At 37.4% G+C, this 1,153,433-nt stretch overlaps 2 protein-coding genes and 1 pseudogene across 4 annotated transcripts; 1 reads left to right on the forward strand and 2 right to left on the reverse strand.

Annotated features, from left to right (window-relative positions):
• Positions 1–106,877: 106,877 nt before the first annotated feature.
• On the reverse strand, positions 106,878–687,978 carry KLF12 (Kruppel like factor 12). 3 transcript variants are annotated; one of them, XM_043994967.1, is made up of 7 exons: positions 687,702–687,978; positions 500,313–500,376; positions 421,454–421,543; positions 285,748–286,297; positions 239,556–239,691; positions 131,610–131,767; positions 106,878–109,485 (listed from the first exon to the last, which is right to left on the reverse strand). In XM_043994967.1, exons 2-7 carry the CDS (start codon positions 500,343–500,345, stop codon positions 109,304–109,306), a joined length of 1,149 nt encoding a protein of 382 aa, XP_043850902.1. In that variant the 5' UTR covers positions 500,346–500,376; positions 687,702–687,978; the 3' UTR covers positions 106,878–109,303. The 3 variants fall into 3 exon arrangements, with proteins under 3 accessions (XP_043850902.1, XP_043850901.1, XP_043850903.1); XM_043994966.1 differs by lacking the exon at positions 687,702–687,978 and adding an exon at positions 687,380–687,501; XM_043994968.1 differs by lacking the exon at positions 687,702–687,978 and adding an exon at positions 587,627–587,863.
• Positions 687,979–751,224: 63,246 nt separating this feature from the next.
• Positions 751,225–751,395, reverse strand: LOC122751617 (annotated as a pseudogene).
• Positions 751,396–1,087,346: 335,951 nt separating this feature from the next.
• On the forward strand, positions 1,087,347–1,087,796 carry LOC122745662 (60S ribosomal protein L12-like). Its single transcript, XM_043991068.1, has one exon. The coding sequence runs from the start codon at positions 1,087,347–1,087,349 to the stop codon at positions 1,087,794–1,087,796; it is 450 nt and encodes a 149-aa protein (XP_043847003.1).
• Positions 1,087,797–1,153,433: the final 65,637 nt, after the last annotated feature.

Consider the following 1,153,433-nt stretch of genomic DNA (forward strand, 5'->3'; position numbering starts at 1 on the left):
TCATCTAACTTACATCTCTCCATTTTGTTTACACAAAGCATGAGCAACTATTGTCCACACAATAGTATGAAATTGTCAAATGTTTTTCTAAAATCTAGGTAAATGACATCTGAACATTCCCATATTCTATCAGTATAATAACTCTGTAAGAAAAGGAAATGAGGTTAGTTTAACAAGATATATTCTCAATGAAGTCATTATAAGTCTTTGTAGTCATGTTCACTAACATCTTAAATAATACATTATAAAAATTGACTAAAATGCTCATATCCTTTAACCCAGAGATTTCACTATGTCATGTATCTCAAAGACGTTATAGATAAGAAGAAAGCTCCCTACTCACCAAAATATTTATAGCAGCACTTTTTGTGACAACAAAAAATTGTAAACAAAGTGGAATCCCATTCATTGGAAAATGGCTAAACAAATTGTGGTACACAAATATGATGGGATAAACTGTGAATATAGAGAAACGTGAAAAAACTTATATGAATTGATACAGAATGAGCTTGAGTCAAGAAAACAATACACACAACTATAGCAATGTAAATGTGTGATCCCAAAGAAGAGATATGAGATTTCTCTCTCTCTCTCTCTCTCTCTCTCTCTCTCTCTCTTTCAGATACACACACACACACACACACACACACACACTTGCAGAGGTTGGAGGTCCGTGAATGTGGAAAATTGCATATGTTTTCAGACATTTTATATATATTTATAAGGGCTACTGCTTCTGTTTCTCTTCTTCCTCTTTATTTTTAAAGCATTCTTTGTTATATGGCATTGGGAGGGGTAAAGGATACTGAAAGATACTGAGTGAAATTTAGGCAATATGAAAAAATCTATCCATTTCAAATTTTTAAAAATTTGTTTAAAAATATTTTTTAAAATTCATTTTCGAATTTTCCAGGAGTCAAAGTCAATTCATTGGTCTATAGTTCTTAGACTCTATTTGTATTCCTCTAAAAAAAATGGAGATAAAACCTACCTCCTACAGTCAATCAAGCAAAAAGTATTTACTAGGTTCTAGCTCTAAACAAACATATTCAATCAAGGCAGAGAACATGAAATGTCCAATGGATAGTTGGTGATATGGGACTGGAGTTTAAGTGAGAAACTTGAGTGGCTATATAGATCTCCAAATCAGGTGCATAGAGATTATATTTAAACTGATGGGAGCTGAATTAGAGTGGGATTACATAGTAATCTTGATTTTTTTTCAGGTTCGTAGTGATTTAGGTGTGATAAGAAAGTATGTCGAGAGAAGAGAAGAGGACCCAGGACAGAACCTTGAGGTATACCCACAGTGAGAAAGGTATAAAGGATATGACTTTTGCCAAGAAGTGGGGTGGTTGTATGGTGAGGAGAGACAACATATGGCCCAATCTAAGATTAATGTTGCCAATTTATTTAGCAGATCCTCTACTGAGAATACATGGAAAGACATGCCCAAGAATTATGTGATATGTATAATGAGATAGGGAAGGAGATTCAGAAGGAGTGGTCAGATGGAAAGGAGAAGAACCAGTCCTGCTGCACCTCTCCAGTTCTCCATGATCCTTCAGAAATCATCAACAATGACTTTTTTTTTTGGCGGGGCAATGGGGGTTAAGTGACTTGCCCAGGGTCACACAGCTAGTAAGTGTCAAGTGTCTGAGGCCAGATTTGAACTCAGGTGCTCTTGAATCCAGGGCCAGTGCTTTATCCACTGCACCACCTAGCCACTTCCAACAATGACTCTTTAATCATGCCTGCTAGTTCTTTTAGTACCTTGCTCTGAACCAATTGTACATTTTACTAATTGCATCAAACCTCAAAATACTGTAAATCATCCTTTTTTTTTTTTTTGTAAATCATCCTTAATGAAACACAAATCAATGTGAGGTTGTTCTCAACATCTACATTAAAAAACAAAGTCATTGAAAAATCATGTTTCTCAGACTTTCACATATAACTATACAAGCTTCTGGTCGTTATTTCATATGTATGTATGTATGTATACCCACACCCATGCATGTACACATATACCTACACGTGTGTCATGTATTCATATGCTGTAGACATATACCTATATAAACACATACACTTACAATCTAGATAGGAGATGCAGTAGAAAGAAGACAGGCTAGGTTTCATTTGGGAAACTTCAGTGCTTTCAGTGGTCACAAATTGTTTGCTTCTCTTTTTAGTACTAGCCTCTTGGTTATATATATGACTGTAAATCATGAAATACAAACCTGAAAGAATCAAGATTACATCTGTAACCCTAGTTTAAATTGTCTCTATAGAGACTTTGTGTATTGCTACCGTTCTTTAAGAAAAGGAATAGAATTTATGAGAGAAGCAGCTTACCTGTCATCTGGAGAGATTTAACTATTGTTATTTTGAGATACTATGTAAGACACAGAGAAAAGACTACAAAAACTTTTTTCCTGAGAGATGGAATTAATTAATTGTTGCCTTTGAGAGAGATTGATATTAAATCTTAAAAGAATGGAGTTTCTCTCTTATCCTTTGGAGAAGATATACTGAAGAGAAATCTTGAGGGACTTCAACTGTCATGTTAGAGTTCCTTCATCGGTGGAGGTCAGTAGTTGCAGTTAATTATTAGAGGTGGCTCTTGCTGCGCTGATATATTGTTGAAATATTTAAATATGTCTATATTGTTTCCTACACACTCTGTCAAATAGTGTCCCTAAACTGTGACATAAATAACATGAAGAGAAAGGGAAAGATTGTTAAATAGGCTTCAGTGCTATCAGTGACTTACATTTGATAAGTAACACAAAATATATTATAAAGCACTTGTTGTCAAGAAAAGAAGTGGGTGGCTATTCTCAGAAATACAATGATCCAAGATAACTCTGAAGGACTTAGAATGAAAAATGCTATCCATCCCCAGAGAAAGAACTGATGGTTTCTGAATACAGATTGAAGCATATTTTTTTACTCTATTTTTCTTGAGGTTTTTTTGTCTGTTTACTTTTACAACCTGACTAATATGGAAATGTTTTGCATAACTACATGTGTATGACATATTGAATTGCTTGCCTTCTTAAAGGCGGTGGGGAGAAGGAAGAGAATTTGGAACACAAAATTTTTTAAATGTATGTTTAAAATTGTTTTTACATGTAAGTGGGGAAAATAAAATTCTAAATAGAAAAAAAGAAAGGAAGTGAGATGGTTAAAGAGTGAGGAGAGACAACATATGGACAGCCCAAGATAAATGTTTCCAACCTATTTAGCAGATCCTCTCCTGAGCATCAATAGAAAAACATGCCCAGAAATTAAACTGGGGATGAGGGATGGTACTTGAGAAGTCCACATACTAAGAACTGATTAAGTAAACATACTAAGGCTCTTAAGTGACTCTGGGGATTTATTAAAATATGAAGGAGCAATGGTTGTTCACTAAAGATTGCTGGGTTTGTTGACCTGTTTTAAAAAAAAAACACAACTTTCTTCTGTAATATTGTGAACTATATGCTTACAAGTACTTAATTGGTCCCATGGATCCTTGGTGGGAGTTTTAAGACAAGAGGGTGGGGGAAAATCCTGCAAAACATACCCTGGTCCTTTATGTCATGAAAATGTCTCTCACACAAGTCTTATAATTCTTACATTCCCTTTCTCACATATTTGTTGTGAGGAACATATTATATAAACCATAAATTTTTATTTCAATATCCATCGTGTTATATCAGTTCTTGGTCAAATTATGTTTACTGATTATCCAATGCATCTGAAATGCTATAGAAAAAAAAGAACAATCCCTGATCATAAGAGGTCACAGTGTTATGGGAGAAAAATATTCAATGCAAACAAGAGTCTTTAAAAACTCAAATAATAAGGGTGCAGCTAGGTGGCACAGTGGATAAGCACTGGCCTTGGATTCAGGAGGACCTGAGTTCAAATCCAGCCTCAGACATTTGACACTTACTAGCGTGTGACCCTGGGCAAGTCACTTAACCCTCATTGCCCTGCAAAAAAAAACAAAAAACAAAAACGACAAGTAAAAAATAATTTTAGTTAGCCCCTTTGGAAAAGCCTCTTTTTTGAAGATACAAATATAAACAGCTGCTCACATTCTTTAGTAAGAAAAAGTAGTCACCTGGAGATGGATGAACACTTGTTCAGTCAATTGGGTAAAGGGTGGGAGAGTGTCACCTTCTGAGTAGAAGTGCTCCCCCAGTTCTGAACACCCCAAAAGCACGGGGTCACTGAGCACTATCATTGTCCTAGCCAACTATGGCATTGTCCCTTTCTTAGGCTGTGGGATGTTCCCATCCTGCATCAGCAATCTTAAGAAGGGCAGAGAGAAAGAAGAACAGAAGTTTGAGGAGGTTAAAAAAGGGAAGGATGATGTAGAGAGGAGGAAAAATGACTAGCACAAAATAGTACTATGGCCTCAATGATCCAAATTCATTACATGGAATGTGTTTTCTCCTAGGAATAATGCCCTCAAACCATTATGTAGGACATTATCCATTACCTGGTGCATTATATTATAAACCTTCTGTATGCTAAAGCACTTAATTAGTTACATTTTATATTTGAAAATACTATTTATTTACCGGATCCTTCATTACCTACAAATCAAATGACATTTCTTTGACATTTATTTTTAAAGACTTATTAAAGAAGCTTTTAAAAATGTACTATTTCTCAAATATGAGAACAACAAAAAAGGTAGACATTTAAGTAAGAATTTAATGAAAGCCAAGAAGTATACCTATAGCTTTAAGTATATACATATAATTACATAAATAAAAATTTAAGTAAGTATGTATCTTGGAATTTTTTAAAGTCAGGAATCTCTTTGCTTGATACATAAATAGGATCACAAATATACTTTTTTTGCCTACTCTCATGATCCATCCAATCTGCATCTATTCATTCATCCTGCATCTGTTTTTCAGGGTCTCAGCAAGGAGCAGCAAGCTGAATTGCAGTCATGGAAATCAAAAGTTTCTCATTTACTTTTGATGGGACTGAAAAATTGGCCAGGTATGAAACAGGAGACTTTGCTTCTTGGGCACTGGTTTCCCTTAACTTCAGTAACTTCAGCTCTGATTCTCCTTCCCTACCTTCTCTGACATGCACTTCCAAAGCAGCAGACAGTGCCTAGCTCTTCCATTCAACAGATACCTGCTGAGAGGCAGCATCCTCTTCTTAGTATTACTGACAAGACACAATGAGGCCATTTGGGGTATCTACTTTTTTTAAAAAATTATGTGACTAGAACCACAGAGCCCACTCATGTAATCTTGAAATTCTGCTTCAGGGAAAGGACCACAGGTATATCTCAGCCTCAAAGTTTTGTCTTCTGGCTACAAATATTGAGTCTGATTCTTCTCTATTTTCCTTCAAACCTTCCTTTCCCTCTATATCCCCCTCTCTGACATTTTTCATCTTTCTTTGTCTACTTTCCTTCTTTTACTTATTCTTTTAATTCTCCCTCCCTCTCCTAGGTTTTCCTTTTCCCCATTTCCTAGTTTCCCTAGTATATTCTCCTTGCTATTTGCAACGACCAATCTCTCTACATTTCTCTAAACCCTCATCCCCCCATAAGCCCTTTTATTATACTTTCCTTTACCTAACCATTTATATTCCACATCTATTGGTCACATTCTCTAGAACTTAATCTCTATACTATGAAATAAGAATTCTTTTAGGACAAGTGTTCATTATAAATAACAGGGAAAGTCCAGGGTGCCACCACTTCTAGCACCTTAAATCCTTCCTCCCCATAATGTTGACTACTTTCATTTTTGTGGACTGGCACAGTACAGGGACTTACTCCAGGATGGTATTTATGTGATTTAATTTAATTTAATATTTACTTACATGCTTTCGTTATGGTTTTATAGTTAAATATTGGTTTAACCCCAAATCCAAAAATTCTAATGGGAGCTCTATGTCTAAATAGTTTCATCATCAGCAAAGCCATTAAAAAATAAAATGACCTAGAATTCATGTTTTCAAGAGAAAACCACATTTAGTGCTTTTCATCTTGATTTTTCAAAAAAACACCAAATGATTAGCTATCATTTCAGGTTAAAAAAAATGCCTCATTGACTAGAAGAGATTTGGGTTGCCATTTCAGTGATAAATTTTTCATGTAAAAAGCTTAAAAAACCAAGGTATTTCTGAGCTTTTGAATAACAGCTTCTAATTGTAAACTACCTTGCAACCACCTTTACAATTTGTTATAGCCCCTTATATTATCCACCGAAGTGGGATCCACTCTCAGTGTGTTAACAAGAAATGATTGCAGAGGGACTAAAAATCAGATCTTCTGGTAATTTTTCTTTAGTCCAAAATAATGGACAATGGAATTATTTATCATGGTAGAGACATAGATTAGATATAGACATAGATATAATTCCAAACTACTCATTTTTTTTTAGTGAAGAAAAAAACTGAGGGAAATTAGGAGTAGTGAGAAACAGAGTCCACCGCAGGTTCGACAAAGTCACTCGGTTTCATAATATTGCCCTATAGTTTCCTCTGAATTAATCTGATTCAGGGGTTTAATTTCATTAAAAACATGTATTCCCCATCAATGCTCTATTTTTTAAAAGTTGTGAGAAGATCATTGTGCTATCTGAACATAAACAATTACCAGGTATGTGTGGTAATCAAATTAAATTTACAACAACGTTAAATGCGACACATTCAATGAGGCAGATAAGTGGCACAGTGGATAGAATGTCAGGTCTGAAGTCAGGGAGACTTGTCTTATTGAGTTCAAATCTGGCCTCAGACATTTACTAGCTTTGTGACCCTGGGCAAGTTGCTTATCCCTTTTTCCCCAGTCTCCTCATCTGTAAAATGAACTGAAAGAAGGAAATGGCAAATCACTCCAGTATCTCTGCCAAGAAAACCCCAAATAGTGGTTAAAAGACTGAACAAAAACAACAAACACATTCAATAATATACATAATTATTATATGCTACATCATAATTAGGTCATGGATGGTAAGGGAGGTAATAATGTCCAAATACAAACTTCAATCGCTTCACTATTATGTCTAGACCTAGTTGTGATGACTGACCAGCTACCTGAAACCCACCCCATTCTCCAAGGTGGAAAAACCCTGGTCTAGTAGGACTTAGTGTGGAGCTTAGTTTTTCCTGAGTTTTGTCTGGCTCACACATTGAGCAACAACCTGGGAGAGAAGAAACTTAGGCCCAAAGACACTCAGTAAGTTACAACTCAAGTATAAAAGGAGAAAAACAATTGAGTAGGAGTGGGCTTTCAAAGGTAGCAATCAGATACTTTGGAAGTCATGCAGAGAACTAAAGTGATAACTCAGTACAGTAGGAAGTTGTTTCAAAGCCCCTTAGAGAACCCCTAAGTCAGTAACAGGGGATAATTCATGTGGTCTTGCCTTTTCAACAGGGGACAACAATGATGTTCTGGAAACCATTTGCCTTGAGGGACAGCTACAGCTAGCCCTGAGTCTTAGAAACTGGGACAAAGGAGATGTTGGAATTCTGGAGGTAAAGTTTGTTTATGATGGAGGTAGCCCTTTTTTTGGTTAGATTTGCTCTGATTCAGTGAAGGAAAAGATTAGACTGTAGTGATATAGGTTTCTAGCTTCTAGACTGTAAGGAAAGGGAGAAAGGGGAAAGTGAAGCAGTTGGAGGCTCCTTGCTTTGAAAGAAAAAGGCTAGGGGCAGCTAGGTGGCACAGTGGATAGAGCACTGGCCCTGGAGTCAGGAGGACCTGAGTTCAAAGCCAGTCTCAGACACTTAACACTTACTAGCTGTGTGACCTTGGGCAAGTCACTTAACCACAATTGCAGAAAGAAAGAAAGAAAGAAAGAAAGAAAGAAAGAAAGAAAGAAAGAAAGAAAGAAAGAAAGAAAGAAAGAAAGAAAGGAAGGAAGGAAGGAAGGAAGGAAGGAAGGAAGAAAGAAAGAAAGAAAGAAAGAAAGAAAAAAGCTCCAGGATCTACTAAATTATCACAGCCACCCTTGAGTTAAAGATTCATTTGAATTAACAAGAAAATGGCTATGGGACAATTAAGGAAGATATTTTGATACATCGACAGATATATGATCTCACTGATACAAGTGATCTCAGAAGTAACACATTGGTGTGATCTGTCTTTCAGAAATCCTACACCGAGAATCTATCCAATGACCTAGAAACCTTCCCTTGGTTCTTTTATGCCTAGCACAGAGCCTGCTGTATGTAATTAATAAATATTTGTCAATTATTATTCATATTTTATTGATATAAAATATTATTCTTTGTTTTTCCTAGATGACTTCCCTACCTCCTTTTATATGAACTAGATAATGCCTTTTATGTAAAAAAGTCATCATTGGTAATATGCTGCTGAAGCCTACTTTCATCCACCATAAGTCTTTCCATTGCCCTTTGGGTAACTTGTAGTGTTCATTCTTTTGATATCGTGATGTTGCCTGATTTAAAGCCATATAGCAACACCAGGATAATAATGTCAATTTTTAAAAATTGATCTTTTACAATAGTGATGGTTTGGAGTTCATTGAAGACATTGCATGATATCCCAAATATGATCTAGTCAGGACATTCTTATTCAGTTCTGGGCTCAGCTGATCATCTATCTGTATCACTATGCTAGATGGAACAATTCAATAGGCTACCCATTGAACAGCGTGTCATGGTCTGGACAATGTAAATTCTTTATCTGCTTGTTTTTTTCCAATGGATGTGGTAGGTTGGTCTCTTTTGAGTGACTGAGATATAATTTAGGAGGATATAGTATTTGAGGATTCTACAAAATCAGCACAATATCATGTAAAAACTGACTGAAGAACTTCATCATTTACAGACCATCCTGCTTCTATTTGGACATTACCCAGGATACCCTCTATGACACTGACAAACTTTTAAACACTTAAACTGAGGAAGATTGTAAAAGAATGGAAAATATTACAGACAGTATCATAAGAACAAAAAAAAGTATTTTATGGGTCATTTGACACTGATCCTTGATCAATCATTGAATGGTTATCTCTGAGACTGTAACTGTAATGGAATCTTATATGATCCTTATATACAATACTATATATTACATATGTCTTCTTTATTATATCTCTTACATATCATATATCAGAGAGATTGATTTTATCTGAGGACAAAGTTTAAAGCATTTTGCTCAACAAATGCTTTCTAAAGTTTTAAAAATTTAATATTTTACTTTTCCCAATTACATGTAAAAAATATTGTTATTCATTTAAAAAATTTTGAATTCCAAATTCTCTCCCTTTCTCCCTCCCCTCTCTCAATGAGAAGACAAGCAATTTGATATAGGTTATACATGAGCAGTCATGTAAAGCATAGTTCCATATTAGTCATGTTGCACAAGAAAACATAGATGCCCCCCGCAAAAAAGGAAAATACAGAAAGTTTTTTAAAAGGATGCTTTAATCTGCATTCAGACTCTATAAGTTCTTTCTCTGGACATGGGTAGCATTTTTCATGTTAAGTCCTTCGGTATTAGATCATTGTATTGCTGAGAATAGCCAAGTCAACCACATCTGATCATCATGCAGTATGACTGTTACTGTGTACAACATTCTCCTGGTTCTATTCATTTCACTTTGCATCAGTTTATGTAAGTCTTTCCAGGTTTTTCTGAGGGCACTCTGTCATTTTTTATAGTACAATATTACAGTATAATAGCATTCCATCACAATCATATACCACAACTTGTTCAGCCATTGCCCAATTGATGGACATCCCCTCAGTTTCCAATACTTTGCCACTGCAAAAAGAGTTGGTATAAATATTTTTGTACATAGAGGTACTTTACCTTTTATTTTTATCTCTTTGGGTATTATTGGGTCAAAGGATATGGACAGTTTTATAGCCTTTTGGGCATAGTTCCAAATTGTCTCTAGAATGGTTGAATTTGTTCACAACTCCATCAGCAATGCATTAATGTTTTAATGTTCTCACATCCCCTCCAACATTTCAACAAAAAATTTTTTGGAATCAACAAATAATAAACCTAGAAGGATCTTACATTCTTTATATCTGTTGGTTGTATGACTATGCAGATGTGGCCTTTAGTAGAACATCTTCTGCAAAAGATTTCCTATTCTTTTCCTTTGTTTTCATCAAGGATACCTTCATTATTTGAATAAACAATTCATCATTTTAGAGATAAAAAAATAGTCTTCTGTAGTCTTAATACCTTACTTGCCAGACTAAACTTGATCCTTCATTAGTCATAAAAAAACCTGAGGGGGCAGCTAGGTGGTGCAGTGGATAGAGCACTGGCTCTGGATTCAGGAGGGCCTGAGTTCAAATCCTGCCTTAGACACTTGACACTTAATAGCTATGTGACTCTGGGCAAATCACTTAACCCTCATTGCCCCACAAAAACAAACAAACAAAAAGAAACCTGAGGGAGGCTCCCAAAGTTGAACTGTTGTATAGAGAAACAAATTTTTTTTTTGCAATACACAGTACACACATTCTGTTTCTTCTGTGCAACCAATATTAACATTTTCAATTTGCCTGATGGGAAAGTTATACTCCCCCCACCAAATACATATTCCTTTTCTCTTGATTGTTAAGTGTCTATCTCTGGAATGTCACTCAGCTAACCATCTCATGTTGACCTGATAAGGATATTTCACAACTATGGCATTAATTCTGTTAACAAATGTGTAATATGTAATAAAGTAAATATAAAAATGTTATAAAAGACCCATTGGGTGTTGTTAGGACCTCTGGTAGGATAATTAGAACTTAGTTCCACAATAACTCAGGGAACTCATTCAGCCAGAAGACAATAACCTATGTGATGCTTTGCCCTGAATCCCAAATAACCGTAAGTTAATTGCGTCTTCAGAATAAATGAATTGGAGCCCAGTTTTGTCTATGAAAGAATCCCAACTAAAAGCTAATTTGGCAATCTACCAGTCCAGATACGAGTGCATCTACATTGCAGAACTAAATAAGTGGGTTCCATTCAACATCAGATGGGGTGTGCACATGTACATATATTTCTATTCAATATTTCTGCACGTACTAATATCATTTCATACATAAATTCATATATTGTGCATCTACACAATATGTATACATGGAGGCAAGGTTAGAGGCCATGGCGGGGGGGGGGGGGGGCCGGGTTGTGAGCTACAAGCTCATAATGAATCAATAGTGCAATTTGGCAGCCCCAAAACCTCCTGTGATTTTCAGTGTCATTAAAAGAGTCAGAACCTCTAGAATTAGGAGGTAGTAGATTAATTTCTCTCTACCCTTGCCAGACCACATTTGAAGTATTGTGTTCAGTTCTAGGCACCTCATTGTAAAATGGACACTAATAAAATAGAGAATATAGAGAGGAGGTGAACCAATATGGTGAAGGTCCATGATTCTATAAAATGTGAGGTTCAGTTGAAGGAACTGAAATTTTTTATCCTGGAGAAGATATGACTCAGAGGGAATAGCCCATCTTCAAGTGTTTAAAGAACATCCTATGAAAGAGGCATTAGACTTGTTCCATGTGGCCCGAGAGAGAAAATTAAGAGCAATCAAGAGAAGTTTCAAACAGGGAAGTTAAAGTTTGGTGTCAGGTGAAAGTTTGAAGTAATTAATGCTATTTCCATGCTCCCTTAGGACACAGTGCATTCCCCTTCACTATTGGTATTTAATCAAAAGCTGGCCAAGGAGCAACCCCATAACAACTGGTATGTTATGGGGTTGCTCCTTGGCTATTGGTTGGATTAGATGGCTGCTAAGGTAATTTCTAACTGGAAAATTCCATAAATTCTATGCATATATACATACACAAGTATAAGACACAACCATCCAAATTTGGCAAGTCCCTAATAAGTGCTTTTGCAATTCATTTGTGAGTATACATCTTACTCTTTATATGAAAAATGTAAATAAATGTTTACAAACTGAGATAACTATATGCAACAAACTGAAGCTGATGCATAAGGTTATTTATTGGGGATTATCCTCATTAAGTAATTTCTTCCTAATAAAGAGCAAAACCATTCTGAGATATTTTCATTCTCCCAAACATATAGCAAAGCCACACACACTGTGAAGAAAAGGAACTAGATATAGGGGTGAGAAGAAAAGAGAGTTAATTTTGGTGCAATAAATATTCCAGGGAGTACAAGATGATGGAATCATGATTCAAAAATTGTCTCTACAGACTATCTAATTAGATGAAATTTAATAAGGATAAATTTTAAGTTTTATGTTTGGGCTAAAAGAAATCAACTGGATTATTGAGGTTGGAGAAATATGGCTAGACAATTCTAGTAGGAAACGTTTTGAGATTTTGAGATTTTGAGTAGACACAAATGCAGTAAGTCAATAGTTTGACAAGACAACAACAACAAACCTGGAATCTTAGGGTTTTGTCATTAGAAACTATTTGTATAGAACAAGGGATATACTAGGCTCTCTGGCTACTCTGTCCTAGTCAGACTACATCTAAAACATTATTTTCATTTGTGGGCATCACATTTGAGAAAAGACCAAGATAAGGTAGAGAGAGTTGAAATGAGGACAACAAAGATGATGAATGAATAGTTAATGAATCACATCATATGAGCATGGGTTATCATATGAATAACTAACTGGTTTTGATTTTTCTTTTTCTGGAAAAGAAAAGACTTATGGGGGAAAATGATCTCTCCTCAAATACTTGAAAGGTTGTCAAGTGGAGAAGGGATTAATCTTGTTTGTTTGGACCCTGAGACCTCACCTAAGAACAATGGGTGGAAACTACAAAGAAGTGTATTTCAGTTCGGTACAAGGAAAAACTTCTCAGCAATTAGAGATGTCAAAAAATGGAATGAGCTAAACATAAAGCAGGGAATTCCCATGATTGGAGCTCATTAAGCTGAGGAAGAATGTTCACTATTTGGGGGGTTATTTTATTTTACTTTATTCTTAATAATATTTTTTCTAATTACATGTAAATTTTTAACATTCGTTTTTGTGAAATTTTGAGTTCCTAATTTTTCTCCTTCTTCATTCCCCTCCCCACTTTCTAAAGTGGTAGGCAATTTGATATGGGTTATATATGTGTGATCATGTAAAATATTTGGGGGGGGCATTTTAATGGATATTCCTGATTAGGTATGGGTTGGACTAGATGGTCTTTGAAATCTCTTCCAGTTCTGAAATTTTATTCTAATTTATGGCTGGTAACCATAGAGAGAGTCACGCTTTCCTTTCTAGGGCATACCCATAAATCTTCCATCTCTTGATAAGCACAGCTGGATTCTAAGGAAAGTGGATATTTAGAAATACCCAAGTGGGGCAGCTAGGTGGCACAGTGGATAAAGCACTGGCCTTAGATTCAGGAGGACCTGAGTTCAAATCTGGCCTCAGACACTTGACACTTAACTAGCTGTGTGACCCTGGGCAAGTCACTTAACCCTCATTGCCCTGCAAAGAAAGAAAGGAAGGAAGGAAGAGAGAAAGAAATACCCAAGTGTTCTTAATCGATATAGGAAAACTTACTGTGAGATTCTGGACAAGTCAGTTCCTCTCTCTAGATCTTTTCTATGCAATTCCCACCAACCTCTCCTGCTCTGAGTTCCTATATTCTCTGATTTTAAATGGAGAATTTACCATCAGATTTTCAAGGGAATATCCGTCTTTTTGACAGATTTGTTTTTATTTTAATATGTCCCTTGGGCTTAATTTCACATCACCTTTTCACAATGCAGAGCACATAATTCCATCAGATATTATCCATTTTTTATGATTGCAGAACAATTGTGGCAATTAAAATCTAAACTGTTAACATGCAAGGGTAAGAAAGTGTTTTCCTTTTAGTCCCTAAATTGACTCCTTTTGCAAAGTACCATCAAATTCTAAGGAACAGATTAGTGAGAGCCAAGCTCAAGTAGTGTGGACCAGCCAAAGGTCATATATAAAAATCCTGGGTGGAGCTGGAAAAAACCTTGTTCTCCTGACTTCCAGTTTAATGTTTTGTTCCTTGACCTTCCCTACATCCCAGACAGAGCTATCTCTAGGGAGGGTGAGAGCTCAAGGTCCTCCCTAGGGAAGTGAAGGTTCTAGGTCAAATTGCACTGTGGGTGGCCCACTTCCCTAACATTCTTCTATAGTTGAAATCAGGTTAAAACAAGCAGCAAGGTCTCAAGGAGGGTATTTAGAAGGTGGAGGAGGTAGTTCCTTTCGATTTCCATTAGTGAAACAGGAGGGAGGGCCTGGTTTTATATATATTTATGAGTCTCACAGGTTCAGGGTTTTGTTTATTTTGTTTTAATACCAATTGAAGGAGTTCCTTTCCCCACTGACTACCTCCCTGAGTCATTGCTTGGGATCTATATAATCAGTCTAATTTTCCATACCCTATCCATCCTTAGCAATGTTTCCAGGTTGTCTTTTTTTCCCCCTTCACAGCTAGTTTTCATTATCAATAGAGGAGACACACACTGTGATTTTAATTTTTCTAGGTTTTCTCAACAGCTCTACTCTGCAGAGCTTTAGATGTTGAATTGTGTGCCAAAGCAGAATTAAATATGCATTAGCTAGAGTTCTTTTAGAATCTCAGCTTACCAAATTAGCCTGCCCGAGTTATCCTGATTTCATGTTTTATTTCAGAGACAGGAAGCAAACCAGCTTACCTGGTGAGCATACAGAGCTCCTCCTTTGTGATTTCACAGACCTCTTCCAAACAACTTTGAGCCAAATATAACAGATGAGTAAAGTAGAGGCCTTCTTAACAATGGCATCTCATTCACTTTTGAGTTGGTCAGATCTGGGCATTTGACTTGACAGGTCAAAGGTGTCCTTGTAACAATTCAGAATTAATTATTTTGGACTCTTTAGTCAAGTCAAGTCAGCAAGTGTTTGATACACTATCTGCACCCAGAGAAAGAACTGATAAATAGAAGTATGTATAGAATGACTTTACACATGTGCCCCCCCCCACACACACACATTTGTGTGTCTAATGGTAGCCATCTTTAGGGTGAGGGAAGAGAGAGGAAAAAAAAGAAATGTACATGATAACTTTATTATATATTTAAAAGGAACAGCAAATTGTACATCATATATTTGCAGTTTCATGTGCAATCATCTTTCTTTTATTATACTATGTTGTGAAAATGCCTGTTTTATTCCATAAATGAAAAATAAAATAAACAAAAAATATAAAAGAAGATGAAAAAATGTCTATTGGGATACAAGGAAAGGGAAAAAATTGTTCCTGTTTTCAAGGAGCTCGTAGTCTAATGGGGAGATGGCAGGCTAACAACTATGTGCAAATAACATAAATGCAGAATAAATTGTAGATCATCCTTGAGTGGAAGCATTCAAGATTGAGAAGGGCTGGAAAAGGCTTCTTGTAGAAGGTGGTTCTTTAGTCGAGACCCGAAAGGAGCCAGGAGGCAGAGAGGAGGGAAAGAGTCAATGAAAACTCACGGAGGTAGGAGATGGAGTGTCTTAGGCAACTTTTTTTTTTGGGGGGGGGGGGGCAGTGGGGGTTAAGTGACTTGCCCAGGGTCACACAGCTAGTAAGTGTCAAGTGTCTGAGGCCGGATTTGAACTCAGGTACTCCTGAATCCAGTGCCGGTGCTTTATCCACTGTGCCATCTAACTGCCCCCCTCTTAGGCAACTTTTATTGGCTCCCAGGGTTATGTGGAGCAAAATGAGATATAAGAAGAGGAGAGGTAAGGAGGATCCAGATCATGAAGCTGTTAAGGGTTAAAATTCTAGCTAGTCTGTCTAAAATATCTAATGAGTGGTCGCCAATAAATTATAAGCTTTAGCAAGAGTTAGACTTTTAAGCATTTATTAAGGAGAATAAGAATTTGGTAAAGAGAGAAGAAAAGGGCCTAGATTTCTATCTATTAAAGGGAGAGAGCATTTCTAGCTCCGCTCTCCACCAGAGTCCAAAGGAAAGAGAGTGAGCGCCAGTCTCTTCCTTCCTCCTCCCACTAGTCCGCGTCACTTCCTGATGCCAAAGAAAAGACTCCTGGTCTTGCCCTCAAAGACCTTCGCTTCATAGGCAGAACTCTTCTACAGTAAGTCTCCAGCAGGTGGCGTTATTCCAATCGTTACAAAGCCAAGTAGGGTTTTATATTAGATCCTGAAGGTGAGAATATGGTTTGAAGTGGGGAGACAGACCAACCAGAAGTTTATGACAGTACTCCAGGTGTGAAGAGATGAGGACATGGACTAGGGTGGTGACAAGGTTAGAGGAGAGAAAAAGAAATAAACTTGTTTTAAAATTTGATAAATCAGGCTGTCAAAGTTTTATTTCTTTATGCTTTTTTTTTCCTCATTCCAAAAGTCTATAGGTTAAAGATGTGACCTGAAGTTCACTTTCCAAAGAGGAACAAAATTTGGCTTTCAGTACTGTTATTGTTACTGGTCAGATAGCATGTGATTCTGTTATTGAAGGCCTGTAGAATAGTTTACAGATGTTGCTGCTAAAATAGATACTCCTGGAATTATTTGAATTGAGAGTAATTCTGTTTTCCTGGGTTGAATTGACTGGGGAGTCCCTGTTTATAATTAAAGATAGTGCCTAGAATTAGGGAACAATAACATTACCTTCCATCTGTATGAAGTGATCATGGGGAGAAGTGACATTTCAGAGAGTAACCATTGGCTGACATCACAGGACTCAATGTTGCTTTGTCCTGGATGCACACTGGAGATTCCCCAAGAAGAAGGAGTCACCAGATTATTTTTGTTTAATGATCCAGAAATTCATACTCCTGCTTGGCAAGCTGTGCTGAAGAACAAACATGTTTTTAAGAAGACTACTTATGGTTGAAAAGTATACATATCAATAGAACAGAGCTATATGGATCATTCACCAGTTCTAAATGACTAAACAGAATATAATCCCCCAAAATGACTTTTGATTGGGGTAAGGGGTGAAATTTTTTAAAAGATACCTAATAAGGAGGAACTTGTCTCTTGAAGCAGCTCATTATGCTTTGGGGTACCCCTTATAGTTAGGATATTTTTCTTTCATTGAACCTATACCTGTCTTTCTGCAACTTCTACCCATTGGGACTAGTCCCACTTTCTGGGGCCAAGCAAAATGATCCAATCTCAGATGTACAGGCATACTTTGTGTTCCCAGAGTTTATCACAATACCTTATATATAGTAAGCACTTAATAAAGGCCTGTTGGATTGGATTGGAAGACAAATCAGGGCATACCTATTATCTTTGCTAAAAGGAATCTTCCTAAATATATTTCATAGTAGAATTATTTTTAAACAATGAGCTCCCCTAATGCCTTTAAAATACATTTCTATTTATAAAAATAAATTGACATGGAATTTTTACAAAATATGTCTTTTTGTACCCACCTATAATGACCAGCCTTCCTGGAGCTTTTGATTCCAAGAATGTCACAATAATTTTCCTAGGATTCTCTTCTTGGAGTGAACTAAGAGTCTAATTAAGATGATAGCTTTAAAATAATATGTTCTCTTCATCTTTCCAATGGAGACTTCCTGGTTGGCTCTAATAGCAGTGATCTAATCTATAGTCTCACTCCCTAATCTAAGTTCACTTTCAGGTCATATGTTCCTAGTTTATTCTGGAAATGATGATTTCATTGCCTTCAAGGGAGCCTTCAGACACTTCCTTCAAAGAGCTGCTATTGGGCATTTGTTACTAGAGTTAGTATTTTTCCATTTCTTAAGTATATTATTCCCCTGTTAAGATTATTTCTCTTTCCTAGACTATTAATTGATCTTGGACTTGATTAGGGCTGAAAGATCAAGTAACATTCTCTTTTCTAAATGTATGACATTTCTATGGACATATTCAATTAATCTGCTTTCCAGAGAAGTTGGGGAGAAGGAGGTCAATTAGGGATATGTTTTTTCCAGGTCTTCCCCTACTTTTGGAAGATTGCATAAAAGATGCTTCTGATCTTATGATTTTGATATCCACAAAAAGATTGGTGCCAATGTTTGGATTACATTTTTATTTTTGGACAAAATCAAAGGTATCATGATAGAGAGCCAACCTTGAAGTCAAAAATGACTTGACTTCAAGTCCTGCTTTTGATAACTAATAGTTGTGTGATCAAGTCACTTGACCATCTCAGTGCCCCAAGACAACTCTTTAAGACTATGAGATACAGATGAGTTGCCAATCTGTATTAATTGAGGGTGTTTCCAGCCCAGGAATTCTCTTCATTGACAAAATCACAGGTCTCCACAAAGACAAAACAAAATAAAATGAAACAAAACACTCAACCAAAACAAAATTTTTCCCCCTAAACCAAATACTTACTGTTAGCTATAACCTGGTTGTTGAGTTTTTTTTTCTCATATTCTGGACCTGGAGGTCCATACTGATTCACATGACTCTTATAGCTTATTCCATTTTTCCTGTTAATAAAAAACTATTATCAGTTTGTCATAGATCTCTGCCAAGAACTTTTTTCTCAAGAAACTGCTTTATAGTTATTATCTAATCTTTACAAAACCCTGAAGGAAGTTTCCTCATTTAACAAATAGTAAATAATTAAGGAATAGACAGTTAAGAAACCTGCTCAAGCTAACACAGTCATCTAATGCTGGGCTCACAAGGAAAACTGAATGTTCCTCATTTCTCTTCAGTGTTCTCTTCTCCACATTGTCTCCCACCATCACAACCCCCAACCTCTGCATCTTCTCTCTTTAGGATAATCAAAGTTGGAGTTCACTTAAAACAACTCTGCTTCTCCCAGAAGATGCCATGAGAATCAAATGAAAGAGTGATTTTTTAAAATTAGACCTGTGATTTCATCTGAAAAATCCTAGTGTAGAAACTACTTCTACCAATACAAATCAACACCTGCTCTGCAACTTATAGAGTTGTGTGGAGACATTGAGAGGCTAATTAAATTTTCCAGGGGTATAGGCAATATGTGTCAGAGGTGAAACTCAAACCTAAGTCTTCCTTACTCTAATGCCAGTTGTCTATCCATTATGCATTATGCCTCTTGAGGGGATTCTTATAAAAGGCTGTGTGTGTGTGTGAGTGTGTGTGTCTATTCTATGGAAATGTAAAAGTATGTATGAAGTGATGGTGTTTATTTATTAATATATGTGTATATGTATGTGTGTGTATATATATATATATATATATACATATATATATATATATATATGCCTTTTGTGTACTGATAAGAGCAGTGGTGCTCACCCAATCTGACGTTAATAAGTCAAAACTCAAACCAATAATACTCTAATTAGAAATGAATAAAGTACAAAAATAATTCCAGAGGAATATTTTCATCATTTCCATAAAAGAAAGGCTAAAAATAGTCACCAACACCTCTACATTTTAAAGTAGTATTTTAGGAATAGTTCTGAATTACTCCATTGGATTCAGAATTTAGTTTCCACTGCCAGAAAATCTAGGCTTGAAATACATGTGTGCATTTCAGCTGGGTGTTGCTCATATGGCATCTCAGTGAATAGGCCCCACTGGGCCTATCTCTGTAATGAAAAAGCCCAAAATCAGTCCACAAGGGTTGTGCTTAGGTCAGTGCTTGGCACACAGTAGGTGCCAAATAAATGCTTATTGACTTGATTTTACTTTGCCACAGTAGTTAATGGAAAGCCACCCAAGAAGGCTGCTTTCCTGATTAGTGAATCTCTAGCCCAAGTCACCATTTCATGAGGGATCTCAGAAATGCCTGCTTCACTTCCAGACTTCTCTACCTCCCCATCAACAGTAGGCTTGTTCCTATATGAGTATGATCTTCTATTTCCCAGATTCTAGCTCCCCTTTGGGTGTTGCCTTCTCCCATTAGAATGTGAAGCTCCCTAACAGTAAGGATTGTCTGCTTATATTTGTATTCCCAGTGCTTATTACACTTCCCAGAATATATGTTGTTATTCAGTCATTTCAATCATGTCTACCTTTTCATAACTCCATTTGGTGTTTTCTTGGCAAAGATATTGGAGTGGTTTGCCATTTCCTTTTCCAGCTCATTTTACAGCTGAGGAAACTGATTGGTGCTCTATCCACTGTGCCACCTAGCTGTCCTGCCTGGCACATAGCATGCATTTAATGAATCTCTATCTCTGTCTGTCTCTCTCACCTAGAATTAGAGAAAGTTTATATTAAAGTAGACCATTTTCTATATCATATGGTGAGAGTAATAAGAAATTGGAGACTACCTTCTTGCTGATATCCCGGTTCCAGACCTCCTCTCACAAGTAGTATCAGAATTTTAAACTAGCACCATATCTCAACTAATATTAGTAACATATTCTTTTTACTTTAAAAATGTATTTGCCTAGTGCTTTCATTTATAATATCATATTTATCTGAATTAGAAAGTGTACCAGTTTTCTTTTTTCCCTTGGTTATATTTCATTCATTTATTTGATTACTTGCTTATTTATGTATTCAATCTTCTGTTTATTTATTTGTTTGTTTATTTATTGCTTCCAAATTCATTCATTTTAGCATTCTTTTCTTTTTAAATTTTGAGCTCCAAATTATTTTTCTCCCTCCTACCCCTCCCCCAACCACTGAGAAAGTAAGCAATATGATCTCAAACATACATGTGAAATCATGCAAAACATATTTCCATATTAGCCATTTTTTTTAAAAAGCAAGAAATATAAAGACAGGAAATTATATTTCAATTTTCACTCAAACTTCCTCAGTTCTATATCTCTGGAGGTGGATAGCAATCTTCCATCATGAGTCCTTCAGAATTGTCTTGGATCATTGTATTGATCAGAGTAACCAAGTCTTTCACAGTTGATCATCATAACAACATTGCTGTTACTGCACATGAGAATTTCTTTTTTTTTTTTCCTTTCTTTTCTTTTTTTTTTTTTTTGTGAGGCAATTGGAGTTAAGTGACTTGCCCAAGGTCACACAGCTATTTAAGTGTCAAGTGTCTGAGGCTGAATTTGAACTCAGGTCTTCCTGACTCCAGGGCTGGTGCTCTATCCACTGCGCCACCTAGCTGCCCCCTACACATGAGAATTTCTAATGCTCTTCTCTGCTTTTGGTCCTGTGACCAGAGCCCCTGCTCCCTTGTGACCAACTACCAGTGTGCCTCTCTGCCCTGGAACTGTGACCTAGAACTGCAAACAGGAAATAGAGTTTCCAAGCAGCACCAGCTGTACCCAGTGTCAGCAAAAGGTCCCTTGTAACCTTTTTCTGAGCCATTGTCTAACCCCCTTCCTTTTTCTCTGGAAGAGAGAGAGTGGGGCTGAGAACTTTGTGCAACTCTGCCTCATTTATTTATTTATTTATTTATTTATTTTTGGGTGAGGCAATTGGAGTTAAGTGACTTGCCCAGGGTCACACAGCTAGTAAGTGTTAAGTGTCTGAGGTCGGATTTGAACTCAGGTCCTCCTGAATCCAGGGCTGGTGCTCTATCCACTGTGCCACCTAGCTGCCCCTACTCTGCCTCATTTAAATCCAATTCATGCACAAGTCAAGACATTGCCCATGATGTCAGTGGTCCTCTTCAAAAAGTGAAGGACGAATTATAACAGCAATGTCTCTGGACTGAGAGCTCTGGAAGCTGTTATAGAGGATCCAAACAGACCTCCATCAGGCCTCTACCCTGGTGTTACATACTTCTCCTGACTGTCTCTTGAGTTTTCTTAGGATGGAAAAATATCTTACCCTGACTTTTTGTTGGCTCTGCCACTCCAAAATTTGATTTGAAGTATCATTTTAAAGTTGTATGGAGATGAATGTTGGGAGAGTTCAGCTGGGTTGGCTGTCCTTAATCTGTCACCTTGGCTCTACCCCCATTTTTCTAAGAAGAAAAATCATCAAAAATTGCTAAGAGGAAATTGTGCTGGACTTGAAGATCTGGGTTCAAATCTTCCTCTGATTCTTTTTTTTTTTTTTTGGTGAGGCAATTGGGGTTAAGTGACTTGCCCAGGGTCACACAGCTAGTAAGTGTTAAGTGTCTGAGGCCAGGTTTGAACTCAGGTACTCCTGACTCCAGGGCCAGTGCTCTATCCACTGCACCATCTAGCTGCCCCTCCTCTGATTCTTACTAGATGAGTTACAATGTCTTGGAATAATTTTTTCCTTATCTGGAAAATGGGTATAGAATACTGGTCAGGATTGTTGTAAGGAAATCATGTTGAATATATTAAAAGCAATATACACATATATATGTTAGCTATTCCATAAATATGCTTTTTATATCATCATTGTTGTTATTTATTTCATAGTTCTAGTCTCATTTTTCTGTTTTCTAAGAGGGAATCATTAGGAGGCCATTGTCCCAGGGTGTTCAGAGTGGTGATGGCAGAGGAAGAAATCTAATACAAAAACATGTGCCCCAACAACCACTCTTGTGTCATGAAATCCATGCTGTAGCAGCAATATTCCTTGATTGCCAAGGCAACTTGCCAAGCTGCTCATCAATCTGCCTGGAATAGTGATGAGAATGGCCTGCTAGTTTTCTTTTCAGATTTTAAACTGGCCTTCTCTAAAAACCTTTCATAACAAAATTCTGGTGTGTCTAACAATCTAATGACCATGTTGTTGTTGAGTCGTTTCAGTCACATCTGGCTCTTTGCAATCCCAGTTGGGGTCTTCTCGGCAAATATACTTGAGTGAGGGGCAGCTAGGTGGCGCAGTGGATAGAGCACCAACCCTGGAGTCAGGAGTACCTGAGTTCAAATCCAGTCTCAGACTCTTACTAGCTGTGTGACCCTGGGCAAGTTACTTAACCCCAATTGCCTCACTAAAAAAAATAAAATAAAATTATATATATATATATATATACTTGAGTGGTTTGCCATTTCCTTCTCCAGCTCATTCTACAGATGAAGAAACTGAGGCAAACAGGGTTAAGTGACTTGCCCAGAGTCACACAGCTAATGTCTGAGGCCACACTTAAACTCAGGAAGATGAGTCTTCCTGACTCCAAGCATGGCACTCTATCCACTATGCCACTTAGCTGCCCTTCTAATGACCATAGCCCATTCTATTTTTATCTTTTAAATATCCTCGTTTAAAGGGAAGTTATCCATTTTACAGAAGAGGAAACAGAGGCATTTGTATATTAAGTGCAATCCCCAAAGTCACAGGAATAGAATCTTTAATTACGATTATCCAAATTGAGTCAACATGCATTTGTTAAGTGTTTACTATGTGCTAGGCTCTGTGACAAGTATTGAGGATACAAATTATGCCCCTCCCCCCCCAAAGCTAGTCCTACCCTGAAGAATTTAACATTCTTTGGTTTTTTTGTTTTTGTTTTTTTTTCAACAACAAACATTTATTTTATTTTTTCCAGTTACATGTAAGGGTAGTTTTCAACATTCATTTTCATAAGATTTAGAGTTCCAAATTTTTCTCCCTCCCTCCTTCCCTTTCTTCCCCCCTCCACAAGACATCAACCAGGTTATATATGTACAATTCACAAGTGCTCTTTTTATCAGTTCTTCCTATGGGGGCGAATAGTATGCTTCATCATTAGTCCCTTGGGATTGTCTTGGATCATTGTATTGCTGAAAATAGTTATTTACAATTGTTCATTGAACAATACTGCTGTCACTATGAACAATGTCCTCCCAGTTTTGCTCACTTCACTATACATCAGTTCATATGAATCTTTCCAGGTTTCTCTGGTATCATCCTGTTTGTCATTTCCTATACCACAATACCATTCCACTACAATCATATACCACAGCTTCTTTAGTCATTCCTCAATTGATGGACATTCCCTTGATTCCCAATTCTTAGGCACCACAAAGAGTTGCTATAAATATTTTTTGTACATTTTTTCCACCTTTTCTCTTTTTCATGATTACTATTGTTAACTGTTTCCCTCCATCCTATTCCCTTCCCCATGATATTTACTCCACTATCTATCTTCTTTCACCCTATCACTCTTCAAAAGGGATTTGCTTCTGTCTGTCCCCTCCCCCAATCTGCCCTCCCCTCTTTTGCCCCTCTCTCTTTATCCTATTCCCCATCTATTTTCCTGCAGGGTTAGATAGATTACTCCACCCAATTGAATGTGTATGTTATTCCCTCCTTGAGCCAGTTCTGATGAGTGTTAGGCTCATTTACTGCCCAGATTAAACAGATTACTCTGCCCCATTGGGTGTGTGTGTTAGTCCCTCCTTGAGGCAGCTCTGATGACATTAAGGTCTTTTAGCCTATTCTGATGACTGTAAAATTAATTTATTGCACTGCTCCTCCCCCATCTCTTCCCCCACTCCATAAACCCTTTCCTTTTTCTTTCATGTGGGATTTCACCCCATGCTATAACTTCCCTACCCCCTCTCCCATTGCATTCTGCTCACCCCTCAATTTAATCCTAAAGACGTCATCATGGGGCAGCTAGGTGACACAGTGGACAAAGCATCCACCCTGGACTCAGGGAGATCCCAGCCAAAACCCGGCCTTAGACATAAGACAGTCACCCACTGCACGATCCCAGGTATGTTCCCCAACTCCAATTTTTTATGGTTGTCTTTCTATCTCTCTCTGATCCACAAATTACTCTACTGTTAAAAGTAATCTCTTTGCCGCAGGCTTCAAAAGCAAACTTTGAGCTAAAGTGATGGAACTTTTCCATAGTCTGGACAGAAATATGTAGGAAAATAGAGATGATTGTTTTTGTATGCCTATGTAAAATTCAAGGTGACATAGTGGCTAGAGAGGGACAGCCAAGTGTCATAGAGGATACAGTGCTCAGCCTGGAGTCAGGAAGATTCATCTTCCTCAGTTTATATCTGACCTCAGGCACTTACTAGCTGTGTGACCCTGGGCAAGTCACTTAACCCTGTTGACCTCAGTTCCCTCATCTGTAAAATGAACTGGAGAGGGAAATGGCAAACCACTCCAGTATTTTTGCCAAGAAAACCTTAAATGGGGTTGCAGAGAGTCAGATGTGACTGAAAATGACTGAACAACAGTATCAGTGGATAGAGAACTGGTCTTGGAACTGGGAAACTCTGAATTCAAACCCTGCCTCTGTCCCATAATGGTTGTAGAGCCATGGGCATCCCCTCTCAGTGCCCCTAGGCATCTCTCAGAGTAATAAATCTCCATGTAATAAGAGGCCATTGGGTAATCTGCTAGGAACTATCTACTTTCTGGGACACCTCTTAGCTGAAGCCACAGATACTGTCCCACTGCTTAAATGTTAAATAGGTATGAGATTTGTCTGCCCTCTCAGCATCCCATGTACCCAGGTATTCCTACCACTCTCAAATCACACTCAGCTGTGCTCTCCAAATTATCCATTTTGCTATTTGAAAATGTGGAAGCAATATACCCAAAGTGATTTTCCACATTCATAATTTTCACTTGAGAACTGATTTCCCTGTGTTGCTGAATAGATAACACCACTTTGCTAAGTGCAAGTATTTATATCTTTGCCTTAGGCAGACTAATACACCTTTCTTGGTTAATCTATCCTTTTTTTGTTTGTTTTCTCTTTCTCTTTTTCCTTTTTAGAAATTTTACTTGTCTTTTTGTCTGTGGAAATTTGTAATCCAATCAAAAGTTTCCACATTGTATTGATCTATTTAGCTTTTGTTTTGTTTTCCTTATACCTAGAAACAAAACTAGTTAAAAAAAAATTTCATCTGGGACAAATGCCATCAGCAGAGAGTGTTGGGTAGTAGGTAGTCTTCCCAGGGAATTGTCACCAGGAGGAGGAAACATGTCTCAGAACCTCATGAGGTTTCTATGCTTCAGAAGGAAAAAGAAGCACCCCCAAGATGAGGCTACTCCTGTCACTAGACCAGTGTTCTTTTCACCTTCTAATGTTCCTTCATTTGGGCAAAGCCCCGGTCACCCTGCCCTAGTTACAACTTTGTTTATATCTTTGAACAACACAACCCTTTTAAATTGGCCCTGCTTACATCATGAACAATAACCCTAATTTGTGGGATGTGGTAGATTGCTTCATTTATATTTACTAAGATCCTCAAAAGCAGTAGCACCTAAACATGCTTTTCCTGAGAGCTACAGAAGCTATTACCAACTGTAAGTCTTCTTTATTTAGTAAAATCCATTCTTAGGTTCAGATTAGCTTTTAAATCCTGGAGTTTTTGTCCTGGGGGGGCCTTTTGTTTAGGAGATGCTTTTTCCAGGTGTATGGTCTTTTCAGGGGAGAACACAGAGCTGAGAACACAGTCATATCTATATCAGGGCATCTTTTCACCTCTGTTTTCCTTTATCCTGTATGTATTCACAATATTCTAGTACCACATTGAAGTTTGAGAGAATAAAGTCAATTTCATTTCTGTCTCTCTCCCCAAAGCTTTTGGCTTCTCCATACATAATGGTAGGGGGCAGCTAGGCGGCTCAGTGGATAAAGCACCAGCCTTGGATTCAGGAGGACCTGAGTTCAAATTCAGCTTCAGACACTTGACACTTACTAGCTGTCTGACCCTGGGCTAGTCACTTAATCCTCATTGCCCTGCCAAAAAAAAAAAGGGGGCGTGGTTTCTACCTACTGGCTGTGTGACCCACGTCAAACACATACTGACTGTGTGACTCTCCTTGGCCACAAACTAGCTATGTGACCCTGGCCATATCACTGAACTATTCTGTGTTCTATGTAATAACTCAGGACTCTAAATTGGAGAGAAAATGCTGACCTACATTGGGAGATGGAGTTTCTTCACCTGGGTGATCCCTATGTGACTGAAATCACAAATTTAGTCTCTGTCCCAATCCTCAGATATTACATTATATGAGAATAACTAATTCCTTGAGTCTTTGGTCACTCAAGGTTTTGCTAAGCTTTTTTTGTTTTTGTTTTTTTGGTGAGGCAATTGGGGTTAAGTGACTTGCCCAGGGTCACACAGCTAGTAAGTGTTAAGTGTCTGAGGCCGGATTTGAACTCAGGTACTCCTGAATCCAGGGCCAGTGCTCTATCCACTGTGCCACTTAGCTGCCCCGCTAAGCTTTTTCTGTAGTCTTGTTTGACCCATGGATTGTCACAAACCTAAGAACAAGTTGTTTTTGCCTTCCACAGAACTTAGGACAGTGCACAATACAAAAAAGTATTTATTGAAAGGCTTGTCTAGATTGAAATAGGCTGAACAGAACCTCTCCCATCACTGATTTATAGCTCACATTATGATTCTTTTAATCCTATAGGAAATGGGGGTATTTGATGACTTCCCAGGAGCAGATGATGCCCCTCCCCCCAATCTGATAGGAAACTTCCCTGAGTTCTCCAACAAGTAGGGAATAATGGAGCCCATTATACAAGTAACACCAAGGCTGCTGATGGGTCCTCATGTGTCTTCTCTATTTAGAGGATAAAGCACTGACCCTGGATTCAGGAGGACCTGAGTTCAAATCTGGTCTCAGACACTTGACACTAGCTGTGTGACCCTGGGCAAGTCACTTAACCCTCATTGCCCCACCCCCCAAAAAGAAAAAAAAACAATAAATAAAAGTACTCCTTTTAGTAATGTGGTTTCCTGTTCATTTATGATGTCAGGATTTGGTGCTGAGAGGTATTTTACCAGCAGACTACTTACAAAACCAAGGATTCCATTGGAACATACTGTAAACTTCTTAGGGCAAGGCTTGTACCATTTTTTCTTTTATCCTTGAGTCCCCAAAACCTACTACGATGCTTTGCATTTAGGAAGTGCTTAACACATTTGTTGATTACTGAACGGAATTGTCACATGCCTCTCTCAAAGGACGCTTTCTTCCACCTCCACATGAGAGTCATCAGGTTAGCAAGTGTCAACACTGAATTTACTTTTGGATCATCATCTGTTTTTTAAAACCTGTTATTCTTTCCTTAATTTCATTTGGCAGAAAATAATGCTATCATTATATCAATAATGCTTGGCACTAACATTGCATTTCACCATGGAATCAAAGGGAGATTAGTAATGTCAACATGCGCATTTTTTTTAACATGCGCATTTAAGGAAATGCAGAAGGACCTTTAAAAAAACCTCCTGGTTGGGTCTTCTGTTCTCAGATGCTTCCATTCCCTCAGATTAAGTCTGAGGGCATCATTGTGGAGTAAAGATTGAGCCACAGGGGATGATGTTATTTTGAATCTTACACCAGTAGACGGATCAGGATTCGCAGCCATTCAAGTGTCCCTTGGCAGAGCCCAGCTCCATGTCACTTTCACAGGGCCCTTAGCCTGCTTTGCCAAGGGCTCAGAAGTTTCTTCCAGTTCCTGTACTTGCACAGTCACGCAATGTCTTTTTTCAAAAGGGGGAAAAAAAAAAAGAAAAGAGTGGTAATAAAACAAACAGTTGATATTGATCTAAGCTCACTACAAAGGAGAATAATGAAAGGGCTGATCATTATTTCTCTGATGCAAGTTTTAATCGCCCCCACAATAAATTCCCTACCCTGATTATCCCCACTATATTCAGAAATTTAAACTATTGTTTTCTGGTTCCATTTAGTATCATTCTGCTGCTGGATGACCTCATGAGTATGTTTGAGGCAGGTTTTCAAGGAGTGTGTTTTAGGAAGTTCTGCCTTTGGTCAAGAGTTCCTTAGAAATAAAATCCTATAAGGTTTGGAGCTATTGAATTTATGAAGAAAAAAAAAAGGTTACAGAAAAACAACAGTCAAAAAAGAAGTGGGTTTGAACTAAACGAGAATCTAATTGTATATTTTTTAACCACATTAACTATAAGAGAGAGGGTACTAAGTCTTTCAAACTAGGCCATAGTCTCAAAGATTTCCTAAATCCTCATAGTAAAGTAAAAGTTTGGAACATTTCAAATCCCAATGAAAAGGAGTTTAGCTGTGCTTTAAAACAATGATCCTTCAGGCCATATTCTTAATTATGGAAAAGCTAAAAGGAAAAACAAGGATAGATTCTTGTGATTGCTACATTTATTTAACATTTATTGGATTCTCTACTGAACATTTAGTTAGCACAGTTCAGTACCCTGAAACAATGGCACTTGAGGGAAATTGTAACGAAGCACTTATTTGCATTCAATCTTCAACTCCTTTCTGTGAATAGGCTTGTCTTTTTCCTGGCTATGCTTTATTATTGAGAACTGGAAATTCTATCCACTCTCTACAGTTTTAAGGTATATTTCCATTTTCCTAACTTAGATTTCAAGTTCACTGAGTACATGAGATCAAGTCTTCTAATCTTTATATCTCCAGGACTTAGCATAATCCTCTGAACACAATGAATCGTCAAAGCATTCTTTATATTGACCATGTACTAGGAAAAGAAAAGAATATGGCTCTCTCCACTAAAATGGTATTTGTCATCATGAAAATCCCCCTCTCATACTGGTGAACATAAGTTTGGACTCAACTTGGATTGCTTTCACATCTCATGTTTTTGTCTTTATTGAGATATTTTGTTTCTTCATTTTAATTTTACCATGAACTGAAAGCTACTTATTGCCCCATTATAGTCAGAAACAGGGTTCTGAGTCTTTGCAAAATATGGACTTAAACATTCCAATAAGATGAATCATTTCTTGAATCACTGTACATATGTCAATACCATCTGAATCACTCTCCATATGCCATTATGAGTATGTGTCTATGTGTGCATGTGTGCATGAGAGACACACAGAGAGAGTGAAAGGAAGAGAGAGAGAGGAGAGAGAGAGAGAGAGAGAGAGAGAGAGAGAGAGAGAGAGAGAGAGAGAGAGCATGTGTCATTGTGGGGTTTTTTGGTTTGGGGGTTTTTTTTTGTTGTTTTTGGGGGTTTTTTGCTGGACAATAAGGGTTAAGTGACTTGTCCAGGGTCACACAGCTAGTAAGTGTCAAGTGTCTGAGGCCAGATTTGAACTCAGGTCCTCCTGAATCCAGGGCTGGTGCTTTATCCACTGCGCCACCTAGCTGCCCCTGCATGTGTCATTGTGTAAGCATGAGATAAGATTGAAAATTCTGATCAATTTAGAGATGAAAGGATTAGGGGTGGGACTGAAAGATTTCTATTTGTGTGGGTGAAGGATGAACTGAAAAAAAGTATTCGCTTTAAATCAGAATTATAATATGATGAGTTAAATTTCATGACATATATGACTGAATTGAAGAACATCATCACAGGCACTATTAACCAGTAATGCTAAATATCAGGATATATGTATGTACTAGGATATGGACATACAGTTTAGTGGGTACATATGTAATTCGAAAAGATAACCTAAAATTCATGCTTCTGAATTTAATCATACAAAAGCCATAGTGAAACTGGAGATTATTTTTAAAAATATTTAAATTAATTAAAGAAGTAAAAGAAAATGAATTAAAGTGATTCTATAAGAAAGTATATTGTGAATATGAACTACCTAATACCCTTAATTCCCAAAATTTATTTTCATTTGGAAAGATAGGTTTTTAACCCCATTTTGTAGGTGCAGATGCTATCTTTTCTACTCTAACCTTGACCCCATTCCTGTCTCTTGAAACTTTATTGCATGAATGAGCCCTTTTAACCTTTCTACTAAATCTTTAGTTACTTCCTTAACTAGCTCCTTCTCTCCCCACTTAAAGGAGGGAGGAGGAAGAGGAAAAGAAGGAGAAGGAGAGGGTGAAAGAGAGGGACAAAGAGGAGAAGGACAAAGAGAAAAGACTAGGAGGAAGAAGGATGAGGATGTTCTGTCAGGAAAGACAGCACGTACATATTTGAATGTGCAAAATAATGTATATAATAAACACAAGGTAATAGAGGGAAGGGCAACTCTAGCAACTTGAGAGATCAGGAAAATTCTTGAGTAGAAGGTGGCATCTCAGAGATGTTAAGGGACCCTGAAGGCTAGATCCTTCTCTCCCATTCACCCAATCCCCACCCCTACCATGACCTCAGCACTCATGGGATCTCAAAAAACATCCCACAAAAACAACATGATACACCAAGAAAAAAAGCCACTACCAACACAGTACAAATTAACTAGCAAGAGAAATTTGAAACCAAAAAAATGTCAATAGGCAGGTCTATAAAAGGACATACACTTCACACTTGAAAGTGAGTAAATCATTGCATGAAAAATATGCCCCAAAAAAGAACACTTGGGTTGGATTTCCACTTTCTCATTGCATAGGTAACACAAGGAAAAAAAAAAAAGAATGTTACCTGTAGAAGGGCAGGAATATCCAGTTTTAAAATAGTGAGCATAATTAGTTTCATTGTTTATAGAAATCATTGTGCCATTTCAGATTAACCTACAAATGTGCAAAGCAATGTCCAACAGAGAGAAATGTGTGCTCTGGTAAGGCTTATTATTATTATTTTTTAGACTTTTATTTTCCAAATTACATGCAAAAGCAAATTTTGACATCAATTTTTTAAAAAAACTTTGTGTTCCAACTTCTCTTCCTCCCTCCTCTCCCACCCCCATCCCAAGAACTCAAACAATTGAACATAAATTATACATGAGTAGACATGGCAAACAATTATACATTATCTAGGTTGTGAGAGAAAACAGATAAAAACAAAACTTCAGATTAAGGAATTGCCAAAAGAAAAATATGTTTCAGTCTGTTTTCAGATACCATCAGTTCTTTCTCTATAGATGGACTGCATTTTTCCTAAGTTCTTCAGAGTTTTACTGGATCATTGCCTTGCTGAAAATAACCATGTGCTTCCCCACAGATCACCTTATACTAATGCTGTTATTTTGTATGCAGTACATTTCTCTCTGCTTCAGTTCATGTGGGTCTTTCCAGGTTTTTCTGATAGCATCCTGTTCATCATAATTTTTATATAGTGCCTTGAACTTGACAGAGAATTTTCTTCACAATAGCCCAGCAGAGTAGGTACCATACGTTTTGATATTGCAGTCAATCACCATAGCTATTTCCCTCCATCCCATTCCCTTCCAGTGATATTTATTCTATTGTCTATCTTATTTTTCCCTAATCCTCCTCATAAATGTTTTGCTACTGACTGCCCCCTCCCCCATTCTACCCTCCCTTCATTCACTCTTCCCTCCTTATCCTCTTCCCCTCTTACTTTCTTGTGGGGTTAAATAGATTACTCTTCCCTATTGTGTGTGTGTGTGTGTGTGTGTGTTATTCCCTCCTTGAGCCCACTCTGATGAGGTTAAGGCTTTTGAGCTAATTCTGTTTCCTAAATTTTTCTTCCTCCCTCCCTCCTCAACTCTCCCTATGAAATCAACCAATTCAATATATGTCATACATGTGGTGTTATGCCAAACATCTTCACCTTCCTCACAAGTGTTTTCCTTTCTATAGCTCCCTCCCCCAAACTTCCCTTCCCTCCTTCCCCTCTTCTCCCCACCCCCACCCCCAACTCTTTCCCCTTCCACTTTTCCTCAGGGCAAAAATAATTCACTATACCCACTTGAGTATGTATGTTATTCCCTCTTTGAACCAATTCTGATGATAGTGAAGTTCACTCACTCCTCCTCTTCCCCTCCCCTCCATAGGCTTTTTCTTTTTTCCTTCATGTGAGCCACCTCTCCCCATTCCACCTCTCCCCTCCCCATTCCTCAACCCTATTTTAAAGATGTCATTATGGGCTAGCTAGGTGGCACAGTGGACAAAACACCAGCCCTGGGCCCAGGAGGCCCAGAGCCCAAATCCAGCCCCAGACACCAGACAACCCATCTTGTTTGCTCTACAAAGAACAAGGATACACAAAAAATAAATGCTTTACAAATACCATCCCTTCATTTTCAGTTCAGACCTGTGTCCTCTGTGTATTCCTTGCTGAAAAAGTTCTTATGAGTTGGAAGTATTATTTTCTCATGTATGAATGCAAACAGTTTAACCTTTTAATGTCCCTCATGATTTCTTTTTCCTGTTTACCTTTTTATGATTCTCCAGGGTCTTATATTTGAAAGTCAAATTTTCTAGTCAGTTTAGGTCTTTTCATCACAAATGCCTGGAAGTCCTCTTTTTCATTGAAATCCCATTTTTTCCTCTGAAAGATTATACACAGTTTTGCTGGGTATGTGAGTTTGGGCTGTAGTCCCAGTTCCTTTGCCCTCTGGAATATCATATTCCATGCCCTCTGGTCCTTTAATGTAGAAACTACTAGATCTTGATTTATCCTTACTGGAGCTCCACAGTATTTGAACTCCTTTTTTCTAGCTGCTTGCAATATTTTCTCCTTGACCTGGGAGTTCTGGAATTTGGCTATAATATTCCTGGAGGTTTTCCTTTTGGGATCTCTTTCAGGAGGTGATCGGTGGATTCTTTCAATTTTTAGTTTAGCTTCTGCTTCTAGAATATCAGGGCAACAGGGCAATTTTCCCTCACAATCTCTTGGAGGATGGTGTCTAAGGTCTTATTTCGGTCATGGTTTTCAGGTAGTCCAATGGTTTTCAAATTATCTCTCCTGGATTTATTTTCCAGGTCAGCTGTTTTTCCAAGGAGATATTTCACATTGCCCCCTTTTTTTTCATTCAATTCAATTTGCTTTACCGTGTCTTGGTTTCTCATAAGGTCACTAGATTCTATTTATTCAATCCTAATTCTTCGGCAATTATTTTCATCAGACAGTTTTTTAAACTCCTTTTCCGTTTGGCTTTTCAAACTGTTGACTTTTTTCTCATGATTCTGCTGCATCGCTCTCATTTCTCTTTCCATCTTTTCCTCCCTCTCTCTACATCTTCCTTCCATCTCCCCTACTTTCTCTTCAAAGTCCCTTTTGAGAGCTTCCATGGCCTGAGACCAGTTCATATTTTTCTTGGAAGCTTTGGATGTAGGGGCCCTGTGGTTGATTTCCTCATCTGAGGCTGCACCTTGATCTTCCTTGTCACTGAAGAAGCTTTCTATAATTCTGAACTTTCTTTGCTTGCTCATCTTTTACTTGACTTTAAACTCTCCAATGGGGGGGCCCTGCTTTTCAGTTCCACTCCTATTCCCAGCTTCAGAGGGTCCCAGGCATTTTGGTTTGAGGGAGGGCAGGTTTTACTCTCACCTGGCCTGTTCTCTGGTCCAAGGATAAGCTCAAGCCTACTTACTAAACAACTAACCAGAAAAGCTTTCTGTGGTGTGGTTCTTAGCTTTGACGAACCTGTGCTTCTCCCCCACCTGGGTCTCCCATCACTCAGGATTTCTTCCTGGTTCCCTGCTGGGGTGGGAGAGCTGAAGTCCTCCCTATGTCCCAGCTGGCACCCCTGCACTCCCCCCCCCCCCCAGTCAGCTGTTCAGCCCTCTCACCCGAACACATGCTCAGTTCTAGAAGACACTGGTGCTGTAGCTGATTCAGAGGCTCTGGGTAAATTCCTCTGGCAGCATGTCTGGTGTGTCTGCCGGCATGATTGTGGGGTTAGACTTTACTCATGGCCCAGCACAGCCCCCTGAAATATATCTATAGATGGAGAATAATCTCAGCCCGTATTTTTGTGTGTTTTTCTGCTCCAGGGGTTCTTTTATTGCTGTTTTTGGAGTGATTGTATCAGGAGCTCTGTGCATTTAATGTCTTTCCTCCACCATCTTGGCTCCGCCCCCTCTCTGGTAAGGTTTATATGCTTCAAGAGCTGGGTCTGTGAGTCATGAGGCAGCAAGGTACAGTGTAAACAGGACTAGATTTAGAGCCAGTGGACGGGGGTTTGAATCCTGCATGACCTTGAGAAGTCATTTAACCTCATTGGACCTCAACTGTAAAATGAGTGGGTTGAACTAGATGGCTGTGAAGACCCTTCCCATCTCTAAATCTATGCATGATATTATGTTAGATGCAGGTTCTAATCCCAGCTCTGAAATTTAGGATGTGTTATAATTTCTCTGACCCTCCATTTCCTCCTCTATAAAATGAGGCTTTTGGCTTGGACAATCTTTAGGGCCATCTTGGATGATCTCGCTTGTCATAGCATATGAAGCTAGCCCATAGTACTAGAAAATTGATTGTAGATGTGAGTTCATCAATGGCAATATGGCAAACAGGAAAGAGCACTGAATTTGGAGCCAGGAAACTGGGGATACAAATCCCGTCCTTGTTATTTATTAACTCCATGAGCCTGGGCATGTCATCTAGCTTCTTGGGGGACTCATTTTCTTCATTATTAAAATAGCATATTAGACTACATGATTTCTAAAACTCCTTCCAGCTGTTAATTCTATGATTATTCCTGAAAGTCACAATCACTGAAGAATTTGTGGAGGGTCATATAAGAATTTATGGAGGGTTATATAAGAATTTTTCTTTCTGTTAAAAGTGACCAACTTCAGATTGCCATTGGATGATATCTCAGGTTATTAATACCCCAAACTATTAGCTCAAGTAGCCTGTGTGTTTTAGTAGGATCAGATGTAACTAACTGGTAGTAAACCTCACTTTAGGCTGGTCCTCAGTTCTAACTAGTAGCATAACTTTAGGCATCCCATTTAACAGCTCTTTGCTCAATTCCCTAATCTGTAAAATGGGATAATAATGCCTGTTCCACTTATCTCATAGTACTAATGGGAGAATAAAGTAAGATAATAGATTTCAAAAAAAGTTAAAAGGGTTAGACAAATATAAGGTAGTATTATTAGAAGTGACTCAATATAGGAAAGTTTTAATTATTTCTGCTTTGTGGGAAGATGACTGACATGAATAAATGAAGTCCAGAAATTACTGGAACTCTCGATCTCTGAAACTATGAACTTCTGCCACCCCTGTCATTTAAACTATTTTTAAAAAAATTCTTCTGGAAAGACTTGCATGAACTGATGTATAGTGAAGCGATCAGAACCAGGAGAATATTGTGCACAGAGACGGCAGTGCTGTTTGATAAAGAATTTTGAATGACTTAGCTATTCTCAGCAATACAATGATCCAAGACAATCGTAAAGGACTAATGATGAAGCATACCATACACCTCCAAAGAAAGAACTGATATTGATTGAACACAGACTGAAGCATGCTATTTTTCGATTTTTTTTAATTTTTTCTTTTATTCAAGTTTTCTCATACAAAATGACTAAAATGGTAATGTTTTGCATAATTGAACACATATTACCTATTTTTGATTGCTTGGTGTCTCAGGGAAGGGAGAGAAGAGGGAGGTAAAGAGGAAGAGAATTTGGAACTCAAAACTTTAAATAAACATTTTTTTTAAAGGAAAAGAAAATCTCTTCTGTCACCAAATATTTAATGGGAAAAAGAAGCAGAAATCACTGATTTGGGAGCTTTACTCTTTTTAAAATCCAATAAGCTAACATTTGTTAAACATCTACTGTGTGCCCAATATTTCTGGTAAAAGGGAAAATGAAAGAAGATAAATAAGAGGCCTAGGAAATCCACAAATTGGCTAATCTCTCCAATCTATGTCTAGGTTTCAGTTTCTTTAAAGAGATCATCAGACTAGGTGATTTGGGGGAGGGAGAGGGAAGAGAGGAGTCTTTTTAGCTTTTAACAGACCATGTCTGTAATTACTCTTGGAAATGACCTGAGAATTGACATACTTTTTACACGTAGTTTATAAGAAGGAGCTGCCTTGTTTGTTCACTGTTTTTATGTCCTTTATCATTCGGTCTGTAGTTCATTATTCATGGAAAAACCCCAGTGCCCAGGAAGATGATCTTTAATAAGCCTTAGCAAAGTTTATGGATGTTGGGAAAAGCAAAGGAAGAAAGTTGGTGAATAATTTCTGTGATAGACAAGAAGAGTAAGCCTAAGAGATTTGGTACAGTGAAATCCCAGATCCTTGACTCAGGGAATCAAGTATGAGCATCTAACACTTATATAGAATAATGTCTTTTTAATATTTTTTTTCACCTGGTTTAGAGGATAACTGTATTTGAAAATGCTTCTATTAAAGCTTCCTAGGGGGTGATGATTTAGAGAATAATGTATAGGTATTTAATATATTAAGGATTTAGAAAGGTAAATGGTACAGTGGATAGAGTGCTGGGCCTGGAGTCAGGAAGACCTGAGTTCAGATCCAACCTTCAAAGCCAGAGTAGGACCTTCTCTGCCACTTATGGTTTGGTAGAGTTACCTAGACTAGAGCAGGGCTTTTTAAACTTTTTCCACTTGCAAATATTTTTTGCCCAAGAAATTTTTACACAACCATGGTTTATAGGTATATAAAATAAGTATACATAACCTTTTACTGTTGCCAAATCTTTCGTGACCCCCACATTCAATTATGTGACCCTATATGGAGTTGCAACCCACAGTTTAAGAAGCTAGGGTTGGGGCAGCTAGGTGGCACAGTGGATAAAGCACAGGCCCTGGATTCAGGAGGACCTGAGTTCAAATCCAGCCTCAGACACTTGATACTTACTAGCTGTGTGACCTTGGGCAAGTCACTTAACCCTAATTGCCCCACAAAAAAAAATAAAAAAAGAAAAGAAGAGAAGAGAAAGGAAAAGAAAAGAAAAAGAAGCTAGGATCTAGAGCTCTGTGAGTTTAAGTGATTTGGCCCATTACCCAGATAGCATGTGCTACACTCGAACCCAGGTTTTCCTAACTCTGAAACTAGCATGGAATAGTAGACAGAGAGAATACAGGTAGTAGCAAGCTATACTTTAAAACCAGGCCTTTAGATATCAAATCTAAAGCACTTTCCCCAAACTATGATGCCTCTTTTTCCAAATTGTGCAGAAGCTGTATTGTCAGACTGGCTGAGTGTATTTCATTATGTATCTAATAATATAAATTGTCTTTTGACTATCTTGGTTGTCATAGATGTTTCATCTGAGTATCAGAATGTTTAGGGAAGATTAGCTTTGATTCATTCTTCTGTTGATGAACGTTCATTCTAGTACTGTTTTTCTAAAAACCACAGGCGAAAAGGAAAATGTCTAGACTGATTCCAAGTGAGCCTTTTGTTCTTAACTGGAATAATTGGGAGTGTTTCTGCTTCCATCTCAAGTCTCTTTTTCCTCATATTCTGCTTATATACCTGCTTTATATATCTTGTTTGATCCAGGGGGAAATGACAGGGTTCAGCAGTTCCAACAATGCAACTTTACAATGATGCTTTGAATGTCAGGCTAGGTTCTTCCTGGATTTGTGTACTATATTTGGTATATAACATGATATAGGAGAGGCACTGGACTTTTTCAGGAAAACCTGTGATCAAATCCCACCTCATACACTTACTAACTATGTGGCTGGAAAGTCAGCCGGCCTGTGACATTTGGAACTTATTTAAACAGGTTAGAATCACAAGATGTAATACAATAAACCCAGAAAATGGTTATTTTCTCATGGGCACTATGCCTTCAATTCTGGTAGTGGCCACCAGGTGGCAATGGTCTCAACTGAACTCTTTTGCGTCTAGTTTAAACTTAATTCAAGGGAGGGATATTTCAAAAACCGTATTTTCACATTTGAAATTTTTTTTATAAACTTCTAATTCTATGCTAAAATAACAATATGGATTGCACAACTAATTTCTATTAAAGGGAGACTAACATAACTCTTATAAAAGGGAGAATAACAGTAACTCCTGGAAATTATATTTAAAAGAAAATAAAATGCAGTGTAATATGTTCCTGTTCTTTACATATAGTCAATGATTTTTAATTGCTAATTAAATAAGCTTGGGTTTACCCTATTCTGCCCCAAGGGAAACTCCAATTTACTCTTAACCATGGCATTTTTTAAGAAGCACTGCCTTTCCTGAAGATTAAATAAATACAATTTTAATAGTGCATACAGATAATAAGATTTGTGTTAATGTTTCAGAGCCTTCAGCTGCTGCCTGTTTCTCTCCTTTGCTAGCCACTTTCCATCTGAGAACTTGACTTGTTTCGACTCCTTAGTCATCATTTAATGAGTAGCTTATTCTAATTACTCTTAGTCAGAGCCTTATCTCTCCCAAGTTTCCTGAGCTGTTTTTACTCTGCTTTAAGCTGATGATCTTCCATTTACAATCACAGCAGGAAAACCTCCTTTGAACTTACCTGAGTCAAAAACTGACTAAAACCCAAAGGACGGCATGACATTCAGGTGCCAAAGAGTCAGGTCCATGGCTATGTCTACCCAATTAGAAAAAATGTTCCCAGCAATAGCTTCTGAGAGGGGTTACACAGCTCATCCTTTCTCTACCCTAAAATTGGAGTTACTAAATCTCTCACTCTCCTCTGAACTATCTGTTAAATAACTAATTAACATTAAAGGGTTTTTCAACAACTAAATTCTGCAATTCCCAACCCCTCGTCTAATTCCTACAACACTTTTCAGCCTCTTCTTCTGGGACTTCTCTTAAATCGGCTATACTTTCTGCATACCGAACATTTTCAGCATACTGAACATAATATAATAGGGGGTGTTTTGTTTTGTTTTTAAAGTGTTTCTTCATCATTCCACTAAAGTTCCTTTGGATGGTTTACCATGGAGGGGGAAGGGGAAGCAGACCCTAGGGTCTTGAAGGGTCACACGGCTGGCTGAATGCAAGTTCTAAAAGGTCTTATTGAACTGGGAAGTCTTCACGTCAAGTCACCCAGAGGAGCGGTCTCATTCTAGAATCAGTCTAGCTAAGTCTGGTAAGACTCAATACTAGGAAGTTGGCTGCTGGGTATGAATTTTTTTTTCTTCCTCTACTATCCACAAAGACCCTGAGCTAAAGTAAAGAGAGGGTCTGTACCAGCAGAAGAAATAACACTGTAAACATGAAATCTACTAAAAAGTAGGTTGCCTGGGGGCGGCTAGGTGGTGCAATGGATAAAGCACCGGCCCTGGATTCAGGAGGACCTGAGTTCAAATCCGACCTCAGACACTTGACACTTACTAGCTGTGTGACCCTGGGAAGGTCACTTAACCCCCATTGCCAGCAAAAAAAAAAAAAAAAAGTAGGTTGCCTCACCAGTCCGATGGGGCCTAAGGGTTAGTTAGTCTATTCTTCCCCAACCGAGAAAAAAAAAAGACCACCTGAGTATTTCATTCCAACAAAAAGAAGTTTTGTTGAGTACCAACTTTGTGTAAAATACTGTGCAAAGAAGATTACCAAAAGACTGTCCACAAGGAGCTTACCTGGGAAGAGGGAATGCATGTAATTATACACGGAATGGATTATTCATTTTATTTTATTTTATTTTTGTGGGGCAATGGGGGTTAAGTGACTTGCCCAGGGTCACACAGCTAGTAAGTGTCAAGTGTCTGAGGCCAGATTTGAACTCAGGTCCTCCTGAATCCAGGGCTGGTGCTTTATCCACTGTGCCACCTAGCTGCCCCTGATTATTCATTTTATACAGTCTGTGTATTAATTAGCACACACATGGATTGGGTGATCATAGGTTACTTGCTAGAAAGCACAAAAATGAAAAGTCACACAAAGAGCTCAGATTTAGATTACTTGATGAAAGTTTCAGTGCTGTAAACACAATTCACAATGGAAACTGAAAATAGGCCTGTCTTCACGAAGGAAAACACCTTCCCACAAATAAGACAGAGACATGGCTAAAGATCAACACAATAGTTTACAGACAGGAAGAATAAGTTCCTAAATTGTGATCATGTTTCTATTTCTAGTCTTCAAGCTTGAGTAAAACTTTCAGTTCGAGGCATTTAGGATCTTTGTTGTTTGGCTGATTTCAGTCCTGTCCAACTCCTCCTGACCCCATTTGGAGTTTTCTTGGCAAAGATGTTGGAGCTGTTTGCCATTTCTTTCTCCAGCTCATTTGACAGATGAGGAAACTGAGGCTAACAGGGTTAAGTGACTTGCCCAGGGTCAAACAGCTTAAATGTCTGAGGCCAGACAAAGATGAGTCTTCCTGACTCCAGGCCCAACATCGCTTTATCTAGTGTACCACCTAGATGCCCACAAATGGCTGTAATAATTCAAAGCATTTAGTTTCCTAGTATGAAATTTAAGCCTTGTGAAACATCAAGCTGATTTGTGAAATTCAGACAAAGAAACCCAGCCCATGACCAGATTTATTAAAGCCCTGTGTTCAGATGTTGATTCTACCACTGACTAACTGCATGACCTTGGGCAAAGTCACTCCTCTGAACCTCAAAGTCCCTCATCTGTAAAATGCCCTTCCCCACTCAGGGTGAAAGTAAGGTTCAAAGGAGAAAATTAAATGTGAAAGTATTTTGTAAACTGCAATATGGATGTAAGCTTTTGTTATTATTGTTGGTGTATCTCCCAGGGATAGATTGTTTGGTCTTACTGTAAGTGGAGAATAGTCAGTGAAAGTGAAAAGGGTGAAGACTAATTTCCCCTTTCTTTTTTTAGGGACCTGTGAATTTACTAGTATAGGGAACACCCAAAGGAAATTCCCTTCACTAAAGCTCTGCAATTTATTATCTTAGATGGCTGCACTTAGAGGGGATGTGATTTGCTCAGGGTCAAACACCCAGGATAGATCAGAAATGCATTTAGGATCATAGACTCAAAGCTGAAAGGGGATGCAGAGGCCGTGTAGACCCTCATTCTTCAGATCAGGAAAGGGAATAAGTATTTACCCAGGGCCCACTATATGATAGGCACCATGCCAAGCACTTTTTTTTAAAACAAATATTACCTAATTTGATCTTTACCACAAGCCTGCAAGTTACCTGCTATTATTATCCCTGTTTGATTGTTGAGGATACTGAGTTTTAGCAACTTGACCAGGGTTACAAGATGGTATGTGTCTGAGATAGATTTGAACTCAGGACATCCTGACTGTAGGTCCAACACTCTAATCTTAGCTGCCTCCAAGGTAATAAGGAAACTGAGGCTATAGATGAGTTAAGTGACTTGTCTGTCTCACACAGCTAGAAAGTGTAAGAAGTGGGATTTGAACCTAGGTCTTACCTAACTCTTAAGCCAGATTTGTATCCCTTAGACCACAGTGCCTCTCTGTGGAGTTCACAAGACAACACAAAGGCCTCTTCTAACCTCTGAGTTGTTTTCCTCTTTCTTCTGTCTGAAGCTGAGAACAGGCTCTCTGTCTCTGTCTCTCTCTCCTCCCTCTCTCTCACTGCCCCCTCTCTTTCTTTCCCCCCCTTCCCCTTTCCCCCTTCACTTTTTCTCCCACCTCCTCTCTCTTTCTCTCCCCAACCCCCACCTCCCCACTTCTCTCTCTCTCTCTGCCTCCTTCTCTGTCACTATCTCCATCTCTCTCAGTGTCTCTGTCTGTCTGTTTCATAGATCCATCAACTTCTAGGTTTCAAGGCTCTGGCATCTCAGCTCTGGAGATGTCGGAGACAACAAAACCTATGTCTTCTTGCTGCATTGCGTCTTACTTTTTTGAAAATGAATCTTAGTCACTTATAAGGTCTAATAGATTTATGTGTTCTGTAGGTTGTCAAAATAATGGGTGTTTCCCAGCATTTTCAAACAGAATGCTACGTGACAGGAGAGTAGGTACCTTCTAGAACATTCAGAGCAGGCGGGGTTGGGGGGGAATGGGGGGAGGATTCAGATTTATGAACATCTTTACTTGCTGTGCTCATAGTTTATCTTTGAAAACTCCCCACCCCCTTTCCCCCAAAGGGCCCCATTGACTGTCACAAACAATATCTGTTATTTCAGAACCCTGCAAGGCTTTAGATTAGGACACATAGAAAGAGTTGTCAAATACAGATGAAGGGCCTTTTGGCAAAAATAGTGCTCTTAAAATGTTTACCTTCTCATACCTAATGGTTTTAGATCATATCTCATTAGCCTAGGAGGCCATTATAAAAAGCACAATTAAGATCTCCTTGACATTTTCTATGAGTTCCAATTCAGCTTTGCTAATGGATGGAGCTGAACTGCATTTTTGTACTATACAATGCTGGAAATGCTATTTAAAATAATGCAGGCTACCCAGGGTGAACTTGGAGTAATTACACAGAATGTCAACAGCTTCTTCGGCTGTGTCCTGGGCTGATTGCTCTCTAAAGCCCTCCTGGGCCTTGGGGAAAAGTGCACCTCTGCTTGTAGGCTCCTGCCTTAGAAAGCTTCTCCTTACAAAACACTGGGATCCCAAGGGAGTGCTCCCTACCTTGGGTCAGATTCCTTTTAGAGAGCTTATTTCTCCCTGGGGTGTACCAGTTGGTGGAGTAGGGAAGGGAAGAAGACTGCGTATTCTGTTATAGACTATTTTATGCATTGTTATCGAGAAAGAAATAGCTCATCCTAGACACTGAAAATTTGCCTGGGCAAAACTACAGAGCATAATTTTCTCCATAGTCAGTAGTGCTCTACCTCTGCCTCATTTGTGAGCATCCCCATTAGAATGTAAACTACTTGAGGGCAGGGACTATGTCTCCTCTGCCCTTCTTTTGAATCCCTAACTCTTTTTTTTTTTTTTTTTTTTAGTGAGGCAATTGGGGTTAAGTGACTTGCCCAGGGTCACACACCTTCTAAGTGTTAAGTGTCTGAGGCCGGAGTTGAACTCAGGTACTCCTGACTCAAGGGCTGGTGCTCTATCCACCGTGCCACCTAGCTGCCTCCGAATCCCTAACTCTTACTTCAGGGCCTATTACCTAGTAAAAAACTTAACAAATACTTACTGACTGACTATGACACTTTCCTGTGGGTCATAAGAACCCATGTTAATAGAGCACATATAGTTTAATAATGCTTTCTTCGTACAAGCTTTGGAAGATAAGAAACACAAATGTTTTACGGTTTCCCAGGTGAGGAATCTTGTGATTCAGAAATGTTAACTGATTGACCCGTGGTTAGCCAGCTAGTTAAGTGCTGGAGGGGGTGGAATTTAAGCTCCCCAAGATGTGTGTGTGTGGGGGGGGGTTGCTTTGGGTTTTTTCTCTTATTTAATTTTTTTTCTCAATTACATAAACAATGTTTAACATCCTTTTTTTTTAAAATTTGAGTTTCAAATTCTCTTCCTCCCCTCCCTCCTCCTTGAGGTGAGCAATCTGAAATAGATTATACATGTGCAGTCATGTAAAATATATATTTCCATATTATGCATGTTGCAAAAGAAAATACATACAAAAAACCGCAAGAAAAATAAAGAAAACTTTTTTTTAAATATGCTTTGGGGGGCAGCTAGGTGGCACAGTGGATAAAGCACCAGCCCTGGATTCAGGAGTACCTAAGTTCAAATCTGGCCTCAGACACTTTACACTTACTAGCTGTGTGAACCTGGGCAAGTCACTTAACCCCCATGGCCCCGCGGGGAAGAAAAAAAAAAGAGCTGCTATAAATATTTTTGTACATATAACTACTTTTCCTTTTTCTTTTATTTCTTTGGGATACAGACCTAGTAGTGCAATTACTGGGTCAATGGGTTTCATAGTTTTATAGTCCTTTGGCATACTTGCAAATTGCTCTCCAGAATGGTTGAATCAGTTCACAACTCCACCAAGAGTGCATTAACGTCTCAAATTTCCCTCCAGCATTTGTCAGGGGGTACTTCCTTTTTATCTTTTTTATCCCTAACATAGTACTTGGAACTTAATAGGAACTCAAGTACTTGATTGCTTGATGGGTCTATTCCCAGATTCAAATTACATGTCTGATCAGGAAGGTCAGGGATATCCTTCCACCCCCCTGGGAATTTCTGGGCAAGGGGACCAAAGCCCTTTTCTATAAGCAAGATTGGAGAGTCTCCAAGTTCATTATTCTTTCCTTCTTTCTCTTCTTTTGCTCCCACCACTTATCCCACCTGGATCAATAGCCTTATAATAAAATTGACCTTTCAATCAATCATTAAACATTTATTAAGCACCTGCTATGTGCCAGGCCTTGTGTTATGTAGTAGCACTACCAATACAAAAGTGGGACAGTCCTTACCCTTGTAAGGGCTAAAATTCTAGCTATACTGTCTAAAAAATCTAATGAGTGGTCACCAATAAATTATAAGCTTTAGCAAGAGTTAGGCTTTTAAGCATTTATTAAGGAGAATAAGAATTTGGTAAAGAGAGAGAGAAAGGCCTAGATTAATCTATCTATTAAAGGGAGAGAGCATTCCTAGCTCCCTTCTCCACCAGAGTCCTCAGGAAAGAGAGCGAGCCAGCGCGCCAGCCTCCCCCTTCTTCCTCCCACAAGCCATCACTTCCTGATGCCCAAGAAAAACCACATAGTCCTGCCCTCAGAGGCCCTCTCCTCATGTTGGAGCTTTCCTACAGGAAGTCTCCAGCAGGTGGTGTCATTGCAATCGTTGCACCCTCAAGGAAGTGATATTCTTTGATTTGCATTAGAAGAGTGAGCTGAATGTTAATGATAGATAGGGTACCTCATAATGCTTTCTACTCACTCACCTCAAAGGCATGTGACCAGGATTAATGCAATAATGGGCCTCTTCTTTTGATGGGCAGAGAATAAATTCTTTGTCATTTTTTTCTCAGGGGACAATGCATTTATTTACTTTGCTTCTCATAGTCCCTTGCAGTTGGCAGTACAAGTACTATTATCTCCATTTTACAAATTAGAAAACTGAAGTTTAGATGAAGTCACTCGCCAGATATGAAAGAGTTAATGTACTCTCTAAAGAGGTAAATTGTCTGGATTACTGACTTTGAATGAAGGCAGCTTACAACAGCATTCTGATACTTCAGCAACGTATGATCCCCAGATAGTCAGACAAGGGGAATTTTCCCTGTGTGTACGTTAATTAAGCAATTGGGACAATGAATTAAAAATTTCGAGCTCAAGGGGCCCCTAATTACATGATAGATGTAGTATGTTAAGCAGTATGCTAACAGTCTCTGAGTGAACGTCTTCACAAACTGCCTACCCTGACCTGGAGAATCATATCCATCTGGACACTGACTCAGCATTAACATCTATCATCATTGTAGAACTGGGGAGGAAGGGCAGTGGTGGAGCATAGGAGGAACTGCTCAGGGCCCTAACCTTCAGAAGGTGCTAAATTAGGCCCAGGGAAGTACCAAATCACAGATCAAAGAACTGCCCTTTGCCCAGTGCCCAAGTAACTCAGAGCTGTGGGAATTAATCTGTCAATAATGCTGCTGTTGCTCTTATTTTCAGAAGGGAGGCAGAATACCAGAATTACATGGATCAGATATTCTCTTTACAGTATCTATCATTTTTCTGACTTACTTGACCGGTTAAAGAACAGGTTTGGTCCTGTCACTGGATTTATTCAAGGTTAAACTGTGAAAGGATTTTTAAGCCTCCTTGTTCATCTGAATGTGCTCCACCTACCTGCCTTTCATTGAGACTCAACAAAATTTATCATATGCCCTTTTTTGGTTGTTTTATTTCTGATTACAAATATCTTTGGGTTTGTGTAAAGCAAGCGCCAGATTATTTTTTTTTTTCTGATTCTCTTTGCCACTGAATTATATTTTTCTGACATGCTTCATATAAATGCTTCACTGTGAGTCATTTGTTATAAAAGGTTCATAAATTTTAATAATTGTGTTGGCTTGAGAAACTATTAATAACTCTCCCTTAATATTTCCAGTGGGGTCATCTTTGTATGGGGAGGAAATGGAATTTGTGATTATTTTATTTTACTTTATTTTGCTTCATTCTTTGGTAGTAAAATCTTTTTCCTCCCCTCTTTAATTTTTACTTATTTCCTGCTGCCACTGGTTTGGCTGAACTCTAGGCCTTTGGACTTCAAGAACCAATTTCTCCTCTATGGCTTCTTACAATTTCTCTTAATATGAAGATAATGGTAGAGTCAAAAATCAGAGTAAATTGAAGACCTAGTTCTATGGCAAAGCAGGAAAAAAAGTACACTGCTTCTGATTAACACACTTGCCCATGTAAGATGAATTAATGATTTCAGGCACTAGGGGAGGATGTGGTAAATTACAGCCCTGGTACCTTGAAAGAATCAATTATTTCATAGATGTCAGTTGCCCAAAGAGATGATTTACTCTCTGTCATTTGGACCCTAAAAGAACTGTATGAAAGTTACTAAGGAACAGACAGGTCTGGACTCATGGGAAGATAAGAGCTAAGGCTAGAAAAAAAACAAACAAACAAACAAACAAAAAACAGGACTAATTTTGTTAGACCATAAACAAGTAGAACACAGGAGCTATCACTTTGCTTTGCCACGACTAATTTCCTTACCATTTTCCTTTCTCTGTAGCCCTGTCCTGAATTTAGAACACTGTGTCCTGATTGGTAAGAGTAGATGACATGCAGAAATAGCGACCAATGGTCAAAAGGATTGAACACATACTTGTAGAGGGGGTGGTGGACTGAATGTATGTAAGAGTGATTTCTTTCTCTTTAATGACCTGAAAATTTCTCTTATCTCTGCTATAAGCTCTGGTCCCTGGGGGGACCATAGACTGGTTTATCACTTATGGCTCTGAATCATCATTATTATTATTTTTGGACCAGGTCTGTAATTTCATCCATTCATCAAACTCCTGGTGAGAAAATTTTCTCTACCAGTGAAGAATGGCAACAATTCTACCAACTTGGAGCCTCAGAAAGTTCAGGGCACTGAGAAATTAAGTAACTTGCCCATGGTCACACCACTAGGAGGTGTCAAAGACCAGCATTGAATCTGGGTCTTCCTGACAGAAGCTGACTATCCATTGTGCCTTGGTTGCCTCTGAATATTTATGCATAATCAGCAATATATCATATTTATGTCCACATGGATCGATCAAGGATCACATCCTACTCAAAGGAAAGACAACTCAACAATCTTTGGGGTGGGAAATCTGGATGAAGATTGGGAAAGATTAGATTAGACATAAAGTAGGCATGGCTGACCAACTCTATAACTCTAAGATTTCCGGAAAGGCTACCTCTGGGATTGTTTGTTCTAATATAGATGCACACATCCTTTAAGTAAGTAATCATACTTACAGTACCTGCTTAGGTGGAGCAACTTGTCTGTCTTCATTTAAGTGGGTCCCTTTTCAGAACAAAAGAGATTTACTGTTGCTTTGGCAAATAATGAAAAACAGGATTATGATAAACCAAAGGTACAGTCAAGAGCATGATCCAGGGAAGGCCTGCCCTGCTGAAGCATATTCTAAATACTAGGCATCTTCCTTATACCAAAACAATGTTTGATGCTCACAAACTATGAAAACAAGTACTTTATTTTATTCATTATAGATGTTACCGGTGGTGCATATTTTTCTGTGTTAGAGAAATGTTCTAAGAATGAACTTGTGATGACTTTGGAGAGGGAAAAAGAAATAGACACACACTTGGTTGGAATTTTTACAGCTATTATGAAATATGAAGAGGGTGATATGTAGGTCATTGTTTTGTGTTTCTTGTTTTTATCTATAGTAGACTGAGTCCAATTTTTAAAGTGTATAATGAGATTATTTGTGTTTGAGTTTTTGTCGTTACTGTATTTCTTGGCCATTTTCGTTCAGTATGGGATCATCCAAATGGACCTTTGTTTGCTTTTGATTTTTTTTTCCATCAATCAACTGGAAAATATTTATTCAGCTCCTATTGCAGTGTTTAGCACTGTTGGGGAGTTAAATGAATATGTGATATAGTACCTATCCACCCAAAGTCACAGCACATTCAGGGAGACAAAACTCATAAACATGAAATGATAATTTTATATAACCCTTGAAGGCTTACAAAATGCTTTACTTATAACAAATCTGTGATATTAGTAGTGCAAGTGCAATCATTTCAGCTTTACAGATGAGTAAATTGAGCTTCATCAAGGTAAAGTAACTCACCCAAGGTAGACCAGTATGTACTAAAGACAAGATTTGAACCCAGGGTTCTTTGGACTTCAAGTCTAGAACTGTTTGTACTAGATAACAATGTGATAAATTACTCAATTTGTTCGACATAGACAGTCGACACATCTTATTATTTCTTCACAGTATTATGTACCCTTATCTTTGCTGTTCCATGAAGATCAAGACCAAGTTTAGGTCCTCTTTACTTCTCTCCTGGATTATTGCAACATGGTCTCTCTACTTCTAGTTTCTTTCCAAACTATCTCCCATACAGCTCCCAAAGTGACATATTCCTAAGAAAAATGTGACCATGTTACTCTCTCCAGTCAAGTCAAGTAGCTTTTATCTTTAAGCACCTACTATGTGCTAGGCACTATATTCAGCACTGGGAATACAAAGGAAAACACACACACACACACACACACACACACACCATACCACACACACACAAAGTCCTTGCTCTCAATGAGCTTTACAATCTAAAGGAGAGACACCACGGAAACAATTATGTACAAACAAGATATACACAGGATGAATTAGATATTATCAATAAATGGAAGGAACTAATATAAAAGGCTTCCTGTAAGAAGGTGAAATTTTAACTGAGGCTTAAAGGAAGCCAGGGAAGAGACAGGAGACAGAGATGAGGAAGGAGAATTCCAGGCATCTGGGACAACCAGTGAATATGCCCAGAGGCAGGAGATGGAGCCTCTTGTTTGAGGAACAACAAAGAGACCGATGTCTTTGGATTGTTGAGTGTGCTGGAGGGTGGGGGATGGGGTTCTAACACTGTAAAGTGTTAGAAGACTGGAAAGGTGAGGGTGCTGCTTTAGATGCCAAAGTGGTTTTTGTGTTTGACCCTGAAGGTGATAGGAAGCTATTGGGATTTATCAAAGGGGATGGAAGCTGGGGGAGAAGGGGGACACAGCCAGATCTGTGCTTTAAGATTGATTTGACAGCTGAGTGGATGCTGGACTGGAGTGGGGAGAGATTTGACAAGTCTCCCCTAGTCTATTCTATTCTGCTGTCAAATTAATCTCAATATAATTTCCATCAGTCTTATTTCACATGACTGCCCTTTACTCATTCTTCTTTCTGGTCATACTGGACTGCTAGCTATTCCCTACACATATCCATCTATCTCCCACCTTTGCCGAGTTGAGCTCTCTGTCTGGAATTCACTCCCTCCTCATCTCTGCTCCTTTGTTGTTGTTTTGTTGTTGTTGTTGTTGTTGTTGTGTTGTTTTGGGGATTTTTTGCAGGGCAATGAGGGTTAAGTGACTTACCCAGAGTCACACAGCTAGTAAGTGTCAAGTGTCTGAGGCTGGATTTGAACTCAGGTCCTCCTGAATCCAGGGCCTGTGCTTTATCCAGTGCACCACCTCGCTGCCCCTCTCCTTGTTCTTTTCAAAGCACTATTTGCATGCCACCTCTCATGATAGGTTTTTACTGATCTTACAAAGTTGTCAGTATTCCTCTTTTATTATTTGTGTTCTCTATGTGTATATGTGTGTGTGCGCTTTATTATTTCATACACTAATAGATTTAGAGTCAGAAAAGTGCCTTAGAGGCCAATGAGTACAATCCATTATATTACAAATGAGGAAACTGAGTTACAGAGAGATTAAGTGATCGTGCCTAGGTAAACCAGTTAAAAAGTGGTAATAAGTGCATTTGAACTCCTCTTCTTGACTGTCCAGAACTCCATCCATTATTCCACACTGTCTCCATATCTGAAAAGCCTTCTATTGGAATAGATTTCTCTCTTTGTGTATCTCTTTAGATACCGTCTCATGACTCTGGATGTTTTCACTTGCTATTTTCTATACCTACAACTCTCTCCTTCCTTATCTCTTAACTTTCTTGGCTTCCTTCAAGCCGGAGCTAAATTCCTGTCTTCTTTAAGAAGACTTCCCTGATCCCTCTTATTTCTACTGCCTTCCTTCTCTTGGTTGCCTCTAATTTAGCATATATAATATACATGCATATACACATGCACACACACATACACATATATAATATGTGTATATGCACACATACATACACGTGTGTATATAATGTATGTATGTGTGTATATACATATACATATGCATATACATATACACATACACATACACATATGCATATACATATACATATATATATATGGTTTGTACATAGTAGTTTGTTTTTTTATTTTTTTTTTTGGTGAGGCAATTGGGGTTAAGTGACTTGCCCAGGGTCACACAGCTAGTAAGTGTCAAGGGTCTGAGGCCACATTTGAACTCAGGTCCTTCTGAATCCAGGGCCAGTGCTCTATCCACTACGCCACCTAGCTGCCCCTATACATAGTAGTTTGTATGTTGCCTCCCCATTTATACTAAAAGCTCTTTGAGAACAGTGCCTATCTTTTTTTGCCTGTCTTTGTATCCCTAGGGCTTAGCACAATGCTAGTCACAAAGTAGGTTCTTAATAAATGCTTGTTGCCTGCCAGACTTTATCTTTTAATTTTATTTAAAATACCCCAGTATCTCTTTGATCAAAATTCCTAAGGACAACCCTACATCTACTCAATTCATTATTTGGCCAAAGATAAGCACTTATAGATAAAAAGTTAACCCTTCCATGTTGGACCTGGGAAGATTAGACTGTCCCTACCTAGATAAAGGCCCAAAGACTGCTAAGGTTGGCTTTTGATGCCCTGTACCCCATGAAAGCTGGGGAAACTGAGAGGAACATCATAGCTCATATAAGGAAGCAATATTCTTTCCTATATAAAAGAGAAGACCTAAGCTCCACCTTTAGACTTTTAAGAACTTTGAGATCCTAGATCACATCTCTTAACCCTTACACTGGAAGGAAGAATCATCCTGCCAAAGGGAAGGGAATTAGTATATATTAAGTGTCTATTCTATGCCAAGCACTGTGCTAAGCACTTTACAAATATTATCTCATTTATCAATATTATCTCAAAGCTGAAGCTTTGCCTCATCATGGCACTTGTAGACTTGAAGGAACGTGCTCCAACTGGAAGTGCTCAGGAACACATTCTTTAGCTTTTTGAGACCAACAACCAGTTATCTATATCCCCAAATTTCATCTCCATAAATATAGCCTCAGATATATGTTTAGCATATGGCTTGATCTTTGTTTTGTTTTATTTTGTTTGATGGTGTTGTCAACTTACCACCAAAGACTCTTATTTAGCAAGTTTGCTGTTAAGTTGTGGAGAAGACAAATAAGCACCCTCAGACCCTGATTCATCTGCCTGTGATCAACAATACTAATGGATTGCCAACACTACCTTACATTTATTACATGCAAACATAGTCACACCCAACCAAGTTTAATTATGAATACTTGACCCTTGGTTAGTGGTATGCATTTCTTCACACCTGTGTCCCAGCTTTCTCACTATAATATCTCCATATTAACACAAGGGTCATGCCTAAGTCCAGATTCCCTTTCTCTTTTTACTCCTGATGTTTCTGGTACGCTGTTAAAAATCGTGTTCTTTTTATATACTTTTCACTTAATTTTATTCCTTGTACTTCCAAGGAAGATCTCTGCATATGGTTTTTTGATTTGTACTATACTTACAATAATAAATGTTTGTGGGAGTAATGCTAAAAAGGAAAAGTTTGGGGTTTGTGTGTGTGTGTGTGTTTTTTAAAGCTTACAGTGCTATCTTTAGGCCCCTGAACTGAGCCTACAAGGAAGCTAAGGATTCTTACTGGTGAAGGTGAAGAGTAGTTACTTTTTTTTTAACCTATCCTTTTTATTTTGAATAAAATATAACATCAAGAGCCATTGTCCAATCACAGGTTTCATCCACTAGGCCTTACTGATACCTCTGAGATCAAATTTCTTCCTTTACATTAGGATCTCTAGTTCTTTTTTTTTTTTTTGGTGGGGCAATGAGGGTTAAGTGACTTGCCCAGGGTCACACAGCCAGTAAGTGTCAAGTGTCTGAGGCCGGATTTGAACTCAGGTCCTACTGAATCCAGGGCTAGTGCTTTATCCACTGAGCTGCCCCCAGATCTCTAGTTCTTATTGGTTGCCTATATTTTGGACATTTTTGTATAAACATTTGAGGTCAAACATGTTAACCATGGGTTCCTTTCTTGGGTTTTGTTTTCTGTGAATTTGTTGTCCCCACTGCTACTTTTCTCGGTTCTTTCAGGCTATTGTCTAGAATTCCTAATAGAACAGCTGGATGGCACAGTGAACATAGAGCCAGGAGGAGTACTTACTTTCCAGGCACAGAGACAACACTGGGGAAACAACAAGTAAACCAGTTTGGCTAGAATTCAAAGTGTGTGAAGGAGAGTTACTTGAAATGATAAACTGTTCGGGCAGCTAGGTGGTGCAGTGGATAAAGCACCAGCCCTGGATTCAAGAGGACCTGAGTTCAGGTGTGACCTCAGACACTTACTAGCTGTGTGACCCTGGGCAAATTACTTAACCCCTCATTGCCCCGCAAAAAACAAACAAACAAAAAAGAAATAATCGACTGCTTCTAACTACTGATGCTTCCTTTGAGGATGTTGTAGGTGTTCATGCTTACAAAATGTCAAATGGAAATGACACCCAAGTTGCTTACCACTCAAGAACAACCTCATTGGTAGAATGGAACAATGCAGAAAATGGACAAAGAAGTCATTGTTATTATTGGGGAAATGAAGTTTTACAACTATCTCTCAGGCCACACATTTATAATTGCTACTGATTACAAGTCTCTCTTGGGACTCTTATCTAAGGCTGTCTACATCATTAATTATGACATCATGGATGCAACTCTGGAATTTTTTGCTCAGTTTTCATTACCATGAGCTTGTCAAGAAGCCTAGAAAGCAAAACAAAAGCTGGTGCCTGGAGCAGTCTGCTGACACAGACCCTGCATTGTGTCCTATAAAGTCCAAAGGAAGATTTGATATTAGGAGACCATCAGGCTGATCCAATTGAATGATTAACTGTAAGCAATCTTAAAATGACTCATGTCTGGATGGGCATAAAGGAGAGTCAAAAAGAAACTTCTGACAGAATTCAAGCCATTTACAAACTGTCCACCTGAATCCTTCTTCCGGGAAGAATCTCATTAGTAGGGAAGGTGTGTTTTTCCATAATAGCTCAGAATCCCAGAAATGGGAAGAACCTCAGAAACCCTCTTTTTCAATCTTTACCATAATGGGAATTCCCTCTAAAATATCCCTGACTAGTACTCATAAAGCCTTCATTTGAGGACCTTCTGTGAGAGGGAACCCACCACCCCTGGGGGTTACTACTTTTAGAACTACTTTTAGGTAGCTCTAATTATTAGGAAGGCCTACAATGGCCACTCTTCAATTTCAACTCTTGCTCTTCTACTTTCTGGGGCCAAGGGGAAAAAGACTTATCCCTTTTACAGAGGACAGGCCCTCAGATAGTTGAAGATGACCACAGCTGTGTTTTCTCTCTCCATTCCTCCTCACCCCCCATATTTTTCTCTTTTCATAGTTAACTATTCCCAATTCCTAGTTCTCTTTCCATGCTAGAGAAGAACTCCAGCTTTTCAATAACCATCCTAAAAGAGAAGCCCAGAATTTAATATATTATTCCACCAATAAACTGACCAACAGAGAATTCAGGGGCATTACTAGACTCCATCATTCTGGATTCTCAATCCAGCCTAAGATTCCATGAGTCATTTTGGCTCTCATGTCACACTATGGAGTCATATTGAACTTCAACTCTATTAAAATACCTAAATGTATTTCATAAAACAGCACTCTACCCATTTCTTTCCCATCTTTGGTTATGAAGTTGATTTTTTTTTTACCATATCAAACAACATTTATGCCTATTAAATTTCTTCTCAACAAATTCAGCTTATCATTCTAAGCTATCAGCAACTTTTTGTATCCTAAACCCCATCCACCATAAGTAGCAGTTCTCTATCTTCTTGGATCTTTCTTTTGCCTAAAACTTAGTGCTTTTTTTTGAGGGGGGGGGGCAATTGGGGTTAAGTGACTTGCCCAGGGTCACACAGCTAGTAAGTGTTAAGTGTCTGGGATCGGATTTGAACTCAGGTCCTCCTGAATCCAGGGCTGGTGCTCTATCCACTGTGCCACCTAGCTGCCCCAAACTTAGTTTTTAAAAGTCCTTTTTGTTATCTTTAATATTCCTTTCCAGTATCATTCCATTCTTAAATTTTAAAATGGCAATTTATTATTATTGTTGCAGGAACATGCCATTATTTTTACTTATCCTCATATACTCCCTTTGTTTCTATTTTCCAAAAACATGTCTTTTTAAAATCCAAATTCATTTATGAGTTTCCTAATGAGTTTATCGTTAATATTTCATTCTTGAAAGAATCTAATCCATTTCGGGCCAATTCTTCTACAATTTTAGGTCACTGGATCTTACCTCTAATTTTCTTGAGCTTTTTGAAATTTACTCTCCCTAAATCTAATGAGTGTGGAAGCTCCTGCCCAGTTCTCCTCTCTTCCATCATAAATTCTAAGATGGCAGAGTTCCCATTATTTCTGCTTCATCAAGCAGTTTTTCCCTATTGGTCAGAATCAGATCCAGAGAAGCAATTTCCCTCATTGCTTCCTTCATCTTTTTAAAGAAGGAAATTATCATTAAGGCAAGTCAAATATTTATCGGCTCTCTCTGCTTTTGGCAGGGAGATCCAGCACGTGTCCAAATAGCTGACATCTTCTATCATTCTATTATGCCTCTGTGCCAGATTCATAATCTATTTCCCAAATTTCTTGTTTAGTTTCACCTCTTGTCAAGGCAATCTGAGCGAAGGGTTGCTTCCATGACAATAGTCCTTCTGTTTAATGTCTATTACATGTTTAACTCCTAAAAACTCCTCACCATGCTACCTACTACAGTTTCTGGATTTTTTTTCCATGGATATTTGTTCTTAATATACAAACCTACTCCACAGGTTTTTTTTTTTAAAAAAACTTTGTTTCTTTTGAATGATTTATAGTCATCTATATAATATTCCATATCATATATTATGTCATATTCCTATCATGGGTCCAATTCTACCAAATCTCAGTAGTCTCTAAGGTTGAATTTGCTTCCTTATATTAAGAACTCTCACCTGGTTTTTTACTTATATTTTGTGAACTTATATAGAAACATCTGAGGTCATGAGTTTAATTCTGGATAACTTCTTGACTACTGTCTCTGAATTATTTGTCCTCTCTATTGATATCCTTTATGAGTTATACAAATGACTTTCTGTAGTCCGGGTTTGGAAGATGTATGTGGTCAGTTTACTCCATTTTTCTCTTTTATGTTCAGTTTTCAACTCTTTTGGTCACATTTATAAGCCTCCAGGCAAGCTTATTTTTTATAAGCCCTTATATGTTTTTCCTTCCTGGCCAAGAGCCCATCATTCCAACGTAGCCAGAAGATGGTCATCTCATGATTCTGACAAACTATGTGTTCTATATCAGGGAATTTTTCATCTGAAAGACTTGGTTATAACCTAGATATGATTAATGTATAGCCAAGATGGTATAAGAATAAAGCAAATGTGACACCATTTGGTATAAAGTTCCATGGACATCAACTTTTCTATGTTGAGCATGACTAAGAATCCAGCCAATTGAATTCTTTTCAATGTAGAATTGATTGCAATCTAAATTGACTTTTTTTCTTTTTTTTAGGTAAATTGACTTTTAGAACCATTGAAAAGGGAATAATTTCTTGATTATGAGAGATTTCAGAATATCTAAAGATGCTCTTATGTCTGTCTTGGGTCTATTTTGCAGTCATCAGATCAATGATCCAGTACTGACTATAGCACAGAGGGTGTATTAATCCCAGGTGAGTTTGAGGAATCTGTATACAAGAACCTCATTCAAACCATTAGTTTTTCATTCAAGGAAGTAGCCAGGCTGAAAGGATGATACAAAGGATGCCATGAAACATATCTTTGGAGCTATTGGTCAGAAATGTTGCCAGGTTTTTCATTATTTAAAGAATCATAACAGATTGTTAGAATTAGAAGGGTCCCCACAGAGGGCATCTTGTCCTCTGAGAAGCAGTACATGTCATGGAAAGAGTTCTGAATCTTGATTTGTTTATATGCCTGCTTCCATACTTTTTGGCTATATAATCATAAGGAAGTTATTTAATTTCTCTGAGTTTCAGATTCACAATCTGTAAGATGGGTGTACTAATACTTATCCTATCTACTTTATAGGGCTGTTGTGGGGAAATGTTCTGTAAATCTTAAAGAACTTTATAAATGTGAGCCATTATTATCTGAACCAATTCTTAACCAAATCATACCTCACCTAAAGCATTTCCAACAAGAGATCATTCAGTCTCATTTCAAATGGCAGGAAATTCATTGCCTCTTGACTGAGTCCATTCTGGGCTTTTAACAGTTCAAATTCTTAGGAAGTTTTAAAAAGAATTAATGTGGTGAAGTTGAAATTTGCCTCCCCATAACTTCTACTGACTGTTCTAATGCTTGTCTTATAATGGACAATCTAACTTTTTTTTTTCACATGACAATACTTCTAACATTTAAAGACAATCAACTGTCCCATAGCCTCACAGCCACTGTGACAACCTACCGAAAGCTCCTTTTCCTGGTTCCTACTTCCCATTTTAGTTTTTATCTCCTGGTAAGATGTAAGTTCCTTGAAGGCAGTGACTGATTTTTGTATCTGTAGCCCCAGTTCCTAGCACAAAGTAGTGTTTAATAAATGTTTTTGATTAATTAATTGAACAGGCACATTACTTCCCCTCTATGAACCTCATTGGGAAAATGAGAGGATTGGGGCCAGGAATAGAGGCATATGCCTGTGTAAACCAAGTCCTCAAGACCTATGGTTTGGGATTTTCTCCTCATTAGTGGAGAGCAAATGTCCAGAAATTCTGTGTGTATGTGGAAGGAGGTTGGAGTATATGGAGCTGATAAGAGTGAGACAAAGGAGGGCTCCAGTCTCTTTAAGAGTCTTTCAGGGGGGCAGCTAGGTGTCACAGTGGATAGAGCACCGGCCCTGGAGTCAGGAGGACCTGAGTTCTTGACACTTACTAGCTGTGTGACCCTGGGCAAGTCACTTAACCCCAATTGCCTCACCAAAAAAAAAAAAAAAGAGTTTTTCAGGGTTTACATTAGCTTTGAGTATTTCTGGCTTTCAGTTCTGAGAAAGAAGATGAAAGATGCCAACCCCACTTCAAGTTGTTGAAGGAAAAGACTCTGGGAAGAAGGTGACATGAGGAGAACATAGCAGTCTTCATTGTGTCCTTATTCCCAGTTTGCTACACTGTAGACTTTGAGTAATTTCCTCTTCGGTGAGATCTAGGATTCCCTCTCTTGGTTGAGCTGCGTAACCTCACACCCAATGGAAGAACTTCTTCACTCTGTCTTGTCTCATATACATCCTCTGTAACGATTGGAATAACGCCACCTGCTGGAGACTTACTGTAGAAGAGTTCTGCCCATGAAGCGAAGGTCTTTGAGGGCAAGACCAGGCATCAGGAAGTGACGCGGACGAGTGGGAGGAGGAAGGAAGAGACTGGCGCTCGGTCTTGCGCTTTTTCCTGAGGACGCTGGTGGAGAGCGGAGCTAGAAATGTGCTCTCCCTTTAATAGATAGGAATCTAGGCCTTTCTCTCTCTCTTTACCAAATTATTATTCTCCTTAATAAATGCTTAAAAGTCTAACTCTTGCTGAAGCTTATAATTTATTGGCGACCACTCATTAGATATTTTAGACAGACTAGCTAGAATTTTAGCCCTTAACAGATGGCTGACCACGAAGAGGAAAGCTAAACCTCAGTCTTCTGATCTTCTGGTTGGGTAAGGCATTTTCTCTACCCTCTCCCTTTAACTGCTAAGTACTGGCGTACTGGCTGTGTTTTCCCTTTAAATTTTTTCAAATGGACCTTTTAAACTCCCTAATTACCCTATTTTTGATTTTAGTCTGTTTAACCAGACAAATGGGAGATAAGATCATGTTAATGCTTTGTTTTTCTGGATTTTCTATTTTTCTTTTTATTTTTGTTAAAAGAGCCAGCAACATACTCACACAAGGAAATATCTCCCACTCTCCCAACCATGCTTTTTCAGAGAAACCTGAAGAGATTCCTGCAGCTTTTCCCAGTTCTAACACTAATTGTTGCTCTAATTTTGCATGCCTGGAGGCAATGACCCACCCTCTAGAAGTTTTTAATCCCCTAGCACCTGGAGGCAAAGTAGGGGAAGAGGAATCCAGGCCTGAGTTCAAAATCAAGTCTGATTCAAATTGTGCTGGTCCCTCCCCTCCTCTCCAGACCCCACCCTCTACTCCCCCCATGGCCAAGCCCATTGCTTCCCCTGCCCGGGAAGTCCAAAGATCTAATGCGCATGCTCAACTTTCTCTAACTACATTTGCAGCTTCAGGCTCAGCCCTTCCCCAGCCTGGCTGTGCTTCTGAGACAACCTTAGAAAACCCTTTAAATTCCAGATATGCTCGTTTTGTTCATAATTTTGCTAACCTGCTTTTGTCTTTAATTAGTAATCTTATAAAGCATTTGTATGGTGAAAAGACTGACAGACAATATAGAGGGGTTAAAGAAGAAAAACTTAAGCTGAATAAGAATGACAATCATCACCATAGTTCAAGACTCCACTTCTTTTGCCATGGAAGTATATATATTTTACAGAAATGTAGAAGTAAACAGCAAGGTATTGATATGAGTATTGGGGATTTTAGATATCAGAATCAAAAGTGTTCTGAATTCATTCAGAGTGATAGTATCAGTTCAGAGGTTACATAGGATTTCTATGCTATTACATATACATTTTGAAATTAGTGGTATGGGTTTATTTTCATAGAGATTTTCAGGCTTTTGAGATTGTGTCTTATACTTAGTTTGTAAAACAAGGAGAATATTTGTAAAAGCTTTTTATAGTCATGTGATCAAGTTTATATTTTATAATACTCTTATTGATATTAAATTTATGCTCATTTAGATTTCCTTAGTTTGAATTTCACTGTTTTTTATTGTTCCATGTGTATTTTCTTCTATTCATTTATCTAATTTAAAAAAAAATTGAGAGATGGTATTGATTTCATAATACAATGTTAATTCTAGGAGTATTGTGCTCCCATATTCTGAGTTGTTTGTTTTTGTTATTTTTTCTCAACTGATTATTTGATCAAACTCTTTAAAGCATTTCCTTGGCAAATTGGTTGCCATGGCAAGTGTAAATTGATTCTAGAAGTATTATTTTTGATAAGCATATTCCAAAAAAAAAAAAGAGGGGAACATTTGTAAAAGTTTTCTTTTTTCAAAAAAAAAAGTTTTCTTTGAGATTCTGTTGTGCTTTAACTTGTATTTAAGTATGTTCTGATTTTTCACAAAAGTAATTGTATACTAAGTAAAAAAAAAGGGTATTATTTGAAATTGTTGCATAATTATATATTATATTTTGAGTCAAGATGTATTCACATTTTTTGCAATCATTTATTATCCTCAATTTTAAATCCATATGAGACTTGGATTATGGGAACTTATCATTTAAGACATTAATTGCCTTTATTCTGAGTTATCAGATGCCAGTTGACCAAGATGCCATCCAATCACAAGAGGAATACATGCAAGAGCAGACACTGAACTGTCACATGAGGGGAGACATGCATGAAGTCAAGGTATGGCCGAGGGAACGGCTTTTGACAAATGTTGAGGTTGGATTCTCTTGGTTTAATATTTTATTCTCTTTTTCCCCACAATATTGTACAGATGGCTGGAAGTATTCATCCCACCCATCTCACTTCTACACCTGGCTTCTATGCTCCCTCCTATATGCCTGATGCCATGGACATTTCAATCCCATGCATCTGATTAAGTCTGACTCAGTTTCCTCCAATATGTTCGGTGGCATGGACATATATTCCATCCACCTATTTTAAGCCTGGCATACTGTATGGGCAGTACATATTGCTCAAGTGTGGGAATGCTCATATCCCATCATTTCTCTGTTCTTTTATGGTAACCCCCATAATTATCTCAGGTGTCATGATAAATACAGTGTTGAATTTGGCCTTGACACCTGTTACCAATTATATTAGATTTTTTAATTTCTCATAATGGCATGAGGATAATTAGGCAGATGATGCAAAAAGTGATGAAACAAAGATAAAAAATTATTTTTAATAATTAATATCGCAGCAATTGTCTTCTCAATTACCCTCCATAAGGGGGGGACTATAGTAATAATAATGTAATTTTAAAGAATGGTTCAATTTTTGTTTTATTGTATGTTTCACGTGTTAACAACTAAGATTCTATATTCCCTTAGACATGTTTTTGAGAACTTTCATTGTTTGATTTGATTATTGACAAAGCTATTTTAAAGTTGTGTTAAGCTCAATTTTGTAGGAAATTTTCCTGGCTGATTACCAGCATCCACACATCAACCCCTGAAAAGACTTCCATTCTACAACTACACCTAGAGGACATCTGAGAAAAGACTTTCAGAGACTTTAAATGAACAGTTTTGATTTGTTGTTTTTTTCTCTTTCTGTTATAATATACACCATCTGTAACGTGTATTCTCTGCAGAGGCCCTCCCTTTGCAAGACTAATGTCAAAGCGTCGGTTCATGAGGACAAAAAAAAAAAATCGCTCCTCTGGACAAAACTTTCCTCTCTTCCTTTTCTATATTGTTGTTCACATATTATTAGTTAGCAATAGTTATCATATTGTTTTTACTGTTCCGTCAAGGAAACATTTTGTTTCTTGAGGAACAACAGGGGGGACTGTAACGATTGGAATAACGCCACCTGCTGGAGACTTACTGTAGAAGAGTTCTGCCCATGAAGCGAAGGTCTTTGAGGGCAAGACCAGGCATCAGGAAGTGACGCGGACGAGTGGGAGGAGGAAGGAAGAGACTGGCGCTCGGTCTTGCGCTTTTTCCTGAGGACGCTGGTGGAGAGCGGAGCTAGAAATGTGCTCTCCCTTTAATAGATAGGAATCTAGACCTTTCTCTCTCTCTTTACCAAATTATTATTCTCCTTAATAAATGCTTAAAAGTCTAACTCTTGTTGAAGCTTATAATTTATTGGCGACCACTCATTAGATATTTTAGACAGACTAGCTAGAATTTTAGCCCTTAACACCTCATACATATTATTTCTATGATTTCTGTTTTGCTACTGATTTGGACAAATAGACTTGACAATAAACAAATATTCTTTCTTGACTATCTGCTATGTATTCATTGTGGAGCTGGTCTTTCGTAGGAAAAGGGTCAAGCCTTTGATATAATGTTTGAGGTCCTCTTTTTTCCCAGTAATGAAAAAGTGATCAGAAGTTAGATTGAACCTGAAAATTTCATCCCCTAGACTAAAAATACTTAAGAAAGCAGATAAATATAATTCTAGCCTGGTACCCCATCTCTGAGAAGAACAGAATAGACAAGCTTTTTTGTCCCAACCTCCTACTTCCCCTCTTGACAGGAATTCAAGTCAGTCTTACAGAAGTGTAGGAGAAAAGGGTAGGGATGTCTATTCTGCTTCCCTCTGAGCCACACGACACCCCCATATATATTTATATATGAGAGACAGCCCAACTACACCTGTGATTCCTGCTACTGGGGAAGCTAAAGCTGGTGTATTTCTTGGAGTTCTTAGGCTCAGGAATTCTGTACCCTACTAGGGCTAAAGCTGCTCTTGGGTAGCAATACTGCCTGGCATCCATATGGCAAGCCCCTTGGCAGCAGGGGCCCACCAGGCTACCTAAGGAGGAGAATATGGCAAAGCACCCCAGGTTGGAAATTTTCCTTGCCAATTATCAGTGGGATCAGTGAGTGGCATTTGCATTTCCAGCCAGGGTGATATAAAAGACCCAGACTAAATACAAACAAATAAATGAGAAGGATTTGCCTACATGATCTTTAAGATTTCTTCCAGTTCTAAATTCTCAGGATTCTGAAATTGTATGGTTTTGGGGTTTTGGGTTTTTGGTTTTTTTTTGCTATATGGCTAGGGGAAATCATAAGTCACTTCATCTGGGAGCCTTCAGAAGGATTTAAAGCTGATTATAGAGAATGGAAATGAAAAGGCTCCAACATATAGACCTGAAATTCTCCTCACTTGGATTTTTTTTGGGGGGGGGGTGTTTACATTAATCATTCACCTCAAGGATTTCTCAAAGAGTATTTATTCCCAAAATAGAGATGTGGAAGTCAGCCTTTACCACGGGGGCAAGAATTCCATCCCCTGCAACTTTCCCAAAGGAGAGAATCTAATCAATGTCACTATTGTTAGAATCACACAAGTGAACCAACTATACAGTGGAATTTTTCTCTCTGCTTCCCTTTTCCCCTCCCCCATTCATGTTTTCATGTATTTTGTAACCTGAGGAAAAATTTCCATGAGGAAACAGAGTTTATGTTGAAGTTACTGAGTGATGTATGGAAGATCTCAACCACGAGAGCTGCTTTTAAACCTTAAAACAGAATAAACCTCTGTTATATCCCAGAAAGCTCTGTGTAAGGAGAAGGCTCAATGTTTTTCTTTGCATAGAAACTTTGGGGTTTACTGCCCTGAAAGAACTATCTCACAAGATCCTCAGTGTTCTCTATTCTGACATCACCCATTTTCATAGTGTTGCCAGTCGGGGAATTTTCAGTCCTCTGAAATGATACCCTTTCGTGATTGTGTGGATACTCTGCTTTGCTGTACCTGGTAATGTTTAAGAATATGGAACAAGTTGTTCAGGATAATATAAGGAGCACAAAGGACTTCGAATGAGATCAGGGGTTTTTGTTTTGTTTTGTTTTGTTTTGCTTCTGAACCTTACTAGATATTCTGTTGAGGAATTGCTTTCAATGACTGGATGTACTTATTTATACCTTCCAAGAAATACAAACAACACAACAAAGAATTCTTTTCTTCAAAAACAAACAAACAAGACTCTCCTAGAAAGCACTCCAGTTGGGTCCTTAACCAGTATCTAAATAAATTAAAGCTTCATAATTTTTCTAAAGACTTGCTGATTATTGGTGATAAACATGAGGTATAGACATAAATGGAGTAGACAAGAACCCAGGCTGCTATCCAGATCATTCTAGCAAAGTCAGGTGGTTAAATTAAAGGAGATCATTTAAAACAAGAAATGTAGTTCTGACTCGAACTTTATGAATAATTACTTCAGTTCTCCAATTATGCCTGAGAATAGTTGATTGAGCTATTGGACCTTACTCCTCCTTTGCCCTAATGAACCTTTACAGAAAGTTGGGTTTTTGTGAAAAATATTTACTTTTTCCTTTTCCCTTTATATTTTACTTTGGAAATTACAATCATGTAAATGTTTCCACATCACACTGTTTGATATAACAGAATCAGGAAGAATAATATTTTACCTGGCAGGTTTTGACTTTTGACAGATGATGTTTTCTATTTATTTTCTTCCAGAGTGAACTATTTTAAACCCTACTTGAGAGTAATTGGTGTATAATCACAGGAATCTTGTTTTGCGTATGAATACCTCAATGCATCTGATGCATTAAATTCTGCTTTAGGTTAACGTCTATGGCTGGCCTGGAGCACAACTGAGATGGAGTTTTGTCATCACCTACCCTCAGCCTACTGACCTAGAAAAGGGAGGCAGCTTCTGCTGGTCCCCCCAGTTATATCTTTTACAAAGAAAAGTTTTTTCTTCTTCCCTACTGGTATACAAAATTGCCCAAGATTCTTTGGCCAGCTTTTTGCCATATTGGAGTATACAACCTTCTCTCTAACTTGAATAAATGCAATCTGAGCATCAGAGTTATACATTGCTCTTCATTGTACAAGTTTATTGATTACAACTGTATCAAAAACTTACACTTAGGGGGCAGCTAGGTGGTGCAGTGGATAGAGCACCGGCCCTGGAGTCAGGAGGACCTGAGTTCAAAGCTGGCGTCAGACACTTAACACTTACTAGCTGTGTGACCCTGGGCAAGTCACTTAACCCCAATTGCCTCACTAAAAAAAAAAAAATTAAAAAAAAAACTTACACTTAAAGATTTGGCTATGCAATTGAGCTTGTTGTCCAATTAAGAACTTGATTTTTGTTTGTTTCCCTTTTAGACTGGATCTGTGATTTCTTTGTTATAAAAAAACTCCCAGATAAGAAAACTCTTTCCTAATGCAGATTGTCATTTGTTATGTTATTTATAATTTTAGAGCAGGAGCTTTTAACTTAAGGTCTGTTAACTTTAAAAGAATAACTTTTTTGCATATTAGATTCCTTTTTTCATAGGACCAGGGTTCTCCATTTCTCCTCAATAGGATCATTTTCTTTAAAAGAGAACAAAGCAGTCCCAAGGACTTGATTGATCCCTTTCTCCCTTGACATAGTTTCCTGGTTACCTAAGGACACAAAAAGTATGACTTACATGGAGCTGGGGTCTCTTCATGCGGATTTTTGAAGACCATGCAGTGACCATATCCTGCCTAACTAATGTGTTTTAACTGGAGATGAGGGAGGTTGTATCCAGAGTTGCTAAGTACCATTGTATCCCTGTTGTATGTTCTTGCTGTGTTAAAACAAATTCCAATTCTTAACTGTTGGATGACTTTCCAGTGCCTCATTTCATCCCAAGATTGAACCTGAATTAATGGGATGCTGTCAAGTCCACTCTCAACACCTTTGTCATGATATGTATTTTATTTTGTTCATTTAAAAACATTCTGAGGGGCAGCTGGGTGGCACAGTGGATAAAGCACAGACCCTGGATTCAGGAGTACCTGAGTTCAAATTTGGCCTCAGACACTTAACATTTAACTAGCTGTGTGACCCTGGGCAAGTCACTTAGCCCCCATTGCCCCATCAAAAAACAAAACAAAAAAAAACAAAACAAAAAAAGTAATTACTTAAAAACATTATTCTGAGACTTAGCTACTCTCAGCAGTACAATGATCCAGGACAATCCCAAGGAACTAATGAGGAAGCATACTATGCACTGCTATAGAAAGAACTGATAAAAAGAACACTAGTGGATTGTACATATATAACCCGATTGTGATCTTGCGGAGGGGGGAGGAAAGGGAGGGAGGGAGGGAGAAAAATTTGGAACTCTAAATCTTATGAAAATAAATGTTAAAAACTACCCTTACATGTAAATGGAAAATAAAATAAATGTTTGTTGCTAGAAAAAACAACAACATTATTCTGAGAAGGGATCCATAGGCTTCACCAGACTTCCAGAGGTGGTATACACAAAAAAGATGAAGCACCTCAGTCTTAGAGATTGACCTGGGGCCTTTGAGAGGTTAAGTAACTTGCCTAGGTTCGTACAGTAAAATAAGTGTCAGGGGCTGGATTTGAATCCAGGCTTTCCTGATTCTGAGGCTAGGTCCTCTCCTGCTTGGATGCTAACACATGATGGTTATTTTGATTGTTGCATTGGGTTAATGAATTCATAGCATGAGGAATATTCTGGGCAATGTGTCCCTTTAGACATTGTTATATTCCTTTGAAGAGAACCTTCCTGTAACTGAAGTGTTATAGGGTAATTCATCTTTGTGTTAGAAATTATGTTGGCCTCTGGGACATACACTCGGCACAGAAGCAAATATTTTTTAGTCTCTACTTGTCCAAAGATGTACCAACCATCAACTGTTACCATCACTGTCACTCCATAACTGCACTGGGGTGTATGGGGTATTCAGGGAGGACGAGTACCTCTGGTGTTAGGGCTTGCTAAACCTTTTTCAGGGCCACTCATCCACCTTTGGTGTCCACCTTCATCCAAATCTCACCTGTGGCTCCAAGAAGCTGTAGCATATGCAGCAGTCACACCCTGGTAAAACTGTCTTGGTATATGGGCTAAACCAGGTTGAGGGTAAACAATAGGCTTCAAACCTGGGGGTGAGTTTGGGGGATGTCTACCCCAAGCACATGAAGACTTTCTCTGGAGGAATGTGTGGATAAGAACAATTTGTTCAATAGCCACGTAGGTGGCTGAAGCAGGAACTGTGAAGCACTTAGAATTTTGTTAAGCATTAAAGATGCCAAGTTCATCCACTGCATCCTGAATCATTGCTCTCCTTGACCTTTGTCCTGCAACTGGACTTCAGTGATTCAGGAAGAGAAAGTGAGGCTGACGATTTTGCATACTTAGATACAACATATTTGCAAGTTGAGATATCACCTGTGAGGTCATTGGTCCTCTTTGAAAATGAAGGACAGGGGGCAGCTAGGTGGCGCAGTGGATAAAGCACCGGCCTTGGATTCAGGAATACCTGAGTTCAAATCCGGCCTCTGACGCTTAACACTTACCCTGGGCAAGTCACTTAACCCCCATTGCCCTGCCCCCCCCCCCAAAAAGAAAGAAAATGAAGGACAAACAACAACAATATAAATGCATTGCTCTTCTGGAATGCTATAGACCATGATCTCAGAGGAATCAAAATGGCAGCTCACCCAACAAGGGATGGACATAACAAAGTGGCATTAAAAACGTTAGGGGGTTGGAAGGCTAGAATAATGTAGGTAGATAATGCAGAGCACACAACCCAAGTCCTAATCCTAGAGGAAGGTCTGTAGTGTTTATGACCCTGTGGGGCATTTATGGAAATCCATGGATCAGAATCACAAAGGATGAGAAGGTGTGAAAAGATGATCTGCCCCTGTGAAAAGAGACCCCACACCAGGCATAAAGAATATAATGCTTGGGGGCAGCTAGGTGGTACAGTGGATAGAGCACCAGCCCTGGATTCAGGAGTACTTGAGTTCAAATCCGGCCTCAGACACTTAACACTTACTAGCTGTGTGACCCTGGGCAAGTCACTTAACCCCAATTGCCTCACTTAAAAAAAAAAAAGAATATAATGCTTAGCATAGGTAGGTGTTTAATAAATATTTATGATTGATCGAATAAACATTAGACTCAAGTGAGAATCAGAGGTAGGCCTAAGTTGGTAGGCTCATATTAGGAACAAGAATTGATACCTAAGAAGCCCAATTTTTTAAAAAAATCAATTAATATTCAATAAGGAAGACTGTCATTGGCTTATGAAAATCACTCTTCACCTTACTTAATTTTCCTAATTTGCTATTGTTTCTTCTATCCAATTTAAATGGCTGCCCCTTCATTTGACTTCTGCTAAGTGAAGCTACAAAGAAAAGGAATAGCAACTAGTAATCATTTGGCATGAGACCAAGAATATGCTAACATGCTGCTCAGTGGATTTTCATTGTGTATCTCTATCTATAACAGATTCATCTATCTTGTCTCTTTAGCATGGAAGATCCAGGAAAGCTGAGGACCATAGTTTTGCATATGTTTACAAAGACACCACCCACATAGCAGGGGCAAAAAGAGTGCTCACAAATGTTATACACTCAATGGACAAGAACATGATTTTGAAAAAGATGATTTTGTTTAAAATGAAATTAGATTTCCCTGTTGGGAACTTTTTAATAGGAAGAACTGTTCCAGATTAGGACTACCAGGATTGAAGATGTTTAAATAAATATGTCAGTTTTGGCATGTGCTGAAATAAGCAATAGAAATTGTACAACAATAAAAATCCCAAGCAGAGCTTATTCAAAATAAAGGGAAAGAATCAATCATTTTCAAGGAGAGCAAATACAAAGAAGTATTAGAAGAAAGACTCCATATAAAACATGGTATAGTGTCTTGACCAGGAACTCCAGCTGAAAGGGAGAATGGATTATCACAAACCATGGTGTCAAATTCAAATAGCAATGGGGGCAGCTAGATGGCGCAGTGGTTAAAGCACCGGCCCTGGATTCAGGAGTACCTGAGTTCAAATCCGGCCTCAGACACTTGACACTTACTAGCTGTGTGACTGTGGGCAAGTCACTTAACCCCCATTGCCTAAAAAAAAAAAAAAAAAAAAATTCAAATAGCAATGGAGGCACCAAACCTCAGATAAGGATCCTGTGGTTCACATATTGACTTAGTTTTAAAATATAATTTAATATTTATTTTGTTAAATGTTTCTTAATTACATTTTAATCTGGTTTGGGCCATTCTCTGGAGGATTGCGGGTTGTATGCCATATATTTGACACCCTAGATCTAAAAGGCATGATTCCAAATTCATTTATATGGTTAAAAGTTTCCATCTTGATTCATGTATACTTTTGAGTTAATCCATGTTATACTTGTGGCTCGTTCACTAAAGATATCCATGCCTTGGGTTACTTTCCTCCCCTTTAAAGGGGAGTCATCAGGGTGTCTAATGGCTTTTTTGCTTTTGAACCTAAAAATCATATTAAAAATCAGCAAACAAAAAAAAAATTAATCATTTAACTATACTGATCTTTTTATCCTTTTGAGGACCCATTCAAGTGCTTAATTTAAAAAAAAAAAAGATTCTCATTCAAAGTGATACTTAAAAAGATTCTCACAAAACCCACTTTAGATAATATCAACATTTTACAAGCCACAGTGGACCAACCACAAGGTGAATATGAGTCAGCAAGAAAGTGCTTGTAACTAAAAAGGTAAATAAAACTGTGGGATATAGAAATAAGTGGGCAACATGTCAGAACTGTGAAGTAATCTATCCAAAACACAAGACTGACTGACTGTAATAAGAGCAGTGGTATGCTGGAGTTGGCTTACCGAAGCTCATAAGAATCAATTGTTAAATTTTCATTGTGAGTATTGGAAATTAGCAAATGTCAAAAAATTTGGATCCTATTTATTGTTTTGTGGATTTCTAGACTTACAAAAGTGAAGGAGAAAATGTTAATAATGCAGCTTAAACTTAAAAGTGTACTGTGGATAACTTTTATTTTCCTGGAGAACCAGTTGTTAAACACATATCAGTACAACCCCGAATAGGGAGCTCTGATATATTTGTTTGGGTTTTTTTGTTTGTTTTGTGGGGCAATGAGGGTTAAGTGACTTGCCCAGGGTCACGCAGCTAGTGTCAAGTGTCTGAGGCTGGATTTGAACTCAGGTCCTCCTGAATCCAGGGCCGGTGCTTTATCCACTGCACCACCTAGCTGCCCACGAGCTCTGATATATTAATCAGTAGACATCTGATTTCCTACATCTTTTGAAGAGGAGTATGGGACTGATACCTTCCCTTCCTCCTTTCTGATACAGCCAGAATTAAAGTGCTTAGAGAGAGAGACATAGATAGGACATGGAACTGGGTTGAAGACAAGGTTTACAGTACTGTTTTAATAAATGTTTGTTGATTGATCCCATGAATGATGGAGGAGGCAGTTTTCTACTGCTTATAAGCAGAGATCTTTGGAGTCCTTTAAAATAAGGCAGCATCCTCAGAAGTGAAATCTTTGTACCATCAGGTATGGCATAGAGCCTGAACATCAGGAGATGTGATTTTTATCCTCAGGTCACAGGGAAAATTACAGAGTAGGCCTGGGAGATTTTGAAGAATACAGGCAAGGTGCATAGGGGATCTCCAATCTGAGTCTTTGTGTCTCCTGACCAGAACTGTTGCTTCTATCTGCATCTGTGGTCTTGTGTCTACAGATTTCTCTGCAGTTCTCTGGTTTGATTCCTTGCCAAGACTATAGTAGCACCTATCTTTTGGGATAGATCTTTGACTCTCTGGGTCTGACTCATTGCCAAGCCAAATGTTTCATGTCAATTTCACTGGGAGCTTCTTCTCTCTCTTTGCCAGACTGATGGATTGGCCACATCTTGGTCTCTTTTTTTTCTCTTGCTCCTCCACCTACTTCTCATCTTCTTTGTGTTCATAGGATGGTAACATCAACCTATTTTATCTTTTTGTCAGCAAATCTATCTAATCATACTAGGTAATACCAAATATTGTGGCTATAAAAGGTTGCTTGATTTAGTGGATAGAGGGCTGAACTTGGGAAGGAAGTACTGGGTTTGAATCTTACCTCGGATATTTATTAGTCATTTGACCCAGGGAAGGTCACTTAAGTTCTCTGTGACCCAGCTTATTCATCTGTAAAATGGGGGAAATAGTACAGACCTTCCTTACAAGGTATGAGATAATCTGTATAACATAAATAAAGCCTTTTAAATGCCTTTAAGAATTATGTGAACAATATGTATTGTTGCTATCCAACGACTACTCATTTTGTAGAAATCAGGAGTGTGATATGTTGTTGTTCAGTTGTTCAATCATAGCCAGCTCTTTGTGGTCATCATGCTGTCCATGGGGTTTTCTGGCAAAGATAAGGGAGTGGTTTTCCATTTTCTTCTCCAGTGAATTAAGGCAAATGAAATAGAAGGAAATACCCCTATCACTGACATCACAAATCCATTGCAATTAGACACTACTGCTGGCAAGTGTCTGAAGCCATATTTGAATTAAGGTCTTCCTGACTCTAGATCCAATGTTCTATCCACTGAGTCACCTAACTGCCTCTTAGGCCACATTAATAGAAGTTTAATTTCTGGAGCATGTTAAAATTAATGATTCAGTTTCTCTAGTACATGGATTCTTAATGTTTTTGTGTGTCATGGCCCCATCTGGCAGTCTGGTGAAGTTTAAGAACTTTTGTTCAGAATAATATTTTTAAATACATAAAATAAAACACATGGAATTGCAAAGGAAACCAATTATATTGAAATCTCTGTTTGTCTATCTATCTAATCTATCTATCTATCTATCTATCTATCTATCTATCTATCTATCTATCTATCTATCTATCATCTATCTCCATCCATCCATCCATATATCTAACCAAGTTCACAAACCCCAGGCTAAAAGTCTAATAATTGGTCATTTGACAGGGGTCTCATATTTAGAATATCAATCATCAGCTAAGTTAGTGTTTATAGGAAGGCCTAAAAAGCTATGATTCTTTATTTGTTTTGGGTTTTTTGTTTATTGTTTTTTGTTTTGCTTTGTTGCTGGGCAATGAGGGTTAAGTGACTTGCCCAGGGTCACACAGCTAGTAAGTGTCAAGTGCCTGAGACTAGATCTGAACTCAGGTCCTCCTGAATCCAGGGCTGGTGCTTTATCCACTGCACCACCTAGCTGGCCCAAAGCTATGATTCTCAATACCCCATTGATCATCAATATACACTTTAATTCACTAAGCATTTATTTTCTAGGGAGGTATAAAGCAGGGAGATATATGATCGTCAAAGGTATTTGCTACTGTCATGGAAGAGATACCATCCAGAGTCCAAATGGAAGAGGGAAAGATCCTCCATATGCCTTTGTTTGCACATGGCATTGCTTTGATTGCTTCAGTCCTAAGAACATTGTTGCCTCCTCAAAGACCGACATAATCATTCAAAAGAGTTTGACTTGCCCATTCACACAGGAAAAATCAGTTGGATGACAAATGCCTGCAATTCATCTCATATTATTCAAATGGATGAGCAATGCATAAAACCCATCTCATCATACATTCATGTATCTTAGAGACACACCACAAATCAACAAGGATCTGGTTCCCAGAATGGAAAAGGAGGAGGAAAGTGGGCTAGATTGATTTATATAAATTTCCCTGAAACCACAGGACATCTTTTTAGCATTAATATTCTCCCAGTGATACCACGTAGTTACAAATCATAGACTCCTATAGTCTAAAGAACTGAAGTGGAAGATACCTCAAAGAACAGAAGCAAAGTGCTTGGTGGGAATGAATTGGATACAATGCACTATAAATGATGAAGTCTACAGGTCAAGCAATGTCACTGGGGGATTAACTGTAGCACCAAAAAAAGAAGTGGTCTGGTCATGTAATGAGGAATGGGGATAACCAACAGAAAGACTTTATGTTCTATTGATATTTGTACAATGTAAGAGAACAGGAAAAGAATCCCAATGTGTTAGGAAAATCACTTGTGATAGATTTACTTAAAAACAAGTACAAGAGACTTAAAGGATGGGAAGGTATAGATGGTAAACTGCATCATAGAAGGAAATACCCCTATGACTGACATCACAAATCCATTGCAATTAGACACTACTACCTTATAGTACTGGAATGTCCAGAATGAGGGAAATATTAGTTCTCTTCTCTCAGAATGATTTGAGTGCAGTTGTCCCTTAAGTCAGGGAGTAGATACCTTGAGTAATTTCTAATCCTGTGAGCATATGAATTGGGGATAATAATCAGTAACAAAGCAGTGGGAAAAAACATAAACATATGCAAATGTCCAGATGGTACCGGCTGTATATATGTGTTATTAACTCCATGGTGAAATTATACCTTAATGATGCTGATTTCTTTTAATAGGATCAATAAAGGAAGATAAATGCCTATAGTAGAGCTTATAATGTCCTAATTTGAATGCAGCCTTTAATACATAGTCTGTCGTAATTTCAAAGAGTCAATTTCAATTGATTTAGTGTGGAAGTTATCCTATGGACTACAAATAAGTATGTAAATAAGCAATCTGAAGCAAGGGGATTTTGCAGAGGGATAAGTAGATAGCAGGGCTTGTTTCAATAACAAACAGCCAAAGATAATAAGTTGTCTGTGTGACTACTTTTTTCTCCTAAAGGTTTCCAAGCTCAGGGTTGAGGTGTCATAAGATAGCATAGAATGGCTGATAGTATCTCCTAGAAGATGTAGTTCTACACTCTTAAAAAAAAAAGAGAAGAATTCGTTGTATCCTAATTTCAGCCTGCTGGTCCATTTTATTTAGGAAGTAAAGAAGAGGCAGCACATAATAATAACCATGGGTCCCTCAAATACTATAGAAAATAATGAAGATATATTTGGGAGAACTATGGCTAGTAAACATTTCTGTTAAAAAAGACCAGAAGGCTTTAATGGTCTGGAAGCTCCAAGATAAATAAGATAAACAGTGAGAAATGGCAGCAGAAAGGAAGAAAGGAGATTTATTGGCAGGAAAGAGGGAATAAAGAAAGGAAAGAAGGAACAAAGGGAAAAAGGAAGGAAAGGAAAGAAAATAAAAAGGAAGGAAGGAGGAAGAAAAGGGAAAAGGTGAAGGAATGAGGGAAGAAGAAAAGGATGGAGGGAAGATGGGAAAGAAGGAAGAAGAGAGGGGAGGAAAGAAAGGGAAGAAAGGAGGGAAAGAAGGAAGAAGAGGGAAAGGGAGGAAAGGAAGAAAGGAAGGAGGGAGGGAGAAAAGTAATGAAAAGAGGGAAGGAAGAAGGGGTAAAGGAAGGGAGGAGGAAGGAAAGAAGGAGGGGAAAAGGAGAGAGAAATGAAGGGAGGACGTGAAGAAGGTAAAGAAGGAAAGGAAAAACTAATGCTATTCTAGAGACACACTATAGGAACAATATTCAGAAAACATCATGATATACTATTATGTGGTTGGGTAATGTTTAGAGTACTGTTTTTTGTTTTATATTACACATTTTAGGAAAGACTTAGTATTTTGGAGGAATATGGCAAACAATATGGTGAGAAGATTGGAGAACCTATGATATGAAGACTCAGTAGATACATGATAGCTGCTGCCTTCAAGTGTTTGAAAGACCACCCTGTTGGAAAAAGCATTTCATTTGTTCTGTTTGAACCCAGAGGTCCAAATGAAAAGCAATGTACGTAAGTTGGACGGAGACATGACACAAAGAAAAACTAGCAGCTACCATACAAAAGGCAGTGAGTTACTAGCATTGGAAAGCTTCAAGCAGAGTGCAGCCTCTTATAGGGGCAGCCTCATGTTACAGCATTTGACAATTTCAGAAAGACATAGAAGCAATGTGACTGTGGGCAAGTCACTTAACCTCTGTAGGCTTCAGTTTACTCACACTAAATCAATCAAATTAGACTGGATTGAAATTACTATGGACTACATATTAAAGGCTGTATTTAGATTAAGACAGTATAAGCTCTACCATAGTCATTTATCTTCTTCCTTGATCCTATTAAAAGAAATCAGCATCATTTGTCCATTATACATTAATAATGTATATCATTAATAATACATTCATATATCCAGGACCACCTGTGAAATGGAGATTAAATAATGGCTACACACTTACCTCACAGGATTGTTATGAGAGTCAAATGAAATTGTATTTGTAAAGAGCTTTATAAACATTAAAGAACTTTTAAAATGTCAGCTGTTATAATTACATTATTGAAGAAACTTGGTCAGGTATGCTTTGGGCTAGATACCCTTTGAGGTCACTTCCAGATTCTTGATTAGATTCTGTAATTTCTATTTATATCAATTATATTCAAGGATGAAATCTCAGTTGTTACGATTTTGTTAACATCCAGACAGTGCAATAATAAGCACATGAAGCCGGAAGGAATAGTAGGATGAAATTAAGAGAATGAAAATCTAGCTTCTTTGACAGCAAAGCCTATTTCAACTATGAAGGAGTGTCCCAGAGGAAGCCATGAAAGCTTCTCTTGGGACATTAACTGCAGAAGTTTCTGGCATATTCCTTATACAGGATGTGAGAAGGGAATGTATGGGGGCTGACTTATTCTTCATATCCAAAATTTAATACCAACACAAGTTTTTCATTATTCTGTTTAAATTCAATCAGATAAATTACAGTATGAAACTGTTTCCCATTAACCAGGAAAGAGCTACTTCTAACTGGATTGTTATTTGAAGACAACATGTATACACACAAACAAGTTTTTTTTAAAAAAACTCATTGTTGTAAAAAGTTGAATTCAGTAATACATTTTATCTTTGTGTATATGTGTGTGGCGATGGTTCTGTGGGAGAAGAGGGCTTACATTATTCCAAGTGAAACCTTTTGATTTGAAATTTTCAAATTACATCTGTAGAATCAGAGAATTTTAGAACTGGAAGAAACTTTGAGGATCACCCTTACCTAAATCATAAATCCTATTCATAACATCCATGACAAGTGGTCATGTGGGGGAAGACCTCCAAAGGCAGGAAACTGTCTCTTGGATATTGGACAGTTCTAATTGCTCCAGTTCATCCCACACAAACTGTGGCATCCAGAACTGGACTCAGGACTCCTTGTGTGGCCTGAATAGAGGCCCAGGGCTATAATTTCCTTTGTTTGGGGCACTATAATATAGTCTAAGATCATGTGAGTTCTTTTGGTTGCCATATCATATTACTAATTTCATCCAGCCTAGAGTCCTCTAGGGCCATGAAGTCTTTTCCATATAATCACATGCTAAACATATTTCCACTATCTTATAATTCTGCAGTTGTTTTTTTAAAAACCCAATAAGAGACATTATGTTTATCCTTATAAAATATAATCCTATTACCATCATCCCCATTGTTCCTTTTTAAAGATCTTTTTTAAAAAAAAAATCCTTATTCTGACATCCAGTGTATTAGCTATCCCTTTTAATTTTTGTCATACAGAAATTTGATTAGTATTCCACTTATGGCAATTATGCCTCCTAGGACACTGATAAAAATGTTAAACAGAATAGACATAAGGGGCAGAAACAGCTGATTTTTCCCATATCAACAGTAGAATTTAAATCCTTCATTTTATTTTTCTTGTCTTTCATCAGCTGTTGCCTTATTTACACACATGCATCAAATCTTAAAAGAACATACATATAGAATAAGTGATGAATCTAAGGGTTCTTTCTCCCATGGCACTTTGGGAATAGAATATTATGGATACAGATTCTGTTTAGTTTCATTGACTCTATTAGAACTTGAGACGTCACAGAGCATGCCAAAGGAGGGAGGTGAGAAGAAAATGTATTATGTTTGGAACCAGAGAAAAAGCTTTTGATCAGTCAAGCTGTGATTTTTCTCTTTAAGGACCATGCAAAGATAGGGTATGCCAGATAAACTGCTGACATCCGTGAGGACACTTAATACCAGGACCAGTATCCCAGTACTCAAGGAGTAGGTGGGGAAAGAAGAAATAAAAAGAAAAGAGGACTGAAGCAAGTTTGGCCATGTGGGCAAGCCTCTCTCTCCATGTGTGGTTTTTAGGCCCTTTTCCTAGGAAAACACAGAGTACGTTTGAGAGAAATGAAGTGTAAAGATAAAATGGGGATGATGTTGTGCAGGCTAAGCCCAGTTCTAGCTTATTCAGATGACATCATGGGCAATAACAAAAGAAAGGGCATGGATATTTAAAATACATAAAGAATTTGCCAGAGAACCTGGAGAAAGAGTCAACAAAAGAAAGCCATAAAAAATAGGAGGGGAAGGGAAATATGATAAAATTGTACATGGGGAACAGGCCAGGGATGATTCTTAATGCATGCTTTGGAAAGAAATGAAAAATGAAAATAAAAGCAGAAAACAGGCTTAGGGGATTTAAAAGTTATCATTAGCATACAGAGTAAGTGGCATAGTAGATAAAGTGCTGGGCCTGGAGTCAGGAAGACCTGAGTTCAAATCTGACCTCAGACACTTATTAGCTGTGTGACCCTGGGCAAGTCACTTAACCTGTTTGCCTGAGTTTCCTCATCTATAAAATGAGCTGGAGAAGGAAATGGCAAACCACCCCAAGAAAACCCCAAATGGGGTCACAAAGAGTCAGACATGACTGAACAACAAGAGTAGTTATACAGTTTACAACACCTGCTGAAGAAGACCCATTCTGTTTCTTGATGTTTAATGTTTCATATTAAAATAAAGAATTTGAAAAAATGCAAATAAAGTGATAAAATGTCCATACTCTATAACCCATATATTCTATTGCTAGTCCTATATGCCAAGGAGGTCAACAAAAAAGGTTATCCAAGTGGTTCCAGGGACCCAGTGAAAATAGTCACTAAAACCAGTGTCCTAATTATCAGGGACAAATTCTCCAAAGAGATGCTTCCAATTAAGGGGGGTGAGCACACATACTGTTACTACCTCAACCCACTAGCCAAGAATTCATCACCTTGTTCATCTTGCTTTCGATCTTTTTATTCCATAAAGTGTAATTTCCTTAAGGGCAGCAACTTCTTCATCTTCATCCTTGTATTCTCAGTAGGTAGTAGAGTGTCCTCTACATACTAAGCACTGATTACATTAAATTAGTGAATTGATTTCTTATTCTTTCCAATAGTAATATTTAAAGACACCGAACAAAAGGTACGTTTTGCCAAAAATAATTGTCATAGAATTTCTAAACCTTAGAACTTTCTTTAGGGTTACTCTATCTTATTTTAGTTCACCACCAAAAATTGTAAAGAATAGCTCAGCACTGTCTGTGTGATAAACTAACCCCAGTTATCCTGAATCGATTCACTTTAATAAAATATTAAATTTCTGCAATGAGTAGCCCTGTGAAACAATTTTCTGAATTTAAGTAAAATGATACCCTATTTTTATAGTGCAAATGATTTACCTATTATATTTGAGATTCAAGGGACAGAGTTTGAGAATCTTCATTTGGGACGAGGAATATAGATGTACATAAAACTGATGTCCTGTTTCCTATGTCAATTAAATTTATAATATCACAGATTTAGAGCCGGAAGGAGCCTTAGATTTTTCCTATTCCAACCCTCTCATTTATAGATAAGGCCTAGGGAGATGACTTGGCTAATGTCATGCATCAGTAAGTGACAGAGGCAGGGTTTGAAGCTGACTCTCTGACTCTGACTACATTTATTAAGTACTTAATATATTAAAAAGGACTGTGCTATCTGCTTGAGATAAAGCACAAAAATGAAACAATTTCAGCTTTCAAGGAGCTTACAGTCTAAAGGAGTTTGGAGAAACCAATTTATGGAGTACATAGAAAATTAAGCATCTGGGGAGATTAGGATAGCTTTAATGTCAATGGGGCTTGAGCTGAGCTTTGAAGGAAGCTAGGAAAGGAATGTGACTTTCATATATCATCAGTTGAATTATCACTTCTTTTTTTGCTTGACTGATAGAACTCCTCTTTATGAACTGATTAAATTAAAAATTATGGGAATCCCTGGGGGGCAGCAAGGTGGCACAGTTGATAAAGCACTGGCCCTGGATTCAGGAGGACCTGAGTTCAAATCTGACCTCAGACATTTGACACTTACTAGCTGTGTGACCCTGGGCAAGTCACTTAACCCCCCATTGCCTGGAAAAAAATCATGGGAAGCCCTAAGAGAAAATATGGCCACTCTGTTGCAGGAAATAGGGACTCTGAAATAGACTTCACAAGTAGAGGTCAAAGTAATACCAATTAAGAAGCCAATTCATCTGACAGTCAGTCAGTCACCTAGATTAAATTAAGTCCATTTTCTTGGACATTAGGAGACTGGACTCAGGATAATCAGACTCTTAATTACTTAATGAGTCTCAGTTTCTGAGAGTTACCACCAAAAATTTAGATCTTGAGGCTTTAAGTTCATAAATGCAGTTTCGCATAAAAATGCACATTACTACTAGGGAGGTCTGTTTGTTCTGATGATCAGCGAGTAAAATAATTCCCTCACCCACAATGCTGCAGGTGTAGAGCATTTGAGCAACCTCTATAACCATCCATGCAACTGATAATAGGTCTCTAGTGAAAGAAAATTTTTGAAACTCTCTTTTCTCATGGTTTCTTTCTAGTGAAGAAGCCGCTGCCAAAATGAACTCAATTGCTTTGTTTGGGCTTTCAGAAACTGCTGACACATCCCTGGTGCTTTCACTTAACACATACCATCAATGCACCAGAGGGCTGGCTTGTTCTGCAAGTTCAAACTCTGTGGCAGCTCAAGAGAGGAGGAGCATTACCCAGAGGACGCAGTTCAGTCAGGAGAGCCAAGATTCCAAGGCAACCCCCTTGACTTTCTGTGGATCTGTCTGAAGGCAAGTGATACCTCAGTTTCTCCAACCAACGAGGATTTGTTTAGTGTTTGTTATATGCCAAGCACTGTGCTGGGAACAGGGGGAACGAAGACCAACATGAAACACTGCCTACCCTCATGGGGTTTACGTTTAATTTGGGGAAGCCACATGTACACACATAATATAATAATAATAATACAATGTATATAGAAAATTCAGAAAGGAAGGTGAGGGTTTTTGTTTTAGGAGAAAGAAGAACTAGCATTTGGAGGGATCATGAAGAACCTTGTGTTTGAGCTGAGATTTGAAAGAAACTAGGGAATCTAAGAGACAGATATATGTGTGTATTCATACATACATCCATATATACACATACACACATATGAAATACAAAATTTAGGTAATAATACTTACATACATCAGATTGGTGACATTGACAAGGATTATGACAAATGTTGGAGGGGATGTAGGAAAATAAGTATGAAAGTATGATGAAAATGATTCTGCTGTCTGTGGAGTGTTTTGAATTCTTTATAAATATACTGAAATTCACAAAGGGATTTCTTTGCAAAAGGATTCATCCTTGTGTTATGGCATATAAGCAGAAGTGGGTTTATTTGTCAATAGACCCACCTTATCCATAATTTGGTAAGTGGCATCTTATCTACCCCAAGACAGATAAAAGCTTAAGACAGATTAAAAACTTCAAATTTATTCAATAAACTCTAATTATGTACCTGCTTTATGTGAACCAGACCCTGTGGAAACAAAAACAAAAATAGGAATATTCCCTGCCCTCAATGAGCTAATGGCTTGCTGTTATAATTCTTTTAAATATCAAACTAGTAGACTGACCACTGCGGGTTGTAAATTAATGAAAGGAGTAATAACAATTTTTTTAAAAGCCTGGTCTCCAGTTGGCACTTAATAAATGTTTGTTGATTGATTAAAATTTAGAAACGGTATGACAAGTATATCAATTTAAATGATTTATAAATTTCTTGGGGGCTTGATCTGGGCACATTCTTTTGTAATTTTCACAGTGTCTTTCACAGTCCTAGATATATGGCAGATACTCATTAAATACTTGTTGCGTTGGGATGTATGGAGTGCTAAGAGGACTAGCACCTCTGGTGTGAGGACTTGCCAACCCCTTTTCAGGACTGCTCATCCATCTTTGGTGTCCACTTGATTCACCCAATCCTCACCTGTGGCTCCAAGAAGCTGTAGCATGTGCATTGGTCACACCCTGGTAACCATTCTCAGTAGATGAACTAAAACAGGTTGAGGATAATTGTTGGACCTCAAAACCATCAGTGAGTTAGTGGGATGTCTGCCCTAAGCATGTGAAAACTTTCTTAGTAGAATGGGTGAATGAGGACAATTTGTTCCAATAGCCATGAAGTGCTATGGAACACTTAGCGCTTTGTCAGACATTGAAGACATCAAGGTAATCCACTGAAACCTGGGCCATGACCAATTATCTTGACTTTTGTCCTGACACTAGATCTCAATGACTCAGGAAGAGAAAGTGAGGTTGACAACTTTGTGTACCTCTGCCTTACTTAAATCCAATTTACATACAAGTCAAGACATCACACTGCGATGTCATCGGTCCACTTCAAAAATGAAGGACAAACAACAACTTGTTGGATTAAATTAAATTTATACATTTTTTAATTTAAAAAAGTGTTTTGGGGATTTATTTCATTTTTTTTTCAAATTCTCTGTACCAAACTTTCCTCTCAATTTGGGCAGGCATCATCTTACAATTAGTTGTTCACCCAAAGGGCTATGGGGCTGTGCATACCCTTTGACCCAGTAATACCATTACTAGGTCTATATTGTAAGGGGCTAAAATTCTAGCTATACTATCTAAAATTTAATGAGTGGTCACCAATAAATTATAAGCTTTAGCAAGAGTATTTATAAGAGTATAAGAGTATTGCAAGAGTATAAGTGTTTAAGTATTTATTAAAGAGCATTAGGATCAGAGAGAAAGGTAAAAATCTATTTCTAAGAGACCCCATCATCCAACCTGCCATGGCGAGGTCAGGAACCAAAAGAGGAAGAAGCCCTCTGCCAGTGTCCACTTCCTATTTTGTGTCCTCCTCCCAGAAATGGGAGGCTCCTCAAGTTGATTGGCTCAAGTTGATAGCCTTGATAGACAGTACCCATGAGCAAACGTCACTTCCTGGTGGAAAGGATCTTGACCACATGGTTTGCCCTCAGACACCTTCTCTTTATGGTGGAGCTTTCCTACAGTAGCTCTCCAGCAGGTGGCACTATTCCAATCATTACAGTATCCCAAAGAGATTAAAAAAAAAGGTAAAAGGACCCACATGTACAAAAATATTTATAGCAGCTCTCTTTGTGGTGGCAAAGAAATGGAAATCAATGGGATGCCTATCAATTGGGGAATGGCTGAACAAGTTGTGGTATATGAATGCAATAGAATAATATTGTGCTATAAGAAACGAGAAGCAGGCAGATTTCAGAAAAACCTGGAAAGACTTAAGTGGATTGATGCCAATTGAAGTGAGTAGAACCAGGAGAACAGCAACATTTTGCAATGATCAACTGTGATAGACTTAGCTCTTCTCAGCAATACAATGATCCAAGACACTTCCAAAGGACTCATCTTGGAAAATGCTCTCCACATCCAGAAAAAAGAACTGTGGAATCTGAATGCAGATTGAACCATACTGTTTCTACTTTTTTTGTTTTGTTTTTGTTTTTTGAGGTTTTTCCCTTTTGTTCTGATTCTTCTTTCACAATATGACTAATGCAGAAATATGTTTAATGTGATTGTACATATATAACCTATATCAAATTGTTTTCTGTCTTGGGGAGGGGGGAGGTGAGGGGAGGAGGGAGAAAAATTTGGAACTCAAAATCTTATAAAAACAAATGTTGAAAACTCTTTTTACATGTAACTGGAAAATAAAATACTCTTAAGATTAAAAAAAATTAGTTGTTCACAGATGATCATATGATTATGGATCTGTAAGAGACATTTGCCATCATTTAATCCAACTTTCAGATAAGGAAACTTAGGCCCTTAAAAGATGAAATTATTTGACTTATTCCAAATAACCCAGGCAGCAGGTGGCAGAGGCACTTAGAATCACATGATCTTTACAGGCCTTAATGTTTGAAGGTAAAAAGGAAGCAATGCTAAAAATAAAAGGACTCTCTGGAAAAAATGACTATATAAGATTTTTTCATGACATGTATTTATTGTAGATGAAAGAAAGAGTACCTCAGAAGAGGGATAACTTTGCATAGTGATTCTAGAAAGACTCCTCAATTAACCTGATCTGACTGTGATACCTTCTTTGCTGTCTCTTTTCCATACTCACAGATTGAATTGAGATTACTGTACATTAATCTGGAATTTGTTGACATGTTCGCTTTGCCACTGTTTGCATGAAAGGTATTTTATGAGTATGTGTATTTATTTCCCCAGAGGGAGTGTGCATTTTGTAATCAACTCTTGCTTGTTCATGATTGTGAGGGGATCACAGATACATCTGACTCTCTTTTTAGACATCAATTGGTTTTAAGTAAGAATTAGGACAATCCAAAAAAGATGCAGAAGCAGAACAACAGAAGATCTAATTTCGGAATAATTGGCAAATCAATGATGTAAAATTGATTGCCACTATTGGGTCATTTTCCCCAAAGACTTAGCTACATAATAGCTTCTGATAGACATGCTTCTGTTTGTTGGAGGAGAGAGAGACAGACAGAGAGAGACAGAGACACAGAGAGACAGAGGAGAGACAGAGAAAGAGAGAGAGAAATAGAGACAGAGAGAGAGAAAGGACTAGATAAATAGATGATAAAAAGGCATAGAGAGTGAGAGAGACAGAGACAGAGAGAGAGAGGACTAGATAAATAGATGATAGAAAGACACAGAGAGAGGGTGAGAGACAGAGAGTGAGAGAGAGAGAGAGAGAGAGAGAGAGAGAGAGAGAGAGAGAGAAACAGAGACAGAGCCAAAGAAACAGAGAGAATGACTTTTCAAATAAATGATATACAGAAAGACATAAAAGTGAGCAAGAGTGGGAGGGAGGGAGTACATATTAAGGACTTACTATGTACCAGCCACTGTGGAACTCAAGGCTCTAAAAATATACCTCTCAGTGCTGAATGCTATATTGGGCTGCAACAGAAGCAAAGAATATTTATTTGCAGGCATCTAATAAAGTAAAAAGCCTGTGCTGTGTGAACAGGATAGGGCAAGGCCAAGAACAGCTAATTCCTGTTAAGGTCCTGTTATAGTCATTGCATGTAACTGGGTGACTTCTCTAATTTATGATATTGACACTGTGCTTTTTTGTTACGGTTGCTTGTAGGTTTATATGCATTTCTAATCTAGGAAAGCCCAGGGTTTATTCACTGTTAAACTGAATAACCAGGTATAAAAGGTCATTGGTGAAATTCAGGAAGCAATTTTCCCATAAGGAAGACACTGAAAGGCCTTTGTAGTAAGTAACTGCATTTTTCCCCCTTAAAAACTCAATTTTCCAGAAACAAGAAATTATTTCTTCTATTGCAAATTAAAGACAAAACTTTGCTGGACTAGAAAATTGCCTTGGCTCCTGATGTGTGAAAATATGGTCCCTTTATTAGTGGAATTACTAGCTATGTTTTCTTCAATGAAAAGATTTATTGTGTTCTAGTTAGTACTTGAAGAACTCATTCACTAAATAAATGTTAGCACTCCCTCTGCCTCATATTGCCTTATATATATTTTGCATTTACCCCTCTGTATTGATGTTGCTCACTCCTTGCCCTAGTAGATTGTAAGCTTCTCAAGGCCAGGCTTTTTTTCATTTTTTTCTTGGTTTGCCCAGTTTTTAGTAAAGTAAATGATGCCGAGAATAGATACTTATTTAACTGAATTGTTGAACTCAATACATTTGACTTAAATCCTGTACGTCATTTGCTTCTTTTTATAGAGAAACTGAACCTGAGGGAAGTGTGATAATTATCTCCCAAGCTCCATCACTCTCCTTGTCTTACTGAACCTCATTCAACTGACCTTGTGGTTCCATTGTCTCTTCTCTTGTTGTTTTTCTTACTCATAGTGGGACTTTCTCTTTCATCTGATGAGTTTCATCTTGGGATCACAGGAACATAGATGTAGAGGTAGAATGGACCTCAGTGGCCAATACTTTCATTTTACAGATGAGAAAACTGAGGCTAAGTGGTTTTCCCATAGTTAGACTTTCACATAATTAGGAAAACATCAGAGGCTGGATTTGACTCCAGGTCCTCTGACTCCAGGGGGCAGCAAGATAGCACAGTGGATAGGGTGCCATGCTGAGAGTCAGGAAGACCTAAGTTCAAATCTGGCCTTAGACAGTTACTAGCTGTGAGACCTTGGGTAAGTCACTTAACCTCTTTGCCTTAGTTTCTTAGCTGTAAAATGAGCTAGAGAAGGAAATGGCAAACCACTACAGTATCTTTGCTAAGAAACCCCCAAATGGGGTCATGAAGAGTTGTGCATTACTGAAATGATTGACTCCAGAGCCAGTGTTCTTTCTACTGTAATTTCACTGTTTTGTGTGTGTTTCTGTTTTCCTTCTCAAATTCATAGGCCATTATGGGATATCTCAAAAACATTAAAAGAGTGAATGAATAAAGCCTTTTGTACAAGCAATATGGACTGGGATGAAATTAGCAAAAAGGACATTAAAAGGTCTAGTGTTCATATCATAAGACCACTTGAAGAGTGTGGATGGGTGGCTTGGAGAAAGGATGATTGGAGAATGTGGGGAATGATAGTTTTCTTCAAATGTTTAAAGGGATTACACAGCATAATGGATAGAGTGTTGTCCTTCCTGTCAGAAAAACCTAAATTTGAATTACACCTCAGCACTAATTTTATCATTACTCTTGGGAAAAAAAATCCACTGTTATTTGTGAAGGATTCACAAAACCCATTTCAAAAGAATTGAAAGCATTTTCAAAGGAAAGCACTTTCAGTATTGTATCTCTCTGTGCAACCATAAAGCAAGCCCTTCCAAGAATCAAAGGGAGAGAAACAGTAATTTAGGAAGTTGAGATGGGGAAAAAAATTGTCTTCAACTTAAATATATGAGTTCAATTTCAAGATGCAGCATTCATGATAACATTATTTTCCAGTTTTTAGCTTTTTCTTTTAATTTCATTTCTGCCCAAATACCAATATTCTTCTAGTGATGCTATATGGCCATAAGTCTCTGAAGAATTAAAGTTTCAAGTCACCCAAAGGTGAATCACAGTGAACTTGGGTGGGTTGCATCTGGCTGCAACAACAAATTGTACAGGAGAAGTGGAATATATTTGTATAGTATGAAAGAAATGTATGACTAGAAAGGAGAAAGGCCAGTTACTTGATGAGGACAAGGGATAACAGATAGATGACACCTCTGCTTCATTGTGACCCACTTAATGTGAAGAGGTCCAGAGAAAAACCCCTTCCATGTGGGGCAGACACCCATGAAAGATACAGAGAATGTCATGGAGAAGAGAGAAAGTATGGCAAAGTGGATAAAGGGCCAGTCTTGGACTTTGAAAGTCCTGGGTTCAAATCCTGCATCTAAAACACATTATTTTGTGGGGGGAAAAAAGTCACAGACTTCTCAGTGCCTCAGGCAACTCTCTAAGGCTATATACATTGCAAAGGTGCTGCCAAATAGAGTCATTGGAGGGAGTTTCCATAATAACAGTACACCATGCTGATAAAATCAGAGGACTAGCCCCAGTCTCCAAAATGAATGGGGTAAGAATTGCACAGGATGAGCAAGCAAGAAGACACTGTGATCTGTACCACCAGGGAGAAAATGCCCACATTCGTGAGATCACAGATCCAGAGAAAAATGATCTGCCTCTCTTGATGCTCAACTTAAAACCATGTGAAGGTGCATTTTTTTTTCATCAGTAGAAATCTGAACTTTGGGTACAGCCTTTAGCTCTCCTGTCCCTTACTCTGAAGTTCCTTCCTGACTTGTCCATGTACGAATCTGCCTCTATACTCCCTTCCTAGTTTTAAAAAGGGGTTGACTTTGAGATTCTCTGAGATTTTTGCATGTTAGCATTCCTCCTCCTTTAGAGTGAGGCAGATTTAGGTTTGGGTAGTATAAAGACCTCGTGAGGGTGGTCTAACAATGAAGAATTGGTAGCAATTAGAATAGTTTTCATCTGCTGGGCATGCTCTGCTTCCTTAGTTCACTTGAGTAATAGAGTTTGTGGAGTATAAGATTAAATAAGCATTTTTTTTGCATTTAGTTCCATTTAACAGCCAGCTTATATGATGGAAAGAGATCTAATCTAGATAATGGACCATAGATTTAGAGCTTGAAAAGATGTTAGAGACTAATCTTACCCTTTCCTTCTCAGATGAGGAAACAGGCTTAGAGAGAGGTTAGGTGCCTTGCCCATGATTTGAACCCAGGTCTTCTTGAGTCCAGGTGAGAATTTTCTGTACTAAGTCACACTGCTTCTAGGTATTCTGGGAATTAGAATATCTGTTTGAATGTTGTCTCTACTGATACAAGCTATGGGACCAGGAGTAAATCACTTCTTTCTTAGCCTAATTCACCTAATAATATTTGCACTAGAATCCCAGGGAAGTTCTTCTGAATCTCCTTTTGAGTAAAGATTATTGCATTCTTTATATTTGTAGTCCAGTACCTGGAAAATTGCTTGGCACTGAGTAAATGGTTAATAAATTTTTGTTGATTGATTGATTGCAAGGAAAGTATTTGTAAACCACAGCTGAGTTTTCTTTATTTTAACAGCCTTCACTCTTAGGCAGAGCTGGCTTAAACAGACTTATAAAGCAGGCAAAATTTGTCTTCTGTCAGCCTTCCATCCCTCTTATCCTCTATTCTCTTCACCCATTCACCCATGGTAGTGCCTTTGACACTTCTTTGTCTATAACTTCCAGTTCTCATATTTTCAGTTACGAGATCCTCTCAATTCCACCTCCCTTTGTGTATCTCACACCAGTTGTTACCTCTTCATTCCTACTGCTAGCAGTCTGGTGTTGTATTATCTTTACTAGCTTCCTAAAAGGTCGCTTCACTTCTTATTTATACTATGTCTGTCCTGGTCAGATCACATCTAGAATACTGTTGTCAGTTCTGGTTATCATGGTTTAAGAAAGATATTGATAGGGGCAGCTAGGTGGTGCAATGGATAGAGCACCGGCCCTGGAGTCAGGAGTGTCTGAGTTCAAATCTGGCCTCAGACACTTAACACTTACTAGCTGTGTGACCCTGGGCAGGTCACTTAACCCCAATTGCCTCACTAAAAAAAAAATTTTAAAAAAGAAAGATATTGATAAACTGGAGAGAATTTAGAGAATTACAACCATAGTGGCGCAGGATGCCAAGTCTATACTGGAAAAAGAAATGGGAATATTTGTTCTGAAGAAGATTCAGGATGGGTTGGTATGGGTGGGGTGGATAGAAGGTTTAATAGTTGTTTTAAAATACTGAAAAGTTAGAATATAGAAATTGGATTAGACTTGGTCTATTTCTTTAATCTACTGTTGGTGGAGTTGTGAAAAGATCCAATCATTCTGGAGAGCAATTTGGAACCATGCCCAAAGGCTATAGAACTGGGCATATCCTTTGATCCAGCAATACTACTGATCGGTTTATATCCCAAAGATGTCCCAAAAAAGAGGAAAAGACCTATTTGTGCAGACTTGTATGAAATGATATATAGTGAAGTGAGCAGAACCAAGAGAACATTGTGCACAGTGGCAGCAATATTTTTTTTTTTTTGGTGAGGCAATTGGGGTTAAGTGACTTGCCCAGGGTCACACAGCTAGTAAGTGTTAAGTGTCTGAGGCTGGATTTGAACTCAGGTCCTTCTGAATCCAGGGCCAGTGCTCTATCCCCTGCGCCACCTAGCTGCCCCCAAGGCAGCAATATTTTTTTAATGAAGAACTGTGAATGGCTTAACTATTCTCAGCAATACAATGATCCAAGACAATCCCAAAGGATTCATGATGAAGCATGCTATCCACCTCCAAAGAAAGAACTAATATTAAGCCTTGCTTGTAAACTTATTCATGTCAAGATGTAAATTAATGATCAGGCATTCTGGTTTACCTCTCCAATGCATATGTTCATTTTAATAAAGCAAAATAGTTTTTATTTGGGGAGGGGCAGGGTAGACTTCAGACTTTTTTTTTTTTTTAGTGAGGCAATTGGGGTTAAGTGACTTGCCCAGGGTCACACAGCTAGTAAGTGTTAAGTGTCTGAGGCCGGATTTGAACTCAGGTACTCCTGACTCCAGGGCTGGTGCTCTATCCACTGTGCCACCTAGCTGCCCCTACTTCAGACATTTTTAACTATGACTCTGAACCATGCTGCCTTCACTCTGGGCCATCATCCTCATCTACCCACCACCACAAACTTGGACTCCATTTCTGGATCAAATAGTTGAGCCTTGGTCTTCTCTTCCCTGCAACCAAGCTCCCCAGGAATCTCTACATTATGTCTTAGTCTCTTCAGTCTCTTCCTTCTCTTTTCCCATCTAGCTCTCCTTTATGTGCGTGGGGGGGGGGTGAAGAATAATTCTGTTTATTTGTATTTATATCCCCAGCACTTAGCATTGTCCCCAGCAAACAGAAGGTGCTTAATAAGTTCTGCAAGTATACATGTAACTATGGTCTGTCTGTCTATCTCTCTATCTATCTCTGAATCATCTCTGTATCTCTGTGTCTGTCTGTCTAGAGGAGGCTAGGACCTAGAATCATGTAGTTCTTTGTAACCATAAGACCTTTGATCTAGATCTGCTTTTTCTTTTCACCTCAGTTTCATCCTTAAATCAAAAGAATGAAGCTTGATTGGAGAATTTCAGGAATCACAAGAGAAAAATCTGGACTAGGCAATTTGGTGGGGGAGTACAACTTTCTTGGTGACCCTGAAATCACTCTGCCTATGACTACGTCATTCTTTCTCCTCGCTTTTAGGCCCTTTTATCCCAACATTCCCAAATAAAGGCTCAGAAATGCAAATGTTTTCCTCTGTTTTACAAGGGAATCCAGAATGGGTTATAACCAAGGTTATGATTTAGTAAATGGAAAAATTTGAAGGATAATTAAGGATTTTTAAATCCTAATTCTGCCTTAAATGCTAGGCTTCATCCTTGTTTTCTTTTTTGTTTGTTTGTTTTTGGTGGGGTATTTTTGGTTTGGGGTTTGTTTGCTTTTTTTCAGGGCAATGAGGGTTAAGTCACTTTCCCAGGGTCACACAACTAGTAAGTCAATTGTCTTAGGCTGGATTTGATCTCAGGTCCTCCTGAATCCAGGGCTGGTGCTTTATCCACTGTGCCACCTAGCTGCCCCCCTTATTTTCTTTTTGAGACCCGGTTCAGCTGCTGCATTCTCCATGAAGCTTTCCATTATCCCTCAAATCAAAGAAATTTTAACCTCCTCATATTTTCCCATAGGACTTTGGATCACTCTTTTGATCATACCAATGTGACCATACTTTTTTTTTTTCATGTCCTACTCCATAAAAACTTTAGACTTCTAGAGGTAGGGATGGTGTCATTTTTCATTTCTGTATTCCTAATACCCTCTGTACCTTCTCACAGAGTTTATTGAACTGAATTGTGTAGAAAGTGCCTAAACTTTTAGTATTTAAAAACATATTTTATTATAAGATCTTTCTTCCTCTTCAGTCCTCTGCTATGTGTAACTTTCCTTATATTTCTTTATTATTCATTTTGGTTCAGAAGGCCAAGAACAGATTTCCCTCCCTAGTGGCAAATCTTTTTTCATTATTGGAATGAAAATGCCATAATGCTATACTTTGTCAACAACCAGTGGAGGCTACTTGTCAGTCTTATATACATTTAAATAGAACATGTCATATTTATAAGTTGTTTCTCCAAGAGACAGATGGAGTTGAGATGATTTCTCACATTCAAGGCAGATGAACATCTCATTAATGATACCCTCACAAAGCAAGCTATGGAGAGGTTATATTGAATGTTCTTTGGGGACCTTGTCTTCAACTGATAAGAAACTTTGCCAGTGACAAATTACAAAGCCTATGGAAAGTCTTATAGAGGTAGTTAACCTTGAGAATCACCTTTATGTAAAGATTAAACAGCAATTTATGGTTAACTTAGATTTATAGGGCTTTACAAATACATGGATTTCACTATTTGCATTTGTATCTACTTTGGGACTTTATGATGCATTTTTGTCCAGTGATATTCAGTTCCTACACAGAAAGCCAAGGGAGTAAATACAGGGAAAAGACATCAAAAGAGCTTCTACTGCCACTCAAAAGTTTTTACAAGGGAAAAAGACCCTGTCATAGCTAGTTATAGATCCCTAAGTAGAACCTCAGGAGACATACTTCTTTAGTGAAAGGAACTTAGAAAAACACATTCCCAAGAGAAATGAGACCAAGTCAATATGCAATCAGCTCTCTAGGATCACTATGAAGCACAGCTGGTCAGTGATTCCTCTGATTTATTGCTAATATGTAAATTAGAGGATGGAGAGGAAAGCGGGACACAGGTGGGAAGCACAAGTTTACCCATATCACCTTTCCCTCCTCCAGCCTCTTCCCCATCCCCCACCTCAATAAACTCCCTTGTTTCTCTGTTCCCTTCAGGGTCAAATGTAAACTCTTCTGTTTGGTTTTCAAAGCCTTTCATAATCTGTTCCAGTCTTACACACTACTCCCTTCTACATATTCTATGGTCCAGTGACACTAGCCTCCTTGCTGTTCCTTGCATAAGACACTCCCAACTCTGTTCATTTGCACAGGTTGTCAGCAGTTAGGTAGGCACGATGAATAGAGCGTGGGTTTTGGAATCAGACTCAACTTCATGAGTTCAAATCCAGTATCAGACACTCACTACCTGTGTGACCCTGAGCACTTAAGTCACTTAACCCTGTTTACCTCAGTTTTCTCATCTGCAAAATGAGCTGGAGAAGGAAATGGCAAACCACTTTAATATCTTTGCCAAGAAAACCCTGAAATGGAGTCACAGAGAGTAGGACGTGACTGAACAACAATAGTCATGCTTGGAATGTTCTCCTTTCTTGTCTCTGCTGTCTGACTTCTTTCATGTTTCATCTAAAATTCCATTTTTTTTTCAAGTAGCCTTTCCCAGTCCCTCCGTGATAATGCCTTCCCTCTGAGATCACTTCTAATTTACCCAGTATATATTTTGTTTGTATGTGATTGTTTGCATTTTGTCTTTCACATTAAAATGTGAGTTTCTTGAGGGCAGAAAACGAATTTTACCTTTTTTTTTTTTAATCCCCAGCATTTAGCATGGTGTGTGATGCATAGATGCTTAATAATGCTTGCTGATTCGTTGATTTGATTTTATCATGTTATCAAATTAATTCATTGGTGTGAATTTTTTAAATACTTTCAAAGACATGCATTTGTAGTGGCTTCAGATGAGGGGAAATATTCTTATCAGGATGGAAAAGGAAGCCAGAGAACAAATACAAAAATTCTTGTTTCTTTAAACTGCATTTGTCCTTTGCAATTCTAATATCCCACAATATTTTACATAAAAGACTAGAAATAATAATGTGGGAAAAAATGACAATACTAATGTTAGTGAGGAGGGGAAGTCATTAATTTTTTAAAAATTGTTGATCTGTTCCAACCTATTCAGTTTAAGGGGAAGGACAGCAGAAGGTCTCAAAGTTCTATCCCTTTGGGCAACATTTAGGGGAATATACTGTTGATTTTCTAAGTCACAACCCTGGTTTGGGGAAAAACCCAACATTTCCAAGAGGAATATTAAAAATGTTTCTCTCCTAAGGTTCCACCCAGTCAGCAGGAGGCAAAGATTCACACAACCCATGATATAAACTAAATGAAGAGAATATAACTAAACTCTGATCAGAGAGAATGCTGCATGCAAAGCAATCTTCTTGATCACATAATATGTTCTGCCTCACTAACAAATGAATGGTTTGATGAAAGCAGTTTCTAAAATGGTGAGCTTGTATATGACATCAGTGAACAATCTGAGTCTTTCCAATCTGAAAGAAGAGAAGAATTTATAGTTATAGAAATTCCCATGGATACTGGCTTTTGTAAGATTAAATTTAGAATCACAGAATCAAGGAATTTTAGACTAAGAAGCAACTCCATTGGCCATCTATCTCTCCCAACTTATACTTTTAAAAAATCCCTCTACAACAGCCCTGACATGTAGACCTGAAATCAGGAGGACCTGACTTCAAATTCATCCTCAGACATTTCCTAGCTCTGTGACCCTGGGCAGGATGTTTAATCTCTTTCTATCTCAGTTTCCTCATCTGTAAAATGAGAATAATAGCACCTACCTGACAGATGGTGATGATCAAATGAGATAATATTTATAAGCCCTAAAGCACTATATAAGTACTAGTTTATAATTATTGTTCTTATTACTAACCATTATTATCATTTTCTTCTTTCTTTGCTCGAAAACCTTCTCCTCTCTCTGTACTCATCCTTGGCAACATCAGCACTTCCTTTGGATAATAACTAGGTTCATGATTCCCAGCCTGAAAATTCTAAACTTTGTCTCATTCTCCATTCCAGTCTCACCTTACCAAATGCCTAATGGACATTCAAATTGGGTGCCCTACTGCTATCTCAAACACAACATATGCAAAGCTGGATTCATTATCTTTTCCCCCTAACCTAGTAAACTTTCCCATTTCTGTTCAGGGCACCAATATTTTTTAGCAACAGATTCCAGGTTTGCAACATCAGTGTCATCCTTGATGCCTCCCTATCTTTTAGCCCACATATCCATTCAATTGCCACATCTTGTTGTCTCTAATTCCACAATACATCTCACACTTAACCTCTTTTCCTTTACTCAGCCACCATCTTAGCTTGGGCCCTCATCATACCTCATCTACCTTATTGCATTAGCTTCCTAATGAATCTTCCTGCCTCAAATTTCCTTTCTCCAATTCATTCTTCACACAATGCCGAACTGATTTTTCTAAATTGAAAATCTAACCGTATCACTTTCCTACTTTAAAAAGTCAGCTTTCTAGTACAACTAGGATTAAATATAAATTCTTAGGTTTGGCATTGTAAGTACTTAAAAACCTAGTTTCAACCTCCTATTCCAGCATTAATGCACAGCGCCCTCCTCCATGAACACTGTGGTCCCTCCTCCTCCTCCTCTTCCTCCTCCTCCTCCTTCTTCTTCTTCTTCTTCCTTCTTCTTCTTCTTCTTTTTTGGCGAGGCAACAGGGGTTAAGTGACTTGCCCAGGGTCACACAGCTAGTGAGTGTCAAGTGTCTGAGTCCAGATTTGAACTCAGGTCTTTCTGAATCCAGGGCCGGTGTTCTATCCACTATGCCACCTAGCTGCCCTGTGGTCCCTTCTTGTCTCTCTAAATGTACCTCCAAGTTCTGCCTGTATACCTTTGTACTGGTTGTCCCTTATTTCTGGGAGGTACTCTCCCCTCACCTCTGTCTCTCAGATACCCAAGTTTTTCCAAGGTTCAACTTAGGGACTATCTTTTTATATGAGGTATTTCCTGATCTCTCATGATGCTACTGCATTTCCCTTATATTACAAGATCCTAAGGTAGGGACTATTTTAGCTTTTTTCCTTTGTATCCTCAGTGACTAGAACAATGCTTGGTAAATAGTAGGTGTTTAATAAAAGCTACTTGATTGACTGCTTGGCTTAATAAAGGGGACTCCAGTGTTTCCTGAGGTAGTTATTTACATTCATGTATTCAAAGTATTTGTGTATTTTAGATAGGGCACTACAGTGGCAGAATAGAAAGATTTTGGGGCCTGGAGTCAGGAAGACCTGAGTTCAAATCTGGTCTCAGACACTTACTAGCTGTGTGTCCCTGGGCAAGTCACTTAACCCTGTTTGCCTCAGTTTCTTTATCTGTAAAATGAGCTGCAAAAGGAGGCGGTAAGCTCCTGCAGTAGCTTTGCCAAGAAAACCCCAAATGGGGTCATTGAAACGACTGAATGACAACTTATTATTTTTTTGGGGGGGGGGGTTTAGTGAGGCAATTGGGGTTAAGTGACTTGCCCAGGGTCACACAGCTAGTAAGTATTAAGTATCTGAGGCCGGATTTGAACTCAGGTACTCCTGACTCCAGGGCCGGTGCTCTATCCGCTGCACCACCTAGCTGCCCCACGACAACTTATTATTAAGATTTTTCCTTACATGAAGCCAAAATTTCCTTTTTTCAGCTTCAACCTAATTCCTAGTTTTATTCTTTGAGGCAAAGAACATGTCTAATCTCTCTTCCATAGCATAGTCCTTCAAACTGGAAAACAGCTATCATGTCCTCATTGAGTCTTCTCTTGTTCAGGATAAACAATCCCAGTTCTTTCAACCAAGCCTCATACAACAAGACACACTTCTTAACAGTTTTAGAGATCCCAAGGATGACCAATAAAATTTAGCTCATAAAGTCCACAACTACTGCAAGGGGACTGGTCTGTGAATAAGCTCAGAGTATAATAGAACCATGAGAAAGTGGGAATCCTATGGGTGCTTCAAAGTGAACAATTTTTTTGTTCTGGGTCCTCCATTGAGACCATGGACATGCCAATAGTCCTACAGTTGCTTTAAGGAATTCAGACCAAGTGTGTGTCACATTAGATATCTTTGCATTATTGATTGGGTAATATGAAGAAACAAATATTAGGCAAATTGAGCTACAGCAATAAGCCATTCCTTGAGCATCTCTGGTATACCCTTATATGGAGCAACTCTTAAAGCTCCAGATTTCCTCTTATTTAGTTAATGAAGGTATTGGCTTCTGATTGTTTATGGAAAACTACTCATTATAAATGGATTTTGTTAACTATTCTAAAATTGTGTTAATTGAAATTTAATGTACTGAGCCTTACTAAAGGAAAAAAGAACATTAAAAAGTTGCTGAAGCATAGAAAACTATTTTAAGAAATAGACAACAGGTCAAGTGTATGTGTTGTGTAGGTGTTCATTGGAGAACTTAGGCTAAAAAGGAAGTGATGAAAGCTATGTTTATTGCACCATTGGGAGAGGAAAATATTAAATCCAGATAGAACACTGAGAAAGTAAAAGTGGTTTATTGTGTGGAAGGGAATGGCAGCATCTATGGTGGGAGAACAATACACTATATAGTAAGAAAATCACCAATGGCCATTTGGGATACAAGTCATTTTTTAAGGAGCATGACTTTTTTCTAGCCCTATATTGTACATAGTTTGCCTTCTTGATAAGTCCCCAGTGTATTCAAATCAAAAACACATTGTTGTTTCTGTAGTTTAACCATTGTGGGCTGTCGTTTCACAGATCTTAGATTAATAGGAAAGAATAGATAGCAATGAAGTGGTCAATTTTAAAACTGATAATAGCTTACCCTTGATATAGGGCTTTTACATTTATTTATAAAGCATTTCCTTCATAATAGCCTTGTGAGATATGTAGTATAAATATGGTGATCAACACCTACCCAGTCCTAAACCCCACAGTCCAGGACCACACAGTTTCTTAACTGTAGGTACAAGAACTCTAACTACCATGTTGTGTTGCCTCTTAGTGAAGAGCTGAAACTGTATCTACACTCACAGAGTGAAAAAAGATAATCTAAAGAATTTAGGGAAATAATAATTCCATCTATTGCTGAAATATCCACACAGTTTCAGACTTGGAAGGAACCTCAAAGGTCATCTAGTCCACTCATACCTGGACAGGAAATCTATTAAACAACCACTTCCTCCTATCTCCCCTTTTACAATGATGAGGAATTCATTGCCCTGTGAGTATTGGAAAATTTCCCCATCATATTCAAAGAATCTAGCAGATATGTGACCTCAGTGATGTGGATATTCCCTCCCATGGTGCAGGCTGCATCTATTCATTGGCCCACCAAGTATGATTCTTTTCCATCTCTTCCTATATGTTCATCAGAAGGGGGTCTATTTAACATATTAGGACCCTTTCTTGCTTTTTCCTGATATTGTAAATAAACCAGTGAAACATTAAACTTATTCATTGGTTATCCCTTTTTCGTACCTTGTGACCAACTCAATTTTTTGCTTATACATTTCTCTGATCACATCCTTTATTCAAAGGGAGTTTCCATGCACAGGAGTTCCTCATTCCAGCGAAATCACTGAGTCTGTCTTAATCCCCTATCTTCTTTCCTTATTTGACAGTCAATCAACAAACTGAATATCCCCTATTCTCCCTCATAGTTTCTTATCTGTTATATGCTATAGATTGCTCAATCAATCAACAAGCATTTAAGTGCTATAAGAATTTGTACAGAAAAGGGTAGGCCTTTATTTCCGGAAGGTGTTTAGGGTTATCAAAGAAACTTTGCAATTTCTCAAGGGTATTCTAGCCCACTCCCATCCTCCTGTTTAATTCTGGGCCCAACCCAATGTCCGTTTGCATATCTATCCAAGATTATATGTATATAATAAGTATATATTTGAGTTCAGGTGCCAGCTATACCACGAAGCCTTCTCTGATCTCCCTAGTTATAACTGATGTCTTTCTACTTAAATATCTTGCTTTGGTCCAAAAATGGACTTGGCATGTATATATTCTTTTTTCCTCAATTTTGAGGGGACTAGTTAAATATATTGAACACAGAACTCTGAAGCTGGGACCTCTGAAGGCAGGCAGAATGGTCAAGTAGAAAGAACGGTCACTTCAAATCTCAAACATCAAGTTCCTCACCCAACCTGGATCCCTCATATACTGTTACTGAGTCACATAACTTGAAAGTTGGAAATGGCTTCAGTGGTCATCTGCACCAGCAGGAACAGAAATTTCATCCAAAATATTGCCAAGAGATCCTTGAACCTCTACTTGAAGATCCTCAGTGATAGAGAACCCATTACATATTGAATGAATATGTTCCACCTGACCTGTGACCTGAAAAGGCTGCTTAATCTCTCAAGGCTCTAGTTGTCTTACCTACTGAATACTGACCTCAGGTTTCTGATAAGGAAAGTTCTTTGTAAACTATAGTGTAATAGAGATGTGAGAGATTACTCCTACCTTATTTGCTCTTTAGATTTATTTGCTTAGATGGCCTGTTTGTATGGTTGTCCTCCTAGTGAACTAGTAAAAGCAGGGACTTTGTATTCTCAGTGCCTGCCATATAGCAGGCACTTAATGAATGCTCATTGAGTTAAAGAACTCTTATGGGTAACATTAAGACAACTTCCAGTGGATTGAGCCCATCACTTTTTTCAGCTTATCACCAATATGGAATAGTCAATGCCACAGCAAGAATGAAAGTGCTAAGAGTTGGAGTCCATTCAATTTAAAAAATATTTACTGTTTTCCTGCTAAGCATAATTTCTTGGCCCCTGATTTGATGAGAACTTTTCTAATTGTATCACTTTTTAGGGTAACACAATTAGAAAGAAAAGTTCAAAGGAAGAAGGAACTACTACTTTTTCTTCTTCATTTTTATAGTACTTTACAAAAATAACAGCTGACATTTATACAAACCTTACAAACTTCAAACTAGTAATAACAACAATGATCCCTGGTTGAACATGTCAGTTTCATCATATCTGTTGTCATGTAAGAAAGCTGTTACCCAGTGGGTGATCGACATTTTGAGGCTGACTTACAGAACTCAAATAGGGCTTTGGATTTCTGACAACCCAAGAAGTAGTCCATTGGCCAGTCTTGCCTGATATGTTGACTTTGTTTTGGCAGGAAGAGAGTCTTCCCTCTCTTAAGCATTTTCAATGCATTTGAACCATTTTTATAAGCTTCTGTGCTCAGTGGAAAGTGATTAGAACTGGTCAGCAAAAATCAGAAATTGAGGAGGCCAAGTTCTGGTCTGTACTTACTCTGAATGTATACCTGTGTGTGTCTGGTTTGCTCTGTGTGAAATGGAGTTAATATGCGGCTCTGGGTTTATTGAAAATACATGACAACAATACTAATAGCTAAATGCATATAGAACTTTATGGTTTGCAAAGAGCTTTAAATATGTTATCTCTTTCATTCCTTACAACAATCCTGTGAGGTAGGTGCTATTACTATCTCCAATGAGGTTGAGTGAGATTAAGTGACTTGCCCAGTTTCATACAGCAGTGTCTAAGGCAAGATTGAATTTAGGTCATCCTGACTCCAAGTCCTGCATTCAATGAATTATTAATTAGAGTGTCTTCTTCATGGTGCTAAATGATCACATCATTCTTACATAGGAAGCAGCAATGTGCTCTGATAGAGACAAAAGGTTTCTGACACAAAAAAACATATATAAACTAAGCTAATCCACTGCCACCTTAATCACCACCTCACCTCACCTCATCCCCCATGGAGATAGCCTGGGATATTGAGCTATTGAGATATTGAGCCCTGAAAAGAGCAACGCCCCATTGACCAATGATCCTGTGTCCAGTCTGGCCACCACAGCCATCATTTCAATGGAACAACCACTATGGAGAACAGACCTGCCATCCTCACTAACACCATCTGTCAGAAAACTGACCATCTGTATCACCACCCTCACCAACATCAAATCATTGTGTCATCAACTGCCATTGGCAGTAAGCACAAGATTCTTGGTAGTAGCCATGCACCTCAGACCACTAGTCCTGATTCTAGCTCAGCCTCAACAATCATCATTTAGGGAAATAATCCCTGTGAAGATTCAACTGTGAGATTTAAAATTGGATATTAGATCATAAATCTCCCCTACTTAACCTTTCCCTTAATTTATCTCCCAGACTAGTAAATGGAAGAAGCTTTTGGTTTTCTAGATAGACCTTTTATTGTTATGGTAGTCACAAGGTGATGTGGGGTGCTGTAGCCCCTTCCTTCTCAGCAGCCACAGTTACTGAAGATCCAGAAAAGGAAGTTCCTGCCACCAACATCCTTGTCACCGTAACATAGGTCAACATCAGAAATAGAATAATTGTATTAATGGATATTGATAAAATATTAATAGATGATATCTAAATGTAATAATTTATATATAAATATATGTAAGTTGCTTATATATGTAATAAATAAATAAATAAATAATAAAAATAGAATACCGTTTTATTAAGGAAGATGCATTATTATCTGCTTTGCTGTACACCAGGAACCACTGGGTCTTTTTGTCTGATTTGCATGTGAAATATCCTATAAGTATTGTCTACCCTATGAGCATGTGAGCTCCTCGAGAACAGAAATCATGTTTTCTGTTTGCTTCCTTGGTGCTTATTACAGTGCTTTGTTGCTTCATAGTAAGCACTTAATGCTTTTTCATTCATTATTCTATATATAAATTTAGGTACACACATATGTAATATCAGTAGTAGTTATTACTCTTCTCTGGGCACTGTCTCCTCTCTAATATCACACCCTCAATGTTTATTCTACTCTTAACATATGCACAAAAATGATAACATACTTATCTATTTCCCCTCCTAGATGTAAGCAAGTTTCCTGAGGGCAGGGATTGTGATTGTGTTTCTCCCCAGAGCTTAGCCTGGTTCCTCTGAAACTTTCTCAAGGGCTTTTCATAGCAATTATTACACTCTTTAGACAACTGATTGTTTTTTGATGGGCATATTCAATGTGGCCCTACAGATTCTCATTCCTAGGCATATGCAGAGACCAGGTTTTGTATTTACCAGTCCTATGTAGGATAGGTAGTAACAAATCTGAGAGTACGTTTCATTTGGATTCATTTATAGAACACTGAAAAGATGCACTTTTTTCATCACATTTAGCATTTCAAGACTGATTTTTTCTGTTCCAATTATCATGGAAAAGGTAAAGGGACATTGGGATCTTCTGTGCATTTTTCATTCTGAAATAAAAAAGGGGGTAAATCCCGCTTTGTTTTGTTTTGTTTTTCAATTACTATACACGAATGGTCAAGGGTTTCATAACAAAGGTTTAATTAGAATAGTTATTAACTAAGCTTTCCAGAGTGTCTGAGTCATCCACAGTAATAATTAGGGAGTTTTGTTCCATACAAAATGCTTTATTTAACCTTCATGCCTTCATTCAGATAATTATACAAATGCATACATTTAAAGGGTTAAATTCTATTTCAGTTCACAGCTCAATTCATAGGAAAGTTGAATACAGAAAAGCAATGCACCAACAGAATATGTCTGAGACACCATTAAAAACGATAACACTTGTTCATTTAAATCTCTGAGAATAGACTGGAATAATCATCCTCTGACAGAATTTCATTAGGAGGGTCTCCCTTTACATTATAGGGCAAAAAAATCACCATTTTACAGTAAAAGGAAAAAAAAAGCTCTGAGTATATTTACAATACATACACTATACATAAATACAAGAACAACACTTACATAATATTAATAAACTTATAACAGGTGTTGTCTAAACACTACATAGTATATAAATGCAGAGGAAACTATTGGGAAATTAGATCTTTAGATGAGCTTTGAAGAAATAAATTTCTTTGCAATTAAAAACCCTCTGAACAGAAAACAAAAGAAGATTTGAAGAATTAATACATTTGCTTTCTAGTCTCACAGGGGAGTTTTATCTTTTGAAGTATGGAATCATCTTTCTATATGGGCTTTGAGAAAAAGTCTTCTTTCCCCTACATCCCAGCAAAGTGAATCAGGTGCTGTGCATCTATTAAATTCCTTGTTCAGAGGCTCCAATTCTAGATTGAAAAATTTCAAACTATGGGGTAGTTTGTTGTTGTTGTTTTTTTTAATTTTACACAGAAAGATCTTATGACCCAATCATCATATGTACTAAAGTAATGAGCTAATTGTTAAGGGGTGGGGGAAATGCCTGCTTGGTTTGGCCAATGATCATGTTTTTCTTTATTCTCTTGTTTCTTCAAATACAGCTGAGAGAATTGAAATGATTTTTGAATTGATCCCCCTCCCCCCCACACAAAGAGCAGTGTCTAGACTACTACTAATTATAACTAAGTTGTCTTTAAGTGGCAGGTGGGTATCTTAAAGGTGGTCTTGTCTGATCTCTTCATAACACAGAAAGTTCGAGTAGGCTTTTGGCTATGGACAAACATGAATTTGCTGGTTTCTTTTTTTCTCCCAAATGGACATGTTATAATACATATAATTGCATTATGATCCAATATGATATAATAGATAACACAATGTTTTTCAAGCTGGTTTTGTAAATACTTCTCTCACTTCCTTCAGTGAGTTGCTTTGTGATGTGATGTAATATATTCCACACAGATGTGGAGAAAAGAAATACAAAGGATTTTCTTCACAGTCACCTTCCCATTGGATGGTGATTTGTTTGGTTTTTTCCCTTTAAGTTTTAAACGTGACAAACTGTGAACAAACAAGTCATAGGAAAGAGCCTTGAATATAGGCACCAGTGCCCCAGTTCAACAATACCTATGCAATGCATTACAGTTTAAGAAAGATGTATGAACATCGTTACAAATAGAAGAAGTATACAAATTCTGCTATGGAAACCAAATAATTCAAGGACAGGATGTAAAATTTTCCTCTGTTTTAGGCTCTCTCTTTTGGAGCATGGAATAATGAAAGATTTTGTATTCTCACATCCATAACATTCTTCTTCATAGACTAATGGGCACTCCTTTTACCTAGATTTAAAATGTGCCTCTCCCCACAAACACAATTCTTGAAGAGTTTCAGACTGCTCAATGGTAAAGGCAACTAATCGATTCACATAGGAAATCACTTGTTCTACATCCTCACACTTAGTGCAAAGTCTGTTGTTTCATACACATTTAAACATCTGGTGATGAAAACCAGAATGAGAAAGTCCTGATGTGATTCTTTCTACAACTCATCATTTTTCAACTCATTTAGGTTTGTGGTTTTTGTGTTTTGAAAAATTATTGCTTGTGAAACCTAACTAATGGAGAACAACGACCACCTACAGTAGAGTCTGTATTCAGAATGTTGCCTTTCAACATGGAAGAAAGTTTGTTTATGCAGGTTTCTCTCTCCTTCTCCTCCCCCCACCCCCAAGCACCACCACTCCAATTGTAACAGGGAGAAAGATCATAATTTAGGAAACTTGATTATGGAAAGAGAAAGAGAAATGACTGTCCTGAATGTTTTCAAAATCTACTACAAATCAATGGATCAACATTGTCAGAATTTCATAAATTAGGGGATAGGGAGAAGAAAAAATAGAATTTGTTTGTCTTAATTCCATATACAAAATTCAACTGCATCATGATTTTTAGCATAAACAACAATTCATGTTCAAAACTATTTAACATCTAAAGAGACTCTGCTGTAGAATGCAAATGCTGAAAAAGAATGATCACTTTTGAAACCACATTCATTATACAAATATGGCAGCTTCTATCTCTCCACTCACCATTGGACAAGTCATTCTTGGGAGGCTATGACATTAGCTACAGTGAGGTGAACATTTAAAAGAATAAACTCCATCCTTGAAAAAAGACTGATTTGAATTGATATAAAAAGCTATTTGAAGGAAAAGTAAAGAAGAGAATTCAAACAAATTGCTAGATTGTGCAGGACCAAATGCCAACAGAAAGTCAAGTAAATATCTTATTTTGGCCTGAATGACTCAACTAATGTCACCAATTTTGTGTCTGTAGGGACACAGGCTTATCAAAACAATGCCGAACATTCTGATGAAAGAGGTATACTTTAGTGAGATGCCTGGATTTTAGGGTAGATACCACATATTTAGAGATATATGAATACTTGGCAGTATGTTGGATAGATAGCCAGACAACTGACTGCATTTTTCACTCTTCACTCAATATGGCTTAGCATTATATAGAAATAACCACATCCAAAAGATCTTTCTTTAAAAAGATTAAGAATTTTGTGAAGGAAATGCAAGATCCTTTCCTCATCAGGACTTTCTTCTGGTGTCCATTTCTCTGTTCTGCACCTCCTAAGATTCTGGGAAGGGCTAAATCCATGACCTGGGTTTACTTAAATCTTGATTTGCAGAAAGTAAATGGAAGAGTGCTTAACCCCTGTTCACACTTCAACAACTTCTCTTATCAAGGCTCAGAGCTTCTTCAGCTCTCAAGGATATAATTTTGACTGAAAAGAATAACACTTTGCCAGCACTTACATTGTGGAGCAGAGGTGCTAACAGGGCTCACATTGTCCAAACCACATCATTCTCTAATTTCTACCATGCCTCCATGGTTTAGCAGGGAAATATCTGGGAATGGGGAAATGGGGGAAATGATGCAAGTAAATATGGTGATTTTCAGACTGCTCTGCAAACCTTGGCTGAGTGATGGACTGATATCCTTAAATGTTATAAGTACTCCACTAGTCTTCTTATAGAAATGATTTAGATTTTGTTCACTCAAAAATACTACTGAAATGGGAAAACAACAGGTGAAACTGGAAAAAGAAACAAAAAAGTTTACATTTAATAATGTGTCCTGTCAGCTGAAGTGTCTAGTAATGTTTATTTTTATTGGCTATCATGGGTCTTCCTCTCAGAGAATACTGTGTATGATTCATTGGAAATCCTTTATGAGCTCATGGTCAAAAACACCACAACAAGCTGTACTTTGGAATTTCCACTGCATATTGTGGGCTTTCTTGATTAAATCTGCATTCTCCCTTTGCATGAATAACATTTTACTTAAGGTAAATGACACGTAAGGGTTGGGATGGTTAGAATAAAATAATGTTTTTTGGGGGGAGAGTTAGAGAAGTGAATAGATTTACTGAAATTTATCTTTATCAATTATTTGGGGGGAATAAGTGCTAGTCTAATGAAGCAGCATTATTATTGCTGTGTGAAAAGCATAGAACATTCCATCAGTTATAATGTATGTATGTGGACAGGCACTTTCAGGTTTTAATTCATTTCTGAAAAAGGGGTATTAGCTTCTCTCTGTCACCAGCAAATGGGGATTCTCACTGCTACCACCACCACATAGCTTCTGTTAACATCCAGCTAGCTATACCTAACAGAACAAAAACTCCCTTTGGAATTACCCAAGAGTGACCACCTGTTGGAACTGTGGAATCTTTTGTCCAAGGAAAATTTTGGCAGAGGGAGTAAGATAACTGAGAAAAATCAAACAATTGTCTATTTCTCTCTCGAGCAGATTTTAAACACCAGAATACTCCCATGCAGCTGTTTTCCCCTATTCAGACAAAGGCATTTTGAGTTTGGAATCAGTTTCCAGGGACTTCAAATGACTTCATTGTATCCGAAGCTGTCCTAGACAAACTAAAACAAGTGGCCACTCTGAGCTGTACACGCTCAACATGTTCTGACAAAGTAGAACAATTGAGACCCTAAAGTAATATGGCTAATTGTGTGGAAGATTTACAAGGCATATCTGAACTCTGTGTGTGTGTGTGTGTGTGTGTGTGTGTGTGTGTGTGATGAAAACTAGAAGCTTCCCCTCCAACATACTTCACTAAACTATTTACAAGCTGTGTAAAATTGTGAGTTTGAAAATACTTTTCCACTATCACATATATTACAGAATATTCAGACTGTTATAAGTACAGTAAAATACCTTCATTCTATTTTTAAAAGATGCAGTATCCTTATATTTAATTTTCTTACTAAAAATTGAATTTCTATCAAATTGTTCAATATTTAACATAGTTAAAGTACCAATGGGCATGGGCTGCTAAACATACACATTATTCTATAATGAAACTGTGAAAATATAGCAGTTTTAATTTGTTATGTACATTTTTTAAGCTATAAAATGCAGGCAAAGTCATATACAGCAATAAGAAGCTGATTTCCTAGTAAGGTAAATAATTTATTTTTCCAGACAGCATGGAGTATTACAAAATCTTCCTTTAAAAATCTTTTTTCTTGGTTGGCTATCATGTAAGAATATGTATCCATGAACATATGGATATGCTGCTGGCTACATGTATAGAAAAGTATATTCATGTGCATTTATCAGGGGTACTTAAAGAGAGAGGCAGGCATGGTGATACTGATAACAGAATGAGGAGATGTAGTTCATTAGCCTCTTCATACACAAAAATAAATAAATTATGTTGGAAAGGGATATTTTCAAATTGTATGCACTAACCCCCATGAAATTAAGGGAGATTTGTTTTTTCTTCCCACAAAAGATTTAGTAAGAAAGTACACTTTACATGCTAAATTTACAAGAATTATTATGGGGGTAAATTCTGAGGTTGGACCATGAAAAATGCGTATTAGGTTTTTGATGCCCATCAATATTCATAAATGACCTCATTTTTAGTCCTTTGCCATCAGAATTTAACCCACCCACCAATATGAATGCTGGTATTCTCAACACTGGTTAACTCTGCCACCTTCTTACTTTACATGATAAACTACTTTAAACACCAATACTGCAGCCACATTTCTAAGCAGCTGAAACCATGATTAATAGGAGTACACAATATAAGCGAAGGCCTCTACTTACCAGATTTATTCAATTGCACCTTTGGTAAGCATAATAAGGAGTACTGCATCTTTATCCCTGTTGAAATTGTCATTGTAATGAGTTGACTTCAAAGTGCAGAATAGCTTTGATTTATAAAAGAAATGGCAATTTAAAGGTTTTTTTTAAAATCTTCTATTCAAAAACAGAACACTAAGTTACTGTATGAGTGTGTTTTTCTCCCCAAAAGCTATTGACTCTTAGACTTTTTCAACCAAGTGAAATGATCTTTCTAATCATCTGAAAGTTGGCACTCGTAAACACTGTGGCATTTTATAAGTTCTTTTGCAGACAATCATCTCCTATCTACCTCTTAAACTTTAAAGCGAATAAAAAAGTGCCCTTGTTTTAAAAAAAAATCGTGTGGTTTACCTTACTGTTATTCAACTGCTTTTGAAAATAACTATAGACATGGCTGCCTAAGCTTTAGGGTGTATGCCTTTCAAGATTTTCATCTTAACAGCCTTCAGGGAACTTGTAGCAAGTTACAAGGATTCAAGGTTTATGTTCAACTGAAGAGGAATAAAAGCAAAAGAAGACAAAAAAGGAAACCTTTTTCTCAAATAAAAACAGTATAGGAGAGGTGAGTCTATTAAAATGTAAAAGACTGAACTCCTTAACCATGACTGCTGTAATTCCCACTGAAGTTCTGGAGATCTATAGGCATGCAAAGGAATGGAGGCTAGAATATTCTGCATCGATCTTAGATTGAAAAGCAATTAAAGAAAGAATGAGGAAAGTCATCTGCATCATGCATGTACACACACAGCTTCAACTTTTAAAGTAAAAATGCTTCAGTGAGGAAGACCATGAAATTTGCTAGGGCTCCACCTTTTCCTCTGTTATTCACTATGTACTGTGCTTTTAACAGAAGTAGGGAATGGGTGCTGAGAGAAAATGGAGGCCTTTCTATTCCTGCAAAGCTCCCCGAGTTTGGGGCGGAAAATTCTTCTATTCAAAATCATTCTACTTTCTATTTCTGTGGCAACAAAATATCCATAATGAATCCATAAAGCTCTGTAAAGTTAAATAAGTTGCTATGCACCTACCTTGCCCGAAATAAATTCCAGTTCCTAGGTTTTGATCTAAACATTTTTTTTTTTTATTATTAAAGTGACTCATTTCTTTATTTGTGCTTGATTCCATTTTTTTAAAACTACTGGATGTAATGATATGTTAAAGGGGAAAGGGTGAACAGTGACAGGCCTCATCTTTTAGCTTACTGTTCAGGTGTGGCTTTTGCTTGCTGGGGGTGAAGGAATAGTCTCTCCTCACTCTTGCTTTCCAAGTTTATAAAAGAAGAAAAAGCCATTTAGATCTGTGCTGAATCACAATCTAGTTATATATCTCAAGGGACTCCTAAATACTGAGCTTATTGCTTTTTCATATCTTAAACCCAAGACTACCTATAACCACTGAAGAATGTTTCTTGGGGAAGATGAAGATATGGTCCCTTCCGAGAAAGAATAGCAATCACCAAGTTAAATGACATTTTTTGCGGGGGGGGGGGGGGGGGGGGGGGGGGGAAGGAGACAGTAGCAAGAAGTGAGGTGTGAATATATGTTTCATTACCCTCTGTTCTCTTGGTTAGTAGCTATTCATCCAAATTTCCAATTATTTCCTGTTAAGAATAGACACAACTTGGAGAAGCTGGACAGCGGGAGTGGGAGTGGGGTGGGGTGGGGGTGGGCCTGGAGGGGAGTCACACACAGTAATGGAGAGAAAAACTTTCTAGGAGGTAACACCCAGTGCAAGGCTGCAGCCCTAGTCTGAGGTGGTTTGGAGTTGCTCAATTTTTCTACTGAAAAATTGGCAGACAATGTAGAGCATAGATTTATACTAAGCTTTTAACCTGAAAACTGTTACACTATTATTTGAATGTTATTTCAAATACTTTTAATACTATCAGAGACAAATCTCACTTGTTTCATTCAATGTCCCTAGTTCCTGCTTCAACAGTCACTTTTCAGAACAAGATTATAGAGATTTAAAGATAATCCCAAACAAGGCTACTTCAGTAACCAAAGTTATTTCAGACTGTTCAAACACTTAAAAATGAGCTAGGAGCATTGTGAGGTTAATTTGTGCCTTTCCCGAATCCAAGTTTTCATAATTAAAATATATTGCAAAGGTCCTTCTGGAGACCCTTTATAGCTAAGCTATAAAAAACTTGAACAAATAAAAATAACTCACCAAACTCCTTTTACCATATTGAGATGGGGGAGGAAAACCCCAGCTCTTAGTGAAAGAGAGGAAATTATTCTTTTAAAAAAGATGTTTGTTGGTAACATATTGCTTTATTTATCATAGACTTGATTCATTACAAAGAAACTCATACTTTTGGGGAGGGGGTGGGAGGCAAACGGGGGTGGGGGGGGGAGGGAAAGTAATTATTTTTTTCTTATCCTTGATGCAGGAAGTTTGGATTGAATTTACCTGCAAAAGTCAGTGAGGCATCACTGAATGTAAATATAGTTTAAAAAACAAAAACCTGTAGAGAAGAGCCAATGGGCTATTCTATTCTTCTCTGCTTTCCAAGAGTAGAAACTAGCACCATTTCAGTCTTTCCTCTGGGAGCATCCTCTTTCCACTCATTTATTCCAAGGAGAGATGACCTGTTAAATAGGGGTTCCTTCCCCTCTCTACCTGCCTTGGCTTTCAAGCCACCAAATAAATTCTAAAATGTGAAAAGGGGAGCACAGTCTTTAACTGTGTTACTCAATGGCCAGGACAGCAAACGACAGAAAGATTACTTCGATGTTGTAAAAGTAACCAAGACATCGAAAAAGCTATGTTTGAGTGTGTGTGTGTGTGTGTGTGTGTGTATGTTTAAACAATTCCTTTAGTAAGTATGAAAATTGGTAATGTGAGTCCTCAGTGAAGTTATTGTAGGAAAGTCCTTTTATTCATTATTGCTTTTCTCCTCAAGAGGTGCATTATTTCCTTCTCCGCTTTGTCTGATTTTTCATGTTCGCTGACTTTGCTTGGACAACCACACCTCTTACCTTGGTGCCAGTGTGTCTAAGAAAGTTTCTTTTCCTGATTCCTTGTAATCAAATACTAGGGGCTGGAAGAGATGATGCCTAGGTGACAGAAAACTTCACTTTGAAATGGGGCAGTAGTTTTTTGTTTTTGTTTTTTAAAGAAAGGCTCTTCCTATACAACCCCAAACAATTTCTATACTAGTCCATGTCAGAGCGGACACTTGGACTGGACCTGAAATAAACATGGTTTGTCCCCTTTTTGTTTTAGCAGACAGAACAGAATTTAAAAAAAAAATGAAACAAAGAACGAACAACAACAAACAAATGAGAGATTGGTTTCCTTAAGGGCATGGCATAATGACAAGTTGTGTGTGATCTCTAAATGCCACCATCACTACTGCAAAAGTCTGCCGGAGTGCCCCTTGATTTTCAGGTAATGGAACCCCTCCAATAGATTCTTCTCATCTATTTTCATGCAGTTTGCCGGTAACAGAAATTGGGCATGTTTTCTATGTTACTTTGATGGTAATCCAAAAAAAAGGGGGTGGGGAAGATTGGGGATAATAATCCAAGTTAAAAAGGTCTTGCTCTTTGCCATCAATTTGTGGTAACTGATTTTTAAAATATCAATAAGAAAATGTCTGACAGCTGAGAAAATGTTTAAGCTACAAACATCTTTAAACAGTAGAGGACACAGCATGGAAAAACAATGCCTGTCTCTTCAAGCATCTGAGTCACTCATCTCCTGGGCCAGCATGAGAATGCTGCTTGTGTAGCCATGATGGGGTTACCTTCAGATAGAGAGGAGAAAAGTACCATTTCGTTTTCCTGCTCTGGTTTCAGACATCGTGGGATGATGATGCCCTTTTGTGTTAACACTGTGATGGGGATTCAGCCCTGCTGAATGGGGTGTAGCTAAGAGACCCAGCTCTTCCGCTCCGCTGGACAGGTCTCATGCCTCAAACCAGCATGTGCCTCCGACGGTGCAGTGCCAAGTGATCTGACCGGGAAAAACTTCGATCACAGTCTGCGCACTTGAATGGCTTCACTCCCGTGTGTTTGCGGTAATGCCTTGTCAGTTCGTCCGAACGAGCAAACTTCCAGGTACAGCCTTCCCAGGTACATTTGTATGGTTTCTCTCCTGGGGAAAAACAAAACAAAACCAAACCAAAAGACATATCTTTGCTGCTCGATAACAGTTAAATAGTAATTCAACCGTTTGTTTCCCGCCTAGTAGGATGGAGGATAACATGAACACCTGTATACCACTGGCACACATCCATGCTTTTATAAGTTCTGGAAAAATGAAACACACTTTCTGATTCAAGTGATGGAACTTATTCTGATCAGAAGTGTATTTATACCCCAAATTAGCTTAAAACACTCATTCCTATGGGGAGTGACTGCAAAAACCCCACAAAAACCCTAAACCCACATGCTTAGGCCCTAAATAGACTTTAATGTATAGAAAATGGTATAAAAATAAAATTTCAGAATTATAAAAAAATTAACTAGACTAAAAATACCTACCATCTTAAATAATATTAGTTTCTATTCATTCATTTCTCACCAAACCTTTACAATTTACAAAACACCTTCTTAAAAGCAAACCTAGGAAGGTTGATAAGGTCAGATTTGTTATCCTAACTTTTTTCAGATGATGAAACCCAAGAGCTTAAGTGCTTTGCCTTATAATCTGTACAGCTAAGTGATATACCTTGGATACAAATGCGGGTCTTTTAAAATTATCCCTAGAGAGGGCTTGCTACATGGTACAGTGGATAGAAAGCTGGGCCTGGAGTCAAGAAGACCTGAGTTCAAATCTGGCCTCTGACGCTTATTAGCTATGTGACCTTGGGCAAGTCACTTAACCTGTTTGCCTCAGTTTCCTCATCTGTAAAATGGGAATGATAACAGTACCTACTTCCCAAGGTTGTTGTAAGGAGCAAATAAGGTAATATTTATACAATGCCCGGCAAATATAAATTTTAGTGATTGGTATTACTATTATTATACCACATTGTCATTAAAAATAAAATACTTTTTATTAATATCACCTTTTCCACAAAGTTTCTGTGACATTCCTGAATTGGTAATGACCCTCCCCCAATGCCCTTATACTTTGTTTTGTACCTCTCTGATGCATATCTGTAATCTTGTGTATTATAATTAATCTATCTTTGAGTTTTATCCTCCAAACTAGGCCATAGATTAAATGATAAAAAGATAAGACCAGGTCTTATCTTCCCCTTCCTCTAAATCCTAGTGTGCCTTTGACACAGTAGGCATTTAATAAATGTTGAATAAATGAATGAAAGAATGAACGGCAGCAGAGCTAGAGATGAGAAATACATTTCTAAATCATTACCACCCATTAACACAGACAGCAGGGGGAAAAATGGCTCTGAGAACTACTCAAATGGGCACCCTGACCCACATTGGTAAGGGCTGGTGCCCTGTTCCATTCAGTGGCTTCATTAGCCACCTGGGACAGATCACATCCTTTCTCTCACTGGTGGGGAATATGTGCTAAGCACAGATAGTTGGCATCAAGAATAATCTACATGTTGTAAATGATGAGTTGGACACCCCCCCCATCCCACCCCCACACACCTCTAAATAGAGATAGCCATAGGATTTGAGTCACCACCTGAGAATTCCCTGAAGTGACAACAACACGAATAGGTCACATTTATGTATTACTTTGTAGCTTACAAATTGCTTTCCTTATAACTTTGTGAGGCAGGTGGTGCAAACTAAGTCTGATCTTGGTGCCCTGTTCCCAAGATAAACAATGTTTGGCTAGCTCAAGAACATTTCAGAACATCAAAGGACCAACCTGATCTACAATGTAATTGCAAGTCTGAGAAAAAGTAACCAGATTAAGGAAAAGACGAGTCTCTCTTTTCAGGCATTAGATTAAAAAGAACTTTTGGGGTTTTGTTTTTGGGTTGTTTTTTCCCCCTCCCCTGGAATGCTCATAGTGGAGAAGAAAAAAAAAGCCTTGATATCATACTGATATTACGAGGCAATCCATGAATTAGGGCAAGCCTTAAGAAACTTTCTTAATCAGGGTCAAGCCCCATAAGTCATTGTATGATTTTGAAGAAGTAATTTGACCTCTTATTTCAGTTAACTTGCAAGGACAGTAAAATATGCAAAACCTTTGTCAGGAAACAGATCTGCTTTCCAGAGTCCAAGTGAGCTCCCAAGGGGATGGGACAAAAGCTGACCCAGGTGTGTTGTTTGCCTGCTTGTCATTCAGAGTGGAAGCACTGTCCCCATCCAACCCCAGGCTTGTTTTGTTCCCCTTCTGACTTCTAGCAACAGGATCTTTAAACATTAATAACAAAATGTCTGACAGCTGACATGCCGCCCAGACATTATGCAGCAGGAGTATGGGAATGAAGGGAGTATTCCTTTTCCACATTCCCCTGCCTAAACAGCATCCTACTGAACTGGAAAACTTAAATATCACACATCAGCTATACTTCATGAGACCACTGGACTACACAGCAAACCTCCCTTGTTGATGTCACTTAGGAGTAGCTAGGTGACAAGGTGGATAGAATGTTGGGCTTGAAGTTGGGTAGACTCATCTTTCTCAGTTCAAATTTGGCCTCAGACACTTACTAGCTCGGTGACCCTAAATAAGTCATTTAACTTTGTCTCAGTTTACTCATCTGTAAAATGAGCTGGAGAAGGAAATGGCAAACCACTTCAGGATCTTTGCCAAGAAAACCCCAAATGGTATCAGGCAGACATGACTGAAATGACTGAGCAACAACCACCACCACCACAACCACTACTACCACTGTAAAAAGCCATTTTGCTACCAGTGAAGGGTGCAAACTTGTTGAAACTGGAAATATTAGATAATAAGTTATGGAATGAATGAATGAATGAATGAATAGTACTGATGGGCTGTTGACAACCTCAGTTCATACACAAAGTAAAATTCTGATATAACTGCGTGATGACCCCACACAGAAGGTACAGGTTAACTAGATGAAAAAATCAGGTTCTAGCAGTCACCCTATGTCATCAGTGCTAATGCCAAAAAAGCATGCCACAGGCCAGACGTGGGCAAGCTAATGAACATTCAGCCACATAATAGTATTAGAAATTTCTGTAACAGTTCAAGATTTTCAAAGCACTTCATATATATTATCTTATCTGATCCTTACAGCAACACTATGAAGTAGGGTTCTGTGTCATATCCCAGTTTTATAGATGAGGCAAATGAGTGACTTGCCCAAGATCACACAGTTAATGTCAGAGGTGGCATTCAAACATAGATATTTCTGATTCCCAGTTGAACACTCTATCCACTACCCCACCCTGACCCTCAAAACATGATTATAGGGGCAAGCGAGGTGGTACAGTGGATAAAGCACCTGCTCTGGATTCAGGAGGTCCTGAGTTCAAATCCAGTCTCAGACACCTGACACTTACTATCTGTGTGACCTTGAGCAAGCCACTTAACCCTCATTGCCCCACAAAAAAAACAAAAAAACAAAAAACCATGATTATAGTTGTCAGTACTAAGATCTACAACTCCCTTAGTGAGAGGTGCTATGATTGGGTGACCATTTTAGGGCTATATTGTCCTAGGTCCCATCCCCTCCCAGCTTCCCCATGGGTTATTTATTCCTTAGCTCTTATCTGCTGTCTCCCAACCTTCTGTCTATACACATGCTCAGGTCTCCCCTACATCACCTTCACTAGATTATTCCTATCCCCTCTGCTTTTCAATGCTTAACTCCTAGTCAGAGTCGTTTAGACTTGTTGGCTCAGCTTCCTCACCACCCACTCACTTCTCAACCCCTTCGAATCTGGCTTTTACTCCATCACTCCATGAAAAACTGCTCTTTCCAAGGTTACCAAAGATCTCTTAAGTTATTTAATCCAATATCACACCCCTCAGTGGCTGTTGACAATCAGCCCCCATCTCTTGATGATTCTCTTTCCCCTTGGCTTCCCAAACATTGTTCTTGGTTCTCTTACCCACCTGACTGTTCCTTATCAACTCTGCGGGGTAAACATCTTGCATCCAGTAAGTGTGGATATTCCCTAACGCAGACTTAAGCTCCCTTCTTTCCTCTCTTTTGGTGATCTCAATCGATCAACAAGCCCCTATTTTGCGCCAGGCACTTTGTGAGGCGCTGGAGGTACAAAGATAAAAACGAAAGCTTACATTCTACCCGGAGAAGCAATGTTTCTGTAGAGTCTGTATGTGTATAGTCACGGCACTGGCAAGAAGGGCATTAGTAAGTAGGGGCATATGGAACGGCTCCATGTACAACATGGTAACTGAGCAAAGTCCCAAAGGAAGGGATTATCAGAGGTGGAGGAAGGAAGGGAGTGCATTCCAGGTTGGGGTGAAGGAGATGGCTGATAAGAGACAGAAGATGGAAGTGTTATCTGTGTGGAACAGAGGGATGTCTAGTTTGGAATATAGGAAGGGAAATAATATATAATAAGGCTAAAAACATAGACTAGGGTCATATTAGGAATGGTTTTAAATGAGAAAGAGGAGTTTATAGCATATTTAGAGGCAGTTAGTTTGCATAATAGATTGAGTGCTGTACCTGGAGTTAAAATCCTGCCAACCTAACAGTTGTGTGACCCTGGGCAAGTCATTTAATTTCTTTCAGCCTCAATTACCTCATCTGTGAAATGGGAATAATTATAGCACCTATACTTTCCAGGTTTTGTTGTTGGGATGAAATAGAATATTTTATTTAAAGTGCCCAGCAAATCTTGAAGTGATATATAAATGTTAGGTATATTTTATCCCAGAGACAATTTCTATTAGTTCAGCTGTTGTCTTTTTGCAGATTGACACTTACCACTAGCTATCTAGTCCTAATTATTCTCAACCCTAGTCCTGCATGACAAACTCTTCTGTATTTCTCATTGGTATCTCAAATTATATTTGTCCCAAGCGGAATTCGTTTTCCCTGCTTAAGTTTAGCACTTGTTCCAAAACCTCTCTATTTCTGCTGAGGGCAATAATATCCCCCTAGTTCCTCAAGGGTATAAATTTGGAGTCATTCTTAACTTTTCCCTCTCTTCTTTTAGTTTCCATTTTTCTTCTATCCATCTCTATAGGCCTGTTTTGATCCTCATTGCTATTATCTGTTATCTACTGGCTTCTGGGTCACTCTCCCCGTTTTTTCTTTTTTTTTGGTGTGGCAATTGGGGTTAAGTGATTTGCCCAGGGTCACACAGCTAGTAAGTGTTAAGTGTGTGAGGCCGCATTTGAACTCAGGTCCTCCTGACTCCACAGCCTATGCTCTATCCACTGCGCCACCTAGCTGCCCCCTCCCCACTTTTTTCAAGGAGTTAGCTTGAAAAGTATTTTAAGAGTTTCATCTAATCTAACTTCAATCCACATCATGAATACAATCTCTAACTGCTTGTCAAGTCTTCATCCAGCCTCCACAGAAACACCTTTAAAGATAGGAAACTCAATTCCCCTAAGATGGCTCATGCCATTATTAGCTAGGTTTTAATTGTTACAAACTTTATCCTTATTCTGAACAAAAATATGCTGCCCTGTAACTTTCAACCACAGACCTCATTTCTGCCATATAAGGGGAACAAGTCCGAATTGTCTTCCATGAGACAGCCCTTCCTGTAATTGAAGACAGCTAGTATATTTCTTCCTCAGACAACAAAACCCCATTCCCTTCAACTGATCTTCACATCGCTATGAGTTACCTCTTCATTCTAGTTCTGTTCCTCTGAAAATACTCTAGCTTGTCAATATCCCTTCTAAAATGTGCAGCATGGGATCGTGTAAAGATCTCCAATCTCGGTACTAGAAATGCCTGGGTTCAAATCCTGCCTCTGGGGACAAATCATTTAACTTCTTGGTCCCACACAACTTTTGAATACTATAAGAAATAGCTAGGGTGGCACAGTAGACAGAGCACTAATCCTGGAATGAGAAAGACCAGAGTTCAAATTTGACCTCAGACACTTATTTAGTAGTTGTGTGCCCTGGGCAAGTAACTTAACCTCTATCTGCCTCAGTTTCTTCAACTATAAAAGGGGGATAGTAACAGCATTTACCTTTCAGGATTTGAGGATCGAACTGAGATGTCTTTAAAGGTCTTACTTAGCACAGTGCCTGGCTCAGAGAAGGTAATTAATAAATGTTTGCTTCCTCCCTTCCTATGAGTTGTCTGATCTCTACCAGGAGATAAAGTTTCTTTGATAAAACCACAGATTCACCAAAACAAGATAGAATTCACTTTTTTTTTTTTTGCTGGCTACATAAGAGTAGTCAGTCATTTCTTTGTTTTTTCAGCCCAATAGATTAGCTATGTCTCTTCTTCACCTTTCATCTACACTCCCTCCTACCCCAGCTGATTTTTTTTTTATTTTTTGGTACTGATGTTCTAAGTTTGTTTTGAAGAAACATCCTACAAGTTTCTATAATTGTTCATGCAGAGCTAGTTCTCTGAGGCAGGTAGGAAAGAGAATAGGTTTCTTAATTGGGCTTCCTGTAGGGCAATGTTTCTCAAACTGTGTTGCTAGGAAAACACACATATACATATATTTTTTAAAGTTAATCTCATGTTATTTGATAACAGGTATTAAAAATAATTTAGAAGATTTTACTACAAGTCAAGAAGCATTTATTAAGCACTTATAACTTTTCTGGGCCCTGTGCTAAGTGTTGGGAATACATATATAAGCAGAAAGACAATCCCTGCCTTCAGAGAGCTGGGCCCTGTGCTAAGTGTTGGGAATACATATATAAGCAGAAAGACAATCCCTGCCTTCAGAGAGCTTACATTCCTATAGGGATAGACAATGCATAAAAGGGAGCCAGTGTGTGAAGTCCAGGGGTGGAATGAGCTTCCTGGATAAAGAGGTTCCTGGGGCATTAAAGTAAAAGTCTGGGACAGTTCAGAGCTTAATCTGGAAAGTGACAAGGATTCTGCCAAAATTTTGTTTAAACAGAAGTGGCAAAGTTTGAGAACCACAGCCATGGGGCAGTAAAACCTCAGGTACTAGGACTGTCCGAGTGACACGGTTTTCTCATTTCCCCCTCACCTGCTTGTTCCCCATGAGGTTTGTTTGAGAGGTTCTCCTAGCTCCTTTTTTCTTTACTCCCAGGGGTCCAGAGGCCTTCTGGGGCATTCAGGTAATTCCAGCCCAGCCCAGTGCAACCTCCAGCAGGCCTATCAAGGATTGTGATGACCTTTGTGACAGACCATTTATGTCCATTGTGGAAGGTTTGGCCTTGCTAAGGTCAGATTCTCTTCACCAGTCTGAACGTGGGGTGAACCAGCAGTGATTCCTGGATTACCCTAGACTGTACTAATTCTAATACTTGGAGGATCTCAGAGGTCATTAGTGTGCATACTTGTCCCACAAGGAAGGTCCCAACCCCTGCATGACTTAGTAACTTGTCTATAAGAATCATAGGTAAAAAATACCCCCCAAACAAAACAAAGAAAAACCCCAAAGATCCTTGAAGTTATTAAAATTCACTCTTCACTTCCTTGTTTACAGAGGTGGATGCTATGGGTTTGGGATACTGCATATATAGTCTGACTCAGGAAATAAACTGGTTAGTTGTGCTAAAATCCTTCCTTCCTTCCTTCCTTCCTTCCTTCCTTCCTTCCTTCCTTCCTTCCTTCCTTCCTTCCTTCCTTCCTTCCTTCCTTCCTTCCTTCCTTCCTTCATTCCTTCGTTCTTTCTCTCCTTCCTTCCTTCTCTCCCTCCTTCCTTTTATAAGGAATGACTCACTGGGTAGGGGAAATGAAGGTGATATAAAAACAAAGGATTTTAATGAAGCTCATTAGTAGTAGTACTGATAACAAATAAGGACAGTATGATATCCAGGATTCACTTATGGCTTACCTCTTCAGAGGTAGGAGATACTTCCAGAAGGAGGAATAAAAAAGTGGCTACTTAGAAGGACTGGGGGATTTCTGAAGAAAAAGCAGTAAAGGGCACACTTGTGATATGGCAGCCAAAAAGAAAAGCCATTTGGGACTGTCTTAGGAGGAGCAGAGTTTTCAGGAATTTGGAGGTGACAGTCCCTCTGTACTCTGCCCATATCAGACCTCACTTGGAGTATTGTGGTCACTTCTGGGTACTACATTTTTTTTTTTTTTTTTGGTGAGGCAATTGGGGTTAAGTGACTTGCCCAGGGTCACACAGCTAGTAAGTGTCAAGTGTCTGAGGCCGGATTTGAACTCAGGTACTCCTGACTCCAGGGCCAGTGCTCTAACCACTATACTACCTAGCTGCCCCTGGGTACTACATTTTAAAAAAGGATGTTGATAAACTAGAGGGTGTCCAGCACAGGGCAAATAGGATGGTGAAGAATTTTAAGTCCATGACATATGACAATTGACTGACCCAACAAGGCATGTTTAGCCTGGAGAAAAGAAGACTCAGGGGAATGTGATCATTGTGGTCAATATTTTAAAGACATTCATATGGAGAAGGGATTAGATTTATTCTATTCACACCCAGGAGGCTAAACCAGACACCACCCTCACCCCCAAAAATGGAGGTTGAAAAGAAACTTGATTTCAGGAGAAACTTCTTAATAATTAGAGCAGTACAAAAGTTCTAAAATCTTCTATGAGAGGTGGTGGGGAATAGTGAATAGAATGTTGAACTTGGAGTCAAGGATACCTGGGTTGAAATTCTACTTTAGACACTTGCAAGCTGTGTGACTTTGGGCAAGTTCTTTGACCTCTCTGTGCTTGTTTCCTCATTTGGAAAATTAAAGAGTTGGATGTGATAGCTCCAAAGCTTCCTTTCAGTTCTAAATCTATGATTTTAGGATCCTTGAAGTTCTTCATTCAGGAGTTAGAAGATCACTTGTTGGGCATGTTAGTGTGGGGATTCTTTCTGGAATTGAACTCTATTTCTTTCCATATCTCAAATTCTTTGGAATTATATTATATGGAATCTGTGATTCCACATAGTAAACTACAAATAGATGCCACTTATTGTACACATGATGATATACAACTATATGGCCATTAATTTAATGGGCAAGCATTGCAGATGGATAGTAAGTTAGGCTTGGAATGGATTAGGAGGAAGACATTAAGCTGGATAGCATTAGGGAAATTATATGCCATAGGAACATTATATTCCATATTGAATGAAATTAAGCTTCTTGGAAAGCCCATCTTTTTAATGTCAATATTTTCCTAGTCATGTTATTCAACTGAAAATCTTTTTGTTCAGTCATTTCAGTTGGGTCCAACTCTTCATGACCCCATTTGGGGTCTTCTTAGCAAAGATACTGGAGTGATTTGTCATTTCCTTCTCCAGCTCATTTTACGGATGAGGAAACTGAGGCAAACAAGGTTAAATGACTTGCCCAGGGCCACATAGCTAGTAAATATTTGAGGTTATATTTGAACTCAGGAAGCTAAGTCTTCTTGACATCAGGCACAGCTCTCTATCTACTGTGCCACCTACCTGTCAATAAGGAGACAATATATAGCTTTGTAACCCCATTTAGAGGTTTTCTTGGCAAAGATAGTTGGAGTGGTTTGCCATTTCATTCTCCAGCTCATTTTACAGATGAGGCACTCAGGCAAACAGGGTTGAGTGACTTGGCTCTTAACTAGTAAGTTACTTGTAAATAGTACTTGTACTGGTAAGTTAACTAGTAACTTACTTGGATAGTAAGTGTCTGAGGCCAGATTTGAACTCATGAAATGAGTCTTCCTGATTCCAAGTGCAGTGCTCTATGCACTGCACTACCTGGCCGCCCAATGAAAATTTTAGAATGCCATAATCTCAGGACAATCTAAATCATATGGGACTCAAAGGGAAATGAAGAGACACCTGGTAGGTACACATTACCAGTAATGACTTGTATCATGGACATGTCATACCTTATAAAATCAAGGACATGAAACTGTGATAGGTTTGCCATAGTAACAAAAGAGAGGGATAGACACAATTTCTTACTAACATCCATTAAACATTAAAAGGATCAGAGGAAGGCCTCCACTGTTTGGGGTGAATTGTCCATGGGAGTTTTATGAGTAAATACAACTAAGAATTACAATTGACTATAGGATGTAATCTGATTACAATCTATACTAGTAGAGGTATATATTTTCATCAATGAGAACCATGCATCTACTGAATTAAACTAAAGTAAGGAGAGGTCATGATTCTCAGTTCTATTCTCAGTTCTACCTGGAATGGGAGGGGGGTATATTTTCCTTGATAAAATTTGTACTTTTCTTTGATCCAGTAAAATCCTGGCTACTGCCCTAAATCAATAAATAGTGGGCAATATAGCTTTTTAAAGCAGTCAATTCTTGGGCAAGGTAGTTTTTTGTTTTGTTTTGTTTTTTTAAACTTGTGTTAGCTACTGTAATTTATTTTATGCTTTTTTAATGTCAGGCTAAAATTTGTTCTTGTGACCCTCAGCAATTTCATTACAAGGTGTACAATATAAATAAACAAAATGAAGAGAATAATTTTAATTTAACCTTTGAGGCTAATGTGAATAAAAACTAACAATGATAATAAAGTAGTTTGTATGACATACAGAGCTGTATCTGAAGATGACCAGCAAAGAGATATAATGAAAAGCAGACATTATTTCATCCAAAAAAAAAAAAAAAAGAAGAAGAAGAAAGAAAAGCATATCAGAAAACTGTAACCCAAATTTAATTTAACCAAGTCAGTGGTAGGTGGATTTTCCATGAATTTTTTTCCTATGGAAAGAGCTGGCTGGACAGTAAAAGTCGTCAGATGCCTCATCAGGGACTGTTTCTAATGTCTGCAGCTGTTATGTGTTGGGCTGAACAATGGAGATATTAAACACCATTTCCATTCAGTTTGGAAGGGGGAGTTGTAGACTATCTCCCCAATGTACTTAGAGTAGCTTTTAAAATGCTGCATTAAAAAAAAGTACAGATTCTTTTTTAGGAAAACTGCATACTACAAACAAAAACCAGAATATCTCTCCCTTCTTGCTCCCCCCTCCCTCCCTGCCATAAATCCCCACACCCCTACAGATGCACACATTTGTCAAATCCTAGATTAAATGTAATATTTTTTAAAATAATTGAAAATTATGTTACCATGAGAAGATTATCTATCACTTTCTTTCTTACATTGTTTTAAAAAATACTGTAACGTATGGTAAATGATAAAGTACATTTCCCTGCCAATATCTAGGGACTCCAGCTTTAAAAGCAAGAAATAAATTTAGATAGTAGTGAATCTTTTAAGAATAGCCCCCATGAGGGGGCAGCTCGGTGGCACAGTGGATAGAGCACCGGCCCTGGATTTAGGAGGACCTGAGTTCAAATCAGACCTCAGACACCTAACACTTACCAGCTGTGTGACCCTGGGCAAGTCACTTAACCCCAATTGCCTCACTAGAAAAAAAAAAAAAAGAATAGCCCCCATGGCATTAATTGTGATTTTTTTTTAAAGCAATTTAGGGTCTGAAGATGCGATTGAAATACATATGATATTTCCAATTGCAGCTATATATTGGGTCTTGAGCTTTTTTGTGGGGAGGGGTTCTGAACTGTAATTTCATGGATGTATCAAACTACACTCTCCATCAAAGTAGTTCAATTCAAGACAGTAAGCTTTTTACTAAACATTTCCAGGAAGTGTGCTCAATGTAGAACACAGTGTTGGAGAGTGGCCCAAGGGTTCCCAAATGTTAAATGACTTGCTTGCCAATGGTTGAATGGCTAGTTTGTCTTGAATATGGGTCTTGATTTCAGGGCCAGTCCTCCATCTCCTAGGCTATTCTTATTCTCTATGGTTAAGTTAGCCATTTTTGAAATTAGAACCTTCCTATCCTCTGTTAAATGCAGAAATATACATTTTTAAAAAAAAACGCTGCACAATTAAATACAACCAGCCAAGACTTGATTCTATTTTGTAGCAAACCAGCACTTAAAAAAGGGCAACATCTTAACAGGAAAATGTGCTTTCAAAATGGAACAGCAAGAATCTTAACATATCCGAATTTAAAATTCCTTTAAATACTTATAGGAAAAAATACTAAAAGAACAGAATTATTTTTCAGAAGATCTAGACTTTAAAAAAAATTCTACAGTTAGGGTTCATACTACTTCTGTATCTGAGTGTGTATATATGCATATGTATCATTTAAATGCAATTCCAACAAGCCATGCCCTGGGAAAACGATAACTAAAGTCGGGTTTTTACTTAAAATAGTTAATAAACAAACAGATTTATCACTAGAGTGACTGTCTTTCAATCTTGGTTAAAGAAAAGGATTAAGAGCCAGTAAATGTACTTCTATGACATTTACCGAGCAGAAAGTATAATAAAGTCTAAAGAAAACATCAGGTATTGAATGGATTTCCAAAAACCAGCGAGCAAAAATAACTTTTTTTCAGGTGCCTCCTATTTCTGCCTCTGAAAATGCTGAAAGGCAAATTTGTACAGAGCCTAATGACGGGTGCCCTTTCATATTAAAATAACGTATGGGGCAATACACAGAAGAGAAATGTGAAGTTGGAGAAAAGCTGGTGCTAAACAAAACACCCCCATTCTCACCAGACTTCTTTTTATTGTGCTCCCAAGCAAATGAAAAGCAGCACCTCTGGCAACAGGAAACACCCGCATTTTCTTGGGTTCACAAGGACATTTCTGAAATGCACACTTGTCCCTGTTTAACTTTCATAAAGTTACAGAGCCCCAGACACTGACAAATGAGCTTCATTACATTGGAGGTATAAGGTATTTGCTGTGACAATCTATTTCACCTGAGTAATGGCATCTGCATATGAGGAAAAACCTGTATGGAGATTTTTATCTGGTCTCCTACTTTCTGTTATATTAATAACAAGATTTTTTTTTCCTGTTTGTGCCACAGAAGCATAAAAAGGTAGAAAGTTAATAATGGATTCTCTATTTATAATTTTTAGGTGACCAAAAGCCAATTCTGACTTAAGGCCATGTCAATAAGGTGTTATTTAATTGACCTTTCTAATCCAGTTTAACAGTCTGTTCTGTCAAATGATGAAGTCATTTGGTCAAATAAACAATATGACAGGTGTTTTGCTATTGTTGTTGTTTTTAAAACAGCTAATACAGACATGGCTCAAATGGCCATTAGAATTTTCTTTCATAGGGGCAGCTAGATGGCACAGTGGATAGAGCACTGGCCCTGGAGTCAGGAGTACCTGAGTTCAATACCAACCTTAGACACTTAACACATACTAGCTGTGTGACCCTGGGCAAGTCACTTAACCCCAATTGCCTCACTAAAAAAAAAATCTTAGAGAGAATTTTCTTTCATTCTTTGTCCATGTACTTTAGTACCTGGTATTACTGCCTCAGTAAGCCAAGATGTCTGGTTTTATATTCTTTTTGGTCTGAAAAGAGCTTGACCCCACTATCTGAATCAATATTTCTTTTTCAGACATATCTTCATATCTACAACAATACAATCACTATGAATAGCTCAGAGAATGGTGAGTACTTGTCCCATTGAGATGTGCGCCATTTTGAAGGAAGGCTAAGCAAAGAACCAGAGTTATGGGAATCAGAGAATGCTAGATTAGAAAGAGGCCTTAGAGATCAAGACCAACTCCATCACTTTACAGATAAGTGAATTGAGGCTCAGAGACATTAAGTGACCTGCCTCAAGAAGATAACTGATTTCATATGGATATTAAGTGTTTTTTTTTTAAAAGTGTGATGTTCAAGACACAGTATTTAGACTCAATCTCATTTTTTCCAGTTTTATATTTGAAAGTACTGTGACATTAGCAATGTTTCTGTTGAAAATCAACCAAAAAAGTAACATTTCCATTTTATGAGGTGGAAAAAAGACATGCACTTCTGTTCTAACCTTTCTATAACTCTATAATTGTAATAGATTGTTTTCTTTTAAATGTTACCATGGGAGATTTTATTTAAAGTTGGTGCCATTTAAATTTCTCATCTGAAAACAAATATTTCATTTTGAGTTTATTTTATTTTTTTCCAAGTTAAATATGATTCAGTTTTTTTGTTACTTAAATGAATATGAATTATGTGATGTAAAGAAAACGTGATAATTCTCCTTTAGTTCTCAGTTATAAAGACTTGTGGCTTTTTTAAAAACACTACCTACAATGCTTTAAATTATAAAAACATCTTCAGTTTATCTGTATGAACAAGAAAGATTATAATACCTTTGTTCAAACATAGAAAGACCCTTCACTACCTTTCATGATTCATGGAATACAGCGATAAATTCACATCAATAACTTAGAGTTGGTTTTCTAACAGTCTTAGGTCTAAGTAACACTAATACTCAGAGAATAAAAAGGGCACAGAGGTTAAAGATACAGCTACCTTGTTTCTATCTCCCTTAAACCATGGATTTTTGAGTTTTATAGCAAAAATAAAGCCACAAGCAAATGAAGGTAAAGGGGAAAGACTGTTCATGATATCACATGAAAGCATTTTTAAAAAACCTCTTCAGTGTCATGGAAGATTTATGGGCTGACACAAAAGCTTTCTAAACTAAAATTAGTTATTCATTTATTTGACTCAGGTAATAATTACTCTGCTCTTTTAGAAGATTGTCTTCCATTTGGTAGCTAAATATTAAAAAAAAAACAAAATCAAACAAACATGATATATTAAAAAAAGATTTATCCACACTTAAGCTCTTTGATAAATATTGGTATAAAACTGATTATCCTGTCACCTCTACTAAGATAATTTTATATTAAATGTCTTTCTAAAGGAAGAAAGAGTTAAAAGATGTTAGGAATTTCCATAAAAACTGCTACCAAGGTGATGCTGTGGTTCTCACCATGAGGAAGTCTTGTTCTTTGGACTGTTTCCCTAATATAGTTTCTATTATTTTTCTAATTCTAATAATAAAATTCAAGTAATTTGAAGTACCTGGGGCAAAAGGATAGACTGAATTCTTGTAGTTTGTATGACAGCATCTTTATAGCTATTTATAGTCCTACATGTTACACCACCTGTCATAACCAAAATGATGCTAATCAAGTGTTAAATGGCAGAACTTCTAAGAAAAACTAATAGATCAACAAAATGAGTAATTAACATTTGATTTATTTAAATATAAATGGATCTCTGGTTGCTTAAAAATAGTTTGTTGCCTCAAGCATTTCAATTTTCTCTCTGGGATTTTTCTTATGCTATTGGTTTATAGTTTGGTTTGCTGAAGAAAGGTAGATTTCAGTTCTTGTCTGAATGAGCAGCAATTCCAAATGGATAGATTCTGACTTAGTGGGGTTTTAGAAATCGATGATGATTGAATATAGTCAAGAGAGATTCATTCTAAATCATTCAAATTTTTGCCCAGAGCACCTAGCTCTTAAAGGCTCACAATTGTGAGATTATTGGCCAGAGTTTAAGGGTGTAGTCAGTGACTGTGGGACATACCTTTTTCCCCATGAAATGTAAATAAGCTCTCACAGAAACCCAATGCATGATCTTGGCATCATGTTCTATCTACCAAACTGGCCCAGACATGAGCGCTGATAGACAGATACAAACTGAGTCCAGCTAACTATGGACACATGTGAAATGACACGCCCTCTCTTAAGTGGAAGTTAAGCTTTTAGCAACTCTATGCATCTGGAACATAGCTAAGAATACAGAAATGAACAAAAATGGTTTCTGACTGACTCCACTCTCACAAAGCATATGCACCACATGGGAGGTTTATGGAGGCGCGCTTAAAATCTCACTTGGAGAACTATATAGAATAATTAAGAGTCTAAAAAAAAAAGAATTGAAAAAGGAGAACTTTGAAAAGCAGGCAGAAAAACTCACAGGTAGCTAAATAAGCTTGATATGCTTAAAAAAAAACCCAAACCTTTACAAAACTAATAGTGTACTGGGAGGAAGTTATTATATACCTTGGAATCATTATTATATTAGAACATTTTATAGTCATTATGATCTGATTCATCAAGAACAGTTAAAGTTATGCTCAGTGCCCTCTTTTTAAGAAAGCATAGTATAGAGTATATTTTAATCAATCCATCAATAAGCATCTTATTAAGGTGCCAGGCACTGTGCTAGATTCTGGGGATACAAAGAAAAGGGCAAAGGGGGCAGCTAGGTGGTGCAGTGTATAAAGCACCAGCCCCGGATTCAGGAGGACATGAGTTCAAATCCAGCCTCAGACACTTGATACTTACTAGCTATGTGACCCTGGACAAGTCCCTTAGCCCTCATTGCCCCACCCCCCTCCCACTCACCTCAAAAAAGAAAAGGGCAAATACAGTTCCTAACATCACAGAGCTTACATTGGGAGATGTATTTAATAGGTATATAAAAGAAAAAAAAATGTAGATATAAATATCAATCTATCTGTGTGTGTATGTATGTGTGTGTGTGTATATATATATATATATATATATGAATGAGAGAGAAAGGGAGAAAATTTTGGGGTAAGAAAGTAGTCGCTTTGGGAAGGGGGATTAGGAAAATTCTCATGTAGAAGATGAACTCAGTTTTGAGAGAGAACAGTGATTCTGGGAAATAGAGCGCTTTTTATGAGGAAAAACCAGAAAGTCAGAATGGCTGGATTACAGTGTGCATGAAAGGAAGTATAATGTGTATTAAGATTAGAAAAGTATTTTGAAGCCTGGTTTTGAAAGGCTTTAAAATGCCAAGCTAGGGATTTTATATTTGATTTTGAGAGTAAAAGAAAAAGTAAAAAATTACTTTAAAAAATACAACTGGTTCATGAGTTACCTGATAAATTCATGTATAAGCAGCTCGGCTCACATTAACTATAACACTCTATGGATTGCAAAGCTTTTCCTTATACTAACCATTTTGAAGTATGCAGCACAAGTATTATTACCCCCATGTTATAGATGAAGGAAGTGAAATTCAGAAACAGAATGCCATTTGTGTATGGTTACAAAGCTAGTTTCTGAGCCAGGATTCAAAAGCAGAGCTTCTGAATCCTTGGCCAAATCTACTTTTGTTTCAAGTACATCGAATTGTGCTTTCAGGGTCAGCTTGGTGTTGACAATAGCTGCTAAATGTGGCATTACTATCCTACAGTTTTGAATTGATAATCATTTCAAAAACCTACAGGTGTACGGTTTTCAATTAAAGAAATCTCATGAAAATCAGACTGTACTGGTTAAACTGGCCTGAGGAAGTCCAAGTCTTAATTTATCATAGATTCTTTTTTTTAATGAAAAAAGGTTTATTTTTCAGTGAAAAACTTAGACATAGAATGCCTTCTCCTAGGACCTCAGGGAAGGCAGTGGTTGAACTCTCCAATGGAGTTGGGGGAGAAGTCCTATCATAGATTCTTAATAAGAGTGCAATGACAATCTGTACTATGTGATGACTTAATGTCTTTGAAGATGTGATATTTTCCTATTTCCCAATTGCTATTTTTCTATTTTATTTCTTGCCTTTTATTTACTTATCCTTAAGCTGTGATGATCTAAGATGACTTAAAAATGTTTTTTCATGCCATATTGTATTGACCACTAGAGGTCCCTGCTTCTCTGTTTTTCTAACCTCATCCTCTGCTTTCTTGAATCTCTTGTTCTTGTACACCATCTAGTGGGTTTAGCAGCTACTGACCGTTGAATGTGATTTCTTTGGAAAGGTATTAAAACAAGTAATTATGGTGGCATACCTTCTTACCAATAAAACACATTATTGACCATAGAGCACTCCTAGAAATTTTTCCTTCCACAATTAAAATCTCAAGCAATTATGGAATCTTTAGTTCAATCATTTGGGTTTCCATAGGTGAAGAGCAGCAAAACTGGAAGAATAAGAAATGGTTTTACGTTCTAAATTATTTATTCCTTTTAAAAAGGGAAATATGCACAAATCAGACTAGAAAATATTGCTAATGTACTACTTGAAAAAATATGGTATTTCCCACTATATATAGACATCAGGGTCAATTAAAAGAGTTAAAAACAATATGGCTAAATCATGACATTACTAGCTATATTCTGTGAAACATGATTTACTGTTTTTAAATATAAGAGAACTGCAATCTCTTTCTAACATTTTTGTTAGTTCAAAATTCCTCAGCAAAAAATCTATTTTTAAAAATGCTTCCTTTTCATATTCCTGCCAATGTGTTTATTTCACTATAAATTTGAAAGCCTGCCCAAATAAACAGGAGACTGATGAAGTACTGATAATATCCAATGAGATCAAGTGCTGAAATGGTAAAACATTTGGAAAATGTGATTTTTTTTTTAAAAAAGAAAGGCTCCTATTAAAAGATTCTCACCTCATGTAGCATGCATGACTTTTATATTTCATTTCAACATAATCTGAAACTAGGCCATTAATTATTATTGGTCATTCATAAGTAATTTGTTCAAGCTGCCCAAGGTGAAGGTAAGGCCTATGAAGATATTTAATAAACGTAATATAAACTAGCACTTATACCAATATATAGCTAATGATGTCATTGACATTTAGAAGATTTGAAGTCAGAGACTTTACAAAGCTGATTTTAGTCATATAGAATTGAAATTGAATGACTACTATGCCCTGAAACTTTGCACTTAATCCTAGGAGCCCTCATGGGTCCCCTAAGGGCAAGTCATATCAAACCAATTTCATTTCTCTTCTTTATAAGGTCATTGGATTGAGCATTCATTTAATGAAGGAAAGAAGGAAGAAATGATATAGCATACCCTGATTTCAGCAAGGCATTTTAAAAAGTCTCATATCTTCTTACAAAAGAAAGAGACATATTAATTCATAATAATAGGTAAATTTGTAACTGATTGAAACACTCAAAGTATTTTTTTTTTTAGGACAGTGGACTACATATTAAATCAGAGACCTGGCTTCAAATTCTATTTCTGACAATACTAATTCCGTGAGCTTTCTATTTTTATTTTGGATGGACTGTGATTTCCTTAGTGTAAGGAACTCCTGATGATGAAACTCTCTCCACCAATGTAGATTAGCAATTGTTTTGCAACTTAAAATTTCAAATTGTTGTTGGAGGCCCTAGAGAGGTTAAGTGAATTTCCTAGGGTCATACAGCCAGCATGTGAATTGAGGTTTTCTTCCTCAGGGGGCCAGTACTTGAAGTGCTACCCCTATAATGCCTCCAAATCTTTCTATTAAATTACTTTAATTTTCAGTTTTCTCATTTGGAAATTAACGAGTGTAAATTATATGCTGGGAGTTGAAATTTTATGACTGAAATGGACTCTCTTCCCTTGCAACTGTCAGGTTCAGGACACCAAGATAGAGGAAAGATGTTGAGTATATGATTCCTAAAGTAGGTAAAATAGCATCCAGGGCTTTTTGTCCTAGGTGAAAGTAAGTCAGTGGAGTCACTGTCACTGCTGACAAGGAGAAAGGTGGGTTCTATTATTTCCTACAATGCATAGACACATCACTACGTGGGAGTGGAGGCATGGGTAGTAACTAGAGAGTAGGTCTTGCCCAGTGGGAGGAGAAAGAAAGTGTCTGGATCAGGAGAGTAATGCCCACATTCCGAGGATGGGGCCCGAGGAGGGAATGAGTTACCCATCCCTTTCTTTTTCACATTTAACCTCACAAGCTGCAAAGCCTGACTCTACAAAGGCTAAGTAGAGAGCAAAATGGAGGAAAGAATGTAGTATATAGGCATGTGAGCTTCTTGTAGGGATGCACTGTTTGATTTTTGTTCTTGCGTCCTCTGGGCCTAGCACAGGGTCAGACACATGCTTGTAGATGGATCAGAGATAATATTGATACCATCTTTAAAGAGTAGTTTCTAAAGGTTCCTTTTTTTGCCCTCTAGGTTCTAGACAAATTGGCCTATTTGTTTTTTTCTTAGTAAGACATTTCAGCTCCTAACTTCCTCTACAGACTGTCCCTTTTCCCGAGGATCTTCTCCCTCCTCATTTATTTCTCATAGAATACCTAGCTTTCTTCAAAGTTCAGCTCACCTACTACCTTCTACATGAGGGCTTTTTTTTTTTTTTTGTGGGGCAATGGGGGTTAAGTGACTTGCCCAGGGTCACACAGCTAGTAAGTGTCAAGTGTCTGAGGCCGGATTTGAACTCAGGTACTCCTGAATCCAGGGCTGGTGCTTTATCCACTGCGTCACCTAGCCGCCCCCCATGAGGGTTTTCTCGGTGGTCCCAAAATTACTTTGTAAATATGTTATATTTAATTATATGCATAGATTTTATTTCCCCTCAAGTAGTTAAGCTCACTAGGGACAGGGTACTCTCACTGTTATATCTCCAGAACTTAAGATAATACATGGTATACAGGAACTATTTAATAAATGTTTGGTGAATTGTATTAAATACTTCCTACTGAGGGTGGGAAGGATCAAATCAGATATTGTATATAAAGCACTTTGTATCTCTTACAGCATCAAATAAATTTGAGATACTATTATTATTGACGCCAATCCTAAAGTAGGCGCCTAGCAGCTTGTTGCTGAAGTTGGCCCTTGGCATTTTCCTAAATAACATTTTTATTAACAGTTTGGATGAGGATTTAGAAGGTATGAATGTCAAATCTGCTACTGATATAAACCTGATATAGATAAGCAATATTCTGGATGACAAAAATATAATTCAAAGCAATTTCTCTAAGTCAGATTCATAAGCCCAAAACACCACAGACCTCAACAAAACCTTTTCAAACTGAGAAGTGAATTATTTTCTTTTCTCATGCACTAGCCCATTTGGTATTAAACTCTGTACAAAGTGTACACATGGGGGAAAAAAGTAAAATATGGAAACTTTTCTCTGTAAAAAGTATGAATTGGGGCAGCTAGATGGCACAGTGGATAGAGCACCGGCCCTGGAGTCAGGAGGTCCTGAGTTCAAATCTGACCTCAGACACTTAACACTTACTAGCTGTGTGACCCTAGGCAAGTCACTTAACCACAATTGCCTCACAAAAAAAAAATTAAAAAAAAAAGTATGAATTCACTGAATTGTGAAACTTTTCCTTGCTAGAGTACTCTCTTTGCTATACATTTCTTGGTCTGCCTGCCCAGTGACATTTATGTAAATTGACATTGTCTGTTTTAGATTATAAAACAGATTCTGGGAGATGGGTAAGGAATACAACCTGTTTGTTTTCCTTGAATGTTATATACTTTGTAATATGGGAACTTAATAAATAGAATTTGAGGATACTTTGGATCTATTCTGAGTCCAGGATAATAACCAAAGAGAAAACTGCTATTTCTTGGTTCCCAAACCAATGACAAGGATTTAACTAATCAACAACTTTACAACATGATCTCTTTATTACATATACCTAGATTCACAAAGTATACCTTTAGTGGACAACAGATTTAGAGTTAGAAACTATATTAGGAGTAATTTAGTGTAATCTCTGCTTTTTAAATAGAAAGAAACTAGCACCCCAAAAGGTTAAATGACTTGTTCAAGATGACAGGTTTGTATAGGTAGAGCTAGGATTCAAATCCAGGTCCACTAACTCAAATGTGACACTTTTTATTGCGCCATATAAATGCAAAATGGAAATGCATACAAGGGTAAAGAGGGGTGGGGAGGAAAAAGTAGAGAGACCTCAGTAGTCAGCTTAACAGGGACTAAATAAACACTGATTCCCTGTTACACTGATACTAAGTAAACACAAAGATAAGAACCAAAGCACCTAAAACATAAAAGAGCAAGAAAAAAAGGAGAGGAAAAGGAAAACAATGTCGGTAGAGCAGAGTTCTGGAAAAACATGAAGAAAAATTATAGAAGCCTTTGTGATTGTTGCCAATTCACTGTATTTGCAATGTATCATTTTCTTCGGTTATGAAATGAGGTTACTTATCCCTGTCCATCTGTTTGGCAAAACTGTTGCAAGGGTCTCACATGAATTAAACCAGTAACAATATAAGGTGGTTATTTATTTTTTTTTAAGCTGGGAGGAGAAAAAAGGGTGGTTCAATGAGGAAAATGCTTTAGGATAATTAATTCTCAATAGTATTGATTAATGTTTTTATATTACTGATAAACTTCATAATAATTAATTGGCCAAAAAATAAATTCAGGTCATTTCTTGAGTTAGCTCTAAACACTTTTAGGAAATGCTTCCTTAGTTCTCCAATTCTGCTTAAAAATGGAAGCATTTTCTCAATACAGAGAATGACTAAAACAGAGTTCATGCGTCATTAGCATGAGTATATTTTATGATCATTGCACATTAACTTTCTAGTCTCAGATTCTGCCATGCCTGTCCTTGTTTGTGCTAATTCCAAAAACAAATTCCTGTGTGTGCCTTCCATTAGGTTCTGACCTGTGTGCGTCCTCCGATGGGCCTTCAAGTGAGAACTCTTCGTATACACTTTGTTGCATCCCTCAAAATCACATCTGTGGATACGACGTTTCCTGGAGTCTGGAGACTCAGACCGTCTCTGGCGTCTTGTGCTCTCAATACTGAAGGGTGAAATTGAACTGAAAGATAGAAATGAAGTAGTAGAAATTTGTGAAAAATCTTCACAACATTCTAACACTGTGAAAGCTTAAGCTCATCATCTCTGAGGGTGGTATATAGACTGGAGGTCTGCCTTTCATTCTTGATCTTAAAGACATGTCATAAGAGCTACTTTTAAAATAGGAACTCTCCAAAGGAGAAAGTAATTCACTAAGCACACTGATTACCATCATTAGAGAGGGGGTGTGGTATAGGAAAAAGCACATTGACTCTGGAACCCACCTCTGATTGCTTCCTTACCTTACCTATGTGATCTTGGTTATGTTATCTAATCTCCTCAGGCATCCGTTTCCTTATCTGAAAAAGCTGGATTTGATGGTCTCAGTCTTCCAATTTTACAGCTATGACTCAGTATGTCCCAATATCTACTCAATCCTTTATAATCAGATGTCAAACACACAGCCCACAACAAACCAAATGGAGCTGGAATTAGAATGTAATTTGAAAATACTTGAAATAAATAAAAACACAATGAAACATAGATAATACCACACTTTACAACTAAGTCAGTAGATGTTCTGCAGGGATCTTTATTTACGGATGAGTAGCCCCTGTTTCTATTTGAGTTTGACACTGCTTCTCTATATTATCTTAATAAAGTCTAGAAAGTAGCAGAGTGAACTGGATAAATATTAATTATGATGATTAAAAAAACCTTTGTGGCTGTTTGGCTTACACATTTCTGTTTTTGATCATTTTAACATGTTTGCAGAAACCTTTCTAGCTTCAAACATACTGGAGAAGATAACAACATGGTTACATATAATAGAAAGCATGCTGATGTGAAATACAAGTGATGAGTCAAGTCAAGAAGCTTTTATCAAGAGTTTGCTATGTGTTAAGTGCTAAGGATAAAAAGAGAGGCAAGTACAATCCCTGGCCTTAATGAACTTATGTTTTACCTGCGAAGCAACATGTAAACAATTTTCTACATAAAAGGGCAGGACAAAGTGGAGGTAGTGGAGATGGAGGTAAAGAAAATGTACAAAGAAGTTTAAATATAAATACAAATTTCAAAGCAAGTTAGGTCAATCTGTAGGAAACTCCCTTGGTACATTAATATTATGACTCATGACAAGTTCTGTTATGAAAAAAAGACTACCTGACATTTGACTTTTCAAAGATTAGCTGTACTATCTTCTGTGGGGGAAAACAACTAAAACTATGAAACACAAGCCTAACTTGAAGGCTGTTTAATTTTAATGCATTAGTAGAAAAAACAGGATTAGGTTATAATGCCAGATAATTGATTAACATGTACTCCTCCAAATCCTAGGTTCATCTGATTGAGATGTAAATGTGGAATTCGCCTGCCTGCCTGCCTGCCCCTCCCTCCCTCCCTCCCACCTTCCCTCTCTCTCTCTCTCTCTCTCTCTCTCTCTCTCTCTCTCTCTCTCTCTGATTGTATCTTTAAAGGGTTGAAAAAAAAAGAACTGACATTCAATAAATTCAGCCAACTAGACTGTTGGGAAAACTGACAGAATAGTTGGAGTGAGGAAGAAATATTTGACCTATGATTTAGGAGTAGCTATGTAGTTGTTTTTAAAAGAAGGGTGATGAAAACCCAGCATTTACCTTGAGGATTTGAGAGTGGTATTTTATCCTCTGTTCAAATTGTGGTTAGTCAAACTTTGTTCTTAAGGGCTCGCTCAGTAATATCACATTATAATGGCACACTCAGTATATACACCATAAGCTAAGATTTTAATGCTTCTGTTTTTCTTTAAAAAATGAAAAAAAAAAAGTAGCCAATTTGTGTGTCTGTGTTAGATGGAAGTAAAGGGGAAAAAACTCTCCAATAACATGTATTAACTTGTCTCTGATCAGTTCATGTCAGGGCTTTACCTATAAAATAAAGGGGCCATGGCATGGCCAACCCATTCATTTTAACTTGGGTGTCAAACAACACAGATTGTCACACAACTGATTTAGCTGCTGATAATGGGCATCTATTAGAAGAACTAAACAGATAGTCCGATTTCTCTGATCTATCTAGTATTGCTCCAGGCTTTCTTGATGGCACATTTCAGCTCTGGGATGTAAATTACTCAGTCAATAAACATTTATTAAGTGCCTACCTATATACCAGGCAGTATACTAAGAGCTGGGGATACAAAGGAAGGCAAAAGACAATTCCTGCTCTCAAGAAGCTCACAGTCTAATAATGGGGGAGACAAAATGTAAACAACCGTGCTATCTATCTATCTATCTGAATACATATATGTATATGAGAGAAATGATTATCAATAACAAATGATTTGGAGAGATTCAGATTTCCTTTTCTTTTATTCTCATTTCAAGACCTCAGTCTCTGAAGCTAACCTTCTCCTCCATCCAGAGCCAGCCAAGTGAGGAAGCTATTGTGCTCTACTCAGGTCTGGGTTGGGATAAATCCCTTGAATAGATTGCCCAAGGGTGGTGGAAACTTAGAAGTAACTGACATAATCAAAGTTCATTCGAATAGGTTCAGCCCCTCATTGTAATATTCCTTCTCTCATTAATTGTTCATCAGAGTTTATTACTATCCTCGGAAACACCCCTCTTCCAATGGGCATATAAACCATGAGTCTCTCATCATGACTGTCTTTGGTCTAAGAGAGAGACAGCCAAATTTATTATTTGCTTTTATTGAAATGCTGACATTATTAACAAAATTTTATTTTATTAATCATTTTATCAAAAAGCTGGCATTATTAATAAAATGACTAAATTATGCAGAAGTTATGTCTCTTGAACCTTTTAAAATGTTACACATGTGTTTGTATACACACATACACTCTTTCTACATACAAACACATATTCACACACAGAGGAAGTAATGGAGGGAAGCCACTAGAATTAATGGGTAGCCTATACAGGTAAAACATAAATTGATTCAAACCAAAGAACCAGAGATTTAAAGTTGGAACATACATCTTGTCCAATCTTCTCATTTTACAGATTAAAAAAAAACAAACAAAACTGAATGCCAAAGAAATTACACAAGTTTGTCTAAGGACATACGGGTAACAGTGGAAGGGCCCAATTTTAAACTCAAGTGTTCTGGCTATAAATCCAGCTCTCTTTCCATTGTACCACAGTGTGATATGCAATGGAGACACAAAACCAAAACAGGCCATCTTCAGGGAACTCATCTAGAGTGATGTAACATATACACAAGTTCGTAAATACAAATGACTATAAAGTAATTCCAAGAAGGAGAGAGATCTGGCTGATGAGATAAGAAAGTAGGAAGTGACACCTGAGTTGTGCTTTGGGGGGAGGTGGAAGTGAAGAAGGAATGTATTCCAGACATGTACAAACTGAAATCTTCAAGTCTTCCTTGGCATTTCTATATTACAGTATAATATCATTCACTTATTCATTTAACTATTGCTTATTATGCCATCCAATATAACAGAAATGAATTCATTATTTTTGTGTTCAGCTATAAAAAAGTATGGCCCATATGCTCTGGCAAAATAATAATTTAGTTAATGTTGAGTTCTAAACTGATCTACAAAGTATCTCCAGAGCATTTCTATATATTACCACATTTCAATTTATATATATTTGTCTGTATATCTATGTATAAACATATGTGTATATCTGTATGAATACATATTACTAGAAATCAGGACATTTCTGCCTACAGTCCATTTTTGATAGTTACCTTCCAGTGTATTTGTGCAAAATGAGAAAAATTGGGGGAAAAATGTATGAAATACAAACCAGGTAACAAGAATAAAGTCCCCATGAGACTAACAGAATGGTCTAATAGCCATGCAGTTCATCAACCACTTAACTATGTGGCAGGAATAGAAATAATTCCCTTTAGTAAGAGAATGGCTTGAAGGCTATTTTACTAATAGTTTGGTATCTACATAATGTTAGTGGAAGACAAGAAGAATGGGTGAGCTTCAGTTTACAGATAAGTTATTTAAACAGTTCTTTATTTTTAATATGGAAGAATTTTGAAAATCCATTCAACGGGTCTGTGATCCCACTGGTGTGTATATATATATATATATATATATATATATATATATATATACATATATATATATATATATATATATATACACACACATATTCCCTCCAATGATGAGATCACAATCTTTATGTGCTTATACAACCTGTAGAACTCCCATATAAATGACCCCCTTAACACTGAAATAGATCTTCATTACACTGAGTTATATACTCTACCTTCAGTTGAACAAATTCAACACTTACTTAGTACCTACTATATGTTCCCAAATCACAATTTTAAATGTGGGAAAAATCCTATCAAGAAATACTCAGGGGAAAAAAAAAAGGAGGGGTGGAGCTATGTGGAACAGGGCATAAAGCACCAGCCCTGGATTCAGGAGGACCTGAGCTCAAATTCTGCCTCAGACACTTGACACTTACTAGCTGTGTGACCTTGGGCAAGTCACTTACCCCTCATTGCCCCCCCCCCAAACCAAACCAAAACAAACAAAAAAACCCCAAACATTCCAACAATTCAGATTTGTTTTTTCCCCCTACCTCTCATAGATACATTTCTCATCTTTACTGGAAGAGACAGGAAGCAAAGTCAAGAGGACATTAGACTAGGTTGGAATGGAAAGGATGTAAAGAGGCAATCCCTGTTCCAAATAATGTAGCTATCTGTACTTAGCTCAGTTTCCTCTGCTCAGTTCTATATTCCAGCCCATATCAGGCATATATAGGGGTAACCCCAAGTACCAGAGATTTGGTGTCAGCCAGTCTTGCTAATGATTCTTTGTGCACAGCAGTATACCATTAAAGTGTTTGTGCTTCCTTTCCAAAGCCGCCTAGATTCTGATGCAGGGGAAATGGTGAAACTGGATTCTGAATTCCCGAAGTGATAGGTTTCAGATAAAATGTACTTATCATTTTGCGACCTGCTTCATCAATTGCCTAAGTCTGAAATAAATATGATTGGCTATTACACGTAATGAAGAACATTCATTCATTCATTCATTCGCTTGCTCATACATTCAATATTTTATGATATTCCTAGTATATGCACTGAATACACTGAATATGCTTACTGTGAAGTATACTGTCCTAGGCACTGTGGAGTCAGAAGAAAATAAAAGACTCCTGGTCTCAAGGGACTTGAAATCTTTTGGGGTGGAAACAACACATCCATTGATAAATAGTTAAATTTTGGGCAGGGTGTGAGCCTTGAGGGAAGCTAAGGATTTTATGAAGCAGAGTAAAGAAGTGCATCTAGGAATTGGAGATAGAATTCTGGGAGAAGAGAGATGGAATGCTGCATCTAAGGAGCTACAAGTGAGCTAGATTGATTGGAAGAAAGAATGTATAAATAAGGGCCCTGGAGTCAGGAGGACCTGAGTTCAAATCCAGCCTCAGACACTTGACAATTACTAGTTGTGTGACCCTGGGCAAGTCACTTAACCCCAACTGCTTCACCCCCCAAAAAAATTGTATAAAGGAAACTCATGGCTAATAAGCCTGGAAACATAGGCTAGAGCCAGATTCAAGTGTTTATAGATTCAAAGCTGACAGGGCTGCGAAGGCCGTGTGGTCCAACACTATCATTTTAGAGATGAGGAAACTGATGGCAAAGGGAAGTTAAATGACTTGATAAAGGTCCCACAGGAGAAAGAAGCAGGATTTGAACATACAGCTTTTTTGTGCTACGTGTACTGTATCGATTCTAAACAGAGGAATTTGTATTTTGCCTTTGAAGAAAGAGGGAGATACTGGGGATTTTTTTTTTTTTAGTGAGGCAGTTGGGGTTAAGTGACTTGCCCAGGGTCACACAGCTAGTAAGTATAAGTGTGTGAGGCCGGATTTGAACTCAGGTACTCCTGATTCCAGGGCCGGTGCTCTATCCACTGCACCAATACTGGGGATTTTTGAGCAGAGCAATGGTATGGTCAGAATTGTCCAGGAATATCAAATTTCTTTTTGGCTGTGTAGAAAAGGTAAGAGACTGAAGGCCAGGAGACCAATTAGGAGGTTGTTACTGAAGAGTGATAATAAGGGTCTGACATAAATATGCAAATACTTGCCTAAATCTGCTAATGGGACTACCGTTCTTTCCAGTCACTGAGGTTTACAACCTAGGAGCTACCCTTCTACATGTAATAAGTCACTGAATCCTGTCTAACCCATTTCCTCATTTGTCCCCTATGTCCCCTGTTCTCTGTTCACCCCACAACTACTGTAATTTGGGTATCATCACCCTCTTGACTATATTACTGTGATAGCTTCTGAGAGGAAATATTATTTTTTTTAATGAGAGTAATAACAACTATTAAATTAGGATTAAGGGGGTTTTTCCACTTTATTTCCTCATTCAGGGACCAGTAGCTGTAGGACAGTCAGTCAGTCTCTGAAGGTTACTGTTGATAGCTGAGATTGTCCAAATCCTTGTGGTGCATGCTCCACCCAACCAGAAGACCTTACTTCTGTTAAGAGCATAAATAGAATCTAATCTAGGTGAATTCCAGCCCCAAAGCATTAAGCCCACGGTCCTTATACCCCTCCATTCGAGTCTAGGGTAACCCAGTTCATGAACAAGAAAACCAACCAGAGTGGACTGGGTACAGACGGCTTCCTTTGTCCACATTGCTGGAGGTAGCTGAGTCATGCATGTTCTCAGCAGGAGAAGCTGCCGTCTTTAAGCCCACCTCCTCATCTGAAAATCCACCCCCTCATTAACTGTTCACCAATCAATTTTTCATTTGTCAGGGGCACCCCTTTTCTAAAAGTATATTAAGGCATTCATTATCTCTTTTAGGTGTCTTTGGTTGTCCAGAGAAACCACTTGCTATCACTTTATTATCAGCTACCTAATTAATAAATTGATTATTAATTCTCTAAAACTCTGTCTCTTAGGCTTTTTATTAGTCTCGCTTCCTAATTGGATTCTTTTTTTCCAGCATCTCTCCTTCTAAAGTATTCTCCCCAGAGCTGCTGAATAGATATTCCTAAAGCACACTATCTAATCTTATTGTGAAGCTTCAAATGCTCCTGATTGCTTCTAGAATAATTCAAACTTCTGAGGGATTACAGATCATTGGGTGTCAGTCCAGGCTGAACACACATCACTTCCCTCTCACAGAGTTTACAGTCTAGCTGAATTGTCCTGGTGTCAATTCCTTGAACACAATACCCCATTTCTAATCTCTCTGCCTTTAGGGGCAGCTAGGTGGTGCAGTGGATAAAGCACTGGCCCTGGAGTCAGGAGTACCTGAGTTCAAATCCGACCTCAGACACTTGACACTTACTAGCTGTGTGACCCTGGGCAAGTCACTTAACCCCCATTGCCCCACGAAAAAAAAAAAAACCACAAAAAAAGTTAACATCTAATCTCTCTGCCTTTGTACAGGTTGTAGCCCATGCCTGAAATGCTTTCTGTCTTTACTCCCGTCTTTTGGAAACCTTCAACACTCAGTTCAAGTACCGCTTCAACAAGAGGCCTTTTCTGATTCTCTCAGTTCTTAGTGGCTTCTTCCCAGAATAGTCTGTATGTATTGGGCATATATTTTCAATTTGTTTATGGATATTACTATGGTGAATGTAAAGGACTTGATTACCTTTTCATTTTGACCTTGGTTTTCTCAACATCTAGATCAGTACCTGACACACAGTAGGTAAATGCTTTTTTGAACTGAATTAAAACTGATGAAATATCCCCTTGGAGTTCAGAAGAATCTGATGTTGATCTGAAAGTAGAATTTGTCATCTCAAAGTTTTCTTAAAAACACTTTGTGAAAATGACTAACATGGAAATGTTTTACATGACTGCATATGTATAACCTATATTTCATTGTTTACTATCTCAGGGAGAGGGGGAGGAAGGAAGAGTAAGACAGAATTTGGAACTCAAAACTTAAAAAAAGTTAAATAATTGTTTTAACATGTGGTTGGGGAAAAATATATTAAAATTAAAAAAAAAAACCAACTTGATGAGAGGTCACTGCATTCTGATATGCATTAGAGTGTCCCTTAAGACCAAGGAATGTCTTGCTGTTTCTATATGTATCTCCAATGCTTAGCACAGTGTTTGGCACAAGAGTTAGCATTTAACAAATGCTTTTTCATTCATCCATCCATCTATCCATCCATATTCTTAGAAATAAACTGAACAATGTAAAGGAAGAGCTGTCTTTCTAGAACCACAGGCATATGTAAGTTCTAAAAGTATAATAACTGCAAGTCCACTCCCTTATGAAAGAGGTTGTGCCATTTATGAATGAATGCCTGAGGGAGGCTCATAAGCACTGAGTTGTAATAATCAGATTTAGGGAGAACAAATGAGTGAATCATGACTTCAGTTGCATGAAAGTCCCAATTGGACTGAAGAGTTATATTAGAATTAAACCCAGAGAGGCTGGGAAAGTCACATCCAGGAGCTGAGCTCTTTAAGGAGAAATGTATGATGAAGCTACCAAGAAAGAAATTAGGGTTAACAGTAATCAGCTGCTAACAGAAGATCATTTGTCATGTGGAAGAGAGTGACCTCAATGTGATAGGATGCCCTTCACTGAAATTGGAATTTTTATAGGAGGAGAAAAAGTCAAAGCATTATTTTGAGACTGGAGAGCAGAGAGAGACATCCCCCAAACTAAGAACAGGAGCTGGAGAGCAAGAGAATCGTAGGGTCTGACATTTTCTCCATTATTAGTAAATCACATATGCCTATATCCCAAGGAGCACATGCTTTGATAGTGATAGCAGGGTTGTGCTTCAGGTCAAGACGATTGGGACCGAAGACAAAGCTATTTAACATGAGTATTTTTCATTCCATGAAAAAAAATACAACCGAATAAAAACAACAAGAGCTTCTGTCATAACTCTTCTTATATAAAACAATTAGCTGCACATTGAAATACTTTTAGATGTGACATATAGGAGTAGGACAATTTTTCTCTTTCCTTGAGAAAGATGAAGTAAATTTTTCTGGCACATAATAAGTGCTTACAACTACCTCTTATTTAACTACTTTGTTTTTATTCGCATAAATCTATTTATGCACTTGTATTTCCTATTAAAATAGGAACTCCTTGAGAATAGGGATTGTTTTATGTATTTGTAAAACCTAGCACCTAACAAAGTGCAAAGCCTATAGAGGCATTTAATAAATACTTATTGATCAACTGATTGATTCTCTTAATGTTGACCAGAGAGGCTCTCAGGGCAGTAAGAGCTAAACACTGACCTCTTAAAGCAAGTTCCTTCTGGAGCTGAAGAGATTGTTTGGAGGGCTGAGCTAGGTTCTAGTGTCCTATAATTCAGTATCTCATGGATGCCAAAAAGAAAAACAAAAAGGAAAAGCAAAACAAACTGTCCCAACCCCCCCCCCCAAAAAAAACCCAACCCCCAAAACAGGCTTTATTTGGGCAAAAATAAACATAAATAAATAATGTGCATTTCCTCCTATGATAATTTTTTAAACTCTGTTGCTTAATTCAGTCTGTGAGGAAATGTCTTATAAGCCAAACAGACAATGTGATAGCTATGTTACCCAGAACAAGTCAATTAACTCTTTTTTTTTTTTTTTGGTGAGGCAGTTGGGGTTAAGTGACTTGCCCAGGGTCACACAGCTAGTAAGTGTTAAGTGTCTGATGCTGAATTTGAACTCAGATCCTCCTGACTCCAGGGCCGGTGTTCTATCCACTGCGCCACCTAGCTGCTCCTCAATTAACTCATGTCCAAGAGAACTTTCTACTTCTGATCTACTAACTTACAGAGAGGTCCATGTTTATAAAAATAAAGAGAAAGATAAAGAGTGGAATTTTGAAAGCTTAAGGCACATGTTTCTAATTTAATTTATAAAACATAACTTTCAAAGCTAGAAGACCCACTTCCTTTACTGTATTCAATAAAAACTGTCAATGCCTCAACCTTTTAGTAACATTTTAGGGATTCCATGGGAAGGCATATAATAGAAAGTACACCAATTAGAAAAGGACAGAGTTGTCTTCTAGTCCTGGTGGCAGTTTTGGGTATAATCATGCTTATTTTAAAACAAAAGGGCAGCTAGGTGGTACAGTGGATAGAGCACCTACCCTGGATTCAGGAGGACTTGAGTTCAAATCTGCCCTCAGACACTTAACACTTACTAGCTGTGTGACCCTGGGCAAGTCACTTAACCCCAATTGCCCTGAAAAAAAAAAAGGAAAAAAAAGAAAAGGGAGAGAGCCGGACTAGGCGATCCTAAGGTCATAAAATTATGGATCTAGAACTGAAAGGGTATTCAAAAGCCACTGGGTCAACCCCCTCCCCCGACATTTGCCGAGTGAGATAAGCAAGGCCCTAGGAGACCAAGTAACTCTGCCCATTGGCAGTACATGTCAGAAGTGGGATTTGACACCATATCCTCCAAATATGGAACCTGTTCCAGCTGTGACATTCCATGTATTCTGAAAATAACCTCACGCATACATGTGAATGTAAAGTCAATGACATGTTAATAAATCAAACCTTTAATTTATAATGAAATAAAATGTACATTGGCAAAAAAAAATAATCCTAGTTTAGCTTTAAAGGAATGTTAACTGGTTTTGACACACACACACACACACACACACACACACACACACACACACACACACTTTAACCTGCTAAATCACTTGTATAAAACCTGGTATTTCCATGATTTGGGAATTTCCATGATTGTTCTCAACCACCAGGTGGCTCTCATGTTTTCTTAGATAAAAAGTAATATCTGTATTAGCCTACTGTCAAAAACAGGCCAGACTAACCATGCATCAAATTCTTCCATCAAACATACTTTTTTCTCCTCTGGGGAATTTAGCTAGAAGGATGTGGAGGGAATGCTGTTTAGGCAAACCAATGGTATAACCCCAATGTCTACATCTCTTGAAAAAGAATAGAATAGTAATGATAAAGCTGGCCATTTTTTAGTTTCTTTTTCTGAACCCATAAGGAAAACCGAACAATTAACTGATTAGAATTACAAGAAACAGTTGCCTGCCTTCACAGGAGGAGGGACCAAAACCTTATGTTTAATTTTCACATGTGCATTCAGATTCAATGAAAATTGTTTCTAAAATGGGATATAATAATAATAATAATAATAAGTCTGCGGTTGTCAGTGGGAAGAACTTTCAGTGTCACAATTCTCTCCACTAATGAATAACTACCTATGAATCAGAAGTAGGGAGTTCTCTTGGACATGAGTTAATTGACTTGCTCTGGGTAACATAGATGTAACATTGATTGGTTTATAAGACATTCCTCATAGACTGAATTAAGCAACAGAGTTTAAAGATTATCATGGGAGGAAAAAGTACATTATTCATGCCATTAGTCATGATTAGGTCTATTAGCAAACTTTTATATTGAATTTAGACTAGGAGTTGAGTGAGAGTATTGTTTGCCAACAGATGAAAAGATACCTTCCTCCATGGATCAAATATGACACATCTATTAAAATGTGCATGCCACATGAAATACTGCATTCTTTGTAAAGAATCTTGTCACTACTGATGGTATTCATAAAAGTCAGTGAAACAAAGGAAACAGTGGATTAGTGGTGGCTTTTGATTGACTTTCATATATGATTATTATGTAGAAATGATATACTTGAATTTTCTGATGGATTATGTTTTAAAGTGATTCACTGGCAGAATAATCCTGCACTCCTCTGTTTGAATAGGCACTATGCCAGGCACTGTGGGTATTACAAGTGTGCTTCCAACCTTGAAGGAGGGTAGGTAGGTGACACAGTGTTGGGCCTGGAGTCAGGAAGACTCATCTTCTTAAGTTCAAATGTAGCCTCAGACACTTAGTTAGCTGTGTGACCCTGGGCAAGCCACTTAACCCTGTTTGCCTTGGTTTTCTCATCTGTTAAAAAGTAAGCTAGAGAAGGAAATGGAAAACTACTCCCATACCTTTGCCAAGAAAATCCCACAAGGGGTCATAAAGATTGGGACATGACTGTAAAACAATTGCACAATTGAACCTTGAAGGAACTGGAAATCATGTAGCGAAGAAAAGATATCTCTACGCAAATGTGCATAGTACAAAATAGAAAGGGAGGAACATAGGAGAAAACAAATAAAACGGTGGGTTCAGAAGAGTGATCACTCTGGACTGAAGTCAGGGGGTATCAGGAAAGTCCCTGGAAGAGTTGGCATTTAATACTGGGCCTTGAAAGACAGACGATGTATCCACAGTGGATTTGAGATTTGGAGGCACTGGTGTTCTTAGGTAGGTAGAATGGTATGAAAGAAGATGAGAATGTATAAGGCATTATCAGGGAAAGGCAAGTAGACAATTTCACCTGGAATCTAGGATATAAGACTGGGAGCAAAGTAAGATCCCTCATGAGAAATAAATTTGGAACCAGAATTTGCAGGGGTATTGGGTCCCAGGCTAGTTTCCATAAGGCAATCCAGCTCCTTTCCTTACTCTTGCTCAATCCTGGGCTCAGTTCATGGCCAAGTTCAGGGTCTATCCAACATGTATGAAAGAATGAATAAGTTCTATGGGTTGTCCATCCAACAGCATATTACGCAATAGACATTTGTCATCCATTTGGCTTTTATTCTATGAATAGTTAAATCTAATTTTTTGAATGACTGTGCATTTGATTTAGGAGGCTGTGGAATTCTGGGATTTGGATGTTATTAGTGCAAGATCATCTGCACATAGATCATGGTGAGAATCTTACTCTCAAGGAGGAATATTTCTAGCAATTGAAGTTTGCATGGGATATTGTCCATGACAGTGGCAAAGTGATCTTTGATAAGTAACCATCTCTCTGTGTCATTTGATATTAGTAATTCAAGGATTGTCCAACAAAGTTATCTCAGTTCACAGTGAGAAAGATATCAAATATGTCCCACAATCAAACTTGCTAGAATGACATTTATTCTAAAGCAGCATATTGTAGACAGCTAAAATTCTCCCTTAACGGGTTGCCCCTCCCCTAGTGCAACTGCTCTCCCAAAACTGCCCTGCATAGAGGCCTCAGGAGCCCAAGCCCTGCTCAGTGGGGATACACAGGTAAACCTCATGCAAACTCCAGCTTCCTCCACCCAGCCCCGGCTCTGGGCACACACTGCATGAAGGCTTAGTGCTGTGGCCCGCCTTGGGCCCAGGCCTGGAGGAGCCGTGCGTAGGCGTGGTCAGCCTGAGTTTCAAGAGGACAGAGAAGTGGGGGGGGGGGGAGGGGAAGCCACAGCAATGGTAAGCAAAGGAAAGGGGGTCATTACAGAGAAAGAAGTTAGAAGAGGGTCACACTACAGGAATATTACACAGACAGAGAAAGGCGCGGAGCCGACAGAGGCAAGAAGCACAAGCGGGAAGCTGGGGAGAGGGAGGCAAACGGGTCCAAGTGAGGTGTGGCTGCGGCGCAGCGGGCAGCATACCCTCAGGCGAGAGACAGGCAGGGGGATGGGAAGCAGCAGAGTTTGTTGGCCAAGGTTTCAGGTTGTATATCTTACTTTCCTGTATTCTTATTCCTGACTTGGTTCTCATAATTAAACCCTTTGCTGTTAAATTAAAAGAGACTTCCTAATCTTTTTCTTATCAGTTTGGGAGAAGCAGTGGAAGAATTTTTAAATGGCCCTTGCAGACTGGCTTAGGCAGCTAATAGCCAGCTATACCTTTACCAGCTAAAAGCAGTCAGCCAGCCAGCCAGGAGTACACAGATTAGGGCCCAGTTAATAATATATTTTTTAGGGGCAGCTAGGTGGCGCAGTGGATGGAGCACCGGCCTTGGAGTCAGGAGTACCTAAGTTCAAATCCGACTGCAGACACTTAACACTTACCAGCTGTGTGACCCTAGGCAAGTCACTTAACCCCAATTGCCTCACTAAAAAAAAAAATATATATATTTTAACATTGAATGGCGACCCAGATGGGACTTAAAAGCTAGTTATAATTTTTCAGCCAGCAGATAGATATAATTTTTCATATAGCTTACAGTTATAAGTTTCTCAGATTAGCAGTTATAGTTAATATTATTTTTCAAAATATGGTTTAAGGTGGATACTTCTTGGAAACAGTCCAAAGTATCTCATTTCTGAATTACCAAAATAATCCAAATTACCAAATTCCAAAATATCAAAAGAATAAGGTAAAATAACTATGCAGTAGAGCCTGGCATTATTCACAAAGAGGGGCAACATCATAATGAGCATCCAGCTTATTCATTGTTTAAAATACAAGAAACAAACAAAATGCTCTGAATGCACAAATCTAATGAAATTCTCTCTCTAAACTCAATTACATAATCAACTTAGAAGTGACAGTCAAAAACATGCCTCCATCTATTTTATGCTGATCATTAGCAAGGACAATTTTACACTAGAGGTTTATTTTATTAAAGAGCACTGAATGATATCAGTTAGTTATGTCGTACTTAAGACTTACATAAATTATTGAAATGCTTTTTATGACTGGCAAAGGGAAATATAAATAATAAGACCAAGTAGAACTTATTGGCAAGTCTCTCCTTGATTTTGTTTGGGTTTTTTTGGTAGGAGTGAAATGAAATGTCTGTCTTCAATCACCAATAGACCGGTGTTTTCTTCTCCTGTTAAGAAGTAGATTGTAGGTCACCTTGAGGGACCTTGTATTTAAATTTAGAAAAATTATGCAGCTGAAGATGAAACATCTGCCTGCCTCTCCTCATTTACTCAGGTACCTGTCTTCAAAGTTTGATTACTTTGCCTTTGGGGAACATGGTGGAAAGTGACTATAATAAAAATCATTGACTAGTCTTAAACTGTCATAGATGAGAAAAATGAGACCCAAAGAAGCTAATAATTTGCTTGAAACCCACAGTTCTTTAGGGCAGAAGTTAAGCCTAGAACTCAAAGGCCTTGACTCTTGACCCAATACTCTGTTTAAAAAATATTGTATTGGTACTTTTTATTTTTACAGTACAGCAATTTTCCAATACTTTGCCCCCTCCTTAGGATACTTCCTTATAACAAAGACAAACAACTGAGCAAAAGCATATGATATAGAAATTGTGTTTGACAATGTCTAGAATATTCTGTATGTGCAGTCTATGACTTTTTTTTTCTACTACTAAGGGGAGAGAAGTGGGTTTCATCATTGTAAGACAGTGTAATATGATGAAAAGAAAGTTATACTGAGAGTCAGAAGACCTGGGTTCAAAACCTGGCTCTACCACTTATACCGGTATGATTAATTCCCCTGGGTCTCGGTTTCCTTCTTTGTAAAATAAGATGATTAGATTAGAATGCAGGTTTCCATTTAGCATTTTGTGAACCCCTGTGTGGTTCCCATTAATGATCTGAGGAATTTGCATGAAAAATTCTTTAACGGTGTTCTAAGTAGTAAATCACTGTAAAGAAAATTATGAATACTCTATTAAATTCCCCTGGGAGTTTACAACATAATGTTTTTGGTTGAAGAATTCAAGGAACCAAAAAAAAAAATGTTTAGAAACCCTGTAATGCCAAATGTCTCTTTGAATGAGTTCTAAATCTATGGTTCTTTGACCTGTTTCCTGAAATAAAGTTCAATGTGTACTCTAAAAAAATATGGTGCTTTTCATTAACAAAAAAACCCAACAAAACTCAATTTACCTGTCATCTGAAAGTGGGATGTTAGCTCATATATACCTGAATGCTAGTAGTTCAGTGAGCTTGCACTGAGCTTGGAGTCAGGAAGACCTGAGTTCAAACCCAGCCTTGGACATTTTCTAGTTATGTGACTCTGGGCAAGTCACTTGACTTCCCATTGCCTGATAAAATGAATCCACTAGAGAAGGAAATGGCAAACCATTCTAGTGTTTTTGCAAGAAAACCCCAAATGGGGTTATGAAGGGTCGGACGTGACTGAACAACAAAAATAACACCCAAATTATAATATTGAAACTACCTCATAAGATGATGGTCTATATCATATAATCATCTTGGAGAAGATAGGCAATATATTTGATTCTTTCAACTATCAAATTATAGTAGAATCAGTGTCAGGACACCTGGCTTCATTCCTAGCTCTGACACATTAACTCTATGATCCTGGGCAAACAACTAAAACTCTCTGAGCCTCAGTTTTCTCATTTGGAAAATGGGGATACTTTTATCTGCTCCCACTTACCTCACTGGGTTGTTGTGAGGAAAGTGCTCTGTAATCTTTAAAGAATTATCTGGGGATAGGGGACAGGTCCTATGGTTTCACTACAGCAGGAAGCTCCAGGTAAGAAACTTCTTTTTCTAATGCAAATGAGCACTTTCTTTACAACTTAGCTTGTTGGGGGACAGCTAGGTGGCGCAGTGGATAAAGCACTGGCCTTGGATTCAGGAGGACCTGAGTTCAAATCCAGCCTCAGACACTTGACACTTAACTAGCTGGGTGACCCTGGGCAAGTCACTTAACCCTCATTGCCCTGCAAAACAAAAAAACAAAAACAACTTAGATTGTTAGGGAGTGGACATCAGTGTGAGACATTACTGTTATGATGGCATCTTAAATTGGTTCATTATTGGCAGTAACCCTAAATATAACTCTGGGCCAGCCACTGCTCAATATTAATAAATATCTAATCATAATAGACTGGGCAGCTAGGTGGCACAGTAGAGAAAGCACTGGGTTTGGAATCACGAAGTCTCGTCTTCCCAAGTTCAAATCCAGCCTCAGACACTTACTACTAGCTGTGTGACCCTGGACAAGTCACTTAACCCTGTTGGCCTCCGTTTTCTCATCTATTAAATGAGCTAGAGAAGGAAATGGTGAACCGCTCCAGTATCTTTGCCAAGAAAATCCCAAATAGGGGGAGTTAGGTGGTACAGTAGATAAAGCACCGGCCCTGGATTCAGGAGGACCTGAGTTCAAATCCAGCCTCAGCCACTTGACACTTACTAGCTGTGTGACCTTAGGCAAGTCATTTAACCCCAATTGCCTCACACACACAAAAAAAAAAAGGAAAAAAGAAAGCCCCAAATGGGGTCATGAAGAGTCAGATACAACAGAAACAACTGAACAACAACAATCATAATATCCTGTGACTGTAATTTACTTTGCATCTTGATATATATAGGTAACTACAAATTTACTGAGAACTGACTTTTCCCCACCTACTCCCCCTTCCCAGGCCAATGAATTGCCTGGGGCTAACCAATCTTTGTCAATTCCAGACTCTTGATTGACTTATGGATCTCCCCTAAGAAAACTCCCCCCTCCCAAAGATTCTCCACCTAACTCCTAGGACTTTATGTTATTATGTAAAAGGGTCCACCTACATTAAGTAGTTTCTATTTAGAGTTAAGTAGAATCTATACTTAACTTCAAAGCAGTGCTATAGTTTCTTTTGTTAAAAATTCAGTTACATTAAGTAGTTAGTGACTCTTGTAGCGGTATTTTGGTTCCCTTTGTTAGGTTACCCCATTAAAACCTGGTCCTCCTTTTCCATCTTTGGGTATTCCTAGCTTCTTGCTTTGTGATACCAGGAGTTATGGTTCCTCTGCCCCATTAAAAGCCTTATTTTCTCCTATGTATACACACACACACACACACACACACACACACACACACACACACACACACATATATATGCATGTGTATATGTATGTGTGTATGTATGTTTGTGTGCATATGTGTGTATGTCACACCTCACTTGATCCTCAGAACAATCCTTTGAGATGGGCAGGTAAATGTGAGATGTTCGAGAGAACTTGTAAAGTTGTGATTTTTTCCCATTATGTAGATGAAGAAACAGGCTCTGTGAGGTCAAATCCTAAAAGATGTTCAGTGGTAAAGCTGGGAATTGAGCTGGGGTTTTCCCATTCCTAGATGAGTGCTCTTTCTAATGAGAACTCCAGGGGACAGCATCACTGCCTTTTCTCAGTTCATCAACCAAAAAATTCTCTTTGGCACTATTATGATACCGTGACTTTTTTATTTTTCTGAGAAATTCACCAAGTTTCTAATATTAATAGTACTTATAGAGCCAAGTAGGAAAGAGTTTCTAAGCATAGAGCGGGAGTTCGATAACTGTCCACTGGATTTAAGTGAATTTCTATTATATAAAGAATTTAAGTTCTAAAAGGGCATGGAGGAGTGCCTTTCTTCCTTAGCTAGACGAGTGAAACTGTGAACTGGGAGTAAAAGCAGAAGCATTTTTAGGAGAAAAAACCCCACAAACAACCTATTTTCACAGATAAGGAGTAAGCAGTTTAGAAAAGAAAGCTCATAAAAATCAACAGACTTTAATGGAAATTGAATTTCATTAAATATAGTCCAAGCCATAACTCTAAAAGGCCAGGTACCTTATAGAGAAAATGAAACCCCCAAAACATAACTTTTGCTTATGCAGTCAATTAACATTTATTGAGTTCTTTCAGGTCACTCTCCAAGGCTTACTGAGTTAGCAACTTATACTCCTGATGACCCAGCTTATTACATTCCTGATTAGTTATACATCCAGGACTTTACTTTTCAGGGTATAAAAGAGACCAACTGAATTCTTAATCAGGATAGTATTCTTTAATTGTTTTGAACATCTCACATCCCAAATAACCACAGGTTTGCTTATTTACCAAGGCTTAACTTTTTTTTTTTCCTTAGGTGCAGAATCTTAATTCATTTGTGGTCATTATTTTCCTTAATACCTGGGACAGCCTATAAATTTCCAGTGATGCAAGTGACATAATTTTTTTTAAAATCCTCTTTTACTTCATTGGGTACACTCTATAATAATTCATCCAAAAAAAAAAATGTCTCTTGGAGAGGACTTTGATAGAACAGTCTCTAACCTTAAGGAGCTTATAACCTAATTTGGAGACAGAACATTCATAGAAATAATTAGGAAGCTGAGGGGTGCAGTAGGAGATGGTGAACCTAAAGTTAGGAAGATCTGCATTTAAATCTAGCCTCAGACACTTTTTATGTGACCCTGGACAGGTCACTCTCTAAGCCTTGTCTCCTCATCTGTAAAATGGGGATTATGATAGCATCCACCTTTCAGGGTTGTTGTGAGGATAAAGTGACAATGTTATTTATAAACATTTTGCAAACCATAACACACTATAGAGTCTTGCTATTACTATTACTCAAAAAATAAGTAAACAATAAAAAGGAGCATATTTTAAACACTGACAAATACTGCCGGGCTTTTCATATTTAAATGTTTCCCTTGGTTCCTGGATTCTTTTTTTGTTTTAATAATGTTTGTTTTAATAACAAAACACAAATGTAGAAAAATGTTAGAAATACATTGCTAATCTAAATATGATGCAGTAAGTCTATTAAAACACTAGTTATCCACTCTGTGCCACTGTGACAGAATGATCAAATTGTAGCTGAATATTTTATAAACTCATAAATATTTCATAAATTACAATTCTAGAATATTTTATAAATATATAAGTTCAAAAGAGAGAAATTACTCTGAGAGAAAGGGTATTCTGGGAAAGCTTCTTAGAGGTGGGACTTAAATTGGACCTTGAAGGTCAGGTAAGAATTAGTTCCTTAAGGGGACAGCTAGGTGGTGCAGTGGCTAAAGCACTGGCCCTGGATTCAGGAGTACCTGAGTTCAAATATGGCCTCAGACACTTGACACTTACTAGCTGTGTGACCCTGGGCAAGTCACTTAACCCTCATTGCCCAGGAAAAAAAAAAAAAAAGAATTAGTTCCTTAGTAAGGATGGGGCAGCTAGATGGTGCAGTGGATAGATGCTAGACCTAGGGTCAGGAAGACCTGAGATTGAATCCTGCCTCAGATACTGAGTAGCCATGTGACCCTGGGCAAGTCATTTAACCCTCTTTGCCTCAGTTTCCTCAACTATAAAATGAGCTGGAAAAGGAAACAGCACACCACTCCAGTATATTTACCAAGAAAACATCAAATTGGGTCATAAAGAGTTTACATGATGGACAAAATGAATAAACAACAAAAAGATGGGGCTTTAGTATTCCAAGAATTGTAAATTAAGTGAGGGTGATCCAGGGAACTGTGAATAGAACAAACTTCAGGAAGATCCCTTATGGGGAATAAGAGCAAACAATGCTATGTTATAATCAGAATGGGTAGGGTCTTGAATGTAGCAATAAGAAGTCGGGACTTTATCTTGTATGCACTGAAGTTTGCACTTCACATAGAAAAAGAATGAAGGAAGTGATTGTCCCACTGTACTTAACCTGAGGCAGACCACAATCCAGAGTAACACAATCACTTCTGGACACTATATTTTTTGGAAAATTCTTCTTCTTCTTTTTTTTTGGGGGTGGGGTGGGGCAATAAGGGTTAAGTGACTTGCCCAGGGGCACACAGCTAGTGTCAAGTATCTGAGGCTGGATTTGAACTCAGGTCCTTCTGAATCCAGGGTCAGTGTTATATCCACTGCGCCACCTAGCTGCCCCCTTTTAGGAAAATTCTTGACAAATTATTTTAGGCTCAAAGGAGAATCATCAGTATGGTGTTGGGCTTGAGATCATGCCATGTCAAGTCAAAGGGCATTTATTAAGTTCCTTTCAACTCTAAGGTTCTGTTATGCTAAAACAGACGGTTGTTTAATGTTTCAACAGGACTGCTTTCCTCAGTATACATGTGGTTGTCTTTGAACATGTGGAAAGGTTAGGCTTGCCTAATTCTTCTATTAATGGCCTCTTTTCTTGCCCTCAGAAGATCAGTCATAACTTAAGTTCTTTTTATGGGAAATGATAAAATAATGTGCAAATAGTTTATTTGGCCAGCAACATTAATCAAGAATATTGTCTTTACAAAGCCCAGAGTTTATGTCATCACCTTTTCCCTTCTCAGAGAAGTTATAATCAATACATTAAATATTTGATTGCCCTAGATGATGGTATAAAATAATGGCCATCTGTCCCACTCTTAGAATCATTTATAGGTTTTTATGTTGAGGAGACTCAACATTTTATGGTAGATCAAATGTGAGTGTATATTTTTTTCTGAAATACATATGAGATTACCCATAAGACATCTCAGAGTTATTACAGGTCTACATGTTAAGAAAATATATCTGTGTGTACATGTGTAAAAGAACAAAAACAACTGTAAATCTCAAGTAGGCAATTTATATATTGGGCAGGAGTCACATAACACTCAGCAGTTGGCTTTATCTATTTAATTTGCAAATTCTATATATGTACATATGTGTATTAATCAAAGATGTATTCTTATATAGATGTACATAGATTGATTGATAGGGAGATAGATCAATAGATAGTTTCTACTTTTACTATGCACTATATTTCATGGAAACTGTACTCTAACTTGGATCCTTGTAAAACACACTGAGTATGTAGTGCTATAGATTTCTGAAATGTTAGCCCTGGAAGGGACCTTGGGCAATATCTGGTCTAGACACTTCATTTTATCAAAGAAGAAAGTAACATCCATAGAGAGGTGGCCAAGGCTGCATGGCTAGTTAGTTGTACAGGCAGGTCTGACCACTCCCAGATTTGTCATCCTTCTAAACGATACTGTATTAAAGTACCGATGATACATAAATCAGGGGGTTTCAAGAGGATGGTGTTGGCTGTAACGATTGGAATGACGCCACCTGCTGGAGACTTACTGTAGAAGAGTTCCGCCCATGAAGTGAAGGTCTTTGAGGGCAAGACCAGGAGTCTTTTCTTTGGCATCAGGAAGTGACGCGGGCTAGTGGGAGGAAGAAGGAAGAGACTGGCGGCTCAGTCTCAGGCTCTTTCCTCTGGACTCTGGCAGAGAAGGGAGCTAAAAATGCGCTCTCCCTTTAATAGATAGGAATCTAGGCCTTTCTTTCTCTCTTTATCAAATTCTTATTCTCCTTAATAAACGCTTAAAAGTCTAACTCTTGCTGAAGCTTATAATTTATTGGCGACCACTCATTAGATATTTTAGACAGACTAGCTAGAATTTTAGCCCTTAACATGGCAAAAATGGAAGCACAGGGCATGCAGAACAAGAAGCCCAGAGGAATAAAGTGAATGATGACCTGTATGGGGAAACCTTTATATGTATACAAATATATAAAAAGGTGTAGTGGAAAGAATACTAGATTTGGAAACAGAAGACCTAGGTCTGAATCCTGGCACTGCCATTTAATATCTGTGGGACCCTGATCAAGTCACTTGACTTCTCTGGCCCGCATTTTCCTCATCTGTAACATTTGGAAGTTGGCCTAGATGACAAGATCTATCCCTTACACCACTGAATCTATGATCAAAGGTATCATTATTCTCATCGTACAAGTGAACATATGTAAAGTACTTTGTTAACCTTAAAATGCTATAAAAATGCTATTATTAATATTTATAGTTTCTATATCCCATTTTTTATTCTAGGAGAGAAATGACTTGGTTACTTGTTTGATTTGAGGTTCTTTTTATTCTATGAATGAAAATGAATGAATCATTTCTCTTCAATAAATCACATATCTCATTGGTATGGGTTCTCTCTGCATGTAGAGATCAGAACTCATCCCCACCTCTTCATTCTGTGTGATTTTTATTCATATTTTTCCATAAATCTTCCAGAGAGGATTTACCCAGTACACTAAAGATCTCTGACTGATTCATTTTTTTTAAAATTCTATATTAACTTCTTATAATAAAATGCCTGCACCAACACCCTACTTCATTGACACAATATGGTATACAGGTGACTTTCCAAGACTGTATCAGTGGAGCCCTATCTCTGGTCAGTCTTATTCACATCAGCAAAACTATGGATCTTTCAAAGTATTATGGTAAAAAAAAAACTCATGGCTAGTGAAAAAATGGTATATGAATGATTTTTGAGCTTTTCCTCTCTTTCTGTGTGTGTGTGTTTTTTGGGTTTTTTTTTTTTTTTTTTTTTGATCAATGAAGTTCCATTTGTATTCTTTGTGCTTATTTTCCTTTGAACTGCTAACTTCAAGGTAAATTATAACACCTATGTAGAACACTTTCTAAAGCTGATGTGCTCACAAAAATACTCTCTGTGGAACCCAATACATTTTATTTAGCATGAGCAAAGTAAACATTCTGTTCTTTTTTAGGTTTTATATCTTATTGGTCTTTGAAGTATAATTGTAATCTTTTTTTTTTTTACTTCCTCTCTACTTCTCCGAATTCTGACCCATCCTTTAATTCCTAACTCAAATGCTACTTCCTTCATGAAACCTTCCCTAAGCCTCCAATAGGGAGCTTTCTCCTTAGCTTCACCAACCATTTTGTTTTCTCTCTCTCTCATGTCCTTAAAAAAAGAAAGAAGAGTGCAGTATCAGTGTTTGTCTCTTACCCCCAAATAGCCTGTAAGATCCTTACTTTTTTATTAGGCATCTCTTATCTAATAATAATGATAGCTAGTAAATGTGGATAACAGTGACTACTTAAATACAGTGCTTTAAAGGTAACCACTGCTTTACAAATATGTCATTTTATTCTCAACAGCCTTGGAAGGTAGATGCTATTATGATCCCCATTTTTAGAGATGAGAAGATGGAGGCACAGGGGGCTTAAGTGATTTGCCCAGGGTCACACAGCTAGGAATTATCTGAGAATGGATCTGAATTCAAATCTTCCTGATTTCAGGTCCAGCACTCTATCCACTATGCTACTTAGCTAGCTGCACCTAAATCATGCCTATACAGGCCTAACCCTTAGCACATAATAGGTGTTTAATAAAGTTGGTGAATATATGAATGAAGTCACAAACTAAGGGAGTCTATATGCATCCCAACCACTGTATTAACTTCCTTCTTTTCTGATCATGAGAATATATGCATTAATTTAAGCAAGCTGATTAAGATGATACTTGTTAGGATAGGGTATTCCTTTCATTCTTCTAGGTCCTTCAGAGGATTTGATACTATATCCAATTTACAGTGTGGTATAAACCTGGAGTCGGACGATATAGGCTTTACTTCCACATCTGTGATTATGACTCATTCACAACCTCTTTACCCTTTTGTTTCTTGTTCTATAAAATGAGGGGGTTCAACCAGAAATAATCCCTAAGATCTTTTCCAAACTTAGAAAGCTATGAGAATATTCAAGTATTGTTGTTCAGTCATCTTCAGTCGTATCTGACTCTTCCCGACTCCATTTGGGGTTTTCTTGAAAAAGATAGTGGAGTGTTTTGCTGCCTCCTTCTCAAGCTCATTTTACAGATGAGGAAACTGAGGCAAAGAGGGTTAAGTGACTTGCCCAGGGTCACACAGCTAGTACTTGTCTGAGGCCACATTTGAACTCAGGTCTTCCTATCCACTATGCCACCTGAATAAGTGCTAAAAGCCAGCTACTATGAATTGGTGGTGAGAACCATTCTGACTTAGTTTTCCTTTTCTTTGTCTTTTTTTTCTTTCCTTCCTTCCTTCCTTCCCAATGTAAATTATTCTTGCCTATACACTTTACATGGGTTTTGACTCTTTCTTCCTATGTGCATATGTCTGATAAACATATCGAAACACATGACAAAATGGCATTTTACCTAAAATATTGCTTTCCCACAGCAGATTGATCAGAAGTCACTTGTATACTTCTGATAAGCATTAATTAAGTATCTTTTTTCTTAATGGCTCCTCATAGAGCTTCTCAGAAGATTATTATATCAGTCATGCATACTTTGTGCATGAAGGCACATAACTGACAACCATTTCCTGTGCCTCTCAAGGAGCTGAAAACTATGTCTCAGTTCATCACATATTCATAATACGAAAAAATATCTTAATCACTAGAGCAAAAGCAGTCTAAATTTCATAAAGAAGTTGAATCATTAATCATGCATTAATTAAATGCCTACTGAGTGCCTGACACGGTGTTAAGTAATGTGGAGAGAGAACAAAAGAAGCAGAGGATTTTATTCCTTTCTCTGAGTTTAGAGTCAAGAAACAAGGCATATAAATTTCATGAAAAAAAATGTCTAAAAGCAAGCATGTGATAGTATGGAAGATATTGATAAGGGCTTAAGAGTTACACACACACGTTCATTTGAGCATCACAGCAACTTCATGAGGGAGGGTAGTACAAGTATTATCATACCCATTTTATAAACTAAAGTCAGAGGAGCAAATGGCAGATAAGTGGTAAAAGTTGAAGTAAAGTCTTTTGATTCTCATTTTCTGTCCCATTACCTGGACTATTTTTCATGTACATAAAATCAGTGCTGCTGAAGAAAAGGATAACAAGGTAAAAATCACCTTAGGAAGGCTTCCTGGAGGAGAGGAACATGGAATTGGTTCTTTAAATTACTGGAAGAGCTGATTTGGCAAAAAGGAGAGGAAATCTAATTAGCCAATGGTACTTCCATAACAGGAAGGTACCAGGAAGGGAATAGCAACAACAACAACAACAACAACAACAACAACAACAACAACAATCCCTCAAACAAAACTATTTAATTGTTTTGTTTCATTTTTTGTTTTGCGGGGCAATGAGGGTTAAGTGACTTGCCCAGGGTCACATAGCTAGTAAGTGTCAAGTGTCTGAGGTTGGATTCAAACTCAGGTCCTCCTGAATCAAGGACTGATACTTTATCCACTGCACCACCTAGCTGCCCCCCAAAACTATTTAATTGAAAAATAATGACGAGAGATGATTCTGGGAAGATTGGAGGAGTAAGGCAGGAAATACCAGGCTCTCCAAATTTCTCCCACAAACAAGATAAAATACCATCTCAAAGTGAAGTTAGAGCAGCAGAAATAAGTCAGTTGTCCTCTCAAAACAACTTGGAAGGACCTTAGGAAAGATTCAACCTCCAGGGGTGGAAGTTTGGCCCTACTGAAGTGCAAACACCTCCAGGCCAACTTCACTAAATCAACAAACAACAAGCCCTGATAACATCTGGGTCTATTGGCTACAGGAACTTTAATCTCACAGTGTGGGAGTTGGATAGTTTAGGAGAAGGGGAAGATTGCAGGACCCTAACTGGCCTGGGACACCAGGCAGAATAGTTCAGACCAGATGTGGTCCTGGGCTGGGAGTGAGCACACAACTAGTGGGTGGGGTAGCAGAGGGGCCAGGGCCTTGCTGGTTGGGGGCGCCTACAGGACAGCAGAGTCTCTGGTTTCAGTTCCAGGGCAGAAGAGAAAGATGAAGTTTGCAGCTGCAGGAGGAACCCAGAGAGCAAGAGCATTTTGGGTGACACTGTGCCTTGGGGCCCTATCCATGGCTCAGGGGTTGAGAGAGGTACCTGAGGTCACAGAGCTCAGAAAACAACAGTAGAAAACCCTGAAGCCCTAATGCATCATCCTCCAGACCTTGGAACTAGAACCTGAATATAATAGTCAGCAACTTTGAAAAAAAAAGAGGGAGTAAAGAAGAAAGAACTTGACCATAGATAGTTAACTATGGGGATAGAGAAGATCTGGGTTCATACTCAGAAGAAGATAGTAAAATGAATTCTACTTCAAAGAAAAATGTCAAATAGTAACAAGCCCCAACAGAGTTCTTGGAAGGGCTTAAAAAACCCCAAACCAAACCAAACCAAACCAACCAACCAACCAACAAACAAAAAACCTGTGAAAATCAAATAAGAAAGGCTGAGGAAAAATTAAGAAAAAAATAAGAGCAACCCAAGAAAATCAAGAACATTATGAAAAGGAAGTCAACCCATTGGAAAGAGATCCAAAAACTTAAGGAAGAAGATAACTCCTTAAAAACTAGAATGGGGCAAGAGAAAGCTAGCAACATTAAAAGACACTAAGAAATAATAAAACAAAATCAAATGAATGAAAAAATAGAAGAGAATTTAAAACCTTTCTTAGAAAAATAACTGATGTAGAGAACAGATCAAGGAGAGACAATATAAGAATTGTGGTACTACTTGAAAGTTACAACAGCAACAACAACAAAAGAGTTTAGAAAAGATATTACAAGAAATAATTAAGGAAAAATTTCCTAAAGTTCTAAAACAAGAGAGTAAAATAGAAATAGAAAAAAAATCCATTGATCACCACCTGAAAGAGATCTCAAGATGAAAATTCACAGGAATATCACAGCCAAGTTTTGAACCTCCCAGGTTAAGAAGAAACTGCTATTTGAAGAGCAAAGAGCTGGGTTTGCAACCAAGAATAACTTACCCAGAGGAGTTGAGTAGAATCCTGAATAAAAAAAAAATAGTGGGACATTTAATGAATTGAAATACTTTCAGGTATTTGTGACAAAAAGACCAAAATTCAATTAAAATATTGACATAAAAGAGCCAGGAGAAACATAAGGTAAGCATTAAAGATCAATTGTAAGGGACTCAATAAGGCAAACTGTTTACTTCTTATATGGGAAAATGTTATCTATACTCTGAAGAATGTTATTAGTTGGGTAGTCTGAAAGGGCATATATAAATAGAAGGATTAGGGTTGAGTTGAATATGATGGGATAATTCTAAAAAACAAAATTGGGTAGGGAGAGGTAAAATGGAGCAATTATCTCATATAAATGAGGCACCAATGGAAGAACTGTTACAGTAGAAGCAGGTGGATGTGGAGGGCTGGTAATGTGGGTACTTTATTCTCATTGGAAGTGGGTTAAAGAGGGAATTACATACATCTAGGAGGGTATAAAAGTCTTCTAAATTTATAAAGAAATAGGAGGGTAAGGGGACAAGATAAGGAAAGGACTTTTAGAAGCATGTAATGATCAAGAAGTAGAAGGGTGGGGGCAGCTAGGTAGTACAGTGGATAAAGCACCAGTCCTGGATTCAGAAGGACCTGAGTTCAAATCTGACCTCAGACACTTGACACTAGCTGTGTGATCCTGGCAAGTCACTTAACCCTCTTTGCCCAGCCAAAAACAAACAAAAAACTCGAACCAAACCAAACCAAAACAATCAATCAAACAAAAAATAAGTGGGAGGGTTGAGGAGGGGATAAGAGATAGGAAGGGGATAGGATAAGGGAGTGATTCTTTAAAGGTAAAGATTAGAGAGGTAGTGGTTAGAAGTAGATTAGACATGTGAGGAGGGATCCAGTAAAAAGAGAGGGTAAGAAGGATCATAGAAAGGAAAAACAGGATGGAAGGAATTGCACAGCTAGTGATCATAGTTGTGAATGGGATGAACTCCCCCATAAAATGGAATCAGAGAACAGAATGGATTAAAAATCAGAATGTGACAATATGCTGTTTACAAGAAACACATTTAAAAATGAGATACATATAGAGTTAAAATAAAGGGCTGCAATAAAATTTATTATTTATTATGCTTTAGCTGAGATAAAAAAAGCAGGGGTAGTAATCATGATCTCAGACAAAGTTAAAGCTAAAATATATTTAATTAAAAGAGATAAACAGGGAAACTACATTATGATAAAAGGTATCATAGAAAACTAAGCAATATTAATATTAAACAAATATGTACCAAATGCTATATCATTTAAATTTTTAAAGGAAAAGTTAAATGAATTAGAGGTGGAAATAGATAATAATACTATAATAGAGGGAGACTTGAACCTTCCCCTCTCAAAGTTAGATAAATTTAACCAAAACAAAAATAAGAAAGAAGTTAAGGAGGTGATTAGAATCTGAGATAAACTAGATATAATAAAATATCTGGAGAGAAATGAATAGGAATAGAAAAGAATATACCTTCTCGATGGTACATGCTACCTTTACAAAAAATGGCCATATATTAGGGCATAAAAATTTTATAGTTAAAGGCAGAAAAGCAGAAATATTTAAGGCATCCTTTTCAGATCGTAATGTAATAAAAATTACATTCAATAAGGGACCATGGAAATACAGATTAAAAATTATTGGAGACTAAAAGAACAAATCTTAAAGAATGAGTGGGTTGAAGAATAAATCATAGAAATAATAATTTTATTAAAGAGAATGACAATAATGAGACAACATATCAAAACTTATAGCAAAAGCAGCAGAAGAAAACTGATATCTCTAAATGTGTAACGATTGGAATGACGCCACCTGCTGGAGACTTACTGTAGAAGAGTTCTGCCCATGAAGCGAAGGTCTTTGAGGGCAAGACCAGGAGTCTTTTCTTTGGCGTCAGGAAGTGACGTGGGCTAGTGGGAAGAGGAAGGAAGAGACTGGCGCTCGGTCTCACTGTCTTTCCTGGGGACTCTGGCAGAGAAGGGAGCTAGAAACCTGCTCTCCCTTTAATAGATAGATGAATGTAGGCCTTTCTCTCTCTTTACCAAATTCTTATTCTCCTTAATAAATGCCTAAAAGTCTAACTCTTGCTAAAGCTTATAATTTATTGGCGACCACTCATTAGATATTTTAGACAGACTAGCTAGAATTTTAGCCCTTAACAAATGCTTATATCAATAAATTACAGACCAATGAATTGGGTATGCAATTTTTAAAAAATAGAAAAAGAACAAATTAAAACACCCCCAATTAAACACCAAATTGGAAATCTTAAAAATTAAAGTTGAGATTAATAAAACCAAGTGTAACAAAACCACTGAACTAATAAATAAAACTAGGAGTTGATTTTATGAAAAACCCAACAAAATTGATAAACCATTGGTTAATATGATTTAAAAAGAAAAGAGAAAACCACATCAGTAGTATTAAAAATGAAAACGGTGAATATACCACTAGTGAAGATGAAGTCAAAACAAGTATATGCCGAATTATATGCCAATCTAACAATGAAAATTAAATGGAAGAATATTCACAAAAATATAAACTGCTTAGGTTAACAGAAGAGGATATAGAATATCTAAATAAACTTATTTTAGTAAAATAAATTGAATATGCCATAAATGAATTTCCTAAGAAAAAATCATCAGGACCAGATGGATTTACTAGTGGATTCTATCAAACTTTTAAAGATCAACTAATTTCAATATTAAATATATTATTTGGAATAATAGACAAATAAGGAGTTCTACCAAACTCCAATTATGAAACAAATATGGTATTGATAACTAAACCAGGAAGAGCAAAAACAAAGAAAGAAAATTATAGACCAATTTCATTAATGAAGATGGATGCAAAAATCCTAAATAAAATGCTAGCCTTTCTGTTGAGACACCTGTAACTTCCAAACCTAATTTGGGGATAACTCATGGAATCTTCAGGTATTTCAAAATATACTCTAAAATTCTCAAAATATTTTCCAAACAAAATTAATTCCTATTTACTCAAATGTTTTAAAAGGGTTCTACTGTGCAGAATCAAATGAACAATGCTAGGGATTGTGACACCACAACTGTTGGAGATTGTCAGAGATTGGAAATCATTAGCTACATGAATACCCGACTTGAGCGCCTTTTATGTTCTATAGGCATCTATAAAGCACACTGCTAGAGACTTTGTGGTACTATTCCCTATGATTCTGCCAGTCTGAATATTTCTAGGATTTACATGCGGGTAATATAATGATCAGAGAACTTATTAAATCATCCTTTCAATGTAGCACTAGCAACATTATCTGAAGCTGGCACTTTCTTGGACAAGATAGATTTTTTTTTTTTCACACAACAAGCTATCTAATGCAATTTACAAGTGTGAGGCACGAGCTTTTTAACACAGTCAGATTCTTTCCAACAATCTACCTTCTGGGGTGTTTGAGACATATTTTTGCCTGCAAATCAAAACTAATAGTGATATGTATGGCAAGGTAAGTATTGTTAGCTGCTTATTTGCAGATGGTCTTGTGAGCTAACCGATTTTAATGAACCACGTATATATGATAGACCTATGGACATGTTTGCATGCTCTGAAAAGGTAATACAACTAGGAGGTGTTTATAGGAAGAGATACAGAGAAAGTTTTGAGAAGTTATGTAGATTCATTAACACTGCTAAAAATCTTATTCAAGAATAACCATTATATACTTTCAGTTTCCAACTACATTTTGACTTCTTAAGCATGTTTTATTCTTAAATTATTATTCAAAACAATTATTTATATTTCTTCTGCCAAATGTTCTTTTATTATTAGGAAGTAACAATTTGGCAGGGGGGTTGGGTGGGTGGTGGTAGTAGAGGAGAATTAGGAATCGTAGAAAAAAACAACCAACAACAACCCTCTAAGAATCCCGAGAAAAGCTGTCCTCATCGCTTAACACATTTTTGTTATAACATATGGTGAAAGTGCAAAAGTCCCCGAAGCATATTGGTGTGTGGGTGGTCTTTTAGGAAAGTACACAGAGAAAGCAGAACAGTATGTGACAGACACTGAAACTTATGAAGGAAAAGTATCACCAAGGCAGCTAATAGGATCTAGACATCCATAAAGGATACCTGAAGATTCCATGACTGGGAGCAAAGCATAAAGTGCAAAACTGGACATAATCTCAGTGGTATTTTCACAAATCTCATTTTCTATATTTGTAACAACTTAGAGATTTGTCCCTACGGAGTTACGTAAAGATTTTTATTTTACAAATGTTTGCATTGAAGTTCACCGAGACAAAATTCCCTTGTGACAGCACATATCCTCCTAAAGCATAATATCATCCCAATTTATAGGCAGAACCAGAGTGGTAGAAAGCTTTTGATTGGTTAGGGCCAATCCCCACAGTACCAAAAATATATGGGGAAATTGGCACGGTTAGACTTTCTGAGGCAAGGCTAATAAGGACCTGTTGGTTCTTAAGGATTTAGCTATGGTCTTGTGAACCCTGTCTAAGTGGTCTGTGGACAATTTTATAAAAGGCAAGAATGGAACTCCTTTCACATGTATACATCACAGCTTGTAGGCAAGTCATTTGGCAGAAGGCTATTTGACAAACTGCTACTGTCATCTTAAAACCTACTAACATACTTTCACAGGGAGGTAAAATCACTTTCTTGGTGGTGGACGACTTTAAGATGCTATCTGTCAAGAAGCATCAAAGACCAGGTTAAGGTTATGCAACCATTAGATCCTTTCTATTCCTCCATTCTACCGCCAGAAATTCTTATAGACCCTAGCTGGGTCTTTAAAATAATTAAAAAAAAAATTCAAGTCAATAATCATCAAACATCCCAATTTACTCTTAAGGTTCTAAACTACAGAGGTCTCTCTGTACTGCAAAAAAAAGTCATATGATAACCTATTTAAGATGTTTATATAAACCTTGGAACAATATAACAAAGGAGAGTGCATTTTCCATACATAAGAGTTTCTGAAGGGATCTTTAGGTTGGAAGAGTGGCCAATTAAATTCAATAATCAGTTTGATAAATTCAGAATCCTTGATGACTCTTTCTTCTCTCTCACCCTATCCCATAGGTAATCAATTGCAAACATCTTTCCTGCAAATACATGGATACCCTGAGGCTTAAACCCCAATCATATCTCAAATGACCTACTGGATTAGCAACCCAAGTGGTTTCCTTGTTTACAGACTCTTCACTGTCTGGTTTGTCTCTCAAATAGCTGCCAAAATATTCTCTCAGCTAGGTGGTGCAGTGAATAAAGCACTAGCCCTGGATTTTGGAGGACCCCAGTTCAGATCTGACCTCAGACACTGGACACTTATTAGCTGTGTGACCCTGGGCAAGTCACTTAACCGTCATTGCCCTGCAAATTAAATAAATTAATAAATAGATAAATAAACGAATAGACAGACTGATTAATTAAACAAATATATAAATAAGGGCACAAAATCTCTCTCTGGCAGGTGTCTGACCTTCAACATCTCCAAGACCTTCAGGGGTTCCAGTTCTTTTAGGATCAAATACAAATGTTCTAGCTCATCACTTAATGGTTTCCACAATCTGGCTGCAAACTATTTTTCAAGGTTTTTTCTCTCTATTTCTTTTACTTTATGTTCCAACCAAACTGGACCATTCGAAGTTTTCCAAACATGAAATTCTATCGATTGCCTCTAGGTATTTATTTGCAAGTGCCTGGAATTAACTACCTTCTTCCTCAACAAATCCTTTTAGTTTCCCCATCTTCTCTAATACTAATTCTCTGCCTTCTCAAAGTACCTTCTATATATAAGACTTAGAGCTGGAAGAGAAGGATTTTAGAAGTCACAGAATTCAACCTACTTTCCAGATAAGGAAACTGGGTCCCAGAGAAATTAAGTGACTTGTTATTGTTGAGTCGTTTCAGTTGTGTCGGACACTTCAAGACCCCATTTGGGGTTTTCTTGGCAGAGATATGAAGGTGGTTTAGCATTTCATTCACCAGCTCCTTTTACAGATGAGGAAACTAAGGCAAACAGGGTTAAATGACCTGCCCAGGGTCACCCAGCTTCTAAGTGTCTGAAGCCAGATTTGAACTCATGAAAATGAGTCTTCTTGACTCCAAGTCTGATACTCTATCATCCACCGTGCTACCTAACTGCCCATGACTTCCTGAAGGTCAAATAGCTAAGCTAGTAATTGTTTGAGTCAGGATTTACCAGGTCTTCATGACTCAGGTCCAGAATTCCATTCACTACACCAGTGATATCAAACTCAAATAGAAAAAGGGGCAACTAATCCATAATAAGGATCCCTGAGGGCCACATATGGACTTAGTTTTAAAATGTACTATGTTTCATTGTAATTTTATTTATTTTGTTAAGTATTTTCCAATTACCTTTTAATTAGGCTTGGGCCACACTCAGGAATATTGCAGGCTATATGAGGTCTGCTGGCCACATGTTTAATACTTTTGCACTACACTATACTATACTGCTTATTCATCTGCATCCATGCTGTCAGTCTCTAACAGAATATTACCTCCCTAAAAGCAGGGACTGTTTCATTCTTTGCTTTGCATCAACTGTGCCTAGCATTGTGTCTTCCATATAGCTGATGCTCAATAAACATTTATTTAATTCAATCACTTGTCATGAAGCTTGTCTCTTAAAATGTTTTTTGCTGTTATTATTGGACAGAAGCACTCAGTAAATTATAGTATAATATAAAAATACAAGTAACTATAATCAGTAACTATAAAGAAGATCCATTAACATTAATGATTTTATTATAGTTTTTATTGGAATATTACCAATTTTTCACTTGGGAATGCAAGGTTATACAGGATAGCTTTTAGCTTCTGGAATTATCTTTCTGTCATGGTTTGGTTTAACAAAACTCTAAACCTTCAGGGAGCAATGCAAAACTTTGGTTTTTAATGTGGTATATACTCTTTGACAGAACAAGGTGACCAATTTGTTAAACTATTTAGCTTAAGTTTTCAATAAAGTTGGTGAGGTTTTTTTTTTCCTTTAAAAATTTCATATTTTATTGAGCCTCTCTTACTCTCAGATATAAGAATTTTGGCTAAGTTTTGGAAATAATTTGATGAAATGGAGAAAGTCTTAGAGTTAAAGTTAGCAGAACAGAGTTTTTGGCTCTTTCACTTAGCTAACCCGTTAAAAAGGGATAACAACACTTTGTGACATCTCACAGGGTTTTTTAAGGAAAAGAGCTTTGCAAATCCTAAATGCAATATATAAATTATCATCATCATCAACATCTTTGAAGTTGAAATACCCAGATATTGATAAAGCAGAGTTTGAAACTGGCCGTAATGTTAAGATGGAACAGAATTTTATTGTATTTTCTAAAACCTCTCTCTTTATCAGTCTGTAATTACCACATTTTAGTCATTCGGTAGATGACAAACCATTTGAATCCTTGCTTTCCTTCCTAAAAGACAATTCTTCAGAAATAAGTCGCAAGTCATCTAGCCAATATTATCATGTGCGTGCTTGGAACAAGGATAAAGGAGAACTGTTTTTATGATCCTGAAAAATTCTATAAAAGTTAAATACAGTTTAGCCTCAAGATTCTCTCTCTACGTGGATATCTAGAATACCGAAAGCATTTATGAATGTTAAAGATATGCTCTCTAATTCAAGTTAAATCAAAATTCTTTCAAAAGGTATCAAAATGACCCATAAGCATATATGTGTTCCTACTATCTATGTCTGTTCTAGGTGCACTGCTGTTACTTTAGGGAGGAAAGAACCTTCTATCAGAAGTAGATTGTCATCTGTTTTGACATCTGCATACTTCAGGAGTGCCTATAATCTTTTTGTAAGTACACGACATTCAACGTCCTGTTTTGTAACCGAGATAAAACAGTTACAGATTGGCTTTCAGCAGAGTTAGAATCATATCCTTAGAAGGGAGTTGGAGAGGTCACCTAGTCTGTTCCAAAAGCTCCAGGCAGGATCACACTTCACCTGTTCCAGACAGCAGAAATGTAGTCTAGAATCTGAAATATAATTTTAAAGCCCTTTGAGAAGGACCTACATACTCCTTTAGTAATTAATCTCTCCAGATTTTGACATGGCAAAACTTTTCCTTCTATGCAGTCAGAACTCAAGTTTGACTGTTTCCTTGACATATTTTTGGTGAAGATCCGTGTAACTGAACTGATCTTAGTGAGCATTTATTAAGCATTTATTTACTGAATGCAGAGCACTATATTAGCCACTACATGAACTATTCATAGAAAATCTGGTGGATGTGTCTGTACTGCTGCTATGCGCATGGGGTACCTGAATAAATTGTTAGGAACAAAATGTTATTAATATGCATGCATACAAGTGCACATACACGTGTGAGTCTAGGACAGGCAATATGAAATAATGCACAGAGGACCAGTCTTGGAGTCAGGAAGACCTAGCTTTCCTGATACACAGTATCCATGTGACTACAGACAAGTCATTTAACTTCTCAGGGCTCTAAGCAACAACCTAAGACCCACTGTATTAGTGGAGGGAGTCTTCACATTCAGAGACCCATCCCTTAAAAACATCCTCAACAATAATCCAAAGGGTACTATTGTAGACCTAGTAGAACACGTATTTTGAGTTGTTGTTTTTTTTTTTCTGATAGTATTATTGAGTTGGGCAAGGGGTAACATGGAGAATATGACTATCCATCAGATGTCAAGAGCAATCAAGGAAGGTCTTCTGGGACCTTTGGTGGAACCCCTGATGCAAACTTGGAGGAAGACATGGACAAGAGTCATATAGAATGCACAGGCATGGATGGACTGCATTGGCAACTAGTTCTTGTAGAATTATTCATTTTGGTATGAAGCCAGTTAGTAAACCTCCTAGGGATAAAAGTGTTAATAAGATAATTGTGGTTATTGGGGTGTATTTGTTTCATACATTTGCGGGTAATTTAATTTTGATTACTGAGGCATGGTTAAGAGTTAAGAATATTCTAAGTGTGGTTGCAATGCAAATAGTTAAGGTAAGGAGGGTTATTGTGGGATTAACTAGAATAATAATTGTTATTCATCCTATATGAGCAATGGATGAGTAGGCAAGGATTTTTCATCGATATGTTTGGTTCAGTCCTCCTCATCCTCCTAGAATTGTTGATATAATAGCTAATACAATGAGTCATTTTATATCTATTTATATCATTGGAAGTAATATCCACATTGCGGTGGTCACAAGTTTTTCCAAGTAATGGACTGAATTTAACTCTCCACATTCATCTAGTTAGTTATACATGAGACCAAATCCATGTAGCACTTATGAGAGAGCTGAGAAAGAGTGGGGCTTCAGTTGTCAGTTATGAGATAGACATTCTCTTTTTGTAGGCTAATGGGCTTAAGGAAAGATGAAGTTGGTTTCATTAATGAAACTAACTAGTGAAAGGGTCACCAACAGGTACTTAATGTACCTCACATCATATTCCAATAGCAACCAATAGTGGTATACCAATTGTAAAGAATTAATTGTTATTTGAGGTTTTTATGCCTTGGCACACACTGGCCTGGGGCTTCTCAAACCGCACGGTGCTCCACCCACTGGTTGTAGCCGTTGACATGGCACTGGCACCTCTTGTCATCACCACTCGCCGACACCTACATGGGCCTGGCAAAATTATAATGATTGGAAGCCTAGTGAGGGCAGTCATGTGACTGTCAGAGTGGCCATCCCATTGGCTGGGGCTGTGTGGGGTTTTTCTGGGATTGGAGGAGGAGAATTGGGCATTCTAGCTGGAGGCTGGAAGGTGACAGGAGTTCTGTTGCGTATTCTCACCTGATTCCTGGGCGGTGGTATTTTTTCAGGTTGTATAATTTCCCTTTCCCCATTTTATTTCCTTTCCCTTGATCCTACTGATTCTGTTTGTGTTTTTTTTTTTAAGTTCGTTCTTGTTAAAATAAATCTTGTTCTGTTTTGAGGGAGGCTGCCGGTCTCCTTCCTTGCCCCAATATTGCGGCGAGCCGCTTAGCTAACACTCCCCAATTAAAAATTGGTCCCCACACAATAGTGGCACTATGATCAATTTTTATTTGATACAAAAACTTCATATCAAATCAAATAATCAAAATTATAAAGACAAAATGGCCATTCCACTGCAAAAATGTAAAACTCTCTATGACTATGAACCAAGTAAAAAATAGTAAGAGCAAGGTTTCCACTTTATATTCTGCAAATAAAAGGTAGTGTCATGATTTATATGCCACTCAGTGCTATTATCCAGATAGCTACTGAATTTAAAAGCAAGTACAACATGTCAAAGAAAGATCATATCTCATTTAAATCAAAATGGGTTGGAAAAAAACATTAGTGGTCATACAATAATTGATGTTATCTTTTACATTTCAAGGATAGTAATATCCCATTAAATAGATAGAATATGGTCTCTACACCAGACTGAAGAGTGTTACAGAAGGTCTGACACCTTTAAAATGAGTATTTGATAAAGAATTAAGTATTCTAATGATATTTCACATGGAGAAGAGCTATGTTAATGAAGATTTCCAGACATAACTGCAAATGGGAAAACATTGCACTATCACAATTAAGGACATTCACAGTGTGTAGATGTATACTCAAATAAATAATAATGGTTCAATTATTTTTCAATTTCAATCTAAGCAAATTTGTAGTGGAGAAAATATTGAAGAGATCAAGGCAATAGAGACAGACACTTATTCTAAACCAAGAATTATTGAGGTAAAATGAAAGCTGGAGCTATCTTATATTTGCTATCTTGTATCTGAGGATTGTAATTATATCAATTACTACCAAAACTCAGCCACCAAATCAAGGCATGACACAGAGTGTGTTAAGGTAGGCAGGATGCTCAAATACTCACAGTAGGGACTAAAGAAGTTAATAACACCTTTGCAAAAGCTTAGTTGTCTATTAATATCCAGGAATAATAGTAGGGTATAGTGGATAGAAAGCTGGCCTCATAATCAGGAAGATATGGGTTCCAGTCAAACCTCTGATACATATTTCTTCTGTGACCCAGGCCACTCTCTAAGATCGTAAGTCAGAGAAGAATTGCTTATTTTCATTAAGAAAGGGAGTTTAGCCACTGGGAGTTCCTGAAATCACAGGTTCAGACCGCCTTTCTTCCCCTACCCCCTCCATATAATCCTGTTAAAGAATATTCAAAACAGTTCCAATTAATGTTCAAAAAGTTAATTTAATTGCAGGAAAGAGCTGAAATATTGGGGAGAAAATTCCCCAAACCATGATGGTGTGTGTGTGTGTAAACACTGGTCTTAAAGTCTAGAAACTTGGATTGTTTCTTAGCCTTAATTTCTTCTCTATAAAATGGGTTTAATAACACTTGTAATCTTACCTCAGAGGGTTCTCATGAGAACAAAATGTCATAGTATACTTGAAATAATTTTGAAAATTGTAAAGCATTATAAAAATGTAAGATGTTGTCAAAATTTTATGAAACATTTTTATTAGAATGGCTTTTGACACAGTAGGCTGCCCATTTCTCTGTGAAATCAGATTCTCTTTTCCCTAAAGGGAAGCATTAAAAAAAAAAGTTGTAGGAAATAGTAAAAATAAGGGGCTCATGAATATAGTTCTGGGACATCCTGATCCCACCAGAATATAAATTATTTATCAGCAATACAGAGTTCCCAAGAAAATAATTAATATTTAATCATCAGAACCGAGTTGTCAGAAATATAGGCAATTCTTCGTAATTTGTCTGTAGTTTACTCATGGGATATTTCAAATCCTGGTCCTGACTCTCACTAATTGTGTGATTCTGAGAAAGTCACTTGACTTCTAAGGCTGTTTTCTCACCTGTAAAATGGAGGTGCTTGTAATATTATCTGTCTACCAGTGTTCCTAATAGAAAAGTACTTTTCAAAACTTAAAAGTGTTATAGACATGTAATTTACTAATATCGATAACAATAACCCTTTCTATTAATTAAGATGATTATAACGATTGAGAATAATGGTGGATGAGATCAGACTCGTGATTTCATCAGCATAGGGAACTCTCTCCAACTAATTTTACAGAGATGCCTGAAGCATTGAGACATTAAGTGACCTACCCAGGGTCACAGAGTCAGAACTTGAAATCCCCTAAATCCCACACTAGTCCTCTATATGCTATGCCATGCTGTTTCTAATTTTTCTTATTTAAAACAAGACTACCACCTAATCCTTACTTGGTTCTCTTTGATAACAAGTCACATTCGGGGGGGGGGGGGCAGCTAGGATAAAGCACTGTACCTGGATTCAGGAGGACCTGAGTTCAAATCTGGCCTCAGACACTTGACAATTATTAGCTGTATGACCCGGGGCAAGTCACTTAACTCTCACTGCCCCACAAAAAATGAATCAACTTGCTTTTAACAAAAAAAAAACCAAGTCACATTCCTCAATTATAAACTGGTGTTTGCGCTGGGAATAAGAAGTAAATATTCTACCAAAGAATCCTTGAAAAGCTGAACATAAATGGGTTTTAGACTATTTGTTCTCATGGATCACTTCCCTGCTTACAGTAAAGAGTTGGCTGCTTACTTCAGAGGCTGCCTCACACTGGTTAAACTTATTTACCACTAGACCAGTTTCAAAGACCTTCAAAAGAACAACCAGAGGAGAAAAAAAAAATCTACATTCAGGACTTAAGAGACTGCATCTCCCTCAGTGGCCAATTATGCCTGTAGGTTCTTTTACAGCAAAATATCATTAATTCAGATTCTGGAGAATCCAAATTTTTAATAACCTGAACTAGCCTAGGCTGAAAGTTACCTTTGCCTAGACCTGGAAGAGAATGTTTGGGAAGCAATTAATTGAATAGAGCTGTTTAGCTTCCCAGGTTTTTACAGTGTTTCAAGACTGTGCTTCTAAAAGACATTCCCATTTAAAAAAATAAATCCACCAAACCATGAGAGTGACCATTTTTTAAAAGTATGGTAACAAGTTATTTGTCTTCCTGGGGACTTTTGTATGTATCACTTCATTCATTCATTCATTCATTCATTTATTTTGGTGAGGCAATTGGGGTTAAGTGACTTGCCTAGGGTCACACAGCTAGTAAGTGTTAAGTGTGTGAAGCTGAATTTGAACTCAGGTACTCCTAACTCCAGGACTGGTGCTCTATCCACTGCACCACCTAGCTGCCCCTGTATATATCACTTTAAAACCAACAGTGAGGGGGCAGCTAGGTGGCACAGTGGATAAAGCACTGGCCCTGAATTCAGGAGGACCTGAGTTCAAATCCTGCCTCAGACACCTGACACTTACTAGCTGTGTGACCTTGGGCAAGTCATTTAACCCTCATTGCCCAACCCCCGCCCCGAAAAAATCCTAGCAGTGAAAAACTGTTAAAATCTTCTTAGACCTATCATCATGATGAAAATTGTTATGACAGAAGTAAAAACCTGAATACAGAGCAAACTAAGAGTGCTTTTTAAGCTAGTCTAGGTATTATAATGATTAAAGCATCATGAATGCAAAATTATTATAATCATAATGTTTAGGTGTGAGCATAAATTAAAAGCTAATCAAAAGCATCTTCATTTTACATTCACTTTTTGGTCATGAAATTTAAACATAAGCTACTGAGTACATTTACTTTTTAGACCAAGGGAATTCTCTCTTCTTGAGTCCAGTATCTCAACACCTGGAGTTGAATAGGAAAAATAAGATATTTGTAAAAGGCAGAGGTCAGATGAATTGTTCAAGGTCACTAAAGAAAATCCAAGGTAGAAGATAGGTGTTGGAGACATTATCTTTCTGTAGACAGACTATGTCTAGAGAATCCACTGCCAGCTATTTTCCTTCGGAGACCCGGTTTCTGAATTTTTAATCTATCAAGCATTCAATAAACATTTATTAAGTGCCCAGTATGTGCTAGGCACTGTGCCAAGCACTGAGGAAACAAAAAGGGGCAAAAGACAGTCCCTGTCCTCAAGGAGCTCACAATCTAATGGGGGTGACAGCATGAAACACTCTCTCTCTCTCTCTCTCTCTCTCTCTCTCTCTCTCTCTCTCTCACACACACACACACACACACACACACACACACACACAGAGGCATGCGCAGGATAAACAGGAAATAATCAACAGAAGGAATACACACAGCTAGTAAACGTCAAGTGTCTGAGGCTGGATTTGAACTCAGGTACTCCTGAATCCAGGGCAAGTGCTTTATCCACTGTGCCACCTAGCTGTCCCAGAGACGGATTGTCTCGTCCCTGGAACATCTAAGAGGCCAGTATCACAGGATCAAGGAGTAAACGTCATGCAGTAAGGTATAAGAAGATTGGAAAGGGAGGAAGGGCTTTGATTGTTGTTTTTTTTTGTTGTTGTTGTTTTGTGGGGCAATGAGGGTTAAGTGACTTGCCCAGGGTCACACAGCTAGTAAGTGCCAAGTGTCTGAGCCTGGATTTGAACTCAGGTCCTCCCGAATCCAGGGCCAGTGCTTTATTCACTGCGCCACCTAGCTGCCCCCGAGGAAGGGAACCACTGGAATTTTTTTGAGAGGGTTGACACTGTTGGACTTGCACTTTTGGATCATTTTATTGGCTGAATGGAAGATGGACTGGAGTGGGTAGAGATGAGGCAGACAGACCTACCAACAGGCTATTATTAAAGTCTAGGCATGAGGGGCATTAGAACAGTGGCTGGGTCAGAGGAGAGAAGTGGTGAGTTTCAGGGACTGGGAGGATGGTGCTGACCTCTACAGGACTAGGGAAGGTAGGAGGGAGAAAGGGTTTAGAAGGAAAGATAATGAGTTCTATTTTGGACATATTGAGTTTAAGATGGCAAAAATATATTCCTAACCATTTAACTATTTAATCCCTCTGAACTAAAGAAATGGTCTTGAGATCTTTTTGATCTTGAGTGGCTTTTATTTTGCCAATTCTTGCTGCACCAGAACATTCTTTCTGAATCCATCACTTTAAATGAAGTTCAAAACCTTGGGATTATTTTTTACTTATAAAAAGAAACAATGATAGTTTGCATTTACATAGAGATTTTAGGTTTATAAAGCCCCAGAAAGGTCAAAATAAATCTGCTCATTTTACAAACAAGGAAACTAAGGGTCAGAAAGACTAATTCACTTACTAAGCATCTCACAACTAGGGAGTGTCAGAGCCAGGATTCAAATTCAGGTTTCAAGATAAAAAAAGATAGATTATGGGGCAGCTAGGTGGCACAGTGGATAGAGCACCAGCCCTGGAGTCAGGAAGACCTGAGTTCAAATCCAGCCTCAGACGCTTGACACTTACTAGCTGTGTGACCCTGGGCAAGTCACTTAACCCCAACTACCTCAAAAAAAAAAAAGGCTACAGGTGATCTTGTCACACATCCTGCCTTATCATCTCATTTTTTTATAGATGAGGAAACTAAGACCCAGAAAGATAAATGACATGACTAAGGTAATAAATCAATCAGGAAGACTCATCTTCATGAGTTCAAATCTGGCTTCAGACACTTACTACCTGGGTGACCCTGGGCAAGTCATTTAACACTGTTTGCCTCAGTTCCTCACCTGCAAAAGGAAATGGCAAACTCCAGTATCTCTGCTAAGAAAACCGCAAATGGGGTCATGAAGTCAGACATGACTGAAAATGACTAATAGCCCACAACAGTCTGACCAAATCCCGCACTCTTTCCACTCAGTTTTATAATCTTCTCACTATACCACTACATTCACTCTTCATGTTTCATAGCTACCTACTTATATCAGCTTGTCAATTTTTTTGTTACCATGTTCCTCATCTCCATCTATTCATCTCTTTCTATTTCAACTGACATTGCCACCCTGTCTCCAATCCATCCTGTGGCTAGACTCAATTTCCTTAGATTCCACTTTCAACGTGTCACTTCTCTACTAAAAATGCCCCCAAGGGGTGGGCATTTTAAAGGCAGAGCTAGACTGAACTTTTCAAGCCCCATCTCAAGCCCCACCGAGTGTCTTTTCTTCAAATGCACTATGATCAAAAACTCACTTTTCCATCATGATGATGGCTCTCTGTTTCAAGTTTGCTGTTTTCCTTTCCTCTCCACCTTAATCCTTCCCCCCAAGGCAGCATAAACAGGATCATGTCTATTGGCTCTTTGGATTCCATTGTAATGATTGCAATGATGCCACCTACTGGAGACTTGCTGTGGGAAAGTTCCACCATGAGGAAAATGCCTCGGAGGCATTGTGGCTTTTCCTTGGCGTCAGGAAATGACGTTTGCTCACGGGTGCTGTCTATCAAGGCTACCAGCCAATCAACTTGAGGAGCCTCCTATTTTATGGGAGGAGACAGGAAGGAGGAGAGGGAGCCTGAGTGGAGAGCTTTCCCTCTTTTGGGTTCCTGACTTGATGGTGGTGGCAGCGGCAGAGGACTTCACAGGAAATTTGAGGAAAGACAGGAATGCCAGGCTGTTGGAATTCTGTTCTCAATCTTTTTCTTTCTATTTTCTAATAAACCCTTAAAAACCTAAACTTGTTTTATCAGTGATTTTAGTCAGTTTCCCCCAAAACTGAGGGAACAGATTAGAATCCACATTTAGAATCTTAAATTACACACCATGGAGTACAGTACAGTACAGTACAGGCAGTCATGAGCAACACATTACAGGGAAAGAACACTTGATTGGGAATTGGAAGACCTTGGTTTTATTTCCAGATCTTCAAAAACTGTGCTCCATGACCCTCGACTTATTGCTTACCTTCTTTGCACCTTGCTTTCCCCATCTGTAAAATGAAGGATTTGGATTAGAAGATCTTTAAACTTTCATGCATTTCTAAGGAAATACAACGCTAAGAAAGATCATTTGAGTGATGAAAATAGCTAAATGAATAGTTTGGGAAGATACCCTAATGCTTTTAAGAAATGAACAATTAAGAAATAGCCAGAACATAAAATTCTTTGTTCTATTAAGTTACATCTGAGTTATCTAATGATAACAGAGCCAAGACATTTATTTCCTGTTCAAGTGAAAACTTGTGATATGTCTTAATCTTGTCAAACCAGCACCCAAGTCATTCAGGTTCGAAATCCTATTTTGATCAATCAGTAAGCATTTTATGAAGCACCTACTATGTGCACTGTTTTATTTCCAGAGTAGTGCTAATATCTCAGAAGGTGCCTGTGTCAATGAAAAGTCATAAGTTCACTGTCAAATTCATTGACACATGAGAAGCAAAATAGTGATCAGAGTGGCTTGTCCAAAAGGCAATGATGGGGGGAGGGAGGGGAGAAATTGACCTGCCTAAACTCCCATAGGGAAGGTCAATCCTTTTTATTGGCATAATTAGCGAGAAATAGAAAAGGATTTATTTCTCAAACCCTCTTCACGCAGCTATGGTAAGCTATAGGAGGAAGAAATGGCAAAGGAGAACAGATAAGGCATTCATTTAGGCTCAATAATTAAATTCAGGATCAGGTGGATCAAAGGGAAGAAAGCTCAGGAAAAAAGTCAGGTAGAGGGGAGAATTTGAATCTTAATCCTTTATAAGGCTATCTGGTTCTCAGCAAGAAAAGGAGAAAAACAAAGCTACAGACTATTATTTTCAAGATTGCTAGTGGACTTTACAGTAAGAAGAAAACTGAACAGTGTCAAATAATACTACCTAGGGCCTATATATAGCTTCAGTCCTTTGACAATACCAACATTTTCAAATATACTATGTCATTGATTTTTACACCATCCCTATGAAAATAGGGAAATAGGAACTGGGAACTGAAGGCACAAGGAGTCTGCATTTGTCAATATTAGGGCATTAGTCAGCCAGAGAGTTGTGACTACAACTCATGCATACCCTTTGAATCCTAGGTCATTGTATTTTAATCATTTTTCTACATTTCTATTCCTGTCTTAATTAACATTTGGAAACCTCCAAAGGTGACAAAGATTATAGGAAGACAATGACAATAAAAATGAGCACTGACCAAATATTTCTTTTGTACCATGCCCAGTGCTAAGAGTTGGGGATAAAAAAAAAAGGACAAAACCAAGAAGTTCAAGGAGCTTCCATTTCAATGGGCAAGACAATATGCAAAGAACTAGGTAGATAAAGGATAAATACAGAATAAATGAATAAATGAGAGTAATTTTAGAGGGAAAGGCATTAGTAGATGGGCAGGGGGGATCTCTCAGGGACTCAGATTTAGTTCCTACAAAATTTTCCTTGATACGAAGTCTAAATTCATTTCTTTGTAACATCTACCCATTGCTCCTGGTTCTGTATTCTTGGTTCAAACTGTAAAGAATTAATTGTTATTTGAGGTTTTTATGACCCCATCTTTTGGCTAGAATTTGAAAGAAAACCTCGGTGTGCGCTGGCCTGGTGCTTCACCCACTGGTTGTAGCCGTTGCCATGGGCCTGGCAAAATTATAATGATTGGAAGCCTAGTGAGGGCAGTCATGGGACTGTCAGAGTGGCCAGCCAATTGGCTGGGGGCTGTGTGGGGTGTGCTCGGGAGAAGGGAGTTTTTCTTCCCCCCTAGCATTTGAATGCTAATTCCTTCTTCACATAATAGCCCTTAAAATACTACAACACATCACTTGTGCCTTGCCTGAATCTTAGGCCATATGTGCCTAATTCCTTCAACCCATATTCATATGATATGGACTCAAGGCCCTTTTGCCTCCTGCTTGTCCTCCTCTGGACACTCTGTAGTTTGTGCTTCTTAACTATTTAACCCAGAACTGACCTTTGAGAATTAGACCTTTCAATGTAGCCCAAGACTCCACTGGCTTTTTTGGTTGCCATAATGCACTGTTGACTCATAGCTTGTAATCTACTACCCTCCCTTTTGTCTTTCTTTTAAAGAAGAACTGTCGGGGGTGGCTAGGTGGTGCAGTGGATAAAGCACCGGCCCTGGATTCAGGAGTACCTGAGTTCAAATCCGGCCTCAGACACTTGACACTTACTAGCTGTGTGACCCTGGGCAAGTCACTTAACCCCCATTGCCCTGCAAAAAAAAAAAAAAGAAGAAGAAGAACTGTCTAACCATGTCTCCATCATCCTGTGCTGCCAAATTTATTTTCTCTACTCAAGTGAAAGATGTTGAATTTATCCCTACTGAATTTCATCTTACTAGATTTAACATAATGCCAAAAATTGTTAAGATGGTTGGAGAATTATGATTTTATCTGTCCCTTCTAGCTTTGTGTCATTTGTAAATTTTATGAGGATGCCATCTATACCTTTGTCCGAATCATTGACCAAAAAAATGTTAAATAGCACAGGGCTAAGCACAGATCCCTGAAGGATTCCCTAGGAATTGACATGGAGCAATTAACAACCATACTCTGAGTCCAGTAATCCAATAAGTTCTAAATGCATTTTATTGTATTATTGTCTAGCCTACAAGCTGTCCATGTTCTTCACAAAAATAGTATGAAATACTTTTATCAAATGTTTTACTAAAATCTCCCTTTAGTAATCCTGTAAAAATTAGTATGGTACAATACTGTTCTCAATGAAGGCACGCTGCTTCTTTGTAATCACCAATTTCCCTTCTGAATGTTCACCAACCATTTCTTTATTGATTTGTCCTAGAATTTTCCCAGGAATTAAAGTTCAGTGGCTTGTAGACTTGGTTCTTTTCCCTTTTTGTACAATTGGGACATTTACCCATCTCCAATTTTATGATACCTCTGTTTACCACAAACTCTAAATATCATTGATAGCGGCTCAGCAATCACAGATGACAATTCTTTCCATACCTAAGGATATAGTTCATTTGGGTTGAGTAACTTGGATCCATCAGTGACAACATGCTTTCTTACAATTCCTTTCTCTTATCCTTTTCTTCCTTTCCTTTTAAAAACTCCATTTTTGTGATCCTTACCTTCCTTTACCAGCTTCAGTTCATTCTAAGTTTCAGCACACCCCAAACTATGTTTATAGGATCACACTATATTATTAAATTCAACCTAGTTACCCGCCCTTCATTTTATCCATCCAAAAGTACCATTACTTTTTTAAAAACATAAACTGGTTGTTGAGTTCCCTGTGCATCCATATAGGTCTTCAGACAAATCCCATTTTCCCTTCTCATTGTATTTGGTTCTCATTGTGTCTTCAGAATTTCATTCTCAAGCATCTCCCACTCTTTCTGAACTGACATCCCCTAAACCCTTTTAGTCCATGGGATTCTAGATATTTTCCCCCAAACTCTTTAAAATTTAGGGTGCTCAGATTTCCTCTCCTCTATCATGAACACGAAGAGAGAATGGTCACTTCTTCTGAAGGCTCTCATTATTTCTACCTCCCAACAAGCAGCTTCTTCTTGTTAGAGTGAGAACCAGAACAGAATTTCCTTATGTTGGTTTGTCACCTTTTTAAAGATGAAATTATCACTAAGGTAGATCAAGAAATTAATAGCTACTCTGCATTTGAGAAAGGAAGGAAAGGAAAGGGGTGGGGAGGGACGGAGAGTTTGTTAATTCTCATAGATGTATGGATAATTGAAGTTTGTTGCCATTATTATCTCATGCTTAGGTGCTAAGCTGTTCCCTAAATTCTTTATCTATTTCTTCTCTATGTCTTATTAGTGTATAGTATATGTCAGTGACAAGATAACTTTTATTTTGACCTCCATTTAAATAGTCTGTCATGCTTTCCTTTTTTGGTTTTTGGATCTCTTCATGTAAGTGTACCTCTCTAAGATGAATATTCACCCCCAATATTCTTTCCTCTCTTCAGGTTTTAGGCCTGTGTGAAGGGAAGAATGGTTAGCCAATTGTGGCAATATCAAAGCCTGGGTCATAATCACGATCAAACATGCTACCCACCTCCAGATGGACTCAATAGTGAAGACTGAAGAATATTTTTTTTTTTGGTGAGGCAATTGGGATTAAGTGACTTGCCCAGGGTCACACAGCTAGTAAGTGTCAAATGTCTGAGGCCAGATTTGAATTCAGGTCCTCCTGACTCCAAGGCCGGTGCTCTATCCACTGCGCCACCTAGCTGCCCCAAGAATATTTATTTTGGATATGGCCAATGTGGCGATTTGTTTTACTTAACTATACATGTTTGTAATAGAGTTTGTTTTTCTTGTTTTTTTTTTTAAAGGACAGAATAGGTAGGAAGGAGAGAATGCAAACCTGAAAATAAAATTGAATTAAAAAATAAAAAGTCTGTGACATTAAAAAATAAACAAACTTGAATCACACAAATTTTTGCTGCATCTTGGAAGGTGCCCTTTGGAGAAAAATCATTTTGCTTATGTCCTACTTAAATGAGCAGAGGAGATAATCAACAAAAGAGTTCTAAACATGCACACAAGCATATAGTCAACTCCTTATTGCCACACTGTGTTTTTTAACCATATTATGTTTTCACCATGGGGCCCACATTTCCATCTGACGAGCTGTTTTCATATCAGCCAGCCTGACCCTGGGGTCCCTTCACTTGTCTAAGATACCCCTAAATTATTGCTCTCTAGGGTCCCTAGCCCTGGCTCTTTTGGGGGAGAAGCTGTAGGGAAAGTCACAAAACAGAAGCTTTCTTGGATTTGTAGAGTATGGGAAGAGTAGCCAACTGTGAATGTAGAACTTTAGGGATGCTCTAGAGAGGGAAAATTCATATTATCTGCTTAATCAGCTTTTTGCCTGGATAGGCATCAACAGTTCTAGTAACTATATCACTAAAGGTTCATGCAATAACAAAGCCTATTGTCCACATTGGTAGGAAAAAACCCATACACGTCAACACCATGTTATGGAAAATAGTTATTACTAGAATAGATTGTGAGAAAAGACAGTTATTATAACCTTTATGGGATGGAGTGAGTATGGTCCCACCTAGAGGCAGTGTGCCAAATATCTCAGTTTCCATTCCACTACTTTCAACTTTGCATTCCAAGGATGACTTTGCTGAGTTTTAGACCACACAGTCAAATTTTTGATTTTTACCTCTAGGTGGCAGCAACTTTCTTCCAGTTTCAACATGGTAGCCTTCTGGCTTTCAGCTCTTTGTTCTTTTCCCTCCACATAATTCCCCACTTCCTTCTCTCTCCCCCAAATAAATACTTCACTGCCCTGTGCAGTTTTGGGGGAGATTACTGTAAGGCACATTCACTCTAAGAAATCAGTCCATTCCTGCAGTTAAGCTACAGGGTTCTTCAAGGAGTACAAAATAATTGAGGTCTAAAGTGAAAAATAATAGAAAGGTATTTTCTTTCCTTCTTCACATTTGTCAACTGAAAGGCTAAGAAAAACAGTATTTCTTTTCTTTTCCAGACCTCCAAGGGGGGGAGGGAGGAAGGGAGGGAAAGGGCAAAGAACACAAGAAAACATAGGGATGGGGAAATAAATGGAATTGGAAAGGAGACATCTATTTTCAAGAAGAGCATTCATTGGAGTGATCGAAATCAACCCAGAATGAACTAGGTACATTTATGAAGCCCTTGAAAATACGTTACATGACAAGAAAGATTTGATGAGCTCACAAGCTGAGAACATACAGATCTCATTTATCGTGTGTTTCCTCCGCAGATTAAAGGGGTTTCATTTGAATATTACCTTTTCTACCTGGATTCAGAATGCAGTCAGTCATACTTGTTATAATGGCCCCATAACAAATCCATCTAGTCCAGACCCCTCATTTTATAGATGAGGAAATGGAAGTTGAGAGAGGCTTTGTATCTTATATAAAGTCACAAAGCTAGTAAGTGTCAGAGGCAGGCTTTGAACCCAGGTCCTCTCGAATACAAGTCCAGCATTTTGTCCACTACTCTGTGCTGCGTATTATTTCCTAACGGCATCCTTAGAAGATTTTAAGTAAATTCTGAAATAACATTAATCTATAACATGCCGATGCTTTCAACCTGACCTTGTGCCTCAGGAGTATTTTCTCTCTCAGGTAACAATCTGCTTATAGTCACCATACTACTTACTGTGTGCATATCAGTATCAATCCTGTGAGAATAACTGCTGAAAAGGAAGTGTGACATGATGGATAACTTTCTGGCTTCTGAATCAGCAAAACTTGGGTTCTGGTCTTGTCTCTGACACATGAGCAGTGTGACTGACCATGGACAAGTAACAACCTCTCAATGCCCCTACTCAGTTTGTTGTTGTTGTTGTTTTGAGGCAATTGGGGTTGTGATTTGCCCAGGGTCACACAGCTAGTAAGTTTTAAGTGTCTGAGGCTGGATTTGAACTTAGGTCATCCTGACTCCAGGGCTGGTGCTCTATCTACTGGACCACTTAGCTGCTCCCCTACTCAGTCTTCTAAGGCTTTAAGTGATGGATAAGTTGCTAATATGCTCTGCTAGGGGAAGTTTCAATATCAGGAATTCCCCTATACTGATGAAATTGTAGGTCTGAACTTTGATCCAGGAGTACCACTACTAGGTCTATTTCCAAAGATGATTAGGGTAAAAGGAAAAGAACCTGTATGTTCCAAAAAAATTTATGACATCTCTCTTTGTGCCGACAAAGAACTGGAAATTGCAGGAATGTCTATCAATTGGGAAATCGCTGAACAAGTTGTGGTGTACGATTGTGATGGAATACTACTGTGCTATAAGAAATAATGAGCTCAATAATCTTAAAAAAACACGGAAAGACTTGCATGAAATAATGAAGAGTGAAATGAGTAGAACCAAGAGAACAATGTATCCAGTAACTGCAATATTGGTGGGGTTTTTTTTTTGTGTGTGTGTGTGTGTGGGGCAATTGGGGTTAAGTGACTTACCTAAGTGTCAAGTGTCTGAGGCTGGATTTGAACTCAGGTCCTCCTGTTTTAAGAATGACTTTGAGGGGCAGCTAGGTTAGTGCAGCACATAAAGCACCGGCCCTGGATTCAGGAGGACCTGAGTTGAAATAAGGTCTCAGACACCTGATATTTACTAGCTGTGTGACCCTGGGCAAGTCACTTAACCCCAATTGCCTCACCAAACAAAAAAAACCCCAAAAAATAACAACATAAAAAAAGAATGTCTTTGAGTGAATAGTGAATAATCATTTTGACTATTATAAATATACCCAAATTAACTATAAAGGCCATATGAAGAAAGAAAGATGCATTCAGAGAAAGAACTAATAAACAAGATGAATATAATCTTACATACATACATATACATATCTATCTATCTATACGTGTCTAATGGTAGCTATCTTTGTGGTAGCAGATGGGGGGAGAAGAAAGGAAAACAAAGAAAATTACATGATAACTTTATTACATATTTAAAAGGAATAACAAGTTGTATATAATAGATTTGTAGTTTCATGTGTAATCATCCTTTTATTATATTATGTTATGAAAATGTTTGTTCTATTCCATAAATTAAAAATAAAATACATTTTTTAAAAAGTCATAGCTCTGAACCAAAAAAGGGGGATCTAACTACCCATGAAACACTATTATACCTAACACGATTGCATTTTTAAAATTGGTTCATTATTTGGCTTCCTTTTAGTGATATTTACAACACTGTGGTTATTTTGTCTATTTTTCTTTTAGTTTTGCTCATTTTATTCTGTGTTGCTTTATGCACATCTTTTAATGTTTTTCTGAATTCCTATGATTTATCATAAAATCTTAAGATTTAAAGCTGCATGGGACCCCCAAAACTATCTAGCATAATCTCATTTTATAAATGTTTATATATATAGAGAGAGAGACCTATATATAGATGTTATATATCTATATCTATGTATATAGATATAACTGATATGTAGCTATCTATATCTCTATATATTTATGTATTTATATCTCTATATACAACATATATCAATATCTCTACATCTCTGTATGCATATATACATAGAGATATTTATATCTCTATATACATAGACAGAGATATAAATATAAATATATAACTGAGGCCCAAAGAATTTATGTGACTAGGGCTTGGCCATATGGATACTGTGTCACAAACCAAGGTCTTATGACCCCAAATTCCATATTTTCCCCACTACACCACGTTAGTTCTACAGATATGGTTAACACCAAGATAAGCGTACAGCCTATAGTATGTTGCAAAAATGCTGCTAACAGGGTGAGTGTTTCCTTATTCAGACCGTATCTTTCTTTTTCCCTTTTGTCCCCTTAGCTGAGAATTCTTAGATAACTTCCTGGGCTTCAGGCTGCCTGTGTTCTGAGGTAGAGTCAACTTCAGATAGGTGGGCATCACACAGGCTAAAAGGCTCCACATAGTCACTGAAGATCTGTATTGGTTTGGTTACAGCTCTCCTAGAGGAAATGACAACACCTAACTGGTGTTTTCAAACATTGCCAACATTGCAGTTTACCCACCTGTTGGTATAGGTCAACTTATCCTTGTAGAATATCTTAGAGAAATTCCTGTGAGTCAGCTGCCTGTAGTCCTGGTGGCAGGCCTTGGCCAATAAATTTGAGACAGGAAAGGAAAAATCCTGGGTGGAGTTCTGTCAATGGCCAAATAGAATATTTGAAGGCAACAAGTCCCATAGCAATGGGATACATGTGATAAGTTGAATAAATAATTGAATAAATTAAAAGTTTTTCTTTCACCTTTATCCAATCAATAAAGATCTTATGTATTCTACTGGCGGCTATCCATCTACATCTTAGTAAAATATAAGCCTTTGGAGGGCAAGGACAAATACTTTTATATAAAAGTCTTTGTATCCCTGGCACTTAGTCTGGTGTATAGCTAGTAAGAAATAAATACTTGCTGAATTGAATTATTTGATTATGTTAAGTGGTCATGTATGTGGTGGTCAGGATACATAATAGGCAATTAATCAATGTTTGTTGGTTGAATGGATTAATGAAGTAATCTTTCCAAGAAACACAAAAGCAAAGTTTTGCTTCCAACCAACCTATATCATTTGATTCCGAGTGATAGTTATTTGGTGAACAATGTCCTTGAAACAAAAATCATGATCTTAGGCTGACTTTCATTTAAGTTACTTAGAATTTAAAGTACTATATAAAGAAGAGCTATTATCATTATTACAAGAGTCTTAATTTCCCTTTTAAGCTGGTTAGCAGTAATAGTTGAATTTTTGGAGTTATAAGAACTTTCCTAGGGAACACTTGAAGCATTAGGAAATTCATTAGACATTTTTCATTTTTACGGAAATTAATGAAGATAGCTATAAAAATCTGAAGGACAACAGAAATAAGGTATAGTAAAGAGACTGCCTGCTTAATTTTCTGCTGGTTAGTTTGCTACATGTGAGTGTACATAGTTGTTTTCTACCAGCTAGATGGCTCTGCAGGCAACATACTTTAGATATAAGAACAAATTTCTGGCACACTGATTATTTTGCCAAGAAAAACTTTTCAAGTTATGTGATTCCTGATAGAATTTCCCAGTGTTCTTGAAGCTATATTAAAATCTTATATTCCTAATTTTATTCATCATCTTTTCAAATCTATGGTGGTGAAAACTCTATAGTATACAATTTATATCCCACTAATACTTCTTGGGAACAAACTATTACATCATTTGAAAACTACTGTAAAAGGCCAGGAAATAAGGTAGCATCTATTAAAATACATATAAGAGGATCCTATCCACTTAAAAAAGATGAAAAGTTAATTATGACATATTCTACAGTTATATTTGAAAAATGCATTTTAAAATTAAAACTTTTTTTCCCATCCTATCAAAAAGAACCCACCAGATTTGAGGGCTTTCTAAGTGTCTAACACTCTGGGGGTTGTTTGGAAGAATGGAAGCAAACATATTTAATGAGTGCCCCCAAATTGCCTTATTTTTCTCAAATCCCATTACAATATCATAATTTCCCCCCCGCCAAAGCTCAAAAAATGGTCAAGCTCACTGGGGGAAAAATGAATCATTACTTTGTGATTTAAAGTAATATTCCAGGTTGTAGCATGGGAGGCTTTCCCAGGGTATATTATGAATTCCCACATAAATGATCTTTAACTGCATAAAAAAGGGAAAAGAAGGGGGTGAGAGAAAGGCTTTAAATATAAGAGATGTGTCAAACCACACAATTCCTAAAAAGATGTCATTCTGAATATACAACTAGTCCTTTTCTGTAATTCTAAACTTCTACTGCATAAAATAGACCTTTTTTAATATTTATAGATCACATTTCCATGGTTCTGATGACAACAGTGAAATAGGTCCCAAGGTATAAAATTCTCTGCATTTTAACATAACAAACTTGTAAAAAGGGACTAATTTTGTTTTAAGCAGTAGCTTGGCAGAAAGAAAATACTTACAGACTATTAATAGAGAAACTTTTCACAGAAGTGTTGACCTTTATGCCTCAGCATGATTTTCTCATCCCACATCTGTTATAATTAAGCAATTCATTGCAGAAAATCATCCTATTTGTATCTTTTTTAAAAATCACTGTTATTATGATGATTAAAGTGATATTGCCAAGCAACTGCCTGTCCGCAGCATGAATGGGAACCGCTGCTGACACATTACAATATCTAGCTAGAACAGAGAGGTGAAGAGAAAACAATATATAAAACGAAACCTCAACACCTCTGAAATAATTGATCATTATTACTAATATTTTAACTCCAATGATGATACCCTAGAGGAAGTTGGAGGATAGCACTATATCTGTAAGAATCCCAAAGAAAAAAAGACAAAACTGTTCACTCACAGAAGTTCAGATTCTAGGATGGAACCAATAGAAGATGGTACATTAGAACCTGAGAAGACAGTTGAACTTAAGATTCAAGAGTATGTGGCTCCAAGAGACATTCTTCTCATTGGGATTCACTGTGTATGCACAATACAGTCAGATTGGCTTGTGGTGACACTAACTACAGATTCTCAGAGTCGCCAGTTCTCAAGCACTGGAGAAAACATCTTTACAAACACATCAAATATGATAAATGGTCTCTTGGCATTTCTTGTCATTCAGCCAACTGTACTCTTCAAAGCTAATGTGTGGATCTGAAGGTCCCACCGTTATATTTTGATGCCTCTTCAGAAGAGCAAGTAATATATCAGTGCTTTGCTCATTAAAAAACTAAGGAATTGGGGCAGCTAGGTGGTGCAGTGGATAGAGCACGGGCCCTGGAGTCAGGAGAACCTGAGTTCAAATCCAGCCTCAGACACTTGACACTTACTAGCTTTGTAACCCTGGGTAAGTCACTTAACCCCAATTGCCTCACACACACACACAGACACAGACACAAAACCCCCAAATAAACAAACAAAAAAACCCCTAAGGAATCAGTTCATGCATGGAAACCATAAGTGGTTTACTGGGTAGCATGCAATAAACTATTAGACAAAAAGCAGTATGATCTCGTGAGTGGATTGAGAGCCAGCCTCAGAGTCAATAAGACCTGGGTTCTGATTCTATCATCCATGTAGAGGATCAGGACATTGCAGATCTTGAGCGGGAAGGCACCCCAGGAGACATCTAGTCTAGTTTCTTCCCCTAGCCACACTTGCCATTTTATAGACTATGGATCTGAGGTCTACAAAGATGAAGTCACTTCATAGATGTAGCAAAAGATGGAAACAGGGTCTGAATCCATGACCTTTGACTCCACAGCCAGTGCTCTTCACTGATTGTGTGACTCAGAGCAAGTTATATCACCTCAGGGTTCTAAGCAATTCTCCAAGTATATGTTGATGAATAGTTGTGGATCATCATTGAAGGAGAGTTTTCTTACTCCCAATGAAATCCCAATCCCTCCCCAAATTAACAGGGCTATTTATTATAGGCAGGTATGGGCATGAAAGTCTTAATTAGTCACAAACAATTCTATTCTCTTTTCACTCACTTCTCCTGGGGGAACAGCAAGAACAGCAGCAGCAGCAGTACCACCACCACCATCATCACCACCACCACCAACAGGGCAGCTAGGTGGCACAGTGGATAAAGCACCGGCCCTGGATTCAGGAGTTCCTGAGTTCAAATCCAGCCTCAGACACTTGACACTTACTAGCTGTGTGACCCTGGGAGAGTCACTTAACCCTCACTGCCCTGCAAACAACAACAGCAGCAGCAGTAGCACCATCATCAATGGCAACAGCAACACCATCACTACCATCACCAATGTTTCTGTTGTCCTAAGGAGAATTTTCCAGATAAAAGCTTTTTGATCGACTTTGAATAATAAATCAAACATTAACTTTGCATTATTGCAAACACAAATATTTGGGTTCAAGCCATATACCTAACGTATACTAGTCATATGATCCTTGGTATAAGCTGCAAAGCACGTGCTCATCTGTGCTGGAAGAGGGAGTTTTGTTTCAGTAATTCTCTAAACATAAGAAATTAGAGCTCCAATGACTTTTTTAAATAGGTAGTATGGAGCTTATGATGGTTTTAGTCAAAAATTGGAAATGTTTGCATTCTAAAGATTCAGTCTGGGTTTGTTAGTCTTTACCTTCAGAATAATTTCCCCTAAAGTGATTTTAGTGCTTTTATAAATGCAGAACTGAGGACTAAGAAGAAGGGTACTTGTAGATTTCTAAGACCCATATTGTCTACATGTCTCATTATATTACTTCATGAGATGCCACATGAGGCTAATTTCTGTCATCTACAACCACCTAGTACATGTTTTAAGCTTCTACAACACAGTATTATCTAAGGATATGGAATGAACCCGTGATTTCATTTGTATAGGTAATATAATATGAGTAATCTATTGCTAATACAGGGTAGCATCTTTTTTTTTCCAACTTAATAGTCTTGGAATGTTGTCTAGAGCTGTATTAAGTGATTTGCTCAGTGTCACATCTAGTGTATATCAGAGATGGCACCTAAACCTTGGTCTTTCTGACTTTGAGGCTAGCTCTCTATTATGCTATGCTCTCTCTAATAGTATTATCTCTTTAGAAAAGAACATGAATAAGCCTGTCTTCCCAGAGCATTTGTATCATGGTTTTTGAAAACATGTCATGCTTTGAAAAAAAGTGTTCCTTTAAAACATATATGTGGTCATTACATAAAATCCCAAAATATTTTATCATGAAGTACAGGTATACATTTGGCTGTGAAATGCAGAGAGAGAGAACTTGGCACTACTGGCAAGGGACAATATACTATTTTATTGATAAGTCTTTTCCCTCCCCTCCCTTCCCCTTCCCCTTCCCCTTCCCCTTCCCCTTCCCCTTCCCCTTCCCTTCCCTTCCCTTCCCTTCCCTTCCCTTCCCTTCCCTTCCCTTCCCTTCCCTTCCCTTCCCTTCCCTTCCCTTCCCTTCCCTTCCCTTCCCTTCCCTTCCCTTCCCTTCCCTTCCCTTCCCTTCCCTTCCCTTCCCTTCCCTTCCCTTCCCTTCCCTTCCCTTCCCTTCTCTTCCCTTCCCTTCTCTGCAATGAGGGTTAAGTGATTTGCCCAGTCACACAGCTAGTAAGTGTCAAATGTCTGAGGCAGGATTTGAACTCAGGTCCTCCTGAATCCAGAGCTGCTGTTTTATCCACTGAGCCACCTAGCTACCCTGATAAAAGTCTTTTTTCAAAATGTTTTCTCATGCTAAAGTATAGATGGGGTCAAAGGTCTGTGTCATTCTCTGCTATACTGTCACAAAAGTCTGAACCAGACCCCAGTGGTAGTCCACATGATGGCAAAGAAACATTAGGTAGGAGGAGAGGGCTTGTACAAGTGTCATTTAATAGCTTTGAGACATCCTTGATGCCTTGGTTTAATCCAAAGGATCCCAGGGTTTAGGGTCCCTGGGAGGCCAGCTCATAGTTGTTTTTTATTCATCCTCTTCCCCCAAACATGAACACCTTTGCCTCCAGGTCCCATGTTTCTTCAAGTGTAATAATTATTGCTGGAGGAACTATTGAGCCTTATTTAATAAAAGCATTAGGATTATAGCATAACTATAACGGAACTAGGATTACTCTATAATGCTATGGCATCTCAATCTGCTGTTGAGTCATTTCAGTTGTGACCAAATCTCTGGGTCCCCATTTGGGGTTTTCTTGCAAAGATACTGGAGGTTTGCCATTTCCTTCTTTGGCTCATTTTATATGGACTGAGGCAAACAGCCTTAAGTGACTTGCCCACGGTCCCCGAGCTAGTAAGTGTCTGAGGCCAGATTTGAACTCATGAAGATGAGTCTTCTGATCCAAGCACATTGCTCTATCCAGTGTTCCACCTAGTATCCTAACCCTAATCTACAAAAGAATGAAAGCCTATTTTTTATTTTTCCTCTTTTCTGGAGGCTTTCCCTAAATGTATAACTGAGCAGATTGATCTTTTTTACTGAACATTCCCTTTTGCAACTTTCTGTTGAATATAATTATAATATAATTGAATATAAAAATAATTCATCAATGTGTTTAATGTCTTCTCATACATTTTTTTTTTTTTGTGAGGCAATTGGGGTTAAGTGACTTGCCTAGGATCACAAAGCTAGTAAGTGTTAAGTGACTGAGGCCGGATTTGAACTCAGGTACTCCTGACTCCAGGGCCGGTGCTCTATCCACTGCGCCACCTAGCTGCCCCGCTTCTCATACATTTGTAGAGCAGCCAGGTGGCACAGTAGATAGAATGGCAGCCTGGAGTTAGGAAGACTCTTCTTCCTAAGTTCAAATCCAGCCTCAACCACTTATTAGCTGGGTAACTCTGGGCAATTCACTTAACCCTGTTTGCCTCAGTTCCTCATCTACAAAATAAGCTATAGAAGGAAATGACAAACCACTTCAGTATCTTAGCCAAGAAAACCCCAAATGGGGTCATGAGGAGTCATCCACAATGATAAAATATATTGGTAATGGAGCCCTTTTAAAATTTATTTTGTAAGCCATTTGTACTCATTGTTTAATTAATGCTTTGTGATTTATGAAAAGGGGATCATTAGCCCCTCTATATTACAGAAGGGAAAACTGAGGCAGAGAGAGTCTGAATTACCTATCTATGTTATACACTAAGCCAGGGGGCAGCCCCTGTGTCTTCTGATTTTACACTGCATTATTCCTCATGTTGTTTTCTCACATAGAAGATTCAATTTGCTATGTGTAATGAAGCAAATTTGATACATCGTTTATTTTTGCTTGTTTTAAGCACGAGTACAAATATAGCTCCGCTCAAGAACGGTTCCATATTTTGGTATAGCCATTCTTCTCCCTCTCTCCCCAGTTCCATAATCGCTCTCATCAGAAAACCCACAAAAATTTGTGTTTAACAAGGGCAAGCATAATCTTATGAGTCAGGCAACTGTGACTCTTGTCCCAGCTCTTACACACTGTGTAAGCAAGCTGCTAGCAAATGGTGCTTCCTGTTCCCCTCAGTGGAAAAAAGAATCATAATACTTAACTACATAACAGGCATCTGAAGATTAATTGGATTTAAGTGGGGGGGGAGGAAGAGAACCCCCACCTGAATTGATTAGAATCTATTCAAATTCTGTCTGTTTTTAAAATCCTGACAAAAGAACCAAGTTAATTTGGATTCTTGGAAAATGAATGAAGTGAAAATATGTTATATTTTCTCATGCCTTCGAAAAGAAAAAAACCCACTATCTTCTTATTAGAATAATTTCTTAGGCACAATTTAGTCAACGGGCAAGTACGTTGTCAATTTTTATCATTTTTAAATAATGGAACGTGGGTGATTTCTATTATTCACTAGTATTTTATTATGTTTGAAGGTCGTTTTTTGGGGGAAGGCAGTGAGATGGTTAGTGTTATAAGGTCTTAGGCTAGGTGTAATTTGCTCATATATTTCATATGAAGATTTTATGTCGCTTAGTTTCTCTTTAAGGTTGTACGTATGTGGGGCCATTGGATCAATCAATATTTTTGGCCAAATTCCTTTTTTAAAAATCTGGTTTCAAGTAAACTGGCATAAATTCCTGCAATCAGTACCATAGCTGCATCATACTGAACACTGTGATGACCCTCAAAACATGATAATGACCATTTTTAGAATAAGCATTTATTTTATTTTATTTTATTTTATCTTTATTTATTTATTTATTTTTCTGGGAATGAGGGTTAAGCGACTTGCCCAGGGTCACACAGCTGGTAAGTGTCAAGTGTCTGAGGCTAGATTTGAACTTGGGTCCTCCTGAATCCAGGGCGGGTGCTTTAACCACCGCACCACCAAGCTGCCTGTAAGCATTTATTTTATCACTCAGAAGTCTCCAGGCACACATTGTGTGGTGGAATAAAGAAGCTACAAAGTAAACAACAATTAATGCACATACAGAGAATACATAAAGGCCAGTAGGATACACCTGATAGGCGTAGAATGGGAAAAAAAGACTTCTTACCAAAAAATGTTACCTGAAGGTACTTGAGTATGAAGCTAGGTTTGTAAAAAATAGCATAAAAATATCTTTTCTATGTTCGAGTCATATGTTGGAACTCTCTCAAGGGTTTCTGTAACATCTGATTTTTAATTTTTTAAAAAATTATTTTTAGCATAGAGGAAAGAGGTCTAGAATTAGATTTAGAAGACCTAGTTTTACTTCCTGTGTGACCTTACTTAACCTTTCTGGGCCTCAGTTTTCCCATATGTAAAAGGAGGGCATTAGACTAGATGACCTTTAAGGTCCTTTCCAGCTCCATATCAAAGAAGTTAAGAACTTCAATCTCTTTGCGGGTCAGCTAATTATTAAAATAATAGAACTTCCTTCTTCCTTTTTGCCAGCATTCTGACTTAGCCTATCTTTTCTAGGTTCTGTGAGAACCAAGAGGCTTTTTAGTATGTTTAATTTCTTACCCTTTATTTTCAGAGATGAGACCCTCACTTAAAAGGGGAAAAAAAAGTGAAACCAAATTAAAACCACAGGTGTTTTAAACTGGTCTTTAAATAAGAGAGAATGGATGGGCCATAATTCATTAAAACTCCTATTCCTCCTTAATCATTTATTAAAGGTAAATCATTTTATAATAGATACTATTTTATCACAGCTCCTTAAAAGGACCAAATATAGCCTCTCTTCTAAAACCAGGGTGTACCTGTGCACTTGGGGGCAGTTTAGTTTCTTCCAAAATTCCTTATTAACATTCTTTTCTTCAAAATACTTCTCAATGACTGCTGCAGCTGAGTTGCTCAGCACAGATTTTCTGCACAGTATGGGGGGAGGGGGTGTTAATTATGCAGAAAGATGGAGACAGGCCAGACAGCCCCTCTGGTGAACTGTCTCATACAAGTACAGCCCACTTCCTGCTGTTTTGCAGCTACAAGGATCACCTGTTGGTCTTGGCATCCACCCAGACTGGGGCCTAGCGGAAATGACAGAATCAGCTAGAAATGAAACCTAGCTCACATCCCAGCTCCCCAAGTGGGGGAAGGAGAAAAACAGATGATGGCAATGCAATCTAGCTGTCTCACTCAGAAGGGAGGGACAAAAATGGAATGTAAAAACACAACCAGAAACATTTACAAAAGTTGTACAGAATGTTGGCAGCTTAAATTTGTTTCTCTGCTTTGGGGTCTGTTTCTCCTCAGACTTAACAAAGATGTCCCATAGTTTTTGGCTTAGAGTTTCTACACTAAATGCTGACTACCTTTAGAGAAGTCAGGTTTGTCTTTCCTTCCTGCACTCTTCCTCTAAGATGCTGGACTTATTCTGCCAATGTAAAGCGATTGTAGGAAAAAGCCAAGACTTCAGCAGCAATAATCATTTTTGGATATCCTCTCTGTAAGAATGTTATGTCATGATTCCCAAACAATCAAGTCCAACCTTTAACTCAATCTGCAAATGTTAAATTTCCCTCTTTAATTGCCTCTTCCCTCCCCTATCACCAGTGACACACATAAAACCTACATTCTAATCCATTACATTTACTTTCTGGGTGAAATTTAATGATAAGAACACTCTCTTACTAATAATTATATGATACCAAACACTGCATATGGGATTCTCTATTGGGAGACCTCAGGTTTTGCAAATAAGCTCCTGCATTGGCCTGTGCCAATTGAGGACAACAATATTCATAATGGTACTGGTATATTGTGACACAATTCCATTGACCAACAGTTTAAATATTATAAGCGAATGATTTTGCAAATGAATGGTATTTTACAAATGAATTTGTGAATTAAATGTTATTTTATAAATGAATGGCATAATGCCTTTAAACAGCTGAGGTCTGGCATTTGTAATAGTTTAAAATTTTTAAAAAGTGAAATGGATAATAATAATAGTTAAAGGAAGATTCCCTTTCCTCCCACAAGCAAGGGAATTTAGCCTTGGAGTATATTTCTTCAGAGAAAACACTACATGAATAATTGATGTGTATTTCAATCTCCCAATAAGACCTGGTTCCTCAACTATGGGGGGGGGCGGAGAGAAAAAGAGGGAGGGAGGGGAGAGGGAAAGGGGGGTAAGAGAAAGAAAAAAAGAGAGAAAGAGAGAGAGAGATTGACTTTAAATTGTGACTCTACCATCATCTACTTCATTTTCATATATAGCTAGCTTCCTGTGTTTTTAGCAGTTAGGTAGGTAGCAAAGTATAAAGCCCAGTTGGAACAACCACTACCTAATCTGCATGCCATGCATTATTCATGATCTCCTGATTCCTGCACCTGCATCAAGGCAGGAAGCTTGCAAGGAATGTTCATCATTCTTTTTGCTTCACGCAGGCTCAGTTACTGCTAAGCTACTTTGTTCTCTAACTAAGGTTTTCAGGTCTTACAGTAACCACTGGATGTGGAAAGAAAAAAAAATCTCACAGGACTGAGGAAAAGGGCAATCTCTGTTGTTGTTTAATATTTATTGAGAGCCTACAATGTGCTGCTCTGAGACAAACAAATTATGTCAGATGGTAATGCTCACATCTTGCTAATTTACATTACACGGAAGAAAAAGGAAATAGAAGTTAGACCATAAAGACCATGTATATCATCTGCTCTATTTATATTCTTTTACTCATTGGAACCAGACAGCATGTTTATAATTTTGCCCAACATGAAGCTTAATTTAGCTTTCTTGCTAGGCATGTGGGAACTTCAGAAAACCCTACTATTAAAACACACACACACACACACACACACACACACACACACACACACACACATACACACACCCTTATGCCAGTGGACATAAGAACAATAAAAATCCATCCTCCAAATCTGAATTATTTTCTGGTAAAGGATATGATAATTTTGATTGCTTAGCCCATCTAATGGTTCCCTGGGGATGGGATAACCCAAATGTACACTTTAAATTGGCACGCATCAGGGAAGAGCAGAAAGGAAGGCTATAGGAACATTGCCCTCACTCCTAAGTTCTCCAAACCTTGTTAAGGTGCTTCAGAGACTCCTGTCCTACTCTTGTGTAGTCTTGAATGAAGACAGGATGGTTACCAGCAATGCTGGCTGACTCTAAAAAAGTAAAAGGTAGAATAATAACACCCTATTACTTCCAAGGCACCTAATGGGACCTCTTTAGATCAGCAGCCTGGATCCATTCTAGAACCAAGTCATTCCCTGACGAATTTTCCAAAGAAAACAGAGTTCTTAGCTAACCCCGCCAAACCCTTAAGATCTCCTAGTACTAAAGTTCCCTCAAATTCTCTGCTTCTGAGATGCAGCCTCAAGCCCTTAATGTCTTCATACTCATAAGGAATCCTAGCTAGGGACTCTCATGATATAATGAGGAGGAACATCCCTCTTATTGATTAAGGTTACCAAGGTTAGTGACTCAGTTACCAAAGTTTTGACAGATGTCACTCTGACGCTGATAGTACAACATTTACTTATTACTTCTTGGTTTTTGTTTTTGTTTTTTTTTTTAAGTGAGGCAATTGGGGTTAAGTTACTTGCCCAGGGTAACACAGCTAGTAAGTGTGTGTTAAGTGTCTGAGGCCGGATTTGAACTCAGGTACTTCTGACTCCAGGGCCGGTGCTCTATCCACTGCGCCACCTAGCTGCCCCTACTTATTACTTCTTAAGAGTATGCTTGAGCCAAGGGTATAGATGAAGAACCTTAAATGGTATCTAAAAACAGACTAGTTTAATGCAAGGATGGAAAGATGAAGAGGTCGCTCCTAAAACTGGCACTCGAATAAAATCGAACCACAGAGTTGCTTACAAAAAATACTGTCACAATGATATACATAGCTCTTTAACTCACATTCTTTAAATCTATTCCTTTAACTTGATCTATACTGGTATTCTGATGCAAAAAGGACCACAAATAAAAGTATTTGATGTTTTAAAAAAATGGCTTTTGGCATGTGTATGTACAGACACATAATAACTGACTATATATCTTTGTTCACATCCACTCATTTATTGTATACATATTATATATGCATATGTATATATGTGTGTTTGTATCTGAGTGTGTATTATGTGGGTATATATAAAAGATGAATGGATGCCCAGATATAGCTCTATCTATGTCTACACAGAGATATATATCTCTAGCTATGTGTGTATCAATTCATTTGTTATATATCCATATATTATGTATATACTCAGACAGATACAAATACATACACACACACACACACATATATATATATATATATAATAAATGAATATTTTTCTATCTAGCTTTGTGTTATCCATTCATTTATTCTATGTTTATATGTTTTATAGACATATCTCTATCTGGATCTATCTACAGATAGAGATCTCTCTTTCTATGTGTGTAACCATTCATTTATTTACTTTTAGAGGGAAGGGCTTCAGATTTCACTGGTGTTGGAAACTCTCAATGAGGGAAAACTTCTCAATTATATAAATAAGAAACTTGCCTTAACTTACAGAATCACAGATCTGGTTGAGGGAACACTCAACTCTCTCATTTTATAGTTGAGGAAAACAAGGTCCGGATTAAGTAACTTATCCAACGTTACACAGGGAGGATCAGAAGTGGGGTTTAAATCCAGGTTTTCTGACTCCAGAGTCACTCCCATTTCCACTGTACTTCTCAGAGAGATTTGCATAGAGTTAATTAACTTTAATGTCTTAAAATACTTAAAGATTCCTCAAATGCTTTATCATGTCGTGGAGGTGATAGCTAGTTCTTTATGATTGTGCCAGCCCAGTAGAACCTCTGGCAATTCCTAAGAAGAGAATGAATCCAGCAATGGCCTTAGATATATATCCTCTAAAAACCTGGCTAGCTAAATTTGGTAAGGCTTGTCATGAGGTTGCCATCTTTAGTTTTAACATCAGATAGATAAAGCATTTACTGTGTATTATGGACCCTGCTATAAATGTTGAATGAAAGGGCATTGTTCTCTATGATGACTTGTTAGCATTCAAGTACCCACTAGGTTGGGTAGCTAGGTGGCACAGTAGATGATTAACACTTTGTAATCACCACTTTGCTAAGCTACCTTCCTTTACATTTCTTTTTCATTGCTAACTTTGATATTCTTGACTTTTTCCCCTTCTGGATGAATTTTGTATTTTTTCTAGCTCTATACAATAATTTTTAGTAGCTTGATTGGTATGGCACTGAATAAGTAAATTAATTTAGGAAAGATTATTGTTTTTATTATATTGGCTTGGCCTACCCAGAACAATTAATATTTCTCCAGTTGTTTAGAGCTAACTTTGTGTGAAAAATGTTTTCTAATTGTGTTAATATAATTCCTGGGTTTGTCTTGGAAGGTCTATACTCCCAAGTATTTTATGTTGCCTGAAGTTATTTTAAATGAAATTTCTCTTTCCATATCTTCCTACTGGACTTTCTTGACAATATATGTAAATGCTGATGATTTATGTGAGTTTATTTTATATCCTGTAGTTTTGCTGAAGTTGTTAATTATTTCAACTAGTTTTATAAGTGATTCTCTAAGTATGTCATCATATCATCTGCAAAGAGTGACAGTTTTGTCCTCATTGCCTACTGTAATTCCTTCAATTTCTTTTTCTTCTCTTATTGCTATAGCTAGCAATATATAACTGACTGTGCTAGTAATGGGCAATCTTGCTTCACCCCTGATCTTACTGGGAAGGCTTCTAGCTTATCCCCATTACAGATAATGCTTGGTAGTCTTTTTAAAAAGAAGTACTAATCATTTTAATGAAATTTCCATTTATTTCTATATTTTCCAGTGTTTTGTTTTGTTTTTTTTTTTTAGAAATAAAAGAACAGTTTTATTCAGTACAAGAGAAACTGGCCAGGAGGAAAGTTTAAAACTCTTTCCTCCCAGTGTTTTTAATAAGAATGAATGTTGTATTTTGACCAAAGCTTTTTCTGCATCTATTGAGATAATCACATGCTTTTCTTTGTGTGTGGTGGGTTTTTTTTTTGATATGGTTAATTATGCTGAAAGTTTCCCTAATATTGAACCAGCCCTAGATTACTGCTATGAATACCACTTGGTCATAATGTATGATCTTTGTGATATACTGCTGTAATCTCCTTACTAGTATTTCATTTAAAATCATTGCATCAACTTTTATTAGGGAAATTAGTCTAAGTTTTCTTTCTCTGTTCTTGTTCTTCATGGTTTAGGTATCAGTACCATATTTGTGTCAAAAAAGTAATTTGGTAGGACTCCACCTATTTTTCCAAATAGTTCATATAGTATTGGAATTGTTTTTTAAATATTTTATAGCATTTGCCTATGAATCTATCTGGTCATGAGGATTTTTCCTAGGGAGTTCATTTATGGCTTATTCAATTTCTTATTTTTTTAAATTATTTTTTGAGGGGTAGGGTAGGACAATGAGGGTTAAGTGACTTGCCCAGGGTCACACAGCTAGTAAGTGTCTGAGACAGCATTTGAACTCAGGTCCTCAGGAGGCCAGTGCTTTATCCACTGCGCCACCTAGCTGTCCCCAATTTCTTTTTCTCAAATAGGGTTATTTATTGGTCTATTTTCATATTGCTTTTAGTTTTTATTTTATGGTAATGACCACATGTGGTACTATAAAAAATACCATCGTCACATCCTATATTACTGCTCCCAGAACTACATGTAATACTCCAGATATGGTGAGACCATAGGCAAGATCACATGCCATCAAGCTAGGACATGGATGTCAGCCAAACAAAGGACAGACTTCTAGTGAGCCTTCTGAGTTGGCTTTTCCACACTGGAGAAAGAGATTATAATCTTTTTGGGGGGGGGGCGGTTGGGGCAATGAGGGTTAAGTGACTTGTCCAGGGTCACACAGCTAGTAAGTGTCAAATGTCTAAGGCCGGATTTGAACTCAGGTCCTACTGAATCCAGGGCCAGTGCTTTATCTAATGCACCACCTGGCTGCCCCTGAGATTCTAATTTTTCTTTATATATATTCATGCATATTTTGGGCTGGTTCTTCAGATTTCAAGTATCATCTTCAAAAAGGAGTTTTAGAGATTCCAGTTAGGATTAGCAAAACTGCAGGAAAAAAAGCTAGACATTAATAGTAGGAACTTTATATATTTTTGCAGAGGGGCAGGAGAGAGTGACAAACATCTCTGGAAACCATGGGGACTTTCTATATAGCATCATGGGAAATTTCTTGGTTTATAATAGAAGTTATAACCCAGGTTCAGGCATACAAGTTAAATAAAGCATCTGCACTTTAGACATACTAATGTAGGATGTGTGATCTTTTAGACAGCCTATGTTGAAGTATATTTTTAGTGTATGAAAAAAAAGTTAGATTACAGAAAATTCTGGGTTTAGAATTAGCAGATTTTGGTTAAAATTCCAGTTTTTTTATTTCATAATATCTTAGGCTTCCTATCTGTAAAATGGGGAAAATAGTACTTATGCTACCTACCCCACTAGGATGTTGTCAGGAAAGTACTTTGTAAGCCTGAACGTGCTACATAAATGTGGTAGTAATAGTAGGAGGAAGAGGAGGAATAGTAAAACGAACACTGCTTGCAAAATTGCAACTTGCACTCTCTATGTACAAAAACTCTCTTTTGATACTGCCTCCATCTCATCGATTTTCCTAGATACTTGTCCTTCTTTGGGGTTCTAAAATTCTTGAGAAAATCAGTCAGTCAAAAATAATTTATTAAGGGCCAGACACTGTGCTAAACACTGGGGATACGAAGAGAAGTCCAAGATAGTCCCAGCTGATAAGGAGCTCACAATTTAATGGGGGAGACAATAAACCAGCAACAATGTACAACAATGTACAAACAAAATCAGAAATGATCCACAGAGAGTTTGCATTATAATTAAGCAGATTCGTGGAAGCCTTCCTATAGAAGGTAGGGTTCTAGCTAGGACTTGAAGGAAGGCAAGGAAGCCATGAGGTGGAAAAGAGGAGGGAGAATATTTCAGGCATTGTACTGACCAGAGCTAGGAGATGGTGTATCTTGTTTGGGGAACAGCAAGAAGTCAAACTGTGTTACAGTTGGGGTGGGAGGCTTGGGGATGTAGGGTGTAAGAAGACTGTAAAGGTTTTGAGGGGGAACAGGTTATGAAGGGTTTTTAGAATGGCAAATGGAAGAGACTATATTTGATTCTGAAGAGGACAGGGAGCGACTGGAGTTCATTTATGTATTTATTTATCTATCCATTCATTCATTCATTCATTCATTCATTCATTCATTCATTCATTCATTTTTGGTGAGGCAATTGGGGTTAAGTGACTTGCCCAGGGTCACACAGCTAGTAAGTGTAAAGTGTCTGAGGCTGGATTTGAACTCCGGTAGGTCCTCCTGAATCCAGGGCCCCTGCTCTATCCACTGCACCACCTAGCTGCCCTGACTGGAGTTTATTTAGTGGAGGCAGGGGTGCCATGATCAGCTTGACATGCCCACTGAGTAAAAGGAGAGCTCTGAACATTATGTGCCTCGCTTTCTCTTCTAAGCCCTTTGTGACTTGGCTTCTGACTGAACCTGCCTTCTCAAAAGTTAAGTTCTCAGTGGCCAAACCTCCATCTTCATCCTTCTGAATGTCTCTGCAAGCTTCCGACACCAGCGATCACTTTTTCCTGGGTACGCCGTTCTCTAGGTTTCCTTTTTCATATGTCTGACTGCTCTTCCTTGGTTTCTTTTGCTGGTTCTTTATCTGCATCAAACCCACTAACTGTGGCTATCTCCAAAAGCTCCATTCTTCATTCTCTTCTTTTTGCTAGTTTATACCTAGCAGATCTCATTAGTTCCCACAGGTTCCATTATTATCTCTATGTAGACGATTATTTGATAGAAATATCCAGACTGGTCTTTCTCCTGAATTATAGTCTCATTTTACCAAGTGCCTTTTAGACACTTCAAACTGGATCCTTTAGTATTTGAACTTAGCATGTCTAAAACAGAGCTTATTATCTTTTCCCCAGAAACACACCCTTCTTTGGAATGTCCCCATTACTACTGAGGTCACTCCTAATTTTTCAGGTTCTGGTCTTTGGTGTCTTCCTCACTTTTTCACCTGCACTCACTTCACATGTCCAAACTGTGGCCAAATCTCATTGTTTTCCACCTTCACAACATCTCTTATACCTTTTCTTTACTCACACAGTTGCCACCCTAGTTCAGACCCTCATTACCTACTGCCTAGACAATTGCAATTGCCTCATGACAGAGTCTCCCTCCTTTCAATCTTTCCCTACTCCACCCAGCTTGCAAATTGATTTCTCTAAAGCATAGATCTGATCATGTCAATTCCCTCCCCCTATCATCCAATATAAACTTCTTTGGCATTTAAAGTTCTTCATAACCTAGCCCCTTCTTACCTCTCCAGCCTCCTTTCACTTTACTCTTCTCCACATATGCAATAATCCAGCTATTCTTGTCAATTTGCTTGTTACTCCGACACATCACTCTGTCTCCAAACTCTATGTCTCTGTATTGGCAAGCTCTCCTGTCTGACCCCTCATCCCTGTCTTTTAGTTTACCTGTGTTCCTTTAAAATTCAACTTAAACACCATCTTCTGCTAGGGGCCTTTGCCAATTTCTCCTAGCTACTGGTATCAGTCCCTCTGAGATTACCTTCCATCAACTTTGAAGAAATACTTTATGTAACTAATAATGTATATATTGCCTCCTCCATTAGACTGTAAACTCATTGAGGGTAGGGATTATTTTTGCCTTTGATCACTAGAGCTTAGCATTGTGCTTGGAACACAGAAGGAGTTTGACAAATCTTTATTGACTCACTGATTCTACAAGTGGTCTCTGCTTGAAAATCTTCATATGTGAGGGGGCAGCTAGGTGGCTCAGTGGATAAAGCACTGGCCCTGGATTCAGGAGGACCTGATACTTACTAGCTGTGTGACCCTGAGCAAGTCACTTAACCCTCACTGTCCTGTTTTATAAATAAATAAACATTAAAAAAAATTAAAATTAAATTAAAAAAAATCTTCTTATATGAAGGACTTTTTTTTTTTAAGTGAGGCAATTGGGGTTAAGTGACTTGCCCAGGGTCACACAGCTAGTAAGTGTTAAGTGTCTGAGGCCGGATTTGAACTCAGGTATTCCTGACTCCAAGGCCGGTGCTCTATCTACTGTGCCACCTAGCTGCCCCTTGACTTAATTGTTTTTGAGGTAGCCCATTCTACTTTTGGATAGCAGGGCTGCTAGGTGGCACAGTGGACATAGTGCCAGGCCTGGAGTCAGGAAGACTCATTTTTTTGAGTTCAAATATGGCTTTAGACACTTACTAGCTATGGCCCTGGTCAAAGTCACCTAACTCCATTTGCCTCAGTTTCCTCATCTGTAAAATGAGCTGGAGAAGGAAATGGCAAACCACTCTAGTATCTTTGCCAAAAAAAAAAAAAAAAACGAAACAAAAAATCCTCAAATGGGGTCACAAAGAGTCGAACATAACTGAAAAATGGCTCAGCAACAACACAATTATTAGGAACCTTTCTCTTATACTGAGACAATATCTGCCTCTATGTAAATTGGACGCATTCATCCTTAGTTCTATTCATGCATAGAACCAAAATGAGTATAATTCCTTTTTTCTCATGGATGCATATCAAAGACAGGATTAGTGCCATCAATTCCACTACCACCCCCACCCTCCCCAGTCCTACAGCTCTACCTCCAGTTCAAATCATCTCTTCTCCAAAGTAAATATCTTAAGTTCTTTCAATGAATCCTTACAAGGTATGATTTTAAGTCCCCTCAATCATTCTGGCTTTCTTCATCTGGATCCCCTCCATCTTTTCAATATTGTTTCTATATTATAGTCACCACAACTGAACACAGTACTCCACATGTGGTCAGACTAGAACAAAGGCTTGCAGTATAACCTGCTTTGTCCTGGACAAAATACTTTGAATAGGATAAAATTTAATAATAGGAATCCATTTAAAAGTCTACAATTTGGTCAATAAATTAGCTTTACAATTATAGGATCTGGTAGGCATAGGTATAAAATAATTTCTCTTAAAAAGTCAATTTTTCTAAATTAACATTTGTTGCTATTTGTATTTTGATAGCATATTCTAATGGAGCAAACAGGCACGTGAGTTTAGCATCCAGAATAATAGAGTTAGCTAAACTATTTTCTTAGGTTATTTATTTAGCCTGAGCAAAGCTTCATTATTAGAAGTATTGAACCTATATTAAAGGAGTTAATGGCGCCCCTCGATTCTGCTCTTGTAAGACAACATCTGCAATACTGTGTTCATTCAGGTCTAGTCCTCTCATTTTAAGAAGAAAATAAACAGGCAGAAGGGCATCCAAGAGAGAGTACAGAGGATAATGGAAGAAGTGGAGAACATGAAATGTGAAGATCTGTTGAAGACATTAGGGATGCTTAGCTTAGAGGAGAGCAGACTCAGGTGGGAGATGTCAACTATCTTCAAGTGTTGTTGTTTTTTTAAAACGCTTGTCATGTAGACAACGGCTGTCATTAAGATAGTCTATAGTTTAGACTTTTCATCATTTTCTTCCATTTTTTCCTAAATTAACCAGGTTTTGCTGCTTTTATCTTGATATTTTGTTCTAGAGGAAGAAATGTGTGGGATAAATGTTCAGAAAGAAAAAAAATAAACTAATGTATTTCCTTTGATAATTTCTTCCATCCAAACAAGCTCAACTGGCATTTTCCATCTAATATAAAATGTATGATTAGGCCTCTAATTCCATAATCTCATTTCTACTCAACTAAGAGCTTCATTGGTCTTTTCCTAAGTTCTTTTAACCAGCCATGTAACCATATTTCCCCATAATGTTCTAGCACCATTAATCGCTAGCATTGAAATCAACAGATTTAAAACATTTAGTTGTGACAAAAAGCTGCAGTCACTCATTCACAAAAGCCTTCTCTTCATCGTGTATAGTGAAAAATAGAAGGTACCAAGCAAATTCTTGATGCTATTCTTTCACAATGCAACAGGTTTTTGTTTTTTTCCTCACGAGATCTAGATTATCAAATCAGGGTCACTTGTGAATTAAAATTATTCCCCAATTTGACTGGCAGTGCATAGAGTAATTTTCTCTTCCTAAAATCACATTTCTTTCTATCTCATTTAAAAATTACATTAGCAGAGGAATTTATCTGGCAACTGTTCAAAAAAATTCACAATTAAAAAAAAGAAATTTATTGTCTAGCTGACATCTTAGTATAGTTTACTGAAGATATGGGAGTCAGGCATAATCCATTATTGACTTCATTGTTCTTTGGGAAAAAACAGAGCTTCTTGTCCTTATGGAAAACTACATGGGACATGATCTTAAAATAATTGCTTGGCATTACTTTGATCTTTTACACTATAGCAGGGCCCACAGGCCACAATGGCTAAACTAGTTTATGTCAAAAGAAGTTTATCTAAACCAGCAAAAAAAGTTTGTAATTTAAGTGATACATCTTATTTCCAGTTGCAAATGTAGCCATTGGTTGGATGATCGTTTGGACAAAACATGCATACGGCATTTTATTTCTTCTCTTAGGTAGGAACAAGGTTGGCTAAGTAAAATCCATGGTGCTGATTTAATCCATCCTTGAATAAGGGTAGTAGAAAAGTTACAGTTGAGTTAGCTATACAATGCACCAACACAAGCTAATGAGCAGCTGAGGTCAGGACAAAGTCAAACCAAAACCAGAAATGCATTACAGTAGGGAGAAGGGCCAGTGGGACAAAGATCTGAGTTTCTGACAACAAAGATCAAGTTAGACAAAGAAAGTGGGTTCAATTAATGACACTTAAAGGTCACCTAGGTGTGTGCATGTGAGTTTAAGGGTGGCTATGCTAGGCTGGTCAGATAACTCCACCCTCATCTATTAGCACCCTTGCTGCTAATGCATTCCTTAATTTCCATGGAATCCATGGGGGATAAATAGTATGTGCTCTTCCTTATGTTGAAATGTTTCATTAAAGAAGTTATAAGACTTATTAGTAAAATTTTATCTTTCTATAGTCAGTCTGATGAAGAGAGAATTTAGGGTAGGTTGTATAAAGAGTTGCTACAAAAGAACTAATGGGCACATTAATATTTATATTTTATACCAAATTAACAAAAGGTGAACTTTAGTCATTGGAATAGATCAAGAGTCTAAAAAAGAAAATCAAAGTTATTGTTTATTACAAAAAGTTATTAAAACTGAGGAACGATGGAAAGATAGGCATGCTAATACCATGTTGGTGGAGCTGTGAAAGTATGTATCATTATGACTAAATTTCTGGGGGAGATATATCAGAGAAGTTCCCCTTACTACTAAACTTTTCCTTATTTATTGATTGTTTTACTATGTTTAGGTTTTTTTCCCCCTGGACTTGTGATTTTATTGGTGTAGAGATCTTCATTTGAGGAATTTTCTCTACTAATGCCAGCTGGCATCTTCTTGGAAATTTAAAAGTCTAAGAGAGTGGACCAAGAGCCACTGAGGGGTTCAGTGACTTGCCCAGCCGGGGTCACACAGTACATGTGTCAGAGAGAAGACATAACCCCAAGTCTTCATGATTCAAAGGTTAGTGCTCTATCCACTATTACATGCTTCCTCTTTTACTTTTAAAAGTTGGCAATTGGCAATAATATTTTGTCTTTTTCCATATTTTATTTTTCCTCTTCAGAAATGGAACTCTTTAATATTAGGCACCATACCTTGTATTTTACTGGATGCTCCATAGCGTGGATACAGAATAACTACTGTCATTGTCATAATTATTATTCTCATCCAGAGACTTGGAAGTGAAAATATTCCCCATATATTTGGGTAGATTCTCTCTGGATAAGCACCAGCAGAACAAAGAATCAAACAAGGTGAGGAGGTATAAAGTGTCAGCAGGAAGCCCACCACAATGAAATCATAAATCCCATAAAGTTTTGAGACTGAAATACAGCAAAACTGATATGATCATCATAATAAAAACAAGAGATGGAGTTGATAGAAAGGATAAAACTCTACTAGTCTTGGAGTTGGAGAGACTAGGATTCAGGTCCTGACTCTAACATGTACTTGCCATTTCAACACTTAACCTCTCAATACACCAGATATCTGAGACTAAAAATTATTGATGGATGGATGAACTTTACAGGTAGGGCATGGGGGAGGGGCTGTGCCCACAGTGTGAGTTTTTTATTCTTTTTTTTTTTTTTTAGTGAGGCAATTGGGGTTAAGTGACTTGCCCAGGGTCACACAGCTAGTAAGTGTTAAGCGTCTGAGGCCGAATTTGAACTCAGGTCCTCCTGACTCCAAGGCCGGTGCTCTATCCACTGCGCCATCTAGCTGCCCTGAGTCTTTTATTCTAATGAAGGCACACATCCAGACTACAACTGCTCACACCTGCCCCTTTTGCTGCTTCAAATGAGGAACATGTGAAAGAACAAGGAGGAATGATGATAAATTCTTGATAACATGGAGAATTCTTGAAAATAAACCTATTTAGGTCACTACTACCTCCCAATGCAGAGTAAAGTGGAGAACATAAGTAATTAGGCAGGAAATTTACAGCCCAGCAAACAAAACAAAACAGAAAGCATTTCTGTCTGAGACATCCACATAATTGCCTCAATTCCCCACTTTACTTTGTATGTGTGAAGGGGCCTGAAATATTTTTACAATGCATGTAGGAAACCATGTATCTTCCACTGACAAAAATAATCTGATTTTGTACTGGCTTTGATTAGCCTGAATTGAGGGGAAGGTAAGTCTTGTGAACTGGCAAACACTCCTGATTGGTGGTGCTTCTGTGAGTTCCACTCGCAGTAAGTTTTATTTGCGAAGCTGCACAGAGAGCGAACAGGCGTTTGAGGAATTGCTTTAGATGCTTTTGCTGTCTCTGGCTGCATTAATTTTGCATTGCCTCATTTAGGCTAAAAAATGAGACAAAGCGAAAATATGTAATATGGGCATTTTGTCACCTCAAATTGGATCTATTACAGTTTAGCATCCTCTCAAGGTGTTACTAAGTATCCTTCAGGTCTCCAGCCTGCATCATTTTCCTTTCAGTGGGACACAATTTCACAACCTGGGCATGATGAAAATGACACAAACTAGTCTTGCATGTGGATTAACCATCTTTAATGCAAGAATGAGGTGCATACTTCATTTATAATGAAATTCCAGGTACCGGGTAAACCACAATCTGGTAATCATTATTTCTAATAATTTTGGAAAGTATTTAACCCCAATAAATGAAGATTTAAAAAAATCCTGAAAATTCTTGCACACAATACTGCTTTAAGTAAATTTAAAACAAATCAAAGGGAAATAATGTTCAGAGGGGGGCTAAAGGGAGATAGTTTATCCCTAATGTACCTCTAGGGTTATCATGATAGCTGCCAATCCTTGCAATAGCCAAAAGCTAGGAACTTGGTAAGTCAAGAAGTTAGCAACAAACCTATATGGATATGGAGAGGAGATATATTTCAGAACTTTGCATCTGAATCTGATAGCTCACTAAATTTATCCCATCTGTACAAAGGTATGCACTACCCTGATCAAAAAACAGCACACAGAAAAAGGCTAAGGGATCAAGGGGTGTCATAAACTGGTCAAACCAATGGAACAGAGGCACTGTTCATTAAGTTCATTAATCCATGTGTGCTAGATAAAGGAATATTTATACCAGCCTTGTAAACAATTTTCAAAGATTAGCTAAGTCCATCAAATTCAGTTTGTTCTATAATATGTGCATTGGACACAACCATCTATTTTTTGGGGGGGGCAGGGCAATGAGGGTTAAGTGACTTGCCCAGGGTCACACAGCTAATAAGTGTCAAGTGTCTGAGTCTGGATTTGAACTCAGGTCCTCCTGAATCCAGGGCCAGTGCTTTATCTACTACAACCATCTATTTTTAACAATTTCCCCAATTCTCCCTTAAAGCTACGTGTATTGATTTCTACAGATCATGGACCTATGTGAATGCTTGCTTGGACCTATAGCAAATACCAAAACTGCCCCTAGTAAGCAGTCAACAAGGCTCCATGGTTAAAGAACTTATATTCGATCAGCAGAGACAACATGTACATGAACACAAAATAAAAATGAGGTAATTTTTTTGTGTGTGGGAGTAGTTAGTAGAAACTGGGGCCAAACAGGGACCAATTCATGTAGAAGGTGAGCTGAGTTTTGAAGAAGTCTAGGAATTATAATAGCTGGAGGTAAGGGGGGGGGCAGTGCATTCTGGGGAATGGGGTGGTTATACAAAGGGCGTATGGTCATGAATGGAGTGTCACACGAAGAGCAGCAAGGCCAGTTTGGCTAGATTCTAGAGAGCATGAAGCAGAATATATACCAAGGCTCAAAATGTAGCTTAGAACAAATTTGTGAAGGGCTCTAAAAGACTAACAGAAAAGTTTGGTTTTGAAGTTTGAGGTAGCAGGTTGACACTGGACTTTACTGAGCAGGAGAATGACATGGTTAGACCTGTACTTAAAGAAAACAACTTTGGTAGCTGTGTGGTGCACGGATTTGAGAGGAGAGATGAGGCAAGGAAAAGAATTATGGGCATATTTCAGCTGATCCAGCCACTTAAGAAGAATTTGTTAGGTGCTTGCTATGCTAAATGCTGAGGCTACAAAGAAAAAGTAAAAGGAAAAAAAACCCACAAACCTTCCAACCCAGAAATCAGCACCTAAACTCAAAAATATTACAGTCTAATGGGGGAGACTGTGTGCATGTATAAATAAACACAAATAAATAAATAAATGTGTGTATGTGTGTGTAAAATATAAATTTATATAAATATAAAATTTTATGTATATTTATACACACATATGATAAATACAAAGGGGATGAAGGGTAACCTTAGAAGGGATATCACAAGCACTTCAAGAGATTGGGAAAGGCCTCCTGGATAATTTGGCCCTTAAGTTGAGTCTTAAAGAATGCTAGGGATCCTAAGAAGAGCATTCCAAGTATGGGGAATAGTGAGGGCAAAGTCATAGAGATAGAAGATGCAGTGGAAGGACCAGCAAATAGGCCAACAGCCCTTTAGTATTAAATACAGGAGAATATAGGAAAACTGGAAAGGTAGAATGGGGAAAGGTCAAGAAGAGCTTCAAATGCCAAACAAATTATTTTATATTCAACTCTGGAAGATTACTAGGGTTGGCTGGGTAAATCTTTCTAAAATTTAGCACAGTGCTTGGTAAATATTAGGCAGTTAATAAATGTTTGTTAGTTGACTGAGTAGGCAGGAGACAGACAGATCTGTGCTTCAGGAAAATCACTCAGTGGAGGATGGATTGGAGTGAGGAGAGACTTAAGGTAGAGATCAACCAGAAGGCTATTGAAAAAAAGTAGACATGAAGTGATGAGATACTATATCAGGGTAGTGGCTCTGTGAGGGGAAACATATGAGATATTTGAGAGAGATATGAGAGAGATTACAAACCTGGATGACTGTAAGGATGCCCTTGATAATAATAGGAAATTTTTTAAAAGGGAAGGACTTTGGGAAGGGAAAGATAATGAGTTCTGTTTTGAACATGTTGTGTGTCAGATGCCTTTGGGGCATCCAATTTGGAATGTCCAACATGAAACTCAGGAGAAAGAGAGGATAGAGCTGCATAGATATGAGAATCATCAGTCCTGAGAGGACAACTGAACCCATGGAAACTGATGAGACCTCCAAGTGAGAGAATATAGAAAGTAAAGAAAAGAAGGTCCAGGAGAAAGCTTTGACAAAGTTTAGTCAAGGGGAATTTAAGATCTGAACTAGGATAAGAGTCATATAATTAAAGGGCTGGTGAAAGATATGATATACCATTGTCACGTGGAGGCAGGACAGACAAGACCTGATGACTAAGATTATGAAACTGGGAAACTGGAAACACAGTGGAGTCCTGGACAGCAATAGGGAACTTTATACATAAGAGGGGTAGATATTGGGGGAAAGATAATGAGTTATATGACCCTCTGATCATTGGCTGGTGGCACAAGAAGTGGCAGGAGCTGTGAAAATACAGATTAAAAATGCGTGAGGTCTTGGCAACTGGATGCCATTATTCAATTGACATTTACGTGTGTGGTGTGTTCTCCATGGGGCTACAGTGTATTCCGTAACTTAGGGTTAAATAAACATGATCCTGGAACTTAAGAATTTTAAAACCTAAAGTAGATTTGCATAAAAGTCATACATACAATGGGACAAATGCTGAACTGTAAATAAATCAGATTAAGATTTTATATGAGCAACAGAATGTACAATAATTCAGTATCATGATGTAGCATCAATTTTAATTGACTATTTTTCTAAAATTCTAAAATATTAAAGCCATGGTAATAGACATAAATCAAAGATTGAGAGCTGTAGAGAATCTTAGACATCATCTAGACCAACCTCTTTTTACATATGAAGAAACTATGGCCCAGAAAGGTTAAATACCTTCCCAAGATCACACAGGTAGTAAGTAGGATCAGAAGTGACATCTGGAGCCTGGTCTTCTAGGTCAAAATACAGTAGTCTTTCTACCTTGCTATCTGATAGGAATTTTGTGAGAATTAAAATGAAGTTCATGAAGTAATGTGAACTCTACTTGAATGCCTATATTACATATACATATGTGCATGTGTATACATGTCCATATAACTGTATGTATTTGAAAAAGATTCATTTATTTGAATATGCAAAAAATGTATTTGAGGATGTTGCAATGCAATTTCCTTTAAGTTCTTTCATAGTCTGCCACAATATGGGCATATATTCTAGACTACTGTTATCAATAAGTTACCTCCAGATCTGAAAACCGGCCCATCTTTTTTAACATTCAGTAAATTTCCTGTTGGGTCTATTCTTCCTCAATCATCACTAACTCATACTTGTATTGCAAATGCAAATGGATGGAGGGCTATAAAATAAAATTAACCACATTTTAAACCCACCAATTGAGGAATAACCTTTTAAATAATGGAGACAAACCGGATTTATGAAATGTGATTAGAGCACTTTGCTTAAATTTCCAATCTCTGATTAAATACAGATGTTATGCAAAATAGGCTGAGATCTACCACTGCCCATAGATTATTTAGTTTTATCATTGGGTTTGAAGCAAGCAAGAGGTCTCAGGGAAATCTCATACTTGCCTGAAAAAGGATGGAGCATCATGATAAAATCAAATACATCAACAGATATCTACTGAGCTTCTCTACAGTGCTGGGAACTGCACTGGGCATCATAGAATACAATTTTAAGTAATCAAAGATATACTATGACCTTCAAAACAGAAATGATCAAATTAACATAGACCCAATTTGTGTTTTCCCCAGGATGCCTTTCATCCTCTTACTGGAAATCTAGTATTCACAAGAAGTAGAGATGTGACACTGTTGTGAATGAGATACTAGTAGGCTAAGTTTATTTCTAAATAAAACATTTAAGATCATGTCTAATAATGGGCTTGGAGCAGAAGATCTCCAGGGTCCCTAAGAAATTTTTCCTTTATTCATTCACTCTTTAGAGGTTGAAAGAGGTAAAAGTGCTTTGTAAACTGTAAAGTGAAATCCAAATTATGGCACTGTTGTTATTAGCACTTCTGCTCACAGTTCCAACAGTTTACAGAGCACAGCTCTCTCTATAGGTGAGACTGATAACTACCACCAATCATGTCTCTCAGCATCAGTGATGACAGTCTAACTGTTGAGAGACTACAATCGAGACCTTTTAAAAATAGTGAAAGGAATCATTTGCACATATCTGGAAATGAGCTATGAAAAAATATCTAACAGCACAATCTAAAAAGAGATAAAGCCATAGTGGTAGCCAGTTACATAGTCAGACAGGTTCACATCTTTGCAACTGTAACTGATTGAGTTCTATAAAAATCCTGAAGTCACAAAGGAGATGTACTTATCTCTGGAAGCTTAGCCAATTATCATTGAAATTAAATGTGGAAAAATCAACAAAGATTATCTATCTTCTAGGTAGGAAATGTGAACCAGTGGCTTGAGAAATGAACTAGATGTTATAATGATTCTGACCTTTTGAATATTTTTGAGTCTTTGCATTTCCAAATTTGGTACGAATTTCAGATTAGAGAAATGATATAGACGTAGCAATCAAGTGGGAAGATATTGGCTATAATAGGTAAGGGAACTAATTTTTCTCAGTTGTTGTCTAGTTTAACTTGCAGCTACAGGGCTAGTCAAACTGGGCAAGACAAACATTTAGTTGGTCTGATTTACTGGCTCAATTCAGGGGCCTGGAAATATCAATCTTGCTTGTATGCACATTGTGGCTATAGCCTCTGGGAAATTGGAGGAACCAAACATCTTACAATTCATCTGGACTACACAGATACCTTTAGGAGTAGAATCAAACTATAGCCATAGTGCAGTGTGGTCTTAGTGGAAAGAATTCTAGATACAGAGTCAGAAGAGGCCTACACTCAAATCTCAACTCCAAGGCTAAGCTATGCGATCATAAGCAAGCTACTTACTTTCTGAACCGTAAGTGTTCCCGTCTGCAAAATGGGTATAATAATAGAGAATTAGATTCATTTTTAGGATCAAATGAAATATGATTTTGAGCCTTTAAGATGCTTTATAAATGCCAGCTACAGTACTTTTTTTGATGGTGGTGGTATTTGTTAATAGAAAGGTGAATTGTACTCTTTATATAAACTTCATGAAATTAAGTATGTCCTATGCTATTTCTTTGAATTGATCGTAGAAATGCCAATTAAATATATAGAACATCTATAAATATTATAATACTATATTTTGATCACCCTAATTTACAGATATTAAATTTTTTCATAAATATCTGAACTTTTGTCCAGTCGCAGTCCACGAGCCTGCTTTTTTTCATATTTTTGTTTTGTTTTGTTTTGTTTTTTGTTTTTTGCAGGGCAATGAGGGTTAAGTGACTTGCCCAGGGTCACACAGTTAGTAAGTGTCAAGTGTCTGAGGCCGGATTTGAACTCAGGTACTCCTGAATCCAGTGCCGGTGCTTTACCACTGCGCCATCTAGCTGCCCCATTTTTTTTTCATATTTGAAATCCAATTACCATTTAGTGTTCTTATTATTCTGTCTCTGGTGTCTCTTAAAATTGACAGTGAATTAATGTTCCTTACCCTCAAAGGGTTGTGCTTCTAAAATGATACATAAAAACATTACTTAAGTACAGAGTCCATTCTCTGGTTAAAATTTTGTTTATGTGTATGTGTAAATAGAAAACTCATTGTGAATCCCAAATTATTTCCAGTTTAATTACATGAATGTGATTGAATTCAGAAGGAGATACAAAGGTGAGGTCCATAGGGCATCAAGACCCTATTTTCTGTAGTATCTGCTTATTTCAATCTCTCCTTTTTCAAATTATCTTTCCATTTCACTTCCAACATGCCCTGGTTTGTTGTTGAGTCATTTCAATCATTTCTGACTCTTCATGACTTCCATTTGGGGTTTTCTTGGCAAAGATACTGGAGTGCTCTATCATTGCCTTTTTTAGCTCAGATGAGGAGACTGAAGCAAAATGGGTTAAATGACTTGCCTAAATTCACAGAGATAGGAAGTGTCTGAGGCCAGATTTGAACTCAGAAAGACAAGTCTTCTTGACTCTAGGCCTGGCACTCTACTTTGCCACCTAGCTGCCCCATACCTTGTGATTTACCCTACATCAAAAAGATCTTTTATTTGATTGCTATCTCCTCTGGCTACTGTCTTATTTCTTTCCTTTCTTTTACTGATTAATTTTTTTGTGGGGTAATGAGGGTTAAGTGACTTGCCCAGGGTCACACAGCTAGTAAGTATCAAGTGTCTGAGGCCAGATTTGAACTCAGGTCCTCCTAAATCCATGTGCCACCTAGCTGCGCCCCCAGTCACCTTTTAGGCATTTCTCCTCATTTGTTCTGCTACCACCTCAAACTCTACATGTCTAAAACTGAACCATCATTATCCCCCCTGCCAAACAGCTACCCTTTTAAACTTTGTACTTTAGATAACAGTGCCATTGTTATCCTGTCACTTGTGTTCAAAACTTTGGAATTCTTCTCTCACTCCTTTTTCCTTCATATCTAATTGCTAAGTTCAGTTGATTTATTTTTTGGTCAATTTCTCATATGCTTTTTAAGAGATATCAATTGAAATTGCAATACCTCCTAGCTATTTGGAATGAAAGTTAATACCTCCTTCCCAATTCTGCCCATATCGCCTAGCTCTGGTTATAACAGGGGGTCTTGGCAAAGGGACCAGCAATGGATGATGTGACTGGAATAAAAGGGTATAATAACTGCGTTATTCCCATTTGATTCAAAATTTTATAAGGGCCAGGAGAGTCAGCAAAGGTCTTGGGATGCAGAAGAAACATTTTTGCTTCTAACCCCCAGGGGAAGCTGATGAACAGGCAATCATATAAATAAGGGAGGAATTAATTTTTGCTGCATTCTTATATATGATGTTACTAGCCTAGAAGCAGTGAGGAGGCTATAGATAAGAACCACACAAACTTCCTGCTGTTTCCCTCCTTGTGTCTGAGCCAAGAGTTATAATATTCTTGCTGAAACCAACTCCCCTATGAGACCAGGTAACATTTTGCTCTTTCAAAACCAGGCCAGTGTAGGCCAGAGTATATATTATTGACTCCCTCTCACATCAGGACATCTGTTGGAGCAAACCATGTATTTGTATGAGCTTATTTCTCTTACTTCCAGCACCGTGACCCTACAGGCATCTCAATCTCCTTTTCTCTTTTCATCTTTTGCAGTTGGAAGGCCGAATGACCTGATGTCAAATAAGTTCAACAGGGCCTGAGGAAAGTATTAATTTGTTATATAATACAATTGGGTTTTTTTCCAGGAATGTTTGTCTGTATGTTAGGAAGATCCTTTTCTTTAAGGAATAGTTTAGTCTTTGTTTCTATAAAACATTTATGTGGTAGCCACAGCAGCTGCCTGAGTTCTCTGCACAGACATTTAAGTATGAATCTTAAGTATGGTTGGTGAGTTCATTAGTGAGTTCAAAGGTGATAACATTTAGTGAACGAAGTCTTTTTCCAAAGGTCTGGGGTTACATGACTTTAGGTTTTGAGGACAGAATCGAAGTTAGCATTAGTAGAATTGGCCAAAGTAGTAGTAGTAGCAGTCAACAAATTCAGCCATCATAGGTGCAGGAGCTGAGACAATACAGTACCTCTACGGAGATGGATCAGGTGCATCATAACTGATTCACAATGTACAGTGCAGGGCACTGTTTGACACGTTAGTCTTGTTGCACCAGTAGTCATACCTTGAAGAAATGATGGAAAGCTTGGACAGAATTGGAGCATGACTGATAGGTGTAGCCACTTTATTGGAGGATTTGACATCCAGGCCAACATAGCTGATGTGGTTGTTAACGGCCATAAAAGCTTGAACCTGGTCCATTGACCAGCTAGTCTAGTTTTATTTCTAAACTAGAATGGTTTTCCTAACTTCATTGTTCAGTGAAGGTTCCAGGAAGAAGTCTATGATCTCAGATACCTTCATGGGAAGGGAGAAAAGATAAATCTCTTTCAAGGACTTGACTTTCAAATCTTTCACTAGATGGACCAGCTGGGTCAAAGGAGCCCACTCCATGTCTTCAGTCTTTTCTCCCCGGCACCTCACCTGTAGCCTGGCCTTAACCCATGGTCCCAGCCCCGACCTTGGTTCCCACTACTGAGACCACTTGGCCTCCAACTCTACCTTTTCCCCTCCCTCCTCCGGTGGCACCAGCTCCATGTAAGATTTAGCATTCACTGGGAGTGTGAAAAATTTTAGGAAGATTTAAAAAAACCCTTCAAAGTCAACATGCTTTCTTGGTTCTCATTAAATGCTCCTATTTCCCGATTTCTCTCTTAAGGGAAGGTGCATGCCTTTTACTGAGTGAGTTTCATACTATTCTCTTAGTTAAATACTGAAGTTACCAGTTATTGTTGGCTGTGAAAGGCATTCCTTCCCAAAATAATATTCATAACACTATGCCTTTCTTTCCATTCTTATTGCTACCACCTTACTTTAAATCCTTGACACCTTTGTGTCTAGATGATTGCAATATTCTTCTAACTGTTCTGCCAAGCTCTAGTCCTGCTGCCACATCCAATCCATCCTGCACATAGGTCTGACAGGTTAATCTTCTTAAAATAATGCTTTTAACATATCATGTCCTTGCTCAAAACCTTAAATGGCTTCCTACTGCCTATAAAATAAAGCCTGGCACTCAAGTGTGCATAGGAAGTATGTAGCATCCCTATTACTTCTGATGACTTGTGTGCAAGAAATGGCATGAACAATAATATGCAGGAAACATATGGTAAACAAGGAGATGGGCCAGCCAAACAGACCGAAGGATGACACACAGATTGCCTGGTTTGGTACTGATAATCACAGGATTACAAAGGTTCTTAATCTGGGGTCCACAGACCCTCCACAGATTTCAGAGAGACTGTGAAATTGGATGGGAAGGATATTTGGATCACTGTGTTTCGATCTAATTGATTCTGAGAATGGGTCTATAGACTTACCAAACTGCTGAAGAGGTACACAACACTTTAAAAAAAGGTTAAGAACACTGGATCTAGAGGAAGGCATTAGATAACTGCTCTTTGGAGGATTTATTGGAATATTAATGGAGAAACTAACTGCATAGATGATGTTTAAGATCCAGCAAAACAATGGAAGATGCAAATGGGAAACTGTGAAAGAAGGAAATCTGTTAAAGCTACTAATAGTTAAGCAGCTGCCCATCAAGAGATAAATGAGAAGGGAAGTGGCTAACGAACCTTCACTGGGATAAGTTCTCATTTCTAATGGTAAGGGGATGGATTGGTGAAAGTGCTGCCAGGTTGATGGTCTAGCTTCTAGATTCCCCATTGCTCCATACCCTGATAGCTTAGCTTCCCTCAGAACCTGGGACATGACCTGGACTGTGTCTTTGTGCTATCTATATAATGTCTCTAGAGCTGTCCTATTCAATTAAGGGCAGTTTAATTCATTAACCAGTTTCTCATCTTCCTGATATAACATCTCCCATGTCTCCATTCCTGCCTCCCTCCTCATCTCCACAAGAACTCTGAATTTTTTCCCCCCTTTGGTTAGTTAAAGCACATCTGATAATCATTTTCCCTTTCTATGTCCTGAGGACAAATGAGTTCCAAGCACCCTGACTTTTAGATCTACATTTGTTAATTAGTCTCAAAGCAGGCAAGTTAGAACAAGACAAAATCAAATTTCTGAAAAGGATTTAAGTGAGAGATCTGGAAAATGGAAAGTTGAGGACCTTGGAAAAAGTACCGTCAACAAGAAAACTTAATTTCCCTGGTCCAGTGTCCTTGTGGAATGAGGCCCTCCCTTTCTTACTTGCTATGTTTCAGGGTTGCTAAATTTAATCAGTATGCTCACATCATGGCAAATTCATATGTTGAAGGGTCATTGGCAGGTGAGTAAGCATGGTTCAGTAATGGTGCTACAGCGTACAAGGGAAATGATGAAGATACACTGATTTTAACCCAACGATACAGCAACAAGATCATGTTCACTTTTTCCTATCATCTGCTTCCTATTTTTTAATATCATGCCATTTGTGTTCTATTCCTCTCATCAGCCTTTGCTTCTTGTCATTGAAGAAGATCTCAATTTTCTCTCTTAAATTTCAAATTAAGTAATTCACTATAAATGGGATCTACATGGAAATTCACTACATTTCATTTTCTTAGGAATCATGAAATGTCCACCTCTACTTTTTGTTAGTAAGAACCCAATGAAGTCATAACATAGAGAAATATGATTAGTTCTGATCCTTGTCATAATCTCCTATACATATTTTTCCTAAATGCAAACCACACTGAGTCCAAAGTGTCACACTCATCCTCCCCCATTTTGTCCCTCCTTTTTTCTATTTCTGAAGTTTCCTGAAATTCTAAGTCCGAACCACTAATAATTTTTTTTAGAAAGGATGAATTTTACTTGTAGGATGTTGCGAATTTAAGTGCATCATGGCTGTGCATGATAGCTTCATCATATATTTCATTATGTGAAATATTGCTCTCAATTTATTGAAAGTAAAGTGTGCTTTCATGCTTTTTTCACATAGAATTTACAGTCAATGTGGTTCTTAAAGGAGAGCTACTACTTTGTGTTGGGATGGTTGTTCTGTCTCCATCTGAAGAGACACACACACACCACACATATATTTGCATGGCATATATTTATAATAGACACATCTATTAGACTTGTTCTTTTCAACCTTCTGTTATATTCACAATGTAAGATTTTTTTTGTAGCTTTGAAGCTGATATGCTACGCTGTAGAAGTCATATAATTAAATAGCTATGCTAAGAACCAAAATGAAGACTGGAAATATTATTAACCTTTCCTTGGACTCAATCCATATTTGTCCCAAAATTATAATAAAGCATTCAAAAGGACTATGGTATTCATCTTCCATTTTGTAAATTCAAAGCACTTCATCGTCATTGATTTATTAATCTACATTAACTTACAACTAGGGTTTAAAATGCTATTAATTGGGTTTGTCTTTTACAGGTAATCCCTGGATTAGGTTTGATATCTTGCAGAATCTTTTTGTTACATATTGTCCTTTTCTTTGGAGGTATTCTTATCTCCCTTTTACAGATAGGGGAATTGAGGTAGCATCACTAGTGAGTACACTGGGCCACAGCACAGCTGGAATTTAAATAGAAGTATATATATTTTCTGCCCATTTTAAAAAACCTAAATCATATTTCTCCCTCCCTCAAGTTCATCTTGTCTTCACCAGCCATAAAGATATTATACAAGACAGTCTTTCTCAAAAAAAAAAAAGGTTAACAAAAGAAATAGCTTGATTGTATTGGAAAACAAATTCATTAATGCTTATTAATTATTAATTAATTCATTAAGGCTTATCCCCTTCAATATCTTTTAAAATTATTTCTCTACTTAGACCCTTGCAAGTTATTAAGGCATTTGAATAATGCCACAAATACAATGAGGTGAGCACTGGGCTTTTAGTGTATTTTTATGAACTTCAGGAATCTCTGCGTTTTGTAAAACTAAAAATACCTGGAATTCTGGAGGAAAGTGGCATGAAATTTCTTGTAGGTTTTAAGTTATGTAAATTAATTTTCATGTGCATATAAAAACTGCTATTTGTTTTTCCATTGCTATAATCTAATGAGTATGGTTGAAATGAAAACATTTTCTTTAATTGTCAATAATTAAGCAACCATATTTCAAAATGATTTTATCGAGCTTCATGCTATCATCTTTCCCCCCACTGGTATACTAAGATATTTATCCACTCCAAAATCATCTACCTACATAAAAAGTCATTGTTGCATTCAGGACAGTCCTTTTTACTATCATTATCCTGGGGCAAAATGTTAGAGGAAGGACCTTTGTGTACCTCAAAAATTTATTAAGATTTTTAGAGCTAGAGAATCACAGAGACCTCTTAGACCAGTCCTTCTCAACTGATCTGAAGTATTTATGTTGTCATTCAGTCTTGGCTGACTTTGTGATCCCATTAGGAGTTTTCTTGGCAAAGACTCTGGAGTGGTTTGCCATTTCCTTTTCCAGCTCATTTTATAGGTGATGAAACTGAGGCAAATAGGATTAAGTGACTTGCCCAGGGTTAAGTGTTTGAGGGAAGATTTGAACTCAGGAAGATGAGTCTTCCTGTTCCAAGCCTATCACTCTATCCACTCTGCCATTTAGCTGAATTTTTTGCATTCCTAGAAAACTTTTTGCTAGCATAGGTCTTTCTTTAAACCTTATATATTTGTAAAAAAAAATGGCTCCTCTTTCTTCCTATGTCTCATTCCCCTTCCCCACACAGAGAGACGTCAGGGAAGTTTTTAAACTAGTGCTAAGCAAGGTCTGAGATAGAAAATAGTGTAAATCAACGGTTTCTAACTTCTCAAATAGTTTACAACTTTCTTTATTAGTCATTTCAAACATCTAATAAACTTGGGAGCTTTGAGTGCCTTTTTAGTAGAACATTTTTTTTTCAGCCTAAAGTTCTTTCTGTGTTTTTACAGGGTTTTGTCAATAAAACGTATGCATATTACTAAAATCAAATCTTATGTATTATCCCTCAGCAAAGCAAAAATCTAAAACATTATTCAATTCATCAAATTGCCACATCACTAACCACTCAGAGACAATATAACAATCTGAATAAGGTAAAAACTCAGCTTTGGGTGTATTGCACCACACTGGCAGTAATAACTACTGTAACATATTTATATAATGCTTTAAGGTTTATAAAGAGGTTTTTTTTTTTTCATGAAGAATGTGAAGTAGCTGGTTTTTATACAGTTCGATTTAAAAATCTATTATTGTGCAATTAAATTAGTGATTAGCCCATAGCCACAAAACTAACATCAGATATGGGGCTCAAACTCGAGATAAGCCCATGTGGCTTTTCCCACCCCATTGGGAATGCATGGTAAGGATGTTACTTTGTTTATAACAGATATATGGTAGCTGGGTAGGTGTGAGTTTAAAATTGATCTCATGGCATCTGGGTTTCTTGATTATTTGTTATATAACAACATATAATCACATGCATAATGTATTATATGTGTTTTTATAAATATATATATACACACACACAAGCACACACATATACATGTATGAATGCATGTATAGTCTAATGTTAAAAATTCCCAGTGAAGTAATTCCTTTTACTAAGAAAGATCAGCAACTATCATATAACCAATAGTCTTAGGTCTGTAGGCAATTAGAGGCTGAATGATTAGCCCAGGACTACATAGAACAACTAGAAAATATAAGAGAACACATTGAAACCTAGGTCTTTCTGACACCAGGTATCACATCCTCTCTGTATTTGATAAGTCAGAAAAATATGGATACTTCTTACAAACTAAAATTATATTTTTCCAATTGTTTTTCTCCCCTTCTATTTTTGGAGCCTCTTTCTATCAAAGACCCTTGGTAGCTGTACAGTTAAACCACTTAAAATTCTCTCAGTTGTTTTAGTTGTGTTTGACTCTAAGACCCCATTTGGGGTTTTCTTGACAAAGATACTAGAATGGTTTGTCATTTTCTTTTCTAGTTCATTTTACAGATGAGGAACTGAGGCAAACAGGGTTAAGTGACTTGCCCAAGGTCACAAAGAGGACATCTGAACTTAGGTCTTCCTGACTCCAAGCCCAGCACTCTGTCTACTAGCTTTTCTCAATATAGTTACAAGTTATTTTAAACTCACTCTTTTCCCCTTATTCAGCCTAAATGGATCAAATATGTTTAAATTTTCCTAAGAAGGCTATTTTCAATCATTTAATTTTTTGTTTGAGCCTTTGACTCCTCTTCAGTATTCCAAACGCTTCTAGAAGATTTAGAGTACCAAACTAGAAACTCTATTTTTATAAGAGGTAAGATATTGTGTAAGAAATCACAAGGGCAATTTCCTATTAAGTCTGGATAGATCTGTCACTTTTAGATTAAGTTTCACAATGTAGCTGGTTACCGAATTTGTAACTAGTTCATTAACATATCAAGAAACACATCAAATGAGTAAGCATTAATTGCCTACTTATGGGTGCCTAGCACTACACTAAAAAAGTCCTAATCTATTCTGCAAAGAATGGGTGAATATACTAGAAGGTTACATGCTAATACAGAGCAACCACATCCCTAAATGATAACTCCCCTACTTCTTCTATCAATAAACCCAGGACTTAACTCCTTGCCATTGTATTTTAAAAATAATGTTGTTTTCTTTCACCATCTTGTCTCTACCTGGTTTAGATTATAGGAGAACAGGTGTGTACCACTTCCTTTCCCCCTCATGAATGAAAACACACAGACACACCCCTACCTTAAAGTTTAAGGGTATTTTCCCCTTGGTTTTTTAAGGATTTTCTACACATACACACATCATAATATTAGGATAAAGAGTAAAAGTTAAAAGTAATAATAGCAGTCTTATGATTCAATTTAGATGAGTTCTAGTTGTACATGTAAAGTAGGAACATATGACTAATTTTCGGCCAATCCTTGCCCTAAGGATTCAATAAGCCTATTCTTGTTTGGACTGGATCTTTTCTAGCACCGTAGCTGGCAGATTTGGCTTGGTAAGGCGTACTGTGCTAAATCCTGGTACTTGGTATATAGTGAGTACTTAATAAATCTCATTCATTCATTCATTCATTCATGTCTTAGGTTTTATGTTGCAGAATTTGTTTTTTCCCCAAACAAATGGATGTGGGAATTGGGTAACATTTTTCTAGCCAAGTCCTTCAATCCCAAATTGGTTGTAACTCTCTCATACCAGACTCTCTAACCATGTACCCTGAGAAATACTGTCTTTTCTCATAAGTGTGAAAGACTCCTTCTTATTTGATCTTACAAACTATCACACCTTGGACTACAAACTTTCTATGTGCTTATCTCCCTTTCAGAGAGCTCAGGGCTCTGGCCAAGAAAGCACTTTCTCTTCCTTTCTCTCTCTTCCTTGCTTTTGACAGACCTTAGACTAGCAGTCAGCTGGCTCTACTCTTGTAAGTGAGGCTGCCTCTTGCACTTACTTCTCTGGACTAGTTTCTGGCTCATCCTCCACTTCTGAAAGCCATGGGACCACTGAGACTAGCCTAGACTCTCTAGGCCTAGCCTCATAATACTAATCCCAGCATCATAACTCTTCCTGAAATGAGCTTTGGCTCTAGTTCTGACCTTTGTCCCTTGATGGTAACAAAGCTGAGATAATACCTACCCCGAGGGACCAATAAACACTGGACACCCATCCCTGCTCTAGTTCCTGAACCACCTCAATCTCAAGACTCACTCTTCATTCATTAAACGAATATCTTTTATGAAACCTTATTTTATTTTAATTTTCAATTAAATACTGATTGTTCCCCTTTCTTCACAAAAAGCATTTTACACAATATGGGTTTTCAATGTGAAACAAACACCTCATTAAACAGTCAGTACATAGTAATTTAATATTGTTTCCCTTTAAGGTCAGAGCCTAGAAAAATACAGCTATTTGAGGGTTCCCCCCCTTCTACACTCAGACAGTATGTATGTCAGAAGCAATACTTCAATTCAGGGCATCCTGGCTGCTGCCTCCAAGCCTACCATCCTACCCACCATGCTAAAGAGCCTTTAAGACTCTTCAGCGTATTGACTATTTTTCTTTATCTTTGTATCCCCACCAGTGCTTAGCAAAAACATCAGGCACATAGTTAAGTACTTAATAAATATTTGTTCAATTGGATCATGAGGGAACATACCAGGTACCAAACCAGTCACTGGGGATACACATTAGAAAAAATTGCAAAGTTTCTGCTCTCAAGGTGCTTAAAGTCCAGAAAAGAAAAGATAAGATACACACACAGACATAAGTATGATAGAAAGTAGGGATTGATAAGAGCAAAGGCAAGTCCAGACAAAGTATGGTGAGAAATTTATGCCATACTCTCATTGAAAGTGATTAGACAGGAGATTCTGGATTGCAAAATTGTTGCAATCAGTCCCACTGATTGCCTTAATCAATGGCATGTGATTCCCCCACCTCCCTATCTTACACTAGGAGTAATGTGACTCTTCAATCTCTAACATTATTTACAATTCCTCCCCAATTCCTATAGCTCTTTCCTTTGAAGTGTTTCAAATTCATCTTTCCCCTCTTAATTCACACTATGATCATCACTTTTAGCCCAGCACCTAGAACCTTTATAATGGAAAGGGTTTTCTGTTTCACTCTAGGGCAAACAGGCCACCGGTCCTTTAAAATGAAGATTCTTAAACTGTGGGTTGCAACTCTGTGTGGGGTCACAAAAAAATTTGACAACAGTAAAAGGTTATGTATGCCTATCATATATACTTATATACCCAGGGTTGTGTAAAAATTTCTTCAGTGAAATAGGGTCACGAGTGGAAAAAGTTTAAGAAGCCCTGCTTTTAAAAATTCAGATAGTGGGATTAACAAGCATTCACCCCCATGGATGCCTGACAATCAGAATTTAACTGGATACTCTTGTACATTTACCTTCCCCCATTCCAATCCCTGGTCAGTATCTTTTTTGGTGCCAACCTATCTTCTATTGCCCAGTTTTGTGTAGATGCTACTTTGCTTACCTGAATGGACCTTGGTTTCCTACAGCTTGGGTCTTGCTCACACTTGTTCCCTGTGTGGATTCTGACATTTTGGTTTGTTGCTCCATCTCCTTGCTTTGGTAAGATTCCCCAAAGCACCAGGGTTGATAAGTCATATATCTATTTGCTCTCTCCCATCCCTCACCCTTCAACTAAGAACACCTGGCTCATCACTAGACCTGATTAAGGTTGCTGCTGCCCTCTACTGGCACCAGTGATACCTTTAGGTTCCTAGCTCTCCTTCAGAGCTTTGCCAATCTAAAATTATTTCTCCTCCCTCCAATCCAGCATATATACCAAAATTAAACTACTACTCTTTAGTACCCTGGCCAAAAAGCATTAGAGTTTAAGTGAAAAAATCCAGAATCCTTAGTCTTGTGCTCAACATTCTTTATAAACTGTCCTCTACCTATCGATCACATCTTAAATTCTAGTATTATATAATACCATATCAAATCAATAATTATTTATGGGTCATTTGCTCTGTGCAAGATTCTAGATGCTGAAGAAAATTTTTTAAAAAGTATAAGACATAGTCCCTAATGGAGTTAAAATCTAATTGGGTAACCAAAAATAAACCAAAGATAATATGATAATAAATTATTTATATGTTAGTCCAAGATAGATAAATAGGTAGACAGACAGACAGGCAGGCAGACGAAGCATTAAGTTTTTTTTTTTGTTTTTGTTTGTTTGTTTGTTTGTTTGTTTAGTAAGGCAATGGGGGTTAAGTGACTTGCCCAGGGTCACACAGCTAGTAAGTGTCAAGTGTCTGAGGCCGGATTTGAACTCAGGTACTCCTGAATCCAGGGGGTGCTCTATCCACTGGGCCACCTAACTGCCCATAAGCATTAAGTTTTTATTTACTATGTGGCAGGCAGTGTATCAAGCCCTGGGTATACATATAAAAGCTAACAAGACAGCTGCTGCCTTCAATGTGCTTACATTCTAATGGGAAAGCAACAACATATAAAGAGGATTGAGGAGGAAGGAAAAGGGTATCCAGAATATGGTGGCCTGGTTCTAGGCCAGATAAGGAAAAAGGCTCTTCTCTAAAAGCAGGTTGGGAACATCCAGGAGTATAGTTCCGATTTCCAGTAGGGTGCAGATGGTCAGAGAGTAGGGCCATGCCAGGGAGAATACAGGCAAAGGTCCAGTTCTGTGGTTCCCAGGCAAAAGACACCTATCAGAACTTGGGGCAGTCAGGAATACAGTCTTAGTTTCTGGTGGGGTGGATGTGGTCAGAAAATAACAAGGTAACAACAGGAAGGATGCCACAAGAGACATAATTGTAAGATGAATAACTCAAATGAAAAATGCAGAAACAACTTCACAGGAGGGAGAGGTCATTTCAGGTCATTTCAGGATAGCATGGAAAAGGAAGGCTTTCTAGAGAAGGTACTATTTGAATAGGGATTTGAAGAATAGATTGGATTTAATAGGGAGAGAAGGGGAGGGGAAAGGGAATAAGCATCTATACAGTGCCTACGATATGTCAGGAATTGCATAAATATTATCTCATTTGAGCTTTCATTTCTCATTTTGATTTACAAATATGATCTCATTTGAAGTAGAGAAGAGGGCTGAGTTAGATGACCTCTGAAGTCTCTTTTAACTATGGGCTTCTGTGATGGGCAAGAGGGGAGATTATAGGAAGGGGGAAAGACATGAGGAAATAGAGTGGGGGGAGGAGTAGAGAGCAGTTCGCCAAGAGTGGCAGGAACATAGAGATGGCCCGAAAAAGCTGCATGCTACCAGACAGGGATGATGACAAGCTGATCATACCTCCCCCTCAATATCACAACCTTCTTCCTAACTCTAACACTTTGTTCAGGTTATGCCCTTGCCACCTCTTTCTATACGGATCCAAATCATCCTTCTAGGTCCGGCTCCATTCTTACCTTGAGGCCTCTGCTGACCTCTGAAATCCAGACTGATCTTCTCTGAGCTTTCAGATATTTTTTGTGCATACCTCATTTCAGCACTTAATTACATGCTGTCTTTTTTTTGCTACCTTTTGTGTGTGTGTGTATGTATAACATGCTCAGGCTCACAGTTGTGTATTCCTGTGAGTGAGTTTTGTCTCTCAATTATATTATCAACTACAGGAGAACACCGACAACATCTATTTCTTTTGTATCCAATCCAAATCCTTACAGAAATGCCAATTAAAGGTAAAATGAATATCTACAAAATCTACAAACATAAGAACCATAAAACCTCTTTAATCTCAGGCAGTGATACTACACTGTTCCACTTGGTTTGGTAAAGAGTCAGAACTCTCCATCATATTAGACTTTCAGCAAAGGCAAGTAACCATCTAAAAATAGGCAAAAAAAAAAATCAATCCAAACTAAATTTCATGTCATTTAGTGTTTGATCTATAATAATAAAAAGGAATATCAGATTTATTACAGTTCACAGCAACATTGCAAAAATAAAATTAAGAGTATATTTTTGATGATTAGATGGATTTGAATACTGATACTAATATAAAGGATAAGCTGAACGTAACCTATATTTCCTGTGAGGGTCCATCCAACTCCAATTAACCAGGAGACATGCTACATGTCTCCTGTAACCAAGCAGAATGTATAATTTTAATGGTTTCTTGGAGTTATAAAGGAAGACAGTCCCATAAACAATGTGAGATGAAAATTAAACAAAATTGGAAATAAAAGTAGAGAAAGGATACCTTTAATTTTTTTCTTTAGGTTCAATATGATTTATTTAAATAGATGAATGACTCATTGCTTAAGTTCACATCTGATAATTTTTAAGGCAATTATTTTTAGTACACCTTTGTAAGCTTGACTTTTCAAGATATCAATGGGATAAGACTCAAGTCTTGTCCAATGTCTTTTTTTGGGGGGGGAGGCGGGGTGATGAGGGTTAAGTGGCTTGCCCAGGGTCACACAGCTAGTAAGTACCAAATATCTGAGGCCGAATTTGAACTCAGGTCCTCCTGAATCCAGAGAGGGCCAGTGCTTTATCCATTGCACCACTTAGCTGCCCCTGCCAAGGGTCTTTTAAGTGCTATCAAATTGGAAATTTGAGAGAAAAAAATCTAAGTAGTCTAAATAGAAATATTTTAAATAAATTTCAGGATGAAAAGGGATTATATTTGAATTTAAAAGCCATATTGATGGGGAGGGGGTTGTATCTAAGACTGTAGTTGTTGGTTTCTATGTTCTCACATTTTCAAAAATTGCTCTTGGTTTTCTGACTTAAAGTGTTTGGTTTTGCTTGTTAAATAAACCACACACCAAGTCAGAATGGTAAAGTTTTAAAAGTCCATTGGGACGAAAAATGAATGAGTACTTTAAATCCACAATGTAAGCCCTCGATTCCAAAATGAAAATGGAGATGTCTATTGGTGAAAACCCCTAAACTTCTAGTCATTTCTCTGCCAAATCAATTTTGTTGATTACTCAGGACTTGCCAAGTGCTGAAACTATACTCTTGATATGTGCTTCATGGGACACTTCTCAAAGCTTTCATAAATTCCTTTTGGACCACCAAAGAATAAATTAGATATAAGACATATAAGTAACCCACTAAACATAAAATGTATACAACATAAAGAAAAAAGGGAGTAAAATTGATATATCATTGTGACTCCTTTCTTTTTTCCCCCAAAGAATGTACCAGAGAATTCAATGGATTTCTTGTATCAATCTATCAATACACATTTATTTTTTAATTTTTAAATTTTTTTTGCGGGGCAATGGGGGCTAAGTGACTTGTCCAGGGTCACACAGCTAGTAAGTGTCAAGTGTCTGAGGCCAGATTTGAACTCAGGTACTCCTGAATCCAGGGCCGGCGCTCCACCCACTGTGCTACCCAGCTGCCCCCAATACACATTTATTAAGCACCTACTACATGCCAGATATTTGGTAGACTCTGAAGATACAAGGTCAGTGAATGAAAAAAATCCTTTCACAAAAGAAGCCTAATTCTAATGGCGTCCTCCCTTTTCATTTTACTTATTCTTGTAATAACCAAAATATGGTACATATTCTCTGCTTCACTTTCTTTCCATAATGGAAGTTATATGTATCTACTTTATTTCAGTGATAAAAAATATTTCTTATATCATTGTCTTTCCATACACATGTAAAATTGAAGAATTGAGCAAATTATATACAATTACATATAATTTTGGGGGGTGGGGTGGGGCAATGAGGGTTAAGTGACTTGCCCAGGGTCACTCAGCTAGTAAATGTCAAGTGTCTGAGGCCGAATTTGACCTCAGGTCCTCCTGAATCCAGGGCTGGTGCTTTATCCACTGTGCCACCTAGTTGTCCCCTACAATTATATATAATTATAAAGACAAAAGTGTTACCTGAAATACATATGATATGGTGCTTGAAACATATGGAGGAATTAAGGGACTATTAAAGTTTAAACTGGCTACTGCCTGATAGGAGACAGAGATAACTCCAGAGGTCTGATCTATCATTCCAAAATAAAAATCCCCCAGACTCTCAAGAATCTTTCCACACTCCAGCCTCAAAAGGAACTTTCCATTGTCATGGGGTCATCCCTCCTCTATAAAAGGATTTGAACTGAGGTCCTCCTGAATCCAGAGCCAGTGCTTTATCCACTGCACCACCCAGCTACCCCTAAGAGTTGTGCTTCTTTAAAGAGAAATACCTAAGGACCCCCACCACCTATTGCATCTGTGACACATATCATTTTTTGCCTTAGTTATCTGAATAATATCCTCATGCTTTCATCTACTTTGTGGGTCATGCTAGATTGTAAGCTTCATGAAGGGCATGGATGGTGCCTGAGATCTAAACCTGAAGAAAGAGTGCAGTGCTTTACATTGGTCACTTAAATACTTGTTCAAAGAAATAATGAATAAATGATCGATTCAACAATTGGGAAAATATGAATAAAAATGGAGGGAAAGCAGTTTCACTTGGCCATATTGTTTACTAGAAGGCAATCAATGCTAATTTGAGTTTACAAGCTGAACATAACCATGTTTTGCCATATTTGTGTGTTTCTTTGCTTGTTCAGCTGAAATGAATCTTTTTTCAGCTCCATTTTCCCGTATTCTCGGCAAAGAAAACAAACATTTGTGAGAGTATAGGCCCTGGAGAGGAGTTTACATGGTGAAACTTAGAAATCAAGAGCTCACTAAATGTGAGTACCATACCTCTTACTATTGATTTTTTTTTTCATATAACCATTAAACAGTGTGCTAAATGAATTTAGTGAGTCTAGGGAGAGGAGTTCATAAAACCCACCAGAACCGTCTAGAAAATATATGTCTACATTTATTTCTTAAAATGTAAATACTTAAGAGAATATCATAGGACAAACTTGAAACAATTAGTTCAATTTAACTTTTTTCATAAGCAAGAAAGTTTTTCTTTTAAATACTAACTTCTGTTATTGTTAAAGTTATAATTCTGAAGCAAAGCTTAAATATATCCAGGAAATGGAGAATTTAACTTAAATTAAGAAAGAATAAAATTTTTAAAAGAAAATTTTTTAATTTTAAGTAGAATTATTATTTGGTTGTTTTTCCTTGGGGGGTTAATATTATAAATTAGTTCGGAAAATATGATCATTTTTACTTGGAATATATATGTCAATTATTTATTTACTTTTTGGAAACAAAGAAGTAAAAACTGTCTTTTCTGTTATGTAGGTTGGTCAGTTGTTGTTTTTTTTTTTTTTAATTATTCCTTTTTAGGGAATGAGATGTATCTATAAAGGGTATCTCCAAAGCCTTAGTGAAATTTCAAGCAATTGAAACTTTAAAAGTCTGAAGTTTTAGCCAAAAGGCTTAGTTCAGTTTAAAGCTACGAAAGCTTAAGACTGGACTAAGACTTCTGGGACACCCTGTCTAACTTTTTAAGGTGTACATACATTGCCATTTGATGCACACAGCAATCTATCTAGGTATGTCATAGCCTCACCCATTAAAAGCTAGAAGAAACTTCAGAGGTCACTGACTCTAACCTCTCATTTTATAGATGAAGGAACTGAAGCACAGAAATATTAAATGACTTGTCTTGGCTCACACAACTAATGGAAAGGGTATATCTTAGTGGGGTGAAGCCAATTCAGTGACCTATACACTATACTATGTTACAGGTTATTCCCATTTTATAGATGAAGACATTAAAACTAAGAGAGTTTGAATGATTTACATAGTCAAATGTGGGATAAGCATAATTAAAATCTCAGAGCCCTCCAAATCTAAGTCTTTCCAATATATAACACCGACTCAAATGTCTGCGATTTCAAAGAATATGAACTACAATGTATTTATTTCTAATGTTCTGCATTCAATTCAAACATTTATAAAGTGATCACTATCTGCAAGACATAGTGTCAGAAACTGGAAGTACAAGAGAAAAATTTAAGTCTCAATCCTTAGAGAGTTTATATTATACCGAGGATATACAACATGTATAATATTATATACAAGTAATAGCACCTGGTATTTATCTAGCACTCTGAAGTTTGCAAAAGCAAACAACTGCTGGCAAGTGCAATATGAATTTACTATTCCCACTTTGCAGATGAGAAAGCTGAGGCTCACAGAATTTAGGTCACTTATTCCTAGTCACCCAGCTAGTAGACTTCACAGACAGAATCTGAACCCAGATATTTATTCCAAGCTCAGTGTGCTACCCACTACAAGGTAATTTGCAGAGGTAAATAGCTTTAATTACGGACATCACAAAACCAAGAAGTAAAATAAAAGATCTAAGTTAGAGACAAGGATAGGTGCATTTCTGGCATGGGGAAAAGGCATTTTAAATGCAAATGCATGCAAGAGACAGAACACTGAGTTTTAGCAATAGCTGAGAGTCCAGTCTGATTGTAACTATAAACACATGGAAAAGAATTCTGGGAAATAAGGCTAGAAAGGTAGATGGAGCCAGACTATGGAGACCCTTAAACACTAGGAAAAGGAATCTCTATTTAATCCATGCCAGATAAAACCTTACATTTTTGACTTCCATTTGATGAATGTGGGCACATATATTTAAATGAGATTTAAGTAAGCAGAAAGATAATATAAAGCACAGGTTAAGTAATGGTACAATGGTTATATTTTATGATTAGCAAGAAGAGTGTCTCTGCCATTTGACTGATAACAGAGGAGTCCATGTACTAGTGAATTGGGTTAATTTCAAAGACAGGACAGATCTCTGATCATGGGTAATCTCACTGACGGCATTAATAAATGAAACTGTGATGAATGACTAGGAGAACTTGTAGTAAAACATATTAATAGGTTTACATTATCATACAGTATCTATATCATCCTTTTATCACAAACGTATGAGCTACAGAGATATTCATGATATACTTATTAAGAATAAATGCTGGGGCAGCTAAGTGGCGCAGTGGACAGAGCACTGGCCCGGGAGTCAGGAGTACCTGAGTTCAAATCCGGCCTCAGACACTTAACACTTACTAGCTGTGTGACCCTGGGCAAGTTACTTAACCCCACTTGCCTCACTAAAAACAAAAACAAAAACAAAAACAAAACAAACAAACAAAAAAGAATAAATGCTGATGGGGGCAGCTAGGTGGCACAGTTGATAAAACACTGGCCCTGGATTCAGGAGGACCTGCATTCAAATCCGACCTTAGACACTTGACGCTTACTAGCTGTATGACCCTGGGCAAGTCACTTAACCCTCATTGTACTGCAAAAAACCAAAAAACCAAAACCAAACAAACAAACAAGAATAAATGCTGAGAAATACAAATGAGATAAATAAATATACAAAATAATTAGAGCTAATGCCATATAGTATGAAAAGAGAAAAAATTCATGTGTGGAAAAGGTTTGTTCTTCAATTAGATACTAATAATTTTTGAGAATTGTGGCCAATTGCAGCCTGCATATTTAACTAAATCAGAACACTACAGTATTTAAAAATCTGGAGTCATGTGTTTTAAAATGTATTTGGAATAGTTTCAACTTGTCTTAAATGTCTTTATATGTCATCTAAAAAGCCACAGAGAATTATATGCAGTACTCAACACAAGTATAGTATGTACATTCTCTCCCTGTTATAATTTAGCAATTCTACAATGATGAATAACTTAAAAAAATTAATGTTTATTTACTTTTGCCCATGTGATCAGCAGAAAGTAAGAAATTCAGCTCTGAATTATCAGAGTGGTTCCAAAACATTAATTTTATACCAAAGAACAAGCCAATTCATTCAGATCAGTATGCAAAATAGAGTCAATTATAGGTTATTTAGCATTAGAGGAAGCCAGGTAATAATGCAGTAGGCCAGGAGTTAGGAAGAAATAATGTGTTCATATCTGGCCTCTGGCACCCGCTAGCTCTGTGACCCTAGGCAAGTCAACCTTTATTTAACATTAATTTGCCTCAGTTTCCTCAACTGTAAAATGGGGAATAATAACAGCATCAACCTTTCAGGGTTGTTGTAAGGGGCAAATGAGGTAATATTTGTAAAGTGCTTAGCAAATAATAGGTGCTATATAAATGCTTTTTCCTTTCACCTTTCTTTCCTTCTTCCTTCCCCACCACTGCTCATTATATAGACACCCTACAGGTAGGCATCAGGGACATGAAGGTTGTGAATTGCTATCCAAAAAACCCATAGCATTTGTGGTTTACACATAGTAACTTTTACACAGTAAGTGTTGGCACCAGGCTTCAAAATCAGCTCTCTTTTCACTACTCATATGTGAAAATGCTTGGAAGAAAAGTGAAACAAAAACTTTGAAGATACAGGGTATCCCTGCTGACAAAAATAATCAATCCCACTACTGATTCCAGTAATATTTTTTTTTTCTCCTGGAGCAAACCACTTTAGAAACATTGAAAATATTACTTTGGACCTTTTCCAGATCCAAAAATAGCTTTCTAAAGCCTGGTCAATTAAAATAACTGAAATTAAAATAAAGTTTTAAAATAAGTTGCTCTGTACGTTTACACTAATTTTAGCCAGTGCAATTATTTGCTTGACTGGCTCACAAAACAATATCATTAAAAAAAATTAAACTTGGAATTCCAAGCGATAAATTATCATGTCTTGTATAAAGCTCCTTGATGAGTATAGTTTATATCATTTTACAAAGTATTTTGACATTATGAATTGACTTGATTCTTTGAACTATTACATGAGAGCAGCTTGAAAAGTCTTTCATTAATATTACAGCTGAAAGAAACTGAGCCTCAGAAGGGAGTTGGACAAGGTCATATAGTAAGTGGCAGAGAGACTACATTTCACTGTTTCCTTATGTTTGATTTAGGCAATAAGTTCCCTTAAAAATAATTATTTTGAACATTATAGGATTTGACGGTGAGTTGGGGGAGGTGCAGACCTTTGATTTCATTGGTATGGGGAATTACTGATGAAAGGGCTCCTTCTACCACTGCAGACAAACACCTGTTCTATGGCATGCTACCGAAGGTACAGAAAAGTTAAGCGACTTGCTGACTTGCCCTGGATCACAAAGCCAGGATATGTCAGAGGGAGAATGGGAACCCAGATCTTCCTGATTCTGAGACCAGCTCTCTAGCCACTCTGTTATAGCTGCCTCTCAACAATGAGTAAAGCAATGAATGAGGTAGCCATAAAGGACCCTACATTTTTGGTTCTGCATTCTAGCTTCTGGCATAATTCAAGAGAACACTATCATTTGCCCAATTTGATGATGATATCATGTATATATTTTGGTGCTTTCCACCTAAGGACACAAATTGAGAGACAGACCATTGGTAAGTAGATAAAGCATACTTGCTCTCAGGTTACAGATAAGTTACAGCTGTCAAAGGACAGTATCCTGGCTCTCTTGTTGCTGGCCAGCTCCATCCTTCCTTTTTCCTTAGAGAAGCTTTCACTGAGAGCCCTTGGTGAAACTGTCCTCTCTTTTTTTTTTCCCCCCCGGGGCAATGAGTGTTAAGTGACTTGCCCAAGGTCACAAAGCTAGTAAGTGTCAAGTGTCTGAGGCTGGATTTGAACTCAGGACCTCCTGAATCCAGGGCTGGTGCTTTATCCACTATGCCACCTAGCTGACCTCCTCTCCTTTTTAAGATGTTCCTAGAACTCGGCATATTCTATTAATTGTATTATTCTTAGTTGTATTACTATAATTTGTATTATTCTTGGTTCTCTCCTGCTTTCCCCCCCACCCTCACAACACCTTATATGTTGACACTTAAAAAAGGTTTATAAAATGAAAGGAAATGATACACTTTGGAACTCACTTCATCTAAATCCCTTATACTCTTTTTTGTTTGTTTTTGTGGGGCAATGAGGGTTAAGTGACTTGCTGAGGGTCACACAGCTAGTGTCAAGTGTCTAAGGCTGGATTTGAACTCAGCTCCTCCTGAATCCAGGGCTGTGCTTTATTAACTGCAACACCTAGCTGCCCCCTGAATCCCTTATATTCTTGATGAAATCTTTTATCTGTACAACTCCTCTTTCACATGCATTTACACAAATGAGTACCTTGGATATGGTAGGTGCTTTTGAAATGTTTGTTGAATTGAACTGGACAGAATACAGACACTCCAACAGGGTTTAACTTAGGCTTTCTTACTTTAATATGGGGGCAAGCATTTGCAAGCACGTTACCCACCACCAGCTCCCAAAACCCAAAGAAGAGATCCATCTCTTATGATAGTATAATGTGTGTGGTAGGACTTTACCCCTCACCTTGCTTGTAAATATTACAAGAGGCTGAGATATTGAAAATGTACTGCATTATTCTAGGCCTTGAAACGTTGCTGAGAGGCATTACTGGTGGCTGACAGAGCCAGCTCCAGTTGTTAGGTCTCTATCTCCATCTGTCAGTCACTGAGCCAACGTCATTTATTGAGCTCTGCCAGCATGAACAGAAACATATCAGGTGTTTGTCTCTCCATAGGCAAGATGGTTAATGATATTCATTTAGCAAGAATGCCAATACCCATACCTGCCTATTATTTTTTAACCCTTATGGTAGCTTTAGTCTACTTTCTAAAGATAACATCAAGAAACACTTCATATAGGCTACCTCTCAATAACTAAATGGAAAAATAACCTGTTGTACCTCACAATTTAAGATTTCACTTTCTTGGGTGAAGGAATAAAACAAGTATAAGGGAGGTGAAAGTGATTTCATATGAATCTTGATGAGGTCATTTTGCTGTCATAGAACTGAGATTTCACCACTGTACCTCACTACTTACTATCTCTACCCCTACAGGGCAGAACAAAGCTGGAAAGATTAGAGACAAGAGCACAACATTCCCCAATCCACTGATAAAGGGGTATGTTAACATGATATGGCTGTGTTTCACTCTATTATGCTTCTCATATCATGATCACGGTCACTCTTAGAAAAAGAACACTAAGAAGACTATCCATTTCAATCGAGGGAAAACTCAATTATGGTTTGGATTCAGCAACTGCCTGACTAATTTTTAAAGAAAACCAGAAACACATTTTGCCAAACAGAATTTTTCCTGAAAACTTTACAATCATATAGGGTTAGAAGGCAATTTGGTTTATTTTGTTTTTACTTCCTTCTGCTAAAATCAATAAAGAGTTTTGTTTTCAAAGCTGTTAATTGATTGAGTGTTTTATTCCTTTCAGGCATCTGAAAAAGCAAAGGGAAGGGGGCGGGGGAAAGAGCAGAAATGCAGGATTAATGTACCTATTAACGATTCTGAGAGACACAAGGGAGTGACCATGGGGAAAGATGAATTTTTTTTTTTCAAAAAATGAAATTCTCCAATCCTAAATTTAACTTAATGTAAGTGAGGTAGTTGCCCCGAATCAAAAAATTTATAGGAAACGGCTTCCCTGGCATGGTGCAGCTGTATTTTCCAAGATATCTAAATCTCAATTCTCTTGGTCAAATAATTTTTTTTTCCTTTTAAATTTCAACTAAAACTATCTCAGCACTTCTCAGCCTTTACTGCCATCTTCTCCCCTTCTTGAACAATGGCTAATTAACTCTTTATATTGCCTCTAGCGGTAGGGCTTCCCAGGTGACAGACTGGTCTACACTTTACTAATGGCTTAATGAAAACAGTTCTATGAATAATGAATCAGATATCTCCCAAGGCACAAGCACATGCACACAGCTTGTGTGTGTACGCACAGACACAGACACACAGACACACACACACACACACACACACACACCAATTTTTGTTACAATGAAACGATATTATAGTAATGGATAGATGTCACATGTGAGAACAGAGATACAGACAAAAGCTGACAACTTCTCCATTTCTTTTTTAGGTATTTACTAAAAAAATGAACATGGCGCCTTATTAGTAACGCCTCACATTTGGAGACTAACTAATCCTTTCACTCTTCGATGTATTTTACAGGGAGCAGAAGGCACCTGATTTTCACAAGGAATTGCTCTGTTTGAGAGGAACTCAACACAATGTATTCTAAAAACTGAAAACAAAAGGTGAGGATGAGGGATCGCTTGGTGAATTTTGATTTTGGTAATCACAGCTACAAAATTCCCAGGATCCCCAGTTTTAGAGCTAGAGGAATCTTTGAGTCTTCTAGTGTAGTTCCTAAATTTTACAGGTGAAAAAATGAGATGAAAGAAGAGGTGATGTGATTTGCTTAAAATCATAATGGGAGTTAAATGACTTGCCCAGGGAGTCCTTGTCAGAGGCTAGACTTGAATCTAGGGCTTCCTAACTTGCAGGCCAACTCTTTATCTTCTATGCCACAATGCCCCTTAATAAAGAAAGACTAATAACGAAGGCGTATGATTTGTATTCTAGTAAATCGCTAACAGTATCTAACATAAGTATACTATCATTTAGCATTTAGACCTTACTTTCTGAGACAACCTATTCCATTTCTGGACAACTTTAATTGGTAAGAAGCTTTTCCTCTTGTTGATCTGAAATCTGCCTCCTTGTAATGGCTATTCACTGCTCCTAGTTCTTCTTTGGCTGCCAGAGATGAGCAATTCTAATTCATCTTCCATGTTATAGTTCTTTTTTGGGGGGGAGGGGGGCAATGGGGGTTAAGTGACTTGCCCAGGGTCACACAGCTAGTAAGTGTCAAGTGTCTGAGGCCGGATTTGAACTCAGGTACTCCTGAATCCAGGGGCGGTGCTTTGTCCACTGCACCACCTAGCCGCCCCCATGTTATAGTTCTTTAAGGACTGTATTTTAATTATTGTGTCCAAAGGTTTTTCTAAAAATACCCAGTTCTTTGTTATTTAACAAAAATGGTTGGTAAAACTAGAAAACATTTTTTGGCAGAAACAGCATCTCACATCATATACCGAGATAAGGTCAAAATGGGTACATGACTTAGATATCATAAGCAAATTAGGGAAGCATGGAAAGTTTTACCTGTCACAACTATGGTAAAGGGAAGTATTTATGACCAAACAAGGGATACAGAGGATAATGGGAAGTAAAATGGATAATTCTAATTATACCAAATTAAAAAGGTTTTGTACTAACAAAGCCAATGCAGCCAAGATTAGAAGGAAAGGAGGGAACTGGGGGGAAAATTTTATAGCAAATTTCTTTGATAAATGCAATATTTACCAAATATATAGAGAACTGAGTCAAACTTATAAGAATATGAGTAGTTCTTCAATTGATAAATGGTCAAAGGATATGAATATGCAAGGAAGAAGTCTAAATCACTGTTGATTAAAGAAATGCAAATTAACACACTATTGATTAAAGAAATGCAAATTAAAATAGTTTGGAGGTACCATCTCACACCTATTAGATTGGGTGATATAAAAGAAATAGAAAATTACAAATATTGGAGGGGATATGGGAAAATTGGGACACCAATATACTGTTGGCAGAGTTGTGGACTGACCCAACCATTCTAGAGAACAATTTAGAACTATGCCCAAAGGGTTATAAAATTGCATACTCTTTGACCTAGCAATACCATTACTAGGTATGTATTTCAAAGAGATCAAAGAAAAAGGAAAAGGACCTATGTGTACAGAATTTATAGCAGCTTTTTGTTGTGGCAAAGAATTAGCAATTGAGAGGATGCCCTTCAATTGGGGAATATCTGAACAAGTTGTGGTTTATGATTGTGATGGAATAGTATTTGCTATTAAAAAAATGACAAGCAGCATGCTTTAGAAAAACCTGGATAGGCTTATATGAACTGATAAAAAGTGAAGTGAGCAGAACCAATCTATATAGTAACAGCAACATTGTATGTTGATCAACTGTGAATGCTTAACAATTCTGATCAATATTCTGATCCAAGCCTACACCAAAGGACTGAAGATGAAAAATGCTATTAACCTACAGAGAGAGAACTGATGGAGTCTGAATGCAGGGTGAAGCATTATTTTTTTTCACTTTCTTTTTCTTTTTTTTTGCAATATGACAAATATGGAAATGTTTTGTATGACATCACATGTATAATCAATATCACATTTCTTGCCTTCTTAATGGATGGGGGAGGGGTAATAAGGAGGGAGAGAATTCAGAACTTAAATTTTTTGAAAAATGAATGCTAACAACAAATAAATAAATAAACGGTGAATTTTGGTAGAAATAATCAGCTAGTATTAGTATGGTACATTTTGAACTGATTTAGTATGGTATCTTCTCAGCATCCTGATCACCATCCCCTAGACATGATCTACCTTGCCCATGTCTCTTCTAAAACGTGGCACACAGAGTTGGCATGACACTACACATAATGACTGACCATATAGAAGTATAAACCTGTGATCACCATGCTTTCTTTGGATAGAATTTTTCTTTTAATGAAGCCCCCAAACCGATTAGCTTTTCTGCTTATGTCACATGGCTGCAGAGTAGAACAAAAACCCAATGGCCATGCAGAGGTAACTAGAAGTAGTAATAGTACAAATTTGTATACCTACAAATCAAATGTGCCTGGCTATTTGATTAATCAAGTTCTCTAATTACAAATGCTATCTACTGCCCCAGGGAAGACAATTTTACAAAGCTATTTGATTCAGAACAATACATACACATATGTACACTGTTTGTCAGAGGACTCAGTTCTAGATAAATGTAGTCAATACCAATAGAAGATCATGAGTGAGCATGAATTTTATTCTAAGCCTACTTGGAGCTTGGAAAAAAGAAAATGAAAGAAATTCACTTTCATTTACAACCTGTTTTTTAATTTCCAAAGTACTTTCTCATTTCATTTCATCTTCACAACAAATGTCCAATTTACTATGCCCGAGATGGCTCTTAAAAGAGAATGAAAGGATACTGATAACATTCAGAAAACTTTATAAAAAAAAATCCCTCTGAGTTGAACAAGAGAATTATTTTTTTTTCATCCCGACATATATTTACCATCACTGAAACAAAGAAACTCATCTTTTCTTTTTCTTAATCTTCTGCTGGAATGGAGAAATGTAGGCACATGTGCCACCCCCAAGCTAGGCCAATTTATCTGCATGCCAGCTGATGACTGTGGTTTCCATTATCCATTGAACACCTTGACAATTCTTACTTCATCGTGAGAATGTGATACTTACTCTTGTACTGCTCTGGCTATGGAAAGGGCTGTAGATCCAGTTTCATTAACGCTATCTAAGGTCACATTTGGCAGGTCATCATCATCACTGTCACTTTTAATTTGTCTGGGAGATAGGCCTCGGGGGTCCATTTGTGCTAGGAAAAAAAAAGGGAGGGAGACATAGAAGGGAATGAAGTTAGTATGCGGAAATGAATTTTTCCTCAGGTCAACATCAAGCACAAACTTCTCTTCCACGCAGTTGTAATGAACAATTACCTACAAATCCCAGGAACAAGTGAAATGTAGGAGTGAGTATGACATTCCCAACTTGACAAAGCTTCTATCAATTGTAGGGCATGATTCTAGGCTGAAAACCTTTTAAAACCACTCTAGTCCCAACCTAATTATTTTGTGGTTTATTACTGAGATACTATCCAAGGTTTCTTGCCTCTTTTCTCCCTAGCCAGCTTTCAGGCCATTTCACTGCTTGTTAGCACCTCCATTGGAACATGGACAGGGGAAGGCAGAGCATGTGCAATTCAAACCTGGCCATTTTGCTAATTGTTTTCTGTTCCAATAATAGGTTATACTTTTAGATATTCAATATACATAAATATATTTTATTTCCCCACTGGGTCTGAAAATTAAAGGTTGAATGTAATGATAAAAACACACAAGAATCAAGCATGTAAAACAGCTGTTCAAATAAGTTGGAATAAAGCCCTTACTCTTTTCAATGGGGCTAAAGGATTAGTTTGGGGTTGAGAGTCGCCAACCCACTTTGCTGTGACCCAGTGATGGCTTTTGGAAGCACTCCCCCTTGGCTATGGTCTTGGTTAATGTCTTGAAAATCATGTGATATACTGCAAAGGGCAAGCCATTTTCAGAAAATAAGCACCCTTTGATGGCCTGATTAATCCAATTTTTCTCTCCTGAAAAGGTCTATAAGAGTTTGTGCAAAATAACCTTTATTCTATCAACTCCTAATTATCCCCCCCCCCCACCTCATCCCTATATCAGATCTGTTGCAAAGGCAGGTAGATTTCATCTTTATCTCTCAAGTACTTCACCTGGTCTTGTTCCTGGGGCAGGTCCTCATTTCCTCACCCCTGGACTACTGTAATCATCTATTGGTTGGTGTTCTAGTCACAAATCTCTTATCTATTCCAGTCTGTCCTCTACTCAGCTACCAAAGTGATTTAGTACAGGTCTGATCCTGTCTGTCTGTCTGTCTGTCTCTCACACACTCACACACACACACACACACACACACACACACACACACACAGAGCCACACCTACCCACAGTCAATAAACCTCAGTGGCTCTTATCACCTCCAAGATCAAATATAAAATCCTTTGCCAGTAAAATCCCTTCATGAACTACTCCCACCCCCAATACAACCTTTCTAGTCTTCTACTTTACATACACTTTGAACCTATGATACTGGCTCCCTTGCTGATCCTCGAATAAGACAGTCCATCTCTCAGCTCAAGGCATTTTCTCTGGCTGTCTCCCATGCCTGGCGTGCCCTCCCTCTTCATCTCTACTTCCTGGATTCTCAGGATTCTTTCAAGTTCCAGCTAAAACCCCATAATCTACAAGGAGCCTTTTCCACTTTCCCAATCCCTCTTAATTCTACTGAGTTTTCTCTGTTGATTATTTCCTATTTATCCTGTACATGGTTTCTTTGCACATACTTGATTGTATATTGTCTTGCCTACAAGACTGTCCTCTTTTAGGGGAGGGACTGTCTTCTTTTTTTTTTTTTAGTATTCCCAGCACTTAGCATATGGTACTCAGTAAGTGTTTAATACTTGCTTACTCACTGACTGGTGAAGAAATTGTGCTGAAAATCAGGAAACCTGTATGTTTTTTGGCCCTACTTTGTCAACAAGCTTGATGTCATTGAACTTTTCCTCTCTGAAAATCAGTTTCCTTATCTATAAAACAAAGGGATTCTAAGAGATTCTTTCTAAAGTGTCTTTCCATCATGAAATTCTATGATCATGGGGTGGATGGGAAAGCAAACATCCTGAACCATATGGATATCCTGTCAGTGGGTATTAAAGAATCCACTTGGTGCCCAAAGAAAGCATGTCCTTTTCGATGAAATGCCCTATACTTCCATTTCTAGAATTTAACACTCCTATCTTAAACTTCAGTATAACTATTGCCACTTTATGTATCAGTTCTTTGGGAAAGGCATATATAATTATGCATATACTTTTTCTTTTTTAACTCAGCCACCTTTATAAACCCTTAGGGGAGAATTGTTCTTATCTTAGTATTTTATAGCTATTATAAAACCTCAAAAAATACTTTCCTTTGAGCTGATTAAAAAAAAAGAAGCTCAAATTTAAAAAAAAGCACACTTAGAGAGTTCCATTTTTACATAATTCTAACCTCATGGGAAGAAGTCATTTGTATAAATATTTCTTATGCAAAATTATGTTATTCTCATAGGCAATTAAATCTAGAAGGAAGGGTCAAATTCTCAACGGACATATACAATGCCAGACACTGTACCGGGTATCAGCAATACACAAGTACCAAGAATGGAATACTCACTTTTAGTTTACATTCTTTTCTTTTTTGGGGGGTGGGCAATGAGGGTTAAGTGACTTGCTCAGGGTCACACAGCTAAGTAAGTGTCAGTGTCTGACATTCAGGCCCTTCTGAATACAGGGTCGGTGCTTTATCCTGAGCTTACATTCTAATGAGGGAAACAAGTATATATAAAAATATATGCAGCACAAAGTTAATAAGTACAAAAGAATTGTTTAAATAGCTTCTATTTATATAGTTCTTTTAGGCTTAAAGAATGCTTTGTATATTATCTCCTTTGCTGGTTACAAACGAGTCCATGAGGTAGGTACAATTATTATCCCTGTTTTACAGATGAAGTTACTGAAGTTGAGAGAGGTTCAGTGACTAGCTCAGGATCACACAGCTATAGTTTCTGAGGCAGGATTGAAACTCAGATCTTCTTTACTCCAGCTCTAACATTCTTATACAATGTGGCAAATGGTTGCTTAACATATTTGTAAATATGCAAAATAGTCAACAGAAGATACTTTTGGATGGAGGGCACTAGTAGTTAAGAGAGATCAGGAAAGGTTTCGTGCTAGAGGTGCATCTGGGAGGAAGAGTGAGACAATGTTGCAGAAGTAATTTTGGAGTATATTCAAGAAATTGGGAAGAGTCAGTGTGGAAGGGTACCAGTGCAAAGATAAAAGATGCAACGTCACGTTAGAAACAGAGAAAAAGCCAGTTTGTTATATATCATATATGCCGCCTGAACATAATTTAAATATCCCTTACACAGTGATCCTTAATTTAGCAAATCAATTTTCCTACCTTCCTATTACTCCATCCTCCAAATTTACAGGCTTCACTATGGTAAAATTCACTGCCTAGAATGTCACCTGTGTAAGAAAATAATGAGCTTCGCCAACCCCAAAGTCCCCAGCTAGGATTGATTTGGACTGACTGGATTGACTGAGAACTGAATGACTTTGCTATTGAAACCACACCTACCTGACTCTGAAGAGGGTATGTTCTCAGAGACTGTGGACTTTGACCTTAACAAGGGACCACCCTCAAGTCCAGTGAATCAATGGACTTGAATGGTACCAGCCAATTAGTTTGGAGCAGTGTGTAGGCACCACTTCTCTTCCAGACCCGCAGGTAGCTTCCGCTCAGATAGGCACAAAAACTCTCTTTTTTGGCCTGAGATTCATAGGTGAAAGTGGCTCTTTTTCTCTTCTCTCTCCCATAAATACTAGGTAAGCTTTCCGATCTTTTTTTTTTTTTTTTTTTTTTTTTTTTTGCTGGGCAATTGGGGTTAAGTGACTTGCCCAGGGTCACACAGCTAGTAAGTGTCAAGTGTCTGGGGCCAGATTTGAACTCAGGTCCTCCTGAATCCAGGGCCAGTGCTCTATCCACTGTGCCATATAGCTGCCCCGCTTTCCAATCTTTCTGACCCAGGTGTTCTCTTTTTACTAATACTTGGTATGTTTTAATAAATGCTTAATGCCCCAAACTGGTGCTAAAGTTTCTAATTTATAAATAAACTCTAGCTAATTTTCCCTACACTTGGGACAGGAGTAAGGACATCACACATTTAGTTTTACTCATCACACCTGTCGACCAAGAATACCTTCATGGACTTTCCTTCTGGTCAGGAAAATGTGAGACTGGGTGGGAGGGGATAGAAAATTTGAAACATTATCATGATCACTCTCCCTAACCATTATTCACCCATTCCAAAACACAAGGCATAAATAGTAAGTTTACAATGTAAATATGTTCTTATTAGTCTATCCTCCAACTACAGAACAGTTTTTTAAAAGGTCACACAACCACACCTGTGTCTGCAGTTTAATGTTCAATCTATTCCTTATTTTAAGGTATGTGTTACTGAACTTTAAAACATGAGATTCTGAGAGGGTTATAGGTATATTAAATTGGTTTTACACAGGACAAACTTTCATGTGACAGTTCAAGAAATACTGAACCTGATTCTCTGAATTCTTGAAAAAAGATTATGAGGGGAATTGAGAATAACTTCATGGTGATGATGACATTTATATAGTAGGTGCTAAATAAATGTTTGTTGAATTGAAAACACTGTATTGTTTATATATATGTATGTATGTGTGTATATATTATATATATATATAATATATATATACATATATATATGTATGTATTTACCGTAAAGGAAATGCCCAAATGAGAATTCTCAGCACACATAATGTTTGCATCCAGTCATATCCATATACCATATGTATATATTAAAGAAGCATTCGGAATTCTTTCCTGCTGATCTTCTAAGCCTTCCATGGCCGGAAAATGATCTCACTCTTTCCTTTTGTGGGTTTTGCTGCTCCAGGAATTGTCTTATGACATTTGAAGGAATTTGAAGGATTTCAGGGAGAGCTCCAAGGAGTCACTGCCTGTCCTCCACCATCTTGGCTCCACCCAGCATTCAAAATTCTGTAAGTTCTCCCCAAATTGGTAGATTTATTTCAGTTATATACTGTATGCTTTTATGTGGGCAGCTAGATGGCAAAATGAATAAAGCACTGAGCCTGAAGTCAGGAAGATTCATTTTTTTGAGTTTAAATCCAGCCATAGACACTTAGTAGCAATGTGATCCTGGCCTCAGATACCTACTAGTTGTGTGACCCTGGGTAAGTCACTTAACCCTGTTTGCCTCAGTTTTCTCATCTGCAAAATGAGCTGGAAAAGGAAATGGCAAACTATTCCAGTATCTCTGGCAAGAAAATCCCAAATGAGGTCACAAAGAGACAGACATGACTGAACAATACAATGCTTTTTATATAAATGCAAATGTAAGAATGAAACATTCAAGAGCTGCTTAACAATGATGCTCTATGCCCCTTTCATTAATAAAATACATTAGGTTGGAATCAAGCTTGCCACTGAAGTTCTTCTCAGATAGCTGATTATAATTCTGAAATGTCAATGGCTTGCTTATCTAACTTGAGGCCAGTGGAGCAGATGCTCTATCATGTAGGGATCCCATAATGGTCTGAATGTTTATCATCTGAGGATCAGTCTAGCTAAGTTTAGGAAGGATAGTTATCAGAGGTATATCTACCAAGTGAGATCAGAAAAATGCACAAAAATCATCTACTAAAGCATGGAGTGAGTTGTTTTCTGTATTTGTAAGGGGCAGGGGGCGGGACTCATAGATATGAAATCATATACCCCTGAAGTAATGAAGCAGAATGAAACAAAAGATACCTACACATCATAGGAGCCAAGATCCCAGAAAAGATCTATAAGTAAAAAAAAACAACAACAAAAAAAACCCATGGCCACAAATATATTTACACATGCCAAAGGTATAATAAGCAAATATTACAACAAGTAATAAGCAAACTAATTCAAGGTTACTAATTCTACTTTATGGACATTATTAAGACAAGATAAACTAAGAGAGTTGATGGGTTTATGGCTCTAGAAAGCTCTTCTATGAGAAAGAAAATAGCTAAAGAGAGGATGGAATAAAGGAATATCTTATATTAAGATACACAAATTGCAGAAATTCAAAAACATAAATAGGAGGCATGATGAAGAATAATGGGGGGGGGATAACAGAAAATACCTTGCAATGGAAATTTATTACTACAGACTACCTGGAAAGGAGGAAGAAATAGATGAAAAGTTTGGAGAACATTACAAAACAATCACAGAGGTGTGGTATTATGGCAAGGGGTAGTTTCACAATCTGGACAGCTGCCATTTTTCTTTCCTTCTGTCAAAAAAGGGCAGTTAACAAATCATTTACTTACTCATGACAATTTAATTTTTCAGAAAAGTACAGAAATGAATAAATCAACAAACATTTATTAAGAATCTGTTATGGTCCAGTTGCTATGCTAGGCACTAGAGATACAATGACAAAAACGGTTATCATTGCCCCCAAGGAGATTGCAGTCTATCATAGGGAACAACATTTACATAGTAAATATATAAAAAAATATAAATGTCCACAAAACAAAAATCACGGTCTCCAATCTAATGTTTAGCTATTGGTCAAACCTTCCAATCATCCTATTCTCTAGCCTGCAAAGGATAGAGAGAAGTGAGAAGTCACATCTTGGAAGACTTTTCAGTGTAATGCTTCTACAGGTATAATTTTAGAAAATTATCAGGTAGTCTCGAACCTTCTCATAAGCCTTTTTAGAAGGAGGCATAATAAAAAAAAATGTGTAACCCAGATGCCTTTCTCACACCGATATTCTTCATGTCAGAAGAATTATGGGTGACCAAAAGAGCAATGGAAAGAAGCAAGGTGGCTATAAGCACACAGGAGCATATTACCAGTGATGATTTACCTGAAAGGATAGCTTGTAATGAGAGAAGCTGATTTCTTGGAACTAATTCTGGCCAATAACAAAGAACTGGTTGCAAAAATTAGAAGTGAAGAGAAGCTTGATAGTAAGTGACTAGTCTATTTAAGAATATGTGATAGAGGTGAGAAGAATTTAGGTAGAGTCTGACATCCAGCTTAGATTTTTGGGAGAGCAGATTTCAAAGGCTTCAGAGAAATAAAGTAAGATTCCAAAGTTTAAAATTCAATAGGGAGAGTCAGCCAAAGATGAATAGAAAGACCTAAAGAATGACAAAAAATGAAACAATTCCAGTGAGGAAGGAGAGAGAGACAGAGAGACAGAGTCAGAGACAGAAGGAGAGGAGAGAAGAGGAAAGGGAAAGAAGAGGGAGAGTAGAGGTAGAGGAGAGGAGAGAAGAGGAGAGGAGAGGAACAGAGAGAACAGGGAGAGGAGAGGGAGGGGGAGAGAGAGAAGAGAGGAGAGGAGAGAAACAGAGATGTGACCACAGTATATGAAAACAATAATGTGGTTATAAATGGTCTCAGCAATCAACCTACTTATATTTTAAAAAGACATGGTCGTAAAATGGAAATGAAGACAGGTATGTAGAATAAATATAGGAATGATACGTTCCTATGAGAATAGTGTCAAGAGCCTTAGAGTTCAGAATGAGGTAAGGCTAGTGATGAATGCTAAAGATAATAAAAAAGTATTTGCTTTATAGTTAGATTTGGGAAAAGGAATATCAGAAAGGAGATAGTACCAGTTGTTTGAAATAGATGAGATGATAATAGTGGAGAGAAGGCAAAACCCTTCAACTCTTAATTGACTTCTGTTTTCTTTGCCTTGAAGAATGATCTCTGGACATAAAGGACTGAATAAAAATATTTAATAGGGAGGTGAAACGCAAATAAAAAATGCATAGATGATAAGAGAGGATGAAGTTTACCTGAATGAGTTCAAGTCAGGATGCCCTGATGAACTCCATCTCAGGGTACTAAAAATGGAAAGATATAATTGCTGATTCTATAACCACTTAAACAATTCTCTATATCTCTTACATCTATCCTCTTCTCTCAGCTTATACTGGCACCACCCCAGTTCACACTTCTTGCCTGGACAATTGTGATAACCTCCTAATTGGTCTTTCTGTATTCAGTCCCCCCTCCCCCTCTGATCCATCCTTCACACAATTTCCAAACAGATATTCTGAAAGCACAGGTCTGGCTATGTCACACGACTATACAGGAAGATTCAGGGGCTCTCTAATGCCTCTAGGCTAGAATACAAAAACTCGGTTTGGCATTTAAAGCCCTACACAGACTGACTCCAACCTCTCTTTCCAAACTTATTTTATATCCTTCTCCTTAAGCCCTCTACATTTCAGCCAAACCAGCCGATTAGCTATTCCCATGTGCATGACATTCTATCTTCTCCTTGTACACCTTTCCTTGTAGGCTGTCCTCATACCTGGATTGTTCTCCTTCCTCACTTTCCTTTTCTGGAATCCCTTGTTCTCAGGGCTTGGCTCAATTGTTACTTTCCTGCTTCCCTAATTGCCTCAGTTGTTACTACATAATCAATACTTGTTGAATTGAATTCTCCCCTTAAAAATCTCCCCTCCCCAAAATTTCTTAATTTCTATCAATGGTACCACTATGATCCTAGTCACCAAGCTTACATTTACAGTAATTTATGACTTTCCTTTACCTTCTATATGTTCAGTCAGTTGCTAAATTGTATTTCATATCTATCCTCTTCTCTTTAATGCCATGGCTACCACTTTATTTCATGCCCTAATCACCTCTTACTTTAAGAGCTTTCTAATTGGTCTGCCTGCTTAAGTCTTTCTTTTCTCCAATCCATCCTCCACACAGCTTCCAGACTTCTGCATCCTTATTGCATGTCTGACCATGTCTACCCACTTTTCTATACTCTCCCATAACTCCCTATTACCTCTAGGATCAAGTACAAATTCTTCTGTTTGACATTTTAAGTTGTTCCCAAACCTGGCTACCAGCCAACTTTTTTTTTTTAATCTCTTTTAGGATATTGACCTAGTAGTGGTATTAGTAGGTTGAAGAGTATGCAAAGTTTTATAGCCCTTTAGCTGTAGCTCCAAATTGCTCTACAGAATGTTTGAATCAGTTTACCAAGAGGGTATTAATGTCTCACATTCTCCATATCCCCTACAACATGTCATTTCCTCTGCTGTCCCACTATCCAATCCAGTAGGTATGAAGAAGTACCCTGAATTGTTTTGACCTGAATCCTTGCAATCAATAGAGAGTTAGAGCACTTTTTTTCATATGGCTATAGGTGGCCTTGATTATTTCATTTAAAAACTTCATGTCTTTTGATCATCTATCAAATGGGGAATGGCTACCATTTTAACAAATTTGACTCAGTTCTCTATTGTGTTTGAGAACTGAGGCTTATCAGATAAACTTGCTTCAAATTTTTTTCACAGTTACTATTGCTAACTGTATTTCCCTCCATCCTATTCCCTCCCCTTGATATTTACTCTATTTTCTATCTTCTTTCACCCTATCCCTCCTCAAAAGTGTTTTTACGAGTATGGAATTCTTTATGAATTTTCCTCTATGAATTCCACACTCCATTCGAATTAGCCTTCCTGCTATTCCTGAGGTTGGATGGTTCATTCTCTATCTCTGTACCTTTGTCCATTCTGGCTATGAATCCTGGAATGCAGTCCTTCCTCACTTCTGCCTCTAAGCTCCATCAAAGCCCAGCTTAAGTCCCACTTCCTCCCTGAGGACTGACCTGATCCACCCCTCCCCAACGGCTAGTGCCTTCCCCTCAAAACTACCTTATGTTCACTTTGTATATATTTTATTTATATTTATATTCACATGTGTACATATCATTTTCCTAAAAGAATGTAAGACCCCTGAGGGTAGGAATTGTTTTATTTTTCTTTGTATTCTCAGCACCCAGCAGAGTGCTTAGGACAAAGTAAGTACTTAATAAATTCTTCCTGATTGACTGATTGATTGATGGCAAGAAAGGAATTCCTGTTCAGGAACAGGTAGGAAATGATGTTCTCTGAGATGCTTTACTCTCCTCAGATTGTGTGAATTCCTGCTGTCTATCCAGTAAAGCTCTAAGCAGTTAAATAAAAAGTCATATATCCATTATAGAAGATATTTGGCAGCTAATTAATGGGAGAGTTGTTATTTTGGCAATTTTTAGACTGTGTATTTATGTGTTTCCATTGCAATAAATACTATGTAGCAGATCTGCTACCAGTATACAAGAGATCTCTTTTCACAAGAAAAAATTGGAAAGACTTTTTAAATGGCATGATGTGTACAATCACATGGTACTTGCATGATGAATTCTGCCTATTTTAACTTTAAAAAGGGTTCTGGAGTTTTCAAGTTTTGGCCCAGGAACTTCTATTAGTTAAAATAGTATCAAAAAACTTGTTTTTAAATTCTTTTGGGGGGGGCTAATATGTTTAATGCTTGTGCCTTTCAGTGTTTGATTCCCTTCTTGAGGAGAATATTAGTGATATACTCCTGTCAAACTTCAATGGTCCTTGCAATTCTCACCCCCTACCCCAATTTACTAAAGAATGATTCATCCAGATACAATTCAGGAAAAATTAATTGGAATCTCCCAAAATATCTCCTTTTTTTTTTTTGCCTGGAGGAGACAGATTGGGAGTGGGAGATGATCTGTGCCATTGAGTGAAGGGTGTCAATTCTGGGATTATTTTTTTTTTGGCTTTAAATTTCACCTTTGTAATAGGGAATAATGGCCACTCCATTACTTGAAATTCTCTTCATATAGTTGCAGGTGCATCCAGATGGTCAGCCTCACATGTACAGAGGAATCAATTCCAGTTAAAAATACTAACACCTATAGCTGCATCCAAACATTATTTTTTACCAGATCTTCATTACTCTCTCCCAGCTTTCTGAATCTCTGACTAATAATAAACTGATGGTACTGCTCCCTTTAGCAAGTAGAACGTGACTTGATCAAACATTAGAATTTAAAAGAACATTTTCTTGAGAAACTAAAGGAAAATGAAAATAACAACAGTATGCAAAGGAAAAGCTTGGAGAGCACAGGGCACAAAATTATCTAAACTCTAATCTGAAGTCTGGTACAGATGTCTCACTAGCACAGCCCTGGAGCACCATTGTAAAACACTGCTTCATCTGGAGTTCCTTTTCTTTCCTTGGGAATATGCTGGATTTACAATCAAGAGACCTGGGTTTCAATCCCCAAAGTGACTCTTACTAATATGTGACCTCGAGCAGTTCTTTGACCTCTCCGATTCCCTCATTTCCTCTTCCATAAAATGTAGATAACACTTCTTGAACTATCTTACTTATGGGGATGTTTTTGCTTTCCCATGCTCAGTATCCAAGTATTACTATTTAAGGGAATTAAGCTTTTTCACATAAGTCATACATAGACCAGATGGTAGCCACCATATTATCACCTCCTTCCCCAATGATTTGCTAGAGCTCATCTGTGGTTTTTTGTTTCTTTTCTTTTCTTCTTTCTTTCTTTCTTTTGGTGGGGCAATGAGGGTTAAGTGACTTGCCCAGGGTCACACAGCTATTAAGTGTCAAGTGTCTGAGATCGGATTTGAACTCAGGTCCTCCCGAATCTAGGACCCGTGCTTTAGCCACTGTGCCACCTACCTTCCCCCTTCTTTTCTTTCTGTCTTTCTTCGTCTTCTTTTTTTTGGTGATGCTATTCTCTTTATCACATAAGATAACACTTAATCCCTACTATTATAGTTTTCAAATTTGGGCATCCTTCAAAATGTTCACCAAATTTTATTTTTCTACTACCCACCTACTACATACTGGTTCCTGCCTGTTCTCATTTACAAAGAAAATGACTAACAGGTTTGAGCTTCATCAATCAGCATCATTTCCCCTTTGAGTTAGGTGTTGCCTATACCTTAGATTAAGAGATCCAACCAATTCTCCCTGGCTATTCAAGGTGGGGGGGGGGGAGGAGAGGAGACACTTTTTTTGGCCATCCAATTATATTTTTAACCAGACAAGATTTTCAAGGATTAAAAGGCAAGTCATTCTTAATAGCAAAAGAAGGGAAATATTGTATAACACACTTTCAGCCCAAGCGAGGCAGTGGGGAAACAAAATAAGGATGAGAGGCAATGGGCAGGAGGGAGCAGAATATAGTGCCGACAGGCTCTCCTTGCTCCCTACTTCAGTTAGTGACAAGCTGGCTGCCTCTAGCTGATTCTCTAATTGTCTGCCCTGTCAAGGACAAAGTACTTTCCACTTTGAGAAGCTGCTTTTGGCAGGATGGCTGCCATTTCAAGGCAAGGAAAAAAATAGCAGTGGGGGTGGGATAGGGTGAAGGAAAGTAAGGGAGACTACAAAGGGACAGAAAAGTCAAGATGTAGCAAAGGAAATGTCTGGGTGCAGCTAAAGGTGCTGGTGTTTTTAAACCAAAAAAGATTCCACTATAGGGTGGAATAGTCTGACATATATAGGTGTATACAGGCTGATAATCTCTCAATGTACCTGCAACCATATGGGGAGAGAAAAAGATATGTACGTTAAATATATCTTAAATAATATATTAAAATAATTATTTTGAGGGGGTAAATTTTCCATACGTATACATGTGTGTGCACATCATAGATATGTTTGCGTCTGTCTTTAAAAATAAATTTTATTGATATCTTTTGTCTTAACATCATCTAAATTTCAACCTGTATCTTTTCCCTTCCCCCTCCCAAAGAATAAATTTTTAAAAGTCTAGATACTCATTCTTGAAGGACATATACATATATGTATACATATGGAAATATGTATATACACATATACATAGGAAATTCCCTCTTCCCCCAAATAAGTATGTGGTTAAAAAAAGACAAAATGTAGGGAAAATTGCAGAACCTTAGACCTGGAAGGGAAGTTAAAGGCTTCATAATTCAAATTCCCAGTCAGCAGAGAAATTTCTTCAACAGCGTCCTCTACAAATGAGCATCCAGCTTCCAGTCCCAGGATTGTCACCACTTTGTAAGATAGTCAGTGCCAATGTAGAATCACCCTAAATGCAAGGTAGGTCTTTGTTTCCTCTTAATATTTAGTTGAAATCTACCTTTTCATAATCTACTCAAAGGTCCTTTCAGACTCAGGATCTAACACTGCCCACAACCCAGTTTTTGAGAAGTAAAGTAGGATATGGACAGAATTTTGACCTTTGAATCAGAGGATCACAGACTGGAGCTGTAAGAGATTTTAGAATCAAACAAGAAGCAATTGGTATAGACTTTTTTTTTAAATCTCCAGGAGGGGGAAGGGAAAAGATACAGGGTGAAATGTAGGCAATATTAAAACAAAAGGTATCAAATAAAATGTGTTTTAAAAAACACTCACAGACCTAGAACACCTATTATGTGGCAGGAATTGTACTAAAACCCAGGATGGCAAAAATAAGGACATGACAGTCACTACCCTGAAGGAGCTTTCCAAGCAGTAAGTCAAGTGAGAAAATTGATAGCATGTTGCAACGTTGTAAATGTTACTCCTTGAGGAGAAAACCTTTTGCATGTCATTTAGGATTTGAATTCAGGTATTGTGACTTGGAAAACTTTCAACTATAATGAGCTGACCCCTAGAAACCTGGATTTGATTCTAGGCTCTGCTCCTTATCACCAACGTGACCCTGGGCGTTTCTGAGCCTCATTTACCTCATTTATAAAATTAGGGTGTGAAATGTTTTCTATAGTTGCTTTTTGTTCTAAATCCAAGTTGAAGAGAATAGTGGTATCTTGGTTGATAAGAACTATCAAATGATACAAAGGAAGCTTTCTCCTAACAGGGCATTGGCACAGTAGATAGAGCACTGGCCCTGAAGTCAGGAAAACCTGAGTTCCAGTTTCACCTCACACTAGCTGTGTGTCCCTGGTCAAGTCACTTAACTCTAGTTGCCTTAAACATCCGGGGCCATCTCCAGTCATCCTGATGTATATCTTGCCACTGGGCCTAGATGGCTCTGGAGAAGAGAGTGAGGTTGGTGACCTTGCACAGACTTTCCTCATCTAAAGCCAATTCAGTGGAAGTCATGATATCACCTTGATATCAGGGCCCTCTTCAAGAATGAAGAACAAAGAACAAGAACAACAACAACAACTTAAAGACATAAAACCTGAGTTTAATCCCCCTTTATGCTACTGATTCACTGTGTGTGACCTTGGGCAAATCTCTTAATCTCTCTGGGCCTCAGTTCCTATAAAATGATTGGGTTATATGATTTGAATTCTAAGGCCTCTACTACCTTGGAACAACTGGTAGAAGAGTTTCGAATGCTGGACCTGAGGTCAGGAAGACTGGAGTTCAAATTCAGCCTCACACTTATCAGCTGTGAGATCTTACCCCCCATTCGCATCAACTGGTAAAATGGGAATAATAATAGTACCCAACTCACAGAGTTGTTATGAGAATTAAATGAGATGATAATTGTAAAAAGTGCTTAGAAGCTGTAGAAATGCCTATTCTCCTTTCTTATAAACTATGATCCTATTAGGAAGATGTCTATTTCAGAGCTCTTTACAATGAGGAGGTCTGAATTTCCATACCAGTGACTATAGTTAGCAGAGAGAACATGCTTATAGTTAAATCTATATTGTTCTATATCTTAGACAATGGTAGTTTTAATAGCTAATATGAACAAATTAGAACAATACCTTGACTTTCCTTTGTATGGAGACACAGGTTTCAAGGGGTGTTCCTACCCTCTTTAGTTAAATGACATGCAAAAGGTTTTCTCCTCAAGGAGTAACATTTTGAACATTGCAACATGCTATCAATTCTCTCCTATGGCTTACTGCTTGGAAAGGCAATGAAGTAATTAAGTCTTTAAAGATATAGTTAAAAAATTAATATGTTTGTTGAGATTATAATAATAGCTATTAGCATTTCATTTCTATGAAGAATTATAAATGCAGCCACTTTCCTCATTTGGGGAAAAGAAAGTCTCTCCAAATTTACAATCGTCTGGTATTCACTAAAATAGTGTCTGTAAGTACATAGGGCTTTTGTGTTTAAAACAAGATCAGAAATTTTCTATAATATCACTGCATTTACATGATTCTGGGGTTTTCAGCATCAGCCTCACAGCCCTTGACAAATCTAATCAAACCCTTCATGTTACTCACTAGTGGTAAGCTAAGAAATTTGGTGGCCCTCTTCACCAGATAAGCAACCATTATTTCCCATTCATTTTCTACTTGCTCAATTTTCTATGAATTCTGAACACACTTAAGACAAGGAATAAACCCAACCAGCACAGCTCTGGACTGAGATGCAATTCTCTTTCTGCAATCTTTTCAGCTCCATTGCCACCCTTTTAGACCCGTCACCACTTTAAAGCAAAGATGATTTCCAGTGCTTAACTATAAAGCAGTTTGTATATGGAGAAAGATGAGATTGCTAAATTCATTTTTACTTGTAAAACAGGACAACAGGGAGATTATAGGAATAGGAGCACTGCTTTTTTCCATCTAGCGGACACTGATTAGTTGTACTATGCCCCTCCTCTCCTACCACACCTTCCCAGCAGTATTTTTTCCCTGTAATGAAGCAGGCTGGATGGACATTCTTTTCTTCACTAGATGAGTTTTGAGCTCCTAGAAGAGGTTTTAAATATTTCATATTAAAAATTACACTGGGCTTGGATAAATGTAATGTTCAGAAATGAGGGGAAAAATGACAAGGTTAAACGCAGTAGTTGCAACTCGGTAACATTCCTTCTTTAAATAGGTAAGTGTATGTGGTTAGCTGACAAGTAAATGATCCACTAGGGTCTGGGTTTTGTTGGTTTGAAAATTAAAATGTAAAATAAGATATTTTTATTCTGAAATACTGTGACATAGTCGCATATTTCATCTCAGAATAGGAGAATCTCAGACTGGCAGTCTCATCCAGAAACACTCATACATGGGGAAAAAAAAAATTCCTCTACAACATACCTGACAAGTGGACCGCCAGCCTTCACTTTAAGGCCCCCTATTACTTCCCAAGGTAATTCATTCCAAGCAATGCTGCTTCTCTTGCCGCTTCCCCACTCTCAAAAGAGCCTCATCATTGGAAATGCATACAATAAGTAAAATGAGGTAATATTAAAGTTAGCTGGTAAATAACAAATTGTTTTCATTTTCTTCTTAGAAGAGTTCAAATCACAAAACCTGGGTCTACCTTTTGGAGGAAAAAGTAGGTTGGAGATGTTCACTAAAAACACAAAACTAAACAACCGGCCAGTTGTAGAGCTCATAGTGATGTACCATTCCATAGTATGTATCTGTCTGTATTTTGGATTAGAGGGATCTATAGATATCTCAACTCATCCTAGTCACATATTTCTAGGTGCTGGTCATTTCCCAAGTATGCTTGATCCTGGTTGAAGGTGATAATACTGTTTTCTTCAGTTGTGAATATCCCTTCTCATTCCAGAATTGGCTGCTATGTAGCTCTGTGCTTGTTCATCTATTCCAAGAAAGTTTGAAGTGCTCAGAATTATAGCTGGTAGTGGAAGTTTCACCCTAGCATGCTGATTTTGACCTATACAATTTCCATGTTGGATGAGAGGCAGGGTGTGTAGGGTGGGATTGAAGAATTACTACAATTGCACAGAAAGTTGCCTTGCTGAGGCCCCTTTTGGCTCTATTCTCAGATTCACATTCTTCTTCCATGTATGTATTGTGTAGGGTTCTGGCATCCTTTCTGTGGCAGGGAGTGGAGGAAAGCAGAGGCGTGAAGCAAAAAGCAAGCTAGAGAATATAATCATAAGACCATAGATTTGAACCTAGAAGGAATCTCACACCACTTTCGAAGCACGTAAATATCCATTTATATGCCCCCTGAGAACAGGGTGGAGAGTCTGTTTTCTGCCTAAATACCACGAAGGGATTCATTTCATCAGACTTTCCATCTTAAACTTCAATGATTTCATTGAATTTAAGAGTTTGCTCATCATAAGGATTAAATCTATCAACAACATCATTGTTATTTCCAAAATAAAATGTATGCATCTGAAGCCTCTCACCTCCATCATTATTGTATTCCATCATTTCACTGTACAATTCTTTCATGTCGAATTCGGTATATGTTATATGATTTATGAGAGTGATAATTTTGTACCTTTCACAGAATCTCAGGGGTTGGCAGGGACCTCTGAGCACATCTGGTTTAAGCCACATTTGATCAAGAATCCCTTCTATAACACACCCGATGAGTGATTATAATCATAACGGACAAATATTTATACAGCACATTAAAGTTTGCAATGCACTTTACATACACAATTATGTTTGAACCTCACAATGGCCACATGATCTAAGTACTGTAGCTATTACTACTCTCTTCATTTTACAGATTGAGAAAAGGTTAAGTGACTTGACTGTGGTCCCATGGTAAGTCAATGGAGAAGGCAACACTTGAACATGGTTCTTCCTGACTCGGGAGGTAGACTGCTAGAATTTTGGGTAGCTCAAATTGCTAGGAAATTTTTCTTAATGCCCTAAATCTAAATATCCATTGCTTCTAATGCTCCCCTCCTGGGCCAAAGAGGACAAGTCCTTGATTTATTGTTTTGTTTTTTTGTGAGGCAGTTGGGGTTAAGTGACTTGCCCAGGGTCAACACATACTATTTTCTCCCTGTAGTTATTCTTCTGTTTAATTGAAAATACAAAGAGCTTGTCTGTCCTCTTGCGGCAGTGGGCGAGGTCTCAGCTCTCTAAGCAGTGCCATTCATGGTCTAGTGGGAAGGGTTTTCTTCTGTCTTCAGTGTGAACACTACTCTGTAGGGGTTTGTTTAGTCAGAATCTTCCATCAGCCAACTGACTCAGACGTGTTCATGTGCTTAGAAAAGGAGCTCATGCAGCAGACAGGTGGGGCTGTCTAGAAGTGACTTACAGGAAAGAGGACAGAGAAGCTACTTGGTCAGGAGTTGAACTGAGTCCACAGAACACTGAACATTCATATCCAGGTAGTGCAAATGCTTAATGTCTAATGGTAGGACCCTTGGAATTTGAGCTAAGGAAGGAGAAAGGATAGACAGTACCGCCTTTGGCTGCTCATTCTTGACTGATTCCGAACTAAAGAATGTACATCTTCATTTACAAAGGGCTGTGTTTATTATAATTATTGGGCCATTCCTGAGGAAAATGAGAGTCCCTATTCAGGTAGAGGTCCAGGGTATTTGCCAGACAAATGTCTGATGACTGTGGAGTTGGAAAGGTCATGTGTCTAACTTTGGGGGTGTTAAACATGACAACAATGTTATGGTACGTTCTCTTGAGCAAAATACACTAAAATTTTAAAATGAATTCATTAGACTATTATGGTTGGTTAATTACACCTCACTGTTATATACTATACGAAACACTACGATGATGAAATGAAGAGAATGCCAGGCCTAGAGTCAGAAATATCTGAGTTCAAACCCAGCCTGAGACAGTTATGAGCTGTGTGACCCAGGGAAAGTTACTTAACCTCTGACCGCCTCAATTTCCTCATCTATAAAATGGGGATAATAATAGCTCCCAGAGTTGTTGTAAGGATCATAGGAGATAATAGCTATAAAGTGCATAGCCCAGTGCCTGGTACATAATAAACACTACATAAATGTTACTGATGATGAGGATGATGATGATGCTCACGTTGAGGAAGTGTAGAGCCATGGAAAGGGCACTAAACTTGGAGTCATAGATACAGAGTTCAAATTCTGGATTAACTCCTTACTCCTGTGTGACCTTTCACAGGGCATTTAATGTCTCTGGGTATCAGTTTCCTTATTTATTTATCCATTTATTCATTTATTTTTTTGTTTGTTTGTTTATTTCTTTTTGTGGGGCAATGAGGGTTAAGTGACTTTCCCAGGATCACACAGCTACTAAGTGTCAAATGTCTGAGGCTGGATTTGAACTCAGGTCCTCCTGAATCCAGGGCCTGTGCTTTATCCACTGTGCCACCTAGCTGCCCCAGTTTCCTTATTTTTCAAATAAAGATGTTGGACTAAATGACTTCTTAGGTCTCTTCCAGCTGTCCATCTGTGGTTTGATCATTCTATGTTCTAGGACCCCTTGCTTAATAACTACTGCCTTTTAGCTTTATCTTAGTTTATCTACATCTCTCTGGGACAACCAATAATGTGGGATATATAGTTCAATTCAAATACATTCCGGAATCCTCATTCATAGGATTGGGGAGTTTCCTGTTTGCCCATCATGCCACCAAACTAGGGAATAGGGACAAGTTACAAATAATAGAGCATTATTCACCTCAAAACACCTTTATTTCTGACTCATCTTTTTCTACTCAAACCAATGCATCACCAAGACACGGCAACTGTTTTCTCATTATTCCACTAGCATCATCTTTCCTTCCTTTTTGAAAAATAGGGAATAGAAGTAAGACCTAGTTAACTGAGTTCTAGAACTCACTTTTGACAAATGAGACATTTGAGTTTGGAAAAACCATTTCAGTCTCTCCATGTTTCTATTTATTTACCTATAAAATAGGCTAAGCATGCTGTAGTTAATTTATGGTATTGTTGCAAGGATAAATTAAAAGATGCAAAAACCCTTTCAGAAAGTAAAATGAACTCCACATTTATAGATGATTACAGGTCAAATGAATCTGATCTTAATTGTTAATAGTTGGAGGAAAAGCATATTAAAATGACCTATTGCTGGAAAAAAAATCTTTGTGATTTGGTGTCAAGTAGTGCTCCAGCATATGATATGAAATTTTGTGTTGGAGTTTGTACACGACAGGGTACACTGAAGAAATTAGGGGTATAGAGAAAGATCATTAGTAGCCAATGTATTCAGGTTTCACCTCTGCTGGGCAGAAACAATCTGGTATTCAAAGAAGGGAAAATTAACCTGGAAGGGAACCTGTGCTCTCATATTCCTAAGCTATCAGGGAAAGAAAAGTACTAGCTTATCCTTGGTAGGGTGATAGGTCATCTGCTGTGAAAAGACAAAGAAAAGCTCTGATGATTAAGGAACGGGAAATGAAGTCAGGATCTAGTACTCACCCTGATCAAAAAGCAAGTTTCAGGAGAATAAAAGAAGTAGGAAGTCTGATCACTTAAACCCTCAGACAGAAGCAGCTAGGTGGTATAAAGCACACAGAACTAGACTTAGAGTCAGGAAAAACAGGTCAAATCCTCCCTCTGACACTAACTAGCTGTAGGAGGCCAGGCATATCACTGAACTGTTTTCAGACTTGGTTTCCTCATCAATTAAACAAGGATAACAATAAGAACTACCTATCACAGAGTTGGTGTAAGGATCAAATACGATGATAGTGTGCGAGTACTTTGAAAAGTTTAAAGATTCAGGTCTGGCACTCTCTCCTCTGTGCCACCTAAGTTCAAATTCAGCCTCAGACACTTACTTGCTATGTGACCTTTGGCAAGTCACTTATCCCTACTTACCTCAGTTTCTCCATCTGTAAAATGATCTTCAGAAGAAAATGGCAAACTGCTTCAGTATCTTTCCCAAGAAAACTCCAAACGTCATGAAGAGTTCGACATGAATGAAACTGAACAACACCACTTCCTGACTCTAGACCCAGAGCTCTATTCACTACACTACCTAGTTGTCCATCTCCTATATACTTTTGGTCTAATGAAACTACTTTTTCTTTATTCTTTTTTTTTTTTTTTTTGGTGGGACAATAATGTTTGACTTGCCCAGGGTTACACAGCTAGTGTCAAGTGTCTGAGGCTGGATTTGAACTCAGGCCATCCCGATTCCAGGGCTGGTGCTTTATCCACTGTGCCACCTAGCTGCCCCCCTTTTCTTTATTCTTTATTCTCAATAGTGTCACTTCTATAGTACCTTTTCTATAAGCATATACAGGCCTGTGGTTGTAGATATGATGTCCTTGATGGAAAATAACTGTCATAATGATTGTTGCAAGTTTCTTCCATCTTCCTATTTGTAGTCCTCCTTTCATGCCAATGGGATGATGTTACTTGGTTGACTAATTGTGCCAAGCTTTCTTTAAAATGATTTTACCGGGCAGCTAGGTGGCGTAGGGGCAGCTAGGTGGCACAGTGGATAGAGCACTGGCCCTGGAGTCAGGAGTACCTGAGTTCAAATCCGGCCTCAGTCACTTAACACTTACTAGCTGTGTGACCCTGGGCAAGTCACTTAACCCCAATTGCCTCACTTAAAAAAAAAATTACCTTCTACTGCATCATGAGATGATACTGCTTATAATCAACCAGCATCCTTCTGGAAATTATTTTAAAAACAATTTATAGTTTAACCTGGGGATGAGTTTGGCACACCCATCTCTCCTTTTGAAAACTGAATCTTATGGCTGCTAACTAACATGCTTTCTGGATCTACAGATTTCCTTGTAGCAGTTATTTTATATTGGTTAAGTTTCTGAATGAAATTATTATAGGTAGTGTTTATGTCATTTATGTTCTCCATTTCCCATTTTTGATTGTCAGTTACTTATTTAAATAGTTCAGGGTTCAGTTGTTTCAATTGTATACTATATGTTTTCCTCATTATTGTTTTTTTCTGATTACTAGAAGGCTTTAAAGAATGTAATGTTCCCCAACTCAGCAAAATAATGACAATGGAAGTATATTAGGTTTAGAAGACAGAGCTTTTTTTCAGTGAGTCTAGAGCAATTAAAATAATTTGATAATTTTGCAAAGGCAATACAGAACTCACTCTCCTGCTCAATTGTGGACCCAACTCACTGTTCATTTGTAGTGTCTGGTATATGTGTATGTGTGTGAAATATTCATATCTAAATATTATATATCTAGAGAGAATATATAAAGCACATACATTGACAGATGTGTATAACAGATATATCTATGCATTCTATTACATATTATACCACATGTTATATACACACATACATAGACACATGTTTGTGTAATAGCTATATCTGTTATATATTATAGTACATAAAACATATGCATAGTATATAAAGAATATATATAAAAACATAATATATGGCTGTTACATATTTATGTATACATGTGTATGATACAGATATGTGTATATATACATATGTGTGTATGCGTGTTTAGATTTCATGATTTTGATATTTCTAGGAGGCTAATGAAATGAGGACCTAATGACTCAGTAATACCTGGGTAGCTTATATCTTTGTTTACCATGATGAGGCTCTTTTGTGAGTGTTGGTAAAAGATCATTAAGAGAAGCAACATCGAGTGGACTGGGCTGCTAAAGTACCTTCTAACTCTGAAGATTAAATATGCCATTATGTCACAATCATTTAGAATAAAAACTTCTTATTTTACATTCTACCAAGAATGATCCACCAGTGGATAATCTAAGTGTCAACTAAAGTCATCTACACATGAATTAAGGACATCCACAATGAAGGTATTGATAAGGAATATGCAGGCTTTCCTACTTAATATTCAACAACAGACCAAACTACTACCACTTCATAATTAACTGAAAGCTACAGAGAAGATAAGGATATATTGTGCTTATTGTTTGTCCATTACTAAAAAGCATTGGTTTCAGTAGAACAAAACACTACCATAAAGCTCTTTACAACAGGGTGATTCCTATTCATATGTCAAAATCATTCAAGATTCTTTGGAAGAGCTAACATTAATAACCCTATTCAATGACCCTCTAATACCAAACATGAGTCAAGGAGTATCAATATATTTGCCAAAGTAATAGAAAAAATCCAGTAAAGAGTCCAAGTATATATATATTTTTTAATTTATGTTGAACTAAGTTTTATTTTAGTGGGGCAATGAGGGCTAAGTGACTTGCCCAGGGTCACACAACTAGTAAGTCTCAAGTATTTTAGGCTGGATTTGACCTCAGGTCCTCCTGAATCCAGGGCCAGTGCTTTATCCATTGCTCCACCTAGCTGCCCCCAAGAGTCCAAGTCTTAAAGGGAATCCGATAAGTGTAGTCCTCCACAAGCTCCACTATGGAGATGACATTGTGCTCATTGCAACAAACCCCACAATACTACAGAGCTTCCAGTAAGAGACCTAAAATCATTTTAAGGAGGTTTGGCTTATTTCTCTACAGAGGATGATAAAGAATGTATACTGCCCAGATTTCCACAGGCATTTGAATTGACGTACTATAGAGCTGATCTATATATACACACATATTTGGACATATATACACATATATGAGTGTACATGTATGCATTATATGTGTGTGTACATGCACATCTTCTTTAGTTCTAAAATTATACCAGTGTTACTATATGGCAATAACATTTTATTCTTGATCTTATTTGTAGCCACAAACTCAACAAATTAATAAGCATTTATTAAGTGTGAAAATCTGTTTTCGATGCTGTTGGTAGAAAGACAAAAGTGCAATGCCCCTTACCCTCCAGGAGTTTATTTGAAACAATAACAAATAAATGAGCAACAAATTATGAACCAGTTATTCACCGTTTGATATACTTAATAAAACAAACAAAAAAGTTTCTTGATGTTCACAAACTTAAACAATCATATCAAATTCTAATAATAAATGGGCAGGTAAGTGGTACAGTGGATAGAGCATTGGACCTGGAGTTAGGAAGACCTGTGTTCCAATCTGTCTTTAGACACTGTATAATTTAAGATTCTAAATGTGGATTCTAATCTGTTCCCCCAGTTTTGGGGGAAACTGACTAAAATCACTGATAAAACGAGTTTAGGTTTTTAAGGGTTTATTGGAAAATAGAAAGAAAAAGATTGAGAACAGAATTCCAACAGCCTGGCATTCCTATCTTTTCTCAAATTTCCTGTGAAGTCCTCTGCTGCCACCACCATCAAGTTAGGAACCCAAAAAGCCCCAGAGCTCTCCGCGCAGGCTCCCTTTCCTCCTTCCTGTCTCCTCCCAGACCATAGGAGGCTCCTCAAGTTGATTGGCTGGTAGCCTTGATAGACAGCCCCCATGAGCAAACGTCATTTCCTGACGCCAAGGAAAAGCCACAATGCCTCTGAGGCATTTTCCTCATGGTGGAGCTTTCCCACAGCAAGTCTCCAGTAGGTGGCATCATTCCAATCATTACAACACTTACTAGCTTTGTGACCAGGGTGAGTCACTTTACCTCTGTTTGTCTCAGTTTCCTCATCTATAAAGTGAGGATAAAAATAATACCTCCTGCCAAGATTTATGAGAGGACCAAATGAGATAATAATTGTACATTGCCTGGCACATAGTGTTATATAAATGTTAGCTATTATTATTATTAGCTATTATTCAAAAGAATATTCAATTTGAAGAACAATAAGTGGTTTAAGGAATATAGCCAAGATAAAGAGAGAATACTGTAAATGAAAATAAACTCAGTTTATCTTGGTACCATAGAGCTAGGTATCGATATCAGGAAAATATTTGGGTCGTGATTTGGGGCTGAAGGGTGGAGGAAGAATCTTTTTTCAATTTTGTTGTAGAAATTTTCTCATCTTACCACTGAGTTAGCCAATGTATGTCTTTTTTCTAAGGACTTCACTGAGTGTAAAGTACCAAGTTACTATCAAGAACGATTTTCTCTTTGGAATTTAGTCTATGCTACTGTCATTGTAGGCAAAGCCATTACTGTGAACAATGAACATCTGTCATATAACCAAGAGATTGAAAAACATCTTAATGATCGATAATGATAATGTAATTGTATACTTCTCAATATTTACTGGATTAATCTGGAAAGATGAAAATAGTATTAATAAATGTTATTTTTTAAAGTACTATCTCATGTTTTTAAAAAAAACCAACCAATACTATAATGGGAATGAATATATTGATAGTCCTAGGAAGGCTGTTATGGAAGACTGAGTCAGCTTCATAACCATGATGTCTACTGATCTCTAACTAGCATTATCTGGGAGTTACTGGAAGTTGATCTGTGATTCAAGGTATAAGATTCTTTTGACCTCAGATGACATTTTCTTGCATTTCATAGCTAAGAATGGTATTCTTGATTTGGCAGTTCTCTATTTAGATTTGATTGACACAGGATATAGTTATAGCAACCATGCCCTGAAATTTCCTAGAAGGCCTCAGTCTCCAAAAAAGAAAGTAAGGTTTTAATAAGATTTTGCAAAAGTTTGGGGCACATCTAAGGAAGGTTTGTAAGAATGCATTCTCTGGAAGCAAGTAGCTGGCTAAGTGGGTAGGGAGCTGGGCCTGGAGTCACAAAGACCTGAATTCAAATATAGCCTCAGATACTTACTAGCTGTGACCCTGGGTAAGTCACTTCACCTCTGTTTGCTTTAATCCACTAGAGAACTAGAGAAGGAAATGATAAACCACTCCAGTATCTTTGCCAAGAAAACCCCATGGACAGCATTGGTGTGATATAGTCCATGGGGTCACAAAGAGTTGGACAAAACTGAATAACAGCAAAGAAAACATTTGCCCAGAGTCCTATAAATCTAATCCAAAAGGCTGAAAAGAACAAGAAAGAAAATTGCCTCTGTGTGTATAAATATAAACATGTGTGTGTGTGTGTACACATACACATAAAGATATGTAGATACATCAAGCTAGATACTACTGAGAATAGTCACAATATAGAGGAAATATAGGAAGAATAGCAGGAAACACACCTAGAATTTCCTAAGAGGAAAAAAAAATCAAAGAAAGGAGTCAGTAATAAAAGTTATGGTTTCAAAGTTTGTATGTGAATTCACCAAGTTATGGGTGACAAGAAACATAAACTAAGTTTTCACACAAGAATAAGAAAACAAAATATTTAGCTTTATAGCTATCACTGAGATTTGGTGAGATGAGATCCATGACTGGAATATGGCTCTGGAAGGATATCCATCCTTTTCCAAATGAACATGATAGATAAAAGTGCAGAGAAATGAGAGGCATTGTATATTAGGAAGATAAACTTCTTTGAGGAAATCCAGGAGCCAGGAGGAGGAAGCATGATTAGAACGACTGAGGGAAGAACAAAAACAGCAGAAACAAAAGTGATATTATCATCCGCATTTACTATACGTCACCTGGAGGGGAAGATGAAATAGATAAAGAATGGATTGGGGAAATAGAACACAAGCCCAGTACAGAAATCTTATACAATAGTGATGAGAGATTTCAATTATCTGGAAATGTGCTCTCTCTCTCTGTCTCTGTCTCTCTCCAGAAAAGGCAATAATTTCTTTGCATGTCTTTCTAGTTATTTCATTCTTCAAAAACCTGAGGACCCAGCCACAGGTTATTTTAGTCTGGATGTGATTGTCATCAACAAAGAACAAAGTTGCTAGGGCAGAAAAATGGGAAACCTTGGGGGAAACTGACCACTCAATCATAGAATTTATGATAGAGTGGAAAATAAAATTTGGGCTTAGTCTGATGTGCATCTTAGATTTTAGGAGGAAAGATGCCTATTAGATTGGAAATGACTTGAAGGCAGTGACTGGCTTTTACCTCTTTTTGTATCCCCTAGCGCTTACCACAGTGCCTAGTACTTGGTAAGTATTTAAATAAATGTTTATAGATTGATTGAACTCAGAGAAAAGATAGGTAGGACTCCATAAAATTCCACAAGAAAAGAGGCTCTGGTGAGATGGGGGAACTCTCTAGAATTCTACTGAGGAAGAAAAGAAGTTGTTTAAATAGACCATTGTGCAGGCAAAAGGAACTCACTACCCAACTTTGATATTACAAAGGCACATACAAAAGATGGCAACAAGGTCTGGCAATACGATGGTTATAGAAGCGTGGGACAATTCTAGATGGATAGTGTCATGAATGCTAATGTTGAAAGAAAATTAAGGGTCATAGAACATGAGTACCCTCCCCCACAATCCACCTCAATATAAGGGGAAAAGGCAGAATTAAAGGATGGATATGGCCACTGCTTGAGATAAAAGAAAAGTAATATGTGATAACAGAAAAAAAAAAAGACAGGGACACCCAACTTTTACTTCTGTTTTCTCCACCAAGGAAAATGATCTTTGGACTTAAAAAAAGAATAAAATAGGTTAATAAGAGGTTAATACTTTAAATAGATAAAGAAATAGGAAGAGTACCTAGTTGTCCTGAATGAGTTTAAGCCATTAGGCATGGATGAACTACATTCTCATGGACTGAATGAACTGGCAGTTGTGACTACTGAATCACTTTTGTAAAACATGGAGAAGAGAAATATCATAGAATTGAAGGACTAATATTCTGATTTCCATAAAATATAAGAAAATTAAGTATGCAAATTATAGGCTGGTAGGCTTGACTTCAATGCCTGGCAGTCTTTTAGAACGTAGAAATATGGGGATGGGTGGTAAACACCTAGAAAGGGAAGTAATGTTCCCAAAGTCAGCAAAGTTTCATCAAGAACAGGGCAAGGCAGACTAATATCATTTCCCTTTTTCATAAGGATACTAGACTAGTAGACAAGAAGAATTCTATAGATATAGTTTACCTAGATTTTAGCAGAGCACTTGACAAAAATGTCTAATGCTATTCTTATTTTTTAAATTTTATTTATTTATTTATTTATCTATCTATCTATCTATCTGTCTATCTATCTATCTATCTATCTATCTATCTATCTATCTATCTATCTATCTATTTATTTATCTTATGAAATTCTTATACAAAAAGAGGGGAAAGTATGAGACTGAATACACTACAATTATGAAGATTTGGAATGATTTGAATTTTTGGCCCAAAGATTAGCCATTAATGGCTCAACATCAATTTGGAATTACTTCAGTTTGATACCACAGGGATCTGTGCTTGTCCTTTTACTACTTAATATTTTCATGAATGAGCCAAAAAAAGAGTTGTGAGAGAAATGCTTATTGGATTTGCAGATGACACTAGGCTAAGAGGAACAGCCAACACTTTTGATGAAAGAGTCAGAATCCAAAGAGAACCTGACATACTAGAATATTGGTTTGAAGCTAATAAAATGAAATTTAATAGCGAGGAGGTACAAAGCATTATGTTTAGGTGGAAAAAACCCTTCATAAGCATAAGGTAAGAGATGCACAGCTAGACAAGTTTTACTGAAAAGGATTTGGGAGATTTAACAGATGGTGTCTACACTGTAATATTGCAATGAAGAAAGTTAATTCAATCTTGGGCTGACTTAAGAGAGACATAGGATCTAGACCAAGAATTGCTAGAGTCACATATGGAGTTTAATTCTAGGCACCATATTTTAAGCAAGGATGTTGACAAGATGGAGAGTATGATCTATAAAGACTGGTTGAAGGAATTCAGATGTTTAACTTAGTTATTAAAAAAGAAGCACTGGTAAGGGTTGGTGGGAGAAGAGGAGGGTGATACTTGCTTTTTTTCCCCCTTAACAATAAAAACTATCCCAAAGTTGAAGGGGCCACCTTTGGATGCAATGGTTCCTCCTTCTTTGGAAGTCTTCAAGAAAAGGCTGACCATGTGCTTGGTATGAGGTAGAGGAAGATTCTTGTTCAGGTACAGGTTTGTACTAGATAGTCTGTGGGATTTCTTCCCCCTGGGAAATTTTATTAGTATCTTTAGTCATACTTGATTTTGGTTTGGAAAATGTAGCACCACAGGTGTGATAAAAATAGAGTGCAGAATAAGTAATTAAATTTATGCTCTCAAGGACTACTAGATTATAGATTCCTCGGGGAGAGACAGGAATCTTACTTTATTTGTAATTGCATCTCCGTGGCATCAAGAATATCTATCTGTAATAAATAGTTGTCCTATGTACAGAAGAAAAAATGAACTTTCAAGGAGCTTATCTTTCCTCCTTGGACCTCAAAGAGTACTTTATTCTTCTCTTTCCCCCAGATCAGTAAAATAGCCGGCTTTGTGCTACACTTTATGTTCATTGGCTGTATATGAGAATTGGTTGAAAGAACTGTGGATGTTTAGCTGGGAGAAAATAAGATTCCAGAAGAGATATGTTACCTATCCTTGAGTTTTTAATGAGGAACTGGGACTGGATTTTTTCTTCTTGACCTTCAAAAGAGAAGGAGGAACAAGGAAATTGCAGAGATGTAGATTTAAGCTTGATTTTAGGAAAACACAAACACAAACAAAATTTCCTAACAAATAAGAGTTATCCCGAAGTGGAATGGACTCCTTGGAAGGTTGTGGGAGTCTAGATGACCACTTCTTGGGTATATTATGGAAGGGATTCTTGTTCAGGTATGAGTTGGAACAGATGGCAATGGAAGTCCTTCAGAATTTTGTGATTCTGATTATAAATACAGCCTAGCTTTCCCAGCTTAATGGATTAACTGTTGGGTATTACCATTAGTGAATAAACCAGATGTACAACAGATCTAGGAATGCAGGGAGTACAGCAGAGACAAATTAAAGATAGAAATCCACATTTCCTTCTAAACACAGAGGATCTGGAAATGATTCAAACAAGGCTATTTTGGATATGGTATTGCACTCAGGTTTGCTTAATACACCTTTATGATTGGGGAGCTGTGGTGGGAAACCAAATCTTTGCTTTATGGATATAACAAATGGGTCCACTGTGGTAAATATGTCATTTGTTCTTTCTCACAAAGAGATATTCATTGCACAGTGCAAATAAGGTAAAATTTTCCTTCTACTTAAGGTTTGTTAGCTGAAATTTATGCTTTTAAAATGCACCGCAAACACCAAAAAACTGATCTGTACCTTTATCAGCTTTTAAATCAAAACAGCTTGCTATCTGGTAAGGACAGCAGAACTGGTCGATTTATTTCATAAAACTTTATGTACAAAGCGACAGTATCCATGAACTTAATGGAGAGAATATAGAGTCTGGAGGGGTAATTTTTATTACAATTTATAGTGGGATTACCCATACTCCACAGTTTTCAAATTTTATTGAGATTTTATGAGAGCATGATGCTGACGCAGTTAACGGCAGTAGGTAAAGCAGGTATAATTCTGGCTCATCATAAATAGGAAATGGAATTGACGTAACTATTATATAACAAATCCAACAGTCTATTAATTGCTAGGGCCCAATCAGAGCCATTATTTATCATAGTTTCACAAGTAAAATATTTCACCTAAGAGTCACAGAATAAATAAAAGCTGACTGTAATTTTCTTGTAGCGATATCTTTTCATTAAGACAGTTTGAAAGCCATAAAAATATTCCTCGCCCTCAGGAATTCAACTCCTGAAACTATTAAGACTTAAATCATATCAAGCATCCATAATATACTACCAGACATTAGATTTAAATATTAAACACTATGAAATAAAGCAAACTTGGGGCGACAACTGAGGAAGAATATATTCAAGAACACGAAGAAACAACATATGGCTCAAGAACTATAAAATAGAAATAGGTTTTTTGACGGTGCTGTTGCCACTCAAGGAGTCTGGAAATGGATTTTCTCAGGTTATGGCCTCTGACAGATAGTCCTTTCTTATACTCCACATCCCTCCTCAGTTACAGGTCACTGACAGCAACATTCTTTCAGCCCAGGGATGTTGAGTGCAAATAAAACCTACTTTACTAGGGGTGTGAGAATTTATATGGGGGCACACTATATAAATTTAAGCAGTTACAGATAAATAGAGTAATTACAGACTCCAACTTCATTCAGCTTTGGTGATAGGTCTCCCTTAGAGACTACTTCATTGTAGAAGCCTCTAACTAGTCACTGAAGACCTCTCAGCTTCTTTTCATGGGGTCTACCTGTGTCATATATATTCCCTTCCTAATTTCACTCTGCTTCTATAGAGTTTTTCCTATGTTCCTGGAGATCCAAGGAAGCTGAGATCCAGTTAAGGAACACCTCAGTTAGGTTCCCTTAAACCTCTGAGCAATCCACAAAATTCTCCCTCCCACTTATCTTAATTTAGTAAATATTTATTATGCATCTACCAAGTAAAGCACTTTACTAGGAGGTATGAAGCCAGCAATGAGGACAAAAAGAATTTCTATTCTCTACTCTTTCACATGCAAAGTCCTTGATGAGCTTTCCTTTTTCTTCATTTATGCCTGACTCTTCATGACCCCATTTGGGGTTTTCTTAGCAAAGATACTAGAGTGGTTTGGCATTTCTAGTAAGTGTGTGAGGCCAGATTTGAACTCAGGAAGGTAAGTCTTCCTGATACAGGCCTGACATACTATTCATTGCACCATCTAGCTACCCTCCTTTATAAGCCGCACTCAAGCAATTTTTTTTCAACCTTACTAGAAATTACTATTCTTCGTGATCTCTACCTTGTTTTGTCTTACGTGTAAATTTCCATACATATAATCATTTTACAAATCTAAGCACAAAAACAGATTTGAATACACTATTCCCATTAAAGAGATGTGTATGAAAACACGTAAAATTGGAGGAAGATTGGGTTTGTTGAGAGACATTGTCTTCTTCTATCCCCAAAAGTTCAAGTTTGAAAGAATTTATACTAGAGATGGTAGAGCTGAATAAACAATACAATATAAGGGGCAGCTAGGTGGCAGAGTGGATAGAGGACTGGTCCTGCATTCAAAAGGACCTGAGTTCAAATCTCATCTCAGACACTTACTAGCTGTGTGACCCTGGGCAAAGCACTTAGCCCCAATTGCTTTAAACATCTGGGGCCATCTCCAGTCATCCTGATATGTATCTTGCCCCAAGATGGCTCTGGAGGAAAGAGTGAAACTGGTGACTTTGCACACAGCCTTGCCTCACTTAACTCCAATTCACTGCAATTCATGACATCACTTCCTGATGTCATGGTCCTCTTTGAGAATGAAGGACAAAGAATAACAACATAATATAGTGAGGGAAGACATGCAGAGTAGCATATAAAAGGCTAGTCTTGAAATCAGTAATACCCAACTCAGATATGTGCCCATGTCCATGCCCATGCATGGGCATGGCCACAACATCATATTGCCTAAGGTTACTCTCTAAAACCATTAAAGTGTCCAGCCAGTTGTCAGTATGCATTATTAGAGGAAGTTTCTGTAAAGGCAATTCTCTACGTGGATGAAATTCCAGGTCTAGAATCAAAAAGAACACATTGATTAGGCATTCTACTCCTGTGCCCAGATGCTGATTTTGGAGAAGGAATGTGCCATGCTGTAAAAGACCACTTCATCCTTATATTCTCTAGGCTAAACATTCTTGGTTTCTTTATTCAAACAGCATGGTCTTCATCATCCTAGTTGAGCCTTTTGGGATATGCTTGATTTCATCATAAACACAGTACTCGGAACTGAATACAACACTCCAGATACAATCTGACCAGCACATGCTAGAATAAGACTATCACCTCTCTTTCATATTCATGAGATTGTTGGTAATACACTATGCCCAGGAAGAAAGAGAGACAGAGACAGAGACAGAGAGAGATAGAGAGAAAGGAACTCATAAATAATCTGGTCCAAGGTTCTTGTTTAACAGATGAGGAAGGTTGGGGGGGGGGAGGCTCAAAGCTTGACAAGGTCAAATTGAATATAAGCACTAATGACCAGATCTGAACCCCAAATGATCTTCTGCACCACATATAAGAACCCAACTATTATAATAACTAAGACTAGCAGCTGAGGATAGAACTGAGTAATTATATTTAATGATCCTACTGTTATTTATTAGGAGACAAACTCTAACAACTATTTGTTTGATATTATATCTGTTCTTCAAAGAGCCCAAAGCAGTTTATACTAGTTAATCAAATCAAATTGAATCAAATTACTCATTAACCAAAGAAGACTGATAGAAAGAGTTAAGTGAATGCCTAGGATTAGAAAAATAATTTTATAGGGGGAGGAGGACCTATTTTGAAAAACCCCTTAAAAAAGCCACTCCCAATGAACATTTCAAAATAACAATGAATGTTTCTGAGAGAATAATTCTTAAATCATATATGTTCCTCCCTCTTTCTTTGTCCCTGCCAAGTCCTGGAGTAATAGAGTAAGTTCAGTTGCCAAATGCTTGTAAAATTCCTCGTGCAATAGTCACATAATCTAAATATCATACCAAAGGCATATCAGCAATACACACACTTTATCATAAAAACAAAGCATTTGTCTTTAAGAAATAATAGCACTTGTATAGTTGGAGTGAAATTAGAACACTATATTATTTCAAAGCAACATTTGAATTGAGAAGGAAAAAAAACCCTGCTTTTTTTTTTAAGTATTCAATAATGAGATGGAGCTGCTTTATATTTCAAAAATCCAGGGTTTTAAATTAAATATCTTAAATGTTGCTATAGAAAACATTACATGCGTAGTATAAATAAAAATATGGGGAGATGTGTTAAGAAATAATGTTAGTGAAATATTACCCAGTTTTCACATTTATTTAAACACAAATTAAGACTTCTTACTGAAGGAGTCCTCTGGATCGATAAAATTAAAACAGTATACCAGGCTGTTTTACTCAACAATTCCAGAGCAGAATGAAAACAAAATCACTTTGTTCAAGTCTGGCTTTAGCTATTTCAGCTAATTGATGGGATTGTTATTTATTTATGCTTCCAACATCCACTATCATTTAGGCTCATTTCATTCTATAAGGCTTCTCCTCTTCCCATCCCCTTCTTACTCTCTTGTTTTATCCACAAAATGCCAAGACAACTGGTCAGTTCAGTGGGCAAAAATAATCCGTGGAGCTAGAATTTCAGCTTTTCATATATAAACAATGACCACTTGGCTGGGTTTTTAACTTTTCAGCTGGTTTCTTTGGCACTGTATAGATGCAGCCTCTGTCTCCTCGTGGCTTGTTCCTGCCACAAGTTACCCACTTACTTCCATCTAAAAGCCAATCTAGTTTGTGCCAGAGGAAGCAGAGGGACTGACAGATTGCAGACATTTCAGATAAACAGTAACAAGGACAGAAGAAGCCAATTCTTTGGTGGGGCATGTTCAGTCTTGATTCTTGTGCATTTCCAGATGGAAAAAAATAAGAGACTAAGTTCCTAGTGGGGAAAAGAAACCAAAAACCAAAAAACTCTATGTTAGGAATAAGGTTAGAAAAATAAAGAGACATGGAGATACAAACAAAAATGTTTCATAAACTAAATACAATTCTATTCACCAATAAATCATTTATTGACTTCCTACCATGTTCAAATCTAACTTATTTACTAGAAATTCTCAGATATGGAATATCTGGCCCAGTGAGCTCGAGGCACTATTACTATCCTTGTCAATAAGTTTCAATTCGTTTAGTAAATTTTAGAGATGGTGTCTAGGTTTGTGATTTCATTGGTATAGAGAATTCAAGGATGAGCAACCTTTACCAATGCAGGTTTGCAACTTCTCTGCAACTTAGAATCTCAGCTGACTATAATAATGATGGGTTAAGAGACTATTTCAGAGCCATACAATTGTGACACATGTGTCAGACTAAGGACCTGAACAAAGGTTTTGTGGCTCTGAGGTGGCTCTTTTTCCACTGTGCCATGCGGTCTCTTCACACCATCCATAACTGATGAATTATAATTCAATGAAACATTCTTGTTCTGTCAATCTTCAGACTTAAAGACAATGAATGATTGAAAAATGCATTTATTAAACACTCCGTGTGCCCAGCACTACACTAAACACAGAGATAGAAATATAAAAGTAAAGTCAGTACTTGCCCTAAAAGAGCTCATATTCAACTTAAATGGAGATAAAACATATAAAGAAGTAAGGCCAGGGGGCGGCTAGGTGGCGCAGTGGATAGAGCACCGGCCCTGGAGTCAGGAGTACCTGAGTTCAAATCCGGCCTCAGACACTTAACACTTACTAGCTGTGTGACCCTGGGCAAGTCACTTAACCCCAATTGCCTCACTAAAAAAAAAAAAAAAAAAGAAGTAAGGCTAGGAAAGAGAGATATTTGGGTTTGGAAAGTTACTAGAACAGTGAATGGAACCCTAAGAGAGTAGAGTGACATATTCTTTCCAGGAACAATTAAAGATTTGATTATGGTTCCAAAACGGAAAAGGGAGAGGGAATGACGATAGAGTTTCAAGGGTAGATATGGATAGAGAAGTCTGAGGAGCGAAGTGAAAGTTATTTGGAACTTGGGCCTATATGAATTTGGGAAACTAAGAAAAAGAATCAGAAAAAACAAAACACGCTCCCTCCCCAACCTCCCCCCCCTCCCTGCCCCAAACCTTAAACCTCAAACTTTCAAATGACCACTGGATCAAATAGTAATCATTTCAGTGCTGGTGAAACATAAAACTCCGTAATGAAAAAGAACCCAAATCTGTCTCTTGTTCATAAGAGGACTGTGTTATCACAATACTGTCTTGCTTAGTCCTTGGAAAAATTGTAATCTGTTTTTGTATAACAATGAATTGAAGGTTAAAAATACCCAAAGGAAGGTTTACTAACTGACTCCAAAAGCAAACTAATTGACCTTACACTAGGTCAGCTGCACTGGACTATTCTGGTGATGTGGACAGATGACACCAGCATTCCAAACTTGTTGCTGGATAGCAAACTAAATGAGGTCACTCCTATGTAAGGTGGGGAGAAGAAGCACTTCAAGGACAAACTGAAAATCTGAAGCAGCAACAAAACGTTAACATCAAGAGTGGCCACTGTGGAAAGAACCCATTGGAAAAGGAAGGAGCTAAGATGGAGGGTTCCATGGGAGCAAAAAGTCAGGGTTGACTAGAAAAGCTTGTAGTCAGGGCTTCTGAATTCTGAAGGCTCTGTAGTACTCACTGCACTACTGGGGTTGTATGATGTCCATATTTTCCCTCCACAAACATAAATTATGCAGATGCTAAAAATACACGAGTGTGGTTTGTTCTTGTGGGCTGCCGAAAAAAAGCAATAGTCTGCAGGAGGGAAATGGGGTTTGCTTATTTCAACCATGCCCAAGGCTACATCTCATTCGAAGTAGAGACGGCTGCTATGAAAAATACGGCATATTTCTGGAACATTCTCCACATTCTTCCTGTGTCTAAATATGAGGACAGCACTGTTTCAGAAAGCGGTGACTACAGGTATTTTGGGCATACCCAGTGACACAGAATGGCCATGCCCTGCACTTAATTCAAGCCCAGAAAATGATTTCTTAGCAGTAGAGCAGGATTGGCTTGGTCATACACTTCTATAGTTTTATGTATTCATGAATGTTCTGTGTGGACACTATTAGCATGGATGCTGATCATAAGATCTTCAGGCTTTCCTAGAAATATAGCTTCATGAGTTTCTGTGACTCATCATCTTCCTCCAACAAAACAAAAGCAAAAACTCCCTGAAACAAAAAAAAACAAACAAAAGCAATATGCAAAATGAGAACTGCCTCCCCCCCACCCCAATTTTCACCAGATGATCAACCTTCTGGTGTTGAGCCTCTCTGACCTTAGCTATACTAGCCTAAAATGACAGTCACATACCGGAAAAGTCCTCTTTGGCTTTTAAAGCCTTTGATAATCTGACTCCTAGCTACCTTTCCAGTCTCCTTATACCTTACTTCCTCTCATTCCATTCTTACCCAACACTCCCCCCCTCCCCCATATATTCTGGAATCCAGTGAAACTGACTTCCTAGCTGTTCCTAATATACCATACTCCACCTTCCTACTCCAAGTATTTTCACTGGCTGCCCACTTCCCCCATGCCTTTGATTCTCTCTTTGTGGCTGCTTCCTGGCTCCATGGCTTCCTTCAAGTCTTAGTTTAAGCCTCACCTTCTGTAAGAAGCCTTTCTTGATTATCATTAGCCCCTGTGCCTTCTCTCTGAGATGATTTTTAATTTATCTTTCATATACATGTTTTCACATAGTTGTTTGCATGTTGTCTCATTCATTAGACTGTGAGATCCTTAATAGCAGGGACAGTTTCTTTGCCTTTCTTTGTATCCCAAGCACTTAGTGCAGTGTCTGACACATAGCAATCACTTAATAAATGATGATCAACTTGACTTTTTTGGTTTTTCTTGAGAGGGTCACCATATGGCTTAATTATCTCGTTCTAATATTTTAAATTCTCAAAACTTCCACATATAGCATATTCACATATAAGCACAAAAATTCCTTTCAAAGCCAAATATAAAATGATTTGGGATTTATATATTCTCTTATAGTTTTTTCCTCTAGATTTCATTTCACTGAAGATAACTCCCCAAAACTCAGGAAAAATCTCACCACCTGACAAGTCATAAAGCTGCTAACAATACCCTATACTACGTGCCACATCTCAAAGACACATCTTGTTTAGAAAAAGAAAAAAAATTACCAGTAACTTGCTGGAACCCCACATCCAAGAGTAGCTAGACTGGGTATTTCCCCAGGTAACTTAAGTCTTTACTCCATAAGACTTTGCATATAAGGGTCTTCCATGTGTAACTCTCATGAAAACCTGGTGAACTTCTGGATGTCCTTAAATGACATCTTTTCTAAGCCAGTATCATACTCTCTGGCTGTCCTCTTATTATCATCACCTATCTCTTTTCCCTTGTTACAACACACGATCTCAAAGGAGGGTTCTTCAAATAGCTTATTCTGCATTCATATCGAAATTAACACAAAAGGAAGGTCTTGGTGTCATGTAAACAGAGTGATGCATGTAGCTTCCTTTGAGTTTTCCTCTTTAGAGCTTCTCTCCTCCAGAGCTTTCCCTTTGCCACTGAATTAAAGAGCAATGTATTCCTCACCCTAACCTGGTAATCCATCTAATTCTGTTAGGATGAAGGCTATCTAGCCTTCCTAGTAGTTCCTCATTCTAGTTTCCTAGATACCACTAGGTTGCCACAACCAACACTGAATTTCTATTCTCAGGAGGTACTGCATCAAATTAGGCAAATAAGACGATGTTTTACACAAGTATCGATTATTTAACATTAAAGTGGCATTCCTGTACCACTGACCAAATTTTGATGTTATCTTTATTTGCATATCATATGAATGAATCACAATGATGCAAAGGAGGATGAGATTTTGACAATCAACTGATTTACCATGGGCCTAGTGCTGTACTATACAGTGCAAGATGAACAATGGGGGTAGAGAGTTAGTAAGCCTTTATACTTTATTATGTGTGATCTGTATAGACAAGGCAGCCAGAAAGTACAGTGGATAGAGTGCTGAGCCTAGAGTCAGGAAGACTCATATCTTTGTGAGTTCAAATCCAGACTCAGATACTTAGCAGCTTTGTGATACTGGTCAAGTCACTTAATTCTGTTTACCTCAGTTTCCTCATCTGAAAAATAAGCTGGACAAGGAAATGACCAACCATTTCAGGATCTTAGCCAAGAAAACCCTAAATGGGCTCACAGAGTCAGACATGACTGAAACAACTGAACAACAATAACAAAATGTGTCCATTTCTTCTCTCCTTTCAGGTAGCTAAATTTTCTTCATCACATTTTCACATTAGCCAATTAGGTGATCAATCCACAAAATTGTCATATAATTCTATATGTATAGTATTAGAAGACACGATTAGAAAATATTTTACAAGCTGAAAAATGAATTTAAAAACCATTCTCAGATATAAAAAGTTGCATATTGCCATGAAAAAGGATGTTTCTCCATCTTAACTTGTTGCCAAAACACATGTTCTAATGCTTTCTCAAGATTCAATAAAAATATAATTGCCACTTAGCTAATTAAATTAATTTGAAGTAAACAAAGAAAATATTACTGTAACTATTCTGTGTAGAGAACTGTATTAGTTGAAAGACAAAGTTTAAATAAGAAATGGGTTTTGCCTTTATGTAGTTTAATAGGAGGAGTCTACATTTATGCAGAAAACTACGATGAGAAATAATACATGTGCATGACAGGGAGATGCAAAGCAAAGTGTTATATAAGTTTTGAGGGGAAAAAAGTCATTATTCACTGGCCAGTTCATGGAAGGCTTTATGGAGCCGGTGGCATTTGAGCTAGGCTGTGGACACTGAATAGGAATCCAAAAAGCACAGAAGGAAGGAGAATACTCTAGGCATAAGAAATATTAGTGAGAAAAAGCAAAGAAGCAGGAAAATGAAAAATGGTTTTAAAGAACAAAAAATAGTTCAATTTTGATGGAATATAGAACACTTGATGGAGGTAGGAAGGGGACTATATAGGAGTCAAGGCTGAAAAAAAGTGAGACGGAAAGCCATAGGGAGCCTTGAATGCAAAGACAAGTCTACATAGGAGGTAATATTTAGACACTGAAGATTTCCGACTAGTGTCATTACATGACAAGATCTATGAACATGGAAACTTATATGGTTAGACAGTGGTATAAAGAGAAACAAACTGGAAGAGGAGAAAAAGAGGAGATTTAAGCATCAACACTCACTTTAAAAAATCTGAATAAAGATTTAGATCTGAAACAGGTCACCTAGTCCAATATAAAATACTCAAATGGTCCTTTAAATTCCCTTCAATAAAACAAGTCACAAGCATCCACATCTGTTCGTTCTGTGTGATGTCTGTTTGTTTCCTCCTAGAATTTTGTCACGGGGGTGCAACCAGTATCTATAATCACTCAAAGGAGTTTGCTCTGACTATTCACACAGGAAAGACAAAGCAAATGAAGAACTTCTATTACTCCGATTAAGATGTGGATTTGGGTGGACAACATACATGGATTGTCCAATCAGTATGTGTAACAATGATAGACAATAGAGATTGATAGGAAGATGATCTGGCATTGAAGAAAGAAGATTAGCAGGACAGAATTGCAAAACTTCTTTAATATATAATTATATATTATTAATAATAAAGTTATTAATCTTATATTACTAATATTAGTCAAATCAATGCCGAGTCAAAATTTCCAGATTCACTATTCTTATCATTTTATAGACTGGAATAGCATGGTAAGACTTACTGTCACAAGTTATACTGTATCCTAATTTCCAAAATAGTAGCTGATGAATCTATAATGATTTCAGCTAAATATTCATACAGATTTCTATATTTGATTATATCTACATTAATAGTAACTTTAGTGTTAGAATAGTGTATACATGCAACCACGCGCTCTGTAAGGGCCTCATAGCTCTCACCTAAGCATGTCAAAAACAACTATTATCTGGGTTTTCCTGTTGATTCCAACCTGCTCTCATACTAGCAGGTCAAGGGTACAAAATATAGACTATACTGTTCCATATAGAAAGGACTTTAAAGGATTGTGCATAGCACATAGTAGACACTCAATTAATGCTTACTGATTGACTGAACCTGAAAATTTATAGCTTCTGTATATGCACACATACAATTTATGGGTACTAGAATAACCAAGCCATGAGTTTGGTTCAAGAAAGAAACCCATGAAATATCTGAGTCCAACACAAAAGTGCCAAAAGGGATGAAGATCTGAAGACAAACACTATCGGTATTTATACCATCAGCCTCCCAGTCTATATACCAAGGGGTTTCCTTTTAACTCATGTATTTCATCTTTATTCAAGGTCTACTGACTCTCCCCCAATTCTCTGTTATCCCTATGCTTCCTCCCCCTCCCTTTTGGGTCAGTCTCTGTCTTCTAAACCAGTTACACACTTGTAGCTTTCATCCCCTTGGTACCATTAGATAATCTAAAAGAAACTTCTGTACATTTGGCTGCTCCACATTGCTAATGGTCATACCTGTAATCACTTTTATGTCTTAACCCTGTAGCATTCAAATTTTCTGATATATCTTTAGCTTTTCTTACCTGAATCTTACTGCTAATTTATTAAAGTTATGCTCCACTCTTTAGAAATCTGACCCAGCTTTCACTTTTGGAGACATTTCAGTTTTTTTAGTAGGGTTTTTTCTCTTTTATATACCAATCTTTTTCAGTTTAGGGCAAGGAAAGCCTTAAATCCTGAAAGTCGTTTGATTCTATTCAATAGCTTCATGATTAAAAAACAAATGCTATTACAGAGACCAAAAATAAAATAAAACCTTTAAAAAAATAACGTGTCAAAGTTACTCATATATGTTCATATACATTGAAAAATTAGAGAATTGGTTAAGACCGAGATCATTCAAACAAATGTTTTCCTAGAATTATGAAATTTGATGATTCACCCTAAAAATTTGTAGAAAAAATGTTTTTCTACTTATATAATTGCAGTTAACAGGTGTCAATGTTCTTTTCTCCTTAAAAGTGAATTTTTTAGAAAACAATAAAAATACATAAAAGGCCATAAGGATAAGAATCCTCTTTACAGTCAGTTTCATATTATAAAAGTATCATTTCCATTAAATAGCAACATAAAAATGGCAGTATACTGTATTTATAGGGTTAAATTATTTATGAAATGCTGCAATGGCAATCAATAAACATTGATTAATTTACTCTATGCCATGCACTATGCATGCCATACACATCCAAACAGTGAAACAATCTACTACCAATAAGCTCACATTTTGATGAGGTAATTGAGTACATATATATTTAGTTACATACAGAATAAATACATTATTTAGGGGTTAACTTGCAAGTTATGGCACTAGCATTTGCAGTGGTCAGGAAAGGCTTCATGGAAAAGAAGTTGGTGCTTGAGTTGCATCTTTAAAAAAAAAGAGAGAGATTCTATAGGTAGAAGTTGGGTGCCTCCTAGCTATGGGGAAAAGCCAGTACACAGATAGGACAAATGATAGAATGTTTTGCATGAGGAACAGAGAGAAGACCAGTTTGTCTGGATTGCAATATGCAGGAAGAGGAACAATGTACAGTGAGTTTGAAAGGATAGGTCAGGGCTAAGTGGTAAAATAATTTAAAAGCTAAAAAAGAGGGTTTATATTTTATCCTAGAAGCAATAGGAAACCATTGGGAATTATTGAGTAGAGGAGTGACATGAACAGATCTTCACTTAGAGAAAATCACTTTGGTAACTGTGTGGAGGATGATAGTAATGGAGAGAGATCTGAGCAGCAAAAACATTTAGGAGATCCATAGTAGACAAGAGGTGTTCAGGGCCTGAGGGTACTGACTTTGTCAGTGAAAAGAAGGAGCCAAATGTAAGAGACATTGTGGAGGTGGAAAGAGCAAGATTTACCAGATGCAAGACATGCCGTGGAGGTAGAAGAATGAAGATTTGCCAACTGAGTGGATATGTATGTTGAGGGAGAGTGAGGAACTTTGAATTTGGAGATCTTTATCTTCCTCTTAAACTCTCTCCCACCCCCTATCTTTCCTATTACTGCAGGGAACACCACCACCCAGGCTCTCAGGCTAGCAACGCAGGTGTTATACTAGACTCCTCTTTATCTCTCACCCTCCCCACCATTCCCTTCGAATCTGCTGTCAGGAGCTGTCAATTTCACTTCTGCATCATTTGTCAGATGGATCTCAGAAATTACCAGCCCTCCTTAACCTCACACCTGGACTTTGATTACTACAACAATAGCCTGCTGATGGGTCTGCCTGCCTCAAGTCTCTTCCTATTACAATCCATCCTCCAATCAACCACCGAAGCGATTTCCCCTAAAGCTCAGATCCAAGCATGTTACTGCCCTACTCAATAAATGCTAGTGGTCCCCAATCACCTTCAGGATCAAATAGAAACTCACTCTGCATTCAAAGCCCTTCATAATCTAGTGTCCTCATACCTTTCTAGTCTTCTTAGACCACACTCCCCAGCATGTCCTCTGACTCGGTGACACTGGCCAACTTGGTGTTTATCAAACAGGAATTGCATCTGTAGGCTCCCGGCATTTTGTCTGGCTGTCCTCTATGCCTGAACACTCCTCTTCCTCATCTCTGCTTATTGGTTTCCCTGGCTTCCTTTAAGACCTAACTAAAATCCCATCTTCTAGGACAGGGATGTGGCACAGTGGATAGAGCAATGGCCCTAGAGTCAGGAGGACATGAGTTCAAATCCAGCCTCAGACACTTGACACTATCTGTGTGACCTGATTGCCTTAAACAACTGGAGCCATCTCCAGTCATTCTGATGTATATCTTGCTAATAGACCCGATGACTCTGGAGGAAAGAAAGAGGTTGGTGACTTTGCACAGCCCTTCCTCACTTAAATCTAATTCACTGTAAATCATGACATCACCCTGAGAAGAAAGGACAAACAAAAACAAAATCCCATCTTCTATAGGAAGTCTTTTAAATCCCTTTAATTCTAGTGCTTTCCCTCTTTTAATTATTCCTGTTTATCCTGCTTATAGCTTGTTTTGTACACATTTGTTTGCTTGTTGTCTCCCCATTGGATTGTGAGCTCTGTGAGGACAGAGATTGATTTTTGCCCCTTTTTATATACCCAGTACTTAGCACAATGTCTGGTGCATAGTAGGCACTTAAAAATATTTACTGACTATTGACAATCAACAGAAATAGGGAAATTTAGAAGTGCTTTGGGTGTATGGTTAGATAATAACTTCTATTTTGAACATGGACTATTTGTGATATTTTCTAGAACATGTAGTTTGAAACATTCAATGGCCATTGGAGCTAGAGGACTAAAGTTCAGTGAGAGACTGGGTTGTATATATAGATCTGCGTGCTATCTCCATGGTAATAATAATTACATCCTTGGGAGTTGATGAGATCACCAAGAAAGAGAAAGTGTCAATAATAACAAAGAGGGCTAAGGACAGACAACTGGGGCACAGCCACAATTCTGGAGTCTGATATGAATGAAATGAAACAAAGGAGAGTGAGAAGGAGCAGAACAACTAGTTAGAGAGGTGGAGGAGAAGAAATAAGGATAGCAAAGGCATGAAAAGCTAGAGAGGATCAAGAATCAGAAGGAGAGGTTGTGTCTAATGCAGCATATAAGACAAGAAGAGGAGACTAACATATTTGTTAATGACAGAATGCTAATAACTTTGGAAGGGTAGTTTCATTTGAGTGATGAGTTTGGAGGTCGGGTTACATAGGGCTGAAGAATGAGTGATGGGGAGAGGAAGCAAAGGCAGCAGGTGTAAACACTTTTTTCAAGAAGTTTGGCCAAGAGAGGGAGGAAATATATAAGATGATAAGGAATGACAGTGAAGGTTTTGGTTTTTTGTTTTTTTTTGAAGGATGGGTGAGACTTGAGCTTGTTTGATGGCAGAAGGGAAAGAACCAGTAGAGAAGGAGAGGTTTAATATAAGAAAGAAGGGGGATGACTGAGGCTGGAATCAGCTGGAAAAGATAGGAGGGGATGGGATCAAAGACATAGGTAGAGGGGTTGGCTCTGGCAAGAAGAGTCATCTCTTTTTCAGAGACAGAGGGAAAGAAAGATATTGTCAAGTTTTGGGGTGCAAAGAATGAACTTCATTTTCTCAGCAAATTAAAAGGCAAGACCCCTAAGTGATAGAGAAGGGAGATGGAGGGGTGGGAGGCTTGAGGAGAGAAAAGAAGGTATGGATTGTTTCTTTGGGAAATGAGGTAGGGAAACAATTAAAAAAGAATAAAAGGATGATATGTGTGTGTATATATGTATGTATGTGTGTGTATATATATGTGTGTGTATATATATATATATATACATATATATATATACACACACACACTACTGATTTCAGTGTTTAGGCAATGAAACTTTTTTCTTTTTTTGTTTTGTTTTATTTCTTTTTTGTTGTTTTTTTAAACTTTTCTAAAAAATAAAAATAAACAAATTTATCAGAATTGTTTTTTCAATGAATGGATCACTGTGTCAACAGCTATTACTATTATCAATAATAAAAATGACTTGAACATTGTAATCAGAAGTATATGCTATATCAAAAGAGTTTGGCCATAGTGAAATCAATTAAAAAGTTAATTTAATCCCCTTTCTTTCTCTCTAGCTCTATACTATAGCTACAACAGTGATGGTGGTAGGCCACTGACAACAGCAGCACAAGAACCAAGTTCATCATACTTGCAGTGAAAGTGGCTGCTTCTTGCTTTGGGAGGTTAAAGTCCTCAGAGTATTATCAATCCAGAGATTTTTCTGGGTGAAATTAGTACAGTGGGGAATTTAATTCTATGTGTACACATTGTTTCCCTTCATAGAATGGAAGCTCCTTGAGAAAAGGACAATTTTGGTTTTGTCTTTGCATTCTCAGGTTCCTAGCATAGTATCTGGGACTTAGGAAACAAATAGGTGCTTGTTGAGGGATTGATTAGTTGGTCACAAGATAGGAAGGGACCTTGGGAGCTCAGTATTTGTTATTCAGTTGTTTTCCGTCATGTCCAATTCTTTGTGACCCCATTAGTAATTTTTTTTTGGGGGGCAAAGATACCGGAGTGGTTTGCCATTTTCTTCTCCAGCTTATTTTACAGATGGGGAAACTGAAGAAAACAGGGTCATGCCCAAGGTTGAGGCCGAGTTTGAACCCAGGTCTTCCTGACTCCAGGCCCAGCACTCTATCTACTGTGCTACCTAACTGCCCTTGAAAGGCAGACTAAAAGATCATAAATCACCATATGCTTGGATGGATTTTGACAAAGATGAGTTTATGAAAACAGCCATGGTCTATTTCTGCTGAAAGATGGCTTATGTGATTTCATACACAGATTCCAGTGAAAAGAGGGAAGGGAAGAAGAGAAATCATGAGGCTGCTATCATACAACAGCCTGGCAAAATAATAAGAATAAGAATAAGAATAAGAAATAAAAATGGAAAATCACTTCAGGACTATGAAAGAATAAAGAGCCAAAGAAAAATCTTCAAGAACTGCTGAATAATTACCAAGGTCTTAATTAAGCAACTGGGGCTCATCAGGGTATTACATATGTAGTCAACTGCCTTCCCTTACCTTATCCCTAAAGGATTTTGATGGCATCTTCCATTGCTCCCACCCAACTGAGGCATCACCTCATTTAGAGAAAAGAGGAGGTGGAAGGAGAGAGCCAAAACAATGTGTTATTTTTATAGCCAAGTGTTCAACTGTTGGATGTGTTATTCCACTGACATGTTAACAACCTGCAAGTGACTCAAAGTTGAACAACTGCTATAACCACCAAAGCCCACACATTGGAATCCCATGGCAGTTTACCTGTCATTAAAAAAAAAAAAGTTTCAGGCTGAACTACCAGAAGAAACACTGATTTATAAGGGAAAATCTTCATGATGCCTATTTTTAACAAGAAGGTATTTATGCCTGCATGCTTCGCTAATCACTGAACCAACCATATATTATCCATCTCTTGCTTACAAAGGCAAGCATCACAACTGATATTAATCAACGTCTTGTGTCCTAAAAATTAAATGTCTGAATTCCATGGTAAAAATAAAGTGGTAAATTATTTTCAACTAAACTTGTAATCTATAGCTATATAGACAGATATAGATATATATGTGTATATAGTAAATAATAAAGATAGATCTCTGTGTGTGTTTTACATCATAGGCTCAAGTAAAATGTTTACTGGCTCAGATGCACGCTTTTCTTATTTAAATTAGGATAGCATTATTTTGTAAAAGAACCTTTACCAAACCACTTAGGTTTGGTAAAATTAATTTGCAATTAATTTGAAAACTACCCTTGGACCTAAAAGAAAACTTGACCTCTTTCTTTATCTTACCTTTGACATGGCTTCTCCCATCCTCCAGCAACGGCACTACTATAGTGTTGTTCATATTTCCAGGTGACCGCACAGCTGTATAGACAACAGGCACCGACTGTACCACCACTGGGATGCGGTGAACATGACTCAGTTTGTTAGACTGTAAATTCATGGGGCTTGAAGGTGGTACTGGATGGATAATGTGCAAAAACTGCTGGCCTCCCACACCAGATGCAGAGGCCACAAGAGGCCCTGGAGTTAATACTGTTGGCGCAGATGATGCTGAAGATACTGACGTGATAACAGTTGGGGATGAGGCTGGACGACTAGAAGACGATGATGAAGAAGTTGAAGTAGAGGAAGGAGAGGAGGCAGAGGCTGTCATGGAAACTGGGGAGGATGAAACTGCTGTAGGGGATGTCCTGGCTTTGTTTATTGACAAGTCCACTGGCTCAGTTTGTGTTTGGAAGTGATCTGTGGATAATGAGTCCTCCGGGGGCTCCGTTTTCATGTTATTTAACAAGAGCGGAACAGCTTCCATATCCGGGTAGTTGTGGACGTTTGGAGACTGTGGAGGGAAAATGAAATATTAATTTCTCTTTTTTGACTGTCACTTTTCATAGGCATGTGATCAGAATATGTGAACATTTACCTTTCTTCATATTTCTATGAGAAACATAACATTTTACCCAGCTTTTAAGAAAAGCTCAGGATAATGTGTAATCTCCTCAAAAATAACAAGAGGATGATATATTTCTATCAAACTTCATACATAAATACTTACCTGATTTTAAACAAGATTTTCTTGGTCCTTTCAACTCACATATCACCATATAGACCAAAAAAACAGAAATTGAAGATATAGCAGAGAGAAATCACTAAGATGTTTCTATTTTACATTCTGCAAGATACTGCCAGGATATAAGTTACTACCTGGAAATAAATAAGGCAATTAGGGAAGTGCAATAACTCTTTTAAGCCCCATGAGTACTACTGAATTCCAGGGAAATATAAATTACTAAATACCCTGAAAGGTGTCTAACTTAATTCTAGATTATAGCTTATGCACAAAACAACATGGTGGGGCTAAACTCAGAAATGGGGATCATCACAAAATATTATTGCAGCATTTCTAGAAAAGGATACAACAGGAAAAACATGATTGTTTACATGTGAAAAAGGAGAAGGGCCTTTAATTAAGTCCTAGTCTGATGCCTCATTGTGGTATACATATGACCATGGGTTCTTTTGGGTTATACCAGTGGAGCATAAGCTCTGGCAGGTTTTACCAAAGCAAAAAGGCTTCTAGTTCAAATCCCATGAAAGACTCTTAACTTTCACTTGGGGACCAAGCTAGCAACATTTGCAACTACTCTTTTAACAGGTTGGGTGCAAGGTAATGACTGTTTTGGCCACAGAAACCCTCAAAGATCATGAGCTAAGTCAAAGAGCTATGATCTGCGTTGCTGAAGAGAGAATCAGGGATTCTGGGCATGAAGAGAGAAAGGAGGCCCTTGTTCTTCATGTTTGTGCTCCAATTCTGAAGGAGAGGGAGGAGGTGAGTTATCCTTTAAGGTATCTGGTAATCCATGACAATGTTCCCCATTAGTTTAGCTATAAAGAAAAAGAAAACTATCTTGATTTCCTAGTTTATTTTAATTGCTGTAGCTTTTCAAGAGTAAATGAATTAATTTTCTTTGTAAAATGGCAACAAAGATCAGATTCACTGATTAAATGTTAGCCCCTTAATGTATCTCCTTAATGTATCCAGTACACATAAATTAGATGTGAATCTAAAATTTAGACTGAATGATTTGTCCAAGGCTAAGTAAATGATTCATAAATTGGTTATTTCCAGTACTCTGACACAAAGTGGGGCCACATTATTTGTCCTGATGAATTAGACAAAGGTTATAATAGTAGCCAACCTTTTTGGTCATGATCACATATCCTTGGCTTCTATAGTCTTCCGCTGAATAAAGAACAAACAACTTCAGCCTTCATTATTATAGCAGAGTAACATTGTTCAAAATAAAATGAAATTGGTTCATTTCACAATTTGTTCTGAATAAGAAGTACCATTCCTCTAAAACTGGGATACCTTTGCACTTGATAGAATGTATTTCTGTAAAATACCAGATTCTTTATTTCTGTAAAATGAATAACATCTCCATTCAAAACACAATAGCTATGAGTATGATATAACATAGAATTCAACTTCTCAAAATTGAAAAGAAAAGAAAACAATTATGAAGTTGACAATGGTAACAGATCAACTAAAAATGGAAATGTGTTGGTGGTTTACTGTTTTTATTTTTTTCTTCCAAGCTAACATGATTACTTCTGTTACCTTATATATGCAAGATAAATTCAAATGAATTATCTAAAGAAGAAATATTGAAGAATATTCTAAATAATAAGGCTTCCAGCTTTATTCTTGAAATGCAGAAAACTAATTGCTTTATAATCTTTTCAAAGCACTTAAAAGAGCTGACTAAAAAAACCAAAAATATCACAATCAGACAAGTAAGATTTTTTTTAATATAAATAACATTGTTCAGTGTTTTCTAATCAAACACTACTCTATTTTTTTTGCAACTTATTAGGTCTTTCTTAATCTCTCCTATAATTATTGTCTATTTGTCTCTCTCAAATTTACCATGCATTTTTCAGAAATATTTTAATTAATTAATTAATTTAGAATTTTTCCCAAGTTACATGAATAAAGAAACATAAATATTTTGAATATACTTATCTGTGTATGTTTTTTTTCTCCATATAGAATGTAAGCTTCATGAAAGAAATACTGGGTCTTTTTGGTCTTTGTATTCCCAATGCCTATAGTTCCTGACATGTAATAGGCAGTTAATAAAAATATTCATCTATTTTTGGATGACTCAAAAATCCCTTATTTGAGGGTTATAAATTTCACCACATCTAGAAAAATCTCCTGAGATTCTGTTTAAATGTGCCTACCAATTTGTTCAGATTTCTAAATAATATGATAAAGTTCTTTTGGAACTTTATCACTCAACTGAATATACATTGTTTGACTTTAGAGTTCTGAGTGTGCCTTTTTATGTTTCCTTGGCAATGGACATAACCAAAAGAATGTAATATAGAAGAAAATGGTTGTTTCCACCACAATTTTTCTTTTGCATCCTTATGTTATTGTCATTAACACCTTGAAGCCACATTTTTACATTTGTCTGCAAACAAATGGGCATGGTTTGATTTTTTTAAAATTGTATCAACACTGCGTCATACATGAAGGTGAGAGAACAGGAAATTGCTTAAGAGATATGAAAATGCGAGGTAGAGATGGGCTAGCAAATAAATGTCAAGCTTGAGTCTATTTAGATGGATTCTACATCTGCCTATTAAATTTGATAGAGAGGATTATACTCCCTAAGAAAACCATTCCCTTCCTTACTGAGTAAGAATCTACCCTTTGGAAATTGCATCAAGAATCTACTGATAGACATTTTCTCTTCCTTATGTAGTTTTCAACAAGAGAGTGGGTGTGTCCCTTTCACAAGCATTTTGAAATCTTAGAGAACTGGTTGCTTTTGTATGGGCTCAGGACCAAAGATAGAAAACAATTATATACATGAGACGGGATGAATATAACCTCTGGACTAAAAAAAGTGCCTCATTTGGTATCTTGGGCAGATTATGCATGGATCTCTAACCACAAACATAAAAAAGACACATGCTGGTTCTTTTTTCAAACAGGGTTGAAATACGGCCAGAACGTTCAAGAATAACATTTCTACAGAAAACAGGGACAAAGGTCTTATTATATTAGCCCTCTGTTAGCACAGTGGATATAGTATTATGTCTTGGCAGTCCATACTAATCTTTTCCACTGTGATAATATGGTCAGCAAAGCCTACTAACTCTAACTTTGAGCAAAGTATATTCATTTATACATCCTATATAATGACATAAAAAGTGCTTCAAGGAAACTTGTAGCATATCCTTAGTCCTTCAAATAAAAAGGCCCTGCATGGTTATTTTATTACCCTCCTTTTGCTTCTTTTTAAGTGGAAGGTGTGCCCCTAAATTATTATTGCTAGGGTCCTAAATATGTTAATTCTACACAGGAAGCTATAACAGATGAAGACTGCAAAAAGAGGAAATCAAGGCAGAGAACAACAGATATCTAGAAAGGAAAGTTTAGACCGCAGAATAAAAAGTGGCTAGAGGAATGCCTTGAAGCTGAATGAGTCATACATTAGACAAAGTGTGAGAAAAGTTTGGAGCATCATCAAAAGACCCTGTCTCTAACAAAGGAGCTAAAAAATGTAAAGCAGTGAAGAAAATGGTATGGAGTAAAGAAAACAGAATTGCTTCTTTCTAAAGTTTATGTTCTAGATAAGAAGCATTCCCAAACATCTGCTATCAAATAACTGGAGAAGGAATGAGTAGAAGCCATCTAAAATCAAGGAATAGTTTAGTCTTAGAATCCAAGATGTTTTCATGGGCTCACAGATTTAGTTGGAAGGAATTCTTAGAAGTCATGTGCCATACCCGTTACTTTTTTTTTTCCAAATACATCTGCATTGCCAACCCTTCAAGTGTCTAAACAGTATAGTGATACATTAGGAAAAAAAAAATTAGCTTTAGAGTTAAAAGACTTGAGTCTCGAGTTTAGGCTCTAACACTTAATAACTATCTGATCCTGGTCAAGGACCTTAACTATTCTGAGCTTCTCTTTCCTCATTTATAAAATGTTAATAATGATACTTGTACCACCAACTTTGCTGGGTGTTTGTAAGAAAAGAATTTGTAAACCTTAATGCTGAAATGATCATATGTTATTAAAGGAATGCTAGTTTATTATACATTACCTCCAAATCATAAACCGAAGGCAGTACTATTTTAGTAGTAATGACAGTGCTAAGAATTGGATCTGAGCCAACCGGAATGAGCATAATTAGGCTCACTTTGCAATAGATTATATAATAAAATAACCTTAAAAGAGCCAATAAAGCTTGAAGATTTTATGAGATAACTATACAAAGAAATTCTACACACATTAGAAAGCTAATTCTTGCCTGGGGAGCAGGGGCCTGGGGTGGGAGATGAGGGTTAAATAAAACCTGACAATAAACCTAAACATTATTAGAAGTATAGGTATACTTCTACTAAGTAGACTTTTTCCATACTTCTGAAAGTCGGTTTTGAAAGCATGTTTTAAATCAAACTGTGAGAGCTAGTTGAAAAAATAATTAAATCATTCTAACCAAAAAGTAACCTCCATCCCCAACCTCAACATACATTGACTCTTAATCTGCCTAGTGACTGACTTTTAAAATAATGTTTCTGTATTTTAGGGAAATAAAATTTGGCCCTTTTCTTATGAAGGAATGATTTTTAAAGTAAATTAGAGAATTGAGTATTAGTATTTATTGAAGAATTTTCACCTCCTTATAATACTGTTTTTATTTATTACTTCATACACATTTGCTACTTGTTGAATAACAAATGTTTTAATCCATGCATAATTATTTATTATTTCTCTATTAGTAGAAGGTATTTTGCTGTTTCCTTACCCCCCCCCCAAAAAAAAATCAAACCTCCTGGTGTCAGGTAACCCATGTAGAAAATATATAAACTTTTTGAAGTGAGGTTTTCTTTTGTTTTATCTTCTATACAGAGGAGCTACAAAATGACTTTAAAAAGGAAGGGGGGGCAGCTAGGTGGCGCAATGGATAGAGCACCGGCCCTGGAGTCAGGAGTACCTGAGTTCAGATCCGGCCTCAGACACTTAACACTTACTAGCTGTGTGACCCTGGGCAAGTCACTTAACCCCAATTGCCTCACTAAAAAAAAAAAAAAAAGGAAGGGGGCTTAATAAATGTTTGATGAATTTAAGTTAAATTGAATTCCTAACCTTTTGGGAGCTTTGACATGTTCATTACGTGCTTTTAAATTTGCTCCTAAAAGTTTTATATGACACAAGAAATTTTTATCTAAAATGAACTAAAATTTCTTTTGTTTTTATAATTTTTATAGACTTTGGCAACACCCCGGACATGACTGGAGACACTCATGTAGTATAAAATCAGTGATGGAAATTAAAGTTCTAAAAAATTGCCTTCTAAAATGCAGTGGTCTAGAATTACAAAGACCTGAGTTCTAGCTTTAGCTCTGCCACTTTCTGAACTTGTGGTCTGTAGCTGTTCCAGTCATGATGAGCACATTTCCTTATTTGTGCATAGAAGTACTTAAATGAAACTGTGATCTCATCAATCTGGGCACTATCACCAATAATGCAATCCATTCATGCCTAGCCTTCCCATGAAACTCTTATCCACGTCTTCTAAGTATGCTACAGGGAATCCATCCAACAGTACTGGGGAATCTCTCTTTCTCTTCAAAAGCATGAGACTACTAATCGAACAGCAATTGCTATTCCATTGGTTATTCCTTATTCTTGCCACATAATCAGCTCATTATCTTTTCCACTCAATACATTCCTCTGATGGTATCCTTTATGCTATTCTTTCCTGAATAGTTCCTTATTTGCAATGTGTCATCACACCATCATCTGGGTGGTCCTCACTTTTATCTGGAATTTCAAGTGTTACAAAACTACTAGTCATACAACAAGTATGAAAGAATAGGGATATTAAAAAGAAGGGCTTCTGTTTCAAGAAGAAGCTTGGGATCTTAAGGCCTCCTTTAGGATAAGGAAAATATTGGTTTTGTGTTTGTATTCTTAGTGTCTGGAACATAGTAAGTTCTCAGTAAATTCTTATAGGTAGTGCTATAAACAAGAGTATTGGACTTAGAATAAGCAAAACTTCCTAAATTCAAATCCTGACTCAGACACTTATTAGGTTATCTTAGTTTCCTCATTTGTAAATAAGGGGATGGACTGGATGGCTTCAACTGTACTGTTGCCTTGTAGACTCTTCCAGCTTTAAATATGTCGTCTTATGAGCTTGTGAACCAAACTAAGCAATTTCGCAAAGGTAAACAGTCTGGCTCCCTGTCTTCCTTCTGTTCAGTATGATATTCTCATTCTCATTCTCTCTCATGGTATTTTACACAATTTTCAGAAATACATGGGAGACCCATTGCTGGAGAAAACATCTTAAGTTGACTTCCTACGCTAATGAATCAAATGGTTGTTTCATAGTCAACAAAAATGAATAAAGTGGGATCTCGTATTCTATACATCTTTCTTTCTTTTCTTTTTTTTTTTTTTGGTGAGGCAATTGGGGTTAAGTGACTTGCCCAGGGTCACACAGCCAGTAAGTGTTAAGTGTCTGAGGCCGGATTTGAACTCAGGTACTCCTGACTCCAGGGCCGGTGCTCTATCCACTGTGCCATCTAGCTGCCCCTCTATACATCTTTCAATCAATTGTGAGATGGTAAAGATACAGTCTACTTTGTAATTTCCCCTATAAAAGCCTGACTTTCTAATGCCCTTATCAAGGTGACCATAGAGTACACGTATATTATTTTGACAAAAATATATAAGGAAGTATATGGGACAAAAGTTAAGGATTCTCTCTCAGCTACTCTTCTTTGGTAATAAGCCATTAGTTTTCTCCATGCTTTGCTATCTTTTCCCTTCTTGAGACGACTTGAGAATTGATATCTCAACACCCTCAAAATGTTGTCACCTTCACCATCTACCTCTTCTGTGCACATTTGTTAAAGTCCTATGGCTTAGCCAAGTTTTCTTTTCTTTTGTGCCATTTCCATGTTCCCTAGAAGGGGTGCTCTTCACCCCTCTTCTGTGCTACAGACTCCTCTGGCTGTCTGGTGAAGCCTATGAATCCATTCTCTGAATGATATTTGTAAATACAGAGAGTAATATGCATAGGATTATAAAGGAAGCAAATAGAGAGTTATCTGAACATTAAAAAAAAATTCATGGATCACAGTTAAAAACTTGTGCTCTGCAAAGAGACCTGGGGCAGATGTAAGAGTCCAAATATGGTGGCTCTATTGTTTACATTGTTTGTGTTGTCATTTTTTTAAACAAAGATCTAGGTAGATGTTTTTCATATTTTGCTTTCTCATCATAAAGTGCCCTCAGGATTACTTTCGTTAGTTGCATTTGTTTAAGATTTCTTTAAGTTGCTTTTTGTTCCCACTGCTCCTATTTGTTTTATGAATCATTATAGATTATCCTATTTCCAAAGCCTTCACCATAGGGTTTACATATGACTATGTATCCTAACCTGGTGATTTCCTCTCTCCCATATTTCTGTGGTTGGCAATTAAGGCAAGAGGTTCCTTACTAAGATGCTTTTGATCTCCTTGTCCTGTTCCCTTTTGTGTATTCTCTGGTCACGTTATTGCAAAATGACAAAGTGCTATTGGGAACTGTGGGCCATTTGATGTTTTTCTTTGTTTCATGAATTGCTATGGCTAAAAATCTAACCATCCTTAGGTAAGCTGGTCCTCAGAAAGCAAACACCATCTTTTGCTCAGATACTAGTTATATAACCCTGGGCAAGTCACTTAACCCTGTTCGCCTCAGTTCCTCATCTGTAAAATGAGCTGGAGAAGGAAATGGCAAACCAATCTCCAGTATCTTTGCCAAGAAAACCCCAGATGGGGCCACAGAGAGTCGGACACAACTGAAATAACTGAACACCTACACCAATAACAAAGTAGTACTTGAAGCCATTTAACAGGGCAGAACATTCAAAGTTAACTATCTCCTCTTGTATAGAATTGGAGGAAAAGGTCACTTTCATGGCATGATGAGGCATTGTAGAGGTATTCTGAAAAAAGCAAAAGGCCTATAATTTTTTTTTCTTATTCAAACAACAAATTATATAGTTTAAATGCCACAGATATAAAATTATTTATGTTGTTACACTTGTAACAATTTGAATATCGCCACCTGCTGGAGACTTACTGTAGAAGAGCTCCACCCGTGAGGTGAAGGTCTTTGAGGGCAAGACCATGTGTCTTTTCTTTAGCGTCAGGAAGTGACGTTTGCTTGTGGGAGGAAGAAGGAGGAGCCTGGCACTCTGACTGGGACTCTTTTTCCTGTGGACTCTGGAGGAGAGCGGAGCTAGAAATGCGCTCTCCCTTTAATAGAATGTAGGCCCTTCCTTCTCTCTCTCTCTCTCTTTTTTTTTTTTTTGGTGTGGCAATGGGGGTTAAGTGACTTGCCCAGGGTCATACAGCCAGTAAGTACCAAGTGTCTGAGGCCAGATTTGAACTCAGGTACTCCTGAATCCAGGGCCAATGCTCCATCCACTGTGCCACCTAGCTGCCCCCCTTCCTTCTCTCTTTACTAAATTCTTATTCTCCTTAACAAATGCTTAAAAGTCTAACCCTGTAAAGCTTGTAATTTATTGGCAACCACTCATTAGATATTTTAGACAGACTAGCTAGAATTTTAGCTTTAACACACTAAAAGTATTCAGCATAACTGTTTACCTCCCAGGGTTGTTAAGATCAATTTATTAAGTATATGAAAATGTTCTCAATGCTCTAAAGCTTTATATGAATAAAGCTCATTAAAAAGGAAGATGTTGATAATGTCACATAGATTGTCATACCATATACATTTTTTGTCATTATAAAGCATGGAATCTAAGTTTATTTATTCAACACTGTTCAATAAGCATTAAACTTCTATTGTATGGAATACTAAGAGAAATCCAAAGATAAAGAAAAAAGAATCCATGTACTCAAAAAGCTTATCTGTAGATTCAGTAAAATTGCATGTAAATTTTGATATATTCCCATATGTCTATCTTTAGAAAGAATAAAAGGTATACATTATTAGCTTAATCAGACCCCTTGAAAGGTTTGCCTCACTTAATTGTCTCAAAGGCTAGTTCTTCCATATTCCTTATTCTTAGTGGAAACATGGCAACTAGCTATGGATTATCATACTCTGTCCATTTTTCAAGGAGTTTTATTCCGTCCCACTACATGTAAAATCAATCACAAAATTACTGCCAAGTAATAAGTAATAAAGGTTTCCAATTAATGTTTAGGAGAGGGAAGGGAGATAAGTAAGAATTAACCCGTGTTTTATTAAAGCTTCTTTATAAAATCTATTAAAAGACTAAAAAAACAATAGTTTGTTTTGGGATGAGAGTCACTGCTATGCACCACTGTTCACTGTTTTGACACTGAACAGCTCCACCGAGATCAGTCATTTCCATATATGGTTTCTATCTTCTTGAAACATAAACTGAATCTATTGAAGGTCACATTTCAGATCCACCTGAAATCAAACTCTTAAAATGGAAGCTACTGCTAACATCACACGGACTAAATTTTACCATCTACATGTTTTGTCATTATAAAGCATGTAGAAGATACAATCTGGAAATGAGTAATGGAAAACAATAGAAGCTACACTCTGGAAATACCATGGAGAACCATAAATCAATTTTAATCCACATCATGCAAAATCATAAAATCAGTTTTTGGTAAGAAAGCAAAATGTACTGTATAAACTTCCATGAATTTTTGTGACTAATTATTGTAATGTTACATTTAAAAAATCCACATCTTCCTTCGTTTCGGAAAATTCTGGGGACGCTGAGGAAAATATCCTTCTTCCCTTTTATCAGTGGCACATAGAGTGGCCTCATAGTTTTGCAAACATTCCTCCTACTCTTCCTGTAATAGTGGAGACAAATTCGAAGGCAATAAAGGCATGACTCATTTTAGTGCTGGGAGTTTGACTAGGACACATCTTTCCATAGTTAAAACATCTTGAAGCTTTAAGATGACCTTGCCAGTTGTTATTCTCATAGACTGTAAACTACAATATTCTGGAGAGAACTCTGCCAATGTGCAAACTTGGTAATAAACTTCTACAAAGTATGTGACATTGTATGAGTCACGAATGTGATGCTGTAGTGGTTTTTTTTCTCGTATTATACATTGAAATATAAATAGTAGGACGGTGGTGAGTGGAATAATCTTCCTCTTGACTCATTATTTAACATCCTTTTAGAGTACTTCAGCTTGGGGTCCTGCAACTAAAACTTGATATGGATAAGTTATTTTGGGGGATTAGAAAATATAAAAATAGAGTTTAGAAAGAGCAAAGAAAAAAGTAGATAGAGCCTTAAGAAATATACCCCTAGGGGAAAGACTAAAATTAATCAACTGTTCCCTGTTCTCTTATAGCACTTATATATCATTTGTTTGATACAAATGCCTCCGTTATTAGTGTATTAGCTCTCTTTTTTATGTCTTGTCACCTTAGCTCAACAGTTAAGCTCCCTAAGAACAGGAGTCCTAGGCCCTGGGCATAGTGTGCTAAGATAGTAAGTACTTGTTGACTTGTTTTACCTTAGTTTATGTATCTTAGAAGGAAATTTAAAATAACTTCTATTTATAAGCTTAGTTCATTTCTTTTTTGAAAAAATAAAAGTATTTTATTATTTTCCAGTTACATGTAGAGATAATTTTCAACATTTGTTTTTTAATATTTCCAATTTCAAATTTTTCTCCCTCCCCTCCTCCCCAAGACAGCAGGTAATCTGATATAGGTTATATATGTATAATAACATTAAACATATTTCTGCATTAGTCATGTTATAAGAGAAGAATCAGAGCAAAAAGGAAAAACCTCAAAAAAGAAAAACAACAGCACCAAACCCAAAAGAAATAGTATGGTTCAATCAGCACCCATATTCCACAGTTCTTTATTTTTCTTCTGGATTTGGAGAGCCTTTTCCATCATGAGTCCTTTGGAACTTTCTTGTACTTTTGGGTGGGTGAGAAGAATCTAGTCTATCACAGTGGATCAACACATAATCTTGATGATAGCTTAGTTCATTTCTACAAACATTTATTAGAATCTTGTGATATGCAAGGCACCATGCTATATTAAGGCTGGATTTTAACAGGGAGAAAATGTAGGCAGGAAAACAATTAGCAGTCTTCTTAGAAAGGGTTCAAATGAGATGGTGGTGTAGTATGGCAGAAAGAATACTGGCTTTGGAATCAGAGGGCCTGGGTTCAAATCCTGTCTCTGATACCTACTACCTGTGTGTCCTTGGGTAGTTGATATAACCTTTTTGGGTCTCAAGTTGCTTTTCAATAAAATGAAGGTATTGTACCATGAGGGAAAATGAAGGAGAGCATGAACATTTATTAGGTATCACTCATTTACTAGACACTGTGCTAAGTGCTTTACAAATATCATCTCATTTGATTCTCAAAACTCTGTGAGATGGTTGCTATTATTATCTCCACTTTACAATTGTAGAACTTGAGATAGACAGAGGTTAACTCACTTGCTCAGGGTCTCAGAGCTAGTAAGTGTCTGAGGTCATATTTGAACTCAGTCCTTACTGACTTCAGGGCTATACCACCTAGCTGCCTAGGTTCCTAGGCTTCTAAGGTCCCTTTTGGTTCAAAATCTATGGTTCTGTTTCTTGAATCAAGGTAGAAACTGTGAGTAGAGACAATAGAAGAGATGATGTAGAGGTAAGAGTGTCAAGTCTTGGAATGAGATGAAATGTGGGGCTTAAGAAGATGGAAGAATTGGGGCAGCTAGGTGGCGCAGTGGATAGAGCACCAGCCCTGGAGTCAGGAGTACCTGAGTTCAAATCCAGCCTCAGACACTTAACACTTACTAGCTGTGTGACCCTGGGCAAGTCACTTAACCCCAAATGCCTCACTAAAAAAAATAAAAAATTAAAAAAAAAAGAGAGATGATGGAAGAATCAAGGATGACACCAGTATTATAAACCCAGGAGAATGGAAGGATGGTGGTAATATAAATATAAATGGGAATGTTTGGAGAAGAAATGGATTTTGAGGGAAAAAAAATATATATATAATAAGACCTTTGGGTATAGATATCCAACAGGCAATCCAGGAGTGAAATTCAAGAGAGAGAGAAGTGAGGTCTAGATAGGTCAAGCTGGGAGTTAGTTAGATCCTGATAGCTCAATTAATCACATGCAGTGGTTGCATGTGTTTGAATTTTCACTAATTGAAGTTGTAATTATCTAAAATATGGTCATTGGTTTCAACCCAATGGAAATAAGCAGTGTGAATTTGAATCATGTGACTATTTCATGGGATTCAATATTCACCCTAATTGGGACCTGGTTGTATCTGCTTAGAGATAATATCTGAATCCATGAGGGTTGAGATCACCAAGGAACAGAATGTATATAGAGAAGAGATCCCTTGATGTTCAGGAACAGGATGATGATTTATCCAGCAAAGGAGATTGAAAAATAACTGAAGAGCAAGAGAACTAAGATAGAGCTTATGTTTTTTCCCCTTTCTTTGTAACCCTGGGACTTAACATAGTGCCTGAAAAAGGTTAAAAAAATGCTTGTTGAAAGATCAACTGATTGAAAGAACAGCAGAATGTAAGCCAAAGGAAGAGAGAGGAGGGAGGGAGGGAAGAAGAGAGGAAGAAAAGGAGCAGGGTGAGGGTGGGGTGGGGGAGACAGAGAGACAATCTGCAAAACTTAAGACAGTTCCACATAGGTGAAAAATGAGAAAATGGATATTGGATTGAGCAGTTAAGAACTCATTAGGAATCTTGGAGAGAACAGTTTTGACCAAGTTTGAAGCAAGAACACAAAAAATGTAGAAGTAGAAAATTAGGAAATGAGTATGAAAAAGCATATCTTGGCATTTAGTTGTGAAAGGGAAGAAGTGATATAGGCTGATAGTGAATTGGCAGCATCAATTGAAAGTCTTTTGTTTGTATTTTAAAAGGATGGGGGATCAATTGGGGAATGGCTGAACAAGTTGTGGTATATGAATGTAATGGAATACTATTGTGCTGTAAGAAACGATGAGCAGGAGGAGTTCAGAGAAACCTGGAAGGACTTGCATGAACTGATGATGAGTGAGCTGAGCAGAACCAGGAGAACATTGTACACAGTATCATCAACATTATGTGTTGATCAACTGTGATAGACTAGATTCTTCTCACCAATCCAACAGTATAAGAAAGTTCCAAAGGACTCATGATGGAAAAGGCTCTCCAAATCCAGAAGAAAAAAAAAAAGGAACTGTGGAATATGGATGCTGATTGGACCATACTATTTCTCTTGTTTAGGAAGCTGTTGTTTTTCTTTTTTGAGGTTTTTCCTTTTTGCTCTGATTCTTCTCGTATAACATGACTAACGCAGAAATATGTTTAATGTTATTATGTATATATAACCTATATCAGATTACCTGCTGTCTAGGGAAGGGGGGGAGGGAGAAAAATTTGAAATTCAAAATCTTATCTAAACAAATATCAAAACCAAAAATAAATAAATACATTTTTGAAAAAAAAGAATGGGGGAAACCTGGATATGTTTTTAGATACCAGCAAGGAATAAGGTAAGACAGCTAAAAAAGCAATGGGGCAATTGGGGGATGGGATAGAGAAAACAAGTGGAGAAGTTAGCCTTGGCAACAAGAGGCCTCCCTTCTTCATCAGGGGCTGGACCGAGGAGTGAGAGAGCTAAACCTTTATGGTGGATGGCCTCTACTTTCATAGTAAAGTAGGAAGCTAGTTCTTCTTTTGAGAAGGAATATGGGAAGACACAGGAGAAGAGGTCTAAGTAGGGAGGATAAATAGTCATTATGGAGAACATTCTAGAGAGTAATCAGAGTAGTTTGCTATGTGGCAATGAAGGGCCAGTAAAAATTGTATAACATCAATTTGTAGTGAACCCAATTAGCACCGCTGTGTAACCTTGAGGAAGAATTAGCAGAGTGTAGATTAAGGATTATTTTCACTACTTTACTGATATGGAAACTGCTGCTAGATCTGGCAAAGCAATTGTCCCTGGTAACAAAGCTAGTAAATTTTGCTTCACGGATTTGAACCCAAGTCTCCTTAATCCAAGGTCATGGATCTTTTTATTATACTTAAGTCCTACAGCCTGATGAGCGATTACAAGGAATAATTTGTCTAAATTACAACAAGAAGTATCTGTACTAGCCAATGGGAGATTATCTTAGATTTAGTCAGTAAGTCAATAATATTAAAGCACTATGAATTTTTTCAAATGGAGCTTTGATTTATGGGATTTTATTTGGTCCTTACAATGAATCTGTATGGTACAGCAGGTGAGGAAATTAAGATTCAGAAGCATTAAATGATTTGTCCAAAATCTCATAGCTAGTAAGGGGAAAAGCTGGAGCTTAAATTCAGTTCTTCTGAGAACTTGCCCATAGCATTTTTGACTAAAGCATACTGATGCTTATCCTAATTGGAATGCTTTTAAGACATTAGAAGAAGGAGATTATGGAGTTTCCAATTTGAAGAAAGGTAGACCAGGCTGCTGAGATTCATGGGACTGGGCAATGCTTTGTGCATAACAAGTATTCAAAAAATGCTGATTGAATTGAATTGTACTCTGTAAGTTCGTTCTGGCTCAAGATTTCCATATAACCCAGTAAATCATTTTATTAGGTCAGGTTGCTGTTGTCTCCCCCCAACCCACCAGAGTATAGTCAAAAGCCTTTGTTTAATATAAGATATTTGATTTTCCAGAAATGAATAATTAATCACCCAACCCTCAGAATTCAGCACTTGCAATGAATGAATGAAGACTCTCAGTCTTTAGAGTAAATTATCCAGGCTCTTTGTTTTCTCTCTTTTTGTTTAAAAATGCTATGAAAAATATATTAATCCTACACAAAACATATCTACTCTGAACTTACTGAAATGGATATGGGAGGAGCTGGTAGTAGTGAGAACATAAGAACATAAGTTCTAATGTGAAAAGCCCTAGTGTTATGAGAGAGGAATTCTAAAGCATCTGAGACATCATAACAATAACTCATTTCTATAGCACTGTAAGCTACCCAAAGCATCATCCTCGTAATAACCCTGAGGGGCAGGCACTGAAGTTTTGTACATGATGAATTTCAGGCTCAGAGAAGGAAAGTGATTTTTTTTTTTTTAACCAAGATCACATAGCTAAAAAATGTCAGAACTGGGACTTGAACCAAAGCTTCCTGACTCCAGATCCAGCACTCTTTCTACTCTATCAGGAAGAGCCTGGTAGGGGCTACTGGTAACACAACATATCCTACAGATCTGTGAGTCATCACTGTAAACAGAAAATAGCATGACAGTGTGACTGATAGGGTAGAATCAAGAAACAGAAATAGGATAAGAATAGAAAGCACTGGATAATTCAAAGGAAAAGAAAGAAGAACATGTCAGTTAACAGTGCAGAAAACACATTCTTTAACAAGTAGTTATTAAACAGTGTCTAGTATGACACTGGTTATATTAAAAAGATAGAGAAATAGAAGACAAGGAGCACAGGGTTATAGCTCTAAAATCGGAAAGGACCTTAGATGCCATGTAGTTCAACCGCCTCATGTTACAGATGAGGAAACTGAGGCAAACAGGCTTAAGTGACTTGCCCAGAGTCACACAGATAGTTAGTATTTGAGGCTGGATTTGAACTCAGGAAGATGACTGGCACTCTATTTACTGCCATCTAGCTGCTCCTTTCCACAGGAACCACTGTTCAATGATTTAATTCAATTTATTAGCTCAATACTAGTGACAGGTATTGGTGACACAAGGATTAATTAAAAAGGATTGTCTCTGTCCTCAAGGATCTTACAATCACTTTATTGTGAAATATGCAAAGAGCACAGAAAGCAAAGACAATGAATTCAACGACTTTATAATCAGCATGGAAAGATGGTACATAAATATGTGAGAAGATAAATAAGTTTACTGTTAAGCAAAGTCTTCCCAATCCTGTAGTTTAAGAAGTAGATTTTTAAAAAACTTAATCAATTAAATAACAGATCCAGAAGTATTCCTTATGTGGCTACTAGGTACTTAGGCACCTGCTAGGGACTGGGAAATACAATGAAAAATGTGAAATAGTCCTGAGCTTAAGGAACTAAGATTCTAATAGGATAATGGCATGATATATAGAAAACCATTCAAAAATACACAGAGCAGATATAAAGTAACATTAGGAATGGTGGGATACAAGATACTAACATGGGTGTTAACCTTTTTGGTGTCATGGATCTATTTGGCAGACTACTGAAAACTAATGGACCCCTCCACAGAATAGTGTTTTTTAAATAATTGAAGTAAATGTTAAATTTTGGTAGAGGTGGGTAAAACAAAGATGTAAGTTATTTTCATCCAAATTTGCAGACCCTCAGAAATCCATCTAAAGACCCCTTGGTGGGTCCATAGATCCCAGTCTAAGACCTTCTACACTAGCACCCCGGGGAATCAGAGGAATACCTTCTGTTGAGTTGAGTCTTAAAGGAATCTAGAGATTCCAAAAAATAGCAAGAAGGAAGAACATCCCAGACATGGGAGATGGCCAATACAAGAACATGGAGGTAGAAATGGAATGTCATCTGTCAGGGATACCAAGAAGGGAACTATGGATGGGAAGGTAGGTTGGTTCTTTAGAGTTCTAAATGCCAAAGAGAGAAACTTACATTTAATACTAAAGGTAATAGGGAGCCACTGAAATTTATTGAATCAGGGAGTGACAGTCAGACCTGTGCTTTTGTATGGAGGATGAATTAGACTGGGGGAGAGACTTGAGGTAAAGAAATTAGTTAGGGGTATATTGTAGTACTCCAGGTGATAGAATGAGTAGAGAAAGGGGGACATATGTGAGATATATGGAAAAAAATGACAAGACTTAGCAAGTGATTGGTTATGTGAGATGAGTGTGATCAATCAAGGATGACATCAAAGTTTTAAACCTAGGTTACTGAAAGGATCGCATTCCTATAGATCAGGACTTCATAAACTTTTTCCACTCCTTTTTGCTCAAGAAATTTTTACACCCAAGAAATTTTTATGCCCAAGAAATTTTCACACAACCCCAGCTATATAGGTAATAAAAAATAGGTATACAAATAAAAAGTTTACTGCCAACTTTTTCATGACCCTCACATTCAGTTATGCATGCACACATGGGATTGCAACCCATAGTTTAAGAAGCTTTGGTCTAGATAGCAAAATGGAAGTTCAGAAATGGATTAGGTCCAGGGGAAAGATTACTTCTCTTTTGGACATATTGAGGTTTTTTTTTGGGGGGGGGAGGTAGAGCAATGAGGGTTAAGTGACTTGCCCAAGGTCACACAGCTAGTAAGTGTGAAGTGTCTGAGGCTGGATTTGAACTCAGGTCCTCCTGAATCCAGGGCCAGTGCTTTATCCACTGCACCACCTAGCTGCCCCCTGGACACATTGAGTTTAAGATGCTGATTAGACATTTGATTTAAAATATCCAAAAAAGCAGTTTATGAAATGGGAATTTGGGAGACTATGGCCAGATATGTAGATCTGGAGTCATCTACATGGAGTTGATAACTGATCTCATAGGGACCGGTGAAGTCAATAATTGAGAGATTCACTAGAGGGTCTAAGAAAGTTTGCTGAGATAGAGCCAAGGCTGGGGCGTGGGGGTGGGATTTGGATGACAAACCAGCAAAGGAGATCGAGAAAGAGTAGTCAGCTGAGAAAAGAAGAACCAAGAGAGAGAACTACTGTCACAAAACCCTAGAGAAGTGACAGTAATCAACTGTCAAAAATTGCAGGGAATAGAGAGATTAATTTTGAGGGAAGAAAAGATGATTAAATTTAACAATTACGATACTGTTAGTAACTTTGGAAGGAGAAGTTTCTGTTGAATAATTAGGAGAGAAGCCAGATTGCCAGAGGTATAGAAGAAAGGGGGTGGAGAAGTGTAAGCATCAAGTAAGGGCAGCTTTTTCCCCAAAGAGTTTGGTTGGGAAAAGAAGGATACAGTAGTGTGTATGGTAGGATACAGTGAGAGATTTGAAAGAATGGTAGAGATGGGTGTGTTTGTAGGCAAAAGAGAACCCAGTATAGAGGAGAGAGTGACAACAAGAGAGGGGAGGGATGATGGGGTGGGGTGGGAGCAATTTTCTGAAGATGGATAGTATGTGTAGAGGGGTTACCCAAGACAAGGAAAAAGGCTCTCTTTTCAGCAGAGTAACAGAGTAAAGGAGGAGATAGTGAGGGATGATGTCAAGGAGAAAAGGGGCCAGGGGCTCAGGAAGAATATATTCAACATTCTTGGAAAAGTTTGAGAAAAAGTTCTCAACTAAGAGGACCAATGATGAAAAGTACTACCTACTACTTGACAGAAAAGCAATAGACTAAAAATGCAGAATCAGACATGCATTTTGGGACATGGTCAATGTGGGAATTTGTTGAAGTCCCCTAGGTTAGGGGACACAACTTGAGTTTGAGAGGGAGATTATGAGAGGCACTAAATCCATTGATTTAGAAATTTGGGTTGGGGAACATTAGATACAGTCACCAAGATATGAATTGGATGAAGAATTTAGATAAAGTGAACCCCTCAAAGGATAGGCTGCTGAGAGACAGTGGCAGATGGAGAATCTTTTTTTTAATGATTATAGAAAATATTACCATATTTGTCACTTTGTACAAGAAAACTTAATTAAAAGAAAAAATGAAACAAAGTGAAAAATAGCATGCTTCAGTCATCAATATCAGTTCTTTCTTTGAAGGTGGATAGCATGTTTCATCAATAGTCCTTTGGAACTGTCTTGGATCATTCTATTGTTGAGAATAATTAAGTCAATCACAGTTCTTCATCAAATAATAATGCTTCTTCTGTGCATAACGTTCTCTTGGTTCTGCTCATTTACTATACATCAGTTCATACAAGTCTTTACAGGCCTCTCCAAAATCATCCTGCTTGTCATTTCTTATAGCACAATAATGTTCCATCACAATAATATACCACAGCTTGTTTAACTATTCTCCAATTGATGGGCATTCCTTTGATTTCCAATTCCTAGCCACCACAAAAGAAGTTACTGAAATATTTTTGTACAAATAAGTCTTTTTTCTCTTTTCGGAAATGGCAGATGGAAAATCTTAAAAGTAATGACAGGGGCAGCTAGGTGTCGCAGTGGATAGAGCACCAGCCCTGGAGTCAGGAGTATCTGAGTTCAAATCCAGCCTCAGACACTTAACACTTACTAGCTGTGTGACCCTGGACAAGTCACTTAATCTCAACTGCCTCACTAAAAAAAAAAAGTAATGACAAGAAGCAAGAATATTTTGACTTTCCTAGTGGGCCCACTGAGGCAGAGGGTCGATGGATATGAGACATGAAACCAGGATTAGAGAGGATGGCCAAAGAGGAATGCATCATCTATTTGATGGGAGCTAAGTCTCTGTGAGTGACAAAACATTGAAGGAGTATGAGAAGAAGAAACTTATACCTAAAATGAAGGAAAGTTTGTTAATTATAGACTGAAAGGTCCAGAGGGTGCAGTAGAAGGGGTGGGAAGATCTGAGAAAGGATACTGGAGGGCTGAAATTGAGGTGAATGGGGATGAAAGAATAATAACTAGAGTTAAGAAAGGGCATGGATTTCTTTTAGACAACTGAAGAATAACTAGAAGGGTAAGAGAGTCCTGGAGTTTTGGGGCAAAGAATCCAAGCAGAGTATTAGTAGATGGGGGCAGCTAGGTGGTGCAGTGGATAAAGCACCAGCCCTGGATTCAGGAGGACCTGAGTTCAAATCTGGCCTCAGACACTTGACACGTACTAGCTGTGTGACCCTGGGCAAGTCACTTAACTCTCATTGCCCCCCTCCCCCCAAAAAAAAGCTTATTAGTAGATGGGAACAGTTTTGCTAGAAGAAGGGAGATAAGTCGAATGTTTGAGCTCATAATTCTATTTCAAGGTCACCACAGTTACAGTTTTAGTTTCACTGTGGTCATTCTCTTAGTGAAGTTGCAGCTTGGTGTGAGAAAATAATGGGATTTGGCAGATACTCAAAGGCTCACCTGGAGATTAATCTAAACTGATTGAATTAAGTGAGAGTGATTGAGTTTGCTGATTAGCCTACTTCAAGTTAATTAGATTGTAACCACACCTGGCTGGCCCTTAAGGAGGTATTGTTCTCAGAAGCTAAGGACTTTGATCTCAACTCTAGACCACCTTCAAGTCCAGTGAACCAATGGATTTGGATAACACCAATCAATCAGCTTGAAGCAGTGTGTAAGGACTGCCTCTGCTCCAGACCTATAAAAAGCTCCCATACTCAGTTGGAGAGGATTTCATGGTTGAAGCAGAGGACTTTAGGAAGAACCAGACCAGGCTTCAACTCTAGGCTAGATAGGCCTTTTCTTAACTCCACGTGTTCTTTTCTTTCTAATACCTAATATGCTTTAATAAATGTTTAATGCCCAAAGACTGGTGCTAAAGCTTCTAATTTAAGGCAACCATATATGGAGTTTAAACCTCACAGTTTGGTCTGCTTCTTGTTGGTCCATCTTACACAGAGTTCTTATGTATCTCTTTCTGTCTCTGTCTCTCTCTACCTCTCAGTCCTGTCTGGATGCAGAAAACCAGTCTGTCTCACAGACATTTATCCCAATTAAATTTCATCTGGTTTGATTTGGCTTATTGTTTAAACTCTTCAAAGTCCTATTGAATCTGGCAATTCAATTTGACAAACGTTTATTAAATACTTACCTTATACAAATGCACTGTAATGAGTGCATAGGGAAATACAAAGTTAATGAGACAGAGTTCATGCTCAGAAGGGCTGGTTATATCATCCAGTGTAATAGTTACCCCTCCAAGCTTTATTTTTCTCTCAAATTAGGTTCAGATGCTGTCTATGTTTCCATTAAGTTGTTAGTAAAAATACTGAAGAGTACTGGCTGAGAGCATTCAGAAATTAATCATGTACTAATACCTTGCAGTAATTTTCCTATTGCTGTCTTTAACTGTTATTTAAATCTTTTCTTATTATTTAACTTTTCACATATTTATATTCTCTCCATATACATTACAAATTCATTAAAGATATGGAATGATGCTTAAAGGCTTCTTTGTTTTATTCATCATGTCTAACACTGTTTCCCACAAAATTAAACTCAATAAATATTTGTTTATTTGATTTGATATAATCACACATCATAATATAATATGATTTAATTTAACTAGCATTTGTTTAGCATCTGCTATGTGCAAGTCACTGTTACTGGGCATAGAAGGACCAAAATGAATGAATCTGTAACCTCTACAAGGAGAGTTGCAATGTGTATAGAGATAAGTGAATACAAAGTGTATAGATTAGCAAATGCTGCATAAAGTAAAGAAACAGGGGCAGCTAGGTGGCGCAGTGGATAGAGCACCAGCCCTGGATTCAGGAGGACCTGAGTTCAAATCTGGCCTCAGACACTTGACACTTACTAGCTGTGTGACCCTGGGCAAGTCACTTAACCCTCCTTGCCCTGCAAAAAACTCCACACCCCCCCCCCAAAAAAAAAAGAAACAATGTCATTTAGGGTTAAAGGAGCTAAGGAAGACTTTGTGGAGGAAGTACCATTTGAGTAAAACCTTGAAGAAGAGGGGAAGTAGGCAGAGGTGGAGAAAAAGGAAGATGAGAGGATCAAGGGACCTTAGAGATCATCTACTCCCCCTACCTCAGTTTATAAAGAATGAAAATGAAGCCCTGAGAGGTTAAATGATTTGTCACATATCTAGCAAGTATCAGAACAGGGAAATGAAGTCAAAGCTCAGCATCATTTTTGCTGTATAATGTTATTTTTAAAAAAGACATGGAATTGGGAATAGGGATATAATAAAAGGACCATTCTAACAGGAACAAAGAATTTGTGTTACATATTAAATGAACTGGATATTAATGGGAGATAAAATATAGTTGTTGAAGTAGATTAAAGAGGGCTTTGAATGCTAGATTAAGAAGTTTGACCTTGACCTTATTGGCAGTAGGAATTCATTATGATTTTTTGAGTAAGGGAATGATCCAAGAAAAACGGCAAGATAACAAGATTTAATTTAGTGTGGTACTGGGTGTGCATGTCTATGTATAAAATAAAGTACGATGTGATGAGGTTCTGCAGTAGGTGGTGGTTATGAACATAACATCTACGATGAAGGATGAATCAACACATTTTTGGCAACTGATTAAATAGAGGAGATAAAGACAAAATGAAGTCAACAATGCCTCTCAGATTTTTAACCTGAGAAGTTGGGGAAAAAATTTCAGGTACCACTGAAAAAATTTCAAGTTTGAGAAGGGAAAATCAATTGGAGGAGAAGATAATGGATTTAGTTTGGGATTCATTATGCTCAAGTGGAGAAGTCTGGTAGATAATTGAAAATACAGGACATGGGGTAGCTAGCCCTGGATTCAGGAGGACCTGAGTTCAAATTTGGCCTCAGACCCTTGACAATTACTAGCTGTGTGACTCTGGGCAAGTCATTGCTCCACAAAAAAAAAAAAAAAAATTTAAAAAAGAAAAAGAAAGAAAATACCAGACTAAATCTCAAATGAGAAGTCAATGATAGAGTAAAGTGTTTAAATTGAACCAGACAAAAATACATTTAAAAAAAGAAAAAAGTAAACAAGAAAACTACGGTTCTTTATTAAACAATAGGGTCAATTAATTTTGCTCAAATCATGTTGAGGAAGATCACAAAACTGTGTTAGCACTCATTGAATCAACGGGTCACATTCTCTTAAAGAACCCTTGGACATTTTCTAGGAAAAGTTAGTTCTTAAAAGCATATCTGCTTGAACCATGCTCACCACCACACAAACCTATAACCTGTACTAACTAATGTGAAAAAGTCTACAGAAGTTTTATAGATGTGCCAGGTGATAAGATTATTTTTCTTCAAATTCCATAATATTTGCATGCTATACTCATTCATCTAAAGCCATTTTCAACTTTTCACATGAATGAAAGGGTGTATAGCTGCTGAAATAATGCAAATATAATTATGGATAAGTAGCCTAGTACTGAAGCACAGCACCATCTTTCTGGACAGTTTCCTTGCTCGGAGGAATGAGGTTACAACACTGACATAGCTCCACATTGCAGCACGGCCAATAGTTTTTGTTTCTTGTTTTTTTGGTGGAGCAATGAGGGTTAAGTGACTTGCCCAGGTTCACACAGCTAGAAAGTGTCACATGTCTGAGGCTAGATTTGAACTAAGGTCCTCCTGAATCCAGAGCTGGTGCTTTATCCATTGTACCACCTAGCTGCCCCCAATAGTTCTTGATACATGTGCTTGAAATTGAATGGGAATAATCTGCATGCAAGTAATTATTAGAAACTGACTATATTTGAAAGTGCCATTGGTAAGTAGTGGGACAGCTTTTTACCTTGATACATGACTCAAGGAGTCTATTAATGTAAGTTATTTAGATATTGGTCAAATTAAGTATAAATAGGACACCTGGCACTATCCTGCCTTTATATCTTTGCTTTCAATATTCTCTTTAAATAAAGTGCGCTCTACTAAAAACCCACCTTCCCTATAACAGTTTCCCTGGTCTTGTGAGCTAAGTCGGAAGTGCCCCCTACCTTCTTTGAACTTTATTCCGTATTACTCCTATTGCACTTATCATATCCAGTCTCATATTTCAGTATGTGAGTACATGTCTTATCTCTCTTACCAGATTATAGATTCCTAGAGCGCAGAGACTGTCGTATAAATCTAAGTGTCCTCCATCACACCTTGCACAGAGTAGGTGATCAATAAATGTTTCTTGAATGAAGGAATGAATCAATCAATAAGTGAATCTGTGCTCAAGCAAGGCAGAAGTCATGCACTCCCCGAAGCCCAGTAAATCTCCTGGGAAATACTCCTTGCCTGCCTTCTTTTTCCAATAGGTGTACATAAACAGATATACTTAGGAAAGAGGGAATGAAAGAGAACTAACATAAATAAACAGGAAAGGACCAGGCCTATACAACCAGAGGGAAGCAAAAGATGCCAGCTCGATCAGATTGTCTTCTTTCTCAGCCACTACTCTCACAACTGGAGCATGTATGAAAAAGATGCAATGAGGAGAGGCCCCTCCCCCATCCCCTTCATGCAGGAGTTCTGGCTCAAATTCTACACATTACTAATTCTGATGGAAGAATTAAATAAACATGGCCACTTCATAGATTCAAATTCCATACTCAATTATGCATTGCTATGCAACAAGTATGACAAACAGTTGGTGTTTTATCTCATATTGTTTATTTATGAATGTATTCAAAAGTAAATTTATTGATTATGATGTTAGTATAGAAATCTTTTTTTTTTTCCACAAGGAAAAATGCAAACATTTAGGCTCAGCCCTATGCTTCACTGGGATCACTCATTCCCATCTGGTTAATTTTAAACAAACTAAATAGCTGAATCTCAATCAATTTATTGCTTAACATGAATCTCCAATGACAATCCAAAGAGTCCTTCCCTAAACCCATATTCACCCCAACAATAACTCTGTGTGTGTGCATATGTATGAGGTGTATACATTTGGTAGATTATATTTATCAACACCATTAACAGGTAGAACAGAACACCTAGAAGGCTGGGAGGAAATATAATGTGAGCCTAGTACCAGCATTTCACATTTCATTTGAAACACAGGGTAGGATTAACTGTTTAATTTACTCTGTTGTCTAAGCAGTCCCCTTTCTCTGTTGCCAACACATTCCAATCTGTCTTCCATTATACTTCACCAGTCTCAATTATCTAGTCTTCAATGCCAGCTGCATGCCCTTATTAGCTCTTTCCAAACCCTCATCCCTGTTTTATCATTTGTCTTCCCCAAACATAGTCTAACCTGGCTCCCATTCCATTCTACTGTGCCCTTTAGAATCCAGGTTCCCTTCTCAATAAATCTACCCATATCGTTGAACTTTTCAAATAACAGTCCTTCTGACTATTTATTTTAAGTAAAACCCCACTGGATACCATATCCCGTATAACACTCTCCACTGTAAGTAATTTTTGCTACCAATTTCCTCTCCTACGGTACCACAAGAAAGGATTGGCATCTCTTCCCCTTGTACACGATTCTTCTTTCACATGCTTTTTAGTTCTTTCTCATTCCAAGTCCATAAAATCCATTTATATCACATCCTACCTGTCCATTCTGCTGTCATCTACCAATATCCAAGTCACTCTTCCAACTTCCTGAATGATTTTTAGCATATGTCTTATGGTCTTCTCTGTTCTATCCCTTGTCATCATCTTTAGATACTACAATATATGCATTCAGACAACCACACTAACATTCTGATCACAAAATTCTTCAACCTTTTCAAACATAAAGCCCAATTTCACCTCTCCACATGACCCAACAGATCAGAATATACCTTAAATTTTGACCTCTCACAAACATCATCTCCATAACAATAATGATAATTATAATAATGACTATCATTTATAGAGTGCCTATTATGTACCAAACAGAACTTTACAAGCATCTCATTTGATCCTCACAGCAAGACTGCAAGGTAGGTGCTGTTATCCCTTTTACAGTTGAGGAAACTGAGGCAAATCAATGTCAAATGACTTGTCCAAGACCACATAATTAATAAGTATCTGAGGCCAGATTTGAATTTGGATCTTCCTACTTCCAGACCTAGTGCTTTGTCCATTCTGACACTCAGCTTCTTCTTCTAAGGCTTATTTAATTCAGTGAGAGCTAATTAATTGCCTATTATGTTCAATGCACTGAACTTTTAATTCTACATCCATAATCTCCTATCCATCCATCTCTTTACTTTTTAACTCATACTAAACCTTGATTCCACTCTTTTTGTGATCACTAGTCTGTCATAAACTTCCTTTTCTCCCAGTTCATCTCCATATTCTGGCTTCACTTGATTTCAGACACAGCCTTGACCCCACTATCTGTCACTTTAATGATTACTATCTGCCACCCTATAATAATAATTTTTACACCTCTCACTATCCAATTTTTCTACTCCTCCTCTTGGCCTTTTGGGTATCTCTGGAAAAGTCATGAAATCGAGCTGATTCTACTGATTATAAATTTATGATGCTCACAAATTTATGTTCCTTAATGGGCTGTTTAGATTCCTTCTACTTTACTATCTGACTCCCCACAGATGTTCTAAAACTTATCTTCTTTCAAACCCCCTATGACACCATTAACCTTATACTTATAGCATATGACAGTTTCCTACTTCCTTGAGAATACTTAGGATATTTTATATAAGAATTAGCTCAATGTCTTCCACTCCTAAACACTTGTTGGCGTCATCACCTATGATTCTTTCTTCTGTCCATAGGAAACAGTATCCCTATTTTTTGCTAAGTATGATCTATGTTTGGTGCCTTGATCCTATCATGACCCTTCTCCCAGGTCCTCTATAACTTTGCATCAGCAAATCCCCTCTTTATCTTCAGACTTTCCTTCTCTACAGATACCTTCTTATTTGCCTACATGCGCAGATCTACCCAATTCGAAACCATTTTGCCCCGTCCAATTATTATCCTGTCTTTTCTCTGCCCCCTCTTGAAATCAGTTACCTAAACTTAATGAATCTACTCTGTCACCTACTCTTGTCAATCCTTTGAAACCTGGTTTCCTTTCCAAGTACTCTGTTGAATCTGATCTCTTGTTGGTTATCCAAACTGATCCCTACATTCAATGAAATTCTCTTCATCCTTCAATTCTCTACAGTCCTAAGCACTATGAAATGCATTGTCTGGAATGCTCAATTCAATTTCATATTTCTGAATGCCCTTTTTCTACCTTAGTTTCTGAGTCAACATATGCATCCAGTTCTCCAAATTCTCTAACTAGTCCTTTCTCTTTGCAGACTCCTCATTCTTTTCTTGTCCCTTTGGGTGTGTATGTATTCTAAGGTTCTATTCTAGGCCTCATCCTCTTCTTTCTTTAAATCCTTACCCTGGGAATTTCCATCGCCTCTCCCTACTTTGACGATCTATTCCTTGCAAATTATTTTCAAATCTGTACCTTCAGTTAGTTCTAACTCTTCTTCCAAGTTTCCAAGCCCACATCTCTAATTTCCTGTAAATCCACCTGAATATACCAAAAGCAATACTTCTAATAACAAACATATGATTACCTCTTACCAGCCCCACCCCCCAAAAGAAAACCCCAACTGTTTTCTTTCTCATTTTACAATTTCTGTCAAGGAGAGCCTCATTCAATAACATTTAATGTCAATTCCATCCCTTAACTGTGCTATAGTGGACAGAGCACCAAGTATGGAGTTTGAAGGTTGGCTTCAAGATCTGCTTCTAAATCATACCATCTGTGTGAACATGAGGAAAACACCCAATGTCTTGGTGACTCCAGGCAACTTCCTAATAAAATTAACTTGCAAGCTGTTAGCTAGGAAAGGAAGTTTCCATATCGGGGATCCCACAGGTATAGGGGGGTGAGAGGGGAAATGGAAGGGACAAGGGGAGGAACAGAGAAGATCCATTCATTCAGTATCTTGTGGTTTATTTTTCTCCTCTTTTCCTCTAACTTCTCATGTTCATTCAGCTACTGAGATCTGACAATTCTCCCATCTTTCACAACTGTCGCCTCTTTGTTTCCTATTGCTACTAGTCTGGCACCTGTAGATTTATTCCAAAAGCTGCTTCCTTCACGCCTACACATGTGCTGTTGAATGAAGGTGGAGAAAATCATGCAACATTCTGACTGGATGCGCTACAAATTTATGTGATGGAACCTCAACTGGGCCCTCACTGCTGCTAGGCAATCCTTTTATACCTGCCTTATCAACTCCCTATCCCACTCTCCACCATGGCTCATCTAGACCTTCTCAACCCTCCTCAAACCTCTTATGATGCTCTCTATGCTCACATTCTCAGCTGAGAATCTTGCCTCATATTTTTACAGAAAAAAATGAGGATATTTGCCATGAACTCCCTCTTTTTCTCTCTTCCTCATCTATCTCTCATATGCGTTCTGCCACTATCACCTCCTTCACCTCTGTCTTGCATAAGGTGGCCTTACTCTTTACCAAGGAAAATCCCTCTATTTGTTCAAGTGATCCCATTCCATCCTCCAACAGATTGTCCCCTCTGTCATCCCCACTGTCTTTTCCCACATATTTTCAATCTCTCTCTGCTGGATCTACTGACTCCCCTATTCTGGAAACAAAACAAAACAAAACAAAATAAAACAAAACAACTCTCACTTGATCCTTCCATCCCCATTAACTATCATTCTATTTCTTTTCTGCCTTTTGTAGCTAAACTCAAAAAGTCTGTCTCTCTTCTTAACGCCTTACAATTTGTCTTCTTAGGGTGCAACCTTAGCTTTTCACTGCTCTCTCCAAAGTTACTAATGACCTCTTCATTGCAAAATTTAATGGCCTCTTCTCAATGCACATTCTCCTCAACTTCTCTGCAGTCTTCGACATTATTGATGAATCTCTCCTCTATGACAACTTCTTCTCTCCTGGTTTCCCTCCTATCTGGCCACTCCTACCTTCCCATTTGCTGGATTCTCCTCCAGATCAGTCTCTCTTACCATAAAGATCCCTTAGGGTTCTGTCCTGGGTTCTCTCCCAGCTTTGCACTACTTCACTTGGTGATCTCATCAGCTCCCATTGATTTAATTATCCCCTCTGTGCTGATGACTTTCAAGTCTACCTATTCCATTACAGTCTCTCTGCTGACCTCCAGTCTCTTATCCCCAACTACCTTTCAGACATCTTGAACTGGATGATATCTTGAACTAGTAGATAATTTAAACTTAATATGTCCAAAACAGAATTCATTATCTTTCTCCCTAAATCCTCCTCCTCTCCTACCTTCACTATTATTGTGGAGGGCAACACCATCCTCTCAATCCCTCAGGCTCTCAATCTAGGAATATCCTGAATGCCTTGCTCTCATCCCCCACAGCCAAGCTGTTGCCAAAGCCTGTTTATTTCACCTTTGTAACATCTATTGATTCAAAATGAGTCCTCCAACTCTTAAATTCATAACTTTTGACAGAACCATTACAGTGTATTGGGATCACAGTATCCCAACACAGCAGTATCATCCAACCCTCTTTCCTTAGCCAGTCAGGCCTTACAACAAAACATTCGCTCACTACTACGAGCATCTGACATAGTTGAATGAATTAATTGAAAGAAAATAATATTGATTTTAAATCAAATATACCAGCATTGAAATATTTCAGTATAACTTGGAATCTCAGGCAAGCAAAGCAAAAGTGAATATCATGGAGGGGAGTCCCATGCTGAGAATAGGCAAATTCCTATGATGATTAACCATTTGAGTTCAGATCACTGTGAAAGAAAGTTGCCTAATATGCCCATTCATGAATGGTAGCTAGATTAGAATTGTTTTATTTCTCTGTAAAGAAATGTCTATTTTGGGGCAGCTAGGTGGCGCAGTGGATAGAGCACCAGCCCTGGATTCAGGAGGACCTGAGTTCAAATCCGACCAACACTTACTAGCTGTGTGACCCTGGGCAAGTCACTTAACCCCAATTGCCTCACCAAAAATAGAAAGAAAGGTCCATTTTTCAATATTGGCCTTGCCAATATAGTGGGGGATATATTTTACTTAGCTTCCAACCTAGTGAAAAGGGTGGTTTTGGGGGCAGCTAGATGGTACAGTGGATAGAGCACTGGCCCTGGATTCAGGAGTACCTGAGTTCAAATCCGGCCTCAGACACTTAAACACTTCCTAGCTGTGTGACTCTGGGCAAGTCACTTAACCCCAATTGCCCTGCAAAAAATAAAAATTTAAAAAAAGAAAATGGTGAGTTTTCTTCTTCACTCTAGATATTTAAGGGTGAACTCTTATGAATAAAAGCTATAAAAGTACAAATTTATACAACTGACAAGAAGCCAAAGAAGATAATAAAGAAACAATAAATAAGTACTCTTTCAAAGCGAATGAATGACAGAATGAAAGAAAACCCTCAGTGATGCCCCAAATTACCCATGCTTGAAGTCTTGGAACTTGATTAAACATTTATTAAGCACACGCTATATGCCAAGCACTGTGCTAAATTCTGGTAATATGAAGAAAAGGCAAAAACTATCCCTCCCTTCAAGAAGTTTACATTCTAATGGGGGAGACAACATATACAAGTATATGGAAGCTATATATAACATGGATACAAAGTAACCTTAGTGGGGCAGCTAGACACACCAGGAAAGGACTGTGGCAGATGGTGGGGCAGGGATTCTAAGAGTTGGAAAAAAAGCTTAGAAGGGATAGCATTCCAAGCGTGAAGCACAGCCAGGGCAAAAGCATAGAGATGGGAGATGGAGGATGGAATGTTCAATGTGAACAACAGCTCAAAGTAGGTGAATGTGGCTAATCTATTCATAGAGAGGATGAAGGGGAATAATGAGTAAAAATACTATTAAGATAAGAAGGGGCCAGCGGGGAAGAGCTATAAATGTCATGCCTTCAACTTCTGTTAACTTAGAAATCACCTTCATGCTTATTAGACTCCCCCATTGAACAAATTTCCAGAACTTTAGTAAGTCATCCTATTAGTCCACATTCATCAGCGACTTTTCTCATTAACCAGAAAAGGTGATCAGAAACGTTTTTTTGTTTTTTTTTTTTGGAGGGAGGTGAAGGAAGGGAGAAAATGGATTGGGGGGGCGGGGAGGTGTCTCTTTTATATGTGGATCTCTTTCATTCAAGAGACTATCTTGAGAATTGAAAAGACTGAAGTGTACTTTTGGGTAGCAGTTTAAAAATGTCATATTTAAATATATAAATATTTAGAGCACAAATAATATTTTGCTTTGCCACATAATATATTCAGTGAGAATTCTTCCTCTTTCCTGAATAAGAATCCTGTCTCCGAGCTGCTTTGGGTAAAGGGACCACTTATTGTCTATTCACAATCCCACAACATATGGATGAGTACAGCCCCCCCCAAATGATGGTAAACAAAGGAAGAATGGGGTAGATAGTTATGTACTTTATCCTCTATAATTATTTTCAGAGAAGGATTAATTCTCCAATTAAATCTCATAAGGCACACCAAAAATGTTTTAATAAAAATAAATTGAGTTCAATATTAATGATGTTGATGAGATCCTGTTATTTTACCTATTGTTCTTTAGAAATTAATGATCTAAGCCTATTATCAAGGCATTTGTAGGTAAGATAAACCAAGTGAACAGCAGTGTGTTCAACTAATTTCACAAACAGGAATAACCTAATGATTAGAATTGGAATTTTTTGTTTTTGTTGTTCTTGTGGCATTAAAATTATATCAATAATGTATTCCTGGATAGTCTTATTTAGTGAATCATTAAAAACACATTCATTAACTAAGACTCTGAAATGATAGGAGAGGCAGGGATTTCTCACAAGCATTTTGAAATTCAAGATTCATTGAGACCTTTTTTCTTAGGCCATAGTCTTGCTTTGCTTCAACGGGCAAACACTCTATCATTTCTTTAATACTCTTCAAAATGCTTCTTCATGGTAAACCAATGTTCCCCTCAGCCCTCTCCCTCTTTCTCTCCTTTTCACTCATCCTCTCATTCCCATTCTCTCTCTCCCAGTACTTGGTATATAGTAGATGCTTAATAAATGCTTGATGACTGCAACATGAATGATCTCTCTTCCCAAAAGTAGTAGTTTTCTCTGTTAAAATACCAGAACTCCTAATGGGGTGGCATCAACTGCTGCATTTCAGCAAAATTAGAGGACGGATAACGAGGATTCTGAATTGTATAATTCTAGGTCATAAAATCATAGCTTATTATAAAGCTAGGAGAGACTTTTGAGATCATCTCATTCTATTCCACAAATTAAAAAAATATATTTCTTCAATGCCTACTATCTATAAGGCAGCATGGAACAGCAGAGCATTGGCCTCAGAGTCAGGAAGCCTTGGGTTCAAATCCCACTCACTCCTGACATATCCAGTCAAGTCACTGAAGTTCCCAATGCTCTATGCTGGTCTCTAAGATAGTAAGATGCAAAAAGGTGGCTCATCTGCATGGGGAGAGGGAATTCTTTCCAGAGCCAACAAAATCATAGGTGCAGTTCTTATCTCTATGTACAGAGCACTGTTCTAAGTGAGGGGTATGCAAAGATTAAAAACAAAGTATTCACTCTTTTCAAGGAGTTTTGGTTCTTTGGAGGAGGGAGGGAAGAAGATACAATCCAGATACACATAAGGAAAGCATAGATTGAATGATGACTTTAATATATTCTATATTTAGAGGAGGTGTTTTCATTGAAAGGTAATCCTTCGTGCCAGATTTTCATTTATTCATTGACTCTCCAATTTGGACTGAAGATGAAGGGGGTGGTTTTGATGGCTGTCTTTATGAGACTATTTCCCTATGGAAGTCTTCCCTTCCCCCCTCCCACACTTAACCACTCTTCCATCTATAAACACATATTGCTAAGAAACCTCTTTGGTAGCACATCGACATCCTGGAGAAATAGGCGCCCTCAGTCCAGGATCACCTGAGCTTGTAATCCAAAAGGATGGCAGAGAGAAGGAAGAAGTGGTAGAAACATCTTTGCTGTTATCACAACTTGACTTCTGTTTCATCTGATAAACTATTATAGATGTTAAAACCTTAATGTTCAGTTAACACTTTAGTAAAAATTAGCTGATAGGTAAGAGACACCCCAAAGGGATAATGGGAGGGGGTGTCTGTCAAGGGATTGGAAAAAGTGCTGTGAAAGAGGGCAGAAAAAGCAAACTTTGCCTGAATATTTCACATATTTTAATAGCCAATTCACTTCCAAAGAATTCAAAAGTCAGGACCAAACAGCACACTTCAGTGACAGGCAGAATTCTTTATCAGGTAAGGCCACAAGCCTAGGTCTTTGAAAAGGCAAGAATGAGAGAGTATATCAACTTCTGCATGTGTGGGTGGGGAGGGGGAGGCTCTGTAGGAGAAGCTTTTTTCCTGTTATTGGCAATGAGTGGAAAAGATGATCAAGTACCCCCTATTTTGATGATGGAAAATCAGGTCATTGATACCATCCCATGATGTAATTGATCACAATCTTTCTACATTAGTGTCAGTGTCTGGGAACTGGGCTTATTTGAAAAATGAGAACTGACTAGTGTGCTTTTTAAAATTACCTTTTAAAATTTCCAATTGCCCAATTTGTACTCATTCATTTGTCCCTTTATTCATTCAACAAATAGTCACTTTTATTACAGTTATTTCCATCATGTCTGACTCTTTACAACCCCATTTGGGGTTTTCTTATCAAAGACACTAGAGTGGTTTGGCATTTCTTTCTTCAGTTCATTTTACATATAAGGAAACTGAGGCAAACAGGCTTAAGTGACTTGCCCAGGGTCACACAGCTAGTAAGTGTTTGAGGCCAGATTTGAACTCAAGAAGATGAATCTTCCTGACCCTAGGCTTGGTACTCTATCTACTGTATCACATAGATGCCCTAAATATATATTCACTGTATATTATATATACAAAGCACCATGCTAGGTATTATGGGAATATGTGTTAGACACAGTATTTATAACCAGACATCGTGAATGGGGTATGTGTGCCAATGTATGTGAGAGACAGGAAGAAGGTATGTACATACATGTATGTGAGAGAACAGGGGAGAGGAAGAGTGATAATAGAAGGGAAAATGTGACCTTTTCCTTTCCTTGGACACTAACCTGATTTGATTAATTTCTCTGTGTGGTGTTGAGACCACTAAATCTCACATATTATTCACATTGGGGTTGATGAATCCTCCAGTGGAAGCCAAAACACGTTTCCTGTTGTCCTTTCTAGTAACATCCCTGGACACTTCCAAGATATCATCCTGCATCTCTCCCAGCTTTCACAGCCAAACTACTTGAAAAAGCTGTCTGACTTCTCAAGCCTTTGCAATCAGACTTCTGACCTCAGTCAACTCAAACTTCTCTCTGTAACATTCCCAATGATCTTCTAATGCCAAATGAACTTTTCTCCATCCTCATACTGCTTGACTTCTCTGAGGACTTTTATACCCATACCTCTTGGATAGTTTTGTCCTCTCTGTGGTTTTAAGTCCCTGGGCTCTGCTGATTCTCCTCTTGCAGGCCTAACTGTTCCTTCTTAGTATTCTTTACTGATCAATCATTCATATAACATCCCTAAGCTGTGGTTATACTTTGGTATGCCAGAACCAGCTCTTGAGAGTTTTCAGAGTTAGCATTTTCACCTTGGGAATCAGCAAATGTTACAATTTGGGGCTTGATTTATTGTTTTGCTGATTGTCTTAACTTATAAAAATGATGGAGAAAATGTTAAACTTTAAAGTATGTAATATACACTGGGCTGTTTGTTCGTTTCCCTCCCTCCCTCCACAACACCACAGAGAGCTAGTTGTTAAATGTATACAATACACTTCTGAGTGGACCATAAGTCACTATCCTGAACCCTCTACTTTTCTTTCCATATCTTCTCTCACTGGGAACTTCATCAGCTCTCATGGATGTAATGATCACTTCTCTGCAGATGAATCCCAGATCTATATATCCAGATTCAGTATCTGCTTGAGCTTGAACTCAAGTTAACCACCATTTGCCTATTAGATAGTTCCAAATGGATGTCCCATAATCATCTCAAACGCAACATAACCCAAAGTGAACAAATTATTTTTTCCCCCAAATCTAGCCCTATCCAGAACTCTGCAATTATTGCCCAGGGTATTAGCACTTTCCAGTCACTCGAGTTCCCAACTTTGGCATCATCCTTAACACTCTCTCTCACCTTACATATACAATCAGTTGCCAAATCCTATTGATTGTACATCCTTACCATTTTTCACATCCTTCTCCATCTCTCTACTGAGATTATCACCAGTCTAACTCAGGCTTTTAGCACTTCTCACCTGAAATTCTGCTATAGCCTCCTAACTGATCTCCCTCTCCCAAGTTTCTGTCCTTTCCAGTGTAGCCTACCCTCATCTGCCTAAATGTTCCTAAAGCAGATTGTTGCCGTGTCACTCCCTTGTTCAATGAATTCTAGTAGCTCTCTATTAATTCTAAGAGCAAATATAAACGCTGTTGGGCATTTAATATACTTTACCCTTAGGCCTCAACTTACTTTGCCAGTCATATTTTATATATTCATGTATATGTGTGTACACGCATGTACATGTATGCATACATGTTTATATATACACACATGTAGACACACACATGCATGCATGGCTAGCCATGTTTGTTCTGACTGTTCCTCACATAGGGCACTTCATTTCTCTTTACCAGTGCCTTTACATGGCTGTACCTCATGCATCGGATGCTCTTTCCTTCCTCAAGTTTCCATAAAAATCCAACTCAAGATACCCCCTTCTACAAGAAGCTTTCCCCGATCCTTTCAGTGCTAGAACCTTCTCCCGACTCCAATGACCCTGTATTCATTTTGCATGTACCCTTACTATAGAGGTACATGTGTCTTACCCAACAGAGAACTTGTAACCTCTCTGAAGGCAAGAACTGTTTCACTTTTTCCTTTCTATGCACAGCCCTCAGTACAAGGTCAGGCAAAGGATAGGTGTTTAATAAATAATTATTAATTAGCTTATTATACAGTACTTTGTTCTGCCACCTTCTTTCCATAAGTGAGATTGTAACTTGTTGAGAAAGTATGCAATTTAAAGAAGTCCTCAATTTCAGTAAAGGACAAGAAGTGTATTCTGGAATCATAGACTGTGAGGTTTGAAGAGTGCTTTTGACGTCTAAACTTTTCATTTTATGGATGAGTGAACTAAGACCCTTAGAAATAAGTGACATCAAAAATTATATCAAAATAAAACTTTCTCAAATGTTTCATTAAACCTACTGTATGCATAACAAGTCAACAAGGTAGTAGGGAGAAGGGATACAACATCTGAAACCATATAGCTCTTACCCTCACAGAGCTTGTAGTCCTATTGGGGGGTGGGGGGGAAAGAGAGTAAAAATGACTGTAACATACACATTACACATTTGGTTCATCAGAGAATTACATGAGAAGTCCATGGGAGAAGGCTATTAGAAAGTGGGGTATATTAGGGGAGCTAGATGGAGGAGCTGGCTCTTGGCCTTTAATCATGAATTGGTGCTTATAAGGTAAAGAGAAAGAGGGAGCACTCTCTAATCATGGAAAACAGTGTGAACAAAGACACAGAACTGAAGGGGACAGGACACATTCAGGGGTCAGGGCACAACCTGATTTCACCAGAGCATAAAAGGCAAGGAGGGTAGTAATATGAGATAAGTATAATTTCTCTGCCAGCTTTGAATTGCTGGCCAAGGAGTATGAACTTTCTTCAAAAGGTAATAGGGACACACTGAGGGTTTTTGAGGAATAGCATGATATGTGCGATACAATGGACAAAGCACTGGTGCTAGAATCAGAGAATCTATGTTCAAATCCTGCATCTGCCATTGCTGCCTCTGTGAACTTGGGCTCATCACTTACCTAATGATGAAACTCTAAATTTCTTTAATTGTAAAGTTAGGGATTTGGATTAGATGACCTCTGAAATCCCTTCTACTTTTAAAACTACAAGAAAAATTAATCTAGTGAAAAGTCTCTCCCAATTTCACATAAAGTAGTATTTTAATCTTTTCAATTTTTAAAATTCTTCTGAATGGTTGCAAGCTCACAGGTGACATATTACATTCCTAACACCGTATAAATATACTCGCACATGACCTACAATTTTGCCTTCAGATTTTTCCCCCCCACATGGTACTAAGGGGTTGCAGCCTGGGCTAGTTTCTGCTCGAGGCTGCTTGAACAGAGAGACAAGGAACATATCTCATTATTCTTTTGTATTCTCCATGGTGCCTAGAACAGAGCCAGGCACATATCAGAACATTTAATAATGCTTGTCATGATAACGCATGAATGAATCACTCAGGTTAGATCCTTTTCCTGGTCATGTAACAGGAAAATTAGATGAATGATAAGGGAGTAGAACAGAATTTATAAGAGCATCACAGCATACAGGGGGAGGTAGTAGAGGAGGGCAGAAAGTGGGCCAGCCGGCAGCAAAGTGGGACAGGAGGTGAAAGAATGCTTCAGGGAAGATGAACGTTTGTGAGAGGAAACATGGCTGACAGCCAAGGTTCTGGACAATCGGGTGGCATTCACAATGGCAGAGGGATGGTCTCAGGTGGTTAACCATCTCAGCTGCCTTCACAAGAATTAATCCTGGCCAGGATTGTGATTTATAGGCAGTAGACAATGTACCCCCCCCCACCCCAAATATAAGGGTCAAAGACTGGACTTACATGATTTTATCTGCAGGAAGTAAAGAATACTAATATAGGGCTATGCAGACCTTTGAACTTTTGTATTAACAATGAGAATAGCTGGCTAGTAGAAGTAAATCAAGACACAAGCATTCTATCAAAAGCACAGTTTGCTTTTAGTAAGGTGACCCTTACTATTATGAACAAAGATGCGGTGTTAAATGCCAACTGAGATATGGTATTTCCACGGCATTAACACGCTCGCTTACAATTTGGAACTAAACAAAGAGACAAGAGCAGGGCATGTCTGATAACCAAAGGTTTCATTGTAAAATTATAATGCAATTACAAGATCCTCATTATTCCAAACAACTGTACTACCCTGGGCATATACTCAGCCACAGGTAAAATTACTAGCTGCCAGAGTACGACTAGCTGGGCCACACCAGTTTTACCATAGGCAGATTGGGACAGTGAAAAGAACACTGATTTTGGATTTGGAGGATGTGAGCGCTAAATAATAGCTCTGTCACTTATTGCCTGTGTTGAACACAGGCGAGTCACTGAACATTGCCAGGTGCTGGTTTCCCTATCTATGAAATGAGGGGGTTGGACTCAATGACCTCCGAGGCCCCTTTCTGACTCCAAATCTATGAAGCTACAGCTAAAGTCAAACATCCTGTAGGAGTCAGACCAATAGAAACAGAATCTTCAGATTTCAGTGACTAGTCAGTAACTGATCAGCGAAAAAACTACTGAGCACCTCCCATATGCTGAGCACCAGTGAGTACTTCATATCTCTCTGATGCATTTACCCCATTTGAGCGCATTCATTTGATAAACATTTATTAAGCACCTAGTACATGCTGGGGATACAAAAAGAAGCTAAATCCAATTCCTGCCCTCAAGGAACTTACAATCTAAAGGAAGAGACAATGTGAAAAAATATATATATACAAAACAATAGGACAAATAAGAACTAATTAAAAGAGAGGACGCACTGGTATTAAGAAGGGTTAGGGAAGGCTTCTTATAGAAGGTGGAATTTTTGTTGGCATTTAAAGGATGCCAGGGAGGTCAGTGGTCAGAGCAGGATGGGGAGAGCATTCTAGGCATGAGTAAGAACCAGAAAAAATGGCTGGAGCTGAGACATAGTGTTATCTCTCTCAATTGCCCGTTAGTTCTCTTTGAGTTTAGAAACTATATTTATGCATCTTCTACAGTATCTAGAACTGGGTGTCTTAGACATAGTGAGCACTTAATAAAAGTTTCCTGAATTAAATAACAATAGATGGTACTACAGCTTCTAAAGCTTTATAAAGTGCATTACAACTATAATCTCATTTGATCCTCTAGGACAATCCTGGGAGGTAGGTGCTATTATTACGTTACAGATGAGGAAATTGAGACAGACAGGGTAAGGTGACTCATGCTCACAGTAACATTAGCTAGCAAGTGTGTGGTAGAGGATTTGAACTCAGGTCTTTCCAGGTCCAGCAGTAAATCCATAGCACCACCTAGACTAGAGTCCCTTTTTTCCCCCCAAGGAATTTGGCTACCCATTGTCTTGCTCCTATCACCTTGTTAGATATTTACAGTATCATGACAATGTTTTAAGTATTCATAGATATTTAACATGGTTCAGTTAAATTTAATAAATGCTTTATAATAGAACCTACTAGTTCACAGCTCTAAATCCTATGTGAAAAAGAATCTGGATACAAAGAAAAGTAGGATACAGTTCTCAAGAAGTTTATAATCTACTGATGGGGAAATTAAAAACGAGATAAGGATCAGGACAGGCAGGTACAAAGAGTGTTTGGGGTCCTGAGAGTGATGGGAAAATCCTGGGAGCTTTCATGGACAAGGTGGCCCACATGTAGTTCCTACTTGTTTACCTGTGTGCCCTCATGCAAGTTAATTCACTTCTCTATGCCTCAGTTTCCTCAAATGTAAAAAGAAAGGGCTTGAATTAAACGATCTCTAAGTTCTCTTTCCACTTTGATTCTATAATCATATAATGATTCTATGTCTGAAATAAACGTGATTCTGTCTTGATAGAGGCTGAAGAGGAAGAAGGGGGGAGAAACCATTACTTTTGCTAGTAGATTTTTTGATAGGTGTGGATTATTTGGTTCTATTCTCAGCTCTGTAATATACATTCAGGGAAGATCTTTATATAGCTTTAGGTAGTTTAGAGAACTTCCAGAGTAGCTTTAATTAACACAAAGCCAGTCACAAAGCTCTGTCCATCTCCCTAGTCCTTTTTCTCAGATATTCAAGAGATGTAAAAACAGTAAGGAATAGGTTTCAGCTGAAGCTTCCATAAGAGGAAAAAAAAGGAAAAATAAATCAAACAACAACATTACTAAAATAAAGAAAAATCTTAAATAAAGATAGTTGAGCTCATTTAGTGATTCTGAATATTTATTTGTTTGATTATTTTTTATGTATGGTACATCCCAAAATTAAAATGAACATTCCTGAAATTTGGGATACTTGTTCTAGCGTAAAAGTTGGACTACTGAAAAGAGAAGTCTTAGGTCTTTATTGGAACTGAGGAGCTAAAGTTTTATAATCTCATGCTTGCAAGCATGAAATCCCTCCTATAGATCTCATGAGATTAACATTTGGAAACATAAGAAGCCCTTTGAAGAGTGATGGAGGTGAGTGCAGGATTTATCCTTGGCCTCCTCCTCCTTTCACATTCTAAATCTTATATAATACCATTTGCAACATGAACAAGATACTACTGATTCATATCCTAGACTGTATTTCATATCTGATTTTTATTTCCCTTTGGGTTTTATGAATATCAATTAGTAAAGAAGAACATTCTTTAGTTGAAACACTGGAAAGATTTACAGACACAAAGACATTTAATATATTAGCCATATTATATGAGAAATTACAGATGAGTGAGGCCGTGTAGGTCAGTGGATAGAGAGCTAGCCTTGGAGTCAGGAAGACATTAAATCCAAATCCTATCTCTGATATATCCTGGCGTGGTGACCCTGGGAAAGCCAGTTAATTTCTCAATGTTAAAGGCAATTCTCTGAAGCTTTAAGCTGCAGAAAAGTTAGCAAACAAAACTAGTGGAGGGAGTTTCTTACTAGAAGTTACACACACTGTTGAAATCACAGGTCCATTCAACTATCACTGTACTTAACCCAAAAATATAGGGTTTCATAAAATTTAGAGATACAAGGGACCTGAGAGATCATTTTATCAACTGGTATCATTTAACAGATGGGGAAAACTGAGGCCTAGGAACATGAAAGGAATTGCCCAAGGTGATATAGATAAAAGCCTCTTAAACTGTGGCTTACAACCCCATAGGAGGTGCTGTAACTTAATGTGAGGGTTGACAACAGTAACAGGTTATGTATATCTATTTTATGTATCTATATACCCAGGGTCATGTAAAAATTTCTCGGGCAAAAAATGAGTCACAAGTAGAAAAAGTTTAAGAAGCCCTGAAATGGATGAAAAGAAGCAGAGCCAGGATTCAAAATGATCCAGAGTCTACTGCTCTTTCAACAAAGCTCTCCTTCTTACCACTGTACACGCTTATTCGAAGGCTAGTATCCAACGAGTTGTAAACATCCTAAAAAAACCCAGCTCCGAGACCTATAACTGCAGCAAAGTGCCAGAGGTCTATCTGATCCACTACTCATTTCTAACGTCAATCAAATTCCCTAAAATTAATTTATGATTCATTATCATTTTTCCCTATCACCCAGAGGGTGATACATGGAAGGCAGATTAAAAGTTCACATTATTGGATATAAAGATAAATGAATTTCTGTGGCTCCCTGCAGAAAAGTTAATTTTCAATCCCATGGTAACCACCCAAAACAAAACAAGTCAAATTGCTAATGGCCCCCGTGGCCCATGGCCACAAACATAACCTTTCTGTTCCTATTCATTACACTCCTCTACCTTATCTCAGTCTTACCTCTTTTGCCTTTTTTCTTCCCCTTCCTTTGCCTTTTCGTCTTCTTCATAACCACTTCTTTCCCCCCCTGCCCCCAATAATCGAGTTTCTTTTTTGCCTTTTTTGCTTTTTCTGCTCACTCACTTTTCCCCTGTCTTTTTCTCAGATCAAATTCCTTGTTCTTTTACTAAGCTATTTGTTCATATTTTCTTTAAACATTCACATTTCCCTCATATTGTATCCATCAATCATATTCCATTAAATTATTTTTTGTATTTAAGCACTTTTTTCTTTCATTGACCATAACCCCTCCAATTTACCTCCCCCAGACACTTTTCCAAAATTATTTTAAGAAAAAAAGGAAAAGAAAAGAAAAGGAAAAAAACTTTTAAGTTCTTATTTTTAATATGCTACTCTTTTGTGGCATTTCTTACTCTCCTTTCCTCTAGCTTATCCAATATCATTTCCCCTCTTTTGTTGATTAGAGAAGCACCATGTAACACAGTGAATAAAGAGATGGCTTCAGAACCAGACCTTCCTGTGAGATATATATATATATATATATATATATATATATATATTTGTTGTGTGACATAGGTTAAGTCATTTAATCTCTCAGTGTTCCAGTTGCACTTACTCTCACTGTTATAGCAAATTTCTTTATCCATAGAGTTTGCTACACCAATGAAATCACAAGTCCTGTTACAATTGCTATTTTTCTGTGCGGGTCTGAGAGTCCTCCTTTTAAAATTTTGCTTCTCATACATATTACTCCAAATTTTTATGCATGCACAGGAAAGACCAGACAGAAGAGACATTTAGATGTTTAACCACAGGTGTGCAGGTGTGGGTGATGTGAATATGTGTAAGAGAGAGGTGGTTAAAGATGGGTAAGTGTGCAGGAAATAAGCTCACTTACTGAACTATCACTATAGGTGGAATAGGATGAAAATCTCTGCGAATATAGAAGAAAGACCTTTAAGACATTAAGTTCAACTTGGAAAAGAGTGTATGGATAAATGTGCATAAATGGATGATGTGTAGATACTCGTAGCATTTTAGAACCAGGATGGATCTGAGAGCTCATCTCCTCCAATCCCAGCCTGAAACATTAATTTATTCTTGATATAATTATGAAGGTCTTTAAAAAACCCAGAGATCCTTATTTAGATGGTCCTAAACAACTTCACACAATGATTTTGTTCATGATGAGCTGCAGTGATGGCTCCTGCTGGCTTCCCAGGTTCTGGGCCTGGATAGGAACTACCCAGGGAAAGGGCTTTCTTTAATATTGAAGTCCACGGTGGAGGGGACCCTAAGGCTTGGACAGTCTTTCTAAAATAATTTCCTCCTCCAAATTACAAAGAAGGGTTTGTCTTCCTTGAGTGGAAATTCTGACTAAGATACCATTACTAGTTAAGCCCCAGAACTACTATGATGGTTAAGGTTGGAGGAAGGATTAGGGAGTGAGTAAAGAATATCTCCTACCTTTACCAGGCTTTGTTGTGAGAGAAGACAATGAATCTAATCCTTAGCTAGCTTCTGACCAGACAGAGAGAGAGAGAGATAGGTATGATACAGCTGAGCTTTCTTTAGGGGACTGACAGATGGATGGAAAACCTTTTAATTTCTATATGAATTTCTAACTTCAAATGGACAAATCTGAAAGTTATAAGCTTCGGTCACAAAGGAATGCAAAAAAGAAGAATGTGAAAGCAATCACTGATTGTTTAAATTACCAAATTTTCATGCCTGAGTGATAATATAAATAAAATTTCTCAGGGAAACTGCAACATACACCAAAGTCAGCCATGTATCCAAGCAAATAACATCTGCATCGTACATGTTAAAGTATGACATTAGAATTTAGCTGTCATAATTAATATCTGAGTTTCCAAATGTGCATGAAGCTAAGGCTGGCCTAAGAGAGTATTGTACATTTCTACTTATTTTTCCATCACCAAATGAAGCTAACTTTTTTCTTATTGTTTAAGCAAGCCAATATTAAAACACAGGAATCATTTATATCAAATATTAAGTATTCTCCTTTATGAAATTGAAGGAAATTAATTTTTTAAAAAGGGGAGCTGGGAATGAATAAGCAGACCAAAGAATAAGGTTATCCCTATCTGTTTATTTGTTCTTTTTTATTTGGTCCAGAGATGTGATTTCATTAGTTTGGGGAACTGTCAGTGTAGAAATTCCTCCTGGTAATTTAGAATCTTAAAAAGTTGTCCGAAGCACTGACTTGGTCCTGCTCACTTGATCAACACATGCCAGAGGTACGTCCTTACCTCACATCTTTCTGACTCCAACGCTAACCCTCTATCCACTATACTGTGCCATCTTTTCTGTCCTTTCTTGTACCACTGGAGTTCTTTTCTCTCTTCATTTTCTTTTTTTTTTCTTTTTTTTTTTTTGGTGTGAGGCAATTGGGGTTAAGTGACTTGCCCAGGGTCACACAGCTACTAAGTGTTAAGTGTCTGAGATCAGATTTGAACTCAGGTCCTCCTGAATCCAGGGCCGGTGCTCTATCCACTACACTACCTAGCTGCCCCCTTCTCTCTTCATTTTCATTAGCATAGTATGCCCTCCCAAGGAAGAGAATTCTCAAAAAACTTTTTCTATTATTACTGGAATAAGGAGAGTGGGGGTGGAGGATTGGGGCAAAGAATAAACCTGGGCCTTGCATATTAAATAACTCTCTGAGCAGACATACAAGTTTGGTTTCCATGAGATAAAACTCTTCTACCTTTTCTATTTGACGTGTGAAATGGAAAAAAAAAGCTGAATTTGCTATAAAATAAATAAGAGAACCCAGCTTTTTAAGAATATTTTTATTTTTATCATCAGTACCTCCATTTTCATTCAACGTATAGTTAAGTTAATTTTCAATTACCTATGCTAATGAGGATCCATAGCACATGCAATATCAATCCATAGATAATATAAAACTTTTTTGCATTTGGTTTTGAAATGCTTTATATGACTTTGGCAGATTTACCATCAAAATTGTATTTTTCTCAGCTAATATCAGAATTCATTTCTGTTCCCTAGACAAAACGTATGTAGGGTGAGGTATCCCAAATATATATTCAGGATGACAGATGAAAACTGATGACACTGCTGCAGATAAACATAAAATATATAATTGACATGAAGATAAGCAAGGAGTTGACTGTAATATTGCATATAATTGTTGTTAAAAACCATATGTGGTTAATTTAAAACTGCAAATCTCTGTGATTTTATGGTGCTAGGGAAGAATTCCTTTTTTAAAATGAATAACAAAACAGTGACTTTTAAAAAAAGGAACTAAATGAATGCATATATTTTTAGATATCACAAAATCAAAGAACTTGAATGTTGAAATGGACCTTAAGGGCCACCTAGTCCAACCTCCACACAAGAGGAATTCAGCTATAATTGCTGTTGTTGAGTCATTTCAGTCGTGTCTGATTCTTCGTGATCCCATTTGGGGTTTTCTTGGCAAGAGGACTGGAGTGGTTTGCAATTTCCTTCTCCAGCTCATTTTACAGAGAAGGAACTGAGGCAAACAAGGCTAAGTGGCTTGCCCAGGATCACACAGCTAGTAAGTGTCTGAGGCTAGATTTGAACTCATGAAGATGATTCCTGATTCTAAGTCCAGTGCTTTCTATGTTGTGCCACCTAGCTGCCCTATAGTATTTCTGGCAAATGGTCATCTAGCTGCTTAAAGAACTCTAAGGAGGGGGAACTCTTTATTTCTCAAGGCATCCCACTACTATTTTTGAGGGCTCTCATTAGTAATTTTTTCCCCTGACCTTAAATAAAGTTTACCTCTTCACAACTTCTCTCTCATGCTCTTGATGCCAATAGCATATAGCTATATATCAAGGGGTAGCTTTATAATCAACACTTTATTAAACTTGAGGAGATTATCCACTTTGAGGATTATCCTCTATGACTCATGGCCTTGTTAGCCCTTACAGCCAGTCTGGTCCTGCATGGTTAGCAAGAGGGCCAAGCCAAGATCATATCTTAGACATATGCCTGGGTCAGAATCAAATATGAACAACAGAGTACCTATGAGTGTTTCAGTATATATAGAGATAGCTGAATTTCTTTTAGCATTCTGATTTCAAATACATAAAGGTTGTGGCTTTTCTGCTGTTTTAACTTAACTGTGCCCCCAAAATTAACTCTGCTCTTAAATCTTAGAATGAGTGGATAAGAGTTGACTGTAATTGATCTGGTGCATGACACACATACAGATCTGGGTTAAGTACCACAAATGATTCTTATTATTATTTCAACTTATATAAAATGACAGAGATAGTATGTTATAAATAAGCATACCATATACTGTACGATCATATATGACAATATGATCATATTCCATTTTCAGCAGGTAGCTTTTGAAAGAGTCTGACATATTGGCAAGTCAGTCATAAATATATCAACCAGAAGATATATTAAATAAAGTAGTGGGTGAGGGTATGTATGGATGGAAGATTTCTGCAATGAAGCTGGACTATACTACTTGAATATCAATGATATTGAACTCAAAATAAATTCAACAACATTTATTAGATACTTATTATGCATCAGGTACTTTGGTAGATATAAAAGTGGTCATTATCCCTAATTTCAAAGAAAAATATTCTAACTCAGATTATCAATATAAAAATCCAGCTGTTTGTTATTGGTAGTGAGAAATCATCTTATAGTAAACTAACTGAAATTTGGCAATTGAGTCCTTCTCTTGGATTACAATAGACGGTTACTGGGAAAAAACTTATATGAACTCAATGTGTAAACAGAAATTTATTAGATAAAAACAACAATTATCTGATTTTTCTATGTAGATTATATTTAATATCTTTAATATTATAAAGGAGGTCTAAGGAGACGAATGCAGTTTTCTTTTTTTTTCTCTATTTAAAATAAATTTCAGCATTTAGGTAAATTTGGAAATTAATCAGCATTAGCACTGTGCCTGGCACCTTAATAAATGTTGACTTATTGAATTTATTCCCTACAGGGAGCAAAATACCCTTTTCATGTCTTTAGGGAGCATATGTTTGGCTATAAATGTGCTGCTAAATCCTATCATAGCTTCATGAATAGTAAGCTGACAAAAGACAAAAAAAATAGATAGTGGTAAATGGGAGAAGACACAAATGATCTATATAGCTCATATTGTGTGGTACCTGTCTGTAGCTTTTCTTTTCTTTCTTTTTTTTTTTTTTGCTTTTGTTTTTGTGGTGGGGCAATGAGGGTTAAGTGACTTGCCCAGGGTCACACAGCTAGTAAGTGTCAAGTGTCTGAGGCCGGATTTGAACTCAGGTCCTCTGAATCCAGGGCCGGTGCTTTACCACTGCACCACCTAGCTGCACCTCGTAGCTTTTCTAATCTTCACAAAACAGAGGATGACATCACCAGACTAAATGAAGAGTGAATCAACCTTTTGCGGGTGCCTGTAGCAAGCACGAGTATTTCCTAATTATGTTTACTCAGTAATATATGTGTGTATATTTGTATGTATCTAAATATTCTAGTGCCAGTTGGGAGCTGAAACATCAATAATCTTCCTTACCAGCAACACAGCACAGTAACATGTGGAATTATTGTCATGTCCTCTGTATAAATGTGGTCCCAGACCATCGACTTGGTGTTCATGAGATCTGCCTCAGCATCACAGAATCAGACACTTAGAGTTGGAACATCTCCTTAAAAGTTATTGGGTCGAATGTCTTTATCTTCCAAGTGAAGGAAATGAGGCTGCGAAAGGTTAAATGATTTTTCTATTTGTTTACCTTTCAATTCAAGGAACAACTTAAATGTCCTTAGCCATCTCATCAAAGGATTAGTTCAGTGGCAAATTCCTAGTAGGCCACAGATAACCCTGTAGATTTTTGGGAGGGGAATGAGAATGGAGGCAATGATGACTGGAAATGAAGTTCTCATTTACATCCCATACCATTCTAGAACCAGACAGATTGAGGGTACCATCAATATATATTATATAAGTATATATATAAAGTGGTTGGTGAGTGGAACTTTGATCAGAAAGTGACTGATGGTGGGCAGCTAGGGGTGCAGTGGATAAAGCACCGGCCCTGGATTCAGGAGTACCTGAGTTCAAATCCGGCCTCAGACACTTGACACTTACTAGCAAGAGGGCCAAGCCAAGATCCATATCTTAGACATATGCCTGGGTTCAGAATCAAATATGAACAACAGAGTACCTATATAAAATAATGGTACATGGCATGGGTTTGGGCCAACAAGGAAGGCTGGAAGGAAGGAAGGAAGGAAGGTATAGGATGGAGGAGGGAGTAAATATAGCCAGTGGCTACTGTACAAGGAAGGGACAGAGGAGAGAAGGGAGGAGAGTGAGGACATACAGAAACTGGAGATATGTACAATAAAGCACATAAAAATTAACCTTTATTCTGTGTACTGAATTCCACTTAAAAATAGTATCTATATTAAACTCATGCTTCATAAATGTGAAAAAAGAATAATCTAAGACAAAAAGATTGATTTAGGACAAATGGATGGAATTAAAATTATTGGAGATGCTACTCAAAAAGTATCTTGATTCTATTATAATGAGTCTATAGAGAAAAAGAAGAAACGGACATATCAAACACAAAATTAAAAAGCATTTATTAAGCACTTATGGGTAATGGAAGGAAGGCATTCTGCTTAAAATTCCAAAAGAAGTCAGAGACATAAAAAACTAGTCTCCCTGAAACCTAAACAAGTTATAGTAGCCCTTCCCCCTCTTATATTAGATTTCTGAGTTTCAGAGAACACATTTTGTTTGACCTGCAGCATGTCCATGTGAATGGGTTATATTATAAAGGAGTTTCATTGAATGCTATTCATACTTTGAGAGCAAATTATGAAGCCTTCTAGCATTAATGCTGCAAAGAAGATGCATTTTAAACCAGACTGACATTACTGAAGGTACAGATAAAAATGTGCTCATTCATTCATGTGCTGTCCTTTCTATGCAAAAATAACACCAATGACCCAATTTAAATCTGCGTTTCTGGCAGGTAATAGTGTCATACTAAGTTATCTACATGTGTAAAAATATTAATATCTTTTCAGAGTCCGAACCATTTCTGAGTCTCTGTTCATGTGATCATACCTAACACCTTTAAATTTCTGGAAATTGGCTAAGAAGGGGATGATGAAATGGAGGTGGATAGAGGATGCTGCTGCTGGAGGAAAACAAGGGTGATGATAATGATGGTATCTGACATTTGTCCTGTTACTTTATATCATTTGTACTGTTGTTCTTTATTTTATATAAAGTCCTTTCAAACTCCTCATTTCATTTCACAAAATAGCAGAATATTTGTGCCATAATACCCCTTAGTAACAATCTAATACAATCCTCTCATTCTATAATAAGGAAAATGAATCTAGGAGAGAAGTAAATTGGCTCAAGTCACACAGAGAATAAGAAATAAATCCTTGATTTGAATGAAGGGCTTTTGATCCCAAGTCCAATGCTCTTTGAACCTTACTGTGAGCTTGTAAAATAGGCAGGACATTTTATAAATGATAAAACTGTGCCAAAAGTTTAAATAACTCCCCCAAGGTCACAAAGATATTAAGTAGCAGATATAGGGCTTGAATCTTGGTCCTGCAACTAAATTCTGGGTCCAAACAGACCTTGTGCCATTTTTATCTATTCTCTTCATTCCCTGACACAGTCACTTTTTTGGGGGGGGGGGCAATGGGGGTTAAATGACTTGCCCAGGGTCACACAGCTAGTAAGTGTCAAGTGTCTGAGGCCGGATTTGAACTCAGGTACTCCTGAATCCAGGGCCGGTGCTTTATCCACTGCACCACCTAGCTGCCCCCACAGTCACTTTCTGACAAAGTTCCACTCACCAACCACTTCTTTCTTGCTGGTCAAAATTAAGTCCAGAATAAGCAGTCTCTATCATTACTCCCTATACCCTCAGTGTGATGAAATTGTCAGCAAGGTAAATCAAGAAATGATCGATTGTTCTACTTTTGTGTTTTAATAATAATAGTTTAATTATATCACCCCTTCGAGTAATTCTAAATGCTTCATGAACCCTAACTCATTGACCTTCACAACAGCCCTGTGGAGTTAGTGGCAAGACCTATTTGGTTCCTTTTTATGTAGTCGTCTCTTCCAATTGTTCTTCTCTCAGTAGGGAGGTGAGTTAATCTGTGATAGAGACAAAGATATTCTGGAAGATGCTTTAATATAACCACTGATAAATGATATCATCTTCCACAAAAACATTCCTTGAGCAAACAATTGTGTGCCTTAGATAACAGGCATTTACAGCCCTCCTTCATAACATGCTTATTGCAAGGAGAATGGTTCCAATCAGAGCTCTGAGAAATTCCCCGAACTTCCAACAAATATTTACCAAGTGCCTACTATGTGAAGGGTTCTTTGTTTAGCATAAACAAGACATAACTCCCGCTCACGAAACTTATGATCTAACAGAGAAGGACATGCATGCCCCCAAAATAGTGATGATGATATAATATCACCTACTGTGTATAGGGACTGTGTTAAATGCTTTACAAACATCATCTCATTTGTTCCTCACAACAGCCCTGGGAGATTGGTGCCAATATGATGCCCTTTTTACAGATGAGGAAACCGAGGCAAACAGACATTAAGTGATTTGCCCAGGGTCACATACCTAGAAGTATCTACGATCATTTTTGAACTAACCTAGTCTGATTCTGATGGGTGGCCACTCCACCCATCTGTCCCCAGGTAACCATAATGCATGATAAATTTATTAGAGATATAACAAACAAAAAAAAAAAGAAAAAAAAAGAAGGAAAAAAAGAAAAGAAAAGAGATAAATAACAAAGTGCTATGTAAACTCCCAGTGAAAAGGCTGTTATTGTCAGAAGAAATCTAGGAAGGCTTAAATAAAGATGTATAACTTGAGTGGAACTTAAAGGATACATAGGAATTCAATGGCTAAAGAGGGAGAAAAGTGATGTGAGAAAATCAGAATTAAGGGATTTGCTTTGGGGGGGGGGGGCAATGAGGGTTAAGTGACTTGCCCAGGGTCACGTAGCTAGTAAGTGTCAGGTGTCTGCAGCCAGATTTGAACTCAGGTCCTCCTGAATCCAGGGCCAATGCTTTATCCACTGTGTCACCTAGCTGCTCCAGAATTAAGGGATTTGGATGAAGAAAGGGAGTAGGAAAGAAAATCAACAATATGGGTCAATTTAAAATTGATTATCATATTAATTCACCTCTGCCCCTAATATTCCTTTTTCATTCAGAATGAAAATTGATTCCCACACCCTTCTCCTTAGTGCCTCTTTTTTTTTCATAAAAGCACAAATCAGAACATGCTGAATCCAGCATTCTATTTAATTCTCTTCCATTTCTTCACCCAGTTGTATTTTACACAGAATAGTTACAAAATGACTGAAATAGAACAGCTTAACAAAGTTCGAGAACAAATACAAAGATGAACAACAACGTGAAAATGTGATTTTTGTCATAAGAAAAAAAATCAATTGTTTTTCGGCAGAGCAATGAGGGTTAAGTGACTTGGGTAGGGTCACACAGCTGGTAAGTGTCAAGTGTCTGAAGCCAGACTTGAACTCATGTCCTCCTGAATTCAGGGCCAGTGCTCTATCCACTGTGCCACCTAGCTGCCCCCTAAAAATCGATTTCAATAAAAAATATTTATAAATTTAAAATTTATAAATTGATTGTTTCATCCCAAGAAAACCAAGACAGTTGAGTAGTAAGATTGTAATTTGTACAATACTTCCTCAAGCTTCATCTCTATATTCAGGGATTTCCATAGTTATTGGAAATCAAGAAGAGAGCTGTCCTAATATACATATTACCTTTAATTACCTTTAATTCCCTTCTAGATGGAAAGGATGTGTATGATATGGTCCTCTTCTAAGTTACTTTCTATTATCTCCAGTGCCTATGGGTTTTTTCCCCTTTTTTATTGTTTTGTCTGAAGGCACTAATTCATAGTTTGGTATCTTTTACATTTGATATGGTAGAACTCTGACACTGAGGTAGGGTAGGATCATGAAAAGAGGATGAGGAAAAATACTGTAAGAAAAGGGATTAAAAAATATTGGAATAGAACCAGAGATAATGTAAAATTTCTGGGAGTAACCACACATAGTTATCCTACCTGTGGACTATTTCCTATAGCATTAAGAAAGTCTATCTTTACCTTTCCTGCCCTCTAATATGAAGATAAGCAATTCTACATGTATTATTCATTGTGAGTGACCTAATTTTCAGTCCTAGTTTTCATCCATGTCTGACCAGACACACTAAGATGTATTTCAAAATTTAATCTACACACATGGGTACCAACACCGCCTACCTTCACCCTGGCTTACTGATTTAGTGAAAAATGTTTCATGCTTCAATTTTAAAATTCCCTTCAACATGAATTGCATGTCTAGATTCTTGAATAGGAATCAAAGAATCGACGTGCCTGTCTCACACAGTACCCAGCACAGTAGTTTGCAGCTGGTGACGTTACTTAGCTTATGACCCATCTAGTACCAGCACTACTGCTTTCATTGGCTACTTGCTGTCATTGGTCATTTCTTTGCTCAGTAGCACTTCCACCAAGGGGTAGTCTGGGGAAATAAAGATGCATCTGAAGTCAGTTTGAGTAACTTCTAGCAGCACACATAAAAAGGTTTTCTAGAATAGGAAAACTGTGAATTTCAATTGGCAAGGCCATCCTGGTCTCTCAAGACCAAAAAGTGCCTGGAGCTGGTTTAATTCAGGCAGTAGAAAGAGGTCAACATGAATGGCATTAAGAAAGGCTCACTCTTTTAAAAAAATTGATGTTAAAATTTGTTTTTACATATATTTTGGAAAATAAAATTCTATTCAAAAAAAAAAAAAGAAAGGCTCACTCTAAATAAGGTGATTCTGTATTTGAGGTAGTGGTGTATAGATCTCAGTTTCTGAGATGATTACCCACTCAGGGAAGGGAAAGGTGGTAAAACTGATACCAGTTAAAAGCATGCTATGTTGGGACATTCATTCTAGCAATCTTTCTTGATCTTACTGATGTGACTCCTTCTAAAACCAGTTTATTCTCAACTCTTCATGCTAGTCCCAAACTTTTTTCATGAATTAACCTGGCCTGTACCTTTGTCCTCAGCTTTTGCTGATCCCTTTTGTCATAATAATTTTTTTTCTCTGACTCTTGGGATCTGAATTCCTGAATCTTTGTTCTGTTGATAACTTTTTTTTCCTGTTGTGATGCCTGCCTACCTCCCTCTTCCCTGCGGCCAGGAGCTGATGCTGACTGCCAGGGCAGCCATTGCCTACCAGCCCTTGTCTTGTCCCTACCAATGACACAACAACTGGTGGCTCTAAACCACAGATCTTTGGTGTTGTCTGTGTGTGTTTCACCTCTTTAATTCTGGTTGCTAATGATTAGAATATGCAATTCAAATAAAAAGATATAGTGAGAATTAAGAAATACAATAGTCTACTCATCATTTTCTGAACACACTATGTCTTTGCTCCTTTGCTCACACTATTACTTTAGCATTTTCTCATATCCTTTCCTCAGTCTGAATCATATTCACCATACTTCAAGAGCCGCCTCAGGTCCCATTTCTTCCTCCTACCACCCTGACTTAGAGTGATCTTCCTCTTCTGTCTTACAGGTGGTGCAGTGGATAGAACATCGCATCCTAGGGTCATGAAGACGTTAAATACTTACTGTGGGTGCCTTAGGCAGGCCACTAGCCTGTGCCTGCCGCAGTTTCCCTCAACTGTAAAATGAAGACAGTAATAGTAGTTAACCTCACAGGGTTGTGCGTATTAAATGAGTTAGTATTTGTAAAGTGCTTAGCACAGTGCCTAGAACATAGTAGGTATTTCATATATGCTTATTCATTTTCTTCCTTTGTCTCTTCTCATTGAGATAATAGACTCCATGAATATATGCCTTATATCTCTCTGCATCCTTCTCAGATGCCTAGATTCTATGTATAGGAAATTAATTATTGTTCAGTCATTTCAGTTATATCTGACTCTCCGTGACCCCCATTTGGGGTTTTCTTGGCAAAGGTCCTGGAGTGGTTTGCCATTTCTTTTTCCAGCTCATTTTACAGATGAGGAAACTGAGGCAAGCAGAGTTAAGTGACTTGCCCAGGATCACACAGCTAGTAAGTGTCTAACTACTGCGCCACCTAGCTGCCATATACAGGTTAGTGCTTCCCCTCTCCCCCACTACTATCTGAATTAACAACACCTGGTTAGATGATCTCTAAGGTCCCATCCAGAAATAAATCTATCATCCCATGACCCTACTAAGTTCTGTTGTACTGTACTGGTACTGGTCTGGATGTCCTTCCTCCTTCCTTTTCCCATTTCTGAATCCTACCTATCTTTTGCCCCCCCCTCCCGCTCCATACTTTATGTTTATAATTTAATAGATAAGGTGAAATGCCTGTTCCAGCAACTTGCTCTGTAATAACCCCCACCCCATCACCTTTGAAACCATCACATCAAGGACTCACTCTCTTCCCTCTCACTTTTCTTCTTCACTTACCCTTCTACCATCTGTCTGTGGGTTTTTTTTTAAATCAAAGGCCAATGTAAACCTGTTTTCAAAATATATTTGAGAAAACTGAGCAAAAATGGTTTTAACAATTTTATGTAACAAAAACTTGAAGTATTACAAAGGTAGGAATAGTAAAACGGTCTTGTGCTACTATGTATGTGATAGGTTAGTCTATAAAAAAATGGGGGCAGCTAGGTGGTGCAGTGGATAGAGCACCGGTCCTGGAGTCAGGAGGACCTGAGTTCAAATCCGGTCTCAGACACTTAACACTTACTAGCTCCTGTTCCCATTCTTGTCCTTTCACCAAGACCAGGCAAAATGGTTTTGTCAGGCACATTCTGTTTTCAGGTATTAGTATTCTCTCATCAGTAATGATCAATGACCTACATTTTACTCCTTTCTTAAATCACCAAACAAGTGGAAGAATACAAAATCATTCTTCACAGACTTTTCTTTCAGGGTTTAATTTGTACGTTTACATGTTTATTAGGAGGAGTTCTAATTAAGAGGTTTAGGAGTAGAACACATAATCAGGAGTATATCCTCAACCACTTTATTACCCAGCATATGGCCTTCCAGACTGAGATGGTATCTTCATGATGCCAAACAAACATTTGTAGGGGATGGAGGAGAGCAAGTGGAATAAACAACACAGCAGTCAAATAAATTTACTGTGGAGCAAATGAAGACAAAGTGATTATGCCTTCTGATTTTAACCTTGATGAAAATAAGCGATTTTATTCTCTCTGACCACTTGATAATGGCTCATTAGGGCAGCCAAATCAATGTGACCAGCTTTTCCCTCACCCTTGCTCTCTCGTTAAGTGATGGCTTTAACAAGGGGTCAGAGCCATCATTTTATGGATTAATCATAAAGGAGAAACAATAGAGAGCATAATCATGTATGTGAAAACCATCACCATCACCTACAACAGAGCCTGGGAAGTGGCCTTCTTAACAAAGCAGCTCTTTGCAAATAGAGGCCCTTGAGTTTCTATCATTTATATTTAAATTGTTTTTCAAAGGACATTAATTTTCTTTTTTGTTGTTGTTTATTTTTGTTGCTTTTTTTAATTTAAGTGCACCAAACATTTATTTTATTTTTTCCAGTTATATGTAAGAGTAGTTTTCAACATTCATTTTCATAAGATTTAGAGTTCCAAATTTTTCTCCCTCCCTCCCTTTCCTCCCTCCTCCATAAGACATCAACCAGTTTATATATGTACAATCTACCAAGTACTCATTTTTGCAGTTTTTTCTATGGGGGTTTATAGTATGATTTTGTCATTAGTCCCTTGGGATTGGTCTTGGATCACTGTTATTGCTGAGAGTAGTTAAGTCATTCCCAATTGCTCATCAACAATACTGCTGTCACTATGCACAATGTCCTGCCAGTTCTACTCACTTTCACCATACTTCACCTGATATGAGTCTTCTCAGGTTGTTTCTGGTATCATCCTGTTTGTCATTCCTATACCACAATACCATTCCACTACAAATCATATACCACAGCTTCTTCAGTCATTCCTCACTGATGACATTCCTTTGATTCCCAATTCTTAGCCACCACAAAGGGTTGCTATAAATATTTTTTGTACAATTATTCCCCCTTTTCTTTTTTTCATGATTACTATTGTTAACTGTTTCCCTCCATCCTATTCCCTTCCCCATGATATTTACTCTATTATCTATCTTATTTCACCCTATCCATCTTCAAAAGAGATTTGCTTCTGTTAGGACATTAATTTTCAAAGTGAAGGGTTCTAATTTTGTTTCTCAATATAATTTTCTGTCTTGAATCTTAAAAGCAGAAATCATCTTATACAACATATGCTTTAAATATATCCTCGGAGGTAGAATGGTGCTGAACTATTGTTGAGTCTTCCATACTTTTGTAATAAAATTACTTGGTATCAAAAGCCCTGGTTGTCAGTTATCTCCAAATACCAATAGTTATTATTTATTATTATTATTTATATATTATTTATTTTACCAATGTAGAACATTGTCTATTAGGAACACAGAACTAATTGGTGTACCTATTTGGTTCAAATAACCAAAAGATGGATTTATTAGTTTTGGAGTCATTGCAATGTTTAATATGTTAAAGGGTATGAGCAGAGAAAAAAGGGGTTTTTTTGTTTGTTTTTTGTGGGGCAATGGGGGGTTAAATGACTTGTTCAGGGTCACACAGCTAGTAAGTGTCCAGTGTCTGAGGCTGCATTTGAACTCAGGTCCTCCTGAATCTAGGGCCAGTGCTTTATCCACTCCACCACCTGGATGCTCCTAGAAAAAAGTATTGGACGTAGAATAAAAGACAGATCTCTCATCGAGAAAAATAGACAAGGTCATAAAACAAGGGTGTGTAATATTAGTAAGAAGTTTAATAAAGTTTCTGATTCAATAAAGGATTCAAAATCTCTGAGACCTGGGGTTTAAATTAGGGATGTACCAGGAAATTGCAATTTGAATAGTAAACATATGGCTCAATTCAACAAAAAGTCACTGAAGCAAATAACTCATTAAATATGCAAATGAATCCAAGAGAACATTGTTAGGCGAAGAAGGGCAGAGAAGCAAAGGCTACTGTGGCAATTGGAAAGGCAAGGTTGAGAACAATTTATTGGGAAGAATTTTGATGAGGTCAAATGTAGTTTTTTTATGCTGTGAACTACTTATTAAAGAAGTAGCAGCATCATATTTTTATTACAGAGCTTTACTATGATGATTTCAGATAAGGTATTTATGGATTGCCTGCATCTCTGACCTTGGTATTACTTTATGGACACTAGATATATTGTCTTTTATGGGGAAAACAGGCAGTTCTATAAAGGTAAATCATTCAGATTATCAAAAAAGAAAGCTAGAAAAATTCCTTCCTGTGCAGAACATTTCAAGCCTGTTCAATAGGCATTTGCAATTATGCCCTGCAATAAATTAGAACAGACCCCAAATCAATTAGCCAATCTCCCTATAAACTTTACATCCATACAAAATAAATGATACCATGCTCTTTCTGCCATGAACTTCTGCATGCTATGCTTAGTTATTTGGAAGAAATTAACTGTTGACACATGAACCTAGTCTGAAATACAACTTGCCCCATCATGCCTCTTTATTTATAAAGCACAGTGGCTTAGACACAAAGGTTGATAAACTCTGAAAGTCACAGGTGGCTAGACTGTGGAAAAGGCTGTATCCTGTAGTTTAAACACAGTGACAAATAAATCATTGTTGGGTATAACTTAACACACATCAGCTCAAAGTACAAAAAAGTAAGAACAATGTGACATTATTCCAACCCCCCTCCCACCCCAACCCCTCATTGTTAAATCATCATGTTCCTAAAGTAGCAAGGTAAAGTGGTACTTCTAGGACTTGGTACCTTTTGGAGATGACAGTGATAATTCTATCAAAATGGACATGACCAATAAAAAGCTTTTTTTATATTATCAATGTCCTAAACTAGAGAGAGGATGACAATTTTTTTGTGTGTCACAGACCCTCTTAGGCAATATGGTAAAACTATGGAACCTTTTTCATAATAATTGCATTTAAATAATTAAAGAAAACACGGGACTTTCAGTTAGAGTTTAGTGAAAATAAAGATGAAAAAAAATTTTTCTTATCCAAGTTCATGGACCTTCTTATATATTTTCATGGACCCCAGCTTAAGAACCCATGTCTTAAATGATAAGTAGAATAGTCACTGCTACACCACTTTATAAGTGAATAGGAAATATCTCGTCCTGGTAGATTTTTTGAGGGGAATTAGAGAATGGAATATTCAGACCTCTGACTTAATATAGAGAAGGTCTGGTATGGGAATTCCTTTAGCTAGATAGGTGTACATCAGCAAGTCCTCTGTAACTCAAAGTCCTTAGCGAGTTGACTTAAATGACTTGCCTATAGGTCACACAACTAGTATGTGGCAATGGCAAGATCTGGACCCAAGTCTTCCTCACTGGCTCACCATCCACTACCCCATGCTATAGGTAAGTCTAATATTCTAATTATATATCCAAAAATAAGACTTCAGAGATCCTCACATGGCGGAGAGGTCAACTTGTGTTTCCCTTTATTCTCTTGTCCACTGGCAATAGTTTCCATCATTCTCAGCAATGAAGAATATCATTATGCCTTCCCGAGTATCACTACAGAGACTTTTAGCAGAGAGGAATGAAACAGATTCTGCCAAATTAAGAAGGAAACTGCCAATTCAATATTGGAAATTGTGAATAGCATGGTGTTTTTAAAGGACAAATCAATCCCCTTTCTGCCAGCAAAAAAGATTGTCTGCCACCATTCCTCAAGAAGGAAGCTGTTTCCAAATGGTGCAAGAACCAACATATTTTCTCTCAACTTTAAGGTGATTTCCAATATACAGAGGATGAATTACATCCTTAACATCATTTCAAAGTCTAACTTACCCTGTGTCTCATCTGCATTGACCTACAGAGATACTTATACCATTAGACTGGAGTTGTCAAACATTAGTTGAACCGTTTTGGTACCATGTCCCAGTTCCCAAAGTCATTATGACATAGTCTAAGTGAAAAAACAAATAGCAGAATTACTGCTTTATACTTAGAAGTATTCTGCTGCATTGCTCTCTGAAAAACAGTCTGTATCATGAGTAAAGATTGAACCAGGAATAATAATAGTAATAATAACCAGCCTCTAAATAGCACTTTAAGGTTTACAAAGCACATTACCCCACTCCAAAACTCTTTCCAACCCTGAACCCAGCATAGTGTCTTGTACATAGTAAGCATTCAAAATATCTGAATGAATTATCTGAGGACAGGAATGCCCAAGTACAGAAACCTCACAACTGAATACAGCAGAATAGGGTTCTCATATAAACCAGGTTGCAAAATGATTTGGCATACCTGGGTATGCCCCAATAAAGGAATGGAGGAGCCTGTGAGTGAGCTTGAAGTGTTTGCTTAAGATAATAAACTGTTGTTTGGTCCATCCTTACCTGGGCTTGGAGTTTACTATAGAAGAGCCAATTATCTGGGGAAGAGATATTATTATATGTAGTACAGTTTTCTACTTTTCATAGTATTTTAGCTGTCATAAATGACATCATAATAAAATACTAATAGCTCCCCTGGCATTTTCTCTTGACCTTCAATCTGAAATGGTGTTAATGGAGTCTCTGATAAACCTGAGACCAGTTATGGGTCGTAACAGTTCTGCTGACTTGTACCAGGTCTGTAGAAAACAAGCACTCTATATAAATTCAATTAAAGCACCTGGTCTTTCCCCTCCTTTCCCAGTGGAAAAGGATGGTGTCTATGGGTTGAACATCCACCAATGTTTTATCAGAGGCCAATATGCGGAAATAAAAAGTTGTTTTCTTCACTGTCATTCTGCTTACTGGATAGGAAATGTATCTAATTTCAAAAATCCATCATCCTTCATACAAGAATATGTAAATTTGGAAAAGTTTTAAGACTATTTATATAGGCAAAGAGAGAACTGAAGTAATTACACAAAACAGGCCAAAATCTCTATGCTTGATTAAAAGACTTTTTTTAAATCAGGAAAGTAATTGTCAGTTTACAGTGTTCAATTTTATTAAAACTCAGCTTTCCCCTTTGGCATATTCTATATAGACAAAAATGAATATTGTAATAATATTAGATCACATGATTTTTGCATCCCTGGCACTTAACACAGTGCTAGGCACATAAGAGGTATTCAATAAATACTTTTTGTTCATTCATATAGTGATTGCCTTAGAATTTAACAAGGTGCTTTCCTCACAGTAACCCTTAGAGGTAGGTTTAAAAAAATCATTATCCCTCTTTAACAGACAACGTGTGAAGTGTCTGAACATGTAAACCCAACTAGTTATTCATGTTCCTAATGCTAAAGCCAGTGTATCTTGATCAAAGCTAAAATTGGTTATTAATAAAAAAAAAATCTTATGACGATGCATTGAAACCATCCTTATTGAAAGAAAGTAACCGACATGAGAAAAACACAAAGGTTTTATTAAAAGAATAAAAACATCAATATATGATGCTTCTATGATGCAGACAACATAAATATATTTGTTTATTTGGATCACAAAAATATACGGCAATCACAAAGATTTTTGGTGGGAATATAGCCAATAAGAATCATGCAACTAATGGCATGATAATAACAAGATGACAAGAGGATCGGAGTGGCAAGTTCTCTTACATAGAAATGAGAGAACCACATATTTGGAGCTGGAAAGAAACCTAGAGTTCCTTCTTTAGCTCAGGATCTGAGAAGCTGAGTCAATTATCCATTATCAAAAAAGCTGCGAGTGGCAGAGGTGGTAGTGGGAGCCAGGTCCTCTGTCTCCAAATCAACCATACTTTCTACTGGACCATACTAAAAACATTTAAGCACACACGTGTGTATGCACGCACCCCACCCCCACTTTTTTATCTTCTCTATGTTTGTGGCTAATTTTCTAAAGCCTAAAGTTAATTTAGGGGAGAGATCCCATTAAATCCTGTGGTTCTCATTCTTTATTCAATACGCTTTGGTTTGGATGTACTGTAAGTTCTTAGTGATTGGCATCCTCCATTATGCTTCTTCGGTATTACCTTACGGTGGTAAGCAGAGATGACCAAACCTTAATAATGTTACTAGAAAATGAAATATAATCTATTATTCATTGATTATTTCTGTGATACAATTTTTTTCTATTTGCATAATACACTCGAATTTCACCCACACTAAGGTTCTACTCTGATGATTAATTCATTAGAGTGTGGAAGTAACTCTTGTTTCTTTTTTCTTTTTTTTTTTTTAGTGAGGCAATTGGGGTTAAGTGACTTGCCCAGGGTCACACAGCTAGTAAGTGTTAAGTGTCTGAGGCCAGAGTTGAACTCAGGTACTCCTGACTCCAGGGCCGGTGCTCTATCCACTGCACCACCTAGCTGTCCCGTAACTCTTGTTTCTTAAAGTCTAGGCCAGGGGAGAATAAGCTACATCAGGGCCTACTGAAATGAAAATGGTTCAAGAACAGGACTAATGCTGCGCTGTATTTCTTTCTTTGGTTAGCGAGGTGGAGCAGTGGATAGAATGCCAGGCCTGGATTCAGGAAGACCTGAATTCAAATCTGGCTACTTACTACATTTACTACCTGTGTAACCCCAGGCAAATCACTTAACCCTGTTTACTTCAGTTTCCTTACTTGTAAAATAAGCTGGAGAAGGAAATGGCAAACCACTCCAGTATCTTTCCTGAGAAAACCCCAAATGGTATCTATCATGAAGAGTTGAAATGACTGAACAACAATTTCTCTGAGGATTAGATTACCTAAGTGTGGAGAAGTCATCAGATTCTGTGAGAAAACAATTCCCAACTTTAGTGGGGCTTTGCTTTCTCATTAACACCAACCACTAAAGTGGGGAGGGATTTTGATCTGCACGCGCAGAGAATACCAACACCCATGTCGGTTCTTTGGATGTGCTGAGGCATTTTAGGTCTTGATGATCCTCTAAGATTATCTGTTCAAGATTCAGAATTTCTGAGTGATTTCACTTACAAACAGGTGCAGATACAAGAATTCATTAAGTAAAGTGGATAGCTCAAAGCTACATCTTGGTTTTTGTCATGCTTGTTTTTAAGGACTTTTTTTTTTTTTGGCCAATGATTATCATTTTGTTTAAAGAATATAATGAAAGCCAAACTCAGAGCATAAGCTACTCAAATGAATGATCCAGTTTTCTGTCTTCAACCCTGATATCTCTCTGATGATCTAGATTCACATACTGTCTACTGGATGTCTTGCAGGTACCTCTAATTCAACATGCCCAAAATCACTCTCTATTTACCACCAAAACCCACCAGTCTCACTTTCCTTTCTATGTCAGTAGCATCACTTTAACTCTGGCAATGTTTTTTACTCTTCCCTCTTCTTCACTTTTGACAAGTTAATAAGCCATAATGATTTGACCTCTGACATATCTAATATCTTCTCTTCTTCCTATTCCCCCAGACATCATCCTGGTATAGACAACCTTTCTCCTGAATTACTAAATTCAGTGGGATAGCAAGGGAGAAAGGAAAAAGCATTTATTTGCACTTACTATGTGCCAGGTACTGTAATAAGTGTTTTTTACAAACATCTCATTTGATCCTCACAATCACCCTGTGAGATATGAGCAATTGTTAACCCCATTTTGCAGTTCAGAAAGTTGAGGCAAATAGAGGTTAAATGACTTGACCACAGTCACAAGGCTGCAAAGTGTCTGAGACACTTTTTTTTTGTTGTTGTTTTGTTTTTTGGGTTTTTTTTGGTTTTTTTTAGTGAGGCAATTGGGGTTAAGTGACTTGCCCAGGGTCACACAGCTAGTAAGTATTAAGTGTCTGAGGCCGGATTTGAACTCAGGTATTTCTGACTCCAGGGCCGGTGCTCTATCCACTGCGCCACCTACCTGCCCTGAGACAGTTTTGAACTCGGGTATTCCTTATTCTGGATTCAGTGCTCTATCCACTATACTGCCTAGCTGGTGGTAGGTCTACCTATAGTCTTTGTGACCTTTATCTCATCTCTTACACTGCAGCCAGATTAACCTTTTTGATTCCAAAAAAATATAATCATGTTGCTTCTCTATTCAAAATTCTTCAGTCTTGAAGAGTCCCTAATGCCTCCTGAATAATGTCATGACATCCCAACCCCTGCACAACCCAGTATCTCCTTGGTTTACACACTGATCTCACACTGCTTTCTTCCATATGTGTTATTACAGTCTAGCCAAATTATAAGAATCACTGTTCTTTGTACATAACAAGTATTATTATGCTCTGTATCTTTGCTCACATTTTTCCTTCTTTTTTAGAATTGTTTTCCTTACCAACTTTTCCTTTTGAAATTCCACATATGCCTAAAAACCATGTCCAAATGGATGCTTTCCTTTACCCTATAGGAAAGGAAACTACTCCATATTTCTGATGTCATTGAATATGTCACCAAATGACATCATTCTCTGAACACTCAAAGAATTTTGTATGTGTCTTATGATTCTTCTCATCTGTATAATAACTAATATTTTGAATATGCATATTTTTGCATGTTGCATCTCTCTTACTAAATTTTACGTTTCACGGGGGGGGGAAATGTTTCAAAATTATCTTTCCAAAGTGCTTTGCTCATACTAGGGGACAATATATGCTTGTTGAAGTAATGAATGTTTCAGTTGCAATCTGTGCTGTCTTCCTCTATGCTAATGATTAGTTCAGGCTAGATTTTCAATGGAGTTTTACCTGTTGCTATGCAGGTGTTCTTTTTTCACCAGAAAAGAGAAAAGTGAAGGATATTGCTATTCTTAGCTCGATTTTTTTAGCCAGAAGTGGAAATCAGAGAGATTCTCCGTAAGATGAAGTCCTGATTCAATAAGTGGCAAAAGACAGCTAAACTTTCAGCAAAAGGAAGGGGAGAAAGATTTTCAGCAACAAGAATGGGAAGAAAGTTTTCCATGACTGCCCACTTCCTGTCAAACCACATTGATGCAGTTGATTCATTTAAAAAATAATAAAAATAGACCCAACTCACTTTGGATTGACATAATTGATGGACTTCATTTTCAAATGCTTTAGGGAAATTATCATTCAGGTATAACCACAGACATGGAAGAGGGAATGAGTGGAAGAGCAAGAATGGACTACATGCTCAAAAGTAACATACTGACATTGTCATTGGGAAGAGTTTTTGAAAAATAGGTCATAAATGGCAAAGAGATTAATGAAAAATAATAGAGCTTGGAACAGTCACTTTGATTTAGAAGGTGCTTGAATAAAATTGCCTTTGGTAGTTGAGGTGACATTGCAATCATTAATTTGTTAATAGATTTTTATGAATATGATTGAAAATTCAGTGTACTGAAGAATTAAAATGAAAAGTATAGATGATCCACACAAAAGTACAAGACAAAAAAGTATGTTGATGAAATAAAAATAACTTTCCAAATATTAATCAGTTGTATCTATTATTTAAATTTTAATAAATTAAAGCCATTAAATATACTTTTCAAATAAATTCTCTAAATGGGCAATAGTCTTTGATTTTTTTAAAGCAGTCATCTTTTCCAAACCTGCAATAGAAAAAACTAGCTGTTCTGGAATAGCTAACTCTACCCACCTTCAATTTATTTTATTTTATTATTTTTTTTTTAGTGAGGCAACTGGGGTTAAATGACTTGCCCAAGGTCACACAGCTAGTAAGTGTTAAGTGTCTGAGGCTGGATTTGAACTCAAGTACTCCTGACTCCAGGGCCGATGCTCTATCCACTGCGCTACCTAGCTGCCCCCTTCAATTTATTTTTAATCTTTTCATATAACGAAACACAATAAAGGTCTTTTGACCAGAAGAGTAAGTGATGGAGTGTATGGCAATAATGAACAAGGATGATAATAATAGAAGGTAAATAAGTAACATCATACAGTTAGTCATCCCAGCTTTTTAAAATATATTTAAAATACTCTGGACAATTATAAGATATAATCCACTTAAACATTACCCCCTAAGTGAAAAACTTGAATTTACAAAAGAGATTCAAGGTCTTTTAAATGCAAAATTTCTTGGGTCCATCTAAGTGTTTACAGAATGTTAACTCCTGGATACACTTAAATGCAAGTGCTAGAACAAGTGCCAAGTGAAGAACAATCAGAAATTCAATTCCATTTAACTCAATTCAATTCAACCCAATTCAATCTAATGAATATTGGGAAACCACCTACCCAGTCATAAGGAGAAATGAAGACAACTCACCTCTGTAAATACATTAACAACTTTTATAAATAATTGTTTACCATTTACAAAGTGTATAAACCAATGAGGAAATGTGACTTTGTATACACAAATTTGATTTATAAAACACGAATATGTGAAGAGATATAACTACCCTAAAACTATTAGGTAGGTATTACATCATAAAAGGCATTGATGGTTTTGAGTATAAAGCACACTAAGATGATCTTTTTAAAAATTAAACATTGTAGGGGGCAGCTAGGTGGCGAAGTGGATAGAGCACCGGCCTTGGATTCAGGAGTGCCTGAGTTCAGGTCCGGCCTCAGACACTTGACACTTGCTAGCTGTGTGACCCTGGGCAAGTCACTTAACCCCCATTGCCCTTAAAAAAAAAAAATTAAACATTGTGATTTATTCAGACAAGACCACACTGTATACATCTGGTTTCTAAATAATGTAGAAATCATACTTTTAAATTATCATGATCCTGTCCTATCCTATTTTAAAAATATATTTAGAAATCAGGCAGTCCCCCCTCTCTTCCCAACATACAGGAATCCTAACCACAATATCAACAACAGAAACAATAATAGTTAACATTTACATAGTGTTTGGAGGTTACTGAAATGCTTTATATACGACATTATTTTATCCCCCCTCACAAAAAAATGAGTCAGAGTATGAAGAAGTAACTTGACTTGAGCAATACAGCTAGTAAGTGTCTGAGGCAATATTTTAATTCAGGCCATTCTTCCCCCCCACCCCCTTGGTGAGGCAATTGGGGTTAAGTGACTTGCCCAGGGTCACACAGCTAGTTAAGTGTTAAGTGTCTGAACGCGGATTTGAACTCAGGTCCTCCTGAATCCAGGGCCAGTGCTCTATCCACTGCGCCACCTAGCTGCCCCAATTCAGGCCATTCTTACTGCAAGTTCACTGCTCTATCTCCTACACAATTTAGCAAACTTATTGGTAACTTTGGAATTTCTGATTGTACAGAGATGTCAATATTAGAACCCACAAACAAGTGAATAATAACGTCAAATAACTATTATTGATATGTGTCACAGGGGAAATAAGTGGTAGGGTTCCTTAGGCATTCCTCTGTAAAGAATTACACTCTCACACAGTCCAATTGGAATTAAAATGGTCCTTTACTGGGTGCTAGAGAAAGTGACCAATAGGGAAATAGAAGATGTAGCCTCAAGGGGAGGAGATGGCTTAGAAACTACTTCCTCTAATAACAGAAGGAAGGCAAAAGCTTTTATAGAGGATAAATGGGGTGACCACCAGAAAATGGAAAGTTCCTTCTGGGGGTGTGGTGGGGAAAGATTCCTGAGAATCAAGGGGATTTCCTTTTTTTTTTTTTTTTTTTGGAATGATAGTCCTGACCTTTGGAATTATCTCTGTCTCCTAGCTCAGGTAGAAGCCACCCCTAACTGGCCTTCCTGCTATAGAATTTCATCTCCCCTTACTTCTTAGGTATGTCTGTCCTGATATCTAGTTGGCCAATTTAAACTTTAATAGTCCCTTGACTCCTTGATATGTCTGTCCCATCCTAAGCCCCATGTCAATGTGCATAACCAAAATAACATCTGAAGTAGAGTTTTTACTGGATTATTTGTTTAACCACTCTGTGTAAAAAGACATGGAGTTTTAAAATTTCTATCCTTTAATGAGTAAGACATATTTTTGAGTTAGCTAGATAATAACTAAGCATGTTCTTCGTTTGGGTTATTTTTATACCTAAACAACAACTAATCATACATGTAAAGAAGGATAAAAAGCAGTGGTCATATTTTTTATGCCTCAGCGTGCACTGGCCTGGGGCTGGCTCTGCAAACCGCATGGTGCTCCACCCACTGGCTGTAGCCGTTGCCAGGGCTCTGGCAACCCACGTCATCACCACTCACAGATGCCTATATGGGCCTGGCAAAATTATAATGATTGGAAGCCTAGGGAGGGCAGTCATGTGACTGTCAGAGCGGCCATCCCATTGGCTGGGACTGTGTGGGGGTGTTTCTAGGTTTGGGGGAGGAGAATTGGGCATTCTAGGTGGAAATAAAAACCTCAAATAACAATTAATTCTTTACACCATATAAACCAATACCTTGTGGAGAATTCCTAAATTCTAATTGATAATCTTAAATTCAGTAGCAGATGTGTTACAGAGTTTGTTTTCTAAAGGAGTAAATTATGCATTCCCAAGTTAAGTGGGGACTATAATATTCTTTAGCATAACTAATACATAAGATCTTTGATTTGAAGATACAGTCTAAATAAGAAATTTTAAGTGCTCTATTTCATTTTGCAAGTAACTGCTTGAATAAAGCTCTATTACTTACTGACAAAAGATCTTAAAAAATCAATATTCCATTTTCTAGCTACATTTTATTATTAGAAGATGAAGCCTTCATTAAAATGAAAATTACCCTATTGTGAAACATTAACAGTCATTCAGAAGCCCCGACATTAATGCTCAGTATATTGTTTGTAGATATATTATTTTAAAACAATTAATAAGGAGCTGAAAATATTTCCTTCAGGTTTACAAATGTGCCAGGAGGGTAGGGGACTATAGGAAGGTTACAGCATCATAGTTCATCACTGGTACTTCACAAAGTGAAAGGCAAATTATCAGTTTGATCTATGGTAAATACTGACTTGGGAAATGACCACTTGCTGAAGTAATTTTTGTGGAAGATTCATTCATTTTTATTGTGCTAAATTTCTTTTGTATTATCATTCTTAATATGTTTAATTAGTCTATGATGAAAACAAAAACAATAATCTCTAGCTTCAAAATTCCTTGAGTCATTTGTTTTTGAATGACTGGCAAATTAATATCCATTCTCTATTCATCTGTATAATAGGATTCAACACTCACCATCACCCATTCCTTAAGTTAGTGAATTATAAATCCATTTTACCTATGCAACTTCAATGACAGTGGAAACAAGATAATTAATAAAAATAATAAATTTGAAAGGAGTATTAAACTAGTTCTGAGGAGGTCCAGATTACTGAATTTAGTAGAAATTACATGGAATGCAACATCTTCAGCTCAGCATAAAGAAATGCTTCCTAACGCTTATAGATGCCCAAAACCAGAAAGGGTTTCCATGGGGAGTTGATTGGTCTTTCTTTACCTACTCTTTGTAACCCTAAGAAGAAACTATGAAAATGTGATATCATATTCTGGGAAATTGGTATTAAAATATTTAAATGACATTAAAAAAACTGAAAAAACAAATTCCCCATCTAAAAAGGATAATATTAAAGAACAAGTTCCAATATATAGTCAGGGATAAAAATCAAAATATGGAGTGGACAAGATCTATGGGCCATAGCTAACCAAAAGGAAAACGTGAGTCAGCGATTTAATTCTACCATGGGAAAAAAAAACAACATGATATTGAATACATATCAAAAGGGATATGATCTGCAAATATCAGAAATAAGCCTTTTGCTACAGTCTTAATTGGCTAGAAATTCCTTTTGAGGTATTATGCCCCAATTCTAATCAACACACTTTAAAAAGGATATACACAACCTGGAGAGTTACAGAAGGGGAAACAAAATTATTGAAAAATGCTCGCTCTCACTCTAAATTGCAAATGACATAAGTTTGGTTGGTTGGTTGTTTGTTTGTTTGGTTGTAGAGGAATGGAATGGAATAGTGTTGTACTGTAAAAGAAAAGAAACACAGAAGGACATATACAAAATGACAGAATAAACTAAGCAACAGTAGCTCAATATACACAATGCCTACAATGATGCAAATGAAAATAACACCAAATGGCAGAACTCGAGGTTCCGGTGTCCAGTTTTGGTCTTAAGAACAGATGACAAAACACTTTGTTCTCAGTAAAGGTGGAGAACTATAGGATCAGAATGCTGCAGACACTGCAAAACAGTTATTTTTGCTTAACCAGGGTTCCATGGGGAAGGATATATTGGTAAATGGTTGTGGCATTAAAAAAAAAAAACATGAATTTTTAAGAGCCCCCAAAAGGAACTATATTACAAGACTGTAAAGACCCCCAGTGGCTGAACCTATGTATACAAGCTTGAGCCTCTACCTGTAGATATTAGCATTAACAATAGAGTCAAAAGATAGCAAATAATGAAATGGTTCAAGGTCTACCCCTACTATCTTAAAACAAGTATGAAATTGTTTTTCATATTCATCAAATTGACAAAATTAATTAAAAGCAATTAAACTCAATGGTGGCAAGGACGCAATGAAATAGCTACAGTTATACACAGTTATTGGAAATGGAAAGTACTAGAATCTTCTTTTTTTTTGTTTGTTTGTTTTTTGTTTTTTGGGCGGGGCAATGGGGGTTAAGTGACTTGCCCAGGGTCACACAGCTAGTAAGTGTCAAGTGTCTGAGGCTGGATTTGAATTCAGGTACTCCTGAATCCAGAGCCAGTGCTTTAACCACTGCGCCATCTAGCTGCCCCTAGAATCTTCTTTTTAAAAGAAATCTAGGGGGCAGCTAGGTGGTACAGTGGATAAAGCACCTGTAACGATTGGAATGACGCCACCTGCTGGAGACTTACTGTAGAAGAGTTCTGCCCATGAAGCGAAGGTCTTTGAGGGCAAGACCAGGAGTCTTTTCTTTGGCGTCAGGAAGTGACGCGGGCTAGTGGGAGGAGGAAGGAAGAGACTGGCGCTCGGTCTCAGACTCTTTCCTTTGGACTCTGGTGGAGAGCGGAGCTGGAAATGTGCTCTCCCTTTAATAGATAGGAATCTAGGCCTTTTTCTCTCTCTTTACCAAATTCTTATTCTCCTTAATAAATGCTTAAAAGTCTAACTCTTGCTAAAGCTTATAATTTATTGGCGACCACTCATTGGATATTTTAGACAGTTTAGCTAGAATTTTAACCCTTAACACACCAGCCCTGGATTCAGGAGGACCAGAGTTCAAAGCTGGCCTCAGACACTTGACACTTACTAGCTGTGTGACCCTGGGCAAGTTACTTAACCCTCATTGCCCTGCCCCCCCCCCAAAAAAAGAAATCTAACTTTATGTGGTTAAATTTACAAGTATAATCATATCCTGCAAGTCACTGTTGAGGTAATATCCCAATTCTCTTCTTTAGATTCAATACCTTCACTTCCTTCAAATGATCCTCTCTTGCTACAACTCAATGCCTTCAGCGGGACATGATTTTTTAAAGATTTGAAAAATTGATAATTCATAGCTAATTCTGATATAAAAGAGGGGAAAATCAAATTATCTTCATCTGAAATGTGTGTATATACATACATACATACATGCACATACATATATAAAACATTTAAAGAAGTAGAAGTCCCTATAGTTAGGTATCCTGCTGACTCTATTTAACAATTACATAGTTACATATATAGACCAAATGAGATAATTACTCTATCAAACCATTTTGAAAATCTTAAAGTTCCATATAAATAAGTTATTAGGTATATATATGAAATACATTTTTTCTAGAGATGGGTTGTTTCAGGAGCTCCTAATGTGTTTTTTTTATAATACTTTATATACAATATTTCAAAAACTTAAGATGATTTGATATATACATTATGTAAACACTGTAGATTATATAAGTGTATAATAGTTTACTAAAATAGTCTTAATGCTAACACATCTTTTGATCATTTGTTTCACAAAGTGTCAACTGAATGTTTATACTCCTATTTTTTATAAAATCTACTTTGTGAGAAAAGACCAAATAAAAAGGCTATCTCTTCCATTGTAGTTACTCATAGTTAAGTAATCTTCACTCCAGGAAAAGGCACCACCATAATCTGGAGGCTCCTAATATCGGCCTGTGCCCTCTGGGGAGTTTAACAGCCTTTTTATGCTGGACATATATGCTGAAAAGATTCCATTCCTTTCAAGGACACAAATGCCCTTTGCTTTCTTCTTCTGTCCACTCCACCTTTGCAAGAACAAACACTCCTTCAAGATTCAGCCCAAGTCTCATTGGTCCTTCTAGATTTCACGTTGGGGGAAGGAAATGGCAAGCCACTCCAGTATGTTTGCCAAGAAAATTCAAATGGCCTCTCAAAGAGTCAGACATGACTAAAAACAACTGAACAACAACATGCTTAATCTTAAATCTTCACGTATAATCTCAAGCAATTTAATTGGACTCTAATGATCCTATGCTGTTGTAGGATCATTCAAACAGTGAAGGACTTCATTATATTCAATCTTTTCAAATTAATTGACTGCATTCTTTTAAGACCCCAAATAAGATATCCTCTGAGATTCCTACCTATCAAACTGCTGATGGGCTGGCCAGAAGCATTTAAGCCTTAAAGAACATAGCATATCAAGCAGAGTGCTTAATTAACAAAACTATTTCCAGATCCTTTATTTATTTTGAAATGTATGAACAACTGCATAGTGCTTTAATCTTACCTACTTGATGAGGATGTCTTTTGACTTCAGGCTAGACTATTTTAAAAAGTGTTCAAATTCACTTTTGATTACTTTATTCAGTAATGGCTCTCTCCTAGGTTAGCTTGAGTTCTTCTTTTTGTTAGGCTAATAATTAAGAAAACTATTAACACTGAAACTTGGCCTCAGCTGTTAATCAAAGCACTACTCTTATCATAGATTATTCTGTAGTTCCTAGTTTCTGAAATAATCCTGATAGAAGACGACTGGATTCTTTTTTTGTTTCCTCCCTTGTATCATTTAAAAAGGGAAGGTCATTTGACTTCTGTTTTTAAAATACTGTGTTGCAAGTTTTTATGAAAAAAAAAAAGAAATTAAGTACACTACTTATAAAAATGCTAAAGATGATCCATCCAGTAAATAAAAAAAAATCACTGAACCTTTGTATATTTCTCTTGCTAGAACATAACATGAAGCTTTAAGAATATGAAAGTTCATTAGGTTTTCAGGGAATATATAGATGGCATATCTTTACTTTCTTTCTCCTGACATACACTCCACACTCTCTTTATCTTCAGCAAACTCAAATGTCTACTTCTTTCTAGGAAAAGTAATTTAGAAAAGTAGGAGTCTGGATGAAACTCTCTGATATTTTGCTTTCTGTCAGTTTAGATTCACAAACTATATGTTTCCTTCATTGCCTGTCTATTTTCTGTCTCTCTGTTCCCTTTTCTATGCTCCCATTCTCCCCTAGGATTTCACCAGTATAGAGCAAAGATTCTTTTTTTTTCCATTTTAGAATTTTCTTTTCCCAAATTACATGTAAATACAAATTTTGACATCAATTTTTTAAAGATTTTGTGGTCCCAATTATCTTCCTCCCCCCAAGAACTCAAACAATTCAATATAAGCTATACATGAGCAGTCATGCAAAACATTTCCATATTAGTCAGGTTGTGAAAGAAAACAGACAAAAACAAAACTTCAGATAAAGGAACTAACAAAAAAAATCATGCATCAATCTATATAATAACACCATCCGTTTTCTCCCTGTAGATTGACTGCATTTTTCATAAGACCTTCAGAATTGTCTTGGATCATTGCATTGCTGAAAATAAGCAAGTCATTCACAGCCAATCATCTTACAGTATTGCTGTTATTTTGCATCCAGTACATTTCATGTTGCATCAGCTTGTGTAGTTCTTTTGGGGGTTTTCTGATAGCATCCTGCTCGTCATTCTGTTCATAGTGAACTACATTTATATAGTACTTTAAAGAAAGATTTCCTCACAATAAACCCATGAGGTTGATTCTTGCAACAACAGTAATAGATAACATTTATAAGAGCAAAGATTTCTTAAACTGTGGGTCATGATCTGATGTGGAATCACATAACTGAATGTAGGGGTCATGAAACATTTGGCAAAAGTAAAAGACTTTGTATACCTATTTTATATAGCTATATACCTGGGGTTGTGTAAAAATTTCTCAGGTGAAAAGTGGTCATGATTGGAAAAAAGAAGACCTAGCTTGATTGGCTAAGCATTCTCTTTTTTTTTTTTTTTTTTTTTTTTTTTTTTTTTTAGTGAGGCAATTGGGGTTAAGTGACTTGCCCAGAGTCACACAGCTAGTAAGTGTTAAGTGTCTGAGGCCGGATCTGAACTCAGGTACTCCTGACTCCAGGGCCGGTGCTCTATCCACTGCGCCACCTAGCTGCCCCGGCTAAGAATTCTCAATGAGTAAAATCCTTCAATCAATGCAGATCAGCAACTGTCTTAGACTTTACAATCTTGGACTTTCCCAAGGAACTGAAATGTTGTGACTTCTCTTATCATACACATAGTATGTACTCAAGATGGAGCTTTGAACCCTGGTCTCCCTGATTCAAGAAGCCATCTCTCTATCCATCATGTTAAATGGCATCTTTCATAGTCTCTTGGGGATTGGAAAATGATAAATACAGTTTATTTTGGATCTACATTGGTTTGTTTGGTATTGACATTTCTTCTGATACATGTCTGCCTTCTGTGCAAAGCAGTTTCTGACGGGATCCTCTTGGATACAGAGACATTGCTCTCTTATTTCCAAAGCCTCAAAAGTGGACAGGAGTCACTGACTTATTGCCACAGACCTGATCTTAACTCTTCTTAAGAAATGCACAAGTAGGGGGCAGCTAGGTGGTGCAGTGGATAAAGCACCGGTCCTGGCTTCAGAAGGACCTGAGTTCAAATCCAGCCTCAGACACTTGACACTAGCCTGTGTGACCCTGGGCAAGTCACTTAACCCTCATTGTCCCACCTGAAAAAAAAAAGTACAAGTGAAGCAAAAGTCATGGTGCCCTAGTCTCGGATGAGGAACCAAGAGCCATGTACCATCTTGGCACCAGAAATTCATGGCACTGCATCTTCCAGACAATATAATGGCCCATTCTCCCCATTTTATATGGAGATATGATCATTTGATTTTCAGTGACTGTGAATTCAAGCAATACTAAATGGAAGATATATCTAAATCACTATACTGTATGTGCTTCTAAAGTCATGTATACAGGTGTCCCACTAAAACTACTTGTAATTGCAAAAAGAAAAATGGTTATATATCCTTCCTTTTCACTTTGACATATCATTATTATCCATTAAAGATAATCTAAACAACTATATAATTATTCTGGCATTAATAGAAAAATTTTCAATTTTCTGTTTTCCTTCTAATTTCTGTAACTATATGGGGTAAATTAACCCTTGGAACCCATTGAGGAAAAATAAGAAAAAGGAAAAGAAAAGCATGATTTAATTACTAGTTGGACCCTAATTTTAACCTATATATTTTTTTCAAGCACATATGCATTTCTTATAATGTAGTATAAAGACAATAAAAAATTCTGAGTACCTTAATGTTCATGAAAACACAGGTTATGTATTAAAGATTAAAGATGAGATTACATATGAACATTATGTGTCAAGATTAAAGATGAGGATATAGAAACAGGGGGACAGCTGGTGGCACAGTGAGGGCCCAGTCTGGAATCAGGAAGACTTGAGTTCAAATCTGACCTCAGACATTTAATAGCTATGTGATCCTAGGCAAGTCATTTAAGCCAGTTTCCCCCAGAATCTTGAAGAATCAGACATAACTGAAAACCACAAAACAGTAATATAGTAATAATTATAATAAAACCCTTAATATTTATAGTAACTTAAACTTTGAAAAGTGCTTTACCTATATTTAATTTGATCTTCACAACAACCCTGTGAGGTAGGTGCAGATAAGGAACCTGAGGATAAGAGAGTTTAAATGACTTGGCCAGGGTCAGAAAGCTAACAACTGTCTGAGGAATGATTTGTAACTCAGGTCTTTCGGACTTCAAATCTAACATTTTGCCTACTATACTACCTGTATGCCAAAAGAAGCTCTGAAAATTGTATGGGGAGCAAATTTAGAAGAAGCTTTGAAAAACTACCCTTGAGTTATAAATCCAAAACTTAATTTCAAAAAAGATCTAATTGAATTATCTGAAATCTCTGAGAACAAGGTCTGCATTCTGGAAAACTATCATCAAAATTTTTAATTTGAGAGGAAATTGGGACTTAGTAATCCAAAAAAAAAGGAGAAATTATGTTCAAGGACAAAATATTTATAAGATATTTGATGGATGATGAGATGCATTTCCCTTCTCTTGGTAGGGACTATGGGAGCAAAAAGTGTCATACATTTCTGAAAGTCATTTTGTTAGTAGGTTTTGCTGAACTGTTTTTGTCACAAGAAAGAAGCTTCAGTGGGCGAGTTCTCAGGAAACGACTATAGCATAAGAAGATAAAACTGAAAAAATAAAAAGTTCAAAACAAACATTATTGTTTTGCTCACTTTGTATAGAATAATCAAAACTAATACAAATTGAACTGTCTTTATGCATTGTCTCACCATTATGTTCCACATGCATCTTTATAGTTAAAAAGATTTTTCATATATACAAATAAGGAAAGTATTTAAAAAAAGGAACAAGTTCCATAACATTGCTTTCAACCCTCAAGGCATTTGCTTTGAGTAGGGATTTGCATTATTGAAATAAGAATATATGGAGATAATTTGATTTAACAGACTCATTTTGATCTTACATGTGTTTGAAGCTTGTTAACACAAAGATGGTGTCTGTACAAAGGTTCTTAGCAGGGTTGCATCTAATTGTATTTTTGCTTTCACATTAGATAGGCAGATAAGACTAACATCCCTTTAGACCATTCCCACATATCAAACTTTATTTCTTATCCTTTTCCTCCTACAGAGGTCATGGGGCTATAGCCTTTACAAGCCTTTCTTTGGACTATACATCAAAAGAACAGTACAAAAATGCCCCCTCCTATCAGGCAAAAGAGAAGTTACCCTTACACAGTTTCCACATTATGATTTAATAGAATATATGACTCCTGTCCAGCACTTGCTTTGACTTTCTGCCCAGAAACACCAAGCAATCTTTCCACAGAAACAGCAGGAGGAGATTAAATTTGATATCAGAATTTCCTCACAAAGGAGAATCCCCATTTTAATCGCTCCCCTTCCTCAGTGAACTGAATTGTTTAGTCTGATCTTAGCAACAATCTTGGGTAGGAAAAGAAGCAATCATTCTCTTGAAGATATTTAAGGAAATTGAAAGGATACCCTTCTGTCTTTACACTAAGAATAGAGTTATAGATATTAAATTTAAATTTTAAAGGCAAGGTTTCTATAATATAAATCCTTAAGCTGTAGGATTGCTTAAATTACTCAAAGATCTTGTAAACTTATCATGCAGGACCAGTTGCCACTTTTAGCTGAAACATCAAACTAAGGAATCTTTTTCATAAGTTACTGTTATACTCTGAGGAGGACAAAGAATGTTTCCCATTGATAGATACCGACAATACAGGAAGCAGGAAGTCATCAAAATCATAGTAAGTCATCAAAATCAACTTTGTAATTTCTATTATACTTCTTTTGGGAGCAGATTTTTAAAAAATTGTAAATAATAATGACCTGTCATTTTATGATCAGGTTTATGTTTAAAGCAGTAAAGAATTTGATACTGTAAGTGATCTGTAAGCCTGGATTCTTCTTTGCCTAGAAGGAAGACAACATGATTCTGCTCATAGGTAACTCTTCACATCAGATGATAAAATTTGTCATATAATTTGTTTTATTGCAAAGTTTTGAGAATTTGATTTTGCCCTCAGGAATGAAACTGGGATGGATAATACAGTAATGTCACTTAAAAAGACTTTCCATGTAATGAAGTGTTCTACATGTTGTTACATTGCTTCAGTTGTGTCCAATTCTTTGTGACCCCATTTGGAGTTTTCTTGGCAAAGATATTGGAGTAGTTTTGCCATTTCCTTCTCTACATCATTTTACAGATGAGGAAACTGAGACAAACAGGGTTAAATAATTTGATAGGGTCACACAGCTGTAAGTATCTGAAGCCAGGTTTGAACTCATGAAGAGGAGTCTCTCATTCTAAGTCCAGTGCTCTATCCATTATGTCACCTGGCTACCCTAATATTCTACATAATTGAATATAAACTATAGAATTTGTCTTGTGTGCCTTGATGTCTCATAATGTACAACCAACACCACTGAGATCTCCCAACATTTTCATCCCTATTTTTTTAAAGTTGCATACAAATCTTTCTCTTTTAAGAGTTATCACCCCAAAAAACCAAAACAAAACAAAACAAAAAAGGGGGGCAGCTAGGTGGCACAGTTGATAGAGCACCAGCCCTGGATTCAGGAGGACCTGAGTTCAAATCTGGCCTCAGATACTTAACACTTACTAGCTGTGTGACCTTGGGCAAGTCACTTGACCCCAATTGCCTCACAAAAAAAATTTTTTTTTAAAAGAATATCACAACTTTTTCATACTTTCTCCTTTCTCTTTTCCTGGAAGAAACAAGGAATCCATGCCATAGGAACCATATCAAAGTTTCCACAATCATGCAAACATGATTATCCTCTTCCATACTGTGGCTTAGATTGACAATGTACTGGAATGAATTTTCTCCCCATCTGGATGACAGGAGTTCAGGATGATACATAGCTGAATCCAGTAATGCCTTGAGAATCTAAGAAAGTAACTAGGACTGACCTTATTCTTTGAATAAATATGTTCATTCCTAACCTCTGCCCTCAGGAACACAAATCTGATTTTTATTCTATGTGGTCAAGACCTGTGATTTTACTATTTCCTAACATAAGTCAACTCCCATCACTGCAGATTGTCATCTATCCTACAACGTAAGTGTTCAAGTTGCCTGGAAGCACTAAGAAGCTTGGCCTTGCCCAAGGGCCACAGAGCTAGTATGGAGTCAAAGACAAGACTTGAACCTTTGGAGTCTTCTCCACTCCAAGATGCTGCCTTTAGTATGGCACAAATTGTCCCTGGGGATGAGTAAGCTCTAAATGGCTCAAACCCTGAGCCTAGGTAAGTCACTTGCCCTCTTTGGTGTCTCAGTTTGCTCATCTGTAAAATGATCTCTAAGGTGATGTCATGAGCCTGTGGATGTTTTGCTCATTTACCACCTCTAACCTCTGCCAAGACAATAGAGTAGTTCCATTTTTAGTTTGTTACTGGTTTTCTTTTCACTGCTCTCAGAACTTCCGCTGCTCAATATTTTTAACACTGCTATCCCTCTCTATGGTTCTTTTCTTTCATATTATCCTTTTCTGTTGTTGTTTCTCTCCTGCTTCCTTTTGTGTGTGTGTGACAAGTATCTTACTGTTCAAATTTTCCCTAAGTAGTAAGAATGTTCTTTTGCTATTATGGTCTGAGAACCAACCAATCACAAAATGTCAGGTGTAAGGTCTTAAGCTCTTCCTGCACACTGTTATTGTTGATGACTAATGAAAGTCTATTGTTTCACTAAGAGATACATTCTTCCTTCCCCGTAACCTGGGGATTTTGTACTGCTCCGGGTGCTGCAGGTTACCAGAGGTCTGACCCTCGTATAACTGAGAGGTTACTCTTTCTAGAATTTGATTCAGGAGATGGTGGACCTCCCCCCATGTTTAAAACATGTTTCTTTAAGTATAAGGAAAAGTTAACAAAGAAAAATAGTGACTTCTATCTGACTATGTCAGTTGTCCCCATATGTATAGTAGGTAGCAAGGAATAGTGGCATTCAGATAATAAGACCTTCAATGTGAACCAAGTGATGGATAAAGTAAAAGTGGATTAAAATATAGGAAAAGGGTAGAGATGTGTCAAAGAGGAATGAAAACAAGGACATATTTAAAAGTTAGCTTGAGTAGAATAGGAGAAATGAAAATGATATAAAATTGTCCAGACAAGTCAATGGAAGACTTTGCATCTCATGCCGGGAATTTGATTCTGAGGTACAAAGCAATGGGAAACCAGAGTCGACAAAGGTATTTCCCTGTTACTTAACAGTACAGTCCAAACTCCTTCAACTAGCAATTTACACAGATTTACAGGCTGGCCTCAGACTACCTTTCCAGTCTTAAATCTGTCCTCTCTACTTCCTTGCCCCAAATGCAATCTCTCACATCAACTTCCTGATCCCTCTGCTATTACCGTGCAACAGATATATATATGTCAACAGTTTACTACAATGACTAGAGAACTGGATTAAGAATAAGGATAATGGTGTTTGAAGCTCAACTCAGCTATTTGCCAGCTAAATGATCACGCACAAAAAAAGGCCTCTTTTTCCTCATCTGAAAAATGGCCATAATAATATTTTACTACCAAGCTCAGAAGGCTGTGAAGAAAGCAATATATAAATGAGAGTTATTTTTCTCTAGGCAAAGTGGCAATCATGCAAAAGAACCATTGATTGAACATATTCCAAATATATCTCAATTTAAAATAGGAGTTCTTATGCCAGGTTTCATAAACGTTAACATTTTTTCCATAACTGTATTTCAGTATAATTGGTTTCCATTGTAATCCTATGCATCTTATTTTGTGCATTTAAACACATCATCCTGAAAAGGGCTCCACAGGGCCAGTCACCAGACTTTTAAAGGGGTGTGTTGTTATTGTTGTTGTTTTTAATAGGACTTGACATTTACTCCTTTTCCAAATGTTATAGTTAAAACCCAGATGGATTCACCAGTTAGAAAAAGACAAAAGTTTAGTTTGGCCACAAAAAATTATTTACAAATGAAGAAAAATGAGACAAAACAATAAGCTGCTTCACATGATACAAATCTTTCTCCCCAGATCCCTTTAGTTTCCCTATAAAGTCAAAAGGAACAAATAGCAGGCACACAACATTGGAGTTTTAAACCGAGCAAGACATTTATATAATCTTCAAAAACCAAAACCTGGCTGGTGGGGTTCAGCTCAAAATCCTCTGCATTAACTCCAGCCCTTATGGGTGGTTGGTGAAGATGTCTAAGCATTCCAGCTTCAGGGACTGAGAAGACTAACAGTAGTGGGGAAGAAAGATAAGGGCTTATCACTGAAAGAGGTAGGAACAAGGACTGGAGCTAGGGCTGGCCAGAGCATCTCATTCCAATAAACTAAGATGGGAAACACAGAGAAAGTGGAATTGATTGCAAAGGGTTTTGGGAGAATGGATAAAATAAAGCCTGAAAACTCCTGGGTTTGGTTTGTGTGTGTGTGGTTTTTTTTTTTTTGGGGGGGGGGGGTTGGGTGAGGCAATTGGGGTTAAGTGACTTGCCCAGGGTCACACAGCTAGGAAGTGTTAAGTGTCTGAGGCTGGATTTGAACTCAGGTCCTCCTGAATCCAGGGCCAGTGCTCTATCCACTGCACCACCTAGCTGCCCTGAAAACTCCTGTTTAAAAAAACAAAACAAAACAAAAAACTACACCAACTATTTTATTGGACACATGATTTTTGTTGTGGATACATTTTCTATCACTATACAGGACATTTTTTTTTTTGGTGAGGCAATTGGGGTTAAGTGACTTGCCCAGGATCACACAGTGTCTGAGGCTGGATTTGAACTCAGGTACTCCTGACTCCAGGGTCAGTGCTTTATCCACTGCACCACCTAGCTGCCACCCTTCCCTCTATATTATCAATAGAAGATTCAGATTGTTGGGGGCTTTCCTCTTGTTGTCTCAGATAAAAGGGATGGTCCTTAGATATCTTTTGTCTCTTCATATAACTAGTTCACCTCTTTTTTTCCAGAAGTACAGTCTTCAACAATGTATCTGATATTTCATGTACATATCATCAGTAATAAAATACTACACCCTATTTATGCTTTTCCTGTGTCTTCCCATTGTCCTTGAGTTATCCATAATCTTAATTCTCCTAAGATTACATTGTCTCATTATCTTCAGCTATTTGTAATTACTTGAAAGTACAGTACAATTCACCCCACCTTGTTCATTTAAATAGTGTTTGTTAAAGATCTACTTATGTCCAAGGTACTAATGATAAAAGGCCAAAACTAAAAATAGTCTCTGCCCTCAAGAAGCTTATATCTAGAGTGACAAGACTTTTACACAGGTGAGTAAGTAGAACTTTAGGAAAGAGCTAGGAGTTTCCTGTAGAGTTGAGCCTTGGAAGAAAAGAATTCTAAGAGGCATAGCTTAGAAAGGAACAGTATAAAGAAGGCAACTAGGTGGCGCAGTGGATAAAGCACAAGCCCTGGATTCAGGAGGACCTGAGTTCAAATCCAACCTGTGACACTTGATACTTAGTAGCTCTGTGACCTTGAGCAAGTCACTTAACCCTCACTGCCCTGACCAAAAAAAAAGAAAGAAAGCAAGGAACAGTATGACCTATGCATTTCATTGCTCTTTTCAACACCTGTCCAAGATACAAGTATGGATAGACTAAGATAATAAGCTGCTAGTCCAATGGCATGCCATAATCTGGGAAATGTACATATTTCATCTATATTGCTGTTTCACTTTGAATAGATCATTTGACATTACTGTGTTTTAAGTGCAATGTCATCTGTGAAAAAGAGCTGTGAAATCATCAGCTCTAGGAAATTTTTATTTTGTTTAGACTTTAAGCAAGACATCTAACATAATGGAATAGATTTACTACTTCAAAATTGGATGTAAAATGAAGTGTTCAAAGTAAATTCTTCCCCCCACCCCTTGACATCCATTATAAAGTTAGGAATGGGTTCCAATAGAAGGAAAAAAAAAAACAAACCTCAATATATTGAGTGAAAAGCATTGGTGAGAAGTCACTTAAGATGATGGTAAATTCTGTATCCCACTGGAATTTGTACATTTTTATCAGTGACAAAATCAAAAGCTGTTGCTAAATTCTGCTAGCAAGGCAGCTCTCTCTGATAATAACTGCTTAGGAAAATATGTAGAAAAATACACCAAGGCCATCAGCATACTGTTTTTCTTTCTTTCCTTCTTTCTTTCTTTTTTTTTTTTCTTTTTTGCGGGGCAATGGGGGTTAAGTGACTTGCCCAGGGTCACACAGCTAGTAAGTGTCAAGTGTCGGAGGCTGGATTTGAACTCAGGTACTCCTAAATCCAGGGCCGGTGCTTTATCCACTGCGCCACCTAGCCTCCCCCTCTTTCTTTCTTTCTTTCTTTCTTTCTTTCTTTCTTTCTTTCTTTCTTTCTTTCTTTCTTTCTTTCTTTCTTTCTTTCTGCGGGGCAATGGGGGTTAAGTGACTCGCCCAGGGTCATACAGCTAGTAACTGTCAAGTGTATGAGGCTGGATTTGAACTCAGGTACTCCTGAATCCAGGGCCATGCTTTATCCACTGTGCTACCTAGCCGTCCCCAGCATACTGTTTTAAGGTGGGAAGATACAATGTCCCTAAAGAGTTGATGCTGGAGCTGTGTGATTATAACAATCACTGTAATAGCCCATAGGTGGTGGTGATGCTGCTGCTGGTTCCAAGATGACAGGCAGCATGGCATAGTGCATATATGACCAGTATTGGTACTTGGGTTCAAGTCCTCCTTCTGATAAATACTAATGCAAGTAGTTTAATCTCTTACTGACTCAGGTCATTCTCTAAGATCATAAATCAGAGATGAGCTGACTATCTACAAATGTGTGGGGAATTTTCAGATTGGAAGTTACCTATACTGATGAAATTATAGGTCAGGATTGATAGTGATAGTAATAATAAATAATTATAGTAGGTACATTTATATCATGACAACAATAATAATTGCTGTTCATAGAAAACTTTAAACTTTGCCAACCTCCATACAGATATAATCTTGTTTGATCATTCATTCATATTTTCATTATATTACTTCTAGTATTGTCTCCACCCTGGAGTTTACTGTCTTCTTTCCGGAAGCTAGCCTCTCCACATTGTTCTCTTTCCTTTCAAATACAGGGAGTTTTCTTTTTCCACCAAAGTCCATAATGTAACTTCTAGGAACCTGGATTTTTCTTTTATCTGAACATTCACACATTTTAACAGAGCTGACCTGTAGCATCATCCCAGATTGCCAGAGTGGATAAAGCACTAGACTTAGAATTAGGAGACCTGGAGTTGAATTTCACCTCAGACATTTGCTGGGTGATCGTAGGCAAATCACTTAAAACTCTCAGAGCCTCAGTTTCTTCACCTATAATGTGAGAAAATGACACTAACACTACCTGGATGTTGAGAGGAAAGTACTTCGCCCTTAATAGGCCACAAAGTGTCAATTATTAACATGAAACAAAAAACAGACTGTAGTCTGAAAAAGTTAAATATTTTAGCTAATTGTGTGCTCTCCAATTTATCAATTACTTTGTTCAAAGTTTACTTAAGAACATAGTATACCTACATTAGAAATAGTTCCAATTTGGCAGTTGGGGGGGAGGGGAGAAATGGGCAAAGATAATAAGGATAAAAAGATAAATTCATAATGAAGCATTTTTCATTCATGTAGCTAAGTCCAACAAAAAGCATTTAATTTCTGGAGACAGGAACACTCAATAACTGGATACAGAAATTCTTAATTTTAGAAGTTCTGCTATATGTATATATATGTATATATATATATATATATATATATATATATATATTTTTTAGTGAGGCAATTGGGGTTAAGTGACTTGCCCAGGGTCACACAGCTAGTAAGTGTTAAGTGTCTGAGGCCACATTTGAACTCAGGTCCTCCTGACTCCAGGGCCAGTGCTCTATCCACTGAGCCACCTAGCTGCCCCTGCTATATGTATAATTTACTAGTTATCTTGAGTTAAGTTATTTCCTTTCTTTCTGTTTTTGTTTGTTTGTTTTGTTTTTTGATGGGGCAATGGGGGTTAAGTGACTTGCCCAGGGTCACACAGCTAGTAAGTGTCAAAGTGTCTGAGGCTGGATTTGAACTCAGGTATTCCTGAATCCAGGGCCAGTGCTTTATCCACTGCACCACCTAGCTGCCCCTAAGTTATTTCCTTTCTTAAAATGCTTTCTCCAAGAAGAGAGAATTGTATTTCTTACCTTACAGTCATGTTGTAAGAAATAATTAATAGTTATAAAACATTTTGGTAAAATGGAAAGTGTTACAATAAAAAGAGGAAACATGGTGGGATCAAAAGTATAAACTTATGAATTTATTACTGTACCATTGATTTGTCTGACAGAAGCCAGTGAAAAGCTTGGTGGCCACAAGTACAGGATCACAACAAACAAATATATTCACCCCAAATCCCTTCCCAATGACACTGTACCCAATACTGACTCTGAAAGCCAGTCACAGTGGATATTTACCTCTTCTCAGTTTCACCACTACCATCACCACGAAGCAAAGAGATTTGTTGCCATTAATATCATTTCACAAAGAAATTCAGGAATACCTGAAATAGTCTCTGCTTCAAACTTTCTCCTGCTAAATTACCCAAATACCATTACACAGTTGGAGCTGACTGTAGGAAATTAAAGAGATTTCCTCATCTTTCCTGGACAAATTTTACATTAAGTTATCATTAACCCAAAAGAAGAATGATGCTTACAATACAAGTTTTAAACACAAACAAAACTATGCAGCCATGTTTAGAGCTAAAAGTTGTTCCTAAATTCTATTTTCTAAAGACTAGTGATAGAGGAATTGATGTGGGGGGAGGGGGAACGGGGGAGGAAGGTGTAGAAAAAATAAATGCAAGGATGTTACCAGTCTTTTTAAAGGCTAGCAGAAAAAGTAAAATAGTTGCATGGTTTCAAACACCCTTACAAACCAGAAGTCTATAGAATTGTCAGTCAATAAGCATTTATTAAGCACCCATTATATACCAGGCACAGTTCTAATCACTGAAGACACAGCGAATAGCAAAAGACAGTCCTTGCTCTCAAGGAGCTCACAGTCTAATGATGGAAGACATAAAAATAACAATGGCTAGAAAATATATATGAAGGATAACTTGGAGATAACCAGTTGAGGGAAGGTATTAGCATTAAGGAGGGCAGGAAAGGTTTCTAATAGAAGAGATTTTTGGCTGCTTCTTGAAAGAAGCCAAGAAAGGCAAAAGACAGAGATAAGGAGGGAGAGTAATCTAGCTAAAGGGGCCAGCCAGTGAAAACTATGAATGCACGGAATCTTCTATATGGCTGGATATGGCTCTGAGGTACAAATATGCCACAGGCATGAGGTGTCGTGGTACAAGAGCCTGGTTTTTCTAGTCTGCCTAGCTTCTAGTCCTTGTTCCAGCACTGACAAGTCGTGTGCCCTTGAACAAGCCTTTAACCCTCCTAGATAAAATGGAGATACTTATGCTTGGCCTCTCTAATTTACAGGGTTACTGTTGGAATTAGATGAAATAATGTAAAAGTGTACCATGCTACACAAATATAAGGTGTCACTCTTCATATCATTACTAACCATAGACACACACAGAGTAATTTGAGGGTCTTCACCCATAATCCTTTAAAAACCCTCGATAGACTAGAGAGCATTATAAATCACTCAAAATTAGTTCCTGTGATTTAGCTAGCATGCTGACACTGAAATGAAGCCCACTAGCATTGTAGGTCATCTGGGCTGAACAGGTGTTAGGAATGGATGGAGAAATGGAGGAAGCTGAGAAAAAATTCAGAACACATGCCAGTGGTATATTCAAACAGTTGCTCTACAGTGAACTAATCGAAGGGTACACACCAACAGGGAGGGCATCACAAACACTTTCAGAACATGAGACAGAACAGCTTCAAACAACATGGCAAAGCTGTGAGCTCCTGAGAGTTAGCTGCAGCAGAAAAACCAGCCTGGTATGCAGAAATCAGAAATGAGGTGGCTCTTTCTGAGCAGATGTTTCAGGCATTTGGGCAAAGGTCAAATGTAAGGTCTCAAGCAGCATCAGTGCCCTCAAAGAGTGCATAAGTACAATCTTTATAGATGTACATTTCGGACAGAGTGTTTGGCTGTGCAGATCTGTTTTTTTCAGGCATAATTACTACACAGACAACTATCATCAGATCACAGAAAAATGGTAACAATTGTGCTTAGGAATTAGACATGTAAAAGTGAAACTGTCTGAAGAGGATATCAGGTAGGAAGGTGAGGAAGAACAGGTATCATAATTAAGCTACAAAAGATTAAAGGGAGAATTAACTTAAGCTACATCAATGAAACTCATACTGCTAAAGTACCTGGGATTCCTTTTATCATTCTGCTACCAGCAATATGTTTTTTTTCCCCAAACAAGTTACATTAAAGAACCAACCAGTGTGCTGGTTCATCATTACTATGGGAACAGGTGTCTACAAAAGCTGAGTAACACATTATAATCTACTCCTTTACTAGGTGTTTGGCAGTAATACTAGGCACCAAGATTTCCGTGCCTGAGCAGAATTTCATTAGGCAGCCTAAATTTTTAAAGGGAACATCACACAAATTTCAAATAAGGTCTTGTATAATTATATTATTACTCAAGTAAAATATTATTAATGAGTACTTTCCAGTAGCTTGCCACATTTTCCCTCAAGTCTTACCAGTTTTCCAAAGTAGACTACCAGCTCGGAAACCACTAAAGTTTCTAACTTAGAAGGAAAATGAACCATTAATGTTAGACATATGTTTTTTACTACACTACAACTTAAAATGCCAGTTATGGGGGTGTGGGGGAGGAAGTAGTGAAAATTCATGAGGGCATAATTCACAATGCTACAAAATTATTGTTGAATTTCTTCTTTTACTTAAGACAAGTATGAGCTCACCAAATATGCTGCTTAGAAGTGTGCACATAACACATATGGACACATACTGTAAATGGTGTGATTTTTGTTTGCACATCTGTTCTGAATCTGCTACCAGAGGCCAGGTTCTGAGTTCCAGTTGTAAATAGAAAAGATGGAATCCAAAGACTGCACAATAAAAGCTTCCTTTACCTCCAAAATTAAAAAAAAAAAAGCTTCTCTAACCAATACACCTGCAGAAATGACCATAACTATGGAAAATGGACAATTTTCCCATCATCTTGTTTTTGTTGTTGTTCCTTCCGGCTGTTGTTGTTTGATCAGATAGTACAATCTTATTCAGCAAACATCCTATAATTAGCTGTGGATTCACCTATGGAGATGAGCAGCACAATGATCTCAGCTTCTTAATATTCCTTTGAAATTGCCTTTCAAAGCTGTGCTAAACAAAATCAGTCAGAAAGCATCAGCCAAGCAGTCCACCCACGTTCACAACCTTTCCCTACCTAATGATAATTACAGATTGTAGAACAGGCAGCCTTTAATAAACAGCATCAACTTTAGAAGAGAGACATCTGTAGGGGCCCTTCTGTTGCCATGGAAATATCTTCAGGCCACCCTGTCCTTAGCTCTAAACATTACCTTCACATTAACCTGCTATTAAGGGGTTGGGGGGGGAGGGTATTAGTACAAATTATAGGATAACTCACCCCAAGCTGATGATTATAAATGATATATGGTCCCTAATTCTAAAACATTCCCTAAAATGGGGAACACAAATCTAATGGGTGACAGCAGCCATTGACTAATGGGTCTTCCCTTCCCTGGTTCAGTTGAAAACTTCCTTTATGCATCAAAGCAATAAAGATTAGCATGGAGTTCTCCATCTGTCTCTTCTTCATTCTCAACTCTGGAGGTAGGAAGCTTCCTGTTGTAAAGGCATCATTTGCCGCTATAAAACAGTAGCCCAAATCTCTACTGTGTCAACTTCAACATTAAAAGCACTTAAGCACAGGGCAGTTAAAACAACAAGAATAATTTTTTAAAAAAATATTTGCCTTTTAGAATGAAATTAATCTGAAATGTGTTTTTTTTTTTTAATCTCAAGTTATAATAAAACTTTTCTCTTGGTACTAATAGCTAAACATACCCTCATTTTCTATTGAAACAGATACCTTTGGAGGGAAATCCATAGCAATACAGTCTTGATCTACTTCATGAAATTAGTGTTATGATAAGTTGTCTATTATGAAATAGCTAAATTATTCAAAATAGTCAAGAATTTACAACTCTAGAAATAAAAGAGTAAAAGAAATGAAATTGAAAATTACACTAAGCATCCTATGCTTTAAGGTTTGCAAAGGGTTTCATATACCTGAGCTCAATCTATCTTCACAACAACCCTGTGAAGAAGCAGGGCTTGTTTTCTTTGTTTGTTTGTTTTTTTGTTTTTGCCACTGTGGAAATGCCTTTCACTACTGAAGATTAGCAGCAACTTGTCTATACTTTAAGTCTTAGAGACTGTGACCTCGGGGTTCAAAAAGGCTAAGTGAGGCAGACTTGGAGTTAGAAAGATTTTAGCTTAGTGATCGAAGGCAAATCATGTCATGTCATGTCTCCCAGCCCTCAGATTCTTCATCTGTAAAATCGGGATTATGATCTCACCTATTTACAGGGTTTTTGTGAGGATCAAACAAGATTACATGTAAAATACTTTGGGGGGGGGCAACAGGGGTTAAGTGACTTACCCAGGGTCACACAGCTAGTAAGTGTCATGTGTCTGAGGCCGGATTTGAACTCAGGTCTTCCTGAATCTGGGGCCAGTGTTTTATCCACTGTGCCAGCTAGCTGCCCCCATGAAATATTTTACAAACCTTAAAGTGCTATAAAGATGTTAGCTCTGATTATCTCAGTAGGGTACAAAACCAATAATTGCCTTGAGGCAGGATCTTCAGTTTCCCTGTCTCTGAGGCCAGCCTTCTCTCCACCCATAACTTACTGCCTCCCAAAGAAGAATAAAATCATGTAAATGTGGTTGTATATAGTCTTTCCCATAGGGGAGGTCTGGAATCAAAATTATGGTAATGTTTCTTTTAGGCCAGTTGCTGAAAGAAAAGAGGTCCAGTTGAAACATGTCAGACTAAATGATATTTAATCCTGATGTCAGCATTCAGTTTTGATGGTGGGCTTACAAGAGGAGAGCCACTAGAGCCATTTTGATTGAGTATGTTCATAAGTCTATTTTATAAAAATGTTGTTTGACATAGGTTGGCAACTTCTCGATATCGAGATGATACGCTTCTTAGAGAGTTTCTTGGAAGCACTGAGAGATTAAGTGCCTTGTCCACAGCAAGCCAGTCAGTGTGGATCAAAGATGGAATTTGAACCCACAGCTTCTGTGAAGCAAAACCATGTTCAGTAAAATGAAAGACCTAAAAAAAAACCAAACCATGGCCATAGATTCCCTCAAAAGCCACTTTTGTGTCTCCTTGATTCTGTTTCGTGTCTACCTTCTTGGGTGTCCTTTCCATGTTATGATTATCCCTTCCACATCATAACTTTTCCCATGATGGGTCAGCCTAAGAAATTAAATGGGAATTTTGGAAGAGTTTTGCAGAAGCCAGAGATGACACAGAGCCTATGAGCAAATACTTAACCCAAATTTTACAATAGGGTACTGTAAACAACCCCTAAAAAGATAAAAAGAAAAAAAAATCCAGAATTCTCTGGTATGAAGGGAGGGCCAAAACATTTTACACAGATTTTCTAGATTGCAGGGGCACTGTCCCCCTAATCCCAATGATGTGGAAGGGATAACTGCATTTGGAATGAAATAAATAGCCAGTGTTGATGAAAACAAGAGTTCAAAAAATATGTGCTATTAAATAAAATAAACCAAGTTCTTTACCCTATTTGTTTTAAGTACCATATGGAAACTACCTGTATAGCCTTCCTCAGTTTATCTTAAAAGGTTGCAATTAAAAAAAAAAGATTTCCACTGGTACTTATTAATAGAGGTTCCTCTGAATTTTAAAATGATAAATAAGTTTTATGATTTGTTATATTGGGGGAAAGCCCCTTTAACTCTCCCCCTTTCCAAATCAAAACAACATTTTAACTTCTATGTAATATGATCTCAGAGAATATCTCTGCTCCATTCACGTACAGATAATTTTACATCAATTTTAAAGGCAGGATCACTCATTTCTTCTAATACTGTCCACGTGTGGCAAATCCAAACCAGGGCAGTCTGAGAAAATGATGGAGTGAACAACAGACTCATGATATGAATAAGCAGCCACAGAAATTTACCAAATGAACTTCTAACCTCTTTTTTTGTTTTTAAACTTCATGGCACTCAGGAGATATATGATCAGCATGAACATAGGGAAAGATGATAAGAAATGGAAACAACGATGTTGAAAGAGCTGAAGCACACTTAATCCACTGATGAAAGAACTGTGTATTGGGCCAATCTTTCTAGAAAACAACTTGGAATTATGCCAGGAAAGTCCCTAAAGTATTCATATCTTTTGATTGCGTACACTGGACAAAATACATGTCCAAAGGAGATACATATCAAAAATAAAGGTCTCATCCATAACATAATATATAGAGTAGTACTCTTTATAATAACATAACATTCACTCTCTACCTTTGTGACCCTGGGCAATTTACTTCCTTCCTTTAAACCTCACTTTCATCCCATGTAAAATGGGAGGACTGAATTAGATGATGCCTAAAGTTCCTTTCAGCTTTGAATTTTTATGGTCCTAGTATTCATTGGCTACCACCAATTGGGGAATGTCTAAGGAAATTGTATGAAAATAAAAGGGAACATTATTAGAATACAACAAAATAGGACTATGAGGAAATCAGAGAAACCTTTATGAGGTAATGCAGAGCAAAAAATTTATGACCAAGAGATATAAAATGACACAATAACATAAATGAAAATAATACTGAAAGTCAGGTGAACATAGATTAAAAGTAAGGAAAAATCTGATGAAATACACATCCCCATTCAGTTATAGGAGTCAGGAGTATGGGTGCAGAATAATACCCAACTATTTGCTTTTTTGGAAGGGCAATGAGGGTTAAGTGACTTGCCCAGGGTCACACAGCTAGTAAGTGTCAAGTGTCTGAGGCTGGATTTGAACTCAGGTCTTCCTGAATCCAGAGCCAGTGCTTTATCCACTGTGCCACCTAGCTGCCCCCTACCCAACTATTTTTTGTTGTTATTACAAGGGTACAAAGGTGGGGAAGGGAATATTGACACTTGGCTATGATAAAAACACAACAAAAGGCAAAATTTTAAAATAAGAAAAGTAAAATAGTGGTGGAGAAATAAAATCATTCACTGAATTTTACATGTTTGAAAATACAGAAGAAGAATTAAAAAAACAAAACAACTTTAGTTTTCACTCAGTCCATTAAGTTCACAGACTATGATTCACAGGGTCTGTATGACTGCCCAACCAAAGCACAGACGTTCTCAATTATAGGCAAATTTGTGACTGTCCTCAGAGACGGCTAATATCTTCAGTACAAGAGAACTGGCCTAAATTTCACCTAATCAATTTGTGGGCAGTCTCTAACTCAGAATTTTTAGGACTTCCATTTTTCTTTAGTTCTGACTATGATAAAGTAACTGACACTTGTCATTCATGTAAAAGAATGCCTATAAACCCAAATATTTATAATTAACAGTAATGCCTTGGTTAACCAGAAACTGGGAACCCACACCCCTTATGTTTAACCATAGTAAATCACTCACTGCCATAGAGTTGGAGCAGCTAGATCTGTAAGAAGTTATGTATTCAATCCTAAGATAGGACCCCCCCAAATTTGCATTTCCAAAGCATTCAGACAAAATAAATCCTCAGTCGAAAATGAAAGCCTTTATGCATATACCTGGAAGTGAAACTTAATAATTTTACCTGTCATTTCCAAGGAATTTCTATAGCTTTCTGTTCACTGCCTGTGTACTTTTCAACAACAGAAACAACAGTTTTCATCTAAAGTAGGGGTTCATAATCTTTCATGTGTGTCACAGACTCTTTTGGGAGTAGGGCAGTCTTTGGACCCCTTCTACAAATAATGTTTGTTGTCTGCATTCAGAATTCAAGAAAATGTTAAATTTCAGTTAGAAGTTAGTGAAAAGAAAGATGTAATTTTTTTTCCCCATCAAAGTTCAAAGATCCTAAATTAAGAGTTCCTGAATTAAGGGGAAATTGATTTAGCTTCTAGTTTAAGTTTATTCAGAATAATTTCACCTTAACTCTTCATCTGTTACTTAACATTTGATTATTTTTTTAACCCCTTCCCCTTTCCCCAGTGCATTTCTCTCACCCCTCAATTTTATCCTAAAGATGTCATCATGGGGCAGCTAGATAATGCAGTGGACAAAGCACCCACCATGGACCCAGAAGAACATGAGCCCAAATCTGGCCTCAGACACAAGAAACTTACTCACTACGTGACCCCAGGCATGTCACCCAATTCTAACCACCCCACAAAAAAAAGATAAACAAAAAATAAATGCTTTACAGATATCATCCCTTCATAATCAATTCCCCCCTGTGCCCTCTGCCTATATTTATCTCTATCATCTGCCCTAATACTGAGAAAGTCCTTATGAGTTAGACGTATCATCTTCCCATGTAGGAATGTAAACAGTTTACTTTTAACATGCCTCATTATTTCTTTTTCCTGTTTACCTTTTTATGCTTCTCTAAGGATCTTGTATTTCAAAGTTAAATTTTCTATTCAGTTCATGTGTTTTCATCACAAATACCTGAAAGTTCTCTTTTTCACTGAAGTCCCATTTTTCCCCGGAAAGATTATACACAGTTTTGCTGGTTAGGTGACTCTTGGTTGTAATCCCAATTGCTTTACCCTCTGGAATATCATATTCCATGCCTTCTGATCCTTTAATGTAGAAGCTGCTAGATCTTGTTCTATCCTGACCTTGGCTCCACAGTACTTGAATTGCTTCATTTTAGCTGCTTACAATATTTTCTCCTTGACCTGAGAGCTCTGGAATTTGGCTATAATATTCCTGGGAGTTTTCATTTGGGGATCTCTTTCTGGAGGTAATCAGTGGATTTTCAGGTAGTCCAATAATTTTCAAATTATCTCTCCTGGATCTATTTTCCAGATTAGCTATTTTTCCAAGGAGATATTTCACACTGCCCTCTATTTTTTTTTATTCATTTGGATTTGCTTTATTGTGTCTTGATTTATCATAAAGTCATTGCTTCTATTTGCTCAATCCTAATTTTTAAGCAATGATTTTCTTCAGAGAGCTTTTGTACCTCCTTTTCCATTTGGCCAATTTGGCTTTTCAAACTGTTGACTTTTTTTCATGACCCTCCTGCATCACTCTCATTTCTCTTTCCATTTTTTCCTCTACCTCTCTTATTTTATTTTCAAAGTCCTTTTTGAGTGCCTCTGTGGCCTGAGACCAATTCGTATTTTTCTTGGAAATTTGGATGTAGAAGCTCTGACATTGACCCTCTTCTAAGGGTGTACCTATATCTTCCTTGTCAACAAAGAAACTTTCTATCGTCCACATCTTTCTCTGTATGCTCATCTTGCCTGCCTTTTACTTGACTTTTAACTCCTTCTTAAAGTGGGGCACTGTTTCCAGGCTGCACTGTCCCAAGCTTCAGGGGGTCCCAGGTGGTACGATTTAAGGAGGGACAGGTTTTTCACTCACCTGGCCTGTTCTCTGGTCCATAGATAACCCCAGGCCAACTTGCTAATTAACCAGGCAGTAAAACTATGTGTATTGTGGCCATCACCACTCAAGTATACTTCCTGGTTTCCAGCAAGGGTGAAACACCCAAGTTCCACCTCAGGACCAGCAGAGACCCCTGTAATCTCCCCCCAATCAACCATGTAGCCCTCTCACAAGACTGTGAGCTTAGTTCCAAAAGATGCTGGCACTGCAGCTGCTTCAGAGGTTCCAGGGATCTCTTTCTCTGGTGAGGCCTGCCTGGGACTGGATCTGTGTCAGCATGACCATGGGTTTGAACTCCACTCCTACCCCAGCCTATTCCCCTCCTGCCAACCTTCTAAGCTGTCTTTGACTGGAAAGTGATCTCAGCCATTCTTTTGTGGGTTATGCTGCTCCAGGAATTGTCCTATGGCATTATCTGGAATTTTTTTTGGAGCAATTGTGTCATGAGAGCTTACTGCCTTTCCTCCATAATCTTGGCTCTGCCCTGGAAATCTCATTTGATTATTTTTAATACTTGTTTCTGAATTCCCATTTTTTTAGTTAGCTTTTTAAAATTAAATTAGTGTTTTTATTTTAAAATTGTGGGTTTTTTAAAAAAAAGATTATCATTTATTAAGAAATTCTAAGACTTTATTATTTCTAACTGCATGTTATTTTCTATAGAGATTTTCCTTTTTTTTTTTTTTTTGCACAGGGCAACGAGGGTTAAGTGACTGGCCCAGTGTCACACAGCTAGTAAGTGTCAAGTATCTGAGCCCAGATTTGAACTCAGGTCCTTCTGAATCCAGCACCAATGCTTTATTCACTGCACCACCTAGCTTCCCTCTTGTATAGAGATTTTAATAATTTCTTCTAAATTTACTCTATTTACAGCTATACTGTACAGAGACAATTTTATCCTGGTATTTTTCTGATCCTTCTTATAAAGAATATTTGGCAGTTTTGCTAACTGTCTGACTACTAGATCAGTAAGTTTTGTTTGGTAAGATGCTGTTTTCCAAACAATTTATAATTCAAAGACAAAGCAATGCAATTGTGACCACTTTAAAGTGAATTTTAGAAGCAAAGCAACCTATTTGTATCAGATTAACTGAATAAATGAGTTAAGCCTCAATTAACCATAAAATTTAATCAAGCAGAATATACCTCATTATCCAACCATATTTAATATCTCAGGTCCCATATTCACTTATCACTGAAATATTAGGGCCACCTCCAGGCCACATGGGAGGTAAGGAAAAAAAGAGTACCCAAGTTCTTTCCTTCACTCATGCAGGATGACCTCAAGCAACTCCCTCCCAATTTTATGGGGCCCTAGCTGAGGAACATTTCCTAAACCAGGTTGTGCTCCCTCTTCCATATCCTCCCCCTTCTTGAGACATTAACCCTCCCCCCGCCCCCCCAAAAAGCAAGGCATTTATGTCTCCTGACCTGACTCCCATACCTCTACTTGCTTTTGTATGTTGTATGGTCCTTCAAAGGTCACATCTCCAACTTCCTAGAGATTAAATTTCATGGAAGATCTCCCTCTAACTCCTGCTACTCCCTCTATCTGGATTCTCTGTTCAGTGGTCAGCATACTCCCATTCCCCTATACTTGTCTGATGCCAGTGATTTTGAACCTCTGGCAGGTCAGACCCTATTTCTCATCCTCAAATTGTGACTCCTTCATCTGAATCCACCTCGATCTTACCCCCTCTATGCCTCATTCCAGATATACCCACCCCTTCACTCTACCTCCTCAAATGCCCACTCCTCAATGACCAAATTCTTTCATCTTAAACCTCTTCCTTGCTGCTTTACCTTCTGATATTCACCGAGATAGGACTTTCTCCTGACTAAATCACTTCACATACCTTTCTAGTACTGGCTACACTGTCATATCTCTCAGCTCACTGGTCATGGTAGGGGGAGCAGAGATACTTCTTGCTCTCCGATGCTACTTCCAGATTCCCCCTTGACCATATTTACTAAACAACCTCCGTTTCTTTGAGGGCAGAAGAGGAATAAGAATTTACTAAGCAACTACTATGTGCCAGTCACTGTGCTTTACAAATATATGATCCCCATCTCCCTGTGAGGTAGGTGGTATGATTATCCTCAGTTTACAATTCAAGAAACTGAGGCAGGCAGAGGTTAAGTGACTTGTCTGGGTCTAACAGCTAGCAGTATCTCAGGTTATATTTGAACTTCAAGTCTCCCTGCCTTGTGCCCAGTGCTTTAGGCTGCCTCACACAACCCAAGTTTATAGATTCAGATCCTAGCCTTCATCCTCTAAGACAACCATAACATTGGGAGGTGATGTCATGACTTTTGCCCAACTGGATTTAAGTGAGGGAGGGCTATGCAAAGTCACCAGTTTTACTCTCTCTTCCAGAGCCATGTGGGTCTAAGGCAAGATACACATCAGGATGACTTGAGATGGCCCTGGATATTAAGGGAATTAGTGTTAAATGATTTGCTCAGGGCCACATAGCTAGTAACTGTCAAGTGTCTGAGGTCAGATTTGAACTCAGGACCTCCTGACTCCAGGGCCAGTAATCTATCCACTATGTAGCTGCCCCAATCTTAGTATCTGTAATCAATCGAACCCCAGAATATTATTTTCCTCCTTATCTCCTGCCCTCCTATGTGGAGACTTCAGCATACAAATTGATATGTCCCTCAAATACCTAACTTCCGACCTTCTCAATCTATCCAGTTCCTCTACGCCACCTGAAATACACAGCAATGGTCACACCTTTGACTTTGACATCATTCTCATACATTCTGCTACCGTGCTTATGAATACAGAAATTTCTTTAATCATATTATTTTATCATTCCATTTTGAGTTACACCTTGCAATCCCTAAACCCGTTCTCTGTCCTCACTTTACCCTCCATTCCCTTCAACGGGCAGTTCTTTCTCAGACCTTCACACTTGAACTGGTCACACTTTTTTCTCTTTTCTATCTTGACCCTTTGGTGGATGAACTCAACTTCATCCTACCCTCAATCCTAGAATCTCTTGCTCCCTTGCACTATTGCCAATCACACCTTGCTAAACTTGAACACTGGATGATTCCACTGTTCCCCTTTTCCCCCTCTATTCCAAAGAAAGCTGCAGAAAATTAAGAGTCCCTGCTGACCAGGCCCAGATCAGTCTATACTCCATTTCTCAAGATGATTTTCTGAAAGTGTACATATGGCCATATCATCCCCCTATTCCAGCGGCTTCCTTTGTCTTCATCATTGAATATAAAATCCTCTATTTGGTTTTTAAAGCTCTTTGTAACCTGGTCCCTCCCTCCTATTCCAATCACTTCACACTATACTCATCAAAAAGATCTATGATCCAGCTTCATTTGTCCACTTGCATTTTCTCAAACACCACACTCTATCTCCTGTCACTGTGCTGTTGTATTGTCTGTTGACCATAGCCAGGAATACTCTATCCCCTCACCATCTCTTAATTTTCATCAAGACTCACTCAAAACTTACCTTCTATAGGAGGATTCTCTAACTGCTAATGCCTCCCCTTTCATATTTCCTTCCATCTACTCTGTATTTATTTTGCAAAAATGCAGTTACATGTTATCTATCATTAGAATATAGGCTCCTTGAAAGCAAAGGTTGGGTTCTTTTTTGCCTTTACTTATATTTAGTATTTAGTACAGTTTTTAAAAGTGCCTTGGATATATGAATTACTTAATAAATTTTTGTTGACTGATAGACCATATGTGTGTATGTGTATATATATGTATATGTTATATGGAGAGAGAGAGGAGAGAGAGAGAGAGAGAGAGAGAGAGAGAGAGAGAGAGAGAGAGAGAGAGAAAGAGGGTGTCAAAATAAATATTACCTTTTTTAAGTTTCTGGATATACAATAAAAAAATGAAAACATTACAGAATGAGGATGTAAATAGAGCCATATTTTCAAAAACAGGCATTGGGTCTGACCTTCTTAACTGATGATTCCAAAGGAGTATCTTGCTATCAATTCACATTCAACATGTCCAAAACCAAATTCATTATTTGCTACAATGGTGGAATTACTAATTAATCCCAACTTCCTCATATTTGTTAAAAAAAAAATGACGTGCCAGACACACATTTGGGACTCCGGAGTCATCTCTGTCTCATTCATCCAAGATCCATTATTTTTTTTTTCCCTCTGAAATATCTACTCTATACATCCCCAATGTCCATTCCATTAAATACTACTCTACTCCAAGCTCTCTCACCATATCTAGCTAGCCTCCCATATTCAAAAAGTTCTCTCCTTGATACCAATCTATTCTGTATACTTTAGCCATATTTACCTTCCATAAATACTGCTTTCATCCTAAATTTACAATGTTTCCTATTTTCTAGTGCATCATATGTTACACACACACACACACACACACACACACACACACACACACACACATAGACTGCCTGTTAAGGCTCCCCATCTTCTGCTACTTTTCAATATATACCATTCATTTTGGTCAGCTTGTTCTCTTCATTCACTGTCTCACAAATACACCACGCTCTTTCTTGACTCTGCCCTTTCACTTATAATGTATTTTCGCTCACAATATGCCCCTTCATCTTTATTCCATCTGTCCAAGTTAGACTTATTTTCTAAGGTCCAACCTTCTTGTCTTCTAAACTTCTTCTTATCACTTGTGCTTCTCTTTCCCAAGAATCTCCATGGTCTTTTTTTATATAATAGGTATTGCATATGTATTACCTTTGACACCCAAACCAGAGTGTACATAACATTAAGAAAAGGACCATGACACTTCTGTACCCTTACCAATGTGCTTAGTAGTTTCTCAAAAATACTTAAGAGGTGGGTGTTGAAAAGTTAAGTATAAGAGATAAGCTAAACAGGAAAACCTTGGGAAAAACATACAGTTATTATCTTGAAGTTTAGATAAAGAAACTGAGGTTCATTCATTCATTCACTGGTTCAACAAACATGTGAAGCCCTGCCAGTTTACTTGCACTCAATGAGTCCTACTTTTCCTGGTACTCACCAATTACTGGTTTAAGAATGGATTATAAGGGGCAGCTGGGTGGCGCATCTCCAGTTTCCTGTTATCTCTTTTGTTTTTCATGATTTCTTTTGTTTATTTTTTGTTTGTTTTATTTTTGCTTTTGGTGAAGCAAATGGGGTTAAGTGAGTTGCCTAGGGTCACACAGCTAGTAAGCGTCAAGTGTCTGAGGCCGGATTTGAACTCAGGTACTCCTGACTCCAGGGCCGGTGCTCTATCCACTGTGCCACCTAGTTGCGCCAAATTAGTTACAATTGATTGATTGTAGGATTGGCACACAGAGTAATAGGCTACAAAAATAGTCGATAAACATATTTCAAAATCAATTGTATATTTCTTTTAAAATATGACATGTAATGGTCTTTTACTACATTGCAAATAGTGGATTTGTCTTCATTATCTAAGGAATTGATAAAATGGCCTTGTAATACTCTGCAAAACAGACACATAACCAGGGTCATGGAAGTTAAGACAGAAGGATTATCTCTTTTTTTTGAAGGAAGAGATATCAAGAAGCATGAAAGAAGTAAAAGAAAAAAATTCCCAACTATCCCAATCCTACAATCAATTTTAACTAATTTTAACCAGATAAAAACTATAGAATATGAATATAAACTTTACTTCAAGCTGTCCAAATAAGGTTTGCAGTCAAATGATAAATTCCATCTATTAGTCTACACTTATGGAAATTTCAAAGGATAATCAGTTGGGGATTAGTATAAGTAATGGGTTTTCCAAGTCTTTGTTTTTACTCATTCATGCCAGACTGACTTTACTACTGAGTATCAGATAATGAGGCAATAAATTTTAACATAGTTGTATTCCCTTTTTCGTCTTTGTACTCCAAATTCTTGAATTGGCCATAGTGATTTTATGGAATATTGGCAAATGATGGTTTCAGTCAAGTGGCCACTTTCTTCTTTTTTACGTTACCCATACATATATATCCTATGCATATTACCATAGGCATGGGCACAGAGTAGTTTATAAAATGTACAACTTAGTACACAGAAGAGAAGTATTCCTGAAAAGCTGACTAAAATGGATTTGTGTAATCTACTTATGAGTAAAGATTATTTAATTTTTGTACCTGTATTCCTAGCATATAGCAGAGTGTCTGGCACATAGTAGACACTTAATAATACTTGTTGATTGAATGAACCATATTTCTATTTTTCCAGTAAATTAAATTACAGAACTGGAAATGTGCCCTATTTTGAATGGGCCTGTAGCTAATAAAACTCATGTGTGAGATGGAACTGAATTTTTTTAAAAAATACATTTTTTCAATAAAAGTAATGATGATAACAAATGCATATTACATAAAGTATTTATAGCTTGTATCACAAAAAATCTATAATCACTCATAAACAGTTTCTTGGCTGAGGAACAAAAATACCAAGAATCCATAGAACAACCTATTATCAATTTGATAATTCTTGAATAAGCTGCATAAAAGCACCATAGCTGTTGTTGTTATTATTGTTTAGTTTTTCAGTTGTATCCAACTCTTTGTGCCCCCCAAGACCATACTACACCAATACTGTCTTTGGGTTTTTTGTGGCAAAGATACTGGGGTGGGTTGTCATATTCTTTTCCAGTGGTTTAAGGTAAACAGTGGTTAAGTGTCTGGCCCAGGGTCACACAGCTAGTAAGTATCTGAGGCCAGATCTGAACTTGGGTCTTGACTACAATCCCAACACTCTATCCAGTGAGCCACCTAGCTGCCCCGCCATAACAATTATCACAAAGCCTTTGACTCGGTTGTGAACTCTTGGTTTGTTTATGCACTAATAATAAACATAACAGACCCAAGTATTGTGAAAAAGATATAATATTTGATATGACATCAACACAATAATGTTAAATGCTATAAAATGTGAATTTTCTCAGGGAGATACTTTAAGCCCTTTACCATTCAGCCTAGCCTTAAATCCACTTTAATATTTCTTAAATAGAACTAAATATGGTTTTTAAGTTAAAGAGAGTTTTGAATAAAAACAATTAATCACTTTACGTGTGGGAGATTGCATGAAAAACCACAAGACTATTTCTTCATCTTGTAAAACCTTTCTCTAACGATAGGAAAATGTCATTTCATTTTGTCTCAATAAATGTAAGATTCTTAATGTACTCCAAGGAAAGATAGAGACTAAAAGCTTCAAGTTTGAATCTGTAGATCCAGTTGAAGTAATAGATAAAGGAGACATTTAAAAATACTTTGGTCTCCATCACACACAAAGCAATCAAAGAGAAAGCCAGGGCTGAATTTGTGGAGAGATTTAATGACACTTGAAAATCCAAGTTCAATGTGAAGAATATCTTTAAAGCAATGGATATCTATGCAAAACCCATCTAAATGTACACCTCAGGGCTATAAAAGCAACCATCACATATTTGGAAAGTAGATTAATTTTCAAAAATAACAACTGTACAATGTTATTGAAACACAGGCAATTCTAAAGAAACCAAGGAAAGATAAATACTTTCCTGTGACAAAGGGGAAATGAATTAATACACATTCTCAAAGTACCTGATCAGCAAGTCAAGGAACTACAGAAATACTTTTAGAAGAAGCAGATATCACTTTAGCAATCAATAGTATAGGCTAACAAGAGGTACATGCCACCGGATTTGTCAAATGTGACCAAAAGCGATTTCTCTCTCTATGAAGCCTGAGGAATAACTAAAATCCAAGACTGGAATCAAAAGGTTTCACATGGGTATGGGCTATGATGGCAATTCAGGACCAAGGTATCACCATCAAAATTTATAAAAGACTAATAATTTGGGGATTGATCCTTTTGAGTCTGGGTTTGATGATCAAAACAGAATATGTAAGGAAATGGTGGAAATCATGCAACACATCACTGTAGGCCACAAGATTTTAGTACATATTGAACCATGACCTGGTGAACAACACTTAAGTACTTAGAAAAGACAAATTCCACCCTACCAATCCAAACCTAAAAACAGCCTTAAGAACTCTTCCAGAATCATGGCATTATTACAAATTGAACTGTTATGGACAAATACATGGCTACAAGCATGCAAACATGATCCATAAAAACATTAGAATCTTCTTAATATTCCTACCTACCTATCTACCTATAATGTATATAATATATACACATAATCCTAATAAGAAAAGGATAATGAAAATATTCATAAAAGGAAAAATAAGACTGGGGGAATAATACAGACACATATATATTTTGCTTAAAAGTATATACATGGGGCAGCTAGGTGGCGCAATGGATAGAGCACTGGCCCTGGATTCAGGAGGACCTGAGTTCAAATCCGGCCTCAGACACATAACACTAGCTGTGTGACCCTGGGCAAGTCACTTAACCCTATTTGCCTGAAAAAAAAAAGTATATACATATAGAAACACACATACATATTATATATATACATATTTATATATATGTTTAAGGGAAAAATATATATAAAAGGAACATTTTTTCAAAGAAGTATATATTATATTTGTATATATATGAAGAAATTTTTCTTTATAAACTTGAGTACTCTTCAGGCATATCCTGCTTAAAGGAAATCCACTGTGTGGAAATCTGTAATTTTTTTTTTTTACCTAACTCATTCTAAGGATCCTCTTAATAGATTCTGGGGGAAATACTAAACTTACTTTCAAAATAAAGATTTTCCAAAAGATGGTGTTGTGCGATATAGTGGAGGGATGTTTTGAATTGGACTCTGGAAAATGCAGATTGGAATCCTAATTCCCATATTCACTTGGTATTGACCCTGGGGAAAGTCACTTCATCTTTACTGAGTTTCAACTATAACAAGAGGATAAAACTATATTTAGGGTACCGATATCACAAGGTTGTTGTCATGGTTAAATGAGATCATGCATATGAAGTATCTGGTAAACTTTATATGTTATTAATTGTTTATTGAACAAGGGATACCTGGACTATTAATATTTAGTGCCTTTTCTAAACTTGTTTTATTTTGAAGGTAAGTCTAATTTCCTCCAGAATCTATCAAGAGGATCCTTAGAAGGACTTAACATCAATAATTAATTTCCACATAGTAGATTTTCTTTAAGCAGGGCATGCCTTAATAGTACTCAAGGTTACAAATAAAAACTGTTTCAATTACTTTCTCATATATCATTTGCATTTCTTTGGGGGGGTGTCTTCCTTGTAGATCTATATTATTCCCCATATTTTTCTTTTTATTGATATTTTCACTTTTTTTTTCTCATTTGCTTCTCCATATCTCTCCCCCCACCCCCACTACACCTTGATCAATATCAAATTTACAACTGCGAGACATGGTGGTCTTCTTTCCTTTAGGCCTTACCTGCTAAAGTATTCACTAGCCATGTTATAGTCTCAGCATCAGTCATCTCTACCTTTTTCTGACTAAAGATAGAGTACCATCTTTAGGGTATTCATTCAAATTTGTTACTTTAGTCAGTGCCTATAACTGTAAATCAGTCTAATTAGCTACAATAGAGGATGGGAGTTCTAATGCCAGGAGAAACTTTTTAAATGTTTAAGCATGGGTGGAAATGAGAATTCATTTCCTTTTCTATAAATGAGAGTCAGGGGGTGGAGGGGAGCTCTGTTTTCACACCTCAAAGGCTCCAGGAGATGTCTTGGTGCTATTAAAAAAAAAAAGTGAGAGAGAACTTGGGCTGTATATGTTAACATGAAAAAAAGAAAATAGTGTAAGCAAGTACTACATAAAATAATTTATATTGGCCAAGTAACCAAAGAAAAAGGATTTGAAGCTAGTCAATATGCTCTTATAGCTTCATAATATAAGACAGAATAAAAAATGACTTAGAAAGTAGCATATCTATATATAAATTAACATAATCTTCCATCTATTTTTAACTCAACTTATTAACTGAAATGGTCTAGGATAGTAGGCTACTGTACAGTGAGCAAGGAATACATTTCTCACTTCTAGACATGGAAATGTAAACTAGTTATGGCTGCATTTGAATCAAGTTATGAGTGTTTTACTTGTTATGGAAGGAAAGAGGGAGATGGCATAGAAAAATATTTCTAAAGTGAACCATTATACAACACACACACACACACAAATAAGGAGGAATTATTTTCCTCTTTTCTGATAACAGCCCTAGTCTTAGAGCTTTAGTTTTCAAAAAGATTTCTGTTCTTTTATAAACTTCACAGGGAGTACAGTCCTACAAACTCTGAGAACAGAGTGAGTGTGTACCTTTTATGTGTCTCTTGGGTCTAAACAACATTACCTTTGGCCCTTATAAAGTCCCTAAGTGATATAATTTGTGGAGATGTGCCTCAGGCAGGACAATGGACCAATCTCAAATGGACCAAACATTTTATGAACTACAAGGTACTGTCCCAAGTGCTGGTAAAACAAAGGCAAAACCTATTCTGATTCACTCAAAATGCTTACATCTGCTGGTGGTGCCAATTCTGCCCTATTATAGTAACATTTTTCTATGCCAATTTTAAAGCACCATAGGAAAACATCTGCTTCAAGATTATAACCTGGAGGGAGTAATTTTCTGTCTAAATTAGACTTGTATCTGAGTTAAGAAGAGGAATTTCAAAAGCTTAAGAAGGGGCAGCTAGGTGGCACAGTGAGTAGAACACTGGCCCTGGATTCAGGAGGACCTGAGTTCAAATTTGGCCTCAGACACTTAACACTTACTAGCTGTGTGACCCTGGGCAAGTCATTAACCCCAATTGCCTCACAAAAAAAAAAAAAAGCTTAAGAATTATTTACCTTGGCTCTGCTGAAAGATAACATGTTACAAGTTCTAGAGACAGGGGTGGCTAGGTGGCACATTGTATAGAACACCAACCCTGGAGTCAGGAGAGCCTGACACCAGCTGTGTGATCCTGGGCAAATCACTGTGATTGCCTCTTCCCCCCCCCCACCCCCACTCCCAAAAAGCAAGTTCTAGACATTAAAGGAAGGAGCCACTGGAATGGATTTTTCTTCCATGAAAGTGAGACTTTCAGCTAAATGATGAAAGTGAGACTTTCAGTAGAGGCACTAATCTAATCCTGAATTCAAATCCAGTCTCAGACACATTAGTTACATGACCCTGCATAATCACTTAACCTTGGTTTGCCTCAGTTTTCTCATCTACCTTACAGAGTTGCTATGAGGATAAAACAAGTTAATATTTGTAAAGTACTTAGCAAAATGCCTGGACCATAGTAGGTACTTACTAAGTATGTGTTTCCTTCCTTCCTTATTTGTCATAATCTTTTATTTGTTAGATGCAAACACTATTTATTTTTTATGCCTTAGCTTCAATATGAATAAACTATTTTAAAAAATTCTTCAAGGGTCTATAATTTCATTGATATTATTTCCTCTACTGATGTAGGTGGTTTGCCACTTGCCATGGTAATAGTAGTATTAGTAGTAGTGGTGATGGTACTACTAGTAGTAACTTATATAGTTCCTTAAAGGATGCAAGGTACTGTACATAAGTACAGTTAAAAAACCAAAACCCTGTGAGGTAGGTGGTGTTGACATTTCTACTCTAGAGATAAGGAAACTGAGACCAGGAGAGGTTAATTGATTTACTATGCAAGTCACAAAGCTAGCAAGGGTCAGTGTAAGATCTGAATTCATATCCTTTGGATTCAAAGCTAAACACTCTTACCCACACTGTACCATTTACTCACTAATTGTGTTATTGGGTGTTGCTGTGGCCAAAACTTAAAACTATCTAGGGGCCCACCTTCTGGTAAACCTGATCAGTGTAGCTAGGTTTCTTCTGATCAGTATAACTAGCCTGCCTCACATCAAATCTATCATTAGGTCTTTCCAGGATGTTAAGACATGACAAATCTTGGACACTGTTGACAGAGCCCCCAAGAATTCAGGGATTATCTTTATACACAGTGAAGCACTAAGGGTAGATTTTAGTAGAGAATATCAATAGAGTAGGAATAATAATATTTAAATAAGATTTGCAAGAGAAGGTATGATGATGAATTAGCTGAAATATCTAAGTTACTTTGTAGATGGAAAGCTTAAGTATTGTCACTTAATTTTTGATGTACAGGGTTGAGATACTGAAGTCTCAGCCAGAGATTCTGATAACATAAATTAAAAATTAATTTTCAACTAAGAAATGGAAAATGGAGTCTCAGAATGTCTGCTTTCTGAAATCATTACTCAATACCAAGGAGCAATAGCTAGCGTATGACATTTTTTAGGCCAAATAATTTTTTAATTGCCATTAACCTGATCTAGACAAGGCAAGTTTAAAACATTTAAGTGGCATGTATCTCTGTATATCCTGTTGCTGCCCTAGCCATTTTTAAGGCTTGTGAGAAAATAATTATTAATAATGGATTTCTAGGGGAGACCCATAGATCAGTTTCAATCCTTTCTCCCCACCCCCATTCCCACCCCACTACACATACACACACACACACACACACACACACACACACACTCCACACTCCACACTCCAGAAAGTTCAGCTCTTGCCAGGGATGAGCACAAAGGACCAAAGAAAATGGAGAGAGACTCTTTTGTCTAGTTCAATGAAGAACCATACCTAGATACTGGACTTTGCCCTTCAGCTACAGTCTTTTACATACTCTTCTCTGATTTTATCCTTAGAGTTCATTTTAATTTAGACCACCCTCAAGTCATGTCAATCAATGGACCTGAATGATGCTATAACCAATTAGCTTAGATCAATGTATAAAGACCCACCTCTATCTCAAGAGGATAAAACCCTTGGCCACACCAGGGTCCCCTTTCTCTTTGCCCTCTCTTGCCCCACACTCTCTGGTCAATGGACAATGTAAGTCTGAAGTCCTGAGACCATAAGAAGTTATGGAAACACATGGTTAATACTTTACCGATATCCAATATTAATTAATAATAAATGCTTTCTACCAAAACTTCTGTAACAGCCATTAATATATAAAGAGCATTTAATTTATAAAGTACAATACTAGTAATAATTTTAGAAAACACAGATTCAATGATCAAGTCTGAGGGCATGCAATAAGTTCCAATCTCAAGATAAGTACTGACTAGCCTGGAGCATGCATGCCTAAAATGATGCTGCTCAAGGGTCAGCTTGAAATCCTTCTGTTTGGCCTAATTTTGGGCAAGTCATTTTGTACTCTCAGTTTACTTGCTACAGAAATGGAAAATTAAAAATGAACTGTTCTTTAAAATAGTGAATATAAATTCTCTTTTTCCAAGAGGTAATCAGGTGAACCATGTTAGAACTTAATAGTTACGAGATGGGGGAAAGAAAATAGAAAATAGAGTAAATATCATGGGGAGCAAATAGGATGGAGGGAAACACAGCAACAGAACTTAATGGTTACTGTAAGTACTTGATACATTAAAATGGAAGACATTCAATGATCATTCAATGATTCATGGTGTGTCTGCTGTGTGCAAGACATGTATTGAAAGAAGCAAAAGACAGTACTATTCCCTCAAGGAACTTACAATCTTATTAAGGATCCATGAAAAGAAATCTAACAGTAAGTAATGCCAAAGAAGTGCTATCTAGACAGGAAATGGCCTCTTCTCCATGTAAACTGAGAAGTACATAAAAATTTAGCCTTCCTTTCTCACTTCCAAGTATACTATTTTATTTTTCATTTCTGCTTTTCCCCTGGTCAATACTTTGTTTCCATGGCAACATTTTCTCACCCTGACATTCTATCATCTTGGTTTTTCCTTTCCGTCTCAGAAGACCACTGCCCCTCCCTTTTTACATGACCATTGGCAAAATTCATTTTTTCCATACCAGAGTACAACTAAATTTTAAATATGCTTAGAAACCAGAAGAACATTATCTTGTGCACTGGTGAGTAAAATGTCTTATGGAAGCCACTTTGAAGTCCACTCATTTAGCTGCAGATAACACAGATCTAACAGTTATATCAAAAAAGAATTCTACAGACTCTCACTTCTCTGCTGTAAGCAACAGATTATTTTTTTGACTCATTTTGACTCAACTCAGAGACTAGTATTTAGAGTTGATTATAATTAAAAGAAAAATTTCCCAGGGCTCCAATATTTGTTAGGAGATTCTAATTCATAGTTTTCCATATCTTGAAGTTTTAATCTGTCACCTTAAATTTTTACTGAAGGTACTATACCTATCCAATATTTCTGAGAAGACCACAGATTTCACTTTGTGGGAAACAAGAGTTAACTACCAGATAAGACCAAGGAAACCTCTGTCAAGGGATATCACAGCTGATCAGGAGGTATCATGGGTCTGTCCTCATAGTAACTACATGAGGGAAAGAACGACATCTTACATCATTATAATATCCCCCAGAATTTATTCCACAATTCATTATATGGGGCAGGTGACTGGGACTTGACTTGGGATTTCACTTGCATAAGCAAATCTCAAGTAAAGAAATTCTCTGTACAAATGCAAATCAGAACTTTCTCTGCAATGGACAATCTTAGCCTAAACCACTGAGAAATTAAATAACTGGCCCAAGGTCACACAGCTTGTAGATGTCAAAGGTGGGAATCCTATTTTCCTGGCTTCGAGGCTAGTTGCCATACCATTTCTCTCATTCCCTTAGAGTGGCAGCTTAATAAGATTATTGAACTTCATCAGAGCTTTGGGAAGAAGATGGCTGCTGGCTATCTCTAGAGGCCCAGGCTTTGAAGGGTCAGTTTGGGAGACCTCTCAGATTGTGCCAAATGAAGAAGAGAGATAGTTAACTAAAGGGCCTCCTTAAAGACCCTAAGGTAAACTAGATACCCCAGCATGGCACAAACTTCTGCATCCCCACTGACTGATCTTCCAAACCTGGGAAACCAATATCTAACCTTTCTTCCAACATCCTCTTCAGAAAACACTGCCTATTCACCTGTCCTGCATTCTCCGATCTCTCAGTTGTAGTAATGTTTTAGTTTCAAGGACAAAAGAAATATGCTGAGCATGAGCAGAAGTTGTTGGCTTTGCCTGATTAAATCTGGATGTCTTCCTCTGTACTCCAGGACAAACGAAAAAGGGATGAGACACTGAAATACAAGTTACCTGAAATATGTTGGGTTGCAAGGCAGACCTTCCTTCAGTTTCAACCAATATTTGTTAAACACCTACTATGAATATAGCCCTGGGGCAATGCAAAGATTAATTATAGTCACTAAACTCATGGGACACACAGTCAAACATTCATTCAAAAAGGCAGCATGTGCAGCCTTCTAGAAGCAAAGCACTGTGTGCTTGGTGCTGAAGAAACAAAGCCAAAACCAAAATTAAATCAAGGGGTGAAAAATATCAACCACACCTTGCTCTCAAGAAAGAGCCAAATATAGAAGTTCACATTCTATAGTCATCCCAATTTAGGATCAAATGGCCCTGTGAGAAGTTTGTGAGTAGCACAGTTAGGGCTGAGCTTGGGCATTCCTACAAAGTAGGATGGGGCGGCTAGGTGGTGCAGGGCCTAGGTCTAGAGTCAGGAAGATTCTTCTTCATGAGTCTGAATCTGGCCTTGGGCACTAACTAACTGTGTGACCCTGGGCAAGTCATTTAACCCTGTTTGCCTCGGTTTCCTCACCTGTAAAATGAGCTGGAGAAGGAAATGGCAAGCCACTCCAGGATCTTTGCCAAGACAATCCCCAAATGGAGTCACAAAGAGTCAGACATCACTGAAACAACTCAACAACAAAAAGCAAAGTAGGTTAAATCTCACTTTGGTGCCCACCAGAGAGACAGACTACAAAGTCAATATAGAGTGCTGGGACTAGAGTAAGGAAGACTGGAGATCAAATCTGGCTTCAGAAACTTCCTGTGCAAGTCACTTAACCTCTGTCTGCCTCAGTTTCCTCAACTGTAAAATGCAAATAACAGTACCCACAGGTCTCTAAGTATTTGTAAAGTGCTCATCCCAGTGCCAGGCACATATGGGGGTACTTAATGAATGCTTGTTTCCTTCCTTCAATTTGTTTATGAATTTGCCACTGCCTGCCTCCTGGTCCTTCTGCCTTCACCCACTCTTCCCCAAGGCTTGTCTCATTTTTTTTTAAACAAAAAAGCATCATGGTTTAGTGGGCTGGATGGGTGGAGAAGGGGACAGGAGAGGAAAGCTCATTAGCAAGTAGCTAACATCTTGTACCCTTGGTGAAGGAGAGCCACAGCTTTCCCCCGCCCCCCAACCTCTGGGAGTGATTAAGTGAAATCTTGGCCTGAGAGCTCACAAAGCCTGCCAATTCCTGTGCGAAATGTTTGACTCCTATAAAACCTGACCTTAGCCACACCACTGTGACACCATTTTCCTTGCCTCTCTTGACCTCTCAAAAATCACCCTGGTCCTCACAAGACTAACTTCCTTTCCTCGTCACAGGATCATGGACATAGCTCTGAAAGGGACCTAATTCTCCTAACTCATTTTTTTTTTCTTTTTTCAAACAGATAAAGAAACTGAGCCCCAGGGACATTAAGTGATTTTCCCAAGGTTCCACAGGTGAACTCTGATCCTCTATCTCCAGAGCCACTGTAAAAAGGAGCTTCTTTTATTCAAATTTCAAACTCTGAATACTTGAATATAAACCTACCTTAAATAACAATCACTGAATGAATGAATGAATGCATCCATACATCTGAAACAAATAAAAATTTCTACAATCTTTCAAACAAATTACACACTGTTATGCTGGTCTGGCTTTCTCACATTTACATTCTGCTACTTTTTCTTCATCCCTCCCCTCCTTACCCAATTCTTAGGATGATAATAGTATGATAAACTTTGTTCTACAGATGAATTTAGAGACATGATTGCTGAAAACCACTGTAAAAAATATCACCCTATGGATTTGCAATGTTTAGAATTACAAGCTTTCTTAAGTGAAGAATGTTCTGGTAGATCTTAAGTTCCCGTTCAGTGCCTTAAGTTCCAATATAAGACTTTATTGTAAGAATCAAACCCACCTGACACATACTCCCCCATTTTGACCCATCAGTTTGAGGACTTTGTTGAAATCACTTTTCTTTTCTACTAAATGCTTGCTCCGTTTTTATCAATGCTTTCTGGAAATGGAAAGTTGTTTCTTAAAAAGTTTAGGCACCTTGTTGTAAGCTACATATACTTGCTGGCAGGGTAGATTTAATCCATCAATTAAGAACTACTTATTAAGAGCCTATTACATGGCAGGCATTGTGGTAAACTTTAGGGATACAAAAAGAGACAAAAGACAGCTCCTGCTTTCAAGAGCAGGAATCCGAAGGGAGAAACATCGTGGAAACAAATATATACAAAACAAGCTACATACAGAATAAGTAGGAAATAATTAATAGAGGAAAGGCACTGGAATTAGTTGAGGTTGGGTTATATTCTTCATGCAATGTGTCAGGATTACCAGAACTTTTTATCATTAATTAATTAATTTATTATTTTCAACTAACATTCATCAAAAATGTGAACTAATCTATTTCAGAGGTAGCTAGCTGGTGGCTCAAAGAACTGGGTCTGGAGTCAGGAAGACCTGACTTAAAATCCAAGCTCACACACTTCCTAGCTATGTAAACCCTGAACAAGTCACTTAACCTCTGCCTGCCTGACAAAATGGATCCACTGGAGAAGGAAATGGCAAACCACTCCAGTATCTTTGCCAAGAAAACTCCAAATAGGGTCATGAAGGATGGGACATGGCTGAAAATGACTAAATTATTGATATTGTTCAAAAATGACTTAAATAATAAGTATATTAACTGATCTCAGTGCCAATGGGTTCTTAAAGGCTTTGAAAATTATTTTCCTTTATTTATTTAAAAATAAATCTTTACCATAACATAAGTGACTGAAAGCTGTAAAACCGCCCCACCCAAAATTCCATTGTGCTTATTGTTTTTGACAATTAAAAATAAATTCAATAGAACAAAATGCTAACTTAAAAAAAGCTCTTCTCCAACAAGACCTAAAATGGACTAGAGAAAATTATTTCCATGGTTTATTTAGCATAATACTTTTGTATCTGAATGGCAGATTAGGATGTTTTGGGTTTGGCTGCAGTATCCTAAATAAACTATCCTGAGAAGAGGTTTAAAATTGAAGAAATGGATTATGAAAGTACTTTAAAGTGTAGTTATGGAAGATAACATTTTGTTTTCCCAATAAACACAGAGAAGACCTAAAGCCTACATATATATATGTATATATATATATATATATATACATATATATATATACATATATATGTGATTGTCAGTCATGAGACTTGGTCTCAAATCTCTGAAAATGTAAGACAGTGGTTAATGCGCACAGTTGATCCATATTGCAAAATGAAGCTGAAATCCTTAATAATATGCCTTCTCATCTTTCCTAAATCTTTCCTTTATCCATTACTCTATTTCTCTCATCATCAATTATATACTTTCTTCTCTTCCTACAAATAGGCTTGTCTCTTCCCTTCCAAAATGATCTCCCTAGTGCCTTTATATTTATTCTCTCCTCCATTACTAAACTATTAAAAACAATAGCCTACATTCATTGTTTCTACTGCCTCACTGCCCACTCCTCTTCACCCTGCCCCCACACCCCTGCAATCTGGCTTCCATCATCATCACTCTCCTGAAGATGTTCTCTCACGTCACCAATAACTTGCTAACTGCCTTGCTTTAATCCTCCTCCTCCTCAACCTTGATGCAGCATTGTATACACTAGACCAGCAGTCTCCCCATGGGTGCACACACCCCAGGTAGCACATGAAATAGTCCACTGGTGTATGAAGAGAAAATAGAAGAACTGAGGACAGCACAGCTGTGCAGTGTGCTTGCAGCCTCCACCTCCCAGGGCTGCTCTCCTTTTCCTGACTGTATATATTGCTCTTCCCCAGGCAGGAAATCAAGCAGACAGCCACTCCCTGCCTGGCTCCAATATGAGCCATTCTGCCAGGTCCTCATGACTCCCACCTCAGCAGAAGTCCGCAAGCAGGAGGGCAGTCATGCCTTGCCTAGTTCCCCTCTCACCCTGTTCTCCCTTCCCTTACCGCCTTTATAACAATAGTACACACCTTGTAAGTTCACTAACCAGAACAAAACTAAACCAAACTAAATAAAATAGAACAGTTGGCTTTAAAAAAAGTTAATAAATAATTTTTTATTTAAATAGTGGTTATTGAATCTTCAACTCATTGTTTTGTTTTACACATGCTTTTAACATATATAAAATATTAGGACAACAGAGACTACCATATTAAGTACAGTGGTACATGCATATAACTTATAACTAAATGGACATATATTGGGAAAATGTTTTTGACACTATTGTGTGATTAAAAAAGTTTGGATGCCACTATTGTAGGCCACTCCATTCATATTCATACTGCCTCTCTTCCCTTGTGTTCCAACATACCTCTTTCTTCTGGTGCTCCCCCTACTTGTGTGGTCATTATTTCACTTGTTTATTGGCTCTTTTATTGGTTTATCTTCTTTCTTCCCCTTCATATGTCCTCTAAGACATTGTCCAATGTCTGTCTGTCTGTTTCCTTCCTTCTCCTTCAATTTCTCCCCCTCACACCCACTCCTTTCTCTCTCTTTCTCCCCCCTTCCTCACCCCCCTGCTTGGTGAATTCATCAATTTTCATGGTTCCAATTATCATTTCTATGTAGATGACTCTAAGATCTATATATACTTAGCCCAGATCTCTCCCTCTGAGCTCCAGTCCTGCATTTCTAATTGTCTCCTAGAAGGAAACAGCTCTAACCTCTGACTCAGTTCTCAAAAGAGAATGCATGATTATCATCATACCGAAAACTGCACATTATTCCCAATCTACCTATTTTTGTTGATGGCACTAGAAGGTATACTCCAAGCTTCAGAACCTTACAGTTAATATTTCTTTTTTCTCTTGCCATTCTTGATATGCAATCACTCTCTTTTTCTGCCTCTAACCTTTCCTATCTGTTCTCTTTTCTCTGTAGTCCAGGCCCTCTTCACCTCTCATCTGAACTATTATCCCTGAAGCCCCCTAAAGGGTCTCCAGGCCTATAATAGTTCCCCTCTCTAATCTACCCTCCACAAAAAGGCAAATGTAGTTTCTCTTGCTTCTACAGTGACGCTAGGAAAAAATAATGTCAATAACCTGGCATTTAAGGCTTTCTATATTCTGGTTCTAACCTATCTATCCTTATTTTTCTCTCTCTTTCTCTGTATATAAAAATATACATATACATACACATACACATAAACATATACACAATAAAATCTGCCAAATTGGACTATTGGATATCTCCCCATTTTTTCTTTAAAAAATGTTTTTGATTATGCATAGCCTTGAATGCTGATCTACATGGCTATAATATACTGACTCTACACCTCTAATTACTGAAATATTTACACCTTTAAAGGGCAGCTCAGATGCCAACTTTTTCATGAAGCTTTCCCTGATCCGCCCCCTCTCCCCTCCTAAAAACTTTTAATAAAACTTTTAGAGGATTTTTCCTTTGCCCTGACCACATTCTATCAGTCAGTATGTTTTCTTCTTACCTTCCTCTTTTTTTTTTTTAAATTATAGCTTCCTCGAGGCCTGGCACTCTTTCTCATCTTTGCATCCTCAGCATGTAGGGTAGGGTCTTGTGTGGAATAGGGGCTTAATAAATATTTTTAAGAAGACTTGAAGAAACCCTTAACATTTTCCTAACTCCTGATTTTCCTTAATAACTACATAATTTTGGCAGGGATTTCCCCCCAAACATTATACATTTTTGTAAAGATTACCCCTGCGTTATTTTCCCAATTCTCATAATATGGTTCTCATAATATGACTGGCTAGGTAATTCAGTCAAAAACACATTTTTCCCCCTTAATTGCCAGGGTAGTTGCTATATTTCTCTGCTTCCCTTTGGCTGAACCACCCTAGATATCTGTGTGCTCTCTATAATAGAAGACATATTAATTTGTATTTGTGAGACAGGCAATTATATTCATCTTACCAATCACTAGTCATCTTGGCCACCAATCCAGAGAATATCAATTGAGTTTTATGCTAACAATCAACTTTTATGTAACAATCTTCAACTCTGATTGTAAGGAAATGATGGCTACAGATAAAAGTGCACTAGCTTATAGGAATTAAAGGTAGTATGCCAGTTTGGGAGAAAACTCATAATGAGCGGCATGGGGGGGGGGGACCCTAAACAATTAGAACATTGATTAAATTATTTCCGCTGGTATTTTGAGCAAGGCAGCCATTTTCTTACCTATTTCATCTGGTACTCCCATTCCTTCCCTATGGAGCAGAAGATTCATCCTCTGAAGGCACACATATGGAGGAGAAAACCCTATCTAAAGCAGAGAGAGAGGGCGAGAAGCTCCCTGATCCAGAATCCTCTAGTTGATGCCTTCAGTCTCCTAGGCATATATATTTCTATCAGATAACGGGGTCAGGTGGGGAGAGGGAATGGAAGGTGAGAGAAACAACACCCTGGTCATGTCACCTCTGGGTCCAAAATCATATGATAGGTAGCAATGCTTTTGCAGAATTTTCTTAAACAGCCTGGAGGACTTTGAATTATCTCATTATGTATAAATGAAATGAAGCCTACAGACATGCTTTAAGTGCTTTCTGTTTTAAGTTACTGCCATTTATCACATCACTAGTTTAAACAGTTCAAGTACTTTTTCATTTTCTAAACAGGTCATTCAACTTCCCTGTAGTAGAAATGGGAAATCAAACTTTAATGGACTGAAATGTGAACTACTTCTCCAACAACACTTAGCTCACAATTTTTAGTAATGAGTTTGAGACTTAAAAGCAAAATACTGTCTATGCTACCAGAAATACATTTGGGCTCTTGGGAATATCTCAGGTGATAGCACTAAGTGTCCTTTATCCTACCAGCATCTCCCTGGGTACTTCTAGTGTCTCCTTTACAATGAAATTGAACATTTTCCCTCATGCACAGTTTTATCACAATTCCCACTGAGTTTGTCAGGAGTTATGGCTACACTCAGTATTTACATGGAACTTAATAGTTCATCTCATGTATCAGCAATTCCTAGCATGTCTTCTAGCACAGGCTCTTGGATTGGTGAGCACCAGTTTCCTCTGGTCCATAACAACTACCCCTTGCCATTAGTCTATGAGCCACCTTTACCCATCCCACCTATCAGTTCTAAGGCAATAATATCACCAGTAACTGTTTTTAGGGAAGTTCTGAGTTTCAAATGACAGCTCTTTTCAAGTGATGGGATCATTTACAGGTCAAAACAACCTCCCCTACATGCTAACAATATCAGCACCCAAAGGCTTGTCTTCTTCTTCCTCAACTCCAACCTGACATCAAAACTTGCCTCCTGACCTCTCTTGGCCCACAGTTAGCATCCCTGGAAGGCCCTGCAGCACTTTCAGCCACTCAGTAGAAATGGTGCCAGTCTCCTCTTTATATCACAATATAGTCTTTCTATTTTGCAATTGTAAATAACTTCTACACATTTGAAAGTTACTGTCTTCATCACCTCTCTGTTTGATATCATTACCTGTTTTTTGAAGATAAGGAACCAGAGGAGGCAGAAGTCTTACTTTGCAAAACTAGTCAGGGTAGTAATCTGAGTCCCGATTCTTAAGCCAAGGACCCAATAGCTGCATTGCAGTCAAAAGCTGTTTCACTGCTTAGACTACTCAGGCAACTCCAAGTGCATGATAACAGCTTTCCAACAGACCACTCCAGTTAGTGCAGTGTCTCCGAGACTGTACCCTAAAAGCAATGAAAACTGACTGATAGGGCAACCACTGGTTAGTAGGCACTGTGTGTAACAGTAATAACATAATAATAAAAAAAACCTGGAAATAAAAACATGACATATTGGGAATAGCTGAATAAATTTTGCTATATAAACATGATGGATTGTAACTATTAATTAAGCAGTATATTTGAGAAAAAACATAAGAAAAACTATGGCTGTAACATAGTAGGTAATTCCTAAATGCCTGTTAATTAATAATGAGTGAATGAATGAAAACACATTTATAAAAGTAAATAAACAAAAATGATAATATGCATAATGACAATAATGTCAACAAAGTCCTTATGAATAGCTAAATAAATGGTGGTCAAATACAACAGTAAATATTAGCAACATAATATCAAATTTAAAGGATACAACCTGTCTTTTAGTTAAAAAACTTTTTCCCCTTTTATGATACGCTCTGTATGTCGGTGTGATGGGAAGTGTCCATTGTGGCAAAACAAAAAGTATAATGTTGGGGGCGGCTAGGTGGCGCAGTGGATAAAGCACCAGCCCTGCATTCAGGAGTTCCCGAGTTCAAATCCGGCCTCAGACACTTGACACTTACTGGCTGTGTGACCCTGGGCAAGTCACTTAACCCACATTGCCCCACCAAAAAAAAAAAAAAAGTATAATGTTTTAATAGCAAGGACAGAAAAGATTCCTTGACTAAATAAAAACAAAGCTTCAGAAATAATCCTCTGGATTGTTCCTATAGAGTAGCATAGGATTAAAATGAAACCATATTAAATAAATAAAATAGCATCGAGCATTTGGAGTTGTATAAAGCATGAAATTCATGTGGCAAACCATCTAATTATAATAAATACTATGTTCATATTTACAGAAATAGGTTCTGGAACAAGTGAACAAGTTTGAACTAGAATAGGCATTTCATTCAATTCGAAAACACTTGTAAAGCATCTGCTATACATGGTGAATAAAGTGTTCAGCCTGGAGTCAGGAAGACTCCTTCCTGAGCTCAAATCTGGCCTCAGACACGTACTAGCTGTGTGACCCTGAGAAAGTCACTTAACCCTGTTCACCTAATTTTCCTCATCTATAAAACGAGCTGGAGAAGGAAATGGCAAACCACTCCCGTATCTTTGCCAAGAAAACCCCAAATGAGGGTGCAAAGAGTCAAACATGACTGAAAAGCAACTAAACAATGTGCATGCAACAATCAACAAGTCTTTATCAATCACTTACTATCAGTCAAGCAATGTGCCACAATTTGGGACTATGAGGACAAAGAATGACGTGATCTCTACTTGAAATGAGGTTACATTCTTAGACATGTTAGGCATTGGTGAAAAACAAAAACAAAAACAAAATGACTCCGTGCCTTCAAAGAGTTTCCATTTTTTAAACAAATGAGGTAGGGATACAATTGAATCATCCAGAGGAAATGGATGCCTGCAAAGTTGGAAAGGGCCTTGTAACATGATTGGTTTTAAGGTATACTGCAAAGTGACTGGGCTTGCCAATCTTTTTTTTTTTTGTTTTTTTGGGGTTTTTTGTGGGGCAATGGGGGTTAAGTGACTTGCCCAGGGTCACACAGCTAGTGTCAAGTGTCCGAGGCCAGATTTGAACTCAGGTATTCCTGAATCCAGGGCTGGTGCTTTATCCACTGTGCTATCTAGCTGCCCCTGGGCTTGCCAATCTTTATGTATTTGTTGACTATGGGCCTGTAATCCAATTAAAACTGATAGTGAACACTAGTTCTATATGCATCCATATATATCTATATGTGTGTGTATATACACATATGCCTGCCCCTCTCTCTCTATATATATAATGTATGTGTATATATACATGCATATATATACACATATGTATACAAACACATACACATATATACATACACACACTATATATGTCTGATGATAGCTGGTCCTTAGCCTTGTGTATTTTGCATATGATGTTCCTGTGGCTAGAATGTATTCTCTCCTGGTATCCTAACACCACCTAGCCTTCAAAGCTCACCGAAAGGTCTACCTACCTAAGAAGCCTTCCCTGACATTGGCCCACAATGATCTTGCCTCACCTTGAAGGCTTATTATAGCACCAATGAGTATTAAATGGAATATTATATATGAAAGTGCTTTGAAAAGTATAGTATGCTATGCAACTGTAAACTGACAGTATTAATCAAAAGTCAGAGACATATTCAGAAATATACTCTCTGTACTTTTATCCACAGAACGATGGCCTAACAGAAATATCACATGTGTTCATAATCAAGGAATGATTTATGTGTTGATTAAGTGTCTTACTATGAAGTATAACTGTAAGATAATAAGACTAATTACATAAGTCATGCAGAAAATCTGTTTCAACATCTTAAAGTAATAGTGGTGAATATGTCTAATGTCAAATACACTATGGATGATATATTAAAAAAAGAATGGAAGGATGGACTGATGAAAGTGACGTGAGTGAGTGAGTGAAAAAAAAGCATTTACTGAGTGTTTGTAACTTGCAAAGCTAACTTTCAGGGATAACATAAAAAAGCAAGACAAATTTCTGTTTTCAAGGAGTTCTCATAGTTTCTGTCTTCAAAGAGGTTAAGAGCTGTCTACATAGAACATTTATGAAACAATGAGAGAGAAGATATACTAAGCAGTGACTGTAACTGCAATAGGAAGGGGGAAGGTCAAACAAATAAGAGAGCAGTGGCCTCAAGTAGTCAGGGAAGGCTTCATGGAGAATCTGGACCTTCAGTAGACCTTGAAGAGTGAATACAATCTATATAAGCAGGGAGAAAGAAGGAAGGCATTCAGCACTGCGTGAGGGAGTAGGGGATAATGGGGAAGCATGATCGAAGTTAGAAATCAGGAAGAAATGAACATGGTCTGTGTTCTAGAATGGTGAGCACCTTTGCCTAACCAAAGTCGAGGTTATGGGCTAGAAAGCAATGGGCAATAATGTCTGAGAAGTAAAATGAGGCTAGATTGCCGTATCACATGATAGTGATTTAATTTAAATCTAGACTCTGAAAGAAGACATCCCTGAAGTTGTCATCCAGTCCAACCTCCTACCAAAATCACAAATCCTACATATGGAGGTCCAGCCGCAAGTCAATAGGTCAAATTATACTTTGTCCAACAGTGACTTGGGGACCATAAATTTTTAGTGTGGATACCCTAATAAGCATCATAACGCATCTTATCTTCTTTTTTAAGATGTAAGAAAAGAATCAGAATGTAAACATATGTCAAAAAATAAGGTATATGTGTCTTTCAGTATATCCATTTTCTTTTCAGCAAATTCGAAATTTTATAACATTAATGTATTATTTTTTAAACCAACTGAAAGGGAGATGAGAAGCCATTTTTACTATTCCACTATAAATAAAAGCAAAAGCTATTCATTTAGGAGACTGGCCACATTATATTTCAAGTACTATTCCTGTCTCTCTCAGCTCTCCTTTACATTTGTAAGGATCATTTCCTATGAGACAATGGTGGTATATTTATATAGCAGTAATATAATTTTATTTTCACAGAAATGGACATTTTAAATAAAATTTTGAACGTTCACTAGAATGCTGCAATATAGCTTCTTAGGATGGGGAAAGGAGAAGTATTCTTTGGTGTGTTTTTTTAAAATCAGTGCTCATTTAGCTGTCACTACTATATATATTTATGAATAACATTTCAAACGCTTTCTCTAGTAGCAACTGCCCGATATGCTTTATATTTCAAGAAAGATGTCTACACATGATTAGCCATAGTATTTCAACATGAGTGTTGGGCAGCAGTCCAAGACCCCAGCACTACAGACACCTATTTTAAAATGTCAATTATTGGTACAAGGCAAGAAAGGAATAATTCACAATACCAACACAATCTTACTCTTCATTTGCACATGTATAAAACTGACAATGTAGGACTTTTTTTTTCTTCTTTTTTCTTCTGGAAATCTGGTCTCTGGAAATGCTAGAAACGGCAGGGTGACATTCATATTAAGCATTTTATCAATACTTATGTTAATGGCGAGACATGGCTTTTAAATAGAGAATACAAAATTTCTTGCAGATTTTTGTAACAGAAAGAAAACACAGGAAGCCATTTAGTTTGTTGGCATGTTCTGTGCTTATGCTTCTTCCAAACCTTTTTTATCCTTCCTTAACCTCCCATAGCTCCCCTCCCCACAGTTTCAGCTGAGAATCTTGCCTCATATATTGTAGAAAAAAATGTGAAGCCCATTCTTCTCTACTTGTTCAAGATCTCCAATTCCATCCCACCTTCTCCAAAGGATAGCCTCCCTCTGACCCTCCCTCTTTCACTTATTTTTAATCCCTTCCCTTTTTTCAGCAGCTTCTCTACTATTAAAATCTCCTTTTCTACAGGAAGACTTTCTCAACACCTCTTAATTCTAGTGTCTTCCCTCTTTTTTTTTTTCCTTCTGGGCAACGAGGGTTAAGTGACTTGCTCAGGATCACACAGCTAGTAAGTGTCAAATATCTGAGGCTGGATTTGAACTCAGGTCTTCTTGAATCCAGGGCCAGTGCTTTATCCACTATGCCACCTAGCTACCCCAGTCTTCCCTCTTTTATTTACTTGTTTTTTGTCCTACATACAGTTTGTTTGTGCTTATGTGTTTGCTTTGCTGTCCCCCTCATTAATTAGACTGTAAGCTCCTTGAGGGCAAGGGATTGTCTTTTCATTCTGTTTACATTCCCATAACCTTAGCACAGTGCCTGGCACATAGTAGGTTCTTAATAAGTGTTTATTGACTGACTAATGTAAAAGTAAAGTAAAATGTTTCGCATAGGGTCACAAGATATAGAGCTAGAAGAGACTTTAGAAATTGTCTAGTTTAAACTCCCTGAATTTCACAGATGATGAAAATAAATCCCAGAGAAAAGAACTGAATTACTCAAGGTCATTCTGCTAGTTAGTGATAGAGCAGAGCCTCAAACCAAAATGCAGTGCTCTGACTACAAATTGTGGGTTCTTTCCGCTATGGAATTAACTATCGTCTTTGTGCAGATGACTCCTAAATTTATATATCCAGTCTTTATCTCTCTCATGAATTCTGGTTTCACTTTTCTTGTTGTATATTTCCACCAGAGATCCCATTTGCAAGATAAATCCATCATGCCATAAACTTAACTCATTATCTTTTCCCAAAAATCTATCCCTTCTCTTAACTTCCTTGTTTTACTCAAGGGCCCCACCAATCTTTCAGTCTCTCAGGATCATAACCTAAGTATCAGCTTCAGTTCTTCACTCTCATTTACCTAATACTTCACCTCCTCCCTCCCCCAGATCAGTTGCTATGTCTTATAGATGCTACCTCCTCAATCTCCCTCCCCTTCTCTGCACACATCCCATAACAACTCTAGTTCATGTTATCATCACCTCTCATTTGAACTACGGCGATAACCTCCTGGGGTAGATCCCTGCATCCTGTCTTTCCCCCTTTTTAATCTGTCTTTTACACAGCTGCAAATTTGATAGTCATAATACACACATAATTCCCCCTTAGTCAAGAAGTTTCAGTGGTTTTTTTCTTGGTTTGAGAATAAAATATAAACTCTTCTGTTTGGTATTTAAAGTCATTTACAATTTGGTTCCAGTCTCTTTCCAGGCTAATTCCACATTACTCCCCTTGATATGTATATATATTTACATTCTAATTGGGGAATATATGTATATATATATGAATGAATGAAATGGTATATTCCCCAATTAGAATGTAAATTCTTTGAGGAAAGGAACAGTTTCATTTTCATATTCGGGTTACCAGAACTTAGCACTGTGTTTGGCACATAGTATCCAATTCACCAACATCTGTTGATTGCCAGGTTGACTAATATGCCACATTGCCTCTGATCCACTGGAGCTACTAATGCCCAATGGATTTGGAGGGGTCTCTGCAACACACAAAAAAATGGCCTTAAAACTCTAAAAGGAAAAAAAGTCAAAGCAGGTTGGGCAAAAAAAAAACAACACTGAAATCTATGTATTTATGGAAATATGTTAATGTAACAGGTATAAGATCCCTTGTTAGTCTCAGAAGGAGAAGCATATCCTATCATACAAGATTACATGTGTAATGAATATAACTGAATGTACAAAAAAAAGAAAAAAGAAAAAGAAGCTCCTTATTTCCTTTATGAAAAAAGTCTAGCTTTTACATAAATTATACACTACAGGCATTTCCCCAACTTACAATGCAGTGACTCTTTAATTCAAACTACCAGAAGCAGTAAGCTCAGAAATTCCCTAACTCTGACCCAACATTCACCCTATCTTGTCATCCTTGCCCTGATACGTTAAACCTGTACTCTAATTTTAGCCTAAGCCTTTCTCCAACTTTGGTAGCAGCCTTTTGCTCTCGATAATGACCATTTGAACTTTGGCTCTTTTGACCCATGGTCCCATGTAATGACACGTCCCTTCACTGGCCTTTTTGGTACTGTTGGGAAACACTCACCTCTTGCCCTCACTGACCAGAAGCATTCACTGTGTTCTATTCTTTCTCTACCACAGAGGTCAATCAGGCCCCTTGCCTTATGGACCTCACCTTCAGGAGAGAAAGGACAATTGGGAAATATCATAGAAAACAGTGGAACAAGAAGGGAAGAAGTTAAGAGACAGAGAAGACTGGGTCAGATTTTTTTTGTTGTTGTTTGCCTGTTTTAATGAATCAAGACTTCTTCAGAGGTTAAATAGTGAAAATACAGGGGGATTGAAGAATATGAGAAAGAGTTCTTGGAATACAAGAGTAGCGAATGCAGAGAAGTGATCATCAAGATTCTTCCTTTTTCATTTCAGGAAATAGGACAGTAATCTCCTGGGCTCAGAACTGACAGGGCTTATTAAACGGGCTTTAAGCATTAGGAATACACTACTGGGGACAATACTGTCAAAATGAGCTAATAAGTCTTTTCCACATTTAATTTCTATGATTCTATTACAATTCCAAGTTATACATTCAAAAAGTAACAAGACACTGAGAGCAAAGAACTTGAGAGCAGAAGACTACATAATAGTTTATTTAAATACTTAGCCTAACAGCAGAAAAGAAAGGAGAGCCAAATCCCCTACATTATTTATATAAGCTCTCCTCCATACAGAAAAGTAGAGAAATAAAGCCAGTAATGGTTTTAAATGTTTCTTTCTTTTTTGAACTCTCTGTGATGCCTAATGGACAAGTCTCTCCTCCTACCAACTGTATGGATGCTGGTTAACCTCTGGCTGTCCTCACACATGTAACTCCCTACTCTGATAGTTCTTGCCTCTCCCATGCATGGCAATCATGCTGCATTCCTAACCAATCTTTCTCCACAGAGGGCATCTGGGTGCCCTGGCTCCATGGTCCTTCTTTGGGTCAAGCTGGAAGTTATAAATTAAAAAGCTATCATGGAACAACATCATGTGAGATTTATTCAAAAGATGACAAAGGTCAAAAGCAAAAGATATAAACTAATACAACTTTATCTAAATAATATAAAATACAACACACAAGCTCCAAAAGAAGTTCAGAACAAAACATTTCGGCTAGTACGCTTGCTTTGTTCAGACGATAGGTTTGGATTTGGGTTTTTGTTTTCTGGATAAACAGATGTATTTTAGAGGCTTATGCTAAGATGCATGTTTATGGTGGCATGATAAATTAGATTAGGGTGGACCAATGCCAAACAAAAAAATAAATTCTGATGTTGCTTCTAGGATGAGTTCAATTAGTGATGAATAAGACCAGAGATTCTACCTTCACAGAACTTCTGTTCCCAATCTCTTCAACTCTAACTTTTTAAAAATTTTCAATGAACATTAAGTGTATTCTCATCTGACCCCTTCTGTTACTTTTAACCCTTCCTTCTGAGCCTCCATGGTCCTACCCATTATCTTGGAATGGTAATAGAATGCAATGTTCTTGTGGAAAAAGGTCAGACTGAAAGCCAGAGTGATTAAAAGTCCTTAGTTAGCATATGGAGCTGGTATATCATGGGGATAGCCAGATGTCACCTTTCTAAGGGACTATCCCAATTCTGAATACTCTGATTTATATTCTAAGAATAGCAAGTTGCCCGTCTCACTCCTTCTTCCCAATTTTTCCCTCCTATTCCTTCATACACATTTGATATAAAGTCATCAGTGCCTTTCCACATCCACTCACTGAAAGAATACCCATAAAAAATGAGGGCAGAATCCTGAGAAGTATGCACAATCTTACATCTGCATCGCCCTATATCCAGAAACCATAATTTCTCCTGTGTTCCTCCTTTGCAATCAGCTTTTACACAGTGCAACCATTCTACTTTGCTATGTTTTATTTTTATTAGGAGAAAAGAAGTCTAAATCAGATGGCAAGGAAAGAAGAGAAAAGAAAACCAAGAGTTTGTAAAGCACGTTGATTTAACACCATGCTGCATCCTCTACGGGCATGCTATCTCCTTTAGATCACCATCTTTTGGGGGTAAAATGGTGTCTCTCTTTATGCTCTGTTAAATACCTGACTCAATATGGGCATTTCATTATTCATCCAATTTTGAAAATTATACACTTTGGGTGAACCACCTCAGGGCAAGAGTGACCTAATATTCTATTTTTGAGCACTCTCCTGTTTTTAGAACATCAGTTGCAATCCTCTGATTTTGGCAATAAGCCATCTATTTCCATTTTGCAAACCTGGTCATGCTGAAAGCCTGAGCAACATGAGAAGAGTAAGGTGTCTCTGCACATTTATCTTTATAAGGGAGGACTTGAGTTACTAGGGGTAGGAGGCAAGAAGCAAGATGATTTAGTATTAAAAGGAGAAAGAACACCATAATGGGTACCAGAAGACCTGGATGCTATCAATTCCCAGATCTTGTTGGGTGTGTCACTGTAGGGAAACCACTTGCCTTCCTGAGCCTCACTTTTTCTCATCTTTAAGATGGGTATGGGGGCAGCTAGGTGGCGCAGTGGATAGAACACCGGTCCTGGATTCAGGAGGACCTGAGTTCCAATCCTGCCTCAGACACTTAACACTTACTAGTTGTGTGACCCTGGGCAAGTCACTTAACCCTAATTGCCTCACCAAAATCAAAACAAACAAACAAAAAAGATGGATATGAGGACCACTTGTACTCACTGCCTTATAAAGTTATTGTATGGGGGCAGCTAGGTGGCACAGTAGATAAAGCACCAGCCCTGGATTCAGGAGGACCTGAGTTTGAATCCAGCCTCAGACACTTGAAACTTACTAGCTATGTGACCCTGGGCAAGTCACTTAACCCTCATTGCCCTGCATAAAAAAAAAAAAGTTATTGTGGACTGGGAACTTTTCTAAGTTGTAAAGCTCCATATAAATGTGGTTTGATTCAGTCATCCGTTAAACTGCTCCTACTGCATTATCTGCAGGTGTGTACATTACACCTGGCTTCCCTCTCAGATTCTAGCAAAGATCTAGCATCCCTGGGTATCCTTTCCTTAACACTCATTTCACTGGTTTCAGGGTATGCACAGTCACCCCAGGGAGGTGACTGACAGGGGAAGAAGAAAATGAAGGAGAATGAGAGGAGGGGAAGAAGGGCAAGAGTATGAGGAAAGGATGTGGAGGTCCAGGAGCCAAATGCTTGCTATTGCTTTCTCTGGATGAGAAAGGTCAGCTCTATTTCAGCTACTAACCTCTGAATTGCAACCTCCTCTTCATGGGTAGGCGTTGTTTCATTCACTTTATATACATCACCAGAGCCTAGCACAATGCCTGCCTCCTGCTTAACATATGTTTGGGGGTTTTTGTTTGTTTGTTTTGGGGGGGTGTTGAATGACTGACTGACCATCTCATTGACTGAACACAGAGACTGAAGTTCGCTTAGTCTTAACTTAAAGATTCCCAGTACTGGGGCAGCTGGGTGACACAGTGGATAAAGCACCAGCCCTGGATAGAGGAGGACCTGAGTTCAAATCAGGCCTCAGACACTTGACACTAGCTATGTGACCTTGGGCAAGTCACTTAACCCTCACTGCCCCACTGAAAAAAGATTCCCAATACATGCTGACTCTCTGCTTCCTGTGACTTCAGGAGTTTCAGCTAAAGAAATTAAAGGAGAACTAGAGATATGTACCTGGGATGCGGACAAATCATTGTCAATAAAATCCAGGTATAAAACATGCATGTTTTCAGTCAATTACAAAGCTAAGGGATTCTCATCACTGGGCCAGGAATATTCCTGAATCCAGCCCAGGCACTTAGCCCTCAAATTAGAGTTAAGGAGAAATCCCTGCTAAGATTTTTGGTCTCTCCAAAATATCTCTCTCACAGACAGGCAAAGGACCTGAAATTCCCCAGTAGGATCCTTTGAGTTAAGCCATCCATATCCAGGTTAAAATGTGTACAGACCTCAGAGTGGTGACACAATAAGTTATTATCAGTCATTAACTCCACAATGAGAATTAGTTTATTAGCTCCTTCCAGACTTAAGCAGTCCCCAGCAGGAATGGAAGCAAATACAGCTAGGTTTTTAGAAGAAAGACAATGAAGTTACAGGTACAAAAACAACAACATACAACAGCAACAAGAACAAATAGCTGAAGAAAAGCCCATTTGTACAGGCAGAGTGTAGTAGTCAGCCTCCCACAGTATCAGGACCCAGCAGGAGGGTAGCAGGAACCTGACTTGGGGAGGGGCAGGAAGAGATGGAGAGGAGGCAAAGGATGAAAGGGGAGGCAGGAAGGTATGGATGAAGTCTACTACACAGCTTAGCCTGAGACTGGCCCCTGGGGGAGCATTTGTCTGCTCCTCTATTTCCCCTGGGGGCTATCTGAAATTCCTACCACAGCTCATTGCTTTTCAATTCTTTCTGTTAATACATTTATTGGCCATCCTGACATTATTAAAATCAGTCCAGTTCGTATTTTACTTTCAGGCAAAGCAATCCCTTTCCCCTCCCCCCACAATATGACTTTTACAAGCAGATATATTGGTCGTGCCACACAATCCCTGCTCTGCCCATACAAGAAGGAACATGGCTTCTCTAAGTGTTTTTCTTTGAAGCCAAGGTACTGACACATGAAGATTTCACTGTAGATCAAAAGATTTCAAGCAGTGGGTCACCAGAGAATATTAAATGATAAGCAAATTCATATTTCTAAGGTAATTCTACCAATTTATTAGCAATGCCAGCCCCTGTTCCACAGCAGGGGAAGTAATAATGAAGCTTTGTTAAAGGGCACCTCAAGAAGCTTTTTCATAATGCCATTTCTTCACTTGTGATAGAGTCATTAAAACTCCACTGTCTTCTTGAAACTCTGCACAAGAATTTACACTAAACCTTTCATGCAAAATTAAATATAATGGTTCACTGGGAAAAAATAGTATCTTTTTGGGTGTTCCTCCTGATGTATTTTAATGCAATGACAATCAAGAAAAGGCTTTTAAAAAAGCCCTCTCCCCAACACATCTCAAGGCCCACCCAGAATATTAGACATTGATCCTCTTCTTTTAAATCTTTGAGTTTTCTTGAATGAATGAATGAATGAATGAATGAATGAATGAATGAGGATCTAATAAACACTAGGCATCAGGTGCTGAGCCAGATGCTAGGGTTATAATACAATAGAGAGATAATACTTCCCCTCAGGGAACTTACAATCTAATAGAAGAAGAAAAACATGACAGGTGATAAAGAATGGTGTTTTGGTCTGAGAAGTCACAGGGCTCATGCGTGGAGTCATATGCCCATCCACTGACCCTCCCTTTATAAAAGCAGTGATAGTGTCTATTTGTTTACTATTCCCAGAGTGAGTAGGAAAGGGGAACATTCCCAGGTACAGGAAAGGAAGATGGCAAAGATGAAATCCTATGCTGATTTGGGGCTAGTTAGATATAGTGGGCTCCCAGCAATCAGGAGAGCAGAGGTCAAAGGGAAAATAATACTAGAGATGATTATTTCTAGGATAGGATGTAAAATACCAACATGCCACTGGCATCCACTGGTTCCATCAATTTCCGCAAAGGACTGGCACAGGAGTGTCACCCACCTGTTACTAGTACTTTACAAAAAAATAACAATATGCCTGAGACCCCAATATCTCCTCCCCCTCAACCTCTAAGATTCAAGATTAATGCTCTATCATTAATTAATTTAAGAATTTTCTAAGAGTATTTTGAGATACCTTTTGAGGTATTTTGTTCATTTTAAAAATATTTATTCATATGTTTATTTATTTATTTTTGAGGTCTTAGAGGCATGTTAGATCAGGGATTCTTTTTCAGATGTGGGTAGTAGTAGATGGCCACTGAGGCTCCATCCAATTCTGAAAATTCTAGAATTCCATTAAATAGTTTCAGATCAAAAACATTTACTATGCATGGTAGTATGTGAAAGGTCCATTAAAAGGGCAGCTAGGTGGTGCAGTGGATAAAGCACCGGCCCTGAATTCAGGAGGACCTGAGTTCAAATCCAGCTTCAGACACTTGATACTTGCTAGCTGTGTGACCCTGGGCAAGTCACTTAACCCTCATTGTCTTGGGGAGTGGGGAGGGAAGTACATTAAAAAAGTAGGCATTTGGGGGCAGCTAGTTGGTGCAGTGGATAAAGCACCAGCCCTGGATTTAGGAGGACCTGAGTTCAAAATCAGCCTCAGACACTTGACACTTACTAGCTCTGTGACTCTGGGCAAGTCACTTAATCCTCATTCCCCCCCACCAAAAAAAAGTAGGTGTCATAAAGTGTTTAATAATCTAGTTGGATTAAAGTTTCTTTGTTTATATATACTTTGTTATATATACTCAAATCAGTTCAATTGAGAAGATATTTATTAGGTATGTACTAACAGTGTGATAGTGAGTTTGGTACTTTATTAGGTACAATGGTTGGTAAAAATAAAACAACCAAAAAACTGTAAGCTTCCTATAGGGAACAGATCAAGCTTCTCTCTTTGTCTTTGCATAGTACTGTAAAGTTGTACGGTGGCTAAGATTCTAGCTATACTGTCCAAAATATCTAATGAGTGGTCACCAATAAATTAGAAGCTTTATAAAGAGTTTAGACTTTTAAGTATTTATTAAGGAGCATAAGAATTGGGTGAAGAGAGAGAGAAAGAGGCCTAGATTCAGCTGTCTATCCCAGGGAGCCAGCATCTCCTGCTCCACTGCCCCCTGAGGTCCTGGCGAAAGAGAGTCTCGCCCCTTCTTCGCTGCACAAGACTCCTGTCTAAACCAGAAACATTAAACGTCACTTCCTGACGCCAAGGAACTGACCTTCCAAGCCACATGGCTTGCCCTCAGATGCCTCCGCCTCATGGTGGAGCTTTCCTACAGTATCTCTCCAGCAGGGGCGTCACTCTAGTTGTCACAGTACCTAAAACAATTATCATCCATAATGATGGCTTTCAGTTTCACATCTCCATCTGAACACCAAGAATTGGATGTCACATGGACACCTCCAACATATTCATCAGCTATCATGACAAAAGCTCCCTTCGTCTTTTGCACTTGTGGGTAATACCATCCTCCCAGTCAAAAAGTCTCTCAACTCTTCGCTCTCTCTCATCCTACATATCCAACTAGTTTCCAAGCCCTGTCCTTTCTACCTTCACAACATCTCTCAAATATGTTCCCTTCTCTATTTTAACACTGCCACCACCCTCATCACCTCAGATATAGACTACTGTATTGGCTATTGGTTGGTCTCCCTCCCATCCGCAGTCCAGTCCAACCTCCACTCAGCTGTCAAACTGATCTCCCTAAAGCACAGGTCTGACCCAGTAACCCCCTATTCAATAAACAACAGTGGTTCTCTTTGGCCTTTAAAGCCCTTCATAATTTGACTTTAAAAGGTGGGCCTCCTTCTACCTTTCTAATCTTTTTACACCTTACTGTCCCCTCCTCTATACCCATGAATCTGCATGTAATCCAACATGGGCCACTTTGCTATTCTTTTGAAAAAAACACTCTTATCTTCCAACTAGGGGCATTTTCACTTACTATCTTACATGCTTAGAACACTCTTTCCTTATATCTACATCCTGGCTTCCCTCAAGTCACAGCTACTATCCCACCTTCTACAAGAAGTCTTTCACAGTCTTCCTTAGTCTTAGTATTTTCCCTTGGAGATTATCTCCAATTTATCTTTTATATATCTTGTTTGTACATTAACTATTTGTTTTATTTATTTTTAATTTATAGAAAAAAACAAGCATTTCCATAACAAAGTGTATTTTTTTAAAGGATGATTGAGCATGAAATTGCAAATCTATTACGTACAACTTGCTACCTTTTAAATATCATATTGTGTGTTGCATGTTGTTTTCTCCATTTGACAGTGGGTTCCTTTAGAGTAAGAACTGTCATTTCCCCTTTTCTGTATCCCCAGAGCTTAGCAAATCTAAGGCTCTTCTCTCAAAACTTATCTTTGACCTCTGTGGAACATGTAATGCTATTGATCATCTGCTCTTGAATACTTTCTCTCCTCTCTAGACCTTCATTTTTCCTCCTATCTCTTCAACTGCTTCTTTTCAATCTCCTTTTTGTATATTTTCACCCATATCAAAGCCCCAAACATGAGTTCTATCCTAGACCCTCTTTTTTCTCTAAACTATCTCAATTGCTTATATCATCAGCTCCCATGGGTTTAATTTCCATCTCTTTGCAGATGGTATACAAATAGATCTATACATGCAGCCCTAGTCTCTCTCCTGAGCTCATTCAAAACAGAACTCATTACCTTTCTCCCCAAACCTCAATGCCTTCTAAGTTTCCTATTACTGTTGAAGGAACCACTATTCTCCCAGTCACCCAGACTTGCCATTTTGGTGTCATCCTTGACCTATCATTCTGACTTACACCACAAAACTAACATATTATTAAATCTTACCATTCCTACCTTCACATCAAGTATATATCTCTCCTCTTCACTCATACAACCATCACCCAATTTCAAGCCCTCTTCTCTGACCTATAGTATTGCAATAGTCTTCTAATTATTATCCCTATTCTCTCAGGTCTTTCCCTACTCTACTTGATCTTCAACTCAGTTGCCAAAGTGATTTTCCTAATCTGACAATCTTATTTCCTACTCAATAAATTCCAGTATTTTAAAAAACTATTGATACTTCCTGAATCAAATACAAAATCCTGCATTTGGTGTTTACAGCCCTTCATAATCTGGCCCCTTCCTATTTTTCCAGTCTTTTTACAGTTTACTTTCTTCCACATACCAAACATCAAGGATTATATCCTCCTTACCATTCCTCATACAAGAAACTCTATGTCCTTGTGTATTTTCACTAGCTGTCCCCCCATGCTTAGACTTTTCTCTTTTACCCTCTACCTTCTGGCTTCCTTCAAAGATCAGTCCCTTCTGGTTCTAAATCTTTAATCCTATGAAAAGGGGAGAATATGAAATCAGGCCCTCTTACTCTAAAGTCAGTAATATTTCCATTGTTTTATTTATAATTTTAAAGAACATCACAGGCACATCATTATGCTCAATTCAATGGAACTAACATATATGACACAACTGCCTTATTTAGAGTACTATGGAGGAAGACAGAGCCTGAGGAAGGTACATAGATTAGATAAGATATGGTCCCTGATCTCATGGCACCTGTAGAGTGATAGTTGAATACAACATGTACACGAACAACCATAAAGTTAAATTTGCCCACGGAAAGAGAACATTTGAGACATAGTCACAGAAGGGAAACCAGAAATCATTTTAGGGGATAGGGAATATTCTGCTTTGGCTGTGCTATAGAATAAATAGAAGGCCAATTATTTGATAAAGATGAACAACTAGAGTGGTACCAAGTTGTAGAAACTTTACTCAGTAATCACCAGGGAACCCAAAAAGATTTCTGAACAAAGGAATAAGATGAACAAATCTATATAATGAAAGAAATGTACAACAAAGTTAACAAGCTAATACACAACTTCAAATAATAAAGTGTTTTATTCAAATCTTTCTCAATAGGAGGATGAACTGGTGTAATTTTTCCGCTCTTTCAGAACTATCGAAAAAGACATTTCAAAAAGAATTGAGGAATAGATAATCAACTAAGTATTTAATTTCTTTCCAGTATCCATAATCAGAATTAGAGTAAATGATATCAATATATAAGCATAGCTCGTTTTTACACGGATAACAAGTAGATAATTTTTTAAGTAAAGAAACATTTGGTCAAACTCTCAGGATGTTATTCCACATCTGCCCGTTAAAATACATTAAAAATAATTATGTTGGGATAAAGATCAGATGGAGTTTCTCTTTAATCAGTGAAACCAATGTAAAGATGGGCTTTTGCAGTGTGCTACAGGGGCAAGTCCCTTGCACTCAGTCAAACCTTGTTTCAAACTCTGCCCTTCTAATTTCTTGTGGAATGAGCTCAGATTAGACATTTAGCTGCTTCCAAGCCTCTGTTTTCTCATCTGTGAAATGGAGTTAACAATATTTGTATGATCTCCCTCCCAGGTTTTTTAGGTTGAACATGATATATAAGTGTGAGTTCTTAGCCTTTTTCTGAACTTCATTCAAATTCAACTTCAAAAATTAGATAAGGATGATCAAGATGATGCTTGAAGATGGCACAATACTTTCTGCTTTTCATCAGTAGTCCAAGTTGTGTTTTCTGGTTTGTTGCTCATGATTTTCCCGTTACCTTCTTCATATACAACACATAAACACACACACACACACATGCATGCTCACATGCATGCAGATAGATTTATTGCTTTTTGAACTGAAGTATTGAGTCATCCTATAGTAACGGTTATGAAATATAAATGGATTTTTCATTTCCTTCTCATCAAGAAAGGAAAAACCAATCATACTTGAAATTAAATCTTAGAATATATTCACTTCTCTGTGGTCAAAACTTATGTGCTATAAAAATTATTTTTATATACTTATATTAAAGGATCCCTGCACCAAAGAATAAACCAGCAAAGGAGGCTTCAGAGAAAAAGAAATCCAACAAAAAGTGATGAGGGAGAGTTGACAGTTATGTGATGAATTTGGATGGGGTAATCACCAATCGAGTCTGGTCACAAAAGTCACTTTATTCAATCAAGTAATGCAGAAGCATCCCTTAAGTACCTATTGTGTTCACAACACTAAACTAGACAATAAGCATGCAAATAAAAAATCAAACAAGATAACCTCTGCTTTGGGAGAGTTTCCATCCTCTAGTATTATTTAATATGGATTTTACATCTAGGTTGACCAGATTTCACTTGATGATCATGATATATTCCTTCGTGCTTCGCTGATATAAGTGGTAAGACACTGTCCTAATTATGACAGCTACTTTATAGAAATAGGAACATTCTGATGTAGATGACAAGGGTAAATAAGAACAAGGAAAACCAGTTGTGCTAGGTGACATAGAACAAGGGGGCTGAACCTGAAGTCAGGAAGATCAAGTTCAAGTCCAGCGTATGACACTTACTGGCATTGTGACCCTAGACAAGTCACTTAACCTCCACTGGCCTCCATTTCCTCATCTCTTAAATGGGGTTTAATGACAGCACTTATCTCCCAGAGTTGTTGTAATGATCAAATAATATTTATAAAGCACTTTGCAAACCTTAAAGTACTATATAAATACTGCTACTTTTTAAAGTTCATTTAAAGTTCAGCTGTTCCAACTCCCTCATATTAAATGAGAAAACTGAAGGCTGAAAAAGTTAAGTAATTTACCTAAGGTTCACATTGATAGTGAGGCAGCTAGGTGGTACAGTGGATAGAGCACTGTGGCTGGAGTCAGGATGACTTCAGTTCAAATCTGGCCTCAGACACTAGCTATGTGACTCTGGACAAATCATTTTACCCTGTTTGCCTCAGTTTCCTTATCTGTAAAATGAATTCTTGAAAGAAATGGCAAACTATTCTAGTACCTCTGCCAAGAAAACCCCAGATGGAGTTACAAACAGTCAGAAACAACTGAAAATGACAGAACAAAATACATTGATGGTAACAGAGCCTAGACATGAACCCCTCTGACTTAATAATCAGTGGTTTTATTGTTTTTCTCCCCCATTGCCCCATGCTGCAACCTCAGTCAAGAGAGCCAATGCCACCATTATTTCTATTCATTGGCCTTTCTTAGTGGCCTTAGTTGGAAAATAAGTGAATTCTAAATATACTTATAACTCCTCATACACAAATCTCAGAAACAAGGCTAAGGTTATAAAGCCTCACCAAAGTGTTGGTAATCAGAAAAACAATTACCTTTACTTACATAGTACTTCAAGGTTTGCAACGTGCTTTAGAAACAGCAAACCTGAGACAAAAGGAATGCAACATCATTATCCTAGCTTTTTAGGAGAGGAAACTATAACCCTGTGAGTTTCAGTTACTTGCCTACTGCCACATGGCCAGTAGACATCTGAACTGGAATGAATCAATCAATGAATCATTGAACATTTAAGTGCCTACTTCATGCCAAGTGCTGAGCACTGGACCTGTCCCCACACCTTTTACTCAAAATGCTATTTTTATCATCTACACCACTTTTGTTCCATGTAGGAGGCCATCCTAATAGTACATTTGATTGCTTTATAACAAAATTATTTTGGGACATCATAATCCATTTAGATGGTGTCTAGAACAGACCCACTTAATTCTGCTTTATAGCAAATGTTGAGATTCCACAGTATCATTGTGAAAATTATTATAATTGTCCAATGGAAGCAATGTATAATATTTTATTCAGATTTTAGAAAAGCAAACCCCTCGCAAGTACCAGATCACATATTTCTTTGTTTTTTTCCTACCTCTAGTTTTCCCCACTAGCTTAAAAACTGTTCCATAATTCAGATAGCCAATATGCAGCCTTTATACAAGGCATTATTTCCTTCCTCTCTCAATGAAGTGATCAGCTTATAAGATGACGCAATCCCACTGCCCTTATCATTATTTTAACTAGCAGAGCTATAAATGTTAACAGTTGTGAAATTATCCATGCCCTTTTAAAAAATCCAGCTGCAATCTCAGACTTTAAATTTTTCAGTAGCCATGAATTAATTCAACAGTTAGGAGATGTGTTTAAAATAGTATTTCTACTTGCTTTTACAGACACTTCAAATATACTGACCTTCAATTTGATCAAGTATCCCCTTCTTCTTATGGTGTGAAACAGGATAAATTGAAATGTCAATAGAAAAATTCATCCTGCAAACACATGAACTACCCTATACCTCCACCTGTATTCTGTTGTTTCCCCATTTTTAAAGACCCAAGCTACAGTGAGAGACTAGTCTTACCTTTCTTGGTACTTATTCTTTCTTTCTTCTTTGTTTTGGATTTTTATTAGGCTTTTCAAAACATTTACCAAGCTACATCTAAGTAGTGACCATATGGTTCCCACGAGGTGAATTAATACACCTTCCTAAAGGCCAGATTGCCTGCACTCACAAATGGGTAGTGTTTGAAGGGGCAGACGGGTGGGTATTATTCAGCATAGTGGAGTGTTACACATGTGTCTGCTAGAGACCTTGGCTTAGGTCTGGAAATGATTATCTCTATCAGGAAAAGCGTTGGGGGAGGGAGGGTTCAGAAACCTCAACTTACCCCTTGTTCAGATTCCAACAGCTCTGTTTTGACTCTGACTGCCGGCATCCCATCAAGCATTAACATTCTGTTCTCAAAGGTGCTGATTTTCTGAAAAGAGAGAAAGAGGAAAGGAAATAAACTATAAAACACAAAAGAATAGTTCTGGCATCTGCCTTCCATGCTATACATCTTGTACGGCTAAACTACTTTTTAAAAGCAATGAGGTATAATTAAATGAGAATATCAGCATAACCAATTATACCTCCCTAATCTGAAATTTCATTTGAAATGATGTCCAGGAAGTTGAATTAATCAGTCTGATTTTCTGACCTCTGGCTTGGAGGTCAGGCTGCAATAAACCAGAGTAGGGAAGCCCTCCCTCAATTTATGTAGGGCTGGAACAATTCATCTCACTCCTGCAAGAGTGGTGGAGGGAGGGATGGGTCAGATTTTTCCATCCCACAGCTCTGAAAGCGGCGTGAACAGGAAAATTGGATGGTCTAAATCACACCTAAAGGATAATCGGTTTATCTGAAATGTATAAATTACTTTAAAACAAGTACACAGAGTACAACATTCCAGGAATAAATCATTTTGATAATGATAACAAATTCTAATCACATTCAAACTTCCTTCAAATGAGTTCTCCAACGTTTTGCTTCTTGACAATTTAGGCATCCTATTAATATATCCCATGGTACATGACTCAGAAGACTAAGTAAATATGAACTACTAAGTAGTATAAAGGCATACTCCTAGAATAAAAACCATTTACTTTCTGAATTAGGTATTTTGTTGTGGTTTTCACTCAACAAAAATCATTTAAGAACAGCTAACTGGGGTGACTGGATATTAACCAAATTTGTTTTCTATTAATACTTACAATCTCTGTATTTTCTTAAGGTATTGAGGGGTCACACATGGCCGTAAGAGATCATGTTTCGTTTTTTAAGAATTGCTAAAATTTGGCTCAAAGGGTATACATTTTCATTGTAGCCTTTATCTAAATGTACTTAAAATGTTTGGAAAATGATTAAACTATAGAGATTCAGAGTGTACTCATATTTTTTCCCCAACCAGACAAGGATCTTTTTTAAAAAATGCAGATATGATTGAGGTGGATCTGCTCAAACTATCAAGGTAGTATTTTTTTTTGTATTGTAGTTATTTGTATATACATCTTATCTCTCCAGCTAGATTGCATGCCCTTCGAGGTCAAGGATTGGGTTTTATTTACCTTTGTATCTTTCCCACAGCCTAGTATAGCCCTTTGAATATTATAGGAGGTTTTTTTTTTTAATCATAGAATTTCAGAGCTATAAGACTCGTGTGATCTAATCTGTATTTGAATAGGAATTCCCTCTAACATCTGTAGCTAGCAGGAATCCAGCCTCAAATACTCTAATAAAAGAACCTACTCTTTTCTGAGGATGCCCATTTCACTTTTGGATACCTCTAATAGTCACTAGATTGATTTTCCCCCTTCTAACAAGCCAAAATCTACCTCTTTCAAGTTTGTACCATAGCTCTTCCTCTTTCCCTCTGAGGCAAAGAACAACCTTAGAACTGCTTCCTTATGTCCACTACCACGCTCCTCTTGTCCCTTCTATAAGCCATTCCCCTTTTTCCTTCCATTCCCTTTCCTTTTTCCTTCTCTCTCCTTCAGGATACTCCTATCATCTCTAGTCATCATTTTATCTCTTCTCTGGGTAGTCTTCATTATCTCTACACCATCCTACCCAGAATTAAACACAGTACTTCTAATGTGGTCTGACTAGGACAGAGTGCCAGGGCATGATCAAAACTCCTCTTTTGGGATACTTATACTTTTCTTAATGCAGGCTTAGTTCATTAGTTTTTCTGGTTATCGCTGTGTTGGTTCATATTGAGCTTGTAGCCTACAACAGTGTTCAGGTATTTTTAATGAAATGTCTAGTCCCGCCTCTCTTATATTATTTTTGCAAGGTTTATTTTATGAACTCATGTATAGGCCTTTATATTTATTCCTTTTAAATTAAGATTTGGCCTTTTAGTCTAGTCTATTGAGAGATCTTTGGGGATTCTGATGTTTATCTAAAATGTTACCTATTCCTCTCAGCTTTGTGTCATCTGCATTTTGAAAAACATGTCATCTATGCCTTGTTGATTATTAAAATTTTGATTAAAGTATATGTTCATATGAAAATAAAACAGCCATGTGTATAAAAGGTTCAATGTGATTTCTGGAAGTATTTCTTTTTCCTCTATGATGGCAAAAAAATAGTTGGTTATCTACTAAGAAAATCTTTATCTCCATCCCCAACTTCCTCCGAATTCCGGAATCTACCTCCCAAATATAAGTTAATTATTGCCTACCACCTCTAGCATGCTTTTTGCTCCTAAATTCCTTATTTGTTTTAAAAAATGGCACCCCTATCTTCCTGCCACCCTTGCTCCAAACATTTGCCAATTATTACTTAATCCTCTCTCCATTACCAACGCATGTTCAATTGGTTACAAATCTTATCATTTATACCACACCTCCTATTTTCCCCATTACTGTAGAGGGAAACACCATCTTCCCAGTCCCTCAGGCTCACAACCTAGGAGTCATCCTGGATTCTTCATTATCTCATATCCAGGCTGTTGCCAAGATCTGCTGACTTCACTTTTGTAGTATCTCTCAAATAGGCCCCCTTCTTTCCTCTGACCCTGCCACCACTATAGTACAGACCCTCATAACCTCAAATCTACTAGTCTCTTCCCACTCCAATCCATTATCCTTACTCCCACCATATATTACTTAATCCAGTGACACTGGCCTCCTGCTTGTTCCACAAACAAGACCCTCTGATTCTCATCTCCATGCATTCTGACTTTCCCCCATTTCTGGAATGTTCTCCCTCCTCTGCTCAGACTACGGACCTCACTGGCTCTCTTTAAGTCCCAACTAACATCCTGCCTGTTTGAAGAAGCCTTCCCTAACCCCTCTTAAATTTAGTGATTTGCCTCTGTTTATCATTTCTTATTTATCCTCTAAATAGCTTGCTTTGTAATGATTTGCTTACATGATGCCTCATCCATTAGATTATAAGATCCTTGAAAGCAGGAACTATGCTTTCCTTCTTTTTGTATCCCCAGCATTTGGCACAATGCCTGGCACATAGTAGGTGCTTATCAAATTTATATTTAATTGAATTATACCTTTGCAAGAGAGCTCCCATTTATTTTCCATTCCCACTAACACCACTTTATGTCAAAGCCCCATTACCTCTGAGCTAGACTATTTCAATAGCTTCCTCACCAGTGTCCCAGTCTCTAAATCTCCCTTTGGCCTAAATCTAGTCTAGACTTAGATGACTAGAATAATCTTCATAAAGCATAGTACTAATCAACTCACTCTGGCACTCTAAATTCTCAATGGCTGTATATTTACCACAAAATAATGTCCACACTTCTCAACCTTGCAGTGTCCTGTCCAAAGTCCTTAGCTGGTGCCTTACACATAGAAAACAATTAATGTTATTATTGTTATTTTTGTTTAAGGGAGGTACCAATACAGGCCTATGATTCTGACTGGCATCCCAGTGTGGAAATGCCCTATGCCAATACAATTGACTCTTCTGCAATTTAAGAATCTTTGAGAGTTGCCTATAACACAGAATAACTTGCACACAGTCACACAGCCAGCACATATAAAAATTAGGACTTATCCTTGGGTCTTCCTGACTCCAAGGACAGCCTTGTACTCACTATGCCATGCTGGCTCTCTATAGGATAATAAAATATTACATTTTAATAAATGTTTGTTACACTGCATTAATTTAGTCTCATACTCAAAATATCCCACAACTTGGCTTCAAACTACCTCCCCAGCTTTACCTCAGGTTCCTTCTCCATTGTGGCAGGGAGGTATAGAGGAATTCCTTGCCCAAGGCAAGGAATTCACTTATCTTTTCACTTATCTTTTTCACTTCTTAGGCCCAGAATGCCTTTCCTACCCTTGTCTCCATCCTTTGAAAACCATTAAGGTTCAAATCAAATGCCACCCTCTCTATGAAGCCTTTCTCCTAGATAGAAGAAATGACTCCCTCCTTTGACCTTTCTTGTGACTTTGTACTTTCCTTTAAAATATCACATTACATATTATAATTATTCACATATAGGTCTTAATATTTCTATTACATTGATAGTATCTTGAGGTTATATACCTGTTTTATTTTGCTTTTATCTGTAAGTCCCTAGGCACAGAAATGATAAACTTAGTAAACACCTAGTAAATATTTATTGAATTTAAACGATTATTTTTTTCTACTTTTTGTCATATAAAGTCCTTGTTTCAAAAAGTTCTATCATCAATTAATAACAGAATGTAACAAAATATCGTTAAGCTAAGCTGCCATTTGTTACCTTTGAACTTTTCTTCGTAAAAATACGTGTATTTGGGGCAGCTAGGTGGCGCAGTGGATAGAGTACCGGCCCTGGAGTCAGGAGTATCTGAGTTCAAATCCGGCCTCAGACACTTAACACTTACTAGCTCTGTGACCCTGGGCAAGTCACTTAACCCCAATTGCTTCACTTAAAAAAAAAAATTTTTTTTAATGTGCATTTTTTTAAGAAATTTTGAGAAATGACATTTACAAAGACCTCTTCACTAATGGTCACTATGGGAAATCAACTTTCTTTGATACTTTGATGATGTCACACTGCACAGTTAAAAAGTAGAAATTATTTCTTCAATGCCTCTCAGTCTGTTGTCATTTAGAAACAAACAAAAATTACTCATGTTTCATTTTGTTTTGTTTTCCTCCTAGGAAATGTACCTGAGACTAGAGTAATTAAAAAGCAAGAAAAGGAGGAAAATTTCAAAAACCTTCACTCTTGACTTTTCCAGTTTATCCAAGTTTTTGAACCTGATGTTTAGCCTAGAGCATGAGAAATTATAGTCATACAGGCCAGCTAGGTTAACATGTTCCAAATTTGAAATTTCTCTTTCCCAACAGGCCAGTTCCTTGTTTACAAATCAAGAATGGATGTCCTAGGGCATCAATGACTTCCATGGTTTGGATGCTGGAGGTGGGTGGAGCTGCAACCTCAGCCAGCTTGGCATTCCACCATCCAAGGCTCTGGAAAGCCTTTATCCAGCCAGCTAGGAAGTCCCTTGCCTTTGTGATTAATAAGAATAATAGTTAGGTTATGCAGCAAAATCAGGAATCTACCATGATAAAGCATCCCGTAGGCTGTTTAGTTTGTAGACAAAGAAGGATGAGCTGATATTGCTTCATATCCCCGAGGAGGTCTTACCCAGATGAAAAAGGGAAGAAGCTTCCTTCCCTATGAGGAAGGCACAGGCAGGAGTGGGGGCGGGGGGGGGGGGAAGAAATAGACAAAGAACGATTCTAGAAAGGCAGGTTTAATGAACTGTTAGAATCTGATTAGAGGCTAATGTCCCTTTTAGTGCTCTGTACCAATTTACAGCTGATATACTTTAACCATTTTCCCACTGGCTGTGATAAACTCATTAGTTTAAAAAATGCAAGCTAACCAGAGTCTTTGAAGTTAAAAACTGATAAATCATGAAAACCTGACTGGTTCATGTACCATTTAGCACATTCAAATCCAACTATATTTTCATGGTGAGATTTTTCTTTTTTTCTTTTGTTGCTTAAATTTGCATATCCTAAAGGCATGATATACCTTTCCAGCTCAAATGTAGAAGTGAACAAAGTAAAACAATCTATGGCATTGTTTTAAAGACACCAAGCCTTTCTTGATACTACTCCCCAAAGTAGGGTTTACCAGAATCTCCTTGCCATACCACAGTCACTTCCATTAATAACAATGGGCACCATTGGAAGTCTAGACCGTGATTGCTGAACCGTTTCCTGAAGTGCCTTTCCCACTCATGTACATTTTAAAAGAGCTGAGCTGTCTTTGGCCTGAACATTTGTAGAGGGGAAAAAATTAATCTTCAGTTTCATCTTTTTAACCCTGTTTTGCATCAGTGTAAGCACTGAGCTGTACAGCATGATGGAAACCATTCACAGAAGCATATATAATTACAGATCTTTGAAGAGGTGGTCATTAGAACAACAACACTGACAGACGTATCCGGGCAAGCCAAGATCATATAGGCACAGTCCCAGAAAATGTGAATTTAAATATATAGTGTAGTCCAATAAATTGGGAGTGTTGTCAAACCCATCTTGTCATGCACTTAATCAAAACATGTTTGGAGTTGGATCAATAATCCAATTGATCCTCAAGAGATAAATAGAAATTACGAAGGGCCATCAATTTTAGTCTCTCAGTACTGATTATCTGGTACTTAGATTGTAAAAATCTTTATAAAACACCAGAGTCAGAATGCATCCTGGGCATTTGCATTCTGCCTCTGTTTCTGTCTCTGTCTATCTCTCTCTCCATGCAGAAGTGTATGCATGTGTTACTCATTTCATAAACTGTGATGTTGATCACCAAGAACTCATTTTCCCAGCAAATCTGGGTCCAACAGGACATGATCTGAGCAGCTAAGTGATGACTAATTCCATGTTCACAACTAGGGTGTGGTACATCTAGATACTACCATTTGCCAAAGAAGCATTTTCCACAGCCTGTGCAACATATCAATGCTGTCTATAGTGTCTCTATGAAATAGAGGCCAAATAGGACATGTTCAGCAAAATGTACTGAGAATATACATAGCAACTAAAAAGAAAAATTACTCCTCAGCTGAAATAACAGAATTATCTCATGTACCTCATACAAACATAGTTAAATCTGCAAGAGGTCCTCCAGGGTCACCTGGTTCAACCTACTATCGACCCACCTCCAATAAAATTATCTCCTCTATCACATTTCTATGAGGTAGTCCATTCAGATTCTTTTGAATGTATCTAGTGATGAAGAGCAATTGCAGTCCCTAAGCTCATCTGCATGTAGCTGTTTTTTAAGGCTTAAGAAGGTAAAATTCATTAAATGAAAAATCAAATAATTCTGTGTAGACAAAGAAGATGATTAAATAAGGAAGGCTGGTTTAATAGGTAGGATTTGGTGAGTTTTTAATTTCATACATGAGAAAGGAATCTCTGAATACCGCATGGCTCTGATGTGGACCACTAAAATCAGCCCATTCCAAAAGAAAAATTCTTTGAAAAATAAGCCCTCAAATCTTTTCCGTTCTTCTATCGTCTATCTATTCCTCTCAGCTTGGTCTACTGCAACATCATCATAATGTTAATCTTTCATTCACACAATGGTCCTTTAAATATCTCAAGATAATTGTCACTCCCCTCTCTCCCAAATTTTCAGGTTTGACTCCACTTCGTGATTTTAAATGTAAGTGATGCCTTTTCATATAGAGCAGTTTAATGCTGAAGGGGTAGAAAAAATTTTTGGCATCAGTCAGTCTAAAAGTATTTCTGGGACAGGCACTGTGCTAAGTGTTAGGAATACAAACACAAGCAGAAACAATTTAAATAAATAAATAAAACCAAAATCTACTGATAAAGGACATAAAGTATTCTTCTTTCATGGATGAAAAGTCTCATGCCTATAAGGAGTAATAATTTAAAAAAAACCTCTGGTTTAATAGAATTGTTAATATATGTATATAAAGAAACCTAGTTTTCAGATGGGTTGTAAGGAAGCATAGTTGCAAAAGAGGGCAGAAAAAGAATTATGGCATAAATATAGGAGCTCAAATTACCTTGAAAGGTTGCAAGGTGATACCTCTTTTGAATGTGAACAGATTGATAGTTTAAAGAGGCAGATAAAGAACGGTTATTTGTTAAAAACAGCTAGAATGTAAGTGTAAAGAAACAGTTGTCAGAGACACAGACTGTTAAATTAGACCTCTTTGAAGTCTGAAATGGTTGAAACTACAGGGAATTGTGGTCCCTCAGCTCATTTGCATGTAACTATTTTTAAGGCTTAAGAAGGTAAAACACAGAAAATTTTAAAATCAAATAACTGTTTGCAAACCAGCAGATGATTAAATAAGAACTACTGATTTTATAGGTGAAATCTGGTGAGTTTTTAATCTCATAAGTGCGAGGTGAGTCTGAATACCAGTTGGCGCTGATGTGGACCACTGAAAACTGTGAAGAGTGGATGAAGAAAACAGTGAGTAAAAACTAAAGACTGAAGAAACAGGTAAGGGTTAGAAAGGTCAGCTCTCTTTAGAGCTGAGTAAGAAGTAGTACCAGGAGCCATCAGTTGACAGAAGGCTTCAGTTATGAAATTATTGATTGTTTGGAAAGAGGTTCCATATTATATTGGACAAGAGTTTTACCATCAACTGTTGCCCTTCAGTGCCACCTAGAACTTAAGGGAGGTGAGACCTCACAGAAGGAAGGCTTATCTGCCTTGCCCAGAGAGTCAACCTTGGCTGCCTTGCTGTGAGCTATGTTCGTTACAAACTGATGAGATGAATCAGCATCCTGGTGAGTGAACAGCTTACTTAAGCTTATCCAAATTACCCAGAAAGAGGCCAAGGTGATGAGTTTTGCAGTCCTCTGGCTTAAAGAGAACTACCATCCCAATTAGGACTGATTCTCAGTGCCATTTTAAGGGTGACGAAGTTGAAAGAGCCAATATATTTAAATGTTCTAGAGTACAAGAGGGTTTGCCAAACTGGAAAGTGGTATCAATCAGAAGAGCAATAGTTAGAAGAGAAGCAATGCCATGAGAGGCAAAATGTTTGTAAATGGATCAATGATACCAAAAGCCTGTGATACAGAACTGCGAATTTCCCCAAGCACATGGGATTTTCTCAATTATATATTTCCCTAACAGACAACTGTAAGTCTTTGTCCACTCTTCACCATGGACTCAGAATAGATTGGTGGGAGAGTATAATCCAAGTTTATGTGTGCATATGATATATTTATTATTTCTTCATTTTCTTTAATACATAGGTACCTGTGGTATCATTATTATTTTATTTTGTCTTATTATTAAGTAAATGGTTATGTTTAAAATCTAATTTGTCATTTTATTGTTGTTAATTCTTTTGTTTGTTCCCTTTTGTTCTGATTCTTCTAACATGACTAATATGAAAATATGTTTAACATGATCATATATAATGTATAACCTATATCGATCACTTGCTAGCTTTGGGAAGGGAGAGGGAAGGGAGGATGGGAGAAAAAGTTGGAACTCAAAAAAATATCTTTATATGTAATTGAGAAAAAATTTAAAAAATTTTATTTGTTACCACTGTGAGTGACTGAGTGGAATCTCAAAAGCTATAGTGATGAGAAAAGGTAGTGTATCTCCTCTAAAACAGGGATACCCCTCATGACCCAGGGAGATTTTGAGTGTAACCACATAGTGGTGGGCCCTCTCTGGGAACCTAGATCTGTCAGGATAGGTTGGGATGAGTGAGTCAGACCAGCAACTCAGAGTAGGTATACATATGCCTTGTGTCATACAGTGTAGATAGTCACCTCATGTTCCTACTTTCTTTTTTTTTTTTTCGCGGGGCAATGGGGGTTAAGTGACTTGCCCAGGGTCACAGAGCTAGTAAGTGTCAAGTGTCTGAGGCTGGATTTGAACTCAGGTACTCCTGAATCCAGGGCCAGTGCTTTATCCACTGCGCCACCTGGCCGCCCCTAAGTTCCTACTTTCAAAGAGCTCACAGTCTAATGGGAAAGTCAATATGAAAACAACTATGTTAAACAATATTTGTACGGGATAAATTGGAGATAATCAACCAAGAGCCTGTTCTTCTTGAGAGGTGTCAGATGTCCTGAAGTCATTGCTTTAGTCAATACCAAGAGCCCTTTGGCAGTTAGCAGGAGACTTTACCCTTTAGACATTGTTGGTGGTGGTGGTCCTTCATTCTTGAAGAGGATCATGACATCGGGGTGATGTCATAATTTGCAGTGAATTGGATTTAATGTGAGGGAGAGCTCTGCATAGTTACTAATCTCATTCTCTCCTTCAGAGCCATCTGAGTCCAGTGACAAGATATATATCAGGAGGACTGGAGATGGCCCCAGATGTTTTAAGGCAATTGGGATTAAGTGACTTGCCCAGGGTCACACAGTTGGTAAGTGTCTGAGATCAGATTTGAACTCAGGTCCTGCCAACTTTGGGGCCAGTGCTCTGTCCAGTGCACCACTTGGCTGCTCCTACCATCCAGATATACAGACAGCTTAAACATGGGATTCTTTTTTATGCAGCAGTAACTATTACAATTAAAAACATTGCTAACTTTTTGGTCATTAATTTGTGTGGATACTTCACAACTTTTATAATAATAAGCCTTAAGTTTCTGAGATGGTTGACTTCTTTAATGGCTAAGTTCTCATGATATTTTTTTTTCTAACTTGATGACATTATACACCTCTCTTCTGGAATATCTTGTAAGTCACTCACCAAGTCATTCTCAAACTGAAAGCCATGGTTATTTTATCTGCTCTATGAGCTTTGAAAATTTTTCATATCCTTGATAGTTCCCTTTTTCCACCTATAATGACTATGTCATTATTGAGCCTGCATAGGAAAGAACATTAGACTTGGAATTAGAAGGTCCAAGTTAAGAATCGTGGCTTTGCCAATTATAACCTAAGTGACCTTGGGAAAGTCATTTCTCCTATTTCCTACTCAACTTCCTTATAACAGAATGATGTGGTTGAACTATATAATCTATAAAGTAATTTCAACTCTAAATTCTATGATGTCCTATGGAGATGACACACTAACTTTAGATTCAAAGTAGTCCTTGAATTTAAGAACAGAGTTATATATCCAGTATGAAGAGCGGAGGTAGCACAGTAGAAAGATGTTTTCCCTGGAGTCATGAGGACATGGGGGTTCCAACTGTACCTTTGACACAAGCTATTATTAGGAAGCTGAAGGAGACAGGCATAGGATTAGTGAGGTTGATTAAGGTCACATTACAAATAAGTGTCTAAGGTTGAATTTGAATTCATGTTTTTCTGCCTCCAGGTTCAGCACTCTATCCATTATGATATTCAGAAATGAAGATGAAATAAACACTCTGTAACTATGGTCAAGTCACTTAGCCTCTAAGCATACCAGGGAGACTTTGTAAGATTTTAATTCCCATACAAATTATTGTTCTATACTGATGATGAAATCACAGGTCTGATTTCTCTCTGATTCACTATGTTTATGTTGCGGGGCAGGGGTGGAGGGTGTGTGTGTGTATATGTGTATATGATGCAGCTAGGGGCTATAATAGACCTGAAGTCCAGAAGATATGAGTTCAAACCCTGCCTAAGTCAAGTGCTAGTTGGGTTATTTCTGTCTTCTTCAATTTACTCATCTGTAAAATGGAAATGATAATAGCACTTGGCTCTTGGGTTGTGAAGACCAAATGAGTTAAAATTTGTGAAGTTCTTTGCAAATCTTAAAGTATTACATAAATGCTAATTATAACAGATAATTAGGTGGCTGAGTAGGTAGGTTGTAGAGTCAGGAAAACTTAAGTTCAAATCTTGCCTCAGTCATTTATTAGCTATATGACCTTGGGCAAGTCATTTAACCCCTCTTAGCCTTAGTTTCTTCGCCTATAAAATGGGATAATAATAGCATATTGCACAGAAGGTTTTTGTGAAGATCAAATTAAGTAATATATGCAAAGTGTTTTGCAAACATTAAAATGCTCTTATTATGATGTATACTTTTTGTCCAAAGTATAATTTCATACCCAGTGCCAATCAGCAATTTTGTGTATGCAATTATGTTATAGGAGGAAGGTGTATATGCATATGTACATATATTTAAAACTTAACAAATATGGGCTTCACTTTATCTATTTTACAGTTGTTTAGACAAAGTACGGAAATGCCTTTATCTATTCCCCTTTTATCTAACTTTTCCTTTTCCTTTTCTTCTGCTAAAACATAAGTACCTATTCCAGTTCCTCCAGCATAGAGGAGACCCTAAATTCTCGAGGAGCATGAACAACGAGACCAAAACTCTTACAGGGTCTACACCAATATGAAAAGGCTTAGAGTAGGGAAGCAGTGATATATTGTATCTCTGTTGTCCAAAGGTTCAGTTTAAAAAAATTCAGAGAGGCTTATAACAAGAGACTTGACCAGCTGCTGGTGTTCATTACATTTCCAGGCACAGTAACTCATCAAAACCATCAAGCGATGGGGAGAGAGGGTTGAGATTTGCATCGTTGGCAGGGTAGTCACGCTAATAAAGTTACTGGTGGCTGGAGCATCCAAATAAGTCCAGTTTCACATTAGTATCCATTACTTGTTGAGGATCGAGAAGAAATTCAGTAATGATTTTTTCAAAATGACATACAGTGATTCAAAAGCATTCAAAAGTATATGTCATATAATAATCATGGTGGTTCCCATGGCGTAGCTGCAAAAAATTACTTCCTTCTTTTATTTGAAGAGTTGGAGGACCAAGGCTATCATATGTAAAAGATATTGTCAGATGTGGTTGGGATTTGATGAATTATTGTTTTTCTGTTTTCTTTTTTAATCCTTGTTATAATGCACGGCTTGTTGGGTATGAAAGTAGGGAGAACATTATGTTAATATATAATAATGGCTAGCAATTATATAGCACTTTAAGTTTTACAAAGTACTTTACAAATTATTTATAAATATTATGTTTTATACTCACAATAATCTTGGGAGACGGTTTAAATACCATCTTCACTTTGTATTTATGTTTAGCTTTTATTAGAAAGCTAAAGTAGACACAGGTTAAGTGAGTTGACTAAGGTCACAATACTAATAAGTGTCTAAGGCTTGGATTTGAATACATATCTTTGACTCCAGGTCCAGTACTCTATCCATCATGATATTCAGAAATGAAGATGATACAAACACAAAAAGTATTAATTTACAAATTGCTTCCAAATGAGAAAAAAAGACAAAATTCCCTTTTCCATTCCATCATTTGATTTTTCATCTTGTTTTTGCAGTGGGAAAGGCAAACATTTACTAAGAAGAATAAGTACCAGAAAAGAGATCTATAAGGCTCTATTCTTATGCCCCTTTTCATGTTAAAATGTTCCATATAATATATTCTGAAACACTTTCCAAAAGTCTCCAACATAGCAGCTTCAAACAGAGACTCTTCTGTCAAAATGTGTGAGATTTATAATGCCAACCGTATGTGCTTAACTAGTAAAACCTCATATTTACATTACAGCAATTTACATGTTCTTGCAATTTACACTTCTACTCCAGGACTCATTAATTTCTTACACTGCTACTCAAAGTTTCACCCAAATTTTTTTCATCCGATTTCACCCAAGTAGAAGCTACATGTTCAGAATTTTGTCATGCACAAATTCTATGTTGGTTTTTGACTCCCAGGGTCACCTGGGCTACTGTGATGGTGACTGGGTACTCCAGGCAATGGTAAAGAGAAGTCAAGGTTAGAGTGTCTTAGCAAACTGAAGGCAAAGAGTGATGGAGATGAGACCAGCCCAGCCAAGTGTGAACAGCTAATCACCAATTCAGTTCCACAAACATGAAGAACCTAGACTTTTTTTTAGGGGAGGGGGGCACAGAAACTCATAAGTCTGTGGAATCTAGTAAGGGCCGGAAAGACTACAATCTATGTTTCCCACAAAAGTATTCATAAGACAGATCTTTAGTCAATTCTTGTTCAAATTATAAATGAATGCTTAGCACAAGGGTAACTAACCCTAATGATAGAAGCTGATTCAATAGTAGCATTAGCAAAAGGTGCTAATAAATCTGAAGTAATAAAGGAAATGTTATCAACAGCACCTCCCACCTTTCTTTCCTTTTTGTTTGTAGGTCAGAATACCCTTGTGTATCTCTATCTTGTCAAAATTCTTTATTCCTAAAAAAAAAATCCTAATGTTGCTTTAAAATAGCAATTTTGATAAAATCCTTGATACATTTTTTGATACAATTTTTTTCCTTTACATTTGTTTCAAAAATTGCATGGGAAAATTCTTGAGACATCACATGCATCCTTAATGCCAAGGGCTGCCCATTCTTAGTAAACCTGTTCATTAGCATTTTCCCCTATATCAATTTCACAGAGAGGGATGTTAGTGAGTTCTTAATACCTTTAAAAGATGTCTCCTAGGCTAAAATCCAAAGCCGGATTAAGGAGACAGCTATGATACTTTTCACTGTGAAAAAACTCTGCTACTAGCCTGGGATCAATCAATCAATCAACAAATATTTCTTAAATGCTATCTATGTGCCAGGCATTGTGCTAGGCTCTGAGAATACAAATGTAATAAATGGAAAAATCCTTTTCAGTCAGTGTTTAAAGTAAATATATTTTAGTGTCATTGTTTTGGGGGGCAGGGTGTGGGGAGAGGTTGCATGAAAAAAATATATAAAATGTATTCAAGCACCCAAAATAATTTTTAAAATATTAGGAGCAATACAGTTCACAAACCAAGTGTTTATATAAATTATAATAAAAAACAATTTTCAAAAGGACTCATATTTAGGTGACCAGGAAACAAATGTACTGAAACAATGGGGAGCAGAAAGCTTATTGGAGAAAAAGAAGAAAGGAACAAGGACAGGCAAGTGACTAACGAACCAAAAGGAAAATATTAATTAAAAAATTTCAAATATACAAAATAAGAATATCAACAAAAATTTATTTTATTAATAATACCTATGGTTTAATAAGATGCATCGTTTTTACCCTGAGACATTTTAAACTCATTGTACTACTCATCAATCAAATCTAGATGAACTTCATTTCATCAAACCATGGTCACAGAGTCTAGAAGGAATTTTCAAGTGTCATCTGAAAGCCTCTGCCTGAAGCCAGGTAACCAAGCTATTGTTGATAAGAAAGTAGAGCAGTCAGGATCGTATTCAATTACATTTTCTTTTCTCTGTGGTTCCTTATTTGTTATATGGTACAGCCTGTTCCCATGAACCTCTCCACTTCCACTTGAATGGTACTTATTTTTAATTCTTAGGAAACTGTGGTATTTTTTATGACTCAAACCATACACTACCAAAATCAGGGGAATGCTGATTTTAAATTTATGGATGTCTGTTTCAGGGAAAAGTTTGGGGTTGATGAAAAGAACTTTTCTATTTCCCAAAGGCAATCTAAGCCAGCTTTCTTCTTCCTTGTTTAAGTTTTGACCAAATTCATCATTCATTTCCAGTATTTGATTAGATTCAGATTAGATGCAGATCCATAAACATTAAGTGCCTACTATGTGCTAAACAGTGGTTATACAAAGAATGGTAAAAGGCAATCCCTGCTTGAAAGAAGATCCCAATCTAATGGTGAAAACAACATGTAAGCAAATATCTAAAAACAAGCTATATGCAGGATAAACTGAAAATAATCAACAAAGGAAGACACCAGAATTACAGAGATCAGGGAATTTTCTTGTAGAAGGTAGGATTTTAGTTGGTACTTGACCTGAGGGAAGTCAGAAGGTACAGATAAGGAGGAAGGGCATTCCAGGTATAGGGTATAGTCAGCGAAAAATATCAGAGATGAAGTTTCTTATTTAAGGAACAGCAATATAATTAAATGTAATTAAACAACAAGTGTCATATATTGTATGTGGAAGAAGGGAGGGCAAGGTGTGAGAAGATTGGAAAGGAAGCGGGAGAGGTAAGGTTATAAAGGGCTCTGAATGATAAACAGGATTTTATATGTGATCCTCAAGGTTATATAGAAGGCACTAGAGTTTATTCAATAGGGAATGGCATAGAGCTATGCTTTAGAAAGATCATTTTGACAACAGAATGCAAGATGGACTGCAATAGGGAGAGAGTAGTGGCAGGCAAACCAACCAGTAGGCTACTGTAATAGTCCGGATGTGAAGTAATGAAGGCATTATCATGTGGTGCCACTATAAAGAGAGAAAGGAACACAAAGAAAATATGGGGGGGGAGGGGTAAGGAAAATTGACAGGCCTTGATAACAGATAGGATTTGAGTGAGGAATCGAGGATGATACCTGGGTTGCAAGCTTGGGTGACTGGAAAGATGGTAGTATTCTCAACATTAATAGGAAAGTTAAAAAGAGGGAAGGGTTTGAGAGGAAAGATAAGAGTTCAGTTTTTGACATAAGTTTAAGAAATCTACAGGACATCTAGCTTAAGATGTCCAATAGGCAGTCTGAGATGACAGACTGGAGGTCATCAGGGAGCTTAGGGCTAGGTAAAGAGATTTAAGAATCATCAGCTAGAGATGATAACAGAATCTGTGGGATATGATGAGATGACCAAGTGAAATAATATTGAGGGAGAAAAGGGCCTAGGACAGAGCCCTGTCAGACACCCATGTTTAATGGATGAAGATGCAAGAAAAGAGAATGAGAAGAAGGAAACAAATAGGTAGCAGAATCAGGAGAAAACAGTGTCACAAAACCAAGTTGGCCATCTCTTCATAGAGAAGAAGCTGATCAACAAGGTCAAAGACTGCAGAGAGGACAAAAAGGATGAAGATCAGGAAAAATCCAATGGATTTGGTAATTAAGGGATGACTAGACAGAGGCTCTGAGCAGAGACAACATTAGGTGGGAAGCAAAGCATGCCAACAAACCAGATACATAGCGGGAAATAATATCAGATCAACAACTGGTGCTGGGTTCAGGCAACCATCTAGATAGCTAGATGGTAAAATGGATAGAGCTTTAGTCCTGGAGTCAGAAAAACCTGAGTTCAAATCCAGCCTGGGACACTTACTAACCATGTGACCTAGGGAAAGTCACTTAACTTCTTCTGCCTCTGCTTACTCAAGTATAAAATGGAGATAATAATAGCAACTCTTCTCCCACGGCTGTTTTGAGGACCAAATGAAATAACATTTGTAAAACTTAGCAATGTCTAGCATTATTTTTGGTACTATAGAGATGCTATTATAATTCTATTAGGAAGAAGAGCAGCAGCAACAAGGGCAATGTGTTTGACAACTCTGAAGTCATTTACTATTATGGCTTCAACTCTCATCTTTACAGAGATTACTTCCAAATTTCTATTACAAACCCCAACTCCCATCCTGCAACTGAGGTCTACCTACCAAACACCTCCATTGCCTTGACCTCATTCCACCACCCTAAAATTAACATGTCCAAAATCAAACCAATTATCTTTTACTAAAGATCTGCCTTTCTGTTCCTTCCATATTTTTGACAGCATCATTAATACTTTAAAACCTGGGATCGTCACTGACTATGACACATCAGTTCTAAATTCCACAATACCTCTGCTGTATCCTTCTACTCCATTCTCATTGCCATCACTCTATTTCAGGACTTCATTATCTTCTGGGTGGGTCATTGCTAAACTTCCTAACTGATCTTTCTATGTCCAGCATCTCACTTTTCAATGCACCCTTCACAAGATTGTCATAATCTTCCTTGTGTTCAGGTCTGATTATATCACTCCTCTGCACAAAACTCTTTAGTGGCTCATTATTGCCTATCTTAGCTTGGCATGCAAGATCTCCCACAATCTGGCTCTAATCTCCTTCTCCAGATTTCTCTTCTCTATGTTTTTAACCTATGTGGATTTTATTGTTGTTGTTTAGTCATTTTTCAGTCATGTCTGACTATCCATGACCCCCATTTGGGGTTTTCTTGGCAAACATATTGGAGTGGTTTGCCATTTCCTTCTCTAGTTCATTTTACAAATGAGGAAACTGAGGCAAACAAGGTTAAGTGACTTGCCCAGGGTCACATAGCTAGTAAGATTCTGAGGATAGATTTGAACTCAGGAAGATGAGTCTTCCTGACTTCAGACCCATTGCTCTATCCCCTGAGCCACATAGCTGCCCTAAACCCACATTGTTAACTTTTCCTAAAATGCCCTAATCTATCCCCATCTTTGTGACACGATCTGTAAAAATCAACTCAAAAAGCTTCCTCCAGAAAACTTCCTTGATAGTCTCATTTGAAGTGATCATTGCTTCCTTAGTACTGTCCTAACACTCTGTATTTCTTTTATACCTTTATCATCTGTTTATGTTTTGTTTTTCTACCACCCTGCACCCCACCTCTTGCTAAACTGCCAGCTTCTTGAAGACCAGGCTGATGGATTGATTGATCGATCATTTATTTATTTGTTTGTTTGGGGTTTTTTTTTTATTTCTCTTAGCAAGCACTAAGCCCAATACTTTATACACAGTAGCCATTAAATACATTCTTCTTGGCCATAATTTATATCATTGTAAACATATAAATTTAGTTATTCTATCATTTTCAAAATGTATTTTACTTCTCAACTTCACTGTGATGGTGACTACCTCTTTTCATCAATTTTGATTTGAACACACTGTAGCAAGGAAGGTCGAGCGATTCTGATCCCTAGCTATCAACACTAAATATGACATCAAATGCCTAACACAGAAAGATGATGACAATAAAAACTGAGATTGCAGTAATAAAGTTGCTGAGTGTAAGTTATCCTAGGATTTAGGGCTGGTAGGATCTCAGAGATCATGGAATCTAACTCCTAATTTAAAATAATTTTTAGATGATATCTTTGTTTTTATATCAACTTCATTCTTTAATATGTCTTTCCACCTTCCTCTACCCAGGAAATTATTCATCGTAACAAAGAATTTTTTTAAAGTGGGGGGAAAACCCATTTAACAGTATTATTCAACATGTCAATCTGGTAGGATAGTATATATAATTCAATTTCTTATTTTATAGATGAAGAAACTGAGTCCCAGAGAGAGGGAGTGACTTAATGTATGTCATCGTATCAGTTGAAGAGCTAAGAATGGTCTTTTAACTCTAAATCTGGTATTTTTTTTCACTGAAGCATGTTGTATAATTTTTTAAACCTTCCTGTATAGTCTTTTAAACAATCTAGCCAATATTCATGTGGGAAATTCTGTTCAACTGAAAATATATGCAAAGCATGAAATATATGCTAAGTGGCATCTGTACAAAGTTGGAAATAAATGTTTGGCTAAAGCTGAGTCAATAGATGATTCAATGAAAGATCACCAACATTGGCTGAATATCACAAAACACTAAGCTCAGTTTTTACTACTTTTTTTCCCTGAGTTTTATCTGTTCCACAGTCAATCATGGTTATCAAAACTTAATAAAAGGAACAAATATTTGGCAAAGTGCAAGTTTGAAAGTACTTTAATATATCCATCTAGTCATCAATCTTCCTGAAAAGTCAGTTGGAGTTTAGTGGAAAACATCCATAACATTTTATGGAATATAAAAATGAAATAAATCACTATAGGCCTTTTGCGGCTTGAAAAGATGAAGATTACTATCAAGTGTTAAGTCATTTTGGGTAAGAAACAAAGGAAATGATGATTGACCTATATTTCTACCTTTCCTTGTCCACAGTTGTTGTCAAGTGGTTCCTTACCAAATCCTGAATGTCATTTATCATCTTGAATTGGTGGCTGTCTAGTTTCTGTCTATTGCAGTGCCTTAAAAAAAGATAGCCATTTGTGAGATGGAAAGTAATTAGAAAAATTTAGAGGCAAAAAAAAATGCTTAACTGTTTTCTTTTTCTTTTGATTGTTCAAATCATATGAATATTATAAGGGTCTTAAAATGAACAAGAAAAATTTAACACTGTTAAATACTATTGCTTAATTATTTCTTTCAAGGAATACATATTTCTGTCACTGCCTTTATATTGTCCGTATCTCCACTGTGAGAAAATAATGGATTTTGGGGGTCCCAGAGGCCCCCCCACTCAAGGACCTAACTGCCTGACCTCTTTTAAGGCCAGCCCAGAGTCAGTCAAGTTGGACCTTGGACTCTGAATAGAGGCAATAGAGTTTAAAACCACACCTACCTGAAAGCCTTTCCCCTCAGAGGGTCTGTCCTCTGGAATCTGACCTCAGCACATACTGCTCATTTCAATATGGACCACCCTAAGTCCAGTAAACTAATAGATTTGAATGATGCTAGCCAATTAGCTTTGAGCAGTGTGTAAGGGCTGCCTCTCCTCTGGACCACAGGGAGCTTCTACTCTCTTGACCTGGAATGCTAAAAAAGGCAGCCATGTGGCCCATTCTATTTCGCCTCTATCCTAGGTATATAGGGCTTCTGAACTTTCAGAGCCATATGTCCTCTCTTTACTAACACTTAATATGCTTTAATAAATGCTTAATTCCCCAAACTGGTGCAGTAGCCTCTAATTTCTAAGTAGCAATATATTAGAAACCCCAGCTTAAGTTTCTTAAAACCTAGAATAGAGACAGACACTACCATATCATTTCAAACAACACCACAACATGAAAGCAAAACGTCTGGATTCAAATCTAGGCTTCACTTGGATGTCTTTAAAAAAAAAAAAAGACAGGCTTACTGTACCAAGTTTGCAGATGGTATAAACTTGAGAGGGTTTATTAACACATGAGGTGACACAAACAAGATTGAAAAAGATTGGGGCAGCTAGGTAGCACACCGGCCCTGGATTAACCCTCATTACTCTGCCAAAAAAAAAGAAGAAGAAGAAGAAGAAGAAGAAGAAGAAGAAGAAGAAGAAGAAGAAGAAGAAGAAGAAGAAGAAGAAGAAGAAGAAGAAGAAGAAGAAGGAGAAGAAGAAGAAGAAGAAGAAGAAGATTGAAAAAGATCTTAACAAGTTCAAACACTGGCCCAAATCTATATAAGATGAAAATTAATAGATACAGCTATACAAATATCTATCAGTAGGTATATATCTATATATCTATATACATATATATTCCTACAATTGTGTGCTTTTTTAATCAACCTCACAAGTATAAAATGGAGAAACAGTGACTAGATAGCTACTTGTCAGAAAAAATATCTGGGAGTTTTAGTTGACTGAAAGCTCAATATGAGTTAAAAGTACAAAACAGTTGCCAAGAATGCTAATGTAATCTTACACTGGTTGAAGAGATGAATATTGTCTCTGCCCTCGTCAGACCACATTAACAGTACTGTGCTCTGTTCTGGGTACGACATTTTAGAAAGGCACTGGTAAGGTGGAAAGTATTCAAAGAGCAATGAGGATGGTGAATGTCATGGAGTTCAAGTTATGTGAGGATCAAATGAAAAATACCAGGGATGCTTAGCCTGCGGAAGAGAAGATTTAAAAGCAACTTGATTACTACCTTCAAGAGAATCTGAAGAACTATCATGTGGGAAAGAAGGAAGGAGACGAGTATTTATCAAGCACCTACTATGTGCCAAGTACTGCCTTGAATGCCTTGCAAATATCTCATTTGATGCTCACAACAACCCTCTTACAGCTGAGGAAGGCAGACAGAGTTTAAGTGAGTTAACAGCTCATTAATGACTAAGGTCAGACATGAACTCAGGTCTTGCTGATTTCATGCCCAAAGCTCTCTATTCACTGTCCCACCTAGCTGCCATTGGAAGAGGCATCACAGATAGAAGAGGGATTAATCTTGTTCTACCTGGACTCCATGGGCAAAACTAGGAGAATTTAGTTGAAGTTGCAAGGAGGTAAATTTAGGCTTGCTATAAAGGTGGGAGGGCAAGGGTTCTTAACACATAGTCCTTGACAAAAATAGAATGACCTGCCTCAGAAGATAGCAGGCAGACTTCATAAGAAATATTTAACTCAAGGGCTGAAGATTAATTTTTGGGTATGATTACAATGGAAATTTCTTTCCAGGAACTAGCTAAACTAAATGGCTTCAAAGGCATCTGACCATGTCTGAGATGCTATGATTTTGTTTTTCTGGACCTTCATTTCCTTGTCTATAAAATGAAGGGGTTGGTCTAAATGACCTCTATCTAAGTTCTTTTCCAACTTTAAATTCTATGATTCTGGCTAAGTTCACACACCAAGCAGGATCTGCTTTTAATTTTATGGTCTTTACATCCCTCACCATCAAACTGCTTCTCAAAAAATCATTTTGAAAGTCAAACGTTGTTGCATATGACCTTTTGTGTTTACTCAGTTCATAAAGTGTTATTAGAACATGTTAAAGGACTCTAAAATGTAGTCCTTGATGTTTTAAAAAATATATATAACCTATGATTACATGAGTAGTATTTCAAAGGTTAAATCAACAACAGTGTGAATAAAATTGCTCTCAGTCGTCTGGGCAGTCAGCCACATACCACAAGAAGAGCCATCACTGTTCTCACTTGCCTTCCTGTGTGGCATTTGGAGGACAGGACACTGAGAAAAGATAGGCTGGCATCAAGTGGCGGGCTAGGCCCATATGTACCATTTCTATTGGCAAAAAGACATTCTAGAAAATTTCACTGATAGAAAAAGTTGGGCCATTTTAGGGACACATATACACATCCACCTTAAATTTTCATTTTCACAAACTCTTCAAATATCATTTGGTAAAATGGTAAGAAAATATCTACCTAAAAGACATCTCGTGCATTCATTTGAAATTGTCCCACTCCAAATACTTTTTTTTAAATTTCACTTTAATTTCTCATTCTGAATTTTCTCCGTCTTACTTCCCCTTCCCCCACCCACTGAGAAAGCAAGAAAAACAAAACCCATTTCAAATATGTATAATCAAGCAAGACAAATTCCCACATTAGTCATGTCCAAAAAAAAAAGCTTCAATCTGCACTCTGAATCAATGTTTCATGAGTTCTCTGGAACTTGTAATTGGTTACACTGTATTAATCACATATCTGAAGGAAGGAAGGGGGGAGGCAAGGAAGGAAGGAAGGAAGGAAGGAAGGAAGGAAGGAAGGAAGGAAGGAAGGAAGGAAGGAAGGAAGGAAGGAAGGAAGGAAGGAAGGACTGATTACTTCTCAAAATAAACCTGGGAGCTAAATGCAATTATTATGATCCACATTTTTCAATTTAGAAAACTGATGCAAACAGTAATGAAGTGGTTTGCCTGAAGTCACATAGCTAGTAGATGTCTGATGCCAGATTTGAAGTCAGGCTATCCTGACTTGGGGCCCAACACTCTCTCCAGTGAACCACCCAGCTCTTTCTGAACTAACATGGTGGCAAGTGGAATATATGGTAAGTAGACAGAAGGTCATGTGGCAGAAAGATTACCTGATTCTCTTTCAATGAAGTCTTCCTAATATATAGGCATTTGGCTTCCAAGTAGTCTTTGGCCTTTTTGATTTCTAAGCTTGAATCCTATTTGCCAATATAATTTTAAGCATCCAGGCCTAGGTGAATATTTACATTAAAGTCACTGAAAATTACTTTGGGCAATCTTATCAATTTCTCCAGATAATTCCTCTAACTGTTCATTTTCTATAGCAGATGTTGCATCACCAATTTAAATTATTATGAGCATTGCAAAATGAAATTACCAAATATTCCATGAAATATTTCTTTATTATCTTTGGGTATATGAAGAAACAAACTCCTTTGTCTACTTCTCTTATGAGCAAGCTGTGAGATGTACTATTTTGCTTCAACATCATTTGTCTTCCATTTTCATTTACTTAGGTAACCTCAACATTTACATTTTTCTATTCTTCAAAGAGTGTTGTCAATTCATTGGTCACTGAATAAAGATCTCATTTTTAGGGCACCAAGGATTAATTTTTTGTTTATAGGTAATCTAAAAATTATATAATTGCAAACCTCTACTTTTGTTGTTTTCTATCACTTCACTGTAGAAATGGAAGGGGGATCCATGAGACTAAAGGACTTTTAAAATGTTTTCTTTGTTTCTTAAATTGCCAAAGAGTTTATCATCTAGTAACCAACCTAATAGGGAGTGATAGGGATCTCCACAATTAGGAAGGGTGGTTTTGAATAGCAGACATTCTTTTATTTGGATTATACTTGAAAGCTTTTCAGCTTGGCAGACCCTACCAGAATTCATACTATACCAGCAGAGATTTCTGTTCAATAGTCCATAAGTCTTCTTTCTCATCTTTATAAAAATTTTATGAGAATACTCTACGAATCTAAGAAGGATATTCTCAATGAAAAGGTGAGAAGGGGTCACACTTGGTGGAACAACAGAAACAATAAAACATCCCAGTGTGGTTATTTTTTGTTAATTTTTCTACCCTTCCAAAATAAAAAAAAGACAAAAACTCAATAGAAAAATGCAGCCTTAAAGATTCTTCCCAAAAGGAGTCTCTAATGCAAATATTAAGACTATATAAGAGGGGCAGCTAGGTGGCGCAGTGGATAGAGCACTGGCCCTGGATTTAGGAGGACCTGAGTTCAAATCCGGCCTCAGACACTTAATACTTACTAGCTGTGTGACCCTGGGCAAGTCACTTAACCCCGATTGCCTCACTTAAAAAAAAAAAAAAGACTATATAAGATTCCTTGATAAATGTGACCACAGAGCCAACTGTTTCATGCCCCTTTGTACTATCAAGGAAGTCATAAAACAGGAAAATTCATGGTTTTTTTGTGTGTGGGTTTTAAATTTTTTTTGCCAGAAGTGATTTTTTCACTACCTTTGAAATGTCTTACATAGACTACTCCAAGTGGAAGAAGGTGAGGTCACACAGATGCTGCTGTTTACAAATGACACTGTGCTGCTAAAAACATCAAATCCCAGTATATCACAAGACTTCTTCAATTACATCCATGATTTCTCAAAAGAGAAATTCACATAGAGAAAACCAACTTGATGAATTTTTATTGCTCTGAATATAACAACTAGAGAACTGAACTGGTCCATCAGAATCTCTTTCTAGGATGCACATTGTAGACAGACTGTGAACTGCATTTTCTATGTGAACTGGAGAAAAAGAGTAAGCTGGGATGAATTTGAGATGTCACACTATGCTTTAAAAATAATAATAGTTTATATTTTTAAAGTCTACAAAGCATTTTTCACTTAGTACCTCATTTGAGCCTTACAGTAGTGAAGTTTCCCAGCAGTCTTTGGCCTCTTTTGTTTCCCAAACCTTAATCATATTTTCCAATATAATTTTAGGCTTACAGTCCTGTTCCCGTATTTGCAATGAATCCAATGTTTTATTAGCATATGCTTTTTATGAACAAAGGGATTGAAACTCAGAGAATGTGCCATGTCCATAGTCATATAGCTAGTAAATATCAGAGGCAACGTTCAAACTAGGTCTCTTTGGACTTAAACTAACTGTCCCTTCATTACACTACATTGACTCTCAATACAATGATCCAAGCTGCTCTTTGACACAAAAACCTATATTTTAAACACAATATTCTCATGCTGATGCTAGATGTCTGAAAAATCATTGACTTACACAATCTCTGATAAATCAAAGTTGTATTTGATCCAAACAGCAAGGGAGAGACAAATGGTGGGTATAAGTATGTTGAGGTATATTTTCCAATGTTGAGCTTTGTACAACAAAATGTCATCTAGGAAATGTATGACAGGGACAAGAAGGGTATGATTGGAAAAAGAAGTGGTTAATCATTAGCAAAAAATAATAAATGACCATTTTATATGCTGCTGCATATAAAAAAAATGTAAAAAGACCTAGAGAAAAGTTTAAAGCTTATAAAGCAGCTCCTCTCTGGAAAATCTATGGCAGAACATGGAAAAAACTGCAGAGGATAAGAAAGTGTGGATGCGTTTCCCTTCTACCCATGTAAGGCAGAAAACACAAGTCCACCATGATAAGTGAAATATCAAAGTAGTCATTTTGAGTACTGGACATTATAATATTTATCCATAAGGTTAAGGATACATTATTGTTATACTTATTAAGAAAGTTATTTTATCTTTGAATGAATCATTTTATCAGGCAATCTGCATTCCTATATGTAATTTTATTACATTTAGAAGTCAAAATACTTTTCAGTGGACTCTGTCTCTAATTTTATATACAAGGTCAATAGGAATAGGCTTCCCTGATTAAAATTTTAAATGCATTTGTATCAATTATCAAGTGACAGCTGCACAACATTTGTTTAGGCATTCTGCTCTTTTCAATTATCATGTTAAGTCTAGCCTATTTGAAAACAAAAAACACATGTATTTCCCTCATAAATAAATGGATGAATGAATATGTAAATAAGTAAATAAACAAATGAATGAATAAGATAGATATAGATGAATGAATGAATAATCCAACTATAATGTAATGGTGCTGAAATGAGCTCTGTCCTAGGAGACAGGGGATCTGCATTCTAATCATAACAGCTTCTAACTAGCTCTGTGACCATCATTAAGTCCTTTCATCTCTCTGAGCTTCATTTCCATCATCTACAAAATGAAGGGGTTGGAATAAATTATCTCTAAGGTCCCTTCTAGCTCCAAAGTTTCCTTTTTTTTTTTAAGTGAGGCAATTGGGGTTAAGTGACTTGCCCAGGGTCACACAGCTAGTAAGTGTTAAGTGTCTGAGGTCTTATTTGAACTCAGGTACTCCTGAATCCAGGGACGGTGCTCTATCCACTGTGCCACCTAGCTACCCCCTCCAAAGTTTCTTTATTTCCAATATTGTTGTACTTACGAAGACCCCAGAAACAGATGATTTCTCATACCACTTAATATGGGCAAAATATCTTACTGGTACAATCCCCAAATGCCCAGGGATACCTGTTAATGGCTAGTCTTTTAGTATACAGGTATACCTTGGTTTTATGGTGTTTTATTTTATTGTACTTCACAAATGTTGCATTTTTTGTTTTGTTTTGTTTTTTTACCAGAAGGTGTGTGGCGACCCTGAGTCAAGCAAGTCTATCAGCGCCATTTTCCCAATAGCATGTGTTCACATTATGTGTTATTTTGGAAATTCTCATAATATTTCAAATTTTCCGATTATTATTATATCTTTTGGTAATCTGTGATCAGTGATCTTTAATATTAATATTGTAATTGTTTTGGGGCACCACAAACCATACTCATGTAAGATGGTGAACTTAATTGAACAATGTTGTGTATGTTCTGATGCTCCACCTACTAACAGTTCTCTTCTCTTTGACCTTCCTATTCTTTAACATACAACAATATTAAAATTAGGCCAATTAATAACCCTACAATGGCCTCTGAGTGTTCAAGTGAAAGGAAGAACCAATCTAGGGCAGCTAGGTGGCGCAGTGGATAGAGCACCGGCCCTGGAGTCAGGAGTACCTGAGCTCAAATCTGGCCTCAGACACTTAACACTTACTAGGTGTGTGACCCTGGGCAAGTCACTTAACCCCAATTGCCTCACTTAAAAAAAAAAAAAAGAACCAATCTATACAGCAAACTGCATTGTTGTCTTATTTTAAGAAATTACCACAGTCACCCCAGCCTTCAGCAGTCACTGTTCTGATCAGTCAATAGCCATCAACACTGAGGCAAAAGCCTCCATCGGCAAAAAAGATTACAACTCGCTAGTGGCTCTGATTATGGTTAGCATTTTTAGCAATAAACATCTTTAAATTAAGATATGTACCTTTATTTAGACATACTACTACTGCATGATTAATAGACTACAGTATAGTATAAACATAACTTTTAAATGCACTGGGAAACCAAAAAATTCAAGTGACTCTTTATTGCAATATTTGCTTTATTGTCATGGTCTTAAAACCAAAACCACAATATCTCCGAGGTATGCCTGTAACCAAAACATTACTTGTAGATAATTCGTCCTTGAACTAATTAGGGAGAAACATTCATTTTACACTATATTTTTAAGAACAAACCATACTAGCAAAGAGGCAAACACAAATGTTAAATCACAGTGGAAGAAAATAAGGCATAATCTTTTTTGAAAAATTGGTCCCATTTAATTTTGGAGTGTATTTGAATTTTGATCTGGACATATGTCACATTTCACATAATAGCTTTGTTTTTTTGTTTGAAGACCCTCTAGAGGATCTGGAATACTGCCTGATTTCACCTTGGCTCAATAAATTCCCCTTCTGAAAATTAGGCTTATCCCCAGGAGTTTTAAATATCAAAATAAAAATTCAGAGCAAAGTAGTGCCCCTAGCTTCTGATTCAGGACAGTGATAACTTAAAATTTTAGTCCTCAAAGGTCCTACATCGTCCTCAAAAGTAGTAAAAACTGAGTTGTAATAACTGATACAAGACCACATGGCTGATAATTAAGCATTAGACTGGAAACTAAGCCATAGTTTTTGTTCTTGGCTCCACTAATGATATACAGAACGAGCTGTGTGATGCAGGCAAGTCACTTAACTCTGCCTCAGTTCCTCATCTATAAAATGAGCTGGAAACAGAAATGACAAACCACTCCAGTATCACTGCCAAGAAAACATCAAATGGGGTCACAAAGTATTAAACAGGACTGAAAATGAGCAAACAACAACAAATCTCAATTTGAAACAGAACAGATGAGCCAGGTCCCCACAGTTTGGCTAAGACCCTTGGGGCTGTAGGGTAATCCTGAGATGTTATAGGATAGCTTTATAATTCTAGAGTTCAAAAGCCCTCCCCAGTGCACTTCCTAAATTCATTATCACTTAGTTAACAAGACTTAGTTAATTTGGGGTATTTCTTAAAGTTGTACTTTAAGAAATATTTGGGCGGGGCAGCTAGGTGGTGCAGTGGATAAAGCACTGGCCCTGGATTCAGGAGGACCTGAGTTCAAATCCAGCCTCACTCACTTGACACTTACTAGCTGTGTGACCCTGGGCAAGTCACTTAATCCTCATTGCCCCCTCCCCCAAAAAGAATATTTGGTACAAAGTATCTTATCTTATAAGCTTGTGACATGCTTTCATATCAATATGGATAGCATTTAAGGGAAAATAAGATCTGGCTAAGAAAGCACACATAACAAAGAGGCATCTCAAAGCTCCTGGAAGTTCTTTTATTATAGTTCTCAAGATGTTTCCCTTAGATATGATGTAATTTTTCTCCTATGCTCTTAGTAGAACCTTAAATCTTGGTTACAGATACAGACACTGCTAGGATATCAAGGAAAAAGTACAAATCTTCCAGATCCTTCACATTTCATGATGCTGGCCCAGCCAAGGGGAGAAGAGAGACAAAGACCAAAGCTGAAGCCTTGAGCTTTGCTTCTTATCCCACAACAGATTCCTTCTCTGAGGTTCAGCTGGAGCATCATCTCTCTTTTCGGCTGCCAAGCACACAAATACCTGAATCCTATTAGCTCATGGGGTTTTATACAGGTCCCAGAGAGTGTGATCAAGTCCCTCAGTTGATCCAAACAGATTTCCTGTCTCTCTTGGACAACAACTAAAATGTGTTTTCACTGCATAGGTCTATCCATCCTAAGTGTTTGAGAGCAGAGTTAGCATCTTAACACATTTTAAATGGGGTCTGGTGATAGGCTGATTTACTCAATCAACCCCTATTCTGACACTAGGAATATTATAACATAAGGAAATGTTTCTGGCTATTTAAGGACAGAGTAGAAGTCAGTTTCTGGGACATCACAGAAACAAAACAGTTGAGAAATATTTCACTGGAGGAGAAATCTCTACATTATATATTAGTTGCGCTATGGCCAATCCGCCAAAGTAGCAAAGGAAAGTGTTGAGTTGTTTTGGTTTTCTTTTTATATTGCAAATATGAATGCAAGAAGAATATTCGCCCCTAACTGTGGGCACCAAACTTCAGAGATGTGTATACTTGGAAACAGTTTATCACACACGGAATCTAAGAATGAAAAAAGACCTCAGTGGCCAACCAGGACCTGAATATTCACATCCTACTCACCCCTGAAAAGTAATCATTCAGTTTTTGCTCCAAGACAGTCAGTGAGAGGGAAGCCATAATTTGAGAGGGGATTCATCTCACACCTATACTTCTAATTGCTAGGAAGTTTCTCCTTATATGAAGGTTTCTATTTGACTTTCTGTAACTTTAACTCTGTGTTCCTAATTCTCCCTTCTGGGGCTAAACAGAGCAAGTTTTAGCAATCTTTCCTGTGGCAAACCTTTAGAAAAAGGAAAAAGAAAGGAAGATGAGGCATCATTTACATAGATTTTTTTTTAACGTTTGGCAAAGTGATTTAGGGTAGCTTATCTCATTTCATCTCCCTGACAAACCTGTGAGATCAGTGCTACTGTGATCTCCATTTTTGCAGATAAGAAAACTGAAGTAAAGAGATTTTAAGCAATTTGTCTGAGTTCACACAGCTAGTAAATATCTGAAGAAATATTAGAAACCAGGTGTGCTTGAGGTCAAGGCTGATACTCTATTGACTACTATATCATAGTGCTGCTGCCTCTCAATACTGGTTCATTATATTATGATGAAAGATACCTTTAATTATGTTTCGTATAAGTCATGAACCCAAGGCCCTTCAGCATCCTTTTTGCCCTCTTCTGCATGATCTAAAAGCTTATCAATGTCCTTTCTAAACTATAGTACTGAGAACTGAACACAATACTGAAGATAATTGAATAAGAAGAGAATACAGCAGGGCTAATACATCCATAGTCCTAGACCAGATCGTTTTTTTGCGTCATGGACCTTTATTGAAGTCTTGTAAGCCCTATGGATCTTTTCTCAGCATGATGCTGATATAAAATGAATAAAATAAGTAGTGTTACAAGGGAAACTAATTCCACTAAAATATATTTATCAAAAGACTTTTAAAAACAAGTGCATGGACCCCAGGTTAAGAACTCCAGTCCTAGTTGCTCTGTGTCGCTTAAGATAACCTAAACCTTCATTAATTCTTAGTGAGCTCAGTCAACTGAAACCTCAAGTTCATTTTTTAGATTATTTGCTTCAATTTTTCCAGTATAAAATGTACTCCAGCATAAAATATCTCTCTTAAATTTCATTAATTTATTAGATTTGGGGTAAGATTTTAGCCTGTAGAGATACCTTTTGATTTTGACCCTCCAATGTATGAGCAATCTATCCCAACTTGGTGTCTTCTGCACACTTGATAAAGATATTGACCATGCTTTTCCAAGACAATGACAAAGATGTTGACAGGTCTAGAGCCAAGCACAGAAACCTGGGTGACTTTTTTCCTCTCTTTTTCTTTTTCTTCTGTCTCACAGTAAGGGAAAAAGGAAAAGCATTTTAAATGATTATTATAAAGTCAAAAGGGTAGAACTAGCACTTCCTCATTGATTAGTTAGTATAATGAAATATAACCCTGCCTAAGGTGTAGATAGATTGAGGCCACTGCTGGTGACTGCTACTTGAGCTGGAATACCAAGTTATATATACCAACTTATGAAAATGCCTAGAAAAGTTAAAACACATTAAGAAGAGAGAAATGAGAGGATTGAGTCAAGATGGCAAAGAGCAGGCAGAAACTGAGCTGAGATTTCCCAATTATTCCCATCTAAAGAACTTTAAAATAACATCTCAAATTGAATTCTGCAGTGGTAGAGCCAAAAAAAGGTGGGATGAGACATTTTTTCCAGCCCAAAATAACTTGGTAGGCCAGCAGAAGAGGCCTGCAACACTGGCGTGGTGGTCAGCTCACAGTTCAGTATATACCACTTCAATACCAGTAGCAGGCTTTGGAAGCATCTACAACAGTGGTGGCAGAAGCTTTGGGAGTTCTTAGCACAGAGACAGAGAGTAAGTCAGACACTGGTCAGAAAGAGATTACAAGGGATCCTTTGCTGGCACAGGGTATGGGACTCTGTTGTACTGCCTATATACTGTTCTTGGTTGCAGTTTCATGAGGAAAGAAGAGCTGGCAGCACTTGTGGCCACAGGAGGACAGGGGTCCTTGTAACAGTTCCAGGCATAGGCCTGGAGAGCAGTGAGCACAACTCTCCTTGGATCATATCATCCCGGAAGCACCAAAAATTACAAACCCCCAGAACTAGCTCTGAAAAGAGCAGCACAAAAAACCTGATGCTTATGACAGTGCCCAACTTTAACATAAAGTTAAGTCAAGAAAAAAAGCTAGATAAATTCGCAAATGACCGGTAAATAAAACCATACCATCCCAATCAGGAAAAACGACTATAGAGCCAGGTAAAATCAAGATATAAACAAAGAAAAAGACATCAATGTCAAAATAGCTACAAGTAAAGGTTCAAAGAAAAAAAACCATGAAATAGAAATAAGCTCCAACAAGAATTCTTGGAAGAGATCAAAAAGGATTTTTTAAATCAAGTAAGAGAAGTAGAGTAAAAACTGGGAAAAGAAATGAAAGTGATGCAAAAAAATATGAAAAGAGAGTCTAGATCTTGGTAAAAGAAGCACAAAAATTCACTGAAGAAAAGAACTTAAAAAGCAGAAGTGGAAATGGAAAAGGAAGAACAGACGCTCATTGAAGAAAATATTTCCTATATAAACTATTTGGAAAAAATAAACAAAGAAGTCCTACTGAATTCTTTTGGTAATACAAATAAGGTACTGGCATCTAAACCAGGAAGAAGAAACTATTAGCAAGAAGATTGCAGCAAAATATCACAAAGATCATAGACAAAAACCAAGTGGGATTTATTCCAGGAATGTAGGTCTGGTTCAACATTAGGAAAATTAATTGACCATATTGATAACAAAAAACAACAAAAATCATATTACTGTTTCAATAGAAAAAAGCTTTTGACAAATTATACTACTCATTCCTATTAAAAATGCTAGAAAGCATAGAATAAATGGAGCTTTTCTTAAAATAATAAGTAATATCTATCTAAAACCATCAGAAAACATTATCTGCAATAGGGATAAGCTAGAAGCCTTCCTAATAAGATCAGAGGTGAAATAAGGATTCCCATTATCACCACTATACTTCAATACTATACTAGAGATGCTAGCTTTAGCAATAAGACAAGAAAAAGAAATTGAAGGAATAAAAATAGGCAGTGAGGAAACAAAATTATCTTTTTTTGCAGATGATGTGACCATATACTTGCAGCACCATAGAGAATCAACTAAAAAACTAATTGAAACAACAACTTTAGTAAAGTTGTAGGATGTAAAATAAACCCACATAAATCATCAGCATTTCTATATATTACCAACAATGTTGAGCAGCAAGAAATAGAAATTCCATTTTTAAAAACTGCATATAACATAAAATACTTGGTAGTTTACCTGTCAAGGCAATTCCAGGAATTATATGAACACAATTATGAAATAGTTTTTGTGCAAATAAAGACAAATCTAAACAAAGAAATATTAATTGCTCATTAGTAGGCTGAGCCAATATGATAATAATGACAATTCTACCTAAATTAATTTAGTAATTCAGTGCCATATGAATTAAACTACCAATATTATTTTATAGAGCTAGAGGAAAAAAATAACAAAATTCAACTGGAAGAACATATCAAGAATATCAAAGGAATCAATTTTTTAAAACCCATGAAGGAGAGTAGTAGCCTAAGAGCATCAGATCTCAAACTGTATTACAAAGTGATAATCATGAAAATGAAACTAGCTAATAAGTAAATTAGTGGAATGGTGGAATAGATTAAGTACACAATATACAGTAATAAAAAAACAACATAGTAATTTAATGTTTGATAAACCCAAAGATACAAAGTTTTTGGGACAAGAACTATAACAAAAAACACTGGGAAAATGGAAATCAGTTTTGCAGAAATTAGGTATACACCAATATCTCATACCATATACCAAAGTAAGGTCAAAATGAGTATATGATTTAGATATAGTAGGCATCCACCAGTCGTGGACGACCATGGATCAGCACCATTGAAGAGCCACAGGCCACAGTGTGGCTGTGCAGTCCAATATGGGAGCCACAGCTCCTGAGTGACTTATAATCACTAAGTGCCGCATCCCATGGTTGTATCTACCCCATGAGGAGTAGCTGGAGTATCCTCTCCAGGGTGCTGGCCTGGGCAGATCAATATAGAAAACAGGCTGTTGCCTATACATCAGGTTTTCCCTCTCCGTGACATTGGTGGATCCAAAGGAGAGGCAGAGCCAATACAGTTTGGCACCAGAGTTTGGCACCACTCGCCTCAGGAGTTGCCAGAGAGATGTGATGTCCAATATCTAACTGCCTAAGGGACTCCGACTCCTGATTTTTCCTCGGGGTTAACTCCCGAAGTCTTTCCCATATATGGGTATAGCTGCAAGGCAGCGGAGGTTTAAAATCAGGGTTCCTTCCCCTAGGCAGGTTGCCTGCCAAGGCTAACTAGCCCGACCTGCCCAAAGTGACTGGTTTTAAGGCGTCAGTGACTCGCCTTTACCCCTTCTCCTATTAGTAGAAACAGTTCCACCACGATAAGGCCAGGAGTTGGGCTTCGGTTGTCAGAGGCTATTTGAGACGCACGCCATTGGAGCATTTTATAGAGAGTGGGAGCTTATCCCGATTCCCACCCTGGCATGACAAACAGGATGATATAATAAGCAAATTAGGGGAACATAGAATAATTTACCTGTCAGATATGTAGATAAGAGAAGAATTTATGACCAAAAAAAAGAGAGGATCACAGGAATTAAAATGGATAATTTTGATTGCATTAAAGTTTTTGGACAAACAGAACCAATGCAGCCAAAATTATAAGGAAAGCAGGAAACTGGGGATGAGTGGGGGGAATATAAAGCAGGTTTCTCTGATTAAGGTCTTATTTCTCAAATACATAAGGAACTGAGTCAAATTTACAAGACTACCAGTCATTTCTCAACTGATTTGTAAATGGTCAAAGGATATGAAGAGGCAGTTTTCAGAAGATATCAAAAGCTATCTGTAGTCATATAAAAATGCTCCAAATCCTAACTGATTGAAGAAACGCAAATTAAAACAATTCTAAGGTACCACAGATTGGCTAATATGATAAAAAAGGAAAATGACAAATATTGGGAGAGGATGTGGGAAAATTGGGACACTAATACACTGCTGCTGGAGTTGTAAACTAATCCAACAATTCTGGAGAACAATTTGAAACTATGCCCAAAGGGCTATAAAACTATGTATATCCTGGTGCAGCTAGGTGGTGCAGTGGATAAAGTACTGGCCCTGGCTTCAGTAAGACCTGAGTTCAAATCCGATCTCAGACACTTAGCACCCTGGGCAAGTCACTTAACCCTCATTGCCCTGGGGGGAAAAAACTATGCATATCTTTTGGTCCAGGAATACCATTATACTAGGTCTGTATTCTAAAGAGATCAAAGAAAAATTAAAATGAACTATACATACACAAATAGCCAGTCTTTTTGCAGGGGTAAAGAACTGAAGATTATGGGGATGCTCATCAACGGGGAAATGGCTAAACAAGTTGTGGTATATTATTATAATGGAATACTACTGTGCTATAAGAAATGATGAGCAGAATGGTTTCAGAAAAACCTGATAAGATTTATATGAACTAATGCAAAGTGAACTGAGCAGAACTAAGAGAAGATTGTAAACAGTAACACCAATATTACACTATGATCAACTATTAATTTAGCTAATCTGATCAATGCAATGATCCAAAACAATTCCAAAGGACTTATGGCAAAAGATATTATCCACCTCCAGAAAAAGAACTGATGAATTCTGAATTCAGATTGAAGAATAATTTTCCCACTTCCTTTATTTTTCTTGTTGTTTTTTTTTTTGCAACATGACTAATATGGTAATTTGATTTGCATGACTTCATATATTTAATTGGTATCATATTTCTTGCCTTCACAATGGATGAGAGAGGGGTGAAGGGAGAAAGAGAATCCAAAACTCATTTTTTTAATGTAAAGAGGAGAGAAATAATAAGTACACTAGAAATAATATGTTTCAGTCTGGTATTTAATTTTTTTATTAATTTTTTAAGTTTGCTCTAAATCAACAGTGCCTAGTTAACATTTTTATCAGCTTTAATAATTATAATTATATAGATTTTCTTATTTTATCTACTAGTCTAACCTATAAATTTATACCATGAAGATTTTTACCTTGACTATCATACTAAGAATATGGGGCACCTGCTAGTGTCAGTGTAATAAATTGCAAGAAGAGTTGAAAGTCTTGAGGAGAAACTACAAAGCTAAAGAGTTTTAGCAATAACAAACAGGCACTTAAGTATTATTTGAAAACTCACATGCCAAATGCTACTTCTGTTTTTTTCTTATCTCATGTCATTCCTGCTGCCTGGTATATCAAAACAACGGTTTTGTTTTTCAGTCAAAATCAACTTTGCCTTTTACTTATGACTAAAAACGTACAATGAGAAGCAGAAACCCTTTTAAAAAATGTTTTCCTAAAATTATTTTTTTGTTGCTGTTTGGTCATTCAGTCATATCCAATGCTTTGTGACACCATTTGGGGTTTTCTTGCCAAAGAAACTGGAGTGGTTTGTAATTTCCTTCTCTAGCTCATTTTACAGGTTAAAAAAACAAAACAAACAAACCAAAAAAAAACCCCCAGAAAAATAGGGTTAAGTGGCTTGTTCTGTGTCACACAGCTAGTAAGTGTCAGAGGTCAGATCTGAACTCAGGAAGATGAGTCTTCCTGACTCTAGGGCCTGGATGCTATCCACTTTGCTACCTAACTGGCCCAACTGACTAATGGACAGCTAAGTGGTGTAGTGGAAAGAGCACTGGCCCTGAAGTCAGGAGGACCTGAGTTCAAATCCAGCTTCAGAAACTTGACACTTACTAGTTGTGTGACCCTGAGCAAGTTATTTAACCCCAATTGCCTCAAACAACTGGGGCCACCTCCAGTTATCCTGATGTATATCTTCCCAGATGGCTCTGGAGGAGAGATTGAGGCTGGTGACTTTGCACAACCTTGCCTCACTTAAATCCAGTTCACTATAAGTCATGATATCACCTCCCCATGTCATGGTCCTTTTTGAGAATGAAGGAAAAACAGCAACAGCTGTCCTGAAATTATTATGAGAGCTCTAATATCATTATGAGTCCTCAAGTTATGCCCTATTTTCAGATCAAACTCCCTCTCTACTTTTATTCATTAAGGGCCATCAACTCATATTATGCAACAGCATAGGAAAATATTATTCAAGAAAATTCTTAAAGAGTTACACAGGAAGAAAACTGCCCTCTAATAAACAATGCATTTCTGGAAGAATGTAATATATTCTCTGTTCCCAGTTCAACCACAAATTACATTTTCTATTAAAAAATTAAAAATGGATATTCTATATAGAATTACCAAGTAATCAGTTAAAAGGAAGGAAAAAATCTGGACAATCCAGGCATGTATTTCTTTGTACAAAGGTTCCTGAGAATCAAAACACAGACTTGATGCTAAAAGTAACTACCATTATTAAGTCTGAGTACCAAAAATATTAAAAAAGAGGCATAGTTTATTGCCTACTTTGGAATCCAAAAAGGCAGAATATTCCCATTTTTATTTTATTTTCCCCAAATATAATTTTCACAAATATTTAAAATGTTACTCTATTATTACAGGATTATAACTATACTGTCAAGATCAAGAAGAAACATGATCAGTATAAAAGGGGCAATATATACTTTTGGGTACTTAATCATTCTCTACTGGCAGTAAATAAAATGACCTCCAACTGTTCTCATTAAGAATAAAAGAGGCTCTCTTGTTTGCAGAAGTGGGGGACCATTGGTTTGCAGCACTGCATGGATAATGTTAAATGTGTTTGATGTGTTGCCTAGTTTTGCTGAATTTTTTTTCCCTCTTTTTTTTATTCCTTATTATAATGGATGGTTCTCTGGATAAAGAAAGGGTTAAAATACGGCCTCTGACACTTCCTAGCTGTGTGACCCCAGGCAAGTCACTTAACCCTGTTTAGATCAGTTTCTTCATCTGTAAAATGAGCTGGAGAAGGAAATCGCAAACTACTCCAGTATCTTTGCCAAAAAGCTCTCAAATGGGATCACAAAGAGTCATACATGATTGACAATGACCCAATAAAAAAGAGACTTCCAGTCAAGATGACTGCCTAACTCCAACATGCCTATTCCAGCAAAATCCTTAAGTTATCATTAGACCAATGATGCTAGAAAGGACCCTGAAGACCCAGCACTCTGAAATTTAATTCAATTTGATAAACATTTATTGACTGCCTACTATGTATCAAGCACTGGGCTAAGAACTGGGAATACAAATAAGAAATAAAGGGACACTGGAGGAGCTTATAATCTAATAGAGGAAGACAGTACACAAAAAGAAGCAGAAAGGGAGGTGAGGGCACCAAGGAGTACCAGGAGCAGGCATAAGGGCATGTGGGTCCATGGAGTTAAAAGCTAGGAGAGGTATGGATGGGCAGGTAGGTGGTACAGTGGATAGAGTGTCTGGGGTGGAGTCATGAAGACTCATTTTCCTCAGTTCAAAGGTGGCCTCAGATACATACTAAATGGGTAACCCTGGGCAAGTCACTTAACCCTATTTGCCTCAGTTTCCTCATCTGTAAAATGAGCTAGAGAAGGAAATGGCAAACCACTCCAGTATCTACGCCAAGAAAATCCCAGAGGGGGTCACAGAGTCCAATAGTACTGAACCACAGCAACAGAGGTACTGATGGAAAAATGGAGTTACTAGGAAGAATGTGAGCCCTCTATAAAGGAAGGCTTTGTAAAGACTTAAATGTCCAGCCCTCCAATCAGAGATAAGAGGTAAATGAGTCTAGAATTGAGAAGATAATGAGTACTAAAACCTGAGTCCATCTGCATGGTGATGAGATTTCAGAAGATCAGCTTAGCCTTTTGAAGAGATTGGTCTGGGTACCTACACAGTACAAATCAAGAAGGAATTATGATGGGGCATCTAGGTGGCACAGTGGATAAAGCACTGACCCTGGATTCAGGAGGACCTGAGTTCAAATCTGGCTTCCAGACACTTGACACTTACTAGCTGTATGACCTTGGGCAAGTCACTTAACCCTCACTGGACTGCAAAAAAAAAAGGAGGAGGAGGAATCATGATGGAAAATGGAGATTAATGGGCCTAAACCCAGGAGGCAGAGGTCAGAGCAAGTACTCAGAGAACCCAAGGTGACAACATAAGGCTGATCACCCTTCCCAAACAGTAGCAGAGGCTATAGCCTGGCCCTAGTACAAGTCCAGTTCAGGAAATAAATCAGAAAAAAGTAAATCAAAGAAAACACTGACCAATATCAAAAATTATTACAAATCTACATATCTCCAAAAATCACAGGGAAGATGACTCTCTAGCAAGTACAATCAGAGTCTCAAAGGGATTAGACAATTGGGGAATGTCTAGACAAATTGTGGTATATGAATGTAAGTTAATATTATTGTGCCTTAAGAAATTATGGAATCCCAAATATTATGAATTGATGTAGAGTAAACTGAGTAGAACCAGGGGAACAATCTATACCAAGACACTAACACTGCAAAGGAAAGCAACTTAAAAAGCAAGACTTAAGAACTCTGATAAATGCAATGATCAATTGCATCTCTAGTGGGTCTATAATGATGTTACTCACCTATTACCAGAGAGTGGATAAAGCACTGGCCCTGGATTCAGGAGAAACTGAGTTTAAATCCGGCCTCAGACACTTGACACTTACTAGCTGTGTGACCCTGGGCAAGTCACTTAACCCTCATTGCCCCGAGGGTGGAAAGAAAGAAGAAAGAAAGAAAGAAAGAAAGAAAGAAAGAAAGAAAGAAAGAAAGAAAGAAAGAAAGAAAGAAGGAAGGAAGGAAGGAAGGAAGGAAGGAAGGAAGGAAGGAAGGAAGGAAGGAAGGAAGGAAGGAAGGAAGGAAGGAAGGAACAAATGTACAGAAGAGAATAGAAGGAAGCACAGAAGCTGAACGATTTTTAAAGTGCCACAGAATTTATTACTTTACTGAAAAAGCAAGAGGCATGAAATAGAGATTTAGAGATTCAAAGAGAAGCTCTTTTTTCGCGTGTGTTCTGCTAAGTATATGGAAATCATCATTTTTGTTACTGTTTAAGTTCATAATAAAAGCAATTTTAATGGAAAAAATTCCTTATTCTCATTTCTAGATCAGATGCCACATTCTTGAAAATTCCTTAATTGGCATTTATCAGCTAGAAATAAGTTCTCCCTTCTCAAAATTGTTGTCCAAAATAACCACCCCCATCTATTTCCTGACAGTCTACTTTGTATTAGCTGTGTGTTAAACATAAAGCTCAGTAGTACAGCCTGTGAGAAAATAATTACTAATAATAAGTTTTTTGGGGGGACCCTGATCAGTTTCAGTCCCTTTCTATCCCTCACTTTAGAAATTTCAATTCTTAAGGAAATTTTAATCTTGTTCATGGCCAGACCAAAGGTACAATAAAGACAGATACTGATGTTTTTGTTTAGCTAAGAGGACTGGCTGGAATAAACACCACCTAAAGACTGGACTTCACCCTTTGCTCCAGAGTCCCTCCCATTAGGTCATTACATCATGATGTCATTGTAGAGCTCATTTTAATTTGGATCGTTCAAGTCATGTCAACCAATGGAATTGAATGATGCTAACCAATTAACTTTGATCAATGTATAGTGACCCGCCTCTATCAAAAGAGGATAAAAGCCTTGGCAACACAAGAGTCACTCTTCTTGGCTTTCAGTCGAGGAAGCCTTGGCTTCGAATGCTGTCTCTTGGTGGGAGCTCTTCTTTTAGGAAAGTGTAGGTAATGTAGGCCTTCTGAACTTTCCTTGAGGCCATGGGCTCTCTCTCTGAGAAGAGACAACACAGCCCTGGGGCTTCCTTCCTGCTTGTGTTAACTGCCACACAGTCAATATTTTACTAATATATAATATTAATTAATAATAAATGTTTACTGACAAAATGGGTGCAATAGCCATATATATTAGCAAAAATAATTTTAGAAAACCCAGTTTAGTACAATAATTTAAAAAACACAAGCCAAGTCCAACCAGTTTATAATTGTCATTGAAAAATATTTAACAAAATAAATAAAAACACAATGAAACCTAGAAAATGCTAACTTTTGAATTTTGAGGTCAGTTTGTGGGCAGGGATTTGTTTCTATTTGAGTCTGTGAGCACTAGATTAAATGATAAACTTCTTGAGGGCAGGGATTGCTGCCATTATAGATAGATAGATAGATAGATAGATAGATAGATAGATAGATAGATAGATAGATAGATAGATAGATAGATAGATAGATGACAGATGATACACACGTAATACATATATATACAGATACACATGTGTGTATCTGTATATACACATATACATATATACACATACATACATATAGGTATAGCAGCACCTAAAACTTAATAAATTTGAATAAATCAAGTGGAAATATAAACTAATATTAAACTATTTTTTAAAATCAAGAGATCATAGAATCATATATTTAGAGCAAGAAGAATCTTTAAGAGTAACCAACTAATCTAACTTGTTTAATTTTACAAATAAAAAAACTTGGACCCAATGTCACAAGAGTAGTGAGCGGCAATCTGGATTTGATCCCATTTCCTCTGACTCCAGGTTTAATTCTCTTTCCACTGTACCATACCAACCACTGTCTGCCAAGTCATCAATTTATTAACCTACATAATTTAACAAAAGGCATCTGAAGAGTACATATATTTCTGAGTTTGTGATTTGAGTTTCAAACTAATAATGTCCAGGGGCAGCTAGGAGGCACAGTGGATAAAGCACCGGCCCTGGATTCAGGAGGACCTGAGTTCTAATCCGGCCTCAGACACTTGACACTTACTAGTTGTGTGACCCTGGGCAAGTCACTTAATTAACCCTCATTGTCCCACCCCAAAATCATTTATTTATTTATTTATTTGTTCGTTCATTCATTCATTCATTTATTATTTGTTTGTTTAGTTATTTTTTTTTAAAGGAACAACAATGTCCAGAGGAAGAGAACTAATGTGGGCCCCTACTACTTAAGTCATTTCAACTCTCTGGGCCTCAGTTTCCTCATCTGTAAAATAAGGAAGCTAGGTCCAAATCCTTTAATTTAATCAATTTGGTTGAAGTTTTCTAATGCACAAGTTGCTTTCCTAGTCATGAGACTGTATTCCATTTCTCAATCTCTTTTCAGTCTTTATGTGGAAGTACTTTAATGATCGGAGCAAGCTTTTAAGTCACAGAAATAAGAGAGATTCTATTTATCTTTGCTTCTCTACTAAGAGGATAATAAATCCATTTTTGCAAGCACTTCTGGAAACCTGACTGCCGTCATTCATTTCTTTTGCTAAAAGGAATTCTATAAAATAATTTACTTTTTATGTCTATGAAAGTCTAGATAATTCAATTTTTAAAAGATAAATTGAGTCAATATTTAGTATGAAGCTCAAATCAACAATGTAAAAAATGTCTGCTTTATCGTTCTAGATTAAGCAATTCTTGATATTCTGACACACAAAAAACAAGTCATCAAATATGAACTGAAATGCTAATAAATTTACCTCAAAGTCACTATGTGACATTAAATGCTGACTTTAAATTTATTCAATCATTTAATTTCTTATATAGAAAAGGATTTTTTTTAGAAGTTCTTAGGTACTACAGGTTATCTCACTCACTAATGAATATTATATGTGACTCTATTTAGTCCAAAAGAACTGGGAGATCCTGACTTTTTAATGTACACATTAACAATGCCTAACAACCTCCAGGGGAACAAAATAACAACAAATAGCAGTTTCAGCTATGCAACTCCACGGGTCTGGAATTAATTCTTGCCATTTCTCCCTGCTATGGCTAACAAATCTTGATATGAAATCCCAATAGCAACCTATAGGATCTCAGAGTAGATAAAAGTCTCAGAGGTAATAATAACGGCATTTATATAGTGTTTTATAGTTTATAATATTTTTTCAGTATTATCTCATTTTATCCTCACTAAAACTCTAGGAGTTAGGTGCTATTATTATCCATTTCACAGATGAGGAAATTAAAGTAGATAGAGGTTAAGTGACTTGCCCGGTGACAAGTCCTTACTTTGAGCATTAATCATCTCTGTAACTTCATGACAAATGTTTATCCAGCCTCCACTGGATCACCTCTAATCACTGAGAAGTTCTTACATCCACATGAAGGATCTCATTCCATTTTCAGAAAGCCCCAAGTCAACAGAAAGTTTTCTGTTGAGCCAAAATCTACCACCTTGTAACTTTTATTCATCATTCCTAATTCTGTCCTTTGGAGCCACAGAGAGTAACCTTTAAATATCTGAAGATAGATATTCCTTCACACCCCTAGCTTCTTCATGTGACATGGATTCCAGCCCCCTTATCATACTGGTTGTCAACTTCTGGATATGTTTCATCTCATCAGTATTTTTTCTTTAATTGGCACCTTGCAAACAACTCTATCTAAACAAGCTATACACAGTATAAATTTGAAATAGTCAAAAGAGTGAAGGCACTCTGTAAGAAATGATGAGCAGGGGCAGCTAGATGGCACAGTGCATATAGCACTGGCCCTGGATTCAAGAGGACCTGAGTTCAAATCTGACCTCAGACACTTGACACTTAGTAGCTATGTGACCCTGGGAAACTCACTTAACACCCATTACCCTGCAAAAAAAAAAGATGAGCAAGCAGATTTCAGAAAAACCTGGAAAGACTTAAGTGGACTTATGCTGAGTGAAATGAGCAGAACCAGGAGAACATTGTATACAGTAACAGAAACATTTTGTGATGATCAACTGTGAAGGACTTAACTCTTTCTCAGCAATACAATGATCCAAGACAACTCCAAAGGACTCATGATAGAAAATATTCTCCACAGCCAGAAAAAGGAACTGTGGATTCTGAATGTAGATTGAACCAACTGTTTCTACTTTTTTTCTTTTTTGAGGTTTTTTTGTTTTGTTCTGATTCTTCTTTCACAATATGACTAATGCAGAAATATGTTTAATGTGATTGTACATATATAACCTATACCAGATTGCTTTTTGTCTTCGGGAAGGGGGAGGGAAGGGAGGGAGGGAAAAATTTGGAACTAAAAATCTTATGAAAGCAAATGTTGAAAACTATTTTAAGTGTAACTGTAAAATAATAAAATACATTTATGATTAAAAAATAAATTTAAATATTTTTTTAAAAAGAATGAAGGTACTCATATTAAGGGGGGAGAGGTTAGTAAAACTTAGTAAAAGTGGGATTTTAGCTGAGACTTGATGAAAGCCAGGGAAGCCCAGGGAACATTCCATCACTCAGCAATATCTAGCTGCTCCTATTAGGTTCACAATATACAGTTCAATCACCCTACTGAGATCCAGCAACAGATATCTACCAGCCCCAAGGGCATTCTCTCTTGTTTTTTAAGGAGTTCAGCACCTGGATAACAATTATCTTCTCAACCCCACTCCCTGACCATACACTTGGAGACTTCATGCTGATATTGCCCCAAACAACACAGCTTTCTACTTCACCAATATCCATGACCTGCACCTTCAATCCACCTGTGCCACACTTATGGGGAAGGTCAGCTTTACCCATACTCAGTCAGTCAACAAATATTGTTTAATATATGTCAGCCACTGTGCTAAGTGCTGGGGATAGAAAGAAATGATAAAAACCACACAAATGGGGGCAGCTGGGTGGCACAATAGATAAAGCACCAGCCCTAGATTCAGGAGGACCTGAGTTCAAATCCAGCCTCAGACACTTGACACTAATGTGTGACCCTGGGCAAGTCACTTAACCTTCACTGCCCCACAAAAAAAGACATACACACGCACACATGCACACAAGCACACAGACCTTGCCCTCAGAGTCTAATAAGACAACTTGCTGACAATTACATACAGAGATACAAGATTTACAAAGGGTAAATGTAGAGGAATCTCAGAGAGAAGGCACTAGGAGGATGATGGTGTCCTTTTCAGAAAGAAGAAAGTTCAAGAGGAGAGAGTTGGGTTTGGGGAAAAAGATAATTAGTTCTGTTTTGGATATATAGAATTTCAGGTGTCCAGATGGCTAATAAGTAGTTGCTGGTTCAAAACTAGAGGTCAGGAAAGATGTTAAGGTTGGATAAGAAGATCTAAGAATTATCCTTGTAGAAATAATAAGTGAATATATAGGAGCTAATGAGATCACCAAGATGAAAGGTATAGAGGGAAAAGAAGGCAATGGTTAAGCCCTTGAAAGAAACAAAGGTTAGTGGGTGGGATCTAGATCAAGGCTTCTTAAACTTTTTCCACTTATGGTCCCTTTTCACCTGAGAAATTTTTTCATGAAATATATACCCAGGTATATAGGTATATAAAATAGGTATACATAACCTTTCACTGTTGCCAAATTTTTCAAGACCCCCACATTCAGTTACACACAACCCACAGTTTAAGTTAAAGTTTTGATCTAGATGAAGATTCAACAGAGGAATTACTGTTCCACAATCCAGAACTTTGAAATTACTCTATCTGACCCAAACCTTCTATTCTACACTCTCCCTGTGCTACAATATTCATAGCCTATTCTTCCTCCACATGGTAAATTTCAGTTACTCCCAAGCAGGGAGGCACTTGAGCCCAGAACATTGCTCTGTCTTTAGTTTTGTTTTTTTCTCCTTTAGAATTACTGACGCGGGGGCAGCTAGATGGCGCAGTGGATAAGCACCGGCCCTGGATTCAGGAGTACCTGAGTTCAAATCCGGCCTCAGACACTTAACACTTACTAGCTGTGTGACCCTGGGCAAGTCACTTAACCCCAATTGCCTCACCAAAAAAAAAAAAAAAAAAGAATTATTGACGCTATGTTTAACTAGTTTAAACCTTACCCTGTACTCTACCCTTGAAACCTTATTAGTCCCCTTCTCCTGTGCCTGCTCAGCCTGTCTATTATCAATTACCCATATATTTTGCTTTCTTGGCTTCTACTTAGTTTTGTTGAATGCCACTGGAGGAAGTCATACAATGATTATACATACCTATGTCTGCTACAAATTTATGTTATATAATCGCAACTCCCAGCCCTGAATGCTGTAAGTCAGTCTCTTCATTCTTCTCTGAATAGCTTGTTATTCCAAAATCCATAGTATCTCCTGAACTTTTCTTCTCTCATCAAGTCAACTTCATCAACTCTCCCTTTTCCTTATCCGAATGGGACCTCACTTCATATATCACCAAGAAAATCTTGGCATTATCCTTGACTCATCAATCGCATTCACCCCACATATCCAGTAAGTTGATAAAAAATTTTGTCATTTCTATTTCAACAAAAATCTCTTCTATCTAAGAGTTTCTTCTCTATTCACTCAGAACTATAACCTCAGTTCAAGTTCTCATTACCTCTGTTGCTTAGATGATTGCATCCTCCTCCCCTGGTTTCCTTCCCTCAAATCTCTCTCCTCTACAATCCATCCCACGGTCAAAATGATTTTCCTTAAACACAGATCTAACTATGTCACTCTTCTGCTCAATAAACTTGGGTGGCTTCCCACTGCTTCAAAGATAAAATGTAATTTTTTAGTTTTATTCTTTTAAAGACTTTCACAACCTGGTCCCAATCTATTTTTACTAGTCTCAATAAACATTACATCCCCTCTCCAACTCTGAAATCCAAGTAAAACTGGGCTTTTCATGGTTCCTCACATACAACACTCCATTTCCCTTTTCATGCCTTTGCACTGGCTATTTACCATGCTTGGAATACACTCAATCTTGACCTCCATCTCATAGGAGCTCCTCTCTTCCTTCAAGAAGTAGATTAAGTATTATATTCTACAGAAATCTTTCCCGATTCCCCCAGTCTCTCGTACCCATTTTCCCAAACTACCTTATAGTTAATTATTTTCTTTTTGTAAATAAAAGTATTTTATTATTTTCCAGTTACATGTAGAGATAGTTTTCAGCATTTTTTTATATAAGATTTCCAATTTCAAAGTTTTCTCGCTCCCTCCCCCCGCTCCCCTAGACAGCAGGCAATCCAATATGAGTTTTATATGTGTGTGTGTGTGTGTGTGTGTATGTATATATGTATATATATACACATATATATGTGTATATATATACATACACATATATTATTTTCTTTTTATTCTGTATATATGTATTGCTGTCTTCTTCATATCCCCCAATGTAATTCCAATATTACTAGTAATTAATCATTGTTTGCTTTTTTTTTTTACTTTTATCTTAAGAATCTAGCACAATGCCTGGCACACAGTGTATACCTAATAAACATTTGTTGAGTAAAAAGCCATAAATTCCCTATTTCTCCCAACTTTATAGCTACAATCCCTTCGATGTCATTTCCTATTCTATCTTATTCTGCTCCAGCCTCGAAGAAAGAGGTGGTCATTCTCCTTTCCAAGACCAATCCTCATACTTTTGCTCTTAATCTTATGCTTTCTCATCTCCTCAAAAAGTATTTTCCATTTTCTAATTAGTTTCTAATCTTCACACTCTTTGTCTATAAGTTTCTTCCTATGGTCCACAAGCAAACCCATATCTTCCATCTTTAAAAATGGGGGGGGGGGGAAACACCACCTTCCTTTGATCCTGCTATCTCGTCCTCAAGAGTTATATTACTGATAAGAGTATAAAGTAGCCAAAATGTTTCACTTTATACAAAGAAAAGGAAATTAGAACACCCTAACACTGAAATTCAATGAATGTGGAATGTTTAGGGCCAAAGACTCATTGCAACTTTTTTTTTTTAGTCAATTGAGTTGTTGGCTACATTGTACCAACATAAACCTATCCAGATGCCTTTTTCTTGATAAAAGAGAATTGTAATTCCAAGCTCCTTAAACAAACATACTGAGAAATAGATGATTATAGTGGTGACTTAATGGTCTACATTCTTATTATTGTTGAGTCTTCTCAGTCCTGTCTGACTCTTCATGACCCCATTTGGCATTTTCTTGGCAAAGATACTAGAGTGGTTTACCATTTCCCTCTTTAGCTCATTTTACAATTAAAGACTTCAGGCAAACAGGGTTAAGTGACTTGCTCAGGGTCACCCAAGCTAATAAGTGTATGAAGCCAAATTTGAACTCATAAAGATGTCTTCCTAACTCCAAGCCCAGTGCTCTATCCACTGTACCACAAAGGTGCCCCAAATGTTGTACATATCTATTATTTAAATAGGAAATTGAAGGCAGGAATGGTTAGTTATACTTCCTGCAGCCAAGGTCTACTGCATTATAGCTACAGTTCTTATGTAAAGTGTCCCAAAAGCCATATGTAGTTTTAAGCTATTAAAGGCCTAAAACTGCATGTGACTTTTGGGACCCCCCTGTATTAAGAACTGTGGGCTATTTGAGACCGCCTCTCCTAAATTCACAGCTTCTTAAGTGCCTTTGCTCAAAAGGAACAATCCAATATTTTCGCCTGGCTGGTATGTTTATTGGTTGCTATGGTTTCTTCAGAAGCTACAGCTAACTCTCAAGTCTATAGTTAGGTACATTTTTGGAGATGGGATTCAATATTGCCATTCAATAATTTATTCTCCTCTATCCTAGAGTGATCTCTCCCTTTTCTCAACTCCTCAGCAAATAAACTGTCCCTGCAAAATGTATTGCATGATAACATAATGATTGATATTGTTCACTATTTTATATAATAAGCCTTATCTCCCCAACATGACTATGAGGTTTTCAGTGGCAAAGACCCGGGCTTAGAGTCAGAATAATGGTATTTTTTAGACTATTATAAGACGAAATTTAATATAGATGAGAGGCAGCATGGAATAGTGGATAAAGCATCAGAGCCAGGAAGTCTGGGTCCAAGTGTTGCCTTGGACAGAATAGTTATGTGACCCTGGGCCATAGTCAGTAAGCTGTTTTCCAGCATTCTCTCAGCATTCTGAGAAACTCTAGCACTCTAAACTGCAGAGAATGTGCTAACCTGAGCTGGTAGCAGGTGCTTCCCTAACTTAATAAAATCACAGTTCTACTTCCTATCACTGTTAGTTTGGATAAATGTAAAGACCCATATGAAAAATCAAATAATAAACTATTCAAGAAAAAGAAGCAGAAAATATGGCTAGGCAATAGGGCAAGGCAAGAAAAGTCAATAGGACAACATGATGGCTAAAGACCAGATGTGAAATTCAACTGCAGGAACAGAGTTATAGTTTCCAAAACCTACTAGATGATACATCCTACTACATTGTGCTCTGATCGAGCATTTTTAGATGAATGCGTTTGGTTCTGGGTATTCTCTTTTGGGAAAGATACTGACAAACCAAAGCATCTCCAGGGTAAGCTATGTGAGGGATATAGTAATATAACAAAAAAAGCATTGTCTGTGCAGTAAGAAGGTCTGAGTGCAGATCCTGCCTGTGCTGCCTACTGGCTATGAGAACTTCGGTATGTCCCAACCCAAAGATGTGCCTCAGAGTTCTCTTATCTACAAAATGAAGTGGTTGGACACCTCTAATAGAGTTATTTTTTTCCACTGTTAAGTTCTATGATCAATGATCAGTAATGAAGCATGATTCTAAAGGCTGGTGATGAAGAATTCAACCTACCGCTTGACACAGAGTTGATAGACTAAATATACAGAAAAAAAGACACATTCTTGAACATGGCCAATGGGAATATTTTCCTAGATTATGCATATTAATCACAAATGTTGTTTCTCCCTCCCCCTTTTCTTTCCCAGGGTTGGATGGATGAATGGAGAAAAGAAATCCATGTTAACTGAAAAAGCAAATATATCAATAAATAACTCTCACAGAATTCTATGATCATGCCATTTTCTGTCTTATATGATTTATAGGTTACTAATGGTCCTGCTAAGAAGCTATCTAAACTGGGGGGGGGGGCAGAGGGGAGGGGAAGGGGGGATCAGCAGAGTGCCACCCCATGTTAATCTTGTTTGCTAATCCATCTTTTGAGTACCTTGAGGTCAAATACCACATTTAAACAAAATATCCTAAGTCCCATGACATACTATGGATGGTTTGTTATTCATGATATGATAAAATATTACCACCACAGAGGTATCACACTATCTGACAATATCACAAAGGCTATGCTGGTTATCTGGATGCAATCTTCTAAGGTATCAATCAGTATATGTTTGGACAGCAGGATGCCCATTAACAATGCAGACTCAGCTTTTAACCCTGGTCTATCAATCAAGTGTTCGCCATATTTATAGAGGGTTTCTTCAGTTAGGGTCAAAGGAGCAAATTGGTTCTACGTCTGACTAGAGAGTTCTGCTATGGCTGGATCAATGTGTTGGGAGTAGCGAGGGAAAACTGGACCTTATAAAAAGAACTCTGGAACGGTAAGATCATTCAGAATCAAGCCAGGTCCAGGAGCTAGTTTCCTCTCCTCCTATTATGTGCCAACTTGCTCCATATTGGTGCACTGTAACACTCTCTTTTCTCCTGCCCCCCCCCTTAAAGAGGCACCAGAATATTGTATAACCTGGCAGCTGGCCTGTGGAAATGTGGAAACATTTTAGAGACATTAGCCAACAGAACACATGCTGGCAGCTGAAGCAAATGTTTAGGCTCTTAGGATGCACCCAAATAAAACGTTTGTGTGTTGAAACAAATGTTTTATTTGGAAACCATTTCCCGGTGCAGATGCTGTCAAAAGCTCCCATTTCCAGAGGGTTAAATTGAGGGCTAGAAGCAGCAGAAGGATGAATAATTCGAACTTCCTTAAAAGATGCAAACCCGAACAAACAGTAAAAGATAGTTACTTGAAGGAGGCTGTGGACAGTTATGAAGGGAAATAGAGAAAGTCAGAATTGAGGGAACAAAAAGTCACATTTTTTAAATATTTGTAAATGTTAAAAAACTATGAACCAGAAACAAAAAGTAAGTCACTGGAGACACTGGCAAAAAATGAAATATCTATGTTTTTAAAGTATCTATTTAGTGCATCATTAAAAACAGATACACTATAGGAAAAAGGTAGAAATGATAAATTAAACCTCCCCCCTACCACTAGCCAGACAATTCTAATATATGACACATCAAAAACACATTTGACAACTTTTCTACTGTTATATAAATTTCAGAGACAATAATGGAATTCAAAATCATGCTTATTTTAACAATACATATTTAAGAAACCAAATGTCAAACTTAGTCTCTAACAAATTGCCAAATTCTAACATAGCCATTATAGTTGAGATGAATTGAAGGTCTATTGGTCCCTGCTCCAAAAGAAAGTACACATAATTTCTAGAGAATACATCACCTTTATTCATTTGTAAAGCAGTATCCATCATAATACCTTTCCCACATGTGACAAAGCTGACTAAATTACAAATTTTCATTGTTCCTCAATTTAAATACACACACTGAACTTTTCTCTAGAGGCTTAGAGTAAGGAAATTTCTTAATTAATAGTAGGTAAAAGAGTTTGATCATCATTAATTCTCCAGTAGCTTTTTGTGGATATACTACTTAAGAGCACTGAGAATTCCACATACATGGCATCTTGTGTTATCCCTAATCAAAGTTAATATGCTCTACTTGGTCTGAATTAGGTACTTGGTTCAGTCTAACATCTAGTCTTATTGGTTTCTTTACATCAAAATGGTTAATTAGTATTTGGAACTAATGAAATCAAATGGTTATTCTGGTGCTACATAAACAGAGACATACATGTATACATACATAAATATCTGTAAATAAGTTGAAAATGAATGTTACAAAGTTGAAAAACCTTTGAATTCATAAAGTATAATGAGATCCCCAAAGTGGAGGGAGGTACATACCCATATTAAGCATTGTGCTATGCAATACTTGAAACCCAAGAAAGGATAATTATCTTATCGTATTAGAAATAGCTTTATTACTAACAATCTCCATTATGGTTCATCAAGCACTGAACCAAAAAAGTTCACGGACAATTAAATAAACTTTTTTTTTTTTTTTAGTGAGGCAATTGGGGTTAAGTGACTTGCCCAGGGTCACACAGCCAGTAAGTGTTAAGTGTCTGAGGCCGGATTTGAACTCAGGTACTCCTGACTCCAGGGCCGGTGCTCTATCCACTGCACCACCTAGCTGCCCCTAAATAAACTTTTGATGTAATTCTGATGTTAGCATCATGATGGCAGATTTTCTTATCCATGTACACATGGTCACATCCAGATGTTTGGGGTTTTTTTAATCCTCAAAATTTGCTTACTTAAAACTAACCTAAATAAATAAGTATGCTATGCCAAAAAATTTGAAAAATTATGTACTGTGAATGAATTGATCTTATAAGAAGAATATAGGCTTGGTTCCACTCAGGAAAGATCATAAATATAACAAATCATGTTAATAATGTAAATAACAAACACTGTGATTATATCAATAAATGCTGAAAACACCAGACAAAATCCAATGCTGGTTTTTATTAAAAACTCTAGAAATCTTAGGAATAACTGGATCTTTTCTTAATATTTATCTAAATTTAAGAGCAAACATTATATGAAATTAAGAGAACTTAGAAGCCTTTCCAGTATGATCAGGGGTAAAACAAGGATATGCATTATCACTACTATAATTTAACATAGTGCTAGAAAAGCTAGCTATAGCAATAAGATTTTTTTAAAAAGAGAAACTGAGATAATAAGCACTGGCAAAGAGGAAACAAAATTATCTCTGCCTTTAAATATTATGGTGTACTCTGAGAACACCCCAAAATAACTGAAATAAATTCATCAAAATTGCAGTATAATAAAACAAATATGCATAAATCATCAGTATTCATATATATATATGCATGTATATATACACAAAACCAATACAATCTAGCGGAAAAAGTTAGAAAGAAAAATTCCATTCAAAATAACTACAGAAGCTACAAATAGATTTTAGAGTAGACAAGGGGACTATATAGATCTAATTATAAAATATTATTTGCAGAAATAACAACAGACCTAAACAATTAAAGACATCACTCATGGGCAGGCTAAACCAATACAATCCCACTTAAAATATTTGCTGCTCTATCCTAATGGACCAGCTAGAAGGAAACAGTGGATAAAGTGATGAGTCTGGGTCAGGAAGACCTGAACTCAAAACCAACGTCAGACACTAATAGTGTGACCCTGGACAAGTTTAACTTAATCTCTGTTTGCCTCAGTTTTCTCAAGTGAAAAACTGGGATTGTAATAGAAACATAATAAAAATGACAATATTGTCCAAATTTATTTATTCAGAATTGTACCAAACTCCCAAAAGAATATTTTATAGAGTAAGGAAATTTCATTGATAAATAAAATTTATATAGAAGAATAAAAGGTCAAGAATCTCGAATACAATTATGAAAGAAAGCATAGGAAGGAAAGCAATATATCTCAATGTCAATCTCAAACTATAATACAAAGTAATAATCTTTAAAACAATCAGGTAGTTAAAAAAGAGGTCAATCACTGAAGCAGGTTAGTCCACAACATACAGAAGCAAGTAAGCATATAAACATAGTGTTTGACAGCATAAAGACTGGTTATTTGGAGAAGGACTCACTATTTGAGAAAAGAAGCTAAAAAAATGGACATTAATCTGGCAGAAATTAGGTTTGAACCACAAAATTAGTCTTAATAACACAAAATTAATAACTAACAACAACAATAATAGGTAGCATTTATATATCATTTATTATGTAGCAGGCATCATGTAAAGCACTTTACAATTAATTATTATCTCATTTGATACTCACAACAACCATGTGAGGTAGGTGCCATTATTACCCCCATTTTGCAGACAAGAAAACTGAGGCAAACATAGGTTGTCTTGACCAAAGTCAGGCAAATATTAAGGATCTGAGGCTGGATATAAACTCAGGTCTTCCTAAGTTCAGGTCTAGTCCTCTATCCACTGCAACACTTAGCTGTTCTTCATCCAAATGGATATACACGGCGGGCCAAAAGTCACAAAGGGGTCTGATGTTTTAATAGCTTTTTGAAAATTATATTTCTTTATTTCATATATATATGTGTATGTGTGTCCTATATATGCGTGTGTATACACACACACATACACAATGGTATTATAAATTTTTTAAAAATAAAGGAGCTAATGAGTATTGAAACCCCTTCGTGACCTCATCACTTTTGACCTACCCTATATCTATATGAGATAACATCAAAATAAATCAGAGGTGCAAGAAAAAAAATTACCTTTCAGATCTATGGGTATAGAAAAGTTCATGACTAAATAGCTGATAGAGGATCATAGAAGTTAAATAAGGCAGGTTGATTAGGTGAAATGTAAAAGCTTTTGCTCAAACAAAACTAATATAACAAAAATCAAAAAGGAAACAGGTAATTTAGGGGGGGAAATTGCAACATGTTTCTTTGATAAAGGTCTCATATTCAAGATACATGAGGAAGAGATTTAAATTTATAGAACTACGTCCTTCCTCAATAGAGAAATAGTCAAAAGATATGAATAGGCAATTTTCAAAGGAAGAAATCCAAGCTACGAATAATGACATTTTAAAATGTTCTAAATTACCCATAATTACAGAAATACAAATTAAATCAACTTTGAGTTTACAACTCACACCTATCATCAGACTACCAATAATTTCAAAAAATGAAAAATAACAAATACTGGAAGAGCTACAGGAAAATAGGTATAACAGGAGCCAAGATGGCAAAATACAGACCAGGATGCAACCTTTCCCAACATTCCCCTCCAAACAACTCTAAAATAATTCCTCAAATCAAATTGTGGAGCAGCAAAGATGATAAAAAGGTCAGAGGGAGACATTTTCTAGCCTAAGACAACTTAGGAGGTCCACAAGAGAAGTGAGTATAGGACCAGAGTGCAAGTAGACCCTTGGTAGGCTGTTACAGCAGCAGCAGCAGCAGCAACTTTGGTGGTACTCAGCCCAGTACAGTAAGGAGATCAGACAATTGATAAAAAAGAGAGTATAGGGGACCCTTTGTTGGCAATGAGTGCAGCTGGCATCAATTGACAACTCTTGCCCATAAAAAGTTCTGGATCTCAGCTCTGGGGCAGAAAGGAGAGCTCGTCATCTGTCACAAGGGATCAGAAATGCTGGTCATAGTTGCAGGGCCAAAATGAGCACTAACATTTATGACTGCAGAATAGCAGAGGAGCTGGTCACAGTTCTAGGGCCATAAGAATCATTAGTATTTGTGGCTACAGAGGAATAGTGGCCTTTCCTGGGTAAAGACCAGAGCACAAACCAGGAGAACAGTGAGCACACCTCTCCAAAGATAATACCACCTTTTAAGGAAAAAAAAAATCCTACTAGACACCCCCCCAGAAGTAGCTCTGAAAATAGCAGCAGGAAAAAGCCTCAAGTTTGACACAATGCTTCCCCACCCACAGGTAAACAGAGCTCAACTTTCACATAAAGTTCAATGTTAAGAAATAGGCTAAAAAATGAGCAAACGAAAAAAAAAAACCTTAATCATAAAAAGCTATTATGGTGGTGGGGAAGACAAAGCTATAAACTTATAATGAGGCAATAATGAGAAAATAGCTACAAGCAAAAGGTTTTTAAAAATGTTAATTGGACCTAAGGCCAGCAAGAATTTCTAGATGATTTAAGAAAAGGATAGAAGGGATAGAAGAAAATATTGGGAAAATGAATTAGAATGATACAAGAAAAGTATGAAAAGAGAACATCTTGGTAAAGGAGGAACAAAAAAATACTAAAGAAAATAACATCTTGAAAACAGAATTGGTCTAATGGTAAAAGAGGCACAAAATCCGCTGCTTAAAAAGCAGAAAATAAGGTACAAAAGCTCACTAAAGAAACAATTCCTCGAAAATTAGAACTGAACAAATGGAAGTTTCATGAAACTTCACAAAACATAAAAAGTGAAAAGAATGAAAAATGGAAAAGAAAATATGAAATCTCTCACTGGAAAAACAACTGATTTGGAAAATAGATCGAGGAGTGATAATTTTAGAATTATTGATCTACCTGAAATCTATGATCAAAAAAGAGCCTAGACATCATATTTTAAGACATTTTAAAAGAAAACTACCACAATATCTTAGATTCATAGGGTAAATAGAAATTTTTAAAATACACTGATAATCTCTTAAAGAGATCCCAAAAGAAAAGTCCCAGAAATATTAAAGTCAAATTCCAGAGATCCCAAGTCAAGGAGAAAATATTACAAGCAGCCAGAAAGAAATAATTCAAATATAGTGAAGCCATAGTCAGGAACATACAAGATTTAGCAGCTTCCATATGATATTTTGGAAGGCAAAGGCGCTAAAATTACAACCAAGAAGAACCTACCCAATTAAACTGAGTATAATCATTCTGGGGGGAAATGGATATTTGATGAAATTGAAGATTTTCAAGCATTCCTGATTAAAGACAAGAGCTGAATAGAATATCTGACATTCAAACAGAAGACTCAAGAGAAGCATAAAAAGGCAAAAATAAAAGAGTAATCATAAGGGACTCAATGAAGTTGACGTAGATTTTTTTTTTTTGCGGGGGGGGGGGGGGCAATGAGGGTTAAGTGACTTGCCCAGGATCACACAGCTAGTAAATGTCAAGTGTCTGAGGTCAGATTTGAACTCACATCCTCCAGAATCCAGGGATGGCACTCTATCCACTACACCACTTAGCTGCCCCTGAGACTCAATAAAGTTAAACTGTTTATTCCTGTATGGGAAGATGATAAATGTAACTCCTTTATTGTTATTACAGCAGTTAGAAGAAGTAGGCACAGGTATGAGTTGATTATGTTGGGATGATCTATACATACTTACATCCACATCACACACACACACACACACTCTCGTGTATATATATACATATATACACACACTTATATATGCATATAGAAATACACTGAGAAGTGGAAAGGGAGAGTCTGTAGAATGGAAAAAAAATTCTCACATAAAAGAGGTGTGCAAGGAAGAACTTTTATAGTGAAATATGGGAGGAAATCAATGTTTGAACCTCATATTGGAACTGGTTTCAAGGAGGAAAGAATACATACATCCCCATCCCCTCTCTGGTATAGAAATCTGTCTTGACCAATAGAGAAGTAAGAGGGGAAGGGAAAAAGATATTGGGGTATAGAATGATACTATATAAGGGAGGGCAGATTAAGGGAGGCAATTGCCAGAAATGAAACAGACTTTTAAGGACAACATAAAAAGAAAGAGAGAAGGATAAACAGAAGAACGTAGAATGGAGGGAAATACACAGTAATCATAAATGTGAATTTGAATGGGATGAGCTAACCCATAAAACAGAAGGAGACAGCAGAATGGATTAGAAACAAGAATCCAACAATATGTTTTGTATAAGAGACACATTTAAAACAGAAAGTTATACATAGAGATAAAATAAAGGGCTGGCGCAGAATCTAATATGCTTCACCTGAAGTAAAAAAGTCAGGGGTAGCAATCATGACCTCAGACAAAGTAAAACAAAAATAGACCTAAATTAAAAGGGATATTCAGGGAAACTACATTTTGCTAAAAGGTACCACAGAAAATGAATATAAAAAAATTTTATAGCAAGTTCTCTCATAAAGGATTCATTTCTCATATATATAAGGAACTGAGTCAAATTTATAAAAATAAGAGCCATTCTCCAATTGATCAAATGGTCAAAGGATATGAATGAGCAGTTTTCAGAAAAAAATCAGAGCTATCTATAAACATATGAAAAGGTGCTTTAATTCACTATTGCTTAGAGGAAGACAAATTAAAGCAACACTGAAATACCACTTCACAGCTATCAGAAATGATAAATACTAGAAGGAATGAGGAGAAACAGGAATATTAATGAACTGTTTGTTGAGTAAGTGAACTGGTTCAACCATTCTGAAGAACAATTTAAAACTATGCCCAGAGGGCCATAATACTGTGCATACCCCTTGACCCAGCAATACCACTACTAGGTCTGAAACCCAAAGTGATCAAAGAAAAATGAAAATTACCTATATATACAAAAATATTGGTAGTAGCTCTTTTGTGGTGGCAAGGAATTAGAAATTGAGAAGTTCATCAATTGGGGAATGACTGAATAAATTTGGCATATACATATGACAGAGTACTATTGTGCTCTAAGAAATGATGAGGGGGTGGCTTCAGAAAAACATGGCAAGACCTATATGAACTGATGCAAAATGAAGTGAAAACTGAGAGATCATTGTGCACGGTAATGGCAATGCTTTAATAATGATCAACTGTGAAAGACCTGACTACTCTGATCAATACAATGATCCAAGACAATTCCAAATCACTCATGATGAAAAAATACTATCCACCTCCAGAGAAAGAACTGATGAAATCTGAATGCAAATTAAAGCATAATTTTCATGCTTTCTTAAATTGTTTTGGTGACGTGGCTAAAATGGAAATATGTTTTGCATGATTTCACACATATAACTGCCATCATTGTTTTGCCTTCTAAGTAGGTGAAGTAGAAGGGAAGGAGAGAGTGTGGAACACAGAATTTAAAAGTAAAAGAATGTTTAGATTGAGAGAGAGAAAGAGAGAGAGAGAGTGTGTGTGTGTGTGTGTAAATAAATGAATAAATGATAAAAAGAGAAGAAAACAGGTATATCAGTATGCTGATGGTATAGCTGTCAATTAACTTAGCCATTTAGAATGTAATTCTAAAATTATCAAACTGTCTATAGCCTTTGACCCACCTATGCCACTATTAGGACAATACTTCAAAGAAATCAAAGAAAGAGCAAAATTATCTCAAAGTACAAAACTATTTATAGCAACTCTTTTTTGTGTGTGTGGCAGCCAAAAATTGAAACCTATTTTATTGGGGGAAGGGAAATTATGGTATATGAATGTAATGGAACATTACTGTACCATAAGAAATGGTGAAATGGACAATTTCAGAGGAAATTGGAAAGACGTTAGCAAAATGAAGTAACCAGAAATAGAAAATTTTATATACTAACAGTATTATGAAGAAAAACAATTTTGAAAGTCTTTAGAATTTTGATAATAAAAAACCACACTTCCAAAAGAATGAAGAATAATCCACTTACTCCTGACAGGGAAGTGAAGAACTTAAAATGCATAAAAAGACAGATTTTCAGACATGGTACTGTGGGAATTCCTTTTGCTCAGCTAAGTAGTCATTGAGGGCTTTTTCCCCTTAATTTTGTCTAATGTAGAGTAGAAGTAGAGACAGATTTTAAAAAATAATTGTTCATTGAAAAAATTAAAAATATAAACTAATAAGAATAAAGTAAACCTAAAAATGAGATGGATTATCAATCTAAGCAAGTTAATTATTTTTAAAACATCACTATAATTCCTCATCCATGGGGGAATCATTTGTTTAAAAGCTGCCTTACCTTCATTTGGAAGGTTTAATACAACAGTGACTACATATCATTGATGATATTTTATTATATTTGTGATTGTGATGGGTCGCCAAATCAAGTTTCTTATTTCCATCTAAAGTTGATCATTTCAGGCTTGTGTCTCCCTTATGGTAAATCAGCCTTGGATGGTATTAAAGAGCTTACTATAGCAATCATGGCTATAGTGCAAGACCATCAACAAGAAATGAAACAAACAGCTGACAGATCAATATGAGGTGACAGCCTTTCGGCAGAAAACTTGCCCTTAGGTGACCCATCCCTAGCCCTGTTCACACAGAAGACTTAATGAATCATCAGGAGCATATTGAAAATTGTGTATTTTTGCCCAGCATGTATCTCACGTCTCAAAAAGGATCGTCCTCTTTTTATGAAACACATGTGGCAAGAAATATGATTCTGTAATTCTAAACAGTTTTAGACCTGATTCCTTCATTTAAGAAAAATCCACTTACCCTATAATCAGTTTGAAATAAAATATTAAACATGATCTGGGTAGGAGTCTAACCAGACCAAGGACAGAAATCCCAAAGGAATCTAAAGTCATTTCTATACTACAAAGCCAAATGTGATAGCAATCAGCAACCAAGAATAGAGGAAAGATTCACCTGGCATCACTTAAACAACCTGTTCATTCCACATAGGGAGAGTCTCTGAGCAAAAGAAAAAAAAAAATTCTTGAGATCCCTTCAGAGTCTTTCTTGTAGGTACAAATTTGGAAAGAGTTTTGTTTGGTGGGCAGAATGCCAGATCTACAGTCAGGAGATCTACGTTTCAAGCTCACTTATGATGTTTGCTGTTCTGCACTAATGAAGCTGCTAGGTTGCGCTATGGTTAGACCACTGGACCTGAAGTCAGGGTAACCTCAATTCAAATCCAAACTCAGAAACTTACTAGCAAACCACTTAACAGTTTTCTACTTCAGTTTTCCGGTTGTAAAATGGGGATCATAATACAAAAACTGCAAGGAAGAAGCACCTCCCCTTCAGGATTAAGTCACTTAATCTCTCAGGGTCTCAGTTTCCACATCTGCAAAATGGGCATGATAATGCATTAAATGTCTCACAGGGTGGTTGTGAGGAAAAAGTCTTAAAGTGCTCTGCAAACATGTATTATTTTTATTATATAGGACTTTACTGCACAGGTTATTTGTGCCCCAATTAATGAAACAGTTGTAACTAGGATTGAACTTAATTCAATAAACATCTAAATGGCTATTATGTGCATGCAAAGCACTCTGCTTGCCTCTGTGAATACAGAAATAAAAATAAAAATCTCTGGTTGCAATCACCTTAAATTCTCCTGGTAGTATACAATGTGTTCACAAGAAGATTGTGAATATAATATGTCTACAATGTAATTCCAAGAAGCAGAGTGCTAATAATTAGGAAGATAAGGAAAGACTGAACATAGGAGATGGGACCAGAATCATGTTTGGGGGAAACTAGGGATCCTACAAATCAAAAGGGAAGCCAAAGTACATTTCATACACTGGGGACTATTGTTCAAAATCCAAAGGCAGGAGATGCTATATCACATATGTCCTACAACTAATGGGTACAGAATGACTGGGATAGACAGTTCACAAGAAGGAATAATGTGAAGTAGGACTACAAAGGTAGACAGGAACCAGTCTGCAGAAGGATTTAAATGTTAGGCCCTGAAGATTTTACATTTTATCCTAGAGGCTGTAAGGAGCCACTAAAATGTTTTCAATAGATGATAAATAGAGTTGGGGATAGAAATGGCCTCTTTTTCAACACTATTGGTTTGGCAGCTATGTGGAAGATAGATTTGTTGCTGTAAAGTCATCTTAGTCATGTCCAACCTCTTCATGACTGTATTTTGGGTTTTCTTGGCAAAGATACTGGAGTGGTTTGCCATTTCCTTCTCCAGCCCATTTTATAGATGAAGAAACTGAGGCAAACAGGGTTAAGTGACTTGCTCAGGGTCACCCAGCTAGCAAGCATCTGACTGATCCATCAGCTCATAAAGACTAGCAAAAGCCAATTGTTAAAAAGGGGTTAAACACTGTTAAAAATACAGTTTTGATTTATTGTTTTATTGACTGCTAGACTTTAAAAAGTGATGGAGAAAATGTCAAGAATGCAGGGTAAACTGAAAAGTGTGCCATGGGTAAATTTTTACCCCTCTGAGAACTAATTGTTAAATATTTGCCAGTACGACCTTGCATCATGGCCATAAACAATATAAAACAAGTTTTAGGTTTACAAAATGTTTTTATCACAACTACCCTTTAAGGCAAGTAGTATAAACACTACTATCCCAATTTATAGATGAGAAGACTGAGGTTAGGAGCTATAAAGTAAATCCTCTAAGGTTACAGAGCTAGTAAGAATCAGAATGGAAGGATTTTTTGCCTCTCAAATATTATAGGTTAGTGTCATTTTATTGGCTGAGTAAAGAACACAGAAATGGTCTGAGTCTCATTAAACTACACTATGACAGAACCGTATGTTCCTATGAAATATCATTTTATGTGATATGATTAATGCCATGAAAATGTTCTCAAGTGCACAGAAATATGATCTTAAATATTCTGTATCCATTTTCATCTGAAGTGCAGAATCACAAAATTAGCTTACCCATAATATTGTGGGAAGACAATTGTTAATTAACCTGTCTTAACTCTAAAGGAACTTATCAGTAATTAAATACAGTTAACATGGGCAATACCTGCTCGTATGAGACAAAAAAGAATCAAGTAAATGTTGGAAATTATTTTGATGCTCAGTAGGGGAACTTGGAAAAGTCTAATTTTAACAACCAACTAATTTATCTAGCTTTAAAAAATGACATAGTAAATTAATTACAGCTAGACTGCCACAGAATAGGCAAGCTAATATTCAGATTTATAAATATCCTGGTCTTGGATAAAGTGGGTAACTTTATGGTTTTACATAATTTTAATTTAGTAGTAATGACTTCACTCTGTGCATGCGTTGTTTGTTTCCATTTTTGTAACGTGATTCCCCCATCTGCAGCATCCCTTCTTCCCTATTTAAATTAACCTATGTCCACTGCTTCATCCCAAGTCTGGCTCAAAACCTGTTCCCTTAAGAAACCCATAATGAAGGAATCCCCTTTACTCCACTTTCCTTCAGACTTTTTGCTACAGTTGTGTTATGGTTAATGTTATCTTACCTTATGCTTGTTTCTGTACTTACTTTTTCATTGAGCCAAATAGACGTATCTTTGTCTCAGCAACTCGATTCTATACTGAAAACGGCAGAGCAAAAACTGGTGTACATTGATAGAGGGGATTTCCTCATTTAGGAGTTCCCTATATCAATGAAATCAGAGTCTGGTCCAAAATCAATTAATAAATCCATATCAATTCCAGGTCTAGATGCTATGTCTGTGTTCCTCTCATCCCTAAGACTTTCCAGGGAGCTCTGCCTTTCACCTCCAGATCCAGACTCTCAGCCTCTGACCTCTGTCTTCTTTTCAGAGGCTTTAGTCATTCCACTGGAGGCTCTATCCACATCAGGGACACCTCTTGTGTTAGTTCCTGCTTCCAGACTGGACTCTCCCAAGCCACACCTTCCCCTGCTCTTTACCACTAGTAAGTTCAGCCTCCTGGACCAAGGAGGGCACAAAGTCAACATTTACCATAAGATTGCTGCTGCTATAGAAACCCCATTCCCCATCCTCCTTAACCAGTTCCCCTAAATGTCCTGCTAGAGATCTATCCATTTCTTTCATTATGCTCTCTGGAAGCCTGCTCCATAGGGTAACAGACTTATGTTTATCTTAAAGCTCTCTCTTTCTCACTCCTTTCAACTTCTTGCACTCACTTTCAATAGGACATCCCTCATTCCTTCTCAGAACTGGCTGTATCTTAAGCCATTCCCCTCAAGTCACAGGTTGTGGTGGAGTGATAGGATAACTCCTTGCTCCCCACTGCCACTTCCAGAATCAGTCAGTGACCACTATCATTGAATGACCTCTCCTAGTCTGAGGTTAAATCGATCCAAATTTATCACCCAATCTAGATTCTGGTAGGTAGCTCTAGGTCACCCTCCTTCCTCCTTCAATTAGTTCAGTGTGGTTCATAGTCTCTCCTGCCAAGTGAGGGAGTAAATAGAATGGTGGGCCTGAAATTAGAAAAACTTGAGTTTAAACTGGCCTCAGACACTAAATAGATGTGTGACCCTGGGCAAGTCGCTTAACCTGAGTTTGCCTCAGGTTCCTCAACAGTGAGATGGGGATAATAACAGCACCTCCCTCCCAGAGTTGTAAAGAGGATAAAATGAAACAGTGTTTCTAAAGCACTTGACACAGTGACTACCTGGTTTATAGGAGGTCCTACATAAATGCTTGCTATTAAAATAATAGATTTCACCTGGAAAATAGGTCCAGGAGAGATAATTTGAAAATTATTGGTCTACCTGAAAACCATGATCAAGGAAAGAGCTTAGACACCATCTTCCAAGATATTCTCAGGGGAAATTGCCCTGAAGTAAAATAATAATAATAATAATAGATTTCAACATATACATTGATACTTCCTCAAACATACTAACTTCCCTATTCCTCAATCTACTCATTTACCATTAACTAATCTTCTACTGAACCTGGAGTCAAGAGGACCTGAGTTCAAATATCATTTCAAACACTAGCTTTGTGACCCTGGGTAAATCACTTAACACCAATTGTCTTAAACATCCAGGGCCATCTCCAGTCGTCTTGATATATATCTTGCCACTGGACCCCAATGGCTGTGGAGGAGAGAGTGAGGTTGGTTACCTTGCACAGCCCTCCCTCACTTAATTCCAATTCAGTGCAAGTCATGACATCACCCTGAAGTCATGGTCCTCTTCAACAATGAAGGACAAACAACGGTCTTCTACTCTACCTCAGGTACACACAGAGATGGTTGCCATCAACTACAAGTATTCCACTCCCATGCTCATAACCTCTGAAATGTCTATTGTCTAATAATAATCTTTTATCATTCTACATTTCCCTCTGCCTTATGACCCCCAACTCCATTGTTCTCATTGTGACGTGCAGTCCCTCCCCACCATAGTTTGTTTTCCCCCCCAAGCCATCAACCCTGCACTGTTATACTCCCCTCACTTCGCCATCCCTTGGTGAATGATCTCACTTTAGACACTAACTGTGTGACCCTGGGCAAGTCACTTAACCCCAATTGCCTTACACATTCAGGGCCATCTCCAGTCATCCAATTATATATCTTACCACTGGACCCAGGTGACTCTGGAGGAGAGATTGAGGTTGGTGACTTTGCATAGCCCTCCATCACTGAAATCCTATTGAGAGCAAGTCATTACATCACCAAGATGTCATGGTCCTCTTTGAGAATGAAGAACAAACAACAACATCTTCAACAATGGAATCTCCTGTAAATTATATGTTGTAAAGTCTCAGACTGGGATGACCCACTGGAGAAGGAAATGGTAAAACCACTCCAGGATCTTTGCCAAGAAAACCCCATGGACAGTATAATCCACAAGGTCACAAGAAATTTAGAATGGCTGAACATCAACCTATTAGTGCAAACCATGATTTCCATGAAGTGGCTGCATCTATTTGAATCTGTGCTATTTGAAGATATGTAAAATATGGTAACTGGCTCCAGCCTAATGGAAATATACACTGTGAATCTGAATAATTGGGACCACTTCACAAGATTTGTTATTTGCACTAATCAAGACCTAGCTATAATTCATGTTTAAATGCTTTAAGAGAGCAAATAAAGTCATATAAATTAATTCTATTCCATTTGGTAATGATTTTCATATAAAACTTCCTGAAAATTTCTTTCTAAAGAGATCCAGGTTTTCAACAGTATTTCAAAGGCTTATCCAATCAAGTTAAGAAAATAAAATGAGGAAAAGGAGGGGAAGGGGGAACCACTTCATACCAGCAGTTGTTAATTTTAGCTTTAAAGTGAATAAAGGATAGAAAAGTCAGGAATTTTAAAGGAAATTTTGCTAATGGAATTATATTAACTACTTTGTTCTCTTACAGACTTAGAACGATTAGAAACTATAGGACAACAAGATTTGGTAAGACTTCTCCCCAGGAAAAAGAATCAATGGCCTGTGGGTTTTTCTTTTTTGGGGGGTTAAAGGATGTCAAAGTTACTGCTACTTTTCTGGTCATATCAAAATAAAATCAAAGGCTATAAATAAGGTGAATCACTTCTAAGATCATGATAGGCACATTCAAATACTAAGCATTCTTAGTTAACCAGTTTATGAGCTTATCTTCTTACTCCATTTCTCATCTTGCCCCTTTCCTTACACGGTATGATAGCATTACATTTTATAAGGTATGTCAGATCATTCTATTCCCTTCCTGACCATATCTCATGAATTAGAAGAAACATAAAAGAAAAAAACCTTCTATATTGAAAGAAAAAAAAACTTAGCTTGATACAACATTTGAAGATACTTCAGACCCTTATTCTAACCCGAGTGCTTACAGAATGTGCTTTTATAATAAAACACTATTGGAAGAGGCCATGGCATCTAGGTATCTATTGCACTGATGTCGTGTTCTCTTTTGAACTACATTTCCAGTAAGGCTATGTGTGAATTCCAAATGTTAGCCTTTTAAAAGGATGGACAAAGTCTTGAAAAGAGCAACATGTAGGCAGCTGAGGGAAAGAAGGGAGAGGACTTGGTAAAATCTAAAAAAAAGCAGTCTTAGTGAGCAAGTGATATGGACCCTCTGACTTTTTCATATTTATCTAGAGGAAGTGCTGAGAAGTCCAGCACTATCCCCAAGAACTGTGGCTGGTACCCCTAGGAACTGGTCATATATTCCATTCTCCTGCTGCTACACTGGGGAAACAGGGTGGTTAATGGGAGCCAAGGCAAGTAATTCCTTGTACTTTATGTTGCATTGTTTCACTGATTACATTCTATTTTGAATTAACATGTAGGCTTTGTTGGTCCGGGGGAGATTTGGTGGAAAAAAGGACTTGGAACAATGAGTCTAAATAAATCACAGGTTCATAAGGTCCCTAGAATGGACCTTATAAGTCATAGAGTTCAAACTCATTTTACTAATAAAGAAACAGAAGCTAAGTGGTGAAGTGGATAGAATGCTGGGCTTGGAGCACACCTGAGTTCAAATCCAACCTCAGACACTTACTTCTTTTTTGACCCTGGGCAAGTCACTTAACTGAATTTGCCTCAGTTTCTTCATCTATAAAATGAGCTGGAGAAGGAAATACCGGCATACCACATCTATATCTTTTTTTCCCCCAGGGCAATGAGTGACTTGCCCAGGGTCACTCAGCTAGTAAGTGTCAAGTGTCTGAGGCCAGATTTGAACTCAGGTCCTCCTGAATCCAGGGCCAGTGCTTTCTCCACTATACCAACTAGCTGCCCCAACACACCTATATCTTTGCCAAGAAAACCCCAAATGGGGTCATAAAGAGTCGGACACAAATGAACAATACCAACAATAGAAACTGTGGGAGGTATATCTTCCTGACACTAAGACCAGCCCTCTAATCTATTGTACTACTTAGTTGTCAAGCTGATGATGCAAAATAAAGAGCTATCTAATAGGGTATTCTATATTTTAATGCTAAAACAAAAGAAGCCAAAGGAAAAGAATAATGTATTTAGAAAAACAGAATACCTCAATAACTTAAAATAACAAAAAAAATTAGCTTCAGTATTCAAATTTTTGAATACAGTCATCACCATGCTTATTTTCTTAATCTATGTAGAAACTATTATTTAGATTATTTTGTTTCCAAAAAAGTTTGTTTGTTTGTTTCCTACGTAGAAATGTTTAAGTGAAGACATTAGGGATCATCCAGTTTTTTCTTTTTTTTCTTTTTAAAAAATTGCCTGTGGGGGCAGTTAGGTGGCGCAGTGGATAGAGCACCGGCCCTGGAGTCAGGAGTACCTGGGTTCAAATCCGGCCTCAGACACTTAACACTTACTAGCTGTGTGACCCTGGGCAAGTCACTTAACCCCAATTGCCTCACCTAAAAAAAAAAAAAAATTGTCTGTGGATTTAATTTCACCATATTGTGTGTGTGTGTGTGTGTGTGTGTGTGTGTGTGTGTGTATGTGTTTTAAGCCTTTTCCCACTCACATGCAGAAGTAAGGAGTTTGCTACTTTAAAAATCAGGAAGGAAATTTACTGAGTTCTGATGCTCCTGATATCAACAAACAGGAGTTAAGGAGCCTAACACCTTTGTTTAAGGGGAGTTGGGTGTACAGGGAATAGAAAACTGGATTGAATAGTCATGTTCTCAATATGTTATCTCATTCTTGGGTTAAAATAATCTCAAAGAAAATTGGATTAACTTGTTTTTTCCAATCATATTCCACCCATTTCAATTTTTGAGTTATTATTTTTATTCAAATTGTATCCAAATATCTATATAGGGAACTTTTAAAAAACTGGGTGACCCTGAGATCTACTACATTGTTTTTGTTTGTTTGTTTGTTTTGTTTTGGGTTTGGGTTGGGTTTTTTGGCGGGGCAATGGGGGTTAAGTGACTTGCCCAGGGTCACACAGCCAGTAAGTGTCAAGTGTCTGAGGCCGGATTTGAACTCAGGTACTCCTGAATCCAGGGCCAGTGCTTTATCCACTGCACCACCTAGCTGCCCCTACTACATTGTTTATACAATTTTCTTCACCAAAATTAGCCTCATATCTAGAGTAAAAGTTCCTTGTATATTTCTCTCCTTTATACATAATTTTTTTTTCTACCTAACTGGTACTATCACCATCTGCCACATCTTGGAAGAATAACAAGAAAGAAATACTCTCTCCACATGATTTAATAATATATATATGTGCACATTTTCCCCCTAGAAAATGTAATCACAGCTGCCATCGACGACTGGTGAGGCTTTAAAGAAATTAATCAGTTCCACAGGTATGAAAATAATGATCTAAGAATCCCGGCAATTATTTGCTCAACACATTTCTATGATATTTTTCACTCTACTTAAGTTCTTCCATGAATAAGCATTAATTTCAAGGTATGTTGTCCACAGCAGGATCAACAAATGATTAAGTTAGCTTTAGAAAGCAACAACATTCATAGGAGCTGGAGATGGTGAGTCAACACTGACTGTATTATTCCCACCTAAACGTCTTGCCTCTTTCTGACCTCTCCACTGAATTATCTATACTAAGCTTAGGTAGAACTTCCTTAACAGCCAGGAAGAATAATGATTCTTTGGGGAATCTTGTGGTCTCCTTAAACTTTTTAAGAGGTACTGCTTGATTACTATAATAACTGACTGGTATTTCATCCACTGGGCACAAAGGTAGGTACTTTAATTACAATGTCTAACTTGAAAGAAATCCTAAATTAAATTAATTTGTAAATTTCCCTTAATGTTCTTCCTTGAACTTCTCCTCTTCCCCTCCCTCCTATTCCTTTCCTTATGCCACTTACTTTTGCCTCTAAACACAGGGACTGAAATACTCAGACACCTTCACTCATACAACCTTTATTAGAACATCTTTTTTTTTTTTAAGTGAGGCAATTGGGGTTAAGTGACTTGCCCAGGGTCACACAGCTAGCAAGTATTAAGTGTCTGAGGCTGGATTTGAACTCAGGTACTCCTGACTCCAGGGTCAGTGCTCTGTCCACTGTGCCACCTAGCTGCCCCACTATTAGAACATCTTAATCCATTCATTTTCACTTCATATGTCACTTTTCAATCATTGTTGTATTTGACTGGGAAAATAGAAGGGAGAAATGTTGGAAGAACTACATTCTAATTAACTTTGCCACCAACTACAGAGTTAATTTTGGATGATTAAATGGAATTGAGAGTTTTTCACAAATGGTAATGAGTCTGAAGTTTATGTGATTCTCCCCTCTCTCTATTTTATACTGAATTTACATTAAGGGTGCTGGTGGGGAGAGGGAAGGGACACTTTCAAAATAAGTACTTTATATTACATTTACTATAATTTTATAACTTTGAATTTGTTAACTTAATCTTCAAGATGTTTATTCATAATTCAAAAGAACCAAACCTGCAATTTGAGTGTGCTACCTTGTAAAAGTAGGTCTGTGGTCCAAACTGCAAAAAATGAATTTTATCTGAGAACTAGATCAAGATCATGAACTTGGCATTCATCTTCACAGAATCATATAATTTCTGAGTTGGAAGAAATCTTGGAGGCACACCCTCATTTGTGATAATAAGACTAACATAGAAAGCAAACTGTAATCTTTTAGGGCGGAAAAACTTTTTTAAAGAAACACATGCCTAGCTATAATTTTGTGTCTTTCTCACTAATATTTATCAATCTGATCAAACCCCAAGTTGATCACCATATTTTGACTAGATCACTCTAATTAAACAAAAATAGCTAGGATTTACATAGAACTTTAAGGTTTGCAAAGTGCTTTACAAAAATTATCTCGATTTTACAGATGGGAAACTGGGGCACATAGAGGTTAAATAACTGGCCCAGGGTCACAAAGCTAATAAGTTTCTGAAGCTGGATTTGAATTTAGGTCTTCCTGGCATCAGGTCTAGCACTCAACTCACTGCACAGCAGCTGAAACCTGTCTGGAATAGGCTGACAACAAAAGTTTTCAATATACAGAGAAACATAGGTAAGAAAGGAAGGGGTATATAAGTGTTGATTCTGGGAGGAAGCATCTATAAATTCTACTTAACTAGGAGTGATAATTAATTGAGTAAGCTTTTTTTCCCCCTTCAGCCAAAGATTCACTTCCAGATGCACTTTGGTTTGTCAATATCCCTCTCAAAACTGAGAACAATATTCCAGATAAGTCGTCTGACAAGGGAGGAATAGAGAAGGACTATCACCTCCTTATTCACAAAAGTTTTCTTAACGTACCCCAAAACTACATTAGTTCTTCTGGCCGCCTCCTCACACTAGAGAAACCTCCACTTGCCTGCACTTGTGAAACTGCTTTTTTTTCTTTTTTAACTTTAGTCTAACACATAACATTTATCCCTGTTGAATAACATCTGGTTTAGAGTAAGCCCCAAAGCTTTCATCCTTAAGATCTTTTTGAATACTGACTCTGCAAACACTTTCTTTTTCTCGATGTTCCCTAACCATTTCTTTAATGATCCATACTAGAATTTTCCCCAGAAGAGAAGTCAAGCTCATTGGTCTATTGGTCTTTCCCCTTTCTGAAAATCAGGATGTCCGTCCTCTCATTTTGTAGTACCTCTCCCATTTTTTAAGATCTTTCAAATATCACTAGTGAATTCAGGAATTGTATATACCAATTCTGTCAGTACCCTAGAAAGTACCACATCTGCAGTAGGTGACAAATTCATTCAAGACAGCTCAGGTATTGTCTTATTTTCCATGGTAGAGGAAAGAAAAACAAAATAAAAACCAAGGAGTTCTGCCTTCTCTCCATTGGTGGTTATCATCATCATCTGATCCATTTCAAATCATGCTCCTATTCTTTGATCTTTCTTTTTCTCCCAATATAGCTATTTTTTTAATCCAAAAAGAAAAAAAAAACCTTTCTTCTATTTCTTTTCTTCCTTAACCAGCCTTTTTTTTTCATTCTGAATGTAAGCACCCCTAACATTATTTTTATAGGACCACATCATCCTCTTATATTCTTTTTGGTTTTGCTCCTGTCTCCATCTTCTGCATACCTTTCTTCAGACAACCAATATTGTTCTGCCTCAGTGGAACTGACTTCCATTCTTGAAAATATCATAAAATGGATGAAGAAGAGGGGGGAAGACTGTAACCAGAGAACTAAAAGCAAAAGCAAGAATTTCACCTGGATTGATAGAGGGAGGACTACTGAAAACCATTCCGAAAGGAAAGGAAGAGTGCTTCTGAGGTAGAAGAGGTAGACTGTAGTGGGTGGAATTGGAAGTGAATTTGTGTAATGAGAAACTGCCTTTTCTGTGCCTCCCAAAGCAGAAAACTGTTCTAGGAGAAGAGATAGGTGAAATATAGAAACTAGAGAGAAGAGGGACTTCAAACCCAGTACTTCGGAAGCTTTAATTTTAATAAGGGACACAGAGAGCAAAAAGAAGGATCACATAGGGCTACATCCTGTAAATCAGGGGAAAAAAATTCAGGACAGACTTAAATAAGGAGGAAGAAAAAAGAGGTCAAAGCAAAGCAAAACTTCTTAGAAAGGGGTACAGCAAATTAAAGTTATTAAAAAGAAGGGATACGTAGGGGAGGAGGGAAAGGAAGACTGTGAACTACTAACTTACAAGGTGAGAAAAGAAGAAATAAAAAGGAAGAGAAATTGATGAATAATAAAATAAATAAAAAGACAATCTAAGTAATCAAAGAACTTGAAATAGAGCAAAGAATCAGGGCAGAGAATTGTGGGAATATACTAATACCAAAGTAATGTAAGCTAAATTACCACAGAAAAAATATTCCCTTAAAGGAGGTAAAGGGAACAAAAAAAAGCAAGATAAAAGAAATCAACGAAGAAGACCATATGCCTAACAATCATAACTTTGAATGTGAATTGATTAAAAAATTCAATAAAATATAGAGAAAATAGATAGGAAAACAAAGCCCAATTTATCTGCTATAAGCAAGAAACACATTTTTAAAAGTCACATACACAATGGAAATAAGAAGCTGAAACAAAATTTACTTTGTATCAGGTGAATCAAAGAAAGAAGTAATCATTATGCTATCAGAAAAAAACCCAAATATTCATATATCAAGAAACAAGATAACTACATTAGGATTAATGGGTCATAGGCAATGAACAAATATCAATACTAAATTGTTATATGAACTCACATAGCATCAGAAAGAAAAAGCTACCTATATGTAACAATAACTATAAAAGACTTTAAAGATCTTCTCTCAGAGTTTGACAAATCTAAGAAAAAGAGAAATAAAAAAAATAAAATATAGACCTGAAACACCATGGAGAACTTAGATTTGTAAGACTTTGGTGTCTTCAGAGTGGGAAAATTAAAGAAAATATATATTTCTCAACACCAAATGGTATCTGTAAAAAGACAGGTCATATACTAGAGCACAGATAGTTTATTAATGAATCTTTTTTAAAAAGCAAAAGTATTAAATGTCTTTTGCAGACCATGGTCCAATAAAAGTAGTAACTAATGCAAGAAACAAAATGAAAACTCCCATCCCTAAATAGATGCTTCATAACTATTTCAAAGAGAATTTAAATGATAAAACAATATACTACAATTTCTGGGATGCAGTTAGAGCAGTCCTCAGAGGAAATTGTTTTATCTCTGGAAGTTTCCCATCCTTCCTCTGCTAACTTGAAGAAGTTTAGTCCATGGTGTCCTATGTATCATTCCTCTGAACTCTGAAAGCTACTTTCCTAAAATCTAGAGTGCCTACCAGACTATACCCAACTTTCCTCTTCTATATTACAAACTCTCAGAGGGAATCACCTACTTCCTCCTCCAATTCTGCTGTTGCCCCTGACTTCCAAATGACACATTTCTACCCCTTCAGGCAGCTCCAGGTTACTGAGAATCTGAGCCAGAAGGAAAATTTCCCCCCTTTTTGATCCTTCACAAAATGAAATTATCATTAGGACAAATTAGAAAATTAATAGCTGTTCTGTTTTTGGCAAAAAAGAGCTTTAGTATATGTTTAGATAACTGGTATTCCCCATCAGCACTATGATGTACCCCAGTGTCAGGCTCATCGGCTTCCTGAATTTCTTATTTATTTCTTTTTTCTGTCCTGGTAGTCTGGAGAGAAACAGTAGTGACAAAATTGCGTGTTTTTCCTTCCACGTATCTTCCACACAAATATCTTCCACTCCTTTAGTTCTTAGTTTTACTCATAGAAGTATACATCCTTAAAGCTCCCTTCCTCCCTTTGCCTGATCCTTTTTGTGTGCGTGCATGAATAATGTATTTCCAACCAGAGTCCCTGACCCAGTCAAAAGTTTCATCCTACCTAATGTCTGTGATAGCCATGGTGTCAGATTGGCCATTTTGTAGTGACACCTATAGATATTGTTGTTTATATCCTAAACTTTTAGCGTTAGCGTATAGAGGTTTGAAAGCAGGGATTATACTATTGGCTCTTTTCTTGAATAGCATCTCCTCTAACATTCTGGGCATTTCATTTGCTAGTTATTTGCTTCATTCCTTCATTATAGCTATCATCTATGGTATTGGATTAAGTGTTGATGTGGAGCCACTTTTCTTCTTCCCGTAACATGCTTAACCATAAGTTCTTTTGATTAAATTTGCAAGATACTCAATGAATGAATTCTTACAAGCATCTATTAGATGTACTCCATCACAATTTCATTGTTTTCTAGGTATACTTCATTGCCTCTGATAACTTGAAGCTAGAAGAGCCATTCCTCAGATCCCTTCATTCTCTTTTCAAAGGGAGACCAGCTGAGACTTGAAAAATAGATAGCTGTTACTTGGCTATGACAGAAATACAAACATTGAAAACTCAATGAAAGTCCCTACAGAGTTAATCTTATTCTCTCTCCTGAATGAAATTCTCAGTCTTATTTTTTTTTAAATCTGTATTTACTCATCCTTGTCTGGATACTTAGTAAAGACTTTTATAGCCTTTTATCACCTCATAACAACCTGATGGTCATAGCCTGGTTCCTTTTCTGTGCTTCAGCAATAACTTTACAGTCATACTCTACTTCCTTTTCCTTTTCTCACTAACTTATTTGGTTCACCCATTTGTTTTACTTTGTTAATTTGTGGGGGTGGGGAGGGGCAATGAGGGTTAAGTGACTTGCCCAGGGTCACACAGCTAAGTAAGTGTCAAGTGTCTGAGGCTGGATTAGAAATCAGGTCCTCCTGAATCCAGGGCCAGTGCTTTATCCACTGCGCCACCTACCTGCCCCCTAATTTGTTTTATTTACCTTTCATTTCTTCATTTGCCTGGGCCAATTGCTTTAGGATCACAAGATCATAGATTTAGGACTAGAAAGGAATTCAGAAGCCACCTAATCTAGCACTCAAATTTTACAGTTGAGGGAATTGAGGGTTGAAAAGTCTAATTTTCTTGCTCAAGGTCACAGAAGTACTAAATGACATGGAAGGAATTGGCCTCCATGATTTCCTGACTTAAAATCTAGCATTCTACCCATAATGGATGCAACCTTTTCCTTCTCTGATGGCTTCCTTTGGCATCCTTACCCTTTACTACTCCTTTTCTTCCTTCAGACTAAGTCTACAATTCTCATTTTTCTAGCTCAGCTTATCCTCAGAATGTCCCAAATTCTTTTACCAGATTCAATCTTTGATCTTCTTCAGAAGTCCAAACCACTCAAAAATCACAATTTATTCCTCTTTCTTATTCAATTTAAGTTCTTGTCTCCTCTCACATGCTGCTTTTCCCATAGAAGCAAGAAAGAGAAATTGTATAAGATATAAAAAGGGAATAACTTCTCTTTACAACCTAAATTGTTATATTTATTCACTTTGCCTAATTTACTTGCTTTCAGATCAAAATAAGTAACTTAATTCTCCTTTTGAACTGCCTCTTAATAAAGTTAACTACACTTAGCCTGACATGTAATAGGGCAAATTTTAGGGGAAGTTTAGGGAGAAAAGGAAGTAAAGTTAAAACTCTCTTAAAACCTCGAACCCTATATTCTGTATTCCTTATAATGCTTTCACTGAGTTGAAACAGAAGAATCAGTTCACTTTCACGTGGAAAAACTATCTTATTATAGAGATACATTTAGTTGAAACAGTGTTGGACATTAAAAATCAACTGACATTTAAATAAGAACTATTTATTAGCCTTCTGCAAGACTTAAAGAGATAACAAAGTGTTGAATAATGTGTGAGATTGAGAAACTGGGCACTTAATCATGTCAATAATTATTCGTGTTTTCATTAGCACAAAATTCTCTTTAGAGAGCAGTAGGAAATTATTAGCATTAAAAATAATTTTCAGTAAGCAATGACACCTACAAAAAAGGGGGGTTATTTTAACAGGGATTTTGCAGTTCTACATTAAATACAACTTACCAGGATGCTACTACACCTCAGTAAATACTCTTAATAATCAATTACTATTTTGTCCCCATGTTATCATTTTTTCATTAAATAAAAAATATTTAACATCATGCTTGGAGCATATTTACATTATTTTATGATGACTCTTGATATTTTTTATCCATTATTTATGCTACATCAATACTGTGCCTGAACAAAATAAATTAAAAGCATATAAAAGCTTTGGTAAAGAAAAACGATAAACAACTAGTGAAAAAACATATAGCATCTTCTCCAAATACAAATAAGTTTCAACAGATGCTGGTCAAAATGTTATTGCGACTGCTGACACCCTTAATTGCAAAAGGCAATTCTGCTGCTCAGCCTTGTCACTCAGTCATAAAAGCTGTACTTCTTTGCCTTTAAATAACAAAATAAGATCCAGACTGTCTTTTGCCAGTGGCTGTTATCTTCCTTGGAAACAAGGAAGTTAAGACAAGGGCTGGCAACCTACTACTCCTGTGCCTGATATCACAGGGAGCTCTAAGAGCTGGCACTACTATACCCCACCCCCATCCCATCCCTCCCCCTAGGAGAGAAGCAGCTGACTTCAAGAGTGCTTCTTCTCCCTTCCCTCCTCAAGAGGATGTGCAGTACCTCAGTTCCCTGTTCTCATGGTATCAGAGGTAGTCAGCTCGCTCTCTCTCTTCCCTTTCAACCCTTTACACCCCACCCACCACATCTCATAAAGAAGAGGGAAATCACAATTTTGGCACATCACTTTGAAAATCCTGCCAACCCATACTCTGGGATAATTTCCCTCGGATGAAATTAGCTACCCTTGCCACCCACAGTTAGTGCGGCCTAAAATACTATACTAAATGGTGTGCCCTATAAATGTATTCAGTAATGACTTAAACCACCCCCAAATCCCTGTGTGCCAGGTCAGAATGTTCTTTTTCTTATTTGCCAGAGGAGAAAAGTGAGACATTCAAAGGTTAAGTGATTTGACACAAATGTAAAATGATCCAGAATGATATTCCACTAAGTAGGTTACATACATGCTAACTGACACGAACACTTAAGGCAGCAGAACTATTCTGTCCATATATTTCATTGACATAAGCCATGTCATCATGAAGGACTATGGCTGATTTGTTCAATCAAAAGTTATGCCTGGACTGGTGCCTTAACTCTTATGCCCTTCCCAGTGTGCGAACATCATCATGAAGGAGAAGATAACTAAAGCAAGAAAACTATCTGTCACTATAAAACAGAACATGATTTTTAAAAACCAACAAAAAACCAAAAACCAAAAACCACAACCACCAGCACAACTTTCTTAGAAAGAGTAGCTATTGTCATCTTGGGTTTTCAAATCCAAATGGGAAAATTACCTAACTGCAAATCCACCTGGCTTAGACTGCAGCTCATCAGTAGTAATCATCAAGTGAGGCTTTCAGTATGGATTCTGATAAGTTGCGCTAATGTATATGCATATGTATGTCTTGGATATCTGCCCTAAGCCAGCTGCTCAGGAGAAGGAGCAACTGGGTAAACACACTGAAATAGTTGGAAAGTAAATGGAGTGAAGCCAACACTCAGACCCATAAACAAGAAACCATTTAGGCTATGAAAGCCATGGCAGAGCTACTTCTGAAGAGTGGTATAGACCAGGTTTTATGCTGATGGTTGGGAGAAGCCAAACAGGATGGCTGAAATTTTCTTAGAATTTATTTGTTGTTTTACAATGGCAGATGGAAAAGGACGAAGGTTAAATGCATTAAAGCTGGATGAAGTATGTGGTTTAATGGAAACATTTTTAAGGCTCCATCGAGGTACAGTGAAGTGATGAATTGGGGGCAGGGGAGAGGCTGCTGAATATGAGGTTTTCTCAGCAGCTATAACTGAAATTTTATAAATCCCCAGAATGATGCTAAAGCATCAGTGCCTGTGTGGAAAGGCACAGTAGGGTATTACGTGGATGCATGGAAGGCCTTATCCCACTCCTGATTAATGAGGACTTATACAAAGACCTAAAAGTGATATTCTCAGCCCCTCTTCATTTGTGGAGCAGGTGATAATGCCAACTTCTTCTACTGACAATTTCAGGTCTTCCACTTTTCCCTAAATTTACAAAAATACTTTAAACATCCTCTCCTATATTGTAAACAGGCTTGAAAACTAAACCTTGACGTTTTCTCTTTAAATACAAATGAATCCCAAAATTAACTTCGACTGACCCAAATACAGTCAATCCACTGTTTCTCTCATGGTCAAGGGACATGTTCATGGGCAGTGATCTTAATGTAGTCATAAAAGCATCAATTCCAAACCTTGGAGGGGGACATTCTGATACTACAAAATATGAATTCTAGGTCTAGGTTTTTAATGTCTCTGTGATACAAAGCTCATTTAAATGCTGAATGAGTGGGTTTAGTTGTGATTGTCTAGGATTATTCAGTTCCTAAATATGCTTTCTTATTCAGGACCTGAATAATGTAGATGGGGATTTTCACATGATTGGGTAATATAAAGTCTCTTCCAACTCTTACATTCTAGCCAACAAGCATTTAGTCAACAAGCACCTATGCCAGGCACTCTACTAAATGAAGAACAAAATTTTACCCAAGTTCAAAATAAAAATAAACTGTAATCAATGTATTATCTGTTCTGATATCACCAAATTTATAGAGTATCCAATATGGAAAGAAAGAACAGCAAAAAGCAAAGAAATTGTGCCATTTGGGGATATAAGTATTAAGGAGAATCTCCCTTTCTCCTTCCTTGAAAAGGAAGAGTTATTAAAGTAATTAATTTAAATTCATGAGGCAACCTATTAAGGAATCCTTCATTGTAATCTATTATTAAAAATACCCATAACTACATTCCCACAAAAGAGCAATGACACAAGAATGTTCTCTGCCTTTATCTTCCCATCATTGTCATTATCAAGGAAGTCAGGGATATATTCCCTACCCAGAAATATATAACCTCAGGAACAAAACATTAATGCAGATATATAAGACCATGGTGACAAATGAACGTACCATTAAAACACTGAAGAAAATTTATATTAAAATTATGCATAAAATGAAGAGGAATGCATAAAATTTGAATCCAAGGAAAGTTCCCAGTCTTTGTCGTTAGTAAAGGAACAATATAAAATTTCTACATGTACTTAAATATAGGAAAGACCAGGGCTTAGTGAGGTAGAAGGATTCCAGACACAGGGCATAATAAACTAGACAAAGGTTTGAGGTACAATGATACTGGATGAAAGAGACACAGGGTGGGAAGCAGGAAAAGAAAGGTGATACCACAGATGCTCAAATAAGAAGCACTAAAGCAGTGGAATTCAGATCTTGATTATTGAATATGGTGCCCTTTGACTACTATCTTTAACACTGTATAAGCTCAGATGAATTCAACAACAATGAAGAGACACCCAGGATTTTGCTCACAGTGTCAAAAATTCTTTTTTGTTGTTTCAGTAACTACTTCTACTTGTATAAAAGAAGCATTTCAGAATAATCCCAGATCTCTTAGGACTACTGAGTACAGGTGTAAGAAGATAGCATTTGACAGCAATCACGCGCCATATGGTGCTGATATTGGAACTATGCTAGTAGAACTTACAGTATATTAAACACAGTCTGCCTTTCTTCCCAATGATCAGTTGTAACAAGTGTTCCCAATCCCCCACCCCCAAAGGTTTATCAGAGTTCTCATTCTCAGAAACAATGCTACCACAAGTAGGCACCAATTGCTGACATCTATACTAGAACCTAACGGCTGACTGATTTTCACAGAAACATTTTTTTTTTTTGCTTTTGCCAAGAATTATATTTAAGCAGTTAAAATGAGAATTGTATTTCATGGATTGATTCTTATTGACCTTTGATTCAATATTCCAACAGGAAAATTCATAAAGAAAAATGAGTTAGTCTTTATTTAAATTGCCAAGCTTTATTCAAAAAGAGCTGGCTGATAGTAAGGAATAAAATTCTGATTTGTTCTGAATGATGCAATTTGTTCCAATGAAAATCATGGCATATACTTATTGTTCAATATTTTAGTATTTTCAATAGATTTTACAAACTAACCTTTATTGTTTTTCTCTTCATGTAGATATTCATTCATCCATTTGTTTCTAGAGTCACATCAATCCTGTCCAAAAAAAATATATATATATACAAAGTAAAGGATGAGAAACTGGCATTCACGACAATAAAACCCTTTTATTTTTCATAACCATGCACCTTTATAATGCCTTCAATATATGACATTATTGCTCACTTTGCATATTTAGTGGAATCAGGACTAAAGTGTTCAGGAGAATAATTATCTCTGTATAACCTTATCAATCACTCTAGGCCATAAAGGTATATAATAAAGAATTAAAAATCTCTAGGACCCACTCAAGTTCATAAGTCTAGATAAAGGGTCAGGGAATATGCTTTAGGAATATGCTTTAACACAGAATTTCATGTAGGTCTAGTCTAGTCCTGAACAGAGTATAATAATCTAAAGGGTTGGGTTTCAAGAAAGGCAGGAGGCTGATTCTGTCAAGTAAATGAACTAGAAGGTAATCTGGATTGCGGGTTATCAACAAGCATTTATTAAGTGCTTACTATGTGGCAGACACTGTGCTAAGTCTTAGGGATACAAAGAAAAGTTTAAAAAATAAAGTCCCTTGCCTTCAAGAAGCACACAATCTAATGGAAGATTCTCTCTCCTTAAACAGATATACATACAAGAGCCTTCCTGGAGTATACAGTCATGCTCAGCAATGCGCTATACACATAAAATATTCCATAAATATTTGTTGAATGAAAAAATGAATAACTATTTAGGGATAGTTTCTTGAGAATGATTCAAGAAGGAAGAAAAGTACATGCAAAAGAGAGGGGATACAAATGAATAAACCATGTGGATGGTATGGTTTCATTAGAACTTGAGTGTAAGTCTTGTTTCACTCTTTGTATTTGCATTCCTCACGTCCCTCACAGTGCCTGATGGTTTGCTAATTCTCCCATGTTATGGGAGCAATGGTAAATTCAAATTGTTGAAAGGAAGAAGGAACAATCAATGGATGAAAGGCTCTAAGATCCAATCTAAGATTGATCTAGACTTAATGTAATAAGGAGGAGTGTGGTAGGTTTTTCAATAGCAGAGTGACATGATGAAAAATATCTGAGAAAAAGCCAACAACACAACATCCCCTCCCCCAAACTAGAGTCTAGGGAACCAATTAGAAACACAGTTGCTACAGTACTCTGGAATTAAGGTGGTCAAAGTATAATTTTGGTGATGGCTGGAAACTAGAAAGGAAAGGAAACGGACAATAAAGAGGGGGAAATGGCAGGAATAGCTGATGGTTGAATGCTAAGCATGAAACAGAATAGTTAGAAACTTCTCAAATAGTACCAGTTGGAGAATTAGATGACATAGAACTGTCAAAAAATGAAGAAACGTTTAAATGGTTCCTGTTTTTCAGGGCAAATGCTTCTTTTTGCCTCGAAGGAAGGTGACAAAAAATGTATGGTTTATTCAATATTAATATTAATTGCTAGTAACAGACTGACAAATACTTTAATTTTGACAAACCACATCTATAACTCTGATTCAGTCTCTTAAACACTGAAATAATTTAAATTAAAATGAAATTTTGTGTGATTCATAAAAAGCTGAAAATTCCCCAGAAACACTGGCTTCATTGAGTGCAATTAAATATTGCGATATTGGCACATCCTAACTACTGTAGACTATTTGCTCCATCTTTGATGTATCTTGGAGACAGCCTTTTTGTTTAATCTTTCTTGGCATTATTCGAATTGCTTCAGAATTTCCATTTCATGAAGCAAATTTTCTTTGGCATTCGGTTAAGCCAGCATATTAGACACTGTTGATTTTTTTTTCTTTTTGGAATTGCACTGAGGAGGGGATACGCCTTCCAGTTCTTAGCAGCACCCATCTTGTGCCAATGTCTATATACTGTAGAATTGGGCCAGGTTTCCTGTGTGTGTAAAAAATATGTGCTTCCATGGCACACATCTGAAGTAACTGAGAAAGAACTCACTCATAAGACCATTAAATAAAATGCAGCAGCATTCAAAAGCTCCACTGGATATGCTGTGTAGGGAGAACTCCTTTGACCTAAAACTGTTTTCAGTTCTTCACATCTTTTTCAATTATTTCCCGACTTACATTTCACATTATAAGATCTAATGATTAAATATTGGAAATCACATTTTTAAAACCCATGCATAAAAGTACAAGTATATTTATTTGCGTGTATATGTATGTGTCTATGTATGTGTGTGTGTGATCCTGATGTGTGTTCCTCTATTAAAGCTTTCCTGAACTCGGGGTCACAACCATACTATGATGAGAGATTAGAGTACGAATTGTTTCATGATTACAGTGGTCAAGATATAAGTAGCCTATCAATCATAGTTTTTAAACTAAGTACAGTAGCCCTGCTGAAAACATCAAATGACTAACCTGGACAGACAGGTATTATGTATGTCATATTTCACCATATCTTTTTCTTCCTTTCCAATTTTCACAACACATTGAATCCAATCATGGTTTATAGAGTTAAAAATGGCAAAAAATTTATAAATCAAAGTATATGCATGTGTGTGTATGTATGTGTCTTTGCCTCTCAGTGGATTTGGATTTTTTCTTACCAAAGTAATTTCTTAGATTCCCCAATGAATAGTACATATGGGGGAAAGAGGTGGTTGGGGTTAGAATTCTCAAAAGAAGAACTTCAAACTATAAGGATATAAACATATATATACACATATATACATATATATATATAAACATATAAAAAACTTTTCCAAATCAATCAACAAACATTTATCAGTGTGGTACATATTATGCTAAGTGTGGAGGAGACAAGTATTCAAGCCTTCCTCACAAGAAGCTTATCTGAAAGACACAAGTACATGTGAGTATATCTAGCAAAAATATAAAACAAACAAATAAAATAACTTTAAATACCATTGAATTTGGTTAGGGCACCATTAGAACTTAGGGAGGGGCAGGAGAAGGTGATAAAGGCTTCAAGCAGAACTGAATCTTTTTTTTTTTTTTGCAGGGCAATGGGGGTTAAGTGACTTGCCCAGGGTCACACAGCTAGTAAGTGTCAAGTGTCTGAGGCCGGATTTGAACTCAGGTACTCCTGAATCCAGGGCCAGTGCTTTATCTACTGCACCACCTAGCCGCCTTAACAGAAAACAGGGACTCTATAAGCAGGAGCAAGAAAGGAACGCCTAAAAGGCATGTAGAATGTCCAATGCAAAATCATGGAGACCGGAGATGGAGTTTCCTGTGATACAAAGATACAAAAGGCAGTTTGGCTAGATTACCGATTGGGAAAGGACAAAGAAGAGGGTTATAATGTCCAACGATGGGATAAGTTGAAGCCAAGTCATAAGAGGCTTTAAAATTTATATTTTATCCTAGAAGCAATAGGAAGCCAGTGGAATAAAATGAATAAGGAAGTCATGTGGTCAAAACTGTGCATAAATAAAATTACTTTGGCCAGTGAGGGGGATGAACGAGAGTAGTGAGAGACTTGAGGTTGTAAAGACAATCAAGAGTCTGTTGAAATAACCTAGAACAGAGCATACAAGGGCCTGAATTAAGGTGGTAGCTATGTGAGCATAGAAAGGTCAGATCACTAATAAGAGAAATGCAAATCAAAGCAACCCCAAGGCTTCAATACACTTAATTGATATAGATGAAATGAGCAGGGTTGGAGAGGCTACAGGGATTCAGGCACACTAAAAAACTGCTCTTAGAGCTCTGAATTGATCCAACCTTCCAGAAGGTCATTTGGAATATGTTGTTTTTTGGTTTTTTTTTTAAATGACTAAAGTACCCAAACCCTTTGACCCACAGATCCCACTATTAGGCTTTCTCTCAAGGAGGTCAACAAAAAAAAAAAAGCAAGGTCCCATCTACCCCAAAATATTTATGGCAATGCTTTTGGGGATGATGATTCAGCTAACTGTGTAGCATATTAATTACATCTGACCCCTTCTCTCTTCTCACACAGCCACTACTTTCATATAAGTCTTAATCATCTCTCTCTACTAGATTACTGCAAGGGCCTCCTAGTAACTTTCCTTGCCTCACAACTTGCTCTCACTCCAGTCTATCCTTAATAAAGATGCCAGAATGATTTCCCTTAAGCATAAATGTGACTTTAGGATAAAATGTCACTTCTGTAATTCAGTCAACTCTACTGGTTCCCTATTACCATACAGGATAACATAAATGCCATTGTCTAGCTGTTAAAACCCATGATGAACTGCCCCAACCTATATTTTTAGCTTCATAGGACATTACTCTTGCTCCCACATTCAACAACCCAACCAAAACATCCTTCTCTCTGTTTTCCACACAACACACTACCAGCTTTGGGACTTTGCATTGGCCATGCACAATACCAGAAATGCATCCCTCCTCACTTCTGCCTCCACAGTATCCTCTGCTACACTTTTTATAATAAGCTCTTCCTGATTTCCTCAGCTGTTAGTGCCCTCCTCCCTCCCAAACTACCTGGTATTTATTATTTTTAATTTTTTTCTCCACACATATATTTCCTTTGTGTCTCTTCTACTAGAATACAGGTTCAATGAAAATAGGCCTTGTTTCACTTCTATTCTTATCCCCAGTGCCTAGCAGCACAATGCCTCACACACAGAAGGCACTTAATAAATGATTGCTGATTGACTGATGAATTCTCATTTTTGTGGCTTTAAGATAACGATGAAGAATTCAGAGAAGGATAAAAGGCACATGAAGTACATAAGAGTGCATACAACCAGATGAATCAAGTGAGCCATGACTCCAAAACTGGCCCAATGTAAATGGATAGAACTAAAATACTTCCCTCCCTCCATTGCAGAGTTGAGGCATGATGGGTATGAAATATTGCCTACATTGTCAGATATGCTCACTGGATTGGTTGTTCTTGCTCATTTTTACTAGTTTTTTTTTTTTTTAATTTTGGATACAAAGGATGGCTTACTACATAGGGGAGAGGATGAGATGTTCAGAAATGAATGAGATGTAAAAGAAAAAGGTATCAATAAAAATGAGAGAATTTTTTTAAAAATTCTGGCCAGAATTATGTAATCCATTAACGAAATTTTGTACTTTGAATATGGTGAAACAACCTAAAACCTGCTCATGAGGGGCAGCTAGGTGGCGCAGTGGATACAGCACCAGCCCTGGATTCAGGAGGACCTGGGTTCAAATCTGACCTCAGACACTTGACACTTAACTAGCTGTGTGACCCTGGGCAAGTCACTTAACCCTCATTGCCCCACAAACAAACAAACAAACAAAAAACCTGCTAATGAAAATGACTTAAGTTATACAAAACATTTTAGCACTTCATAATATAATAATGCAATAGATACTGGTATAGATTATGACACAAACAATCCAGACATTAGTATCAAGCATTCATCTTTAAAATGAACAAACCAAGAGATACAAGTGAGGTTACTTTTACACTTCATACCATTTCTGTAAAATAATCTCTCCTGTGTGTGTGTGCGCGCACATGTGTGCATGCGCACCCGCATGCATGTATGTGTGTGTATCTGTAAAACAGCCTTCCTAGGGAAGGCAGAAACTTACTTATTTCTTTGTCACTCTTAAACTGGCATCTCTGGAATTCAATAGGAAAAGAAAATTCCTTTACACTTGGTTTAAAGAGACTAATCACAGGGTACAAAAGATGAGTATTACCTATTCCTATTCAGACTCACAGTAAAACAGGGACTTTAATTGTCCCAACAATCTCTCAGAACCAAAAAACACAGGGCAGAGAAGTGGAACGATACTATTAAAAGGTGATGTCTCTCCACTTACTAATAAGATTACTCCTCCCTACACCACAGAGAGTCCTCCTGAAATGAACTGGCAAATCCCCCAAAGAACACAAGTTTTAATGGCCATTGTCATCATCAAAAAGCATTTATTAAATAGCTAATCAGTTGTGTCATGCTGTGCCAAGTTTTCTGATAGAGGGAGATAATGGTTCCCAATAATTACTAGATAAAGGAAATCAAACCATTGGTCATTTGGATTTCAACAATTTTTGCTTTTTTTAAAACAAAATAAATCATTAATAAGAAAAAGCATACATCATATTTTTAATTAAAAAATTACTTTAAAGAAAAATTCATCCTACCATGCTTCCTATTTTGATAGAACTTCAAAATAGTTAGAAAAAATACCTGCTTCTCTTTCTCTTTGATAATACTGTATAGAGGACTATAAAATGTTCTCTTAGATTCCTTATCTCCTCAGACTAAAAGGCTTCATATCATCAATGACAATGACATTGGGCTTGACCACAGTATACAGGAAAGCTTGTGCTACTAAAGGATCCTATCTCAGAATGGAGATATCATTATATATACACTCTACTCTTAGGCTATTCATTCTTAATCAACTTTTAAATTTATTTCATGCTCTGACACTTCAGTCTACTTAAATACATTTATTGCAGGATCCTCTGGAATTTCCATTTTATTTATTTGAAGGAAGGCAGAGAAACATTTTATTTTAAAGGTGAATTAGGTAATTCATATCATTTAACCATCAACCACCACCAATCCCTAAACAGCTAAGTCCCTTTGCTCCACGTATCCAATTCCCCGTGCCAACATGACAATCTAATTTGGAATCCAACTGTTTAGATCTGTCTTTACAAATGAATGTTCTATTAACTATGATCTTAACCATTTATCAGGATTAATAACAGATCAAGTAATAAATGTTTACATGTAAATGTATGGTAATTGAGTTATTATATATGTATATATGTGTATATGTCAATTCAGTTACCATAAATTTAAAAACCTGTCAGGAGATATAAGAGGAATGTTTTATTTGTACATTTTTGAGATGCTATGTAATAGCTGAATGTTTGGGCTTCTTCTCAGACAGAGTTGAGGTGTACAAGGTGCTTTTTCTTTTTTTTTTAAAGTTATTTTTATTTCATTGAGCTATTTTGGGAACTAAAAGTATCTGAAGGTGAATCTAAAGATTTCTGAAGATATTTGCAATATTAAATGCTGTGTTTTCCTGTCTATTTTGACTTAAAATGAAAAAAGCTAAAAGACAGAAAGCAAGATGTTTGTTGCTAGGTAACAGGTGACACCTACTGTAAGTGTTCTGAACTCATGCAGAATGAGACTGAGGACATGTCCTACACTGAGATGACAGACAGGTTTTCATTGGACATGCATTTTCCTTGGGGAAAAGAAATAGTGTTCAGATGTCATTGCCTTTCTGATGCAGGCCCAAAAAAACCTGAAAGCAATGTGTTAGCTGAAAGTATGATTGAAGTAATAACTACTCAGAGTAAGAGAACATAGCTCCTTTACTCATATTGCAATTTGTGTGTGAGTATATATGCTTTTGATATGAAATCTATGTTTTGTTTTCTTTTGTTTTAACATGAGAAACACTGTAGAGTATTGAAAAGAGACCCTCATTTAAAGTCAGGAAGATGCAGGTTCAAATCTTACCATATTAGTTGTATAACCATGGATAAGCAATTTGAATTTTAGCAATTCAACATATTCTCTATGACAATAAATTACAGATAAGTTGCTAGTCTTCATTAGAGGAGAGAACTGCTACACTTGGAATTCCTAATGCCAATTAAATCACAACTATGAATCACTATATAATTATATTACAGATGAGAATACAGAAAGGTGATACCCGAAAACCTGTGTTACCTCAAAATAAGTCATTTAATTTCTCTGAGGCCAAGTTTCCTCATCTGAAAATGAGAGGTTTTTTCACTGTAGGACTCCTAGGAAACTTTCCCTCTGAAAAATTCTAGGAGCAAATGGAACAATGAGTATGAAAAAAGCATTGCATAGCGGAAAATTGCTATAAAACATAGGCTTTAAAAACAGATAACGTATAAAATTTTTACTTCTTGGCTAGAGGTCTATACAAAAGTACTACTAGTAGTACCACTACTACTACCATCACTACCACCACTACTACTCCTACTACTGCCACCACCACTAACTTTGCTTGTGTATTTAGCTTCAATGGGGTTACAAAGTGTTCTTACTATCTTAAGAAAAACCATCATGTTGAAAAAAGCAAAAATTTTCCTTAAGAAAAGCAAATGTTCTCAATTTATACAGGAGTAAAGTGTTTCAGAGGTTAAATGATTCATCCAAAGGCATATAACTAGTAAATGTCAGAGGTTGGTCTCAAACCAATGCCTTCTGCTTTTAAAACAATCATTCCATCCACTATGCTTTGTTAAAGAAACAGTGTCACTTTAACTCCATCCTTTAGCAAAACATTTTATCAGACTGGCTTCTTAACAAGCAACAACCCAGCACAGTGAGATGATAAAAGAACCAAAGTAAAGGAAAGCCTTGCCCATAAACTGAAAAGGCATTTCATTAAAAAAAAAAAAACAAAAAAAACTGACTTCAATCACCACATATCTATTAAATGACCCCATCCCCCCAAAAAACACCATATATTAATTGGGGGGAACTTTATTCTAATAGGAATTTCATGGTGTTCCCAGGAAAATTATTGACCATGACTACACAGGGAATTCTTGAATATTAAAAAGTAGAGAGTAACAAAGTTAAGAGTGAAAGGGTTCAGGGGCAGCTAGGTGGCGCAGTGGATAGAGCACCGGCCCTGGAGTCAGGAGTTGAGTTCAAATCCAGCCTCAGACACTTAACACTTACTGGCTGTGTGACCCTGGGCAAATCACTTAACCCCAATTGCCTCACTAAAAAAAAAAAAAAAAAAAAAAAAAAAAAAGAGTGAAAGGGTTCATCCAAGATAAAATTCACCTAAAAAGTAAAAGAGTAGCTATTTAAGTTATAAAATGACCTAAATATTTAAATATCATTGCCATTTATACAGAAATATGTATTTTATGATCATTTAAGACTATTAGTTATTTTAAGTATTTTAGAATATTTTCATTCTAAAACATAATGTTTATCTAAATATAAGAACATTTAAGTCTTATTAGGAACATTATAATTTTTTTTTTTTGCAGGGCAATGAGAGTTAAGTGACTTGCCCAGGGTCACATAGCTAGTAAGTGTCAAGTGTCTGAGGCCGGATTTGAACTCACTGTACTCCTGAATCCAGGGCTGGTGCTTTACCACTGCGCCATCTAGCTGCCCCCCATTGTAATATTTTAAGTAAGAAAAAATGCAGTCTTGAAGAGTCTTTATTTTAAACAGACTAGGATCTAAAAAGACTAGGGATTCATAAACACAAAATATTAACCATAATTATACATACAAAATAGATTTCCATTTTTAAACAGATTTTTACCATTTACTAATGAAATTAATGTAAATGTAAAATCAAGAGCCTTTCTCCCAAAAAGAAGTAAAGAATTCAAAGAAGTCTATAAAAGAACTGCAAACTATAAATGATCACAATGAAAACATGTTCCAAATCACTTATAGCAAGAGAAATGAAAATGAAAATCAGAACTAATGTGAGGTTTCACATGTACATCATCCAAACTGCCAAATATGGAATAAAGGTGGGAACAAGTCAATGTTAGATTCTGCTATGAGAAAACAGGCACATTGATGCACTGCTAGTGGAACTAAATTGTCAGTACCCATTGACCCTTCAATTACATGGATGAACATACATATGCCAATAAAGTTGAAAACAGAAATAAAGTCAAATATATTCATATATATATATATATAACCTATACCAAATTACCTGCTGTCTAGGAGAGGGGGGAGGGAGGGGAGAGAGGGAAAAAAATCTGAAATCGGAAAGCTGGTATAAACAAAAGTTGAGAACTATCTTTACATGTAATGGGAAAAAAAATACTTTATTAATAAAAAAAGTCAAATATATTCCAAAGTATTCATAGCAGTAATCTTTGTAGCGGCAAAGACCTAAAGAGGGGACTGAAGTACTGCGAAATGACTAAAAACAAAACAAAACAAAACAAAAAATTCTAAGGTATATTAATATAATTTGATATTGTTCTGTAAGAAAGGAGGCTAAGTTATTCAGAGAAATGTGAAAAAAACATGTATGAATAGAGGCAGATCAAAGTAAGTGAAACCAAGAGAACAACATATACAATAGCAGTGAAAATTAAAATATTAATTAATTAATTAAAAGTAAAAGGAAGTTGAATTCTGAAGACTGAAAAAAAGCAATGAAGGACCCACAGAGGAGATAATAAACTCTCATTGATGATGGGGGGACCCCTAGGATAGAATATTGTATACAATGTCAAATAGCTTCTCTATGTCACATGCTTAATTGTCTTTCTTTGTCACAAGTGTGTTTTCAATGTGGAGGAGAATGTGGGAAATAATTGTGATATAAAGACAAAAGGCATCAACAAAAATGTTTTACAATGTCAACTCATGGGTGTGCATATGTAAACAGAGCACTTATATTTGTGAAATTCAAAATCTGTTCTAAGCAAAAAGATACTAGATAGATATATAATAAATTGCTTCCTTTTGATGAGTAAAATTAACAATACCAAATAGTTTACTTAACCACTGGTTATCATCATAATTAAGGGTTCTTAGAAAATCAAAATGGTATTTGCTAAGCCTGACAAAGTGATAAATTATGTTTATTCTGTTGTTCCCAGTGGCATTTGTTTGGTGTGTGTGTGTGTGTGTGTGTGTGTGTGTGTGTGTAATTTTTTTTTTTGCAGGGCAATGAGGGTTAAGTGACTTGCCCAGGGTCACACGGCTAGTGTCAAGTGTCTGAGGCGGGATTTGAACTCAGGTCCTCTTGAATCTAAGGCCAGTGCTTTATCCACTGAGGCACCTAGCTGCCCCTAGGAGTATATTTTTAAAGCACATCTTTGGTGAACTAAGAACTCCTGATAAGAGTAGTTAAATAAAATAACTAATCATGGGGAAAAAAGAGTGTTAACAATCTAATAATGTGCTGAGCTAATTCACCATTTTATGTTACCAAAGAGATCCTTCTATTGGCATAAAAACAGATAGATATCTATTTAGGGGCAGCTAGGTGGCACAGTGGATACAGTGCCAGTCCTGGAATCAGGAAGACTCATCTTCCTGAGTTCAAATCTGTTCTCAGACACTTACTAGCTATGTGACCCTGAATAAGTCACTTAACATTGTTTGCCTCAGTTTCCTCATTTGTAAAATGAACTGGAGAAGGAATGGCAAACTGATCCAGTATCTTTGTCAAGAAAACCCCAAATGGGATCGCAAGCATTGTACACAGCTGAAAATGACTAAACAACAACAAAGATATTTACCTAAATGCATTCACATACACATATATAGAGAGGTATACACACACACACACACACACACACACATATGCTTCATCATGGAGAATATGTGACCCTGATTTCATGAGAACTATGTCAGTGATGAATATCTAGCAGGTACTAAGGGACCTAGAAAATTTTCATATACTGGCATGGTGATGTACTATAATAGCTTAAGATCATAAATCATGGATTTTGTATTGGAACGGACCTATCAAATCCAGTTCCTAAGAGTATAAATAAGGAGGCTGAAGCCCAGAAACATTCAGTAACTTACCCAAGGAAACACAAGCAGTAAGTTAAAAAGGCAAGACTTGAACCCAGGTCCCCTGACTCAAGAACCAAAGCATTTTTCACAGTACCACACCGAAATAGTAAATGTTAAATAATTGAGAAGCCCATGGAAAGAATTCTATGAACTGATACACAATGATCTAAGCATAACCAGGAAAACAATACTTACAATAACTACAGAAATGGAAATGGAAAATACAACTACAAAAATCCAACAGTTGAACACTAATTAAAATGATGAAATTTGTCCCTGATGGAGAGCTCAGAAAACATTCCTCCCTCTCTCTTTTGCAAAGAGAAGACAAAGGGAAGGATGATGAGACACTATTGATATGTTGGCCAGTTTTTCTGTAGTTTTTTTCTTTTTTATATTCAAAGCTAGAATACATGTGTGTATATCTCTATTGAGAGAGAGAGAGAGAGATACTTTGGGTATGAAACGGTGGGTTTCATTGTTTGAAAATGAAGGTGATGAATAAAAATGGAAGCAATAAAACATTTTTAAGAGAAACAATTTTTAAAAGAAGAAAGAACTATATAGTGGCCAAATTGTGGTAAATTAATGTAACAGAATGTCACTATACCATGAAAAAGATGAATATGAATAATTAAGAGAAGCATGGTAAGATTTATATGAACTGTTGTGAAGTAAACCTGCAAACAGAACCAGGAAAGAATATGTGAAATGCCTATAATATAAATGGAAAGAATGTTTTAAAATATGATAATTACAAAATTTAGGCTTGGAGAAGAGTTGGGAAAACGTATGTTCCTCTCTTCTTTGAAGATGTGGAGGGGCAGGGGAGAAAAGACACTATTGGTGCAGAAAATTATATAATTCTAATTTGTTGGATAGTTTTGCTGGAGTTCTTTTTTCCTCTTTCCTTTTTACCATTTGTTCATGGGATGGATCACTGGCAGGGGGAAGGGGGAGGTAGAGTTAGAAATAAAAATAATGAAAAACTAAAAGATAACAACAAATTCTGATTGTTACAAGTATACACAGACACATACACACACACAAGTATTCAAAATTAACAACTCCTTGTTTATATGCAGTGCCCATCTAAGTTATGTACTAGTGGACTAGTGTGTGAATTACTTATAATAAGCAATTATTATACTATTGTTTCATTTTGCAACAACAATAATCATGCCTGATTAGATGAAGCCTGATTGTGTTGGTTTCCCCTTTAGTTAGTACTGTTTCAACTTAGTCCTGGATTCCATTCTATACATACATGTTGCATTTTTTGTTATTTTAAATTCGGCTATTTTTTAAAATGGACAACTACTCCAATGAAGAATGCAGATGTAGCTCTTAAAGAGCATCAGTGACTGTTAGAGATAACGTCAATGGTTATTAGGGCAAAGGAAGTCAAACATTTCAAATATCACTCAAACCCCCAATGATACAGTATCAGTTACACCAAGGTGCAAAGGAAAATGTAGTAGAAAAACAGGGGTTGGAGGGGAGGGGAGGCCAGGAAATGACAAAATACTGATAGAAAATAATCAAATTATTCCTCAGAAAACAAGGAGTTATTAAATCAATAAGCATTTAGTAAGAGCCTACTACGTGCCAGGCACCGTCCTAGGAACTTTACAAATATTTAATCCTCATAACTCTGAAAGGTAAATAGTATTATGATATTATAGTTGAGGGAACTGAAGCAGACAAAAGTTAAGTGACTTGCCCAAAGCCTCACAGATAGTTAATATCCAAGGCCAGATTTAATTCAGGCCTTCCTGATAATAGGCAGAGGATGCTATCAACTGTATTACCTAGAGCATGAAAGGTACAAAGGAAATATATAAACCAGTCTAATATCCATATTTAATGACACTTCTTCCAATGTCTTGAGGTCATTCTATGACTCAAAATTCAATGATGTATTCCAAGTAAAGGACACTAGGGACTATAATGATTGACAGTGCCTTCTTATATACCTGATAGAACATGTGACATTTCTTTCTAAAAGAAATTCTCAAGAATATGTTACTTTTATAGAGATAGAAGTTTATCTCGTTTTTATAGTAAAGGTTTTTTTCACTGATTCATTCACTTGTCCAAGGGCCAACCTAGCTAAATTTAGAGAGGCTAATCAGCAGGCATTTGGTCATAAAGTAATGAAATGATTTAATTACAGCAATCCACAAAAATGTTCAATTGAGGCATAAAGAGAGCTGCAATCTGCCCTCATAGAAAGAGTATCTCTATGGAATACTAACTATTGTGCTGTAAGAAACAATGAGCAGGAGGAGTTCAGAGAAACCTGGAGGGTCTTTCATGGGCTGATGATGAGTGAGATGAGCAGAACCAGAAGAACATTGTACACAGTATCATCAACATTGAGTATTGATTTACTGTGATGGACTATATTCTTCTCACCAATGCAATGGTACAGAAGAGTTCCAGGGAACTCATGATAGAAGAGGATCTCCAAATCCAAGAAAAAAAAAAAAAACTGTGGAGTATAGATACTGAATGAACCATACTATTTCTTTTGTTTTTGGTGCTGTTGTTTTTTTCTATTTTGAGGTTTTTCATAATTGCTCTGATTTTTTTCTCTTATAACATGACTAATGCAGAAATAGGATTAATGTTATTATGTATATATATAAAAAACCTATATCATATTACCTTCTTCTAGGGGAGGGGGGGAGGGACGGGAGGGAAGGAGGAAAATCTGAAATTGTAAAACCTGTATAAACAAAAGTTGAGAACTATCTTTACATGTAACGGGAAAAAAATAAAATACTTTATTAATTTTTTTAAAGTATCTCTACTGATAAAATGAAAGATCCTCAATGAAGTATCGTTTTTCATGGATTCTAAGTGTACCTTTAGCAGTATGAGTATAAAACTGAGTCAAATAAATATTTTTCAATCCTTGCTAAGAATTTAGTGGAGCCATTATATATTTGCCTGCAAGTGGAAAAAAAGTCATACAATAGACTATATATATATATATATATATATATATATATATATATATATATATATATATATATATATATATTCATTCCAATAATGGAAAATTCTGAATAGAGAGAAAAAACATAGAAATGATGACATATTTTGTAGGATAGATACATCCAGTCATTTTTTTTTCCTTTTATGTTGTTCAATATGTTAAAATTACTCTGAAAAAAGAAGCATAATAGGCATAAAGTGTTAGATAGGCACTCCTGAACAGTAGTTTCAAAACAAAATTTGCCTAATTGCGGGCTCAAAAATGAATCTGTAGATAAATAAAATAAAAGTAGCAGCACATAAATCTTAGGAGAAAATTGTTCTTACTTCTGTAAATAATATGTAGGCTACATACTCCCATAATGTTAGAGTAGCTGTCAAATCTGAAATAAGCTTGTCAAATACTTACTGGCAGTGGACAAGTATAAGTGTTCCATTATTTTCATGTAGGAATGAGAAAAGTACTTTTACATTTTAAATTAACTAAGTATATTGTAAAAATGTAAAGGAAAAAAGAAGACATTTGCTTTTGAAAAAAACATCTTCTATTTACATGGTTTCCAAAGGTGAATAAGGGGCAGCCAACTGGCTGTATATGGTGTACACTAAATGTAGCATCAAAGATATGGGGCATGAGGTTGCAGATCAAAGAACCAAAGCCATACTGCCTACTGCACAGAACCATGATGTCACCTCTCCATTGCATCCATGATGCAGCCTTTCCATTGCAAAACAGGACAATATAACAGAGGTGGAGTCATATTTGTGGAGCCAGGAAATCAGCTGAGACCTACCATATGCTTCTGCCAGTTTTTTGTGAAGATTGGCATGGCAAAAGTCAATCAAATCAACAAGCATTCTAGTCTTTGGCTTTAATGATAACTCCTTTCTCCCAATTTTCTTCCTATGTGTCTAAGCAGCTCAGTGCCACAGTGGATAGAGTGCTGAACTTGGAGTCAAGAAAAGGTGAGTTCAAACCCTGCTTCTAATACCTTACTAGCCATGTGACTCTGGGGCGTACACTTAATCTCTATCAGTCTCTGTAGTTTCCTCATCTGTAAAACGGAAATAATAATAAAGGCACCTGCCTCCAAGTGTTGTTGGTAAGAATAAAATGAGAATTATCTTTGTGTAACACTTTGCCAAATTTAAAGTGAAATATAACTAGTTAGCCAGCATGTCTAATCAATTCTTCCAATCTCCTTTGTTGAATAATCATCCATGTACCATACTCTAAGTGGCAATAGACAAATTTAAGTGTTCTAATATTTTTACCAAAGAATGAGAAAATTTTTTTACATTTTAAATTAAATAGGCTATAAAATATAAAGGAAACAGGATGAAATTTGCTTTTAAAAGAAGTCTCCTATTCACACCATCTGCCTAATTGTGGGTTCAAAAATCATTCTATAGGTATAAAAGTAGTAGCACATAAATCTTGGGAGAAAATTGTTCTTCTCTAAGTTAGGAATAAGCTATACACTACCACAATGTTAAAGCAGTTGTCAAATCTGTAATAAGCTGATTGGAGAGGAGAACTAGAGGTCAACAGAGAGACTGGGGAAGGAAAGGTAGATTAGAAAATTATTACTAAAGAGTTGCTAAATATGAGACATGATGCAGCCTACCGTATGGAAGAACAATTACTAGGTTTTTAAAAACTGTTACGTATACAACTGATAATTTGTTTATTTAAAAATATTCTGGCTCCATGAAAGACATTACTTTTTTTTTTTTAATTGAGGCAATTGGGGTTAAGTGACTTGCCCAGGGTCACACAGCTAGTAAGTGTAAAGTATCTGAGGCCGGATTTGAACTCAGTTACTCCTGACTCCAGGGCAGGTACTCTATCCACTGCGCCACCTAGCTGCCCCAAGACATTACTTACTACAACAAGTGAAAATGTGTTTGAATTTCTCAAAATTATATTTCAGTTTTGTTTACCTTTAATTTGAAAACAGACCCAGTCTTAAACATCTTTCTTTGAGCACACCTTTAATCAATATATGAGTTAATGTTAAAAATAGTAAACAAATATCTTTTGTTGAATTAAATTAGAACTCAGGTCAGGATGTTTCCCAAGTATTCTTCTCTAAAGCAGATAACTGCCAATATGCAGTTTTTGGAATAACACGTATAAAATTAGTACTGGAAATAACAGAAATTGTCTGGTATCCATACTTATTTATGGAATTAAGCAAGAAAGTGTCATGATACAATGATTTTGCTTCACTTTACATAAGTTATTGTTGTTTTTCAAAGAGAACCATGATATTGAGAGGTAATGTCATGACTTACAGTGAATTGGATTTAAGTCAGGGAGGGCTGTGCAAAGTCACCAACCTCACTGTCTCCTCCAGAGACATCTGGATCCAGTGGCAAGATATACATTAGGACAACTGGAAACCAGATGTTTGAGGCAATTGGGGTTAAAGTGACTTGCCCAGGGTCACACAACTAGTAAATATCAAATGTCTGAGGCAAGATTTGAACTCACGTCCTCCTTCCTTCCCAAGCCTATGCTCTATCCACTGTAACACCTAGCACCCCCCTCCCTTACATAAGGAAGAAATTATGAAAGAAGTGAGATTGCGGATTGCAGATCCAAAAGCAGAGGATGGTCATTTGCCAAAAGTAAAATTCTCAATAAAGAGTTTGTATTTATTAGTACTGTTGCTAGTGGTAATAAAATAACAATATAATATATTGAATAAAGAAGATGAGAATTGATTGACAATGAGGAGGGATTGACTAAGAATGAGGAGGAGGACTGATGGATGATAATTGATTCATGATGATGGCAAAATGTATAGTACTTACTTTGCTGGACTATTGTGAAGAAAATTCTTTATCAAGTTTAAGGTACTATATAAAAGTTATCTATTAGTGTTGCTGCAATAATCAACCTCATGGGTTCATTGTTAGGAAATCTCTCTTTAAAGTTCTATATAAATGTAGTTTACTATAAAAAAAATGATGAGCAGGACACTATCAGAAAGACCTGGAGGGACTTGAATGAGTTGATGCAAAGTGAAATCTACTGTATACAAAATAACAGTAATAATGTGAGATAATATGCTATGAATGACTCAGTTATTTTCAGCAATGCAATGATCCAAGACAACTCTGAAGGTCTTATGAAAAATGCAATCCATCTACAGAGTGAGAAATGATGGTATTTGAATACAGATTGAAACATATTTTTTTTTTGTTTTACAATGTCCTATTATTATTCAGGGACAGCTAGGTGGCACAGTGAATAGAGTGTCAGGCCTAAAGTCAGAGAAACTCATCTTCCTGCGTTCAAATCGGGTCTCAGCTACTTACTAGTGGTGCGACCCCCCCCACTCCACCCCAGCAAGGCCCTTAACCCTACTTGCCTCCGTTTCCTTATTTGCAAAATGAGGAGAAGGAAATGGCAACCTGCAACAGTAACTTTGCTAAGAAAACCCCAAATGGGGTCATGAAGAGTTAGACACAACTGAAATGACTCAGCAACAACAAAAATTATTCAGAGAATTTGAGTAAATCTCTTGAAAGATTAAAACATTTTTTGTCTATTTTTTTAGGCAATGAAGATTTAAGCATGAAAAAGGTGGAATTTTCTATAATAATCTATAAAACTATGAATTTAACTTCAATACTTTAAATATAGAAGTATTTTCCAGTTGCTTATTAATTTATTCCCTTGTCACTAATACATTATACGAACCTAGTTGTTGCCAAGGAGATGGCTAGTTCTTCTCTTCAGCTTTAACTTTCTTTAAGGAACTACAACCTCTTGGAGTAAACTAAAGCTGGTATCATCATGAATAGCAATTGAAATTTATGAACAGGCAAGTAATTAATATTATCCTTAAATCTACAGAAGTTACTAAATTTAATGAATGATCAAGTAAAATATCCAATAGTATAACGATATTTGAAAAATACTATTTCTGATGTTTAAATATTTAATCACATTTGTGAATATTCAGAAAGGAAGTCACTTCTACTTTACAGAGATGATGAGGCTTTTCAGCATTAGGTCCCTGGCAGAACTCTCTATTTGCTTTAGCCTTTCATTTTGCCTCTATTTATTTCAGCCTATCTTCCTGTAGGTCTCAGAAAAAGACTTTTATTTTTTAACTTATAAAGCTAATCCCTTTACCTGAACCCTGGACCCCACACCTTGTGGACTATTCTGTGACTTCAATCCCACAACTATCACTTCTGCATCTGACATCTTCAACTTTCCCTCTTGATGGGCTGGTTTCCTTCTGAAATCAAATACATTTAGGTAGTCTTTATACTGGAGCAAAAAAAGTCTTCACTTAACCCTGCTGCTACCCTATCTCAGTATGGCACAATTAATCTACTTCCTTTTTCTGGGAAATTCCTCAAACATGTGGTCTCCATTCATTGCCTTAACCTCCCATCTAACTCTTCCCATTTTAACCCCCTACAATCTGTTTCCCATCTTAGAATTCAATACTCTCCTGAAACTGCTATCCCCAAAGTTACAAATGACCCCTTTATTAAACCCACTGACCTTTGATCAGTTATCATACTTTTTGACTTTCTGTGCCCCCTGTTTCAAATTTTTTGAATGAAGTACATGGACAAAAATTGCATGAGATAAGCAAGTATGAATGAAATGCAATCTGCATCACTGGAGAAATACATACATTAATAAAATCACAAATTTGTTGGAGTATTGGAACACCAGAGGAGCATTTGACACCACAAAGTACTTTTTGAAATTTATCTCTTTCAATTCATGACAACCTTTTTATTGGATTTCTTTCTGAATGTTCCTCTCAATCCTTTTTGCTATAGTCTTCCTTTTAAAAAAAATATTTATTTATTTAAGTTTTCAACATTTGTTTAGATAAGATTTCCAATTTCAAATGTTTCTCCCTCCCTCCCCTCCCTCTCCTCCTCCTCCTCCTCCCCTAGACAGTAGGTAATCTGATATAGCTTTTATATATGTGTGTGTGTGTGTATGTGTGTGTATATATATATATATATATATATACATAAACATTAAACATATTCCTGCATTAGTCATGTTATACGAGAAGCATCAGAGCAAAAAAGGAAAAACCTCAAAAAAGAAAAACAACGGCACCAAAAACAAAAGAAACAGTATGGTCCAATCAGCATCCATACTCCACAGTTCCTTTCCCCCCCTTTTTTTTTTAAGTGGATTTACTATTCTGTTGGTTTCCTGGATTGGAATCTTTGGAATAAAATCTCATCTTTTTCCATCATCATCACTGTTAAATTTGTAATAATATCCAGTTGTTTCTTCGTTCACTAAAGGCCCTCATCGATTATTTCATGCATGTATTACCACAATAGCCTCTTGGCTTGACGGTCTTCCTTCTTTCAGTCTCTAAAGCATTATATCTGATCGCCAGACTAGTCTTTAAACAATAATTTTATCCTGTTACTCTCATATCATCCACTGAATTCTATGCTTGTGAGTCTCTAATGCATCCTCCTCCACTTGTCAAAAAGGTCTCCTCTCTGTACCACACACGTCTTATTAATTCTTGTCTCTATGCTACTGATCATGCACAGAATGCTTTCCTCCATCCCCTCTGCCCTCTGAAATCTTGCCTTGCCTTTAAAGGCTCATATAAAGTCCCACTTGTTCATTAATGCCATTTTGGGGACAGTATGGTACAATGGAAAGAACACACACTGACAAGTCTATATACCTCACTACTAGACTTGGCTCTCCCGCCATCTTGGTACCTTTAGGCAAATAACTTAAATTTCTTTCTGCATCTGAGTGCCTATGAGAATAAGAGTTGTGCAAGCAAATATCCCATATACTTAAACACAAAGAAATGGCAGCTACACCACTGTCAGGTACAGTTTGGCCTGCCTCTGATTTCACTGAGATATGGGTCTCATTAAATAATCAGTGGCCTCTTTATATCTCTTCTATGACTAAATAGAATATAACAGTTTAGGAGTGGCACTATAATGAAGTGGCACTTTGAGCCCACACTCCATATTACCCTACAGGTGCTGGCTGTGAAAAGGATCTCCTAGAAGTCTACTCTAATCCCACATTCTGACCTTTCAACTAGAAAACCCTTGGAAGTCCAAGATATAGGCAACTGAAAATTGTAAATTAAGAGTCATAAATTGGTCTAAATGAGGAGTTCTTTTTTTCCATTCATTTTTTTTTCTTTGTAATAAACCTAAGGTAGCAAACAATCAGATATGGTAAACCGGGTGTTCTTAAGTCTGGTAAAACTTGCACAGCCCTTCTCAAAATGATATATTTAAAATCAGAAGATAAAATACATGGAATTATAATAAAAACCAATAATATTGAAATGCAGTTATCATAATATGTATTTTTAAAAATTCATATATTCCAGATTAAGAACTCCTAATTCTAACATGTAATATATCCACGCATATAAGTATATGTGATATATACACAATGTTGCATTGCATATACATGTATACACAGACAAGCAAATGTGTTTATACATTATGTATACATGTATGTGTGACCATCAAGTAGTCAAAGGAAGTGAAGTTCTCAAATGAAGAACTGTAACCCATTAACAACCATATGAAGGAATGTGCCAATCATTAATAATATATAAGAGAGATGTAATTAAAACAACCCTGAGCTTTAAACTCACACTTGGCAAATTGGGAAAGATGACAAAAGAATTCAATGGTCACTGTTAGAGGAGTTATGGGAAGCTAGACACACTAGTGCATCTTTAGTACAGCTATGAATTAGTAAATCATTTGGGGAAACAATTGGGAACTGTGCTAATATAGCAATAAAAATGTCTATATCCTATGACCTAGAGATTCCCTTTTGAGGCATATACCCCAAGAAGGGTACTGGTAAATTAAAGTGCCCTAATATGCCAAAATATTAATAACAACTTTTCTTATGATAAAAACATACTAGAAACAAAGTAGATACCAAGTGACTAGGGAATGGATAAACAAGTTGTGGTATACAAATGTAATGAAATATTACTGTGCTATAAAAAACAAATATGATGAATACAGAGAAGCAAGGAAAGGTTTACATGAATTGATGCAGACAGAAGCAGAGCCAAGAATACAATATATACAGTGACTACAACAATGAAAGTGTAAAGAATAAATATCACAATCAAAAGTAAATGCTGAGGGGCAGTTAGCTGGCCCAGTGGATAGAGCATTGGCCCTGGATTCAGGAGTACCTGAGTTCAAATCAGTCCTCAGACACTTGACACTTACTAGCTGTGTGACCCTGGGAAAGTCACTTAACCCTCATTGCCCAGGGGGGAGGGGAGGGGGCGAAGGAAAAGAAAAAAAAGTAAATGCTGAGAAAATATAAAGAACAAGCACTGCTCCCTCCAAAAGATGAAAAGATACCCCCCTCCTACTCCTTTGCTGAGGTAGGAGGTACATAGGTGTGGTAAATTGCATATATTTTCAGAGATTTTTAGATGTATTAATCAGTTTTGCTGATTACTCTTCCTCTTTTTGTTTTTTTTTTCCTTTAAAAATATATTTTGTTAGATGGGATGGCTCTCTCCTAGGGGGTAAGAGAATGAGTACAGGGAGAATTTAGGTAATATGAAAACAAAAGATATCAAGGAAATTGTATTTTAAAAAAAACAACCCTCATCTAGGACCGCTAAGGAAGTCCTCAAAATATTGGAATGGTTACAGTCACTGCAAGGTCCTACTGTTTCAGGGGCTACCCAGGTCAATTCAGGATGGTTTCTGATTCTACCACACGAAGCTATAATCCTAGAATTATCCTAAAGTGATAGTTATGATTCATTTGAAAGTATGCCAGTACACTGTCAGCAGGGAACCAACACCTCCCCTGGTAAACATAGCCACTCAGCCGATATGCACACAGTGGGCCTTGGCATCCCTGGGGCAACAAGTTTTTTAATTCTTTTACTATTTTTTCTACCCAATGCTATCTTTTTATATTTTCATTGTGTTTTCTGGTTTTATGAATAAAACATTAAGATTGCCATTTGGAATATAAAGCACTGTAGTTCTTACAAATGGTAAGGTTAGATTGGCTGCAGTTTGGGATACTAAGGCTGTTATTTATAAAAATAAAATCCATTATCACCACTCAAATATTGAACAAGGATAGTTTGTATTCAAAGATAAAGTTGCCACAGGGGACTATTGATATAGGAAATATGGTTGTAGAGATATGCAATGCATATGAAAATTTATATACTGGGGAGAAAAAATGTATTTAACAGGTAAATTTAATATTATAGTAGTACCTTCCAGAATTGTTAAAGTTATATTTGCTGACATTTCAATTATAAGCCTCTATTTTTAGTGACTTCAATTCAATTCTAAAATTTTCTGCAGGCCCAAACTGGATGTACTTTTACAAGGTCCTTCTTCTGCAAGTGAAATTTTATTTCATGTTATTAAACAGATTGAAGCTTTCATGAAAAAAAAATAATTAATGGGGAAATGTCCCATATGCCCTTCTCATTGAACCAACAAATCTTAGAAGAATAGATCTGACAGGCACTCAGGGCCACCCTTCCCATCCCCCTGCCTCAGGACAGAACTGTACCTAATCAAATCAGATGAATTTGCACACAGATAGGTACGCACAACTAAAAACAAATCAGGGCAAATCTTAGTAACTTGGGTAAGAGCCCAAATGGAAAGGAATGGTCTTGCCTCATTATTAACATTCAATTTTGATTATGTTTTCACGGATACTGTATTTATTAATGTATTTACTAGCAGGAGACTTGGTTTTCTTAGTCTGGAGACAGGATAAGGGGGAAAAAAAGCACCATGATAAAGAAAAAAATAACTCAGTGCCCTCTGTAGAATGGCCCAAGACTGTGTAAGAATGATCTTAACTGTCAGAGACAGATGGAATCAGCCACACAGTCAATACCTAATTCACACATGTCCAACCTAGGTATGTCCCTTACACATGAATAGTCACCCCAGCCAACCAAGTGGCCAAAGAAAGAACTCCCTTCCATCCAGGCTGCCACCGATTGAGTTCTCTCTCCTTTCTTCTTTCCCTTCCCTCATCTTCTCCAGTGTTCCCCATTTCCTTCCCCTCTGGGACATTCAACAACAAATACTTATTAAATGCTATTGAACACTGGGAATTGTGCTGGGCTTTGGGGCAGATATAAAATTTGGATAAAATACAGTCCTGCCAGCTGAGAATTTCCAACTGCTAGGGGGGAAAAGCTACCAATCATCTGAATATAAAGAGCACTTTGGAGCTTATGAAACACTGCTCACAACAGCCATGCAATATAGATACTGAAGATACTATTGTTAAATCTAACTTCAAAACATGAAGTGAGTCAGCTAAGCTCACACAGCTGCTAAACTTTAAACCCAGGACGAAGTCTTTCATGATCTAAATCCAGCACACTCCCCACTCACACTATACCTGAGCTCCCTCTCCATTTGCTAGAACCAAAGACACAACTTTCCCAGTTTCCTCATTCCATTCTGGTCCTGATTCTCCTCTACCCACAGGGTATCCTAGGTGAGATATTAACCACCCAAGAGCACCAGGAAAATAAGACTAGGTTTGGGCTCAAATGAAAGCTGGGCAAGTCACAAACTCTAGGAGCCTCCTCTGTTTCTTTGCCTATGGTATTTGAACTAGATCATATATCTGGCCCCTTCCAGCTAGAAAGTCACAGTCAGATCAATCCAATCGCTAATGAATCTAACCTGCCAGTAGCAAAGACTGCAGGCTACTTCACCTTCTCACTCATCACTGTTCTTCCCTGTGCCCTATCTAGCATTAAGTCTCTTCCTAACATCACTTGGTAGATTGTTCATCCAATTACCTTTGTCTGCTCAATAGATATCACCACTGCACACTCTAGAGTGCTCCCTCTAACCTTACAATATAAATGTGAAGTATCCTCTTTTCCTTTGAAGGAATATGTCATAATAATACTTCATGATACCTAAAAGAATAATAATAATAACATGTATGTACTGCTTTAAGATTTACAAATTAGTCTACAGTTATTTTTAATGGGATATCTCTTACTCTCCCTTCTTGAAGAGTTTTTTTCAATGATCTATAAGAAAACTGATGATTTATGTGGGTTTATTTGAGATCCTGATACTAGGCTAAAATTATCAGTTGTGTAAAGTAGCTTTTTTTGTTGAATCTCTAGGATTTTCCAAGTGTATCGTTATATTGTCTGCAAAAAGAGATAATTTTATTACCTCATTGTCCAGCCTGATTACTTCAATTTATTTTTCTTCTCTTATTGCCATTGCTAGCATTTCTAGTATATTGAATAATATCAGTGATAATGGGCATCCTTGTTTCACTCCTTATCTTATTTGGAAGGTTTCTAGCTTATCCCCATTATCGATAACACTTGCTCATGGTTTTAGGTGGTTGCTTCATATCATTTTAAGGAAAAAAAATTTTTATATCTATGCTTTCAAATGATGAGTGTTATATTTTGTCAAAAGCTTTTTTTTACCTCTATTGATATAATCATATGATTTTTCTTATTTTTGTTACTGACATAATTAATTATATTAATAGTTTTCTTTATGTTAAATCATCCCTACAATATGCATAGCAGATCTCTACAAATTCAGGTGATGCCCATCCGGAATGACTAAACAAGGTGGGGTATATGATTGTGATGGAGTACTACTATGCTGTAAGAAATAATGAGCTAGCTGATTTTAGAAAAACATGTTAAGGCGCATAAAATAATGAAAAGTGAAATGAACAGAACCAAGAGAATGATGTATACAATAATAGCAATATGGCTTGAAGAATAATTGTGAACAACCAAATTATTCTGAGTATTATAAATACTCAAATCAACTACAAGGGACCTATGAAGGAAGATGCTATCCGCCTCAGAGAAAAGAACCAATAAATAGAATTATGCATAGTATGATTTTACATATATTTATAAATCTGTGTCAAATGGTGGCTTTTTCTAGTCCAGGGTGGGAAGGAAGGTGGAGAGACAGTTTAGAACTTAAAACGTAACAGAAAAATTAAATTAAAATGAGGATTTGCAATGGATTCTGTAAATATGTGAACTTAATTGATTTTCACAACAACCCTAGGAAGTAGGTGCTATTATTATTATCATCATCTTACATAGTTGAGGAAGTTGAGGAAAAGATAGGTTAAGTGACTTGCCCAGGATCACACAGCTAGTAAGTATCTTCCTGACTCCAAGTCAAGCATTCTATCCATTGTATCACCTAGCCTAAGGAACAGAGAACCCTCTTAGTACCTATTTGTAACTTCCTTCCCTCTTCTTTTTAATTTTTTTTTTGATAATTGAGTATTTTTTATTTTCCAGTTACACAGAAGGATAGTTTTCAACATTTTTTTCCATAGGATTTTTGGTTCCAAATTTTCTCCCACCCTCCCTTCCCTCCCTCCTCCCCAAGACAGAAAGCAATCTAATATAGGTTATATATGTGCAATCACATTAAACATATTTCTGCATTAGTCATATTGTGAAAGAAGAATCAGAGCACAAGGGAAAAAAAACCCAAAAAAGGGAAAAAAAAACAGCCCAAAAGCAGAAACAGTATGGCTCAATCTGTATTCATAAACCACAGTTCTTTTTTCTGGATGTTGAGAACATTTTCTATCATGAAATTCTTTGAAATTGTTTTGGACCATTGCATTGCTAAAAAGAGCCAAGTCTATCACCATTGCTCATCACATAATGCTGCTGTTACTGTGTACAATGTTCTCTTGGTTCTGCTCCTCTCAGTCAGCATCAGTTCATGTAAGTCCTTCCAGGTTTCTCTGAACTCCTGCTCATCATTACTTTTCACATTGATTTTTAAAAACATTGTGTTCTAAATTTTCTTCTTCCCTCCTTCCTCATCCCTCCTTATGAAATCCAGCAATTCAATATAAGTCATATATATGCAGTTATGCAAAACATCTTCTCATTAGTCAGGTTGTAAAAGAAAATAGACAAAATACCTTTAGAAAGAGGAGCTAACAAATACAATTATACTTCAATCTGTATTCAGATACCATCAGTTCTTTCTCTGTTAATGGTTTGCATTTTTCATACATCCTTCTGATATCATCCTGCTCATTATTTGTTTCACAGTTACTATTGCTAACTGTATTACCCTCCACCTTAATCCCTCCCCTTGATATTTAATCTATTTTCTACATTGCTTCACCCTATCCCTGCTCGAAAGTGTTTTGCTTTTTACTGTCCCGTCCCCCCAATCTGCCCTTCCTTCCTTCACATCTCCACCCCCATCTCCTTCCCCTCCTACATTCCCTAAGGGCACAATATATTACTATACCCACTTGAGTGTGTAGGTTATTCCCTCTTTGAGCCAATTCTGATGAAAGTAAGGTTCACTCACTGCTTGGTTCCTTCCACCTCTTCCCCTCCACTCCATAAGCTTTTTCTTGTTTCTTTTATGTGAGCTACTTTTGCCAGTCCACCTCTCCCTTTCCCTTTCTTCCAGTGCATTCCCCTTACCCCTTAACTTTATTTTGAAGATGTCATCATGGGTCAGCTAGGTGACACAGTGGACAAAACACCAGCCCTGGACCCAGGAGGCCCCCAGAGCCCATACCCGGCCCCAGACATAAGCCACCCCACCCTGCCTGCCCCACAAAAAAAAAACATTCCTTCCTTCTTTTCTTTTTTTTAAATTACGTTTAGGACAGGATAGGAGAAACCGCTTAAATTCTCAGGATGTTTCTCATTATCTTAGGAAACTTCAAAAGGGACATGCAAATGCATTAAGGGTAAGACATGGGAGATGAGGTATAAACTGTGAGGCTGTATTCTACTAAATGCTCTCTTCTGCTCCCCACTCCAACTAGGCAAAGCACTCTGACTGAAGTCTGACTTCTCTAGTTGCCACCAGGCTGCCACACCCCCTACCAGACACTCTCTTTTTCTCCCAAGTCAAGCTGTGTTCTTCCTATTATCAGTACTGTTGTCCAGGTTTCACTTGGTCCAGGAAACAGCAGATCCTGAATTACTTCCCTTGGCTCTACTTAGAAAAAGCTTTCCTGCTTTGACAGCTCCCAATATGGTCTTTCTAAATAGAGTGTGGCAAGAATATTCCCCAATTTTTGGTAATTAAGCCTTTGCAAATTGGAAACCATTCACCTCCCAATGACTTCACAAGTAGCTACTTCAATTAGTACAATCAGGTTTGGGATGTAGCTGTGGAGATAATTTGAAAATTTTCTTTAGTAAATCACAGCTGTAAAATGCATAGTAAACACCTTCTAAAAACTACCATGGTTTTGGAATTATGAAAAATATGTACTGTCATGAGTTTTTTTATCAGGAAATTTTCTGTAGACAATAAATCTATCCATTTTGATTCATTATTTAAATCAAGATTTATAACTACAATATTTAAACATAATAACAATAGCAATATGTCGTATTTACTATGTTCTAGGCACAGTACTAAATGCCTTACAAATATTATCTCATTTGAGGCTCACAACAACCCTATTCGAATATGTATTCTAGCCACTGTATTTTGAGGTATTTAGGAGATATCCTTATTTCCTCTGATTACAAATAATTAAGGATTAGAAATCAATCAATAAAAACGTATTAAATGCCTACTATCCAAAAGGCACAGTGCTAAGCATTTGGGGATACAAAAAGAGGTAAAAGACAGTCCCTGCCCTCAAGGAATTTACAATCTAATGGGATTTTCTAAATCAAGTTTTCTTTTTCCCTTTATTTCCCCCTTCCCCTATGCTTATGCTCAATGAGTACTTTGTTTTTGTTTGTTTTGTTTTTTTTTGGGGGGGGGGGTGAGGCAATTGGGGTTAAGTGACTTGCCTAGGGTCATACAGCTAGTAAGTGTCAAGTGTCTGAGGCTGCATTTGAACTCAGGTCCTCCTGACTCCTGGGCCAGTGCTTTATCCACTGAGCCACCTAGCTGCCCCTCATTGAGTACTTTTGACTAACTTTTCTTTAATCTCCCTCAAACCGCAACAGGGCAGCTGGGTGGAGCAGTGGATAGAGCCCTGGGCCTGGAGCCTGAAAGACTTCAGTTCAAATCTGGTCTCAGACACTTACTAGCTGTGTGACCCTGGGCAAGTCACTTAACCCTACTGGCTTCAGTTTCCTCAAATGTAAAATAAGCTGGAGAAGAAAATGACAAACAATAGAATGCTAAGAAAATCCTAAATGGGGTCATGAAGAATCAGACATGAGTGAAATGACTCAACACCAAACCATCATGGTTCCTTTTTTTTTTTTTAATTAATAAAGTATTTTTTTTCCGTTACATGTAAAGATAGTTCTCAACTTTTGTTTATACAAGCTTTACAATTTCAGATTTTTCTCTCTCCCTCCCCTCCCTCCCCCCCTCCCCTAGACAGCAGGTAATCTGATATAGGTTATTTATATATATATATATATATATATATGTATGTATGTATGTATGTATGTATGTATATACACATATATGTGTATATATGTATATATATGTATGTGTGTGTATATATATATGTGTGTGTGTGTATATATATATATATATATATATATATATATATATATATATATATATATATATACAATGGTTCCTTTTTAAGTGATGCAATATAGCTTGTACAACCTTGAGAAATTGGAAAATTCATGCATCAGATGTATCAAATCTACTGCATTGGCAGAAGAGAGTGGGATGTTTGGACACCATACTTCCAAGAAGTAATATCACATTAGCGTTTTTGGTTACCATGTCGCATGGTTGGCTCATATTCTATTTGCCATCCAATGAAACTCTCTAGTCTTAACATCATAAACGCTATATAGTGACACATACCAGTGTGAAGAATCAGGAGGAAGACTCAAAGGATAAGAAAGTGCCCATGTTGGAAAGGCAAGGAAACAGAGACAGGGGTGAGGCGATGGTAGTCACAATATAGCACAAGGAAGCAAATTCTGGGTTTCAGCTTGCTTCATCGACTAGGTCTGGTGATCAGAACTTCTTTTAGTCAGCCAGGTACTCTCATCACCTCGGTATTTCTTGGGCTGTGATTCTCTGACAGACATTTGTGTTCATCAGATCAAAGATTTGAAACTGAAAGGGAATTTGAGACATTTGGTAGAATCACTCTCTCATTTTTCGCATGAGGAAACTGAGGCCCAGAGAAAAAAAGAAATTTGTCCAAAGTCATATGGGGAATAAGAATTAGAGCTAGGGTTTGAGTCCCATTTCCTCTAAATTCAAACCCCTCAGTGTATAGCCACTCTTTCCTCTATGCCATGCCCATCTCAAACATTCTTTTGCCCCACAAAAAAAAAAAAAAAAAGTTTGAGGTTACGTTTCTTGCCCCGGGGTCACACAGCTATCAAACATTGTTAAGATCGTTTTCCTTGGTAGGGAAAGTAGAACCAAAAGAGGAGTTGGGTTATGTCTCTCCATCATCTATCACTTATACAATCAATCCATCCTTTCTTTGACCATCCTCTTGTCCCCAATTTAGCTCAAAATGTCCTTTTGTTGAAGTATTTGTCACAGGTCCCAAGGACTCATTCTAGCCTTTAGCATTCTTGATACTATTCTTTGACTGACAAGACCATGATACTATTTTTTATTCATCCTCAGTTACTAGCCCTTGCTTCTATCTTCTGCAAGGGTGTTTTTAGAAACTAAATTACTCAGTTAGTTACCTATTCATTTACACTGGTTTCTAAATAGCTCCCTTTCTTCCTCATTAGAATCACCTGGATTTATGTTATTAGAATTTCTTCCTTCAATACAATTCATGCCTTTTGAGATGGTTACCCTTATTGAATTTTAGGACATGATTCCCTACTGTCTTTTGCTATAAATACTTTAAAATTCAGTCTCCCAAAACCTAGAGGTGCATATTAGACTATGTCAACCCCTATCCATCACTAACTCTCATATGTACAGCTCTCATTTCATATTATGGCAATCTGTGGTGTTTCAGGTTATTAGAAATGGGGAAAAGTGGGTACTGATTTCATCATGTTCTTCACATCTCTCATCTAGTAAAGATGATTATTATCCTGTATAAAAATGGACCTATGAATGTCCAAGTTCCCTGGGTTTGGAGTGGAGGGGGAAATGATCTTTAAAAAAAAAGCAACCTTGAAATATTTCAATTAAATTGTCAGGATAGGTACTCCCTCAATGCTTCAGCTGATGATCTTCATGAGTCGTTAAGGGTCTCTCCTTACAAATCTCAACACTTGGTGATCAGACATCTGAGGATGATTCCCTCCAAAGTTAGCCAGGATGGTCCATGGGTGACAGACATTCCAGCACCTGACTCATTAGAAAACCTTTTCTTCTTGTGGAATCTGCCACTGCTGCTTTATTATAGAATAACTTTCAAGAATTCAGGGTCACCTCCATATCATCAAGGGGCATTGAGTAGGACTTTACTATAGTTACATATTAGATAAATGACTGAAAAGTCTCATGTAAAGCCAAACATCATATATTAAATTATACTTTCCAATTGACCTCTATTATAATTTCATAGCTGAATTCCCATGAGAAAAAAATAGGCTCAAAATAGATTCATAACATTTTAGAGCTAGAATATAATAATTTTTTTTAAGTACAGAAAAACCTTAACTTTCATTTCAAGGAACACACTGACTTTGTCAGTGTCTCTCTGTAGTTAGTTCTCTCCCTAAAGACAGAGAAAGAAAAGTTAGGCAGAGTTGCTTCAGTTCAATTCAGCAATTATTTACTGAGCCCCCACTAAATATAAAGAACACTTTGGGTATTACAGAAGAAATAAATGGCATGGTTCATGACCTCAAGGAGTTTACATTAGAGTTATAATCTGCATGCTAACTAGAAGCACATACTGTAAAAGCAAAATTCCCAAGTGATAATAGATTAGTTGAGTTAAAATACTGAATTTCTAAGTCAGCCCCCCCCCGCATCCCCCGCCAAAAAATAAATAAATAAATAAATGGGAAGGCATTTCTTCAAAGAAATAATGTTATTAATGGGTTCCTAGGTTAGAATAAAAAACCTATCTAACCCCTAGAATAAATTCAATACTGTCTAAGGGCAATGAAAAATATATAATTAAATTCTGTTAATTAAACAAAAGAAATAAACTTTACTAAGAATTAGACTTTTTTCAAAAAAACTTATCAAACTAGTGACTTAGAAAACAAAAAATTGGTCTAGAGACTTGTTAAAATTTTATCATAGGCTTTAGTAGATGATGTAACTAGTTCTTTAAAAGTTTAATTTCAATTAATTACTATGGCTTCATTTTTCATAGACAGCTATACCATAGATATAATACCATCATGCTTATTATTTATGATTAGGCTACATATATATACAATTATATATATATATATATATACACACACACATACATGTGTATATAAATATATAAAACAAAGATGCTGCTTAAAGTTGAATTATCATAAGATCACAGATTGAAATATGGAAGGAACCATAGGGAGCCATCTAGTCCAATCACCTCATTTTTCAGATAAGGAAAATGAAGCTCACTCAAACTGTGAGCATATAAATACAAGGAAAACAAAGGTAGAATATCATATGCATAGTTACTCTGATGGGAAAGGAGGTAGTAGGGAAGAGACTGGATCATATAGCTCCTATTTCTTTCCACCAGGTGATAACACCTACTCACTACTACCTAGTTCTGTTGGGAATAGAAGGGGAAATAGAATGTGTCACTAGCTTCATGACCCTGTCAATAATAAATTAATCAATAGTCAGTAAATATTTATCAAGCACCTACTATATACCAGACAATATGCTAAGCACTAAGGTCACAAAGCAAAGCATAAGGAAGTCCCTGTCCTCAAAAAGCTCACAATCTAAAGGGGAAAGATAACACATAAATAGAAATTGGAAAATATGGGGGTCAGGGGAAGTTACCCAGCACTGAGGTATGATAAAGTTCTGTAGCCTGGGTGGGAAATGATCTGAGGAAGCAAAAGTTTCAGAATTGATTTCATGTGTCAGAATGATGGGTTTCTGTAGATCATTAAGTCCAGAAAACTAGCCTGGTGAGAAATGAACTTGGGCAAGTCACTTAAACCACTCTGAGCTCTCAGTTTTTTTCATCTATAAATTGAGGATAATAATTGCAACCCTGGGGGGGACAGTTAGGTGGTGCAGTGGATAAAGCACCAGCCCTGGATTCAGGAGGACCTGAGTTCAAATGTGGCCTCAGACACTTGACACTTACTAGCCATGTGACCCTGGGTAAGTCACTTAACCCTCACTGCCCCAACAAAACAAACAACCAAACAAAACTGCAACCCTTCACACAGTTATTAAATCAAATGAGACTCTGTGTGTGTGTGTGTGTGTGTGTGTGTGTGAGAGAGAGAGAGAGAGAGAGAGAAAGAGAGAGAATTGGATTTAAGTGAGGAGTGCATAGTCATCAGCCTCACTCTCCTCCAGAGCCATCTGGGTCCAGTGGCAAGACATAAGTCAGGATGATTAGCAGTGGCCCAGGATTCAGCTGGGAGACACCTTGGCCTTTTGTTTTGGTTTGGTTTTTTGGGGGTTTTTTTGGTGAGGCAATTGGGGCCAAGTGACTTGCCTAGGGTCACACAGCCAGTAAGGGTTAAGTGTCTGATGCTGGATTTGAACTCAGGTCTTCCTGACTCCAGGGCCAGTGCTCTATCCACTGCACCACCTAGCTGCCCCCACTTTGGCCTTTTTAAGCTAAGCTCTTTCCCATGTCTCAGTTTGTTTGAGGCAATACCCACTCAATGATTAAAGGCTAGGTAAGAATAAAGGCAAAAGATGGCCTACTTTGCTTTTACAAAAGAATTACTCTAGAAGAGAACCCTCAGAGTTTCTGGCCATAACTGATTGAAACCTTAAAGCACCATATAAAGTCTAGCTAGTAGTGGTGGTGGTGGTGGTGGTGGCAGCGGTGGGAGCAATAGTAGCAGTAGCAGAAGCAGCAGTAGAACTACTGTGACTACTAGAAGCTACAAGGTACAAGGGTAAGAAGCTGGCCTCTGAGTCAAAAAGATCTAGGTTCAACTTACTAGCTGTGTGACCCTAGACAAGTCACTTAACCCCAATTGCCTTACCAAAAATAAAAGATCTGGGTTCAGGCCCTATTGGGCTACATATCCTTGGGCAAGGTATTTCACCAATGAGTGACCCAGGTAACTCTAAGCCTAGATGTTTTCGAACAGGTCCAAATCTATATTAATAAAAAGTTTCTTTATTAGAAGTTCCTTAGATTAAAACAAAACAAAACAAAACCAAGCCACCGACTTAGCAGTAGGGATACTTTTTCTTAAAATCCTTATATCACATAATTCCTTAACACAAGGAATACCATTTCTTAAAATCTTTCAGAGTACATTTAGTTTTAATTAGACAGCAATTAATTATTTCTGTGTGTAGATACCAGTGTCTTCAAAGAAGAATATGTAGCCTTATGCCTACATGGGAATTCCTAAAAGTTTTATTACGATGAACTAGACCATGTGCACAGGCAAATAATGTAAACTAAATCCATCTTTATTTTATTTAATGCCTAAGTACAGTGTAACCACAGGAAGTTAAGAAACTGAATCTCAGCTCTGCAACTAACTCCCACTGTGACCTTGGGAAGGGCACTTAATCTCTGGGTCTATCTTTCTTTATCTATAAAACAGTGGAATTAGATTAGGTAATTTCTAAGCTGTTTTTCAAGTATAAATATGATGTTCCTAAGACTCTAGATAACCATGGCATAGAGATTTTTAAAAGCACAATATTATTAGAGTTGGCAGAGACCTGAGTGAGATGCCCAATTCTGATTCTACTACCTCTATGATCCTGAGTAAGTCAATCAATAAATTTATAAAGCACCTACTATGTGTCAGGAACTATGCTAAGTGCTGTACCTTCCTGAAACTCAGTCTTCTCATATGTAAAATGAGAATAAAGAACTTATACTACCTTAACTTATACCCCCTATCAGGGGCTGTTAAGAGAAAAATATTTTTTTTAAACCTTGAATGTGAGTTATAAATCACATATAACTATGCATAAAGTGAGTTTATAGCATGTTCTCAATGATAGGGAGTGGCACCTATCCAAACTAGGATTTCACTATTAAGCCTGCCAGAAACAAATACATTTTCAGTCCTGTATTATTTATATATACAGATATCTCAAAGAATTAGTGGCTATAATCTAATTTTATTTAATTTAGCTTCATTATACATTTTTTTCTCTCAGGTCTTTGAATAATAAGACTTCTCTTAATAAATCAGAACAATTAATACACACACATAAAAGAAACAGAACAGTTCACTTTTGGCTTTTCATGTTTGAAAATCAGGTTTTGTTATCACAAAGCTCATTCCTCATAATGGATCCTTTTAATTTACTAATCCCTTGTGATCAAAGATTTAACATCAAATACCAAGGCACAAACTAGACACTGGATCAATATCACTTTGCCATCTCTTGCTGCAATTAGATGAAGGAATGAAAGCTTAACCTTAGAAATTTCTTTTTTTTTTTATCTCTAGAAATTTCTCACAATCTTAGTATTTAAAAAATAAAATAAAATAAAATGCACTAGTTTAACTACTTCCTCAGCAAGGAAAATTACCCCAATCTAAACTACAAATAGCATCTAAACCTTTTGGTCTTTTCATTCAACTAACCCCTGTAACAATAACCATAAGCTCAGACTGGTGATGCCTCTTTCCATCTGCTTTCATGTCTCAGTGGTCACAGCATGCATGTTAAAATATAAGTGTCAAGCAGTCAGGAAATCTCGACAGTTCCTGAATCTTTAGGGTATCAAATATAAAACGACATTCTCTTGTGTGGGAAATCCTATGGCCTGTTGCCATGTCTTAAAGAGGTTTGACATGCTGGGAAAGAAATACCGCCACTACCACCTCCCAACTCCCCCACACACACCCCTCAAAAAAAAAAAAAAACAACTTTCTGAAGAGGCTATTAATCCAGCCTGGCTTTGGTTCTAAGCTTGTCTATTATAGCCTTCCTGTGTGAAGGAAAAATTACCAATCACAGTCATATGCCCTGAAATAAATACCTTCACACACAGTAGGTGCTTAATAAATGTAATGGTTAGATTGAATGGAACCATGATAGAAAGCAATTTCAAAGGCTAGCTTTAAAGTAAAAACAAAAATCAATTTGGTAATAATCTTAGGGAACATAAACTTCTATACAATTGAGGAACAGTAGATTCTGAGAAGATTGTACTAGCAACATTGTACTAGCATTTTATATATATATATATATATATATATATATATTGGTGAGGCAATTGGGGTTAAGTGACTTGCCCAGGGTCACACAGCTAGTAAGTGTCGAGGGTCTGAGGTCGGATTTGAACTCACGTCCTCCTGAATCTAGGGCCGGTGCTCTATCCACTGTGCCACCTAGCTGCCCCTAGCATAATATTTATAGTGCAGTGGAAGCATCTTTGTTTTGGGATTCAGGAGAACTAAGTTCTTACCCCAGCTCTGACCCTAACAGGTTGTAGGAGACCTTGGCATCTCATTTGATGAGCAAGCTGGGTTCCAGTTTGATCTGTAAAATATAGAAAGAACTGGCACCGCAGTCAAGAAAACATGGGTTCAGATCCTGCTTCTGACACATTCTACCTGGGTGACTCTATACAAGTCACAAAATCTCTTTATGTCCCAGGTAATTCTACCACTGTTAATTGTAGAACAACTATCTACTTGAGTTGGTAGAGGAAGTTTTCAGAGGGAGGCCTCTTTGCCAATGCAATCACAAGTATGGTCTCCTCCACAAGAGTGGATTGGACTAGACCATAGATTTCAAGCAGGATTCAACGTTAAAAATGGCTCTCCTCCATTAACAGAAAAGTAAAATGAGGCACACAGATTAAGGAAGTGGCCCAACGTGTTACAGTTAAGAGCTAGGATTTGAATTCAGGTTCTCTATTTCTTACTATAGTGCCTGTATCAAGCTATTGTCTCTAATCTTTAATATCATAGGGCTACAATCCTATGACTGCATGCTTCCTTTTACTTATGGATGAGGTCATCATGATTAAAAAGAAACCACAAAACTGAAATGAAGCAATGCTCACTCCCAGAGTCAAGGCGGGAGGGGGATCCCCCTAAACTAACATACCTCCTGAGATTTACAGGCACAAGAAGAGAGATCTGTAGGGATGAAGAGATGAGACGTACTTAATGAAACATGATGTTTCCACAATACATGAAGGGCATGGGAAATGGCATAAAATTTCAAATACTGCCACAACTTCCAAGTTTCAGGAAAGATAGCTGGTGACTCCCATCTCCATCCAAACTCAGAAGCCTTGTGGGTTTGCTGGTTGCCAAATGTTCACACACACACACACACACACACACACACACACACACACACACACTCACTCACTTTACCCCAATCACAATGCAGCTTCGGACTACAGCTCCACATGATAGAGAGAGAAGGGAGAAGTATGAGAAAGTTATCAGAACTGTAAACTAAATTCACAGAAGCCTTGGATTCCCTGAGTAGACATGAGCTTTGTCAGCCCTAAGATGCTGACTGAGATCCTAAGGCTACCCAGTGATGGAGTGGCCACTTGTTTCATCGGATGACCTCCTGACACATTTCCTATTGGATGTCAGGGGAAAAGGAGAACCGCATGATAGGTCCAATTGTACTCAATCTTATATTTCATGCTGAAGAGAACATGGGCCCTGAAAGCTGGTCCAAGACTACTACTCAGGTCTCCATAGGACTGTTTTAAATGTTCTTTATAACTTGGCCCTGCACCCCCCACTTTCCAGTCTTCCAACATGTTATTCTCTTCTCTACTCTACATTCCTAGAAGACTGGCCGACTTGCATGACACTCAATCTCCTGGCTCCAAGCCTGGAATGTTCTCTTCCATTAGGTACCTATCAACTTGTTTGCTCGCTGTCTGCCCCATTAGAATATAAGCTTTCTAAGAAGAGAGACTGTTCTTGCCTTTTTGCTTTTGTATCCCTTATGCTTAGCAGAGTACCCAGCACATAGTAAGCACTTAACCGTTGATTGCTGACTTGATAGACTCACCAAGGTAATTAACAAATGTTCTCAGAACTGGAACAATTATCTATAAGCTCTATTCCCCCAATCCAGATACAAATATACACAGAAGAGTATCATCACTTTTCAGCACCGTCCAGAAGAAAATTATTTTCATGCATCAGTGGTCATTCAAGAAACACTATGTACTACTTAAGTCTTTCACAAATGATACAGGGTAGTCCTTGCATTCTCCACTATCAAGAAGGCAGGCTGCCACAGACTGCACCAGAATGAAAAAGAAATCAAGAATATCAGCAAATCTACTAAGAGGCTTCCAACAGAAAGTAGGTTCCTTGAAGACAAATACTGTTTTGTTTTGTCTTTGTATCTCCAGTACCTGGAGTGAATGAATGAATAAAACTAAACTCGCTAGGCATGGCATCAAACACCATTCTAAATGGAATGGGGACATACTAAAAACCTACCTCATTGATAATAATCCCCAGTTTGATGCTAGGGGAAAAATATTGTTCTTATGATCACCCTGTAGGTAAATAAAGCAAGTTCAATATTTATTTTACATGAGGAAACTGTGGTTCTGAAAAGTGAAGTTACTTGCCTCTGACAATATGGTAAGACAGTCCTGAGTCAGGATTCAAATCCAGGTCTCCATTCCATCACTCTATATCACTTCTCAGTCAATCTGACATTTTCATTCCAACAACATTCAGTATAAAATGACAGAACTAGAATACAGAAAATGGAGAACTGGGGCCAATAAATCACTTTAAGAAGAAAGTAAATTACATCCAGGTAACCGAGTGATCAGAAGAAATTCTACAAAGTGATCATAAAGCACAGTTTACCTTTGAATTTCTGGAAAATCAACCCAGTCCAATACTCAGCAATCAAAAATGAAGTATCTTAAGGGGCAGCTAGGTGGCGCAGTGGATAGAGCACCGGCCCTGGAGTCAGGAGGACCTGAGTTCAAATCCAGCCTCAGACACTTAACACTTACTAGCTGTGTGACCCTGGGCAAGTCACTTAACCCCAATTGCCTCACTAAAAAAAAAAAAAAAATGAAGTATCTTATTTTGCACAAATGTCAGTCTTTGAAATTAGATTTTACAGTTGATTGTCAGATGCCTTCTTCTCCAGCCAATTATCAGAACATTTATTTACATAAGAATGGATGGTATTCATTATTTATTTGGTCACTTGTAAAGCAAAGACTCTGAGTTAAAAACAGAAGATCTTTTAGGGAAACAGTAGCTACAAGAACTAACCAAATGAAAATATTTACATATATGTAGGATGGGGTTCCAACCTCAGTCTTTTAGGATACTCTCTTAAATATGAATAAATGTTTCATGAATGAATAGTGCCAACAATTACAACAGTCATTTCGGAACCTAAAAGCCACAAAGTAGACATTCAGCATAATTTTCTTGTATATGTAATTGGTCATAACTTATGTATGTCTCCATAAGCATATATGTATACACAAATATATGTCTGCACACATACACATAAGCAGTCCCCAACTCAAGTGAGCCAAATTCATTCTTTCCCCTTTTGAACAAACACCATCCCAATTTAGGGGTGGGTCATGGAACTTTGTTTCCTTCTGTATTTCTAGGGCTTTGCTCCTACACTCAAAATAATTAATTCAGCTCCATGGAGAGAATCTGATGCTACTTACTAATCAAAGTTCTTTATTCTCACCTTGCCTCCAATGCCAGTTTAGGGAGGGATCTTCTGTGCCAAGGGTCAATGGACAAGGGGATCTATGGAAGCTCTCCCTCTGTCAACAGTATATCCAGGGGGCACCTAGGTGGCACAGTGGATAAAGCACTGGCCCTGGATTCAGGAGGACCCGAGTTCTAATCCAGCCTCAGACACTTGACACTTACTTAGCTGTGTGACCCTGGGCAAGTCACTTAATCCTCATTGACCCACAAAAAAAATACAAAAAAACAAAACAAAACAAAAACAAAAACAACCCCCTCCCCCATATTCAGCCCAGACTCCAGGTTCCAACTCCACCCATTCCCACTCTTCCTCCTCAGTCCCCTACTGCTCCTCACTCCAGAATTTGAATGAAGAGAATTTTGAAAATGAAAAAGAAAGACATTCTAAAGAATACTTCACTTTTGTTGTCTTCCCAATTTCCACAAAACAATACTACTCAGGTGCTTCCTAGCCTACTTAAATTATAGAAAAAAAAATAGGGCAAAGAGAAATCCACATCTGAACTACAGTGAAGGGAGGAGAAATCCCATCCACTTTGAAAAGATATTTACTGTCACCAACCTTTTCTTGAAAACATTTATATTAAATAGATTTCAAGGCAACCCGACTACTTTTTTTTGGATTTAAGATACCTAAAAAGTAGTAAGTGAAAACAAACAAACAGAAAATAAGAGGGGGGATGTGTCTCTATTACCTGCCTGTTGCTTATTTTGCTTGACAGTAATGTTTTAAAGTACAGGGAGGAAAATAAATCCTTCCATTTGGCTGTGATACTTGGAAAGAAGCTTAAAGCAATTTAATAACAGGAGTAAGATTAAACCATACTTCTAAAAAAAAAAAATAACACTGAGGGTCACAAAAGGAAGTGCCTTTATGCAAATGTCACTCCTTCACTCCTAGATCTATTTTCTGACAAGATAAAACTCAGTTGTTAATCCACTCAGATGGAGTTCCCAAATTCTTTGGAGCCCCACATTACTATTCCATTATAAGGTCATTAGAAAGGACCTTGAATTGCTCTATTAATTGATTGTGAATACTCGTAAAGTTAGTGTCCCTTTTTTCAAATTTTTCTTTTATAATATCACATCAAAATAGAGCAGCCGTTTTATCACTATTCATTACCCCAGGTCTCTCCAGCATAACTGTAATGATTATTTATAAACATTTATTAAGTAGCCAAAATGCCCAATAATTTCAGGCCTGTAGAAGCTATCCATCAATAAGCCCAGCACAGTCAATCCAAATACAGTATAATGTAAATTGTTTCAATTGACAATAAGACAAAGGAAAATTCATTAGCCAGATCTCAAGAGATAATCAAATGACTGATGATATTGCTTTATGGCTACATGTTACATGCATCTAATTTCCTAGGGCTTGATTATTGCCAGACAACCACACCTCTAGAGCCCCTTCCCTAATAGGCCTAAAAACTTCATTTGGAAAATATGTAAATATTACTTCAGTAAACGATTTAAGCTGCTAAGTTTTTGGCAATCTAACAGCGGAGTTGTTAGGATCCCAGAAACAAAAATATGGCTTTACTGATGACTGCCAGTCATTCTGTCAGATGCCTTTTCTCATCCTAGTTATCAGAATGTTTACGAAAGAGTTCATGGTATTCATTATTAAGAAATAATTACTTGTGAATCATCTATTTTTATTTAATGAAAAAAGGTCCTTTGTACTCCCAGACATAGAAAAAGAAAATACTTTTGAAATAGCTTGGCACCCTCCAATTACTAAAATATATTTGTAAAAAGGAAAGAGAAAGGGAAGCTATTTTGAGTAGGAAAAAAAGGAGATAGGAAGGAGAAACTCTCACCCTATTTTAGTTACATGTTCTCTTACTGACCAAGAACCAAGAATAGAAAGCAATGGGTGCTCTATTTCACTTCTGAAGCCAATAACTCTTCAAACCATCATACTTTAAATCAAGATAACTAAAGTTAATAGCTTTTGAAACCTGGGAGAGTACAAGATTATATGTTCCCCCTCCACACATAAAAGTACGATTTGTATGTTAAACTTTTGTTCATTTTGGGTTTAGCATTTTGTAACACTTGGCATTTTGAATGGAAAGAGTGGCATGATTCAGACCACGGTTAGTAGTCACTAGCAGATCAATGCTAACTTAGATTTGTCTGAAAGTAGATACTGCCTTCCAAGGTAGGAATCCCTGCTTTGAAAAAGGTTTCACTGCCCTGATTGAGTGGGTGGGCTAACAAAAACATTTCAAAGTCCTTTCCCATTCTAATATTCTATGATTATGAAAATAATACACCATCTATCTTATTAAAAAGTAACATGCCAATGTCTGAAAATCTAATGCACATTTGCAGGTCCTTTCCTGTGAGAATTCCCAATTCCCATCAGTTAGCAACAGGAAGCTTTGCCACTTAAGTGTGAATTCACACAGTGGGGAAGTTTCTAGGCAGTAGAAATGGGAAAAGAGTCCTGGAGAGTTTTACAATACTTTTCTTTTAAACACTCTCTCTGTCTCTCTGTGTGTGTCTCTCTGTCTCTGTCTCTCTCTGTGTGTCTTGTCTCTGTTTCTCTGTCTCTCAGTCTGCCTCTGAGTCTGTCTCTGTCTCTGTGTTTCTTTCTCTGTCTCTGTGTCTCTCTCTGTCTCTATCTCTGTCTGTCTGTCTCTGTCTGTCTGTCTCTGTCTGTCTGTCTCTCTCTCTCTCACACACACACAGGTATACCAAAGAAATGGGCAATGGAAAAGGAGGTTTCATTGGCAATACACACCAAATGGACCGCATTACTGAAGTCATTAGAGAGCTAACCCACTTTTATAAAACCAGGAAAATAATTGGTCATAGGAAGTAGAATCAATCAAAACTGACATTTCCCCCTTTCTTCTTCCTAACTGCTTTCTGCTTCCTTTTCTTTCCTTCTTTGTGTCTCTTACACTGTCCTTTTTTCATCGTATAATGTTTGATACCCCAAGGAAATTTCCTCTTTTTTATGTCTACACATCTATCATTCTCAGCATTTGTCTTTAAGTAGTGGGAAGACAATGGGAGGGGCTCAAATTATTGCTTAGAAAACTAAAGCCTGTTCTCTCTGAAGTCAAGAGTAAGAAAAAGGGAGGATACAATGTTCAGAAGTGGATTTTGCAATCAGTCTTTAGATAAAACTCAAGATAAAAGTAGCCTAATTCTATTCTTAAATGTCCAGTGAAAATGAAAAAGTTTTCAAATTTTCATTAGTCAGGAAAGTTACTAGAATGGATAGGGTATTAATAACATTACTAGTATTTCAATTACTAAAGTTTCACCTTAAATCTGCGTTAATCATTTGGTAAATAAATCTATAAACATGGAATACTATTATTATGAAGTCCTTCTTATGTTTAAAACTTCTTAATTTATCTATAGAATAGAGCTAGGCTTTTTATTTTAACTGTGAAAATGCAGTTCTCTAGTTCTGCCATTCTGCAGTTTCCATAGCCAAAGAATTCATGACTAATCAGCTAATTGGAATCTTCCATAGCAGCGATCTGCTTTTCCATACTTAGCTAGGTTGGTCCTCAAAAAGCATACATAGTAAGTCATTCACTGGTACTCAATGCACTTCCAAACACGGTAGAGCTTGTATTCATTCCATTGGCATACCCCCAATAAGGCATCACAAAGTGGCTTTCGTATATAGATTCAACAAAATAATAAGATGCAACATGCTGTCTTGTAGTGGCTTTCATTTAGTTAGCGCCAATAATAGCTTCATATTTCTGGGAATTATAAATTCCCACACTTAACAGCCTTTGCAACCTATCTGGAAAGGGGAGAGAAAAGATATTTTTATAGCAACCACTATGTGCCAGGCACTGTACTAAATGGTTTTTACAAATATTACCTTATTTGTCTTCATAATAACTCTGTAAAGTAGGTGCTTTCTTAAGCTAATTTTACAGCTGAAGAAACTGAGGCAGAGGCTAAGTGACTTACCCAGGGATCACACAGCTAGTAAGTATCTATACAAATAAATGTCTTTTCTCCTTTATGCTGAGTACCAACTAAGTTCTCAGCACCCAGGGTTCTGGAGAATACAAAGAAATATTGTGCTATGATTTCAGGAAATAGTCCAAGCTCTGTGATTTACTTAAGGAAGCAAAACTAACATATATGAAATGTTTTTCCTTAAACCTCCAACTTTGGGGCAGCTAAAGTGGCCCTAGAGTCAGGAGGACCTGAGTTCAAATCCAGCCTCAGACCCTTAACACTTACCAGCTGTGTGACCCTGGGGAAGTCATTTAACCCCAATTGCCTCACCAAAAACAAAAACAAACAAAAAAATCCCCTCCAACTTCAATCCACTCCTACAGATGAGAAAACTATGGCAGTCAACATGGATTTTTTCAACTTCCCTCTCCAATCCTATAAACCTATCAGTATCCTAAATCTTTGTCTTTTCACTCCCTTCAGACTGAGAGGAAGAGTTATCATCCCTCTTTCCGGCCAAGGCTCCTTCTTTCCCCTGAGACCTTTGATTTTACCCCTTCACCACCCTCCAGGACTTTGTTTCATCTCTCTCAACCTGCCCTTCCCTTACCCAGCTATTCCCTTAAGCTATCACTCTCTCCTTCCTTGACTCCCAAAATTAAATAAAGAGGAGTATATGCTTACTTTCTCTGCTGATCCCTATACTCTAATCTTTAGATATTTCTACCAGACTAATTCATGATGTCTACTGAGGTCAGATATATATTTTACTTAACAAAAAAAAAAAACCCCAGACTTTGATCATGTAATATCTTGCGTTAAAAACCTTAAAAAAGGGACAGCTAGGTGGCACAGTGGATAAAGCATCAGCCCTGGATTCAGGAATACCTGAGTTCAAATCCGGCCTCAGACACTTGACACTTACTAGCTGTGTGACCCTGAGCAAGTCACTTAACCCCCATTGTCCCGCAAAACCAAAAAAAAAAAAAAAAAGCTCCCTAGTGCCTCCCCTCATAAGGTAAAAATTCCTCCATTTAGTTTCCAAGGCCTTCTATTGAATTGGATCCACTCACTATCTTTTCTTGATCTCATTCCCTATACTTATCTACTTTTATACATGTTTTCTCCACTGCTTGGTATGCTCTTTTGTCTTTCCCTTCCCCATCTTAGTCCTCTGAGGTGCAGGTCAAGTTCTGTGTGTGTGTGTGTGTGTGTGTGTGTGTGTGTGTGTGTGTGTGTGTGTGTTCCTCCATGTCCATCAAGTCTTACACGGGACCATCTCCCTCTGAATTCAGAGTGCACGGGACACAATGTAGCATATAATTATATAGTGTCCAGTGTCATTCCCCAGTGATTTCTTGAGTTGAAAGCTTGAGTGACTCTACTATGTTGTGGTTCCTTAAGAACATGGATTTCATCTTAAATTTCTTCCATTTCTCTCAGACTACTTGGAGTATCTATTGGGACTAAATAAATACTTGTTAGGTGACTGGTGTTAAATTTAAACTATCTTTAAGTAGATTTTGGTTTCTCTTCTCATTTTACAAGAAGAGCTTTAGTTTTAAAAAAAAATTATGAATGTAAAAATCCATTTTTCTATCCTTGAAAATACTGTTTTTATCTTCTCCTATCCATGTTCAATAGATATTGTTGACCAAGGATCTAATATACAAACCCGTTTATGAGAACCATTAAACTTTCAGGTAACTATGTAAATAATTCACACTTTTTTTCTTCTGTTCTTTTTCTAATTAGGTAAAACTTTGCCCACATTGTACATGACTTAAAAATAGCAATGCCTGACCCTCCGCAACTCACTATTTATATGAGCATTACAAACTTAACCCTGAGTAAAAGTTACAGCAAATCAACCTTCTTATGTAGTGAAGCATTAAAAGCATATATATTTGTGATCCTCCAGCAGTTTTCTGAGCCCCTCTAAAAGAAGTACCATGAATAATACCTAGCCAAACCACTGTGTTAAAGTTGATATAGCATCTAAGCTGCCAGCACTAAGTAGTACAAGCAGGCACATCAGATATACCTGCCTGGGACTGACACTCTTCCTGGTATTTATTTAAAGCAAGTGTTTTGTTTTAATGGAAATATAAAGTTATATTTCTGTCAAATAGAAGGTTGCTCCAACATATTTCCTTTGGGGCAACCACTTTTACCTTTGGCAACTCCTATTCTGAGAAAAGTCAATAGAAAATATAACCATGTTCAAAAAACCATCTCATTATTTTTCTGAGAATGAAAAGCACAGTGAAGTATTTTATCTTAATATTATCTGTGGATTGATTCATTATTTATATATCTTTTTAAGTTCTCAGAAGTACTGGTCAAACAAGATAGCTTTAAAATGGAGAAAAAAATGAAAAAAATTACAAAATATTTTTAAAGTTCAATAAATTTTAAAATAAATACAAATAACAATTATTGATTTTTTTTCTGTATTTTCTTTATCATTGAAGAAAAAACAGCAGCAAGTACTGTGTTGGCTTCAATAAGACCAGAGTTAATAATTAACATGGCTACTACACTTCAAATTGAAGTCAACACAGTCATTGATTTTTAAAATATGTTTGGAATATTACAAAGCAAAACAATAAAATACTAGATAAAAAAAGAGGCTCTGTATTCTTCCCAATACTCAAAAAAAATAGATTTAAAGCAGGAAGGGACATTAGAGGCCATTAAGTACAATCCTCTCATTTTGCAGATGAGGAAACAAGACCCAGAAAAGTGAAATAATTTACCCAGGCTCATACAGCTAAGAAGTCACCAAGGTAGAATTTGAACTTATTTCTTCCAGACTCCAAGTGGAGTGGTCTAATCCACTACACCACCTCGTGCCTGTAATCTGTTACTACAAGTATTTGGGGACAGATTTTTTTTTTAAATATAATACTCTGGGGGGCAGCTAGGTGGTGCAGTGGATAAAGCACCAGCCCTGGATTCAGGACTCCCTGAGTTCAAATCCGGCCTCAGACACTTGACACTTAACTAGCTGTGTGACCCTGGGCAAGTCACTTAACCCTCATTGCCCTGCAATAAATAAATAAATAGATAGATAAATAAATAAATAAATGAATGAATGAATGAATGAATGAATAAATAAATAAATGAATGAATGAATAAATAAGCAAATAGATAAGCGAATAAGTAAATAAATAAATAAATGAATGAATGAATTAATATAATGCTCTATTAGAGGGGGGAACCCTAAAACTTATCCTTTTGATATAATGTGTACCAAGTCTTGCAATCATGATCATTTTTAAATGAATGATAACTGTGATATCTATACATATACATATATACATGTATCTTTTAGGTAACTTTAAAATGATATTTTTTAAATCCTAATTTGTTAAATTCATCTGCATTCTGGTTTGTTCACAGAAAAATGAACATCCTATAAGTGCCTTATAACAATCCATGGTACTATTTCAATAGCAAAAGCAGATTGTCATGATTCCAAATTCTGATTTTATTGTGAGGTTTTAAACAATTACAGCACTTTAGTTAAGCAAAAACTACTCTAAATTATACAACCTACTCCTTTAAAAAAATGTATTATGAAATTTATGCACACCAAAGCCATTAAACTTCTCACTATTCCCATTGCAGTTAAAATGGAGAAAAAACATCATCTTGTCAAATGTCCCAAGAAGTCATTGTCTTAAAATAATTTTTAGCCCCCCCCCCCCAAAAAAAAAGGAAGGAAGGAAGGAAGAAAGGAAGGAAGGAAAGGAAGAAGGAAGAAAAGGAGGAAGGAAGGAAGAAACAGTAAAAAAAAAATGTATAATTTAATGAGACTTTTTAACATAAAGAGGAAAAAAGATCTCATCTTAAAACCTAAGACAATATTGTAACTACATATACATGACTTTCCAGTAAACAAATACTCTTATTAAAATAGCATACTTTATTAATATCTATGATATATTCTGATGTTTGTAAGAATCCTTCTTGTATTTTTATAATGTGTTTATTTGTGGATTCCTAATACAAGGGAATTTTATATATCCTGGAAGGATGACTGGGATGAAAACACAACTACAGCTGACAGCAAATCACTGATGGGACCATCACGATATGTGGGTTCCTGACCAAAGTTGGCCGAATTTTTCCTCTTCATCAATCTCAAATTCATGCCCTTCCTCTCCAGGTCCTTGATACTGTCCATGTTACTACAACTGCTTCCCAATTGTGGTTTCTCTACCTCCAGGCTGTCTCCACTCCAATCCGTTTCATGAGAGCTGCCATAGTAAATGAAATTTCTGACAGAACTTTCACAATAGAACTAATCCATTCTGGAGAGCAATTTGGAACTCTGCCCAAAGGGCTATGGGGCTGTGCATACCCTTTGACCCAGTAATACCATTACTAGGTCTGTAACCCAAAGAGATCATCAAAAACAGAAAAGAACCCACAAGTTCAAAAATATTTTTAGCAGCTCTCTTCATGGTGTCAAAGAATTCAATATTGAGGGGCAGCTAGGTGGTGCAGTGGATAGAGCACTGACCCTGGATTCAGGAATACCTGAGTTCAAATCCAACCTCAGACACTTAACACTTACTAGCTGTGTGACCCTCGGCAAGTCACTTAACCCCAACTGGCTCACTAAAAAAAAAAAAAAAGAGAGAGATGTGTTTTGGGGCAGCTAGATGGCGAAGTGAATAGAGCACTGGCCCTGGAGTCAGGAGTACCTGAGTTCAAATCCGGCCTCAGACACTTAACACTTAGTACTTACTAGCTGTGTGACCCTGGGCAAGTCACTTAACTCCAACTGCCTCAAGTTAAAAAAAAAAAAAAAGAATTCAATATTGAGAGGATGCCCATCAATTGGGGAATGGCTGAACAAGTTGTGGTATAAGAATATAATGGAACACTATTGTGCTATAAGAAATAATGAGCAGGCAGGTTTCAGAAAAACTTGGAATGACTTAAGTGGATTGATGCTGAGTGAAGTAAGCAGAACCAGGAGAACATTGTACACAGTAACAGCAACACTGTGTGACGATCAACTGTGATAGACTTAGCTCTTCTCAGTAAGACAATTCCAAAGGACTCATGATGGAAAATGCTCTCCACACCCAGAAAAAAAACCCGTGGAATCTGAATGTAGATTGAACCATACTGTTTCTACTTTTTTTTCTTTTTTGAGGTTTTTCCTTTTGTTCTGATTTTTCTTTCACGACATGAATAATGCAGAAATGTGTTTAATGTGATTGTACATATATAATCTATATCAGATTGCTTTCTGTTTTAGGGAGGGGGAGAGAAGGGACAGAGGGAGAAAAATTTGAAACTCAAAATCTTATAAAAACGAATGTTGAAAAATATCTTTATACATAACTGGAAAATAATAAAATACTTTTATGATTTAAAGAAAAAAAACAATGTTCACAATCTTATTGCCCTCACTTAAGGTCTTTCCATGACTCTATTATCAAATCAGAAACCCCTCAGAACAGCACTGAAGACTTTTTATTTGCTGTCCCTTCTCATCTCTTAGTACTTCCCACCCTCCCTCTCAAAGACTTTAGCTAATTCCAGATCCTTTTTTCTAGTGCTTTAAGACCTGAGACCTAAATTTCTGTATTTCTCTAATTTCTAATTATCATCTCTTGATTGTTCATACTTCATTCCTCTAATCCTTTCCCCATGTACAAATCATTTCTACTGTGCTTCAAGATCTTTCTCAGAAGTCTCATTCTTCTGATAGGATTTCTCATTATCTGACAACCACTTATGAAGGACCTATTCTTGTGCAATGCACATATAGGTGATGAGAAAAATGGAGAAGCATGGCTCCTGTCTTTTAAGAGCTTAGACAGGGGGCAGCTAGGTGGCGCAGTGGATAAAGCACCGGCCCTGGATTCAGGAGGACCTGAGATCAAATCCGGCCTCAGACACTTGATACTTACTAGCTGTGTGACCCTGGGCAAGTCACTTAACCCCCATTGCCCTACAAAAAAACAAACATACAAACAAAAAAAGAGCTTAGACAGACTTTATCTCCTTATCTCATTCATTCCTTTTTCTGGTGTACTAAAAGGTCTATGACTTTGCCTAGGTTGAAATATGATCAATGTTTGCATTTCCTGATAAATCCTCAACTAGACTGCAAATGCTTCATGGGCAGGGTCTATAAACTCTCATTCTTGGCCATTTTCCACTCTACCAAGTGCTTAGTGAAATATTCAAAAGATACAGAAAAAGACCAAGAAATGACTAGGATTAGGGCCTCCCCTTTCCCCACCCTCCCCAGGAAGAACAAAGAAATTAGTCTAAAACAACTTCACATACAAGGTTAACCTTATAACAACACTGATAAACTGTCCCCCCATACACACACACACACACACACACACACACATCCTACATACAGAAACAAACACACAATTTACCTTTTTTGGCTGAGAACCATGAGTTTGGGAGCTTTGTAAACTTTGACTTCCAAACTTAGGAATAGGAAGTTTAAACTGAAGGCTTTACCTCTTAGAGAAAAGATCTAGAGACCCTTCCAGGATAGACTAATCTATTAACAAGTGTCATTGGAAAGGAAATCTAAAGGGTGTCACCCACCTCCCTGAATACAGTGAAATTATAACTATAAGAAGAAAATACAAAAAGTATTGTTTTATCTTCTGCCTAGGAATATGGACTCTGTTGGACCTTTAGGTCATTTCTAGGCCAGAAATACAGTTTTACAGGTTGGGTATGATGAATTCTGCCTTTTTTGTTGGATTGTCATAATTATAGGAAATAAGAGTAAATTAGCTTTTTTCCCCCTTCAGTTTCCATCCTCTACAACTTAAATTGGCTTACAACTGTTTGCTCTTTTGTCCGGGCCCCTCAGCCTTCTTACATATTACATCTTTCCCATCTACTATTTTGCAATTGCTGATAATCTGATAAATTCTTGTTCTTGCTGATAAATTTCCTCAAATAGCAGATTTTCAGTCACAACAAACTCCTAGGTTCATCTTCACATGGTCAGTAAGTTAGCAGTTACTTATAGCCTACTCTTCAGTGAGGACATTGTGTTAGGTGCCACAGAGACAGAAGAGAAAATAAATTTAACAAATTTATTTTGAAACACCACTGTGTACAGAGGACTTTGATAGGCACTGGGGGAGATTACAAGTATCTTCATACCATTTGACATAGTAATACCACTACTAGGAACATGCACCCAAAGAAATACAAGACAAAGCTCTCATACACACCAAAATATTTGCAGCAGCATTTTTTGGTGATAGTAAACAACAACAAAAATGGGGGTTGGAGGTGGGAAACAATGGATTCCAGTTGATTGGATAATGGTTGAACAATTTATGGTATATGAATGTACTAGAATACTGTTGCATTATTTAAAAAAAGACTTTGAACATTAAAATTGTCCATTTTAAATAAATATCTCACTTTTTGGTTAAAAAAAAAAGACAAGTAAGCCAAAGAAAGACATAAAGACATAAAGACTTGTATGGATATATTCAGAGCAAAATAAACAGAACCAGGAGAACAATATGTCTAAGACTACAATGTTGTCGACCAAGAACTATACAAAAAGGCAAATTAATTCAGCTGCAACTGAATAAAGACAATAAGTGATATTATATCCAAGTATCATATGTGTATGTATCCTCAATGTAGCATACATACACAGACAGATGATTCACTGCATCGATCAACTTTGCTTGACTCTTTTTCTGTTTTACAAGGCAAGTTTGACTGGGTAGGGCATACAGAAAAATGAATGTAATGTAAAAATATAGACAGCAATAAAAAATTGTTTTTAAATGATTCCGTTTCTGCATCTGTGTAGCTAGCAATCCAGAAAGACATGGATGGCACCTGCACTCAAGGAGATGACATTTTAATTAGCACATTATCTGCTACACTGGTTCTTGGAGTTCATACCAGAACAAAGTTTAGAGGAAGCCAATCTTAATGTTACTTGAGAAGAGTTCTTTCAGTGTGATGACTGGAAAGGGTGGCAATAACTAGAATCCTAAGGTTTTCTTTCTGCTATTTTTTTTTTACCAAGACCAAAGCTCCTTATAATCACAGACCATGCCTTTTACTTCTTTTATACATCATGTCACCCAACACAAGATTAGGCATTTAAGAGGTGCTCAATAAATGTCTACATTTCAAGCATGCATGATATCTTTGGTTGGTCTTTTAACCAATAACGATAACAAATGCTTTACAACTTAAAATGTTCTTCACCAACATCTGCCACCTCTGCTCCTATTCACTAGTTATTGAAAAGTGCTGGATAAAGATGAGGAATCCATACAAATATGCAGCCTGGTTTTTATTTGTATTATAAATTTATGCTTATTAATCTCAACTGAGACCTCCTTGAACAAAAACAGTACCTGTGTTGTTTTGTTTTTTCCTGACACATTCATATTCCCCACAACAGCTATTTTAAAATCTTCTCTTCTCTCCTTAAGGCATTCACCCTATCCCTTCCTCTTGCCTCATAACAGAGGGCCTTGCTTCATATTTTCCTGAGAAAGTTGACTCTATTCATGCTGAGTCTTCTCCCTCCATCACCTCAAGACTGCTTCTCATAATTTCCCATTCTTTCCTCCAAGATATTCTCTCATTTCTGGGTTTCTGTGTGACTGCTCTCTTGGTTTTTCTCCTACCTGCCCACTTCTTCCCAGTTGCCTTTGCTGCATCAATATACCCTCTAACTGTGGACGTTCCCCAATTCTCTATCCTAGACTTTCTTTCTCTACCTTGCCTCTCTCAAAGATTTCACCAGGTCTTATGGGTTCAATTGAGATCTCTATGAAGATGACTCCAAGATATCTATATCTGTATGTAGATATCTCTCTATGTATAGAGAAAGAGACAGAAATGGACAGACAGAGACAGAGAGGAAAGACAGAGACAGAAAGAAGAGAGAGAAACAGAAAGAACCTTAGTCTCATTCTTAAGTTCCAGTAACCAAGTGTCTATAGAACTTAAAAAAAATTTTTTTGGTGATATATAATTATATTTTATACATATATCAAACATAGATATAATATATACATATACACATACATGACATATATAATAAAAATTTTCTACATTATTACATTTAGATATACCTAGATATATTCAAATACATATAACTTAGTATTTTAATTTTTTTTTTTTGGTTTTGCGGGACAATGGGGGTTAAGTGACTTGCGCAGGGTCACACAGCTAGTAAGTATCAAGTGTCTGAGGTCGGATTTGAGCTCAGGTACTCCTGAATCCAGGGCCGGTGCTTTATCCACTGCGCCACCTAGCTGCCCCCAAAACTTAGTATTTTAAATCTTTAAATAACTGTTTTATAAATAATGTCTACATATCAATTTATATAAATAATATATGACAAATTTTTTTAAATATAATTACTATATAAATAAGACCTAAATAACTCATATATGCACAGAGAGAGGGCTTAGCATGAATAGAGTCAACTTTCTCCGAAAATGTCATATATATATATATATATATATATATATATATATATATATATATATATATACACACACACACACACACATATATATACACATATATATACATATATATGACTTTTTGTAATGCATATGCTAAAAATGTTTCAAATGTCTCAATATGTCCATCACAGAACTCAATAATTTCCCCACTTATATTTACCCTTCCTCCTAATTTCCTTATTTCTATCAATGTCATTAAACTTTTGTTTTCCAGGTCTGCAACTTCTGTCCTCCATAACTCTTCACTCTCCATCTTCCCCTATATCCAATTAGCTGCCTAATCTCATTCAATTCTACCTTCACTATGTCTTTTATATCTGTCTCCTCTCCTCTCACACAGACACCATCCTAGTCTATATCCTTGTTGCCTCTCACATGGACTATCTCAATAGCTTCCTAATTGGCCGCCCTCCCTCAAATCTCCTCTCTCTAAACTATCCTCCACCTAAGTGTCCAACTGATGTTCCTAAAGGAAAGTTCCAAACATATCACCCTTCTGTTCAAAAAGCCCTGGTGGCTTTCAAATACCTCTAAGATAAAAGACAAATTCCTTTGTTTGGCATTTAAAACGCATCACAATCTGGTGCAAACTCAACTTTCCAGGCTATTTATGCATCATCACTCATGGTCCATCCAAACTGGTAAACTTACTGTAACTCATACCCAACAATTCACCTGTTGTCTCTGTGGTTTTGCTGTGCCTAGGATGTACTCTCTCCTCACTTCCATCTTTTAGAATCCCTAATTCTCTTCAAAGTTCAGCATAAGGGTCACCTCCTCCTCTGATCCTCTCCTACTAAGTTCATAATGATCCTTGAAATTACTCTGTCCTCACCTCATATATACTTTATATTTATGTATGTGTCATTTCCCCAACAAAATCCCTGAGAACACAGAAGGTTGTGTTTTTTACTTTGTATCCGCAATTAATATCACAGTGCTGGGTGCATAGTAGGCACTTCATAAATGTTTGTTGATTGACTGACTGGCTGCTGAAACATTGCCCTACAACCAAAGTGGTGATGAAGCTCTCTGAGTTTAGTTCCTGGATAAGGGACATACATTCCATCACCAAGCCCACACTTCAAGCATTTCCAGTTTGGTAAAACCTGCCAGCATTTAATTGGGCGGGGGCAGGGGGGGGGGGAGTGGGGAACAGACATTGAGAAAACAGAATCACCTCCATGTCACAATGAGGCATAAGGGTATTGCTTTAAAAACATGTTTAATAAATACTTAGCTAAAAGGAAATTACATCTTCCCTGAACCTCTACTAAAGTTGCATAGGAAAGGAATCAAAGTCATTTAGTGCTATTTACATGAGGAAAAACCTGATGCTACTGGAGATCCATGCTGTAACTATACATTAAAATAAATATGCTTGCCAGTTACTGATCATACATAAAACATACTCAGTGTTTAAGCATGACTCAAAATGTAAAGTAGTCATATTAGAATAAGATTTAAACTTCAATCCTGTAAGGAAAAGAAAAGGTTTTAAATGACCTCATTCCTAGCATTACAAAAGTCCAGAAATGCTGGTCAATTCAATGCACAATTGTTTGTCTTTATAATAGAAAGGGGTTGGTATTTAACTTAAAAGATCAACCTTTCCTGAAAATAGGATTTCTGGAAATGTTACAAAAATTTTCCATGCCAAATTTCTGTCTCAAGAAAATATTTACAGTTCAGTTAAAAAATAGTGAACACAGATGGATAATTAACCCTAAAAAAAAAAAGTCTGAACTACTACTACACAATAATACATTCTCATAGAATGTGATAGTTAAATCAGCTATGCTAAAGCACTCTGTACCAGATGTCATATGAGACACAAATTTTAACACAAGAATAGCCTTTGTCTTCAAGAAGGTTACACTTTAAGGTAATTAATGAACTTTAATGTGAAAAAACTCAACCCTGATAATAAAACATATAACTTAGTACAGATCATGAGAATGCCATGCTTGCACATACACGGGGATATGTGCAATGAGGGATAGACAACCCAGTGAAACAGTATGGAACCAGGAACCAAAAGACTAGGATTAGCTCTACCAATTTAGAGAGATACGACCTTGGGAAAAGTATTTTACCTCATCTGTAAAATGGAACTAGTTCTTAGAATATGTCACAGTAGATCAAAATCAGGCAAGGAGTAAGGAAGATTTGGGTTCAAATCCTGCTTATGCCATATACTAGCTTTAAAATTACTTTTTTTTTTTGGTATCATATGAAAGACTGAGGAGATAGCTTTTAGTGTGTTAGTAATAGAGTTGGACCTCATCAATTTAAAACTGACCTGTCCCTTAAAAAGGAAGGCAGAATTCTATATAAAACTCAAATCACACATAAAGTTCGGAAAACACACGATACAATAATGACCAACACTCAGGAGTAAATGAAGAGTGGGTTTTATAGTCTCTAAAATAGGAAAAGTGATCTGGTGACAAGTAGATCAGAAATATTATGAAGTATGGTTTGTATTTATATATTCAGGATTGTTGTTGACAATTATATCCTCAATTTCTAGGAGTCTTTCTTGGTAGATATTCATGTGCATACTGAGATAGAAAATGTCCACATAATACATGTGCTTCTCTCTATATTCATTAGATACTATAGCCACCCACAGACCCAAGCCCAAGCCAAGTCATGTCTGTTATCATGTAGTGTTCACCCTCTCATAACATATCAGATGTTTATTTAAAAGACCCCTAGAAATAATTCACTAAAGGAAAAACAACTGAGTCCCTAAATCCCTAAACTCTCACAGCTAGTTCTGCTCTTATATCTGTGTAGTCTGTTTGAGCCAATAATTCCTGGTGAACTTTACCACACTTGAACAATATTCCAACTTTTCATCATCAGTCTAAATCTGATATGGTTGCAGCAAATTTAAAAATACGTCACTCTTTATTTCAACCAAAAGGAGTAATTTTAATCAAAAGGCACTGTCTTTCCACCCCAACTTGAAAAATTAGGGAAAGATAGGATTTTGAGAATTTCTGTGCTTACAATCTCAAAGAAATATCAATACTGTATATAAAAAAGTCTGTCAATGTTTACTTCTTTTATTATTCATAGATTTTTTTTTTAATCCTTAAAAAAGCAGCACTTGAGTTGTGGTTTGTTTTAAACAGACTAATGTGGCTGTGATATTGAAAATCTGATGGCTTGTACATATGAAAGTATTCAAACAATTCTGAATGATTAAAGATCAAATTATATTCAGTATAGTTTTGTGTTAAATACATTTTAATTTAACCTAATTCTCTGAAAAATGGACATTTAGACAGACTCTCTAGATCTACAGGTAATTTGCAGAGATAAGAACAATGATAATAGCTAGCATTTATATAGTGATTTAAGGTATGTTAACTCCTTTGGAAGTCACAAGCCCATCCTATAAAGTAGGAGCTATTATTAGTCCCATTTGGCAGATGAGAAAACTGAGGGTCAAAGAAGGATCACATATCTATGTGTCTGGCATTGGATCTCAACTCAGGTCTTCCTGAGTCCAAGGGCCCTGCTCTATCCACTGCACCACCTAGCAGCCAGATGGGTTCAAGTCCCATCTCTGACATACCCTGGCTGTGTGATCCTGGACAAGAAAGCACTTAATGCTTTGGTTCTCTGACTCTCTAAGACTTGTTAAGGGCTAAAATTCTAGCTAAACTGTCTAAAATATCTAATGAGTGGTCGCCAATAAATTATAAGCTTTAGCAAGAGTTAGACTTTTAAGCATTTATTAAGGAGAATAAGAATTTGATAAAGAGAGAAGAAAGGCCTAGATTCCTATCTATTAAAGGGAGAGCACATTTCTAGCTCCGCTCTCCACCAGAGTCCAAAGGGAAGAGAGAGAGTGAGCGCCAGTCTCTTCCTTCCTCCTCCCACTAGTCCGTGTCACTTCCTGATGCCAAAGAAAAGACTCCTGGTCTTGCCTTCAAAGACCTTCGCTTCATGGGCAGAACTCTTCTACAGTAAGTCTCCAGCAGGTGGCGTCATTCCAATCGTTACAGACTATAAATTGAAAGATGGTACTGATGATGTATTGTTAGAGGGAGTTTTCTCACCTGGGTGTTCCCTCTATCAATGAAATCACAGATCCAGTCTGTATCCTTAAATCATACAGATTAGAGTCTTAGATTACCTATATAGTCAATTTCCCCTAAACAAGCAGAGTTTTCCATAATCATATTTTTTGCTAAGTTTACCCTGGATCTTTTGATATTTTTCACTGGAAAATGTATGCATTTATCTTTACACCTGAGGAGTGTGATGAAACATACCTCCCTTCTCTCAGTAAAGGGGCAGTGGTCCACAGGTACAAAATGAGTCATCAACTATCAGGCATGGTCAGAGTGTCATTTTACTTAATTGTACTTCTTGTTACAGAGAGAGAGGTGGTGGGTTGGGAGGTGCAATGAAACTATCCTTTAAAATCTATGCCATTCTTGGGGCAGTTAAGTGGAACAGTGAATAGAGCACCAGCCCTGGAGTCAGGAGGACCTGAGTTCAAATCTGACCTCAGACACTTGACATTATCTGTGTGACCTTGGGCAAGTCACTTAACCCCAACTGCCTGACAAAAAAACCCCCACCAAAAAACAAACAAAAAAAAATCTATGCCATTCTTTCTAGCTGGAGACTTGAGAGGAGGGCTGAAGGGGGGGGGGGAGGAAGAGGTCTAGACCTGAGATTTCATTAGTATAGGTAAATCTACCTACCAACACATATGGTCGGTTAATTATTCCCTCATTTCTTCAAGATGCAGCTCAAATGCGACGTTCTGCAAGAAGCCTTTGCTGATCTACAACACCCTCCCTGCTCCAAGTGCCCCTCTCTCAAGCTTACCTTGTCTGCATTTTGAATAGATTATATAATATGTATGCATATGTGTATGTATGTATTCATGGATGTATGAATGTAAAAACTATCTAGAAATTCTCTAGCTAGAAAGGGCAAAGACTTTAAAAGATAATTTCACTGGGGGTTTTTTGGTTTGTTTTTTACACTAGTCACTTCTCAACCCATGACATCCTTCACTGTAACAATGATATTTATATACATTTATAAACACATATAGGTGATGCATACATATGCATATGTGTACATTTATGTGCACATGTGCACGCACGTGCGCATGCACACACACACACACACACACACAATGTTTCTCCCTGGTTGGAATTTAAGATCCTTAAGGTCAAGGACTGGTTTACTTTTTCACTTCTGTCTTTGTATCACCAGGGCTTAGCCTAATACTTGAAATGTAAAAGGCACTTAATAAACTCTTATTGATTGGTTGCTTGAAATGTATAATCTTGCCTGCAGCACAAAGAGTTTAAGTGAATTGCCCAGGTTTATATCTATGTGCATTAAATAAATGTTTTTTTGGTGTAAATCTTCATGGTGTGAAAAATTGTTTTGTGGGAAATAAGCTTTATATTTCTTGGTTGTTTCTAATTTTATATCACAACTTTCCTTTGTGATTTTTGGAGACATTCCAATATGCTAAAAAACATTGTGGGAATCAAAGTGAAAGAAATAAATGAGAAGATCCAAGAGGTGGATACTGGACGCAAGGCTGTGAGCACAAGAGGGGAAAGGGAGCCAGGACCGGACCAGGTTAGGAGAAAAGTCCACAAATTACACCAGGAATATGAAGGACAAGAGGGCCAACCTTCTGTCTCAGCCATTTTTTTTTAAACAAAGGCTATTCACAAAAGTAAGTTTAAAAGATTAACTTCTGTCACATTACAATTATTGCTGCATTTATGAGGGTAAGCTCCTTGAGGGTAGATATTGTTTTAACATCAATAGCAGGTGCCCAAAGACTAGTGTGTGCCTGATGGATAAGAAGCAACTGTGGGGGATAGCTAGGTGGCACAGTGGATAGAGCACCGGCCCTGGATTCAGGAGGACCTGAGTTCAAATCCAATCTCAGACACTTGATGCTTACTAGCTGCGTGACCCTAGGCAAGTCACTTAACCCTCACTGCCCCACAAAAAAAACCAAACAAACAAAACAAAACAAAAAGAAGAAGAAGCAACTGTGGTAGGAGCAACATCCTATCACATTCCTCCCCCCCCCCAACCCTCATGCAAATAGGGCTGTTTTTTTCTTAAAAGTTATTGATAGGTGGCACAGTGGATAAAGCACTGGCCCTGAATTCAAGAGGAGCTGAGTTCAAATCCAGCCTCAGACACTTGACACTTACCAGCTGTGTGACCCTAGGCAAGTCACTTAACCCTCATTGCCCCACCCCACCCCCCATAAAAAAGTTATTGAGACCTTCCTAGAAACTCAGGGCACTATTAAGTTCAGATTGCTGAGAACATCACTTCCTAGTCACCTGAGCTTGGTTGTTGAATCACAATAGGTAACTCAGGCAAGCATTTTAGGCTGAATCATCCTGTGGTGTCCCCACTGCCTATCCTTATTAAAGATCCCTCTTCAGCCAATTAGATCTCTTTGCTAACTCTTCAGTGACCTATCAATGTCTCATTTTGTTCCATTCCCTAAGTTGTTAGGTAATTTGTCTTTATGGGGCCTAACCCAGAAGAGAATTTTAACAAATATTTGTAGAATTAAATTGAATTCAATTAATAGTATAATGCAGGGTAGACATGTGTCACAACACCATTAAAGTGACTTAGTTTTAAAATACAGTTCTACCATACATGTGAATACATATGATTTTTACTTTTAAACAAAGAAAATATTTAGCAAAAAATCATCTCCTACCTGTCATAAGAAGTTCTTTGTCAACAGTGAATAACAAATTGGTATGTAGAGTTTCAGGAAGGAACTCAATTACAATGATGCTACACAATGTGGGAAATGAGCAAATATAAACTAAAGACTCCACATTACACTCAGTGTTTGTTTGTCCCATGATATAATGGTATACGTAGTAATTATGTGGAAAACAGAATATGTTAATTTTTCAGGATTTATAATAACTTGCTCTATATTAAATTAATATTTGACAGGTTGACCAATTTCTCAACAAAACACTTTTAAAGGTCACCCTTTGAACAACCTCACACATATTTCCTAATTAGGAACAACACTCAAAAATGGCTATCCTGAAGCCTGCCACATCATAGGAATATCTATTTCATCCTAGAAGTTACTTCAGAGGCCAACAAATCTAATCCCCTCATTTTATAATTTAGAAAACTAAAGCCTGTAGATGAAATGACTTACCCCAGGGAAATAAATGTAGTAAGTGGCAGATCAGGATTTGAACCCAAGTCCTCTGACTCCAAATACAGTGTTACTGATGCTTCATTTCAAATGTAAATAGGAGACCCTGACTACAAGACTTTGACTGGGTAGAAAGATCAATTCCTGATGAATGGGCACCATACAAGCAGGCAACCTGAAGCGCACATCTCAAGAGAGCATGGTTGGTTATTGCTTGTACCAAACCAGCCAAGAAAAATAGCAAGATAACTTTAAAAATATGTTTGGTGAAGTTTCTTCATCTCTACAATGAGCTGGAGAAGGAAATGGCAAACCACTTTGCCAAGAAAACCCAAATAGGGTCATGAAGAGTCAGATATGATTGAAACAATTCAACAACAACTTCTGACTCCAAAACTAGCACACTCTCCTTTGGACCATGCTTCCTCTCATCTTCTTTCAAGTGCTTTGCTATCATTTTGACATTAATATTGACATTAACATTTCAATGGTATGGGAATCCTGACCCAATATGTTCTCTCCTTCTACCAGTGCAGATCCCAAGTCATCTCTGCATTCTCACCCAATGTCGTGTGATACCTGTCTTTAATTAGAATTACCCATAGAGGATCTGGATGAGAAGTTTGGCCACTAGGCGATAATTTTTTTTAAATCAATAACGTGCTATCATTTTTTAAATGGCGTGGATGTGTGATTTCATCAGTATGAGTGCTCCAAACTCCCTCTACTAATGCCATATGCATATCAGTATATCAGTAACTATTCTGTAACTTAGAGTCCCAGAAATTAGTGTCAGTGGCTACTGCAAAGTTAAGTCATTTCCCTGTGTCACAGAGCCAGCATATGTCAGAGGATGAAATCTGAACTCAGGCCTCCTATCTCTGAGGTTCACTGTCACACTGCAATCCCTGAATCATATTGATAATTACTACTAATAATGAGAATGACTAATAATATATTCTCTTCCCTTCAGAGAATATCCACCAGTCTCTTAAAAGTACATTAAGCACGGGCGGCTAGGTGGCACAGTGGATAAAGCATTGGCCCTGGGTTCAGGAGTACCTGAGTTCAAATCCGGCCTCAGACACTTGACACTTACTAGCTGTGTGACCCTGGGCAAGTCACCTAACCTCCATTGCCCCGCCAAAGAAAAAAAAAAAGTACATTAAGCTCAAACAGATTTCTGAAAGTCAATGGGAACAGGCACAGCATTCTGTGGCAGGAGAAACTACTTTGGCACCAGAAGTAGACTCCTGGTTGCCACCTGCTGTACCTATCTAACTTGGCAGAATAAGGGTAAAGCACCTCACTCCCTAGGATGAAATAGAATTTTCTATTCATAATAAATAACAAATTTCTATCATAGAATGTTAGAACTTAACAGAACCTCAAAAATCACTTATAAGCTGAGTCACAGAAATTCCAAGTCAGATATGACCTCAGCCACCATACAGTCCAAGCCATAGATGAAAGGAATGCCCGTGACAACAGATCCAATAAGTGGATCATCCAGCCCCATTCCAACCACTTCAACCTAGGCTGCAGCCTAGGAAAGTATGGGGACTGGCCCAAGATAACACATTAAACAACTGCCTGAATCAGGACTTAAACCCAGGTCTTCTGATGTGATATACACTACAACATTGGGCAGTTAGTTGGTGCAGTGGATAAAGCACTGGCCCTGAAGTTGGGAGAACCTGAGTTCAAATCTCACCTCAGACACTTACTAGTTGTGTGACCCCGGGAAAGTCACTGAACCACAACTGACTTAAACATCTGGGGCCATCTCCAGTCATCCTGATGTATACCTTGCCATTGTACCCAGAGGCTCTGGAGGAAAGAATGAGGTTGGTGACTTTGCACAGCCCCCCCTCACTTAAATGCAATTCACTGCAAGTCATGACATCACCTCCCTATGTCATGGTACTTTTTGAGAATGGAGGACAAACAACAACAACACTACAACATGATACTTCGACATCTTAACAAAACAAGAAGCCAGGTGGAATTCAGGCAAGAACACCCAAAGATCTTGGTTCCAAACCCTGTTCTGACACAACCTAGTCAATGATTGACTCTAACAATGGGTTTCATCTCTTATATCCTCAGTTGGGGAGGAAGAAGAGGAGTTAGACTCTGACTCTAAGAACCCTTCAAAATCAGTCTACAATTCTATGTCAACAGTTAAATAAAAACTGCCTTAAAAAATGACTAAGCCAAGAAATAGGATGTTTTCTTTATTATTGAATGGTTAATTATTTTAATCTAAAATCCTTGGTACCCTTTGCTTCTCCTTTTCTTTCCATTATCTTCACTACCTTTTACCATTTCACTACTCATTAGCACCTCCACAGGAGCAGGAGAAAGGAGAGAAAGGGGAAAGAAAGGGGAAAATTTGTAGATTGTGCTTCCTGTTAACAGCTCTCATAGGAGTAGAAAAGGCAAAGCTAAAGTCCAAGTTGTGGTAATCAGTAGGTTTCATTTATCCATACTCATTCTCTCCCTGTGCCCTCCCTTCTACTCCCTGCCTCCAGCAAATTAGGCTTTATAATGAAGAAGTCATTCTATTCCCCTAAGTATTGATCGTAAGAGGGCAGATTTGATATTTAATTATCAGTTACACTCCATTACAGAGGTCATTGTGTATGCTATCTAAATGTTTTAATTGGTGATCACTGCAATGTTGTTTTCATTCGGAGGAAGAGAGAAAAAATAAATAGACAACATTCTGAAGTCTAGCAGTGATTCATTGTATAAACTGGGCAAGTCACAGAATCTTACTATCCCTTGCCTAAGACTTTTTCTTTAAAAAAATAAAAATAAAAACCTAAAAAGAAAGTATTTTTCAAATGTTATAAAAAGAATACCCTACATCTAGGTTACAAAAATACCCATTTAAATATGTTATAAATTTTATATATTTTGTATTTTCCCTCCAATTACATGTTAAAATAATTTTTTAACATGTGGGTTTTTTTTTTTTTAAGTTTTGGGTTCCAAATTCTATCCTTCCCTCCCTCTCTCCCTAGTAGTAATCTGATGTAGGTTATGCAGAACATTTCCCTTTTAGTCATTTTTTATAAAAAGACATGAATAAAAGAAAAGGAATGAAAGAAAGTGAAAAATAGTATGCTTCAGGCTGTATTCAAACAATATCCATTCTTACTCTGGAAATGGATAGTATGCTTCATTATTAGTCCTTCAGGATGGTCTTGGACCATTGTATTTCTGAGAATAGCCAAGTCATTCACAGTTCTTCATGGAATAAATACTGCTTTTACTGTGTATAATGTTCTCCTGGTTCTGTTCACTTCACTTTGCATCAGTTCATGTAAGTCTTTCCAGGTTTTTCTAAAATCATCCTTGTCATTTCTTATAGCACAACAATATTCCAATATAATCATCTAACATGGTTTGTTTAGCCATTCCCCAATTGATGGGCATCCCTTCAATTTCCAATTCTTAACCACCACAAAAAGAGTTGCTATAAATATTTTTGTACAACTAAGTCCTCCCCCCACCTTTTTCCTGATGTTTTTGGGATACAGACCTAGCAGTAGTGCTGGATCAAAGGGTATGTATGCACAGTTTTATAGCCCTTTGAGCATAATATCTGTTATAAATCAAATGCATATCTAATTAATATTAACATGTACTCAATATTAAGTACAATGCCTACAACTATCATAGGTACAATGCACATCAGGAATATTACAGAATCACAGAATTTGTGAGTCAGAAGGGATCTCAGTGACCAGATGGTCTAAGCCATCCATTTCTACTTAATCAATATCCTATCCTATAAAGGACATGTAACAATAGTCAACCTACATAATAATCAACAAGTAGTTATCAAACTCTTTCAATATGCTATGTGCTGGCATAATAAGCTACATAATGACTTGATATGTGTGTTTTAAACATCCATGTTGATAAGAAATATGATAATAGTGTTTGGTATTATTGTTATTTGTTTTTTTTGTTTGTTTGTTTTTTGTTTTTTTGCGGGGCAATGGGAGTTAAGTGACTTGCCCAGGGTCACACAGCTAGTAAGTGTCAAGTGTCTGAGGCCGGATTTGAACTCAGGTACTCCTGAATCCAGGGCCGGTGCTTTATCCACTGCGCCACCTAGCTGCCCCTATTATTGTTTACAATTTAAGTAATTACAGTATCTAGTTATTTACACCAAGTTCCAAACTTAGACTTTAGAAACCTTAAGAATTTTTTTTCACATGCTCTTTTTTATTAGTATGTACCTATACCATTTAGTATATATGCTAGACCATTAGGAAATCAGAGGCACATTTCAGAATAATAGTTTTCAACTGTTATAAAATTATAGGGTTACATGAGGAATCTTGAAAGAATCTTTAAAATAAAGTGTGGTCTGGGTAGGTAGGCACAATTAATTTCTATCTGTTGTATTCTCTCTCAATTCCAAATAAAGGGCTTGAGTTCCAGAACATTAAAAGGCTAGAAATGATTTTTCCCTCTTCAAAAAAAAAAAAGTTGAAATCCACTTGTCAAGTGGATAGAAAACAGGTCTAGAAATCTGGAATACTGTCTTCTAGCCCCAGGCTCTGCAGAGGATTAAACAGTAAACTATGGATTTTGCTTTGCCTCTCAAACTCAGTTTCTCCATTTGTAAAAATCTGGTTGAGAAACTCTATACCCACATTATTAATAGATATGTTATGAAGATGAGATAATATATTAGAAGATATATATATAGGATAACATATTAGAAGGCTAAAGAAGAGATTATTAAAAGAGAAAGTTCATCTATTTATTCAATAATAAAGAATTCCAATGACACATGCATTAGAAATTCAACAAGTAAATCAAGGGAGTCATCCTCTCCATAGTCATAAAATAGTGATTTAGTCCACTTCTTAAACTTTATGCTTGACAGTCCCTGGTGTACTTGTTATTAAATGAGGCGGTTTTAGTGTTGTTTTTTTACTCAGCTTTAACTGATTTGAAATATGCCATACCATAAAAGTATTCAATCCATTGTATGAGTCTGGGAAATAAAGACATTTAGCCCAGTCTATGTATCATGCCTATGAAAGCTGGATGCCTCCCTTGGTCTCACTGAATGCCCACAATCCTGGCACAGTCTCATAAGAATGTTAAGGATCTCCCATGACATCTACCACTCCAAGAGACTTTCATTAGTGTACTCAGTATTCCATATAAAAACAGTTGTAACTACCATTTTTCACAGTTGAAGTAAGCTTTACAATCAATTAACAAGTATTTATTAAGCACTGTGTTTAAGTACAATCACAAGTACAAAGAATGAAACAAATTCTACTTTCCTGGGGCTTAAATACTGATGGGGGAGTTGACAACACATATAAAATTTATATTGTGCAAATATAAAATTAATAAACACCTATACACAAAGTATTTGGACAGAAGGATGTTATGATAATCTAGCAGAAATGTGGTGAGGGCATGAACTAAGGTGGTACCTATGTGAGTAGAGAGAAAGAGTCAGATGCAAGAGATATTACGAAGGTAAAAACAGCAAGACTTGGAAAATCACTGGATATGTGGGGTAAGGAAAGAGAGGAATAAAGAATAATGCCTGAGGTTATGAACTGGAACACTAGAATGATAGTGGTACTTTTGATGAAACAAAATATGACTAAAGCAAGTACATGAATAGTTACCTCAAATCGACTTTTAGAAGGAAATTCAGATGGGGAGATTGAGATGCTAAAACATAGCTAAGTCATGTGAACATGGGGGATGGGACGAGGAGTGGTGGTTTTAATTCACCTTGGGGATGTTAATAGGGGTAGGCATTGGGGCAGCTAGGTGGCACAGTGGATAGAGCACCAGCCCTGGAGTCAGGAGTACCTGAGTTCAAATCTTAACACTTACTAGCTGTGTGACCCTGGGCAAGTCACTTAACCCCAACTGCCTCACTAAAAAAAGTTAAAAAAATTTTTAAACAGGGGTAGGCATTTGGTAACTTTCTATTTTTTTTAATAAAAGTATTTTATTATTTTCCAGTTACATGTAGAGATAGTTTTCAACATTTGTTTTTATAAGAATTCTAGTTTCAAATTTTTTTCACTCCCTCCCTCTCCCCTCACTCCCTGAGACAGCAAATAATCTGGTATAGGTTATATACGTACAATCACATTAAATATATTTCTGCATTAGTCATGCTTTGAAAGAAGAATCAGAGCAAAAAGGAAAAACCTCAAAAAAGAAAAACAACAGCACCAAAAGCAAAAGAAACAGTAGGATTCAATGTGGATCCATATTCCACAGCTCTTTCTTTTATCTGGATTTGGAGAGCATTTTCCATTATGAGTCCTTTGGAACTATCTTGTACCGTACTGCTGAGAAGAATCAAGTCTATCATAGTTGATCAACGCATAATGTTTATGATACTGTGTACAATGTTCTCCTGCTTCTGCTCATCTCACTCAGCATGAGTAACTTCCTATTTTTAAACTGTTTGATTGATCAATGTCTTAAACTTTATATCAGTAATTTCTGGATATGGCCCTGTCTCTTAAAACAAAGAAAAGTAATTGTGCAAAAAGACCTAATCTCACAAGGCATGAAACATTCTGTTCCTTTTGTTCTATACCTCTTCGTTTTTACCTATTTGTTCTCTGGGATCAAGATTAGTTTTTACGACTACCTGGAGTTTGTCTTTCTTTTAGTGTTCCTCTCTTTTATGCTATAGTCACATCACTATGGACATCCTTCTTTTGGTTCTACAGCTGCCTAGTTTAATAATTTTTAATTATCTCAATGATAAACTCAATTGTTACTAAGTGATATAAGGAACCTAAGTGCATCATAGCTTTGTCAGTACCTTCTAAATATCTGTGTACTAACACAAAGCTCCATTTGCCCCACCCTAGTTATAGCTCTGAGTCAACAAGGTTAGTTAGTATGAATAATATTACGCCTGTTGTTTACATCTCCATTCTACATGATATTGACTTAACTGACTATGGGTAAGAGATGTATTCTTAACCAAACATGGAATAGAGGCAATTACAAAAGATAAAAGAGTTAATTTTGATTATATGAAATTGAAAAGTTATCACACAAAATTAATGCATCTGTAATAAGCAGGTAAGCAGCTGAATATGAAAAAATTCTTTTCATCAAAATTTCAGGTAAGGTTTTGGTACCCAAGATATACTGTCAACTAAAAACACATGTACACATATGCAAGTATGCATGTATGTATATAAAATGAAAAGCTATTCCCCATTTGATAAATGGTCAAAAGTTCTCAAAAGAAGTACAAACTATTAAGAACTATATAAAATAATGCTGTAAATATTAAGTCACAAAAGTAATAAAAATCAAAATAATGCTGAGGTTTGACAAAGATGCCCCAAAAAATGACTAGTCAATGTTGGATGGATTGAGGAAAGACAGACCCACTAGAGTGCACTGTTGGTGCAGCTGTGAACAAATTTAACCATTTTGGGAAACAATTTGGAATTATGCAAATAAAGTGACTAAAATAGCTATATTATTCGATTCAAAGATTCCACTACTAGGCACAGAACCCACAGAAGTCATTAATAAGAAGGGTTCAAATAAACCAAAATCTTTATAGCAGCACTTGTCATGATAGCAAAGAACTGGAAACAAAATAAACACCCATTAAATGAGGACTGGCTAAACAAAACATGAACGTAACTGAATATTACTAATCTGTCAGAAATGTCAAATTATTTAATAAAGAGAACTATGGGAAGACATATTACTTGATACAAAATTAAGTAAGAAGAGCTAAGAAAGCAATATAAAAAAAAACATTATGGAACAATGCAAATGGAATGAATGCCAAAAAAGAAAAAAGTAAATACTGACAAATTACAAAGAACAGTCATGCCCCCAAAGAAGAGATATGAGAAGACGCCTACTCTTGCTCATTTGCAGAGGTGGAAGGTCCATACTGAATATATTGTTAGATTTTTCTTTGATTTATTGATTTGTTTTGCTGATTCTCATTCTCTCTCTCTCTCTCTCTCTCTCTCTCTCTCTCTCTCTCTCTTTACATATACTATTTGTCATTGGGATTGATCCCTAGGAAGGGAGACAAGAAAGGATGCTAGGAAAAATTTAGGTGACATAAAAAACAAAAGATAGCAATGTAAATTTATTTTTAAAAAACTTCATCGACAGCACTTGATATTGCTAACTTAGGAAATCAAGTATAGCATTATAGAGATATTCACAAATATACAATCTATTTTTCTTTTTCCTTAGAGGTTACTATGATTTGGATAAGGGACACTGAATGTGGAATCAAGAGAAAAACTGGATTTATACACTGGCCGTCATACTAATTGTATGAACAATCAGCAAATTACTTAACCTCCTTAAGGGGCAGCTAGGTAGCACTGTGGATAGAGCATTGGCCCTAAAGTTGGGAGGATCTGAGTTCAAATTTCACCTCAGACACTTACTAGCTGTGCGACTATGGGCAAGTCACTTAACCCCAAATACCTTAAAAAAAAAAATCCAGGGCCATCTCCAATCATCCTGATGTATATCTTGCCACTGGACCCAGATGGCTCTGGAGGAGAGAGTGAGGCTAATGACCTTGAACAGCCCTCCCTTACTTAAATCCAATTCACTGCAAGTCATAATATCACCTCTTGATGCCATGGTTCTTTTTGAGAATGAAGGACAAATAACAGCTGTACTGAAATTATTATGAGAGCTCTAATATTATTGTGAGACTTCAATTTGTCCCTTTTTCAGATCAAAATCCCTTTGTATTTTTTACTTATTAAGGACCATAAACTCATATTATGCAATAGTATAGGAAAATACTGTTAAGAGAATTCCTAGAGAACTCCTAGAGAATTTTCACCCCAATGTCATGGTCCTCTTCAAGAATAAAGGACAAACAACAAGAACAACAATTATACTAACCTCCCTAAGATACATTTTTATTCATTTATGAAATGGCCTTAATAATATCAGGAGGACTTATTTCACTGTGGTATTGTGAGTACCAAATGAAATCATATATATAAAGGACTGAAACTTTTAAGTGCTCCACGATTCACAGCTCTTATTATTTTTTCTGGGTTGCTTTTGGAGATCCATCCCCAATGTCTATTACATGCTAATATCAAAATGTCAAAATAACCCTCACTTCAGAAAAAAAAAAAAAAGACTGGAGAGCAGTAAAAATGTAGTTTTAAACCTGAATTTGTCATTGATAAACCTTGGCTTTACCACAAAAGGAAGTTGCTGGCTGTATGTGGTTGAAAAGACAGGAGTGAGGAAAAAAATAAAAAGCTATATTTCTATAATATATACCACAATGACCATTTCCTTCTTAAAATCCATTAACCCTTCCTTCTTTAATTGCCAGCACGAACAGTTGAACTTAATGGAAATGGAACCCACCTACCCCCAAATATGACAGGTGAAAATGTAATGGCACAATTCCCCAGGTCTGCGATTTTAACAAAACAAAAACAATCACTTCCTTGTAATATGACTTTACATGATTCATTTAGATATATGAATGAAGTTATCCATTGACTAATTCATAGTAGGGAAAGTCTCCAGTGAAATTAGCTCAATGAGAAACCACTCCTGAGAAAGTGACTGACCCAGAGACATACCATGCTACTGGGCTGCATGCCATGTTTTCAATTTTTAAAGAACTGGAGAAAGATGGTCATACTATCAGGAAGCCAGATGGAACCACAGACGGTTAAAAAGAAACAAACACAGGCCAACATCTCTATTTTGATTCAGATGTGTTAAATATTGTTAAAGTTTGGACTAAAAGAAGCCTTGCAGAGCACAAAGTAAGCACTCTGATTGACTGAAAGACTTTTTTTTTAAAGACTGCCTAGCCTTCGTATCACTTAAAGAAGGCCTAACAAATAGGCCGACTAGAATAACAAAGCAATTCAGAAGGTCCTCATAAATATGTAATATTAAATATTTGGAATGTGTCATTCAATCAAACCAACAGCATCCCTAAAACAGCAGGCACTCAGAAAGTATTTAAATAGATAGGAAAAAAAATAGGAACTCTTTCAACTCAAATTAAAGCTGAGATGGCACACTGGGTGATTATTGGAAGGCAAACTTTGCAAAGCTTGAAGAATCAGTGGGATCTCACAGGTTGCAGTGGTTAGCCAAATAACTGATGGTAAGCACGATTAGGAAGCAAAAATTCAACCATCAACAGATAGTAGTTATTATTTTTTGCCCAAGGCTAGGGGAATGTCAAAAAAAAAGGCCAGAGGAAGTGAAATTTCATGACAGAAAAGTAAGGGCTGACTAGAGTTGGGAGAAACCACACAGAGAGAAATGAACGATTTAGAAACTTGAAGGAAACTTGGAGAGCAACTAGGCCGAAGGTGCTATTTACAGACAAGAAAACTAAGTCAATGAGTAGTTGAGTGAATTGCTCAAGGTCACATGACCCTGACTCATTGTTCAAGCTGGTACTAGACCTGAGGCCTTTCAACTTCTAAAATCCAATGCTCTCCCCACTGTAGTCCAGTAAACCATTACACAAGAGGGCCTCCTAGCATTTCCCCTAGGGTACTAACAACTTTAACAACTTCTGCAACCTAGAAAAACCAAACCCCAACCAACACCTACAAAATGATTATAAAAACAGGAAGCTACCAGATAATGAGTTGGGATGAGTTCTACTTCCATCCCTACTCCACTGAAAAAATAACCCCTGCTGTTGTCATGACTGGTGGTATTTGCTTGCCCCAAGTAAAAAGTTCCTATTTATGACTGCATCCAGCTGCTCTTCCTGATGAGCAAGACCTTTCTAGACCGTTTTACAGTCAATCTGGAGAGTTGTAATTTTGAATAGAAAGGAATCCATCAGTGGTTCAGATGATTAAACTTTCCTATTTATCCTGTCAGAATATCTAAGAGAGACATAAACTCAACGGCTTCGTCCATGACAGATTGCACTGATTCCAATATAAAATTCTAGTAATATTCAAATGCTTTTTAAAACAAGTTAACCATACAGAGATGTCCAGCTTTGATTGAGAACTAGAACAACATACCTCATGACAATCCTGTGTGGCCTGTCATCTCGACAACCCTCACACCTCAGCCTAGGAGTTGGAGAACTTACTTTAAGTCTCCCAACCTGGGGCACCTTAGTGTGCTGGAGTGTTTTACTATATCTAAGTGACTCCAGCCTTGCTTCACTTTGTAGCCAGACCTCCCTCAGCTTCTTAACTATAAAAAGTTGAGTTTGTACTAATTTGGTCTCTCGGGTCCCTTCCGGCTCTTAGATGTAGGATCCTATGATCCTCCCTCACATACCTTCTGCCTCTCTTCTCATTCACTCCCCTCTTCTCACTTTTCCCTTTCCAATTCTATAACCACAATCAAATTAATACTGGCATTCCTGCTAGAAAGGGTATGTTAGTCTACTCCCCTAAGACTCCTCCACTATCACTATATAACAATATCATTTCCTGGTCCCCACTTTCTTGAATGGGACCCCCTCCTTTTACTAGAATTATAAGCTCCCTGAGGACAGGGGATGCCTAGCTCATTTAAATCTCCAAGTGTTTATTTGTATCCCCAAAGTGTTTTTCACATGGTAAGTACTTAATGAATGTTTTTTCATTCATTCACTCATCTATTCGTGCCTCTCTGATTACATTTCCATTGGCAAAACATAGTAGAATTATCATCACAGGTAGTTTAGAAAGAAAAAAGTGTAGCTTCTGCCAGGCCATCAGAGGCACAAGAGTTCAAAAGAAGACAATAGCGAGATGTGCTCCAAGGACTTTATGACCGAGGTTCAATATGGGATTACATTACAATTCCCATATTTCCTCTGACATTTAAAATCAATTTAATTATTTTTTGTTAATTGATTTGAATTAATTTAAAAAATAATAAGAGGAAAACATGAAACATCTGACCATTTTTCATCACATCATCTTTCTAAATTTCTGAGTTTCTCACTTCATCTCACCAAAAATGACTGAGGGGAAGGGGGGGGGGCACGACTATTATATGCAACAATTCAACAAAAATTTATTTAGTACCTACTTTGGGGGGTAACTAGGGAATTCAATAAATAGGGTACTGGACCTGGAGTCAGGAAGATCTGAGTTCAAATTCTGCCTCAGAAACTTAATAGCTGTGTGACCCAGGACAAGTCACTTAATCCTGTTTGCCTCAGTTTTCTCATCTGGAAAATGAGCTGGAAAATGAAATGACAAATCACTCCAACATCTTTGCCAAGAAAATCTCAACTGGGTTCAACAAGAGATATAACTGAAACAAATGAACAATGATCTTGAAAGTCACTGTACAAACAAACAAAACTGAAACAGTCCCTGGCATCAAAGAGCTTACTTTCCCACTGGGGATGTACAAAAGGCATACAGATTAACACAGTACCATGAAAACTGGGTTAAGACAGAGTGCTAACAATTGGGGGAGGGGGTAGAGAAGGGGAGATAAGAAAAGGTCCTGTCTAGGAAGTGGCATCTGAGTCTCAGAGGGGAAAAGATCCTGATATTTGAGGACGGCATTTCACCAACTGAGGTCAGTCAGCCTGTGTAAATGCATGGAAGCAAGAGATCAAATACAGAGGTTTGGGAAAGATAATGGTATATTTGGGTGGAAATCTAGAAGAAAGTGAGAACTCAGATGGGACAGGTAACTGAGAGCCAGGTTGTAGAGAGGCTTAAATGGCTAATTAAGGCATTTCCATTTTTATTTTGAGATAATGGCACGTCTTAAGGGGTTTTGAGCACCAGGGTAAAATGATGAGACTTATGTCTTAGAAAGATTATTTTGGCAACTCTATAAAGAACGAATTGGAAAGAGGAGCACCTGGCAGCAGAGAGACCAATTAAAAGGCTATTGCAATAGTCCTGGCAAGAAGTAATGAGGGTCTGAGTTAGGGTGGTGCTTCTTGAAAGAAAAGAGGGATGGATGCAGCAGTTGTTATCAAGGTAAAACTGGCAAGACTTGGCAACTAACTATATATGGGGTGGGAGGAATAGAGAGGAATAATTAATGATGACTCTAAGGTTACTTTAAATGACAGGGTGTAAATCATTGTGGCATCAACAGAACAGTACATAATACATAACATATTATACACAAACATACTCATATTTCTTTGTATTAGCACAGTGCTTAGCACATAGTAGGCACTTATTAAATGTTTATTGAATGCATCGACTCATTTATCCAAGATATATCTAACTTTTTCAAAGATAGCATAGCTTGTAGAAGTATGGCAAAATGATCTTTCCCATACATCAGAGGCTTGGGCTAAAACAATTATTTTTAGGTGGGAGAGACAGACATAGTTAAATCCATTAAACAAGTGTAAAATGAACATTTTAAAGTGGGATACATCTATATAGCCTATCCCAGTGGGAAATTGTCCATCTAATACTGTATCCTAAATGTAAATACCTAGAATTTTAGATATTAATGGATTATATTCCATTTCTACAGCTTTTTGTTGAAACTGTCAATCAACAGTCATATTGCCAGTGAAAACTTTGTTATACTTTGCATAAATTAATGACTCATCACTGTGCAAGGGGATAGTTTTGACAGATAAAGAGTAAAAAAATCACCCAGACCCCACAAACCACACGCAATACTTAAATACCTTTTTTAAAAAACTACTATAGTGGTTCAAAATTATTTTATAGAGGAAGTGCTGTAGGACTTTGCATTTTGGATGGTTTTTTTGAGATTCTGAAAAGAGATTTAAAAGGAAGTCGTGGTTAAGTACTTCACTAGGTGGGGCAAACAGTGGATGAAAGGATGGTTCAAAGCCAGTACTACAGAACCGAAAGTATCAATCAATCAACATTTATTAAGGGCCTACTAGGTGTGCTAACTGATGGGGAAACAAAAAGAGGCAATAGATGGCTCCTGCTCTCAAGGAGCTTACAATCTAATAGAGGGACTTTTCAAGGAGGTTGCTTGCTTTCTTTCCTGCTGTGAAGTCGCTCCCTCTTCTTGACTAAAAGCTATAAAACTGTAGTTCCAGAGGGTTTCTTTAGATGCACTGTGATTACTATAATAAAATACCCTCATTTACCAGGAAAAGAAATTTTATCCACTTAGAAAAAAGACATTATTATAAGGACATTTGTTTCATTTTGTACAAGGCTAAGACCTAGTGCTGTACTTACAGATGTTTTTATTTAATAATCTTATTACTGTACTTTAAAAGAGAGAGGATACCTTATGTTTATTTTGTCACACCACTGTACGTTTATTTTCTTTTTTGTACCTTTATAGTCCTTTCTCTGATAGGTACTTGCATTTATAAAGAAAAATACTAAGCAAATTTCTGCTATTATTCTTCTAGCATATTGCCTTTCCCATTTCTGTTGGTTTCCTTGGAGAAGAGTAATTACCAAAAACAAATCTGTAAAATCAGAAAACTGGCTTATTTATTGGCGCTGCAAACGATAGCAAAATGAAGCCCTACTTCAAGTCTCTACAGAGGGTTTTGCAGAGTGCAGCCCAGCCAAAGGAAAACCTGCCTGGAGTAATTTTTGTCTTAAGTATATAAAAAGAAAAGAAGGAAGAAACCTGAAGTGATGTCATGATGGTAGTTCAGGTTTGGTTTATCACAAATCAGTACAATATTTTTGTCAAAAATATAAACGATCTAAATCTCCGATTTCACTGAGGGTCAAATTGAAACTGTGAAAATAAAGCTAGGAAGGAAGTTCAGCACACGACCCAAGGTGTAGGTGCAAGAGCTACTCAAAGTGGAACAGTTATTTCCAATGACCCTCAACTTCAAAGTGAACTCCCATTTTAATTCCAAAAGGAAACCAGGGATCAGAGCAGCAGCTGAGGAAATGTCCTGAAGGGTCCCTTGTCTGTCATCAGGACACACAACCCAAGGGTTTCTATCTGGGAAAAGAGTGATTAATCCCAGTCCTACTGTTTTCTCTACTTCTCTCAACTACTACCCAATAAGCAATTGGGTACAAGTAACATGGGCCCAGATGTAGACCCCTAAAGTACTAAAAAAAACCTGTTTACCCTCCATGGCTGAAATTAATTCTATTGAGTTAATCAATTCATCTTCTACCAGTCATATCATTTAAAAAGTACTTTAAAGGGGTCAGCTAGGTGGCGCAGTGGATAAAGCACCAGCCCTGGATTCAGGAGGACCTGATTTCAAATCCGGCCGCAGACACTTGATACTTACTTAGCTGTGTGACCCTGGGAAAGTCACTTAACCCCCACTGCCCCGGGAAAAAAAAAGTACTTAAAAAAAATACGTTCCATATTACCTATACTGTCAGGTATGGTCTAAGGGTGTCTATGGGTATGTTAGTTGGTTTTGCTGAACTGCATTAAAAATCTTTGTTATAAGAGAAGAGAAGGCTAGCTGAATGGGAGAAAGAAGGATGACACATTGAGAAATTGCTATGATGTTCTAAAAAGGAATCAATTACATTTGTCTGGATCAGCTCTGTAACTTCCTTAGTATGGGCATGTCCACTCCAGGTGGAGGAATTTCCTCTACCAAAGAAGATACTGTGAGGTTCAGTAACTTGCCTGGAATTATAGAGCCAGTATATGTCAAAAGCAAGACCTGAACCCAAAACTTCTTTAACCCCAGACCAGCAATGCCACACTTTGTCAACAATTTAAAATATGCATGTAAACAAATAAATGTCTAAATTCTGGAAATTGGAACTAATGGATTTTTAATCATTTAAAATTTAGTTGAGTTATCAACTAAATTCCATGCCCTTCTGAGTTCCCTTAAAGAGAATAAGATCATTTGGAAATTATAAAAATAACTTCCTTGAAGCAGGTGCCTATGCCAATTTCCTATATTTACTAGGTTTGCTTACAGGTTCCCATTTGGGCACAAAGCAATGCTATATGCTTTCTGAGTACAACAAAATTGCTAGAGGTTGGCATGGTTTAGTGGATCACATTTGGACCTCGATTGAAGAAGACCTGGGTTCAAGCCTGGCCTCAGGTACTTACCAGCTTTGTGATCCTGAGCAAGTCACTTCACTGCTGTCTGCCTCAGTTTCCTCATTTGTAAAATGGAAACTATTATCTTCTACCTCCCTCACATATGGTTGCTATGAAAATTAAATGAGAAAATGAATAAAGTGCTTTTCAAGCTTGTATGCTCTACATAAATGTTAGGTATTATTTTATTGGTATGCTGTTCTTGAACAAACCTAAATATTTATCTCCCCTTAGGATTCTGTTCATTCATTACAATTAGTGAGGTGGCATAGTGGGTAGATTTCTTGACTTGGAATGCAGAAGATTTGAGTGAATTCTGTCTCACTCACTAATTAGCTGTGGGACCCATGACAAATCACTTAACTTTTCACAGCTTCATTTTCTTTATCTGTAAAATGAGAATTACAACAATAACCTACCTCTTCCTAGAACTGTTGTGAGGATCAAATGAGATAATATTTATAAAGCACTTTGCAAATCTTAAAGAGTAATATAGGGGCAGGTAGGTGGCACAGTGGATAAAGCACCGACCCTAGATTCAAGAGGACCTGAGTTCAAATCTGCCCTCAGACACTTGACACTTACTAGTGGTGTGGCCCTGGGCAAGTCACTTAACCCTCACTGCCCTGGCAAAAACAAACAAACAAATGAAGACTAATATAAATGCTAAATATTATTGCTTTTCAGTCATTAAAGCTATTTATTCTCCAATTACTACATGAAAAACACTAAAACCAAATAGGCTCTGGAGAAGAAACAAAGATAATTAAGGCAAGGAAACTCCCTGCTCTCATGGAATTTACAGTCTCACACAGTAATAAGCATGTGAAACAAAAAAAAAATTATAAGTACTATTATACAGTAAGTTTACAATAAAAATACAATAACTATAATTCAGAATCTAACATAGTCAAAGCATCAGAAGTTCAAAGTGTTATTCTATGTCAGAGGAAGGAAGGATCATTTCCAACTTTTCATTTATGATTGTGCTTCCTTTCTCTATCTTAATGCCTTCTGCCTATGCCACCTCTCCCAAGCATCCAAGGGGAGAGGAATTTAAAAAAAAAAAAAAGAAAGAAAAGAAGAAGACAGATTTGCCATCATCTAAGAAAACCTCCTTGCTGCACCTCCCCCATTTCCATCTCCCAACACAACTTTCTGGCTCTGGGCTCCAAGATTTCCTGCATGCTCTTCCCGGTAGCTCAATGCCCTAGGTAAATTACACCATCTTGGCACCATGGGCAACACCTTAAGACTAAGTTGCAGAAGAGATGCAGATCTTTAGTTGGGGGGGGGGGTAGTTTCCTTACCAAGAGTGGGAGTTTCCCATATCAATAAAAACACATGTGCAGTCCAAAAAAAATCCCTATTTTTGTATATGCTTATGTGTCCATCTTCTCTCTCCCTGTGAAATATAAAGTCCTTAGGGGGACAGACTCATCACTTCATTTTTATCTTTATCTTCCCAGAGCCTCATACGGCGCCTGACACATGGGAAGTAGCATTTAATAAATGCTTGTTGCAGTGACAGTGTTCTGTTCATTGCAACTCAGTCACGGCCTCTCTGAACCAATTTGGCTCACAAAATATGGAAATTCCATGAGTACAATGTTGGAGTTGGTCCAGTAAAAAAATCAATATTAATTATAAGGAAAAAGGAAATGTTTTACTGTGGCATTTTTGTCTCAGAAAGGTATTACTGGTTGCAACTGGGGGGAAAATAGTTCATGGTAATTTTGAAGGGCATCATGGTATAGCGTAACCAATAGTGGTCTCAAAGTACAAAGATGTCTACACTTCCTTATGAGCCAGTGAAGATCACTTCTGAGTTTTCTAATCAATAACACCAGTATGTTAATATGTGTATTACCTAATCTCCTAAGGTTTCATTGAGGAAAGTGTTTTGTAGACCTTAACATGCAATAAAAATGCAGATTATTGGGACAGCTAGGTGGCACAGTGGATAGAGCACTGGCCCTGGATTCAGGAGGACCTGAGTTCAAATCCAGCCTCAGATACTTTACACACTTACTAGCTGTGTGACCCTGGGAAAGTCACTTAACCCCAAATGCCTCACCAAAAAAAAAAAATGCAGATTATTATTTACCATCATGGAAAAAGTAAGAAGGAATTAATTTTGCAGAGGAATTGTACGGAGTATGGTAACAAGATATACATTTTTAAGACAAGACATTTGTACAGTGATACTCAAATTGTATCCCATGGAATCCTATATTATTCAATAACTACATATACATTCCCTAAAATAAAATAGAATAAGAGGAGATGTAAGATTTAAGACTAAGAAGGACTTTAGAGATCATCCAGTCTAACCATTTTATCCCATAGATGAGGAAACTGAGGCCTAAGAAGGTTAGGTGACTTGCCCAAGGTCACACACGTAGTTAATAGCAGAACCAGGACTAGAACTCAGGCCCTCCAAGTTTGGGGCTTTACCCTATACAACGTACTCTTTCACTGTAATCTGTTCTAAGATTCCAAAACACGAAAAAAGTTATATAGAAAGTTTCTACCACAAGATCAAAAATTTGAAAATTACTAGGTTAGAGTAAGTACTAACCAATGGAAGAGATCCAGGGAACCCACTAATCCTGTTGTAATAATGTGTACTTCCATTGAACCTTTCATCTAAATCATAAACGGCATCAAATCTCATAAAAATGCTTAAATGTGCTCTTGAAATGGCATGGAGCTTAGCAGGGATGAATGGTTCACAAATAGCCAATTTGTGATAAGATCATAGATACATAAAAGTATTGGGAAGTATGTAACTTATGAAAAAAAGTGACTCCTTCTCAGTCTGCTTTGCTAGATCATCATCCCTGTCCTACCACCCCAAATGGGGTATACCCCAAGGCTCTGTCCTGGGTCCTCTTCTCTCTTCTGTCCATGCTCTCTCACTTGGTGCCTTGATCCACTTCCATGGAGTCAGTGAAGAGTTTCAAACAGGGAAGCAAATCCTATGAAGAATGGATCTACCATCCCCACTATCGATATCAAGTCATCACAAACCGACTACTATCAATCTAACTAAATATTTCAGTCTAGCTAAAGCAACAAGGCAACCCAAGGAACAGTCAGGGAACAACAAAGTACAACCATACTCTTGTCTACCACTTCCCCTCGGACTCTGGTAGAAAGAGCCCAGGGCCCAGAGCCCAAGAGTCTCAGAAACTAATGTACCCCAAACCACAAGCTACCATTGAAGGAAGGGCAGCCCTTGTGGAGAAGGGACCTGCCAGCCTTGCCACTAGCAACAACAACTACTTATCAACTGCCACTAATGGCAGCTAAGTCCAAGAGCCCTAGCAATAGCAGTAGCCCCTAGCCCATCAAATCTTCTACCAGCCCAGCCCCTTAGCTATTTTCCACGCAAGCAACCTTTGTGGAGATACAACTGGTAAATTGCCTCCACGGCTCTTGCAACCCACACCTCACCTCCTCAAGAGCCAGAACGCAGTGTTGTACTTAAGCATTTGCTGTTTGATTTTGATTTTTACTTGTAAATGCTATACTGTTATTTTGAGATCTGCCAATATTTCAACAGATCTGTGATTTCATTAATTTAGAAATTCCCAACAATAATATAGATTCAGGCATACAGGCCTGTCCATCATAAGTGACTCTTCCCCATGTCCCCCTTGCCACCACCAAGATACCAACTGAGAGTGCAGATTATACATATGTACATGTCATGTGCCCAGCCATTTTTTAAAAAAAAAGTTATATTTTAGGGGGGCAGCTAGGTGGCGCAGTAGATAAAGCACGGGCCCTGGATTCAGGAGTACCTGAGTTCAAATCTGGCCTCAGACACTTGACACTTACTAGCTGTGTGACCCTGGACAAGTCACTTAACCCTCATTGTCCCACAAAACAAAAAAACAAAACAAAAGTTATATTTTGCTTTAAATTTAGTGACTTCCTTTAGAAATACCTATGAATTTAAATAACTTCAGGGCAGGCCATAAGTCACAGTGTTTTAATAACTTTTTGAAAATTATTTTTCTTTATTTTGTTACCATTTATGAGATTTGATTATTCACATGTGTAACGATTGGAATGACGCCACCTGCTGGAGGCTTACTGTAGAAATGAAGTGAACATCGCTGAGGGCAAGACCATGCATCTTTTCTTTGGCATCAAGAAGTGACGTTTGCTGGTGGGAGGAAAAAGGGGGAGCCTGGTGCTCTGATTCTCTCTCTTTCCTGAGGACGCTGGTGGAGAAGGGAGCTAGAAATGCGTTCTCCCTTTAATAGACAGATGAATGTAGGTCTTTCTCTTTACCAAATTCTTATTCTCCTTAATAAATGCTTAAAAGTCTAACTCTTGCTAAAGCTTATAATTTATTGGCAACCACTCAGATACTTTAGACAGTTTAGATAGAATTTTAGCCCTTAACACATGTAATATAAATTCATTTCATATATATATATATGTATATATATATATATATATACTGCATATGATGCTGTGGTATTGTAAATTAAAAACAAAAAAATAAAGGAGTTATTAAATATTGAAACCTCTTCATGACTTTTGGCCCATCCTGTATACTAACTTCAGGAGATTTTCAAGAGATCTCAATAGTATGCTATCACTTCTTACTGGCCCTTTGCATCCTGAACAGCCACCATGATTTGAGGTTTCATTTTCTAAGACAAAACCATGAATTCCACTGCTGTGTATCAGCATCTCCTACTATACTCTAATTAGAAATGAGTACACTGAGGTACATGTCCCAATGAAAAATGTAGTAATGATACCTTCACTATATGTTATATTTATAATTTGTTCATTCACTCAACAAGTATGCACTAAAATGAATATATGTAAGAATATACTGGGGCAGCTAGGTGGCGCAGTGGATAGAGCACCGGCCCTGGAGTCAGGAGTACCTGAGTTCAAATCCGGCCTCAGACACTTAACACTTACTAGCTGTGTGACCCTGGGCAAGTCACTTAACCCCAATTGTCTCACTAAAAAAAAAAAAAAGAATATACTAAGACAAAAAAGAAAAGAATCTTTGTCCTCAAGGAACTTACATGCTATTAGAAGGAAACAATTATACACAGATAAGTCAGAGAAGTAGATACTCTATCCAAAGTAATGGGGAAGGATGGGGGGGGGGTGGGTTTGGAATGGGAGACTAGTAATTGGAGGATATAAAAAGGGTCTTCCTGGGAGGTAATCGGTCCAAATAATATTATTACCATTTTAGAGATAAGGAAACAGAGAGTTTAAATAACCTGCCCAAGATTACACAGTATATATTACAACTGAAACTGAAACCCATAACCAATGCATTTCCTACTGAATCATACTGCCTATAAATAAATGTTTTCCTTAAGACTACAAAGAAAGTAAAATAAAGGATGGACTATATAACCTACACTCAACAGAGTAAGTTGAGTCCTGGGAGTACTTATCATTAGAAACCCCTCTTTTCCCCTAATCTTGAAGAAATTCCATTAAATCCAAACTATACTATACTTATTTATATGTGTGTATATATATATATATATATATATATATATATATATGTAGTAACATACATATTATCAAATGAGATAATATTTGTTATGCACTTTGTAAACCTTAGTAGTAGTAGTAGTAGTAGTGCTAGTAATGCTAGTAGTGCTAGTGCTAGTGGTAGTCATGGTAGTAGTGCTAGTAGTAGTGGTCATAGTAGTGAGCTGGAAATTAAATCACAGCTAAAAACACAATAAAGAGAAAAAAAAAACAAGGAAGAGAATTTTTATGAGTTAAATTCTACCCCATCACTTAACATTTTGAACTTTCCTCATATCTACAGGATGTAGAACAAGTTAAAAATCTGTCCATCTCTGCTAAAACCCATTCCATTATTTCACAGAAACTAGGAAAGGAAGAAATACTTTCTAAATATTTAGAAGGGAAGGAAAAAAAAAATCCTTTGGCTACAAAGCAATTTATTAAAGGGGAAAAAAAAAATCCTGTGCTGATTTGCCACAATAACAAATCAATACAAAGCATTTACTTTGCCATCAAAGGTATCTGAGGATACTTGTAAATTGTATTCTCTTGGCTGCTTACAAGAATGCAACAGAATGGGCATCATGGCAAAGTAGTTTTCATCTATGTATCACATTACATGTGTGATGTTCATGCCACAGACTTGACAGGGAAATCAAATGGCAGGCTGCAAACTCAGAGCTGAGTGAACATCCTTTCCCTGTCTCAACAAAGGGAATCCCACTGCCGTCTTCCCTTCCCCCTATTATTAAGTTCCCTACAAGTAGAGCTCCCCAAGGCTGGAAACTGTGGGGTAGAACAGAGTAATTCTACCAGAAAAAAAAAGGCTCCAGTTGACATACAAAAAGAAATCTATTTATATCGTTCCCAAATTTTTCATAAAAGCAGTAAGTTAACCAAAATATTTGGCTAGACAAGGTCGAATTTGAACCTAGAGAGAACAGTCTACATAACAACATCCAAGGACAAAAGGAATGAGCAGTCAGGAGCGCCAACATGTACATCAGGAATCAGAGAAGAGCCAACAGTCAGCCACTGAGCAGCAAAGTAGGTAGATGAAGCTTTAAGAACAGATCCAAGGGGGCAGCTTAGTGTTGAACTGGATAAAGCACCAGCCCTAAATTTAAAAGGACCTGAATTCAAATCTGGCCTCAGAAACTTGACACTTACTAGCTGTTTGACCCTGGGCAAGTCACTAAACCCTCACTGCAATGCCAAAAAAGAAGAAGAAGAAGAAGAAGAAGAAGAAGAAGAAGAAGAAGAAGAAGAAGAAGAAGAAGAAGAAGAAGAAGAAGAAGAAGAAGAAGAAGAAGAAGGAGAAGAAGAAGAAGAAGGAGAAGAAGAAGAAGAAGAAGAAGAAGAAGAAAAAGAAGAAGAAGAAGAATTAGAAGGAAGAGGAGGAGGAGGAGGAAGAATAAGAGGAAGAAAAGGAAGAAGTGGAGGAGGAGTATGGGGAGGAGGAAGAGAAGGAGATTCCGTAATACGAAGCTGGCCAAACCACCTGAAGATGGGGCTCCTAAAATGCTTCCACAACTGAATATTGGACAGGACAGCGGGCCCCCCCCCCATGCAAAACAGTTGGGAGCCTGAGAAGACTAGGCAAACTGAGAGGGTAGGGAGCCAATGCTGTTGAAACACCTCAGAAAGGCACAGTGGAAAGTATGTTAGTTCTCAGGTCAGCATACACGAGTTTGAATTCTAGCTCTGAAAGCTTATTACTTTTATATCATTGACTGATGGGCCAAGAAACAGGGTATCATCATCTGCAAAATGGGTATAATAGTAGTACTTTGTACTTCTTATCTCACTGGGCTGTTGTAAGAAACATGCCTTTTAAAGGCAAAATTATTCTTTATAAATGTGAGTCCAAAAATAATGTAGCACCGTCTGAAGCCCATGCTAGAAAACTAGGAAAATACACTAATAGACATGCGAGAAATCTCCAGGATATTAAGTGGAAACCCAAGACAATAGTCAGAATTTATAAACCATTAAATCTACATACAAGTTATGTTACTCAAGTCTCAGCACTTCTTCTGTAAGCATCTGTTAAAGGCTGTGCTGGGAGGGGGGGGGGAAGAGGAGGAAGGGAGAGAGTTGGGGTGTGTGCATGTGTATGTGTATGTGTGAATGTTTCTCAAGGCCTGCTTTTCATGGCTCACTTGTCATTTTGTTTACTGTAAAGATTAATAACATTGCACGTGGTGATGGGGGGGGGAGGGCCTTCCATGGCACTAAGTACATAACCAGAGGGGTACTTTCTCTCTCTTAAGGTACTCAAAGGAATGTTACTTGTCATGAAGAGTTCTATGCACAGAGCAAAGAAAGTGAAAGTTTGATCTCCTGTACTCTAGTTTACAAAGAGACTTGGCAAAATATCCCGTGGAAATGAAATATTTCTTTTCTTACTCTATATTGAAACTAGAAAAATATGTTGTTTCAAAGTAACTCTGTATTATTCAGAATCTAAGCAACCAAAATCTTAAATATCCAGAATACATTTTTTTTTAATTTGACTTTATTCTCCACTCTGGTTTTATGAGAAAGAGAAAAATGAGAAGTTGAACTTAGTAGACACGATGGTATCAGAATTTATGAAAAAGCTTCCACGTTTAAAAAAAAAGTCAAAAGAGATTTAATCCTTTCTTAAAACTGAATGAAGAAATAATATTGTTTTGTTCTGTTTTGTTTTCAGGTTCAAGCCCACTGACCCATATCCAGGTGGGGTTCCCAAAAAATTTTGTTGTTCACTAGTTTTTTGGTTGTATCGACCTCTTTGGGACCTAATTTGGGGTTTTCTTGGCCATTTCCTACTCCAGCTCATTTTATAGATGAGGAAAGTGAGGCAAACAGTTAAGTTACTTGTCCAGGATCATACAGCTACTAAGTATTTGAATTCAAGAAGATGAGTCTTCCTGGCTCCAGACCTGGCACTCTAGCCACTGTGCCACCCAGATGCCCCCATTCCCAAGAATGGCCACATATAAAAGGCAATTTAATGTAGGGTTTTTGTTTTGTTTTGGCTTTTTTAAAAAAAAAAAAAGATAAATCATTTTGAAATGTGAAATTCATCAAAAAAGTATCATGAGGGGGGCAACTAGGTGGCATAGTGGATAAAGCATTGGCCCTGGATTCAGGAGGGCCTGAGTTCAAATCTGACCTCAGACACTTGACACATACTAGCTATTTGACCCTGGGCAAGTCACTTAACCCTCATTGCCCCCCCTCCCCCCCACACACAAAAAGATAGTATCATGAGGAATTAGAGAAAAGGATTTAGGGAGTGGTAGAGAGATAAAGAGATCAATGTAGGGATAGGTAGAACAATGGTAAAGAGAATAACACAGTAGATGAAGAAGAAATGTGAAAGAAAAAAACAAAAAGGAGGTAGGGAAAGAAACAAGAAAAAAACAAATAGGGAAGGAAAGGAAAAGAGAATGAGGAGAATTGCAGGGGGGGGAGGTGGGAGAGAATGGAAAAGGGAGACAAATACAGGGAAGAGACAGGTTTAATAGATTTTTGAATTTACTAAAAAAGTGGCCATACACTACATGGTCTGGCTACAGACTTCAAAATATTATTATCTATTATTTATCTACTGCTCTCTGAAATGTTAATTAACTGAATTATTATATTTATATCTCCTCACCTGCTGTAATTATTAAGCCTTTTTCTGAATGAAATATCCAACAGTTTGAGGAGAAAAAGAATAATCTCTAAGGTATAGCAGAAGTAACTAGAACCATATATTACCCCAAGGGACCGATAATAACAAGCAGAAGGCCAAATCTGGCCACTGGCCCCCATTCTCCCACCTTTGTCCTATACCTTTTCCCATCTATCATATATAAACAGTAAATGATTTTCATAATGATGACCTTAAAGCACCATAAAATACAAAACTTTCCTACAGATCTAATCCAATGGTTTTAGTTCATATAGGACCCCCAAAAAGGATAAATTATGTTCAATGTTTTCTTTTAAATATTAGGTATATATACATATTCATATATATGTATATAATTTTATTTCTCTGAAAATTGCTAATTCATGTGTCATATACAATACATTCTATTTACTAGACTAATTAATTAATCAAAATACTCTGTTTCCTACTACTCTCAATGGATGAGTATTGAATAAGTCACTTAACTATTCCAGGCCTCTGTTTCCTGTTCTGTAAATTGAGGGAGCTGATTTTGATGGTTTTTAAAGTCCTTTCCAGCTCTAAAATTCCTATGGTTCTATGGATAAATAAAGACTTTAGTACACAGAAGAATCCCTGGTAATCTCTGTGTCATTCTCACATTTATCCTCCTGCAGTGTCATGGGGAGGAAGAATTAATGTCTTTTTTAGATAATTATAAAAGCAGCACCTGCATGTGTTAAGACTCATGTAATATAGACACAAACTCACACCTGTGATTTCATTCAGTATGGGGGAACTCGCTGTGAGAAAACCCCCTCTACTAATGTAGATCAGCACTTTCTTCACAAGTTACAATCTTACAAGACTTGGGTGTTTTAGTCAAGGGTAACACAGACAATGCTTGAACCCAGGTCTTCAGATTTCAAGGCTACCCCTCTATTCAATAAGCCACCCTGCATCCAACACACACACACACACACACACACACACACACCCTTAAAATCAGATTACTGTAAAAAAAATCAGGGCCCCCTATTCTTTTACATCCAAAGTGAATACTTTCAAATACAGGATGAACGTCCCCAGGGCACAGTTTACAGCTCTTCAGACACGCAAAGTTGGCCCTTTCTGACTGCAAACCTTTCAAAAGAGCATTTTAATTCTTTACACAATATCATGTAAGAAGTAAATTCAGGGTTTTGTTGTTTCTGTTTCTTTTTTTTTTTTTCTAGCATCCCTGTTTGCTATTCACAATGAAAGCACCAGTGGAATCTTTCTCGGTTGCTTGAGACTGTACTGTGGTTACCCTGCTTCTTATAAACAAGGCAACTTCCTGTCTCAGAGTTCCCATTGCTAAATCAGGTTGAATCATGGTAGTTTTGATAGTCATGACCCCTGAGTGCACTCTGGCTAGAAGAGTCTCTAGTTTGATTAACTCCTTATTGCAGGGAGCTAGTATTTCCCATTAGGGGCCACCTTCTGCTTTTAGAAGAGTAGCTAAAGTATTTCTTCTCTTCCAACCATCAAAATGCCACTCCTCAAGCTATACCAGGCTAACAGTCATCTCTGAATCAAGCTCAAAAGTTACCTCGAAAAATTAGGTGCATTTGGTTGGTGCAGTCTTATTTAGGAGAGGCTTTGTTGCTCACTTTGGGATCATTTCAGAGGTATTTAAAACAGCTTCTGGTTCACGATTCATTAATCAAATTTTCTCTTCACAAAAGCCTGGCTCTTTAATGAGAAAGCCCCCAAAGTTTCTAACCCAGAAAATTAAAAGATCCTTCTAGATTATCAAAAATATTATGGGGTGCTGGATCTTTTTCTTTTTTTGTAGAAACTGTGAAACCTTCATCTTTGTCATATTTTTTTTTGCCCTCTTGTTGTCCTCATGGATTTATTTATTGCCCAACATGATATTAAATTTGTTTTCAATATGCTCATAAATTATATAGGATGTGTGACCTACTTCTCTTAATAATACTTTTCTCATAATCCCCTACAGGATGGTGTCATCCAGTGGCAGGCTTTGCATTTCTGATCATTTTTAGCCAAAAAAAAAAAGTTCTTGCCTGCTGTATAAACAAAAGATTCCATCCACAGCTCTTTACAATCACCATTTTGCTTACCCAGGGCAACCTATTCTGTTCGATGGACAGAGTCACCGTATCTTGACAGTGGGCCATCCATATGTTGCATAAAGACACAGCTTCAGATAACCTGTAAAGGTTAGGTCTCCTCTTCAACCTTTTCTGCTTGGGACCATTACACAATTCTCCTTATGATTCCTTGAGATTTCAAAACCCCAGCAGGTTTGAAATGAGGATGCTGTCAGTCATCAGGGAAAATTTTCTGCTTCTGAAAAACATCTCTCTCTCGTTCTCTCTGTATGCCTGCACCTCCAGCTGCCTTGGTGCACTGTGTCTGTGTATTAAAATAGAATTGGCTTGATGACTTCACTAGTTCTCACAAACAGGCCAGTTGGCAGAACTCTAATGCAGTCTGCTCCTGAGTAGAAGGTTCCCCCCACCCCTCCCATATGAATATTTAGTTTCATTCTGACTGTGGAAAAAAAAAAAGTCTTTCTGAGATTAAATTAAGCAGAACCCAACTGTAGAAATATCAAAACACTTAAGGCTTGCACAAAAAAAAAAAAAAGCTAACCTGAAAACATCACTAGTACAAAAAAGGCCCTATCTGCACTGTTATAATTTCCTGATGCACTATCCCAAGGTCATCATGATACCTAAGATACCTAAGCTCATGTACTACCTTTTCTTCACATCAGAATAAGACAAGTTCTCCTCACATTTTAGTGACATCCGGGCCAATTTAAAAATAATTTTAAAAAGCCACATCTCAAGTTTCTTCCTCTTCTTCCAGCAGTGGAAGAGGCAAAGTAGAAAAATCACACCAAAAATTAATTACCACTACATCTAATCAGCAAAGGCTGACAGAAGACCTTTAAACGCATTTTTGCCATTCCAGCAAACTTCGGTGATTAATGCTCAAATGGATTTATAAAATGAAAACTATTTATTCCTCCCTTATAATATTTTAAGTGGCCTTGTCTGCAAGCCTAACCAGCTTTCTTTTAATAACTACAATTTTTTTTCTTTCAGAATGTTTCACTCCCTTTAGTAGTATTTACCACAAGCTTTCCAGAGGTGATTCTAGCAAAGTTGAGCCTCCTGACGTCCCCATATCATAACTCAGTCCTGTGTCTGCAGTGCAGTCTGATTCCATTTGAGAGCATTTAGATTAACTGCTTCAGTGCCCTATGGACACAAGATTTATGCCCAGAAAAAAAGTTCCCATATGGTGCTATGGACATAGAGCTAATGAAATAACTTGGTCCAGTGGTTTAAGAGGGTTCCTCCGAAAATGGTGCTACCCCTTTCCAGGAAATCTGTGCACACTGGTTCTCGAAGACTCCTAAGGGGATTGAATGGGGATAAGGGGAATGTTAACTTTCTTTTCCCATCACTACCCCCCACCCAGTCAATATCTGACAGCAGGTGAAGAATAATGCATAAAACAACCCTGGTTGGCCATCACCCTGACCCTGTGATGATAATGGGAGGGGGAGTAAATGCTAGGCAAAGATTTTTAAAAATATATCTCTTCTTGCTCATGGTGGAAGCTTTATGTACCGCACTCAGTGGCGCCATCAAAATTGGATGTGAATTACCATACCAAAATGGTTCTTGATTAGCTTTAACTGCTGAATGGGGAAAAAATGGTTTTGGCGGTATAGCCTGGGCTATTTAATTATGAAAAAAATTAGTATTGCTGGCATAGCTTTCAGAAGAGGATATCCTCTAGTTCTTAGGTTATTCAATTATGAAATGGGGGTTGGGGGAGAGGGACTGGATGATATCTGAAGGATCTACCTTCCGCTTCTCACACCAGAATTCTATGGATTCCTACTTGTAATTACTGAATACATCTGACCATATCACAACCAAAAGCCCACCCAACAAATCCCAGTGGCTCCCTATTGCTTCAAGGATCACAATATGAACATGTCTGTTGAAATATTTCTTCACAAACTGGTCCCTTCTTGTCTTTCCAGTCTTCTTGTTCTCTTTCCTTGAACTCCACACCAGACAGACAACTCACTGTTCTGTAAAGATCTCACTGCCTTTTCACCAGCTGTCTTCCATACCCTGATCGACCTCCTAAGATCTTTGAATCTCTTTGAATATCAGCTCAAATGCCATATTCTTCATCATCTTACCTTTTTTTAACCCTATTCCTCCCAAAGGCTAATGCTTGCCCCCCTCCTCAAACTACCTAGCATACTCTTTGAACAAACTGTAGATTCCCATATGTGTACATGTAATCTTGCTTTGTTAATGTACTAATTTATATTAACATGTAAGTTCCTTGATCACAGAGACTGTTTTTTATTTTTTTATTTTATCTTTAGCAGTTAGCATAGTGCCTGGCAAGTAGTAAGCATTTAATAAGTGCTTATTGGTGGACTGATTAATCCCAAAGCAAGAATTCAAAAGGGCAGAATTAAGTCTCATGTCTTAGCAATATAAATGGTTCTGAAACCAGTTTAAAATTAAAAGTGTTAGTGAAATAGGCATTGATTGAAAACATGAATACCAATATGAATCAACACATGAAAGCATCTTAAGGTTTCATGGTAAAATTGAGGCAAAGGTCATCTACATACTCCTTTAACTGGAAGATTTATAGAGCTGATGAGGAAGTAGAGCAATCGAAATGTGCACATGCTACCCAATTGCATGCATAGCTCTCAAAAACACATTTAAAGTAAATGAAGTGAATATGTTGAAATTCTGGGACCTTAAGTATAATAGTCTAGCACCATAATTTGCATTACACACCTATCAGTTGCTTTATACACAAAGGAGATCAGGTACCTCTTCTATGGTGCATCTATATGCATATATACCCCACCTTTCTCAATGAACAGTAAAATATTTAATGTGTAACAAGAATAATGAAGCCAATGAAATATACATAAACATATATGTCCCATATAAAGACAGAAAAACTGAGCATAAGTTTGCATTTATTTTATGTAGAAATTCAACCCTTAACACTAAGGAAACCAAACCTATCAAGGAAGGAAATGCCGAATTGAATATCACCATCATTTCCTCCTTGGAAGTTCAGTCGCTTTATCACAGGGCAGTTCAATTTTAAAAGTGAGAATCAGGATTTTTTTTTAAAGGGCACTAGTCAGAAAAAAAATTAAAAGTAAAAAATTAAGAAATAAATTATCCTCATGAAGCCTCCAAACCACTTGAAGACATCCTGTCAATACCTCAGAGTATTTGTGGGGCATGGATCAAAAACCTTAGGAGGTGTAACGATTGGAATAACGCCACCTGCTGGATACTAACTGTAGAAGAGTTCTGCCCATGAAGCGAAGGTCTTTGAGGGCAAGACCAGGAGTCTTGTCTTTGGTATCAGGAAGTGACGCGGACTAGTGGGAGGAGGAAGGAAGAGACTGGCGCTCAGTCTCGCTCTCTTTCCTGAGGACGCTGGCGGAGAAGGGAGCTAGAAATGTGCTCTCCCTTTAATAGATAGGAATCTAGACCTTTCTCTCTCTCTTTACCAAATTCTTATTCTCCTTAATAAATGCTTAAAGTCTAACTCTTGCTAAAGCTTATAATTTATTGGCGACCACTCATTAGATATTTTAGACAGACTAGCTAGAATTTTAGCCCTTAACAGATGGCTGACCACGAAGAGGAAAGCTAACCCTCAGTCTTCTTCTGATCTGCTGGTTGGGTAAGAAATTTCCCCTCCCTCTCCCTTTAACTGCTAAGTACTGGTGTACTGGCTGTGTTTTTCCTTTGAATTTTTTCGAATGGACCTTTTAAACTCCCTAATTATCCTATTTTTGATTTTGGTCTGTTTAACCAGACAAATGGGAGATAAGATCATGTTAATGCTTTGTTTTTGTGGATTTTCTATTTTTCTTTTTATTTTTGTTAAAAGAGCCAGCAACTTACTCACACAAGGAAATATCTCTCCCTCTCCCAACCATGCTTTTTCAGAGAAACCTGAAGAGATTCCTGCAGCTTTTCCCAATTCTAACACTAATTGTTGCTCTAATTTTGCATGCCTGGAGGCAATGACCCACCCTCTAGAAGCTTTTAATCCCCTAGCACCTGGAGGCAAAGTGGGGGAAGAGGAATCCAGGCCTGAGTTCAAAATCAAATCTGATTCAAATTGCTCTGGTCCCTCCCCTCCTCTCCAGACCCCACCCTCTACTCCTCCTATGGCCAAGCCCATAGCTTCCCCTGCCTGGGAAGTCCAGAGATCTGGTGCGCATGCTCAACTTTTTCTACCTGCATTTGCAGCTTCAGGCTCAGCCCTTCCCCGGCCTGGCTGTGCTTTTGAGACAATCTTAGAAAGCTCTTTAAATTCCAGATATGCTCGTTTTGTTCATAATTTTGCTAACCTGCTTTTGTCTTTCATTAGTAATCTTATAAAGCATTTGTATGGTGAAAAGACTGACAGACAATATAGAGGGGTTAAAGAAGAAAAACTTAAGCTGAATAAGAATGACAATCATCAACATAGTTCAAGACTCCGCTTCTTTTGCCATGGAAGGGTATATATTTTACAGAAATGTAGAAGTAAGCAGCAAGGTATTGATATGAGTATTGGGGATTTTAGATATCGGAATCAAAAGTGTTCTAAATTCACTCAGATTATTAATAATATCAGTTCAGAGGTTACATAGGATTTCTATGCTATTACATATACATTTTGAAATTAATGGTATGGGTTTATTTTCATAGAGATTTTAATGCTTTTGAGATTGTGTCTTATACTTAGTTTCTAAAACAAGGAGAATATTTGTAAAAGCTTTTTATAGACATGTGATCAAGTTTATATTTTATAATACTCTTATTGATATTAAGTTCATATTCATTTAGATTTCCTTAGTTTGAATTTCACTGTATTTTATTGTTCAATGTGTATTTTCTTCTATTCATTTGTCTATCTAATTTTGAAACATTGCAAGATGGTTTTGATTTTATTATACAATGTTAATTCTAGGAGTATTGTGCTCCCATATTCTGAGTTGTTTGTTTTTGTTATTTTTTCTCAACTGATTATTTGATCAAACTCTTTAAAGCATTTCCTTGGCAAATTGGTTGCCATGGCAAGTGTAAATTGATTCTAGAAGTATTATTTTTGATAAGCATATTCCAAAAAAAAAAAAAAAGAGGGGAACATTTGTAAAAGTTTTCTTTTTTCAAAAAAAAAGTTCTTTGAGATTCTGTTGTGCTTTAACTTGTATTTAAGTATGTTCTGATTTTTCACAAAAGTAATTGTATACTAAGTAAAAAAAGGGTATTATTTGAAATTGTTGCATAATTATATATTATATTTTGAGTCAAGATGTATTCACATTTTTTGCAATCATTTTTTATCCTCAATTTTAAATCCATATGAGACTTGGATTATGGGAACTTATCATTTAAGACATTAATTGCCTTTATTCTGAGTTATCAGATGCCAGTTGGCCAAGATGCCATCCAATCACAAGAGGAATACATGCAAGAGCAGACACTGAACTGTCACATGAGGGGAGACATGCATGAAGTCAAGGTATGGCCGAGGGAACGGCTTTTGACAAATGTTGAGGTTGGATTCTCTTGGTTTAATATTTTATTTTATTTTTCCCCACAATATTGTACAGATGGCTGGAAGTATTCATCCCACCCATCTCGCTCCTACACCTGGCTTCTATGCTCCCTCCTATATGCCTGATGCCATGGACATCTCAATCCCATGCATCTGATTAAGTCTGACTCAGTTTCCTCCAATATGTTCGGTGGCATGGACATATATTCCATCCACCTATTTTAGACCTGGCATACTGCATGGGCAGTATATATTGCTCAAGTGTGGGAATGCTCATATCCCATCATTTCTCTGTTCTTTTATGGTAACCCCCATAATTATCTCAGGTGTCATGATAAATACAGTGTTGAATTTGGCCTTGACACCTGTTACCAATTATATTAGATTTTAAAATTTCTCATAATGGCATGAGGATAATTAGGCAGATGATGCAAAAAGTGATGAAACAGATAAAAAATTATTTTTAATAATTAATATTGCAGCAATTGTCTTCTCAATTACCCTCCATAAGGGGGGGGACTATAGTAATATTATAATTTTAAAGAATGTTTCAATTTTTGTTTTATTATATGTTTCATGTGTAACAACTAAGATTCTGTATTCCCTTAGACATGTTTTTGAGAACTTTCATTGTTTGATTTGATTATTGACAAAGCTGTTTTAAAGTTGTGTTAAGCTCAATTTTGTAGGAAATTTTCCTGGCTGATTACCAGCATCCACACATCAACCCCTGAAAAGACTTCCATTCCACGACTACACCTAGAGGACATCTGAGAAAAGACTTTCAGAGACTTTAAATGAACAGTTTTGATTTGTTCTTTTTGTTGGTTTTTTTCTCTTTCTGTTATAATATACACCATCTGTAACATGTATTCTCTGCAGAGGCCCTCCCTTTGCAAGACTAATGTCAAAGCGTTGGTTCATGAGGACAAAAAAAATCGCCCCTCTGGACAAAACTTTCCTCTCTTCCTTTTCTATATTGTTGTTCACATATTATTAGTTAGCAATAGTTATCATATTGTTTTTACTGTTCCGTCAAGGAAACATTTTGTTTCTTGAGGAACAACAGGGGGGACTGTAACGATTGGAATAACGCCACCTGCTGGATACTAACTGTAGAAGAGTTCTGCCCATGAAGCGAAGGTCTTTGAGGGCAAGACCAGGAGTCTTGTCTTTGGTATCAGGAAGTGACGCGGACTAGTGGGAGGAGGAAGGAAGAGACTGGCGCTCAGTCTCGCTCTCTTTCCTGAGGACGCTGGCGGAGAAGGGAGCTAGAAATGTGCTCTCCCTTTAATAGATAGGAATCTAGACCTTTCTCTCTCTCTTTACCAAATTCTTATTCTCCTTAATAAATGCTTAAAGTCTAACTCTTGCTAAAGCTTATAATTTATTGGCGACCACTCATTAGATATTTTAGACAGACTAGCTAGAATTTTAGCCCTTAACAGAGGGAAAAGAGAAGAGCAACATGTTTCACTAGAAAAACAAGCAAGACTAAAAAGGGGCAATGGGGGGGGGGGGGCGGGGCAGCTCTCAAAGAAAAGAAAAAAGAAAAAAGCTAAAAAAAAAAAGCAACCATATTGAGGAGCCTATTAGGTGTAGCAGATCAGGGGCAAGCTAAAAATGAGGCCAATTATAAATCCCCCAATTACTAGTCTCCCATTCCAAACCCTGCCCCCACCCCCCCCCAAAAATCTGATTTCTAAAACCATTAATAAGAGCTTCCGTAAGTACATCAAGGATCACTATTTGAAAGGTGTACTGTGATGAAAAGGAAAACACAAAGAGAGTGAATGAATGCTTTTCCTCATTCTTGGCTAAGGAAGATACTAGGAAGAGACCTACTCCCAACTGGTCTTTTGAGGCACAGGACAGAAATATTAGACTTAATTGTAAAGTATTAGCAAACATACAGAAATTATCTAGGCCTGAAGGATCAACTGGGTATAGGCAAATCATCAGTGAGAGAGAACATAAGAACACATTTATCAAATAGCAGATATCATGACCTGAATTCAAATCCCTGAGCTATATGACCTTGAATAAATGCCTTGATATCTCTTGGCCTTGTATTCCTGATCTATGGAATAAGGATATTGATATTTGAACTCTGTATACTATACTACACTACACGATTGTAATGCCAACCACCATTATGATTATTATCTCCTGAGGCAACTTTCCAGGATTATAAATTACAAATGAGTTATGATCTGAATTGCTGGAGGGAGTTCCCACAGTGGGAGTTTCCATACAGGAACCTGACATGGTTATTGCATCATTATTATCATTATTAGTTTTATGAGACTTCTAAGGAAACCGAAACTAGGAAACTGTTGATGAAAATAATGTAATGCTACAAAGTCATTCTTCTAAAGGAATGGCAGATTGCTAATATGGTGCCCATCTATACAAAGTTTTCAAAGTAAGCCCAGGACCCTTGGATCGATGAGAAGTATATAATAAGGCAGAAGCTCTCTGGACACTTAAAAATGACCTTCTAGGGGAAAATAACATGTTTTTTGTAACAGAAAATAATGTCTGTCTGGATAATTTTTTTTTTTTAGTGAGGCAATTGGGGTTAAGTGACTTGCCCAGGGTCACACAGCTAGTAAGTGTTAAGTGTCTGAGGCCGGATTTGAACTCAGGTACTCCTGAATCCAGGGCTGGTGCTCTATCCATTGCGCCACCTAGCTGCCCCTGGATAATTTTTTTTTTAAAGGAGAAGGGATAAAATATATTTAGACTTTCTAAAAGCCTGTCACAGTTTCACAACAAATACTTTTTTTTTTTTAAATTGGGCTTTTGAATTGGAGAGTTGTTTTGTCATGGATGGAGGACTGGCTTAAAGACAGGAAACAAAAGGAAGGAATGAATGGATATTTCTATGGCAAGAAAAATATAAACAATGAGATCTCGGGAATCATGGTTTCAAATGTATTTCAAGAATGAAAAAGGATCTGAAGAAGATCCAAAAAAAGCATAATTAAAAGGATCAGGATGGGGAATGGATGATGCTGAAGAAGACAAGTCTACTTTTAGTGGATTATGACTCTTTAATGAAGCCTGAGAGTTTATAAAGTGATAAAGGAAATAAATAGTATAGATACGTACCTCACCAGATATTTGTCAAATAAAACTAGAGACAAGGAGTTAAAATTACAATGTATAAAAAGGTCTAAGAGCCTCTAGCATATGCAAAGTATTTATCCTATGGGGAATTTAGGGCAAAACATGGATAAAAATTATAGAGAACAAGAATCAGCGGGCTCTCCCTCTGATAACTCTCATATATGCCCTCTTTTCTCCTCTGACACTGCAACCACCCTGTTATGCACCCTCACTGCCTCACACCTGTACTATTGTAGTAATCTGCTGCTTCCTCAAATCTCTCTGTCCATCCTATGTCCTCCAATCAGTCAAGCTATCGATTGATTTTCCTAACGTGCAGGTCTGACCATATTAAGTGCCCCCCATCCCCCATCATTCAATAAAGTCCAGGGGCTCCCTGTCACTTTCAGCATCAAATATAAAATTCTCTCTTTGGCTTTCAAAATTCTGGTCCCTTCTTACCCTTCCAGTCTTCTTACAATCTTATTTTCCCCTCCATGTACTCCCCAATCTAATGACACTATTCCTTAAACAAGACATAGCATTCTCTCTCCTGACTTTGAGCACTTCCATTGGTCTTGACCCAGTGTCTGGAATGTTCCACCTCTTCATCTCCAGCTGGTTTCCTTGAAGTTTCAGCTAAAGTTCCATCTTCTGCAAAAAGTCTTTCCCAGAACTCCCTGATCTTAGTGTCATTACTTTGAGACTCTCTCCAATTCATCCTGAACATTTCTTATTTGTATTTAGTGGTTTTCATGTTGTGTTCCCCCATGAGACTATGAGCTCCTTGAATGCAAGGTCTGTCTTTTGCCTTTGATTGTAGGCCTAGCGCTAGGCACATTTTTTGTTATTGATGATTACTCACTTTAGTTGTGTCCAACTCTTCAGGGCTCCATTTGGGGTTTTCTTGCCAGAGATAGTGGAGTGGTTTACCATTTCTTTCTCAACTGATTTTACAGATGAGGAAAATGAGGCCAACAGGGTTAAATGACTTGCCCAGGGTCACACAGCTAACAAATGTCTGAAGCCAGATTTAAACTCAGGAAGATGAGTCTTCTTGACTTCAGACCTGAAGTCCATTGTATCACCTAGCTGGCCCTGGCACACAGTAGCAGTTTAATAAATGCTAGACAACTGACCAGTAAGCATGTGTTTACCAACGAAATGCCAGTTCTTTCCAAGTATTAAATAAAAATGCACTACTTCAGCAAACCCCACCTCTGATAAAATCTGTATGACCTGTGCCGAGTCACCAAACCTTCCTGAGCCTCAATTTTGTCAACAAGATGAGGGAGGATTGGATTAGATGATCTCTAGAGTCAGTTCCCTGATCCTATGGTCTTATATATAGCAAATAGTAAAATTATGAAATTCAAGACAGCAGAGAATAAAAATGTAAACTGTCCTTCAGGGAGCATGGAGATAAATAAGTGGACAACAGATACATAATCAGTTATTTCAGAGAAACTAGTGTGATGCACCTCTACTTTGCCATGTAAGGGGCTAAAATTCTAGCTATACTGTCTAAAATCTAATGAGTGGTGACCAATAAATTATAAGCTTTAGCAAGAGTATTTAAGTGTTTAAGTATTTATTAAAGAGCATTAGGATCAGAGAGAAAGTTAAAAATCCAACTATTTTTAAGAGACCCCATCATCCAACCTGCCATGGTGAGGTCAGGAACAAAAAGGACCCAATGCTTCCTCCTTCTTCCCAGAAGCCTCCTGTGAAACTGGGAACATCCCATCCACAAGCACACACAGCTCCAAGCTAATTGGCTGGTAGCCTTGATAAACAGTACCCACAAGCAAACGTCACTTCCTGACGCCAAGAAAAAAGCTGCATGGCTTGCCCTCAGATGCCTTCTCCTTATGGCGGAGCTTTCCTACAGTAACTCTCCAGCAGGTGGTGTCACTCCAAGTAAACTCCAATCTTTACCCCAGGACACAATCTCTGGTAACAGGGTCAAGGACAGGACACTAGGTTACATCTAATTTGACCCAGGATGGCAATTTTCATGTTCTCCTAAGAGTCTTGCTAACCAGAAAAAAGAGACTAGCTTGAGGCATATAAACCATACTATGATCTGATAGGTCAGTTTAGAATAGCCCACCAATATCACCTATTCTTCTATTTTCTCTTAACCTCTAAAGAGTCATTTGAACCAGATAAATATAGTTGCACAAGGCCTTTTCTGGTTCCCTGTGTTGCTAAAACCACTCCCCATCTCCATCGCCAATTACCTTGTATTTCTTGTTTAGTATACTTATGTGTTTACACATCTCCCCCTGTAAGTCATATGTACCTTGGAGGGTAGGCATTTTTTGGGTAGTTTTTTCCTTCATATCCTCAGAGCCTAGCACATCGCCCAGCATATGTTATGTGTTAAATAAATGCATGTTGACTGACTGATTGATAAATCACAGAATCTGAGAATTTGGAGGAACAATCTAGTCCGATTCCTGTATTTTATAGGTGAAAGAACTGAAAATCCAGTAAAATGCCCAAAGTTCACAGCTTTTTAGTGGCAGAATCAGAATAGTAATCAATGGTCCCTAATCCCCAGTCCTGTTCTCTTTCCATTACAATAAGCGACTTCCTTGTGTTAGATCTACTTCACTATGTTAGCACACCATGAAGGCAAAAGTGGGCAGTGGCAACAGTGCCTGACTCTGAAATCCAGCTAAAAATAAATTGATCTGCCAGATCTATTGGCTTAGAAGTACTGTATTTATTTCTGAGGAAATTAATTTCCCTGGCCCCACTGTCCTTCATCTCTAGCCCCACCATAGAACTCCAATTCAAACTCTTACCACCTCCTACTCAAACTAAGGATAATAAGATGGCACGCTAGGAAGGACCTTGGAGGTCACCTGGTGTAATGGCACCATTTCATACATAAGTAAACTCAGGGTAAGCAAGGGATAAAGAACTGTCCAAGGTCACATAAAAGTTATACGACAGAGTTGGATCCTCTGATTGAACACCCAGTGATTTTCTCATTGATAGCTTCCTAAAACATCTCCCTACATGCATAGTCTCTTCACTCAATTACTCTTCGGTAAGTAATGAATCCACCAGGTCACACCCTTGATCAAAAATCTCAATGACCCCTCTATATTATCTCCAGTTAAAGTCAAAATTCCTTAGCCTGATGTTAAAAGCCCTTCACGATTACATTTTATGCTACATATCTCCTACCTTCTAAGACACACACTTTCTCCTCCAGTAAAGCTGATTCCCCTACTGTCCCCAGATTATTTCTTGTCCTTTCCCAACTGCAGGACACTGCCTGTAATTCCCTCCCTTCCAGCCCCCATCCTTTTGCCTCTCTAAATCCAATTTAGCCTTCAGGGACCAACAGAGGCCCTACTTTTTCTCCAACTGCTCTAGCTCATGCGTACTGATCCTATTCTTGTAAGTTTTTCTAACATTATATGTGTGTGTGTGTCACTCCTTTTGCCACTTAATCTTATAGTTATTTTATTCCTGTTTTTATAGTTATATTAGCCTTATGTCCCCAACAAGACCATAAGCTTCCTGACAGTAGTGATTTTGTCTGGTATTTCTTGTATGCAACATTTCCCTTAAGCCTATCCCCAGAACCTTATACACTTCAGTAATTCATATAGACCTTATATGTCCTAGGAAAACAAATGAACAAATTCTTGATTACCCCTGGAATTCTATAGCACTAAAGGGGTAAAAATGACAGTTTCTCTGAACTGTGAATTCAAATATATTTAGGTTTTTATTTCCTTAAACAATTTTCTTTAAGAAAGGGGAACATATGGTAATAGTCAAAATAACAGTTATTGAAACAATAAGCTACATTTGTTTTTTAATTGTTACACGCTCCTTAATTTGACATGGTACATATTCAAAGTTATCACAGTCACGGGGTAGTACTCTAAGGATCGCAAACAAGCACACAGCAAGTGCTTAATAAATGCTTGTGACTGATTGAGTACATTAAATAAACAGGGGGCACAAAGCCCTCTACAATGAAAATTCTAAAAAAAGATTCAGCCAGTAGTGACAAGCAATTACAATACTCCCACATAGTTGAAAGACTTACCATAAAAACAAGGTTATGTGCAAAGCTTACATAAATACAGAATTGAAAGAATCAATTAAATAACTTCCTTCCAACCACAAATGCTTTCTGATTCAATTTACCATTATAGAAGTAAAAAAATTTAAATGAGGTTTAGAACAATAGCTAGTAATGGTTAATACACTAGCCTTTCACTAATGAAGATCTTGTTTCACATCTAAATTAGGCCATAAACAGCAATTAAATGAACATTCTCAGGAAAAAGTAGCCCACTGGTTCTGCATTCCTATCGGGAATTCTTTGGTATGGGCAGTGTGGTAAAGCAGAAAGAGAACCAGCTCTTAAGGCCAAGGACCCACACTCAAATACTGCCTGCAATACTTGTAGATGAATAAGATAGCATCATTATAATTATCATTAACATCAGCAGCAACATAGCATTTATATAGTACCTTAAGGTTTGCAAAGTGTTTTAGAAATATTATCTCAATTCATCCTCATAACAATCCTGAGAGATAGGCGCTAATATTATCCCCATTTTACAGATGGGGAAACTGAAGCAAAAATTTGACTGCAGTCACTCAGCTAGGAGGTGTCTGAGGCTGGATTTGAACACAGGCCCTCCTTATCCCAGATCCAGTATTCTAACCAACCACTTTTCCCTTTCCCCCTTTCCCAACTAAGCAAAGGCAACTTTTGGTAACAGAGAGAATAAGAATCAGAATCAAAAGGTCAGCAGTCTATCTGTTTTTCTAGCCCAGATCACCTGCTGGATGGACTAAGCTGAAGAATTTATAAATCAATGTGTACAGATAGGATGGACTTTAATGAATCTCTAATTAAAAATGGAACTCTAAGGAAGCCAGGACATATGGAAAGGTGGCATATATGTACAGAACATCACAACCCAGTTTTTACTTAAGCTTATGATTTTTGAAAAATATTCTAAGGCTGCATTCCCTAATTATTTATCTAATTTGGCTCTTCTAAATCAACTAATCTAATTTTTAATCAGCTCCAATCTTCATTGTTTTCCCAGAAACCATAAGAGCTGACGCCCATTCAAAAGCAAACAGATACTATCTGAGTTAAACCACAAGACAATTCTATGAGTTAAGTATTATAGCCATTATCCCATTTTACAGATGAGAAAACTAAAGAGATGAAGTCATTTGTTTACTGTTACATAAATGCAACGCTTGTTAGAGACATTTGAAACCAGATTTTCCAGATGACAAGCCCACCATTCTAAACATTCTGCTATGCCACCTCCACGTTAAAAAATAAGAATCTAGAAATGTTAGATTAAAGCTAAATTTTGGAAGTGCTATTTAAGTCCGAACGATCATTATGGCTATGTATCTTAAAGATGTTTTATTTTCTGAATTTTTTAATTTGCAATTTCAAGTACTATTTTTTTTCAAAAAGATATAACTTCTTAGATTAGCAATAAAACAGCCCTCAAAACAATATTCATATTTGCACTTCTGTAAAACTCTCTGGGAATTATTTTTAAGGCATAGAAAGTACCAATCCATGACCAACAATGCTTTGTTTTGACTGTCTTTGGAGAACAAGGTCCAAATCTGCATTTGTTCCTGTGAATTTGGTTGAACCAGCTATTAACTTAATGGCACTGAAATCAGAAAGCTTGGTTACAAATATGGACACATAAAAGCTCCTTTAGTACACATAGGAGTTGACAAGCAAACAAAATTTTGTAAAATATAACTGGATAAACTAGACAAAGAAAATCACCAAAAGAAAAAAATGGCTTAATCAGGTGAATATATACTTTGCAAGTCAGTTACTCACAGATAGATACATATATGGGTGGAGAGGAGACTCTCGGTGACTAATTTAATACATTTTTTTCAGGGGAAAAAAAACTGAGTTAAAGGCAAGATTGCTGTGACTCAGTAATATGTCACATGATTTATATATACTTATATGTACATTATAATAAAAATTCTACACCAAAGTCCTAATCCAATGCCCTATCATGGTGACCCAGAGTTCTCTATAAGCTCCTACAGCAGATACCCTGTTAGTTGTGACAGGTCAGTCAGTCAACTAACATTTATTAAGTGCCTCAGATACTATGCTAATCACTAGGGATACAAAATATGGCACACATACACACACAAAAAACAAACAAAACCCAGTCCCTATTCTACAGATCCTATTAAGCTGAAAAGGATTCTTCCTTTTCTAGGGCTTAGACAAGGACACTATGTCCACTGTGTAAGAAGAACACCACAAAAAGTTAATCAGCAAGTGATGAATCAGGTCAAGTTAACAAGCATTTATTAAATGTTTACTATGTGTCAAGAAGTGAAGAATTTCTTTAACCTATAGCAATTCATTAAGACCATGGTTTTTGTCTTTCTTTGTATCCCTAGAGTTTTATCTCAGTGCCTGTCCCATAGTAAACACTTAATGGAGGCTTGTTGACTAGACTTGACATTAAAAACCACTAAACTTTTCCAGTTAATATTATAAATGGCAGAAGGCAAAAACAGCCCCTACTTATGAGGAGCTCACAGTCTAATGTGGGCAGGGGGACAAAATGCCAACAACAATATATAAACAAGATACATATAGGATAAAAATATCAGAAGAAAGACGCCAGCATTAAAGGGCAACCAGGAAAGGCAGTAAAGAAAGCAGGATTTTAGCTGGCCCTTGAAGAAAGCCGAAGAAGCCAAAAGACAGATGAGGGAGAGAATTCCAAGAATAGGTGTCAGCCAGTGAAAATGAATGGAGATGGATGATGGAACAACAACATGGAGGGCAGTGTCCCTGGATCACTGAATATGTAAAATGTAAAAAAGATTGGAAAGAGGGGAAGGGGCCAGGTTGTATAGGGTTTTAAAAACTAAGAAAGAAGATTTTATATTTCATCCTGGAGAAAACAGGAAGCCACTGACATCTTTGGGAGCAGGGAGGGAGAAGGTGATGGGGTTGGACCTGCTTAGGTCTCCACTACAAACTCAGTATGAGTTATGACTGTGATTATTTTGTTGCTGCTTGCTGCTTTGTTTGGGAGAGAGATCTGGCCCTAAAAAACTCATTAGTACAAGAAAATCTCAGTATAGAAATTCTCTTCACTAATGCAAGTTGGTTTCTCATCTGTAATTTAAAGAGCTTCCTGAGGCACTGAAAAGTTAAATGACTTACCCAAAGTCACACAGCTAATATTTGTCAGAGGCAGGACAGAAGTCTGTCCATTCTGATTCTAAGGTTTCCTTCAACAATTATAAAAAAGTTAATGTAGCCTTAGGATGCAACAAGGACATGATGTCTAGTGAGTCCCATTAGACCTGTCCTCCTCAGATGACAGACTGCTAGATGTTTTTGTTTTGTTTTGGTGTTGGTTTTTTTTTGCGGGGAAATGAGGGTTAAGTGACTTGCCCAGGGTCACACAGCTAGTAAGTGTCAAGTGTCTGAGGCCAGATTTTAATTCAGGTCCTCCTGAATCCAGGGCCAGTGGTTTATCCACTGTGCCACCTAGCTGCCCCCTAGACTGCTAGCTTTTAAGAAGGATATTTATTACCTAGAAAGCATTTAGAGGAGGGTGACCAGGATGATCAAGAACCTCAAAACCATGCTATACATGAATGGGTATTTACCCTAGAGATGAAAGACTCAAGGAAGGGATGAGAGAAGGAAATAATAATAGTCTTGAAGTACCAGAAGGATAGTCATGCTTATTTTTAGAGTGAATAATAATAATACTAACTAGAACATTTACATCCCTTTAAGTACTGAAAAAGGATATAAATGGAAAGACAGAGAGATAGACATTTCATTTTTAAGATGTTAAAGAGAGAATGAATTTGGTCTGTTTGACCCTGAAAAGCAGAACTAGGAGCAAAGGATGAAAACTACAAAGAGAAAGATATTTCCACCTGATGCGGCGGGGGGGGGGGGGGGTGGGGGGTGGGGGGGGTGGAGAATTCCTAAAAATCAGAGCTATCCAAAAGCAGAATGAGCTACTTTGGGAGGTAGTGGGTTCCACCTTACTGGAAGTCTCTAAATAAAAATTTAATGACCTCTTGGGTATTCTGAGAAAAGGATTCTTGTTCAAGTATCAGCTGAACTAGATTCCCACTGAGATCTCTTTCAACTTTGAAATCAATAGTCAATGACTGAGTCATTGACTTTCTTTTTATTAATTGGAAACGGTACCTGGAATCTGAGTCCTTGTTCTTGCAAGAAAGCAAAAAGGTTAAAGGAAACTAAGTTAAAGAAATATGTAGCGGTAACAAACTTGTGTTACTGAATTACCTTTTGTATAGTATCACTCTGTAGCAGTGTCTTGCATGTTAATAAACATTAGTTGACTTTAATTGAACCGAGCTAAATTGAATTTTCTAATTTGCTCAGTCCATGAGACTCTTATGAATTTGGCAGGACACATTCTCTCCAATTTCCATACTCAGAAATGCAGCTATTCCAGATAGTAGCAACTCAGGGATACAGCTAAGTACATTCAAAGCCCTAGATCAAACTATATATACAGAGATTTTATATACATATATATATGTATATATATATATACACACACACACACACACACACACACACACATATATGTGTGAATATTTCTTTATTTGTGTATATAGTTATATTTTAATAGATATCATTCCTTCCACCTTTATGGTCAAATACTGGCAGAGGAGTGAAGATAACTAGTTTGATGCCACAACTAAAAGATCCTCACTATTTAAGAATATGTCCTAACACACTGATCAGGAAACACAGGTTAATGTATTTAGCAAAACATAGTGATAAGAAAAATGAATCTTATAATTTAACATGGCTCAATAATGTAAGATTTTCTCTGAACGTTAAATCTTTTGCCATGTTCTATTACAATTGTACCATAATAGCTTAGATTCATATGCATAGTTATAAAATTATAAGTATCTGTCAATATATGAAGTAAACTTATTCCTCATAAATGACTGCAAAAGAAATTATTTACATAGCAAATCTTATTCTCCCGTTGGCATCTATTATAAAAGTGAGAGGTAGGGGGCAGCTAGGTGGTGCAGTGGATAAAGCACTGGCCCTGGATTCAGGAGGACCTGAGTTCAAATCTGCCCTCAGACACTTGACATTTACTAGCTGTGCGACCCTGGGCAAGTCACTTAACCCTCATGGCCGCACACAAAAAAAATAAATAAATAAAATAAAATAAATAAAAGTCAGAGGTATATAGTGACAGAAAGAACTTTCAACCCATAATACATAAAAACCTTTTAAAATTTTATCTTGTCAAAAATTTTAATTTTTCTAACAATTTTTATTCTATTATTGTTGTTGTTCAGTCATTTAATTGTGTCCAATTCTTCATGACCATATCACACCAGGTTCTTCAACCCTCTGCTACCTCTCAGTCTATCCAAGTTCATGTCCGTTGCTTCCATGATACTATGTCCGGTTTTAACAAGCTGTTCAAATCTGCCATAGTTTTCTTTCCAGGGAGCAAGTATCTTTTAATTTCAAGGCTGTAGCAATGATCTTTGAGCCCAAGAATATGAAATCTAACACTACTTCCATTTCTTTTCCTCCTATTTGCCAGGAAGTGATGAGACCAGTTGCCAAGATCTGAGTTTTTTTTTTTTAATCTTGAGCTTCAAGCCAGCTTTTACATTCTCTTCTTTCAAAACCCCCATTAAGAAGCTCCATATTTCTTCACTTTCTGCCACCAGAATGGTACCATCTGCATATCTGAGATTGTTGATATTTCTCCCAGCAACCTTAATCCAGCTTTTGATTTATTCAGCCTGGCATTTCTCATGATATGCTCTGCTTATAAGTTAAATAAAAAAAGGTGAAAATATACAGCCTTGCCACACTCCTTTTCCAATCTTAAACCAAATAGCTGTCCCATGTTTGGTTCTAACTGTTGCTTCCTGGCCCATATACACGTTTCTCAAGAGACAAGTTAAAAAATCTGGTACTCTCACCCTTTAAGGACTTGCCAAATTTTGTTCTGATCCACACTATCAAAGGCTTTAGGGCAATCAATGAAGCAAAAGCAGATGTTTTTCTGGAATTCCCTTGCTTTCTCCATAATCCAGCAAATGTTGGCAATTTGGTCTCTAGTTCCTCTGCCTCTCAGCCTGCTCCTCTGGTAATTGTCAGTTCACATGTTGCAGAACCCTGGCATGCATGGAGTGCTCAGGGAGGATTAGCAACTCCGATGTGAGGCCGAGCCCTTTTCAGTGTTGCTCATCTACCTTTGGTGTCTACCTGCCATCTAACTCTCACCTGTGGCTCCAAGAAGCTGAAGCTAAACCAGGCTGAGGGTAAACAATGGGCCTTAGAAGGATGTCTATCCTAAGCTTGTGAACACTTCCCCCCCTGGAAAAATGGGTACATGAGAACAATCTGTTCCAATGGCCATGAAGGTAGCTGAAGCAGGCGCTATGTCAGATATCAAAGACACCAAGGTCATCCACTGAATCCTGAACCATTGCCAGGCATCTTCAGTTTTCTTTGACTGAACTTCAGTGACTCTGGAAGACAGAATGAGGCTGACAACTTTTTGCAGCTCTACCTCCCTTAAATCAAAATCACCAGCAAGTGAAGACTTCACCTGTGATGTCACTGGTCGGTCCTCTTCAAAATAAAGGACAAACAACAACAATAGCTGAACCCTAGCTGCCAGCATGTGGAATGAATGCAATTGTTTGGTCATTTGAACCTTCTTTGGCATTGCCCTTCTTTAGGGCTGAGAGGTAAACTGAACTTTTCGAATCCAGCGGCCACTGTTGAGTTTTCCACATTTGCTGCCATATTGACTTAGCTTAGATGACTGGCAAGGACTTCTCTAACTTTCAAATTCTGGGATTGAATTAGATACAGAAGAAGAAAACTCATTTAGAGAATCCCTCAATGTGTGTGGGGGGTGAGGGGTTGGGGGAGAGTGGATTTTCATTCACAGAACTTCACAGAATAGCCAATTTGGAAAGAATCTATGTTCATTCTTCTCCTCTCACTTCTTAAATCTTCACAGTCTGATTTCTAACCTCATCATTCCACTGAAACTACTCTCCAAAAGTATGAGTGGTTTCTTAATTGTGAAATCTGATGGCTTCTTCTTAGTACTCATCCTTCTTGACCTCTCTGCCAGATTCATCTGGTACTGTTGACTATCCTCTTCTGATTGCTCTCTCCTTTATGAGTTTTGTTTTGTTTTGTTTTGCTGTGTTTTGAGGGGCAATGAGGGTTAAGTGACTTGCCCAGGGTTACACAGCTAGTAAGTATCAAGTGTCTGAGGCCGGATTTGAACTCAGGTCCTCCTGAATCCAGGGCCAGTGGTTTTATCCACTGCACCTAGCTTCCCCTCCTTTATGAGTTTTCATGATATTGATAACTCTTGGTTCTACTCCTACCTCTCTGGTCACTATTTCTCTATCTCCTCTGATAGATAATCATCTAGGTCCTGGCCCTTAACTCTTAGAATAGCCCAAGCCTCTGTTCTGGTCATTTTCCCTCCTCTGCCTACATTCTCTGACTTCATCAATTCCCATAAATTCAATTATTTCTATGAAGATGACTCCTAGCCATGAATGACTATCCAGCCTGGTCTCTTTGCTAACCACCAATCCTACAAAATTAGCATATCCAAAACAAACTCATTATCTTCCCCCCTCTTTTGAATGTCCTTTTTTTTTTGGTCCCACTACCATCTTTCCTTTCACCCAAGTTCACAGCCTTGAAGTCCTTATCAATTCCTGACTCTTCCTTACCCCCCCCCCCAAATACGATCAGTGGCCATGTCTTCGTGATATATTTTTTCCAGGATTATTATGCATTATACATCTCTACACAATGCATGGTCCTGCCAAGCTGGCCTTCTTGCTGTTCCATACCTCACATTCTATCTTTCTTCTCTGTGGATTTAAAAGGCCGTCCCCCTTACGTGCAATGCATTCTTTCCTCTTTAGAATCCCTCCCTTCCTTAAAAGCTTAGGTGTAGTCACTTCCTGCATGAGGCCTTTCCTGATCCACCCAACTGCCAGGGCTTCCTCCCTTCAAAATTACTTCATAATTACTGGATACAGGTTTTATACATACTTATATGTGTGCACCTTTCCCTTTATAGTACAAAAGCTGTTTGAGGATGGGGGCTGCTTCATTTTTGTATCTTTATTCTCAGCATTTAGCACAGTTCCTGGCACGCAGCAGATGCTTCATAAATAGTTGCTGATTGATTGACTGACTGATTGATTCATTGATTGATTCCACCAAATCACAGATATGAATTCTAAATTTGGCCCTACTGTTTACAAAAAGGTTTTAGATCACTCCTCACTCCCCACTGATATTATTATTGTTGTTGAGTCATTTTCACTTGTGTCCGACTCTTTGTGACCCTTTGGCAAAGATATAAGAGTGGTTTCCAATTCCTTCTCCAGATCATTTTATAGATGAGGAAACTGAGGCAAACAAGGCAAAGTGACTTGCCCAGGGTCACACAGCTAATATGTAGATTTGAACTCAGGAAGATGAGTGATCCTAACTCTAGACCTGGCACTCTATCACTGCTCCACTGCCCAGTGGTATTACTTTGCTTTTATTTAGCATAAATTTTACCTTTATTTATCTGTATAGGTACTGTTTCCCCCAGTAAAATTTATGTTCTTAAAGGACTGTTTTGGGGGCAGCTAGGTGGTGCAGTGGATAAAGCACGGGCCCTGGATTCAAGAGGACCTGAGTTCAGATCGGGTCTCAGACACTTGACACTCAATAACTCTGTGACCCTGGGCAAGTCACTTAACCCCCATTGCCCCGCAAACATAATAATAATAATAATAATAATTTTTTTAAAAGGACTTTTTTGGTTTTGTCTTTATATCTGCAGTGCCAGCAGTGTCAGGAACAGAGCAGGTGCTTTGATAAAAGTTTTTGATCAATGAATGAATTACTTAATCAATATGAAACAAATTATTTAATCTCATTTTTCTCCTCTATAAAATGAGGTGAGGGCAGCTGGGTGGTGCAGGGGATAGAGTGCCTGACCTAGAGTCAGGAAGACATGAGTTCTAATCCAGCCCCAACACTTCACTAGCTGTGTGACCCTGGAAAAGTCACTTCATCGTTTGCCTCAGTTTCCTCATCTGTAAAATGAGCTGGAGAAGGAAATGGCAAACTGCTCCAGTATCTTATCCAAGAAAAACCCCAAATAGGGTCATTAAGAGTCAGATACAATTCAACAACAACAATCACCTGAGGCTATTAATCTATTCTCTTCCTATTCCATATGGTCAGTTAATCAATTAGCAAGCATTTATTAAGCCCCAACTGTGTGTCAGGAACTGTCAGGCACTCGGATACAAATATAAAGAATGAAAAAATCCCTACTTACAAGGAAAACTGAATATGATAACATATAAAAAAATTCTACATATGCTAAAAATTCTATACCAATGTATTGTTTACTCAGGCTCTGTTGCCGATTGATGTAGAAAGAGGGTTTAAACCATCTTTAAGTACTTTGAAAAAGTCTGATTTCCCCTCTCTTATTTGCCCCCATGACAACTGTGCAGAATTGAGTCAAACATCTGAACTTTTTCTTTATTGGCATCCTTTTCCATTTCCAAAATGAAGAAGCAAATGTTTATTTGTCTTCTTAAAAGTTATTACACTAAAATAAGTCAGTCTCTTTTCTTTTCTCTGGAGTGTTAGTGCTAACGCAGCTGAGGAAACAAACCAGTATCCAGGCTTTCCTCAAATGCCTCTTAGCTCTTTGGAGGCACAGTACAAAGATTCTTATCCCTTTTTCTTATTGAACCAACTGAGTGTCTTGTTTAGTTTCTGACAGTAAAAAGGGAAGGGGCTAGAGAGAATAGCGTAGGAGACAGAGGGGTGGATTATTGGAAGGGGAAGAGAGATGCATAGATAGTCCATGGACACTGGAAAAGCAAATTCAAAATTCTACAACTGTGAATTAAACCTAACATATGCCAGATGAGCTTCCTTTTTTATGAGTTCTAGAGCAGTGAACCCATAAATCAATAAACAGTTGTGACTTCCTTAGAAGCATACTATCATAATGACAATGGGAAAAAAAAATATAATGTTTCCTCTCTGGAGATAGAAGATACAGGTTCTTGGAAAATACTAACATTTCCATGACTTATTTTTTAACATGTTCCAACTGTTTTAAGGCTCAACTATGGAATCAAAGGATGTAGACCTGGAAGGGGCATTAGGAACTATCTATTACTCATCTATGAAATGAGGGTGCTGGAGTCAATGACCTCTAAGGTCACTTCCGGCTCTAAATCAAGGATACTGTGATCCTGTTTCATTGCTCTAATTTTTGCAGATGAAAAAGCTGAGTAAATCACCCTGTATTTTCACATTGTTATTCCATTAACACTTTGTAACAGGAAGGGTGATATAATTTATGTACATCTTGTTAGAGGACCAGGCTAGCTAAGTTCAAAAAGGGATGATTACCAGATTTGTGGCAGGGTAATGAATGTTTTGGCCACAACAACTCTCAGAGCCTGTCTATCTAGTAAATTACAGAATCATGCAATATTGAAGGATTCATTAAAACTTCATTTTTTATTTATTTATTTATTTGGGTTTTTTTGCGGGGCAATGAAGGTTAAGTGACTTGCCCAGGCTTACACAGCTAGTAAGTGTCAAGTGTCTGAGGCTGGATTTGAACTCAGGTGCTTCTGAATCCAGGGTCAGTGCTTTAGCCACTGCAAAACCTAGCTGCCCCCAAAATTCATTTCTTTTTAAAGAAATGTCATCATATGACATATATGCATGCACATATTTACACATACATGTATAAATATAAATATGTGCATGTATATACACATGCATAGACACACCATTTCAGCCATTTTTAATGATGCACCTTTAGCCTCCATTACTGTAATCTAATAGTAAAGATCAACATATACAGTGTAATAACAAATAGCTTCATCTCTAATCACAATAAAATACTCATATCCCAGAAATCATTTTGCAGTATCTCCAAAGTATTACTATTTTCATGATCACTTCTTGTTTAAAGAACCACTTATATTTGTGTTGTTCTGCAGTGCATTTCATCCAATTAAAATTATGAATTATTTACCAACTAATGAGAAATTAAGATTTTAATTTAATCTGAACAAATCTAGTTAAAAGTCTTTACTGGAAAGAGTTTTAACCAGGTTTTTATGTACTTTCTTGGCTAAAATCAACAGTCATTCACTGGCAAATATATTGTCAATGAGTTGGTGATATTTGTTATTTAAATGTTTCACATGTTTTTGTAATCTCTCTAAATAGATTATAATCTCCTTGAGGACAAATACTGTTTTATGCATTAATATCCCATTTGTCTGGCATCCCGAAGAAGCAAGCTTCAACATCAATTTTATGTAAGTCAAGCTCACACCTTTATGTGTGACAACAAAAACATTTGAAAATTTTTACTTTTTTTGCCTTTTGGGGTTTGGGGTTTTTTTTTGAAATTAGGTCTCCCTATTTCTCCCAGAAAGTGCAGTGGTTATCCATGGATCCAATCCCACTACCAATTGGTAAGGGAGTTTGACCTGTTCTATCTCCAGCCTGCACAGGTTTGTCTTTCTTTAAGCAGCCTTGGTGCCCCCACCACCACCACCACCAGAGATGCACCATATTTGTGATGGAATTAGCACATACACCTGATTACCTTAGCCCACAAGAGCTCAGAACCCTTGGATTCAAGTGATCCAGTAGCCTCAGGTAGCACAGATTACACAGCATGCACCACCATACCCAGTTCTAATCCTCTTAAATGTGAATCCTTAAAGATACTACATACTTTCATATATGCCTGCATGGAAATTCATGAACTTCAGGGAAAAGCTAGGGTTGCCAACATATGAGTGAACTTGAAGGAATAAAAGGAATAAAATAAGTAGGAAAATGCTCTTGGCCAAAAAGAAGAAGAAGAAGAAGAAGAAGAAGAAGAAGAAGAAGAAGAAGAAGAAGAAGAAGAAGAAGAAGAAGCAACTGAATGATGAATTCTTAATACAAGATTAGCACTATACGTTTCTGACAGGAGACCTCAACTATCTGAACATGGACTGAAATTCTCTGCTAAAAGCAGAACAGTTGACAAATGCTTGATTTACCTTGTTGATAATTTCTTTTTTCAGAAGGTTGGAGTAACAATGGATACTATTGAGGACTTGATGAGAAGAAATTGTCTGGGGTAATGGGAATGATTGAAAGCTTGGGTGGAATTCTTTCAGCCATTTTGAAGCTTGTAACAGATAAAAAAGGAGGAGAATGCTCAGCACAGCCTGACTTTAAAAGGACCAATTTCAAAGAACTGAAAGAAAAGATAGGCAGGATCCCCTGGCCTAAGACTCTAAAAAAAGAAGTTGGCTCAAGAGGATTAGGAGGATCCTAAGAACAAAATTCTAATAACATAATGACAAATTGTTGCACTGATGAAGAAAACATATAGATGTCCCAATGAAATCAATGGGCTGCATAAAGAATTTAACAAATTCTTAGTTAAAAGGGACATATATAAAACCTAGAAAAAGGGCAGGTAACTGTATTTAAATGCAAAGCGGTGGCATAGTCTATAAGAATAGTGTCAAGAACACTAAAGCCCAGAATTATCTGAAGCCTGCAATAAATGTTACAACAATAAACTTTTTTAGCTAGGTTGAAAGCAGGGGGAATACTCCCTTGCTTAGGGCAGATAGAAGCATTAATAACAGGCCATAAGAGAGAAGGCAGAGCTATTCAACTCCTATTTACTTCAGTTAACTCAACTACAAAAAACATCTTCAGAATAGGCAGGAAACAGAACAAAAATGACTACTAGCAGGTAACTACAAGTCAAGATAACTGAGGAAATGTGAAAGAGTATGTGCTGACCTCATTGAGTTTGAGCCATTAGCCTTTATCAATTAAATCCCAGGGTACTGAGAGATTTTGCAGATGTGATAATTGGATTTCCTTCCATAAAATCTGAGGAGTCAAAGAAAGCAGGAAAATGGGGCTGGGATTAGAGGGGAAAGTTTGCTGTTGAATCCTAACTCAGGTACCACCTTCTGCAGAAAGACTTTCCTGATGCCCCTAGTCCTTAATGCTCTTTTCCCTCTTCAAAATATCTTTTAATTATTTCTCTTATTCACATAACATCCTTTGGTGCAGAGTAAAGCAGGAAGCAACTAGAGACTTTTGAAATAGAGAAGTAGCAAGCACCAAACATAAGTAGAAAGATTAGTCTGGCAGTGGTGTAAAGCTGAGATTGGAAAGTGGGGGATAAAATTGAGGCATGAAGGACTATAATTAGCTATTATCATAGTCTCTTCTACTGAGTAAGGGATCCAGAAGTAAAATAACAATGATAACAACAACAACAAATGGTCTCCCATCCAGAGTTGAGAAGAAATCTTATTTTTGCATAGATAGAAATTATACATTTAAGGTTGCAAAAATTAAACATTTGATAGTCCAATCTATTCACTTCTGGTTTAAATGTTTTTTTACTTCATGAGTGAATTCTAGGAGAGAGGTATAACCATTATTTCCTCATGACTAAAATAACAATTCTAATAAAATCAGAATATCACTGGCTAAGAGAAACAAAAACTGTACAGTTGGCTATGTTGGAGATGAAAGATCAAGAATGGGAAGTGAATATTGCTCAGAATGTACAATAATGAATAACAAAGAGAAGGCAGAACTACTCAACTTTTATTTTGGTTATGTTTTCTCTAGGGTATTATAGTGGAAAGAACCCTAGACTTGGGGTCAAGAAGACCTAAGATTTCAATCCTGCCTCCATTACTTATTAGCCATGTGACCACAGACAATTCAGTTAATCTCTCTGAACTTCAGTATCCAAATCAGTAAGGATAATCATGCCCATAGCACCTACCTCACAAGGCTGTTAGAAAATGTACATAAAATGCTTTGCAAAACTTAAAATGTTATAATAGTTAGCTATTGCCAAGAATAATGATCTTAAGACTGGGAATGCTATAACAAAAAAGGTTAACAAGAAACCCAAACCCCCAAATAAGTGAAAAGATAGTAAAAGAACACCTAGATGTCCTTAATAAGTTCAAAACACTATGGTGAAATGATTATGTAAGACTAGTAGAAGAATTTGTGGATGTGGCTACAGAACCACTGTTGGTGATCTCTGGAAAACTCTTAGACTTGAAAAAGGTATTAAAGGACTGGAGATGAGCACATTTTTGAAACATAGAAATAAAGTATATTATTCCAACAACGGTCTAGTGAAATTGACTTAAAATTTCTGACAAAATTGTATAACGGCTTAATGAGAAATTAGAAAGGGAAACAGCAACTAGAAGCCAGAATACAGGTCACCAAAACTCAGCCCATTTCCTTTTGTCGATAGAATTCCTAGACTAGACCACGCAAAGACCACGCAAATAACATAGACATGGTAAAACTGAAATTTTATCAAGACATTTGGCAGCATTTATCATATCACTGTATACAGGATATATAAAGTATAGCCTAGATTATATACAGTTATATAGGCTTGGAACTCACTGAATGACTAGATCCAAAGAGTAGTCATTAGTTGATCAATATCAACTTGGAAAAAGATTTCTTTTGGAATGGCCCATAGTTCTCTTCCTGGAACTGTTTTGTTCGGTATTTTGATTGATGACTGATAAAGGCAAAATGGCATGCTTTTCAAGTATGTGTGTAACACTAACCTGAGAGAGATGACTAAAATGTTAGGCAACCAAATTGAGATTTGGAGATTTGCAGAGATTACCACAGACCAGGTATGGAGTACAAAGAGGAAGAAAAAGAAGGGAAAGCTAATAAAAATGTAACTTCTCTGAGATGAGCAGAACAAGAAGAACATTATACAAAGTATCATCAACATTATGTGCTGATCAACTGTGATAGATTAGATTCTTCTCACCAATACAACAGTACAAGAAAGTTCCAAAGAACTCATGATGGAAAAGGCTCTCCAAATCCGGGGAAAGGGCCGGGGGGGGGGGGGGGGGGGGGAGGGGGGCAGGGAACCTTGTGGAATATGGATGCTGATTGAACCATACTATTTCTTCTGGTTTTGGTGCTGTTGTTTTTCTTTTTTGAGGTTTTTCCTTTTCTGCTCTGATTCTTCTCTTAAAACATGACTAATGCAGAATTATGTTTAATGTTATTATATACATATAACCTATATCAGATTACCTGCTGTCTAGGGGAGGGGGGGAGGGAGGGAGAAAAAAATTTGAAATTGGAAATCTTATATAAACAAATGTTGAAAACTATCTCTACATGTAACTGGAAAATATAAAATACTTTTATCAGAAAAAAATGCAACTTCACAGGGATAAATGTAAAATCATGCATTTAAATTATAAAATTTAATAGCAAAATTATAAGATTGGGGGAGCAGGGCTAGATAACAGCTCATATCAAAAAGTTCTCAGGGTTTTAGTGGCATATAAGCACAGTAAGAGTCACTGGTGTGAAATAGCAGCCCCCCAAAATTAATGTGATATTTAATGAAGTGCTATAAAACACTTGACATTCAGAAAGAGGGAGATGACAGGCCTACTGTATCCTGCTCTATTTAGATAGCTTCTGGAATGTTCCGATATTCTGAGTTACTACATGTTAGGAAGTTTATTGCCAAACTGAAGTGTTTCCAGAAGAACAGGACCAAGATGATGAGTGAACTCAGAACCATGACCTATGTAGATGAGTTGAGGACATTCAGAATATTTGACTAAAAGCAGAGAAGAGCACCCTGAAAGATGGATTAGACCTGTTTCATTTGGTCCCAGAGAGCAGAACAGTAGGAACAATGGGTAGAAAGGCAGCTTTGGGAAAGTCTCCCTAATAATTAGTTATTTAAGAGGAAAGGAAAAGGAACCTACATTTATTAAGTATTTAATATGTATGAGACACTGTGCTAAGTACCTTTACAAATATTAGATGATTTAATCCTCATGACAATCTTGAGAGATAGATGCTATTGTCATGCTCATTTTACAGTTGAGGAAACTAAGACAGATAGAGGTTCAGCTACTTGCAAAGGGTCACACATCTAGTAAGTAGTTAGTTCAAATTTGAACTCAGGTCATCCTGACCCAAGGCATAAGGTTCTATCAGCTGCCCTACCTCAATGACTAAAAAGAGAAAAGCTACCTAGGTTGGATGAAGGGGCTTAGAAGTTCGTGGATTCACTCTTACTAAAAGGCTTAAAGCAGAAGCATTTCTTGTAGACAGTACCTGTTGTATTGAATAAGGTTCTACGATTCTCAATTGCTAACACAACTATGCCACAGAACTCATATTAATGAAATATGTGTGTGATTCTCCCACACGTGTTCAATTCAAAATAAACCCTCTGATGTATACAATTCTCCATTTCTTTTATAAAAAATTAAAGTAGGGGCAACTAGGTGGCGCAGTGGATAAAGCACCAGCCCTGGATTCAGGAGGGCCTGAGTTCAAATGTGACCTCAGACACTTAACACTTACTAGCTGTGTGACCCTGGGGAGGTCACTTAACCCTCACTGCCCTGCAAAAAAAAAATTAAAATTAAAAATTAAAGTGTTTATTCTATGAAAAGATGGCTTTAGCTAATTATACCATATATGTAGCTAAGAAAAAAAACCTGATAGAGAACTATAGCTTCAGTTGTCTTCTAGTCCAAGATTCCTCATGTTCCAGATAAAGAAGCTGTGGTCCAGAGAGGTTAAGTTATTTGTTCAAGGTCACACAGGTTGTCAGTAAGTGATAGAACCGGCAATTAAACCTAAGTCCTTTGATATCTCTTTCCACAGCCTCATGCTGCCTTCATGATCTGAACAGTGAAAAACAGAACAGTTTCCCAGCAGAAAAGAGAAAGTCTGCTTTTCTTCATTATCCCTCTGTCAGAACTTATACCCAACCCCTAAACTTGTACCATATGTGGACATGGACCTTCAGTCTTTTCAGGATAACTACCAAGCATCATTTTTTTTTCAAATAGAAGAAATAAGGCTAGTTTTGAAATAGATGAACAACCATGTTGTTTTCTGAGAAGTAGCAAGGAGTTTACAGGATTGTGTATGCACCTTATATCCTGTTGTGAATTAACAAGAACCGTGAGAACTATGGGTAATAAGTTCAAAGGGAGGAGAGGAAATTCTTTTCAAAAGGTTAAAGAAAATAAAAAAGAGATGGCACTTTGTAAAAGTAGAAAACAAACTTATTAAGAAAAATATAACCCAGCCCTAGGCTAGGGTGATACAAAGAATCAAAAGAGAGGAAAAGTGGAAAACAAATCAGGCAATATAAAAAGCAAGAAAAGCTAAGCATGTGTGTTTACATGTGTGTGGATAGATATACATATACATGCATGCATGTGGATATAGATATACACATATGTATATCTTTGGATATATAGGTACATGTATTATGTATCTGTAGGTATACACACGTATATGTGTGGGCATATAGGTGTCTAGATTTATGTATGGACATGCATGTATTTCTATAAATGCACATGTGTGTATCCACATGTGTATGCATATCTTTATATATACATGCACACAAATATAAACACACCTTGTTGACCTCTTGCTTTTTATATTATCTAACTTGTTTTCCACTTTTCTTCTTATGGATCTCCACAAATGTACACATGTAAATGTGTGCATGCATGTAAATGTGTGTATACCTACATACATGCTTATGCACATGTATAAACAAATGGATTGGGGGAGGGTGACTAGGCAAAAGAGGCCATTCTTTGCCTCCTTTCTTGCCTATCCTTAATCACTGAATGGGCATTGCTTCTAGAAAACTGACACCTGGGAAAGACCTTAACTTAAAAAGGCCAAGATTTTCCACTGCATCCAGGGCCATCTCCAGTCTTCAGAATTTATAGCTTGCCATTGGACCCAGATGGCTCCAGAGGAGAAACTAAGGCTAGTGACTTTAGCCCTCCCTAACTGAAATTTAATTCATTGCAAGTCCTGATACCTGTCATGGTCCTCTTTGAGAAAAAAGGACAATGAACAAACAAACATAAATGCATGCTTATACACATAAACACACATCTATCTCAAAGGAATAAAAAAAAAGAGAGGAGTGAGCTTCCATGAAGATTTTATAAAATAAAGTTTAAAGTATAATGATACTGAAATAAGAAGATAAACTTTAGTCACGTGAAAATGGTGGTTACATGGAATGGGCAAATCAGACTGTCTTGGGGAAAAAATAGCCCTTTTCTCAGAATATTAATAATGTAGGAATAAAAAAAAAAACCCTAGTATTCTTTCTGGATGCCCAATATGTACTCCAGATAGCAAGACAAGTCATTAAAAAACTGTCAAAATCTATTCTTAAATCAGTTGGATTAGCATAAATACAAGAACTCCTTGAGGTCAAGGAATCTAGTTTTTGTCTAAGGGTTCCCAGGATATAGCAGACACATAAGAAATGTACCTTCAGATGAATTTTGATCTGGTAATAGAGTTTTACTCAGTCCACCGGGTAAAGGAATACTAGAAGTAGGGGACAAATAACTGTGATATAAAATAGAACACTTTTAAACGTGAGAGGCACTTAGATCTGTGTTATAGCCACATTCTGCAGTCATTTCAAAAGGGGACTACTTCCCACTGCTTTCTTTATCCATGGATCAAATACCACTAGAACTCGCCACTTCACTTTTTTTTTCTTCATGGTAGCAGTGTATTCTGCCCATGACTATCAATTTGCATAAGTGTAGCCAACTACCAGAAATGAAACCCCTCCAATTTCAAAAATCTGACTTGTCTGTGTGTAGAGATGCCAAAGTAAAGGGGATAATAGAATATTTAAATACAACCACCCTCTCATTCATTCTCATTCACTTTCTCTGCATACCACCAACCCTCATGACACCTTTTTCACTTGGAAAAAGCTTGACATGAAAACAAACAATTAGGTCCCTGTGATATATTTGCACTCTAATCCTAGGCAGCCCGAGCTTTCCTGGGTTTTTTGTTTTGTTTTGTTGGTTTTTTTAGATAGAAATCAAGCTGGCAATGAGAATCTAATACGCTGCCGAATTACACACATTATTCTTGGCCACAATAACTGTTCCATCTAAACTTAGGACTTACATTTAAATAAATAGTTTAGGAAACAATAAACCTAAGAATGTAATGTAGGTGTATTCCAAATTTAGAATGAGTAGGAAACAGAAGGAAAATGTTATCTACTTCATCAAACAATAAAGCATCCTCTTCTGTTGACACCCCTGCCATAAAGCAGGGGTGGAGAACATTTTCTCTATCAGAGGGCACCAATCAACCTTCCTCAAATCACATGAACTTCACAGAATTGAAAAGTCGTTTAGAGTGATAAATGGGATTTTTAAAGAGAAATAATATAAAATGTATACACATGTATGTATGTCTAATAGAAAAAGTATAAAAGTAAAAAAGAATATAAAATGTATTCCTCATCTACTTAATGAATTCTGAATGTGTGGGGGGAGCACTTAACTGTTTAATAAATGCAATTTTTTTAATGTTCTCATTCCATGCTTTGACCAACTAAGAGAGAACCAGGGGAAGAGAGAAAAGGTAGGAAACCAAGCGAATGAGGCTAAGAAGTTATATGGCATAGTAAGAAAAGATACTTAGGTGATAACAGACAAGTTACTTCACCTGAAGCTCCCAATTTTTCATCTGTAAAATGAGAATGATAATCATTGCTGTACTTCCTTTACAGCGTTGTGAGGAGGGACATTCACAAACCTTAAAATGCTATATGACTGTGAAATGTTATCTGTAGTAAGAAATGAAGTCATGTTGAGAGAGAGAGATATACAAATATATGCACATATGCAGAGAAAAAGATAAAGAAAATCAGATGTAGATGATTCCTTTCTCTGTCTGTGGCCTTTTAAAACACAATGACTAAATTTTTCTCCTTATGGGTGGGGGGTGGAAATGGAGGGGGGAAGAGAAGTTGGAAAACAAAGTTTTAAAAAATTGATGTTAAAATTTTGTTTTTACATATATTTTGGAAAATAAAATTCTATTAAAAAAATTTTTTTAATACGATGACTAAAAATTCTTAGCACCACTGTTTTTCTGCAAGTATAGGCTCAAAGAATTGTCTTTTGGTACTTGTTTCCTGGAATTAATGCAATTCAATTAAAGGTTAGCTCTGCACCAAAAGCTGCATGTTTCCAATCTTAATCCTACAGTTAGGAAGCAAGTTAGTGAAATAAATATATATTGGGGGGGGGGGCAGGACAAAGAGGGTTAAGTGACTTGCCCAGGGTCACACAGCCACTAAGTGTGGAATCGGGAGGACCTGAGTTCAAATCCGGCCTCAGACACTTGACACTTACTGGCTGTGTGACCCTGGGCAAGTCACTTAACCCTCATTGCCCGGCAAAAAAAAAGAATGAATGAACAAATAAATAAATGGATGGGTGAATAAATAAATAAATGATAATAATAATAATAGCTAACAGTTACATAGCCCTTACTATGTCCCAGGTACTAGCGCTTCACAGTTATTATCTCATCGGATCCTCACGACAGCTATATGTACGTTCTATTTTTATGGATTAAGGAAATTTTACAGATGAGGAAACTGAGGCAAATAGAAGTTTTGTGACGTGCCCAAGGTCATGCAGCTAGTAACTGGATGTCTCTTTGAAGCCAGCCTAAAAGATGCTTTCAAAATGGAATAAATCAAGATCGATAATGACAAATCAAAATCAAATCCAGATCGTACAATGTAAAAAAAAAACAAATGAATCTTGTTTGTCATAAAATTTCTTTGGCTGATAATATTCTATCATCTTTTTTTAAATCATAAGAACTAATTGATAAATTTATTATAGCTTTATTTTTCACTTTAAGGACAAAGCTATAGTGAATGTCTTATAAATAACAGTAACTCAATTTATTTTATCCATATGCCTGTCTTGCTATCTTGATGCAAGACTCATGCGTGTGTTTTTAATTTGTGGCCACTGGTTTTCTTCCCACTTCTTCATTTAGAGGCAATGGGAAGGGAAGGATAATGACTTCTTAGATCCCACTAAGAGAAGTTATTGTAAATCATCTGTATGTCTTATGAGTCTTTCTCCTCATCTCCATCTAAAAGGGATTCCCCAATACCTAGATTGATTCTCCAACAACAAATTCCTCAGAGTGGCTACCTCCCACAAAATGTGTTCCAAAGCCCTTCCCCTACCCAAGTAACTTCCATTTGCCCTAGTAAATTAGGGGAGACAATGGAAGGAAATATCCTTCAGAGAACAGGCTCTGGTTAGGAAATGGAGGTGCCTGAGCTAAGAAGGCAGGCGATAGCAGTGAAAATCAATAATAGTACCTGCAGTTCTCTGTGTAATTAGCAATATGTAAACAGCCCATTGTACAAAAAAGTAACACATCTGTAACTAGTAATAGAGAGATATCTGGAATAATGAGAGAGTAAATGACTTGCCCACTGTCACACAGCTAAAATGTCTTCTAACTGTCTACCAGTCTAGGATGCCTCTCAATTACCTGACATGCAGTAATGGATGGTCTCCTCTGTTCTTATAAACAATCACATATGCAGTGGTTGTAGAGGAAGACACCTTTATTGTATGTCATATTATTTAGGAAATAACTCTCAAAGGTGTTTCCAAAGGATTTAATAATATCTTCCCCTAAAAAGCACTTGCATGATTATAAAAACCTTTCACACTCATTATCTCATTTAATCCTAACAACACTGTGGATTAAGCAATATAAAGACCATTATTCTTACTTTACAGATGAGGAAATTGAGACATGGTGCAGAGGATTAGGACCTTCCCAAGGTCACAAGCTAGTAAGGACTCAAACCAAAACTTGAACCTGGTCCCTGTGATTATCAAGTCTAGCACATGTTTCAAACTATACCACAAAACTGCTCTAAGCTTATTGATGGAAAACTGTGAATACCATTCACTGTTTTATCATTTGTATGGTGGCAGGAGAAGAAATTTAAAATATTTAATGTCTTCTATTAGAGTCAGACCTTAAATGCCTACTGAAATGATATTTAAGACAACAAGTTCCTATTATAATAGTCTATTATATGAAATTACTTTTCAATGTGCTTTATGCCTATTTTTTGGCTTTAGAAATTTAGAAGATACAAATTCATTATAAACTTATTAAGTGATTACTTCGGAGAGATTCAGCTAAAAAAGTAACTTAAAAGTTATAACTTAAAAAAAGTTTTTAAAAGTTTTATATATAGATATAAAATATGTGTACATATGTATGTGTGTGTGTGTGTATATAGATATATAGATATATAGATATATAGTCATTTGTCTATCTTCAAAAATAATTAGTAAAAATGATGAAGGAAGGAGTGTGCTACAGAAAGAAACCTGGGTTTCTTTCAGAGGAACCTGGGTTCAAACATGAGCTCTACTCTATACTATCTGTGAGAACTTTAGCAAGTCAGCTCACTTTTCTGGTTCTCTTTTCTCCCATCTGTAAAATAAGTAGGTTGGGTGAGATGACTTTCCAAGGTCCCTTCCAGCCCCAAATCTATGAACCTATGATCCTAGAGAAATGACATTTTCACTGAAGTACTTTATAACTGCCTATAAAAAAAAAACCAACAAAAAACCAAGAACAACTCTCTATTCACTGATATCTGAATAAGACTCTTTTTCTTCTTTTGGCATCATTATTCAAGTTCTAAATCCCATCGTATTTTTGAGAAATTGGTAGGAGTTAGAAAAGGGCCATTACATTAACTGGTGTTTCCATCTTTGATTAATCACAATATTACATGCAGTCATCAGAGAGTATGTGGCCAAGGAGTTTTGGACATGGAGAACCAGTCACACTGCAATATCTATTCTGCTCAATGCATGGTAGCTACTAGCTAAGCGTCCCACAGGAACTCTGTTAAGTCCACTATAAAAATGAACCTTGATGATCCATGCTAGAAAAAGTAAAGTGAAGAAAGAACAGTATTTTTCCCTTAGTTCCTTATTAGAGGTAAAGCAGAGAGAAGTGGGCTCATTAAAAGAGAGTTTGGAGTCTCTCACATAAATGGAACCAAGGTGCATTGCATTGCATGCTTCCCAAGGCTTGTAGGGAAATATTTAGGTTTAGGTTCTTGTAAAGGGACCTATGTATGCACAGGTTCCTAATGAGATGGATAGATGAAATTTCCAGTTGGTTCTACCCATGTGCATTCCTCATAAGGACACAGCATAGAAAGGTGACTAAAGTCGGTTTGCCAGCTTCCTCAAATTCTTGGAGATATAACCTGAGGCCTGTTTCTGAAGCTCTGAGTTTACACAAACCAAATTTAATCTCAGACAATCCTTCTTTGGCTTGCGGTCCCATCCCAGGTTTCCCCTGGCAGCATAAATTTTTGCTTATTCTAGGTTTATATCTCTAAAGAAAATTTTTAGTGTTTAGCTCCCACACAACTACGTAGGCTAACAAAATAAAGAATATAGGACAGATTTTATTTAACCTGACAGAAATGCAAAACACAAGTTCACAAGCGGTCAAAGCAATTCACCTTCTCCTCTCTAAAGAATCCCACCATTCTCAGGGACAAATAATGTCCTCCAAATGTATGCTACTCCCCTGTAATTAAAGCACCTCACCCCCAATCAAAGAATCAACTCAGGCTTGCTAGGTAGCCATACCTTCAGTGGGTCCCATCTCACCTAGAGATCTAAATGGTCCAGATTCATAGTATTATCGTACTATGGAAAAGAAATGGGAGGGTCTAGGGTATCAAAACCCTTCCACTGAAATCATACAGTCTATATAACTAACTCAGGGTATCAATAATCCATGTTTGATTCTCCACATCAGGGCTTTGTTATTTGCCATTCACTCTTAGGCTTTGTTCTGTGTATCCAGGGGCCTGGTACAAGAATTCCTTTATCATATAGTCGAGCTCCTTCACTGATCTACAGCTGCCAGATCAAGTCTCTGCAACTCTCAGCTTAGCCCAGAATCTCCTCAATGATATAGGGATGACTCCATCCACAGCCATCTTTGGGGCCATGTGGTTCCCTCCTTTCTTAGAATACCATAATGGAGTGCCCTGATTCACATAGTTCCCTAAAGACACTGTGTCCAGGGCAAGTACTTTCATCAGTTTTACAGTCTGCACTACAAAAGCTTAACTGACTTGCTCAACTGGAGGAGCGGGAACATGAGAATGTGAATCTCTATCTTAGAACTCTTAAGCTCAGTACCAATCCTCACTGTTACCTCCAATCGATCTTGACATCAAATCAACATTAAAACCTGGTCAGGGGGGCAGCTAGGTGGAGTAGTGGATAAAGCACCGGTCCTGGATTCAGGAGGACCTGAGTTCAAATCTGACCTCAGACACTTGACACTTACTAGCTGTGTGACCCTGGGCTAGTCACTTAACCCTCATTGCCCCGCAAAAACAAAACAAAAAAAACACCTAGTCAGTCTACCAGCAATGGGGCTTGCTCCCACTCAGCATTATATGGCCTACTATCAATACAACTGCCAAAGTGGTGAGACAAAGTAAGAGACAATGGAACAAATGTTCAAAGAACACAACCAAGCACAGCCTGGAACTATATGGCATGAATGTGGAATACTAGAATTCCCACAATATTGAAAGGTAACAGTGTCAGGGAGAGTATTTTCAAGCAAACACAAACAGTATGGCATTGCTTCCCTTGGTGAACTAACTGATCCTGTCTCTCAGCTCCAACTATCATTTCTATCTTACAAGTTTCATATCTATATTTGCAGTACCAACACTTATTCGAACCATATTACCCATATTGTCAGACATCAAATCAGAGAGTCCCATATTACCAATATCTTAACCACAACCCTAACTCCAACTGACCATAGAAATCTCCCATTGGCTACCCCACCTTCAACTCAAATTGATTATGTGTAATGATTGGAATGATGCCACCTACTGGAGACTTGCTGTGGGAAAGCTCCACCATGAGGAAAATGCCTCAGAGGCATTGTGGCTTTTCCTTGGCGTCATTACGTTTGCTCATGAGTGCTGTCTATCAAAGCTACCAGCCAATCAACTTGAGGAGCCTCCTATTTTCTAGGAGGAGACAGGAAGGAGGAGAGGGAGCCTGCGCGGAGAGCTCTTGTGCTTTTTGGGTTCCTGACTTGGTGGTGGTGGTGGCAGAAGACTTCACAGGAAATTTGAGGAAAGATAGGAATGCCAGGCTGTTGGAATTCTGTTCTCAATCATTTTCTTTCTATTTTCCAATAAACCCTTAAAAACCTAAACTCATTTTATCAGTGATTTTAGTCAGTTTCCCCCAAAACTGGGGGAACAGATTAGAATCCACATTTAGAATCTTAAATTACACAGTTTGGTGACCACGAAGGGATAAAGCAGATCCTCGATCTTCTGAACAAGTTTGGTAAGATTTTTTTTTTTCTTTTCTCTTTTCCTTCCTTATTTGCACATGTGCCTGTCTCTTTAAATTGGGTTTCTCCTTAAGGGCTAAGTACCTAGGTTGAGTATATATTTTAACCCTTAAGTACTCTTAGCCTCCTATTTTCAAGCCTTGCTCCTTTTTACAAAATGGACCAGGAATTGCGGAACCAAACAGGACTAAGCCTCTTCTCCTGGCTTTTCACCAGGATTGACTTTCTGTTTAAGTTTGGTCCTTATGAATTAGAATGTTCTATTCCTATTTTAATTTTAATTTTAATTTTTACTTTTCTTTGTGTCATAGTGTGGAAATTTTTGAATTACAAAAAGGGGCTGGAAGATTATACATTTTATATCATTACACTATGTCCAAAAAAATTCATTGCTTTCTTCCACAAACCAACTCCTCTTATCTCTCCTATTTCAGTCAATAATACTACCCATATTCCAAGTTACCTACCCTTGGACATTTGTAATTTTTAACTCTTCCTTTTCATCAAAATACTATAATCAGTCAAGAAGGCTATTAATTGTTAGTTCAATGTTTCTTGTACTTCCTCTGTTTTCTCCTTTCCTGCTACTTTTCGCTAGTCCAATCCCTTATTCCTTCATTCCTGAACTACCATAAGTTTTTTTTTTAAACTAGTATTTTTCCCCTCCTATCCCTTCATCATGCTAATCCATCTTTACTCAATATAAATTCTCCAATGCAGTCAGATCTACCTCCTCTCTTTCCCTAAATACTCCTTAATTCTCACATCTGTGATTATGTTCACATCACTTCCCTTCCTCCCCTCCTCTATAAATGCTATTTGGAGTAAGAAGGCTGTCAAGTTTAAGCACGTTCCCAGGGACCACTGAAATTTGTGAGGAACCTCAATTTCTTTGGATTCAAATACAGTACATATTAGCCATATTACTTGTTTATATTTTACATAAGAAAATGTAAATTCCTTGAGATAGGGGCTGTTTCTTTTTTGTTATTATATCCCCAGAAGCTAGCATAGGGCCTAACATATAGTAGGTGCTAAATAAATGCTGGTATTTCATAGTATTATCAACTGTTTTATGTTATGCCTTGTTTCTTTTTTTTTTTTTTGAAGTGAGGCAATTGGGGTTAAGTGACTTGCCCAGGGTCACACAGCTAGTAAGTGTAAAGTATCTGAGGCCGGATTTGAACTCAGTTACTCCTGACGCCAGGGCCAGTGCTCTATCCACTGCGCCACCTAACTGCCCCTATGCCTTGTTTCTTAAAGCAGTCTGTAAGCTCTTGAAGGGAGGGGACCCTAACATTTCTTTAGATCCCTCACTCCCTTAACACCTATAAAATGCAGTGTTTTGCACACAGTAGGGGCTCAACAAATATTTGTTGAATGAATAATCAAGTTACTAAATGAGCAATCAAAGACTTTTCACATATTCAGTTTGTAGTAATAAACCAAAAGGGAATATTTGTTTTCACTCAATGTGAGGTTGATGGTCATACACTAGTCTGTTCCACCATGCACAACCAACAGAGTTCACTATTAACAGTTTTGCCAATAGCCTATAACCAAAAACCCTGTTGTTTCTGATGTGTGTTCTGTAAGTCCCTGAGAACAAAGAAATACTTAAATACTATGCTGTATTCATAATAAAGATGGAAGGGAAGGAGCTGGAAGCACATGAAGAGAATGATAATAAGGTCAACTCTGAATGTGTGGACACTAAACTATGTTGGAAAGACTTGATTATTTAGGAAGGGTGGACAACTCAATACTCCATGTAGGCTTTCTTTCTTTCTTTCTTTCTTTTTTTTGTGGGGCAATGAGGGTTAAGTGACTTGCCCAGGGTCACAAAGCTAGTGTCAAGTGTCTGAGGCCGCATTTGAACTCAGGTCCTCCTGAATCCAGGGCCAGTGATATATCCGCTGCACCACCTAGCTGCCCCCCTCGGTACTACATATAACACCACTTCCTCTAAAGCCTGGGATAGTTTCTCTGAGAAACAGTCCTAATAAGGCTTTGTGTGATATATGCAGAAGGAAATGCAACTCCTAAATGAGTGAGAGACCTCTCTTAACCTAGGACATCTGCATAGGGTAAAGAGATATGAGGAAGAATTCAAGTGAGAAGGATGAGACAGGCAAATAAGGACTTCTGCATGACAAATGGGACATCTCCCTGGAGTTGTAGACATGTGGAAGGCCAGACCCTAACATGTCCCTTGACTTTTAGTGCCTATAAACTCTAGAAATGGCTAAAAGCAGACTCCCCCAGGTGTGATCATTCTCTCTCTTTCTGTCCAAAAAAAAATTCATTTATTCTTGTATATATTTATTCATCTATTATAATCTATATAATTTCCTTGACTTCTATTTACTGCTTACTTTCATAAAGAGGTAAACTGACTTTCTGTAATCACCTTTTATGAAACCAGTGTTTGGTGGGAGGGAGTTAAACTTCTTATAATAAGCTAAACATTACCTTTTCCACTTAAGAAAAACTATGGAATTGGCTTTTATTCTTAACTTTCATTTTATTTTATTCTTAACCCCTTTGCTGTACCCCCTAAGACTACAGATAATAGATCACGTAACTCTCCAAACAAATAGATCTAATTCTCTTGGAGAGGAGATAAAGGAAGAGATATTAACCGTGTGGTTAGTCCTGGGCTCTACCAGCCCCTCCACCTCTTAGACTACTGGTGTTGCAGGCATGGTCCTCCCTCGCAAAGGTAGAAATCACAGTGTCCATTAGAGACAAGTTAGACCAGATCCCAGGTCATATATCTATCCTGTCACCCATGGGCCAGTAGTATACTTATTCATATTACACAACTACCAACCACCTATCCTAAATAGATGCATAGTGGGGGAAGCTAGATGGTGCAGTGGATAAAGCACCTGCCCTGGATTCAGGAGGACCTGAGTTCAAATCTGACCTCAGACACTTGACATTTACTAGCTGTGTGACCCTGGGCAAGTCACTTAACTCTCATTGCTCTGCAAAAAAAACAAAAACAAAAACAACAACAAAAAAACCCTAAATAGATGCATACCAGACTAAACTGGTGTAAGTCAATTTTTATAATTTTCCAAATTAGTCCTATTAACTCAGCAGCAATGGGTGCCCAAGGCTATTAGTTAAATGTTTTGTGGGTGAGGCAAGCTATATTTGCCATTGCCTTGACTTTAGGAGACAAAAATCCAACACTGGCAAAATTTACCTTTGATCCCTTTTCCCTCACTTTCTGAATTCCTCTCTCCCTTCCTGTCCCCTATAACCAGGCAATCATTACCCTCAAGATACCTTCACACTGTACAATTCACCTTGGCCTGTCATCCCCAAGAAGTTCCCCTTGATTTAAAACTTTCCTTCCTCTTTCCAATAAAACCTGTAATTCCCTGGGCACTGACCTCTTCTGGTTATTGATCTGATTTTCTGATTAAACTAAAGTATGACTGGTTTAAGAGGGGGAAAGGGAGATATTTTTTGGTTTACAACAAAATCTGGTATAAAAGCCTATTCCTCTTCAAGTTCTCTGAATATACAAGTCCATTCCCAATACTGGTTTGGGATGTCCAATCACCTAAAACTTGTAATCTTAAATTATATCTTAACATATTACAGTGAGAGGAATCTCAAGGAGCATCCCTCTCCAGTAAACTGGTGCAGTCTTTTTCTTGTTATGAAACTAGCGGGTCCCTGAAAAACTTTCCCTAAAGTCATGTTTTTTGTGGCACTAATTAATAATATTCACCCTCTCACAGAGTATACTGAAAATGATTACACCTCTTCTTATGTGACTCTGAGTAGCCTTTATAAGCATCAATTATTGTTGCTTACAGTGAATTTCTTCCCAAGACTGCTGAATATCAGGTTGGTTTTCTTTTATCAAGGCACATCAATACCTTTAAGAGTTTATGATAGGGGCAGCTATGTGGCGCAGTGGATAAAGCACCGGCCCTGGATTCAGGAGGACCTGAGTTCAAATCCGGCCTCAGACACAACACTTAGTAGCTGTGTGACCCTGGGCAAGTCACTTAACCCCCATTGCCTCACCAAAAAAAAAATAAATATATAAATACATAAATTTTTTAAAAGAGTTTATGATACCAGGTGAAGAGAGGTGTTTTCCTTTTCTACCCTTCCTCCTCCAATTAATAATATCTGGTAATATCTTGCCTGTGAGGCAAGAGTTGAAATCAATGTACTTCAATTCAGCTATTTGTCTAATGAAATTCCAGAAAAGGATATGTAAATTCTTTTGACAGTGACCTATAAAATCATGATGATCACTGACTCAGACCTTAGCTGATCCCAAAGGTAGAAGAGATTCTTTCTCCACTATTTCACCAACTTCACTCGAGCAACATTTCAAAGTTCACCAAAAGTATCAATAGATCACAGTCTCACATGAATGGGATTAAGGTAAATTAAAGCATTCCATATGAACCGCTACCTTTTCAGTCATGCAAATATGTGTTCAAGAATGCAATGTTGGTTTGTAATTCACACGGTTGCCCTCTATATAGGCCATTCCTTGTATGATGAAAATTTGTGAATCCTTCCTTATATAAATCCTATATAGACTCCTCTTGGATACAGAAGGAACAGAGGGGCTTTCATATGAACTACAAGCCTTCAATTCTGTATGCACCTAGTAAATTATAGTCTTTGGCTTTTAAAAACCCCTCCCCCCCAAAAAAAATCCTTAAGGGAAAAATATTTCATTTTGTGAATGGAGTCCTATTAATAATAAACATCTTCAATTCCACTATAGAGCTATCCTTTCATTAATTCATCTAGAAATGCTTTATTTGAAGCTATTCATATTTTCAGCTTTTGCCACCTCTTGGCATAATGAATTACATTACTTTAGTGCCGTACTGAAGTACTTCCTATTATTTGTCCTAAACTTACCGCTTTCTATGCCTGAAGCATATTCCGTATTCTATCATAAGACCGAATTTTATGATCAGGTCATTCATTCATGTACTTGTTTAATATTTAAGGGTCTGCTCCGTGCAAAGTACTATAGACTTCCATCATCTCCCCTTTAGATGGAAGAGACTTAGTCCTTTAAAGTCAGTCCTAACAAGGATTTTCTACATCCTTTTAATTACCTTTTAGTTACTTTCCCCTAGGTATGTGCCTTTTTTTGAGGGGTAGGAGCCCTACTAGCCCAGGTTTGACTATATTATATAAGAAAACCCGTCTAGGATAGGCTAGAGCACTGGAAGGCTCAACCTACTGTAGCAATGAGAACAGAAAGGACAAAGATAGACAGACAGACACAGAGACAGAGAGACAGAAGGAAACTACCTCTACCAGGGCTTTGAGCCACTGAAGGGCAGGGACAAGGTCTTATCTTCTATGTCTCTCTTCTGTTTGCCACAGACCTTTGTACTATACTTAGCACAATTAGTATTTAATAAATCTTTATTGATTTACTGGTTTAGAGCCTCTCAACCAGAGGGAGCAACACACAGTTACAGAAGAAAAGTCATTCTTTTTCTCCTTCATGTATGAACCAATTAAAGTCACCATCCAACATCCAAACTTAATTCAATCATTTAGTATTAAAACTAAAATGTTTGTCTGCTTTTTACTATACCCATAATTTTTTTATCAGTGCAAGGAAAAATTTCTACCAATGCAGGCCAGCTCCTTCAAGCCTTTGAGAGTCATCAGTAAGATCTAAAGTGACTTGATAAGGTTCACACAACCAACGTTTTAAAGGCAGAATCTGAATCTAGTTCTTCCTAAGTCTGAAACCAATCTCCATCCCCACATCGCACTGCCTCTCTCAAATCTAAAGCTACTCTAAATAAAAATGCTGCGGTCATTCAAGATTCTTTTGATCTAACCAGAACTCTTCAGAGTTAAAGCCTGAAACAATAACTTGGGATCTCCCTTAAGCTGCAGCTTTTCAAATCAATATTTGTAAGTCATGTTTCACGTTGCCAAGGAAACTAAGTAGGTAATGCCTACTGCAAGAAAACTCTAACAGTGTCATTTTCTTTTTTATCACTGACTCATGGATATGGCTATCATTTATTAAAAGGGGGAAAAAAAGATGCCATCAATTACTATCAAAATTAGTTAATAATAATTAGTTCCAGATAGCACATATAGTACATAACACTCTTCCACAAAACACTAGAGCAAGGATTCTCAACCTGGGGTCCATTAACTCTATAAGTATATGTACATGTGTATACATGTACATATATATGAGCATGTATGCATGTACATGTGTGTGGGGTATATAGGTATGCATATGTGTGCAAATATGTGTGTGCGCATGTGTGTGTATACGTGTGTGGCTGCAGACATAGAGAGAAGATAGAGATTTCTTTAGTAAGCCTTTTTGCATTTTAATTTTTTGCATTTAAAAGTGTTATTCTAAGGAGGGGTCCATAGGCTTCACCAGACCACCAAAGTGGTCCATCACACAAAAAAAGTTACAGATCTTTGCACTATAGTGACTAATTTCCTCTCTAGCTTAAATGGATTTGTCTTAATGGTTTCTTGCATTATTTTCACATCGTAAATAACAAAGTTAACTTGAGGACCCATTTCCTTTGCTCGACCCAGGAATTTGCTAGTTGCATTCTCAGGTTAACAGAGAAGAATGCTAGTTTTTAGAATCTCTAACGTTGCTAATGGGCATTCGAGACCACACAGTTGGCAGTCCACGGTGACTTGCTTAAATAGTAATGTCCAATTCAATTTATGATATGAAAAGTCAAAGTAAAAAGTGCTTAAGTCCTGGATTGGTAAGGAAACTTGTCTTTTCTTCATACCTTATAATTCCTCCATTAAAAATATGACATTCCAAGCCCAAGATCTTTCTTTGTACCTCTCTCTTTTTTTTTTAATTGAAAAGGCCAAAGATCATAGATTTAGAACTGGAAGGGCAGGGCAGCTAGGTGGCCCAGTGGATAGAGCACCGGCCCTGGAGTCAGGAGGACTTGAGTTCAAATCCGGCCTCAGACACTTGACACTTACTGGCTGTGTGACCCTGGGCAAGTCACTTAACCCCAATTGCCTCACACACACACACACACACACACACACACACACACACACAAAGATAGAACTGGAAGGGCTCTTACAGGTAAGTCCAACCTCTTCATTTGACAGATAAGGAAAGTAAGGCAAAGAAAAGTTAAATGACTTGCACAGTTTTCCATAGCTAGTAAGTATCTAATGCAGGATCTGGACCCAGGAGGACTTATCACTATGAAACCATTATATTGTGTTGTGTTGTGTTGTGTTTTATGTTATGTTATAATCATTATGTTCATATTTATATTTATTAGAATTATACTTTCTTATAAAACTCTCTCTACTACAAAACCATTACTTAGATTCTGAGGAAACATGTCTACCATAAATAAGGTTTTTTTCCAGAAATATCTTTGGAGGGTTTACATGAAAACAGAGCATTTTTAGATTAGACTCCTGCTAATCTCCCTTCTTGATCGCTTCTGTATAGGATTTGTTATGTTCTGAATTTGTGACTTTTCCCCCAGTGGACCAGCAGCACTCCTACATTTCCAAGTTTCCCCCATTTTGTTCTTATCAACTACCAATCAAGAGAAAGGAAAAAGAGGAAGCATTATTAATGAAATTTATTCACAGATATGTGGCATGATTTCTTTGAGTTTCACATTTTTTTTCAAAATGTTGTCCATGGCAAAATAATATATCACTGCATCACCTCTGGTCATAACATGTACTAGAACACTATATGGGAAGCAGTCTGCTATAATGGATAGAGCCCTTGGCTGAGAACTAGGAAGGCTTAAGTTCAAATCCCACCTAAGAAATTTAGTAGTTTGGGGACTTGGGGCAAATCACTCAAACTTTAATAACCTACTTCTCTCTATCTGTAAAATTGGGATAATAATAGCACCTACTTCACAGGTTTTTGTGAGGTTCAAATAATATGTAACAGTGCTAATAGTAGTAGTAGTTGTAGCAGCAGTAGTAGTAGCAGCAGTAGCAGCAGCAGTAGCAGCAGTAGTAGTAGCCATACTAGCAGCAGCAGTAGCAGTAACAGTGGTAGTAGTAACCATAATAGCAGTAGTAGTAGCAATAATAGCAGTAGTATAAACAAACTAACTTAGGCACCCCTGCTTATAAAGATGCAGATGCAGGATCCAACAACTTTTATATAATTACAAAATTTAAATAAAAGCCTTATAGCAAAGTACAATAGCATGAATAAATTAAAATATTTTTCAAAAAACTGCTTTGAAAATTTTTGGTTATTGTGGTTTAAATCTGTCCTATTACAAAGCACGATGTTTCAAAAACTATGATTTTCAATTCTTTTGCCCCACAGAATAATTTCTTTGCTTTGCTTTAAAATAAAAGGGGTGGGGATTGGCTTTTGTCTTGTTTGTGCTTCTGTTGCCACTACCAAAGACATCTGATGTTTTATCATGAAGTAACTTCTGAGAGAAAAGGGGTGCAGAAAATAAAGGCAGCCAGTTTACTTCATATAAGCCCCAAATTCTTTCATACCACTTATCACTGACATCAGAAATTGTGTTCTCGGGGGTGGCTAGGTGGCGCAGTGGATAAAGCACCAGCCTTGGATTCAGGAGTACCTGAGTATGCTGAGTTAAAATCTGGTCTCAGACACTTGACACTTACTAGCTGTGTGACCCTGGGCAAGTCACTTAACCCCCATTGCCCTGCACAAAACAAAACAAAAACAAACAAAAACAAAAACAAAGAAATTGTGTTCTCAAGTCCTTGGGTACCATCCTTATACCTCCATTAAGTCCCAGGAGTCCTGAGCCTATTTCAGAAATATTTTTAACACAATTCTGGCTCCAATTTACCATACAGAGCTACTATTGACCACAAGGTGTTGTGACAACTGGACTAAATGTTGATGCCTGCATGCTAGAAAACACATTTAGCCATCCCAGTTCTTAATTACCAATACACATGATGTATGCAACTGCTAGTGATGTGTACCTATCATGAAAGATACAATTATTTCCTCAGTGTTGAACTTCTTGGAATGGACAAGTTTAAACCATAGGAACGATAATTTTTCAAAGTGGCTTCTTTGAAAATATTTTAATTCATTCATGTTTTTATCATTTGCTATAAGAACCAGGGAACTCTCTTCTATGAGAACACTCTTCACCACTACAGATTATAGCCCAGACTCTGATTTTACTAGCTAAAATCCCAAGGGGTTTCCTGAGGCACATGGAGACTAAGTATCCCATCTTCCCCACTCCCTTGAGTCACAAGGCTAGTAAGAGTCAAAGGTCTAGGTTTCCTCCTGATTGCAAGCCTAGTACTCCATTCACTACCCATGATGTCTCTACATTGTGAAGAATAAATATGTCAAAATCCTTTGGCTTTGCATAGTCATAAGTATTCTGCTGTCCAGAGAGAAGAACAATTCGCTGTATTCCAATACCCGGGCCACCTTCTTAACAGACAAAAGCACTTTATAGACTTCAGTTATACAAAATATAAGGTATCATTAATATTATTATTCTCCACTACGATGTTTCATCTATTATAGATGACTCTGCATCCTCTTCCTCACTCGTTAAGATGATTGTTTCTCAGGGCACTATACTTGGTTGCCATCTCTTCTCTCTCCATCTTCTCTCCCTTAGAAACCTCATTCATTCACACAACTCCAACTATTACTGTCACACAAACAACTCCCACATGAACTACATTCAACAAGAAACCAGAACTAAATGGAACATTGAAGTAGAGACGACTTACCAGAAGGAAGATCAAACCCTCAGGTCAGGATTTTAACCTTGCTAATAGCAAAGCAATTGGCAATGGAGGGAATCATGGGAACTACAGTATGACAAAGTAGTTAGCTATGATGGGAAGTAACAAATATTTGGACCTGGTAATTGCTGGTACTAGAACAGTAAATAACCTAGGGCAATTAGGAGTCACTCATACATGCCCCATCATTAACACTGAGACAAATATATACAGTATGACAAAACAAGAGATCCACCAGAGTGCAGGATTGGTTGACACCCTCCAGGAAAGGAAGGAAATTTTTCTTTATGGTCACTGGACTCAGGTATGAGTTTGTCCTGTTTCCCTTGCTTTCCCTTCTTCCTTCGCCCACCACCCAACTTAGGTTAAGTAAAACATAACCAACATTCAGTGTCTGGTTAGCTTGATCTTTTACAGGGAAGGGATGAGTTTTTTGACAGACAGCAAAATGAGGCAGATTTGACTATATGTTGCCATGTTTTCCCTGAACGAGGTCATAAGCAAGAGAAATTTCTGGGGAAATTTCCCCAGATGTAAATGCGGTTTCATCGTGGGGAATGGAGTATTAATATGACCTGATGTCTATCTAATCTCTGTGTTAAAAGGATCCTAGTCACATCACTGTCCTGCTTGACACTCAGCAAGGGCCCCCACTGCCTACTGAGTAAAATTCTGATTCTTCAGCCTAGAATTCAAGACCATTCTCTCATCTCAGCTTCATTCCATATTACCCTTTTCCACATACCATACACTTGAGACAAAGTATATATTCCTACATATTGGCATATGCAGCACCTCCCTAAACAAGATCTTGCTTTCATCCCTCCCTGCCTCTCCTCACCCTATTCCTTACACCTAAACTGCTTGATTTCCTGCTCCATGATCCTGACCTGTTGAATTCAAGCCAACCTTTAAGTCACAAATGAAATCGCATCTTGTTCTTTTAATACTCCCTACCTGGCTTCTCTTAGGTCACAGTCACTAAGCACTAAGCCTGTATCTTTCTTGTGCCCTTATTATAATGTGATATTGTTTATGTGACACTCCCCTACTAGAGCGTAAGCTCCATGAATGCAAGGGACCCTGGGTTATTTCAGCTTTGTTTTATTCCACTCCTAGCACCAAAAACAGGACTCTAAACAGAGTGGATCTTAATAAATATTCATTGAAGCTCATTGGATTATGGATATTTAATATTGGCTGACGGTACTGACTTCATATCACCATTAATTTTCATATCTGATTTTTTAGAGCTTCATGTAAACAGAAATGTTTTCCTATTTTCTGTATGATCATAAAAATGGTTTTCCATTAGAAAAATCCAAAGAAACATTTTTTCCTTCTAAAATATTAAATATGAAATTACATATGTAGAAAAATGTTTATTACATGTGCCATCTTTTCAGTATAAAAAATACTTTATTTCCTCTATTTTGCTCCCAAATTTTCTTAACACTCCCTTTCCTACCTTCTTCTAGTGCTATTTTGTACCCCTATACCATAGATTTTTCTTACGTATTTCACACCCAACTGTGTACCATAAAAAAATTAGTTTAGGGCATGATAACATATTAAATACAACATGTTTTTTTAAAAGTCTTTATTAGTATTCACCACCCATATTACACCTCAGTAACCAAGATCAAAATTTAATGTAACCTTTTTGTTTTTGCATTTGTTCACAGTAAATTATATTGAGACTTTAGTAAATATGTTGTTGGAATACTGTAATACTCAAATATTATTAAACAATTATCCTCACAGTTAACAAACACATATTCTGATAAATAATTAAATAAGTTCTTTTTATGTAATGCTTTAAACCATTTCAATATTCTAATGTTCTCATGTATTTTGCAGCATATATTTTGTGGCACAAATTAAAGTTGCCCTGTTATAATGTGTTTGTTTTCTGAAGGTTAGGAAAGAATAATTTTTGTTATCTATCCTGGTTACACTTCTACTAGGTGTCAGACAAGTGTTTTTTGGCCCTGCCTCTTGCCTTATGATATAAACCTTTTGTTTTGTTGTTTTTGTTCAGTTGTTTCAGTTCTGTCCAACTCTTTGTCAACCCACTTGGTGTTTTCTTGGCAAAGATAATGAAGTAGTTTGCCATTTCCTTCTCCAGATCATTTTATATATAAAAAAAATCTGAGGCAAACAAGGTTCAGTGATTTGTCCAGTGTCACACAGCTAGTTAATGTACAAGGCCACATTTGAACATAAGATTATGAGTCTTCTTGACTTCAGGCCCGGCACTCTATCCACTGTACCACCTAGCTGTCCATAAAAGTTTTATGGTACTCAATATATAACCAAAACCATTACCTAAGAGTTTGCATTTTCCTCAAAACATGAAATATTACTTCTCATACCAAGTGTCAAATCAAAGCTAGCTAGACCTAGAAAATATTTTTAAATATAAAATTTAAGCCACTGAAAAAAATTTTAAAACTTGAAAATTAGTTATTCAGTTAAATGTTTAAAAATCACTCTGTGAAGTGACATCCATCTTTGAAAAGTAAGTCTTTTTAAAATCTTCATCTTTAGTTATAAGCTATTACACAGAAAAATGGGGGGAAAACATTAGAGATTGTAGTAGAATCTTTTACACCAAGAATATCCTATTTTTAAAATGTCCAGTTTTACCTACATACATTAAAAACTCTTTCAAAAAATGTGACATTCCCATCTTCTCTTTTCTAACTTTTTTCTTCTTAAATACTTGGTGGTGAAAGAATGTAGGGGTATGAGAAAAAGAATTAAGATATAGAGAACAGGAAAACATAGCTACGTCAGCTATTCGATTTGGCCAACAGTTAACACATTTTAATTCCCCTGGGTGAATCATAGCTTAGAAAGTTTTTAAGTTGCCCAGATCCTAGTATTCATTATATCTAAAATTCTGGAAGCATTACCTATTAAGTTAGCAGAAAAAATGTCAGTCCATAGAAATAAATAACTGGGGAAAACTAGAAAATCCAAGGAGACTTGTAGAATTCAAGACAAAACGCACAGCTGTGGAGACACCATGGGTATAGACAATGTTATAGAGTCAAAGTAGGCCATTGGATTCTTGGAAAGAGATGGAAAGCATGGAGAAGAGAACAGTGTGGTCTTTTTTTCATCTTTCTAAGATTCTAAAATTTTCATGTCCATTTCTTTAGCTAAGAAATAACTGGCCATGCATGAAAAAAAAAAGTCCCATAAATGCCAATTAATTCTTGCAGTTAATCTTCTAATTCAGAGTCAATAATATTTGAGGAGAGTAAAAAAAAAAGTGTTGAGTTTTTACTAAAAAACTATTTTTTTTAATTCATGTTTTGAAAAAATATACTCAAGCCTGCCAGAGGTAAAATAGATATAGGTAATAGACTATTGTCAATAAACATTTATTAAGCACTCGGTGTTTTCCAGGTACTATGCAAAGCACTAGGAACATAAAAACACAAATGAGCAATACTACAATTCATTTCAACAGTTATGCCCTGCTTTTTTGCAAGAAGGCTGTTAGATACTGCAAATACAAAGATGAAAAAAACAACACAATACAACCAAAAGATATTGGCTTCCAGCTAATCAAGTAACTGTTCAGTGCCTCAACTGGTCTTCTCCCACACATTAAAAAAGGGCCTTAATCTCCCTCCAAAGACACATATCATAGATCTCCATGTTCTAATAAAATTTCATGAGTTGGTTTGGGGGGAAAAAATCTAGTTTTCTAACGATGGCCCTCTTAGAACATAGGTAGGCTGGTCCTTGAGTAATTCCTGGTGGAATCTGACAGGCTGTACTACAAAGTAGGTAATTAAGAAATGCTTGTTGATTTATTCAATGATTGATTGATAGCCTTGGAGAAGCTAAGATCAATGTCACACCACAATGTCACATCAGAGTAGTGTTTTTGAATATATATAGAACAGACATGATTTCCTCTATTTGAAAACACATTTCTCCATTACGGAGGGAATAAATTTAAAACGTTGTACATTATGAAAAGATTTTTTTTTTTTAAGTAAGCTAGAATGTTGTTAAACAAGAATGGTCTGGAAACCAAGTACCTTCCCAAGAGCTTTGCACAGAGTATGTTCAGTTTAGATCCCCAACCATGATCTATCGGATTAGTGAATTAACATGATTCAAAAATAGTAGTAACGGTTGAGACAGTTACCTAGGCCCAAACAAACAAACAAACAAACAAACAAACAGTGTCCCATAGCTCAAGGTTAGCACCAGTAATTGTGTGGTATTTGGCCACGGTGGGATTTTGTACTATGCTACTGCACAGCAGGTAGACTTGCTTGAGTTCAAATCCTGACTAAGGAAGGATCTATAGATTCTTGTATATAACCCAGATTATATCACAGGATTAAAGATTTGGAGCTAGAAGACATCCATCATCGAGTTCAGAAGGATCGAACACAGAACCGATACACCTGCAACTGGGAAATAGTCAACAAAATATATTAAAATATTTTTTTAAAAAACATAGATTATATTTTAAAATAAGTCAAAAGACAGCCTATAGAGATTGTTATATATGAATTAGTAGCCCTATTTCTGTTTGAGTTTGATATTGGTCCTCTAGTCTTTTCCCTCATTTTACAGATGAAGAAATGAAAGACCAGAGACGTTAAGGCATTTGTCCAAGGTCACATGGGTAATAATGAGTGTTAGAGCCAAGATCTGAGCCCAAGTCTACTGATTCCAAATCAAGCACTCTTTCTACTGTACCATGTTCTGTCTGACCACATGCAAAACACCTCTGGATTTCATTTTCATCATCTTCAAAATAGAGATAATTCTATTTTTAGTACAGACCTCATACAGATGTTGTGAGGATCAAATGTGATCATGTAAAGTGCTTTGTGAATCTAAAAGAACCATATAAATGTCAGCTACTATTACCTATATTAGCATCTTGCTCACATTTTATAGGAAAAAAAGAAATGAACAATAATTGAAATTAAGAGAACTTTCTCCATTTTACCCCCTTGAAATGATTAATAACTAAGGCACCAATTTCAGAAGCACCAGTAAGAATATGCCAACAAGCCTTAGATTCACCAAAGTGTAGTCCTAAAACATTCCATTTCACATAGTCCTCAGTCTATAAAGGTCATGAATAGGAGCAAGTCCCCATCCAAACACAGGCTGTGGTTGAGTATTTCATGGAGCTTAAATCATGATACAGCAGCAAAACGAAAGGGGTTTCGCTAGAAGCCTATGGGATAGGCTAACAGTCAGTATCGTAATACATCAGAGAAAGGTCGATTTAATTTTAGAAAGGTGATAAGCATTTTCCCAATGGAGTAATTAGCTTTGCAGTAGAGAGGTATAAAATTTGTTTTACACTGTACTTCTTTAAAAAAAAAAAAAGATAAACATACCCTGATTTTCACAGCCCTCCAAGGTATAAAGACAAGATGTTGTGTGTTTTTTAACTTTAAGTCTCCGTTTTACTTGAATATTCTTTTAGTACATTGCATTAAATCACCTGTGTATTTTATTTCAAAGCATCCAAGGGTGTTACATCATTGTTCCTCTTTAACAAGTAAGAATGTTCAGGGAGAGATTGAATTCCCTGAAATTCTGTTATCTAGCACTCTGTCAAGCAGACCTACATCTATGAATTGGCACTTTTGCCCATTCACTCACACAGATCATGGTTCATCATGGAGACCTACCTCTCTGTTCTTCACTAACTATGCTCCATCTCCTGCGTCTGTGCATCTGTACCATCTGCCTTCCAAGATTCCTTCCTGATATTCTCCTTGGCTCAAGCACCTCCTTCTTCAGGGATTCTTTCCTGAGCCTTACAACTGCTGGTGCTCTCTGCTAACCACCTTGCAGTCAGTAACTTTGTATTTTTTTCGTTTTGGTTTATATTTATACTGCATCTACTTAGATAAGTCTTAGTTGTCTCCCCCCATGCAAGCTAGTGATCGGTTTGCTTATCATATTTCTATCACCAGTGCCTGACACATGATATAATAAATGGCTGTTTGTTGATTCCTTTACTTTAACACTACAGCTTCCTGCAGTGCCTTCGGAATCATCAAAGATTAAACTATGCCCATTATTGTTTTAATTTTAATGTATGTCACTATATTTTAGTTCTGGAAAATTTGATATCTATAGCAATAGATAAAGATTTGAAAAATTATATTATCTCTTCTTATGTCAGATAGTAAAGTATAAATGCATTTGAACCTAAAAATCTGTGTAGAAGCATGCTATTTTTCACTTTGTCTTTTTTTTCCTTTTATTCAAGTTTTCTTATACAAGATCACTAATATAGAAATGTTTTACATAATTGCAAGTATATAACCTATATCTGATTGCTTACCATCTGGGGGTGGGGGGAGGAACAGGAGGGAAGGAAGGAGGGATAGAATTTGGAACTCAAAACTAAATAAAAATGTTTATGTTTATTATTATTTTTTTTAATCCATGTAGCTCTCCATACCCAAGTCACTTCTCCCTTGGAAAGTTTCTATTTTTGCCAACAACACTACCAATCTCTGAATCTTACAGGTTTGAAATTTTGAAGTCAGTTTTTACTCTTCCTTTTCCTTCACTCTTCATGTTCAGTAGCCTATCCATTTTTTTCCCCAGGTCTTCTCCATCATCACTCCCCTTCTCCCCAATACCTTTTGGTTTGCATGTGGTTTCTCAGTTAATAGCTCTTAATTTTTCTTATGTTTTTTAACTGTTTAGTTCTATTTCATTGTAAGGGTAAAAAGTCATATGACAGAAATAGTTCTGTATTTCTCCTCTGAAGCTTCTAAGTTCTATGTTCAAAAATGATTAATTTGTGTAATAAATACTATGGTTGTTACATTTAAAAAAATGAAAAATAAAAGAACCACCCTGGGCTAGCACCCTGGTTCAAATGCTTATCACCTGACACCTGGACCACTTTCAATAGCCTCTTGTTAGTCTCCCTGTCTCCAGTCCTATTCTCTATCAAATCTGTATTTCCTATAGCCACTTCCTTAAATTTCTTAAAATGATGCTTTCTCTCTGCTCAAAAACCTTCAGTGATTACATCTGCCTCAAGATAAAATCCAAACTCCTCTGATTATCTTTCAAGAGCATGCATAATTATCCCCAGAAGCAAATTCCCTAATACTATGGAACCAGCCCCTCCTCAGTGTCATTTAAACACACTTCTTGTTTCACTACATGCATGTTGCAGCCTCTCCTTTCTATCTACCCAAATCCTACAAATCTACAAGGTTTCCCTTGCTTCCTCCCTCCTCCTACAAAACTTTCTCCACTACTATAGCTAATGTAATCTTAGGCTACAATAACAAAGGCATAATGTCCAAGACCAGGAAAGTGACAGTCACATTATAATCTGCCTTGGCTGGGCAACACATGGAGTTTCACATCAGTTCTGGCATTGACATTTTAGGATGGACACTCAAAGGTGAAGAATGTCCAAAAGAGCACAACTAGACTTGAGATTATGCCATGTGAGATCAATTGTAGGAACTGGAAATGTTTAACCTGGGAAAGAGAAGATTTAGGGAAAACAATTGTCTTCAAGTATTTGAAGAGTTGTCATGTGGAAAATGGATCGAGTTCTTTTGCTTGTCCCCACAAAGCACAATTAGGAGCAATGGGAAGAAGTTGCAAGAAGTTGCAAAAGGTCAAATTTAGGCTGGATATAAGTTTTTTTAAAAATCCAAACAATCTAAGTTATGCAAAACTCAAAATGGTCACTCCAAGACTTGGTGGGAGTTTTCCATGTTAGAAAACTTCAAGATAACCATTTGAAGTTGCTTTAAAGAGAATTCTTTGGGGGCAGCTAGGTGCCACAGTGGATAAAGCACCAGCCCTGGATCCAGGAAGACCTCAGTTCAAATCTGACCTCAGACACTTGATACTTACTACTTGTGTGACCCTGGGCAAGTCACTTAACCCTCATTGCCCCACAAAAGAGAGAGAGAGAGAGAGAGAGAGAGAGAGAGAGAGAGAGAGAGAGAATTCTTTTTCAGCTATATATAGGCTGGACTACAGGAGCTAGACTACACTCAGAAGTGCCTTCTTACTCTGAAATTCTCCAATTCTGTAATTCATTAATCTTTCCCTTATCTGAAATTCTGATGGCTTATAGGTTGCCCCTATCATCTTGGCACTAAATTTATTATTTAAGTTTATCATATGTGTAAAGGCAGCATGTTGTAGTGGACAGAGAAGGCCAGCCTTGAAGTAAGGATCAAATCATGCCTATGACATCCCCTACACAGTCCTTTTAAATCTATATTGCAGAACAGGGGTCATTCTACATCGCAGAGTACTTTACACAAATGAAACTACAGGTCTTTCCAAAATAAAAAAATCTTATCCACATCATACTTCTAACATTCCACTCCTTGTGGTATGGAGGTGACTGTGTTTTCAAAAAGTTACATGGAACACAGGCTTCAGCAGGGCCTGGTAATGGACTATATGGCTGTTTTCTGAAGAAAAATTTTGGATAGCTAACTTGGAAAGTTTTATCACCTCATTGACCAGAGTATAATGAAGTTTTTGGCCACAGCAGTTCTTGAAGATCATAAATTAAGTCACAGAAGTTATGATCTACCTTGCTGGAGAAAAAAATGCTCAGATGGGTGATATCAAAGATCCTTGAAATATTTAAAGACTGTGAACATCTTGTTTCCTAAACCAGATTACAAGTCTCTTGAAGGCAGGAATTGGGTTTGGCACTTCTTCAGTGTTCCCTATGACAACTAGCATAGTCCTAGATTTATATAATAGGTGCTCAACAAATATCTGTAAAGTAGCTTTAAATAATGAATTGTCAAAATATAGCTTAAAATTCACTTTATTTAAAAGTACAAAGATTTTCTTTATGACTCAACACTATTTTTGGTTTGTGGCCTAGGAGCATGTATTCATGAATATACACATCTAGACTTTCTTATTTGGTGACTAGTTGCCTGTCAACTTTGTGTCACAACAATGACGAGTAATTTGTTGTGGAGGAGCATTATAAAATTCACATGATTTTTAGGGAAGAGGTTGTTCTTACACCTTAAGAAAAAGAATGGTTTGGATAAAAAAAAAATAGAAATGTCTACTTTACAAGGCAAATAAAAAGATCGTAGGTAGGATGCATTTGTAAGTCTCCTGAGCAAAATGAGGACATATTTATTCACTTCAGTAAGGTTTGTAAAAAGGTTAGAAGGTTGACTGTGAAGGGATTTCAGTCATTCAAATATTTGCTAGTTTAGCGATTTAAGAAATGATGCAAAAGAGAGGTGATTCCAGGAAGAAGAGCCATAGAAAAACTGTTTCTTCAAAACAGATTTTTGAGTACTTGTTGCTAAGGGTTCATCAACTATTCTTTCTCATTTCTAAAAGCCCTGATTAATGAAGCAGGAGGTGGAAGAATATTTAATATCTTAACATCACATTATTATCATAATGAACAGCCTTAAATAAAAGGGAAGAAGGAATGAGAAAAGGAGGAAGGAAAGGAGATGAAGGAGGCAGAGAAAGAGGAGAAGGAGAGGGTGAAGAGGAGAAGGTGAAGGTGAAGAAAAAAGGAAGAAGAGGAGGAGTCCAAAGTAGGGAAAGGAGAAGACTTATTTGCTGCATTGTTGCTTATAACAGATTTAAAGGACAGATTAATCTAAGAGGTAGACAGCTCTTTTAGTAACCACAAGATGTTAATGACTATTTGGGAGAAAGTAATAGTTGAGTAACAAAGCATATACATTTTCAGAAGAGTCTTTTATAGCAAAACCTTTCCATAGGAAGATAATTAAGGCATCTGAACATTAATTACTCAAGTACTGAAAATAAAATGATATCTTTTAGGACTATCTACATCTGATACTCTCTCCAACTAAATGAGAAGTATGCTGTTATAAAATTGTCCAGTGTTGGGACAGTGGATTTAAAAAATATGTACCAGAAAGAATCTGAGGATCATTGCTCTGACTGTAGACTGTTCTATAAACTGTTCTAGTTCAACAGTTTTGAAAAGGAATCACAATGAAGGAAAAGGCAGCATCCAAAAAGAACCAAAAATTCAACCGCTCATTCAGTAGATTCTCAGCAGAAATGTACAGTAGTTCTAATCAATGAAATAGTTCATCGAACCCTCAGATCAAAGACCTGGAGCTGAAAGATACCTCCTAAGTCTCTCTAGTCCAAATCTTTCATTTTACAGATGAAGAAACCAAGTGAGATCAAGGGATATTCAGTGATTCCCCCAAGCTCATACATGTAGTAAATCTCAGAAGTAGGGTTTCAACATTAGTACTCTGACTCCAGAGCTAGAGGTCTCTCCATTGTACCAGTCTTAAATTCAGAAAAGGACACTGGAGTTACCTAATCCAACCCATACTTTAAAAAGACATTTTTCCAACAAGTCATTCTTCAATGTCTTATTGAACAGCCTACCTCATGAGACAAACTTTTTCATTTTCAGACTACTATGATTGCTAGGAAGCTCTTCATTTCTTGAGCTAATAGTTCAATAATAAGTAATTGTTTTTAAACAATGGTGTGGCAAAGTTAAAGAATTTTTTTTAATGGCCTGAATATAAAAGACTTCATCTTTTCTTTCATTAGACCTCAAGTTCTATGGTCTCCTTTCCCAGACACATTTAGTCAATCCCAGATACTGGCTGTGTGACCCTGGGCAATTCACTTGACCTCTTTAAGCCTTGATTTCCTTCCACATAAAATAGAAATTAAACATTTTTACTACCTAATTCACAGTTGTTCTGAAGAAAATATTTCACAAATCTTTAAAATGCTAAATAAATGACTTATTAATTCATACATGAAATATGAAGGATCACAAAATTCAAAGCATTAAAGTAGTATGAACACCCTGTAATTTAGGATTATTTGTAATTTTGTTTAAAGGGGATTTTTTAAAAAAGTTGGAAACACAGGATCATTTTCAATCACTTAATTTCTCCCTTTTCCAAAGGTATACTTTAGTTTTCACTCTTCAGCTTCAGTCATTTAACTGATAATCCATAATTACATTGCTGATACTTGCTTGTTATTTAGGATTTCATCCCCAAATAGTTTACTTAAAACTAAGTAACACCTATATAATATAAATGCCAATCTAAAGATGATATTTCTGGCTGTATTGATATTTCAGCAGTTATCTTTGCCAACATTCTAACTTATTGGCTCTACCTACAAGGCATGAAGAGGACTAGAAAAATTTTGGTATAGTTTTTTTTTTTACTAAAAATTTTAATAACTAAATTCATTGTTTCAAAATCACAAATAAAAGCAATATATTTAGGTACCAGAGAAAGGCAATGGGTTTCTAAAAGATGATAAGGAAAATCTGTGGTACTTTCTGATTGACCTTTATTTAGAATTATATTTTATGATATAAGTTTCAAAATAAATTTTTTGGGTGGGGCAATGAAGGTTAAGTGACTTGCCCAGGGTCACATAGCTAGTAAGTGTCAAGTGTCTAGGGCCACATTTGAACTCAGGTCCTCCTGAATCCAGGGCAGGTGCTTTATCCACTGTACTGCCTAGCTGCCCCTTCAAAAAATATTTTTGACGTTAGTAATACAATTACTTTTGGTAAATTACAGGGTTTATTCACGGTATTTTTTCTGACTATACAATCATGATATAACCTTGTCTGATGTAATTTCTTCTGGTGTATGAACAGTTATCAGGCCTGCATTTAATTGTATCTATCAAAACAAAACTATATTGGGGGGAAAAGCCCAACAGGAAAGGTCCATGTTACTCCTGTCTCCTTACCCTTCAAAACTAGCATTTTAAAGTCATGCCACTAAATGTATGACTAGTGGAATTTATTAATGACTCAGATGCAGTTCTCCATTGTTCATAATTTTGTTTTTCTAGACATAAAGCACCCAGGCTGCTATTCAAGTATCATCTTATTCTTTCCACAGAATAGCATGAAGGCCCAGTCAAAGGAGTTAGTTCCAGCTCAGAAATGCTTATAGGAAAAAGGAGAGAGATTTCTCTGTGGGATACCAGTGGATACAGGGCTTATTTTCTAAGAAATATCATCCCGGGTTGGGTCACTGGACAAGCAATTCATTGCCAAGTCTTCTGAGCAAAAATTCTAATTAGAATTTTTCAGCTGAAGGAAAAGAATAATATGAATTTCAAAAGAGGATCATTTTCTCTATAAAGAATCTTGTCAACTTTTTTGTTCACTTTTTGTTTTAAATCAATATGTATTCAACTTGCTTAAATATACACAGATCACAGAGGTCTCCAGGTATATGAACCAATTTAAACAATACAAAATAACTTAAGAAAAACAAATCATTAAGGAGATACCATAATTCAGGTCAAGACATTGTGAACAAAAAAGTCTGTCGCTGTTCCCTGAAGGTAGATGCACTAAGGCTCTGTTGAGGCAGGAGGTAAGAGAACAGAAAAGATGAGGAAACAAAAGGAAAAATACTAGGGCTCTTGCCCTGAGTTTCTAGCTTTAAGAAATTAAATATAGAAATCATAAGGTAAGAGATAGTTGTGCATGATTATATTTTTCATGAAGTTACAGGGGAAATAAACATTTGCTAAAGTAATTAGGCCCAGATCAAAATGTTTAGTCACAAGGTGTTACATCAGACAACATAATTTGGGGATGTTACTAGGTCAATAAAGTATACTGGTGATGTTTAACTTTCCATTACATGAAGAGTAACTGGCCCTCACATGTTACAGATTTCATTTTTTATATTTAATATTTTATTCTCCACAAAGAGTGATCCAGAATTCTTTTGCTTCTGATAGCTTTATGTAGTATTTTTATAATAGTAAAACTTAAAGCTTCCCTGGAACCTGTCATCTAAGCACATTTACAGGCAGAAATCAGTTCTGTTACACACATACATATGTGTATGTATGTATGTATGTATGTACACACAACCCCAAATCAAATGTCCCCTCCTCATCACATTGATAATTTGTTACTATAGCTTTCAGGAAGAAGGAATAAAATATTGGGGGAAACAACTTGACAGTGATCTTGAGAGACCTTAACCTTCATTCAATCTTCTGAGAGACTGAACCTGGGAAGGTTTAACTTCATTCTCTAAAAGACGCTGAGACTGAGGGAGTTGACTGTCTTGAGAAAAGTCTTGAGAAGACATCCTGTGGAGAAGACATGCTGTGAAGGAGATATCCTTAGGAGATTTCTTAAGAGACTTTGATAACCCTTCCTAAGAATGCTGAATTGTTGGGCTGTGGTTCTAGTTTCAGTAGAGGAGTTAGTGGTTGCACTGGATGGTTGGAGTTCATTCTAGCTATGGTTTCTCCTATAGCTGATAACTCTGCTGAAATATTTATCTCATTATCTATTATTGTTAATAAATTATATCACTAGTAATAGTGATGTTTGTCTAAGCCTATGATGCTTCGGTCTGATATTAAGAGATGAGAGAAAGTTTATGAGAAAAGAGACTTCTCTCTCTCTCTCTCTTTCTCTCTCTCTGTTTTTTTGGTTTTTTGTAAAGAAATAACATGTAGGATCTGGGGTCAGGAGGAAGTCTTCTACACATAGCTAAGTCCATACAAGGTAATTTCAAGGAGAGTACTAAAAACTGGAAGGATCAGGAAGCTCCTTCAGTAGGAAATGGCAATGGAGCTGTCCTTTGAAGGAAGCTAGGGATTCTACAAGACCTAGATGAAAAGCGAGACTCTTCCAGACACAGGGGAGTGCCAAAGATAGAAAGACTGGGGATGGAATGTTATCAAACAACAAGTATTTATTAAATGCCTAACATCCAAACTATCAACAGTCACATGAAATGCTCTAAATCACTAACAATTAGAGAAATATAAGTTAAAGCAACTCTGAGGTTCCAATTAACATCCATCAGATTGGCAAACTTAACAAAAAGAAAATGAAAAATGTTGAAGAGTGTGGGGCAAAACAGGCATTTTGATGCATCTTGATAGAGTAGAGTTGGGGCGGCTATTGCGACGATTTTAAACTATGTTCCCAAAGTCACACTAATTGTGACCCAGAGATGCCACTACTAGACCTATATGCCCCAATGAGATCAAAGAAAGAGGAAAAGAACTCATATAAACAAAAATTATTTATAGTATCTCTTTGTGTATCGACAAAGTTGGAAATAAGGGGTACCCATTAACTAGGGAATAGCTAAATAAAACATAGTATACAAATTAATGGAATACTATAGTGCTATAAGAAAGGATGAAGATAGGCTCAGAGAAATATAGGAAGACTTATATGAATGGATGTAGAATAAAATGAGCCAAACCAGTAGAATATTTAATGCAATAACAACAACATTTTAAAGACAAAAAATTTTGATAAACTTAAGATCTCTCTGAACAACTCTATTGCCAACTCTCATTCCAAATGATTGATAATAATCAATCCTACCCTCACCCTGACAGGATTCAATATGTACACTGTGGAAATTCATTTTGATTATGCATATTTGTTACAATGGTTTTGTTTTTCCTATTTTCCTTAATAGTGAAGAAGAGTGGGAAGGAGAGAAAGACTTATTAACTGAAAAATAAAATTTTAAAAATAAAAGTCTACAATGTGGCAGGCACTGAAGATACAAGTAAAATGAAGTGATCAACCTTTGATCAAAAATTATTCTAATGGAAGAGATGAGAAGTATATGCGTGTGTGTGTGTGCACAGACACGGAGAGAGACAGAGACAGAAAGATACAGATAGAAAATAAATAAAAAGGGAATAGATACAAAGTATTTAACTAAAAGGTATATTGAGAGAGAGGATACTACCAATTGGGGAAATCAGGAAAAGCTTTTTGTAAAGGGTGGTGCTTGACTTCCATCATGAAGACAGGGATGCTTGGAGGCAAGAAAAGGAGAAAGAGACTATTCCAAGCAAGGGAGACAATGCAAAAAGATGGGAAACAGATGGTCATGGTGAGGAACACTGAGAGGACTGATTACTGATAGTAATGAGGGTAGGAAGATAAGTTAAGGCCAGGTTCTAAAGTATTTTAAAAGTTAGAGGGCTCTATTTTAGAAGCAATACAGTATGTACACAGAGCCATCAGTAAACTGAAAGACTCTTTTTCAATTAGGTTAGGGTTGTACTTTCCTCAACATCTGAATCCTTCCTTTTCAGGGTGTCTATATCTTGGTTATAAAACTCTGGGTCAATGTCAAGCATTCTATTTGGAAATTCTTTTACAATGAAGTCAGTCCACTAGAGAATTGTGCCCATGATTTAATTCAATTGGCAAATTATGTACCGTCTCCTGCGCTTCCACACGTGTACATATCATGAAGGGGAACAGTCATAATTACATAATAAAGATAGCTTTCATTTACATAGTTTCTTTCTCCAATAAGCTCAGTAAATTTCTTAGTTAAAAACAATCCCTCAGAAATAGGGTGTATGAAGACAAGGAAAGAAGAGAATTAGACTGCGACTACTGATGATGGCCATTTAATTACTTAGTGATGTTATCCATAGAGTATTATAGCTCCTAAGTGGATAATTATGAACCTAATAACATTATTTTTTCTGACCTTTTTGGCTTGGTTTCTCATTTTGAAATTGCTTATGGTTTACAGATGCCTCTTTTCTAGTCTTCTTCTGCAGTAGCTGAGAAAAGTTAAGAAGCTTTTGATGATCACATTGGTATTTCATTTCAAGGAGATTCATAGAAAATGGATTTGCTTCTACTGGCTACTAACAACCAAGACGCAGTACATAACTCAATTTTTCCCTTGGACTTTTTTTAAAAGGAGAAGGGAGGTAATATTCAAACAAACTTCCTCTTTCTACTGCTTTCTCTCACTCTCTTATGTTAAATTTGCAACCAGAATTTATAGATATGACCCTTGCTCTTTTCTTGCTAGATGATACTTTTTACCTGGGATACTACCCAGTCCAGTGGCTTTTTACCAACTATATAGTTCTGTACCAGATGTCTCTCCCCAACTTGATTCCCTCATTCCTTGCTAGGCATTTCCATCTGTATTTTCCTTGCCAGCTCTTCAAATTCAACATGCCAAAAAATGAAGTTATCACTGTCCCCACTCCCAAGTGAAACTACTTCCTCACAACTTTCCAAGTTCTGTCTATCAATGCCTCAATTCTCCCATTCAGCTAAACTCAAAACTCTGGCGTCACCTTTGAATCATCTTTTTCCCTTCTTCTCAATATATGAGTCTATAGAATATATGTCCTTACATGTTTTTCTCATCATGATTATCCTCCCCTTTCTAGTCCCACTACCAGTAATCTACTTCAGGACCTCAATGAGAGATATGGCTAGAAGCCTGAACATGGAGTAAGAAAGTTGTAGATATGAATCCTGCCTCAGGAACTTATTATCTCTGTGTCCCTGGGCAAGTCTTTTAATCTCTTTGAGCCTCATTGTCATCATCTGTAAAATGGGAAAATGCATTCCAATTATTCCTACATCATAGAACTATTATGAAGAGTCAAATGAGATGATATATCTAAAACATTTTGCAAATCATAAAGCACTCTATATATGTCAATTATTATTATTTTATCTTGCCTAAAGTACTCTCCTACTCAGTCTCCCCATATCCATTCAGTCTCTGTCCTAATCAAATCCATCTTTTATTCCTAGAGCACATGCCACTATCGTTTTCAAAAATCATCAAAACACCTATCAAACTAAGATGAAACTCTTCATCCAAACGACAATGTGACTTCAACTTTCCTTCTGTAGACTATCAACCATTATTCCCCAACACAAGCAAGTATGCTTTAGCTAAACTGGATTACCTAGTGCTCCCCAAATCTACAATTTCAAAGTTGGATGGGATGTCAGATGTCATCTCATTTTACATACAAAGAAATGAAGACCCAAAAAGATGTGCCATCAGACTTCTTGATAAAAAGAAGAAAAAAAAAAGGACAATGAGGGACTTACCAGGTCCAAAGTGTACTGTGTATCTGAGAGAGAAAAATTGCTAAAGAGAATAGGATACTGAGGAAAGAAAAGCCAAATGGCTGATGACACTAGCAGTCAGACTTACTATGGAATCTTAGCAAGATGTGGAAAGAGGCTGGAGAGCAGAGAAGAAAGACTGGAAAGAGCCCAACAGACAGACTCAAGAGAAGAGAAAGAAGACAAAATTTAAAAAAAATTCCTAGAGTTCAAGGGGAGACAGGCTAAAATAGTAAAGCTGGTCACTGCCAATTACATAATGGAGAGCGGAAAGTAGGATGGTCTATAAAAAAGAATCACAATCACAAGAGTAGAGAGCCTAGAAGAGTGACTTACAGAAGAACCATTGGGCATGTAAATCCAACAAGATAGTCTCTATCCTCAAGGAGCTTATATTCTAATAAGAAAAGAGAATACATAAAAGGGAGCTGGAAAATGGTGAGAGGTTGGGAGTAGAAAGGTAGCTGGTGAAGATACATAAGTCTAGAGAGTGAGTTGACCAGGATTGGAGAAAAGAAGGTGATGGCTAGATAGAGGTCACCTGGCAGAGACTATTTAATATTTTATATCCCTACCACACTAATTGACTCATAAGTGACTGTTTTTAACTTAGCTTAGATGCACAGAGTTTGTATCTCTTAATTCCTTTGAATTATAATCAATGTTAACTGTGCATTTTGATCCCTATATACTGGACTAAAGTGAATTGACTAGCTAGAGAAAGACAATGTCAAAAACATAAAAAGTAATTAAAGTCCATGTCTCAGAACCTAATAAAATTGTTTTGTTTTGTTTTGTTTTGTTTTGCTTTAATTTATGGTAGGCATGTAACTAAGTGTTAGCCGAGTACAAGTGTCAGTCCAGTTGAGTTGAGTTGAACAAACCCAAGGACTTCTATATCTTTGAAGGAAAGTTCAACAACAACAGAAAAAAATTCTGTCTTTGGGTAGTGCCAAGAAAAATGAATATGAAATAATATCTTCACTAGAATAGGAAACCAGATTGAAGGAGCCTGCTTGGGGATTGTCCCTCTGTGTAAGATGTCCCATTTTATCAAATAACCTCATTATGAAACTATCAGCTCTTGGGGGGGGGGGTTAAGTGGCAGATTTTATTTTAATGATTTTTTACAAGACCTTTCTCCCAATTTTTTTTTTTAAGCATCAAACCAAAAAACTTTTGGAAGGGGAAAAAAAATCTTCCAAATTCAATGCCTTGTCCCAATTTACAGGGATGCCCAGTTTTAAAATTGTTCTTTATTAAAATAACAACATATCATCTTAGAAATAACAAAGAAAAATAGGTCTCAAAGGAATTTAGAAAAATTTTAATTAAATCTTTTGCAAATACCTAAAGGAATAAATTGTTTGTTTTGGAAAGCAGGACTGAGATCTAATAACCAAAGCTCCTCTCAAATAACATTGAATATCAAATTATACAACATACTCCAAATCATTTTATTTTATTTAAGTTTCTTTGCAGAACATTCTAGGTAGAAAACAATTCACTTCCAATGAAAAAGAGCCCAATAAAAAAGGGTAATCCTTCAAAGCGTTATTAGTATATGATAAGAATCTTATTTTCTTTTCTTTTTTTTTTTAATTTACTACTCATCAAAGTTTTCTTACAAATGGCAAGAGCAAACCTGGAAATTAACCAACTATTTTTACATTTAAAATATAACAGTTAGCCATGAATTCCAATTCTTTGAACTCTAGCCAGATCTTGCCTATTTGCAATTGTTTTATGGCACAAATATATAGCTCTCTTCTTAAAAGAAACATGACACATTGTATAGATCTGAATATGCATCATACATCATATTCCATTCTTCCTAATTAGTGTGTGATGGGGCAGCTAGGTGGCGAAGTGGATAGAGCACCAGCCCTGGAGTCAGGAGTACCTGGGTTCAAATCCGGCCTCAGACACTTAACACTTACTAGCTGTGTGACCCTGGGCAAGTCACTTAACCCCAATTGCCTCACTAAAAAAAAAAAAAATAGTGTGTGATGTCAGTTGTTTGGCCACAATGATGCCATCGGGATGGGTAAGCAAAGAAACAAGATCAGGAGGTATGATTCGAGTGATATTTCTTTATTTCATTGATGTCATTTACTCAGCTCTAGTTCTGACATATGGCTAAGGGTCATTACTTGGAGAGCAGACTTTGGCAACACCAAATTGACAGTGGCTTTCAAGGATATTCTGAAAACTGAGTATTTAGAATTTCTGGAGTTTTAGCATTATTATTATTGTTGTTGTTGTTATTATTATTATTGTTATTGTTATTATTATTATTACAGACCCCATTCTACAGACATAGCAGTTCACAGCAGTTGCTAATGGAGAATGATGCAAATAAAGTATTTAAATATTTCTCTAAAACACTATATATTTCCTACACAGACCCTACCTAACAATAATAATTCATGTAGAGCTTCTTCATAACAATCTTATCAAGTAGACAGTCTAAACATTATCAACTCTGCCATTTTCTAATTTTGTCACCTTGGACAAATCACTGAAGCTCTCTCGACTTCAGTTTTTTCTTTACCAGTAAAATAAGAGGATTTCATTAGACTACCTTCAAGATCCTTCCAGCTGATCCTATGATCCTCATTTTACAAATCAAGTGAACACTCAGGGATCACAGACAGTAAAATGAAGAGCCACAGGTCTCCTGACTCCAGTGTTCTTCCCATTGCAACCTGATGCCTCTGATCCTAAAGCTTTTCACTTTAAAGTCACTGATCAACATGATTAATTTTATGCCCTATACAGAACTCTGGACCCTGTGACACACAGACCATGCTGGATCACGCACCAAGCACTTCCCATGCCTGTTTTCCCAAAGTGCCACATCACTGTATCATAAAAAGCTAATGTGATATACTGGAAAGAGCACTGAGCAAACCGACACAGGTGAACATAATGGAACATTAAACAATGAATGGGGGCAGCTAGGTGGCACAGTGGATAAAGCACTGGCCTTGGATTCAGGAGGACCTGAGTTCAAATCCAGCCTCAGACACTTGACACTTAACTAGCTGTGTGACCCTGGGCAAGTCACTTAACCTTCATTGCCCTGCCCCCCCCCCAAAAAAAAGAGATTAAAAAAAAGTACTTTTGAGGCAGCTAGGTGGCGCAGTGGATAAAGCACCGGCCCTGGAGTCAGGAGTACCTGGGTTTGGATCCAGCCTCAGACACTTAACACTTACTAGCTGTGTGACCCTGGGCAAGTCACTTAACCCCCATTGCCCTGCAAAAAAAAAAAAAAAGAAACAATGAATGTAAAAAATTCCAAGAAGCACTGGGAGACACAGGACCTGATCCAAAGGGAAGTCAATGGAGCCATGAAAATAAAACACAGTGACTACCACAATGTAAACAAAAAGAACAGTAAAATGAAGCTAGGTTTGGTAGAACTGAACCAAGCAATCTTAGCCCTACAGAAAGATAGGTCCCACAGAAACCTGTGGGAGCTATGGAGGCAGATTGCTGCAGTCATACTCATGTACAGCCATCATGTTGGATCTTAATCAATTGTTTTCCTTTGTTCAAGAGAAGGCTAATAACTAAGGTAGTCTGGAGAAAAGGGAAGAGTGTGCTGATGATCCAGAAACGGTGGATTTTTTTTAAAAGGCATCAATAAAACACTAAAGGAGAAAATAACAGAAAGAGCACTGAATTGGGCTTCAGAAGACATGGCTCCGCCATTAATTGTTAATAGTATATCACAGGAGTTCAGGTGGAGGAAAGGCAGTGAGCTCTCGAACTCATGACACGATTGCTCCAAAAAACATCCAAATAACGCCATAGGAAAATGCCCGGAGCAGCAAAACTCACAGAAGAATGTGCTGAAATCATCTTACCAAGAACGGCTTGGAAGGTCAGAAGGACGGAGCTGCTGTGCTGATACAGGAGTCGAGCCCAACCCCACAGTCACCCTGACACAGATCCAGTCCCAGGAAGGCCTCACAAGAGAAGGAGACCCCCACAGCCTCTGAATTACCTGTAGCACCAGTGTCTTCTGGAACTAAGCTCACAGTCTAGTGAGAGGGCTGAGCCCTGGCCAGGGGGGAGACTACAGGGGTCTCTGCTGGTACTGAGGCAGAACTTGGGTTTTTCACCCCGGCTGGGAACCAGGAGGTAGGCTCGAGTAGCAGTAGCCCAGGTGGGGGAGGGGCACATGCTCATCAGAGCTGACAACCACAACACACAAAGCTGATTGATTAGCAAGTTGGTCTGGGGTCATCTACAGACCAGGGAACAGGCCAGGCGAGGGAAGAACCTGATCCTCCTTAAATCATACCACCTAGGACTTCTTAAGCTTGGGATACTGCAGCCTGGAAACAGTGCCTCACTTTAAGGAGCTAAAAGTCTAGTAAAAGAAAGGCAAGATGAGCTGACAGAGAAAGGTGAGGACCATAGAAAGTTTCTTCAGTAACAAGGAAGACCAAAGTGCACCCTCAGAGGAAGATGTCAACATCAGGGCCCCTATATCTAAAGTTTTCAAGAAAAATATGAATTGGTCTCAGGCCATAGAGGTGCTCAAAAAGGACTTTGAAGATAAAGTTAGAGAGGTAGAGGAAAAAATGGAAAGAGAAATGAGGGTGATGCAGGAAAGACATGAGAAAAAAGTCAACAGCTTGAAAAGTCAAATTGGCCAAATGGAAAAGGAGGTACAAAAGCTCTCTGATGAAAATAATTGCTAAGAACAAGGATTGAACAAATGGAAGCCAGTGACTTTATGAGAAACCAAGACACAATAAAGCAAATCCAAATGAATTAAAAAATAGAGGGCAATGTGAAATATCTTCTGGGAAAAACTGCTGACCTGGAAAATAAGTCCAGGAGAGATAATTTGAAAATTATTGGTCTACCTGAAAACCATGATCCAGGAAAGAGCTTAGACATCATCTTCCAAGATATTCTTAGGGAAAATTGCCCTGAAATTCTAGAAGCAGAAGCTAAAATAGAAATTGAAAGAATCCACCGATCACTTCCAGAAAGAAATCCCAAAAGGAAAACTCCTAGGAATATTATAGCCAAATTCCAGAGCTCTCAGGTCAAGGAGAAATATATTGTAAGCTGCCAAAAAGAAAGAATTCAAGTACTGTGGAGCCCCAGTCAGGATAGCACAAGATCTAGCAGCTTCTACATTAAAGGACCAGAGGGCATGAAATATGATATTCCAGAGGGCAAAGGAAATGGGATTACAACCAAGAATCACCTACCCAGAAAAACTCAGCATAATCTTTCAGCGGAAAAAATGGAACTTTAATGAAAAAGAAGACTTTCAGATATTTGTGATGAAAAAACCTGAACTGAATGGCAAATTTGACTTTCAAATACAAGACCCTAAAGAACCATAAAAAATTGGAGCTGGGGGACATACCTGGGGTTGTACAGTGGGCTCCTGTCTTGTGTCTGAGGCAGGGTTTTGGCTGGGATCCCTCTGGATCCAGGGGTGGTGCTTTGACCACTATGTCATCTCGCTAGGTGATAAAATCTTTAGGGTTAAATTGAGGACTGAAGGGAATGCACTGGGGGAAGGGCAAGGGCAGAGGTGAAATCTTACATGAAAGAAACAGGAAAAGGCTTATGGAGTGGGGGAAGAGATGGGAGAGGAGCAGGGCAGTAAATGAATTTTACACTCATCAGAAAAGGCTCAAAGACCTTAAACTCATCAGAGCTGCCTCAAGGAAGGACTAACAGATACACATAACTGGGTGGAGTAATCTATTTAATCTGGGCAGTAAATGAGCCTAACACTCATCAGAATTGGCTCAGAGACATCAATCTCATTAGAACTGACTCAAGTTGGGAATAATGTACACACTCAATTGGGTGGAGTAATCTCTCTAACCCAGCAAGAAAATAGGAGGGGAAGGGGATAAAGAGAGAGGGGCAAAAGAAGGAAGGGCAGAGTGGGGGAGGGGACAGACAGAAGCAAATCCCTTTTGAAGAGGGATAGGATGAAAGAAGATGGATAATAGAATAAATATTATGGGAAAGGGAATAGGATGGAAGGGAAACAGTTAACAATAGTAATCATGAAAAACAGAAAAAGGGGAAAAATTATACAAAAAATATTTATAGCAACTCTTGGTGGAGGCTAAGAATTGAGAATCAAGGGAATGTCCATCAATTGAGGAATGATGGAAAAAGCTGTGCTATACTATTGTAGTGGAATGAACTTATGCTACAGGAAATGACAAACAGGATGATCACCGAAAAACCTGGAAAGACTCATGAACTGATATATAGTGAAGTGAGCAGAACTGGGAGGACATTGTGCATAGTGACAGTAGTATTGTTCACTGAGCAATTGTGAATGTCTGAACTATTCTCAGCAATGCAATGATACAAGACAATCTCAAGGAACTAATGAGGAAGCTTACTATGCACCCCCATAGAAAGAACTGATAAAAAGAACACTTGTGGATTGTACATATAAAACCTGGTCACGATCTTGTGGAGGGGGACGAAAGAGAGAGAGGGAGGAAGGGAGGGAGGGAGAAAAATTTGGAACTCTAAATCTTATGAAAATGAATGTTGAAAACTACCCTTACATGTAACTGGAAAAAAAATTTAAAAATAAATTAAAAACAAACAAACAAAAGAATAGTACATCACTATGGGAAGCCCCACCTCTTTCTGGGCCTCATTTTCCTTACCTTCCAGGTCAATGATTCCATAGTTTTATTTAAATTTAATATGAACTCTGAGGCAGCTAGGTGGCATAGTGGATAGAGAACCGGCCCTGGAGTCAGGAGGACCTGAGTTCAAATCTGGTCTCAGACACTTAACACTTACTAGCTGTGTGGCCCTGGGCAAGTCATTTAACCCCAATTGCCTCACCAAAAAAATTTTTTTAAAAAATTAAAAAAAAAATTATTTTTAATTTAATATGAACTCTGACTGGAATTTTGCCATGTTACTCTTTGAAAGATTCATGCTTTCATCATTGCCAATATTCTCTACACACTATAACTCTTATATATCTTCACTCCTGGGGAAATTACTGTTATTCCTTAATATGCCAAGAAGAATAAACTGACCTACTAGGGGCCTTATTCTGCTTTTAATAATCTCTAGGGTACCACTATACATGTCTACATCCTCTCTCTAAATACATAAAATGAGGGGGGTGGGACCAGATGATCTCCAAAGTTTCTTACAGCTCTAAATATATGATCCCTATTGACAGATGAAGAAATGAAGGTTCATTTTCAATGTCTTTAATGCTTTTCTGAATAAATGTATGAAAATGAATTTATTAGGTTCTTAATATATGGCAAATACCTTTTCTTTGAGGTTAAGATGATATCAGTAACATACTACAACCCAGTTAGGTCTACAATAAACCTTTCCATGATTCTTTGGGTAGTTAGTAATATGAATTCTTCAGAGATTACAGGTTCCATGATTCATACTCATCTAGCATCCCCTGGCAGAATATCTAAACTACAAAGGTAGGTTTTTGTCGTATGTAGTTTAAAAGCAATGAAAACGTCATTCTTCATTTCCTACTGGGTGGCACTGCTTTGACACTTCTTTTGAGTACTCCAGCATGCCCCAGGAAACTCATCATTGGGAAAACCTCATCATTTTACAAGATTCAATCAGCAAGTCACACCTCACCACTACCCTCTCTGCCCCTTTGACTGGAGGGTGGAGCCATGAACTCCAAAACCTCCATTAAAGAAGGGGCTCAGGGCAGCTAGGTGGCACAGTGGATAAAGCACCAGCCCTGGATTCAGGAGGACCTGAGTTCAAATCCGGCCTCAGATATTTGACACCTACTAGCTGTGTGACCCTGGGCAAGTCACTTAACCCCAATTGCCTCACCAAAAAAAAAAAGAAGAAGAAGAAGAAGGGGCTCAACAGAGACACACCTCCTTATTTCCTACTTTGAGACTTCTCTGACTTTTACAACATGCCCCTACATTGGGTACCTTTTCCCCACACAGTTTTCTTTTATATACGGTCTTCTCCCTTTAGACTGCAAGCTCCTTGAGATCAGAGGCTGTCTTTTTTTTTTTTTTAATATCCCCAGCACTTAACACAGTGTCTGGCACACAATAAGCCCTTAAATGTTTACTGACTACTGACATCATGATTCCAAAATGCAATCTATTACAGTTACCTTCTCTAGCTCAATTTTGGGCCCAGCTTATTGTCCATCTACACTACTCATTTAGGACATTTATAGTGATTGACTAGTTCAAGGGGGCTGCCCAAAGAGCTATGTCTCATTATCTGGGCAGTCAAAATTTGTCAGCAATTTTGTTTTTCTACTGTGACACCTTAGACCTAACTCTTTTGAACGACTTTGGCAGTTTTCAAAGAATTAATGAAATTTATATAGTGTCTTCTTCAAATAGGTACACTTGGAAAACTGACAAAAATAGACAGAAAAGGTCCAATCCTCTTCCATGATTGCCTTCAAATACTTCAAAATCATGTCCTCAGATTTGAGTCTTCTCAGTCTACACATCACCAATTCCTTCAACTGATCCTTACACAACATGGACTCCAGGCCAACCACTTTCCTGGTTCCCTTCCTCTGGATACTTTTCAGCTTATCAATATGCTTCCTAAACTAAGATGACCAGAACTCAACACAATCCTTCAGATGTGTTCTGCCCTGGACATAATGCTATGGACCATCACCTTTTTTTATTTTCAGAAGCTAAACCTCACTTAATAGAACCCCAAGACTGGAGAGCATACAGCCATAGCATATTGGTTAAACTACACTGAGCCCATCCACTAAACTTCCCAAAGCCTTTCCAGAAAAACTGCCTCTCCCCCCCACCCCCATCTGTATCTATGGAGTCAATTTCAGGTATCCAAGTAGAAGATTTTTCTACTTGTCCCTGTTAAGCTTCTTGTTGTCAGGTTTATGTCAATGGATGGGTCATGATCAGAGAGATAGAAGAGTAATTATTTTCCACATGAGCTTCCAACTTAAGAATCTCAAGAGAAGGAAATATGAACCATATCTTGAGTCTCAACACTGAATATAGAGAATGACAAGAACACAACACAAGGCAGAAGTCTCATGAAATAATACCAGAAAAGTATTTACTTAAAACTGTCACTCGCTGCCTCCACCTCGACTCATTCTGTGGGCTGGGTGGAGCCAGAGTTAACCTCACAGGCTTCTGTTTACAGGTCTGATTACGAGCATCCTTGCCCTTACCTCCTGGCACTGATCCAATCCAATATGCTCACTCTTTCTCTCTCCATATATATGTGTGTGTGTGTGTGTGTGTGTGTACATGTATATAGATGTGTATATGTGTACATATATACATATCTGTTTGTATATACATATATACATATGTATGTATAGATTTATATTACACAAAAAAAAAATGAGGAAAAAAACATTAATTCTGCTCAGCCACATGAAGCAAGACAATAAAACTGGGATGGGAGTAGAGGAGGCTGATGGGAGAAGTAGCAGCATTAAGCCTGTAGGAAGGTAAGAGCCTTCCATCCAGAGGTGAGAAGGGACTAGAGACCAACCTGGTTATCAGTCCATTCTCCATGAATTTACTTTGAGTAAGAAGCCAGATGGGCCATCACACTTTCCAAGGAGAGGGAATAAAGCTGAGGATAAGCAGTCTCAAAAGTCTGTTTAGGTTAAAAGGTATTAAAGAATAGAAGGGAGAGGAAGAAATAAGAATAACAAGGGAAGCCTGAGAGAAGTTACTACATATGCAAGAAAAAGGCAGTAAGACAAAAAGTACACTAGAGAATAATAGAGAAAAAAAATAATAATAATAATAGAGAATAAAGGATAGTATAAGCCTAGCTCCCAAGCAGATAAAAGAACAATGAGATTCATAAAAAAATAACAAATTTAAAGAGTAAAAAATTTAAAATTGAACCAGTATTATACTATTAAGGAAAATGAACAAAAAAATCCTCAATAATAAAGATAATTCAGGAGATGACCCAGAAATCATGGAACAATAGCAATAAAACTTTTAAAAGAAGATATCGGGATGGAAATTAAGTTGAAAATCAGCATTGTCAAAGCAGAATTAATGAAGACAAACCAGAATAGACAACTTGATAACAACTGAGCTCCCTCCAAGCTTTTTATCAGCTAAAAATTTGATAAGGATGGCAGCAATTCCTTTATCCAAGCCCCTGATAAAAATGTTAAGTAGTAAAAGGACACACACACACAGATCCCCTGGGCACACCACTGAATACCTTCTAAGATGAAACTGAACCATTAATAACTTCTCTTTGAATCTAGACATTTAAGTTCCAATCCATCTAACTGTATTATCAACTAGCCTGTATCTCTCTATATTTTCCCCCCAAAATGCCATGTTATACTTTATCAAACTGGGCTGAACCTAGGTAAACTATATCTATAGCATTCCTCTGGTCTACCAATTTAGTAACTTTATGGAAAAAAAAAGGAACAAGCAGGCTATCTTATCTACCAAGAGACTTCACTGGATGAATTTTATTCTATTAAGCCAAATGTTTTCTTAAAAGCAACAAAGATCTTACATTTGCTCTTTTTTTTCTTTATTAAAGTATATTTTATTATTTTCTGTTCAATGGCTCTTCTCTCTCTCTCTCTCTCTCTCTCTCTCTCTCTCTCTCTCTCTCTCTCTCTCTTTCTCAGTAATGAGGGTTAAGTGACTTGCCCAGGGTCACACAGCTAGTGTCGAGGGTCTAAGGCCAGATTTGAACTCAAGTCCTCCTCAATCCAGGGCCGATGATTTATCCACTGTGCCACCTAGCTGCCCCCCTCCCCTTTTTTTTACTTTTTGTTTTGTTTTGCTTTGTTTGCAAGGCAATGAAGGTTAAGTGACTTGCCCAGGGTCACACAGCCTCACACAGCTAGGAAGTGTCAAGTGTCTGAAGCCCCAACTGCTCTTCTCAACATGATCTTCTTTCGTGCCATTTCCACTTATCTACATAATTAGGCAACGTCTTATAGAGGAAGCAGAGTACAAGTATGGGGATTCCACCATGGTTATAATCCAGAACAGACAATTCTAAAAATGTCATTAGATCTGTTCCATTTTGTATCTGTTTGTAGCCCTCAATCCAGTTTACTCTAGAGATTCTTGTTTTATTGCCTGGCTTAGCTAGATGTCACACCAACCTATACTATGGTTTATTTCCTCTTCAACTCCTGTTTGCTGTTTTGTGAGGTGATATGGACTATAATATTCTGTCCACCTCCTCTATAGTACAAAGCTTGTACTATAAACTGGTCTCCCCTGACTACCGTGGCTATGCTAATCTCTCTTTTTAACAAGAGATTAAGCTTTGCTGGCTAAAGATTCTGAGATACTTTCAGTTGCTTTGTGTTGGCAACTCTAGCATTATTTAAACCTCCCTAGGTAGAGCTGGATCATGAAGAAGAAAAAAGAAGTGGTCACTGAATTTAGTCTTAACTTTCCTAATTATTTCATTTATTCAATTTCTAAGTCAGACCCTACTGGAAGGATAGCAGAAGGGATAGAGCACTACAAAGCAAGGAAACCCTGGGTTCCAGTCCTGTCTTTGGCCCATGCTACTTAGATGACCTTGGGTAGGTTCTCTGTGCCCAGACAATTCTAATCACAAGACGAATTACACATGAACTCAGTTAAATAAGTGGCTTAGGGAAAGGAACAGCTATGTTAATAGTTCAACTCTTTGATCCCAGCTTTGCTGCCAAGATGAAAACCTCCAGTCAAGTTGCCATCCAGGAGAGCCATGTAAGGCAAATGCCCCAGGGAGGTCTGAGGGAGACCTCAATCATTGCTTAATATGCTTAAAGTTAATTTGTTTAATCAAATTACTTTACAACTAACATCAGAGATCTAGCCAAAGAGAGAATGGTAGATTTGATGGAGGGTAAGGAATGGGAAGGAGAGGTGATCCTGAAGCAGAGACACTGGGGGGAAGAGAAAGAAGGCAGGCTTTCACTGGACACCATAGTTGGAGAACTTAAGGCAACCAGAAAGGAGCATAAGGTCACTTCATCTTTGGGAATCCAGGAGAAAGAGAAAAGAATGTTCCTCAAATAAAGTTCACACTCCTAGTATTCAAGGCCTGATTCTTTGCCATTTTTTATATACCTACTCTTACAGCCTCCCCCATTTTGGAGCATGCTGTGCCTCAATCTCCTCATATGTAAAATGAGTTTAGACTAGATTGTTCTAAAGTTCCTTCTAGATCTCCATGTACATTCCTAAGATCTTTCCTTCTTCAAACCTTATACTGAACCTTGTATTTTGCCTATATTCTATTATCCACCCACTAGACATAAGTTCTATGGGAGTAGTAGTCTATCTTTTTTTTTTTTTTTTTTTGCGGGGCAATGAGGGTTAAGTGACTTGCCCAGGGTCACACAGCTAGTAAGTGTCAAATGTCTGAGTCCGGATTTGAACTCAGGTCCTCCTGAATCCAGGGCCGGTGCTTTATCCACTGCACCACCTAGCCGCCCCCAGTAGTAGTCTATCTTAATTTTTTTTCATATCTTCCTCAGTTTCTACTTCCATGCTTTCCACATAGTAGAAATTAGCAATGTCAACTCAATCAGGTAGATAGCAATGACAATTGCTTGTTATGTAATTTTACTCCGAAAAAAGATTCCTCCCTTCAGGGAAAAAAAAAAGTACTCCTTATCTTACCTTGGGATGGCAAAGTTGGGGAATGAAGGAAGGTAAACTTAATTATTATGCCCAGAAACTTGGCTTTCATTTGTACCATTCTATACTTTTCCTTATGGTTTTCTTTTGTTCAGCTGTTTCAGTCAACATCTAACTCTTCATGACCCCATTTGGGGTTTTCTTGGCAAAGAGACTAGGGTGGTTTGCCATTTCATTCTCCAGCTCATTTGACAAATGAGGAAACAAAGGCAAACAGGGTTAAGTGACTTGCCCAAGGTCACACAGCTATTAAGTGCTCTATCCGCTGTGCCACCTAGCTGTCATGTGATGTTCTCCTAATATTGAATTCCCTCCCTCTTCCTCTCTACCCACCCTTCAGATTTTACCCATCTTTCAAGAACTGTCCTCTGAATTCCATTTATTGTTTGTGTAATACATTTAGTAAGTAATCATTTACTTACCTCATGATATTTCTTCAATTGTACTCTTTCAAATGTAATTTTATTTTTTTTTTACTTATTTAACCTTCCAAATGTCCCAATTATACTGTAAATTCCTGATGAGGAGAAAATTTCTTCTTCCTTATTTGTAGCTCAACCCTGACATATTGCAAATAGGAGAAACAGTTATTGTTTTCATTTTTTAATTTACTTAATTTGAAACTCTCACCTGCAGTAGGTAAAAAAAAACCAGACCTCTGCCTTCTCCAACACCCAAGTCTATGTCCTGACCACATCTAAAAAACTCCCCTTCCTTCCTTTCTTCCTTCCTTCTCTATTCTTCACCTGCACAGGGAGCAGCACCCCAAGACAGCATCCTGGAGAGATTGAAAGGGATCAGCTAATATGTACACTTAACCAAAGGCATACACGGGAGGGCGAAGGGATTTGGAGTCATATGCAATTTATAAAAAATGCTGATCCCTTACTAAAGATATGTGTAAGAATAAGGAAAGGACAGTGGGGATTCATTATTAATGGAATATAAAATGCTACATGATTTAGGCTTACTTTAACCAAACTGTTAAGTGTTTGTTACTCATCACCGCCACCAAATAATTAGTTTGTTTCTCCTCCCCTAGCTCCACAACACGTAACAGTTTGATCTTCAGGACTATCCATGGAAAGAAATGTTCTATTTCTCCAATTTCAATGTTAAAAACATAGCTTGTTTCTGGTTTGGGCAAAGAACCACTAAAGCCATAATCAGCCTAACATTCTTTCTTCAGCGTATCTTCTGAAGGTCCTTAGGGGACCTTCTCTGTAACCCAAGGATCATGGAAGCAGAGCATGGATGCCAAAAGATTCTCTGATCCCACAGGGAAGGTTCCATCTATTATTCCTACCACTTATTTACAGAAAGTTATAAAAGTTTTATGGCACTTTAATTTCCAGTGTACAACAAAATCAGGAAGATTACCTAATAATGTGGTGCGGTGGAAAGAGCACTGGATTGAGCATCAGAGATTATGGATTGTATCCCATCTTTAGTTACTCCATGTGACCATGTTTCCTCTTCTATATTAGAAGCAGCTAAGCAGCACCATAGATAAGAGTGTTGGGCCTGGAGTCAGGAAGAGCTGAGTTCAAATGAGCCTTCAGACGCTTACTAGCTGAACCCTGAACTAGTTAATGAACCTGTTTGCTTCAATTTCCTCAACAGTCAGTCAAATGGGGCTTGTGAGGAGGATCAAATGATATATTTTCTTTCCTATAAAATGGCAGAGTCGAATGAATTCATACAGAATTTATTACAGTTTTCAATTTACTTTGAAGGTAATCTTTTTTGCAAGACTTCTTGAAAAAGATCTCATTTTAGAGGCAGCTAGGTGGCGCAGTGGATAAAGCACTGGCCCTGGATTTAGAAGGACCTGAGTTCAAATCCAAACTTAGACAGGACACTGTAAAGAATTAGTTGTTATTTGAGGTTTTTATGCCTCGGGGAGCACTGGCCTGGGGCTCCACAAACCGCACAGTTCTCCACCCACTGGTTGTAGCCGTCGCCATGGCGCTGGCACCTCACATCATCACCACTGCCGATGCCTACATGCGCCTGGCAAAATTATAATGATTAGAAGCCTAGTGAGGGCAGTCATGTGACTGTCAGAGCAGCCATTCAATTGGCTGGGAGCTGTGTGGAGTTTTCTGGGATTGGGGAGGAGATTTCACCATTCTAGCTGGAAGCTGAAAGGCAACAGGAGCTCTGCTATGTATTCTCAGCTGATTCCTGGGTGGTGGTATTTTTTCAGGTTGTATAATTTCCCTTTCCCCCTTTTATTTCCTTTCCCTTGATCCTACTGATCCTGTTTGTTTGTTTGTTTGTTTTAAGTTCATTCTTGTTCTGTTTTGAGGGAGTCTGCCGGTCTCCTTCCTTGCCCCAATATTGCCGCTTAGCTAACACTCCCCAAATAAAAATTGGTCCTCACAACACTTACTAGCTGTGTGACTCTGGGCAAGTCACTTAACCCTCATTGCCCTGAAAAAATGAACAAATGAATAAAAAATAGATAAATAGATGAATCTCATTTCCAAAATACAAAATTAACTCATACAATTAGGGAAATACAAAATTAAAGCAACTCTGAGATTTCGCTTCATACTAATCAGATTGACAAAGTAGGGGGAAAAATGGGTTAGGGTAAATAGGTACACTGATACACTGCTGGTATCCAGCTATTATGGAAAGTAATTTGGAACTATCCCCCCAAATTACTAAACTGTGCATACTTTTTGACCCAGGGATACTGCTATCAACTCTTTACCCCAAAGACATCAAAGAAAGAAGAAAATATCCTATATAGCTTTTCTCTGTGTGTGTGTGTGTGTGTTGGCAAAAAACTAGAAGGCAAAGGGAACCCATCAGTTGGAGAATGGAAGAACAAAGTATGGTGTATGAAGATAGGGGAACATTTGTTATAAAAAGTGATGAAAAAAGGTTTCAGAACAACTTGGGAAGACTTGTGTGAACTGAAGAGAATCATGAGAACAATTTATAAAAGAGCAAACACATTGCAAAAAAAATGAAAAACAATTTTTTTAAAGACTTAAGAACTCTGGATAATGTAATATCAACCAGGATTACATAAGAACTGATGATGAAGCTTGCTACCCACCTCCTGACAGAGATGGACTCTATGTATGATAAGACACACATTTTTGGATATGACCAATAAGGAGATTTGTTTTACTTTACCATATATTTTTGTTACAAGTGTTCTTTTTTTGTTGTTTTGTGTGCATTTTAGGGAGTGAGAGGTGAAAGACAGGAAAAGAGAAATGCTTGATGATTAAAAATATAAAATTTAATTTTTAAAATGGGAGAAGGGAACTGAACCCATGATTACACTATTATAGGGAATTCCTCCACCCAGAATTCCTTCCACCAATGTGGATTAGCAACTATTAAGAAATTTATAACCTGAGAGAATCAGAATTGCCTGGAGCACTACGAAGTTAAGAGACTAGCCCAGAGTCATACAGTGTGAGAGACAGGATTTGAATCCAGGTTTTCTTGACTTAGAGGCTGGCTCTCTCTATCCACTACACCATGTTGACTCTCAGCCTCTAAAAGTATGTGATCCTATTATTCCAACAGTAAATAATGCTTCACTAGACACTCTAGGTCCATATTTCAATAGATGTTTTATATCCTAGCTATCGGGTCATAGATTTAGAACTGGAAAGAACCTTAGAGATCATATAGTGCAACTCCCTTATTTTCAAATGTCTTGAGGCATTAAGACATGTGGCATGTCTAAGATATATAATTATATAAAGAAAAGCTAGGACTTGGATACAAACTCTCCTTTTCAAAATTAAGTATTCATTCCTCCATACCACATATGATTTGGCATAGTTCTATGCAGACAGTAGATATTCAAATAATTCATCAAGTATATTTATGATTTGGTTCTGGGACTTACTGATCTCATATACTGGACTCATTTTACATTTACTTCTACTCATTTCCTTTACTAGATTTCTTGAAATCCATTATAAATCCTAAAAGGTATGCACATGTAAAAAGTTTTACATTTCTATTTTGTTTCAAGACACTGATGACACCACAGTGATGGAAGTTTTTGTTGAGTAAGTGATAATTCCAAGGTAACTTATGGGCTTTTTGTATGTGGTTTTTACTCTTTTAGAGATCACATGTTGGAGGGTATCTCTAAATTAGAGCTGAAAAATTTAGAAAGTAAGAAAATAAATACTTCTGCCCTCTTGCAACCACTATCTTAGCTGGGTTGTAATCAGGATTTATTAACTATTTCTGTTCAAGATTAAGAATTTATCATATTGGGGGCAGCTAGATGGCGCAGTGGATAAAGCACCGGCCCTGGATTCAGGAGTACCTGAGTTCAAATCCGGCCTCAGACACTTACTAGCTGTGTGACCCTGGGCAAGTCACTTAACTCCAATTGCCTCACCAAAAAGAAAAAAAAAAGAATTTATCATATTGGTCAATTTAAAGAGGACAATCAACCAGTACTATAATTTATGCAATAGTTACTACCCTTGTGCAGAATTACATACATACACACACACACACACACACACACACACACACACACACACACACTCCATAGTTTAACTACCACTAAAGCACCTTCAATAATATACACTTTCCAGATATGCCATGCCCAAGTCACAGAGAATTATAGGGTAAAAAAGATCAATAGTAAGGAAAAGAATGCAGGGCACATCACTTCTACCATACTACACTCTAGAATAGATGTGACCACTGCAGCATTTGGTGGTGGTGGTGGTGGTGGTGGTGTTTTCAATTACAGGTCTTCTCATTTAAAAAAAAAAAAATCACTAAAAGGAGTTAACTGTTTTCATCCAAATGTGATACAAGAACATTTAGCTACCTATCAAACTGTAAGCTCCATGTAAACTGTATATCGTTCTCCAATTGGTGGGAAAATGCTCTGCACACAAAAGGTTCTTTATAAATGTCTGCTGAATCAAATCAATGACTGCATTTTAAGTTTACTTGGTGGTTTAGTATACCTTTTTGAAATAAAATGAAAGTAGTGGAAAGTTTACAAGTGTATAGCTATTTTATGCCTTTTAATAGATTTTATTCATTTTCAAACTTGAAATGAATAAAGCTTACAGGAATACATTATTGCTCTAAGGGAGGTAAACAGGTCATGGAGCCAGCAATAAAGAAAGATATTCTATAAAACTTTGGTTTGAAAGAGCAAAAGAAAAACCAACATTTATTTCTTCTATCCACTGGCAACTTCCTTCCGTTCTACAAACATACCTTAGTCTCACCCATATAATCTTTCTCCTACAACTGTGACAATAAGATGAAATAATATTTGAAAAGCCCTTTGTAAGCCTTAAAGTACTATGTAGGAGCAGCTAGGTGGTGCAGTGGATAGAGCACTGGCCCTGGAGTCAGGAGTACCTGAGTTCAAATCTGGCCTCAGAACATTGACACTTACTAGCTGTGTGATCCTGGGCAAGTCACTTAACCCCAATTGCCTCACCAAAAAAAGAAAAAAAAAAGTACTATGTAAATGCTAGCTATTATTTTTTTAAATACTCATTAGATACAACTATGCCTACCAGCAATGATCCTTTATTTCTTCTCCCCTTTTCAACTAAACTCCCTGACAAAGCCAACCATACTTGGTTTCTCCACTATCCCTCCTTTCACTTGCTTCTAAACCTTTTGCAGTAATACACCCTTTCCAGATACGCTATGCCTTGAGGCTTCCAACCTCATCATTCAAATGATGTTGCTCTCTCCAGTTATGATTTCTTATTTACCAAATCAAATGGCCTCTTCTTGACCCAATCCTGCCTGACCTCTCTGCAGCATCTCATACAGTTGAGCACTTTCTCCTCATGGATGCTCATGCCTCCCTGGGTTTTGTGATTATCCTTTCTCTTGGTTCTCCTCCTGCCTATGTGATCACTCCTTCTTAGTCTTCTTTGTTGACTCATCATTCATGTCACACCCACAAACTATGAGTGTCTCTCAAGGCTCTCTCCATTCTCAATACTCTCTCATTTGGTGATCTCCAGTGGTTCACTTAACATCTCTATTAATATGATCCCTAGAAATATAAATCCAAACCTTGTCTCTCTCACCAACTACCTGTTAGTTCAAAATGGTATCCTATATGTACTTTGAAATCACCATGTCCAAAATGTAATTCATTATCTTTACTCCCAACACCTCACCTCCTGAAGTTCCATTTACTATCGAAGGAACCAGTATCCTTCCAGTTTGTCAGACTTGAAACCTTAGTTTCATTTTTTTTTTTTTGCGGGGCAATGGGGCTTAAGTGACTTGCCCAGGGTCACACAGCTAGTAAGTATCAAGTGTCTGAGGCCGGATTTGAACTCAGGTACTCCTGAATCCAGGGCCAGTGCTTTATCCACTGCGCCACCTAGCCACCCCCCTTTAAGATCATTCTTGACATCTCTCCCTCAACTACCCCATACATCCAATCAGTTGTCAAGTATGATCAACCGAACATCTACAAGTCTTGCTTATTACATCATCATCTCCCCATCACACTGCCATCACTCTACTTCAGTACTCCATAATCTACCCCGGTGATTATAATTGGTCTCCCTACCTGTATTTTCTCTTCACTCTAATCCATCTTCCAATCAGCTGAAAAAGTGATTTTCATAAGGCATAATTCTTCTATCCACATCAACACCTTGCTCAATAAACTCCAGTGGCTGCCCATTACCTTCACGAACAAAATTACAATCCTTTCTTTGCCATTTAAAGCTTGTCATAACATGGCCTCTTGGGGTGGCTAGGTGGTGCAGTAGATAAAGCACTGGCCCTGGATTCAGGAGTACCTGAGTTCAAATCCGGCCTCAGACACTTGACACTTACTAGCTGTGTGACCCTGGGCAAGTCACTTAACCCCCATTGCCCCACAAAAAAAAAATTAAGTTAAATTAAAAAAAAATAACATGGCCTCTTTAAATGTTTCCAATTTCCATTCTACTCCCCTCCACCCCACACTAAATTCATCCATATTAGTCTACTTATTGCTCCTCTGCCAGGACACTTCATCTTGTTTCTCTGTGTTTGCACTGGCTGTTCCCCATGATTTGAATGCTCTCCCTTTCCAGTTCTTAGAATCTTCTGACTTAGAATCCCTGACTTCATTTAAGACTTTGCCTAAATGCCACTTTTCCAGGAGACTTTTCTTTATCCTTCTCTCCTTCATATCCTACCCGCAATGTCATTCTCTCTAAAGTTGTCTTCCATCTTTTTTTTTTAACCTCATATGTTCTGATACACACATACAGGTGTGTATATATGTGTTTGTGCATGTGTATATCTGTATGTATATATAATTGGAAGAGAGTCAGGCTTACTAATTAGAATATAAGCCCCTTGTGTGAAATGACTTTCAGGATTACTTGTTTTGTTTTGTTGGGGGTGGGGGGGAGGTATTTCTAATGCTTAGCACGGTACCTGGTATCTCAGTGTTTAATAAATAAAAGCTTGTTGACTGATTGGATAGGCAAAGTCTGTGATGTCTGCTAAATATGGTAAGCAACAAGGTATGAAACTGATTTTATTCTAAGAAACGAATGGAACACAAGATAGCCATGAAGGTGGCACTATTTAGCAACTATTAGGCATGTATGTATTCCTGGGACCATCATTTGCAATCCTTATTTTTTACAATCATCATCTCAAATATAAATTCTGAGTCAAATTAGTTCCAATAGCTTTTAAATCATTGATAAGTAATTTGGAAATTTCTGAAAGACAAAATTTTTCTACAACTTTGACTATAAAAGGGTGTCGACCCATTCAGATTTGACTAGAATAGACAGAGCTACTTTTTTTTTTAGAGACTCTTAAATGATTTCCTCTTCAGAGATGACTGAACCCATGCTACTCTGTATTTACAGAAATCTCTCTGAATAGAAAGACTTTTGAACTCTATATCCATCATATATGGTTCTCTGACCATGTAGTTTTGCAATTTACCTTGGTTTTAGCTGAGTTACTGTTAGGACACTGAATGAAAGCAAACTGGCTGACCATCAAGATAAGGGTGAAATGGATGAAAACGTAATGGAAATGCAAAATGGTGTGGAAATAGCAAAGGTACAGGTTTGTTTTGTTTTATGAAATAGATGTTTTCCTGGACACCGTCTACAAAGTGAATTCCTAAACACTGAATATTATTTTGCCACTGACTGTTGCTCTGAAGAGAAAAGGCCATTAGAAATAATAAAACCATAGGTAAGACCTCAGCAAATCTTTTAAAAGCACAGGTTTAAAGGAAAAACAATTTTCTCTTAAAATCAATAGTACTCAGAATAAGTTGTAAAATTTGAATGGAAAGTAGGTTATTTCTGTTTCACACAATAGCTTAAAGGTCTAAGAGAAAAATTAATAATTAACTGAAGAGTGCAAACTGGATTGAAAAGTCACTGAGCCTCTATGAAATCCCTTCCTTGGTTTTCTACCAGAGAACATCAGATCCTCTCTGCTTGCACAGTTCTTTCCCCAGGGTTCACTAAGTTCTTCCAGATCTGCAATTACTTCTAGAGTCTCAATCACAAACTACCTCTATTAACCCTATTACTTGGAAGAGGGAGAGAGAGAAACACCTCTTTCCTCAAAAAAGGCTTCTTCCATCTATAATTGCCACATCAGATTACTACCTTCAAAGCCAAATTCCTGCATCATGAAGTTAGACGCTGTCTTAGTCACCAATTTGTTCACAGTGGAAGTCATTTGTCTCATCATAGAAAAGAATGAATCTAATCATGAAAAATACTTTGAAAACTATATAATAAAGCTCTTTCTAGAAGACACCACATAAAGGTGGGCAATATTTTAGGAGGATAATCAGAACACAATAGCCTCTCAAAAAAAAAAAGTCTTCACTATTTTAAGGAGTCTTCTTCTACTTATTTTTTTTGGGGGGGAGGGCAGGGCAGTGAGGGTTAAACGACTTGCTCAGGATCACACATCAAGTAAGTGTCAAGTGTCTGAAACAGGATTTGAACTCAGGTCCTTCTGAATCCAGGGCCTGTGCTTTATCCACTGTGCCACCTAGCTGCCCCCATTTCCATCTTCTTAATATCCAAAATAAGTTGAAAAGCTTCTATTTTCTACATTTGTACTTCATAGCAGCAAAAACAGTATTTCTTACATGAATTATCCCTGCTTTATATTACTACTAAATGCTCCTGCTGCCAGATTAATCTTTCCAAAGGACAGTGATCACATTACAATAACCCCCTTCATTCCCTCCATAAGAAAACCTTCAATAGCTCCCTACTGCTTAATAAATAAAATCCAAACTTTTGATCTGTCATTCAAGGCATCATATTCAAGATTATTCACAACCTGGCTCCAATTTCACTTCCAAGTTTCATCTTACACTGTTCTATTTCCCTTGCCAAATCCACCTTTGTGCCTTCCTTCCTTATGTTATTCCTAATGTTTACTATGCCCTGTCTTCAGTCTCTGCCAGTAGAAATTCTTCTATCCTTCAGTCTCTGTTTCCTCAACTATAAAATGAAAAAGATAAATCTATCATTCCATGACCACAAATCAAAAAGATTCTCCTAAATCTCCATGATAGAAGAGACTCCACCTTTCTGTGAATTTTCACAGTTAATTTGCTTTTTGATGCATGTTGACATTCTGACTTGTATTATATTTATTTGGGTACATGCCTTCTTTCTCTTCTCTAGATTATAAACTCCTTGAAGATGGAGATCATATTTTATTCATCTTTTGTTATCTTGCTCTGCACCCTTAGCACCCAGCATAGTCTGGTAAAGTAGGGACTCAATAAATATTTGAAGAATTGAACTCTACTGCCCACACGGAACAAAAGATTTATTCTTTATTGTCCTTCATTATCTCCTTACTATCCTCAGGAATATGTCTTTTAAAGTTGACATATACTAATAATAATGAATTTGTAGCTAATTCTGGAAGGTTTTTTAAACTTCATCCTAATTTACAGTTGCTTAACCTAGATAAATGTTTAACTTATACACACACATAGTATGTATGCATGCATGCGGGTATGTTTCTTAGACTTCATATTTTTCCAATTAAAGCTGAAATTTCCATCATTATCAAAACTTTTTAAAAAATGTTTTAAAAATTATTTTAACATGTAGTAGGAGAAAATTTTTAAATTATATTAAAAAGTTGTGTCAGATTCCCATTGGCAATGAGAAAGGATTTCATCAGATGTTCTCCTGTAGATGGTTTCTCCTTCATTAAGTTATTGTTTTGCTTTTATAACAATTCAATAATCTTTTATGTGCAAAGCAATGCTCCAGGTGGTGAAGATACAAAGATAAAAACAAAATAGACCCTGTCCTTAAGGAACTTAGAATCTACAGGGGGTAGGGACGATAGAATATGTACATTAATAAGCATAAGATAACTTGAAGAAAGGCATTAATCAATTAGCACTTATTAAGCATCCAGTATGTTCCAAGAAAGACTTCAGTTAGGAACTGACACTTGAGCTTAGCCTTAAAGGGAGCTAGAGAGAAATCAGAGGTATAGATGAGGATGAGGTCAGCTCTGGGCATGATGGAAAGACAATGAAAAGGCATGGAGATTAGAGATGGAATGAGTTAAGAAACAAGTCACAGGCTGCTAGGTTGGAATGATGATGAATGCATGAAGATGGGACGATGTGAAATAATTCTAGAAAAGTGGGTGGGAGGCATTTTATGAAGGGCTTTAGATGACAGGTTAAGGAGTTTCTAATTTATCCGAGGGTCAAGTGAAAATTTTTGATCAGTTAAATTACATGGTCAGGGGTCCAGCTAGGTGGCACAGTGGATAGAGCACCAGCCCTGGATTCAGGAGGACCTGAGTTCAAATCTGGCCTCAGACACTTAACACTTACTAGCTGTGTGACCCTGGGCAAGTCACTTAACCCCTATTGCCTCACTAAAGAAAAAAAAAAATTACATGGTCAATCCTGTGTTTGTGGATTATTAATCTGCAACTCTGTAGAGTCTGAATGTTTGCAGAGTGATCCCAGAAATAGGAAACCAATCAAGTGACTTCTGTGACAGTATAGGGAAGAGGTAATAAGGGTCTGAACCAGGGTGTTGGCTGTAATAAACAGAATAATGAAAGAGATCTCAAAGTAAAATTAACAATGCTTGGGGGCAGCTAGGTGGCACAGTGGATAGAGCACTGGCCCTGGAGTCAGGAGGACCTGAGTTCAAATCTGGCCTCAGATACTTAACACTTACTAGCTGTGTGACCCTGGGAAAGTCACTTAACCCCAATTGCCTTACCAAAAACAAAACAAACAAACAAACAAACAAAAAACAATGCTTGGCAAGAAGCTGGATATAGATAATGAAGAAGAGAGAAGAATAAAGGATGACTCTGAACTGAATGAATACAAGGTTGGTGATGCCTTTAACAAAAATAAGAAGGTTTGGAAGATGGATGAGTTTAGGAAAATGATGAGTTTCATTTTGTACATGTTAAGATTAAGATTAACTAAGATAAATAATAAAACCAAAGTTATTCCCACTATATGTTTTCAAAAGGTATGAAAAGTCTTCAAAATAAGAACTGTTAGCAATTAATAACCATATGAAAGACTGCTCCCAATCACTGAGGTTTTACTTAACACCCAGAAAATTGCCAAAGATGACAAAAATAAAGAAATAATAAGTGTGGAAGGAAAGGTGTGCATTGCTGGTGGAACTTGGAATTAGCATAAGCAATTTGGAATTATTTTTTTAAATGGCTAAAACATTCATATGCTTTGATCCTGGAATTCCCAGAGAGATCACTGATAAAAAGAAAGGTTGCATAGACACCAAAACATTTATAGCAGCACTTTTTGTGGTAGTATAGAATTGTAAACAAACTGTTGTCAATTTGGGGTACACAAATATAAAGGAATATTACTGTAATCAATGATAAACATGATTAATCTGAAGAAAAACTGACATGATCTGATACAAAGTGAAGTAAGTAAAGCCAGGGGAGAAAATATTGACCATTTCTACTACAATGTAAATAGAAAGAGCAACAATCACATAACAACCTAAAATGAATTACAAAGAAATTACAAAGAACAAGCTTCCTCTCAAAGAAAAAATTTAAGAAGAGAGCTCCCTCACTCTGTTACTGAGGAGGAAGGAAGTAGAGGAAAGAGGAATAGAGGGAGGAAGAGAAGGAAAGAAGGAAGGAAGGAAGGAAGGAAGGAAGGAAGGAAGGAAGGAAGGAAGGAAGGAAGGAAGGAAGGAAGGAAGGAAGGAAGGAAGGAAGGAAGGACTTTTTAAGTGTCTACTATGTATTATGTATAAATATTATCTCATTTGATCCTCATAACAACCCTGGGAGATAGGTGCTATTGATATCTTCATTTTACAGTTGAGGAAACTGAGGCAGACTGGGGTTAAGTAACCTGCCCAGGGTTACACAGTTAATTGGTGTCTGAGGATGAACTGGAACAGGTCATTGTAGTGGAGCAGGTCAAGACTACTATAACTCATAAATACTAAGGACCAGGCCTGTGAGTAGCTGTTGCGCTTCCAGCCTGAGCTAGATGGAGAGTCCTAATCTCAATCAAATAATTCAATGAATAAATGATAAATATACCCCCAAAAAAAGAAAGGAAAAGAAAAGAAGTCCTCATCTGATTTGATGGCTTTAGTAATTAAGAAACCCTTCATAACCTTGGAAACTGCAGTTTCAAGTTGGAGTAGAAGGTATTAAAAACTGAGTTGCAAATGAGGAAATGGTAATGATAAGTACAGATGACTCTAGAAGTTTGTGAGAGGCAAGATAGCTTCTTATTGTTGTTTAATTTTCAGTCATGTCTGCCTCTTTGTGACCCCATAAACCCTATCACCCCAAAACTGTCCATGGAATTTTCTTGCCAAAGATAATGGGGTGGTTTGCCATTTTCTTCTCCAATGGTAGTTTGAGGAGATAGCAAAATGAAGTGAAGGTGTTTTTTTTAAGATGATAGATGGAAACTGACGCATGTCTATAAACAGCAGGAAAAGAGCCATCGGATTCAATCAATTCAATAAGCATTTATTAAATACCTACTATGTGAGCTAGTTTCTAGGCAACAAAACAAAATTAAAATTAGTCCCTGTCGACAATGTACTTACACTTTATTGGTGAAAAACAATTAGATACAAAATATATACAAAGAGGGAAGGATTGGAAAAGGTCTCAACAGGAGATGAGACTTGAGATAACTCTTGAAGGAGGCAAGAAATTCTATGAAGCAGAGGCCAAGAGGCCATGCATCCCAGGCAACAGGAATATCATGTAGAAAGTTCCTAACATACAGGAGATGGAACTCAATATACCAGGAACTAAAATAATGCCATTTGGGATGGAATGTGAGGAGTATGAAAGAGAACAATGTAGACCATGAAAGGCTTTAAAAGCCACCTATAGATGAACTTCTTTTATCCTAGAGTCAAAAATTCACTGGAACTTCTTAAGCAAACAGCATGGTCACTCATATTTGCCTTCCATGTAGAGGTTAAAAGCTTGGATGAAGGCTGACCTCTTAGGCAGCTATTGCAACAGTCTAGGCAAGAGGTGATCAGGGCTTGAGACAGGATGGTGAGCTTAAAAGTGAAGTCAAATGTGAGATACATTTTGAAGGCAAAATTAACAAGACTTGGCAACTGATTGAATCTGTGGAGTGAGAGAGACAGAATAGTAAAGTATGGCTAAGACTGCAAACCTAGGCAATCAAAGGACATTGTTGTGCCTTACGGAAATAGGAAAGTTAGGAAGAGGGGATAGTTTTAGAGGAAATGATAAGTTCTGTTTCAAACATGGGACATCCATTTGGATATATCCAATAAATATCTGGTAATGTGGAATTCAAATTCAGTAGATAGACTGACTGGATGTGTGTGTGTGTGTGTGTGTGTGTGTGTGTGTGTGTTTGTGTGTGTGCTTGTACACACACACGTATCTGGGAGCCATCTACATAGAGATTATTGTTGAACCCATGGGAACTGATAAGATCGCCAAGAAAAAGTCTATAAAGATAGAAGAGAAGAGGGGCAGCTAGGTGGTGCACTGGATAAAGCACCGGCCCTGGATTCAGGAGTTCCTGAGTTCAAATCTGGCCTTAGACACTTGACACTTACTAGCTGTGTGACCTTGGGCAAGTCACTTAACCCTCATTGCCCTCCCCCCCCCAAAAAAAGAAGAGAAAATGGTACAGATTAAAGCTCTAGAGTTAACCTACACACAGAGGATGGGGCATGGAGTTCAGAATAAGTCAAACAGGTAGAAGAACTAGGAGACATAGAGGCACAGAAGCCCAGGTAATGTCGGTCACCAATGTAAAATACTATAGATGGGTCAAAAAGGATGAGGGCTAAGAAAAGGCCATTGGATTTGGCAATTAAGAGATCACTGGAAACCTCAGAAAGAATCATTTCAGTTGAGTGATAAGGTCAGAAACCAGACTACAAAGGGTTGAGGAATGACTGAGAGCAGAGGAAGTGGAGAGAATGTGTGTAGACAGCTTGATATATGATGGTTGCTGGTGAGAATGGTAAGATTAAGTGAAAATTTAAGGATGAGGAAGATCAGGGCATGTTTGTAAACAATAGGGAAAGAGTTAGTGAAAAAGGAGAAGCAGAAAACTAAGTAGAGAGAGGGGAATGACTGATGGAACAAGTTCCTAGGGAGACACAATGAGATAATGTCCAGTGGTGGGGTTTGAGTTTGCTTTCCTGAGAAAGTGGGAGGCATGGGGTAATAAACATAAGTAGTTTAGTTACTATAAAGTTTTTAGAATATAACTTCTATTAAATATCACTTTGCCTATAAAGCTTTCCGATTCCTCCAGCCAGAAATGACTTTCATCTCCCTCTTCTGAATTTCTACTATACTTTCCTGGTAACTCTTTTTTTGTCACTTGGCCTTACATTTGTATCCACAACAAATCTCCTCTACTAAATCATAAGTTTCTTGAGGGCAGAAATTACAGAATCATAGAATGTTAGATTTAGAAAGGACCTTAGAATCAAGTAGTCCAACCTCTCTGTGGTATAGATGAGAAAACTGAGGCCCAGAAAAATTAGCCAATCTCCCACAGGGAGTGTCAAGACCAGGACTGAAACCCAGCTCTCCTCTCTTGATGGATGTTGGGTTTGCTTTTGTTTTTCTCACTACATCATACTGCCAACCCTGTTTTAATCATCTCCGTAAACTCCCCAGCATTTAACAGCATCTTACATACATCTAGTACATGTCTATTTGTCGAATGACTAAATATATTTACAGATAAATAAGATCTATTAATATATTAACATAAAATAATCATAGTTCTAGAAATAGAAAGGGACTCAAAAGTAATCTAATTCAACTCCCTCATTTATAATGATGAGCAAACTAAAGCCCACTGAAGTTAAGCCACTTTAGCAAGGACACATGGGGGTTTAAAGTAACAGAGGCAGGATTTGAACCCAGATCTGGGGTGACTCCAAAAAGAGAGTTCATATTAGTGTTATTAAATCACAAAGGAGCTAGATGTTATAGACCAATCACAACTTATCTTCATAGCAGTTATATGCTAAAATAATTTTTTTCAAGTTAATATTTAAAATTATGCTCATTTCTCTATCAATCGACCATACAAAGTTAAATGCTCATGATGCCTAACCTTGGCAGAAATCACTGTCTCAGTAGGAAAGGGAATAGAAAATGGCATGCAAGTGATTGAAAAGGAGCAGGAAGAAAGGGTTATAGTCCCTATTTTTTTATGCTTAGAATCCAGGTTTACAGCTTAAGTCCCAAGAATTCTAAGAGAAGAACCAGACTTCTTCTACAATCCCAGATCAAACAATCATAATTTCTGATACACCTGAAGATATATAGGAAAGCCCCAGAAATCCGGGGTCCCTATAGTGCATACAAGGTATGAAGGGAAAAAGGTCTGGAGTGGGAGGAAACAATGAAAGCTGAAGGAGCAAGTCTTTTCTAGATCTCCCCATCCTTCCAGTCAGTGGCAGGACTGTGGCCAGTCAATTTAACTTTCTGTCTACCCCTAACAAGGACATAGTGTTTAAGAAAGCCTCTACTGGCAATGAAGTTTCTGTTTCAAATGGAGGAAGGAGGAGAAGTAGTAGGGGAAATTATGAAGAAAACTTTTTCTTTGAGCTTTTCAAATAAATATTGTGGAGGAAAATACCTAGGAAGAGAATATATACTAAAAAAAAAAAAGTTTGTGTTGATTAGCTTTTCAAATCATCATTCACTGTTTTTATGTATAATGCAAATAATCCTTTATTTTACATTTTTTATGACTTTTAGTATCATTTTCTTTTTTCTGAATCTGTATAACCAATGCAGAAGTCTCATCAAATTTGTTTTACTTCAAACATAATTTAGGCAAACCTTAATCTATACGATCTTGGCCAAACTTAATTTGCTGATAGATCAATGCTATTACTGCATATTCCCTTGGGCTATATTTTATCTTCACAAATTTTAATGGTACTATGTAAAATGTATCCATTTTTTCCACAGTTATTTATATAGGCAACAATCAGATTTGCTGCTTCCTATATAAATTGCTGATGCTTATGAATTCCTCCCAATTTACTTCCAGGAGCAGAATGAACTGTTCATTTGTCTCTTCATGACCCCATATGGGGTCTTCTTGGCAAAGATACCAGAGTGGTTTGCCATTTCCCTCTCCAATTCGTTTTACAGATGAGGAAACTGAGGCGAACAGGGTTAAGTGACTTGCCCAGGGACATACAGCTAAGGTCTGAGGCTGAATTTTAATTCAGGAAGATGAGTCTTCCTGACTCCAGGCCCAGAACTCCATCCACCACACCACCTAATATATACAATTAATGCTATCATATTATTATTCACTTCCCTTTTTCTTAAGTTCAGATACCTTACAAGAATGATTTTGTAAACCTTATAAGAGCTCTACAGAAACTACAATACATAGACTTTTCCAAGATCACAGAAAAAGTAGCTGGTGACACAAAAATGAAATCTATGAAATCTCAAAAGCAGAATTTTTCTACCCACCATAGAAAAATTCTTTCTTCCTAAAGATGCTGTATATGTTCAAAGAGGAGAGGTTGAATAGGGCCTTAACTTTTCAAGAGAACTGATCACAACTTAGAGGAACCTAAAGAGTGTCCTTGGGAGGCACCTGATGATGAAATTGGGAAAGGTTTTTTGGGGGTCATTATTTTAAATATTATTTGTTCAAGGTTATTTATCCTAGGGGCAGCTAGGTGGTGCAGTGGATAAAACACCAGCCCTGGATTCAGGAGGACCTGAGTTCAAATCTGGCTTCAGACACTTGTGTGACCCTGGGAAAGTCACTTAATCCTCACCACCCTGCCCCCCCCAAAAAAAGATTATTTATCCTAGGTTGTGTGTGTGTGTGTGTGTGTGTGTGTGTGTGTGTGTGTGTGTGTGTGTGTTTTACCTCTAAGTGAATGCCACGGGCACGATAACGTTATTCTTTTGTGAGGCAGGTAAGAAGTTTGGGCTTTTCACTCCTAAGTATAGTTAAATAAGAGGCAGTATAGCATGTTGACTAGAAGAGATGAGCCTTAGAACACGAAGATCTTTGTTCAATTCCCATCTCTGATGCAAAGAAGCTTCATTTAACTTCAAGGTGTTCCAGGGCCTAGTTTCTTAAACTGTGGGTGGAGACCCCATATGGGGTCTCATAACTGAATGTGAGAGTTGAAAAAAATTTGGCAACAGTAAAACTTTATGTATACCTATTTTATATACCTATATACACAGGGTCCCGTAAAAATTTCTTGGGGAGAAAAGGGGTGGCAAGTGGGAAAAAGTTTGAGAAGCCCTTTTCTAGGCAACCCTCTAAGGTTCTAAGGTTCTAGATAGAGGATAGAGGGAGTTTTCTCATCTGATGGTACTCTATAAGAATGAAATCACACTTAGACCTTATCTCCTAAGTGCCTGAGATTCAGAGTTAAAGAATAAACCAATCCCTAACTCCAAGGAACTTACATTCTAAGAGAATGCTAGAATGTTCTATTCTGATGATCATACTTGCTACTTCTGTATAGGGCAGTGCAGAGATGATACTACTGCCCCAGGTCTTTTCCAAAATTCTCATCTTCCCTTTCTATCCTCCAACTGTACTATATTCTCCTGTAGGAACTCTCAGTCTCTCTATGTAAACTTCTGGTTACTATTTCAAAATCCACTCTGAAGTTATTCTTTTTTAAAAAGTAAAAATTGACCATTTTTTTTTAAAGGAAAAGAAAAAAGAAAACTACTTTAAGATAGGCTTAACCAAAACAGAATACTATGGTGTGATTTACACCATCATCTATTGACAGACCAAAACAAATTTTTAAGCAGGGACATGAAGACCCAAGTCAACCACTTTTATGACAATAAACACCAAACACTGAAAAATTCTTTTGTAATATAATTACTGAAAATGTATACAGAAAGTAACCATTTAATCACACAGCCTGGGTCCTTCACCACAAGAATTCAGTAGTTGGGATCAGATGGGGTGTGGCTAACAAGACCACTCTTTGGGAAGGCTTACAATCTAGAATTCATCCTCCCCCTTAGGCTGACAAAGCCTAAATTTGTTGACCTTCAGGGCAGAGTGCAAGGCCCATCTGTTTACTCAGTATTTAGCCTTAGGGAGGGGTAGCTGTGGTAGATGAGTTAAGGCTGTGGTTATGGGGTGCTGCCAACAATTTGGTCTAAATTATTATTTTGTTCTTATAAATACAGAAGAGGCTTAAAGTTTTGTATACTTCTCCTGTGGGAAAAAGAAATGTCTTAAAAAGAAAAAAATAGAGAAACATTAGGTCTAAGATAAGCTCATATATATATTTTCTATTTACAATCCAAAAATTTTGTGAAAGTTAAATCATAAAAACACTCTTTCCCCTAACCAGTTTCAAAATGCCAACCTGATTTTTGAAAAATATAAACAAAAAGTGTTTTACTTAAAGACCAAAAAGATTGAGTACCAAACCTTTAATAAAACTTTTTTGTGGTCTTCATTTCCTATGAACAAACTATAACTTTGAGAAAACTCACCTATGAAACACTGTAAGCCTCTCCAGATCAGGGAACCATCACCTTTTTTTGTGTCAGAGACCCCTCTGGCATTCTGGTGAAGCTTACAGACCCCATCTCAGAATATGGTTTTTAAATGCATAAAGCAAAATACATAGGATTACAAAGGAAATTGATTATACTGAAAATAGTTCTCAAATTAAAAAAACAAAAATCAAGAGCACAGACTCCAGGTTAAGAAACCCCTCTTCCAGAGGGAACTGCCCCAATGTCTGTCTATTCAAGACTATCAAACCATGTTGAAAAGAAACCATTTTGAACTAGGTACAAAGTCAACTCCTCTGCAGGATTTTTTTTTTCAAATAAGGAATACAAATAGTTTACAACATCCCAATTTTATTTATTCCTTTTTTCTCATCAACATAATATATAAAACTACAAGCTCTCTATTTTATCCAGTAGAGAAAACAGGATCTTCCTTAGTTCAACTATTTAGTAGTATCATCTCACTGGGTTAGATTACACAGTACTCTAGATGGGACTGACTAATATTGGCCTGGGTTAAAATTTCCTCAGTACGGGCCTAGAAGCCTGGGCACTGTAGTTGTCTTTACTAAGATAATACAGTCCTCTATTTTTAAGGGAGATTCCTTTTATTATTGTGATGGCAGACTGCTTCATGAGGTAACATCTGAAATTCACTTTTGAAACTGTTAAAGAGCATAGATGCTTTTCCCATAAGACTGAAAGAAACCCCTCAGGAATACATATTTTTAAATCTGCCAGATAAAACTATTGATATTATTTCCCTGATGCTTGGAGAAAGTGTCAAGCCTACTGATTTGTTTTTCCGTCAGCCTAGGGAAAGTCAGTGTGTGTGTGTACTTGGGTTAGCAGTCCTTTCCCCCTTCTGTACACATACACACTGCAGCTGTAGTAAACAACCACTAGCCAAGAGTTGAGAAGGTCAAGGTCTCAAAATGCTGTCCCAATACCAGTTTTCTCCTAAATGATATTTAATTTCTTAGAAAGGAAATTTTTCAAGCTCAGCCATTTTCATTTTTAAAAAATAATAGAAACCTTAGCTAAAGTTTTAGCTGACTTGTCTGCTTTTAAAATGTGCTGTCAAGTGAGTATCAAAGAATCCTAACTATTTAATGACATCATTTTAATTATTACAATGATTACATTTTATATTTCAAAGCTTCAAGTGGTTTATGTTCAAATACATTTTCATAATGAAAAGCTATTAATTGAAAGCTGCAAAAAATAAATCATTCACTTAATTTATTACAAATATATGCCAATATTTTTGTGCCCAAATCAATCCATCCCCAATTCATATAAAGCTAAATATACTCTGCCATGCCTGTTGTCAAGAATGACCAGTGTGCAAGAATAAAGAGATAACTTAAGTAGATGAAATGTTTGTCCTTCAACATCCTATTCCTTAACTCTGCTTCTTAATTTCAAAGCCTAAAAATATCTCACTCTACTTTAACCAATTTCTGTGTGGTTTTAAAAATGTAAACACCAAGTGAAGGAGGTTTGCAAATGCCACTCACCACTGCATTTTGGTGGGGTTTTTTGGTTTTGTTTTGTTTAAGTCACTGTTATTATTAAATGCCAATTCTAAGAAGCATTCCTCACTCCACGGAATACACCCACTCTTTAAAAGTGACCACTCCTATTCACATCACAAGCTCCTGCACCACTCAGCCTGCCATAAGCCACCAAATTCATATCTTACCATTGACTTATCTAAACAACTCCGTCCTCCAGTAAGAAAAGGGGTTGGAACAGTCTAGGTGGATTTACAGAATGACGTCCATTTGATTGGCACATGTCTCCTGAAGCAACTAGATGCACATGCACATAGATGTAAATAGAGCTGTTCATCTCCCTGGTGTGAGGGTAAAGCTGATAGAATATTAAAGCTGATGTAAAAGAAACTATCTCACCACTTTGCAGAGAATTCTATTAGCAGAATTGTTTAAAACCGTCTATAGAGAATGGTACCTTAACAGTCTGTACAGTTAAATTAGGGAGAATGACAATGCCAGCCACACAAACTGTTTATCCAGATTACACATTCCGGTGTACTAATACTTTTAACTCCACACAGTCAGCTTTTATCAACTGAATTAAATAAAGCTATTATTATTAAAGTATGCAGAATTCAAAAGCCCTGGGTGAGAGGGGTAAGGAAGGCTGCGGGGCTTATAACAAAGGAATTGGTACTTTTAAATGCATTGAACCTAAAATGTAGTGCTGAGTGTACCCCACCCTTCTCCCCAAAGATAAAAGTTTGCAAAGTTCTAATAGTCAGTTCTGCACCGAACAAAGCAGGAATTGATTCTTCTCTTATAGTAGTGTTTAACATTCACACAAACTAATGTCACGGAGGTCAATACTCAGTCGTCACTTTACAGCAAGCTTATAAGGCAAGAAGTGGTTCCCAAACTGGTTCTCGGGGCTTTTTCAGGACTGGGTCGAAATGCAAAGTTCTCCCTTGTCAACTCTATGGAGGTCCACCTTAATTGAAAATAACAGCCCATAGGCCAGCCCCTGGCCACTTCCATGAACTATGCACTGTTGCAAGTGACAGTTACACATCATTACTACCAGAGACAATAATGAATGTAGCACTAGGACCACTATTAATGCCAGCAGTGTCATCTCCACCTTAACCCCTTACCCTCCACCGCCCTCTCAAAAACATGCACATAAACCCAATTTTGGTATATACACATTTTTTAAAAAGGTTTCCGAGGGTAAACTTGTTCAACCAGACCCCCAAATTCAGAACTGATGTTTTATTTTTAATCCATGGCAACTGTCAGACAAACGTTGTAACCAAACAATTCCACTCTGGGTAGAAAAACATTTGCTTAATACGCGTTACTTGATAAGTTTTGCGGGAGTGAAAAAAAAAAAACCCAAACGTTCTTCTTTCTTCTCCGCGAATCTGACCAAAGCTACTTGCTTTGCAATAGCATCCCCCTCGCCCTCTCCCCCTCCCGTTTCCCAACAACACTTTCCCCTTTTAAGAAGGCAGACCAACCAAAATGATTTAACTTGAGCAGATGACAGAAGGAAAATAAAACATGTTAAGAGAATACGGTCTGATTTGGGATGGCAAAAAAAAAAAAAAGGTTTGTTTATTTTGATAAGAAACGGAATAGGCACAGACCTGAACAGAAGCTGCAGAGCAGGAGAAATTGTTTCTTTCCCTTATACAGTCCCTCTCTCTCTCTCTCTCTCTCTCTCTCTCTCTCTCTCTCTCTCTCTCTCTCTCTCTCTCTCTCTCTCTCTCTCTCCCTCTTTCGCTCCCTTTCTCATACACACACATACACACAGTGTCACACATACACACTCACACACACGCACACACACATACACACACGCACGCACACACACACACACATACAGAGTCTCTCTCAGCTGCTCTATGCAGTTCTCAGGAAATGAATGGGGGGCAACACAGAGAACTGTTGTACTTGCAAATGACTTACCCGGATCACATGATGTGCTAAATGTAGGGTGGGCCGGTGGGTGGAGGCTTCCGAAACAAGAGCGGACACAATATAGCGTGGGGAGTCTTACCAGGCCCGCATCAAATTACATTGGGGCCCAGCCGAGGGGGGTTTGCAAGACGGCGCTTCTCCTACCCTTGCTGCACTGAGCTCAGGAAACCGGAGGCCAAAGGAGGAGGGGTGGAGGGGGCTGAAAGAACCAAACCCCCAAACAAAAGAGCTCCCGTTCCTCCAACCCAGAAACAAAGCAAAGCCAATGCAGGCGAGTCCTGGGGTGGGGTTTGGGGGCGGGGGAGGTAGGATGGGAGGGGTTCAATCAGCAGGCGCTAAGTCGCTTTATTGCCATAAAATGTGTCCCCCAAACCGCTCCACCGGAGGATTAGGAGGAGGGATCTGTATGTGATGGTTGAAATCCCCTGTGGGAAATGAACCCCTCCCCATCCTCAGAGGTAGAAGGAAACACCCACAGCTCAGCGCTACGTCTTGCTGCTTTCTGCGGGCGAGGTGCTGGGGCTGGGCTGGGCTGGGCTGGGCAGGGCTGGGCAGGGCAGGGCTGGGCTAGGCAAGGCAAAGCCAGGCAAAGCGAGACTGGGGGAGGGGGGGGGGTTTGCTGCTGTTTCCAGCTCTCTCTTCCCTGCCTCCTTCTTGCGCCCCAGTCTCGCAGAAGCATCAGCCCCTTTTCACCTGCAGCCCTTCGCAGCCGCGGGGAAAACGAAATATATGCGTATGTATTTTTAAACTGGTGTCAGTTCTAAACAGTCGCGAGGAGGAGACCCGTGGTGCTCCTGGGAGGGGGAAGAAAAAAAAAAAAAAGAAAAACCAGTCGCCACCTCCATCCCACCCCCACGGGCTCCTCGCTCCAGTCCAAGACTTTCGCTGAGCCAGGAGAAAGTCTCCTCTTTTGTGTCAGATGGCACCAGACCGCGGTTATTACAAGAATTTGGGGAGAGACAAATAAAGCTGCGAGCTGTAGCATTCCGCCTGAGGGTGGGGGCTTGGGAGGGGAGGAGAACAGCAGGGTGGGGTGGGATGGGGTGGAGCGGGGTGGAGCTGGCTGGGGGAGGGAGTTAAGCCGGCTGTATTCCCCGGGGCTGGCCAGCGAGCGAGCGAGCTAACTTGGAAAGGTGTGGGCGGAGCCAGCGGCCCCGGGGTTTGCAGAGAGCCTGCGTGGCGTGGCTAGCCGGCCGCTGACATGCTGGCTTCACTCGGGGACTTGGCCACTGGGTAGTGGGCATCGCCTGCAAATTGCAACAATGGGATTCGTGCTGGGGGCATCCCGAGCAGCGAGGAGCAGCTGCCTGAGAATTTGTGCAAATGGGGGAGGGGGCGAGCCGAAGAATGATGAGCGGGGCAAAGAAAAGGAGATGAGTGTTTGGGTTCTGAACGAAATCCACGTTGCTGTTATAGATGACAGTGTTAGAGCCCTGGCCACATTTTCCGCCTTTCCTCCCTCCTTCCAACCCATTTAACCTTTGTTACGGGGAGGGTTGGGTGGAGAGGGGAGAGGGGTATATATGTTCCTGACTTAGATGGGAAGCCCGGATCGTGATACACTATCTTACAACCCTGTTATTTAGCAGAGAAGACGCACTTTAAGTGGGAATAAAAAAACGGGAGGGAATAGACTTCCAGGAGAAAGGGCCCCGAGAGGTATGGATTCCGTTTGTGCCCGAGTGAGAGAGCATCGAGGGCTTGGAAATCCCTCTGGTGTCCGAGACTAGCCCTTGGGAGAGCGGGGAGCAGCCGGGACCCAGACCTGGAACGGAGTCCTAGAAGAATTTTTTTTCCCCTTTCTCTCCCCACCCTCTCCTCCCGCCTTTTCCCTTTCCTTTGCGCCCCAGGGAGTTTGTCCGCGGGATTCTGGGGCGGGGGAGGAAGGAGGCTGTAGCCAACGTGGCCCCGCAGCTATTCTTCCTCTCCCGGGGCTCTGGGTCAACGGAGCAGTGCTGGGCGGGGGCGGGGGAAGAGGCCGACTAGGAGCGGAAGCGAAATGGGGGGAGGGGGCCAAGAAAAGAGGAATAAGTCATTGATTGTTCCTGACCGTATTTGCCACTTTCAGCCCGACCAAGGTGAGCTAAACCTCCAATCCATGCACCCCAGCCTGGTCTGCAGCCCCTGCGAGCACCCAAAGAGCTCTCTCTCTCGCTCTCTCTCTCTTGCAAGTTAGCAAATAGGACAGTTACCTTAGAAGCCAGGGAGCGAGATATCCGAAGGGAAGCTAGGATGAGAAAGTTTATGTGACGAGGGAAAGATTTCACATTTCAGTAATATGAAATAAGGCAGGATGGGGGGAGGAGAAGGAATGAGAGGGACCGCGAGGGCTCACACACAAAGCAGGAAATAAAAGCAGGAAGGGGGAGCATGCTGAATGAATGAAAGATAGGCAAAGTCGAGTTTGACATTTATATAGCATTTTGGCATTTTGCAAACACTTTTAGAGCCGTGACACGGATTAATTAAAACAAAGAGCATAGCTGTTAGAATACGTTCGCCTCTTCTCTTCCTCGGTGTGTTTCTGAGGAGATTGCACTGGGAAGACCACTTGGCCGTGTCGAGGGGTAGAATCTTGGCTAGGTGTGGAATCGGGCTAGAAAGCCCCCACCCCATCTGTGAGATAGGATTAATAGCACCTGCCTGACTCACTCCCTACTCTGAATCTAGGTTGTGGACATCACAACTAGGTTGTGAGAGAATTTGAGGATGAAGGGTAGAGGGCCCCTGAAGGGAAAATAATTGGGCTCCAAGAAAAAGAAAACAGGAAAGCTTAAGATTCTTAGAGGAACTTGAACATTGAATGAAGAAGTAAGTAGGAGACACTTAGGGATGAGTTGCCGCTTTTCTGAGAGGAACATTGGCAAGTGAAGGTTTCGTTCCTGGCCTTCTTCCTTGGGATCAGTAGTGTGTGTGCTCTGCGGAACCTGGAGGAAAGGAGAGTTGAAGATGTAACTTTTAAAGCCCCATGCTACTGAGGAACAAAACTTTCTACACTACATAACTTTGTATCTTCCAGGGGGTTGAGAGGAGGAGACCCTCCCCTCTTTCCACAGGGTGAAAATGTCAAAGGTAACTGTAGTAATACTGTATAGGAAATTTTGCCAACCAGGCAGTTTTTCTAATAGCAGTCTTAACTCCGAGACAGTAAAGTAGTGCACAGTTCTGGAAATGTGTCTCATATGGAATGCTTCTGCATCCAGCATAACAGGCTGCACTTCATTCCTATGCTAGGGGCTACAGTGACATGGGCATGTTAATAAAATGGTGACAGACAGAAAATAAAATATAAAAATCTAGTCCAGAGGGTAAGAGAATTAGAGGAAGGTCGAAGTTAATATCTGGAGTCTGGATAGCAAGGATAGGAGAGGGAAGGGATTTAAGGGGGGTGGGGGGTGGGGAGGATCTTGGCAGATAAAAATTAATGGTGCCATATAAGAAAGAAATTATTGAATTAAGGCAACTCCCCAGATATAAAGACAGAGAAGAAAACTGAGAAAGAAGAATGGTAGAGGTTTGAGATACTAATACAATATTCCATTTATGAGGCTTGTGGTGGGAGAAAGGGGGAAAATAAAGGAAGATTTAATTTCTTTGTATTAGAGGAAAGAATACTGAGTTGTCTAAATTTATACCTATTTCCAAGTCATCTCACATAAACCCATCCACTTCTTAGACCTTCCGAGTAGACTAAAACAAAGGAGAGAAGTATTATAGACTTAGGAAGGGACCTTTAAGGCTCTCTTACTCCATTCCCCTCATATTCAAGGTAAGGAAGCTGAGGCATGGAAATGTTATTTGTACAGGGTACGAGGGTATCAGGCAGGATTTGAACCAGATCTTTCTGAACCCACATCCAGAGCCTCACCTACTCTACCATAATCGAGATTCTGCATGTCCTTACTCAAGAGTCAGAATCTGCTACTTCTTTTTCTTATGTGTCTAGCAGTTAATAGAATCAGAAGGGAGTTTATAGAAATTAATAGATACTGAAAAATTCAAATGGCATCATTTTATAGAAAGTTATGGCCGCTAGTTGAATTGAGGAAGGCATTGGATTGTTCTCACCTTTTTTCATTTCTCTACCTTTCTTAATTTCCATTTTCAGTGATGAATTCTGAAGACAGAAAAAATGACGGTGATGAATTTAAGAATAAAATATTATTTTGATATAATGTGTCTTGAGTTATTGAGATACATGTTGTATGTTACATTCAGCTTTTCACTCACCCAAACATAGCTAGCCAAAGAATAACAAACTCCACTGCCCCCCACAATAGTATTCAAGTAATTAACATAATTACCTAAGTTAAATTAAAACTGAGTCATTTATACTCCATATCAAGTAAATATAAAAGTAAACACCTTGCCCCTTATTTTATAAATACATTTGTCTAAAACATATGTTGCCTATGAATTTTTCAACAAATGTCTCCCATGTTTAACCAACGATAGTGATTCATCAATAGAAGTACCCTACCAAGTTATATCATATTTATAATACTCAAAGTAAGTATTCCCTACACTGCAGCCAAAAATCTTTTCTGCAAGAGATTGAACCTTTTGAGGAGTGAGAGGGAAGAGGTAGTGAGGTATGCATGGCTATTTAAGTATAGCTCTTGGGGTTCTGTATGCTGCTTTTAAGTCACTTTGCCATTTTAACATTGACATAGTCATCATTCCTAGAAAACTACCCATTTTGAAAATTATACTGGAGGACCATATTGAGGATATATATTATGATTGAGCAGGAGGTGAAAATTTAGAGCAGGAGAGCAGGTACTTGTCTTGATTTTTCTCTGTATCCCCAGTGCTTAGCACAGGAAAAGCCTCAGAACCAAGCCCCGAAGGAGATGAACTGGAGAGGTTTCTGCCAAGTCCTAGGCAGGCTAAGGGTGCCTTATCTTTTTGAAGGACCACAGCAGTATTCCATCAGAGGAATACTGTAGCTGTAGATGAAAGTCGTGGAGACTTTCAGCTACCTGTCGTGAAGCAAGACCTAATAAGTCCACCTGTCCCGCAGAAACACCCTAATAGGGTTTTAATTTTGGTACTGATTTTCCCATGGTTCCTCTGTTTATTTGTGGGAGAGTGCATCCCAGGTTGGGGGAAGGGGGGACCAAGGGTGCTTTATAGCTTCTGTGTTTACTATACCATCACAATAAATACCTTTGCTAAGAACTAATTGTGTCTAATGACTGATTTTTAAAAGAAGCTCAATCTTGGTGTTTTCTGAGCTATAGCATCAGTAGTACAGACACACAGTTATCCTTACGGTTGTTCTGGTAAGGACTGAACCTGGAATCTTCAAATGGGATTGCAAACTTGTGGGGAGCAGCCTGGTTGTGGTGTTACACGTGAATAATAAAAAACAGACTAATGAACCATAGTCATACCTGGTCCTGCAAAAACCAAACCTGTGAGTATGACTACTTAAAACTCTGGGGACAGCTAGGTGGAGCAGTAGATAGAGCACTGGCCCTGGATTCAGGAGTACCTGAGTTCAAATCCAGCCTCATACACTTGACACTTACTAGCTGTGTGACCCTGAGCAAGTCTCTTAACCCCCATTGCCCCACACACACAAAAAAAAATCAAAACTCTGGGCATCACCTTTTAAATTTGTGAACCAACTAGGGAGGTGTGAAAGGACTACCTTGCAGTGAGGACCCAATTAGGATTATGTAACATAAATTTGTAGTATATGTAGTGGGTGCAGTTTTGTCATTTTCTCTAGCTTCATTCAGCATCACATGAGGAGGAGCAAAGACAACAAATAGTGGGAGTAATCTAGGACTGAGGATGATCAGAGCAAGGTCAGCCATTGGAAAGGGGACAAGGAACTCAAGAGAAGAGGACGAGAGTTGAACAGGTTCAACAAGGGTTAAAGATAGGGAAGAGAGGAGAGTGTGGCCAATGCAAGGGTGGTAGGCTAGGAAATAACTGAGATCTAGGGATTGGAAGCCATAGTGATGACAAAGAACTGGGTTTGGGGTTGCAAGGCAGAGATTTTGATGAGTTAAGGGGATTTAAGGATTGGGTGGTGACAAGATCAAGGGTATGACCATCTCTGCATGTAGCTGTAGTAGGGTGGAGAAGTAGATCATGGGAAATGAATAAGTGAAGGAACTGAGAGGTTAGAATGTTTGAGATAGTATCAATATGCATATTGAAGTCCCCAAGGTATGCAGGCAAAAATTGGGTGAGATAGAAAGACTTCCAACTTGGGAATGAAATCAATGAGGAAAAAAAAGAGTGTCCCAAAGGTCAGACAAGATCTTCCAGAATTTTTATTGGGTGGCCAATATGGATTGAGTGAAACTCAAAAGGGAAAGGATACTGAGTAATGGTAGTAGAAGGGAGCAAGTATTCCAACCCCTCCCCTCCCCGCTACACACACACACACACACACACACACACACACACACACACACACACACACACACACACACACACACTTCAGTGAATTGGGGAATGAGGGAAGTGGAAATGAGTAGAAGTATAACCAGTGCTGGAAGGAGGTAACTAAGGAAGCTGTGTGGTCAAGAGGGAGCTGGCTTCACAAGAACCGGAAGATGAAAGGAATAGGAAAGGAAAAGATTTTAAAAGAAAGCAATTTTGTAACCTGTAGATAAAGCATTCCACAGAACATCATGGAGGGGTGAGTATTTTTAGAGTGGGAGAAATGGGAGGTGGGAGGAGGGGTAAGGGAACATTCAGTGAGGGATTGAGAAAGAAAGGGGTTTGAATGATGTCAGCCCAGGATTCCGAATCACTGGGATGGTTAGGGTATGACTGGGTGGATGGCTCCCAGGAATGAGTTCTGCTAGGTTTAAATATGTCTGTGGGTCTGGCCTGCCTCGGGGCACCAGGTCCCCCAGATGAGAGGACCAGTGGGGCTGCCTGGAAGTCTAAGCCAGGTCAGCAGGCTGGTGCTATAGAGTTTTTAACTTCATATTTCCATAGCTTAAAGGTATGTGTTTTCATCACGGAAGATACTGCCTGTACAGATGTAGATTATATTGCCTTCCATTTCTTTATCAGTTGCTGGACAGGGGAGGGGTGGGGGGAACCACAATCAAATTAGGCCAATAATGTCACTGTGGTGGGCATGAGACGACACCCATGCAATCACCAGGTAATGCTTCAAATTGGTTAGGCTAGGTCAAGGCTTACTCTACACTGGCAGCAGCCCAGGAACCCAAAGCGTTCTCAGCACATCACAGTGGTGTATTGTAGTAGGAAATAGGAGCAAAAGGAATTCTATTTTTCTCATCAAATGTATTCCAATTTTAAAGATAGTATTCCTTTGACTCACCTATTTTCCAGATTTAGAGTACTACTGATGAAATGCAAAGAACAGAAATCAGAACTGGGCTGTAATCAATAAAGTGCTGATAAATAAGTGAATGAATGAATGAATAAATAAATAAATGGATGAATGAATAAATAAATAAGTGGGGGGAAGGGGATGTCTTTCCTCTCCCTCTTCTCCCTCTTCTCCCTGTCTCAGAAGTCAATTGATCAATCAACAGGTATTCACTAAGTACCTGCTGGCCATGACAGGAATAAGAATGTTGGTTGTTTGCTCAATCATCAAAGTGCTCCTTAGAACCCACAGTATTTGGGGGTTTACCTATTTCACAAATTAACCTATAGAGCTATTTATGTAGCATATAAGAATGACTCCACTACCTGGAAAAATTAAACAAAACAAAATAAAAAAACACTGAAGAAAAGCTACCAGCGAGAACACAAAATTTCCCTAAAAATAGTTTGCCAGTTAAACTGTTCCAAACCACAATTCCCCTCCCACTTCATAGTATCTGTCCTATCACTATATCCCATGAACTACAACTGTGTCCTTTTTATGTGATTTGTCATTAGCTGTTACAACATAAACCATTCCCATATGGCTTCTCTTGGCTTATAGCAGCTTGTTAGCATCACCAGCTGATGATGTGCCTTAGTTTCTCCGCTATTTTACTCAAGACCGAGGCAAGAAGGAATCAAGAAGGGCCCTTACAAGATAAGAATGAGACCATAAATAATGAAAAATGGGATATATGCCTTTTAGTTGCTTTTAAACTGTGTATTATTTGTACTTCAATAACATGCTGACTTAATTTATCACTAAAAGGAATTTAGCTGACCTATTTCTTTTACATTAAATATTTCAGTTGTATGTAAATGTAATGGGGAACATCAGGGGAGTCCCAGATCAAGGGAGGAGGAGGAGGGAATTCCTGATCCTCCTTTCTATTACATAAATAATACCCTTTTCCCGCAGTCATTTGGAGGGAAGAAAGTAAAAATCTATGAGCTTCTGAAGACTGTACAGTAGACCACACTTTGAGCTTAGAGGAGCAATGATGAGAAAGTATTTTCCTCATTCTATATCTAACACAGCTATGTCTAGGTATTAGGATGATAGGTGCTAAAGAAATTGTAAATATCACCAAGGGAAGCTGCTTCGTTTTTGTTATACTGCTATATTGAAATACTACTTTGTTTACAATATTTCAACTCCAAAAATCCTCATCAATTATTAAATAGTTTCCTCATTGAATTAAGTAGGACGGCAACATTTTATAAATAGAAAAGAACAGATAACAGGTGGAACTCAAGATTTACTCTGAAGATGAAAATGCAGAATACTGCCTCCTATAAACAAACTGTTAGAGGACTGTTACAAACACTCTCCAGAATGATTTATACCCTATATTCACCACATAACAAGAAAGGAAAAGAATTCAAGTCCTATTTTTTTTTTACTCCTTTGAAGTTGAAGGTTTCTGTTTCCTCTTGTAATGCACCAATGGGTAAAATTTTAACAGTTCTACCCTCTACTGGGTTCAGTAGGGGTGGAGGGGTATTGAAACCTCCTGCCAAATGTGTTCAATTTAATAAAATGAAAAACCTTTATTAAGTGTATTGTGTCTATAGAGCACTGTTCTCAGCACTACAGAAGTCATAAAGTTTTGAAAAGATATGATTCCCTGTCTTCATGAAACTTAGTCCCTTAGAGAGACAGGACAAGTAGACAAATCTGTAGCTAAAAACAATGTATGATAAGTATGTAAAAAATGTGCAGAGTGCTTTGTGATCCCCAGCAGGGATAGGTATGAGTCGATGAAGTGGGGGAGAAGGGGAAAGACATTTGACATGAGATATGAAAGAGAAATCTAGAAGAGTACAGCCTGGTGGGATTGGGCAGTTTCTTTAAATGGAGTAAGTTGGGGGGGGGGGGTGTTCCATTCTTCTGGTAGGCTGCTTTATCATTCTTGCCCTCAAGTAGATTACAATTTAAACAACTGCATAATAGACCCTCTAGAAAATATAGCATTTATGCTGTCTTGTAATATATGTAGGATTTCATACAAAATTAGTTGTCATAAAACTTTTGACATTTTTTTCAAAGTGATATTTATTCGGTGATATTCTATCTTCATATGTCAAGGGTAAAGTTAGTTGATTGAGTTAGCATTCTGTGATGATATAATTTGCTATTGTTTTGCCTATTTCATTATGTATCATGTTATCTGTTTATATGGCTTGCTGCCTGCTTCCACGAACTGTTGTCCACATGCATGAATTTGCCAGGCAGCAGCCTAGACAAGAAACATATGGCTGGATTTGCTATGGAAATCTAGATGTGCTGTCTATTTAATGTTATTCTTGAGTGTGTGCATGTGTATTGACTTGTGCCTGTTCATGCTTCTCTCTCTCTCTCTCTCTCTCTCTCTCTCTCTCTCTCTCTCTCTCTCCCCTCCTGTATGTATGTGTGTGTATATATATACACACATACATATGTACACATGTACATATATGCATGTACATGTATGTTTACCATGTATTAAATTAGTCTTTTGTAATCACATGTTAATAAAACTATTTCTATAATTTGGCCACTGAGCTATTTATTAATGTCACTTGCTCTTAGTACCATGGTCATTGAGCAGGAACATCTTGTATTGCCATTTTAATCTAGATGAATCAAAGTTAAAGAGAGGGGGTGGGATTCCCTAAAGCTTTGATGGTAGAAGCTCAAAAAGAGCCAAGGCGGGGCAGGTAGGTGGTGCAATGGATAGAGCACTGGCCCTGGAGTAAGGAGGACCTGAGTTCAAATCCGACCTCAGACACTTAACACTTACTAGCTGTGTGACCCTGGGCAAGTCACTTAACCCCAATTGCCAAAAAAAAAAAGAGCCAAGGTTCTGTTTCAGAGGCCTTAAACTTGGACCAAGTTCCTTAGAAAGTGGATGGACACCACCATGAATATATTTTACTCTTTGAAGTCAACATGGAATAAGTTACACTGAGAATCTGCAAAGTCTCTCAATACTTTTCCCACAGTCATTGTCACCATATAATTCTTGAAATCTTAATACATCTGGATTATCTTATTTTTAACCAGATCATGTTTTTAAGATAATTTAAAGGTGAGGAAATGTGTTGTGCCCAATACATGTCTCACTGGAAATTAGTGGGACAAGATGTTAAAATAAATTTATTAAACTAGGTACTCAGATTCCACGAATAGTGAGGAGCTTTTATGTCTCTTGCAGAATTGGTCAGAGACCTTTGAATAGCAAATGCAATTAAGTGGACATCTTAGCCAGAAAGTTGTAAATACATCAGAAAAACAGAATTTCCTTCTTTTGTATGGACAGGAGTGGACAATGCTGTTGACCTTCACTTTGTCACTTAACCCTTCTCTACCTTTATATTCCCATCCGGAGCAATACTGGCTTGTAAAGGAAGTTCCAGCTCACGGATCTGAAACAATATTATTTTATTACTATGATCCTCAACAGAAAGGCCATTCCTTCTTGCAATAATATGACCCTATCTTGATAAACCTTTTACAGAGAATACTTCTGTCAGATTAGTGAAAGATGGAAGTCTCACTGTCCCATGTAGCTGTTTTAAGTGAGAAAGCAGAACTAGAGTTGCTAGGAATTCTTTTTGGGGGGAGGTTGCTTTCAGTTTTATTTATGTATTTTGTTTTTACATTGCATATATTTACAGATCATTCCCATTTTGTGAGAAGTTTCTTATAACAAAGTAAAACAGTTAAGTAAAAATAATTGTTAGGTGACCTGATTTGAAAGTACGTGGATTATTTCACATCTATAGCACCCCTATCACATTTTTCGTTAATTTACAGAAATCCATTTTCTTCCCTCCCACTCCATTACAAAAGAAGAAAACAGGGGGCAGCTAGGTGGCACAGTGTATAAAGCACTGGCCCTGGATTCAGAAGGACCTGAATTCAAATCCAGCCTCAGAAATTTGACATTTACTAGCTATGTGACCCTGGGCTAGTCACTTAACCCTCATTGCCTCACAAAAAAACCAACAAAAGAAGAAAACAAGTTTCTTTTATGAATTTTCAAGAACCCTGCCCCAGTTGTTGTAAACATAAATAAATATGTCTCATCCTTAATCCAAAAATCATCGCTTCTCCCTAGTGGATCGCATATGTTCACCACTGACCCTCAGAAATCACAAATGATCATTGGACTGAACATAATTTTAACAGCTTTCAAAGTTTTTTCTTTTTACAGTATTATTTTTATTGTATAAGTTGTTCTCTTGGTTCTACTCATTTCATTGTTCATCAGTTTATAAACATCCATAAAATTGTTATTGATGTTATAGAATAACTTTTTTCCCCCTGATTCTACTCATTTCATTCTGCATTAGTTCATGTAAGTATCTTTCCACATCTTTTTGGAATCATCTATTTTCTTGATATTTTTAATAATTTTTCTCAATAGTACTCCATTGCACTAAAATACCACAGCTTAGTCAGCCATTTCTCATTTGTTGGACATCCTCTTCATTTCCAGGGTTTGGTTTGGTTTTGTTTTTTTCCCAAAAAGGAGCTGCGACAAATATTTTTGTCCATTATAGACTTTCCCTCCTGTTTTAATCCCTTTTGAGTATAGGCCTCACAGTATTATAGATGGTAACTTTTTGTGTATAATTCCAAATTGCTTTCAAGAATAATTGTACCCAAGATAGCTAGGTGGCACAGTGGATAAAACACTGGCCCTGGATTCAGGAGGACCTGAGTTCAAATCCAGTCTCAGACACTTGATACTTACTAGCTATGTGACCCTGGGCAAGTCACTTAAACCTCATTGCTCCACAAAAAACAAACAAACAAACAAAGAATAACTGTACCCATGCACAGGTCCACCAATGGTGCATTAATGTGTTTTCCACAGTCCCTTCAATATTTGTAATTTTTTTTGTTATCTTTGCCACTCTTATGGGTGTGAGGTAGAATCTCAGAATTGCTTTCATTTGCATTTCTCTAATTAGTGGTGATTTGAAACATTTTTCTGTATGGCTATAGATAGCTTAGGCTTCTTCCCATGAAAACTATCTGTTTTACATTCTTAAACCATTTATAAGTTGGGAAATGGATCTTTTTCTTATAAATTTGAATCTGTTCCTTATATATCTTAAAAATGAGGATTTTACTGGAGAAACTTTCTGCAAAGACTTTTTCCCCAGTTAATTATAATTCAACAAAGGAAGAGAGTATCTGAAGATAATCTGAGTCAGTGGAATAGAAAACAAAATATATTACCTTTTTGTTTTTGTTAGTTTTTTTTCTTGACATTCTTGATTTAGATCCTAATTGATCTCTCTGCTTGCAAGTCTCTGCTTTTCAATCTGTCTTCTTAAGCACTGCCCAATTGATTTTCCCAAAACAGATCTTACCATGTCACTGACTTGCTCAAAATCGTCAGTGACTCCCTACCATTTCTAGGACAAAGTACAAAATTCTCATCTTGGTATTCAAAAACTTTTACGATCTATATCCCACCTACTTTTCCAGACATATTTCATATTATTTCCCTTCCGGTAGTCTCCTCTGGTCCAGGTGATTGCAGAATCTCAGGCTTCTGCAGTTCTGGCTAGCCCCATTTTCCCCATAAGCCTTGTGGATTTTATTGCTCAATTTTTGCATTAAGGGATGATTTTTAGGAATACCTATGTTGAATTATAGAAGAACTGACTGTATGTAAAAGAGCAATAATGCATGGGTGCAGATTACATCCATATTTTTTTATCCTTAGCAACAATATGAGGTTGGTAGGATAATGTTTATTGGGCCTGTTTTTTGGGAAAGAGAACTGTAGACAAATAATGGATTTACTCATCCAGCTTCTGAGTATCAGAAGTTAGTTCCTGAATTATGGGACAATGACATTCTCATTTATAGTTATAGCCTGAATGGTTAAGGAAGATTTTTTTTCTTCCCTCTTGTTCCATGAAACAAAGGTTAATTAGTAATGACTGATTTTAGTAATTCTTCAACTAATCTCTCAGAGAAGTTCTCTTTTAATTTCTACTGATTCAAATAGCTTAGAAATTTGCAATATAGAGTATTTGCTTTTCAGTCAAATGATAAAAAGCATTTGACAAAATTAATTGATGAATGATTTTCCAGTGATTCTAGTGGTTTTTTCCAAGAGATTCTTCCATTCCAAACTCTGACCTAATTTGAATGGACAGCTCCGCTTTTAAAGGGGGAGGAGATGAGATACCCTTTGGGAAAAGGTTTTGTGATTTTACTAATTAAGTGCCAAATAAACTCTAGTTTATTAGCAATCAATAACATTCCAATAAAATGTTGTAGCTTTCTTTCTGGTAATTCATTTTGAGGCAGAATTGTAAGTAGGTGATATCTGCCTAGCCTTGAAGGAGAAATGAAGGACTTAGAGGACTAATTGTTGTTTGTCTTGAAGTATAAGAATAGTATTAGCTAAGATTTATATATCACTTTAAAGTTTGCAAAAACACTTTCTTTGCAACAGCTTGGATAGGTGATGCAAACATTAATACTCCCATTTTACAGGTGAGGGAACTGAGGCTCAGAGCTGTGTTTCAATCCAGGTCTCCTGAATCCAGCATTTCTTCCAACACTGCCTTTCACAGAAGTGTATAATTTTGTTCACATTTTTTTGCGTCACAATTTATCATTTTTTTTTTTAGATTTCCTATTCAAGACCTACCAAAAATAATCCATAGATTTTGGAACATTTTACCCATAATGTATAACATTAGAAAATTAATGTATAACATTGTATAACATTAGAAAATAGCCAAGTTTATGTGTAACCAACAAAAAATCCACATATTTTGAACATAAGGTGTGTAGCAATTGGAGTGACACCACCTGCAGAGAGTTACTGTAGGAAAGCTCGCCATGAGGAGAAGGCATCTGAGGGCAAGCCACGTGGCTTGGGAGGTCAGTTCCTTGGCATCAGGAAGTGACATTTGATGTTTCAGTTGAGACAAGAGGCTTCTGGGAGAAAGAAGGAAATGTTAGGTCCTTTTTGTTCCTGACTCGCCATGGCAGGTCGGATCATGGGGTCTCTTAGAAATAGTTAGATTTTTGCCTTTCTCTCTGATCATTAGATCCTAATGCTCTTTAATAAATACTTAAAAGTCTGAATTCTTGCTGAAGCTTATAATTTATTGGTGACCACTCGTTAGATTTTTAAACAGTATAACTAGATAGCAACTTTACAGGTGCTAGGAGAGCATGTTAAATACATATAAGGGAAATTTTGTAACATCAAATGCTAATATAAGGGTAATGCTCTTCACAGAGTATAGCTTAAAAGAAAGTTAGATAATCATAACATATGTGTGGGTGTCTTTATTAACAACAACCCTTGCTGTAGATTGTACATGCTCTTATTCCCAGTTGAGATTAAGGAACCAAGCAAAGGCTTAAGTGACTTGTCCAAAGTAAAATTAACAGGCATTTGTTAGAGATACAAAGAAAAGTGAAAATATATATATATTAAAAATAGCTTCTTCTCTCAAGGAGCTCACAGCCTAATGAGGGAGACAACATTAAAACAACTATTGAAACAAATTATATCCAGAATAAATGGTTGTTATTCTCAGGGGAAAGGCAATAGCACTAAAAGGAGAAAGTTTCATGCAGAAGGTCAAATTTTAACTGAGACTTGAAGAAAGCCAAAGAAACAAGGAGGTGCAAGTGAGGAGGGAGAAAATTCCAGGTATAGGCGGGAGACAGCTGTGTTGTTAGGAGTTGGAATACCTTGTTTGAGGAATGAGAATTCCAGTGCCACTGTTATCATAGAGTTTGTACATGAAGAAGATGTAAAAAGACTGTCTTGTATAGTGATGTAGCTAAGTAAGGGTCCAAGGTACCCCCACATCTCCAAGTCTAGAATTCTTTATACAATATCTCATAATAATAATAACTTGTGTTTCTGAAATACAGGGGAAAACTCTTGGGGGGAATGTGAGACAAGCTAAGTTTCTAGGAGATAGAATGAAGGGTCAAAGGAAAGAGAATAATGCTTTTGAAAGAAGATGGAGAGGGTACCCTAGCTGCCTGACAGAAATATTTGAACTCCATGGCAAATATAATATCCTTGTAGTAGAGAAGTGTGATGTGGCAAGGTACCAGATGGAGAAAAATAGCTTATTGTATCATCCAAATCCCTTTGCCCTGATTATTTGCCAGCACCAATACTGATATTTACCAGCATTACACCCTTTTAGTCTTAATTTTATTTCTTCTACAGGTTTTCATGATAGAAAGGCTAACTGGTAGACAGGACCAACCAATTCAGCTCAAAATCACCTTTTTCCATTTCAAGATACTGTATTCAATTGTCATTTGGTACAAATTTAGAGGTATGAGCTTGTTTCTCTATTATCACGTCTGGGTTAGCTGACCAGTGCTAGCCTCAGGCAAAATTCTGAAGTAGGCTAGTTTGTCATTGATGCCCTCAACTTCCCCTGTCATCAGCCTTCCTCTCCTTTCAGTCCTTCCCCCACCTCCCAGACACCTATCCTGTGTCTCATTTTCCCAAGGGTTTTGCTCTCAGCTAGCTGTCAACTAAAGTGTTAGCAGATAAAGGTGTTAGTTGATAAGGCTTTCTGTAGTATTTGCATTTTAATTGGGTGGTAGTCCTCAGGAGTCTAGGGAAAAAAAAAAGATTTTAATTGCAAGAAGACTCTTGAAGAGGAAGGAGAATCCTTTATAGATTATAGATGCAAATACACTGGCCCAAAGGAATGAAACTATAGTATTGGAGCAACAAGCTATAAAGTTAATATTTGCCTGCTCTTAAGATTGGAAACCTCGGCATTACATATGGGAGACCCAATCCTGGAGCCTTAGTAACTCCTCACAAAGGTAGAGTAACCTTTCAATCCTGACTTGAAATTGATTTGTTCTTACCCTTCTATTGTTATAGTTTGGTGGCTCCACCTTACCCTGACCACTTTGTTTACACCCTGAATTCATACAGAATTCACCTTACTGTTGAAAACCAATCATTACCAGTTATTGCTGTTCTTGACTGTCAGTGGGACTTTGCACAAATTAAAATGAAACTCTCATCTTGGAGGGTGGTTGGGTCTTTTTCAATCTTAAAAGTATTTTTTTTTCTAGTTACATGTAAAGATAGTTTTCAGCATTTGTTTTTATAAAATTTTGAGTTCCAAATGTTTTGCCTTCTCTCCCTTCCCTCCCTGCTCCTCAAGACAGAAAGCAATCTGATATAGGTTATATATATACAATCACATTAAACATATTTCTGCATTAGTCATGTTGTGAAAGAAGAAACAGAAAAAAGGGAAAAACTTCAAAAAAGAAAATAAAAGCAACAACAACAAAAGTAGAAACAATATGGTTAAATCTGCATTCAGATTCCACAGTTCTTTTTTCTGGATGTAGAGAGCATTTTCCATCATGAGTCCTGTCTTAGATCATTGTATTGCTGGAAGAGCTAAGTCTATGACAGGTGATGCTGTTACTGTGTAAAATGTTCTCCTGGTTCTGCTCACTTCACTCAGCATCAGTTGGAGGATGTTTTTAAAAATGGCAGCACCTTGGTTTGCCCTACTGTTCTATTTCTTTTACATATGATTATTTTTTTAAGCTGCTCTTCCTGGTAATCAGATGAGGTCATTAGAATCAATCACAATCCTGGGTTGGGAGTTATGAACTCTTGTTAAAAGAAAAAAATAAAAGGTTTTGCACGCATTCTTTTTCATGAGCCAAATGTGAATCATCTCTAGATCCATAACCTTTTGGAGTTCTGCCATGTAAAGTAGCTATATTGTCATAACTGAGATCAGAACCACTAACTAGTGATTTTACCAACTTGCCAATTAATACTTTAAATTACACATTGCCTTTTCACAAGCTGGTTTTGTGAAGTTAGAGAAGAAACTCCATTAAAAAAAGTTAAGTATTTAAAGTAGTACAGCCACCAGCCCAACATGGAAGGCTGTATTCCACCTCCCTTCAATTAAAAGTCTGTGTCCTTTTGGGGTGAATGTTGGTTCCTTTTATTAAAGAAGGTAGCCAACATAGAAAAGCATATACAAAGAGTTGTAGAAATGAAAGGATTTAAGGGTGAGATTTTAATTGCAGTGGAAAGGAAGACATAAGGTTATTTGAGAAGCATCCAAAGTGTATGTGAACAAATAAACAAACAAAAGGAAAAGTGATTATTTTCCTGAGACATAGTTTTTTTGTAGGTGCTCTTATGGTACTTGAGATATCCAATATGTTAATATTAATAATAATAGCTAATATTTAGATAGTACCTACTATATTCCAGGCACTATGCTAAGCACTTTACAATTATCTTATTTGATCTTCAGGATAGCTGTGGGAGGTGGGTGCTACTATTATTTCCATTTTACAAATCAGGAAACTGAAGTAGTGACTCACCCAGAGTCACATAGCTAGTAAATGTCCAAGGCCAGATTTGAACTCAGGTTTTCCTGACTCCAGGCCCAGAATTCTATCCACTGAGCCACTGAGCCACTTAGCCACCTATGCTACATCATGGTGGATGGTGGATTCAGAAATGAAGGGAGGATAAGAAGGGGTGAAATGTAAGTATTGGAGTCAACTACTGATCTGACTGTATGACAGTTTCTAAAACTTTGTTAGTCTCAACCACTAAATGTTGACTTGAACTTCCCTTCACTCTTCCTCTTTAGGTATCTTACCTAGGAGCTGGAAGCTGACCTATGACTTGGTCCAATAGCAACTATGAAGATCATGACTTTGACTTTCTGGGTCATGATTTATTGACTTTTCAGTCTATTCAGAGGAGATACTTATTCAGTCATTTATCCATTCATTCATGCAACAAATACTGACCAACCATTTGACAACAAATATTCACCAAGCACTCACAAAAGTTAGATGACATGGACCCCAGGTTCACGAAGCTTACCATCTAGTAGGAGAATAAAACTCAAAACCAGATTCATTATATTGTTATTGTTTCTGTTCAGTTGTGTCCAACTCTTCATGATTCCATGGGGAGTTTTCTTGGCAAAGATACTGAAATGGTTTGTCATTTTTTTTTATCCATCTCATTTTACAGATGAGGAAACTGAGGCAAATGGGAGTAAGTAATTTGCCCAGGGTCACACACCAAGTGAGTATCTGAGGCTGAATTTAAACTCTGACTTCAGGCCTGATGCTTCATCCACTGTGCCACTTAGCTCCCTGATTATAGTAGATTTGAAGTGGTATATTGATTTATATGTGTGTATGTATATATACATATATATACATATAAACTAATTATAATATATGAGTTTCAAGTCAAAGTACTATGTGAGGGCTGAAGAGGAAGGTTATTTTTAACCAATATCTTACTGACTCAGAGGATACCTACTAGTTGTAGTCAATTACCACCACACCCTTTTAAAAAATAGCTTTATTTTTCCTCTGATTGGTCCTTAATTTTCTCCTTGCTGCTATTACATGAATTGTTTCTATGACTACTACTTTCTTATTTGTACTTGGCCCTAATATATTTCTTCTTTTTTGAAAAATAGAGTTTTCCCTTTTTTATAGAATGGATATCAGAGTTGAAGTATATTTTGACCTGGAGGCACTTTTGGGGTTAGGGCTGGGGAGGGAAAATGGAGACCCCTTGAGAACTTTGGCATCTGACCAGAGTCATACAAGGTGGGTAGTTCAGGGAGGTTAATGTCAGGGCAGTGATCTATGAAGGTTGTGGGGGCTGGAGAATTAAACAAAACATTTGTGTGATTACCAGATATTTGGCCAGATTCCTTCCCAGTAACTTTTATAAGGTTTAATAAGGGAAGCTATAGAGGAGACCCAGGAGTCCAAGGTTTCTGGAGAATCCTAACACCTATGGACTACCAATGTTCTGGGCAGGAGCAGAGCAAATCAAATGAATAAAGTGAATTTTGTTTTTCAATCTGCTCTTATGAGTTTAGTGATTGTGAATCAGTTACCCAGAGTTTGGTCATTCCTAGGTGCACTGAAAAACTCCATTCTGGAGCATACAAACAGAGCTTGAGTACTGGTCTCATTGTGATTCTACCAAAGCAAAAATGAGCCTTAGCCTTTGAAATGTGTGTGGGGTGGCAGAATACTGCATGACTGGCTGCTCTCTAAAGGAAGGAAGGAATTTAAGTTATATTGTTAGTGGGCAGGAAAGAAATACTTGTTCTTCTTGTTTATTCTGCCTTTGATATTTTAAGGTTATGATGGATCAACAATCTCATCATGTATGTACTCCTTTCCAACAGAGCACATCACAACCCATCCATAACTTCTCATCCTGTGAAACTCTTGTCCATGTCTTCAGATAAATTCTCCACATTGGATCCCTGCAACATGTTGGTGGCCTTCCCACAGATCTCTTGTAATGTGGATGCAAATGAAGCGTATAATTTGCTTATGATAAGACTTCTGGCTCCAAGATCAGGTCTTCATCCAATATACCATTCTGTCTTTCATACCATAATATTATGTAGAAGTTCCACATGAAAAGAAAGGTCCCTTCTAACCCAATAATGTTTAAAAGAGCTGTTCTTTAGGAAATCGCAGAGAAGAAGTGAGCAAAAGGAGAAAGGGTAATGTATTAAAACATCTCCTATGTGCCAGACACTGCTAAGCCCTAAGGACACAAAGAAAGGCAAGAGAGACTCTCTTTGGTGAACAAAGCTATGGTCACAATGGAGGACAAAACACATACTTGACTGTACAGACAAGATATATACAGAGTCATTGGAGAGATGCTCAGAGAGAAGGCACTAAGATTAGAAAGGACTGGAAAAGGCCTCTTGTAGCAGGTAGGATTTTAGCTGAGATCTGAAGGACGCTGGGGAAGTCAGGAGATAGAGAAGAGGAAAGAGGATATTCCAGGCAACAGCCAGCCAGTGAAAGTGTCCAGAGTAAGGAGGATGGGTTGGGTTATCTTCAGGGAACAGCAAGGAGTGCAGTCTCACTAGATTGTAGAGCATGTGGAGACAAGGAAGGTGTAAGAAGACCGAAAAGGTAGGAAGGAGGCTAGGAGGTCAAGTTCCATTTCATACTGGTCAAATCACTTAACGTCTTACCATTCTAGGCAAAGGAGTATATGATGGGGTATTCAGGAGGACTAGCACCTCTGGTGTGAGGGCTTGCCAAGCCCTTTTCAGGGCTGCTCATCCACCTGTGGTATCCACCTCATTTACCCAACTCTTCCCTGTGACTCTAAGAAGCTGCAGCATTCAAAGCAAGCCACACCTTGACAAACCATTTTAGCAGATGAGCTAAATCAGGTTGAAGGTAACTGAAAAGCCTCAAACCTGTTGGTGAGTTAGGAAGATGTCTACCCCAAACATGTGAAGACTTCCCCCACGCAAATGGGTGAATGAGAACAATTTGTTCCAGTGGAATGAATGAGGCTGAAGCAGGCATTCTGGTGCACTTAGAGCTTGGTCAGTCATCCAAGAGGCCAAGATTATCCACTGCATCCCAAACTATCACCAGTCATTTTGACTTTTGTCCTACTGCTGGACTTCAATGACTCTGGAAGAAAGAGTGAGGCTGACAACTTTGTGCAGCTCTACCTCACTGAAATCCAAATCACACAGGAGCCAAGACATTCCATTATTCTTACTACATGCCTACCAACCTTTTCGAGTCATACATCTCATATTATTATTCTCATCCACAAGGATTCCTCTTCTGTGTTCATGAATTCTAGAATACCCTTTATCTGATCATTGCCTTTTTTTTTTTTTAAGTGAGGCAATTGGGGTTAAGTGACTTGCCCAGGGTCACACAGCTAGTAAGTGTTAAGTGTCTGAGGTCGGATTTGAACTCAGGTCCTCCTGAATCCAGGGCCGGTGCTCTATCCATTGAGCCACCTAGCTGCCCCTGATCATTGCCTTTTATCATTCCATCTTTCCTATTGCTTATGACCCTCCCTCAGACCTGTTCTTTGTCCCCATTATGACCCCCATTCCCTTTACCCCTAGTTCTTTGAAGCCATCACTCCTGCACTTTCATCCCTTCCCAATCTCAATCCCTTGGTAAACAAAGCTATGCTATCATTATTACCGAATCCCTTTCTCCCTTGTTTTATTGCTGATTATGCCTTGCCAAACCCCAACCTCCTTTGTTCTCGTTCTTAAGATGATAAACAGATCTGGAGAAAATCACAGTTGTGCTGATTGACTTTTCTACACATTTTGGTTATATAAATCAACTGAGCTCTCACAGCAGCAAGACTACTCTCCAATTATTCTCCATCCCTTTGAACACAGTGGTTCTTACAAACCTTTTCTTTTCAAGGTTCCCATAGCAATCCCCTGGACCTACTTCCACCCTTTCACTTTCTTCATGTCACTGAAAAAAATTGAGGCTATATGGTGAGAATTCCCATTCCTCCCCTTCTCATGTCATGTCTCACTGATATAATCTCCCTCTTTTTTCCTCTATTCCATTTTCTACTGAAGAGATAGCCCTTTTCCTTGCCAATGTTAAGCCTTCTACATGCACATTGTGTTTTACTTTTGCAGTATCTTTAGTATACATATCTTTCTCTCTGCTCATACATCTACCACCTGAATTCAGGCTCTCATAACCTCTTGTGTGAATTATTGCTATTTCCTTGTAGTTGGTCACCCTGCCTCAAACTGTTCCCCCCTACCATCCATCCTTTATATATCTGCTAAAGTGACTGTGTCACATTTTCCTTTCCCATCTTTCTCAGTAAACTCCAATATCTGTCTATTACCTTCAAGATCATTCTCTTCTACAGAAGTAATTTTTTTTGGTCAACATATAATAAGTACGGTGGGATCTTTTATTTGCTGTCAGTTTTTGTCAATAAAGATGTGGACTAGATAATGTATCATTTGAATGTTTTGCCTCTTTCCTTCTTAGACCATCGAGGATATCCTAGAAGAGTATGTAGATTATTTTCACAAAGATTTTATGGAGATTAGAAAGTACAGTAATGAATAACAGTCTGTAATAATTGAGAATAATGGGAAGGGGGTGCTCAAACCTTTTTTTTTTTTTTTTTTGGTAATAAGGGCCAAGAAGGGGTGGCTAGGTGGCGCAGTGATAAAGCACTGGCCCTGAATTCAGGAGTATCTGAGTTCAAATCCGGCCTCAGACACTTGACACTTACTAGCTGTGTGATCCTGGGCAAGTCACCTAACCCCCATTGCCCCGCAAAAATAATAATAATAATAATAAAATAAGGGCCCAAAAGATTCCCCTCCCCACCCCACCAAGCATTTGATATTTGATATGTTTCACATAACTTGAGACTTGATCCATTAAAATTGTGTCACCTATAGCTAGGAATTCCTCTATGTATACTTGATTTAGTAGAGCTGCTTGTCCCATATTTGCTTTCTTCAGTGCCATTTCTATTTCTTTGTCCAGCATTTGGGGACAATAGAGTTTGAACCAAAAGGTGGCAGTCCCACTGTCACTAATAGACAGAAGACTTTGTAAGCATAATGATGATAACAATAATAGTATATAACTTTATATAGCACTCTCAAGGTTGAAAAGTACTTTACTTATATTGTCTCGTTTTGTTCTTAGTAGAAATCTTTATGTATCCTTACAGTTATTTTGCTATCCAGTAGCTATTAACTTTCAGTCCCTTAACTTCCTTCCTCAAGATTTTATGAAAATAAAATTCACCTGATCTTCTATTCCAGTCACTAAAAGAAACAGATCATTCTCAGTTAGGAAAAAGAAATGCATCAGAGGTGATATGCACATAACACTTTGTTCTTTCCTCCCTTTTATTTGTTAACTTTCTTAGCAGAAAGGAAAGAGCTTTGCCATTAGTTTTATCCCTAAATCTTGAAGATTATCGTTGTAGTGATGTTCATCTTAGCAAGATCTCACTATAACAAAATAACTTAGAAAAAAATTGCTCACATTAATGTGATATATTCCTTTTTTCATGATAATCCTGTGAGATTGGCAGAACCAATATTATTTTACTGGGAACAGACCTAGAAAGGTTAGGTGACTTGCTCACAATCGTCCTACTAATAAATGTGGGAGTCAGTGTGACTTGAACTCAGGTCACTGGCTTCAAGCCCAACATTCTTTCTAGTAATACCATGCTGCTTCTAAATATCATGGACATCCTGTAGACTTTATTATAAAAGAGTTTAATTCAAAACATCCAAAAAATTAGAGAAAAGAGAGGAAGGGTGGGATTGGGAGAACAGTCATCATACACGTCACTTCTTTTTCAGAATAAGAATATGAAACTAAAAATACCCTAGACATGTAGTGATGAAAGAAGGTTGGGATAATTTCTTTCCAGTGACAGAAAATACATGCTCAGGTCATCTATTAGTTATACAAAAAATAAAATCTTCCCACTTCCCACCCTCTGGGAAAAGAGTCTTATCAAATATGAGTAACTTTACAAAAAACCCACCTATTCGGCAACAAAGATTGAACAGTATTGATAAACTTTTACCACTATCCCTTTTATCTTTAGGTTTTAATTCTGTTTCTGTTCTGTCTTGCCTCTGATCTCTTCAGGTTCAATACTGGAAAAAGCTCACATGCTTTTTTCACTTCTCATATGCTTTTTCTTTATTGTAATCTTTCTTAAGCAATCATTTCTCTAACCCCAGAACTCTATACGTTCTCATGAGTCTAGCAGTCTGGAGAGTGAAATAAGATTGGTCCACATCTGGGGGCTCTGAAGTAGCCAGATTGGGCAGTGGTTTTATTAGCCTTTTTCTGTCTCTATCCTTTCTTTTCTGTCAGCCAAACCATTTCTCTCCATTACGATGTGAGCTCTTTGATGGTAGGAACTGTTTCTGCCTTTCTTTGTATCCCCATTATGTAATACAGTGCCTGAAACACAGAGTTTAATAAATACTTGTTGATTTTTCTCTCTTCTTTACATACTGCTTGCTTACCCTCATCTTTTCAAATCTGGAATACTCTCCCTGACAATTCTTTCTCCAAGTTCTGTGCTATCCACTTCTCGTTTAATAGGAGATGGAAGAATTTTGTATTGATATTTGCAGTGGGCATTGAATTGGCAATTTTGGCGGGCCCAGACCCTTTTGGCCACTACCATTTCCTTGCTTTCTAAAAATGAAGATCATGACAAAAGAAATAAGAGAATGGAACATGTTGAAAAGGACAGTGTGTAAGGAAAAGGCTGGAAAAAAAATGAAATTAAGTCAATTAGGAAAGAGGACAACAGGAGAAAAATTGAATATATGTAAAAAAAAGTAGATGAATTGAGAGATAAGTTCAATCTTATTATTAGAAATGAAAATGATTGAGGGGTAGATGGGCAGAAAAATTGCCAGATAGGGTCAGAATATAAATATACAAAGTACATTAAGCAGATGAAATAGGAAAAAATGGAATCAAAATTGAAAGGGACCTCTGGGATCACATAGGATACCTGTACCTTGTAGAAAGCAATCTTCTCTATAAAATCACCAGTGAATGGCAATGCTCTGTTTTCAAAGGATCTGATTCTGAGCTTACCTAGACTTGTCTTCTGGGACCATTGTGTTTCTTCTACATGACAGTTCTTCAGATACTTGAGGGCAGGTATCATCTTTCCCATAAATATTCTCTTCTTTATGATATATATCTGTGGTTCTATTGAATGACCCTCCTCTGGGACAGTCCCTATTCCCTTCATCATTCTAGGTGCCTTTCTCTGGATATGTTTCAGTTTAGTATATTTTCTTTTCTTTTCTTTTCTTTTAGTTTAACATAGTTTCAAAAATGTTGCATTCAGCGGGGCAGCTAGGTGGTGCAGTGGATAGAGCACTGGCCCTGGATTTGGGAAGACCTGAGTTCAAATCCAGCCTCAGACACTTGACACTCACTAGCTGTGTGACCCTGGGCAAGTCACTCAAACCTCACTGCCCCCCCCTTCCCCCTTCCTTCCCCTCAACCTCCACACAAAATGTTGTATTCATAACTGAGCAAAATACTCCAGATGGGTTCCTGCTATGGTAAAGTACAATGAGATGATCAATCCCCCTTTGGGGGGACTTTGTGCCTCAGGGGTGAAGTAGGATAGATAATGTGGGGAAAGAAAGGAACAGTAGAGACCTGAAAATGAGAAAGAAGAAAAAGAAATTAGGAGAAAAAAATATGGTTAAGATGCATAAGAAAAGTAGAAAACAAAGGATAAAATGACAGAGATAACATCAGAATGGGTGGTAGGGTATGGAGGAAAACAATTGTTGTTCAGCTGTGTCTAAGTCTTTGTGACCCTATTTCAGATTTCTTGGCAAAGATACTAAAGTGGTTTGCCATTTTCTTCTAGAGTTCATTTTACAGATGAGGAAACTGAAGCAAACAGAATTAAATGACTTGCCCTGGGTCACATAGCTCGTAAGAAGTGTCTGCTACGGGGCAGCTAGGTGGCACAGTGGATAGAGCACTGGCCCTGGAGTCAGGAGGACCTGAGTTCAAATCCGACCTCAGACACTTAACACTTACTAGCTGTGTGACCCTGGGCAAGTCACTTAACCCCAATTGCCTCACTAGAAAAAAAAAATTAAAAAAAAAAAGAAGAAGAAGAAGTGTCTGCTATCTTATCCTGCCAGGTGATCTTCAGAATCTTCCTAAGACAATTCAAATTGAAGCAATTCAATTTCCTGACTTGGCAATGGTAGACTGTCCAGGTTTCATCCGATAGGAAGAACCTTCTTTCAGTAGGCCTTCCCTGAAGAAACTGGATGATGATAAACATTAACAATACAAAGTCATCTAGTACCACCAAGAGCCAGTATAAGGCATTCTTCTAAATTCTTATCCTTTTCTAAATTCAATCCCTCCATACTCTTTTTTTTTTTTTGTGGGGCAGTGGGGGTTAAGTGACTTGCCCAAGGTCACACAGCTAGTAAGTGTCAAGTGTCTGAGGCCGGATTTGAACTCAGGAACTCCTGAATCCAGGGCCGGTGCTTTATCCACTGCGCCACCTAGCTGCCCCTCCTCCATACTCTTTTGAAGATGAACTTCAAATTCTGAATTAGGGCTCAGACAGTTTAAATGACCTGTCCATGCTCATACAGTTAGTGTCATAGTCAATATTCCAACCTTTATTTTTTTCCTGAGCTCAAGGCCAGCATGTTTTGCCTGTCTTGCAGTTCCATAAATCTATGTATTATATCAATGTTTTCAGATCACTACTGCAATGCTGAAAAATGCTGGCAAATGGGGGGCAGCTAAGTGGTGCAGTGGATAGAGCACTGGCCCTGGATTTGGGAGTACCTGAGTTCAAATCTGACCTCAGACATTTGACACTTACTAGCTGTGTGACCCTGGGCAAGTCACTTAACCCCCATTGCCCCACCCAAAAAAAAAATGCTGGCAAATTGGCTATAGCGCTAAATGTTGAAGTTAGGGAAACTTGGTATCAAGACCTACCTCTGACACACTCCAGCTGTAAGACCATGGGTAAAGAATAGATAGAGGAAGTTTTCATACCACAAGCTCCCTACATTGATGAAAACATAGATCTCCCCTCTTTCCCAGCCTCTTTCCTTTCCCATACCCCCTTCCCCTTTCCTCCCCAAATGATAACCCAGGAGACGGTTGTGTTTCTCCACTAACTTCATTCACTACATTCTCACTTGTTTTTCTTTAAGTTCTGATATTTCTGTCTTAATTATAGGAAATACCAATGACTAACATTGTGTGTTCTAAGGATCTGGGTGGATGGTTCCCAGAAGACGTGCCTGATTTTTTTATGGATGTTGGTTCAGAGTCATTCATTTAGTTATACTTGGATAGGTTCTTGAACTTACTTTAAATATTTGAGCTTTTTTGAGCTCTGATCTTAAAGAGGTTGATAGTGTCACTATGATGAAAAGAGATCAAGAGTTTTTTTTAATTTAAAAAAGTATAAATATTCAACACACAAAAGATATAGTTTTTTGTTGTTGTTGAGTCGTTTCAGTCATGTCCGATTCTTTGTGACCTCATTTGAGGGTGTGTTTTTTTCTTTTTTTTTTTTGGCAAAGAAATTAGAGTGGTTTGTCATTTCCTTTCCAAGCTCATTTTACAGATGAGGGTACTGAGGCAAATAGATTTAAGTGACTTGTCCAGGGTCACATAGCAATAAATGTCTGAGGCCAGCTTTGAACTTAGAAATGTGAATCTTCCTGACTCCATGTAGGGAACTAGGTCACCCATCAGTGTGATAAGTGTTTTTTGTCATTGTTGGGTTTTTTAAGTCAAAAAGGAATACAAATATGCATTATAAAAAGATGTAGCTAATAGGGATTTAAATAGGAAAGGACCTTAAACTTCATCTAATCCACCTCTCAGTTTTTCAGAGGGTAAAACTGAGATCAAAAATGACTTGTCCAAGGTCATGCAGCTAGTAAATTGAAGGTCCAGTACGTAAACCCATCTAAAGGGTCCTTTCTACTATGATAGGCTATAAGGAGCTTGAAAAAGGAATTTTGATACTGAAATCATTAACTCCATTAAAAAGTCAACACAATACAAAAACAGCATTTCTACAAAACTAGGAAACCTATACCTTTTTTTTCCTGCTATAATTTCCCTCTTCTAATATTTTCTTTTTTTAACTTTTCTTCTTTCTTTTTAATCTCCTTTTTAAATTGATTTTGTTGTCTATTTCCATATTTTGTATTTTGTCTATTACTTTTGTATTATATTACATTTTCTCAGCTTTTCTATTGTCTCACCAGCTCCTCTGCCTTCTATCCTCCCTTACCATTAATTTCTTCTGATAATACTAACACCTTACTTCTTGCACATACATTATCTTATTTGATTATTACACCTGTGAGGGTTTTAATGGTCAATTGTCATTCCTTATTACCTTTCCCCTATTTCTTCCAACTATTGGGATCTATCTTCAGTGCTTTCATTCTTTCTATCTCCATCACTGAATTTGGACACTTCATTAACTGATAAATACCATCTTGTTCACTGATTCTTTCTTCTCCAGTACTTTTCTTCATATCCATCTGTTTGCCTCTTTCCTGAGAATGCATATATGTTTAGGCACAAAAACCTAGGCACCCCATACTATTCATTACTTCACAAAGAATGTATGATACTCTTCTTTCTTATCTGTAGTCTCTTTTTTCGGATGAATTCTTGCCTCTTCCTCTGTTTACACACACTGATCCTATGCCCTATTTATTCTTCTTTATTTTTCATCTCTTTATCTGGTCAGCTTCCGCCTACAGGGGTTCTTGAGAAGAGAATGCAGCAGAGCAGAACCAGATTGGTTCCTCTGCTCACAGCATGCCCTATAGGCAAGTGGCAGTCCCTGAAACATCTGGTGAATCTTCCTCCTTTGCTTACAGAGCCCAAGAGGGAGCAGACAGAAGGCTAAAGGTTTGGCATTAAGCATCTGGGGGCTCAGGAAAGGGTCACGTGGAAGACTCTGGCTTTCCCAGATACTTTTTCTGGGACTATAGATAGGAACCCTAGATAAGAACTGGGGGAAAAGTCATCTGAAAACTGAGTTTTAAAGAGGAAGAAATGCTCTATTCACTATACCTGTCTCTCCAACTGAAATAACACTGCTAAAGCTGGATCTACTCAGAGCTTATCTGGTGAATTTTGGATCATATGAAAGGTCGTTCTGGAGAGTACAATAATAAAAAAAAATGGGTTTTATAGGATCTGGAGCATGAATTTGCCTTAGAGATCATCTGGTCCAATCCCCTTATTTTTCCGATGAGTAAACTGAAGCCCAGAAAGGTAAAGGTAGTTCACATAGGAAATAAGCAGAGTCAGAATTCAAATCCAAGTTTCTGATTCCAAATTTAGTGCTCTTTCCAAAACACTAGGCTGACATCCCAACAAAGGAATCAAGTAAGCTTGTTTTTTCATCATCCATAAAAGAAATTAGGCTGGTAGGTGGCTTCAGTAGATAGAGATCTGGCCCTAGAGTTCAAATTTGGCCTCAGACACTTACTAGCTGTGTGACCCTGAGCAAGTCACTTAACCCTGGTTATTTCAGTCTCCTCATCTGTAAAATAAGCTGGAAAAGGAAATGGCAAGCCACTGCAGTAGCTCTGCCAAGAAAACCCCAATTGGGGTCACGAAGAGTCAGACACAACTGAAATGACTGAACAACAAATAAAAGTAATTATTAGTCACTTGAAAAGAAAAAAAGAGATTAATAGTTTATAAATGGAATTTTTAAATATAGTCTTATACTGAATTCTCAGTGGAGAAGAAGAAGAGATAGAAATAGCATGACTAATTGAAATCTATACTATAACCTTTTTTTGGCTCGATTTCCTTGGCTGTAAATTTTACTTTGAAAGATTAGTGATTTCACTGGTATAGAAACCTCTCCATATTTCTGGTGTTGCTTTGGCCACAATTGTGTGTAGGTCAACCTTTCAGAAACAAGTCTTCCTGCACCTCCTAGACAGTGACAAACCTTCTATGCATCAGAGGATATACTTGGGGCCTTTATAGTTTACTCAGATTTTTGGGAATTTTCATTCCACTGACATTACTAGAGAACTTCCCCCCACCTCCCCCAACTCTTTAATGCTTTACATGTGTGTCAATAATAGTCAACAAACATTAAGTGTCTACTATCCACCAGATACTGTACTAAATATATGTATGTGTGTATATGTATGTATGCATGTATGTATATTATATATCTGTTATGCATAGATAGAAAGAAAGAATAGTTATCTATGGTTGTGTCTTATCTTTCCCTCACTAATCTGGAAACTTGAAGTCAGGGATTGTCATGTTTAAATTCTGTATCTAGTAAAGTACTCTAGATATGATTTCTTCATCTTGATTCATTGGTAAAATGTTTCAAGTGGGAGTTCCCTCTACCAACTCAGATTTCTCCAACTTAGTGATAAATCCTAAGGACATGCCTTAGACATAGGTAAGTTAAAGAGGCTGTCACATAGCTAGTAAATGTCAAATGTAGTATTTGAAGCTCTGTCTTCCTGATTCCTAGCCCAGTACCTCATCCACTATGCCAGAGTGCTTTTATACAGAATCAATGCTTAATACATGTTTGAATGAATTAATGCCACAGAGTTGTAGTGGAAAGAGCAATGGAACTAGAATCAGAGGACCTTGGCTCAAACAGTCCCTGTCTTACTACATATGGATAAATCACTTAACCTCTCTGCATCTTATTTTCTTCATCTGGGTTGGACTAAAAGGACCTTTGAGGACCCTTCCAGTCCTAGATCATTGATGCTATAATCATATTACCTTAGTGGAAGCCCCTATCTCATATCAAAGCTCACTGAAAAGGCAAATTTTGGGGGTACTTTTAATCAATACTTGACTAACTATATATTACCGAAAACATCTTTCAAAATAAGGTATATATAATAATAAATTTGGTGAAAATAGCAAACCATGAGACTAAAAACTTTTTGTTAGTTATTTCTGATCATAGTCTATCTTCTGAACAGTTTTAAAATGCTGATTCAAAAAGATTTTATCTTGGTAATGCCTAACTACTAGTTTTACCTTGGTAAATTCTAGTGAAGTAAGTTCCTCTGTGCTTTAATATAATAGGTTATTTTTAAAAAATGGATTAATATATTGGTGATTCATAAAATAAATCCCTTATGATTCGAAAATTTCATCATTCTAGAACTTTCAAATATATCACTTACCTTTTTGCTTTCAGATTTGTAAGCTAATGCACCAATAAATAAAACCTTTTTCTTTTGACTATTTCTCTCATCTATTTGTAATTGCAGTGAAAGATTATTTTAAAATGATAGCCCTGTCTGAAGATAGCAAAGCTTCTCTTTTGAAAGTCAATTCAAGGGCTCATCCTTGGGAGCAGGGTTAAGGTCTGGAAATATTTTTGCTATCTTAGCCCGCCACCTAATGCTATTTCACTGGTTCAAGTTCTAAACTGGGGTTATTATCCCAAATATAAAATATGTCTTTCCATCCTGTAGACAGTATATAGGACATTCAATTTTTCTATAGCTTTAACTTTATACTTTTAACATTTCCTTTGCCTATAATTCTGTCAAGAGTTTAACAAGGAATATTCAAAGAAAAACAGACTAATGTTATTTCTAGAAAAAATGTCATTTTCTGGTAATGATGAAAAATTTATAAATTAAGGTAAAGTTTCTCTCCCCTCCCCTCAATATCTTATCAAAAATTCTTAAAATGATGGATACTCTGTTTTTATGTCTTATTAATAAACAATGCAAACATAATAGAAGAACCTCTGGTTGACTTAGAAAGCTCTCCATAATCTGCTCCCTTTGTGACCTTTCCATTTTTCTTGTTACGCGCGTGCGCGCACGCACGCGCACACACACACACACACTGCAATTCAGTGACACTGACCTCCATGAATAGCAATAGTCCATCTCCCAACTTTGGCATTTTCACTTGCTGTCCCCCATGATGGGATTTCTCGCCTTCTTCCATAACTCCTCTGGTTTCCTTCATTTTATCTAAATTCTACCTTCTTCAGGAAGCCTTTCCTGGTTTTCCTAATGCTAATGTCTTACCTCTGTTGATTATCTCCAATTTATTTTGTATATATTTTGTCGTACATAGATGTTTGTGCAAAAGAAAAAATATGAACCACAAGTACTTTGCAAAATCTTGATGGACTAATACCCCAAACACCTGTTGGCTCAATATTAGGAAATCCTCAACATCTAAGCAAGGACATAGTAAACTGAATGACCTGATCCACTGCCCTAACAACAACTTGCTGTCCTTAGATAAGAGACCATGTAGTTTTGTTTAAAAGGACTTCTTTTTCAATTGTAAAAGTATTTGGTCCCTTGCCCTTGTTTCCTGCTCTTCAGTAGGGAATGTTTTCTTACTCTGATAATGAATTCTGCCACTTGCATTTCAGATATTCTCCTTTTCTCCCTTGACTGATTACCTCTTTCTCTACCCTCCTTTTCCCATGTAATACTTTTCCTTTACAATCCAAAGTTGCCACACATTGCTGCTGATTGGGTGTGTACTCTAAGCAGTGTTGAAAAGTTATAAAATCCAAATATGTACCCTAGAAAGTTCAGCAAGAGTAGTTTTCAATTTGTCCTTCTGTCTTTGACTCACAGTTATTGGACCCCTCCCAAGACATCAAGAGAATTCTTCGTATTTGCATGTTGTCTTCCCCATCAGAGTGTAAGCTCCTCGAGGGCAGGAACTGACTTTTACTTTTTTGTGTGTCCCCAGCACTGAGCATAGGGCTTAGCATATAGTACATACTTAACGTTTGTTAACTGACTGCTTATGGTCATTTATGTTAGTGATGGTAGAAACAGATAATGCTTTGAGTGGCGGTGATATGTCAAACCCGTTATAAGCCTTGTAGAGCTGATTTTTCTGAAAAGCAAGAAAATCTCTTAAGAAAAAGTTGCTTCTGCCTGTGATTTTCTAGTAAAATTTGAAGACAGTTATGTCACATTGCCTAGAATGCTATGCAGGTGCTACATAATCTTCAACTTTTTGAGAAATAATTCTGTAATAAAGACCAAATTCAGATCAGTGAATTTTTCAGAATAACAAAATCACAAAACCAGAGTTGGTTCAGCCCTTTTACCCCTGTATTCTCAATTCTGACTCAGGAGCACTTGACTTTGGGTGTAGCCACAGCTCTGCCACTAATTAGCTGTGATCTCATAGATTTTAAGTTGCATTCCTCAGTTTTCTCATCTGTAAAATGAAGGATTCGATTAAATGATGCCTACTTCCCCTCCAATTTTATGATTTTGTGACATTCTGATTGCAGCTATAACTTCTAGTTGTTGTTCAGTCGTTTCAGTCATGTCCAATTCTTCATGACTCTGTTTGGGGTTTTCTTGGCAGAGATACTGGAGTGGTTTGCCATTTTCTTCTCCAGTTCATTTTACAGATAAGGGAACTGAGGCAAACAGTGTTAAGTGACTTGCCTGCATCACACAGCTAGTAAGTGTCTGAAGTCAGATTTAAACTTAAGAAAATGAGTCTTCTTGACTCGAGGCCTGGTACTTCATATACTGAGCCTCCTAACAGCCCCTAACTATAACTACAGAATATAAAAATAACTGAAGTTCATAATAATGACTGTGAACCAAGAAGAAGAAAGTCAAAATACACAGTTTTCAGAATCCAAAAAAGTACATATATTAATATTAATGCATTTTGGGGGTATCAATTTGAGGTTTAAAAATGCCTTCCATACGATATTCCTATGAAGTAGGTAATATAAATATTGTTTTCAGATGAGGAAAACTGAAACTAAGGAAGGTTAAAAGAACTGAATTCCACTTGGGATTCTAAATTTGTTGTTTTCTACATCTCTATATCAAAGCATGCCACCTCTTTTTTTTAATGGAAAGGTTTCTATCCAAATGTGGAGAAAACATCGCAGCATTTAGAGGGTTAAATTTCAGGCATCTGAACTACCTACTACAAGATATTACTGGATGATTCTGTGCAGGTTTTTTGTTAATATTTTGTGAATAACTGCTATGTATACCTGGTTAGAATAAATTAGGAGAAGGTCCTATCTTTTAATTTCCATTCATATAACTTTCAGAGGTCTTTTCCCTGTCTAATTCTCCCTTAAACCTATGCCTAGGGGCAGCTAGATGGCGCAGTGGATAGAGCACCGGCCCTGGATTCAGGAGTACCTGAGTTCAAATCCAGCCTCAGACACTTAACACTTACTAGCTGTGTGACCCTGGGCAAGTCACTTAACCCCAATTGCCCCCACAAAAACAAAACAAAACAAACAAACAAAAAAAAGTATGCCTAGATACAAATAACAATGCCTAATTAGGCAACACCACTTTGCCAAATTTCCTCCTTTGTGTTATCTACATAACAATGAATATCTTTCTTGAAATTATTCTAGTATAATATACTAAGGAGGTCATTAACATCAAGGAAAGTCTCATAATGTATAAAAATATTCATAAAAACATTATTTGTGACAATAAAAAGCTGGAAAAAATGTGTCCTGTGATTGCTCAACAAGTTATGGTATAAGAATGGAATGGAATTGTGAGGAATAATTATTAATAATCAATATATTGGGAGATTCAGAGATCTCTTTCTTAGTTCTCCCTCCCCCTCCACTCAATAGATTTTATCAAATCTCATCTAGGTCAAACCCAACCCAAACTCAAACTCACAAAGGAGTCTTTTGTCTAGATAGCCCAAGGACTTACTGATAATACCAAACCACAGTTAGATGAAGGGATTTTGCTCTGACCAGTTTGAGTGGGGGGGGTCTTGCATTCCTTTCTCTGATTTGCTCTTTGAAGTTCATTTTTACATAGTTCATCTCCAATCATACCAACCTATAGATTTGAGGTATGTAAACCAATTATCTTTGATTAATGTATAATGACCTGCCTCTATCAAAAAAAGGATGAATCTGGAGAGCAATTTGGAATTATGCCCAAAGGGCTATAAAGCTGTGCATACCCTTTGACCCAGCAATACCACTTTTGGGTCTTTTTCTGAAGGAGACCATAATAAAGGGAAAAGGACCCACATGTACAAAAATATTTATAGCTGCTCTTTTTCTGGTGGCAAGGAATTGGAAATTGAGGGGATGTCCATCAATTGGGGAATGGCTGAACAAGTTGTGGTATATGAATGTAATGGAATTCTATTTTACTGTAAGAAACGATGAGCAGGAGGAGTTCAGAGAAACCTGGAAGGACTTGTGTGAACTGATGATGAGTGAGATGAGCAGAACCAGAAGAACATTATACACAGTATCATCAACATTATGTGTTGATCAACTGTGATAGACTAGATTCTTCTCACCAATCCAACAGTACAAGAAAGTTCCAAAGGACTCATGATGGAAAAGGCTCTCCAAATCCAGGGGGGAAAGAAAAGGAACTGTGGAATATGGATGCTGATTGGACTGTACTATTTCTTTTGTTTTTGGTGCTGTTGTTTTTCTCTTTTGAGGTTTTTCCTTTTTGCTCTGATTCTTCTCTTATAACATCACTAATGCAGGAATATGTTTTATGTTATTATGTATATATAACCTATATCAGATTACCTGCTGTCTAGGGGAGAGGGGGAGGGAGGAGAGGGAGGGAGAAAAATTTGAAATTGGAAATCATATATAAACAAATGTTGAAAACTATCTCTACATGTAACTGGAAAATAATAAAATACTTTTATTTTAAAAAAAGGATGAAAACCCTTGGAAAATGCCACATAGACCTTTTGGGGGGCTTTTCTCCTCCACTTGCTAACTGGCATGCTGAAGCTCTCTTTGCCCCCTCTGCCATGTGGCCTGGGACCATGAGAAGCTGGGGAGACATATGGTCAATCCCTTACTGGCATAGTATTGATAAATTAATATAAGATTATCCAAAACTTGTGTCCATAGTAATTATTTTTAGTGTCATAGAATGTTGCTAATGAAATAAGAAATGATGACTCAAAAGAATTCCAGGAAATATAGGAAGATTTATACTAAGTGAAGAAACTAGAACTAAAGAACATTATACACAATGACCACCAAGAAAATTGTCAACATGGAGAGGCAAAACAACAGCAATAACTCTGGATAGTTGCAATGGTCTGTGCCAGTAAGATTGTCAGTCTTAAAGGACACACTCCTCTAATTGCTAAAAAATAGTGAGGGACTGACTTTTTCAGGAAATGTTCTCTGCAAAGAGTCTTGTTCAGGTAATTTGGGAGAAAAATCTGCTAAATCAAAAAAAAAAGATATCAATACATTAAAAATAATCCAAGAAGACCATTTCTCGTATAGCTAATTTAGATATATTCTCTGTGATTAGAATCCTAGAAAAAATGATACAATGTAAAAAAAAAATACATTGTGGAAATCCAGAGCTCAGATTATTGCCACTCTTTCATTTCTTGGTTATCCTTGAAGTAAGGAAGAACAAATTAAAAACATTCTCTTCTTCCACAGTTGGTCTAATGAGTCACATAGGTCAGGGGCTAGCTTCATAGCCCCCAATAGTACTATATACTAGTTGAATCTGCTATTCAGTCAACTCTAATATGGTTACACATTCCCTCATATCTTGTCCCCAAAAGAAAGGGAAATGGTTGATTCCCCAAAGTCCACAATTTTTTCCTAGTTCAGGCAGTATAGCAGCTGCCACCCGGCTGTCAGTCTTCTCCCTGCAGCTCAACATGAATTTTTCTCTTTGTTGAATTAATAACAAATTAATGCATTATTTATAACAATTATTTTCATCAATATGTACTCACAAAAATTGGAGTTACAGTATGAAACAATAGAGCTGGAAGAAAATAATCTTCAATACCTTTTAAAAAATCAAAAGAAATGCTTAGGTGAAAAACCAGAGAAAGAGACAGACAGATGACAGAGGAAACAGCAGATTTGAAAGTACTACAGAAGTCTTCCAACACCTTCCCATCAATGTTTCATTCTGCTAATTTCTATAAATTAACACATTTATGTAAATCTACACTATAACTATCACAGAATGTGAAAGAAAAGTCTCAAATCCATCCAAATGTGCTGAATAAGGTTATATTCCTAGTCAATGTAGCTATGACTGGTTATTATACTATGCTAATGGGGATAAGGATATAGGCTTATATAAGTCAATCAACTCAATGGACAAAAAGCTAAAAGAATAGAGTAGAATTAGAATATAGAATAGAATTAGAATAAAAACCATAGAACCTCAGAGTTAAAAGAAACTTCAGAATCCCTGAAGCAGAATCCTCTATATAACACCAAAAAATAGTCATTTAGCCTTTGTTTATGTAAGAATCTATAGCCCAGGGTTATATGCCTTCTTAGCACCAAATATCCCCAGTTCTCAACTCATGCAGACCAGGTTCTGTCACTGAGTGGTTAGACCACATCAAGCTTTTCATGCCCTCTTTGGATCAGTATTTCCCAACAATTTTTGTTCTGCAAATCCCTTTCAACAAAAAAAAGTATTTTGAAACCCCAGGGTAATTTAATATACTACTCATAATATTCTTTTAGATTTATTCATTAAGTGGCTACAATAACTACAATGATGAATTTTGTCCAAAGGATCTCTAAATTAAAATTCATATTTTATAATTATAAAATATAAAACTTTGTTCTTCTTATAATGATGAAAATTCTACATTTAAAATTCTAAACTAATTCTAAAATGATTATGAATATTTTATGTGGATATCCTATAGTAATTAAAAGAAGTAATCCATTATGACCTCATATTCTTACTATTAACTTCAAGACTTAATATTAAATCTCTTTTATTTTACACATTTTTTACATTAAATAACATTTTAATGAAATATTGCAACTTGGAATCTGTTTAGCATAATATAATAATCATATATAAACTTCATTTTATGTCGGACTTTTACATTTGAATAAAAGTTTGCAGTTAGTTGACTCCATACATGATAGTTTTAAATTTGGTTTTATATATAGTTTATTTGTGCATTTGGATTTGAAACAAGAATAAAGCAAACATGTTTCCTCACACAAATACATGGTGGAAAATAGTAGAAGAATTTTATAAGCTTTTTGCCAGGAAATGGAAATTCATGTTTTATTTTTAGCCGCCTAATCAAATGATAAAAATGAATAGCTAGTTATTATATAAAGTTCATTTGCAAATATTGCTTCATCTTAAAAAATAATGTTTAACTAACTTTTGTACCAAAAGAGTTTCTTCATATGTGACTTTCATTTCTTCTAGCACTGGTACACCAAACACACTTTCACAGAAACTCTATTGAATGATTGACCTATGTTGCTCACCAATTCACTTGAAAATATGCCAGATATAAGTACAGTAACATAAGTGGGAGGATACATTTAAGTTAGAAAACAGCCTCAATACTGCAATGAGAGACTATATATATATACATATAATTTTTTTTTCCTGCAGAACATTTGTGATGGTCTATGAAGGTCTCCAGATAGCTTGTCATTCTCATGTCAAGCAATCATGGTTTTTAAACAGCATGACATTTACACTACATTCTAGCAGCTTCATCCTGTGATTACATTGCTTGTATATATAACAGGGTAACAGGGAAATGAGACAGCTACTCTGGTACGGAGTACAGAATTCAAATGAGGGTCTGCATGTGCATTTGACCATCCACTGGGTATCTGTTTGAACTCAAATGTTGAACCCTTGTGGCAGTTTGGAAACAATTTGAGAACAGTTTGAAAAACTTCAAGAACATATTGCACTGAATTAGAAGTGATCAGAGTTTTATGTAATTGCTGAAAGAACACCAAAATCCTTCTGTGTATGATTGTGACAATTTTGAGTATCTGCAGAAGTGAGTCTGTAATGCATCAAATATGAACATATTATTGTCACAGCATAAGAGTATAATTATAACATAGCTGGGCAATTATTTATTGTTTAAAGTACCATTAAAGAATTTTTTAGGGTGCAGGCTTCTTGGAGCTAACAACCACAGCAAACAAAATTTTATTGCCTGGTTAATTAGCAAGTTGGACTGGGGTTATTTACAGACCAGAGCATAGGCCAGGCAAGTGAAAAACCTGCCCCTCCTTAAATCATACCACAGTGCAGCCTGGAAGCAGGGCCCCAATTTAAGAATGAATTAAAAGTCAGGGACAGCTAGGTGGCACAGTGGATAAAGCACAGGCCCTGGATTCAGGACTCCCTGAGTTCAAATCCGGCCTCAGACACTTGACACATAACTAGCTGTGTGACCCTGGGCAAGTCACTTAACCCTCATTGCCCTGCAAAAAACCAAAAAACAAAAAAGAGTGAGTTAAAATTCAAGAAATAGCCTGGCAAGATGAGCAGGCAGAAAAAGTTGTGGACCATAGAAAGTCTCTTTAGTGACAAGGAAGATTGAGGTGCACCCGCAGAAGAGGAGATAGCAATGTCAGGGCTCCTACATCGGAAGCTTCCACAAAAAAATATGAATTGGTCTCAGGCCATAGAGGTGCTCAAAAAGGACTTTGAAGATAAAGTAAGAGAGGTAGAGGGAAAAAATGGAAAGAGAAATGAGAGTGATCTTGGAAAGTCATGAGAAAAAAGTCAACAGCTTTAAAAGCCAAATGGAAAAGCTCTCTGAAGAAAATAATTGCCTAAGAATGAGGATTGAACAAATGGAAGTGAGCGACTTTATGAGAAACCAAGACACAATAAAGCAAATCCAAATGAATAAAAAAAATAATAGAGGTCAGTGTGAAATATCTTCTTGAAAAAACTGCTGACCTGGAAAATAGATCCAGGAGAGATAATTTGAAAATTATTGGACTATCTGAAAACCATGATTAAATAAGAGCTTAGAAATCATTTTCTAAGAGATTGTCAGGGAAAACTGCCCTGATATTCTAGAAGCAGAAGGTAAAATAGAAATGGAAAGAATCCACTGATCACCTCCTGAAAGAAATCCCAAAATGAAAACTTCCAGGAGTATTATAGTCAAATTCCAGAGCTCTGAGGTCAAGGAGAAAATATTGCAAGCAGCCAGAAAGAAACAATTCAAATACTGTGGAGCAACGGTAAGGATAGCACATGATCTAGCAGCTTCTACATTAAAGGATAAGAGGGCATGGAATATGATAATCCAGAGGGCAAAGGAATTGGGATTACAACCAAAAATCACCTACCAGTAAAACTGAGTATAATCTTTCAGGGGAAAAAAATGGAACTTTGATGAAAAAGAGGACTTTCAGGTATTAGTGATGAAAAGACCTGAACTGAATAAAAAATTTGACTTTCAAATGAAAGACCCTAAGGAAGCATAAAAAGGTAAACAGGAAAAAGAAATCATGAGGGATGTTAAAAGGTTAAACTGTTTACATTTGTACATGGGAAGATGATACTTCTAACTCATAAAAGCTTTCTCAGTATTAGGGCAGGTGATAGGAATAAATGTAGATAGAGGGCACAGGTGGTAATTGATTATGAAGAGATGATATATGCAGAGCATTTATTTTTTGTTTATCTTTTCTTTTCTTTTTTGTGGGGTGGTCAAGGTTGGTGAGTGTTTTGGGTCTGAGTCTGGATTTGGGCTCAGGTCCTCCTGGGTCCAGGGCAGGTGCTTTGTCCATTGTGTCACATAGCTGCCCCATGATGACATCTTTAGGGTAAAATTGAGGGGGGAGATGATTTCACTGGGGGAAGGGGAAGAGGAGAGATAGAATGGGGTGAAATCCCACATAAAAGAAACATAAGGGGGCGGCTAGATAGCACAGTGGATAAAGCACCGGCCCTGGATTCAGGAGTACCTGAGTTCAAATCTGGCCTCGGACATTTGACACTTACTAGCTGTGTGACCCTGGGCAAGTCACTTAACCCCCATTGCCCCGCAAACAAACAAACAAACAAAAAAAGAAACATAAAAGGATAAATGGAGTTGGGGAGAGATGGGGAGGAGCAGGACAGTGAATGAGTCTAACACTCATCAAAATTGGCTCAAAGATCTTAATCTATCTAACCCTTCAGGAAAGTAGGAAGGAAAAGGAATAAGGAGGGAGGGGTGAAAGAAGGGAGGGCAGAGCAGGGGAGGGGCCAATGAGAAACATAAACACTTTTGAGGTGGGATAGGTAAAAGAAGATAGAAAATAGAGTAAATATCATGGAAAGGGAATAGGATGGAGGGAAACAGTCAACAATAGCAATTGTGAAAAAAATTTTGAAACAGAGGCAAGAGTAATGTAAGATGATGATGATGGATTGATTGATTGATGGACTGATGATGATTGGAGGAAGATGAGGATTGATGAGGAGGAAGAATTGATGTTGATGGGGATTGAATGAAGAAGATGAGGTTTGATTGACAATGATGAGGATTGACTGAAGGTGATGATGAGTATTGATGGATGATGATTGATGATTGATGATGATGGCAAAAGGTATAGTACTTACTTTGCCGGGTTATTGTGAAGAAAATTCTTTGTGAAGTATGGAAATGTTATCTATTACAGTTGTTGCAACAATTAACCTCATGGGTTTATTGTAAGGAAATCTCTCTTTAAAGTACTATACAAATGTAGTTTACTATAAAAAATGATGAGCAGGATGCTATCAGAAAGACCTTCAAGGACTTGCATGAGTTGATGCAAAGTAAAATGTACTGTATACAAAATAACAGTAAGATTGTGAGATGACCTGCTGTGAATGACTTGGTTATTTTCAGCAATGCAGTGATCCAAGACAACTCTGAAGGTCTTGAGAAAAATGCCATCCATCTACAGAGAGAGAACTGATAGTATTTGAATACAGATTGAAATATAATTTTTTTAGTTCCTTTATCTGAAGTTTTGTTTTTGTCTATTTTCTTTTACAACCTGGCTAATGTGGTAATGTTTTGCATGACTGCTCATGCATTGCTTATATTAAATTGCTTAAGTTTGGGGGGTGGGGGAAGGGAGGGAGGAAGAGAATTTGGAACACAAAGTATTAAAAAAATTGATGAAGAAATTTATATTTTACATGTAATTTGGAAAATATAATTCTAAATATAAAAAAGAAAAGAATTTTTTAGCACAAACTCCCAAGGGATTCATGAACCACTAAATGAGAATTATTGCTCTGTATCATTATGCCCATACCCCAAAACCCTGGGAAATATTTTATAAACCTTAAGTTTAGCTTATGGTGAAGGACTCACTAAAAAGGATTAAAAAGGCAAAAGTAATTTCTAGGAAAGTACTCAATATACAAAGTAGATCATTTATGGGACAGCTATTTATTTCTGTACAACAAAAGTTTCCAAGTCTTAACTCATCATCATTCACAAAATCCTCATTAGTGTGCATGACAAATTTAAAAACATGATGTAATAACCTATTATTCCTACCATATTCCTATCATCATGCTTATCATTATTCCTTCAAGGAAATAAATATTTAAAACATGGAAATAGAAAATATTTCAAAGGATATTGTATAAGAATTTAAATTTTGCCTCAAACCTATATTGCCTGAATAATTAGTTCAAGGTTCATGTCTTCCAGAAAGTTAAGGCATACCTGGTTTGCTCTTTTTTGGTAATAGTCATGTGAGATTAAAATTGGATATTAGATCATAAATCTCCCCTACTTAACCTTTCCCTTAATTTATCTCCCAGACTAGTAAATGGAAGAAGCTTCTGGTTTTCTAGATAGAGCCTTTATTGTATGGTAGTCACAAGGTGATGTTGATTAGAAGGATAGGAAAGTAGAAATACAATACAAATCGTCTTAAGTCTAGGCTTAGTCTATATTCCTTATAAAAACTCACCAAAAGAGAAGGCCACCTTTGGAGAGAGAGACCATCTGTGCCATGCAGTCAGGAGACCAGCAGAGCAGGAAAAAGCCCCACTTCCGTTCTCTCCTTGCCTTTTCAGCTCGCACCCCGGAAGTCGAGTGCATAGCAGGCAGTCTGACATGCGCAGCAGGCACACTGGCGTGCGTAGCTCATGCCATTGGTCTCCTCCCCAAAAGGGTGGTCCTTAAAGAAAAACTGGCGTCTTTCAGTTATCCTAACCGACTGTTAAAAAACTTTCATATTTTTTACCACAGTCATCTCTTCTGAGAAATTGTTTCAAAGATTACTTTCAGTTGTACAATCATTACCCAGCAACAAGATCTTCCAAACTCTTGAATTCACACGACTACTACCAAAGCTGAATCACCCATCTCAGGATCACTGGTCACCTATACTCTGGGAGAGAAACACAAAGTAGAAGAGACAGCCAAAACCTTGAGTTGAATCTCAGGCTAGTCTAGGTCAGCACTACTTGCTGTCATAGTTGCCTGAATAGAGGTAAATTGAGATCTATTTTCCCCTTTGCTGGAAATCTGAGTGAAAACTTGAAGTGTCCTGGCATGCTTGATAGCAGAAAAAAACAGCAGTAGCAGAAGATGTCTGTTCTTTGAAGTCTATCAAGCAGACCTATATATCTGTTCTTTATCCAGACTTCTCCCCCATGTCTCCCTTGTGATTAGACAAAAGGACCAACCAGAAATCTTTGTTCATGTTAGCCTTTAAGCTAGAGGCAAGGATACATGTGTTATTGGAAGTGGACTAATCATGTGGCCACCAGAAGGGGCCAGGACATCTGCTCAGCTGCATGGAAAGAACTCCAGCCAGAGCAGATTTATAAGTAGATGTGTCTACTAGGCTCTATGGGAAGTGCCCCAGTAAGAACCAATTGGGTTGAGGAGGGTATGGGGAGCTCCTCTTGATTGCTCCCCATATACTTGAAGACTTTCAGTGAAGGGAACCCAATACCTTCCAACCTATTTACTTTTTTTTTTTTTGGTGAGGCAATTGGGGTTAAATGACTTGCCCAGCATCACACAGCTAGTAAGTGTCAAGTGTCTGAGGTCGGACTTGAACTCAGGTCCTCCTGAATCCAGGACTGGTGCTCTATCCACTGCACCACCTAGCTGCCCCCTATTTACTTTTTTTTTTTTTAAGTGAGGCAATTGGGGTTAAGTGACTTGCCCAAGGTCACACAGCTAGTAAGTGTTAAGTGTCTGAGGCCGGATTTGAACTCAGGTACTCCTGATTCCAGGGCCGGTGCTCTATCCACTGCGCCACCTAGCTGCCCCCCTATTTACTTTTGAAACACTGTAATTTCTGGTTTTCTTTATATCATGCCAAAATCTGCCTTTTAAACTTTAACCTGTTTTGTTTTGTTTTGTTTTTTTGTTTTGTTTTTTGGCAGGGCAATGGGGATTAGGTGACTTGCCCAAGGTCACACAGCTAGTAAGTGTCTGAGGCTGGATTTGAACTCAGGTACTCCTGAATCCAGGGCCGGTGCTTTATCCACTGTGCTACCTAGCTGCCCTAACCTGTTTTGTAAAGTAATAACTTCCATAGCTAGCAAAACAAGTTTAATACCTCTTCCAGATAACGTTCTTTCAAACACTAGAAAGCAACAAACATATTCACATCAAATCTTCTCCTTTGTAGGTTAAATGTCCTCCATTCATTCCACTGATTCCTAATTGGCATGTTTTTCTAGTCATTTCAGTTGTTTTTTAGACATCCTCCTCTGGACACAGCATTATTTCTAAAATATGGGCTTCTAGGACTACATCTAGATGTAGTCTGCCAAGGGTGAAGTCCTGTAGTACCGATATACCCCTCATTCTGAATAAAGCCATCACAATGAGAAATGCTCAGATTTTTAAAAAGTTTGACAATTTACACTTGTATTTTCTCATTTGATGTATCTATAATCCTGTTGGGGTAGAAGTGGAAGGAATTATCACTTCCATTTTACAGATATGGAACTTGAGGTTTAGCATGGTCTGTGGCACATAGTAGATGTTGATCGATGGAGGCTCAGAGATATTGAGGTTTATATCTAATAAGTGGCAGAGCTAGAACTTCACCCTAGGTCTTCTGACAGTTAATTGTTTCAGTTTTCTTTCCACCTCACCGGTCTACATTATCACCACACATGAATGTTATAGTTTGTTTGACATTAAAACATTAAAACTCAGTTTTTACAAAAAGGAAATTGATATTTTGAGGTTGCACTGATAAAACAAATGATTGATTAACTGAATTCAATTCATTTCTTTAAAAATTACATACATTGGGTGTATCCAATTGATGATCAATGTAGGCCAAAATTTTTTTCTGTCATAGGCAGAAACCTACATACAAGTGTACTTTTAAGTATTATTCCTTAAGAAAATTTACATTTCTCTTCTCTTCAAGAAGTATTCTCTCTCTCTCTCTCTCCCTCTTCCTCTCTGTGTTGGTTTTGGATAATAGGTAGGCTATTGAATCTCTATGAGATAATAGCCCTTACTGTCTATGGTGAACTTTCATGGAAAACTTAGATTTATCTGAGACAGATGTCCCCTTTTCCTAAACAATCTGATTATTTTCTATTTAGGAAGAGGGAAATTTGAAATATTGTTCTCTTTTATTTCATGGATTTTATTTAAGTTCTTTGATGTTGCATTGCCATATATGTACAGGTAGTCAGTACTCTTAGTGAGAGATTCACAGACTCATAGAGTTCGAAAGGACCTCAGAAACCATTTATTCAAACCTGTACATGTACAAGAATCCTTTACAAAAAATTCATGTGTCCAACCTCTATTCAAAGACCTCTACTGAAGAGGAATCTGTAATCTCCCAGGGCATACCATTCTTTTTGGGGATAGCTCTTATTGTTAGGAAGTTTTTGCTGACACTGAACCTAAATCTGCACCTTGGCAAACTTCAACTATCTCTCTAATCCATTCATCTGGGAGCAAGATGAAAAAATGTAATCTCTCTTCAAATATGTAAAGATAAATTGTATTCTTTCCTTTTCTCCCTTCTTTCTTCCCCATCCCCACCTTCAACTTCAGGGTAAACATCTCAATTTCTCCTATCAATTCCTTATATGGCACTATCTCAAGACTTTGTACTATACTGGTCTCCCTCCTCTAGACATTCTCCAAGTTATTAGTTTTGTTCCTAAAACATGTTTCCTGAAATAAAAGCAAAACAACAAATGACTCCACTTCCACTTTTTTTGTTGTTGTTTAACTTGTCATTTTCCTTTTCTGTCCCAATCTGTTAGGTATGGGATGCTACCTCAGAGTTGTTTTAATTTTCATTTCTCTAATCAATAGTGATTTAAAAAAAAATTACCAGACCTTTGTTTTTTTTCAAATTACATGTAAAGGTAGTTTTCAACATTCACTTTTGTAAGATTCTGAGTTCCAAATTTTTCTCCTACCCTCCCTTATACATTATAATCATGTTGAACATATTTCCACATTAATCATGTTGTAGAAGAGTCAGAAAAGGGAAAAAACCCACAAGAAACAATAACAACAAGAAGAACAAAAAAAAGCAACAGCAAAAGTGAAAATAGTAAGCTTCAATCTGCATTCAGATTCCATAGTTCTTTTTTTTTTTCTGTATGTGGAGGGCATTTTCCTTCATGAATCTTTTGGCATTGTCTTGGATCATTGCATTGCTGAGAACTAAGTCTATCACCGTTAATTATCACACAATGTTGTTGATACTGTGTACAATGTTGTCTTGATTCTGCTCATTTCACTCAGCATCAGTTCATTTAAGTCTTTCCAGGTTTTTCTGAAATCCACCTGCTTATCATTTTTTATAGCATGATAATATTCTATTACATTCATATATCACAACTTGATGGCATCCCCTCAATTTCCAATTCTTTGCCACCACAAAAAGAGCAGCCATAAATATTTTTGTACATATGGGTCCTTTCCCCTTTTTTATGACCTCTTTGGAATATAGACCTAGTAGTGGTATTTCTCGGTCAAATGATATGCATGGTTTTATAGCCTTTTGGGCATGGTTCCAAATTGTTTTTCCAGAATGAATGGTTCAGTTCACAACTCTACTAACAATGCATTAGTGTTCTAATTTTCCCACATTTACCCCCAATATTTATAATTTTCCTTTTTTGTCAACCAATAGTGATTTAGAGCATTTTTCAAATGACTACAGATAGCTTTGATTACTTTGTCTGAAAACTGTCTCTTCATATCCTTTGACTATTTATAAATTGGGGAATTTCTTGTATTCTTACAAATTTGACTCTATTCTTTATATATTTGAGAAATAAGGCCTTTATTAGAGAAACCTATAAAATTTCCCTTCATCCTATTTTCCCCTCTTTATCCTACTCTGTCTTTCCTTTCACCCTGTCCATCCTCAAAAGTGCTTTACTTCTGACTACTGCCTCCCCTAATCTGCCTTCTCTTCTACCAGCCCCTCCTTTCTTTTATCTCTTTTCCCTCCTACTTTCCTATAGGGCAAGATAGATTTCTATACCCAACTGAGTGTATGTTATTCCTTCTTAGAGCCAATTCCAATGAAAGTAAAAATTTCAAGCTCTCCTCTAATTTCTTCCATCTTCCCCTCCACTTTAAAAGCTTTTTCACACTTCTTTTATGTGAGTTAATTTATGACATTCTATATCTGCCTTCCCCCATCTCCCAGTGCATTCTTTTCTTACCTCTTAATTTTACTTTTTTGGATATCATCCCACCATGGTCAACTCACACCCATGCCCTCTGTCCATATATACTCCTAACTACTCTAATAATAATAAAGTTCTTATGAATTGCAAGTATCACTTTCTCACATAGAAACATAAATAGTTTAACTTTATTGAATTCCTTATGATTCTCTTTCCTGTTTATCTTTTTATGCTTCTCTTCAGCCTTGCATTTGAAAGTCAAATTTTCTATTCTGCTCTGGTCTTTTCATTAGGAATGCTAGAAAGTACTCCATTTCATTGAATATACATTTTTTCCCCTGAAGGATTATACTTTTGCTGGGTAGGTGATTCTTGGTTGTAATCCTAGTTCTTTTTTACCCTCTGGAATATCATATTCCAAGCCTTCTGTTTCTTTAATACGAAAGTCACTATATCCTGTGTTATCCTGACTGTGATTCCATCATATTTGAATTGTTTCTTTTTGGCTGCTTGCAATATTTTCTCCTCATCCTGGGAGCTCTGGAGTTTGGCTATAATATTCCTGGGAGTTTTCATTTGAGGATCTCTTTTAGGAGGTGATTGCTGGATCTTTGAATTTCTATATCACCATCTGGTTCTAAGGTAACAGGGCAATTTTTCTTTAATAATTTCTTGAAAGATAATGTCTAGTCTCTATTTATCACAGCTTTCAGGTAGTCTAACAATTCTTATATTATCTCTTCTTGATCTATTTTCCAGGTCAGTTGTTTTTCCAATAAAATATTTCACATTTTTTCCTAATTTTTATTCTTTTAATTTTGTTTCATTGCTTCTTGATGTCTCATAGAGTCATTAGCTTCCATTTGTCCAATTCTAATTTTTAAGAATTATTATTTTTTATGTGAGTTTTTGTACCATTTCCATTTGGTCAATTCTACTTTTTAAGGAATTCTTTTCTTCAGTGAATTTTTGTATATAATTTTCCATTTGGCCAATTTTGCTTTTTAAAGAGTTCTTCTCTTCATTGAATTTCTGTGCCTCTTTTTACCACTTGGCCTATTCTCCTATTTTTTATGGTGTTATTTTCTTCAGTATTTTTTGTATCTCCTTTACCAAATTCTTGGCTCTTTTTTCACTATTTTCTTGTATCACTGTCATTTCTTTTCCCATTGTTTCCTCTACCTCTATTATTTTATTTTTAAAATAATTTTTGAGCTCTTGCAAGAATTATTTTTCAGGCCTGAGATCAATTTACATTTTCTTTGAGGTTTTGGATGGAGTAGTTTTGGCTTTGTTATAATCTTCTGAATTTGTGTTTTAATCATCCCTGTCAAAATAGTAACTTTCTATGGTTAGGTTTTTGTTTTTTGCTCATTTTTCAAATCATTTCTTGACTTTTATGTTTATGTTAAAGTTGGGCTCTGCTCCCAGGGTGGAGGGGGCACTGTTCAAAGCTTCAGATTTTTTTGTGTAGCTGTTTTCAGAGCTAATTCTGGGGGTCTGTAAGTTTTCCATTCTTCCAAGGTGATATGATCTAAGGAGAGGTATATTTACTCTCTTGCTCTGTGCTTTGGTTTGTGAGTGACCACAAGTACTGCTTTATGCCCTAGAACTGTTAGCATGTTCCCTGCTTCCCAGTGGCTGCAAGTTCTGGTGTGCTAATACTCCTCTTTGCTCTAGGACTGCAATCCAGAGCTACCTATGGGCAATGCTACAGAGTCCTACACCCAGTACCAGAAAAGGACCTCTGTTATTTCCTTCTGACCAGTTGTTCAGTCTCCTTTCTTGTCTGTGGACTAAGAGTTCTGGAAGCTGCTTCTATTAATTCAGTTGCCCCCAAGGCCTGCTGTTGTCTTTCTGGAGTGTTTCTTGTGCTGGACTATACTCCACTCTCCAGCTTGTGCAACAGACCTTTCCTTCTGACCTTCTAAGTGTCTTGTGCTGGAAAATTGTTTCACCTTATTCTTTTGTGGATTCTGATACTTCTGAATTATATTTGGAGTGTTATTTTAAAGTTATTTGGAGGGGAATTTTGGAGAACTCAGGCAAGTCCCTGCCTTTTCTCTGCCCTCTTGGTTCTTCCAACTCCAGCTCTTCTAGATTTGCTCTGACCAGGGTATACAATGGTATACTATCCTACTCCTCAACACTATACAGCTTTTAATGCAGCCAAAATTCACATTACCTTTTTTTGTATTGCCATATCACATTGTTGATTTGGATGAATTTCAGTACAAAAAAACTTCAGATCATTTTTATACAAAATGTTATGTAGTGATGCCTCCTCCATTTTGTACTTTAGGAGTTAATTTTATTAACTATTCCTATTCATTTTCATCTTACTGGAATTGACATTATGATATAGTCTATCAAGATTTTTTAAAACTTTAAAACAGTTTGTTTAAAGATTGTTAACAGAAAGTTATTTGATTATTAACTGTATTCTTCAAGGTTTACAGAGATCTCTTAATTGCTAAATTTGAAAGCCTTTTCTTAGTCCTCATCTTTATTTATCTCTTTGATATATTGTCACTATCAATAAATCACCTACTCCTTTTCTTGACTACTCTCTCTTACCTGATTTTTTGTGACACTGTTTTCCTCTGTTCTCCTTCTTACTCTTTGATTATTTCTTGTATCTTATGTTGGATCATTCTCCATATCCCGTTCCTTAACTATTGGTGTGCTCTAAGGCTCAGTCCTGGACTTCTGTTCTTTTTCTATACCTCTTTTTTTTTGTAATCTCATCATGTCTTGTGTGTTCAGTTATCATCACTGTGTAGATGACTCCAGATTTACATATACTACTCTTAATATCTCTCCTGAGCTCCACTTTTTCATCAACATCTGCCTAATAGACACCTCAGCTGGATGTTCCATAGTCATCACAACCTCCATATGTCCAAACAGACCTTATTATCTTTCCCTAAAATCTATCTTTCTTCCTCAGTTCCCCACTTCTGTTTGAGGATATCTCCATTCTTTTACTTACCCAGATTTGTAACTGTACAGCTATCCTCAGCTCTTCATTTTCTCTAAATTTCCATATCCAATCAGTGGCCAAGTCTTATTGCTCTATCTCCACATTTCTCACAAACATCTCCTCACCAAATAAATGGCCACTGCTCTCATTCAGACCCTTACTCCCTCTTGCCTAGGTTATAGGAAAAGTTTCCAAGTCTCCCTTTCTTTAATAGTTTCCCTTTCTAATCTATCCTCCACACAACTGACAGATCAGTTTTCCTAAAGCACATCTGATCATAGCATTTCCCTGCATAAGAAGCTTTAATAGTTTCCTATTCTCTGCAGAATAAGATACAAACTCTTCTTTTTGACATTTAAAGCCCTTCAAAGTTTGGTTCTAGACATTCTCATCAGAATGATTCCACATAACTCCTCATATTGTCCATTCCATCCACATTGGCCTGCTTAGTGTTCCTTTTATTAATAAGCTGACCCTTAATTATTTCTAGAATGATTTCTTTCCTCATCCCTGTCTCACAGAATACTTAGCTTCCTTCAAAGCTGAGCTCAAGTTCCAGCTTTCCTGATTCCCTACAGATTTTAGTGTTTGTCATCTGAAATTATTTTGTATTTATCTTACACAAATTTTATATTTACTTAAATGTACCCATCTGGTTCCACCCACCCCACCCCAACTCCCCTAATAAAATGTGACTTCCTTGAGGGCAAGAAGTATTCCATTTCTGATTTGAATCCCTAGTGCCTAGCAAAGTACTAAAAAAAAAAATAGGCATTTTAATGAATGAATTAATTAATGGATGGATGAAGAAAAGAAGGATGTATCCTATAGCTTTGACAGTATATTAACATTAACCATTGTATTTGACCAATGTTTTATTGATTTTCCATGTTGATATTATTTATATTTTTAGTCATTATGGTTGTATGCAAATTATTTGTTTGCCTTTACTTTTTCACACTGCATCACTTCATAAAGTCATCCCAATTCATGCTTAAGTCTTTTAAATCTATCTCCCTTAGTTTTGTGTCATCTGCAAATTTGATATATCTTTATCCAAGCCATGGATAAAAATGTTAAACAGCACTGAACCAAGAATAGATCCTGGGAACTGTTCAAGGATTTCCTTTTCAAGCTGCTTTCAAACTTGTATTGACTACTCTTTGAGTCCAGCTATTTAACCAGCTCTACATTCTCTTAATTCATCTGTGTGTATGTGTATGTATATATACATATACATTCACATTTACATGTGTGTGTGACTAGCATAAAGGACTGTCAAATATTTTATTTTAAAAGCCAGGCAAATTAATACAGCATTTCCCTGATCTACAAATCTAGTGATGTTGCCAAGAAAAATGAATTAAGGTTGGTTGGTCATCAACTATTTTTGATGAAGCCCTGATAGTTCTTTGTGATTACTGCTTCCTTTTCTAGATGTGCACCATCATTTTAAACTATTTTTAGAAATTTGCAGGGGCAGCTAGGTGGTGCTGTGGATAAAGCACTGGCCATGGATTCAGGAGGACCTGAGTTCAAATCTGACCTCAGACACTTGACACTTACTAGCTGTGTGACTCTGGGCAAGTCACTTAACCGTCATTGCCCTGCAAAAAAAGAAAAAAGAAAAGAAATTTGCCAGGAATTAAAGTGAAGCTCAATATCCTATAATCTGCAAACTCTATTCTTTCCCCACCCCCTTTTTAAAAATTGGGACATTTCAGTCTTGTGATATCTCTCTCATCCTCCATAATCTTTCAAAATTCACTGACAGAGACACAATAATACTGACTAGTTCTTTCATTACCCTGGGAAAGCACTATTTCTCTCTACTATTGACATATAGTCATGAAAGATGAGCTGAGGATAGGAATGGGCTGCCTCACGATAATGAGTTCCCCATTGAGTTCTTTAAACAGAGGTTGGATGACCACTTGTTGGTGAAGTTGTAGAGGTAATTCATTCTAAGGGTAGAGGTTGGACTAAATGACCTCCATCTCTAAGAATTCTGTAATTCTATACTTCATATGTCTTCTGATATATTCATGTTATATTCCCTTTCAGAGAAACAGTAAGTAACCTTCCCTTTTTTTTTTTTGGTTATTTATGGGGTTTTAACCTTGCTATACTATTGTATATGAAGAGGAAATCTGATTCAATGATTAAATAACTGAGAGGTGTCTAGAATATAAAGAAAGTAAGTTGGTGTTCAGCTCATATCAATCAATTTTCAAACATTTATTAAATACCTATCATGTGACAAGTATTGTGCTAGAAGACACAAAGACAAAAATGGAAAAGGTTATTCTTTCAAGGAACTTACATACTAATGAGGAAGGCAACATATAAATTTATTAGTACATATTGAATAAAATGAAATTAATGCTAGATAGTTTAGAGGAGCAATTGCTTACCATAAGAATTCTGTTACCTGGGAACAGGAAGTTTATATTTTATAGCAAATGAGAAAGACAAGGAAAAGGACATTTAATAGATCACTTGAATGCTTCCTTTGAGGGACCATAGGTACATAAATTCTGTGGTTGTTATAAGAGTGTTGATTAACTGCATTATTCTTATCCCACGGCACAAAGCTTTCTTTGTAGAAAATAATGCCAACCTACAAATCAAAAACAATCAGTTTTTGCTTTATCTTCTTGATTGGAAGAAAAATAAGAGATTGCATATTTAATGCCAAATATGTTGTATCCATTTGTTAAATTTAGAGAAATATTAACATTGATAGTTAATTTAAATACCTTTTATTCAAAGATTGTGTTACTAATTTCATGTACAATGTCCTATTTTCTCTTTGTCTTCGAAATAAAAATCCACAAATGACTATTTTTTGTAGGGAAAATTATCAGATTTTACCTTTTGAAAAAGAAAGTGTCAATCTGCAAAGTCACTGGTAAGGTCAATTTTTATTTTCTGTTGTAAGCCCAGTCCCAAGGTCTATTGTCATGGGACGCAACGATTATTGGTAGAGATCAATGCTTCCATGCATCTGTCAAGGACAAGAGAGACTTGGCAGGAGTGGGAACTTGACAGGAGTGGAAAGGCTCCATCTATGCAGTGTCTTCAGTCTTCTTCAAGTTTGAGTTGCTTGAGTGAATTGCTTTGGGAACTCTGGCTTTCAGCTTCAGGAGAGAAGGTGGAAGATGCCAATCCCACTTTAGGCTGCTGAAGGAAAAGACTCAGGGAAGAAGCCAACATGAGAAGAGCTGGTAGTTTCTGTCATATCCCTATACTCAGCTAGCTATACTAGAGACTTCAGAAAACTTTCCCTTGGGTGGGATCTAGGACTCTCTTAGTTGAACTGAACTACTTTGTTCCCAAAGGGAAGGATTCCCCGCCCCCTCCCCGTATTGTCTAGTATATATTCTCCCATATATACTTTCTATGATTTCAATTTTGCTATGAAACTGGATAACTGAGTTTGTCGTTAATTGCCACACATGTATTCATTGTGGAACTTATATTTGGTGAGAAAAGGGTCAAGTCTTGGATATAAAGCTTGGGGTCCTGCTCTCCCAATAAAAGAATCAGCAATCAGAAGTTAAGATGAATTTCAAAAATAACACACCCTCTAGACTAACAGTATTTAAGGGAATGGGTATATAAAATCCTAGCCTGGTAACCCTACTCTCTGAGGAGGGTAGAATGGCCAAACCATCTGGGCCAAATCTCCTACTTCCCCTCTTGGCAGGAATTAGTTTCCCTTGGAGAAGAGTAGAGAGGTAAGAGGGAAGAGAAGTCTATTCTAATATACTTTCAGGCTTCATGATGATACTGTCCATGCTATATTTGGGGGGAGGGGCAGGACTACCATAAAGTCTTACTTATTAAGCACCAATAAAAACATAGCATTTGTCTGGCTACTAACAGTACCACCAAGAAAAGGAGATATAGAGATATAGTCCCTGCCCACTAAGCCCTAAATTTAAATTCAAAATTAATAAAGTTGTTAATGCCAAAATTACTTAAAAAACTACTTCTAACTATATTAAGGTTTTATTCAACTAAATTTAGCTACTGAGAGGCCAAGTGATATAGAAAATATACTAGCCTTGGAATGAAAAGACCCCATCACAGTTTCACTAATAACTAGTTTGTGATCTAGCAAGCATTATTTAATTTCTTTGAACCTCAGTTTTCCCATTTGTAAAATTTGTATACTGAATTAGATTATTTTTATTCTTTCCAGCACTATGATTCTTCTATATCAACTTTAAAAAAAATTGATAGGTCAGCTAGGTGGCACAGTGGATAGAGCACTGGGCCTGGAGTCAGGAGGACCTGAGTTCAAATCCAGCCTCAGACACTTGACACTTATTAGCTGTGTGACCCTGGGCAAGTCACTTAACCCCAACTGCCTCACCAAAAAAAAAAAAAGATATCTTTTGTTTATATACAGCCTAAATATCCACATATATCCTTCTCCATCTTCTCTTTTACTAAGAATGAAGAATAAAAAAAGAAAACCCAATTCAGTAAAACTAATTAACACACATAAAAAGCCCAAAATTATATGCAATGGACCCTACAAAGAAAGGGATGAGGGATGAGGCCTTCTCATATATCTTCCTCGAGAGAAAGCTAGGTCTTTATATTTACCCAACATTCAATTAAAATATATCAACATTTTAAATATAGTTCTCAAGTGAAAAATTCATTAGATTATGAGCTCAGGTATTCCACATCTAAAATTAGACACAAGAAATTCCACACCTTATTTTCCATTAGAATAAAGTTTTTAAAAATACATGCTTAGACTATGTTCCTTGAAGTTATCTGCATATTTTTCTGAATAAAATCTAAGAGAATATATTTTCTCTTCTAGCCCAAGAAGGAAACATTGTGAGGCCTTCGACAATTACATGTACCATGCTTTCTGTATCTTAGTATTTTGCACTCAATTTTAAAATCGGTCCCACCTGGCCAATTATTCTTTTCTTTTTTTTCATTAGACACTCCATTTTTATAACACTAAGTCCCAACAGATGTCTTGTTTCTTAATATACATCAGTGTTCTCTGCACAGACACACAAATAAAAAACCCCAAACTCCATTTTTCCTGTTTTTTAATTTTGTGATTATAGATGTTTAGAATACCTTGTGTATATCTACACAGAGAAGCATAGACTTTTTTTTTTTTTTTGGTAAGGCAATTGGGGTTAAGTGACTTGCCCAGGGTCACACAGCTAGTGTCAAGTGTCTGAGGCTGGATTTGAACTCAGGTCCTCCTGACTCCAGGGCCGGTGCTTTATCCACTGCGCCACCTAGCTGCCCTGAGAAGCATAGACTTTTTAAAGAAGAAAGTACCCTGGAGATGATTTAGCATATGTACAGAACATATGTTCTCTAGGTCAGTGACTTAAGTCCTGATGTTATTATACAGGCCTAGATCTTCATATTTCTGTTCTCCTTTGTGGTTCTGGACTTCACACTGGAGGCAACAGCAGTAGCAGGCCACCCCATTGATGTGAACTTTCAACCTAAGTGCCAGGGAGGTGATGCTGCCTATTGAAAGAGTCTGGTGAAAATGACTCCCCCTCATTAGTGGTTATGATCTCCACTGATCCAGTGACTTCAGCTCACTGAGGTGGACTGGCTGTCTCTAGGTGAGTTACTCCCTCTTTCCTTGGCTGAATTTCATGTGCCCAATCTACCGTGTCAGACTTTTGTCACTAGTGCAGAACAGGTTATTCTGTCCACATTTCTTAGAGAGTTGGACCCTGTTACGGAGTTCCTCTGGTCTCCATGCACAGTCAGAAGTTTGTGGTCCTCAGGGGCAGGACACATTTGCTTTAGTGCAACCATATTCAGATCATTGGCCTTTTATGAAACTTGACCTGGTCCAGACCCTTGTCTGAAGTAAAGATATATGAGAATCCACCCCTCTAATAGGGGATCCATCCAACCATGACATTCTATATGCACGCATTAATGGATTATTTTATTCTGAATTTAATGAACACTGCAATAAAGAACATTTAGATATACAAAATAGACCAGAAGATTATATGTGAAACCACAGATCTCTTATGTACAATTTGCTTTTAAAAATGCATATATGGGGGCAGCTAGGTGGTGCAGTGGGTAAAGTACTCGCCCTGGATTAAGGAGGACCAGAGTTCAAGTCTGGCCTCAGACACTTGACACTTACAAGCTGTGTGACCCTGGCCAAGTCACTTAACCCTCATTTCCCTGCAAAATATATATATATATATATATATACTAAATTAAAAATGTTACTTTCAAAACTGTGCTGCCTGCCCATTTCTTTTTGTTTGTTTGTTTTTGTTTTTGTTTTTTTGGGGCAGGGCAACGGGGCTTAAGTGACTTGCCCAAGGTCACACAGCTAGTAAGTGTCAAGTGTCTGAGGCCGGATTTGAACTCAGGAACTCCTGAATCCAGGGCTGATGCTTTATCCACTGTGCCACCTAGCCGCCCCTGCCCATTTCTTTTTGAATGTCCCTCAGCTCTCTTTTATACATTTTTATAAAGCATCAATGAACTTTTCTGTCCTTTCTCCACCTTTTTTTGACAACACCATCATTAGCTTACCTTTCTTCTACCCTCATACTCCTTTTCTTAGACTAAAAAAAAGAAAAACAATCCTTGTAACACATTGCCATAGAAAAGACTTCCTTTTTAATGAAGGTTGAACATGACATAAAGTTTTGATATCCTGTATTGTCCACTTAAAATATTTTTACTTTAATATAGGAAAGATTTCTTTCAAGTATAACTATCTCTTAGCATGGCAGATTTTGGCTCAATATGAAGAAAAGCTTCTGAAAAATTGGAGCTCAATAGATGTCTTTAGATGCATGCAAGATGGCTACTTGTTTAGAACACTGGATAGCAAAATCTATATTGGAATTGGTCTATTCTAACCTAGATTGTCACCATCTTGTGTGATGGAGGGAATTTTTTGTATAATAATATGGGATGAGAATCTGACTCCTGAAAATGTTGTACTCTAAATTCATTTCTGTAATTCATTATGCTCATAAATGAATGGGTAGGATACATCTAAGTTGAAGAGACATAATATGTATTACCTGTATTTTATCTCTAAAAGATTTGCCCTTGTGCTAATGAAATTTGAAAAACTTTATTTTAGGAATTATAATGTGCACCTTGCCTTTGACACTTTTGATAACCCTCTTTTCCTTGATATTCCCTTTTCTCTCAATTTTTATGACACTACTCTCCCCTGATTTTCTTCCTACCTATATGATCACTTGTTCTTGGACTCCTTTGCTACATCTTCATTCAGGTCATGTCTGTTAACCATGGTTGTCCCACAGGACTCTATCTTAGACCTTCTTCTCTTCTCTCTCTATTCTATTTCATCAGCTCCCACAGATTTAATTATGATCTCTATGTTGATGATTCTCAAATTGCTTGTCAAGTCTCAGCTTCTCTCCTGATCTGGATTCTCATATCTCCAACTCTGTGTTGGATATTTTGAATTGAATGTCCTGCAGACAACTTAAACTCAACTTGTTCAAAACTGAACTCATTATCTTTCCTCCCTGCCAACTAATTTCCCTATAACTGTCGAGGGATGGTATCACTGTCTCTATTGCTATTACCATCCTTCTAGCCACCCAGACTCATAAGCTAGGTGTCCTCAAGTCCTTACTCTTTCTCACATATACCCCCTATCCAGTTTGTTGCCAAAGCCTGTTGATTTTACCTTTGTAACATCTCTCACATTTGTCCTTTCCTCTTGCCTGCCACTTCTATTCCCCTTGTTCAGTGCCTCATCACTTCATACCTAGACTATTGTAAAACCCTGTGGTTGGTTTGCCTGATATAAGTCTCTCCCCACTACAATCCATCCTCCATTCAGCTACAAAAGTGATTTTCCTAAAGTACAGGTCTGACCATGTCACCCCTCTGCTCAATAAACTCCTCTAAAGTCCTATTAAGCCTTTTTATCACAGTTATAGAGTTGTCAAAGTCTATGTCTTCAGAAGACAATCTCTGTTTGGTCCTATAAAACTAGACTGGATTTGAATATGGGTTTGAAGATGGCTTGTAAGGAAGGGACAGATAAACATTGTAAACAAAGATTGACCTTTGAAGGCAGGAGGTATAACCCCATAACAAATTTATTGGGCAGTAAGTGGAATGATTATAAGTCAAGGGTGGGTGAGGAAAGAAACGTAGCTAGATGCTATCCATTAAACAATACTCGTATTTGACTTTTTCTTAGGTCTTTTCCTTGGCTGTGGGTTCCACTAGGATCGTAAAATCACAGAATCTAGTTCCTTATGGTATAGATGAGGAAATTGAGACCCACAGGCTAAAGGAAATGCCCAACCTCACACAATAGTGTCAGAGATGGGATTTGATGCTAGAGAGTTCCTCATTCTACCACTCCACGCTGTCTCATACCCACTTGTCCCTTATGAGTGCTCTGCTCTGCCCTTGACCTTTGTCCCACATACTCACCTTATAGACTTAAGAATAGGGAAGCAGAACTTAAGGGAGCAGCAGGGTAGGGTTCCCTAGTACTCTTCTCCAGTCTTTAGGGAAGATCACATAAGTCAATCATAACTTCTTTCTTGGGGAACCTAGTCAATTTCACAATTCCACACCTCCTAAAGAACATAGGGGCAGATATTTGAGAACACTTTGAATGTGATGCAGTGAGATACTCATTTATGACATGGGGCAAAGTGCAGATGCTTTGCAAGCTTTCCTAAAAAAAATATCCGAGGAACAATGTATTTGGATTTAGAAGCTCTGGGTTCTAACCTAAACCCTGAAAACTTACTAACTCTGTGCTCCTGTGAGAGTTGCTTCATTTTCCTGCTCCTTGGTCTTCCCATCTGAAAAATGAGGTGATAGGCCAGATGATCTTTAAAATCCCTCTCATCTTGAAAACCTGTGATGTTCTGAAGTGGGTTCATTTCTCCTGTAGTTATAAGAATATAAAAATAATTATATTTTATAGAATTATATATTACATCTATCTATCTATCTATCTATCTATCTATCTATCTATCTATCTATCTATCTATCTATCTATCTATCTATCTATCACAGTACATTAATCTAGCAAGGAAGAGCTGTGTAGGCCATATATACCTACAAGTATAATTTTGATATATATTTCCTTCCATAAATAGTTTTTCATTTTGAAATTCCCAATAATATACTTAGATAAATTATGAGTTAAATGGATATTTCTTAATTACACATGTAAAAACACTAGATCACACAGTAGGCTCTGGATATACCCAGAAAAGGCCAAGACCGCATTTCCTCACCAAGTGATTGATCTCACAGACATGCTATGGAGAAACTGATATTATTATTATTAAAATTATTACTTTATTATAAATACTATAAGACCTAAATTATGATTATATAACACTATATAATTATGTAAATATATAACACCAGATATTATATACATTAATTATTAATTAATATTTAATCTGTTAATAATATATTATATGTAATATATAACATCAATTAATAATATTGTGTAGTAATACTATAAATTATATTATTACATAGTAAATGTCCAGGTAAATAAGAAAATTTGCTACTGAATTCCAAGGTTGGTACTATTTTACTTGTAGTGAATGGAACAAATATTTCATCAGAATCATTAAAAAACCAATTAATTAATAGTCTCTGTGCTCACATAAGGAGTGACTTAGACAGAGTTCTTACCCTATAATGCTGACAAGCTCATAATATTTGACTTTGGGGTTTCATCGGAGTAAGATTGATGAAGAGCTTCCTGAAAGAGTCTACGTGTGAATTCATATTTCTTTGAACTTTCTCAGGAAAAAAACCAAAACCAAATGAGTTCTATTGGAACATACAATCTGATATCTTCTATTTTCCCCTATAAAACACACACACACACACACACACACAAATAAAATAAGTTAGGAAAAAGAAAGAAAAGCATCTAACCAGTCCCAGTACATACAGTACAACTTTTTCTAAATAACAGGACATTTTAAAGAGATACTGAAAGATTAAGAACAAAGTTTAGACTGGTTTACACACACTATTATTAATTGGTTAAAATGTGAAACATTCAGTTATCCAATCAAGCATCTTTTCAAGAATAATGAAGTCTTGGATCTGAAAAATTACTTTGAGCTCTTTCTAGTTCGAACCCCTCATTTTATAGATGTAGAAACTGGAACTCAAGAAATAAAAAACTTGCCCAGCTTAACCTGGAACCTATCTGACTCTTTGGTAAAGAACTTCTCACTTGTCTGTCTCTACTAACAATTGATTTGCCCAATTTTCTCCTTGAAAATACAGGTATTTGAGGTTTGTGGAGACATGCCCTTAGTCAGATGAGAGCCAAGAAGCTTTTATAATGCATGTAATGGGAGTATAAGCTGAGGGCTAACTCAGTAATATGAACCTGGGCTTAGAGAGTTTTAATACTTAAGAGTAACCAGGCTTACTGGACTATGGCAGGGTTAGGCCCATTAACTTTTCTGTGTTTCACTTGTCTTGCCTGGAATTCAGAAGTAATAATAATTAGTTTATTAATCTTGCTAGGCAAAATTAATTCAAAGCACGTAAGTTTTTGTAAATACTGGCCATACTCAAAGCCTTAAAAAAAAAACAGCTCTTCATCATCTGGTATTATATTAAGCATGCATAGATGCAGTAGGGATAGTGCATAATTAACATAGGTTACTTAGTGACCATTTGAATGAACAAATTTCGCTTAGAATGTGAGGTTAGAATATGAAAAATATTTCTAATAGTCCATGGTCCAGAGTATACGATATTCAGAATTATGATAGAATTAAAAATCATACCCTAGAGATGAATCAGATGAAGAAACTAGGGTTTTCCCTTGGGTTCCTTTTTTTTTTTTAGCCTAAAAAAGGAAAATACAGGGGAAATTATAGATTCAGCTATTTGAAGGGACTGTCATGTGGAAGATGTATTAGGCTTGTTTTGCTTGACTCAAGGGAGCAGAATTAGAAGTAATCCATGGAAGTCACAGAGAGGCAGATTTCACCTCAACTTAAAGAAAATCTTCTTACCAAGGGGGATTTTCTTTATTATCTAAGCTGTTAGTGCTTCCCCTTCCAAAATTATTTTGCATACCTACATGTGCACATGTTGTTTCCCCTGAGGTGAAGGTAACTGATGTTTTAACTTTGTCTCTGTGCTCCTAGTGTCTAACACAATTAATTAATAATTAGATAATTAATAATTAGTGTTACCCCTGAATTAGAACTAATCCATGAATTTTATGAGGTAGTGAGTTCCCCATAATTGGAAATCTTCAAGAACAGGCTGGAAATCCACTGGTAAGGGCTTTTTTTGAAGGGATAAAATTGTTCAGGTACATTTTGAATTGATGGTCTCTGAGGTCCTAACTCTAAGATTCTGTGATTCTCTTACACAGTCTTCTTGGAATTTATAATATCTAAGAAAGATACATGCTTAGTAAACTAACATTCCATAAGATTAATATTCTTTTTCTTATTAGTGGACTTTTACTTAACTCATTATAATTAACTATTTCACTTATAAACTAATAAAATAATAGAATCAGAGAATTTGGGAATATCTCCCAAATTTTATAGATAGGTATTTAGTGGCAGGACACACCCAGCTAATACATCAGCTTCCACATGGTTTGGTTCTGTCTCTCCCAGTATTTTTTTTTTTTTGAAGTGAGGCAATTGGGGATAAGTGACTTGCCCAGGGTCACACAGCTAGTAAGTGTTAAGTGTCTGAGGCTGGATTTGAACTCAGGTACTCCTGACTTCAGGGCCGGTGCTCTATCCACTGTGCCACCTAGCTGCCCCTCTCCCAGTATTTTTTAGGCTAAGTTCAGTAAGCCTCTCAGCTCCTGTGACTTCTCACTTTTTTAGTCTCAGTAAAAGTATGTTCAGTTGTCCTAGAAACTTTCAATGTCATTAGTCCCAGTGGCAATGCTTACTACCAGAATAAAAGGAGGTAGATGACTACAGTTGTGTTTTCAAAGTCTCCAGACATTGCAACATTAAGGTAGTCAGCCTATATGTTTGACTATGAATCACACTTAAAATAATATAGCTTATTGAAATATTTTCCTTTTAAATCTCCTAAATTTTCCTCTATATTTCCCCTTTCCCCTCCAAGAGAGCCATCCCTTACAACAAAGAATTTTTTTAAGAGAGAAAAGACAGAAAAATTCAGCAAGACCAATTATCATCTAAAAAAGAAATTTGACATTTTTTGTTCTATATTTGTGGACCCTGACCTTTGCCAAGGCGTGAGAGGTTTCTTTCTGTGATTTTTCTTTTTGGGGGGGGGGAACTTGTTCTTTATGCTTTTAAAACATTGTTTTGATTATTATTTGATATTTTGTTCTTTCCATTTACATTGTTGCAGTCATTGTGCATATACATTTTCCTTATAACTTTGCTGATTTCATTCTGTAATAGCTGATGTAAGGCTATTTTAAAAATATTTATCATTTTCATATTCCATTACATTCACGTAGCACAGTTGTTTATCCATTCCCTCATTAACAGAATACACTTTGTTTCTAGTTCCTTGATGTTGCAAAAACTGCTGCTATAAATATTTTGATGTACATGGAACCTTTCTTTTTGTCAATAATCTCCTTATGGTATATGCCTGGAAGAATCCTCTAAGTCAAAGGGTATGGACATTTGAATTATTTTACTTGCAAAAGTTCAAATTTCTTTTCAGTATGGTTGTAACAAATCATAGGCTCTACCCAAAATGAATTAGAGTGCCTATCTTTCTCCAGCCCTTTATCATTAACTATTCTGATCTTTTGGCATCATTGACAGTTTCCTAGGTATGAGGTAAAAGCTCAGACTGTTGATTTGCATTTCTCTTATTATTAGAGATTTATAGTATATAAATATATATAGTAAGTTTGAATTCTCTTTCTAAGAAGTGTTTTTTCTTATTGTCTGCTTATCTGTCAGGGAGCTGTTTTTGGTCTTCTAATAGTTGTTTATATATCTTGCATATCAAAGCTTATAGATATTTGATATAAAGATGCCTCCCCCCACCCATATCACTACTCTTATTTGATTAATAATTAATTACCTTCTCATTGTTGAGAAAGATACATTTTGCTTCTCATCAATTTTTTTTTAACTGAGAAAGGCCTGTTTATTATAAACAAATTATCATAGGAGACACAACAGGATCCATCTTTAGGTAGATAGACCAAATAGCTGAACACAGTCCAGTAAAACAGTGGTCACTGATGGTCAAAGTAATCCCATAATCAGCGAGATCCATAGACATAATTTAGTCCAACTTGATGAAGCCAATGTCTTTCTCATACCGACGGAAGCACTGGTGGCACATGTTCAGGCCGTACTTGCGGATCAGGCCATGCCGGTTCGAACACACACAGCACGACTGAGACCCCTGACTGAATTTGTGAGGGTGGCTCCAGTAGAGCTACTGGTGACCCATGGCGCCACTAGCAAAGATACGAGAAGAAAGGCTCAATCAATTTTTTTTAATGGTGAGATCTTTGATGTTCATGCCATGTATCCAACGTATGAACAGCTTATGATTAAGGAGATATTATGTGTATTATATATTATATTATATTATGGATAACCAGAAGAAGATAAAGGAAGATTCTGCTCTGGGATGAGTTGAAATGCCACCAAATGACCAATACTGTTTTACACTTCATTAATCAGATGGCCCTAACAGTAGTCATGTGAGTCTTAATTGTAGTCAGATTCTAATGGTGCAACAATATGATGAGACCTTGTAGAAACTTATGAAACAAGGAAGGTTTCTGTGAGTAGTGATGTGCCTATTGGTGAAAGAGTTGTGGAAAGTGAGCCCTGGAATCTTCCAATGTGGAGAGTCCTTTCAGCAAATACTTGTGGCAATATTACTACTGATGTGACAGATGGTATTAAGGCTGAGCAGAGTCAGTGACACAATTGCTGTCTTTCTCATTCCTTGAGAATGTTGAATACAGTTTGGCACCTGGCACAAGAAAAGCAAGCTGGTGAAAAAAGATACCTGTGTATGGGTTTGTTACAGTAAGTCCCCATGTTTTTTCTAAAATTGGGGAATTAGAAGCAAAACTCACAATGAACATTGATAAGAAAGGGGAGAGAAGGGAAAAAGTACCTAAAAAGTGCCCACTCTGTGCCAGGCTCTGTGCTAACTACCTTACAAATATTATCTCCTTCTCTTCGAAGCAGCTAAATCTTATAATCCTGTATTTAGGAACTATATTACATTCAGGCCTTGGCTCTCTATGTTTGACATTCAGCTTTACATCTGATCTTCACCAAAAGGCAGAGGAGTGATTGGCTTGATTTAGATCTTCATTAAATTGTTGGAGTTGAGAACCAGATATACACAATCAGCCTCTATAAATAGATCTTGAAAAGAACTTTTTGCTTAGGGCAGCAGTCATGGAATAAGCATGTGCCCAAGCTGGCTTCTCTGTACCACACCCAGCAAGGCAGTTTCCTCTGACTGTGGCCAACTGTTTCAACTCTGCCCCCTTTTCTGTTAACCCCACTAGATGTCTAACCCAAGGCTCCTCTGTAGGGCACGTTTTCTTAATTGGGAATATGTAAACATGTCTAACCTTAAGGAACCTCTTTTGGGCCACTGGGACTTGGGGACTGTGCCCACTCACATTCATAAGCCCAGGAATGTGGTTTGGATGGAGTACAGTAATGGGGAGCTTGGACTCAAATTAAAAGAAGGGCTAGGCTCCCTGTTCTCACACTCTTTGTCTCATTAACCCCCTGTCTCAGAACCCCAGTGACAACATGTCTGGGATGTCTTCAAAAGGGAAAAAAGATGTCCGCATCATATAATATGAATTAGGTAATGGGACAGATAATTTATTCCAACACACAAAAAGAAATCCTAAACAGAAAAGCTCACAGTGTGCGTTTGACAAAACAACCTTAAAACAGGATTTTAGTAGTTTGAATTATAACTACTATTACAGTCTTTTGGGAGGCTGACACTTAAGCCTCATCAAAACATAAAACAGTTTGCAAGACTGCTAATTAGGCAATTTACATTTCACTTGGGCTTAGCATCAGTACAAACAACTCCTGATACACTAAAATGGCTTGTCTTGGTCTCATCCTCTTGTTGGTGGCCATACTTTCTTCCTCCCTTGTTGCCTACCATTCCGCTCTGACTTGACTCCAAACCTCTCAAACTCAAAAGGTTGCCTGCAAGCCTTGGGCATGCCCATCTTAAAAGGTACTAATTTACCTAAGATCATGGAAAGAACAAATACGGACGAAGAAGCTCTTGTTTAGGCACAGCATGCACTTCACATGCCACATGTTCATTGCTGTGTGGAAACTAGGTTTGGGAGGAGAAGTTCAAGACAAGCAACTCTAGGGAAGCAACTGAAAATAGTCTTATCATGGTCTGTAGCCAGAAAAGGAAGAGAGAGCTGGAGGGGTCAGTCATAACCCTTTATGCATCCATGAAGTCATCATTTATTCTAGCTCTGAAACGAATAAGGGAGCTCATCTTAACATGTCATTGCTTTATCCCTGAGTCATATGGCCAGAAGCAAGCCCCAGATCCTTCACATGGTTGATCAGTATCAGGAAGGGCAATCTGAAGCAAACTCCAAAGGATACTCCCTCGAGGTCAACTTAATCTTGCTAAGCTTTTCAAAGGAATCACCTGATTTTGGTCAAAAGGCTAAAAAGTTTAATATATAAGAAAGATTACTCTGACAGATGTATTAAGGGCAGATTGGAGGAGAACAAGAAAGTACAGGTAAGAACACTTATTAGGAGGTTATTGCAATACATAAGAAGGTGATGAGTTTTTGGTGGGTTTTTTTTTTTTTAGACAGGGCAATGAGGGTTAAGTGACTTGCACAGTGTCACCCAGTAAGTGTCAAGTGTCTGAGGCCGGATTTGAACTCAGATCCTCCTGAATCCAGGGGCAGTGCTTTATCCACTGCACCACCTAGCTGCCCCTGATATGAGGTTTTTGTAGTAAGATGGCTGCAATGGGAACATGCAGATTATAGATTCAAGAGATGTTACAAAGATAGAATCAATACAATTTCATAATTGATTAGATAAGATATAAGAGAGATAGCATTGTGGTAGGTTGTTAAGGATCATTAATATAAATATTGCAGACCCTAGAAATAATGGCAAGGGAATTTTAAAGACCTGAAGACTATGAGTTAGTTAACTAAAATCACTGAGAAAGTTAGGAGAATGAGCTGGAATAGCAGAAGAGACAGTGACAAGGATAGGAATAGGGGAGTAGTATACAAATAGTGATGATCTCAAAAGATGAAAGGACATCCATGGAAGGGTGTCATCCATTGAAGGGTTTCCAGAAATGGAAACAAGGAGACTATGAAACTCTTCTTCTGGTCATGTGAGTCTCAGGGATTAGAAGGAATAGAGTCCTTTAGACAAAATAATAAGGAATGTAGTTTCCTAAAGGAAGAACCAGATGTCTGTTAAAATTAGGAGGTAGAAGGTTTGGTTGAAAAGGGACTTTGGGAGTCTGGAGAGAGTAGAATATGAGTTCCAGAGGGCAAAGTGGAACTCAGTTATATGTGTAATTTATTAGTCTAGGGATAAAATGGGTAGATATAGGCTTGAGGAAAAAGGAAGACTGAACAGAACAGGAATCAACTTGGCCTCATTAAAGAACTACACCAATTTCTCCCCCAAGCAATCCAATCTGTTTCCCTCCTCTTTACTTTTGCTTCCATCATTATCTATTTGAAAGGTCTAAGATTCATGAATAGATTTTATGAATAAGATTTATGAATTTATAAGGTGAATGAAATTCTACAGATTTTCCATCCATTTATAGACAGAACAATGTCTTTTCTTTATCCACTTGATTTTTTCTAGTGTAGATAGTTGGGCTCAACTCTTTTGTAAAACTAAATTAGGAGACTGCAATAGTCCAGAGCAAGAGTCAGGGAAAGCCAGTGGCTACATCCATGTTTTCTTGATATCTACACAATATCCAGCAGCCTAAATGAAAAACCTCAACATATTTGGTGGGACTCCCTGCGTTGGATTTGAGTACATGGACAAGAATAGCACAGGATGAATGAGTTGTGGTATAATATAATTATAGAGAGTACACACAATAATATATCAAATTATTGAAGGACTTGGGAAGGGTTAGTGTGGACAGGCAGATTTCATTTAAGGCAGAGATATTCTTTGACTGGAATCAAAGAGCTAGGACAGAAGGAAATAAATTGGTATCCTACAGTCCATAATCTAATGGCAATATATGCATATATATTTGTGTATGCACATGTATCTTTGAGGTAATGTCTTCAAAGCCTATTAGCATATAGCAGCTATGTGAGGTAGGTAGTATGAGTATTTTTGCTTGATTCTTTTGGTCAGACTTGTGATTTCAATGATACAGAAATTCCATTTACTCATAATAATGATATTAAAGTACTTTACACATATTAACTCATTTGATACCTGTTCTGCAATTTATAGCCTAGGGAGTTGCCTGGGGACTGAGAACATAAGTGATTTACCCAAGGTCACACAGATAGTATGTGTCTTAGAATAACAGATGTAAAACAGGAAGAGATATCAGAGGCAATGTAGTTCTAACCCCCTCACTTAATAGATAAGGAAAATGAGACTCAAGGGAGTTGTGACTAAATCAAGGTCACACAGTGTCAAAGGCAAGACTCGAATCCAGGACTGTTTGACTCTAAAACTAGCTCTTTATCCACTATGCTTTGCTGCCTTTTTATAAAAGTACTATTACCCCCATATTATAGATAAAGGAATTGAGGAGCTAGAAGATCAAATTATTTATGCATAATCACTCAATTTGTTGTTGTTGTTCAGAAGTTTTTCAGTTGTGTCCAATTCTTCATGACCCCATTTGGGGTTTTCTTGGCAAAGATACTGGAGTGGTTTGCCATGTCCTTCTCCAGCTCTTTTTAGAGGTGAGGGAAACAAGGCAAACAGGGTTAAGTGACTTGCCCAGGGTCACACAACTAGTAAGTGTCTGAGGACACAATTTGAAGTCAGGAAGATGAGTCTGCTGCTAAATCACACAAATATAAAGTGCTTAAATCAAGATTTGAGCTAAGTCTCTAAATTCTAAATGGAAGTGCTCCTGCCCACTATGTTTTGCTTCCTCTACAGTCTGCCTCTAGAGGCAGAATCTTATCATTAAAGTCCTTACAGAGTTTATCTGCCCTGGAATTTGAAATAGAATTCAGAAGGTTGGTGTTTGGACAAGGCCTCTGTACATTCTTATCTCCAGGTATGCTCTTGCAGATTCCCCTTAATGTCAGTAACCACTCAACCTGCAAATATCCATTGCATCACTTGCAGCCTATGCACTGACTTCTGTTGCCTAATAATAGGTCACAGAACAAAGCATCTGTTGTATAATGATAGCTGACATTTATATAGTAATTACACATTTTGAAAGTGATTTCCTCATGATGACCTGGTGAGCCAGCAAATGCAAATATTAGACCACCATCGGACAGATAAATAACTCACCCTAGGTAACACAGTTCCTGAGTGGGCCCAATCAGCTCTAGAACCCACATTCTCTGGGATCCACTTTGATTCCAAAACCAGAGCTCTTTCGATTACATCAATTTGTAAGATTTCATCAGTTTAAACAACATTGGGGATGATCCTATGCAACTTAGTTTACTATGAGGTTGACTTAGAGCATCTGTGTAATATTCTCACCACTCTTACCTCGAGGGTACCAGAATGACCCAGAAAAAACTTGTTCTGCTATATGTTGGTGTACTTGCTAACCATCATCTTACTTTGTCCTAACTCTTCCCTTATAAGTTTCAGGACCTTAGGGCTTCATAGCTAGGTTCCTAGTCCATTCCAGGTCCCCTTTAATGTATCTCATACCCGTGGACTTCAAATGAAGAAAATCTCAAATGGTGGGAAGAGTGGGAGGGAAGAAAAAAAAGAAATTTACATGATACTTTTGTTGTACTATTTGAAAGGATAGCAAATTGTGCATAGTAGATTCACAGTTTCATGTGGAATCATCTTTTTTATTGTACTGTGTTATGGAAATGCTTGGTTATATTCCATAAATTAAAAATAAAAATTTAATAATAAAAATCAGTATAGTGGATAGCTAATATTACTAACAATACAAAGTCTCCTGCAGAACTCTGATTGGCCTTCTGAGCCATTAAGAAAACACTAAGTTAGTATCATCAATAATTTTTAGGGGTTTTATGTGTTGTTATAGTCTGAGTCTTTGATAATGAATAGATAAGATACAAGTCATGATATTTCCTTAGGAAGAATAGTGCATTCTCCTACATGCCATGCATGAGTATAGCATCACTGAGAGGGTCATCTGTGGTACCACATAGTTCCAGTGCTATTTTTCTGATATTTTATACACTCCAGGACCTCAAATGGATCTGTGAGCTTGTCTACATGGATGTTCCCTCCAAAGAGAGAGATCAGAGTCTATCTTTGCTTGCCTATCCTGTGAGAATCTTGTCCATGTCCTTCCATGAATTAGGCCCCAGGAGATCTAGATACCATGATGAGGCCTTCTCTCTCCCCCTTTCCCCAACATCAAGAGGATGCCAATAAAATGCATGGACTGGCCACGTCCTCAGTTATTCTTGGCTATTACAATGTGAGGAGCCCATCTTTTTTTCATCCTGTGTTTTCAGTAATTCATTCAACAAACATTTATTAAGTACCTACTACGTTCCACTCCTGGCCTAGGCACTGGAGAAGCTAAGACAAAAAAGATTGTTCCTGCTCTTAAGGATATTCCATTATATGGAGGGGGGTACAAAATACACACAGGAAATTAAAATCATATACAATAAAGTGTTAAAGGGGAGGTCGATTATCATCTTGGTGGAAGTGATCAGAATGTGTTTCCTGTGGGAAGTGGACACTGAGCTGAACTTTAAAGGAACCTAGGGATTCTGTGAGGTTGGATGCCAGGGAAGTAAGATGAGGGTTTCCACTGAGGCATGGAGAACAGCTTGAGGAAAGCTGTTCAGACATGGATAAATACAGAGTAGCTAAAGAAGTACAGTACGGGGGCAGCTAGGTGGCGCAGTGGATAGAGCACCGGCCCTGGATTCAGGAAGTACCTGAGTTCAAATCCGGCCTCAGACACTTAACACTTACTAGCTGTGTGACCCTGGGCAAGTCACTTAACCCCAATTGCCTCACTAAAAAAAAAAAAAAAAAAAAAGGAAGTACAGTACACACCATCAGCTTAGAAAAGGTCGACTGAAATCAGCCTGTCAATATGCGTTTATGAAACACCATGTGCACAGTATTGTTGATAAGTGCTAGAGAGACAAAGAAAGTCAAAAGAAAGTCCTTGAACTCAAGTTGCTCACAGATAGTAAGCGCTTTAAAAACCACAGATAAGATTTTTAAAATGTTATCTTAGAGCCAGTGGAGTGTCTTCAGGAAAGAGAATGATGTGGTCAGACTTGTATTTTTTAGAGTATCATTTTTGCAGCTCTGTGGAAGATGGATTGGAAAGGAGAGAGGATAGATTTGAGAAGCTAACCCAATAATACTCAACTAAGGTTGTGTCTGTGTGAGTTGAGAAAAGCAAGATGTGAAATATTTTGTTGAGGTAAAATCAACAAGACTTGGCAACTGGTTGGTCCATTGTATTTTTTTTTTTTTTTTTTGGCAGGGCAATGAGGGGTGAATGACTTGTTCAGGGTCACACAGCTAAGTGTCAAGTGTCTGAAGCAAGATTTGAACTCAGGTCCTCCTGAATCCAGGACCAGTGCTCTATTCTCTGGGCCACCTAGCTGCCTCCCCCCACTCGTATTCTTCTTTTATGTTCCTAAGATGTTATTATTTCATTCACCCACTATATACCTCCCTGTTGCCTATTAAGTGGGGGCAGCGAGGTGGCATAGTGGATAGAGCACTGGCCCTAGGAGTCGAGGAGAAGGTGAATTCAAATCCAGCCTAAATCCAGCTCAGACACTTGACACTTACTAGCTGTGTGACCCTGGACAAGTCACTTTACCCCAATTACCTCAAATATTCAGAGCCATCTCCATCCTGATGTATATATCCTGCCACTGAAGCCAGATATCTCTGGAGGAGAGAGTGAGGCTAGTGACTTTGCACCACTGTCCCACACTTAAATACAATTCACTGCAAGTCAAATAATTTTTAATTCTTTGGCAACTGTATTCTATCATTCATAGCCATACAACAGCATTAAAGGAATATTGGTATTAAGAAGATGGGCTTTTGTTATTTTCCTAAAAGCAATTTAGCCCAATCTTCTGTTTAATTTTGGACCTAACTTATTTTCCGGTCACTTTGTATGTTCTAGATCTATAGACTGAATAGGTAGGCTCTATAGATTGTCCCTCTAACTGTGTGTCATTATCTAACCAATAAGTATCCTTAATCCATTTGGTTTTTTTTCCTGCATGTATAGTGAGGCCAAACTCTTTTGAGTGGTTATGGATCTCATCCAGGAGACATCTGCAATGCTCTAGGGGTTGATACAGCCAGAACAATGTCATACATGAATAGAAGACTCCAGAGAAAAGGAATCAATCTTCAACTGGGGGTCTGTACTGTATCTTCTCCATTCTTGCAACATCATGTGTTTTCCTACCTTTGTGTATTGCCCATGCCATTCCCTACACCTGAAATTCTTTCTTTCTCCCTTCCGCCTCCATTTCTGTCTCTTGAAAATCTTTTGCTTCTGTTTTATGAAGAGTTCATCCCATCCACATTTACAGTTATGGTTAATAACTGTGTATTTCCTTCCATCTGATTTTCCCCCTTATTTATATTTTTCTTTCTCCTTTTACCCTGTTCCTCCTCACCAGCATTTTGCTTCTGACCACTGCTTCTCTCAGTCCTCCTTCCCTTTTATCAGCATCCCTCCCTTTCTTTCCCCTTTCTCTCCTACTTCTCTCCTCCCTTCTATCAGGACCCCTTCTTTTCCCCCTTAGCCTTCTACTTTCCTATATAGTTAAGATAAATTTATTTATCCAAATGAGTGTATATGTTATTCCCTTTTTGAGCCAAATCCAATAAGAACAAGGTTGAGAACAATGCTCACCCCTCCCTACTTTCCCTCCATAATAATAGATCTTTTGCACTCTTCATGTGATGTAGTTTACCTGCATTCCACTTCCCCTTTCTTCTTCTCCCCATATACTCCCTTTTCACCCCTTAATTTTTTATATCATCATATCCAAGTCAATTTATACCTATACCCTCTATGTATACTTCTATCTGCCCAAATAGATATACAGTTCTCAAGAGTTACAAGTATTATCTTCCCATGTAGGGATGTAAACAGTTTAATCTTATTGAATAAACATGTTGTTGTTTTTTCTGTTTACCTTTTATGCTTCTCTTGAGTCTCGTATTTGAAGATCAGATTTTCTGTTCAGTTCTGGTCTTTTCAACAGGAAAGCTTGAAAGTCCCCCATTTCATTGAATGCCCCATCTTTTTCCCTGAAAGATAATGATCAATTTTGTTGAGTAGTTGGATTCTTGGCTGAAATCCAAGCTCTTTTGCCTTTTGGAATATCATATTCCAAGCCCCCCAATTCTTTAATGTTTGAAGCTGCCAGGTCTTGTGGTTATTCTGACTGTGGCTTCATGATATTTACATTGTTTCTTTCTGGCTGCTTGCAGTATTTTCTCCTTCACCTGGTAATTCGGAATTTGGCTACAATATTCCTTGGAGTTTTTATCTTGTGATCTCTTTCAGGAGGTGATCAGTGGATTCTTTCAATGACTATTTTGTCCTCTGCTTCTAGGCTATAAAGGCAGTTATCCATGATAATTTCCTGGAATATGGTATCTGGATTCCTTTTTTGATCATGACTTTTATGTGGTCCAATTACTCTTAAATTATTTCTCCTGGATCTATTTTCTAGGTCAGTTGTCTTTCCCATGAGGTATTTCACACTTTCTTCTATTTTTTCATCTTTTAATTTTGTTTTACTGATTCCTGGTGTCTCATAGAATCATTAGCTTCCACCTGCCCAATTCTAATTTTTAAGGCATTATTTCTTCAGTAAGCTTTTATACCTCCTTTTCCATTTGCTGATTCTACTTTTTAAAGAGTTGAATTTTTTCAGTGGATTTTTTCCCCATTTGGCCAATTGTATTTTTTAAGGAATTAAGTTTCTTTTCCCAAGCTGTTGACTCTTTTTTCATAATTTCTTGCATAACTTTCATTCCTTCCCCAATTTTTTTCTTCTACCTCTCTTATTTGATTTTTAATATCCATTTTGAGCTCTTCCAAGAGGCCTTTTCATCTTGAGACCAGTTCACCTTCCCCTTTGAGGGTCATATGCAAGCATTTTGACAATGTTGTCCCTGAGTTTGTGTTTTGGTCCTCCCTGTTGCCCATAGAAACTCTCTATGGTATAAGGATCCTTTTCTGTTTCCTACTCATATTTTAGCCTATTTTGTGACTTTTAATGTTGAGCTCTCCTCTTGGTGCACATGAGGCCACAGTTGCAAGCTTTTTGTGCTGGGGGCCAGGGGGCCCGATCACTGGCTTCTGCTCTGAGGCCTCTGGAGCTTGTGGATTCCTCACTTCTCTGGGCTTGCTCTCTGCCCTTGGGATGGCTTATCCTAGTAGGGTGGGTTTTATAGCTGGCAGTTTGCCTTCTCAGCCAGGGCTGGGGGTTCTCACAAGTGGCCTACTGTGCCACCAGCCTGCTGAGCCAGGACCAAGGGGCATCAGCTGTTGATCTGTGATGTGGTCAAGGCCTTCCTGCTGACTTGCCCAGACACCCTCTGTGCTTGTGCTGCTCTGTACTCCTCTTTCACCCAAGGTGAGACAGACTTTTCCTTAAGTCTTCTAAATTATTTCAGGTGGGAAAATTGTTTCTCTCTGTCTTTTGTAGGTTGTATAGCTCCAGAGTCTGTTAAGAGGCTTGATTTAATGCTGTTTCTGAGGAAAACTTGGGAGAGCTCAGGCAACTTCCTGACTTCTTCTCTGCCATCTTGTCTCTCCCCTTACCCGCCTACCCCCCCCCCCCTTGAAATCTTAAGTACCTTCCAGGTCCCAACTTAGATACCATTATGGTAAAAATTATTTGTGGTAGATTAATATTGCTGTTTCTAGCTTACTCATTTGGGAGGAGCCACACCTGGCCCACCCCGAGGTTATGTATGCTACTGAGGTCAGAAGGAGAACTCTCCATAGGCAGTTTTTGAAGGACCCCTCCCCTTTTGGGGAGAAAAGATTGAACGCTCCCTGAAGGGAGGTGAGGGTTCTTCCGGGACACTAGGGGACTTCCAGAAGGCACTCTGGTGGTCTCGGTGCTTGCGGTGGTAACGTGTGTTCGCTCTGTCCTCAGGCAGCTGCTTTTCTGAGGTGGCGTGAGCAATGGTAAACTGTCTGGGGTTTGGTGAGTTAATTATGGAAAACCCTAAACTCCTTTGAACTAGCTTAATTGGAAATGGTCTGGGGTTAAATAGCTTAAGCTTAGAGTTAAGAATATTTATCTATACTTCTATTTTCCTATTTCCTTATCTTTGATTTTTATTAGTTTCACTTTTGTTGTTTAATTAATTCCCAAGTAATAAAATCTGATCCTTTTGTGACTAAGCTTAGAGGCCCCCCCTTTCTTACTGGCCTGGAGAGAAATATCTAAAAAGGGCAGTTCAGAGGGGAGGGTGAACCTAAAAAGGGTCTCTTATTTTCCAGACCCCCAATATTAGGTGAGTCACTCAATCAAAACACTCCATATATCAAATTTTGGCCCTCACACCATATTTCTCATGAAACCTTCCATAGTTTTCCTAAGCATAAATGAGCTCTTCTGAACACTCATTGCAGATTTTCCTTCCCTATACACACATCACATTGCCCTTTGTCTTAAATTCTTTAGGTACCCACATTATTTCCCTTCCTGAAAGCTCACTGTGGGCAGGAACCATGACTTATTAAAATTTATATCACTTTGAGCATCTAGTTGACTTTTGAATTTAATTATTTCTGGATTCCCTGACATCATCTGTTTTTTTTGTTTTTTTTTTTTTTATTGCTACAAGTCTGACCTCCAGATAAGCAGGGCATTAATGTGTATATCTTTCCCCCTCAAATAAGCTGTTGAGGCATGGAGCATCTTAATGTGAGCCTAATTCAGTAAAAAGTCAGGTCAGCAGGAATTAGGCAATAAAAATCTCCTTCATTATGTTCTGAAACTCTCTCTCTAATTAATTCTTTTTTTTTTTATAAACCAAAGGATTTTATATAAAGCTTGTGACAAGCAGTATATTCAGGTTTTGAATTAGTAGTGAAATTCAAACAGCTTTGCATTTGTGGCATACAGGTGGCTGATTTATCTTTTCCGATCTGGCTAGCAACATCTGGGGTTTCTTTTTGCTACATTATCTCATGCATTATCTCAAGATAGAATGCTCCTTCATCTTGACCAATGTTCTTCCACAGAATATGTCTCAAAAGCTCTGAGTCTTTTAAAATGTGCTTTCAGCACAACCTTTTTTTTTTTTTTAACCCACTGTAGGATATTATGTTTAACAAAGCACCGCCAAATAAATTCTGATCAAATCTTAGAAACTTGTTTCAATCCACTGACTTTGTGCCCTCATTTCCTTTTTTTTTTTTTTTTTTTTGCTTTTCTGTTTCCCAGGACTGACTTTTGCAGAGCTAGCCTTAACATAGGGTTGAGTAGGAACAAATATTCCAGCACCCAAGTTTTTGATGATCTTTGATATAGAACCTGTGGTCCCTGAATTTCCCTTGTGATGAGATCTATAGCTATTCCCTTTTGGTAGTATGTAAGCAGCCCTCAGGTGGGACTGTGTTTGGTGATGGGCCATGTGAGAGCTAAATTATAGAAGCATTGAATATAAAAGTTGGAAGAAACCTGGGGTGCCATATAATCCAGTCCTTGTGTTTTACTGGTGAGGAAATGAATACCAAGAATAGTCAAATGACTTGTCCAAGATCACACAGTTGCTATGTTATTGCCATGTTATATTTTCAGTTTTTAATCTGTTTGGGACTTTCTTTAGCCTTGTATTCGCCATATTTCTCTCAGTCACTTATGAGTTCTGTTAGTAAAAATAAATTGGGTTTGGATTTTTAAGACACAAGATTTCTTTCTTCCTTCTTTCCTTCTTTCTTTCTTTCCTTCCTTCCTTCCTTCCTTCCTCTCTCCCTCCCTTCTCTTCTTCTTTTCTCTACTCACCATTCTAGCATAGATCACATCCATTCATTTGATTGCTATCTCTGCAAAATATTCTTACCCTATTCACTTTGGGGGGGGCCAATGAGGGCTAAGTGACTTGTCCCAGGGTCACACAGCTAGTAAGTGTTAAGTGTCTGAGACCGGATTTGAACTCAGGTCCTCCTGAATCCAGGGCTGGTGCTTTATCCACTGTGTCACCTAGCTGCCCCTGTCCCAAACATTTTCAATGAGCATTTTAAGGCCAATACCTCTCTGGCTGGAGAGAGTTGGAATGTTTACACTTCCCTCTGGATTTGTGGTTTATCATTGCATTGATTAGGAGTTCTAAAGTCTTACAATATTGTTTTTTCCTTATAATGTGGTCACTGTATAAATTATTCATCTAGTTATGCTCACTTCACTCTGCATCAGCTCAGTAAAATTCTTCCCAGTTTTTGCTGAACTGTTCATTTCATCCTTTTGTGGCCACAATAATAATCTAAATCCATTCATATACCCATAATTCATATGCCTTAATTTGTTAATCCATTCCCCAAAAAGGAAATAAAAAAGATAATCCACTTAGTTTCTGGATCTTCACCACTATAAAAAGAGCTTATTTAGGGGGCAGCTAGGTGGCGCAGTGGGATAGAACACTGGCCCTGGAGTCAGGAGTACCTGAGTTCAAAATCCGGCCTCAGAAACTTAACACTTACTAGCTATGTGACCCTGGGGCAAGTCACTTAACCCCAATTGCCTCACTAAAAAAAAAAGAGCTTATTTAAACATGTTTTGTACATAGAGGTCCTTTTCTATTTATTTAATCTCTTTGGTTAAAGGCCTAGATATAATAGCTAGGTAAAAAGTTATACATAGTTTAATAACTTTTTGAGTATAGTATTGCTTTCTAGAATGGCCAGACCAATTTACAGCTCTACCAACAGTATTCTAATGTTCCTGTTTTCTGTTAGCTGTGCCAACATTTGTCATTTTTCTCTTTTGTCATCTTTGCCAAATTTAATGGGTATTAGGTGGAATCTTTGAGATTCTTTAATTTGCATTTCTCCAATTATTAGTGATTTGGATCTTTTTTAATATGGTTGTTGAGAGCCTGAATTACTTCCTTTGAAGCCTATCTCTTTATATCCAAAAAGGAATATTTTAACAGAACACAAAGATGGGGCTTACATAAATACAAAGTAGGATTTTTTAAAAAATGAAGTTGAATTCAATCAAATTAGATGGCATTTCAAAACAATAAGTTACTAAGTTACAAGCCAGTTGCTGAATCCAACTTGTTATCTAAAACTACTTTGTATTTAAAAACTGGCAACATGTTGAGTCACTAGAAATTGGTGAAATTTAGAGTTGAGAAAAGCAGCTTTCAAATACTTTCTTAGGCATTGTTTTTATTTATATTATGGGCATGTCCAAGAAAGAAAACAATGTATTACTGATGGGGTTCTGGGCTTCAGGAATGAGTCATATAGGGAATATAGGATTGTGGCATATAGATGGCTGATTTATCTTTTCTGATCTGGCTAGCAACATCTGGGGTTTCTTTTTGTTACATTATCTCAAGATAGAATGCTCCTTCATCTTGACCAATGTTCTTCCACAGAATATGTCTCAAAAGTTCTGAAGTCTTCTATAAGGCAAATTTCATTGTAATTCTGAAAACCTAGTCAAGATATGGAAAAATATTATAAATGAATACCTGGGCAGCTAGGTGGTGGCAGTGGATAAGAGCACCAGCCCTGGATTCACGAGGATCTGAGTTCAAACCTGGCCTCAGACCCTTGACACTTACTAGCTGTGTGACCCTGGGCAAGTCACTTAACCCCAATTGCCTCACAAAATAAATAGATAAATGAATGAATGCCAAAGCAAAAAAAGCATAAAAATACTGTCAAATTTAAAGAAGTATAGGACTTCATAGATGGAAAGGAGCTCAGAAGCCATTTTGTCTTTCCCAATTCTAAACAAAGCTATCAGACAAGTAGTCAACCCAGTATCCTCTTTCTCCTTGTTGTCCACTTTATAAGTGGACATTGTTTTCATCTTTCTTGTCCTTCTTCTTGTTCTTGTTCTTGTTCTTCTCCTCCTCTTCCTCCTCCTCCTTGTCTTCCTTGTCCTCCTCCTTCTTCTAAAAGCCTTTAGTGACAGTGAACCCACCAATAAAATCTATTACACTTTTGGATATCTCATTACCAGGAAATGTTTTCTTATATCAAGACTATATATAACGAAAAAGGAAAATATAGGATGTTGGAGGAGATGTGGGAAAACTGGAATGCTAATCCATTCTGGCCAGTGATTTGGAACTGAGCCCAAAGGGCTATAGGACTGTGCATACCTTTTGATTTAGCAATATCAAACCCCAAAAGAGAAAAAGACCTATTTGTACAAAATATGTATAGCATTTTTTTGTGGTAGCTAAGATTGGAAATCAAAGGAATATCCATCCATTGGAGAATGGCTAAACAATTTGTGGTATATGATGGTTATGGAATATTATTATGCTATATGAAATGACAAGCAGCATGATTTCAAAAAGGCCTGGAAAGACCTATATGAACTGATGTATAAAGTGAGCAGAACCAGAAGAAACATTGTGCACAATGACAGAAATATTGTTTGATGAAGAATTGTAAATGACAACTATTCTCAGCAATACGATGATCCAAGATAATCCCAAAGGACTAATGATGAAGCATACTATACACCTCCAAAGAAAGAACTTATATTGATTAAACACAGACTGAAGCATGCTCTTTTTCACCTTTTTCTTCACTCAAGTTTTCTTATATAAAATGACTAATATGGTAATGTTTTACATAATTGCACATATATAACCTATGTATGATTGTTTACCTGCCCAAAGGAGGGAAGCAGGGATAGAATTTTGGAACTCAAAACTTTATGTTTTGATGTTGTTGTTGGTTTTTTTTTGTGGGGGCAGTGAGGATTAAGTGACTTGCCCAGGGCCACACAGCTAGTAAAGGTCAAGTGTCTGAGGCCAGGTTTGAACTCAGATCCTCGTGAATCCAGGGTCAGTGCTTTATCCACTGTGCCACCCAGCTGACCCCTGGAACTAAAAACTTTAAACAATAATGTTTATTATTATTATTATTAAAAATAAAAGCTTGTTTACTTATTTTTTAAAAACCACTAAATTTGCACATTTTCAACATTTACTCATTACTCAAATTTATCCTTTAGTGCCAAGCAGAATAAGTCTAATTTCTCTCCCATGTGATTACTCCCAAATACTTAAAAGACAAGCAATGCATCTTCTTTAAGTCTTCTCTTCTTTAGGCTAAATTTTTATTCATTTAACTGATTCTCACATGACTAAGACTCAAGGCTTTTTACAAGAATGATTACCCTACTCTATATGTTCTCCAGCTTTTTAATGTCCTTCCTTGAGTACCTCCCCAAATTAATACAATATTCCAAATGAAGTTTGACTAGACCCAGGGTACAGTCAGACTGTAATCTCCCTAGACCTGGAAATATACTATCTTACTGGAGCCAAAGATGCTTTAACTTCATTAATCACTATATCACACTATTGACTCACCTTTCTCAAATGAAATATCTCTTCTAACTACTGAACTCAGGCTCATTATGGCATGGATTCAAGAAGAGGTGCCCCAAATTACCAGCCATTCTGACCTGGGTAAACAATTTGATTTCTTTGAACTTCAGTTGCCTCATCTGCAAAATGGGAATTATAGTAGTAGTATTAGTAGTAGGCCTCTACCAGTCGCGGACGACCATGGATCAGCGCCTTGAAGAGCCACAGGCTACAGTGTGGCTATGCAGTCCAATATGGGAGCCACAGCTCCTGAGTGACTTACAACTGGTAACTGCTGCATTCCATGTTGTATCTACCCCATGAGGAGTAGCTGGAGTGTCCTCTCCAGGGCTCTGGCCTGGGCGGATCAATTGGAAAACAAGCTGTTGCCCATGCAGTAGGTTTTCCCTCTCCGAGACATTGGTGGATCCAAAGGAGAGGCAGAGCCAATACAGCTTGGCACCAGTGCTGCCGCAGGAGTTGCCAGAGGGATGTGATGTCCAACATCCAACTGCCTAAGGGACTCTGACTCCTGATTTTTCCTCTGGGTTAACTCTCGAAGCCTTTCCCATATATGGTGATAGCCACAAGACAGCAGAGGTTTAGAATCAGGGTTTCTTTCCCCTAGTCGGGTTGCCTGCCAAGGCTAAGGAGCCCCACCTGTCCGAAAAATGGGAAAAAATGGGAATTATAACACTTGTATAAACCTATTTCATGCAGTTGTTAAAAGCATTAAAAAAGATTATATTAGTTATTTTAGTGTAAGATATTATTATTTTTGGTTCATCCTTTTATCACCTAGCATTTATCAAGCACCCATGAATAAAAGCTATCATAAGGAAAATACATGAGACACCAGATCTGGCCTCTTGGAGCACATATTCTAGAAACAGTATACATATAACGTTGTATGTATGTATGGTGTATACACACACATATACATACATATACATATATATATATTGTTTAGGATTTTGTATAGATATATAGTATAAAACCCCCCCACTTTTGTCTTTTCTACTATTCTCAATTTGCTAACATTTCTGGCTTTAATAGCCTTGAAACTGTCACTACACAGAAAGGCAGTTTGCTAGATGAATTTGGGATCTCCAGTTTCCTCTCTTGTCGTTTTAGAATTTAAGGTTTGAAAAAAACTATGATTATATTTATAGCAACTTTCAAGTGGTTCCTATGGATTAAAATATAAACGTGCTTAGAAGTATTTATTTTTCAGGGCAGCTAGGTGGTGCAGTGGATAGAACACTGGCTCTGAATTCAGGAGGATCTCAGTTCAAATCCAGCCTCAGACACTTGACACTTACTAGCTGTGTGACTCTGGGCAAGTCACTTAACCCTCATTGCCCCAAAACAAAACAAAAATTTTCTTTTCTTTTTCTTTTCTTTTCTTTTTTTTTTTTTTGGTGAGGCAATTGGGATTAAGTGACTTGCCCAGGGTCACACAGCTAGTAAGTGTCTGAGGGCGGATTTGAACTCAGATCCTCCTGAATCCAGGAACGGTGCTCTTTATCCACTGTGCCACCTAGCTGCCCCAAAAAATTTACTTTTCAATAATGAATAATGGATACAAGGAAGGAAAATATGCACATGCTGCCTAACAGCTCTAAGTTTCTTATGGTGATGACTTTTAATGCTATGAAGAAGGTTTGAAGGTCCCTTTTCAAATTTTTCTACTGTAAGAAATCTGAAAGGGAAGTTTCCAATTTTCTCTGGGGTGACTCAATTTTTATGAGTCAACCAAAGATTAATTAGGATATGGAAGTAAATTTCTAAGAGTGAACAAGAAGGATATAGTTAATTCTAATTCTTTCTTTTTTATTTTTTAAATACATACCTTATAATACCTTTAAATACATACTTTGGAGATCCCAAATTCATCTAGCAATCTGCCTTTCTGTGTAGTGACAGTTTCAATACATACCTTAGATCCATCACTGAATTGAAAGAACCATATTTTATATTTATATTTATACTTATAAGAGAAAATAAAATAAATGGATGTAACTGTCAGACCAAGATGATTTATTTTTATTACTATTCTTAAATATTTCAAGAGAGCTATGATTTTAGCTGTGGGGATACTCCTTCCACTGATCACAACCCCCCCTACATTTTAGGAAAGTACCTTTATGAACTGAAGTTGTAAAAACAATTCATCATCTAGTGGCCAATCTTCTGATGATGAGCTACTTTAAATCTGGGCTGGTCATTGCAGGACAGAAACATATAGTTTATTGCGCTGCCTAAGCCCTAATTTGACCTATTTATCTTGATAGGTCCTGGCAAAGCCTTGTGCTCCATTGGCATGAGTAACCTCTATACCCTAATGGGGGTCTTAGAGTTAGACTTTAGTGGAAGGAACATTGTACCAGAGAGAAGAAATAGTGGTAACATTTCTATTAGGAACATCATGGTTTAAAGAAAGATAGCTATTTAAGATAGCTATATTATGCAAATAGAAATAGTATACTAAAAGGATTTTACCTTTACCCTATTTGCTATTAATATCATAACCTCAAGGTACAAATTATATCACCTGGTAGTCAAAATTGTGGTAAAATTTTCCAAAACTGGATACTTCAGAGATAGCAGGTGTTATAGAAGAGTTACAAATGGTAGAACCAATTAAAGCAATGTGGCATGTGATGACAGAAAATTATTCCACCAGTCCTGACATTAAAGGCAGAATAAAAGTAGATGAAGGTATGGAATTAATTGTCAGTTAAGTTCCTCACCTGAGGGGAAGGGAAGGTGGCCGATAATAGTATTTACCTAAGTAGGCTGGGGAACATGTAAGTCTACCACATACATCCATCTTCCCATTGAGAAATCTAGACATCCTTCAAACTGGATTGTTGCAAGGTAGTGGAGTCAGGGATGCAGTTGTAGCAAATATCTTGGAAAAATACCAGGTAAAATGTCAAGATTTCTTCAAATATTATTATCTACTAGTTACTATCAGGAATAATTAATGTCAACAACATATAAAAATATAATGGAGCTTATGCTGTGGGAACATTTATTTATATGATAGTGGAAAGAGCATCGGAACAGAAATCAGAGATCCTGCAATCAAATTTCACCTCAGATGCTTACTACCTATATGACTTTGGCAATAAACCAAAAGAGTCAGGGATACAAAGAAAAAGTGAGAATGATTAGTACCCATAAGGAACTTAAATTTAAATACTGGAGATGACATTGATATAAACGGGCTCATTTAGAAAAGATAAAAGTTAGTTGCAGAGGAGAAGGCACAAATCCCAAGGAAGATAGAAAAGGTCTTCTACAGAAGGTGACATTTGAGTTCAATATTCTGAGAAGATGAGGTGAGATGAGATCATTCCAGCCATGGAGGTCAGCCAGTGGAAAGGTTCAGAGATAGGAAGTGGAGTATCTTGTCATCTCCCTTCACTTCCTCATCTCTAAAATGAAGGGGTTGAACTAGAAAGCTTTTGAGATCCCTTATAGCTCTTGATCCTGTGATACTAACTTGCCAACCTTGTGATCTTGGACAAGTCATTAATCTCCATGAGTTTCTTTTCTCTTTTACAAAAGAAGAATAATAACATTTGTACTATATACCTTATAGAATTATGAGGATAAAACTAGACAGTTATGTAAAGTGCTTTTTTTTTTTTAAGTGAGGCAATTGGGGTTAAGTGACTTGCCCAGGGTCACACAGCTAGTAAGTGTTAAGTGTCTGAGGCTGGATTTGAACTCAGGTACTCCTGACTCCAGGGCAGGTACTCTATCTACTGCGCCACCTAGCTGCCCCTCATGTAAAGTGCTTTGTAAAAAGTAACTATTAATGTGATCTATGATCATTATAGTAATCAAGTTTCTTATTAATATGAAATAATCTGCTTTATGCTGCTGTGAGATAGCCTGCCTTGTATTTTTTCCTATGTTCTCCATTTTTGGTCTAGGTTGGTTAAAAAGTTAATATACACATGTTGTTTTTAACCCCTGCCTTTGACAGACCCATCAAAACTCCAATCTTTGAAGAATATTCACATTTTGAGGAAGAGATTTTGGAAATATCTAACATAATTCTCTAGTATTTAGCTGATTTTCACATAAAAAAGTCTTGGAAGCTCCACCCAGAGTATATGGTATCAACTTGGATAGTTCAGAAACCCAAGTTTCCATTTGGTATCTGTGGAAACCTCTGGGATGAAATGATGGGTGGATGCTTTCACCGCAATCACTGCATACTTGGGATTTTTAAGCAGCTTAGGTCAACATATGATCTTTTAAAAATTACTTAAGTGGTTGCTGCCACAGCTACTAATTCCAAGTACCACCTATAGGTGCTTTGAGTGTTGGGTTCTGCCAGAAACCAAAATCAAGCCTGAAATCAGAGAAGCTTGGTATATTTTGATGGAGGAGCAATAGTCTTCATGTGTACGTTTGTGTATGTGTAAGTACATGTGAAATATGTATAGGGATCATGAATAAATCACTTAACTCCCATGTGTCTCAGATAACTCTATAGGACTTATCTTTTAAGTTATAGAGAAATTGTTATTTTTGTTGGTAAAGGTAGTAAAGGTGGGGCGGCCAGATGGCGCAGTGGATAAAGTACCGACCCTGGATTCAGGAGTTCCTGAGTTCAAATCCAGCCTCAGACACTTGACACTTACTGGCTGTGTGACCCTGGGCAAGTCACTTAACCCCCATTGCCCTGCCAAAAAAAAACCCCAACCAAACAAAAAAAAAAGGTAGTAAAGGTAATATTCATACTGGGTGGTTGCCATGTTCCCATACTAGGGCAGTGAGGTTTCAGTCCTAAAATCAGGAAGACTAATTTTTCTGAGTTCAAATCTAGCCTCAGACACATACTTGCTGTGTGACCCTGGGCAAGTCACTTACACCTGTTTACTTCAGTTTCCTTATCTATAAAATGAGTCAGAGAAGGAAATGGCAAACACTCCTAAACCTTTGTCAAGAAAACCCCAAATGGGGTCATGAAGCATTGGATATGACTGACAATGACTGAATAACAACAAGTTCCCATGGTTGACAAAAATCATATCTTTTGTGTAGTCATGTATGGGATGAACCACTACCAATCTGGAAGCCTTGTATTATATTATTTTGCTCTTGTGGTTATTTTATTTAGTAAAAGTTCTTAAAGTAATTTCACTTGTGAGTGTTGTCTTTCAAAACCAGCTAGTAAGTCCTCATAGAATCAAAGAATAATAGAGCTAGAAAAGACCTTAAAATCATCTTGTTTAATCTGTTCATTTTATAGATGAGGAGATTGAGACCCAGCAGGGTCAAGTGACTTGTTCACAGTCACACCTACTTTGATTATTAGATTATTGGTAAAGATTTTGTCTAGCGAGGATATGGAAAAGGCAGTTGTTCTCTCTTCCCATCATCTAGAAAAGTGTTCATTGCCCAATAAATGTTGACTGAATGGGTCATACAAGGCTTTGGAGAAATTAAAAATAATTCATTCTGATTAAGTTTGGACCCTCTGGACCAGAAAATTACCAGACAGTTGTTTGAAAGCATGATATGAATCATATAGGAAGCAAGAGAGACTCTGAAATTTTCTTGTACTTTAATCAATCAATTAATCAATCAATCAATAGCAAATGGTTGTTAAAGGCTTACCATGTACCAGACACAGTGCTCATTGTTTGGTATACAAATGTAACATGAATCTAATATGTAACAAGGCTTATGATGTGTAATAAAGAGATAAATATTTCCCCTTACTGAAAATATAAAATGAGAACATAGGAAAATTAGGATTGCCCTCCATGTAAATTTCACATTGATTATTTTCCTTAAAAAGGACTCATAGAATTTGGAACACAGTTTTAAAAATGGATATTAAAATTGTTTTTACATGTAATTGGGGAAAAAATAAAAATCAATAAAGACCTAAAAATAAAAAATAAAAATAAAAAAGACACAGTAATTCTTTGGAAGGTAGAAGTAAAAGGGGAGCAACAACTTGGACCCTAACAAAGGAATCTGAAGTAGGATTCACTTGGTCCCTTCCCTTCCCTCCCTGGATTTTGGCCCTCAAAATAGCTTTAGTCAAAGGGATTAATACTTTTATTCTTGTCAGGTTCTTAATCTCTCTCCCTGCTTATTACTTCTCCTACTTATCACCTTGGGCCGGCTAAGGAACACAATAGCAGAGTACCTGAAAGGGTTTGTGATCCGCCAGGGAAGAAATCATTACTCTGCTACTTTCCCATCCTGTGGTTCATGCTCATTGCTGAATGTGTCTCCTGCTTTTACTCAAACTGACCTGTTTCCCAACCCTTCTCACTGGGGTTGACATCAGGCATGAGACAAAGGTTAATGACTGCCAATTTCTTTATATTACAATAGAAATCTAAAGTTGCAAGGGAAAGGATAAAAAGCATAGGAGCATAGGGATTTGGGGAAAATGGGTGATTAGTACAGCTTACTGGAAGAAAACAGCAACTGAAACAAAACAGTTTTGGCAATAGCAACAGGAGTGGCTTTCTCTTCTCAGTCTTTCCCCCCCTTAATGGGAAGGAGGGCAAAGTGATTTTGGAGGAATAATTTGGTTAAAGAGGCAGTGTCCTTTCCAACTCTATCAAGATGGGAAGGATAGAGTTCAATCATATCTCAGCTAAGCTGCAAATGGCCCCCAGCACAAATATCCCACCTGCTGCTCTAGGTGTGCCAGAAGCTAGTGGAGGATGCTTTGGGTTCCCTTCTCCTTCCCCAGATTTTATGTGAACCCACCCAGAAGCCTTTAAGTTTCATGTTGCCAGTGGCTAGTGGAATCCTGGGAAAGTGTTTTCTGTTATGGTTTAGGTGTTTTCAGTCATGTCCAACTCTTTGTGACCCCTTTTTTGGGTTTTTTTGGCAAAGATACTGGAGTGGTCTACCATTTCTTTCTCCAGCTCATTTTACAGATGAAGAAAGTGAGGCAAATAAAGCTAAGTGACTCACCCAAGGTCATATAACTGATAAGTGTCTAAAGTTGGGTTTGAAGTTAGGTCTTCCTGACTCCAGACCCAACATGTGCCACCTAGATGCTCAAAAGTATTTCCATGTTCGTGGTAATTTTGATGTGAGGTCAAATTCCAGAACAAGATTACACAAAGAAAAACTGAAAAGAGTTCAGCTCTCAAGGAACTTGCATTCAAACGAGGGAGAAAACATTTATATACATATTTGTGTGTGTGTGTGTGTGTGTGTGTGTGTGTATACAGGGTATATGTAATACCCACAAATGGATATATGAGATACAAAGTCAATCTAAGGTAACCTTAGAGGGGAAACTTTTAAGGGACTGAATTTCTTCATCTACCTTTCCCATTCAAGGGAAACAATAGTGAAGCCAAAGAAAATCCTTCAGAGAATTGCCATAAATATCTAGCACCTCAGGTCATGCCTCCATGGGCAAGTGTGGGTCAGCATATTATCTTTTGCCAGAAGAAGGATGTAGACTCAATTTAAGATAAAATAGCAAGAGGATGAAATTCATCGTGGAACACAGGAAAGGATGATATATTTATCTGAGACTGAAGTTCAAAGAAAAGACCAAGGGTTAGGGGGCTTAACAACTAAAGATCTCAGTTAAATTCAAAAGGCATTCTTGAGCACTTAACATACACCAAGCACTATACTAGGCACTGGTGATACAAACACAAAAACGAAACTTTCGCTATTCACAAGAGACTTCTTTTCTACTGAGCAAAGGGGGAAACGTGCATAGATAAGTATGGACAGAATACGTGTGGAGTACATACATAGGAAGGAGGGGGGAATGTGAAAGGGTTAGCACTAATACTTGGGGAAACCAGGAAAGACCTCATGTAATAGGTGGCACTTGAACTGGGCTTTGAAGGTACCATGGGGATCTATGAGAGGAGGAAGGGGATTCCAAGCGTTGGGACAGCCCATGTGTTCATTTTCAGTTATTTCATTTGCTTCTGACCCTTCGTGACCCCTTTGGGGGTTTTCTTGGCTGGAGCGGTTTGCCATTTCCTTCTCCAGCTAATTGTATGGATTATGAAACTGAGGCAAACAGGATTAAGTGACTTGGTCTTGGTCACTCAACTAGAAGTGTCTAAGCTCTGATTTGCGCTCATGAAGATGAGTCGTCCTGACTCCAGACCTGACATTCTATGCACTGAGCCACCTATAGAAATGAGAAATCAAATGTTATATTGGGGGAACACCAGGGAGTCCAGTTTGGCTGGAAAATAGAATGCATGAAGGAAAATAATGTGTTGTCAGCTTGCAAATATATATTGGGAGGGGTGGAGAAGTGGCTAGAACACCAGTCCTGGAGTCAGGAGGAACTGAGTTCAAATTTAGTCTCAGATATTTGCTAACTGTGAACCTGGGCAAGTTGCTTAACCCTGACTGCCTCCAAAAGAAAGAAAGAAAGAAAAAAGGAAAGAAAAGAAAAGAAAAAGAAAAGAAATATACACTTAGGCCAGACTGTGAAGGACTTTAAATGCCAACAATGGAGCTTTATATTTATCATAGAGGTATCAGAGAACTACTAGAGTTTCTTGAACAAGGAAGTGACATGTTCAGTTTTGTCTTTTAGGAATATCAATTTCACAGCTCTGTGGAGAATGATTTGGAAAGGGGAGAAGTTTGAAGTAGGGAGAATAGTTAGAAGGCTATTGCAATAGTCCAGGTGAATCCAGGTTAGATAAAGCAAGGTCAGAGTAGCAGAGGATGAATATAAGAGGACAGCCTGGGGCTATAAAAGTAGGCTCAGAAATGATGAAGCTCAAAATGAGCTGGAGATGGTGAGGGAAACTTGGAATAGCAAAAGGAGTTTTATAGCTCTATTGGGAGGAAGAGGATGATGAGAGAAAGGATAGGACCCTTGCTTGGGATGAATGGGATGATGATAACAAAGAATAGAGAAAACTCAGAACTGCTTAATTATTATTTTGTTTCTGTTTTGTCCCCAAAGGACAATAGCTCTTACAGGGGAAATCATAGATAAAAATAACAAATAGGGAGTACATAGCCAAGATAAGAAGGGAGATAGTAATAGAGCACCTGCTGCCTTTGATGAATTCAAAATACTTTGCCAGATAAGCTACATTCTCAGGTCATGGAAGAAATAAATGGCAGGAATGATTTCTCAGCCACTGTGAGTGCTATTTGAAAGATCATGGAAAACAGGAGGGATAACACAAGATTGGAAGACAAATATTTCCCTGATTAAAAAAAAAAAACACAGGAGAGAATAAAGCCTGAAAAGAGTATGTCAGTAAAATTGACTTTAATTCCTGGGAAAACTTTAAAAAGGATCATTTAGGGGCAGCTTAGGTGGCATAGTGCATAGAGCAACGGCCCTGGAGTCAGGAGTACCTGAGTTCAAATTCGGCCTCAGACACTTAACACTTACTAGCTGTGTGACCCTGGGCAAGTCACTTAACCCCAATTGCCTCACTAAAAAAAAAAAGATCATTTAAAAATGGGATGGCAAATATTTGGAAAGGAAAATAGTGATTAGCTACATTATTATATTATATGACATTTTAATAATACGATACAGTACAGTACAGCACAGTACTGTACTTTACTATATTATATTTTCATAACACAATACAATACTATACTATATTATAGCAAATATTTGGAAATGAAAATAGCTGATTCTTTATCAGCATGGCTTTATCAAGAGATGTTCATGGTAGATTAACTTAATTTCCTTTTTTGACAAATTTAGTTATTAGATGAAGGGGATACTATGGATATATTTTATTTAGATTTTAATGTAAAGCTCTTAAGAAATATGCTATTCTTCTTGTGGAGAAGATGGAGAGAGATGGATTAGCTGATAAAATAATCAAACAGACTCAGAACTGGTTGGATGGCTGGACCCAAAGAGTGATAATTAATGGTGGAATTATCAACATATGGCAAGAGGTCTCCAGGAGAGTACCACAGGGATCTGTGTGTGACCCTATGTTTATAAATATTTTTTAAAAATCAATGACCAGGGGGCGGCTAGGTGGTGCAGTGGATAGAGCACCGGCCCTGGAGTCAGGAGGACCTGAGTTCAAATCCAGCCTTAGACACTTAACACTTACTAGCTGTGTGACCCTGGGCAAGTCACTTAACCCCAATTGCCTCACTTAAAAAAAAAATCAATGACCAGGGGCAGCTAGGTGGCACAGTGGATAAAGCACTGGCCTTGGATTCAGGAGTACCTGAGTTCAAATCCGGCCTCAGACACTTGACACATACTAGCTGTGTGACCCTGGGCAAATCACTTAATCCCCATTGCCCCGCAAAAAACCCAAAACAAAACAAAACAAAAAAACAAAAAAAAATCAATGACCAGGATAAGAGGCATAGAATACATGCTTATCAGCTTTACAGATGACACAGTGCCTTGAGGGATGGCTAATACAGAGGATGATAAGAAAATCCAAAAAAATCTTGGCAGGCTAATAATGCACTGGATTGAATTTAATAATATGAAATTCAATAAGGATAAAAATAAAGTTTGACACTTGGTTCAAAAAATTCAAACTATATAAGGATAAGATGAGGTGGAATAGGCAGAGAGCTATCATGAAAAGGATGTAGAGGGATGGAAGGCAGTTAATGGATTGTAAACTCAACTTAAATTCCTAGGAAAATTTTAGAAAGAATCTTTTTTTTTTCATTTCTTTTTTTTTCTTTTTTTGCAGGGCAATGAGGGTTAAGTGACTTGCCCAGGGTCACACAGCTAGTGAGTGTCAAGTGTCTGAGGCCAGATTTGAACTCAGGTCCTCCTGACTCCAGGGCCTGTGCTTTATCAACTGCGCCCCCTAGCTGCCCCTGAAAGAATCATTTTTAAAAGGGTTTTCAGGATGATGTGGCAGCCCAAAAAAGTAATACAATTTGTTGGTGTATTAAGAGGGACACAGCTTCCAGAATAGGGAGGTGATAGTCCCATTGTACTTTGCTATCATCAGACCTCACCTAGAACATTGTATTCAGTTCTTGGTACCACAATTTAAGGACATGGCTAAACTCAGTCTAGATTATACCAACCTTGCAGGGTTGTTTGGATCAAAGGAGATAATATTTGTAAAGCACTTAGCATAGTGCCTAGCACATAGTAGGCATTATATAAATGCTTACTCCCCTTCTCTAGAGGAGGGCAGGGGACGTTCTCTAGCAGTCCCGATGTATATCTTGCCACTAGACCCAGATGGGCTCTGAAGGAGAAAGTGAGGCTGGTGATTTTGCACAGCCTTCTCTCACTTAGATCCAATTCACTGCAAGTCATGACATCACCTCCCTGATATCATGGTCCTCTTCGAGAACAAAGGACAAATAGCAAGAGAGGGGAGCAACCAGGATGGTAAATGCTTTGAGTCCACAATATATGAGAATTAGTTGAAGAAACTGGCCATGTGTAGCCTGAAGAAAAGAAGACCCAGAAGAGATGTTGAATCTGTTTTCAAGTGTTGTAGTTGAAGAGCTGATGTGAAGGAGAGATTCGACTTGGTCTCTTTGTATTAGAGGGCAGAACCAGGACAAGTGAATGTCTGTTGACACGTATAGCTATCCAGACATGGAATTAGGTGCCTCAGCAGGGAGTGTTTTCTCCCTCCTTGGACATCATAAATCAGACGCCAGACAACCACTTGTTGGATACATTACAGGGGGACTCTTTTTGTGTGTGCATTCAAAGATATGGCCACTGAGTGAGCCCCCTTCTTATTCTCAACTTCTGTGACTCTGCGAGATTGTAAGGTTATATTAGTGAAAGACCTGCCAAATTTGAACTCTTCAGTTGTCATAAATAGCTAATGAGCTGCAAAATTCAAAGAATGGGTGTTCTAAAATATTTGTAGCTATTATCTGATAGAAGGATAATGCAAAATACAGGTTTGACTGTGATGATGTTTGAAATTAAAAATAATTCTGGAAAAAATGTCTCTTTTTATTTGGCTTCATTAATATTTACTGAAGTTTGCAGTGTAATACCAATCCGTGTCAAAATCTACAGACCCTGTTATTAGGAAATAAGACTCTCTGACTCTGTAATTCAATATAATTTGTCTCTCATTTTAAAATATAGTATTTGGACAGTAATGATATTTGAGAGGGTCAGGTCTTCCAGTCAGATCTGTTAACTGGGTCTCCTTGAAGGCAAAAACAGTCAGAGGCAGGGGTTGGCATTCTGGCACTGAGTGAAATACAGTTGTCAATGCATTTGTCCCAGTGAAGGGATAACTTGATCTTTCTCTTCTTTGGGTCTGGAGGAAAGTTGAGCCCACGAAAAGAGTACCGTAGTGTCGGTGTCAGAGGATGGTTTGCCATGTAGCAGTGAAAATTTTAAAGTCAAGATGGTAGCTGCTAGGCCTAGAAAAATCCCTGGGTTTTTATCATTTTGCAGCTGAGGTAATGGAAGCAGAGAATGATGATGCTAGTAAGTGGCTGGACCAGAACACCAGGGCTCTCTCTGCTATGTCCAGGTATGTTTAAAATTGTTCATTGTCCTGTATATTGTTATTGCTAGAGGCTTTTAAAAACACCGCCCTAACCAGGAGATTATAAACTCTGTAAATATTATTGAATTAAGCAACCTGACTCCATCTGTTTCAAAGATTTTTCAGGCCTTCATCACAATTCAATGCAAGCACTTTTGTGTGGTCTATTTGTCTCTAGCCTACTCTTACTCTTGCATTTTCCCCCTCTTCTCTGAGGTCCCATTCATCCACAGGAAATTTGGTAATCTGTACAAATTATCCCCTCTCTTCTTCCACAGATTCAAGAGCCCGTGAGCTGCATTGCTAATCTCCTACGAAGGAAAGCCGAAAGTGTGGATTAGAAAATGAGAATGAATGACCATGTAGCAAAGTGCTATGGTAGAAGCTATACTTTGTTATCGTTATGAAGTAACTTGTTCTCATGAGCACGGGATCAGAAAGGGGAAAGAAAAGAAAACATATTTTGGCAATTCATTTAATCCCGTGCATTAGAACAAAACCCAATAATAGTTAAGAATCAAATTCCAGTCTTCAAGAGTTTTGAAACACTTGGCATCTGCCTAGTAGCAAGTAATAATAAAGTCATTAACGTTTTTGTTCTACTCTTTACAAACCTTAACCAAGTAAAGACAGAGCACACAATGTGGGACAAGGAAGCACAATAGGCCTCTTTCTGCAACAAGAAAAGCCAAGGATCCCAGGCCACCCACCCAGGGAGCAATAAGTAGAGCTGGGATTCCATCTCCCAAGTCAGTGACAGGCAGGGCTCCTTTTAAGCTACCAGGGCTTGCATTTACTTGGTTCTTCCTAGTGTCATATCAACAATCTCTTAATTCATTCTAAACTACTTTATCACCCCAATTCGTGGTGGCGGGGGTGGGAATAAGTGGAAAAAAAAAAGCCAGTGCAATTCTTCAGCTTCTCTCCTATTTGAAAAGTAATTGAATGAGCAGTATCTTTCTGGGAAGTATTTTACTGGCTCTGACTTATTGTTGAGTTAGGCTGATTACTCCAGTGTTAATCTTAATGAATAGTAGGGTCAGGTCAAACAAAATATTCAAGCTGTCCCAAACTTAAAGACTTAAAAAGAACAAATTCCCAAACACTCAAATAGTTGGACACACACACACACACACACACACACACACACACACACACACACACACCCTACAAACAACTAGCTCCAGTTTTTCCCGCCCCCTATAAACATGTTAGGGTTTTAAAAAAAGAAGATGTATAGCCACAATTCACATACATACACACATATGAAACTGAGGTGCCATGGGTATATATGCATATATGTGTGTATGTAACTATATTTCTTTATCTATGGCTTCTTCAAGATCTCAGGGTAGCAACAGAGCTAGAATTCATGCCAAAGGCCTCTGACCCTTCTAGGAGAAGCCACATTATGTTGTGGTATTTGAGTTTCACTCTCTGTAAAATGGGTGAGGACATAAATATACATACACAGATACAGACAGACACAGACACAGACACACACACATAGACACACACACACATATATATATACACACACACACACACACACACACACACACACACACACACACATGCTTTTTTCACATTTGATTTTTTGGGGGTATATTTCGATTTTTTTTCACCTTGTACATTTGATTGTGAATAGAAGCTTCTTCAAGGCAGGTACTATTCCGTATCTGATGGTTCTTTGGTCCACAAAAATAATAATGCTTGTTTGGGTGATGGACCTTACTGTCTATGTAGATAGTCACATTTTTTGGGGGGGGCAATGAGGGTTAAGTGACTTCCCCAGGGTCACACAGCTAGTAAGTGTCAAGTGTCTGAGGCTGGATTTGAACTCAGGTACTCCTGAATCCAGGGCCGGGGCTTTATCCACTGCGTAACTTAGCTGCCCCCAGATAGTCACATTTAAGGGTATCCTGGGCCAGGGGTAGAAACAAATCCAAATGTTTGTTAGTGAATGTCATTAGCAAGTATTTATTAAACACTTGGACAAGTACGCCATGAAAACTAGCCTGATATGTTCACCCCCAAAACTAGCTCAATAAAAATTCACAAATTGTAAGCAGGATCTGGCTTTCAGATTACTTAACACAATTTTGGAGGTTGAGCTGCCACCAATTACTCATAACTAACAAGGAAGGAAAAGAAAACAGTAGAATAAATAGCTTTCCCTTTCAAAAGCCGATGCTTCCTCCCCCACACCCCCCCACCCCCGCCCACTGTCTTGCTAAAACTTAAACTTAGTATTTGGATCATTAGAACCATCACATGGAATTTAGGTAAAATTTTTGCTGAGTGGGAAACCTCCTAAAGACAAGAGAGTATTGAAAGTTTTTCAAATCTTCTGACCAAATGATGTCTATATAGAAAACTTCTAGTGTTTAGTGAAAAGCACTAATTAATGATAAAGGATTTTCTTTCAAGTCAATTTAATGAGGACTTGTTATGGAGAGGGAGCTTGGGGTAGTGGATAAAGCAGTGAATCTGAAGCCAGAGGCCCTTGGCATGAATTCTAGCTCTTGCTACCCTGAGACCTTGGAGAAGCCACATTAGCTCCTGCTTGGTACATCAGTTTCACTATCTATAAAGTGAGTGAGTAGGGTTAGATGATCACTAAGGGACTTTCCAGATTCAAAGTCTTAAGAATAGATGACTGAGGGGGGGCAGCTAGGTGGTGCCATGGATAGAGTACCGGCCCTGGAGTCAGGAGGACCTGAGTTCAAATCCAGCCTTAGACACTTAACATTTACTAGCTGTGTGACTGACCCTGGGCAAGTCACTTAACCCCAATTGCCTCACCAAAAAACCCAAACCAAAACAAGCAAAACACACACACACACACACACACACACACACACACTAAAAGACTGATAAAACTGGAGACCCAAACTAGGAATTCTTTTACATGGAGCAAAAACAGTGGGTGTGATGGGAGGTGGAGGTGCAGAGGAAAGTCCAGTTGTGAATTTAGTCAATCTGAGAGTGGGAGCACCATGGTGAAGGAGGCTTTGTTTTGAGGGAGCTCAGAGGTTGTGCAGTGCAGGTCAGTGGAGAACTGTCACAGAGATGGGGGCTCTCCTCCCTTCCCCCTCCCACATCAATGCCCCAGTTACCCCCTGAAATGCATCACATTATACTAGGATTTGTATGGTGGGTAATTAGGTGGAAGAAGTTGTGGCAGAAAAAGAATAAAAACTGAAAGTCATGAAAAACATGAGATAGATACACATGACATTTTTACCACAACATCCAATAGTGATCAATAAATATTACAGTGCCCAAGTTACTTTCCGGTAGTAAACAATGCACCTGGGGAAGTACTGGTAAATCATTTTTTACTAGCCATAAAGGGTAAATGTGCCTGCCCAAGAATTATTTTACCACCATGTCTGCAATGGACATAGTGGTGGTGGTGATGCGGATGATAATGATGATGACGACGATGATGATGACAATGACAGCTAACATTTATATATTGCTTACTGTGCTAATTGCTTTAATAATATCTAACATTTGGGGCCACTAGGTGGCACAATGGATAAAGCACTGGCCCTGGATTCAGAAGGACCTGAGTTCAAATCCAGTCTCAGGCACTTGACACTTACTAGCTGTGTGACCCTGGGCAAGTCACTTAACCCTCATTGCCCCTGTAAAAAACAAAAAATAACCCCCCCCAACTAACATTTATATAATGCTTACAATGTGTCAGGCACTATGCTAAGCACTTTATAATTAATCTTATTTGATCCTCATAATAATCCTTGGAGACAGGAACTATTATTATCTCCATTTTGCAGATGAGGAAACTGAGGCAAACAGAGAATAAGCGACTTGCCTGTGGTCACATAGGTAATAAGTGTCTGAGGTTGTATTCCAACTCAGGTTTTCCTGACTCCAGGCTAGGCCTATCCATTACATCACCTCTCTGCCCCACAAGACAAGACTTGATTGAAGGAACTGCCAGAGTTTAGTATGGAAAGGCAAGGACTTAAGAGAATGTGATTTCTGCCTTCTAGTAGTTAAAAGGTTGTCATGTGACTGGGGTTTAGACTTGTTCTGCTTCTTTTAGAGGCCAGATTCAGAAGAAAGGAGTTAAAGTCCAAAGAAACAAAGTTTAGGTCTAGAAGACAAATGATCCATTGAATAATGAGAAAAAATTATAGAAACAATAATTATGTGAAAGAGAATAATGAGCCAAAAATATTAAAATTTCTGGTATATATAGCTAAGGTAATCCACAAAGGAAAAATTCTATCTTTGAAAGTATTAATAAAAGCAGAAAAAAGAGTAATATACCGGGAATGTCATTTAAAACTAGAAAATAAACAGATAAACCCTAAATTATAAACAAGGCAATCTTGGGAATTAAAGGAAGAGATAAAATGGAAAACAAAAAGTCTTTCAAAATTATAAACAAAATGAACAGCTTGTTCTTTGAAAAGATTAACAAAATCAATAAAGCTTTAGTAAACCCGATTTAAAAAGAGAACAAAATCAAATGACCAAAATAAAAATGAATGAGGTGAAATCACAATAGAAAAGAAATGAAAACAATTATTACAACTTGCTCTACAGTTATCTGCTAGCAAAACAGTAATTAGAAAGAATTTTCAGTACCTATAAAAATATAAAATATCCAAACAGAACTGAAATAAAGATCTTAATCAATCACCTAAAATGAAACTATACAAATCACAAAAGTGCTAGTAGGGAATTTGTGAGGATCAAGCAAGATCATATACATAAAGTATTTTTCAAACCTTAAGAACAATGCAAATGTTAGCTATCATTATTACTTCCTGAAACCTCATCCTCAAACCTAACAACCAAAAATCCTGTTCCTGACAGATTTGCAGATGAACTCTATCAAATATTTAAAGAGCAATTAATATGAAATATGTAATAGCCTACTTTAGAATTATCATTTTATATATGTCTTTTGGGTTGTAAAGGGAATTGGGTTTGCAGATGAGAAAAAGCTATGCAATATTATTTTGTCTTAAAATACATTTTCATTTATAATTTTTATGATATTTTAAATTATAGATAATATTTGTTAAAAAATGCTTAGTAGTGTGACGAGCACATAGTAGGTGCTTTATAAATGCTTATTCCCTTCCCCTTCATTGTACATATAAGAGTTTTGTTGAGACTTAGTTTTGCCACACTGTTGCCACATACATATGTCACTATTTCAAAATTGGAAGACAAACTGAAATAAAACAGACACTATTGCAGCCAGTTTGGAAAGACTTCATGTCCTTAATTAATAGGTGGTGCATCTGAATTATCCTTGATTTAGGTTTTTAATCAAACCATAGCAAACCATATTCCCCAGGAATCAAGTTTCATATTTCCAAAACATGCTGATTTGGAAGTTGACAAATTTTTCTTACTTGCAAAGGAAGAGAAGCTCCCCAGAAATGCTCAACTCAATAAAATTATGTTTTGTTTCTCTGCTGCTGAAGTTTACATTAAGATATCGTATTTTTTAGTCCATCATAAAAATGTTGTGTATAGCTATTTAGAGAGCCATTCTCTCTAAGTGAAATGCTTTGGTACCAAGTTGTCATCAGTGAGTTGAAGCTCATTTGACACCTGGTGGAAGGTCGGACTTCCTCAATCTCTTTTTTTTTTGGTTTGTTCTTTTTATTTATTTATTTGTTTATTTTTTTGGTGGGGCAAGGTGGGTCAAGCCACTTGCCCAGGGTCACACAGCTAGTATCAAGTGTCTGAGGCTGGATTTGAACTCAAGTTCTCCTGAATCCAGCTTTATCCACTGCGCCACCTAGCTGCCCCTGTTCTTCAATCTCTTTTGTATCTGCCCCTTCTTCTTTGCACAGACACAGATACCAAACTAGTTGCTTCTGAGCTAGTTTTTGTAGTAATCGCCTAACTGGCTTCACTACATCCAGTCTCTCCTATCTCTAATCCATGTGCCATTTGACTAAAAAATTGATATTCTTAAGGCTGCAAATTGTAACTCCTCAGCTCCAGATGCTCCAGTGGTTCCCTATTGCCCTCCTTTATTTGGCATTTAAAGCTCTTCATAATTTGACTGCAGTTCACTCATTCAAGCTTATTATATATTATTCTTCCTCATACATTTTATGTTCTACCCAAACTGATGAATTCACTGCTTGTCATCATGTATCACATTCTGTTTCCTCCTACTGTTTTGTTTTTTTTTTAATTTTTAGTGAGGCATTTGGGGTTAAGTGACTTGTCCAGGTTCACACAGCTAGTAAGTGTTAAGTGTCTGAGGTCAGATTTGAACTCAGGTCCTCCTGAATCCAGGGCCGTTGCTCTATCCACTGTGCCACCTAGCTGCCCCCTACTGTTCCTTTTCATGGGCTGTCTCCATTTTCTTCTTTATCTCTGTTCTACTCGATTTCAAAGATGCTCCTCCCAGGTTAAGTTTATCAACTCTAATCTCATTACTATGCAGCTAACTTAAGTTATCAAGTCATCCCCTCTCTTAGCCTCTTGTCCCCTCTGATTGGAGGCCTGTGGGATGGAGTATCAAACTCCTTCCAATGCATTTCTTTGTGGATGGCAGAAACTGGACTTTTCTGCTCACTCTGAAAAGGGAATCTGATCAGATACCCTCTGACATCCCCCCCCACCTCCTTTTGTGTGTTGTTTTGCCCCCCCCCCCATTAGATTATAGGCTCTGGGAAGACAAAGATTATCTTTCTTCTTATTAATTGTATAACCAGCACTTAGAACAGTGCCTGTACATAGTAGGCACTTAACAAATGTTTCTTGGATTGGATTGGTCTAGAATGCACTTCCTCCACAGACCCCCTTTTCAAAACCCCTGGCCCCTTTCAAGCTCCATCTTCTACAAGAAACTTTTCCTAATTTCTGCAGTTGTTACTGTCTCCCCCCCCCCCCGCCATTTTACCCCTGTCCCTCCTATGAACTATTGTATTTATTTTGTACATTTATTTTGTGTATTTTCTGCATTTAATTTTCAGTGAGTGTATATTCTCCCAATAGGATGTAAGCTCCTTAAGGACAGGGACTATCTCATTTTTAGTATTTATATCCCTAGTACTTAGTACAGTAGCTCATAATAGGTGCTTAATAAATGCCTCTTTATTGATCACACTTAGACATGAACACATACCTACCTTCACGAGATTCTCAGTGTTGCAAATTGTCTTGGATACTGTGGAACTGAAACCCACTTTGATGTCCCAGCATCAGAAAATTTGTCTTACCCAGGTCAGTTCTCTTTTTTTGCTTGTCCCTTGAAGGCTATGATCCTGTGATGCCAAATCAGAGTTTCTGAGCCAGACCTTGCCTTGTGCCTTTGGCCACCCTACTTAGTAACCTATATCTATGGTAGCTTACCCAGTCAATCAACCAATGAGTACTTAGTTATTATACACCCATTATGTGCTAGGCACTCCTAGGCACTGGGTGAGACAAGTACAAAGCATGAAACGGTCCCTATTGGTAAGGAGCTTCTTTTCAAATGAGGGAGACAACAAGTAAAATACATGCATCACAATATAAAGTGAATCAATCCAAATACATACAAAGTTGTAAAATACACAGTACTTTGAGAGGGAGGGCACTAACAGATGGGAGGTAGTCAGGAGATGCTTCATTCAGAAGATGATGCTTGAGTTGCATCTTAAAGGAAGAGGAATTCTGAGGCACAGTTAAGAAGAGAGTGCATTCTAAGCCTGGGGAATGGCCAGCAGAAAGACGTGGAGAGGGAAGATGGAGTACTATGTGTGAGGAACAGAGAGAGAGAGATGAACAGAGAGAGAACAGAGAGTACCATGTGGGAGGAACAGACCTCTATTAATGTTTTCTTTTCTTCCTTTTCCTTGAGCTTTTGTTTCATGAGATGAGTACTAGACTGGGAGTCAGAAGACCTGAGCTGGAGTCCTCAGTTTCCCACTTACTAGATGGCAAGATAAAGCCTTCCACAGTCTGACTCTTATCTACTCTTCCAGACTTGTTTTACATGACTTCCCCTCATGCATTCTACATTACAGCCAAGCTAGCCTGCTGCCAGCCATGGACTCGAAGTGCCGGCTCTTATCTCTGTGAATTGGCACAGGTTCTCTGCCATGCTTAGAATGTGCCTTCATGATAGGATGGAAGGCTCATAGATTAGAACTGGAAGGGACTTTAGAAACTGCTTAGTCTAATCTCCTCATTCGACAGATGAGGACATTGAGGCTCAGGGAAATTAAATGGCTTATTCGATGGTTACTTACCTCTGCCTCTTAGACTCTCATTTCTTGCAAGGCTCAGATTTCTCCCAGGAGAAATTTTTCCTTATCTTTTCCCCCACTGCTCCTGCTACCACATAGATGCTAGTGCTCTCTCCAACCTGAAATTACTTTATATTAACGTTAATTTATTTTTGACTTTATATTATATTACATATATAACATAATGCTATATATTACTTTATATTAAAATAATACAAGTTGTATCTCCTCAATAGGACACAAACCCCTCAAGGACAGGGACTTGTATTTTTGTCTTCATAATCCCAATAACTAGCATGGTGCATTACATATTGTTGTTCAGTCATGTTTCAGTTGTGTCTGACTCTTTCTGACCCCTTTTGGGTTGGGTTTTTTGGTTTTTTTTTGCAAAGATACTGGAGTGGTTTGCCATTTCCTTCTCCAGCTCATTTACAGATGAGGAAACTAAGGCATACAAAGTTAAGTGACTTGCCAGGGATCACCCAACTAGTAAGTGTCTGAGGCTGGATTTGAACTCAAGATGAGTCTTCCTGACTTCAGGCTCAGTGCTCTATCCCCTGCCCCACCTAGTTGCCCCTTGCATATTGTAGGTGCTAAATAATGAGGAATAAGGGCAGCTGGGTGGTGCAGTGGATAAAGCACTGGCCCTGGATTCAGGAGGACCTGAGTTCAAATCCTGCCTCAGGCACTTGACACTTACTGGCTGTGTGACCCTGGGCAAGTCACTTACACCTCATTGTCCTGCAAAAAACCAAACCAAACCAAACCAAAAATAAATAATGAAGAATAGTATGAGGAGTGCTGGCTTAGTTGTTAGAGGATTTTGGTTCAAATTCCTTTTTTTACTGCCTACTCGTTCGATTTGGGGTATGTCACTTTGGGTCTGCTTCTCAGAACTATTGCAGGGGAAGTGTTTTGTAAACCTGAACACATTATATAAATGTTAAGTTGTTATTTTATGTTTATATGTATTATTTATGTTTTATCTACTGACTACTGAAATAATTGTTCTAAATGCTAAGAAATGTAAATCTGTACTAACATATGCAATTTATTCATTTTCAAATCATATGATTTGGTTGCCAAATAATATATATTTAAAATAATCTCCATCTACTAAGGCCTAGAGGCATTGTGATCTGTCTGCATGGGTACTGAGTGTACCCATACCAATATTAAATGTCCTCCAGCTGATAAAAGCAACAGGTAACCTATTTGTTGCTAGCAAAAAAGGCTATAGACACAATATAAACAAACCTAGAGAGAGTTATTTATCCCAGCATTTCTCATGATGTAGCAGTGGTAAGATAGATATTCTCCAAAGTCCGGGAACCAAAATTTAGAACTGTGACATGACTTGTTTAGAATTTTACATAGTCCATCACCCAGGATCACATGCTGGAATTTATTACCCCAACTCTTCCATATAGTCAATATAAACAATCTAACAAGCCGTCTACATTCTTTCCATGATTCTGTTTCTAAACTAATAGTGATATATGTAGATTGGAATGAAGCTACAGTCTTGAATTGGGATAATGATGCAGGGCGGCCTTACTGAAGAGAAACGATATTCAATACAACTATTCCTTTATAGAAACAAACCCACAGAATCTCAGAGTTGGAAAGAAATTCAGTAGCTACCTAGTCCAACCTCTACCTGAATGAGAATCTCTTGGGATTTCTCCATTCAATGCCTTGAAAAGTCTAGAGAAGAGGAACACCCTCCCTTCTGTGATGCTTCATTTGGTTCAATCATTTTGGATGATTCTAATTGCCAAAGAAGTTTTTTGTCCTTATATAAAGCAGGAATCTGTCTTTGTAACTTTCATTTGTGCTTCTGTTTCTGTCCTCTGAGGCTGAATAGAACAATTCTAACATCTCTTCTACATGACTGCTGGGTAGATTCTTGGAAACAATGATCATGTCTGCTCTAAGTCTTCCTTAATTGGTCCTTATGTGTTTTTCAGTTCTTTTTGAGGCTAAGGGACAAAACCCTAGGCTGAGAATTTGAGATTATAGATCCAAATATGATACTGTCATTCTTGTGTTTTTTTTTTGGGGGGGAGGGGGCAATGAGGGTTAACTGACTTGCCCAGGGTCACACAGCTAGTAATTGTCAAGTGTCTGAGGCCAGATTTGAACTCAGGTCCTACTGAATCCAGAGTCAGTACTTTATCCATTGTGCCACCCAGCTGCCCCCTGGATTCATTTTTTTTTGGGGGAGTTGGCGGGGCAATGAGGGTTAAGTGACTTACTTACCTAGGGTCACACAGTCAGTAAGTGTCAAGTGTCTGAGGCCGGACCTGAACTCAGGTACTCCTGACCTCAGGGCCGGCATTCTATCCATTGCGCCACCCAGCTGCCCCCCCTGTCATTCATTTTAAAGGAAAAAATCCCCTTTTTTCTAAATAGTGTGTGTCATTTGAAAATTTATGGGAGTACTTATCTCTGTTCCAGGTTTTAGGGAATTTAGCTGGGGTTAATAATATATTGTTACTTAGAAATTAGAGGCTATAGCACTAGTTTTGGTCATTAAGCATTTATTAAAGTATACTAAATATTAGTAAAGAGAGCTGCACTCCAAAGTTCAGAGGGGAGAGAGAGAGAAAAAGCATGTCTGCTCCTTTCAGCGTTCCCAGGCCAAGAGAGAGAAAGCATGTAAGCTATCTGTGGGTTTGGAGGAGAAGTGGCCCTTCCACACTGCTCAAAGCAAATTGGCTAGCATCAGTCAAATCTACTAGTTTTCTGGACTTGAGGGTGGTCCAGAGCAGTATGTACCGAGGTCAGAGTGCAGAGGACAGACCTGGAGGGAAAGACTTTCAGGTAGGTGTGGTTTTAACCTCTATTGTCTGTATACACAGTCCAAGGTCCAACTTTGTTCAGACAAGGGGCAGTTGGGTGGTACTGTGGATAAAGCACTGGCCCTGGATTCAGGAGGACTTGAGTTCAAATCTGGTATCAGACACTTGACACTTACTAGCTGTGTGACCCTTGGCAAGTCACTTAACTCTCATTGCCCCACCCCCAAAAAAATTCAGGTTAGGCTTTCTGGTTCAGGCTCTCGAATGGGGGGGTGCCTCTGGGTCCCCCAGAACCCTATTATTTTCTTACAAATAGGGTTACCCCAATATAAAATGGTGGTATCATGCTAGGGGAGGTAATTCCAGTCTCTATTTCCTGCAATCTTAGTTATTAGGATCTGAACTGAGAATGAAACAAGAGATGTGAAAATGTGGAAGAAAGTGAAGTAGAATGAAAAAAATGAGGCACATAAGAAAATATTAAAAGATTAACACATTGTCTTGACTAATGTAGAATTTTATTTTGCTTTGGCTTAATATGATAAATATGATGGTTTTGGGGGGAATAATGTTTTTATTTTTTGTGAGGCAATTGGGTTAAGTGACTTGCCTAGAGTTACACAGCTAGTAATTGTCAAGTTTCTGAGGTCGGATTTGAATTCAGGTCCTCCTGAATCCAGGGCCAGTGCTCTATCCACTGTGCCACCTAGCTGCCCCTGGGAATGATGGCTCTTTTTTTTTTTTTTAAAAGAATGCTTTCATTTTATGTTTCTTCAATTACATGTAAAAACAATTTTAACATTCTTTTTTTTTTTTTTTTTGCGGGGCAATGGGGGTTAAGTGACTTGCCCAAGGTCGCACAGCTAGTAAGTGTCAAGTGTCTGAGGCTGGATTTGAACTCAGGTCCTCCTGAACCCAGGGCCAGTGCTTTATCCACTGTGCCACCTAGCCGCCCCTGCAATAAGACTTTTTAATGAATGTTTTTACCCTTAAGGACGTTGGTACTATGTACTATGCAGCTATTTGGAGATAGCTCCAGTAAGGAGCTTACTTGCAAAAAAGAAACACCTATAAGGTAGATAATCTGGGAAACATATTGAGGAAAACTTTAATATGCTGGCAACTCAATAAGTACTAGTTAATTCGAGGGGGTAGGTCTTCAGTTTCCTTATCTGTAAAGTAAGAGAGGTTTAAATTCGAGTCTCTTAAGATCACTTTTAGTTATACATCTATAATTCTAGACCCTTATAAATCACTTATATGCCCACATCAATTTCATTTTTAAGATGGAGATAATAACTGTGGGCAGCCAGGTGGGGCAGTGGATTAGAATGCCAGGCCTGGAGTCAGGAAGACCTGAGATCAAATCTGACCTCTGACTCTTACTAGCTGTGAAACCCTGGGCAAGTCACTTAACTCTGTTTGCCTCAATTTCCTCATCTGTAAAGTGAGCTGGAGGCAGAAATAGCAAATCATTTCAGTATGTCCACCAAGAAAAGCCCAAATGGGGTCATGAAGTTGGACATGACTGAAAGTGACTAAACAACAACAAAAATTATGTGTATTATCTTTATCACAAAGTTGTGAAAGCATTTCTAAAATTAGATAGTTTCTTCCTTTATTTATTTGAACTACTTCTCCATGTCTTTTTTTTTTTTTTTTGCAGGGCAATGGGGGTTAAGTGACTTGCCCAGGGTCACATAGCTAGTAAGTGTCAAGTGTCTGAGGCCGGATTTGAATTCAGGTACTCCTGAATCCAGGGCTGGTGCTTTATCCACTGCGCCACCTAGCTGCCCCCACTTCTCCATGTCTTTTAAGAACTATATTCTTCATTTTCCTGTTTCCCTGTTTTGCATGTTATTCCCCATGTATGAAATAGCTTCCCTCTTCCTCTTTGCTTGTGGAATTTCTACCTGTCCTTTAAATCTCAAATCAAGCACCCCCCTTTAGTGAAATTTTCCCTTTTCTCTATGATTGATAATGACCTTTCCCCTCTTACCTCATCTTATTTTGTAACTGCCTAATGTCTGTCTTCTATATTTGCATATAATCTGCCTTTTGGATTATGAGCTTCTTGAAGGTAAGGAATAACTTTTATCTGAATTTTGCATCCCCTCAGTACCTACCACAGTCAGTGCTATAAACATAGTCGACACTTAACAAATGTTTTCTCAATGAATGAATGTTGAATATTGGAATTCACAAAGACAAATAACAATACCACATATCTGTATTTTTAAAGGAACAAAATAGAACATTTCAGCCATACTTGGAAACAGAAATGTTTTAACTGTTGTTCAAAGAAAGAATTTGAGAGACAACATGGATTATGTATGTCCTATTTCCTTTCTACATTTGATCCCTTGATATATCCTTCTAATTCTGTGGCTTCAGTTACCACTTGGACAAAGAAGATACCCCGTGCTAAATAGTTATCCCTAATTTCTCCCTCCCCCAAGCTGAGTCTGGATCTCACTCAGTCTTAAGGATATTGAATATCACGTTGCCACAGCCAGGAAAACATAGCTAGCGTTGTTAGTGAGGGCCTAGTTACCTTCCCTGCAAAACATTTCTCCCTAGCCAGTCTCCTAATCTCCACAAGATATGTCATTTTCTACCTTCCCTCCAGCAAATCAGGTGTGTTATACAGTTCTATTTATATGTCTTTCTAGATGTTTGTCTGCATTGATATTGCTCCTAGAGGGTAGCCGCCATATCTATTTTACTTCTTTGCAGGCAGCCAGCACATCTGTGGGTGTTTAATAATACAATATTTACTCACACTCCACCTCCTTTCTCTTCCTCCTCAACATACTTTAGAGAAAATCAATAAAAAACTGTTTTTCCTCCTTAAAGATTCGTCATGCCTCCTTAAAAAAAAGAGCAATAATTCAAAAGAGCAGCCACAGTTGCCAACAGAGATTCTCTGTAGCCTTTGAGAACATTAATCAATTTCATTGCTGGTTCTTCTCTGAAGTAATTCTTATAAAGAAGGGGCTTTTGTCCATGCAAAGTTCTCATTGCCTGGGTGGATTAGAGGTAGAGCAAGATAGCTAAGTAGATAGAGAGGGAGCATTTAGTGAGCATTTGTTCTGTGTCAAATACGATACTAAGTTTTGGGAATAAGAAAGAAAGAGTCCTCACCTTCAAGAACCTTATATTCTAATGGGGAAAGATAACATAGAAAAGGGGGGGAGCTTAATCCTTATTTCTTTGTATCCGGTGGCTGCTTTTTTGTGCCCTTCTTTCTTATAGATACTTGTCTGAGGTTCTAATGCAATCAGTACTATGGGAAGGTAATTGAATTATAATTCAATGTAGCTGCCTGGATCCCAAGACCAAGTATTTAAGCTACAAATTTGAAACTTGAAAGGAAAGTCATAAATTACCAATCATTTTTCACTGCCTTTCCTTTCACTCTCTCTGGTTGCCTCTCTTTCAAACATCCTGTATCAGGCACACCTTAATGCCTTTCCATCTCTTCATTCTTTGGTAATTCTTTGTTAAAATGTTTTTATACTTTTTATTTTTTAATTTTAATTTTTTTTTGGTGGGGGCAATGAGGGTTAAGTGACTTGCCCAGGGTCACACAGCTAGTAAGTGTCAAGTGTCTGAGGTCAAATTTGAACTCGGGTCCTCCTGAATCCAGGGCCGGCACTTTATCCACTGTGCCACCTAGCTGCCCCAATGTTTTTGTACTTTTTAAGCAGAAGGTATGAAAAGACAGTAAATCAGGCACTGCTAAACACTGGGGATACAAAAAGAGGAAAAAGGCAATCACTGCCCTCAAGGAGTTTACGATTCTTGTATAATTTTTGCTATATCTTTTCAGTCTCTCTTTTTCTTTGAATGAACAAAAGATGGGTGAAAAATGCAAATTACAAGAACAGTTATTATAGATGAAAATGAGGGTATTGAGGACAGGCAACATAGCACAGTGAAAAGATGACTATATTTAGAGTCATAGGACTTTGGTTTGAATCACAGCTCTCCCTTTAACTACTTGTGTCACCTTAACCTCTCTGGGCCCGTTTCTTCATCTGTAGGTGAAGGTGTTGGATTAGATGACCTTTGACATGCTTTCCAGCTATTAATTTTTGCTGCTAAAATCATAATAACTTACATTTATAAGATACTACATGTTTTTATATAAAGGAAAGGATTAACTGTTGGAAAAATTTCATGCTTCCCTAAAAGAGGAACTAATAAAAATGTAGTCTGACCAAATAGAATTTGGTCTGACAAGTCAGGGAAGTAGAGATTTTATGTCTACCCAACCTAAAAAAGAGTTTCAATTTCTCAGGAATTTAGTTTCACCTTTTGTTGAAAAAAGTCTAACCAATTTTCATGGACCTTAGACAGAATCAAAGATCAGTATGGGTTGAAGTTAATCAGTAACTCAAAATGCCTTTTTTATGTGTTTGGATGAAAGAAAGGGAGACAGATTGCTGTGAAAGCAAAAGATGTCATTTCTGCAACAATACTTGTATCTCTACCAATTCTAAATGTCAGTTTTCTTCTTCCCAAGTTTATTTTACCTGTCTGCTTGCATGAGAGTCAGGACTACCCATGTCTGAAGCACATTATCTCTCTCTTATACTTTTTTCTGTACTGCATTTTGTCATACTTTGTGTAAAGGATGTGGAAAAATATCAAACTGTATAACATTGCAGAAAAAATTCAAGACATGACTGGAAAAAAAGTCTCACAAAAATGGAATGTGATGAAAATAAAACCTCCCAGAAAGGCAAATCTGTAACAAATTCTTAAGTATTGAATGCATTGGGTTCTAAAATGATTATTTACATAATGGTGATGTTTGAAATAATATTTGTGTGTTAACTTTCCATAAGATATTATAAAGCCAGGTACAGCTAGGTGGCACAGTGGATAGAGCACTGGTCCTGGATTCAGGAGGATCTGAGTTCAAATCCAGCCTCAGACACTTAACACTTACTAGCCATGTGACCCTGGGCAAGTCACTTAACTCCAACTGTCTCACAAAAAAAATATTATAAAGCCATAGAATTTTAGAGATAGAAGGGATATTAGATTTTATTTGGAGGCATTATTTGGAGTTAATAGAGGGCTTGATTTGGAGTTGGTAGACAGGTTCAAATCCCACCTCAGATACTTTATTAGTTATATGATCATGGGCAAGTTATTTAACCTCTCTTTGCCTCAGGTTTCTTCCCTGTAAAGTGAGGAGTTAGGACCCGTGCTCTGTAAGGTCCCTTCTAGCTCCAGATCTATGATATTAGGTTCCTATGATGTCATTTTTGTGTTCATATCAATTTTCTCATTTAAGTTGAAGAAAATAACAGCTATTATTTACCTCAAGGGCTGTTGTGAGAACAGGACTTTGCAGACTTTAAGGGAAGGCATAGATACCCATGAATATGATTATCATTATAACCCTTCATCTTATACATGAGGAAATTGAGGCTGAGAGAAACTGAGTTATTTAACAATGTTTTCATAATTAGTGTAACTAGAATTAGATCCAGAGTTCTATACTACCATATTTATTGTTTAATATTCATCTTTTCATTGTTTTTAAAAGGTATCGGGAGTTTTCTAGAATAAGGTTTATATCTAGAATATTTATGACGATTTGACTATTTTAATGAACTTATTTAAATGTGGGAAAATGCAAAAAAAGGAAGAAATTAAATACTGGTACTAATAATGAATAAAATAAGCACCACTTGATAACCATTATCAAATAGTAAGCACCTACATAGAGCATGTGGAACCAAAGTATAAGAGCTATGGTCCTTGATTTTGGGGAATGTACACCTTCCAATCAAAAGCAATTATGAAGATAATCCATGAACAAAATCAATTCCTATTCTGTACTCTGTATTATACAAATATTGCCTTTGGAGAGTTTTTATTCTGACATCCAACCATAACAGGGATACGTCTATAGCAGCCTTACAAATATCAAGTACCTATGCCCAAAGGGCTATAGAACTGTGCATACCCTTTGGTCTAGCAATACCACAGCTAGGTTTATATCCCAAAGACATCCCCCAAAAGATAAAAAGACCTATTTGTACAAAAATATTTAAAGCAGCTCTTTTTGTGGTGGCTAAGAATTGGAAATCAAAGAAATGTCCATCAATTGGGGAATGGCTAAACAAGCTGTGTTATATGATGGTGATGGAATATTATTGTGCTGTTAGAAATGATAAGCAGGATGACGTCAGAGTGGCCTGGAAAGACTTGTATGAACTTATTTATAGTGAAGTGAGCAGAACCAAGAGAACATTGTGCACAGTGACAGCAATATTGTTTGATGAAGAACTGTGAATGACTTAACTATTCTCAGCAATACAATGGTGCAAGACAATCCCTCAGGACTATTGATGAAACATACTAACTACCTCCAAAGAAAGAACTGATATTGATGGAAAACAGACTGAAGCATGCTATTTCTCACTTTCTTTCATTTTTTCTTTTATTCAAGTTTTCTTATACAAAATGACTAATGTGGTAATGGTTTACATAATTGTACATGTGTAACGATTGGAATGACGCCACCTGCTGGAGACTTACTGTAGAAGAGTTCCGCCCATGAAGCGAAGGTCTTTGAGGGCAAGACCAGGAGTCTTTTCTTTGGCGTCAGGAAGTGATGCGGGCTAGTGGGAGGAGGAAGGAAGAGACTGGTGCTCGCTCTCACGCTCTTTCCTCTGGACTCTGGTGGAGAGCGGAGCTAGAAATGCTCTCTCCCTTTAATAGATAGGAATCCAGGCCTTTCTCTCTCTCTTTACCAAATTCTTGTTCTCCTTAATAAATGCTTAAAAGTCTAACTCTTGCTAAAGCTTATAAGTTATTGGCGACCACTCATTAGATATTTTAGACAGTTTAGCTAGAATTTTAGCCCTTAACACATGTCTGATTGCTTACCACCTCATGGAAGGGGGAGGGGAGGAAGGGAAAGAGGGATAAAAATTGGAACCCCAAACTATAAATAAAAATGTTCATTACTTAAAAAAACCCAAAGCAAATATCAAGTACCCCTCCCCCAAAGCCCTCCCCCATCACCCAATTTATTCATTAAATCAAGGTATGAATGGAAAGCAAGAGGTATCATGGCATAACCAGACTTGGTTCAAGTCCTGTTCCTAACTCATATTGACCCTGACAACTCTTGATGGTTTAGGCAACCCTCTAAGACTATAGGTTGCACTTAAGGTAATGACTTGAATGGGTAGAGGGAGTTCCCTCGACTGAAAGGAAAGGAAGTCACTATCCCAATGGATGTATCGTAAGAAATGAACGGCTAGAATGCTTATTCAGAGCAAGTTATTCCTAGTAAGATGTCTTTAGAGTCAAGTTCTATTCAAGACCATCTACATTTTGTGAACTTACAGGAGTTTTGAATATCTGTTGTTCTATGTAGTCTATGTTCTTACTCCTAAACAATAATACTTTGTTTTACTGATTTCCATGGAGGATATAGGGCTACTTGTGAAGGGGAGGAAGGATGGGGAGTGATATGTATATAAAATATTGATTTTGTCTACTTTACTTTCTAATAGGACATGTGAGTGTTGGAGGGACAAGAGTAGGCAAGGAGCACCTGAACTCATTCCCAACCCCAAATTATTTGTCCTATACATTGTACCTCAACAGGACTTGTTATAGCTTGGAGGTGACTCTGGGTTATCAGAGGGTATGGCAGTGGAGTGCAAGTTCTGACAGGGTCTATCATACCAAAGGGGCTCCAAATAAGGTTCTGGGAACAGACTGTGTCTGCTTTTTGAGGACTAACCTATGGATAAGTTTCTTACCAGAAGCTTGCCACTTAGGAATGAAGACAACCCATGAAACAAAGAAAATTACAAAATGGCTCTAAGTCCTAGGACACTGGAAAAGTGGAAAATGACCAGAAATTTTTTTTGGACTATCTATAACATTGGTCCATAAACCACAGACCACAGGCCAGACGGGCTCACTGCTTGCTTTTGTAGAGTCTGTCAGCTAAGAATGGCTTTTACATTATAAAACGTGGCTTTATTGTATTTAAAAATGTAAAAATCACTCCTAGCTCATTGAAGTACATAGGTTGCCAACCCTTAATTTGTAATATTTAACATACCTGTTGGTGCTATAAGTCTGAGATTCTTGTCCATTGACCAGTTGATAAACATGCTACTGAGAAACTGAATTGTATTAGTCTTGACATTATTACCCTGCAGATGCAAGTTACAAATAATGAAAGGATGATTTGCTGGTTATCCTTAGAAAGAAAAGTTCAGGTGTTGATAGTGGTTTTTTCATGCATTGAGAGAACCAGAATCATCTGTTTCATCACATATTTGGTTATCTTCTATTGAAGTATTCAGGATAAACTACTTGTAAAACCACCATGAAAATAATTGAAGCTTATGCACTAATATCTGTTGCAGACAGTTGAAAAGGTAATGAAATTTGATAAAGAAAAAATCAATTATCCTTTCAGAATTAAATCAACATATGCTTAAGTATTTGGTAATTTCAATGATGGTCAGTATTGAAGATGTTAGAAGATATGAATCAGGAAGAATAAATGAGACTATAGGAAGCCTCATACCTATATATCATGAATATTTTCTTTAAGAAATGAAACAGGACAAGTATCAAATAATATCACAAAAAATAAATTTGGTTTTATTTAAAAGGTCATATAGTAATATGAGAACCATTCCGGATCATCTATCTAGTTAAACTATCAACTTGTTATAAGAAACATCAAAATTAATATGAAGTTAGAATAAAGTATAACAATATTTAAATGGTGTACATTAACAATGGTTACAATACTTTCATATAGAAGTTTCACAAATTGTAAATTAATTGCCATAAAAAAGTGCTCGAAAGAGCCTAAAAAAATCTTAGTTGACATACAACCCACTTTTCAAAGAGACAACTATTACAGCCATGGGTAATACTAATCTAGAATATAAAATTGTTTACAAAATCTTCTCGAGAAGGAGAATATTCATGGTATTACTTCATAAAAAAGAGATAAGAAATAGAGTGTAAAACCAGTTTGGTAAGACTTTGTGAAAGATATAACTCAGCAAAGTTATTCTGAAGACATTTAAAGATGTCATGGTAAAGATGATTAAATAAAAACAGATGAAAAATGTAAAGTAAAAGATATGTAAATATTTATGACGAGAACACTGGAGCCAAAACATTTGGGTCCTAACATTGTAGTACTTATAGGTATGCTTATAAAGGAGGTATATATCTATATCCATATCTATGTATACACACAAAATACACTCACACACATATATGTGTGTGTATATATACAGTACATGTATACACATATATATACACACACAGATGAGGCCAATATGTATTATATATATATATATGTATGTATGTATATATATATGTGTGTGTGTGTATGTATATACCTATATCTATATATATATATATGTGAGATACACATGTCTTTTTATGTCTTAGACATACACTATGGACAGAAAATTAGTTATGCCTAGAACTAAGCAAAAAGAAGAAAATTGAATAAATTGTCTCTGGGAAATTGTAAAATTATTTTAATAACCCCAAGTTTCTCCTTAAAACAAAAAGGTATTTTTAAAAAAGCCAGTGTCCTAAAGTTGTTATTTTATGGCTTTGAGTCATTGAACATGATTATCTCTGAAGAATTGAAAATAACTACCCCCAGGAGGGCAATGGAGAGAGAGAATAGGATGACTGTGAGCAAGTTGCAACACATTATAATCTAGGAATTTTGAAGGAGAACTACAGTAAAATAAAAAGAATGTAAAAACTAAAGTGATGAGGTGTCCATATGGTAAAGGTGAGGGATATTGAATAGACAGTCCAATTTTTCCTTTGCTATCCTCAACATGTCAAAGGAAAATCAAGAAGGTTTCAGCATGTTGGACCTTTGAAGAAATATAGACAAGACTCATGAATGATGGGTAGGCATGGATAGGTTATGATCTGTATCCTTAGAAACATGAGATCAAAAATCCATTTGAATATGGGTGGGGTTTTTTTTTTTTTTTTTTGGTGCGACAATGAGGGTTAAGTGATTTGCCCAGGGTCACACAACTAGTAAGTCTCAAGTGCCTGAGGCTGGATTTGAACTCAGATACTCCTGAATCCAGGGTTGGTGCTTTATCCACTATGCCACCTAACTGCCCCCATGAACATGGGGTTTTCCAATATACATTCTACTAATTAGAAATTATTTGGGTCAAGGAGACTTTTTTTTAAATGCAAATATTTCCTGGAGGGAGTTAAGCCTCATTTACACTTTAATTTGAATTATTCTATCACTACCCTGCTTTCCTTTTAATTTTGCCTCTTGTATTTGGCAAATATTTTTTATTCAAGAATTTAATGAGATAATCAGCATTTTCTCAAATGCAATTCAACCCAATTTGCCTCCTCCTTTTCAATTTGGGGCCCAGTTCATTATCTATCCACAGTGTCTCTCCAAGATATAGCTATTGGTGGAGTAGTTCTAAGGATTGCTTTCTGTGTATCATAATTTGGACAATAGGCATTCTTCATCTACTTGTGTTTTTCCTGTGTTCATGGTTAAACCAAACTTTTGAGCAATTATCACTCTCATCCAAGGAGGCTTTGTAATAGTCTATTTCCCCATTCAATCAACCCAATATCACCTGCTAACAAGAGCATCTGGATGACCACATCATCTGTAGATTATTCTCCTTCCATTTGGGCTTTGCACCAGTCCTTCTCCATGGTTGTGGCAAAAAACCTTTAGTGAAAATCCTTGTTATATCCCTCACTTGTTATTAATAATGACAGGGTTGTAGAGCAAAGTTATCTCTGTTGTGCTTTTCAATGAATTCTTTTATGATTTTAATATATGCATGGCAGACACTGTTGGAAGAGAGCCTCTATTGCTGCTACAGGCAGCCTTTTGATGCTGAGTCAAAATTTTTTTGATTGTTAATTAACAATAGCACAGTAGACTTTTATACTCTCTGTACCTTTCAGTCAATGTGTGATTATAAATATGTGGTGTGCTATATAGTATAATTTGCAAAATCCTGCCTATTATCTTCTGATACTTTCATCAAGGATGCCTTGATATGTATGCATGTTTGTAATACACATACACACACGTATAATTGTTGTTTGGTTTTGTCTGACTCTTTGTGATCCCATGGACCATACTGACCATGGGGTTTTCCTGCCCAAGATACTAGAGTGGTTTGCCATTTCCTTTTCCAGTCAATTAGGGAAAACAGAGGGAAAGACCTTAGCTTAAAAAGACTAAAGTTTCCCACCGCATCCAAGGCTATTGCCAGTTGTCCTGATCTATGTCTTGCCATTGCACTCCACTCCAGTGATTCTGGAGGACAGTGAGGCTAATGACATTGCACAGCTCTGCCTTGCTTAATTCCAATTCACTTGCAGGGGGCAGCTAGATGGTGTAGTGGATAAAGCACTCGCCCTGGATTCAGGAGGACCTGAGTTCAAATCCAGCCTCAGACACTGGACACTAACTGGCTGTGTGACCCAGGGCAAGTCACTTAACCCTCATTGCCCCACGAAAACTAAAACAAAAACAAAAAAAACAAAACGAATTCACTTGCAAGTCAAGACATTACTCTCCTGATGTCATTGGTCTTTTTCAAGGGAGAAGACCAAACAACAATGCAAACAGAGGTTAAGTAGTTTGCCTGGTGTCATACAGCTAGTAAGTATCTGAGGCTGGATTTGAACTCAGATCTTCCTGACTCTGGGTCCAGTGCTCTATCCACTGCTTCCCTCCCCACCCTTGTATGTATATGTGTGTATATACACATGTTTATGTATATATGTATATATGTGTATGTGTATGTATATATATTATTCTCATCGAGAGGTAGACAGATTGTAGAAATAGACAAATAGGAATTTGAGTTGCTAGTTATAAATATTCTCTAGATCACTTTTAAAATAGAATAATAAGGTTCATAAGTTTTTTTTTCTCTTAGCATTTGAAGTGGGAAATTGTGCAATTCTTTTAATGACCCCAAGATTCTTTCTGAAATAAAGGCCTATACTCTTTTATCAGTACTTTTTCACTGATGCTGTATGACTAGAAGTCATGGAGTACCAGTCTCTAAAGGTGTGGGTCACACAAAGATCAATACAAAAGTTTGTGGTTGACATAAGTAGTCTAAAATATATCATGAGTCAACCAGTACAATAGGATATTATCAGAGGAATGTATGACCAGAAGCAAGTCATCCATTCAAGGTGAGTGAGGAATAACCAAAAGATGAGTCATTAATTCCATTGTTCATGAAATATCGAGAAATCTGGAGAAAGACTTTCAATACGTTGGATTGACCCCCTTTGGGGGATTTATGGGAAGTTACATTTAAGACTTAAGGGTGGGGGGCGGCTAGGTGGTGCAGTGGATAAAACACTGGCCCTGGATTCAGGAGTACCTGAGTTCAAATTTGGCCTCAGACACTTACTAGCTGTGTGACCCTGGGCAAGTCACTTAACCCCCATTGCCCTGCAAAACAAACAAACAAACAAAAATCCAACCCAAACAAACAAACAAAAAATCAAAGACTTAAGGGTGAAGGGTCATAGATGGGTTGCTATTTGTACAAATAATAAAGGAATGGTCAATAAGAGCCCAATTCTTTGAGCATGTACAGTCTTCTTTGCCTGGTATTACACCATGTGGAAGCTTGGTAAATCTACTTCTGGAAATACATCATGGTGAGTAAGAGAAGAGTCCTATCTCCAATATTCCTTTATAGAAGCTAATTGAGATTAATTGGTTAATTGATATTCAAGAGATATTGATGAATTAATTGAGGACACCCTAATTGAAAGTTTATATTGGGCAGATGGTTACTAGAGATTGATACTAAATAAGGTCTCATGAGCTTAAAAAGTATTAGAAAAAGACATACCCAACCTCTTAGGTTTACCTATGGGACTTTGAGGGAAGATGTAATCTTGCTCTGAGGACCTGACTTTCTAGTCCAAATAATATTGGGAGAGTGAGCCTAGAGCCTTTATGTGCAACATGTATATTAATACAGTCATACATGTAAAAGGAGAGATCTTGAGATAATCATATCCTTAAGCACTGAGGGAATGGAGTTTTAATTGGGGGAAGAGAAGAGACATCTGGAAAACAGGATTATTGAGAAACTTTTCAAATCAATAAACAAATACCCATTTTACAATTAAGATAGGACACAAATTCCATTTTTTAGGTAAGGACAGACCAAAAAAAGGACACCTATAAATGTTCGACATAGCTGATCTTGTTAATGCTCTGATCTAGCCTTATCCTTGCATTTACACAATTAACTTGTACTATATTAATTTAAAGCTGTAGGTATATTCTTTCATATATATATATATATATATATATATATATATATATATCCTTTGTTTCTATAAAAGAAAAAAGAAAAGGCCATATATGTACAAAAATATTTGTAGCATCTCTTTTTGTAGTGGCAAAGAATTGGAAATTGTGAGGATGCCCATCAATTGGGGAATGTCTGAAGAAGTTGTGGTATATGATTGTGACGGAATACCATTGTGTTATAAGAAATGATGAGCAGGAAGGAAGACTTATATGAACTGATACAAAGTGAAGTGAGTAGAACCAGGAAAACATTGTACACAATGTTATATGATGATCAACTGTGAATGACTTAGCTATTCTGATCAGTTCAACAATCCAAGGCAATTCTGAAGTACTAATAATGAAAAATGTTCTCTACCTTTAAAGAACTGATGGAGTCTGAATGCAAGGTCTTTGTTAAAGCCATTAGTAGTACTTGTAATACCAACTAGTACCTATGAATCTTTTGTACCTAGTTTATCTATTTCCCCCCAAAAGCTCACATGATTTAAATAAGATATTAATTTGCTTTTTAAAGAGATTAAATTAATATTCATAAACAGTCTAAGGATGCTATTTTTTCATATGGGAAACCATAGCTTGTCCAACAGAGGTCTTGAACATCTTGCTATTATGATCTGACCCATCTTGTCCTCATTCTAACCATACCTTAAGAAAAGTTTACTTAATGGTTTCTTTTAGGGACGTGCTGAGAATAAAATGAAATTGCTTTGGAAAAAAGTGTTTTGGAAGTAATAGTGAAAGGTATTATTGTTTGTTGTCATAAAAAACATATTTGGGATGTCATTCTCCATGTTTCTAATTATTTCTTTTTGCTATGGACTAGGCAGTTTTATAATAATAATCATAGAATTATTACAGTATCTTTTGGATATTTACAACAGGGATGCTCATTAGGTACTTTATATTTCACCTCCACTGAGTATAGCTTATTTCTCACTCTACTGGCAACTCATTCCCTGTTAGCTGGCCTACCATAATAGCTACTGTGACTCCAACTACTCTGGTAGCTGATGCTCCACTGCTTGGATGCCCACAAAGGGGGAAGATACCAGTTGCTTTTTGAGATATCACAAGACCAAAGAAAGAAGACAAAAGTAGGAGGAAACTCCATCATAGATACAGGTGTAAGCCAAACTTACGAATACTAAGAGGTTAATACATTTTGGTCCAGTGTGAAGGGGAAGGGCATTTCTCCCACTAACTCCTGGAGCTCAGAAGATCATTCTTATGCCTTGAGGCCAGCAAGAAGGAAAGTGTCAGTTTTAAACAGCAAATGCAACTCTGACCTATAAAAGCCCAGTTATTAGTAAATATTCTAGACTGAAAATCATGGTGCAATCATATGGATGAGCATAGGAAGAGAATACCACCCAGTTTAAAAATGTACCATCTATAAAATATACATGCATTAACTATGACATAGTAAATATATTGGTCAGATAAAATGCATTCTGAAGAAGATAGTATAAGAAGACCTAAATCAATGAATGTAGTACTAATACATTGAATTCTAATCATTAAAAAGCTACTATTAAGTATTTTTAAACTTCCAGAATCCAAATAATTCTAGAATTAAGAAAACTTGGGAGAGAGTAGTCTTCTAAAAAGATACATGATCTTGAGTGATACCATCCTTCTGTATTTTATAGGATCATAGATTTAGACCTGAAAGGGACCTCAGAGCACATTCATCTCATTTTATACCTGAGGAACCTGAAACCCAGCTTACTCAGGTATTAAACAGAGGGAAGTTAGACAATCTGGCCATGATCACAAAGTGATATAAGATAATAAGTAGCAGGCTGAGTATCTGAACCCTGGTCCTTAGAGCTCTTTCCATAAATTTATTCATCTTTTAAAAGAAAGAGTTTGATCCAATTCAACAAACACTTATCACATACTTTATACATGGTTAGGTGTTGGGGAAACAAAGAAAAAAGTGAAATACTTTTTCTGTTCTAAAAGAATTTACATTCTCCTAGAAGATTAGCTTTCTAAGGTGACTTCTGAAATGAATTCCTAGTCTCCTTTTGATTGGCAAGAAAATACCTTTCAAAGTTCATTCAGAATACTGACTTAATTAAGCCTCATAAATTCAGTCAAATATACCAAAAACTTTCAAAGAAATGACAAGAACTCTTACTAGAGGATTCCCTCCCCCATTCTGAAAATGTATCAAAGGTCTGCTTTGGGATTATGGCTTCATCTACATCACTTTTCCCTTTCTCATTTTGGACCATTTATTACTTTTCTCCCCTTCAAACACCTGTATTTTTAAAAAAGTGCCATCTTAGTTTTTTGACCTTTACGTAAAATTTCTTTCTCCTGATATATAGAGTTTGTGAATTATTATTCTGCCTTTATTGTACACACTGGAGATTTAAAGGCAGGTATTCAAGTTGTCTTCTTCTCAATGTTATATAGCATATAAACTGTTTCATTTCTAAAATTGTCTTCTGAAGGATCTGCTTGCATAATATACCACTCCTTCATTAAACTCATGCAGCCTCAATCCCCATGACAGAATTCTTTGGAATCAGTACTGACTGTACTAAAGCATAGACATATTCAGCAGTGCACATAATTTTATAGGAGAGATTCACCCCCAATTCCTCCTCTAGTTAAAAACTGTTCCCTAGTTATGCACAATTAAATGTTATCAAAACCTAGAATTGAAAAGAAGTGGATGATTACTTATGAAAGTATAAAATATCTGAATTAAAAGAACATGAATCAGAAACCTTAAACAACCCAAATTCAGAAAATGAAATTAAATAAGCCATAAAAGATTCATCAAATAATAAAAACCCTGATCCAGATGGATTTACAGGTTTTTAAGGAGCAATTGATATCTATGCTACAGAAATTATTCATAAAATTTAAGAAAAGTAATAAAATAAACTCTTTATATAATAAATATAGTCACAATAACCAAACCAGGGAAGGATAAAACAAAAACAGAGAATGGTAGACCAGTACCGCTAATGAATACTAATGCAAACATTTTAAATAAAATCCCTGCAATTAGACTTCAATGGTATGGACAATTATTATGAACAAATATATAGAGTACTTAGTAAGCTATTGTTGTCATTGTTGTAGTTGAGTTATTTCAGTCATGTCCCACTCTTCATGATTCCATTTGGGGTTTTCTTGGCAAAGATATTGGAGTGGTTTGCCATTTCCTTTTCTAGCTCATTTTACAGATGGGGAACTGAAGCAAACAGGGTTAACTGATTTGCCTAGGGTCACATGGCTAGTAAGTGTCTGAGACCAAATTCGAACTCAGGAAGAAGAGTCTTCCTGACTTCAAGTCTGGCACTGTGTCACTTAGCTGTACTATCAAAGTAAGCTTTTATTTTGTTTCAAATACTATGCTAAGTGATGGGTATACAAATGCAAACAAACAAGAGAATCCCTACCCTCAAAAATCTTCCATTCTAAAGAGGAAATACAAAATATTAAAGGTTTTGGGGTAGAAAGGAAAGAGGAAGAGTATAACTGAGAAAGTGAAGAAGTTCAGACACTAACTGGAGCCAAGAGTGAATTAGAATTTTGTGTTTCTCAAGAAATGATGGTTTGACTTAAGTACTCAGCAATCAAAAGAGCAGGCTTTAGGGATAGACATTTATAGAATGGAAAGACAACTAGGACTTAGAATATGGGCTGCATGGGTTGGCACCCTTTTGGTGTACTTTCCCATTGACCTAATCTCTATTCATATCTGTGCTAGGATGATTCCACATTAGGAAAACAATATATTCAATAATATAAAAAATATCCCAAACCACCTGATTAAATTGATGAATGCAGAAAAAGCCTTTGACTTTTACTAGTCCATTGTAGTTATGTCAAAACCCCCAAAAGCATATTAATAGTTCATTTTAAATATAATAAATATAGTTCTAAAACCCAAAACGTGCAATATTTGTAAAAATGAAACAGTAGAAACTTTTCCAATACTAAGAGATACTCAAGACATGTAAATACAATGACAAAACATTCTTTAAAGAAATAGGTTAGGGGATAGATATTGGACCTGTGCTACCATTGATAAGAGAACTTCCAAATGAGAAAACTCCCTCTACCAATGCAAGTTGGCATCTTCTTTGCAACTTATAGTCTTTGAAAGTTGCCCAGTACGCTAAGAGGTTGAACCAGAGTCATGGTGCCATCATATGTCAGAGGTATGACCTGAAGCCAGGTCTCCTTAACTATAAGGCCAACTTTGTATCCATTATTCTTACATCAACTTTTCTTTTAAAAAATAAAGAATGACTAACAATTGTATATATATGCCCATGTTTGAGCTTCACTGATATAATAAAAAATGATACTACATAAATCCATTTACAGATTGAATACTATGACAACTAAACTCTGCAGAGGGTATTTTAAAGAACTAGATAAAATATTGATGAAATTCATTTGTCCATTAAAAATTTAGAATCTCAGAGAAATAATGAAAAAATAGGAATAAGGCAAAGAGAATAAGTTCTAGATCTCTGACATTTTAAAAGTAGTAATCATCAAAATTATTTCATACTGCTTAAAAATCCCAGAAAAATAGTTTAGTGAAACAGAATAGGTTAGCAAAAAACCAAAGTTATACAAAAAAGTAGTCCATTGATAGTTCTGAAAATAAGTTACTAGTGTAAAGATTCTCTTTCACAAAAATGACTGGGAAAACTGGGCAGCACTTTGATAGAAATTAGGTTTGGATTAATATTTTATACCATATACCAAAAATAAGTTCAAAATATACAAGTATAAAAGATCATGAAAAATAGGTAATTTTATAACCAAGGGTAGGTGGAGAATTCTTAATTAACTAAGGGCTAGAGACAATCACAAAAGATAAAATGGACCATTTAATTTATATGAAATGGACAGTTTTTCTCATAAATAAAATAAATGGAGATAGGATAAGACATTTTTTTCTTCGCATCTTTTTTGATCTCTACATCAAAATTTTTTATAAGGTTCTGATACTCAGTTTATGCAGGGAATTAACACAAATATTGTGAGAAAATAATGATTAATAATGGATTTCTAGGAGAAACCCAGGTAATAGTTTTAGCTGCTCTATCCCCCTCCCCAGCAACCAGTCCAGGATGAACCTTCAGCATAACAAAAAGGAATGCAGATTGATTCTTTTGATTAGCTATGAGAAGAAGCACACCTAAATGGTTGGAATTTGATCTTTAGACCATCCCCCAAGTTATGCCAATCAATGGAGCTGAATGATGTTAACCAATTAGCATAGTGGTGACATGTGTGGTGACCCACTTCTACCAAAAAGAGGATAAGAAGATTGGGCCATGAGGGGCTGGCTCTTTTTCTTCCCTGGACTCTCTTTTATTATCCACATGCCCTCTCCTCACCCTCTTGGCTCAATATGCATGGTATATAATTGTTTAGGCCTATAAGCCTATGACTAGTGGAGAAATCAGGGACTTACAAGGTCAATACTTTAATAATATGTGATATTAATTAATAATAAATGATTATGAGGGGCATCTAGGTGGCACAGTGGATGGAGCACCAGCCTTGGATTCAGGAGGACCTGAGTTCAAATCCAGCTTCAGACACTTGACACTTACTAGCTGTGTGACCCTGGACAAGTCACTTAGCCCCAATTGCCTCACCAAAAAAAAATGCTTACTGCAAAAACTAGTGCAATAGGTATTAATATATAATTTAGTAATATTTTAGAAAATCCAGCTTAGTCCCCCAATAATTTAAATAATGCAATGTTAGACCAGTTGCCATTGTCCAATGGATAAGTAATCAAAGTACTGAATAAATGATTTTTAAAACAATTTCAAGTTGTTAATAACCATATGAAAAAATACTCCAAATCATTAATTGATTGAAAATCAAAACAATTCACATCCAACAAAATACCAAAGATGATTAAAAAGAATGGAAATAGTCACTATTAATGGGGTTGTGGGAAAACAGGTATAGTGGTCCAACATGGGTGCAGCTATGATTTAGTCCAGCCATTCTAGAAAGCAGTGTGGAATTATACTTAATCCAGAGCTCTTAGAGCTCCTGTTGCTAGACATATATCCCAAGGAAGCCCCAAACAAAAAGAAACATCCTATTTATACCAAACTATTTATAGTAGCATTTCTTATTTTCTGTAGCCAAGAAGTAGAAACAAAAGTAAGTGCCTCTCTGTTGGGAAATGGCTAAATTGTGGAACATGAATGTAATGGAATATTATTGTGTTGTATGAAATAAGTCCTCTGAAAAATGTAAACAAGCATATGAAGACTTATAAACTGACATAGAGTACAGTGGTAAGTGTATATAACATAAAAGTATAGAATATGACTACAATAATATAAATAAGAACAACCTCCCAACTTAATGCTGTGTAATTATAATGACCAAACTTGCCCTTGGAGAAGATCTAAGAAAATTCACTATTTTTCCTTCATTGAAGAGGTTGGGGGCTCTGAGTGTGGAATATTGCACATACTGTCAATCATAGACAGTGTGTTAGTTTTGCTGAATTGCTTTTAAAAAATCTTTAAAAATTATTATTACAAGGGCTGGCTTCCTGCATAGGGGGTGTAAAGAGATATATTCAGAAATGATGTGATGTAAAAGCAAAAGCAGTAATACAAATAAAATAAACATTTTTTTTACAAATAAAAGAAAAAAAATAGTTCCCCACTCTTTGCCCAAATTCATTTCACAAGACAAATATCATTGCTATTTTGGGATTGGTGCTAGTGGTAAAATTAGAAGTATGTCCATGCAAGTAGTTGATAGAATCAATGTTACCAGCATATAGTTTTGTCTTTAAGAGGTTTTTTGAGCCAATAATTACTGTATGACTCGATACTTCTATTTATTCCTGTTTGTAGTTTTGTGAGAATAAGAGTGAAAAGAACAGAGGCAGTGTGGCCTAATGGAAGGAATCCTGAACTTAGAGTCAGATTTAAATTATAACTTTCCTCTACATATGACTTACTGCATCAAACTAGGTCTATGACTTTAGGCAATTTATTAAGGTAACAGCCTTGGTTTTCTCATCTGAAAAATGGGGATTATAATACTTGCATGATCTACCTCACAGGGTTATAGACAGGATCAAGTGAAATAATTTATATTCAAACATTTTATAGTTGCAAAGTGTCTTATGAATATGAGTAGCCATTTCTTTCTTTCTTTTTTTCTTTTCATTTCTTTTGTGGGGCAATGAGGGTTAAGTGACTTGCCCAGAGTCACACAGCTAGTTAAGTGTCAAGTGTCTGAGGTCAGATTTGAACTCAGGTCCTCCTGAATCCAGGGCCAGTGCTTTATCCACTGTGCCACCTAGCTGCCCCTGAGTAGCTATTTTCTTTCTTTCTTTCTTTGTTTTTGGTTTTTTTTTTGCAGGGCAATGAGGGTTAAGTGACTTGCCCAGGGTCACATAGCTAGTAAGTGTCAAGTGTCTAAGGCCAGATTTGAACTCATGTCCTCCTGAATCCAGGGCCAGTGCTTTATCCACTGTGCCACCTAGCTGCCCCTGAGTAGCTATTTTTAATAGATGAGATTAAAATGAAGAATTTATTTTACATACATCCTATTTTAATAGATCTGTTTAGCTAATTCTAGAAATTAGAAAATAGCCTTAAGAAAATGATTGATCTTTAATTTCCAATAACTTTCTCTCCCCCCTCTTTCCTACTCCCCTCCCTTTTATAAAACCTGGGTCTATTATTTTATAAGTTTAGGAAACTTTCTCTGCCAAAGCAAGTTGACAACTTTTTTGCAACTTAAGTCTTAGTTGTCTGGAGACAGTGAGAGGTTAAGTGCCTTGTCTGGGGTCATACAACCAATATGTGTCAGTTAGGACTTCAGCTTAGGTCTTCCTGACTCAGAGGTCAGTAATCTATGCAACTCCTTAGTATCATTGTCTTTTTTTACTGTTATTATCATCTGAGAAAAACTTTTCTTAACTTTGACCACAGTTGAAGTACATCCATTTATATAGAGCTGGTAAAATAAAAGTCACATGCAAACAAACTCCTCTTTATGACCTTATTGAGAAAATGGTTTGCTCTTTTCTTTAAAGAGCAAATTTCCCTGGGCAGCTAGGTGATGCAGTAGATAAAGCACCTGCCCTGGATTCAGGAGGACCTGAGTTCAAATCTGACCTGAGACACTTGATACTTACTAGCTGTATGACCCTGGGCAAGTCACTTAACCCTCATTGCCCTGCCTACCCTACCCTTACCCCCCCCCAAAAAAAGAGTAAGCTTCAATTAGTATCCATGAATACATATTAAGTAAAATTCAGTTTTCTGTGCAGAACATTCTGGTAGGCTCTAGAAGAGATAAAAAAATATCCAAAATAAAGTCACTGGTCCAAGGCACTTAAGAATCCAAAAGGACACTTCTGGCTAAGATGGCCACCTAAATACAAGCAGGCATTCCAGTTTTCTCACTCCTGCAAAAACCGAAAAAGGGCACCAGGTAGGCTATAATGGGAGCAATATCCTAACCCCATCTTCCATGTGAGTTAGTCAAATATTTCCCTGAAAGGGGACAAACTTTTTCTGGGACTTAACTGGTCCAGGGCGCTAAGGCTCAAGGTTGTTTCCTTTAGCTTCTGACCATATTGGAGTCACATGAGGGCATTAAAAAAGCCCACCTACATGGAATTAAGACCTTTCAGACTTGGCTGAAGAATCAAGACTGCACAGGTTGCCACACCCTGCTCAGCAGACCATATGGATTTCCGTATGGAGATAGCCAATTTAAGTGCTGGAGTATTGTTGAATATTCTTTCTATGTTATGGCTAAATAAGCCTCCTTTATCACTCTTGAATGACCAATGAGTGTCTCATTCCATTCCACCATTGAACCTGAACTCACAGGACATCCCCTTGAGTTTTATATAGGTGTATTATTAATTTGTAGTAGGTAAAAATCTACTCAATTTTGTAACTTTCCCTAGGCACATTTAATAGCCCTGAAGAGAAGTGAAGAAATCTGCTTAGGCTAAGAGCTAATAGGTCCATGTGTTATTCATATAAAATTTCCCCAAAACTTAGTGATGAGACTCTACTATATCTTAGGAAATAGAATTCTTTTTTAAACAGAAAGGATTTTATGATGAGTAAATTCAGAGAATAGGATTAAGGGCATACTTAGAAGACAGTCTTAGTGAGTCTTCTTCTGATAAAGAATACTTTTTGGTAACGGATTATACCTGTCCTTACATCTTTGGTATATATTAAATGTGATTATGGTGTAATGGATTAAATTCCTTGGCATAATACAGTAATATGGCTATGAAGAATCAGTTTCATTAACTGATGTCTGTATATATTTGGGGGATGGATGGATAATGGCTAACATAGAAAGTCTAAAAAATTACATATCCTTTAAATACAGGTGCCATATAAGTCCAAAAAGGTATTTATCAGATGAATCATTGTGATTAAAGTTCCAGGTATATCTTATTTTAAAATTCAATATCTAGAGTGAGAAGTGCCATGTATATCCAGTGACCGATAGTTCAACAATTATCATTAAATGACAACATTGCCTTTGCAGATTTCTTGACTGCAGCTCCAAAAGAGCTAAGATTGTGTTTTACTAATCTCTTTATCTCAGATCACCTAGTACCATGTCTTATACATAATTAATATTCAATAACAGTTTGCTGAATCAATAAATGAATAGCAAAAAAATCACTTCTTGGATATGTAAAGGACTTTTAGGTTGGATACATTTTTGTTTTGTTTTGTTTTGTTTTTGCAGGGCAATGGGGGTTAAGTGACTTTCCCAGGGTCACACAGCTAGTAAGTGTTAAGTGTCTGAGGCTGGATTTGAACTCAGGTACTCCTGAATCCAGGGCCAGCTCTTTAACCACTGTGCCATCTAGCTGCCCCTTGGTTGGATACATTTTTAATCTGCATATATTTAGAATAAAAACAACAATCTGAAAGGTGTGGTAAGTTGAGGGGAAAAAAGTATTATTATTAATAACGCATTTGCATGTCACTTTCTCACAACAGCCCTAAAAGGTAGGGAGTGTAAGCATTTTTGTCATTTTACATATAAGGACACTGAGGCAGAGAGGAACTAAATTTGCCTTGTTTCATAGGATCAGAACCAGGATTCAAAGCCATGTCTTCTGAGTCTAGGTTCAGTGCCTTTCTGTTAACATGTGCTACCCAGGCAAAAATTCTAGACCAGTTAGTTATTGACACATGGGCTGAATATTATCCAGTTGTGATAGATCCAGTAGCACAGTTGTCACTGGGCCTTCAAGAGAACTACAAAATCAGTGAAGTCTATCTTGGGTGTTAGTTTCCTTTCCTAACCCTCATTCCTCCCCTGCTTCCACCTCCTCCACTGTCTTAATACTGCAAAATTTCCTCCTCATGGATCCCACCCAAGTCTGCCTTTCCCTGGGCTTCCAGGCTACTTTTTGTCACCATACCTTAGAGACACAGAAGAGTCAGAAAACTTAACAACCCACTTTTTTTTTTTTTTGGCAGGGCAATGGGGGTTAAATGACTTGCCCAGGGTCACACAGCTAGTAGGTGTCAAATGTCTGAGGCTGAATTTGAACTCAGGGTCTCCTGAATGCAGGGCCAGTGCTCTATCCACTGCACCACCTAGCTGCCCCCAACAACCCACTTCTGAAAGGTCATTGATTCCCTATGCTTTAGGCCCATGACAAAAGTGTGGTAAAGAGGAAGGAATGCTAGACCGGTAATCAAGAGGGAACTGAATTCAAATCCTTCTTATGAACTCTAGCTGTATGACCGTAGGTAAGTTACTTAACCAACCTTTGTTAGCCTCAGTTTTCTCATTTGCAAAATAATAATAATAATAATAATAATAATAATAATAATAATAATAATAATAATAATAATAATAATAATAGCAAAATTCCCTCACAGAAATTGATTGATCATTAGAGTCAAATAAGATATGGTTCAGGATATAAAATTTGCTTAAGGTTTTGTGTAAATAGCTATTGTTATTGTTACTGTTCTCTTTCATTTGCATCAGAGAATGAGTTAATTTATGCTGCAATATTTAGTCAGTTTTCACTTTGACGGCTCCATAATGAGCCATTCTTGGAGTCGCTTCGGGAGGAGTACAGTATAACAATATGGCATGGTCACTCCTTAAATGGAAATAAGGGTCCTCAGCACTCTTCTACCTTTAAATGCAATAAAGGGATGCATTTAAAATTCTCCCTGGGTTGTGTTCTTTTAGACAGAAAATGTGATGGGCATGGGTTCTCTGGGTCCCCTTACACTTTGAATAGTGCTTAAGCTTTAGCAAAGCGGCAATAGTTTCTTCAAAGAAAGATCAGGCTGAGACACAGTATTTGCTTCTGAGAAAACTGAAAGTGGATGCTTGCCAGGGATTTCTGTAACTTCTCTGCTTTGCTAGAAAAGAAAAGGAAAAAAAAAGGCCATGATTAGGTAAACCTTTGCTCCTACTCCAACATGTTTCCTTTGGGACTATCCTGAAATGCCAAACCCAGGAAGATGAAGGAGGGGGCAGAAAACAGGGCAACCACAGTTGGTGTTTTAATAAAAAAATGCAACTCTGCATGCAGGAAACATCTCTGTGTGGAGGAGGCCTTTTCAGAGTTTATGCACTTGTACATTTCAGGACTGGTGAGCTGCTGGCCTGAGTATTTGCATCAGCCCATGGAAAATATGAGGAAGCACATCTACCACTCATCGTTAATGATGGCAATTGCCAGTGTCAAGCAGCCAATGATGTAGCAGGGTTGGAGGAGTTAATTACTCATTTTTTTTTTAAAAGAATTTTAATGCTCAGGAGACTAGACTGGTGCTCTGGGATTAATAAGAAAAGAAACTGCTCAATTCACAGGGTTATCGTGACATAGGAATTGTCCAATTTGTTCCTCTTGTCCTTATTACACTCTGTGCGACTTTTTTCTAATTTTACCAGCCGTGGGTTTGGGTGACAGTAAACATTATTCCATGGACTTGATTTCACTGAAAAGAAATTGAGGGAAGAAAAAACAATCATAGGATCAGAGCTAGAAGAGACCTAAAAGGTCATCCAGACCAACCCCTTCATTTTATAGATGAAGAAACGAAGATACAGAGAGGTTACATTAGAACTTATCCAATCTTATTCTTTATGCTACAATAAAATGAAAAATATAAATTCTAGTTTCCATACAAAACTTTGGCTGCATCTGTCCTTTGATCTAATCACGATCTACCTAGTATCATATATATTTGAGAACTTACCACATTCTACCTTAAACTGAATCATGTGCCTCTTGAAAACAAGGATTGTGCCATTTTTCAACTCCGTTTCTCAAGGGCTTGGCCAAGTGATTTATGTTAAGTAGATACTTAATAAATGTTTACTGAACTAATGTATCATATATTTGGATGGTTCTGCATCAGAGATAACAATAGTAATAACTGATATTCAACCCTTTAAAGTTTGCAAAATTCTTTAGTACATCATCTCATTTTAGCATCTCAACAAGCCTTTGAAGTAGTTTCTATAGATATTTTGTTCAGTCATTTCCATTGTGTCTGACTCTTCATGACCCCACTTGGGGATTTCTTGGCAAAGATGGTGGAATGGTTTGCCATTTCCTTTTCCAGCTCATTTTACAGATGAGAAAACTGAGGCCAACAGGATTAAATGACTTACCCAGGGTGATAAGCTAAGAAGTGCCTGAAGCCAGATATGAACTTAAGAAGACTGAGTCTTCTTGACTCCAGACCTTGCACTCTATCTATTGCTAGTTGTCCCCACTATAGATATTATTATCCCCATTTTATGGATGGGGAAACCAAGGCTCAGGGGTAAGGTGTTTTAGTCGCATGGCTAGTCAGTGTCAGAATGGGGATTTAAAACCAAGCCTTAATGCTTCCAAGGCCAAGACGCTATCCATTCAGCACTCTTGCCTCCCAATATAACATAAAAAATCACTTTGTTGTTGTAGATTTGATGGTTCAGAGAACAAACTTCTTAAAGGGAGGTTTAAGGAATGTGAGATCAGCTATTAGGATTGTTCTTCTTAGTGTCTAGAGGACCCAAACAGGACTGGAATGGATGGAAGTTAGAGGAAATTAGTGTATAGTAGAATTTCAATGCACATTCTTGGAGGTCTGCCTTTTCATCCACATTATAAATTATTCCCTTTCATGCACTCTATGATTCAGCCCCAAACTTTATGTTCTTCATATATGCAATCTTTCTCCCATTGCTGGGCCTTTGCACTCTGCCTGGAATGCACTCCTTCCTCAATTCTACCTCTTAAATGACCTTATTTTAGTCAAGAACAGCTAAAGCATGATATTCTCCATGAGTCCATGCCATATCTTCCTGACATCTAGTACCTTCTTTGCAATAATTACCTTTAAAAATATGTTTTGTGTATATTTTGCATATACTTATATAGGCAATATAAAGCTATAGGAATCTTCATCCCAACTTTTACTCTCACTGATGAATTAGGTCCCTGAGCAAGGCTATATCTCCTTTCATGTAGGTATTAGGGGTACTCTTGAAAGCTTGTGGGGTGATTCTCTAATTGAAATGGTTTAAGGCCCCTTTATAATGTGTTTTTCCTAATATTAGCCACCAATGATCCATGTCCCAGTATCATTTAACCAATTAAAATCTATTAGCTCTTATAAAAGAACATTTACTGGGAAGATATAGCAAGAATAGAAATACAAACACTTCCCTCCAGCCCCTAAGGGAACACAATCTCCTCTATGGCACCTTGGTCCCTGGGGAGAGTCAACTGGAAATTAACATGACTGGGATTAACATTAATCCCAACAAGTTCACTCCTAAATTTGTGTGTGTGTGTGTGTGTGTGTGTGTCTGTGTGTGTCTGTGTCTGTGTGTATGGCAATGAGGGTTAAGTGACTTGCCCAGGGTCACACAGCTAGTGCCAAGTGTCTGAATCCAGATATGAACTCAGGTCCTCCTGAATCCAGGGCTGGTGCTTTATCCACTGTGCCACCTAGCTGCCCCCACTCCTAAATTAAAAAAAAATTCTAACTTTATATAGTTAGATGAGCTATATATAGTATCTATATATAGTATGAGGGATTAATATACCATATTGATATACATATTTGTGTGTATATATGCATGTACATATACAAATATACACAGAGAGAAAGAGATAATAGTTAAGGGACGAATCCCTATTACTTTCTCTAGCCTGCCTTCAAAATATGCTGGGTCAAAGAGGTCACTTAGGACATTGTTCCTCATGACTGGACACAAAAATTGGCATAGATACTGGGTACTTGACTCTGGTGGCTCACCATCCTGACTTTTCAAAGCTCACAATGTCATATCTATCTCTATTATTTTTTTTTTCACTTAAAAACAGGAGAGAACAAATACAAAGAGGAAAAGAAGAGAGGGCCATGTTCATGTTCTACCTGTGAGACCTAGGTAGGAAAAATAAGAGGCCTCTCCCCATTCAGGGGCTTATAGAATTTCACTCCTACCTAAACAGAAGCTAATCAGGAAGATATAAGAGATTTGCTTTGGCTGGTTCTGGCTTAACAGCCAATTAAGAGTATGAGTTTTCACAACATAATTTGATGATTGGAACGAGTTACAAAATGTCTGTGCAGAGATCAAGGACCTTCCAGTACACATCACCATGACTTTCTGTTTTGTTTTGTTGTTGTTGTTGTTGTTGTTGTTGTTGTTTTCTTGAAGGGCAATGAGGGTCAAGTGACTTGCCCAGGGTCACACAGAGAGTGTCAAGTGTCTGAGGCCTGATTTGAACTCAAGTCCTCCTGAATCCGGTACCCGTGCTTTATCTTCTGTGCCACCTATATGCCCTCATATATTAGTTTTAATAAGTGTTTCACATCCCATCCAGTCATTTGCCATAGCCATCCAGCCTACAGGTTAACCCTCAAATCCTCTGACCTCTGAATTTGTATACAGGCTCAATTTCAACTTGGAAAGGAGAGATTAGAGCACTGTAGAGACAAGTAAGAAAAAGTCTGGTTCAAATTACCTCATTGCTCAGTAGGTTCAGGCAGGGGAGAACCCAATAAAACTTGGGGGCAGCACGAGATTAGAAGAAATGCAAACTTCACTACTTTCTACTCTTGCATGAATTTTGCCCTAATCAGCACAAAGAAAAAACCAGAGAACTGAAAAATGCGGTGAGCAATTCACAAATGATAAAATGGGAATGGCCATTCATTCATTCATTCATTTGTTCATTCATTAGTTTGTCTATTCCCATGGAAGGGGCTCTTGCTCTTCAGATGGTTTGTGGGTTCCTTGGAGAAAGGTATAAATACAACAAAAAAAAGAACTAGGTATTTCTAACCCTAGAAATTTCTGTCAATTATGTAGTTGGCATCTATTACTTTGGATTGGAGTTGATCAACATTCCTTGAGTGCCTACTGCAGCAGAAGTGATTCAAAGTTTAGATAAGACAAGCTCTCCAACCGTCATGGAGTTCACAGTCAAGGAGGAGAAGGAGAACAAGGAAGCTAGAATTCTGGGAGCTAGGTGGCATGGTGGATTGAATGAAGAATTTGAATTTTGAAAGACATCAGTTGGAATCCTGCCTTAGATATTTACTAGCTGTGTGACTGTAAGCAAGTAATTTAACTTCTCAACCTCAGTTTCTTCACTTATAAAATAGGGATAATACACAAGATTATTGTGAGGATCAGACGAGATAATATATGTACCTTGCAAAAAGCCTTATGTTAATTTAGATACTATTTATAAGGAAGCAAAATGATAACTGCAATATAAAATATTGTATGTACATAAGTACTTAAGATAATTTTTTTAAAAGTCCTTTGTGGCATTTAAGTTGGGATTTAAATCAGGCAAGGAGTATAAGGAAGGATATTGTAGATACAAGGAGCCGCATACAAAGAAGAAGAGTATACAGTCAGTGTTTGGGGACAGGGAGTAGTGCTATTTGACTGGACCAATGGTTCTGAGTTGGGGAATCATAGGAAATGTGGTGGGAAAGGTAGAATGGCCCCTGATCTCTGTAATTAACATTCAGTTATGGTTAGAAGAATGTAAAAGAAATGGAGTTCTTAACAATTACAAAGCCATAGGGTTACTTCTGGGTGACTTCTAAAGGAAATGTGAGGGAAGGACAAGCCTGAGTCATAAATGATAAGCAAGAACAGGGTAGGGCTTCCCAGGAATGAAGCATTAAGCCTATTTCCTGGGAACAGTAACAGAAACTGTAGTTGATTCTGACCTGACCCTATATGGACCATGCACTCATCAGACCTAACAATGCCAGTGACTGATAGATATGCCATTGCATCAAATTTCATAACAGATCAAGTCTATAATAAGCAAGTCAACTTTGCCCACAGCTAATATGCATTAATCATGACAGAAAAAGAAATCTGTTGGGAAGAGATAAATGGAAACAATGGCAGACTATAAAACCCTCATCTTTTCAGCCTGCGAAAACATAATGAAAAGTAGATGTGGTGTAATACCAAGAATACACATGTATTAAACAGAGTCCTGAGCTCTGCTGGTAACTAGCCATACGATAAAAGGCAAACAATTAAAGGAATTTGTTCTTTAACCTCTCTAGGTGTCAGTTTTCTCATCACTAGAATAAAAAAAGTTGAGCCAGCTGATTTCTAATACCTCCTTCAGCTCAGAAAATTTTGTAGTTCTACAGATTCCAAGAGATATAAGCATTATTGCCCCTAGGTATTAGGGTTAGTGACCTTAAATCAGGATACTGATTATCTGAGACCTTGACCATTCAAAGTCAAAGCCTTCTTTTTTTTTTCCAGTCTCTTTGACAGGTGATTTTATTTAAGTTGCTCGTGAGGAAGCAAGTGGGCAGAATATAAATATGCCTCCACAACCACAAGCTTTCTTTTTTGAGCTTGAAAAAAATCTGATGGAAGCTTGAACTGCTGGCTTGTACCTAGGTTGTTTTAACATAGAAACAGTAATTATCCTGATGATAAAAGTTGTATTTCTGAGATCTGCCAAATCCTTTCTTTTTAGGACTGTACTTAATATTTTAAACCACCCTGGACACTTTCCTCTCTGGACTGTTATCCATGATAGTGAGTTATAAGCATAAGAAGTTACATATATTTAGGCCCCTGGATTAACATATATTACTGTTTTCACATATGAAGATACTGTTAACTGGAGTTGATGTGGCAAGAGACCTAAGATATATGGTCATGAATCTATTCCACATAACATATAGGAAAAAACACATCTTATTTATGTTATAAATGATACCCCAGTTATTAATAAGTATTAAAATATACACAAGGATTTATGTAACAACTAAGTTCCCCTCCTCCTCAAATTCCCCTCTCCACCTATCCATTTCCTTCCTGTATTTTATATCACGGCTCAAGTTTCTTCCTTTCTCTCATGCTACTGCCTTTACCATTCTATCCCACAGTGATCTTCTTCCTCTCAACTCATTCTCCAGTAGAGCTATAATTTAATAAATGTGGATATTCCCTCCTATGATGTGTCAACCAAGTCATGTCTACCCATCCTAGGTCACTCTTGTCTATAAGTTCTCATAAATTCACTATAATGGATTCATTCAAGGTGCTAGGGGCCTTCTTCATATTTTGACATGACAGAGAACAGTGGAACATGGGGATTGACCAGTGGTTATCCTTTCCCTTAACTTCTTAACACAAGGGTCTATCATCTCTTTTATAATATATTTCTTTTATATGAACTAGTAGTTATGCTCTGTAATTGGGTTTCTTAATTTTGGGTTCATAGACCCTAAAGAGTCTGAGAATAGCTTTCAGGGAGTCTGTGAATTTGGATGGGAAAAAAAATTATATATCTACTTTTTTGAACCTCTAATAGAAATGAACATTTCCTTCAATTATTTAAATAAATTATTCTAAGAAGGAATTTATAGGCTTCACTAGATTGAAAAAGGGATCTAAGATATACAAAAAAGGTTAAGAGCCCCTGCACCATACCAATGGTTTCAAAATGCATGGGCTGTTTTAAGTTTAGACCGGTAATCTATTTGCACTCCTACTATTTAAATCCTTGTTTCTCTTCAGAAAACGTATTTGTTTGAACAAAGGGATAAAGGGCTGCTTAATATGATTTGGGAGTGTACAAAGGCATTTTTGGCTAGGGCCTGAGATTTTTGGTTGGTAATATTCATTTGACCACTATTTCCTTGCTTTGTAACATCATTCCCATTTTATTTAACTTAACATGTATCTACGTCTTACCTTCAATGTAAACTCCTTCAGGCAGGAACCCTGTTTCATACTCCCCTAAATATCTGGCAGGACCCTTCACAGTCCCCTTGTGTAGAACAGGAACCCCAAAACATCCTTGACTGACTTAGGTCCTGAGGAAAATCTGGATTTTTTTTTTCTATGTAGTAGTTCATAGGGATCAATGAGAAATCATCTTTAAAATGATTTTGAAGTATACCGGGTCACTTCAGGTGAGTACAATAGCTTCATTTCTAGTTGCCTGTCAGATGTCATTTAGTCATTTATGGTGTATCATTTAACAGCGTGCTACTAATCAGAATTTCATTATGGTGGGCAACCACGAGATGTAATGAGATCTAAAATGGATATCATTTTAAGAAGGTGTTTTAAGAAATTATTTTTACACTAGAAGGCTACCACCAACCAATTGTGGGTGCCTTCTATTATACTGAATGGCTTCTACTTAATTAACACTGCCTTTAGCCGAGAAATTATTTTCTAAGAATGTTTCTTCACTATGTAATTTTGTTATTCACTTGGACATTCTTTCCATCCATCAAGGACACTGTGACTGGCTGTTGTTTTTTTTCCATACCTGGGAGAAAAAATGTACTTTTGTAAAATCCAAATAAATCCTTCTCAGTTCTACTCCAGTGAAATGATGCGCCTGAAATGATACCCAGTCTTTTGAAAGGGCTCAGAAATGAATGGTATTAAGTATAAGATGAAATCTGATCCTGGGACTGATAAAGGGTCACACCAAAGGTAGTGCGGATGAGTAGAAAAAGCCACAGACTCAGATTCAAGAGTCCCAGGTTCTAGCCCTGAACTTGTCATTGCCTTCTCTGTGTTTCTTCATCTGTAAAATGAAGGTCACGCCAAATTCTTTGTTGACCTTTATCATGAAGACAAGAAGTTTAAAGTGTTTTGAGAAGTTAAAAAAGAAGTGTGATGAGACAAATTCAAGACTGTGATATAGCAGTCAAACAAAATTAAGGTGACTTTAGATTCCATTAAGAGAAGCAATGTTCAGGAAGAGGGAGATGAATGCCCCCAAAACCTGGTTCTGATTAGATTACATCTAGAACAGTTTTGTGTGATATTTCAGGAAATATAATTGTATTATTAAAAACAAATGGAGGGGCAGCTAGGTGGCTCAGTAGATAGAGTACCAGCCCTGGAGTCAGGAGTACCTGAGTTCAAATCCGGCCTCAGACACTTAACACTTACTAGCTGTGTGACCCTGGGCAAGTCACTTAAACCCAATTGCCTCACTAAAAAACAAAAACAAAAACAAACCAAAAAACAAAAAACAAATGGGGGCAGCTAGATGGCTCAGTGGATAGAGCACCAGCCCTGTATTCAGGAGGACCTGAGTTCAAATTTGGCTTCAGACACTTGACACTTACTAGTTGTGTGACCCTGGACAAGTCACTTAACCATCATTGCCTCACAAAAAAAAAGAAAAGAAAAGAAACAAAGAAAAAACTGTTGAGGTACAGCAATACTGAAACAAATAGCAGGGAGGTATTACTTTCTTGCATGGTGGTCCTGTGTCCTACCACCTAAAATTCAGGGGTTCTTAACCTGGAATCCATGAATTTGTTTTATAATATTTTGTTAACTATTTCAATATGATTGGTTTCCTTTGTAACCCTATCAGTTTTATTTAATGCATTTAAAAGCATTATTCTGAGAAGAGGTCCATAAACTTTCTCAAACTGCCTACGTGGGCCATGACACAAAAAAACATTAAAAGGTCTTGACGTGGGTGATAGCATGAGGAAGAGGACATGTGCGTTGGTCTCTTTTGCTTCCTTTTCAGAATTTCATGGCTTTAATAGCCATACTTATTATAATCTGTTTAACTTCTATTCCTATTTACCACTATTTATTACCTTCTGCAGAAAGGTACCACTCATTCATTCAACTATCTACCTAACAAACATTTATTAAACACCAACAATATTGAAAACACCATGCCAAGTGCTGGGAATACCAAAAAAAATTTTTTTTTAATTGAACAGTACCTGCCATTAAGGCACTTTAATTCCATAGGTGATATATGACACAGCAGGGCAGAACTTCACCTTTTGAGATGAAAATTCCTGCTAGCATTATGTAATTCTCTCACGCTTAAACTATCTTTGCAATGGGTGTGGTTGCATTCTATTTTATGTTGTGAGCATTTATTATATGCCTATTATGTTCTAGGCACTCTGCTAGAGCCTGAAGATAAAAATATAAAAACAATCTCTGCCTTCAGGAGTTTATATACTGATGGGTGTGGAGGATCAAGGACAAACATATGTACTTAGATAATTAAATAAAATGTATACCAAGTAATTTCTGTGGGGGAGATAACAATAGAGAAAAGGCTTTTTGAAGGATGCAGTCCTTGAGTTGATTTTTTTGGGGGGTCTTGAGTTAAATTTTGAAGAAAAATGGAGATGATCAGAGTTGGATGTGAGAGGGATGATACTCAAGGCAGGGTTTATAACTATGCAGGGGCTCAAGGTAGGAGATGGAATAAATGTCAATCTATCCATCCATTCATCCATCCATATCTATCTATCTATCTATCTATCTATCTATCTATCTATCTATCTATCTATCTATCTATCTATCTATCTATCTATCTATCTATCTATCATCTATCTATAGTTAGATATATTTATATATATACATGCACACATATGTACACATATACATATATACACACAAACATTTCTATGTATATATGAAACAGAAAGTTTTGCTATAATGAAGAGGAACAAAGAGGGGTATGGTACAGGAAATGAACCTGGAAAGTCAGGTTAGAGACAAATTGTAAAGAGCTAGTGGAATTTCTTTCTTTTTTTTAGATTTACATTTAATATGTTATTTTCCCCCAATTACATGTAAGAACAATTTTTGACATTAAAAAAAATTTTTGGAGTTTCAAATTCTCTGTCTCTCCCTCTTCCTCTCTCCCCATCCTTACTGAAAGGGCAAGAAATTTGATTATAGGTTATACATGTGCAGTCATACAAAACATATTTCTATGTTAGTCATGTTGTGAAAAAAAACAAAAATAAAGAAAGCAAAAAAAGAGTAGGCTTCAATCTGCATTTAGACTCCATCAATTCTTTGTTTGGAGATGGATAGCATTTTTCATCATAAGTCCTTCAAAATTGTCTTGGGTCATTGTATTGCTGAGAAGAGCTCAGTCATTCACAGTTGATCATCACACAATATTGCTGTTATTATATTCAATGTTCTCCTGGTTCTGTTCATTCCACTTTGCTTCAGTTCATGGAAATCTTTCCAGGTTTTCTGAAATCATCCTGTTCATCATTTATTATAGCACAATGGTATTCCATCAAAATCACATATAACAACTTGTCTAGCCATTCCCCCATTGATGGGCATTCCCTCAATTTCCAATTCTTTGCTACCACTAAAAGAGCCACTATATATACATATACATACATATATATATATATATATTTGTATAAAATAGGTCCTTTTTCCTTTTCTTTTTTTATCTCTTCAGGATACAGATCTAGTGCTACTAGCTTGAGCAGAGGAGTGATATAATGAGTCTTGTGGTTCAGGAACATCAATTTCGCAACTGAGTGAAGAATGGATTGGAGAGGGAAGAGGCTGGAGGCAAGGAGAATAATTAGGACGACATTTTAATAATCCATTCTGGATGTAATAAGGGTCTGAAGGGGACAGCTAGATGGCACAGTGGTTAAAGTGTTGGCCCTGGATTCAGGAGTACCTGAGTTCAAATCCAGCCTCAAACACTTGACACTTACTAGCTGTGCGACCCTGGGCAAATCACTTAACCCCCATTGCCCAGCCAAAAAAAAAAAAAAAACCCAAAACCCCAAACAAACCAAACCAAACCAACAAACAAACAAAAGATGCTTTAATAATGGTCTGAAGTATTATGGTAGAGAAATGAGCGGAGAGAAAGGGAAAAATATCAGAGATATTATAGAGGAAAAAAGTCAACAACAGGTGGTAACTGATCGGATGTGTGGGGTGAGGGCAAGACAATAGTCAAGAATGATCTGAAGATTGTGAACCTGGATTAGGGGAAGTATGGTGATGCTCTCAACAGAAATACTGAAGTCATAATGAGAAGGAAGTCCATAGAATTATGGTAGTTGAGGTCCAGAAAATTATTACCATGGTACTTTATAGTCATAAGAGGTCAAATTTCTATAGTTCTAAAATAAAGTATTTCCCTCATAGCAAACCAGTAAGATAGGCCATGAAAATCATCACTACCTCTTTTAGACAAATGAAGAAATACTCTGAGATGTTAAATGATTTGCCCATAGTCACAATTAATGTTGTATAACAACTGAATGCTGAGGTAAGGACTTAAATCCAGGTTTCTGTTGTTAACTCCAGTATTCTTTCTATTTTATGACTCTCTGCTTTTGTGATAGCAATCCCAGATCATCCCATCATACCATTTTGAACACAGGTAGAATGGACAGATGTTTCCTTCCTTGGAAATATAATGCCTGAAAGTGCATAAGATTTTGCAGCTGTTTCAACTGAATGACTTTAGTGAATTGTGTTAGTATTCACGAAACCTTGTGGTCCATCTCTGTATGGATTTAGGGCCTCCCTTGTCTTTTGCTATTGAGATTTATTTTTATTCCTCTGGTGCACTGTTGTGAGATGTGTCCCAGTTTCTGACATCTCTAACACCTCTTTTCCTTTTATCATCCTGTACTTGGAGTGTTTCACTGGGAAAGGTATATTGGTAAAGTAGCCAGTTACATTGTTCTGTATTGGTTCAAATGATGCCCATTATCACAATTCAGCCTTCACCTGGATGTGACCCTATTCCTGCAAGAGGACTAATGATCTACTGCATTTTTGTCTGAGATGCTCTACATCCTGACTCTGTGCTCTCTTTCCTTACCTCCTGGCTTCTCTGGCCTCCCATAAATAATTCAGTTCAAATCCTACCTTCTTCAGTAAATTTTTCACTGTCTCTCCTACTGCTAGTACCTTATCTTTGAGATTACCTTCCATTTACACCACACACACACACGTATATGTATATAGATATATGTCTATATATCTATACAGATAGAAATATGTCTCTCTCTCTCTATCATATATCTATCTAAATCTCTCTATCTATCATATACTTAATTATTTACATATTATTTCCCTCATTAGAATGTGAGTTCCTTCAGAGCAGACTATTGTTGCTTTTCTTTGTAACTCCAGCACTTGACTGAGTACCCGGCACATAATAAGTGCTTAATAAATACTTGTTGATGTTGTTGTTTAACCTTCATTCTCAAAGAGGACCATGAAGGTGATGTCATGACTTGCTGTGAATTGGATTTAAGTGAGGAAGGGCTGTGCAAAGTCATTGGCTTCTCTCTTTCCTCCAGAGTCATCTGAGTCCAGGGGCAAACATAGATCAGTAGGACTAGAGATGGCCCTGGATGTAGAGGGAGATTTTGGCCTTTTTAGGTCTTTTTAGGTCTTTCCTAGGACTCAGTTTGCCTGAGGCAATGTCCATTCAGTGATTCAGGCTGGATAAGAAATGAGGCAAAGAATGGTCTCTTTTACCTAGTCAAAACAAACAAATGAATGAATGAATGAATGGAGGAAGGAAGCAAGGAAGGAAAGAAGAAAGGAAGGAAAGAAGGAAAGAAGGAATGAAGGAAGGAAGGAAGGAAGGAAGGAAGGAAGGAAGGGAAGGAGGGAGGGAGGGAGGGAGGAAGGAAGTCTGGGAGGGAAAGGCCCTCAAGGTTTCTGGCCAAAACAGAAGCAATTGCTATTTGTATTCACTCTGAGTCATTAAGAGGCCAAACAATGGCCTCTTCTGCTTGTTGTTGATGATGATAATGAAGGGCATATAGCCTACTTCATATCTGTGGTTCTTAACCTGGGGGTTTGTGAACTTAAAAAAATTGATAACTATAATTCAACATAATTGATATCTTTTTATATAAGTATTTTATTTTATGTATTTAAAAACATTATTCTCTGATGGGGTTCATGGGCTTTACCTGACCAACAAAATGGAGCCATGGCATGCAAACTTTAAGAACTATTGACTTAGAAGAAGGTCATGAAGAAGACAGCTGAATATATTTCTGCTGCATTCCTTTCTTTTTTTTTTAACATTTTATTTTATTATTTATTTTTCAAATTTTGAGTTCTAAATTCTCTCCCTCCCTCCCACATTTTACTCCACTCACTAAGAAAGGAAAGCTATATGATATCAATTATGCATGTGAAATCATGCAAAACATATCTCTATATCAGCTATATTTCAAATAAGACAAGAAAAATAAAGAAAGTGAGAAAATTATACTTAGATTTACATTCCAAGTTCATCATTTCTTAATCTGGAGGTAGACTACTTTTTCATCATGAGCCCTTTGGTATTGTCTTGAATTGTTGTATTAATCAACGTAGCCAAGTCTTTCCTAATTGAGAATGATTACAGCATTGCTGTTAACTGTGTACAATGACCTCCCAGTCCTTCTCATTTCACTTTGCATCAGTTCACATAGGTCTTGCCATGTTTTTCTGAATCCATGCCACCTTGTCACTTCCTATAGCACAATAGTACTCCATCACAACCATATGCCAAAACTTGTTCAATCATTCCTCAACTGATGAGCATCTCCTTGATTTCCAATTATTTGCCACCACAAAAAGAGCTGCTATAAATGTTTTTGTACATATAGGTCCTTTTCTCATTTTTAAAAATTTCTTTGGGGGATCAACCAAGTGGTGTGGTATTGGTGGTTCAAAGGGTATGCACAGTTTTATAGCCTTTTGGGCATACTTCTAAATTGTTCTTCAGAATGGTTGGAACAGTTCACTACTCTACCAGCAGATCATTAGTGTACCTATTTTTCCCTTATCCCCTCCAGCATTTATAATTTCTGATAAGTGGGAGGTGGTACCTCAGAGTTGTTTTACTTTGCATTTCTCTAATCAATAGCGATTTATAACATTTTTTCATAGTATATATTGCTTCTGAAAAGGGTTCGTTTATATCTTTTAACTATTTATCAATTGGGGTATGGCTCTTATTTTTATAGATTTAACTCAGTTTTGAGGGTAGTTAGGTAGCACAGTGGATAAAGCCCTGGTTCTGGATTCAGGAGGACCTGACTTCAAATCTGGCTTAAAATGCTCAACACTTACTAGCTGTGTGACCCTGGGCAAGTCACTTAACCTCCATTGCCCCACCCAAAAAGTACTTAACTCAGTTTTATATTCAGCATGCATTTGAGAAATGAGGTCTTTATCAAAGAAACTTGTTGTAAAAAGGTTTCATATTACTTCATTGTCTGGTAGATTTAGCATAATGTAGTTTCCCTAATTATCTCTTTTAATTATGTTTATTTTTTGCTTTTGCTTTGTTTGAGGTTATACTTGCTATCCCTGCCTTTTTTACTTCAATGGAAGCATGTTAGATTCTGCTCTAGCCCTTTATTTTAACTCTATGTGTGTCTTTAAGTTTCAAGTAAGTCTTTTATAAACAGCATATTGTTGGATTCTGGTTTCTAATCCATTCTGCTATCTGCTTCCATTTTATAGGTGTGCTTATCCCATTTACATTAAAATTGTGATTATTGTGTATTTCCCTCCATCTCATTTCCTTCTGTTTCTTCTTCTCTTTCACTTTTTATCCTGTCCCTCCTCAGAAGTGTGTTTTGCTTCTAACAATTCCTGCCTTTATCCTATTTTGCCTTTTATCATCCCTACCTCCTTTGTCTTATCCCTTTCCCTTACTATTTCTTTACTGGGTAAGTTACATTTCTATACCCAACTGAGTATGTATATATATACATACATATACATATACATATATATATATATATATATATATTCTTCCCTCTTTAAACCAATTCTGATGAGACTGAGGTTTAAGCATTGCCTGAAACCCCCTATTTTCCTGTTCACTGTAAAAGCTCTTCCTTGTATCCCTGTTTTATGTGAGGAACATTTTTTTTGGAGGTCAGTCTAATACCACTGACTCACACCCATGACTTCTGTCTATGTAAACTCCTTTTAACTGCACTTATAATGATAAACTTCTGTAACGATTGGAATGACGCCACCTGCTGGATACTTACTGTAGAAGAGTTCTGCCCATGAAGGGAAGGTCTTTGAGGGCAAGACCAGGAGTCAGGAAGTGACGCGGGCTAGTGGGAGGAGGAAGGAAGAGACTGGCGCTCAGTCTCGCGCTCTTGGCTCTCTGGTGGAGAGCGGAGCTAGAAATGTGCTCTCCCTTTAATAGATAGGAATCTAGGCCTTTCTCTCTCTCTTTACCAAATTCTTCTTTTCCTTAATAAATGCTTAAAAGTCTAACTCTTGCTAAAGCTTATAATTTATTGGCGACCACTCATTAGATATTTTAGACAGACTAGCTAGAATTTTAGCCCTTAACACTTCTTAGAAGTTATATGTATCATTTCCCCATATAGGAACATAAATAGTTTAAGTTTATTGCATATCTTAAGATTACTCACTCATGTTTACCCTTTTATGCTTCTCTTGAGTCTTGTATTTGAATATCAAATTTTCTATTCATTTCTGGTCTTTTCAGCAGGAATGCTTGAAAATCATCTATTTCATTAAATATCCATTTTTTCCCTTGAAGGTTTTACTCAGTTTTTGTTTGTTTTGTTTGACTTTGTCAAATCTTCATTGGGTAATTTATTGGGTAATTGGGGAAAGGCAGGCAGGGTCCAGGTTAGTCCTTCTTGGCAGCAGCCTTCCTCATGGCAGCCAGGATGTTGCTGAACTCCTCTCTCTTCCTCTTGGCTCAGATGTGAGTTCCCAGCCTTTTTTAGGGCTTGCTTATCCTTGGAGACCTTTAACAGTTCCATGGCCTGCCTCTCATAAGGGCAAACCCACACACCTCCTGGATCATATTTCTCACAAACTTAGTGTGTTTGGTCAGGTGCCCACAGTGGTGGCAGTGTCATGGCGTTGAAATGTTCTTGGTAACATTTTGGCCCTTGTTGAAGCCCATGGCCATGGTGTAGTGGATGGCCATGGCTGCAGCATAATTGTAGCCTCAATGGCAGCCACAACAGAAAGAAGGAAAGAATGTTGAACTCTGGTTTTACTCAGTTTTGCTGAGTAAATTATTCTAAATTGTAATCCTATTTCCTTTCCCTTATGGAATATCATATTCCAAGCTATCTATCCCTTTCCTGAGGAAGCTGCTAAATTTTATGCTATCCTAACTGCGATTCCATGATATTTGGATTGTTTCTTTATGGCTGTTTGAAGTATTTTCTCTGATCTGGGACCTCAGGCATTTGGTTATAATATTCCTGGGAGTTTTCATTTGGGATCTCTTCCAGGAGGTGATCAGTAGAGTCTTTCAATTTCTATTTTACTCTCTGGATCTAAGATATTAGGACAGTTTTCCTTGATAATTTCTAACAACTCTAAATCTATAATCCTATGATCCTTGCTCTATTAAACTTCTTATGATATTCAACACTTGTCTGCCTACTTCAGTTTCAGCATCCTTCACCACCATAGCTATTCCATACCTGCTTACCTCTTCAATTTCAGCATCCCTCACCAATATGGCTACACTATACCATGTCTAGTCATTTGACTAGCCAGCACTCTCCCATGCCTGATTATTCTGGCCTGATTGCATTTGCTCCCCCTGAAATGTTGTTCTCACCTTTTTCCACTCATGTCCTCATCTATTTAAAGACCCAGCTCATAATTCTCTACCTCTGAGAAGCCTTCCCTGATTAATCCCTGGCCACCCTAATAACTTCCTTATCCAACATCCCCTTAACTCTAATGTATTTAATTTATACCATCACTCTGGATCTATTAGACTGTTACATTGATACTTTTTCTCATTCCACTTTTATTGCACACATTCTATTTCTCCAACAAGCTACTAAAAAACTAAGCTAGTATATGTCATTTCTCTTATATACCCCCCTACAATGCCTAATATAATTCTGATTATACCATGGGTAATTTTAATAACTGTCCATTAATTCACTTACCCCAGTGATGTTATACTCATACTTCTTTGGACCTCATCTTGAGGGATGACTTAGTCTAGAAGTAAAATACTGATGTTTTTCAGGTGAAATATTGCAACAATTCAACTACAGTATACAGATTGCCAGAGAATGATCAAGTAATTAAAATCTAGTTTTAATAAGAAAAATGAAGAAGAGATATCTTGGACAATTAGGCAAAGTAATGAAGATATTGAAAAATAGACACTAATTGAAAGTGGGTAAGGAATTCCTTAGAAAAATAAACCATTGGTACACACACACCAATTAATCTTAGAAACATGGACATTAGGAAAATAAAAAGTGGCTAAAATCATTTAATGTAGTGCTTTTTAGGCTGTGCTGCAGGAAATTCTGAAACATTTCAAGTCTTTTTTCTTTTGTGAAGCTAATGCTATTTGTTAATAGGCATTAAAATAATAACTTTAGAGGATTTTACTACAAAGGTTCTGCCAAATTTCTGTTTAAACTGAAGGGCTCTACCATTGTTGAAAAACTTGAGAATCATAGTATTAAAAAGATAGAACACACAGAACTTGCAAAGCCTTTACCTTTTAAATGAACAGAAAAAGTACATCTGAGAAGAGCAAATGTGATATTAAAATTAAGAAATTAAATAAAGTCAATATAAGCATGCAGCAGATAACTATGGAAAACATCACAGATACCTTTGTAAATATATAGAAATGAAGAGAATGATATTTAGCATAGGTTTGCATGGGTCAAATAGTACTTACACTTGAAAACTTTTGTTGAATTTCCTAGTATATATACAATAGAGATTTTTCATTTAAAAAAATTTGCATTGATATCTGGTACTCTGTTTCTAGTCAAACTGGCCTTCTTTTGGTTCCTCATATATAGTACTTCATATTCTCTTGGCTCTGTGTCTTTGTTCTGTCTGCCTCCAATGCCTGGAATATATTTCTTTCTCATGTCACCTTTTGTTTTTATATCACTGTTGGTAGAATTGTGAACTGATTCAATCCTTCTGGAGAGCAATTTAGAATTATGTAAAGGGCTGTAAAACTGTACTTATCCTTTGACACAGCAGTACCACTATTAGGTTTGTAACCACTAACCCTACTCACCCCCCGCTAAAGGGAAAAGAACCTATATGTACAAAAATATTTACAGCTGTTCTACAAGTTGTGGTATATAGTTGTAATGGAATGCTATTGTGCTATAAAAAATAAGCAAGATCCTTTCGGAAAAATCTGAACAGACTTACATGAACTGATGCAAAATGAAGTGAGCAGAACTCAGGGAGCAGTGTACACAGTAATAGCAATATTGCATGATGACCAACTGTAAATGACTTAGCTATTATCAGTGATACAGTGATCCAAATCAATTAAGAAAGACTTATGATAAAAAACATGCTATCTTCCTCCAGAGAAAGAAATTATAGAATCTGAGTACAGATTGAAGCATGTTTTTTAACTTTTAAAAAAATTTTGTATTTTTATCTGTTTTCTCTCATAACATTACTAATATGGAAATATGTTTTGTATGACCATACATGTATAATCTTTGTCAAATTGTTTGTCTCTCAATGAGGGGGGAGGGTAGGGAAGGAGGAAGAGAATTTGGGACCCAATATTTTAAATAACGAATTTGTAACAAAAAAAATATTTTTAAAAAGTAGTCTGCAAAAATTGTTAGGGAATATAAGGATATGGAAAAATGGCTGTAAATTTATACTGACAAATACAAATTCATTTTTTTGACAAAAGTTTAAAAGATAGCAAAGAAATAAGATTAATTGCAAAAAATTAAGCATGGTATATATTTGTGTGTGGGTGTAGGTAATATTCACATGCATATTGTGTATGGTTTTCAATGATCCTAAGACATATAGATAATAGTATTTTTGTTGTTGAGTCATTTCAGTATTGTCTGGCATTTAATGATTCCATTTGGGATTATACCAGAGTGTTTTGCCATTTCCTTTTCCAGCTCATTTTTACAGATGAGGAAACTGAGGCACAAAGGGCTAACTGACTTGCCCAGGGTCACACAGCTAGTAAGTGTCTGAGGCCAGATTTTAACTTAGGGAGATGAGTCTTCTTGACTTTAGGACCAGCACTCTTATTGGCTATGCCATGTAGCTGCCCAAATAATATTATTACTACTTCACATTTACCTTTACCTTTCTGGTTCACAAGCTGCATTCCACATAACTCATTTAAGGTAGGTAGTGCATTTTACAGGTGAAAAAAACCCAACATTCAGAAATGTTAAGTCATCTGGCCAAGGTTATATAGTAATTGGTACTTAAAACCAATGCTCCTCTGCTTCCGAGTCTCCATTTCCAATCTCATTCATTGCCTCTTTCTCTACTGTTTACAAACTTACCCAGATCTTCCCTGTCCTTAAAAATCCCTTCATTTTACTCTGATATCCCTTCAACCTATTATCCTGTAGTTTTCCTCCATTTTGTAGCCAAACTCCTAGAAAGAAATTGCCATTTTGTGCTTCCATTTCCTCACCTTTGATTCATTTCTGAAGCCCCTGCAACTTGTCTTCTAACCTCATCACTTGAATGAAACTGCTCTCTCCAAGGTTACCAGTGATCTCTTAAGTGATTATTCCAATAGCCTTTTTCTCAGTCTTCATTTTGTTGAAGTTATCTGCAGAAACTGTTGAGTAATTTCTCTTGGATATTTTCTCTTCTCTTGGCTTCCATGACAGCAGTAAGTTTTGGTTCTTCTATTTTCTTGTCATTCCTTTTTTTTTTTTTAAGTGAGGCAATTGGAGTTAAGTGACTTGCCCAAGGTCACACGGCTAGTAAGTGTTAAGTGTCTGAGGCCAGATTTGAACTCAGGTACTTCTGACTCCAGGGCCGGTGCTTTATCCACTGCGCCACCTAGCCACCCCCTTGTCATTCCTTTTTAATATCCTGTTCAGAATTATCATTCAAATATGATTCATCAATTTGTCTGAAGTGACTGCTGCAGACACACAGAGAACAATCAAGTTAGAATTAAAAAAACAAAAAGAAATATATAGAAAATGAAAGGATGGCCAGAAGATGAACATAAGAGCAGGGCCTGGTCATGTAAGTGTCAGGAAATGTTAAGAATGTTTAAATTTGGCTTCTATCTTTCTGTTAAAAATCAAATTAGCTAATGGCTTTAAAAAACTGTTTCTTCTGTCCTATCCCCTCCTTCCCCCAGCTCCCAGTTCTTTCTTTCTTGCTCTTTCTTTATTCCTTCCTATCATCTATCCATCCACCTTTTGGTTTTGTTAATCTCTTATTTGATTTTCTTGAGGTTTAACTAGAATTTCAAGATTTGCTGATTTTCTAGTTTTGTTTAGTTTTTTAAAGTTGCATGCCTGATTCATCGATGTGTTGTTCTTTCTCACTTTTGTTGATGAAGTGTTTAGAGATAATTTTCCCCCCTTAAGGATTGCTTTGACTACATCCCCCAATTTTTGGCATATTGTTATCATTTTCTTTTCTGAAATTATCTATTTGTTCTTTGACCCAACTTAGTTTTCAATTAATTTTTATTCTTTCTTCAATTGCATTATGGTCATCTCCTCCCTCTTTCCTTCTTGGTATATTCCTTGTTACCTCCCTTTTCTTTCTTCTATCAAAATGTAAAAAAAATGATTCTCAGGGCCTTTGTCTTATTTAACTCTCTCTTGGACTCCTGATAATATTAGGCCTGTGAGGGAACACTTGTATTAGCTCCTAATATTAGCATGTAAACATTTAATTCTTGAGTAATTACACTTGTTTCTTCATTTATATTTACTTTTTATGTTTCTCTTGATTTCTATATTTTCATTTTAAGGTGTTTACTTACCTTTGGACTTTTCATTAAGAATTCTTGGAAGTCCTCTCTCTCTCATTAAAAGTCTATTTTTTTCACCTGTAGGAATATCAACAGTTTTGTTATGCAAGTTATTCTTTGTTTTAAGCTTACATCTTTTGGTTTTGGGAATATGATATTCCAAGTTTTCTATTTCTTTAAAGTATTTGCTCCCAATTTTTCTATGATCCTGGATACCTGAACTCTTTCTTTCTGACTCCTTACAGTATTTTCCCTATGAGCCAGAAGCATGGGTTTTGGTTATCATCTTTCTGTGAACTTTTGTTTTGGGGTTTCTTTTAGGTGGTAATTAGTGTTTTCTTTCTTCTATTTTTACTTCGCCTTATGATTCTAATAGAACTGGACAATTTTCCTTCATGATTTCTTAAATATCTTGTCTGGGCTCTTTTTTTGTCAGGGCTTTCAGACATTCCAGTGATTCTTAGATTAGGTCACCTCATCTGTTTCCCCCCTCAGTTATTTTTTAAATAAGATACTTTACATTTTCTTCTACTTTTTTTCATCCTTTGACTTTGTTTTAATATATTTTTATTTTCTCAGGGATTCATTAAGTTCCTTTTGGGCCATTCTAATTTTCAGAGTTTCTGTTTCTTTGGCAATCCTTTGTTTCTCTTGTATTAATGCTCCTTCTAAATTTCTTTCAAAATTCTCATTTCTATTCTAATTCTTTCCTCCGACACTTTCATTTGATTTATATCATTTAAAATTTTTTAAAATTTTGTTTGCTTTATTTCTTCCAAGCATCCTAGTTGACCTCCTTATATCCAAGATAAATTTTTCTTTGTGGTTTTGCTTGTAGTTATTTTTGAGTTATTCTCATCATCTAGATTTCTGTGTTGAGCATGCCTATCTCCATAATAGATTATTATCATTAGTGGGTTTTTTTGCTTATTATTTCTTTCATCTATTACTTCCATAATTGGAACTTTGTGTTAGGGTAAAGCTCTGCCTAATTCTAGAAGGAAGAACCTTATGTGATTCTGATCTGTGTCATCTAGAAAGCTTCTTCTGCCTTCTCTAGGTTGTTATTGATTCATTTTAATCATTCTTGACTCTTCATGACCCTGTTTGGGGTTTTCTCGGCTAAGCTACCAGAGTGATTTGCCATTTCCTTTTTCAGCTCATTTTATAGATAAGGAAACTGAAGTAAACAGGGTAAGTGACTTGCCCAGAGTTACAAAGCTAGTAAGTATCTAAGGTTAGATTTGAATTGAGGAAAATAAATATTCCTGACTCCAGGCCTGGTTCTCTATAATTGCATCACCTAGTTGCTCTTTCTCTAGGTATTGAGTGCTATATTTGAGGGTTTCAAGCTTAGTTTAGGATAGAGAGTTACAAAAGTTTTAGGACCTGGTTTGATTGCTATCCTCCTGATCTGAGCTTTGAAGGATCTAGATGTTATTTCGAGTCTAGGTAAAACAACTACAGGTTTATATATAGTTTGAAGTACAGTAAACAGTTGTTGAGTTGTTGAGCTCCTGTCAGCTAGAAAGGTCTAAAGTTATATAAGTCTAGAGTGATAGATTTACATACCCATGCTTGGTCCATGCCACCAAAGTGAATCTGCTCTGGACTCAGAGTTCACCACTGGTCACTTTATTGTGTTTTGAATCTTCAATCTTAGACTGGAAAAATGACCTATTCTGTTTTCTCAGATTTTCTGATTATTTTTTGGTTTGGTGTTTTTGCTTCTTTGATGGAGTAGTTATGGGACAGAACTGGCTCTGTGTTTTTTTCCAGTCTCCAAAAGTGATTATTAGTGAAGGTTGAAATGTTGAAACAGGATGGTATATGAGGGGCCGTGTTTTTAATTACTACTTGTAAACTTGCTTTATGTCCTGACATCAATGGAGCTTTATCAATGCAGAATCCAATATAGTTCTCCCATGTTGAATACATTTCATTAAAAAGTCCATCAATTGTATTGAAATATTTTCTTGATGTTGCTTTGCCTTCAATAGGTTTACAAAGTTGCAAATCTTTCCTAATATCACTCAACAATGTATATGTAATCAAATGAACATTCTTAACTACATCTGTTGTCTTACCTACTTGCAATGCACAATAGAAAGGTTTACTTTCTCGGTTAATTGATCTCATAGGTTTTCAGACAGATGGGTAATTCTCCTTCCCATCATTATTATCTACAAGTGGAACCATTCAAAGGTACTTTTTATGTGATGCAACAAGCATTGTTTTTAATAGTATCAATTGCTACAGGTAGCACTAACGTTTCTCCTATGAGATTTATATTATTTTGATGTCAGATTTTTTAAAAGTTGGTTTTGTTTGTTAAAAGCATTGATTTTTCTCTGCAAAATTCTCTTATCGTGACAACTTATTCTCCATGTACATTTTGATGATGTCATTTCAATTTATTGGGCTACAAGCTATCTGCAGCTAAAATATTTTTATCTGCAGCAAATATATTTGTCTTTGCTCTCCATCAGTAATAGTACTCACAAATCCCCAGGATAAATATAGTGGACCATATTTTCTGGGTTTGGTATTTTAACTTTGTGTTTATATATTTTTATTCCTTATATTGTCTCTTTTGTCTTTACTTGTGCTAATTTTAGTTATCTCAGTAGATATCCTATTTAAATCAGTTACCTATTTATCTTGTATTTATGCCTTGCCTTTGCATACCAATTTCCTATCAGAATGCCTGATTGATTTTTAACTATATATCTAGTGCTCCTCCCTTTAAAATATGCTGCCTTTTAAAAATATGACAAATAAACCAAAAATGCAGCTTACATTTGGGTAGTACTTTACATATACCATGTGTACTGAAGTCTCTTTGTATATGTCTGTGTATATATATGCCTTTTCATGTCTTGTACAGGGAACTCAGTGCAGGGAAACCTCATCCATTGATACAGATGAGCAAGTCATCTGTTACTTATGTTTTAGAGTTTCCTGGGGGTACTGAAAGGTTGATAGACATGCTTGTCAACACACATCTAGTATATAATCCAGGTAGCTGCTTAAACCCAGATCTTTAATCTAAGGCTCAATCTTTATTATCTGTGCTATGTTGCCTTTATGAGAAATATTTAAGTCAAATTCAACTGAGTGGGAGGGGAAATTATGGTAGTCTCTATACTGTAGTGGCATGCTGAAGGAATTAATTCGTTAAAATTTTCTACCCTTTTCTGATTGCCTACCCTAGCTTTGGCTTTGCTAAAACTTATTAGTTATGTGGCTGTCATAGAAGAATGGGTTGTTTAGAATTGAAAGGCCAAAAGAGCTTGAAAAAATTAAGCAGGGATGGATGAAAATTCATTTATTAAGCACTAACTATATACAAAGTACTGCCTTAAGTGCTGGAGATATAAACAGGAAAAAATAGTCCCTGTTGACTAGGAACTTATATTATAATGTAGGGAAGACAACAAATAGAGAAAGTTTCAATTGCAAGTCAGATGGCAATCCAGCAGGTCTTAGGGTAAGGGCTGACAAGGCCAAGAACTTTGGTAATGATAAATTTCTTTTCCCAGTCTTTAGTAGCTAGGGCTGGGGAAGTGTGGTTCAACACTGACAGAGGCAGTTGCTAAGTTTTATCACCAAAAGAGTTGCTCCCCCAGGATAATAGCTCTGAGGGCTAGACTGGAAGGAGGACTGGTGGCATAAGAGGAGGTACTGCTATTCTTGGGGTTCATAGGTGTAATAGAGTCCTGGGCAGTCTCCACTAGGATCTGAGGTGGTTAAATTGAATATCTTATATCATAAATGTTTCATTTCAAATCTAGACTATATTGTATAACAAGAATCTATACTCAGTCTTGTATAGCAACCATTAAGTAATAAAAGAAATAATAGTGATGTCAATAATAATCTTTAGGGTCTAACTCAGAAGGACAATGTAATTTTTCAAATCATCAAAACTACTTTCTGAGATCCATTATTTTTGTTCATCACCCTTAATCAAACTCTTGACCAATTCTGACTCTACTTATGAAATATGACTTCACTCCGGCCTAAACTAAGGTAATATGATTATAGATTTATTAGTCAGCTAGATATGCTACTTAGCCCATTGTTCTTAAATTGATGTGCTTCATTCTCTCTCTCCCCCCAATTTACTAAGTAAATAACTAGCTGTCTCAACCTGAGGTGTTAAAATTTTTTTCTTCACCAATTAAAAAGCAGACAACCAATTCAGCACATATTATCACATTCAGATCCCAATTTAGGAGGAAAGAATGATCAATAGGGCTAAGATTCCCCTATCAACAAAAAGACAGAATAGCTTTAAAAGAGGCTGACAATGGTCACTTTTAATTTGGTTTTCAGTTCTAGGGTAAAATAAATAAGCTAGACATAAATGATAAAAGTTAATATAAAAGGATTCATTTTCCAGGGAAGGATCAGCTCTATACACACATGGGAAGGCCAACACTGCCTAACCGCATCACCTCCCACATCAGCCTGCCAAATTACCCCCAAAGGCACTGTATAACTCTATTAAAATGTTATAGGGGAGGATATGGCCAAACAAATGAATAGAAAAGGAAACAAAAGAAAAACTTAGAAATTACTGAAGTTTGAAAACTCTAAGTATTACAATAAAAGATGAGAAAGGTGAATAGGCTATAACTGAATTCTATGTATTCTTCCCCACCAACTCAACTCTTCTTTTTCTCCGCCCTAGGTGCCTTCCCATCCTGGAGAAACTTCAGCCCTGAGACCAGATTCTTCTGATGGGTGATTTCCTGCTCAAATCCCTGTTTCCGGAGGAGCCCCAGCTATGCCTCCCTTCACTCCTGACTCAGCTTTGCAGCTTTTTCCTCCTCCAATCTTCTTTGCCGTTTCCTAGGTAGCCTGCCTCCTACTCCCAACAGTTTCCAGCTCTCCTTTATGAATGTAGGGTCCCCTTTATGTGTTGTTCCTCCTTTAAGAATGTAGCCTCCCTAGAGGCAGTGGCCTAGAAGTGAAGTTTTGCAGAGATGACTAAGATCACTTGGAGAGCTGAGAGAGAAGCCCAGACGTGCTGATTAAGACCGCAGGAACTGGGGATAGGGAGGTAGAGAGGGAATCATCCCTCTGGAGAAGTGTGTTTAAAAACAGGAGCAGATGAGGATGGCTGCAGAAACACAGTCATGAAAGTCTGGAAGCAGTCCATTTGCCCAGAATGAAAAGAGGCTAGTTGAGGGAATTTCTGTGGGCAGAGTCCAGGGAATGCTGCCAAAATTGGGGTCCAGGTGGCTTTGAGGAGGGATGCATCAGTCTGAAGCTAAGGAATCAGTCTTGGCCTCAGACAGAAAAGGACCTTCCTTCTACAGGGATTAAGGCTGCTGAAAACAGATAGCTCAGTCTGGACCTGGGGGAGGGGGGTAGCAGTAAATGTAATTTCAGGAATAAGGGTTGGAGAAGGTGCCAGAGTCACTTGCAGGGAAACCTTACATGATTTAGACAAATGCTTTAAGCCAAAATCAGGCTGACTGAGTAATGTAAGGGGAGGAGGGGCAGGAGTCCAGAGGACAGACTTCCTTTTTGTCACAGCAGTACATGTTAAGCAGTACTTGATGAAGAGGGCTTCTTTGCTTTGTTTTCCACTTTGCAGATCAAATGAAGAAATAATATCTCTGATTATGACATAATTATTCAGGTTGTTGGATTTTTATTAAAGGTGTGTATCTATAATGAAACATGGAAAATAAGGATAGATTTTATTCATTTGGTAGATGGGTATGGATTAAATACAGGTTCAAAACAGAATGGTTCTTTAACATTCCCCAAAAGAGAAAAAGACCAATTTGTACAAAAATATTTATAGAAGCTTTTTTTTTTTTGTGGTGGTTAAGAATTGGAAACCAAAGGAATGCCCATCGTTTCGGGAATGGCTAAACAAGCTGTGGTATATGATAGCAATGGAATATTATTGTGCTATAAGAAATGACAAGCAGAATGATTTCAGAAAGGCCTGGAAAGACTTATATGAACTGATGTATAGTGAAGTGAACAGAACCAGGGGAACATTGTGCACAGAGACAGCAATATTGTTTAATGAAGAACTATTCTCAGTAATACAATGATCCAAGACAATCCTGAAGGACTATTGATGAAACATAGAACTCAGCTCCAAAGGAAGAACTGATATTGATGCAACACAGACTGAAGCATGCTATTTTTCACTTTCTTTCATTTTTTTCTTTTATTCAAGTTTTTTTTTTTTACAAAGTGACTAATATGGTAAAGTTTTACATAATTGTACAGGTAGAACCCATATCTGATTGCTTACTGTCTCAGGAAGGGGGGAGGGGAGGAAGGAAAGGAGGGATGAAAATTGGAACTCAAAATTATAAATAAAAATGTTTTGTACTTTAAAAAATAAAATAAAAAATTTTTTACAAAAGAAAAAAAGAATGGTTCTTTAAACCAGAAATTGTACAGGAATTCCATCCTTCTTTTCATGGGAACAACTTGTATGTCTCTCCTTGGACAGCTTTTCCCTCCCAATTATGTGTGTACCTATACTATACTGAAAATTATGTATCCTCAGACACTACCACATTTTTTTGTATCTACATGTTGCCCCAAAATAGAAGAATAGATTAGACATGTAGATCAAACAATATTTCTTTCCCATAGTACAGACATTTGACTTTGTGTCAGACTGGCAAGGGCTCTGTGTCTAACTTATTTTGCCATTTTCTAACTTATGTATCCTTAGATCATTGTAATAATTCCAATTATTACATAATTCCCATTCACTTCAGATATTATTAAATGTTTACTATATGACAAACATGATGCTAGGTTAAAAAAAAAAGGAAACAGACTCTCCCCTCAAGGAGAGTATTTTCTATTGTAATGATTGTAATAAAAACAGAAGATAAACAATATGGAAAGCAAATGGTTTAGTCCCTGTGGTCCCAAAGGGGAACAATGATTATCTTTGATTTTCCAGAAGATCGGTAAATTGGATTCAGACTTACAGTTCTGGCTCAAGGCAGAATCACTCATAAGGTTTTAAATAGCAGCATTTGCATTATGTAATGCAGGGCAGCTAACTGTATGAAAGACATTCCCTACTGTCACTGGGAAACATACATGAATGTGGAGGTAAAAATTAACAGCAGCAATAGCTATGGCAATATGGGGCAAGGTGGCAATTATTCCCAATGACCTGCCAAGTGCTCAGGCGTTGACTGATCAAAAACTGTAATCATGATTACAATCACAGGACAGGAAAAGATGTCAGCAGATCTGACTTTCTCCTTTAATCAATGCTATACCTAAATCATTCTGAACAGAGAGATCCATCCTATCAAATAAAAACCCTCCAGGAAATGTGGTCATGCTATTTTTTTTCCTCTTTACACTAGAACAACATTTACAAATCTTATAAATAAATTCTTTCTTGTGTTTAACCTAAATCCTTCACGATGCAACTTAAGCTCTGCTATTTCCTCTTCTATCCATCATGAGGAAACAGCAGAAAGGGCTCTGTAAGAGAGACTAAAAGAAGACCTAAGGCTCATTTATCTCTATTCAGTCCCAAAGCTGCCCACTAAGATAAAGCTGGAGAGACTATTTCTCCCTACCTTAACATTTAGCCTCCAATCCCACTCAGAACATCCCTTTAAGGCCCATGTTCTCCTTAGGAGGGTAGATTTAGGGCTAGGGGGTCCTCAGAGACCATCCAATCCAACCTATTAATTTTACAGAGGAGGAAACTGAGGCTCAGAGAGGTTAGATAACTTGACCATGGATCATAGGATTATAAATGTAGAGCTGAAAGGGACCTTAGGGGTGATCCAATCTAACCTTCTCATTTAAAAAAAAATAATAAACATTTTTATTTATACTTTTGAGTTCCAATTTTTATCCCTCTCTCCCCTGTCCTCTCCCTGAGGTGGTAAGGAATCAGATATGGGTTATACATGTACAATTATGTAAAACATTACCATATTAGTCACTTTGTAAAAAAAAAAACTTGAATAAAAGAAAAAAATGAAAGCGAAAAATAGCATGCTTCAGTCTGTGTTCAATCAATATCAGTTCTTTCTTTGGAGGTGGATAGTATATTTCATCAATAGTCCTTTGGGATTGTCTTGGATCATTGTATTGTTGAGAATAGTTAAATTATTCATAGTTCTTCATCAAATAATATTACCATTTCTGTGCACAATGTTCTCCTGGTTTTGTTCACTTCACTATACATCTATTCATACAAGTCTTTCCAGGCCTTTCTGAAGTCATCCTGCTTGTCATTTCTTATAGCACGATAGTATTCCATCACTATCATATACCACAGCTTGTTTAGCCATTCCCCAATTGATGGGCATTCCTTTGATTTCCAATTCTTAGCCACCACAAAAAGAGCTGCTATAATGATTTTTGTACAAATAGGTCTTTTTCTCTTTTGGGGGATATCTTTGGGATATAAACCTATCAGTGGTATTCCTGGATCAAAGGGTATCAAAAGGTAGCCCTTTGTAACCCTCTCATTAAAAAAATGCGGAAACAGTCACTGAGGGGTTAAGTGACTTGTCTAACATCACACAGCTAGTGAGTGTCTGAGGCAGTATTTGAACCCAGGTTGTCCTGACTTCAAGTCCATTGTTCTAATCACTTTTCCATCCAAGGCTGGCCTTGAAGTTTGTTTTCCCATAAATGAAGAAAAATATTAAGGGGGTGAAGGAGGGAGACCATCATTTAGATTTCTGCTTGCATAACTTACAAACAGCACAGATATCCTAGTCTCAGAGTCTTAACCATTTTATAGTATTACCATGTTCTCTGCATCTGCTTAGTACTCTGAGGGGATGTTTTTGTATGCCCTCATTTGCCCTAATTTCCTGCATTCAAGGAAAGATCTTGGCAAAATTATAAAATAGATGAAGTTTGTCTTTGATATTCTCCTACTTGCCCAAGTGCCTAATGTTCCCATGCTGCCAAGACTCATTGTGGTATCTCACTCAGGCAATATTCTGTAATCTATACCTCCCTCCCTTCATCTCCTTTCTTTCTTATGACTTCTCTTTCTCCATCTGCACAGGGCCTTGTTATATGACTGGCTCTGCTATGATGAACTGATTCATGCTAAGGAAATTAATGATTAATAATGACTTAATATGTCGTCTTCCTTAGAACACAGCTTCCAAACAGGGGGACTGTGCAAGGATCTCAGAGGCCATTCAATCTAGCCCTCTCATTTTATAGATGAGGAAACTGAGTCACAGAGGGGCTCAATGAGCGGCCTAGCGCCACACAACCAGTGAGTGTCCAAGGTAGTACTTGAACCACTTTTCTATTCACAGCTCCTAAACAGGAACTCCCAGGCAGATGCCACCACTGTTTGGTTAAATTCATGTTGCTGCTGTCTGTGGGAAAGACCTCCAAAAAATCCCACATCTCCTAAGTCTCACAGAGGGACCCCTTCATAAGAAAAACATTCAGTCTGCCATAACATCTCACTGTGCACAAGGCATCTTCTTACACTGCAAGGGAATCCCTGGGTATAAGCTTTATGCATTAAGAAAAGGTTAATTTTGGGGCAGCTAGGTGGCACAGTGGATAGAGCACCGGCCCTGGATTCAGGAGGACCTGAGTTCAAATCTAGCCTCAGACTCTTGACACTTACTAGCTGTGTGACCCTGGGCAAGTCACTTGAACCCAATTGCCACACCAAAAAAGAAAAGAAAAGATTAATTTGGAGGAACCCATTTTCACTGACTTGATGAACCTGACAGGTTATTAAAGCATTAATCTGAGTCTCAAGGCTGTCACTGAGCTCATTTCACTTCTCCAAGAAGCTCTGCTCCTTCTATGACCTTGACTGTTTTCTCTAACCCCAGATCTAGGCTTGACTCTTCAGTCATCCTAATCTATATCTATCTTGCCACTGGACCCAGATGGCTCCAGAGGAGAGAGTGAGGCTGGTGACTATGCACAGCCCTCCCTCACTTACATCCAATTCACTGTAAGTCATGACATCACCCCAATGTCATGGTTCTCTTTGAGAAGGAAGAATAAACAACAAGCCTCAACTCCAAAACACTGCAAAATTGAAGTCCTTTTTTGAATAAGCTCCAAGTCTTTCCTTCAAATTCAGGGCAAAATTGCTTATCTCAAAGCCACCTGAATTCTGCCTTAGCAAAATTCCTTGAATTTTTCTCATAAAAATTCCATGAACTAGACTTTATACTATTCTGGGAACTTAGCTTTCTCTCAGTCTTCATGATTGAGTCCCTCTAGCCTTTCTCATCCGTTATTATTTTAAATGTATTCTTTTTGGGCTCATAACCCCAATTCTAGTCTCAAGTAGTTAATTCTATGTTTAATTTTTTGCTTTGGGGAGTTTTTGTTTTGTTTTCTTTCAGCCTTTCTATTCTCACCTTCTTTACCTTTTTTTCCTTAATAGCATTTTATTTTTTCCAATTACATGTAAAGAGAATTTTCAACATTCATTTTTGTAAGATTTTGAGTTTCAAATTTTCCCCTCTCCCCTTCCCCAAGACAGCAAGCAATCTGATATAGGTTATGTATGTACAATCATGTTAAACATATTTCCACATTAAGCATGTTGTGAAAGAGGAATCAGAACAAAAGGGGAAAACCACAAGAAAGAAATAAACAACAAAAACCCAACAACAAAAGTGAAAATAGTATGCTTCAATCTGCTTTCAGACTCCGTGGTTCTTTTTCTGGATGTGGATAGCATTTTCCATCATGAGTCTTTTCGATTTGTCTTGGATCATTGTATTGGGGAGAAGACCTAAAATTATCACAGTTGATCATCGCATAATGTTGCTGTTACTTTGTACAATGTTTTCCTAATTCTGCTCACTTCACTCAGCATGAGTTCATGTAAGTCTAGGTTTTCCTGAAATCTGCCTGCTCTTCATTCCTTATAGCATTTCATTCATATACCATATTTCATTCATATACCCCATCGATGAACATTCCCTCAATTTCCAATTCTTTGCCATCACAAAAAGAGCTGTTATGAATAGGACATGTGGGTTCTTTCCCCTTTTTTATGATCTCTTTGGGATACCGAGCTAGTAGTCTCATCTTTTTTAAAATCTCTTCACACTTCAACTAGGTGGTGCAGTAGTTAGGAAGACTCTCAATTCTTCAAATACAGCCTCAGAAATTTACTAGCTGTATGACTCTGGGCAAGTTTTTTAACCTCTATCTGTCTCAGTTTCCTCTACTGTAAAATGGAGATAAAATAATACCTACCTCCCAGAGTTGTTGTGAGGGATCAAAACAGATAATATTTGTAAAGCACTTAGCACCATGACTAGCACATAGTAGGTACTTAATAAATGCTATTTCCTTCCTTCTCCATTTCTATTTGACCCCTAGGTACTTCTTCTACTCAGTGAATCAGACATGAAGTTAGCTTTCTCAAACCCTTACATTTATGTTGTAACAAATTCAGCCTAGCTCAGCTTTGATCACCCCCTCAATTGGACGCATTTTAGGCAAAAAGTGGCTTTTGTTACCTCTGTAATTATACACAAGGGCTAAAATCTAACTGAGGAGGAAATAAACTAGCCCTTTTTCTGTCCTGTAGTCAGTGGACAAAGAGATACAGGCCTTAGTATAAGAGGGATCCCGACATTAAAAATAGGGACAAATTATGATTGAGGCAAAGATCCAGAAGAGAAACAGGGCACTCTAGTCAAAGGAGGGATATCCTTTTTGAGATTAACCAGCGTCTGTGGATATAACAATGGCTATTACTGGTAGGATGGTTTCCCAGGAACAGTTTAAAATGGTATTTCTCTAATCTTACCTTTCTAACCTCTTATTTAGCCCTCCTCCTCACCAGTCTAGATATCCTGTTCTTTGCTCCAGAATTCAGAAAGGTCCAAGTCTCCTTTTGCTCTAAAACAGATTAATTTTGCTTCATACTTTTGTGTAGCAACAAACTTCATTAGTAATTGTTCCTATAGTGTCTATTTTTTTAAGGGAGCCTTTTAACTGTTGGAAGTTGAAAAGCAGCAAGTTGGCGAATCCTTGAGGTAACAAAAGAGCAAAAATAAGGAGATTTCTGGTTAGACAGACTTTTTCCCTGGAGGGTTACATTGACAGGAAGTCCCATATCTTATAGATTCTTACCCCTGGCTCATTAGAGTCCCTTCCCTTTTCTTACCTCAGAGGGCCCTGTTCCAGCATCTCATCCTGTTATTTCCTCCTGCTAAAGCCTGATTCTCAAGCCCCAGGAGCTTGGAGCTGTGGGAGTCCCCATTCCCATTGCCAACTGGGCACAAGGGAAGGAGAACTCCCTCCCACTACTGCTTGGGGAAGAGGAGATGTGCTCCAGATTTCCCAAATTAGAATTCTCAATGTATTTTCCCAGAGGAACAGCTTTATACATAGTAGCTAGTCTCTATAGTTATGGTGACCATATTTTTTCCAAATAAAAATCAATTCTCTTAAGTTTATACAGACTAAAAAACCCAACAACAAAGCTTGTTAGAATTGTGTTGAACGTAAGAACTAAGAGGTTCTAAATAAGTCCCCAAAGGGTTTGCCTATGAGTAAAGTGCATAAGATTGAGTTCAAGATTTTGTTATATTTCTTTTGCTCGTGCAGAGGATAGGTTTTGAAAAACTATTTTTTTCTTTCTAGGTTCACTGCTGTGCTCTGGATGGCTGTTTATTCAATAAATGACCTATGGAGAATGAAATGTTACTCTAGTTCTATCTTTGTTGTTTGAAACTCCCTTTGAATTCATAAAGTATAATGATGCAATAACACCAACAAAGGGTATTCTAATCACCACTGAAAAAAGTGAAGTAGAAAATTAATGCAATTATGAAGGTAATTCAGGCAAAAATCTCACTTCCAAGTAATGACTATTTTCTGACCAAAACTAAAACCAAAACAAATAAAAAAACCAGAAAGTTTGTTTTGTTCTATGTTGATTCCTTTCATCATTTACATCTCAACCCTGAATAGTTAGTGGTGAGCCTATTCCTCTTAAATATACACAGTTATGAACATTAGTACTGGTTCACCTGCCCGGAGCCCAACTGGTTGTATATAAATCAGGCATGTTTGTGGGTAAGTTTGCATAAGTGTATGTGTGTATAAGTGTGTGTGTGTATGAATATACTCTTTATTTTATTTTTGAATGTACTCTTTTTAAAAAAATTTATTCTTTTTTGGGGGTGGGGCAATGAGGGTTAAGTGACTTGTCCAGGGTCACACAGTTAGTAAGTATCAAGTGTCTGAGGCCGGATTTGAACTCAGGTCCTCCTGAATCCAGGGCTGGTGCTCTATCCACTGCGTCACCTAGCTGCCCCGAATATACTCTTAAGAATATAATTTGCCTCTCCTGTTCCAATGCTAGTTGAATTAATGTTTCCTTTTCTTTTTTTTTTTTTCAGTTTTCATGGGAGCTGGTGCCTGTTGAGGAAACAATACATCCCCTCATTAATGCATGTAAAATTTTCACTTAGTGATGTAGAGATCAATAGAAAAAGGCAGTGATGCTCAAGAGTCTAAAAAAGTGAGCATATTGGTAAATTTGCATGAATTAGTATAAACTCTGCAAGTGAATGAGAATATACTTAATGTTTCTCCTGGAGGATCTATCACACACAGAGACCTGAATTGCACGGTTCTGCACAGTATGGGTATTGTATTTGGAACAACACTGCAATGGCCAGAACAAGAAGAGATCTCTGACCCAGATGCTCCTTTATTCCACCTTGGGCAGCTTGTTTAGCTGCTGCTGAATGATTTCACTGGCTTCTTCCTCATTCCTTGGATACTGGACTCTGCCCCTCCACGCAAATGTGCTGAGCAGACCCTGATGCTGAGGTGAGTAGGACTTCTGTGTAAGTTTAACATAGTCTTATTATTTTTAGAGAGATGTGTTTCATGGGGTACCCTGGTTTGGTTAGTTTCTGTTTTTATGATGTCTCTATTATGGGAACCCAAAACCTCGAGCAGGGAGTATGTGGGATGGTCTCTGTTGGGATACAGAGTTAGACTGCTTAAATACTATCTCCCAAATGACTTTTTCATAATGTCTGTGATTCTGGATGAAGGACAGATGAAGCAGTGAGGATACCCCTCATCTCTTTTCCTACACAGACTTGACCATGTAATTCAGGACGCTACGACAGCTCTCAATGCAAACTCTTCTTGTTGTCAGTTAAATCTTTATCATTTCCAATCTGGCTTTAACCTATCTTTTTTTCAAAAATGTTTCAAAATTTATTTTTGTTAATGCAAAAATAGTTTTAACATTCATTTTGAAAAAAAAAAGCATTCCAAATACTTTCCCTTCCTCCCTCCTTGAGAAGGCAAGCAATTTGATATAGATTATACATGAATAGTCATACAAAACATATTTCCATATTAGTCATATTACAAAAGAAAACACAGAACACCCCCCCCCCTGAAAAATAAAGTAAAAAAAAAAGTATACTTCAATTTTTATTCAGACTCCATCAGTTTTTTCTCTGGAGGTGGATAGCATTTTTCATAGTGAGTCCTTTGGAATTGTCTTGGATCATTGTATTGCTGAGAATAGTTAAGTTTTTCACAGTTGATCATTGTACAATGTGTACAATAGTCTTTTGGTTCTGCCCATTTCACTTGGCATTTGTTCATATAAGTTTTCCTATCTTTCTAGAACAGTTCACATCATCCTTCTCTTTGCACTCGACATTCCAGACAACCTGGCTTATTTACCCCACACATTATCTTCTCTTTCTTATCTCTGTGCCTGTGTACAAGCTGTCTCACATACCTGGAATGCCTTATCTCCTTATCTCAGTTTCTTGGAATCAATTCCTAGCTCTTTTCTTTTTTTTCTTTTTTTTTCTTTTTTCTTTTTTTTTTTTTTGGTAAGGCAATTGGGGTTAAGTGACTTGCCCAGGGTCACACAGCTAGTAAGTGTTGAGTGTCTGAGGCTGGATTTGAACTCAGGTACTCCTGACTCCAGGGCCAGTGCTCTATCCACTGTGCCATCTAGCTGCCCCCCTAGCTCTTTTCTAATCTCAGCTCAAAAGCCACTTCTAACAGGACACCTTTCCTGACTCTTCCCTGTCTACTTCCCCCATTATCTGTGCTCTCTTTGCCCCATTTCATATTAATTTGTATTTATTTGGTTGTCTATAAACTTGTTGTTTCCCCCATAAAACATAAATTCCTTGAGGGCAGGGACTCATGCATTTTTGTCTTTGTATTCCCAGTTTATAGCAGAGTTCCTAATATACAGTAGATATTTAATAATATGTTAAACTGAATTGAATGATGTGGGCTAATAATTCTTTTAAACCTGTTTTTGAGGCAGATTCATGTTTGCTGAAATGGCTTAAGAACTTAAAAATGCACATATTTCCAGAATACTGCGATATAAACCCAATGAAGAACTTTGAGGAAAAATAAAAGGCAAAGATATAAATGCATTGTCAGAAGAGAAGTGTTAATAGTCATGTGGTTGGGGTGCAGTTAGGTGGCACAGTGGATAAAGCACCGGCCCTAGATTCAGGAAGGATCTGAGTTAAAATCTGGCCTCAGACACTTGATATTTACTAGCTCTGTGACTCTGGGCAAGTTACTTAACCCTCATTGCCCCACAAAATAAATAAATTTTAAAAAATAGTCATGTGGTAAAGGTGAGGGATGATAAGTAGATAGATGTAACACTCCACTTATATCCTTGAAAAGACAAGAAGAAGTGAAAAAGTCCCCAGCATGTTGGATGGTGTCTATTTACATTTGATCTTATATGTCATAGGGAGCCATTGGAGTTTAGTGAGTAGCGTAGTGACATGGTCAAATCTTTGCTGAAAGAAAAGCACTTTGACAGTCATGTGGTGGATGTAGTGGAATGGGGAGAGACAAGTTTGAGGCAGATAGACCAATTAAGAGGATGTTGTAATAACCTAGGCAGGAGGTGGTAAGAGTCTGAATTAAAGTGGTGGCTATGTGAATGGAGAGAAGGGAGCAGAGTCCAGAGACACTGTAGTTGTAGAAACAGCAATATTTGTCTACTTTGTTGTAAATGTGGGGTGAGACAGAGTAATGAGTTGGGGAAGATGCTGTGGTTACAAAGCTGAGAGACTGAAAAAAAATGCCACAATCATCAGTGTTGTTGTTTAGTCATTTTCAGACTTGTCCAACTCTTCATGATCACATTTGGAGTTTTCTTGGCAAAGACATTGGAGTGGTTTGCCATTTTCTTCCCCGATTCATTTTGTAAATAAGAAAACTGAGGCAAACAGGGTTAAGTGATTTATTCAATGTCACACAACTGGTGTCGGAGGCTGGATTTGAACCCAGGTCTATGCTAACTCCAGGCTGGGAACTCTATCTACTGCACCACCTAGATGCCCAATAATCCTCAGTAGAAACAGAGAAGTTTGTAAGAGTCTGTGGAGAAGGATAATATGTTCTAATTTGGACATGTTGACTTTCCTCCTCCTCCTCCTCCTCCTCCTCTTCCTCTTCTCCTCTTCCTCTTCTTCCTCCTCCTCCTCCTTCACCTTTTTCCTTTACTAGTCTCAGTTCATTCTGATATTTAGTATTTCTGACACAGTTCTTACAGAATCATGCCATGCTTTGGATTCATTCTTTGTCTTTGCCCTTGTTTCTATTTTCTGAACATGTCTTTTTATAATTAAAGTTGGTCAGATAATTCCTTTGTTCATTGGACCCTTATGACAACTTACCCTTTTCTTCCTCATTGGAATAATTTCCATTTATGTCTTCTAAATCTGTTTGAGACATTCCCATAGCTCCTGGGAGTAACTTTGTCTGTAGAATTTTAGTCAACAAAATTATACTCAGGCTTTTTGTGCACCCGTTGAAGTGTACTCTCCAAAAATTTAGAGTGGTCCTGAAACTATGCCTGACTTTACTTGCTTTTTATCATGTTCTGAAATAGGATTGGTCATTTCCTTCAAAAATTCTGATCATTTCCATTCCAGCAGCCAGTTCTACCTTATCAATGAAAATGGGGGGGGGTGTAGCTAGGTGGCACAGTGGATAAAGCACTGGCCAAGGATTCAGGAGGACCTGAGTTCAAATCCAGCCTGAGACACTTAAACTTACTAGCTGTGTGACCCTGGTCAAGTCACTTAACCTTCATTGCCCCACACCTCTCCCCCAAAATAGGGCTCAGAATATTTGTTTTCCTAATTGCTTATCATTATGACAAGTCAGGAAATTATTAGCTACTCAACTTTGTGGGGAGAAAGAGAGAGCTCCAAAAAATGTCAAACTCTAAGGCTGATATTCTATTTTCTAAATCCATCTATTTCTTTTCTCTTCCCAAGTGGTCTGTAATATGCTCCAATGATAATATCACCTCTGTTTCTTTATTGAGCTTCATTCAAATGTTGTCTTTATTTTTCCTTCCTGAGTTTCCTGGATTCCCTCATGTTAGTATATTTCCTTAATATGGAGCATAATCTTGTCCATTGCCTTCATTTTTACTTTTTTTTTTTTTTTTGGTAAGGGTTACCCTGTCAGAGTGATAGTTTAAGGATGGTTATACCCACCTCCACTGTGTCTAAAGATTGGTATGATATTAATTTTCCTTCTTCATGTTGAGATCTTTAGCTCAATTTGCTGGTTCCCCATACTTTGGACATTTACACATAGACAACTATGTAAAACTATGTATGTGACTTTTATTGCTGGATCCTTTCTTTTATATTTTGCAATTTTGGGGGCATCTCTAATGCCATTCTTCCTACATTGTAACTAATCTTTATTTTATCTTGTGTGGTTGATATACATACTTTCCTCTTTTACTTATTTTTCAGTTTAAACCCTTTTGATTAGATTTGTAATATTTCAGCAAATACATTTTTACCAATTATTATTAGATACATATTGTACTTGGATGAAAGTCTGTTGTCTTAAACCATAAACTAGTTATCCAAATCTCATTCTCAGATGCCACGTTCTTAATCACTTCTTCACTAATTTGCCTTCTTTTGATTACTTTACCATGGAGTAAAAGGCCATCTGTGCCCTGAAGGTGTCCATTTTCTTGCTCTGGCCTTCCTATTCCTTAGCAATGCTTTCTAGATTTGTCTTGGCAGCATCACTTCTGCCACACAAAAAAGCAAAAATGGGTAGCAGTTATTATGTTTGACAAATCTTAGGAGGTTCATTTTCTTTCATATTTTGAATATGTGTCCCAGAAAGACAACATACCTCTCTTGTTATTGTCAAGTTGACAAGTAACTATGTCAGGGCTCCTCTAATTGCCTTGATTTTTTTTTCTCTTCTCTTTCTTTTATTCTTAGTAGATGATGTCTGGCAAGCATTCCCTGGCATTCAAGGTCCCCCAAAATCTGGAATCAACCTACCTCTCCATTGCTATATTACTTCACTCCACTACATTTTGAGTCCTGACTAAAATGGATGATTGTCTGTGCCAACCCACAGACCCTGAACTCTCCCGCCTCAGTGCTTTTGAGTTCCCAGTGCCCAAAATACCTTCCTTATGCCTCTTCCCTTGTTGATTTCCTTCAATTCTTTAAGGCCCAACTCAATGCTTACCTCTTCTCCATTGCCCTCTGTGATTCCCCAAATAGATAATGGCCTTAACCCTTGGCATACACAGAGAACTTTGGTTAGCAATTCAATTCAATCAGAGCTTATATTCTATTTGCTAACAAAATATGACATAATATTATGTATTGTAGTTATTAGTTTCTGTCTTCTATTCTTACTAGATGGTACATGATGGTAGGGACTCTCACATATAAAATTTCCCAGTGCTTAGTGCAATGTTCTGCACGCAATTGGCACTTAATACATATTTGTGGAATGGATAAATAAATAAATGAATTAGTCTTGGAGGAAGCTCACAGTATGACATGATGGTGTCAGACATATGTACTTTATTAGGCAACTCCAGAGAGGTCATTGCTATTCATTATTGTTCAGTTATTTCAGTTGTGTCCAATTCTTTTTTATTCCATTTGGGGTTTTCTTGGCAGAAATACTGGAATGGTTTGCCACTTCCTTCTCCAGCTCATTTTACAGATGAGGAACTGAGGCAAACAGGGTTAAGTAACTAGCCCAGGGTCACCCAGCTAGTAAGTGTCTGAGGTCAGATTTGAACTCAGGAAGATGAGTCACTCTGACACTAGTCTCATTGCTGTAAACATGCTGAGGAGAAAGCCAGAATTGATAGATGGAAAACAAAGATTTTGAAGAGTCTGGTGGGAGCAGTTTATGGACTCAGGACATCTGTATGCATAATTTTACAAAGAGTAGAGAGACCTCAGGGCCCAGAGTGAGGACCCTACCAAAGCAGTGAATGGTTTCTTTGACCTGAGGAACATATGGAAACATCAGCCTGGAGTCTACCAGAGTTACTTAACCTAGATAACCAGGAATAGCCTAAAAACAAAAGACAGGGTGCTGGTCAGCAAAAGGCCTTCTTGCCCCAAAACCTCTAACAAGTCACTCTAAGGGGGAAAGAGGCAACTGGTCCTTTAAAAAATTTATGAATATACCAGGAAAGGGGTAGAGGTTTGTTGTTTTATTTTGGTGTGGTTTTGTTTTGTTTCTCTTCTTTTTCTTTTTTACATAAAACCTTCACTGGATGGAGTAGTGATCACTTGTCTTGGTAGAATTAGAGACCCAAATTTCTTAGGAGAGAACTTAAACTGATGATGATGATTCTGAACTATAAAATACTCTTTAAATTCCTGGTGGAATGGGGTGGGGAGTATTTACTTTTAACCTGTACCCAAAGTAACTGAAAAATGAAAAAGTATGGAGATGTAATTTATGTCATCTCCATGTAGTATATAACTTCTATATTTGGGTGCCCAGTCTTACTTCAGGGCTCTTACTTTTCCTGGGTCTCAGTTTTCTCATCTGTAAAATGAGGCAGTGAACCTAGGCAAACTCCAAGGTTCCTTTCAGTTGTAGATCTATGATCTCCAAGCTCCAAAGATCTGTGATTACTTCCTTCTGATCACTCTCTCCATATCCAGTGAAGACCCCCCCCCTCCCCCGCCCCCACACACCTGCTTCCGTCCAGTTCCTTAGTTGATTAAATCTCACTTGCTCTGGATGAGAAAAGCAAGATTTGCCCAAACCATCACTTTGTTGGCCTAGCCTTTGAGGAGCCTGAAAAACCCTCATGATTCATTGACTAGGACTTTAGTCTTGCCTCACATAGTTGTAAAAACAGTGTGAGCACTCGAAGGACTATGAGTCTGACATTGCAGTGAGCATTGTGATTGAGAAGTTCTGCCCCCCCAAAAAGACTGAGAGTCCCACGTGTGTATGTTCTTTGGGGGAGGATTCTTTGGTTTCCTAAGAGGACAATGACACTTCTCAACTCTTGGCACTTGGAAGCCATGCATTTCCCTAAAGAGATGAGACAATCTGCATGGTGTTTCACTTGAATATGGCTTGTCATACAGAGAAGATAATATAAATGTCAAATTTCAATCAGTTTTCTTACCATACAAAATTCTTTCACTTTATAGTTTAAAGAAGTATTGTTATTATTATTAATTATTATTATTATTCTAAACTATAGGCTACAGAAATCCTACTTAGCCTAGGAAATTCACATTGTTTTCTCCTACAGTTGACTTCTCCTAAAGCCCCATATGCTTATTCTCTGCATTTCAATCTACTAGTCCCCATATCACCAGGTTAGGAGACTATTAGTATTTGTCAATGTGCAGCAAATTGACTCAGACTTCCTGTAAAAACATGTCCTTATGAAAACAAGGGAGAAAAAAAGGAACCAGGAAAGGCCCAAGTACAGTGTATAAACATTTCCTGTAACTTCAAGTAATAACATTAGCTATTTTTTAGAAATGATAGTTAGTATTTCTCTCCACCTCCAATTTATAGACTGGTCAAAATCTAATAAATGAGCTTCCTTATTTGTGATTCTGTTTTAACCAGATGCAGAATTTCAATAGCATCCCTTTTGGTTCCCATCTCCTTTCTTGCCCACGCTCCTTTTTTTTTTTCTGGGTCCACTCACTTCTTTTTCTTTAAAATATATTTTTAAAAAGTACTTCCTCTGTTACTTTCAAAGTAGCCTCTTAAGAAGAAGACACTCTGTTTCTTGCAGGATGCACAAGTTCTTCTGGCAGGAACTGCTTTTGCCAAAGATGCTACTTTTCCATTTATGCTGGGATGCTAGAGTGCAGTTATCTTGCAACTGTCATGCTGAGAGAAAAGATGAAAGGCTGATCTTATCCGGAACTAAATAAGATTCCTGATGTTCTCATACTTTAGGAAAATAAGAAACTTAAAGTTAAATCCATTCTTAAATTAATTTTTAAAGCATATTTGAATGGTTTGTTGAAGAATGGTATTAAAGAAAAGGATGCACTGTTCAGATATTAAACAAATTTTCTATCATTTAGCGTTCCTGTTGACCTTGATAAAATGGAATGATTCTTCAGTTGATGTCCTACTTGAAAAAAAATGAATAAACCAAACTCTTATTTTAAAGGATGTGTAGTGGAAAAAATAAAAGCCTTGGTTTTGGAATCAGAGATGTTAGGTTTAAATACTGTCTCTTCCATATATGGCCTGTGGCCTTAATCTGTCGGTTTCCATAAAAGGCATGGGAGGTTGGGCCAGGTGATACCTAAAATCCCTTACAAACACCCAGTCCCAATCTGTGGTCCTTTGATCCTTTCTAGGACTTCATGACACTAATCTCGCCTTTTTCTCTTCCTACCTGACTGTTCCTTCTCAATCTCCTTTGCTGGCTGATCATCCATCATTATGGTTCTCTTCACGCCCCCCATCCTGGGTTTTCCCCAAGGCTCTCTCCCCTGGGATCTTTTCTCTTATCTCTTTATATAGTCGATCTCTTTATCAGCTCCCATGGATTTATGATCTTTATGCAGATGACTCACAGATGTATGTATCCATGCCTAGTCTTTCCTCTGAGTTTTAGTCTTGGACCAACAGCTGCCTATTGAATATTTCATATTGGATGTCCCAGAGACTTTTTCAAATTCAATGTGTCCAAAACAGGACTTATTATCTTTACCCAAGATCCTTCTCTCTTCCAAAATTCCCTATTTCTGTCAAAGGCACCATCATTATTGTCTCTCAGGTTTGTAACCACGGGTTCATCTTTATCTTGACAAATCTTGTCATTTCTATATCCACAACATCTCTCACATCTGTCTCCTTCACACAGCTACCCCTTTAGTTAATCACTTCTTGCCTGGATCATTGCAAAATCCTTATCATTAGACTCTCTGTCTGAAATTTCTCTCTACTCCAATTCATTTTCTATACAACTGCTAACGTGATTTTGCTTAAGTTCAGATGTGACCTTGTTACTCAATAAATTTGAGTGGTTTCTTGTAGCTTCTAGAATCAAATAGACACTACTCAGCTTAGCTTTAAAAGTCTTATATGATCTGTTTCCAAGCAATATTTCCAGCCTTAATTTTGTTGTTATTATTTAGTCATTTCAGTCATGTCCGACTCACACTGTCAATCACGATCCCATTTGGAGTTTTCTTGACGAAGATACTGGTTTGTCATTTTTTTCAACAGCTCATTTTATAGATGAGGAAACTGAGGTAGATAGAATTAAGTGACTTGCCCAGAGCCACACAGCTAGAAAGCATCTGAGCCCAGATTTGAAATCATGAAGATGAGCTTTCTTTACTTATCCACTGTGCCACCTACCTGCTCAATACTGTAATACCTAGCCTTAATATTGTACCTTACTTTCCTTTCCATACACTGTCACCCACCCAAATTATCCTCTTCATTCTTCACACATGGCTCTCCATTTCCCATCTCTTTGTCCTTTCACTGATGGTCTCCAGTGCTTAGAATATGCTCCCTTTTCACCTCATTCTAATAGAGTCTCTTCCTTCAAGACAATTCAAGTATCTCTTTCTACATGGAGCCTATCCTTATCCCCTCCCACACTACTAATGTCCTTCCTCCTTAACTACTATGTATTAGTTGCCTTTATTCTCTTTATATTTTGTTTGTGCTTGTTTCTCTCATAAAACCTGTTTCTTTGGAGCAGGGATAGTTTCATTCTCTGTATTTGTGTTTTTGGCACCCGGGATAGTGCCTGGCACATAGCAGACACTTAATAAATGCCTTTTGGTTAATTGCTTTGCTCTTACATAGTTAATAGGATAAACTATAAAAACTGAATAATGAAGGAATATCTACATATCACATGGCTCACAAATCATGGGTGCCTTCTGAGCAAAGACACAATAGTCCAGAGTGTGTCTGGGAGACAAAGAGAGATCAAGTTTGGCTGAAGCACGTCGAACATGAAATGGAGGGCAGAGACAAAAATAGAAAAGTTGGGAAGGTGGTGTCAAATTGTGTCAAGCCTTGAATGCCAGGAAAATTCATATTTTCCTCAGCAAGTGGCACATAGCAGATGTGTGATAAATGTTTGCTCAACTGACTCTATGTGAATTTGATGATAAGAAACCCTCCATTTTGGATCATTGATCTTATGTCTCAGTTTCTGCTCAAAATATTTTCCTCACGAAGGGGTTAAATAGAGCCCCTCACAGCTTTCGGAACTAAATAAAAACTTTGTTGCCTTCCTTTTTTTTTTTCTTTAAGCAGATTTTAACAATATTTTTTCTTAACATTTCCTAGCTTTTGCAGTGAGAAGTCAGCAAGAACTCCATCCAGCCCCCAGCACAATCCCTTTTCTTTGGATGCACCTAGAGTGGTGCAGCTCAGACCCAGAAAATGCTGCCCCACCTCAAAGTTCAGCTCAGTCAACCTTCTTAAGGTCAGTCAGTTAAGCAGAAGGAGAGTGGAGGAGGAGGTTGGAAACAGGGACTGCAGTGTGACCAAGAGCCATAGCAAGCAGGACTCAGTTTCTAAGGGCAACCGGCTCAAAAGCTCTTCTGGAGCACAGCTCCATAATTAAATGTTAAAATAAAAGTGCTTTTCTACGGAAGAAGCACACCCTCCTTCCCAAATCCTAATTTAATATTCATCTTCAGAGCTCACAGCTTAGTAGGAAATTCAGTCTGCAGATTCTGCACACTTAAGCAGGTAGTAGGTGATTAAGATTCCATCGGTGTCCCAGGACTTTTAAATCCAGTGCTGTCCTGAGCCAGGTATCATGGGGAGTTTATGAATATCTATTACTTGGATCCATTTCCTTTCTATATATTAATACATTAGTAAGAGTGTCTTAAAAGTGGATGTGGGCTTGTGGGATCTTGATTTCCAATATTCTCTTAGATTGATCATAGGGATATTAAAATTAATCCCACTGACAAGTTAGAGGGCCCTTGGTAAGAATGCAAATGATCAAAAAGTAGTAAAACAAACAAAAAGTCAGAATTCCCCATCTCTTAACACTCATGATAAGATGCATATTCATGCCCCACCCACGCATTCAGAAATCTCTGAATAAGTGTAGACAACAGCCAAAACTCAAAGGAAACATTATTATGTTTAGTTCATAGAAACCAGTTGGAAAATAAGTCTTCCAACCCAAATCCAGACTATATTGTTTCAACAATTACTTCATGAATATTCTACTGCAAACTAGATGTTTTCCTTTGATTATTAAAACCACTAGGAAGATGTTATTGGTATAATCCAAAACTTCTATTAAAAACCTCATCACTCTCACCTGCTGAGCTATAATTTGGAAAAGACTAAAACAAGGAAAAATGCAAATAAATCCAAAAGAAAGAACTTGGAGATGTTGAATTAATAAAATAGCAAAAACCAACTCATTGAGTCAAGACATAAAATAAAATTCCAATTCTATGTTCTGGGCCAGAAATTCCTCCTCTTCACAGGTATTTTGAATGAGGGAATCATATTTTTTTTTAATTTTTTTTTTTTTTTTAGTGAGGCAATTGGGGTTAAGTGACTTGCCCAGGGTCATACAGCTAGTAAGTGTTAAATGCCTGAGGCCGGATTTGAACTCAGGTACTCCTGACTCCAGGGCGGTGCTCTTTCCACTGTGCCACCTAGCTGCCCCCTCTGGGATCATATATTTTTGAAGAGATGATTATAACAGGAGTCAGAAGAACTGGATTCTCAAAACAGAAAGGCCTGCTTTGTGTAACACTGTCTCAATTTTCATTCCTTCGTTTCCACATCTGCCATGTTTGTTTTTGACATTGTGGGAAAGAGCAGGAAAAGATAAAAAATAGGAGAATTGCTTAGATTGGATGAGATGATGATGATAAACGAAGAGCAGTTAAAACTGTCTGATAAGACAGACAAGGAAGCTGATATTAACTTTGGATTTATTAATGGAAATAAGATGTTAAACATGAGAAGTGAGAGTAAACACTTTTCTGCTCTAGTCAGAGACGTTTTTGGAAATATTTTTTTGTATTTCTAGGCCCTATGTTTTAGGAAGGACATTGATCAGCTTTAAAATGTCCTGATTAGGAGGACGAGGAAGGTTAAGGAATTTGCAACCATCATATGAGGATTAGTGGAAAGAAATGAGTCTGTTTAGCCAGAAGAAAGGAAGACATTGATGAATTCAGTGTAGAAGCATTTAAGTGTTTGCTATGTTCCAGGCATTACAATAAGATCAATCTGAAAAAACAGACAAAAACAAAATAGACCCTGCTCTCAGGGAACTTATGTTCTTATTGGGAGGAAAAATATGAACATAAGTAAATACAAAATACACGCAAATAAATTTACTGTAGATGGAGAATATTAACTGGGAGAATCAGGATAGACCTTGTGGAGAAGTTCCCCTCAAGCTTGGCCTTGAAGGAAGTTAGGTTTCTATGAAGTGGAAATAAAACTGCCTTCCAGGTGTGTGGGACAGCTTGTTCAAAGGCACAAAGATAGGTGATAAAATGCTACATATGGGAACTAAACCAGTTGGGCAGTAATCTGGAACCAGATCGCAAAAGGGTTTAAATGACAAACAGAGGAGTTTGGCACTGGAGCTTCTGAAAGAGGGGATTGGCCTGGTGGGACCTGTGCTTTAGGAATATCCATTGAGCAGTTGTGAGGAGGATAGGTTGGAGGAGAGAGACTGGGAGCAGGGAGACCAGGTAGGATGCTATTTCAAAGGTCCAGGGGAGGATTAATGAGGACCTAAACTACAGTTGTCATTGTGTGAATAGAGAAAAGGGAACACATGGAAGATAAAGACTAGAATGAACAAAACTTGGTAACTGATTGCACACTGGGAACTGTGAACCTGACTAATTGAAAGGAAGATGGTGTCAATAACAGAAATAGGGGGAATTAGGAAGAAGGGAAGATTCCAGGGGAAAGACAATGAGTTCAGTTTTGAACTTGTTACGTTTTAGATATTTACAGGCTATTCAGTTGGAAATGTCAATAGGTAGTTAGTGATGCAGCACTAGAATTTAGGAAAGAGACTTGGCCTGGATATGTAGATAAGCTAGAGGTGATAGCTGAACCCCTGGAAGTGGGTGAGATTATTTGAAAAGAGATCACTGAGTGAGTAGAGAAAGGTCTAGGACAGAACCTTGAGGTACGATGAAAAATAAAGTCATGTCAACAAGTATATAGTAACCTCCTATTGTGTTTCAGGCAGTGCTTTGTGCTCGCTGTTAAGGGACAGGACATGGATGACAATCCAGCAAAAGAGACGGAGAATGAGTGGCCATATCAGTAGCAGGAGAATCAAGAAAGGCTAGTATCAGAAAAGACCAAGGGCAGATTATCCAGGAAGTAGATATCATCACCAATGTCAAATGCTACAGAGAAATTCAGGATGATAGGGATTAAGACAATGACATTGAATTTAGCAAATAAGAGACCCACTGGTAACTTTGGAAAGGGCAGTTTATGTTGCACAGTGACATGCATAGGAGCAGGACTTAATAGCTTTCTTCAAATATTTGAAGTATTGTCAAATAGAACAGGAAGTATACTCCATTTAGTAGATATTTGTAAAGGGTAGACTAGCATCTAGTCTGTTCCTTCTATTCTGAGATTCATTGACCCTAAACTATGTGTTTCTTAGAGAAAGATGTTCTTCTTCTTTTTTTTTTTTTGGCAGGGCAGCGAGGGTTAAGTGACTTGCCCAGGGTCACACAGCCAGTAAGTTGTCAAGTGTCTGAGGCTGGATTTGAACTCAGGTCCTCCTGAATCAAGGGCCAGTGCATTATCCACTGCATCACCTAGCTGCCCCGAGAAAGATATTCTTTAAGTTGTTAATTGCAGTTATTATTAAAAGACTTATTTTACCCTTCCAGGAAAAAAGTTTCATAGTTTATGGATGTACAAAAGTCAAAGAGCTTATCATGAAACCTTGTAAAAAGGCTATTATTTGAATGCCCAGACCTATAGAACATTCACTAATGTCTCCAGAGGAAGAGGTTTTCTGGTTCAAAGCCTGAGGGATCTGTCCTTGGCCCTGCACATTTTAACATTATTATCTATGACTTAGATGAAAGCATAAATGGCACGCTTATCAAATTTTTAGATGATACAAGGGAGAGATAGCTAACCACCTGAATGACAGGGTCAGGAACCATAAAGATCTTTATAGGATAGAACAATGAACTAAATTTAATATGATGAAATTTATTAGATTACATAGATATTAATGTAAAGTCCTAAATGAGGTTCAAAATCTCAACTTCCTGAGTGTAAGATGAGAAAGGTATTGTTAGACAATAGTTTATGTGGGATTTGGATTCTGGAGATTGAGTAGATAGCCAGCTATGTGTGATATCTGTGCCTCAAGGACGTGAACTTCTACGCTCATAAAGAACCAGGTTTAATCTCTGAGGACTCTACATAGTTTCACCTAGCACCTCAGATTTTGATTCACATCGGTGTCTCCACAAAAATAAATGAGTGAGGGGCAGCTAGGTGGCGCAGTGGATAGAGCACCGGCCCTGGATTCAGGAGGACCTGAGTTCAAATCTGGCCTCAGACACTTAACACTTACTAGCTGTGTGACCCTGGGCAAGTCACTTAACCCCAATTGCCTCACTAAAAACAAAAAAATAAAAAATAAAAAAAAAATAAATGAGTGAGGGGCAGCTAGGTGGTGCAGTGGATAGAGCACTGGCCCTGGATTCAGGAGGACCTGAGTTCAAATCTGGCCTCAGACACTTAACACTTACTAGCTATGTGACTCTGGGCAAGTCACTTAACCCCAATTATCTCACCAAAAAAAAAATGAGTGACCAAGTGAACAAAGGAATGAATGAATGAAAAGAACCCTCAGCTCCCAGGAAAACACCCATGCTAATTCTCTTGGGAGATGTCTTCTCTCCACTTGCATGACCACTACTGTAGTTCAACAACTTTACCCCCCTTTTACTTGTTTTATTGCCTTTCTTTTTAATTCCAGTGCTTGACCTAGGTCCTAGCACACAGTAAACAGCAGGTGCTGAATAAATGGTTGTTATGTTGTATTGCATAAATGAGTTTACAACATCTTTGGAGCCAGTTACATTGGCCTACTTACATATAGTAGTGTTTCCTTTTTGGGTATGGCTTGGATGAGGAAGCTCTTGAAAGTCTTCCCTATTCATATTCTGGGATTCCTTTTTACTCTGCTGCTGCTGCCTACATCCACTGCCATTTTTGGGATCTTCTGGTTTCCTGCAGAGGCTATATGCTTGTCTAAGCTTCTTTCCAGAGAAGTTAGCTCTTATCTGTGTGTAACCAGTCTGGCCTCTTCTTCTGATTCCTCTTCTTCTGGCCCTTCAATTTCAAGAGTTCCTCTTAGCACCTTTTCAGCTCAGGTATGCAAATTGCCATTAATTTCCTGATTAATATTATGTCAAGGAGACATCATCAATACTTGAGCAAAGGGACACTTTAACGGGGGAAACAAATACCTCAGACAAAGTGATTTCCTATTTTTTTCAGTGATGATTTTTGTCCAGATAATTTCACACCTTGTTCAAGAGTATACAAAGAGGGGCACAGTGGGGCATTCCTTGGTCAGTCAGTTCAATAAACATTTATTAAGTACCTAGCATGTACTAGACATTCTGTTAAGTGCTGCGGATTCATTGGAAAGCAAAACACAGTCCCTGGTCTCAGGGAATTAGCTTGCATTCTAATAAGAGAGACAACATACAAACAACTATGTACTAGCATTAGTACACCAACATTAATACACTGGAAGTCATTAGCATGAAAGGGGAATCAGGAAAGGCTTTCTGTAGAAGGTAGGATTTTAGGTGGGAAGGTTGAAATGGAGAGAAGAGCATTGCAGGTATGCAGGATAGCCAATGAAAATGCCCAGAGTCTAGAGATGGAATGCCTTGTTCAAGGAACAGTAGGGAAACAAGTGTCATACTTATGTCACCACTTTAATATGGTGTAGTGGATAGCAGTGGTGTTGGAGTCATGAAGACCTGAGTTCAAATGTTGCTTCAGAAACTTAGTGTATGGTCCTGTACAAGTCAGTTAACATCTCTCATCATCTGTTTCCTTGTAATACTTACCTCACTGGGTTTTTGTGAGTATTAAATAAGATAACATATATGGAGCACCTTGAAAACTTCATAATGTTATATCCATACTTTATTCAGTCATGTGCTACTCTTTGTGACGCTATTTGGGGTTTTCTTGGCAAAGATACTGGAGTGGTTTGCCATTTCTGTCTTCAGAACATCTTATAGATGGGGAAACTGAGCCAAACAGGGTTAAGTGACTTGCTCAGGGTCACAGAGCTAGTAGGTATCTGAGGCAAGATTTGAACTCAGGAATGAGTTTTCCTGACTTCTGGCCCAATACTCTATCCAATGTGCTAGCTAGCTGCTTTCATGTCAATACTAGCTCCTGTCATAGGGCAACTTAGAAGACAAAAATGTTTTTTGACTACATTTAGACAGGTATGGTCTCCAGAATATGAGAGAGGCCATTCTAGTATACATTGCTTTAGTCCAATCATGTCTATGGCTCCCTTCATGTTGCCCTTGACCATCATTTTCTGATATAGAGACAGGGTCTCCCTTTTATGTCAATACATTTTTTGAGAATAAAGTAGGGGGAAGCCCTCTCTATGGCATTAGTAATTTTTTTCTATTGAATTCTACTTACTTATAAAAAGCATATAATACATTCCATATATTTTAAAATCTGTTTTGTTGTCTTTGATTCCTTCTGAACTTCCTTTTCTTCTGTGCGTTGAAGAAAGTTTCACTGGCTTTTTTGTTTGTTTGTTTGTTTCACTATTGTTAGCCTTCTTTTCCCTCTACCCATCTCCAACTAAAAACCAAGAAAAAGCAAGAACGGACTCTTGTAACAATTAAACTTAGTAATACACACAGTGGACATGACTGAAAATGTATGTCTCTTTCTCCACTTTGCATCGATCTCCCTTCTCTCTCAGAAGGTGGATAATGTGTCTCATCACAGGTCCTTTGGAGACTGGGTTGGTTATTGCATTGATCAGAGTCATTAAAGTTGCTTCTCTTTACAATATTATTATCCTCATACAGATTATTCTCTTGATTCTGCTTTCTTTACTCTGCGTCTGTTCATATCAGCATTCTATGAAATCACCTATTTGATTATTTCTTGCAGCATAAAGAATTAGATTAATTCACATACCACACTTTGTTCAGCCATTCTCCAGTCACACATGAGGCCATTTAAGGCACCCCCTTTGGGTTCTGGTTCTTTGTATGTCTTCTCCCCACCCCACCCCACCTTTTAATCCATTATTATTTTCTTTTAGGTGAGGCAATTGGGGTTGACTTGCCCAGGGTCACACAGCTAGTAAGTGTCAAGTGTCTGAGGCCAGATTTGAACTTGGGTCCTCCTGAATCCAGGGCCAGTGCTTTATCCACTGCACCACCTAGCTGCCCTGTCCTTCTGAAGAATTTTGATCCCATTTATAGTTATGAATATCTAAGTTTTCACCCACTGAGAATATGCACTCCTTAACCAAGCTTTAGCACCCTAATACAAGAGACACTAAGTATGACTATGGCTGTGCAGCTCAGTCCAAGGTTTATGAAAGATTTTCTTTGCTCATTAATTTACTCTCTACACTGTGGATGGGTGACAGTCACATGGAGTGATTTGGCTTGGCTTTCTGGTTTCTTCCTAGGGGTAGAGATGTACAATTTATGGCACCTTATAACACCTTGACCAGCCTGCAAATCTTCAGCCATCCCTACGCAATATTTATGTTGCATAGAGAAGTAGGATCCTTATTAATTGTCCTTGTGGTTTTTAAAACTCTTTATAGAATCTTTCCAAAGTGATATTAATAGTAATGGCAGTCAATTATTAATAATGTATGATAACAATAACACTCATTAAAACAAAAGCAATAAAGTGATAGGATAAATGTTTAGAGCTGTGGTTAGAGAAATGGGACTACAGACATCCTTCTGATAACCACCTTTTTGAAAGGCACTGGGAAAATCATTTGCTCTTTCTTTTCAGTGAAACAGAAATAATTGTAAATGGCCAAGGGGGATGTTAATAAGATAATGCAGTCACACACATGACTTGATTGCCAAACTCGCCTCTTTGGTTGCCTGTTCTATTGTCTTATTAAGGTTTGTAAGGTTTGATTCTTCTAGGATTTGACAAAGAAATATATAATGAGGATTATTTATATGGCTCCTCAGTTTTGGAGGTAGATCTGGTGTCTGAATGTAGGCATAAGAATGAACACAGGATACTTAGAGAAGGGTCAGTATGGAGAATGTGCCATGTAGTTTGCTTGCTGTCTCTGTCTCTGTCTCTCCCCCCTCTTTCTTTTCCACCCCCCCCATTTCTTCTGGCATCCTAGCCTGTTTAATCCTCATCTGTTCTATGAACTGGTCCATGACTAGAGAAAGAGGCCTAGACAAATTATCGATCCATTGGCTTCTCACCTTTCATTTCAGTTCTCTTCTCCAACTGTATGGTACTTGCCTTTCCCTTCAGATGATACGGGTGCTCATGCTGACAGTTGAGGTCCCTCTGCTGCAGGATCGTAACCAGCAGGGTCCCTTCTAACCATACTGCTTTCTCTGGGTCTCTTCCTTTGCTCTCCCAGAGGAATATGAGGTTTGATTTGACAAGCTTATTCTCAACAAAGTGTTAATAGCTGATAACAGCTTAATGTGTTACTCTTCCCAGAGGTGTTTGCCTTTTAACAGGGGAACCCTACCTTAACTCGAAAGAATAACTTGCGTGTGGTGATAGTGTCGGACTTGATAAAAGATGGCTGGGGAGCTGTCTTTGGGAAGAAAGCTCCTCTCTACTTATTCCCATGCAATACCTTCTAAATCTCATCTGTGGTTTCCTTATTTTTGCCCAGGCTGAGCCTGATCTGAAACAATGATTAGAAGAAGTAAAAACCATCATTAAGGAGAAAGAGGAGCCAAGGAGGTAAGGGAGACCCTCTCCTACAGTACTGAAAAAGAACAGGGTGATGGGATAGGATAAACACAAGGCTGGTGCTGGATGGTGGAAGGTCAAAAGGGGTCATACAAATGTGCCTCTGTGCCAAGTTGGCATCTGCTTTAGTTATGTAGATGTGTGTATTTCATTGTGCAAAGACTGACAATCCTTCCCAGTTTGGCCACGAATAAATGAATTCTTAGCTCTCTGGGTCACACTTCAATATTACCTATATTTCAAAGTCACACTTCATTGTTACCTACATTTGTCCCAGCAAACTGTTCAACTATGGAAGAATTTTGAAGTAAATATGGGGTTAAAATAGGTCATTGTGAACTTTATCCATGGTTTCAATAGAGCAGATGATGTTTTGTAAGTAGTGTCCTCAGTCCTAAATAATCATTTATGTTTTTCTTTTGGTTCCTTAGCTACCCTTTTTCTTCTTTGTTCATTTTAGTAGGCATTCCATTATTTTTTATCTGTACCTATCTATTCATATTTATATGTAAAAATATAAATCTGTGTTGTGTATACACATATTGTAGCATCAGGGATAGAGAGGGGAAAAATGATGGGCATTCTAAGAATTGTGGGGAAAGGTCTTGTATTATTTAATTGAGAAATAGGAATCCTTTTTAACTTTACAAGAGGATATTTGCTAGAAATGGTCGGTTTATAGCTACCTAAAATGATTTTAAACTGAGTAGCATTAATAATTCCATGACTCTTTCCTTTTAAATAGTATCCCCTCAGTCCCCAAAGTCTGGGATGCTCTAAATCCCCAGTGACACCTGCTGGGGAGAGCTCAGCTCATTTGCTGCAGGCTTACCACCACCAGACCTCGTTGCAATGCAGAGCTACAGGCAATGATGTAAGAGGATGGTTTTGTGCTCCACACCTCCCAAGCCAGTCTTCTCATTTCTCATGCAGGTGACCTCTGCCAGCACAATGATGGACTAGAATCTCACCACTCTTCTCAGGGGAATCGATTTCCAACTTGACCAGGCCCCGGGAAATAAGCAGGGCTCTATCAAAGTTAGAAAATCACACATTAAATGTTTTTTATCTGAACAGCTCTGCCGCCTTTGTCTGAAAACTCTAAGGTGAAAGATGTTACTTGAGTCGTATGTTTTGTTTAAGCACAAACCAAATGATGTTATACTCACTTGGATCTGAACATATTGGTTTATCTTACATGGAGTTTAATTGATGCAAACTTGATCTTCAGAGTGTAAGCTTTGCAAGGAAAATACCATCCCCGTGCTTTAGATTGCTTTATTTCCCTTTGAGCAGAACAAAGAGGAAAAGGACAGTGGTATCCAGATTCCATTTCTTCCTTCCATATTTGACAAGCCATTACAAAAATAGAGTTGTACTCTTGAATGCATTCGGCATTGCCTCTTGTCTCTTTTGCTGTCCAATTGTAGAATTTCTTATTGAGCCAAACATCTGCATCCTTGGACAGAGCAACTTGTGTGTAAAGTCCATGTTAACTGATCAAGCATGGCTTTGTTTGCACTTATTCATGGCTCATCCAGCCCTGCAGTAAGTGGTTTTGCATATTAACTAAGTGCACAGTAACCTTCCTTTACCTCCTCAGAGCTCCACCCCCTCCCACCCAGCCTCGGGAATCAACACTGTTACTTGGTATGAGATACGCTGAGGAAGCTGCCAAGTGGTTGCTATGGTAACTGTTCTGCTTTCAACAGCTACTTTTCTGGTTTGAAGTAGGGTGGGAGAGCAAAAAAAAAAAAATAAAACCCAGACCTGGGGAGAACTAGAGGGCTTGCTGATCAGAGTTCAGATAAAGAGGTTCACAGTAATTTTCTGGCACCACTAAAATAACCAAACGGATGTGGGAGTTACAAAGAAAAAAAACCAAAAAAAAAAAAACCAAAAACAAACAACAAAAAAAACCCAAGGTAAGCTAAGTGGAAGGACAGTAATTAAATTATTTGGTAATGTTCCCAAGCTGAAGCATTTCTAATTTATATCACCCTATCTCATCTAGAATTCTATTTTATGAATCTTTTCATTTTTGTCCAGAGCCAAACAAAAATGACAACTTTTATGGGATCATAAACTACAGAGTAAGGCATGAGGGGGGTAAAGAACAGCAGAGTGGGAGCCTAACATCTGAAAGTCATTTTCTAAAACTTCATTCAGCTTTGGAACAAAGAAGCATTATATGCATAATTAGCTGAAAATCTGTGATGGGGCTGAAGCCAAAGTGAAAATTTCTGAGCACCTTTGAACAGTACATTGGCCTCGCAGTTCACCAAGGTAGGTCAAGAAAAATTTCTGATTTGGGACAAGGGTCAGGATCAGTCTGGCGGAAAGGGAAAAAAGTCAGGAAAAAAGGTTTGACGAGAATGTGAATGGAAAGCCGGGAAGCCAGAGGTATGGAGTTTCATAGAGATCAAAAAGTGGTTCAGGGACCTGGTTTGTGACGTTTTGGCTGTTACCCAAGTGAGGCCATGAGCAACTCAAAAGGGATCATAGTGTGGGTGGAACTGGATAAAATGAAGGGACTAGCAGGAGCAGGTTATATGACACCCCAGAAGTCAGCTTTACAATATCCTTCCCGTTTCTTAGTCTTCCTTGCCTTTTTTCCTAATGCCAGCTGAAAGCTTCTTGCACCTAGTAGGTCCTCAAATATTTGATGAATAAATAAATGGATTGCCAATAAACTCATCCTTTCCTCTTGGCACATATATATACTCAGCAAAACGTGTCTCAATTTGACCTTCTCTATTATTGATTCATTTCAAGAAATGGTTGTGATGAAAATGTTATACCATAAAGTTCCTTACCTAGGAAACTGTCTAATGAATATTTTCATTTGTTCAAAGTCAAATAAAAATTATGAATTCAGTTAAGAAAGACACACAAGGGAGTAAGAGAGTGACGAGAAGGATTCTAACACGAGTCATATTATGACGTCGTTATCAATCTTAACTGGAGGCAAATGCAAGCATTGTATGAAGGGTCTTTTAACGATTAACTTTCTCTCCCTCCCTCTCTTTCCCTCCCCCCCTTTTCTTTCTTTCTTTTGAGGTGGCAACTAGTTACAGTCAGGAGTTATGCCTTTTGGAGAAGGGAACTCTCCACAGGTAGCAAGTGCATATATATATAAATATATATACATATATACATATATATATATATATATATATATAAAGTTGAATATTTTGCTCTTGAGACAAAATACACTCATTTCCTTTGATACCCCCAAGATGTGGTAGATAGAGATAATGTGTTTATTGCCAATTTTCTGTAGCTCCTTGACACTTGCATTTTTTCCCTTTTACTTTGAAAAAGAGATGTTTTAGGGGAGGGTGGAGCTGGGAAGAGAACAGAATGAAAATGAAATAGGGAACAAAAAATATCTAGAGTACAAAATGACTAAGCTAAATTTACTTCTGCGGTGGGTTCCCAATTTCAGCTGAATGAAACTAACTATACAACTCAGAAAGCATTTCAAAGTTAACAAAAGCTAGGGGAAATAACCAGATCAGAGATTAAATGATTCTTTTTTTCTCCCCTGAAATGAGAGTTAGGAAGAAAAAAAGAACCATAAAGCCAAATGGCTTACTGTGATTTCTATTAGGCAAAATTAGGTAAAGTAATTGACACTAGTCTAAAAGTGTACTAGACAGCCCTTTAAATTGCATTCTATATAGTATTGGGACTTGTAAATTAAAGTGAAGTTTTGGTACTAACAGACTAAGCCAGGGTTGACGCTAGGCAAACCTGTAATATACAGGAGGCCCTATATTATAGAATATTAACTGGGGACCAAAGACAGTGGAAATGTGATTAAAATATCTGTATCTAGCCAACCTGAATTTCCTGGTGTATTCCTATAATACCAGAAAACAATCTCACCTGTCAGTTGTACCCCACAAAAGTACGGACAGAATGTTTTAGTACTCAAAGAAATTACTCCCTCAAATGACAGACTGGAAGAGTATCAAATTTTGCCTTTTGCAGCGTTTGAGATCAGGAAGGAGACCAGGAAGTGTCTCTTGGGTCAGGGTGAGGGTGGGGGTGGGGCAGAAAAAAAAGAAACAAGAAAATTCAGAAATGTATTTGAACTGTGCCATCGATTCTTTCCAATTCCTTTTCTACTGACCCAGTCTGATTCAAGCAGCTATTACCATGTGATACATCGCTGCAGTTGAATTTGTTTGTATTTGCCAGCTCAAAGGCAAAGTAAAGCAGATTTTGGAGCAAATCACCTTCAGGGAAAAGACTGCAGCATATTACCCACCCACCTCCCCCCTCCCCCCAGCATGAAAAGGTTAATTTGTATAAGGCTGCTGCTTCCACAAATAGAACATTATCCAACACTGAAGATGAACCACCAATGAAAATGTTGTTCAATGATGTCATACTTATACCTGCTGCTTATTATTTGCCAGCTCACGAGGATGGGGGGGGGGGTTCTCGGATCTAGCATTTCATTGGCTGAGAACACCGTCATTCTAAAGGCTAGAGTTTTAGGCATTGCAGTTTCTGCACAAGCTCCAGACCCTTGTCAGCTTCTTGGGCTCCTACGAACTCTTTGAGACTGCTGAGTATTTATGCTGAGTAAATTCTAAAGATAGCTGATTTACATGACATCAGAGCCTAGAGCCATCCTCTAAAATAAGGTCAAAAGAGGCATCAATAAAAAACCTGAAAGGTTCTCTCTCTCTCTCTGTCTCTCTCTCTCTCTGTTTCTCTCTGTCCTCTCTGTCTCTCTTTCCAGAGTAACCACTTAAAAGAATGGTTTTCACTTTGTGTTTATAGAGGGATCATACTTAGCTTAATAATAGTTACCAGTAGAGTAAAAGGGAGAGTGTTTATTTTCCTTTTCTCACTACAGTCTAAAATACTACAATGAATGCACTTTTAAAGTGAACTACTTCCAAAATGCACCAGCTCTACCTCCAAAAAGCAGTGGTCTTCATTTGACTTGTTTCAGCCCTGAGTGGATTTTTAAAGCTTTTTCCTATATTGTAGCTTTCTCAGACTTTGTTCTCAAAATCCAACTTTTCCTAGGGAAATTATGGTAGAAGGATTGGAAAGCCCCACTTGCACCAACTGAGAATGGCTCCCTATTGACAGAAAGGATGCAGGGAAGAATTCTGGTCCCTAAGAGTTGTGAGTGTGGTAACAAACAAGAGTGTTTAGAGCTCAAAGATTCTACTGGGATAACATGGAGAGTGGGGCCATGGGTAGCAGCATCATTATTCTAAGTAATGTTCCCCCCTCCCAATTGAGCACCTACTGTATACAAAATATTTTACTTATTGTAGTTTACTCATTAGGTGCTCCTGCATTTTCCAGGAATTTACAATCTAGTTAGGAAGGAAAAAAAGGAATACAGGATCCCAAGTTAACAAAGAATGTAAAACTGTATGTGATTAATACCCTGGAGGCAATGGAAGTGAAGCAGCAACCTGAAAGAACCCTGGGATGGCACTAAGAAGACCTGGTTTAAAACTAATCAATCAACAAGCATTGATTAAATATTTACTATGTGTTAGGCAATGTACTAGGTTTCGTTGTTGTTCCGTCTTTTTAGGTGCGTCCAACTCTTCATGACCCCAGTTGGAATTTTCTTGGCAAAGATACTGGGGTGGTTTGCCATTTCCTTCTACAGCTCATTTTACAGATGAGGAAACTGAGGCAAACAGGGTTAAGTGCCTTGCCCAGGGTCACCCAGATAGTAAATGCCTGAGGCCAGATTGCAATTCATGTAGAAGAGTCTTCCTGACTTTAGGCCTGACACTCTATCTACTGTCCCACCTTGCTTGCTGCTCCACTGTACCAGGTACTGGGTGTTCAAACACATAAGTCCCCACTGTGTAAGAGCTTTGTTTCTATTGTCTCCACCACATATTAACTCTGTGACCCTGGGACAAGTTGCTTCCTGTCCATTAGCCTGTTTCCTCATCTGTAAAATAATGGGTACTAATAATTCTTTTACTACCTCCTTCACAGGGTTGATGTGAGGAAAGTTCTTTGTAACCCTTGAAGCATTATAGAAATGTGAGCTACTATTAAAGTCAAAGGGATTGGAACTGAACCCTACAGGACGAGCGGGATTGGGATTGGCTAAGAGCTACAGAAGAGTAGACCGGGGAAATAGTAAGTGCAGAACAATAAACAGAAAGGTTTGACTTGAGTAGAATGTTCATGTTAGGGAGTGTGGGGAGATAAAATTGAAAAGCTGGTTATACAGAATAACAGTAGAATATACAAATACTTGGAGAACTAGAATATATTTTTGATTTGGTAAGGAGAGTAAAATGTGCAACTGAGTAGGCTTCACAATTGTGCATACCTAATTACCATATATTGGGTCCAATGGGGGTGAAATATAAATGCACTTTTTTGGGTAACTTAAATAGAATATACATATAGACTTCCAGGTGGGTCTTCACTTGGAATCTATAAGCTTGTTTTAAAAAATGATTTTTATAACCATGTTTCAATAAAATTGTTTTCTTTTGTGTACTCTTATGCATTTATTTTGTACATTTAAAAACCGTATTCTGACAAGGGGGTCTATAAATTTTAACCAACTTCCCAAAAGGGGTCTACAAAAAAATTTAAGAATCCCTAGTTTAGTATTTAAGTCAGGTGTCTTAAAACTCCTCAGAGTGAGTCCAGTTGAAAAATCTAGTATGATGTTATTGGCCACAAATATATGAAGGGACTACAATTCTATCCAACTCAATACATTTTACCAGCTCTGTCTATTTTTACTAAGATTGAATAAAACTAATAAATCAGATTAAGGTTGACTAGAGAAATGCAAACTGTAGGCCCTCCTGGTGGTACCAGATGAACACAGGTACACTGGGAAGAAAGCTGGATAGTGTATGGGCTAGATTTATGCCATGTTTTGATATATTCACATGCACTAAGGTGTCTAACCAAGAGAGAGATATATTCAATTCAAGAAACATTTTTTGAAGAGCCCTTGAACAAACCTTTTTCCTAGGGAACATTAAGATTCAGATTCTAATATTGTGTTATGCCAATTCTTATAAATTATTGCCAAGGCAATATAAGCAAGGTAACAGCAGAATCTGGAGTCAGAGACCTGAATTAACATTCTTTATCTGCTAATTACTTAAGAGCACGACTGTGGGAAAGTCACTTATGTTCTTTGGGCCTCAGCCTTCTTAAATGTAAAATTAGTGTTGTATTTGACTTGCTGCAAGGTCTTTTTGAGCTCAAAATCAACAATCTTCTGAAACTAGAACTATGGATAAGTAGGTATAATTCATAAAGAAAAGAAAAAGGAATTTTCCAACTTTCAAGATGCACTCAACATTTTTCTTCAAGTACATTTAATGAAGTGATTCAAGTATCAGAGAAATAACTTGAAATCTAGGGTTCCTTCCAACCATTTCTTTAACAAAGGGCTTCTCTCAGACTACAGTTCTTCTAAGAATGAAGGACAACTATGAGATAGTTTAGGGTTTATATAATCATCACTACTCACAGTTTAGATGCTACTTCCTTCTGATGAAGAGAGGCTTGGGCAAGAACAAAGATTAAAGCTAGGAGGAGTGTTAGAGATCGTTTAGTCCAAGCCTCTTCTATAAAAAAGAAAACTGAGGCCTAGGAAGATGAAGATATTATGAAGAAACCTATGCCATTTACATATTGGCCCTGTCAGCATGTATGGCTCCTATTCTGAAAGATCACAAAAATATGGCTCCTATGGAATAAAAGCAGTTTCAAAAGACAACATTTTAAAGTTGTTTTTTTTTTAGACAGGACTTAAATATCTTTTTGGAAAAGAGGTGGCTCTTCCCCCTGAATATCTTCAAATTCTTTTCTATTAAACCAAAAAATAGCATGTTTGTAATAAGCACATTTAATCATCCTAGAATTTTAAGGGTACTTTGATTTTCTATCAGATATACCTGATAGTCTTTAACCAGAAATTTAATTCTTTTTTCCCCACTTGTTTTAACATCACGTACAATTTCCAATGTATACTTATCTACCTTCTTCCCACCAAGCTAACATTCATAATAAAGAAAAAGCCAGTGCAGCAAACTAATCTACATTTTAACACATTAAAAGTTATATATAGGGGCAGCTAGATGGTGCCATGGATAGAGCACTGGCCCTGGAGTCAGGAGTACCTGAGTTCAAATCCGGCCTCACTTAACACTTACTAGCTGTGTGACCCTGGGCAAGTCACTTAACCCCAATTGCCTCATGAAAAAAAAATAAAAGTTATATATATATACATATTTTAATAAATGACAAAAATTTAAATAAAAAAACCCTGATGTTATTTGTAATGTTAGATTCCCATGGTCCCTCACCTATGCAATGAAATGAAGTGTAAGGTGAAAGGGCCAGAGGTATCTGGGGTACATGGAGTGTTCAGGAAGAACTACCACCCACCTCTGGTGTTCACCTTCACCTAAATCTCACCTGTGGCTTCAAGAATCTGTATCATCTGCAGGGGCTACACCCTGGTAAAAGCAACCTGGCAGATGGGTTTAAATAGGTTGAGGTAACCAACAGGCCTCAAACCAGTCAGTGACTTAGGGGGATGTCTACCAAAAGCCTATGAAGACTTCCCCCAGCAGAATGGACAGATGAGAACAATTTATTCCGATGGCCATGAGGATGGCTGAAGGAGGTTCTGTGAAGCATTTAGAGCTTGGTGAAACATCAAAGATGTCATCCCTGGTCATTGACAGTCATTCTGACTTTTGTCTTGTCACTGGAATTGAATGATTCTGGAAGAGAGAATAAGGCTGACAACTTTGTGCAACTCTGCCTCACTTAAATCCCATTCATAAGCAAGTGAAGACAACAACCTGTGATGTCATTAGTCTTCTTTGAAACAAAGGATGAATGGCTTCTTATATCTATTTTTTTTTTTGAGGACCAAGATTGGTTATTATAATTTCATAGTATTCCATTTCTATTGTTTTGTTGATTTTCTTCTATTTTCATTATTGTAATTATTCTTGGTATCGTTTCTTTGTTCTGATTACTTCACTTGGCATTAGTTAATAGGTCTTTTTATGTTTCCCTGTATTCATCATAGTCATTGTTCCTTACAGCAAAGTAATAGTCCATTACTTTGACATATCATAAATTGTTTAGACATTAGCCACTGGATAGACACCTACTTTGTTTCTCATTCTCTGCTACCACAAAAAAGTGCAGCTATAAATATTTTGATTTATATAGGGTCTTTCTTTATGTCATCATCCTTGTGTTATATGCCTAGCAATGGACTTTGTATCACTTTCTTTGTATAATTCAAAATTCAGTTCATAGCACCAACAACAATTAGTGTGTCCATCTTCCCACAACCATCTCCATCATTGACTATTCCAATCTTTTGTCATCATTTCTAATTTGATAGGTGTAAAGTAAGACCTCATTGCTTTGATGTGCACTTCATTATTACTAGTATTTTGGAGTATTTTTTCTTAAGTTCTTAATAGTTTGCAATTCTTTTTTTTTTTAAAGAAATATTTGTTCATTTATGTAGTTATTGGGGTATGAGTTCTGGTCTTGTGTAATTCTATTAGTTGTCTATATGGTTTGATTATCAGCCCTTTATCAGAGATTTTCTTTTCCTCATCAACTGTTTCCTTTCATATCCTTGTTGAATTGCTTTTGCTCATACAAATGCTTTTCAATTTAATATAGTCAAAATTACCTTTGTAATTACCTCCATCTCTTGTTTTGTTAAGAATTCACCCCCTAAATACTTATCAGTTGAAGAATGGCTGAACAATTTGTGGCATTTGATTGTGATGAAGTACTATTGTGTCATAAGAAATTATGAGAGGGGTGGTTTCAGAAAAAACAAACAAACATGGAAAGGCATATATGAATTGATTCAAAATGAAGTGAGAATGACTTTCCTGTATCACTCACATTTCTCTTTCCATTTTTTCTCTACCTCTCTTACTTTATCTTCAAAGTCCTTTTTGAACATGTCTATGACCTGAGACCAATTCATATTTTTCTTGGAAACTTTGGATGTAGGAGCTTTGACTTTGTTATCTTCTTCTGAGGGTATATTTTGATCTTCCTTGTCACCAAAGAAACTTCCTATGGTCTGCATCTTTTTCTGTCTGTTCATTTTGCTAGCCTATTTCTTGACTTTGAATTCCTTCTTAAATTAGGGCACTGCTTCCAGGATACACTGACCCAAGCTTCAGAGAGTTTCACGTGGTATGATTTAAGGAGAGGCATGTTCTGCGCTTACCTGGTCTGTGCTCTGGTGTGTAAATAACCCCAAGCATACTTGCTCTTTAACTCAGAAACAAAAATCTGTTTCACTGTGGTTGCAAGCTTTGGGTAAGCCTGTACCTCTCCCTAACCTGGGCCTGCCACTCAAGACTGCTTCCTAGTTCCCAGCATGGGCAAAACAACTGAGTTCTGCCTCAGCGCCAGCAAAGACCCCTGTAATCTCCTCCAGCTAACAGCTCAACCCTCTCACCAGACCTTCAGCTTAGTTCCAGAAAAAGCTGCTGCTGCATCCAATGTAGAGGTTCTGGGAGTCTCTTTCTCTGGTGCGGCCTGGGGCTGAATCTGCACATGCTTCAGCAGGGTTGTGTTTCGCTCTCACCCCAGTACAACAGACCTTTCCTGTTGATCTTCTAAGCCATCTTTGGCTGGAAAATGATCTCACACTGTACTTTTGTGGGTTCTGCTGTTCCAGGAATTGTCTTATGGTAATATTTGAAGGGTTTTTTTGTGATCGTGTGAGGAGCTCGGAGAAGTTACAGCCTTTCTTTCACCATCTTGTCTCCGCACCCTAAAGCTGAGAGCCACCCAAAACCATTCTAAAGGACTCACGATGTAAAAATACTGTCCACCTCTACAGAGAGAACTGATAAACTCTGTGTGCAAATTGAAGTATAACTTTCTTTCTTTCTTTCTTTCTTCCTTCCTTCCTTTCTCTCTCTCTCTCTCTCTCTCTCTCTCTCTCTCTCTCTCTCTCTCTCTCTCTCTCTTTCTCCCTTCCTTCTAGTCTTCCTTTCCTTCCTTCTCCTTTCCTTTCTTTTCCTCCCTCTTTCCTTCCTTATTTTTTTCTTTCTTTCTGTTATGGATGATATGGCTATTTTAATGTTTTGTATGACTTCACATATATAATTGGTATCATTTTTCTTGCCTTCTCATTGAGTGTGGAAGGGGTGGGAGTGGGGGAAGAGAATTTAGAACTCAAAATTTAAAAATAAAAGAATGCCTAAAAATAATAAATTTATTTTTTAAAAAGAGAATTCACTCTGTATCCATAGTTATGAAAGTTATATGAATAATGTATTACCCACCTATTTTTATGGAATGATCTTTAATATTCATGTCATATATCCATTTTATTGGTATATTGTATATTATTCTAAATAAGTCTAATTACTACCAGATTGCATTTCTCAGAGGAAAAACTATATATGCCTAAAAGCATTTAAAAGGAGGCTGGTCAATTAGGGCCCAGTCCTTAAAGTGTAGTATATGCCCTACCTTGTTTCAACTGATGTGGGAGATTATTGATGCTGTTTCTTGACCATGGATAATGGGAGTAACCTTCCCCTCATGTTAGAGCATCTGCAGGTGTTCTTTGTTCCCTATTGGCTTACTTCTGGGACTACTAAGTCAGGAATGAGTGTTCATACAAAAGGCTGAGATATATCCTCTTGCCTGGTTCTTTTGAGTGAGGAGTACTTGATATGAGCTGCTGGATGGGAGATCCCATCCCCTGTCAAGCCAACATATGTCTGTGAATGTATGGTTCCTTTGTTCTTTTTGTCTCCTCTGTTTATTATTTCTTGATTTTAGGTGACTTGAGTATTCATATATGGAATGGATGAGATTATTATCTTGGGAGACTTGAAAGGTTGGAAGAGCCAATACTAATCCAAGAACTAGAGTTAGTAGCAGAGTCTACTGGTAGCCACAGCATCAGGGTCCAGTGAGGAGCCAGCCCTGAGCAGTGCCCAGCTTGGCTCAGTCTAGCAGTAAATTAACTCAGCAGTTGATACAATAGCTTGGATATTTAGGGTAAGATATAGTGAGGAATCCAGGTTGTCTCCTAGGTTGCAAGTCTGGGGGGCTGGGAGGATGTTGTTGCCCGCTACAGTTACTGGGAAGGGGGTAGGTTTTAGGGAGGAAAATAACTAGTTCTGTTTTGAACATGTTGAGTTTAAGTGGTCTCCTGGACATCCCAATGGAGATATTTGAAAAGCAGTTAGAGATGAGATTGGTGATCAGCAGAGAGATTAGGGGAAGAAAAGTGGATTTTAGAATTATCAGAGATGGTAATTAAATCCATGAGAGCTAATGAGATCATCAAGTGAAGTAGTATAGAGGCAGAAGAGAAGAGGACCCAGGACAGAACTTAGAAAGACATCTTCAGTAGAAGACATGATGTGGAGGAGGATCCAGCAAAGGAGACAGAGAAAGAGTGTCTAGATTGCTGTTATGTCATCATCATTGTTCATCCTTTATTCTCTAAAAGGACCAATGACATCACGAGGCCAGAGAGGAGGAAAACCAGGAGAGAAAGATATCCTAAACACTTACAGAGAAGAGAGTATAAAGGAGAGAGTGATCAACAAGTGTCAAAGGCTCCAGAGAGGTCAAGAAGAATAAGGACTGAGAAAAAGACAATAGATTTGGCAACCAAGAGATCACTGGTAACTTTGTAGAGCAATTTTAGTGGAATGATAAGGTCATGTGAGGGGTTAAGAAAAGAGTGAGAGGAGAGAAAGTGGAGTTACCTATTGTAGATTTTTTTTTTAGTTTAGTTACAAAGGGCAAGAAGAAATATAGGATAATGGTTAACAGTGAGGGAAGGATCAAGGGAGTGTTTTTTCAGGATAGAAGAGACATGGGCATGTGTGAAAGCAGAAGGAAATGAATGAGGAGAGAGGGAAAGATTGAAAATAAGTGAAAGAGTGGGGATGACGGGGGGGGGCAATCTGTTCGATGAGACAGGATGGAATGAAATCACTTGAACAAATAGAGAGATTTGCCTTGGTAAAGAGTAAGGCCACTTAATCATGTGAGACAAGGATGAAGGAGGAGAAAGTGGCAAAAGGCACCTGAGTGATAGATGAGGAAGTGGGGAGAAGAGGAAGCCCTTGGCAAATGGCCTCAATTTTTTCTATAAAATATGAGGCAAAATTGTCAGCTGAGAGGGTAGGGGGAGGGTGAGCATTGGAGGTTTGAAGAAGGATGAAAAAGTTTAGAAGAGCCACTGTGGAGAATGGGATAGTGAGTTGATAAGCTAATTGACTTCTTAAATTTCTACATTGAGATCCATAATTTCTCTTCTATGAACATCCTTATTTCTTCTGTAATCAGGGTAATGGCCAACGGGACCTCAATCTTGAGAATATTCACAGTATTATTTATCTGCTGCTAATCCACATGGAGATTTTGTGAGCTTTTTTGCTTAAAAGAACTGAAGTATGAGGGGAGTTTTTTCTTTTCTCTGAATCAGAGCAGGCTCACATATACTTGACTGTTTCCTGTAGTTTTCCAGTATGATAATGAAAAATCTTTTAATTGGCTGCTGGGCTGAGACTAAGTGTGAATGCAAATAGTTAGAATTGATAAATGCTTTCCTCTCTTCCCTGGTGTCTATTGAAGCAATATCTACTATAGGCCTCTGAGTAGGGAAGAGACCTTAGGCTTGCTGTCTCTCTGTCTCTCTTCCTTCTCTCTGTCCCTCTCTGTCTCTGTCTCTCTCTGTCTCTCTGTCTTTCTTTCTGTCTCTCTGTCTCTCTGTCTTTCTGTCTCTCTGTCTCTGTCTCTGTCTCTCTGTCTCTCTCACACACACATACACACACACACACATCTGCTATGTGGCTAAGCATTCATGATATGGATGTGTCTTTGTTTCTATTGTGTTTATCCTTTCCTGATCTTAAGTGAATAAATATCCAGAATGGGACAGACCAGGTATGATCTTGTAAGTTTTGAAAGGTTGGAAGAATGACTAGAGGTCCGGAAATTGGAGTCCATGGCAGATTCTATGAGTAGACACGGCAGCCTAGTCTGGTGATAAGTGAGTCCTGAGAAGTGACCTGTTTAACCCAGTCCATCATTACGGTGACCTGGCAGCTGAGACCCCATATTCTGTAAGCAAGGAAGTAGGAGCATGTTCATTGGCTATGCCTTATCCAGAAGTGAATTTGGTGGGATTAATATTTGGTAGTCAACAGTTTGAATTCACCCTCTCCAGAGATTGAGTAGATGTGTAGAGGGTAGAGTATGCATCAGTTCAGGAAGGATTTTTTTCTCAGTAAATATTTCTTTGTAAAAAACCAATGGATAATTAACAGGCTAATTGATTTTGGAGAGAGATCAGTGGTCAAACTGATATTGGGAGACAGGCCGGATGGGGGTTCATGAGCAACAGTATTAAGGAGATCCCCTACCCTAATCTTTCAGTGTTACTTATTGAACCAAAATGGGAGAATTAGGAGAATTCTGGGGACCTGACCTAGGTCTAACTTGGAATGGGAGAATAAGTCCGGAAACTATGTGCCTCATATCTACTGTGTATTTCATTTGTCTTTGCAACCATCCTGAAATTTCTTCTTGTTCAATTTTCTCTTTGTTTTCCACAGAATTCTATGTTTCATTAGGAATTGTTTTACTTTTTTTGTCATGTGATATTTCCTTAAAGCTTCAGACTCGCTTTCAGGATTTCATATTCACCCTTCATTCTAGTTTTAGGACATTTTATATATATATGCTTGTGCCCTGGGGTTTTTTATTGTTTCCTTTCTCTTAAAATCTTTTGTGTAAACTTCCCCCTCTTATATTCCCTTGCTGTTCACTTTTTCTTTCAGCCAAAAGCCAAAGATGACAGTGAGGCATTTGTGATTCAGAATGATAGTGTGATCCATAGGAATTTTGTATTTACATGGTTTGGAGAAAAGGGCAACTAACAGGATAGGGCATAGAACACAATTATAAAACTTTCAAGCCTGGATACTGCATAAATTCTTTCTGTGCCTCCTCATTGGTTTTTAAGAACCTACCACCAGTGTGAGTCCTCAGGTAAAAAATACTTTGCTAGTGTTCTTTTTGACTGTTCCCAGATGCCTTTTTTACTTTGCCAACACAGTTCAGTATCACAGACTTTATTTACTTTTATGTAGATCTTTATAAAAGCCATATCCTTAAGTCACCCATGTCAGTTAATATATGCCCAGGGCCTAAAAGAAATAAATTGGAACAGAAGTAAATCATGTAGAAGTCCCAAAAGAAATGTACTATTCTGCCCTTTCTTCCTAGTACATTAGTTTGCCCTTGGAATTGCCATTTGTTGTAGAAGCTCATGTGTTGTTGCAGTAGGGAAAAACTTGTATGTTTCCATTAAGGCCTATAGGGTATAACACATTTTGAAGACTGATGAACATCTATGGATGCAGGTTTTTGAAATTATTTTCTTAAAAAAAAAACCTGTTTGGATAAGTTCAAGGTAGTGAATATGATAATACATTACAGCAGTGGTTTGACAATGAATAATCTCTGCTTTCAAATATAGATTAGAAAATTCCACAACAGCAAATATCCAAACTAGTTGGTTGTTTAGGAATCCTGGCTTGAATTTACTGAGTTTACATCTACAATCTCGGAGAACTTCAGCTCCTGTGGGTACATAGATATTCTAGCTTTCTGGACCCAGGTTAGAACCTGTATCTCTAGAATGGCAACATGAGTGTCTAAATTATTATTATTATTACTGATGGACTACATATATGCACCATGTGGCTGGCCATGGAGTAGCCAAGAGTAGCCAGCAGCTTTTGTCAGGAGAAAGTGGTGGATTTTTTAGTAATGGTGGACATTTGAAACATTCTACATAGGTCTACAAAGCTGATATTTAGGAAATTTTTAATGAAGACGGTTTTATCAGGGTGGCATAATGGATAGAGTGATTGGCCTCTAGTCAAGAAGACACGTATAGAACCCACCTCTGACACAACTTATGATCTATGTCACCACCTTGAGCAAGTCTTTTAATCTCCCTGAGCCCTAGTCTCATTATTTGTAAAATGAGGAGGTACATCATCTTTGAGCTTCATCCTAACTCAAAATCTATTATCCTGTAATCACCAGTTATTGCAAAAGCAGATAATTAAATACATTAAGAAGCCAAGTCAACAAGTATTTATTAAGTGCTAAATATGTACCAGGCAACTTACTAAAAACATCTTGTATCAAAAACAAACAATCAAACAAATAGAACCTTTACGTAGAAGCAAAACTTCCCAGGGGCTGCTAAAGGTTGCCTTATACCCAGATGTAGGACAGTTCAGAATCCAAGCCTATGTTTTATTTCTGTTTAATAAAGTATCACAGAAAGTATTGGCAGTTATTAATTTACCTCTAATTATCAGAAATTAAAATACCAGTTGATTAAACAAGATGGTAGAATTAAAATTTCACCAAATTCAGGCAATTGGTCATAGCTCCATAATTATTTGACATCATCTGGCATTTTATGACATATCATATATTGGGGAGGGTTGGGAGAAAGGAATATTGATCAGAAGAGATTTACTTGAGTTATACCTGCACCTGGTAGTTAAAAATGAAAGTGAGGTGGAACAAATTAAATAATACTGCAGAGGAATATAAAAATTCATTTTCTTAATTTTGAAGTTAGAGGTTTCTTTTTATTTGAAAGAGGCTGCTTCTTGGTGAAGGCTAAGAATTGAGAATCAAGGGAATGTCCATCATTTGAGGAATGATGAAAAAAGCTGTGCTATATGATTGTAGTGGAATGATCTTGTGCTACAGGAAATGACAAACAGGATGATCCCAAAAAAACCTGGAAAGACTAACGAACATCAATGTATAGTGAAGTGAGCAGAGCTGGGAGGACATTGTGCATAGTGACAGAAGTACTGTTCAATGAGCAATTGTGAATGACTTAATTCTCAGCAATGCAATGATCCAAGACAATCCCAAGGAACTAATGAGGAAGCTTACTATGCACCCCCACAGAAAGAACTGATAAAAAGAACACTTGTGGATTGTACATATATAACCTGGTTGCGATCTTGTGGAGGGGGGAGGAAAGGGAGGAAGGAAAGGAGAAAAATTTGGAACTCTAAATCTTATGAAAATGAATGTTGAAAACTACCCTTACATGTAACTGGAAAAAATAAAATAAATGTTTGTTGCTAAAAAAAAGAGGCTGCTTTACATAGAGGTTCAATCTAAAGTAATGTAACCTTAGGAGTTAAACAGCATTAACTATACAAGATAATTAGTAAATAGTTGTCTTGATCTCTGTGTTTGGTTTATTTCTGGTTCTCAGTTTATTACTATCAATAAAAAAATGACTCTGATGTCTTTTGAAGTGCTTCTGTGTAACTTACCATATCTGCACTCACATGGGATGAACCCAACATGAGAACTGGATCTCATAAAAATGCTATGCTTCATATTATTTCTTCTCCAAACAACAATTATAGAATAGTCTTAGGGCAAGAGTAGAGCAACTATGTTGTAAAGAAAAATACTACTTTTAGGTAAGAATAGTACCATAGTATAGAGGAAGAGAAAAAGTCACTTAACCCTTATTTCCCCCCCTCCCCCAAACAAAACAAAACAAAACAAAACAAAAACAAATAGGAGTATGAGCCTTATGATGTTGGTAGTGGTGGTTAGTTATTTCAATCCTGTTCCACTCTTAATGACCCTATTTGGCGTTTTCTTGGCAAAGATACTAGAGTGCTTTGCCATTTCCTTCTGCAGCTCATTTTATAGATGAAGAAACTGAGGTGAATAGGGTCAAACAATTTGCCCAGGATCACACAGCTAATGTCTGAAGCCACATTTGAACTAGGTTTTCCCGAGTCCAGGCCCAGAGCTCTATCCACTATGCCAGAGACAGTGGTATCATTGGGTTAAAGGATATAACTTTTGGAACATAGTTTCAAACTGCTTTCCAGAATGGCTTATTTATATCTTTACTGAAGCATATTAGTATTCTTTTTTTCCTACAGCGTACCCTTCCTCCTCACAAACATGTAATTTCTTTTTTTCCCCAACAAGTTCACCAGTGAGTCTGAGATGGAAAAGAAGAATTGTTGCATTTATCAAATTATTAGTGACTTGGAACATTTTCATATGCTATTGAAAGCTTGAATTTCTTCCCTCAAGGACTGCCCTTTACCATTTATAAATTGGGGAATGGCTTTTATTCCATAAATTTGAATCAGTTCCTTATATTTCTTGGAAAAGATACCTCTATAGGAGATGACTGCTACAAAATTGTTTTTCCCAGTTGTTTCCCATCTAATGTTCACTGCAATGGTATAAGTATGTGGTCTTTATAGGCTGAGACAGATTTGGGTCTGTCATTCTCTAAGTAGTTTAGCTTTTATAATCGAACAAAAATGAGATACTTGTAGGTATGTTAAAGAATAACAAAAAGAGATTGAGTTAGCTATAGCAGAAAGATATTCGATAATAGGCTTGAGGAAACCTCAAAGTGATTCAGCTGAACAAAACTTCCTTGTCTGAGTTACCTATCATGAGCCAGCCAACTATCAAAGAGCAATCCTATAGCAACTTGGGGCAGTTTTATCTTCAAACTACGAGGAAATGGTCAACAATCAGCAGTGCTAAGTCAAATGAAGCAACCAAGTTTTGAACATGGTCTCAAAAGCTTTTGAGTAAAAAACTAGCCTGCTTTCCTCAGATCAGTGAATCAACCATGAGGACCAATGATGAAGAATGCTACTTAACCTCCTGAGAGGGAGATGATAGACTAAATGTACAGAATGAGACACATATTTTTGGACATGCTCGTTGTGGGAATTTGTTTTGCTTGATTATGCATTTTTGTTATGACAGTTTTTTTTGTTTGTTTTTTGTTTTTGCCCATTAAGGTTGGAGAAATGGTAGAAGATAGAAAAAAAGTGCCAGTTAATTGAAAAAAAATTAAAAGAACAATAAGAGATTGGTAACTATATGGAGGAGAGTTTTCTGGTCTGGAAAAAAACTAAAGTATGAACTAGAATCAATCAAAGAAATTATGAGAGACGTCACTGAAAGACTGAACTTTGCTTTTCTTAAATGCTTCCTAAGAAAGGAAGAGATTAGAAAGGCATAAGAAAAAAAGAATCTTACAGGAAGATTTCTTTTGATAGCATGTCAGTGATATCACTATGCAACATTTAAAATATAAAAGAACCATATTGACTTATATTTCACAGTCAAATACTTAAATAGCATTTTCATGAAATTCAGAAGATGTGGGAGAAAAGAGATTAAATGTAGTTTTCTCTGCTGATATAAGGTAAAGAGGTATTAAAAATATGAAGTTGCTTCACAGGAAATTTAAAATCAGGAAGGAGGAAATGGTGATTTTCCACTTCCCCACTGCACATGTAACTCCCACAATGTCTTCATTTACAGCTCACTGAATGCTTATGTGAGGGGAGTATAGGGTGGGGAGAACACAAAAGATTATAAAGGAGCTTTGCAAGTATTTGTACCACATCCTTGCCAACCTTCATCTTGGAGAGTCTCATCCCATTTACTAGATAGCAGTAAAGAGTCCAAAGTTACACAGCAATCAGTGACAAAGTTAATTGGAATCTGTTTCCCAACACTTCCCCTTCAGCAATTTTTAACACTCCAGAAAAGTCTTCCTTAGACTAAAAAAATGTTTTACATGAGAAATTGCAGAGTAGATAATGCATACAAAAGTGTCAGTATGCATATGCCAGAATGTTTAGAAAAGACAAAAGAAAGAAGTAGAGTTATAAAAAGGTTCATTTTAGTTCCAAGTTTGAGGCTTAAGCACCTCTAGTCAAGGGGAAGGACATAACAGATCCTCTAGCCACAATTCATACCTTCTGATGGTGCTGACCCTGTAGGGGAGGTGGGAAGGAGGTGAAAAATAAGAAATTAGGAAAATAGAGGCACTGAGTAGTCTTTGAATTTATCCTTTTGCCACTCCTATAAAGGACAAAATATTACATTGAAAAAGTTGTCTCCATTGGAAAAACTGAAATATTGTAAAGGGGGGGAATATTTCAATCTCTAAAGAGCAGCTGTAATTTCTGTTTTTTAAAATCTAAAGTATTGCAGGGAAGATACAGAATTGTTTTTTTCTAATTCAAAATGGAATGGGGAAAGAGGGACATGAATAAAATGCAAATTATTACCCCATTTAACAGATTCTGGGGTTTTTGTGGGGGTTGGGTGGAGGGAGGGAGGATCTCAGACTTGTGATTTTATTACTGTGGGAAACTCTTGGTTTGAAATCTCTTTCACTAATGCATATCAGCAACTGGTCTGTAATTTATGTTTTAGCAAATCATTTGAGGCCCTGAGAGGTAGGGATTTGTGCCCCGCCACATAGTCAGTATATATCATAGGCAAGAACCAGGCCCTACTGACTCTAAGTTAGGTCCTCTGTCCCATACCATGCTGCCTCTCACTTAATAAAATCCATGTTCATTTAATCAAACATTCAAACATTTTCCCTTTGAGCTTGCATTTGTAACAAGGGCAATGGGCCCATTACACACGTATTTCACATACTTTTCTTTCCTGCTCATCACTTACTTGATTCACTTTTTATGCTCAGTAATGTTCAGCCTAATGACCAGCTGATTTTGTATGCATGGTAGCCATTACCCATCTCCTACTATCATGAATTTCCAAGATGACTCCTGAGGTTTCTATGCTCAAAGTTGCCAACTATATGGTGTGAACTTAGTGATCTAGAACAGAGGAGGGAATCTTAATTCTCAATGGAGAGAACTGTTAGATGAACAGCTTATTCCTTCATGTCTGCCTTTGTATTTTCTCCAGGGCTATGGCTGCAAGGTGGTGCAGCGGATTTGTTGTTGTTCAGTCATTTTCAGTTGGGTCAGACTCTTTATGACCCCATTTGGGGCTTTCTTGGCAGAGATTTTGGAGTGGTTTGCCATTCCCTTTTCCAGCTTATTTTACAGATGAGGAAACTGAGGCAAACAGGGTTAAGTGACTTGCTCAGGGTCACATGGCTAACGTATCTGGGGCCAGGCCCAGCATTCTGTCCACTGTGCTTCCTAACTGCTCCCTGAATTTAAATCCTGCCTCAGATACTTAGGCAAATCACTTTTCTCAGCCTTAGCCTCTTTATATATAAAATGAGGATAATATAGGATAATATAGAATAGGATCTACCTCACAGGGATGTTATGATAATCAAATCAGATAATATGTTATAAAATCTTAAACCGGTGTATCAATTCTACTACTTCTACTATTATTACCATTAGGGTTACTACAGTTTAGAGAGAGAAGCAATAATCAACTGTTTAATAGATGCTATCACATAACTGAAAAACTTACTAGAGAACTAATATATATTACAAAACATAATATAATAAGAACAAAATATAGTTTACTAATTAAATCTTACTCTATTATCTTTTTCTTTTCCCTTGGCCATTGTTTGCCATCTGATGATGTTCTAGGCTCTAAAGGTAGTGAGAAGATGTGAAATGAATTATTGAACAAACGATCTACTGTGGATTTGGTGAACATTGATTGGCACTCACTATGTGCAAAGTAGTGTGGGGGATACAGAAATGAGCAGCCCACAGTCCTATCCTCATGGGAGCTTACAACTCTGGTTTTCAAAATATTTTGAAGGACTCATGAAAAAAAAAAGCTATACACCTCCAGGAGGGAACTGATGAACTGAGTACAAACTGAAATATAATTTTCTCGATTTTTTTGGTGATATGGATAATATGGAAATATGTTTTGTATGATTTCACATGTATAATTGATATCATATAGTTTGCCTTCTTAGTGAGTGGGGGAGGAGGGAGAGAGAATCTGGAACTCAAAATTTAAAAGGAAAAGGATGTTAAAATAAATATTAAATCTGGTGGGGGGAACATTTTGATATATGTATTTCAATACAGTAGTTTTCCTTTATAAACCTATGTATTTAATGCATTTAAAACATTTTCTAAGAAGGGAACTATAGGCTATAGTAGACCACCAAAGGGATTCATTCCACCAAAAAAAAAATAAAAACAAACAAAAACCAAAAAACAACCCAACCCAAAAAGGTTGAGAACTTCTGTTTTAGAACAAGGTCAGATAACTGATTCTGGGAAGAGAAACAGGCAGGCCTGAGTGGCTTATAATAATATTGAAGGAAATCAGATGGGGTTCCCATGTCCCATTCTTCCCAGTCATACTTGTTACTCCTATTGGTTGCTGGAGTATCTAACTTTCATAACTCAAAACGTTAGGTAATCTAACAAATGAATGATTTGATGTGAAACTTCCATCACTTTCTCATCCTAATTGAAGTTTTACTACTGCATTTCTAGGCATCTTTAGCAGTTTAAAACATCTTTTTGGAACAGATGGGCAATGAAGTCAGGTAACCCAATGCTGGTTTTTCTTAAACACATTAAGTGTTCTGTTTCTTCTATTGCAACAGTATATCCAGCTTTTAATGTTCACACAGAAAAAAACCTTACATTCTGGGAGCTGTGCATGTCTCAGACAATATATAAGTATAGCCCCTAGCAGTCTGTCTAAAGTGTAACAAATCACTGATTACTTTTCCAGCCAGCAATGCTAACCCTGGGTTGGGAGGGGAGAAAGGGAGAAGGATGGAAATCAGAGCTCTCCCAATCATCAGCGATTTACAGTAAAGAATAAGTCTATCTCAAAGCAACCCAGGGCATATGCCGTGAGTGCCATCATCCCAACAATGACATTCCCCAATGTTTTGCCAATGTTTGCTTCAATCTGTGGGATTCTTCCCACCAACTGTCAAGTCTTCAGGTACCCTAACAGCCTCAGAGTGTTTAAATTGAATTTTAAATGAACATGTACATACCACTGTCTTTTCTTCTTGACTTATTATTTTTAGAGGAAAGTCACGATGAAAGGTTAGTCTCTGAAAGTCTTAGCCAGTTAAATGTGCAGCCTGAGAACATTAAACCCTGCAGTCAGACACACAGAGCAAAGGGGAAAATGTTCCAGTGGGGCTGCAGCGTTTCAGCATATGCAGGAATGATGTCATTTGTTTTCACAGAACCCACTTGAAAACTGTTCCTGCCTTTCAAAAACTGCAGTAGGGTGCATCTTGTGGAGACTTCCTGCAGACCATATTTCAGAGAACATTAAAGTTTACACTGCATCAAAATCTAGCCAATCACATTGTTTAATCCAGTCTGTCCTCCCTTTCCATTTGTCCTCCTTACCTGAAGTTAATGTAGTGTTAGATCATCATTCAGTTTACTCTGGCCCGATCGGAATTACAAGAACATCCCTGGATGACTCAGCTTTAAAATAAAAACAACCTCAACACACAGTGTTGCTTTTTACCCATTACCTATCTTTTTTTTTTTTTTAGTAGACATCCTGCTTTTGGGCAGGTATCTTGCCAAATAAGCAACATCATTATTTAGTCTTTTTGTAGAACTTCCTATTAACTAGGTTCTTAGTGATGCTACATTAAGCATTCTTCTTTTGTAAACCTTTGAGATGAATTCTCATTACCACATCAGTTCCTCAAAGTAGCAAATAGTCATAGAAAAGAGCTTGGCTATTTGGTCTCATAATAAGAGCAATGGCAGAATGACACCCCCCCCCCCGCCCCAACCCAGTTTTAGACTTTTCTTATTAAATAACAATAATAATAGTATTTATATGGCACTTTAAGGTTTGTGAAGCACTATACAAATAAATAACACAGACCCTGTCACACTTTTCAGTGTGTAAACATGTCTATGAATTGGATTCAAGATCTATCCATGCAGTTGATAAAAATTCAAAAGTTTCTAGTGTATTTCAATTGACTGAGGAAACTGAAAGGACATATTTGACTTACTAAAATGTGATGCAAACAGCCTGCCAGTGTATACTTTATCACCATTCTTTTCCTTCTCCTGTCCTCTTCCATATTTACATATAATGATGCTCTTCCAGCCTTAAATATACATAAATAATATATGTATTATATATATATATACATATATACACATATAGTTTACATTTATTATGCCCTTTGATTATAGGATCTTTTAATGAATTACCTAAAATACTTCTACTTATGATAAATTTATTCTTGAATACCACCCAGAGTGGTTTTGACCTCAGCAGATCCATTGAAACCACTCATTAAAATCTCTAGTGACTCTCTCATAATAGTAAAATCCAAAGATGCCTCTCTGCACCTGGATCAACTACTGTTTCTATGTCTTATTACTTTGTATTTGGAGAACTCTTTCCATCTCAGATTCTACACTTGTTTACTCTTTTGATTTTATGCTATTTCTTTTTGTACTATTCTTTGTTGAAATCCTACCCACCAGTATCACTAAAGAACTCTGATTTTGGCTTGATTGCTTCATTGCTCTTTTCTCTTCCATACTATCTGCCTGTAATATTTAGTTTGATCTGATATCAGTTTAGCATTTGTTCTTAAGGCTTTTTTTTTTGTTTGTTTTCAATACTACCTGTAATTTCAATGGATTAGAGAATTCCAAAGGAGGAAAGTTCCACTACCACTAATGCAAATCAACAACTACTCTTCAATTTGTGGGCTTGGAGAGTTATATAGGGGCATTGATAAATGACTTGCCTAGGCACATTCAGCCTGTATGTCAGATACAGGGCTTGATCCCAAGATCTCTACCCACCATGCCAAGGTTCCTTCCCCCATCTATAGATAAAAGACAATAGTCTGTGCCCTACCTCTATCAGTTTAATGGGGCATCTCTTATCTCCTAACCTTGATATCCCATTCTCTCATAATTTTAATACAATTAAAATTTAATTTAATCTCAAATAGCTTCTGAAATTCAAGTTTGCTACAAGAGGAGACATCTCCATGATTTCCTGACCTCTAGATGGCACAGTGGATAGAGTATTGGGCTTGGAGTCAAGAATACCTGAGTTCAGAACTAACCTCAGATACTTACTTAGCTTGTATGACCTTGGGTAATTCACTTAAACTGTTGCCTCAATTTCCTCACTATAGAGTGGAGATGATCATAATAGCACCTACCTCCCAGGGTTGCTACGGGGATAAAACCAAATAATATTTGTAAAGCATTTAGTATAGTAGCTGACACACAGTAGATGTTAGGTAAATTCTAATTATTATTATCATCATTGGTGACATTTTACCCTTTTTCAAACCATCACCATCTTTTTCTCAATATCTTTAGGAAACATGATTGCTCTATGATTAGACTATTAGGTATGTGCAAAAAATCACATATTTTGTAAGAAAATGAGTCTGTGAACTGATGTTTTCTCAGTGAAATACAAACAAAAACCCTGAATTTGATGGCAAATGTTTATTGAGCATATACTATATAATGCCCAAGGGCATAGTTATTGTAGGTAATCGATTTCTTTAGATTTTTGGAATCATTTAACTAGAAAACCCTCAAGTGGTCTGTTAGGGTTCCATTGAAACAATGGAAGTTCCCCTCTAAACCTTTAACCACATGATAATTTGAAGTCTCTCTAGATTTTTCTTCTTGCCTTAGGATGGATCACAACAGCAATCCTCCCCTAAACCAGTACCTTTTAAGGTTTGAAGAATCTTCCTAAAGGACTCCCTTTAAGAACCATCTGTCCTTTGAGTCAGAATAAATATATGTGTATTTTAAAATCAATGCTTATTCCATGCCGTGGTTGTATCTCATAGCCAGGATCCAAGGTCTTTCCCAGGTCAAGAAGGAGCTTAAGCAGATTTCTCCTGAATTTCTCTGAAGGAATACTTTAAACTGCTCATCTTGACAGACTAATAAGTTATGTTTTGCCCCACACTGATGGCCTTTTTGTATCCAGCTGGGCTCCATGATAATTGGGAGCCCAGTTCTAATGAGGCACAGCTGGCTGCTTAGCTAGGCCTATATTTTGAGGACAAACCCCCTTAAAGAGACAGTTTCCACCCAGTTACAATACCCCAAATCAAATAAATCTTTATTGGACATCAGGCTTTTACTTTATCTTTTTTCATGTGTGTGTGTGTGTGTGTGTGTGTGTGTGTGTGTGTGTGTCTGTGTGTGTGTGTCTGTGTCTGTGCATACTGTTACCTTTCCTGAAAGTTGTCTTTCTTTCCACTCGTTAATCTAAAACATTACTAATATATTAACATTTTTTGCCCATCTTTCAATCATGCCACTTTCTTCTCCAAAACATGTGGAAAACTACAGTTGATTCTGGAAAGCATGAGTTTGCTTATGGAGTGCCAGTCACTATAGTATCAATTAAAAATAAAATATGGAAAAATATGGATAGCACTTTACATTCATCATGCCATTTGGACCTTACTGTGAGGTAGGGACGATAAAAATCATGATTCTCATTTTGCAGATGAAAAAAGCTGAGGCTCAGAGAAATTTACTTGTCACACAGCTAATAAGTGTTGGAGCTGGATTAGGAAGCTTCCTGCTTCTTGTGTTGAGCATTCTGTCTACTACCCTGATGGTCTGTAAAATGGACATGAAATCAGAGGCAGATCACTTGGTGACCAAATAAAGTGCGTGTGTGTGTATTTCTGCATTAGTTAATGATTTCCTGGTATAAAGATCTTGTGGGAATATGAAAGTTTCCTCACATAACATATTTAAAGGAATATAAATACTAGTTATGGAACAAAAAATGGTAGGTGATTCTAGGTAAGGGATGTGGTGTAGGTCTATGTGGGTGATGTGGTAGGAAAGAAGCATTTAGTTAGGATTCAAGATGAAATACAGTGGGAAAATATGCAGTAGATAAAATCAGTTTTGAAAGTGGTCCTTAAGGTAGGGAAACTAGAGGTTTTGATAATAGACAACATATTCAATCACATATATGACAAAAAAAACCCCCAACTACCTTAAACTAAATTTATAAGAAATCTTTTCTCATCAAGATACCCATAGTGCAGCAGCAACCATGTTTTCATTATTGAGGATACTTAATTTACTCATTCATATTTAAAGTTTTAGTCTCTGAGGTGGTTTCTGTCTAGCTAGAGAAAAGAGCTGAGTAATTATCCGGATAATTCAGTCAGTATAAATAGATGTAGATAGAAATGGATAATTTTGGGGGAAAAATCCTTTCTTAATAGCAGAGATTTTTAAAGATCTTGAATTACTTGGATAATTGCCTTACTTTGCCAAGTCATGTGGCTTGAATATATACAATATGAATGACATCAATGACAGATTTTTTTTTTTTTTTTAGTGAGGCAATTGGGGTTAAGTGACTTGCCCAGGGTCACACAGCTAGTAAGTGTTAAGTGTCTGAGGCTGGATTTGAACTCAGGTACTCCTGACTGCAGGGCCGGTGCTCTATGCACTGCGCCACCTAGCTGCCTGACAGATTTTTTTTAAACCTGTACATCTGCAGTGGGTATCAATTAGGGAAATCAAGAACTGCATTTTCCATTGGTTTTATTGGATTACTAATTCAAGGTTTTGGGGAGAGAAATTATAATGGATGTTGGTATGAAAATTCTCTATATGTCCATATTGTCTTATGTGTTTGTGATTTTCTATATTTTGTTTCACTAATTACATGACCCAGAAAGATGAAAAAAGTTGGCTATGAAAGGCCCTTGCTTCTGTATTTGAGGTCTTTAATGTTATTCTTTTAGTTATCAACCAAAGCTATTTTTTGTCAAAGTTTTGTTTGTTCTTTTAGAATTCAAACTCAATATCAATCATGCAATATTTCAGACATCTGATATTTCACCCATTCACCACAGTCCTACTTTTGGGTTTCTCTTCTTGTAGCATGAAGGTGGTTCTGGATTTGTGTTATGCCTGCAGAACTCAGGTTCAAGCAGGGATTACCAAGATAGAAAAGTTTTGAGCATGTTCATAATTGATGAAGTATTATAGACTGTCTTTTGTTGAAGCATCAGCCTAGCTGGAGTTGAAGGGGCTCATGACTATTCACCCGGTTAACCTCAGGAAGATTATTTTTTTTGGAAGGATGTGACACCATGTATTGAAGATCATCCAGTCCATTTTGCAGAGGGGTCAAAATCAGCCCACACTGACAAAAACTACAGATCTTTGAAATATTCAAGTGAGTTATTTCACTCAGAAATTATCTTTCTATTTAAACTTGTTTTCTTATATGACTAGAAATCCCATAACATTTTAAAAACATCAGATTGCTTCCTCTTCTTTTTACCCCTAGCTCCTACAAGATACTTCTGGAGAGCAAATGCCTTTGGACTAATAACAGAGAGAAATTACTGTCCCTTTCCTTTTCAGAGTTTGTCAGTTATCTTTGTAATTCAATAATGCAATCAATGTTATCCCACATTTTTGAGTTTGGGGAAATAATAAAATTGTCTAGAAGCAAATCAGCATTCTGCTCAGATTAATTTAAACACAAGAGCAGGTTGGAAAGAGAGATGTGATCGAGACACTTACCTCTCTCTCCAGTACGATACCAGGTGACTGCACACTCAGGGCTGAAACACTGCTCAGTAGCATTACATCACCATGAGCAACTTTCATTGGCTGCAAAAAAACTTCAGGATAAGACAGGCTTTCTAGTTGCTGTGTGAAAACTCTTGTGGACTCTTTACTGGAAGATAGCAGTTTCTTCTGTCAATGCAGCCACGTCTATACTTAACTGAACATTATTAACCCTTTATGATATTTAACTTCATTTTATCCAATCGTTTAAAATTTAAATATAAACTTACAGAGAGGTGTGAGAGTGTGTGTGTGTGTGTTTGTATGTGTATTGGGAAGGAGGTATATTTATATGTGCATATCTTTAACTATTGTACTCCCCAATTCTTTTTGCATTTTGCTTGTTTTTAATTATAGGCCCACAGATTCATAGTGCTTTGTCCCTTATATAACTTGTCTCTCTTAGGCCTCCTTCCTGCTGGAATCACTCAATTTCCCCACCCCCACCCCTCTATTATTACCTATTGTGTTGTAATTCTCTGTGGGCAAAGAGCACCAACAGAAATGATTTTTTAAAAGGGCACGAGAATTTTTATTTTGATGAATTTCATTTGCTTTAGTTCATGGGTCTTTTTTCCTTACTCATTTTCATCGTTGGATTTTTTTTTTCTATTGCATTCTATGAGTTATTTATGTACTGCTTATTGCCATGGTGACTTCCAAACTAAAACCATGTGTGTAATCTGAGAGGCCAAAGGGGGTTTACTAGTGGGTGTCATGGTGAAAGTGATATGGGTTGTAGTTGCAGTTTCCACCCAACTTCTGGTCCCTATCCCTGTTGTCCATGGAAGCAATAGATTTTAGTTTAATTCAGTGTGTGTGTGTGTGTGTGTGTGTGTGTGTGTGTGTGAGAGAGAGAGAGAGAGAGAGAGAGAGAGAGAGAGAGAGAGAGAGAGAGAGAGAGAAAGAGATAGAGAGAAGGGAGTGGGGATGGGGACATAGCTACAAAAAAGAAATCTAACAATCTTTATAGTTGAGGAAAAAATATCTCTCCCTCTTTTTGTGAGGATTTTTTTCCTTCTATTTTGCACATGGGACATAGATCTACCCTAACAATACGGTGTAGTGGAAAGGTCTTGGTTTTGTAGTCCAAGGACCTGAGTTTAAATCTTGGCTTTCCTATTTATAAGCTATATAGAGGATATAATTCTGGATGTCACTCATCCTCTTAGGACCTCAGTTTCCTTATCTGCAAAATTAGAGTGTTGGGGTAAATGACCTTTAACATAGCTTCCAGCTTTAGTTTTCTGATCCTATCATATGGCTTAGGTTATTGAGGGTGAATCACAGAAATCTTTTAGGCAGCAGTGACTGGAGTCACTGGTATGCTATTTATGTCAGGCACATAGCCTCCTGTGGACTGTGCCGCCTCCCTAGAAAGCCTAGAAAATCCCCAAGCTCAGGAATAGAGAAGGCCATGCCGCTAACTCACGCCTTGCTCTCTCAGTTGCATTGCCGGAAGGCCAGAAGAGTTGCCCCTGATAAGGCTACCCAATGCATGTGACTGCACAGAAGCTATTGCATCTGTTCATTTTGGTAGGAATAGCAATGAGAAACTTGAAGCCTTCAGTTACTTCTCATTTACATAGAATGATGTTGGGGTTCAGAGGTCTCTGAGCAGCATTTACATACTGGAATATTCACATACATTTCCATCCACAATCTGTGGTGAGGATGAGATGGGCATTCAGTGTGACAGTGTCTTTTAAGCTATTTCTGATTTCCTTTCACTACAAAGACCGTAGAAATGGGTGACTGTAGAACTGGTACCTAGTAAGGAACATGGACTCATTTCAGACCCGAGGATGACTCCAGTGAGCTCCCCTGTCAAGTAAGAATTAATGACAAAGAAGGGGTTTTCATAAAGCCACAAAATATGTAGCATACATCTAGATCTTCTCAAATAAAAATTGCTCACACTTTTTATGTTTTCTCACACTTAGAGCTCAAGATGAATAGTTGATTCTCTATCTCCATTCCTTTCCCTGGACAACTTAGTTTGAGAATAAATGGAATAAAGATGGAAATTCACATGGCATATTTTGACATTTAGGTCAATAATTCAGGATATCTAGTTTTCAAAATTAGCTACGTATGTTTAGTTATGCCATTATTTATTTATGTAGCACTTATCCCCTGTAAATGACATATACTAAAACAGGTGTTATTATTCCCATTTCTCAGTAGAGGAAACTGAGGTTCTGAGACAATCAATCAATAAAGATTCATTAAATATCTATTACATATACTAAGAACTGCTAGGCATTAGGAATTCAATGATAAAAGTGAAACAGTAATTGCCTGAAAGGAAACAATGCATACATATTATAGGCACATGTAAAATGCATGTAAGACAAATATAATAAATTATTAACCAAAAGTCAGCAAAGCATTTCTAGAAAAGAAATTAGCTTCTGATATAATAGTCTAAAAATGTCAAAGCTATGTTCCTATATCATATTATTCAAAAGGCTGCCCCTTTACTTCCTTTTTCATTTGCTCTTTGAGGGCAGGGACTATCTTTGCCTTTCTTTGTATTCCCATAGTTAGCACAAGGACCGGCACATAGTAGATGCTTAATAAATGTTTAATAACTAACTGACCAAATAGCTAAGTGTGTCAATAGTTCACAAACATTCCAAGACTTTATTGTTCTCTTTGTGAATTGCTATAAGCAAAAAAAAAATCATCTTCTGCTAGCTAAACTTCTGATTTAGAAATTTTCTGATGAGATTCTATCTGTACACTTAACTAGGCTGGTCCTTGAATGGACAGTGGTCACACTCTGTTTTGCTGGACAAGTATTTGAAGTTTGGCAGGCACTGCCATAGTTTATGTTCTGTTGGCCCTATTTTCAAGAACCCAAAGTCATCAGTAAATCATGATTTGGCATTAGAGTAGTATTGAAATGGAGCAAATCAATCGACAAGTATTTAATATATGCCTCCTAAGAAGGAAGAAAAGAAATAAGCATTTATTAAACACTTCCTATGTGCCAGATATTGTGCTAAATGCTTTACAGATATTATCTGGTTTGATCCTCACAACAACTCTGCAGGGTAGTTATTATTATCCCTATTTTATAGTTGAGGAAACTGAGACAGGCAGAAGTTAAGTGAATTGGCCAGGATTACACAGCTAGTAAACATCTGATTCTGGATTTGAACTCAGGTCTTCCCGACTTCAGGTCCAGCACTCTATTTCACTGAAACACCTAGATGCTTAGCTGCCTAGCAATGTGCTAGGCTCTGGGGATACCAAGACAAAAATGAATTAATGTCTGCCTTCAAGGAGCTGACATTCTAGTTGGGAAGATAACACGTCTACGCACATACATATGTGTAATAAAATTCTGTACAAATTACTTTGTACCCATGAGGTAATCTCTGGGCAGGAGGCACTGGCATCTCAGGTGATGAGGAAAGACTTCACATAGTAGAAAACACTTTAGCTGAGCTTTGAAGACAATTGGAGGGTTTAAGAAATGAGGTGAAGAAGGAATTCATTCTGGGTGTTGGGAACAGCCTGTGCAAAGATGTCTTGTGTGAAGAGCAGCAACAAGGACAGTTCGGTTGGAACACAGAGTATGTGAAGGGGAGTAATGTGTACCATATTAGAAAGGTGGGCCAGAATCAGGCTGTGAAGGGTTTTAAATGCCAAAAAGAGGCACCTGAATTTGATCCAAGGGACTATAGGGAGCTTCTCCAGCTAGTTTCCCTCATCTCCATTTGGAAACTGGTCAGATCAGCAGGGTTTGTTTTGGTACAGGGACTTCTGTGGGCTTCAGTCATCCATTATATTTGAGGGACTCCAAAAGTAGGTGGAACTCTTTATGCCCTTAAGTGATCAAGAAGCTGCCATCAAGGAAGGTCCCAGTGGCAGTTTTGCTACCTTTTTTTTTTAAGAGAAAGCTAATCTCTGTTGTGGAGAAACAGGGCAAATCTGATCCTCTTAAAGATAGGTTTTGGGAAAAAGATATCATTTCATTTTGGATGTGTGGAATTTTAGATGAGTAGAAGATCGCCAGTTTGAAATATCTAATGGGCAGATGTTGATATAGGATTAGAGCTAAGGAGACAGACCAGGGATTGACATATAGATCTGCATAGAGATAATAATCAAATCCATAAGAGTTTATGAGATAATTGAAAGAGAATACAGAGATACCAGAAAAGAGGGCTCAGGATGGAGCCTTGTGGTATACCCAGAGCTAATGGGTGGAACATGGATGTCAGACAAGTAGGAAAAGCATTAAGAGAGAGCAATGTGATGGAAATCAATCAGCTAACAAATATTTATTAATGCCTGCTATATATGAGGCACTTGCTAGATACGAAGGATACAAGACAAAAATGAGTGTTCCTGATTACTATGATCTTACATTCTAGTGGGCAGACAATGTAAGCATATAAAAAATCATAAAAGATACAGGATAGTTTTAGTTGGGAAGTCAATAGTAGCAGAAGGGGTAGGAACAGAACCAGAACAGTCCTCCCGTACTTGAACTGAGTCCCAAAGGAAGCCAGAAACTTCAAGAGATAGAGGTCAAGAGGGAGAATATTACAGACTTGGGGCATATCCAGTGTAATGGAATGGACATGAGGGAACATTGTGTGAGGAAAAGAAAGTGGGTTAGTATAGTGCAATAGAGAGAGACATCATGTATGAGGAGACTGGAGAGGTAGGAAGTTCCCATGTTGTGAAGACTTTTAAAAGTTAAATGGGGGGGGGTAGTTAGTTAGGTGGTGCAGTGGATAGAGCATTGGCCCAAGAATCAGGAGGACCTGAGTTCAAAACCTGTTTCAGACAGGCACTAACTGTGTGATCCTGGGCAGGTCACTTAGCCCTGATTGTCTCCAAAAAATAAGTAAAAAAAAATTAAATCAGGGAATTTGTATTTGATCCTAGAGGTGGTTGTTGTCCTCTGTGCTTGAAGAGAACCAAAATGACATCATGATGTTAGGGTCAAGGGATGGTGTGTCTGAGTGTGGCTGATCTTAGGGCTAATAGGAACCCAATGGAGCTTATTAAGGGGTAACATGGTTAAATCTGTACTTTGGGAAAATCATTTTGGTGGTTGCATAATGGGTGAATTGTATTGGAGAGCGGCTTAAGGTAAGGAGTCTCATTAGGAGGTAGTAATGACAAAAGGTCCTGAATTGGGGTGGTGGCTATGTCAGTGTATGAGAGATGTATGAGAGGAGAGATTGTGGCACTAGAAATGACAAGATTATTTTTTATACTTTTAATTTTCTTTTTTTTGGTGAGGCAATTGGGGTTAAGTGACTTGCCCAGAGTCACACAGCTAGTAAGTGTCAAGTGTCTGAGGCTGGATTTGAACTCAGGTCCTCCTGAATTCAGGGCCAGTGCTCTATTCACTGCACCAACTAGCTGCCCCAGAAATGACAAGATTTAACAGCTAATTGGATATCTGGGGTGAATGAGAATGAGGAGTCTAAGATGACATCAAGATTTTGAACCTGTGACTAGAAGGATGGTATAGTCCTTAACAGTAATACAGAAAAGGGGGAGAATGAGTTCCATTTTAAATGTGATGGCTTTGAGATTTCTGTGGAATGGTATGAAATATCCAGTAGGTTGTTGGTGAAGTATGAATGGCACTCAAGACTAAATTTGGATATGTAAATGTGGGAATCATCTATATAGAGATGATAATTGAAATCATGGGATGATTTCATTTCATGGGATGGAATCAAGTGAAAGTATATAATAATGACAACAGTAACAATAGCCAATAAAGCTAATGCTTTACAATTATTATCTCACTTGATATTCACAATAACCCTGGGAGGTACACAACAATCCTGATTCTGTGGCAGCTGGTGGTGTAGTAGATAGAGCATGGAACCTGGAGTCAGGAGGACCTGAGTTCAAATCCAGCCTCAGACACTTCTTAGCTGTTTGACCCTCTGCAAATCACTTAGCCTCTGAATGCACTGGAGAAGAAAATGGCAAACCACTTCAGTATCTTTATCAAGAGGACCCCATGGATGGGGTCATGAAAAATTGGGAACAAATGAAAAACAACTTCCTAACCCCAGGCCCAGAGTTCTAGCCACCAAGTTATCAGGGGCTTTTGGAAGTCTGAAGAAGGCTGTGGAGCCTTCTAAGAATAATGTTTTCGAATACATAAAGTAAAATACATAAGATTATGAAGGAAACCAATTATGTTAAAATATAGTTATCAGAATACTAAAACAAGTTCATCGATTCCAGGTTAAGAGCCCGTTTTCTAGGAAATCCCTCTTCACTTTTGACTTTCTGCCAGGCATTCCCCACGATAATGGCAAACATCATTGGCCAACATGTCTCTCTCTTTTATGTCTTATTTGAGGTTGTTAAAGTTATCTTTTTGGTGTTTATCAAGAATTTTTTCATGATTTTAATATGTGTGTAGGAAAACACATTTTTGGAGGAGAGTTTTTAAGCTTACATTTTGCTCTAGAAAATTAAATGGCTCTTGTTTTTCTAAATAATAAAAATATGCATCGTTATTTCTTTGTATCTTTTAGTCAATCATATAACTGCAAATATATAATCCACTATAAAAAAATTTGCAAAAGCATGCCTATTATATTTAGATATTCTCATCAAGGAGGACCTTGATATATATATATATATATAATATTCTTGTGTGTGTGTGTGTGTATGTGTGTGTGAAGCAATTGGGGTTAAGTGACTTGCCTAGGGTCACATAGTTAGTAAGTATAAAGTATCTGAGCCTGTATTTGAACTCAGGTCCTCCTGAATCCAGGCCCGGTGCTCTATCCACTGTGCCACCTAGCTGCCCCTATATATAGAATATTCTTATAAAATATTTGGTAAGTTTGGGAAAATAGGCATATGGGTTTGTACTGATATCCTCTTGGTGACCTATTTTTGTATTCATAATGTCTGTTATTTTCCATTCCTTCAATTTCTGTCCTTTTTCAGATATTTTGAGAAATGGTGCCTTGATTGCCTCTAAATTGTGTCAACTCTAGGCAGATATTCTGTGTATATTATTGAATTGATTTCATACAACTGCTTTTTTCCATATTTGTTTGCCTTAGTTCCAATTATCATACATCAGGGCATTTTAGGCTAAATGTGATAGTGACACTTATTGATACTAGAAAAGTTTGCTGTAGAAATCCTGATAACGCTTTTCCATTTTTATCTGTTTATTATCTGTCTTTTAACTTCATCTTTAAATTCATTCAAGACAAGCTAACTTAATTGGGTTTCATAATCTGTAAGTTAATTGTTTTCCCCTCCATTATTTTTGCTGTCTGTCCCATAAGGTGATTCTCTTCATAACCTTCTACTATTTTCTTTTGTATGACTTCACAAATGATTTTGTTTTAAAATGGTATTGCCCGGGGCGGCTAGGTGGCACAGTGGATAGAGCACTGGCCCTGGAGTCAGGAGTACCTGAGTTCAAATCCGGCCTCAGGCACTTAACACTTACTAGCTATGTGACCCTGGGCAAGTCACTTAACCCCAACTGCCTCACTAAAAAAAAAAAAAAAAAAAAAAATGGTATTGCCCTTGGCTGACTCATCTGCTTGACAATGAGATCAAATGTTTGTTAGTCAACATGCTTTAAGGGTGTTTTTGCCCACTCTTTTTTGGCACTTTCTTCACATCATTTACATTTTCTTAGAAAATGATCATATTGAACGCTTTTCCTGTTTTCTGCCTCAATAGTTTATTTATATAGGTCATGTTGTAACTGTTGCAATTGTACACATATTCTTATTTTTATTATTTCTTTGAGGCTGGTGTTGATTTTAATTTTTGCTCTACCAACTTGACTGTTTTTAATATATAAACTGACACCTAATTCAGACATGACCCCCATATATTGGTAACCAATATTGTTTCTCTTTGTTAAGATGTACTTTGAACTTTAATACTTTGGGCAGTGTAGCTGTTAGAGCATGACACCTTTAATTTCATAGTTATAGGTTGAAGCAAGATGTAGTAAATTTCATTTTTTATGAAATCATTTGATATTTATCATTTCCAGAACTTCTGAACTCTCCTTTTGAACAAACTGTTCATGATGGACTGGCATGAAACTCTTGCATAGTCTACAAACCTTTGGCTTCATGTGTTCCTTTAGCCAGAGCCATATTCTCCAACATATTTTTCACCATCCTCCTCTATGCCTCCTTTAGCATTGCTGTAATAAATGTAAATATACAGCTCTGAAAAAAAACACACACCCTTGAACTAGATCCTAGGCAACATAAATATGAAAACCCTAAAACACTCACAAGACATTAATATCAAGTGTTTCTTGGCTTCAACTATAACTGACATAAAGGGGTTCTAAGATAATTTCTGTGGCATGCTGAGTATGACGATTTCTAAGTATAAACATTTCCACTAGGCTCAGTATTTGCACGATTTGCAAGGTCTAAGAATTGGTGACTGAGAAAATGAATAGACTAGTGAGGCAATGTGAATTCAGGCCAGTTTTTATAGAACTGACATTCTGTTTAATGCCAAAGCAAATTAAGTTCGATGCAGTAACAGGGACTTAGGAGGAAGACAAAATTTTAGCCAGATTCCTGAGAAAGGTGAATCAAGTAAAGCTACAACACCAGGATTAAAAATCAGTAAAACTTTAATTAATAAACCTGCATTTCAACTTTCTTCTCATATTCTGAAGGTGGACTGATCAAGAATAGTGAGGGCCAAAACTGTTGCTCCAATAACCCCATCCAAGGCAACCCATAGTAGGACAATGTACCCTCAGACACTTCTTAGACTATCAACTATCTCTAGTACTTTTTAAAAGAGGTTTAAGTCATTAATGAGGCCTAATATTTTTTGCTGTCATATTTGTTTTGAGTCAAACTGTTGACTTATGTTGAGTATATAACACAGAAAATACTTCAAATCTTTTTTTTTTTTTCTGACAAGCTTTTCTTTAGGTAAATCTCTCTGATTTCATGTTCATGAAAGTGAGATTTTGAATCCAATAGTAACAATTTACATTCCAAATGAATTTCATCTGATTTGATTTGGCCCAGTGTTCTAGGTTTTCAAGATCTTTTTGTATTTTGACTTTGTCACCCAATGTGTTAGTTATACCTACCAGCTTTGTATCATCTTCAAATTTTATAAGCATTCCATCTATACCTGTATTAAAGTCATTGATTACAATAAACTTAGAGAGCATAGGGTCAAGGTCTGATCCCTCGAAGATTCCACTAGAGATTTCCTAGGTCGATAACAAACCATTAATGCTTATGTCCATTCATTTAATACTATACCCACTTAACTTGACTACCCTTTAAACTGCATCTCTTCTCTCCCACCCCGCCTCCCTGCTAAAAAAAAATAGCAGGAGAGACTGGAAAAATCCAGGCAAATTATATGGACATCCTTTTTCTATCGAATATAATAATTATAAAAACTGAGATTAGTCAGGCTAGTCTAGTTCTTGGTGATGCCATTTTGATTTTTTGTAATATTCACCATCTTCAGATATTCACTAACCATTTAAGGATATTTACTACAATTTTTACAGGAACCGAAGTCAAGTGCACTGACTTTTTGTTTGCATTATCCCTTTATTCCTATTTTTTTTTTTTGTGGGGCAATGGGGGTTAAGTGACTTGCCCAGGGTCACACAGCTAGTAAGTGCAAAGTGTCTGAGGCCGGATTTGAACTCAGGTACTCCTGAATCCAGGGCCAGTGCTTTATCCACTGCACCACCGAGCCGCCCCTATTCCTTTTTTTTTTTTTAAGTTGGAATATTTTCCTTTCTTCAGTCTTGAAGTACTTCTGTTATTCTCCAGGATCTTTCAAAAATCACTGATAGTGGCTCATCAATTAAATCAGCTATTAATTCCAATTGCCTTTACTTTCATCTTGGCTAAGTCTTCTGGAAAAAAAACAAAACCAAACCTTTAAAAAATCTCCACATCACTCTCTTCAGATACTTTTTCTTTTTCTTTCTCATCGTATTTGTTTTCCTTAGTGTCTTCAGAATTTCATACTTAAGAGTTTGTCATCCCTCTTGGGTGTTCTTCATTTCCTTCAGAATTTTAGGCCATGGGATCATATCTATTTTTCCTCTCTGAACCTTTGATATTTGCTTCCTTCAAACCCAGAATTCATGTCAAATTATGCGTTAGCTTTCCTCTCCTCTGTTACAAATTCTAAGACACAGTAGTCACTTTCCTTAAAGGTTTCCGTAATTTTTTACAATAGTAAAAATGGAGTAAAACATGTAATAGGTTAGAAAAAGATCACGAATAAGATTTTCTATTTAGTCCCATGAAGGATGAAATTATTTATTGCATGTTTGTTTGTTTTTGGCAGAAAGAAACTTCCAGAAGATGTCTAGATAATTGAAGTCCCAATATAATATAATATAATATAATATAATATAATATAATATAATATAATATAATATAATATAATATAATATAATATAATAGCTATTATATCATATAATATAATTGTTATTATATCATGTCTCTGAGACATGCCTTGTATCCCAAACTCCTCATTTATTTCTTCTTCCTATACAGGTAGTCATACTCAGATAACAATATAATTTCTGTTTCTACCACCATAAATCATCATCTAAATATTATCTACTACCCTTCCTGGATGTGGTCCTTAGATTTCCTCACATTATTGTTTGCATCTTCATGTTATACAAAGCTATTATTGACCCCATTCTAGTGCTATATATCCACTCTCAAGGAGTCATCAATTACTACTACTCATCTCTTCTTTTGATATCATGTCTTGGATAATCGCATCTTTGGATCCATACCATTATTCCTTAGAATATGAATAGTTAATTCATTGAGAAGATCTTGCTTAGGAGTTCTTAACTTGGGGATCTATAGACTTGTTTTTTATTAAAATACCTTAATTATGGGGGCAGCTAGGTGGTGGAGCAGATAAAGCACTGGCCCTGGATTCAGGAAGACCTGAGTTCAAATCCAACCTCAGACGCTTGACACTTACTAGCTGTGTGACCCTGGGCAGGTTACTTAATCCCCATTGCCCTAAAAAACAAACAAACAAAAATAGCATACCTTAATTACTATATTCAATATAATTGGTTCCTTTGTAATCCTACAAATTTAAAAATTATTCTGAGAAGAGGCCCATAGAGTTCACTAGACTGCTAACGGGGTTAAATACCCTTGGTCTAGCTTCTTTTCAGCATTTTTCTGTCCTTTAAGAATTTAGTAGTCCTTTTTATTCTCCCTTTTTCCTCTGTATCAATGCTTTCTACCTGTCAACAACCTCCTGACATGTCGGAATTTCCCTCTGGTTCTTCAGATATTTTTGCTTTCCTTTTCTTTGCATTGCAGTCCCCCTTCCATTTTTTCACATAACACAATTTTCTCTGATATCCTAGTCAGGGTGCAAGCATTCCTCGGACCCCTTTACCTTCTATTCTACAAGACAAACCAGTCTTCATTCTGAGAATAGATAACAGTCACTTGTCCATGGGTGAAATGAAAACATTGTGAAAATAATTCGCTTCACTGCAAACTATCTGTTCTTCATAACTTTATGAAGTAAGAGCTTCCATGTTTTATTGCTTTTCCACACAGTTTCCCCAGAGAATTGCTTGTGGGGGTGTTGACCTCCCAGTTTCTGCAGTCCTCACTTTATAAGACTTTCTCACCTTACTAGAACATTGACAGATACATCGAATTTATTTTTCCTAACTTCTTATCTCATCTCACTAACTTATCAACTTATATCATGTATGTTGTCTTGTCTTGTTTTATCAGCTTCCTTATCCTTCCCCTTGATGGCAGCTCCTCCCCCTTGAGTCTTCCTTCCAAGCCCTCAATCTATCTTCACATGTGAATGATAATTGACTTATCTTTTTATTGATATCCTATTGCCCTGCCTTTGTTCCAGAAGATTTTAATATATAGTAACTACTAATATTTTATATTCTTTTTAATACTATTAATTAAAGTCCTCCCCTTGGCTTTTCTGCTCTTCCTTATCCTATCTCAGATCCTTTTGTTTGAGTCCTGCTCCCTTTGGTTTGAGTCCTTCCCTTCTGTTAGCTTTCTTTTCATCTCGTTAGCTTCTTCTCAAGTCCTCCCAAATCCCCCCAATTCAATCTCTGAACTTCTTTAAAATGCCCAAATACTCTAAATCATGATCATGATCCTTTCTGCCTTTGCCTTCTTCAACTCAACTTCTAACCTTTACTCCTTCTCCCACACAAGCTCCTCATATTGAACCTGAAAATCAGGAATCATGTAAGAGAGTTTGTCTTGAGGGGCCAGTTAGGTGGTGCAATGGATAAAGCAACAGCCCTGGATTCAGGAGGACCTGAGTTCAAATCCAGCCTCAGACACTTGACACTTACTGACTATGTGACCTTGGACAAGTTACTTAATCCTCATTGCCCCACAAAAAAAGACAGTTTGTCTTGGAAGCAAAAGAAAAATTAAGAAAGAGTTTTCAGGAATATTCACACAGAAAATTTGCAAGGAGAAGCTTTGCCTAAAGTAATGATAAGATTAGCTAGCACTTACTTTGAGATTTTAGGTGTGCAAAGTGCTTTACAAATATTTCATTTCATGGAATATTTAATTATTAGATAATTATTTAATCATTTTATAGTGAATGTTTAATCATTTAATAAACATTTGTTAGCTTGAACCAAATTGAATTTCAGCTGAAAAAAATGGAGCATTTTATGGATTTGTATGAATGGAACACATTCTTGTTTCTTTAACCTCTCTCTTCCCTGAAGGCCTACCCTTTACCCACTCTCTGAACCAGGAGAAAGGCAGGCAAGGCTGGCTTAAGACAAATGTTTAAGAATAAATTCTTCCATCCTGCTTACTCATATCCTTTGAAACTCACACTGTCTTTACTGCTTCTCATGGTAGTGATCTAATGCACCAAAGCCCAGACTCTACTGTCATACCTGATTAATTATTGGCTTATTTTTTTTATTGATACCCTATTGCCCTGTCTTTATCACAGAAGCTTTTAATATATAATATCTACAGATGCCACAGCTACTAATGTTTTATACTATTTCCTTAGCTTCGCTGTCTCTGTGAGCACCTAGTTCCTACTCTATTTTTGTTTGACAAGAGATTTCATCACTGGCTCCTTCTATGCTGCCTACAAACATGCCCAGATCTCTCCCATCCTTAAAAATGTTCACTGCTATACCATTTCCTCAAGCTATTATCTTGTGGCTCCTCCCTTTCACAGCCAGATGCCTAGAAAAAGCTGTCCACATACATTGCTTCCACTTTTTCACCTCTTACTTGCTTCTTAACCCTTTCCAGTCTGGTTTCTGTCCCTATTACTTGGCTAAAACTGTTACCTCCAAAATCACCAATTATCCTTTTCTCATTATTTATCTTTCTTGACCTCTCTGCTACACATTGATTCTATTGAACATGCCTTCCTTCTGAATTCTCTTTCTTCCTTGGGTCTTTGTGACCTTTCCTTGTCTTTTGCCATTGTGACATGCTCTTCCTATGTTTCATATAGTTCCTTCTTAATCTTCTTTGTAGATTTAATATCCATGTCTTGTCCAATGTGTGTGGATGTGCCCTGGGGCTCTGTACTGCCTCTTCTCTTTTTCTGTCTCTACACTGTTCTCTTGGGGGATCTTATCCACTCCCCTGGATTCAGTTATTATCATTTTCCTGAGTTTTACTCCCATATCTCCAATTACATGCTTTACATTTCTGCTTGGATGACCCATAAGCATCTCAAACTCAGCATGACCCAAACACAAAGTCATTATCTTTCCTCCTAAACCCACTCCACCTTCTAAGATATCTGTTACCATAGAGTGGACCATCATTCTCCTATATACTCAATCTAAGAGTTATCTGTGACTTTCATTCTTTTTCTCCCCCTTGCCCCATATCCAATTAGCTGCCAGATCTTGTTAATTTAATCTTCAAGATCTCTTGCACCTGTCTTTTTCCACTCATATCACAACCACTCTAGTTTGGCCCCCTATCATCTCTTACCTGGCTGTTATGATACCTTGCTAATTTATTTTTCTGAATTCAATCTCTCCCTCTCCATTCCTTCCTCCACACATCTGCAAAAAGGCTATTCCCTAAAGCACTGGTGTGAACATCTCATTCCCCTTCTAAATAAAGAAGCTCCAGTGATTTCCCAATTACCATTAAGAAAAAATGCAAACCTCTCTTTTGCTTTTAAAGCCCTTTACAATTTGGCTCCAGACTATTTTTCAGAGCTGCTTACCCATTGCTTCCCCTAATACATTCTCCAATCCAGACAAACTGATGGACTTGTTCTTCTTTGTACTTGACATTCCATCTCCTACTTCCAGGCTGTGTCTCATGCCTAGAATGTTGTTCTTTCTCACCTGTGCTTTTTGGAACTCTTTAATCTCTCAGCTCAATTGCTTTCTCATACGAGAGGCCTTTCAGACAACTCCAGTTGCATCCTGATATCATTCTATATTTATTTTGAATAAATCCTTCATGTACTTATCCCTGGACTTGGGTCACTCTAATAGAATATAACTTTATGAAAGAAGGAACTAATTTTTATATTTGTATCCCTAGAACTAGCACTGTGCCTGGCACATAATAAGCATTTAAGAATTTCTTGTTGATTGACTGATCGATCTTCTCCTAGGGCAACTCCTCTTCAGACATCAACCTTGTACTTCTCATGTTGGATCATTTCCTGTTCTCCTTTGTCCCCTTCATCCTTTCATCAATGTTTCAATTCATCTTTGAAATTCTACAGATGATCCTGCCTGTTTCGGTACATTGTTAACTACATTTGTCACCACTCTTTCCCTATAACCAACACTAGACTTCATCACGGGCTACGTACCACAAACTCAGAACTGTGTTCTCCCCACCATCAAATAAGACCTATTTCATCTCAACTGGAATCATGTACAAAAATCTGATAGCTATCAATAGAATATCGCACACATAGTGTCAAAGATTAAAAAGAACTGAAAACCTTTCCAGTTCAGGGATTATTAGCCTTTTACCATGTTATTGATCCCAGGTTAAGAACCTCTCAAGTTCAATATTTACCTGTAGGAGAATGCTCTTGTTCAGCCTTTGCTTGAAGAACTCTAGTGAGGGTCAATCCACTGTTTCCTGAGAAGCCTATTCCCATTTGGATAACTAATTATTAGGATTTTTTCCCTCTTTGAATTGAACCAAAATCTACTTCCCTGCAATTTTCACTCATTGTTTCTCATTCTGCCTTATGGGGCCAAGAAGAGTAAGTCTAAATTTCTTTATACATGATAGCCCTTCAGCTATTGAAACATGTACTTCCTATATTTTTTCTTCTCAAAGCTAAATATTCTTCTCTAAGATTAATGCCCCTATTATTCCTACCAATTTTCAAATGATAGAACCTAGGTTCTCATCATCCCAGCCATCAGGAACTGAACATAATACTCAGAGTTGGATCTGACAAGTGCACAGAATGGTGAGACCATCTCTTTACTGATTCTCTACTTTCTTCTCTTAATTTCATCCCCCTAAATTATATTGCGTTTTTGGTCCACCTAAATTTAAGATTTTTTTTCTACATGAAAAATAAAGGGAGTCTAGCCATGCATTTCTCATCTTGTCTTTGGGAAGAAGATTTTTTAAAACCCAAGGTTAGCACTTTATATTTATCCCTATTAGTTTTCATTACTTGGGTGGAGCCAAGATGACAGAGGAAAATCAGTAAGCTCTTGGAACTCATAACACGATTGCTCCAAAAAACTTCTAAATACTGCCATGGGACAATTCCTGGAGCAGCAAACCCCACAAAAGAATGGACTGAAATAATTTTCTAGCCTAAGGTGGCTTAGAAAGTTGGCAGCAGGGGAGCCCAACCCCACAGTCATGCTGACACAGATCTAGTCCCAGGCAGGCTGAGCTAGGGAAAGAGACCCCCAGAGCCTCTGAATCAGCTGAAGCACCAGTGTCATTTGGAACTAAGTTCAAGGTCTGGTGAGAGGGCTGACCGGTTGACAGGGGGGAGATTACAGGGGTCTCTGCTGATGCTGAGATGAAATTTGGGTTTTTCACCCCTGCTGGGAACCAGGAAGTAGGCTTGAGTAGCAGTGACACAGGTGGGGGAGGGGTACAGGCTTGTCAGAGCTGACAACCACAACACACAAAATTTTGTTGTCTGGTTAATTAGCCAATTGACCTGAGGTTATCTACAGACCAGGGAACAGACCAGGTGAGTGAAGAACCTGCCCCTCCTTAAATCATACCACCTGTGACCCCCTGAAGCTTGTGACAGTGCAGCCTGGAAACAGCACCCCACTTTAAGGAGTTAAAAGTCAAGTAAAAGACAGGCAAGATGAGCAGACAGAGAAAGGTGAGGACCATAAAAAGTTTCTTTAGTGACAGGGAAGATCTAGGTGCACCCTCAGAAGAGGATGGCAACATCAGGGATCCTACATCCAAAGCTTCCAAGAAACGTATGAATTGGTCTCAGGCCATAGAGGTATTAAAAAAGTACTTTGAAGATAAAGTAAGAGAGGTAGAGGAAAAAATGGAGAGACAAATGAGAGTGATGCAGGAGGGTCATGAAAAAAAAGTCAACAGCCTGTAAAGCCAAATTGGCCAAATGGAAAAGGAGGGACAAAAGCTCTCCAAAGAAAATCATTGCTTAAAAGTTAGGATTGAGCAAATAGGAGCTAATGACTTTATGAGAAATCAAGACACAATAAAGCAAATCCAAATGAATAAAAAAAGGGGGCAATGTGAAATATCTCCTTGGAAAAACAGCTGACCTGGAAAAGAGATCCAGGAAGAATAATTTGAAAATCATTGGAATACCTGAAAACCATGATCAAGGAAAGAGCTTAGATATCATCCTCCAGGAAATTGTTGAAGAATATTGCCCTGATGTTCTTTAAAAAATTTATTTATCTTTTATTCATTTATTTGTTTATTTTTTTCAGGGCAGTGAGGGTTAAGTGACTTGCCCAGGGTCACTCAGCTAGTAAGTGTCAAGTATCTGAGATTGGATTTGAACTCAGGTCCTCCTGAATCCAGGGCCAGTGTTCTATCCGCTGTGCCACCTAGCTGCCCCCTGCCCTGATATTCTAGAAGCAGAAGATAAAATAGAAATGGAAAGAATCCACCAATCACCTCCTGAAAGAGATACCAAAATGAAAACTCCCAGGAATATTATAGCCAAATTCCAGAACTCCCAGGTCAAGGAGAAAATATTGCAAGCTGCCAAAAAGAAACAATTCAAGCACCATGGAGCCACAGTCAGGATTGCACAAGATCTAACAGCATCTACATTAAAGGATCAGAGGGCATGGGATATGATATTCCAGAGGGCAAAGGAATTGGGATTAAAACCAAGAATCACCTATCCAGCAAAACTGAGTATAATCTTTCAGGAGAAAAGTGGAACTTCAATGAAAAAGAGGACTTTCAGCTATTCTTGATGAAAAGACCAGAACTGAATAGAAAATTTGACTTTCAAATACAAGACCCTAGAGAAGCATAAAAAGGTAAAGAGGAACAAGAAATTAAGAGGGATATTAAAAGGTTAAATTGTTTACATTTCTACATTGGAAGATGATACATCTAACTCATCAGATATTTCTCAGTATTAGGGCAGATGATAGAATTAAATTTAGACAGAGGGTACAGGTGGGAATTGATTATGAAGGGATGATATCTGTAAAGTATTTATTTTTTGTTTATCTTTTTTTTGGGGGGGGTGGTTGGAGTTGAATGACATGCCTGGGGTTGTGCAGTGGGTTAATGTCTTGTGTCTGAGGCTGGATTTGGACTTGGGTCCTCCTGGGTCCAGGGTGGATGCTTTGTCCACTGTGTCACCTAGCTACCCCATGATGACATCTTTAGGGTAAAATTGAGGGGTGAGAGGAATGTACTGGGGGAGGGGGAAGGAGAGAGGTAGAATGGGGTGAATTCCCACATGAAAGAAACAGGAAAGGGCTTATGGAGTGGGGGGAGAGATGGGGGAGGAGCAGGGCAGTAAATGAACCTCACACTCATCAGAATAGGCTCAAAGACCTTAATGTCAGCAGAGTTGGCTGGATTAACATACACAACCAATTTTGGTGGAATAATCTATCTAAAATGGGCAGTGAATGAGCACTCATCACAATTGGCTCAAAGACCTTAATCTTATGAGAGTTGGCTCAAGGAGGGAATAACATGCATACTTAATTGGGTAGAGTAATCTATCTAAACCTGCAGGAAAATAGGAGGGGAAGGGGATAAGGAGTCAATGGTAAAAAGGGAAGGCAGATTGGGGGAGAGGGCAGTCAGAAGCAAATCCCTTTTGGGGAGGGATAGGGTGAAAGAAGATAGATAATAGAGTAAATATCATGGGGAAGGGAATAGGATGGAGTGAAAAAGAGAAAAGGAAAAAAATTGTACAAAAAATATTTATAGAACTCTTTATGGTGGCTAAGAATTGGAAATCGAAGGAATATCCATCAATTAGGGAATGACTGAACAAACTGTGGTATATGATTGTAATGTAAAAAAATTATTTTGCTATAAGAAATGATAAGCAGGATGATTTCAGAAAATCCTGGAAAGACTCATATGAACTGATGTATAGTGAAGTGAACAGAACCAGGAGAACATTGTACACAGTGACAGCATTCTTGTTCTATGAGCAACTGTGAATGACTTAACTACTCTCAGCAATACAATGATCCAAGACAATCCCATAGGACTGATGATGAAGCATACTATCCACCTCCAGAAAAAGAACTGATATTGATTGAACACAGATTGAAGCATCCTATTTTGCACTTTCTCTTTTTTTTACTTGAGTCTTTTTATGTAAAATTACTAATATGGTAATGTTTTACGTAATTGCACGTGTGCAACCTATATTGATTGCTTGCAACCTTGTGGAGCATGGAGGGTAGGGAGGGAGGGAATGAGAGGGATAGAATTTGGAACTCAAACCTTTAAACAAACAAACAAATAAATAATAGATAGAATAATAAATAATAAATAATAGATAGAAAATAGATAAATGAATAAATGAATGAATAAATAAATAAACAAAAAAACAAAAAAGTTTTCATTTCTTATATTGCCTCTTGTTCTAGCATATATAATAGCTGTACTTTTCGTCATAGTGTTATCCTCAATTTTCAATAACATGTCATCTATGCCTTTATCCAAGTCACCAAAAACAGATTCAGGAGCAGCTAGTAGAATGGTGAGGCTCTCCATTAAGAGTCATCTTCTAAATTGATATCAAGATATTAATGGGTTTAGTCATTCAATTAATTCTGAATCTGAAAGACAATGACTAATGTTTTCCTGAAATCTCAGTATGTCAAAATTTATCTGATATGCCCATTTAGTAATCTTTTTAAAGAAGGAAATAAAGTTTATCTGTCATAGTCTGTTCTTGATCAATTGAGGTGGGCTATTAATGATCACTGCTTCCCTTTTTAAATGTTCACAAACCATCCCTTTGATATTATGTCCTAGAATTTTGTCAGGAACTGAGTCAATCTCACTGACTAAGCTTACTTCAGTGATTGTCACACTTGCCTCATTTAATTTCTACAATCACATTATCTATCCTGGAGTGTCATTCATTATCATTTTTACCCAATTATAGATTTTTTAAAAATCAGCTTTCATTCCCCACAAAATCAGTCTTATATGTTTGTTACATTTAGTGCTGAATACATAGTCATTGTTCAGTAACCACTCTTTGAGTAAGTGATTAAATCTATGTAAACTGGTAAAGACATGTTGGCTCTTCTGTATTATGACAATTATTTGCAGTCTCATTGAACTCTGTGTGCACAGGAAGCAATTGAGCGTGTTTTTTAAAAATATAAATCTCTCTTATTTATTATGAGGAACACTGGATCTTAAGGTTCAGCTTCCTTAACTGAGAAAAAGAGGAGCTTTTAAAAATTCTTCAGTATTTTCTTCTACTAAGTTTGTGGTAGAAAATTTGAATCTTGGTATCATCACTTTGTATTATTTTGCTTCATTTTCTAATGGTATAGTATTACACAGTTACACAAGATGATTAGACTCTCCAGGTCTCAAAAGAAGGCATTGTAATTTGAATTTATATTGTGAATTTGGTAAAGGATTTCCACTCTGTAGATACCATCTGACTATTTTAATGTTTCACATACCATTAGGACCATTAGGAGAACTTTCTTCTCTGAATCTAGTCTTTGAAATGAAGCAGGGAATGCCCTTTAAAAATGGCTAACACAAGTATCCAATTGCAGGCACAACCTGAATAAGAAAAGCAGGTATCTCTTGAGAACCTGACCCTCAGCAGCAGTGAGAATGCACATCAAGTTGAGATTTGTTCATATCTAGGGATTCTCTTTTTCCTTGTGACTAATAATAGTCCCCTTGTGATGTATAGAAATCAAGGTGTTATGGGATAGTTACAGTCTATTTATTGACTGCTCCAGTGTTCTTGGATGCCATCTCTAATGCTCTCTTCTTTTATCAGAAAAGAATTTCTGTCATCTACTTGAGGCAGTAGCACTTTCTTCATTCGCCATGGCAGCCAAACACCACATTTCCCCCCACAAAACCCCATCACAGCATCCATCAAATAGCAGTCAGTCACAGGGGAAAGGGAACACACACACACACACACACACACACACACACACACACACACACACACACGAAATGTTCCATATAAAATGACAGTCTGTTTAGACAAAGCAATATGCCATGTTAGACAGTTATATTAGAAAAGACTATTTGGCAAACAGTTGGGATGGAGCTGGTTGCATACTCTTGGTTTCTCTATTAATAACTAATAATCAATGATTTAAAAATCCATGTTTTTAGAAAATATAGTTGAGCTTACTTATGAAATGTAAGAGAGTATAACTCTTGCTATTTATATTATGAATTTTAAGATACTTGACCTGGAAGGGAACACATTTTTTTCATTGTCTAGAGATGAACTCACTGTGGGGTATGCCAGTTCATTATTCTAAGGAACTGTTCTACTTTTTGCTAAAATGCTAATGAAAAATCAAGTAGCCCCAATTTATTGCTAGAGCCAGACAAGATATTTCTACAAATCATTAAACAAACATGAACCTATACAATGTGAGAGAATATAATATTATTGTGATTGTTTAATATTTACTGACTAACCACCAAGCTCTGGGCATTGACTTTGAACTGTGAGGTCCAAAACACCAAAGTGGAAAGTGAGCTTTTGACCAAATTGTTTTCTTTGGTTCCCCTTATGGTAACTGTAATGTACAGTTTGATGCACTGGATTGGAGTACTAAGAACTCCACCCCCTCCCCAAACACTCTCACAAACATGTGTGTGTTAGTGGAGGGTTATAGTGTTTTCATTTGAGATGCCAATTGCATTGTGCTTATTTTTAACCCATAATTTGCAGCTGTGGTGTTTTTAGTGCCAACTCTCTGCACATCTATTAGTATTTGTATGCTTCCATAATACTTTCTTTCCTTCCAGACAAGTTATTTTGAAATAGGTGGAGCTATGATGCTGCATATAAGTCTGTGACCAATTGTTCAGATGTAGGAAAATGTTGAGCTTGGGATTCTAAAAAGATAAAGATGTGATAGTGATTAAATGTCACATTTTAAGGAGAATTTAACTTACGATTCATGTTGAGAGGCAGGAGGACATTACACGTGGACAGTTGGCCTCAGGAGTCTGGAGGACCTTAAGTCAAGTCCTTTCTCTGACACCCACTGTTTTTACAACCCTGGATAAATAATTTAACCTTTCAGTACCTCAGGCAACCCTTAAGACTGTAAATTGCAGGGCAGGTGTCTATGTACATCGATAATTTAGAGATTCCTCACAGGGAATTTTCTGTACCAATGAAATCATAGATAACCCCCCCCCCCCACACACACACACTGCCTTCCCTAAATGTATACAAGAATATTTGCTTAACTGGGCCAAGAGAAATTTGAAAAAAAAATGTGTCCTGGGAAACTTAGAAAGAGAACAGAACCAAACCATTACTATCTTGTATTTGCTCTGACCACCATGTAGTGCGTTAAAATGTTGCATTTCTTTGATATACTGGGAAAAGAGGCAGTATGATATCATGAATGGAGAATTGGCCTTGAAGCTAGAAAGACCTGGGTTCAAGGCTTGCCTTTGACACATCCTGTCTGTGGAGCAAGACAAGTCACTTGGTTACCAGTCTTAGTGTTGTTGGCAAACCTCTAAGAATATAAATTGCAGAGAAGTTGCCAACCTACATGCATAAAGGGAAGTTTCATCACTTGAGCATTCTCTATTACAATGAAACCACAGGTCCAGCCTCCTAACTCTATATCCTGAGATAAAATCTATTGAATTGAATGAAACTGTTCAATAAAATCTATTGAAATCTATGCGAAAATCTATTGAATTCTGTGTTAATGATCACTGAGTACTGTAATGCTCAGTGATCCTGTAATTATCAATCTCAAGGAAAGCAATGAATCAGGAGCTTAATATTTGCTAAAAAGGTGTTTGTCAGGGTCATAGATGGTCTATTCTACAAATACCAAAAGATCTGCCATGTCATGATCCAGGACACAAGGTCATCTCAATGTAATGACTGGACATTTAAAACAGCCTCATTATCCATAAAGTAAATGAAAAACTTGTGTTTTCCATATGATAACATGCAGTTGGATGGCCATTGTGCAAAACTGGTGTACATAAGGATATATTCCTAGGTATAATAGTTGGACATTGAACTGGACCAGTGCTGAAAGGACAGAGGAAAACATGTCTGGATGTATTAGCAAAATAGCATAGGCTGCTGCATATAATGAAAGATGACAAACTTAAGAGATGCTGTAAAAATATCATCAAGGAGGGCAGCTAGGTGGCACAGTGGATAAAGCACTGGCCCTGTATTCAGGAGGACCTGAGTTCAAATCCAGCCTCAGATGCTTGACACTTACTAGCTGTGTGACTCTGGGCAAGCCACTCAACTCTCATGCTCCGCAAAAAAAAATCTATCTGTCTATGTATCTATCTACCTATCTGTCTGTCTATCTATTTATCATCAAGGAAATGTATGACCAGAAAAAGGGATGGGGTGGACTGGTCACATAGCAAAGATGAGGGATAATACATGAATAGCTTGAGCCCTACATTGGTGCCTACAGAAAATTAAAAGACACAGAAGAAGGCCTATGGAATTTTGGGTAGGTGCTCTAAGGAGAATTAATGGGAGGAAATGGACAAGATTATCATAGGTATGAGAAGATATGGATGGGTTGCCATATACAAGAGGAATAAGAATCTACAGGGGAAGATGATATTGATTAAAGTATCAAAATATCAATGTAATATATTTTCAGTAATAATAAGGTACTTCTTAGTAGTTCAGTGCATATCATATGTTGTTTACGGGATGTATTTAATAGCAAACTAATACAAACACATACATACATACATATATCCTCCTTTTTGTTGTCCAAGAAGATGGTCAACATGGGTTTGCTGTACCTAGCCAAATGGCAAATATGTGACTTGCATGATTCATATAAGGCAATGAACTATTACTATTATAATGAACTATTACTATCACTAAGCAAGGGAGTCTAAGAGTTATTCCTTGTTCTCAACCACTTACTTGACTTCTTCTCCAAAACCTTCCAGTAGGGCAACTGAGATAACCTATTATCTTTTTTCTCTACATTTTAAAAAATAATCTTTATTTTCATTCTAAATTTAACAAACACCAAATAGAATATAAATAAGAAGAGATAAAGGTAAGTACATGAAACTTTAGGTCTCTATTGTGTACATCTTGCTTTTCTTATATATATATATATATACACACACACACACATACACATACATACACACACATATATACATACATACATGTATATGTATGTATGTGTATGTATATGTATATATATATAATAAGATTAATCTTGTAGCTTTCAAAGCTCTGCTTTCTGGCCATCCTTCAGTTTTGTCTCCTACAATTTCTCCTAAGTTCATTAAAAATATGTTCACTTCCCGTCCCCCCACCAAATATTCCACTCAATCTCTATTAAATAATATGAAGTCACTTCTTTTCCCCATATACTCTCATATTGAATAGCTACAAATATCATGAAATTAAAAATTCACATGAAGTGAATTTTTTTTCTTTAGGGGAAAATGTTTTTTTTTCTTCTACATCATTTTTAGATTAAAATATTGTAGTTAAAATGTTTCTATCTTATTATAATTGATCTTAGAGAAGTTCTGGGAAGATAGAAACACTACACATTGTTGGTGGAGCTGTGAATTAGAATAACTATTTTAAAAAGCAATTCAGAATTATGAAAATTGTCTGAAATGTCCACCCTCTTTGACCCTTAGATTCCACTGCTAGGCTATATTCCAAGAAGCTCACTGATAAAAAGAAAGGTACCATATATAGCGAAATATTTATACCAGTATTCCTAGTAGTAGCAAAGAATGGGAAACAAAATAGGTCCATCTGGATTGGAGAATGGCTAAACAAATTGTGGTATATGAAAGTAGAGGAATATTACTGTGCTGTAACAAATGACAAATCTAATGAAAACCTAAAAGTGTGCAAACACATGAATTAAAGCAAAACAAAGTAAGTAGAACTAAGAAAACAATGAATAAAATCATGTAAATAAAAGGAATGACTACTGCAAAAAACTAGAACATGAATGTTTCAAAATCACAAAAACTAGGTTAGCATTAAAGAAAAAAATGATAAAATCTTTCCTTCTACTCCTTCTTAGAGGTGGTGTGTGTGTGTGTGTGTGTGTGTGTGTGTGTGTGTGTGTGTGTGTGTGTGTGTGTGTTGGGCAAGAAGGGGGAGTAGAGGAAGGAAATCAATTGGGATGTAATGTTGCATATTTTGCAATGTATTTCCATGTATTGATCAGTTTTGCTGACTTTTTATTTTCTTCCTCTTATTTTTTCAAATAAATTCTTAGTCAGAAGTGAAAGTGCTCTGACAGGAGGGAAGAGGGCAAAAAGAGAAATTTAGACAATGTAAAAACAAAAGCTTTCAATAAAATTATTTTAAAAAATAACACAAAATATAATTTATAACGTCTACAAATCTGAAAAATACAATATAAATAACACATTAATAATAGATATTTCAGTATATGGTGGAAGGCAAATATGATTGAAAAACAGAAATGGAATGTTATTGACCTGTTTGACTGTATTTACATTTAATATTAATCTAGAAGTCTGCATAGCTATTTATCTTTATCTACGTATAGCTATTTAAAAGATTTATTAACATGTATATAAAGGAAAAAGGATTGTTTTCGTATCTCTCTCTTATCACTTTACATGTTTGTTCAACTTATTATAGTCAAAAATCTTCAGTGGCTTCCTAATACATTCAAAATTTAAAATAAGAAATTTTCATGTAAAATGGAAAATTGAAATTTCTTAACAACATTCAAGAGCCTTCCAAACATTTGGTCCATTGTATTCGTCTCCATTACTCTCTTCCTGAAGCCATTTGTCCCTGCTAAAGTGGTGTCACTGTTTAAGGAACACTTTTTGACCATTACTCCCTCCTTCCTTTCCCTCCTTAGTGCTCCTCCCCTTTTCTTCATCATCTATGTGAATACCGCTCCTCTTTTGAATCTGGCTTTACCTCTTCTTCTCCTCTGACAACCCATTAAGGTCCTTCTGTTGTCAAAAGAATAGCAGTTTCATATTTACAAATAGGTGGAGGTGGGGCAATATTTGTGCATAAAAATGCTTTCAGGTGACAAAACAGTGGGTGTGCAAATTAAACCACCAGCATTGCTTTAGTCAGCATCCTAAACTCTGTCTGAGTTATTCCCCTGTGTTTTGGATTTCTTGGCTTTCATTCCTATTCTCACCATCTGTTTACCTCATTGGTAACCCTGACAGGGACCACAGATTCCCACTGTGACTACCTCCTCTGAGCTGCCCTGAAGGTCTGCACCAATCCCACACTGATATGGTCTCCTTTGCCCCTCAAGTTCTGTAGCATGCATCGTCTGTGTTACGTTGCTAGCCCAGTCCTAGATTTTAAGGTACAGAAAAAGAACTTTACACTCAACTAACCTAACAATGGATATTATTGGAAGGATATAAATTGGTTTAATAGGCAAAGGATGCTGAGGACACATATGCTTCCTTGTCCAATTGCCATCCTTGATCTTGAAATTAGTTGTGTTTTTGACAAATGAAGAAGCACATGTGATAGTCTCTAGAAACCAGCCATGCCCAGAACTTTACAGGCTGGTTCTGGACTGCCCAAGTTGGTTAAGGTCTATGTCATACTATACTGAGGCAGACAAAGGGTAGTACTAATCTAGGACAAGCAGAGCCTAGCCACCTTGGAATACATTAATCCTGAAGAGTTTATCTAAGATTTAATATATGTAGGTTGATAAAATTCCTTTTGAGTCAGAGAATATGCTGAAGGAGCTTAATTATTTTTGTTATATCTGTCTATATATACACTCTCCTCCTTTCTGGAGAAAGGAATCGAGTCTATGCAAACTGTACTAATTATTTAATTTGGTACTTTTCATGTTTAACCATTTATTGTTTATTTTTGTAGGTGTGTATTTGTGTGTATTATATATATATGTCTGTCTATCATCTATATCTATCTATCTATCTATCTATCTATCTATCTATCTATCTATCTATCTATCTATCTATCCATCCATCCATCCATATATCTCTCTCTTCGATGATAGATAGGGACCATGCCTTATAGTTCCCGACATCTCATACAGTACTTTAGCATAGTACTTTACTCAAGAAATAGCTGTTAACTTGTTTGCTTGATAATCTCTTATGGATCAGGGACTGTATCTGTTTGACCTATTACCAACAGAAATATCATGATCAACACATCCCCTTGAAGTGTGGGACTTGAGTATCTTCAATCATATTACTGAAGTACTGAGAAAAAGAAAAGAGTCTTATACATGGAGAATCATGCAATCAGTGCATATTAACTTAATCCCTACTATGTGCTAGGTGTTGAGGGTATAGCAAGGGGTTTAAATGTCTGCATGATTTCCTAATAAAGTCGTGATTCTTTTTATGAGATTAATTTTCTAGCCATGAGATTATCCCAGATTCTGTAAGAAAAATAAAATTCTACTCCTCCTTAACAAACACTTATCCTATTAGGATAACCTGACTAGTTTTACAAGGCAAGTAGTTCTGGTGATTACCAAAGAAACCATTATGAAATGGATAAGACACAAATACTATTTGTTTTCCTTTTAATAAACAACTATATTTCTGTCTGTCAGCCAGTTTTGGTTTTTTAAAAAAATATGTCTCCAATGTCTAGAGTATATAATGGGCCATAGCATGGGAGAACTGATTTTATTGGAAACATTACCAGGCAAATTGCCAGGCAGCTTCCATTCCAGGTGTTCATTGGAGCCGCATATAGAGTAATAATAGTTAACATTTATAAAGTGCCTACTCTATTCCAGGCACTCTGCTAAGCACTTTACAAATATTATCTCCCCTGGGAGGGAGGTGCAGTATTTTCTCCACAGATGAGGAAACTGAGGCAGGCAGTTTCAGTGACTTGCTCAGGATTACAACTAGTAAGTGTCTGAGGCCCAATTTAAACTTAGGTCTTGCTGACTCCAGGCCCAGCACCCTAAAACTGTGTCATCTTGAAAGACAAACAAAAATTAAAACTGTTGAAATTTTAACTCTTTGCCTCTTGTGGCCCCATGCATCAAAACAGTAACAACAAAAATACGAATTATAAAAATGCTTTCAAGTTTGCAAAACACTTTCTATAGGTTGTCTTATTTGAGCCTCCCAGAAATCTTTGGAGGTAGGTACTAAAGGAATTATTATTTCCATTTTATGAAGGAGGATGGCTAAGAGATTGGGATTTATCAGTGGTTGCAAAACTAGGAAGTGTCAGATAGGATGAGCACCAGGACTGGAGTTTAGAACTTCTACATGGTCAAATTACTATTTGGTTATCTTTGTCAGGTTCCTCATCTATGAAACTAGAGGATTAGCTTTGGGTGGACTCTGAGGGCTTGCTGTTCTTCTCAGGCCATTTTGGAGAAGAGGAAATTCTTGAGGTTCATCTTATCCTAAGTCAACCATGTGAGCCATTTACAGAAACAAAAATGCAACCTATGAGAAAATAAAAATAAAACATCAGAGTTGAGAGGCAAGGATAGGAACTACATTTAGACTTTACATGTTAAAGAAAAGCGCATTTCTTTCAGCAAACACTTATTACACATACAAATATGCTAGATACTAAGGGTAAAATCAAGGACAATGTATGATATTTGCTCCTAAGGGTTTTACATACATTCACACATTTATAGATGTGTATACCTTCATATGGATAAACAACAAAACAAGGTAGCATCTGACTAATCAGAGGAAGATGGGAAATCATAACATAAGAATTCATGTCTACAAAGAAACCTGGTTATTACAATGTAGATAGTGCTCAGTGAGTGGAGAATATGGTTGCTATTCAAGGTGGGAGGTACTGGGTGAGTGCTATTGTGTATAAGGGAAGAAATGAGAGACTTTTGACAAGTCTTGAAGGAATAGAAGCTCTGAAATTTGTCAATATACCCATAACCAAGTTCAAAGCCAGTAGAGATAAAGAAGACTGATAGGCATAGAGACAGAGATAAACAGAGACACAGATGCAGAGACACAGAGAAAGGCACAGGGAGGCAGAGGAGAGGGTGCAAGAGAGGCTGGGGAAGAGACAAAGACATCTATGCTGTTAAGCTATAAGAGAGCCAGTTGCAAGAGAGCAAACCAGGCTGAGAAAGACTTAAGCAGAATTCCGGTCCAGGTGTGAAGTCACAGATCATTAACAGGAAGATATTTAGAACAGGATCAAAGAGCAGGGGGTTATTGAGTTCAGCCTTTCCACCCTGCTTTTTCCCCCTTAGCTTCTGTCTGCAGGAGTGCTGGGCTCAGCCCTAGGCAGGTCCTTTCTTCCCTTCCCCTCACTCCACCCTCAGCCCTTGGCATCTCCTTGGCCTGATGAGCTGAAACAGCTAATGCAGTCAGGCTGGGCTGCCACCAGCTCTGTTTTACTTCTACAATGTTTAGCCACAGTCCAGCTTGTGCTGAGGTCACCATTGTACAACAGTGACACGTCTGCATAGGTCATTTGACTGGACTCACTGGTGCCTGTCTGAAGTGGACATGAACACTGGAGGGGGCAGAGTCAGGGCTGATCTCTGGAGTGAACAAAGGGACTAGAATGAGATGTGCTTAGTCTGGGAAGGGTGGTCACTCAGGGAACTAGCCTGACTGGGTCCTGGTATCCTAGAACATCAGAAGTTGTATCAGGCAAGGAGTTTGACAAGAGGGCCTTGACCAAATAGGCCGGGAAAACTGTGGAAGGGGTGTTTGTGGCACAGGAGACTCTCAAGGGGAGCAGTTGCTTCCAGGAAAGAAGCAAGCTCTACTCTTGGGGAGGTCAGAGCTCCTAAGTTGTTCCAGATCTCTTGGCAGAACCGAGTATGCCCAGGGTGGGAGGCATGCAGAGGGCATGATTTGACCTGATCACAGCCTCTGTGTTACACGTTGACAAGTGTCTCACAACAAGATTTTACTGTTTCCATGGGTAACAATGTAGTAGTGAGCACATAGTTTGGAGACTCAAGTCATATAATTTCCTATGTTAGAGAAATGAAAATTATTTCTCTCTATGGGATTTCCAGTGTTAAAAAAAAGAAAAAAAAGCACGAAAAAGCAAGTCTGAAAAAGGGATTTGAAAGGAAAAAACAAGGCAGGGAGTAGCTTTGGAGTGACTTGTCAGATGGGCAGAGGGAAATTTTTTCCAGGAATATGAGGTTGAACACAAGTTCAATTCTCATCTGTGCTTTCATTGGACCTCGGTCAACTAGAGACGTAAGAGCACATGTCAAATAAAAAAGCTGGGGCATCACTCACTTTTATAAGGTGACTACTGTGTGTGAGTTCTTCTGCTGAATGCATGATTTACACAGCTTTCAATCTCAACTACAGAGCCTCCATGGAATGGAGCCAAGAATGTTTCCTCATCATGGCACCTTGCCAAAGCACACTTGTCTTCTACACTCAGCTTGCTGTCCTTATTGCTGTCCAAAGGGGCTGTGTGGGCTCCAAGGTCTTTTCATAGCACCGGTGACAGTATTTGGTCAACTAAGCAGAAGGTTCTCTTAGCACAGGAGATTCTGAGATGGATGTTGTTATGTGCCAGAAATTTCCCTCTGGGGAGGGTAAAGTGAGGCAGAAATGTAGGGCATTAAATTGCTTGCAATGTATTTTGTATAAAATTGATATAAAAACCTAAGTCAGGTTGGTTAATGACTGCTACTCTTGCTTATCAGCATTTATGATGAGACATTGGGAAAAGGTAATAGGTTCCAAACCAGCCATGAAATGATAAAGTCAGATCCTGATCCAGATAGGATTAGCCATATACTGGAATATACATATATATATACACATACACATATATATACACATACACATATATATATATACACATACACATATATATACACATACACATATATATACACATACACATACATACACATATATACACATACATGCATACATATATGTATATATGTGTGTATATCTATATCTATATGAGTATAGTAGTCTATCTGTTTGGAATGGAAAGATTCTTGATGAGTGCTGAGATTTTGTGGCTAATGTTTTCTGGATCCTGTTCATTTCATTGAGAAATAGACAATCGGTGATATTCTTCTTAATCATTCAAATTCTTCTCTTCTGGCAATGGTCTTGACTGTGGTTGTAACTATGTAAAAAGGATCAGTTCTAAAAACTGTTGATAGGGCTTTTTTCCCCCAGTGGTAATCAGGAAATGTTTACACTGCATCATTATCAAGTTAGATATACCATAAACATTTTAAAAATGAATTTAGCAAACCACAATCAATTTAGTGACTTTTCGTAGATATGGCCTGTCATTGCACTCAAGAAAAACAATTGAAGAGTTAATCAGGTAATCTCAGAGCTCTGGAAAGGAGACCAGGGAGGGACATGGCCCATGAAATTCTAGAATTGCTTCTACTCTATAATTGGAAATTTGAGGCCAAGAAGTTTTTTTTTTTAATTACTCAGTGAAAAATTCAATTCCCATAGTGATTGTGATCAATTCCATTGACATTGATTGGAATATTGCATGTACAGAACTTGTCATTATTGAGAAGCTCATATTTAGAATATTAGTTTTGCAACACCACTTGGAAAAGGTAACTATAGTCTTAAATTCATTTTAGATTACTTATATGGATAGGTTTTAATGGTGATGGATGTTTGAATTTTCTACATTTTTCTAGGTATAGCTAAAAAGAGGAATGAACTTTGCAAAATTTTCATCCTTCAAGACAGTCAAATATAGTCGTATCAAGAATGTATAGCTACATGTCATATCTATAAATTCATCTGCATGGGTAACCAGAATATCATGAAATATCTTATCATCATATATTTTAACTTCAGACATTTATGATTATACTACCTAGTATAATCAGACAATTTATGATTATAAAAACTCACACAGCCAAGTAGTGTACTGAGAGATGTAATTTCTTCACTAATTTCCTTACCTATGGATTCTGTACTTAGGCAAAAGGTTAAATCAACACAGAGGGAGTACAATTTCAGGGGCATTAACATTTCTAGGGAGAGTTAAATGATTACTATTATTGTTGTTGTTATTATTAATTGTTATTAGACTAACCCTGTGATTTAATCAGTGCAAGGAATTTCTGGAGAGGAAACTCCCTCCCTCCAAGCAGATCACACCTGATCAACAATTTAGGACCTGAGAAAGCTTCTTGGAGAGGTTTAATGAATTTCCGGAGTCACAGAGTGGATATATGCCAGAAGTGGTACCAGAACCCCGACTTGCTGGCCAGCTCTGTAGCCATTACACAGTGCTAACTCTTTGTTAAAGCATTATACAGTCTGTAGGTTATAGAGGATTAATTGGCTAAGGCCAGCCTCGGAATCAGTTCAGATCTTGTTTCTGACACATACTGGTTTTATGACTGAGGCAAGTAATTTAGTCTCACAGTGTTCTCAGGCAACTTTCTTGGGCAATTATTACATCATCATCATGGCTAACATTTATATAGAACCTCCATGTGCCAGGCACTCTGCTAAGTGCTTTACAAATATCATCTCATTTGATTTTCACAACCACCCTCCAAAGTTGGTGCTAGTATTACCCTCATTTTGTAGATGAGGAAACTGAGGCAAATGGAGGTTAAGTGATTTGCCCAGGGTCACACAGCTAGTGTCTGAGGCTAGATTTGAACTTGGATAATCCTGATTCTAGGCAGGTGTTCTATCCTTTGCACTACCTAGCTGCTCATTATAGACAAATTGTCATTCTGTACCAGTGAAGGGAATTTTCATACAAGGGGTATCCCAGATGGATGATATTATAGGATTCTTCACCACTCCCTTGCATTTACTGTTATTACCAGTATTATAAATCATGAGTATCTAAGACTATAAGTTGCAGAGTTGGTCTGATCCATATTAGTAAAGGAAATTTCCTCACAAAAGGTTCCCTACCCTAATGAGATCACAGTTCTAATCCAAAAAATTAAAAGATCTGTCCTTCATTAAAATCTAACTCTAGTGCTTCAAAAGACTGTCTACAGGGGCAGCTAGATGGTACAGTGGATAGAGCACTGGCCCTGGAGTCAGGAGTACCTGAGTTCAAATCTGGCCTCAGACCCTTAACACTTACTAGCTGTGTGGCCCTGGGCAAGTCACTTAACCCCAGTTGCCTCACTAAAAAAAAAAAAAAAAGACTGTCTACTAAGGCAGGGAGATGCTAAGGTCTACACTGGTGAAAGGCATAGACACAAGAAAGAGATCATGGAACATTAAAATATTAAGTAAGGAATAGGAAAAAAACACTTATTGTCAACTTAATCAGATGTGAAAATATAAGTGCCTTCCTTCCAAAAGTTCAAAGTATTTTGTGCATATGTGTAGGCATTTACCATGCTATTAACTCTACTTCTTCCATTTCATTCATTTACTGTCTAGTACAGATTTGGGCTCCAATTCCTATCTTCTTTATTCATTCTTTTGATGGTTTGTGGTCATCTCTGAACAACTAAGGGCCACTATATGGAAACAGTCAAAATCTTACTCAAGAATGACCTGGTTTAAGACACAACCTCCAGAAACATATTAGGTCTAAAAGCAGGGCTACCTGGACTCAACCCAATTCTTTCCTGAATAGTCAAGTCTTCTTGTGGATCACACGAAGAATCAAAGAGAATGTCTATGTCCTTAACTTAAGATGTGCTTTTCTTAAATACAGTTTCAAATATCAGTTTAAGATGCTATTGGTTGCATATTTATTTTATCCTTTTAAAACATTTCTTTTTATGTATTTTTATAATGTACATATTTATAAAGTACCACTTGTGTATAATTTATCAATAAATATACATGTATTGAAGGTGTATGATAAAAATGGTTTTGATTGGATGCAGAATCAAAAGTTTGTTCTAGATTGCTGTGAGCCTGAGAGTTATTAGAGTCTAATAGAAAGTTTGACCTTTGATTCACAGGGCCATAGGGAAACCGGGAGGTTTCTGGGACCTCTCTAGGAATTTGCTTAAAGGAAATCCAAGCATTTCTGAATTGAATCCAAACTCCTATGTCTGTGCCAGAGTCAACTCTAGACAACTCCTGATTGGAACAAATCTCTTTAGAGGGACTCTGAATGTAGGCTGACCCAGAGTCCCTTGGGCTGAATTTTGTGGAGGAAAAAAAAAAGTATCCTTGAATTATGAGTTAGAGGCAAGTTTTGTCAGCTCTTCAGGCCCCAGGAAGAATGAGACAGACATATGCCAGAAATTAAGTGTGACTACAAGGTCAAGGTCCCTCCTAGGGAGGTGGAACATGATTTGAATAGTGATCTGAGAAAGTAAAAGGGATTTTCATTTTCTGGATCAAGTCAAAGGTGCCCAGAATACCAAATCTAAGGGACCAAGGATAGAAATGGGAAACAGAAATCTGGAATAGCTGTTCCAAAGCCAAGGAAGTTAGCACAGAGAATATCATTCAAAAACAATATACAAGTTTTGTATGTATTGCTGTTGAGGTTCTGCCTTGTTCTATCATGTCTTTCCTATTCAAGATAGAATTATTTTATGGTATGTGTGTTAGCCATGCCCTCTTTCCTCTGGCTCCTCTGGATTGAATTTCCTGTGGACTGCCATGTTGGCTGTTCTATCTCTTCAAAACAGCTTTCCCATGGGACTCAAAACTATCCATTCACCTAGCACTATCATTTGATGAGAAAGCATTAGTGGAAGGCCTTTATTAATTCAAGGAATCAGAGCCAGACACCAAATAAAGGGGAAGACAGACCTTTATACATCAAAAACAGTTAATCAAATAAGACCAATTAATTAAAAAGAAATAATATGAAATTAGGTAGTCTGATTTCTAATTGGATTAAAGATTCTGGATTTATAAGCTGGCAAGGGGGAGAGTGAACAGATGCAATTCCCTGAATTCAGAAAAAAGAGATGTTCCAATTCCCCCAAGTGTCTGTATACAATCAAAGAAACATGGAAACAGTAGCTGATTGATTAGTATTAGGCCAGCATTCAGATAAAACATGGGTTACTTGAGATGTACAATTGTGAGAAAACTCACAGCAATCTTTGGATCTGATTGAGTTTCTGGTCAGCATAACAAGGTCCTTAGTTAAGAGTCTCTAAACAGCAGATAGAGGTGGTCTAGTTTCCCAGCCACACAGGGTTATGTTCAAACAATAAAATGAGGTTTTTTTGCCAGTTTTAGCAATTGAATAGAGTTTTATCACAGGACAAAATTTTGACTTATCCCCTCAATTTGTTCAATTTCCTCATGTCCATGTTGCTCATGGCTTTCCATGTCTTCTTGTCAGTCTCATAATTCTTCCAACCACCAGATAATAGTATGTATATGAGTCTGTAATTTCACAAAATCATGAAATTACATAATTTGAGAGTTGGAAGGGACAGTAACACCCATCAAGTCAGATTCATTTTTGCTATTGCTCAATTGTTCAGTCATGTTTCACTCTTCGTGACTCCATGGACCTTAGCACATCAGGGCCAATTGATGTCTCATAAAGTCTGTCCAAGTTCATGTTTGTTGTTTCTATAACAATATTTATCCATCTCATCCTCTCCTATCCTTTCCTTTCACCTTTAATCTTTCCCAACATCAGGGTCTTTTCCAATGAGTGCTGTCTTCTAATTATTTTGCCAAAGTATTTAAGCTTCAGATTCAATATTTGATCTTCCAGTGAATAGCCTTAAATAATTTTGAAATTATTCACTGATTTGATCTTCTTGCTTTCCAGGGGATTCTCAAAAGCCTTCTCCAGCACCACAGTTTGAAAGCATTGATTCCGTGGTGCTCAGCTTTCCTTCTAGTCCAATTCTCACAGCCATACATTGCTACTAAGAAAACCATAGTTTTGACCATAGGGCAAGATGATATCCCTGCTTTTTAGTATGCTGCATATCTTAAATTGGTGATATTTCTGCCATCAACCTTAATTTTGGCTTTTGATTCATCCAACATGGCATTACACATGATGTATTCAGTATATAAGTTAAATAAGGTGACAGTATATAGCTTTGTCATACTCCTTTTCCAATCTCACACTAATCAGTTGTTTCATGTTTTGTTCTAAGTGTTGCCTCTTGACACACGCACAGGCTCCTCAGAAGACAAGTAAGAAGATCTGGTACTCCTATCTCTTTGAAGACTTGCCACATTTTGTTGTGATCCATACCATCAAAGGCTTTAATATAGTCAATGAAGCAGAAGTAGATGTTTTTCTGGAACTTTCTTGCTTTCTCCATAATCCAGCAAAATTTGGCAATTTGGTCTCTAGTTCTTCTGCTCTTCTGGTAATTCTTGGTTCACATATTGGTGAAGCCTATCTTGCGGAATATTAATCATAACCTTGCTGTTGTGTGAAATGAGTTCAATTATTTGGTAATTTGAACATTCCTTGGCATTGCCCTTCTTTATGATTGGGATGTAAACTGAACTTCTCCAATTCAGTGGCCACTGTTGAGTTTTCTAAATTTGCTGGCAAAATGTGTTGCTAAGTGCAATACTTTAACAGTATAATCTTTTAGGATTTTAAATAGCTCAACTGTAATTCCATCACCTCCATTAGCCTTATTGTTAGTTATCCTTCCTAAGTCCCAATTGACTTCATTGTCCAGGATGAAGTTCTCTAGATTAGTAACTACACCATTGTTGTAATTAGTGATGTTAAGATCTTTCTTGTGTAGTTCCTTTGTGTATTCTTGCCACCTCTTCTTAATATTTTCTACTTCTGTTCAGTCCCTATGATTTTTATTTTATTGTGCCCTTTTTGTATGAAATGTTCCCTTGATATCTCTAATTTTCTTGAAGAAAATTATATTGGTTTTTTTTTCATTGCTCACTTGAGAAATCCTTCTCATCCCTCCTTGCTATTCACTGGAATTCTACATTCCATTGAGTATATCTTTCTTTTTGTCTTTTCCCTTTCTATTTCCTTCTTTCCTCAGCTATTTGTAAAGTCTTATCAGACAGCCATTTTCCTTTCTTGTTCTTTTTCTTTGGATTGTTTTTTTTAAAATTTCTTTAAAAATTTTAAATATTTCTCAATTACATATAAAGATATTTTTTGAGCTCCAAATTTTTCTTCTACTCTCCCTTCCCTCCCCTCTCCTGAGGCCAGCAAGCAATCTGAAATAGATTATACATTACCATCATGTTAAACATATTTCTACATTAATCAGAACGAAAGGGAAAAACACAAAGGATAAATAAGAACAATAACAAAAAAGCAAGAACAAAAGTGAAAATAGTATGTTTCAGTCTGCATCAAGATTCCATAGTTCTTTTTCTGATTGTGGAGAGCATTTTCCACCAGAAATCTTTTGGCATTGTCTTAGATCACTCCATTGTTGAGAAGAGTAACGTCTATCATAGTTGATCATTGCACAATGTTGTTGATACTATGTACAATGTTCTCTTGGTTCTGCTCATTTCACTCAGCATCAATTCATGTAAGTCTTTCCAGGTCTTTCTGAAATCTGCCTGCTTATCATTTCGTACAGCACAATAATATTTCATTACATTCATATACCACAACTTGTTTAGCCATTCCCGAATTGAGGGTCATCCCTTCAGTTTCCAATTCTTTGCTACCACAAAAAAGAGCAGCTATGAATATTTTTGTACATGTGGGTCCTTTTCTCTTTTTCAAGATCTCTTTGGGATACACACCTAGTAGTGGTATTGCTGGGTCAAAGGGAATACATAGTTTTAAAGCCTTTTGGGCATGGTTCCAAATTGCTCTCCAGAATGGTTGGATCAATTCACAGCTCTTTGGACTGTTTTTTGTTTCTGCCTCTTGTATAGTATTGCGAAACTTGGTTGGTACTTCTTTAGGTACTCTGTCTACCAGATCTAATTCCTGAAATCCATTTATCACCTCCACTTCATATTGATAAGAGATGCTATTTAGGTCATACCTATATGGTCTTGTGGTTTTCCCTACTTACTTAAATTTGTCAGAATTTTTGAATAAGAAGCTCATGATCTGAGCCACGATCAGCTCTAGGTCTTGATTTAATGGACTGAATAGAGCTTCTCCCCCTTTGTCTGCAAAGTGTATACTCAATTTGATTTCAGTACTGATGATCTGGTGATGTCCATGTGTGGAGTAGCCTTTTGGGTTGTTTAAAAAGAGTGTCTGCTCTGACCAGCAAATTATCTTGGACAAAACTCAATTAGTCTCTGCCCTGCTTTATTTTATACTCCAAGTCCAAATTTGCCTGTTATTACAATTATCTTTTCATTTCCTACTTTAGGATTGCAATCCCCTATGTCAAATTCATAGACTCCAGGAATCCCCACTATAATACAGGGATAGTGACTTAATCTGTGATTTCATGGTATAGAGAGCTCTCATTTGAGGAAATTCCTTCTACCAATTCAGATCACCACCTTCTCTGAAACTTATAGGCTTAGAGATGCCTAACGCACTAGGATTTTAAATGCCTTTCCCAGGGTAACACAGCCAAGTATCTATCAAAGCACGACTTGAACCCAAGCTCTGAGGCTGATTATCTTTTATATCATGTTGCTGCTCACTATAATATAATCAACAAACATGATTTCCTATATCCTGTGTTTCTATTTTCAACCCACAATTACAAGGGGGTTTGTTAAAAATTCAGTGGGTATAATTCATAGTTGAGGTGAATTTATTACCAGACGAACCTATAGGAAATAGTAAGTCTATAGTGAGAATGGTAATTCAATGCTGTGGAATACCAGCTTCAGCACCATAATGATAGAGAAACACTTTGAGGAGAAACACCTTGGCAATAGTACACATTTGTGGGAAGATAGCCAGACCTGATGCCTTATGCCTATGACTCCCCAAAGGTATTTGTTACTTTGGATCAAAGTTGTGTTGCAATACACAATTAGAAATTGATTGGTTGGTTGATTTGAGAGGCTGAATGACTTTAGTGGAGCATGCTGGGATTGGGCAGGTATCAGGAAGATGTGGCTTGAGTAGAATGATCATGGGCAAGTAAGTCACTGAACTTCTGTAAACTTCATCTTGCTCATCTATAAAATGATAGGGTTGGACTCCAGGACCTCTAAGATTCCTTCTCACTCTTAAGTTCTGTGATTTTGTAGTTTGGGTAAAAAAGAGAGAACATTAAATACAGAGCATGGAGACTAGGGTGTGAATCCTCCTTGTTTGACCATGGGCATATTATTTTGCCTCTCTGTACCTCAGCTGTCTCTTCTGTAAAATGTGGGAGATGTATTAGATGAGCTAAGGCCCTTTCCAACTCTAAATCTCATGATCCTTAGAGATAGATATTATGAACAGTTTGCTAATGTTTATGTACATACAGAAACTATTAATGCTTGCATTAACTCAGAAATTGGGTATCAGAATCAGGAATTAAGTTAGGTCTCATATTTAATTTTCTGAGCTTTACTATGTCTTTTAAAAAGAGGCTTAGTAGTAACTCTTATAGGCCAAGCCATCCAAATTACAATTTAACCTTCCTTCTCTTCCCCCCTCCCCTTCCAAAGCTATTAAACACCCTTTCCTTTCACTTGATAAGGATGTTTGCAGTCTTCTATTTCTGTTACCTGGAATCCCAATATAGGAAGGCTTTATCAGCTTGTTTGTGAGATTACAGTGGTCTCTAAAAATATAGCTCTTGGCTGTTTTCACCTTCTTCTTTAAGATTTCTTTTCTGTTATCTCTTCCCCACCCTCCTAGCTGATCTCTAACTTTGAGAATTTAGACCCCATTCACTTCATCTTCAGCTCTATCTACATGAGTAATATGAGAAGTACTCTTTCTTTGATTTAAGAAAAAAAATCTAGAGGAATCAGTTCTTTTCTCACAGGTATGAAGGAATTTTATAAATGAAAGGTCTATTTAAAAGGATCCAGTTATATATATTTTTTAAATGTGTAAGTATTGATATAGTCTCTAGAGTTTTTGCAAAGAACATTGCCAGTAAAGGAGCAACATTTATTTCTGGGGCATATAAGATACTTGTCTATTGTCATCTAGAGATAGCTTCCCCCACCTCAGTCTCCAGAGCATGGCATTGAATCTTAAATAGTCACATCACACCATTTTATTCTTGTGTTTAGATTGGCTTCTTCCCTACCAGGGAACAAGTTATTCACCTTTTCAGGACAATGATATTTAAACCTAATCTAGTTCTTTATTATGAACAGTGGTAAGGTCATTAAAATTGTGAAAAAGTGTAATGAATTTCCGAATACCTCATAAGTGGGTTTTGGTAATTTTCCAGCTAAACTCTGCCCAGAGGACAACTGCATTTTGAAAAATGTTTAGGGTATAACATTTCCAGCACAATTAAACAGAGGAAAATCTCATTGAATCAGATGTTCCCACCTCCACAGATTTTCTAGAAGCTTAATGTAAATAGTAGAGTGGTTTCCTAACTTCTTATGAGAAACTCTTTTGGACATCAAAAAAATTTCTTGGACCCCCACACCACAGTTGTTATACCATTCGTATCTGTTAATTGGGAAAACAGATAATGACAAAAAAATACTATGAATTCATTAGCACATTAAATGATTTGTACTTATTAATCACAATTTTACATAAAGACTTGAAAAAAGTAATAAGTATAGTGAGACATGATTTATTCATCCTAAAGAAGGTCTATTTACTTATTTATCATGTTGTATGTTTTGTTAAGGCATAACAATCAACAGAGATTCTTGCCATCAGGAACAAAGCCTTAGGCATGCCCTCTCCCCTCCAACACCAGCACCTTTCCCCACCTTGGACGATTGATAAGTTACAGCCCTCCCTTACCAGGAGGCTGGGCCTGGGTGGAACTGCTATTATTTATAGGGCAACTGAGAAAAATCAACAAAGTACAGGTTTTCATAACCTTGGGCCTCTAGACACCAGGCCTGTCACTAGCTAAACTTTGCCTAAGATCAGACCCTCAGGGTGAGTAAATCAACAAATTTAACCACTCTCTGTTACTACCACTGCAGCCCAGGATGTCACTGCCAGTATTGTGAAAGAGGAAGGATGAGACAATGAATAATGATGTCATAACTGAGAGTATCCAAACACCAGGCTTATGATCAACAGGACCCTACACAGGACTGGAACTCCAGCCAGCTGGCTTCTTGTTAACAACCTTTCTCTTCCTTTGAAATTCCCTCAGTCTGTATCACCTTTTCCAAATGATGAGTGTCTGTCTACTAGTCCCTGCATCATACTTTATTTGTTTTGTGTGTGTGTGAGGCAATTGGGGTTATGTGACTTGCCCAGCGTCACACAGCTAGTGTTAAGTGTCTGAGGCTGGATTTGAACTCAGGTCCTCCTGACTCCAGTGCTCTATCCATTACACCACCTAGCTTCCCCTCATACTTTATCTTTTCTAAAGGAACCCAGCAGTTGGCTTCTTCTCCACCCCAATCTCCACCTTCATAATTAGGGACTTCAGGATGCCCTTCTTGTTCCTATAAATACCTCGGCCTCCTAGTTCATCAGATTCTTCAGTGTCCATGGCTTGTACATTCACTCCACCTCAGTCATACACAAGGATGGTCATACCCTGGATCTTTAATTGATCAGATAGATCGTGAGGTGTCCCAAAGAATTACGAGACTCAGTGACTCAGTTTCACAAGTTTTATTGCAATACTGTGAGTGACCACAGGGAGACCACCACGGAGATAGGTGTCTCAAATAGGGTAATGAAAATGGTTATATTTATAGCAAAAAATGAAATTGATTATTTCCTCATTATCATAATCTCCACCTTGGGGGAAGGCCTATCCTAGTTTGGAGTTCCGGGGGGCATAAGCCAACCCCCAGGTGGGGACCTTTTTCCTTGGAGGTGCGTTTTGGGGGTTTACACATCATAAGGTGAACTTAAGGACAAATTCGGCCTTTTCTGTGCATGCTCCTAAAGACATACTTAAACCTGTCAATCTCAGAGAGTCTCTGTGGTTATGGTATCTTTGTACTTAAAATCTGGTTTCTAGGTGTCCTGTCATCTAGGAATATTAATGGCTATTAATGGTTAATGGTCCCTGGTTACTGTCTGCTGATGGTGAGGGTTGATAGGGACAAACCCTTTGGTTACAGTAAGAGCACAAACTTAAGTTTCTCTGTCAACCCTTTTAGGTACTATTGATAGCTACTATTGATAGGTTATCTGTTAACCCTTTTAGCCTCCTCCATCACCTCCAAGGTACAGAATTTTTAAATTCTCTGATTTTAACATCTAACTAAGACGTTAAATAATTTGAGACCTACTTGTTTTCCAAGTCTATTGCACCTGCTTTGGGCTAATTTTCCTGCTTTTCACAACTTTAGTCCAATAGTTAGCCAGGACGACCGACCATATACCACTTTTCTATTCTTGAACTCTTTCTCACCTTGTCCTGTCACCACTTATGTCTTGCCAAACCCAAATCCTTAGAGAACATAACCATATCTTTTCTCTGTTCCCACTTAAGTCTGTTTTTGTTTGTTTGTTTGTTTTTTGCAGGGCAATGAGGGTTAAGTGACTTGCCCAGGGTCACACAGCTAGCAAGTGTCAAATATCTGAGTCTGGATTTGAACTCAGGTCCTCCTGAATCCAGGACTGGTACTTTATCCACTGTGCCACCTAGCTACCCTCCCCCCCCACCTTTAGGTCTTACTGAATTTAACTGGAGAAAATGATAGTATTCTGTTGACTGAATCCACTACAAATGTATCTTATATAATCTCAACTTGGCCTTAGTGAGGCACAAAAGTGCTTTTATTCATCTCCAGTTGATTCTATTTTACTTTCCACAGTGGTTAATCAAAATCACCTCTTCTCCCCTCCAGCCTACTATACCTCCTATTCTCCTTCATCATTTTATCAAAAGGTTTCACTGCCATTCATGAGGCAAGGATGAGAAAATAGAAACTATTCACTCTCAGCTTTCTCTTCTACCTCAAAATCTCTCTACATTTTCCCATTTTCTCTTTTTTTGCTCACATTATGGACAAAGAGGCAGCCAAATCCAATCATTCTAATCTCTTCTGCTGGATCATAATCCATGTTCTGCTCCTTAACTGTGTTTTATACTCTCTAAATTCTGTTCTTGACCAATTCTCTTTTCTCTCAAGTAACTTTTTTTTTTGGTGATCTCATTACCTCCCATGGGTTTACTTATCATTTCTAGGCATATGACTCCCAGATCTGGAAATCTTTCCCTAATCTCCCTTCTAAACTCCAGTCCTTCATGGACATCACCAAACTTCAACATTTTTCCTCCACTCACCTACATTTCCAGCTTTTGAGTCCTTAGTCACAGTTTTCTTTCTTTCACTGCCCCTCCCTGCTCCACCCATTCACTTAGCTGCCAAGAGTAGTCAATTCTAATCTTCACAACAAATCTCATTTCTTTCCCCTCCACTTATATGGCTACCACCCTAGATTAGGCCCTCATCACCTCTCACCTGGTCTCTCTAATCCATTCTTCACATAGCTACCAAATTAGTATTCCTAAAGTACAGGTCTGATCATGTCATTTCCTTATTCAAGAGCTCCAGTGACTCTTTCCTGCTTTTAGGATGAAGTACCAATTCCTCTGTTTGGCTTTTAAAAGTTATTCATAACATGCCACGCACCTTTCTAGGCTCATTTCATTGTGTTCTCATTATGTATTCTTCTTCTTCATCAAACTGGCTCACTTGGTATTTTCCAAACTTGGTATTATGACATCTCTCTCTATGCCTTTGCATAGATGATCCCCATTCCTTAAACACATTCCTTTCATCTTATGCTAGTTAAATTATTGGAGGACTGAGCTGGGTTTTCTAAAAGATTGCTACTTATAAATTAATGGCTATTGCACCCACTTAGGCAATAAGCATTTATTATTAAAGTATATTAAATATTAGTAAAGAATTGACCACATGGCATTTAATACAAGTAGAAAAAGACCCAGTGACATTTTATCTCTACATTACCTATACTGGCCCAAGACACCAACAAGACAGCACGCAGAGCCTAGAGTACAAGCCCAGAATGGTTCTGGCCTCATGGTCAAAGGCTTTTTCCTCTTTTCATAGAGGTGGCTCTTACACACAGATCAGAGCTAATTGGCTACCATCATTCAGTTCCATTGGTTGATGTGACTTGAGGGTGGTCCATACTAAAATGAGCTCTACCATGATGACATCAGGGTCTAATGGGAGATAGACCCTTTGAGGGGCAAAGGCACATTAAGATAGGTGTGGCTTAATCCCCTCAATTCACTGGCCTTGGACTCACCCTGAACAGATTTAGGCCCTGAGTTTAGCTAAAGTCTCCTGGACTGAACCTTCCAAAGTGGAGGCAGGGGAAAGGCTAGAACTGGGTCCCTGGGTCCCCCCAAGAAATCCATTATTAATAGTTATTTTCTATCAATCTGCATCTCAGAATTTCAAGCTTCATTTATGCCTCATGTCACGTCCCTTTTAAGGGAAGCAATTCCTGATCACCCAGTTATTACTACTCTTTCTCTCCTCATATTATTTGTACTCCCCCCCCCCCATATTCTATCCCTCATGAGAATGAAACCTTGGGTGCCCGAAGGCGTGAAGAAATAATGCCTTGGGGATATCCTGGTGACTCTAAAAGGATGCTAATGAGACTATGGTAGTTTCTTATCAAACATCTGCCCCCTTATGCCTTGAAAACTGGGGCTGTGGCAACCTAAAGTGAATGCTCTACTTAAGTCAGTTTGTGCATTCCTAGTCAGAAGCCTCACATTCTCTCTGGACCTCCAAGAGCTCTGTAATCTTCTTTCTGGCTCTTTATAGGCTATAACAACTACATAGGAAAATAATATTGTACAGCCATAATCATTATGAGAAACATGTAGAGATGACTTAGGAAGGTTAAATATTCAGAATGAAAAAGAATAATAATTTGCAGTGTCAGGGGAAAAGTACTTTTGCTTAGTCCTTTCAGAAACTAGTGTTATGATGAGAACAATTTGTTCAACACACATTTTGCATATAGAGAAAGAATTTTGATTGTATAGTGTATAATAAGCCAAATGAGACTTGTAAAAACAAAAATATAGTTCTTCAGTAAATCACAATTAGGTACAATTTGGGGAATTTAGAAATTTGAAAATTAAAAGCCATGAATATTCAAGAAGATAATTCCTTATAGCTTTATAAGGAAATGAAGATTATTCACATTTTTCTTTTCTTTACTCAAGAAAAAAACCAACGTACTTCTCAAAAGAGAAATTATCTTATGTACCATTTGTATTGGTCTGAATTTAGGCCATACTCCCTGCAATCAAGTTGCGATTATAAAAAAAATGTGGATAAGACTTAAAGTTGCAATTGTTTTTCAGTACATATCTATTTTTCCCCCTTTTAAAGACATCTCATATTAGGGGGTGCCTTATATTGAGAAGGGGAGTTTATATTCAGACCAACATAGTATATGGAATCCTTATACATAGAGCACACTAGATATAACCTATTAGCCTAAGAGAGAAGGTTACCCTTCCTCCTTCTAATCCTTAATAATTCTCTCTCTCTCTCTCTCTCTTTTTTTTGTTTTTAGGGAGGCAATTGGGGTTAAGTGATTTGCCCAGGGTCACACAGCTAGTAAGTGTTAAGTGTCTGAGGCCAGATTTGAACTCAGGTACTCCTGAATCCAGGGCCAGTGCTCTATACACTGCACCACCTAGCTGCCCCAATAATTCTCTCTGAAAAGCAAAACACCCTGTTTATTCATTGCAACAATCCTAACAGGAAAATGTAAGGGAAAATGTCCCCATTTAATAAATGAGGAAATAAATTAAATAATACTGAAATTTCTCCTGATTGTCATGCTTTAGTTTTGCACTGACAATTCAACATGTTTTCAAAAGATTTATCTTATTGATCAGTTTGAGATCATAATAATTGTACAAGCCATATCAGATGTGTTGTTTGACAATCTGGCCCATTATTTGGTGATTAAACTTCAAAAGTCCACCTTTTGAATGCAAGAGACAAGGGGATAAAGGAGCTGAACCTATTTCTATATGACACCAACACAGACAATTGAAAAGTGAAAAAATTCAAGGAATGAGCTTTTTTTTCTTTCCTTTCTGTATGACACCCATCAAACAATCTGAGTGAATTGGCCCATTGTTTTTGAGCGACACAGATATGTGTCCTCACTAGCCCTGTCAGGTTACAGCTTCAGGATACAACACAATAAAATCATTCATTAAAATGATTAAATCATATAGCAACAAGGACAACAAAATAAAAGTGAGAATAATAAAACTGCCTATTTCATGTTACTCTCCATCTGGCCAGGCCCTTTTTTTTTTTTTTAAAGATGAGTTTCCCCACTCTTCTGCTTTTTTTTTTTTTGGTAATCATTTGTATAATTATATAATTAGTTGACCCATTTTGTTTGTTTCTTTATTAGCCATTGATTCAGCAAATTATAATAATGAGAAGGGAGAAAAAAAGGGAACATTTGTCTGACACAATTAGATTCCATCCATTTTCAATAATGAATTTTTCTTCCCACCCCACAACCAGCCATAGGAATAATAGGACAAATAAAGAGATTTTTTCTAAGAAGTTTAGACATAAAAATTTATTATAAGCTATGAACTAGATGCTTGGAAAATTCTGCCCACTTTTTAATTAGTGACCTGCAGTTTAATAGTGGAATGTTTTGTGGTTTGAACTTTGGAGCACTTGGAATATTATTAATTTTTTATATAAGAAACAGGGAAATTTCATTGTTCTCCAAGGATATGTCTACATTAAACCACCTTTTTTAAAAAAAACAAATGACTAATGGACACAGATGTGAGTAGTATTATCTTAACAGTAAAATTGTTTTGGTCTGTTGAAATATATGCTTAAGCATGCTATGGAAAGTACCATGTTCTGTCACAATTTTATTTCAAGTGATGATGTGAGTTATGATCAGTGACATGCCACAGTTACTTCTTATAACAATAACAGCCTTTAGTTTGTCAATAGTGCCATATGAGACATTTCTAGTTCACAGAAAACTTTAATTCTGTGCAGAGTAGGAGAAGAAGATGGTTGTGAAGAGTGGTATGTGAGGGTATCTATGTATATGGGGCAGAAATCAACACATTGTTTGGAAAGTAAAAGAGTGGAGGAAGTGTGTGAACAGTGAAAGACTAAGGAGGAAGAGAGAATACAGGGGATATTATTTTCATTGAATCCAGATTTATCTTTGGGGATCATAGTCATTTATGGTTCACTGGTTAATGGTACATAGTAAGTGCTTCATTGATAAATGCTATTCATGTGTCTCATTCCCTCTCCCCACCAATCCTTTCTTCTTTCTTTACTCTCTCATACAAGAGACATCATTTCATGGAACAACTCATCATCTGGCCTTGCATTGCTCATGAAGATCTGGGATAGTCATTCAGTCAAGCAACATTTAAGTGCTTACTGTGGGTTAGACATTGTTCTAAATGTTGGGGATACAAAGAAAGGCAAAAACTTAGCCCCTGTCCTAATTGGACTCATTGTAATAGCAGAGACAACATGCTTTATTGTGTAATAGAAGCAGTTTAAATGGAAGTCTCAGATGGAAGTCACTACTAATGAGGTGCATAGGGGTGGAAAAAACTTTTGAAGAAGGTTGGAGATTAGTTCTGGCTATATAAATCTGGGAATCATCTAGTTAGAGATGATAGGGAGATAAGAGGGACCAGGATAGAAGCTTTAGGAACACCCATGGAGAGCATGATCCAGATGAAGGTCTACCAAAGCAGACTGAGAGAGTGGTCAAACAGATAGGGAAACCAGGAGAAAACAGTGTAATGAAAGTCTAGAGAGGGCAGAAAATCTGGGAGGAAAAGAAAGTTGTCAGTTTCAAGGGCTGTCGATTGATTTTGAGGAAAGTTTTAAAATAAGAGCAAGTAAGATATTGAATGTGGGAGTGTTAGAACCTGAATCACCCTATGAATTTTTGTGCCTCTTTTTTTTTTTTTTTTTTTTTTTTTTTTTTTTTTTTTTTACTGGGGAGTGGATGTTGGGTGGAAAGGCAAAAGCTAAAAGTTTGTCATGCACAGAATCAGGTATGGTTTGTGTCTTAGCAGTTCATAGATGTGCAAATATTTGACTGAAGTTGAGGGGTTCTGTCTCTTTTGGGGGTTAATCTCCCAGCTCTACTGGTGAAGAGAGGTGATACTGGGATTGAGGGCTTCCCCAATGGTGTGTTGACCTGCACCATTTTGTCTTGATATAATTTTTTGATAGATCCTACTTCCAGGATGGAAGGCACATCTTGAAGGTTGAAATGAACTAATCTGGGAGAGTTTAGATAACTCTAAAGCAGGACTTTGAAGGTGCTTTGTATCCTTCCCAGATAAATGCAAACTGTTCTTGACTTGTTGATGCCACTGATGTGGAGAAAAAAAATGTTAACCAAATGATTGACTTCTATTTTCACCAAGTCCAGTCAATAGCTGACATTGGGGTAAACAATTTAGTTCATAGTAATCCACAATGAATTGTAAAATGCCATCAGTTTCTGACACGTTGAAAAAACTAGACCTCAGAACTGTGTTGGCTTGCTTATTCTCAGTGTGAGAAATGATCACTTTAATTTTGTCTGGAATGTTCCTATTGACTACTCAATTAGTTTCCATTTAGCTTGACCCATATTGTCACTGGATACTCCCCTTCCTAAATATTCAGTCCCAAAATACATTCTGAATATTGTATCACCGCTACTCCATGTGGTCAACTTCTTATTTAAACCTGGACCTTAATTATTTTCCCCAAATTCACTTCTCCCCTAAACCCAATGTTTAAGATATCCCAGTGGAGGAAGACAATTTGAATCTCCAAGAATGATACTTCTTAAATTTTTTTCCACTTGTCACTCCTTTTTGCCCAAGAAATTTTTATGCCACCCTGGGCATATGGGTATATAAAATAAGTATATACAACCTTTATATATGCTTTAATATACTTTAATATTTTTATATACTTTAATAGTAATTGGCAAATTTTGCACAACCTCTTACAGATTTTTCTGGATGACCTCTTAGATTAGCCTCAACGACTTTGCGCACTCAGCAGCAAATAGAATACTGCTTTTTTACTTTACCAGGTTTCACCAAGAAAGGGGTAGGGGAATAGTTGGAAGGAGAGAATTTCCTTAAAGAATATGGAAAGAATCCATGAGTTGAGCCTCAACCTTTAGGAAGGGTGCTAGTCAGTACAGCATTTTTCTATTAGAATTTTCATTTTTGACTGGAGACTTAATGAGTTTCTTGATAAACAGTAAGAAGAAGCCAGGGAATGGTGACTGGAGACCTTCATGGGAGACCTCCTTTGTAATTGACTCTGACTGTAAATTCCAATTGTATTGAGCTCTTTTCTCATAGAGGGAGTAGAGAGCCACTATACCCTTATGTTTCAGGAGTTCTCAATCTGACTTTTCAGGGCCAAATGGTCACTTCCACAAATCACACCACATATAATTATTGTTGTAAGCCAGGCATGATTTAGACTAGAGAGGTTTTAGACTCTAAGCACCAGTAAAACTTTCAAGGGCTGCCTGAACAGGATTAAAATGTAATTGAGAAATGTTTATCAAAATAAAGAAAAATGCAACACAACCTAGATAATGTTCATTTGTGGTTTTCTAAGTCAATATGCAGTCACAGGGATCCGTTTCTGAGTTTGTCAACATTGATTTAGACCAGTCTGGTGGCCAGAACTGCTATTAGAACTGGAGACCACCTCTCAGGATTCACAAAAATTGAAACATGCTAAACCAAGAATGCCAAGTCAAAGAAAAGTTTATTTAAAGGGTAAAGAAAGAGTTTCAGGAAACAGGATTTGAGGTACAGAATTTGAGTCAGACTCAGCTCCTATTGCTTCCCAATCTGAATCACCATTGACACTTGCCTCTCTCATATCCCACCCACACCCAGTCAGTTGTTAAGGTTGATGGACTCTAACTCTATGATATCGCGTGGAGCTATACTGTCTGTGTCCACTACTGCCACCCTAATTTAAGCTGTCATTATCTTTCACCTGGCTTACTGTAATAGCATCCAAACTGGTCTCCTTGCCTCTAATCACTCCTCTTACCAATCTATTCAGCCCATGCCTGTCAAAATAGCCGATAATGGAAAACTTGAGATGGAAGGGACTGCAGAATTCACCTAACCCAATCCCTTTCTCTCTACAACATCCCTGACAAGACTCTGCTTGAAGATTTCCCACAGTGGAGCAGGTTCTCAACCCTTATTGAGCCAGTCCTCCCTATTTTTAGAAAAGTCCTTAGATTTAAATAAAATTAGTCTCTCTGTAGTTTCTACTCATTGCATCTACTTCTATCTAGAGCCAAACAGAGTAAATCTAAGCCTTCTTCTTCATGTTAGGCCTTTATATAGACCTCATCTAAAAGCTCCTTATATAAAATAGCTTCTATATTTATGTCATTGGGGTGACTAGTGTGGGCGTTGTTGTAATCATTTTACTAATGAGGAGAATGAGGTGCTGAGCCATAAAATGACTCAGTTGTCAAATGTGGCCCTGTTGGCAAAAGCAGTTGAATAATTTCATGAGCCTTTTGTTAACTCCAGTCAATGACTCACTGATTTTCTGAGCTTCCTGAAGAAATTGTCTATACCATACAGGTGGGGCTGGTCACCTACCTGGAAAGGCAAATACTATGAGGCAATGCATCCATTCCATATCCATGAAGTTTATGTGACCCTGTGATTCTGTGTTTCCCCACACTGAGAAATTTAGGAAACTTCTTGAGCCATGGAGAAAGATTTATGAACTTAAAATGCCGTCTTGCTTCTCCAACATGCTGGTCTATTAACTATCTGCTTATGAGTCTGAGACAGGCTGGCAAAATTACTGGTAAGGAAGGCATAGTGGGAGACAGGGTTCTTTTGAAGAGACTAGAAAGAAAGCGGGATTCTTCAATGATGCATATTCCTCTGTTTTTTTTAAAAAGGAAGGAGGAAAAGGGAGAAATGTGTTCTAAGGCTTTGCAATCATTTTGGCAGTCAGTTAGCTCATAGTTCATTTTAACTGCGGGTTGCAGCCTCAAGTTGCTTCTTTTTGTTGAAAATAAATGACCCAACTGAAGTTCCTGGATAAATGATACCAGTGAGTGGAAAATACTTTAAGAAAAACAAATGAACAAGACTCAAGAAACAAACACAGAATCTCCACTTCCTCCCTCCAAGAACTGCTGTAATCTCCTTATTTTTAGAGATGAAAGGTAGATGTAGAGCACTTAAGATGCCCCTCCCACAAATATGCTTCTAAAAGATGCACAGCAGGAATCAGAAGAGTCAGTGGCCTAGCTAGGGACAAATCTCACAACTCAAGTGACTGGAAGGAAACATTTAATCTGGCAAGGAAATGAAATCATTCTGAGCTCATGTCACTTGAGTATTAAAACACAAAACAACAACAACAAAAGTCCCAATTACAAACTGATTACTTGGTATTCAGCATTACAAGCCTTAGAAGAATTTTTTGATACCAGTTTTTCTTAAAGGTTCTGAATAAGAAAGTGAGCCTGTAGAAGATTGGCACCATTGGATCAGAATCAAGAAATTTTTCTCAACCAGAAATCAGGTTCATCTTATTTATTTATTTATTTTAGGTTGCCTGGAAAAAGCAATATGTCATTTTCTGATTATTCCAACTTTTCACAAAATATTAAACTGGTTAAATTATTGAGACAATCCTTAATTTTCTCCCAATAATTAAACATTTTTATAATTTGGGGCCAGAATATGGAGGGTGCAGTAACACACATAAAGACACACATACACAGAAACACACACAGAGGCAAAGAGACAGAGTCAGAGAGAGAGAGAGAGAGAGAGAGAGAGAGAGAGAGAGAGAGAGAGAGAGACCAAGACAGAGACAGACAGGTAGAAAAAGAGAGAGAGATAGATACAAAGCCAGATAAAGAGAGAGACAGAGAAAGAGACAGAAAGACAGAGAGAGAGAGAGAGAAGAGAGACAGATGACATGTGACAATGACTGCTGCTTTCCTCTGGACTCTATGCTCCATCGTAAATGAGGCCCTGGAAATTTTATCCTTGGTCATACCTATTACATCTGATTAAAATAAAACATGACTTAATGAGAAGGTATTACATTTCCATTGTTTTTTATTCTGTAGAACAACTGAGAATCAGTTATTCATCCTATTTGAAGTGTCTGTTCATTTTATGTCTGCATAAAGGAAAATAACCAGTTTTCAGGTTTGGTGGTTTCTTTTACTTCAGAGTTTTGACAGTATATTTATTGCTTAGATGAATGAGATCACACCAAAAAAAAATTTGCTTGGACATTTATAAAAGAAATTGAAATACATTTAATAGTTGAATTCAACCAATGAAAAATACTATGGCTACCTTACATGCCATCATTTAAAAAAAATACACAACACAATAGTTATTCTCCCTGATCACTTGTAAATAGTAGTAGTAAAAGTAGCATTAGGTGCAATCTATACATTGTCACCCTAATTCCTCTTCACCCTTTAATATATAATATACAATAATATACAATATACAATAATAAACAATAAGCCTGGTAAGCCTGGTAAGCCTGCTCCCAGCATCTAGGATCAGGACAAAATTGATACAATAGAGGAAGGAGAAGACAGGTGTAGCATGCTACTACCATAAATATGCTATTTGAGGTAGAAGAGTTTTATAAAACAAATCACGTTTTTACTGATGTCTACTGGCCCCCTTCAGAATGGGACTTCTCTGACACTATCCTAATTCCTTGCTTTAGACCATTACTCTGAACTCCTAGCTTACTATTTGTTTAGCCTGTTGCATTTGATTCTCTCATGAATTCTGGCTTGATGGAGCACATTATCTTGTCTACTCTTCAGATCATAAATTGGACCCTATTCTCTATCTCTAGGTGGGTTCTTTACCTCCATCATGTGATTCAAGACTCTGATGCTTGTATGATCATGTATAGTAGGAATATATCTCAAACTCAATGCTAATACGCATGGACATAACTTTGATCATTAGTTCAAGAGAGGGTTGTTGTTGATTTTTTGTTTTCAAAGAGGACCAGGGACATTATGGGATGATGTCTCGATGGACACATGAATTGATTTAAGTGAGGCAGAGTTGCACAAAGTCATCAGTATAACTCTCTCTTCCAGAGTCATCAAAGTCCAGTGACAAAGACAAAAGTCAGGGAGACTGGCAATGGCCCAGGATTCAGTGGATGGCCTTGGAATCTTTGATATCTGACAAAGCTCTAAGCACTCCACAGTGTTTGCTTCAGTGTACTTCATGACCATTGGAATAAATTGTTCTCCCCACCCATTCTGCTGGGGGAAGTCTTCAAATGCTTGGGGATAGATATTTCTCTATGAGAAAGGATATTTTTATGGTTCTATGAGTAAAAAAATAGATCCAACAAGCTATAGGCATATTTATTAATATATATATATATATATATACACACACATATACATATAAACACACACACACACACACACACACATATATATATATATATAAGTTGTATACACATGCATTTATTAAACTTACCTGGATTACAAGCTCTTTCATATAAGAACCATGTTTGATTTTACATTTATATACATATGTGTGTATGTACACACATATACACACACACACACGCATTCCTTTTCACTTCCTGATTTGTTTTCCTTTTCCTTGAGATTGCTCTATACATTGTAGGCACTCAGTGAATGATAAGTTCCTATTCATTAAGATGGGGATGATAATAGCACCTACCTCTCAGGGTTGTCGTGAGAACAAAATGAAATTTGTTAAGTGTTTGACAAATTTTAAAGTGCTATATGAATGCTAATTATAATGATGATTAAAGTTTAATGTAAAGAATAGCAGAGATGAACTGGTTTTAGAGAACTTGCTGAACTCTCCCCTCAGTGAGCCATGCTGAATGGTGAAAGGAAGCAGGCCCAAATATGTATTTATATTGTAAAGCATTTATGCTGTTCTTCATCTCCAGTAACAGGGGTGAAGGAGTCATTCGGGGAATCACAGTCACAATGAGGGAGCCCAAAGCTAACACTGAATGATGAGGGTTTCTTCAAAATGTAGCTTTTATCAATGATGCGTAGTGAGTGTGTTGTAAAACAAGAAACAAAACCTGAACAATATATGTTTGTGCCCATCTTTCTGGATAGGCAGTCAGTTGACAAATATTTATAACATGCCTACAGTGAGCTAGGCACTACACTAAGCACTGGGGATATTAAGAAAGAAAAAACAGTTCTTGTCCTCAAGAAGCTTATATTATAATGGCTGGAGACAGCACGCAAACAACTATGGACGAACAGGATAAGCCACCAATTAAAGGAAGGCTCTAAGATTAAGGAGGACTTTTGTTTGTTGTTCAGTCATGTCTGATTCTTTGTGACCCCATTTGGAGTTTTCATGGCAAAGATACTGAAGCAGTTTTTCATTTCCTTCTCCATCTCATTGGATAGATGAGGAAACTAAGGCAAAGAGGGTTAAGTGACTTGCCCAGGGTCACACAACTAGTAAGTGTCAAGTGTCTGAGGCCGGATTTGAACTCAGGTCCTCCTGAATCCAGGGCCAGTGCTCTATCCACTGAACCACTTAGCTGCCCATAAGGAAGAGCAGGAAAGGAAGAAGATAAGATTTTAGTTGAGACTTAAAGGAAGACAGAGATGCTAAGGAAGCAGAGATGAGTAGGGAGAGACTTCTGGGTTTGAGGGTCAGCCAATGAAAAGGTATCAAGTCTATAGTTGAAATAACTTATGTGAGGTCCAGCAAGGAAGCCAGTGTCAATGAGTTACGGAGTTCATTGGGAAGTATGATGTAAGAGGACTTGGAAATATAGAAAGAAGACAAGGAATGCCATTAATTTAAAGCATCTGATTTATACAGGAATGAAATAATGCTTTTAGCACAACAGAGATATAACATTTATATTTTATTTGTGGGCCTTTAGCTTGTGCCAAGAGATTATAAGCAACATCATGAAAGACAGTTTGTTTCCTGAGCCTCTAAAAGTTGGCACTTAAGATATGTGACAGAAGTATTTTCAGGGGCCAGAACTGATATGAAAGAGAAGTATAGAAACTTTAGTGCTAGGTATGGAGTAGAGGCCAAATAAACATATATTAACTGAACTGATCACATGGCAGATACTAGTAAATTAAAAAAATTTTCCTAGTGTTTTGAAAATGAGCACATTAAAGAAAAATTTAGGGATATTATTAAGAAGCAGTAATGCGTAGTAGATTGAGAACCAGCCTAAAAACCAGGAAGATCTAGGTTCAAGTGTCACCTTTGATATAAACGGGTTCCATGATCTTGGGCAAGTCACCTAACTTGTCAGTGCATACAAGGGGTTACCCCAACCCCATCATCCCCTCCCCACCCCATATACCTAGTGCAATCAACCTAGATTTCTAGTTGGGAAATATTTAACAATATAAATAAAATAGAACACAGATAATGTTAATATGTTTTTTAGGTCAATATGTGGACACATATTGTGTATAGTTTAGGGGTCCTATTTGTATTTGAGTTTAATACCACTGTGTTAGACAGTGCTCTAAGACTATAAATGGCAGAGAAGATGCCCACGCACATTGTTATATTGTGTTCCTTCTTTTCAAGTTTCCTATACTAAACAAATAAACATTTTCCCTAACATATTATTGAATACTCAAGAAAAGAAGGAGAGCAAAACTAATGATATCTGTATGTAAGTAACCTAGAGTTATTTATGAATCTCTTAAGTTCTTAATAATTTGGAATTTCTATTACATATGTACATACAAACATATATGCACACACACATATATATATATAAACACATACATATATTTTTATATATTTGGCTTCGCTGAGAACATTGATTCAATTTCATCAATGCAAAGTTCTTGGAATAATATTAGATTGATAATATTCCAAATATATTCTTTCCTCAAACCTACTGAGATAAGACAAAAATATTCATAAAGAAGGATTAGAAGAGTGGTTAGGCCTGGGCAGTCAAGGATTCCATAAATCCAGCATAACTAAAATTGTTAAGTAAAAAGCATAAATCAGAATCTCTAATGACAAACCCAGAAAATTACAACGTGGATAGTCAGAGGTCATTCGAAGAAATTCTTCTACTATCATAAGATCAGAAGTCTCCAGTGCTTTGTGTTTACAAAGACTTCCTCTTGAGTGACCATTTATAGATGGCTAAGACTATTAGATTAGTTATATTTGATAAGTGAAATCTTATTTTTAAAAGAATCCAGTGTACAAAATTAATACACAATCTTGAGGTGGGGAGAAAAAGAGCTGTAAGATAATTTTTCCATCACCAGCTCTTCCTGATCTGTCTGAATAACTGGCCACAAATTTAGGTAGTTAAGAAAGGGGGAAGTGGCAAGAATTCTCTGTAGGTGTTGGCACTAGCTCAGAAACAGAATCGAAGAACCAAAACTTGCACAAGAACTAGAGTGGTGTTCTATCCCCTCATCTTGACATTAGGCCTATAACTGACTGACTTTGCATAAGAATATGCAATTGTTCCACCCTCTCCTAATAGTATGGCATACTGTGACTTATTAGTAAGTGCATATTTTTTAATATTTTCTGTACCAGGTTCTCACTTCTTTGCCCTGTTATGGCTCTACCTGGCTCCCATTCTCTATTTCAAGCATTGTCAATACAAGAGAATAAATTTACTCTAGAAAAATATGAGCTATTTCATATCCAGTCCCACACTGGGGACCTATGGAGATAAATATATCTGTAAGTCAGAAAAATTACAAATTACCCAAGCCAATAATCAGATTTCCCTGTCAGGTTGCTCTCAGTATGAATGAAGTGTCTCAGAGCTAGAGAGAATTATTCTTAATTTGTCCTTCTCTTCTAGAGGACTATATTTGATGTTAGATCTTTGGTAATCTTGTTTTGTGGGAAGGGATCTTTCATCTTTCATATCACCTATGGAAGAGAATTAAATAAGAAGGAGCAAGTTAAAGGAAACTGAATGTGAATGGACCCCTTTTCAGTAATGTTAAGTGGAAAATGACAGTATACGGATGCTAGTATTTTTCCTACTGTGTTTCAACTTTTCAAACAAAATACCAATAGAGACAAATATTTACTGCATGCATAAAATGTATTTTATATAAAATATATGAAGCCATTTGTTTTCAGCAATTTCTGTGGCAGAATTGGGGGAAAATGAGCTTTTATACTTCCTTTGAAGGTTTCATCAGCCTTCCCCTGAACTGTATTGGAGCCTCAATATACCTTCTTATCCTGTAAAATTCTTATCTGTGTCTTTCCATGAATCCTCCGTAAAGGATATAATTAGTACTTTGATAGCCTTTCTCATTTTTTTTAGCATCTTGGTGTACACAGTGTACCACCTTATCTGTCCATTTAATGTCTCTCCTTTTCACTGCATGACTGGCCCACCTCTATACTGGCCCTGATGTCACTTCTTGAATTCAAAAATAATATTTAATAATATATTGAAGTCTTCTTGAGGCCATGCATGATACACTATTCCTTTGCTCTTTGTGTTTGTCATTTTAATTATTCTGAGATGGTAAGACAATCCCAAAGAAATAATGATGAAGCATACTATCTGCCTCCAGAGAAAGAACTGATATTGTTTGAAAACTGAAGACTGAATCATGCTATTTTTCACTTTCTTTCTTTCATTATTTTTCTTTTATTTGAGTCTTCTTGTACAAAATCACAAATTTGGAAATGTTTTACATAATTGCACATGTATAACCTATATCTGATTGCTTATGGTGTCAGGGAAGGGGGAGGGGGGAGGAGGGAGGTATAGAATCTGGAACTCAAAACATGAAAAATTATTTTAACATGCAATTGGGAAAAATAAAATATATTAAAAATAAAAAAGTAGGATCATGTACTCTCTGTACCTTTCAAATAATTCTGGGATTTCAAATATGAATATATGTTCTGTAGCTGAGACTCTCTTATAAAATCCCGCCCATTCCCTTATATTGTCATCAAGGATACCCCTCATGCAAATGTAGACCATTCACATAAAGATTTTTATAAAGGTGAAAAAGTAGACGTGTGGATTCATACTTATTAATGTTATCTTGATCACTTTGGTAGTTGATAATGTAACATGGACTTTACCCTATTTTTTTTTGCATACTCCTTTCCCTCACAGAACATATAAAATAATACCTCTATCCTTTTAAGATTGTGTCTTCCAAAGAATAATGGAAAGGTACATGGTGAATGTGATCAAACTATAATATATTACAAATAGGGAATTTGTGAAGTTGAACCAAAGATGTTACCAGAAAAATATATGACCAGAAAAAAAGGATAGCCTGCATACTCTTTTGGTATCCACGCAACTTCAAAGGACCCAAATATATTGTCAGACTCCCTATGGTAGACTTATATGATAAAATGGACAAGATAAACCTAGGATGAACAGTGATGGGTAGGTTGCAATGTATATCTTTGAAGCATTGGTTAAGATCAGAAATTCACTGATGTGCCCAAGTATCAAAGTATTTACTCTTGTCTATTCCCCCTTTCCAATTTCATCTTCTTAGATGGTATTTCACATTGGGGACTGATATGTCAGGGTTGAAATGTGGTGTCTGTCTCTGATGATTAAAATAGTTGTTGCAGAAACATTTACAAATTTGTTCATTTTCCAGCTATTTGTTTTCCTGCCAGTTTCATCTATAAGTACTCTTGGGATGATGTGGGTCAGTGCATCTCATGGCAAGCTTTCTGTACAGTTGTTTTTGCTTTTGCTGTATTTTTTTAATGAAAAAAGTAATTTTTCTGTCATCCTCCTCCATAGTGTTACAAAATGAATTTGGACTCTAAATTAGTATTGTCTTTGGCCAGGTTTCTTTTTGGCAAAGAGATAAAAATTTTACTGGCTAATGATCTTTTGATCTCTGTGTTGTAGTGACAATTTCAATGGTTATGCTTTTATAGGAAATTATGATAGTCAAAATTTTTGTCTTTTTTCATTTCCCATTTTTAGCATCATCATTTAAATCTGTCAGATTTAACCTAAGTCACTTGCTCATTGTATCTTCTCATCTTTATTCTTTTAAATTTAATGCTGATTCTGACCTTTTCTCTAACTAGTTAATTATCTGACTGCAATACACACACACACACACACACACACACACACACAACTGCTTCTGATGATAACTAGCATGGTGCTTCAGGATTTATATAGTGCTTTACATATGTTTTCTCACATGACTCCTACATCAGTAACCAGTTATTTTTTAATTTCATAGCTAATATTAGGAAAACCTTTTTCGTAGCAAATTTTATAGTGATGAAGAAATAGACCTTTGTATTAGTAGTTACTTTTAGCTTTTTAGTCCTTTTTTTGTATAAAATAATGATTCCATTAAATTTTCAAGTTTTAATTGAGGGAAAGTTTTGTACTTCTTAAAACATTTGAAGTCTTTCCATGTGCCTGGAGCAGGCTTGTGATGCTCAGACAATGTATATCAATACCATGGATGAGACTTCACATGAAGCCAGGTTAATATTAACCCACACATGGTGATCCTGGGGATGAAACCCCACAAGTAGTAGGCTGGTATGGATGAATTATAATGCTGTATACCTTGGTGTTAGTATGCCTCTCAGGTACTTGGAGACAAACACAAAACCCTCAACCCTAAGCCTGATAGCAAAGACAGTTAATTGTTTAACTCACAGCCCCCCCCCCCCGTTAGTCAATTGCAAAAAAAAACCCAAAATCCAACCCCCCAACCCAACAACAAAAACCCCAAAACCCCCAAACCAAAAACAAACAAGAACAAAAACACCCCCCTTCTCCCCCCCAAAAAAAAACAAAAACACAACCCAGGAAAGAGGTCTTGCAAGGTCTCACACAGACTCCTTATGCCACCACAGTTAACTGTCCTTCCTGAAAATGTTTTTCCTTATCCATTAAAGGTACAGTCAAAGTGTCAAAAGTCTCTGTGAGAGAAATTATTTAAGCAAGGATTTCATAGCTTATGACATGATGTGTAAATTTTAGCAAAATCTTAACAGTTAAAGGATTTAAAGACAAAATGAATAGATTAAAATTGTTTCTAATTCTAATTTTCTCCATGTAGTGTTATGGTTCAATGTTATGATAGGATGATCTTGAAAAGCAACATCAAACCTGCCAAGAATTACCTGTTAGAACAAAGGGAAAATTCAGCAGAACCAAGAAGAGGGAGCAAGAATGGCTATTTTAATTGAGGAATTGTCTTAGTTCTGCCTCTAGGAATGTTGTCCTACAGTTCATATGATGAAGGACAATGCAGTCTCAATTGGTGCATATGGAATTGGACCACTTAACATTCATACATTCTCCAGTGTCTGAAGTATGAGAAAGAAAAAAATTCTAGAGCCAATATACTCTCAGAATGGGAATAGTGGCAAGTAGGGTATGATCACTAAGAAACATAAGTAATTTGCCATAACAACTCCCAACTTTTGCAAGAGAAGTCTTGGAAAATTTCTGTCTCTGAGATAGAGAAACTTAGGGACTACTTGAAGGAATTGTTCATCAACAGCATCATTAGAAAGTCCCATAATCCACCATGGTGGTTGCAAGGAAGGCCCATAAGATCCAGCTCATTGTAGCCTATTGGACTTTGACCCAGAGGGCTAAGATGGGACAGAAATGCTGTCATGAATTCAAGATCATAAGTTAATAGATCCATAGAATCTTAGACACAAAAGTAGAAGGCAATTCAGATATCATCAATCCCCAAATCCCTAATTTTATATATGAAGAAACTAAGACTTAGAGAGGTTAATTGACTTGCCCATGGTCACATAGGCAGTAAACTTCAGAAGATGAATTGTAACCCACATCCATTGACTTCAGGACCGGTACACTTTCCATTATTCCATGATGACCTGCATTGACTGCTACACAACGAATTAATCAACAAGCATTTCTCAAATACCTATTGTGTCATAGACTATGCTAGGCACTGGGGATACAAAAACAAAAGTGAAATAATTCATTCCCTAAAGAAGCTTATATTCTATTGAGGTCAACAACTTGTACTATATAGTATATACTGTAGGTATGTAAAGAATAGATATAAGGTGATTAGGAAGAAGGGAACTAGCATGTGAGGGAGCAGGAAAGCCTTCATTTAGAAGATATCTAAGAGGCATAGGTGAAGAGGGAGCCATTCAAGACATGGGACGTAGTCTGTACAAAGATATGGAGATGGGAAGTAGAGTGTGATATACAAGGGAATAGTATGAAGACCAATTTTATTCACAGAGTACATGAAAAGGCATAATGTATAATAACACTGAAAAGGTATGTTGGGGACAGATTTTGGAAAGTTTTAAATGTCAAACTGAGATAACTAATACAGTTTATTGAGGAGGGGAGAGATATGGTTAGACATATGCTCCTTCCTTCCTTCCTTCCTTCCTTCCTTCCTTCCTTCCTTCCTTCCTTCCTTCCTTCCTTCCTTCCTTCCTTCCTTCCTTCCTTCCTTCCTTCCTTCCTTCCTTCCTCCCTCCCTCCCTCTCTCCCTTCCTCCCTCCCTCTCTCCCTTCCTCCCTCCCTTCCTTTCTTCTTTCCTCCCTTTCTTTTATTCTCACTCTCTGTTTTGGATCTGCACACCCTCCCTCCCTCCCTCCCTCCCTCCCTCCCTTCCTTCCTTCCTTCCTTCCTTCCTTCCTTCCTTCCTTCCTTCCTTCCTTCCTTCCTTCCTTCCTTCCTTCCTTTCTTTTATTGTTCTCACTCTCTGTTTTGGATCTGCACAGTGGAAACTGTCAGACACTGAGAATAGAGAAAGATAAGGAACAAATGACCTTCATCTCACCAGTAGGATTTTACCAGTTGGAGCATATGCCTCAATGAATTCCTAACTCCCTACCACTCTTCGGCAGTTTATGGAAATAGTGGTAATATGAACTACTTGTACCTGTTGGTATTTTGGGGTGATCTCACTGTTTTTGGAAAGCCTTCACAACCTGATCCCATCCCACCCTATGATCCAGTAACACCATCCTGCTTGCTGTTCTTCAAACAAGACACATCATCTCCTGAGTCCATGAATTTTAACTGACTGCAATGACCAAAAGCACTTGACTATAAACCTGAGATAGCAAAGGGTCTCAGTATCAAATAGACCCTTATTACACTATTTATTAATTAACTAACCTTAGTGTAATCTTGACATTTGATACTATCAAACATTAAGAGAGTTTAAGAAAATTTTTTTATCTTTTGTTATGCAACCCATTTTATAGGTACATGAGCACCATATAACTTGGGAGTAAACCACAAATCAATGCACAATGAAAGAAATAGAATCTGATTAGATCAGCAGTGTGACATGGAAAACACAGGTCTGTGTCTCCACACTTATCTGTACCAAAAAAGAACAGGAATACAATTCAGACAGATCACAGAATTACATGTTCTTAGTTTGAATGGACCTAAGAGGCAATGTAGTCCAACTTCTATATGACCACAAATCCCCCTTTCACCATATCTGACAAATAATTAGCAAACCTTTGCTTAAGGATCTGCAATGATGGGGAACTCATTACCTCCTATCATCTCATTACTCTTTTGGATAACTCTAATGGTTAAGAAGTTTTTCTATATATCAAGCTTAAATAAGGTTCTTTTCAACTTCTATTCATTCTTCATAAAAATTCTGCTCTCTGGGCCCAGTCAGAAAAAGTCTAATCTCGGGGCAACTAGGTGGTGCAGTGGATAAAGCACTGGCCCTGGATTCAGGAGGACCTGAGTCCAAATCTGGTCTCAGACACTTGACACTTACTAGCTATGTGACCCTGGGCAAGTTTAACCCTCATTGCCCCACAGAAGAAGAAGAAGAAGAAGGAGAAGAAGAAGAAGGAGAAGGAAAAGAAAGAGAAGAAGAAGGAGAAGGAAAAGGAGAAGAAGGAGAAGAAGGAGAAGAAGAAGAAGAAGAAGAAGAAGAAGAAGAAGAAGAAGAAAAAGAAGAAAGAAGAAGAAGAAGAAGAATCTCTCCTCATGGCAACTATAAAATACTTGAAGACAGCTACTTTCTTTTTCCTAGTGTGGACATTCCCCATGATTTCTTCAGGTGATCTTTGTGTGGGATGGTCCTAAATACTCACCATCCTGGTCATCTTCTGAATGTGTTTAGATTTGTCAAGGTCTTAACTAGAGTACCATGCCTAGCAATAAACTGAGTACTCTGGATGTGGTCTGAATAGGACAGAGAATGATGACATGATTACCTTCCTATCCATACTTTCATGGTTTGGGGATATATCCATGTTAAATATCCCATCCTCAATTCCTCCATACTTCTCATCCAGAGTGACTTGTCTAAGTCTTCCTGTAAATCCTACATAGTGTGCTATATAATGTGCTGTGGGCCTTCTAGATCTATTTATTAGATATTTTTACAGATCTTTTCCATTTTTCACCAATTTGTTGAAATTAAATATCTGCCATAATCAGGTGCCTCACTAAGCTCAGTATAAGTTTTCTTTTTCTCTACTGTTTCTTATATCTTGAGGTAATACTTATAATAGTCTTCTGCCCTGCCTCTATAACATTATACACACGGGTTTGTGTTTTAAATTTTTACTGCCCTTGGCAGCTGTATCTTCTCCCTTGGCAAAGATGTCAATTTTGTTGTTGTTGTTGTTGGATGAGGCTATTTTTTACTTGTTTGGTCGTCTTCTTTTGGATTCTATGTCTCTCTGAATGCTATCTAAGACATTGTTGCTCTTTTGGCTGCCAAGTTTTGCTATTAACATGTTAAACTTATAGTCCACTTAAATCCTCATATCTTTTTTTCATTTTTAAAATATATTTTGTTTTTACATCACTTAGATTTCCCCTATATCTCTCCTTCTCCCAGGGAGTAACCCCTTTAATAAGAGCTTTTAATCTAGGATCCACATAAGGATTTGAAGATAGATTTTAGGCATCCATAAACTTGTAGGGGAAAAAAATCCCTGCACTGTTGTGTCAAGAAAATTTATCTCCTTTGCAATCATCTATTTTATTTTATATACTTAAAAGAGGAGTCTATAAATTTCACCTGACTGCCAAAGAAGTCTTGACACAAAAAAGTTTGAAGACACCTGCTTCACAACAATGAATTTCCAAAAATAAAGGGAAAAAAATTAGAAAAAAAATGAGTTAACTAATCAGCACATTACAAGAAAGGAGCAGGGTGTTTTATTATGTCTTTCTAGTGGCCAAAATTGTTCCTTTAAATTTTAAAGTATTCATATTCTACTTTAGTATGGTTGTCATTCTTTCTATTTATATTGATATAATTATTGTGTATATTTTTTCATGACTCTTAGTTCAGGATGCATTAGTTCATAGTAAGTCTTCCCTGTATTCATCATATTTGTAGCACAGGAATAATCTATTACATTCATGCCCCATAATTAGTTTAATGGGCACCCATTCCCCTCCTCCCCGCCCCCCCCCATTCTTTGTTACTACAAAAAGTGCTGTGATAAATATTTTGGTATATATGAAGCCTTTGTTTTTGTCAGTGATTTCTTTGGGACATAGGCCTAGAAGTGGAGTCAATGAGTCAAAGTGTATGGATATTTTAATCACTTTATTTACACAATTCCAAATCTCTTTCCAGAATAGGTGATTCACAGTTCTTCCAAAAATCGATTAATATTATCTTTCAGTAACTCCTCCAACATCTCTGATTTTCATCTTTTGTTATCTTTGCCAATTTTATGTGTGTGAGGTGAAACATCAGGACTGTTTTGATTTGTATTTCTCTCAGTATTGTTACTGATATAGAAGATTCTTTTGTATAAGTATTAATAGTTTTCAGTTCTTCTGAGAACTGTGGTTCACATCACTTATCTATTGAGGAATAGGTTTTGGTTGTCTATATTTCTGTTGTTTCTATATGTTGGATACCTACTCTTTCACAGATATTTGATACAAAGATTTTTTCCCCAGTCACCCACTTTTCTTCTTACCCTAGATGCCTTAATCTTGTTTGTTCAAAAGCTTTTAAATTTTATGTAATGAGAATTATCTCTCTTTTTTTTAATAGCTTCTTTCCCATGTTTGGTTAAGAATTCATCTCCTAATAATAATTGATACAATTAAAAGCTTCAGCAAAGTTGCAGGCTATAAAAATAAATCCTCCACCATTTTATATGATAATAATAAAACACAAGAAGCAATAATAGAAAGGGAAATCCCATTCCAAATAACTAGAAAATGCATAAAATATCTGGGGATTGACCTACCAACACACAAAAGACTTGTATAGATTCAATTAAAAATTGCACCTTAAAAAAGTAAAGAACTTAAATAGCTAGAGGAATATTCAGTGCATATGGCTATATAATAAAGGCCATGCCAATATAATAAAAAGGACGATTCTACCAAAATTAATTTGCACATTTAACTCTATGCCAATTAAACTACCAAGAGGATAGTTTATAGAATTTGATAAAATAATGCCAAAATTCACTTGGAAAAAAAGATCTCGAATATCAAGGGAAGTGATGAAAAGAAGTAGGGAAGAAAGAAGAATACTGCTTCCAGCCCTCAAATTATATTATAAAGCAGTTGTCATCAGAACCATCTGGTGTTGGTTAAAAGGCAGAGAAATATATCAGTGGAATGGACTAGACATAGAAGAATTAGAAACAATAAAACTCAAGAACCCAATGTTTGAAAAAGTAGAAAATATGAATTAACTGGGAAAATTTTATTCAATATTTGATAAAAATCATTCTCAAAGGAAAATTACAATGTATTAAAATGTATGTATATGAGGCTAATAGCAATTTCCAAAAAGATAAGTGGTTATGCATATGTATATATGTGTGTGTGTGTATTTATGTAACCACTTATTTGGGGGGAATGGCTATTAGCATCACATATATATATTAATACTTTGTAATCTCCTTTTAGAATGGTTATATATGGGATATACACACATGTATATGTAGATATGAAATAAATATTATATTTAAAATATTAGTTACATATATCATTACCTAGATAAAAGATATCTATATGAAGATATATATGAGAAGTGTATATATATGTATATATCTATGCATATACATATGCATGCACACATGTATGTATATGTACATGCATACACATATATACATACTGTCTTATGTGTGTTTGTATGTGTGTAGCCATTCCTTCAAAAAAGGTAAGTCATCAAAGGATATGAACAGTTCTCAAAAGAAGAATCTCAAAGTGTTCATAACCACATGAAAGAACATTCCAATCACTAATAATAGGAGGAACACAAATTAAAGCAATGCTGAGGTTTTGCCTTACATGTTATATAAATTGGCAAAATGACCACCAACATGGTAATAGTCAGTGTTGGAGGGATTGTGGAATAATAGGCACAATAATACATTGTTGGTGGAGCTATGAAGTGAAACAACTATTTTGGAAAGCAATTTGGAATTATGTAAATAAAGTGACTAAAATGTCCATACCTTTTGAACCAGCATTTCTATTACTGGCCTTATACCCCAAGGAAGCTATCAGTAAGAAAAAAAGTCCTCATATGCTCCCAAATATTTATAGTAGCAATTTTTGTAATAGTAGGAATTAGAAACAAAGCAGATGACCATTAATTAGAAAACAGCTAAATAAACTGTTGTAGCATGAATATAATGGGATATTATTGTGTTTTAAGAAATGTATATGATGACTACTGAGAAGCATGGAAAGATCTATATGAATGGATGCAGAGTGAAGTAAGGAAAGCCAAGAAAACAATATACTTAGTAATTAAGACAATGTAAATGTAAAGAATAGCTATACTGAAAAATCAAAAGTAAATGTGAAAAAATTATAAGGATTGAGTAGATCTTTAAAGAAGAGACATAAGAAGACACCTTCAACCTACTCATTCTTGGAAGTAGGAGATCCACAAGTGTTACATATTACACATGTTTTTGGACTTTTTCAATGTATTGATCAATTGCACTATTTTTGTTCTATCTAAAAATGACAATCTGTCATATGGGGGAAGGGGGAAAGATATTTGGGATAAGTAGGATGATGTAGAAAAAATATCAATAAAACATTTCAAAAAATTAATCTACCTATAGCTTTGAAAGGTATGTGATATACATCTAGTATTTTTTGGGAGGATTAGTATGATCTTTAATATTCAGGTTATCTTTCCATTTTTGGATTTATTGGGGAATAATGGCATCACCTGGTCTAAGACTAATTTTTGCCAGATAGTTTTATAATTTTGATCTTTATTTGACAGTTCTTATCCAATAGGGAATTCTTTCCTAGGTAAGTTTATATTTTTCAGTTTATTGAGAGTTCTATTTGAACCTTACAACAACCTTCCTTCAAACTCGATCTTCTGACTCTGATCTTAATGTTCTCCTTTGTTCTCCACCTTTATACCCTTATTGTATATATCCACCATCACCAAGATCCATGTCATCTGTGCTTTATTCAGCCGGTGAAAATCTTTGCTGTCTCCCTGTTTATTAAAAGGCAACATGAATAAGGAGTGTTGGGGAAACAAAGATAATATAAGAGCTTAAACTTGGCTTGTGGCAAGCACAGGACAAGGATGGTATAAAGGTCATAGCTAGGGTTGTTAGAACTACAATGAAAGGGGAGGGGTAAAGAACACTTAACAGGAATTAGGAAACATGGAGACAAAATACCTGCTCCACCCACCATTTTTCTGTAGGATAGCCCTAATGTAACCAGTATATATCAGATCCAAAACTACATTAAAAACAAGAAATAAAACCAAACCAAACCAGAACCTATAAAGAAGGGGGTGAGGGAAGAAGCCCCTAAAATGCAATGACTCTTTTTTCTTTCTTTCTTTCTTTTTTTTTTTTTTTTTAGTGAGGCAACTGGGGTTAAGTGATTTTCCCAGGGTCACACAGCTAGTAAGTGTTAAGTGTCTGAGGTCGGATTTGAACTCAGGTACTCCTGACTCCAGGGCCGGTGCTCTATCCACTGCGCCACCTAGCTGCCCCAATGGAATGACTCTTAAAAAATTTTTTTGTAATCAGAACTGGGCTGATTCATTAGAATAAAGATTGTACATTTAAAGATATAGAATCTTCATTTCTTTTGAATGTTAGAATTCATCAGTAAATGCATTTTAAAAGCAGTTGTAGACTCCTCCCCACTTTTTTGTCTCTTTGAGGATTGTATGAAATCAATATGTTCCTAATTTTCAGCAATTTTTTTTCACCTTATTGACAACCAAGCCTGATTTTAGCAGCTGACCTTACACATGATCCATTTTCTGCTCCTGCTGTTGAGACAGGGGTGTAAGAGGAAGCCTTAAAGCCCCAGTGGTTTAGGCATGTTACTAGAACCCCAAGATAAAGATATTGTCTAATAGCTTTCCTGGACACATCAGCTCAACATGGAAAATGATCCTTGTTGTTCAATTTTTAGCCTGCTGTAGAGTAACCCAGCTTGTGACAGACACTGATTGTTACTGTTAAGGGAGATCTTAATCTTCCAGGGGGATCTAATCTGTTTTTGCAGACTCATCTGCTACTTTCATGTAATTCCTCACTTATGCTCTTTATAGTGTAAGACACTGTGAACTTGAACAGTGTTCTCTCTACTGCTCTGATGAAAAATTAAATCTGGTTCACCATAAAGGCTGGCCCCTTTCTTCTTACACTACAGTGTAGTTACTCAAATTCTTTTGAACAATGGGCTCTTAGTGTGATAGCATCTATAAAATATGTGGGAAATGTGAGCGCCTTTTTTTTCTTGAATTGAACTTAATTTGTCTTCTCTTAAATCACAGAGTAGAAGGCACTGCCCCCATTTTCTTTGGCACCGTTTCTCCACCATTAAGTGGAATCAAAGTTTAGATATTCATTGTTTTATGGTGTCAAAAAAGGGGAAGCAACATGGATGGCCATTGATTGGTTAATAGTTAAACAAATTATCGATATAATGGAATATAACTGGGTCATAAGAAATGAGGCTGTATAATGTTCTAGTGAAAAGAAACTTAGCTTTGGAACTAGGGAAATGTTTGATTCCACATTATTGTGGCATGATTAGAGATAGGTCATTCAATTTCAGTCCTCTAGAAAGTAGACTCTAAGTCTAAGACAATAGGTTACAGAGAGGGTGCGACTTGTTGATGGATTATAGATGTAGAATAAGACATACATTGTCAGATATGAACAATGTATGTCTTATTTCCCTTTATTGTGCTTTTTTTTTGTTACAAAGGATAAATCTATAGAAATCTTGAAGAATATCACTGGTAAGTACAAAGGTTTTTCTAAAAAAATATATCAATGAAAATTTAAATAGTTCATCTATTTTATTTTTTCCAGTTCTGAGAGGGTTTGAGATATAAGTGCAAATCATAGAAGGAAATCACATATGACTTCCTTCCCCCGTTTAGAATTTTATCTTTTTTTTAAGCAAGGTAGCATTTAATCACATAGTTTAAATAAATACAAAATAACATATATGTTTCAAGATATGTTCTGGAAGAATCTAAGGGGAAGTTTGTATGTCTAAGATATGTTAATCTAGTTAGTTTGTATCTGTCCTATGTTAGAAATATTGGGTTAACAGCAAAGGTATATGAGGTTAAAAAAAAAAGACACACAGTTGCCAGTTTTGCCTCTCACAAATTGTTTCACAACAGTTTCTGTTAATGTTGGGATATTTTATCAAATGGGGCTATTTTAGTTTGAGTATTTTTACTGTTTATTTTTCCTATAGGGTAAACAATAATAATGCATCTATTTAAATATAAAAGTTTAAGATAAGAAAAATATGGTTGCACATTATTTGGCAGTTTATTTGCTTTATTTTTGTTTCATTTTGTGTGTGTGTGTGTGTGTGTGGAGCAATGAGGGTGAAGTGACAGCTAGTAAATGTCAAGTGTTTGAGATCAAATTTGAACTCATGTCTTCCTGAATCCAGGGCCAGTGCATTATCCACTGCACCACCTATCTTCCCCCTGTTTATTTGTTTTATAAAGAAAGATAGGGGGTGGCTAGGTGGCACAGTGGATAAAGCACCGGCCCTGGCTTCAGACATTTGAAGCTTACTAGCTGTGTGACCCTGGGCAAGTCACTTAACCCCCATTGCCCCACAAAACAAAAACAGAAAAACAACAACAAAAAGAAAAATATGCACCCATTTTCAAGAATTGGATCCATTTCCAGGACATAGTTAGTTCTTAGTCCTTTGCTTTGCATGCTCATTAATGAACATGAATGAATGAATGAATGGATATGGTACTGTCTTTTTTAGGTACTCTTGGAGCAACTTTGTTGTTCATTAGGTTTGCCTTAGTAATTGACTTATTTGGGACATAGGAATGCTCAGAGTTCTAAGAGAAATAATTACTAAACTCAGAGTTATGTTGAATGTAACAAGCATTAGTGTACTGGAGCTATAAGGACAGCAGAACAATTGTATATGAGACAAATGCACTTTTGAAAGTCTTATTATTCATAGCCAACAGTAACCAGGCCTCCATTCTGGTGATGACCTCATTCCCTGCAACTTCTTCTTCTTCTTCTTCTTCTTCTTCTTCTTCTTCTTCTTCTTCTTCTTCTTCTTCTTCTTCTTCTTCTTCTTTTTTTTTGAGTGGGTCAATGAGGGTTAAGTGACTTGCCCAGGGTCACACAGCTAGTAAGTGTCAAGTGTCTGAGGCTGGATTTGAACTCAGGATCTCCTGAATGCAGGGCCCATGCTTTATCCACTGCGCCATCTAGCTGCCCCCCTGCAACTTCTACTACACTCCTGCAGAACTAAAAAAAAAGTTTATAAAATAATTCAGAGATATGCTAGTAATATATTTAACAGCCAGGTTCTCTCCAGCAAAAAAAAAAAGTATACAATTCACTTTAAGTTTAATCTGCATTATTAACACTTTCTTAAGTCCAATTTTTTTTTAAGCAACAAGGGGGCAGCTAGGTGGCACAGTGGATAAAGCACCAGTCCTGGATTCAGGAGTACCTGAGTTCAAATCCGGCCTCAGACACTTGACACTTACTAGCTGTGTGACCCTGGGCAAGTCACTTAACTCCCATAGCTCCACAAAAAAAAAAAAAAAGCAATAAATCAGGCCCTGATTTGCAGTGATTGCTTATTCCTCCTATGTAAATACTCACACTGAAAATGCAAGGCAGTTAAGAGATCACTTAACTAAATTTTCATGCCAATAAAAGAGAATTTGGGGAGATCTCTTTTGAAGCCCCAGTACTGAAGACTTATCACATGGGTCCTGTTCTATGTCTCTTCTTCTTGTTTAAATCTCCAAAATAGGTTTCTGGGAGCACAGGATCTTTATTGAGGGCTAAAGGGGAATTACAAGAAATTTTCTTACTCCAAGTCAGATAATTTTGTTTGGGCCAACAGACTTTGAATCATTGTCAGACAAAGGAAGTCAAAAGAAAAGACAGTCTTAGCCTGGGGTAGCCTAACTGGCTTTTGTCTGGTGTCTTCTTAGCAAAGTGTGATGGTTCATAACCTTGTTGGTCATGTACTCACTAAAAAGATGTCTAAAAGCTCCTGGGATAATCTATCTTATCACTGCTCCTTAGCATATATGACCCAAGATGACCAGCAGATAGCTTTTAAGGGAAGTTGGTAGCAGAGAAACAATGACTACAAGAACAATGGAACAACTTTCACAGAGACAATTTGTGAAGATGTCAGCTGAGATACAGAGCCAATGTATTCATTGGAGAGAAGAAATATGATGGTCACTAGAAATCCTATTTCCAATGGAGGGTAGAGATGTGGCAAAGAACAGCAGAATGTAGCATAATGCTTATTACCAGAAAATGTCAGCAGCTCTGCCTTATCATTGGTGTGATTAACTCCTCTATGGGTACTTTGGTCACATGTGCTCTCTCTATGTGTATCCCCCCCTCCCCCTTTGTGGCTTAGTGTTCTGTGGGAGAGAGTGTAGCCCCTTGGGCACAAGGGATGACCTCCTTACTTTACATAATGTACTATTTGATTAAATGTCTTTTGTTTTGAACTAATGTATACTTTGGGTAGTGAAAAGAACTACAGTGGTGAAAACTAATAAACTTTAGTTTTTCAGTGGGTGTTAGGGCCCAGAATTCCCTAAAACGGGGATAGTTTTTCCAGGGACCCATGTGTTAAAGGAGTTGTTTTAGGTGCACTAAGTAACTATCTCATCCATTCAGATCCCAGGATATGAACTAATTTGATAAACAAAGCTATGTTGATACGTTAGTAATTAAAAGCTGGAGATAATTTACTTTTTCTTTTTTAAACTGGAGTCCACCAGCAAGATTGTCCTCACTTTGGTTGTCCAAGTCCTAAGGGACCCAAATGATGAATAGTCAGTCAGGGTAGGGAAAGGGATACTTTTGGGGCAAGTAAGCTTTCTGATACAGCTCATATCATACTTCCCAGTGTGATGTTTAAAATCTAAATTGTGTGATCACCTTAAATTAGAAGCTTTAGCACCAGTCTTTGGGCATTAAACATTTATTAAAGCATACAGATATTTATGTGGAATTTAGAAACTTAAGAAAAGGTCTATATAGCCTAGAGTTCCAGCATGGTCTGCTTCTTCCTCAAGTCCTTCACCATGAGCCTGCTTCAATCATGAACTCTCCAGCAAACTGATTGTGAAAGCTTTTTATAGGTCCGGAGCATGGGCGGTCCTTACACGCTACTTCAAGCTGGATTGGTTAGCATCATCCAAATCCATTGGTCACTGGACTTGAAGATAGTCTCAAGTTAAGTTCAAAGTAGCTCCTGAGAACAATACCTTCTTAAAGGCCAGCCCAGGTAGGCTTACAATCTAGTTAACTCGAAGTAGGCTAATCAGCAGTCAATCACTCTCACTTAATTCAATCAGTTTAGAGTTCTTTCCAGATGGGCCTTTGAGTATCTGCTAAATCCCATTATTTTATCACACCAGATAGTTGCATGTTCTTCCTGGGAATGGGGACACATCTAGTCCACACTAACACCTATGAAACTCTTATAGTGGGAGGAGAGAGTGGAATTAACTTGATTTAGCCTTTCATTTATTGATTGCCTGAAAAGAAGAAAGCCTTTCTCAAAAAGTAGGATGCTGGAATGTAGTGTAAAGGGGATTGATGACTTTGGCTCCCCTACCTTAAGAGTAAAGTTTAGGAAAAAAATATGACAGGCAGGCTGAGGTGCAATACCTAATTCTCATTTGCTGCATCAAAACCCTCCCTGAATACTGATCCAGAAATATGTTTAAATGTGGCATTCCCCAGAGATTAGTGGTTCTCATGGACAGACTAAGAAATATCTCATGCCCTCCAGGCCTTCACAGGGTTCACTTGAAGGGCTCCCTTCACTGGGAACTATTGAGAGGATTTGGCAGCCGGGATGGACTCCAAAATCTGTGCCTATCCCAGTTTCACTGTTTATCTTCCTTAGTCTTCCTGACTAATAGCTATCTCTTTTTCCCCTCTTTCTGTTTCATTTTTCTCACCCCGATAGAGTGCATTATCCAGCTCTCTCCTGAGATCTAGGTCAGAATACCACCCTTAAGCTAAATGTATGCACCTCTTCCTAGGCAGTGTGTAGTTGTCTTTACTACTCCAAATTAAGAATTCATGGAAAGTCCAGTCAGACCATCTGAAAAAAATCATAGGAAAATGTTATTTTTGTTTTTAGTTTAATTGGCTTCATTTTAGACTCAACAAAGTGAGAGCCATCTAGTGTCAACCATAAGTTCTAGAGGTCATAATTTTCGAAGGTATAACTGGAACAGAACCCAGAAGAAAAGACAAGTAGGCTTCCAGAGGCTATTAATAAGATATTTTCAAAGTGTATGATGAAGGGAATTTCATTTTCTTCCCAAATTAAAATATTCATGGTAGAAAGAACAGTGCGATACTGGCTCTTAATTCAGGAGAGTATGGACAAAACAGCTGCATGACTGACTGAATTTTACACTTTTCATCTGGACACTTTAATGTCATGTACACACCGAAAAGCTTTGTTCATCTTTCTCATAGTAATACAATTTGTAAAGAGCACTGTTAGGAGATTGTGATCTCAAAAAGAAAAAAAGAATCAAACACAATCCCCAATAATTAAATATAGTTAGTCATTCAAGAAACAATGGGTGGTAAAAGTTGCAGTTTTGCAATTTTTTTTTAACAGTTTCTACTGTGGAATACATACGTAGACTTACAAAGATATCCTAAAGAGACAAATGTGCTAAGATAGATAAGGCTTTAGTAATTATCTTGATGTTAATTCCATAGGGTCACAAAGAATCAGATATGACTGAAAAATTGAATAATGCCAACAAACATTTATATATATATGAATATGTGAGAGGCATGTCAATGTATCCTGTAAGGTAGTGATTTTCAAAGTACAGTTAAATTACCACTGATGCTCTGTGTGTATGTGATCATGTGTGTGTGTGTGTGTGTGTGCCTGTATACTGGAAGCTGCCAGGTGAGACTCATGGGTTGGCCTCTCATTGTATTGATGTTAACGAGACTGCCTCTACCTTTGCTCCTGGCATCAGTGAATAATTTAGGCATGAAAGTTTTCATTGGCATCTCATAAAAGGCAAGAACTATCTTCCCATAAACAGACTAGGACTTGCAGAAGTTTGAGAACAAATGCTAGAAGGCATTTCATAATGCCTCAGTGTCCTGAAGAATATCCGAATGATTTTCCCTGAAGTTAAAATTTGATTCCAAAAGGGCTTCAATCTTATCCCTCTTTAAGTGAAACATTCTCATTCTCTTTCCTAGAAGGTCCCTGGGCTCTTATTTTCTGAGATAAATCAGTCTCCTCCTTTCCAAAGCAAAATGAAAGGGGCAATTATACTCTCGGTGCTTCTTAATTGTCCCAATTAACTAAGTCAGTTTCTAGAGTCTGAACTGAAAATGAAGCTCAGGGTGTCTTCAATAAATGGAATGCGTAAAGTCAACTTGAATCATTTTTCAGAGAAAGACAGCTGAGTACTTGAACTGCAGTGACTCAATTGATGACTCCAATTTAAGTAAGAAAAGTTACGTTCTCTATTTCTATGCAGTTGAAGTTTTAAAAAAATGCAACTGTGATAGTGTCTATCATTTCCACATCTTTTATTTTAAGTAGCATTGCTTCTTTGGCTCCATACTCCATCCCTCTGCTGTCTTCCCTTTTCTGCATGGGGGCAGTGTATTATAATGCAAAGAATCCTGGAGTCAGAAATCAAAGGGTCTCAGCTTTCATCATAGTTCTGCTGTATGACCTTGGACTAGTCACTCTAAAGCTCAATTTCCTCTTCCCTAAAATAGAAATAACAATACTTTTACTGTCTAACTCCTAGGACTGGTGTCAATAAGGGTCAAATGTGAAAATATGTGTAAGCCATACTATAAAGTGTACTATAAATGCCAGCTATTGTTACATCAGTTATATTTTAAGCATCTTCAATTCTTTTGATAGGATGTGAATGGCAATAGAAGAGGTGTGAAGAACTAGACTGTGGAATGCTATTCCATCCATATATTACTATATGTGCTATTTTTCAATGACTTTCTACAAGTCAATTTCTGTACCATAGCTTAAAATAGAGATGGCAGGCTTCTGGCCAGGGATGGAGTTCACCTAACAAAGTCTGATAAGAATGTATTTTGTCTATGAATCTTGTAGGGAAGCATTTCATATTTTGAAGATATGCTTATTGAAGGAACTCCAAGAACTAAAGGGGGAAAAACATGGTAAAGGATATTTGGTGAAGATCAGTGGAGGCAAAACAGAAGTGATTTTGTCATTGGCAAAATACAACAGACCATCTGGACAAAAAGAGGAAATAGATGAGTTCAGGAAAGAGAGAGAATATAAGCCTCGTAAGGAGGCATGATATAGAAGAATGGAAGTCTTCAACTATCTGAATAGTTTCTGGAATTTCTTTATTTTCCTTCCTTCCTTCCTTCCTTCCTTCCTTCCTTCCTTCCTTCCTTCCTTCCTTCCTTCCTTCCTTCCTTCCTTCCTTCCTTCCTTCCTTCCTTCCTTCCTTCCTTCCTCCTTCCTTCCTTCCTTCCTTCCTCCTTCCTTCCTTCCTTCCTTCCTTCCTTCCTTCCTTCCTTCCTTCCTTCCTATTTTCTTTCCTCCTTCCCTCCCTCACTTCCTTCCTCCTTTCCATCTCTCCGTCTTTGTCTCTGTCTGCCAAAAGAAGAGTAGCTGATAATTTCTCGCATTACTTTAGGGATAATTTCATCTTTCAAGAGGCAAAGGAACCAGTAAGGGGAGATTTCATTTTAGACTGAGTTCTCGTTAACAGGAAGTAACTATTTGCTAGGGATGGAAATAATGGAATGGAGGAAATGACTTAGAATTTATAATAAAGACAAGGAAGGCAGAGTCTGACATGTACCCTAGATTTGGAAATAGGAGATCTCAAAGTTTCAGAGGAAGGGTAGATAGGATCCCATGAACAAAAATTCTTCAAGAGAAATGAGCCCCAAGCAAGATGTTTGGAGCTTTTAAAAAATCAAATTCCAAAGACAAAGAGAAACAATATCAATTAAGGGTGAAAAGGAGATTGCCTGAAGAGACTGTAATAGATGGATATGGAACTCATCAACCAACTTGGATTTTCAAGATATGCACAGAATATGAAAACAAGGGAGGTAAAAGAGTATGAATACAAAATGTAGAGCAATAGTCTAAGTTTCCCTATTCCATAGGTTATTACTGCTTTATAGGACAAATTCTATTAAGGTTCTACTCTGTATTGAGTATTGTGCTAAAGAGTGGGAATACAAAAAGAGGCAAAAACCAGTACCTGCCCTCAAGAACTTTCAGTCTAATGAGGGAGAATAATGAGTGCTGCCAGCACCTTCTAATTTTCATGTCTCTGGCAAAGCCCTGGTTACCCCCACTCTAGTCACCCCCACTGTAGTCACTGCTTTGTATTTCAAGCAGGGGAAAGAATATAAGTAAACATACAAAAGTGAAGATGAACATGACATGGAAAATAGGCAGAGTTTTAAAAAGTTCTTTGAGTTTTTGAATACTTAAAAAAAAAAGCTAAAAATTTAAGACCTGATACACTGAAAGAGAATTATATCAATCAGGACTACCTTTCTATTGAGGAGCCTGGTAATACAACATCCACCCTGGGATTGTTTTGAAAGTAAAACAAGCATTTTTTAAAGCACCTACTACTTTCAAGGCATGGTGGTTGGCCCTGAAGATTCAAAGATAGAAATGAAAGTAGTCTCTGACTAAAGTTCCATTGCATTGGGGAAGACAACACATGCACAAATAAGTCAATACAAGAGAATAAAAATAAATATAAAACAAACATACACATATACATAGTGAATGGGAGCACTAATCGTGAGAGGACTCAAGAAAGGACTTCAGCACAGGATATCACTTGGAGAGCTAGGGCAGTGGGAAATCAATACAAGGCAAGGAGGTGGGACATTTACTGTCCTTTATGGAGAACAAACAGTGAGTAGGCCATTGGCAGCTAGGTGGAATAATGGATAGAGCACTGGACCTGGATGCAGGAAGACCTTTCTTTCTAAATTCAAATCCAACTTCAGACATTTATTAGCTGTGTGACCCTGGGGAAGTCACTTAGCTCAGTTTCCTCATCTGCAAAATGAGCTAGAGAAGGAAATGACAAACCACCCCAATGATCTTTGCCAAGAAAATCCCAAACGCATTGATGAAGGCAGAGTCTGACATATACCCTCGATTTGGAAATAGGAGATCTCAAAGTTTTGGAGGAAGAGTAGTTAGCATCCCATGAACAAAAATTCTACAAGAGAATTGAGCCCCAAGCAAGATGTTTGGGAGCTGTTAAAAAAAAAAAAATCAAATTCCAAAGACAAAGAGAAGCAATATCAATTAAGGGGGAAAAGGAGATTGCCTGAAGACAATGAAAAGACACAACTGAAAAACTACTGAACAGGGGCAGCTAGGTGGCACAGTGGATAGAGCACTGGCCCTGGATTCAGGAGGACCTGAGTTCAAATCCGGCCTCAGACACTTTACACTTACTAGCTGTGTGACCCTAGGCAAGTCACTTAACCCCAATTGCCTCACCAAAAAAAACCAAAACAAAACAAAAAACTACTGAACAGCAAAAAGAAAAGGCTATTTGGTGGGAAGATAGAGTAAGGGAAGGGGAGTATTGTGAATGAAATCAGTCTGGAAAGATAGGCTGGAGTGAAACTGTTAGGTTCCAAATGCTAATTTGGAGGAGTTTGTGTTTTATCCTATAGGTATTGGGGTGCTTGCATTCTAGTAAGAGGAAACAGTGTACACACAGATAAAAAGATACAAAAGATATGCAGAGGGAATTACATTTCTTGATTAAGGGAGGGGCATAGACAGAACTGTGTTTCAGGAATGTCCATTTAAATATCATTACTCTATGTTACTCTTAAATTATTAAAAACACTCTTAAGTTATTAATTTTAAGAACATCGTGCTGTTTGGTTATGTTTGTGAATTAAAATCAGTAGAATTAGAGACCAGCCAATCTGAGATAGTGTAAGTATAGTCCTCTCTGAAAACCAGGTGATGGATGAGCTGATGTGGTTGGCTCTTCTAAGTATTGCGCAGCATAAAAGCCAGTCACATAATCTGCCTCTCAGGTGTAAAGAATTAATTGTTATTTGACGTTTTTATGCCTTGGCGTGCACTGGCCTGGGGCTTCACAAACCGCACCGTGCTCCACCCACTGGTTGTAGCTGTTGCCAGGGCTCTGGCACCTCACGTCATCACCACTCGCTGATACATGGGCCTGGCAAAATTATAATGATTGGAAGCCTAGTGAGGGCAGTCATGTGACTGTCACAGCGGCCATCCCATTGGCTGGGGCTGTGTGGGGTGTTTCTAGGTTTGGGGGGAGGAGAATTGGGCATTCTAGATGGAAGCTGGAAAGCGACAGGCGTTCTGCTGTGTATTTTCAGCTGATTCCTGGGTGGTGGTATTTTTTCAGGTATTATAATTTCCCTTTCCCCATTTTATTTACTTTCCATTGATCCTACTGATCCTGTTTGTGTGTGTGTGTGTTTTTTTTAAGTTCGTACTTGTTAAAATAAATCTTGTTCTGTTTTGAGGGAAGCTGCTGTTCTCCTTCCTTGCCCCAATATTGCAGCGAGCCACTTAGCTAGCATGCCCCATTTAAAAATTGGTCCCCACACAGGAAAACATTTTCTTTTGAAAATCTTTGTGAAATTTGACTAAATGGCAGCTCCAACCTCTCCATTAATAACTGAGAATGGTGGACCCAAAGACTATAATACAAATGCACAGTGGATAGAGTGCATTGGGACTTGAATCAGGAAGACCTAAATTCATTTATGACTCTATGACCCTGAGCAAGCAATTTAACCTTTGATTACTTTAGTTTTCCCATCTGTAAAATGAGGCTAATAATAGAGTCTACCTCATACAGCAGTTGTGAGGATAAAATGAGATAATATTTGTTAAAAAACCAAACAAAACAAAACAGGTTAACACAGTGCCGGGTATATAGTAGGTGCTATATAAATGCTTATTAATTTCCCTCACCTCCACCTCCTATTATCCCTAGCAAGCTTCCTTTAGAGCAAGTGTCACTTACCATATGAAGCTCAGGTGTCACCTACTCTATGAAGCTTTGCCTGATTTCCCCCCACTCCCACTGTTTTTTAGTGCTCACCCTCTTGAAATTCCTTTGCATTTAATTTGCACATGCTTGTTATATATGTTATTGTTTTTATCCCAGTAGAATGTGAAGTCCTTGAGGTCAGGAATAGTTTCATTTTTATCTTTCTCTCTTTAACATCTGGTAGAGTGCCTTGTCTATGGTAGAGACTCCATCAGTGTTTATTGACTTGAACTGAAGGAGGAGAGTGGTTTGTGACTTCTGGTAATCTGCAAAGCTCTTTTAGTTGGGTGCCATCTGATCCCACCAAGGCATCCCTCTAACTCTTTTTTTTTCTTTTTCTGGGCAATTGGGGTTAAGTGACTTGCCCAGGGTCACACAGCTGGATTTGAACTCAGGTCCTCCTGAATCCAGGGCCGATGCTCTATCCACTATGCCACCTAGCTGCCCCGCATCCCTCTAACTCTTGACCCTGAAATATAGAGGCTGGGCTTAATCATTGGTTAACTCCAAAAGGAAAAAGAAAATCAAGATTACTTTTGGAGAAGGAAAGAAGAGGCTCTAACAGAACTTCTCAGACTACACAGAACTCTCCCCACAGGGATTTAAGGAGCTGGGATCCCCTGACAAAGGATTTCCTTGCAGGTGGCAATGCCAAGGGGAGATGATGTAGCATCAATTTATTAGTGCGCTCTGTAATCAACAACAAACCTAATTGGTTAATGGTGGGTGTAAGCCAGGGTTGGAGTTTGGCTGAGGTGCAGCCAAGGACTTGAGGAGTATGGTGAATTGGGGAGCAAAGGGTATTTGAGGGGACTTCGACAAGTAAATTGAAATCTCCAAGGATAAGTTCAGGAATTAGGCTAGATAGAAAGACTAGTTCTTATTACTGGCCACTAGTTCATCAGTTAACAAAGATGAATGGAGGAAGGGGGAAGGAAAGAGGGGTAAAAAGTGAGAATAGACAAAGCAGGTTTAATTGATTTAATATAAATGAACCTTCAAATTTTAGTGGAGGTGGGGAGATAAGAAAGGTGGAGTTACTTGACTTAATTAAGATTGCAATACAACCTCTGGGGAGGGGTATACTAATGATTAGTGAATATTTTCATCCCAAGTTTCTCTTCCAAGCCCTTTAGGGAGAGTTACATATACAATCACAAGCAAAACAGGCAGTCCAGTAATTAGCACATTAACTTTTCTTTACAATAATTTTTTTAAAAGCTATGCTTTCTATACTTCTTGGTTCTATTATGTAGCCTTTCTTCTTGATAGCATTCCTCACAGAACTCAGAGTATCTAGATCTGAAGGGGATTCTAGAGCTCATCTAGTAAAGCAAACCCACTCATTTTACAGATGAAGAAATTGAAGGCCAAAGAGGTGCTGTGTGAATTGCTTGTGGTCATGTATCTGATAAGTGGTAGTGACCTGAACCCAGGGCTTCTGATTCCTAAGTCCAACACTTTTATTTAATTTTTTTGTTTTTGTTTTTGTTTTGTTTTTGCGGGGCAATGAGGGTTCAGTGACTTGCCCAGGGTCACACAGCTAGTAAATGTCAAGTGTCTGAGGTCAGATTTGAACTCAGTTCTTTATCCACTGAGCCTGAAATCCAACACTTTTGATCTCACTAGAGACGTTTACTGTTGAGGCAAGGTCACATGATCATTAGACCATGGGACTGTAGGGTTTTAGATTTTGAATTGAAAGGGACCTCAGAAGTCATCTAGTTCAACCTCCTCATTTTTTCAGAGGAGGAAACTGAGACTGAGAGGTTAAATGGTTTGACTAAGGTTATATAACTAGTAAGTGGAAAAAGTACTGGGATTTGGAAACAAGACTGACTTCAAATCCAGTAAGTTTTACATTTTACCACTCTCTCTATTTACTGGTTCAGCCAAGAGAGAAGTTGATGAATAATCTATTACCGAACAAATATTTATATGAATGGGGTGGATACTGGGCTTACTTATTCTAGGTACAATATTAAGATTTGCCATTGTAAATTAGATGACATATTAGGTATTTCCCACATTGAAACTATGCTCCTCTGTCCATTGGAATATTTAAGATAGGTGACATTCTCAAATTAGAGTTGCTCAGTCGATTCAGTCTTGTTGAACTCCTTGTAACACTTATACTGGGGTGGTTTGCTGTTTCCTTCTCCAGTGGATTAAGGCAGAGGTTAAGTGACTAGCCCAGGGTCTGATGCAGGATTTGAACTCAGGCCTTCTTGACTCCAGATCCAACAATCTCTCCACTGAATCACATAGAGAACCTCTATGAAAAAAAAGCACAAAGATTTGTAAATTAGCTCCGTAAGGGTGTGCACAGTATGTGATGATACCATGTGGAATAAGAACTGTGGGAGGTCAGGGGTATCAGGCTCCAACCTTACTTATTCCTCCTTGTATGGGCTCTAGCAAAAGTGCTCTAGAGAAATCCATAGGGTGGATGGTAGGAGCATTGCCACTAATGTAAACTATTTGTACCTCTTGGCAAAACAAACAAGTTTACAGTACTGTAATTTTTTTTCACTAAAAGCCATTTTTGTCCACATTGCTTTCTTGGGTTATGTGCCATTATTTTAATGCTTGAGTCACATTTTATCTTTTTAGATGTTTTGTTTATACCCTTTGTCTTTTTATCACAGTCATTTTGATCTTCCTTCTGACCTTCACCACTGAGCACTCCCTTGAGACAAAGAAATATAATTAATAATAAAAAATTACAGATAATGTTTCTGACATCCATCTACCCCAGACATCTTAACATCTGCCCTCTTGCTGTTTCCTTCTCTACACTTAAACCAACACCTTCCAGAGCTGCCCCCCAGAGACCATGCCCCTCTCCCAGTGGCAACAAATCTGCTCAGATCTGGAATTGCATCTGGGAGTGGAGTTAACTTCATGACCCAGTAAAATTCACCTAACCCACTACATTTTACTGGCCCAGAGCATGCTTCACATCCACCCATCCCAGCCAATATCTGCCTGCTGTGTTCCACACCTATCACATCCTGCTTTCTATCTATTGCTCTGGGATCAGCAATCGCATCAATAATCACACAACTGTTGCATGTGGATCAGGTGTGACAATTAATCTATAGTTCCACACACCAATCCTTTAATTCCACAGACCAAAGATCTCTTCCTTGAACTCTATTCTTTTATATGTATTATCTCTTCCATTACAATATAATCTCCTTGGGGTCAGCTAGTTGGCACAGTGGATAAAGCACCGGCCCTGGATTCAGGAGGACCTGAGTTCAAATCCAGCCTCAGACACTTAACACTAGCTGTGTGACCCTGGGAAAGTCACTTAACTCCAATTGCCTCACCAAAAAAAAAAATTTTATATATATACTCCTTGAGGACAGGGAATCATATTTTTGCACCTGTATCTCCAATACCTACAACATAATGGGTTCTTAATTAATTAATTCTTTCCCATTTATTCAATATTCTATCCCAAAAGTCCCCCTCTTCTCTGCGATGAAGGAAGTATGCTTCAGTTATCTGCAACCTTTACTACTTTAGATTAGAAGAAATTAAAGATGTAGATTCATTTACACCATTATGGTAATTGCTTATATTGTTCTATTTCACATATTTATTTTTAAAGTTAGAGATAAGAAGACTCTGCTGTTGCCATCTTCCAAGGCAGCAATAATCAGAAAGAAATTGTACTACAGGAGATATGAATACATATCAACTTTCTGTTAGAGTGGTAAACTAATCTTTACATTGAATTTTATCATATTTGGTTTCTTCGTAGTTAACTCAGTCCCCTTTTCAGTCAAATGCATTATGCTGTAAAATCAATGTCCTTATTGTTGTTCTTTCCAATAAGGTGGACTTTCTAAGTATTGCTGTTGTTATTTTGGGATTGATGGTTTAATAACTTTGGGTTATTTGAAGCTGGTTGTGAAAAGGGCTCAATGATTCCTTTGGTGAGAAGAAAACGTTTTAAGGTTTTGCTTGTTGTCTCTTTTTATGACAGGCAAATATGTCCTTGTATGCTGTGTTGTTTACCCTCAAGACATTTAATTTGCATGGTATGTAATGAAATGGATCCACAATGTAGGGGTAGGAAGGAGTTGATTCTCCTAAGCATGATTACTGTGTCACAATTGAAATCTATGATGAAAAGGTCTGAGGCAAAAGAGTAACAAGAATAATCAATTTATTGACAAAGCTAGCATATTCCAATAAATGGGATCCAAGCCTCCTTTGAAACCAAAGACACCTGTAGGGTTTTACAGCTCTTTTATAGTCAGTGAAGAGAAACACAAAAGTTACAAAATCTTGAGTATGATGTTTTGATTAATTTTTGATTGGGTGAAGAATGATAAAGTAATTTGTGGTTATGGTATTCTCAGAGTAGGGAAACTTAGGGGACCTGTAATATTGAGCTACTGGATGTGTTAGGGGTGTGACAATAGTAAGCAATAATCACTTTCTGTCTGACTGGCTAGATATCACAAAAGTTAATAATTAACAGAGTATTGAAAATTCAGCATCTCAACAGCATCTTTTGCTACCAGCTTGCACAGAATGGAATCTTTATCTATTCTATGTATGACAATATGTAGTATAATCTATAATACCTAATCTATGTATTACAAAGTCAGGGAGACTCTTACAAAGTCAGGAGCTTTTGAGGTTAGTGAAAATAGGCAATTAAAACTCATACAGCTTTTGCCAACATAAACTAGTTTGACAGAATCTAATGATTTATAAAAATCTAAAATCAGAGCCAGGTTTTTCAGTATTGATTAACATAAACTAAAACACACTTGATTAAGACACACTCCCAAATCCCACTTTTCAATTGTAAAGGATTAGAATAAACTCAAACAATGGCCTGCTTGCCCACACATAGACAGGTATAGTAACCAAGATGAGGGAGGTAATAGTTCCATTGCATACTGCCCTGGGCACAACACATCTGGAATATTGTATTCATTCTGAGCACCAAATTTTGGGAAGGATACAGATAAACTAGAACAAGTCTAGGAGAGGGTGACTAGGATGAAGTGAAGACTAGAGACCAAACTACTCAAGCATCAGTTGAAGGAACTCTGAATGTTTAGTCTGGAGAAGAGAAGACTTAGGGATGGGCATGATACCTATAGCTGTCTTGAAGTTTCTGAAAGTGTACTCTTTAGAAAAAAGATTAAAATGATTATTCGATCCCAGAAGGCAGAACTCAGAGTAGTGGGTAAGAGGTAAAAAAAGATCTAGGTCAATGTAAGGAAAAATAATCCTAAAAATGAAAACTGTATAAAAATAGAATGGACTACCCTAGGATGTAATGGGTTCCCATCTAACTAGAAGAATTCAAGTAGAAGTTGGATGGACACTTTCCAAAGTGGTTTTAGGTAGAAATTCCTATGTCCATCCATCCATCCATCCATCCATCCATCCATCCATCCATCCAGCCAGCCAGCCAGCCAGCCAGCCATCCAGCCATCTATCCATCCATCTACCCACCCACTCACTCATTCACCCACCTACCTATCTATTTAACCATTGGTTGGATTAAATGTTCCATCCAATTCTGGGAATTTATGATTCTGTGATATAAGTGGTGCTATTGAAATTCCTAAGGCATTTTAAAAAAAATTTTGAGCAGTGGAAACACCGCGTCCCCTAAAGGTACAGCATCTTTGTTTAATCTTTTGTATATACAAATCCTTTTTTTTTTTTTTTTTGGTCGGGGCAATGGGGGTTAAGTGACTTGCCCAGGGTCACACAGCTAGCAAGCGTCAAGTGTCTGAGGCTGGATTTGAACTCAGGTACTACTGAATCTAGGGCTGGTGTTTTATCCACTGTGCCACCTAGCTGACCCCTGTATATACAAATTCTAACAAGTTTTCTTGATGTAAATCACTTCTGTTGCTTTATTATTGCCTAGGGTATCCAATTGTTGTTGGTCTAAATTATAAAGCCCACAAATGTGCCTCTTAGAAAGTTCATTGGCTTCTATCTGCTAGATCCCCTATTCTATAAGTTCTGCTTGCTTCATTCTCTGCAATAACAAGCCATTGCTGATGTAAAAACCATTCCTGAATCAGTTGTCTCTGTAAAGTCAGACTAACAACATAATAGAGAAAAGATAAAAATTGATACAAAGCTAGAATAAAGAAAAATTTTTTTTAAAAATGTAGTATGACAATTCTAATGTGACCTACTTAAAGAAGTTATTCTTGCAAAAATAATAAGCTGTTGATGGAAGAAAAAGCTATTAACATTGATTATAGCAATTTCAGAATATTAATGGATTTAAATTAATGATAATAATGAGGAGACCAAAAGAGGTTAAAGACCACCTCAGACAGGAAATTCCCTACTTGCTTGCAAAACAGAGAAAGAAGAGCCACAGGCAATACTAATTTATAATAGGAATTATTTGTAAAATCTTATGAAGAAAGATGTTGGAAAATTCTGAACAGTTTCCCCTCATGAAATATCAAGAATCAGTAAAAGTAAAAATAGTTTAAAGAAATCTTGATATGGGGAACAACTAAGCAAAATCTTATAAAGGACTTTATGGCTATAAATGGAAGAAGGGAAACAAACCAATGAAAGATTGAAAAAATCTGCAAAGCTTTTTATGACAGATATTTTCACTCTCAAGGATAGCAGATCCCCTACATTTGAGTTCTAATATCACAGTCCCAGATATGCTTTTAGAGGAAGTGGCAATGACATTGAATAAAACAAAGATAGGAAAAGCAGCTGAACTAGACCAAATACATTAGAAGAGCTTTGTGCTAAAGTTGATACAATTTAGAAAACATTGAGGGATAAATTCTCAAAGTGTATGAAAAAGGGTAAGATAACAAGTATGTGGGAAAAACTGAGACTATATTATTATTAGTCAACAAATGACACTAAGGGAACTTCAGTAACCATCGATCCATATGCCTATTTTTCTATTTTTATAAAATTTCTATGAGACTAACGAATCTACATAAGCACTGAGAAGGCATCCTTGAGAAATGTATTAAATGGCAACATACAGGCATTCGCAAACAATTTTCTATGTCTTTGTTATTATGTAAGGTCCCAGTATGCTTATCTGTTAACTCTAAAAGATGCTTTAATTTGATAGAGCAAAATGACACTTAAAGGCTCTCCTCCAACAAGGTCTCTCATGCATATTTGAAAATCATGTAAAATACTGTGAAAGACAACAATAGAGAAAACTTTGTTTTACAACTTTCTGGACATTAACATACAATAAGGCATCAAATAGGGAGATATGTTCTCACCAAACATTCACCACTGCGTAAAGGAGATCCAGCAGAGAAGCAAGTTGAGGAGAGATTACTCATGGGTAGTGATGTCCTTTAAATGCTATTGTTTTTGTTTGATATTATGTTGATTAAATTGAGTCATGGGACATTGCTGAGCCTCCTAAATAGAATGCACAAATACTCTAAAGAATCTGATCTAACTATCCAAAGAGGAAAAACTAAGTGGATAATAAATGTTTATTGTGCAGACATTATATGTGGTTGAATGGACAATGTATAGAGGATAGACACTGCAAACTGGAATGAATTGACTCGCCAAATTGAACAGGACGAGAAAAAGAATTGGATCGCTTTTGAAAAATGATAAATTTCTTTTTGTGACCCTTCTTATCACTGAAACAAAGGCCCTTGTTTGTGGGTTTTTTTTTTAATCACCAATAGCTGTCTGGTGGTGCTTACAAATGTGGTTTGCAGAATCAAGCAATCAATAAGTGCTTACTATGTGCTAAGCACTGGAGATACAAAAAGAGGCAAAAGACAGTTCCTGGCCTCAGGGAATTCACAATCTAGTGGGGGAGAAAACATGCAAACAAATATATACAAAGAAGCTATATACATGACAAATAGGAAATAATGAACAGAGAGAAAACACTAGAATTACGAAGAACTGGGAAAGGCTTCATGTAGAAGATAGGACTTTATTTGGGACTTAAAAGGAAATTAAGAAAACTAGTAGGTGGAGATGAGGAGAGCATTCCAAGCATGTGGGACAGCCAATCCCCGGCCCGCCCCCCCCCCAAACCCCAGAGCTAAGAGATGGAGTTTCTTGTCTGTAGAATAGTGAGAAGTCCACTATCACTGGATCAAAGAATACATGCCTGGAAGTAAGGTATAAGAAGACTAGAAAGGTAGGAGGGGGGTGGATTATGAAGTACTTTGAATACCAGAGAATTTTGTATTTGATCTTGGAGGCAATAGGGAGGAACTAGAGTTTATTGAATAAGGTCTGGGGGAGTGACAAGTTCAACTCTTCACTTAAGGAAAATCATTGTAGTGTCTGAAAGGAGGATGGATTAGAATGGGGAGAGACTTTTGGCAGGCAGACCCACCAGCATGCTATTTCAATAGTCTTTGAGCGAGGTGATGAGGACTTACACCAGAAGGAGAAAAGGGGTTATATCCGAAAAATGTTACAAAAATGGAATTAGCTGACCATGGCAATAAATTGGAGAGATAGTGAAGAGTTGAATGCTAAAGTCTCTGAAGGACTGAAATTGAAGTTCAACCAAAGAGCAGTGGAGAAGGATATGTTTGACTTTGGCGGGCAAAAATACACTACAAAAAATTAACTATGAAGGTGATACTACGTAAGATATATAAAAGAAATAGATGAGTGAAAAGGAAGATAGCCTAATCAAAAGACAAGAAAGGGGTAAAAGATGGACAGACTTCATGTTCCATTGGTACCCCTCCAATGTTGAGATCAAACAAAGAAGGCCCCCAGCAAATTCAGGAGACGCTCTGTGGAGAACTTATAGATATGAACTATATGGTGGTTGCTTAAGTAGGATCACCTCTGGACTCAGCTTTGGCCCCATTCTCTAGCTCTTTCACTCTGTGCTTTCAAATATATCCTTTTTATACGAAATGTTTTCCAGGTGATTCCACCTCTTCCCCCATAGGAACTGCCTGGGTATTCTAATTCTTACCCGTGTTGTCAAAGATGTCTCAACTAGCAGGCTGCTGTTTGTTTCCCCTTTCCCTCTTGGTCAAAATGAATTTGTTTTGAAATGCCCATGCCCTTCACTTCCTCCATCATAACCTGGCCAAATGCACTCAGTGCACTCAAGTACACTTCATTACTCATCCCTGAAACTTTCTGGGCAGGGAACAGGAATTAAATCACAAAGGAGCATACTAAATCCTGGTGTATAACTAGTAAATCTAAGTAACCTTGACAACTAGTCAATTACAAAATTTATTGGATCTACATTAATTCTAAGCCAGTTATCTCTTCTAACACCCACAAGGTTTAGTCTGCACCAGGACATTAGAAATTAGCTATGTTCTTATCGGGAGCCCGCAATTCCAGCCTTGATAAGGGTTCTCCTCCTTCTCCACACCTCCTCCAAGCATCCATAACATTTTCTACTGCTTTTCAGATCTTCTCTCATCCTTTCTACACACAAATGTCTTCAGTGCTGTGGGCTAACTCTATTGGTATGTTTTATAATTCTTGGCCGTACCTACAGCCATTCAGATGTGGCTATAGATACTAAGGTTGGCACTCCTCCCACATATAACCTGGTAATACCACATTTCTCTTAAGATTGTTGGGAGAATCAATTATATATAATTATGCATGTTTATATGTACACATATGTATGTAGGCATGTGTATATATAGTAGATAGAGCATAGGCCTAGGAGTCAGGAGGACCTGAGTTCAAATCTGACCTCATATACTTCACTAGCTGTGTGACCCTGGACAGGTCACTTAGCCCTGTTTGCCTCAGTTTCCTCATCTGTAAAATGAGCTGGAGAAGGAAATGGCAAATCACTCCCATATAAAACTTCAGCTATCATTATTATGTGTGTCCTCATTAAATTGGAACAAAGCTATTTCTGAAATCACATCTGGCATAGAATTTTGTAAGATTTTCATGTATGTTTGAGAGCCCTCTTGTCAGAAGAGAGCCTTTAGTGCTGCATTTTGTTTTGAGTCAAATGTTTTCTTTTTTAGAAAATCAATTTTAAAAATTGACCATTTCAAGCTATTCCATTCTCTACGGCTTGCTGTGAGCTATGTGACCTTCAATCCGTGTACCAGGGTCTTAGCAGGCTTGAAGCTTAGCATGAGTCAGTGTGAATGCCAGCCAAAAAGTCTAATGTGTTAGGCTACTTTGAATGGCAGAAACAAGAAAAATAAAAAGATGATATTGCCAAAAGTTTTCTCAAACCCTAGCCTTCTTTTCTCAATCCTAAGGCTTCTTGTCCTCTACAGTTTTGGACAATAGATTACATTCCCCTTCTGAATATGTTTGTGGCAGCTAGGTGGTGTAGAGGATAGAGCACTGGATCCTGAAGTCAGTAAGACTTGAGTTCAAATCTGACCTTTAAACTATCTGTGTGATCTTGGGCAAGTCAGTTAACTTCTATCTAACAGAGTTTCCTCAACTGTAAAAAGGGGTTAATAAAAGTACTCACCTCCCAAAATTGTTGTAAAGTCAAATAAGGTAAGTTTTGTAAAGCATTTAGCACAGTGCCTGGCATGTAGTAGGCAGTATATAAAAATTAACTATTATTACTCACTCCTCTCCAGGTTTTGGTGACATTCTCTTCAGGTTCTCCTTCTGTCTACCTGATTGCTCCTTTCTAAATCTCTTTTCTTGGTTCAATATCTATGTTACTCCAATAAATATGAGTGTCCTCCAAAGCTCTGCCTTGAGCCTTCTGCTTTTCTCCTGCTATATTATCACTCTTGGTGATCCCATCAGTTCCCATGAGTTAATTTATTATCTCTATAATAATAGTATAGTCTCTCTGTAGATGATTCTCAGATCTATCATCTATCTATCTATCTATCTATCTATCTATCTATCTATCTATCTATCTATCTATCTATCTATCTATCTATCATCTGTCTGTCTATCTATCTTTCAATCTATCATCTATATTCCCATATTCATATATCCAGCTCTAATCTCTATACTGAGCTTCAGTCTATCATCACCTTTTAGTGATCATCATGCCTTTTGGACAGCCTTGAATTGGATGTTGTGAAGGCATCTCAAATTCAGCAAGTCCAAAACAAAATCTATTCTCTTCACCTCTCTTCCCCAAACTTTAAACTTTCTGAAATTTTCTATTACTGTTGAAAGCACTGCCATTCTCCCAGTCACCTAGGCCCATACCTCATCATCATCCTCAATGCCTCACTCTAACTCACCACACATATCCCACAAATTGCAAATCTTGTCTGATGTTTCTACTTTACCCATATCTCTATGTTACCTTCTCAAATCTCATATATGTTCCCTTCTTTCTACTCACGTATCATCACAATCCTAGTTCAGACTCTTAGCACCTTTGGCCTGAACTATTACAATAACAGCCTTCCAATTTGTTTCCCAGACTCAAGTTTCTCCCCACTCCAATCTATCCTCCACTCAGTGACTAAGATAATTCTCCCAAAGTGTGGATCTGTTATGACCCTCTCTTGCTCAAATGAGCTCTAGTGGCTCCCTATTACCTGTGGGAATAAAATATAAAGTTCTGTGACATTCATAGATCTTTATAAATTGTCCTCTTTCTATCTCTCTAATCTTCTAATGCCTTATTTTCTTCTCCACCCTGTTTCAACAAGGCTGACCTACTTTTGATTCATTGAACATGAGACTCCATCTCCAGTCTTTGTGTCTTTTCATTAGTTGACTCCCCATATCTGGAATGCTTTCCCCTCTCAGCTCTACTCCTCTATGTTCCTTAATAACTCAGCTCAAATCTCACCACCATGGGAGAGCTTTTCTAGTTGCCACCAGAAGTTACTAGCTTCCTTTCTCAGAGTGACTTTTATCTACTCTGCATATATCTTGATCTGCCTAGTTGTTTACATGTTATCTGCATTAGAATGTAAGCTCCTTGAGAGAAAAGGCTATATTTTTTCCTTTTCTTTCTATCCCCTGTGCTCAGAAAACTATAAAGTGCTTAATAAATGTTTGTTAACTGACTGATAGCAAGCCTTTGATAAATAAACAGACCATTCTCAGATTTTTCAGAGCTGAAAAAGCATCTATGTTAATTCTGTAATATCTATGATCTTTTCAATCACTCAGTCTGTGATCTTTTGCATTTGAAATCTTCCCCTATTTGAAATATATTGTCTATCACTGAGTGCTTTTAAAACTTGCCACTTGTAGCATAGAGTTCATCTGTTCTTGTTCAGGTCAAACCCTTTTTCCTGACTATATTGTTGTAAAACTTGTTCACCCCTTCCCACCTTCAGTATTACAGAACTGTTGAGACAAATGATTATTTCTCACTTGTATTAATAACGAGTTATTGAATTAGGACCAAGATTTTTTTGTCAGAATCTTGTAGATTGTTCAGGACATTGAACTGAAAGACATTGTTGATGGGTGAGATTGTCCAAATCCTAGGAGTACGTGGTTTCCCGCCCCCCCCCCCCCGCCCCATATAAAGATTTTATTATTTTCCAGTTACATTTAGAGATAATTTTTAACATTTGTTTTTATAAGATTTCTACTTTGAATTTTTTCTCTATCCCTCCCCTCCCACCCCCCCCAAGACATCAAGTAATCTGATATAGGTTATATGTATACAATCACATTAAACATATTTCTGCATTAGTCATGTAAAGAGAGACGAATCAGAGCGAAAAGGAAAAACCTCAAAAAACAAAAACAATATAAATAGTATGGTTTGATTTGCAACCATATTTAACAGTTCTTTTTTTTTTTTCTGGTTTTGGAGAGCATTTTCCATCATGAGTCCTTTAGAACTATCTTGGACCATTGTATTGCGGAGAAGAATCAAGTCTATCACAGTTGATCAACACACAATGTTGTTGATAATGTGTATAATGTTCTCCTGGTTCTGCTCATCTCACTCAGCATCAGTTCATGTAAGTCCTTCCAGGTTTCTCTGTAATCTGCCTGCTCATCATTTCTTACAGCACAATAGTATTCCATTACATTCATATACCACAACTTGTTCAGCCATTCCCCAGTTGATGCGCAACCCCTCAATTTCCAATTCCTTGCCACCACAAAAAGAACAGCTATAAATATTTTTTGTACATGTGGGCCCTTTTCCTTTTTTTATGATCTCTTTGGAAAAGGGTCCTAATAGTGGTATTGCTGGGTCAAAGGGTATGCAAAGCTTTATAGCCCTTTGGGCATAGCTCCAAACTGCTCTCCAGAATGGTTGGATCAGCTCACAGCTCGAGGAAATGTTTTTTGATCCTGGATGGGAGACCCCATCCAAAAAGAAAACCTTAGAAACTGGGGCAACTAGGTGGCTCCGTGGAAAAAGCACTGGCCCTGGATTCAGGAGGACTTGAGTTCAAATCTAGCCTTAGACACTTGACACTTATTAGCTATGTGACCCTGGGCAAGTCACTTAACCCTCATTACTCTGCACAAAACAAACAAAGAACCTAATCTAAGTTAAAATCTGTCCCATTATGTTTTTAGTCTGTCAAGTCTAAGCAGAAGTAGACCCCCTTTTGTCTAGATTGACCTATGTGAGGGCTAGGCTGGATAAGAGATAAGTCTCTTTGTCCAAGATTGAGTGATCAAAGTTATGTTCCTCCAGCCCCTCCTTAGAATCAGCCCACTTCTCCTTATAATACTCATTCTTCTCATCAATTATTAATCAATCAAAGTTGATTGCCACCCTCAGGAACACCCACTCTTCTAAGGGAATATAAGTGTTTAGTAGATTCCATGAGAAGTCTTTGGCATTCAAGAGTGCCACTGACCTGTTTTATTAATATCTGCTAGCATGGTTAATAAAATGATTAATTACCTAGAAACTACAGCTCTTGAACTTTTTATGCATTACACTGGGGGAAAATGTACGTAAGTTTTAAAGAAAAGAAATTTCTTAATGATAAAATAATTCCTTTTGCAAATAACTATATTCATGGATCAACTACCAGAATGCTATCAAAGCCTCCTCAATGAAGTCCACCATAATATACAAGAAATTGTTCTAACAACTTATATCTGAACAGGAATGTTTTAATACTTCAGAGGATCTGTCATCTCACTGATAATGGTATTCTGTTTATAGGTACATGTTGCTAACCAAACCTGTCTTCTTTTGCTGTATGATTCTTTTCCATGTCTTTTTTAAAGAAATCCTCTATTGAAGACCTACCTAACAAATTGGAGAACTTCCAGGTCTTTTTATACTTGGAGCATACCAATGAACTTGGGCTGTTTATCTGTTATTGTGTACTAATGCTACAGGAAGAGCCAACCTTATGTTCTGATCATTCATGTTCTTAAAGACATCCTTTACACCATTTTTTCGGTGTAGATCATGATTTGCTATATACTGCAGGATTTTTGCACCTTCCATGCATCTCTCTATTACTCACCTACACTTTTAATTCCTCAGAGTCCATATTGTTTTAAGAGTCACAACAGATCACTGGAAGAATATTTGTATTGAGAAGATTTTTTCTCCTTAGATCAACATTAAAAATACTGTATAGGGGGCAGCTAGGTGGCGCAGTGGATAGAGCACCTGCCCTGGAGTCAGGAGGACCTGAGTTCAAATCTGACCTCAGATACTTGACACTTACTAGCTGTGTGACCCTGGGCAAGTCACTTAACCCTCATTGCCCCACAAAAAACAAAAAACAAAAAAAAATACTGTATAAATTGCAGATACTTTGTACCCTGCACTTTTTCTCTTATTCTATTTTGTACCCACTATTTTGTGCATCCTCAGAGACTGTTCTATAAAATCACATGCCATTATCTGGGCACTAGGCATTTTTTTGTGCACATTATAAGGAACATAGTGTAACAGGACCATAGATTTAGAGCTGGAATTGACCTTGGAGATAATTAGGTTAAACTCTTTTTAGTGACTGTCAATCTTATTTAAGAGGTTCTGCAGTGTTTTGGGGCTTAATACATCATCAACATTCAGTTAACAAATAACTATTTGTAGTTCTTAACCATTTAAATAGAATCATCCTTCTTTAATTTGAAATCTGTGCTGAATATCCTCCATGACAGTGATAAACACCTTTGGCAAGCATGTGTTACCCTATTTTATCCATGTGTTGATATTAACAATTAGAGTGTCACTGAATAATGTTCCTTCTGTAGTTGCAATGCTACAGGTGTCATTATTTTCACATATGCTTGGAAGACTGGCTTTTGGGGAAAAACCCTTTAAAGTAGCATTTTACTTGAATCAAATATATTTTCCTAGTCAACAACCACTAAGTGCTGTGTGATACTGTATTTCCTGTAGTTAGCTGTATGACTGCAAAGGTGCAATCTTCTAGACACTATCATCTGTGATTACCTTTCATTTTTCTTTTCATACCTTCATCAAGAACATCCTTGATGTGCATATATTATTCTTTTTATTTTATTTTATTTTTTAGTGGAGGAGGAATGACAGGGAGGACCTCCTCCTTACCTTTCTTTTCTTTCTCTCTTTTTTTTTTTTGTGGGGCAATGAGGGTTAAGTGACTTGCCCAGGGTCACACAGCTAATAAGTGTCAAGTGTCTGAGGCTGGATTTGAACTCAGGTTCTTCTTCTGAATCCAGGGCCAGTGCTTTATCCACTGCACCACCTAGCTACCCCTGCATATATTATTCTTATAAAGATTTTGTAGAGGTGGGAAGTAGGCATATAGGTCAGCAAGTTATTGATATTTTCTTAATAACTTTTTTAAAAAAAGAATAACATCCTTTTTATTTTAAGTTGTAGCATTCTATCATCTCTCAAGTATCTTGAATATCAGTGTCTCAGATTCTTCAAACTTTTGAGACTGACAGAATGAACCTCCTCTGCTTGTACTTGATCTCATCCAGCTCCTCTTCCCTTCTTTCTTTTCCTTAGTGCTATCTCTATTTCCTCATGCCCTTATTAGATTCTGTGATGTAACCACCTGAATGTGATATTTCCAGTGACATTGGATGGAGAAAGTGTATTGTTCTGGAAAACTTGTTTTCCATTTTTCATACATTTGTAGTCTTTCCAGCTTCCTTTTTCTTTTTGTTAGGCAATGAGGCAGATTTGAACTCAGGTCCTCCTGTATCCAGGGCCAGTGCTTTATTCACTGTGCCATCTAGCTGCCCCCTAGTTTACTCTTACTATTCTCAGAATGACCTGATTAAAATGGATCTCTGACTGAGCTTTTGATAAACTTATTTTTCCTCTATTTTTTCCTAAGGATTTTATAAGATGCTGCTGCTCATAATTTTCCATTTTATTTTGCCAAAATATTTTACAAATGAATTTATATTCTTTTATACCTCTCTATGGCAGGACAGCAAAATGTTGGCTTGCTCAGATGATTTCTAGACTCTTTTAGACTCCTTGTTATGGTAATTTATTTCTCTGGATTAAGGTTTTTTTTTTTTTTCTGGAAATGGGTATAGCCTGTGATAGATGTCTGTTCCTTCGATGACTTTTCATCTTGTTTTTAAAAATCAGGTTGCAGCTTTTAATTGCACAGTTTAACTTTTCATTTATATTATTTCTCCTAATTTGATACTGATTTTGATCTTGGCCCTCATGAGTCTTGTGGTGCCCAGATGCTTATTCAGAAATGACTCATGTCAGTAACCAGTCATTTCCTGTCTATCAAAATAAAACTTGATATTTTATGATGTTGTTTGATGCTTGTCATGTCCCATACTTCCAATATTTTTTCTTCTTTTTAAAATTTCTTTCTTTCTTTTGGTGAGGCAATTGGGGTTAAGTGACTTGCTCAGGGTCACACAGTTAGTAAGTGTCAAGTGTCTGAGGCTGGAATTGAACTTAGGTCCTCCTGACTCCAGGGCCCATACTTTATCCACTGTGCTGCCTAGCTGGCCTCTATAAACCTTTACATATGTGTGTATATGTATATGCATATATGCACATACATATATGTATGTATATGTACACACATATATGCATGTATTTTTCCATACCTCAGAGCCATATATTTTATTTTTCTAACACAAAAAAGGGAAAAGATGTTCCTTTAACTGACCTATGCCTACCTCTGAATTGAAACTACTTAGTATTAATGTAGATGTTGATTTAGTTTGGTTGTTCTTATTGACTTTGTAGAATTTCTCTTTCTTCTCACATTTTGCCATGGAGGCTGGTGCTCCAGTGGTTATTCTCTTTGTGGGGGTCTTTTCAAAAATGCTCATCATAAGTAGTGCAATATAAGATGATCAACTATCCCATGAAGTTATGTTTCATTTTGTTTTTGGACATCTTAGAAAACCAACCCCACCAACCCAATTGCAACATATAACCAAGAGCCATTCTAACATTTAGCTCCAATTTTCTCAGATCCTCCATTTTATTTTATAATGGGAATGTCAAGATTCCATAGATCTTCCAGCAATATGCTATCTTGCTGATCATTTAATAAGGATCTCACATTTAAAATATCAATAGTTAAGTCAGTGTTAATAGACAGCAAAAATCAGTGAAGTTTACCCTCTTTTCCACTGTTCTGGTACCATGGCTACTGAACCATAAAGGACTGTGCAGGACTTGAGGCTGTTTTATATTTTTCTTTGTTTATGGGTTGCTGTGGCCAAAGAATTCATGAAAAGAGGCTGGACTATGATGAGCCTTTCAGACTTAGGCTGGTTCTCAAACAGCAGAAACGGACTGTTACTGTGATCGTTTCCCAAGTTTTCCTCTCCATAATGGCACCCACATGAGCTTGGTCTTAAGGAACCCAAGGTTAGTTTCCAAACCTTGATGATGCAATAGATCATCACCTCTGCAGAGGTTGAAAATCATAGTATCTGTATTTAAATGTGGGACTAGAAGGGTCATTTAAAAATTTTGTCCAGCAGTATGTCCTTACAGTCACATACTTACATATCATTTCATGAAAATTAGGCTTTTTCATTTCTTTACAAATCTTCAAGGATCACCCTTGACTAGAAACTACGAAGCAGATAACAAATAGCCAAAGTGAGTAAGTGGAGAAGAATCCTTTGTGGGGGAGCAATTTGAGTTGTTCAAACTACCAGATCAAATCTTCCACTTTCCTTTTTGCAATAGAGTTGCAATCAGTGACTCTAACTAATCATCCCCATCTTTAATTGAATAGAGGTACTTCATCTTCTGGGATTTCTCATTTCCTTTTGGTTTCCCCAGTGATGAAAGAAGGAGGAAAAGAATGAACCAGGTGAAGAAGGGGAACTTCACTTAATTATCCCCTACATAAAGACAGTAAGAGGGCATCTTCTATTGTACAGTCAAATTCTGTTGGGTTAATTCAGAGACCAGAAGTCAGCACCAAATTGCAAGTCTCAGATTTTTCTGTACAAGACTAAGGCTTTCCTTAAGTATTTTAGAAACTGCTGAGTTTCTTGATTTCTTCCAGGTTGATCCAGAGTTTGGTTAACTTAGGTAAAGGTACAAACCAACCATCCTGATAAAGGTGGCATTTCTCTAGTTGTATCCTGATGTGACTTTTCACTTAAAGTGGCTTTTGGATTATGCAATCAAAGAAAGTAAGCCAATATCCATCCTGTATGACAGAGAACAAGGAAGAGATGATTCTGAGAGAATAATAAAAAAGAAAATTAAACTATGAATAAATAATTGAAAGTGCATGATCTAATCTTATTGCTTCCATTCCACAAAGGAACACAATATACATGCTGATAATTATGTTTTAATATCTTTTAAAATTAGAGAGACATTTTGCCATTTAAAAAATTCTACTTATTTCACCTAAGTGTTTAACTTTGTGTTTTTAGTTTAGTTTTTTTGTATAACTCACACACACATCAAATAAACTCTTTTATTTTAATGACAATAAGTTCCTAAAATGAAATTAATATTGATAGTAATAATCATATGCTGCATACTTATGTGGGGCATTTTATAATGTACTGCCTGATTTTCCTAGGTATTCATAAAACCTATTTTTCCTTTATTGGTAAACTGTTAGGGAAAACTGAAAAGCTCCTTGTGTTTATCTATACAAGGGATAGTGGAAAACCTGGAATATAGACAAACAGGATAATTCCAGTGTCAGGATAATTTGTTTTGCTTCAATTCTATGTTTTGAATGGGAAGCAACATAGCAAAGTGAGAGAATGCTAGCTTTAGAATCAGGAAGACAGAGGTTAAAGTCCTACTTCTAGTACGTACTATGTGTATGTCCATAGATAGCTTACTTAATCTCTCAGTGTACTAGTCAGTTCTCTAAGATGTATAATTTACTGAGTAGTTATTGATCTTACCAAAGTACCTGGCACATAGTATGAGCTAAATAAATGCAAGTTAACTATGCTTTGAATTAGTGAAGGGAATTTCTATGCTAGTAATTACCTACACATTGAAATTACAGGTTTGATTATAGATATAGCTACGGATATAACCATAAATCTAGATATATGAGTCTATAATCTACAGAGAGATATGCCAGATGCAGATACACACATATATGCATGTGTTTGTGTATACCAAGATATATTTTACATGTGTGTATATACACAAATATGTATTAATTAAAACACCTGTATATATAATTTTTAATACTGTACTCCAATTACAACTGGATGTAGTCAGAAGATGAGTTCAAAATCTAATTCTGCCATTTTCTATCTTTGTGACCTTGAATAAGTCACTTAACTATTTTGAACTTCTGTATGTTACATAATTAATAAAATTCCCACCCATAAGTTGTCCATTGTTACATTGAATCGACTTAGATCAACAATTGTTTCAATTAATATTATATGTTTGACATTGTATATCACATAGTGTGGCGGTAAGTTTACTCAAAAATCATCAGATTGGTTTGCATTTATAGATACAATGTTAGTGAATGCACTATAGGTGACTGGAAAAATGAGCAAGCTAAAAGAGCTAGTACAGTATATATAAATTCCTAAATATTGAAATTCTCTAGTTAGTGTTCTCTAACTGTAATTTTCCTGATATTGAAGATAGCCTTAAAAGGAAGATCTAAGGTATGCCTGAGCTTCTTGTCATCTTCCCGTAGTCACATAATGAAGATAGCTGTCTTTGCTTTATGCCCTGCTTTCTACAGCCTATTTAGTTGGAAGGCAGAAATGTGTACATGGACAGTTTTATCTATTTCTTAGCGTAGTAAATGGGGTTCTGAATCCCACAGCAGTTAAAGGTTCAAGGTGCTTTGCAAGGGTAGAATTTGGTGGAACCCATTACTCTAATCTAATCTGGAGGTGAAAAGGTCAGGGATAACTGTCAAAGTCCACTGTAGAGAGAGTTACACTGTTCATTCTAAATTGAGGTGTTTTTTTTTTTCCCTTGAGATGATGCCTTTAGAATGGTAAGCTTGAGAACTATTATGCTGGTTAGTTAGGACCTAAATTCAGGGCAGGAGTGGTATCTGATCAAATCTCAGGTCCAGTATCAGTTTTAGTGGGTAGGGGACAAAAGCCTGCAAATGATTAACATTCAACTGGCATGGGTGAGATGAATCTGCTGTCTTTTCCCCTATTTTTAAACCCTTATGGATAGCCTAAGGAAATAAAGTGCTATTTGTTATTCTGAGAGGCAGTGTGAAATAGCGGATAAAGTGCAGGCCTCAGAACCAGGTAGATCTGGGTTCAACTTTGACACATCCTCGTTGTGTGAACCTGGGCCTGAACTAGAATGGTGACCATGTGGGGAAATAGAGGGAAATGGATATGAGGGATGCTATGGAGACATAAATGACAAAATTTGGCAACTGATTGGATATGAGGGGCAAAGAGTGAGGAGTTAATGGTAATGTCAAGTTTGCAAATTTTGTTGACTTGAAGGATAGTAATGCTTTCAGTAGCAATTAGAACATTTGGAAGACAGGTGGGTTTGGAGGAAAGATACTGAGCCTTGTTTTGGGCACATTGAATTTGAGATGCCTATAAGAAATCCAGTTTGAAATGCCCAATAGAATTTTGGAGACGTCTATATGGAGCTCAGGATACAGAGTAGGCATGAATGGATATGTAGGTCTGAGAGTTATCTGCATAGAGATGGTAATTAAATTGATGAAAGCTGAAGAAGTAACCAAATGAAAAAAATGCAGAGAAAAAAGCAACTAGAAAATCAAGACATTGGCAATACTGAAACAATACTTGACTTCATCAGAGTGCATAAGTATGCATCAAGTGAAAGAGTACAGACAGTAAAGGGAAGAGAACCCTGGACAAAATTTTTGGATATGGTCACAGTTTGGGGGAAAGCTCTAGCAAAGGAGACTGAAAAGAAACAATCTAACATGTGGGTAGAGAAAGGAAAGAAGGTAGTGTTACAAAAACCAAGAGGAAGGAGCATCTAGGAGAGAGGGTGTTAAATACTATAGACAGGTCGGTGCTATAGAATGGTTGAAAAGGATGAAGCTTGAGAAAAGGTCATGACATTTACCATGGAAAGGATCATTGGTATATTTGGAGAGAGCAGTTTCAACTGAATGATTGTGTTAGAAGCTTGCCAATAGATGAGAATTGAGAGAGAAGAGGAAATGGAGGCAATTCCTATAGAGACTTTTTTTTCCTCTAGGAGCTTGCTGTGAAAGGAAGGACAAAATAACTTGAGGGGATGATGGCATTGTCAAAGTAGGGTTTTGATTGTTCTCTCAAAGATCCTTAGATATGGTAAAATGCCTAAAAAACATTACCCTCTCTCCTTGAAATATATAAACATGGAACCATCTTTTTTATCTTTTCAGGGAATAAGGATTTATTTGTCTTGAATTTGTTTTGTTTGAAAACGTATCAAATACCTCCCTCGCCGATGATTTTTTCAGGACAAATGATTTGAATTCCTTTATGCTTCTAAGAAGATAGCCATTTTCATTTATCTTAAACTCAGACTTGAAGTGTATTTTATTTTGCATAACAAAGTCATTCTGGAAGTTCTTGCATTATAGTAATATTTAGGGAAGTAATGGAAGTTCTTCCATGATAATTTCTGAAGCTTTTCTTGGAGATTCATCTCTGTCTCTCTGTTTCTCAGTGGCGGTTTTGTGCCTTGCATTCTTTTATTACTTATTCAGTCATTGAATTGTGGTCCTTTATTTTCTATACATTTTTTTTGGTGAGGCAATTGGGGTTAAGTGACTTGCCCAGGGTCACACATCTAGTAAGTGTCAAGTGTCTAAGGCTGGATTTGAACTCAGGTCCTCCTGACTCCAGGGCCGGTGTTCTATCCACTGTGCCACCTAGCTGTCCCTCTCTATTCATTTTTAAACTTTCTGCTGGTTTTTTCTGTGAAGCTTTTCTTGTGATGAATGTTTGACTCTCCCATATTTTTTGTTGTTCCTTTGCTTTATTTGGCATATTTCTTGCTGTTTTGAGGCAATGAATGGGTTTAGATAGGACCTCTCACTGTGCCATTTTATGGTAACCTCTGGAAATGATATCTTTTAGACAAATATCCTAAAAAACTATTTCCTAACAAAAAGACTGTATTCCTGTGGTTTTCTTTTTTCATTTCTTAGTATAGTTCTGGCCTTAAATGTATGTAATAACAATCATTTGTTTTACTAAAATTAACATGGGGCAGCTATGTGGTGCAGTGGATAGAGCACTGGCCCTGGATGCAGGAGGTCCTGAGTTCAAATCCAGCCTCAGACTCTTGACACTTACTAGCCGTGTGACCCTGGGCAAGTCACTTAACCCCAATGGCCTCACCAAAAAAAATTAACATGAAAATATTTGTCCAATCAAATTAATAAATATTAAATGAGTTCCTACTATGTAACCAGGACTGTCCTAGTTCTGCAATTACTTTTCTTTACTAACAAGTACTGTCTTCCCTCTTGACCTATCACTATCCAAGCTATAATCATTCCCATAATTTCTTGGATTCTCACACTTGTGGTTCTGAATTTTTTCTTCCCTTTATTCTCACAACTATTTCATTACTAAGCTATTTCTCTTGATGTATTCTGTTTCTTCTACATTTACACTTTCTGTAGTAATACAGTACCTATAATGAATTTAAAATAAATGCTTTCCAACATCATTTAGAGTTTTGGAATGTTGTAGGTTAGAAATCATCTTGCTCAAGGGTATACAGATATCAAACATTAATGAATATAGTGTTGGATTTTTATAATATATTGATTGGTTTTACTGACTTTTCAAAATTTTTTTGTTATTGAAGAGATCACTCTTCATGAGGAGATAGAGGGAGGAACTGAGAGAGAAATTTAGGCAATGTCAAAGCAAAAGATATCAATAAAATATTTAACAAAATTTGACAAATAAAATATTTAACAAAAGGGAGGAAAAAGTGTGATCTTGGGCCCAAGGAGCGCTATCTAAAGGAAAAGGGAGATTTTTGATACATATAAGTGGTTCAGACCAGGTTGTGGGGAAGCTTGGCCTCTAATGAGAAGGGAGTTAAGATCCCTTCCCCCACATCCATTGGTTGATTAAACTCTTCCCCCTAGTTTCCTGGGGACAATTTATTTAAAATTTAGGTTTTTGATTATATATAGGGTCATTCCAGATGGAGGGAATCAATAAACTCTTAGTTTATGATATGAATCACAGATGTGATTTATTTCCTATATGCAGAAGAAATGCTAAAATACAAAAGATCCATAGTACAGATCAGTAGAACAATTTAAAACATGATTCAGTAACTTCACTTTAACTTCTATTATATCAATGCGGCTGACAATTAAGCCTCATCAGAATAGAAAGCATTTTGTGGGATTGCCAAATAGGCATTGCCACATGACACTTTGGCTCTGCTGGTAATTTTTTCTTTTCCAGTGATGAATCTCCCTTTGCTGCCAATCAGCTGGATGAGATAGATATCTCAAACTACAAACTATCTATCTCAAGGTTGAAGTTCTATCACCTAGTGAAAGAAAGGAAAGACAAATCAGAAAAGTCAACTAGGGGAACAAGAATAAGCTTGCTTAGTAGAGTTCTCTCACTCTAGCTGACATATGAGACCAATTGCCTTAATACTGGGTTGGGGAAGGGCCAGCCCAAACTCTGTTCCTCATTGGAAGTCTGGTTTCTCCTGTAAGGACAAAGAAAGAGTGAGTCAACAGGAAACTATCTCTTCTTTTAATTGATAGCTTCTATTCCCTTGCTATTTTCACAGGGTCCTCAAGGAACCATTCAGGGTTTTTTGGTACCACCAAAGGGACAAGTCCTTTCAGCGCTGAGCCACCAAATACTTGGAAATAGCCAGGAAGTTCATCATGGTCAAAGAGCTGAGTCCCAATGTCCCTTAGACTCACTAGACATTTCCTTCCAGAACTCTAGATGCATAATCTCTGAGATGGATCTTCTGAGTCAATTTATCTTCTACCTATTCTGTCCATCATGTGCAAAATAAGTCTAGGTAAATGAGAGAGATTCGTCACCAGGAGACTGGCCACCAGGTGATGGATTCCTTTTGGATTCTAACAATTAATGAGACAATATATGAAGACATAGACGGGAAGATGATCTGCATTGTTAAGAGGATCCTTCCATCAGCAAGCAAATCACATATCCTAGAAGTATTGAAGAAACTCTTATTTTTTAAAAAATAAGAAGCTTTACTAGGTCATAATAAGCAGAGTAAAGAAGAAAAGTTCTGCTTCTTCCCTAAGGGTTTTCTCCTGATTAAACAGGAATTTCTATTCTAGAGATCCTTAAGTACTCCATCCTCTTAAGGAACTTGCTAACTCATCACAAAACTGACAATGAGGAGAGCTAGGCATATTGTACATTTGTTACCCAAAGAATACTTGAAATGCTCATGGGCATTTATTTTTAAACCACATCATCTAAACTTTGATAAATATCAGCCAGACTATTCTGCCTTTAATTCTGTCAATATTTTGCAGTTATTAGATTCTAAACATGGGTACTGTGTGGTTTGTAGGGATGCTATTGAATGAAGCAAGATTGGATGAAATAAATGGATAACATAAGCTTCATTCTATTTTCAGGTAATATTTTCAGACCTGATATATTATTTCTACTTGAGTATAGTCTAGCTTTTCACTATTCATCAGTGTCATATGTTAATATACACTCTGATTTTTAAAACAGAATGAAAGTGGCCAGCTGCAGAGGAATCTGTTCAAATTGCCCCTTATTTAAGCCACTTATTCAAAGACAAATCCATTCAAGCATTACAGTAATTTCTAAAAGAGACTTTTCCCAGTGAAGGTAAAGTATATAGATAACCTTCCACTATAGTCAGTCAAAACATTTGGAAAAACAAGACCTCTCTTGAAAAATTAATGAACTGATGATAAATACTCAGGTCATGTCTAGCTTAATGAGGCAGCATGCACCCTATTCATAGACAACTTATATGTGTTAACTTGTCAGATGACCTTGGGCAGGACTATTTTGGCTCAATTTCCTCATCTGTAAAATGAGGGGCTTGGATAATGAGACACTAAGGTGCCTTCTAACTAAAAAAAAAAAATCTATTCAAATTTCAAGTCAGTAGTACTCATTTAAAGCTATGAATGCCAAACCCAGATCTGAACTGTTAAATTTGGGGGCCTCTCTTTTCCAATTTGTAATTGACCATTGGCTGAATGATGATGGTTTGGGGCAGAAGCCAGGAACCACTTGGGGACTTTTAATTCATCCTCAAATGAGTAGCTTTTAGCCCTTACAGTGTTCTGATTTCAAATGCCTGCAAACTGAAAGCTAGGGCTACCCAGACAGAGACAAATTAAAAGGATGGTTCCCTGTAACATCTTCCCCCTGAAACAGTCACATTTCATACCACTTTGCTGGTAGCTGAGAATGAGGAGCATCCTTCTTCTTCTTTCCAAATATCTAACTGACTCACAAAACCAGTACTGTGATTAGGTGCCCCAAGTGAAGTATGAGCCAAAGATGACTTATGTGAATTATTGGAGACTCAACAGCAGTCTTCTCAAGGTATCATTTTAATAGGTAGTATTTCACATCCTTTTCCTCATTTAAAAAAATGTCCATGATTAATGAACAAGGGCTACCTATGAAATAAATATCATATTTTGGGATTTTCATAGAAACTGGAACCTGTCAAACAATTGACAACTTTAGAGAGCAATTTAATATCCAAACCTTGGGTTCAGCTTGTAGCATGTGAAGTGGGAGCTCTGTCTGAAGTGGAAAACAATTAAAGGAATTCTTGCTTAATGGGTAGGGCTTGAGGTAGTCCGATAAGTGGAATTTCTCTTTTGGCTGAGTGGCTCAATATCCATGGGAAAAATATATATATTGATCCTGCTTCCTAGCCTCAGCAGTGACCTCTACTATAATTAATTCCGTTTATGTATTCTGTGGTCTAACAGACAAGTCTCAAATGGACTCCCAGAGCTCTGAGTTCTCGCCTTTTGTCTATGAAACTATTGAGTGACTATTAACTATGGGATTGAGAGGGGGGAAAATGTAAAGACCAATTTATTAACATGTCTATATATCTTTTGTTATTATTTTCAAGTCTCAATGCTAACCAATCTCTCTAAGTTTTATGGGATGTAATTTGATACATGTAAATAAAATGAAGAGTTCTTGAACAAAATCATAAAAGTGGCATACTGCAATCAAATAACAGATGCTTTCTAGTGCCAAACTGAATATTTATAGTTTTGCTTTAAGTCAATAACTGGAACTGAAAATATATCAATAAGTACTTGAAGATTGGAAGAAAAGTTAAATTACTTTAAAGAGTTTTCAAAATTATTTTGAAAAAATTGTCTTTATTATTTGAGAGGAAGAAGACTACTATAGGCATAAAATAGAGAAGTATCATCAGCATACAGAATTTTTGATTGATGTTATATGGCTCTTAACCACTGATCTGTGTTTTGAATTTCTCTTGAGGTGAATACAATTAGTTTCAAATTTGGATGATAGAACCTGGATCCCAAAAGATCATGGATGCCAAGGCTACAAGAATGGATTGAAATTAATAAAAGAAAAAGCCTCTATATAAACTTCTATATTAGAGGCAGGTGGTACATTGGATAGATGTAGGCTAACATCAGGAGGATCTGAGTTCAAATCCAGCCTCAGAGACTTCCTAGCTCTGTGATCTTGGGCAAATCACTTAATCTCTTTTTGCCTCATCTTCTTCAACTATAAAATGGAAATAATAATAGTACCTACTTTCCAGGGTTGTTGTGAAGATCAAATGAGATAATGTTTGGAAGGACTTTAGCACAGTGCCTAGTATGTGGCATGTACTTAAATGCTTGTTTCCTTCCTTTCTGCCTTCACACAATTCAGTGCTACAGTGGCTTTGAGGTTTCATTAATGTGAGCCTTATTTCTAATAATGTATATAAAAACAACAACAAACCTTCATATCCTGAATAATTCTTGTTTACATCCTTCCACAAAATTTCCATATGGGATCTGCCTAATGTGTTAGATTCTTTCATCTAGGTATTTAAACATCCTATTGATAATACTTGTTTGTCATTCCTTGTTCTAGCTACATGATTAACCAATTTCCTTTTCTGATCCAATTTATTTTCCTAATGCTATCTCTTATGCTACTTCTTGCATGAATGTCATCACTGGTGTGATCCCAGAGCTGGTTTGTTCCCACTGTCCATATGTCTCTCTATTCCTTTTTGGGTAACCTGTAATTTTTAGATTTTGGAGATTTTGTTTTTTTTGTGATTCACAACTATATGATTTCACTGTAAGAATATTATTGTTAAAAAGATGAGTTGGACTTCCAACACTTGGAAATGTAAAAAAAATCATTCTTATATCTAAGATGAGAATGGGATTAGATGTCACTTGTCACCAGTTTATGTGAAAATTACAGTAATAGGCAGGCATCAAAACTATTTGGTACTGGCTCAAAAATAGAGTGGTGGATCAGTGGAATAGGTTAGGCACAGGAGATACTATTTACTATAGTAAATGACTATAGTAATCTACTGTTTGATAAACCCAAAGACTCCAGCTTCTTGGATAAGAACTCACTATTTGACAAAAATTGCTGGGAAAACTGGAATATAGTATGGCAGAAACTAGGCATAGACCAACATCTTACACAATATACCAAAATAAGGTCAAAATGTGTATATGATTTAGACAGAAAAGGTGATACCATAGGCAAATTAGAAGAGGAAGGAATAGTTTACCTCAGCTCTATGGAAATGAGAAGAATTTATGATCAAATAAGAGATGGAGAATATTATGAAATGCAAAATGGATCATTTTTATTACATTAAATTAAAAAAAAACTTTTACACAAACAAAACCAATGGAAACAAGAGTAGAAGAAAAGCAGAAAACTGGGAGACATTTTTTTCAGCTAGTGTTTCTGATAAAGGCCTCATTTCTAAAATATACAGGGAACTAAATCAAATTTATAGGAATACAAGTCATTCCCCAATTGAGATATGGTCAAAGGATATCAACAGGCAGTTTTCAGATGAAGAAATCAAAGCTATTTATTACCATATGAAAAAATGCTCTAAATCACGATTGTTTAGAGAAATGAAAATTAAAACAATTCTGAGGTACCACCTCACACGTATTAGATTGGACAATATGACAAAAAAGGAAAATAATAAATGTTGGAGAAGCTGTGGAAAAATTGGAACATTAATGCATTGTTGGTGGAGTTGTAAACTGATCCAGCCATTCTGGAGAGCAATTTGGAACTGTGCCCAAAGGTTTATGCGGCTGTGCATACCCCTTTACCCAGTAATACCACTATTAGCTCTTTATCCCAAAGAAATCATAAAAAGGGTAAAGGACATATGTGTACAAAAATATTTCTAGCAGCTCTCTTTGTGGTGGCAAAGAATTAGTAATCAAGGGGATGCCCATCAATTGGGGAATGGCTGAACATTATGGTATATGAATGTAATGGAATACTGTGCAAGAAATGATGAGCAGGAAGATTTCAGAAAAACTGGAAAGACTTAAGTGGACTGATGCTGAGTGAAGTGAGCAGAACCAGGAGAACATTGTACACAGTAACAGCAATATTGTGTGATGATCAACTGTGATAGACTTGGCTCTTCTCAGCAGTACAATGATCCAAGACAATTCCAAAGGACTCATGATGGAAAATGCTCTCCATATCCGGAAAAAAAGAACTGTGGAATCTGAATGCAGATTGAACCATACTGTTTCTACTTTTTTTTTTCTTTTTTGAGGTTTTCCCCTTTTGCTCTGATTCTTCTTTCACAGCATGACTAACACAGAAATATGTTTAATGTGATTGTGCATCTATAATCTAAATCAGATTGTGTTCTCTCTTGAGGGGGAGGGAAGGGAGGAAGAAAGAAGAATTTGGAAGTCAAAATTGTGAAAAAATGTTGAAAACTATCTTTAAATGTAACTGAAAAAATACTATTCATATTTTTTTTTAGTGAGGCAATTGGGGTTAAGTGACTTGCCCAGGGTCACACAGCTAGTAAGTGTGTGTTAAGTGTCTGAGGCCGGATTTGAACTCAGGTACTCCTGACTCCAGGGTCGGTGTTCTATCCACTGTGCCACCTAGCTGCCCCAATACTATTAATATTGAAAAAAATAAAAACCCTAACAAAGCAATATACAATTGTATCAAAAAAGAGAAAATTACAGTGATTTTTGACATGCAATGTAGCATACAAAAATGCTAACTCCATCTTAGGCTACATAAAGAGAAGAAGGAGATGATTGTTGCCTTCTACTCTCTGTCTTGGTTAGACAACATCAGAAGCATGTTGTTTAATTCTAGCCCCAGGTTTTAGGAACAACACTAGAAAGCTGAAGTGTGACCTGAAGAGAATGACCAACATGGTAAAGGGTTTCAAGACTATTATATATGAGAATTGTTGAAGGCACTGGGGATTTTAGCCAGTAGATAAAAAGTCTTAAGATGGAAATGATAACTGGTTTCATGAATTGGAGTGCTGTCATGTAAAAGAGGGATTAGATTTATTCTGTCTTTCAGATGCAGAAAGGCAGATTTAGACTTGGTGTGAAAAATGTCCTAACAATGGGAGTTATATTAAAAAATGGAATGTTATGACTTGGGAGTGTCTCTTTAGAGCTCTTCAAGTGAAGGATGGATGGCCACTTATTTAGGATATCATGGAGGGGGTTCCTCTGCAGTTGTAGAAGTTGTACTACATAACCATTAAGGCCCCTTTCAAATCTGTGATTCCTTGGTTCTGTACCATCCTGATGATATAATAGAATCATAAAGTTTTAGAGTTGGAAAACACCTTAGAAACTTTCTAATGAATTTTGGCAAAGTCTATATAGTGCTGAACATGTCTGTGGGAAGATCTGGCTTTGAATTCCAATTCTGACACTTACTAATTATGTGACCATGGATGTCATTAAACCTTTTTGAGTCTCACTTTCCTCACCTTTAAAATAGAAGACAGTACCTGTGGTAATACCTAACAAAATTGATAATAGGAGAAGGTTTTGAACATTTTAAAGCTCTAGTGAAGGGGTAGCTAGGTGGCAGAGTGGATAAAGCACTGACCCTGGATTCAGGAGGACGTGAGTTCAAATCCGGCCTCAGACACTTTATACATACTAGCTTTGCGACTCTGGGCAAGTAACTTAATCCTTATTGCCCTGTAACAAAAAAAACCCAAAACAAACAAAAAAAGCTCTGGTTAAACATTGTCTATTTTTAGGGAATTCACTCATGGCAAGGTGGAGGTTTGGAGTGGAAGCAAGAAAAAAGCTTGAGATATAGAATAAGTAGAAGGAAAAGGAGGGAAAGGGATATTAAGGGAAATATTTGATGTGCTTTAGAAGTAGGAAGAAGGCCAGAGACTGATTTTGGGTAAGGGAAATTTGGGATAGTTTGATAAATGTAAAGGGAAAGAGAGGGAGGACCTGACCCGAAGGTCATTAAGAACTTAAGATGAAGGAAGGTGTCAATTAGAAAGACCAAAGGAGAAGAAATAGAGGAGAAGAGCCCAGGAAGAAATAAGTGAAGAGGAGAAGGAAGAGAAGGAGGATTAGATCTCAAGGAGATGGAAAATGAAGATTCAAGGAAACCTACTGGAGAAAGAGTGAAGATAAGAAGTTAGTAAGACAATACAAAAAAGTTGTGTGTCACTATCAAGAAGATAACAAGTGGTAAGTGATAATATGTTACCAAGATGAAAAAGTGAATAATAACTCGACTCCAACAGCACTTCTTACCAGGAAAAGTTTGTGGTAACAATATTCCAGGGGGAGTTCCTAGTAAAAACACCAAAGGACTGAAGGTTTTCTTTCTAACTAAACTTCTAATTAGCAAGTATAGAGGAAAAGGAGAATTTTGCACTGAATGAAATAAAGTATATGATCTTTATATTTCTACACAGCCAAATTGCTGCTATTTGTGTTCAAAATGCAGGCTGGTATCCCTCCTAGAATGGAATGTAACAGGACACCAGCTTATTATGGAAAATGAAGAATTCTATTAAAAAAATGCAAGAAGGGCTTCACGATGGAAAAAAATATATATATATAAAGGAGCTGAAGAGGCAGAGGTGAATCCTAACTTACGTGAAGAGGTCAGAGGCTTACAAAGAAAAGAACAAGAGAAGACTTAGAGTTATGAAATAATGTGAGCACCTTCAGTGAGCAAAGGGCTAGGACTTCTGAGGAAGAAGTAGCTGCTTGTCTTCTAAGAAATAATGATTGGGTTTTGTTGGGGTTGTCAGGTAAAAGATCAGCCAATGAGAGATGGAGGACAAAGGGACAAGTTGTGACTGGTGAGTCAAACTGAGAGGGTATGAGGGAAGTTTGTTTGATGATAATAGAAAGTTCTGCTGCCTTCCCTGACATCTATGGGATAGAGAACCTGCCAAGACATCAAAGTAGGTGACCACTTACTACCTACTCCTAGTGATTCATATACAAATGATACTGACAAAAAGAATCTAGAAAGAAATATTAAAGACTACAAAGTCTTAAGGAAGAAACTGGATACTCTGAGGCATTGGTGGCATTTAAAAAATTAAAAGTTTTTAAATCGCTGCTATACATCAAAGGTAAAGGCTTCAGAAGAGAAAGGCAGATATGGAAGGGAAATAATCATCTGGTTAACGTGATGGCTTCTGAGAATGAGACCTGGATTTCTGGACCATGGTTTAAAATATAGGAATGAAAGGCTTTGGGCCAAGGATAGAGTCTATAAAAAAGACTAGTAAGAGTGTTTTCCTAGAGTCTTGTAAATCTCATTCAAAAGACATTAAACTGGGGCAGCTAGGTGGTGCAGTAGATAGAGCACTGGCCCTGGATTCAGGAGGACTTGAGTTCAAATCTGGTCTCAAATCTGGTCTTGACACTTACTAGTTGTGTGACCCTGGGTAAGTCACTTAACCCTCATTGCCCCGCAAACAAATCAAATCAAAACAAAACAAAACAAAACAAAAGACATTAAACCGAAAAAGAAGGCAGAGGGAAAAAAAAACTGCCTGCATGTAACTAAAAAGCTACAATGTAAGAAAAACAGTAGGAGAGACACACAGAAAGTCCACTTATATCTTAGAATTTGTAAAAAAGAAAAGAAGAAAACTGGTTTTAGTCTGACATGTATCCTAGATTTTTGGATAGAAGACTTCAGAGCATTCAAAGGACAGGTAGAGGCAGCTAGGTGATAGTTTACACTAGACTTAGAATCAGTTTGAGTTTGAGTTTGAGTATTGCCTCGGACACTAGTTGTGTGACTCTGGACAAATCATCTGACATATTTTACCTTTAATTTCTTTACCTGGAAAATTAAGATGTTGGAATCAATGGCCTCTAAGATGCCATCTGGCACTAAATCTATGACCCACTGGGCTAAAATTGTGTAGTGGGCAGTAAGCCTATGAAGAATGGGATATTTCGAAGAGAGAAATTCTGAACTTCAGAGAGAAGATTCTGATGAGGAAGAAAAGGACAATAGTCCAAAGAGACTGATGTGGATCGGGGAGGGGGGGGGGAATGTTACATTTAAAAAATATATACAGAAGATAGAAGGAAGAGTAGGTAATGGATGATTGATAGAACTTGTGGCACTTCCCTTCAGATCCAATGAAGACAGCACTAGACCCTGAGCCCAAGAGCCCTGGGGATCACAGTATCCCCCAAACCAGTGGACCTGCTTCTAGCCCAGCTCCAAAACCATCAATGCACAAAAGAACCATTGTGGACAAGGGGCACACCTTCCTCATCACCACCGGTAACAACTGCTGACCAATTGTCACCAATAGGCAGTGGACACAGGGAGTGGCAGAACCCCCCCAGACTATCAGTCCTGCTATCAAGCTGGGTTTTGAAGAAATCAGTCAGGCAAGTAACTTCTGTGAAGATGAAGCTGACCAATTCCATCAAGTACCAACCAACTGCTACTTCCAGGGCACATAACCTAGCCTAGCTGATGGCACTCTGAGAAAGACACAGCATGTGCCAGGCAAGTCAAACCACTACCACTGCTTTTAGCACTATCTCTCCTCAAATACCAACAGACAGCCTAGGACCTTGAACTCAAGATCCTTGAGAATAGCATTACTTCTAGAAACATGGCTACATCCTGGGAAACTACTTTTGTAGGGACGAAGCCTTATAACCATTCTGTTGGGTGCTGCAGGATCAGCCACTAAAAACCCAGGAAAGAAAGATTTTCCTGCCAAAATCCTTGGTATTGTCAAATCATTAATCATCAGAAACAAATATGCTTTTATCAGTGAAATTGACATGAAAGAATAGGCATTGCCACCTGCTTTGCTGTTGTACCCTAAAGACCTTTTCATTTAATGTGCAACTGAAATATTTCATAGATGTTGTCTCCCCTATTAGAATGTGAGCTCCTTGAAAGCAAGGGCTGAATTTCTTTTCTATTTACATGCCCATGCTTAACACAGTGCTTTGCACTTAGTAAGGAAAAAAATCAATGTTTTTTGTTCATTAATTCACTCATTCATTTATTCATTCATATGATTGTTGAGCTACTGTCATGGATCTTTGAAAGATTGTGGACTCCTTTGGGTAGTAATACTAGAGGGATGATAATATTAAATTTTCTTTACTATATATTATATATTCATTTCATATAAATATATATTTCTTTACCAAATATATCTATATACATATCTATATCATCAATATCTATAACTATGTCTATGTCTATATATCTATCTGCTCAATTAACTTATACATACACTACTACAAAAGATTGCTGCTTTTAAACCAAAGTGAGGGGAAAAAAACCCTTTTTCTTCTTTTGTGTTAGCTCCAAAACTTACATATGTATAGTTAGATATGATGCATTTTTATTGAGACAGTGTTTTTGCCTTTTAACTTCAAGTGCCCAATAGTAGAGATGTCACTGGACTTGGAATCAGTAGATTCTGGACTCAGGAGTGCCCTTTTTGCCATCCAGTAGCCACAGGCAGCTGGGGGGCAGCACACAAGGCACTCCTTGTTCTTAGAGTTCCAAGCAGTAAGGCTTATATTTGAATTCTTCCATTGACACTAGTTCCATGACCAGTGGCAAGTCACTATCTCATTGCCCTAAGGATGACATCATAGATTGGAAAAGATGCTGTAAAACTAGAAAAGAATAAATATAAGCTCAGTTTCCTAAAAATGACAAGAGAGTGTAGACCACCAGCTACATCACTGAACTTTCCCTTGATTCCTGACTGTGAAACAAAGACTGTGGCAGGTCCTTCTGAGCTAGAGAGGCTTTGAAGTAGGCACTTTGTCAGCCTGCATGCTTATCAGAGTGCCGGGGTTGTTGTTGTTGTTGTTGTTGTTCATCTTTTGCTTTCAAAAAGGACCAATGACATCTCAGGGCAGTGTCTTGAATGACACATGAATTGGATTTAAGTGAGGCAGAATTGCACAGTCATTAGCCTCACTCTCTCTTCCAGAGTCATCAAAGTCCAGTGGCAAGACAAAAGTCAAGATGAGTGGCAATCATCTGGGATACAGTGGGTGACCTTGGCATCTTTGATGCCTGACCCAGCTTTAAGTACACATGATTCAGCCTCTTCGTGGCTATTGGAATAAATTGGTCTCATCTGCTCATTCTGCTGGGGGGAGTCTTCACATGCTTGAGGTAGACATTCCCCTAACTCTCCAACAGATCTGAGGCCTGTCAATTACTGTCAACCTGGTTTAGTCTGTCTGTCAAAATGGTTTTACCAGGATGTAGCTGCTGTACATTTTGAAACTTCTTGAAGCAATAGTTGAGAACTAGCTATGGACAAACAGCCTCATTTTCCATCAGGGAAGTATTTTGTGTTGTTTTTTTTTCATCACAACAATTCAAACAGTGATCAGCAAGATGGTCGATAACTGTTTTCCACATACCTCTCTAATGTTGCAATCTCAAAAGAAAGAAAGCACGTGAAAAATATGAGAAATTAAGGTGAAATGCACAAGATAAGGAGGCAAAACATATAACATAGCAATAGAAAACTAAAATATTTAGAGCTTTCTTTCATTCTCAGATAAGCACTGGGCAGAGTTAGCACAAACAACATTGAAGACTTGTGCTTTGGGGTCTGCCTGTGGAGGCCTCTACTTGGTATCCCCAGAACAGTAACTCAGTCTAAACTTCCACATCCATTCAACAGTAGGCAGAAATCACTGACTCTGCCCAGTCACAAAGAAATGGGGAAAACAGGGTGGAGATGGCAGTACAGAGCTAACATGAGGTAAAACCTTTAGAATTTCTCTGCCTAAGTAAAAGAAACCTATAAACCAAGCTAAGTCCTTTTCTCAGAGATTTTGCTCTGAGCAGGCATCCAGCCAGACTCCCATACTCCTCGATATTAGGAGACTTAGCCTTATAAGTTTGTGAAGGAGTGAAATTGAGGGAGGTCAAAGAGGCATGAGGGGACCTAGGGGGAATAAAATAGAAAGGCTAAAAGATAAAAGTCCTTAAGAGAAACTGTGTATAGAAGCGTAACCCCCAAACAAGTAAAGTGATTCATAAAAATAGTAGAAAATACAAATTAGAATTCAGAGAAAGGTCATACACATTGAACAAGCATTACATTATGAAGGAAAATTAATTCAAACTGACCAATGAAAAAGAGAATTCTATAGAATCCCTAGAGATCATAGAATAGTATCAAGAAAATCCAGGATAGTTTAAAAGAGAAATAAAACTTTTTTTTGAAATAAAACTTTTAAAATAAATTTGAGAACAGAAATAAGGTAAGAAACCAGAGATATCAACTTTAAAATAATGAGTATAAACAATTGAGTAAAGAACTTAGGACATATGTGCAGAATAGAGACTCTGAAAAGGAGAATGACAGATTCAGAACTCAAAAATAAAAAAAGTGGAAGAAAACTAACATTGAAATACGATTGAAAGAATATATAACTTCCACACAAAGCAAAAGTTACTGAATTTGAAGACAAGGTTTGCTGTGATAACTTAGTGTCCAAGAAAGATGTGATTAATTTTTAAAAATCCACCAAAAAATAATTGAATTCTGTAGGAAGCAATGTAAGAAAACTGCCCAGATTTTTTGAATATAAACAAAGAACTGATTGATCAAATACACAGATTGCTGCAAAAGGAATATCCCACACTAGAAACTTCATGCCATGTTGTGGTTAAATTTCAAAATGTTAATACCAAACAACAAATGTTGCAAGTAACCAGAAAAAAAGGCCTTCATCAATGAAAGAATATAAATTCAAATAATTTAGAATTAGGCCATAGTTATGAGAAAGTGAGAAAAGCAACACAACCTCGAAGAAATATCTTGCAAAAGTGATGCAAATCATCAATGACGAAAAATGCACCTCTAACAAAAGAGAAGGAAACATACACACACACACACACACACACACACACACAAGAGCTCAGAAATAATCAAAATATTCAACATGCCAATAACCTGAACAAGAGAAACAATAAGGTAAATAAGTGAAATTATTAAGAAAAGAACAAAGTAATTAAATATTTATTTTTTAAAAAATAAATTGGACTCAGAACTAAAAGAAAGAACAAAGTATCATGTGAAATATGACCATTCTAACTGGCTAACAATGAAGTAACCATTGAGTACTTACTAAATACATGCTATGTTTAAGGAACATTACTATAAACTGGGGGTATAAAGTAAAAAATGAAACAGTCCCTACCCTTAAGCAGCTTATATTAAATCACAGGGATACATCTTTTAAAAAATCATAATAATTAAAACAGACCCCAGGAAAAAATATAACCCTAGACACATATATTAACAAAGTAGAAAAAGAAAGGATTGATGGACTGAATATGCATTTTAAATATTTAGAAACCAAGTAAAAAATAATAAGCATGAAAGAAGAAATATTGACATTTAGAGGAAAAATAGAAAATTTAGAAATGAAAAATTCTATTAAAATGATAAATATTGTAAAAATATTAACAACATTAATAGAATATTTCATCAACCTGATTGAAAAAAGATGTCAGGAAACTGAATCAAGAAAATAGAAAAAAAATTCAACCAAAAATGAGATCACTACAAAAACAGAATAAATAAAAAGAACCACCAGAACTAACTTTGCACATTAATATGCTAATTAAATTAAGAACATAAAACCAAGGATTACCTTCAAAAATAAAAAGAATCACAAACTAAGTGAAAACTAAATAGTGGTATTATATTATCCAATTTCAGAAATGGAAATGGAATTAATCTCAAAGCAACTAAGATAGAATTAAACTCCTGGTTCTGGTGGATTTGCAGGAGAATTCTATCAAATTTTAAATAAAAATTAATAATGATACTACAAAAATTATTCATCAAAATTGAGAGAGTACTCTATCAGACTCCTTTTATGAAACAAAGTCTTAATACTTGAACCAGGGAAGGATAAAGCACATTAAGGAATATCAATTCCAAAATTTTAGGTGAAATCCTGTCAGACAACAGCAATTTGTCCAGGAAATTACTATTATTAAGTTGGATTTATACTAGGGATGTAAGAATAATTCAACCATAATACAATAATCAACATAATTAATTATATTACAATCATAGTATCCCAGACCACATGATTAGTTTCATCTGTGCATAAAAAACCTCATACAAAATACAACACTCATTTGTGCTTTAAAAAATGGGAAAAAATCTGACAACATGTAATTGTAATGGGATGACTTTTAACATCATAAAAATATTTATATAAAACCAAGAGCAAGCATCATATGCAATTAAGATATTGTAGAAGCTTTTCCAATAAATACAGGAATAAAATAAGGATGTTCATTCTTCCCACTATGAAATGACATAATTCTTTTTTCTTTTATTTTTTAGGTGATACATTTTTATTTATATTTTTCTTCCAATCTCTATCCCTCCTTCCCTTCCTCCCCTCTGCCCTTCCTGAGGTAGCAATTTGATGTGGTTTATACATATATGATCATGCAAACTATCACCATATTTTTTAACTTAATGAAAGAATGTGAAAAATAGCATGCTTCATTCTGTTCCATCAATATCAATTCTTTCTTTGGAGGTGCATATTATGTTTCATCAGTATTCTTTTGGGATTCTCTTGGATCATTGTATTGTTGAGAATAGTCAAGTCATTAACAGTTTTTCATTGAACAATATTGCTGTCTCTGTGTACAGCATTCCTTTGGCTCTGCTCACTTCCCAATACATCATTTCATACATGTCTTTGCAAGTTTTTTTGAAGTCATCCTGAATTCTACAAATGCTAGCAATAAGAGAGGTGAAAGAAATAAAAGGTGTAAAGATAGGCAAATAATAGATAAAACAATTGGTATTTGCTAATGGCTTGGTGGTTTAGTTATCTATAGTAGGGAAATATCAAAGATACTAATTTAGACATTTAATAGTTTTATCAACATTGGAGGTTACAAGATAAATTTCCCCAAATCAATAGCATTTTTTAAATAATCATAACAAAATCCAAGAGGTAATAATAGAGAGATCCAATGAAAATAACTACAAAATATATAAATATTTGAGGATCCATTTCCCCAAGCACATATAATGCTTATATACACTAAATTACAAAGTGTTTCTTAAAGAAATAAAGGGCAATTTAAATAGCTGAAGGAATAATCAGTGCTCATGGCTGGGCCATGTGAACATAATTAAAAATGACAATATCATGTAAGAAAACTGCCCAGATTTTTTGAATATAAACAAAGAACTGATTGATCAAATACACAGATTGCTGCAAAAGGAATATCCCACACTAGAAACTTCATGCCATGTTGTGGTTAAATTTCAAAATGTTAATACCAAACAACAAATTTTGCAAGTAACCAGAAAAAAAGTCTAGAACATCAAGGGAAACCATGAAAAAAAAGTTAGGAATGAAGGGGGAATAACATTTCCAGTCCCTGTAGTATATTATAAAGCAATGATCATAAAAACCATATAATGTCAATTTAAAAATAGAGATGTAGGCCAATGGAATGGACTAGACAAGGGAGAAGCATAAACAATGGATCTTAATAACTCAGTGTTTGAGAAAGCTGAAAACATAAGTTACTTAGAAAAAAAATCCTTCCTATTTGATAAAATTTGCTTGGAAAATTAGAAAGCAGTGTGGCACAAATTATGCTTAAAATGGCATCTTATGCCCTATTCCATAATAAGTTAAAAATGAATACATGCCCTTAATATTAAAGATTATACCTTAAAAAAGGATTAAGAGACAGGCAAATCATATACTTCCCATTTGTGAGTAGGAGATATATTCTTAGCCAATTTGAGAGAATTAATTACAAAGATACAATAGATAATTTTGATTGCTTGAGACTGAAAAGCTTCCGCACAAACAAAATGAATACATCTAGGAGAACAAGGGAAGCAGTTGAATTACCAAAAACCATTCCTCAATTGTTAAATTGTCAAAGAATAAGAACAAATAGTTTTCAAAATAAAAATTACAAAGTATTAATAACCATATAAAATACTCCAAATTAATAACAATGAGAAAAGTGAAAATCAAAAGAAGAGTGAGGTTTCATTTCACTCTTAGCAAATTAGCAAGGGGGACAAAAGATAGGAATAGATGGGCTGTGGGAAAATAGAAACTCTAGTGTGTGCGGTTTTTTGGGTTGTTTTTTTTTGCAGGGCAATGAGGGTTAAATGACTTTGCCAGGGTTGCACAACTAGTAAGTGTCAAGTTATCTTAAGCAAGATTTGAACTCAGGTCCTCCTGAATCTAGGACCAGTACTTTATCCACTGTGCCACCTAGCTGCCCTTCTAGTGTGTTTTTGGTAGAGACTGGATTCTGTACAACCATTTTGGAAAGCAATTTAGAATTATGCAAATAAAGTGACAAAAAATGTCCATACTCAGAGATTTTATTGTGTGAGATTTAAAATTGGATATTAGATCATAATTCTCCCCTACTTAACCTTTCCCTTAATTTATCTCCCAAACTAGTAAATGGAAGAAGTTTTTGGTTTTCTAGATAGACCTTTTTATTTATTGTTATGGTAGTCACAAGGTGATGTTGATTAGAAGGATAGGAAAGTAGAAGCACAATACAAATCGTCTTAAGTCTAAGCTTAGTCTATATTCCTTATAAAAACTCACCAAACCGAAAAGGCCACCTTTGGAGAGAGAGCCCGTCTGTGCCGCGCCATCAGGAGTCCCGCCAAGCAGGCAAAAGCCCCTACTTCCGTTCTCTCCACACCGGAAGTCAAGTGCCCCGCAGGCAGTCTGACATGCGCAGCAGGCGGACTGTTCATCTCCTCCCCAAAAGGGTGGTCCTTGAAAAACTGGCGTCTTTCAGTTATCCTAACCGACTGTTAAAAACTTTCATATTTTACCACAATTGTTAGACTTTTATGTGCCCTAAGGAGGCTGTTGATAATAAGAAAGGCTCCATATATAGCAATATATTTATAGCAGCACATTTTGTTATAGCAAAGAATTGGAAACAAAGTAGATATCCTTCAATTGGGAAATTGCTAAAGATTGTGGCATATAAATGTAATGGAATATTATAGTGCCATAAGAAATAATGAATAAGATAAATACTGAGAGGTATGCAAAGATTTACATGAATTGATGTGGAGTAAAGTAAGCAGAGTAAAGAAAACAATAATATAAATAGGAAGAACAAGACCACAAAATAATTAAAAGTGAATGTTGCAAAATTTAAAGAACAAGCATAGTCCCAAAGAACAGAGATGGGAAAAAAAAACACAAAAAACTTCTCCCCTCTCCTTTGTGCAACAATAACAACATTTTTTGGATTTCTTTTAATGTATTGATCAGTATTGCTGATTGTTCTTGCTTTAAAAAAACTATTTGTTTATACATGGAATGGCTATCTGGATGTGGTAGGGAAAGGAATACAGGAAGAAATTTAGGCAATATGAAAACAAAATATATCAATAAAAATTTATTTTAGTAAAATAGAAGGAAAAGAGGAAGAGACATTAGTGAACCAATATTCTGTGGGAGAATGACAATAACATAGGAAGCTATTTAAGCCAGAAAAGGAGAAGCAAGAATCGCAGAATTTGAAAGTTTGAAGAGGCATCAGTAGCCAAGAAACCTAATCAATATATGAAAGAAATTTCCACTAGAACATACTCTACACATGTTCATCCAGCCTCTGCCTGATGATATCCAAGGTGGAAGAACCCACTGTTTTTGTTATTTGTCCTTTGTTCTCAAAGACGACCAATGACATAAGGAGGGTGATGTATTTACTTGTAAGTGAGTTGGATTTAAGTGAGGCAGAGCTGTGCAGTCATCAGCCTTACTTTCTCCTCCAGGTCATTGGAGTCCAGTGGCAGGACATAGGTCAAGGCAACTGGCAATGGCCCCAGATGCAGTGAGAGGTATTGGCCTTTTAAAGTTAGATCTTTCCCAGGTCTCAGTTTTTCTGATTAAATTTTTCTAATTAAAGACTAGGTAAGAATGGAGGCAAAAGATGGCCTAGTTTTCTTTCACAAAAGAATCAATAGGGGAAAAGAAGATCCTCAGAGTTTCTGGGCAGAACAGAAATAATTGCTATTTATATTCAATCTGAGCCATCCAAACCCAAACAATGAGCAAGTGAGGCTTGGGCTGGGACCCATTATTGGCAAATCAGTGAGAGCCAGATTGATTTGGGTTGAAACCGCATAGTCAAGTAGCTCCATTTGAATCCCAATGGGCTTTTTCAAAGCCTGGTTTACCAGCGCTATATTTCAAGAAAATGTAAATGGAAACTACATGAGACAAAAGAATAATTGTCCCAGTTTAAAAAACAAAACAAAACAAAATAAAGATATAATAGAACTCACTAGGAAAAAAGAAAAAGGAAGGTAGACATGTGTTTGCATCTGGGATAGAGGCAAACAGAGATAGGAAGATAGGATGAGATCTACAAATGCAATATCATAGAAATAGATTAGAAGAAAAAGCACAAACTTAATACCCCAGAAATCTTCATCCTTAAGGGACATGGAGAGAACATATAAAGAACATATTAGGATATGGTTCATAAATAGAATAGAATTCAGAATAGGACAGAAACAGTAAGATAAAACGAATATTTTTGGAGGTTGCCATATAATATGGCCTAAATTCATTTACTGATTTGTTTCCATACCAATCAAACTGCCAAGAGGTGATTCTATAGGTCTGAACAAAATGATATCAAAATGTATGTACCCAGAGAAGCAATTTTCAAACTATTTGTTCTCAGAACCCCTTTATACTTTTCAAAATTGTTGAGGATCCCTAAAGAGAATGTATTTATGTTGAGTTAAATCTATCAATAATTAATATATTAGAAATTAAATATCTTAGTATTATGGTAAAAATAGTTTTGATTTGCAGATAACCTGAAAGGGTCTTGGGGACCCTTAAGGTTCTTAGACCATACCATTGATCTAGAAGAAAAAAAATAATCTGTAGGGACATAGTGAAAAAAAAATTACAAATGAAATTGGCCCAATGGTGCCAGGAAATAATATGACAAAATGGTACTTGTTTAAAATAAAAATTGCTTTGGATCAAAAAAGATGGTATGAAATGATAGGACCAATTAGATAAACAGGACCTGGAAGCAATAAAACTTAAAAGAGGCACATGGTGGCATATGATAAAGCACTGTGTCAGGAGTCAGGAAGATCTGAGTTCAAATCTGACCTCAGAAATGTGTTTCCTTTATCACTCTGAGAAATTCATTTAACCTCTAATTGCCTCAATTTCCCCAACTGTAAAATGAGGATGATAATAGCACCTACCTTGAAGGGTTGTTGTGATGATCAAATGAGAAAATATTTGTAAAAACATGATTAGCACAGTGGCTTCACAAAGGTGATACATGTATACACACACACACACACACACATATATATATATATATAAAATCCTCTCCTCTCCTTCCTTCTCTGCCTCCCTCACTTAACAGTATAGCATTTGACAAACAATAGGACACTAACTCATTGCTGGGTAAGAATTCACTATTTGATTAAAAATTACTGGGAAAACTTGCAAGCAGTCTGTTTAAAATTATATATAGATCAATACACAACCTAAATTTAAAAGGTCATAACATAAAAAATTTGATTAGGGGCAGCTAGGTGGCGCAGTGGATAGAGCACCGGCCCTGGATTCAGGAGGACCTGAGTTCAAATCCAGCCTCAGACACTTAACACTTACTAGCTGTGTGACCCTGGGCAAGTCACTTAACCCCAATTGCCTCACTTAAAAAATTTTTTTGATTGAAAATGGAGATCTTTTTACACAGCTGTGGCAAGGGTACCAGGAATAGAGATGATCATAAAAGATAAAATGAACACTTTTGATGATATCAAATCAAACCACTTCTTCATAAGCAAAATATATACATTTAGAATCAGAAGAGAAACAATTCTGGAAAAAATAATTTTTGCAGCAAAATTGTCAGAAAAAGATATAATATCCAAGATATCTAAAGAGTTCATAAAAATGTTTAAGAATAAGACCAGTTTCTGAAGGATTGATGGGCCATTGTTCCTGATAGAGAAGAGGACTAAAGAAGCAGATCTGATGGCAAGATACTCTTGTTGGGTATGTTCTTTTGTCTGGGTAGATCACAAAAATCATAAATCCTTAAAGTGCTGTAATAATCATATCCCTTGGTGGATTGAGAAATAGTTAGAATTAGCCACAATGATTGAGGGAGATAAATAGAGAATAGATTTGAGTATTTGGTTTCTCATGAGTACAAATCCCATTATTCAGACTTTGAAATTCTATCATTCTTTAGGGAATTTGATGCTGCCAGTCATCTTTTCCCTTTTGTCCAGACATTAGTCACACCTTCTACTTCACTAAAGGCAAGCTAAATAGGGCTCCTCCTCTTGGAAACTGATCTATATATTGATTTTGTCTACGCAGAAACATAGAATGTTGGCGTTGGGAAGGGGATTTTAAATATCATGTAATCCCAATTTCTGATTTTATAACTGAGGAACCTCAGAACCCCGAAAGGAGAGGTGACTTATCTAAGTTCACATACAATTAGAACAGTAGCTGGTCTCATTCCTACCTCATGTAGTATTCTGTCTGATCAAGAAAACTGAAAAAAATTAAAGATGAAAAACAAAAACCAAAACCAAAACCTTTGTGACTTAGTGGTTATGAAGGCATGTAGATTGTTTTTCACTACAAGCAAAAGATGCAGCTTTGTTCCAACAGCTGAATGGCTTTTTACCCATTTCCTACTTGGCCTAGGATCTTGGGCTTATTCCATCTTTAGATTCAATTATTGATTGACAAGTGTAGTGATACAGATGCAAATGGTGGGTATTCACACTGGGGTACCACTTTATAATGGGAATTGATGGTAATATAAATAGAAGACCAACAGTAAGTGCTTACTCATGTTGAAGACTCCGCCCATTTAAAAAAAGTTCATTTTCCCCTGGAGCCATTAGGTTGATGCCCTGCACATGCAACAAAAACCATTTTTGATAAAACTGTCTGAGGTTGTGGTTCCATGTAGAAGCAGCCACTAGAGAACAAATGACGGTCACCTGAAGGTAATAAGTGCTTCAGAATGCAGCAAATAATCTCATGCACCAGAAGACCAATTACTTTTTGAACTGAACCCTCCAACCATTAATGAAGGCTTGCTAGCCATGTTTTCCTAATTGGCTCATGAATATGTTAAGTATGCTACAGTCATGAGCCCTCTGCCAGTTGTTAATTCTATGGCTTCCTTCCTATCTCAAAAGACTCTTTCTTTCAAAAAGAAATTATATTGATTGCATGGGCTTTAATGAAAAAAAAAACATAAACATGTTTTTATGCTACAATTTTTTTTCTAATTGTTTATGAAATAATTAATGATTTCTTCCCACTGTTATACAGAAATGGGATATTGATACAATAAAGTATAATTTCAAAAGTTGTTTTTTTTTAAGTATAGTAGCCCTGTACAAGAAGATTTCAAGGTGTTTCTCCATCTTTGGGAAGTTGATCCAGATGTTCAACAGCTGCCACAATCTGAATAACTTTTTGTCTTATCATCATCATCACCAGCAGCAGCATCTTCATTATCATCATCATTGTCCTTGTTGTCAACACCATCACTGTTAATGAAAAAGAATCTTATGTTTCCATATAATATACATTTGTCAACATCTTACTACTAAATACATTATACATTGGTGATAATCAGCCAAAGAGACCACCTGGATTTTAGCATAATTCTCTATATCTTAGTTCCCTAATGGCTTTTCCCCCAGTTTCTATCAATATAAAGGTAGACTATTATGTTTTCTTATTTGCATATAGGTGGAATCACACATCCAGAGAATGTGGAGGATTTGGGCAAGAATGGAGGTAAAGCACTAGTGTAGTGGTAAATGCTTAACAAACCAGTTCTCTGGGGAAAAAATGTAGGAAGAAAACCCTTTTATGTTTAATCTGCATTACTAGTATTTTCCTATCACTTTCTTAAGTCTAGAAAAGCAACAAAACAATTAATCAAGCCCTGATAAATCACATTTGCTGATTTTTTGAGGTGTAAATTCTTTTACAGAAAATTTGAAGCTCTCTCTAAGAGGTTTCTACATCTAGTACACCACTGAGAAATGAGAGAAAAACTTACAAACCACCTCTCAGCAGAGTTCTCAGCAAGACTGCCCAAACATGCTTGCAGTAAGGCAATTGAGAGTAACCCCACAGATTCTCTTCCCCTGGGTTTTCATTATTATCAAGCAACGTCTGTCTTAACCTCATCAAAGGTATTCCTTTCACTCAGACAACTAGAAAAGTGGGACCTTCTCTTTATTTCTCTGTGTTCCAGACAATCTCTTGCTACTATTACAGATCCTTGATTCCTCTCTCCCTAGAAGAAACACAAAGCCTGGGGATAGAGTTTTCCCAGCTGGGATTGGGGTGGGGAGTGACATTAAGGAGTAAAGTATATTATGGGGTACAGCTTTAAACCTTGGATAGATAACCCATTTGACAATTCAACATGTCAGAGAGAGGCAGCATGGAGTCAGAGGAGACAGAGTTGCAACCCAGCTCTATGGAATTTGTCTTGAAAGATTTTCAGCTTGGTTGCAACTGTTAAAACTTGAACTTTACTGCTATATCCTTCAGGAACTCAGGATCACCTGTTGAGCTGAAGAAGAGTCTTGGTGGAAGTGACCATGCTCTGAAAAATAATGGTAATTCTAGTTTTACAGGAGTTATATTTGAGAGAAGAACATGGCTTATATTAAGACAAATTGGATATATGTGAGAGTAAACATGGCATGGTGGATAGAGGGCTGGCCTTGGAGTCAAGAAGACCCAGCTTCAGGTCCTGCCTGACACATACTAGATGTGTGACCCTGGGTAAGTTAGTAAACCTCTCAATGCCCCAGGAAACTCTCTAAGATGGAAAATTTTAGATGAGTTGCTTATCTTCATCAGTAGAAAGAGTTTACTCACCAGGAATTTCCTAGACAGTTGAAATAGCAGATTTGGACCCATTCCCTATAGTTTGTCTCTCTATCTATCTACCCATCTGTCTATCCATCCATCCATCCATCTATCTATCTATCTATCTATCTATCTATCTATCTATCTATCTATCTATCTATCTATCTATCTATCTATCTATCTATCTATGATGTGGGTGTAAAATTAAGGATATAAGAAGTATCTCTCAGATGTTCTTAGGAAGAATTATACCAAAGCTACTGCATATTTATTAATTTTTATCATATGTTCAAAGATCAGCTTGTCAGTATACTCTAAAATAATATAAGAAGTTATAAAAATTACAGAGGTTCTATAATTATCTCAGCCCCTACTCAAGAATAATACCAGGGAAATTTTAACTCCTATGGATAGCTTCTCCTCTCTCAACTTCTTACCATGAACTTACCTGCTTGATGAGAAATCACTATTACTGACCATGTAATTTATTAGCAGTATCAAGTAAAAGAAATAGAAATAAGCATATAAGCAAAGTATAGTGAGCTGAATTATTTCTCACACTGTGGCTTGGGAAAGCTGCTCATCTTTGCTCTTACCAGTTGCCATCGAATACCACTACTGCTGGATTGTCATGTTCTTAGCTCCAGCCCACCCTTCTGGCGTTCATTTAATTTCTCTCCCCTTACTCTCTGAGCTGTATGATTATCTGCTTCCATTCAATCCTTACCTCTCCACCTTTCTCCATATTTTCTCCAATCTTGGGAAAAAATCCTTTCCTCAAGACTTGATGAAGCCTCAAAACAAAGTGTACTCTCAGCTCAAGGAGTCTCTATCGTGGGAAAAACTACCATAGTCTTTGGTGTACTTTATAATCAAAGGTACTGTATCTATTCTTAAGGGCTATATGATTCTGAGTCTGAGCAATGGGTGGAGACATATGTGTATGAACATGTTTCATAGGGATAGGGAACTTCTAACCAGAAAAAAATGTCTCTACCATTGTAGATTCTTCGCTACAATTTATAGCTTTAGAGAGTTGCCTGGAATGCTGAAAGATTAAGCATCTTGCTCACAGTCACACACACAGCCTGTATGTAACAGAACTTGAACCCAAATCTTTCTGACTTTGAGGCCAGTTATATTCACTCCAGTATTTTTCCCCTCAAATGTGTATATGTACACACACACACACACACACACACACACACACACACACACACACACACACACACACAATCTTATTGAGGAAAAGCATGTAGATATCTGCACTCCCATCTTCCCAGTCATCTAGGTTCAAAACCTCAGTGTCATTATTGACTCCTTGCTCACATTCACCTCAAATAGCCAATCTCTTGTCATCTTGGTTTTGCCTTTACAACATCTCTTGCCTAAGTCCCCTTCTCTCCACTCACATAGCCACCAGTCTTTGTATAGACCCTCATCACTTTTCACCTCAATTATTGCAATAGTCTTCTAATTGGACCCCCTGCCTCAATCCTTTCCCCATTCCAATCTAGCCTCCACTTAGTTGCCAAGGAGATTTTTCTAAAGCGTAGATAGGCTTGACTGAGTTGCACTGCTTTCAACCATCCCTCCCACTCCAAGTAAACTCTGGTGGCTCCTTATTACTTTTAGAATCAAAACCAGATTTCTCTGTTTAGCTTTTAAAGCTTTTCACCTCTTGGCACTTTCTCACCTTTAAAGTCTTCTTGCATTTTACTCCATTCTGCTGTTTCTTAGAAACACTCCATCTCCACACTCTGCAACTATTCTCTGACTATCTCCTAAACCTCTGGCCCCTCATTCCCAGCTTTTAACTTCGCTGAATTCCTTCAAGACTTAGCTAAAATTTGACCTTCTGTAAGAGGCTTTTCCTAGTCCTTCCCCCTCCCAATTTAGTGCATTTTCCTCTGAAATTATTTTCAATCGAATTTGTATATATCTTGTATGCTCTAGTTGTCTATGTTGTAAATAGAATTAGAATGTGATCTCTCTTTTTTGCCTTTATTGGCATTCCCAGAATGTAGCACAGTGCCTGTCACATAGTAAACATTTAATAAATGCCCATTGATGTAACGAATCAATGAATGAATAACTTATTATAGATCTATATAGATATCCGCAAATACATAAATCTACCTTCATATATGCATATATGCAGCCTGACATTGTTCCACACAAACCCAATTTGGCTGAAACAGTACGAAATGGATCAGTTTTATCAGAACAACATTATAAATGTTATAGATGGAGAAACAGCTGAACAAGAATCAATTGAACAGTTTTATAGCAGCCTTTTATTACTTGATGATTTATTAATATAGTTGTGAAACAGCAGTAGGTAGACAATATACAGATTATATATGTATATATATGTATATACATATACATATATATTCATATATCTGTTTGTTTATGTGTGCCATGTCTTTCCCAGTATCCTTTTCTACAGAGATGAAAATGGGGATATTGAAAATGTTATTTCCAATTTAGCATATCTTTACCTCTGTAGAGTGGTCTGGGGCAGACCAAAGGAGCATTAGTTATTGCTGCTGTTTTGTAGTTCAAGCTGATTTGCCCATAAAAGAAGACAAGAACACAGTGATCTCCTGGAACTGTAGTATGAGAATGACAGGAATACTTAATCTTTTCCAAGCTGTGCCACTGTCCTAGGGGGCATCTAAATTCAACAAATAAAGTGACTTGATGAATAATTTCATTGCTTTTTCTCTTTACTATCTGGAAATTGTGTGGCCAACACTCTTTCTTTTTGATGATTTATTGGGAGATCACCCTTTTTTACCCTTAAATAGCCTTCTTTATTTAACAAAGATAATATTCTTTGACATGGTATTTCTTTTATATTTCCAAGAGTATTATCTCTCTCTAAATGAACAAAAAATGCTTATAACTATTTTAGTTGGTCAGAGAATTATTGATTAAGTACAAATGCTTTTTGAATTGTCATTCTAGAAAAGACTTTTGAGAGTCCCTGGGACAGCAAGGAGATCAAATTAGTCAATACTTAAAATTAATTCAGACTTTTCATTGGAAAGTCAAATACTGAAGCTGAAGCTTAAATACCGTGGCCACATAATAAGAAAAGACTCAATGGAAAAGACCCTGATGTTGAGAAAGATTGAAGGTAAAAGGAAAAGGGCATGGCAGAGGATGAGATGGGTATAGTGTTGTGGAAATAATTAACATGAACTTGTACAGATTTCGAGAGATAGTGAATGATAGAAGGGCCTGGTGTGCTATGATCCATGGGTTAATGAAGAATTGGACATGACTGAACCACAACAAAATGTAATCCTTTTCTTTCTTTTCAGTCTTTTTATACCTTAAAGCACATCTTTCCTCCTTCCTACCCCTTCATGTCCTCAGTGATCCAGTGACACTGGCCTCCATGCAGTTCCTCAAACAAAACACTTAATTACCCGACTCCAAGAATTTTTATTGGCTGTTTCCCAAGCCTAGAATGCATTCCTTTCTCATCTGTACTTCATAGCTTCTCTAGGGGGCATCCCTCAAGTTTCAACTAAGATCTCACCTTCTGCAGGAAGCTGGAAGCCTGTCCTGATTCCCCTTAATTCTATTGTTCTCCCTGTGTTGGTTTTCTTCACTTTCTCCTTTATAAAGCTTGTTTGCATATAATTTTTTACATGTTTTCTTCCCCATTTCATTGTGAACTCCTTGAGAGAAGAGACTATCTTTTGCCTTTTTGCCTTTTTTTTTGGATTGCCACCATTTAGCACAGTGCCTTACACATAGTAGGTGCTGAATAAATGTTTATTGACTGTTTCTAAATATGAATAAAATATTCAGAAGAAAAAATGAAGATGATCAATGACCATATGAAAAATTCTCTAGATCACTATTAATAAAAGAAATATTAATTCAAATAGTTCCAAATTTTTACCTAATATCCAGCAATATGGCAAACATGATAAAAATTAGGAAAGTTAAAAGTTTGAGGGTCAGGGAATGCATGCTAATACACTGTTAGTGAAGATGTCAATTTGTCTAAATGGTCTTGAAAACACTTTGGAATCATTCACAAAAAGGTACTTTGAACCAGCAATTAAACCACTGGACATACCTTGGAAATCAATGACATGAAAACAATAACATTCTTTCAAAATAGTAATAGGAACAAATTTAAACACAAATAGTAGCTACTAATAATTCTGTTTTCCAAAAATGAACCTGATCTTAAGAAGCTCAACACTTACTAAAAACATTTTGGTGGGGGCAGCTAGGTGGTACAGTGGATAAAGCACTTGCCCTGGATTCAGGAGGACCTGAGTTCAAATTTGGCCTCAGACACTTGACACTTACTAGCTATGTGACCTTGGGTAAGTCACTTAACCCTCATTCCCCCCCAAAAAAATGTTTTGGTAGTATATACCTGATTTTTTGTGCTCCAACCTACTGACATGGAGTACCTGTTGAGTAAGCAGCTATCCATGGTAGTGTGATGAGCTATTCCTTATTTCCATCTCTTTTTGGGTGTCTTTGCTTGTCTTTTTTGTCTCTTGTCTATTTGTCTATGTGGGTTTACCCAATAATACCTGAACCCCTAACCAACAGAAAACCCTTGCAGGATCTGATAAATTCTAGCCTTATGACCTAGGAATAATGGAGTCAACTACTGCTTCTCCTCCTCCCAATTGACTTATTTTTGGATATTGTATATGATATTTTACTGTCATTTAATGAAACCAATAAAAGGAATAAACATTAGAAAATCTATTGCAGAGTAGAACATTCACATCTTCTTCTAGGCCCAGGCTACTTCTAAGTTAGAACATGGGCATATTATAAATCCAGGAGTTATAGAAAACACAATCTGGTCTTTAGTCTCATCATTACCAGACCTCTTCTGAGCAGGCAGAGGTATGTAGGAAACATAATATGGTTTCCACCTGATGTCTGACTCATGGGTGCTACTATGGCTAGTAACTAGATAAAGAACCAAGGAATTCTAGACAGGCTTTTTATCTCATCCTCATGGCATGAGGAAATGAACTTTGGTACAGACATAATCCCCTGAAGTCAATACTTTTCCTTTCCTCTCCTGTCCCTGGGGGGTGGGTGGGTGGAGAAACGAACTCTTTACTACTTTTTGCCATAGCCAGCTCATTGCTTGTGAGAGGGGTAGTGTGTTTTTAAAATAATTTGCCATAGCTATATATACCAGTTTTGGTGAAGCATATTATTAATTTATTAATATTATACCAGTAAAGGATTGACCACATGTCTCCCTAAATGCTCATGGTCTCATGCTGTGTGGTAGAGAAAGCAGGGAACTTTGGCATGACAACTCAAGTAGGAGAAAAACCCCAAAAGATGCCAAGAAGACCTAAGAAAGTTCAGAAGGCCTACAAAACCTACTCTGTCCTAAAAGAGTGCTCCTGGCCTCTTTCCAGGGTTTTTATCCTCTTTTAATAGAGGCAGGTTATTATACATTGATCAAAGCTAAATGATTAGAATCAACTCCATTTGGTTGACATGATTTGAAGGTGGTCTACACCAAAATGAATTCCACAGATGACATCAGGAATAAGTGTACAAAAGACCCTCATTGAAGTTGCTCAAGGCAAAGTCCATTATCCAGGTGTGGTTTAATCCCATTCACTGAGCTAGACAAAAGAAACTATCTCCTTTTCTTTTGTTCCCTTGGGTTTATCCCAGATCAAAGAGAACTGGACTTTCTGGAGGTGGGGGGAGAAAGGACTGAGAAACTAATCTGTGGGTCCCCCAAGAAATCAATTTTTTTTTACAGGGCAATGAGGGTTAAGTGACTTGTCCAGGGTCACACAGCTAGTAAGTGTCAAGTATTTGAGGTTGGATTTGAACTCAGGTCCCCCTGAATCCAGGGCCAGTGCTTTATCCACTGCACCACCTAGCTGCCCCAAAATCCATTATTAATAATACTTTTCTCACAGGAGTTGGATGCAAGGTAGGTCCAGGTAAGGAACTGTTGACACCATTCTAACTTTGTGTTTCTGACATTGACACTTTTCATTCTTCTTTCTTGTAGCCTAGAAGGGTGTCACATTTCTACATTCTTTTTAATCAATAGCCAAACTGTGATTCTACCTGAAGGTGAGTTGGAGTGATGAGCATTGCATAACTTTTGGTTTTGTGGGGCAATGGGGGTTAAGTGACTTGACCAGGGTTACATAGTTAGTAAGTGTCAAGTGTCTGAGGCCGGATTTGAACTCAGGTACTCCTGACTCCAGGGCCAGTGCTCTATCCACTGTACCACCTAGCTGCCCCTCATTGCATAACTTTTGGGAAAAAAAACCTGGAAAAATTTAGAGTTTATCATTTGGGGAATAATTAAACAAATTGCTATATATAAAAAGACAGGGACAGGAACTGAATCTGGGATTTTATTGGTATAAGGAACTCCCAGATAAAAAGTTCCCTCTATATAGACTGGTAACTTTGCAACTTTTAGTCTTGAGAGTTACTTATTGCAATAAGAAGTTAAATGGGGGCAGCTAGGTGGTGCAGTGGATAGAGTACCAGCCCTGGATTCAGGAGTACCTGAGTTCAAATCTGGCCTCAGACACTTGATACTTACTAGCTGTGTGACCCTGGGCAAGTCACTTAACCCCCATTGCCTCACTAAAAAAAAAAAAAAGTTAAATGACTTGCCTGGGGTCACATAGACCATATGTGTCAATCAATCAATCAATAAACATTTTAAGTGGGGCTGCTAGGTGGTGCAGTGGATAGAGCACTGGCCCTGGAGTCAGGAGGACCTGAGTTCAAATCCAGCCTCAGACACTTGATACTTACTAGCTGTGTGACCTTGGGCAAGTCACTTAACCCCAATTGCCTCACCAAAAAAAAAATCTAATTAAACATTTTAAGCACCTACTATGTGCTAGGTGTGAAGGGACAATAACTTGAACCCCATATTTCCTGACTCTGAGTCCAGTTTACCTACACATTATTTTCTTACCTTAATATAAAAGGAATGGAAGATTATTTCACTGTAAAAAACAATGACAAAAGGATGCAGAGTAACACAGGAAAGCTTTAATGAAATGAAGCAGAAGGAAAGAAGTAGACCTTGACAGCAATATACACAGGGGATGTAAAGGTGTAAACAATAACAGTGCTAATAATGCTAAAAAGAAGCAGTTGAACTCTGATGAACAGTAATACATATATTAGGTCCTGAACAATTGAAAATTAAGTGCATGTTTTTCTTTTTGTAACATGTTGGTGACTGCAGATATGGCACAAGGTATATACTATCAGGCATGATCATCATGTTTGTTGGATTTAGTTAAATGTTCTTTTTATAAGGAAGGGTTCAATTAGGTAGAAGGGGATTTAGTGGGGTGGAGATTAAAGAGAAATAACTGTGGTATAAAAATGGGAGGTAACAAATTTATTTATTTATTTATTTGTTTGTTTGTTTATTTATTTATTTATTTATTTTAGTGAGGCAATTGGGGTTAAGAGACTTGCCCAGGGTCACACAGCTAGTAAGTGTTAAGTGTCTGAGGCTGGATTTGAACTCAGGTACTCCTGACTCCAGGGCTGGTGCTCTATCCACTGTGCCATCTAGCTGCCCCAACAAATTTTTTTTAAAAATGTAATCTGTTTTTTTTTACTGTATTAACATGCAGCATTCAAGTATTATTAGCACTAAAAGTATGGGGACATAATGATGTCAACCTAAGGATTGGTATGAATGTAGCTGTATGGAAGTCTTCAAATATTTCCTACTGAAGCCAAATACAGTAGCTTAGTGCTATTACATGCTAATATTATTTTCTGAGCCTAAGAGATTTCTATTGTTAGTTTGTTAGAGTGACTTAGTGAATGAAGAACAATGACATGAAGCTTGGTTCTGTTAAGGTCTACTAAAAACAAAAATTATCTCCAGAGCCCTAGAGAAAATCTTTGAACATAATCTATTATCATATATTTACCCTTTTTGGGTGGGACACTATTTTTTGCTAAGATGTGATGCTGAAACCACAGAATAATATTGGAACTTTATAGAATACTTTGAAATTTGCATATTGCTTTGCATACATCTCATTTAAGCCTCACAACAACTCAATAGGGTAGGTAGTACAGGTATTTTTAAAGGTCCTTTTACAAATAAGGAAACTGAGGCCTCTGAGAGAGTTGACTTATCTATGACTTATCTATGATTATGTAGCTTATAAGCATCAGAGTCAAGTTTTGAACCTAAGCCTTCAGAACTGTAGGATCAGAACCTTATCAATTATGCCCCACTGCCTCCTATAATTCAATGATTAAATAACTAGATGAAAATCACCTGGGATTGAGAAGACTCTTTTTTTCCCCTCTTGCTTATATTTAGGTACATTTTTAGGTATAAATATTACTCAAGGAAAGACAACTTTCCATGCTTGAGTTAGTCTGGCTAACCAGAAAGAGTTTTATACTCTAAGGTTCAACAGGGAAATGGCAATTTATGTCTTTATTATCCAAGAAACAAGTGGCTTTAGGGAAAGGATTAAATATGATGGCATTAAAAATCTTTTGGAATAACAAATAAAATTGTCAAAATTGAAAACTAAGATTGTACACATGAGAGCTCTCTAAAGAAGGGAAGTGAAAAAAACCACACACACACAAACACACACACACACACACACACACACACACACCCAACCACCTACCCCAATTTCTGAACAAACAAGAATTTGTGATTTCAGCCTGCTATTCTTTTTCAGACAAATGTAAATGATTTTTTTCTCTCTCTCTCATCTAAGTCCTATACTCAGATCAGATCCTTTGGGCTTCACCTAGTTCCTCACTAACTAACGTCAAGGTCTGCTAATCCCCTGAAATAAGAACATGAGGTAGATTGACCACTGGTACTCCTGTGAAATCAGGTAGGAAAGGTAGATGTCTCAGTGTCAGTGTCAATTCCTGACACTCCTGTCAGGATAGAGAGAGGAGGAACACTCCCAATTCAGGTGAAATCTGGTGGGTTTCACAACTTTTTAAAGGAGACAAGCAACCCAGTCAGCACATTGGTGTACACAAATGAGGCAGAAATCACCACTCAGGTCTCAAGATCTGCACTCCTCAGACTACCCTTATATTAACAACAACAGTAATAACAGTTGGCATTTCTATAATACTTCCAAGTTCTCAAAGTGGTTTACATAGATTATCTCATTTAAGCTTTGTTACGAACCCATAAGATAAGTGGTACAGGTATTAATACTCCCATTTTACAAATCAACCAGTCAACAAGCTGTTATTAAGTACCTTCTATGGGTCAGGTACTGTGCTAGGTTTCTGGGGATAAAAATGCAAAAGTGAGATAATCCTTGTGAAGGAGCTTAAAGTTGACTTTGGGGATTCAACATAGTCAAATGTAAGTAAATATAGGACATATACCGATTAAATAGAGTGACTTGGGTAGGAGGCCCTAACAATTACGGAAATTAGAATGGAGTTGCACTTGAATTAAAGCTTCAAAAGGTGGAATTGAGGAGGGAGAACATTCTAGCTATGAAAGAGAAATGATGAGGGTCACTACTGGGATGGATTGGAGCGAATAGAGAGAAAGGAACAGATGCAAGAGATATTGACGAGGTAGAGTTGACCAGACATTGTAATCAATTGGATATGCTTCAGGATTGGAGAAGGGGGAAGGAATTTGAATCAGTTAAGAATGACTGTTAGGTTATAAAACTGGGTAACTAGAAGCATGGTGGTGCTCTTGATAGAAATAGGGAAATTTAGAGGAAAGATGGGTTTAAGGGCAAAGATAAGGTGTTTATCCTTTGAATGTGTTGAGAGAGATACCTATGGAATATCCAAGTGTTTATATGGATTAATTATTGAATGGTGTCTGTAGGAACAGAGGGAATAGAGGCACAGTTCAACACAGTTCAAGTGCAAAACCCAAAAACATGTATTGATCGAGTACAGCACATGCACAGGGAAGCAGTATACCTAGTCTGGGATGCTCTGAAGATTTGGATTTAGGGAGTGGTTTATGTGGTTTTACAAGACAGGGAGGCAGGATATGGGGACAATGCGAGCCTAGCAGTTGGGTAAAATTCTGATGAATTAACACTGGATTTGAGGTGGTAAAAACTGAGGGAGGAAAGGCAGTGGCCCCATCTCATGTACAGGCCTTTTTAGAGTGAGGGTCACCTGAGGAAGGGATGGAACAGCTGTACTCCTGAGGCTCTGAGTTTGAAAAATGCCACCTGAGTCAGAGAGCATGGAAGACTCTTTTGTGCACTAAGTGGAAAAGGAAGTCAAGTCTATGTCTCCCTGGCACCTCTTCCCTCAGTAAAATGCAAAAGATAAATGGCTTCTGTCATCCTGCTTGGATTTTACTTCCCATAATCCTTCAGCCCTTCCGTCTGGTGGGGAAAACTGCACATCACATCCACTTCCTTGTGGATAAGAGGCTACACAAACAACTATCATCACAACTACAGTCACACTGATATAGGACATCATGGCAACAAATTACCTTCACTCATGTCATGTCATAGCAGTTTCATTACAATGCTTATGAAGTAGATATTTTTAACCTTACTTTATGGATGAAAAAAATTGATGTTTGGTGAAGTTAAGTGATTTATCCATGATCAGTTTATCTTTTCCCAGGTTCATTATGTTTCCTATTAAACCATGCTGCCTTTCTTTATATAAATACTCAACTTCATTAGAGGGAATTCACTCACAAGACTGAATATTTTTATTATTCACAACCTGAGCTGTTGCTTCTCTTCACTGTGGATGACTTCATTTTATTTTATTTTAATTTTGTTTTACAACTTGCTATTCCTTTTTTTTATGATAAACATTTTTATTTAAAGTTTTGAGTTCCCAATTCTGTCCCTCCTTTTTTCCCCAAACCCTTCCCTGAGGCAGTAAGCAATCAGATATATGTTATACATGTGAAATTATGTAAAACATTACCATATTAGTAATTTTGCATAAGAAAACTTTAATAAAAGAAAAAATGGAAGAAAGTGAAAAACAATATGCTTCAGTCTTTGTTCAATCAATATCAGTTCTTTCTTTGGAGGTGGGTAGTATGCTTCATCATTAGTCCTTTGGGATTGTTTTGAATCATTGTATTGTTGAGAATAGTTAAGTCATTCACAGCTTTTCATTGAACAATATTGCTGTCACTGTGCACAAAGTTCTCCTGATTTCTACTCACTTCACTATATATCAGTTCATATAAGGGATGACTGTATTTTAGCAGGTTTTATACTCCCTTAATTTTACCTACTTCATTCATGTGTAGACTTGGGAAGTAAAATTCAGTGAAACTCAAACCACTCACATCTGTTACATGTTAGCAGTTCTGCTAAATGGGTGGAGAAGACCACCAAAACTATTGTCTAAAACCAAGAGTTTGCCTATCTATAGTTTTTATTTTATTTATTTATTTTTTTTGCAGGGCAATGGGGGTTAAGTGACTTGCCCAGGGTCACACAGCTAGTAAGTGTCAAGTGTCTGAGGCCGGATTTGAACTCAGGTACTCCTGAATCCAGGGCCGGTGCTTTATCCACTGCACCACCTAGCCGCCCTATAGTTTTTAATTGATCATTGATCTTTGTTTGCCATTACCATGAATAATTGAGAGTCCAAAATTAGAATTAGATCAGGGGTTCTTAACCTTGCATCTGTGAACTTTTAAAAATATTCAATACATATTGTTATATTTAATATCTTATGCTTAATATATTAATATTTTAAACTATTTTGCTTTTGAAATATAGTATATTTCAATGTGATTGATTTCCTTGGGAACCTTGTGGGGTTTTTTATTCTTAAATTATGCATTTAAAAACATTATGGGGGGCAGCTAGGTGGTGCAGTGGATAGAGCACCGGCCCTGGAGTCAGGAATACCTGGGTTCAAATCCGGCCTCAGACACTTAACACTTACTAGCTGTGTGACCCTGGGCAAGTCACTTAACCCCAATTGCCTCACTAAAAAACAACAACAAAAAACAACAACAACAAACAACAACAACAAAAAACCATTATGGGAAGAGGTTCATAGTCTTCTCTTTGCCAGACTGACAGAAGTCTATGAAACAAAAGAGGGTAAGAAACCCTCTCTGTTTGCCTCTATTCATCAGTAAAGGGATAGGATTGGGTAATAGACTTGGGACTTCATTGGGACAGGGGGCTCTCAGTGAGGAACTTCTTTTAAGTTGACACCTTTTCTACTAATTATAGTCTTTGAGAATCACCTAGACTAAAGCCACAAAAGGGTCACGTAGGTAGTATGAGTTAGAAGCAGGATTTTATTCTATTTTATTTTTTGCGGGGCAATGAGGGTTAAGTGACTTGCCCAGGGTCACACAGCTAGTGTCAAGTGTTTGAGGTCGGATTTGAACTCAAGTCCTCCTGAATCCAGGGCCAGTGCTTTATCCCCTGCACCACCTAGCTGCCCCCAGAAACAGGATTTTTAATCTCTTTATCCACTATACAAAGTTGCCTCTCTCTTCATCAGTAATATCTCTATCAATGTCTGTGTCTATATCTAAATCTATATCGATGCATATAGCTAACTCTATCTACATGTCTGTATCTATATATCTATATCTATGACCCATATGTATAACTATACATGCATTTATATCTATAGTTTATTTAGATTTATACACATCTATATCATTTATATGATCTATACCATATGATTATTTGCATCTATGTCATCTATAGCTATAGACCTATACATCCAGTTCCATAGACATAGGAATACATACATGTGTATACACATGTATGTATACATATAAGTATATTTAATAAATTGTATGTATGAATAACTCACATGGCCAATGACTTGGGCCTCGAGTTACACAGAAGGAGTAGAGTGGGATGAATTGGGAAATTACAGAGCTACTTTAACAACCCTTAAACTTTTTACTGAAACAAAGCTCCATATTTTTAAGACCAATATTCTACCAGAGTTCTTATAAGACTATGAGGCCTAGAACGCTATAGTTTTTAGACAACTAAAAATGAGGCTCACCTATAGGGCAATGGAGAGAGATTTGTGGTATGAGCAGGTTGCAGTGTGTTAACAAACAAGGAACTATGAAGAAGATTGGACCTATGAATTCCCTGATATAAGGATCTACCTGATAAGGAAATTAATCCTACTTGTAGGTTGGAACTCTCCACATGGTGTCTCTTTAGAGAGTTGCCTAAGGACAAGGATATATTTTTTTGTTGTTGTTGGGGCAATGAGGGTTAAGTGACTTGCCTAGGGTCATACAGCTAGTAAGTGTCAAGTGTTAGAAGCCAGATTTAAATTCAGGTCCTCCTGAATGCAGGGCCAGTGCTTTATCCACTGCACCACTTAGCTGCCCCCAGGACACAGAGAGATTAAGGCACCACCAGTATGTGCCAAAGTTGAGACTTGATACTAGGTCTTCCTGGCTCTAAGGCCTGCTCTCTATTCACTCTACCACACTAGTTCTGATGTGAAGAAGAATCACAGTAAGTCTATCAAAGAAATGCATTATTGAACAAGAAAATATATATTGGTAATATCACAGATCTATTGAAGAATTCTGAGTTTAATGTGCAGATTATACTTTGAGAAATAAATTAACTAACTATAAATTAAATGAATAACTCATTCACCATGACATCTCAGACTGGTTTGCTTCTTGTGAATAGGATTGATGGTTTTATCTGATACTGGAAATATTAGAAAAAAGTAATACTCAGGGGCCAGCTAGGTGGTGCAGTGGATAAAGCATCAGCCCTGGATTCAGGAGGATCTGAGTTCAAATCCAGTCTCAGACACTTGACACTTACTAGCAGTGTGACCCTGGGCAACTCATTTAACCCTCATTGCCCCACCAAAAAAAAAAAGTATTATTCAGAACATCATAAGTCTTGAATTCTGATAACATACACTTTATTATTTGAAAACATGAAGTATGTATGGGGAATGCCCTCTGCCACCGCCTACAACAATCTTTCTATGGTTTAACAATAAATCCTAAGTTGTTTTTATTGTTCAGTTGTTTAGTTGTGTTAGACTCTTCATGACCCCATTTGGGGTTTTCTTGGCAAAAATACTGCAGTGGTTTGCCATCTCCTTCTCTAGCTAATTTTATAGATGCACAAGTTGAGGCAAACAGGGTTAAGTGATTTGCCCAGGGTCATTTAAGTAGTAAGTATTTGAGGCTGCATTTGAACTCAGATCTTCCTGACACCAGGCCCAGCATTCTAGCTACTGTGCCACCTATCTGCTCTAAGTCCTAAAGAGTTACCTTAAAGAGACATTAAGTGATTTGCCCAGGATTAAAGAGATAATAACTGTACAAAATGGGTTTATATTTTTTTGATGCCAAGTCTAGAGTACCATCTATTACATTGTTACTGCATTTGTGCTTTCTATTATTCAGATATTATGTAATAGAAATACTGAAGGACTTAAATGGCAATCTTTGGAAGCATCATTAACAACTTGATCAAAAGTCATGATTAAAGACCAACTGGCACATGAGGAAAAAAGCAGAATTATGAGCACAGTAGACATAGCAAGATAAAATTGAGGTGATCAGAATCCTTTGAGGAATTATATTTTATCAGAACAAATGGTTTTATTTTGTATTATACACTGGTTCGCTACTATGGGAGATAACATACTTAAAACATCTTTTCCACTTGTTCAGAAACAGAGAAAAAGTAAATAATAAATCAGGATTATTATCCTAAATTTCAAAATATGAGAACAAGACAGGAATTCTTCTGCTAGTACTCAATTATGAAGTAATAAAGAGGACATAATTGGTGATGAAGAGATAATTCCATTCAGGGGGTGAATTCTAGTAATAAATTCTGTAGGAATGTAATCCTAATATAGATGAATAAGAAAACACAGAAAGTAATCAAGGCTTTTAAAAGAATCACATAATAGACCTAGAAACACTGGATGACAGAGTTAAGGAAAGGTGGGGGTAAAAAGGTGAAAAAAGTTAAATATGATAACAGTAGACAAAAGAGCATTTTAATCTCCCTCCTGGAAGGTCCTCCTCACTTCCTCACCCCCACCACTCCCAGTTATTGTTTGGGTTAGTGAAAGAGGCAGTAAGACCATTAAAAGATAGTAGAGAATATTTTACTGCATAAAGTCTTGAAGTTACTAAAACATAGATTTAGTGATTATATTAATTCTTTGTTTCAGGAACCAAATGGATAATAACAAGGGCAGATGCTAGGAATAGGTAAGACTTTTTTTTTTTTGAAAGTAATAATGTTGAAAGAAATCAAAGGATTTCAAAGTATGTCTTAAGGATTAGAATGCAGATTTTTAGGTCTGGGACCACAATGGAGACATTCAAATATTATAGACAATATATAAGAAAGAGATGATATTAAAGGTACAACCTTAGCACAACCTCTCCTGGGTGCCATACTTTTAAGGGACGAATGTGAATTCAGGAGTTCCTTTTGTAGCTCTATATAACTTTATTATTTTTTAACAGTTTTCTACAGCTTTTCTGCCCTTAATGGTGGATGAATGGATGGATGGATGAATGAATGAATGAATGAATGAATGAATGAATGAATGAATGAATGAATGAATGAATGAATGAATAAATGAATGAATGGATGGATGAATGGATGAATGGATGAACAGATGAATGAATTAGTGATTGAATAAATAAATGAATGAATGAAAGAAGAAAACATTTATATAGAGTTATGTGAAATGCACTGTGCCAAGTGCTTGGCATAGGAATAGAAAAGTAAGGGAGGCCCTATTCCTAAGGAGTTCTCATTTTAATGGTGGGAGACATCAAAAAGCAAATATAGAAGGTTTCAGCTGTGTCAAATTGAAAGTCTTGGTAGTCTTTAGTGAGCAGCAGCAAAGCTGATTTTAATACATCTTCTTTAGCATATTTTTTTATTAATAAGGCCACATCCATTTCTTTCTTTTTTCTTTCTTTCTTTCTTGCTTGCTTGCTTTTTTTTGGGTGAGGCAGTTGGGGCTAAGTGACTTGCCGAAGGTCACACAGCTAGTAAGTGTCAAGTGTCTGAGGCTGGATTTGAACTCAGGTCCTCCTGAATCCAGGGCTGGTGCTTCATCTACTGTGCCACTTAGGTGCCCCATACCAGTGTATTTCTACCTCTGCTCTGTAGCTTGTTACTTGGGACACTGAGGACTTACATGACTTACACAGTCATGCATCCAGCATGTGTCAGGGGATGGGCTTGATCATAGCTTTTCCTGATTTTGTGAACAGCCCTGTATTCACTCTGCCACACACATGGTAGGTTCTAAATAAAAGCTTGACTCTCACCTAGCATTTAGTAGATGCTAAATAGATCCTTTTAAATTAATTTTGCTTTTCTTTGTCATCTCCCAGCTTTTGGCATACAGTGCCTGGCGCTTAGTAGGTACTCAATAAAGATTGACTAACCCCGAAAGGTCTCAACAATAAAATGAGGGGACTAGAACAGATGATTTTTTTAAAGGTCCCTTCCAGCTCTAGATTGTATGGCTCTACAGAAGCATAAACCTCCAGGTGTGTGATCTAGGGTTCTGTGAGAAATTAAGCCTGGGTAGTGAGATACTTCATTCTAAGGGTGAACAATTAGGAAGCAGTGACAGCCCAGGCAATTTGAAGCAGGCACGTGACTCTTTAATCAAGGTTAGATTATATTTTTAAATATTAGGTGGAAATCCCCTGCAAATAAGGCTGTGCCTAGGAAAAGTTACTTGAGCTTTCTTTGAAGGATGAATGACAGGTCCCAGTTGACTATTTTTAGCCTGCATTCCCTGAAATCACTCAGCCATGGACATTCCCCTCCCCTTTCTACTCTTCAGAGTATGTGACACAATGACTGAGAGGCAAGGGGAGAGGTCCCTTTCCCTTCCTTTGTCTCTTTTGTTTTTGCTTAATATCTTTGAGGGCCCAGGTACAATGAAAATGCACACTATAGAAATCTTCAGCTAATTACATGCAGCTCTTCTCTCATTTCAAATTATAGACTGGCAACTACCCCCAGATAGAGACATTTTCATAAACACTTTAACTTCTATGTTCCAATTGATGCTGATGAGTGAGCATATGCATGCCTGGCCATATTCACAAACATTTACAACCTCCAGCAGCCATAAAGTCTCATCTGTTCCATAAAGAAAGGCAATGTTCCCAATGCCATTTGCCATTGGACACCAATCACCAGACAATTGTATTTAAGGGCAGGCAGAGGCCTGACTCTGAATCCATGCCCTAAAACACCTGTTCTCTGTCAGACAATGCAGCTGACATGATTCCCTCCCAAGAAGCAGGCATTTCTTTAGAGCAATGGCTTACTCATCCTGTGAACCATTCCTCTATGGAACAGTTGCTGGCCTGGCTAAGATCTTATCTAGCTGTCTTCAAGAGAGGGTCCTGTTAGGTTCTTGACATTCAAGGAGAATTGATAGGAGGCTTCAAGACTGCTAATATAGTCAGTGTCCTTAGCTGTGGCAGCCCTAGTCTTGCCTGGTAATGCAGGCTCTATCCAGACTCCCCTTGGCATTTTATTTTGACATTGGCCCCTTGTTTTCAGGTTTACTTTTCTTTTGGTAGCAGGATTTTTTTTTTTTTAGCAGGAAAAGCCAAGTTAAAATGGTTCATTAAAATCTAATATTGGGGCTTTCATTCATAAAAGAAATACAATTGAACAGTGGCCTCTTTTTGTTCCTCTGTGTGAGAGATTCCCTTTGAACTCCACATTCAGAGGTCAGGATAAATGGCTGCCCTGCACCCAGCAAGCACTCAATCAATAGGCTGTTCATTCATTGGGGTTGCTGATCAGAATAGCAATAACATGGATTAAGTTACTAGTGACACATGATATTGAGCCAGATCCTAGGCACAGTAATAACCAACAGAACCCAAGCCCCACTACTTCAGTGAGAAAATATGCTGAGTTTAGCATAGAGAGGTTCAGGGTTTGAATTTTGGCATTGCTACCAGTTGTGTGACTTTAGTTGCCATGTCATCTTTCTACGCCTCGATTTCCTCATCTGTAAAATGAGAAGGTTGGACTAGATCAGAGGTTTCAAACACACGGCCTCCTGAGTGCACCAGGAAACAGATTAAAATGCAATGGGGGGGGCAGCTAGGTGGCGCCACTGGCCCTGGATTCAGGAGTACCTGAGTTCAAATCTGCCCTCAGACATTTGACACTTAATAGTTGTGTGACCCTGGGTGAGTCGCTTAACCACAATTGATTCATCAAAGAAAAAAATAATAAAATAAAAAATGTAATCGGGAAATATTTAACAAAATAAAAATATTAAATGTGATTTTCTGAGTCAATATTCAGCCTGCAGGAATCCTTATATTTAGTCATTTATTGAGCACCACCGGTGTTCAAGACAGTGATCCTCCTGAGTTTTGGGAAGCCATGAAGATGGAAAAATGAAATAGCTACTGAGCTTATGCTATATTGGATGATCATTAGGGTTCCCATTTAAATCATCCCTCCTATAAAATTATGTTGGATCAAGTAAGTGGCTGTATTCTTTGTAGGCACAGTACCTGCCTTCATTCATTTATCTAATTAGAATTTGCTAAATCCTCACAAGGCATGACACCTTGAATAAAGGTGAAAGGCAGAAGTTTATGACACCAACAAAAATTAGACCTGCCCTTGAAAAATTGACCTACATTTAGAACTAACAGAAGGCTTTATAAATAAATCTATTTAGAATATTTTTATCTATCTGTTGCCCCCAACAGAATATAAATGCCTTGAGAGAAGGGGCTGCTTTAGTTTTGTGTTTATAATCCTAATACCAAGCACAGTCCCTGGAACCTAGAAGGCACTTAATAAATACTTATCAATTGATAATTGACTTTTCCTCACATCTATGGATAATATTTAAATAGTGAATTTCATCTTTTCCATTTTCTAGTGAACTTATACTTTTTTCAAGAATTGATGCTTATTTATTTGTTCTTTTCTAGACATTCCAACTGAGCTCAGCAATGAGGAAACTGGTATAGGGAAATGTAGAACTGGAGGTCAAAGGCTAAATTCCTCCATCAAGGAGAATTTTGGTGGACTTTTTCTTACCCAAGCAGCATGGTTAGACTTCCAATGGGGGTGGCAAAATCTTAAAGAGAGTAGAGGCTTAAGCCAGAATTCTGGGATAACAGCTTTGAAGAATTGTGCTCAAGGATTCACAGTGTAGTGGAGAAATTGGCTAAACCACCCTATAATTTTTATTTAGTGGTTTTGTTCTGTGCTGGGGAAAAAAAAAAAAAAGCAGATTCCAAAAGTTCTTTCTTTGTGAAATGAAGAGGAGGGTGTGGTGCACTTGAAGGCAGTGACAGAGGGAACACTCACTGTTTATGGTTTTCTTCTTGTTTCATAGAGTTCCTTCACACAGAGACACAAAGGGGAAACAGCGAAAAGAGGGAGGGGGAGCAGGGCATCATCATCTCATAAAAGGGAAAGCAGAAAAGAGGAGAAAACAACTGGCAATCAAGCCCCGGGTGCCTATACATTTCCTCTAATCAAAGAGCAGGGCCCCAGTATGAAAGATTGCAGAAGCAAGTGAGATTAGGCAGAGAATGACTTCAATCAAGAAAAAACTGGCCCAGCTCCCACCCTCCCAACCAGAGAGAAGATCTTTAAAAAAAAATTAAAAATCTTTGACTTTTAGGCCTCATCTAGACAACTGATTTAAAGAGAACATAGGTAGAGACTAAAAGCTCATTGTGAGGAGTGGGGGGAAAAGGGAAGAGTCCTTCTCAGATGCCTGGGGGTGGGCTGGGGAGGAGCGGATGACAGTGGCTGTAGGCTTTTGTTTGCCTGTTTTGTTTTGATTTTGTTTTTGCTAATTGTGCCTTCCCAGATGCTGACCACCATTTGGCATGAATGGGGAGTAGGCAAAGAGAGGGGAAGCTGGTGTAGCTGATAATGGCAGCCCTTCCCTTTAAAATGAAGATAGGGGGCGAGCATGCACCCTGAACCTCACTCCTTTAATACTGGCAGGGAATGCATAGCTCAGCCAGTCCTTAGCCTCACAGGATGACACATTTATGTTTGAAGAGAACTTAGAACTCATTTAGTACAGACCATAAGTTTTCTATATAAGGAGACTGTGGGGGGGGTGGGGGTGATGGGGTAGTGGTGGAGGGTGGAGATATTTACTGACTTGCCCAAAGTTATGAAGGGAGCAAGCAGCAGAGTTGAGATTTGAACCACGTTCTTCTTATGCCAAATCTAAATCCCTTTCCTCTTTACCACCCTTCTTCTCAGTAAAAGATCCTCAGTTCATTCATTTGATCAAATAGTCAACTAGACATTCTTAAAAGAAAGCTGCTTTATTTCCAAGGAATGATGTGCTAGCCCCACAGGTATTGTAAGGTGACAGATATCATATAAGGAGGAAGAGAAAGGAATAAATATTTTTATAGTACCTATTTGTATAGCATCTATATTTATAAACCACTCATACGGTATTTATGTGCCAGGCTATGTGCTGAGCACTGTACAAATATTATGTCATCTGAGCCTTACAAAAACTCTGTGAAGTAAGTGAAACTATTAACCCTATTTCACAGTTGAGGAACCTGAGGGAAACAGAGCTTAAGTGACTTTCCTTGGGTCACACAACTAGTAAGTGTCTGAATCCTCATTTAAATTCTGGGTCTTCCTGATTCCAAATCCAATGCTCTATCCATTGTGTCACCTAGCCACCTCACAACAAAACACATTAGAATCTTGTTAAGCATTTCCTATGTCAAGCCCAATGTGGAGTATTAGGGGTATAAAGAAAGCTAAAAAGAAACAGTTTCTTTAAAAACTTCATATTTCAATGGGAGAGAAACATGTAAATAATTCATTACATGTGAAATGCATACAGAGTAGATATTAGGAAATGTTAGAAGACAAAGTGCTGAGAGGATTTTTTTGAAGAGGTGCAAGTAAACTTCTTGAAAAGGCAGCATTTGAGGTGAGTACTGAAGGAAACCAAGAATTCTAAGGGACAAAGGTGAGGAGGGAGACCATTTTATTTATTTCTTTTCCATATAATATTTAATTTTCCCCCATTACATGTTAAAACAATTTTAAAACATTTATAAAACTTTTGAATCCCAAATTCCATCCTTCCCTCTCTCACCCTTTCCTCCTCCCTGAGATGGTAAGCCATCCAATTATATGTTATACATGTGTAATCATGTAAAACATTTCTATATTTGTCATTTTTGGACAAGAAAATTCAAATTTAGAAAAAAAGCATGAAAGAAAGGAAGAGAAAGAATGAGAGAGGAAGGAAGGAAGGAAGAAAAGAAAGAAAATAAGGAAGAAGGAAAAAAGAAAGAAAAAAAAGAAAGAAAGAAAGAAAGAAAGAAAGAAAGAAAGAAAGAAAGAAAGAAAGAAAGAAAGAAAGAAAGAGAAAAATAGCATGTTTCAGTTTATATTCAAATAATATCATGTTTTTCTCTGGAGGTTGATGGTATGCTTCATCACGAATCCTTTGGGATTGTCTTGGATCATTGTATTGCTGAAAATAGTAAAGTCATTCACCATTCTTCATGGAACAGTGTTGCCGTTATTATGTACAATGTTCTCCTGTTTCTGCTTATTTCACTTTGTATAAATTCATGTAAGTCCTTCAAGGTTTTTCTGAAATCATCCTGCTTATCATTTCTTATAGCATAGTAGTATTCCATCACAATCATATGCAACAGTTCATTTAGTCATTCCCCAATTGATGGGCATTGAGGGAAAGCATTTTAGACAAGAGAAAAAATATGGAGATGAGAGATAGAGTGTCACATGTGAGAAAGAGCAAGTAGTCTGGTATAGCTGGACCATCAAATACATGGAAGTACATAATCTGTAAAAAGACTGGAAGGTTAGGGAGAGGCCAAGGCATCAAATAGAGAAGTTTTTGTTTCATTCCAGAGGCAAAAGGTGTCTACTGGAGTTTACTGGGTAAATCATTCTGGTGACTTTTCGGTATGTGGTAGATGGATTAGTGTAGAGAGAAATTTGGGTCCCAGAGACCAGTCATATTTCCATTGCAATAATTCAGACAAGAGGTGAGAAGTGCCTGACCTAGGCTGGAGACTATGTTACAGGTGTGACTAGAGAGAAGGGGACATAGGCAAGAGATTATGTGACTTGAAATTACAAGGTTACTCAAGTGTATGAACCAGAAATACATATCACACTGCCCTGAATGAAAGAGCAAGATACACTCTTGTAGCCTTTGGCATAGGGAACAGTTGTACATGGTAGACATCTAACAAATGCTTGCTGAAATGGAGTTGAATTGAATTCATCAAAGTATATGCTGTTTTACCCCTTCCTCTGCTACCTTTGGATTTGTGTTTGTTATGAAAATGAACACTAGGGGTATAAGATTACTACATCTTTGGGGCAAGGACACCACTATAAGAGCATATTTTTGTTTTTGCTTTTGAGAAGGATACAAGTAAGCTGCCTCATGGAGGGCAGTTAGATTTAGCAGTGTATGCATCTAGACAAACAAAACAAGCAAATGTCACCTTGCTGCCCCACTTAAATCAAGTATCTCCATTTTCATCATTCCTCCTTTTTAGAAATCCAGGTTCCAAATGCATAACAAAAGTACCCCATTAGCCAAGCATCAAGGATATTAGTGTCTTGTGTTCATTAGAGGTATGGAACTCTGTTCTTTACCCTTTCTACTGGATTAAATTTTTGTCCTGAAATAGTGCTATCTTCTAAAAGCTGAGTCCCAAAATTAAATTATAAACTGATACTATCAACCAGCAGAAATGTTATCTTTTGCCTAGGAGGCCAGCAGACTGATTGATTCTGATTCATCACAGATGTGCTTTGCTAGTATTGGTTAGGTTTGTGTGTGAGCACAGATTTATGTGTTACAACATCTGGACTACTTAGCAGAGCTGGTTAGAACACAGTGTTAATGAGGCCAGAAGCCCAGATTTGATCCCTTGGTACTCCAGTTAGTTATGCTTTGTTTCCTGGCTGCAGAATGCAACCCAAATCCTAGATTAGTGATCTCTTACTCTCCTTATGATATAGGTCATTGGATGAAATAATAATGAGGATACAGGGACTGGACTTGTGATTTCATTGGTATGAGAAACACCAGGATTAGGAAACTCCTACCAATGAAAGTCAGCCACCTATTTTGGATATGCCTATAGAACTGAGAGTTTAAATTACTTAACTAGGGTCACATAGCAAGTACAAGTCATGGGCAAGACTTGAACCTAGATCTTTCTGCCTTCAGGACTGCCTTGCAATAATGATTTTTTTTTTTTTTGGTGTGGAAATTGGGGTTAAGTGACTTGCCCAGGGTCACACAGCTAGTAAGTGTCAAGTGTCTGAGGCCAGATTTGAACTCAGGTTCTCCTGATTCCAGGGCCAGTGCTCTATCCACTGTGCCACCTAGCTGCCCTGCAATAATGATATTTTACATTTGTATGACTAGTTGTTTTTTGTTGTCCTGCACTCCCAATGCCTAGCACATGTTAGAACTTAGCAAATGGTTCCTCAATTGAATTAAAGAATGAATTCAATAATGATCTGCAATTTTCAGAGTACAACAATCCTGTGAAACAGGTAGAATTATCCCTGATTTACAGATGAGGAAGATGAGGGTCCCAGAATTTCAGGGTCTTGCCCATAGTTACTTATCTACTAAAAGGTGGAAAAGAACTCAAAGGTGGGTCTTTTGACTCCAAGTCAACTGTCCTCTCCATGGCACCATGTTGCCTTTTAGACACAGGTAGTAACATCACCTACATGTTTGACAGGATAATTTATGTATACAACTCATATATTTTCTAGAAGCTCTCAAAATTCAACCATTGTCTGAAATATTCTATAACCTTTTGAATAATTTCTAAAAAGTCAATTACTTACCAGCATTTTTACCAGCTTCTCCCTGCTCCCACATAGTATGAATAGATTTAATGAGAAACAATAAATTCACAAAGAGAAATACAGCTAGTCCCCAAACATGGTTTATTCCGAAAATTTGTCTTGGAACTCAGAACACATTTTCCCCCCAAAGAAACTATTATAAATGCTGATTATGGTCTCAGACCAGTCCATAAAACCCAATTTAAATTTTAATATAATTGATATGCCATAAAATCAATGTTTAAAATGAAAACTAACATCATCATTTCCCTTTCTTGCCATAAAATATCATAAAATGTATTTAAACATATCAATACTTTTGAAACAGATGAACACACTAGTCTTTGTCATGACTGGGCATAGATACATGAAGTCAAGCCAGTTGTTCACTTTGGATCATATAGCCACTATTTCCTAATTTCCAACACATGCCACCAGAACTTGAAAAAGGAAAAAAAGAGCAAGGATCAGGCCCCCAAGAAGGGGTGGGTCACTATAATTGGGAAGGTGGCCAGTAGCCCCCAACCAGAGGAGGAAACTCCGGTTTCTATTTCTCTGGTTTTCAACTCCTCTCTCCCAGTGCAATGATGAGTATAAAGGAGAGCCTCAGTGATTACATCAGTAGTTGGCCAGAGTAGCAGACAGATAGTTAGATGCCAAATTGAGTAGTGCTGACTAGCAAGGTAACTAGATCCTCTCTAGCAGTAATGTCAGATGAGAGGGGAGGCGAAGTAGAGTACCTGGTGGGGGTGGGTGGGTTGAAATCCAACTATGTGATGATAGTCACAAAGATGGGGAAGAGAGGAGCAGCTAGGTGGCGCAATGGATAAAGCACTGGCCCTGGAGTCAGGAGGACCTGAGTTCAAATCTGGCCTTAGACAATTGACACTTACTAGCTGTGTGACCCTGGGCAAGTCACTTAACCCTATTTGCCTCACCAAAAAAAAAAAAAAAAAAGATGGGGAAGAGAAAGGAGTAATAGAACTAGGTCCCGCCTGGTCTTGCTTAGGGATGAGAACCTTCCATAGTGCTGGCTGAAGTCTTCCATACATGGTGCTAGTGGGTAACAAGCTTCCAGGATCTCCCCTATATAATAAATTCTCCAATGGAGTTATGAAATCAATATTCATAAAGTATAAGCCTGACCATGTTACTCCCTGATTCAAGAGATTCCATATTTAATATGTACTTCTCCGTGTAACAACTGATTTTTGACCCCAAGCTCCTAGAGGACATAGAATGACCTAATATGGGGCAGCTAGGTGGTGCAGTGGATAGAGCACTGGCCCTGGAGTCAGGAGTACTTGAGTTCAAATCCAGCCTCAGACACTTAACACTTACTAGCTGTGTGACCCTGGGCAAGTCACTTAACCCCAATTGCCTCACTAAAAACAAAAACCAAAACAAAAACAAATAAACAAACTAAAAAGAATGACCTAATGTAAGCTTCTAGAGGACATAAAATGTTTGGGGTTTTTATCTTTGCATCCTCAGACTTATCATATGATAAGCATGCAATGAAAGCTTGTAATTGAATTGGATTGAATTGCATGGACCAGATAGGTCAGTTCCCACAGTAGGGAAGATGGCAAAGCAGGAGGTATATCCAGGTACCTGGATAATAGGTCAACAATGAGGGTTCAGTGAGGTAAAAGGGGGAGGCAGGAATCACAGTCCAAGATCAAGCATGAGTTTGATGAAACCAGATGTCCAATAAGGGCTCAGCTCATCTACCATTTGTCACATTCTAGGGAGTGATTATACCTCTGCATCTCTAAGAACAGGTGTTAAACATCAACTTGACCTTCCTTGTTCCAAACAAACTTCAGCTGTGGACTTCTCAGGACCATTATCAGCAATTCCCTTGTGGGAAACAACTGCACCTTAGCGATAACAGACATGGAAAGAAGACAAGTGTGTATCAGAGTTAGTGGAAAGGTGATTCCTGGAAGTGAGCCATCACCCTCTTGAGAGATCTACATACATGGATTATATTTAAGTAGTGGCTATGACTATATTAATAGTCTTGATGACAACATGAATACAAGTTTCCATTCTGAGACAAGTTGCTGGATAAAAGGACCTTGTGATTTGTGGCTTCTTTTGATGGGACAAATCACTATTGTGTCCGCCATCTTAAGGAATATAGGTTTTGATGAAGCATTCATCTTGTGACAAAATTATTTTGTGTAAGAACATATCCCCGATATTTACTCTGGAACTCAATAGGAAAACAGGGATCATTAAAGCCAACTTTATTACCAATAATATATTTCCAAAAATGACTTCACCATCTGCTTATTTGTGAATAATTTCTATTCTCTCTCTCTCTCTCTCTCTCTCTCTCTCTCTCTCTCTCTCTCTCTCTCTCTCTCTCTCTCTTTCTTTATCTCACTCTCTTTTGCTGGAAAACCTAAAATTATGAAGCATCAAAGAAAATCTATCAAATGGAAGTCCTGAGATTTTCTGCTTTAGAAAACAAATTGAGGACAAAATAAAGGAAGGAAAAACAAGCAGCTGGTGTACTGACTATCAGAAGGTACAATGGGCCATCATGCTGCTGTTTCATTCAATGACAATATTGAGCCAGTTAGGATATATTTAAAGCACATTTTAAGTGATTTGAGAAATATCACCTCAATAAGGTAGTGTCACAGATGGTTATGTCCCATTTATTGGAATATATACCATGTTGTCCTACTCTACAAAGCATCACTTGACAATCTACTTGGTGAAGAAGTACCTCTTGACTAGATCAAGGTTAATATATGCAGAATGAAGTATTTGAGTCTTAAAGGAAAACAAGCCAACCACTTTTACATTAGCTTTATCCATATGCCTATCATAGTGTGGAGATGACTTTGAATTTTGTTTCTTTTTTTAAGTATTTAAATTTTTTCCTTTTTTTTATCATAAGTGTTTTTTTTAATTTTCTAGTTACATGTAAAGATAGTTTTCAACAGTTGTTTTTATAAGATTTCTACTTCCAATTTTTTCTCCCTTCCTCCCCACCCTCCCATCTCCCCAGGTAGCAAGCAATCTGATATAGGTTATATATGTACAATCATATTAAACATATTTCTGCATTAGTCATGCTGTGAAAGAAGAATCAGAACAAAAGTGAAAAACCTCAAAAAAGCAAAAACAAAAACAAAAAAAGTACTAATAGTATGGTTCAATCTGCATCAAGATTCTACGGTTCCTTCCTCTGGATGTGGAGAGCATTCTCCACCATGAGTCCCTTGGAATTATCTTGGACCATCATATTGCTGAGAATAATTAAGTCTATCACAGTTGATCATCACGCAAAACTGTTGATACAGTGTTCTGCTTCTGCTCATTTCACTCAGCATCAGTTCATGTAAGTCTTTCCAGGTTTCTCTGAAATCCACCACTCATCATTTCTTACAACACAATAGTATTCCATTACATTCACATACCACAACTTCTCCAGCCATTCCCCAATTGATGGGCATCTCCCCAGTTTCCAACTCTTAGCCACCACAAAAAGAGAAGCTATAAATATTTTGTACATGTGGGTCCCTTTCCCCCTTTCATGTTCTCTTTGGGATAAAGACCTAATAATGGTATTGCTGGGTCAAAGGGCATGCACAGTTCCACAGCCCTTTGGGCATAGCCCCAAACTGCTTTCCAGAATGGTTGGATTAGCTCACAGCTCCACCAGCAATGCATTAGTGTTCCAATTTTTCCACAGCTTCTCCAACAGTTATTATTTTCCTTTTTTGTCATATTAGTCAATCTGATAGGTGTGAGGTGGTACCTCAGAGTTCTTTTAATTTTCATTTCTCAGGGCAGCTAGATGGCGCAGTGGATAGAGCAGCGGCCCTGGAGTCGGGAGTACCTGAGTTCAAATCCAGCCTCAGACACTTAACACTTACTAGTTGTGTGACCCTGGGCAAGTCACTTAACCCCAATTGCCTCACTAAAAAAAAAAAACCAAAACCAAAACCAAAACAAAACAAAACCCAACAATTTTCATTTCTCTAATCAGTAGTGATTTCGAGCATTTTTTCATATGGCAATAGATAGCTTTGATTTCTTCATCTGAAAACTTTGACCATTTCTCAAATGGGGAATAATGACTTGTATTCTTACAAATTTGACTTACTTCATCATATATTTTTAAAATGATGCCATTACCAGAAATACTGTCTATAAAACTTGTTACCCAGCTTTTTGCTTCCCTTCTAATTTTGGATGCATTGCTACTGTTTGTACAAAACCTTTGTTATTTAATGTAATAAAAATTTTTGCATTTCATAATATTATTTATCTCTTGTTTGGTCATAAATTATTCTCTCCATAGATCTGAGAGGTAAACTATTCCTTCCTTTCCTAATTTACCTCTGGTATCACTCTTTATGTCTAAATCATGATCCATTTTGACCTTATTTTGGTATATTGTATAAGATGTTGGTCTATGCCTAGTTTCTGCCATACTATCTTCCAGTTTTCCCAGCAGTTTTTTTCAAATAGTGAGTTTTTATCCCAGAAGCTGGAGTCTTTGGTTTTATCAAACAGTAGATTACTAAAGTAATTTACTACTGTATCTCCTGTGCCTAACCTATTCCATTGATCTACCACTCTAATTCTTATCCAGTACCAAATAGTTTTGGTTACTGTTGCTTTATAGTATAGCTTCAGATTTGACTCTTGCATTTCCATTCCCAAATGTCTAATGCACTTTGATCTTTTCATTAGGAATGCTCTCTTCTATTAATGGTACATTTTCCCCCATAGGATTATACTCAGCTTTTCAAAGTAAATTACATTCATTGTAAGTCTTTATATTTTGCTTTCTGAGCTATTACATTTCTGGGATCTTCTCTTCTTTAAAGTAGTCACTGCCAAGTTTTGTGTAAAATCCTAACTGCTATTCCTTGGTTCTTGAATTCCATCTTTCTGGCTGCTTGTAGTATTTTTTCTTCAATTTGGAAGTTCTAGATTTTGGCTATGACATTGCTAGAAGCTTTCATTTGTGGGTTTTTCCCCCAGATTATAACTGATTAGATGATTATCATGGTGTCTGCTGGTTCTACTTAATTCAAGAAGTTCTTATTTATGATTTCTTGAAATATTATATCCAGGCTTTTTGTTGTTGTTATTTTGGTTTTTCGGAAATCTAGTGATCTTTATATTTCCTCTACTTGATTTGCTATCTAGGGCAGTTATTTTTAAGAATAGATACCTTATGTTTATTCTATTTTTTTAGTTTTAAAATTTTTTTCAAATATTTCTTTTCACATAATCATTGAGTTGCATTTGGTTTATTCTAATTTTCAGAGTCTGCTACTTGAGTGAGGTTTTCTAGCTTCAATGTCCTTAGCTATTTATTCATTTCCCTACTAGCCAGAGGTTTATTTTAATTTTTTAATCTCTTTTTTCCCTCTCTTCCAAATACTTTTGTGGTCCTTGTGAAGCTCTTCTTGTATTTGTGTGTGTGTGGAGTTACTTTTTTCTTTTGGGTTTTCTTTTGAATATCTCTTGGCACACAGTGTTTCTTCATAGTGTTCACTGTGTTTTTCTGATAACTTGCCTCCAGCCCAAGTTCTGGATTTGGGACTTTTCCCCAGGTCCATGCTCTGCTCTTTTTCACACTCTCAGATGAAGTAGTAAGACCCCATTTAGCTCTGCCATCAATATTCTAGTTTCCTGCTGTCTTTGAACATCCCTTGCTATGTTTTGGCTTAGAATGATGACAGGCTTCAGTGTCCATGATCAAAGCTCTATAATTAGCTGTCCTATGTTATGGCACTGTGGTGGTCTTCCATTCCCTTTGAGGCTTCTATGGTTCCTCCATGTTTCTATTGTCTTCAGATCTGTGTTCCTTGTTGTGGATGTCCTAATGAGACTCCTCTTCCAGGGCTCAAAACCTTATCCCCACCCCCCATAATTCCTCTCTAGATAAAGGAGCTTGTTAATGTTTCTGCTTGGAATCCTTGCTCATATTTTCAGTCTGGAGCTGTTTTAACATCATTGTTGAAACACAAATGGAAGAGCTGGACCCCTTTTTGCCCTTTTACATTACTATCTAAATAGGAACTCTTTATCCCTATTGGTTCTAAAGGTGTTTTGAAGCTTTTTGAAACTTTAAGATAATTTATAGAACCTGGGTGCTAGATGTTGGGCCACAATGAGGGCTGGAAGAATAAATTTTGTGTTTATCTCCAGCCTTAGAAAGGATTGCTGTGAATTGATAGCCATGAGGGGCCACTTACAGTGAAGACTAGTGAACTTTGAGCAAAGATAGTGAAGAAGAATGTTCTTGGCCAGGTACCTGAAAGTACCTTTTGTGTGCTGGATGCATATCTATGAACTAACAAAAATTCTGAAAATGGATTGAGTGGCTCCCAGGCTTGTTGGCAAGGGAAGAATCTGGCAATAACATTTCCCTTAAGGAAGAAGGTATCACTAGAAGAGATAACAGCTCCAACAGATGGCTGCAATAGCTTGACAAAGATGCAGTGAATGGCAAGTTCAAAGGTACAGTGGAATAGCAGCTTTGGGGACCAAGTAAATTAGCAGTGCATGACCACTCCTAAGGCAGAATGGAGAGGTAGCAGTGAGGGGAACTGGAAGGCAAAAGGAGAATACAAAGCTGTAAGGGAGAGGTTCAGTTGAGAAACAAAGAGGTTTAGATAATTGCTGGGAGATGAAATCATGGGAGGCACTTCAGTTAAAATAAATCCCATTTTCACTTAGGAATGTGAATTTTCCAAGAAATGTTACTTCCTTCAGTAGCATTGGTGTCTTTGGGATAGTTTCTTTATTAATTATTTGAATGAAATCATAGAAGATATACTTTTCAAATTTGCTTATGAAATAAAGCTGTGAGTGCTATCTGGCACACTGGGCAACAAAATCAGGATCCAAAGAGTTTTCAACAAGGTAGAATGATTGTCTAAATATATTAAGATAAAACTTGATATGAATAAATATCGTCTTATGTCTAGATTCAAAAAATCAGTGTCAGAAGTACAGTATAGTGGGAGTTGTTCTAGATAACAGATAGTATTAAAAAGTTTTGGGGGTTTAATTCACTGTGATATGGCATTCCAAAAACCAATACTATCTAGAGCTACATTAATAAGAGAAAAAAATCCTGGAAAAGGGATTATTGTTTTGTTTTACTATAATTTTCTCTGACTGCATCTTACTTCTGAAACACTATATTCAGGTCTGGGTACCACATTTAAGAAAGGACACAGACAAGTTGGAGCATATCCATAAAAAGGCAGCTAGGTTTGTTGGACAACAATTACTTCAGTATGAATTGTCAATTTGCAGTCAAATCATAATGTGGTTAGATTAAACATAAAAATAAACAGTAAAATAGAAGAAAAGCTAAAAGCTGGAGGAGAAAATGGCAAACCATTCCAGTATCTTTGCCAAGAAAACCCCAAATGGAGTCATGAAGTGTTGGACAAAACTGTCTTAATGGGTATTTTCTGAGCAATGACTAGTGAGTTGACACACACTTTTTAAGTAATTGAAACTTATCCATTATCAGTTTCATCATACATGAAAGCAAAAGACATAAAGAAGAGGTAGATAAATAGAAGGATGGTACTTGGGTGCTTCTCAGTGAGGTAAATAAGGTAACTGAGTGGTTTCATCATACACCTAAAGAAATGTTGCATATGTCACTTTCTTATCATATCTTGAAATGATTGCAATGAGTGTAAACAGACAATTCTATAAAAATGTAATCTTCATTTGTTGCAGAGAATGAAGAAATACAGAAATTCAGTAAAAATTTAATAAGAAACATAACATTTTTTCAACATATCCTTTGACACTCAATGACTTCAATATAAAGGGAGGCACAGGAAAAAAAAACACACCATTGACATCTTTGTTGAAATATAAAAGTTAGGATCAAGGAAAGAAAGATTCAAAAGCTTGTAGTGTACTCATAATCCCTACAATTGTACATCATGAATATTTTCCTAAAGAAGGTGTTGGGTATGGTGAATATAACATCACAAAAAACAAAATTGACAGGCAACTAGTGGTTATAAAAATAATAACTAGCATTTATATTTTAAAAACTTAAGTTTTACGTATGTTAGGTCATTTGATCCTCACAACAACAGAATGAAATCAGTATTATTATTATTAATATTATTATTATTATTCCCTTTTAACAGATGAAGAAACAGAGATACAGAAAGATTTCTTAACTAGTAAGTATCCAAGGCAATATTTAAACTCAGGTTTTCCTCAGTCCATATTCATTGCTCAATCTAGTTGCCTTAATATAGACAACAATTACTTCAGTATGAATTGTCAATTTGCAGTCAAGTCATAATGTGGTTAAATTAAACATAAAAATAAACAGTAAAATAAAAGAAAAGCTAAACATAAAAGTGAATCATTGAGGATGATTAAAGTAACTCCAACCTTACATATTTAAACAAATTGCCAACTTTTTGCAATGGAAAATGAAAAGAAAGGAAACATTGACTTTATCATATGTTCTTAGAAAAGTTTAATTGATACAATATAATTTCCACACTGAGTTCAAAAGCTTCATGATATGACCTCAATCAGCAAAGACTTGATCTCCTTGCCAAGTGGAGAGACATATTAGTCAAGGGCAATGTTGATGTAGAGTAAAAGTTCATTTTAAAAGAATTTCAGAAGAGAAACATGGAAAATCCTGAGCACTAATGCTTCACAAAGCAGGAAAAGAAAAAAAATAGCTGAGGGGGAAACAAACCTATAAAGATTGGTCATGGGATTCAGCTAAGTTAAAATATCCTGAGAGTTTTTTCTTGATGAAAATGGAAGGAGGACAACAAATAGATGTGAAATGGAACAGTTTTTCCAGCATTTCTATGGTGACAGTGGAATCACTACATTTGGCCTTTACTACCTTGCCCCAGTTGGAAGTGACCTGTTCCCCAGAAAGTCTATCTCATGCTCCAAAGACATAGCCACCATTCTCAGACCCTTCAGGCATGGTACTTGGGTAAGGTGTGGTGAAGATAATTTCTCCTGATCCCAAAGGTCAACAAAGCCTGGATCCCATGCAAAAGAGCTTGGGTTAGTTCTACCACAGATGCAAATTTCCCATTCAAATGGGAATGAATGGAAAAGCATTTCCTAAGCACATATATACCAAGTACTATGCTAAGCACTGTGGATATAGACAGGAAAATTGAGACAGCCCCTGCTCTTAAGGAGCTCGCACTATATTTGGTGGGAAAAGCATATGTAAAGATGGATAGATAGATGGAGGATTGCTGGTGAAGGAAACATGCCTATCTAACTTTTGACATCCTGGGTAAAGCCTCAGTGGCTCCACACTAATTAAGATTATTAAACTGGGAAAACATTTAACTATCTCTAGTTACATGACATCTCTTGCATTCTCCATGATATTTTTTGTTTGTTTGTTTTGGTTTTTTTTGGGCAGGGCGATAGGGGTTAAGTGACTTGCAAAGGGTCACACAGCTAGTAAGTGTCAAGTGTCTGAGGCCAGATTTGAACTCAGGTACTCCTAAATCCAGGGCCGGTGCTCATCCATTGCGCCACCTAGCCGCCCCCATCTCCATGATATTTTAACTGTCACTGTTAGTAAGTAGCTCAGTAATTACATCTTCAAGTTCTTTAAGTAACCTATAATGTAGTGCATCTTGGTTTCATAAACTTGGACTATTGAGGACAGAAAGGTAATTTCTTAAAAGCACTTTTTCATTGGTCTTGAGTGTTAATTCCTTGTTAGTAATTTTTATTCTGTATCGCCTAGTTTGAAAATTGTTCTTATCAGTAGGGAAAGAAATGAAATAACAGTGGAGTAATAGTGGCTCACATTTATATAGTATATTGAAGTTCAGAAAGCATTTCTCTCCATCATGCTATATCATCATTCTCTGTACCCCCAAGTAACCATCCTTACCTTAACTGATCTTTATTCTGTCACTAATGCAGCTAAAATGTTGGTATTGTTTTATACATGTCCTTTGAATTCATCATCTTTGAGTTCCTCTAAATCATCCCAGGCCATGAGCTCTTAGCTATCAATTTCTTCAACTCTTTGATATCTGCTTCCTCCTATCTGTGATGTACATTTGACTATGCTCTTAATTGCCCCTTTTTTTCTCTATCACACAATCTAACATAGCGTATTCACTTTCTACCAAGGTTCCTATTATCTCAGCTTTATTAATTCTTCCATATCTGTTAGAATCCAGAAAAAACAGTTCTTTTCATGGCTTCTCATCTTATGAAGAATGAAATTATTGGTAAATCAAACCAAAAAAGATTATTTATTCAGCATTTAATGGAGAGCTCCAGTAGATGTTTGGAAAATTGGAAGTCTAACATTTTAACTCTATTTTTTCTCCTCCTCCTCCTCTTCTTCCTTTTCTTCTTCTTCTTCTTCCTTTTCTCCTCCTCCTCCTCCTCTTCTTCTATTCCTCTTCTTCCTTCCCTTCATCCTCCTCCTCCTTTGCCTTTCATCCTCCTCCTCTCCTTTTCCTCCTTTTTCCATCTTCTTCCTCCTTACCCAGGGACTTAGAGGCAAAAATGTCCTTCTACTAGTCATAAGTCTACTGTTGACTAGGAAATTAATTTTCCAGAATCTTTCTCAAAAAGACTACATCTCTCTTCAGAAAGAGCAGCTTGTAGTGGACAGAGAGCTGACACTGGAGTCAGCAATATTTAATTCAAGTTTTACTTCTGACACATACCACTTATGTGTCCCTGGGCAAGTCACTTAATCTCTCAGGGACCCCAGGATACTCTCCGACACTATAAATTGCAGAGAAGGTCTCAATTTAAATTGATAGAATGAATTTCATTCCCAGGAGTTTCCAATATCAATGAAACCACAGATCAAAAAATAATGGCTTACTAGAACAAATCCAGAGAGTCAATGAAAGAATGAATTAAAAGAGTTAGTATTGAAATACAAAATAACACATAGAAATCATTGGAGTTTTTGTATTTTACTAGCAAAATTCATGGGCAAGAGGTTAAAAGAGCTTTCAAAATAACTACATAATGCATTAGTAGTATCATCCTCATATTTTTACTCTCCTCCCATATCCAAACAGTTTTAAAAGCTTCCCTTTTCTCTTTCCATTTATCCCATTTCTCTCATCTATCTCCTTCTCTTTTCTCATACATTCAATTACCTTTGTTTAGGCCCTTATTATCTCTTGCCTAGACTATTGCAATAGCTTTTTAATTGCTGTCTCTCCATCCAGCCTCTTCCCACTCTGTTCCATCCTCCACACAGTTGCCAAAGGTAATATTCCTTACAGGCACATCTGTCCATGTCTTTCCCCTATCCAATAAACTCCAATTGTTCCCTCTTGCCTTGAGGATCAAATATAAACAACTCTAGAATACTAGAATGATGGATGTCTAATAAGTGATTAATAAATGCTACATTTATTCATGGAGAATATTTCAAACTGGGCACAGGCCAGTGCTCAGATCTAAGGGGGAAAAGGGAGCTTGTACAGTTATACCCCCCAGCTTCTGAGGCAGAAAGATCCCCTGTTCCAGGACTACTCTAACATTCATTCTTAGAAATACTCATTCTTTATTATACAGACAGCGGGTCTTGTGGCTTCCTCCCAGAACCATTCTGAGACCTAGAAGAGATGCAGCTGCTAAGAATCTCTTTGGGTAGAAGAGATCAAAGAGCCATCAATGGTGGCTAAGTCGAGCTCACTAAGTCATTTTAAGGGTTTAGTTCATATTTCACACAGTAAAGATATTGAAACTGCATGATATGAATACTCTAAGTACTTCATGGTAAAGAAAACCTTTTCAGTTTGACCAAAGGTCCTGTTTTCAGTGTCAGTAGTTATGATAAAAAACAAAACAAAACCCCTCCAAACAAACCCAAAACCACACACAAGGTTTGTTGCTATACTCTCCACACATTTCCTAGCAAAGGGAAATGAAGAAACCTAGTGGTGATACGGTAAGAGCTGAGATCCTAAAGTCTCTTACAACTCTAAAATCCTGTGATTCTGTGATGGTGGTAGATGGGGAAGGATGGAAAGGGGGGGTAGATTACAGTATGAACTGAAGGCCCAAATAGTTTTGCAATACAAACATATTTAGGATTCAATTTCTCTTACATTTTCAGTTGTAAAATCGAATGGCAGACAAAGATAATCCATTTCAAAACCTGACTTCCTATCGCATGTCACTTCATTAAAAAAATTCACTGGGATGAATCCCTATAATTTCGGTCTCTGCTTAAAGAAAAATTCTGTTGAACATTTATGCAGATGAGGCAGTGTGTTTCTGAATCAAGTGAACTTGAATGAAGTCCCATGGTTTAAGGGTTATCCCAGAAACAGCTGTTCTGGTAGCTCTTCCCCTTCCTGCTGCCTTTTCTTTATACATAGTCCTAGGGTTTTGCAAAACACTCCTGCTAGAACAACATGATATCAATGTTGGCTGCCAACCAGAAAGAAGCATTTAGGTGATTAAACGAAGCAAAAGATGCCTTATTCCTTCTTTGCTAAAGCTGTTTAAATCAATACCTGTTTTTAGGGATAATAAATACTAGAAAATGTTCAGCAGGTGGTACAGGGAAACAGTGAATTCCACATTAAAAAAACAAACAAAAAAAACCACCCAGAATCAAAATTCAATTGTAAAATAAGGTGCATGAATCATTATCCAAAGGGTACAAAGATGCTTGGGACTACTGATAGCAAAAAACATCCCCCAGGGCTCTGAACTGGGCCTCTTGCCTTTCATCCCCTCTTTAGCGCTGGCCTCTGATTTATACACAAATGCATTCCTAATTTATCTGTTCACCTTCCTGCCAATCTCTCTCTCCCTCTCTCCCTCCTTCCTTTTTTTTCTCTCTCTCCACACACACACACACACACACACACACTCACCCAAATACACACACAGATCTATAAATAGGATTATTTTGCCGGGCCAAAATACATTAAGGGAAACAGTAGAACAGGGAGTTATTTGAAAGGAGGTAGGCCCAGGGAGAGGGATGCCATGGAGATAGCGTTCTAAGTGCTATGTGTTGGTAAAAGATTTTAGGCTAAAGAAAGAAAATATTAACCTATCCTATACTGTGGACTGTCCCCTCCCATGTTGGTACCCTGGGGGAAAACACTGATTGCTCAATCTGCTATATATCCATAATAATATCACCTGTATTTTAAATTAAATATGATCCAAATATGGGAAGGGTTGCCATCTATCTCTTCCTTGGATATAGACATTCTCCACTCAGACAATGAAGCTTTAATCCTATTTATTTTGTACCTAGGTTTCACTTCCTTTTCAACAGCATCCCAGAAATCATATGTTGCTCAAGTGGGTGCTAAATATTCCAGCTCCATTGTCAAAGGGTACCCACTCTATGTTGGGGAACCAAATCACTAACTATCCCAGCACTTTAAAATCTTTGAATGGCCCTTGGACCATCACAAATGAGGCCTGTCAACAGCAAGACAAGGAGTCTATGTCCAGTAAGTCTGATGTCAATTCATTAATTAACAAACATCTATTTATTTATTTATTCATTAAATCATTTATTTACTTATTTTCTTTCTTATTTATTTATTTATTGTTTTTTTTTTTTTTTTTGCATGGGGACAATGAGGGTTAAGTGACTTGCCCCGGGTCACACAGCTAGTAAGTGTCAAGTGTCTGAAACCAGATTTGAACTTAGGTCCTCCTGAATCCAGGGCTGGTGCTTTATCTACTGTGCCACCTAGCTGCCCTCAACAAGCGTTTATTAACATCACCTATGTGCCAAGCATTGTTTTAGGCACGGGGAATACAAATACAAAGAATAATAGTCTCTACTCACTAGCAACTTACATTCTAATGGGGAAACAACAAATATATGTATAAATGTCATATACAAGGTGTTTCCAGTCCAATGTTAACCTTGAGTAAAAACTGAACTGAGACTTTTGGGACACCTACATAAGGCAGGTAGATGGTGGCAGCAGCTAGGTGGCACAGTGGACAGAGCAAGATCTGAGTTCAAATTTGGTCTTGCTGTGTTACTCTGGGCAAGTTGCTTAAGCTCTGTTCACCTTAACAAAAGGAAATGGAAATGGCAAACCATTCCAGTACTTTTTTTCCCCCGAGAAAACCCCATGGACAATATTAGCATGATATGGTCTATGGAGTCACAAAGAGTCAGAGATGACTGGATGGCTAAATAAAAACAACAATATAAGTTTATACAGAATGTTCTTCTCTTTTTTTTCTTTTTTTTTGGTGAGGCAATTGGGGTTAAGTGACTTGCCCAGGGTCACATAGCTAGTAAGTGTTAAGTGTTTGAGGACAGATTTGAACTCAGGTCCTCCTGACTCCAGGGCCAGTGCTCTATCCACTGTGCTACCTAGCTGGGAATGTGCTTCTCTTTATACAAATAAATACAAAGTAGTTTTGGAGGGAAGGTACTAGTAGGGAGAATCAGGAACTGCTTCATGTAGAAGGCTGCACCTGAACTGTGCTTTGAATGGAGAGAGTCTGTCAAAGAGGAATAGGTGAGATAGGTACATATTCTAGGCATGGGGGGACAGCCACAAAAAAAAAAAGGTCCAGAAATAGAAATGAGTGCCCTTTGTGAGGAATGGAGAGAAGACCAGTTTGGCTGCATCAAAAATACAGGAGGGAGTGTAACGAATAATGAGGTTGGAAAGATAGGTTGGAAGCAGGTTGTAAAGGGCTTTACAAGCTAAACAAAAGAGTTTGCTGGTTTTTTTTTCCTTTCTTCTTTTTCTAGGGGCAGTAGGAAGCGATTACAGTTTGTAGAATAGGGAATGTCATAATCAGATCTGTGATCAAGGAAATGTCCCCTGGGTTCCAGCTAAATATTACTTCCGCTTCTCAATGGTTTCACCATCTCCAGACTCTTTCCTTCAGTCACTCCTGTACTGATCCCCTTTGCTTTTGCCGCTGGGATACATTACAGGATGTGATTGAATGAGTTGGTTTCTTTCCATTTGGAGAACTGGGTTGGGGGAAGTGGAAGAAGATGAAGTTGGGAGTTCCTGCTCTAGGAGGGGGCAGAAACATCCAGTAAATCTAGCCAAAGGTCGATAATCACGAATTTGGGTCGTCAAGTCAAAAAGCATTGATCAAGTGCTTTCTGATGTGGTACACAGGAAAGGTTTCTTCTCGCATTCCCATGTGCCAGGCACCGTGCTTAGTGTTGGGGAAGCAAAAACATTCCCCGTCCTTGTCAAATGGGTCATGGAACTGAAGGAGTACAGTTGGTAAAGTGCTGTCTAAAGTAGAATTAGGAGTAAAAATAAGATAGGATCGCTATATCTGAGGGGGGATAGCATAAGGCAAGTTCACAGAGCAGGACCACCATAGATCAGTATCAATTTTTGGTATTGAACTTGTCAAAGGATGATCTCATTTTGCTGCACTGAGTTATTCTGAGGGCATGAAATATTTGTATAACTGACTGTGTACAGTCAGTCCTGCCTTCTAGCTCTCTCTGAATCCACTTCTGCTAGAGAGTTCCCTTCAAGACTTCCCAGATTGGCCTCCGAGGCAATGACTGAATGTAAGCAGTATTTATAATCGTTCCACAGGGAATGGGTTTGGTATTATATGGTCGGTTGACAGTATCCAGCATGAAAGTAATGACTTTGGCTGCTAGGTCCTTTCTCTAGGGCTGTAAGCTGCCTTCTCTACAAGTTATTGGAGTCAGTGCCACGTTTCTGGGAGTCAAAAATTTCCCTCCAAAGGGCTTCTTCTTGCTTTTCCACCAGCTCCGACAGTATGGATAAGTCTGCAAGGTATAGATCTGTGCATCTGCATGTGTGTGTGTATCTGAGTATTTTTATGTGGAAAAGTGCACATTAGTGAACTAAAAGGTGAATAAGCTTTAAGATCGAGCTTATAAGGTGGAGAGTAGGTCATAGGACTAATATCATGTTAAAAATTGGTCCCCACAATCAGTATAATGGGAAAAGTGCTACTGCTTACTTTGAGGGTACCATCTTCTTTGAGTTTCCAGGTACTCAACCATACATGATCCCTTACATGGAAAGATTCCCTGGGTCACCATAGTTCCCAAATGCTTGTCTTTCATATACCTTTTTGATTGCTTAATTTTTATACTGACTTTCCTCAAGATGTGATAGGGTAGAGTTTTAGAAGAGCTACAGTATTAGTTGTAGCTTTATTAGCTGGGTCTGATTAGCTTTATCATTATATATACTAGAAAAATTGATTACTATTCCCCATCCCAGGCACATTCCCCTCCCCACCAATGGGGAAGGTGCCAGATATAGCCACAACACACAAGATGCCTAGTGCAGAATAATGCTAATAAAATACATCCTGTGTTCCCTCTCCACCATCTACCTTCCTGCTGCTCAGAGGAAATGTACATACAGAGGGAACTATCAGGTGACAGACAATGCAGGGATGTTCTTCAGGTATGTTCTTCAGATATGTTCTTCAACAATGTACAGGAGTCTCATTCTTTCTCTACAAATAAGCCTATCCACTCAAAGGCAACAGGGTTGAGGTCAGTAGTGTTCCTCTTTAAATAGCCCAGTTTATTCGTCACCTCGGTCTCTGGCATGCAATCACCTGCTGTGTAGTTGACCTATCATCAAACCTGCTGTTTCTCCCATGTGCTTATGTTAATATCTTCCGTGTTTCTGCATGACTTCTTTGTAACAACTCCAGCTCCCTCTGGTTGTAATTGGCTGATGTTATGCTGATGCTGCAATTGAGGTGCAAAAAAAATGAGGGTGAGGCCATAGTTTAAGTGAAGCTGTAGTGTTCAAAGTGGAGGCACAGGACATACAGGAGAATGTTGAAGAGCATGGGAAGGCAGAACATGCATGGTCATGAGGGCAGGGTAGAAGCACAGGTATAGCTCAAGCCATCAGAATGGGGGGGAAATAGAAATTTTGAAAATAGATTTTTTTAAAAGTAGATAACTCTAATGGATAAGTGATGGTGTTTCTCTCAGCAGTGATGAAGTGGGGAAGTAGGTAAAGCAGAGTGGATACATATACTAGGTCCCCCAACACAATGTGGCAGGCATCATCTGGCCAACATCAAGTTCTCTGCAGGCAGATAACTCTGTCAGGGGATCTGTGAGCCAGATGAGACTCCAACTGGTCATGATTATATTCAATTCAGGGTAGCCTCACACTTCACTTATTATCAACTCATTGCTGGCCAATGTCCACCCTGGGATTCTCGCCTCTCTACTGGGATCCAAAGTTCCCAGACTTCCCCAACTCTACAAAGCTCCTGTATTCCAAACTCCTATAGTCCCTTCTTCCACCTGGGAAAATTACACTTCCCATCAGTTCCACTGGTGATGGGGGTTGCAAATATATACCTTCAGCAAGAGATGGAGAAGCCCATCTGACACTATTCTTCCTTCTATTTAGATAATAGTGAAGTGGGCATGGGTATATGAATCTTTTACCTGTTGTTAGGGAAGCTTAATGTCACTGAGAGAGGGTTAAGTGGCTGTGAAATTCTTAGCCCTCATGCTTACACAAATGACTATGGGTGGGTAGGGAATACCCCAGTTTCAAAAAGAAGATGACTGCTTCTTGACTGGCCAGCTTGGAACATACACGATGAATAGTTGAATAAGCTGGGGGATGAGGGACAGGGTAGAAAGTGTCCATCTTATCTGTTGCTAGTTTAATTTTCTAGAGTATTGGAGATACTCCAGACCATTATGGTCTAACTGGACCAAAACGGAGTACTGAGCTTTCTCCAAGTGATGATGCCAAGTCTCAAATGGCACTATAACTGTTTGCAGCTCTTTCCCCCAGATTGCATAATTCTTTTTGATGAATTCCACCTTTAGTGAAAAAATGAACAGGGCCAAAGGGACTGGGGGTAGAGGGTGGTTACAAAGGCAAGGGTGGAGCCAACTTAGGATAGGATATACCCTGATGTCAAGTCAGAGGTATCTGTCTTTGTTAGAAACCACATCCAAAGATCTAGATATACCAACAACAGGGCAGCAGTGAATTTTTTTTTCTTCCAGTCCCTAAATAATGCTCCTATACATTGGCAGCAGTTATGATATTCTGGAATTGCAGGTATTGAGGGCTAATGTGATATGTTCAGAGGCAACCAGCTGACATTGTTTCCACACAGTTCCATTGGAGATAAGCAGAGTGGGACAAAATCTTTCTTTCATCCAAATAAAAGTCCTTTTTTTTTTTTTTGCCAAGCTAGTCACCCATTTCTTAGTACAAATAGAAATAGAACAGATTTACTTAAAGACATCATATTCTTTGACTCCTTGCCCCTTCTATTTTTTAAACTTAAAAAAAATTTATTTTATTCTGAACTTAAGAAATAACATAAGCATTTCCATAACATAGTTGAATAGGGAAAAAAAAAGATGATTGTATACAAAACTGCAAATCTATTATGTATAACTTGCTATTCCTTTTGAATATATAATAAAGTTATCAGGTAACTTTTTTCCCTTTATTTTGTCCCTCCTTTCCCCCTTTCCCTAGAGATAGCCATGTTTAGACAAAAATTTGTGAATGTGTGTATGTATATACATACACACACATACATATATGCATACATATACACATACACGTATATACACACATATACAGATATACACACATGCATACATATACATACACATACATACCTATACGCACATACCATTCTGTACACACTTCTGTTTTATCAGTTTTTCCTCTAGATGCAGATAGTGTCTTCCTTCATATGTCCTTTGTAGTTAATTTGGGCATTTATAATACTCAAAATGACTTAGTCACTGAAAGTTGTTCTTAAAACAATATTGCTGTTTTTGTATACAACATTCTCTTGCTTCTACTCATTTTGCTCTCATTATTTTGTGTGTCTATCCATGTTTTTCTAAGAACATCAAGCTCATCATTTCTTACAGCACAGTAGTATTCCATCACAATCATATACTACAACTTGTTCAGGCATTCTCTAATCGACAGGCATTCCTACAATGTCCAGTTTGGGCCAGGTTCTTGTGAGGTTTATGGGATTTCTGGATAAAGTTGCCATGCGGGGAGGCCTGGAGGGTGAGGTGAATGGGGCCCATGAATAAGCTGTCTTTAAGAAACCAGAAGAAAAAAAGGGGGGGGGCAGCTTGATGGCGCAGTAGATAGAACACCGACCCTGGATTCAGGCTTACCTGAGTTCAAATCCGGCCTCAGACATTTAACACTTACTAGCTGTGTGACCCTGGGCAAGTCACTTAACCCCAATTGCCTCACTAAAAAAAAAAAAAAAAGAAGAAAGAAACCAGAAGACCTAGGTGCAAATCCTAGCTCTGACCTTTAATATCTATATGACCTTAAGCAAATAAGTTTTCAGTCCTCATTTTCTTATCTGCAAAATGAAAGGGTTGGATCTGGTGACTTCTGTGGTCCCTTCCAGCTCTAAAGTTATGATTCTGATGACCCAGCTATACATTTAAACATGAATAAATTTATGCTTGCTGTTTAATGGGATGCAGCAAAAGCATCCACCCTACTCTTACTTGTTCATCATGAATCAAACCTGGTAACCTCTCTATAAACCTGGCTGATTCCATGGGAACTCCTGGATCAACGTGTTGAAAGTGGTGGATTATTCCTCAATGAAGTCTGTCAAGATCATTGGTTGACAGATTTGGAGCAAAGAAGGTCATCAAATACCTCCTATTTATTTATTTGTTCATTCAGTCATTTATTTATTCATTTGCCTGTTTGTCTACCTATGTATGTATCTATGTATCTATGTGTCTATGTGTCTATGCATCTATCTATCTATCTATCTATCTATCTATCTATCTATCTATCTATCTATCTATCTATCTATCAGAAACTCTCAGAGTTTGTTTGTAGTAGATATTGCCAATTAAGGTAGGCCATAGACCTGTCAGTTTGGAGATGAGAAAGTGACCTTGACCTTACTCTGTAGACCATGGTAGAATAATCTAAAAAAAAAAAATCTTTTAGTCAATGAGGTCAGAAATATTAGCAGTTGAGTCAAAAAAAAGATATCTTGGAAGCACTACCTGAGGTACTGGGCCATCCCAAAGAGGTGTCTGGCCAGGCTCAATGAGTGGCATTCACTTCCAAAGGGGAAGTGCCTGGCCCTTTGGCTTCATGTTCTTAGTACTTGCTGAGCCCAGTTCCTGTTGCAATGTGGCTTTATGGGACTGAAGTGCCGACAGCTGCTGTTGGAGACTGTCCACCATGAGTGCTGGTTCTCTTCAAGCCTGAGGTGGGCAGCTTGCCTAGAATGTAGCAAGATTGTGCTATTCTCCTTGATCCCATTTTGCGAAGGGGTCTGGAAAAGGACCTATTGCAGGTTTTAGCTCAGGAATTCTTTCCCCAATTAGCACCTTCCTAGGCAGTTAGGTGGGGCATTGGGTAGAGAGCTGGGCCTGGAATCAGGAGGACCTGAGTTCATATTTGGCTTCAGTCACTTCTTAGCTGTATGACCCTGGGCAAGTCACTTCACCTCTGTTTGCCTCAGTTTCTTCATCTGTAAAATGAGGATAATAACAGCACCTACCTTGGAAGGTTGTTGTAAGGATTACATGAAATAATATTTGTGAAGTGCTGAGCACAGTGCTTGGTCCATGGTCATGCTATGTAAATACTTGATTCCCTTCCCTTCCTCCCTTTTGAATTTAGGGAGTGGGGGATTGGTATTGAGTTTGGCAGAGCACAGTGGGAAGACAGGAAGCTCTGGAAGAGATAGAGCACAGAATCATCCAATGAGTCAAGATCAATAATCAATGTGTATCTATTAGGAAGAGGCAAGGGGACTGAGGTTTAAGCTACAGGAAGATAACCAGATATAAGCAGAAGATCTCAAGCTTGATGAACTTTCTCAATTTACTTCACTCATTTGTTTTACAGATGCTGGTGGGTTTTTTTTTGTTTGTTTGTTTTTTTGGCAGGGCAATGGGGGTTAAGTGACTTGCCCAGGGTCACACAGCTAGTAATTGTCAAGTGTCTGAGGCCGGATTTGAACTCAGGTACTCCTGAATCCAGGGCCGGTGCTTATCCACTGTGCCACCTAGTCGCCCCTGCTGGTGTGTTTTTATGCCTCCTTTTCCCTGCGTAGTGGTCGTGGTGGTGGTTATACAGAGGCATTTGAAACTTTAGCTGGACAGCTCTTGCCACAGCTATCCTCACTTATCTCCAGGGCAAGGCTAAGATGAAGGAAGGTCACACATCTTTCTGACTTCAAAAATTAGCATTTTCACAACAAATTAATTTTTATGCAAACATCAAGTATCACAAATATCTTAGTACAACATATATTACCTATAAAGTCATCTATACAGGTTCAAAATTCATCCTCTGGCCAAAATGTCACAATACATGGGGACCTTCCCTCCGCCACCAGATTAAAACTTCCCTTTATTCATCCAATACATATTTCTTGAGCACTTAAGTATGTCAAAGCATGACACTTTCTCCATCTAAACCACTTTTATCCAAAGCCTGTCTGTCCTGCCAACATTGCACTGCTTAGCTATATTTATGTATTTTCTCAGAACGGGTTTTCAAAATGACATACAAATCACATTCACCAGGAGCAATGCAAGCCCGTCAGTCAAATGGCATGTGCATAGCTGACTTTTGTCATAGATGGAGGAATTTCAGTTCTCCATTTTCATTTCAGAGACAAACTTGTTCTTGCTTGATATGCTATGACTGTGTACAAATGATATGTCGGTACCTGCTAAAGTGCCAGGCTCATTGCTCTGTCCAAAGGACTAACCTGTCCCTTCTTTCTTGCCCAGTAGTCCTGTGGCTCTGAGGTAACAAGGTGTCCTAAAACCCTGGGAACTGAAAACCACTTCTTAGAAGTTAAGGTATTCTCTATTGTGCTGTAAGAAATGATGAGCAGGAAGAGTTCAGAGAAACCTGGAGGGTCTTACGTGAGCTGATGATGAGTGAGATGAGCAGAACCAGAAGAACATTGTACACAGTATCATCAACATTGAGTGTTGACCTACTGTGATGGACTATATTCTTCTCACCAATGCAATAGTACAGAAGAGTTCCAGGAACTCATGATAGAAGAGGATCTCCAAATCCAAGAAAAAAAAAAAAAGAAAGAAAGAACTGTGGAGTATAGATGCTGATTGAACATATTATTTCTTTTGTTTTGGGTGCTGTTGGTTTTTTTTTCTTTCTATTTTGAGGTTTTGCATCACTGCTCTGATTCTTTCTCTTGTAACAGGATTAATGCAGAAATAGGATTAATGTTATTATGTGTATATATATGTGTGTGTGTATATATCTATATCTATATCTATATGTACATGTATAGAGATATATAGATATAACCTATATCAGATTACCTGCTGTCTAGGGGAGGGGGGAGGGGGAGGGTGTGGGAGGGAGAAAAATCTGAAATTGTAAAGCATGTATAAACAAAAGTTGAGAACTATCTTTACATGTAATGGAAAAAATAAAATACCTCATACATTAAAAAAAAAAGAAGTTAAGGTATTCTAATTTTTTTTTTTTGCTTTAACTCAGAAACTATATACAAGAATGACCTGTTTCAAATACTCCTCTACATATGTAACATAGTGGGAGGGGTAATGGGATAGCCGGGTGACACAATGGATAGAGCACTGGACCTGGAGTCAGATGATTCATTTCCTGAGGTTCAATTACTAACTGTGTGACCCTGAGCAAGTCACTTAAGTCTGTTTGCCTTAGTTTCCTCATCTGTAAAATGAACCAGAGAAGGAAATGGCAAACCACTCCAGTATCCTTGCCAAGAAAACCCCAAATGGGATCATGAAGAGTCAGACACAACTGAATAATAATAGTAACAAGGGAGAGGGAATATTGAAAACAGTGTAGTAGGCTTGGTTCAAGCCCCTGCCCCCCATTCCTGGAGGGACTCTATAGAAGAGGAGTTCGCAGACTCCAGGCCTCTTAGGTACCTGGTGAATCCAGTGGACTCCTTCTCAGAATATTTTTAAACAATCAAAAGAAATGCTGAATTTTTGTTTGAGGTTAGTAAAAATAAAGGTGCAATTTTTTTTTTCTCCACACAAGTTCACAGAATCTCTGAAATGAGTCCAGGTTAAGAATCCCTGCTATAAAATGCCTTACAACAACTATGTCACAAGACTAAAAAGGAGTCAAATGTGCCCATTTCAGGAAGCAGCATCTTATTCTTCCACTATGCTTTGGTTGAAATAGGACCTGAATCTTAACTGGATCATTCTTCTTAATCCTTTAAATAAACGGGATTTTTTGGTGAAGAACATTTCATGTCATATATGCTTATGATTCATCTATACACCATACCACCTATACAATCCTCTATATATGGTCACCTGAGCTAGGTATGTCTATGGTGAAGTTCCCTTCTCTCCTGAATTAGACATAGATAGATAGATAGATGGGTGGATGGACAGATGGACGACAGAGAGCAGAGAGAGACTGACAGACAGAACTTGCTGTGTAGCAGGCACTGTACTAAAGGCCAGGGCTACAAATTGAAGTGAGCATGACTGTCTCTACAATCAAGGGACTGACATTCTCATGGAGTAAGGCCACACATAAAGGGGAACTGTAAAAAGGGATTGGGGTGCTGGGGTGAAGTCATGGTGAGAAGACTATAGGAAATGGTGAGGAGGCCTGATTCTGGCAAGATAAGGCCAGATACTCACCCATCAGAGCCACAGAGCAGTCAGGAGTGGAGGTCTAAATTTCCCATATGATGCAGGGATGGGCCTGAGAGATCAGGGTCAAGATGAAGTACCTGCACTGGTGATTCCTGATGATTTCTTGCCTCTTGTTCCCCTGCCCATTGATTTGAAAACCCTGCCAACTTACCCCTCCAGTCAGGTTCTACAGCTCCATAGTTCCTCAAACCTCTATCTTTCCTCCCTCGTAGACTTTGTCCCCATTTTTCCACCCACTTTAAAAACTCTCCTGTGGCTTGATGAGGCCGAGAACAGGAGGAATAGGGAGAAAATGTAAAGGGGAAGGAGGAACTACATCATCCTGCTGCTTCTAGGCTTCTCATGACACTTCTTACTTATTCACCCTGATTGGAACACCCTCCACCAACACCTCATCCATTCCACATAGTGATCCAAGAGCAATGAATTTAGTTAACAAGCAACAACATTTGTTAAGCCATCACTGTGTGCCTGGCATTGTACTAAGTGCTAGGTATACCAACACAAGCCAAAAGAAAGATGTTTCTTGACCACAAAGAGCTTATGTTCTAAGGGGGAAGGCAGTCCATAAAAAGGAGCTAAAAAAGTCAGGGGAAGAGGGCAGCTAGGTGGTACAGTGGATAAAGCACCAGCCCTGAATTCAGAAGGACCTGAGTTCAAATCCAGCCTCAGACACTTGACAATGGGCAAGTTACTCAACCCTCATTGCCCGGCCCAAAAAGCAAAACAAAACAAAAAAGTCAGGGGAAGAATTAAAATTAGGTAGAGACAGAAGCAGAACTAGGAAGGGAATGAAAAATGGCTGGCCTGGCCCCCTCCTCAAAATAGATTTGATGAACTCATCAGTAAGAGAAGGGATCTGGCATGGTAGTGTGATATTCCAAGGTGCATGGTGTTAAAGTCTAGAGATCCTAAAGCACAGTTCAGAGGGGGAATTTTGAGTTGGTGAACCTGGTTTGAATCTCTGTTTCTGCTGCCTTACCTTCCTTGTGTGGTCTAGGGGATCCTAATTCCCTGGGCCTCAATTTCTTTAATTTGAGGCCCTTGTATTATTATCCTTATGCAAAATGAAGTTATTTACTCTATATCCCTTTCCAGCACTGAATATTATGAGTCAATGACTTACCATTAGGAGCATCTTTAACCCCTCCCCCCCAATCCCACCCCAAATCTCTCTTTAGGTCCCTATTTCTGCTTTCATAGATGCCTCCTCTCTGTAAGAGTCCACGTTCTAGGTCTTTGGAGCCATGGGCAATAGCTCACATATAGGGGAGGAGGGAAGCAGACACTGATCAGACACTTGAGAAGATGGAAGTATGTAGGAATAGGGAATTCCGACTCCTGTTTCAAGGACTAAGATGTGAAGTACTGGAACGGGTTTCTGATATCATCACCACCATCATCATTCTTCAACGCTTTGATGAATCTGTGGTCTCAGTATTGTGGGTACTTCTACCAGTGCAGATCACAACTACTCCTTGTCCAGTGCAATTCTTATTTAACCACTACAATATATCAGGTACTAACACTAGTGATACAAAAAATAGGCTGAACAGTACCTGCCCTCAATAAGTTTACATTCTGTTGCTATAATGGCACATACAGAAATAAGTTTATATAATAAAAGAAATATAGAGAGAAATTATTTGAAGGGAAGCATAGCTATAGAGAAGATCAGGAAAAACCACAAGTAGCAATTGAGCAAGGTTTCAAAGGGAACTAGGGACTCTAAGAGTACAAAGTAAGACAGTCAACAGTTGTGGAGGTTAAAATTCATGGTTGTAGGGGGCGGCTAGGTGGCACAGTGGATAGAGCAGCGGCCCTGGAGTCAGGAGTACCTGAATTCAAAATCCAGTCTCAGACACTTAACACTTACTAGCTGTGTGACCCTGGGCAAGTCACTTAACCCCAATTGCCTCACTTAAAAAAAAAAATCATGGTTGTAGATAGTCTACTTATGAGGCTGGGCTGACTCAAGCCCATTTTCCAGAATTTTCTGGGCCACCATTCATCCAAACAGAACCAAGAGCTGTTTAGTATTTTTATCTGTTTTGTGGATGACCAAAATCCTCATGACCAGTATTCAGGGGTAGTAGGCCTCCACCAGTCGCTGATGACCATGGATCAGTGCCTTGAAGAGCCACAGACCACAGTGTGGCTGTGTGTTGTATCTACCCCATGAGGAGTAGCTGGAGTGTCCTTTCCAGGGTGCTGGCCTGGACAGATCGACATGGAAAACAAGCTATTGCCCATGCAGCAGGTTTTCCCTCTCCTCAACATTGGTGGATCCAAAGGAAAGGCAGAGCACACACAGTTTGGCACCAGTGCCACTGCAGGAGTTGCCAGAGGGATGTGATGTCCAACATCCAACTGCCTAAGGGACTCCAACTCCTGATTTTTCCTCGGGGTTAACTCCTGAAGCCTTTCCCATATATGGGGTATAGCCACAAGGCATCAGAGGTTTAAAAATCAGAGTTTCCTTCCCTAAGCGGGTTGTCTACCAAGGCTGACTAGCCCTGACTTCCCGAAAGGACTTGTTTGAAGGCAACCAGTGACTCGCCTTAGCCCCTTCTCCTGTTAGTGGAAACGGATTCCACCACAAGAAGGTTGTCAGAGGCTATTTGATATGCACATCATTGGAGCATTTTATAGAGAGTGGGATCTTATCCCACTCCCACCCCGGCATGCAACCTTTGGTTGTCTACATAGGCTGATTCTTGGACTAACAGGCCTTGCCCATCAATGGGTCTCTGCTTAAAGCTCCTCCTTTTCCTCCTCCAAATGGAAAAAATTGCCAGAGCTTATGCTTTTTCCAGGAGAGGCTTCAGTAACCCAAGGTGACCTCCATACCATTATGAGACAGTGGGGGAGTATCTGAGCAGAGTAATAGTTCAGTTCTATCATAGGTTAAACAAAATTTTGTGAATTGCTTTGTCATCATTTATGGCATTATTGCTATGGGAAAAATGCTTTCCAAGTTCTCAACCACCAACTTGAAAATGAATTTTTGAAATATATCTGGTTCTCCATTTTGAGTCTACCAGCATATGTGTTGCTCTAAAATGGGAATAACCCATTTTTGTATTGGAAACTGGTCCTCCTAATGGCAATTATTAACAGGGTCTGAAATTTTCTGACCTACAGTTCTTTCCATATTATGTAAAAGATTGTTTCCTACTTCATAAACTCTAATGGTTTATACCTCTAATTTTTATTAGATTTGGTCTCTCTATTTAAAGAGATTCTCCTTTGCTTCCTATCTGCCACAGTGTTCTGCCTGCTGTTGTGTTTTCTTTCTTTTTTTTTTCCTTTTATTTTTGGGGGGGGGGAGGCAATTGGGATTAAGTGACTTGCCCAGCGTCACACAGCCAGTAAGTATCAAATGTCTGAGGTTGGATTTGAAATCAGGTCCTCCTGAATCCAGGGCTGGTGCTTTATCTACTGTGCCACCTAGCTGCCCCCATGCTGGTGTGTTTTCTTTCCAGTTTATAGCTAAGCCACATTTATAAAAATACTATATAATTTACTATATCTTTAAAGTGTTTGTTTTACTCAGTTTACTTTTATTTGTCTCATTTAAGGTCCAGAAAATCTTGGGAATATCTATTTCATGTTTCAATCCTTTTTAAAGGATCAATCAGGTTTAGACTTGTGAGGGACTTTTGAAATAGGGCAGAGACCAGATCAATTAGTCCAAAACCCTCATTTAAGGTCACTTAAGAGCCCAGAAAAGAAATGTGACCTGTCCTAGGTCTCATAGATATCAAGTAGTAAGAACTAATTTTCCTTTTCTTTTTTTTTCTTGTTTAGAATGTTATTTTCCAAATTATGTTGTAAAAGCAAATTTTGACATCAATTTTTAAAAACTTTGTGTTCCAACTTCTCTTCCTCCTTACCCCTTCCCACCCCCCCCACCCCAAAGAAGCTCAAGCAATTCAATGTACGTGTATACAGAGTAGTCCATAGAAAAACTTCTCTACATTAGCTAGGTTGTTTGTGAGTGAAAACAGATAAAAACAAAATATTCAAAAGGACTAATTTTCAAGTTTCAGGTATATGATTTCAAATTTAATGTTCTTTCCATTTTAATTAGAGATTGTATATCCCAAGTAGTTGGGCAGAAACTAGGTATAGGCCAAAATCTCACACTATATGCCAAGACAAGGTCAAATGGGGTAATGATTTAGACATAAAGGGTGACACCATAAGCAATTAAGGGAGCATGGAATAGTTTACCTGTCAGATCAATGGAGAAAGCAAGAATTTATGGCCAACAAAAGACAGAGGGAAATACAACATATAAAATATAATTTTGATTATATTAAATTAAAAAGGTTATGCATAAACAGAACCAATACAACCAAGGATTAGAAGGAAAGCAGAAGAATTTTACAGCAAATTTCTCTGATGAAGACCTTATTTCTGACACATATAGAGAAATGAGGCAAATTTATATGATATGAGTCATTCCCCAATTGATAAGTGGTCAAAGAATATGAGTATGGCAGTTTTCAGATGAAGAAATTAGTGCTACCTAGTAGTCATATGAAAATTGTCCAAATAATAGATTGATTATTGATTAGAAAAATGTAAATTAAAACAACCCTGAGTACCACCTTACACCTATCAGATAGACTAATATGAAAGAAAAAGAAAATTTAATGAGAAAATAGGGTCACTAATGTACTATTGGGGGAGTTGTGGGCTGATCCAACTATCTGGGGAGCAATTTGGAACTATGGTTAAAAGGCTAAAAAACCTTACATAAGCTTTGGCCCAACAATACCTCCACTAGGTCTGTATCCCAAAGAATCAAATGTTTAAGAAGCAAAAGGATCTATAGGTACAAAAATATTTATAGCAGCTTTTTTTGTGGTGGCAAAGAATTCGAAATTGAGGGGGATGCCCATCAATTGAGGAAAGACTGAACAAGTTGTAGCATACATTGTAATGAAATAACATGTAAGAAATGATGCTATAAGAAGTGCTACTAGGAAATGATGATCAGGATGCGTTCAGAAAAAACATAGAAAGACTAATACGAAGGGATGCAAAGTGAGTACATTGTACACAGTAACAGCACTATTGTAAGATGATCAGCTCTGAATGACTAAGCTATTCTCAGCAATACAGAATCTAAAACAATTTTGAAGGACTCATGATGAAAAATGTTATCTACCTAGAGAAAAAAGAACTGATGGAGTCTGAGTGTAGATCAAAGCATACTTTTATTTTGTTTTTTCCTGTTTTTAAAAAATTTGGTTTGTATTTTCTTTTATAACATACTAATAGGAAATATGTTTTGTAGGACACACATGTATAGTTACAGCCTGTTGTCAAATTGCTTGCTTTCTCAATGAGGGTGAGGGAATAGAGACAATTTAGTACTCAAAATATTAAAAAGTTAATGTTAAATATCTTTTACATATAATTGAAAAAATAAAATCTTTAAAATGAGAAACTGAATATTCAAACTGTGAGGGCCAAAATTTGATATACGGAGCATTATTTGGGTGACTTGCCTTAATATTGAGGTCCTGAAAATATGAGGGACCTTTTAGGTTCACCCTCCCCTCTGAACTGCCCTTTTTAGATATTTCTCCCATGCCAATAAGAAAGGAGCCTCTAAGCTTTAGTTCTCAAAAGGATCAGATTTTATTACTTGGGAATTAATTAAACAACAAAGGTAAAACTAATAAAAATCAAAGATAAGGAAATAGGAATATAGAAATACAGAGAAATACTCTTAACTCTAAACTTAACCTATTCACTTCCCAGACCATTTCCAATTAAACTAGTTCAAAGGAATTTAGTGTTTTCCTTAATTAACTTACCAAACCCAGACAGTCTACAGTTGCTTGCACCACCCAGAGCATATACACACCACCACTGCAAAGGGAGAAGAAGAAGCACCTGCCAGACCACCAGTGTTCTGGAAGAACCTTCAGCCTCCCTTCAGGGAGCATTCAATCTTTCCTCCCCCAAAAGGGGAGGTCCTTCAAAAGCTGCCTATGGAGAGTTCTCCTTCTGACCTCAGTAGCATACCTCAGGGTGGGCCAGGTGTGGCCCCTCCCAAATGAGTCAGCTAATAACTGCAATTTTAATCTTTACCACAAATAATTTTTACCACGCAACTTCTTCATTTTGCACACTAGCAAACTGAGGCCCAAGAGACAAGGTAGCTAAGGAAATTAGGATTAGAACCCAGTTCTACTGATTTTCACTCTAGAGGTTCTTCCCCTGCATTATACTCTAGATGGGTAAGTGGCAAAGCATGGAGTCAAGATTATATGTCTTCTTCAATCTACTCTGTATGTATTTTACATATCTGTTTGCATATTGTATTCCTTCATTAAAATGTAAGCTCTTTGAGGACATGGAATGTTTTTGCCTTTCAATAACACTTAGCAGAATCTGTCACCCAGTAAGTACCAGTGCTGGAAGAATTATTTGGTGTTAAATACACAAAGATGATGCTTGGCAGAATCCTGTTATTATGAACATTGTCTCAGCTACTGACATCTGGGGGAGGAGACAACTGAAATTCTTGCTTCTCTCTCCTCTCCCTCCCACTTCTTCTCCAACCCCCTCTTTTCCTTGGAAGAACAAATAGTAGCTCCATCTCTCAGCCCTTATACTCCTATCCTCATCTGGTTGGATTATACGATGATCCAAAGAATGCCCAATATTAGTGCTGATCAACTTTTCCACCCCCTCCCTGACTGTTCCACCACCAGCACCACGATCTAACTTTTTGAAGTCAAGGAATATATCTTAGTCCTCTCCCTTGGCTCCCCAGTATGCACTGGGGACTCAAGTTGTGTGTCACCTTGTACACACATATCTCCAAAAAAATGTACATGTACATGTGTATGTGTGTGTGTGTGTGCATGCATATATATATATATATGTATATATGTATATATATATATATATATAAACATTGGATCTCTGATTTTAATCAATATGGGAGACTCCCAGTGTGGAGAATCCTTCCACTGATGTAGATTAACAACTATAATTTATAGTCTTAGAGAGTTGCCTAGAGGAACTGAGAGATTAAGGGACTTGCTGATGGTCTTTCAGCCCATAAAGGTCAGAAGCAGAACATGAACCCGGTTTCTTTCTTTCTATCGAAGGTGGACCCACTATCACCTTCCCCAGATTGCTTCTCATTTGGGAGAAATCAGTGTCTTGTTCATTTGCTATGCAATTGCTTCAGATATATTGTTGTTTACTGCCTTCAGCTTTTTACCTATTTAATTCTTAATTTGATGTGGTCGTTTAAAATCTGCCTCATCTCATTGCCTCATCCACATTTTTAAACCAAGAAAGGATGTCTGAATACTCATGAAAAGGCATAGATCAGGATGGAACCAAGACATTAGCCTTCTCACAAGTATACAAATGGGAAAGCACAGAACACTTTGCTTTTATTGTTTAAAGAAGTGAAACCATATGATCATCATTTTATAATCAACCTCTAGCATTTTTATAGACGGGCACTGAGTATGCAATAGTGCAGCTGAAAATTTACAATTCAAGAATTTCAGTTGTATCCACCAACATAATACCTTATTAGCACTCACTTTTCTATTTTAGAGCTAAATTTCTTTTAAAATATTTTTCTTCCTTATTATGAAATTAATCAACAAATGCAGACATTTCTATTATTGAAGAATAACAAGAAAGAGGATTAAATGAGACACTGTGAACTATTATCCATGGTTTTAAAAAGTCTGTATTTACCAAGACAGTAAGAAATTTTGCTTTATTTGTTTGGGTTCCCTCTGTATTTCTTTTTCTTTTCTCCTATATATTTTTAATGTTTTATTAATGCTCTCTATTTTTTTGCATTTTAATCCCTTCCCACTAATTCATACTCACTTCTAATAGAAGTCCTCCTTTATAATAAATAATTCAAACAAAGCAAATTGTTACATTTTTATGACCGAAATTGACCATTTCAATCTTCATTTTTACTCCAAGATCATCATTAATAGTCTTATGTGTCATGATTTCTCACTGCTTTGAAAAATGTTTTGAAGTCTTTTATAGGTTTTTTTATTATTGTGGCAGTCCTATTATTCCATAGTTCAGCTCATTTCATCCTTCATCAGTTCATCCAACTCTTCCCATGTTTTTCTGAATTTGTCATATGTGTCATTTTTTAAGATTACATACTACAATTTGCTCAAATATTCTCTAGTTGACAAACTTTTAAAAAATTTTATTTCTCCAAGTAAGGCAAAGGATACTTTCTTACATAGGGAGTCAAAATCCATATAAAATTGAAGGTTTGTTTTTAAAGGGTTTTGTTTTATTCAGAGTATAAGATTCATATGGCAGTAAATTGTTAGTGAAAAACACCATGCATTTTATTCAATCTTTGAAAAATTTGAAAACAGTTAAAGCATCCAATGGGGGAAAGACTTATTTCACCTTTATGCTAACACCTAGAAGAGAAGTCCATTCAAACATGGATATCAATATTACAGGGAAATAGAGTGGCTCTTTCAACCATGACTATCATATAATTGCCATGATACTCAAATAAGAAAGGATTTTAGATAAGCACCCACTTATCACTAAGCTTGAAGACCAATTGACACTTAGCGGGCATGCTCAGTTTGGAATTAGGTATAAGTACTCACATTCATTTGACATTCCTCTAATCCTAGTCCTTTTTCTGTCTCTTGGTCTTCTATAGATTCCTCTTGACACTTTTGAGAATCAAAAACCTTCGTTCAATTTTTCTTACTTTTTCTTCTTCTATTTTCCTTCCTCCTCCTTTAAACCCCATAAGGAGTTTGAATAGGGTACCTGAACAAAATGAAATGCAGCAAGAAGTTATTAGCTAGTTTATTAGCAGTATGGGAAACTAGAGAGCATACCGGGATAATTCTGCCATGATCAAATGGGATTAACAGGAAAAGGGACAAACATTTCTAAGTGCTTTAAATTTGGTGTAAAAAAAAAAACCCCAAGAGCATGGGAAAAAACCTCATACTGTCCTTCCCTCTACCTGCTAATTTATTGGTTAACACAAATGTATTGAACTCCTATTATATACAAAGCTATACTGGGTTTTCTGGGGAAGGCAAGAGACAGTTAAACATATTTATTAATCCCTTTTTTATGGGACAGGCATTGTGCTAAGTACTGGGGATGTGAAGAAAGGTAAAAACCAGTCCTGACTTTAATGAGCTCATAGACAGATGTGTGGATAACAAAGCATGGACAGGATACAAACAGAATAGATGGAAGGTAATCCCAGATAGAATGGTAACTGGATGGGGGAAAGGCAGGGAGATACAAGGATAGGCCTCCTACATAAGGTAGGATTTGAGCAGGGTCTTTAAAGAAGTCAGGGGAACTAAAAGTCAAAGGTGAGGGGGAAAGCATTCCAGGAATGGTGGACAGCCAGTGAAAAAGCTCAGTGATAAGAGATGGAGAGTTGCATGTAAGGACCTGTGAGTAAACATATGCATTTAGACCATATTGTTTTTGTTATTGTTTGTCCTTCATTCTGGAAGAGGATCAGTGACATCATGGTGTGGTATCTTGACTTGTGAGTGAATTGAATTTAAGTGAGGCAGAGCTGCACAAAGTCAGCAGCCTCACTCTTTCTTCCAGAGTCATTGAAGTCCCATGGCAAGATAAAAGTTGGGATGCTTGGCAATGACCTGGGATGCAATGGATGACCTTGGTGTTTTTAATTGCATCACCAAGCTCCAAGCACTCCGCAGTGACTGCTTCAATTGTCTTCATGGTCATTGGAACAAATTATCCTCATTTGCCCATTCTGCCTGGGTATATCTTCACATACTTGGGATTGACATTCTCAAACTCACTGCCAGATTTGAGGCCTATTAGTTACCCTCAACCCGGTTTGGCCCATCTGCCAAAATAGTTTTATTGGGGTGTGGCTGCTGCACATACTACAATTTCTTGGAGCTACAGGTGAGAGTTGGGTGAAAGGTGGACAACAAAGGTGGGTGATCAGCTCTGAAAAAGATGATAAGGAGAGGTGCTAGTCCTCCCTGAACATCTCATTTAGACCATAGTATTCAAGAAGAGGAGTAAAGTGTAAGAAGACTGGAAAAGTAGGAAGGGACCAGCTTGCAGAGAGGTTTAAATGCCAGACAAAAATTGTTTTATTTGATCCTGGAGTGAATAAGGAAACACTGAAATGTATTGATCAGGGAGCTGAATCATGATATGGTCAGACCTAAACTTTAGAAAAATCACCTAGTCAGTTGAGTAGATAATGGATTGGAGTAAAGAAAACCTTATATTATGAGCTATACTTTAGGAAAGCTACTTCTTTCAGATGAATACAAGTGGGATAGGAGTTGGAAAAGACTCAGGCAGGGAGACCACAAGATTACTATTTCAATAGTCTAGGCAAGAGTTGATGAGGATCTAAAAGAGGGTTGTGGTTGTGTGAGTGGAGAAAATAGTGTCATGAAAGTAGAAGCCACAAGATTCCAAAACAGATTAGATAAAAAGGGTGAGTGTTAGTGAGGATTTGAGGATCATATTGAAATTATGAACCTGGGTGCCTGGGCTGATGGTGGTACTCTGAATAGTTAGAAAGAGGAGGGTTGCTTTTTTTTCTTGATGAGGGGAGAAAATATCTGTTTTGTTCTATTTCATTCCTATTGAGTTTGAGATGCATAATAGATAACCAATTTGAAGAATCCAAAAGACAGTGCAGGATTGTAGCTAAGGAGAAGAACTATGGCAGCATACATAAAACTTGGATCATCTGCATAGAGATAATCATTTTTTGAAACTATGGGAACTGATAAGATCACTAATTGAGACATTATTTAAAGAAAAGAAATGAGGGTCTAGAGAGAGAGCCTTGGGGACCAACCATGGATACTGATGTATTACATGGATAAAGAACCATCAAAGGAGAAGTTGGTTTTTTGAGTAGTATCTCAAGAAAACCAGGGAGGAGAGAAAAGGGAAGAGAATGTGATCCACAATGCCCAATGCTTCTGAAAGGGCAAGAAGTATGAGAATTGAAAAGCAGTCATTATATTTGGAAATTAAGAGAGAGAGAAAAAGGAAGTGAAAGTGGTCAGTTTTGGTGGCTTTATTAGAGACTTCATGTTGGAAAGGGAGGAGAGATATAGTATGATACATGGATCAAAGAAAGACTTTTTGTTTTAGGACAGAGACTTGAATATGTCTGTAGTTAAGAGGAAAGAAGATAGTCGATAGGAAGATACTGGAGCTAAGGGAAATAGTACTGAAAATGGTGGGAGTAATCTGCAGGAGAAGCCTAAAGGGGATGGGATCAAGAATTCATGTAGAAGGTTTTGGGTCTGGCAAAGAGAAGGGCTACCTCTTCATCAGAGGCTGGAGTAAAGGAGACAGTGGAGGAAGATGCCTGAGTAATATGAGATAGGAGGAGAAAGAAAAAAAGAACTCTCAACTAGTGGCTTCATTTTTTCTATGCTATACGAGATACAAAAAAAAAAAAGATAATATGCCTGATTTTTTTTCTTTTGCGGGGCAATGAGGTTTAAGCGACTTGCCCAGGGTCACACAGCTACTAAGTGTCAAGTGTCTGAGGCCAGATTTGAACTCAGGTCCTCCTGAATCCATGGCTGGTGCTTTTTCTACTGTGCCACATAGCTGCCACAATATGCCTGATTTTTAAACCAATATCAGAAATGACAAATCAAAATTGGTGTTATTCCCTTTAGAGTAATCATCTTCAGGGTCTGTAAGCTTGTTCCACTGGTTAAATTATTGTCATTGATCATTTTGGATCTCCTCTTTGTATATAACTTTCACTCTAGGAAACTTCTTTTTTTAAATAATAAATATTTTATTTATAGTTTTGAGTTCCAAATTTCATCCCTCCTTCCCTAGGCTATATGTAGAGAGGCTCATCACCAGGCTGACCATCAAGTAACTGATAATTTTGTTTATGGTAACTTATGAAATAGGTAAAAATACAAAATGGACATTATTCATATCCTACTTTCCTTTCAATTATGCAGTAATGGTAGTGGGGTAGCAGAAAGGTTGAGGGGAGGAAGAAGGTGCTAAGCCTATAATTTTTAGATTATCTACTATTATTAATTTAAATATTGGTATTTTTAGGGGTCTGATCTTCATCCAATGACTAAAGAGTTGACACATCTTATTGGAGAAACTGGGGTTGTATCTATATTGATATTCTTAAAATAAATATGAAGTTAATTAGAAGAATGGATCATAGGCTCTTCTCAGAGAGATGAATAAATAAATGAGTTGGCAGAGTTAGTTTCATCAAGTACCCAAATAAAATTTCATGGGATACTTGGACATTCATTGCCTAGAAAAATGTAAATGATACAAGAATAATCACCACCACTATCATGTTGAAAAAAGTCCAGAAACAGCCTCAGGCTGCAAAAACTTAATCTCTTTACTAAATGGAGAGACATGGTAATCAAAGGTGGCACCAGTTTAGAGTACAAGTTCATTTGCAAAATATTATGAAGAAGGATAATGGAAGATTACTTGCAACATCAAATCAAACAGTGAAAAGCAGTTGAGGAGAAAAGAGCCTGAAGAGATCTTGGCATACTACCCAGCTAATTCATATTTTTCCCAAGAGCATCTGTAGATGAAATAGAATGGAGGAGACTAAATAGATGGGAAATAGTACAAATCTGTCAGAGTTTTCACAATGATATCTTGTAATTGACAACAGTAATGAAACCACCACATTTAGACTCTAACCCCTCTGTGCCCTGTGTATAATGTGAAGAGACGATAATACTGCTGAGGAAGATGAAGTGGGAGATGACAGCTGAACATGACCAACCTATATTCATAAAAAAATCTGGGCTGTAGGTAAAATAATTTTGAAAACATCTATTTTCAATTCTAAATATCTTAAAGAAGAAACCATTCCAGAAGAATAAATAAAGAAAAGATTATAAAAATTTCTTTTCCTTCCCTCTCTCCCCTCTACTCTCCAAGACACAAAAGAACAACTAAGAAAACAATTCCTGGCCCATATTGCCTGCTTTCTCATACCTGTGGAATCCTCAAAGCAATCATCTATCAAACACTGATAGTATCTTAGATGGAAGAGACAGGCAAGATTTTGCAGTATACTTTCCTATGGTAGTTTTTATCTTTATAGTCATGTAAAGTTATAGTTATGATAGAGTTACAAGATCACCTTATGTTCATTTCCTTTTCATTTTAGAAATAATTTTGTTTGGTCATGGGTGAAGGTCCTCCTCAAATAAGATGCCTTTCTCTCCTAAGTCAGAATTACCAATAAATACAAGGAAGAGGTTACTACAATGGTTATTTTGTTCAATAGTCTAGTATGAAGGATTTTGAAGATTTTTACAAACTAATAAAGAATGAAATGAGCAGAACCAGGAGAACAATTAATATAACAACATCATAGAAAAGATGATCCAATTTGAAAGAACTATGATTGGTATGATCAATACAGTGGCCATCTATGATTTCAGAAGATTGATGATGAAGCTGACTATTCACCTCTTTTTTTTTCTTTTTTTGGTGAGGCAATTGGTGTTAAGTGACTTGCCCAGGGTCACACAGCTAGTAAGTGTTAAGTGTCTGAGGCTGGATTTGAACTCAGGTCCTCCTGAATCCAGGGCCAGTGCTTTATCCACTGTGCCACCTAGCTGCCCTGACTATTGACCTCTTGACAGAAAGATGATGGATTTAGAGTGCCCAATGAGACACACACACACACACACACACACAGAGCCCATATGGGAATTTGTTTTGACTGTGTTTATTTTTTACAAGGAGTTTTTCTTTTCTCTTTTTCTAATGGGGCAGGGCAAATAGAGAATAGATTTTTGCTCATTTAAAATATAATGTTACCGGGAGGAGGTAAGGGGATGCTACAAATGTGGAATATTGCATGTCCTTTCATATGAGGTCATCATATTGTTAGTTTTGCTTAACTTTTTTACTTTGTTATAAGAGATTTCTCACAGAGTGAGGGTCATCTGTAACTATTTATCATGCAAAAATTTAAAAAGTCAAAGAAACTTTAAAAAAATGCTCCACTGTGTATTAACATCAAATGAGGTGTGAAAAAGGGAAATTTGCGTTTGTAAATGGTGTTTGCCAATGCCATGGAGAATGAAATTCAAGTAAACATTTGTTGTTGATGCTGTTCACCAAAAGTTCTTCTTTGCTATCACCACCCTATTAATTGCATCGCATCCCAATATTTGAGGCCTCCTTTGCATATAGTAATGCAAGAACAATATGGTCTAACCATTCATTCACATTGTAAACCCAAAGCTGATGAAAAACTTCACTTTTTGCAAATTATGATATACAGCTATATAGGAATTCTATTGAATTAGGCTACCAATCATTGTATCTTGGAAAACAATGAAAACAGATGAGCTACACGCAAATTGATAAGGAGAAAGACACCAATCTATAAGCATCCCTAGTAGCCTCCCTCATAAGATGTCGTCCTACATCACCATCTCCAATGGACCGGTTCACAAGTATCTCAAACTTAATATATTTAAAACACAACTCATGATTCTTGCCTCTAAACTCCAAACTCTTTCCAACTTCCCTAATACTGTACCACTATCTTCCCAATTGTATAGGCTTGCAATCTCAGTCTCATCCTGGATTCCTCAGTGACTCTATATATAGTCAAACTATTGTTAAATCTTGTGGTTCCTACCTTCCCAAAATCTCTTGGATACTTTCTCTCAATTCAACATAGGCCCCACTGTGGTTCAGATCTTTAGGACCTAATGAGTAGGCTATTACAGTAGTTCTAACTGGTCTCCTTACCTCTAATCACTCCCCAATCCAACTGATGCTCTACTCAACTTCCAAGTTGATTTTTCCTTGTTTTAAGATATGCTACTATGGATATCTTTTTTTACAACAGCTAATTTTTATAATAAAAATATGTCAGGGGCCAGCTAGGTGGAGCAGTGGATAGAGCACCAGCCCTGGATTCAGGAGGACCTGAGTTCAAATCCAGCCTCAGACACTTAACACTTACTAGCTGTGTGACCCTGGGCAAGTCACTTAACGCCAATTGCCTCACCAAAAAAAAAAAAAAATATGTGTGCATACTACACTCATGGATCTCCCACCCCTGTAGAGGGGTGAGGTGGGAGAAATCTTCTCCTATATTTTCTTTGGAGCCGTGCTTGTATGATACATTGTAATTTTGCAATATTCACTTTGATTTTTTTATTGGTTGTTCTTTCCATTTCTATTGTTATAGTGACTATGTATTTTCTTTTCTTGGCTCTGTTTACATAATTCTGCATCAGTTCATGTTAATCTTTCAATGATTCTCTTTGTGTATCATATTTACAATTTCTTACTGGACAATAATATCCCATTAGATTCATGTACCACAATTTGCTAAGCCCAATTGATGGCCATCTGCTTTGTTTCCAATTCTTTGCTATTACAAAAAAAAAAAGTGATACTACACATATTTTGGTGTGTATGGAGACTTTTTGGAACCTATGAGGAATTTTTTACATACCATTTGCTCCATCAGAATACAAACTCCTAGAGGTCAGAGACTGTCTTTTGGCTTTTCTTTGTATCCCTAGAGCTTAGTGCAGTGGCTAGTACATTGTGAGTACTTAATAAGTGTTTGTTGCCTTGACTATTGCCTTTGGGGATCTGCAGTGATTTCAATGATTCTAAACTGTTCATTGATGGAAAAAGATGATATCTCAAAAAGGGTGTTTTCCCTGTGATGTGACATGGCATGAATTATGGAGCATGATGATTTCATAAGAATCAAGAACCCAATTAATATAAAGGGTAATAGCTTTTTGCCTCCTAGCTCGTGGTGGTAAAGGTGCAACTTCATTTGGGTCATCATGAATCCGGGTTCATCAGACACCGGCAGCCGCCCCGCAGCATCCACGCCGAGCCTCCACTCTCGTCGCCACCATGCTGCCCAAGTTTGACCCTAACGAAATTGAAGTTGTGTTTCTAAGGTGTACTGGTGGTGAAGTTGGTGCCATATCAACTCTGGCCTCCAAAATCGGTCCCTTGGGTTTGTCTCCCAAAAAGGTTGGTGATGACATTGCCAAGGCAACCGGTGACTGGAAAAGGCTAAGGATCACAGTGAAACTTACCATTCAGAACAGACAGGCCCTGATTGAGGTTGTGCCTTCCGCTTCAGCCTTGATCATCAAAGCCCTAAAGGAATCTCCTCAGGACAGAAAGAAGCAGAAAAATATTAAACCCAGTGGAAACATCAGTCTCGATGAGATCATTAACATTGCTCAACAGATGAGGCACCGATCCTTGGCAAGAGAGCTCTCTGGAACCATTAAAGAGATCCTTGGAACAGCCCAGTCTGTGGGCTGCAACATTGAATGGCAGGCATCCTCATGATGTTATTGATGACACAATAGTGGTGCTGTGGAATGCCCAGCAAGTTAAGCTACAAAGGAAACTATTGCAATAAATTAACATTTGACAATATATATATATATATATATATATATATATATATATATATATAGGGTAATAGAAAGACTTATGATGGATGTCTGCAAGCTACTGCATAATTCTATTGATGATTTGCATAAAAATGGTACCAAGTATATGTATGATCAGAAAAGAAAGTGGAGATCCTTTCCTATAGTGGTTACTTGTATGAGTTGAGAGAAAGGGAAGTTTAAAGGATTGAGGTGCTGAAGGCAGAAATGTCAGGACTTGGCTAATGCATAGTTTGATGCACCCAAGGTTGGATCTAAAACTGTGGATGGATTTGGAGAAAACAAGCTTGAGTCGACAAATGGAAGAAATACTTGTCCAGTGCCTACTTAGTGCAGCACACTGTGATAGGCTCTAAAAGTTATGAAGTTTTGATAAAAATTGGTCTCTATCCTCTTACAGCTTGACATCTAATGGAGGGATAAGACATCACCACAGATACTGATAATGTTTGCTAAATACATTATAAGGATGCAGAATACAGTATTTTTTAAGGTCTCAAGAAAAATACCATTAATGGAGAACTGTAATCCCACAGATAGAGATGTGGAGAAGTGAGAAGGTATACAAACTCTTCATTCTGATATTTCAGATTATCCACAATGAGCCTCCAACTTCCCTTTCCAGGTTTATTTCCCATTACTAAATCATCACACATTCTACATTCTGACCAAACAGAATGATTTGTTTTTATTTTTATTTTTTTTCTTTTTCTCATGAATTCAGACTTCTAGTTCTAGCCTCCTTACACTAGCATAGACTGTCCCTTGGACCCAGAATCACTCCATTCTCATTTTCTCCTCTCAAAATCCATACTTTTTTTTTTAATGGAAGACTCAGAACTTTCCAATTATCTTTATTTTTTATCATTTTCTCCACCTGGTTTTGATTCTACTAACATCGCGCCTTCTCCAAGATAAACTCATCGCCTGAAATCCAATCATTCTCTAGACTGATTCAACTTTGATATCTCATATAGCCTCAGCACCCCCAGTTGTCTCTCCCCTCTGATTGGAGGGCTGGAGGGCAGAGCAATAAACTCCTCCCAAAGCTTCCCTTTTCAAGAGGATTCAGAGTTTTGCAGCTAACTTCACTTTCCAACAGCTGCTCCACTTCGATTTGATGACTCTACAAACATCCTATCCTTCATCATGTACCCTCTGGTGTCCTCCCCACCTCCTCCCAACCCTTTTTAGTTTCTTTTATGTATTGTTGCCCCCATTGGATTGTAAACTCCTTGAGTACAAAGACTAGCTTTCTTTTCCTTATTTATATCCTTAATGCTTAGCACAATGCCTGGCACATATTTGGTGCTTAATAAATGTTTATTAAGTATTCCTTCTAGGCTCATTTGAGTGGCACCACTTCAATGATGAAGGCTCTTCTGATCCTCTTGGTGGGTAATGCTCTCTTCTTTCTCAAAATATCTTGAATTTACTTATGTGTGTACGGTTTACTGCCCCCTCACTCCACCCCATTATTGAATGTGAAGTCCTTGAAAGTATGGCCTCTATAATTTCTCATCTTCGTATCCCCTGTGACTCCTATAGTCACATACATAGTAGGCATTTAACAAATGTTTCCTGTGGATGTTTAAAAAGAATTAAATGCTTCCATGCAGACTTCATAGCCCCATCTATACAAAATCATTAGAAGATATAATTTCTGTCCTTATGGCACTAATGATCTGTTGAAGAAAGACATATTATACGCACACATGATATGACTAGTGATTTATCATAAGAAAAAGAAGTTTCTATGAATGGGAGAGAAGGGATTTGGAAAAGGCTAATCCAGATGTTTTAGAATGGCAGAAATCAAACCACCACCTTTCCATAACAGAACAGTTTTAAGTACAGTTTTGAGTCAAGCAAACGAAAATAGGGTCTTGGGGTGGGGGTGGGGAGAGGCAGGGCTGTTTCAAACATGGAAATCTGTTCAGAGAGGAGGGCAGGGCAGGGAGGGGCAAATTAGAAGTGAATAAATGAGATCCAGGGAGCATAAGCAGAAAGCAGAACTAACAAACTCAGACTCAGAGGAGCCAGGTTGTAAGGATTTCTGACAAAGGGATCAAAGTACCTAATGCATCCCTCCCCCTTATTTATAAAGCTGGGGGCTTCTGGGTATGAAACACTGTATACAATATGGGACTCTGTGTTGCATTTTTTCTGAAGTAATTTTGTCTTCTTTTCTAGTCTTTCTTTTTTCTTCTTCTTTTTTAATCTATTCTTTATGAAAAGGGATGTCACTTTGGGAGGGAGCCAGAGAGAAAAGGTAGGTGATATAAAAACTAAAGTGTATTTTTAAAGTGTGTAGGAATAGAAATATGAATCAAGAAATCAGGATGAGGGAGCTTCTCACAGCTGAGTTCAAGACCCCAAGTCTAGTCATGCTGGTGGCTTATTTCCTATAATCCCATCTGTTGGCCAGTCTTATGACCAAATGTCCTTCAATTTCCACCAATCCTCCACATCTGTGCTAATTGCAGGTGCCACCACACACCCCCACCAGACACATAGGAGTTCCCAAAAATAAATCCTCTTTAATTTTCCTTGGGAAAAAACAAAACAAAACAGATTTCAAATGTCCATTTGCTTTATATATTATGGATTTGGGATTCAACTCTGGAATTTCCATTATCTGTGGTTTCTATTATTTTTAGGACCCTTGGAAAGGGGTTAATTTTTATAAGCTGGGAGTGAATAAAATTGAAGAAATCCATTGCTTTACTAGTGCATCTTTTCACATAACCAAGAGGTTTACTTTCCACCTACATACATCTTCCAGATTGTAGTCAGGCCATCTGGTCATGTGTTGGTTTTGGCACTTATGTTACAGGCAGCAGTTTAAGGGCACATCTGGTCTGCTGTGGAACTAATTGAGATGCCTATGTTATGTACACCAGGATCTCAGGCAGTTTCACCAACAAATATAACACTAGAGGTTTTGGAATTATATTTATACCTTATAGGTATCAAAAGTTGATTGGCCCAAGGAAAAGCAGAATGGACTGCACTAGTTATGGCTAGGACTCCGAAACTATGGAGACCTCAGAGCAGAGGATGTGAATCAGTCCGTGAAAGTTCTTTTGGTAGGCATTAGGTAGGGGGTGGAGTGGGGAGAATTTGGAGAGGTGGTTAAAATTTCAGAAGGCAACTGTGGCTGGTCTGTTCAGTTGCCAGCTAGTGTCAGAGAGAGCCGACAGTGGACAGCAGAGGGGAGACATCCCTGAAGGTGGAACATGGTGTAAGAAGAGTAGAAGCTTGTAAGGAGTGGTCTGGGAAGACATTCTACATCAATAAAGTTTGACAGCTGATAGTAGAATAGTGGCTATTGTTCTAGGGCAAGAATGGAGTTCCTGGAAAGCCTAGCAAGAACAAGGTACAGCCCAAATACCTGAAAAACTATTATGGTGCAAGTTCATAGCAGGATAGAGATTTGGGCACAGAGGCACAGATAATGACCAAACAATTGGAACTTTGGTATAATTTGGGGAGTGGGGTTTTCTCATAATAGGTAAGTCTTTACTAGAACTTACATATGAGGTCAGAGCAGAACTAGAAGCAAAGTCAGTGATGATTGATGCTGATTTGTCCAAACTATAAATCTATAGTCTCTTGAATCTTCCATTCCTAGGTACCAGAATCATCTCAGGGTCAGGAATAAGGTTAAACCTTCAGGTGTGGGTTAAGTGGCCCCAGCTAGAAAGATTTCAGGGGCACGAATCCAAAATAGAACTTATCTTTCCCCTGAAACTTTCCCCTTTGTCTACCTTCCCTATTTTTCTATTGAGGGCACCATCATCTTTCCAATTCACACTAGATCATGCCAACTCAGAACCATTTCCTATTTATCTGTCTCCCTCCTTCCCTCATATATAAAATTGCCAAGTTTATCTCTTTTACTTCTATAGCATTTCTTACATCCATCTTCTTCTCTTCACTCACCTGAGTTCTAGAAATCCAACTTCCTTCAAGGATCAGCTAAAGTGCTGCTTTTTTTTCCCCCAGAAAGCTGGGTCTGATTTGCACTTACAAGGCTGGCAGATTCCTTTGCTGAATTTTCTAATATCGATTTTGTATTCACTGATCCATGTACATGTTATTTTCCTCCAATGAGATGTAAGCTCCTTGAAGGTAGATATTTTTTTGTTTTTGACTTGGCATCCCCAATATCTGGTGTGTGAAAAATGCTTAATAAATGCTTGTAGAATGAAAGAATATTGAGTAAGTTAACATAGAAGTAATAAATAGAATGATCAGGATTCAAACTGAAGTCCTCTAACTTGAACTCAACCTCACATTTCCCAACTCTAACACTAAGAGTATCTTATCCCCTCCTTCCCCACTCATTTGGAGTATTCTTGGTTCCCTACAAACACCCTGTACCTTTTATTCATATTGGTTTCTCTGCCTGAAATGCCCTTTTCCTATATCTTCCTGTTGAAATGCAATCCATCCTTGTTTCTGTTGTTGTTGTTGGGTTGTGTTCAACTCTTTGTGACCCCATTTAGGGTTCTCTTGACGTAGATACTGTAATTTATCATTTCCTCCTCCAACTCATTTTACAGAGGAGGAAACTGAGTCAAACAGGGTTACATGACTTGCCCAGGGTCACACAGCCAGTGAGAATCTGAGCCTGGATTTTAACTCAGGCCTGATTCCAGGCCTGGAGCTCTATCTGCTGCCCCTACCTACCTGCCCCTTCATCCATCTTCCTAGAATAGCTCAGTTGCCATCTCCCTCATGAAAATAATAATGATAATAATAATAATTGACATTTATGTAATACTCTAGGGTTTGCAAAGCACTTTACACACATTATCTCATTTGCTCCTCATAATAACCCTAAGAGCTAGATAAAAGTTTTTTTTATCTCCAAACTAGATGTAATCTCTCCCTCTTCTGAGCCGTAAGAGCACTTGGTTTGGATCTTCCTTTTGGCATTCTATTATAGTCATTTGTATACATGTCTTATTTCACCCAATAAATGGTGTCCTCCTTAGGGCTAGTAACTGTGGCATTTATCCATATATTGGTATAGGAGGTAGCACAGTTACTAATATGTAGTAGACCCATAATCCAAAAAATTGTGTGTATATATATATATATATATATATATATATATATATATATATATATACACACACACACACATATATATATACTATATATATACACATATAATATATATATATATATATATATATATATATATATATAGTATGTGAATGCTTTAGTTGCATTGCAAATTATTGCAATAAAATGTAGATACCAAATCCAGGTTTGATGGCATAATATTGGGACCATACTTCATCTTCACATCCTATCCAGCTGTCCACCCATTGCCATATTTATTTTTTCAGGTTAAACATTTTTATTTATATTTTTCTGTTCCAATCTTTATCCCTCCTTCCTTCACTCCCTTTCCCCCTTCCCAAGGCAGCAAACAATTCGATATGGTTTATACATATATAATCATGCAAAACATCACCATATTTGTCACTTAATGAAAGAATGTGAAAAATAGCATGCTTCAGTCTTTTCCATTGATATCAATTCTTTCTTTGGAGGTGGATAATATGTTTCATCAATATTCTTTTGAGATTGTCTTAGATTGTTGTATTGTTGAGAATAGTCAAGTCATTCACAGTTCTTCGTCAAACAGCATTGCTGTCTCTGTATACAGTGTTCTCTTGGTTCTGCTCAATTCCCAATACATCATTTCATACATGTCTTTCAAAGCTTTTTTGAAGTCATCCTGTTTGTCAGTTCTTACTGCACAGTAATATTCCATTACCATCATATACCACAGTTTGTTTAGCCATTCCCAATTGATGGGTATTCCTTTGATTTCCAATTTTTAGCCACCACAGAACTGTTAGAAATATTTTCGTACAAATAGGTCTTTTTCTCTTTTGGGGGATGTCTTTGGGATATAAACCAAGTAGTGGTATTGCTGGATCAAAGGGTATGCACAATTCTATAGCCCTTTGGGCATAGTTCCAAATTGCTTTCCAGAATGGTTGAATCTTTTCACAACTCCACCAATGGTGGATTAGCATCCCAGTTTTCCCACAATCCCTACAACAACCAATATTTTCCATTCTTGTTATATTTGCTGTTTTAATGTGTATAAGGTGATATCTCAGTTGTTTTAATTTGCATTTCTCTGATCAATAATGATCTAGAGCATTTTTTCATATGGTTATTAATAACTTTGATTTCTTTGGCTGTAAACTGCCTGTTCAAATCCTTTGACCATTTAACAATCGGGGAATGACTTGTATTTTTAAAAATTTGATGCAGTTCTTTATATATTTAAGAGATATTTGTTTCAAAATTTCTTTCCCAGCTTTCTACTTGCCTTATAATCTTGGTTACATTAGTTTTGTTTTTTCAAAAGCTTTTTAATTTTATATAATCAAAATGTTCTATTTTACATTTAATTTTATTCTCTATATCTTCTTTGGTCCTAAATTCTTCCCCTGTCCATAAATCTGACAGATGGACGATTCCATACTCCTTTAATTTTCTTATGGTATCATCCTTTATTTGTAAATTATATACCCATTTTGACCTTATTTTAGTGTACAGTGTGAGATGTTGGTCTATACCTAATTTCTGCCCTACAATTTTCCAGTTTTCCCAGCAGTTTTTGTTAAATAATGAGTTTTTGTTCCAAAAGCTTGAATCTTTGGGTTTATCATATACTAGGTTACTATTGTCATTTACTATAGTGTTGTTTCTATCTATTCTATTCCACTGACCTACCTCTCTTTTTCTTCACCAGTACCAAATTGTTTTGATAATTACCACTTTATAGTACAGTTTGAGATCTGGTACTGTTAGACCACCTTCTTTTGTATTTTTTCCCTTGATTCCCATGATAACTGTGATGTTAAAAATCCAATGTTGGGGGCAGCTAGGTGGTGGAGTGGATAAAGCACCAGCCCTGGATTCTGGAGGACCTGAGTTCAAATCTGGCCTCAGACACTTGACACTAGCTGTGTGACCCTGGGCAAGTGACTTAACCCTCATTACCCTGCAAAAAAAATAATCTAATGTGGGTCCTAATCTGTCCCCCCAGTTTGGGGGGAAAAACTGGCTAAGATTTAATGATAAATTCAGTAAGAGTTTAGGCTTTTAAGGATTTATTAAAGTATATTAGAAGTTAGTCAAGAGAGAGAATGGAAAACCCTAGTTTAGATCTATTTGGTATAGCCAAAGAGAAACCCTTGCTTTTCCTAGCAGTCCACGTGAAGTCCCCATCATGCCAAAGTCCTTGAACTTTTGTTTTTCCAGATGAATTTTATTATTATTTTTTCCAGCTCTATAAATTATTTTTAGATAATTTGATTGGTATAGCACTAAATAAATAAACTTAGGTAGGATTGTCATTTTTATTATACCGACTCTGCTTACCCATGAGCAATTAATATTTTCCCAATTATTTTTGGGAAAAGTGTTTTGTAGTTCTGGTCATATAGTTGCTGTTTTTGTCTCAGAAAGTAGACTTCCAAGTATTTTATATTGGCCATATACATTCCTGGTATAAATCCCACCTGGTCATAGTGTATGATCTTTGTGATATATTTCTGTAATCTATTTGCTAGTATTTTATTTAAAATTTTTCGATCAATATTCATTAGCAAAATTGGCCTATAATTTTCTATCTCTGTTTTGGCTTTTCCTGGTTTGGGTATTATATCAGCACCATATTTGTCTCATAAAAGGAGTTTGGTAGGACTTCTTCACTTATTTTTTCAAATAATTTATATAATATTGGGATTAATTGTACTTTAATGTCTGATAGAATTCAGTTGTGAATTCATTTGGTTCTGGACATTTTTTCTTAGGAAGTTCATTGATGACTTGACCAATTTCTTTTTCTAAAATTGGGTTATTTAAATATTTTATTTCTTCTTTCATTAGTCTGAGTAATTTATATTTTTGTAGATATTCATCCATTTCGTTTAGATTGTCAAATTTATTGGCTTATAATTGGGCAAAATAATTCCTAAAAATTGTCTTAATTTCCTCTTCATTGGTGGTGATTTCACCCCTTTCTTTTTTTCTTTTTTCTTTTGGTTTGTTTTTTTGCAGGGCAATGAGGGTTAAGTGACTTTCCCAGGGTCACACAGCTAGTACGTGCCAAGTGTCTGAAGCTGGATTTGAACTCAGGTCCTCTTGAATCCAAAACCGGTGCTTTATCTCCTGCGCCACCTAGCTGCCCCCACCCCTTTCATTTTTGATACTAGTAATTCGGTTTTCTTCTTTTGATCAAATTAATCAATGGTTTATAGATTTTATTGGTTTTTCATAAAACCACCTTCTAGTTTTATTTATTAATTCAATGATTTTCTTAACCATTGCCATCTTGCCACCTACCTGACTTGTTCCTACCTGGCCATAATCTTCTTCACTAGATACATCCGGAATCAATGCATCCAGGAAATCAATCCATGCATCTTTGGAAGACCCTCACTGAGGAATATCATTCTTGACTGGGTATAAAGTGAGTGCAAATTTACCTAGCCCATTTTACCCAACTGCCCTAAGACTCCAGAGCAGACTACGATTTTTGTCTTTCTATCCCATCCAGCCATATTCCCAGGCCATCTTGCTATGGGCCTTTTGCGGTAGTTTTCTGTCCTCTTTGCCCTTCTATGATTTACTTTGGCCAGAGAATGCAAATCAATTATACAATTGTTTCTGTAAAAGATATGTCAATTCATTTCTCTATGGCTCAATTAACACCCCCCCCCACCCAGATACTCCCTTCTCTGACCATCTTTCCCTGATAGATATCATCTTTCTCTAATATAATATAAACTTTTTGAAAAAAGAGATTGTTTCACTTTTTATAACCCCAAAGGTTAGCACATTTCCTAGTACATAGCAAGCACTTAACAGATGCTCCCCCTGCTCCCTTTTATCCATTCCCTGATTTTCCAAAATGGATTTTCTTCCTCAAAATAGAATTAAGCCTTTTTCCATGCAGTCCCCCAAACTTTAAAATCCCTTTCTTGTTTTGGCCCAGTAAAGACATTCGGAAAGAACAGTCTAATAGTCATACTGCATGTTAGAGTAGAATGAGTTCTGGACTTGGAGTCAAGAACTGAATTCAAATACTACTTCTGCCTCTTACTAGCTATATGCACATATGCAAGTCACTTCAGTTTCCTCATCTGTGAAATGGGGATGATAATATAACTGGTATTTACCTTGTGGTTAATTATGACTCAAATGAAACAATCTAGGCAAACTTGAAAATGCACTGCAATTATCTATGCCAGTTATTATTACATAGTCCTTTAAGATTTATTAAGCAACCCTGTGAAGTAGGAAGTATGAGTATGATTACTCCTTTCCCCCTCACTTCCAGATATTATGGAAGAGGAAACTAAAAAAAACAAACAAACAAACAAACAAAAACCTCAAAAAGGTTAAATGACCTTCTTGTGTTCATACAGGAAGAAAGTATCAGGCAGCTGGGTGGTTCAGTAGATAGAGTACTAGACTTGGAGTCAGGAAGACCTGAGTTCAAATCCATCCCCAGACACTTGCTAGCTGTGGAGACCCTGGGCAAGTCATTCAAATTTTGTGTAACTCAGTTTTCTCATCTGTAAATAATAATAGCACCTACCTCCCAGAGTTATGAGAATGAAATGATATAATATTAATAAAACACTTTACAAACCTTAAATACTATATAAATATTATCTCATATTATTGCCAAAGTAAAGATCTAAACCCAAGTTTCCTAATTTCAATGCTTCCTCATCTATTACTGTTGCCTATTATCCATTTAGCTTGTTTGGGAAAACTCCACTGAGTAGCAAGAATCTGTGCACTGGGTTTCTCATGAGAAAGATTATGTATTTATTTTGTACATGTGCCCATAGGCTATGCAGTGAGCACATTTTTATAAATCTATTAGATTTCCAGTGTTATTGTTTTGGGTTTTTTTTTCCCTTTTCTTCATGCATATGCCCAGAGGCTGTTGTGATGGGCACAATTTTAGAAAACCAGAATACAAATAAACAAGCTAAATATCCATGCCAATGTGCAATTCCACTGAACTTCCCAATATGGCAGGATAATTGTTACATTTGTCTTTGCCCTTTTTTTTTTCCTTTCTGTTTTCTTGGTTGGTAAGAGGAATAACGGATGTTAGTTTGTCTCTCCTCAGTTATCCACTCATCCAGCCAGAAGTACCTGTCCTGGCAGAAATATTCAAATCCAAAGGTCATGAGTACTTAGATAATGTTGTAAAGAAAAAAGAAAGGAGTAAAATTGAAACTGAAAAGAAAAAAAGAGAGAGAGACTGAGCACAGCCCTGGGAGAGAATGAAGCTGCCAAGAAACTACACAGCAGAACAACATTATTTTGGGGTGTGGCTCTTATTTCCCTCCCTATGGCCTCAGAATTCCCTTTCACATGCAAGTGGACTTAGCAGATGCCCAGTGAAGAACAAAGAAATAGAGTTTAAACTTGGGTTTGATGGGGAAAAATACAGTGAAAGGAAATGAGGAAACTTCATATTTAATTCCTTACATTGTATCACACACAAAAAAGAATCTTTCAACAATTAATTTGAAGCCTTCAAATTTCTCAGCCTTGTTCAGTGGGTCAGAAAGGCTCTTTTGGGGGTATGTCTCATGCTGCCCAATTCAAGTTATACTCTGATGTCTTGTCAGTGAAATCCCACTATGTTTGTGGACAGAGAGGTTAAGCTTTTTTCCCCCAGATCCTGTGAGTAGTGTTCAAGCTTTGCCACTAACTGCTCATGTAACCTTGAATAGGTCTCTTCACTTCTCTGGGACCTTGCCCTGAACTGAAAAATAAGGGGGCTTGATAATATGACTTTGAAGGCCTCTTCTTCCATTGAAAAATCTCTATCTTAATCCCAAACCATCTTACCTTACTCCATATCTAGTTCTCTTTCCATGCTGCCATGCTGATTGGATTCCCATTTCTCTGAGATTCCCCTTCCCACTCTCCTAGCACTTGGGGAATGAGGTAGAAAGGAAGCCTCACTGAACTCAGTCAGAAAACCCATATTTGGGTATCAGTTTTGCAACTTGCTAAGCATTGTCCTTGGGTAAATCACAGGACTCCTCTGAGCCTCAATAACATTATCCTTAAAACTGGGTGTGTTTACAGAAGAGGAAACTGAGTTAGGCAAAGGTTAAATGACGTGCCCAGGGTCTCACAGCTAGCAAGTGTCTGGGTCTGGATTTGAATTTAGGTTTTCTTGACTCCAAGTCTACCACTCTATCCACTGAGCCACCCAGCTTCATGTAAGTGGTGGTGTGCTACCAATATATGAGCCATTGTTTTTTTGGGGGGGGGGGCAATGAGGGTTAAGTGACTTGCCCAGGGTCACACAACTAGTATGTGTCAAGTGTCTGAGACCGGATTTGAACTCAGGTACTCCTGAATCCAGGGCCGATGCTTTATCCACTGTGCCACCTAGCTGCCCCATATGAGCCATTGTTAATGAAAGGGAGCATGGATTAGTAGATAGTGGACTTCATTATAGTCAGGAAGACACTGATTGAAATCTTATCTGTGATACATATTAGCTGTGTGAGCATGGGCAAATCACCTGATTGCTCAGTGCTCTCACTCTCGGAGACTATACATTGTAGACAAGTTGTAAATCTACATGGGTGGAGGGAGTTTTTTACTCTAGGCATTTCCGAGATGGATGAAACCATATCTAAACCTTTCCCTCCTCTTCAAAAAGAATATTAGTACAATGGACACCTAAAATATAGCGTTGCCTCTAGGCTATTCTCCTAACTCACACTCCTGGGATGGGTCCCTTAGGGATTTCAAAACAGGTAGGTAGGTAGACAGAGACACAGACAAACAGAAAGAGCATTAAGTACCTTACTATATGCCAAGCACATAGGTAATGTGCCAAGTGTCAGGAATACAAATACAAGCTCCCCCAAAAGTCCCTTCTATCAAAGCCTTACTTTCCATTGGAGGGAAAAAAACAACATAGAATGAAGAATTGAGATGACTTGGAAAAGGAAGGCATCTGGAGGTCAATAAGGCTTCTGGCAAGGTGGTGGGAGTGGAGTGAGCATGAATGGCTTGGATACCTCCTGTTGTGGTAGTCTGAGTCAGAGGAGAGGACAGAGGCATCTCCACAATGAGACGTTCTTCTGGGAAGTTCTTCAGTGAATCAGAAAGGCTCTTTTCGGGTATGTCACATGCTGCCCAACCCAAGCTACACATTGATGTCTTCTCAGTGAAATCCCACTGTGTTTGTGTTCAGAGAAGTGAAGCTACTTTTCCAAGATTCCATGGGTAGTGTCCTAACTTTGCCACTTATTGCTCATGTAACCTTGGAGAGGTCTCTTCTCTTCTCTGTGACTTTATCCTGAACTGAAAAATGAAGGGGGGGGGGGGGGTGGTGGTTGATAAGATGACTGAGAAGAACCTGACTACCTTAAGTTCAAGGTATTCTTTGGTCTAGATACCTAAAACTAATCTTGAGCCCCAACTGGTGCATTCATTAATCGGCCACAGGACAGTTAGCTGAAAGCAAAGACATTTGCTGAAAATGGCATAAAACATTCCCTCTATAAAACTGGGGAGAGGTGACACATTCTTCCATACAGCTATATTGGCAAGAGTGGGCTCACACATGATACCCTAGTAGAGTGGCACAAACATAGGATTTACACATGATCAAGGCAGCTCACATCTCTAGCACTGTGGATTCCAAAATCTATTCTCTTTCATGGTATTCTTATGTTGTTTACCCTGGGCTCAGCATATCTGCTGGTCAGCTCATATACCACCTGTACTCTCTGTTAAATGTGGGGTCTCCAACTGGGCTAGTAACCCTGCTGTGCTAGTAGAGTTTGTTCCACTTCTGAGTCAATTCAATTAAACTTTAAATTCAATTAAATTTTTAAAAATTAAAAATTCAATTAAATCCTTTTGGGCATGCTCTTTGCTATGTGAAGAGTGTTCTGGGTAAGTTGCTTCACTATAATATGCCAATTCAATGATTGGGGTGGAGAGATTTTTGGGGGGGTCCTACATTCTAGAGGCACAGGGAAATATAGATAGATAGATAGATAGATAGATAGATAGATAGATAGATAGATAGATAGATAGATAGAGATAGATAGATTTTTTTAAAAAGTGATTCCTTATCAAGAAAGAGCTGGCTCTTCCTCCCTAGCTGATTCTCTTCTCAGTTGCCAGCAATGATTCCCTTGATTCTTTCAAAGATTGCTCATGCTTTTTAAGGTCAACAGGGGTGGGGTTGATTTTTCATCCAACCAATGGTTAACTACCCTATAATTCCATCAAATTGATTGAGGAGAGTAAAGAACTATAAACACATCTCTACACTTCATTTAAACTGGCTGAAAGAGGTGAATTCTTTACAAGGTGTAAATGGGCCATTCTCAGTTTTGAAGAATTTAAAATTTGTGAATAGGTCACTCAATATATGAGCCACTTGTAGTTTCATGCCCTTTACAAGGTGTAAATACAAGCACTCAGAGTCTGAAAATGACAAAATTTTAATACTGCATTGTCTCTGCTACCTGCTTCTTATATCTTATCATTTCATCAAGTGGATCAGAAGATACAATAGATCAGCAATCCCCTAAGCACTTTCACCAAAGTGATTTGTATTAACAGATAACCCATGTTCTTTGTTCTACACCATCATCTTTTCTATTTTATCTATTTTCTCAAAGTTAATTTTTTTCTCAACTTCTCATGTTATCAATTAATCCATGAACAAATATTTGTGAAACCTATAGAGTGCTATGCACTATACTAGGTTCTAGGGATACATAGAGCCCCCCCCCCCAAAAAAAATTTCCTTGAGGAAGTTAAATATCATTTGGGGAGACAAAATATCACACACACATACACACATACATACATTTAAGTAAATTAAAATATATACAAAATAAATACAAGATAATTTTGGGGTAGAACATTAATAGCTGTTAATTAATTAATGGCATTAATTAATTAGTGGTTCACAAAAAAAAAACTTTGTATAGAAAGTAGCTTGGGAACAAAGCTTTGAAGGAAACTTGTGAATTCTTAGAGGCAGAGATGGAGAGTGAGTGCATTCCAGGCATAGGCTACAACTAGAGAAAAGTCAGAGAGATGGGTGAGTGGAGAACCATGTGTGAAGAAGATAAAGAAGGCCAGTTTGGCTAGACTGCATAGCATATTGACATGGGGTTTAGGATGACCAGATAACAGGACAGACATATTAAGGAATTAAAGGACTATTAAAGTTTAGCTTGGTCAACTAAATATCAGGAGGGACACACCTAAAAAGTAAGGGGAGAGGGGCAGCTAGGTGGCACAGTGGATAAAGCACTGGTCCTGGATTCAAGAGGACCTGAGTTCAAATCCAGCCTCAGATACTTGACACTTACTAGCTGTGTGACCCTGGGCAAGTCACTTAACCCTCATTGCCCTGCAAAAAAGAAGAAGAAGAAGAAGAAAAGCAAGGGGGCATAAAATTCTATAGCAGAAAAGTCAGTTAGGCATGGCTACTACCTGACTGGAGCCAGGAGACAAGAGATAATTTCAGAGGTCAGGACTATCATTCCAAAAACAAACAAACAAACAAACAAACAAAACCCCAAACCTCTGACTCTCAGGAATCTTTCCTCACCCCACCCCCCTAAAAAAGAACTTTCCATTTTCAGGTGGTCACCCCATCTATCATCAATAAAAGCTTTTGCCTTCCTTCTGTTCTGGAAGGAAGATGTTTTTAAGCCATCTCCTCCCCAGGAGTGAGGTCTTTGACTAACCCCTCCATCACTTTTTCTAGCACCAAATAAAAGATTCTAGAAACAAGAGGGAGCCACTAGAGTTTATTGAACAAGGGAATGACATAGGTGTGTGCTTTAGGAAAATCACCTTGGGAGATGTATGGATGATGGTTTAAAAAGGAAGATGAGGCTGAGAAACCAATTAAGAGTTGTCTATTGCAGTAGTCTAAGTGAGAAGTGATGAGGGTCTGAATTAGGGTGGTGGTTGTATGAGTAGACAGAAGATGGTGAGTGTGAGAAATGTTGAGGAGGTAAAAATCAATGAGACTTAGCAACTGATTATGGGGTAAGGAAGTGTGAGCAATCAGTTCTTTCTCTTTTTTCTGTGTATTATTTTCTTTTTTTTTTCTTTAGGTGTTTCTGTATTCTCTAATGCTCAATACTATTTTTAAATGCTAATATACTCTTCTGCTGTTTCTTGATTGTGTGTTTTTGTATTTCCTTGAGCATATGTATATGTGTATATGTCTTGTAATTAGGCCACTTTAAATCTATTAAAATGTTATTTAAATTTTATTTAATATGTTCTGTTCCTTGGTCTCTTTAGCTGAGGCAATTTGTAATTGGAACCACTGTCTCAGGCTGATGCTACAGAGTTGCTAAAGGGGATCAGTTATCTAAATTTATGGGAAACTTTATTATTGAATATAAAGTAGATGGAAAAAACCAACAACCTCCCACCTTGAAAGCTCAGATGAAAGGAAGAATTAAAGAGAGTAAAGGGGAAATCTTTCTATTTGGAAAGAACCTAGTCTCAGGGGTTCTTATTGGTAATAGGGGGATTTCCAAAATTCCCAAGTATAGAAACGCTCTGGATAACCTTTGCACTCGCGCTCTCTCTCTCTCTCTCTCTCTCTCTCTCTCTCTCTCTCTCTCTCTCCCTTCCTCCTTTCTTCTCTGTTTCTCTCTCTCTTTTTTGCAACATGGAGAAAAGCAAAGTAGAATCTCTGAGTGTATTGAATTTGAAAATATATAGTATATATTTCCCTTCCTTTGAACAGACTAGGCAGAGTGAATAGATTCCCTAAGGTTGAGGCAGAGGGAAGACAACCAATCTCTGAGTGATTAAGTGGACTCAGCTGAAAACAATAAAGGACTTTTAAATCCAAGTCGACCCTCAGGGTGAGTAAACAAAGGTACTACAGAATTACTAAATGATAGCGCTATTCTGGGAGATCACCTAATCTGACCTTTAGGATTTAGAATTAGATGGGTTAGTTTAGAATTAGTTAGAGTTAAATGTCATCTCGTCCAACTCCTATAATTTACAGATGAGGAAATGATACCCTGGGAAGTTAGGAAATTACCCATGGTCATATAGTTAGTGGTAAAACAAGAGGTACAGTCAATATGCCTGACTCAACCTGGCATTTGCCCCACTGTAAAACTGTGATCCTGGAAAGTTTGGTAGGGAAGACCTAGAAAGCAAATTAAAAATTTTAGGATGGCAATTAAAACCCCAAACCTCTAGAGTATTCTCAGATATTCATCCCATTCTGCTTGAAAGATTCAGAGAGAGGTCAAGTTTTAGAGTCCTTTAAATAAGATAATGGTTATCAGGGTAGTTTTAATTTTCCGAGGAAATGGGTGACCTTTGGGAACAGGTATAATTAATAGGACAAGTTACATGTGACTTTGTGAACGCCACATGAACCAAAAAAATATCAACGATAATGATAGCTAGCATTTACATAATTCCTGCAACATGCCAGGCACTATGATAAATATTTTACAATTATTGCTTTATCTGATCCTCACAACAACCTGTGGAGGCAAGAGCTATTATGGAAATTTACACTCGAGGAAACTGAGACAAAGTCAAGGTTTAGTGACTTGCCCAAAGTCACATACCTCGTATGTCAGAGGTGGAACTCAAGTCTTCTTGATTTAAGGACTAGAGCTCTAACAAAGAAGCCACCTTAGCTGCTTAGAAAATGTATTAAATTGGAAGCACATAAAATTTAAAAGGCAACAAAGCCATCTTTAAACTAAAAATTGGAATGAATCCTCTCTCCAGTGGTACATCCAAGCCTCCTCCTTCTATGACTTCTTAGCCATATCTTTTCATATCTGTGCTATCTAGTGACTTTTCATATTTTCACACTTTGAGGCCCCTCAATACAACATTATACTATAAAGATGAATCTTTTTGTAAAATTAAATACATAAGAATAAAGAGTAAGTAAAATAATAATTATTCCCTTTGCTGGCTAATATGAAGAGCTGTTCTTAATAAATACTAACATTCTCTATTTGTGTACAAGGGATGGTAATTGAGACTGGATCTGTGATTTTACTGGTAGATGTAAGTCTCTAGAATGAAAACTCCTTCCACCAATGCAGATCAGGACCTTTTCTGTAATATTAAAGCCTTACAGAGTGACCCACTTTTAGAATACTGAGGGGTTTCAGAGGTAGGATTTCACTATCTCTCTATCCACTATACCATACAACATATACCTTAAAATTTGCCTAGAAATCACATTCAAACTGATTTTGCTTGTATTACTCTTGAGAGCAATTCCATGGAGCAGGTTTAGAGGTCACTATTATAGCCATACAACCAATGTAATATAGTGGAGGGAACAAGACACTTAGACAAGTGTCATAGCCAAGGATGCCAACATCAGTCAGGGAGAATGATGGGAGAGGAGGGCCCACAAAGGCTGAGCCCATGTCTGCTCTGCTGCCAACATTACTACCCCAAACTCAACCTTTGTGGTTCTTCTCCCATCAGCTTCCATGTCTGATGTTGGTAACACTGGCTGAAGTCCTATCTCATTGAGATCTCTTGCCCTTAATGAAAATGATGGCCTCCCAGGAATGGTAGCAACCAACAACCCTTCATTCTGCCATTGAGGAAAATGCCAGGAAAATGATGGAGGTGTGTGGATCCACATCTATACAAGTGAGGCCATTGGGAGAAGCCAGTTGTACTTTAGGTCTATAGTTAGTGTTGGGCCTTGAGGCAAGAGCTGTCAGACTTGTAAAGTAAAGCAGGTCATAAAATGGGTAAACAATGTCAGAACAGCTGATGTTGAGGCCTGGCCATAATGTTGAACAGGGGTCATCGTCAGGGTAACATGATGTCTGGATGGTTGCCACAGACAGGCAATCTGGGTTGGAAATGGAAAGTTGCAGAAACCAGGAAGATAAAACTGATATGAGATCAAAGTGGGGTCTGGAGCATAAACAGCCAGGGAACCATTTGCTTCATTCTGCCCCTGAGCTCTCCATGGCCTCTGAAATCAGGGAGCAAAGGGGTGGGCCATGCCTTCCCTTCCTTCCTAATGGGAAGCAGCTGTGTTGTTGCAGGCAACTCAGACCTGGAGTTTGATGGAGATTTTATGGGGCAGCCATCATTGTCTGGAGAGTCTGGCTCCAGATCCCTCATTTTTGATTCAGAGCTGGCCTTCTATCCATTCACTGTAATTTTGTATGAAGTGACAAATAGAAGGATCTATACAGAACACAGGAGTTGATTCTTGTGTTCACCAGGTTAGATACCAGTGACACTGAGTTTTAACTCTGTTGAAGTTCTTGGCATTTGTGAATTCCAGGTCCATTAAAAAAAAAAAAGACTTAAAAAAAACAACAACAAAATACCACATGTAAGCAATTGATTCTTGTTATTTGGATCAAAAATACAAAGATCACAATCTTTCTGCAGAATTTTGAATCTTAGGATACCACAATTTGGCTCCAAACCAAGACAATGTGAAAACAGGTCTTTCTTTGGGAGTGTCCAACTGATAAACAACCACAATAAGAAAAGAAGCACACTCCTATGCCCAGGGCTTGAAAGAAATCAGGGTGTGCCTTAAAGAAATTTTGGGCCTGAGTCCCAAAAGCAATCTCTTATTTTTTCTGCTGTTTGTTTGCTATTTCTCTGTAAAATTGGGGGCTGGACTACATGGCTTCCAAGATACTTTCTATCTCTATATCTAAGATCTTCTGATGCCTTCCTAGGAATGTGTGACTAGAGGAGAATTGGGAGCCTGTGCCCTTTCGGGCTGCAAAGTGGGAGAACTGGTCAGTACATTGCACTGTTTGCAGTTTTCTCAATTCATCCCGATGTTCCACACCTGAAATGACCATGTGAGCATCCAGATCAACTGTGCCCACAGGCACCGATGAGAGAGAAGGCTTTGTGGCTGGCAGCTGGGAGCTCTATTTTGTCCCTTAGGTCACAGACAAAGCCCAAGTGGACTTCATTTGGGAAAACAGTTTGTTCCAGTTGTCCAGGGGCCTGGAGAGCAGCAGCAAGTGCTGACCATGGATAACAGGGAATAAGAAGAGTACTTGAAATATGGATGAAGTTAATGCTCGTTATAATATTAGAATTTTGGAAAACCTTCAGAACTTACTAATGGGTCCTCATTTCATGAATCTTCTACATCTCTGAGGAAACCAAAAAGCCCCTTCTGACACCACTTCATTACTAATATTCTCTAGTTTTTTTCCGAGTGTTAAATTCTGTAGCAGCATGCATGCCAAGTGTGAAACCCTTATTTGCCCGACTTGGCTCCGATTATAAATTACAGCAATAACATGCTAAAAGTAAAAGCTAATAGCTACTCTGATAAGAGAACTGGTGTTGCTGAATTGCTAACTTTGAATTAATTTTCCTCGTGTTTTAATCATTTTGGTTCTCTTGTGTGAGAGCGTATACAGGCATGGGTGTGTAGGGGCTAAGCCCCCAATGCACAGAATGAAACCAAAGTGTAAATGGACTTTTATTTTTCAGAAAGGCAGTGCATCTCTTTCCTAATTAGCCTCACCTATTTCTGTAAAAGGAAGGAAAGAATTTGTCTCCAGAATATATTAAGAATCTTGGGGAATTGTATTTGATAGGGAAATATGCGTTTTTACGGAGTATTCACCAATTCACATACAAGGAGGAAAATGAAATGTAATATTAGGTATGGGAAGCTTTGGGGTTAAAATATTTTCAACATATTTTGCCTGAACAAATTTGTGAGACGGTGCAGTGCCATGAAAAGGATACTGGATATGGAAGGCCTTGGCTTCCAATACTGCCACTGTCAATGACAAGATGCAATGTGATGAAAATCACTTAATCTCTATCTTCCTAGTTTTTTCTCAGGAACAAAATAGGGACAGAAGGCAAGAGAACCACCACTATCCCTTTCACTTGTACAAAGCTGGAAAGACCTTGAGTATAACTCATTTATTGGACTGCATGTCTGTCTCCTGAAAACCAGTTTAGAGATAGCTTGGTGGCAGAGGTAATAGAATTCTGGCCCTGAAACTTATCTTCCTGAGTTCAAATCCAGGCCCAGCCACTTACTAGTTATTTGACCCAGGACAAGTTACTTAACCATGTTGGCCTCTGTTTCCTCATTGTAAAATGATCTGGAGAAGGAAATGGCAACCCATTCTAATATCTTTGCCAAGAAAACCCCAAATGGGGTCATGAAGAATTGGACACAACTAAAAACAACTGAACAAATGAAAGAGAAAAATAAAAAACAACAACAACCCAACTTTCTAGCTAGCTATGTGACAGTGGACAAATCACTTAATCTCCATCTGCCTCAGTTTCCTCAATTGTAAAAAGAGAATCATAGTATTACCTACATCCCAGGGTTGTTATGAGGATGAAATGAAATATTTATAAAGTACTTGGCACATAGTAGGCACTTAATGCATGTTTACTTCTTCGAAGAGTTTAGAGAGGCTCATCATCAGATTGGAAAACAGCTGATGAAATTTTTCAACCAGAATATCTTATGAAGACTGCCTACTAAGTCAGTGATGGAAGGAGTACCCATAAAAATGACATTTCAAGTTTCTGAAGTATTTAAGTCTAAGTCTATGAGTATAAATATGAGCAATAAAGTATCAAAAACTAGATTTTAATTTATTCAGTGCTTTACAAGCCTAGTTATTCAGTTCCTCTCTCAAATGTAAAATACTTCCCCCCTCTAAACTTTCTAATCAATACTTTTGCCATGTCTACATTCCTTTCAAAAGAGATGGGCACTAGACCAGAGCTTCATCTATCAGGTATTTTTGCTCATCGTTGTGGTCCATTTGGATTGCCACACACTTAATTGGATTCATTAGTACAAAATCAATGGTCGGTATGGTCCCAGATACTGAATTGACCAGGCAGTGAGTGATCCTGTGGTGTGTACAGAAATACGTGACCTTTCTCCTCATTTAAAAGGAGTTTTGTCTGAGTTATTCCACACCCATAAGACAGGAAGTGAAGAGGAGATGTAGCCAATGAATTTAAGTTGTATAGACAAGACATTTCATGAATGATGGGCATGGAGGAGAAAAAATGGATAGGACTTTTTTCTTGAATTATGTATTTTTGCTTCTGAAAGATGTATCTCATGATTCTAAGTCAAATGCCTTGTTTTGCTTGGTTCTATCTTAAGTACAATGCCAAGAGAAATAGCAAATACATTGTGTTTTGCTTTTGAGAACCTGGGGGATACAATGAAGGGTAATATAAATATTAAACTGAGACCTTAACATATAGTAAAACACATGTTATACATAGCTTTATTTTAAAGGCTAGGGGATGGGTAAGGCCATAACTTTCTAGGTATCTACATAATGTCTTGGTTAAGTGAAGCAGAATTAGTTTTTGTGGATAGTTCGTGCAAAAAATAACCAACCAACCAACTAAAGCCCCCCCCCAAGTAAACCAAATCTTTCTTCTCCCAAAAAAACAAATCTAAACAAGACACCGCCATTGTTTTGGGCCTGATTTAATTAATCTGGCTAAGGAAAAGTGATTTGGGGAGACAGTTATTCCCATTAGTTGTCTATTCTGGGAAATTCACTGAAAAGTTTTTGTAAGACTTTGACTTAGCCATCACTGGGTGAAAAAGTCTTGTATCAAAATAATGCCACCCACATTTTATACAGAACTCAAAGCTTGAAATGTGCTTGACATAGGAAGGTGATATCTTTATAGCTTCAGAGCTAGAAATATCTTAAGGGACCATCTGGTCCCATTCCCTCATTCTATAAATGTAGAAGCTGCAGGTTAGGGAGTTTAAGTGACTTGCCCAAAGTCACAAGGTAGTAATAAGAATAAGGATTTTAACTCAAGTCCTCTGATTATAAGGGCAGCTAGGTGGCACAGTGGATAGAGGGCCAGGCCTAGAATCAGGAAGACCTAAGTTCACAACCAGCCTCAGACACTTACTAGCTGCATGACCCTTGACAAGTCACTTAACTCTGCTTGTCTCAGTTTCCTCATCTGTAAAATGAGCTGGAGAAAGAAATGGCAAACCACTCCAGTCTGTTTGCCAAGAAAACCCCAAATGGGATCACAAAGAGTCAGAAATGACCGAACAACAACCACCTCCTACTACAGAGCTAGTGGCATTCGGTATCATGCTTCCTCCATATATTATCTCAGTTGATCCTCACAATTTTTCTCTAAGATAGATAGTGTAGGCATTTTAGGTTCAAAGAACCTGAGGGATTTGCTCATGATCAAATAGCAAGTATGTATTGGAAGCTGAATTCAAAGCCAGTTCTCTGTTGGTGGCATGATAGATGAAGCACCAGGCCCCAGAATTAGGAAGACCTGAGGTCAAATCTAACCCCAGACACTTTTACTAGCTACATAACTCTGGCCAAGTCTCTGAACCACTGCTTTCTGCTTTAGTTTCCTCAATTGTAAAATGGGGATCATAATATCACTTACCTCACAGGGTTGTTGTGAGGATCAAATGAGACTTTGCACCATGCTTGGAACATGGTAGGGGCTGAATAAATGTTGTTGTTGTTCTTCAGTTGTGTTTGACTCTTCATGATCCCATTTGGGGTTTTCTTGGCAAAGATACTGGACTGGTTTGCCATTTCCTTCTCATTGTTCATTTTTACAGATGAGAAAACTAAGGCAAAAAAGGTTAAGTGACTTGCCTGGGCTCACATAGCTAGTATCAGGCTGGATTAGAACTCAGCTCTTCCTGATTCCAGGCCCAGCTTCTGCCCCCCCCCCCAACATTTAGTGCAATACTCTTTCCATGATAACATTTGACTCAAATTCCCACTGGTAGGTGAATTAATTGTCACTGTTATCAAACTAACTTTGGAAGGGAAACAGAAAAAGGCATTTGAAGGACGTAACTTATCAAAGTAAACCTTCTCAGGGATGGTACAAGAGTGAGGCCATATTGTAAGCATGGTTTGCCAGGGAAGAAAGCTGTGTGTGTGTGGGAGGGGGGATGGGGGGGTTTCTATTCACTTATCTGGAGTAGGTTATGATGACACCACCTCCATAAGTGTTTCCAGCATCAAGTCAAGATGAATCAAATTTCAGCTGGAGTCTTGGAGAGGTGAGGAAGCATAATTTTATTCTTTCTTGGGAACAAGTACAGAATGATAATATCTATCATTCAACAGATTCCAGCTTTGGCAACCAACAGGAGAATAAGATGCTATAGTATGGGATTAACTTTGACAGGATGAAGGGAATCAGGACAGGAAAGGAAAAGAGAGAGCGACTCTTTAAGGTAACTGTAACATTTAAAGTTCTGAAGTGTCATCTTTAAAATGAGGGGTTCTGTTAGACATTTCTAAAGTTCTTTTCAGCTCTAACCCTTGAATCTATGGTTCTTATGTCCAGTGCACAACAGTATCTGACTGCTATTTCTGTAAAAATTGCATGCAGTATGAATTGTTATAATTCGAACCATGTTTCTAAAACTATTTAAAGTATTTCTTCAGTGAATTCTTTTAAAAAGTGCCTAGCCAGTGCTGGGCATAGTGATATGTGACTTTGATCCCTACTACCCAGAGTCTAAGGCTAGTGGATAGCCTGAGCTCAGGAGTTCTGAGCTTCAGTAGGACTAAAACCAATTGCGTCTCTGCACTGTCCCTGAGATGGAGGGCCAGCAAGCTTCCTAAAGAGGGGTGAACCAACCCAGAAAAACAGAGCTGGGAAACATTCTTATGTCAATTAGCAGGAGGATTCAGGCAATTGCATGTGTAGCCTGGACAAGTTAGGCAGTCATTTAAAAAAAAAAAAGGACACAAAGTGACAAGCCATTCTCAAATATGAGTTTTATAAAACCTACATACATTTGAATCCATATCCATACACATACATGCTACAAATAATCTCTTGGGAGTCTTTGGAAATCAGTTTGATTATGAATTAATGGGAGCTAGTAATTAAAAAAAACTATTAAAAGATGACTAATACGGAAATATGTTTTGCATGATTTCACACATATAATTGATATCATATTACTTGCCTTCTCAGTGGTTAGGAGAGGATCTGGAGGGAGGAATAGAATTTGAAACTCAAGTTTTTTAAGAAAAGAACATTTAAAGAAATAAACAAACAAATAAATACATAAAGAAACAAATGAATGAATGAATAAATGAATAAATAAACAAATAAATGAATGAATGAATGAAAAACAAAAAACCTATGAATAGAGACTAAACTCCATTAATATATTGTATTGTTTTTCTATCTATATGCAGTCAGTCCTATTCCCATGCCTTATACAAAGTAGATGCTTAATAAATTTTAGTCAAATTACACTGAAGAATAAAAGGTCAGAAAGTTTTTAAGAAAAGAACATTTAAAGAAATAAACAAATACATAAACAAACAAATGAATGATTGAATAAATGAATGAACAAATAAATGAATGAATTAATGAATGAGTGAATAAATGAAAAATAAAAAAACCTATGAATAGAGACTTAACTCCATGAATATATTGTATTGTTTTTCTGTCTGAAAACATGCAGCTAGTCCTACTCCCATGCTTTATACAAAGTAGATGCTTAATAAATTTTTGTCAAATTACACTGAAGAATAAAAGGTCACGGGGCGGCTAGGTGGCACAGTGGATAGAGTACTGAGCCTGGAGTCAGGAGTACCTGAGTTCAAATCTGGCCTTGGACACTTAACACTTATTAGCTGTGTGACCTTGGGCAAGTCACTTAACCCCAATTACCTCACTAAAAAAAAGAATAAAAGGTCAGAAAAGAAAATATCTCCGAGAGTCTTTTTCCAGAATAGCATAGAAATTCTCTGTCCTTTTATTTAGTTAAAGATTTTTTAACCTGTGGTTTATGGGTTCCTAATGTGTAGATTTCAGGGACCATCATTTAAATTAGATAATTTTATTTCAATATATTGTTTCTTTTATAACCCTATGTGTTTTATTTTATCTATTTTTAAGTATTATTCTGAGAAGGTATCCATTTGTTTCACAGGCTGCTAAAGGGTCTATGATACACACACACAAACGATCAAGAAACCTTAATTTGTGAAATATATTGGAATGGGCAACCATTACTTGTTAAACTTTTAAAGTTTCATCCTTGAAATTAGAACAGAAAATTTAGTTATCCCTTCCAAATTGCAGGGATTATAAATGTAGCTCCTCTGAGATTAGGAAAATCTGCATAAAATTTTTTTGGTCTTCTTTTCATACCAGAGAAGTCTGAATTTTTTCTTTCTTTTATGGGGTATTTGCAGTACCTTATTGCAAAATTTGGGTTGATATTATACAATTCTATACATTTACTGTATGCATTTGAGTTTCTAAACTTTTTCTGTGTCATGTGCTGGTCTTTGTTTCTCATCTGTGGCTTCTGCAAAACTTCCCCCAAAATTTCCACTTAATTTCTTATGCCAACCCTTGATAAATTGAAACCATGATGAGGAAAGTTGTTGTGAGGACGGGATAACTGCATAGCATAATTCTATAATCATAGTCAATTGCCTTAAAGCAAACTATAGTTTACGAATTTCTTTCAGAAGCTATTGGGGATGCTTCCTTCATTCCCATACACAGCTTACCTGATGATAATATAAGGCATTTCTATTTAAAGTATGGCTTTAGACAAGTAAATTATTGAATTGTCATATATCAAGGTGTTAAGAATTCTTCTTAAAATCAGAGTGACTGGTAAAATATCTCTCCAAAGGCAAAGGTGATTATATTCACATGTAATATGTGTCACAAAATGTAGAGCACATTTAACTAGTGAATATGTTAAAATGTTTTAAGAGTTCCAAAGGAATGAGACTGAACAATAAGGATATTGACATAACTTTATCAGATCAAGACATCGGGAAGATTTCAGTTTCAGACTAAAATGGGCTTCAGAAGAAACCCAAATTTTTAGGCCTGGATTAGGATTTGCTATGGTTGAGGAAACCATAAAATACATAGAAGCATGTAAGAAGATATGCATGACACATGTCCTATATGGGAAGGGGACTTGTCTGATGGAAGCAGTCAGTCAAGTAAGTAGGTCAGTTGTAAGTTAGTCAGACAGTCAGTATTTAGTCAGACAGCTAGTCAATTTCCTCCCTCCACCCTTCCTCCCCCAAATACATAGTCACAGAGCCCTGCCTGGACAAAGTACACAGTTATCTATATGGCATGATATGAGAAGTAACTGTAAACCCTTGGGCTCAAACATCATTTCCTCCCATGATAACAAAATCCCTCAGTTTCAGTTATGACATCTCAGTGCATGAATTTCAGAAAAACCTGGAAAGTCTTACATGAATTGATGCTGAGCGAAGTGAGCAGAACCAGGAGAACGTTGTACACAGTAACAGTAACATATTGTGATGATCAACTATGATTGACTTAGCTCTTCTCAGCAATATAATGATCTAAGACAATTCCAAAAGATTCAAGATGGAAAATGCTCTCCACATCCAGAGAAAGAACTGATGTAATTTGAATGCGGATTGAAGCATAGTATTTTCATTTTTTTGTGTGAGTTTTTTTTTCCTCTTGTTCTGTTTTTTCTTTTACAACATGACTAATGTCAAAATATGTTTTACATTATTGAACATGTATAACCTGTATCAGATGGCTTGATGTCTTGGGGAAGGGGGAAGGGAGGGGAAGGAGGGAGAAAAATTTGGAACTAAAAATTAAAAAAAAAAACCCACATGTTTAAAATTGTCTGTGCATCTAATTTGAAAAAAATAAAATACTATTAAAAATTCAATAAATTATAACAAAACAAAAAGAGAGAGACCTCAGTGGCCATCCAATCCAGCCCACACTCAGAAGGATTCCCCAACTTTAACATACTTAACAAGTGGTCTTCGAGACCTCTCTGTCTCTCTTTTTTTTTTTTTTTTTGGTGCAGGCAATGAGGGTTAAGTGACTTGCCCAGGGTCACACAGCTAGTAAGTTGTCAAGTGTCTGAGGCTGGATTTGAACTCAGGTCCTCCTGAATCCAGGGCTGGTGCTTTAATCCACTGAGCCACCTAGCTGCCCCCCCCCCCATTTTTTTTTTTTGTATTTTATTATTTTTATTTTCTAGTTAAATGTAGAGATAGTTTTCAACATTTTTTTTTTTTTGCAGGGCAATGAGGGTTAAGTGACTTGCCCAGGGTCACACAGCTAGTTAAGTGTCTAGTGTCTGAAGCTGGATTTGAACTCAGGTCCTCCTGAATCCAAGGCTAGTGCTTTATCCACTGCACCTTCTAGCTGCCCCTCAAGACCTATCTTGAAGACGTCCAATGATGGGGAACCCACTGCCTGAGGCAGTCCATTAAACTTTGGTATGACTTCAGTTGTTAGGAAGTTGTTGGTGATTTCAAAAGTAAATCTCTCTTTGCAACTTCCTTCCATTCCCTCTTCCACATGATAGCCATTTAACCACTTGAAGATCACCTTCCTGTGTCCCTCTTCTGGCCCACCTTAATATTCCCCTTTTCCGTCTAAACATCCCATGGAGTTAAAGTTTGTTGTTTGTTGTCTGTTGTTGTTCAGTCATTTACGACTCTTAAGGACCTCCTATGGGGTTTTCTTGGCAAAGATACTGGAGCGGTTTGCCATTTCCTTCTCGAGCTCACTTTACAGATGAAGAAACGGAGGAAAACAGAGACAAGTAAATTGCCCAGGATTACACAGCTAGTATCTGAAATCATATTTGAACTCAGGTCTTCCTGACTCTAGGCCCAGTGCTCTATACACTGCACCACCTAGCTGCCCTCACTTTCCTCTTACCTGTCCTGAAACTTGAGCATCTTGGCAATCAGCCAAGGTGAGGTGTTAGAGGAAGCTATTATCAAAAACACACTTGATTATTATTTAATTTGAGAGGGGATTGAGGTCTGGACTTATCTCTTATTAGCAGCAAAGATGATAAAATTACCAACCTATCACCTAGGAAGATTGAGAAAGCAGGGTCCTTAAAAGGATGAGTCCTCAGGAGAAAAGAACAAAATGTTTCTGTGCCAGGCTCTTTATAGCCAAGGAACCAATATTGATTACTCCCTAGGTAGGGTAAACCAGAATGAGGCAAGACAACTTGTGGTGTTTGGGGCTGGGTTTTTTGGTTTATTTTTGAATAGGGAGAGGGGAATAGTTTTTCCTTTAAAGGAGAAAAGCCCAGAGCTAGGGAGGAGTCAGGATGTGGGAAGAGTTGCAACAGAGTGATGGGAGAAAGTTTGAGCCTGGGGGAACATTACTGTTTGTAGCAAGCCAAGCCCCAGATAAGGGTCTTTGTCTCTGTCCCTCCGCCCCTTAACTTTATTTTTCTCCCTCCCTAACTTCTTTCTTCCCTTTACTATTCTCATTCTTTTTTCTGCCTCCATTGGAATTGGAGAAAGCATATATGTTACTCCAGAGAAATTTATTAGGTGAGTGGACCAACAGTACTTATCTGCCCTCTTCCCAAGACCCTAAATTTCCTGATTCTATAAGAGAATGGAGTGGGGCTGGTGGAGAGAGTGCTGACCCTTGCCTATTCTATTTTTTTTCAGGGTTACCTCGTTTTATAGGATCATCGATGTCTTTAAAATAAGAGGTTATCACCCACTACCAAAGGTCCAGGGAAAATAACAATATTTGCTTTCAGCATTTATAATTGGTGGCTCCATTCCAACTAAAATGTTTAAGGCAGCTTTTAGCAATTTTGAACACACAAAGTTTTGAGTGTACTTAATTGAAAATGAAAGCCAGGGACTTAGGCAGATCTTCAACCCAAGGAAAGAAAGAATGCATAATATAAATTTCTAATTCCTTTGCTAAATTAAGGGGAAGGGAGGAATGACATTTTGATATTATTATAATGTCATGCTTATGATAAATGTTTTCTTGTAATTGGCAGTTAGATTTCATAAGTTGTCATGTCTGACTTTTCATGACCCCATTTGGGGTTTTCTTGGCAAAGCTACTGGAGTGGTTTGCCATTTCCTTCTCCAGTTCATTTTACAGATGAGGAAACTGAGACAAACAGGGATAAATGACTTGCCCAGGGTCACCCAGCTAGCAAGTGTCTGGGGTCAGATTTAAACTCAGGAATATGAGTCATTCTGACTCTAGGTCCAGCACTCTATCTACTGTACCACTTAGCTGTCCTTGCCTGGTACATAACAGATGATAAATACTTGGTAATTGATTGACTGGAAGACAGAATTATTTGAAGAAGACTTATTGTAAGAATTTGCAAAATGATTCCCAAGAGGGGCTGCAACCTTTCCAGTCTTTTTATACTTTACTCCCAGACTCTATTCTGATCCAATGAAACTGGCTATTCCAGAAATAAGATACATAACTTTTTTCTCTGGGCATTAACTTCTGTTGTCTCCCTTGCCTGGAACACTACCTCTTCAACTCTGGTTATTGGCTTTGCAGGCTTGCTTTAAACCCCAACTAAAATCCCATCTTTTACTGCAAGCTTTTCCCAATGGCTCAGTTCTAATACCTTACCTCTGTTAATTATTTCCTTTTTATCCTCTATATACCTCGTGTGTGCATGTGTGTGTATTAGTTTGCATGTTGTCTTCCCCCATTAGACTATGCCTGAGGGCATGTCCTCAACTCTTTTTTGTATCCCCAGTGTTTAGCACAATATTTAATAAATGTTTATTGATTGATAAGAAACTAGAATAAATTCTGCTATAATGCTTATATTTTGAAAACATTAATTTGTTTCAATGCAATTGATGGATCAGGGAACAATTTGATCACATACAAATTTTGTGTTTGCTTATATGTGATTTTGTCTGTGAGAACTGCAAGAAACAGAAAATTGTACTACTTCACAGTAACTCACAAGCTGCAACCCTTCCATCATCTGCTTCCCCAAGCAAACTTCAGCTCTTTTTCTAAGAAGAGTGCCATATTTATTGTATATCTTCTGGTATAGTAGGAGCTAAGGACTGAGAAAGACTGGTCTGGCTCCTTCCCTTCTTCTACCATGACCAAGACCATAGTCCACCTAGGCCATCCTCTTGTCATGGTTGAACTTTGAAGCCAAGGCCCTATGGAAACAAGAGTCTGTCTGAATAGCAGCCTGAGGCCCCAGACACTAGTACTATTTATTGTATTGTTAATACATTTCCTAACTATTTAACATGTATAAAACTGTGATACTATTTTTATTAGGTTACTATCTTTTTTCTTTTTTCTTTTTTTTTTTAGTGAGGCAATTGGGATTAAGTGACTTGCCCAGGGTCACACAGATAGTAAGTGTCAAGTGTTTGAGGCCAGATTTGAACTCAGGTACTCCTGAATCCAGGGCTGGTGTTCTATCTACTGCGCCACCCAGCTGCCCCCATAAATTTATTTTAAAGCATTAATAAATATATAATAACTTTTGGTGATCATGTATATTTGCTCAATCATAGAACACTAATAATAAAATGATTATTGTGTTGGGGGATACTTGAAATTATTTTTAAATTAAAAAGGAGTTCTTTAGTTACTGGAGTAAGGGCTTACTATGTGACAAAACTTATGAGAAAACTGGAAAATAGCCTTGCAGAAATAGGTATAGAACAGTATCTCACACCATATACCAAGTTAAGCGCCAAATGGCTATGTGGGTAGGGCATAAAATATAAAATCATAAACAAATTAGATAAGCAAGGAAGTGATTACCTTTCAGATCTACAAGTTAATCTTCACCTTTTTTTACCTTTTACTCACTTCCTTTTACCATTTTTGTAAGATCTTTTCAAGTCACAGACTAATTCTCCTTGATAGAGAAAACAAAACAAAATTAGGATTGTATAGTTTTTTCTACTTTATACCAACCATTTTCATAATCTTATCTACTCTATGCAACTGTCTTCTCCTTTCTTTAACTTTTCTCTTGACCCCAACATAGCTTTAAAAAAAGGCCTTTTAAAAATTATATTCACCATTTACAGTATCATTCATATTGGGCTCTGGTGTTCCTGATGCTATTCTTATGGGATTTTCTTTCTCTTTTGTATTCATCTTCATTTACCATTCCTTCTTTTCCCCTTCCATATATGCCATTTTGCACATTGATGAATTCCTTAAGAATCTACATTTGTCACTTCAGACAAGATTTCTATTTTCTTCATCTTTGGGGAAATTTGTGCTAGTATTGTCAAAATTTCATTTCTGAGAGCACTTCTTTGATAAAATTCTGTTGTACAATTTTTTGGGGGGTGGGGCAATGGGGGTTAAGTGACTTACCCCGGGGTCACACAGCTAATAAGTGTCTTTAATCATAAATTTTCTTACCATTTTCTTGGATATTGTCCTTGAGAATGAATATTTATCTACATTGATATTCTGCACCCTGTGTCATACTTTGTGGCATATATCTTGGTGAGCTTATTTGTCTAGTTTTATCCCTCCTCCTCATTTTTTAGTTTAAATTCCTCTTGAATATGTCTCCAAGCAAATGGTTAAATCAAAGAGTAGTTATCAGGGAGCAATTTCTACTTGGAAAGAGATCCCTGGAGGAGTAACCCAAGTGCCTCTTCTTAGCATTGTGTTATTCAACATTGATTTCAAGGAAGATTGATGAAATGATTGTTTAATTTGAAAATTAAATGAAACTGGGAGGGATGGATAACATCTTGGTAACAGAAACTTAACAGATTTTTGATGAGTGATTGCTGACTAAAAATTAAGGAAAGTTTCATGGTAGAGATAGCTGACTTTAAAGGATGACCACAAAGTAAACTGGAGACTCCATTCCAGAGACAGAAAGAGTGATCTATGCATGCTTTGGCAAGTGTCAAGATGGGCAAATTAGCACTCACTGGCAAGACTTTAGTCAATAGGAGGTAGTACTGCATATCTAGATGGAATACAGCCTTTATACAAGACTTTAGCTTTCAGGAGGCAACACAGAGGGGCTATTATGACTGTAGCAGCAGAGCTGAAGAAAGGAGACCTTTATGCAACCAGAACCTTCCTTAGGAATTACATATGACACTGGAGAATAGTTGTTACATGGCTTCAGATAACTGTGATCTGCCTCTATATGTGTGACAAAGGACAGTATATGGATCGGGTCAGTTTTTTTTCCCCCCAAATAAAATGTATTGTTTCTACTTTGTGTTCACTGTGCTCACAAACAGGGGAGTGACATCAGCCTATTTGTCTCAACCCCTGTTAGCAGCTATGGACCAGGTAGTATGCCTGAGCTGGTAAGTTAGGAAATAGGAAAAACTACTAAGAAAGGAAAAGATTGGGAGTGTTGATCAAATCTGATTTGTAGTCTGTCAGGAGATCTATAACAAAGCACAGGAGGAAATAGGGGTGAATAGCGCTGAGTGAGATGCAGTTGGTGTACAGTGCTATGTAGAGTGGTCAGTTACTGTTGATCTCACTGGGCTGTCCAATGGAAAGATTTTTACCGGGTTTTGGAGTGGAGATTAATAAGATGACATATTTCAATAGCATGTAATGGTTTTACCTCACAACTCTGTGAGGTAAATCATGTAAATAATATCATCCCATTTTTATAGATGAGGAAACTGAGACTCACACTGTTATACCTTAGGATCTGTCAGAGATGGGGTATCTTTTGATTCCAAGTCACATGAACTTTCAAAAATACCACAAAAAAGAAAAATGAACCACTCCATGAATTTGACTTGGGCCCTTCTTGCCATTGGGGGTCTCTGATTAAAGGGTTAAATTTCTTTTATTCTTACTATCTCAGACTATTGCAACAGCCTGCTGGTTGGTCTTCCTGCCTTAAGTCTCTCCCTATTCTATCTATCAAAGTGATTTTCCCAAAACACAAGTCAGTTTCAGTAGTTCCCTCTTACCTCTAGGATCAAATATAAATTACTCTGGTTTATAAAACCCTTCATGACTTGGCCCCTTCCTACCTTTCCTGTCATCATTGCCGTCATTGTCTTCTTCTTCCTTCTTCTTTTTGGCAGGGCATTGGGGGTTAAGTGACTTGTCCAGGGTCACACAGCTAGTATGTGTCAAGTGTCTGAGGCCGGATTTGAAATCAGGTACTCCTAAATCCAGGGCTGGTGCTCTATCCACTACGCCACCTAGCTGCCCCCTTTTCCTGTCTTCTTAATGCCTTATAACCCCCTAAGCCCTCACCATTAGGGTTACTGAGATCCAATGCTATCCTTGATATTTTTCACACCATCTTCTGATTGAGCATTTTTCTTAACTATTTCCTCTGCCTAGAATGCTATTCCTTATCCCTGCTTCCTACCTTCTCTGGTTTCCTTCAAATCTCAGCTAAAGTCTCACCTTCTGCAAAATATCTTTCCTGATCTCCCTCAACACCAGTGCCTTTCCTTTGTTTATTTTCTCTGCTTTATCATGTATATATCTTGTTTGTACATAGTTTTTTGCATGTTGTCTTCCCGTTTAGATAGCAAAACTCCTGGAGAGCTGAGATTATCTTTTGTTTTTGTTTTCTCCACTTCTATTAGATCCTCTATGATTTCTCTTGGACCCTGACATACACCCTTACTATTGGGACTGACATGCTCAATTTCCAATAGTGGAATAATTTTTCTCTGTGAGAATATTTTGGCTCCTGTTTAGTTTTCCCAGGTGATTCTAGCATGCTGCAGTAGTGACTTAGTTTTTGTAACAGCCCTCTCATTTACCAAGTCATGCTGTCTGAATGTAATACACTGGATTAGAAAATCTTTCATGGGAAATTAGTGATTATGTTAAAAAAAAATAGCCCTTGATCAATGAATTTGTCTTAGAGTTGGGATTTGTAAAGGAAGGGGTGTGGGGAACAAAGAACTAATGTATTACTGTCTATTAAATTCCATGTCCTTCACAAAGTCTGAGAAGACTAGAATCAAGCTGTATTGTTCTGCTTTGACTGGTCCAGGCACTTTGTATGTAGGCAACCAAGAGGTCTCTGATTTTATCAAATATACCCTGAAAAATAAGTCTTTGGGTTTGGTCATCTCCTCACCATCTATCAAAATGAAACTAATAAGCAGTCCCAGCTGCTCAGCAGCAGCATGAAAAATGTTTGCGTTTCTCCCCCCACCCCAGGATAAACTAATATTTACCACTAAGGATGAAAATCTGCAGTCTCCCCACACATAGAACTCCCATTGACTTCAATCATCTGTTACACATGTGAAGGAACTGAAGCACTGAGCTCTTTTATTAGTGAAGTTTGGCTGGTAAATATTGGATTTAACCTAAAACCCAAACCTAGAGCTACACTTTACAAATCACACTGGTGAAGAGTGGCAGGCCCCATCAATTATTCACTTCATATTGCTTTGAGGAAGATGGGAGGAGACCCTGAGCTTCTTGACTTTGCCATTATAATTTGACATTTTGTTGGTGTTGCAAAAAGGGGCTGTTCTGGGTTGGGAACACACCTTGTATGTGCAAGGCAAGACCTCCTGTTTACACACAGCTGTGTAAGCAAAGCCAATCTATGCCTACTGGGGCAGGGATCAGAACCAGTCCTAGATGTAAAAATGATCTCAAGTAATGGAATTTCCCATATGGGGACCCTTCCTCTCCTCTTTAGTGGCAGTTAGTGCCTTCATGCTATCTTCCCATCCTAACGCTCATGAAGAAATATTGATATTCAGTCATTTTTCACTTGTATCCAACTGTTTGTGACCCCAATTTTGTTTTTTCTTGGCAAAGATACTGGAGCTGTTTGCCATTTCCTTCTCCACCTTCTTTTACAGATGAGGAAACTGAGGCAAACAGGGGGAAGTGACTTGCCCAGGGTCATACAGCTAGTTGGTGTCTGAGGCTGGACTCGAAATCCAGTCCTCAGGACTCCAGGCCAGGGAGAGCTATCCACTGTGCCACTCAAATATGTCACTCATACTAAGGTGAATGCTTGATAATAGCTTTTTTTTTTTTTTTTGACAGGGCAATGAGGGTTAAGTGACTTGTCCAGGGTCACACAGCTAGTAAGTGTCAAGTGTCTGAGGCCGGATTTGAACTCAGGTCCTCCTGAATCCAGGGCTGGTGCTTTTATTCACTGCGCCGCCTAGCTGCCCCGATTGATATCTGATACCTTCTCAAGTGTAGCTGGATTTTAAAAGGATCAAAACCTAGAGCTAAAGGGAGGAGGGCAGATAGGTGGTACAGTGGATAGAGCACCGGGCCTGGAATTAGGAAGGCTCATCTTCCTGAACTCAAATCTGGTCTCAGATACTTGCTAGCTGTGTGACACTGGGCAAGTCTCTTAACCTTGTTTGCCTCAGTTTCCTCATCTGTAAAATGGGCTAGAAGAGGAAATGGAAGACCACTCTGGTATCTTTGCCAAGAAAACCCAACTGAACAACAACGAAAAAGGGAGGAAATTCTGATCAGAAATGCAGACATTAACTTGTGGATAGAAGAGGATTTTGAGGCAGCAGAATCATTCTAGACCTTGAAATCATACTCCATATCTGGCTTCTTGACATTTTCTCAACTAGGCTTTCGATCCGTCTCAATCACTAATAATATCATCATGCTTTACCTGGAAACTCTCTAAAAATGGATCTAAATGATTCCTGAATACCTGTCAATCAAGATTAGATTAAAAGAGAAGTAAATGTTCCTTTTTCTCCTCTGTCCACATCCCAGTAATAGCCACTTAGAGGGAGAGTGTGTGAACACCATGAATATTTGGCCAATTGGTCATCAATTATAAAATGACCCAGTGGGACTAGATAATATATAAGATCTCTGATCTCATAAATACTTTGTCTGGCTTGGCAGTTCACTTGATAGATAATAAAGTGAGGATATCAGATGATAGATGATCTCATTCTCTGTCATTCTTCCTGTCTTCGGAATGCCTCAGTTTCCTCAAATACTAAATGGGGATAATAATAGGATGTACCTTTTATGGTTGTTGAAAGGATTAAATGAAATAATTTTTTTTGTGATGATATAACATTTGTAAAGCACTTAGCAAAATGCCTGGCTTGTCGTAGACACAATAAATATTTTCTTCTTGTCTCCAACTTGTATTTCCATTGGTAGCTCATTTAACATGAGTTATTCTTGCCTTTCTCAAAACTCCCACCCTGGACAAGCACAAACTGCAGGAAATAACAGACATTGTGGAAAGGGCACTGGACTTATATTCAGGAAGTCTGGCTTTAGTTACTAGTTCTATCATTTATTTGTTCTACTTTTTGACCATAGATAATTAATTCAGTTTCCTCCTTTGTAAAATGGGTTACAATAATAATTACAGCTTTGTGAACCCTACAATGCCATGTCCTCTAACTGTAGAGTGCATGCTTTCTTCAGTATTTATGCTGTCTACCTGGTCTTAATTAACTTTCATTACCACCTGAGCCTCCTTCTGGCATCAAGATCATGGGACCTACCCTTTGTCTGCCTTTGATAATTTCATTTAAATTTAGAGCTAAAAGTTTCTCCCTCTTTCCTTCCTTCCTCCTCCTCCTCTTCCTCTTCCTCTTCCTCCTCCTCTTCTCTCGCTCTCCCTCCCTCTCTTCCTTTCCCTAGAAGTTTACCTAACCAAAAATATTTCTGTTTTTTTTCGCATACTACTTCTCCATTCAGCACATATAATTCTGATTGTAATCTACATTTATCATCATCTCACCCACAGCCACATCGTAATGACTTCTTTAATCTCTATATAGAAAAATATTTAATAAAAGATGGCCTCGATCTGGAACCCATCTGCAGAACTCCCACAGTAGCCTGAGAGGCCTAGCTAGCACAGATGCAAAGGTTCTTTTATTCATTACTAAAACAACCTAAGGGAGCCTCATTGATGAGGTACAGGACAGATTGGGTAAGTAATATTTATTCAGAAACAAATTAAAACAATAGAGAATGAGAACAGGGTAAAACATTATTTTTTTCCTTGATATTGTGAAGTAGTAATAATTTGGAAGCATTCTATATTATAAATAGCCTTGAATGTTCTATACTTCAGAGATTGGTGGGGAAAAGAACAAGACAAGCTAAAGTTCTGAAGTTTTGGAGTGAGAGTTGAGAAGGGCCACTCACCATTATGAGCTAACGTAGGTCCCTTGGGTTACTTGGAGCCATTTGATCAACTTTCAAAAGTGCAGAATTTGGCCTCCAGCCTGGTACAATCATCTACATGTGGTTCCAATAAGAAAAAGGAGTGGTGTAGTAGAGATTTAGATTTGGAGTCAGACAACATGAGTTTGAATCTTGAATTGTTATCTTTATCATGTTTTAAATAATTGTCAATGGACATTTATGAGTTTTTCTATTTAAGATATTTCTCTCATTGTAGAAGAAATAAGTAATTGTTTTAGAACTGATATACATTCTACATTGAGTCCCTTTCTGGAAGAGATCCTATTAAAAATTTCTTTTGTGGGTACAGCTAGATGGCACAATGGATAAAGCACAGACCCTGGATTCAGGAGGATCTGAGTTCAAATTTGGCCTCAGACAATTGACACTTACTAGCTATGTGACCCTGGGCAAGTTACTTAACCCTCATTGCCCCACAAAACAAACAAACAAGTAAATGAATAAGCAAATAAATGAAAGAAGGAACAAATGGATGAAGGAACAGATAGATAGGTAAACAATTTAATAAGCAAATAAATGAGTGGATAAGTGAATGAACAAATAAATAAATAGATAAATAAGTGAATGAATGAATAAATGAATGAACAAATAAACAAATGACTGTATAAGAGAATGAACAAACAAATAGATAAATAAATGAATGAATGAATAAACAAACAAATAAACGGATAGTTAAATAAATAAAAACCAAGGAAATAAACAAACAAATGAATGAATCTATGAGTAAGTAAACAAATATAAATAAATAGATGAATGAATGAATGAACAAACAAATAAATAAATGAAATTTTAGAAAATTCCTTTTAGGGATACCTAGACACAAGCCACATCTAAGTTTTGTTTAAGTGATGAGTTCCAGTGACTAGTTCTTTCTTGGGTGTATTACTTTTTCTCTGGGTCTTGGTTTGCTCATCTTTAAATTAACATCATTGGAAAAGATGACTGAGAAGATCCCTATCAGCCCTAAATCCAAAATCCTGTATAAATACAATCACATTGCAACAGGGTCCTGAGGATTAAAGGGGAAATAAACATAAAAACCAAATGGAGTTAGTGGATGGTCAAGTCTAGGGAAGAAGGATGGAAGGAAACAGCCCTTTACTAAATACTTATGTGCCAGGCAACTGTGCTAAGTGCCAGGGATACAAATATAAGTAAAAAGAGAGTCTGCCTCCAAGGAACTTATATTCTAGTGGATGAAGACGACATACAAAAGGGAGCTGAAAAGCAGTAGATGGAGTGGGAGGGAGAAAAAGGAAATCAGGAACAAGGCCAAGAAGAGAATAAAGGCCAGTGTGCCGAGGCCCTCCTACAAAATGGAGGTCCAGGAGGAACTCTTTGCTAGGAGAAGGCAAGGTGGACCTTGTGAAAATATGTTGCAGATGTACTAGGCTGCTTCAGAACAAGGAGGCCCCAGGGTCCATGGGAAGGTCTGCAATAAGCCAGCAGTACAGAAAGCTTGGTGTTAACATCCCAAAAGTTTGATATAGAGAAAATCATTACTCCTATTATATTCTGCTAGAAAGTTTGTGGTTGAAATATTAAGTCATGGAATAGAATTAGGCGGGACTGTGAGACAAGCATTTCACCCGCACCTTTGTTCTGCATTGTCTAAACACTTCACTAAAGCTTTACTTATTCTGACAATCCATGGCATTGTCTGGGTTTATTTACCTGTCAGAGGTCTTCTCTAAGAAGTGTTGTCATACCCACAGAAGTTTCCCCACTCAGGGAAGCCAGTATTTCCTGAGGACCTCAGGAACTCTTGATTCCTTGAAGTAGCTACCAGGCTCAGATGATGCACATCTCATGACAGTGTTGGGCCAGCAGGTTCAGATTCACCAGGACCAGGATAGGCTTTCTGTCATGTGAAAGCAGCCATTGTAGCTGCATCTATGGGTTTCCTTACCATGAGAAACCCAAAGAAGAGTCATTCAGGTACCAAGCCATGCATTCAGAAGAGAAGAGGAGAATGGAAGTCCTCTTTTTTTACATCCCCCAAAAGAGAAAAAGACCTATTTGTACAAAAGTACTTATATCAGCTCTTTTTGTGGTGGCTAAAAATGGGAAATTAAAGGAATGCCCAACCATTGGGGAATGGCTAAATAAACTGTGGTATTTGATGGTGATGGGATATTTATTATTATGCTATAAGAAATGACAAGCAGGATGATGTCAGAAAGACCTGGAAAGACTTGTATGAACTGATGTATAGTGAAGTGAGCAGAACCAAGAGACCATTGTACACAGAGACAGCAGTATTGTTTGAAGAGCTGTGAATGACTTAACTATTTTCAGCAATACAAGGATCCAAGACAATCCGAAAGGACTATTGATGAAACATACTATCTACCTCTAAAGAAAAAACTGATATTGATGGAATACAGACCAAAGCATGTTATTTTTCACTTTCTTTCATTTTTTCTTTTAATCAAGTTTCTTTGTACAAAATAACAAATGTAGTAATGTTTTACATAATCATACATGTATAAACCCATATCTGATTGTTTGCTGCCTCAGGGAGTGGGGAGAGGAGGGAGGGAAAGAAGGATAAAAATTGGAACCCCAAACTATAAATAAAAATGTTTATTGCTTTTTTAAAAAGTCCTCTTTCTTTTGAAAACCCACTGCATGGAAGATTCTTCCTACTCAAAGATTCTTCTTTGATTTAGCCACTATCCACTGTCACAAGGGTAGAGGAAGACATAGAACTCACCCACAAGCCTTTATTTGAGCATGGCCTTTATCAAGAGGCCAAAACACATGTCTTGGTGGTCAGAGCAAAGGCTGAGCATTATGCATGTTCCAGGGGCAGACCCCCAAAGCCTCATCCCCAAGAGTGTTCCATGAAGTGAGCTCCAATCCATCCTCCTCCTTACTACAGTAACGTCTTTGAAAGTTGTATGGAGCCCTGAGAGGCTAACTTACTCTTGGTCACACAGCTAGAATGGGTTATAGATGGGAAGTGAATGCAGATATTCTTGATTCCAAGGCCAGTCCTATTACACAATACCGCCTCAGCTATGCCTATCAGCAATGAGTAACATTTTTGTTGTTCAGTGGTTTCAATTGGATCTGACTTTTCATGATCCCATTTGGGGTTTTCTTGGCAAAGCTACTAGAGTGTTTGTCATTTCCTTCTCCATCTCATTTTAAAGAAGAGGAAACTAAGGCAAACAGGGTTAAGTGACTTGCCCAGAGTCATATAGCTAGTAAGTGGCTTAGGCTGGATTTGAACACAGGTCTGACACTCTATCCACTGCCCCACCTAACTGCCCAAATGAATAATATACACCTTGAGTAACATAGAATGTAGTAATTTAGAACAGGGAAGGTAGGTGGGGTAATGCATAGAATTGTGGGCCTGGAGTCAGGGAGCCATCTTCCTGAGTTCAAATCTGGCCCCAAACTAGCCGTGTGATCTTGGACAAGTAATTTATTCCTATTTGCCTCAATTTCCTCATCTGTAAAATGAGCTGGAGAAGGAAATGGCAAAATATTCCACAATCTTTGCCAAGAAAACTCCCAACTGGATCACAAAGAGTTGGACACTACTGAAAATAACTGAACAACAACAAAAGAAATTAGAATCACACTGTAACACTCACTGGATGTCACAGATGGAAGGAATCTTAGAACTCCCCAAATATAGAGGTTTTTAACTTGTGTGTGTGAGATGGACGCCCTTGGCAGTCTAGTGAAACCTATGAATCCTTTCCCAGAGTAATGTCTATAAATGCATTAAATCAAATTATATTGAAATATGGCTATCAAAATGGTTTTTTTTAAATGTCATAGACTTACATTAAGAATCCTTATCCAGGGGCAGCTAGGTGGTACAGTGGATAGAGCACCAGCCCTGGATTCAGGAGGACCTGAGTTCAAATCAGGCCTCAGACACTTAACACTTACTAGCTGTGTGACCCTGGGCAAGTCACTTAACCCCAATTGCCTCACCAAAAAAAAAAAAAAAAAAAAGGAATCTTTATCTATTCTGACCTTTTATTTTAACCAGGGAAAACTGAAATATAGCAAGGTGAAGTCACTTTCCCAAGGTCACACAACTAGTTAGTGGCAAATTTATGACTTGAAGCTAGGACTCCTGACTCTCATTCCAATGTTCTGCCCGTTTGCAAACTGCCTTGCTCTAGAGTGGAATCCAGAATAAGCAAAATCTGTCTTGCATCTCATAGTCCATTTACTTGTGGAAATATCCTAAATCCCTTGTTATAACATGATTTCACCTAGCAGGCAGTTCTGGCAGAGACCTTATAGAAAGCATTGGAACAAAGTTCCAATATATTTGGACTAGTGTGCACCCTAGGATATCAAAGAATGAATAGAACAGCACTGGGTAGGGAGAAGTTCATCTCTCACAACAGAGAAGTACAAGTCCAACTCATGGTAAGGAGCCTCAGAACTTTAAAAGGACGTCCAAGCCAAAAGAAAATCTCAGTTGCTTCCTAGATCCTAAATCCCCAAACAACCATCTTGAGAGGAGTGTGACACTTTCATTTCTGCCCATTTGCTCGATGAGCTGGAGAAAAATGTGCATCCCTAGTGAGCTAGCAAGCCCACTTTTCAAGTTGCCACAGAAATCCACATGCCATCTGTCCCTGAGAAGATACAGAAGGTTTCATTTTGATCCAAACATTGTGCCTCATTGCTTGTCTATACGATGTAGAAATATATAGCTTTTCCAAATATGGTTTTGCAAGTAGAACTTCCTACTAATGTCTTATTTAGTCACCAGGCCACTTTCAGCCGTGCCTGGCACACACCAGAGAATGAGTCTCCTGTTGCTAGAGATCTTTGAGCTGAAGTTTGATGACCACCTGTCAGGGTTAGTATAAAGGCAATTCCCATTAGAGTAGGGGATGGATTGACAGCATGTGAGGTCTCTTCCAACTCAGGGCTTAGTTTTGGTTTTTAATGAAAATTTTATTAATATCTTTTGTGTTTATTTCATATGGCTAAGTGGATGGAGCACTGGACCTGGAATCAAGAAGATGAGTTCAAATTTAGCCTTAGACAATTGCTAGTGTTGTGAATGTGGGCAAGTCACTTAATTCTTGTTACCCTCAGTTTCCTCATCTATAAAATGGGGCTGATGATAGCATCTTTCTTCCAAGGTTAATAAAAGGATCAAATGAAGTAATATTTGTTAAAGTGTTGAGCACAGTGCCTGGCTACTGACTTGTGTGGGTGGTAAGCATTAGAAATAAAGTTTGAACTCACGTCTTCTGACTAAAGAAGATAATATTTGTTAGAGTGCTAAGCACAGTGCCTAGCACATAGCAGACTCTACATAAATGGTAGATATTATTACTATTATTATTAAATTTCCCTAAGCTTTGGTTTCCCCATTCATAAATTGAGAGGTGGTCTCTGAGGTTCCTTTCATCTTTGGATCTATGATCCAATGGCTTCTTCATTGAAATTAACCTTTGTTGGGCTAGTCACCTGATATTTGGAAATGATGTTAGAATAAGATAGACAGAAGATCTTCAGTACATCATTAAAATAGGGTTGAGGTGTAAACTGGGGGAGGGAGAAGGGGAGAGATGGTCTGGGGAGAGGTAGTTCACATGAAGGAAACAAGAAAAAAGCTTATGGAGGAGAAAAGAAGAGGGGGAAGGAGTTGGGGAGTGAGTGAACCTTAATATAATCAGAATTGGCTCAAAAAAGGACTAACATACAAACTCAAATAGGTATAGTAATATATTTTTTGCCCTGAGGGCGGGGGGAGGGAGAAAAGGTGAGAGGGGAAGAAGGGAAGAAGGAAAGGGCAGATTGGGGGAGAGAGCAGTAAAAAGCAAAACACTTTCAAGGAAGATGAAGATGTTCTGCACTACTGCACCAGTATGACATTTTTAATTGCTAGAAATAATGGGAGGGTTGAGGAGGGAGGGAGGAAGAAAAATTTAGAACACAGAATTAGCGCAGGGACCCTGATCTCATTGGAGTAGGCTCATGGAGGAAATAGCTTTCATACCCAGTTGGGAGGAGTAATCTATTTAACCCTGCAGGAAAGTAAGAGGGGAAGATGATAAAGAAGGAAGGGTGAAAAAAGGGAGTGCAGGGCGAGGAAGAGGATAGTCAGAAGTAAAACACTTTTGAGGAGGAATAGGTAAAAAGAAGATAGGGTAAATGTCATGGGAAGGGAGTGGGATGGAGGGAAATAGTTATGATGATTGATTATAATGGCAAAACGTATGGTACCTACTTTGCTGGGCTTTTATGAAGAAAATTCTCTGTCAAGCTTAAGGTACTATATACAGGTTATGATGAACAGGATACTATCAGAAAAACCTGGAAAGACCTACATGAACTGAAGCAGAGTGAAATGTACTGTATACAAAATAACAGCAATAGTGGGGGATGATCTGCTGGGAAGCATGTGGTTATTTTCAGCAAGGCAATGATCCAATATAACCCTGAAGGATTTATGAAGATTGCAGCCCATCTGCAGAGAAAGAACTGATAATATCTGAAAACAGATGGAAACACATTTAATTTTTTTTCTTTTCCTCTTTTACAATTCCTTAATCTGAAGTTTTGTTTTTTTCACTGTTTTCTCTCACAACTAGCTAATATGGGAATTTTTCCATGACTACTCATGTATAACTTATTTTGAATTGCTTGAGTTCTTGTGGGTGGGGGTAGGAATGGAGGGGGGAAGAGAAGTTGGAACACAAAGTTTTAAAAAAATTGATGTTAAAATTTTGTTTTTACATATATTTTGGAAAATAAAATTCTATTTAAAAAAAAACCAAAAAACAAAAATAAACAAACAAAAAAAGCTGAGCAGGAATAGACTGATGACCTGTTTTAACCTGAAGCCAACAGTTAAGAAACAGCTTGTAGCAGGGAGAAAGTGATGATGGTGAGGTAAAATCCGGAAGGGGTTGTCTCACTTTGAATAAGGTGGCTTTGCTACCAATAGGACCAGGAGAAGGATCCAAACAGCAAGAGGGGATGAAGGCTGAGGCCAGAGGCAGTGTGACACTATTGAAATGCCCTATGGCATTTGGCATAATAGAGGTTAAAGGGATAGTGTATATATTTTATGGTTCCTATAAAGAGCTTTTTTACTTACAAGAGAAATGGGACAGACACAAAATGATACAGATCTTTACTTCTGTAGAATATCATTTACTATAGGGTGGGATTACATATAAAGTAGGTTGTTTTCATTCCCATTTTAAAAGATAAGGTGGTTCAAATGATGTTATATCGTTAGAATCCAGCTTATTTATATACATATACACCCTCACACAAACATACATGCACATATACACACACCTCTCTGAATATATGTGTATATATGTATATATACTATATGTGTACATATGCTATATTTATGTATATATGTCTACACATATATATGTATAGACACATCATGTATGTATGTATCCATATATTCAAAGAGAGAGAGGGTGTGTGTGTGTGTGTGTGTGTGTGTGTGTGTGTGCGTGCATTAAAAGTATTGGATTTCTAATCAGGTAATCTGGATTCCACTCTGCCACTTAGTAGCTGTATGACCCTGGGTGAGTCATTTAACTTAGTGTAGAGCTGTAATTAGGGTGGGGATTATCAGAGCATTGTTTCAGGATGGGAAATGTAAAGGGGCAGTATCCCCACTGTGGAAGCACTCCCCTACTTTCTTATGCCTGTGGTAGCAAAGGCAATGGCTTCATCCTGGGAGTACTCTGTGTGCCCTTCCCCTGTGGTAGTTGATTTCATCCTGGGGCACTTCTAATACCTACCCTGGCCTCATGGAGGTAACATGAATAGACTGATATTGGAGATACTTCATCCTCCACCCATCCTATCCCCAAGGCAGTGGAGGAAGTCTGGGATACTTCTTTTTCCATCTCTCTCCCTTCCTACTCCAGATTGGTCCCTGGACAGGGTGTGCGTGTGTGAGGTTAGGGGATACAGAAGGAAGTCAGCATGGGCTTTATCCCCACTTTATTTCCTATTTATGCCTCTGACCCTAGGCTGGGCAATGTCTAAGGTCTGTTCTAGCTCTAAATCTCTGATGAGCTAGTATTAGTCATTTAATCTATCCCAGTCTCAGATTTTCCACTAATGAGGAGGTGGATTTGATAGCTTCCAAGGTCCTTTCCATCTCTAAATCTATGAGGCAGCCGGGTGGCACAGTAGATAGAATGTTGGACACAGAAATAGGAAGGCCCAAGTTCAAATTTGACCTCAGATACTACTTACTAGCTTTATGACCCCTGGGTAAATCACTTAATCTCTATCTGCCTTAGTTTTCTTGTCTGTAAAATGAGGTGAATAATACTTATTTTACTTTTTCATAATACCTATTTTATTTTTTACTATATTTTATTTTCCCAAATTTCATGTTAAAATAATTCTAATACTTTTTTTTGTTTTGAATTCCAAATTTCACTCCTCCCTCCCTTCCTCCTTTCCCTGGTCCATGAGACAGTATGCAAGCCAATATAAGTTATACATAACAGCAATATCCTTATTCTCAATAAGAGCACTGAATATTTTCCAGAGTAGTTATGAGGATAAATGAAATAAAATTTGTAAAATGCTTTGTAAAACAAATACTAGCTATAATGGTGATGATGGGGATCTTATTATCTAAGATCTTATGTGTCTATGGCCGACATGTGGAAACCTGGATACTTGACTGAGAATGGGCTCATCAATCTCATCCTAGTAGATAGCAATGAGGACAATGCAAAAGTGTTTAGAATATCCCTGTACTTTGAAAAATGTCTAATAAGGGTAGAAATGGAAAGCTAGTTCCTCCAATTCTTCAAATGAACTGTAATCTCATCTATGTAGAAGTTCCCTCTGACAGTGTAGAAGTTAGTTATATTTGTAATAATAAGGGACTCTCTGCCTTCTGAGGCACCCCATTACATTTTGGGATAGTTTTAATGGTTAAAAAGTTTCTATCTATCTATCTATTCATTCATTATTTATTTACTCATTTAATTATTCATTCATTTATTCATTCATCCATTTGTTTATATCTATTTATTCATTCATTCATCTATTCATTTATTCATTCATTCAGTTATTTATCTGTTTATCTATTTATCTACTTATCCATCTATTCATTCATTCATTTATTTTGTGGGGCAATGACCATTAAGTGGCTTGCCCAGGGTGAATGTCAAGTGTCTGAGGCCGGATTTGAACTCAGGTCCTCCTGAATCCAGGGCAGGTGCTTTATCCACTACACCACATAGCTGCACCCAGAAGTTTCTCTTTAAAAGGCAAAAAGACCCACTTGTACAAAAAATATAGCAGCTCTCTTTGTGGTGGAAAAGAATTGGAAATTGAGGGAATGCCTATCAATTGGGGAATGGCTAATCAAGTTGAGGCAAATGTATGTAATGAATATTATTCTGCTGTAAGAAATGATGAGCAAGCAGATTTCATAAAACCTTGGAAAGACTTAAGTTGACTGATGCTGAGTGTAGTGAGCAGAACCAAGAGAACATTGTACACATTAACAGCAACATTGTGTGATGATCAACTGTGATAGACTTGGCTTTTCTCAGCAGTGCAATGATCCAAGACAATCCCAAAGAACTCATGATGGAAAATGTTCTCCACATCTAGAAAAAAGAACTGTGGATTCTGAATGCAGATTGAACCATACTGTTTCTACTTCTTGGTTTTTTACCCCCTTTTTGAGGTTTTCCCTTGTGTTCTGATTTTTCTTTCAAACATGACTAACACAGAAATATGTTTAATGTGATTGTATGTATGTATGTGTATATATATATATGTGTGTGTGTATATGTATATAAATATACACTTATATCAGATTGCTTTCTGTCTTGGAGAGGGGGGAAGAAAGGGAGGGAGGGAGAAAAATTTGGAAATAAAAATCTTATGAAAACAAATGTTGAAAACTATCTTTACATGTAACTGGAAAATAATAAAATACTTTTATGATTAAAAATTTTTTTAAATGGGCATAATAAAAAAAGAAGTTTCTTTTTACACTGAGTCAAAATCTGATTCTGTGTAATTTATGTTGGTTCCTGCTGCTAGGTTTATCCCATGGGGCAAATTAGGACCTATCTCTTTTCCAAATGGTCACCCTTCAATGCTTAAAGGCAATAATCTTGTCCTCCTAAATCTTTTCTTCTCCAGTCTAAATATGTTATGTCAGCATTCTGATTGTTTTCCCTTAGATGTGTTTCAATTATCTTCATGCTAAAGATAAGGAAAGTGAGATTCAGATAGTTTGACTTGCCCCAAAGCAAATGGTCAGTAAGCAACAGAGTGGACTTCAATTCCAGGCTTCAGATTGTAAACTCTATTTCCAGCAACCAATTAGCTAGTTCCAGCTGGGTAAGGAATTAGTTTATCTGCTTGTCTGAATTCAAAACCAGTGGTTTTGAACACCTTCCATCTTCCTTTCCATTTGGGCATGGCTGATCAGACTATTAGAAGACAGGTATGTCTAATAGCAAATGAACTAGTTTTCACAAACATTTCTGATTTTAATTTGATAATTTCACTCCTGAAGACTATTGCTATACTTTGCATGAAGTGCTAATGAGAACCTTTGCTGTCCATGACAATTCCAAGTGCTATATACCAAGCTTTTCTCATTGCCTTACTGGCTGTGTGATACCTTTGTTAACAATGTCTCCATTATATGGCAGGGTAGCCTGTAAGCTACCCTTATTTTCTAATAGCAACATAACACTATGCACTGGGCTATCTTTAAAAAATATTTCTCTGCAAATTAAAACAATTCTGATGTTCTACCTCACATCTATTGGATGGGTTAATAGGACAGAAAATGAAAATAACAAATATTGGAGGGCATGTGGGAAAATCGAGACACTCATGCATTGTTGATGGAATTGGGACCTAGCAATACTACTACTAGGTCTGTATCTCAAAAGAGATAAAAAAAACAAGAAGGAAAAGGATATATATTTACAAAAATATTTATAGTATCTCTTTTCTGGTGGCAAAGAATTGGAAATTGAAAGGATGCTTATCAATTGGGGAATGGCTGAACAAGTTGTGGTTTATGATTATGATGGAATTCTATGTGCTATAAGAAATGATGAGCTAGATGCCCACAGAAAAACCTGGAAAGACTTACATGAACTGATACAAAATTAAATGAGTAGAACCAGGAGGACATTGTATATAGTAACAGCTATATTATAAGATGATCAACCGTGAATGACTTAGTTATTCTCAGCAATGCAATGATCTAAAACAACTCTGAAGGATTTATGATGAAAAATGAAACCCATACCCAGAACTGATGGACTGTGAATATAGATCTAAGCATACTATTTTTTTACTTTTTTTTGAGTGGGGAGTTTATTTTGGTCTATGTTTTCTTTTAGAACATGACTAATGTGGAAATATGTTTTGCATGACTACACATGCATAACCTATAACAAATTGCTTGCCTTCTCAATGACAGAATTTGGAACTCAGTTTTAAAAAATGAATGTTGTGGAAGTGGAGCCAAGGTGGTAGGGGAAAGGCAGTGACTTGCCTGAACTCTCCCCAAGACCCTTCAAATGATGGCATAAAACTATTATTCCTGGAGCAGCAGAACCCACAAAAAGACAGGTCTTGGGTGGTAGTTGAAGGCTGGGGAGGAGCACAAGCAACCACAGTGGAGAGGAATTCTGTTCATAGTTCCAAAGCATAAAAGCAGGCCTAGGCCAAATGGTAGAAAAGATACAGACAGGCAATGAGGAAAAGAATGCGTTGAAAAGCTGAATTGGCCAAATGAAAAAGCAGGTATGAAAGATCCCTGAAGAAAATAACTCCTTAAAGATTAGGATTGAGCAAATGGAAACTAATGTTTTTATGAGAAATCAAGAAACAATAAAAGAAAACCAAAAGCATTAAAAAATAGAAAGTAATGTAAACTATCTCATTGGAACAACAACTGACCTGGAAAAGAGATCCAGGAGAGCTAATTATTGGACTACCTGAAAGCCATGGTCAAAATAAGAACATAGACATCATCTTCCAAGAAATTGTCAGGGAAAATTGCCATGATATTTTAGAAACAGAGGTTAAATTAGAAATTGAAATAATCTACCTATCACCTCCTGAAAGAGATCCTAAAATAAACCCCCCCAGGAATATTATAGCCAAATTCCAGAGCTCCCAGGTCAAGGATAAAATATTGCAAACAGCCAGAAAGAAGCAATTCAAGTATGGTGGAGAACAGTCAGGATAATAGAAGATTTAGCAGCTTCTACATTAAAGGATAGTAGGGCTTGGATTATGATATTCTGGAGGGCAAAGGAACTGAGATTACAACCAAGAATCACCTACCCAGGAAAATTGCGTATAATCCTTCAGGGGGAAAATTGGCATTCAATGAAAGAGAGGACTTTAAGGTATTCTTTATGAAAAGACCTGAACTAAATAGAAAATTTGACTTTCAAATACAAGACTCTAGAGAAGTATAAAAAGGTAAACAGGAAAAAGAAATCATAAGGGATATTAAAAGGTTAAACTGTTGACATGCTTCCATGGGAAGATGATACTTTTAACTCCTAAGAACTTTCTCATTATTAGAGCAGCTGGATGGAATATATTTAGATAGAAGGCACTGGTATCTAAAAAACATAAAATTAAGGGGTGAGAAAGGAATGCATTGGGAGAAAAGGAAAGGGAGAGTTGGAATGGGGTAAAATATCTCACATAAAGGAAGCAAGAAAAAGCTTATCCAGTGGAGGGGAAGATGGGGGAGGTGTTGGGGAGTGAGTGAACCTTACTCTCATCAGAATTGGCTCAAAGAAGGAATAACATACACACTCAATTGGGTATAGAAATCTATCTTACACTGCAGGAAAGTAAGAGGGGATGGGGATAAGGAGGGGTGGTGGTGATAGAAGAGAAGGCAGATTCGGGGAGGGATCATCAGAGGCAAAACACTTGAGGAGTGACAGGGTGAAAGGAGATAGAGAATAATGTAAATGGTTTTCAGGAGGGAATAGGAAGTAAGTTTGTCTGATAAAGGCCTCATTTCTCAAACATATAGAGAACTGAGTCAAATTTATTAAAATAAGGGCCACTCCCTAATTGATAAATGATCAAATGATATAGTTTTCAGATGAAACAATCAAAGCTATCTATAGCCACATTAAAAAAAAAATCTCTCACTATTGATTAGAAAGATGCAAGTCAAAACAATTTTGGAATACTACCTCATACCTATTGGATTGGATAATAGGACAGCAGAGGAAAAAGACAAATGTTGTAGGGGATATGGGGAAAATGACACATTAATGTACAGTTGGTGGAGTTGTAACCTGATTCAACCATTCTGTAGAGCAATTTGGAACTGGCCAAAGGGCTATAAAGCTATACATATTCTTTGACCTAGTAATACCACTACCAGGTCGGTTTCTAAAAAGAGATTAAAAAAAAGTTAAAGGACCTATATGTACAAAAATATTTATGTCAGCTCTTTTCTGGTGGCAAAGAATTCATAATTGAGAGGATGCCCATCAATTGGGAAATGGCTGGACAAATTGTGGTATGCGACTATGATGGAACACTATTGTGCTATAAGAAATGATGAGTAGCATTCTCTCAGAAAAACCTGGAAAGACTTACATGAGCTGATGTAAAGTGAAATGTACTGTGTCCAAAGTAACAGCAGTATTGTAAGATGTTCAGCTGTGAATGACTTAGCTATTCTCAGCAATACAATGATCCAAGACCAACTCTGAAGGACTTATGATGAAAAATGTGATCTATCTCCAGAGAAAAAACTGATGGTGTCTGAATACAAATTGAAGCATAATTTTTTTAGTTTATTTTTCTTGAGTTTTTTGTCTGTTTTTTTAAACAACCTGATTAATATGGAAATGTTTTGCATGACTATACATGTATAATTTATATTGAATTGCTTTCCTTCTTAAAGGGGGTGGGAGGTGGAGAGGGAGGAAGGAAGAGAATTGGAACACAAAGTTTTAAAAAAGAATGTTAAAAACTGTTTTTATATGTAATTTGGGAAAAATAAAATACAAAAAACCCCCCCACCCAAAACATATCTCTTGCCCAATCTGCTTCAGAGCCTTCTCACTTTGGGTCACCCTAAAGTAGCTGCTTGGGCACACTGTTCAGCAGGTATTCTGTCTGGTTCAGTTGTGTGGTGGTAAGTGCCACCCAGTGCCTCCACATGGATATACTGGGTGCATTCTAGGACTTTTTTGCTCTTATCATTGAATGATAAGTATGGCAGCTCTCTGGGGATGCTGACAAGTTGCTTAATTAGAGCAAGCTATAAAGAAGGCCACTACAGCTGCATGAGCTTTTAGTTAAAGTGGAGTTTAATACTTTTGTAGTGGGTCCTCATAGGCACATAAAACCAAACTTACCAGGACCGTAACTGACCTGATAGTGAGGGGAATAATGGAATCTGGAAACTCCAAGAGGGAAGTGGGAGGCAGCCCATAACCATAGACAGCTATGCACGCTACCATATGGTTATTTGTGCTCCTCAACATCATCCAGTTTTGAGTCATGCACTACCAGCAGACTGACTGATTGTTGAACTACAACTTAATTCTTCTGGTTTCTTTCCATCTACATTCTGACAGGCTTGACCAGCCTGTCCTCATCATTATTTGTTCTTGGTATCTGTTTACTCTTGCTCCCAAGGTAGTGTATCGTATTGGATAAATGACTGAATTTGGAATTTTAAAACCTGTATTCAAATCTTGGTTTGGCCACTTTATGACTATGGACAATTCACTTTAATTCTCTGGACCTTAATTTCCCCAACTGTAAAAGAAGGGGGTTGGACTACATAACCTTTACAATTTCTTGGAAATTTAAGTTGTGCATAGTAGATTTGCAGTTTCATGTGCAATCATTTTTTATTATACTATGCTATGGAAATGCTGGTTTTATTCCAGAAGTTAAAAATAAAATTTAATAATGAAAAAAAATTAAGTTGGATATCCTTGGCTTTGGGGTCTCAGAGCTCTCCCTAGCATTATCTTCCATGTATGAGTGTTTGTGTGTGTGTTTGATAAATGAAGACTTTTTTTTAACTTGAATCCTAATTAAAAACATTTCTGATCTTGCTAAAGGGAATCCAATGAACTTAATTATGGTAAAAGGGATTATAGCTACATTGGTCTCCCCCCATTCATTAGAAACTATTTGTTTTCTATAATACAACTTGAAAAAAAAATCTAGCATGCTCCATTTTAGTGTGTTAGTCTCAAAACCAAGTATGCCTTTGAAATGCTTCAAGGCTAGATTATATCCCTTACCAATGATCATAATCATCGTCATCCTTTAAGTCATGGTATCTATTCCATCTCCTTTCCTGCTTTTAGCAGCCCTGCTTTCCTCCCAGCATTGGGTCTCCAGGTTACCAGCTCTCAGAGCCCTGAGTTGCTCACAGGGGAGATAATAGCAAGTATTAATTTACATTAACATAATTCATCAAAGTTTACAAAATATTTTCCCCACAGTTGTCCAGATAGATAATGCATGTATTGTTATAACCCTTTTACAGATGAGGAATTGGTTTCTAGAGGACCAAGGATGCATAACTAGTGAAGTGTCATAGAGACTTGACATGACACACACCCAAGTCTTCTGAATAAAAGTCCAGTGCTCTTTCCATTACATATTGTGACCTCACTCACTTTAATGTCAATTCCATTGTCTCTTCTACCAGTGACCTATCACTGAGATGTTGTGGAGAAGTAGGTTAGTCATGTTCTGGGAATGTGTCACTGGTGGGAGTTAACAACAAGGTCATGGTTTCTTTGCCAACAAAACCATAATGAACCTAATGTACCAAAATTGGTCTATTGAACTGGTACTCTCCATCTACCAGTCTGTGAAGTAAAAATGAAGTTACTTGCAGATGTGGTGTACCCTCTGCTAGGTTGGGATATCTTTTGAATATCTAGCAATCAAAACTAGAGAAGACAGTAAAATGTGATGAGTCTGAGAGTAGCAGAAGACCAAGTAATGAAGTCCTTTGGAGCGCAGCAGGCAAAACATGGGTGAAACAGAAGTTAAATGTGAGGATGGGGGCCAGGGTGAGGATATACATTTTCAGGGTTATAGATGAACCTAAATAAAAAGGGGTTGTAGTTGTATTCTTTTTTTTCTTCATATCAACTCTAGCTATTCATAAATGTTTGCATGGTTCAGTGGTTCAACTATGAACATTTCAGCTGATGCTGTACTGGTCAGATAGATGAGCTCTGAATAGGTGAATTCTATGCCCTTTATATTCAGGAAGAAGGTGGGTGATACTTCTATGCAAAGTGAGAGGTGATCTCTAAATCCATATGTATTCTAGAGGCCACCTACACCTAAATATTTAATTCCATGAATTTCAGGCTGTGGCCTGTGGCTCTTCGGGGCGCTGATCCATGGTCATCCGTGACTGGTAGAGGCCTACTACTACTATAGGTGGCCTCTAAAATACATAATTCCATGAATTTCTAAAATCAGTCAGTGTGCTGTTATGGGGAATAAACTAAATTTTTGAAACTTTTACTCATGTAATACCTTAAATTTATCATTGCCTACATTATTAGATATAATGTATCATTTTACATTTGGTTTAGGGCAATGAAAAATTATTGGCTATCTAAAACAAATAAAATTTTCACAAATTTTTTTAGATCTGTTCATCCAAAATCATTTTTTGGTGTGTGTATTCAAACTGTTATAAAATGTTTGTTGGATAATTTTTTCTTTGAGCAACTTTTATTACTCCTGATTCTATTAGACAGTAAAGGTAATACATTCAAATGTCTTTTTCTAGGTCAGCACTTTTGGATAGCTTTTTGAATGCCTATAAAAAACACACACACAAGAAGAAGACAAAACAAAAACGACTTTCCAAGAAGTAGAAAATTCCAGGAAGTCTTTATATAGAAGTTTGGTGATGAACGCTAGGGGACAATTCTTCTTTCTCTTTAATATATTTAGCTATTCCTTTTAAACATTTAAAAATTGAACTATATGTTACTGTGAGAGCTAAATTCCTCTAGAGAACTAGGTATTTCTCACAAGGGGTAACCCATGTCATTTCCATTTTACACTGACACAAGGGAGACACGGAGGGGTTAAGTGTTTTGCTGCAGATGAATCACTGGTGGTCATTATTAGAATTCAGGGCTTTGTCATGGCTAGCCTATCATTTAGACTGTGGACACAATGACAGCTGAACACCAATGGCTATTTTAGGAGAGAGAGAGAGAGTAAATTGAAGATGAATAAGAAGTGAAGATAGACTTAATTTTTTTAAAAAAGCACTAAAATGTTAAATGCCTGCCTGTATAAAGTTCTAGGGAAGAATTCCTTGCAAATAAGAAACTCTGTTGCATTGCATTGAAAAGAAAAAGATTTCCATTATCTATCTTGATGCCTTTATGATCACTCACTATATTAATGCAACCCCAGAGGAAAGGGCATCTATGTAATTCTAAAGATCTGAAGGAAAGCATGGGAGATAATGCCAGACTGGTAATATGTCTTTTTCCTTCCCCTACCCAGGCTCTAATTAGCTGAACTCCCCTTAATACACAGAACAGCTACTGGATGGGGCTCAGGATACTAAGCTAACTAACTTGCTGTGTGAACTTGGGGAAAACCACTTTGCTTCAAGGGACTCAGTTTCCTCATCTGTAGAAGGGACACATTGGACTAACTAAGCTTTAAAGTCCTTTTCAATTAAAATGTTGTCTAAGTAGTGTTGAATTAATACATTGATTTTAAGATAGTGATAAATTTTTTTCTTTTGTAAATATGGTATATTTGGAATCATATCATATAATTATAGAATTTTAGAACTAGGAAGGATTTTAAAGATGATATAATAAGATCCCTTCATTTTAGCAGTATGAAAATTGAGTCTCAGGATGATAAAACTACTTTTCCCAGGTCACATGTTGAGTTGGTAGCAGATTGATTTTTGTTTGTTGATGAAGTTAGTGTTATAATTACATTTTCAAATGTGGACTCCTTTATATTGATGTTGGGGGGGTGGGAAGGTAAGGAATATAGTCCACTTTTCAAAAAACAAAGAACACATACTCCCTATTGGTACAAAATATATCTAACCATTACACAAGCATTAGACAGATCGAAGAAGATAACACTGATTTCTTCATCAGAAAATTGTCTGTTCATATCCTTTGACCATTTCTCAATTGGGGAATGACTTGGATTCTTATAAATTTGATTTAGTTCTCTATATATTTTAGAAATGAGGCCTTTATCAGAAGTATTGGCTATAAAATTGTTTCCCAGCTTTCTTCCTTTCTAATTTTGGATGCATTACTTCTGTTTGTACAAAACCTTTTTAATTTAATGTAATCAAAATAATCCATTTTGTATTTCATAATATTCTCTATCTCTTGTTTGGTCACAAGCTGCTCTCCTTTCCAAAGATTTGAGAGGTAAACTATTCCTTCCTCTCCTAATTTACCTATGGTATCACCTTTTATGTCTAAATCATGTACCCATTTTGACCTTATTTTAGTATAAGGTATAAGATGTTGGTCTATGCCTAGTTTCTGCCATACAATCTTCCAGTTTTCCCAGCAGTTTTTGTCAAATACTGAGTTCCTATCCCAGAAGTTGGAGTCTTTGGGTTTATCAAACAGTACATTACTAAAGTCATTTACTACTGTGTTTCCTATGCCTAACCTATTTAATTGATACTCCACTCTATTTCTTAGCCTGTACCAAATAGTTTTGATGACTGCCACTTTACAGTAAAGCTTCAGATTTGGTACAGCTAGCCTGCCTTCATGTGCACTTTTTATCATTAGTTCCCTTGATATTCTTGACCGTTTGTTTTTCCAGATGAATTTTGTTATTATTTTTTCTAGCTCTATAAAATAATTTTAAGGTAGTCTGATTGGTATGGCACTGAATAAGTAAATTAATTTAGGTAGAATTGTCAAATTCAGACATTCTCAAATCAAATTGACTCATTCCTAGGTTGGTCCACATAGGTCACAACTGTGCTTAGATAACAAAGAATTTGACTTTATTCTTTTATATTTTGCACCAATAAATTTCCGCAAAATAACTCTTTTCACTCTGTCAAAGAAAGCAACGTGAGACTTGGTGGTAGCCTTCAGAATGAGCTGTGGCCATCAAAGACAAATCAAGGCCCTAGAAAATAAGACCTAAGGATTATGTATTTGCCATCACTGGGTAATTACAGGAGTAAATAGTAGGTTAAGGATGGAATGTAATCATGGAAGAGTGTGTATGGGGCCAAATTTATTATGGGTATTTATTAATTGGGTGGCTCACCAAATACTGGGGTTCAGAAAATAATGAGAGACCTCTACGTCCAAAGTTTCCTCCCTTCCAAACTGCCTTTTTAAGTTATTTCTCCCAGGCTAAGAAGAATGGAGATTAACAGCTTCTTTTCCACAAACAAATCAGGTTTTATTAATGGGAATAGAATTTACAACAAAGGAGAAGTTAATAAAGTCAGGGACAAGGGAATAAGGGAAGAGAAAATGAATAAGCTCCCTAGCTCTAGCAAAGACTGACTCAAACCCCAAACTTTCTTCCTGCTCAGTTAGCTCAAAGAGCTGGCCTCAATTCCACTTACCACCTGAGGTCCATAGTTTCAATGGGAGTCAGCTGTGTAGTCCCTCTCCCCGTATGCTCCTCTGCTCACCAGCAGCAAGAGATCTTCTCTTGAGTTAGCGTTCCCTTTTCTACTTTCTCTCCTTCCCCCAAAAGGGAGGTCCTTCAAGTTGCTTGGCTGAAAGTGGTCTCCCTAGTGACGTCAGTAGTACACGTCACTCAGGGCTGGCCAGGTGTGCCCTCCAATCATTCCCAAGTAGGTACTTAGTCAGTTTCTCATTCTCACCCAATTCAAACAATACTAAATCAATCAGGTGGGGCCCCTGGGCATCTGCGAAATTCCATTATTTTATCATAAGTGGCTACCAACTGAGATTAGTTGGACATCTCAGAAGGCCAGCCTTTGGTCAAAACAACCAATAAATCAATAAAGAAGTATTCGTTAAGCATCTACTATGTGCCAAGTATTAGGAATACAACAACAAATAATAATATTGACTCCTAGGGAGACATATGCACATATAAACTTGTCCAAAATACACGCAAAGTAAATCACTTTGTAAATTTTGCAGGGAGTCACTAGCTACTGGTGGTAGGGTTGGTGGTGGAGGTGGGATCAAGAAAGACTTCATATAGGGGCAGCTAGGTGGTGCAGTAGATGAAGCACCAGCCCTGGATTCAGGAGGACCTGAATTCAAATCCAGCCTCAGACACTTGACACTAGCTGTGTGACTCTGGGCAAGTCACTTAACCCTCATTGCCCTGCCCCCCCCCAAAAAAAATAAAGAAATGGAAGGAAGGAAGGAAGGAAGGAAGGAAGGAAGGAAGGAAGGAAGGAAGGAAGGAAGGAAGGAAGGAAGGAAGGAAGGAAGGAAGGAAGAAAGAAAGAAAGAAAGAAAGAAAGAAAGAAAGAAAGAAAGAAAGAAAGAAAGAAAGAAAGAAAGAAAGAAAGAAAGAAAGAAAGAAAGAAAGAAAGAAAGAAAGAAAGAAAGATCTTATGTAGAAGGTAGCATTTGACCTGAAGGATCATAGAGATTATTTGAGGAAAAGATGAGGAAGGAGGATCTTGCAGACAGGGGGATAGGGATAGAATGTCACAAGTGAGAAACAACAAGGTTAGTTTTGTTGGCCTGTACAGTGCTTGCAAAGGTGGCCTTGGAGGTTGGATAAAAATATTTTCAAGTGCTTGGTATCCATTTTGATCAATGCTTTATATATACAAACATGTTCTCATACTGCCAATTATCTAAATAAATTTACTTATAAAGGAAGAATCCCATTTTAATGACCATTAATCAGTCAGCAAGTGTTAACTGAGTGCCAGCAATTGGCCTACTATGGCTATAGAGAATACCAGGCATGAGACATGGTCCCTCGCCTTGAGGAGTTGGGGAAATAAAATGATCATAAATGAAACAATTATGAATAAGTAAGTGCCATACTGTGTGGTACTGACAAGAGGTGAAGCACGAGGTCAGGGGAGAAAAAGAAAGGAGTGTGGACCGAAAAGTTGTAGAAGGGCTTCCTGGGAGACATTACACTTGGCCTTGAACTTGAAAATGGATTCTGATGCTTTCCTATATGCATTGTACATGAAGGATCATACATATATCTCTCACTAGTCCAAGTCTATAACTTCAATGAACTCTATCCATGAACCTGTGGGTAAGTCAGGGCATTCATAGGATTTGCAGGCTACTTCTTTTGGATGAGGGAATGACTTAGGTAGACAGCCACTTAGTGCCACTGTGAGTCTAGTGAATGAGTCTTACTTTCTTCTTTTCCCCCCTTCTCCCTCCCTCTTCTTTCCTTCTTGCCTGTCTGCCTTCTTGCCTTCCACATTTATTATTATTCCACTGTAAGGAAAAGGGAAGACCTTTGAAGATGATAGCAGCTACCTGTATCTGAACAGAAATGTAATGTTCCTTCTGTCTTTTTTTCTTGAAGGACTTTTATAAAGGTGAAACTGCTAGTTCCTATGGGAACCCATTCAGTTTTGGATAGCTTAATATGCCAGTGTAGAAAGATGAGAGAAAAGGAGGAAGTATAAAACTAGAAAAGGATAAAGGACAGAAGCTGGGAGACAAATACACGGTTGTAGGTAGGAAATAGCAGGTAAAGGAATGGTCCAGGAGGTAGGTGAAGAACCAGCAGATCTTTATGTCTTGAAAGCCAAAGGAAGGAAGAATGTTAAAAATAGAGATTGGTAAATATTGTTAGATAATGTAGAGATCAAAGAAACTGAGAAAATAATTAGGAAGTAGAACAGTGATAGATTTGAGAGATAAAGACAAAGAAAGGAGAGAGAGAGAGAGATACAAACACAGAGAGACAGCCAGACAGAGAGACAGAGACAGAGACAGAAAGAGGATGGGAAGGAGAGATGGAGGAAGGGAAAGAAAGAGAGAAACAGTTTCAGTAGAGTGGTAGGAATAGAAGCCAGATGGCACAAGATTGAAGGGTGATTTGCAGATGGGCTTATAGACTGTGACTTGAAACAGCCTTTTAAAAATACAATTTAAAGCTCTTATTAGAAAAAAGGATATTTAACCCCACCACAAAAAACTAAACATTTATAATAACTCTTTACATTTAAATGGATTAATTTAATTCATAAGGTGTCATAATGTTTTTAAGGACTTCCCTTTTCCTTCTATGATCTTTTTCTGGTTCTGGGGAGTTTTGTTTTTGTTTTTGTATGTTTGTTTGTTTTGCTTTGCATAATATTTCATTAAGGTCTTTCCAGATTGTTTCGGATTCCTTTTACTTATCTATTTTAATTGCATTGTAGTATTCTAGTATATTAATGCACCACAATTTCTTCAACCATTCTGCTATTATATATTTAGGTTGCTTCCAGATTTGTTGCCATTACACATTATGGTACCATGAAAAGCTTTAAACAGATAACTCTTAAAGGGGCTTAAAAAACTCAAAAGTGCAGGGTTGGTTTTTTAATTATTATTACTGTCACAGCATAGGTCCCATGATGGGATTATTGGGTCAAAAGATATGGTTATACTGTTGGTAGAGTTGTGAAAAGATCCAACCATTCAGAGAGAACAATTTGGGAACTATGCCAAAGGGTTATAGAACTGTGCATATACTTTGATCCAGCAATACCACTGATAGGTTTATATGCCAAAGACATCCTCAAAAAGAGAAAGACCTATTTGTACAAAAATATTTATAGTAGTTCTTCTTGTGGTGGCTTAAGAATTGGAAATCAAAGGCATATTCGTCCATCAATTGGGGAATGGCTAAACAAGCTGTGGTATATGATGGTGATAGAATATTATTGTGCCATAAGAAATGATAAACAGGATGATTTCAGAAAGGCCTGGAAAGACTTATAGGAATTGATGTGTAGTGAAGTGAGCAGAACCAAGAGAACGTTGTGCAGTGACAACAATATTGTTTGATGAAGAACTGTGAATTACTTAACTATTTTCCACAATACAATGATCCAAGACAATCCCAAAGGACTAATGATGAAACATACTATCCACATCCAAAGAAAGAACCAATATTGATTGAACACAGACTGAAGCATGCTATTTTTTACTTTCATTTTTTCTTTTATTCAATTTTTTTTATAAAACAACGAATATGGTAGTGGTTTACATAATTGCACATGTATAAACCATATCTGATTGCTTACCACCTCACGGTAGGAGAGAGGGAGGGAAGGAGGGATAAAAATTAGAATCCAAAACTATAAATAAAAATGTTTTTTATTATTTTTAAAAGATATAGTTATTTGGGGTAACTTCATTTGGATACTTTCAGATTGCTCTCCAAAACGTTCTACAAGTTTGCAATGGAACCAAAAGTGAATCAACCTGTTTTTCATAATTTTCATAATACAATAGTTTCCTAATTTTTCTTGATATTAGCATTGAGTTTCATTGATTTTAATTATCCTTGCCAATTTGTGGGTATCAAGTGGTTTCTCAAAATCATTTGAATTTTTAATTAATTTAACATTAAATTTTATTTTACTGTAATATTCATCTTGATTATTAGTGATATTGATGATTTTCCCAAGTGATTTATAATAATTTATGTCTCTTCTTTTAAAAATTAGCTGTTCCTTTATCATGGAAATTTAATATGGAAAGCATTATTAAGGTGATTTTAAAAATAGGTTTTTATATGTTTTAGATGCCATGTTTTATATCTCATATTTGCTATAATTATTTTACCAATCTATTTTTCTCTTAATATTTTAATATAATTTGTTAATGTAGTAAAGCAAAGATATTTTGTTCTAGTAACTCTTTCCATTTATTGAATAAAAAATTCTTTTTTCCACAATTTATTTAAATACTTTATTCCATTTTCCTCTCTTCTTTTTACAATTCCTTTTTTATGTTGTTCCTTGTCCAGTTGGGATTCACTGGAGTACGATATGCATCCAAATCATTTTCCTGCCAAATTGCTAGCCAATTTTCCTAAATACATTTGTTAAATAATGAATCCATTCCCCAGTTTTATTTTCTAAAATTATGTCAAACACTATTCTTTTGTTTACATTTGGCTCAATGTCTGATATATCTATTATATTCTATCAATTTCTATCTCCATTTTTTTTGTCCAGTACCTTATGGTTGGAGCATCTAGTGGTGCAGTGGAAAAGGCACTGGTCCTGGATTCAGGAGGACCTGAGTTCAAATCCGGCCTCAGACACTTGACACTTACTAGCTGTGTGACCTCGGGCAAGTCACTTAGCCCTCATTGCCCCACCAAAAAAAAAAAAAAAAACCCTTTAAAAAAGGGGGCAGCTAGATGGCACAGTGGATAAAGCACTGGCCCTGAATTCAGGAGGACCTGAGTTCAAATGCAGACTCAGACACTTGACACTTACTAGCTGTGTGACCTCGGGCAAGTCACTTAACCCTCATTGCCCAACCAAACCCCCCTCCCCCAAAACAACAAAAAAACCATAACCCAGTACCTTATGGTTTTGATGTCAACCTTTTTGTCATTATGTTTTAAAGTCTGGGAGCACAAGATCCACTTCATCAACTTTTCTCTTCAGTGTGTTTAATATTCTTATCTACCTTTTCCCATGTAAATATCATTATGATTTTGTCTAGTTCTGTAAAGGAGCTCCTTCATATTTTGATTAACATTCTATTAAAGGAGAACAGAACTAGAATGAACCTGGTATAACTAGCATAAAGATTTCATTCTGATGATGGATCATAAGATGGAAAAGATCTTAGAGATAAGCTAATCTAACCCTCCTGTATTTTAGATGAGCAAATTCGGAATGTTGTGGCTTGTCAAAGATCACAGTAGGTAGTCATGATCAAAAATGGGATTAGAGCCCAGGTTTTCTATCTCTAGCACTAATGCTAATTCTACTGAGCCAAAAGAGAAAATGCCTTCTACTAATGCAGACTAGTGCTTTCTCTGAAATTTAGAATTTGTTCACATATGTGTCCTTTATAGAAATACTTTGAACATATCTCTTTTTCCCCTTAGAATTTGTTTCTTAAAATTATTATTATTATTAATGGTTAGAATAAGGTTGGTAGGGTATGTCACCTTGGGTTGCATATTGAGGGCATTTGCTATTTGGAATAGATTATTTCATTCTACCCAGAACTTCTGGTGGGTGCCAAATAGTCTTCTGTCACTAAAATTTCTTTTCTTTTATATTTGAAGGTCTTTCTTATCATTGCTTACCTAATTCGTTGTTTGTCATTGAAAATCTTAATTTAACTAATAGGTGTCCTGGATTTTTCAGTATAGATTCTTCCCCTACCCCCTTACTGCACTGCCCCCCTCCCCAAGGTATTCTTTGGATTTTTCCAATTGGCATCCTGTTTTCTGTGTTCTGAAGTTCTGGGAATGCTTTTGTGTTATTTCTTTCATTATGGTATTTAGGGTTTTTGACTTCTTGCATTCTCCTGGAGACCTATAATCTGTACACTGTTTATACATATTGTCTTTAAATTAAATATGTTTTCTCTTACTTTGCTTCTTTTATTCCATATTGGTCCTTTACACTTCTGTGTAATTGCATTCCCAATCAATTATTCTCTCTCTTGTTTTCTAGGTGATACTTGCCACTGTGAATTCAAGTTTTTCTATTCTGTTATTTATTTGTGATGTTCAGGCCATAATTTCTGCTTTTATAATTCTTATTTCTCTTTTAAACCATTCAGGAACATACTGCTTGTCTCCATCCTTTTTGGGTAATCCACAGGGTTCATTGTCTCCAGGTGTTAATATATTTTCCTCTTTCTTTCAATATATATTCATAAAATCTGGACTTCGTTGAGATGATCTAGAGGCCATCTTCCTCTCTGTTAATAATATTCACCCTGTTGTTTTAGCTGCTTATGCTCAAAGTCTTTAACTGAGTTTTCTTCCTTATGAACTCTTTGGTCCTTTCAGTCTTTTTTTCTTATATTTCCCTAGTGCTTGCTTTCTGACTGCTCTGCCTTTGATGGCCATTTTTCCTGAGAGCTTAGACATCAAAGCAGTTTTCACTTCCTTTCATGCTGAGCAATTCACATTTCATTGGCCTCAGTCTCTGTCCCAAGTGACTTCTGGGGCTATAAGAGAAACCTCAGCAAATGCCAGTGTCTTCTACTCGGACTTAATGGAGGGCCAAACAATCACATGCAGATACATACATACCCACACATACAAACACATTACTTTGTCTCAGTTTCCTGGATGAGCTCTGTTGCGGCACAGAGTGATACCTTATTGCTGTCCCAGCCAGGACGAGCTTCTCCATTTTGGTTTTCTGGGTAATTGGCAGCAGGAAGAATAGAGACAAGTTTTGTTGCAAGTACCAAAGTCAGTTTATACAACCCGGTCAGAGCTTGATGGTCCTGAAGGAGGGAGGGCTGAGAGTGCATTTTAGGGTGGGGTAGAGATTAGCCTTCTCTGCTATTAGTTCATTGGGTTTTTACCTCATTAGAGTTCTTGGTGTGGAGACAGCTGAAATTGCTTTATTTCTTGTACATAATTCCTTTTTTTTTTTTTTGTAGGTGTCAAATATCTGAGGCCGGATTTGAACTCAGGTACCCCTGACTCCAGGGCCGGTGCTCTATCCACTGCACCACCTAGCTGCCCCCATAATTCCTATTTTAAAGAGGTTTGAGAATTCCTAAGAATTGGAGAAAGTGTCTAGACCTCCATCTTGTCGGTCATAGGACCTGGAAGCTCACCCTGATTTTTGGTCTTAGAAAGTTCCCTAGGGCACTGCAAAGTTGAGTGAATTATAGTCTTGGAAAGTTGTCTAGGGTACTAAAAGATTTAGTCCTGCCCAACATTGTGAAAGGTAGGACTTAAACCTAGATATTCTTAACTTCCAGGATGACTTTACACTATACACTGTATCATGCTACTTCTCTTTTGTACAGTCAATATTGTATATTGTAATTTTTGGAAACTATTCTTCAGACCAAATCATCAGAATTTGTTTCAATTTTATCCTTTTAAAAACTCTCTGGAAAAAAAAACAAAACCAAAAACTCTCTGTAGCTTTTGAAACTGTTGAGCACAACAGACTACCAGGTATTGGCTGTTCCCTTGGCTTCAAGGATCCTTAATGAATGTGGTTTTCTTGATCCATCAAGTAAAAAAGCAATTATTAAACATTCACTATGTGCTAGGTCCTATGCAATGGTGACACAAAAACAAAATTCCAAAACAGTTCCTGCCCTAAGGAGTCTCTATCCTACTAGAGAATATAAAATGTAAACATATATATATATATATATATATATATATATATGCACACATATACACATGCACATACATATATGTATTGTAAAAAATTAATTAACTTAATCTAATCTGAAAAAATTTATAACTGTATTTATATGAAAAATTTTAACTTTAGAAAAATTATAATTGAGCCATAAGTCCCATCATGGTTGCCATTCAAATTTAAGAATATTTTATTAACTTTGGCCTAATTTGTCTGGGGGACCTAATCTGGGACTTTTGACTGGCTGGCTATCTGACTGCTATTAATTTCATATGGGCCATTTATAAAGTTCCACCACACTTGCTCCTCCTAAATTGATAAGCAAAAGATTAAGAAGCCTCTTCCATTTTAACAGTAGAGGGCTTATTTATGAGATACAATTTAAAATTAAGAATACAGGGAAATAAAATGTACAACCTGACTGCATTCCGGCACGTCTCTTTCCACCTGCTGCGCCTGGAACTTTTTTAGCCTCCTCCTGCATACCAATGGACCTTCTTCTAGCGTTCCCCTCACTGAAAAGCCCCCCTGCTCCACACTCTTTCTCTGGAGTCCTTCTCTTGTCTGCCCCCTTCAGCATCTCTCCTTTCTCTATCCTCCGGAGCCCCCTCTCTTTTCATAGCCTCAGTCTCCTTAGGGTCCTTGTAGCAGCCCCCTTTCTGTCCATTCCTCCCTTACTGTCTTCTTAATCTTCCAGCCTCCCTTACTACAACTTCTCTGTCTTCCCTCACTTGTTCCATCTTCCCTTGTCTCTTGATATTCCGGGCCTCCCCCTTCACTGTCTTCTCCCTTGTATATATGTTCCTTCTCTCCCCTCAAACCTTGGGCTCCCTGCACCCCCACACACTCCAAGGTAATCCACAGGCCACACTAGTGCTGCGGCAGGGCGGGGGCTTGAAGGGCCTGTGCCCCCTGCTGTGAGCCTGGGACCCCTGCATGAGCTGCGCTAGAGGCCAGCCTGCACAAGCCCGGGATCTCTGGGGTAGATCCCCCCAGGGCGGAGGGAGCTGGGGAATTTTTACCCCAGCCGTCTGACCTGGCATCCTGTAAAGCCCTTGGGGCTTTTTGGCT

Source organism: Dromiciops gliroides, chromosome 3 (assembly GCF_019393635.1).
Source record: "Dromiciops gliroides isolate mDroGli1 chromosome 3, mDroGli1.pri, whole genome shotgun sequence".
NCBI classification, from domain to species: domain Eukaryota; kingdom Metazoa; phylum Chordata; class Mammalia; order Microbiotheria; family Microbiotheriidae; genus Dromiciops; species Dromiciops gliroides.

What these genes read in the sequence shown, in the direction of transcription:
- KLF12 (XM_043994967.1), bottom strand. Translation starts at nt 500,345, where the DNA reads ATGAATATCTACATGAAGAGAAAAACAATAAAG. An exon ending in TGTTGGAATCTGAACAAGGG is followed by an intron (nt 286,298 to 421,453) that starts GTAAGTTGAGGT and finishes TTCCCTCCACAG; the next exon opens with TCTCCAAACGTCCACAACTA. An exon ending in CCATCGGAGGACGCACACAG is followed by an intron (nt 109,486 to 131,609) that starts GTCAGAACCTAA and finishes GTTTTTCCCCAG; the next exon opens with GAGAGAAACCATACAAATGT.
- LOC122745662 (XM_043991068.1), top strand. Translation starts at nt 1,087,347, where the DNA reads ATGCTGCCCAAGTTTGACCCTAACGAAATTGAAGTTGTGTTTCTAAGG.